The 1,018,519-nt window shown below is 37.1% G+C and overlaps 3 protein-coding genes and 3 pseudogenes across 18 annotated transcripts; 3 read left to right on the forward strand and 3 right to left on the reverse strand.

Annotated features, from left to right (window-relative positions):
- Positions 1-85,726: 85,726 nt before the first annotated feature.
- Positions 85,727-93,451, forward strand: OSR2 (odd-skipped related transciption factor 2). 2 transcript variants are annotated; one of them, XM_059042485.2, is made up of 4 exons: positions 85,727-86,155; positions 90,150-90,918; positions 91,992-92,091; positions 92,851-93,451. In XM_059042485.2, exons 2-4 carry the CDS (start codon positions 90,263-90,265, stop codon positions 93,031-93,033), a joined length of 939 nt encoding a protein of 312 aa, XP_058898468.1. In that variant the 5' UTR covers positions 85,727-86,155; positions 90,150-90,262; the 3' UTR covers positions 93,034-93,451. The 2 variants fall into 2 exon arrangements, with proteins under 2 accessions (XP_058898468.1, XP_058898469.1); XM_059042486.2 differs by having other exon boundaries at positions 85,730-86,155; positions 92,933-93,451.
- A 64,936-nt stretch (positions 93,452-158,387) lies between these two features.
- On the forward strand, positions 158,388-933,066 carry VPS13B (vacuolar protein sorting 13 homolog B). Of its 11 annotated transcripts, none has more exons than XM_067017180.1 (62): positions 158,388-158,666; positions 159,104-159,282; positions 171,541-171,684; positions 200,846-200,966; positions 219,723-219,890; positions 223,704-223,885; positions 228,821-228,995; positions 235,415-235,683; positions 241,232-241,327; positions 241,803-241,925; positions 242,394-242,531; positions 243,463-243,550; positions 249,778-249,969; positions 254,251-254,420; positions 257,241-257,435; positions 265,285-265,409; positions 292,854-293,035; positions 381,832-381,966; positions 382,762-382,935; positions 462,148-462,257; positions 468,368-468,515; positions 497,881-498,008; positions 508,901-509,135; positions 536,130-536,350; positions 548,506-548,709; positions 562,730-562,901; positions 563,408-563,522; positions 565,232-565,298; positions 568,848-569,256; positions 579,872-579,983; positions 618,232-618,435; positions 640,898-641,024; positions 643,449-643,592; positions 699,293-699,980; positions 722,462-722,599; positions 755,447-755,842; positions 776,368-776,570; positions 794,530-794,737; positions 795,042-795,226; positions 832,329-832,525; positions 838,011-838,192; positions 839,292-839,641; positions 844,896-845,057; positions 871,016-871,171; positions 879,235-879,498; positions 880,178-880,261; positions 880,439-880,614; positions 881,029-881,199; positions 881,559-881,760; positions 882,880-883,068; positions 885,723-885,869; positions 887,859-888,142; positions 891,733-891,860; positions 892,058-892,257; positions 907,510-907,628; positions 911,560-912,365; positions 916,462-916,638; positions 918,850-919,020; positions 925,318-925,494; positions 927,778-927,880; positions 928,376-928,625; positions 932,316-933,066. In XM_067017180.1, exons 2-62 carry the CDS (start codon positions 159,136-159,138, stop codon positions 932,562-932,564), a joined length of 11,982 nt encoding a protein of 3,993 aa, XP_066873281.1. In that variant the 5' UTR covers positions 158,388-158,666; positions 159,104-159,135; the 3' UTR covers positions 932,565-933,066. The 11 variants fall into 11 exon arrangements, 10 of the variants coding, with proteins under 10 accessions (XP_066873281.1, XP_066873277.1, XP_066873283.1 ...); XM_067017176.1 differs by lacking the exon at positions 565,232-565,298 and adding an exon at positions 565,857-565,998; XM_067017182.1 differs by having other exon boundaries at positions 468,371-468,515.
- LOC131744184 (heterogeneous nuclear ribonucleoprotein A1-like) lies at positions 170,346-171,346 on the reverse strand (annotated as a pseudogene).
- LOC131744314 (U6atac minor spliceosomal RNA) lies at positions 885,570-885,677 on the reverse strand (annotated as a pseudogene).
- A 1,574-nt stretch (positions 933,067-934,640) lies between the features above and the next one.
- Positions 934,641-947,164, reverse strand: COX6C (cytochrome c oxidase subunit 6C). 5 transcript variants are annotated; one of them, XM_067017190.1, is made up of 5 exons: positions 947,098-947,161; positions 945,960-946,094; positions 944,869-944,997; positions 943,513-943,541; positions 934,641-934,757 (listed from the first exon to the last, which is right to left on the reverse strand). In XM_067017190.1, the coding sequence occupies exons 2-3, from the start codon at positions 946,071-946,073 to the stop codon at positions 944,884-944,886; spliced, it is 228 nt and encodes a 75-aa protein (XP_066873291.1). In that variant the 5' UTR covers positions 946,074-946,094; positions 947,098-947,161; the 3' UTR covers positions 934,641-934,757; positions 943,513-943,541; positions 944,869-944,883. The 5 variants fall into 5 exon arrangements, with proteins under 5 accessions (XP_066873291.1, XP_066873288.1, XP_066873290.1 ...); XM_067017187.1 differs by lacking the exon at positions 947,098-947,161 and adding an exon at positions 946,748-946,831; XM_067017189.1 differs by lacking the exon at positions 943,513-943,541 and having other exon boundaries at positions 947,098-947,164.
- Positions 947,165-977,703: 30,539 nt separating this feature from the next.
- On the forward strand, positions 977,704-977,889 carry LOC131743657 (metallothionein-1E pseudogene; annotated as a pseudogene).
- Positions 977,890-1,018,519: the final 40,630 nt, after the last annotated feature.

The raw sequence follows: 1,018,519 nt of genomic DNA on the forward strand, positions 1-1,018,519 counted from the left end.
TGAGCCCATGTGCCACAACTGAAGCCCACGCTCCTAGAGCCCGTGTTCTGCAACAAGACAAACCACCACAATGAGAAGCCCCTGCACCACAACGAAGAGTAACCCCCACTCGCCGCAACTATAGAAAGCCTGTGTGCAGCAACGAAGACCTAATGCAGCCAAAAATAGTAAATAAATAGATTTATTTTAAAAAAATTCTCATTACCATTTACCACACCTCAACTCAGACAATTCTATATTTTAGGGCCTTGACACTTGTTATATTCCACTTCCAATATTTATCTTATGATTGCAAGTGAACAAAAAGTAAGGTCTCACCTAATTGTGAGTTTGATTGTGAGATCTAACTTCAGATACAGCCGGATGCAATGGTTCAAAACTGTAAGTCAGATGCTGTCTCTCTACTTTTCAGCAAGCTTTCTTCTACTTTGGCCTAATTCTCAGTTGGGCTTGCTCCACTTGACAGCAGAAGTTCCCCCTCCGCCAGAAGCTCATGATTTGAGATTCCAAAAGGGATCCATATTAGTCCCTTCAAAAGAATGTTAAATGGCCCTCCTTGCCGGGGTGGGGGATTCCTTCCTGGTTCAATTTCCAGGTCCAAGGTCTCAGGTCAGCTTGGGTTACATGCCCGTTCCTGCGGCAGGGATGGTGAGGTCAAATGATTAATATCCGCACTAGGTATGGGATGAGAGGTTTCTAAGAAAAAATATATACCTGGAAAAACAATAGAAACAATACCTATTATACTCAATTTTCTCATTTTCATTTTGATCTATCAATTTTCTTTATGTTCTATGAAGTATTTTTCAAATTTGCCACATACATCATTTATTCAGTTTTCTGAAAGGTTAAGTCTGTAATTAGCCCCCCACACTTTTGGTTTCTATTTCGTTTTTTGAATATCATTTATTTTAAAAAGTATTTACTATGGGTCTATTCTTCCCTGGATATTATGCTAGTGTAAGGACCCTGTGTTCAGAAAGATATCGCCTAGTAGAGGAGGATGCAAATAAACAGAAACTTACCATACAGTGATATGATTAAGGTAAGCACAGTCGACCAACAGAGCCAGGAGGATTCAGAGGTTTCTTCAAAGATATAGCATCTTTAAAGAATGAGCCCTCATTAGATGGGGAGTGGGGAACCTTAAAAAGAAGGGAATTTCAGGTCAAGACATAGTATGTGCAAAGGCACAAAGATGTAAAAGGGCACACCTGAGAGAGGAACACTGATTAATTCCATGTGACTGGTACAGACAGAGCAAGGTGAGTGGCCAGAACACAGCTGATGGGGGACTTCCCTGGTGGTCCAGTGGTTATGAGTCCACCTTCCAATGCAGGGGACACGGGTTTCAGTTCCAGTCAGGAACTAAGATCCCACATGGTGAGGGGAAACTATGCCCACACGCTCTAGAGGCCTCGCGCCGCAGCTGGAGAGCCCACGTGGGGCAGCTACTGAACCCACATGGTCTGGAGCCTGCGCACCACAGCTAGAGAGAAGCCCGCGAGCGGCAACGAAGAGAGTGCACCCTGCAAGGGAAGATCCCGCGCGCTGCATCGGAAGATCCCGCATTCCGCAACAGAGATCCTGTGTGCCACAGCTAGGACCTGACGCAGCCAAATGAATGAATGAATGAACGAATAAATAAATAAATAAAATTTTTTTTTTTTAAAAAGAACATGGCTGATGGAGTTCACAGGGCCAGGTCATAAATAACACTGCAGCTGTGTGCCTGGGGGGTTGGACTTTATCCTGGGGGAAACATTTAAAGGAGAGTGTCATGATAATAGTTACATGTTAGAAGGGCAATTCTAATGGTAAGGTAGAGAGGGCCCTTCAGAAAACAAGACTATTCAAGAGGTTACTGCAGTCACAATAGTGAAAGATGGTGAGGGTCTCAATTAGGGTCATGTGGCAGGTGTGTTACCTTCACGTGTTCAGCTCCTTCTCGTGATTAAGGCAGAAACTCAGCTGATACCTGCACAGAGATTTTCTCAGCCCTTCTGGGAAGTGGTCTCCATATGGCTAAATCCTCCTCGTCTTTAGAGGAGGCTCGGGTGTTACCTTCTCAAAGAGGCTTTCACTGGCCACCTTATCTAAGGAAGCAATACCCAAAACATACGTACCTACTCAACTGCAACTTCCATGAGGGCAAGGACCTCATCCATCTTATTGACAGATCTGCCGTACAAGTAGTAGAAACTTAAGAACATTTGTTGAGTAGATGAACGTTGAATGAACAAAAGGCATTCCCATACTCAGGCAATGTGTAGAAGCCCCTCAGGCCCAGGTCACTGGGAAGAAAGGCTCTTGCGCTGAGGTTGTGGTGGAAAGGACAGAAGTCAGAGTCAGAGGGGTCTTCAAGGATAAATTTTCTCTGGGCCCTTTATCTTGTCTTCCATGTCACAACTGCTCTACTGGTCTCAAATGTGTTCATTCATTGTTTAATTTAATCCCAAATGAACAATTAGCTCTAAAGGGTATGAAAAGCTATTTTTGTCAGAGGCCATCTTCCTCAGCCACATGGGAGAATCCATCTGCAGAATGAAGGAACATAGGGGGAAAAGAAGAAGAGGAGGAAAAGGAGGAAGGAGAAAAAGGCAGAGCAAAGAGATGGAAAGAACAAGAGAGTAACAGCATCCAGCAACATCTCATCCCTCAGACTTTGCAATTATGTGAGACCACAAGGTACCTTTGGAGGTAAGCTCATTTATGTTGGTTTTTTGGACTTTGAGCTGAAAGAGTCCTGATTCAGTAAATAACAAATCAAACCATCTCTCTGTCTCTCTACCTATCTATTAATATGTTCCTTACTTTAAGGAAGTTCACAAATTCACTTGTATGATTCTTTTCTTCATCTTTTTCTATTCTTCTAGGACTTCTCATCTTTTCCTTCAGATTTCAAAAGAGCCAGAGGGTGGAAAAAACTTTGTAGGGGTGATTCTCACAGTTTATTTTTGTTGTGTTTCTCTCAATCTCCTTACATGTTTATGTTAGACACTACTGTGGGTCTCATGTTATCCACAGAATCTTAAAAGGGATTATTAGCATAGCTGTGGCTTTCTCCCTTTAAAATAAACCCCATCTGACTTGGAATTTGTATTCCTCAAGGGAGCGTCTTTTTCCAGATACATAATACTAAATATTTTAATTAAATATGTGATCAAAAATATTTTCCATTTTACTTCTTTTATTTATTTAATGGACTCATGTTACCCATGCTTTTTGGAAGAGAATTAATTTGGAATAAAGGCTCAGCTTTTATATTCCAAAATATGAGAAAATAATTTCTTGTCTCTGGGACATATAAAATGTCAGTCTAATTGTGCATTGTTTGGTATAGTCATGGGTAGTTCAGGAATGGATTTTAAATTATATATACTAATACTAAATTAAATTAATTGTTCTCTTTGGGAAATCTCTGTCATAGCTAAGGGGTTGGGTTTTAGGGTATGTCTTGAGCAGGTTATGTGAATCCTTTTAGAATTCTCCCATTATTTCAGTTCTCTTCTTTCATCCCCCAGTCTGGTCAGATAGTCCCACATGTCAACATCTTTGAATCCCAGGGCAGCAAGCTTAGGGGGTGGTTTCTGCCTTTCACCACGAGTACAGAAAAGCTCCTGGGTTGAAGCAGAGGTGAATTCATTACCAGGCATTAGGCTCTGTTCTCACAGCTAGTTTCTGATCTTTCTGCCTAAGCCTTAGTCTACCTTTTTTCTCTTTCAGTTTTCCCCTCCCAGATTTTCATACCTCTTAGTTCTTACCCTCCTTCTGGGGTCTGATCTCCCACTAGCTCTGTTTCATGGTGGGTTCCGACTTTGTAGCTAATGCACATTCTGGCTTCTATTGATTCACAGGTTGCTGACCCCGACTGAGTTTTATTTCTTCCAACTTTTGCAGCCAGACACACTTATTTGTGGTCCATAATCCTGGTGCCAATTTATCACATCAGCTGCCAATGTTTAAAGACAATCAAGTGGGAAGACACAGAAAGAGAATCAGGAACCAGAGAAAAATACAAGCTATCAAAACTGACTCAAGAAGAAGTAGAATATTGGAATAGAGCTATAACAAGTAAGGAAATTGAGTCAGTAATCAAATATATATATATTATATATATATATATATATATATATATAATATATATATATATATATATCCACAAAGAAGAAACCAGGCCCAGATCCCAGATGGCTTTCCCAAAGAATTCTACCAACCATCCAATGAAGACTAACTATCAATTCTTCACAAACTCTTCCAAAAAAACAGAAGAGGAGAGAACACTTCCCAAATATTCTATGAGGATAATTTTACCCAGATACCAAAATCTAACAACACATCACAAGAAAACCACAGAACAATATTTCTTATGAATATGGATAAAATGGGACAATAAAAAGAGATTTTAAAAATCCAGATTGAAAAGGAAAAAATAAAACTATATTCACGGATGACATAATCTTGCATATAGAAAATCCTAAGGAATCCACTTAAAAAACTATTTAAACTAATAAATGAGTTCATTAAGGTTGCAGGATACAATATCAATATATAAAAATCAATTATATTTCTATACTTGTAAAGATCAATCTGAAAATGAAATTTTAAAAACAAACCAATTTATAATAGCATCAAAAAGAATAACATACTTAGGAATAAATTTAACAAAAGAAGTACAAACCTAATACTCTGAAAACTGAAAGTATTCTTAAAAGAAATTAAAGATCTAAATAAATGGAAAAACATTCCCACATTCATGGATCAGAAAACTTAGCATTGTTAAGATGTCAATAATCCCCAAACTGGTCTATAGATTTTATGCAATTCCCATCAGAATTCCAGATGACTTCTTTGTACAAATTGACAAGCTGATTCTAAAATTCATGTGGAATTGCCAGGGACACAGAATAACCAAACCAATTCTGAAAAGGAAAAATAAAGTAGGAAGACTCACATTCTCAATTTCTAAACTTACTACAAAGCAACGGTAATCCACACTACAATGCCACATTGAGATGCGGTATGGGCTCAAGGATAAATATATAGATCCATGGAATAAAGTTGAGAGCCTGGAAATAAATGCATACATCTATGGTCGACTGATTTTTGACAAGGGTACCAAGACCATTCACTGGGGAAAGAATAGTCTTTTCAACAAATAGTGCTGGAACAACTGGCTAGCCACATTCAAAAGAATGAAGTGTACCCTTCGCACCATATACAAAAATTAAGTCAAGATGGATCAAAGACTCAAATGTAAGAGCAAAAACTATAGACTCTTAAAACAAATTTATGGGCATGTCTTCATGGTCTTAAATTTGGCCATGCTTTCTCAGATATGACACCCAAAAGCAAGAGCAACAAAATAAAAAATCGGTAAGCTGCACATCATCAAAATTAAAACTCTTGTGCTAAGGGACTTGTATCTAGAACATATAAAGAACTCTTACAACTCAATAATTTTTTTAAAACTCAGTTAAATTGGACAAAGGATCTGAATATACATTTATACAAAGAAGAGATACAAATGGCCAATAAGCATATAAACAGATAATTGACAGCATTAGTTATCAGGGATATACAAATTAAAGCCACAAGGAGATACCACTTCACACCCACTAGGATGGCTAGAGTCAAAAAGTCAAATAACAAAAGGTTTTGGCGAGGACATGGAAAAATTAAAACACTTATACACTGCCAGTGGGAATATAAAATGATGCAGCCACTTTGGAAAATAGTCTGGCAGTTCTTCAAATGGTTAAATATGGGATTACAATATGATGCAGCAATAATCCCACTCCTAAGTATATGCCCAAGAGAAATGAAAACATATGTCAGAACAGAAACTTGTAACAAATGTTTAGAGCAGCATTATTCATAATGGGCAAAAGGTGGAGACAACACAAATTGTCCATAAACTGATGAGTGGATAAATAAAATGTGGTCTATCCATGCAATGGAATATTTTTTGGCCATAGGAACAAAGTCCTGATACTCTTCTGTAACATAGCTGAACCTTAAAAACATTATGCTAAATGAAAGAAATGATTCACAAAAGACCACATACCATGTGACTCCATTTATATGAAAGTCCAGAATAGAGAAATCTATAGAAACAAAAAGTCAAGTAGTGGTTGCTTAAGGCGTGAGGTGTGGGTGGCGTTGGAGAGTGGGGTGGGGTGATAGCCAAAGAATTGGGGTTTCTTCTTGAGGGGATGGCTGCACATATCTGTGAATGTACTAAAAACCATGGAATTGCACACTTTAAAGGGTGAATTGCATGGTGTGTAAATTATATCTCAATAAAGCTGTTAAAGGAAACATACAAACAATAAGCCAAATCCATTCAAGGGGTGTATTTGATGACTTTTCAAAACATTAGAAAGCTTTGTACATCTAGTACAGATTCCTGAAGGTTTAGTTTCAGGTATCTGTTCATTTTGCAATTAATGATGATGAACAGGGAGACTGGGGTTGACACATATATGCTAATATGTATAAAATGGATTACTAATAAGAACCTGCTATATAAAAAAATAAATAAAATTCAAAAAAGAAAAGCAATTAATGAAGGCTAAAGGAGCATTCTCAGAAATTGTTACCTGGGAGCTTAGAATTTCTAGTTGTGACTCTAAGCACAAGTACAGCACCTGTCATGTCTTTCAAAGGAGGATTTATTTGTCTTATTAACAAATCAAGAGTACTGAGTTTCTATCAAAGAGAGCAGAATAAAGAAAAAAGGTTAAATGTTTTATTTGCTCAGATTGTTTAGAGAAATATGCTAGAGAATAATAGATGGATTTAAACTTCTTTAAGGGTTACTAGCACTTCAAGTTCTTCAAAAAGGAATCATACGTTAAAGTCCATTTAAAACTTGTAAGAGTGAGATCAATAACCATAAAGTAGAGGCTGAATGAGTATTTCAAGTTAAAATTCATTACTAGACCAACTACTGGCTATAAGCAATGAAACTAAATACAGAGTAAAAGAGTTAGGGATAAAAGGGAAAAAATAAATAAAGCCTGAGGAAAGAGCTGTAACAGTATCTGGATGGGGGGATGACAGAATTAATTAGGAGGCAAAACTAGAAAGAATAAACAAAAAACAAAACATGTGAAATACTTAAATGGATGCTGGAAATATGATTATTTTGATCAGATCATTTTTTACTAATTTTCTCACATGTTTACCGATGGCGGAATGTGCACATAGACAATTTTTTATCACATAATAAAATAGTTTTCAAAAATAGTAAAGTAGGTCTGGTGATTTTTTTTTTTTAAAATGCTCTCTTATACCTGCTTCCTGTTAGCAAAGAAAGGCTGAAAATTGAGATTTCAGACTTAATCATTATTTGCCCAGTCTGAAGTAATAGTGGGAGGGAATCATGTCTATAAAAGGGAGATATATACACATTAGTGGAAATGTGAATGAAAAATAGGATTACTGAATATTTGTCAATTAGAGAAAAGCCAACTTGATTTCTGCAAGAAGAAATCATGCTTGACTAATCTATAAAATTCTTTCAGGAAAAAAAAATAAACATGTGGAGAAAGGGGAAATCATGCGTGTATTTTATTCATGGAAAAATCTTTGAAATTCTTTCACACCAATAGCTGTTTTTTAATTGAGTCACCTTAGGATTAGGCAGAGGGTTTTATTATGGATAAAGAATTAGTATCAAACAGTATTAAATGGAAACATGTAAACTGTGGAATTTCCCAAGGAATCAATCCTAGTCCAATCTAATTTAATGGTTTATTATGTTTTGGAAAAGAGAGTGCACAGTAAAATCTCTAAATTTGAAAATGATACTAAATTTTTACAGGGAATGATATGCCAAAATGACAGGAATAAACTATGCAAAGTAAAAACGACGATGAATTTTGGCCTAAGTATAAGTTAAAAAACACATCAGTGGGAAAATAACCCAAGCTCTGGTTATAGATGGATTATGATTTTTAAGTCACAACGGAGCACAAGGCACTAGGCATCACTGAGGCTGATCTTTAAAGATATCTTGATGTGCTGTTGAGGTTCAAAAGGTCAACACAAGGTTACTGGAAACAAGACAACTGACATTGTTGATTATTCTATCTGTGAGAAAACTGCTGTCCCGACTGTTCTCAGCACATTTGGTTCTGAGACCCAGAGGCATGAAGAGAAGGAGCTGGCCATGCAGGATGTGCTTTTCTACCCTGTGCAGTGATTATCACATGGCATGAACATGCATGCTTACCCATAACGACAGAATGCCAGGTTGTTTGCGTCGTTGGTAAGAACCCAAATGGCATTTCTTGTCCTCTTTTAGACATCAGAAAATGGAAGGAGTGACACAGACATTTACTGAGAAACTACAATGTGAAAAGCACTTTCATTGGTGCTAGGGAAGATGCACAGATAAATTCCACAGGGTCCCTTCCTACTTGAGCTCCAAGTCTAGACAGAAAAATAAGGCCATTGCAATACAAAGGAGAGAGCAATTATGCTATATGAAAGGTATGGATGTGGGTGATCAGAAGAAGAAACCAAACACATTCATTTATTGTTCATTCAACTAACATTTGAGTAGTACTCTTCGTTCATGTATTACATCAGTATTTATTTACTGTTTACTAGATGCTAGCTATCCTTTAGGTGCTAAGGACACAGCAGTGAACAAGACAAGGAGTTAAGATAGATTTTTGTTTGTTTGTTTTAAAGGATTAAGATCAACCCGATAACATCAGGTAGACAGTGTTATGAAGAAAACAAAACAAGGAATTCCCTGGCGGTCCAGTGGTTAGGACTCCGAGCTTTCACTTCCAAGGGCCCATGTTCAATCCCTGGTCAGGGAACTAAGATCCTGCAAGCCGAATGTGATGGAGTGACTGGAGGTTGGAGGCCACTTTACATGGGATATCAGAAAAAGTCTCTCAGAGAGCTGGCATCTGACCTGACACCTGTTGATGAGAAGGAGTCTGCCACGTGAAGATGTTCAGGAAGTGTTTTCTAGGTAAAAGAAATAGCAAGTGCAAAGATCCGGAGTTGAGAAGGAGCTTGGTGTGTTTGAGAAACAGAAGAAAGACCAGGAGTAGCTGAGTGAGCCTAGAAAAGTTAGACAAACAAGGCTGGAGGAAGACCTGGTTCTTCCCTTTGCAGATCCCTCAAGCCCAACAGAAGAAAGAGAACATGTAGGCAATTACATGGGAATGTGAGGAGCACACAGGCATATGAGAGAAATTAATTTTTCTTTAAATGTGAAACAGGCATTCAAGATGATAGGTTTTGAATTATATTTTCAGAAAGAGCTAGGAACAGAAAACTGAAGAAGAAGGACTATGGACAAGGATAGTCCCCAAACACAAAAGTCCAGACAGACCTTGGGCTAAGGTCAAACTATACTGCAGGGATAGAAGCAGCAAGGGTGGGCAATGGAGGTACTGTCCAGGGCTGGAATGCTAAGCTTCTTATCCAGTAGGATTTGAGTGATTCCTGAAACATCAATCCACCCACCCTCTTTTCCACCAGAAACCTCTCAGAACTCACTGAGGTCTCAGAGTTACATTCACTTAACTTAAGCTTTTGCCCAATTAAAATGCAAAGACACTTTATAGTTAATTTTCTTGCAGGGTGTTATTAGTGCTTCATTTATTTGGGCATTTAATCTTCAAGAAGTTGAAGCACCCCTTCAAGAGGTTGAAGAAGGAATGGTAACACCTTGGTATGAATTTGTGCAGATGATTATAGCTCTTCCATCTTTATAATGAAGCAGGACATAGTAATGAGACACTTGCAACTTTTGGATCAAAACAAATTGATAGTTTTACGGAGACAGCAGAGAGGGCCATGTGAACCTAGGTTCACAGTCTGTGGAATAGCTTCCCTGTGGGACCCGAGAAAAATTACTTAATTATTTGGGGTCCCAGTTGCCTTATCTGAAAGAATGCCAGCCCAAGAGATTTAACTGGATTCGTTAAGTGAAAGTGTCTGCTGGACTCAAATGTTCAATGGTCTATCCCACTAAAGCCTGTGGCCCAAATTCCGGGTCATGACTGGGGGTTCCAGGAGGCCCAGTCTGGGTGGAGCACAGGGAATCCACAGACCCTGAGGAGAAACAGGGGATCGAGGCGGGGTCACTAGGAGAATCTAGTCCTTCTTACTATGCAAATGAGAGAAGATAGGCAAAAAAAGGAAATTTAACTTTATGCCAAAAAGGATGGAATCACTAGAGTTACTATTTTCTCCCTTCTTAATGCAGGAGGCTAACACAGACATTGGTTTCAACAGTGTTAAAATAAAATAAGGTTAAAATCATTGATTGCCAGGATTTTGATAACGAAATCCAAACGTAAGAACCACTAACTCCACTCTTCAGAATTTAAATCAGGTTAACCTCAAATCAATCCACAGTACATCCACAGGGGGAAACCATTTACACTGCCTGACCTGGGATTCTAGCAAACAAACTTTAACTGTGTAACTTCCTAGGCCTCTTTAATACCACATTAGTCTAGGTTCTCGTCAATTGTTTCTTGCCAGGAAAATGGGTTTTTAAATGGGTATCCATTTGGATATAGTTCAATGTCAGACTGAACAGGGCTTTTTGCAGGCATTGGAATGCTCAAATGTCACCAGTTACAGTCAATGCAATTTCAGTTCACGAGATTTTATTTAATGCAATTATTTAAAGAAACAAGAAGGCTGAAATAAGGATACTAGTATCAGAGGGAATGCAAAATCCATTGAAATGGCATCTACTGAAGCAGAAACCAGGTGACCTATGTTAGGCTCTTAGTTCTATTATTATTAAACTAAATGTAGGACTTAATTGGATGAAGTGACATATGTCTAATATTTTTCATTCTTATGTACACGGAACAGGTTCAAACCAGCCTAGCATAGATTCAGGTACTCACCCTGTGGATTGGCCAATTTAGTTTGAGGCAAGGAGGCACTCCAAACATACCACACTCCTTGGAAATATGTTGAGTGGTATTGATGATGGCCAGAGCTGCAGAGGGTGTCAAATGCATTTGAAAGTGAGCAGAGCCCAGGCCCGCTGCCCCCTGGGTGGGGACACACTTGATTTTAGGTGGGTGTGTTCCTTTTTGTGCTGTGCACGGAAAGTCCCCAGTGAAGGATCTCGTCCCACACAGAGCATGTCAAGATAACGTGAAGGATGCTGGAGTTGCAGCTCTTGTCTTTGTGAAAATAGTCAGAATGGTGTTGTCATTATTAGCAGCATTTGCCTTCGCTTTTTATTCTCTTTGTTTAATTTCCTTTCAGGAGGGGCAGTACCACATTGAGGTGAAAGGCAGACTCTCAGCTAGGTTCCTTGGTTTTGAATACTGGCTCTACCACTTGCTAAACAGGTGACACTGGGCAAGTCACCTAACAACCCTATGCCTCAGTTTCCCCATCTATATAATGGAGATAACAGTAGCGCCCATCTCAAAGATTTGCTGTGAGGAATTCATAAAATATAGACTGTTTATAGCAGGCCTAGCTCTAAATCAATAAATAATCAATTAGTAATCAATAAAGTTAGCTATTATTATGTTTCTGTATGGGTGATTAGAACAATAAAACATACTTACTATGAAACAATTAGTACACAAAATTAAAAAAAAAATGAATACCACCCATTACCACCCATATTCCCACTCTTCAGAGGCAATCTAAATATTTTGGTAAGGAAGTACAAGATACTTTACATGTCTAGAAATGTCCAGATTCTATATTTCCATTTGAATAAAAGGTTTTCTGGTATTAAAAGCTAGGTTGAAAATAATTTTCCCTCAGAATTTTGAAAGCATAGCTCTATTATCTATAGCTTGCAATGTCAACCTGGTTCCCCTCACAATAAGCTCAACAGTAAGAAAGTCTTATGTTCAAAGATGTGGAATATCTTGGCAACTGTTAAATGATATCGATTAAAGCTGAATAAAAGCTTATTTCACAACTCAGTAATCTCTCTCTTAGGTGTACATTCAACAGAAATGCATAAATATGTTCAGCTAAAAGTCATGCTCATGCAACACTATTCATAATAGCCCCCAAATGAAAACTACCTAAGCGCCCATTATCAGTTGAATGGATAAATAAATTGTGGGATAAAACTCTATGCAGTGATGAGACTGGACAAACTATAACTCAACAACATGAATGAATCTCACAAATATAATGTTGAGCAAAAGAAGACAGGCACTAATGAGTAGGCCCTGGTTAATTCCATTTATATAAAGAATAAAAAAACAGGCAAAATAATCTATGCTCTTAGAAGTAAGTCAGGACAGTGGTTACTTTTGGAGGGATAATGACTTAGGGCAGGAAACATGAGGGTGGCTTCTGAGATGCTAGTAATTTTCTGTTTCTTACTTTGGAAGATGGCTATAATTTGTGGAAATTCATTGAAGCTCATACGATATGTACATTTCTGCATATATATTTCAATAGTTTTCTTCTTCAATTATGAAGCTTTGATGGTAAAGTTCCAAGCATCAGCCACTAGATGAAGAAGGATTGGTGGAATAGCAATTAGAGAAATATTAGGAGGTTGTTGCCTCTCCTAGGAATGAGGTCAGTCCTGTATATAACAGGGCTGAAGCTAATTTATTGAGGAAAAGCTTGACTAAGCAAATTTGCTTTGAAGGGTAACAAGGAACTCAAGATGACAGTAGATATTTTTTCACAAAGTGAGAAACATCTATATGAAGTCAAGTAGCCATATAAATCCAGTAGAGAGTCTCCATGCCCAGTGCAGAGTAGCTAACATTTCATGAACTCCAAAGAAGGAATTTTATATATGTTATCTCTTTGAATCTTCTCAAGAGTGTTGAGGAATAAATATACTGCCCTTCATTTTACAGATGAGGAAATGGAGACTCAAACATATTAGACTCCCTGGAGATAGATGGGTATTATTGATGTCAGTCCCCTAACTGGGGTCTCAAGTTCTTTTGAAATTTGCTCTCACCACCTCTTGGATAGGCCTGTTCCACATGCAAGATGTTCTCCAGCATCCCCAGCTTTATGTCCTACCAATCTGGCAATCTAGCAAAAAGCAACGATCTTTTCCAATATCTCTGGCACAAGAGTCTGGAGAAGGTTCTGACTAACCCAAGTAGGATCATGTATTCATCCCTGGACCAACTGACATGGCCAGGGAGGAGAATTTTGTTCTCACCCTTTGTGGTTAGAGGAGATAAGATCATTTGCTAACAAATCACATGTAATGAATTTCTTACAGAGAAGAAGGGCTCTGTTACACAAAGAATGGAAAAAATTAACAGACTCCTGCTACAATGCCTAAGGAAGATCTCCTGGGAACCCAAAAACTGTTGACCAGTGAGTGCTTAAATATCACTATTTCCATGCAATATATGACTATCTTTTATTTGGGTAGCATTTCACATCAAAGAGCTTTGAAATTAATGTTCTGATTGAATTCTTACAACAAACACTGGGAATAAAAATTGTGTTCATTTCACAGATGAAGGAATAGGTCCATGAGGTTAATAATTTCTAAGGATATAAGGTTAAACTTATAAAGTAGACCCAATCTGAGACCAGGTCAGTCTTGCACCAGAGCTTGTGTTCTTTTTGCCAAACCTCTTGGCCTTCCAACATAAGCAATACTAAGTGGCTTTTCTGTGTCATATTAGGTTTTTTTAAGTTATTTTTATTAGTTATTTTTAAAGCATAGGCCATTGCTTAGGGATACTCCCTGATAAAGGTATACCACGCCTTTAAATTAGCAGCAGGCCAGTAATATTGGCTATAGAGTATCTTCCTATACATCAAAGTCCATCTTCATATTATCTTGCAATACAGTGGAATATCAAGACCTGCTGTGCCCTTGTTACTGCCCCACAGTGACCGTCATGTAGAACAGCCCACTAGCTTTTCTGTGAGGCCCAGAGCCTGCCCATGGAACAATGCACAGAGCTGCCTCAGTCTGTTTCTCCCTCCTGGCCGTACAGTTCCCAGCCTGGGGAGGTCAGAGGCTCTGCAAGCAATGTTTCCAGGGTGCAAGACCACAGGCCCAGTGGCCGTGTGTCACTGCTGCTCCCTGCTCTATCCATACCCTGTAGCTGCACAGATTTCTCAGGCATGTTGCTGATAGTGCAGAAATTCCAAATGTTGTGAAGTTCTCAAAGCACTTACTGTTGAACAAGTGTCTGTGTCGAGTTTTTGAATTCCATCTCTTTGGAATTCAGAAAACTGAGTGTCCATTCTTCAGGGTCGGTCGCAGCCTTACATCATCAACAACAAACATTCACTGAAAGCCTTTTATGTCTGGGGCTGTGAGCAGCTACCTACATCGTGTAACTGGGTCTCCTCTAGAGCCAGGGTGAGGCTCACCCTGTGACCACTTAATGCAGGTTACATGCTGCCCCCCACCACGCAAAAAGAGACGCTGATCCATGACTAACCAGCTTTTGACAAGGTGCTCCCCTGGGGAGGTAAGATGTGGGACTGCTAAATTTCTGATGAAACAGAGGTAGTCAGAGGTACAACATACTCCCAAGTGGTGAGGCATTGCCGTAGGTTGTACATGAGGTGAGTAGGAACCCAGGAAAGAATGTATTGAATGTGCACTGTCAGATATCATACAAACATTAACCACTGTAGATCATTTTCCCCAGGAAACAGACTTGGGGATGGAGGTTCATTGGGAGGTGACGTCAGCACCACTGACATCACTTCCCAGCGAGAGGGATTAAGGCAGCAGGATTGGGCAGCGGGAGAAGGAGAGTGATGATGCAGTTGCTATAGCGTCATCAGCCAGTCCCCCTATGGGAAGCCTCTAGAGCTGGGATGGCCTTTCAGAGTTGTCCTAAACTGAGGTAAAGGGGTGGGGCTTCGTGCCCTCCCTGCAAATTCAGTTGATAAATTACTGGATGCTGGCTGACCCTGAGGAGGCGGCAGAATTTGGGGTGACTGACTTCCCTCAGCTAACAGCAATTTCTGGAAGAGGCTCAGCTCTGAACAGTCAGCAGCAGGGGAGGGGGGGTCCCAGAAGGGTGATCTGGGAAGCACGTCACAGCATCCACTACATTATATTATTTAATGCACATGAAAATTCTATGAACTAGTTATTATAATGAGCATTTTAAAAGGAGGAAACTGAGGCTCAGAGAGGTCATCTAACCTCTCTAGGTGCACATAGGCAGGATTTGAATCCAGGTCAGACTGATTAAAAAATCCATACTCTTTCTCCTGCACCACCTGGCCTCAGAAGGGAAGCAAAGGGAGAAAGGAGGGAGGGGATGAAGGAACGCTGGAGGTGACCACACCCACTGCACAATTTTGTCAGAAACAGATTAGGAGATGTAGACAAAGTGGTTAAAGAGCATAGTCTCTAGACTATCATGGCTGACTTTGAGCCTCACCTGCAGTGCTTACCAATCTTGGGCAAGTATTTAACTTCTCTGTGCCTGTTTCCTGACATATAAAATGGAGATAATAATAATAATATGTGCCTCAAGGGCTATTATAAATTTTAAATGAAAGAATAAATGTAGTACCTGCCAAGGGCCCAGCACTGTGCCAAGCCTGTACTAAGCACCTGGTAAATGTTATCTACTGTTATAACATTCCATTTATGGGAACTTTTTTTTACAGTGCAGGAAATGTTTTCTTTAGGGTTCTGCTGAATCTTGCTACTACATCCAAAGAATGATGCCTCTCGCGGGGCACCATACACATGGCCTCATCACCAGTGAAGGCTCCACGGACCTGAATATTTTAAGAAGCCAATTTTTAGATGGTTAGGGTAACTTCAGAAATCTGAAAGAGAACCACATGCCAACAACTCCTAACCCTTCAATGTATAATCCTGGAGGCAGAATAAATAAAAGAGAACTGTTAAAATAGCTCTTTCTTGTCTGCCAAACAAAACACTTTTTATTGAAGTCAGCTTTTTAGAAATCTTGGACAGTGCACGAGTAGAGGTTGTTCAACTCGCAAAGAAGCCTCAAATGAGTTTTGTAATCCAAGTCCCACATCCTGGGGAGAGAGATTATTAACCATGTTGCTTCAGTTTCACCACCGCTTCCTCTGGATGGCAAAGCACAAGGAGCTAAACCCTCAGTACATGTTTCTTAGGTGTGTGGCCAGTATTTTATTACCACATACCCCCCTAGAGCCACTCAGTGACTGAAAGTGGGTTCTGCCCTCAGCTCATTTCGTCCACCATGTAGACAAATAAAAAAGGACCCAGAAAGTTAAATCAACCACTCTTTTAAAAAATCATTTTGTTTGTTTGTTTGTGGTATGCGGGCCTCTCACTGTTGTGGCTTCTCCCGTTGCAGAGCACAGGCTCCGGACGCACAGGCTCAGCGGCCATGGCTCATGGGCCCAGCCGCTCCGTGGCATGTGGGATCTTCCCGGACCGGGGCACAAACCCGTGTCCCCTGCATCGGCAGGCGGATTCTCAACCACTGCGCCACCAGGGAAGCCCCTAAAAAAATCATTTTTAAGGAGAAAATTATTTACCCAAGTGTAGTGGGTTAAATGGTGACCTCAGCTCCTCCCCATACAAATGATAGGTCCACCTGGAAGCTGTAAATGGGACTTTATGTGGAAAAAGGGTCTTTGCAGATATAATTCAGTAATTCATTCTGAATTATCTGGGTGGGCCTTATATTCAATGACAGGTGTCCTTACAAGAGAATGGTGGAGGGAGATTTGAGACATACAGAGCTCATGTGAAGATAGGCGTAGAGACTGGAATGTGCAGGAATGCCTGCAGCCACTGGAAGCTGGAAGAGGTGAGGGAGGATTCTCCCCTAGAGGCTTCAGAGTGAGTGCAGCCCTGCCCATACCTTGATTTTGGACTTCTGGCTTCTAGAACTATAAAAGGATAAAATTCTGTTGTTTTAAGCCACCAAATTGGTGGTAATTTGTTACAGCAGTCACAGGAAACTAATACACCAATTATTTCCTGTATAACCCATAAGTGTATGTGTACTACCCGTCAACATGTTTATGATTCTGTTATATATCCAATAAATTTAAAATACCAGTTTAGGGACTTCCCTGGTGGCGCAGTGGTTAAGAATCACCTGCTGATGCAGGTGACACGGGTTCGAGCCCTGGGAAGATCCCACATGCCACGGAGCAACTAACCCTGTGCACCACAGCTACTGAGCCCACGTGCCACAACTACTGAAGCCCGCGTGCCTAGAGCCCATGCTCCGCAACAAGAGAAGCCACTGCAATGAGATGCCCGCACACCGCAACGAAGAGTAGCCCCCGCTTGCGGCAACTAGACAAAGCCTGCACACAGCAACGAATATATGATGAAGCCAAAAATAAATAAATAAATTTATTTTAATAAAATACCAGTTTACATAATTCAAAAAGAGTCATGTACCACAATGTTCATTGCAGCACTATTTACAATAGCCAGGACATGGAAGCAACCTAAGTGTCCAACGACAGATGAATGGATAAAGAAGATGTGGCACATATACACAATGGAATATTACTCAGCCATAAAAAGAAATGAAATTGAGTTATTTGTAGTGAGGTGGATGGACCTAGAGTCTGTCATACAGAGTGAAGTAAGTCAGAAGGACAAAAACAAATACTGTATGCTAATACATATATATGGAATCTTAAAAAAAATGGTTCTGAAGAACCTAGGGGCAGGACATGAATAAAGACACAGACATAGAGAATGGACTTGAGGACACGGGGAGGGGGAAGGGTAAGTTGGGATGAAGTGAGAGAGTGGCATGGACATATATACACTACCAAATGTAAAATAGATAGCTAGTGGGAAGCAGCCACATAGCACAGGGAGATCAGCTCGGTGTTTTGTGACCACGTAGAGGGGTGGGATAGGGAGGGTGGGAGGGAGATGCAAGAGGAAGGGGATATGGGGATATACGTATACGTCTAGCTGATTCACTCTGTTATACAGCAGAAACTAACACACCATTGTAAAGCAATATATTCCAATAAAGATGTTAAAAAAAATACCAGTTTAAAAAACTATGACCCAATTTTTACTTTTACACATTACATGACAATTATGCATTGCTCAATGAGTGTTTGGTCTATACATATTTTTCAGAAAAAAAAGAAAAAAAGAGTTAGAAGGCTTTATACCCATACATGCACTTGTGGATAGGCCTCAGACCCTATCCTCCTGTCTAGATTTGAGGAAGTCACTTCTAGGATTGTGGGATTGGGCCAGTCTCCATCCATGGTGTGGAAATATCTACTTCTTTTCCCCTCAACAGGCCCAGACCAGAGATCAAACATTCACAGGAGACATTCATAGGCAGGAACATTGTTCAGTGAAGTGGGCCCCACAGAAGATATGCAGGCATTTTGAGGACTGTGGCAAACTGAGAAGAGCATCCTTGTCTCATATTAGAGCGTCAACTCAGCTCTAACGGCTTGTTGTTCATAAGGAGCCAGGTTGAATGTTACCAAATCTGATTTTTCAAGAGACACTGGAAATTCAGAATTTTTACACAAAATCTCCTGTTTTTTAAATGTGGGCTTCTAAATCAAATTCTCCTGAAACATTTTTAGGCCAAATAAAACAGAAGCTCAGATCTCTAGGTTTCCACTTGTGATTTAGACCTTTATAAATAAAGGCCATCTGACTCTTCCCAGAGGATAAAAGAAATCTAGGCCCCAGAACATCATGCCTGAGTTCCTTCATTGGAAGAGATACTGAAAAATTCCTTTCATTCTTTGCTGATCAGCCTACAGCCTTGAACACAAGATAAGTTATGTAATCAAGTTGTTCTGCCACATTAAGTCTTTCATAAATTGCCCTGCTAAGTAAGCACTGTGCCAGGCATATGGTAAATGCACAATGAATAGTAGCTATTGTCTTTGATATGATGGGTATGAATTTTCCCCTCTTCCTTTGGAGAACAATTTTCTTCCCCTCCCCTCCACCCAAGAATAGAGATGGGGTAGGATAAGTGGTACCCAGAAAATGGTGGAAAAGCATCTATTCCTCGGGCTACCACAGTGGCAGATGGACCAAGCCTGCAGGATCTGTTCAAAGGCACGTGGTCCTATTCACTCCATTACCCTCAATGCCAAGCAGAACCATAGGAAATGTCCCTCGTGGCACCAAAGGCAACAACTTTTAGTGGTAACTCTAGTCCCCAGCTCTGCTGCTCTCCATCCCCATCAAAAGTCCTGTCCCTTCTGGAGGACAACTAGGGAGCAGCTGGTCCAATTGGCCCCCTTCAGACCTTGGGGCCCCTCTGTCTCTAGGACAGCTCCCCTCCAACACCTGTGGAAGCCTAAGGTTTGGGGGGTTGGGTGAGGAAAAGGCTTTTAGTTCCCCTCGGAAACAAAAGCAGGCCCACTACCCAGGCTGCTTAGAGGAGTGGGTCAAGGACCAAGAGGGAGAAATTCCTCTCAGTTTTTGGTTTTGTTTTGTTTTCTTACAACAGGAAACAACAAAAAGTAATCTCGATGAATCAAGAAACCATTTTATTGTGTTAGGGAGAAATGCCCCTAAAATTCAGATCTCTGGCTGCCATTAGCAAAGCCAATAAGCCAAATAGTGCCCAGGAATAGAACAATAAACCAAAGACACAGAGAGGCATTTAGATTGGGAAGGACTACAGAACACTCTCCATCCTGGGATCCTCAAAATTTTAGTCTCCTGGGTCTAGAGGAAAGCCTCTTGGAGCCAGAATATATAGCTTCCACGCCTGAGACAATGATAGCCTCCCAGCAGGGCTCAGTCAACTTCATTGCTTGGTCGTCTCTAAGAAGCTGTGTGAATGAGAGAAACCCGCCATCTCTCCATGTCAGCTTCTTCTCTAAATGGGACTCACATCAGCAACCTTGTCTGTCGCAGAGAACTGTTGTACAGATCAAAAGAGAAAAACACATGTATTTTTAAATATAGGCAATATGCTTGAAAATTTGCATTTTGAAAAGTTAGAGGGCTTCCCTGGTGGCTCAGTGGTTGTGAGCCCGCCTGCCGATGCAGGGGACACGGGTTCGTGCCCCGGTCCGGGAGGATCCCACATGCCGCGGAGCGGCTGGGCCCCTGAGCCATGGCCGCTGAGCCTGTGCGTCCGGAGCCTGTGCTCCGCGGCGGGAGAGGCCACAGCGGTGAGAGGCCTGCGTACCACACAAAAAAATAAAAAATAAAAAAATAAAATGAAAAGTTAGAAACGTCCTTGAGTCAGCTAACAACTCCTCACAGAACAGATAAAGGAACTTTTATTCTGCCCAGAACAAAAAATCCTGGCTATTCCTTTAAAATGCTAACATAACCTTGTAGTGTTATCTAAGAATTTGTTACACCTTTCCTAAACTTTTGTTAGCTAGGATGACTTTGATTGGATGGATAACTGTGATTTAGGATTGTGACATTTATTCCAAAAGGTTTTTGAAACAACATGCGTTATCATATAATTAGAGGTTCAAAGAAAATAGTTCTTTTACCGTTTATATGGGCTATGTAATGACCAGTCTGCCCATAGCTAAATACAAAGGGGCGTTTTGATGACAAAGCAGTATTAGGTCAGCATTTATAGTGCAACTATAATTTTATCAACTGTGGGTCTGGAATTTAAAATAATAGCCAGGTTGATGTCCCCCATACTGTCTCTGCTCTAGCCCAGGAGATTGTACAGCCTACTTTTCAAATTCTAGAGCTTAAGATGTTAGAACAATGCTTTCAACTATTTTTTAAGACTTTTCATTCTTAGGCTCACTTTTAAAAACTGAGCAATAATTCTATGTTAATAAATCCAGTCATTCCACGTTTTATGGAAAAATAACTTTAAAATCTATTGGAATGATTACTATATACTATTTTTAAAATGTTTTCAACACACTATTAAGACACAATAATAAAACAAAAGAATTATAGAACTTGAGGGGATCTAAGAGAACGAGTTGATTTTATAATTTTACTGATGAAGAAACTGGGCTCGGAGCTCTGGATGAACTGATCTGTCCCAAGTGACATTACTAAATCATAGCCAAACTTATTGCAAAAATGTCTACTGATAGAGGATTCTTTTAGGAAGATGGGTGTTATAAATTAGTATGCTTGTGTAAGCACACCCCTTCTCTCACTGAGGATGGGTTAATTGTCATATGGTCTACATAATATAATTAAGGAATTTATACATTTTGAAGCTATAATAGGTGAACTTGAAGGTCTGCTCCCTGAGGGTGTGAAGTGAAACAAACCTAATTAGGATGGATCAATAGAGGAGACCAATTCTTAACAAATTTCCAGAAAGATCCTATTAGAGCTGGTGACAGTTGTTTTTAAAGTTGAGGGACTAGACATTCCAATAGTTCACAGAGTGAGCAAAGTTCATGAAAATGATAATAAAGACATCAAAATCCTGACTAAAGGAGATAATAATGAAGTCGATGATAGAGCATGTACAAAGAAGGCCAGAACTGGGTCAAAAAGGACATGGTGGGAAGATCGAAAAGGTTTTAATCATATGTTGGTATCATCACCATAATAATAAATGACTGTCCAAAATTTAAGTATGCTCTTTTGGCTGCAATGGGTGCACATGTGTTACTAAAACGTGAATCCTAAAATGAGAAGCAGTTCCTGGGACCGGACTGAAATGAATTCTGTTGAAAAAGAATAAAACTAATATATTTTCTGTATAAAAAGAAACAATGTGGAGATGTTTTTGTCCTGTCCAAACAAATGATTCATCAGTTAAAAAAAAAAAAGATGATTTTCCATTTCCATCATTCCTTCTACACTGATAAATTGTAACTCTACTGTATAAAAAGAGTTTTCCCTTCTCCCTGTTTACTTATTCAATTATTTAGTTATGTCAGTATAGAATCATGAATTTTTATTTTATTCTATGGGTTATAATCCATTTCTATCATTATTTATTTTGATGTTCAAATTGTCCCAATTTGGCCACTAGGAGTCCCTTCAAGTTCCTTTTGACATATTCCTATCATTTACAAGGGCTTCCTTGCTTTCTGTCACAACAGATGTTCCTGACTCAGCTTATATATTTTTCCCCTCTCAGTCCTGAATCGAGGAACTCTTTTAGTTTGGAAATTGATTTTCTTCATTTCTGGCATGTTTTCTTGAATTATTTATTCGATCATTTCTTTTCTTTTTTCTGCTCTCACTCTCTTAAATTCCTATTACTCAGATTTTTGGCTTTCATCTGATCCTGTAATTTTCTTTCCTCAATAAAAAGTTTTATGATAGAAATTATAAAACTGCAAAAAAAAAAAAAAGAGAGAGAACAGTCAAGCCAAATCCCATATACCCATCACCCAGTACAATGATTAACATTTACCTCTTTAAAAAAGTATATTTTAGGGCTTCCCTGGTGGCGCAGTGGTTGAGAGTCCGCCTGCCGATGCAGGGGGCACGGGTTCGTGCCCTGGTCCGGGGGGATCCCACGTGCCGCGGAGTGGCTAGGCCCGTGAGCCATGGCCGCTGAGCCTGTGCGTCCGGAGCCTGTGCTCCGCAACGGGAGAGGCCACAACAGTGAGAGGCCCGCATACCGCAAAAAAAAAAAAAAAAAAAAAAGTATATTTTAGGGAATTCCCTGGTGGTCCAGTGGTTAGGACTCAGCGCTTTCACTGCCGGGGCCCAGGGTTCAGTCCCAGATAGGGGAATTATCCTTCAAGCAGCGTGGCATGGCCAAAAAAATAAAATAAAATAATAAAGCAATCCCAGATATTATATCACTTTTCACCCATAAATACTTTAGTATATATCTCAAAAATATAGGAACTTTTAAAAACATAACTACCATCATCACATAAACAATATCACCCTAATTTCTTTTTCTTTTGAATTTTTGATTTTATTTATTTTTTTATACAGCAGGTTATTATTAGTTATCCATTTTATACATATTAGTTGTATAGATGTCAGTCCCAATCTCCCAATACATCACACCATGCCGCCCTCACCACATCTGCTTTCCTCCCTTGGTGTCCATATGTTTGTTCTCTACATCTGTGTCTCAGTTTCTGCCCTGCAAACCGGTTCATCTGTACCATTTTTCTAGGTTCCACATATATGCGTTAATATACGATATTTCTTTATCTCTTTCTGACTTGCTTCACTCTGTATGACAGTCTCTAGATTCATACATGTCCCTACAATGGCCCAACTTCGTTCCTTTTTATGGCTGAGTAATATTCCATTGTATATATGAACCACATCTTCTTTATCCATTCGTCTGATGATGGGCATTTAGGTTGCATCCATGACCTGGTTATTGTAAATAGCACTGCAATGAACATTGGGGTGCATGTGTCTTTTTGAATTATGGTTTTTGCTGGGTGTATGCCCAGTAGTGGGATTGCTGGATCATATGGTAATTCTATTTTTATTTTTTTAAGGAACCTCCAAACTGTCCTCCAGAGTGGCTGTATCAATTTACATTCCCACCAACAGTGCAAGAGGGGTCCCTTTTCTCCACACCTTCTCCAGCATTTATTGTTTGTAGATTTTCTGATGATGCCCATTCTAACTGGTGTGAGGTGGTACCTCATTGTAGTTTTGATTTGCATTTCTCTAATAATTAATGATGTTGAGCAGCTTTTCATGTGCTTCTTGGGCATCTGTATGTCTTCTTTGGAGAAATGTCTATTTAGGTCTTCTACCCATTTTTGGATTGGGTTGTTTGTTTTTTTGATATTGAGCTGCATGAGCTGCTTGTAAATTTTGGAGATTAATCGTTTGTCAGTTGCTTCATTTGCAAATATTTTCCCCCATTCTGTGGGTTGTCTTTTCATCTTGTTTATGGTTTCTTTTGCTGTGCAAAAGCTTTGAAGTTGGGCTTCCCTGGTGGCGCAGTGGTTGAGAATCCGCCTGCCGATGCAGGAGACACGGGTTCGTGCCCTGGTCCGGGAAGATCCCACATGCCGCGGAGCAACTAAGCCCGTGAGCCATGGCCGCTAGGCCTGCGCGTCCGGAGCCTGTGCTCCGCAACGGGAGAGGCCACAACAGTGAGAGGCCCGCATACCGCAAAAAAAAAAAAAAAAAAAAAAAGCTTTGAAGTTTCATTAGGCCCCATTTGTTTATTTTTGTTTTTATTTCCATTACTCTAGGAGGTGGACCAAAAAAGATCTTGCTGTGATTTATGTCAAAGAGTGTTCTTCCTATGTTTTCCTCTAAGAGTTTTATAGTGTCCAGTCTTACATTTAGGTCTCTAATCAATTTTGAGTTTATTTTTGTGTATGGTGTTAGGGAGTGTTCTAATTTCATTCTTTTGCATGTAGCTGTCCAGTTTTCCCGGCACCACTTATTGAAGAGAGCGTCTTTTCTCCATTGTATAGCCTGGCATCCTTTTTCATAGATTAGTTGACCACAGGTGTGTGGGTTTATCTCTGGGCTTTCTATCCTGTTCCATTTATCTATATTTCTATTTTTGTGCCAGTACCATATTGTCTTGATTACTGTAGCTTTGTAGTATAGTCTGAAGTCAGGGAGTCTGATTCCTCCAGCTCCGTTTTTTTCCCTCAAGACTGCTTTGGCTACTTGGGGTCTTTTGTGTCTCCATACAAATTTTAAGATTTTTTTGTTCTAGTTCCGTAAAAAATGCCATTGGTAATTTGATAGGGATTGCATTGAATCTGTAGATTGCTTTGGGTAGTATAGTCATTTTCACAATATTGATTCTTCCAATCCAAAAAAATAGGATATCTCTCCATCTGTTTGTATCATCTTTAATTTCTTTCATCAGTGTCTTATAGTTTTCTGCATACAGATCTTTTGTCTCCCTAGGTAGGTTTATTCCTAAGCATTTTATTCTTTCTGTTGCGAAGTAAATGGGAGTGTTTCCTTAATTTCTCTTTCAGAATTTTCATCATTAGTGTATAGGAATGCAAGAGATTTCTGTGCATTAATTTTGTATCCTGCTACTTTACCAAATTCATTGATTAGCACTAGTAGTTTTCTGGTGGCATCTTTAGGATTCTCTATGTATAGTATTATGTCATCTGCAAATAGTGACAGTTTTACTTCTTCTTTTCCAATTTGTAATTGTTTTATTTCTTTTTCTTCTCTGATTGCCATGGCTAGGATTTCCAAAACTATGTTGAATAACAGTGGTGAGAGTGGACATCATTGTCTTGTTCCTGATCTTAGAGAAAATGCTTTCAGTTTTTCACCATTGAGAATGATGTTTGCTGTGGGTTTGTCATATATGGCCTTTATTATGTTGAGGTGTGTTCCCTCTATGCCCACTTTCTGGAGAGCTTTTATCATAAATGGGTGTTGAATTTTGTCAAAAGCTTTTTCTGCATCTATTGAGATGATCATAAGGTTTTTATTCTTCAACTTGTTAATATGGTGTATCACATTGATTGATTGGCATACATTGAAGAATCCTTGCATCCCTGGGATAAATCCCACTTGATCATGGTGTATGATCCTTTTAGTGTGTTGTTGGATTCTGTTTGCTAGTATTTTGTTGAGCATTTTTGCATCTATATTCATCAGTGATATTGGTCTGTAATTTTGTGTGTGTGTGTGCTATCTTTGTCTGGTATTGGTATCAGGGTGATGGTGGCCTCATAGAATGAGTTTGGGAGTATTCCTTCCTCTGCAATTTTTTGAAAGAGTGTGGGGAGGATGGGTGTTAACACTTTTCTAAATGTTTGATAGAATTTGCCTGTGAAGCCATCTGGTCCTGGACTTCTGTTGGAAGATATACGTGTGTGTGTGTGTGTGTGTGTGTGTGTGCGCGCGCGCGCGCGCGCGCGCGCTAGGCGGGTCTCTCACTGTTGTGGCCTCTTCCGTTGCAGAGCACAGGCTCTGGATGCGCAGGCTCAGCGGCCATGGCTCATGGGCCCAGCCGCTCTGCGGCATGTGGGATCTTCCCAGACCGGGGCATGAACCCGTGTCCCCTGCATCGGCAGGCGGATTCTCAACCACTGTGCCACCAGGGAAGCCCTGTGGGAAGATTTTTAATCAGTTTCAATTTCATTCCTTGTGATTGGTCTGTTCATGTTTTCTATTTCTTCCTGGTTCAGTCTTGGAAGGTGATACCTTTCTAAGAATTTGTCCGTTTATTCCAGGTTGTCCATTTTATTGGCATAGAGTTGCTTGTAGTAATCTCTTAGGAAGCTTTGTATTTCTGCGGTGTCTGTTGTAACTTCTCCATTTTCATTTCTCATTTTATTGATTTGACTCCTCTCCCTCTTTTTCTGGATGAGTCTGGATAAAGGTTTATCAATTTTGTTGATAAAAAGAACCAGATTTTAGTGTTATTGATCTTTGCTATTGTTTTCTTTGTTTCTGTTTCATTTATTTCTGCTCTGATCTTTATGCTTTCTTTCCTCTGCTAACTCTGGGTTTTGTTTGTTCTTCTTTATCTAGTTCCTTTAGGTGTAAGGTTAGATTGTTTATTTGAGATTTTTCTTGTTTTTTGAGGTGGGCTTGTATTGCTATAAACTTCCCTCTTAGAACTGCTTTTCCGGCATCCCATAGGTTTTGGATAGTCGTGTGTTCATTGTCATTTGTCCCTAGGTATTTTTTTATTTCTTCAGTGATCTCTTGATTATTTAGTAACGTATTGTTTAGTCTCCATGTGTTTGTGTTTTTTACGTTTTTTTGCCCTGTAATTGATTTCTAATCTCATAGCTTTGTGGTCAGAAAAGATGCTGGATATGATTTCAATTTTCTTAAATTTACTGAGGCTTGATTTGTGACCCAAGCAGTGATCTATCCTGGAGAATGTTCCGTGCACACTTGAGAAGAAAGTGTAACCTGCTGGTTTTGGATGGAATGTTTTATAAATATCAATTAAATCTATCTGGTCTATTGTGTCATTTAAAGCTTCTGTTTCCTTATTAATTTTTTGTTTGGATGATCTGTCCATTGGTGTAAGTGAGGTGTTGCAGTCCCCCACTATTATTGTGTTACTGTCGATTTCCTCTTTATAGCTGTTAGCAGTGGCCTTATGTATTGAGGTACTCCTATGCTGGGTACATATATATTTATAATTGTTATATCTTCTTCTTAGATTGATCCCTTGATCATTGTGTAGTGTCCTTCCTTATCTCTTGTAACATTCTTTATTTTAAAGTCTATTTTTTCTCATATGAGTATTGCTACTCCAGCTTTCTTTTGATTTCCATTTGCATGGAATATCTTTTTCCATCTCCTCACTTTCAGTCTGTATGTGTCCCTAGGTCTGAAGTGGGTCTCTTGTAGACAGCCTACATATGGGTCTTGTTTTTGTATACATTCAGCGAGCCTGTGTCTTTTCATTGGAGCATTTAATCCATTCATATTTAAGGTAATTATCAAGATGTGTGTTTCTATTATCATTTTCTTAATTGTTTGGGGTTTGTTTTTTGTAGGTCCTTTTCTTTTGTGTTTCCCACTTAGAGAAGTTCCTTTATCATTTGTTGTAGAGTTGGTTTGGTGGTGGAGAATTCTCTTAGCTTTTGCTTTTCTAGAAAGCTTTTGATTTCTTCATTGCATCTGAGTGAAATCCTTGCTGGGTAGAGTAATCTTGGTTGTAGGTTCTTGGTTGTAGGTTCTTCCCTTTCATCACTGTAAGTATATCATGCCACTCCCTTCTGGCTTGTAGACCTTCTGCTGAGAAATCAGCTGTTAACCTTATGGGAGTTTCCTGGTACGTTATTTGTCATTTTTCCCTTGCTGCTTTCAATAATTTTTCTTTGTCTTTATTTTTTGCCAATTTGATTATTATGTGTCTCAGCATGTTTCTCCTTGGGTTTATCATGTATGGGACTCTCTGTGCTTCCTGGACTTGGATGGCTATTTCCTTTCCCATGTTAGGGATTTTTTTTACTATAATCTCTTCAGTTATTTTCTTGGGTCCTTTCTCTCTCTCTTCTCCTTCTGGGACCCCTATAATGTGAATGTTGTTGCTTTTAACATTGTCCCAGAGGTCTCTTAGGCTGTCTTCACTTCTTTTCATTCTTTTTCCTTTATTCTGCAGCAGTGAATTCCACCATTCTGTCTTCCAGGTCACTTATCCATTCTTCTGCCTCAGTTATTCTGCTATTGATTCCTTCTAGTGTAGTTTTCATTTCAATTATTGTATAGTTCATCTCTGCTTGTTTGCTCTTTAATTCTTCTAGGTCTTTGTTAAACATTTCTTACATCTTCTCGATATTTGCCTCCATTCTTTTTCTGAGGTCCTGGATCATCTTCATTTCATTATTCTGAATTATTTTTCTGGAACGTTGCCTATTTCCACTTCATTTAGTTGTTTTTCTGGGGTTTTATCTTATTCCTTCATCTGGTACATAGCCCTCTGCCTTTTCATCTTGTCTATCTTTCTGTGAATGTGGTTTTTGTTCCACAGGCTGCAGGATTGTAGTTCTTCTTGCTTCTGCTCTCTGCCCTCTGGTGGATGAGGCTGTCTAAGAGGCTTGTGCACATTTCCTGATGGGAGAGACTGGTCGTGGGTAGAGCTGGCTGTGGCTCTGGTGGGCAAAGCTGAGTAAAACTTTAACCTGCTTGTCTGCTGATGGGTGGGGCTGGGTTCCCTCCCTGTTGGTTGTTTGACCTGAGGCAACCCAACACTGGAGCCTATTGGGGTTCTTTGGTAGGGCTAATGGTGGACTCTGGGAGAGCTCACACCAAGGAGTACTTCCCAGGACTTCTGCTGCCAGTGTCCTTGTCCTCACGGTGAGACACAGCCACCCACTACCTCTGCAGAAGACCCTCCAACACTAGCAGGTAGGTCTGGTTCAGTCTCCCCTGGGGTCACTGCTCCTTCCCCTGGGTCCCGATGCACACACTTCCTTGTGTGTGCCCTCCAAGAGTGGAGTCTCTGTTTCCCCCAGTCCTGTCAAAGTCCTGCAATCAAATCCCACTAGCTTTCAAAGTCTGATTCTCTAGGAATTCCTCCTCCCGTTGCCAGACCCCCAGGTTGGGAATCCTGACATGGGGCCCAGAACCTTCATTCCAGTGGGTAGACTTCTGTGGTATAATGTTCTCTAGTTTGTGAGTCACCGACCCAGCAGTTATGGGATTTGATTTTATTGTGATTGCACCCCTCCGACTGTCTCACTGCAGCTTCTCCTTTGTCTTTGGATGTGGGGTATCTTTTTTGGTGAGTTCCAGTGTCTTACTGTCGATGATCGTTCAGCAGTTAGTTGTGATTCCGGTGCTCTTGCAAGAGGGAGTGAGAGCACGTCCTTCTACTCCGCCGTCTTGAACCAATCCGTCCCCGTCATTCTTGAAACACTCTACCCTAATTTCTGAATATAATGTAATACCCAGTCCACGTTCATATTTCTCTGATTATTTTTTAAAATATCTTTTCACAATTGGCTTGAAGTTCAAGGCAGGATTACATCAAGGCCTATGATGCTTTTGGTTATTAGGTCTCTAAATTTACAGCATATCATCTACCACTCACCCCTTTCTGTCTATATTATTTATCTGTTGAAGAAAATGAGCCATGTGTGACCTTCCAGTTTTCTTATCTCTCCCTAATTTCTGTCTCTATGTCTCTCTTTTCTATAAATTATTTTTTTCTTATTTTTATTTACATATAATTAACTTATTATATTAGTTTCAGGTGTACAATATAATGATTCAATATTTATGTATATTACAAAATGATCACAATAAGTCTAGTTAACATCCATCACCATACATTGATATTTTTTTCTTGTGATGAAAACTTTTAAGATCTACTCTCTTAGCAACTTTCAAATGTACAATACAGTATTACTAAATATAGTTCTTTGTCTTTTATTCTGCTTGCTGGGAGATTTCCTCAGCTCATCTTCCAATTTTTCTGCTGAATATTTTTTTGGTAAAGAAACTTAAATTTCATGTTTTCTCAATATTTGTTTATTATAGCAAACTGTTCTTTTTTCATGATGCACTATCTTCTCTTATCTCTCCAAAGATACTTTTAAAAAAATTATTTTTCTGCCCCTATGCATTATCCCTACTTCCTCTGTGGTGTTTTTTTTTTTTTTTTTTTTTTTTCTGTTTATCTGCTTTAGTGTTAGTCTTTCTTGTTAGAAGCTTTCCTCAAATGTCTGGTGATGCTTGACTCTCTGTCCTTTATGTTTAGGAATGAGACTCTCAAACGTGGATTATGCATGGACAAGGGAGGTTGACTTGTGTGCTCATTGTATAGTCAGTGGGCAGGAACCCAGCCTTCTTTGTTAAGGAACACTCAAATGTCAGTTGCTCTAGGACTTTTCTTTTGAGCTACTGAATTTCCCCAGAGAGAAATACTCTCCAGTCTCCCATCTGGGATGTGTAAGTTCAGCAGCCAGTGTTTGGGGAGCTAGCCTACTGCCCAATATGCAGTTTCCGCTTTGGACCCGTTTTCAGCATGCACCTCATCCTACTGCAGCTGTGCCTGGCATCCCTGGGACTAAAGCCTCTGTGGGTCAACCCCTCCAACAGGAGACCCTTCTACCTTCTGCTGGAAGGTGGGAAGAAAAGGCTGAGCACCAGCTTTTATGGTGGGGGAGGCTATATGCAGGTCTAATTCCTCTTCTACAGATTTTCAACCCCACTGCTTTCAGACCCTCCTTGCCCCCTGCCTTTAGAAGTCTGGTATTATCTATTCCTGAAATTTTCAGAAGTTCAGTGGGATTGGCTTTCTTCCTTGTAACCACTTAGGTTCTCTCTTATCCATCTATCTGTTTTCCAGTTTCCAAATTGTTCTAGTCATTTCTTGCCTTTATGGTCTCTTATACTATTACATGCATGGGTGTGTGTGTGTGTTTGTACTTTTAGATTTTGACTTCTTTATTCCTTTACGATCCATTTAGAAGGTAAACATGTATAATGAATGTATGCTGTTTTACTAGAAATCCCTTGTATTGCTTTTTTAAAACTTTTTTATTTTGAAGTAATTATAGATTCACAGGAAATTGCAAAAACAGTAGAGAGGTTTCATGTACACTTCACCCAGCTTCCTCAAAGGTAAAATCTTACTTAACTATAAAACAATATAAAAATCAGGAAATTGACATTGGTACAATCCACAAACCTTAATCGGATTTCACCAGTTTTATATGCAGTCACATGCATGTATGTGTGTATAGTTCTGTGCAATTTTATAACACTGTAGATTCATGTAACTACCACCACAATCACAATACAAAACTGTTCTATTATCACAAATCCTTCATGCTACCCCTTTATAATCATGCCCATCCCCCTCTCCATACTCCCAACCCCTGGAAATAACTAATCTGTTCTCTATGATTTTATCATTTTGAGAATGTTGTATAAATAGAATCATACAATATGTAATCTGTTGATATCGGCTTTTTTCACTCAGCATAATTCTCTTGAGATTCATCCAAGTTATTGAATGGATCAACAAACTCATTATCTGTTCCTTTTATTGCTGGGTTATATTCCATGGTATGGATGTCAACGGTCTGTGTAACCATTCACCAAACTGAAGGACATTTTAATTGTTTCAAATTTGGGGCTATTACAAATAGATGCATTGCTTTTCTAATAAATAAGAAACTTAAAATGTAAAATTCGGGGAAGCACCACAAATGTTGAAGATGATACCATCTTTACTCTTTTAAAAGAAGGGCAAGTTTGGCTTCACCATTACTTTTTACTGGTAAGTTCTTGTTGCAAAGTCCCTTTGCTCACTGTTAAACACGAACCGTGTCCTCCACGAATCAGAGCACATCTGTGCTGGGCAAGGAGGCGGGCCTGGTCTTGGCTCAGTTAATTAGCCAGTGATTTTACACACCCTTGGCAAGATCAGGCTCTGGTATATTACGAGAAGTCTGTGAAAGTCCCTAAGGCCATTCTCCATAATGATGAGGTCGGTTACAACTCAGTTATAGGCGATTTGTCCAACACATTTCTCATTGTTAATAGGGCAGTTCAATTGTTTGAGATTTATTTAATCCTTTTTACAAAGCCATGCCCAACCACACAGGGAACTTGGTAGATGGTATTGCAGTATTTTCTGCAGTTTTAGGCAAAACCAATTTTTTTAAACAATGGTGCCCAGCATCACAAAACTTTTCGAAAGGATTCATTCATTCATTGAGCACGTAATATGTGCTAGATACTATTTTAGGTACTTGGAAAATAATGGTGACCACCCCCCTCCCAAAAGGATGTGGTTACTGCCCCATGAAGATTATATTTTAATGGCAGAGACAAGTTAATCAAATAATCACAAATAAATGTGAAATTATAACTGGGATAAGTTCTACACAGGAGATGTACACAGTGCTATGAAACTGTGTAATGAGAGATTTGATCTAGTTCCTGCTGGCTGTGGAAGCAGAAGGGGAGGTCAGGGAAGGCTTCCCCAAGAAAGTGAAAATTGAGCTGAGATTCAAAGGCTAAATGGGTATTATATCAATCAGGGTTCAGATAAGAAAACAGCCCATGGCGGGGGGGGGGGGGGGGGGGGGGAGGAAGGGGTAAATTAGGAGTTTGGGATTAACATATACACACTACTAACAAGGACCTACTGTATAGCACAGGGAACTCTACTCAGTATTCTGTAATAACCTAGATGGGAAAAGAATCTGAAAAAGAATAGACATATGTATATGTACAACTGAATCACTTTGCTGTACACCTGAAACTAACACAACATTGTAAATCAACTCTACTCCAATAAAATTTAAAGAAAGAAAGAAAGAGAGAAAACAGCCCATACCAGGCAGTTCACTAGAGGGGATTTAATTTAGGAGGTGAGTTACTAGGGTGTGAAGAGTAAACAGGATAGTGAGATTTTCAGAGACTACCAAGAGCAGGAAGCTGCAGCCACCTCAGGGTTTGGGGTGACATAGTATAGAGCCCAGGAACCAGAGCTAGTGGTGAGAGCTGGGAATACAGAGGAAGGGGCTATCTGCAGATGCTGGAACCAGAGAGGTGATATAGGTACTGCTAGGAGATGTTTTGCAAGTTGGGGTGGCAGGGCTATCTGCGTTTCCACCTTTCCCCTGCCCTCTAAGCACTGGAAGGAATTCCAGTGCTTTCCATTGGCCAAATAGAGCTAGATGCCAATTGGAAAGGAAGCCTGGAAAATGGAGTTTGCATGGGTCAGCCCCCTACTACACGGAGCAGAAGACAGGTGGGAAATGGATCTGAGAAAATGACTGGGGCAAAGGCAGTGGGGGGACAGAGGTGGAGGGAGCAGGCAGCGGATAGCATTCTAATCAGAGGGGTGACATGTACAGAGGCCCAATGGCTAGAGGGGACACTGCACAGTTGGGGAACAGGACAGAAGACAGAGAGCAAGCTGAAGCTGACAGGAGGTAGGGCCAGACCATACAGGTACGGCAAGCCATGTTAAATTTTGGACTTTAATGCAAAAGCAACGAGAGGACAAAAAAGTGTTTTAAGAAAGTGGTCATTGTAACTGACAACTGTACTTGAAATAAAAAATAATTATCAGCTACTCTGCAGAGCTGAGGCTATAAACCATCAACAGGAAAATGTTGTGAACGCTAAGACAAAACAAAGCTCCGGTGAATCCACTGATCACCGCAGTGGGAAACCAGATCACACTGGCATATAGACAGAGAGTGGGAAACACAGAATACCATTCTCCAGCTCTAACTGAAGACCTCTGCAACAGTGGTTATAGCACTTTTGAGCACCTACTATGTGCTATGGAAGGATCTCAGAGAAGACAGAAGAAAATAAATATTTTTTTAATGCTCCCATATGCTAAGTGACACTAAGATACATGCATGCACACACCTACACACACATTGCCGTTTAATTTTTACAAGGATCCTATGAGATGGGCATTATCACTCCTAGGTTGCAGATGAGTAATCAGGGGCTCAGGAGGAGTGTTCTGTGTCACCAGCTAGGAAGTGAAGGAGACAGGATAAGAACTCTAGTCCTCTTGAGTTCAAAGCCTAACTTTTTGCTGTGAATGGTAAGCCCAGACCCTTCTCAGACTTCTAGTTTCATCGACAACCCATTAGCAGCACCGAGGAAACGTTCTCAATGGCATCCAGGTCGAGGTGATAAAATAAGGCTTCCTCCGTTGAAGCAGTGCTTCCCACTGTACTGTTTCCCAGGGCCAGGCCTGGTGTCAAAACAAAAGCATGGTACCCAAGTGGTTGCCGTTTCCTTATTTTAAATCGGACAGCCACAAAACTGATGGGAATAAAACATTCTAAGGACCAATGATTCAATTCTGGTAGAAGGCTGGCAATCAGCTTCTCTAAAAATGTAGTCATAGGGAATTCCCTGGTGGTCCAGTGGTTAGGACTTGGTGCTTTCACTGCCAAGTGGGCCCTGGTCAGGGAACTAAGATCCCACAAGCCACGTGGTGCAGCAAAAAAAAAAAAAAAAAAAAAAAACCCACAAAAACTGTAGTGGTAGTAGAGATGAATTCAGGGCAAGGAGCAGTCAGCTGGGGTGACTCCACTCTGGACAAAGACACTAAGAACACAGTATTACGCAGGTCTGGACAAACCACAAAGCCAAGCGGTTACAGAGAATTTATGGCTCAAGAGCCCTCCCTGACTAGATGCCTGACAGTAGGAGACCAGCATGAAGCGGGGCAAAGGTAGCCTCTAACAGGGCAAGAGAATTGAGTCTCCACATGCTGGGGGAGGATCAAAGCAATGGCTCTGGAATCTGGAAGCAGAGGTTGGTTTGGGGTCTGAGCTGGTGTGCAAAAGCGAGCAGAGTGCACCGGGGATGGCAAAGGGTGGTCCCCAGCACCTCCAGTGTTGGAGGCTTGCTTTACAGGGCAAGGGCTGGGCTGGATTCTCCTAATCTAAACCAGTAGTTTTCAAACTTTTTAAAGCAGTGAAACATTTTCTCCGAAGGAAATCTTAAGTGGAAGCGTAAGCAACCAAAACAAAGTGGATTCGCTCTGGTGGAAGCAGTAATGGGGATCCAAGGTCCTGCCAGGTTGGACCTGCTTTCCCTTTTCCAGGCCTACCGATGTTGAAGCAAAGAGGATTCACAAATGGAATCATAATTTTCTCTATTGAGAAGTTAGATTTGAACTCCACCTTTTAAGTATGCAAATTAACTAGACCGTCTCAGGTCTCCTTTAGATGGAATTCAAAAAGAAAAACTTTGAATTAGCACACCAATAATCATTTTCAGCCTGCTCTCCAGGCAGTCCCCAGTGGCCCCTGTAATTTAGCTGGTTAAACCTTTTCCTTCTGGGCCAAACAGCTAAACTTGAGCCAGGTGGGCTTAAACGCATGAACCAGTTCAGAGTTTACTGTCCAAAGATGAAAGAAAAAAGTCTGCCAGCATCTTCTACTCATCCACATAAGGTTCCCAAGAGCAGGATTCAGCCCTCATCCTCCCCTCCCCACACCCGCTGCAAATGCACAGAAAGGCCAGCGCAATATAACTTCAAAGATGGGTCCTGGGCTTCCCTGGTGGCGCAGTGGTTGAGAATCCGCCTGCCGATGCAGGGGATACGGGTTCGTGCCCCGGTACGGGAAGATCCCACATGCCGCGGAGCGGCTGGGCCCGTGAGCCATGGCCGCTGAGCCTGCGCGTCCGGAGCCTGTGCCCCGCAACGGGAGAGGCCACAACAGTGAGAGGCCCGCGTACCACAAAAAAAAAAAAAAAAATGTCAAAGATGGGTCCTGCAGCGCCCTCAGACAAATTACACACCAAAACAAGCCAAAGTGAACGCAACTGTCGTTACCAGTTTCATAAGGGAATTGCCTGGGAACCATTCCTTTTCAGACGTAATTATAAAGTCAGTTTTGAATTACAGAACAAGATGGCATGAAAGCCAGTGTTTAACGAGCAGAACAAACAAACATGCAAAGATAAAATGCAGTGGGCTTTTACCTGAGGGCTGCTGCCAGCGACAGCAGAAATGGCCTCTTTCACCAAGTCTGAGGTGCCCTGGAAAACTTCATACTTCTCCGGGGAGACAGTTCCCAACCGCCGCCACCCACCACCCTTTAAAGGCAATCCGGTGATAGATAAATAAACTACATTTCCCAGAATTCTCTTCGCTCAGGCGCGGGGCTATGTTTTAAACCACTCTGTAATTGTCAAAAAAAAAAAAAAAAAACCTCGAAATGGTTAAATGTGACAACATTTTGACATACAGAGTTGACTTGACTCCTATCAAAACTCATCACTAGTGCCCTTGGGTATGTTTTTTGTTTTGTTTTGTTTTTTTTGTGGTACGCGGGCCTCTCACTGTTGTGGCCTCTCCCATTGCAGAGCACAGGCTCCGGACGCGCAGGCTCAGCGGCCCTGGCTCACGGGCCCAGCCGCTCCGCGGCATGTGGGATCCTCCCGGACCGGGGCACGAACCCGTGTCCCCTGCATCGGCAGGCGGATTCTCAACCACTGCGCCACCAGGGGAGCCCCTGGGTATGTTTTTAAAGATAAAAATACTAAACTATTATGCTATGCCAGGACCAGCTAAGCATAACAGAAACAACAGTTCAATGCTTTTTACACTCGGTGTATATATTACACGTCATTCAAACATTAGCATGCATCAGAATCGGCTGAAGGGCTTGTTAAAACACAAGTTGCTGGAACCCACTCCCACAATCTGTGATTCAGCAGGTCTGGAGGGGGTCCCAAGAATGGCCTTTTCTAACAGGTTCCCAGGTGCTGCCTTTGTTGCTGGTCCCAGATCACATCTTAAGAGCCACTGACTTAGATGATCTCCATGGGCTATTCCAAATCTATGGGAAAGCAGGCACACAATTACTGATTTCTACTTATTCTGATTTCTACAAGCTTTGAACTGGCAGTATCTGTGGCAGTGAAAACCCTAGCCTTCCCTAGCAGTGTTAGGAAGGGTAAAAGGCAAAGCAACTAGTTCAGAAGGATCTAGAAACTGACATTATCTGGTCCAACACTTTCATTCTCCCAGTGAGGAAATTTAGGCTTAGAGATGTTTGTGCAGAGTCTCCCAGGGAGTCCATGATTGTTCTGGGACAGAGAACCCAGATGCTGTGGCTCCCACTCCACTGCTCCTGCCAGCACTGGAGTAAAATGAGACAAGTGGATCTGGCACGGAACAGGGAAGCCAGCCTGACTCTGATCCATACCGATTTTTCCCTTGGCTCCTACCGCATCATTGTCTCTGCACTGGCAGAGGTAAAATTCCTCCGCTCAAATCCCCAACCCAGGAACTCCCTAACCTCCCTTCCTTTTTTATTTAGCCCCCTTGGAGCCTAAGACAGGCAGTCAAAATTGGGTGGCCAAATTGTCACAGCAGCCTTCAGTTACAATATTTGGGGGATGAATTAATGAATACAGAGCCATTTATTTGCTTTTCTATCTACCTTGTCTCTGTGACAGCAAGTAATGATAGAATCTTCCCAAACAACTAACCAGACCCTGTGCGTCAATCAGCTACTCTGTTATTCTCAAGAAATTAGCATTTAAGAAAAATTGTTTAGGTGCACCAATCCCTCCCATCAGCCACCAGGGGTCACATAAATAGGAGTTTTCACTAGACCTTTCTAACTCACAAACTACCCTCTTCCTCCAAAGGCCTCGGTACAACACATAATTCAGCAACTAGAGTCCCCTGAAGAAGAAAAAACAAACACCTATAAAACTAGTCTTTTTCAGATTTCAGAGACATGAAACCCTTTAGGAAGGAGTCTAGGCCAGGGTTCATAACAATCCATTATCTGACAACATAGATATACAGATAAACCATTATTTTGGTAAAGATACATCTTCTAAACACCACTGATCCGGGCATTGTGGTTGTCCTTGAATTGAAGAATGATCACATTTTATTGTCTTAGCCTTGAGCGTGGTTATCAATGCCAGACACTGAGAGGCTTAATTTGAAAGATGGTTATGCTGTCCAACTGGCAAATGCCTTTTATTCAGTTAACAGGGACAGCTGAAAGCTTATATACTGTTGCACAAGCGAAAAATCTGACTTCCTAACGGTTCTTAAAGATGCCAGCTAGGAGCCCGTGCAGGACAGCCTGCCAGGGCTGGGGCTGCAACCACAGCTCTGTGCTAAGGCTTTGCAGCTCGGCACCGGGTGGTGCAGCTGTTATATTGGCCAAAAAAGCACTGGCAGCCCCAGGAGAAACAGAGACTTAATTCACTTACAGGAACTTTCCTGAAAGAGTCTTTTAAAATGCATTTAAGGCAGACCAGGTGCACTTATTTTCTTTTTAAATCTCATTGCTTTGTCAGATATTCTCATTTATGGTTTTAATAGTCTTTAGGTACAACATTGGCCACCCTCTGTTGCATTATAAATTATAATAAGAACTTATAAAACATACTTAAGTATAATGATTTCTAGGTAGGTTCCTTGAAATGTATAACATCTAAACATCTGTGCTACAGAACTCACAATAGATATACAGCCTGGGTTGCTATTTGGGTTGCCTGGAATTTTGTTAAAGATTTCGTAAGCCATGCATATTTAAAAAAAAATAAAGCCATTTTGTGTGTGTGTGTGTGTACACATTGCTCAGATATAAACAGTAGTAAAAGAAAGCCGATTCAATTCAATATATCATGCTGTTAAAAGACTTCCAGCTGTCAACTGCTTCCATTATAAACAGAAATTGGGAAGAATGGGCTCCAGAGGGGAAAGAGGTTGCATAAAGATGAAACTTCATAATGTGAGAGATGGGGTGGGGATTGGATTCAAGTCATCATTTAGATGAAAATTGCCAATAACCTGAATAATTCTAGGAAATACTCTCCGTGGTCCTTCATTACACTTTGAAAGCACTCAGCCCACAAAGTCTCCTGCGCTAGCACGACAAAAGACCTCCCTATGACAGTAAGTAAAAATGAGTGCCAGAGCCATCCTTAAAGGTAAATATTTGGGATAGGCAGCTGTTTCTATAATGTGATTTTAAGTGTGACAAGCATGCACCCCACCCAAAAAATAGCTGTGCTTACAGACCCGGGTCACGGATGCCTTGCAATTCTGCCATTAAGGAGTATTTCCATCCCAGTCAGAAACTTAAGAATCATCCTTGGTTCCTCTTTCTCCTTCTCTGACCCCATTCAATCAATCACAAGTTCCTCCTACAGAGCTCTTGACTCTGTCCCTTTATCTTCATTTCCTCTGACAGTACTATAGTTCAGGTCTCCGTCAGTTCCTACCAGGGCAACAGCAGTTCCCTCCTGACTTATCTCTGTGTCTTCAGTCTATTCTCCACGCTGCAGCTAATGGGATCTTTCTAAGATGCAAATCTGATTATGACAATCCCCAGCTTAAAGCCATTAGCTGGTTCCTCATCCCCTCAGGATGAAGTCCAGGTTTCTTAACAGGGTACACAAAGCCCTCGTGGTATGGCTGTTGCTGACTGCTCAGCCCCATCTCTTGCTAGCTCCTCCCATCACACATTCACCTTGTCTCGGTCCCTCAACCTGGCTTCCAGGTCATGGAGCACATCATCCCCTTTGCTTAGAACACTCCGTCCCACTTTCTACCCTTCCTGTCAAAGACTTCATAAATCTAAATTTATTCCTACTTTAGCACTTTCTTACTATGTAAGCTTTAGCCATTTGACTGTCTAATTGTTTCTCAACCAGGCTATGTAGTTCATGAACAACAGAACTGTCGCTTATTCACTAGTGTATTTCCAGGACCTAGCACAATGCTTGTCACATTATAGTTAATAAATATTTGTCCATTCGATGAACAAATGAGTCCTAGTAAAGTTCTTATGTCCTATTAACATGCTAATGTTGGGAATTCACACTTTAGTGTGATTTTCCTTACTACAGCTCTCTGAGAATATGTTTGAGAGGGTTAATGAAATAGAGGCAGAATTGGCTCTGGAGAACCAGGGGAAAGTAGATAGGCAATGATTAGCCAAGATAGGAAGGCACTGGGAAGGAAGGAAATAACAGTTACTGTTGGAGAGTTTAGAAGGGCCCTTCATGGGTATAGAGAAAATAACAACCAAAACTTGTTTCATTCCTGATCGCATCCCTGAGGTTACCACCAAGGAGAGGTCAGTTCCACGGCCTGGGTTGAACATCGAGGTATCTGCACCCTAGCCCAGTGGCTTCACCAGAGCTGGCCTGATGGCTGTGTGCTAACCCCAGGCCCATGCTGTGGAGAAGCTGCAAGGGCAAGGCAGAGGTGATTGGACAGACACACGGTTTCCTCCTGGCCAGTTTGACTGAACTTGTCTAGATACAGATGGCTATGACTAACTTTCTGCTTATCACAGCCTTTTGAAGTATTAAAACTCTACCAGCCCATACTTCATATACTTCCCTCCCCAAGTAAACTCTTTTGTCTATGATCAGTATAGAGGAAGCATAATGTGGAAGACAGTTTCTTTATTTTACTACTGATCTCAATGAATGACTCAGTGAAGTTTCTGGGCAAGGAAAAAATATATCGTCTTCCTTCCATCCCATGATTAGGGCATTCACCAAGGCTCAGACATGAGCTCCTGATGTTTCTCCCATCTGGATTCTTTCCTTGGTGACCCAGTTCTATATCATGGCTCTCACTTTCAGATCTGGCTACCATACTAACAATGCCTAAATCTAAAACATCCACCCTGGGCTTCCCTGGTGGCGCAGTGGTTGAGAATCCGCCTGCCGATGCAGGGGATATGGGTTCGTGCCCCGGTCTGGGAAGATCCCACATGCCGCGGAGCGGCTGGGCCCGTGAGCCATGGCCGCTGAGCCTGAGCATCCGGAGCCTGTGCTCCACAACGGGAGAGGCCACAACAGTGAGGCCCACATACCACAAAAAAACAAACAAAAAAAATCCACCCTGATCATACGAGCATACTCCAGGCCCACATTTTTCATTGTCTATAGGACTTTTTCATTTGAATATCTCACCAAGAGTTCCACCTCAGCAAATCCAAACTACCTCATAGTCTTGTCTCCTCCCTGCAAAATTGACCCACAGGCTGCAATGTCCTTACTTCTGCCAGTGGTACCATCATTCTCTCAGTCACATGTCAGGATACTCCACTCTTCCCACTAGAACATAAACTGCCACCTCCTCAGGGAGGCCCACCTTGACTACTCCATTTAAAATTGCCACACCATAGCCCCAGCAGTCTTGATTTCCCCCCTCACTTGCTCCACCTTTTTCATAGCACTTACCACTTTCTAGCATACTAATTTACTTATCTATTTATTATTTATCAGTCTCTCTGTGACTCCTTCTAGAATGTAAATACCACTGAAGATAGGGATTTGTACCTGTTTTTATTCACTGATGTCATACCTGTGCCTACAGCAGTGCCTAACACACAGTAGGCACTTCTGCAGTCACTCAGTAAATATTTGTTGGATTAATAATTCATGCCACAAGTATATATAACAAAGAATATATTTTAAAATACCCCTGTCCTCTAGCTAGAACCTAAGCTCCTTGAAGTAGGGGACATTGTTTTGTTCATTGTTGTGCCCCCAGGGATTGTAGGTATTCAATAAAAATCTGTTGAATAAATGAATGGATGGGAACTCACTGAGTTACCTTTTTGTACCAAGTACTAAGCTAGGTGCTTGGGGATTCTAAGGTAATTTTAAACAACTAACTATAATACAATGGGGTGAAGAGATATGATAGGGGTAAGAACAAAATGCCATGGAATCTCAGGAGTGACAGCACTGACGGTAATTCTTCACACCTGTTCATCTGCTTTATATGCCAGGCGAAGGCCCTAGAAGGAAAGTATATGGTATGGGGCAATGTTTCTCAAATGTTACTTGTGTATGAGTCACCTGGGGAATCTTGTTAAAATATAGACACTGGTTTGAGGGACCTGAGGAGAGCCCTAAGCTTTTCTATTGTTAACAGGTCCCAGGTGATACTGAGGCTGCTGGTCCTCAGACCATACATTGAGTTACAAGTGTACTTAACTCAGCACCCATTCCCCCTTATATCCTTTTAGTAAACTCCAATTTTGTTCATGTATCTAATCTTCCCTTCCCCAGTACACAGAGGAAGTGATCCTAGCCCCAGCCCCAAGGTTAGACTGGGATGGAGCTCAAAGCCAATCAGTATGAGGCATTCTTCTGGCTGATTACTGGATGAGAATGGGGATGGGAACTCAGGATTTTTAGTCTATGTTTTGGGGAAAGGTTTCTCTTTCCCTTCTACTGTCCCTCAGCAAGGAAGCATGTGGCTTGATGACTGCAGGAGGCCATCCTATAACCTAAGCAGCAGCATCTTAAGATGAAGCCAGTGCCAGGAGTGCTGAGTGAAAAGAGGGAGAGAACCTGGGTCATTAATGACATCATTTGGCTGTTGATTGTGCTGAGCCTGGAACTTACTCTGTCTCTAATCTAATAAATGTCCTTACTGTTTAAGCCAATTTGAATTCAAAACTTCTCTTATTTGCAGCAGAAATCATCCTACTGATTACACATAACTTATTTTTTAGGGAATAAATGTTTATTGAATACCTACTATGTCTCAGGCACCATCCTAAGGAAACTAGACAGCCATAATCCCTCCCCACATAAACTTTATAGTCCTTAAGTTAAATTAATTTGAGCCCAAGTTAGTGAGATTAACAAAATTTCATTTTACTATTTACTTTCTTGGATGGAGACTACTTCTCCCACCCTGACTGTACCTCCGAAATGGTTCCTATTAATTACCTGTTGCCCTGGTACAACTGCCTTAATCCTAAATCGGAGCTCTGTCTCCTCACCCTTAAAAATTGCAACAGTTCCCTAATACCACTCTCAGATCCAATCTACAAACAAGTAACCCACCAATCTTCCTAAAGCATAAACTTCACAGAGCAAAAACTTCCAGAGACCCTCCTTGCTTATACCGGTGATTTTTAAGCTTGTTTTATTAAAACAAGAAACAGTTCTTCAAAGGCAAAAAATGTTTTACACAAAGTCCCAAAGTATAAAATAGATAAACCAGTGTTGTGCTGTGGACATAGGGAAGGGTGAGGAGCAGACAGAGTCTCACCTGCCCCACTCCAGCCTACTCCCCAGCCCCACTTGACCCTCCCAACACACCCCACCCTTGAGGAGTTGTGGTGTCTTCGTTTCACACTATGTCACAAAATCAAACGCTTCCACTTGACATTCTATTAACTGCGTCCATTCTTGATTCACTTAGGTCAGTCTTCCCACAACTCTTCAAACACACGCACTCATTCTCAAGTCTTTGCTCAGGCTGTTTCTTGCATCAAGAATGTTGTGTGTCCACCTTTATGTAAAACTGACCCACTTTCACAAGAAACCTGACAACAACAAAATACAATGCTCCCAGCACCCACAGAGCAGGCATCACCAATCAATCCCAATCCATCAGGCATTCTTTCCTTTGAGTCTTTGAGTCTTTTCCTTGGAGTTCACAATCCTTTTCCATGCATCATATAGTCAAGCACTATCAACCCCCAGAAAGCAAAAAGCAAAAAAATTTTAAGTCTTTTTTATCCCCAGTATTAAGTACAGCTCTCATTCTGTCATTTTATAGACTCACATTATCACTTAGTTATAAAATAGTTCCATCTGTGTGGTTCCTCAGTTAGATTATAAATGACTGGAGAATAAGGCCTATATTTTCTCTTTCCCCTCAATTTCTAGCTCAGTTCTAGTCACTTTGCTAGGTACTAAATAAATATACTGGATGAATGAATATTCAGGTAATATTAACTTGTGTCTTCTAAAGCATGTTTATATGATCACCATGGAGTATCAAAACATGAGGCAGCACCACAGCTGCAAGAACCTCCTTAGGAATCAAGAAACCTGAGCTCCTCTCCCACAAACACTACGAATCACCTATGTGGCTACTTCGTCTTCTGGGCCTTGGTTTCCCTCATCTATAAGAAGGAACTTGATTAAATTATTTGTGTTGATACCGGGGCGTTCTTTGAGTTTGCTGGGAGAAGCAGCACTCAGGTTACCAGGTCGCCTTGTGGGAGTGGGGCCCATTGGGAGGATATAGGGCAACCTCCGTGTCCTTGGCTATATTCTGGGTCCCACGACTTCCATGGCCATGTGGAGAACTGGAATAACAACTCCTGAAACAGAGCATGACTGACTACCTTTCTTTGTGTGAACTCATCATCAGTTTATCCCTATCCAGCAGACTCTGCTGGTTGGACAGAGTTTCACAGCAAACTCTGTCAAAGGCTGTTAACCTCCCACAAATCCAGCTTATACATGATTGTCTTTGGATTGGACACCAGTCTCTGGTCCAGTCAGCTGGAACCAAGGTATCAGGGTTGGTTTCGCTCAGGGATCACTCCTGCAACTTTATGTTGGAAGAACTGGTTTGGGCCACTCCTTTCAGAAAAGGGGGCTGCAGGTATGGCACAAACCTAGTGCTTGATAAACACTTCTCTCTCTTTTTCTAAAATGTTTTACGTTATTTAACCAAATATTCCCAATCTTCACAAAAAGCATTCAGAAATATGCATTATGAAGAAAGATTATATACCATATTCACTTAGTAGTGACTTAATCTTTCTGCCCAGTAGAAAAGTATACAGGAAGTAGACCTAAAGAAGTGGGAAACTACACAAATGCAAAAATCCAACTCTTCTGAAGACTTTCTGGGACCCAAAGGCCTTAAACATAATACAGTATTCCTTCAGTATTAAAAAACAATTTTTTTTTTTTTAAAGAGGACACCAAAGATTGAAGTGTTTTATAAACTTCTAATGTGAAGCTAATTCAAACACAGCCTGCCTGGAACATGCTCAGTCACAGCAACAAAATCTCCCACCTGTGGACCCTTCCCCACGCCCCTGTCCTGGAGTCCCCACCACCACGCAAGAGTGCTTTCCATGAGTGGCTGGAAAGCGCTTACCCATGCATCTCAGCCAGAGAGATAAGGGGTTGGCCCATGAGCCCAAGGCCTTTGGCAATGGACACATTTTTATAAAGAGAATAAAAAAGAAACACCACACACTACTGTGACTTTGTTTCTCAACTTATTTCAAAAAAAGGCTGTAAAATGGAGTTTAATCAGAGTGCCATTTTTAAAATGATTTTAATTATTGGATTGCAAAATTTTTTAAATACTCAAATAAAACCTGGGGCGGGGGGAAAAGCAGAGCTGAAAATGTTAGGATCATAAGCTGTTAGGCCTGATGACAGGATAGAGGATGCTGTAGGATCATCTAGGCAGCACCTCATGGGGGAAGGAGCCTGGACTTTGCTCTCATACAATCCTAGGAATGAATGCCTATTTTGCCTTGTATTGGTTTGCTAAACCTTTTGCGAGGTGCTTCATATTAATAATAACTGTTCATCAAGTGCTTTATTCTGTGCCAAGGACATAATATGCATAATCACGTTTACTTCTCACAAGAACCCTAGAAGATAGAAATTATTGCATCTCTGAGAGAGTAACTTTCCCAGTCAGCCAGCTTGTAAGAGGGAAGCCAAGATGCAAAGCCAGATCGAAGTCTCTCTACTGCCTTCCCATCCACCTTCTCTGACCCTTCATTTCCTCAACTGTAGAATGATCTCCCTTAGAGAACTGTAGGGAGACTTCAGTTTTGTTCCGTTTGTAAACATGTGTGGAACATAGTAATTGTTCAATAAATGTGGACTAGTAATATAAGTTTACACAAAAACTGGAGTCCAGAGAGCTAAGTCACAAGGAAACCTCGTGGGCAACACTGGTTTCTTTGATTTGCAGTCTGGAATTCTTTTCCTTTTTCTGTATTTAAAAAAATGTAAAATTTAACATTCCCCAAAGTGCAAAATATAGAGAGAATGTAAAATCACTCAAAATCCCATTATACCCACATAGCTTTCTGTATGTTTTCTTCTGCTGTCTTCCCATGTGTTGATTTTACATTGTTATAGTTTTATATTCTGTTTTTTTCACTTGACATTGTCATAAATACTATAAATGTCATGAATAATATGAATACTATGTTACATACAATGTATGCTATTTGCAAATAGATGGAACATTTTTCTCTCACCCTCACTGTCATGAGGGAGAGTAACATGGTGATGAAAAGTTCAGACTCCCTGTGAGAGAAACCTAGAAAAGAATCCTCAGCCTCGCCGTTTTATCACCATCTGACTTTAGGGAAGCTTCTTAACTCTCGAAGCCTCGGTTTATTTATCTGTAAAGTGGGGATAACGATTCCTACATCATAGTATTATTGTGAGGATTAAGAGAGATAATATATATAAAACCCCTATGCTTTTATTATTCACTCTAAGCATGTATTGTTAACTATAGCTACACGTAATTCTAAGTTTCCTCCCCTTCTCCAACAAAACAGCATTACTTCACATGTTCAGTTACTCAATGGCTTTACAGAAATATGCTCAGAGATTACATAGGTTTAAGAGAGGAATAGGAGAAAGGGAGAGTGAAGGAGAGAGGAAGACGTGGTTGCTGGGAGGCCCTGCTGTGTCCCCAGCTCAGTGGGAGCAGCAGGGGTTTCCAGGCTGAAATTCCATTCCCAGGTAGCTCACAGGGCAGATCTGGCCTCGGCTGGGCAGTGTGGGCTGTGCCCACCTGCTCCGTCACTGCAGCCTCATTCCACGCCGGCTCCCTCGGGAGGCCCAAAGCGCCGTGGCCTGGGATGGAAGCAGCTGGGGCGAGCAGGGCGGCCTTATGTGTTCTCAGAGAGCTTCTCAGTTGTCTGAAATCCTCAGCTTTTCAAAGGAGGGCTGATCCCTACATAGAAATGTGAAACTGCTGTGAGTCAAATAAATCATTAACAGGCAAGCTGGGAAAGAATGGGCAATAAAGAGGACAAAGGGTCAACCTTAGGCCTTCTCAAAGGGATTGACTTCACATGTGTGCTCCACTTCCTTATTCAGTCACCCTCCTGACTCACAGGATGACTTCCACACCTGCAAGGCAGCACCTGAGGCTGTGCCAGGAAAAGTCCTGTCGCCTTCCACCCAGCTGAGCCCTCGCTGGTTCTCAAAACTCTATTCTCCTGGCTTGCCTGACGTCATCCTCTCCTGGGCTTTCTCCTCCTTCTCCATCTCACCCTCCTTTGTCAGCAGTTTCTCCTCTACTTGACCTCTAAACATCACAGTTCCTTAGGGCATGGCTCTAAGCCCTGTCCTCTTTCGGGGCTTTCCTTCTTCCTACGTGACCTCATTCATTTTCATGATTTGAAATATCATCTACATCCTGGTGACTCCTACATTGTAATCTGCAGCTCAGCTCTCTCTTCGGAGCCCTACACCTACACATCCAAAAGCCTGGACGTACAAATCTACATTTGGATGTCTCAGAAATCTTCCATAACTGAACAAGTGCAAAACGTAACTTCCTCAAATTGTCCCTTCGTCCAGTGTTCCTGTCTCAGTAAATCTCAGTCACATCTGCGCAGTATTTCATGCATCCCTGAGGCCTAGCAGTTATCCTCGACTCCTGCCTCCTCCCTCACCACCCGTATCCAGTTTAACACAAATCCCTCTCAATTCCTCCTCTACAATATTCTTGTGTCCTCCCACTGTCACCATCTTCTTCCAAGCCTTCTCTTCTGATAACCAGCTAGCAATCCCCTGAGCCCTCCATGTGGCAACTGTGGATCATTTAAAAACATGATAAATGGCATCGTGTCACTGGTCTAAACACTGGTCTAAACCACTTCCCATTGCACTTTAATAGCCAGTGCATCAGGCACTGTGCAAAGAACCCTACGTGTATTATCTTAATGAATCCTCGCAACCCTACAATTACTATCCTGTTTTACAAATAAGGAAACTGAAGCTTGGAGAAATGAAGTAATTTGACCAAAATAATGGAACTAGAATGAAGTAGAATTAGGATTTGAACTCAGTCAGTCTGAACCCTCATCCCAGGCTCTTAAATTATTGCTATCCTGCCTTTCACCTAATCCAAAATCTCTAACATCCCTGACAGGCTCTGTGGGACCAGGACTCTATCCAGCTTAATCTCCATCATCTCCTTCATCTCCATTGTTCCTTGTGTTCCAGTCACATGATTCCTCTTTCAGTGATTCTAGCACCCTAAGCTCTTTCCCGCCTCAAGGCCTTTGCATATATGGTTTACTCTGTCAGTAACACTTTTCCCTATGTGTGGACTAACTCCTCTTCATCCTTCAGGACTCAACTCTATTGTCACTTTCTTACCGAGAGAACTTAGCCTAATTCCTTATCTAAATTATTTTCTTATGTTATGCTTTCTCACTGCATCCTGTCTTTTTTCTTCATAGCACTTACTACACACAAAAAATGTGTATATATAAAATTGTTTAATGTTTACCTCTCCCATAAACATAAGCTCCATGAAAGCATAGACCATGACCACATTTTTCATCACTATATCCCCTGAGGGTAGCATAGTAACAGATGTTTAATTAATATTAGTTAAGTAAATAAATTTATTTATCTTTATGGGATAAATAATTTATGCACATCAATAAGAAAAACACTACATTCCCCAGTAGATAGAGAGGTAAATGATACCAATTAACAATTAACAAAATTGGAGTAAAATAAATAAACAGGGGAATGGTCTACCTTATTAATAATCAGGTAAATTGAAACAGAAATGAGATATACTTTTTCATCTATTTCAATAGCCAAAATGACAAAATACATAAATAAAACTTTTTAATGTTGATGGTGAAACTAACCCTTTCATGTTTTGATGGTGAAAGTGTCAACTGGTTAAAAAAAAAAATCTTACCAAAAAACAGTTTGATATGTATCAAGAATCTTAAAATATTTATATTCTTTATAATATAATTCTACTTCAGGAACTCTATTGTAAGACAATAACATTAAGACAGAAATTGCTTTTATATAAAAATACTTTATCTCAGCATTATTTTTGTGTGTGTGGAAAAGCTCGTTTATTCCAAAGATGAACAAACACAAAGCAGCCCAGCCAGGATCTATACAAAAAAGCTACAGAAACAATGAAGAAGGAAACAATAAAACAGAGGGCTGGCAAAGATTTCTCATTAACAATATTCCTTCCAAGGAGTGGATGGAACTTGTGACAAGTTATTTTACTGGAAATTGAAACAGGTCATGAAGAAGTGACTACTAATTACCAAGAATGTGTATCATTGATAGAAGAGCCACAAGGGGAAAAGATTTTGAGACAGCAGAAACAGCTAAGCTCTGGGCTGACTAAACAAACGAATAAACAAAAAAGAGGAGGTAATATTACACAAAGAGGTTGCAATTAGGAGAACAAAGCAATTAATGATTTATAGGATATAAGTGAGAAAAATAAACATAAGACATAGAAGGCTTAAAAGAATTATTGCTAGTTAGTGGAAATATACCTAAATTTTGTATACGGACCTTTTCCCAGAGAATAGTGAGTGGACATTCACTTACTAATTCTAATAACTTGTCTATAGATTCTTTTGGATTTGCTATGCTTCTACTTGCTGGACAATTCTAATTTATTGAATGTCCAAAACATATCCCAGAAGATACTGACGCGGAATAGTAAAATACCTAAACAGCAGTAAAGGAAAAACATCAAATTGTTTACAAATAGGAAGAGCACATGATAGGTGTACAGAGAAACTCTGGAAATGAAGAGGGAACTCTTAATACTTATGCTGGGACAGCAGGCATTAAGTGGGCTGTCCTGGAACATACAGTGGGCCCATATGTACCTGTCTCTTGTTCTAAATTGCTTGAGTAAAGGTTATCTCAGCATTATTTGTAATAGTGAAAAACAAGGTAAATCAAGTGCCTAACAATAAACATTGGTATATCCGCCACATTATATGCAGCCATTAAAATTATTTTTACCACACTTCACAATGGCATGGGGAAATGGCTTGGCTGTGACCTTGAACGCATTGAATGAAAATGCATAATTTCTTATATTATATATGCCTGGACATGAGGCAACTTTGAATATTACACAATCCCAAAATATCCTATTGAAAAATTTAAAACAATTGAGCTTTTAGGGGCAGGGGACACGAAACTGGAATATGCAAACTTTTAGTGATGAAGATGAAATATTTAATTATCTTCTTATATGATTTATTAATTTAGTTTAAAATACATATCCAAAATCACATGTATAGAAAATATACTGTTAAAATTTTTTTTCCACTCTCACATTTCATGAAAAAATTTTATTCAAACTCCTCAGGGGCAAGTTTGACATCAGTGTCTTCATCATCTCTAAAGAGATACCTACCAATTTTCCAGGCCACCTCCTCTTCACTTCTGTCTAAATTGTTTGCAAAGTGATACTGTTTCCTTTTCAAAAAATTTTTTTTCATTACAAAACATTTCAAACATAAGCAGAAGTATATAGAAATCTCAGCAATTACCAACTCATGGCCAATGTTTTTTTGTACTCCCGCATGTCCTCCTTCCTGGATTGTTTTTAAGCAAATCCCAGACATCACATCATTTTATCCAAAAATATTTCAATATGTATCCCTGTGATAAAGGTCTTTTAAAAAATACAACTGCAACACCTTTATAGCACATTGAAAAGTTAATTATTCCTTCAGATTATCAAATATTTAGTAAATGTTTGAATTTCCCCAGCTGTCTCATAAAATTGTTTAAATCAGGATCCAGACCAGCCATTTCATTTGGTCAATAAGTTTTTTAATTCTGTGTGAATTGATAGGTGTCCTCCGTCTTCTTGCTGCTTCTTCCTTTTCATACAATGTATTCATTGATTCGTCTTTGAGAGTTTCCCATATCTGGAATTTTGCTCATTCCATCCCTGCAATATCACATGACATGTTCTTCTGGTTCCCTCTCTTTCTGGAAACTTGTAGTTAGCTCTAGAGAGTTTATCACATTCACATTCTATTCGTTCAGTGGCAAGAATATTTCATGGATGGTACTGAGTACTTTCACAGGGAGGCACATAATGCTTTGTTGTCTTTCTTTTTGCCATAATATAGCCATTGCCTTGATCCACTATTGCATTAGGGGTGCAAAATGGTGAAATTCTATCGTTCCTTCCTCATTTATTAGCTGGCATACTTCTACAAGGAGAAACTTTCTCTCATCAACTCTTGATTACCCTAAGATGTAATATGCAGGAGAAGCAGGATAAATGCTTGATTCTTTCTCTTTATTTATTAGTTTTCTGAATAAGGAGCTGATTTCCTAGCACTCATTAACAGTGACCTACAGGTTTGTATGTGGGTGTCACTGTGTTTTATCTTATTTAGGACATACACATTCTTTATTCCATATAAGCTTCTGGCCCTGGAAATTGTATTGCAATATAAAACCAACTGTACAATACTAGGCCAGTGGATTTGTTTTTCAGTAGATAAGTATATTTTATTGATAGATGATGTTAAATTTCTTGTGCTCACTTGCTTTTTTTTTTTGGACAGAATCCTTGTACCATGCAATTCACCAATTTAAAGTGTGCAATGCAATGGTTTTTAGTATATTCACAACTGTAGAACATTTTCATCACCTCAAGGAGAAATCCCATAACCTTTACCTGTCACCCACTATGTCCCTACCCCCTCCCCCAACTCTAAGCAACCACTAATCTACTTTCTATTCTATAGATTTTTGTGTTCTGGACTTTCATACAAATGGAACCATATAATATGTGGTCCTTTGTAACTGGCATCTTTCACTTAGCATAATGGTTTCAAGGCTCATCCATGCTATAGCATATATGTGTACTTTGTTTCTCTTTATGGTTGAATAATATTCTACTATGTGGTTATACAATATCTAATTTATCCACTCATCAGTTGATTTAGGTTGTTTCCACCTTTTGGCTATTATGAATTATGCTTCTATTGACATTCATGTACAACTTTCTGTGTGGACAGATGTTTTCATTTTGCTTGGGTATATATCTAATTGTAGAATTGCTGGGTCATAGGGAAATTATGATTAATCGTTTGAGGAACTGCCAGACTGTTTTACAAAGCAGCCACACTGTTCTACATTCCCATTAGCAGTGTATGAATGTTCCAACTTCTCCATGTCCTCACCAACATTTGTTGTTATCTGACTTTTTGACTCTAGCCATCCTAGTAAATGTGAAGTGATATCTCATTGTGCCTTTCATTTACATTTCCCTGGTGAATGATCATGCTGTGCATCTTTTCATGTGCTTATTGGCCACTTGTATATCTTCCTTGGAGGTGTGTCTATTCAGATCCTTTGCCAATTTTTTTTTGTGTGTGTGTGCGGTACGCGGGCCTCTCACTGTTGTGGCCTCTCCCGTTGCGGAGCACAGGCTCCGGACGCGCAGGCTCAGCGGCCATGGCTCACGGGCCCAGCCGCTCCGCGGCATGTGGGATCTTCCCGGACCGGGGCACGAACCCGTGTCCCCTGCATCGGCAGGCGGACTCTCAACCACTGTGCCACCAGGGAAGCCCCTTTGCCAATTTTTAATTGGATTATTTGGTTTTTTATTATTGAGTTTTAGGGTAGTTGGTTTTTAAAATTCGCCACATAAAATGAAACTGAGTTATTTGTGATGAGGTGGATAGACCTGGAGTCTGTCATACAGAGTGAAGTAAGTCAGAAGGAGAAAAACAAATACTGTATGCTAACACATATATATGGAATCTAAGAAAAAAAATGTCATGAAGAGATTAGTGGTAGGACGGGAATAAAACACAGACTTACTAGAGCATGGACTTGAGGATATGGGGAAGGGTAAGCTGTGATGATGTGAGAGAGTGGCAGGGACATATACACACTACCAAATGTAAATTAGATAGCTAGTGGGAAGCTGCCGCATAGCACAGGGAGTTCACCTCTGTGCTTTGTGACCACCTAGAGGGGTGGGACAGGGAGGGTGGGAGGGAGGGTGATGCAAGAGGGAAGAGATATGGGAACATATGTATAAGTATAACTGATTCACTTTGTTGTAAAGGAGAAACTAACACACTATTGTAAAAAAGTTATACTCAAATAAAGATGTTAAAAAAAATAAAAAATGTAAAAAAAAAATAAAATTTGCTACATAGATGTATATTTGCAATATCCATTAATATAAACACAATGCTTTTTTAAAGTAATCTAGAAAAGGATTACTTACAAATATAACCAACGCTTACAATTGTGTAGTTATGACCTCGGTCTATTAGGGTTCTCCAGAGAAACAGAACCAATAGAATACAAGAGGAGATTTATTACAAAGAATTACTCACGTGAATCTGCAGAATAAAATATCCCACAATCTGCAAGCTGGAGACCCAGGAAAACCAGTGATGTAATGCAGTCAAGAGTCAGAAGACCTGAGTACCAGGGGAGCTCGATCCCGATCTGAGGGCAGGAGAAGATGAGGAAGAGGAGATGAGTTGTTCCAGCTCAGCAGAGCAGGGGTGGGGGATGAGAGGGGTGAGGTGTGAATTCTTTCTTCCTCCACCTTTTGTTCTATTCAGGCCCTTGCCTCAACGGATTGGTTGGTGTCCACCACGTTGGGGAAGGCTATCTGCTTCTCTGAGTCCACTGATACAAATGCCAATCTCATCCGGAAACACCCTCCCAGACACACCCAGAAACAATGCTTAATCCTGGCACCCCATGGCCAGTCAAGTCAACATATAAAATTAACCATCACACTCAAGAATGAACTATTGACTTTGTATTAATTTCTTAACTAACTTTTAAAGATTCTAGCAGGTGACCTGAAGAAACATGGAAAAATGGAAAACTAGAACTGACTGCAGTTTTTTTAAAACTAAAATGTCTTCCCTGAATAACACATAGTTATTCAAAACAAAATAATTAATATTCTATAATATGATAGACTTTATAAAGACTTGAACATACAGTGACTCTTTTCTGAGGAATACTTTCTGGGAAACCCTGTCTTTTATTGGATATATGTAGTACATAATTTACAACCGTGTTTTTAAATGAAGCTATAGTGCCATGCAGCAGCATTATTGGATGATTAATCATTAATCCCTCTCAGTTGCTACAGGGTTGTAGTAGATAGCAATATTAAATATTACACAGGAAGTGTTCCTGAAATTTGTGTTCTGCCTGTGAGGGTGTCCTTCTTCAACTCAGACTCCAGAGGAAATGAGTCTTTCCACATCTTTAAGATGTCCTTCCCATGGTGACGGTGCCCAAGAGAAAACTGACTGGACAGAGAGATTGCAGCCCCAAGGAGAGCATGGGTGCATAGCCCACTGGGGAGACCTTAGCGGCCAGCCAGGGCACTCAGCAAGGGAAACAGAAAGCTGAAGTGTTGCAGGAGAAGCGAGGACGAGAGAATGGTCACATCCCAGGTCTTAGGCAAGTCCCTGGGATGGGCTGCCAAGTGAGGGTCTTTCAAAAGAGAGCCATAGGGCTTCCCTGGTGGCGCAGTGGTTGCGAGTCCGCCTGCCGATGCAGGGGACACGGGTTCGTGCCCCGGTCCGGGAGGATCCCACATGCCGTGGAATGGCTGGGCCCGTGAGCCATGGCCGCTGAGCCTGCGCGTCCGGAGCCTGTGCTCCGCAACGGGAGAGGCCACAGCAGTGAGAGGCCCGCGTACGGCGGAAAAAAAAAAAAAAAAAAAAAAAAAAAGAGTTACAGATGTAGAAAACAAACTTATGGTTACCAGGGGTAAGGAGGGTGGAGGGATAATTTGGGAAATTGGGGCTGACATATACACACTACTATATATAAAATAGATAACTAATAAGGACCTACTGTATAGCACAGGTAACTCTTCTCAATACCCTCTAATGGCTTATATGGGAAAAGAATCCTAAAAAGAGTGGATATATGTATATGTATAACTGATTCACTTTGCTGTACACCTGGAACTAACACAACATTGTAAATCACCTCTACTCCAAAAAAAATTTTTTTTTTAAAAGAGTGGGTTTGGTCCATCTCAACAAATTACTTTGTTGTCATCCTGAAGTTCTAAGTTAAAGAAACTCTAAGTATAGACAAATTAGATGGACCACAGCTAACTGTTAAGTCAAGATTCTGCCCTTGGGGTGATCAATAATATATCAGCAGCCTCCGTTACAAAATAACTAAGGCAGCTACAAGGGTATATTACTCATAGAAAATATTCTTAAATGAAATATACCAAAACATTGGTTTGGTATATATATATATATATATTTTTTTTTTTTTTTTTTTTTTGCGGTATGCGGGCCTCTCACTGTTGTGGTCTCTCACGTTGCGGGGCACAGGCTCCGGACGCACAGGCCTAGCGGCCATGGCTCACGGGCTTAGTTGCTCCGCGGCATGTGGGATCTTCCCGGACCAGGGCACGAACCCGTGTCTCCTGCATCGGCAGGCGGATTCTCAACCACTGCGCCACCAGGGAAGCCCTGGTTTGGTATATTTTGAGTGTTGGTCTTATAAGAGTATTTATCCTACTTTTTTCCCTTTTCCAAATTTTGTTCAAAGGGCAAGTATTTTTAAATGAAAACTAATAAAATAAAAAATGAAAATGAAGTTTAATCCTAAATGATTCATATTTCTTATAGTTTATAGTTGCACTATCTAACCTTGAAATATTGACCAAAAAATTACTCCTACTCCAAAAAGACAGGTTATAGAAAAACATTAGCTGGGGCTTCCCTGGTGGCGCAGTGGTCGAGAGTCCGCCTGCCGATGCAGGAGACACGGGTTCGTGCCCCGGTCCGGGAGGATCCCACATGCCGCGGAGAGGCCCACGTATGGCAAAAAATAATAATAATAATAAAGAAAAACATTAGCTGGGAATTTGCCTATATAACATCATATCTGTTGAGGTTTTAGAGAACTAAGCCCTTTCTTCCCCTCCAGAGTTTAAAACCGACTGAGAGATAGACACAAGAGTTAGTTAAAAATCAAAACTCTTGTCTTGGGCTTCCCTGGTGGCGCAGTGGTTGAGAGTCCGCCTGCTGATGCAGGGGATGAGGGTTCGTGCCCCGGTCCGGGAAGATCCCACATGCCGCGGAGCGGCTGGGCCCGTGAGCCATGGCCGCTGAGCCTGCGCGTCCGGAGCCTGTGCTCCGCAACGTGAGAGGCCACAACAGCAGTGAGAGGCCCGCGTACCGCAAAAAAAAAAAAAAAAAAAAAAAAAACTCTTGTCTTGATTCCTAGTAAGGCTGGATTAGAGAATGTGGCTTTATCCGTGACCACAGTGGACTCACTCACATGTTGCCCCCAAATTAAACTTATCTGCCTGGTCACAGGAAGAGCTGGAGGAAAACCAAAGGCTTTCCTCTCAAGGATGGATGGTGCCCTGCAACTATACTACGTGGGGAGCAGACCAGAGGACGTGTTTTCTGCAGACAGCTGGGCCAAGAGGAAAGTGAAGTCCAAAGAGGCTGAGCCATGAAGGCTCAGTTCTTATGCCCAAACAAACCAGAGGTAGAGGGCTAGAGAGAGACCGGGAATGTTACTTTAAGGAAAGCCGTCTATATGGAACTACGAGACCAGGGGACAAGAAGAATCAACCCACTTGCAACATAATAAATGGTAAAAACTTCATTCAGATAACTAAGGCTATGTGACCCTAAGAAACAGTTTTGACTAGTTCCTAAACGAAATTAATAAAAATTTTGGTGTCAAGTCAATGCAAAAACAAATAAACAAACAAAAACAGTCATTAAACAGAAGTAGCTCTTGTATTTTGAAAAGAAATAAGAGTTTTCTTTTTTAAATGTGCAACAATAGGGACTCCTCTGGTGGCACAGTGGATAAGAATCCTCCTGCCAATGCAGTGGACATGGGTTCGATCCCTGGTCCGGGAAGATTCCACATGCTGTGGAGCAACTAAGCCCGTGCACCACAGCTACTGAGCCTGCACGCCACAACTACTGAAGCCTGCACACCTAGAGACCGTGCTCTGCAACAAGAGAAGCCAATGCAATGAGAAGCCCACGCACCGCAACGAAGAGTAGGCCCCGCTCGCCACAACTCAAGAAAGCCCATGCGCAGCAACAAAGACCCAACTCAGCCGAAAATAAATAAATAAATAAAATATGCAACAATATATTTAATTGCCTTATGCTTCTTTCACATTCCACCAGTTAAGTGTCTTGCCCGTGAAAATTAGAAAAACATTATTATGCCTAATAGAATTCTTTCTCCCTTCCCTAAACACTACTTAGCCAGAAACAAAGACCTAAAAATGTCTTGAAAAGGGAGTAGATAAACTGTTGTTTGTTTTTTAAAAAGTTAATCCAGTGTGTAAAGCTAGTAAGGAAAGCCCATCCTCTTAGCTGGAGTTGCATAACCTTCAAAGAGTCCCTGGAGAGTCATAACAAGGTATGTTGATTCAACACCCACACATGCTGAGCACTGGCCTTCATCCAGGCTCCTCGGGACAAGGTGTCCACGTGTGTCTGAGTGCCGCCCAGGAGATGCCAGGGAAGGAGCTATTCACGTAGGAATTTCAGCGTTCGAGCCTCTTGCACCATGGTGCCCCACTCAGGCATTAAACTAAATCCCTTTCCACATTGCAGTGCTACTGAACCTGAGGAAAAGAATCTTCCAATCAGCCATAGGCGAATATCTCTGCTTAGGAGCAAACAGAAGTCCAGGAATGAGCACAGAGACCTCCACAGTCATTGCTGTTGGCAGCCATGGGCTGTTAGCTGGGGCCTTTCTTTACTGAAAGACCTTCAGTTTCTTTCAGCCTCTCTGTCCTTAGCTCAAAGGACAGAGGCTGGATTCATCAGGATGGAACTGTGTTGAAATTCTACGGTTCTTCAGTTTCTTTCTATCCAAGTATTCCTATGGAAATCCAATAAATTAAGGTGAAAATTATGTCGGTGATTGATTGCTCTGTTAATGCCAATTCAAAAAAAAATGCTTGTAAAGTAGGCTTCTGTGCATGCATGTACACACACACACACACCCCACTCACAAAGCAAGGAGCTTGAATTATTTCAATTGTTTGTTCACACAGGCCCAAATTACTCAACCTTGCACTTCATGCTGCTGCTATTGACATGTTAATTGTACCAAGTTGTTTTTAGTTCTTTCAAACTGTCCTCATCTCTCTTTAAGTGGAACAGATTTCTAAACATGGGTCCTCAGAACAGGATGTTTGAGCCAGCACTGTACGCTCCAGGGCATGTAAGAGCTAAACACACTGATACGCGGAGTATGTGCCTGAAAGACGGATGTGTGACACAGGGCAATAAATAGTGGTTGACTGAAGGAGAAAGTGCTGAAACATTGAAGGGGAATGCATCTTTCATTAAATGCAATCGTATTTTGTGTGTTGTAGGACAATTACCTATTTAGGACCATATTTTTTGAAGAACATTGGATTTAGGTCCCAATTAATCTGCCACTTACTGTGTAACTTTAGGCAAGGTCCTTAAACTCTCTCTTTGAGTTTTCGTTTCTCTTCTGAATAGTATAGATAAAACACCCACCTCAAAGGAGGTTTGTGAGCATTATTGACTAAGAGACTCTATGTAAAAGTGCCTGACACAGTATCTAAAATACTCAAAAGTTATCTGGATATTATCAATAAAATAATTATTTTATCATCAGAGAAATCCTTTTGAAATGCAAATAATAATCATCACTGATTTTGTGTGTGTGTGTGTGTGTGTGTGTGTGTGTCTAATTTAAAAAATTGAGTCTTATTTTAAATGTCCCCAGGTAAGAGATATTCATCATTCTGTCACACAGGGCACCCACCACTCAGAGAGAAAACATCCCCACCTGCACATATGCACATTCAGTTCTTCTACAAGGAGCAGTCCTTGCCCACTCCCAATGCCCCAGTGTTATCCCATACTGCCTTTTCCAGTGACAGAAATCAAGGATTAAAGGACCATTTTACTCCTTCTATTTTAAGACAGCTTTTCCAGAAACCATTAAAGGTAGAAGAAAATTCTTCCTGTTTCAAAGATCTACAAAGGAGCAGCAGATTCAACGTCTCCTGCTGGAAGCTCTGCAGAGTCTTCATTTGCTGTTTCAAATATACTTTTAATTTCCCTGCTGTGGCACAAGCCTGCACAAGCTCCAGAGGGCAAGCTTCCCTCAAATAAAGTAAACGTTAAAACTTTAGCTTCCAGCCTAGAGCTGGACGTACAGGGAAGGTTGCAAAAAATTTAAAAGGGAAAATAAGGAACAAGCCCCATGTCTAGAGTCAGTCTCCATAACTGAGACTCCGTTTCTCTTTCTGTAACATAAGTACAATTGCCTTCCCTGTCCCCTCTGGTTGTTGGGAGAACCACATGACTATGAGTAGCAGCAAAGCATTATCCAAATGGAATGCACAATTATTAACCACCATGCATGTGACAAATACTAACTGAGATCACTGTTCCAGGCACTGAGGATTCAGCATTAAATATGCCCCCTGCCAGCTTCCTAAGTAATTGTAAAGTAATTTCGGTTTGGGATGAGTACTAGGTGGGAAATAAACAGAGCAATGTAATTAAAAAAAAAAAAAAAAAACAGAGGGAGATGGGAGCGGCTCTACGTTAGTTAGGCGTCTCAGGATGGGGATTCTGGAGCTGAGACCTGAGCGAAGGGAAGGAGCCAGCCACAAGCAGATCTGGGAGAGGAGCATTCCAGGCTGAGAAGAGCATCTGCACAGGTCCTGAGATGGACATAATCTTGCTGGGTCAGTGGAATACGAAGATGGCCAGTGTTGCTGGAACACAGTGAGCATACCAGAGACAGACAAAAGACGAAGTCAGAGAATAGACGGAAGCCAGGGCATCGATGTCATGGTGAAGATTATTTCAGAGACCTGCCAAAATGCACACGTTTCTGAGAACCTATTTAATTGCCTCGGCACATAAAATGCATTTAATAAATTTTATATTAATTGGATGTCCTGTGGGTAATGCCTTGGATACATCTGTGATTAACAGCCATCTAATTGACCAGGCCTCTGAGCAACTGGCAGATGTACCAACAAAGCCTTTTTTAAGAGGACAGCAAATTTCTTCCCAGGGAGCAGAATCCAGAGGCAGCCTCCTCATCCATCCTGACAGAAACCTCTCCTATCCCGTTGTAGATCCCAGATCCCACCAGCCCCTTGCCAAATACCAGGAACTGAGCTCAAGCTTAGTACCTTATCTTCTGGGTCCGAGGCCTCAGAAACCATCCCTGGAGTAGTGGGGTAGAGGAAAGACCACCTATTCAAGGCCCCTTCTTTGCTCCTTACTAGCTATGCAAACTTGAGTGAGTTAGTTACCTAGTAATAATATAAGAAATGTTTATATGGTGCTTTATATGGGTCAGGCTCTGTTCTAAGGACCTTACTGTATTAACTCATTTAATCTTCCGTTTTACCATCTGTAAAGAGAGGATAATAACAGTACTTAGATCATAGGCTGAGATGCCAGGTATAACATTTAAATGCCATAAATGGTGTTCCCTTCTTTTCCTCTAAAGACTAAAATGGATGCCTTCAAAAGCACTAGTAGAGATAAAGTATATAAAGCACCTGGCCACAGTGGGTGCTCAACATATTATAGTCATAATGATAGCAATGTTATCAATTCTCCCCAGTGAAGCAAGCCCTAGTTCATCTGAAGGGCCAAAGCCCTACTGAGCGACTTACAGAAGCCAGCTATTTGGGGTACCGTTTTACTGATAACTTATCTTAGAAGCTGACTGAGAGCCTGGCACAGAACAGAGGCTCAGCTGAGGCACGGTTTCACTGTCAGACCAGGAACGTCATTAAAAGGTAGCTATCTTACCTCAGAGAAAACAACTGAATATCAACTATAGAAAAGAAAAATCTAAATTTTGTGTTGGTGGCATTCTCCAATGTTCAAACCTGTCCCTCGGTTACAACTGGAAAATGAGGAGGGGGCCTGGTGCCTGTCAGCCACGTTAGGACCCATCTCAGAGTAAGAGGGAATAGCAGTGTTACAGCCAAGCAGAAGAAAGGGTGAGGGGAGCTTGGCTCAGGCAGATGGGCCCACAACAGTGAGAATAAGCCCTGGTGAAGATGAGAGGAAGTAGAGAATGTTCATAAGCAAAGCTCTCTCAAACAAGATGTACCTGTGTATCAGTATATTTGTACAGTATCAGTACACAGCAGAAATCCTATATCCCCCCCCTGGCTAGCTTCACACACAACGCACCCAAGGGAATAAGGGTGGTCTCCTCCAACCCATCTGGAGCCTTTGGGTATAATACCTATATCAACAAAGACCTCCGTGAAATGACTAGACTTGAGAGCCTCAACATATCCATCCATTGGCACCTACCAGTAGATAGAGGTGTATTGTCTCAGCAGATAAGCTGGCTCCTGTCTTAGGAAACTGAGAGTAGAGGTCAGAGATAGGACACAGATCAGAAAAATCTTTGTCAGTTCTAAAACAGGCCAAAAAAAAAACAACAACACTGAGGTTTAAGAAAAAATAATCAGAACAATGGTTGCCTGGGGGGATTGACTGGAAAGGTACATGAGGGAACTTCTGGGGACCTGGAAATTCTATATTGTGATGGGGTATAAGTTACATGGGTGGTGTATCCATTTGGCAAACTTGTACAGCTAAGAGCTGTGCATTTGAATGTATATAAAGTTTACTTTAAAATCTGTGAAAAAAATAAGAACGGAGTGGGGAGGGAGAGGAGAGGTATACATAATCTAGAAATAGCAGCATGTAATGGGTACAGGAGCGTTCATTATACTATTCGATTTCCTTTGTATATGTTTAAAATTTTCCATAATAAAAACCCAAAGCATGTCTTTGTCAGAAGAGTTACAATCAGGGGCCAGGAAGGGGCTATGTGGGATGAGGGCCCATAGGGTCAAAGGGCAGCATGGAGAATGGACCAGAAGTGCCCAGGGGAGGGGAGCCCTTTGTCTCCTGCACATTTCTTGTCAAATTTAGTCCTGCATGTTGCATATTCTTTGTCTTGTTGATCTGATCCTTTTCCTTTGAATTTTCTAGCCATGGAAGAGGAAGCTAATACTTTTTATGTATTTGCACAGGCCACTGTCTTAATAAGTCACAAGCACTCTGAGGGTAGAAGGTAAACGTTGTTTAAACGTGTCCCAGGCCAGCCCTGCTCACACCCAATGAGAGACTTCAGGGCAGAGGGGCCCACAAACCCAAATTTCTTGAGAAACCTCCACACGAAGATCATATTCCCTGAAGTGATTGTCACCAAACAAAAACTTGGGGGTGGGGCTTCCCTGGTGGCGCAGTGGTTGAGGATCCGCCTGCTGATGCAGGAGACACGGGTTCGTGCCCTGGTCCGGGAAGATCCCACATGCCGCGGAGCAACTAAGCCCGTGAGCCATGGCCGCTGGGCCTGTGCGTCCGGAGCCTGTGCTCCGCAACGGGAGAGGCCACAACGGTGAGAGGCCCGCATACCGCAAAAAAAAAAAAAAAAAAAAAAACTTGGGGGTGGGGATGGGTTAGTGAATAGCCTTCATGTGTAGATGGATTTCTCCACCAGAGGTGGGGCTGACAGACCGAGGCCTGCAAACTCCTGGAAATTAGCAGTAATGAGACATAAATAATCAAACCTCAAAATAACATCTCTGGCCTTTAGAATCAACACAGCTCTCCTGTCAGCCTGCACCTGGCCTGTCCGGCTGGGTCCGGGAGCCAGTGGGGTTTTAGGCCCCTTTTAACAGCTGCCAAGAGCACATTACTCATGGCCAGGATGTCAGCCTGTTATGTTGCCACAAGTGGCCCAGCCGTTGTTTGGGCCTGGCGAAGTCCATCGACGGTGTTTCCCAGGGCTGAAGCTTTGCGCTCTGATTTTTCCATCAGCTCCACTTTGTCCAAGTGTCACCAGTGTACACTGAGCAAGCCCCCTGTACTCCTGTGCTGGCCTGCAGCCATGCTCATTGCCGGCCCACATCCTCCGGTCGATGGAGAGACAGGGCAAGAGGCTGAAGTTAGAACAGCAAAGGGCAACAACTTCGCTCGAAGAACTGATCCACCTTGTCAGTGCCTGGGTCCCTAATACAGTGTCAACAGCTGGGAGGTGCCAGCTGAATGCAAAAAGCCTGCCGAGAGCATACCTGTGAAATTGCAAAAAGGTCTGATTGTAATCCTTGTGTTTGAAATAGGCTCTTGAAATAGGCTTGAGTGGATGGGTGGCTATATTAGATTAAAAGAGTCCCACCTATATCAAGTTAGTAAGGTCCTTTCTGGATCAGTGGGGCCTGGCAAGATTGGATTTGGGGTTAAATGCTAATGGGGTCATTAGTATCTGATGATGATAAACTCATATTTATTGCAGTTATTTGTTTACCATCTTTTTTCCTTCTAGACTTTAAATTCTTCAAGGAGTTTGTCTGTCTTATTCACAGCTATGTCTTTGGGATCCAGCCCAGAGAAAATCCTGAAACAAATTTTTATTGAATGAAGGGCTATGTTGAATTTTGACTCTTCAAGTTGCCACAGCCTCTGAAGGCCTGGCGGCACTTCACATGACACCAGGTTCCTATGGCAGGAGACATCCTTAGCTGGGTAGCCAGGAGCCTTTTCTAAACCCCTTCTCCCTTTCTCTCTCCCACTATAGAGGTTGGAAGGTCTCCCTTGCAGTTAGGGGTCTGGCCAATAATGCATAAGCGTGAGTCTGCTGGGTACTTCTGGGACAGAATTTGCTTCCTGATTTAAAAATCAAAAAAAAGGTCAGACGAAAGAAGAGAACTTGGAGGTATTGCTCTTTCTCCCTTCTTTTTGCTCTGAATGTAGACTGAAAATCCAGACACTCTGACAGTCATCTTGCTACCAATAGTGACAAGCCTGGGGAGGAAAATGCAACTTCTAAGGTTGATACAGCAGAAACGCAAAAATAACCCAGGTCCTTAGCCTTCACTGAGTTACCGAATCATCCCTGGAACCACCTAACTCTAGCCTTCTTGTTAAGTGAGATGATATAAACATTTGTAATGTTTGAGCCACAATTTTCTATTCCTTACAATCAGATACTTCATAACTGGTACTCTTCTAATTTCCACATTAGATAGATAGGACAGAGACTGAGTTTTATGCATCTTGTTATTCCCAAGTACATAGTTCTGAACCTGGTACACAGTAAGAGCTCAATAATTATTCAATTAATGAATGAATGAGTGAACTAACAAAATCAAGAAATGAATAAGAAGTGATTCAGGAATCATTTATTGAGCTTCTATTATGTACAAGGCATTGCTGCTTGCTGAGTGAGGGCTGTGATTAGAATGTATTATTTAGCTGAATATTTTAGAGGAATAGTATTTTATAAGGTATTGGTTACAAACTATTGTGAACCTTGGTTCTTGCTCTTTGATTTATGTAAAGTATGGTTTTTCAAAGTGCATGCTGTTTGCCTATTTTCTTAATGCACACATACTCATTTGTTGTTAAAGTTTGAAGGAAAGAACTGTTCCTCTATTATGTTTATTAGTGGAACTCTTTCTATGAAATATGGAAGCTATTTTTCATCTTTGAATTAGCAAAAATTGGTTCCGCTGAGGATTGACAAACTCTGGCTGTTTGCTGACATCATTTCATTGAGAGCACTAGGATACATACTATCCATGGGTTTTCAAAATGTTTGATGTTTGGAACTTTTAAATTAAAAAAAAATGTGGAACCTTGATCAAATGGAAAAGTTTTAAATATATCTAATGCAAATTGTAATGAAGCAAAATTTATACTAGCTTACAGTCAATGACCCATGAGAAAAGAAGGTCTAACATAACAAAAAGAACAAAAAAATGCAAATATTATGTTAATAAGTCTGGGGATTACTTTTGTGGGAGTTATAATAAGTTTTCTCTTCTTTGCGTGCTGATCTTCAGCAGGGCCCAAGTGAAACAAGTGTAATGAATTTTGCATCAAAAGGTGGCAACACTTGTTTGCTTTTCAGAGTGGGCCTTGACTGCATTTCAACAAATGCACTGATAGCTGGTGAAGATGAATATATTTTTTAAAGCAACAACATCTAGAAATAACATCCTCATGCAAACACAAAATGAGAATGGTGACAGAAGAAATCATAGAAACAAACAAATAAGCCTGAAACCTAGCACTACTTGAGAAAATGGCCCAAGAAACCCCAGGGACATTTCCTCAAACAAAGATTGATTCTCTGTGAGCTGAAACTACCAAGAGTCCCATGGTAGGAGAATGAACGGTCATGCAGCCTATAGATCTGTGAACAACCTATTCAGGGACCGACGGATTCCTTCCAAGGATTCTTTTTTTAAAAAGGGGGAATACTTTATAGCCATTAAAAATTTTAGGGCTTCCCTGGTGGTGCAGTGGTTGAGAGTCCGCCTGCCGATTCAGGGGACGCGGGTTCGTGCCCCGGTCTGGGAAGATCCCGCATGCCGCGGAGCGGCTGGGCCCGTGAGCCATGGTCGCTGAGCCTGCGCATCCGGAGCCTGTGCTCCGCAACGGGAGAGGCCACAATAGTGAGAGGCCCGCGTACCGCAAAAAAAAAAAAAAGAAAAAAATTTAACTTTCGGGACTTCCCTGGTGGCGCAGTGGTTAAGAATCTGCCTGCCGATGCAGGGAACACGGTTTCAAGCCCTGGTCCGGGAAGATGCCACATGCCGCGGAGCAACTAAGCCCGTGGCCACAACTACTGAAGCCCACACGCCTGGAGCCTGTGCTCCTCAACAGGAGAGGCCACCGCAATGAGAGGTCCGTGCACCGCAACGAAGAGTAGCCCCTGCTCGCCTCAGCTAGAGAAAGCCCGTGCACAGCAACGAAGACCCAATGCAGCCAAAAGAAAATCTAATTTTTTAAAAACATTTTTAAAAAAATTTTAAGTTTGGAGTACCAACCAAGTCATGGAGATACATATGTGGAATGAAGTTAAGTGAAAAAAGCAGAACATGAAACTGTGTGTATACACAGATTACAGCTTTGCAGAAACTCACGTGCATATGCTGACAGTGATGGAAGAGAATCTGGAGGCATGTCAATGGTTTTATGTTGAGCTAGCCAGTTCTTTTTTCTTTTCCTTTCTTCCTTTTGGAAGTTGTTTAGATTCATGATATAAGAAAAAAGAGGGCTTCCCTGGTGGCGCAGTGGTTGAGAGTCCACCTGCCCATGCAAGGGACGCGGGTTCGTGCCCTGGTCCGGGAAGATCCCACATGCCGCGGAGCGGCTGGGCCCCTGAGCCATGGCCGCTGAGCCTGCGCGTCCAGAGCCTGTGCTCCGCAGCGGGAGGGGCCACAACGGTGAGAGGCCCGCCTACCGCAAAAAAAAAAAGAAAAAGGAAAAAAGAAAAACCCTAGCACTAAAACCATCCATAGTACCCTGAAAGATTTGTCAGGCTTTCTTATGGGGCTCATGGAGGTTGGAGGGCCCAGAGAGCTCATGTCAAGAAAGCAGGGAAGCATGAAGACAAGGATGCTCTTGTTGCCCTTGAAAACTCTGAGGAGAGTGTTCCCCTTGCTTGGCAGGCCTTGCACCTCCCCTCCTCAGACTGCAGTTTGGACAGCAGGGAGAACCCTTGTCTGTTTGTGAACAAAGGCTGATTGCTTCCATTGTCAATAAACAAACATTATCTGCTTCTGTTTCTCTGCTAAATTGAATTTCTGCTTACCCTATCTAGTTATATAAAGACTTTATGTGCACAGGAAAAAGAAATGACAAGGTTGTGTAAACAGGCAGCCCTGGGTAGAGTTGTGAAGTTAGTACAGTTTATTTCTTGGGGATCCTTGCTTCTTTTATGCATACTTTTCTCCCCTTCCAAAAGCTCAGGTGGCTCATGAAGCCACTATTTTCATCTCTCATCAACCTATTCAGGAACCAACGGATTCCTACCCAGGATTCTTTTTTTTAAAAAAAAAGGGGGCAGGGGGTGGAGATAGACAAAGGAAAGAATCATTATAGACTGAATTTTGGGCATGGAGGTAGGGTTTATATTTGGGAATGAGAACTTTAAATCATACTATGTAGGCAACCATCCTTGTGAAAGCCAGAAAAGAGGAACAAAGAGTTTAATTTACTGGCTCAAGGTCAAATGACTAAAAAGAGGGAAAGTCAACATTAGAAGTGAGGTCTGTAGAAAGCAGTAGGTGGAGTGAGAGGCTGCGAGACTTCAGGGGAATGGGAGTGAACCCAGCTTTCTTTTCCCATAAGAGAGTAGAATCTGGGACGGTTTCCTCCAACGTCTGGGCCCTGTGGCCACAAAATGCCTCATGATTGTTGCTGGTGGGTGACACAGTGTGATACCAATCGGAAGGAAGGGGACAAAGCCCTCCAGCTTTGATACAGTGGAGAGGGACAAGGGAAGAGACCAGGAGAGAAACTACTTGTACCAATTTTTCAAAGCTAGAGTCCACTGGTAGGTTGTCCTGCAATGAGAATCATTGCCAAAGCTTCCAAAGCTTCCAAACCTTCTCCCGGGGAGCCACAAGAAGGTCAGGTTGGCTGGACAGAGTGGGCGCTCTTCAAAGACCATCGGCCGTCAGAATTTGACGGCCATCTCTCCCTATGCACCATGCTGCCATAGCTCTCCTGACAATCCCTAAGACACAGTTTTTAATCCATCTTTTGGCTCAATAATCCTAATTTTTCTGGCAGGCTTAAGGTTAGTAGTCATTTATCTTTCAGTTAAAAACTACAAAATAAAACATCCAGACCTGCAGTATCACAAGGCATAAAAAGACACTTTTTGAAAATTTAAAGAGCAATACACGAATATTCTGCAAAAAATTCATGGGCTTTCTCGAGATCATGGAGCAGGTTGTCAGCAGAACTGTACTGTATGCTTCACTCATTCATTTATCTGAGGGACCCAGGTTTTGAGGAAATGGTGATATAAAATCCTTAGCAATTTACGCTGTAGAAGGCAGCCCCCATAGCATTCAATGTCAAGAATCTAAACTCATTCAAATGACTCTAATTTTAAGGATTTTTTTTCAGTTCCCCTTTCCATATGAAATTTGTATTGTTGTTGGCCCAAACACCACTTTTTGATTGCCCTTGCTGCTTGCTGAGAATGCAGTCTCTAAAGCACTCTGTTTAATCTTTGAATCAGCTCAGGAAGATGGAATTACCATCCCTGGAAAACTGCAGTTTCGTTTCAAGAAACTCACTGCAGCTGCAACAATAAGATGGAAATGCGACTGGCCTGGAGGAGGCGAGGATTAAAGGTATGGGATTAAGAAAGCCTTGCTTGCCCCAGTGAATAGAATGATCACATAAATCACAGGCTAACTTTGGCTCCACGCAGCTCGTATTGAAGTATGTAGTGTCACAGACTCCCCATAATTAGGATTTGTCATCTTGAGCATCAGGATGGAGGACGCAGATGCCAAAGAGGGGCCAGAGGGAGAACAGAGGATGAGGAGGAAATGAATAATTTTGGTGATGGTGACTACTATTTTGATAGGAACCAGAATGTCTGTAAGATTTCAAGAACCATGTATAAGGGCAAGAGCTGTTGGAAATGTGCCTTCCAACTTCAAAATGTGCCTAACCATAAGAATGCTGATAAGCACTGGGGGAAGAACAGCTGGAACTCTGCAGGCTGCTTGTGTTTCCTTTCTTGATATTTATTCCGAGATCACATTTGCAGCTGCCTTTATCTGCTCTTTAGAAGTTCTTATATTTGGGGAATCATTAATTGTAAGATAAATACCTACTCACTGACATGGAAATGTAATATATCAGCCAGCTACAGAACTAGCTGTCTGCTAATGCAACTATAGTGAATCTGGAACTTTCCACCCTACCCAAGATGTCATTTATGGAGACTCACATTTACGCACCTCATGTTGCCTCCATATTAGTGCCCTAGGCTAAGATACTAAAAATAATGCTCTTTTCTTTTTCTTTTTTTTTTTTTTTTTGTGGTACACGGGCCTCTCACTGTTGTGGCCTCTCCTGTTGTGGAGCACAGGCTCCGGACGCGCAGGCTCAGCGGTCATGGCTCAGAGGCCCAGCCGCTCCGCGGCATGTGGGATCTTCCCAGACCGGGGCACGAACCCACGTCCCCTGCATCGGCAGGCGGATTCTCAACCACTGCGCCACCAGGGAAGCCCAAAATAATGCTCTTTTCAAGAGAAAAAATTTTTAATTATATTACCCAGTAATATGGATTGGGACATGAGAAGAGGTTTTTGAATAAGAGCCAGAGCCCTGAAGGAATGACCAGCGGTGAATACAGTTGTAAGAGCAAGGTTGTTGAGAAGTAAAGTGTAGCCTGATCTTGTTAAAATGGGGTCAACACATGTTGGGATTTGGGGCAACACAGGAAGAAGTTCGAGGACAGAGGTGAAACCATGAGGAAACTGACCCCAGGATATCTAAGGCACAATGTGTCGGGATGCTGCAAGCTGAGGTGTGGTCAGTACCAGTTCTGTAGCTGGCTAATAAATTACATTCCCATGTGAGCGAGTATCAACCAAACCAGTAGGTAAGGCAAGGTGCCGAGAGGATCCAGGCAGCAGCCGTGGGTAGTAGTGTGGGTGATCTACAGGGGTCACTGGACCAGAATCCAGACCAGGCTGTCTAAGGGCCATGGCCAAGCAAAATGAAGTTCACGGTGTGTCCCAGGTGTATACAGAACTGGAATTTCGAGGCTGGGTAACCAAGCAGCTATCGAGCTGGAATCAGGACATCTAGATAGGCCCAGTTCTGAGAGAGTGAGGGTGATGACACTTACACTTTGGGGCTATATTAAGGCCTGGGCTCAGCCTCTGAGTGTGAGCTCCTGCTGATAATTCAACTTCATTCCAAATCACACTGGAAGGCAGGGCTGAGTCTGCCTGTTCCTTTCTGTCCTGGTCAGGTTTAGACCAGCTGTTGGCCCTATAGTAGACATATGCCATTTGTCTGCCCAACAGTCCTTACTTTGGGAATGACTTCTCCATGATTCAATGGGATTTGGGTACTGCCCTCCCCAGTGCACAAGGGTGGGAATGTGATGCAGGTCTGGCCAATCAGAACACTTCATTCCCCCTCCCACGCCGAATTCTCCAGAGATAGCATATGGCACCAGCTGACCCATCTCTTCTATTGAAGGTCTTCTCCTAATACTGGCATTTACTGAGTACTTACCATGTGCCAAGAACTGCTCTAAATGCTTCAGATGCATTTAATCCTCATATCGATTCAATAAGGTAATGCTGTTATCTCCCCTTTACAGATAAAGGAACTGAGATAAGTATAGAGTAATTTGTCTAAGATCACACAGTCTGTCTCTAGGTGGCAGAGACAGACTATATAATTAGGCAGTTTTGTCCCAGAGTTTAAGCTACTGATGTGCAAGGGAAGACACACTTGCTTCCACTGGGATTGTAAACTTACAAGGACTATGTAAACTGGAGATACAAATGACCATCTTCCCAGGCCTCAGGATGGGAGTTGTACACAGTAGAGGAGAATGAGGCTTTACATTATGAGTAGGAGAGAGAAAAAGAGAAAGAGAGAGAGATTGAAAAGAGGCCCTCATCATGTGGCTTGAGTTCCTGGATCTAGGTGTGCCTGAAGCTGTTCAACCCATGGACTTTTCAGTTACAGGGACCAGGAAACGCCCTTTATTGCTTAAGCTAGTTAGAGTCAGGTTTTTGTCATTTGCAAATAAGAGTCTTGACTAACACAGCCTTGTCTGTAGGGTACTTCCGTATGCACTGGGAGGATTGGGGAAGTTGAGAGCAGAAGAGATGAGTCAGGATGTTAAAAACATATTGGCATCCTATGACATTTGTACAATTGCTATGGCATTCTGTGGCTCCAGTTGTGTGCCCTGCCTCAGGGATGGTCTATAGACATACTGACTATCCCTCCCCAGATATAGTCCATTGGCCCCTGGAGAGAGGTCTAAAGTTAAAGCAATATGGGGCTATCACCTCATGAGGAGAAAATGTTTGATCTGCCTTATCAATGCCTGGGTTTATAGCACACTGCAAATAACCTGTAGAAAGCTGGTTGAACACATAAAGGCCACACCTGTGAAACTATAAAAAGCGAGATAATTGCAATGCTTGTGCTTTGCAATACACTTACATGCCTCCTTTTAAAAGGTTGGGGGATTGGGTGATTGGTTGGTTGGTCCCTCAGGAATAGCTAGTATGTTTTATACTTGTTCCACCTTTGACTAGTTAAATGTGTCCTTTCTAGGTTCCTGGGCTTACAGAGAAGTGGGCCTTGGTGTGGTTTGGCCTTGGGGCGAATACAAGTGAAACTCTTACAACAGCGTCTGGGCACATAGTAAGTGCTCATTAATCTTTGGTTTTCCAACAACTTCAGTATCTGGTATTACTTTTCTAACGAACAGATTATGTGGTAGAATAAGTGGGGAAGGGTTTAACAGCTGGATGAACTATTGAAAGTCTCTAATCAATACTCCCACACACGGACAAGTTTTCGAGCTGGAAAGACTTTTAATTCAAAGATCAAAACTGGAGAAACCGAGGTTAAGTGAATGCCCAGGTCACACAGCTGATGAGTAACTGTGGCAATTAAAAGATCAGGCTACCACAATTAAATTATGACAGCCTCTCAGTTTACATTGACAATGAGAACAATCAAATCCCTCTACTTTTTGAGTGTGGTATAATCCAATCTTTAACATCTGAGTTAATTATCACCTTTTTCCCTGTCATCAAATGAACCAGTTTGGAAATCAGAAAGTGCTTGGTCAGCAAGAAACTGTAGAACGTTGTAGCCAAAAGGAACTTTAGAAATCAAATAGGAATGGGAAGGCGGAGTTAAACAGTTGTCTCTCCTGTAGGACCTCAGTGCTAACATGACTTTTGATTGTCCAGTAGGGAATCTTGTATATATCTTTCTCAAATTTATTTGACAATGGAATCGTTTTCCTCAGGAAAGTTATTAAAATCTTGCGGTGTCCCAAGTCCCTGAGTAGGCACACATTTTATTCTATACATCCTAATTATTTTCCTGCTAGCTGAGGCCCAGAGAGACAGAACCTTCATTTTCTGTTCAGGGCACTTCAACTCCCCTCACTACTGGGGTTTCTGACCTCTAGATCCCTCCCATGCTTTCAGCGTAGGGGGGAGAAGTCAGAAATTGCAGCTGCCGCCCCAGGCCCCCAAACTCCCCTCCCCACTGCAGCCTTGAATTCCCTCCACGTGTAATTATAAAGTATGTGTTCAGTTATTTACTTTCCCTGTTCCATGCGGAGTGTGTTACTGAATAATACAGCTCACAAGTAAGCCCAGCTTTCCTGCTGCAAAAAGGTCTGAATTTAAAAGATTACAACCCTGTATCATCCCAGTTTAAAATGAAACCACTACTTACACAGTTTTAAAAAAAAAAAGAAAGAAACAAAGGTTCTCTGTCCTCTCAGAAATGCAAGCAACATTGTAAAATTAAGACTTTTACAGGGATTTTGTTGTTTCTGGCGGCCCTAAATTACCTCATTTAGAAAGGTAGAAAATACAATGCCTATGTTTCTTGAATTTCCAGGAACCGAGTCTGGCAGCTGGTTCACAGTTGTCTTTTCGAGTATGAAAGCAAGAAAAATTATAACCAAAGTGGTGTCAATTTGCTCTATTTATCTTGGGAATTAACTTTAAAGCTTAATTGTCAGAGACAGTGACCTCTATACTCATGCAAATCCCCAGGGCATTACAAAAGCAGGCTACTAGAGGGGAACGTGAATGCCTTTACAGGGTGAATCAGCCTACACTGCGCCTGAAGGAAAACGCTCAGCCCACTGAGAGAAGGAGTTGATGCCACAAGTTTTGTACTCATTTCCCAGCACTCAGATCTGGTTCCTAATCAGCTGCTTCTCTCTGACCTGTGTTTCTGCCCCTGAGCTGGTAGCACAATTGCCCATGGATGTGCCTGGTCACAGAGAGACATACCTTAAAATGAACTGAGCTGGGGTCCACCGAGGGACCCCATTCAGCTTCTGAAGGCCCCTTAGGAGACAGTGCAGGGGCTGAGTGGATAAAGTTCTGCTTACTTAGGAGGGTTCCTGGGAAGGGTTTTGTCTGGAAACTTTCCCTTAATCTGGCAGAATTTGGAACAAATGTTTGGCTGAAACCATATACTATCAAATTAATAGAACAATTGTAGGATAGAGAACAATAAGTCAGAAAACAAAAATGCAAGCATACAGCTCATAAAGTCTACCTTATGGAAGTAGTACGATGCTGAAAAAGTCCACATGGTCCTTGGTGGAATAATCATCCTCACCCCCAGCCTGCCCCAGCCTGATCCATCTTGCACATTAAAAAAAAAAAAAAAAATTATTTATTTATTTATATTTGGCTGCATTGGGTCTTCATTGCTGCACACAGGCTTTCTCTAGTTGTGGCGTACGGGGGCCACTCTTCGCTGCAGTGCGCGGGCTTCTCATTGCGCTGGCTTCTCTTTGTTGCGGAGCACAGGCTCTAGGTGCACGGGCTTTGGTAGTTGAAGCACGTGGTCTCAGTAGTTGTGGCTCGCAGGCTCAGTAGTTGTGGCGCATGGGCTTTGCTGCTCTGCGGCATGTGGGATCTTCCTGGACCAGGGCTTGAACCTGTGTCCCCTGCCCTGGCAGGCAGATTCTTAACCACTGGGCCACCAGGGAAGTCCCATCTTGCACATATTTAACTTAAAAAAAAGAGGAGTAAATCATCTGAGCAAATAATGCCCAGGCCTCAGTTATGGTCAGTGGTAAGCCCAGATACTCAGCAGATAACATCACTTGTAATGCGGTAACAGTGAACATCCAGGAGAGGCAGCGGGTTTTGGTAAAAAAAAAAAAAAAAAAAACAAAAACTTAGTATAAACAAAGTATTTAAACTTTTAAAGTTTAAACTTTTAAACAAAGTATAAAAAACTTTGTTGACTGGCCCCGCCCTAAATCATTGCTCCTTGTGAGAGGAACCCTTCAGAACAAAAACAATAACACTGAACTAGATTACACTCTAGTACATAAAATGATCCCCTCTCCTGGAATCACCACAAATTGAGAGCTGGGAACCATTGTTAAGTGCTTTCTTTTACTCTGAAAAATGGAGCTCATTAACTGACTTAGCCTTGACTTGCTCTGGGAATGTTGTTCCCTGGGACCAAATCACAACTTCAGGGATGAAGACATAGGTGGAGACTTGCATTTAGCAAACCACATTAGTCAAATCAATTCTGGTGATCATTGGAATATCAGGTAAGGCAGCCAGATCAATCTGATGAGTGGATCTCAGAATGGTCTAAATAGGCCTCGGGAAACTTAGCTCCTGATTAACAGGGGGAAGTGGAAGAGGACATTTGAGACTCAGAGTTTATCTTCCCAAATTGGGAGCAAGTGAGAAGCCAATGAAAGGGAAAGAAATAAGAGAAAATATAGTCAATAGAAAAACAGCTTTTGTGATTTGACTTTTGAGTTTTTCTGAGAAAAACCAGATAGCAGGGAGAAATGCTTGCTGGTTTCCAAGGTTTACCTATTCTAAATTATTCCAACACAACATTTTAGATCACTTGTTCTCAAACAGCCAGTTTAAGGACCCGTGAAGGCCAGTCACCAGGGGACAGCTTTAAATATCTCATTTCCCAGATCCAACTATAAAGAAAGTCTAGTATATGACCGGGGTTCTTAATGCATTAGAGGAAAATGATTAAACGGGTCTCTAAGGAAACAATGTGGCAATGGAGACACAGGCCTGGAGCAGTTCTTCCTAAATTTAATCTACAGGCAAATTACCTGGGGAGCTTGTTAAAATGCAGATTCTCATTCAGTAGGTCTGGCTGCATTTCTAACCAGCCCCCAGGTCAGGCCAAAGCTGCTGGTCCTCCAACCACATTTTGAAAAGCTAAGTCTTGGAGGACGGCTGAGGCTGGAGTTCTGGTACTTGTAGGCTTGGTATGGCAAAACAGGCTGCTGGGATCAAATCAACATTTTTTCCTGGAGGAAAATTCTACCTTCAGCCTAGAGATTGTGAGGCATAACAGAAAGAGCCCCTTCTGAAATCAGTAGTCCCAGCTCTGGGCTGTGCAAAAGTCAGCAGCTTGAGAAAATTACTTTCCTCCTGAGCCTCTGTGACCACACAGGTAAAATGACAGGACTGAATTATGTTGATAGGGTCAAACCAACTTAGGTGGCCTTTTCTAACTCTGCAGGTTATTAGTTACTGTATTTTAAGGAATCAGCATGAGTATCATACATCCTTTTGGTATGTTTGCTGTAAAACATGCATGTCTTTCCTATATATCAATTGTATACATTACTATTTAGACACGTAGTTACACCCTAAAGGGGGGAAATACATTTGTATGTGGGGGGTTGATAAAAGAAAAAGCTATTGTATACAGACTGAAAAACATTATACTTTATTTTTAAAATATCGTAAGAGCTGGTATAAACAAGTCATAGCTTACAGATGTGTATAAAAGCTGCACGAATTATGCACATTTACTATTTGGAGGAAAAAAAACTTGGTTTTAAAAATTGTTTGGACTGTATGTTCTTTTCCTTTTTAGCAGGGTGGGGAGCCAAAGGAATTGAATTACAGGGTAGAATATAAAATACCTCCTTCAAGGAAATAAATGTGTAATAGGAACTATCTAGCCAGTTCTCTCAGGCATGGGAATCCCCTAGGACTCGTGTAAATGTGTATAAGTATGTCCTCAGTGTCACTCCAGATGTTTCTGCAGGGAAAGAATCCTCCTCCCCACACATTGGCATTAACGCCATGCATGAAACCTCCATGCTCAGATTTGCCCGTAGCCAAGCAGCATCCTGAAGGAGGACCCCAAGTGAGCCTGGAGATCCACGGGCCCTTCCCACCCACCTCTCTCTATACCTAGAAAGTCCTGTTTGTTGCTAAGTATGCTCCTAGGCTTGGAGGGGTGAATAGAGCCTGTATTAACAGAGGATAAGGCCCAGAAGCAAAGTTAACCAGGCTGAGAGGTCAGGCCGGGACAACTTTAAATGGTAATTAAGTCTCTCCACACTTATCTTTGGATATTTTCCTTGGGCTCTAGCTGAGCAGGGCCTTCTCTGCTATGTGAGGGTCTGCTTGTAGCTTTGATTCTGCCCCTCAGGGCAACCTGAGCTGCACATTTTTGCTGCAGCCTCGGGCTGCCAGGGCTGTAAAAAGGCAGACCCTAACTTCTACAGTTACCCCCCCACACCTGCTTTATATGGTGACAGGGCTAGAAGGAATCCAGGGCTTCCGCTTTTCCTCTAGTGTGTTTTGTTTCATTTCTCATCCCATGTGCCAAGGGGAAAAAATGAAGTACTCCTGCAGAACGCCCACTCACGTGGCCTGCCTGACACACAGGGCCCAGCCCACAAAGGGAATGCTGCCATGTGGTACCAGTGGATCGTCCCCAGGCAGGCTCCTAACACCACTTGTCTCCCAACCTCACCCACCTTTGTTCACACCTCCCCACTCTAAGCAGAAAGTCACATGCCAGCAGCCACAACCAAGAGTAAGTAAGTAGTGGCAATACGCTGAGAGGTTCCAAAGCATAATCCTGCCACTGTGTATGGTGCTTAAAACCATAAAAGCAGGGCTTCCCTGGTGGCGCAGTGGTTGAGAGTCCGCCTGCTGATGCGGGAGACACGGGTTCGTGCCCCGGTCCGGGAGGATCCCACATGCCGTGGAGCGGCTGGGCCCGTGAGCCATGGCCGCTGAGCCTGCGCGTCCGGAGCCTGTGCTCTACAACGGGAGGGGCCACAACAGTGAGAGGCCCACGTACCACAAAAATTTAAAAAAAAAAAAAAAAAAAAACCATAAAAGCAGCAAAGGGGACAGGGAATGTTATCCAGAACCAGTGGCAGTGATTACGGTGCCAACACATGTAAGATTACAAATATAAAGGATCAAGCATCAGATCAGGACATCCTGTGGCAGAGACTCTTGGTCATCCCCCCAATATCCATTCTCTCCTTCTTCTTTAATAATAGAAGCCTGAACTTTAGCTAGGCATACAGCCACCCAGAGTAAAGACTACTTTTCCCAACTTCCCTTGCAGCTGGTTATGGCTGTGTGACTATGTTCTGGTTCTCTGGAATCTCCTTAAAGAGTGAGGGCATGTCTCCCTCACTGCTGGCTGGAATGCAGCCATCTTGGACTGTAAGGTGAAAGTCATTTCTTGAAGTTGGTGGAACAATAAGACAGAAGGAGCCCAAGAACCTGATAATCAAGGAGCTAGACACCATGTTGACTATGGCTTGCCTATGTTTATGCGAGAGATAAAATAACTTCTCTATGGTTTAAATCCATGTTATTTTGGATTTTCTGATACTCACAGCTCAATTGTATTCTAACTGATAAAATCTCAAAATTAATTGCATCATTGTTCCATTAAAGAGTAACATCCAAAATAATAGCTTTGAAGCCTAAAAAATCTGTTCAACATAGATCTACTCCATGTATTCTCTAATTGTGATAAAATAAAACAACAGAGTACCAAAAAAATATAATGCCTAGTACAATATTTCTACTTTTTAGTATCAACAGTAAAAATAAGTCTTGATAAAAGTCTTACTGTCAAGGCAGATGACTTTTTCTCTAGAAATACTTGTTGCAGTGACTTAATTTTTATACTCTTGACAACTAGATACTAGACACTGGGTCAAATTTCTTCCCCTCAGTTTTCTCTCCAAATCCTTGAAGGGGTGACAAGAGTAATTTTGTGCTGAAGAGGTTATGTTAATGGGCAAGAAAAAAATCATAACTTTGCATTGATATGCATTCATGTCATTTAACCCTCAGAATATTCTTAATTTGCCGATTCAGAAACTGAGGCTCCAACTAGTGGCATGACTTATTCAAGATAATAAACTATTAACTAGGTACATTAGATCCAGGCTTTCTAATTCATACCATATCATACTATATCATAATTGACTATTTACTTGTTTGTCTCCCCACTAGACTATAGCTCCTTATCCATTGTTGTATCCCTAGCACCTGCCACAGGGCCATCCATACTAAACATCCTCAATAAATACATGTTAAATGAATTAGCAAGTCTAATTGCTGCCATTGCTCCCTTGCTCTGCAAGCGTTCTACAAACCAACGTTCCTCATGTATTACAGGTCATTCCCAGGTCATATGGGCTGTCAAGAGAATGTGGTCAAGGATGAGCCAGAGGGGAACAGGATGGGTGAATACACCCATATGACACACTCGTGTTCTCCTCCACACTCTCCTGGGCCTGGGTGGGCCCACCACATAGGGCATTTGGATGTGTGTCTCACAGCCTGGAAGACAACTTGCACTTTGTGTACTTTCCCAGGGAAAGGAAAAGGCAGGCATGGTCTAACATGCTAGAAACGCGGCTGCCTGGTGTCCTGACATCATAGCATCCACCCAGTCTGATTCTTGGAGGCAGGTCCACTTGCCAGGCATGGGCTGGGGAGGGTGTAGAGGGGGAGAACGTGGGAAGAAGGGTTGAACACCGGAAAAATGGAGTATGTGACTAAGACATGCAGTGTGACCAGGCACTGTGACACAGTGCAGAGCGGAAGAGTAGAATGGGGTCTCTCAGCTTCTCATATCGGTTTGTCTCCAGATCCATTGACGCTGTGTTTTGTGCTTAGAGGCAAAGATAAAGAGCTCATCACTTCTTGTAAGACCTGGATCCCCTGAAGCAAACTGGATCTGAGCTGGTCCTGCTCCAAGTTCTCCCAGGGAACAATGAGAATGGGGCCAACCTAGCTGTCTGCCACTTCTTTTACCCCTCCCTCCAGCAAGGGTGCCAGAGGAAGAAGGGTGTTTTTCTTTCTGTGGCTCCTTACAGAGTCAGGAGGTGAAAACAGGCTTGAGTGAGCTATGGTCACCAATCATAAGGCTCTACAGCTAAATTATCACCTGGCATGATGGAAATAACATTATTGTAAAATGTCGTCATGATATTAAGGTCTTCCAGTTGGAAAGCCAAAAGTTAAGCCTGTGCTGGCATTCACTTTCCAATAAATGAGCTGGCTCAAACACTGACTTTCTCTCCTTGACTTGTAAAAATGACTTAAAAATGTAAGAGAAAGTTCAGTAAATGTTTTAAAGATTGCCATTAAGTACAAATACTTTAACAATTTAACAAAACCAGAGGAAACCAACCTTAAAATCCCACCTTCCTTGCTCTCGGCCCCACCCCAAGTCAGGATGAAAGTTCAGGGTCTCAAACAATAGCACAGTTGTCTAGTACCTGGTACATAGTAGACACTCAAAAATATTTGGTGACAAGGAATTCTATGTGCCTTATGAATTGGCACCTCACAGACTTTTTAGAGCGTTTGATGACTTGGCTTAGATTCAAGAATAGTGTATTAATCTTCTGGGGAATATTCACAGGCAAACAGCTACAGGGATATACATTTTCCTTTGTTAAAACTTGTATCTGCATTCAAATACTGGCCTTGGCATTTCTTAAGTGTTGGCTGCTTTGAATGTTACTATGTCAAACCATCTGCACTGGAAAGCAAAATCCTGTTAAGAAATATGATCACAGGTTGTAAAGAGATTATCATGTTCCTGACCATTATACATTTTATATTTTGAAAATCCCCATAAGAAAAGGTCATACTAAAATGGCAACTCTTTGTCAAAGTGAAGCTGAGTACTTTTAGACAATTTATCACTAGGGTAATATGAAAATTCATTTTTGTTTGCGTGCATTTTCAGTGGCTTCCCTGCAGTGGCACACTAAAATGAAACTTTTCTTTTGACTGAAAATAGACGACAAGAGGCTTCCAGTTAGTCCCAATATTTAAGCATCTCGCCACTGCTTAAGAGGCAGCGCCTTCCACTGTTCTCACTGTCCTACAATGAGAAAACCTCAGTGGGAAGCAAATGGTCCAGTGGAGGCAGCTCTTTGCCTGGCCGGGGACAGAAGTTCGAGTCAAGGTTCTAAAGAGAAAGTGCAAAGTGAAAGCTTAAGGGAGATTGATTTGGTATAAGAAAACTAGAAAGTGCGAGTCTTCATTCGGAGTTTTCACTCTGTGAGGGGGAACAACAGATTTTGTACAACCAAGTGACAGTTAAGGGGATTTGACCCAATCCTAACGTGACAAATCCGCAGGTTGAGGATCACGACGTTAACGTCCAGGTACACCTGACCTCAGGAACCTGGTCGGTTCCGGACAGCTGGATGCAAGATGGGATCCAGCGCGCGGCAGAGGCCGTGAGCAAACGTGCGTGTCAGTGTCAGGTGTCCGAAGATCTCCCTGTGCAGCCTCAGGGAAATCCAAGGTCTCAGAGACTTTGAACCCGGGTCCAAACACGTTCCCGCCCACCGATTGTGACACGCCCACACCCCAGGCACCAAGCACTCTGACTCAGTGCAGGGAGGGCAGGTAAGGTGCGGGCCGTTTATGTCAAGGTGTGTGTGGAAGTGTATTCAGTAGACACAGAGTCCCTAGCATGTGATGAAAACAGGAAAAGAGTAACATCAACCTGGGCGAAGAAGGCAGGCGCAGTCAGAAACTTTAAAATGTGGTGCGTTGCTCCTGTTTGGTCCCTAACAGGGATATTCCCTGAAATCACATCAAATCTAGTATTAGATTATAATAATAACAACAACAAAAAACTGACCATGAAAGGGGAAGGCATCCGTATCCCTTTCTCTTCCTTGCTCTCCTGCATGCACCTGGGCATTATCTCAGCGCTGTCTCCAAGGTCTCGGGAGGTGCCTCCGAAAAAGTCAGATGAATGAGGGAATGAATGAATGAGCGAATGAGTTTACGCGGGCATTCTGTGGAGAGAAAGGAAAGAAGGGAAAGAGAGAATAAGGGAGGGAGACAGCCGGAAAGACTGATCGCGCATACAGGCTATTGCCCCCCAAAAGTCAATTTGATCTAGGTCAGTGGTTCTCAAACTTCAGCGTGCATCCGAATCACCTGGAGGGCTTGTGCAAACACAGATCGCCGGGCCCCTCCTAGAGTGTCTGACCCAGTAGATGGGACCAGAGAATCTGCATTTTTAACAGGTTCCAGAAGTTGCTGATGCTGCCGGACCACACCTGAAGACGACGGTAACTCTGGACCGATTCCACAGTCCCAGAGAAACGACCTCTGCATCTAGAGATGGAAACTCCAAGGCAATCCAAGGCCCGGCATTTTAAAAACACACCGCAGACAACAGAGAGCAGAGCTGCTCGGCTCCAGCCAGCTCACTGCCCCGTAGGAAAGGAAGCTCACTGGAAATCATGATTTTCGTTAGAATTTTCCCAGTGCTTAAGAGTTCGCAAGTAGTTTTATGTTTTGTTTTGTTCTAAGTGAAAACGAAATAAAACTAGGTTTGCAGTCTTTTCTGAGGATGCTCTTGGCGCAGAGCGAGGGCTGGGACAGTCCCACGCTGCCTAGGTGGAACTGCCCCAGAGGAGCACCATCCGCAGGGCTCTCCTCCTGGGAGGCGCCTGGGTCTTGTCCTCGGCAGCGGAAACCTCTTGTAAACCCGGTCTTCCTAGTCATGGACACCAGTGGGCTCCGTTCGAAGCGCACCGTGAGCTGGAAGCTGTCCTTTGACGCGGGAGCATAGGGCGTGACCTGGCTCTCTCTGGCGAGGTCAACGGCGGTAGATCTGCTTCCCTGGGGCACTGAAGGCGAAAGCGAGTCGCGCCCCCGCGCACCCTGGGAGCCCTCGCCCAGCACGTGCCGAGCCCGCCCGCCACTGCTGCCGCCTGCCGCCCCGGGACCTCTCGGGACTCCTGGCGGGTGAAGGCGCAGGGACGCTCTCCTGCTCGCGAGGGGCTGACGGACCGCCGGGCCGCCTCGTGTGGGCCTTGCTGCGGCGGCGGCCGACGACCTCCCCCGGGAAAGAAAAACTCGGACGGGACCCGGGCTCACGGCAGGGGCTGCCCCCAGGCGTGCCCACGCTGGCTTTGGCCACGTAGCTAACCCTCCGACCCGGTCTTCAGCCTCCACAGGTAGCTCCTCTTTCCCGGTGACTCGGTGCAGCGCAAGCTGGTGGCTGGAAGGGCGCCCGCCGAGGCCTCCGGCGGAACGAAGCTGAGCGAGGGGCGCGGGCACCAGGAGGGCGCCTCTGGGCTCCACACGCCCTCCTCCCCCTCCCCTCCCCCTCCCCCCGCCCCTGGGGAAGAGTCCAAGAGGCTCTGCCGGCCTCGGGCCCCTGAGGCTGTCCCGCCCAGCCCGACCCGGAGGTGGCTGGGCCGGGGATGGGACGGCTGGAGGCGGCGGGTGGTCCTCAGGCCCCCAGACCCGGGAAGGCTCCCGCGCTATTCGCGCGCCTCGCGACGCGCATCTTCCGGCTCTCAGGCCTAAGGGGAGTACAGCCCGCCCGGGGATCCATTCCCGATAGGGCTTCAAAAGCTGGGTGAGATGAGGGGTAAGTCGTGGGGAGTGGGAGAGTCTTTCCAGATGGGGTCCCTGAGAAACCTCTCTTGCCTCTCCCGCAGGGACAACATCCGAGGCCTTGGAATCTGCTAGAATCTGAGCTGATCACCGGACGGCCGCGAACTCCCTGAGCTGGGGTCAGAACTAGTGTCTTTCCCTTGCCCTGCGAAAGTCAGAGCCGCCCTGGGCGGCGGCGTGAGTCCGAAAATCCGTCTCGGAAAAACCGGCCAGGAGGGGAGTCGCTGGGAGGCCAACGCGCGGGAAGGCCCCAGCGGTGGGGGCAGAGAGGCTTACTGGCCTGACAGCAAGCCAGGCCCTCTCTCCAGCACCGGTGTCACGCACACGACTCTGCCACCGCAGCCAAGGAGACCAGGACGAGGCGAAAGGAACCCAGCGATCGGGAGGGTCGCTGGCAGCCGGACGGTCACCTGGGGAGCTAGCCGCCTGAGTGACTATCCCCGGCGCCCGCGCCACGTAGTGCTCTGGCCGTGCCTCCAGGGGGCGCTGCGGCTCTTCCCGCGGGCCGCGGAGCTCCCGCTTGCTGCCGCGCTCTCCCACCCCAGCCCTTTGTAGAGCGCTGTCCCGAACCTACTTTTTAAAAGACAAAATTCTTAGTCTCCTGCCTCCACATCCTCAGTTCTGAGCCCAGTGCCCGCGACCCTCCTCTAGGTTTGCGCGGCTCTCCTCACCACTTTGGGGCTGGAGTGCACACGCCCAGAGAAGAGCTGGGCTCTCAGTTCCTCCGGGCTCCGGCGGAAAGCGGCAAACAGTGTGGGAAGTTCAAATGCAAAAGGTCCCCGCCCTGGAGAGGCAGGGAAGGATGGAGAGAAGGGAGGCGAGTCCTCAGTCCTCACAGACAATGGCAGCTGAGATCCCTGGAAAAAGATGGTGTGTCCATAACTTGTGACATAAAGGGCAAAAGTCTTTAGGATGTCCGCAGCGCGCGGTTCAGACTGGTAGAGGCTCGGAGTCAACCTCAGGGAAGTGTGTGTGTGACACCTGTTCGTGGCTCAACTGGCAGAGCCTCCTGTGTGGGCCGGTGGGGCGGGCGGGGGTGGGAGGTAGGGGGGGAAGGGGTCCACGCTGCCGAGCCCCCTCCTCCTCCCATTCCTCCGTTGTCCTCTCCCAGTCCTGCTTTCGGTCCTCCAGAGGAGGTTCGGGTTTGGGCTGCAACTGCTCGAGCTCCCCTCGACAGTCTGTTAGCCATTTCTCTGGAAGCGTCCTTGGTGTCGCAAGCCCAGAGCCGCGAGAACAGCAGATGACCAGTCGGCGGAAACGTCGGAGTGAACCGCAGCGCTGCTCCTGGAGGGCGCAGGGGGAGTGGGACGGCGGTGCAGGGACTCAGCCCCCCAGGGCGCGGCTGGGCCGCTCTGTAGGCTCCAGGACTTACGGCTCTGCACACCCGGACCCACAACTCGCCGCGGGCCTATCTTCCTTGCCAGGCGTTGTCGCCCGGGGAGTCCGGCCGAGGAGGCTGCTCCTGAGTGGGCCCCCAAAGAGCGTGCGCTCTAGACGCCGGCGGGGTCGGGGGCTTGCTTCGGGCAGAGCGTGGAGCAACTCAAAGGCTGGCCCGAGTGGCCGCAGAGGTGGCCCGGGAGAGCCCTAAGAAGGGAGCGGCTCCGCGTCCAGCCTCCAGCTTGCTCTCCGCGTGGGGCGCGCACCTGCCCGTTGCGGTGGCCGGGCCTGGAGGCTGCCGAGGCGCTGCCGCACCTCGAGGTTTCTCCCGAAGCCCGGAGCTCGCCGAAGCTTCCCTACCTTTCAAGCGGCTGCAGCGCTTGGGCCAGCGTGGCCCAGACTCCACTGTGGAACTTCGGAGGCTGGGGTGGGCGAGGTAAACACGTTTATGGAAAAACCCGGGCTCAGGAGGTTTGCGGAAAGAGGGCGCAGCTCGTGAATGGTTGGAAATTATGTTCACCCTCGGGAAGAGCAGGCGGTTCCGCACACAACACCACACACAGAGACACACACACACACACACACACACACACACACACACACACACACGGTGGGAAGGTGTGAAACCCACCGCTGGGAGTTTCCTCCACTTGCAGAAAAGGAAATATGAAGCGTAGGAACACTCTTCAGGTCACCACCCCGGGAGTTGTGTCCTGGGGGTCTGAAAGAAGAGAAAGTTCCCTCCAAATCTTCCAAATTGAGAAAAGCTGCGGAAGGAATGAGGCGGTTAGAGAGAGGGGACCGCAGGCATCCCCGTAGCTGGGGCTCAGGACTGAGCGCTAAAATGAAAGCACCCCTATAGAATCCATTAGGGAAAACGTTTTTTTAAAAAAGTCCTGAACTCAGGCATTCCGCTACTTCCACGCTGTTTGTCAGGTCTACTTTGAAGCAGTTCAATGCTGAAGGATATTAAACACTCGGGTCTTCTTTCCAAGCTCACTTTTTAACCTTTGCAAATTTGAAATTGGAAAGAAAAGGAAAAAAAGATCTGCTATCTCTGAATTATGTTTTACCGAAGGAACGAAAAATTCTACTTACCTCTGCATAAATAAAATGCAAGGGATTTTATCTTAATAATAATATCCCGTAGCTTTTGCCTGGCTTCCCAATCATAGCTTGACCTTTTGACAGGTTTTCGTCTTCTGCTTGTATTTGTCCACTTCTCCGCACGATTGAGATTATTTTAGTTGTCTTTTGGGGCGGCACATCCAAAACCATATTTTGGCAGAACACCTTTGAATTGTACAGCCTCTTGGCTTGAAGATCTGCGCCCCTCAAAGCGCGGACTTGCAGGGGGCTAATGTAAATCGCCTCTGGCGAACTCGTCTGGGACGAAGGGCGTTTTGCTCAGTGTTGCTCACGCAGATCTCATCTGGAAAGAGGCTGTTTAAAATGAGAGTATGTCATCCCCTTTCTGTCACTCGGTCACCCTACTTCCAGAGTAGCTGAAGTGCATCCTGCAATTACACTCACAGAGGACCAAATCTTTAGAAGAACCTGAAAAATGTATCACTACACTTCAAATTCGATTACGTTTCCTGGCAACTGAACAATGAACTCTGTTTTTTGCTGGGAATGAAGATGTACACGTTTGAGAAGCTAGCATAGTATTTTCCTAAATATTTTAAATGACTGCTCTTCACCCATTCCAGATGGATTCTTTATTGTTTGCCAATGGGTTGCAGATGCCCACCCCTTTAACCAAGTTGGTTAACTGTTTATGAAATGTACATTGGCTGATTAAAGCTTAAATTTTGGAAGAAATTTCTCCTGGGATATCCCACATATGTCTTTGCAGTAATTACGAAATTAGTCAATTGTCACCTCTATAAACAAACTTCGTTTTGAAAACATCAGGCGAAAGCAGGCTACAGATACAGTCATAACTGACCAAAAGTATGTACAAAACTATTTAAAATTGGAGGAAGGGTGATATATGCTGGAGAATACAATCTAAAAATGATTGATTTTACCTACGAATAAGATAGTTATGTTAAACGTGTTAAGATGTGGAAATTAACGGGGCGAGCGCGCCAAGTAAAACTACAAAATGCCTTTTGAGTTTCTCTGAGGGGTCTTCGAGAGGCAGAAAGCCAGTTGTTCAGTTTCTAACATTATAAGGAAAAGTGGCACCGAGAAGGAAAGGGGTGGACGTTGTGTTTGTGTGTGAGTTTTGAACTGAGTCACTTTGGCTCTGCCTCTGTAACAGGGAAACCTCGAGCAAACCTGTGCCTTTAAGACTCAGTTGCTATCCAAACACAAGTAAACAGAGTGGACCATTAGCGGGCGCCGGGCGCGGAGGCGGAGCCTGGGCGCTGGGGGCCCAGCGCGGCTGCGGGACGCCCGCCCGAAGGGGAGGCGGGGCCGCTACTAAAGCCCGGGTCTCCGGGCCGCGAGCAGCCTGGGGAGGGACGCGGGCGGGGACGGAGCTCGGCGTGCTCGCTGCTGGAAGGTGATGGCCCTGCGAGGCTGCAGGCTCAGACCTTACCCCGAGTACGCGGCGAGAGGCTCGCGGAGGCGCGAGGTTCCGGGCGAGCGCTGAGCGCGGGCTCCAACCACCCTGGGTCTTTACACATTCTACGACCACTGACTCGGACGAAGGCGAGGATCCGCTCTCGTTTTGGCTGCTCGTCGTCCTCCAGATCATGTCCTCGGCTCCCGGGACTCCGCGCGGAAAAAGAAGTTTGTCCGGCGTGGACCCAATGACCTTTCCAAGCTGTGCGCCTCACTGCCTGGACCAGGTCTGAGTGACGCTGCCCAGGCGGACGTTTCTGGGGGAGGTGAGTGTCCGCTCTGGGAAGGGGCTGCAGCCACCCTAAGGAAGGCAGGCTGCAGGGGGTGCAGGGGGGCGCTCGGATTCTCGGTCCGGTGTGCCACAAGTTCAGAAATTGTGAAAAGAAATCATACGGACACACTCCCGGGGCATTGTATTTTTCACTTTATCGGATCCCAGGCACGCCACTCCCAGCTAACACGCAACGACACACGCTTTCACGTACTGTTTTTAGTTTTGTTTTGCGACATTTAATCTAAGCACTCAGCAAAGCTTCTTCTAAAAGCTGATCTACGTACGTTGAGATAAAACCCCACAATCTCATGTTCTTTCTCACTCTGCCATAGTATTCCTGGTCCACCCGTCCGGGGGCAGCCGCGGCGGAGCGGACGGGCCGCGACACGCAGTGCCTGCCGAGCCAGCGCGTTTCAAGAGGAAAGTAATAGCTCAGTCCTAGATAATTCTTCAACCTTGTGCTGGCCTTTTGATTTTCCTCCCATCCTCTAGTCCTGGAGGAGGGGGCAGAAGGCAAATCCCCCTGGGGTTTAAACACTGGAATTCTCGAGAAGTAGCAACAGAGCAAGGAGTTGTGTTTGTATGGTGAGGAGGGAGAAAAAGGTGTTTGTGGAGGGTGCGCTGGCTCTGTCTCCCTACCTGTTAGCAGGGAACAAAAGAGGGCTGGAGTCTCCCGGAGCGAAACGGCGCAGACAGCTACTTTCTCTGCTAAACAAACTGCAGTCCTGAGCAGAACAAGAAAATTACTCATGCAGGGGGAGCGAGGGAGCAGAGAGAAACAGAACCCAGATTATGCGGAAGGCATCTTAATTTAATTAACTCCTTGGGAAGGCAGAGGCGCAGCGAAGGGGCAGGAACTTTGCGGCCCTTTCTCTCTGTTCACCTGATCCAATCTGGCCATTTTAATTTTTTTTTAATGATCTCCTTAGATCTACTTGGAGTATAGCTCTCTTATTAATGTACAATTTTATTGTGGCTTGGGCTGAAATTCAGCGAGCCTACGGATCCATCAGTCCTTTCTCTCAGACACCAACCCACAGGTGTTAGCAGATGACCCCTGACTGTATACGATTTTTAGATAATAAAGTGTAATAACACATTACCAAAGAGCGAGCCTCCTTATCAAATTACCACTATTTTTTTCTCCAGTGTTTTGAAAGCTTCACTGAACTGAAATTAGTACATACACCTCTCACTTGTTGACAGCCAGTGAACTAAATTTTACAAACCTTCTGTACGTGTCTGGAAATTCCTGTGAAGAAGGCTGATGAAAGAAAACTAGTCTCAGCTCCACGGAAATATTTATGTCTTTTCGTTGGTTTAAGTTTCTTTCCTTGAATAATTAAAAGTAACCAATGGTCTGAAATGGGATGGTGTAGAAGTGACAGCAGATGATGGCTGTTATTGCCTGAAACTGAGTGTGAGAACTACATGCTCAGCTCTAGACAAAACGAAAGTACTTTAGATCCTCTGCATTGACTTAAAATATCTTTTGACATATATTTCCAGCTACTCAGCAGGAGAGTGGAAATCTAAACTCCCTAATTCTTAATGGCAAAAATGTTTAGTGGATACTTAGGGTTGCTCTCTTTGTGAAGGACTGCTCTTCTTCTATGAAGAAACTATTTGTCCTGCAACTTAAAACAAATACACACTATGAAATAGCACTTTTGTGCCACCATGAAGCTGAATTATAAAAGAGGCATTAATTTTGGGTTATAAACCATTTGGTGAAAATGGAAGAAGATGGCACTCGAGTTTCTGCTGGCAGAATTAACGTATAACCTTTATGGCAGAGTTCACTTTGTGCATTTGTAATCAAAATCACAGGCCATGATATTCCTTAAGTCGATAGCACACCCCACACACATGCACGTACATAGATGGAGAACGTGGTGGGAATTGCACTTTGCCTCCTGTATTTATTTCTAAGAAATCCAGTCTGGGAAAACACCCAAATAATAATTTCGGTTTCCTATGTAGGGAGGCCACTTTTTAATACTAGGGAAAAAATAATATTTTGAATCTCTAGAAAATCCTCCTATGCAAAAAGAAGGAAATAAAGGTATAACGTGATTGTTAATGGAAGAGGAAACAAATAGATTACCAGGGATGTTAGTAGAATCTTTTTTTTTCTACCTCTCTAGGAGAGGGCGTGAGGGTTGCCACTGAACAAAAATGAACTGTGATTTGTGGTGGGAAAGTTTATTACTAATGGAGGTTTACAGTTTCGGTCGAACGGTCTGAGACCCTCTGACTGTTACACACCTCTCATTAACTCCCGGCCTCAACTCCCAGACCGCATACCACTGGGCAGAAGCGGTTCATTAATAAATCCCTGTCTCCAAGCCGTTCCAAACAGGGGAGGAGGGAGGGAAGGTGTGGGCCTCTCGGAGGCGGCCAGAATCTGCCTGGCCAAAGCGCTGTGCCATTAGCGCAGCCCTCTAAGCCTGCCCTCAGATAGAGCCACAGAAAAGACTTCACAACACCCTAGAGAAGAGCATTTCAGGCGCAGAAAGGGCTGGTGGCAAGGAAGTCTGGACAAACTCTCCCATCTTCCTGCTGGGTTCAAAAGCCAGGCATAAAGGTTGCTGGCTCAGTTAGGCCTGCCTGCCCCTCTCTAGGGAAAGCGCTTAACTGTGAGTCCCAGCCCCTGGGGAGCCACCTTCAGAGGCAAGGCCCAGGCCGCAGAGCTGGCAGAACTCTCTGGGAGAAGGTGGGCCTACCCTGAAAGCAGATGAGGTGCCCCGGGAAACTGGGTCTGAAAGCAGACCTCCGTGTTGGCACTGGGGGTTCAGGGACAGGCACGTGCGTGCGCCCTGCTTAGGCCCAGGCCGCAGACCCGGGCCGGCTTCCCGGTGGCAGGAGCAACGTCGCACTCAACTCCAGGCCGACAAGCAAGCTTCCTCCAGGCAGGCAGAGGCGCACCGTACCCGATCTGCTGTGGCTCCCCTGCTGCGCCTTCCATTTTTTTTTTCCTCCCCGAGGAACACTCTTGCCTCTCCTCTCTTCTCTTTTCCTGGGGCCTGGCCGGTGTAGGAGCCTCTCCTGGTGCCAGGTCAAGAAGCGCTCGGGCCTCCCGAGAGCTTGGCGCTCGGTCCTGGATCGGGGACTTTCTCCACCCCCGCAACACCCCACTGAGCCTGAACCATCTGGAAGGGATCTAGATGGGGGGTGGGAGGAGACGGCCCCTGGGAAGGTGGAAGGGGTGATTCTAGGCCTCACCGGCCCCCGAGGTGTCACTTTTCTTTCCTGTGGCCCGTCACCGCTGATAAATGGGACAGAGGCAGAGGAAGGAAAAAGAAAACCTCTGAGGTCAGCGCCGGGCGAGGAGGGCCCCTCCGAGGGCCCCGCAGCCCCAGGAGTGCAAAGCGCCCCCGGCTGCGCTCCACCAACCCAGGCGCGGTCCGGGTGAACGGCGGTCGCCGGGCGGGTCAGCGGGCTCGGGGCGCAACGCTAGGAGCCGCACGGCTGAGCCAGGCCCTCACGCCCGGGTCAGACCCACAACCCAACGTTCCCCGGGGAGCACGGCGGCAACAGAGGCTCAGCCCGGGCCTGTGGTCGTTGGCACAGCGGGGTGTCACGGATGACCAAGCTTCGCCCGATCGGGTAGGGGTGGGTGGGCTGGACTGGGTGCCGCCTCTGCTGGAGCCTCTGCCCACCTTTCTTTCTCCCCGGCCCGGGTCTTCGGCTCCTCGAATCAGTGCGTGCCTGGCATCCGATTTTCCCACGGGCGACCCGCTCGCCGCCGGGGACCACTTTTGCCCCGCTTGACACCCTGGCCCGGGGGCTGAGCTCCAGCTTGGTGTTGACTCGCCCGCCGGCAGGCTCTCCGAGGTTCCCTTACCACTCCGTTTCGGGGCCTCGGAGTGGGTGGGGAGGGGGGCTTAGAAGGAAGGTGTTGTAACCCACGCGGCGCCAAGGGACAGACAGAGCAGGCTTGGAAAATAGTCACGACTTTCTCTCTCTCCCCCGGCCATTTTTAGGGTTTTCTCTGCGTACCGTTGTCCTTCTGGGTTTTCGCCGGAGCCCCACGCCCACCCGCCTCTGAGTCCTGGAAAAAAAGGGTGGCTACCTTCGCCCCCCAGCACCCCGGAAAATGGGGAGCAAGGCCCTGCCAGCGCCCATCCCGCTCCACCCATCGCTGCAGCTCACCAATTACTCCTTCCTGCAGGCCGTGAACACCTTCCCCGCCGCGGTGGACCACCTGCAGGGCCTGTACGGTCTCAGCGCCGTGCAGACCATGCACATGAACCACTGGACACTGGGGTACCCCAACGTGCATGAGATCACCCGCTCCACCATCACCGAGATGGCGGCGGCGCAGGGCCTTGTGGACGCGCGCTTCCCCTTCCCGGCTCTGCCCTTTACCACCCACCTCTTCCATCCCAAGCAGGGAGCCATTGCCCACGTCCTCCCAGCCCTGCACAAGGACCGGCCCCGTTTTGACTTTGCCAACTTGGCCGTGGCCGCTACGCAAGAGGATCCCCCTAAGATAGGAGACCTGACCAAGCTGAGCCCGGGGCTGGGTAGCCCCATCTCGGGCCTCAGTAAATTGACTCCGGACAGAAAGCCCTCCCGAGGGAGGTTGCCCTCCAAAACGAAAAAAGAGTTTATCTGCAAGTTTTGCGGCAGACACTTTACCAAATCCTACAACTTGCTCATCCACGAGAGGACCCACACAGATGAGAGGCCGTACACGTGTGACATCTGCCACAAGGCTTTCCGGAGGCAAGATCATTTGCGGGATCACAGGTAAGGTGGGGAAAGAGGTTGGCCTGGGGAGGGAAGGACAGTTTATCCAGAATACCGAATCCTGATAGACATTGCAAGCGTCACTAAAATTCCCTCTGAACTAGAATATATCCCCCAGAGCCCTCCCCAGCCAGCCACAACCAACCCCCCCAATTTACCTTTTTCCTCAGCGGGCCCCTGATGCCTGTTCTTGTTTGGGATGCAGGAGGGCCACCCCATCTTTAGGTAGTTAAAATCTGCTGGGTTGGCCTTGGTCCTGGGATCGGTTTAACAGTTTCCACCGGGTCGACCTTAGGGGGTGGGGCAGGTAGAGCCAAGAAACCTCGAAGACCTTTCTATGGTGGGTGCAGGTCCTGCCTGCGATAGGACCATTTCTGGAAATCTCCTCGGCCACCTCCACTGGGTTCCCTCCCTTCCCTGACTCGCCCCCAGGTGCGCCCGAGAGCCTGCCACAGTGACCTTTCTTTAAACTTATTTGCGGGGGTCTTGAGATCACTGAATTTAGAAACAGCTCTTCACATTCCCTCCACATCTTCAACTATGCATTAATCAAAGGCAATTGAAGAAATACGATAATGTAAGTGTTTTCATCCAGTAAAAACTTCCCAGGAGTGGGGGTGAGGGTATCTTTTCCCTGGACTCTACTTGCTGTTGTTACCCCAAGGTAGGACTTCTGTACCGATCCTCCGCCGCTTTTAAGGGGTTCGCTAAAATTAGTCCCCCTAAACTTGGCCTTGCCTTATATTTTGATTTGACCAGTTTAAATCCCAGAGAAAACCGTAGAGGCCAAGAAGAGCTCATTCGGCACGATTTCGAGCTCCAAAATGCGCCAGAGAGGGCGATCAAGTGTAGATAAAGCCGGCGTCCGGTGAATGTTTTGAAGAGTCTGTTAGTTGAGGTTAACCATAAACAGAATTACACGGTGGTGGTGGGGGGGAGATGTAAAAACATAAATAATGGAAATCCTGTTTCTTTTCTTTTTTTCCTCACGACTTCGTTTAAAGTAATTGCCAAAAGAAACTCCTCACCGTGGTGTTAAAGCCATTTCAATGAAACCCTATATTGATTTTCAGGTATATCCATTCCAAAGAAAAACCCTTCAAATGTCAGGAGTGTGGGAAAGGATTTTGTCAGTCTAGAACTCTGGCTGTTCACAAAACTTTACATATGCAGGTAAGTTTGTTTTCTTGTTTAAAAACAGTGACTGGTTCTGTTTTATCATTTTTGCTCTAGAAAAGGTGTTCAATGGCAGGGTCTTTCTCATAAAAGGCTCTATTTAGATCAGTTTTCTAGGTGGAGAAAGCAGCACCCAGTTTTTTAATACATGAAATTAATTTTATTTAACAGAAAACATTTATGTGTTTTTCTTAAAGAACAAGCCACTCTCACTATTCTAAAATCCTAATTTTAGAATTATTATTTTTTTCACCTGATGTGCCCTGCATTTAAAGCTTTCGTGTTTGGGAGGAAATAAAGGTAATTTTGATAATGGAGGCATGGTGAAATCCCATACGTTCTCTCTCCCAGGGGCCTCATAATTTGTAGTTTTCAGAACATTGAGGAATAGTTTAATTTTCCACCAAAGAGGAGCCTTATTACCCGAGAGAATCTCGTTCCTTAAGAGAGGATTAGAGTTTTTCCTTCCCCCTTTTCCTGCCTATGACATGGTGATGAAATGTAAAGAGCTGGAAATCACAAAGCCCACCGCCAGTGGCCACCGGCGGTTATCAGTGTAATCCGGTCCCTGTGTGTGCCTGTGCGTGTGTTTTTGTGATTGGAGGATTAGGAGCACAGATGTGTTCCTGCAAGTCTCCTCTTTGTTGTCGTGCGCGTGTTCTGTTAACCTTGTGATACCGATAAGACAGAAACTATTGAGAAGGGTGCCGTGGCGGTGTGAAGGATTAATCCTTTGCTTGCTTCACATCTGAACAGGAATCTCCACACAAATGCCCCACATGTGGAAGAACCTTTAATCAGAGAAGTAATCTGAAAACTCACCTTCTCACCCATACAGACATCAAGCCCTACAGCTGCGAGCAGTGCGGCAAAGTGTTCAGGCGAAACTGTGATCTGCGGCGGCACAGCCTGACTCACACCCCGCGGCAGGACTTCTAGAGAAGCCCCGGATCTGTCCCGGGCCACCGCCGCCGCTCCCCTCCCCAGACACCTCTCCACGCCTCCCACCCGGGGGGGGGGGCACCCCCAACCCTTCACTGACCCCAGCTCTTCCCCGGCTGCAGCCACAGTGGCAGCTCCAGGGGGTTAACTCTTCTTCCCAAGGACTGAGAACTGTAGAAAGCCACACAAGTACATCCTTTCACAAAGAGCATATGCTAGTTTCTTGTAGATATTCACAGCTCATTTTAGAGCTCTGTACATAATGTCGTGGGTCTCTGTTTCGTTGTTTTGTTTTGTCTGTTTTTGTATCTTGTTGGATGCACCTAGGTATGGAAAATGGAAACCAAATTTATCTTTAAAGACTGTATTTTCAAAAATAAAATGTTTTCTTGTTTGTTTCAACACTCCTGCAAAAGTGCCTTGCTATTTGACTTCTGTTTTTCCTCTGGATTCTGGAAGAGTGGCATGTCTCTGAAATATTAAATATTGAAGGGCATTCTTTACCCCGAGGTTTCAAAAGTAAGACTTCTCACAGTTCTTTTACAGAAACTTCATCTCTTCCCTTTTCATACTGCGGCATTTTGGAATTGGTAACTGTGCTGTCTTTCTGCTTTTTGAAGATATTAAAATTGATACCCATGAGGTTTTTCCTCCCCTTTTGTTTATTTTAATTCCTTGTGTATTATTCCTTCAGATAAAAGCAATATAATAATCATTATTAATAACAAGGCAACTCCAATGGCTGACCCATTTGAAAACACAAGGTGGGAAGAAGCATAGGAAAAAGAAGAGAAGGGAGCTTCTCACCACTTCACTTTTAGAAGTCCTTGACCTATTGTCCTAGTTTATGATGGGCAACTTCTCTTGTCATTAGACTTTGAACACTATGATTTAGCTCTATAGACAGAGACTTTCCCCCACCTTTGGGGGAAAAGTCTAAAATCCTGCTACAGAAGAATGAAGGCAGGTACAACCTTCAGAAGATGGAGGACAAGAACAGAAAGGAGAGACTACTCAGCTACGTTTGCACAAGATATTTTTTCCCAAGGGTGGAGACCTTTTTTTCTAGAAGGTTCATATTTCTCTGCAAAGCAAACTGAGTTAGGTCACTAGCAAGGTTTCCATCACTGGTTGGCCTTTGTCCCTGGGACAATGCCAGAAGTACAGGTTATTCTGTGTATAGAGCTCATGGCAAATATGTAATCACCTTCTGAGGCATTTCAGTTCTTTCCCAAATGGTTCTGGTGAAATATGACACTAATATAATGACAACCCCGTGTAGGATTTGAGTGGAAGGCTTTGGATGCAGACAAACAGTAGTACTATTGCAGAGTCCAGAAGGGAAGTAATTTCACTTCAAGAAGGAACATTGGAGGAACCTGTGGCCCAGTGGCCCTGTTCTTGCAAACTTTAACACTGAGCAACAGGGTGAACTAGTTATCCTCAGATTTTTTTTTTTCATTTGTGTATTTGTGTGGGCATGGCATGTTTCATCACCAGGGAGATACCAGACAAAATGCCCTATGTTTGTACCTTAGAATCCTCCAGAAGAGTAGGTAGCGATTTGAGGACTAGACTCAAAATTTCTCACCTGTGCCTTATACAAAACAACTTACAAGGAGGTTTCAAAAAGTGTTCCTGACTCAGGGCTTATTCTGTTTGCAGGGTGCTGGCTGGAAGTCACTTCTCCTTTTCATGTGAGATCAATTCTCTCCAACAAAATGTCCACCCACTAAGTCTGTGTGTCTAATGCTCACACAAACGCATTTCCCAACATGGGATGGGCCCAAAGGCTTCACGGGGGCGGGGGGGGGGGGCAGGGCTGGAATGTGGGGATGCATGTGTGTGTGGCATTTAGAGGAATGAAACTGTTTGTTTTCTTTTGTTTGTACAGAATTAACTCAGTGACCTCCCTACCCCTACTCCCTCAATATCCTGCCCACCTTGGCACAGAAGATTTGAATACTTTAGGGCAGGGTTACACATTGACTGTCCCTAGAGCTCCCCTAATCCAGCAGGCTTTTTCCATGCAGTCAGCCTCACTGCCCCACCCACTCTAACTGACTACTACCAGCGACACAATTCCATAGCACAGGGTTCAGTCGAATTATCAAAGATTGACCCTTGCTCGATATCAAGCTCAGGCATACCCTTGAAGTCCCTGTCACAGGGAAATACAGATAGGTGTAACCAGAATACTCTTCTTCTCCATTTATTTTTATTGAAAAAAATGGAAATCAGAAGTGAATGAGGAAAAACAGAGAAGGTGGAGAAAGCAGTTTCCCTTCCCATATACACGCTATCAAAAGTTCAGGTAAATTTATTTGTAATTTATTCATGCAGTTATTTCTTTAACAAATGTTTATTATGTGCTTTTCGTGTGCCAAGCCCTGTGCTAGTTTCCAATGATTTTCATGATCAGTTTCTGCCTTTCTGCATCTAGCGGCACATTTTTGGAATCTTGACTACTTAGATAATTTTAAAACCTATAATAGGGCTTAAATTAATGGCCCTCTTCAATCTGGACTCTTAAACCCAGCGTCCATCTAGATTCAGAAAGGATCCAGTCTCAGAGTAGACTCTTTCCACGTTCTTCATGATGACAGGTAAACTTCTGAACAGTGGGTTCCTCTCCACATTCTGAGTTTTGTTTTCTTCTTCTTTTCACATCCAAGTATGCAGGAAATGATTCTTACATGAGACAAACTTATGAGACATCATGGGGGAAATGATATCTTGTAGATTATGAAACTGATTTGCTGTTTTGGGGGTTTTCTTTTGGTTTAGAAAAGAGTCATTATCTGAGATTTAGATTAGCCCATGTTTTCCTTACACCCTCTACCATAGTCAACTCATGAATCAATACTCCTGGCCAGAGACCAGGAGTGGGAAATATCACGAGTCATAACCACAGTGCTGAAGAACTTCATGAACAACAGTTAAGTATTTAGTTGTGACTTTAGTCTCATTTTGTAATCTATGTGTGGGATTTAAAAAATAAGTTCTATAAATGAATTACATTGTAATCCATTGTTAATATAAAATTCTGAATGTGTGTTAGGTGTACTTATTGATGCTAATATTGAAATGTAGGTCCTTGTACTACTAGTGCTTGATAAATGTACTGATTAAAATTATTATTTTGACAGGCATATCTTCTCTTACACGAGGAAGCTTTCCAAAATTTGACTCTAAGACAACTAAATATTTAAAAAGTAAGCATACTTAAAATCTCAAATTATAAATGGGCCCAACCATTACTAGTGATGAAACCAGAGGCAGTTACTGGAGGTCTCTTCTACCGTTCATTTGTCAGATGTTAGCATAGACATTTGAACTTCTTCACTTAAATCATGGTCAGTCAGGGATCCTTGCCCCAGTTTTGATTCTGGAAGGCCCTTGGGAAACATTAGTTCTTGAATATTGTCAATGTGATAGACTAGGTGCATTTAGATTAAACACAGTATAGAATCTACAGCAAATTTTAACATGAGAAGTGAATTACCATGGCATAACGGGCTGCCTTTCTTATTACCAAAGTTAATTTTATTATAATAAAGAGAAAAAGTTGATGAAACCATGTAACGCTGCAAACAGGAATAGCTTTTGTATTTCAGAGGATTATTTATGTTCACCCTTAATGGCATGTTATGTTGAGACTGTATTTCCCAATTTTTCCTTCTGAAATGTAACTTGCCACTGATAACCACCTCTGCTGACAGCAATGAGCAATAAAAGGGAGTGGAGATTCAGAATGATTCAGCTTTGATGACCTGAGATATTTCAAGTTCATTCCTGTTTCTTTTCTTTATTGCTTGCTTTCTTCCCCCAAACACAAATTACATTACTATCTAGCCTATGTAACTTTTTTATTTCTTGAAACTATCCAAGGCAAAAGCAATAGTGAAAAACTGTAAGTAACACAAGTAGCCTACAAGAGGAAAATTGTGTAGGAAGTTATAATGCTTTATCTGTTAGGATGCTTTCTGTTGCAAGAAACAGAAAATCTGACTTAAAGGGGCTTAAACAACAGGAGCTTTATTTTCTGACCCAACAAGAAGTCTCAGGTAGGGTCCAGGGGTGTGTGATTGATTGGAGTGACAAGATCATCTAGAGCCCAATTCTTCCTACTTCCCTCTTCTTCCATCTTCATTGTGTAGCTGGCTCCCTTCATGGCCACAAGATGGATGCAATAGTTCCAACCACCAGCTCTAGTGTTTCCTTCTCACACACATCCCATAGGCAGAGAAGGGGGTTACCTCTTTCTTGTTAACCACTTTTAAGAACTAAGAATCTCTCCCATAAATCCAGTCTGTAGACCTGCCCTCATATCTTATTGGCCAGAATTAGGTCGCTTGCTCCTTCCTTCGCCAATCACTAACAAGGGAAATAGAATTACACCGTGATTGACTTAGACTACATAAAATTCACCTTCTGTGCACCAAATGGTGCCAGCATTCCCTGAAGTTCTTGACTGCCTGAAAGACCTGAGCTCTGTTAGCAAGGAAGAAAGGAGAACTGACTATTGTGAATATTAAGCAGATGTTAAAAATGAAGTTTCCATTAATAACCGTATGTTGAAAGATGTTTATGTTATAAAAGCAGGATATTTAATGGTATATACAGGTATCCCCTGCTTTTTGAAAGTTCGCTTTACTTCACTTCACTTTCACAAAAGACCGACATTAGTACCTGTTCTTGCTAACTGGAAAGAAATCCGAAGAGGATTTTCACTTTTCCGAAAAAAAGGAGAAAATAGCATTCAGCATTTGTTTTGCAGGAGCTGTTATAAAGGCAGTGCCACACCGTGAGCAAGGAGAGTGGCACCACCAAAGTCCTTCTCCGGCAGCTAGACTCAGCATCTCAGCATCAAGCGGCCATAGCATTGAACTCTGTCTCTGAGCATCTGTGCTTTATCTCAATTTACTTTGTGCATGCATTAGCAAGATGTGTGCTGCTTCTTTGCTTTACACCATTTCTTAGGAAAGTTTTCTCAGAAGGCTCTACTTCTGGATAATGGGGTAAACTATATAACCAAACAAAACCTTCAAGAGACTAAGCAGAAACAAAGACTAGCAGAAGATATACCAAAATGTTAACAGGAGCTATTCACAAATAACAAATTAAGGGTCCATTCTTCTTCTCCTTTCCTTATTTTTCAACTCTTCCACAATGAATATATGTTACTGCTATAAAGGAAAATGGTAATAAAGGTTATTTTAAAAGTCCAAGATAAAGCCTTAATTTCTTCAATATTTCTATATTTCATTTTGCTTTATTCCTTCTGACCAGTCTTTGCTTGTCACTTTTCACATCCACCCTCATGCGTCTTCTAAACCATTCCTTTAATTTAGTTACATAGTTACTTTAACTTTTCTTTCTTCTTTGATTTCTATTCAAACCTCCTTTTCCTATCTTTTCTCTTCTCTAGGTTTCTGTATCCTGGTCCTTTTTTTCCTCCCCTTTAAGAGCTCCAATAATTCCAGCTCAGTGTTCCTCCAGGGTGTGAACATTAGAATTACCCAGGGTACTTATTTCTGGGCCCTCTCTAATTCAGTGGGTGAGTTGGAATTCCTGGTGATAAAGACCCAGGACTCTGTATTTTAAACAAACACTTCAGGTAGTTCTTACATGTATTAGAAACTGAGAACTTCTTCAATAGACACCATCATCCCCTTTATCTTATCCATCAGCCATTTACTACGTACCTACCATAATAAACATAAAACAAATCTCAACCTCCCCCCCTTTTTTTCTCACTGTCCTGGAAGTTGTCAATTTTTTCTCTTTCTTGGTTCCTACTACTCTTCCATGGTCTCTCCATCTACTTTTTCTTTTCTATTGCTGCTGTCCACAAATTTGATCTTTCCTTTTTACATGAGTAGATATCTTTTGCTTTGATGTTTTATTTTATTGCCTTTCTTTGTTCACTTAATCCACTCACTAATTTAAGAAGCAGGAGAAGAAAGAGAATGTGATAATTGATTAAAATGAAAAAGTCACAGAGGACTTTTTTACTTCTTTTTTCAATTGGCATATTGAAATATTGTCACCAGATGACCTGTTACTTTGGTTTCTGTATGAAGAACATTAATTTGCTATGAGTAATGTTTTAGGTGTTGAAGTGTGGGTGTATGCTGGTTTTAAGATCAGAGATAAATGAAATTGGGTTTTGGGGTTTTTTTTGGATTATTGATATTACCATTACACTAACATTTTAGATCAGGAGGCCATTTTGTGATGGGAAGAGCCATGGACGTGAAGTCAGAAAATGGATTTAATTTTTTTTAAGCTCTGGAACTGTTTACAGACAAGACATTTAACCTCTCTGAGACTCAGTTTCTTACCTATAAAATGAAAATTTGCTCCGCATAATATGGTCTTCTCTAGCTTGTAGGATGTATAGTTCTCTTTGAGGTAAGCATACATGCATTGTTAGGTAAGTATTGTTGACTTCACAAAAGCTAGAAAATACCAAGAAATCATATCACTTCACTCCCATAAATTATTTTATTAATCAGTAAAAATAAATGTGGGTTTGTGAATTAAGCTCTACTTGAAAATGTTATATGATTTGTCTTCCTAAAGCACTTGAACTCTTATTTTTTTTCTTTTTGGCTGCGTTGGGTCTTCGTTGCTGCCTGTGGACTTTTCTCTAGCTGTGGAATAGTGGGGGCTATTCTTTATTGTGGTGCACAGGCTTCTCACTGTGGTGGCTTGTCTTGTTGAGGAGAACAGGCTCTAGGCGCACGGGCTTCCATAATTGTGGCGTGTGGGCTCATTAGTTGTGGCACACAGGCTTAGTTGCTCTGTGGCCTGTGGGATCTTCCTGGACCAGGGCTCAAACCCGTGTCCCCTGCATTGGCAGGTGGATTCTTAACCACTGCGCCACCAGGGAAGTCCAGCACTGTTGATTGAAAGTAATGTTTTTAAATTGAAAAATAAATGTATTTCTTTATTATTTTTCAGATGATAAAACAGTCATGCTTATTGTAAAAAAATTTCAAATAATATAGAAGGGTATAAAGTAAAGGTCTTTTATTTTTTCCCTCCTCCATTAATGACCCTCTTAATTCCACTCCCCAAAGGTAGCCACTATTAATATTTCTCGTATATCTTTCTAGACATTTTGCTGTGGATATGCAAATGTAAGCACATACTTAAAAGCATATACACACAAATATGATCACATTATAATATTATTTTGCAACTTGTTTCCCCCATCCCATTTAACAATAAAACAATCTATATTGGTTCTGTTTTCCAAAATCAGCACAAATAGGTATTCTTTTAAGGTAATGGAAAGAAACTCTAAGGAGTTTTAAACCTGAGGATTAATTCTTTCATTAGAATTTAATATGGAGAAATAGGAAAAAACATTCTGTTACTGAAGTTATTTATAAAACGCCATTTTTAACTGACAACCTTTAGTCCCATATCTTAATGACAGAGGCTGAGAGGGTGCCTGAGGGTTTTGAAGATTCTTCAAGGTGTGTCATATTATGGTTCACATCAGTGCACACTGATATACCTCCCTGGCAAAAACTGAAAGATACAGTTCTTAAATCCCCTGGTGACCCATTATCCATGGATCATTGACAAGATAGAATGTAATAGCTCCTGTCTTTTTACCAGGGTAAACTTCCCAGTGAAAGTGTACTGTTCATGCCCTACATCTTTTATCTAAACAAGAATATTAATCTATGAAAAAGAAACTACATTAAGTAGATAATACAAATGCTCTCATTTTCTTTGTTATATTTTAATATTTATTGAATGAAGAAATATCCATTGAAATATAGTAGCTGTTTAACTGTAGAGACAGACTGAAAAACTTTTCCTATATCCTACCTTTCCAAATAGATCATCTGAAATTCAAGGCAAAATGAATTGCACAAGATCAAGAATTTGGAACATCAAGTTAAACTAAGATACATTTCCTATTTAAGAACAGTGTTAAAACAGTAGTTCAATTGGTACTATGGGTCAGAATTTAACATTTCCCATTATTTTGCTATGGTCTGAAAAGTCAGTGTTTCTCTATCCTAAAAATTACTTCACTTGTGAACTGGGTCATAGTCATAAGCTTTCAGAGGGACTTATTCACAGGCGTCTGCAATATTTACCATGTGGCAGTGTGTTTTTGCAACATCGCACATTGACAGTGCTGTGTTGTAAATATCATTATGTGATGACAGGACATGGCCATGTTTTTATGTGATTCTGATCTAGATACATCTGAATTTCCTTATTTTATGTTAATCTTCTTGACTTCTCTAAGGCTTCTGCCCCATTTCTGTATGGCTAGAGATAGAAAAGGTCAGAAATAAAAAGATGATGCTCTTGTCAACTTGGTTAACACTTCATTTCCTGCCCAGGTGAAAAGAAAAAAATAAGGAAAAGGGAAATAACTAGACCAACTATCTCCATAAAAATATAGGCAAGTGAATTAGATATTGTAGCCTAGACTAGTGAATTTGAAGAGGCATAGCCCTTCAAACAAGTGATTCCACTACAGAAACTCAAGCATATCTGTAGAAAGAGACATGGGAGAGAATACTGTTCGAAATATTGTTTACAATAGGAAAAACTCAAAAGAACATAAATGTCTACTGACAGGAAAATGGATAAATAAATCATAAATATTCACATAATGGAATAGTAGTTAAAATGGATTAACATTACATGTATTGGCATGGATTAATCTCAAGCACATAATGTATGAAAAAAAAGCAAGTTGCAGAATAACAAGCATATAAAGTTTGAAGACATGATATGTAGTTTATATAAATGTAGTAAAAGTATAAAACGTTCTTGGAAATAATAAACATCAAATTCTGGATAGTAGTTACCTCTGAGGAGAAAGAAGAAAGAAATTGGGAACTGGTACATTGAGGGAGACTCCAATTGTATTTATGATACTTTTTAAAAAAAATCTGAAGCAAATATAGAAATTGTGAAGATGGCAAATTTGAGTAATGCATGTAGGGGTGTTTATTATATTAGTTTCTATACTTTTCTATATGCTTAGAAATTTTCATAATAAACATTTTCTAAAAAAAAAAAGGAATCAGATTTTAGAGTTGAAGGGGACTTTAGGAACCATCTAATACTGGATATTTAATGAGCAGCTACTCTGTGAAACTAGAGATACACTGATATACTAGAAAGACAAATTCTCTACACCCTTAAAGCTTACATTCTACTGGAGAGAGGCCAAATAAAAATATACACATGTAAATATACAAAACAGGTATATTAAGGACAGCATGGAGTATTTTCTTTCATTTGAGGATGAGGCAATTGAGGCAAAGAAAAGTTAAGTGATTTTCCCATGGTGCAAGACAGTTCTAGAACCTTGCCTTCCCTCTTTGCCTTCCCACATACTTCTATTTTCCTCTTGTCACCTATTAACTTATTCTAATTATTCATGGTGTTAGTCACAAACTCATTGACAATGTCTCACTTGTTTTGTAGCCACCTTCAACTGAAGATATAAGGCAAAAGGCACAAATTTATCAAATGCTGAAACTTAGCTAAATAAGCTTTAAAATTATTGAAATATTTTGAACATGACATTAAATTTACACAACTTTCTTATTAGGTAGATCAGGATTATCTTCATTTCATGGGTGAAGAAAGAGGTGAATGGTAGTGCGGTGAAGTGAATTGCCTAAGGCTCTGTGGGAAATAAGAGTGACAGCTTCTGGATCAGAATTCAGAACTCTGACTAATCTAGTGCAAAATCCTTGAGTACCTTTCTTTCTGATCTTTCTTTTCAGGTTGATGTGCTTCACTTCCACACATTCCTATAAAGTCAACACTGCTCTTGAAAGTTGTAAGAAGAGGGCCCATAACACTAATATTTTGTCAGACAAATTGAGCCTTTTTCACCTTCAAAGTTGCAAATTTATTGATAAAAATGTTTCATGTAAGTTTTTGTATCCATCTAAGTGTGCAAATCCTTCTCTCCAGATAGTCTCAAGGAATGTACAGGAAAATAATTCTCCAGACTGCAACTATTCTATTCAGAGCTTCGAAGACAGATTTCAGGTGAGCTTCTATCCACTGTTAGCAAGTAAATGCAGTGGAACAACAGAATGATTATGGTGACCTAATCTACCTACGTGGTGTTAAGACATCCATTCTACTTATAAAATTCCAGCAATTGTATAGTTTGTATTAGTTATCTTCATATCTATTATTAAAATAACTTTAAAAATTATGATAACCAAAGGTAATTGTTTCAGCTTCTTCTTCCTGTATTCATAAAAAAACCCAGTCACTTATAGAAATGAAGTCTTTATGGGGAAAATTATTCTAAGCAGAACTTAAATAGTCAACAACAGAACGTAGTATGGTCTAACACTATTGCTTTCCAGGAGTCTACCAGCAGACTTTACCCCGTCACTACACACTTCCCTACGAAGCTGATTATAGGGTTATGCTGTGAGTGCTCAATATTGACTGGTACAGGAAGACTCCAGAATTACTTATTATCTTCATTTTCCAATGAATTCTTTCTTTCCTTGGCTGATGTGTAAAGCTAGGCTTCTAAGGACTTCTTCAGTGTCCTTATTAAGAACATCTGTAAAGAACATCAGAATGAAGTGTTGAATTTCACCCATTTGGATTTCATTAAAGTGTCTATAGTTGTCAAGCATTTAGAAAGTCAAGAAACTAAGAGTTTGGGGTTTGACCCAAAGGAAATTGGTCCTCATTTTAAGGCTAAACAGGAGGGATAACTGAGCCAAAGATTTTTAGGGAGATTTTTTTTAAAAAAATCATTCATTTCAGATACAGGCCCCTAAAGAACGAGAGCTTAAACAATCATACCTAATGATAAGTTTACCATCTTGCCAAAGCAAAGTGTAGGTTTATTGCAGAGTTCTTAACCCAGAGTTCATGGACTTCTAGTGGGTCCATAGGCAGACCTCAGAGAGTCCATAAACTGTGAAATTTAAGCAAAATTTCATGTGCATATACACATGTGTATTTTTTTCTGGGAAGAGGAAGCTGTAGCTTTCATCAGATTTTCAGAGACATATGTGATTCAAAAAAGATTTTAAAATGTTGGTTTGTTTTCTTACATATTTAGGTATCTTAACATTCTCAAAGTGTCTGAATGTCTAACTTTCTTTTTTTACTAAGAGTACATAAATGTAAATAACTTTTAAAATGCTAAAAAGGTAAACTAATTTTTAAATTAGCAAATGACCAGAATTTTGGTAATTTTTGAAATCTCAGTTATGACTAAATTAACCTACATATGACTCTGATTCAAACAGGCTTAACAAAAGTAACCTGCTTGATTATTCAGAATTACATAAAAAGAGTAATCTGGTTGAAAAGTGAAAATATGTTGTATTAGTAGTACGAAGTGATAAAAAAAGGAGCTTGAAAATATTCCATTGTATTTAGTAATAGTAATAATAATACTATTTGGTTAATTAATTAATTATGCTCTAGTTAAAGTGTCATGAATTAATTTATATTGTGCTTGAAATCCACCTTGAGTAAAAACAGCAATTTCATTTCATAAAGAACACTAAGTACAATTAGTGAAATTCTTATGTGAGAAATCGACTGGGTATTTTTAAGTTTGTAACATTTAAAATGAATACAAAATAATCTGATCATCATTACATTAATTCTAGCTACAATTATATTTGGAACAGTTGGTAAAATTTAAGGGGTCATATTTTAAGTTCAAATACAATACATTATTTCTTCTCTGCATGTGATTTTTAAAAAGCATTGTTTTAACTGGATCCTATAATTACATTTGGCTTTTAAAATAGACTATTTAGTATTAAACTAACAACATTTTTTTCAATGTGGTTTTCCTAGTGAATCATACATTTTAGACTGGACTCAAAACACAGAATGCAGAAACACAGCATGAATCTTTAATTTATAGGCTATCTGCCACTTGTCTTTGTTTCATATTGCAAAAAATATATAAAGTTATTTTTATCCCAAGTTAAACTTCAGAAATCAGTCTATTTTGATTCATCTTTGCTCCTTGTGCAAGCAAGCTTTCTTTGGCCACTTCTTTGAGTTACCGATCCACTCAGAGAGTTCTTAGCTTATTAAACGTGAAGCTGGCTTATTTCCAAATTAACTTGGCTGGTCTCTTAATCTTTCCCATCTTCTCTCAAAACTCCTGATCAGCCCTCTTGATATTCACCAAACCAAACTTAGTTTCCAGACTTCACATTCCCCTCCCCCAGCCGCACTCCCTTGATACATATACTTTATTTTTAAATTTTATTTATTTATTTATTATTTTTGGCTGCGTTGGGTCCTCATTGCTGCACGGGCTTTCTCTAGTTGCGGCAAGTGGGGGCTACTCTTTGTTGTGGTGCGTGGGCTTCTCATTGTGGTGGCTTGTCTTTGTTGTGGAGCACGGGTGCTAGGCCCGTGGGCTTTTTAGTAGCTGTGGCATGCAGGCTCGGTAGTTGTGACGCGCACGGGCTTAGTTGCTCTGGTGCACGTGGGAGCTTCCTGGACCAGGGCTCAAACTTGTGTCCCTGCACTGGCAGGTGGATTCTTAACCACTGTGCCACCAGGGAAGTCCGATATATACACTTTATATCATCAACCTTTCTTTTCTTATATTATTTTTCAGACACTTTGTTCTCTCCTCAAACTTTGTCCTTCTAACTTTGCCTCAAAATATTTTCTTCTTTATTTGTCTTTAAAACATACCTGAATTTAAATATTAGTGAAACGTGGACTCTTGTCTGTTCTTTGGCATCAAGTTTACCTCTTACTGTTTAAGTAGGGTTAAGAATCAGTAAAGTTATAGTGTATGAATTTTATCTCAATAAAGCTATTATTTCAAAAAACCCAAAAAACAGTGAAGCAGAGAAAAATATCCAATAAAGTACAGGAGTGTACAGTGAAGTGTTTCAAAAGATATAAACTGCAATATGGACCCTAGATATTTATCATTATTGTAATTACTATTACATGCACTGTTTAGCTTTAAAAATTCTCTGAAGCCTTCCTATAAACTAATAATTTAAACTCCTCTGCTAACTCACTGTCCTAGAACTATTTATCCAAATGCAAGCTATGTGAAAGCTTCTAGCACAATGGTTGGTATATAATAAGTGTCCAAGAAGTGTTAAAAAACAAAAAAGTTAAAGTACAATTGATAGAGTCAAATCATGTATATTAGTATGGGGTTTAAAGACTAGAAGAATTTAACTTATGCCTAAAATAGTCAGGAGCCAATTTAGAGTTATAAAAGATATTATTCTTTGATATTAGAAATAATATATGCCGTAATAGTAATAGGGTTGGAAAACATCAGATTAAGAATTCATTTTTCAGGCCTTTCTTAGAAGACTATTAGTAAATATCAGTTGAAAAATTCTTTTGTAGAGTAATATGATGATTCCCAATCAGCTTCCTTCTCATTATGGGGATCTCACAGTTCTGGTGAACAAAGAATATTTATTCCAACATGGTTCCTCCTTTTGAAAAGAGAGAGCAACTTTAAAATTTACTAGTAAAATATGCAACAGTGAATATGCAGTTCAAGATGATTTAGTTGCTCAGAAGGTGCTTTATTTCAACCCCACCTCCCTCTCCAGTTCTCAATGCCAATGAAGAAGGAAACATTACTTATCAAAGAAGTTAAGGACCAAAGCTGATGGGCACGAATTTGCTAGTCAGGACAGCTAGCCTATGTTCAAAGTGGTGGTCTTCATTATGCTTCAAGAATAGACATGTCTTTGGATTGGAAAGGAACTTTAGAAATGACTTTGTCCATCCCTCATATAGTATTACTAATGGAAAGAGCACTCACTATCTTACGAAGTTGCAGAATCCATTCTTATATAATGCCAAATGTTAGAAAAGTCTTATGCTCAATTCAAAATCCATCTCCTTGCACCTTCCAATGATTGCCCTCAATCCTGTCCTCTACTTCCCCTAAGCTGTAAAGTTGTGGGAGGGGGAGAGGGAGGAGAATTCCTCTTATATAAACAGATGAGATGTTTGAATGGTGTCACCACACCACCAGGTCCTCAGAAAAATGCATTGCTTATTCTTTCTTTACTTAGATTCTAGACTAAAAAGTTTTCATCTCTCTCATCCAAATGTGTCAGTGAATTTAGCAAACTTTCAGTCTTTCTGGGAGATACGTCAACATTACCAATGAATCAATGTTAGCACACCTTATGGGAGGAGGGAGAGGGAACTAGAAGCTTCATTGCTTTGTTTCCTTCTCTGGTGGTATGGTAGGAAGGAGGATTAACTGCTTAGAGCCGGAGTCTTACTGGGTATGAATCCTTTAAATCCTTGGCCCAGATTAACTGAATGATCCCAGTGTTGAGCACACAGTTCATCAAGAGTACTTGTATCACACTGATTTGCCTAATAACAAATCTGTCTGTAACCTCCTACACATTTAATGAGGAGATTCCATTGTCTTCCTCTTGCAAGTTCTAACTTGCTATATGCCTATCTTGATTTAAAAGGGCCTGAATTGCATTATAGTATCTCAATCTGCCAAAGACCACAGCTTCTTCATTAAAAAAAAAAAAAGAAATTATTACAGATCAGTCAGCAGGACTCACAGTGTACACCTGGTTGGCCCAGGTTTGGCTCTTCCTCATCTATTAATTCATCCAAATAATAACTTCAAAAAAAGTAAGGAAAAATGAGTCACTCTGGTACCAAGCCTGAGATAATGTGTATCAGCTTTGATCACATGCTCTGAGGTTTGGGAAAACGAATTATTATAAACCGGGTGTCATCCTCAGCTCTTCCCTGGAAGCACTTTTCTTAAATGTTGCTTTTGATCATATTTTTAAGATATAATTAAGGATTCCTTTTCCCTAGTCATGTTTTCTCTCAAGCTAAAACCTTATGGAAACAATCCAATGGAATTATACAGCTATGGTTCCACTCACAGGAGCTCTTGGTAATGATTAAGTTTGCCTGGACGAAAGAATATGGAATAGGTGTTTGCCTAGTGGGTGTGTCAATGGGGGAGTCCTTTTTACTTTTTTTTTTTTTAAATAAATTTATTTATTTATTTCTTATTTTTGGCTGCATTGGGTCTTTGTTACTGCGTGCGGGCTTTCTCTAGTTGCGGTGAGCGGGGGCTACTCTTTGTTGTGGTACACGGGCTCCTTCTCATGGCGGTGGCTTCTCTTGTTGCAGAGCACCGGCTCTAGGCATGTACGTGTGCCCAGTAGTTGTGGCTCACGGGCTCTAGACTGCAGGCTCAGTAGTTGTGGCGCACAGGCTTAGCTGCTCTGTGGCATGTGGGATCTTCCCGGACCAGGGCTCGAACCCATGTCCCCTGCATTGGCAAGCGGATTCTTAACCACTGCGCCACCAGGGAAACCCTCCTTTTTACTTTTATACAACGTGAGGTCCTATGAAAATCCCTGAGACATATCTGCAACCAAGAAATTCCTCTGATTGAATTTATTCCAATACTTCTCATTCATTTGATAGCCATTCAACAAATATTTGAGTATCTCCAAGTGTCAGGCACTGTCTTAGTCTAGTATGAGAGACAAAGAAAAGAAGAACATGAATAAGTAAATAAACATTATGATCCAAGTACATGTTGTGTCTATGGCAATATGTAGAAGGTTCCCTAGTCAGAGAGAGGGGAAGGGAGGGGATAATGGATACTCACTGGAGAAGGTAAATGGGATTTCAATGAAGAGGGAGCATTCACAAGACTTTCTCCGATGGAAGTGTGCTATCCCAGTAATGATCAGATAGTTACGACAACTAAGTTTCCTTTAAAGCATAATCCATGACACAAAAGTCTCTTTAGACTCTCTGAGACGAAAATAATTTTGTAGTCAAATACATCTGAAACTTCACAATGCACACTAACAGTCAAGTCTCTAAGAAGCCTAGTAGGAAAGTGATCTGATTAACAAAGTGTAAACCAGCATTTCCCATACTGCCCTGACAACAACTCTCCTCTTTTATTCTTGGGCGGAGACCTATTGCCATCCTGACAGATGCCATTAAAATTTTTAACCTAAAGAGCATAATTTCCCATGAAAAATGGATGTTGTGGGTCAATGAAATACATTTCAGCTTTCCTATGCTTCACAGGTAAATATTACCATAAAAATGGTTAATGGAGATGGCTTTAGAATGTTGCAAACTGGACCCCAACTTTGAGTCTCTTGCTTACTGAAGCTCTGTGCTGAGACCTCAAAAAATCTGCATAGAATCCCTACCTTAGAGGTAAACCGACTGGAGCCCTAGGGCGAAATATGTCTCTACATTCCTTGAAACAAGTGTGAAGAAACAAATAAAAGAACTGCCATTATGAATTCTACTAAAGCCATGATCAAAAGTCTCTATACTTTGAAATACCTAATCATATTACAGGATTAAAAACACATGAGTGAACACTAACCAATAATTTATTCATTTCTTATATCTACTTACATCTTTTAATTTTGAAAACATAAATTTATGGTTCTTTCTCAATTATACTGATAAAACCTTTTTCTTACTTTCCATCTGGTAAGTCCCTTTTGCTCTACGTCTTGTTGTTGTACTTGGACCATAGTCAGTTTCTGGCTTTATCCAAACTCACTTTTCAGAGTGATTTTTGAGTAGAAGAAGGGTCATGAAAGATTAAGAGGAGTTTGTATAAGAAGTCTCATCTTTTCTAGGAATTATGAAAAGGGTGTAACCCTCATATGAATGTTGGGCTTATTTTGTTGTGTTCTAATAAGGCTCTACTGTTGAGGCCATAGTGTGAAGCCATACTCATAGAGATAGACATGATCCTCTCTGAAGAAAGTGAGCATCCCCGTATCAATATCTGGAAGGGGCAGTTCCTCAGACCGATATCAAGATCTTGGAAGGTGGGTCTTGGACTTGGGTGAGAACTCCTGACTCCCTGTGGGATCACACTCTTGCTGGACTTTTAGGTATACTGACTATTTGATGATGCTCCCTGGTGGTATGGAAAAATGGCTTCTCTCAAGGGCTAGGCAGGAAGGCAGTACCCCTGTAGGGGACCCTAAGATGAAGTGACACCCTTTCAGATTATCAAGTTTTACGTTGCTCTCTGTGTTCATTCCCATCTAGCTATGTCCAAGTCCTTAGCAAAGCCTTATAATAGTTTAGCCTGGCTCAGGTCTCAGTTGTACACTAAGGACCTTAGGTGAGAATTAGGAGTACATTTTCAGGCCAAGGAGCTAAAGAAGAGACAGTAATTTGTTAGCATAGTTATGTGTAGTTATGGTTATTAATAAGGATAATAACTATCAGGTGTCGATTGCTAATTCTGTGCCAGGCACTTTACATATGCTATCTCATCTAATCTTCACAACAATACTCAGAGGTAGGTTCTATTTGTGTCCTATGTGGACGAGGAAATTGAGACTCAGAGAGATTACAAATTTGCACACATCCCAAAGCTAGCTACTGAGAGGTGGGATTTCAATCTAGGTTTCATCTGACTCCAGAGGCTGAACATACTCCAGTCAAATTACTTAACTTCTCAGAACTTAAGTTTTTCTGTTTGAAAACATCTACCTTCTAGGGTTGCCATAAGAATTCAGTGAAATAATGTATATGAAGGTCCCAGGCCATTGACTAGAAGACAATAGGTATTCCCCCAAATGGTGCTTATCATTATGTTTTTCTTCTGCCTCTCTGGACATTCCTTCTTAATATCTTTGAAGGCTTCCTCTTCTTCGGATAGCCTGCTAAATTGTGTTCCCCAAATTTGTTTTTTAACTAGGAACTTTCCTTAACGCAGGGCTTCGGCTACCATTTTTATGCTGGTGATTTATAAGTCTTTACCTTCAGCCTTGATCACTGCTAAACTCCAAACCCAGATATCCATTTATCTGACATCTCCACTTGGATGTCTCATAGACACACCAAATTCAATATGTCCCAAAGTGAACCCAGCATCTTTCTGTTCCAATTCTGGCTTCTGTCTCAGTAAATGGCATCATCCAATCTCCAGATACCTAACCTAGAAGCCTGGGAATCTTTCTCTATTCCTCATCCTCACTCACCCCTCACACGCCATTAGTCATCAGGTTCTCCCAAGTCTCTTTTTATGATCTCTTGTATCAGTCCCTCCCTCTCTCCCTGTCCTCCCTCAATTTCATTTCTACAGCCACTATCACTGCCTAAATTCAGACTCTCATCACCTCTATCAGGCACTACTGCAATAGTCTTCTAACTGGTTTCCCTACAATCTACTCAACCTCCTATGTGCCCTCAACATTACTGACAAAATGATCTTTCTAAAAAGCAAACTGTATCATCTGTTTCCCACTTAAAATCTTTCAAGAGCTTCCCATAGCTTTCAGGACCAAGTTCAAATTCAGTACACAAGGTCCTTCAAGATATGGCTTCTTCCTGCTTCTTAAGCCGTATTTCCCACTATTCCTTTATTTTTCATCTTTACGCTTTGTATCTGCTTTAAAGAATTACTTGAACTTCTCTAAAGGAAGATATTTCTAGCCTTGGGCCTTCAGACATGTCCTTTGGATGCCCATCCTTCCTCCCTCATCCTTCCTTCCTCTACCACTCCCTTGCCCAAGTACCCCCCTTTCAACTCTTTCCTTAAAGCTCAGCTCATGAGGCACTTCTCTGGAGAGCTTTTCCTTGATCTTGACTCTGGTGTTCCTTCTTAATGCCCCCAGGACACCCATATATTGCTATGTAACAGTACTTTTCATACCACCCATCTGTTACACTAGTTTGTAAATTGGATCCTGAAGTTTGTTCTATATAGGGTCCCCAGCACCTAACCCCTAGTACCTAGCTCATAACAGATGCAGACAGACTGTTGGTTTATGAAGGAATGAGTTCAGGAGGAGAGATTTCAACCCTTGGCTAAGTTGTATGTAAACCTAAGAAGCTAAAGACAATTTGAGTTAAGATGCCACATTGCTGGAGATTCCTTAAACCTCATTTCTTTCTTCCCCACCTGGTCCTTTTTTCTCCATTTTACTTATGGCCAGGTTCCACCACTCACCCTAGGAACATTAAGACACAACAGCTGTTAGACACACCGTATGGAACAAGTAATTAAGATGCAGAGTATTCCAGTTGGCAATCTAGGGAGATGAGATAGTGTGATTGGGACCTACCAAGCCAACACACACGCTGCCCTCTACAAACCTGAGCTTCAGTGCTCCTTTGTAAACCTGAACCAAGGCTGAGTCTTAAGGGGTTCTGTTTGGTTTTATTTTCGCCAAAGAAACTGGATACTTAAAAAATTATTGTTATTACATTAATTGACCTCTTCACTTTCTTTTTCTTTCTCCCTTTTTTCAGACTTCTGTGAATGTTTTCGCCTTTTAAATTTTAAGCTGTTTCTCACCTCTCTTTCTCTGAATGTAATAGAGATAAAAAGAGTTAAAAAGAAGGAAAGCAAAACCAACTAATTCACATGGTCATCAAAATTTTTAAAAAGCCTCTTTATGGGGGAGAGTCTCTGAGTTGGAAAAAGAGCATAGGAATCATATGGCTTACCCAACAACTTTATCTAGTAAATGGTGAAATGAAAGGAAAGAGGGAGTTAGGGACTTGCCCAAAGACAGTTGACTTAACCAGTTGAGAGCAAGAGTTGTACCGTGGCTCTAAGTCCCCCAAATTCCAGTCCTGACAATCTCTTTTTCCTTGAAGACTCTCTCCCCTTGTGCCCACAGGAAATACATTTCTGTTTATGCAAGAATATATATATATAATATAAATAAATAAAATAAATAAATTAATTAAAAATATATATACACACAGACACATATTTAACACACAGAGCAGAAAGAAGCCACGTGCTCTACGCTCAGGGCTGGGGTGTGGCTCCCTATATCTTGCCCTTGGGAGAGTAAGAAATGTCACCAAGGGATTCCAGACTCGCGGATACCAGGATCCTGGAGCTGGACAGAGCCACTGTTCGTCTGGGGCCTTTCGCCAAAAAGTGAGGTGAGACACAGAGGGAAAGCCAGGGCCGTGCCTGCGGGAGCAGCAGGACCGTCTTCGAAACCCGGAGGCACGCCCTTCTCCAGCGCCTGGTGCGAGACAGCTTCCAGGAATTGGTCAATAGCAAGAGTCTGCGGAGAGCTGGGCTGGCCTTACCTTTGGGCGCCGGCTCTCAGCTTCGGGGCTCGGGATGCGGCTGGGTCAGGGCGCTCCCACCTCCCTGAGGGCGGGACCCGTCTGCGCGCTCTGCTCGACGATGCGGCATTTTAGGGGCCTGGACCCCTGTCCCCAGTTTCTTACTGCCCCGTGCGCCACAGGCAAGAGACAGCCCTGGCCCTGTCTTTGTGTCTCCAGAGCCTGGGCAGTGCCCGGGTCAGAGATGGATGGTTTTGTGTTTTAACCAACGTAAAACTCTCCGGTTTCATCGATGGAGAACAAGGACCTTCGACTTTACCAACGGAGGAAAACTCCTGAGTGTGGAGATCCTTTTCCTTTCCTTTTAAGAGTTTATTCTATATTTATGCAGCGCCCCTTGTATACCAGAAACTGTATTATGTACTGTAGTTAAAAGGATGAAATTAGCCTCATATCCGGGGAGAGCTTACTTCCAAATAAACTTAGAAACATTAGGTTATGAAAGGTGGTGAGTGCCAAACAGATCTAAGTGGGGGGCGGGGGAGGAGAGGACGCACGCGAGAGCGGAAGTGGGGGAAGAGGAGAGAGGGTCGGAAGAGGAGAGGGCTGCAGAGGGTAGAAGGAGGGGGAGAGTGTTGGAGGGGAGGTGGGAGAGAGAGGAGGGAGGGGAGGTGGCGAAAGAGGAAGGAGAGAGAGGAAAGTGGGAGAGAAGGATAAAAGGGCGGGGCAGGGAAGCACCTAGAGGAGATCCCAGACGGACGGGCTGGGAGGGAGGCAGGCGGGGAGGGCGAGGCCTAGTCTGTGTCCAGGAGGCCTCTCCTCAGTGCCCTCTTCCTTGAGGAAAGTCTCTCAAGCCCCTGAAGACGCTCCCGAGACGCCTTCCCTTCTGGCCAAGCGCCGTCTGGCTGCGGCATCACCGCGCACACCACAGGCAGCGGTGCGCAAGCCTCCAGCCTACACCGAGCAAGGGGCCCGACGGCCTCCGCCGGAACCAAGTGGTCAGCCTCCTAGACAGCCCTCCTCTCCGCGCGCAGGCCGGATGCCAGGTGGGTGCGACCCCGGCAAGGCCCCGAGCGCCCCGGGACCGCGGGTGTCCGCGTCTCGCGGCCCTGACCGCAGGCCGCAAGGGAAGCCCCTGAGGAGACCTAGGCGCTGGCCCAGATCTGGGAGAAACGCGCGAACCTGCGGACGTGCCCTGCGGGAGACCAGGCCAGGGCGCGAGTCTCCTCGGTTAACGCTTGCTTGTGCTACTTCTGTGCTGGCTCGTTGATAACCGCATTGGGGGAGTGAGAAGGGAACGCGCCCGGCAGGCCCCTGCGGGAGGTGGCGGGAAAGCAGAAGAACCAAGACTCGGTTGGGAATAGCGACTGCTCGCGGCAGCGAGGGCTCGCGCCCCACGCCGGGAGCAAGCGGCGGCCGGGAGCCGTAGGCACAGATGGGAGGCCGGCGCGCGGCCCAGGCAGGGTGGAAGCGCGGGGCCGGCAGCGGACGGTCAGCACGAGCGGACAGACGCCCGAGGGCCCCCGGCTGAGGCGTCGGGTGTGGACTGCGTGGGGGCAGCCCTGGGCGGCGGGCCTGCCGTGGGTGCGCCGTAGAGGCCACGCTGAAGCCGCCGCATCCTGGATCCTCGCCCTAGACGGAGCGGAGGCCTGCCCGGGTCACTGGGGCGCACACAAGCGTTCAGGGCTCTGTTCCTTCTCTGGGTGGGCACTTGCTCCGGACCCTGGAGTCCGCCCGCGTTTTCCCGCCTTCTGTGTGCAGCAGGGTCGGAGCGCGCCCGGTTGGCCCGCGGGCGTTGGGCGGTGGAGCCCGGGAGGCAGCCCGGCCCCAGCCCTCCACCCCCGCGGCGAGCGGCGGCCTTCAGAACCGGCAGGAGGCGCTGTGCGGACGAATTAGAACAGAATAACAGGATTTTCGGGGTGGCGTTTTCGCATTCTAGGACTGGGCTCCTGTAGTTGAGTGACCCGCTTCAGACCAGCTCCTTCATCATCCTCTCCCTCTCCACTTTAAGATGTGTGTGTGTGTGTGTGTGTGTGTGTGTGTGTGTGTGTGTGTGTGTGTGTTGGGTTAGTCAAAAGGATGAAATGTCAGCCAAAGAGGTTGTAAGTAGAAAATCTGAAAATTTCAGATTCGCTGACGGTTTTAAAAGGAAGATGTAAGGCAGAAATTCTGATTCTTGACTATTTACAAAGGGCTCGCCTATCACTGCCAGTTGTTAAAGATCCTAGGAGTCTAACACTCTTGTTAAGACAAACTCATTCGCAGGGTTTGGTTCAAATTCTTTTCTGGAAATAAGGGTTTATACAGAACTATTTTAGCTTATTGCTATCTGTAAGATCACATATCAGTAACAGGAACAAAAAGAAGTTAATTCCAATATATAATTGAAAATTAGTATAATTACAAAAATATTGTGTTTGGGTTGGCCTTTATCAAACTATAAAAATCTTATTATTTGCGAATATGTAGTGATCTGTGAATCATTAGTGAGTCCACTAGAACTGGAGCAGTAATGCAAAACAATGAAATGTATTATTTAATTTATCGTCATAAGTGTAGGACCAAATCAAACCAGTGAATAATCTTCTGAAAACTCTGATCAGAAGTAAAAGGAAATCCCTGAATTCATCGTGTTTATGGCCAGTGTAAACTCTTGCGTTCTGTACGAATGATGGGGCTGTGAAGGGATTGAATGGTGCTGCCTTAATCTGTATGTATTTTCAGTCTCAGATCTGCCTGTGTAGCAACTGGTACAACTGGACTTTGGTTTTTAAAGAGTTTTATGCCATTTTGGAAATTATTCAGCTGTGATTATAAATGCAAAATGACTAAAATGCGTGGACTATAAAGAGACATTTTATTCAGTTAATGATTAGTCTAATATGTGGAAGAACTAATTTCCAAACAAAGCCTTTATTTTAAAAAACTATCATTTGTTTTACATAGCGTGATTTGGAAGTGAACCTGTTCTAGTTAACAAATAACCATTTCAGGACCTCAGGATATTAAACTTAAAACCTGCATGAATTGTTGGGAAAAGGAAGAGTTTATAGTTTAAACATCCTCTGTGAAGTTCTCTGATCTTTCCCATCTGTAAACTCTGCGGGTGCTTTGTATGTGTCTCATTATTTACAGCTTTTATCTATTCCAATTGCTTCCTATTTGTGTACCTGTTTTTAATCTTGCCTCCTAGACTTTAAGCTTCTTGTGGGTAGAGACATCTTACCTAGCATAATGCCTTGTACCATGTATTCCATTACTGTTAACTAAATGAATAAAACCAAAACTGTATACATGTACTATTCAATGTGAATTTACAAAACTTGATTATAAGTTTTATTTTATGGTAAAATATATAAGCAAATATATATTTGCCCTAACAAAATAAGTTGCATGCTCATATTGGTCATGATCATTTTCATTAGGGGTAGTTTATAATTTTTTTACTTCATGATATAGCATTATATTTACTGCAACTTTTAACATTAACCTTGTATCTAGAACAGAAGTTATAGGGATTTTCAGTATAACTTTTTATGGCTAATAGAATTCATTTACCAGATTACATACTACTTCTTCTCCAGACTACAAGGTGTATGATATAACAATACCATTGTATATATTTTCCAGAATGGAAGACTGATTAACATTTTGTGTTACTACAGTTTTCTAGTTTTTTTTTAACACTAGAAAAAAAATAGCACTTGAATGGCAAGATTTAAAAAAACCTGAGTCATAAGCAACTATTTTTTTTTTTTTTACCCCTAAAACATGATTTGAGGCAAAGGGAGCTTCTTAAGTTCATTTATTAAGCTTCCAAAATTGGAAATGATTTAATCTCAATGGGAGAATATGATTTGGTCTCAGTGGAAAATTCTTGCTCTTCACACCAGTAGTTTTATGTATGCACTACTACCAGAAGTGTGCCAGGGACAGATATACTTATTGACTGAAATTTATGCCATACCCTTGCAGAATGAGCACTACAAGCTGGCTCTTCAGAATAGTATTGTGTAGTAAGTTTGTTGAGACCTTTGATTCTTACGTTTAATTCAATTAACTCTGCATTGCAGCTGGAGTAATCAGCAACCGGTAATATCTTGATTTTCAAATTGCATGGAAGACTGGTGTTCCTGAACCAAATGAATGGATTTTGAGCTAGAGAATGCAGAAGCAAAGTTGTGATATAGTTTTGAAGTGGAAGGTTGGGGGAGGAGGGGATAGATGGTTTTTCTAGTCTAAGATTTAATATATGAAGTACAAATTGTGAGTCCTTAAGAAGCAGTAATGTGATGTTTACAGCTAAAATTGTACTGCTTTTTAAAAAAATTGAAGTGTAGTTGATTTACAGTGTTGTGTTAGTTTCAGGTGTACAGCAAAGTCATTCAGTTATACATACACGTATCTATTCTTTTTCAGATTCTTTTCCCTTACAGGTTATTACAAAGTATTGAATATGGTTCCCTGTGCTATATAGTAGGGGCTTGTTGGTTGGTACTGCTTTCTTAAAAAGGAAAAAAGAAAAAAACCCTATGCAGCTCAAAATTTAAAGTCACAATCCTAAAATGTCTTTTTTGGGGTTAATTTAACTACATGAAAGCAACTTTTAAAAGTTATTTTCTTAAACTTTGGAATGTAATATATTTTGGCCAGGTGACCTGAAATAGAAAACAGATAAAGATGACTTACTGGTTAGTGAAACACCAGTCTGAAACAGCTTACTTTTTTTCCCTCTTCATTTCCCCTGGACCAGCTGTTAATGTTTAACCTTCATTTACTACTTCAAGAGTCATATTTACACTTCTCCAGCAACTCTTTATCCATATGTTCTTTGGCCTTATGCATTATATAAGGCTCTTTTGGGGCAACTTCCTAATCTTCTCATTAAGAAAATGTCACACTCACCCCAAATAACCCTATAGAAGATGTCAGATGGTATCACTACTAAAATAACCCCATAGAAGATGTCATCTGATATCACTTATAGGCTTCCTTTCATTTTTGCCAGTAACAGTCTTTGCCAGGTTGTTGTTCCCATTTAGACAGCTAGGTAGGATGTTTCCTTTTCTTTATTCAATTGATAGAAAAAAAATCTCCTAAAAATACGTCACAATTCACTTGATATCAGATAATGAATTCAGCTTCTTTAGGAGGATCATAATACAAAGATAATTTTTCTTTATCATATTCAATTGCCCTATCTGAAACAAGTGATCATTATTTGGCTTTTAAATTTCAAACTGGAATGTTACTGCTTTAAGACTGTGTAGGGGATGTGACAAGAAAGAACAGAATGGACTTTACCTCTTGTCTGATAACTTGCTTATTCTAGTTCTTTATGTGCCGGATATTGAAAGAATTGACACGTAAGGCTTAGGAAGTGTTTTTTATGAACAAATCAATTTCATTATTTTGACTTCCTTGACCACTTAAGATAGTTATATATATATATATATATATAGGGGAAAAAGGTCAATAAATTTTCAAATTGCTTTGTCTAAGTTTGGTTATTGGTAGTTAGTGATTAATTCAGTGAAGTTGGATTAAGATTCTTGTATTTAAAGCTTATTATAATGTACTGATTATCTAACTGAACTTTAGCCATTCAGTATCATCAGGTTCAAGGGTTTCATCTGTAAAATAGATATAATCATATTTATCACCTCTGAGGAATATTTAACGTTTTGGTTTAAAAGATGCCAGATAAGTTCTATCATAAAAATAAATTTAATATATTACAACCAATATTAGATCATTGTATCTTTGAAGTTGCTTAGAGATTTACAAATAATATGTGATTTAAGTGAATCTGTCTCATTCCTGTCTGATTTTTTTCTTGGCTTAAGAAGATACTAACTTTTACCAGAATCTACCACTCCTTCCAAGGTAGACCCAACTGACCCAAAAAAACAGTTGAATTCAAACTTCATTTTGTCCAAAATAATTTCCTCTCTGCACAGAATTAGGCTGTCTCATCTAGGGCAGTTCTGTGTAGTGATATGGTGCTGATTCTCCACAGTCTTACCCTCCTTCATTTTTAAGTCTGTAGAGTTATCCTTATGAGTGTCCATTTCTGGAATCATTGTGAATGAAACTGTGCCTGAAAATCCATATATCTAAAGCAAAAGTTACAGTGATTTTTATCTAGTCTTTAGTGACTAATAGAATTCTACTATATTACACGGTACTTCCTTTCCAGACTATAAATCATTATGCCCACTTTGACAGTTGAGAGATATTGACAGCGCTTGTTAAAATAAATTACAATTTTCACATTTAAACTTACTACTCCCAGTTCTGACGTCCTTATTGCTGAATCAGTAATTTTGGCACTGATCACAGACTTGCATTTTAACATTTGTTTTATCCTTTGTTCTCCTGGAGACTGTAATGCTTCTGAAGGCAGGTTCTAGGTATTGTTAGATTTTTTAATGCCTCGCGACCCTTGAGTATAGTTTTGGATTGTGGTATGCTCTCAGTGAAGAGTTCTTCAAATAAACATGAACTGTTTTTATTGGATGTTGTGTACTTTTCTAGAAATATGAAGAATTAAAAGACATAACCTCTACCTTTGTGGTACATACAGTCATACTAAGGTTCACATAATTTATTAGATCACAACCTTTTATGTGTAATTCTGAAATCCCAGAAAACTTATTTTGTTATTTTTTGTAACATTTTAAAAAATTGATGAATTTTTTTTATTTTTGGCTCTGTTGGGTCTTCGCTGCTGCACGTGGGCTTTCTCTAGTTGCGGTGAGCAGGGGCTACTCTTCGTTGTGGTGCGCGGGCTTCTCGTTGTGTTGCGCGGGCTTCTCATTGCGGTGGCTTCTCTTGTTGAGGAGCACGGGCTCTAGGTGCGCGGGCTTCAGTAGTTGTGGCACGTTGGCTTCAGCAGTTGTGGCTCGCGGGCTTCAGACCGCAGGCTCAGCGGTTGTGGCGCACAGGCTTAGTTGCTCCACGGTATGTGGGACCTTCCCAGACCAGGGCTCGAACCCGTGTTTCCTGCGTTGGCAGGCGGATTCTTAACCACTGCACCACCAGGGAAGCCCCTTTTTGTAACATATTTGGCGGTAAAATCTAACCCAAGGTTAACTCATTTGGTAGAAAACCTGACTTGAACTGATGTGAAGCTTTTTATATTCTTCATTTATTTCACTTAAGAGGAATATTCCTATGTTTAACTTCAGATATATTAATGATTTTAATTATGGTGGTGTTATGCTTTACATATGTGCTATATTACTTTTTGAAAGCTGAAAAATTCTGACTTCCAAAATGTATCTGACCTCAAGAGTTTTGGGGATTGTGGATCTGTATAACATACAAAAAGTTAAATGATAAAATAGTTAAATAGCAACTGATATAATAATAAGAGAAATATCTCAAACCAGTACTTGGAAAGACACCTCAGACTTGGTGTCTCTGTTGGGTGTCCCTGCAAATGGGCAGGGACTCAGTCTTGGATTCCAGGGGCCAGAGGCAGATGACGTAGGAGTATTTTCCTGACATGTTCAGGCATAAGAAGAATCAGAGGATCTGTACAAACCAAGTTCTTTAGAAAGCACTGAGGACTGGAACCAGGGAAAGAGAGTTTAGTCCTCAAGGGGTAAGAGATAGCCTGAAAAAAGGAGCCAGAAAGCCACTGGAATAGAAGGAGGAATTAAGGGTAAGGTGAGAGTCCTGGACAGTTACAACAACCTTAAAGTGTAGAGTTGGGATGGGCTGGTACAGACAATTGTTGCTTGGATCTGAAAGGAGCCTTTAAAGCTCATTTACTTCTGCACCCTCTCCCTAATTTACAAATCAGTAACCTGAAGTTCAATAATTATTTTTCAAATATCTAGTTAGTGGTTGAGCCACAACACAAATCCACGTTTCATATTGCCTATCTAGTGCTCTTTCTACTACCAAAGAGAGATAGTATTTCAGTCTGAAGTGGTTACGAATGATTTTTCAGAGGATATGAGATTTGATTTATTATAGTAGTTTATGAAAACGTAATTCCCCATAAATTGAAAGTATTTTTGTGTATATTTTGCATTTTTAAAGTACCTTGATACCAAGGACTGTCTTAATTTTTTAAATCCCTAGATGACTTAGGAAGTATTTTGCACATAGTATAGAATGAAAAAAAAAACATTGAAATGGAGGCAGACTGAAAATAACTGTGTGTTAGAAGTGGAAAGGATACCCCTGGACATCATAAGACCTGAGTTCTATTCTAGCCCTGCACAGATTATCTGGATAACTTAGTGCAAATCACCGAACCTCTCTAAGTTCTGATTTCCCCCTTGAAAAAGGGTAAGATCAATGACCTTGAAACTCTCTTCTTCTGTAATTTAGGTCTGTGTCTGTATTTGCTAGGACAAAATAATTCGCATAACATGTACTGGATTTAATTGTTTAAGTATTACAAAGGCATTGGTCATATGGATTTAGATTTTCCAGGGACTCTCTCTCAATGGAGAGAGATGTCTCAATATATCTGGAACATTGATTCAGATATTTTGGTAAAATGAAAATATAAAATAAATATCAACAATGCATTCAACAATAATCATTTAACATTCACTATGTGTATGCAACGCATTGTATAAGATGTGTTCTCTGACTTCAAGTTGTTTAGGATTTAGTCAGAGTTTCCTTTAAATAATTTAAAAAGTAAGTAAACATAACAAGCTCAGCGGAGCTCAGATATGTTTAGCTGGAATGAATCAGCCTCTAAAAGTGTGGTATGACTGGCCGTTCAACCTTTTGTTGGGACTGTTTAAATTACTTAGCATTTCATAATGTAAATATTTTGATACTGTGCACTCCTTGATTAGTGTGAAAGTAGTTTACCATCTTTGAAGAAAACTTATAACTCTTGAAAATCGACTCAGAGAATAATGTTTCTGAGTATCATCTGGGATAATATAACTATGTCCCCAAGCCCCCTCTTCTGAATCCCAAGCATGTTAGAGAAGGATCCTATTCATTTCACTTTATGTTGTATTAACTAATGGTAAAAATATTTGGTTGAAACTGCATAGCATTGTGATTGACTGGTGAACATTTTAATAAAGGAGATCTAAATAAAGATAACATTTTTCAAAAGAAGAACATTGCTTGTGCTTGACTACCTCTTTGGTAAGACATCTATTCAGTCTTGTCAGTTATTATAGACTGGAACATTTGAAGTTACCAGCTTGTGAACATCTTTATAGGATGAACCATTCTGTGAAATTTTCTTGTAGGTATTTTCCTAAACAAAGTTGTTGTTTTTTTTTCAAACTTTTGACTGTGATCCACAGTATGAAAAAAATTTACATTGTGACTCATTACACACATACATATATACATAACTGAAACAAAACTTTCATGAAACAATACTTACCTCACCATGTGTGAAGTATAATGAGTTTTTAAATTCTGCTCTAATCTATTTTACTCTTTTGAAATAGTTGGTCCGAAACCCACTAAATTGATTCCTAACCCGCAAAAGGTGACAACTTGAAGTTTGAAAAGCTTGAGCTAAACTCTGTTTTGAGAGCAGTTACTCTGTTCTATTTAACTTTTATTCCCCAGTGCTTAGGTCTGTGCTCAGCACATAGATGGTGCTCAAATAATGTTGGTTGAGTGCTTTGTTCTCAGTCTAGTTTCAGAAATGTTACTGTATCAGTGAGGTTTGTCTACAGCAGTTGCATGGAACTGTTGAAGGAGTTAGAAGAAAATTATTAGTAATTAGAAGATGAAGGTAAAACATATTTGAGAAGAGGCAAAAGTCACCATTCGCTTAAAAAAAAACAACCCACAATAACAATGTGTTAGTTCTCTTAGAATTTATAGAATCAAGTCCTGGCTTGTCTTTTTTTCAAATGCCACTATTTTAAACTCAGTATTCATTCCTCAAATAATTTTATCTTGAAATTATCATCTCACAAATAGTGACTTTCTCCTAACTGCTTTTACGTGCCTGTCTGCATGTATGAAGCTTAACTTTGATTAGGTGTTATTTTTCTAAAAAATAAGATCTATATCTTGTAAACTTTCTTTAACTTATTCTTTATTACCATTCTTCAAATAATACTCTGAGCCAACTCTTATTTGTGTATACATCACATTTTTTTCTTTTTTTGTCTTCTAATAGTACAGAGTTTTTCTTCCCCATAGTAATGTTTGCTTAATTTTTATCTTATGTATGGTCATTAATAATTTAAACTTTTCCATTCATACTCATAATAACTTTTGGGGAGGTTGATAAATATTTTGGTTCCTTACATGTTCAACTGAAATAACATTCTATTCTAACAAATATTGTTAGAATTAAAATTTCTGAAAGATTGCCTTGTATATTCTAGCTGTTAATTTTTTTCTTTGTAGCAATAATTTGTATAATAGGGATTCTGTTTAGCAAAAGAATTAGGTTAGTTAGTACAATAAAATATTCTGAGATTTGATTAATCCACATAAATAAAAGATACGTAATTTATTACCATCAGATTTGAGCAGGGTTAAATTACGCCAATAGATCAAGTAATTTTTCACAACTGTTATTTTGCACTGAATGATCTATTATTTTATAATTATTCTAAAAGTTAATGTGCTCTTCTCAGCTATATAGTAGGTTCTTCAATGGAATCTTCTCTTTCTTTTTTTTTCTTTTTCCAATTTTTCCTCTCTTTTTCTATTTCTTTTTTGTATCACACAAATACTTCAGTGTTTTATACAATGTAGAAACTCAGTGAGTGCTTGCTGATTAACTTTAAGCTGTTTCCTAAATCATTTTGGATCTCTAAGCCTCTCTGATATTGTTATGTAGTACATAATGATTCAGTATTCGAAGTTAGACAACTAGGTCCGTAATTCTATTTTCTACTAACTCGGTGATTTTAATCTTTATGTCCTTTTATTTTCTTATGTGTAATCTAGATAGGGCTAATAATTGCTTTTGCCTTTTGTCTATTTCATAGCATAATATGAAGATCATATGCGATAATTACAGAATGCTCTCCGAAAATTTCAGAGCACTCTACATGTATAAACGGTTCGTGAGGCCCTTCATCTAAGGTTTTGATTAAATGAAATGATGTAAAATGACCAGCACAGTACTTAACACAGAGTAAGCAGTTAATAGTAACAGCGCCATTGATGTTACTTAACTTGCATATGTACTGATAAACTTCAGTTACTTTATCTTTCACATTTAAAAAATTTAATAGAGTCTAATAATAACTTATTTTTTGTAAATCTATTTTTGAAGTGTCTCATTTTCTATGGTTCTCTTACTTGGAATCCTCCCCCTTCCCACAAATCCAGTCTATTGTTTTTTATACTTATTTGCCATTTTATAAGTTTTACATATAAAATAGTTAAAATTTATAACCGGATAATTGAAAATAAAAATTTCAAGGTAATTCTTTAAATTGACAGTTAACCTGTGAGATTGAATATTGTGAATTCCATATTTTGTATTATGACAATTTGAATTATTCAATATGTAATATAATAAGGGGACATTTGAGTAATGGCAAGTGCTTTGAATTATACAATTTTGATTAATTATATTTTGCCCTATAGCAGATAAATAAAATTTATATTGCATTATTTTTTATAAGCAACAGATATTTTACCCAAAAGAGAAATTTTAGCCAGTTGAAGATAAAAAAGTACAAAAGCAACTTAAATTTAACAATTTAGATCACATTCAGGTAATTATATTTTACTTATTTATAATATCACTATAGATTCCTTCATATTTTTTTCAAATTATCATTTGTTTTATTGTTTTCCTTATAAAAAAATGTGGTGCTCGCTTCGGCAGCACATATACTTATTAAAAAAAGTGATCCCATTATAGTGACTGGAGCCTTCTTTCTTTAAGCATTAAAGATAATTCATGTTTTTTGTGATTCAAAATTATATAAATGGGAGTTATTTAAATAGTTTAACTCTCCCTAAAGAGGGAAAAAAGTGTGCTCCTGTGTGTGTGTGTGTGTGTGTGTGTGTGTGTATTTGTGTGTGATTTAATTAAATTGAGTCTTTTTTTTTTTTCCTTTCAGGAACGTTTCCCAAAATGTTAGAAGAGGGATAGAAAAACATTTACAGCTTTTGTTTCACTTGGTGAACGAGTCAGGACCTGTTTGCACACAATAATCCAACATCAGCTTAAGTTTTTTGGCTCTGTTTTTGCAAGAGCAAGAAAAGATTTTGCTGCCAATTCCTCCAGTATTCTTTTTTTTTTTTTTTTTTTTGGTTGTTTGGATTTCCTATTCAGCACCACTTTACTTTGATTCTTTTGGTCATTAATCTGTTCATTTTGGAAGAATAAGTAATTAAAACCGTTTTGTAAAGTATTTTTTGGGGTGTGTGTGTGTGTGTGTGTGTGATATTTTGTTGGAGCAGCTACAAAAGCAATAAAAATACCTGTCCAAACCCTCAAAGATGCAGATGGTGTCATGAATGTTTTGAAGACAGGAAACCATGCAGTCCTATTTTAAGAAATTCTATTTATTTTAAAGTCAAATAAAAATTTTTCCCTCCTCTTTAAAGTGCCTGACTGGCAATAGAATTTTTATGGCATCCATTTACAGAAAAAAAAATCTAGTAGATTGAGGTTTGAATACCACATCTCTTGGAGATACAGAGATCTTTGCATTTAACTTATGTTTTCATGTACTTACTGGATGACTTCTTAAAAATGTGTAATTTTTCATCTGTTTTTCTATTTCCTTCAGTATAATTACATCAGCTCCTTAACCAGGAGGATTGCTGTCTACTCCTCAGCTCTGTATCATTAATGAAGATCTTTGACTGTGTGTTGGGTTTCCTTGGTACAGGTTAGCACTTGACTTTTGGTTGGCTCAGATTCATTATCAGGATTTTTCTGACTGTACTATCAGTGCTTTATTTCTTTATTTTCCATGTGGTAATTTCTTTCCTAAAACTTTTGGTATTTTCGCATTTCTGTTCTCTAATTACTTTGTCTTTCATAGGAGTTCTAATAAAACTGACTAACCAAACAAAACCAAAAAAACCTAACCTCCTGCTTTCTGAAACCTTGACTCTCTCCCTATTGAGTTTCCTTTCTATTTCATTCTTCAATTATTACTACTTTTGAAAATTACTTGGAATCTCTTTTAATCCCACTAGGTCATGCTCTCTTTATTCCTAACATTTCTCAAAACTGCCCCTTCTATATCAGTGTCAGTATGGTTTCCAGAGTCAACAAAGTCATCTACTTAAAACACAAACATCAACAGATTACTTCTCCCTAAAAAAAACATTTAATAACTCCCCATCACCTACAGAAGAAAATTAATCTTAGCATTGAATATAATAATCTATCCCCTGCCTACCTCCCTGACACTTATTGTGGAAATATGAGACTACACATAACTCCCAGAATTTACTATGATGTTTTCTTGCCTCTGTGCTTAGCTCATGTTTTCCTTTGCGTAAAACTTTTTCTCTTTCTCACCTCTTCTTTACCTGGCTAGGAAGGAAGATTTTCATCTTTTGAGACTCTGCTTGGATAACATTACTTCCAGGAGATCTTACTGGCTGGTCATGTAACCCTTTCTCCTTTTATTTTCCGTTGGAGTCCTTGCCCATCTCTCTGATAGCACTTATCTGTTCATCTATTGCTATCATTCATTAGAGAATGGGCTCGTTGAAGGCAGGGGCCAAACTGTAGTTGCCTTTGTGACTGAAAGTATTGTTAAAACATCTGTGGAACTGAGCTTTTCTCCACTCTGTGTAAAAGAAGTTGAATGTGCTGTGAAAGGTGTTGATAAAAGAGAACACTATGCCAAACACACAAGCACGTTATAGGTTTCTGATAGCTTTACTGATACAAGGTAACTGATCCAATATCCTACAGTTCTAACTTTTTCCTACTCTGAATCCATTCATGGTGAGGGAGTGAGACACAGCATTACATCTTGAAAATTCTGGATCAAGGGAATTTTCTCTGTTTGCTTTGTGAAACTGTCTGACTTGGACAGTTTTTGACAAGAGTAATAAGCTCTCAGATTATTTTAGAAATGATGAGCTCTGTGTAGCAGGTGTCTTTCCCAGTGTAGGCTAACAACAGAAAGAAAAATACAGCTAGCTGATTCCAGGTCTGAAACAGTCTCAATCTGTAGCCATTCTCCAAAAGCCTTTGGCAGGAGATATATTGGAATGCTCTGATTGTCCACATTCTTGGAAAGATGGAAACAGGAAAAAAGTTGCTTTCATCAGTCCAGTTTTCTACATGTCTACAGTTCATGAAGTTTAACCTCTCAAAGAACTTTTAAAAGAAAATAGAATTTTAAAACATTAAAGAAAGAGTACTAATATTAATCTCTACTTCTATCCATTCTCATAGAATTTGATTCATTCCTCACATATTTCTGGGAGAAGAATTACCCTAGAATTCATGGGAAGTAAGCTTTTTAAAACTGATCATATATGTTTTGAAAGGTACACATGCACTTGTCAATTTATAAGTAAGAGGTGTTCTATAGTTTATGTTAATTAAAACAGTTCTCTATTGCATTTTTGTTAAATTGTTCAATTAACACTGTTTTTTTCAGCTACTTAATTAGATTATATGAAGTCATGACATTACTAAAAAAGAGAAATAATTACCTTTTCAGATATAATTAAAATTTATTTAAAACTGGCTAATAATTATACTGATTAGTATCTAATGCTATATTTAATTTATCTAGACCAGTGTTGTCCAATAAAACTTCCTGAGATGTTGTAGATGTTCTGTCTGTGCTGTCCAAGAGGGTAGCTAATAGCTACATGTGGCTATTGAGCATTTGAAATGTGGCTAGTGTGACTGAGGAACCAAATTTATAATTTAATTTAATTTTAGTTAATTAAAAATTAAATTTAAATTCATGTGGTTAGTGACTATCACATTGAACAGGGCAGATCTAGGCTATACAATGTTATCAGTAAAGTTCCATAATTAGCTGATCCATAATCTATAATGCTGGTTATGTCTTCCTACTAGACAGATGCATATTTTTGTATCAAAAATATCTTCATGGCCTAAAAAACTCTATGTATTTGATATTTTTCAGAGAACTAGAAATCTTAAAAGGTTACTATCATTGTTCTCAAGGGATCTATAATTTTGGTACAGAAAAGACAATGAATGGTGCTAGCTCTATATTAAGAATTTTAGTATAGACTAACTGGCACATTTTATAAGATTCTTCCATCATATTTGTTGAGGACCTCTAAGATCTGGTTAACATTTTTAGAAAACTGAAAACCAGAAATTTTATATACTAATCACCATCTAAGAATTTCACCATTATGAGGATATAATCAAACACTTTTGTTAATTGAAGTTTGTGCATTGGATTTCCTGGTAGAGGGAATTACCAAAGGGAGGAAGTTGAAAGGCAAGGGCAAAGGAAGGAATGAGGTAAATAAACTAATTTGACTTGGGAACTCTGAAATTATCTAGAACACGTGCACAGATTTTTAGCTCCTCTCTGTTGTGATCCCCAGTTACTTCAGAGTTCTGGGAAGATGGATATTATGAAAGTGAGAAGACAAGGGAAAATTGCCTGGAAGATATTGTTGCTGAGTCCAGAATAAATCAGGAAGTGTAGTCTAACCCCACTATGCTTCTGTTACATTGGAATAAGATCACCTTTATTTCAACTGGTTGTTTATTACCCCATTTTCTAGAAGATTACCATCCTCAATTAAAGTATATAATATGTTCACTATATAACATTTTAATGTTTCTTGGTTGGTGCCTAAAGAAATTTTGCTATGTGAAAAGCCATTATTATTTCTTATCTGTAGCACTTTCCTCCAAGGGGAATCAAATAAGGAAATCAATTACAGTGAATTTTCCACCAACCATTGAGGCAGTAGTTCCACCAATCTGAAACTGTTAGCCATTTAAAATAGTAGGAATGAATTATCAGAGAGTAAATAAAAACTGATTCAAGTCTTTACCCTTAATTAAAATAAAACTAATCTAAGATTTGATTAACTTTCTCTTGGAGTCATATTAAATTTTGATGATGTGCTTGTACCTCTGAGCAGGCAGGTTCTATTTAGATTTTCAAGTGGAAAAGCCGAATAAAATGTCTCAGGACATTCTTGGCACATTTAGAAGCATGAAGTGCCAAAAACTTTCATGAGAAAAAGACAATCTATTTTCTCAAGATTTCTAGTTCAGCTAGGGAAATTCAACAAAGAGGAGATTCTTAACTCCTCGAACTATCTTTAACTTGTGGAAGAGAAATCAAAGACCAGAAGTTAAGTAACAGAAAGCAGAATAGTAAAAGGGTGTTGCCACCTGCATCTTTGCTTGATAAAAGGGAAAGATAAAGTGTGTGCACATGTGCGACCATAGGTATAAAGTGCAGCCCTTCAGCGGCTCAAGGTCAGTCAAAATAATGAGTATTGAAGCTGATTTGCTCCCAACTTTCAATGTTTCCAACTTTAAAAATGGTTTAATGAATGTAAAGTACTCCAAATAAAAATATCCTTTTTACTCATCAGCAACTTTCTCATTTATCTTTTCTTCAAACTACAACAATTTTATTAAGCAGTAATACCAAGATAAAAAAAAAAGTCTTTTGCAAATATTTTGAGTCAACATTTGATTTCTTTTAGATCTGACATTCTTTTTTTTTTTTAAACATCTTTATTGGGGTATAATTGCTTTACATGGCCGTGTTAGTTGATGCTGTATAACAAAGTGAATCAGTTATACATACACATATATCCCCATATCCCCTCCCTCTTGCGTCTCCCTCCCACCCTCCCTATCCCACCCCTCTAGGTGGTCACAAAGCACCGAGCTGATCTCCCTGTGCTATGCAGCTGCTTCCCACTAGCTATTTTACATTTGGTAGTGTATATATGTCAAGGCTACTCTCTCACTTCTTCCCAGCTTATCCTTTCCCCTCCCCGTGTCCTCAAGTCCATTCTCTATGACTGTGGAGGTCTGACATTCTTTTTCATTGTTTTCACATATTAATCTACTTTTCTCTTTTCATAAGCAAATTTTCATTCCTTTCAAGCCACACACTCATGTATGGCTTTGGTTTCTTTAATTTCTCTATTTCATCCTTATATGCTACATCAGAACTTTATACAGAAGTAGCAACTTGTGAAATGAAATTTGATTCTTCATTGTTTTGTTTTTCTGTACATTCAGTTATTTTTTCATTTCCATTTCCTTCCCCCCACCTCTGCCTCTCCCCAATTTTTATTCCATTTCCTCAGAAGGAAACAAACATTAGCCAAGCTCTTTGACTTTCACCTTTACAGAGAAGAAAATGCTGGCCTAGAGAAGTTATGTAATTTGCCTAAGGTCACACTGATAATGGATGAGCTGTTTTAAATACACCATCTGCCTGACTCTAAAACCTCTTCTTCAGTATGCCTTGTTTATCCCTTTGCAGGCATTCTTCAACTCTGTTCATGCTTCCCACTCTTCTTCCCTTCTCTTGCCTCTTCTTTGGCAGCAGTTTTTCTCTATGAGTTTTCCTTCCAACATACGCTTTCCCAGCTTTCTCTCACAACCTCTCAAACTCTCTACCTTTTCTCCTCAGTCGCAGAGTTGTTTTTCTTCTAGTGAGAAAGCAGAAGTGGTACCAAAAAATGATTGCATTTTTTGATTAAATGTCTTAACATTGTTTATATCTCCTGGCCTTGTAATTTTTAATTTATTCTAAGGAAATCCCTGGAGTTGTATGCAAAATGTATAAACAAGAAAGAAAACCCAAGCATTATTTGTAGTTTCAAAAAATTAGAATAATTTTAATGCCTAACAGTAGGGTTAAACACGGGTTAAATAAACCCTAGAAGATATATATAATAGACTATTACAGAGTTAAGTGAGGTAATGCATACGTAATGACATAGAAAAATGTTCATCATATATTATTTTAAAAATTTATTATGAAAGCTCATTTATTATAAAGTTATCCTTCATACAAAAGAGATTTAAAATGTACATATTTATGGCTTCCCTGGTGGCGCAGTGGTTAAGAATACTCCTGCCAATGCAGGTGACACGGGTTTGATCCCTGGTCCAGGAAGATCCCACATGCCACGGAGCAGCTAAGCCCGTGTGCCACAACTACTGAGCCCACGTGCCTAGAGCGTGTATTCCGCAGCAAGAGAAGCCACTGCAGTGAGAAGCCCGAGGGCACCGCAACAAAGAGTAGCCCCTGCTAGCCGAAACTAGAGAAAGCCTGTGCACAACAACGAAGACCCAATGCAGCCCAAAGTAAATAAATAAAATAAATAAATTTATAAAATGTACATATTTAATTTAAAGAAAAAAATGAATACCTATGTGTCTACCATTCACTTATTAAAACGAACATTACCAGTTTCTTTAAATCCCCCTACGACACTATATGATGGTAAGTACGAGAAACAAAATAGCATCTTAGAAATAGTATATAAAAATACTAATAGTACGCTCAGTATAACTTAAGTTTAGTGAAAAAAATATGTGTATAGTAGAAGACTGGAGAGATACGTATACACTAAAACATTAGCAATTGTTACCTCAGTGTAATGGCATTGTGGGTGAATTTAATTTTTTTAATTTCTAATTTTTTATTTCATTCTTTTTAAATGAACATTATCAGATTTATAATAAAAATACACAATAAATGTTATATATACATATAAATTTATTATCATTATGTTATTTGGTGAAAAGGGTAGGCTGAAAAGTCAAGAAAATTCTTTTTTCCTTTGCGGCTGGGAAGACAATATCAGAGACTGGAAAGTAAAAGGATTGTTTATAATTCACCATTAAACACAAAGGTTTTAAAATATCATTCTTTATCAGTATAACAATACTAATTCCTTTTAGGCACAAGTTCTGTACTATGTGACTGGTGTAAAAGAAGCACAAGTGTGTAAGTGCCCCAAGGATTTGGAGTAGACAGAGAAGTTCTCCAGTTGCTGTGGTCAAAGAGCTTATCAAGCAGGAAGCCTTTTTTTGGACTTTAAAGAGTGCAGAAGATTTAGATCAGCATTGTCAAACTCTTTGGCCTTAGGACTCCTTAATAATACTCTTCAAAATTATTGAGGACCTCAATGAGCTTTTGTTTATGTGAGATGTATCTATCCATATTTCTCATATTACAAATTAAAATCAAGAAAATTTTAAATATTTATCAATATATTTTAAAATAAATTACACATTAATATAAATAAGTTTTATGAAAAATAACTATATTTTCCCCAAAAAACCATTTAGTGAGGAAAATGGTAATGTTTTACATTTTGCATTTTAATATTTGGTTTAATAGAAGATAGCTGGATTCTCTTATCTGCTCTATTGTGATATCACATGTCATGTGGCCTCTGGAAAACTCCACTGTACACTTGTGAGAGAATGAGAGTGGAAAGGGAAACAGCGGCTTAGTATTATTAAGAACATAGTGTTGATGTCGTGGCCCCCCTGGGAACCATTCTGAGAATTACTGATTAAAATAAACTGAGGGCAAAATAGAGGGATGGCATAATCTCAGAGGTGGGAAAGCATAAAGCATATCAGAGGGAGTAAACAGACCAATCTGGTTGCTGTGAAAGATTATATGGGGGTGAGTGCGAGAGATAGGGTTAGAAATGTAGGCTGGGGGAATCATGTTATGTCAATTTAAAAATACCAGGGTTTCCCTGGTGGAGCAGTGGTTGAGAGTCCGCCTGCCGATGCAGGGGACACGGGTTCGTGCCCTGGTCCGGGAGGATCCCGCATGCCGCGGAGCGGTTGGGCCCGTGAGCCATGGCCGCTGAGCCTGCGCGTCCAGAGCCTGTGCTCCGCAACGGAAGAGGCCACAGCGGTGAGAGGCCCACGTACCGCAGGAAAAAAAAAAAAAAAAGCCAGCTTTCTTATTTATGACTATAGTTGCTGACTTCTACTTTTGGCTTCAGAAAGCTTCAGGAGGGACTACCCTGGTGGTGCAGTGGGTAAGACCCTCTGCTCCCAGTGCAGGGGGCCTGGGTTCTATCCCTGGTCAGGGAACTAGATCCCACATGCAGGCTGCAGCTAAGAGTTCACATGTCACAACTAAGGAGCAACGTGCTGCAACTAAGGAGCTGGTGAGCCGCAACTAAGGAGCTCTGGAGCAGCAAGTAAGGAGCCCGCCTGCCACAACTAAGGAGCCCGTGAGCTGCAACTAAGACCTGGTGCAACCAAATAAATGAATAAATAAATCTTTAAAAAGAAAGAAAGCTTCAGGAGAGGGACGATAAAAGAGAAAAGTATAATGGCAGTATTCCTATTGACTTACTGATTGCTTTTTCATTCAATTTATTTAGTGTCTGTTACATTTCAAGCACCAAGTTAAGAACTAGTGATACAAAGATGATAATGACACAATCTCTACTCTTTAAAAGCTCTCAATTAAGTGGGAAATTCAGATATTAAAAATAAATAATCCATTCTTTAAACTGGAGGAACACAGAAAAGAGGGCTGGTGACTCTGACTGGGAGGTGTGATGAACAGGTTGTGAGATGGACAGGAAGTCGTAAAGGTTGAAGCCCAAGATACCAACAACCAGTCATATCTAACCATGGTGAAAAATACTAGGAGTATAGCATTGACAAATACAGAACTAGAATTAACACAGTAGATTTGAGGAGATGGTCAAATAGTAGTATAGCATAATTTCCTGAATATATCTTCTCTTTTGGAAAGTACAAGTGTACAAAATCTCTTTCCCCTAAATCCCTAAAGAATCTTTCCACTGCCAGGTCTGGGAGACACCATCAATTATCTTACTGTCTCTCTTCTCTTCATTTGTATCACGTTTTTCAGTCTTTTCATTCTCCTCTGTGACCAGTAACTAGAGTGAAGGAAAGGAAGAAATTTAGATAATTACAACAGCTTTAAACCAAGTACTGGAGAACACCTTTGCTTGCCCATATAATTATGATTAAATAAATAAGTAAAGAACCTGTCTCCCAGCACCACCTGCAGGGGATGAAGAAGTCTGCAACAGGATTTAGTACTTCTCTGCCAGAGTATCTTCAATCCAACCTTCCTTTATTGAGCATCTACTAAGAGACTGATTTTAGTAGCTGAGGAGAACACAAAGATCAGTAAGAGACCATCCACCCACATTCTAAGGAACATTATTAGAACTTTTCATGGTGATCAGAGTAGCTTGGAAGAAACGGATTAAATTTAAGAGAATCAGGTTTCTTTTGTGCAAATTGAATAGTAAAGCAACTACTACATTGCCTTTTTATACCCTCCATTGATAGAAACTGAGAACAAAGGTGATTTCACAGGTTTAAGTAGTGAAGTAATGAAGTCCGGTTTTGAGGCTTCAAGGCTGCTGAGCTTGTAATATAAGGAGAAAGGCCTGTGTTGTATACCATTTTATGTGGGCCAGTTAAGGTTGTTCATTTCCTGATTTAAGGATGTTCCCGGACAACTGTCTTACAGGATGGCTCTCTGCTGGTCATAAGAGACATCAGATGGAAGAAGACATGTAGCTTAACAGGAATCCATAAGCACCTATTTGACATAAACTCAGAGTGTATACTAGTAAGAACCTTTTACTTTCCTTATCAACTCATGTCCTAGAAGCTAGGAAGAAGCTAGGAGGTTTCCAAAAGTTCCTAGCCTTCGATAGTCTTACAAACAAGTACTGAGTGTTCTTCTGATTTCTGGCATTTAAAATAGAAGCAGAATGCCCCGTATACACAAGGGGCAAAATAGATGAAAGGAGAGTTCATTATACTTTTAGAGCAAAGAAAGACCTCTGTTGGGTGAGTGATATAGAATATGAAAAATGCTGATCCGCAGGATGGCTTTCAGTGTTTTTGTCAGGATTTGGAGTCTTCCTATCTATACAGACAGGATTTTTAGGGGGAGCAGCCAGTCAGCTATGACCCCTATCACCCATCCCACAGCCCTAAGAAAATGCATACATGACTTTGGGTAGTCATATTCTGGTCTTTTCAACTTTTTTGGACCAGGTGTTTGAACTAATGCAGATTAAGTCCTGAATCAACTCTCCCAATTATACCTCTTTCTAAAATCACACCACAAGTTATAAAAGCAATGGCATGGTCTGGTAAGTAAAATAATAATTGTAAGAGGTAAGGGGAATCTTGGTATCATACAGTCCAGTATTTCTCAGAGTGTGAGTCCTCCATCCGCTGAAGAATTTCTTGCTTATTACAAATGCAGATTTGTGCTCTACATTAAACCTAATCAATTTCAGTCCTTAAGGATGACATCTAAGAATCTGCATTTTTAATAAGCTCCTTAAATTGATATGTGCATTAATGTTTGGGAGCCACTCATCTAGTCAAACTTCTTCATATGACAGATGGGGAAATAATATCAGAGAAATGAAGTGATTAATCAAAGTGACAGAGCCAGTCAAAGGCAGAAATTGGATTCAAACTCAAGTCTTTTGACTCCCATGTTAGAAGTCTTTCAAATATAAGTAGTTTGTATTTATTTGTAAATTCCCAGTAGTCCTCAGTGAAAAGGGAGTTTGAGTTCTTTGTTCCTTGATAGCCCCCCAATTTAATAATTTATCATTAGTGGGTTCCCAGTACTTGCTAAGCAAGCTGTTGTCTTGAAATTTGGGGAATATCAATTATAGAAGCTTGTGGGAAAAAGTATTTTATCTTGTTACCATTCCATTCACCATCACAATAAGACAAGCAAGATAATTTATCAACAAGGACATATACTCATTTTTCTCAAATCACATAACAATAAAAAGTAAACGGAAAACCCTACTACTAGTGTTAAATAAGAATATCCCTCTCTCTGTAACAACATACCATATGGTATTTCCCTACCTTGTTCAGTATTTAACCTAACAGTTTATTGCTAGGTGTCTTGGCAACAAGCTGTGCAAGTTGAAGTGGAATCTGATTGAGGTGAGTTAATTAATGTGGTGGCAGCTTGGAATGTTGTCCAGCTGCCAGTGAGAATTATGTATGTTTGCCTTTGGCCCAAGTGTGAAATGGCTGGCTATTGATTTCAGAAGTGTGAGTGTGATTTTTGTATCTCACACAAATGAATACATTTTTTGTATCCTACACATTTGGGGAAATGCTAAAATTTATTGGGTAATGTTATTTACCACTTGTGTGGCAGGAAGAGAAAAGTGGGATTTTGCCCCAGAGTTGACTTTGCATCTGTAGAAAAAGCAAAAGCAGGTGGCAAATAAATCTATGAGCAGGTAAATAAGCCATCTGAAATTAGCTCATCTGGGCTAATGTTTTCAGAAATAACTTTAAAAAGGAGGTAAGCAAGATTTGAACCAGAAAAGAGTAGCTCTTGTAATGATGAAAGGATCCTGAAAGTAGAAAACACAATGTTAAACTTCCCTTGAAAGAAATGGTTTTTGGATTTACTATTGAATTATATTTAGAATTTTAATTTTCTCTTCACCAAACACAACCCTCTATTGAAGACATCATCTCTCTATGCAATCTTCCTTCCTATCAATAACTGATGATAGTGATTCCTGTGAAATGTTTTTGATGTTAAAGGTACTATGTAGGGCTTCCCTGGTGGCGCAGTGGTTGAGAGTCCGCCTGCCCGTGAAGGGGACACGGGTTCGTGCCCCGGTCCGGGAAGATCCCACGTGCCGCGGAGCGGCTGGGCCCATGAGCCATGGCCGCTGAGCCTGCGCGTCTGAAGCCTGTGCTCCGCAACGGGAGAGGCCACAACAGTGAGAGGCCCGTGTACCGAAAAAAAAAAAAAGGTACTATGTAGTTTTGACTAGCTGTTACTGATATGGGCAGGGGTTCTCCAGATCAAGTAGTCAGTAACTAACACTAAACAAACAGTTCAAAATACATTTGAAGGGAGTCAAATATTATTGTTTCCCTACCATTTTTTTTAATGTAAAAATACCATTAAGGTAAAAGGCCTTGACAAAAGTTTACTTTAGTAGATTAAGATAATGGATACTTAAAAATTTAATGTATACACACATTTATTTCTTTTATGCCACCATTTGGAACAAATCTAAAATACACTGGAACTGGGGCTTTCCTGGTGGCGCAGTGGTTAAGAATCCGCCTGCCAATGCAGGCGACACGGGTTCGAGCCCTGGTCCGGGAAGATCCCACATGCCACAGAGCAACTAAGCCCGTGCACCACAACTACTGAACCTGTGCTCTAGAGCCCGCAAGCCACAATTACTGAGCCCACATGCCACAACTACTGAAGTCCATGCGCCTAGAGCCTGTGCTCCACAACAAGAGAAGCCACCTCAATGAGAAGCCCATGCACCGCAATGAAGAGTAACCCCCACTCGCCCCAGCCAGAGAAAAGCCCGTGCGCAGCAGCAAAGACCCAACGCAGCCAAAATAAATAAATAAAAATAAAATACACTAAAACTAAAGGAAACGGCAGGCAGGAGATATAAGAGCAAATAATATGAAGAAACGGTTGCAAACCTAACAAAACAAGTAAAACCAGAACTCCTTTTTGATGATAAAAAATTTCCTTAAGTTTTGATGTTGAAATGAGAATATTAATAAAACTTAAAAATGAAAGTGTTCACACTTTGGAAGATACTAAATGAAATTAGTTTATCAGGTAAAAATCTAGCAAAAATAGTATTTTAAAGGTAGAAATGTATAGAAAAAAACACAATGCAGTTCTTACCTCCTAAAAGCTTTAATTTAAGAAAATATGATGATAGCTTTCAAAACTTTTATTCAGATAACTGAGAGGTACTGGAGGTTTGGACTTCATTTTATTGGAAGTTGGAGAAAGGTAATTTTTTTGGCCACATGCTAAATGATAGAATATGATGCTTCCTTTTTCCCCAAGGGTATTTAATGTCGTATTATTTATGATGTGTTTTTTCTATGCTGAAAATTTTTAGTAATAGAAGAAATTATAATTATATATAAAGCTATAGTTATTGCCTGGTTACTTATTTTTTTTCTTTATTAGATATGGCAGTTTCAAATATGAGAAAGACATTTTATGCCTACCTTTCACATAAAAAGTCATAAAGAAAACCCTGGTAAGTATTGTACTCTTCAGATTATAGGTTTATCATATCCTTGACCTTTCAGGCTAAAGTAATCCTCAGAATCTTGTTTTAGATTATATTGCTGTCAGAGGGAATAAGAAATCAAACATTTTAATCTAATGTACACCTACTGGCCATTTCATAAGGTCGGACTTATCACAGATAACTGGCCTGAGAATGAACTTCTATAAATTATTTAGTTGTTATTGAAAAAATTTTTGAAATTTAGCTTTTCATAGGTTTCTTCAGACAAAATGTTTTCCCCTTAAAATATTCTGATGTTTATGGTATGTTTACAAGTACGTAATGACTGTGAAAGATGCCCTTACACAAAATTACCCTAAATTTGATGATTATTCTCATATAAAATTTAGATTAACATAGCTAATGTGTTAAATAATTTTGGTGAAAAGCTAAGTTTTTTAAAATGTGGATTTTTTTAAAGAAAAATCAGGACCGTTTAATATTAATGAAAGATCCTCAAATAATTCTAACATCAGGAGATTAAAATAACACTACATTATATGTTTTCAATTACTACAGCAAAAATTATGCACCTTCTATGTACAAAATGATACATCAATGGGGGATGATATAAGTTTAAATAAAATGTATTCTGTGGCATAGTGAGGTAATTTATAAGAAGTTTTCATTGTCTCTAGGTAATGAGCCCTGCCTTCACTTTGCACAACTTCATAAGTTCTGTATGATAACATTTGAGTTACTATAAAGAAATGGTCAGTTTTTTAAAAATTATTTTAATTTAGTGAACTTGATGTTTTCTTAAGCATTACAAAATCATTTGAATGCTTCTTCATTTTCCCATGTGCTCTTTTCAGATATAACTGGGTTAGTACAGTAATAGAATCATGGGTTCATAGAACTTTAGACTCTAAAGAGACTTAAATGTCCCTCAGTCTGTGAAATATAATGTGAGTTAACTAATGTCCAGAGATTTAAAGTGACTTACTGCAATCATGAAGCAGATCATGGGTAAAGTCAGGCTAGGGACTCTGATCTGTAAGTTTGATATGCTTCCATCTGCATTAATTACTGTCCTAAGTAAGAATATGACTATAACTATATATGTGTATAATTTTTAAGAACAGTTTTAGGTTTATAAGAAAATTCTGAGATAGTTCAGAGGGTTCTCATACCTCACACCCAATCTCTCTATTATTAATATCATACATTATTATGGTTACATTTGTTACAATCAATGAACAATCATTATCATTAATTAAAGTCCATACATTTTCAGATTTCCTTACTTTTTACCTGATGTCCTTTTCCTGTTTCAGTATCCCATCCAGGATTCCACATTACATTTTGTTGTCACGTCTCCTGATGCTGCTCTTGGCTATGAGTTTCTCAGACTTTCCTTGTTTTCAATGACCTTGACAGTTTTGAGGAGTATTGTCAGGTATTTTGTAGAATGCCCCTCAGTTGGGATTTGTCTGATGTTTTCTCATGATTACATTGGTTATGGGTTTTTGGAAGAAAGACTACAGAGGTAAAGTGCCATTTTCATCAGTCTTACCAAGGGTACGTACTATCAACATGACCTATCACTGTTGGTGTTGACGTTAATCAGCTGGTAGTGGCTTTCAGGTTTTTCCACCGTGAAGTTACTCTCTCCCACACTTTTTCACCTTTTCATACTGTACTCTTTGAAAGAATTCACTATGTTCAGCCCTTACTTAAGGAGTAAGAAGTTATGCTCCATCTCCTCGGGTATATGCATAAATTGTTTGGAATTCTTCTGCAAGTGAGATTTGTCTTTTCTCCCTCATTAATTTACTCATTCATTCAATTATTTATTAAAGTCAGTATGTTGTATATGATATTTATTTTATGCTTTAGTTTATAATTCCATACTACTTTAGTTAGATTTTTGCTCCAATTTTCCAGATTTGGCCATTGGGAGCTCTTGCAATTGGCTCCTATGTCCTTTTGCCATACCCCTATTACTGTGTGTGTGTGTGTGTGTGTGTGTGTGTGTGTGTGTGTGTATCACTTCCTTAATATCTGGCACTACAGGATGCTCCAGGGTCATCTTGTATATTCCCTGCCATAGTCCTAAAATTAGCCAGGTCTCCAAGGAGCTCTGGGTCCTTTTATCGGAGAATGGTGTTAGAGAATAAGAGGTAGGAAGTAGGTGTGAACATTGCTACTGGTGTGTCATTGCATCTATATCCTCTCAACTGGCAAAGCAAGGAAATAATTGTACACATACATACACATATCTATAAATACTTATTTGTGTAACCAACTACATCTATATTAAGCTAAACATCGGTACATATTGGTGTCTTTAATTCAGTATATATTTTTAAAAGGTCTTTTATTAGTTTTATATTATAAACGTATATTCTTTTTTGAGGTGAAATTTACATAGCATAAAATTAACCATTTTAAAGAGTACAGTTTAGTGACATAGTCATGCAACCACCACCTCTATTCAGTTCAGCAACTTTTTCATCATTCTGAAGGAAAACCTCGTACTCATTGAGCAGTGCCTTCTCATTCCTCTCTCTCTCAGCCCCTGTCAACCACTAATCTGCCTTCTTTCTCTACGGATGTACCTATTCTGAATATTTATTATAAACCAAACCATATAATATATGACCTTTTGTGTTCTTTCACTTAGCATAATGTTTTTGAGGTCCATCCATGTTGTAGCATGTATCAGAACATCATTCTTTCTTATGACTGAATAATATTTCATTGTATGTACATACCACATTTTGTTTATTCATTCATACGTTGATGGGCATTTGGGTTGCTTCCATCTTTTGGCTATTGTGAATAATACTGCTATGATATATCGTAGTAGCAGAATATAGTTCCTGTTTGAATCTCTGTTTTAAATTCTTTGGGGGTATCTACCTAGAGGTGGAATTAATGAATCATATGGTAATTCTATGTTTAATTTTTTGTAAAAGTTACCATACTCTTTTCCACAGAAGCTGCACCATTTTACATTACCACCAGCAATGTGTGAGGGTTCCAATTTCTCCATATCCTCATCAATACTTATTTTCCCTTTTAAAAATTATAGCTATCCTAATTGGTGTGAAGTGGCATCTGATTATGTTTTTGATTTATATTTCCCTAATGACTAATGATATTGAACATCTTTTCATGTGCTTATTGGCCATTTGTATGTCTTCTTTGGAGAACTGTCTTTTCAATTTCTTTGCACATTTACATATTGAGTTGTTGGTCTTTTTGTTATGTTGTAAGAGTTCTTTATACATCCTGGATATTAAATCCTATCAGATATATTATTTGCAAATATTTTCTCCTAGTCTATAGGTTGCCTTTTGACTCTCTTTATAGTGTTCTTTTCTGCACAAAAGTTTTAAATTTTAATGAACTTCCATGTACATTTTTTTTTTCGCCTGTGCTTTTGGTGTCATTTAAGAAACCCTTGTCAATTCCAAGGCCATGTAGATTTGCCTCTGTGTTTTCCTCTATGAATTTTATAGTTTAGCTCTTAAATTTAAATCTTTGATCCATTTTGAGCTAATGTTTGTTGTGTGAGATAAGGGGCTAAAGCCATTCATTTGCATGTGGATATTTTGTCGTCCCCCCCCCCCCCCCACGCATCATTTGTTGAAGAGATTATTCTTTCTCCATTGAGTGGTCTTGACATGCTTGTCAAAAATCAATTAACCACAGATGTGAGAGTTTATTTCCGTGCTCTCTGGTCTATGTGTCTGTCCTGATGCCAGTACCACACTGTTTTGATTACTTGTAGCTTTGAAATAAGGAAGTGAGAGACCTCCAACTATTTTTTTCAAGATTGCTTTGGCTGTTTGGGTTAACTTGAAATTTCTTTTGAATTTTAGTATGGGTTTTTCATTTCTGCAAAAATGCCATTGGAATTTTGATAGGTATTACATTGAATCTGTATATTGCTTTGGGTGGTATTATCATCTTAACAATATTAATAATAACAATATTAAGTCTTTCCATTCATGAACACCTGCTTTTGCTTTCTTACGGGATGTAATTATTCTATCTTCTTGATCAATTGACCCTTGTATCAATATATACTGTTCATCTTTGTCTCATAACAATTTTTGACTTAAAGTCTATTTTGTCTGATGTTAATCTAACCATCCAAGCTCTCTTTTAGTTACCATTTGTGTATATATTTTTTTCCACCTTTTCATTTTTCCATCTATTTGTGTCTGTGGATCTAAGTGAGTTTCTTGTAGACAACAAATGGTTGGATCACTCTTTTCTTTTTGAAACGTATTCTGCCAATCTCTGTCTTTTAATTTGTGAATTTAATCCATTTACATTTAAGGTAATACTGATAAAGATGGATTTACTTCTGTCATTTTGCTATTTGTTTCCTTTATATTTTATATACTTTTTTGTTCCTCAAAATACTAATAGTGCCTTCATTTGTGTCTAAGTGAATTTTTTCTATTGTATCTTTTCATGCCCTTTTTTTTTTCAGTATATTTTTTGGTTATTTTCATAGTAGTTATCTTGGAGCTTCCAATTAACATCTAAAAGTTTTAACTATCTAGTTTGAATTTATACCCACTTAGCTTCAACAGCATACAAAAACTGTTACTGAACAGTTTTGTCTCCCCATTTAATTTCATTATTGTCACAAATTACGTCACTGTACATTATTGCCTATTAACATATATTTATAAATAGTATATAAATAAATAATTTTATGCATTTGTATTTTAAATCATATAAGAAACAAAAGAAGAGTAACAAACCAAAAATATCATAATACTGACTTCTACACTTACTTATGTAGTTACCTCTACTGGCATTCTTGCTTTCTTTATATGGCTTTCAGTTATTGTCTAGTGTCCTTTCATTTCCCTGAAAGAGTCCCTTTATTTTTAAAAAATTTTTAACAACTTTATTGGAGTATAATTGCTGTACAATGGTGTGTTAGTTTCTGCTGTATAACAAAGTGAATCAGCTATGCATATACATATATCCCCATATCTCCTCTCTCTCTCTCTCTCTCTCCTCCCACCGTCCCTATTCCACCCCTCTAGGTGGACACAAAGCACTGAGCTGATTTCCCTGTGCTATGCGGCTGCTTCCCACTAGCTATCTATTTGGCATTTCGTAGTGTATATATGTCCATGCCACTCTCTCAAGTGAAGGAGTCCCTTTAGCATTTCTTTTTCTTTTTTTAAAGAATAAATTTATTTATTTATTTATTTATGGCTACGTTGGGTCTTTGTTGCTGTGCATGGGCTTTTCTCTAGTTGTGGTGAGTGGGGGCTACTCTTCATTGTGGTGTGTAGGCTTCTCATTGTGGTGGCTTCTCTTGTTGCGGAGCATGGGTTCTATGCGCGCGGGTTTCAATACTTGTGGCATGCAGGCTCTAGAGCGCAGGCTCAGTAATTGTGGTGTATGGGCTTAGTTGCTCTGTGGCATGTGGGATCTTCCTGGACCAGGGCTCGAACCAACATTTCCTGCATTGGCAGGAGGATTCTTAACCACTGTGCCACCACGGAAGCCCCCTTTAGCATTTCTTAAAGGGCTGGTTTGCAAGCAATGAACTCCCTCAGCTTTTAAAAATCTAGAATGTCTTAATTCCTCCTTAATTTTTGAAGAATAGTTTTGCCAGGTATAGAATTTTTGGGTGACAGTTTTTTTTCCCTTTGAACATTTAAAATATGTTATTCCACTGCCTTCTGGCTACCATGATTTCTGATGAGAAATAGGCTGTTAATCTTTTTAAGAAGCTCTTGAACATGTGAAGTCACTTTTCTCTTGCTGCTTGCTGAATCTCTCAGCAAGTTTTTGACAGTTTTATTATAATGTGTCCTGGTGTGAATCTCTTTGACTTTATCCTACTTGTAGTTTGTTGAGCTTCTTGGATGTATAGATTCATATCTTTCATTAAATTTGGGCAGTCTTTGGCCATTATTTCTTCAAAGATTCTTTCTGTCCCTTTTTCTCTTCTGGGACTCTCACGTGATGAGATATTTAATGGTGTCCCACAGTCCCTTTGGCTCTGTTAATTTTGTTTTTTCATTCTTTTTCTTTCTGCTCCACAGACTGGATAATTTTGTTGTCCTATCTTCAAGTTTGCTGATCCTTATTCTGCCTGTTCAAGTCTGCTCTTAACCCTTCTAATGAATTTCGTTTTAGCTATTGTACTTTTTAGCTCCAGGGTTTCTATTTGGTTTCTTTTTATAATTTCTGTCTCCTTATTGATATTCTCTATCCATATATTGTTCTTCTGCTTTTTTTATTTTTAATTCATTCCCCATGGTTTCCTTTAGCTTTTGAGTATATTTAAGACAGCTGACTTAAAGTCTCTGCCTAGTATGCCTGGGCTGCCTCAGGGAATGTTTCTGTTACCTTCTTCCTTTGAATGGGCCATACTTTACTGTTTCTTTGTATACCTTGTGATTTTTCTTTGTCAAAAACTGAACATTTTGATATTATAACTCTGGAAAGCAGATTCTCCTCCCTCCCCAGAGTTTGCTGTTGTGGCTTGTTGATGACTACAATCATCCATTTCTCTAGTGACATTCCCATACTCTTTTTGCAAAAACTGTATTTCTTATTTGTGTGTGGTTACTGAATCTCTGTTGCATTATATCAGTGGTCAGTTAGTGACCTGACAGAGATTTCTCTAAGTGTCTGGAGCCAAAAAGATTAAAAAAAAAAAACACACTCTCCTTATTTTCTCAGATTGGCTCTGAGCAGAGGCAGTCCTTCCGTGCTTGGACAGGCCACCTAATTCTGTCTTAGCTCTTTACTTCCTGCTTGTGCAGACCCTAAAGATCAGCCTTAGAGGTGCAAGCTTAGGGTCCACTCAGGTTGTTTTCTGAGCATGCATTGAGCTCTAGGCATGCATGTTGCATAAAAGAAGTATCAGTACTTCTTTTATTGCTAAATAGTATAACTTTTATTGCTAAATAATACTCCACTATATGGATATATAATATTTTATTTATTTATCCATCAATCGATGGACATCTGGATTGTTTCCACTTTTTGGCTGTTATGAATAATGCTGCCCTGACATTGTGGACTCTTTCTAGGCTAGTATAGATAGATCTAACTCATTTATATTTAAAAAACAGACTTATTTATTAGATATAATTGATATACAATGCACTGCATATATTTAAAATTCATAATATGATGATGTATAAGTCTGTGAATTCATCGCCATAATGAAGAAAACAAACATTTTCATTGCTTTCATTTCAAAATTTTCCACATGCCACTTTGTAGTCCTATGCAACTCTACAGCCCTATCTGACAGCAACCATTGATCTAATTTCTGTCATGAAACATTAGTTTGCATTTTCTAGAATTTTATGTTAGTGGAATAATACAATATTGCATTTTTTGTCTAGTTTGTTTCACTCGGCATAATTATTTTCATTTTTTCCCATGCTGTTGCATGTATCAATAGTTACCTAATTTATTGCTGAATGGCATTCCATTATATCACAACTTGCTTATCCATTACAATTACAAATGATCTTTCAAATGATCTGAGATATTACAAATGATCCTGTTTAAGCATTTTTGTACACATCTTTTTGTAGACTAATTCTTTCATTTCTGTTTGGTAACAACCTAGAAGTAGAATAGCTGGGTTGTATGGTAGGTGAATATTTAACTTTTTAAGAAAATGCCAAACTGTTTCCAACAATGAAAAACAATGGCCATTCGGACAACAGCCAACAGTTGTATCATTTTACATTCTTAACAGCAGTGTATGAGCGTTCCAGTTGCTCTATATCCTCACCAACACTTGGTATGGTCAGCCTTTTAAATTTCAGCCATTTTAGTATGTGTGTAGTGGTATTTAATTGTAGTTCTATATTACATTTTACTAATGACTAATGATGTTGAGCATCTTTTTATGTATACCAGTTTGCCATCCATTTTTCTTCTATGGAGAAGTGCATGTTCAAATATTTTGCCCATTTAAAATTGGTTTTTGCTTTTCATTATTACTGAGATTGAGAGATAGGAGTTCTTAGAATATTCTGGATAAAATTCCTATGATGGATATGTGTTTTAAAAATATTTCAGGGGCTTCCCTGGTGGCGCGGTGGTTGGGAGTCCGCCTGCCGATGCAGGGGACGTGGGTTCATGCCCCGGTCCGGGGGGATCCCGTGTGCCGTGGAGTGGCTGGGCTCGTGAGCCGTGGCCGCTGGGCCTGCATGTCCAGAGCCTGTGCTCCGCGGCGGGAGAGGCCACAGCGGTGAGAGGCCCACGTACCACACACACACAAAAAAAACCCCAAAATATTTCAGTCTGTGGCTTGCCTTTTTATTTTCTTGGCAGTATCTCTATTGAATTAAAGGCCAGCATGTAGATAAAGAGGGAAATCTTCATATGGCCACAGTTCATGTGGAAGACTTACAAGTTTTAATTGATCATGGTCTTAATACAAGTTTAGGGTGTGATGTAGCTAGTGAACTCAGGCTTTATCTATGAGTACATTTTGTAAATAATGAGAAGTAATAATCTTATGATACTTTGTACTGATCATATCACATTATTATTTCAATTCTGGGGACTAAATGTTAAATGGAACATCGTCAAACTTAAGTGCATTCAGAAGAAGTAGATTAGGATAGTAAGAAGACTGAAAGAGAAAAGATCAAAGGAACTTGAGATAGTCTAGAAATAAAAGAAATAAACAGAGACAAAGTTTTCAAAAATTTGAAGGTCTTGCAGAGTAAGAGAATAGTTAAGTGCATGGGATGTGTACTTAGAGGGACATGAAGGTTACTATGTGACAATAGTGTTGTTATGAACTATTTATTACATAACTACTTCTGGAAAATCATAGGATAATTGAGATATTCATTTTATTAATTTATTCTGAACAAAATTGGCACTTTATTTGGAAGGTCTGTCAGTGTTTTAGTTACTTATTGTTGTGTAAGAAATTACCCCCAAATCTAGCAGATTAAAATAATAAACACTTATTATCTCACAATTTCTGCTGTGGTTTAGGAATTCAGGAGCAGCCTAGCTGGGTACTTCTGGCTCAGGGTCTCTCATGAAGTTGCAGTTAAGATGTCAGCAACGGCTGTGATCATCTTAAGGCTGGCTGTTGACAGAAACCCCCAGTTTCATCCTTGCCCCTTGGCAGGATGCCTCAGGTTCTTGCCATGTTAACTTTCCCCTAGTGAAGCTTGAGCATTCTTATGTCATGGCAGCGGGCTTCTCCTAGAGCAAATAATACAAAGAGCAAGGAAGACGTCACAATGCCTTTTATGTCCTACTTTCAGAAATCACGTGTTGTCACTTCTGCCTCCTTGAATTCCTTAAAAGTGAGTCATTAAATACAACCCATACTCAAAGGAAGGGGAATTAGGCTCCACTTTTTAAAAGGGTTATTATTAAAGAATTTGTGGACATATTTTTAAAAACCAATGCAACCAAAAAGGAAATCTGTGCACAAAAAATATTTTAAGGATGTTTCTGATGTTGACTTAGGAAAGAAAAGTGTTCAGCCCTCATCCCCGTAATCAAGTTTCTGGATATAGATTTCCTATAAAATCACCACACCAAATATATTTCCCTTTAAGTTTGCTTCCTAAAATATTGGGTCCACCTCAGGTAAAGAAATGTTTCAATTATTTAATTATCATAAAACCCTGACCTCATGGAGAGATATCCAGTCTTTCCCTGTAAAAGGGTCCCCATTGAGTTTCTGTCTGAAGTCTTTTGGCCATTCAAGATAAGAATCTTAATTTATGTTCTTCTGCTAGCTCAGGGTTAATATCTTCATATTATATGAAGACTATCTCCCCTGTCAATCTGACCTAGTATATTAGTTTCCTGTGGCTGCTGTAACGAATTACTGCAAACTGGGTGGCCTAAAACAGCACAATTTATTCTCTTGTAGTTCCAGAGGGCAGAAGTCCAAAATCAAGGTGTCAGCAGGGCTGCACCCCCTCTGGAGGCTGTGGGGGAAGAAGATTCTTCTTCCTCTTCTATTTCTACTTCTTTTAGTTTCTGGTGGCCCTTGGCATTCCACGGCTCAGAGCTGCATCACTCCAGACTCTGTGGTCACATTGCCTCCTCCTTTTCTGTCTGTTATCTTCCTTTGTCTCATTCTTATAAGGACACTTGTTACTACATTTAGGGCCCACGGTAAAATCTAGAAGCTCCTCTTCTCCGAATTCTTAATCACATATTTTGCTATATAAGGAAATATGCATTTTTTACCATATTACCAAGGTAATATTCACAGGTTCTGAGAATTAGGATGTGGTCATATCTTTTGTGGGGCCGCCATTCAGCCCACTACCCCTATTATCACTATTAATTAGCCTGGCAAAATAGGATATCCTTAAGACAGTCCCTAAAATATGACTAAAACTTTTGTTTCTTTAAAATTTACTCTAAATTATTAATATAATCAAATGCCTGAAAATATATAATTTCTTAGAAAAGGTGGGATTTATGGTTTTTTGAAGGTGTGATATAAACTTGAGAAATGTTGGTCTAATTGACTAATCTTTTGTTGTCAAGTATTTTGTACATATATAAACACACAAAAACACCTATGTACTTACCACCTAACTCTCAAATATTAATATTTTGAATTATTTAAAAAAACTTTATACAGTTGAAGTATCCTGTATTCCCTTCCCTTTTATTCTTCCATCTCTTCTTCTTTACAGGTAATTACTATCCTGAATTTGGTGTTCTTCTTTGTCATGAAAATATTTAATACTATTTATAAATATGTAGCTATCATAATATAGAGCCATATATTTCTTGGAATGCCATATATATGTCTACATATATTATAAATATGATATGCTATACTTATTGTTATTTTTTCTCAATGTTATATTTTTCAGATTTAGTAATGTTAAATATAGAATTTTGTTCAGTGTTTTTTTTGTAGACTGAGTTGCAAACCATTAGTAGCTCAATCAATTTAGTAGGTCATGAACTACTTTAGAAAAAAAGAAATAGAATAACAGAGAAAATAGAATGCACCACATGTGCTCAATTTAAGTATAGTTTTGTGAAAGTTCTCTCTTTTTCTCTCTCTTTTTACATATAAATTGAGTCATTGTGTAAACTATATTTCTAACTGTAGGTAAAACATTTGAAAGTCATAGCTCTAACTCATTTATTTTCATTACATTTAATTATATGAATGTACCACATTTTTCCTGTTGAAATTCAATTGTTTGCACTGTTTTACTACTAAAAATAATGCTGCAAAATACTGTTAAACAAGACTCCTCCTTCACATATGTAAGACCTTCTCTATATTACTTACAAGTGGAAGTGCTACAGTATATGCATGTTCAACTCTGCTGGATATTTCTAAATTCCTCTTCACTGTGGAGTTTTTATTAGCAGTGTACAACATCCATAGAATGTACATACAACATCAAGAGTGAACCCTAGGGCTTCCCTGGTGGCGCTGTGGTTGAGAATCTGCCTGCCGATGCAGGGGACACGGGTTCGTGCCCCGGTCCGGGAGGATCCCACATGCTGCGGAGCTGCTGGGCCTGTGAGCCATGGCCGCTGAGCCTGTGTGTCTGGACCCTGTGCTCCGCAGCAGCAGAGGCCACAACAGTGAGAGGCCCACGTACCACAAAAAAAAAAAAAAAAAAAAAAAAAAAGAGTGAACCCTAATGTAAACTATGGACTTTGGGTAATAATGATGTGTCAACATGGGTTCATCAATTTTAATAAATGTCACTGTGGTGGGGAATGTCAATAGTGGAGGTTTTATGTGTGTGGGGACAGAAATTATATGGGAACTCTCTGTACTTTCAGCTTAATTCTTCCGTGAACCTACAACTGCACTAAAAAAAAGAAGGTTTATTAATTAAGAAAAACAAAAAACTTCACCTGAATCGGGAGAACTATTGCCTATATAACCAACATGGCTTAAAGGCTTATTTATACTTAAAAAATATATTTTTTTGTGGGGGAAATATCTCAATAAAAATATATAATAGTAGGAGATTTGGGAAGGGCTACTTATTTGACATTTTAAAAAAAGCATGAGCAATGAAGGAAACATATTAGTGAAAAGGAATGAAATGTATCTTGACTACTTATGGAACAGGGCACAACAGAACATAGGTTGAAAACCACTACTTTTTGATTCTTAAAACCAAGAAAAAAAGCCAGTGCCCAGATAATTTTTCCAAGGCAGGAATTGGGCAATTTTTTTCTTGGCTCCAAGAGAAAAAATGGCATAAGAGCAAAAAAAAATGTTTAGTATTCCATTATTAATTATTATTTTGTTTATACATCATAGTAAAAAAATCTATTTTAAATATCTGGCTAGGAGACACTTAGATGGTGGAAGAGTAAGACATGGAGATCACCTTCCTCCCCACAAATACATCAGAAATACATCTACATGTGGAACAACTACAAGAGAACACCTATTGGATGCTGACAGAAGACCTCAGACTTCCCCAAAGGCAAGAAACTCCCCACGTACCTGGCCGTGTGGCTGACAGGGTCTTGGTGCTCTGGCCAGGTGTCAGGCCTGTGCCTCTGAGGTGGGAGAGCCAAGTTCAGGATATTGGTCCACCAGAGACCTCCAGGCTCCATGTAATATCAAGTGGCAAAAGCTCTCCCAGAGATCTCCATCTCAACGCTAAGACCCAGCTCCACTCAACGACCAGCAAACTACAGGGCTGGACACCCCATGACAAACAACTAGCAAGACAGGAACACAACCACACCCATTAGTAGAGAGGCTGTCTAAAATCATAATAAGGTCACAGACACCCCAAAACACATCACTGAACGCAGCCCTGCCCACCAAAAAGACAAGACCCAGCCCCACCCACCAGAACACAGGCACCAGTCAGCTCCACCAGGAAGCCTACACAACCCACTGAATGAACGTTAGCCACTAGGGGCAGACACCAAAAACAATGGGAACTACAGACATGCAGCCTGCAAAAAGGAGACACCAAGCATAGTAAGTCAAGCAAAATGAGAAGACAGAGAAACACAGAGCAGATGAAGGAGCAAGGTAAAAACCCACCAGACCAAACAAATGAACAGGAAATAGGAAGTCTATCTGAAAAAGAATTCAGAGTAATGATAGTAAAGATGATCCAAAATCTTGGAAATAGAATGGAGAAAATAGAAGAAACGTTTAACAAGGACCTAGAAGAACTAAACATCAAACAAACAGTGATGAACAACACAATAAATGAAATTAAAAATTCTCTAGAAGGGATCAATAGCAGAATAACTGAGGCAGAAGAACGAATAAGTGACCAGGAAGATAAAATAGTGGAAATAAGTACTGCAGAGCAGAATAAAGAAAAAAGAATTAAAAGAATTGAGGACAGTCTCAGTGACCTCTGGGACAACATTAAATGCACCAACATTCGAATTATAGGGGTCCCAGAAGAAGAAGAGCAAAAGAAAGGGACTGAGAAAATATTTGAAGAGATTATACTTGAAAACTTCCCTAATATGGGAAAGGAAACAGTTAATCAAGTCTAGAAAGCACAGAGAGTCCCATACAGGATAAATCCAAGGAGAAACACGCCAAGACACATATTAATCCAACTATCAAAAATTAAATACAAAAGAAAAACATTAAAAGCAGCAAGGGAGAAACAACAACACACAAGGGGGTCCCCATAAGGTTAAAAGCTGATCTTTCAGCAGAAACTCTGCAAGCCAGAAGGGAGTGGCAGGACATATTTAAAGTGGTGAAGGAGAAAAACCTACAACCAAGATTACTCTACCCAGCAAGGATCTCATTCAGATTTGATGGAGAAATTAAAACCTTTACAGACAAGCAAAAGCTAAGAGAATTCAGCACCGCCACACCAGATTTACGACAAATGCTAAAGGAACTTCTCTAGGCAGGAAAAACAAGAGAAGAAAAAGACCTACTATAACAAACCCAAAACAATTAAGAAAATGGTAATAGGAACATATATATCGATAATTACCTTAAATGTAATTGGATTAAATGCTCCCACCAAAAGACAGAGACTGGCTGAATGGACCCAAAAACATGACCCGTATATATGCTGTCTATGAGAGACCTGCTTCAGACCTAGGGACACATACAGACTGAAAGTGAGGGGATGGAAAAAGATATTCCATGGAAATGGCAATCAAAAGAAAGCTGGAGGAGCAATTCTCATATCAGACAAAATAGACTTTAAAATAAACACTATTACAAGAGACAAAAAAGGACACTACATAATGATGAAGGGATCGATCCAAGATGATATAACAATTGTAAATATTTATGCACCCAACATTGGAGCACCTCAATACATAAGGCAAATACTAACAGCCATAAAAGGGGAAATAGACAGTAACACAATCATAGTAGGGGACTTTAACACCCCAGTTTCACCAGTGGACAGATCATCCATAATGAAAATAAATAAGGAAACACAAGCTTTAAATGATACATTAAACAAGCTGGACTTAATTGATATTTATAGGACATTCCATCCAAAAACAACTGAATACACATTCTTCTCAAGTGCTCATGGAACATTCTCCAGGATACCATGGGTCACAAATCAAGCCTTGGTAAATTTAAGAAAATATTTTAAGAAAATATTTTTTTCCTGTATATCAATTACAGGAAAAAATCTGTAAAATATACAAACACATGGAGGCTAAACAATACACTACTTAACAACCAAGAGATCACAGAAGAAATCAAAGAGGAAATCAAAAAATACCTAGAAACAAATGACAATGAAAACATGATGGCCCAAAATCTATGGGGTGCAGCAAAAGCAGTTCTTAGAGGGAAGTTTATAGCAATACAATCCTACCTTAAAAAACAAGGAACATCTCAAACAAAAAATCTAACCTTACACCTAAAACAATTAGAGAAAGAAGAACAAAAAACCCCCAAAGTTAGCAGAAGGAAAGAAATCATAAAGATCAGATCAGAAATAAATGAAAAAGAAATGAAGGAAACAATAGCAAAGATCAATAAAACTAAAAGCTTGTTCTTTGAGAAGATAAACAAAATTTATAAACCATTAGCCAGACTCATCAAGAAAAAAAGAGAGAACACTCAAATCAATAGAATTAGAAATGGAAAAGGAGAAGTAACAACTGACACTGCAGAAATACAAATATAATGAGAGATTACGACAAGCAACTCTATGCCAACAAAATGGACAACCTGGAAGAAATGGACAAATTCTTAGAAATGCACAACCTTCTGAGACTGAACCACGAAGAAATAGAAAATATGAACAGACCAATCACAAGCACTGAAATTGAAACTGTGATTAAAAATCTTCTAACAAACAAAAGCCCAGGACCAGATGGCTTCACAGGAGAATTCTATCAAACATTTAGAGAACTAACACCTATCCTTCTCAAACTCTTCCAAAAGACAGCAGAGGGAGGAACACTCCCAAACTCATTCTACGAGGCCACCATCATCCTGATACCAAAACCAGACAAAGACGTCACAAAGAAAGAAAACTACAGGCCAATATCACTGATGAATATAGATGCAAAAATCCTCAACAAATTACTAGCAAACAGAATCCAACAGCACATTAAAAGGATCATACACCATGATCAAGTGGGGTTTATCCCAGTAATGCAAGGATTCTTCAATATACGCAAATCAACCAATGTGATACACCATATTAACAAATTGAAGGAGAAAAACCATACGTTCATCTCAATAGATGCAGAAAAAGCTTTTGACAAAATTCAACACCCATTTATGATAAAAACCCTGCAGAAAGTAGGCATAGAGGGAACTTTCCTCAACGTAATAAAGGCCATATATGACAAACCCACAGCCAACATCATCCTCAAAGGTGAAAAACTGAAACCATTTCAACTAAGATCAGGAACAAGACAAGGTTGCCCACTCTCACCACTATTATTCAACATAGTTTTGGAAGTTTTAGCCACAGCAAGCAGAGAAGAAAAAGAAATAAAAGGAATACATATCAGAAAAGAAGTAAGGCTGTCACTGTTTGCAGATGGCATGATACTATACATAGATAATCTTAAAGATGCCACCAGAAAACTATTAGAGCTAATCAATGAATTTCATAAAGTAGCAGGATACAAAATTAATGCACAGAAATCTCTAGCAGTCCTATACACTAATGATGAAAAATCTGAAATTGAAATTAAAAAACACTCCCATTTATCACTGCAACAAAATGAATATAATATTTAGGAATAAACCTACCTAAGGAGACAAAAGACGACTACACAGAAAATTATAAGACACTGATGAAATAAATTAAAGATGATACAAATAGATGGAGAGATATACCGTGTTCTTGGATTGGAAGAATCAACATTGTGAAAATGACTCTACTACCCAAAGCAATCTACAGATTCAATGCAATCCCTATCAAACTACCACTGGCATTTTTCACAGAAGTAGAACAAAGAATTTCACAGTTTGTATGGAAACACAAATGACCCCAAATAGCCAAAGCAATCTTGAGACAGAAAAACGGAGCTGGAGGAATCAGACTCCCTGACTTCAGACTATACTACAAGCCTACAGTAATCAAGACAGCATGGTACTGGCACAAAAACAGAAATATAGATCAATGGAACAGGATAGAAAGCCCAGAGATAAACCCACACACATATGGTCACCTTATCTTTGATAAAGGAGGGAAGGATATACAGTGGAGAAAAGACAGCCTCTTCAATAAGTGGTGCTGGGAAAACTAGACAGTAACATTTAAATGTATGAAATCAGAACACTCCCTAACAGCATACATAAAAATGAACTCAAAATGGATTAAAGACCTACATGTAAGGCCAGACACTATCAAACTCTTAGAGGAAAACATAGGCAGAACACTCTATGACATAACTCACAGCAAGATCCTTTTTGACCCATCTCCTAGTGAAATGGAAATAAAAACAAAAATAAGCCAATGGGAACTAATGAAACTTAAAAGCTTTTGCACAGCAAAGGATACCATAAACAAGATGAAAAGACAACCCTTAGAATGGGAGAAAATATTTGAAATGAAGCAACTGACAGAGGATTAATCTTTAAAATTTACAAGCAGCTCATGCAGCTCAATATCAAAAAAAAAAAAAACAACCCAATCCAAAAATGGGCAGAAGAACTAAATAGACATTTCTCCAAAGAAGATATACATTTTGCCAACAAACACATGAAGGAATGCTCAACATCATTAATCATTAGAGAAATGCAAATCAAAACTACATGAGATATCATCTCATACTGGTCAGAATGGCTATCATCAAAAAATCTACAAACAATAAATGCTGGAGGGGGTGTGGAGAAATGGGAACCCTCTTGCACTGTTGGTGGGAATGTAAATTGATATGGCCACTATAGAGAACAGTATGGAGTTTCCTTTAAAAACTAAAAATAGAACTACCATACGACCGTGCAATCCCACTACTGGGCATATATCCGGAGAAAACCATAATTCAAAAAGAGTCATGTACCAAAATGTTCATTGCAGCTCTATTTACAATAGCCAGGACATAGAAGCAACCTAAGTGTCCATCAACAGATGAATGGATAAAGAAGATGTGGCACATATATACAATGGAATATTATTCAGCCATAAAAAGAAACGAAATTGAGTTATTTATAGTGAGGTGGATGGACCTAGAGTCTGTCATACAGAGTGAAGTAAGTCCGAAAGAGAAAAACAAATACCATATGCTAACACATATATATGGAATCTAAGGAAAAAAAAAGGTCATGACGAACCTAGGGGTAATATGGGAATAAAGACACAGACCTACTAGAGCATGGACTTGAGGATATGGGGAGGGGGACGGGTAACCTGTGACAAATTGAGAGAGTGGCATGGACATATATACACTACCAAATGCAAAATAGATAGCTAGTGGGAAGCAGTGGCATAGCACAGGGAGATAAGCTCAATGCTTTGTGACCACTTAGAGGGGTGGGGTAGGGAGGGTGGGAGGGAGGGAGATGCAAGAGGGAAGAGATTTGGCAACATATGTTTATGTATAACTGATTCACTTTGTTATAAAGCAGAAACTAACACACCATTGTAAAGCAATTATACTCCAATAAAGATGTTAAAAAAAAAGAGTCATGTATCAAAATGTTCACTGCTGCTGTATTTACAATAGCCAGGACATGGAAGTAACCTAAGTATCCATCAACAGATGAATAGATAAGGAAGATGTGGCACATATACACAATGGAATATTACTAAGCCATTTGAAGAAACGATATTGAGTTATTTGTAGTGAGGTGGATGGGGCTAGAATCTGTCACACAGAGAGAAGTAAGTCAGAAAGAGATAAACAAATCTGTATGCTAACACATATATATGGAATCTAAGAAAAAAGGAAAAGGTCATGAAGAACCTAGCAGCAGGACAGGAATAAAGACACAGACGTTGAGAATGGACTTGAGGACACGGGGAGGGTGAAGGATAAGCTGGGGCGAAGTGAGAGACTGGCATGTACTTCTATATACTACCAAATGTAAAATAGCTAGTGGGAAGCAGTCACATAGCACAGGGAGATCAGCTTGGTGCTTTGAGACCACCTAGAGCGGTGGGATAGGGAGGGTGGGAGGGAGTTGCAAGAGAGAGGGGATATGGGGTATATGTATACGTATAGCTGTTTCAGTTTGTTATAAAGCATAAACTAACACACTACTGTAAACAGTTATAGTCCAATAAAGTTGTTAAAAAAACATCTGGCTAATTTATCTTAATATATTGGTCTCATTTATTAAATTGCCACACAAATAAGACTAGGCCCTTTTTCTTCCCTAGCAGAATAACAGGACTTGGAGCTCCTGCTCTAGACCTCCTAGGGCTTTCAATTAGTGGAACCATTTATATTAAAACTTCTGAGCCATGGCTTCAACCTCTTCACTTTTCAAGTGAAGCAGATAACTAATTACTTGGATAATTTACTTGGCTGATTTAGTAGGCTTTAATAAGACCCAAATTACTTGGGTTATTCATCAAGGCTTTTTGTGAGAGGACAGTTGCTCTGAATTAGCCATTAGATGCTTCTCTTTCTTTCCTTTTTTTCCCCCTTCCTTCCTTCCTCTTTCTCCACCCCCCCTTCTTTCTTTTTGAAACTTAGTTCCTTATTTTCATTAACAAAACAGATCTAAACACCTTGGCATCCTCAGTTATGCCTCTTTCCTACGGCAGTTTCTAAAACTCTTTCAAGAAACCTCAACTTCATCATACCACCAATGAATTGGGAGACTGGGATTGACATATATACACTAATATGTATAAAGTGGATAACAAATAAGAACCTGCTGTATAAAAAAATAAAATAAAATTCAAAAATTAAAAAATCTTAAATTGAATTCCAATAAAGAGTTTTAGGAATTACTTAGGAAGTGTTTTCAATTAAATGCAACGACAACATGGGTGGATATTTTAATAACTTTGTAAGGAAAGTCTATTTTCTTTTCTTTTTTTTTTTGGAAAGTCTATTTTCAAAATGCAGTGGTAGGTGTCTTCTTCAGAGGTTACCAAAAATAGTAAATACTGGTCAAAAATTAGGCAACATGTCCTATGTTATCCCTTTAAGCCCAGTATATAGGTGTTTATCCGGTGTTGGGTGTTTGAGTTTGACTTTGTAAGCTTGCAAAGTACTAGAAGGAAAGGTGGTGTTTTATACATTCATTTCAGCCTAATAAAAACAATACTGACGCTTAAAAAAACTTTGAATTCATTCTCTATCAGCTATTTCTTTTCACTTTCTCTAAGAGTCTCATTTCCTTCTGCTATTCCTACCGCTTTTCTGAAGTTCCAAATATCGGACTGCAATCCAATGGACCTCCACGATTTTCTCTTTATTCCTTCCCCGCACAAATTTAAACATACTAAATCACTCCTTCGCCAAAGTAAAAGAACGCGAGAGCTCGTCTACACGTTTGGTCAAAACGCGTTCCCCTAATCCTGATCCCTTAAATTTCTCCTATCCACCCGCAAATGAAGCTCTCGATCTAAATTTACCCCCCACCCCACCTGCAGCCTTATTGCTATTGCTCTGCGCACTGAACCCAAGTTCTTAACAGGCCTTCCATTTCCTAAGAAAAACAAAAACCACTTGGTTTTCAGGTCTTTAAACACTAGGACCCGCTCGCTTCCTTCCTCCTCATCGGACCTATTGGCCCTCCGTGCTTCCTCACTCGGACTAGTTCTCCACCTCAGCTGCTCCTGCCCGAGCACCACTTCCGGATCTCCGGTGTCTCCGCTTTACCGGTCCGCCCACCTCCCCCGCGCACTTCCTAGAGCTTTGTGCGAACCACTAGCGGGGTGGGAGCGGAGACGCAGGCTGGCCGAGCGCCAGCGGTGTCCTCTTAGAAGACGCACTGAATGGCTTCTCCAGCTTGAGAACTCCGGCCCTGCTGCGGAGTCGAGTGGTGGCGGTGGAGGGTTAGTTTGTTTCGAGCACCGAGCGGCGCACACCCGGAAGTGGCGCGGTACGGGAGCTCCGCCGCCCCCTCAGGCTGGTGCCGGGTACCGGGAGGTGGAGGAGACGCCACGGTACTCTTCGGCGTGAGTGTCACCCGAGGGTGCAATACGGCGAGAGGCGTACGGCCTGCTCCTGGCTCTGTTTCTACGGTGGTAGATCCGGCCGGGTTCCGGGGGGCGAGGGCCTCCTGGGGCGGTTGGGCTGGCTAAGGGAGGGGTGCGGCGGCCAAAGGCGAGCCTGCCCTTCCTCATTTTCCCACTCCAGGGGACCCGCTTTCTTTAGGTCACCACCTCTTCCTCCCACTTCTCTCCAGGCGAGTTGAGGGGAGTTGTACCAGTGAGGCAGTCGCGGCTGGAGCAGAGTCCATTTGAGTTTTCTCTGCTTCTAGGAGAAGGCGAGCGGCCGCTTTGGTGGGGACTTGCTTTTCGGCCTCTTCAGCCCTTCCTGAGAAATGCCTTTTCCTTAAGAAATGCACCACAGACTCAGTTACCTCTAATGTTTCTGTCTTTATCCCTTTCAGCTTCTGACTTTGACTCCTCTGTACCTTAAAGAATGCTGGAGTCATATGTAACTCCAATTTTAATGAGCTATGTGAATCGCTACATCAAGAACTTAAAGCCGTCAGATCTACAGCTTTCACTATGGGGCGGAGACGTGGTTCTCAGCAAGCTGGAGTTAAAATTGGATGTGCTGGAGCAGGTAAGCGGTGTAGCTGTCACTGGAAACATTTTCAGCCTGCTTAGAAGTAATATGTGCTTTCCTACACTCTGACTATGCTTTAAAAGCTTAGTTTTTCTGCTAATGTATTTTGGGCTATCTTGAACTAGAGACCTTGCTTTACAGATTTTTTTTTTTTTTTTTACGGTTTGTTACTAGTGATGGATTATTAGAATCATAATCCCCCAAATTGCCGCAACAGAGAGAAAAATAATTTCATTGTTCTTGTCAGAATTGTTCACCCTGTTACTCAGTTCTTAAGCTTTACCGAATATGCTAATTTACATTGCTAGGATTCTGTATGACGCTGGAAAATATTCCCTTTTTCCTTTTTGGGGAACGAAGGAGTGCGAAAGACAGCAAGGTCACATCTTGAGGAAAGTTCTCTTAGTGGGAAAAATGACATTACCCATGACATCCTCAGGATATTGAATAGACAGACAGATTGAGAATGCCAGCATAGTTGAAAACTTCTTTCTTAATCACTTTTTTAGTTTCTTTTTTTTTTTAACGTAGGAATGGTCTGATGTAAATGAACTGTAACTTCAAAGTTCATATATTTATTAATTCACTTAGTACACTTATTATTAACATATTCCAGGCAATTCTTTTAGGCTTGAGAATACAAAAATTATCTCTGGAAACTCAGGCGTCAGAGACCAACTGCTTTTTAGGAGATAAGGGAAGACAGTCTGATGGGGATGTTATTAGTAACTTCTAGTTATATTCCACTGCTTTCTGTAGTATGGAATAACCTGGAGTTAACACTGAGAAATAATATTCTTGGTTTCTTCCCCTTCCTCTCTCCAATGTTGATTATCTTAATATTTTCATTGTTTTTTAATGAGCACAAATCCTAAGTATACAGCTCACATTTTGCATATGCATACACCTGTGTAACCACTATCCAGATCAAGAAATAAAATATTTCCTGCACCCCAAAACGCTCTCGTTGCCTTTTTGTAATTAGTACCCCACCCCTAAAACAAGTGACTGCTATTCTGACTTCTATCAACACAGATAAGATTCTTGAACCTGTTCTTGAAACTTAAGTAAATGAGAATCACTTGTGTTTGAATTCTTTTGTTTAACATTATGGCCAAGATTAACCCAGGTTCTTGAATGAATGACAGTTTATTCTTTGTATTGCCTTGTGGTATTCCATTGTATAAAGATTCACAGTTTATGTATTTATTTTCCTTTTGAGGTACATTTGGATATTTTCTGCTTTTGACAATTATGAAGAAAGCTCTTATGAACATTCTTGTATTGGACAGAGGTGTTGATTTCCTTTAGATGCATACCTAGGAGGCAGGCATATATTTAGCTTTAATGGATACTGGCACATAGTTTTCCAGAGTGGTTGTACCAATTTACATTCTCACCAGTAATGTGTGGAAGTTCCAGTTACTTCACATTTTTTGCTGTTACTTGGTAAGTTTGTTATTTTTAGCCTTTCCCTGTGCTATTGGCTGTTTGTATATCTTCTTCAGAGAAATGTCTGTTCAAGTCCTTTGCCCATTTTAAAAAGTTTTTTTGTTACTAAGTTGTAGGAATTATTTATATATTCTGGATATCAATCCTTTATCAGCTATGATGTACAAGTATCATCTCCCATTGTGGGTTGCCTTTTGACTCCGTTGATAGTGTCCTTTGAAGAACCAAAGTTTTTTTTTTAAAAATATATAAATTTATTTATTTATTTATTTTTGGCTATGTTGGGTCTTTGTTGCTGTGCGCAGGCTTTCTCTAGTTGCGGCGAGCGGGGTCTACTCTTTTTTGCAGCGTGAAGGCTTCTCATTGCGATGGCTTCTCTTGTTGTGGAGCATGGGCTCTAGGCGTGCAGGCTTCAGAAGTTGTGGCACGTGGGCTCAGTAGTTTGGCTCACGGGCTGTAGAGAGCAGGCTCAATAGTTGTAGCGCATGGGCTTAGTTGCATGTGGGATCTTCCTGGACCAGGGCTCGAACCCGTGTCTCCTGCATTGGCAGGCGGATTCTTAACCACTGCGCCACCAGGGAAGTCCCAGAACCAAACTTTTAATTTTTTTTTTTTTTGTGGTACGTGGGCCTCTCACTGTTGTGGCCTCTCCCGTTGCGGAGCATAGGCTCCGGACGCACAGGCTCAGCGGCCATGGCTCACGGGCCCAGCTGCTCTGCGGCATGTGGGATCTTCCCGGACCGGGGCACGAACCCGTGTCCCCTGCATCGGCAGGCGGGCTCTCAACCACTGCGCCACCAGGGAAGCCCAGTACACTGCATTTTAAACTATCTTACCACTTCTGCCTTGTGTTGTGTTTCTTCAAGCCTGGTACCACACTGTTTGAAAGTTTTACAGACATGTTATTTGGCTTCAACAATTCTTTAAAATTTCATCTGCTGTATTTTCAACCTATGACTGGGATAAACTGTTTTTAATTGTTACTTATTTGCATTGGAGAACACTCATATGAAAACCAGGGGAAAATACTGCTGGAAATTAAGATCATAGAAATTAAAATTCTTTATATGCCTAAAATAGAATACCATACCATTTCCCTAAATAGCAAGAAAATATGGTAACTTGATGTATTCAAGGCAAGAAACTGGATCACATGACTTCCTAGGATCTTTATTAATTTTTTTTATTATGGTGTAAAAGACATATAGTGTTATATTAGTTTCAGGTGTACAATGTAATGATTTGATATTTGTATATATTGCAAAATGATCACCAAAGTAAGCCCAGTTAACATCTGTCACCATACATAGTTTAAAAAGTTCTGTTTCTTGTGATGAGAACTTTGAAGATTTACTCTCTTATCACCTTTCAAATATGGAATACAGTATTATTAACTGTACTCAACCATGCTGTACATTATATCCCAGGACTTTTAAAATTTTATAACTAGAAGCTTGTATCTTTCGACCACCTTTACCCATTTTCTTCACTTTCCACCACATTGCCTCTGGCAACCACCAATCTGTTATCTGTATCTATACAGAAAAATGATACATTAAAATGAAAAAAAAATTTTTTCTTATTTTCAACCTATTTGTGTTTTTGAATCTAAAGTATGTCTCTTGTGGAGAGCATATAGTTGGATCTTACTAGTTTTTAAAATCCAGTATGACAATCTTTGCCTTTTTTTAAAAATTAGTTTTTATTGGAGTATAGTTGCTTTACAATGTTGTGTTAGTTTCTGCTGTATAGCAAAATATACATATACATGTATCCCCTCTTTTTTGGATTTTCTTCCCATTTAGGTCACCACGGAGCATTGAGTAGAGTTTCCTTTGCTATATAGTATGTTCTTGTTAGTTATCTATTTTATACATAGTATCATTATCCCAGTCTCCCAGTTCATTCCACCCCACCACCCTTCACCCTTGGCATTGTTTGTTCTCTATGTCTGTGTCTCTATTTCTGGTTTGCAGAGAAGATCATCTATACCATTTTTCTAGATTCCACATATATGTGTTAATATATGATATTTGTTTTCCTCTTTCTGACTTACATCACTCTCTGTGACAGTCTCTAGGTCCATCCACATCTATGCAAATGACTCAATTTCATTACTTTCTTATGGCTGAGTAATATTCCACTGTATATATGTACCACATCTTCTTTATCCATTCCTCTGTTGATGAAAAGACAGCCCTCAGAGTGGGAGAAAATATTTGCAAACAAAGCAACTGACAAAGGATTAGTCTCCAAAATATACAAAAAAGCTCACTTAGCTCAATGTCAAAAAAAATAACAACCCAATCAAAAAATGGGCGGAAGACCTAAGTAGACATTTCTCCAAAGAAGAAATAGAGATGGCCAACAAACACATGAAAAGATGCTCAACATCACTAATTATTAGAGAAGTGCAAATCAAAACTACAATGAGGTATCACCTCGCACCAGTCAGAATGGTCATCATAAAAAAATCTACAGGGCTTCCCTGGTGGCTCAGTGGTTGAGAGTCCGCCTGCCGATGCAGGGAACACAGGTTTGTGCCTCGGTCCGGGAAGATCCCACATGCCGTGGAGTGGCTAGGCCCGTGAGCCATGGCCGCTGAACCTGGGCGTCTGGAGCCTGCGCTCAACAACGGGAGAGACCACAACAGTGAGAGGCCCGTTTACTGCCAAAAAAAAAAAAAAAAAACAAAAAATCTACAAACAACAAATGCTGGAGAGGTTGTGGAGAAAAGGGAACCCTCTTACACTGTTGGTGGGAATGTAAATTGATACAGCCACTATGGGGAACACTATGGAGGTTCCTTAAAAAACTAAAAATAGAACTGCCGTATGACCCAGCAATTCCACTACTGGCAGTGTACCCAGAGAAAACCGTAATTCAGAAAGACACATGCACCCCAGTGTTCATTGCAGCACTATTTACAATAGCCAGGATATGGAAGCAGTCTTTACCTTTTGATTGGAATATTTAATCCATTCACATTATGTTTTTATTCATATGGTTGGATTTCTGTCTACCATTTTGCTATTTTCTAAGTGTCTCATGTCTTGTTTCTCTCATAATCCTTTGCCACTTTCTTTATTATTAAGTAGATATTTTTTAGTATTGCATTTTAATTCCTTTGATTTTTAATTTATTTTGAGTTGTTTTCTTAGTGGTTGCTTAGAGGATTACAATATGCATGTAATTTATCACAGTCTATTTGAGATTAATGCTAACTTTATTCCATTAAAGTACAGAAACTTTCTCCACTATAGCTTCATTTCTTCTCCCTCCTTTGTGGTACTGTTTTCACATATATTACATTTCTTTGTTATAAACCTAATATATCAACGTTATAATTGTTTTTTGTGATTGCCTTTTGAATCAGAAGAAAAAGGAAGAAAACATTTATACTGTCTTTTAATAATTATCAACATATATACTTTTATTAGTGCTGTTTGTGTGGCTTTGAGTTACAATCTGGTATTGCTTCCTTTTGGTCCAAAGAACTTCTTTTAGTATTCTGTTACAAAGAATTACCTGAGATTTTGTTTATTTCGGTATGCCTTTATTTCACCTTCATTTTTGAAGTATACTTTTGCTGGATATAGGAGTTTTGGTTGCTGGTTATTTTCTTTTGTTATTTAAATATATCATCTCACTGCCTTATTGTTTGTAATGAGAAGTTAGCTTTTAATCTACTAAGGGTTTTCTTGTATGTGACAAGTTGATTTTCTGTTTCTGCTTTCAAGATTTTCTTATTGTCCTAGGCTTTCAAAGTTTTTGCTTTGATATGTCTGGGTGTGGATTTGCTGATTCTTTCTTCTGCCAGCTCAAATCTGATGTGGAGCTGTTTCAGTGAATTTTAAATTTCATTTATTTTTAAACTTAAAAATTTCTTTTCATTTTTTAAAAATAATTTCTATCTCATTCTTGGTATTCTCTACTTGATGAATCATTGTGGTCATATATTCCTTTAATTATTTAAATATAGTTTCCTTTATTTCTTTGAACATATTTATAATAGATGTTTTGAAGTTCTTGTGTAGTAAGTCCTACATTTGAGCATCCTCAGAGATAGTTTCTGTTGACTACTTTGCATGCTTTTCATGTTTCACAATTTTTAGTTGAAAACGGGACGTTTTGGATAATATGTTTTAGCAACTCTGCATTCTGATTCCTTCCCTCTGGGGATATTTGTTGTTGCTATTGGTTTATGTATTTGTTTAGTGACTTGCCTGGGCTAAATTTGTGGTGTCTGTTTCCTCTGCAGTGTGTGGCTTCTGATGACTGTGCTCAGGTTTTTTTTTTTTTTTTCTCTCCCAATTCTTTCTGTTTTTAGGCTTGGCTTTCTGGGGATTACCCCTGGGTCATTATAATTGAGTCATCAGCCAGTGATTGGCTAGAGGTTGTTTAAACTTTTGAACCAATAAGGCTTCTGCTCTTTGGCATGGGACATATACATGTACTGGATAATGCTTTCAAAGTTCAAGGAGTTTACATATCTGATCTATGTTTACACTTACTCTGTTTACAAGGCTTCTTGGTCAACCAAGGATGAGTAGATTGTTAGGGGCCTCTCCAGTGTCGTCTAAGTAAGCACAGCCTGGCACATACATATAGCTTTCCAGGTTACCAGGGATACTGAGGTCATAGCAAGGCCATCTTTGGCTGTCTTGTGTTCTGGATTTCTCTGTTAATTTTCTGGCTGGTCTTCTGTTTAGTTTCTTGCACCAACTGCTGTTGTGACCTCAGGGTAGCCTTCCCTTATTGCCCCTGAGATTTATGTTGTTTTTAATAACTTTGTCCAGTTTTGTCACTGCTTTCTGGAGAGAGGATTTGCCAACCTTCTAACTTAGAATTCTTGAAGTCCTGTCTTACTTTCGTTTTTATTTTGTGGTAAAAAGCATATAGCATAAAATTTACCATCTTAACCATTTTTTTTTTTCTTTACCACGTTGGGTCTTAGTTGCTGGGACTACTCTTCATTGCCGTGCACAGGCTTCTCATTGCGGTGGCTTGTCTTGTTGCAGAGCATGGGCTCTAGGCATGTGGGCTTCAGCAGTTGTGGCTCACGGGCTCTAGAGCACAGGCTCAGTAGTGTGATGCGTGGGCTTAGTTGCTCTGCGGCATGTGGGATCTTCCTGGACCAGGGCTCGAACATGTGTCCCCTGCATTGGCAGGCGGATTCTTAACCACTGTGCCACCAGAGAAGTCCCATCTTAACCATTTTTAAGTGGATAGTTGTGTTAATTATATATATTGGGGTGGCCAAAAAGTTTCTTTGGGTTTTTCCATAATGTATTACAGAAAAACCTGAATGCACTTTTTGGCCAACCCAATACATTGTTGTTCAACAGATCTCTAGAACTTTTCATCTTCCAAAACTTAACTTCTGTACCCTCTGAAAAACTACTTCCCTTTTCTCTCTTCCCCCAGCCCCTGGCAACCACTGTTCTACTTATGTGTCTAAGAATTTGACTAATTTAGGTACCTTATAGAAGTGGAATCAGACAATATTTGTCTTTGTGTGACTGGCTTATTTCAATTAGTACAATGTCCTTGAGGTTCATTATATGTTGTAGCATATGACAGAATTTCCTTTTTAAAGACTGAATAATATTTCATCATGTATATATACCACATTTTCTTTATGCATTTATCTTTCAATGGACATTAGGTTGTATCCACCTCTTGACTATTGTGAATAATGCTGCAAAAAACATGGTTGTACAAATACGTTTTCAAGATCCTGGTTTCAGTTCTTTTTAGTTTGTGCTCAGAACTGAGATTGCTGGATCATATGGTAATTCTGTTTTTAATTGAAGAATCTCCATACTGTTTTCTATAGTGGTTGCACCATTTTACATTTTCACCAACAGTGCACAAGGGTTCTATGTTCTTCATATACTCACCACATTTATCACTTCCTGTGGTGGGTTTTTTTTTTTTTTTTTGGATAGGTGCCATTATAACAGGTGTGAGATGATATGTCATTGTGGTTTTGATTTGCATTTCTCTGACAATTAATGATGGTGAGCATGTTTTCCTCTATTTGTTGGCCATTTGTATACATTTTTTTGAAAAAGTCTATTCGAGTCATTTCCCCATTTTAAAGATTGGATTATTTGTTTTTTTGTTGTTGAGTTGTCATACTTCTTTATATATTCTAGATTTTAACCCCTTATCAGATAATATGGTTTACAAATAGTTTCTCTCATGTGGGTTGCCTTTCCACTTTGCTGAGTGTTTTCTTTGCTCTGTGGAGGTTTTTAGGTTTGATGTAGTCCTTTTCATCTATTTTTGCTTTTGTGGCCTGCTTTATTAATTTTTCAAGTATCCCTTTTTTCTGTGTGAGAATATTTTTTAATTGCTTACCTAGAATTATATTTATGAGAACTAGTCAATCCTCTAATTAAATTTTTCATCACTATATCCTTTGTGTAGCCGTAGATATTCTGGTTTTAGGGAATGTATTTTTCACAGTGTATTTCTGAGTAGTTACAAGTAAATAGAATATTTTTAAGTTGTACAGTATATTTTGAGAAGGAAAAGGAATGAAAAGAAAATCATTTCTTTGTGGTTACCTCAGGATGATCCATTTATTATAACAGTCAGTATTTTCTTTTTGCCTTTTACAAGGCATAAGTGTGTTGTTTATCACAGCAACTCTGTGATGAGGAAATGGAAATGATCTTGCTTATAGTCAGATAATTAATAAGTGTTGAACTCCAGTTGGATCTCCAACATGGGCCATATGGTTCAGAATTCCATGTTTTAATGTAGAATGCTACCTCTTGTGTTAGTGTTTTGTTAGTTATTCAGATGATTAGTAGCATTCTGGTGATACCAAGGTCTTGAGTTTGGTTCAGGTGTCTTTTAACTTCTCCCTAAGAAAAGCCAATTTGTGCCCATAGACTACGGTTTTGGTAGCCATTTCACAAATGTATCATTGTTACACAAGTCAAGGGTAGAGATGGAGATGTCATTGGAACATTATCCAAATGGATGTATAACCAATGGAAATGTATTCAGTGCTCATAATGAAAGTTAGGTGCAGTATAGTTGTTGATAAGAGCAAGGGCTCTGGCATCATAGTTTCTGGTTTCGAGTCACGGTGTTCCTAGCTGAGTCATTTTTGAAAGTTAGTTGACCTTTCCATGCCTCAGATTTTTTATCTGTAAAGTGGGTATAATAGTATTTACTTTTTGGGGTACTTACAAAGATTAAATTTTGCATGCAGGTAAAGTGCTTAAAGCAGTGTGTAGTACACAGTAAGTGCTCAGTAAACATTTCTTCGTTATAGACACTGATCAAAATATAATCTGTCCCATTGATTAATGCTGGGAGAAATTACCACATCTTTAAAATTAATGAAATAATGAGAACTGTTTAAAAATTGTGACATTCCATTAGAATAGTAGAAATAGATTTTTAGTATTCTACCCTTTATAAAAACTTGTGAAGACATAAAGGAGGCTTATACATTTGTAATAATAAATAGTTAGCATCTTTATATTGATTGCTCTTTGATGAAGACAGTGTCCTAAGTGCTTTATATAAATTAATTCATTTAATCCTCAAACACACTACTGTTATCCAGTTTTACAGATAAAGAAACTGAGACACAGATACCTTAATACAACTTGCCTATTGTCATTGTGCTAGTAAGTAGCAGAGGTAGGATTAAATCCACTTGTGCGGGCTTCCCTGGTGGCGCAGTGGTTGAGAGTCCGCCTGCCGATGCAGGGGACACGGGTTTGTGCCCCGGTCTGGGAAGATCCCACATGCCGCGGAGCAGCTGGGCCCGTGAGCCATGGCCGCTGAGCCTGCGCGTCCGGAGCCTGTGCTCTGCAACGGGAGAGGCCACAACGGTGAGAGGCCCGCGTACCGCAAAAAAAAAAAAAAAAAAAAATCCACTTGTGCTTGCTCTAGAGTTATTGGTCTTAACCACTTTGCTGTACTGTCTGTATATGTTTAGCTATATTGCTACTATGTTGCTAAACCAAGTAGGTGGACAATTCTTAGATGAACGAATAGCTTAATATTTAACTTAACTTTCACAAATAGAGTTACAATAATGTGATTGATATATAGTCCAAATACAATTTGTTTTTTTCTTTTGTTGGTTTGTAACATTTTATCTGAAGGTGAAACAATTTAATATAAAGTGATTGTGGTAACATTTATGTTTTTATTTCTAACCTTTTTTATTTTTTTTGAGGAAGTGCCTTTTTTTTTTTTTCATCTTTACTGGAGTATAATTGCTTTACAATGTTGTGTTAGTTTCTGCTGTACAACAAAGTGACTCAGAGCTATATGTATACATATATCCCCATATCCCCTCCCTCTTGAGCCTCCCTCTCACCCTCCCTATCCCACCCCTCTAGGTCATCACAGAGCACTGAGCTGATCTCCATGTGCTATGTAGCAGCTTCCCACTAGCCATCCATCTTACATTTGGTAGTGTGTATATGTCAATGCTACTCTCACTTTGTCCCAGCTTCCCCTTCCCTTGCTGTGTCCTCAAGTCTGTTCTCTGTGTCTGTGTCTTTATTTCTGCCCTGCCACTAGGTTCATCAGTACCGTTTTTTTAGATTCCATATACATGCGTTAGCATACGTCTAACCTTTTTAATAATAATGGAAACCAGTCAGAAAACACTTAGAATTTATGACCAAATAGTACCCAGGTACAATCTTTAATTAGGTGAAGCTCAATAAGTTTTTTTTCAAAGTTGGTCCGTTTTTATTTTGTCAGGTCATTCTCCTATCTTTAATTCCATTCTCCTCTTTAAACTTGCCTTACAATCATACTATTTTCATTTAGCAAAATAAGAAATAGAGGCCTACACAGGTTAAGTAGCTTATTAAATGTAACTTGCACAATACGTTTTTGTAGTTTATCATTAACTATAGTTTAACAAGTTATTTGATACTGCTTTAAAAAAAATAAATTTATTTATTTATTTTTGGCTGTGCTGGGTCTTTGTTGCTGCGCGTGGGCTTTCTCCAGCTGCGAGAGTGGGGGCTACTCTTCTTTGCTGTGCACGGGCTTCTCATTGTGGTGGCTTCTTTTGTTGCGGAGCACGGGCTCTAGGCGCACTGGCTTCAGTAGTTGTGGCTCGTGGGCTCTAGAGCACAGGCTCAGTAGTTGTGGCGCACGAGCTTAGTTGCTGTGAGGCATGTGGGATCTTCCCGGATCAGGGATCCAACTCGTGTCCCCTGCATTGGCAGGTGGATTCTCAACCATTGTGCCTCCAGGGAAGTCCATTGATGCTGCCTTCTTTTTTTTTTAAAAGACACATTTATTCAGCGTCATGATCATGCAATCAACAGCATGGGTGCAAAAAAAAAATCTACATTAAAGCCCTTTGTTGGAATGCTTTATACTTTGCACAGAACAGAAACTAAAATAACCTGTTATACAATTAGTCACAATTACAGTCCTTGAGTTTTTTTGCCCATACGCATGAGTATTGTCTAAAACATGTGTTCTTTGTAGCAGCTAGGCCCTGCCACTACTGTGCTTGGCTGAGTTCACAAATCTTTTGTAACCTGTAGCTTCCCTGTCGCCTCTCTGGCTCTTCTCTCCTGCTAAGCTTTGTTTCCTGGCAGTAATTAAAACCTTCTGCCACTGCCATAGCTACTGCTGCTGCTGGAACCTCCATAGCCACCTTGGTTTCGTGGTTCGGCAAAGTATTGGCCTCCACCACCACAGGGGCCAGAACTTCTGCCTCCAAAGTTTCCTCCTTTCATGGGTCCAGAATTTGAAGATTGGTTGTTGTAATTGCCAAAATCATTGTAGCTTCCACCACCTCCAAAATTGCTTCCATCATTACCAAATCCATTACTGCCATCCCCACTGCCACCATATCCACTACCACTGCCGCTGCTACCAAAGCCACCTCGACCACTGAAGTTTCCTCCACAACCAAAGCTGTCATTCCCACCAAAACCCCCTCCACGACCACCACCAAAGTTTTCAGAACCACTTCGACCTCTTTGGCTGGATGAGGCACTAGCCATCTCTTGCTGAGATAGGGCTTTCTTTACTTCACAGTTGTGGCCATTCACAGTGTGGTATTTCTGAATGACAGTCTTGTCTATGGAGTCATGGTCATCAAAGGTTACAAAAGCAAAGCCTCTCTTTTTGCCACTGTCTTGGTCAGTCATGATTTTAGTCACTTCAGTTTTCCCATACTGTTCAAAACAATCTCTTAGGTGATGTTCTTCAGTGTCTTCTTTAATGCCACCAACAAAAATCTTTTTCACAGTTAAGTGGGCACCAGGTCTTTGAGAATCTTCCCTTGAGACGGCCCTCTTTGGTTCCCCAACTCTTCCATCCACCTCGTGTGGCCTTGTATTCATGGCTGCATCCACCTTCTCCACAGTGGCATATGTGACAAACTGGAAGCCTCTGGAGTGCTTGGTGTTTGGATCCCTCATTACCACACAATCTGTGAGCGTTCCCCATTGCTTAAAATGGCTCCTCAGACGCTCATTGGTTGTTTCAAAGCTCAAACCTCTGATGAAGAGCTGCCTCAGCTGTTCGGGCTCTTTGGAGACTCTGACTTAGACGTGACGGCAGTGGAGGAGGGAGACGTCAACGATGCTTGCTCGGTAGCGTCCACGGGCAGAAAGGAGTAATCTACCGAACGTATCTCAATGCTTTTTTTTTTTTTTTGATGAAAAGTAATTTCCAGAATATTTTTGTGTTGGAAATTTTGTTTTTCTTTTCAGAAAGTATTTTAGATATTAGAATGAAAAAATATTAAGCACTTACTAAATTTTATTTAATATTTTGTGTTTTAAGGAATTGAAATTACCATTCACTTTTTTAAGTGGACATATTCACGAACTGAGGATCCATGTACCATGGACAAAACTGGGTTCAGAACCAGTGGTAATTACCATCAATACAATGGAATGTATTTTGAAACTTAAAGATGGGATACAGGTAAGAAATTATTGAACCTAGTTGTTTATGTTAACCAATTTTAATAGTTATTAGTATTTGATATTTTTTTAACTTTTGGGATGTGTCAGGTTTTACATAAACAAATCTTAGCTCATACACTTAATTTTTTTTTACATACCTATTAAAGTAACATAATTGCAAAAGGGTTTTCTTAAATTTGGATAAAACATCCTAATGGTTATTTTCATGCTCATTTTACTTAATCTGATCATAGCCTTAATAGGGATTATGCATATTGCTTATTACCTATATCTGCTAGAAATGGGGCCTGACTGTGTCCAATTTTTAGGTGAAGGTTTTTGAATTTTTGCAAAGTGACATTTCTAAGTGAGATGGAAATTTCTCAGGTTATTTTTTGAGAAGATGAAAATATATTGAATTTCCCTTCATACCTAATTTCATTGTGTCTTTGAAGTTTTGTCATCAGAAACTGATTTTTTTCTGACTTCTTTCTTCTCTGACCCATGTTACATTTCTTTTCAGTCTTTTTGTTAAGGTATAATAGTGATTTTTAAGGAGTTTCTACCAAAAATTTTCTACTCTAGGAAGACAGGTTTGGGCAGCAGCATATTGTGATGAATTTTTCCACTTTTATCCTGTATAAAAGTAATGTCTCTGTCTTTCATTTTTATTACTTTTTCCTTAGCCTGTATTTAATTTTCAGTTTTAAGGAAGCCTTTCTAGAACCAAGTGAATTGATGAGTATTATTAAATTTCAATTTCTGGGAAATGAGTAACGGTTATTTATAAATTGCTAAAATCATCTCCTATTTGCAGTAGATACTTTGAGTGTTATATGAACCTACTGGACTCAAAACTGTTTTTCTTTCTGTGAAATCTCTAATTCCAAACCTTTATTATGCAATTTAACTTAACTAATGTAGTTCCTGGAAGTGAGTAGACCAATGTTATACTCTCATTAAAATTTATTTTGGGAACTTTAAATATCTGGGAGATTGATTTAGTAATCTGTAGATAGTTAATGTGCAACAAAGTTTTATTTTACATTTATATTTGGTAATACTTAAATGGTTCTTAATCATCATCTGTTCCTGGAATTTAATTTTTTTTTAAGAAGTCTGGACTTGGTTATACCACCCATGCAGTGCTCCATATTAAGTGAAAAAAAAAAAAAAATCCAGACACTAAGTGTTTTTTCAATGGGAAGGTGGAAGTTTCAAGGCCAGATGTCCCATAAGAAACACATTTTAAAAGAGGCAAATTACAACTAATTATAGAGGCTGCAGAAAAAGATTTGTAACACATGACTTAGTGTAACCTAGAACTAATATTTGATATTGGACCATGCAGATGGCTACTGCAGGAATGATCAGATTTCCTGCTTATATGGTATTTGAGACTTGAATTTTGTGGTGTGTACAGCAAAAGGTCAAGTGTCATGAATGTAAACCACTCTCAAAACAAGTATTTTTTACAGATGTTTAAAATTTTGAGGTAGAAAGGATTTTTGAAAATTGCAGTTGACATTTGGACAAATTATTCAGCATTGTACACCCTGGAGAGTTATACTTGAGTTTATGCTAGTGATTGGAATTAATTTCTTAGTAAAAACATTATAGATGAAACACATTTAAAAATAGTTTATTTTCCTATTTTAAGCTTTGATTAGTATAATAGGAAATTAAGTTAAAAAACTATGTATGTGTTAGTAAAATTGAGTAAGCCCATATTTGATTTATATTATTTCAAATTATTATAGATGCACAATGAAGAAAAGACTTATTTTCTAAATAAAATTAGTATGGGATGGTAGGTTAAATGAAGGGGCCTTTTAGAGTTATAGGTATGAATCTGTTAGAAATAATATTGTATGAGAATGTAATAAAATGAAATTTAAAAGTTAGAAATCTGAGGTTTGTTCAGAAAACATCATTATAAAAAACAATATTGCTGAATTTCTTGATAAGAAGGCATGTGTAGTTTGTAAAGTTCAATTAAATTCTAACATTTGTTGATTTTAATTTTACTTGTCAATGCACTGAAATGCATTGCAAGATATTTATATAATTTCCACGAAAGCTACTTAGAAAAAATGATTTATAATGATTGTGACTCTTTTTTTTTTTTTTTTTTTTTTTTTTTTTTGCGGTATGCGGGCCTCTCACTGTTGTGGCCTCTCCCGCTGCGGAGCCAGGCTCAGCGGCCATGGCTCACAGGCCCAGCCGCTCTGCGGCATGTGGGATCTTCCCGGACCGGGGCACGAACTCGTGTCCCCTGCATTAGCAGGCGGACTCTCAACCACTGCGCTATCAGGGAAGCCCAATTGTGACTCTTTTGATAACAGTTATAGTATACTTCCTTAACATGTCTTTGTGATCATTTTTAATTATAGAGATTTTTTTGATGTGCAGGTGACCAAGTTGTAGTGTTAGGTAAGATAAAGTCACCTTGATGTCCAGTCTGAATTAGTTTAGTATATTGATATTTCACTTAGTAAATATGCTCTTTACTCTGAGAGACATATCTGTGTCAGTCATACCCACCTGCAGATCCTGTAGATTTGAACTGTTTTCTTTTTCTTTTTTGGACTCGAGAATTTTTTTTTTTTTTGCAGTATGCGGGCCTCTCACTGTTGTGGCCTCTCCCATTGCGGAGCACAGGCTCCGGACGCGCAGGCTTAGCGGCCATGGCTCACGGGCCCAGCTGTTCCGCGGCACGTGGGATCTTCCCAGACCGGGGCACGAACCCGTGTCTGCTGCATCGGCAGGCGAACTCTCAACCATTGTGCCACCAGGGAAGCCCGAGACACAGAATTTGATTCATGACACATTATCACTAGTGGTCCAGGTCTGACTTGTTTATTTAGCTAGTTTTGTCCACTCTAGGCTAATCTAATAAATACTTGTGGACCCAGCATATGGTTCAAGAATGAAAACCTTACCAGTAACTTACATTTAACTATGTGCTCTTCTCCTTTTGCATATTTTTGTTCATCCTTTGTAGGCCTCACCTGTAAACTAGGGCAAGACTTGCTACATAGTTCTTTTATTCTTTGATTGTGTATGCTTTCTCTGCTCATTGTGTTAATAATAAGTCTTGCAAAAAGCTTCTTCAACCTAAAGAGAGTAGTAAATTTATTTTTAAAGCACTAATTTATGCTGGCCTTTGTGCCACCTAGAAAGTAAACTTTCAAAATCTTTTGACCTAATAAATGTAACCATTTGTAAGGCTCTTTATAGAAGTGATATTTGTTATTCATAAAAACAAACAAACAAAAAAACTTTAAAAAATCTTTTGAACCTAAACTATAAGTACCATTCAAAACTTGATGTAAAAAACTAAGCTTTTTGTTAATGTATTGGGTTGGCCAAAAAGTTCATTTGGTTTTAAGTAAAAACATTTTTCATTTTCACCTGGAACTTTATTGAACAACATATTCATTAACTGAACAAACTCTTTGGCCAACACAATATGTGCTTTTAAATCCTGGTTAGTGCTCGGAGTTACAGAGCAATCTTGCCTATCCTCTTTCCTTGCATGTTTTGATGTGGTGGAAATTGGTTATTGGAAGTTTTGCTAAGGCTATTAACAATATTTACATGGCCTTTTATTTATTTTCTTAACACTTTAATTCTCTTATCTGAGGCTGGATTAATCTGGTTGACTGCTGCTGTGGTTTGAATATGTCCCCCCAAAATTCATATGTTGAAGCCCTAATCCCCAGAGATGATGGTATTAGGAAGTGGGGCCTTGGGAAGATGCTTGTCCTGAGAGTGGAGACCTCATGAATGAGATTAGTGCCTTTTATTTATTTTTAAAAATTAAAAATTTTAAAATAAATTTATTTTATTTATTTATTTTTGGCTGTGTTGGGTCATCATTGCTGCACGCGGGCTTTCTCTAGTTGTGGAGAGCGGGAGCTACTCTTTGTTGTGGTGCACGGGCTTCTCATTGCGGTGGCTTCTCTTGTTGTGGAGCATGGGCTCTAGGCGCTCAGGCTTCAGTAGTTGTGGCATATGGGCTCAGTAGTTGTGGATTGCAGGCTCTAGAGCGCAGGCTCTGTAGTTATGGTGCACGGGCTTAGTTGCTCCACGTCATGTGGGATCTTCCCAGACCAGGGCTCAAACCTGTGTCCCCCGCATTGGCAGGCGGATTCTTAACCGCTGTGCCACCAGGGAAGCCCCCATTAGTGCCTTTTAAAAGAGGCTCCAGAGAGATCCCTAACCCCTTCTGCCACGTGAGGATGCAATGAAAAGGCACTGGCTGTGAACCAGAAAAAGGGCCCTCGCCAGACCAGGCTGGCACCTTGACCTTGGACTTCCTAGCCTCTAGAACTATGAGAAATAAATTTGTTGTTTATTAGCTACCCAGTCTGTGGTGTTTTTTTATAGCAGCCCAGATGGCCTAAAACAGCTACCTTTTCACACATGGAGTAAGGGCTCAGAATTGCTGACTTACGTTGTGGAATTTATTGTACTATTATTGATTCCCTCACTTGCACTACTACCGGTTAGTGATGGTGGTGATGATACTAGCAGATAGTGTAGTCTAGATTCTGTCTGTAGATTCCTTCTATGAAAAATGAGACTTAGAGTTCCCTATAAATTATGAGTAGCATCTTTACTTCCCCTAGGGAATTGCTTTATATTGGGTGCATAAATATTTACAAATGTTACATCCTCTTGTTGGATTGACCCCTTTATCATTATGTAATGCCCTTCTTTTTCTCTTACTACCATCTTTCTTTCAAAGTCTATTTTGTCTGATATAAGTATATCTACCCCAGCTTTCTTTTAAATGTTTCTATTTGAATGGAATATCTTTTTCCATCCTTTCACTTTCAGTCTGTGTCCTTGTATCTGAAGTGAGTCTCTGGTAGGCAACATATAGTTAGGTCTTGTTTTTTTATCCTTTCACCACTCTATTTCTTGTGATTGGAGAATGTAGTCCATTTACATTTGAAGTATTTATTGATAGGTATGTACTTAATGCCATTTTGTTAATTGTTTTCTGGCAGTTCTGTAGTTCCTTTCTTCTTTCTCTCTTCATTTGTGATTTGATGACTGTCTTAGTGATAAGCTTAGAATCCTTCCTTTATCTTTTGCATATCTGCTGTAGGTTTTTGCTTTGTGGTTACCATGAGGCTTATACATAACAGCATATGTTTATAACAGCCTATTTTAAGTTGATAACAACGTGTGTTTGAATGCATTCTAAAGCTCTACATTTTTATCCCCCACAATGTGTTATGTTTTTGATGTCACATTTTACGTCTTTTTATCTTGTGTATCCCTCAACTATTGTAGTTATAGTTATTTTTACTAATTTTGTCTTTTAACCTTCACACATCATAGCTTTATAAGTAATTAATCCACTGCAGTTACTGTATATTTACCTTTACCAGTGAGATTTATATTTACTTTCATATGTATTTTTCTTTTAAAAATTTAATTATTTTTAATTGAAGTATAATTAACTTATTATATTAGTTTCAGGTGGGCAACATAGTGATTCTATATTTTTGTATATTACAAAATGGTCACAGGATGAGTCTAGTTACTGTCATCATACAAATTGTTGCAGTATTACTGCCTGTGTTCCCTAGGCTGTACCTTATATCCCCTTGATTTATTTATTTTATAACTGGAAGTTTGTACCTCTTAATCTGCCTCACCTTCTTCATTCTTTCTCCCACACCCTTCCCCTCTGGCAATCACCTGTTTGTTCTCTGTATCTATGTGTCTGTTTCAATTTTGTTATAGTTGTTAGTTTGTTTTGCTTTTGAATTCCACAGACAAGTGAAATCATATGATATTTGTCTTTCTCTGATTTATTCATTTAGCATAATGCCCTCTAGGTCCATCCATGGTGTTGCATGTGGCAGGATTTCATTCTTTTTTATGGCTGAGTAATATTTCATTTTGTGTATGTGTGTTTATACTACATTTTCTCCATTCATTTATTGATGGACACCTAGGTTGCTTCCATAGTTTGGCCGTAGTAAATAATGCTGCATTGAACATAGGGGTGCATATATCCTTTCAAATTAGTGTTTTGTTTTCTTTGGAAAAGTGGGATTCCTGGATCATATGGTAGTTTAAGTTTTTGAGGAACTTCCTTATTGTTTTCTATGGTGGCTGTACCAACTAACATTCCCAACAACTGTACATGAGGCTTCCCTTTTCTCCACATCCTTACCAACTCGTGTTATTTGTTGTCTTTTTGATAATAGCCGTTCTGACAGGTGTGAGGTGATATCTCATTGTGGTTTTGATAATTTCATTCCCCTGATGATTAATGATGTTGAGCATTTCTTCATGTGTCTGTTGGTAATCTTTATATCTTCTTTGGAAAAATGTCTGTTCAGGTCCTCTGCCTATTTTTTTAATTGGGTTGTTTTTGATGTTGCGTTACATAAATTCTTTGTATATTTTGGGTAGTAACCCTTAATCGGATATATTGTTTGCAAATACAGTTATTTGGCTGCCTTTTCATTTTGTTTTTGCATTTCATCATGTGTAGTTTTGTGAAACCACTGCCACCGTGATCGAGATATAAAAGTATATCACCATAACAGGGCTTCCTTGTGCTACTCCTTTTAACTGTACTATCGCTTTCCCTACCTCCTGATCCCTGGCAACCACTAACCTGTCCTCATTTTATATAATTTTATTTTGAAGATAACAAATATAAATGGAATCATACAGTATGTAATATTTTGAGCATAGATTTTTTTCATTTAATATAAATCCCTTGAAGTTCAACCAAGTTGCTGTGCGTTTCAATGGTTTGTTCCTTTTCATTACTGAGTAGTATTCTACTGTATAGGTATATTTTCACCATGGATTGTTTAACCATTCACCCATTGAACAACCTTTTGGTAGTTTCTAGTTTTTGGTATTACAAATAAAGCTACTGTGAACATTTATGTACAGATTTCTATGCCTACATACGTTTTTATTTTTCTTGGATAAATGCCCAAGGATACTATTGTTGGGTCCTATGGTAATTTCATTTTTATTTTAAAAAATAATTGCTAAACTAATTTCTAGAGTGGCTATACCCACTATTCATTCCTATGAGCAGTGTATGAGTGATCCAGTTTTTTTTGTATCCTTACTAGCAGTTGGTATTGTCACTATTTTTAATTTTAGCCATTCAGATAAGTATGTAGTGATGTCTCATTGTGGTTTTAATTGGCATTTTCCATATGGATAATGATGTTGAACACCTTTTCATATGCTTATTTGCCACATGTATTAGTGAAATATCTGTTCTTATGCTCATTTTCTGATTTTGAGAGTACTTTATATATTCTAGACATAAGATCTGTCTATCAGATATGTGGTTCTCAAATAGCTTCAATTTTTTTTTTTTTTTTTTTTTTTTTTTTTTGCGGTATGCGGGCCTCTCACTGTTGTGGCCTCTCCCGTTGCGGAGCACAGGCTCCGGACGCACAGGCTCAGCGGCCATGGCTCACGGGCTTAGTTGCTCCGCGGCATGTGGGATCTTCCCGGACCAGGGCACGAACCCGTGTCTCCTGCATCGGCAGGCGGATTCTCAACCACTGCGCCACCAGGGAAGCCCCAAATAGCTTCAATTTTTAATTTGTCTTTTCATGCTCTTACCAAGGCCTTTTAGAGAGTGAAAAGTTTCTGTTTTGATTAGGTCCAGTTTATTAATTTTTCCTTTTATGCATTGTGGTTTCAATGTCAGATCTAAGAATTCTTTTCCTAGCCGAAGATCATAAAGTTCTTATGTGTTTTTTCCTAAAAGTTTTATAGTTTTACAAAATGGATCTGTGATCCATTTTGAGTTAATTTTAATATAAGGTATGAGGTTTAGTTTGAAATTCATCTTTTTGCCTGTGGATGTTCACTTGTTTCACTACCATTTGTTGAAAAGATTGAACCTCCTCCATTGAATTGCTTTTGCCATTTTGTCAAAAATCAGTTGGGCATGTTTATGTGAGTCTGTTTCTAGGTTCCCTATTCTGTCCCTTTGATTAATATATCTATCCTTGTGTCAATATCACACTGTCTTGATTACTGTAGCTATATAGTAAGGCTTAACATTGGGAAGAATGAGTCCTCCTACTTTATTCTTCTTCAAAATTGTTTCTGGCTATTTGAAATAGTCTTCTTTCCAGATAAATTTTAGAATAAGCTTGTTTAGGAAAGCCTTGCTAGGATTTGGCAGAATTTGCCTTAAATGTATAGGTCAGTTTGGGGAGAATTGACATCTTTACCATATTGTCTTCCAATCCATGAGCACAGTGTGTCTCTCCAATTATTTAGATTTTCTTTGATTTCTTTCATCAGCATTATGCTTTTCCAGCATGTAGACCCTATATATGTTTTATTAGATTTATACCTAAATATTTTATTTTCTTTGGAGCATTTATAAATGTTATTGTGGTTTTGATTTTGGTTTCTAGTTATTCATTATTGTGCAATTGATTTTTGTGTATTGATCTTGTATTCTGCAACTTTGCTTCATTTGTTAATTACAGGAGGTTTTTTTTTAGTAGATTTCTTGGGATTTCTTATCTAGATAATCATGTCATCTACAGGTAGAGAGTTTTGTTTGTTTCCAATCTATATGCTCTTCCATCCCTTTTAAATTTACAAGTTAATATTTATACCTCTTCACTGAATCTGGCTCCATGATGCCATTGTAAACACTTTGGCAGAGGTCATTAGGAACATCATTTTTGCAAAATCCAGTGGACACTTTTATCTTTTTAAATCCTCACTCAGTTGTTATATTTGATGATTCTTTTCCTGTCTCTCTGGCACCCTTTCTCTGGCTCCTCTTGTGACTTCATTTCTGTTACCCATCCCAGATTTTTTTTTTTTTTTTCTCCAGATTTTTAATTGGAGTTTCCCAGGCTTTCATTATTTTAGTCCTTGTCTCTCCTTGGGTAATTTTATTCCTAGTGGATTTAGTTATCACTATATGCTATTTATTCATAAAATGCTATTTTAGGGTCCAGTCTCTTTTTTTTTTGCCCCTGAGCTCCAACACCAAGAGCAAAATGGACCTTCACTTATATGTCCCATAGAATGTTCCAAACTGAATTTATCTTAAACCTCAAATCTGTTCCTACTTATATATTTCCTATTTCAGTGAAAAATTCCACTTTTTACCTTTAATCCAAACTAGAAACCCTGACAACATGCTTAACTTTCATCCAACTCTAGATTCTACTGTTACATTATCTCTTGAATATTTCTTTTCAGTCTTCATTGGTACTTCTCTCCAAACCTTTTTTTTTACACTGCCTCTGGGCATGATATTTCTAAAATGTAAACTGGATTGGTACTACTGTGCTTAAAATTTCTTAATGGCTACCGTCCTTTTGCTTTCACAGTTCTTCTCAATTTTTTCAGCCTGGCTTCTGGAATCACTTTCTTTTCTCTCATATTTCAGCTACCCTGAAATCATTTTTAGTTCCTCAGACTCACACTGTCTTGATTACTATAGAGTCTATATAAATATAGTAAGCAGTTCATTCATGGACATGGGTAATAGATGAGAATGATTTTCCTGAGCACCATTTTCATTATCTTATCAATAAAGTCTAGATGCTCAGTTTCCATTAATACATTGGTAAACTAGAATATCATTTACTTCAAGCTTCATATAAGCAATTTTTAAAAATGTCTTTTGTCCTTATAAAAATCCATAGAAAAATTCAATTCTCCATTATTATATAGTTATACACTTGGATGAATTGCACAAAATTTATGTGTTGCCTCTGGCTTTCCCATACTCTCTAGAGAACTTTGAATAAGTTTAATATTCACATAAACAAATTTGTTGATAGAGGCAAATCTACCAAAAAAATTCAATTAAAGTAATCAGAAATTAAATACAAATACTTTCAGTTTTCTATTGCATTTCTCAGGGAAAAAATTCCAGAAAGTTCCAAAGAGCAAGTCTTGAATTTGCCCTGCACCAGCAACTATTTGTTTACGTAGCATTTACATTGTATTAGGTATTATAATTAATCTAGATGATTTAAAGTGTATGGGAGGATGTGTGAGTAGGTTGTATGCAAAACTACACCATTTTATATAAGGGACTTGAATATCTACGTAGTTTGTTACCCACAGGGGTCCTAGAACCAATGCCCCATGGATATTGAGGAACGACTGTATCAGGGTATATAATTTTTCAGTATTATAAATATGAATTTTTTAATAGTAGAAATTTGATTGTAGTAACTCTTTGGCACACAGTGCTTTTTCAATTTTCAGGCTTTTGTCTTTAGGGTAAATCTCCAGAAGTAGAATTCCTGAGTCAAAGGATATGATTATTTGAAAGCTTGTTTTTGGAACAGATATTGCCAAATTGCTTTACAAAGGGTTTTATTAGTTAGCTCTTCCATCAGCTGATTGGAAGTGTACATTTTACCAAATCTTTATGAACAATGTGTATCATATTAAAGGAAAAAAGCATTTTTGAGATTTGATGATGTGAACAGTGTTGGTTTGTTTTAATTTTTATTTGTCTGATTATTATGGAAGTTGAACTTTGCCTGTGTATTTTAATTATTTCCCTTTTTTGTGTTTTGTGTCCTTTATTGTTTTCTCATTAGGGTGTTGGTGATTTTCTTAATTTTTTTCACCTCTTTTAGTATTAGCTCTTTTTGGGGGATTTATTTATGATTTTCCCCATTTGTTTTTTACTTCTGGCTTTCTTTTTTTACTTTCAACATATATGAACATTTTTAGATTGACGCATTTGTTTTCTTTTCACTCTGATATTTTTCCATTGCTTTTAAATAGTTGGACTTTTTTCACTGTCTTTATTTTATGTTTTCTATATTTTTCTCCTTTTTAATGCAATTTTCCTTTTTTCTATATTATTTGGATTGATTGTACTTTTTAGATTCAGTTTTGTGTATTCCATTGGTTTTAAAGATATGCTTCTATTTTTGTCCTTTTAGTAGTGATTACTGTGAAATTTTTACTATGTATACCTAAACTTTAAATTGTTGTTATACTAACTGTACTCCTTCCTATTAATCAGTTTTGAGGATCTCAGAAAGCTTTAACTTATTATCTTCTTTCCATCTTATATGCTGTTATTATGCAGAATTATAGTTTCATTTTACTTTTATACCTTCCAAATTAATTGCTGTTGTTATTATTCTTTGTGTAATGAATACTTATTTGGTCTTATTTGCCTCTTTATCAGTTTTCTTGGTTTGCTGTTTTTAGCATCTCACTTCTTTCTGGGTTTAATTTCCACCTTTGTGAAGTACTTTAAAAAATATTATAAAAGAGATTCTCTTAGTGGTAAACATTAAATTTTATTGTCTAAAAAATATTTATTGTAGTCTCTCACATTGATAGTCTATTTGGTTGCATCAGGTTGGTGGATATTTTCTCTCAGTGCTTTGAAAATATTAACTCCACTATTGAATTGGTTCTGTTTTTGCTGTTGAGATATTTATATATTAGTGGTGTTACCATTTTATTGTAAAACGTGTCTTTTTTTTCCCCTTAGTTGTAGTTAAGATCTTCTTTTTCAAATGTCTTTGCTATTCTTTGGTTTCATGATCATGCCTCTAGGAGTGAATTTTTTTGTTATCCTTTTTAAGATTTCTTGTGTTTCCTATATCTATGGATTTATGTTTTTGATAACTTCTGAAAAATCTTTATCTCTTTGAATATTAATTCTGTCTTATTCTTTCTATTTTTGCCTTCTGAAACTTGTTTTACACATGTTACAACTTCTCAGTCTATCCTTTGTATCCCTAATCTTTTGTATTTATCTTGTTCTCTCTCTCTGTGCTGCACTGTGGGTAGTGAGACTCAAATGTGAGTCTCTCAGATCATAAACTTATGTGCAATTCATAAGAGGGTTTGAAGTTTACTGTAGTCCAATGGTTCTCAAAGTGTGATCTGAAGACCGCTAGGTCATGATTTACTTTTTTCATCATCATTCTTTTATGAGTGTAGAGTGGAATTTTCCAGAGGCTACCTGATGTATGACACTGTGGTAGATTGAAGGCAGAAGCAAATATGAGAATCCGACTGTTTTCTATTAGGCCAGATTTTTAAAAATGTAAAATAAAATAATTCCATTCTTTTTACCAGTTTTCTTTTTGTTTTGGAAAATATAGCTATTTTTCATAAAAAGCAAAAACTTAAAGTTTTATAATTTGTTTATAATTATGTTAATGTGATGGATTTCTCATTTTTATAAGCATATATTTAAACTTTTTTCTCCTTTTTTATTTCTCCTATGGTAAATATGGGTAGATGTAATCCATTTATACAAAAGGTCATTGGTGCTCTCAGTAATTTTTAAGAGGGTGAAATGTCCTGAAATCAGAAACTTTGAGGACCCTTGTGTAGAGAATTGAGAGTAGGGAGCCACTGAATTATTTTAAGCTAGTAAGCAACTTGATTGAATTTGTAATTTAGGAAGTTGACAGGCTTTTCAAAGTTGAGGAATAGATTGGAGGAGGTGATTTCAGATAATTAGTTAAGCTCATTTTGCCATATTCTAGGAGAAGAGTGATGGGGCCTAGATGGAACTAAGTCATTGGCTGTGTGATAACTTAAATTATCATTTTAGTATATTTTCCTTTATTTGAAGGAAACGTTGAAAAGTTCATTCAGCAAATTGTTATCGAGTGCCATAGTACTGTACTAAATACTGAGGATATAGTGGTTAATGGGAGGACCAAACCTTTCTCTCCTCTTGAATGTTTTAAGGAAAAAATGTTATATCATGAGTAGCTTATGATTTTAATTTTAGCATAGAAATGTTGTCTGTAGTCCTAGAACCACCAGATGGTAAAATACTTTGTTTTAGAGTTAGGTTTGTTTTTGAGCTGAAATAACTTGAGTAATTAAAAAACATTATTGAAAAGGAAATAAAAAACCAAAAACCAGGAACATCCACAAATAACTTGTGGATGAATGAAGATGAAGATAAATGTGTTTCAAACTGTATTCGATGCCTTAAAAAGTCAGGAACAGAAGAAATCATGGTTTCTTGAACTTCTACCTTTGTCTAAAGCCTCCTAATCAGAAGTAGTAGAAAGAACACTCTTTTTAGTTAAGCTGTTTGAGAAAATAGCTATGTGTTATAAAGATCGAGTTCTTAAAAAAATATATATATTTAAACTGTAGAGTCTTTTATTATGTCATGTATAAGGTTGAAATTTGTGCCACGTGAAAAGCAAACTTGGCGTAAGGTGGATTTTTTGGTTTAATAATTTTTTTTTAACATTAAGGAAGTTTTAATTCTTATTTGCCATTCTGAATGTTTTTTGGGGGTTCTGTTGTATTTGTTTTATCCTTGGGAAGACTTTTATTTTCTTTTTTCAGCTGTAAGAGGTATTTTTATTCTCTCATAGGTCTTCTAACTTAGGAAGAAGAAAAATTGGGATTGAGATAAGAAAGGAAGGCTTTTAGTTTCATGAAGGACTTTCTAAGAATGTTATGAATGAATGAAAATATGGGGTTGTAATAGTAGTGCCAGTACAACCTTAATTATAGTGTTGAATGCTGTGGACACTGTAATTTATATGTCTGAATGCTGGGGGGAGAAAAAAGCTGGTTTAAGAGTTTGCAACTTGCTGGTAGTTGCAAGTTCTTTTCCTCCCTGTTAGCAGTAAGCCATCTCAATGTGTTATCTGGAAGTAAAGTTAATGAAGAGCACAGACTGCAGCTTCTAGTTTTTTTATTTCTGTTTGGTTCACAAGGTCTATAGGTTCCTTTTTAATCCATAAAACTCAACGGTTCTTTGATTTTTGTTTTGATTATTAAATGCTGCTAATTTTCTTTTTTCTTGAATTCGTTCATTTTTGCCTTGATTTTCTTTTTGAAACTTGAGGTATCTTATCTTTAGAAACAGTACTGAGCCTATATCTGATCTTAGTTTTCTATAGTCAGATTATAATTGGGTTTTACTAGTCTGAATAACAATTTCTGCCTATTAATTGTAGTGTTTTAGATTATTCACATTTTATGTAATTTTCCGTATGTTCAGGTTTAAGTCTAATTTTTTGTTTACTATTTGTCCCATTTAATTTTTCTTCCTTTTTCTTTTTTCCTGCCTTTTTTTTTTGATTAGTTGAGTATATTTTAGCTTTCCATTTTATTTTCATTATTGGCTTTTTACTATAACTCTTAATTTTCTTATTTCGTGGTTGTTCTAGGGTTGACAGTATGCATGCTTAACTTAGCATTGTCTACTTTCGAATAATATACTACTTAATGGATAATGTAAGTATTCTCCTTTAGTATGCTTACAACAGTATGATTCTCTTTATACCCTGTCATCATTTGTGCCAGTGTTGTTATAACTCTTAGATATATGTTATGGACCCCAGGACTACGACATCATCATGGTCTTCATCATCATCATAGTTATGATTACTTTGAACAATTAATTGATTTTTAAGAAATTAAAAAACAAAAAGTGTCTGTTGTATTTACCCTCATAGTTATCTCTGGACTCTTCATTCCTATATGCAGATCAGAGGTTTTAATCTAGTAGCATTTTACTTCAGCTTAAAGAACTTCTAAAAATAGTTTTTGTAGTGCATTTCATATCTACGAATTCTTTCAGCTTTTGTTTGTTTGAAAAAGTCTTGCTACTTTCTTTGCTTAAAAACTCTGACTTCTGGATTTAACCTTTGAGGTTATTTCTGCTTATCTGCTCATGGTTGGGCTTTTCTAATAGCATCTGTGTCTACTTTGTTCTCAAAAGAGAATAATAGCAAGAGTTGGAATGAGAGAAAGATGGCCATCAGTTAGAAGATGAAAAGATCTTAGTAAGAGCAATATAAATAGCTTAATTTCTTCCTTCTATGAACTCTTTAAACACTTTGTTAACAAACTCTCTAATATTATTTGTCAAAAAATTTTGAACTTTATTTGTTAAATGAGAATAAAAATATCTTATAGGATGTTTGTGATGATTATGAACAATGAATATAAAGCTCTTGCATTGCTATACCCATAATAATTAGTTACTCAGTATTATTTTACAGCTTATGTCTTGTTTGCTTTTAAAAATACTCCTTTATAAATAATAAATATTCTGAAGTCAAGGACTCTTTCTTTTCCCACTGTTAACAACTTTTATCTCCTGTGCACTGTGCAGAGTATCCTGAATATAGCAGGTGCTTTCTTTCTTTTGACCCTTTACCACCTTCGTTCTACTTTATTATTTCCAGGCTCTTTTTTTTCATGTCTAGACCTAATGGAGTCTTTTCCTGTCTCATGTTACTCAACATCCACTTATTCATTAACTCACTGTAATATGGCTTCTTCCCTCACCACTCTAATTGAACTATTCTTTCAAAGTTCTGTAGTCATCTATTTGTTAGTAGTCCTCGTAAATCTTAATTTTTGGTTTTCCAGTTTAAGATGATTATAAATACTATAATATTCATATTTGCCATCTTATTGGTGAAGAATTAAATTTGCCCACATTGTCCAAAAATGGAATAATTTTAAGGAGTGAATCTTGTTTGGTGTTGATGGTTATTTTGTACATCTGCATGCACAGAGGTACTGATGATGACCAGCACTTCTTAGTTGTTGAACTATTCCTGAAGCCTAGGCTCCACCTCCAACATTGTTGAACTGTTTAGCTCAGGCATGTTTTACTGTTTGCCTCAACTTGTCTAAATATAAACTTCCCTCCAAGTTAGAGCTCATTCTCAGCTTTAGTTATTTAGTAGAACAATTATTTACCTCTGAATTGCATTTGTTTTATAGGGGAGAGAGGAATTATCATTGTTGACTATAAGTAAAATGTTACTAATATTTACAGTGCAAATGCAATGCCAAGAAAAAGGGGGAAAATGTTATTTAGGGTCCTATTAAGTAGTTCAGATTAACAGAGGATTTTCCAGTGCATCAAAGAAAAGCCAATAAGAGATTGGATATACCTTTAAGAAACAAAATATTATTATTCTTTTCTTATTTTTGAATGAGACAGACTTTAAACTGTTAAAGAGTGTGTTTTCTGAAAAATAAGTTTATTTTATATTTAAATTTTAATTTCTTAATAGATAAGAATATATTGTTGTCTTATAACAGTTAAAGCATTTAGATCTTTTCTTAACTATTGTTTAAAGTATCTGTGAATATGAGTGCACACTCAAGTATAGAATAGATGTTAGGGGATTTCAACTACAAAATAAACAAGTGTTTCTTATTTAAACAGAGATATAGTAAACATCATGGCTCTTGAGGTTCTTTTCCTTTTTTTTTTTTAAAACAGTACTCTCATACTATAGCTCTACAGCCAAAGTCACCTTCATAGCAAAAGTGAAATGAATCATTATAATCTAAATATTTAGCTATTATTAAATTTTAAAATTCTTACTATTGTTATATAATTTAATTCTTTTAACCTTTACTTCAATTATTTAAAATCTCAGTTGGCTTCATTAGTATTACTGAGACATATTCATAGTACTATTGAGAAAATTCCACTGTGTTTTACTGAAAATTTATCTTGAAATGTATTCTTTTCTTCTTATGTACTGAATGCTCCCGGGTTTTTTTTTTGGATTTATATATGATTAGAAGATGTTTTTAGTTTTTTCCCCACACTTACGTATCTTTTTCCCCAAGTTATTTTCTTTATCATGTTGGCCAAATTTTAACTTTTACTTTTGCATATGTTTAGAATGTGCTGTTTTGATATTTTTTTTTTTCGGAAATGTTTTATTTTTCTTTTCCTTGGGTCTGTAGAATCTTCTTCAGACTATTTTCTTACTGAAAATTACTTTCCTTCCTCTTATTAAAGCTTTATTGTTTCATTAGAAATTAGTTAAAGGGATAACAGTAGAGATGCCTTGTCTTCTTGGCAGTACTATAGCCAAGCAAAAATTTTATGCTTTTCCCCCTGGGCTATTTTATAATATTCCCTTGTAATTTAGATATATATTTGTATATCTAATAATATTGTAATTTAGATATATTTGTGGTCTGATGTTTTTTGCCTTATAAAACAATGAAAACACTGGGTTGCAAAGCAATTTCAGGTTGAATAATTGTTTATCCTGTATGTTTTTATTAAGGCAAATGTTTTAAAGCGGGAGTCATAAAACTATGGCCCATGGGCCTACTGCTTGTTTTTATAAGTAAGGTGTTTTTTTTTTTTTTTTTTTTGCGGTACGTGGGCCTCTCACTGTTGTGGCCTTTCCTGTTGCGGAGTGCAGGCTCCAGATGCGCAGGCTCAGCAGCCATGGCTCACGGGCCTAGCCACTCCGTGGCATGTGGAATCTTCCCGGACTGGGGCACGAACCCATGTCCCCTGCATCGGCAGGCGGACTCTCAATCACTGAGCCACCAGGGAAGCCCTATAAGTAAGGGTTTTTTGAAACACAGCTAAGTATTGTCTGTGGCTGTTTTATTTATTTTTTATCGAAATATAGTTGACATACAACATTATGTTAGTTTCAGTTGTACTACACAGTGATTTGATAATTGTATACATTAGGAAATGATCATCACTATAAGTTTAGTGTTGATCTGTCCCCATAGAAAGTTATTACAGAACTATTGACCATATTCTTTATGCTGCATATTACATTCCCATGGCTTATTTATTTTATAACTGGGGATTTGTACCTCTTAATCCCCTTTACCTATTTTGCCTGACCCCTCACCTTCCTCCCCTTTGGCAACCACCAATTTGTTCTCAGTATCTATGAGTCTGTTTAGGTTTTGTTTTGTTTTTTAGATTCCACATATACGTGAGATCATGTGGTACTTGTTTTCTTTGTCTGACTTATTTCACTTGTGTCGTACACTCTAGATCCATCCATGTTATTGCAAGTGGCAAGATTTCATTTTTTTTATGGCTGAGTAGTATTCCACGGTGTGTGTGTGTGTGTGTACACACACACACACACACACACACACACACACACACACACCACATCTTCTTTATCCGTTCATCTATCGATAGACATTTAGGTTGCTTCCATATCTTGGCTATTGTGAATAATGCTCTAGTTAATATTGGGGTGCATATATCTTTTCAGATTAGTGTTTTGGTTTCTTTCAGGCAAATACTCAGTATTGAAATTGCTAGATTATATGGTAGTTTTATTTTTGATTTTTTGAAGAGCCTCCGTACTGTTTTACATTGTGACTGCACCAATTTACAATCCCATCAACAGTTCACAAGGACTCCCTTTTCTCCACATCCTCACCAACACTTGTTACTTGTTGTCTTTTTGATGATATTCATTTTGACAGGTATGAGGTGCTATCTCATTGTAGTTTTGATTTGCATTTCCCTGATCATTATTGATGTTGATGAAGAGGCTGCTTTTCCCGATTTTATAGTCTTGCCTCCTGTGTCATAGATTAATTGACCATATAAGTGTGGGTTTATTTTTGTGCTCTCTATTCCATTGACCTAAGTGTCTGTTTTCTGTGCCAGCACCATACTGTTTGGATTACTGAAGCTTTGCAGTATAGTTTGAAACCAGGGAGTATGATACCTCCAGCTTTGTTCTTCCCTCTCAAGACTGTTTTGGCTATTCGAGGTTTTTTGTGTTTCCATACAATTTTTAGAATTATTTATTCTAGTTCTGTGAAAAATGCTATTGGTATTTTGATAGGGATTGTACCGAAAGACACACACACAAAATCTTTTGTCTCAGTATCACTGATGAACGTGGATGCAAAATCCCCAACAAAATATTTCCCAACCAAATTCAACAATACATTAAAAGGATCACACAACATGATCAAGTTGGATTTATCTCAGGGATGCAAAGATGGTGTGATATCCACAAGTCCATCAGCGTGACACATCACATTAACAAATTGAAGAATAAAGACCATATGATCATCTCAATAGATAGAGAAAAAAACTTTTGACAAAATTCAACAGTCTTTATGATAAAAGCGCTCGACAAAATGGGTATAGAAGGAGTACCTCAACATAATAAAGGCCATATATGACATACCCACAGCCAACACCATACTCAGTGGTGAAAAGCTGAAATCATTTCCTCTAAGATCAGGAACAAGAGAAAGATGCCCACTCTCATCACTTTTAGTCAACATAGTATTGGAAGTTCAAGCCATAGCAATCAGACAAGAAAAATAAATAAAAGGAATCAAAATTGGAAAGGAAGAAATAAACCTGTCACTATTTGCAGGTGACATGATATTATAGATAAAGAGTTCTAAAGAGTCCACCAAATGGTTATTAGAACTAATAAATGAATTCAGTAAAGTTGCAGGTTACAAATTTAATATACAAAAACCTGTTTCTGTAGACTAATAATGAACTATCATAGAAATGAAGAAAAGAAACCCACTTACAATCGTGTCGAAAGGAATAAAATACCTAGTAATAAATCTAACCAAGGAGGTAAAAGAGTTATACTCTGAAAGCTATATGGCATTGATGAAAGAAATTAAAGATTACACAAGTGGCAAGATACACTGTCCTCATGGTTTGGAAAAATTAGTATTGTTAAAATGACCATACTAACCAAGGCAAATTACAGATTCAGTGCAATCCCTGTCTATGGCTGTTTTCATGTTTCAGTGGGCAGTGACAGAATTGAGTAGCTGGGTCAGAGTCTATATGGCTTTGAAGCCTAAAATATATCTGGCTTTTTACAGAAAAAGTTGCCTATTCTGTTTTAAAGTATATGATCATTTTAAAATTGACAATTTCATTAAAATTAAAAGCAGAAAATAAAAAAATTGCCTTTTCTAGATTGATTATTATGATAGGAATTTGTATGTTGGTGGTTGCTAAATTTAGAGAGCCCACAGACACATATATTAAGGAAGGAGTTGATGTTTTCAATGTGGACAGTATAGTTATGGTGTATATTTATATTATCTTTATGTTGAAAATTATGATTTAGAAAGGTTGATCTTTATTTAGTGTTAAGTTACCAGATACTTTAAGTAATAACCAAATAATTTGAGTACTTAAATAAATTGAGTCTTCCTGAAAAAAAATGTTAATAATGAATGATTAGAAATTAAATTATTAGAATATATGTGTGTGTGTATATTTGTTTGTTTGTTTTCATGTGTAGTGTGAGGTGGGAATGTGGCTAACCAGTTCTCCCTGTACCATCTGAGTGGTCTGTCTTTTCCACTGATTTATAATGCCACTTCTATGGTATTTCAAGTATTCATATCTATCTTGATCTGTTTCTGGACTCTCTTCCTTCTCTTTTTTTTTTTTTTTGGTTGTTGTTGATTAAATTTTTATAATTCTGTAATAAATCATGCTGAAGGAGGGGCAGTCTCCCCATTGTCTTTATGTGTTGTGTGTGTGTGTGTGTGTGTGTGTGTGTGTGTGTATTTTGGTATTTATTCATTCATATCTCTCTGTGAGGATCTTAATACATGTATTTAAAAATCTTTTAAGCATGTTTCAGAAGATTAATTTTATTGTGACTGAATTTCATTGATTTCTTTAGCTATGTTGGCAAAACATAGTGGTTTGTAAGATAATTTTGAATAGGAGATCACTGTGTCTTTATTTTATCATCTTTTCTTTCTCAACCCTTTGTTTTTTTTTGCTCATCCCTTCTAGTCTAGTAGACCAGTTACTTCCTCTGGTCTCTAGTCTAGAGCCAGTTCTCATCTTGGCAGTTCAGGGCTCCTGCAGTGTTGATATGGGGTGATGTAGAGTTACTTGTCTCAATTCTCATTTGCAAGGTTTTATCCTTTTGACTCCCTTGCAGTGCAGCTTCATATGAAGTTCTGGGCAGTAGTTGGCAGTAGCTCTTTTCAGCCTCCTTGAAGAGTTGGGAGTTTCACTACATTACTGATTTCAGGTGTTGAGCCTGGTAATGGTCTCCTGCCTTACATAGACCAGTTTCAGTACTCTTTATTGCCCATCTGCCTTTGCTAGTTTTTGCACCTTGAGCCAAGCTAAAATTTTCCTTTTTTACTTTATTGTTAGCATTACCACCCCCCATCCAGTGTTTCCTGTTATCTAGTCTTCCATATTTTCAGAAACATAAATCCTTACCTTTCTTTTTTATTGGAAATATGGTAACTTCAAATATCACTTGTATTTGAATGAGTCCCAAATCTTTGTCTGATTACTGTTTTGATCTTTACTAGTAGATGTTTGGTTCCCTTGTGGACATATATATTGGTGTGAAGTGCCTTCACTGGAGATGCCACATAACTAAAATTGAATCTGCTATTTTACTTTAAAAATTAGATTAAAAAAGTCAATTGGTTATTTTGGGGTAGTCTGGAGCTTAGAGTCTGTCCAGTACAGTTCAAGGTCAAGCATCTCTCTTTCTACCCTGAAGTTTTAAAAGCACATTATAGCGTCATTTTGCAAAATTAGAGCAGATATAAAGAGTCTTAGGAGACTGAGAAAATGGTGGCTACATTGACTGAATTAGGATGTAAAGGACAGATTTTTTTTTTTTTTTTTCATGAATGGGGTTTAGGGGAAAGGAACAGAGTCTGTTTTGGAGTTTATGAGTTTTGTTTTAACACTGTGTTTGAGGTGCTAGCATTTAAAAAATTCTCATTTCTACTTTCTGTATCATTTAATTTCTAAAATTTTATAATAACCTATTAATAGTATCTCTTCTTTTGCTTTTCATCACATTACCAGAAGATTCTTCTTCCTGAAGTACTTTATCTTCTTAATCTCCTACTTATAAGTTTCATTGGCTTGTCAGTATGTAGAATAAAGCTTAAATTTTTTGGACTGATACTCATGTTAGAGACCATTTGCTCTAGCTTCTTTTTGCAGCCTAATATTTCATTTCTCTCTATTTTACCTAAATTGGACTACTTATTCTCTTTTCAGTGACACGTGTGCTTTCTTCTTTCCTCCTTTTATTTTTTTTGTTCAACCTCCCTCTTTTTTATTTTGCAGGGCCGAGTCTTTTCAAACCACGTCCTTTGTGATGTTTTCCTGACTACTGTAGCTCACTGTGATCTCTCCCTTCTCAGAATATATGGCGCTTAGTACTCTATGTTTAGTTGGCCTTCTCTCATCTGGAGGCAATAGAGCAATGTAGGTAGGATTGTGCCATTTAGTAGCAGTGTGATTTTGACCCATTTAATCTCTTTATGCCTCGTGCCCTCATCTTTAAATGGGGATCTTCTTTTATGGGGAATAGTGTCTACTTCATAGAGTTGTTTAGAGAATTAAGAGATGTGAATGTAATGTCAGTAGTACATGACCCATTGGAAGTGCCATAAAAAAATTGTTTTTTTCTGTGTGTATCTTTTCCTCTTTGCCTGCCATTCTTCTTTCTTCCCTTTCTCTCTGCTTTCCTGTCTTTCATCAGTAATAATATGAGGGGCTTTTCTATCAGATGTATCTGGGCATTCATCCCAGCTCTTTCATTTCATATCGTTTTGACCTTAGAACCTCTTAAGCCCTAATTTCCTCCTCCTCCTTAAAGTTCTGGCACATATAAATGCTCAAAAAATTTCACTGGTTTTTTTTTTTGTGTGTGTGACATATGTAATAGCTGACTAACTTGAATTGCTCTTAACCTTTTTATGCATATAAGTATTGTTCCTCAAGTAGGTAAAGTAAAGCTACCAGAATAAGGGTACCATCTATTTGTACTCCCTATTTTCTCTCAAAATGCCTGACACTTAAAAGAAAAAAAATCAGGTGTTCCTTGAGGAAAGTTATACATATAAGAAAACAAAGTGCAGTTTTATTAATCGGTTCACACACCCAGTCCCCCCCAGTGAATTTTGGTAAATATTAGATGGTAGAATGTGGCTTAGGCCAGAATGCCTCTGTATATACTTTTGTTCTCTCCTTCCTTAATTTCTGCCCATTTCACCTTCCAAATCTAAGGGTGGGTCTAACCACTTCAATCCAGTGGTTTAAAAACAGGGAAGGAGAGGTTGGCAATATGATATATACCTACTGATACGAAGGAAAGGGATGTCATAGGCAATAATGAAGAACAAATTTTTTCTAACGTATGGTGCTATTAACCAGCATAGTTTGATTGTTCTCTGGCTGGGCAGTATCCTGGGTTAGGTGGCTAGCTGTAGGTGTGAAAAGAAGGCAGAGGAGAGATGGCTAGTGATTGCATCATCTGGGGAACATGGCTCTGGTCCTGTTACTGAGTAACATGGATCTCAGGGATAGAAGAGTGGCTCCATCACACAGGTGTTTCCAGTTAGTACAGTGATCTCTTTCATTATTAAACTGTAGCCTAATACATCTTTTTTTAAAACATCTTTATTGGAGTATAACTGTTTTACAATGGTGTGTTAGTTTCTGCTTTACAACAAAGTGAATCAGTTATACATATACATTTGTTCCCATATCTCTTCCCTCTTGCGTCTCCCTCCCTCCCACCCTCCCTATCCCACCCCTCTAGGTTGTCACAAAGCACAGAGCTGATCTCCCTGTGCTATGTGGCTGCTTCCCACTAGCTATCTGTTTTACATTTGGTACTGTACATATGTCCATGCCACTCTCTCACTTCATCACAGCTTACTCTTCCCCCTCCCCATATCCTCAGGTCCATGCTCTAGTAGGTCTGTGTTTTATTCCCGTCCTACCACTAATCTCTTCATGACATTTTTTTTCCTTAGATTCCATATATATGTATTAGCATACGGTATTTGTTTTTCACTTTCTGACTTACTTCACTCTGTATGACAGACTCCAGGTCTATCCACCTCATTACAAATAACTCAGTTTCATTTCTTTTTATGGCTGAGTAATATTCCATTGTATATATGTGCCACATCTTCTTTATCCATTTGTCTGTTGATGGACACTTAGGTTGCTTCCATGTCCTGGCTATTGTAAATAGAGCTGCAATGAACATTTTGGTACATGACTCTTTTTGAATTATGGTTTTCTCAGGGTATATGCCCAGTAGTGGGATTGCGGGGTCGTATGGTAGTTCTGTTTGTAGTTTTTTAAGGAACCTCCATACTGTTCTCCATAGTGGCTGTATCAATTTACATTCCCACCAAGAGTGCAAGAGTGTTCCTTTTTCTCCACACCCTCTCTAGCATTTATTATTTCTAGAGTTTTTGATGATGGCCAATCTGACCGGTGTGAGATGATATCTCATTGTAGTTTTGATTAGCATTTCTCTAATGATTAATGATGTTGAGCATTCTTTCATGTGTTTGTTGGCAACCTGTATATCTTCTTTGGAGAAATGTCTATTTAGTTCTTCTGCCCATTTTTGGATTGGGTTGTTTGTTTTTTTGTTATTGAGCTGCCTGAGTTGCTTATAAATTTGGATATTAATCCTTTGTCAGTTGCTTCATTTGCAAATATTTTCTCCCATTCTGAGGGTTGTCTTTTGGTCTTGTTTATGGTATCCTTTGCTGTGCAAAAGCTTTTAAGTTTCATTAGGTCCCATTTGTTTATTTTTGTTTTTATTTCCATTTCTCTAGGAGATGGGTCAAAAAGGATCTTGCTGTGATTTATGTCATAGAGTGTTCTGCCTATGTTTTCCTCTAAGAGTTTGATAGTGTCTGGCCTTACATGTAGGTCTTTAACCCATTTTGAGTTTATTTTTGTGTATGGTGTTAGGGAGTGTCCTAATTTCATACTTTTACATATACCTGTCCAGTTTTCCCAGCACCACTTATTGAAGAGGCTGTCTTTTCTCCACTGTATATCCTTCCCTCCTTTATCAAAGATAAGGTGACCATATGTGTGTGGGTTTATCTCTGGGCTTTCTATCCTGTTCCATTGATCTATGTTTCTGTTTTTGTGCCAGTACCATACTGTCTTGATTACTGTAGTTTGTAGTATAGTCTGAAGTCAGGGAGCCTGATTCCTCCAGCCCCATAAAATGTAGCCTAATACATCTTAGTGTATGTTAAGCTTTGTCCTGTCAGGTTAACTATTCCTGCACTTGCGAGGTTCAAGTAAAAGAATGCAAGGGAGCATAAGCTCTCTTTTCTTCTTCCCCAACCTGTCATAGTCCCTTATCCTCACCCTTGATGAGAGAGAAGATGGAAGCAGCCTCCTCTGTGTGCTTAAGCTGATGTGTGAAGAGGTTGGGGGCATACACTCCTTTACTGGAGTGGCTTGGCATTTTTTTTTATGGCTAAAATTAAGTTTATTAATATTGCTGTCAGGGTAGAGGGGTTCCAGAGATTCCCATTTTTACCATGAAAGGTAGTGTTTTGTTTTTTCTGGCTCACTCTCCAATTGTACCTCTGTGTTGCTGACTTGACTTGGCTCTCTAACTCTCCGAAGTAGAGTTACCTTTAGAGATTCTTTATTGCATCTATTGCCGTTATACCTGCTTCTGGTGGAGATAGAGGTGAATGTCTCTAAGGGCTTTGTAGCGGTTCATTTCCAAGGCCCCCACACTCTGTTCAGGAGCTTTTGGTGACTAGAGCTTCCAGGTGAACCTTAGTCCTTCTCTGCTTGCCAAGTTTGGTGCCACAAGGCTGAAGAGCATAAGGCACATCGCTTCGTCTTCCTTTTAACCTTTGTTTTTAAACAAGGACTTCGAACGATTCAGTCACCTGTTTTAAGTTTTGTCCTCAACCTTATTTATACTATTGTGAATCTGGGAGTTGATGGTTTTCCAGTTTTAATTGACTAGCCCTGTGAGGGCTCAGGTGAAAAGTATTTAACATGATCCCATGATCAGTCATTATGAAAGTAATGGGTCTGTTTACATACAGTGTTTGCCACGTTTTCCCTCTGTTAGGAACTTTTGTAAGGAAATGACATTCTTGCTTGTTTCATGAGGAGCAAAGGGCAGTATTTTCAGAAATAGCTATGTGGTCCCCAAGAGACAACATTCTTTTGCCATGAAATCTACTTACCAGACATTTTGGAAAAATTGCCTCCTAAATCAGAAAGATATAACTGTAATGTGTTTGGGGTTAAAAATTATCTCAAAACATTTTAGCTGGTATTTTTGAGAACAGAGTTTCTTTTATTAGAAATTAGAGGCTTTCAATGAATTAAAATGTGTAATAGTCCAAAGTGATGCATACTGGTTAAAAGCAGATGATGAGCTCAAAGTAATGGTGGAAGTAATTCCAGTTTTAATGGTAAATATTATAATTGTTGTTTTGCTTTATTTTTTTAAATTTAATTTAGTTGGGGCAGGATTTGAATGGAAGCTCACTTAATTGATGCAATTAAAATGTAATTGAAATGAAAACAAGTCAAAATTATCAAAAGGATTATTTTCTAATTATAATACATATGCAACCATAATTTCCTAACCAGAATTAAGAAAGAAATGTTTGCACATTTGGTAATGTTTGTTTCATAGTACATATTCCTATGGGTACCATGATTAATGCCCATTTTTAAGGCACACTGAAATTTCAAGTTTATTAAAATTTTTGTTTAAGCAAATAAAGTTATTTAGTTTGTTTTTCTTTTAAATGAAAAAAATGTGTAGTTTGTAGGGAACATTATTCACTTCTTTTTTTAAAACTATTTGAAAACTCATATTTAGTATATTCACTTTACCCTTTTTTGCTGCTAATAACTTTTTAAAAATAAAATAACTTGTTCTTTTGCTTTAAAATGTTTGTCATCTCGTGTATGCCAGATTTATTGGACTGCGGTAGTTTTAGTGCATTTTGGCTGGAATGTTTATTATGACATCACTATAATCTATATACAGTATGTGATTTCAGATGGTTTCAGTGTTAAATATTTTCATAATTATGCTAGTTTTGGCAGTTCACTTGGAACTTTTTCACATCTCTTTAATGAATATGTTTTACTTCTGGGCTTTTGAGACAACCATATGTTTCAAAAATTAATAGTGTGCTTTTAATGTTAACATTGTGCAGAAGTGTGTGACTACAGACATTTTTAAGGATCTGAGTTGAACTAAAAGTAATTACAGTAAGGTCTTATTCACAGTAGTAGTCTTTTAGTATTTGGAGACTATAACATCCCCCAAAATAACAGAAGATGTCATTATAAAGATTGAATAGTGAAGCTGTTTTGTGGAATGAAATGCTGTGAAGTTTGTTTTTTATTAACTTAAACATAGGTTCATGCAAAAATTTCCTTTATTGTTTGTTACAGTAAATTTTTAACTTTTTGTTGTAATGAAGTTTCAAACAGAAATTTTTTCTTTTGCTAATATATCACACTAGCATCTGAAGCCATGCTATGTTGTAGAAGATTCGTCTTTTATTATTCTATAATCCTTTTAGTGTGGTAGTGAATAAGAATTTTTGTGTCCTAAAGGAGGTCCTATCATTGTTCTTATTTGCCTCTAGTACCCTGTTAGAATGGTAAATTTAGTGGGTATCCTTTTTGTTCTTGAAATTTTCTCTTCAAATATGTAAAAGAGAAAAACTAAATTTGTCATGATTCTTTTAAGCATTATGAAATAGTTTTATTATCGATTAATGAATTGATGGTGCACAGTACACCATCTGTTTCCCTTTGTGTTGGAGAGATGTTTGATCTCTGCCTCCTCATATGCATCTCTCATTCAAGCAGAATGTGCTCTTTTATTCCCCCAAAAGGAATAAGATGATGTCAGATGCTTTTACCTCGTTTTACTACCTCATCTATTTCCTCCTTGTAATATCCATCTTCTTGAAAGAGCAATCTATGTTTATTTTTTCCATCTTAACTTGTTATTCACCCTTTGAACTACTCTTTTACTTCTTCCACTCCTGTCCCTCTACTGCAATTACTAAATGTCCTTTTTTTTTTTCCCTTTGGTTATTGGCACCCTCCTAATTACCAAATCTTAAGTGTTAACATCTCTGTGGTTCTTAATGTGACCTCATTTTTATTGAACTAGTCCATGCCTTTAGCTTCTGGTATTGTTCTCCCATCTTAAACATTGTATACTGTGGCTTTTTTGGACTAATCATTATTCTTACATGTGCTGTTTATAGTTTTCCCCCTATTTAGCCTCCAATCTTAACCTAAAACATTTCTACACTCAGTTTTAATGGCCTCATCTCTCTAGTTCTTCCAAATAGAATGACTCTTCGTGTTCCTATTACTTGAAAACAAACAAAAAAGTACTCTTGTAGACTGGTTATATAAGTTTTAAATAGATTCTGAAATCTTTGAGGACAGATATTATATCTAATTTGCCCTTGTAAATCCAGCAATTAACACATAAAAGCATTATATAAATGTTTGTTGAATCAAGTCAGGAAAAGAGTACTCATTTGCATTGTATAAATTTCAAAAATATGTATGGGGCTTCCCTGGTGGCGCAGTGGTTGAGAATCCGCCTGCCGATGCAGGAGACACGGGTTCGTGCCCTGGTCCGGGAGGATCCCACATGCCGCAGAGCAACTAAGCCCGCGAGCCATGGCCGCTGGGCCTGCGTGTCCGGAGCCTGTGCTCCGCAACGGGAGAGGCCACAACAGTGAGAGGCCCGCATACCGCAAAAAAAAAAAAAAAAAAAAAAAAAAAAAGTATGATTTTTTTGAAGTTTTTATGTTATCCATATCAAAACTCAGTTAAACCTTGTATCTAATCTAAACAATATTCAACTCAGTGAACAGTGTTAAATAGGATGCCAAGATTTCTGAGGATTATTAAGATTAATCATTAAAGGTGATTAAAAAGACAGCTTGGATTCTTAATTTAACTCACAAAATAGTAAGGGTCTTAACATATAAACAAATAGGGGAATATTAAGACCTTTTCCATTTGTTTTGCATTTTCAAATGGAAAATGTTTAAAAGCTTCCATTGAATTTTTTCTTTTGCTAAAACCATATATAAGAATTTTTTTGGTCATTATCAAGTGGTTTCTTTTGATGCCAACTAAAGAAATAGACAATTTATGATTTTAAACTACTACTTAGTTTTAAAATGGTGTTTAAGAATGCAAATTAAGGGACTTCCCTAGTGGCGCAGCGGTTGAGAGTCCGCCTGCCGATGCAGGGGATACGGGTTCGTGCCCCGGTCCGGGAAGATCCCACATGCCGCGGAGCGGCTGGGCCCGTGAGCCATGGCTGCAGAGCCTGTGCTCCGCAACGGGAGAGGCCACAACAGTGAGAGGCCTGCGTACCACAAAAAAAAAAAAAAGAATGCAAATTAGGAAAAATTTTAGTTACATAGATTTTTAGAGCTAAAAAAAAAACCCTGAAGAGTCTATCTTATCACATTTTAGTAACCTGAATACATTCAACAAAACTTTTAAAAATTCTTGAATGGTGACTGATACTTTTCTTTTTTCAAAATAAAAATAGGATGACCATGAAAGCTGTGGTTCTAATTCTACCAACCGTAGTACTACTGAGAACACAAAATCATCAGTTAAACCCCGAAGAATTCAGCAGGCTGCTCCCACAGATCCTGATTTGCCACCAGGTAACTTCTTTTTTATTTTTAATTTTGGTTTATTTTTAGCTGCATTGGGTCTTCGTTTCTGTGCGCGCGCTTCTCATTGCCGTGACTTCTCTTGTTGTGGAGCATGGGCTCTAGGTGCATGGGTTTCAGTAGTTGCAGCATGTGGGCTCAGTAGTTGCGTCACGCAGGCTTTAGTAGTTGTGGCGCGCAGGCTTAGTTGCTCCATGGCATGTGGGATCTTCCTGGACCAGGGCTTGAACCCGTGTCCCCTGCATTGGCAGGCAGATTCTTTTTTTTTTTAAACATCTTTATTGGAGTATAACTGTTTTACAATAGTGTGTTAGTTTTTCCTTTACAACAAAGTGAATCAGTTATACATATACATATGTTCCCATATCTCTTCCCTCTTGCATCACCCTCTTTCCTACCCTCCCTATCCCACTCCTCTAGGTGGTCACAAAGCACAGAGGTGATCTCCCTGTGCTATGCGGCAGCTTCCCACTAGCTATCTAATTTACATTTGATAGTGTATATATGTCCCTGGCAGGCAGATTCTTAACCACTGCACCACAAGGGAAGTCCCACCACCAGGTAACTTCTAAGGGCATTGATAAAAACAAAATTTTGATTGTTATTAATCATTGTTGTAGCCCTTTGTAGAATATATATTTTCCATATTTTTTAGTGTCATAAAGTATTTAAAATATATGTAGATTTGCTGCATGACATCAGAACAGATTGAAAGACATTTGTGAGGGCTCTGGACTCATTCAAATTTTGATGCTCTTTTGCCCTAGGTTTATTCATTAAGTTTCTTTCTTTCATTTTATTTATTTTTTTCTATTTAGTCCTTTAAGATTAAAAGGTGGGTGACTGAATGACAGTTACTTGAATATATTTTTGTCTTAAAATTTACTCATCTGTAAGTATAGGAATCACTGATCTAAACAACAAAATAACACAGATCATTTCAGACAGCTTCCAATCTCCAGATTAAAAGCTTCATCACTTCAATTATATATATAATTCCTTTCATTTCTTGTCTCAGATTCTAATCATCTCTTGAGGATGATTAAAGGACAAATCCCAATAATTAATACATTGTTCTTACTTTGCTGCTGTTTGTCCCTATGCAAGGGATCATATATCAGGACCCTTTCCCTTAAATTTTTCCTAGATTAAAGGTCAGGAATCAAATACATCTTCATGGAACACTAGTGCACATCTGATGCTTTTAACAGCATTTCACATTAAATAAAAAGGAGACATATTGTTCTGGGTAAGATAAGCACTCATTACATCATTAAGTTAAATAATAAATCTTATCATTGTATAAAAAGTTCCCAGAAATTTAAGTTAGCTCTGTATTGCTTGAAATGTTTGTATAATAGTTATAGTCTTTTCCATGTGGTGATTTTGCAGAGCAAAGTGTCGGTGCAGGTATTTCATTCTTTTTCTGTTTTTTTTTTAATGTTTCTGTTTATTTCTTCATTACACTCATGATCTTATAGCTATTTGTTGTCATCAGGGAAACAGAGAAGAGGGTTGGAAGTCAGCTCTTCTTGGGGACTGAGGACTTTCTTCCTTAGTTATATTAGTTCCAATACCTAAAAGGTGGATCCCAATCCTGTTTTCACTCACAGAGAACTCTGAAAACAGGCTAATTTATCTGATGCAAAATCAACACCTAAGGAGACCCAAATCTTTTTTTACATTTTAAGATGATAACTGGGATTTTTTAAAAAACATTTTTATTGGAGCATAGTTGCTCTCTTATATCCTCTCCAAGCAAAAACTTGCTTGCCTCTGACTCCTACTTATAGTCTCTTTCTTCCTCTTGCTTCTTGATAAACAAGGGAAACTGAAATTTTTATTTATTTGGAGGAGTAGTGGCTTACAAATAACAGTTCCTTGATAAATGTTTAATGAAGGAAAAAATACAATGATTGTTACATGTCAGCTCTGTGGCCAAAGTGCATTGCTGCCTTTTTACAGTTAGTAGTTATCAGTCACTTCTCTTTCGATTTTATTTATCAGTTACTTCTTTTTTTTGAGATATAGCTGACATTGGTATACAGTTGTTTTCTGCCCCAAAGGTTTGTAAGCTCGTTTCAACCTAAGTTCAACCCAGTTTCAAACCTGTTAATTTTTGACAGTCTTCTGGCACCATCTACTTTACTTGTAAGAGGCTGCCACTAGGTACATCATTTCATAGCCCTCCTCCCTCAAATATAGGTTCTAAATTACATTTGAATTGAACATATTTAATTGGTGTTATAGTGATGTTAATGCTGATGCTTTGTGTTCTTAGGAGCTTTACCTAACAGATCTCAGTATTCTCTCTGGCCTTAGAATAAATAGATTAATTGCTATGGCTGGAGAAGGTGCCAGAAGAAGTTATTTTACTTCTGAATGTTTCTAATTCTACTTAGAGTAGTTATGATGGTTAAAGAGCTTTCTAAATTCTTTTCATAATTATTAAATCCTTGGGAGAAACACCTGGTGAATCTAATTAAACTGTAAATTAAACTATAGCTTATTCTTATTTATGAGATGGGCAACCCCTTTACCCCTCCAAATTTCTGGCTACATATCCCCTTAAAACTTCCTAAGCCAGCTCATTGTATACAACTCTCTCCATCAGTATCCTGGCAAAGAATAATCAGTTTTAGGTTTAACTGTTGAGTCTTATTACAGTTTTTTTTTTTCTTTTAAGAAAGAACTTGTTTAAGAAAAATTTAAAGCTTTTGTCAGTTGTGGGCTAATCTTCTGTGGGCTAACTTGCATGTACTTAAAACAGGTCCCAGACTTTTAATGATTCTTTAGAGACTGTATTGGAATTTATACTGATATTCTGGATTGGGAGAACTGACCTATTTTTAGGAGCATAAAACATAAGAATAAATGTAACATAAAACATCCTATTTTTAGGGGCATGAAACAGAGCTGTGTTCTACTGAACTACCTGAGGTAGCTTTTGGATTAACAGGTGCTTTTCTGCCTTACCTAACAGGACTCATATCCTCTTTTATGCTGTGACAAAAATCACAGTTAAAGGAGTTGCTTTAGGAAGTAACTGAACTTGTTGGACAATTACTGGAAGGCAGAGCAGCTAAACTTAATATTGCCAAAGGAAAAAAAAAAGAATAATTTGACAGTCCAGTTGGATAATGGTAAATCCTTTTATTTCAAGATTACCTCATATGATTATTTGAGGACTCATTTCTGTCAATGTTATCTTACCTGGAAAGAACCTATATTAAGGTTCTTTCATGGTAGAGATGAATTCCTGTTCTCAAAATTTTCTAGGGCAGAGTTATTTCTTCCAGCATCTGTGGTTATAATTTTGGAGTTCAAACATTTACATTGATTCAGAGATGCTTTTTGAGAAAAGTTTTGGTGTTGCAAATAGTTGTTTGTTCTATATCTTGAAGGATGGGCACCCCTCTAATAGGAAAGAAACACAAGTCGATATCTTATATTTTCTTTGCAATTTCTCGTCTTGTTATCTGGAACAGTCTTTTTCAGATTATGCATCCTGACCAGTGAGTGCATTGTGAAAGCAATTTAGTGGGTCATGGCAAGCATTTAAAAAATATGTAGCATAGAGTAGAAAACCATATAGTGTGGGGCATGTAGTAAAGGTTAATCGTATTTCAAGAAACTTATGCGTATATGTGTGCTTTGCTGGGTTATGATGTAATATTTCTTCCTGGGAGAGAGGTCAAAAGAGTTTGAATCTGACTGATTTGAACCATATACATTTTCTTTCAGTTAATGATATATAGGCCAGAACCTTCAGTTACTTTTAATAACAGTTTTGAATTGTGGGCTTAGGATACTCAGTAAGATATGTTGACAATTCCTATTTAGAGAGAAAGTTTAAGGATGTTTCATTTCCTTCTTTCTTCATTCATGCTTTTCCTCAGTATTCTCTGTACTTTATCTAGCTTAGAAGTGAGATTACTTCTAAGCTACATACCTGGATTATTTAGTCCTATGCTCTCTGAAGTGTACAACCTTTGGTTTTGTTGAAGGTCATTGTAAGAAGCCAGCCTTTTGTGGGCTGCTTCTGCATTTTCTCTAAAATGGCTTTAAGGGTATTGTCCTTTAATTTATTCAGGACCTCTTAATTAAAGGATATGTTTTATCTTGTTAAATATTTTTTCATTAAAGTTTTTTCCTACTTATTTGCTAGGAAGTTCAGATAAATTTTGTGTTCTAGTGCATAGCTTCCTCTTTCTTGATTTTGTCATGTAATTGTCTCTTCCCTTTTTTTCTCCTTACCCTGTTACTCAGAATATATGTATTGGGTTGGCCAAAAAGTTCCTTCAGTTTTTAAGCAAAAATAAAAGACACATTTTTCATTTTCACCAAGTACTTTATTGACCAACGTATTCAGTTTTGTTCCACTATGTTCTGCCATTTTCCAGGCCACTTTATAATTCCATCTTTCCAAAACTTATCTTTTTGAGCAAAGAACAGTCTTCTAGGTAATTGAAATTTTTTCCATTAAGAGAATTTTATAAAGCCTGAAATGAATGGAAATCTGATGGTGCAATGTCAGGTGAATATGGCGGATGAATCAGAACTTTCCAGCCAAGCTGTAACAGTTTTAGTCTGGTCATCAAAGAAACACACAATGTTGCGTTATCCTAATGGAAGATTATGTGTTTTCTGTTGATTAATTCTGGATGCTTTTCGTCGAGTGCTGCTTTCAGTTGGTCTAATTGCGACCAGTACTTGTTGGAATTAATGGTTTGGTTTTCCAGAAGGAGCTCATAATAGAGGAGCTTCCAATCCCACCATATACACAACATCACCTTCTTTGGATGAAGACTGGCCTTTGGTGTGGTGGTGGTGGTTCATTTTTCTTGCCCCATGATCTCTTCTGTTCTACATTATTGTACAGTATTCACTTTTCATTGATTGTCACAATTTGTTTTAAAAACGGAACGTTTTCATTACGTTTCAGTAGGGAAACACATGTGGAAATATGGTCAAGAAGGTTTTTTTCATGCTCTCACTCCCTCTTGTGAGAACACCAGAATCACAATGAGCTGCTGGGCTGCTGGACAATCATCGATAGGAGGACACTGGAACTCACCAAAAAAGATACCCCACATCCAAAGACAAAGGAGAAGCCACAATTAGATGGTAGGAGGGGTGCAATCACAGTAAAATCAAAGCCCATAACTGCTGGGTAGGTGACTCACAAACTGGAGAACACTTATACCACAGAAGTCCACCCACTGGAATGAAGGTTCTGAGCCCCATGTCAGGCTTCCCAACCTGGGGGTCTGGCAACGGGAGGAGGAATTCCTAGAGAATCAGACTTTGAAGGCTAGTGGGATTTGATTGCAGGACTTTGACAGGACTGGGAGAAACAGAGACTCCACTCTTGGATGGTACACACAAGGTAATGTGTGCATCAGGACCCAGGGGAAGGAGCAGTGACCCCATAAGAGACTGAATCAGACTTACCTGCTAGTGTTGGAAGGTCCCCTGCGGAGGCAGGGGGTGGCTGTGTCTCACCGTGAGGACAAGGACACTGGCAGCAGAAGTCCTGGGAAGTACTCCTTGGTGTGAGCCCTCCCAGAGTCCACCATTAGCCCTACCAAAGAGCCCTGATAGGCTCCAGTGTTGGGTCGCCTCAGGCCAAACAACTAACAGGGAGGGAACCCAGCCCCACCCATCAGCAGATAAGCAGGTTAAAGTTTTACTGAGCTTTGCCCACAAGAGCCACAGCCAGCTCTACCCACGACCAGTCTCTCCCATCAGGAAATGTGCACAAGCCTCTTAGACAGCCTCATCCACCAGAGGGCAGAGAGCAGAAGCAAGAAGAACTACAATCCAGCAACCTGTGGAACAAAAACCACATTCACAGAAAGATAGACAAGATGAAAAGGCAGAGGGCTATGTACCAGATGAAGGAATAAGATAAAACCCCAGAGAAACAACTAAATGAAGTGGAGATAGGCAACCTTCCAGAAAAATAATTCAGAATAATGATAGTGAAGATGATCCAGGACCTCGGAAAAAGAATGGAGGCAAAGGTCAAGAAGATGCAAGAAATGTTTAACAAAGATCTAGAAGAATTAAAGAACAAACAGAGATGAACAGTACAATAACTGAAATGAAAAATATACTAGAAGGAACCAATAGCAGAATAACTGAGGCAGAAGAACGGATAAGTGACCTGGAAGACAAAATGGTGGAGTTCACTGCCACGGAACAGAATAAAGAAAAAAGAATGAAAAGAAATGAAGACAGTCTAGGAGACCTCTGAGACAATGTTAAATGCAACAACATTTGCATTATAGGGGTCCCAGAAGGAGAAGAGAGAGAGAAAGGACCAGAGAAAACATTTGAAGAGAATATAGTCAAAAAATTCCCTAACGTGAGAAAGGAAATAGCTGTCCAAGTCCAGGAAGCACAGAGAGTCCCATACAGGATAAACCCAAGGAGAAACATGCTGAGACACATAGTAATTAAATTGGCACAAATTAAAGACAAAGAAAAATCACTGAAAGCAGCAAGGGAATACCGACAAATAACACACAAGGGAACTCCCATAAGGTTAACAGCTGATTTCTCAGCAGAAACTCTACAAGCCAGAAGGGAGTGGCATGATATACTTAAAGTAATGAAACGGAAGAACCTACAACCAAGATTACTCTACCCAGCAAGGATCTCATTCAGATTCAACAGAGAAATCAAAAGCTTTACAGACAAGGAAAAGATAAGAGAATTCAGCACCACCAAACCAGGTCTACAACAAATGCTAAAGGACCTTCTCTAAGTGGGAAACACAAGAGAAGAAAAGGATGTACAAAAACAAACCCCCCAATATTAAGAAAGTGGTAATAGGAACATACATATCCATAATTACCTTAAACATGAATGGATTAAATGCTCCAACCAAGAGACACAGGCTTGTTGAATGGATAAAAAAAATGAGACACATATTTAGGCTGTCTACAAGAGACCCACTTCAGACCTAGGGACACATACAGACTGAAAGTGAGAGAATGGAAAAAGATATTCCATGCAAATGGAAATCCAAAGAAAGCTGGAGTAGCAATACTCATATCAGATAAAATAGACTTTAAAATAAAGAATGTTTCAAGAGACAAGGAAGGACACTACATAATGATCAAGGGATCAATCCAAGAAGAAGATATAACAATTATAAATATATATGCACCCAACCTAGGAGCACCTCATTACATAGGCCACTGCTAACAGCTACAAAACAGGAAATCGACAGTAACATTATAATAGTGGGAGACTTTAACACCTCACTTATACCAATGGACACATCATCCAAAATGAAAATAAATGAGGAAACAGAAGCTTCAAATGACACAGTTGACCAGATAGATTTAATTGATATTTATAGGACATTCCATCCAAAAACAGCAGATTACACTTTCTTCTCAAGTGTGTATGGAACATTCTCCAGGATAGATCACATCCTGGGTCACCAATCAAGCCTCAGTAAATTTAAGAAAATTGAAATCATATCCAGCATCTTTTCTGACCACAATGCTATGAGAGTAGAAATGAATTACAGAGAAATAAATGTAAAAAACACAAACACATGGAGGCTCAACAGTACGTTACTAAATAACCAATAGTTCACTGAAGAAATCAAAGAGGAAATCAAAAAATACCTAGAGACAAATGACAATGAAAACACAATGATCCAAAACCTATGGGATGCAGAAAAAGCAGTTCTAAGAGGGAAGTTTATAGCTATACAAGCCTACCTCAAGAAACATGAAAAATCTCAAGTAAACAATCTAACCTTACATCTAAAGGAACTTGAGAAAGAAGAACAAACAGAACCCAAAGTTAGCAGAAGGAAAGAAATCAAAAAGATCAGAGAAGAAATAAATGAAATAGAAACAAAGAAAACAATAGCAAAGATGAATAAAACTAAAAGCTGATTTTTGAGAAGATGAACAAAACTGATAAACCATTAGCCAGACTCATCAAGAAAAAGAGGGAGAGTACTCAAATCAATAAACTGAGAAATGAAAAAGGAGAAGTTAAACAGACACCACAGAAATATAAAGCATCCTAAGAGACTACTACAGGCAACTCGGTACCAATAAAATGGACAACCTGGAAGAAATGGACAAATTCTTAGAAAGGTATAACCTTCCAAGACTGAACCAGGAAGAAATAGAAAATATGAACAGATCAATCACAAGTAATGAAATTGAAACTGTGATTAAAAATCTTCCATCAAACAAAAGTCCAGGACCATTTGGCTTCACACGTGAATTCTATCAAACATTTAGAGAAGAGCTAACACCCATCATTCTCAAACTCTTCCAAAAAATTGCAGAGGAAGGAATACTTTCAAACTCATTTTATGAGGCCATCATCACTCTGATACCAAAACCAGACAAAGATACTACAAGAAAAGAAAATTACAACGAATATCATTGATGAATATAGATGCAGAAATTCTCAACAAAATACTAGCAAACAGAATCCAACACCACGTTAAAAGTATCATAAACCATGATCAAGTGGGATTTATCCCAGGGGTGCAAGGATTCTTCAATATACGTAAATCAATGAGATACACACATTAGCAAACTGAAGAATAAAAACCATATGATCATCTCAGTAGATGCAGAAAAAGCTTTTGACAAAATTCAACACCCATTTATGATAAAAACTCTCCAGAAAGTGGGCATAGAGGGAACCTGCCACGACCTAATAAGGGCAATATATGACAAACCCACAACAAACATCATTCTCAATTGTGAAAAACTGAAAGTGTTTCCTCTAAGATGAGGAACAAGAGAAGGATGTGCACTCCCACCACTATTATTCAACATAGTTTTGGAAGTCCTAGCCACTGCAATCAGAGAAGAAAAAGAAATAAAACAAATACAAATTGGGAAAGTAGAAGTAAAACTGTCACTGTTTGCGGATGACATGATACTATACATAGAGAATCCTAAGGATGCCACCAGAAAACTACTAGAGCTAATCAATGAATTTGGTAAAGTTGCACGATACAAAATTATGCACAGAAATCTCTTACATTCCAATACACTAATGATGAATAAATCTGAAAGTGAAATTAAGGAAACACTCCCATTTACCATGGCAACAAAAAGAATAAAATACCTAGGAATACACCCTACCTAGGGAGACAAGAGACCTGTATGCAGAAAACTATAAGACACTGATGAAAGAAGTTAAAGATGATACCAACAGATGGAGAGATATACCATGTTCTTGGATTGGAAGAATCAATATTGTGAAAATGACTCTACTATCCAAAGCAATCTACAGATTCAGTGCAATCCCTATCAAATTCCCAAGGGCATTTTTTATGGAACTAGAACAAAAAATCTTAAAATTTGTTTGGAGACACAAGAGACCCCGAATAGCCAAAGCAGTCTTGAGGGAAGAAAACAGAGCTGGAGGAATCAGACTCCCTGACTTCAGACTATACTACAAAGCTACAGCAATCAAGGCAATATGGTACTGGCACAAAAACAGAAACATAGATCAATGGAACAAGATAGAAAGCCCAGAGATAAACCCATGCACCTATGGTCAACTAATCTATGACAAAGGAGGCAAGGATATACAATGGAGAAAAGACAGTCTGTTCAATAAGTGGTGCTGGGAAAACTGGACCGCTACATGTAAAAGAATGAAATTAGAACACTCCCTAACACCATACAGAAAAATAAACTGAAAATGGATTAGAGACCTAAATGTAAGACTGGACACTATAAAACTCTTAGAGGAAAACATAGGAAGAACACTCTTTGATATCAATCACAGGAAGTTTTTTTTTTTTTTCTTTGTGGTATGTGGGCCTCTCACTGTTGTGGACTCTCCCATTGAGGAGCACAGGCTCTGGATGCACAGGCTCCGTGGCCATGGCTCACGGGGCCAGCCGCTCCGCGGCATGTGGGATCTTCCCGGACCGGGCACGATCCCGTGTCCTCTGCATTAGCAGGCAGATTCTCAACCACTGCGCCACCAGGGAATCCCAGGAAGATATTTTTTGATCCATCTCCTGGAGTAATGGAAATGAAAAGAAAAATAAACAATGGGACCTAATGAAACTTCAGAGCTTTTGCACAGCAAAGGAAACCAGAAAGAAGACAAAATGATAACCATCAGAATGGGCGAAAATATTTGCAAATGAATCAACGGACAAAGGATTAATCTCCAAAATGTATAAACGGCTCATGGAGCTCAATAGTGAAAAAACAAACAACCCAATCCAAAAATGGGCAGAAGACCTAAGTAGACATTTCAATAAAGAAGACATACAGATGTCCAAGAAGCACATGAAAAGCTGCTCACCATCACTAATTATTAGAGAAATGCAAATCAAAACTACAATGAGATACCACCTCACACCAGTTAGAATGGGCATCATCAGAAAATCTACGGATAACAAATGCTGGAGAGGGTGTGGAGAAAAGGGAACCCTCTTGCACTGTTGGTGGGAATGTAACTTGATACAGCCACGATGGAGAACAGTATGGAGGTTCCTTAAAAAACTAAAAATAGAAGTACCATATGACCCAGCAATCCCACTACTGGGCATATACCCAGAGAAAACCATAATTCAAAAAGATACATGCACCCCAATCTTCACTGCAGCACTATTTACAATAGCCAGGTCATGGAAGCAACCTAAATGCCCATCGATAGATGAATGGATAAAGAAGATGTGGTACATATATACAATGGAATATTACTCAGCCATAAAAAGGAACGAAATTGGGTCATTTGTAGAGACATGGATGCATATAGAGACTGTCATACAGAGGGAAGTAAGTCAGAAAGAGAAAAACAAATATCATATATTAATGCATATATGTGGAACCTAGAAAAATGGTACAGATGAACTGGTTTGCAGGGCCAAAGTTTAGACACAGATGTAGAGAACACATGTATGGACACCAAGCGGGGAAAGCTGCGGGAGTGTGGGGGTGGTGTTGTGATGAATTGGGCGATTGGGATTGACATGTATACACTGATGTGTATAAAATGGATGACTAATAAGAACCTGCTGTATTAAAAAAAATAAAGTTCAAAAATTTAAAAAAGAAAAAAAAAGTTTTGTTTTGCTTAACTTACGTGGAACCCAAACATCAGAGCAATTTACATAACCAAGCTGGTGTAAATGATTTTAATTGGCGATTTGGGTATTTTGAGTATGTTGGCTGTCTCCCATGTGGTATAACATTGATTGTTCTCAATTAATGTCTTGATTTGATCGTTGTCAACTTCAACTGGTCTGTCCGACTGTGGAGCATGGTCCAGTGAGAAATCTCCAGCACAAAACTTCGCAAACCACTTTTGACACGTGCTATCAGTCACAGCACCTTCTCCATACACCGCACAAATCTTTTTTTGCGTTTCAGTTGTGTTTTACCTTTCTTGAAATAATAGAGCATAATATGCCGAAAATGTTGCTCTTTTCCTTTCATCTTCAGTATCAAAATGGCTACACAAAAATTCACCAATTCTGATTATTTTTTAAAAATGCATACTGATATGACAGCTGTCACAATACAGTTTTAACAAAATTGTTTCAAATGAAGTTAATGACAACTAAGCGCTACTAGAGTCATCTTACGGAAAAAACCAGTCAAAGTTTTTGGCCAACCCAATATATGTATGTACACACACACACAGGGTGTAATAGAAATATTTAGGGTATAGATAAATTAAAAATTATGTTGCCCACTGGGTCCGAAGTTGTGACCTAGACATCTTTGATCTTCATCATCTAGCATGGAGGTTAGGAAATACTTTCTGTAAAGGGCCAGTTATTAAATATTTTAGGCTTTGCAAGCCATATTTTTTCTGTTACAGCTCTTCCACTTTTTTGATGTACTGTGAAATCAGCCATAAGCTGTAAATAAACTAATGTTTGTGACTATGTTCCAATAAAAGTTTATTTATAACAACAGATCGCACAACCTCATTTGGCCAGCTCCAATCTGATACAATGTCTGGTTCATAATAGCCATTTATGTATTTACTGCACTGCATAAAAACTGAACTGCATAAAATCACACAGGGTTTTTCAGAGTTTGAAAATCAGAATCAAAAAGTCATTGAAATGTAGAGTAAGAAGCTACTTCTGATTTTTCTGGTCTAGCAGTCTATCTTTTTTGGGACATGGACACTTGAAAATCTGTTGAAAAAGTAATAGACCCACATAGGCACATTTAAAATTTGCATGTGACTTTGGGGTACTCATATACTCACTGAAGTCTATCTGTAGGCCCCAGCTAAGCCTCTGATCTAGCTTACGTTTTGTGGATGAGAAGTTGGAAACTTAGATATTTTGGTGTAGATGAGGAATACCTTATTATACTTTACAATACCTGTGGTATACATAGGTATATATTATTAAATTAGTAGTCATTTACTCAAGATTTTGTTTTCTGCAGAAAATGTTGAATATGAAATGGAAGGGGTGTGTGTGTGTGTGTGTGTGTGTGTGTGTGTGTGTGTGTGTGTGTGTTTGCTTAATGCTTGCCACCTTAGGCTGTTAGGGCTTGGTTTTCTGAAAAAAAATCTCTTGAAGGGAGTTTAATAATAGTTGGAGAGGGTATCAGATAATTAAGAATATTTGTAATATATCAGCTGTTCGAGAGCCTGAGCCAAAAATGGCAATGTATTTTTATAGAAGATAGCACAATCATTTCTTGTCTACTTGCCTGTGGGGAAGCTCAGCAATTTAAGCTATCTAATCACTCTTCCTTTCTGGAATCTAAGAATAGAGAGAACCTTGTTGTAAATGAAAAAGAAATTCAGAGCTTATTTTACCTCTTCTATTTTTATGCTTTTCCTGTTTTTAACATTTACCATTAACATTTTCAGGAAAAACTTAAAAAAAAAACAATGACCAGATATGTAAGTTTAGTTAATATTAAGTGGTGGACACCTTAACTTCTAAATTTCAGGGGATTAGCACGACAAAAGTGTTTGTTTTCTTTATGTACCAGTCATGGCAGTGTTCTGTCAGAAGCCCAGGTTCCTTTTATCTTGAGGCTCTGCTATGCCCTACCCAGGCTTTGAATTATACTGCTTTCAGCCTTTTTTTTTTTTTTTAAACACCTTTATTAGCGTATAATTGCTTTACAGTGGTGTGTCAGTTTCTGCTTTATAACAAAGTGAATCAGTTATACATATGCATATATCCCCATATCTCTTCCCTCTTGCATCTCCCTCCCTCCCACCCTCCCTATCCCACCCCTCTAGGTGGTCACAAAGCACGGAGCTGATCTCCCTGAGCTGATCTCCCTGTGCTATGCGGCTGCTTCCCACTATCTATCTATTTTTCATTTGGTAGTGTATATATGTCCATGCCACTCTCTCACTTTGTCCCAGCTTACCCTTCCCCCTCCCTGTATCCTCAAGTCCATTCTCTAGTAGGTCTGCAGACCTGCTTTCAGCCTTTTTAAGAGGAGAATCTGGAGAAGACCTATCCACTTCTTACTAACCCCAGGTTGGAAGGGATATATACCCTTCTCAAGTTACATTGAGGAAAACTATCTTCATGGACGTTATGTATATCTTAGAAGTCATATCTCAGAAACAATTCTACATTCGGGAAGGGGAAACACAAAATATTGATGGATAGCTAGCCATTTCTGCCATACAGGTGTTCTTTCTCATTAATATATTGATCGTTTTAAAAGTATGTTATGCTTTTGTCAATAACCTTCAAGATATCTAACATGTATATTTTGTTTATAACAGAAAAAGTGATAACTGGAGAGCTTTTATTTCATTCTAATTAGATTGGGTTTCAAAACATTGCTTAGTGGAGGCAGGCTGTTCAGTTCCCCAAATCTTTATTGCTGTATGCTGGAGCAGCTAGTTGAAGGCTATTTTTGCCCTTAGAGAATTAATGGCTTAGTATAGGAGATTTTGTAAACTACTAACTACAGTGCAAAACCAAAGCAAAGAGGAGCTCTAAGAAAGCACAATTCATATTTTTGGGATACTAAAAGAAAGGAGTGGTTATGTCCAGGTGTGTGTGGCTTCTAAAACACAGAGGTAAAATGGAGAGGTAAGAAACATTGAAAATGAAAGGATGGAAAATGGTATAGTAGACAAGCATTATCCAAAAATAATATAAAGATCAGGCAAAATAAAACTTAAGGCAAAAGCATTGATGGACGTATATAATAGATGCTGAATTATAGTAAAAGGTACTGTTCTCCAAAAAGTATATGATGGCTTTGTATGTACCTAACAACCTATCTTTGAAATGTGATAGATCAAGCAGACAAAAAAAAAATACCCAAACTGGGTCTTTGAGTAGCACAATTAACAAGATTGTTTTATAGATACATGTAAAACTCTGCACCCAGCAGATAAGACAGTGTACATTCTTTTGATGCACACATTGGATATGTATAGACATTGAAAAAGACTTGGTCAAAAAGGAATTCTTGACAAATTTCAAAGAATCATTATCATAAAGACCATCCTCTCTGGCCACAATACAATTAAATTAGAATAATTACCGATATGTTTGAATTTACTTCTACCATTTTATTATTTGTTTGGTTTTGGTAAGCTCTGATTTTCATTCTTCTATTTCCCCTCTTGTGCTTGCTATTTACTTTTCAGTGTCCTGAAATAGCTGCTCCATACTTTCTTTCCAGGTTTTCTGGCTACCTTCAGTGAGGAAGAGTGGAATGTGCTTACTTTATCTTACCCAGAACCTGGAACCCGTTAACATTTTGATGTACAACCTTTTAGAGACTTGTTTCTTTATGTGTATGTGTGCACATACACATATACTTTTTTTTGTAGTTTGTGTTTTTTAATGTTAGGAACATGTTTCAAGGACATTAATTTTTTCACAATGTTATTTTAATCATTGGCATGTATTACATTGTGTAACTGTTCCATAGTTTGTTTAATCAGTCCCTTTTTGTTTATTATATAGGTTATTTTTCATTTTCTGTTTTGTAAAATGCTTTAACAAACATACTGGTAGGTAAATCTTTGCACACACCTCTGTATTTCCTTAGGAGAAATTCTTATCAACTATAAAATCAAAATTTGTGAGTAATTTTAAGATTTTGGCATGTGTAACCAAATTATTTCCTGTGAAAAATTTGTTAACAGTATTTTCTAACAAGCACATTTTTGGTCCAATGCTGTTTTTTATTATCAAAAAATATTTCTTTGAAACTTCTATAGATGGAAAATGCTTTCATATCTTTTATTGCTAGCTGGAACTATCTTTTTTTTTTTTTTTTTTTTTGTGGTACACGGGCCTCTCACTGCTGTGGCCTCTCCCATGGCGGAGCACAGGCTCTGGACACACAGGCTCAGCGGCCATGGCTCTCGGGCCCAGCCGCTCCACGGCATGTGGGATCTTCCTGGATCGGGGCACGAACCTGTGTCCCCCGCATCGGCAGGCGGATTCTCAACCACTGCGCCACCAGGGAAGCCCTGGAATTATCATTTTTTAAAACCATTTTATTCTCTTTTCATTTTGTTATGAAGAATAGCAAATTTTTATATTTTGTTAGCTGATCGATATTCAGTATTTTTCAGTTATATCTTTTGGACAGTCATCTTCATGTAATGGTAATTTTGTGTTCTTCTTGTCAGTACTTACACTTATTTCTCTTTTTTACCCTTCCTTAGTTGTTTAGAACTTCTCTGTCTTAAATAATAATACTGGTAATAAGTATCTTCAACTCACAGCTATTTTCCTTAGCTCCTACAGTAACTGCCCTAAGTTATCTTTTAGTTACCAAAGCTGATGGATTAAAAAAAAAAATTCTTGTATTATAGAACCTCTCTACTGCATTACCAATAAGGAATCCTTATTCTTAACCTTCTAAATAAGTTTTGTTTTGAAATAATTTCAACCTTACAAAAAAGGCAAGAACATTAGAGAGAACTAACTTTTCCTTTAACTATAAGTTGCCTATATTATGCTGCATAACCCCCCAAAATATTTTACACCAAAAATTTGAAGAGGAAGTTTTTAGGTGCTGTAATCAAGTCATCAACCATGGAATCTCTGTTTTTGAGCAACTTGGCTTCCTAGTGACCATGTTAGGATAAACTGATTGAAAGTACTGTCTGTTTGTAACCCAAGTATTTGCCCTATGCTATTTAATTTAATCATATCAGATAAATAAATAAGATATAATCTTTGCTCTCTAGGATTTCATAGTTTAACAGAGAAGGTAATTATACATAAACATATACAAATGACAGGCTTATGAGGTAACATAAGCCCAAGAAAAGTGATACAGTCTCCTTAATGTTGATGTGTAGGGTGAGGGACATTGGAGAAGAGGATATAGGGCAGAGGACATTCATACTGGGCCTGAACAAGATGGGAGAATGGACAAAGTGTTCTACACAGAGGGAAGATCATGAACAAAGTCAATGAAAATTCATAGTGTTTTCTCTGGCCCAGTGGGCATTAGATGTATGTGTTTGGAGAAATTGGGTTTGTGAGTGGGAGAGAGTTGGATAATGATAAGAATTTCTGGAAAGGTTGACTAGTAGGAGGCTGTTGTTTTAGAGCCATCTAATATGACATCTTAGAGGTTCTTATCTGCAGAGTGACCTTGCGTTTTCAGATGCTTGTGGAATAGACCTGAATTACTGTTATTTCACTTGAACAGATGTATTCCTAGGGAGTCTCTAAATATGGAGTGATGAGAGCTCTTAGATATGCTCTTTGACATTTTTCTGTAGCAACCTTTGAACTAAGTTATTATGAGGGATTAAGGAGGTAGTGTATCATTTATTCTGTTGGTTAGTTGCTGTTACTTTGGCATTGCATGTTTTAATAGGATAACATAAATAGTCTTCTGTAGAAGTAGTTCTTTTTAGATACTTGATTCTTTTACTTTGGTGATTTGGCTTATTCATCTCAGCTTGTATTATGAGAAACTGAGAGAAGATATTAAAAAGTAGATGAAAAATCCATCAGTAGGTTTTCTGTCAGTTACAGTACATTTATAGTATTATGTTTCTTTCATTACTTTGCATTATATGTTTTCTCTGGTTCTGTCTCTGAGAGGTTTTTTTTTTTTTTTCTGGGGCAGGGGAGACAATAAAAACTCATAAACTTTTAAGAGGATTTTATGAATTCTCTATTGATGACAGGTTTTTCAGAAATAGGAAAACCAATGTTAGTCATGCTTCTTGACTTTTCAGAAACTGTTCATTTTTAACATCTCTCTTGAGTAGTGATAGCATGGGGGAAATATACATTTTAAGGTTGAACATTTTGATACTTAAAATTTCTTTTGGAAGTGTAATTTGTTAAACATCATTTTAGCATCTACTCTCGTAAAATATTTGTTCCCTAAATTTATTGATATTTTGTATGTTAATTTTATAGCATATGATAATTGGCACTCAAAGCTGCTAATATGAGAAAAACTTGAGCTTAGTCTTTCTACATTTCTTTTCTATTTGTATCCATTGGTAATGAATGAAGTTGGTTTTTGCAAGCATTTGCGGTTGAATAAAATTTTTTTTTTTTTTTTTTGTGGTACGCGGGCCTCTCACTGCCGTGGCCTCTCCCGTTGCGGAGCACAGGCTCTGGATGCACAGGCTCAGTGGCCGTGGCTCACGGGCCCAGCCGCTCTGCGGCATGTGGGATCCTCCCGGACCGGGGCACGAACCCGCATCCCCTGCATCGGCAGGTGGATTCTCAACCACTGTGCCACCAGGGAAGCCCTGGAATAAAATTTAAGTAAGCTTTCTTCTAGCAGGCTTCAGTGTAGGTGTTAACATTGTCAGTTACTGACAGAAGTTGATTCTATTTTGTCAGTAAAGTTCTGGTTTAAAGAATATAAGCAGATAGTTATTTCATGAAATAGCTAATTTTAATTAGTTTTTGCATAGGTTTTATAGTGGAAAATGCATTTGAATAAAGTTTTTAATCTTTTTCTCCTTTGTCTTTTTAAATGCTGTTTAGGTTTAGTTTCACTTATATTTTCAATCATATTCCTCAATAATATATCTATACACATTTATTGTGTGAGAAACTTCTGAGATTATGAATTCTCGTCATGCTTTATCTATTTTCTTTCTTCCCCGACTTTTCTCCTTTGTCTTTTTCATTGTGTTCTTTTCCCCTCTTTCTTTAATACTTTCTATGTTTTCTTCCTCAGTCATATTCTCCCCCCTTCCGTGTTTCAGTATTATACATTAGTAAGTGGAAATCGTTGAATCCGTTATGATGGTCTTGTTTCTTCTATCTTTCTTCCTCCTGGCCTCATTTTTGAATATCTTTATGGGTATTTAAAGTAGGAAGAGAAGATGGTAGCTGAAAAAAGAACCTTAAAGAAGCTTTTCTTCCTCTTATGTATTGTATAATCAGTATATAGTAACATTTTTCATTTGGGAAAATGTTTATAAAATAGGCGGAAATCAGACAAAGTACTTGTAGATTAGGATAATCTTTGAATGGGATCTAGAATTATGTTGTTAAAAGGTATGGCTTCTGTGGTTTCTCTTAGTATGTGAAACTTCATGATATTAGAACTTCTTTGTAATGGTTTTTGTTGGGGTGGATCTGCTACTTATTAGCTGTATCTCATTGGCAAGCCTGTTTACTTATCTGAATGTTAGTTTCATATTTGCAAAATATGATAAATGATACCCATCTGTCACATGCATTAAGTTTAGTAACATTTTAAGAATAATTATTTATTGATAGATTTAACTTCTAATTGGATTCTTTTTTCCCCTATTTTATAGGTTATGTGCAGAGTCTGATTAGACGAGTTGTAAATAACGTAAATATTGTTATAAATAATCTCATACTAAAATATGTTGAAGATGATATTGTTCTTTCAGTCAACATTACTTCTGCAGAATGCTATACAGTAGGTGAATTGTGGGATCGTGCATTCATGGATATTTCTGGTGAGTAAACATCAAGAAGAGTATAGCTTTTTCTATTGTTGAAACAGTTGTCTTGCATTCTAAACCTTTTTTTGGGCCACCAGGCTCCTGGATAAGTCTAATGAAATCTTTATGCCTTCAGCCTGGAAAAATGCACGTATGTAAAATTTAGCATACAATTATATTAATTTTTATTCTTTCTTACCTGTCACTTTCTTGCTTCAAATATTATATATAGTATTTTACAATGCTATGGGTTGAAGGAATAAAAATTAAATAATACTTAGTTAAATTTTTGAATGTTTGTGAAAGAGGAAAGGGGACATGTTGCTTTAGTTCAATAATGGCAAAACAGTGTATCTGACTGATTTATGTTTTAGGTTTGTGTACTACAGAGCATATTGGGGATTTTTGGTTAATCCCAAAGCCTCCTTTATTATGTGCTGCATTCTCCTTCTGCTTATATTAGAAAAACTATTAAGTAATAATATAATTTAATAACTACCAAATATTTATTATTATTTTATTTATTATGTTCTACATGGAAGGTAGGCACTGTGTCAAGCCTTGAAATTAGAGCTCTGAAAAAAATAGTGCTGCTTCTTAGTTTTGTTAGAAGACATAATAGTTAAATAAGGCACAACACTTGCTGATACATGTTCTGATAGGGTAAGCAGTGGGTAGTTTTGGAAAATATAGTAAGGAGACTATTGTGAACACCTTTTATTTGTGACTCGCCATTGTACATAATTGTTAAAGGTGCTGGCACTAAAGTTAGACTACCTGAGTTTGAATCCTGGCTCTCCCAACTTCATAGAGATGTATGACCTTGGGTGAGTTACTTCACTTCACTGCTTCTTAGTTTCCTCAAATACATACCATAGCATAACAGTGTCTTATACATAGTCAGCACTCAGGAAATGAGCTGCTATTATTATTGTTTAAATTCATTTTCTCAGATTCTCATTACAATTCCATAAAGTGATATCCTTTCTCATTCGTTTAGTCATATATTCATTACATATTTTAAGTCCTAGTTACAAGAAAGCAAAGTGAAATTGAGTCTCAAGGTTACTTAACTTGTCTTGTTAGGACATACAAGTAGGAACTAGAAGAATTGGAATATAGTTTTGTTTTTGTATGTTCTTTAAGGTTTGGCCTTCACATTTTAATAATGAAGAATAATCCTGATCTTGCAGCTCTGTTGTGAGGCATAAATAAGAGCATATGCAAAGGCCCAAACTTTGTTTCTGAGACATTTTCAATGCCTCCTTCTTATCCTCTGTGGAAAGAAATATTTGGTTAAAATGCCAAAATAAAAAGTTATGAAAAATAGAAAACAAACAGAACTGGATGATGCAGGATTGAGTAAATGAGTTGACATTTTAGGGGAAGAAATGTCATTCATAGTTTTTACATAGAAGTAAAGCAAATATTACTCTGGGAAGTTATTTATAATGAATTAGAAAGAGTCTTGGATTGGGAGTTAGGGGATCTTGGTTCAAATCTTCCCTCCAACACTAACTTAGTGCAACCTTGGGTAAGTCATTTGTAAATGTGAATTGTCATTACTGCCAACCTACCAGTGTATTTATGAGAGTCACATATGATACCACATGAAAGCTCATGATGATGGTGGTGTTAAAGACAGCAAAGAGTATTTTCCATTTATTGAGTGCTTGTTAACTGCTGTGCCTGGTGCTGTTTTTGTTTTTGTTGTTTATTTTAGTTAATCTTGTTTGAATCCTTTAGCTTCTGAGGTAGATACTGTTTCCCCTTTTATTAATTTTTAATGCAACATTTGGTACTTACAAGGATTTATGTAACATACACTTGTTATAACAAAATATAATGAACGCTTACCTTTTAAGTAACTAGAACATTAACAGTTTGCCCCTTCCAATGTATTTTTCCCTGTCCTATTCCCTTGCTTTCTCCTAGAATTAACTGCTGTATTAAATTTTATGATTTAATTGCTTTAAAAAAGTGCTGTAAAAAGGAATGAAGTCCTGATACATGCTAAAACATGGATGAATCTTGAAAACATAATGCATATATGTAAGCATTTCTTTAGGACATATATAGTACTTAGGAATGGGTTTGTTAGTTGGGAGGATATGCAAATATTCACATTTTCAAAATAATGCAGAATCATTTTCCACAGTGCTTGTTAGATAGACATAGTTATTATCCTCATTTTATAGATTAAATTGTAGTATGTTATGTAAAGTAAGTACCAGAACCAGAATTCATTTTGTATTTTTTCAAGATAGTTCCTGTTATATTCATGTTTAAGAAAAATATTTTTCAAAGCTTAATGATTTCCTCTCTAACTGAAAAATTTTCTAGGACATCCTTGAAATATGATCACTTTATATTCTTATAATATAATGGATAAGAACATATGCTCTGGAGTAAGGTTGTCAGAGGTTGAATTACACCTCTGTTCTTTATAAACTGTCTAACATTACAGATTATTTACCCTTACTGTGCCTTTGTTCCACAGCTTTTAAACAGCTCCATATAAATATTATAAGAGATAATGGATGTAAAAGATTTAGTGTAGTGTCTAATAGCAAATACTCAGTGAATTATAAGTATTATAAAGAGAGGGAAGGAAGCATCTAGCTGGTTTCTTTCATTTCTTGTCCTATTATGATAATTTCTTTAATTTATGTACATGTATATACTAACAGTAACTAAATCATTTATATACTATGTAAAATGAAATTTTATGGTAAGTTTGTGTTTTTCAACTAACAAATTTGAAATTTATTTGCTGAATAAAACTGTACTGTTTTCATACATGTGCATACTCTTTATACTTCTTAAAAACTTAAATCCAAAAAAAGAGAAGAAAATTAAATGTTGAATTAATTAGAGGTTGCCAGGATATACTCAGAAATAGAAAGTATAGTTTATGGTTTTGAAGATTCCCATGGCCATAGCATGTGGATAGTTGCTAGCTGAAAGTCACTGACCAAGTAGATTTGGGCCTAATGTTTACCTAGGAATTGCTTATTAGTTAGGAATAAATTTGCAAAAGGTTTTATTTTCTAGTTTTATACTTTACCAGCAATTGTTTCCATTTTTATTCCCTTGAAAACAAACTTTATACCATTACTGGTAACTTTGTAATTTCTTCATTAGTTATTATTTAGAGGCGTGCTGGCCACTAGAATATTCTGATGGAATATGATGATGGAAATGTTTTAATTTTTACTGTCCAGTACGTTAGCCACTAACTGTATGTGGCTTTTGAGTACATGAAATGTGCCTAATGTAACCAAGGACCTGAAATTTTAGTTTTATATAATTTTAGTTAATTCATAGATAAATTTAAATAACACCGTATTGATGGTGGCTACCATACTGAAGAGTGCAGTTTTTGAGAGTAGCAGTAAGTTTTTCAGTGTAAAATAAATGTTAAATGAGTGACTGTTACTCAAAATATTTTTTTAATATGGTTTTTCAAGAATTTTATTTTATTGTTATTTAATATTCCATTGAAGATAGTGAAATGTAGCAAAATTTTTCATAAAGTTTGTCTTAAATTTGTAGTTAGGTGTCAAGCAAATTGGGGGCAAGCTGCTTCGTTTCTTTAGGCTCTATTTGATTCTTTGTGCATAAAATGGGGATTATTGTGCCTAAGGTTGTTGGAAGATTTAAATGATATAATAAATGAAAAGTTCTTTTATAGGTTCTGACATCATGTATTAAATGCACTATTATCTTATTTCTGCTATTATTTTTATTACTATTATACTAATAAATAATTGACATTTTTTCCTCTAACTTTCCTTTTTACTTAAAATGTTTTTCTTTCCTTTTTAGCAACTGATCTGGTGCTGAGAAAGGTTATCAATTTTTCCGACTGTACAGTTTGTCTTGATAAACGAAATGCTAGTGGTAAAATAGAATTTTACCAGGATCCTTTATTGTACAAATGTTCCTTCAGAACACGTCTGCATTTTACATATGATAACCTAAATTCCAAGATGCCATCTGTTATTAAAGTAGGTATTTCTTTTTCTAATGGTTGAGTTGCATGTTTCTACCTTATTGACTTTCATACATGCTAATTATTATTAAAAAGTAAAGAAGAAATTAACCTCATAAATATATAAGCCATTATTTTTTATAAAAATGTTTTATTTATAACTTTTATGTATTTGTTACATATTATAACTTTTTGTATTGTGTGTTCTAATAGAGGTATTTTGGGGAGAACTTTTTTTTTTTTTTGCGACTGTAGTTTCTTTTTTAGTTTGTCCACCTGATTAGTGTTTTTCTCTTCAAGTAGATAGAAGAGATCATATCAAAAAGTGTATTTATATCCATGGTGGACTGAAGGTCAATCTTTATTTCAATCCTTATAAATTGTTTATGAGATAGCAATAGTTATTGACCCTTATCTTTCTTAGGTAACTTTACAAGACTTAAATTTGCTTACCTAATATCTTAGTTTATTGGTTTAGGAAATTTTAGCCTTTTATCTGTGGTTTCAAAATGTAATTACAATTTTATGTCAATGGAAATTTTTCAGTAATGTCTTTTTTTTTGTTTTTAGACGAGCTTTTATTTATTTAACGTTTTTATTGGCATATAATTGCTTTCCAATGGTGTATTAGTTTCTGCTTTATAACAAAGTGAATCAGTTATACATATACATATATCCCCATATCTCTTCCCTCTTGGTCTCCCTCCCTCCCACCCTCCTATCCCACCCTTCTAGCTGGTCACAAAGCACCGAGCTGATCTCCCTGTGCTATGCGACTGCTTCCCACTAGCTATTTTACATTTGGTAGTGTATATATGTCCATATGTTTCCCCCTCCCCATGTCCTCAAGTCCATGCTCTAGTAGGTCTGCACCTTTATTCCCGTCTTGCCCCTAGGTTCTTCCTGACCACTTTTTTTTTTTTTTGATTCCGTATATATGTGTTAGCATATGGTATTTGTTTTTCTCTTTCTGACTCACTTCACTCTGTATGACAGACTCTAGGTCCATCCACCTCAGTACAAATAACTCAATTTTGTTTCTTTTTATGGCTGAGTAATATTCCATTGTATATATGTGCCACATCTTCTTTATCCTTTCATCTGTTGATGGACACTTAGGTTGCTTCCATGTCCTGGCTATTGTAAATAGAGCTGCAATGAACATTTTGGTACATGACTCTTTTTGAATTATGGTTTTCTCAGGGTATATGCCCAGTAGTGGGATTGCTGGGTCATACGGTGGTTCTATTTTTAGTTTTTTAAGGAACCTCCATACTGTTCTCCAGAGTGGCTGTATCAATTTACCCCAACAGTGTATGAGGGTTCCCTTTTCTCCACACCCTCTCCAGCATTTATTGTTTGTAGCCATTGTGACTGGTGTGAGATGATATCGCATTGTAGTTTTGATTTGCATTTCTCTAATGATTAATGATGTTGAGCATTCTTTCATGTGTTTGTTGGCAATCTGTATATCTTCTTTGGAGAAATGTCTGTTTAGATCTTCTGCCCATTTTTGGATTGGGTTGTTTGTTTTTTGGATATTGAGCTGCACGAGCTACTTGTAAATTTTGGAGATTAATCCTTTGTCGGTTGCTTCATTTTGTTCTCCAGGGTACTGGTAAATATTTTTAATATGTGTAGTTATTCTCTAAGTGTAAATTTTGTGTTCTTTTATTGCATAACAGTTTTCTGTACCTCTTGTCTGTCTGTCTACCTATTTATCTGTCTTTGAAGAAGAATTCACACAGTGACTTGTGATCTTGTTAACTAAGTTTTAATGTGGAATGAATTTTTATTATTGAATTACAGGCTTTTGTACTATAATGGAAAAGCCAGACCCAAGTCTGAACACTGGGATTGACTACTGTGCCTGTTTGGGCATGGCTCTATAAATTATTTATTATTTTTACATTGTGGTTTTTAAAACATAAAACACTTGCTATTTTATGTAGCTTTATTGTACTTAAATTTGTATTTATATATGAAATCCACCCATTTTTCTTTGGTAGTGCTCAGTCATGAGTATGTTTTTTTTTTCCTTATGCATCGTACAGTGCACATTGTTTAAATTCTGTTACTTTTTCCTTCTATTTTTGAATTAGCTTCTTAGGCAAAGATAAGCATGGAGAAGTATTAATTCAAAAGTAATTATGCCGCTGTCTCAGGACAATGGACTTACTTTCCTTCTTTGACCTTGAATCTGCTAGTAAAGTTGGGGAATGTTAAGGGTGGATTCAAGATATATTTGGAAAGCAAATAATGGGTATAGGGAAGCCTTACTATATAAAAAAATCTTATTGATCATTAGTACAGATTTAATTGTCCATTCTAGGATGTGGCTAACTTAGAGGAAAGTAAAAATAAGTGAACTTGAGGAAAACTTAGTGTTGGCATATAAGTTTTTCTCAAAACTGACTAGCCATGACATTTTATTGTAAAAAGTACCTTAATATAAATAAGCTTGTTGACAGGTGGTTTTTGACTTTGGTAATCACTGAGTGTGAGGTACCATTATGCTTAACTGAAATTAAATTTTGAGGTTTTTTTTTTTTAAATACTACTGTGATGTAAGATTTACTGTTTTGAATTAGACCCATCATTCTTCCAACTCTTAGTGTTTGGAAATAAGTATTAAAGGGACATGGTTAACCTCATTGATCACCTCAAAGACAGGGAATTTCCCAGAATGTTCCAGACACCCTAATTATTTGTCTAAGACTCCCACATATGTTCAAGTGGCTTTTGAGTTTATTTGTATTTTGGGTGGGCTTTTTGTAATTTTCTATCTTTTGTGAGAAATATGTTTTAAGAGATTGTATCATCTATGAGATGTAGAGCTTAGGGTATGTAATTTATTTAACATTTCCCCTGTTTTTGAAAATTTACTTTTTCTTAACAGTTTTTCAGAGGAATGAAAGTCTACACATAAATCTTTGACCACATCTCTGATTAATTCCTTAGGAGAGATTTCTGTAATTGCATATATCTTATTAATGGGTTAAAACTATTTTAAGGCCTGTAATCTGTACTGCAAAATTGTTTCCAGAAAGGTTTAACCAATGTATATGTTCATGAACATTAGGGGAGTGCCTGTATTACATTCCTGCTATCCTTAAATATGATCATGTTTTTAAAAAGCCACCCTGTTCATCAAAAATAATATAAATTAATATTTATTTGATTATTATCAAACTTAGATTTTTGAAAATATGTTCACTGGCCATTATTTTCTCTTTGAAAAATTCATTCAGGTTCTTTGTCAGTTTTTCTATTGTGGGTTAACTTTATTGATTTTAAAGATATTTACATGTATATATATATATATATAGTGTGTAAAATATGTATGTTAAAGATATATATGTTGGTGTGTATAATATTTTAAGCACGTACATACATACATGCACACAGAGTTGACAACGGTTTTGCTAAGACAGCTTATCACGGGTGCTATTGGTGCCGTATGTTATTTAAAGGGTATGGCAGAGAAATCTCAAATTGAAGAAGAGCTTGGCAGGCCTGCGGTACCCGCCCCCTTAGCCTGTCCCCCATTTCAGGGTCTATTCAGTGTATGATTTTTAAGTCAGTTTTAAGAAACCTGTACTTATATTTGAATATGGTAATTTACACCTCCCCACACAACTGTCTTCCCCCTTCAAGTACAATTTTTTGTGCCTTTAGCCCTAAAAATATGATGATTACCATTACTTCTTTTTCATGTTTCATAGACACTCAAATACCAGTTAGTTAAAATAAACCTTCCAAGAGACTTGACTTTATGGCTTAATTGGTTTTATTCCATTTTTATGTAACAGCAGGAAATCATTACACTGAGGCTGTCTTTATATTTTATTGTTGTCTCATTCTATAAGAACGTAGAGTGCTTTGTGCCCTGTTGATAGTAATTAATCTTATTTCTTATAATTGATTCATGTTATAAATTTTATACCATGTTTAAATCTTTTATTTCAAGTTTGTTTGAGAAATATTCCTGATCATGTTTTCACTTGGTTTTCCATATTTGACAATAATCATTTTATCATGTGCATACTTACATAGTTATAATGTTAGTAATTTACTCATTTAACATATGTTTTTAGGATGTGTGTGTATTCTTTTTGGTTCATAAAGCTGAAAAGGGTGATTAAAGTCTTACTAAAATGACATGAAACTTTTATTCTTAGTTGTGACAGAGATTTTTATGGTTTTTGTTGGAGTACTGTCGTACTCTTAACATTATAAGGTGGGTATTTCGGTAACAAAAAGTTTTGGGAAAAGTTATCTGGAAATCCAGTGTGACTGTATCTTTTCATTATCATTTCTATTTCCACTATATAGTTTGGATTAATATAGTTTCTATCTAAAGTGTATTGATCAAGGCTTCCCTGGTGGCACAGTGGTTGGGAATCTGCCTGCCAACGCAGGGGACACGGGTTCAATCCCTGGTGTGGGAGGATCTCGCATGCCGTGGAGCAACTGAGCCCGTGCACCACGACTGCTGAGCCTGCGCTCTAGAGCCCACGAGCCACAACTACTGAGCCTGCTAACCACAACTACTGAAGCCCGTGTGCCTAGAGCCCGTGCTCCACAACAGGAGAAGCCACTGCAATGAGAAGCCCATGTACCGCAACGGGGAGTGGCCCCCGCTCGCCACAACTAGAGAAAAACGTGTGCGCAGCATCGAATCCCAATGCAGCCAAAAATAAATAAAATGAATAAATTTATTTAAAAAATAAATAAAATAAAATAAAGTGTATTGATCATCATAGAAAAATCTGTTTAAATTCCTAAGATTTTAAGCTATTATTTTGGCTTAAATATTAGAAATGTTGGGACATTACTGTTTCTCCTATGGTATTCCATTTTAAGACTTAACATTTCTCTACTTATGTTAAATGGTACTCTCTTGGAATATGCTTTTGTTGATGTTTTTGTTTTTTTTTTCAAAATACAGATTCATACCTTAGTAGAGAGTTTGAAACTTTCTATCACTGATCAACAATTGCCTATGTTTATCCGTATAATGCAACTTGGGATTGCTCTTTACTATGGAGAAATAGGAAATTTTAAAGATGGAGAAACAGAAGAGTCTACCTGTCACAATAAAGATATGTTAGGAAACATTACAGGTAAATATAACAAAAACTTTTATTTTATAACTATTGTTTTTACAAAGTGTTTTCAGTATTGTGAAACTTCGAAAACTACAACATTAGATTATGTTTTGCAGTGTTCTAATATGATGGGGTGATTTTATTTTGCTTGTTTGACACTAATTTTTTTCTTTCCTACATTTTGCGTACTATTCTTTCTTTTATCTACATGTTAAAAATAACTTGAGGGCTTCCCTGGTGGCTCAGTGGTTGAGAATCCGCCTGCCAATGCAGGAGACACGGGTTCGTGCCCTGGTCCGGGAAGATCTCACATGCCGCAGAGCAACTAAGACTGTGAGCCATGGCCGCTAGGCCTGCGCGTCCGGAGCCTGTGCTCCGCAACGGGAGAGGCCACAACAGTGAGAGGCCCGCATACTGCAAAAAAAAAAAAAAAAAAAAAAAAAAAAAAAAAAAAAAAAAAAAAACTTGAATATTTCTAATAGGCATAAGTGTTTGGAATATACATTACATAAAATTTAAGGCAGTCCAACTTCAAGATTTCCTAGTAAATTATAGTACAGTTGACCCTTGAACAACATGGGTTTGAACTGCGCAAGGTCCACTTGTACACAAGATTTTTTCAGTAAATACGTACTACAGTACTACATGATACACGGTTGGTTGAATCCTCAGATGCAGAACTGTGAATATGATGGAGGGTTGACTGTAAAGTTATATCTGGATTTTTAACTTGCACCCCTAACTGCCTTGTTGTTCAAGGAACAACTATATTGATAATTCTTCTGCAAAGTCTCAGCAAGAGATATTATAACTAATTAAGTTATTTATACTTAGTTATTATATGTAATTATAATTGACTATAATTATACCTAATTATATGCTTCATTGAAAGATACCTACTTGATTAATTGGAGCATTACTTAAAGAAGTATATACTTCATTGAAAGATACTTAGTGGGTTAATTTCATTTATTCAATTCATTATACTTTTACTAAAGCCTACTGTGTGTAAGACATTGCTGGGAATGTGGTAGAATGTAGAGATAAAGAAATGTGGGAAAATAGAGACAAATTCTCTTCCCTTAAAATCTTAATACACAGTGGAGTGGACAGACATGTGAACAGTTATTTAACCATGATGTATGGTAGAATGATAAGATGTTTGATTTAATAAAGGTATGAATGATCTGAAGTAGAAAAATGGTGCACGGGATGATTGGCTTTGACTTGTGTTGGTTCTGAGATTCAGGAAAAATTTGGAGAAGATGATGATTAACTTCCATAGTTTGAATGCCCTTTAGAAAAGGGCATTTAAAACTTAGGAACAAATAATCTTATTAAAAAATGGTCAGGGCTTCCCTGGTGGCGCAGTGGTTGAGAATCCGCCTGCTGATGCAGGGGACACGGGTTCCTGCCCCGGTCCGGGAAGATCCCACATGCCGCGGAGCGGCTGGGCCCGTGAGCCATGGCCGTTGAGCCTGCGTGTCCGGAGCCTGTGCTCCGCAATGGGAGAGGCCATGACAGTGAGAGGCCCGCGTACCACAAAAAAAAAAAAAAATGGTCAAAAGACCTGAATAAACATGTATCCAGAAAAGATATACAGGTATCCAACAAGCACATGAAAATATGCTCAATATCATTAGTCATGAGGGGTAATACAAATCTAAACCACAGTGAGATACTGCTTTACAGTCACTAACCGGTGTAGTTATAATAAAAAAGACACATAATAAGTGTTGGCAAGGATGTGGGAAAATTGGAACCTTTATGTATAGCTGGTGGGAATGGAAAACAATCTGGTTTGTCAAAAAGTTGAACATAGAGTTACCATATGAGCCTAGGTAGGGTTCTATTCCTAAGGTTATATGACAGAGAGTTGATAACATATGTCTAACATAAAAACTTGTATGTGAATGTTCATGGCAGCATTATTCTTAATAACCAAAAAGTTTAATAACCTAAATGTCCATCAGCTGATGAGTAGATAAACAGTTGTGGTGTATCTGTACATTGGAATATTATTCAACCATACAAAGAAATGAAATACTGATACATGCTAAACTTTGAAAACATTAAGTGAAAGCAGCCAGTCAAAAAGGAACATCTTGTATGATTTCATTGATATGATATGTCCATGATAGCCAGTTCTGTAGAAGCAGAAAGGAGATTAGTAACTTGGGCTTGTGGGGAGGAGGGAATGGAGGGTGACTGCTAATGGGTAGAGGTTTTCTTCTTGGAGTTTCATGTTTCTTAGAACATGAAAATACTCTAAAATTAGATAGTGATGATGGTTGTACAACTTTGTGGCTACACTAAAAACCACTGAATGGTATACTTTTAAAGGCCAGATTTTATAGTATTTAAATTATAGCTTAATAAAAAAATTTTATCACCTTAAAAAAAGCTTAGGGAACATTAATAAGCATATATAGATATAAAACATTTTATTTCATGTCACACTAGGCAGCAAATTCCTGTTAGACATTGTTCCTGTCCTAGCAATTCATTGCCTAACACCTAGAACAAAACCTAGCATATAGAAGCTGCTCAGTTAATTTTTTTCACCATGCTATTAAGATAAATTTCAAATATATAGAAAAGTTGAATGAATATTATACAGTGGACACCCACATACTCATCATCTAGATTCTACAATTAATATTTTGTCACATTTGCTGTATCATATATCTGTTCATCTAACACCATTTTCTCTCCATCAATTCAACCAGTTTCTCATGCCTTTTAAGGTAAGTTATGGACATCAGTATACCGTACCCCTAGACTTCAGCAGCATATCATTAACTAGAGTTTATGTTTATTGATGGTTCTTTTTCTTTTTTTGAAGATTAAATTCACAAGGTGAAATGCATAAATCTTAAGTATACTATTTAAGAAGTTTTGAGAAGTGAGTATGCGTGTGTGATGCAAAACACCCATTAAGATATGGGTCATTAACATCTCACCAGGTTATCTCATGCCTGTTTCCAATCATCCCCCTGCTCCAGCTACCTGCCCACCCCCACTCCACTCAAGAAAACCCTGTTCTGAATCTTTAAAAAATCATGGATTGGTTTTTGCTGATTCTGGAATTTCATATAAATAGAATCATATAGTATGAATTCTCTTGTGAAAGGATTCTTTCATTAAGCATAATATTGTTTCTTACTTTTAATTTTAAAAAACTTTTTATTAAGACAATTTTTAGAGCAGTTGCAGATTTGCAGCAAAATTGAAGGGTAGGTACAGAGATTTCCCATATACCCCTGCTCTCATATGCGCATAGTCTCCCCCATTATCAGCATTCCCTCCAGAGCGATATATTTGTCACAATTGAGGAACCTACATCATTATCACCCAGAGTCCATATTAGTTAAAGTTCACTCTTGCTGTTGTACATTCTATGGGTTTGGACAAATGTATCCATCATTATGGTATCATACAGAGTATTTTCACTGCCCTAAAATCGTCGTATTTTGGGGATTCATCTGTGTTGTTCTATATATCAGTATTTCTTTCCTTTTTATTGCTAGGTACATTGTATCCCTATACCATATGAATATAACATAGTTTATTTAGCCATTCCTCTGTTGATGGATGCTTGAACTATTTCCAGTTTTGGTTATTATAAATAAAGATGCTCTGGACATTCTTCTGGTAGTCTCTTATAGACATGTGCTATTCTTTCTCTTGGGTAAATGCCTAAGAGTGGAATTTGTTAAGTTATACACACACACACACACACACACACACACACACACACACACACACACGTATATATTTTTAAAGAAACTACCAGGTTGTTTTCTCAAAGTGGTTGTGCCATTTTACATTCCTATCAACAATGTGTGAGAGTTCCAGTTGCTTCATATACTTGCCAACATTTGTTGTTGTCAGTCCTTTTTACTTTTAGCTATTCGGATGGATATGTTGTGGTAGCTCATTGTGGTTTTAATTTGCACTTCCCTGATCAATTATTTTGAACTTTTTTCATGTGATTATTGACAATTAATATATCTATCTTTGTGAAGTTTATGTTAAGTATTTGCCTATTTTTAACCTTTTTTGGGTTTCATTACTGATTGGTGGGTTTTTTTTCTTAATTTTTTAAAATTGGAGTATAGTTGATTTACAATGTTGTGTTTCTGCTCTACAGCAAAGTGAGTCAGTTATACATACACGTGGTTCTTTATATATTCTGAATTCAAGTCTTTTGTCATATACATGTCAAATACACTTGGGGAGTATTTTTTGCCGGTCTGAGTTGCCTAATTCATTTTTAAATACGTGTCTCTTGAGCAGAGTTTTAAATTTTGATCAAATGTATTTTTCAAAATTTTCCTTTGTAACTATTCTTTTTTGTGATCTAAGAAGGTGAGTAGATGTTTATTTGTTTGTTTATGGATGTTAAAAAGAGGGTTGCATGCTTCCAGATGAGTCTGAATTAGTTTTTTCATCTGTCTAAAGCAGAGATCTTTAACCTTTTATTGTGTGTGCTATGGACTCCTTTGACACTCTGGTGAAGCCAGTGAACCTTTTCTCGGAAAGTTTTAAGTGCCTTGATTTTAATATGCCTTGGTGTCTTTCCCCAATTCTGTTTATGTCTTGGGGATGTTTTTCTTTGCCCCTTTCTGGTGGTTCTTTTCATGGCCTCAGTAGTTTCCTTACCTGAAACTGATTAATACTTAGGTGAGGACTGGAGTGGGACCCTCTCCAGGTCTCCGGAGCTCTCACCCTGAACAGGTCTTTCTTGTTTGGTACTCTGCCCTGCAAACTCTAGCCACCTCAGTCTGCCTGGACTCAATACTCTGTTTTCTCAACTAAGGATGTTAGGATACACCATTCCAAGGGCAAAGAGTATTTTAAGAATTCTGACCAGAGATCACAGAGATGCTTTTTTCTTTTCCAGGTCACAATTCATTCTTTTTACAAGGCAGTAAGCAAAGATTTAGAACTTCAAAACCATCTTTCATCAAAAATCCCTCTTAATTTTTAATTAATATTAAGTATTAATTATAGTGACTGATTTCTTAGACTTCTCTAAGTGATGTTTCTTTCTTTTGTTTCAAAAGATCAAGCAGTGGGATACTCCTCCTGTTTATTGGTTTTGACAAGAGAGGTCTAGAGTCCATCTCTTTGGACCCAGCCTGGTCCTGGGTTGAGCTAACCTGACTTTTTGTCTTACAAGCAAGATGATATTCACTAATGATGTCCAATTTGAGATCTTACAAGGGACAGTTAATAACAAGCTTTATTTATTCCCCAGTAGAAACTTATATGATATTTATGGTTAATAGCAAGATATGAAGATCAAGTAAAATGTTCTCTGGATTTGTAAGTTTTATAATTTATTTTGAAGTAAAATGGCTAAGGTCTCTTAGTACTGTATTTTAGGTACTCTAGTTACTATTTATCAAGTCTTTTTTGTCCCAGATGAAAGAGGTCAATAGCCATGTGTCATGACCTAAAAGTGTACGATGTTCCAAGAGTCTCCTGTCATGAGAATTAAAAAAGTTACAAAGTTTTTCTCACCAGAAAACCTGGAAGTGAATCTGAATGAGGATGATATTTAATGGAGTGTGTCTATTTATTGATTTATCAGTGAAGGGTAGATATGTTTGAATCTGCTGGAGGGTGCTTATACCATGAATTTTTTAAAAAGTAATTTCTTCCCTAAATTCCATGATGATCTGCCTCTTTTGTTTGTATTGTTAGATAACATTAAGGGACCTTGATGGATTTTGTCTTACAAAGGTGGAATAAGTTACAGTGGTTGGAATCTAAATCCTTAGTCTGCCAATTTGTAACCACATAAAAGTTCTTTGCTATAATTTTTCATCTATAGAATAGGAAAGATGTTATTCAGTAATAAGAAAGTCACTATTATTTTTCTTAACTACATATGAGAATAGTTCCCTTATAACATTTACTTTCATTCTTTGGGATAATTCTTTTCTTGGTGGGGGCACATTCTGCCTAGGAATACTTGCCATTCTCCTTCTCTGTTGGGTGCATCAGGAAATCAAGAACTTTTCTTGGATTTTTCTGATATTACATTTCTGAGAAAAGTCAGTTTTTCAGCACCTTAGCCTTATTTTTGGAAGGTAGGTTATATGTTGTTGTTGTTGTTTAAATTAATGAGGGAAATCCTAAAGAATGAATTTATTCTTTGTTTTTATCAAACACATTTAAAAGTATGTAATAAACTCCCCATATAACATTGTGGACTATGAAAGGAGATTTATACAGTACAATATATAGAAACTTGAAGATGGTAATGCTAAATTATTGGTTTCAAATAACAATATCCAATGTATGACTTGTTCATACTTTATATGTAGAAAGAATCGTGGGAGAAACTTTTACATAATTTAAATTCCTAATTGTCCTCTTGCTTTAATTCCCTTTATTTAAAATGACTTTATTTTGATTGATAGGTGCTGAAGATGAAACACGAGTAGATATGCAGTATCCTGCTCAGTACAAAGGCCAAGAGCTGTATTCACAGCAAGAGGATGAGCAGCCACAGGGATGGGTATCATGGGCCTGGTCATTTGTGCCTGCAATTGTGAGTTATGATGATGGTGAGGAAGACTACCTTGGGAATGATCCTACATCAACCACACATCAACAGAAAGCACAGACTTTGAAGGATCCCGTTGTTTCTATAGGATTTTATTGTACAAAGGCAACTGTGACTTTCAAAGTAGGTTTCCTTTTTTTTTTTTTTTTTGCTGTTTATCTCTCAACTTTAATGCTTAAATTTTGACTTCTAGTAAGAATGCGGCTTAGTTTATTTTACACTTAGTAGATGTGAGACAAGAGTCTAACAATCTTTACTTCATAAAATTATATGTCCCTTCATCTGAAATATCTGAATTTTGGTCTCTTTTTGTCTTCTTAAGGCCTTCTCCACTTTCCTTTTTTAATAGCTTCATGGAAAAGTTTTTCTCTCCCTACTGAATCTTTCAGTTGTCATACAGAGACTCCTTAGTATTTCCATTAAACAAGAAATGCACATAAAAAAACTCCCATGACTTCATGTACCCCTCTAGCTACTGTTCATCTCTGTGTTGTCTTTTCATTACAAAATTCCTTTAAAGCATTGTTTATATACATTTTCTCTCTTTCCTCACCTCTCTTTAAGATAGTCCAGTTTTTTTTTTATTATCTAGATCTTGATCTAACTCTGTTTTTCAGCATTGTTTAAAATACTTTGAGTACTTCCTCCACTAACAAATGCATATAAAATACATTCTCAAAAAAGAAATTATACAATAGGTGTTTTCAGGTTAAACAGTAATAAGGTAAACATCCTTTTATTTTAAAAAGTATAATATGTTCTTCTTTGATCATATGTTGTCCTCTCTGTCCCTCAGCTATAACCAATACTTAATTTTAGGTTATTTCTTGACTTTTTATAATAGTATTATCACACATTTAATATTCCTGAACAGTATCTAATTCATTCAGCAAATACATATTAGTGCCATCTAGGTACCAGGCATTGTTTTGTCTCTGGAGTTCACAGTGAACAGGTCAGATATAAATCTCTGCCTCTTAAAATGTAAATTATTATTATAAACAAATAAGATATATAATATACCCGTTGATGATAAGGGTTATGTAGAAAAAAAGAAAAGGAAAGAGGAATAGCGAATGCTTCCACTAAATGGGAGGGGAGTTTTGCAGTTGAAAAGAGGGTGATCAGGTTGCCAAGGGTTAGATGGGGGAGGGATGGATTGGGAGTTTGGGATTAGCAGATGCAAACTATTATATATCGGATGGATAAACAACAGGGTCTTACTGTACAGCACAGGAAACTATTCAGTACCCTGTAGTAAACCATATGTATATATGTAATAAACAGTATGTGTGTGTATATATATTAAAAAAAAAGAGAGGGTGATCAGGTGTCAAACTGAGTGAAATAAGTCAGATAGAGAAAGATAACTATCATATGATATCACTTATATGTGGAATCTAAAAAAATGTTATACATGAACCTATTTGCAATGGTATAAATGAACCTATTTGCAAAATGAACCTATTTACAAAACAGAAAGAGTCACAGATGTACAAAACAAACTTATGGTTACCAAGGAGGAAAGAGCAGGAGAGGGATAAATTGGGAGATTGGGATTGACATATACACACTACTATATATAAAATAGATAACTAATAAGAACCCACTATATAGCACAAGAAACTATTCAATACTCTGTAATGACCTATATGGGAATAGAATCTAAAAGAGAGTGGATATATCTATATGTATAACTGACTCACTTTGCTGTACAGCAGAAACTAACACAACATTGTAAATCAACTATACTCCAGTTAAAAAAATAAATAAATAAATAAAAGAGGGTGATCAGGGAAGGCCTTAATGGGAAGTGGATATTTCAGTAAAGACTTGCAAAAGAAGAAGCTTTGCAGATACGTGGGAATGAACATTCTAGGAATAGCAAATGTAGAGACTCCCAAAGTTCAGGTAACAGCAAGGAGGCTGGTGGGGCTAGAGAAAAGTGAGCTAATGTGGAAGTAGTACAAAATCAGGTCAGAGAGGTTATGGGGTTGGGAGAGGTCAATAAATTGTGAAACCATGTAGGTCATTTTAGGGACTTTATCATTAATCTTGGACTAGATAGGGAGGTTTTGGACAATTTTAAGCATAGTAGTTACAGGAGGATCCGAATTATGTTTTAAGTTGCATCAACTCTGTTTGCTTTGTTGAGAAAAGATTATAAAGGGACAAAAGTAGAAGTAAGGAGATCAGAGAGGATTGCAATTTTCAAGCAAGAGATGATAATGGCTTGGACCTAGGGTGTTAGCAAGTGGAGTTGGTAAAAAGTAATTAGATTTTGGATGTATTTTGAAGGTCAAGAGTACAGGACTTCCTGATAGATTTTATTGATTGACATACATGAAATAAAAAGATCCATGGAAGGCTCCTGAGCAACTGGAAGGGTTGAATTCTGATTTTCTGAGATGAGCAGTACTATGAGAGGATTAGGTTTGAGATAAATTTCAGGAGTTTGGTTTTGGACAAGTCAGTGAGGGAAACTGAAAATAAGTGACTAGTGATGTACGTGCAAACCAACCTGTTTGGAAGCTAAGTGCCATAAATGTTTCATAGTGGAGGGAGTAGGTCATTTGTGAGAATGGATTCACTGGATTTGTCAATGTTGAAATTACTGGTGATTTTGACCAGAACAGAGATTTGAGACTGGTGGAATTGTAGTTGGAGTTGGTTAAAAACAAATGGGAAGACTGGTGGGAATGTAAAATGGTGTAGTCTGTGGAAAACTGGCAGTTCCTCAAAAAGTTAAACGTAGAATTATCATATGACCAAACAATCACAATCCTAGGTATATACTAAAAAGAATTGAAGACTGAACTCAAGGAAATAGATGTACCTGAGTCTTCATGAAAGCACTATTTACAATGGCCAAAAAGTTGAAAACAACTTAGATGTCCATCAGACAGATAAAGGAATAATAACCTTTTCAGAAGATAGTGGCTATTCTTTTTTGATAGTACTCCAAACTCAGTAAGTGGTAACTTTAAAAAAGACCAGTTGTGTCTCCAGCTCTTGGAAATTGTCTGGTACATATTCAACAAATAAATGTTTGTTGAAGAAATCCATCATCTATCCATCTACCCATCTCCTTATCTGCTTACTATTTAAAAAAATTTTTGGACCCTCTTTTAGATTATTTTTTCTTTGATTTTATTTGTCTTTGTGGGTTTTTTTTTTTATGGAAGCATTTTTCTGAAAAAGATAAACTCATGTGTCCAAACTGTGAAGTAGTATTACAGGTACTATTCCAGGCAACTGTTACATACTGGAAATGTAGCAAAGAAAAAAATCAAGTTTCTGCTCTGGTGTTTTTACTTTAGCTTAGATTGTTTAACTGCTTGAAATAAACATTTTCAATCAGTAATAAAGCTATATGATTTATAACTGTAGCAGATGGTAGATTAAAAATATTAAAAAATAGTCTTTAAAGATTTTTCTAATTAAAATTATTCCATATTTTTTAATTTGACAAAAGCTTATAGATAATCAGTTTCAACAAAAGTTTAGTCATGGCTTGATTAGCTTAAAAGATTTTTTCTTTTGGTAATAGTTTGGGGCAGAAATGATAAAAAATGTAAACATTACCTCTACTATTTTGACACTATTGTTTATTATTTCTGAATTTTATGAAACAAATTATTATTTTATTTTATTAAAAATTTTGCAACTGAAATTCACTGATTTAGCTATGTTTAAATTAAAGGGATATGGGTCAATCTGCAAAATAAAAATGATAAAACAATAAACCCTTTAAATGTATAATAAAGAGTCAACTGTTGCCAACTATTGTTAGATGTTTTGCCAGTTTTAGATGATCCAAGTGAAATTATTTTTCATTTAAGTTTGTGAGGGAAGTCAGGGGTTGCTAGTAAAGTACTATCTTTTCTGGTGACTTGTACATGTTTACTTTTAAATTTGAAATTATTCTGGTACATTTCTATTAACTTCACTGATGAGAAGCATTGTAATTAAACTGAGTCCGTCAAAACAGGCATTTATATACAAAACTTTTATAGACTTTTGGGGTAGTATTTGTCATTAGTCAATATATCTTTAAAAAAATTTGAAACATTTATGTCTCTCTAAAGTTTCTCTAAAGGAAATATGTTGATATTTTGGAGGAAAACATTAGAATTATTGTTCAGCTTGGGTTTAAAGAATGTATGGAATTAATTTGTGGTTCATATTCTGGTCAGAAAATAAGGTCATGTTTCTACATTAGCATTCTGAACAGTTGATATCAATCCAAGAAAAATCATGCCAAATTAAATGTAACATTAAAAAAATAATGTTGAAAATTGTTCTTGTAATGTTTGAGTCCTTTTAATCAATTAATTGCTTTTTTTCTACAATAATTGTAGACAGCTGAAGCGTAATCAAGTTTAAAATATTCAATTTTACTTAAGCATTTTAGATTATAGAACTGTACTTTGAAATAACAACGTTGTGTATACCAGTTCTAGAAGCATCCAAGAAATAAAGGCTTATATAAAAACTCGTTGGTATAAAAAATGAGAATAGTTAGTTGATTCCCAGTATAAAGAGGTTATCATGCTTAGAATTATAGCTTTTCAGTTCAATAAGTTCTATATGACCTAAGTTAAATATTGTTTTTTTTTTTTTAAATGTGATCTTTGCCTCCGCATTTAAGTTTGAAGAGTATATCCATTTCACACGAATAAGGCTCACTGAATCATTAGCAAACATGAGCAGAATACTTTTTTTTTTTTTAAGTTAGCATCTTTATTTTGGAATAGTTTTAGATTTACAGGAAAGTTGCAGAGATGGTACAGAGAGTTCACATGTACTCCTTACCCAGTTTTCCCTCTTATTAACATCTTACGCTATCACAGTTCTTTTGTCAAAACTAGAAAGCCAACATTGGTGCATTATTGTTAAATTCCAGACTTTAGTTTCATAATGACCTTTTTCTGTAACATGATCCAAACTAGGATACCACATTGCATTTAGAAAAGGAGCTTTTAAAAATAATTCAAATTATCTAATTTTTTGGATACATAGAAATAATATGCTGTTAGTTTCAGGGGAGCAAGAGTATATATATATATATATATTTTTTGTCAGCATCTATATCAGTACTTGTTATCTAGCAGGCACTCAGTGAGTATTTGCACGTTTGAATGAGTCTGTGACACATACTGTGAGATTACGTACTTTGAAAGTAAAGCCCTTGAATCTGCCTCCCTCATAGAACTAAAAAAGTTTTGTTGAATCTGTGTTTCTTCACAGCTTTCTTTTTGATTACAAATAGGTAGAAATCTTATAAATGATTGAACTGAACCTGATTGAATATATTAGTGAATGTAAAATGAACTGATGTTAAAATATATGTAAATTCTTGGCAGAATATATGAGTCATTTTATGACTAGGGAACTGTTATAGCTACATAGCTTTCACCATTTTAAGCAATATTATTAACAAAATGGGGTATTTATATTCCCTATATGAACTTATTAGACTAGCATATTCAACCTTTATACCATGGATAATCTGTTACAGCTGTTTTTGTTGCACCTGTTTTCCTGCTTCATAATTTAATTTCCCGAATCTTAAAATTGGCCTTGTTTCCATCAATTCATCATAGTAATGACAGTTCATTGCCATTTAATACTAATTTGACTTACTTAATATTCTTATATTGTTTCATAGCTCACTGAAATGCAAGCTGAGAGTAGTTATTACAGCCCTCAAAAAGTAAAATCTAAAGAAGTATTGTGTTGGGAACAAGAAGGAACTACAGTTGAGGTAATCCATCAACATTGAATATACTTTAAAAAAATCTTTGTAATGGTCCTTAAGGTTAATATTTAATAAATACAGGTTTTTAAAATCATAAATAGTATATTTAAAAATATATTTATAGCTTTATATTTCTATTTTAGTGATCAGTAGTATTAATTGAAATAATTATTCTTTAACAAAGATTTTACCATAATATGCAACATTAATTTATTCGTTCATTTTTTCATTTGACTTGTGTGTGCTCATATGTATGAGCATATGTATGTTCTTGAAATGCCAGTCATTGAGGATACAGAGGTTTGAGGATACAGAGATAAGTAAGATGTTCCTTATTTTAATAGGATGTGTGATCTGAGGAGAATAAATTTGGAAAGGTCATAATCCTAAAGATGTTTCAACTAATTTAGAAATTCTACAAAGAAAGCTTGTAACATTTTTATTGAAATTCAGGGTCGTAACGCTTCCTTTCCTCTTATAGGCCCTTATGATGGGAGAGCCTTTCTTTGATTGCCAGATTGGTTTTGTAGGTTGCAGAGCCATGTGCCTTAAAGGAATTATGGGTGTTAAAGATTTTGAAGAGAGTATGAATAGAAGTGAAACCGTAAGTCAAAATCTCCCTTTTCCTCCATTTTTTTGGATAGAATGCAGGGAAAATGAGGTGCTTATTGAAGTGTTTAACCGTACCAAAAAATCTGTTAGACTGCATATATCTTTGGCTTGAGAGGGGAACTTTACTGTTTTCCCCTGTAAGAAATTACAGAGCTCAGGGGAATTTAGGAAGCTGGTAGTACTTAACACCTGGACAGTAGTTCCAAATACTTTCCAATTCATAAATGTTTCTTCCTTCTTGTTTATGGCAGCTACTTGGAGTTCCTCTTGGTTTGCTAAAATGTTCTTTGCCGAAATAGGCAGTGAAAATGGAGACAGTATGCCTTGTCTTTTTACAGGACCTCACGTTGTAGTGTGATTTCTATTGACTACTGAATTGGTGTTATAAAACCAAGGTTTTATTTTCTTTAACTGTCTAATGATTTTTTCTCCTGTTCAAAAATTTTGCATTTATTTTCAGGAAGCCTGTTTCTTCATCTGTGGTGAAAATCTGAATATGAAAGGTTTGACATACCTCACAAATTCATTGTTTGATTACCGAAGCCCAGAAAATAATGGTACTCGTGCAGAATTTATCTTGGATGCAGCTAATCATAAGGTCAGAGAATATATATTTGAGCCAAATTCTAGGTTGTGCTGGGTTGGACACTTTGTGTGAATACTTGTGATTGATGTTTCTTCTCCAGTAATATAATCTGAATGCTAGTTGTTTATTGAAACATCTAGCATATTTTTGTCCACTTTCTATATCTAGAGAGGTTTGAGGAGTGCACAAAGATCTCTACTTTTATATAGCACGCAGCCACAGTTAGTTATCCCTTCCCTAATGTTAAAATAGTCATGGAGGAAACATGTAGAATTATTTCTTTTAATTTCAGTTCCTTTTGAAGTGTGGGATTAATGAAAAGAAGTGAAGAATTTCACATTTTACTATATGTAGTATTTGAATTTTTCATATAAGATTTTATTAATGTACTTTTTATGGAATAAATTTAAAAACTCAAAAAGGTTCCTGAAGATTAGTATAATAGAATCAGTGATTTACATTGATTCTACAGACTTATTGTTGAAAGTAAAGAATTTAATTTTTACCTGCATAATTAACATACATTTAAAAATATTTTAGTATATTTTTAGTGTTTGAACTGTTTCACTTAAGTGTACTGAAATATTAAGGATTAACTCTATTTGAGAGTATATATTAGACCGTTTTGTGATGGTGATAAAGGTCAAGACTGTACTGCCCTACTCCATTGTAGGTATTCATTAACCAGACATTATTGACAAAGTGGTCAAATTGTCTAGTAGAATTATAGATGTCCTTTTGTGTGGTCCATAGTAGAGGTGACACTACGTTTTTTAGAAGCCAATTCTTTGTGTAACCTCTGTTCTTCTTTCTGTTTTGGTAATCCTTTGAGCTGGTACACATTCTCCATAAGGATATGTGTCTAATTCTTGATCTATCAGGTTTTAAACTCAAAAGTCTGTTCTATACAATGTATGTTCTGTTTGCTTTGCTTTGTTGGCAGGAGACATACACTGAGATAGCTGGAATGCAAAGGTTCGGGGCTTTTTACATGGATTACCTGTATACAGTGGAGAACACCAGTGGCAAAGGTACTGGTTTCTTTCCTTTATATTTGCTTTTCCTTGAACAACAGAAACAAAGACTTCTTCAGAATCATTTGGTCCCTGACTGATTGTACTCTGTTATATCAGAGTTACCTTCTGTTACTTTGCAGAATGGTTTAATTTTAATGTCATGTTAGAATTTTCTTAGATTCTTAACATTTTTAGTCCTTTCTTTGTGCAGCTGATTGAAAAGATTTTTGTATAATCAACTAGAATTAGTTCTAATATGTACCAAATATTAAAAATTTTGATACATCAGATTTCATATTAAGTTGTCAAAGAGCATAAACATTTCCTTTTCTGTATTAAATACATTTTGAAGGTTATATAGATCTTTTTATTAAAAAAAGAGTTGTTTCAAACAGAAAAGTAGAAATATATTCTTCTAGAAGCTATGGACACAGTCTTTTATTATGTGTTTCATTTTAGTAATCAAACGATTTCAGAAATTTAACTATACTATGTTGTGCTTATTATTCCAGCCTTTTTCATATTGAAAACTTAGTCAAAATAGGGTCACCATTTTTTGTTAATTTTTCATATTTCGATAAATGATTTCTGTTTCAGGTGATGAGTTAGATATTGTGAATGCAAAGAAGACCAAAGCATTTCTCAAGAAACCAATAGGTAGTGTTTATGCACTTAAATAAGTGATTCTAATATAGCATGTTAAGGACAGTAATGTAAACAGACAGCTAAAAGAGGTCCAGGTGAGAAGGGGACTACCTTTGTCTGTGGGGTTGAAGACTTCACAGAGGAGTTGATTTTGAAGGATAGTTAAGTTTTGTTAGATGAAAACAGAAGGAAAGAACTGTAATTTTCTGCTTCCTCTTTTCGTAATGGATTTCTAAATGTTGGTGTTCTCATTGGTCAAACCTGGATTCACTTCTTTCCGTAAACTCTTCCTGAAGTAATCTTATTCTTTTTCATGGATTTGAGTACCTTCTATATGTTGTTGATGTCCATATTTGTATTTTTAGTCCAAACTTATTCTTCCAGATTTAGAATTAAATATATCCAGTGCACACTTGGCATTTTTACTTCTGTGTCTCGCAAATATCTCAAAATTGAATATGTTGAAATTGAATTATTAAAACCCTCATGACCACCTACTACTTCTCCCCTATTTTCAGTGTTCTCTTACTGGAAAAATTTTCTACTGTCTTCTAATTGCACAAGCTGGAAGTCTGGGAATCGTGACACACTTCTCTCCTAGCATCCAACTCATCAGCACATTTTGTCAAATTTTATCTCTAGAATCTATCTAGAATCTGTCTTAAGCTTCACCGTTAATGCTCTCATCCAATCTGTTATCATCTCTAGATTCTAATAGCTTTTTTACTGGCTTTCTCCTTCCACTCTTGCCCTCCTATAATCTATACTGCAATCAGACTCGTTTAATTCTGTGCTTAAAATCTTCAGTACCTTCGCATTGCTTTATTTGAAAATAAAATTCAAATAGTTGATCAGATTTTGCTGTTGAGTTACTTGGTGGATAATGATAACCACCAAGGAAGATAGAGACACAAAAGGAAGATTTTTGGAGGAAAAGATGTGTTTTAAGTACCCGTGGACATTGGTAGAGATGCTCAGGAGTTAATTATATGTATTAGGTTTCCTCCACTACAGCATTCGTATGAAACCTTTGGTAATCCAAAATGGTGTAAAGTAAAGAAGCAGTTACCTTAGGACAGATCTTGTTAACGGATGCGCAAAATAAATTGAGAAAAGCGCGTATGCTCAAAGACACAGTTCAAAGCTGTGGTGGCTTGATGTTGAGATTCTGAGTATAGTTCCTGGGGAAGGAGTTTGCTGGTGCCACTCTAGATGCTTGGGGTTTGCGTTGCCTCTGTAATGCTTTGCTGCAAAACAAGTGGTGAATGCTGTTTTCACCTTTTTTTGTAAAAGTGAAAATTATCTTCAGATTTATTTTGGTTAGGGAAACAGATCTTTTGTAAAAGTGAAATGGCCTAAAGCTAACTTTTGAAAAGCAAGGGATACCTGTATATGAAAGTACAAATCAGAAGTCTCTGTTCTAAGAACTTTGCAAATTTTTATTGTGTTGTAGTTGCCAAATGTAAGCTGGTAGGTTTCCTCTTGTTTAGTATGATGTCTTACACATGTGCTGTGAATTTGGTATTTTGTGAGGTGGAGTATGAAGTAGTCTGCCTATCAAGTAAAGGAAACCTCTCACTGAAAATTTTATATAGGACAGTGTCAACATTTCTGGCCTCCTGTGTGTTCCTTTTCCATCACAGTCTTCTTCCTTCCACACTGGAAGAAACTGCTCTTCTTAGGCTTGTGGTAATCATTTTCTTGCTTTTGGTTTACTGCTTACACAGATACTTTCTCAGCTGTGCAAGCAGATAATTTTTTTGAGTAAATAATAAGATTCCACTGTTAATTTAACTTGTGACTGTCACATGTACATTAAAAATGTGTTCATTCATTCACCCAGTAATCTGTTCACTTGTTCTTTGCCTGCTTTTTGGCAGCTGCTTTCATATGTGTGTTTCTCATTGTGAATCTATATTCACTGATAATATAGTGATGGTGATAATGGCTAATATTTATTGAATGGTTTTAAATGGAAGGCGCTCTTCTGAGTGTTTTACATGTAGTAGCTAATTTAATCTTCATAATAACCCTATAAGTAGATAACAATATCCCCATTTTCCATATGAGGAAACAGCCAGTCCTATACAGGTTTTGTAACTTGGCCAAGATCACACACCTATTATGTGGGATTTGAACCCAGCTAGTTTAAACTCTACAGCTTGCATTCATAACTACCGTGTTCAGATTTTCTTCTTTCTTGGATTACTTGAAACAAGAAATTTGTGAAATTTTCAGTATTTATAAACCTAAGAAAAGTATTTTGAATTCTCAAAAGAGGTTAATTTTGAATTCTTCAAAGAAATATTTTATCTAAAATTCTTGGTTTGTTGTGATGACATTTATTTGTTTCTGTAGTCCAAATTATCAGAAAGTGCCCTAAATTTTATCTTAGGTATCTAAATGCATATTAAACTAATAATTTTACAAAGTTTGTAGTGGATTCTGAAATTTTGAAAGCAGATTTGATTGGTGTGCTTTAAGTAAGTTCATGATAGTATTTACTTAATGTAAAAAACTAGTGAATGCAGTAAGAAAAAGAGCTTGTATTATTTATTTTTGTTGTGATAAATGATGTAGTTGTACTTTACCCACATTATAAAATGATATATAAAGAAAAATTTGGTTAATAAGTTTCTTGTGCTGCTGCTTGATATTAATAAGCATTCTGATAATTATTTCATTTTTGTTATGCTCCTTGAAAGCACTCACTCTTTTAGAAACTAAATTATTTCTTATTAATATAACTTTAAATACTATTGTTATAACTTTTCATCTTTTTTACTTTAAGAAGTTATTGCAAATGTTTTTATGGACCTAAAGTAGATAGCTGAAAATTAATCTACAACAGGAATATTTTAGAGACATAGAGATAAAATTGAAAGTATTTAGTTATTGGATTGAGGAAAAGGATGAGAGAGGGGCATCATGGTTCATTGCCCTTTGAATCCGGATGTCTTGGGAGAGCGTTGGTGTTAATTTAGGGGAATGTTGGAGTAGAAGGATTTGTGTTTCCTAAATTATTCTATTTAAGGATTAATTTTCTAGTTCCTGGGTTAGAACTACTTTTTTTCTTTAAAGGATGGGTTTTATACAGAGACTCAGGCTCATAAGGTATAAGTTAAATACAAGCAAACTTTAATGAGAACTAGTGGGGAAAGAAAGCAGGTGAATTTCTAGGAAAAGAAGACACGTAGGGATATATAGTTCTCATGAATGAAAGTAGATTTCCTTGTGCACTGACAGCGCAGATGGTTGGTGGAGTTGTTTTGGTAGCTTGCAGATTCCTCTTCACGTAGGGAGAAGAATAATTTTCTATTAATAGGTACAAAGGTATGGGCAGATGTAGGCAGTACAGGTTCTTTTGCCTCTGGCTGTCCTGGAGAGACTGGTAAGTCCTTCATTGTAATTAGGCTAACTTGATATTGTCTTGACTCTTAATAAGAATAGCCAAACATTCAGGAAGCTGGAGTGACCAAACATATTGAGGGTGAGCACAAGTAAATACCTTGCTGTAAAGATATAGCTAAAAGCCAGTCACAGTTTTACATTTTAGATAAGCTACTGGCATTATAATCAAGTTGCATTATCTGAAAAAAAGAATAGAAGCCTCCAGACTTCTATTGTTTTAGAGACAATCTGATGTCTAAAAGAAGGGTCTTCATGTAAATTGACATTTTTAAAAGAAGCCTAATAGCCTCTACAGGACTCAAAGCAGGATATTTTCCTTTTTTTTGAATATTTTGATTTGCAACCAGAGTCCTTCTGGTTATCTTGAAGCTACCTCATCCTAATAGGTAACTCTAGAAATGTCTGGTTTAGCTATGGAAAGTAGCATTTTTTTATGTTAATGGTATGTTATTTGTACCTAGTTTATAATGTGACTCTTATTTATGTATATCATAAAATATGTTTAAGATTAACTTTGTATGTTTTATTTGTGACATTTAAGTCTGTGTGTAGTCATCTTGTTAAGAATATATGAGGACTTTCCTTGTGGCGCAGTGGTTAAGAATCTGCCTGCCAATGCAGGGGACACAGGTTCGAGCCCTGGTCCAGGAAGATCCCACATGCCGCGGAGCAACAAAGCCCGTGTGCCACAACTGAGCCTGTGCTCTAGAGCCCGTGAGCCACAACTGCTGAGCCCGTGTGCCACAACTACTGAAACCTGTGTGCCTAGAACCCGTGTTCCACAACAAGAGAAGCAATCGCAGTGAGAAGCCTGTGCACTGCAATGAGGAGTAGCCACCGCTCACCGCAACTAGAGAAAGCCTGCGCGCAGCAGAGAAGACCCAACGCAGCCAAAAATAAATAAATAAATTAAAATTTTTTTTTTTTTTTTTTTTAAATTTAGTTTATTTATTTTTGGCTGCGTTGGGTCTTCGTTTCTGTGCGAGGGCTTTCTCTAGTTGTGGCAAGCGGGGGCCACTCTTCATCACAGTGTGCAGGCCTCTCACTGTCATGGCCTCTCTTGTTGCGGAACACAGGCTCCAGACGCACAGGCTCAGTAGTTGTGGCTCACGGACCCAGTTGCTCCGTGGCATGTGGGATCTTCCCAGACCAGGTCTCGAACCCGTGTCCCCTTCATTGGCAGGCAGATTCTCAACCACTGCGCCACCAGGGAAGCCCTAAAAAATGTTTTTTTTAAAAAAATATATATATGAATAATAAATTTAATTATTTTTTTGTCTCTGGTACTGGGACTAGAGATTGAACTGAACTCCTTTGTTTGAAATGAAGGAAATGTATTTTTGAAAAAGTTACTAAAAGGTGTAGATATAGAATTTTTGTGTTTAACTGGGCCTTCCAAGATTCTAAAGGTAGTAAATGCTGGAGAGTTTTACTTCCCTATTTTTGTTTGAATAAACGTAAGACTTAAGAAGTAAAATTTACTGTATGTTATCACTTAAAATAGTGAATTTATATATTAAAACCAAATCTCTAAGGTGTAGACAGGTTAGATAAGGAGAAATACCTTTAGGTAGTGCTAAGATTTTCTTTAGAAGACAGCCTTGGTTCCTCTTCGACATATGGGCAGATAAGGGATTGGGGAAATTGGATTCCACCCTGTGGAGCATGGCCATAATGATTTTATTCCGGAAAAAGTTCAAAGCGGGTAATACCTATTGTTTACTTCCATGGTCATTAGAAAACTCTCAAGGCACCTTTGAACATGTAGTTTTAAGCAATCAATTTTTCCGTGTAACTTCTAAGATAAAATAGTAGTAAAATGCAACTTCTTCGAGAGTCTCCTTTCCCAGTCAACCTAATTGTATGTGTATAGAATTATTGGGTATAGGCCAATTAGATTTTAGAGAATAATTTTTTAAGAATGACCATTTCATTTTTATAGCACATCTTATAACATTAAATAGATAACAGAAATAATTGTTTTTTAAATCAGCTGTTTTTTGTTGATAATATCTTCTCATCTATATAAAGAAAAATATAGATCAGCAGGGTTCTGTGTATCCAGTTGATGTAGAATTGGTTTTAAGGCATTAAGCTCTAAGCTAAAAAGATAAGAGAAACATTAAAATAATATTTGGTATATCTGATTGATGCTGACCTGTTAATATAATTTTGGCTTCTTGTAGGTTCTGCAAATCAACAAGACTTTTCTTCAGGGAAAAGTGAAGATTTGGGAACACTTCAGGAAAAGTCTACCAAAAGTCTTGTTATAGGTCCTCTTGATTTTCGCTTGGATAGCAGTGCAGTACATAGAATTTTAAAAATGATTGTTTGTGCCTTGGAACATGAATACGAACCATATAGTAGACTAAAACCAGGTTTGTTTTTAGCTTAATTTTGAATCTCTTGCCAGTTGATTTGAATGACTGTATAATCCAATTTGTTGTATTTTGCTAACTTAACGTTTTTAGTATGTTTTGCCTATCTGATTTTCATATATTTACTTGTTAATTTAAAGAGTAAACTTACATGTGGAAGTTATAGGAGAGGTTGGTATTTGAAAATTATTTGCATAAGTATGTGCTTTTTTTGCCAGCATTTGTCAGTAGTTTATTGTCACCTTTTGATACTCTTTCCCTTGTATACTCCTGAAATATGACCAATTTTCCACTTTAGTGGATTCTAAGGAGGAGACATGAAGAAAATGAGTTTTAAGCATACGAATTTAACATTCAAGAAAACTTAGGTCCTACTGGTAAAAAAATTTTTCTGTGTGACTGATATTTTCTGCATGGTATAAAGATATGGTTGTCACAGTTTCATAAAATACAAATTTCCTTTTCATGCAATGAAGCACTCTAGAGCAGGACATAAGAGTATAATGAAGGAGTATAGAATAATAAAGACCTCAGCCTGTGGCATCAGGCTGAGTTCTGACCCCCACTTCTTACTGACCTTAGGAAGTAATCAGCATCACTGATTTTTCCATTTCTCTGTCTCTATGAGTTTAATTATTGCGATAGAATTGGTTAAATTGTCTTCCCAGTATCCATTCTCCTCTTATAGTAATAGAAATTTCTATGGTAGAAATTTTCATGATAGAAATAAAGACTTCACTTCCCAAATGCAGTCATATGCCTAGGTTCTGGCTACTGGATGGGAGCAAAACTTCATGTGAATTTTTGCGACAGGATTTTAAAAGGAAAAGAGTGTGCCTTCATTTTTTTCTTTTTCCCTTCCTTCTTGCTGGAAAGCAATTATAATGGCAGGGCTGGACCTGCTAGCTTCAACTCTGAGATGAAAACTGCATGCTGAGGATGACAGAACAATAAGATAGAGCCTGAGTCTTCAGTAGTGTGGTGGCACCATGGATCCTCTAGACTCAGATTGTTGAGTGAAAGAGAAATAAGCATTGTTTTTATTGACACTTCTGTTATTTTCTTTTGTCACAGCACATTTACTGTTGTCCTAAATGATACGCTTATAGGACCTACTTCCAAAGACTAATGCATGTAAAATCACGTAACATGGTGCCATAAGTGCCTGATATGTTCATGCATTCATTTCTTGCACCTTGCTTGAATGCCTACTCCATTGCCAGATACTCTGATAAGTGCTAGGATAGTATGTACAGAATGGCTAGAACAGAAAACTGTGACAACACCAAATGTTGCAGAGGACATGAAGAAACTGCATCACTGATTCATTGCTGGTGGGAATATAAAATGGTACAGCCACTCCTAAAACCATTTTGGCATTTTGTTAAAAAACTTAACATGCAGCTGCCATATAGCCGAGCAACTGCATTCCTGGGCATTTATCCCAGAGAAATGAGACCTAATGTTCACACAAAAAACAGTATATAATTAATTTTTCTCACGTTAAAACCCAAGCTGGTAGGTACTCCAGGGGACTAGGGTGACTCTGTTTCATGATGTGGTCTTAGACCCAGAATTCCTTTTATCTTGTTTTTCCACCATCCTCTGAGGTATACTTCACCTACATGGTCAATGTTGGCTCACCATTACAGTGTCTAATTTTAATCAACAGGAAGGGAGAACGAGAAAATGGTAGGCATGTATTTTCACTTAATGGCATGGCTCTGTTATCTTATTGACCCAAACTTAGTAACATGTCCCTGCACCCAGCAGCCAGGGAGGCTGGAAAATGTATTCTCTAGATGGAGTCCATATACCTCACTTAAAACGTAGAGAGTTTTATTGCTAAAAGGAAGAAGAAAGTATTGCAATTAGCAATCTCTTCCACAGTGGAATTACACCACACACACACACACACACACACACACACACACACACACGTTTATATAAAATGAATTTTTATTTGAAGCAGTTTATCATTTCAGAAATATTTATGATCTCTATAAAGAAACTGCTGCTAACTGATTTTGTACAGGCAGTTCTCTGAGTAGTTAGCAGTTCCCCTCCACTTTTTTTTTTTTTTTACTTCATTATTGAAGTGTAAGATACATACTGGAAAGCAAACAAAACTAAGGGTATGGTTTTGTGAATTTTGTAAACTTAACCACATCTATGTGGCTAACTGTTCAGGAAATGGAACCTTACCAGCACTCCAGTATTCTCCTTCTTGCCCTCTTTTGGTTATTACTCTGAACCCCGAGCGTAACCACTCCCCTTACTTCTAACATCCTAGATTTAGTTTGGCATATTTTAGAATTCATGTAAATGTAATCACACAGTATATACTCTTTTGCCTGTGGCTTTAGGTTACATTATGTTTGTGGGATTCATTCTCATTTCTTTTTAGTATCCCATTTTGTGAATATACCATAACTTATTTATCCATTTTACTGTTGATGAGTATTTGGTTAGTTTCTAGTTTGGGGTTATTATGGTAGTGATGCTACCAACATTCTAGTACATACCTTTTGATTAACATGTATGCTAATTTCTGTTGGGAATTTAAGGGTGGCATCACTTAGGTAAAACGATCATATATGTTCACCTTTAGTAAATATCTCCAAACTGTTTTCAATTTGGTTGAATCACTTGACACGCCTACCAGCAATGTAGGAGAGTTTTAGTTGCCCTTGATCAGGGGGTTGGCAAATTATGACTTATCGCCTCTTTTTGTACAGCTTATGAGTTGATTATGGGTTTTGCATTTTAAATAGCTGGAAAAAGTACAAAAAAGATTGATATTTTGTGACACATGAAAACTATATGAAAATTAATTTTCAGTTTTCATAGGTAAAGTTTTATTGGAACATAGTCTTGCTCATTCAGTTATGTTTTGTCTGTGACTGCTTTTGTATTACAGTTGCAGAATTGAGTAATTGGGACAAACTGTATGACCCACAAAGCCTAAAGTATTTTTAAATTAATTAATTAATTAATTTTTGGCTGCATTGGGTCTTCGTTGCTGTGCGTGGGCTTTCTCTAGTTGTGGCAAGCAGGGGCTACTCTTTGTTGTGGTGTGCGGGCTTCTCATTGCAGTGGCTTCTCTTGTTGTGGAGCACCGGCTTCAGTAGTTGTGGCTCACGGGCTCTAGAGTGCAGGCTTAGTACTTGTGGCCCATGGGCTTAGTTGCTCCACGGCATGTGGGATCTTCCCGGATCAGGGCTTGAACTCGTGTCCCATGCATTAGCAGGTGGATTCTTAACCACTGTGTCACCAGGAAAGTCCCCTAAGGTATTTTCTTTTCTTTTTAAAAAATTTTATTTATTTACTTATTTTTGCCTGTGTTGGGTCTTCGTTGCTGCACGTGGGCTTTCTCTAGTTGCGGCGAGCAGGGGCTACTCTTCGTTGCAGTGTGCGGGCTTCTCATTGCAGTGGCTTCTCTTGTTGCGGAGCACCAGCTTCAGTAGTTGTGGCTCACAGGCTCTAGAGTGCAGGCTCAGTTGTGGCGAATGGGCTTAGTTGCTCCTTGGCATGTGGGATCTTCCCAGACCAGAGCTTGAACCTGTGTCCCCTGCATTGGCAGGGTGGATTCTTAACCACTGCACCACCAGGGAAGTCCCCCCTAAAGTATTTTCTATATGGCTCTTTATAGAAAAAGTTTGCTGATACATATTTGCCAACTTTTAGTATTCTTAGTCTTTTTCAGTGGATGTGTAGTGCTACCACGTCGTGACATTATTGGCAGTTATCTGATACCAAACTATGTTAACTTGCTTTTGAAATAACTTTTGACCATTTGGATATATTATCTTTTGCTTGTTCAAGGCTTTTTTGCCCATTTTTCCATTGAATTATTTGTTTATTTTTGATTTTTAGGTAGTTTTTATTTTTTAATATGCTGTGGGTACAAGTCCTTTGTGCATATACCTATGTCTATCTGTGTGTCTGTCTATGGCAAATATTTTCACCTAGTCTGTGGCTTGAATTTACATTATCTCAGTGGTGTTTTTATGAAAGGATGCTGTTATTCTTTTAATGACAGAGATTTAAAATTTCTTTAAAATATTTAAGAAATATTTTAAAATATAAAACAAATTTTTACATAGCAAAGGCATAATTTCTAGAGTAATTTATTCTTGTTTAAGGCAACACTTTTACAGCTGCTTCATTGTTGGAAAAAAGAATTTGACCTTAAAATTTGGAGAACTAATTAATTTTTTCATTAATTAAGAAAATTATTTAAAAATAAATTTTCATTGAATTTTTATTATTTCATTTTAGATCTTAAGGGTGAAAGTGAAACAATGATGAATCCCGAAGAAGCGGCATCTTTGGAGGAATATATTCCTACTCGACATACAAGTATTACTCTCCTCAAATGTACCTTCACAGTTTTCATGGCTGAATTCAACTTGCTGGATCACTTGCTACCTGTCATTATGGGAGAAAAGGTATATTTTGTCATTCACTACTTGTTTTCTCATACATGTATGTTTATTGGTCCTGTGATATTGTCAGGGGAAGTTGATTAAGTAATAGAATATCTGTCTATATATAATAGTTATCCATGAAGTTAAAGCAATGTAACTATGATTATTAATTCTTAGAAAATAATTTATATATATTATATAAATAAATAAATAGATTAAAAAAATAACCTCAGGCTAAGGCTCTATAAAGAAATCTTGAAGAGCATTTGCCTTGATGTCAGACCATGTACAAGCTATGACACCTTAGGACACTGCTTTATATCTCTAAGCCTTGTTTTCCTTTTCTGAAAAATAAAAGAAAATTATATTTTTCATGTAGGCTGACAGAGTCAGCCAGTAAAGAAGCAACAAGCCCAGATAGATTCGGATAGTTTATTACTTACATAGACAGCAAAAGCAAATCAGTAATGGTGTTGGCTTGCCTTGTCCCTTTCAGGACAACCCTGAATCTAGAGCACCAAATGACCTGCAGCACACATGGTAGGATACCTGGTTGATAAGGATTCAGTTCTACACTGCAGCTAAGCAGTTATATAGCCTACAGCTGTACTCTGAGAGAGTAGATGGAAAGCCCGGTGAATGAGGGATGCTGATGAGAAAATTTCCCCATAGCAGCGTTTCTCAAGATGGGAAATCGACTGAGAAATGGTCTTTTAGCAGTTCTGTACAAGACCACCTATTTTCCCCTGTTCTGATAATATCACAGGGTGCTCCACCAAGGCTTAGGTCTTGTGTGGTTTAGCCTTGCCTTGTGGGCTACATGGATTTTAAGATTGTCTGGGTACTGGCATAGAGCAGTTCCCCCAAAGTACCTAGCTCCTAGAATGATTTTGAATGTTCAGTGAGATAATGCATGTAAACCATTTTGCACATATTAGGAACGCAGTGATTATTACTGTGTTTGTTAATGAGGACTTATTAGATGCTTAATATTTTAGGTCCATATACAATGTATTGCTTTCTGAGTCTGCCATATACATATAAGGTATTATCTATTATCTTTAATTTATTATTTTGGGGGTTATATTTCTTTTAATGGTGACATGATGATGATTATAGAAGTCAAAATTGTCCTAACTTTAAATAAAAAGAACTTATGGAAGTTCTTATGGCAGAGAAGAAGAAGAACTTATGGCAGAGAATTAAGATATATCGTTTCATTTTGTATATTTGCTCTCTATCAGCCACTCATAATTGTTCATTGTATTGCTGGGTAAAGAGATCATCTGGGGGAAATTTCAGTGGAGAAGAATTAAAACATGACAGTATACGCATGAACTTTAATGTAACTATGGTTAATAAGTTCAAGAAAGAGACAAAAAAGTGGAAGATTTCAAAAGACCTCAATCCATTAAAAAAAAGAAAGAAATGAAATTCTGGTGCTGAAAACTATAACACAAACTAGAAATAAAAGTATAGAAAAAGATACACCATTTAAGTGCCAATCAAAGGAAAGATAGAGTGGCTATTTTAATATCAGAAAATGTAGCGCTTAAGACAAGGTATTGATAGAAATAAAGAGAGTCATTCCATAATGATAAGTGTTGACTCAAAGAGTGAACAGTAGATAATTCTCAGGGATATGTTGAATGAAAGAAGGCAGACATGAGTATGTACTGTGTGATTCTGTTTAAATGAAGTCAAAGAACAGACAAGTGAGAATATTGGTCACCCCTGGTGGGGATTTGATATTACCTGAGAAGGGATATAGGAGACCCTTCTAGGGTGCTTGAAATGTGTGATGGTTACATACATACAAGTTTGTTGAACTCTATGTTTAAGATTTTGTGCTTTACTGTATATTATATCTCAGTAATCCAAAATAAAATCCCTTAGTAAAGTAATTGCTCAATACGTGATGGTTTAAAAATTATTAATGAGTCAAAAAGGAAGAACTGTATCTTCAACTTATTTTTAGGCACAGTGTTTCTCAATAATGGCACTACTGGCTTTTTGGATTAGAGAAGTATTATGTAGTTTTACCATTTTTAGCCAATGCCTGCTAAATGCCAGTACTGTTCCCCTATTATTATGATAATGAAAGACAGACAAAACAATTAAACTGTTCTTCCTACACCTCTGGATGGAGGGTCATACTGTTCCTCATTGAGAGCTACAGGTATGGGAATAAGTTCAAGGGCTGGAAGGGGTGGCTTGCTAATTGGGTTCATACCCTGGACATGTTGAAATTTATCTGCATTTACTTGGAAGCTTAGAAAGTTTCTGTAACGCTGAAAATACGAAGCCTACCTCAAGATTCTTAGGACTTTATGAGCCTTTAGCATGTTTAATAGTAGTAGATAAAATGTGGATCGGAAATTTTTCTGTCCTGCAAACTTTGCTTATTGTGAGCATCTCTCAGACTGTCTTGAGTAGTGCACTTAGTCGTTTAGTCATCTAAATGTGAATAAAGGGAAAGAAGATAAAGGCTCTGGAATATCTAGGATTTTTTTGTGTGTGAATTACTGAGCTTAAGAAAATACCTTCAATGTACTGAGGCACGTTGTGACAGTATTCTAGTTGACTGAAAAAATAAAAAGCTTTAGCTAAAAGGGCATTGATAATTTCACAGTAAATAGGCATTCTTTGAAATCTGGGATATACCTAAAAATATGTAGAAGGTGTTTCTATTTGGTTACGGTAAGAGCGTCCCATAGAAAGGCATCATTTCTAGGATGATTTGATATCACTGCATAATGTGTCACTCTGAAGCTTGTATAGAGGGCATTGCACATCAGTCACTTTCTTCTGAAATATAAAATGAACACTATTATTTTCTAGAACTCAAGTAATTTCATGAATACTACAAACTTCCAGTCTCTTCGGCCTTTGCCATCCATTCAGATACTGGTGGATAAAATTAATCTGGAACATTCTGTGCCGATGTATGCTGAACATTTGGTGCATGTGGTCAGCAGCCTTACTCAGCCTTCTGATAATCTGCTTCATTATTGCTATGCACATTGCTACCTTAAGGTATGAAAAGTGAATTTTCTTGTGTATTAGTATTTGGTTGGCTTCGGGAGAGTTAAATAAATCTTTTTTTTCTTGGAGTTGTAACTTTACAGAGTTAGTACCCCGTAAGATGAGATTTAAATAAGATATGATAGGTATATTCATTATTCAGCATAATTAATATAAAAATAACAGTGTACCTATTTTAAAGATTTCTTCAATTATTTGGTGTTAATAGCTCGATATCTGTAAGATAATAGTAATTATAATTTTTAAAGATTGTATATATCATTGATTATAAGCAATGTGAAAGAGCACTAAGGATGTTTTAAAAGATTCATGATTTCTTTGAGGGGAATATTTGTGAGAGACAATGTTTTATAAAGCGAGTTTAATACATTTTTTTAAATCATTTTCCTCTTATTGAATTCATGTTAATTTCTTAATGCCAAGGAAAACTTTTTTACTTTAAATCAAGTTATTTAAAGTTAATTATTGGAGACTTTGCTCAGCTCTTCCATCTCTTCTTTTTAATAAATATGTGATACATCCCACTGTAGGTACTTACAAATAGATAAACTCAGATGTTGAGTAATAAGTGTTTTTGCTAAGCAAATACACATGTATAATCTAAGTAGAGATAGCATGTACCTAATTAAATTCTGTTTTATGGACTAAAGGAAACTATGTCAAGTTGAAATCAAGAATAAGTACTAAAAGTGAGAGAGTGGCATGGACATATATACACTACCAAACATAAAACACATAGCTAGTGGGAAGCAGCCGCATAGCACAGGGAGATCAGCTCTGTGCTTTGTGACCACCTAGAGGGGTGGGAGGGAGGGAGATGCAAGAGGAAAGAGATGGGAACATATGTATATGTATAACTGATTCACTTTGTTATAAAGCAGAAACTGACACACCATTGTAAAGCAATTATACTCTAATAAAGATGTTAAAAAAAAATAGAATAAGTACTAAAAATGCACTAAATTTTATGTAAAGTACTGAAAATTAGAGAACTCCAAAAATAGACTCCTGGCTTTATTGTTTCATGCTTTACAGTTTGATGTTTTGAAGTTCTTAAATATTTGTGTCTTTGTAGAGTAAAAAGAAAGCAATTTAAAGATATTAGTTTTAGATCACCTCCAGGCATATTTAAATTTAAGGTGTTAAAATTTGATTGTTTTCAAACCATGTAGAGTGGAAAAACTCATCTTTTTCTAGATGTCCATGCAAAGCCCATTTTTAAGATGATGGAGAAGGAAATTCTACTTCCTAGATGGAGGAGTTGACAGTATTATGTTACAAAGGGGTGTGAACACAGGAAAGTATGATTCTTTGGGGGTCATTATTATAATGATCTGTAACAAGTGTTTTATGTCATGCAGAGAGTAGCAGAAGATATATTTGAAAGTTAGATACATACTTGTGCTTTTTTATTCACTCCCACAATTAATACACCGAGGTGTATAATTTTTTTTTAATATTGGCACAACTTGAATATCAGGTTATATTGTTAAGAATATTTGCCTTGTTTTATCAAAGCAAGTATAATTTTAGGCAGTTCTTTCCAAGGTATTCTACTTACGTGGGATTCATTCATTTGGTAAATACTGAGTTCTTTCCATACTGCAGACACTCAGCATTAAAGATGAAACAGGCATGCCCTATCCTCAAGGAAAATGGTCACCAAAGCTATTGGTCACCAATATGGTTGTCATTCATACTGACATAAAAGTTATTGGAGGGCTTCCCTGGTGGCGCAGTGGTTGAGGGTCCGCCTGCCGATACAGGGGACACGAGTTCGTGCCCCGGTCTGGGAGGATCCCACGTGCCGCGGAGCGGCTGGACCCGTGAGCCATGGCCGCTGAGCCTGCGCGTCCGGAGCCTGTGCTCTGCAACGGGAAAGGCCACAACAGTGAGAGGCCCGTGTACCGCAAGAAAAAAAAAAAAAGTTATTGGAATAGTTGTTTACCACTACTATTTGTTAATATGTTAAATGCTCACTTGAATTTCCAGGGAAATATAAAAGTTACAGTTTAGTCTAGATAAAGTTTTGGTTAGTTTGACTACAGCTATAACGGATAAGTTAAATGTCCCAGGAAGTCAGGTGTTGGGCATAGTATAATATATGTAGAAAAACTTTTCATTGGTATTAAGAATATTGAATACTCTAAAAAATAAAGTCTTTAGTCTTGACCATTTGATTACATTAAAAAAATGTCATTGCATTTCTGATGCTTATTCGGTGGCCTAGTACATTTTAAAAAAACTTTCAGGACTTGGTAGAGAGTTTTAGTTTTGTGACTGTTTGGAACTGACTAAAAATACCGATTTGTTTTAAAGTTTATAGCAATTCATGTTACTTGGGATGATTACTGTAACCTTTGAGGAAGTTTTCAGTTTAATTTTCATTATTACAGTGTTGAAATATTACAGTGGAGGATTTAAATGTTTATTTCATGTGTCTTTGACATTTTAGACTCAAGTAATTTTCAATTAAATACTCAAATGCTTAAGTTTTAATTTGTGTACGTAAATGTGACTGTATTGACTATTTGACAAAATAGTATATAATTCCCACTTCATGTAATGAAGTTTATTAATTGAGAGAGTTGGCATGGAAGAAAACATGCAGGTGAAACTTTCATATGTCTTACCAAGTCCTCTGTATTTAAATGCTAAACCCATTTTTGAATAAGTGTGACATCAAATAGCTAACACATTGAAAGGCACCTAAAGTTTGAAACATATAAAAAATAAGTTAGTGAAAGCATTATGTAAACTATAGAAAAATGTATAAATTTAAGGCCTTTTACTCATAAGGATCAGCTATGGCAGATCCTTCAGAGAGATCAGGAAGGTTATAGTAGAATCAAAACCCTTTGAATTTTGGGGATTTGGGAGTTTTTGACCTCCAGTAAATAGTTTTTCCTGGGGATTTCAAGGAATTGTGCTTTCATACATGGCTGGTGGATATATAATTGGTATCATTTTGGAGAGTACTTTCGCAGAATCTAATAAATTTGAAAACACATCTACCTTACACCCATCCATTCCAATTTTCAATATATATACACTATAGCAGGGGCCAGCAGACTTTTCTCTGAAGGTTCAGATAGTAAGTGTTTTAGACTTTGTGGGCCAAGAGGCAAAATTTAGGATATTGTGTAGGTACTTAAATAATAGAACAAATTTCCATGAATCTTGAGTTGACAAAATTCAAAATGTAAGATAGGATTCTTTTTTTGTAATACAGTTTTACTAATGAGAAGAAGGAATTCTTTTTCTTGGGATAACATTTCACCTAACTGGGGTTTCAACTTAGTGTTCTCTGTCATCAGATCAGTTATAAATGTACATGTGTAAAAATTATTCTTAGCTTGTAGGTAGTACAAAAACAGACTTTGACCTATATACTGTAGTTTGTTGACCCTTGTTCCAGAGAAATTTTGCATATACAGATATGTACAGCTAGAGGTCTATAAATACCCACATGGATAGCTCTCTGAGGCATAATTTTTGGTGGGAATGTCAGGAAGCATAATGGTATATATAGTATGATGCCATTTATGTAAATTAAGAAAACAAAATAGTGCTAAAGATTGTTCACAGTAATAAAAGGGTATATAAAGGTATAACAAAAGGGCGGGATACGTTCTGAACTCCTGAAAGTAGATTTGGGCGATCTGGGCATCTGGGCTTGGTGGGGGGCCAGTGAGACTAGTGTGAGGGTCATGGATCAGGTAAACTTTAGTTATGTTGTAAGGTTTTTAATTTTTAAATAATTTTATTGAAATAATTTACATACCATAAATTCACCTTTTTTAAAGAATAGAAACGAGTGATTTTTAGCATTTTCACAGTTAAAGCAACCGTCACCATTATCTAATTCCAGAACATTTTCATCAGCCCAAAAAGAAACCATTAGTATTTACTCTCCATTGACGACTCCTATCCCCTGTAAACACTAATCTCTTTCTGTCTCTATGTATTTGCCTATTCTGGATATTTCATATCAATGGAATCATATAACATATGGTTTTTTGTGGCTGGCTTCTTTCGCTTAGCATAATGTTTTTCAAGTTTCATCTATTCTGTAACATATATCAGTACTTTATTACATTTTTATGAGTGAATAATACATTATATAGATATATACTATATTTTGTTTATCCATTTATCTGGTTGTTGGACATTTGTGTTGATTCCAATTCTTGGTTATTACGAATAATATAGCTATGAACATTTCTGTATAGGTTTTTGTATAAACACAAGTTTCATTTCCCTTGGGTATATACCTAGGTGTGGAGCTGCCTGTTCTATGGTAGCTCTATCTTTAACATGTTTAGGAACTGCCAAACTTTTTTTTCCAAAGGGATTCTTGCATTGTTTTACTGTCCCACTAGTAGTGAATTAGGGTTCTTATTTCTCCACATCCTCACTGACACTTGTTACTATTGTCTTTTTGATTTTAATCATCTTAGTGGTTGTGAAGAGGTATCTCCTTATGGTTTTGATATATGTTTCCCTAGTGACTAATGATGTTGAGCATTTTTTTTTTTAATCTGCTTTTGGCCATTTGTATATCTTCTTTGGAGAATATTTATTCAAATCTTTTGCCCATTTAAAAATGAAGTTATTTTGTCTTTTTATTGTTGAGTTGTAAGCGTTCCTTATGGATTCTGAAGGATTTTATTTCATTAAAAGTATAGGTGACAACATGACATTCATTTAAAAAATTCTGGGTGATGAAAAAAATTACTTATTATTTATTGTTTCCTCACTTAAATTGTTGGTGGAAAAAAATTAGGAGAAAATACTTAATTTCTCTCCATAAGAAAAGAATATAAGTATCAGTTTCAGTCCAGAGTTTCTTTTTGTTTCAATGGATACATGAATAGAAACTAGATTTAGACAGTTTAAGGAATGAGTAGGCAATGAAAAAAAAAAGTGGCATTTTCCAGCATACTTTTTCAAGATTTTTGCTGATGACAGATGAGAAATGGAATTTTACTGATGGTTGGAGGGGAGAGGTAGTGATGAGAAAGATTGTTTTTTCTTTAAGAGTAAGTGGTGAATCAGCCATATTTTTTTGGAGAGGGGAGGCAGGGAATAGAGGGAGGAAGCAAGGCAGAGTGAAATTGTGAGCTAATAGATGAGCTAAATCAAATGAAACATCATATTGCTGTTCCAGCAATAGGTAATTATGAAGAAGTCCTTTATCCTTTTTAGACTTCATTTTTCCCATATGTAAAATGAGGTGATTTAGTTAAATTGTTTTCTAATTGGATTCTTTAGAAGGTGGCACTGCATATTTAACTTTTCATTTAATGTCATGTGTAAGTCATCTTAGTCAAGTTGGCTTTTCCTTCAGGTAAAACTTCTATTAGTAGTTGCACTTACTGCTTCATACATTATTGATGCCTCAGACTGTTGGTTTGCAGTGTTATTAATAAGTATTTTTATTCTATTTCTGAATATATAAACAGTCCTGGTGAAAACAACCTCAATTCATACTGTGCTGGTGGTTTTCATTTTTCTAGATTAAGTATTTGTAATCTTTTTTTTTTCGGTACGCGGGCCTCTCACTGTTGTGGCCTCTCCCGTTGCGGAGCACAGGCTCCGGATGCGCAGGCTCAGCGGCCATGGCTCACGGGCCCAGCCGCTCCGCGGCACGTGGGATCCTCCCGGACCGGGGCATTAACCCGTGTCCCCTGCATCAGCAGGCGGACTCTCAACCACTGCGCCACCAGGGAAGCCCAAGTATTTGTATCTTGGTCAAGGGTTGTTGACAAGTTATTCGGTTATATAGGTATTGTAAATCTGTGTGTCTTACTGCTGTGATTTAAAAGAGAGTTGAAATTGGTTATTGTGAAATAATTATTTTTGATGGTTATTTTGAAATAATTATTTTTGATTTCACTGTAATTTATACTTGCTTGAATGTTCTCCGGAGTCATCTCCGGACAACATGTACATTTAGTAAAAGCTTAAAAAAATTACAGAATAATATAATAATAATATAATAATATATATAATATATATAAATAATATATATAATATAATAATATATAATATAATTATATTATAATATAATAATAATAATATAAGACCTTCCTCAAAGTCTTTTGCAGTTCTGCAGACATCCAGCAGGGGATCTCCTCAACACCCAGTTTCCATCTGAGTACATTAATGATAGCGTCTGTGATTATACTGTTGGGACATTTATAGAATATTAGAAGGTGGCTTGAGAGAGTTCTTAGTTGAACACAGATAATCTAGTTTGATAAAGTATTACCCTGATTCATACTCTAGAAATATTTGGAGGTTGGGCATCATTTGAATAATCATGCTTTGTATTAAGTGGTATTAATAATTGCAAATTTCAGAAACTTTTAAATATTGGCCCTTTCAGAGGAAATATGAAATGCTGAAGTTGTACAGTGCCCAGAAGTTCTTTGCATATAGTGTTGCTTAGAGCAAGTCTTCAAAGAATAGAAATGTGGAATAAATTTTTAAGCAGATCAATTAAGTATTAGAAACATGCTTTTTCCTTTTTCTTCTCAATTCTTTATTTCTTGCATCTTGGTTAATAGTGGGATTTATAGGAATCAATAGGTGTATCACTTTCATTTTTCTTGATAGTAATTAAGTAGGTAGGCCCTTTGAAATGCAGTTTTTGTTTGAAAGTACAAAATTCTAACTAATGTCTATTTTCCAAAATGTTACTTAGTTCACTGAAACCTGACTTTACAGGAAAAGATTTGACATTATCAGTTTGATGAATGGTAGGAGCAGAATAGCTTTTTGAAACCGTTTGGAAGCAGTTTAATATTACTTTCTAAGAAATTGATCATTAGTTTACGTTCATTAAATGAAAGTATTTTGTATTGGAAATTAGTTACTGAGGTATTTGAAACATGTTTCACTGTAGAATTTAGCCGCTACTATTAATCCTAGAGATAAGAAAGTTAGTGCTTTATAAACCCAAGGAATAAAAAATAAAAATGAAACATAAATGTTGGGGTTAAATGGCTTTTGCATGTTGTTGGAAAACAGTAACTCTTTGTTTTGTATCTCTGTGTGTCAGTGTTTCCTGTTTGAGGCATTTACTTTATTGAAAATAATGGAAGAAGAAATATATTCAGTTCTCTGCAACGTTTCATGTGAAATGTGATGTTACATTGATTCTTCCTATTAAGGCAAATGTAGTTTTCAGGAATTTCAGGGAATGCTTATAAAATTTTTGAGTGTGATCTGCTAGTTTTAAGTATAAACTTACAAAGAGTAATTTATGCCATGTACCAAATTTCCTGAGGTGAAAAATCTCAGCCCTACCATTATTTTCACAAAAGAAAGGGAAAAGATGTAACATCATTTAGGATATGTTTGGATATCCTTTTTGTGTGTGCATACCATAAGTTGAAGGCAAAATACTTTCTAAGATTGTTTTTGTTGTAGTTAATGTTCTTTTAGGAATAAAATGATATAACAATGATTTATTAACAGTATCTGTGATGTGCACAGTGTAGTCAGTTTAACAGAGAATATGTGCATTTTAGCAGACAGTAAAATGCTAAATGAGAATTATGTATCGAAATAAAATGTGAAACCTAAAATTGGTCAAAAGAAGCGTAATCTTGAAGGGATATGAAAGAAATATTGTGTATTTAAATTTCTTAATTCTGACTTAGTTAATGTCAGATTTAATAGAAGAAAATGTTGATGTTTGGGAAGTGGAAAAAGACATCAGAACATATTTAGTGTGCAGCTGTTGTAGAGCAAATTGAAACTGACGTATTTCATCCTGTGCTTACTAAAACTTTGTCTCTGTGAACATTTGGATCTTTTCTTTTTGTTGCAGATATTTGGTTTCCAGGCAGGACTGACCTCTTTGGATTGTAGGGGATCTTACTGCATACCTGTACCGATTATTCCCTCTTTCAGCACTGCTCTTTATGGTAAACTTCTGAAAATGTCCACATGCTGGTAAGTATTGTGTTAAAGTATGGTTTATGGTAATTTTCACTTATTATCTTAGGAGGGGAAAAAACCCAATCGAATCTGTCTTATGCCAGTGTGTTAGTTTTATATAAAAACTTAGAAAAATATGTGAAGTTAATACATTTATCTTTTTTTTTTTACTGAGACGTTAAAAACCTCTTAAATATCTGAAATCTATTAGGTTATAGTATTTGTGGTGGTGATAACTGTTGTTGGGGTAATAACTATCAATCCATATCACAGCTATAGTAAAATGTTGCTTTTTCACCTTGTATAGGAACTCCAGGGCAAGTACTTTCTTTTTTCTTTTTTGAGAGGTTACAAAGATTTTTTAATAAGTTGCAAATTAATATCAAGGCCAAACTATTTTTCAACTAAGTAACAATTTCATGTGTATTCCTAACTACTGAGAAAAGTATACCCATGACATAGATTTAGTATAGTTGACATGTCTGTTTACAGTCACTCTGCATTTGGGCAGAAACTGATTTTAGCCCTTACTTTCGTTTAGTATTGGGTTCCTTTATTTGGAGGTCATTCTTCCTGAATTAAAAGAGATTTATAGAAAGAGAGTCAATAGTTACTAATCATACCTTTTTCTTTTAGTTGAAAGCAGTGTTTTTAATATTAAAGAAATAATTGTTTAAGTGTATGAAATAAGATTTAAATAAATGAAATTATATTCTAGTGAAATATTTCTGTATTTTAAAATTTGGATCATTTCAATTATTGGGAATACATCTTTGCTTTTTCCTCCTAATTAGTATTAAGCTTATTTTTGTAGAATGTATTTTCACTAGTTATTTATGAAAAGCAACATAACTTTCAGAAAATAGATTTGACTTCTTTATCTAAAGTACTTCAGTTGTTAAAAATATAGTTCCTTTAATAATATATAACTTCAAAAATGAAATTTGTAAAGTAAATGCTAACATTTTCAAAGAAATTTGCCTGTTGATTCAGAAAATTAAAAAAATATAGAACTTGAAGTTAATTCAGTCTTGGAACCAGTTCTATAAAGTGAAATCACTGTTAAATTATTTTATTCTTAATTTCTCTTGATAAGTTTAATTTTGTCCTTAGTCATTCGTAGTCCTCATATGGCACTTATGCTGTGTAGAAATTCACTTTTCAACTTTTTATTGTTGTTTACATGTTGCATTTGAGCCAAGTATTATATTCTGATCTATTACAAAATACCATGGGATATGTTCCAGTTGATAAGTTGATATCAACTTTAATAGATATTTGTATCTGCTGATTTATTTATCACTCATGATCCTGAAATTTTATTAGATACAATTCAGTTCACCGTGGGAAATACTTAAGTTCTTTTAAAAAATAAAACAGCCAAAATTTCCAAAGTGAATTTATAGCCTTTATATGAAAAAAGTTGAATATTTAAATAGGTAAGGCTTATATCAAGGATGTGTAAGGCTTACTCTAAATATTGCCAAATTTGGTTTAAAATATATCTGCTGACATCTAAATGAAAATATTCCAATTAAATACTAAAAGCATGAGATCACAGAATGCTAATATTTATTTGGATGTGATTTGCTTTTTTTGTAGTTAAGACCACTTCTACATTATTTCAGTGGTATTTTTGCTATGCTTTACAGAAGTATGTTGTTTTGAAATAGTTTCTTTAAATTGTTTTCCTTAGCAAATACAAAGTAAACTATAATTATTCTTAGCAACTCTAAATTGAAAGTAATCAGTACAAAACTCAATAAATTGAGATGTGTCTTAGTTAAATGAAATGAATAAAATACCAGATAAAATACATCATATAATACTTGAATTAAATAGAAATCATATGAGAACTGGGAATTCTATTTAATTGTTGCAGTGAGTGAGGATTATGTCAGCTCTGTCCCCATTCATGTTCTCTCCCTTCCTCAAATTATACAAGCTGCTTCATTTGGACTTTTAAAATTCACATTTCAGAGTTTCTTAAAGCACATTTATGAAGCTGTGTTTATATTTCATGCAGTAATGAGAAGAGCATATTTACTACCGGCCACAGCATTTGAAACAAAGGCATTTTATAGCACATTGAAAATTTTTTAGTTGGTACGTTTGAGTTAGTAATGAAAATCTAGATTTTACTTAAATCAGCAAAACAGTGTATACTTTTTGTTTTAAAATATTTCTAAATTGAGATATTAATTATATATGAAGCTGCAAACAAATAATATTTAATTTAATCAGGTTTGGTAATTTTTAAAATATGTGGCTTAAGTAACATTTTAAAAAAGTTATTTCTCTCCCATTTAAATGTTCATGTTAATATATTTTAACCTGAATGAGCAAGCTGTTACAAAACTCCAGTTTCTTAGATTTTATTTTTTTCAAAATATTTTGGTTACATTGTATCATTCTATATTACATAGTTTTCAAACCTACAAAAATAAGCTTTTCAAAAAATTTTTTTTCATTTTTTTATATCAGGTTAACTTTAGCTCTTTTAGTTTCTTCGAACAGGACTGAAATGTGTAGGGTGTGGTGAGAAAAGCAGTGACCAATAATAATTAATGACATAAATCTTGAGCAATTAATTTAAATTTTAACTTGACTTTTTTTGATATGAGATGTTTAAAAAAGGGCAGTAAATGGTTGGTTAAAGGGCAATAAAGTATCATAGCATTGTTTTTGCTAGCAGAATTAAGCATTGGTCTACTGTCCATAGTTATTTTAAAAATTTCTACATAGTGATAATGCTCTTAGGCTTTTAGATATATTCTTGGTCTTAACATTTTTTTTACAAAACAGAGAAATGATGAACATTTCAACTCTTTCAAAATTTCTGATGTAAATGTTAATATCTTATAGAAAATATATGCACTTATAGAAAAGTGCATATATTATGGTGTTTCATAACTGAACTGAATGCTTGGTAACCAGCTGAAAGATCAAGAAACAGAATATTATCAGCATCCCCAAAGCCTCTCTTTCATCTTCCTCTAGTGTTTACCAGGATAACCATTATCCTGGTATCTAATAGTGTATATTCTTGGATTTAATATAAATGGAATCATACAACATGTATTCCTTTTTTGACTGGTTCTGTCACTTTAAATAATTTGTGAGATTCATCTATACTGTGTAATGTAGTTTTTAGATAGTTTGCCTTTGTCACTATACAATGTTATATTGCATGAACATTGACGATTTACACATTCTTGATCTGCAGTTTTAATTTAAAAATAGGTGCCTGAAGTTTGTGTCAATTTCTTTTTTTATTCCTTTGCCATTTTTTCTTTCCCTTAAGATGCTTCAGTTGTATTAGGGGACATTAGATGTCATTAAATATTTTTCATTTTTCTGTGTCTTGATGGGCATTGTGTTAAGTGTTGGGATTGGGGAAAGAATAAAGTAGAATGCAGTGAGGGTAAAAGATATTCCCTCACCAGGAAGACTTACAGTCTAGTAGGGGAGGACACAGACACATATGAAAACAGTTGTCATTAAATTGCAAAATTGAGGCTTAAGCAGAATGTCTTTCTTGTTATTTTTTAAAAATTAGAGAATTTCTCTAGGACCTCAGGAATGGCTTCAGAGAAGTGGCATTGGAATTGGGCTTTAATGGCTGAATCAGTTAGATACCCAGGTATTCAGAGGCTGGTTAGGGTGTAGAGGCTTCTAGGTGACAGTGTTGTCTGGACAAAGTCAGGGTTAGTCCATTTAGATCTGTGAAGGGATATAGTGGGGGAGGAATTTGGAAGACTACTTTGGGCCTGGACTTGTACACAAATAAGGATGTATACACTTTTTAATATGCACACTTAAAAATAGTTACACCAGTTAATCAGATATTCATTAGTCCCATTACTTTCTGATCAGGCTGTTAAACTACAACCATAATATAGTTTCAAGTTCACTTTCTCCTATAATTGAGGGTTCAAAAATGTGATCTTATTTATAAATAAATTTTGGAAGTTAGAGAAAAATTACTTTGGCTTAGAAAGTCATGGAGAAAATGGAGAAGGTAATTTTCAAGCAGGTTATTAAAGAATGGGTAGGATTTGAAAGAGAATACTGTACTTTTTTATACAGTGTTAGGCACTTAGTTTAACAAAGTTTTCGTAACAGCCCTGTGAGGTTAGGTGATATTCCCTCTTATAAAACTAAAAAAGCTCAGAGAGGTTACATAACTTGTCCAAAGTCACATAGTGGCTGGACGAGGATTCTCATGGAGGGTTATTTGATTCCAAAGTCCTTGATCCCTTCCTTACCCAAAAGGAGTGAAGATATAAATTATCTTTTGTTAATCATCTTTGAAAAGCTCAATATACTTTCTTGCTTTATAGTAAATATGAATTTCCATGTGTAGAAAGGCTAGTTATGATAGTACAGCTAATAAATCTGAATTCTCCTAGTAGCAATTAATAGTATCTAGATACAACTGTGCTGCTAATCTCATAGAATTGAAGTTTATTAGAGTTAGGTGGAATCTTAGGTATTATCTCTGTTTCTGAGTCTTTATGAAATAGCTTTGATTTATGGTCATCTATCCAAGGCTTGAACATTTTATTCAAAGGGAGTTAGCTACTTTCTGAGGCAGCCAGATTCATTGTTGGGCAGCTCTAAAGCTCTTTCTCATATTGAACCAAAATCTGTTTCATGTTTCTTCCTTTTCATAATTATTGCTTATTTATGCCATGAGCTATTTTCATACTCATAGGAATGTGGGAAAACATGTATTTCTTTACAAGATTAAGGGATCCATCTAAGTATCCATTCCTTACTTAGCACAGTAACAGATAGCTTGGTTTTGACTAGTGAAGTTATTGAACAGTTTATTTGTGGGAGGAAGATGCTTCTGTGGAATCTGTGTTTGAGTTCAGTGTTAAATAGGAAATACAGGATTTGGTGCTAGTAGGTTCATGGTATTGATAGGGAGAGTTGATCCTTTTGCCTCCCTGAAATGGAAACTGAAGCAGCCACTTTTCTGCTGTAACACCAGAGTAAATGCTTTTAGCTTTAATGGAAGCTGGGCCCTTCAAGTATAACAAAAATGCCCATAATATTTATTAGCAAACAGAGAATAAGTAACCCGCCCCACAGGACTGAAAATGGTGTTTGCTTAACTGCCCAGTTTGAGGCCTTAGGAACAGAGTTGGGTGTTTTTAATGTTCCTGGAGATAGATCTTTTTAATTCCCTTGTTTCCAAAGCTGTATTTATTTTCATCTGTCTGCTTTTGTGATTCACATTCTCTGTAGCAGAATGTCTTAAAACTGGTAAGATTTAACTGAGATGTTAATTCTCTTATCTCCACTTGAGTGGCAGCAGCCTGATTTTCAGCTTTGGTTCTCTGGCGTCTGGAATATGATTTCATGGAATATTTTGAACTGAAAAGAGACACTGACATCATCTATTACAATCTTCTCATTTCAAAGATGAAAAAACTGAATCCCAGAGAGGTCAAGTTACTTAGTTAAGAGCACACAGTTAATATCAGTGCCTCGATTTGATTTTCACTTTCTTGATTCAGGGCTCCTTCAACTGTATCACACCGCTTTAAAAATTATTATTATTTTAATTTTTATCATGGTAAAATTTACCATTTTAACCATTTTTAAGTGTAAGTTCTGTGGCATTAAGTACATTCACGTTGTTGTGCTGCTGTTACCACTATTCATATTACCACTATCCAGAAATTTTATATTTTGTACCCATTAAAACAATAACTCCCATTACTCCCTTCCTTCAGCTCCTGGTAACTACTATTTTACTTTCTATCCCTATGAATTTGACTATTTTAGATACCACATGGAAATGGAATCATTGAATATTTGTTCTTTTGTATTTGGCATATTTCATTTACTGTAAAGTTTCAAGATTCATCCATGCTGTAGAATATATCAGAATGTCTTCCCCTCCCCCCTTCCCCCTCCTTTCCTTCCTTTTTAAGTTTGAATAATATTTCATTGTATGTAAATACCACATTTTGTTTATCTATTCATGCATCAGTGGACATTTGGGTTATTGCTACTATTCTGAATAATGCTGCTGTGAACATGCATGTACAAATAATCTGTTCTAGTCCCTTTTTTCAGTTCTTTTGGGTATATACCTAGAAGTAGAATTGCTGAATCATGTAATTCTATGTTTAATTTTTTGAGAAATTGCTATTCTGTTTTTCACAGCGACTGCACCATCATTCCCATCAATAGTGCACAAGGGTTCCAGTTTCTCCACTTCCTTACCAACTCTTGTTATTTTCCATTTTTTGATGATAGCCATCCTATTGAATATGGAATTATATCTCATTGTGGTTTTGATTTGCATTTCTCTAATGATTAGTAGGTTTTTTTTGAAGTATAGTTTGCATACAATAATATGTTAGTTTCAGATGCACAACATAGTGATTCAGCATTTAAATATGAAATGGTCATGGTAAGTCTAGTGACCATGTTACCATACAAAGTTTTTATATTATTATTGATTATATACCTTATAATGTATATATATCCACATGACTTATTTATTTTATAACTGGAAGCTTGTACCTCTCAATCCCTTTTACCTGTTTCACCCAACCCCCTACTTCCTCCATCTTTTCAAGTGCTTATTGGCCATTTATAATCATCTTTGGAGAAACATATATTTAAGTCCTTTGCCCATGTTTAAATTGGATTGCTTTTATTATTGATTTGAAGGTGTTCCTTATATATTCTGTATATTAATCCCATATTATATATATGTGATTTTGTAAATTTTTCATCCAATTCTGTGGGACTGTATTGCTTTTCAATGTTAAGTCTGTCTACTTTAACTCCAAAACCAGAAGCTGAGTTTATCTCCTTTATATCATTTACTTTTTGTTTGAAATGTTAACTTTTAGATTTGACACAGTTTTTCTTAAGAATTGGTATAGCCTAAGCAAGTAAAAAGTGGTAATGTGTTTATTTGGAATAGGTCTACTTAATTTGGAGAAGAGAAGAAAGATGAATTTGTTAGAATTCTTTGGGTTGTTTACAAGTTTATCTTCACAGTATTTTTTGCTCTTACTGTTTGTGAGATGGCTTACTTATAATAGATTGTTTTTCTGCAAAATGATTTTGTAACTTTTTGTGGTATAGAGAGATCTTTTTCTGCTTAATTTTCTTCTCATGTTTTAAAGTTATATATCTGTTAAGCTCTGCTAAAGGTAGATATAGTGCTTGACATATGGAATTTATAAGTCTAGGTTATAGACCAGTTCAGTACTGCAAAATAAAAGTTAAAACAAATGAACAATTAAATGACCATTCAGCTCGTTACTTTCTTTTATTTGGAATAGGTTAGGAAGACATAGAAGTTTTTAGAAATAGTAGGAAGGTTGGGTTCTTAGTACCTATTTTTAACATGAATTTATAAACACCTCATGGTTCCCATTCTGGGTGGACATATATATGTCATGTTTTGAAATCCATATGCATATTTGCTTCATCACCTTTTTTATTAGCAATAAAACTTATTAATTCTGGAAACTTTTTAAAAGAATAGGTAATGCTAAAGGAATCCAAAATTATTTTTGTGAGTATTATTTATTAAAAAAATACTATCATAGGCCTAGTGCTCATTGCTATTGCTATAATTTGAAATCGAAGAGAATATTGAAATATAGCTCTTTGAAATATTATCAAATGGTAAATCAGTTCAGCCAAGGCACATACTCTGATTACAAATTATTTCTCTAGTGATAGATATTAACATTGAGTTTAACAATCTGATGATAGAGAATATGTTTTAACAAATACAAGCAGATATGAACACTTATCTGTGTATGGTCACATAGCTAAACATTTCAGGATAGACTGGGATTCATATGTTAGTCTCTGAAAAATCCAGCATTGTTTGCTTTTTCGCTCTGTCACATCCTCTTGAAATGGACATACATTGCAGATACAGGTTTCTGCTTCAAAGATAGGTGAATCAAGTGAATGAAAGATAGGCGAATCAAAGATTTCTTCATCAAAAAGATTCAGACTTATCAAAATATGTGAATGGCCTCTATTCCAGTCAATAGCTGTACAGTTCTTAAAAGGGAAGTTTAAAAGTGAGGCATACAGCAATCTTCATTTGCCTTTGGCTCAATTCATGCATTCATTTTGTATGTCAACTTTGAATTTCCTTAGGAAATACATTTTTTGGTCCATCTGAAATTTTAGATTGAGTGCACAAGAATGTCCTATCTTATGAGACCCTAAATGTGGGGTAAGTCCAGATTTTACAGCCTTAAAGGAAACAAAATATGCGTGCTTTATTTTATCTCATTAGCCTACACATTAGAGATGGTTAAACATGATCACAATGAAAATAGCCCATCTGATCAATTTCTCCATTACATCATATGGTAAATTTGATTTGGAAAGTTCATAGTGCAAACTGTTCTCATTACAGTTTTCTTTTTTGATTTGTATAACGTGCTAATTTTTTTTTTTTCTTTTTTATTATAATAGCTCCCTTTGTAGCAAATGGTTAGGTCTTGTATTGTGTACTAAGGTGCTATATTTTTATATGAACTGTAATCTCAGGTCAGGCATACAACAGTGAACTCATGCTGGATGCTCTGTACTTAATGTAACTTAATCTTCCATTTTATGGAATTCTGTGTTGTGTAACTTGCCCTATTTTGTTAATGTAACCATCTTTTCATTATAAATCAAGCATTTCTTTGCATATTTCTTAGAATCTTTTTTTGCTCATACTCTTTTTGTCTTCTACCGCCTTTTAAAAAATGCTTAATTCTTCTTTTGTGTCTTCATCGTGTTGATTAAAGCAGGGAAGACTGACCAGAATAGACAGGATGCATATTTTCTTCAATTTTTGAACAGTGTTCCCCAATCCGTTACAGTTTCTTTTTTGAAACTCCAGGGAGTTTTTCCACTATGTTTGTCTAACTTTTTGCCTACTTGAGCTTGTCCTTTATATTCATTCAGGTCTGTTCCACAGATAGGTGATGAATGCCCACTGCGTGCCATACACTCTGCAGGGCCTGGCTAGAGATGCACCAATAAACAAAATAGGCAAGATACCTGCCCTCATGTCCCCAGAGAATACATAATAAATTAAAGGAATTTTAAGGAGAGAAAAACTGCTTTAAGAAACAGTGTATATTGTCTTTTAAAATCTAATTATAAAATTGTCCTTTTTGCTGTTTTGGGCCTTGGAAGGAGATGCTTACATAGTTTTTAATTGCATAATATTTTAACATTCAGTATTTTTCTGTTTAATTTTTATTAATGATTTATGTTTGAAGTGAAAACCATCTAATTAGTATTAAAGCAAACAGTGATTGGAACTTGGAACTGAAATATATATATATATATATATATATATATATATATCTGTATATCTGTATATATATATATACAGATAAGTGAAAACTAATTGAATTAATAAATTAAACATTGTTTTTTATTTTCCAGCTTTATATAAACTTTTCTAAAAATTTGATTTCTCAGCAGTTATTTTAACATGTACACAATCTCCAGTATTTATGGAGGTTAACTTATATCAAGGCCTTTAAGACCTATTTATAAAATACACATATTTTTAAATTGTATCCTTGCTTTATACTCTTTAACATCCACTTTTCTGCATTATAATGTTTAGTGTGAATACAACTCAAAAATCCGTAAAGTCCTTCTAATTAAAAGCTTTTTTTATTGTTTTAAGATAAATATGTTCATGTGAAGATATATTCTTTGACTACAAATTACTGAGATTAATTTTTCTGGCAGAACTTTCAGAATATCATTACTTCATCATCACAGCTCATGCTGATAATTACTTTCTAGATTCAATGAGAAATACTTGTATTTCTAACTTGCATATCATTTATATTTGAAAAACTCATCAACAGGGTTATTTTTCAACTTATGTGTCTGTGTGAGGAATTTGTGAGAATTTTAATAATATAGATTTAATATTAATAATAATAGCATATGTGTGCCAGAAGCAGTGCTAAGAGTCTTATATGCATTATCTCTTTAATCTTCATAGTAACGTTATAAGAGACATACTATTATATACATTTTATGCATATCTTTGTCTTAGCTTCTTAATGCTGATACATCTATAAATAGTTAAGCTAGAATTCAATTTTAGGTTTATTTGAATCCAGACCCAAGATTAGCAGTTCCTTCCACCATTGATGAGAGAGTGTATTGCAAGTTGGCATTAAGATCGTAAGCTTAGACATCCTTTTGTAGCAATAGCTTTGCTAACTTGTATTTATGTTATAGTTTTATTGAGGCATACTTTATATAATATAAAATTCACCCTTTTCACCTGTACAGTTCAATGATTTCTAGTGACTTTACCAAGAGGTGCAACTGTTAACATAAATCAGTTTTAGAACATTTTCATCCCTCCAATAAGATCCCTCTTAACCCATTTACATTTAGTCCCCATCTCCAGCCCTAGGTCATCACTAATCTACTTTCTTTCTCCATATATTAATCTTTTCTGTCATGTAAATAGAATCATACAAAATGTGGTATCCTGTTTCTCGCTTCTTTCACTTACCATAGTGTTTTTGATCATTCTTGACACAGCATGTGTCAGCAACTAACTTGTCTTTTATTCTACATTTCTGTGTTGCTTTCTTTACCCGGGTAAAATGTATTGAGGCTTACAAATAACTGTCCTTAATGTTATCCAGAAATATTTAAATTCCAGAGTTGGATGAGGGGTTTTAAAACCTTGTTGCAGTTGCTGCTGTTAACTGTGGTGTTCTAAGAATATCCTTTTGTGTCATTAGCCCTTTCTTCAATCTCAAGTAGACATAAACTTTTGCCATAATTTTTGAGAAATTATAGAGGTGGGGTTGGTGTTTGGACTCCTTCTTGCTCTGTGATTATTGGTATTAAAACTCATAAATATAGAATTTAATCTGTATCGGACTTGTCTGTCTTTCTCAGGGAGATGAATAGCTGGTAGTAGGTCTTTTTTTTTTTTTTTTTTTTTTAATCTTTGGTAAATTAACTCACTTTGAAAATGCCTAGACTTGTCATTATAGCACTTTATGATTTTTGCATCTTGACTAGTTTTATTTTTCACATCTGCATTTATGCCCCAGGACTTAGCATATAGTTGATTTTCAATAAATGTTAATTAAAATGAACCAAACTAGAATTTAATTAATTTAATAAATATTTTAAAATCTGTTAACTTATCTTTTGAAGAGGACAGCAAAAAAGAACAGGTGTATTCAATCATGTTAATGTTTAAGGAAGAAAAGGTAGGCAAACTACCCAAACTCAGTTTCCTTTTTTTTGTTCATCTTTAATTTTTTAAAACTAAGGGAAGCTCTAATATTCTAAAGCAACTATTCTTTTAGAGTCTAGCATCTAAAGAGAAATATAAGTTAAATGAACCATTCTTGAATATCTTACGTTTTTATTCTCTCTGATAAATGCAGACATTCAGATATATGAGTGCTCTTGGAGTTTCTATTTCTAGATGTCAGTTTTTTTTTAGTTTCACTATGTTCTTTCTTTTAACTATATTTTTGGAGGAATAATATTTGAAGGTGAATACTTAATTTTTAATACTTAATTTATTTCTCAAAGTATTCTTATTTTATTCTCATAAACTCCCTGTGAGTAGATTTAAAAATTACAGAAATACTTAGGGGTCTGGTTACACCTGAAAATACTGTATAACTGTAGCAAGCTTTCATAGTACTTTAGAGCTGTGTAGAATGTGGTTTATAAAGTTCTCTTTAATGGTTTATAATATGAATTATACCAGTGTTTTCAGTAACATTTTCATTTTAAAATTAGACTATAATTTAGCTTTTTTTTTTTTTTTTTTTTGTGATACGCGGGCCTCTCACCATTGTGGCCTCTTCCGTTGGGGGGCACAGGCTCCGGACGCACAGGCCCAGCGACCGTGGCTCACGGGCTTATCTGCTCCGCGGCATGTGGGATCCTCCCAGACCGGGGCACGAACCCACGTCCCCTGCATCGGCAGGCAGACTCACAACCAGTGTGCCACCAGTGAAGCCCTAGACTATAATTTAAATACAGCAAAGTTCAACAATTTTATGTGACAACAATTCAGTGATTTTTGACAGATGTATGTAGTCATGTAGCCACCATCAAAATCAAGATATGGAACATTTCTATCACCCCCAAAATTTCTCTCTTGCATTCAGTTCCTTTTTCTCCCCCTGGAGTTTGTCAGCTTTTGATGAGGGCAATTGGCTCATGGTAAAGGTAATGGCCTATCTGATTCCCTTGTTGTAGGCTGACCAGGGCATGACTGGCTGGCAGCTTGTTAGCTAGTAGTTGCCCTGCGGACGCATCTTTTGCCCTGCATTCCTGCAGGAATGTTTGAAGCCGAAGAATCCTGTCTGTGCGGTGCATTGCAGCACTCTGGCACCTGGCATCTGAGCTGTGGCACTCAAGCGGCCAATGGAGAGCACGGAGACTTCTTGCCACGGCTGTCATAAAAATTTCTTAAAAACAAACAAACAAACAAAAAACCCTTGGAGAGCTTAACATGTGTCCCTTGAAGTTGGGTGGCCACAACAACTATGTATGTCTCATATGTAAACAACTTCTAAAAGTCAAAGTCTGACTGGAGCTGCTTGTGTAAAAAGAGAAACACGAAGTCTGCAGAAGTCTGCAGTAGAAACGAGTCACTCATCTACCATGGGCGACCAGAGGTGCTTGTTTATCAAGTCAGTCGTGGCCCCTGCAGAACTGAGCTAGAGCTGAGTCCTCCTAAAAGGAACCCCACATGCAAGGCCTAAATGGATGGTGGATGTCAACTCAGTAGAGCGTCTTTTTGCAGTAGAAGCCAGGAGCTGAGGGAGGAGTCGCCTATGAGGAGAGAGTCAACAGTGGGAGGTCACAGGTTTTAAAAAAATATTTCAACCAAGAGCAACTTTAACAGAGAGTTTCTGATGGCAGTACCAGAAGGTTCTTCTACGCTTTCCTTTAAAATGGTAAATGATTTGATAAGCAACATTTTTAATGCAGAAAAATGACACCTGCCAACAAGCTGTGAACAAACCAGCGCTAAACATGCAAGGTTATGCAGACGCGAACTGAACTATGAATTCCTAGCTTTAAAAATTCAAACTAAGGTTTCTGAGTGGAGAGCCTGTCAGTTGCTCTGTGAGACTCATCTAGGTCTTATTTTCTGCGTGAATAGAGGGCACTGGTGGTCTTCTGATGTCTAGGTCAGTGCAAGGCTAAATGCCAAGACTTTATTAATAATTAAGGGCTTCCTATCAAAATGTTTGTTCAGCTTAAGGACAAAGGGTTTCTGTTTTCTGGTCTTAAGGAAGAATGCAAGGGTTTGATTGGCATAGAAAGGAATGTGGGGACAGTGCCGAGAGGGAGCGGGGGGAAGGGCCCTCACCTCCACGGTCAAGTGCCAGCACTTGATCTGGGCCAGTGCCCAGGAGCCCCAAATCTGCCTCTAGTCTGGGGAGTTTGTTAGGAAGTAGGATTGGGCCTTTAAGACAATCTTGTGTGTACTTTGTCTACTAACAGCCTGACGATTGTTTACTAATACTCTTGCCGAAATTATTTCACAGGGATTGCTCCCTGCTACACAGTGTTGAAATTACATTCACAGATTAAAAAAAAAAAAAAAAAGACATGAAGAACACAGCTACAAGTAAATAGCACTTATCTTTGTACTAGTTAGGTTTTTCCCTTTGATTATTTTAGCAAGGGCACAAAGAGCATGCAACATATGTTAACAACTGGAAAGTGTTGGTCCAATGAGAACAGGTTTTCTTCGATTTTGCTTTTGGAAAATTTGGTATTTTCAACATGCAATTTTATGATCAGTTGGGTATAAAGTTGTATAAGTAATTATGATCCATCTATTTCCCTTGTTAAAAGTTTTAAACTTAGTAAAATTGTTTATTGGTAGCCAAATGAACATTTATAATTCCTTCTTAGATTATTGCCTTTAAATTTGATCTTTTGACACTGTAGAATATTACTATAAGACCTACATCTCTTTCTATGAGAAGAATAATATTAATACTAGCCTTTTCTCAGTATATGGTTTTACCTATATACAACAGTGGGAGACATTTTGTACTGTCTCGATGTCAGTATATAATATGACAACATCTTATATTAGTGACAATATCTTTTAAATACATCTGTGTTTCATTATTGTTTTGGAACTGAAATTTGAGTATATTCAAAAGAATTCTAAGTTGTTAGTATGCAGTGTATTTATGAAAAGAGAAATGTCTTGGTTAGAAATCACTAAATTTAGTCTAAGGGTTTTTTTTTTTCTTTAATAATTGCCTCTAAATTTCTTTCTTGTGTGTGATGATTTAATCTCTTTTAATATACTAACTTGAAATATAGGAACAAATAATCATTGGAGGTCCCTGTGCTCAAAAGATCATACAGTGCATAATTAGTAGAAGAAGACTCTTAAGAACAGCATCGTAATACTCTTGTGTAGCATTTTGTACTTATTCCACTACATACAGTGATTTATTTGAACCTCACAACCAACCTTTGGAATAAACAAGTCAGGTATTATTATCTCTTTTATAGATATGGAAATGGAGGTTTAGGGAAGGTGATACTGTGGATCGAGAAAGATGAAATCACTTGTTTTAGTTGTTCCAGAGGTCTAGTTTAGTGTTGGTGTTGGAGCCATTAATAGCATGTTGGTAGCTATTAGCAAGTTCTTGATAATAGGTTTGATTGTATTCTTCATTATGATTTATAACTTTAAAAATATTTCCCATTTCCTAGTTGAATTTGTTAATACTTAGCACTTTTTAAGTTTCATCTGTTTAATTAGTCATTTGTTTGTTTTAAAAATAATTTTTTGGTAACTGTCATGTGAGAACTGTTGTGTCATAGGCCTTGGAGTCCCATTATGAGTAAGATATATGGTCTTTGCTTTCCCTAATTATGTCCTTCTCCTGCCTAAAATACTTTGATTCTCATAGCTTTTGTGGTAAAGATTAAGAGCTTTAAAACTTGCAGTGATGTCCTCCATGGTCTAGCCCCTTCTTGGCTGTCTAGATTCACCTGAGTATCTTCCTCTCTATCCCCTCCCACCTTCTTGCCTTTTTCATTGTTTCTTTTTCAGCCAAGTCTTTCACCATATTGTCTCAGTAATCAATAGCCTAAATAATTTTTACTTACTCCTCAGATATTGGCCCAATTGATATCTTCTCTGACTAGATCACATCTTCCTAATATATTCTTCTTTTTAAAAAAATTTTATTTATTTATTTATTTATTTATTTATTTTGTGGTACGCGGGCCTCTCACTGTTGTGGCCTCTCCCTTTGCGGAGCGCAGGCTCTGGATGCGCAGGCTCACCGGCCATGGGTCACAGGCCCAGCCGCTCCGTGGTATGTGGGATCTTCCTGGACCGGGGCACGAACCCGTGTCCCCTGCATCGGCAGGCGGATTCTCAACCACTGCGCCACCAGGGAAGCCCTATTTTATTTATTTTTATTTGTGGCTGTGTTGTGTCTTCGTTTCTGCGCGCGGGCTCTCTCTAGTTGCGGCGAGCGGGGGCTACTGTTGGTTGCGGTGCATGGGCTTCTCATTGTGGGTGGCTTCTCTTGTTGCAGAGCCTGGGCTCTAGGCACGCAGGCTTCAATATTGGTGGCACGTGGGCTCAGTAATTGTGGCTTGTAGGCTCTAGAGGGCAGGCTCAGTAGTTGTGGCGCACGGGCTTAGTTGCTCTGCGGCATGTGGGAACTTCCTGGACCAGGGCTCGAACCCATGTCCCCTGCATTGGCAGATGGATTCTTAACCACTACGCCACCAGGAAAGCCCCCCTAATATTTTCTTTAATGGGATATTTTTCCTATTTTTCACTATAGTTTTCATAGAAGTTATTTTTACACTGTGTTTTGTGATTATTTAATAGCTTTTCCCATTCTTTTCCCATTAAGTTCAATAAGGACCATCTCTTTTTCTATGGAGGACATTTATCTTCAAAACCTTGAAACTGTGGAAAGCACAAGTAAATACTTATTGACATGCAGTTGGTAATTTTTTCAGCCATTTTAGTGCTTTTTGATTGTCTGATTGATTAGATTTTAGATTGTATGCTATTTTGACAACCAAGTTTGTCTTCTTTTTACTTACATAATATATGTAAAATGTGCCCTTGGCCAAAGCAAAAACCAATGACTTCAATTAATTACTGAAATTGAACTAAAATTTTAGTGATTTCCCTAATCAGAATTCTCAAGATAATATTTGAATGTTTTTTAATTACATATATAAGATATATTGTATGAATACACTTCCTCTCTCTCTCTTTTCCTGAGTAAACATTTTTACTTAAGTAGATGAACTGTCAATATTGAATAACTTTTCTGGGAGATGATGAGATTAATGAAGAGATAACATTTTCCTCCTTTCGTATTTAGTTTGTTTGCTACCACCTGTAGTTCATTGTAAGATTTTGAACTTTATATATTATAATAATCAAGGCATTCATTATATTTTTATTTTAGTGATAGACAAATTTTACTTCTCATTTTTTCTGTCCATTTGTTATCTAATATTTAAGTTCAAATATTTACTTCAGAAATTTGAAAAATGATAAAATATTTTCAAGTCTCAACACAGCAGGATATAATTTTACAGCTATTTGCAAATGTTAAAATTATTGTAATTAAATAAATATAACAGTTAATACTTGTAGGGATGTTGAGAAAGTGATACACTGCCTATGAATGTAAATCTTGATTCAGACAGCAAAATGTGAAGCATGCATTAAAGAGACCAATGTGGAAGAATATGTACTGATGTACAAAGATCTTGATCACTAGGACATATTGCTTAGTCATAAAAAGCAGGCTGTAGACTTTTAAATATATATATATCTCCATTAAAATTGTAAGTGTATCTATGAATAATACATAAAATCAACAGAGGTCTGTAGGTATGTATGCTGAATTCATAAAAAGTGGTTATCTGTGGGGAGTGGAGTGGGATCAGGAGGAGGAAAGAGGAGCTTTAACCTTTCATTATACCTACGATTTAGGTCAAAAAAATTTTTTTCCCTTCCATGAGTATTGATATATTGTGTAAGTTGAAGAGTCGTTGTGTGCAGAACTAAATACACATTTCTTGGTTTTTTAAACTGCTTTCATTTCTCAGTTGAGTTAGTGAGTTTTGTACTCATTTTATTTTGGAAAAAGTGATCTAATCTTATTTTACTGTACAGGATATGAGTAATAACAAAAATACATTTTTGGAACCAATTTGTACATTCAGACCTTGCATTTGGGGACTCTGTATAAATCTTTAGATCCAGCTGTTGCTGAGGATATTCTTTCAGTTGCTGTGAGGTGTGTTGATTTTAAAAGAATGGATGGTTGTTCCTGAAGTGTATGTATGGCAAAAATTTTATAGTACTGCTGTGAGTGTGAATGGATTGTTTAAGTTAATTCCTTTGCATCTAGTAATAAGAATCACTTCCATGTTTTTTATTTAAAATTTCAAAAGAAGATTATTTTTTTATAGCAATGCCAGATTGGTCCAAAACTTTTGTCAGCTCTGTATTGTAATTTGTCAGCAAATGGAACAGACAGAATCTTTTAAAGTGTTTGTTAATTAGGGCATATTCATTTTCAGTCTTTGTTACTGCACAATCAAGACCTACTTGTTTCTATTTCCTTAAATTTATCCTGGAGTTTGTCCAAGTTGAGTTTTAATGAGTTGTTTATCCCACTAGTTACATTAGGATTTATTTTTCCCTAGAGAGTAATGTTTGAATTGATAGTTCTTTTTTTTTTTTTTGCGGTACGCGGGCCTCTCTGTGTTGTGGTCTCTCCCGTTGCGGAGCAAAGGCTCCGGACGCGCAGGCTCAGCGGCCATGGCTCACGGGCCCAGCTGCTCCGCGGCACGTGGGATCTTCCCGGACCGGGGCACGAACCCGTGTCCTCTTCACCGGCAGGCGGACTCCCAACCACTGCGCCACCAGGGAAGCCCTGAATTGATAGTTTTTTAAACCTATTCTGTAATACGAACATATGTTCAGACTAGGACTTCCGGATATGTGAAATAGGCATTTGTTAAATAAATTATTTTATTTTTACCAACGTAACTGTTAAAGTGTAGGTTTAGTGATATTTCAAAAACATGAGGTAAGTCCAGAAGTTGTTAGATAATCTTAGTATGAATTTTATTGAGCTGTTTTATTTTAAGCCGAGTTTAAATTTGTAGTGGTATAAATCACAAGGAAAATTATACTTTTATTGTTTATTTTCATTGACTTTTTAATGAGACCCCAAATAGCTTAAAGTTGTAAAAGCTATTGATCTGTTTAAAACTTTCTGAGGCAAATACAATATGATGGTATGATTTGATGAAATGGATACATAGGTGTTTATTATTTTCTATACTAGTTAACTGTGGCGAGCATTGCCCTCTGAGGAAGGCGCCATTGAGACCCTCATGGGCCTCGGGGCCCGATTGTACTCTCCTTGGTATGCATCCTGGACTTTATGGTATGAATGTAAAAAAGGAGATGGCCTTTGGCCAAATCGCTCCAGGGGCCTGCTCAGTTACTGGGAGTCCCTGGTTGTTCCCTAAAGCTAGGAAAAGCAACCCTGGAGGGGAAATTGGTGCCTTTGAGGGAGAAGCTGAGAAGCCAATCAACCAGCTGATGCCGATAAGGCGTGACTAAGCCGAGAAGCCAATCAACCAATCAACCAGCTGATGCCGATAAGGCATGACTAAGCAAATTGCCTTGCAACCATCAGTTGCTTGTGCCCTTCTGATCCCATACCTTGGTGCGCAGTTCCCTACCCCCTCTCGTCGATTGTAGCTGCACTTTGAGGACCCGCCGCGGCTGGCGGCAAGTGGCGCCCGAACAGGGACTTGACAAGAGGGACATCTGAATCTCGGTAGGTGAATCCCCGGAGTTAAGAGTGAAAGTGTGGCCACATAGTAAAGTTGATAGTAACTCGGGGCAATAGTCAGAAGTAAAAAAAATATGGGACAAAAAGTATCCAAGGAGAGACCTGAGATCACTGATCAAGAAAAGGAGTTGTCCACCAGTGCTTTCCAGGCTTTCACAGCTGGAAATTATGATGTCTGTCTGCAACATCTTGCCTGCTTACAAGATATAAACAAAGACGATTATAAAATAATTTTGAATACGGCAGTAGCTGAGTTTTTCAAAAGTAACCAGACACTTAACCAATTGAAGAATCAGGTGCACTCGGCTGTTGAAGAAATGGATGGACTAGATGATCTTGAAAACAGTATGTTGTATTACAATCAAGCAGTCATCCTGTATCATGTCCGACAGTATACAGAAGCCATATCCGTTGGTGAAAAACTTTATCAGTTCATAGAACCTTTTGAAGAAAAATTTGCCCAAGCAGTGTGTTTTTTGCTCGTAGACCTGTATATATTAACCTACCAAGCTGAGAAAGCTTTACATCTTCTTGCTGTTCTAGAAAAAATGATTTCACAGGGCAACAATAACAAAAATGGAAAGAATGAGACTGGTAATTACAGCAACAAAGATGGGTCTAATCATAAAGCTGAAAGTGGAGCTCTAATAGAAGCTGCAAGGTCAAAGATACTATTTTTGTGTTGAAGTATATGTAGGAGGACAAGGGACTTTACTGGCCGGCCATAGTTTAAAGGTAGTTAAAGCTGTTACAAGTTTGAAATTTCCCTCCTTTTTTCCTTCTGATTTTCCCCAATCTGATTTTGAATTCTCAAATCTGGTGCACCTTAAATTATAATAATGGTACCATTCTAATTTCTTCAGTTTCTGTTACTAATAATAGTTTGGTTTTTTATAAGCATTGGGATTTTGGGAAGTTTGCATTGTCTTATTCTTATCAACCAGTTATTACTTGTGTTACACCCTCATATGCCTTGCTAATAGGAGATTTAAAGATTGAGTTTACTTCTGGTTCCTTAGGATATAATATAACTTGTCAGAATTGTATTTTTGTACTTGCATTCTGCCTATGAAAGGAACTTTTTCTGTTATGATGATAAAACAACCTTCCTATGTAATGCTGCCTGTAAATATTTCTGAACCATGGTATCATAGTACTAGCATGCAAGCTTGGCTAGAATTATCTGAAGCTTTAAAAAAGACCTAAACGATTCATTGGAATATTAATATGTAGCATATTAGCCTTAGCCGCTTTAACAGCCACAGCCACTACTGCCAGTTTAGCATTAAGTAAAACTGTACAACAAGCACAATATGTTAATCAATTGTCTAAAACCAGTATTGCATTAGCATTACAAACTTATATTGATACTTAACTAAAAACTGGGGTTGATGAGTTAAAAAATGCTCTCATAGGTTTAGGAGACCAAATTATGGCTTTAAAATTGAAAATGGCGTTTGATTTGCCATGCTAAATATACTTGGATTTGTGTGACTCAACACGCTTATAATGAAACTGACTGGGATTGGAACAGAGTAAAAATGCACTTTTTAAGTGTATGGACTGATGGACACATTAGTTTGGACATACAAAAACATAATGTGGAAATACAAGCAATTCAAGAAGCTCATCTACAAGAAGACGGGCCCCAACAATTAATTCAAGGACTCTTGGATCAGCTTCAATGGTTAAACCCAATGCATTGGTTTCAAAATGGACTCACAGGATTGATTACCGTGGGGTCATGTGTATTGTTGATGTTAATTGCATTACCTTGTTTATTACGCTTTATTGTTGGCCGTCTCGCTGCTCTTCGTCAGGAGGCGTATGGGTTGAAATTGCATTATCAAGCTTTAAAAAATAAAAGAGGGGGGAAATGTGGCGAGCATTGCCCTCTGAGGAAGGCGCCATTGAGACCCTTATGGGCCTCGGGGCCCGATTGTACTCTCCTTGGTATGCATCCTGGACTTTATGGTATGAACGTAAAAAAGGAGATGGCCTTTGGCCAAATCGCTCCAGGAACCTGCTCAGTTACTGGGAGTCCCTGGTTGTTCCCTAAAGCTAGGAAAAGCAACCCTGGAGGGGAAACTGGTGCCTTTGAGGGAGAAGCTGAGAAGCCAATCAACCAGCTGATGCCGATAAGGCGTGACTAAGCCGAGAAGCCAATCAACCAATCAACCAGCTGATGCCGATAAGGCGTGACTAAGCCGAGAAGCCAATCAACCAATCAACCAGCTGATGCCGATAAGGCGTGACTAAGCGAATTCCCTGCTTTGGGGGTATATATACGGCTATGCTTTGTTATTAAACTTGCCTTGCAACCATCAGTTGCTTGTGCCCTTCTGATCCCATACCTTGGTGCGCAGTTCCCTACCCCCTCTCGTCGATTGTAGCTGCACTTTGAGGACCCGCCGCGGCTGGCGGCAGTTAACCTGTTGGAAATATCTCAGAGTTGACAAAAACAAAGGAGGAAAAAACCCCTCTTCATTGATGTTGTTATACTTAGCAGGTACATTCTATAATCTACCATCTATTGCCACATCATTTATACATGGTTTATTGTAGTTCACATGCTACTGGAATATTAAACAGAAGTATAATAAAATGTGCTTTTATTTGCAGTCAGTTATAGCTGGAAAATAAACCACAAAAACTTGCCATACGTGTATGCTATAATTTACTTGTTTATTGTTGAATTCTGGCTTTTGTAAAGTGAGTTATTTCCTTTGGGTGTTAAATTAAAGTGAAACTGAAGGAGAGAACTGTCCCTTACTCTTGGGCAGTATTAAAATGTAGAATAAATTATTAATCTTTTTGAATTTTCATATGTTTAAGTTTTTATTCAAGTCTGTGTTATCCATTTGGGAATCATGTGACATTTGATGGCTTGAAAGAGTACTGTATACAGTAGTTGAGCTTTTTATGAAATAAGTAAAAACCCACTTGTAAAAAGAATCTTGACTGTAATTTTGCCTTGTAAATAATTATTGCTGTAGTTACAAGAACATGGCTCTTGCTACACCATAGGATTTCCTAAACACCACGGAATATCTGGCTAAAGATAGAATGGCTAGATTAATTATACATTTTTATATTGTAGGTTTCCAAATGTCTGTTCTGTTTACATAGTATCACTACTGGTAAACTGTTGCGCTTTTGTTTTTGTTTTTGTTTTGGTCAAGATTTTTGAACAGAAATTTGAGAACATAGTAGAAAGAGAACCACCACTCAATTTTTAAACCTGTAATAAGACAAGAAAGTGGGTCTTCCCTGGTGGCACAGTGGTTGAGAGTCCACCTGCCGATGCAGGGGACACGGGTTCGTGCCCCGGTCTGGGAAGATCCCACATGCCGCGGAGAGGCTGGGCCCGTGAGCTGCTGAGCCTGCACGTCCAGAGCCTGTGCTCTACAACGGGAGAGGCCACAACAGTGAGAGGCCTGCGTACCGCCAAAAAAAAAAAAAAAAAAAAAGACAAGAAAGTGACTTAAAGAATGGCCACAATGTTAGAAAAGCAAAAGGAACCAGTAATGATAATGAAATATAAATTTATGAATTAGATTCTATTGTTTTTTCTCCTGGCTCATTTGATCTTTATTATCTTACCTGCTTGGTTTAAGGAATCTTCAATTCAGTGCATTTAAAAAATTTATTTAAAACAATTTAAAAAAAGATTTTTGGCCCCACTGCGTAGCATGTAGGATCTTAGTTCCCCGACCAGGGATCAAACCCACGCCCCCTGAGTAGAAGCGTGGAGTCTTAACCACTGGACCGCCAGGGAAGTCCCTTCAGTGCATATTTACTTCCTTGTCGATTTATTACAATCCTTTGATTTTGTGGCAAAATGTGACCAGGCTTGTGGATTGAACGGTAAATCTAGGTAGAGCCATATATTGCTATTAAATATTTGAGAGCTGTATGGACAGGGTGGTAGATGTGTTAATGTATATTTAAATTATGAAGCATGCTAATTAAGAGAGACAGGTGATCCCAGGGTTTTGTTTTTATTTTGTTATTTTCGTGTAAGAAAGGGCAGTCGTTAGTTGCTTGGACCAGTGTTCCTAGGAACGGAGTTCTGAATACTTCAGGGAGGTTTTAAATTTTAATTGAGATAAAATCCACATAGCATAAATTTACTATCATAATTATTTTAAACTGTACGATTCATTGGTTTATAGTATAGTCACATTGTTGTGCAGTCATCATCATACGTCTAATTCCAGAGCATTTTCAAAACTCCTAAAAGAAAACCCTGACTCTATCCGTGATTCTGTATAGAGAATGCCACATACAATATGTGGCATTTTCTGTCTAGCTTCTTTTACTTAGCGTGTTTTCACGGTTTCTCCATGTTGTGGCATGTATCAGTACTTCATTACTTTTTATGGCCAAATAATAACTACTTTATAGTGATATACCACATTCTGCTTATCCATTTATCAGTTGCAAGTTTGGGTTGTTTCTACTTTTTGGCTAATAAGAATAATGCTGCTATGAACATGCATATATGAGCTCCAATATGAACAACATTTTCAGTTCTCTTGGGTATATACCTAACAATATAATTGCTATATTTACCTTTTTGATGAACTGCTAAATTGTTACACATAGTGGTTGTACTATTGTATACGTCTACCTCCAATGTATGAAGGTTCCAATTCCTCCCCATCCTTGCCAAGACTTGTTATTTTCTGCTTTTTTTTTTTTCTTTCTTCTCCTATTATGTCTATCTTAGTGGGTGTGAAGTGGTATCTCTTTGTGGTATTGCTTTTCATTTCCCTAATGATGTTGAGAATTTTTTTAAAGTGCTTATTGGCCATTTGTGTAACTTCTTTGGAGAAATGACTGTTTATGTGCATTTTAAATTGGGCTGTGTATCTTTTTGCTGTTGAGTTGTGGGAATTCTTTGCATATTCCAGGCACTAGACCCTTTGTAGATATATGATTTGCAGATTTTTTTCCCCCCATTTTGTGTGTTGTGTTTTCACTTTCTGGATAGTTTCCTTTGATACACAAAAGTTTTAAATTTTGATGAAGTACCATTTATCTGTTTTTCCTTTTGTTGCTTTTGTTTTTGGTATCATATTTAAGAAATTGTTCTTTAATCCAAGATTGTGAAGATTACACTTATGGGGCTTCCCTGGTGGCGCAGTGGTTGAGAATCCGCCTGCCGATGCAGGGGACACGGGTTCATGCCCCAGTCTGGGAAGATCCCACGTGCCGCGGAGCGGCTGGGCCCATGAGCCATGGCCGCTGAGCCTGCGCGTCTGGAGCCTGTGCTCTGCAACGAGAGAGGCCACAACAGTGAGAGGCCCACATACCACAAAAAAAAAAAAAAAAAAAAAAATTACACTTATGTTTCCTTCTAAGATTTTATGGTTTTAGCTTTTTTATGGTTTTAAGTCAATTTTGAGTTAATTTTCGTATATGGTGTGAGGTAGGGGTCTAAGTTCATTCTTTTGTATTTCAGTATTCAGTTGTTCTAAGATCATTTGTTAAAAAGACTATTCATTCCTCACTTATTGGCCTTGACCATTTGTCAGAAGTCCATTGATCATAGATGTATGGGTTTATTTCTAGACTCTCAGCTCTAGTGCACTGATTTATATTTATATGTGTATTTGATTGTAGTAAGTTTTGAAATTGGGAAGCATGAGTCTTCCAACTTTGTTTTTCTTTTTCAGGATTGTTTTGACTATTCAAGATTTCTTGTAAATCCATATGAATTTAATTAGTTTAGAATTAGTTTAATCATTTATTCAGAATAGATGGGATTTTGATAGGGATTGTATTGAATGTATAGCTTAATTTGGAGAGTACTGTCATCTTAACAGCATTAAATTTTCCAATCAATAAACATGGGGTGTCTTTCCATTTATTTAATTCCTTCTTTAATTTCCTTCAACAATGCTTTGTAGTTTTCAGTGTAAAAGTATTACACTTCTTTGGTGAAATGGTGAAATACTTATTCCTAAGTATTTTATTCTTTTTGTTGCTATTATAAGTGGAATTGTTTTTTTAATTTGCTTGTCAGATTGTTCATTTTAACTGCATATGGATATAAAACTTATTTCCATATAGTTACCTTGTATCTTGGAACTTAGTTGAACTTGTTTTTAGCTCCATTCATTGTGGTGTGTGTGTGTTTATAGTTTTCAAGGTATGAGATCATGTCATCTGTGAATAGTGTTAGTTTTACCTTTTTTTTACAATCTGAATGCCTTAAAAATTTTTTTTGCCTGGTTTTGTGGCTGGAACCTTTACTGCAATGTTGAATAGAATGGCAAGAGAAAAATACTTGACTTCTTCCTGATCTTGGAGAGAAGGCTTTCAGCCTTTCACCACTAAGTATGATGTTAGTTGTGTGTTTTTCATAAATGTCCTATATCATATTGAGGAAGTTCTCTTTAGTGTGTTGAGTGTTTTATATTATGAAAGAGTATTGGATTTTGTCAAGCACTTTTTCTGTGTCATTTGATATGGACATGTTTTCTCCCCTCTTCTTTCTATAAATATGATGTATTGCATTGAGTTCTTGAGCCATTCTTTTATTTCTGGGATAAATTTCAGTTGTCATGGTGTATAATGCTTTTAATTATCTTCCAAATTTCATTTACTGGTATTTTACTGAGGATTTTGCATTTATGTTCACAAGGGATATCGGTGTGTAGTTTTCTTGTGTTGTTTTTGTCTGGCTTTGGTACCTGGCTAATACTGATGTTATAGAAAAAATTGGGAAGGATTCCCTTCTGTTCTTTTTTTTTTTTTTTGCAAAAAGTTGAAGAATATTGGTATTTTTTTCTTCTTTAAATGTTGGTAGAATTCACAAGTGAAGCCTTTTGATCCTGGACTTTCCTTTCTTGGGAGATTTCTACTTTATTTTTGAAGAATAGTTAAGTCAGAATTATAATTATTATTATTTTTAAAAATTTATTTATTTATTTATATTTGGCTGCATCGGGTCTTCATTGCTGTGCACGGACTTTCTCTAGCTTTGGCGAGCTTGTTACATTTATTGGAATGAATGCCCATAGAATTTCTTTCTTTATCTGCTCTTTTCTCCAGGAACACTGATTATGTATATTGTCCTTTTCTGTCATCCATATCAGTGTCCTTTTCTAAAATCATTTTATACTTTTTCAAAAGTTTTATCTTACGTGACTTTCTGAATTTTATTTATGTTCTTAATTGTATTTTATGTTTTTAATTTCTAAATATTTGAGGATTTTGCAGATACCTTTCTTTTATTAGTTTATAGTTTAATTCCATTGTGATCAGCAAATATGCTCTGATTTCTGTCCTTTTAATTTTATTGAGACTTGTTTTTGTAAATGTAAATTGGTGCAGCCACTGTGGAAAACAGTGTGGAGATTTCTCAAAAGGCTAAAACTAGAACTGCCATATGACCGAGCAGTTCCACTCCTGGGTATATATCCAAAAAAATAAAAACATTAATATGAAAAGATATGTGCACCTCAGTGTTCATAAGCACCTTTATTTACAGTCACCAAGATATGGAAACAATATAAGTGTCCATCTACAGAGGAATGGATAAAGAAAATGTGGTGCGTGCACGCACACACACACACACACAGGAATACTACTCAGCTGTAAAAAAGAACGAAATTTTGCCATTTGCAGCAACATGGATCATGTTGGAAGGCATTATGCTAAGTGAAATAAGTCAGACAAATACTGTATGATATCATTTATATGTGGAATCTAAAAAATACAACAAACTAGTGAATATATCAGAAAAGAAGCAGACTCACAGATATAGAGAACAAAAGTAGTGGTCACCAGTGGGGAGTGGGGGAGGTACAAACTATTAGATGTAAAATAGGTTCAAGGATGTATTGTACAGCATGGGGAATATAGCCAATATTTTGTAATAATGGTAACTTGAATTTAACCTTTCAAAATTATATAAAAAATAAATTTAAAAAAGGGAATAAGGCAGATCTGCTAGTAAATCCTATTTTAAGTGTTCATTAGTATTATTTTCACTGTTATTTTTGATGATTGACTTGATTTAAAAAGTATAATGCTGGGCTTCCCTGGTGGCACAGTGGTTGAGAGTCCGCCTGCTGATGCAGGGGACATGGGTTTGTGCCCCAGTCTGGGAAGATCCCACTTGCCATGGAGCGGCTGGGCCCGTGAGCCATGGCTGCTGAGCCTGCACGTCCGGAGCCTGTGCTCTGCAACGGGAGAGGCTACAGCAGTGAGAGGCCTGCATACCCCCGCCCCCCCCCCCGCAAAAAAAAAAATATATATATATAATGCTTGAGCTGAATATATGTGTATGAATGTGTGTGTGGACATTATTCTAGTTTGTATTTTTATTTTTTATTATTGTTAGAGGTTCTGAAGTAGTGAAACGTATTTAAAGTTAGTAGAATTGTGTATGTCTTTGATTTAATTCTAATTAAAATAATTTCCGTGTATACCTTTTCTTCCCTTTCATCCTAATTTACTTTATATGGTGTTGTTTATAAATGTTATTTAATATATTGTTTGTTATGCTTTGTATTTTCTTATGCAGGAACAAAAGATCTCAGATTGCTATAAATGAAGGTATATTTGAACTTCCAAATCTCACAGTTCAAGCTACAAGAGCACAGACACTTCTGCTGCAAGCAATTTATCAAAGTTGGTCTCATATTGGAAATGTCAGCTCTTCAACAGTGAATGAAGCTTTGATGAATGAAGTTTTCCAAACTATAGGTAAGAACACAATCTTCTTGGCGAGTGTATGGAAAACTCTTACTAGAGGTGACTAATATTTTATCATTCAAATTCCTGTGTATAGCATGATCAACTTAAATTGTAGTGTATTTCTATGAAAGCAGATTTTTATAGCTCCTGTGTAAAATCCAAGATATGAGTTAAGCCATTCAGTTTTGTTCTCTGCCACCAACTTGTGGATGCAAGAGATTATTTTTCACCAGCTCCTTGTACAATTCATCCTTTGGCCTTACTTGGATAACTTTTGAGGGGATCAATCTGTATGTTTGAAATGATAACCAAGTCAAGTCTAAATACAATATGTTTGATTATGCTGCTAGAGTGGAATAAAATTCTTAATTATAGTACTTTAGCAGTTCATAAGCAAGTTAATTTTTTTAATGTGGAAAACATTAGTCTTACACCCTGAATGAATGAATTAACTGTGGAAAATGAAAAATCTGCTTTGATGCCAATATATTATCTTTATCTTATCACTCACTTTGTAGATAAACAAGAAAAATTGCAGAAGGCTTGCTTCTTTTAGTTGTTTCAGCTCAAAATAATGTTACTTTTGTCAGTGACACAAAAAGGATATATTTTTAAGTGCAATCATGCTTAAAATGATAACGTTATTTTTATCTAATACCTCATTTGTTTATTAAAATAAAGCTGGTTTTGTTGTTATACGATGCTTTTTAAGGTTTTAAGTTTAGACCTTAGTATGGGGAATATCTTATAAATTCTTAAAAAAATGCATTTTAATTAGAGCCTTTTTATTTGATATAGCCATTGCCTAATGTAAAATTTTACAGTTGTTTTGGAACAGGTTTTTAGGATTCTATAAAGAAATTAATGTTTAGAAGTTCCTAACTTGAGGCTTATGAAAGGGTTTCGAATTCTGTGAATACCCTGAAATAGTATGCAGATCTTATGTGTGTATAAACATATACCCCTAAGGTCACATATATTTATGTTCTCTTTTTGAATTTATTCTTTTATTAAATGTAGTGAGTCTATTCCTTAGAGAGTCTTTTGACATATCTATTTTATCTTATATTAACATAGTTACAATTAGCTTTTGTTTGCTTAGTATTTGCTGTAATTCCTTTAGGCATTCTTTACTTAAAGCCTATCTGTTTTTATCATTAGGTATATGTCCTGGAAATAACATATAACTAGATATTATAGATCAAGTTTTCTAATCTACCTTTTAGCTAGTAAATTCAGTCCATTTATACTTGTGACTATAGTTTTTTTGTCTTTGTTTCTATCATCTTACTGTTTTGTTTCCTTTTATACTGATTTAGCTACACTACTTTTTAAAAAATTGCTATTATTTCTTATTTAATATCCTCTTTACACTTATTTGGAATTAATATACTCCAATTGAATTATTATTTTTTTTATTTTTGAATTTTATTTTTTTTTTTATACAGCAGGTTCTTATTAGTCATCCATTTTATACACATCAGTGTATACTTGTCAATCCCAATTGCCCAATTCATCACAGCACCACTACCACCACCCTGCAGCTTTCCTCCCGTGGTGTCCATACGTGTGTTCTCGACATATGTGTCTCAACTTCTTCCCTGCAAACCGGTTCATCTCTACCATTTTTCTAGGTTCCACATATATGTGTTAATATACGATATTTGTTTTTCTCTTTCTGACTTACTTCACTCTGTAAGACAGTCTCTAGAACCATCCATGTCTCAACAAATGACCCAATTTCGTTCCTTTTTATGGCTGAGTAATATTCCATTGTATACATGTACCACATCTTCTTTATCCATTCGTCTGTCAATGGGCATTTAGGTTGCTTCCATGACCTGGCTATTGTCAATAGTGCTGCAGTGAACATTGGGGTACATGTGTCTTTTTGAATTATGGTTTTCTCTGGGTATATGCCCAGTAGTGGGATTGCTGGTTCATATAGTAATTCTGTTTTCAGTGTTTTAAGGAACCTCCATACTGTTTGCCATCATGGCTGTATCAATTTACATTCCCACCAACAGTGCAAGAGGGTTCCCTTTTCTCCACACCCTCTCCAGCATTTATTGTTTGTAGATTTTCTGATGATGCCCGTTCTAACTGGTGTGAGGTAATACTTCATTGTAGTTTTGATTTGCATTTCTCTAATAATTTGTGATGTTGAGCATCTTTTCATGTGCTTCTTGAGCATCTGTATGTCTTCTTTGGAGAAACGTCTATTTAGGTATTCTGCCCATTTGTGGATTGGGTTGTTTGTTTTTTTACTTTTGAGCTACATGAGCTGTTTATATATTTTGGAGATTAATCCTTTGTCTGTTGATTTGTTTGCAAATATTTTCTCCCATTATGACGGTTGTCTTTTCGTCTTGTTTATGGTTTCCTTTGCTGTGTAAAAGCTTTGAAGTTTCATTAGGTCCCATTTGTTTACTTTTGTTTTTATTTCCATTACTCTAGGAGGTGGATCAAAAAGATCTTGCTGTGATTTATGTCAAAGAGTGTTCTTCCTATGTTTTCTTCCAAGAGTTTTATAGTGTCCAGTCTTACATTTAGGTCTCTAATCCATTTTCAGTTTATTTTTGTGCATGGTGTTAGGGAGTGTTCTAATTTCATTCTTTTACATGTAGCCGTCCAGTTTTCCCAGAACCACTTACTGAAGAGACTGCCTTTTCTCCATTGTATGTCCTTGACTCCTTTGTCATAGATTAGTTGACCATACGTGTGTGGGTTTATATCTAGGCTTTCCTGTTCCATTGATCTGTGTTTCTGTTTTTGTGCCAGTACCATATTGTCTTGATCACTGTAGCTTTATAGTATAGTGTGAAGTCAGGGAATGTGATTCCTCCGGCTGCATTTTTTTTTTTTTTTTATAAACATCTTTATTTGAGTATAACTGTTTTACAATAGTGTGTTAGTTTCTCCTTTACAACGAAGTGAATCAGTTATACATATACATATGTTCCCATATCTCTTCCCTCTTGCGTCACCCTCCCTCCCTATCCCATCCCTCTCGGTGGTCACAAAGCACAGAGGTGATCTCCCTGTGCTATGTGGCAGCTTCCCACTAGCTATCTATTTTACATTTGGTAGTGTGTATATGTCCATGCCACTCTCTCACTTCGTCCCAGCTTACCCTTCCCCCTACCCATATCCTCAAGTCCATGCTTTAGTAGGTCTGTGTTTTATTCCCATCCTATCACCAATCTCTTCATGACATTTTTTTTCTTAGATTCCATATATATGTGTTAGCATATGGTATTTGTTTTTCTCCTTCTGACTTACTTCACTCTGTGTGACAGACTCCAGGTCTATCCACCTCATTACAAATAACTCAGTTTCATTTCTTTTTATGGCTGAGTAATATTCCATTGTATATGTGTGCCACATCTTCTTTATCCATTCATCTGTTGATGGACACTTAGGTTGCTTCCATGTCCTGGCTATCATAAATAGAGCTGCAGTGAACATTGTGGTGCATGACTCTTTTTGAATTATGGTTTTTTCAGGGTATATGCCCAGTAGTGGGATTGCAGGGTTGTATGGTAGTTCTATTTGTAGTTTTTTAAGGAACCTCCATATTGTTCTCCATAGTGGTTGTATCAATTTACATTCCCACCAGCATTGCAAGAGGTTTCCCTTTTCTCCACACCCTCTCCAGCATTTATTGTTTCTAGAGTTTTTTTTGTGTGTGTGTGATACGCGGGCCTCTCACTGTTGTTGCCTCTCCTGTTGCGGAGCACAGGCTCTGGATGCGCAGGCTCAGCGGCCATGGCTCATGGGCCCAGCCGCTCCGCGGCATGTGGGATCTTCCTGGACCAGGGCACGAACCTGTGTTCCCTGCATTGGCAGGCGGATTCTCAACCACTACGCCACCAGGGAAGCCCTGTTTCTAGAGTTTTTGATGATGGCCAATCTGACTGGTGTGAGATGATATCTCATTGTAGTTTTGATTTGCATTTCTCTTAATGATTAATGATGGTGAGCATTCCTTCATGTGTTTGTTGGCAATCTGTATATCTTCTTTGGAGAAATGTCTATTTAGTTCTTCTGCCCATTTTTGGATTGGGTTGTTTGTTTTTTGGTTATTGAGCTGCCTGAGTTGCTTATAAATTTTGGATATTAATCCTTTGTCAGTTGTTTCATTTGCAAATATTTTCTCCCATTCTGAGGGTTGTCTTTTGGTCTTGTTTATGGTATCCTTTGCTGTGCAAAAGCTTTTAAGTTTCATTAGGTCCCATTTGTTTATTTTCGTTTTTATTTCCATTTCACTAGGAGATGGGTCAAAAAGGATCTTGCAGTGATTTATGTCATAGAGTGTTCTGCCTATGTTTTCCTCTAAGAGTTTGATAGTGTCTGGCCTTACATTTAGGTCTTTAACCCATTTTGAGTTTATTTTTGTGTGTGGTGTTAGGGAGTGTTCTAATTTCATACTTTTACAGGTAGCTGTCCAGTTTTCCCAGCACCACTTATTGAAGAGGCTATCTTTTCTCCACGGTATATCCTTCCCTCCTTTATCAAAGATAAGGTGACCATATGTGTGTGGGTTTATCTCTGGGCTTTCTATCCTGTTCCATTGAACTATATTTCTGTTTTGTGCCAGTACCATACTGTCTTGATTACTGTGGCCTTGTAGTATAGTCTGAAGTCAGGGAGCCTGATTCCTCCAGCTCCATTTTTCGTTCTCAAGATTGCTTTGGCTATTCGGGGTCTTTTGTGTTTCCATACAAATTGTGAAATTTTTTGTTCTAGTTATGTAAAAAATGCCGGTGGTAAATTGATAGGGATAGCATTGAATCTGTAGATTGCTTTGGGTAGTAGAGTCATTTTCACAATGTTGATTCTTCCAATCCAAGAACATGGTATATTTCTCCACCTATTTGTATCATCTTTAATTTCTTTCATCAGTGTCTTATAGTTTTCTGCGTACAGGTCTTTTGTCTCCTTAGGTAGGTTTATTCCTAGATATTTTATTCTTTTTGTTGCAGTGGTAAATGGGAGTGTTTTCTTAATTTCATTCTCAGATTTTTCATCATTAGTGTATAAGAATGCCAGAGATTTCTGTGCATTAATTTTGTATCCTGCTACTTTACCAAATTCATTGATTAGCTCTAGTAGTTTTCTGGTAGCATCCTTAGTATTCTCTAAGTATAGTATCATGTCATCTGCAAACAGTGACAGCTTTACTTCTTCTTTTCCGATTTGGATTCCTTTTATTTCTTTTTTTTCTCTGATTGCTGTGGCTAGAACTTCCAAAACTATCTTGAATAAGAGTGGTGAGAGTGGGCAACCATGTCTTGTTCCTGATCTTAGTGGAAATGGTTTTAGTTTTTCACCATTGAGAACAATGCTGGCTGTGGGTTTGTCATATATGGCCTTTATTATGTTGAGGAAAGTTCCCTCTATGCCTATTTTCTGCAGGGTTTTTATCATAAATGGGTTTTGAATTTTGTCGAAATCTTTTTCTGCATCTATTGAGATGATCGTATGCTTTTTCTCCTTCAGTTTGTTGATATGGTGTATCACGTTGATTGATTTGCGTATATTGAAGAATCCTTGCATTCCTGGAATAAACCCCACTTGAACATGGTGTATGATCCTTTTAATGTGCTGTTGGATTCTGTTTGCTAGTAATTTGTTGAGGATTTGTGCATCTATATTCATCACTGATATTGGGCTGTAATTTTCTTTTTCTGTGTGTCATATCTTTGTCTGGTTTTGGTCTCAGCGTGATGGTGGCTTTGTAGAATGAGATTGGGAGTGTTCCTCCCTCTGCAGTTTTTTGGAACAGTTTGAGAAGGATGCATGGTAGCTCTTCAGTAAATGTTTGATAGAATTCTCCTGTGAAGCCATCTGGTTTGGACTTTTGTTTGTTGAAAGATCTTTAATCACAGTTTGAATTTCATTCCTTGTGATTGGTCTGTTCATATTTTCTATTTCTTCCTGGTTCAGTCTTGGAAGGCTATACCTTTCTAAGAATTTGTTCATTTCTTCCAGGTTGTCCATTTTATTGGCATAGAGTTGCTTGTAGTAGTCCCTTATGACGCTTTGTATTTCTGCAGTGTCTGTTGTAACTTCTCCTTTTTCATTTCTAATTTTATAGATTTGAGTTCCCTCCCTCTTTTTTCTTGATGAGTCTGGCTAAAGGTTAATCAATTTTGTTTATCTCCTCTAGATACCAGCTTTTAGTTTTATTGATCTTTGCTATTGTTTCCTTCATTTCTTTTTCATTTATTTCTGCTTTGATCGTTATGATTTCTTTCCTTCTCCTAACTTTGGGGTTTTTTTGTTTTTCTTTCTCTAATTGCTTTAGGTGTAAGTTTAGGTTGTTTTTTGGAGATTTTTCTTGTTTCTTGAGGTAAGATTGTATTGCTATAACCTTCCCTCTTAGAACTGTTTTTCTCCATCCCATAGGTTTTGGGTTGTCATGCTTTCATTGTCATTTGTTTTTAGGTATTTTTGATTTCCTCTTTGATTTCTTCAGTGATCTCCTGGTTATTTAGTAGAGTGTTGTTTAGCCTCCATGTGTTTGTAATTTTTACCATTTTCTTTACGTAACTGATATCTAGTCTCATAGCATTGTGGTCAGAAAAGATACTTGATATGATTTCAGTTTTCTTAAATTTACCAAGGCTTCATTTGTGACCCAGGGTATGATGTGTCCTGGAGAATGTTCCATGAGCACTTGAGAAGAGTGTGTATTCAGTTGTTTTTGGATGGAATGTCCTATAAATATCAATTAAGTCCAGCTTGTTTAATGTATCATTTAAAGCTTGTGTTTGCTTATTTATTTTCATTTTGATGATCTGTCCACTGGTGAAACTGGGGTGTTAAAGTTCCCTACTATTATTTTGTTACTGTCGATTTCCTCTTTATAGCTGTTAGCATTTGCCTTATGTATTGAGGTGCTCCTATGTTGGGTGCATAAATATTTACAACTGTTATATCTTCTTCTTGGACTGATCCCTTGATCATTATGCAGTGTCCTTCTTTGTCTCTTGTAATAGTCTTTATTTTAAAGTCTATTTTGTCTGATATGAGAATTGCTACTTCAGCTTTCTTTTGATTTCCATTTGCATGGAGTGTCTTTTTACATCCCCTCACTTTCAGTTTGTATGTGTCCCGAGGTCTGAAGTTGGTCTCTTGTGGACAGTATATATACAGTTCCTGTTTTTGTATCTATTCAGCAGGTTTGTGTCTTTTGGTTGGAGCATTTAATCCATTTACATGTAAGGTAATTATTGGTACGTATGTTCCTATTACCATTTTCTTAATTGTTTTGGGTTTGTTTTTGTAGTTCTTGTCCTTCTCTTGTTTTTACTCCTAGAGAAGTTCCTTTAACATTTTATGTAAAGCTGGTTTGGTGGTGCTGAATTTTCTTAACTTTTGGTTGTCTGTAAAGGTTTTTATTTCTCCGTCAAATCTGAGTGAGATCTTTGCTGGGTAGAGTAATCTTGGTTGTAGGTTTTTCCTGTTCATCAGTTTAAATATGTCCTGCCACTCCCTTCTGGGTTGCAAAGTTTCTCCTGAAGGATCAGCTGTTCACCTTATGGTCATTCCCTTGTATGTTTTTTGTTGCTTTCCTTGTTGCTTTTATTTTTTATTTTTATTTATTTATTTTTTAAAATTAATTAATTTTTTTTTGGGTGGTATGTGGGCCTCTCACTGTTGTGGCCTCTCCCGTTGTGGAGCACAGGCTCCGTATGCGCAGGCTCAGCGGCCATGGCTCACGGGCCCAGCCGCTCCGCGGCATGTGGGATCCTCCCAGACCGGGGCACAAACCCACGTCACCTGCATTGGCAGGTGGACTCTCAACCACTGCGCCACCAGGGAAGCTCCTGTATTTAATTTTTGATAGTTTCATTAATATGTGTCTTTGGTGTTGCTCCTTGGGTTTATCCCGTATGGGACTCTTTGCACTTCCTGGACTTAAGTGACTATTTCCTTTCCCATATTAGGGAAGTTTTCAACTATAATTTCTTGAAATATTTTCTCAGTCCCTTTCTTTTGCTCTTCTTCTTCTGGGACCCCTATAATTCAAATGTTGGTGCATTTAATACTGTCCATGTGGTCTCTGAGACTCTTCTCAATTCTTTTCATTTTTTTTTCTTTATTTTGCTCTGTGGTAGTTATTTCCACTAGTTTACCTTCCAGGTCACTTATCTGTTCTTCTGCCTAAGTTATTCTGCTCTTGATTCCTTCTAGAGAATTTTTAATTTCATTTATTGTGTTGTTTATCATTGTTTGTTTGCTCTTTAGTTCTTCTAGGTCCTTGTTACACGTGTCTTGTATTTTCTCCATTCTATTTCCATGATATTGGATCATGTTTACTATCATTACTCTGAATTCTTTTTCAGGTAGACTGCCTATTTCCTCTTCATTGTTTGGTCTGGTGGGTTTTTACCTTGCTCCTTCATCTGCTGTGTGTTTCTCTGTCTTCTCATTTTGTTTAACTTACTGTGTTTGGGTTATCCTTTTTGCAGCCTGCATGTTTGTAGTTCTCGTTGTTTTTGGTGTCTGCCCCCAGTGGGTGAGCTTGGTTCAGTGGCTTGTGTAGACTTCCTGGTGGAGGGGATTAGTGCCTGTATTCTCGTGCGTGGGGCTGGATCTTGCCTTTCTGGCGGGCAGGGCCGTGCCTGGCGGTGTATTTTTGGGCGTCTGTGAACTTAGTATGATTTTAGGCAGCCTGTTTTCTATTGGATGGGGTTGTGTTCCTGTCTTGCTGGTTGTTTGACATGGGGCATCCAGCACTGGAACTTGCTGGCCGTTGGGTGGAGCTGGATCTTAGCATTGAGATGGCGATCTCTGGGAGAGCTCTCGCTGATTGACATTACATGGGGCTGGGAGGTCTCTGGTGGTCATTGTCTTGATCTTGGCTCTCCCACCTTGGAGGCTCAGACTTGACACCAGGGTGGAGCCACCAGGACGCTGTCAGCCACACAGGTTCACTCTGTTCAGTGGCCACCAGTTGGATCCTTAGTTTCACTTAACTTCCTGGAAATTGCATGTTGTTGTTCACAAAGAGAAGAGGAGGGCAGTGAGGAAATGTATCACTTATTCTAACTCGGCTCCCGGCACCAGAATCCCTGCCTCACCGTGTAGGCGAGCAGCTGTGGTGATATCTTTATATGTACTCACAGAGTACTTGTGAGTGCAAAAATATAGTATTATTTGTGGAGTTGATTTGTTATTCTTGTCCTGGCTATAGATTCCTGCTGTAATCACACAAATGGGGTTATTACCTATGGAGGTGGTTGTAGGGTTGGAGGTTCTTGGAAACTGAGATACCCAGTGTCAGAATTGTAGCCTCGGGATCCATTGTTTTAGCTAAGAAGATATAGGGCAAAGGTAAATACAAAGTAAGGCAAGAAAGTAAATAGGATAATGAAGTTGTGAATTTGATAAGAGAAGAACAGATTTCAAGACATTGGTTAGCTCTCGTTGTTTGGACTTATTGAAGAGACTGTGTATTGTGCCACTTTAATGTAACTATTTACAAGAGGTGACAACAGGTTCACAGTCACCTAGGATGAACCATATATTCTCTCTTCTGCTAGGGATTCCAAAGAGGCATGGAACAATAGTGGGATACTAGAAATATTTTCACTGGGAGACTAGAAATATATGAAACCCTGTTTTTAAATCTGCTTTTTCATGTACTGTACAGCTGTCTACCAAGCGTTTTTCCTCTGCTGAGCTGCATATTGTAGGGACTGGATACCATAAAACTTACTTGAATAGTCTGAATTGGCTCACCTTCTTTAGGTTGATGTTTCTCATGCATTAATTTCTCTTGTATCTTCCCAGTAATATCGATGTTGGTGTGTTATGTTTCCTTTGTTACATGTGTGAAAATTTATGCTTAGAACAATTTAGTGTTTTTCTTAAGTATCAACTTACAGAGTAAACTAGTGTTTGAAACCGGGCCTTTGGACCTTTCTGTTACTATTACTTGTGCTACATCAAACAACCTCTCTGGTAAGTTTGACTAGAAATAAAGTAAAATAATTAAAGTTTGCTATTCCAATAGAAATTATGTAATGAAAGAATAGCAAATGTTGGGGATTTAATTAAAAATATAAAGAAATTATAAAGAATAAAGCAGAGATGTTAAAGTTTGGACTTTAACATATTAGTAATTGAGATTCTTTAATTACACATTTTTATTATTCATGTTTCTGATGGTACTCAAATCATAGAAATTATAACCTTTGTTGTTTTGCTAGATGATAAAATACAAAGTTGAACATGGCTTTTGTTTGCTCAGGAAACAAAGACTTGTTACCAGTTTATCCTTATTCAGGTAGTTCATTGGTTTGTTGACAGTCTAGTTCCATTAATCTTGAATTTGCAGGGAAATTACTTACAGACCTTAAAATCTGTGCTGAAGGTGATCACATGGACATTTGAATCTGTTATTTAAGTGATGCCTTAATGTTAAAATAAAAATCTACTTTCCAGAATGTAACTGTAAAAGTATTTTATGCAAGATTTCATGTGGGATATCTTAATGGTTGAATAATAAATTTTACCTCATAAAAATGAAATTGAATAATACAGTAGCTTTCTCAGCTCAGTAGCATCTGGTCTATTCTCATGAGAGCCAATATTTTCCAACTCATTAGGATCATGTCATTCTGTATGTCGTCAACATTGACTTAGCCAAGCTACCTTTACTTACATAACCGCCAAACTATTAAATAGGTCTCTTGTGGAGTGAAGTCAAATATTCCTCTTACTTTACTTCTGTCTTAGAAGAGGGGAAGAAAATGTACATACTGTAACATTTAAACATCTGGTCTAAAACCACATCAGTGTAACTGTGAGCAAAGTTACGCATTTGGTATTCTTCCCAGGTGTGCATATAAAAAGGGTTTTGGGGTTGTTGAACAGTTCTTTAACCATTTAGGAAAATGATTGAGGCATAGCAATATGGTTTTTCTATTCCTCAAACTATGTTTTCCCCTCACACCTCCATTGTGTTCTAAAAGATATATAGATATTTTTTAAATAAATAAATACATTTATTTATTTATTTTTGGCTGCACTGGGTCTTCGCTGCTGTGCGTGGACTTTCTGTAGTTGCGGTGAGCAGGGGCTACTCTTCGTTGTGGTGCGCAGGCTTCTCATTCCAGTCGCTTCTCTTGTTGTGGAGCCCAGGCTCTAGGCATGCGGGCTTCAGTAGTTGTGGCTCGCAGGCTCTAGAGCGTAGGCTCAGTAGTTGTGGCATATGAGCTTAGTTGCTTCACAGCACGTGCGATCTTCCAAGCTCAGGGCTCGAACCTGTGTTCCCCATATTGGCAGGTGGATTCTTAACAGCTGCGCTACCAGTGGAGCGCTAAAATATACATTTTTGAGCTGTTATAAAATTTTCTTTCCAGATAGAAGTATTGATTATAAAGTTATTCTTGCCTAAAAATAAAAATTACTTGAGTTAGATTAGCCTTAAGAACTACCAATAAGACTTTTTGATGTTTAAATTGGAATAAAAATTTAATAAAATAAATTGGAGAAGACAAATGGAAAAGATATTCATGCTCATGAATTGGAGAGATCACCATTGTTATAATGTTCATGCAGCATAATGACTTGCCTTACATTTGTTGGGAAATGATTTACCACAGTAAGTTTAGTGAACATCCATTGCCTTGTACAGATAGAATTAAAAAGAAAAAATATTTTTTCCCCCATGTGATGAGAACTTTCAGGATTTCCTCTTTTAGTAACTCTCAAATATACCATACAGCATTATTAACTATAGTCATCATGTTGTACATTACATCTGCAGTACTTATTTATTTTATAAGTGGAAGTATGTACCTTTTGACCACAGTTATCCAATTTCCCTACCCTCCAGCCCCTCCCTCTTGTAAGCACAAATCTTATCTCTTTTTCTGTGAGGTTTCCTCCCTTCCCCTCTTCTACATATAAGTCAGATCAAACAGTATTTGTCTTTCTTGACTTATTTCACTTAGGATGATCCCCTGAAGGCTCATGTTTTGTTTTGTTTTTTATCGAATATGCCAGGATTTCCTTTGTTTTTTTGTGACTGAATAGTATTCCATTGTGTATTTACACCATATTTTCTTTATCCACTCATCTGTTGATGGACACTTAGGTTGTTCTCATATCTTGCTATTGTAAATAATGCTGCAGTGAACACGGGAATGCAGATATCTCTTGGACATAGTCATTTATTTCTTTTGGATATAGACCCATAAGTGAATTTGTGGGTCATATGGTAGTGCTATTTTTAATTTTTTGAGGAACGTCCACACTGTTTTCCATAGTGGTTGCACCAACTTAGAATCCCACCAACAGTGCCCAAGGGTTCTCTTTCCTCCACATCCTTGCCAGCATTTGTTATCTCTTGTCTTTTTTTTTTTTTTTTATAGCTCTCTCTTTTACACATAAAATAGTTGTTGGACAACCAACACCAGTATTGATATTTACAAATTAGAAGTTGACTTTGTTTTTACTTTATTCTTTTATTTTTATTTTATTTTACTTTATTTTAAAAATTCAAACAGAAAGTCACAAAAATTATAATCATCCTCATCAATTCACTCAGGCCCATGTAATTAATTTTTTTTATCTTGATCTTTTGTTAGCACTTTTATGAATTCATCAGTTTTCCATTAGAGTTCTGAAAATGCTTATTCAGTTCAGCAGTATAGTCAGTTACCAGAAACCTGTACTTATGAGAGTCTTTTCCATAAATTCCTTGAAGATGAAACACTTTTATAGGAACATTTTTTCAAAAGCATCAGAGTATACCCAGAACTGTCTGTAAATGACAAAAGACTTAAAAATGACCATGGTTAAAGATTTGAAGAAAGTTCATAATAATGCAGTTGACAAGGAAATTTAGTTATTTCTGAGATATACATTTTAAAGTAATAACTAGAATTATGATTTATAACATTATACCAGAACATATAAGATTTTTAGAAATTTCATGTAATGTCTGAAACAATTATATTAACATATTTCCATACAAATAAACCAAAGAAAGTTTAATATTAGTTATTTTTTTGTTTGTGTGTTTTTTTATACTGCAGATTCTTACTAGTCATCAATTTTATACACATCAGTGTATACATGTAAATCCCAATCGCCCAATTCAGCACACCACCATCCCCACCCCACCATGGTTTTCCCCCCTTGGTGTCCATACGTTTGTTCTCTACATCTGTGTTCTCTACTTCTGCCCTGCAGACTGGTTCATCTGTACCATTTTTCTAGGTTCCGTGTACATGTGTTAATATACGATATTTGTTTTTCTTTTTCTGACTTACTTCACTCTGTATGACAGTCTCTAGGTACATCCACGTCTCAACAAATGACTCAATTTCATTCCTTTTTATGGCTGAGTAATATTCCATTGTATATATGTACCACATCTTCTTTATCCACTCGTCTGTCGATGGGTATTTAGGTTGCTTCCATGACCTGGCTATTGTAAATAGTGCTGCAGTGAACATTGGGGTGCATGTGTCTTTTTGAATTATGGTTTTCTCTGGGTATATGCCCAGTAGTGGGATTGCTGGTTCATATGGTAATTCTATTTTTATTGTTTTAAGGAACCTCCATACTGTTCTCCATCGTGGCTGTATCAATTTACATTCCCACCAACAGTACAAGAGGGGTCCCTTTTCTCCACACCTTCTCCAGCATTTATTGTTTGTAGATTTTCTGATGATGCCCATTCTAACTGGTGTGAGGTGGTACCTCATTGTAGTTCAGATTTGCATTTCTCTAATAATTAATGATGTTGAGCAGCTTTTCATGTGCTTCTTGGGCATCTGTATGTCTTCTTTGGAGAAATGTCTATTTAGGTCTTCTGCCCATTTTTTGATTGGGTTGCTTATTTTTTTAATATTGAGCTGCATGAGCTATTTATATATTTTGGAGATTAACCCTTTGTCAGTTGCTTCATTTGCAAATATTTTCTCCCATTCTGAGGGTTGTCTTTTCGTCTTGTTTATGGTTTCTTTTGCTGTGCAAAAGCTTTTAACTTTCATTAGGCCCCATTTGTTTATTTTTGTTTTTATTTCCATTACTCTATGAGGTGGATCAAAAAAAGATCTTGCTGTGATTTATGTCAAAGAGTGTTCTTCCTATGTTTTCCTCTAAGAGTTTTATAGTGTCCAGTCTTACATTTAGGTCTCTAATCAATTTTGAATTTATTTTTGTGTATGGTGTTAGGGAGTGTTCTAATTTCATTCTTTTGCATGTAGCTGTCCAGTTTTCCCGGCACCACTTATTGAAGAGAGTGTCTTTTCTCCATTGTATATCCTGGCATCCTTTTTCGTAGATTAGTTGACTGTAGGTGCGTGGGTTTATCTTTGGGCTTTCTATCTTTTTCCATTGATTTATGTTTCTGTTTTTGTGCCAGTACCATATTGCCTTGGTTACTGTAGCTTTGTAGTATAGTCTGAAGACAGGGAGTCTGATTCCTCCAGCTCCGTTTTCTTCCCTCAAGACTGCTTTGGCTATTCGGGGTCTTTTATGTCTCCATACAAATTTTAAGATGATTTATTCCAGTTCTGTAAAAAATGCCATTGGTAATTTGATAGGGATTGCACTGAATCTGTCGATTGCTTTGGGTAGTATAGTTATTTTCACAATATTGATTCTTCCAATCCAAGAACATGGTATATCTCTCTCTCTGTTGGTATCATCTTTAATTTCTTTCATCAGTGTCTTACAGTTTTCTGCATACAGGTCTTTTGTCTCCCTAGGTAGGTTTATTCCTAGGTATTTTATTCTTTTTATTGTAATCGTAAATGGGAGTGTTTCCATGATTTCTCTTTCATATTTTTCATCATTAGTGTATAGGAATGCAAGAGATTTGTGTGCATTAATTTTGTATCTTGCAACTTTACCAAATTCATTGATTACCTCTAGTAGTTTTCTGGTGGCATTTCTAGGATTCTCTGTGTATAGTATCATGTCATCAACAAACAGTGACAGTTTTACTTCTTTTCCAATTTGTATTCCTTTTATTTCTTCTTCTTCTGTGATTGCCATGGCTAGGACTTCCAAAACTATGTTGACTAATAGTGGTGAGAGTGGACATCCTTGTCTTGTTCCTGATCTTAGAGGAAATACTTTCAGTTTTTCACCATTGAGAATGACGTTTGCTGTGGGTTTGTTGTATATGGCCTTTATTATGTTGAGGTAGCATGCCTCTATGCCCACTTTCTGGAGAGTTTTTATCATAAATGGGTGTTGAATTTTGTCAAAAGCTTTTTCTGCATCTACTGAGATGATCATATGGTTTTTATTCTTCAGTTTGTTAATGTGGTATATCACATTGATTGATTGGCGTATATTGAATAATCCTTGCATCCCTGGGATAAATCCCACTTGATCATGGTGTATGATCCTTTTAATGTGTTGTTGGATTCTGTTTGCTAGTGTTGTGTTGAGGATTTGTGCATCTATATTCATCAGTGATATTGGGCTGTAATTTTCTTTTCTTGTAGTTTCTTTGTCTGGTTTTGGCCTCAGGGTGATGGTGGCTTTGTAGAATGAGATTGGGAGTGTTCCTCCCTCTGCAGTTTTTTGGAACAGTTTGAGAAGGATGCATGGTAGCTCTTCAGTAAATGTTTGATAGAATTCTCCTGTGAAGCCATCTGGTTTGGACTTTTGTTTGTTGAAAGATCTTTAATCACAGTTTGAATTTCATTCCTTGTGATTGGTCTGTTCATATTTTCTATTTCTTCCTGGTTCAGTCTTGGAAGGCTATACCTTTCTAAGAAGTTGTTCATTTCTTCCAGGTTGTCCATTTTATTGGCATAGATTTGCTTTTAGTAGTCTCTTAGGATGCTTTGTATTTCTGCGGTGTCTGTTGTAACTTCTCCTTTTTCATTTCTCATTTTATTGATTTGAGTCCTCTCCCTCTTTTTCTTGATGAGTCTGGCTAATGTTTTATCAGTTTTGTTTATCTTCTCAAAGAACCAGCTTTTAGCTTTATTGACCTTTGCTATATTATTTTCTTTATTTTTATTTCATTTATTTCTGCTCTGATCTTTATGATTTCTTTCCTTCTGCCAACTTTGGGTTTTGTTTGTTCTTCTTTCTCTAGTTCCTTTAGGTGTAAGGGTAGATTGTTTATTTGAGATTTTTCTTGTTTCTTGTGGTAGGCTTATATAGCTATAAACTTCCCTCTTAGAACTGCTTTTGCTGCATCCCATAGGTTTTGGATGGTCGTGTTTTCATTGTCATTTGTCTCTAGGTATTTTTGGATTTCCTCTTTGATTTCTTCAGTGATCTCTTGGTTATTTAGTAATGTATTGTTTAGCCTCAATGTGTTTGTGTTTTTTACGATCGTTCCCCTGTTAATTCATATCTAATCTCATAATGTTGTGGTCAAAAAGATGCTTGATATGATTTCAATTTTCTTAAATTCACTGAGGCTTGATTTGTGACCCAAGATGTGCTGTATCCTGGAGAATGTTCCGTGCACACTTGAGAAGAAAGTGTAATCTGCTGTTTTTGGATGGAATGTCCTATAAATATCAATTAAATCTATTTGGTCTCATGTCATTTAAAGCTTCTGTTTCCTTATTTATTTTCATTTTGGATGATCTGTCCATTGGCGTAATCAGGTGTTAACGTCCCCCACTATTATTGTGTTAGTGTCGATTTCCTCTTTTATAGCTGTTAGCAGTTGCCTTATGTATTGAGGTGCTCCTATGTTGGGTGCATATATATTTATAGTTGTTATGTCTTCTTCTTGCATCGATCCCTTGATCATTATGTAGTGTCTTTCCTTGTCCCTTGTCACATTTTTTATTTTAAAGTCTATTTTATGTGATATGAGTATAGCTACTCCAGTTTTGTTTTGATTTCCATTTGCATAGAATGTCTTTTTCCATCACCTCACTTTCAGTCTGTATGTGTCCCTAGGTCTTAAGTGGGTCTCTTGTAGACAGCATATATATGGGTCTTGTTTTTGTATCCATTCAGCAAGCCTGTGTCTTTTGGTGGGAGCATTTAATCCTTTCACGTTTAAGGTAATTATCCTTATGTATGTTCCTGTGACCATTTTCATAATTGTTTTGGGTTTGTTTTTGTGGGTCCTTTTCTTCTCTTGTGTTTCCCAGTTAGAGAAGTTCCTTTAGCATTTGTTGTAGAGTTGGCTTGGTGGTGTTGAATGTCTGTAAAGCTTTTGATTTCTCCATCGAATCTGAATGAGATTCATTCCAGGTAGAGTAATCTTGGTTGTAGTTTCTTTCATTTCATCACTTTAAGTATATCATGCCACTCCCTTCTGGCTTGTAGAGTTTTTGCTGAGAAATCAGCTGTTAACCTTATGGGAGTTCCCTTGTTGTTATTTTCAGTAATTTTTCTTTGTCTTTAATTTTTGCCAATTTGATTACTATGTGTCTCTGTGTCTTTCTCCTTTGGTTTATCCTGGATGGGACTCTCTCCGCTTCCTGGACTTGGGTGGCCATTTCCTTTCCCATGTTAGGGATGTTTTTGACTATAATCTCCTCAAATTTTTTCTCTGGTCCTTTTTTCTCTCTTCTCCTTCTGGACTCCTGTAATGTGAATGTTGTTGCATTTAATGTTGTCCCAGAGGTCTCCTAGACTGTCTTCATTTCTTTTCATTCTTCTTTCTTCATTCTTTTATGCAGCAGTGAATTCTACCTTTCTCTCTTCCAGGTTACTTATCTGTTCTTCTGCCTCAGTTATTCTGCTATTGATTCCTTCTAGTGTAATTTTCATTTCATTTATTGTATCGTTCATCTGTGTTTTTTCTTTAATTCTTCTAGGTCTCTGTTAAACATTTCTTGCGTCCTCTTGATCTTTGCCTCCATTCTTTTTCTGAGGTCCTGGATCATCTTCACTGTCATTAATCTGAATTCTTTTCGTGTAAGGTTGCCTATATCCACTTCATTCAGTTGTTTTTCTGGAGTTTTATCTTGTTCCTTCATCTGGTACATAGCCCTCTGCCTTTTCATCTTGTCTTTTTTTCTGTGAATGTGGTTTTTGTTCCACAGGCTGCAGGATTGTCATTCTTGCTTCTGCTGTCTGCCCTCTGGTGGATGAGGCTATCTAAGAGGCTTGATGGGAGGACTGGTGGTGGGTAGAGCTGACTGTTGCTCTGGTGGGCAGAGCTCAGTAAAACTTTAATCCACTTGATTGTTGATGGGTGGGGCTGGATTCCTTCCCTGTTAGTTTTTTGGCCTGAGGCAACCCAACACTGGAGCCTACCTGCATTCTTTGGTGGGGATAATGACAGACTGTGGGAGGGCTCATGCCAAGGAGTACTTCCAGGAACTTCTGCAGTCAGTGTCCTTGTCCGCATGGTGAGCCACAGCCCCCACTCCCCCTGCCTCTGCAGGAGACCCTCCAACACTAACAGGTAGGTCTGGTTCAGTCTCCCCTGGGGTCACTGCTCCTTCCCTTGCGTCCCGATGCGCACACTACTTTGTGTGCACCCTCCAATAGTGGAGTCTCTGTTTCACCCAGTCTTGTCGAAGTCCTGCAATCAGTTCCCACTAGGCTTCAAAGTCTGATTCTCTAGGAATTCCTCCTCCCCTTGCCGGACCCCCAGGTTGGGAAGCCTGACGTGGGGCTCAGATCCGTTACTCCAGTGGGTTGACTTCTGTGGTATAAGTGTTCTCCAGTTTGTGAGTCACCCACCCACCAGTTATGGGATTTGATTTTACTGTGATTGTTCCCCTCCTACCGTCTCATTGTGGCTTCTCCTTTGTCTTTGGATGTGGGGATCTTTTTTGGTGAATTCCAGTGTCTTCCTGTTGATGATTGTCCAGCAGCTAGTTCTGATTCTGGTGTTCTCGCAAGAGGGAATGAGAGCACGTCTTTCTACTCCGCCATCTTGGTTCCTCTCCTCTCTTGTCTTTTTGATGATAGACATTCTAACAGGTATGAGGTGATACCTCCTTGTGGTTTTTGTTTTGTATTTCCCTAATGAGTAGTGATGCTGTGGACATTTTCATGTATCTGATGGCTATCTGTATATCTTGTTTAGAAAAATGTCTATTCAGGTGCTTTACCCATTTCTAAATTGTATTATTTGATCTTCCCGTCATTGAGTTATATGAATTCTTTATATGTACTGGATATTAATCACTTATCAGATAGGTAATTTTGAATTATTTTCTCCTGTTCTTTAGGTTTCCTTTTCACTTTGTTGATTGTTTTTTTTGCTCTGCAGAGGTTTTTTATTTTTGATGTGCTCTCAGTTATTTATTTTTGCTTTTGTTGCTTGTGTTTTAGTTTTATATCCAATAAATGGCTGCTAATACCTTTGTCAAGGAGCTCCCTATGTTTTCTTCTAGGAATGGTATAGGTCTTATGTTTAAGTCTTTAATTCATTTTGAGTTAATTTTTGGTGAGTGGTATGAAATAAAGGGGTCTAGTTTCATTCTTTTAACATGTGAATATCCAATTTTCCCTGAATCATTTATTGAAGAGATTGTCTTTTTTTTCATTCAGTATTTTTGACCTCCTTATCAATTATTAGTATGTGTGGGTTCATTTCTGTGTTGTTGATTCTGTTCCATTGGTCTATTTGTCTTTTTTAATGCCAGTACCATACTTTTTGGATTACTATAGCTTTATAAAATAGTTTGAAACCAGAATGTGTGATGCCTCCAGCTTTGTTGTTCTTTCTCAAGATTGCTTTAGCTATTTGCGGTTTTTTTGTGGTTTCATGTAAGTTTTAGGATTTTTTTTTTACGTATGTATAAAGAAAAACTGCTTTTGGAATCTTGATAGGAATTGCATTGAATCTGTAGATGTCTTTGGGTAGTATGGACGTTTTAACAGTATTAATTTTTCCAATCCATGAACATGGGGTATCTGTTCATTTATGTCTTCCTTTATTTCTTTCATTATTAATGTCTTATTATTTTCAGTGTAAAGATCTTTCACCTCCTTGATTAAATTTGTGTGTAAATGTGTCATTGTTTCTGATGCTATTATAAATGGAATCATTTTCTTTATTTTTTCCAGATAATGTGTCATTAGTGTATAGAAATGCAGCTGCTTTTTTATATGTTAACTTTGTTTCCTGCCAGTTTACTGAATTTGTTCATTCAATTAACAGTTCTTTGGTGGAATCTTTAGGATTTTGTCTATATAAAATGATGTCATCTGCAAATAGAGATGATTTTATTTCTTCCTTTCCAAATATGATGCCTTTTGTTTTTCTTGCCTGATTGCTCTGGCTGGGCCTTCCAGTATTATGTTGAACAGGAATGGTAAGAGTGGGTGCCCTTTTGTTTCTGATCTTAGAGGAAAAGCTTTAAACCTTCCACTGTTGAGTATGATGGTAGCTGTTGGCTTGTCATGTATGGCCTTTATTATTTTGAGATATATTCTTTCCATATCTGATTTGTTGAGGGTGTTTATCATGAATGGAAATTGAATTTTGTTAAATGTTCTGTGACTATTGAGATGATTATATATATATATATATATATATATATATATATATATATATATATGTTTTATTGATGTGATTGTGTCACATTTAATGAGTTTCATATTTTGAACCATCCTTGCATCACAGGGTAAATTCCACTTGATTGTGGTAAGTGATCCTTTTAATGTGCTGCTGATTTTGTTTTGCTGTTATTATGTTGAGATTATTTGCATCTATATTCCTCTGGAATATTGGCCGATAGTTTTCTTTTAATGTCCTTATCTGGCTTTAGTATCAGGGTAATGCTGGCCTCATAAAGTGAGTTTGGGAGTGTTCCTTTTTCATTTTTTGGAAGAGTTTGAGAGCCTGGCTGTCAACCCTGGGGCCTGACTGGTCAGAACTTGCTGTCTTGTCACAGATGGACAGTCAAATAGATGAATGATGGATGAATGGATAACCATGGATGCACAACACCTTACCACATGTGCATACAAACTGCTGAGTGGAAACATTTCACTGAGCATGATAGCCTGTGGCAAAAGTATATGTGTATCTTTTTGGACCAAATCTTTACATTTTACGATTTGGAAATATTCAAGAGGAGATGTCAAGGAAGCAGCACAAACAAGGATAGCACCACCTGTGGATTCTGGATCTCAGGATGTGGGCAGGGCTGTGCTTTCTGATGAGTCATCTGTTAGGGCTTTGGATAAATTAAACACTGAGCAAATTGTTTAACCAGCATTGTGTCTTCTGGGGCCCCTTAAGAAGACCATAGCAGACCCTGATAATAGGTTTGGGGCTGGAGCCATGTCAGTGGATTAGGATTGACAGAGTGGCTTCATGCTCTTTTCTCTTCCTTTCCCTGAAGCCTTTTATCTCTTGGATCATGGCCCTGCCAAGACCAAATTTAGCCTCCATCTACCCTTATCTGGCTACTGAAGTACCTCTGGGCTCACCTTTCCTAAACTCTGCATCAAGAAGGCAAGGATTACCTCATCAATCCACTTCTCAAGAATTATCAGTGGCTGTCCGTTGCCCTCAGGCCAAACTCAAAAGACTTTTGGCTTGGCCTTTTAGGACCTGGGTTCTCCCTAGCCTCATACCTCATCTCTGGTTGAATCAGATCCTGCATACCTTGCTCTTCAAATTTCCTTGCCTTCATGCCCCTCCACCCCCCACCCCCACCCCCCCAAAAAAGAAGTGCTGATTTATTACCTCTTTTATACTTGAAATGTAACATTAATATTAATATTTAGTATTAACATTAGTATTTCCTCTGCAAATACTTCTCTCATTCACCCAAGCAGAGTTAAATATTTTTTCCTTTGTGGTATCATTGTGGTTAATATATCAGCTCATTTCAACAGATGTTTAGTACCTAGTAACTGGAAGACTTGGACCCTATTTTCAAAGATCTTTCAGTCTACCTGGGAAATATAATATTTGATCTTTGATTACATGCATTATTCTATACTGTTGCTATTCCTGTACTGAGGTTTTCTGACAAAATCTAATATGCTGTAATAGAGCATATTGTTTAGACACTCATATTAAGTATCTTTCAGTTATTACTTAATCATAATAACTGGATTAAAAATTTATTGCCAGTATTCAATTAAAGTAAATTCAATAAGTCGTTGGTTTTACGTATCAAATATAACAACATTTACTCCAGATTTTATTGTCAAAAGTAAATAACAGATGGTTCTCTTACAAAAATTTTTTACTAGTAAGTAGAAACAGCTTTTTTCTGTTTTATTGAAATTCAATTGATTATGAGAAGAAAGCATTAGAAAATTTCATGTGATTTTAGCTTAGTATTTGTAAATTGGAAAGCAGAACTCATCAGTAAAATAGCTAATAATTTTTTCCATTATCTGACTGACTTGTTTTTGTAGATCTTTCTCCATAAGAAATACTTTTTTGTAATTCCTTAATTTTCTAAGAGCCTGCTTATACTCTGCATCACCTTACTCTTCTCAATAGCTACAACCACTTGATCTCTGCTTGGTTTTTCATTCCTGCCTCATGTCTGGGTTTGATTCTGTCTTTAATCTGGGAATGATATAAGGAATACACATCCAGGTTGACTCAGGAGCATCTACTAAACTTTGCAGTTAATCCTGCTTTGACTGTGTGCCTTAGCTCTATTGATTGAACTTCTACTTGAGTTGTCCAAGCTTCCATGTTAAACTGCCATTTCAGTTCCTAGATGTCTGTCTGTTCTGCTGGGCCATTCCCTGTCTCATCAAAGACTAAGGACATGAATTTCCTTTTCTAGACTGCCATAGATTCTGGAGGCTTTTTCCTGATTTCAGCCTTGTGGATGTGGTACTCCCCACTAAATGTTTCCAGACCATTTTTGAAGGATATACCTACTCACTGCCAATTTTACCTTTTTTTTTTTTTAAAAAAAGGTAATTATTGATTATATTACATTTGTCTGCTGGAATACTTACTGCATTGTTTCTTGTTGGACAGGTATCTGATCTGACTACATGGCTCTCAACTGTTGCATTTTTTTCTACATTCTCTAGATCAGGGTTGGCAACTCTAGCTCACTGCTTGTTTTGTAAATAAAATTTTATTGGAACATAACTAACTTGTTCCTTTAGATATTGTCTATGGCATCTTTTGTCCTACAATATCAGTGTTGAGTAGTTGCAACAGAGATCATATGGCTCACAATCCAAAAACTTTTACTGTCTGGCCCTTTACCAGAAACATTTTGCTGACTGTTGGTATAGGTTATAACTTTGTACCCTTCATTTGATGCCTATTTAAAACATTTTACTTTTTATTTTGTAGAGATTTTATGAGAAAATTAGCATATTTATTCTTGTGACTTCCATGTAATTTTAAAATTCACTTACTCAAATATTAGGAAGAAGATGTCCTAGACTTTAGATAATCTTCATTTAACTTTTTTCATTTTTTAACAACATTGTGTTAAAGTGTTTCATCCAAAATAGATAGAATTGGGACTTCCCTGGTGGCCCAGTGGTTAAGAATCCGCCTTCCAATGCAGGTGATGTGCGTTTGATCCCTTGTCGGGGAACCAAGATCCCACATGCTGGAGGAACCAAGCTTGTGCGCCACAACTAGAGGGCCCGCGTGCCACAGCGAAGAGCCCACACACCATAACGAAAGATCCTGCTTGCCACAACTAAGACCCAACACAATAAAAAAAACAACAAAGTAGATAGAATTAAGTGATTATGATAATTGATACTTTTTACCTCTGTTTAATCATCTACCCACAGTAAATCAATCACCAAGTATTGTCAAATTTATTTTCTAAGTACTTTTACAATATAACTATTTGTCTCCATTTTTACTTCTGTCACACTAGGGCAACTCCATCATTTCTTTTTCCCCTTCCAATCCATTGTCTACCATGTGCCTGAGTAAGCTTTGAAGAATTCAGATGTGATTGTAGCACTCAGCCTTCAATGATTTCCTGTTAACTGTAGGATGAAGACTCAAATATGGTTCTATACTTTATTAACCTTTCAGTTTCTCAAAAGAGCTGTGCTTCTTTTTGTCTTAGGGCTTTTCTCAAGCTTTTTCATCCTTCTGCAATGCTCTTCTCCCTCTGTTTCACCTATTTATATCAACTTATCCTTCAGAGCCCAGCTCAAATGTCAGTTCTTCAGAAGATTCTTTAAGTAGAAAATAGGTTCCATTAGACCAGGTACCATGTTTCAATTTGTCTTGCTGTATCTCCAGCAGGCACTAATTACTATTGAGAGTGTCTAAAGATGGTGTTTCCTTATCTGCTTTTTTGAGTGAGCATTCAGAATGTAAATAGTCGGTAAATTCTCCCAATTTTTAAGATCATCTCTCTTCCCTACCACCACCCCCCCGCCCTGCAACCCCCAACATTATCTGTAGTATGGTAGATAGGAGCTAGGAGGTCTCTCTTTGTTAGTGAATGAGCAAAGTCAGCCACTTAAACAATATAATTAAATTTGGGAGATAATTGTTAGTAAGAGAATATTGTGATTTAAGTTAATTGTGAAAAATGATTAAAATAGAATCGCTATATGGGTTCTTACGTATGGGATTCTCAGGACCCCTGCATTTGGAGATTCTCTAGAAGAACTCAGTAGACTTGGCATACAGTTATACTTAGGGCTATGATTTATTGTAGCAATATAGTAGGGATACCTGTCTGATCAAAGGAGAAAAAGACACGTAGTTTGGAGAAATCCATACACAACCTTCCTTCTACCCTCTCCTTCCTGTGAAGAAGGTACACTTGAACTGCTTTTCTCTACCAACAAAATATACAGTAACATGTGCACTGTTTCTGCCCAGGGAAGCCTGTTAGTGATTTAGCACCCCAGATTTTTACTGGGGGCTCCTCATGCAGGCAACCTCTATCTACCACATTCCAAAATTCCAGACTCCCAGAAGGAAATCAGGTGTTTAGTATAAACTATATTTTTTGTATAAAAGTCTAAGGAGAGCAGACCATTCTTCTCAGTTAAGAATGAAGGCAAGTCAGGTTCCCAGATGCTGTCAGTCAAGGGCCAACTTCCCAGGTAGGCCTTTCTAAGGATGGCAGCCTTAAGCTTGCTGCTGTTAATTGTGGCACACGGGCTCAGTAGTTGTAGCTTGTGGGCTGTAGAGCACAGGCTCAGTAGTTGTGGCACATGGGCTTAGTTGCTCAGAGGAATGTGGGATATTCCCGGACCAGGGCTCGAACCTGAGTCCCCTGCATTGGCAGGTGAATTCTTAACCGCTGCACCCCCAGGGAAGTCCCTGCACAGTTCTTAAAATGGTGTTTATATTACCTGACAGCATCTGCTTTTTATTCTACTTAGGGAGGTGAGTATTTTTAGCTAGATACATTCCTACCCTGAACGAAGTTGGAGAATGAGTTTTAGGTAGACAACTATCAGTCACTTTATTCTAAGATTTTTTTTCATGTTTCCTATAGGGAAAATTTGAATGCCTGATGGGCATATCATGTGCAACACTTATTCTTGTTTGCTCTGCTTAAGCTACATTGATCTTCATTCTGTTCTTCACACGTGTACTCTAAACTCTCTTCTGCTTAAGGACTTTTCCCATGCTGTTTTCTTTGCCATGTCCTTCCCTTTTTTGCTTGGCTTATCCCCACTTATCTTGGTGTTTCAATTTAGACTGTATCTATCTGTATCTCTCTACCCTCTACCCCAAATCTCTTAAAGGGAGCTCCCAGATCACTTTCCAACTGTATTAAGATTGTTTGCTTGTCTTTCTCCATTTCCAGAGGAATATATTCTCATCCAAACATATCATATAAATGAATGAATGAATGAGTTTAAAATTTGGGTGGAGAAGGAAAGGGGAGTGCTGGAAGAAGAGGAGGAGGAAGAAAGATTTAAATTTGTGTAACATTGTTGAGAATTATGTATTTAATAACTCAGAATTGTGATCTCCAGTATGGTGGCTGTTACCCACATGTGGCTAGTCTAAATTGAGATGGCTGTAAGTGTAAAATATTTAACTGGGTTAAAACACTTTTTATAAACCAAAAGTATGTAAAATATCAATTTTTTGCATTGATTAAATATTAAATGATAATATCCTAGATATATAAAAATGTTATTAAAATTTCATCTAATTTTACTTTTTAATGTAGTTACTACATATTTTAAATTATATATTGCTCGAGAAAAACAGAGCATAAGTGCTTCTTTTATATTGTATTGGAAGTAGTTTGGGTGTAAAAGTGACACAAAATTTGCTGTTTACTTTTTAAATATCATTTAGGTAAATGATGAACACAATTATAAGAGATCACTTGGCAGGTTTATTAAAATGTAGTAGTCCTTGTATACCCCTTCGAATAATAAATTATAATAGTAATAATAATTGTTAACATGTGAGTGGTTAGCATGTCTACTTTTCTAAGTGCTTTATATGTATTAATGCATTTAATACTTAGAAGCTCTTTTCTTAGATATACAATTATTCCCTTTTTCCAGATGAGGAAATTGGAGCACAGACATTACATAATATGTTTAAGGATACAGTCATGTCTGATAATGATAGTACCTCAGAAGGTGATTTGCATGATTAAATGAGGTAATATAATTTCGGATCTCTGGGAATGTGATTTATCACATACCAAGCATTCAGTATTTTTGATTTGAATCAAATTAAGAATGCATAGTTTTTCATTCATACTTTTCAGCTATAGTATATATGGGTGTTTTTGTGTCCTTTATTCTTAGTAATATAGTGTAGAATCTCAGAAAACAAAAGAACATAAATATGAAGCTTATAATCCTTACTATTATAAAAGACATATGAGTTGACTCCTTTTCTATGCAAATTCTTCCAGGATAGAAATAGAGCTGTTATTAGGCTTCCCCCTCCCCCTGCCATATAGAAAAAGAAAACCACTAGCAGCTTGGCTTGCTTTGAGCCGAATCTGATTGTACCCTTTAGTTTACTTATTGTTTCTGGCTGCTTTTGCACTCTAGTGCTGGATTTGAGTAGTTGCACTAGAGATCCTATGATTCATAAATCTTAAAATACTATCTGGCCCTTTTCATAAAATGCTTGCCTAATATAGGACCATATCAGTCCAATAAGAGAATCCAGGTGGCTAGACCACAATTAATTTTGAATCCTAGATTTCCTTTGTCTGGGCTGCTACCTGGAAGGTATACCAGTTAGGCTTGCTTGGGACCACTGTCAGAGGAACATAAGGTACATCCTGCTTAGGAGTGTTCAGGGTAGAAAGCCGAGGTTTCAAAATAAGTACATACTAGAGGTTGGCAAACTAAATCTCCTAGGCCATATCTAGCTTGTGGCCTTCTATAAAGAAGGGCTAGCTGTAAGCTAACAGTTTTTTTTTTTTTTTTTTTTACAATTCTAAGGGTTGGGGGAAGAAAAAGAGTAATGTGACAGAGATCGTATGTTGTCCACAAAGCCTAAAATATTTACTTTCTGGCCCTTTACAGGGAATGTTTTCTGACCCATGTTGTCTTTATAATTCTCACTACTTTTTTCCTGATTATTACCCTGGGAGGTGGTCAAGAGGAGATGAACCCTTTGTTAGGACAGCTACATTTATTGACCTTATTACTTTACTGAATTATGTGGGCCTAAAGAAGGTGAAAGAGGTAGAGTCAGAAATCTTTCTTAGTTGAGTTATGAGGAGGCCATTCCAGTGCTCAACAATATTAGATGCCTTGGATTAGGTAGGGAGCAAGGAATGTTCATCAGATATTCCAAATTTTGACATGTTGTGTGCCCTCTCTAATAGAAGGCACACCATTGTTAGCTGGTAAATGGCCTTGAACATGTAACAGCTTAATTTTGTTGGCCACATTGGTATGGCCAGAATTTACTGATCAGACTGAGAGGGGTAAAAAAGCCTGATATAGTGAATTTGGCAGGAGTAGGCTGGGCAGGGATGGGGTGGCAACACCTAGGGCAATGTGGCCTTCATCACCACATTAGAAACTGCTTGACTTTGGGTCATGAGTGGATCATACTACGGTGACCTCTGCATCAGAAAGAGTCCTTTACTTTTTGCCCAATCCATGATTGTGGATGTTTTGCCATGTCTGATACAGTGATGGATTCAGGCAGCAGTGGTGGCAATCTGGGCGGTGCATCTTTATTCCAGTTGGTCTCATCAGTGAAAGGGTCCCTGCTGTGGGCATCAGCTTGAGTAACCCAGATGATCTGATCACCTGCGATTTTTTTCTATAGGTTTTTTTTTTTTTTCTATAGTTCTTTTTTCTATAGTTCCCTGTGCTATACACTAGGTCCTTGTTAGTTATTTTCTATATAGTTGTATGTGTATATTAATCCCAGTCTCCTAATTTATCCCCTCCCCCATGTTTCCCCTTTGGTAACCATAAGTTTGGTTTTGAAATCTGTGAGTTTGTTTCTGTTTTGTAAATAAGTTCATTTCTATCATTTAAAAAATGCTTTTTGATTTGCTATTTCCATTTGGCCTAGGGGTGGGGCACCTTACTGAGTCAGTTAGGGTACCTACTTGTTCAAAGTCCACAAGTCCCAAATTGTGCCAGTCAGAATCTTTTTTGGGGGAGTTTTGAACTTGGAACCAGAGAAAATGAGGTTAGTTTTTCCTAGTGGTAGAAGACATAAAATGTAGGAATTGGGAGTTATTATTGTTTTTGTTTCCTACCATGGCAAGAAAACACAACTCCAGAAAAGTACAATGATCTAAAGAGACCCAGGAGACAAGAGTTCTGGAGTCATTTGAAACTCTGGTACCAGTTTTTTCTGGGGCCTTGTCTTTTCCTTATCATCACTGGGTTTTCAACCCTTCTCCGTATTCTGTAAACCAATTAATCTCAGCTTTTGGGTTAAACTAGTGTAAGTTAGATTTCTGTTTCTGATCAATATGGGTCCCAACAAATACCTATCATTGTCTAATGCAAAGTATAATTATTGATGGTTTGTCATCTTTATCAGAGATATATTAATTGGTATTTCACCTAGACCCATTTCTGTTTATTTATATTGATATCAAGGAGGAAGGAATGAAAAATATATGCACATTAAACTAGGTATTATGTCTGAATTGGTCAGTTGTTATTCATATAAAGTGAATCTCTTAAGACCAGGGAGAAGTATAAAAGGTTACAATGTACTTTGGATTAAAAGTAATAAAATTAGTACCAATTGTGACAAATGTGCCATACTAATGTAAGATGTTAATAGGGGAAACTGGGTATAGGGTATATGGGAACTGTTTGTACTCTCTTCACAGTTTTTCTGTAAATCTAAAACTGTTCTAAAATATAAAGCTTTTAAAAATAAAAATAAAAAATAAAAAAAATAGAAAGCAAAGATTTGATTGGAACAAATAAGAAAAGTTATGCCTATACTGGACACCTAAGGGAGTATGAGACTGTAGCTTGAACTTGAGTCAGTTCCATGGTGAAAGAGACAACCTGATTTTGGATTGATTGCAAATCAAAAGATTCACTAGGAAGAACTGAGAAACTCTTCTTAATTTTATTCTTTAGTGATCAGAATTTTGAGCAGTATTGCTGATCACACATTAGAAAATATATTTTAAAAAGTACTGAACAGGTTTAGATAAGCTATTTGAAGAGGAGGAAAAATGAAGGCAATTATAAAACAAGAACAATGTTTCAGATTTTTAAAACCAGAGAGGGGTTTTAATGAGTGTTCTCTAAAGAATAAGTCTTTGAAGCTTATTCTGTTACAGTGAAAACAAAACTTATATATCCTAATGACTGTTGCTTTTCTAAGTGATTCTTTTGGTCTGCAGTTTCCAATCCATAGACACTGTCATGTTCACAGATTTTAAAAGTCTCTTTGAAATTGTTTTTTTTAGCCAATTTAGAAGACATATGAGGAAATTAGTACCTTAGCTTTAAATACACATTTCCTTTTCTTTTAAAGACAGTATCAGAGAAACAAAATGTAATCTTGAATATGTATCTAGAACCATGCCTGTTAGAATATAAAGAGTTGTTGCATTCGGTGTCACCTTACTAACTGTTCTTCACTCTGAATTGTATTTATTTCTTTCAAATATTCGGACTCACCTCTCAAATGATAAGATTTGTCATCATTGGGACAATTCAGAAGAATGACTTATAGGCCATAAATGTAGTTGTAAATAAGGAGTACCAAAAATGTTTTGATCGATGAAACATTGATGTAGTTAGTTTCTGACTACTTTGAAGGACAGTTCTTGACTGTCTGCTAATTCACTATAGCATAGTCAGGACTATGGTTTAAATTCTACTCCCGTGAAGCTCCCCTCTTACCCAATTCCATTTACTAGTTGTGAAATCTTAGGCATGTTGCTTAGATTCTTGACGTTTTAGTTTTTTCATTGTAAAATTTGGATAATAATACCATTTTCATGGTTTTGCTGTGATAAATTGCATTTTTCACAGTGTCTGGTGTAATAATTGGTAGCTACTGTTATTATATTGATAGAAATAATAAAATATGTCTTGGATTATTTCATGATTTTATGAAAGGTACAGGGTTTTCTAATTCTGAAAAGGAAAATAATGAGCTAAAACTAGGAGGAATTTAGTTTTATGGAAAGAAGAACCAGTGGGGTTTTTAAATCTCTGAAACTGGAAGAGAACAGGATGACAGTTCTTCATTGAATGGTGTTGCATTATTTACTTGTTTTCTAATACTCCTTTCTTACAGAAATCATTGTGTATTTTTCTTGTAATAGCTATCAATGGTACTGATCATAGGATGTTATTTAAATATTTCCATTTCCTTTGAATATATTTTTTCCCTGAGACACGTAGTTTTTAATGCGTACTACAAAAGATGGCCCTTATATAATTATTAAGGGTTCGTTATTGCTCTGAGCTTATCTGAGTGATAAACAGTATCACTGTCGGTATTGGAGATGATTTTAAGTAGTAAGTTGGAAGCTTAGTTTTTAATTATAAAAATTATTTTTTTTACTGAATATTGGAAAAAATTTTTCCCTTATGTTATACCCATTATTTCAGATATTATTGCTTAAGATAATAGTGGAAAAAGAGTTTGCTCATGAAATGAATTTATCATGAAGTAAAAGTAAAAATCTGGGCAAATTTAAAGAAAAATTCTAACAAAAGTATTAGCTAATTACTTATTTAGTGCTTACTATGTGCCAGGCTCTCTTCTAAGTGCCTAATATCTATTGAGTCATTTAATCTTCAAAACAATTTTGAGAGGAAGGTTCTGTTATTATCCCCATTGTACAAATGAGATACTGCAGCTTAGAGAGATTGTCTTGACCTTGGTTATAGATCAGGTGAGTGGCAGAGGTAGAACATCAGTCCATGTGCTCTGACAGTTTTCAAGCTCTTAGCCACTGTGCAATATTGCTGCTTCCTTATTAAGTAAATAATAATACAAATGATACATGGATAGGGTAGCAGTAATATCATAGTACACAAATACATGAATTTTGTGAAAATTGCTCCAGATAATATAATATTTCTAATCTCTAATGAATATATTTCCATATATACATATGTAGAATCAAATAGAGATGCTTTCAAAATATCTACCAAGGTTATTCTAAGTATTAAATGAATCATTTTCACTTTATCATGCCTTTAATATAATGAAATAATGCTGTATTAAAAGAAATCAGTGTTGTGAGGTATAGTAACAGTTTTTTCACCACTTCTGCACCTGTTTCTGTGAAAAGGAAATATTCATACTTTATAACTAGAGAAAAATTTTTTTAGGTCATTCACAACTGTATTCCAAACTGTTTGATGTTTTAGTTTTAGGATTTAACTTCCTAACAAAAGTCATGTGACATCAGCAGCGAGGTGCAGTGAAAGCTCTCTCAGGAATACGCTTAATAGAAAGGAAGACGTTAGGTCTGTGAGGTTGTGTGGGCTTGAATGTGATTTTTATTTGATATATGAGCTGTGACATAACTATTGCATGACTGAGATGTACTTGTAAGTGCCGTACTATGCAGATGGGTTTTTTCTGAAACAAAGCCAGAAACAAAATCTTGAATGTGTTCATTTAGTGGGGAAAGAATACTTCATAAAAACATATGGAAACATTTCTAAGTTTTTTTCATTAAATGAGGCTTTTACTTTCTAAGCATTTTTATGATTGTTTAAGTTTATATGTCATTTGCCTCATATTTTCCAAGTTTAGTGAGACATAGAAGTCTTATAGAACTGGGATGTTTTGAAACAACCAGATCACTTTTAGGAATGTACATTTTAGAATTAGATTAGATGATTATTAGAAAACTATGATTGAATCATGGATATATTTTTCATTAAATGATTAATCATAAGAGTATCCATCTCTAATTAATTATTTTAACATGATGGGATTTGGTGGGGAGATGTACAGAGTGTTATTCTCTTTTTGCTCATTTAAAAATTGTAACAGCATAGGACAACATTAAAGGAAATCATAAAAGGGAAAAATACCACAAGTAAAACATGACTTTTTAATTTTCCATTTTCCCTTCTAACCCATGTCCCTATATATAAAGTTTTACATTGTTCTATTTATTATGTGTATACCATTTTATGTTATGGTTTTCTTTTATAACATTATATTAACATTTTTTTCTTTTTGGTGCTCACATACTTTTGTTTTTCCCATTGTGAAATCATACAAAGAAAATTTCCTTGGATTCTGAATCCCTCTCAACTTCTCATTTTATCTTCCTTTTTCCCTTCACAGAGAAATAACTTAGAATGATAAACTTGTTGCCATTCCACTTAGCTTTGATGCTGATACAGTGTACGTTTTGCAGTTTTTATCTTCCTTGACTACATATTTGACATATAGAACTCTTTTTGATTTGTGGGCTTTTCTCCTTTGTCTTTCATCCTTGACCTTGAGGAAGTTCTTGGAGTAATCTCTTCCTGTGTGATATCAGCTACCACCCATACACTGACAAGTGCTTTATTTAATTCTTTAGCTCAGAACTTATCCCAAAACTGATAAATTCATTTGGATGTGCCATGGTGTCTAATACTGACTATATTCGAAATGAAACTTAACTCTTTTCTCTAATCATAGCTAATGGTATCACTATTTACCCATTGTCTAATGCAAAACACCTAGGAGTCATCATGTTCTGTCAGTTCTTCCTCTTAAATCTTTCTGACCTCTGGCTGCTGCTTTGTATTACCGTATTTTTATTTCCAACTGGGATTATTGTAGTATCTTATCAAGTGATCTCTCAGTCCTCTCTTGTTCTTTTCCAATTCTTTCTCTCTATTGCAGTCTCAGTGATCTTTATAAAATAGAATTCTGATTATGTCCTTTGGTGGCTTCCCATTTGTCTTCATGATAAAACTGGAACTTCTTTGTGTGTCAGTCCAAGGTCATTTCATGATCTCTCAGGCTCATCTCTAGAAACTTTCTTCAGGTCCCTTCCTTTAGCCATTTTGAGCTACTAGGTGCCCAAACACACGTCTCCCAAACATCCTTGCTGTTGCACATGGTATTGCATCTGCCTGGAACACCTTTCTTAGCCTTATAACCATCTCTTCCTCTTATCTGCTTAACTACTACTTTTCATTTCAGACTTAACTGAAGTTTCATAGCCTTCAGTCTGAGTTAGGTGTACTTCTTTTATATTCCCAGTGTATGCTGTCTAACATGATGCCAGATTTATAGTATATGCCTCAAAAATGTTTTAAAATTGAATTATTAAATATTATTCCTCTGAGTTAATGTTTTGGGAATCCATTAACACTTGGAACTTAGATGATTAATTTATTGGATAAAGCATTTTGCATCTTCACACATGTTAATGTTTTTAAAAGTTATTTTCCTGCAAAACTATTCCAAGAAATATTTAATTAAAGGTAAGGACACTTTATGGCTCTTGGACATCATCCTTTGGGTAATGATTTTTTAAAAAAATAAATTTATTTATTTATTTTTGGGTGTGTTGAGTCTTCGTTTCTGTGCGAGGGCTTTCTCTAGTTGCGGCGAGCAGGGGCAACGCTTCATCGTGGTGCGCGGGCCTCTCACTGTCGCGGCCTCTCTTGTTGCGGAGCCACAGGCTCCAGATGCGCAGGCTCAGTAGTTGTGGCTCACGGGTCTAGTTGCTCCGCGGCATGTGGGATCTTCCCAGACCAGAGCTCGAACCCATATCCCCTGCATTGGCAGGCGGACTCTCAACCACTGCGCCACCAGGGAAGCCTGGGTAATGATTTTTAATATCAATCTTGATCAAAATAGATGTTAGAGAACAGGTATAGTGATCTTCAAAATCAAGAATATTGTTACTGGTAACATTATCTCGGTTTAAAGTCTTTTTTTTTTTAGCCTTACGAAAAAACTGACCTTGGTATATTCATTAATTTTTGCATTTAGTAAACATACGTGGGCATTGTTGTGTGTCACTCTTTGTGCCAGTCACTGGGAACACAAATATAGTAAGATTCCGCCCTAATTCTTTTCTTGGTTAATTGCAAAATAGGTTTCCCAAGAGCTTTGAACATAATACATATGATATAATTCATACATGTTTATTCCACTAATTGGAGCCTGTCTGTTAAATAGGAAGACAAATTCATGTTAAAGTTAACCTATTAATGCCATAAAAGTTTAACAAATTTTTTGTTGTTTATATTTGAGATTGGCTTCATTACATGTAAAATTGCCTTTTTCTGTATTAACATAGTATTTTTGCTTTTATCCCTTATGTTAGAGGAAGGTTGTTTCAGTTAGGATCAGTTTTTAATGAGTAGTAAAAATGAAATGATTTTTTTTTGTTGGAAAATATAATAGATTGCTGAATGAAGTTATATTTTTTTTAACAACTTGAACTAATAGTATTTATAATATAGTTTACCTATGTTTATTTCTTTACCTAAACTGTTCTGGTATGTTACATATTTCAATATTAAAATACAAGCAGATGGTTATAGTATTTCTTTGTACATGATATCCACACAAGAACTCTTTGTACTGTTGGCGTCACTGTTACACAGTTCCTTACTATAGTAAGTAAATACATTACCTCAGCCCTTAATCAGCCTGCCATTGCCACTGATGACCCAATGCTTAAGCTGTAACACTATGCTGCCGACCCAGACTCTCGGGGCTTATTTTATTTTATTTTTTGATGCATTGCTGTAGGCAATTTAAAGGGTGTGGAACCAAGCCATTTTCTCCCTTGGACTCCTTTCCACTTCTATTTCCTATGGGAAACTTAGCCTTCCTTTAAAATACTAGGATTTTTAAATCGTTCACCTATTCTCTGATTACTGGGTAGAGGAGTAATGCTACTTGCCCATTTTAGCTCACTGAATTTAAAAAGAAAATTAGTATGGCTTAACCATTGGTGTTAAGCAATTCTCAAAATTAAAATTTTCGGATTTATAAAATGCTTTTCTAGTAGACACTTTATTCTTTTGTGTATGTGTGTGTGTTTCATGGTTTAGTTTTGTTTTATGCTTACACGCTAGGGATGTTTGGCCTGATTTTGTCCCAGGAGGGTGTAATTGAGAACTGACAGGTTATATGAAGTTGAAAAGAAATTTAATGAGTTATAAAAATCAGTGCTTCATTTTTCCTTGGTAACTAATATGTTATCTGTAAGGAAGTGTCCTAAAAAGTTCAAAATGAATAGGCCTCTAAATTGCCTAGTAGCTTTCAATTTTAACAATAACTCCCCCTCAAAAACAAAATGAAGTTTATTCACTAAGAAGAATAAAGTTATTTTATTTTTAGAACATGTTAATGTTTGGGGCTTGAATATGCTGACCATAGTTACTTAAGCTTACAGATTAAATTTATGTAGAAATCATATGCTTTTAAAGATATATATTTTAAAATTACTCTTATTTTAGTTCATTTCCTTTCTTCATCAAGAAATTTATAGAACATCGTAGTTGAACCAGGTGTATTGTAAGGCACTGGGGTTATTACTATGAGGCAGGAACAGATTAAAAGAGCCTCATCTTTAATAGGGAAATAGATGTATAAATAAGCAGATAATTATAGTATGGTAGGTACTGCTAGATGTTCAAAGGAGAGGCACAAAAAAAGATCAGTTAATTGTTTTTGAAGGCTTCATGGAGGAAGTAACATTTGAATTAAGACTTACATGTAAATAAACTAAGAATCTGCTAAGTGCCCTGTGGTTCCAAATTTGGGGGAGTGTATGGGTGTGTCTGTGTGTTTATGTGTATGAACATTAGTGGGGAATGAAGGTGGTGGTAGTTATTTCATCAGATGCTTGAAATTAAATGAATGTTCTGTGCACTGTTAAAAATGACCATTTTAATTTGTAGGCATTAAGAGTGATTTTTTGAGTTGGAAACAGTGCTTGTGGGGTTTTCCAGGAAGCAAACACCGAGATGAAGTTCGGACTGCAAATTGTTTACTAGAGAGTAGCACCTGTGTAAAGAAAAGCATGGGCACAGGATTGGTCAGGAGCAGTCCTTGCATTGTGAAGCTGACTTGACAGAGTCTCTGCGGACCCAATCAGGGACCTTTGGAACAACGTTGTTGGAAGAGTCCTGCATCGGGTGGAAAATACTATTCGATTCATGGGTGGTTGAATCTGCAGATGTGGAACCCATGGAGAGGGTGGGTCGACTGTAAGGGACTTGAATGTCCGCAGATTTTGGTATCTGTCAGGGGTGTGGGAACAGGAGTCTTGGAACCAGTGTCCCACTGATACCCAGGGAGGATTGTGTGTCCTTGACTGGAGAGCTGAAGCAAACTCTAAGCAAGCTAACAGCTGGAAGCTGTCCGCTAATAACACTCCTTGCAGCTGGGCAGTGCGTCTTTTGTTGAAGGGTAATCGAAGGTGATCTATGTGTCTACCACAAGGGTGGGGTGGACCTTGGGATGATATTAGTCATTCATTCATTAACTATCACTGGACACATGTGCTAAGAATAGTGCTGGACATGGGTCTTGTGAGCAAAGCAGATACATTGCTGTTGTAGGGCAAAGATCTGGAAGAGGAATATTTCAAGCAAAAGGAACATTGAGTATAAAGCCCCTGTTATGGGCAACAACTTGGCACAAAGGAGAGAAAGAAAGAAGGCCACTTTGGCTGGAGAGTTCTGAAAAATGGAGAAGGAGAGAAAGAGAGAAGGGAAATGAAGTCAGAGAGTTGGAGGGAGCCAGTAAACCCCTGCAAGCCACACTAAGGACTTTGGATTTTATTCTAATTGCAATGGGAGGTCATTGGAAGGTTTTAACCAGAGGAATGACACAATTTGACTTATCGTTTGAAAGTTTACTTCTGTTTACTAGCTTCCACATTTAATAGTCATGGTGCAAATATGTCTTGACTTTTGACTTAATGATACACCAAGTAGTCACTTGGAGAATTCTTTTACATTGCTGGCAGTGGTATAATATCTGCAGAAAAGATGCACACATACACACCACACCCACATATACACATGTCAATTCCTTTATCAGAACCATTTCCCTTATTTCTATAGTAACTCATTAATCAGTTCTTTTGTTTTTAAGTGACTATTTGATACTCAGTTACAAGTCATATTAGTTATAGTTTTTAGCTGACTATGTATAGACTTTTTGTTTTTGCCTATTCTTAGCTCTGAAAAAAGTAAGTAAACTTTGTTGGAATTTTATTTAGGCATTTGAAACTCTTCATGAGAATGTGTTGCGAGTCTTTAAAGTTTAACTAGTCCTTTACTGAATCCATACAGCTCTCTGGTGTAGTGCAGGACAAAATTTAAAGATCCCGGGTTTCTTGCTATAGCAGAGACCGGCACATTGCTGGCTCCCAGAGCTGCTCTTATTTTTCTTGGGATCAGAAGTTTGCCTTCCTCCCATAGGAATTTTTAGGACTCTGTCGCCACCCAAATTATTGACTTGCCTAATTGAGAATGATTTTAGTTATCTATGATTCTTATTTAAGGCTTGTATTTTTTACTGAAACTGTAAGTTTCAGTTTTCTGAGAAGCCTTTTCTCAGTGCTAAAGTTTGAACCTTGTCCCCACTATTTATTTATTTATTTTGCGGTACGGGCCCTCTCAGTGCTGTGGCCCCTCCCGTTGCAGAGCACAGGCTCCGGACGCGCAGGCCCAGCGGCCATGGCTCACGGGCCCAGCCGCTCCGCGGCATGTGGGATCCTCCCGGACTGGGACACGAACCCGCGTCCCCTGCATCGGCAGGCGGACTCTCAACCACTGCGCCACCAGGGAACCTCCCACTATTTATTAACCATGTGACTTAGGTAACTCTCCTTACCTCTTTAAGACTCAGTTTCCTTCTCTGTAGAATGGGAAAGACCAGTAGGACCTGTTTTTATAGGCCTATCATGAAAAGTAAGTGAAGTAATACAAAATGTCTGGTGTACCACGACTGTTCTATAAATGAAAATTGTTACTGTTTTCACTCTTCCTTTAATTGTAATTTTTAGTTTATTAGGGTTGTATGGAAGTACAGATTCAGTTTGGGTATTCATTTAAAATCTGCTCTTTGGCTTTAGTTCTGGCCTCAGTCTTTGAAAGATTGAATAGTAGAATAGCCACTTCAGTGTCATTTTTGGTGTTCTTGAATTGGTGTGTAAAAATGCTTACATCCTAACAGCATCAGTTTAATAAATGAGTCATGCCACTTGGATTTATTATTAATGTCTCAATTTTCACTTTCAATTACATGTAAGCATTCTCTGTGTAACTGAGAATGAGCATTTCCTCATTGGTTTTATGTGTGGAAATTCTGTCAGTGAGTTGAAGTGTAAATATTTATTATAAGAGTAAAATACTATAAGTACCAATGGTTTTAAACAATGTTAATTTTATGTGCAACAGTAATTATTGTTTTGAAAGTTCAATGATTAGGTGTAGAGATTGATAGTTAACGTAAATATCAATAGCATACCTTATTTAGGTAACTTTTTGAAGGTCTTTATAATTTTTCTAAATTAAAAATGCCCTTAAACATTTAATAAAAATAGATTAATAGAGGTTGGATTATAGTCTCACTCTTTGTAGAATCTACAGAATTTTTTAATGTGCTAGCATTAATAAAACTTTAAAATTGTCTTCATTTTCTAGTTTAAAATTAGCAACAAGTCTCTCAAGATAAGATCCTATTTGGGAATTCACATCCTATAAGGTTAATTAAACACAGAAATCAGAATGTTTGAGGAGGGATAACTCAAAATGATGTTCATTAATATCTAAGAAAATAATCTTTGATTAAAATATAATAGTGAGGGCTTCCCTGGTGGCGCGGTGGTTGGGAGTCCGCCTGCCGATGCAGGAGGTGAGGGTTCGTGCCCCGGTCCGGGAGGATCCCGCGTGCCGCGGAGCGGCTGGGCCCGTGGGCCACGACCGCTGGGCCTGCGAGTCCGGAGCCTGTGCTCCGCGGCGGGAGAGGCCACAGCGGTGAGGGGCCCGCGTACCACCAAAAAAAAAAAAAAAAATATGTATATATATATATATATATATAAAATAGTGAAAAAATATAATGAGTATGAAAAGAAGAAAGTGTTAGAGAAAAGTAAGATGTCTAGAACACATTCTGTTTTTCCTGATCAGAATTAAAAAGTTTTACGAGAATACCTTATAGCCATTCCTATGGAAGTTTAAACTAATTATTTTATAGAGGTAAGAAAGCTTAATAACTTGGTGGAAACATCAGCATTAGCAGTGTTAGCCAAAAAAAGTCTTGTTCCCCCATCTACTTCAGTGGGAATTGAGCATTTATTTAGTATTGAGTATGTGTAGACTAGAGACTACAGAAATAACCTAGCAGCTGACAGCAGATGAGAAATCGTATACTATACCATCAAAAGTCAGCTCTTAAAATGCTTAATAAAAAATTATAATGATACTTTTTTACTGGAATGTTTACTCATATTTCAGAAATGCATTCTGTTATGATATATGGCTTTGGCTAGAGCTGAGTAGTATGCTGCTTTTAAAAAAAATAATATAGGAAGGTAGTAAACTTTTTCATTTTTTTCCTTCTATGTGCCTAAAACATTTATCAATTTACCAAAGGTATATAGAATGTTGAGTAATCTTAGAAAAAATTTTAACATCATAATCTTACATTTTCATTCTACAGATTTTCAGAGGCCAGTTTCTATTTTAATTAATAATTTAGTAGATTGTATATTACACCTGTTCAATCAGAACGATTGCTAAATATTTTTCTTCTTGCTTATTTTATTACCTTGAATCCACATTGAAAAAAAGAAACTGAAGTACCTTCTAACATAATTTACATACAAAGAATACTACCATGAAAACATTTTCTGTGCATTATTTCATTTTCCCCTTAGGTCTATACTTACAATATTTACTCCCAGTTCTTTTGTAAGATAGTTATTAAACCACTAACTGTGAAGTAGAGGGTGATACAAAAATAAAATAAAATTTTGCTTTTTTGTTTTTCCTGCAGTGGAACACTGTGGTCTATTGATTCCATTACCAATAGATGAAACAGAATAGGTGGGGAATGGAGCTCTTAAAGTTTAAAGGCAATTGTGTAGTATCCAAATAAGTAATACAGGACATATTTTAACAATACACAAACTGGTTTAATTTAATTAACTGAGGTCTAATATGGTGTGCATCCCACTTGTGGTAAACCACAGTGGCATTTACTGGCTGATGCTTCAAAGCACTACTGTTTTCATCCACTTTTATTGGCCAAATGTATCATAGAGGCATTATCTAAGGTCTGGAAAACAGTTCTCATGGATTTTTTTTTTATAAATTTATTTTACTTTTGGCTGTGTTGGGGCTTCGTTGCTGAGTGCGGGCTTTCTCTAGTTGTGGCGAGTGGAGGCTACTCTTTGTTGCAGTGCGCAGGCTTCTCATTGCGGTGGCTTCTCTTGTTGGCGAGCACGGGCTCTAGGCGCATGGCTCCTGTAGTTGTGGCACGCAGACTCAGTAGTTGTGGTGCACGGGCTCTAGAGTGCAGGCTCAGTAGTTGTGGAGCATGGGCTTAGTTGCTCTGTGGCATGTGGGATCTTCCCGGCCCAGTGCTTGAACCTGTGTCCCCTGCATTGGCAGGTGGATTCTTAACCACTGCACCACCAAGGAAGCCCATGGATTTTGTTTAAATGATCAGTCTAATCTATAATTCATTTAATGATATCAACTTAGCAGAATTTCTAAAATCTGCTCTTAATGACTTTTAAGTGTGAAACTGATGATTTTACCATGTTTGCTGAAGCAGAGGACAGATGAATTAGAAGAATTCGTTTCTAGCTCAGTCAGTAGTGATCATCATGACCTATTACATTCACTCTATAAAATAACCTATATTGCTAAAAGGAGGCAAGTGGACAGTGGAGAAAAAAGGATTGTATTTTTTATATGTAGAGTATTCTGGAAACTCTTACCATTTCATAGTCTGTGTCAACTGTCTTATGCATAAAGCATTTATTAAAAAATCCAGTTCTATGATCATTTTAACTTATGCATTAAACAAGATACCTGATTTTTATATATATATAAAATCTGCAAATGTTTAGTTTTGCTATTACAGATACCTTTTGGATTACTTGATAAGAACTTTAAAAATTGCTATGAAATTTGAAGATTATAACTTTAAAATTCTATCACAATTATCTTTCAATATGTTGTCAATGCAAGGGTAACAATTAAGGTCTTACGTGAAAATGGTGGGGGCTAGTGACCAGAATAATAGGTTTATTTTAGCTAACAGGAAAACAGGTCATGAAAATATATTGCTAGTAAGAAATGAATAAATATTAATGAAAAGTCATGATCAAGACAGAAAAAGTGTCATGGATGTCTTTGGACGATAGGCACACTGTAGTGATATGTAATTAATTTAGGAAACATTTCTGTTACTTGACTACTACAGTAATGCAGTTTGGGGTGAATTTTTTTTTTTTTTTTAACTTAGGAATAGTCAAATTCCTTACAAAACTCTCTAGCTTCATCTCATATCACTCTCACCCCACCCTCCAATAAGTTCCATTTCCACTGAGCTTCTATAACAGCTCTTGCAGACAGTCCTAGCTGTTTCCTCAGGTTCCTGGCTAGTGCTTTTCCATTGCCTGGAGTACTCCAATTCACTCTACCCCTACTCCTTTTTCTGTTTTACTTGTCTTTATCCTTTAGTCTCACTTCTCTAGATCGGGTTAGGGGTCCCTTTCTATATAATTTAAAAGTACCATATACTTTTCAAATTAGTATTTTTGTTTTGTATAAATGTATACCCAGGAGTGGAATTACTGGGTCATATGATAGTTCTGTTTTTAGCTTTTTGCGAAACCTCCATACTGTTTTCCACAGTGGCTGCAGTTATATACATCCTCATCAACAGTATATGAGGGCTCTCTTTTCTCCACATGCCAACCAACATTTGTTATTTGAATTCTTTTTGATGATAGTCATTCTGACAGGTGTTAGGTGATATTTCATTGTGGACTTGATTTGCATTTCCTTCATGGTTAGCAGTGTTGAGCATCTTTTTATATGCCTATTGGCCATGTGCATTTCCTTTGGAAAAATGTCTGTTCAGGTCTTTTGCCCATTTTTAAATTGAGTTTTTGTTTGTTTTTTACTTTTTTGATTTTGAGTTGTATTAGCTGGTTATATATTTTGGATATGAACTCTTTCTAGGTCATATCATTTGCAAATATTTTCTCCCATTCGGAAGGTTGTCTTTTCATTTTGTCAGTGGTTTCCATTGCTGTGAAAAAGCTTTTAAGTTTAATTAGGTCCAATATGTTTATTTTTGCTTTTATTTCCTTTGCTTTAGGAGACAAATTCAAAAAGATATTGCTACGATTTATGTCAAAGGGTGTTCTGCCATTTTTCCTCTAGGAGTTATGGCTTCTGGTCTTACATTTAGGTCTTTAATTCATTTTGAGTTTATTTTTGTATATGATTTTAGAGAATGGTCTAATTTTATTCTTTTACATGTAGCTGACTAGTTCTCCCAGCATCACTTATTGAAGAGACTGTCTTTTCTCCCTTGTGTATGCTTCCCTCCTTTGTCATCAATTAATTGACCATAAATGCATGGAATTATTTCTGCCTCTCTATTTTGTTCCATTGATCTATGTGTCTTTTTGTGACAGTACCATACTGTTTTTTTGTTTTTGTTTTTGTTTTTTTTTGTGGTATGCGGGCCTTTCCACTGTTGTGGCCTTTCCCGTTGTGGAGCACAGGCTCTGGACGCGCAGGCTCAGCAGCCATGGCTCACGGGCCCAGCCGCTCCGCGGCATGTGGGATCTTCCTGGACCAGGGCATGAACCCATGTCCCCTGCATCGGCAGGCAGACTCTCAACCACTGTGCCACCAGGGAAGCCCATACCACACTGTTTTGATTACTGTAGCTTTGTAGTATAGTGTGAAAACAGGGAGCATGATTTCTCTAGCTCTGTTCTTTTTTCTCAAGTTTGTTTCGGCTATTTTGAGGTCTTTTTTGTTTCCATACAAATTTTAAAATTATTTTTTTCTAGTTCTGTGAAAAATTCTGTTGGTGTTTTGATAGGGATTACATTGAATCTGTAGATTACCTTGGGTAGTATGGTCATTTTAATAATATTAATTCTTCCAATGCAAGAACACAGTATATCTTTCCATTTGTTTGTGTCATCTTTAACTTCTTTCATCAGTATCTTGTAGTTTTCTGAGTACAGGTCTTTTATGTACTTAGGTAGGTTTATTCCTAGATATTTTATTCTTTTGATTGCAATGGTAAATGGGATTGTTTCCTTAATTTCTCTTTCTGTTAGTTCATTTGTAGTGGATAGAAATGCAACAGATTTCTGTATATTAATTTTGTATCCTGCAACTTTATTGAATTCATTGATGAGCTCTAGTAGTTTTCTGGTGATGTCCTTAGGATTTTCTATGTTTAGCGTCATGTCATCTGCAAACAGTGACAGTTTTACTTCTTCTTTTCCAATTTGGATTCCTTTTATTTCTTTTTCTTGTCTGACCGCTGTGGCTAAGACTTTCTTTTTTTTTTTAATTAATTAATTTATTTTTGGCTTCACTGGGTTTTTTTTTTTTGGGGTGCGTGGGCTTTCTCTAGTTGCGGGAATGGCAGCTAGTCTTCATTGCAGGGCGCAGGCTTCTCATTGTGGTGGCTTCTCTTGTTGCAGAGCACGGGCTCTAGGCACGTGGGCTTCAGTAGTTGTGGTTGCAGGCTCTAGAGCACAGGCTCAGTAGTTGTGGTGCACAGGCTTAGTTGCTCCGCAGTGTGTGGGATCTTCCTGGTCCAGGGCTTGAACCCATGTCCCCAGCATTGGCAGGCGGATTCTTAACCACTGCGCCACCTGGGAAGCCCCAGGACTTTCAATACTATGTTGAATGAAAGTGCTGTGAATGGGCACTAATTTGAAAAGATACATGCATCCCACTGTTCATAGCAGCATTATTTACAGTTACCAAGATTTGGAAGCAACCAAAATGTCCATAAACAGATGAATGGATGAAGATGATGTGGTACACACACACACACACACACACACACACACACACACACACACACACACACTAGAATACCACTCAGTTGTAAAAACGAATAAAATTTTGCCATTTGTAACAACATGGGTGGACGTGGAGGGTATTATGTTAAATGAAATAAGTAAGACAGGGAAAGACAAGTACTTATATGTGAAATCTAAAAAATACAACCAGCTAGTGAATATAACAAAAAAAGAAACAGACTCACAGATTTAGAGAACAAACTAGTGGTTACCAGTGAGGAGAGGGAAGAGGGCAGGGGATTAAGAGCTACAAATTATTATGTATAAAGTAAGCTACAAGGATATATCGCATAACAGGGAATTTAGCCAGTATTTTAAAATAACTATAAATGGATTGTAACCTTTAAAAATTTTGAATCACCATATTATACACCTGTAATTTAAATAATATTATACACCAACTATACTTCAATAAAAGAATTAAAGTACCCTATATTTCTCCCATCATACTTATCACATTTCAGTGAAATTCATGATTTAATTATTTATTTCTCTAAATGAGTTTTAGACAGTTTTTGTGGGAAATGACAATGTCTGTGGTTAGCAAGCACAAAATAAATGTTTTGAATGCATGTATTCTGATTCTAGTATTTACCAGTTTTTAAATTTAGGAAACATTTATTAAGTTCTTAAATATTACCTCTTAGTCCTGCCTGGTGGGAATGGGGGAGAACTAGTGGCCGTGAGGCAGGGTTAGGTGGGAAAATGATGCCTGTATTGAGTTTTGAAAGATGAGTGAATCTGGATCTGGTAGCTGGTAAAAATAGATTAAATGTTGTTATGATTTTTTTTTCTATTTATTCTGGAAGGATTTTAGTAGAATAAAAAAGAACTCAAGGGATGCTAGCCTATAATAAAATTCATATTTATATTGGACAAAGTAAAAATTTTATAAGAAATTAATTTCATATGAAAAATATAAAAAAGTCCAAAATGTGCAGATGCTTCACGTTAATACTGGCAATTATTGGCCAGTTTATCTTATTTCAGTTCATGTTAAAATGAAAAGAATTAAAAAAATAGTTATAAGCACTAAGAGATTAACCGGGTATTAAAGAATAAATAGCGTTATGTTCAAAATACATAATACACCTAATGGTGACATTTTACTGTTCTATAATGATTTGTTTAGTATAATGAATGATAATAGTATGTTTTAGATATGTCTTTTAGGATTTCATAAAACCTCTCTCCGCTCCTCAAAAAATTCAACTCAGGTTGAAAGACTTAGCCAAATAACATGAGAAAATACCTCAAACTTTCATCTGCATAAGAATCACTTGGATTCCCAAATGCAGATTCTCAGGCCCATTTGTAGGAATGCCCTTGCATCTGACTTTTAATGAGTATACAGGCGATTATGATACTAGTTATTGACCCTTACTCTCCTGACCAGTTAGTGGCAGGACTGATACATTCTGCATAAGCCTGAAGTTCTTTTGAACAGTATTCTCCATTCTTTCATGAGTTTTGAATATTCTTAAGGACATTGAATGGGACGTTACTTTGAATGCATGAAGCTTTGTATATGGATTGATAAAATCAGTCAAAGTACTTTATACTTATCCAATGGGTACCCACCTTTCCAGAATAAATTGTGTTATAAGCCTTTTTGTTTACTATAGTCTGTGGAAAAATAAAAATGAACAATATTACTATAAAGGGCTGCAATGTTTGATAGTCTAAATAATAATAATAATTTATCTTTATTTATCTAGTACAGTTTACTTTGGTATTTCTGGCATTCCACCAATGCCATATCCTGATAGTAAGTACAGTTTAATAATCTCTGGTAAACTCTCAATTTGGTTTTTAAAGGATAGTCAGTTAAAAAAATGTAATATAGCAGTATATTTTTCTTTTCGTTTTTCTTTTTAACCTTTTCCCAAGCTTTATTGAGATATAATTGACATAGAATATTGTATATGTTTGAGGTGTACAAGGTGTGAATTTGATTCATTTATACATTGCAAAGTGATTACTACCACAACATTAGTTAACAGCTCCATCCAGGCACACAATTACCATTTCTTTTTTGTGGTGAGAACATTATAAAGATTTACTCTCGGCAACATTCAAGTATATAATACATTATTATTAGCTATAATCGCCATATTTTTCTAACTGACTTTGTAAGAGAATAACTTTGTTTTTAATCTTGGTTATTCCTTGCTTATATGTTGCTCATAAAAGATACAAAGCTTAGGCATTTATTTTGTTTTTTACCATTAAACTTTTTTATTAAGTTAAAATTAATACCAGGCCAATTCTTTGATGAATATAGGTGCAGAAATCCTTAACAAAATATGAGTACACTGAATCCAGCAATGCGTAGAAAGGATCACACACTATGATTAAGTTGGATTCATTCCAGGGATGCAAGGATGGTTCAACATATGCAAGTTGATCTTTGTGAGACACTATATTAACAAAAGGAAAGATGAAACCACATGGTCATCTCAAGAGATGCAGGAAAAGCATTTGACAAAATTCAACATCCATTCATGATAAAACATCTCATGAAAGTGGGTATAGAGGGAACATATCTCAATATAATAAAAGCCATTTACGACAAACCTACAGCCAATATAATACTCAGTGGTGAAAAGCTGAAAGCCTTTCTGCTAAATTCAGGAACAAGGCAAGGATGCTCAGTCTCACCTCTTCTCTTCAACATAGTATTGGAAGTCTTAGCCACAACACTCAGACAAGAAAAAGAAATAAAATGTATCTAAATTGGAAAGGAAGAGATAAAACTATCACTATTTGTAGACACCATGATTGTCTATACAGAGAACTCTAAAGTCTCTACCCCAAAATAATTAGAACTAATAAATGAATTCACCAAGGTAGCAGGATATAAGATTCATAGTCAGAAATCTGTTGCATTTCTTTACACTAATCGCAAAATATCAGAAAGAGAAAGAAAAAAAAACCTGTTTAAAATCACATTCAAAAAGTTAAATTCCTAGGAATAAACTTAATCAGGGAGGTGAAAGACCTGTATGCTGAAAACCATGAAACATTGATAAAGGAAATTGAAGGTGATTCAAAGCAATGGAAAGATACCCCTGCTCTTAGATTGGAAGAATTAATATTGTTAAAATGGCCGTAGTATCCAAAACAATCTACAGATCTAACGCAATCGCTATCAAAATACCCATGATATTTTTCACAGTGCTAGAATGAATAATCCTAAAATATATATGGAACCACAGGAGATGCAGAGTTGCCAAAGCAATCCTGAGGAAAAAGAACAAAGCTGGAGGCATAACCCTTCCAGACTTCATACTGTACTAAAAAGCTACAGTAATCAAAACAGCATGGTATAGCCACAAAAACAGAGATACAGATCAATGGAACAGAATGGAGAGCCCAGAATAAACTCATGTACCTTTGGTCAATTTATCTATGACAAAGGAGGCAGGAATATACAATGGAGAAAATACGGTTTCTTAAACAGGTAGTGCTGGGAAAGCTGGACAGCCACATGTAAATCAGTGAAATTAGAACACTCCCTCACACCACATACAAATGTAAACTCAAAATGGTTTAAAGACCTAAATAGAAGACATGACACCATAGGAGAACAATGGTGAAATATTCTTTGACTAAATTGTAGCAGTATTCTCTTAAATCAGTCTCCCAAGGCAAAAGAAATAAAACCAAAAATAAACAGATGGGACCTAATTAAACTCAAATGCTTTTGCACAGTAAAAGAAACCGTAAACAAAACAATAAGACAGCCTATGGAATGGGAGAAAATATTTGCAAATGGTGATTCTGGCAGCAGTTTATTACCCCAAATATATAAACAACTCATACAGCTCAGTATCAAAAAAAAAAAAAAAACCCAATTAAAAATTGGCAGAGCACCTAAATAGACTTTTCTGCAAAGAAGGCATACAAATAGCAACAGGCATAAGAAAAGATGCTCAAAATCACTAAATATTAGAGAAATGCAAATCAAATCCACAGTGAGGTATCACCTCACACAGGGCAGAATGGCCATTATCAAGAAGTCTATGAATACTAAATACTGGAGAGGGTGTGGACAAAAGGGAACCCTCCTATGCTGTTGGTGGGAGTGTAAGTTGGTGCAGCAACTATGGAAAACAGTATGGAGGTTCCTTAAAAAAGTAAAAATAGAGCTACCAGTATGGTCCAGTAATCCCACTCCTGGGTATATTTCCAGAAAAAAACAAAAACTAATTTAAAAAGATACATGCACTCCATCCAGTGTTCATAGCAGTATGATTTATAACATCCAAGACATGAAAACAACCCAAATGCCCATCAACAGATGATTGGCTTAAGAAGATGATACACACACACACTCACAATAAAATATTACTCAGCCATAAAAATAATGAAATATTGCCATTTGCAGCAACATGGGTGGACCTGGAGAATAATATACTTATTAGTAAGGTAAGTCAGACATAGAAAGACAAATACTGTATGATGACATTAATATGAAGAATCTAGAAAGTAATGCAAACAAATATATATACAAAACAAATAGAGTCACAGACAAAACAAACTTATGGTTACCAAAGGGGAGAGGGAAGGAGGGATAAATTAGGAGCATGGAGAAAAGAACACCCCACATTTGTAGGTTTGCATTGGGTATGTGTATGTATTTCAGTGAGATTGTATGCATATTCTGGAACCTGCCCTTTTCACTTAATACCATGTTATGGTTATTTTTTCAGCATTGTAGTATTAACTTTTATTAAATATCTGCATGCTACTTTAAAATATAGGAGTACTATTATTTATTCACTCATTGCCCTCTTGATGAGCATATGGGTTTTCCTCCTTTTTGCCACTACTTGTGGTGGTGCAACATAACTTTGCATATAAAATCTCTGCAGTTTTGATTTTCTTTCTATGAGATGGATCTAAAATGTGAGATTGTAGGTCAAAGAGAATATGAATTTCAGCTTAATGAATTTTCTTTTGAAGAAATATAACAGTTTACTTACCTTTTTATTACAAAAATAGGTTGTAGAATATGGGAATTACTATGAAACATGGAATGAAGTAAAAGTCATCCATAAATCTGTGACCAAAATGTAATCAATGTGATAAATCAGCATAATTTTCCAATTATTTTTTCTCATTATCTGCTTTTTCCAGTTCATTACATCAATTGTGGTATAAGCAGCTAAAGTTTATTTTTACCTCACGAGGAAGATTTTGCAGTTACTTCAAGTTCCTAATTTATAGGTAATCTTTTTTTTTTTAAAGCCCTTCTGTTTTAAGTGTAGACTTGTCTTTGTTTTTCCTGCTACTTTTACTTAGAACAGCTGAACACTTTGAATAAAATTCATAATACAATCTAGAAATTACAATAGTAAAGAGAAAGGAAAAATAGCTCTGAATTAAGACAGAACGCTTGAGTTCTGGATGTGGCTTCTACCTGATTAGTCATGGAATTTTGGTTAAGTTACTTGACCTCTTAGAACCTCAGTTTCTTCCACTGTTTCCAAGTGTTGAAAATAACGACTTAGCATTTTGAGAGGGTTACTTACTTGCAAGTGAAGAAAAAGAAGCAAAGATATCAAATGATTTGTTGATAAATGGTATTACTCTATGTCTTAGAACCAGAAGTAATTTCAGAGTTTTCAGACTCAGTAATAAGGAGCTTCTTTATGCTCCTCTGCAAGTCATTCCTGATCACCTCTATAGTTAGTTCTTATTCTGATTTCTGTTACCATTGATTTTGATTTGCTTGTTTTTGAAGTTCATGTAAATGGAATCATGTATATTCTTTTGTATCTGATTTCTTTCTCTCAATGGCATGTTTGTAATTCATCCATGCTGTAGCAGTGTACTATATAGCTATGCTATGTAATATTATGCCGTGCTTTTAAATATTAGTCATGGGGCTTCCTTGGTGGCGCAGTGGTTGAGAGTCCGCCTGCCGATGCAGGGGACACGGGTTCGTGCCCCGGTCCGGGAAGATCCCACATGCCGCGGAGCGGCTGGGCCCGTGAGCCATGGCCGCTGAGCCTGCGCGTCCGGAGCCTGTGCTCCGCAACGGGAGAGGCCACAACAGTGAGAGGCCCACGTACCGCAAAAAAAAAAAAAAAAAAAAAAAATATTAGTCATGTATTAAAATAGGTAGGATAGGTTGATTGGTTCTAAGTAAAAAGTAATTTGCAGACCAATATGTATAGCACCACGCCACCTTTATTTTTAGAAATTAGTGTGTGTATTTTTGTGTGTGTGTGCATGCAAGGGTGCATATGTGTGTATTACTGATGGATGGATAATTAATAGGTCAGATAGGTGGGTAGGCTGGTTGAAAGTTTTGTGTGGAAGAGGTTTTATACATATAAATCAAGTGCCAGTTGTTATCTCTTGGGAAAGTGTAGAGCATGGGTGAGATGGAGGATGGAGTATGTTAGGCCCACTTCTTTATAAACTTAAAAAAGCTATGTAACTATGGGAGAGTTTTGCCTTTTCATGTTTATTTTTTAAAGTATTTTTTAAATGGGGAGAGGGTAAAACATCACCCTACCAATTAAATAAAAATTGGAAATATTCCCATTTTTCCCTGTTCTCCTCCTTATTTCATTCTACTTATCTCCTGAAAATTCTAATTTTAGCGGGTAACATTTCATTTAATTTAGCTCTTAGAGGTTTAAGAATTGCTCTTAAACTCCCATAAACAAGACTATTATGCCCTTTATGGTTTTTCTTGTGTGTTGTCTACATGTGTGTGTACATGTGTAGATAACTGGCTATTTGTCTAGTATAATTAACCCTGATTCCCCTGATTCCTTTAAGAGATCTCTTAAAAGTTCTAGTAATTATTTACTAAGTATAGTACGTTTTTTTTTGGTTTTTTTTTTTTTTTTTGTGGTACGCGGACCTCTCACTGTTGTGGCCTCTACCGTTGTGGAGCACAGGTTCTGGACGCACAGGCTCAGCGGCCATGGCCCACGGGCCCAGCCGCTCCGCGTCATGTGGGATCCTCCTGGACCGGGGCACAAACCCATGTCCCCTGCGTCAGCAGGCGGATTCTCAACCACTGCGCCACCAGGGAAGCCCAAGTATAGTACTTTTAAACAAGTGAGATATGATTCATTTAAGTAAATGACAAACTTTTCAGTATTAAACTCTTAAAGATTGATCATTTTTGGTGACTGAGGTAAACTTTCAATGTTTATATTTGGGTGTTTAAAAATATAAACAGAAGTAGAATTAGTTTTGGGTAAGATTTAACCTCTAAGGAGTCAGTGAAACCAGCTTGAAATAAATGAAATGTGTATCTTACCTTGCTATCTCTTAGTCACTCTAGTTTATAATCAAATCCACACATATTAATATCATTAGTAAATAACAAAATAATTATAAAATAAAATAGTACCCCTTTAACAGATTGTAAGCAAAAGAGGAATTAAAAATTTTTTTAAATTTTTAATTTTATATTGGAGTATAGTTGATTTACAATGTTGTGTTAGTTTTAGGTGTACAACAAAGTGATTGAGTTATACATATACATATATTCATTCTTTTTCAGATTCTTTTAAAGTGATTTTATTACTGTGCCGAGGTAGCCAGTCTCCAAAGATGGCTATGAGCTATCCTTCTCAGTATCATTCTGTAGGTTCATCCCCTTGAGTTCAAGCTAGCCCTGTGATGACTAGCCTTTCAATAGATTGTGGCAAAAGTGATACTGCAGACAGCTGAGGCTAGGTGATAAGCTCTGCAGCATATGCTTGGGTCACTTAGAATATCTGCTGTGGGCAAAGTCAGCTATCACGTAAAAAGTCCAGTGTCCCTGAGCCTGTCATGTTGTGAGGAAGCACAAGCTAGCCAACCAGGGTCTCTAATGTAGGCAAAGAGAAAGAGATGCCTGCCTGGCCCCCAACTGTGTTTCAGTTGTTTCGATTGAGGGATCTGACATGTGAGTGATAAAACCATCTGGATCACTAGCTCAGTAGAGACTTCAGGTGATTCCAGCCCCAGCTACCATCTGACTTCAGCTGCATGAGAGAGACTCAGGCGAGATCCACCCAGTTGAGTCCAGAAAATCCACAAAACTGTAAGAGATAAAAATAGATTACTGTTTTACACCGCTAAGTTTTGGAATAGTTCCACAGCAATAAATAACTGGAACAGACACTGTTAACTACAATTTGTTTTAAATGTATTTTATTGTGGACATTAAGGGCCAAAGATTTTTACTCACCCTCATCATATGACACTTTTCTTGATGACAGTATTTTGGGCCAAAAGGTACTGATGTAAATATTTGAGACAGAATTGCCGAAAAAGAATTATTGTGAGGTTCAGAACCAAAACTCCGCTGGATGTAGCCTGGAGTGTTTAGGGCTACTAGGAAGCTTTAAAGAGCTATGAATCACACCTCAGGGACCCATCAGTAATATTGGGATCCAGGTTGAATTCCAAGTATTTCCTATTTATAGTTTCAGAAAAGAGTAAGACATGAGATAATTTACTTTAAAGTAATCTAATTAAATAATTATAAGCCTTTCACTCCTTCCCCTCATTTACTTTCTCTTTTCCTACCTTATTCATTTAAAAAAATTATTACTTTTTATTGAAATATATTTGACAGAATGTATAAGTTTAATGTGTACAACATATTGAGTTGATACATTTATATATTGTAATATGATTGCCATTGTGGTGTTAGCTAGTACCTCTATTACTGGAACTCATAAAAACAGACAGTAAAATAGTGGTTACCAGGGGCTGGGAATAGGGGAATGGGAGAGATGCTATTTAAGGGTACAAACTTGAAACTATCAGACAAGTAAGTCCTGGAGATCCAATGTACAGTATAATGGTTGTAGACAGCAATATTGTATTATAAACATCGAACTTGCTAAGAGAGTAGATCTTATTTCCATCATGCCCAGTGTTTTATGTGTATACAGAAATATCTGTCAGCCTCCAGCCAGCCTGACCTATAAAACTAGGGCAGTTTTCAAGATTTTGCTGCTGCTGTTGTTGTTTTTCCTTCCAGTTTTATTGAGGTATAATTGACATATAGCACAGTATGTTTAAGGTGTATAGCATAATGATTTGGCTTAAGGTACATCATGAAATGATTGCCACAGTAAGTTTAGTGAACATCCATCATCTCATATAGATACAAGATGAAAAAGAGAAAAAAATTCTTCATTGTGATGAGAACTCTTACCTCTTTTTCTACGTTAGATCCTATTTCTGTGGCTTAACTAAACTAGGATAAAACTTCATAAAGTTAGGTTTCATGTTGAAGGGTGGGATTTGTATCAGACTAACATAGTTTTTAAGTACCTTTATACCTTCCAGATATAAGAAAGCATGAATCCCCTCATGTCAGAGACTGCTAGTGTTCCTTGATTACTAACTCTCTGACCTCAAGTTCACTGAAGATTAGTATATTAGGCATAATGCATTCAAGCTCATTTTCTAAGTTATCTTTCATGTTTTGTCAACTGCCAGGTGGACTTGGAGCATTTTGGGGGAAATGTGGTTAAAGTAGTCATAATTATCAACTGCTTGAAGTGCTTACTTGGTATTTTAAAGAATATTAATAAGGTCACATTTAGTTTTGTTGGGAGCTTTCACATGCTTGCAAAATGACCATGTTTTTATATTTTCATTTATTTCCCCTGCCATTGTATGTTGATATACTTTCACATCATATTTGAGAAGTAACTATTTGTTTACAGTCTACTATCAATATAGCATGTAACTTTTGATAGTTAAATGTCATGTAATTTTGGACACAAATAACATGCATTGGCAAGTTCATCTTAAATGCATATGAATTGAAAAGTAGAATTATAAATATAATAAAATGTAATATAGAACTGATAAGTGTTTTAAGATGTACTTATTATGATTTGTAAATATTATAGCCAAGTCATGCAGTTGCAGTAACTTCCAAAAACCGAAACGAATTTGAAAACCTTTTAACATTTTGCACTTAATAAACTCATTTATAGATTATTGCTTATGTTTAAAACTAAAAAACAAATTCCACTTTTCTCCACCCTTTCTAACAAAAACTTAACAAGTAGTCACACTTTTAAAATGACACAATCCACCAGTTATTTGGTAAGACTAGCATAATCATAAATTTCCTATCCATGCTTTTTCCAAAAATACTAACCCATATTGTTCTCCCTGGACCTGTTGTAAGGATGACTAATCCAACTGCTGAGGTTTCCCTTTATGTGTTTGATGGAACACTTGGCTTGCTGGACTACAGCTGTGTGTTTATGTGCAGTGCACACCTGCAGGGGCCTGACAAATAGCTGTAGTATGCAGAGGATACAAAATTACCCTGGCAGTGCTGCAAATAAGGAAGTTTCTGTTTTGAAGTCCATATGTGTGTGCGCGCTTGAGATGCCAGCTGGTGTATTTATGTTGCATGCACAGATGTAAAACTGCCAACTGATTTTGTACCAAATAAAGTTTAATCTTTTTGTACATAGTTTGTGTGAAAGTTATGAAGTGGTACATAAGAATTTTCTCACAACTTAGGTCTTTTAAAATAAAAAGTGCTATTAAAAATATGAACTCATGACATGATTAGGAAAGAGGATAGTGACACAGATGGCTTATCTTTGTGTGGAAGAATGTTACTATTGCTATATCATTATATACATAAATAAAGCTTGATTTATTATAATAATTGGTATATATCCTCTTTTGTGGCTAGAGCCAGTCAGATCTGTGTTTAATGCAATTTGTGAATACTGAAATGTGAAAGCCAAATTTATATGGTTACTTGAAGTCTTTGAGCTTTCTGTTTTTTCAGTATCCTTAATTTTAACAAATTGAATTGATTGTGTATTTTGGGTGACATTTTTACCAATGTATTTATATTTTTTTTCTGAAAGAAATACCAGAATTAACAGGGATAATATTTTCCAACTCTATGGAAATTTAAACACCAATATAAAAATAGTGGAAAAGCCATTTATTCAAAAAAATCTGAGAGGCTTTTTTTTTAACATGCCCCCTCTAACCAAATGAAGAAATCAGTTTTATTTAATATGTCCACCCTAAACAAGAATTATGATTTAATAGTTGGAAAATTGATCTTCAAATTAATATTGTAAATTAACCTTCTCATATCTGTTATTTAACTGCAGAGTTATTTTAGAGTTGGAATTCTTTCTTTTTTTAAAAAACACCTTTATTGGAGTATAATTGCTTTACAGTGTTGTGTTAGTTTCTGTTAAATAACAAAGTGAATCAGCTATGTGTATACATATATCCCCATAGAGTTGGAATTCTTTTGATTAGTGTTTGCTAGAGTCATTCTGTCTTAAGAACTCTCATAGCTTACCAGCTAATGAATTTTTTCAATATATAGTTTCTAGTATTAATGGACTTTGTTTTCATTGAACCATTTTCAAAAGTATTGGTTTTTACTATATTTGAAGTATGCCTACAAATTAAGAATTTTTAGGCATTGAGCAAAAACTGGTTATCTGAATGGTTATATTTGTTTTTGCTTTGCCTATGATTTCTGAACAGTTTTTATCTCATATATGACCTGTACTGGCTTATAACTATTTGTAAGTGGAGAGGAGTTTAAGTGCTTATCCAAAATCATATTACTTTTAATTAGACAAATGTGATGATGCTATAAAAATATGTTAGCCCATATTCTTCTAACCAATTTTGCATTTGAAACATACTAAATGTGTTTTACATATGTACATCAAACTATATTAATTGATTCTTCATGCACTGATATAATTTATATTTGTTCTGACTTTGTGTTTGTGGAACTGCTTTATCATAGTTACATGTTTGATTGTATTGGGTTGGCCAAAAAGTTCGTTCGGGTTTTCTGTAACATCTTACAGGAAAACCCAAACGAACTTTTTGGTCAACCCAATATTTTTGCTCATGTTTTGTATGCCTTTCTAATTATCCATTGTTCACTGTTACTCATATCATTAAACTCATAAATATTTTAAATAATGCCTTTATTTTTATTTAAGTAGCACCTTAGGAGGCATGATTTCTTTTTCTTCAGTAGTAGGCATTTTGTCATAAAAGGACATGCATTTGCTATTATTTCTAGCATAATTTTACTTGAACTTTGGATTTCAGGAAGTATGACAAGGGTCTGAGCTTTTTGCATTATCCCTCACCCTTAAAATCATGAATTTTGATTGAATCAGGCTTCTGAATTCATGAAGACAACATGATTTTGAAAAAGTTTTATGTTATGAGACAGAAAGGTGAAATAGAAATTGCATCTCCTAATGACTAACCGGAGGGATAGAATGGTTCGGCTAAAATGTGCAGTTAATCACACCTCAAAAGTATATCAAGAGACCAAAAAATTCAAAGACAAAACAGAAAGGCAGTATAGAATAGTTGAGTAAGCTGTTGATCAGGAGACAGACAGTCCCTAGCCTTGTTACTCGCAGTTGTGTGACATGAGGCTAGTTTCGTGGAACTTTAGCTTTTCCATCAGAGAAAGGGTATAGTAATTACCTTTAATAAAGTTGATGTGAGTATTAATAAGGTAATAGATGTAAATCTCTTCCTAGGCTTAGGGTGTGGAGCATGTAGGAGGTTGATTCAATAAATGTTCACTATTTTTAAAATAGCAGTAGTAGCAGTTTGAAATAATTACATAGGAAACAAGAGATTTATGTAAAATTAACTCAGAAAAGGATAGAAACAGGAAGGATTAATTGTTGCCTTATATTTTTTCTTAATATTTTAAAGAAAGGAGGAGACCTTAAATTTGTACAGCTAAAAGGCAGAACCTTTTATTACTCATTTTAGAGATTATATTCCATACGTGGCTTGGTTATTTAGTGCCAGGGCCAGCTTCTTTTAGTAGGGTATCACTTCAAACACTGCTGCCGCCACTGCAGGTTGCAAGCACATGATTGAAGGCTTCTAGTTCTCAGCTCATGCCCAGATGTCTTTCAATAACTCTAGCCAGTAATTTCTTCAAATTGCTCACTTTATCAGCAGCACATGTCATCAATCCTGAAGTGGTTGCTCAAGTCAAACTGCAGAATCTTTAGCTTACAGACGCAGCTGCAAACAGGTGAACAGGCAGAAAGTAATTTGTGCAGCTTGGTGGCTGTCAGACGAAAGACAGACAATCTGTGTTTAAAACAGATTGCAGGCCCTGTATGGGCGAGACAAAAGGGAATTCTCCAACTGCAAATAATTCCAAGGTTAACATATTTTCCTTTCTGCCATTAGGTGATTTGTTAAAATTGGAAACAATGAACATTATAAATCTACACAGAAACTGGAGACAAGATGAAAGGGAAAATCAGATCACTAAATAGGTTTACATTTGTCTTTCCAAAGAAATACAACTCGCATTCATATACGCTATCTTCTCACAAACTAAGCCATGTTATAAAATAATTCTTTGAAACTTACAAGATTATAAATTTTTCAAGTAGCATTAAGAATTACTGATATTAAAAAATAATGAAATCTGAGCCAGTACAGCCTTTATAATAAATGTTTTGGTTTCTAGAGTTAATTGTTAATTTGTGAATGTTAGAATTTACTCTTCTAAAATGTTATTTATTGTTGCCCTTGAAACTTTCTTAATGTAGATTTTTAAAGCAGCATATTCCAGATGTATCACACTTTTCAGCACATAAGGATCTATTATGGTTACAGAACAAAATTCTCATAGAGAAAAAAAATTAAGGATTTAAACATTTTAAAAAGTTATCCTCACATTTTATCTTCCTGGGAGTTACTGGAACATGACTGTGAAAGATATGAATCTTTCTGTAAGATAGCTACATTTTAGAAGATTGTTCCACAGTAGTATTAAAGAGTATTCATCATTTTGTCCATATATCTCAAAATTGGTAAACTGTTGTAAGATCCTAAATCAGGAGGAGCACATCACTCATCAATGTTAGTTCCTGTGAGTGCTCATTCACTAAACAAAAAGAAGGACTATATTACATTAGTTTGATGAGTAGTTCATCATGGAAAACTGCTGAATACACTATCACACAGGCATCTTTATATATTTAAAATATACATGTGTGCCATGGTGCATGCCCACCCTGCGTTGTGTGTAGCACGTAAGAAGTAGAAATTAGTCCTTCTTTGTTACTATGTACCAGAGCTCATGTCTGTGATATACAGAATAACTATAAATGAGTATGACTGATCTGTTCTCCCTTCTCTGTTATGGTGTGTTTTCTCCTTTCACAATCACTTTAGTGTTGTAATTGTTTTTAATGGATAATGAATATTTGTAACATAGTGTTTAGGAATGTAATCTTCAGTGTCAAACTGGATGCAAGTCCCAGTTTGGTCATATTGTGTGACCTTGGACTAGTTACTTAACCTCTTCAATACTCAGTTTTTCAGTGATGATAGTACTGTTTGTCTAACTCATGTTCTTTTTGTGGTATTTCAGAAAAAATAAAGCATTGTGCATGGTGTCTTGCACATATTTAAAGGGTCAATAAACTTTAGCTACTTTCTGCTACAATTTAAACATCTTGAGGAGAGGGAGTGTGTTTGTCTTGCTCTTAGCTGCTTCCTAAGCATTTGCCACCTTGCCTTGAACACTAAGAACTCAGTAACTAATCAGAATGAATTTATTATTGGTTCTGTAAATTTCAGTCGACTTTGCTGATTTTGTTGAGTGATAACAGTCCTTCCTTGCCAAGTACCTCGACTTTAGAAATTAGAACAATTCTGATTTTTTTTTGAGTATAGACAAAATGAAGGGATATGTGTATTTTAGTTTTTATGTCAGTTTACCTAACTCTAATAACTTTTTATTTATTTATTTATTTCATTTATTTTTTTTTGTGGTACGTGGGCCTCTCACTGTTGTGACCTCTCCTGTTGCGGAGCACAGGCTCCGGACGCGCAGGCTCAGTGGCCATGGCTCACGGGCCTAGCCGCTCCGTGGCACGTGGGATCTTACCGGACTGGGGCACAAACCCGTGTCCCCTGCATCAGCAGGCGGACTCTCAACCACTGTGCCACCAGGGAAGCCCTTTATTTATTTTTATTGAAGCATAATTGACGTACAGTATTATACATTACAGGTGTACAATATAGTGATTCACAATTTTAAAAGGTTATACTTCATTTATAGTTATTATAAAATTTTGGCTATATCCCTTGTGTTGTCAGTATATCCTTATAGCTTATTTTATACATAATAACTTGTTTGTGGTTATTTTTCAAATGTCATTGATTTTTTTTCAGCTTTATCATGATATAATTGACAAAATTGAAAGATTTGTTGTGTTGTATATTTGACAGTTGTGATGATTTGATATACATATACCTTGTCAAAGGATGAACACATCCATTACACGTTTACACACACATTTGATGAGGACATTTAAATTCTACCCTTTTAGCAAATTTCAGTTATTCAATATAGTGTTATCAACTGTAGTTACCATATTATACATTAGATTGTCAGATTTTATTCATCTTATAGCTAAAAGTTTGTACCCTTTTATGAACTTCTACCTATTTCTCCCACCCTTCAGCCCCTGGCAACCACTTTTTACTCTGTATCTATGAATCTGACTTTTTTTTTTTTTTTAAGATTCTACATATAAGTGATACTATGTAGTATTTCTCTGTCTGGCTTATTTCACTGAATATAATTTCTTCAAGGTCCATTCATGTTGTTGCAAACATCAGGATTTCCTCCTTTCTCATGGCTGAATAATAATTTCATTATATATATGTGTATGTGTTTATATATATACACACACACACCACATCTCTTTATCCATTCATCAGTTGATGGACACTTAGGTTGTTTCCATGTTTTCACTATTGTGAATAATGCTTCAGTGAACATGGGAATGCAGAGATCTCTTTGATTCAAATATGTTGATTTTTAATGCCAGATTATTTTGTTGAGTATAAGCCTCATGGTCTTAGGCTGTGACCCATTAATGTTCCTCTTGGTTCTTAGGCCAAAAATTGATGGGTGCAAGAACACAGATCTTAACTTTAGGTCTTGCAGATTTCTCATATCAAAACTTCTTTGCCTCTAGAGCACTAGCGAGAGCTTCTGAAATATACTGTTTTCCAGGCCCAACCAGACCTCTTACTTTGGAGGTCTCTGAGGGTGGGGCTTGGATCTTGGTCATTAAAAAAAAAAACTTCTTGTGTCAATCTAATGTGGATTCAGGGTTGAGAACAACTGCTCTAGAACAGAGACTGGCAAAGTACAGCCCACAGGCCAAATCTAGCCGACTGCCTGTTTTTCACAGGTACACAGTGGTTATTTAGTTATTTGTTTAGTTATTGTCTATGGCTCTATTGTACCACAGTAACAGAGTTGAATAAGTACAACAGAGACCTTATTCTTCACAAAGCCTAAAATATTTACTCTCTGGCCCTTTATAGAAAAAGTTTGCCAAAGCTTGCTTCAGGTTTGAGCCCGATTATCACAGCCTCGCCAATTTCGTAGACTTCATGTTAATACTTGAGGTAATTGTTGAATTAGCCAAATTTTGGGGGTATCTTTTCATTTCTTGCCTAGTGGATTGTGAGCTATTGGAGTGCAGGCACCATATTTTATAGGCTTTATATGGGTAATTTTGCATAGTTGGGTCTAAGTAAATGTTCATTAGTTGATGCTAGCTATTGGCCTTAGGTTATTGCATGAGGGTACCAGCAAGGGGCAGCGAGGAGCTTTTGCCCTCGCAAAAGCCTTGCACACTTTCAATTCTTTCTTTATTTTTTTACTTATTCATCTGTAATATTACGATATGTTAAAATAGTTTAAAATATTACCAAGTCATAATCTTACAATTATGGCAAATCTCCTCTATTTTTTTCATTTTTGTAATTCCCTTCAATTGTCATTACTCTTTTTATCAGTTGTACTTGAATTTTAGATCTATCTCATCTATAAAATAGCATATGACATTTTCATCATTGTTACTGTTTTAAAAATTTGCCCTCATTCATATTCAGCAAATTTTGGAAATGACTGGGATATGTATGTCTTGAAAGTATTTTGGGGTCTGGCAGATATGTGGGTGATTCAGTTATAATAATTGTTTAGCCGTACTTCCAGGCCTTTAATGTGTCAAAATTAAGTTAGCTTTTTACTGTGGTTACATAAATTTTTTAATTGTGCATTGCTCAGGAGAAAAAACAGACATGAAGACATGCCATATAGCCTTCTGTTTTATTCCCCTGGATTGATGTATTCAACTAGTTTTCAACTATTACTGCGCCAGCCTTGTTCAAGGATTGTGTCTCACCATTGTATTCCAAATACAGTTAGTTCACATACATGTGTTATATATTTATTAAGGAAGTAAGATCACCATCTTAAAAAGATTTTTTCATTTGAGTTGTTGAATTAAGTGAGTATGTTATTTAGGGCAAGGACAAAAAAATAAAGCACTCAGGCAGGTTGCTGACTGCAGTCCAAATGGCTGATCAGAGAGTCTTTATATGCATTGGTAACGTGTTGTGCAATATAAGCTGAAATATATTCCACAAGGGAGGAAAACGGAATAGGTTACATACGCTGTTCCTAAGTGCAATGAATGTAAAACTCCATTACTCACTTTAGGCAGGTGCTTTTTATATGAGGCTTTAAAGAAATATAAAACTGCTGGTGAAATGATTGGTTTGTACAGACACCACTTAGCTTATAGTGCTTTGACCAGATAAAGAGGCTAAAAGTATTCTTGCAAACATTTCTTGAATGAGTCAGGGATTGAAGGTTAATATTCTCTTGGTGTAATAACCTGTCAGTATAACTGTTATATAGTATATGAAATTTGTCTCTGAATTGCTTATGAAAAATTACTTTCAGGGACACAGGAATAATTTTCTAGTTTTTCTTTTTATCTAGTTAATGATAAAGAAATGCCACTTACCAAACTGATTTTTAAAGATACATGTGTGTATTTAAAAGTATTTTCAAATAACTTCTTAAAGTAATATTTCATTGTAGTTTTTAGTATTTGTTCTTCAAGAGCTATAGAGTATTTTACAGGCATTAAAATTTGATAAACCTTTGGAATGTAAAATAACTCTTTTTAGGATAGCTCTACAACAAATTGATGAACGTCATGAACGATTAAAGAGTATATTAATTAGTCCATAAAGATTTATAGTGATTCCACCTACACATGCCTGTATTTCTCTTCCCTTCAACTCGTAGAAGCACCTGTTAATAGTTTAAACACTGAACATTCTTCCATAAATGAATTTTCATAAACGTGAAGTAAAAGGGAGGTAGAAAGGGTAATAAATAGGTATTTTTCCAAATTTCTTTTAGGTTTTAAATATGTGAGCCAGTGGGTTTTCTTGTTAAACCCTCGCTAGGTGGATGGATTGATTTTTCTCTCCTATCTTTCTCTGTATTATTGAGGTAAAATTCACATAACATACAATTAACAATTTTAAAGTGTACAATTCAGTGGTATTTAGTGTATTTACAATGTGGTGAACATTTCACTCCCTAAAAACACCTTATACCCTTTAAGTAGTCACTCTCCAGTCTCTCCTCTGCCTTATTCCCTGATAACCTCTAATCTGCTTTCTGTTTCTATGAATTTGCCTATTCTGGACATACCATGTAGAAGGAATCATATAATATGTTATGTTTAAGTTGTTGTGTGTATAAATAGTTCAGTTTTATTGATGTATCGTATTCCATGATATGGATTTATCACAGTTTGTTTAACCATTTATCTGTTGAAGGACATGTGGGTTGTTCCCAGCTTTTTTCCTTTCTCATCTGTACCTCTTATTTCTCTTTCTTGTCTTATTGCTCTAGGTAGAACTTCCAGCATTATGTTGAATGACAGCGATGAAAGCTGACATCCTCGGCTTTGTACCAATCTTTGCGTGAAAGCATTCAGTTTTGCATCATTAAGTAGCTTTAGGTATTTCGTTGATCCTCTTTCTCATGTTGAGGAAGTTCTTCTCTATTCCTATTTCCCTGAAAGTGTTTACCATGAGTGGGTGTTGAATTTTGTCAAATGCATTTTCTATATCAATATATATTGTTATGATTTTTCTTCTTTAGCCTGTTAATATGGTGGATTACATTGATCTTCCAATACTGAACTAAACGTCTATTCCTGGAATAAATCCCACTTGGTCATGATTATTTATTTATAATTTATATTTATACACCCACAAACTCATTGCTGAATTCCATGTCTAATGTTTTGTTGAGTATTTTCACATGAATATTAATGAGGAATATTTGTGTATAGTTTTCCTTTTTTTGCAATGTCTTTGTTTTGGAATCAGGGTAATTCTAGCTTCATACAATGAAATGGGAAGTGTTTCCTCTCATTCTTAGTTTTGGAAGAGATTGTTTAGAAGGGATATTAATTCCTCTTGAAAGATTTGATGCAACTTTCTATCTGTACCTGGATTTACCTTTTGGGAATATTTTTATTGTTTTCTTGACTTATTGATCCATATCATCAAAGTTGTCACATTCTGTGTGCAGAATTGTTTGTATTATTTTCTCATTAACCTTTTGATGTTTGCAGTCTGTAGTGACATCCCGTTTCATTCCTGATTTGGCAATTTATGGTCTCTCTCCTTTTTTTTTTTTTTTTTTTCCTTTGTTAGCCTTGCTGAAGTTTTTCAATTTAAATTATTAAAAAATACAGATTAAATAAACTTCATTGGTTTCTGCTATCTTTATTATATCCTTCCTCTGATTGCTTTGTGTTTATCTTTCTCTTCTTATCTATGTTTCTGAGGTGAGAACCTAGATTATTGACTTCAGACTTTTACTTTTTCCACTGTGTACATTTAGTGCTATAAAATTTCCTCTCTGTACTGCTTTAGTTGTGTTTCACAAATTTTGATGTTGTATTTTCATACCGTTCAGTGTATGTTTTTAATTTTTCTTGAGTGTTCCCCTTTGACTTGTGGAATATTTAGATCTGCTTAATTTCCAAGTAATTGGAGATTTCCCTATTATTCTTTTCTTATTGATTTCTAATTTGAATCAGTTGTGGTCAGAGAAGAAACTGTTGACTTCAGTTCTTTTAATTTGTTGAGATTCATTTATGGCTCAGAATATCATGGTCTCTCTTACTGTAGGCACTTGAAAAGAATGTTTTTTCTTTTGTTGTTCTGTCATATCATGAAGAGCTTATTGATTGGTAGTGTTTTTGCCATCTTCTATATCTTTGTTGATATTCTTCTAGTTATTCTGTCAGTTGTTTAAGAGAGGTGTTGAAGTCTCCAATTAGAATTGTGGATTTGTTTATTTCTCTTTTTATCAGCTATGTCCTACAGTTTTTGCAGCTATGTTAGTTTCATTTACACTTAGCATTGCTGTGTCTTTTTGGAGTATCTACTCTGGTAATTTTTTTTCTTTTTCTCTCTTAAGTCTACTTTATCTGAGGTTAGTGTAAGCATTTCTGCTTTTGTTAAAAGATTGAGATTAAATTCACACAGATTAATTCATACACAACATTTACCATTTAGCCATTTTAAAGTGTGCAACTCAGGAGTTTTTATTATATTCATAAAGTTGTGCAGCCATCATCACTGTCTAGTTTTAGAATATATTTTATCACCTAACATCCTTTTAGCAGTAACTCCCCATTTCCACTTAACTCCAACGCCTGGCAACTACTGATTTTTGTATCCTTATGGATTTACCTATTCTCAGTATTTCCTATGAGTGGAATCATACAATATGTGACCTTTTCTATCTGACTTATTTCACTTAGTGTTATGTTTTCAAGGGTCATCCATATCGTGGCATGTATCAGTACTTCATTTCTTTTTATAGCTGAATAATACTCCGTAATGTACTACATTTTGTTTGTCTATTCATCAGTTGGTGGACATTTGAGTTGTTTCCACTTTTTTTTTTCCTGCGGGCCTCTCACTGTTGTGGCCTCTCCCGTTGTGGAGCACGGGCTCTGGACGCGCAGGCTCAATGGCCATGGCTCACGGGCCCAGCCGTTCTGCGGCATGTGGGATCTTCCCGGACCAGGGCACGAACCCGTGTCCCCTGCATCAGCAGGCGGACTCTCAACCACTGTGCCACCAGGGAAGCCCTTGTTTCCACTTTTTGACTATTAAGAACAATGCTGTTATGGGAACGTCCTTTTGCAAGCTTTTGTGTGGACATATGTTTTCAGTTCTCTTGTGTATTTACTTAGGAGTGGAATTGCTGGATCATATGTTATCTCATTGTTTAACTTTTTGAGGAATTACCAAATTGTTTTCTATAGCAGCTGCACCACTTTCCATCCCCACCATCAATGTATGAGTGTCAGTATTTCTCCACATCCTTGCCAATACTTGTTATTGTCTCTCTTTTTAAAATAGCCATCTAACTGTGTGAAGTGGTATCTCGCTATGTTCTGCTTTCTTTTGAGTAATATTTGTATGATCTACTTTTTTCTATTCTTTTACTTTCAACTTGCTTAACTCATCTTCAAAGTGAGTTTTTTGTAGATAACATGTAGTTGGATCATGTTTAATCCAGTCTGCAATCTTGTCTTTTAATTGCTAGATTTAGATCACTTACATTTAATGTAGCTATTGGTTGGTTAGGCCTTTAGTCTGCCATTTTAGTTTGTAGGTTTTGCTTTCTGTTTGATCACTCTGTTTTTAGTGTCTTTATTTTTCTGCCTTTCGGTTACTTGAACATTATTTAGAATTCCATTTCGATTTATGTGTAGTTATTTTGAGTGTATCTTGTTGTGAAACTTTTTTAGTGGTTGTTTTGGGTTTACATTTCATATATCTAACTTATTATAGTCTGGTGGTATCATCATTTTTCTAGTTCAACTTATATGTAGAAAGCATACTTATCTTTGTTTCTTAACCCTCTCCTGTTTATAATATAGTTGTCTTAAATATTGAGAACCACATCAGGTATGAATTTTGCTTCAACATGAAACATACTTTAGAAAGCTCAATAAAAGAATAAAAGTCTATTATGTGTATTCTATTTTTGCTTATTCTTTCTTTTTTCCTAGTATTCCTCAGTTCCTTATTTTATTTCTTTTTGTTTGGAGAACTTACTTTATTCTTTTAGGGAAGGTCTACTAGTTACAAATTTTCTTAGTTTCCCTTCATTTGAGAATGTCTGGTTTCCCCCTTCAATCCTGAAGGATATTTTCAGCAGTTGAAAAATATTGTGCCACTTCCTACTAGACTTCATGGTTTCAAATTTAAAAGATCTGCTGTCATTTGAATTGTTTTTCCTCTGTGAGTAAGGTGTCATTTCTCCTTTAGTCCTTTAAGATTTTTTCTCTGTCTTTAGTTTTTAGAAGATTATCTATGGTGTGTTTTGATTTCTTTGATTAATCTGGGGTTAGTTCAACTTCTGAATTTTCAGGTTTATATCTTTTGCTGAATTCAAGAAGTTTTTTGTAGTTATTTCTTCATGTACTTTTTTCAGCCCCACCTTTCTCCTTTCCTTCTGGGACTCTGATGACTTGAATGTTAGATCTTTTGTTATGGTCCTACAGGTACTTGAGATTCTGTTCTTTTTTTTTTTTTTCTTCTATTTTCTGTATAGTTCAGACTGGATAATATCTATTGTGCTGTCTTCCAGTTTAGTGATTCTTTTTTTATCTTCTCTGTTCAGATGTTGAACCCATTCATTGAGTTCTTATTTCTGTTATTGCATTTTCCCAATTCTAAAATTTCTATTTGAATCCTTTTTTGTCATCATTCCTGCCTGCCTGCCTGTCTTCCTTCCTTCCTTTGCTAAATTATTATTTTCATTTGTTTCAGGCATGCTTATAATTGCTCTTAGAAACACTTTTATAATGGCATTTTAAAAGTCTTTATCAGGTAGTTCTAACATCTCTGTCATCTCAGTGGCATATATTAATTGTCTTTTTCATTCACTTTGGGATCTTGGTTTTTGGTATGACAATTGATTTTCGACTGGAACCTGAAAATTGGATATTGTTTTCTGAGACTCTAGATCTTTTTTAAACTGTCTATTTTGTATGGCTTCATCTGATAATGCTCCAGCTGTGGAAGGGGACATGCTCCCTTGCTACTGCCCGGTGGAGGTAGAAGTCCAGGTTTTCCATTTGGCTTCCATTGGTATCTAAGGGTGTGTGTGGGGGGGACGCCCTGTAACTTCTGGCCCAAGGTGGCAATTCTAGCTCTCATTTAGACCTCCAGTGGTAACTCCCTGGCTTGGAGTGGTTGGATTACCAGGCTTCATTACTGCTCACCATGAGGTCTCTACTGACACCATGGTGGTGGTGGTAGGGTGGCTCATTATTGCTGAAGGTTGGTGAAGATCCTGACTCTCTACTAGGCCTTCTTTGACACCACTCTGGAAGGTTGAGGGGTGCCTTCTTAATGCTGGGTTGGGTTGGGTTGGGTTGGACGTCCAGGTTCCCTATTAAGCCTTCTTTTATACTACCCAAGTTAGGGCACTGGGTTTCCTTGTTAGAACATGTTGAAAGTAGAAGTCTAGTTGACCTTCACTAATATTGGTGGGAGTTGGGACCACATTTTTTTCTGTGGCGTTTGCCTAGAGTAGAGCAGTTATTGTCTAAGAGTTTTTTTGTCTTGCTGTTGGGATGCTTTTTATTCAGTTCCTTTGGCTAGGGAGAATAGGCTTTTGTTAGGACTTTTTATGTCTGTACCTGTTGCCCTTTCTGGATTGCTGGCTTCTTCAGCTTCAAGTCTGGAATATGTGACGCAAAAACAAAGCCTATGCACATTACCACTGTGTCTTTCTTTGGATCCTGAGGTCCCTAACTGGTCTGCCTTCTTCTTTCCACCTTTCAGAGTCTTCTTATTTTTGTTTTGTATGTAGTATTGGGGTTTTAGTTGTACTTAGCATGAGAAATAGGGAAAAATCTACACTGCCTTTCTGGAAGTGGAACTTGTTTATTTCTGTAATGAACAAAGAAAAAGCGTCTTTAAAAATCGTAATTACGTTTCTTTTTGGTTAGAATAGGGTGAATGTGACCTTGAGTTGATGCTATTATTTCTTAGCTTAACCATACCTAAGCTACCTGATAGGATATTTTACTCTGAATTTGGCAATAGTATTGTTTGTCCTGTAGAGATGTGACCTTCACTGATTCGTAAATAATTTAGAGCTCAATTTATGTATAGATTGGATTATCATTCCTGTTTTTTCTCTCCTTGCACTTATTTAAAAAATATATTTCTTAGATGCCTGAGATCGTCTACCATTTAATTTGTATAGTATTTGGGTTTTTTATTGGAAAGCTTAGTGTCATTTGTAAATTTACATATTAACCATATTTATCTTCTTTCCTTTCACTTACAAGTTTAGATATATATGCCAGAAATAGGGGGATTTTGTTGTTGCCTTAGGAGTCTACCTACGATTGTTATAGAGTATTATTTGTTTGTAGTCTTTAATGTGAAACCTTATTATATGATGGTGTTAAAGCTTCCAGACTTATTAGTAAGTCAATATTTAGATTATATATGAAGTTTTATAAAATTTCCAATTTCTACATTAATGCCAATTTCTATATAATTTCTATTATTTTTCCATGTGTAGTTTTCATTGTTGTAACCATATTGCATGTACCATCTGATGTTCTTTTGTTGTTTGATTTAACATTTCTTATACATACATTTTGTATACATTTACATAAACATCAAGTAACATAGGTTTTTATTAATAATGAGATATTGATATTTTATAATGCACTTAACCATTCTCCTCTTCTGACATTTAAAGTATTTTCTGATTTTTGCTGCTAATTAATATTGCTATAAAGCATTTTTCCTTCTTTTTAGTTATTTCTTTGAGATGAATTCCCAGGACTGAATTACTTGGTTATGGATTATAAACTTAAAAAAAATAATGTATAGATGTATTATTCTCTCACATCATTCCATGAATATTTAATGCAACTGGTAATGAAGGAGAATGGTTATTTTAATAAAACCTCAACAACTTTAAATGTTGTTTGTTGCTTAAATTTCCAGTTTTCCTTTAACTCACTTTTGTTTAGTTATAGCAAAATTGATCTTTTGTCATACATCTTTTTATTATTTGTATCTCCTCTTAGGTGAATTTTCTTTTGTATTCTTTACCATTTACTGATTCATGGATTTACTTATTCATTCAACTAGATTGTAGATTTCATTAGAGAAGAGCTTGAATTGTTCTTGTTTACCCCTATAACCCTAGACTGTGCTTGGTATATAGTAGTGTATAGTAAAAACATAATGAATCAGTGAGTGAATGAATGAGACATGGGAGTCAAAAGTTAGTGTTTACTGGGCTTCCCTGGTGGCGCAGTGGTTGAGAGTCCGCCTGCCGATGCAGGGGACACAGGTTTGTGCCCCAGTCTGGGAAGATCCCACATGCTGCGGAGCAGCTAGGCCCGTGAGCCGTGGCCGCTGCGCCTGTGTGTCTGGAGCCTGTGCTCCGCAATGGGAGAGGCCACAACAGTGAGAGGCCCGCGTACCACAAAAAAAAAAAAAAAAAAAAAAAGTTAGTGTATGCATAAGGAACCATTAGTAGATGATCATCCTTAGGTGATGCAGACAAAAACTTGCATCCTCAAGCCAGGGTGATTGCCCTTCACAGTTAGAGACAGTCCAGAGTTACATGTGGTAGGCCTTTGATTTTGTCCTTGGAGGTCAGTGATTGAAGTAGCAAGACTGAATCTTGGTTGCATGCACTCACAGTTCTTATGGTAAAAGAATGCTTGTCAAGAGTCAAGGTTTCATAGTGGTTAGATTTTACTTTGTGGTAGAATTGAGAATGCCTTAGGGCAGAATTAAACTAAGAAAAGAAGAATGATCTTGTCCTATGCAGAGGGAGTGAATGTTATATTTATTTTTATTCTGGTGTGCCCTTTACCAACTCCCTCTACACAGACACACACACACACACACACACATTCTCTCTCTCTCTCTCTCTCTCTCTCTCTCTCTCTCTCTCTCTCTCTCTCTCGTTTCCTTAATTTAAAAGGTACTTTTGCCCTTACTGTGATGTCTTTTACTTTGCTAGCTAATCATTTAACATCCTTATTCACATTTAAAGTTTTTATTAAAAAATCTTTGACACGGTTTCCCTCTTATGTTTACAATTAGCTTTTAAAAATAGTTTCTAGTCTTCCTGTGTGATATTTTTTAATGATCTCATTTCATTTTTGCCCTCATGCCTACATAGTTTGTTTTTTTCTTAATTTAATGCCCAAGAGTGATGGCTTCCTCTCCCCTTTACTCACTTTGACTGTCAGAATATGGAATTTAATATGACTTTTACATAGTAGCCCTTCTTTAGATATTTCCACCAGTGGTTATTAATGAGAATTTTTTTAAAAAATTTATTTATTTTTGGCTGCATCGGGTCTTTGTTGCCGTGCACGAGCTTTCTCTAGTTGCGGTGAGAGGGGGTTACTCTTCGTTCCAGTACACAGGCTTCTCATTGTGGCGGCTTCTCTTGTGGAGCATGGGCTCTAGGCATGTGGGCTTCAGTAGTTGTGGCTCGCAGGCTCTAGCGCTCAGGCTCAGTAGTTGTGGTGCACGGGCTTAGTTGCTTCGTGGCATGTGGGATCTTCCTGGACCCAGGCTCAAACCAGTGTCCCCTGCATTGGCAGGTGGATTCTTAATATTAATGAGAATTTATTTTTATGTATTTCCTTCTCATATTTGTTATGAAATACTAATCCAAGAATCAGGTATTTTTTTTTAAGCATTTTACTCTGTTATCCTAAGTGTTATTTTATTTTTAAATTCATGTATGGGTACAATACTGAATGATCATAACTAGTAATTGGGTGTTATTTATTATGTCAACTAAGAACTTTTATGTATAGAAAAACCCAATCTAATAATGCATGACTTTATTATTTGTATCATAAAGTAGTAATTAATTATTCTTTATCTGACATTATAGCTCTAGAGGCTAGGGGGAGATATAAAAGGTTTCAAAAGTTATTCTTGCAGTATCAGTTTGTAAATAAAATTTAATTAAATAAATATAAATTAATTTTTCTCATCTTTCACTAAAGTCACTAACTGACTTTAGTTCATATATTTTCTAATGTACAGAAACATAATAACTTTCATTTAATTACTGTACTTTTTCTTTGCCTTTAAAAAAATACTGACGGTATATGACAATATTGCTCCCTTGAAAGGCCACTTTTCCTTTCCATATTCCATTATACAGTCTTTAATCTCCTACACTGCAGCTGATCATTGGTTTTTAAAGCTTAAAGAAATCTTAGTTGTAATCAAATACAACCACTCTTTTTTGTTTTCTTCAGATGAAGAAACTGAGCCACAGAGATTTTAAATCCAAGATTACACAGTTATTTGGTGGCAGAGTTTATATTAGAATAAAAGTGTAGTGATTAGTTTATCATTTAGTAAACTGCCTTATTACTCCTTAATGTATATAAACTGAACTTCCCCGATAAGCTTGTGTTGTTTGTAGTAATAGTAACAGTGAGAATATACTAGCTAACATTTATTGAATACTTAATGCCAGATGCTCTGGTAACCACTGTCCACTTATCATTTCGGGGCTTAGGATTATTCTGTAAGGTAGCTCGTGAATTATACCCACTTTACAGTTATGGAAACAAAGTAGTTAAACTAGTACATTTTGGGATTTATAATGTGTTTAATGTCTCTGCATAACCTGCAGTGTTTAACCTCAAAAAATACTTGTTGCTTCCTCATCTATCATGGATGAAATCCTAGGGAGGAAAAATTCAATTACAAGGTATATTTACTTAAGAAACGTATAGCATAGTGTGATGTGACTTCTGTGCCTGGTAGCGTGGTATGCTAATTAACCTGAAATCCTTTCCTTTACAAACACCCATGCTGGATAATGTATAACACATATAATTCTAAGTGAACTGCTGAACCTGCAAGAAAGAAAAAAAAAAAAAGTTCCCAAGCAAGGAGGAAACGAAAAACTAGAGTAGGAAGCAGGTATTCATGCTCTGACTGTCCTAATGGGCTATGGCAACCTCAGTTACCAGTGGGCTTGGCTTTTAATCACCAGAATGGGGTGGGGACAAGAAAGGAGGAATTGGGACATGATTTCCATTTCCCTAAGCTCATAACTTCTAAGGACTAGTGGAAAGATGGACTGTTTTAAAAATCTGCCCCACTCTCGTTTTAACAAAGAAGCTTCTTTGTTTTGGCCTTGATGGGGAAGATGGAGGGTGCTTTCCCTGAGAATTTGTAACCACAGTCCTGTCAGCACTCAGGTTTTAATTTCTTCATGGTCTAGAAACCATCAAACCAATAAGTTAACTTAAAAATGTGATCCTGGGTGGACTGGTTACATCTCTGGGTATCTAATAGTAAACACAAATATTTGCTTTGGCAAATACCCTTAATTCTGGCAGTGTGTTTAAAAAAGAAAGCCTTTTGAAATGTAAGCTCAGAATCCCAAGTTACCAATGACTTGAAAATAATCCCCCAAGAGCACAGACCTCCAATGGCCAATATAGACTCCTAGAATTTCAGTAATATAATAACTGGAAAAAGAGTATAAAATTGCTAAGTTTAAAATTATTAAAGAGGTAAAAGATGGAGTTGAAAATAGGAGGGAGGCATAGATATTGTCAATAAGGACTAGAGAATTAAAAAAAGGAAGATCAGAAGTCACTGAATGAATGATGTAGATTAGACATAGCTACAGGCACTATTTGTGAACTTAAAGGTGGATATAAAGAAATTATCCAGAATGCAGCACTGAAAATAGAGTTGAAAATGTGAAATACCAGTCAATAGATCTGGTCACTAGAATGAGAGGATTCTGTATAGGTCTAATAAGACTCTCAGAAAGAGAAACTAGGAGAGAGGCACTATTTAGAGACTTCTTTTTTACCCCACAAAATTGATGCAAGATGTGAATCTTCAGATTTAAGAATCATAAATCCCGAACAGGAAAAATAAACCTAAGTTTCTAAGTAGATACGTTGTGGTGAAACCCCGGTGTGCTAAGGACAAGCATAAATCTTTAAAAGCAACCTAAGGGAAAAGAAATTAATGATATGATCTGCCAACATTAATGTTAGTTTTTTAGTTTCCACACTTGGTAGTGAAGACGTCAAGGATAAAGAAAATTCTTTGTTCTTCAACATCTGTTATAATTGAGGTACTTTGGTAAGCTATCTGGAATTCTCTTCTTTTAACCCCATGAAGTCTAAATGAGTTACTGAAGTGTTCTTGTTAGACTATGTCCAGAAGTTGTAAGTTCTTCAGTATTCTAACCAGGCTCTGCCCCCTTCCACATGAAAAGATTTATTTTTCTAGTTCCTTATAGCCAGAACTGTCTAAATTCCCTCACCTGTAATCGTAGCGCAAAGTTAAGTAATCTTGAAGAAGAGCAGGTTAATTCTTATTGATACTGCAAATTAGTTTTCGAGGAATGTACGTGGCTAGTATGACAACGACATGTAGGATCGAGATTCTGATTCATGGAAGTTTAGAGTTAGAAGCAGACTTTATTTTGTTAATATTTACATTAAGAGTTATGTCATAAACTAGGTGGCAGAATATATTGTTTTAAATTAGGGCATCTTTTTCATCATTCTGTCAGTATGAAGTTGAGCCTTTACTTGTCAAATGTTTATTTGCCATTGTTGATGTTAAAAAAAGACAGAACCAGATTTTGTAGATACTTAGTAAATGCCTGTTGACTCTCTTTTTGCTGGAAAGTACAGCAGAATGGACAGGGATTGCGGTGAGGGTGGGACAACGAAAAGTAAGCTCTTGCTATAGAAGACTTTGTGTTTTGTTCCTTGTGAATATGTTCCTTGTGATAGTTCAGTTCTATCACCTAATTATCACTGTGAGCTATACTTTTGAGATTACTTTTTGTTTTCCGTCATTTAATTGGTTATAGTTCAATGGTTATATTTTATATTCTGTTCAAAATATTAAGTGATTTTTACCCAAATATTTTGGGTTAGCCCTAGGCTGTCACTTCATCTGCTTTTCCATGTTAAAAACAATAAAATCATTATCATCAACAGCAATAACAAAACAGCCACTACCTTTTAAAGTTTGCTGTCTCCTGTTTGCATGTCTTATCACAGGAGGTCGTTTGCAGTCTTTGTCATCTATTGAGCCTCGGAACTAACCAGCTTTCTTGGTCTACCTATTTGTTCTTGCCTGCCCAGCCGCTCTTGTTAAGACTTCCACCTTCTTCTCATGTGATAAATCTTCCTCTCCTTTTCCTTTCTCCCTTTAGTCTTTCCCTGAAATGATAATGCTTCGTTTTTACTACAACATCAACCATTTAGAAGCTCTTTGCTATTGCTATTTTGTATAACGTTCCCTAATAACTCTACTCCTTCAATGCGTATTTTAAAAGAATTTACCTCTTCCCTCTACGAAACCTTTACTATTGGTTCACTATCCTATGATTTTATTATTTTTGTGTATCTGGAATGAGTCCTGGCTGCTTGAATGTCCTGAATGACCTTTTGTTTTATTTTATTAAATTATAGTTTTGTAAGGCTTGTAACAAAAAGGGCAGTTCTGTGGGCCCTTACAATCTTCACTGGTTTTTTAGGGGCAGTCATTTTTGGCTCATTCTTAGATATTTACCTCTAAATTTCTAAATAAAATGCTTATATTGAAATTTTCTTATCTTTCATGTTTAGATATTGTATAAATGTTTAGATATGTATATTAAACATACTTTCTACTACACTACATGCTTTCTACTACAACAACCTTAATGTCTTAAAACAACGTAAGTTCATTTTATTACAGTTCTGTAGTTTAAAGTCTAAAATGAGTCTCACTAAAATCAAGGTGTCAGCAGGGCTTTGTTCCTCTTGAAGCCTCTAGGAGAGAATCTGTTTCCTTGCTTTTTCCACCTTCTATAGGCCACCGGCATTCCTTGGTCTGTGGCCCGCATCCCTCATCTTCAAAGCCAGAAGATTGCATTTCTGTGGTAGTGCTTCTGTCATGACATGTCTTTCTCTGACTCTCTTCTTCTGCCTTCCTCTTTCATTTTTAAGAATCCTGATGATTACATTGGTTCTACCTGGATAGTATGGCATAATCTTCGCATTTCAAAATAGCTTATTAGCGACCTTAATTCTGTTTGCACCTTAATATCCCTTTGCCATGTTAAGATAACATATTCCCAGGTCCTGGGATGAGGATATGGGTGTCTTGAGTGAGGGCAGGATGGCATTATTTCGCCTACCAAGAGGATTTAGCTTTTATGGCCAATACTTGCTGTCTGTATTTCTATTCTTTTCTCCTAAGTCATCTAATTATATCACAGCTTTTGCTTAAATATATATTCAGATTTAATATATTATGACTGTGTATGTATGAATTATAGTATACTATCTTTAAATGTTTTTTCTTATCCAACTTTTATCCTTTGAGTTAATAACTGCCTTCTTTTGTTTCATTAGTGTTCCATGTACTTAATATTAATTCCCTCAGATTCTTAGAGAAGCATGTCTTCTCTCAGTATGTTCAGATGCATTAGATAATTAGTTTTAATTTTTAAAGTATTTTAAACCTTATTTATTTATTTATTTAGGCAGTGCCGGGTCTTAGTTGCAGCATGCGGGATCTTTAGTTGCGGCATGTGGACTCTTAGTTGCGGCATGCATGTGGGATCTAGCTCCCCGACTAGGGATCAAACCCAGGCCTCTGCCTTGGGAGCGTGGAGTCTTACCCACTGGACCACCAGGGAAGTCCCTAGTTTTAATTTTTATAGTCATTATTCTTTTAGTGTACTTTCCTCCTGTTTTAATCTCTATTTCCTTCTGAACCTGCTACAGATGTCTTGAAGTTTCCTTTTATCATTGTCCTGGGAATTCCCTTTTCTCTTATATTGGATCCCCTGTTTCTTGCATCACATATATTATTCTTTCCTGATTTATTCCTCTTTTTGGTAGAGCACAGTTCTGTAGCTGTCTTTCTAGCAAAGGAAGTAAACTTCTTTCAGATATGGCATGTTTGAGTGAATCTTTATTCTGCCTTCATGTGTAAAGGTAATTTGGGTGTATATATAGATTTGTAGGTTGGGAATGATTTTTCTACAGACTTTAAAAAGCATTGCTTTGTTGTCTTCCTGTTTCCAGTGTTGCTGTTGAGAACTTTGATGCCATTCTAATTGTATGTTGTATGTATTAACATTTATCTGTTTTTATGCATCTGTTTGTTTTCTATCTCAGAAACTTTTAGGAGCTTCTCTCTTTACCCCTGATATTTGTTTTTTCATTTGTTGCACTGGATACGTGGTGCACCCTGTTAATTTGAAATTCATGTACTTCATTTGGGGAAACCTTGTTGAATTATTTCTTTGATTATTTTCTCTGTTTTGTTTTAATAGTTCTTCCTAGAACTTTTGGTTTTCAGATATTTGATTGTTTATGCTGATCCTCTCATTTTTTTGGTCATTTGGCCTATTTGCAATCTCTTTGGATTTTTTGTTTTGGTTTATGTGGTAGATTTCCTCACCTTTATTTTCTTATTTTTATATTAATTTAAGGAGAATTAACATCATGTTTTTAATTTCTAATGGCTCTTTTTTGTTCTTTGAAAAGTTCAGCTAAACATGCTGTTCTTGTTCTAGTGTCTTCTGTACTCCCTCCAAGGATAGCAGCAGCAGCAGTAGTAGTAGTAGTAAGTATAATACAATAATATAATTATTATTACCTAAGTTTTCTGTTCCCAGCATTGTATTTTTACCCTAAGTTCCTTTTCTGTGTTTGTTGTTTATCTCTATTTTTCATGTTAGTGATTTATACCTAGTTTCTGATGAGCCCTCATATTGTAGAATAAAATACTAAATAACTAATTGGGAACCTGTGTGTGAGGTTGGAGCTTATTGAATGGCTGGTGTTACTGTAGGGGAATTGGACACCTACTCATTTTTGTTGTTGTTGTTTGGGGATAATCAGTTATCAGTATCTCTGCTTCCTTTTTCTTGGACTGACCAGTCTTCACAGATAGAAAACCTTCCATTTCTTTCCTGCAGGTTGTAACTCTGGCATTCAGCATCGCTAGAGAGAAAAAGAAAAGGAGATTTCATTATTCAGTACATCTATTTTATATAGATTTTTAGACAATCTCCCATTTTTAGCATGCAGTCTTTTCCTTGGTATTATCCCTTAGTTCAAAGTCCTTCTGGTTCAACCTCTCCAGCGTGAACCCTTCAGTCTTTTGCCAGGATGAGTGTGGGGTAGTTGCGTGGCTTCACGAATTAAAACAAAGGATGTGTGGTTATTAGATAGACTTTCAGTCACTGCTCATCTTTTTAGCCTCATCTGCATTCCTGCCCTCTAAACTGCCTGGCTTCTTTAATTCTTATCTTTCCAGGGCTTATTGCAGATCAACTTGCTTCTTAGTTTAATAAGCCACGGGCACTTTCCTCTAAGTCATCTTGTTGTTACTTGTTCATCAGCATCCATCTTCTGAAGTTTTGATGACAGTTCTTGCCTCTTTGAGAGTTGCACATATAGTGCTTATCTTTTCATTTTCATTTCTTTGTTGGTTTAGGCCCGTAAAAATTAAGGAGGAAACAGAGCTAAACTTACACATGGCTTGACTCCTTAATCTTTTACTTCTACACAGATATACAGGTCATTCTCATTATTTCATCTTCTGATTTATAGATGATAATTATAAGAGTGATCATAAGTTGATTACTGAACACGGGGGGTTAATGTGTCTGTGAGGCCAGGAGAATTATGTTGGGCAAGAAAGGCAGTGTAAAAAGAATCCGAGCTAAGGGTGCACCACAGGACTAAGAATGTGTGTTCAGAGTTAATATTTTTCAGAAAAATACTCTAAGGAGAAAAAGTAACAGTGCATTTTTTATATTAAATTGTATTACAAAAATTCACTATTAGTTTTAGATTATTCCTTTGAAAGTATATACCATGTAAAGTTGTATTTCAATTGCAGTGCCATAGGGAGTTCCTCTTCCCTTCCTCTAGCAGAATATGACAGCAATATTTGAGTAAATCCACATGAGAGTGCTTTGTAATACTTTGTAAAGTCATTATTTCAAATGTAAGATATTGTCACAGTCTTTGTGATTGTCCTGTTGACTCATGTCAGCTGACTATACATCTTATCAAAATTTTGCACCTCTTCACTAAATTAAGTTCTGTATAAAGTTCAGCAGATTTCTCAGAGTTAAATACCTTGAACAATAACTGCAGTATTTTGACCTCCACATGGAACAGTAATAGTGGTTTGCCTTAAGCCACATAACTACTAGATATGTAATGCTACCTATAACTGAAGCCTTGCGTTTTCAGTTTCAGAACTTTTGGTCTTTTTGTTGCACCATATTGCATTCCCAACAGGAGATTTCCTTTCACAGTTTCAGGAAGCTGCATTTATGTAGACAGAAAAAATGTGAATGGTACCCTGAGTTGTGCAATGCCAAGACTCTGCTCCTTTCTACCTCCCTAGTGCTTATGTTTGGGGTGTTTTACAAATTTTGGTTTGATGGTAGAGTGGAAAGAAACCAAGTTTACTTTTAAATTATTTTTTATTAATACTTTTTCTTCTTTAGAGTAATTTTAGGTTCACAGCAAAACTAAGAGGAAGATATGAGGTTTTCCATATACTTTCTGCCTCCTTCTTGGTCTGCACAGCCTCTCCCAGTATCAACATCCCCTACCAGAGTGGCATATTTCTTACGATTGATGGACCTACATTGACACATCATAATCACCCAAAGTCCATAATTTACATTACTGAGGTTATTTTTTACTAGCAATTTTTCTCCATTGTTGAAGTCTATCAAAAGATGACTATAATTATCTTTTAAAATATCTGATCTTGAGCCATTAAAAACAAATTACTTTTTGAAAAAGTTTTCTTAAGGAGAAAGTATGCAGGATGTTTTAGTTACTAAAACAAGTTTAAAAATATCTGAGAGGGACTTCCCTGGCAATCTAGTGGCTAAGACTCCTCATTCCCAATGCAGGGGGCCCCAGTTTGATCCCTAGTCAGGGAACTAGATCCTGCATGCCACAACTAAGACCCGATGCAGCCAAATAAACAAATAAATAAATATTTTTAAAAAAATCTGAGAAATGTAATGATCATAAAAAGTGCAATAAGTTCTTGATAGTATTAGTCTAAACTAAGATGCTTTATATATGTATAAGTGATTCTTATCAGAAGAGGTTTCCGGCAACTTCTTCTGATAAGAGTCTTATATATGGCATGCATTAGATAATAACAAAGACCGTATCATTTGAGATTCAAGGTAGAGTCCTAAACTTGGTGTAAACTGTAAAAGAAGCAGCTTATGGGCTTCCCTGGTGGCGCAGTGGTTGAGAATCCGCCTGCCGATGCAGGGGACACGGGCTCGTGCCCCGGTCCGGGAAGATCCCACATGCCGCGGAGCGGCTGGGCCCGTGAGCCATGGCCGCTGAGCCTGCGCGTCCGGAGCCTGTGCTCCGCAACGGGAGAGGCCACAACAGTGAGGCCCGCATACCAAAAAAAAAAAAAAAAAAAAAGAAGCAGCTTATAAAATAATTTAATTAATTAATTTATTTATTTATTTATTTTGAGGTACGCAGGCCTCTTGCTGTTGTGGCCTCTCCCGTTGCAGAGCACAGGCTCTGGACGCACAGGCTCAGCGGCCATGGCTCACAGGCCTAGCCGCTCTGCGGTGTGTGGGATTTTCCCGGACCGGGGCATGAACCCGTGTCACCTGCATCGGCAGGCGGACTCTGAACCACTGCGCCACCAGGGAAGCCCTAAAATAATTTTTTTAAAGCCATTTTTGTCTGTTCATATTTTTTTTATTTTTGCATCTACCAGAACTAATTCAATTCTTTTGGTTCTTAACACCAGCAGTAACCCTTGAGAGAATCTTTGATTAGCTCTTGTCTGCTCATCACAATCTAGATTCTTTAAGTTTTTTCAAAAAATTGACATAGAATGAGAGTCTGACTCTGGGGGCTTGAGAGTTAGAGCAGGGTATTATTCCATTTTGTATCCCTCTCATCACTTAACATAATGATTGGAGCAGCGTAAATTATCCACTGATTATAACTTCTGTATCCACAGTAGATGTTAAATATGCAGGGTAACTCAGCTTCTTTTCTTATGAAGAGAAAAGTGAACCACGCCTGCCCACTTTCTGACTTGAGCCTGGGCAAAATCCTTATTTCTCTAAACCTTGGTTTTGCTGAATGTAAAGTGGAATAGTAATAGCTACCTTTTTTTTTCTTTTGAGATGAATAAAAATAACAAACTGGGCGTAGTGCATGGCACTTAGTCATTGAGTGTTAGGTGCTATAACTAGTAGTACTGCTACTACTGTTATTACTACTACTGCTATGTTTATTTCGTATTGTTGGCATCATTTAACTTTCTGAAATACTGCTTCTTAAGTTTTTTGAGTCATAGATTTTGAGAATTTGATAAAAACTGATAAAATCATAGAAAAATGTATAAATACACAGCAGTTAGACTCCTGCTTTGAGGATAATAGGTACCACTGCACATGGAAATAACACAGGTGGTGAATATTGGGGAATAGCAACCAATTGATACATGTTTATATAACAGTCAAATAGAAAGCAGTAAATTTATAGGTTCTTCTGAAGTAAAGATTACTATGTGAGAAGGTATTTCTCAAGATGATGTCCTTTAACTACTGGCAAACCATATAGTGTGTTAGTTAAACTGCAGGTTCCTGGGCCACATCTCAGGAAGACTCTTGGAGGACTGTGGGGCTTCTTGAATGCACCAGAATTTGAGATCAAAGATTTTAGAGTAATGTTTAATATATCTGTCATAAAAAGTTCATGATTTTCTTAATTATTCAAACTTAGTTCTCCTTAAAGGAGTTTCAAATATGAAGGATATATATATTTGATTGGAATGTGGAATGGGGAAAAGAAGGCCACTCTTCATGAATATAGGTGAAATGAGTGGTGAAGTTTTCTGTGATAGGATCAAATTGTGTTAAACACCTCAGCTCTTTCTCTCTGCTGTAGGACTGAGCAAAAATTACTTAACTCTAAGCCATTATATCCCAGTTTGTAAAAATGAGGATGACAGTAACATCTTTATCATAGCCCTGTTGTGAGGATTGAATGAGATGTGTGTATAACACACAGTAAGTCCTGCAGTAAAAGTTAGTTGATTAGAGTTCATCATCATTATCATTATTTTAATGGTTTGCAATAATATTAGTGTAATATTCTTTTTTTTTCTTACTTTTATTTTATTTTTTTTAAACATCTTTATTGGAGTATAACTGTTTTACAATAGTGTGTTAGTTTTTCCTTTACAACAAAGTGAATCAGTTATACATATACATATGTTCCCATATCTCTTCCCTCTTGCATCACCCTCTCTCCCACCCTCCCTATCCAACCCCTCTAGGTGAGGTGATCTCCCTGTGCTAGGCAGCAGCTTCCCACTAGCTATCTAATTTACATTTGATAGTGTATATATGTCCCTGCCACTCTCTCACTTCGTCACAGCTTACCCTTCCCCCTCCCCATATCCTCAAGTCCATGCTCTAGTAAGTCTGTGTTTTATTCCCATCCTATCACTAATCTCTTCATGACATTTTTTTTCCCTTAGAGTCCATATATATGTGTTAGAATACGGAATTTGTTTTTCTCCTTCTGATTTACTTCACTCTGTATGACAGACTCCAGGTCTATCCACCTCATTACAAATAACTCAGTTTCATTTCTTTTTATGGCTGAGTAATATTCCATTGTATATATGTGCCACATCTTCTCTATCCATTCATCTGTTGATGGACACTTAGGTTGCTTCCATGTCCTGGCTATCATAAATAGAGCTGCAGTGAACATTGTGGTCCATGACTCTTTTTGAATTATGGTTTTCTTAGGGTATATGCCCAGTAGTGGGATTGCAGGGTCGTATGGTAGTTCTATTTGTAGTTTTTTAAGGAACCTCCATATTGTTCTCCATAGTGGCTGTATCAGTTTACATTCCCACTAGCAGTGCAAGAGGGTTCCCTTTTCTCCACACCCTCTCCAGCATTTATTGTTTCTAGAGTTTTTGATGATGGCCATTCTGACCGGTGTGAGATGATATCTCATTGTAGTTTTGATTTGCATTTCTCTAATGATTAATGATGTTGAGCATTCTTTCATGTGTTTGTTAGCAATCTGTATATCTTCTTTGGAGAAATATCTATTTAGTTCTTCTGCCCATTTTTGGATTGGGTTGTTTGTTTTTTGGTTATTGAGCTGCATGCGTTGCTTATAAATTTTGGAGATTAATCCTTTGTCAGTTGCTTCATTTCAAATATTTTCTCCCATTCTAAGCATTGTCTTTTCATCTTGTTTATGGTATCCTTTGCTGTGCAAAAGCTTTTAAATTTCATTAGGTCCCATTTGTTTATTTTTGTTTTTATTTCCATTTCTCTAGGAGATGGGTCAAAAAGGATCTTGCTGTGATTGATGTCATAGAGTGTTCTGCCTATGTTTTCCTCTAAGAGTTTGATAGTGTCTGGCCTTACATTTAGGTCTTTAACCCATTTTGAGTTTATTTTTGTGTGTGGTGTTAGGGAGTGTTCTAATTTCATACTTTTACAGGTAGCTGTCCAGTATTCCCAGCACCACTTACTGAAGAGGCTGTCTTTTCTCTACTGTAAATCCTTCCCTCCTTTATCAAAGATAAGGTGACCATATGTGTGTGGGTTTATCTCTGAGCTTTCTATCCTGTTCCATTGATCTATATTTCTGTTTTGTGCCAGTACCATACTGTCTTGATTACTGTAGCCTTGTAGTATAGTCTGAAGTCAGGGAGCCTGATTCCTCCAGCTCCATTTTTTGTTCTCAAGATTGCTTTGGCTATTCAGGGTCTTTTGTGTTTCCATACAAATTGTGAAATTTTTTGTTCTAGTTATGTAAAAAATGCCGGTGGTAAATTGATAGGGATAGCATTGAATCTGTAGATTGCTTTGGGTAGTAGAGTCATTTTCACAATGTTGATTCTTCCAATCCAAGAACATGGTATATTTCTCCACCTATTTGTATCATCTTTAATTTCTTTCATCAGTGTCTTATAGTTTTCTGCGTACAGGTCTTTTGTCTCCTTAGGTAGGTTTATTCCTAGATATTTTATTCTTTTTGGTGCAGTGGTAAATGGGAGTGTTTTCTTAATTTCACTCTCAGATTTTTCATCATTAGTGTATAAGAATGCCAGAGATTTCTGTGCATCAATTTTGTATCCTGCAACTTTACCAAATTCATTGATTAGCTCTAGTAGTTTTCTGGTAGCATTCTTAGGATTCTCTATGTATAGTATCATGTCATCTGCAAACAGTGACAGCTTTACTTTTTCTTTTCCGATTTGGATTCCTTTTATTTCTTTTTCTTCTCTGATTGCTGTGGCTAGAACTTCCAAAACTATGTTGAATAAGAGTGATGAGAGTGGGCAACCTTGTCTTGTTCCTGATCTTAGTGGAAATGGTTTCAGTTTTTCACCATTGAGAACGATGCTAGCTGTGGGTTTGTCATATATGGCCTTTATTATGTTGAGGAAAGTTCCCTCTATGCCTACTTTCTGCAGGGTTTTTATCATAAATGGGTGTTGAATTTTGTCAAAAGCTTTCTCTGCATCTATTGAGATGATCATATGGTTTTTCTCCTTCAGTTTGTTGATATGGTGTATCACGTTGATTGATTTGCGTATATTGAAGAATCCTTGCATTCCTGGAATAAACCCCACTTGATCATGGTGTATGATCCTTTTAATGTGCTGTTGGATTCTGTTTGCTAATATTTTGTTGAGGATTTTTGCATCTATGTTCATCAGTGATATTGGCCTGTAGTTTTCTTTCTTTGTGACATGTTTGTCTGGTTTTAGTATCAGGGTGATGGTGGCCTCATAGAATGAGTTTGGGAGTGTTCCTCCCTCTGCTATCTTTTGGAAGAGTTTGTGAAGGATAGGTGTTAGCCCTTCTCTAAATGTTTGATAGAAATTGCCTGTGAAGCCATCTGGTCCTGGGCTTTTGTTTGTTGGAAGATTTTTAATCACAGTTTCAATTTCAGTGCTTGTGATTGGTCTGTTCATATTTTCTATTTCTTCCTGGTTCAGTCTCAGCAGCTTGTGCATTTCTAGGAATTTATCCATTTCTTCCAGGTTGTCCATTTTATTGTCATAGAGTTGTTTGTAGTAATCTCTAATAATCTTTTGTATTTCTGCAGTGTCAGTTGTTACTTCTCCTTTTTCATTTATAATTCTATTGATTTGAGTCTTCTCCCTTTTATTCTTGATGAGTCTGGCTAATGGTTTATCAATTTTATTTATCTTCTCAAAGATCTAGCTTTTCCTTTTATTGATCTTTGCTTTTGTTTCCTTCATTTCTTTTTCATTTATTTCTGATTTGATCTTTATGATTTCTTTCCTTCTGCTAAATTTGGGGTTTTTTTGTTCTTCTTTCTCTAATTGCTTTAAGTCAAAGTTAGGTTGTTTATTCGAGTTGTTTCCTGTTTCTTAAGGTATGATATTATTGCTATAAACTTGCCTCTTAGAACTGCTTTTGCTGTATCCCATAGGTTTTGGGTTGTCGTGTCTCCATTGTCATTTGTTTCTAAGTATTTTTTGATTTCCTCTTTGATTTCTTCAGTGATCACTTCGTTATTAAGTAGTGTATTGTTTAGCCTCCATGTGTTTGTATTTTTTACAGATTTTTTCCTGTAATTGATATCTAGTCTCATAGCGTTGTGGTCAGAAAAGATACTTGATACGATTTCAATTTTCTTAAATTTGCCAAGGCTAGATTTGTGACCCAAGATATGATCTATCCTGGAGAATGTTCCATGAGCACGTGAGAAAAATGTGTATTCTGTTTTTTTTCGATGGAATGTCCTATAAATATCAATTAAGTCCATCTTGTGTAATGTATCATTTAAAGCTTGTGTTTCCTTATTTATTTTCATTTTGGATGATCTGTCCATTGGTGAAAGTGGGGTGTTAAAGTCCCCTACTATAATTGTGTTACGTCGATTTCCCCTTTTAAGGCTCTTAGTATTTGCCTTATGTATTGAGGTGCTCCTATGTTGGGTGCATAAATATTTACGTTTGTTATATCTTCTTCATGGATCGATCCCTTGATCATTATGTAGTGTCCTTCTTTGTCTCTTGTAATAGTTTTTATTTTAAAGTCTATTTTGTCTGATATGAGAATTGCTACTCCAGCTTTCTTCTGATTTCCATTTGCATGGAATATCTTTTTCCATCCCCATACTTTCAATCTGTATGTGTCCCTAGGTTTGAAGTGGGTCTCTTGTAGAGAGCATATATATGGGTCTTGTTTTTGTATCCATTCAGCCAGTCTGTGTCTTTTGGTGGGAGCATTTAATCCATTTACATTTAAGGTAATTATTGATATGTATGTTCCTATTACCATTTACTTAATTGTTTCAGGTTGTTCTTGTAGGTCTTTTCCTTTTCTTGTGTTTCTTGCCTAGAGAAGTTCCTTTAGCATTTGTTGTAGAGCTGGTTTGGTGGTGCTGAACTCTCTCAGCTTTTGCTTGTCTGTAAAGGTTTTAATTTCTCCATCAAATCTGAATGAGATCCTTGCTGGGTAGAGTAATCTTGGTTGTAGGTTTTTTTCCTTCATCACTTTAAATATGTCCTGCCTTTCCCTTCTGGCTTGTAGAGTTTCTGCTGAAATATCAGATGTTAACCTTATGGGGATTCCCTTGTGTGTTATTTGTTGTTTTTCCCTTGCTGCTTTTAATATGTTTTCTTTGTATTTAATTTTTGACAGTTTGATTATTATGTGTCTTGGCGTGTTTCTCTTTGGGTTTATCCTGTATGGGACTCTCTGTCCTTCCTGGACTTGGTTGACTATTTCCTTTCCTATATTAGGGAAGTTTTCAACTATAATCTCTCAAATATTTTCTCAGTCACTTTGTTTTTTTCTTCTTCTTCTGGGACCCCTATAATTCGAATGTTGGTGTGTTTAATGTTGTCCCAGAAGTCTCTGAGACTGTCCTCAGTTCTTTTCATTCTTTTTTCTTTCTTCTGCTCTGCAGTAGTTATTTCCACTATTTTATCTTCCAGGTCACTTATCTGTCCTTCTGCCTCAGTTATTCTGCTACTGATCCCATCTAGAGTATTTTTCATTTCATTTATTGTGTTGCTCATTGTTGCTTGCTTCCTCTTTATTTCTTCTAGGTCCTTGTTAACTGTTTCTTGCAATTTGTCTATTCTATTTCCAAGATTTTGAATCATCTTTACTATCATTATTCTGAATTCTTTTTCAGGTAGACTGCCTATTTCCTCTTCATTTGTTAGGTCTGGTGTGTTTTTATCTTGCTCCTTCATCTGCTGTGTGTTTTTCCATTTTCTCATTTTGCTTATCTTACTGTGTTTGGGGTCTCCTTTTTGCACGCTGCAGGTTCGTAGTTCTTGTTGTTTTTGGTGGCTGTCCCCATTGGCTAAGGGTGGTTCAGTGGGTTGAGTAGGTTCCCTGGCTGGGGGGACTAGTGCCTCTGTTCTGGTGGATGAGGCTGGATCTTGTCTTACTGGTGGGCAGGTCCACTTCTAGTGGTGTGTTTGGGGATGTTGGTAGCCTTATAATGATTTTAGGCAGCTTCTCTGCTAATCGATCGGGCTGTAGACCTGTGTTGCTCTTTGTTGGGAATAGGGTGTCCAGCACTGTTCGTTACTGGTCCTTGAGTGAAGCTGGGTCTTGGTGTTGAGACGGAGATCTCTGGGAGATTTTCGCTGTTTTATATTGCGTGGAGCTCGGAGGTCTCTTGTGGACTAGTGTCTTGAGGTTGGTTCTCCCACCTCAGAGACACAGCCCTGGTGCCTGGCTGGGGCGCCAAGAGCCTTTAATCCACACAGCTCAAAATAAAAGGGAGAAAAAATAGAAAGGAAAGAAAAGGAAGGAAGGAAGGAGGGAGGGAGGGAAGGAAGGAAGAAAGGAAGGAAGAAATGAAGGAAGGAAGAAAGCAAGAAAGGAAGGAAGGAAGGTGGAGAGGAAGAAAGGGAGGAAGGAGGAGTGGAAGGGAGGAAGAATGGAGGATAGAAGGGAGGAAGGAAGGAAGAAAGGAGGGAAGGAGGGAAGAACGGAAGAAAAAAGGGGAGAAGAAAAAATAAAGTAGGATAAAGTATAGTTATTAAAATAAAAAATAGTTATTAAGAAGAAAAATTTCTATTAAAAAAAAAACAGAAAAACGGGTTGGTCTAACCCTAGGATAAATGGTGAAAGCAAAGCTATACAGACAAAATCTCACACAGCAGCACACACATACACACTCACAAAAAGAAAACAAGGGGAAAATAATAGTATATCTTGCTCCCAAAGTCCACCTCCTCAACTTGGGATGATTCGTTGTCTATTCAGGTTTTCCACAGATGCAGGGCACTTCAAGTTGATTGTGGAGCTTTGATCCGCCACTTCTGAGGCTGCTGGGAGAGACCTCTCCCTCTCCTCTTTGTTCGCACAGCTCCTGGGGTTCAGCTTTGGACTTGGCCCCGCCTCTGCGTGTAGGTCATCTGAGGGCGTCTGCCCTTCACTCAGACAGGACGGGGTTAAAGGAGCAGTTGATTCGGGGGCTCCGGCTCACTCCGGCTGGGGGGAGGGAGTGGCACGGGTGCGGGGCGAGTCCGCGGCGGCAGAGGCCGACGTGACGCTGCACAGGCCCAAGGCATGCCACGCGTTCTCCCGGGGAAGCTGTCCCTGAATCCTGGGACCCTGGCAGTGGCGGGCTGCACGGGCTCCCGGGAGGGCCAGTGTGGAGAGTGACCTGTGCTCATAGTGTAATATTCTTAAGGTTTCTCTGCCTTTTTAATTCTCACCTTCCCTTCAGGGCCAAAATGAGTCTCTCCTTTTTGAATTAAGTTTTCTCTACCATTTATAACATGGTAATTGTTCCCTTCTGTGCTTTTATGTTCTTCAGCAAGTAGCATATAGTAGAGATGTTAATATTAACTTTTTTTGTTAATTGATACAGAATCCCTTTGGTTTCTTTTAGCTACACATGGGATGTCAATTTTGCTTATAAGCTATTGTATTTTAACTTCAGAGCTGTTTTGAGCTATCTTGTTTCTCTCTCTTCATGCCACCTGACCAAGATATTTTGAGGAGGCTGTTTACGCAGGAAGTTTCATGCTTAAATTAAATGTCTCTGCCTAAATGAAACTCAATTTATAAGTTAAATTTGTATCAAATTGAAAATCTTACTCTGTATTCTAAAACCAAATATGATTTTTTAGTCTCCTGATTTTTAAACAAATATTTGTTTCAAATTTGCATAAGTATAGTTATACAAGTTCAGCCCATTTGTTTTAAAATTGCATCTTTTTAACTCCTAAACACTAAACTGTGAAACCTAACACAAATACTGTAAGAACATCTGAGGTAGATAATTAAAGTATAATTAAGTCTAAATGCCTTGGTGAAGGAGTATAAAAATTATTTAAATTCAATCGGCTAGTACATTTGCAGTTTTCTTTTATTAGGTGTGAAATCTAAGAATCCCCTGCCAACTCTTGAGGGATCAATCCAGAATGTTGAATTGAAGTACTGCAGCACATCATTGGTCAAATGTGCCTCTGGGACCATGGGATCAATAAAAATTTGTGCCAAAGCCCCAGGTATGTGCAGCTGGACCGTGTAAAACTTTATTGCCTGTGTAGGAGAATTGGCCTTGCGTTTTATAAGGAGCGTTACTGAAACAAGAATTTACTCATTGTTCCTATGAATCAGAGGTTTTAATTTTTTTAATTTTTACTTGAAAAAAATTGTTAATTGTGCCAGGATGATACTTCTTGACATTAATAGGTTAATTTTTATTTAAGGAAAAAAAATCTTTGCATAGTTTTAAGAATGGTTATGAGAGAGGAAAAATTAAAGGAAAGTTTATTCTTACACTTTTGTGGGGGGATAGGAGGTATAGATGTATATGACACTTAAAAATTAAATTAAAATGTTGTTAGTATAATGAAATTAAACAGAAAACCCAGCTGTTTTTCAGCTGAATGTTGTAATTGATTTCGCCTTCCTTCCAATATTTTATTTCATAATATTTTCCTTAAACTGTTTGTTATTTAATTTTTTCCAGTGTGGATTAAATGTCTAGATAAGATTAAACAGGTACAGATTCCACTGAATATGTAGAATACAGTGTGTTCATGTTGTTTTACTTTATAAGCTTTTCTGATCATGTTCTACATTTATTAGCTAAATATTAAAACAACATTTTAAGAGTTAAAAGTGCTTTTAATTTTATCAGTCATACTTTTTAGAGTATAACTAAATGTTCTGCTAGAATTACCAAGTATAAACTGAAATTTTATTTTATGATGTTAGTATACTTTAAGATCAAACATCTTCGGGGTACTCCTATGTTTTATTTGATGAGTTTCTTTTTCATAAATATTTCTGTTCAGGTGAGAGTGGAAAAGAGAAGTTAATTCCATTGCTTCAAGGTCCTTCTGACACTAAAGACCTTCATAGCAGCAAGTGGCTCAATGAGAGTAGAAAGCCAGAATCTCTCCTAGCTCCAGATTTAATAGCCTTCACAGTCCTAGTTCCACAGTATGTGGACTATTGCCACAGTTCCGGTAAGTACATCATTATTCACTTATTTGCATTTTCTTTTCCAGCAAGACTTTTAAAATTGGACTTTTTTTCTTTCCTTCTCTCCTTTCCTTAACTTCCTCCCTCCCTCCTTCCCTCCCTCCCTCCATTTCTTTCTTCCTCTCTTTTTCATTTGTGTCCATTGGGATACACTCTGCAGTTACACTCTTTGAAAATTCAAATGAAGTATTTTGTATCATTTTTGATAAATGACATGTTTACAAACAATAGTGATTTTACTCTATTTTATTGAGTTAATTCAGTTGTATGTATAACAGTTAATCTCAGATTCAACTACTACTACTACTAAACCCAACTGAGTTTTAAAGTACATCATGTAATACATAGAAAGGAGTAAAAGAAATTTAAAAAATTGGAAAGAGAAAATATTTTTCTTGGGATAGTAGCATTTTGTGACCCAGTTTGCCATGGTAAAGTTAGGTGTTTGGGCCTTCTATGCTTTTACAAAAAGGAAAAGATATTGATGTTGTAATAAAGGAAAAAACTCAGAAGTCAACTTCTTATTTCTTAGAGTTAAATTTTTTTCTAGAAGCACTTTGCCTAGAATATATTTCATTTTATTCACACCATAATAGCAGATCCACACCTCTCATGTTGAGAGGAGATACTGGAACTACCAATGAAGACTGGGGATAAAAAGGTATAGTAAGTAGAGCCTGATGTCAGCCATGAGTTCAGTTAGTATGTAGTTGGTAAAGCCAAGACCATGATGCTAGAAATAAGTTAGCTATATACAGATTTCTTAAAAGGGTCAGGAGTCTGAATTTTTTCTTAAGAATTAATTGGCCAGTGAGGTGGTGTCAGATAGCTGCCTAAGAGTAGAGCTCAGTTAACATTATGTGACTAGAACTGTAGCTTATAGAAAATATGTTAAGCATGACTGCACTAAGTTCAAAGTAGAAACCATGAAAAGATGTGTAATTAACTGCACAGAGACTATATGGAGGTGAATATTCGAAGCAGTGTACATATGCAGGGATGCAAAACCATTTGAAAGCAGAATTCGTTATAGTAGCATTTGCAGCTGAATGGCATCCACACTAGAAACTAGAACTCAGTATTTGAAAGGTGAGTCTGAGAACCCCTGAGTCAGCTTGCCTTTAAAGACAGTACTCCTCAAAAAGACATTTTCAGATTGATGAGGATGGGTATGGTTTCCTAAGGAAAAGATTGTGAGGATGAGGCCAGTACCCAAGTAAGACTGTGCCTATGGGTAGAAGATTTTACCAGTCCTTTAAAGTAGGGGTTGATAAACATTTTACTAAAGGCCAGATAACTAACCTTTTAGTCTTTGTGGGACATACGGGCTCTGTCTCAGCTGTTCAGTTCTGCTATTAGAGCACACAAAAATAGTCATACCTAATATGTAAGTGAATGGGTGTGACTGTGTTCCAGTAAAACTTTATTCGCAAAGCAGGAGGTGGGCGAGATTTAGCCTATGTGGTTTGCCTGCCCCGGTTTTAGGGAGAAGGGATTGGTCGTTAAATAAACATCATGCTTCCCCCCCCCCCCCCGATTTATTTATTTTCTTTCTGTTTTGACTGAGTTGGGTCTTAGTCGCGGCACGTGGGCTTCTCTCTGGACTTACTTGCCCCGTAGCATGTGGGATCTTAGTTCCCTGACCAGGTATCAAACCTGCCTCACCTGCATTGGAAGGCGGATTCTTTACCGCTGGACCATCAGGGAAGTCCCAACATCATGCTTTTTTTACTGCCTATTTAATTATATTTTAAAAATATGCCGTTTGAGAAACTCCATTATATAATTATCCAAATAGTAGTTTTCAGTAGGTTTTGTTTTCAAATGATAAGATCATTAAAATGTTATTAGAATGACCAGACCATCTGATTAGAATTTTGATACCTAAGAAGGGACTAAGCTTATTAGAATCTACTGCATATTCTTAAATGGGACAGGGATTCTTCATTTTTTGTTTTGTCATATACACAATTAGAATGAACTGAGTCAAGCATGTTTAAATAATAATCTGATCTTTCTCATAACAATATTCGTATTATTCTTTGTAATTTAAATGTATATCTAGGGTCTCAAATATATATATTTGCATTTTGAACCTTTATAGCATGGGTCTAAAAATAAACTACTATAAAAAAATTATACCTGTGATATTTCTAGGAAAAAGTCTTTTTCTTACTGTTAAGGAAATTCACTGAATCTTCAACTTTAGTGTTATGTTTAGTGATATGCTTATGGATTTGCATGTAAAATTTTAATGTGCTCATGCATTTGGTGCTTTGAAAATATTCCTTTGGGTGTGTTTTAATCCTAAAATGTAATGTGTTTTTACTTAAACTACATTCACATACTTTATTTAGGGTATTTTTAAATTTAAATTTTCCATCCATCTTGGGAACTGCCACCCACATTCATGGCTTAGGTATTTATGATATGGTTATGAGAGAGCACATAAGTATTATTTTTCAAAGCCAGTTTTAAAGTAATGTTGACTAATCTTATGCTCCTGTAATAAGATTTAAAATTGGAGGGGTGTGTGTGTGTCTGTATATATGACTGAGGGTGTGAACAAATTATAAATAAATTTTAAATGAAGAAATAATTTATTAACAATCCTTTAAGATTTTACTGAAATATCACGCTTTCAGCAAGTTGTTTCCTGGTCACTATATATAAAATATTTTTTCTCTCGTTTGCATATATGTGCATACACACACATACACACACACAGACACATTTTATTTACCTACTATTCTAAAGTTTTTCTTAGTACTTATCACACTCTACCACATTATATATGTTACTGATTTGTTGGGTTTTATTTTTCCCTGCTATTAGAATTTAATGCTTCATTATGGTTGGAATTTTTGTCTTTTTTGGTCACTGCTGTGTTCCTAGTGTCTAGAACAATATCCCACATATAGTAGGATATCAAAAAATATTTAGTGAATGTATGAGCAAGTAAGTGATGAGTACATTTGCTTTTCTTTGGTTTTTGAGGCTGGAACACCTAAGGGAAATGGCATAGAACAGGAGTCATTATTGATGTTTGCTTAAAAAAAAAAACGGTTCTGGGTAGTTGAACTCTTCTAGATGAAGAATGAAAGGAAAGCACAATTAATCCCTGCTGTCTTTTTTAGAGACAGACCATCCAGATGAGGTTGTTAATGAGCTTTTCCCATTTGTTTATAGAATTTGAATGAGAGGTTTTGGAATGTGGAGTAGTAAGTGATTGGCTAACTGATTTGAGGCAAATTGTGTATTTTAGAGGAGTTGGGTGATCATTCTAATTGGCTTCTGATTATCATGGCATGATGTGTGGAAGACAACTGCCTTTGTGCATATGCTCCCAAATTGAAGCAGGATATTAAAAGTGGGGACCAGAAAGTATTGCAGATATTATATTAGGAAGTGAGTTTTGACAGAAGCTCAATTAGGATAAAGAGGCAGCGTTTTCTTTTTTTTTTTTTTTAACATCTTTATTGGAGTATAACTGTTTTACAATGGTGTGTCAGTTTCTGCTTTACAACAAAGTGAATCAGCTATACATATACACATGTTCCCATATCCCCTCCCCTCTAGAGGCAGAGTTTTCTGACTCTGACTTCAGAATGTGAGGGGATGGACAGCTTTATTAATGGGAATTAAGTATTAATTGACTGAAAGAAATATTACCAGTATTAGTAAAACTTGTTATAAAAACAGTATTTTACAATTTAAAAATCACTTTCATATAAACTGTTTTGTTTATAAAACAAGACTGTTCAGCACTGCAAATGTTATTTTGTCTTACAGAGGAGGAAATAGAGGCTCAGAACAAGTCAGACTTTGAACTTGAATCTGGGGCTTCTAACTATATAACATTTTCCCACTGTCTTAGGCTATTTATCATTTTGTCTTTTATTCTTAGGCTCCATATTGCTAAGCATTGTACCACCCAGCCTTGCACGTTCTTAACTTTGAGGATCTCTTTCTTTACTTCATATTAAGCACTATCAAAAGAGCCACACTTCCATGATGTCACAGCGTTGTTTTGTCTTTGAAGTCTTAGCAGCTCCCTTTGCACATTTCCCTCCTCCCTCTTGATCACTTTCTCTGCGTGACTGGCTCTGATTACAGAGAAGGAGCTGAAGGCTCCTATGAGAGTCCAGTGTGCCAGCCCACATTCTGCATTCATGGTTACTATTCACAGGAACCGTTTAGTGACACTTCTGTTTCTTATGTTTGTATAGATAAATAGAGAAACTAGATTCTTCTTTGGCTCCTTCAGAGGTAGAAGCACTTGGTGACTATAATTGATGTATGTAAAATATTTTAAAATAGTCTCTAAACATTTTTCTTCCCTTCTCTTTTAAATATAAACTTTAGCTCTTTTTCATATGCTATATTTTGCCTATGATTTATAGCAGGTTCTGCTTGTTAAAAAGTTCTTAGTATTTGTTAATCCTGTTATTAATGTATAAATAAATTTTACGGTGTCTGCTATTTATGAATATAAAATGATCACAAAATACTATCAACTTAGAACAAAGGAACTTATAGGCCATCCATTTCAATTTCTAAGTCAGTGTTAGGAGTCCTTTTGCTATGCCCCCCTCTTTCTATGTGCTTCAGATCTCTTGGCCTTCTTTCAGTTTCTCAGTTGTGATTATGCTTTTGCATATGCCTTTTTTTTCTATCTGGGATTCTTAAAACTATCCTTACCCCTTCACCTTATACCTGTTGACTTCAGCTTAGTGTTGAGATCTTAGCTCAACTACTGTATCTTCAAGAAAGCCCTGATGCTGCCTTTCCCCTCGCCCCCACCACGCAATTTGATTAGGTATCTCTGTTACATTCATTTTCATAGTTCACTGTACGTTTCTTTCATAGCACTTAATGACAGTATATATTTATGTAGTTGTGTGATTTGAATGCTGTCTCTCTTCACCATTTGACAGTGAGTTCTGTGAGGACAGAGTTTGTCACTGGTTGCTTATCATTTTATCTCCAGCGCCTAAAATTTCCTGACACATATGGAACACTTGAGAAATCATTTGTTGAATGAGTGAATAAATGGACATTTATGACAGATAGTGAAGGATATAAATGTATTTGACAGATAAATAATAAGTCCTTAATACATGTTAACCGTCTTTCCTCTTCTCTCCCTACGTTTCTTCCTCCTCTTCCTTCTCCTTATATATGTATCTACCATTGGAGAGAATATCAACAGTATCTTTCTTTGTTAGGTCCTATTACTATTAAGTCTTCTGTTTGTTAAACTTAACTTCCATTTCTTAGTCTTATAAGTGACATGAAATAATATATCGGCCCTAAATATACCTGACAAAACTTATTATCTTATGTTTCATTGGCATTTGTGTTTAATTGTACCTTTTCTGTTGAAACCTTAGTCTTTCTTGGCCTTCAGGTGTTAAAAGATAACATCTGATGTCTTTTGCATTTTTGAATATCTTGTGAATGGAGACACCGACTGCTCTTTATTTTAGACTATCTTTTAAAGGATATTTGTATAGTGAACAGTATTTAGGAGATAGATCTAGTGTCCCTCTGGAGCCAATGGAAGGCATGCTTACTGCCCATTATAAAAGATTTGGTTCCTCAACTCAGGGTTCATTTCTTCTTTTTTTAAAAATTGAAGTATAGTTGATTTACAATGTTGGGTTAGTTTCAGGTGCAGGATTCATTTCTTATAATGCATTCCACTGTATGTGCAGGCATCCATCTGGATATGTCTTTGTTTTTACCTCTGTGGAACTTGGGGGCAAAGGGAACTGATACAAATACATATGTTGATACTCATGCTGCTTGCTGTGCCATGAGTAATAAAGTCCTTTGTCTGACTCAGGAGTCTCCTGTCTTCTACATCAGTGGTCCCCAACCTTTTTAGCACCAGGGGCAGGTTTCATGGAAGACAGTTTTTCCAGTGCGGGATGGGGTGGTGGGGTGGGCAGTGGTTTGGGGATGATTCAAGCACATTACATTTACTTTGCACTTTATTTCTGTTATTATTACATTGTAATATATAATGAAATAATTATACAACTCACCATAGTGCAGAATCCCACCATAGTGCATAGTGGGAACCCTGAGTTTGTTTTCACTTGCCACTCACTGATAGGGTTTTGATATGAGTCTGCAGGCAATTGATTTATTATGGTCTCTGTGCAGTCAAACCTCTCTGCTAAAGATAATCTGTATTTGCAGTCACTCCCAAGCTCTAGCATCACCACCTCAGCTCCACTTCAGATCATCAGATATTAGATTCTCACAAGCAGTGCGCAACCTAGATCCCTTGCATGCGCAGTTCACAGTAGGGTTTGCACTCCTATGAGAATCTAATGCAACCGCTGATCTGACAGGAGGTGGAACTCAGGCAGTACTGTGAACGATGGGGAGCGGCTGTAAATACAGATGAAGCTTTGCTGGCTCACCCGCCGCTCGTCTCCTGCTGTGCGGCTCAGTTCCTAACATGCCACGGACTGGTACCAGGCCATGGCCCAGGGGTTGGGGACCCCTGTTTTACATCATTCATTATAGGATAAAAGCTTAGGATCACAATCCTGGACACTACAACAATGTAGTTTCTTGGTTCTCCTTGCTGAACCATATTCATTTCCCCCCCTCAAATACATTACTTTCCTTTGTGCCTTAAATATAGGTTTTTCCTGATATGTCACCAGCCCTCTTCTATTTGGATGATTTCATCAACACCGTGTGTGTGTGTGTGTGTGTGTGTGTGTGTGTGTGTGTGTGTGTGTGTGTGTGTATGTGTTTAGCAACCAACCATATGCGTATATCTCTTTGTCCATTTATTTTCTTTTGAGATCCAAACTCCAAATTTTAGCCACCTCTTGACCATTGCCCTGTGGATATTTTATTGTGGCCTAACATGTTTAAAACGAAACTCAGTGTAATCGCCCCCACCCCATTTTATACTCCATCATTCAATTTCAGTTAATGGCACTACTTACCTCTTAATGCTGAAAATTCTAGCACTAGCTTAATTGCTCTTTCTTTCTCCCCTGCATATGGTAGATGTCCCACAAAAGCTTTTTTTTTTGGAAAAAAACGGAATATTCCAGGCTAAACATAATAAATTTATTTTAGTTGCTTCCCATATGATTTGCCTTCAGAATCATTGTCATACTTCCACTACATGTTTGAAAATGTCCCTTTTAAAATTTAACACAAGGACTTCCCTGGTGGCGCAGTGGTTAAGAATCCGCCTGCCAATGCATGGGACATGGGTTCGGGCCCTGGTCCCAGAAGATCCCACATGCCACAGAGCAACTAAGCCTGTGTGCCACAACTACTGAGCCTCTGCTCTAGAGCCTGTGAGCCACAACTACTGAGTCTGTGTGCCACAACTACTGAAGCCCGTGTGCCTAGTGCCCGTTGCTCCACAACAAGAGAAGCCACTGCAATGAGAAGTCTGTGCACCGCATTGAAGAGTAGCTAGCCCCTGTTCACTGCAGCTAGAGAAAGCCTGCGCACAGCAGCAAAGACTTAAGGCAGCCAAAAATAAATAAATAATAAATTAAAAAATAAATAAAATTTAACACAGTCCTCCACATAGCACAAAGTAGAGAGTGTATTTCCCAGGTATATATAATGAACTTCTACTTAGTTACTATTTGTCTTAAGCTTATGTGCTACTGGAAATTAGAGTTCTTTTTCACATAAACTACTGTTAAGATAGTTTTCTGTATTTTATAATCTAAATAAATGTATGAATTTACATGAAGAATGTCACTCTTCTATGAAATTTCATCTAATTGATTTTGGTTCACCATTATTAAAGATGATAATCTCTTAAAGTATCTGGCTGTAGTCACTTGTGTAAGTAAGATGATCATGCTGTATTTGCTTTTGACATATAGAACTCAAAACAACTATTTCTTTCTAACACTAGAAAAAAGAATTAAATGATTATGAGGATATTTAAAAATAATTTAAAACAACTGTTCCTCTTAAAGTGTCATTTAAATATAATACAGTTTAAGCTGATCTTTCTATTCCCTGGTATAATCAGTTGCAGAAATAAATATAAGGTTTTAACTTTACTGGATTGCCATATATTAAAAGTTATTTTATATTTTACCCATCAAATATTTACAACTTTTGATCATTGTTATTGGGAACGAAAGTCACAATTATGATTCTGTTCTCTGGAAATTCATGTTTAAATTGGGGAGGTAATTTTCTTTCTGGATTAAAATGTATCAGCAAACACACACACTCTTATTTGACCATTCGTAGTTGGTTGGTTAGGATATGAATTGTTAAGGAGTTTTTAAAATGGAGATGGTATTTTAGATTGTAAATTTTAATTTATGGGGAATGTTTTTTTGTTCCAGAAAATTCTCCTCATAATGTAGAATTAAGTGAATTGCCTTGAAGTTATGTTTTTAGTATTTTTGACAGGGCACATGAGTAAGAATGCTTATATATTGTAGCAATTAAAGACAATTCACATTTGTGGTTTGGGCATAAATGTGTAAAAATTATACCCATCTATCTTATTACATTTCCTCTCTCTTCCCTGAGGACTTTACTATGTAGTTTATCTGTAATTGTTGCCAGTTTTCTATCATGTTCCCACTGGGCTTCTGGTGCAAAAAATCTTATCCTCTTGATGACAGAGCTTGCCTGAATGATTTCATGCTCCTAGCATTTTTGTTCACGGGAATTAGGGGCAAAATGTAACTACAGCTGAACAGAGCTTCTATTTTTGTAATTTTGGAGTTTAGGCTCTGTTATTGGAACTAAATGAAGAGATGCAGGTGTTCTCCAGTCCAACCCCTTTGGGAGTTTTGATGGTAGATGCTTGAAAAGAAAATGCATGTGTTTCCAGAGTCAAACAGCAGCTGTGAGACAAGGATTTATGTTTTTCTCAGAACTTTGGGATTTCAAAATGTTACATTTAATCACAAGCACAGAAAGGGGAGCAAATGTTAAAGATGTTACGCATAAAAGTAAGTTTACTGATTTCTTTACCATATGAACTATTTGTGGGAATATAGGAGCACAGTGATTTTTAATCATAATATAAACAATTTCTGAAGGATTATGATAGTTACCAGAACATAGCCTTTTGAGAATGCTGCATTTGTAGCACAGAGAATTTTTTATCCTACTAAGTACTATAAAAAATTTTTTTTCCGTTTAGACAGATACACACACATACACAGTGAAAGGTTTGGTAAAATATTTGACAAATGCATTTTGATTATAACTTTTTGGGCAAACGTTTAAATCATAAATGTCTTGTATTAATGCAGCCTGATGTTTTTAAGTATAAAAATATAAATTTCTATCTAGCACGGTAATTAAGGGAATTTACACACATATAAACCATATATGTTTAAGTGTATTAAAGCAGATATATATTTAAAACATTTTTTTCTTTTTCAAATCATGAAGTGTGTCTTATGGTTGATTCTCAAATTCATCTTTACTTAAGTAAAGGAAAACTCTCCCGTATTTCTTTGCCATTCTCATATTTTTATTGCTCTATTTTTTTAGTAAAATTATTCATTTATTCATTCATTAAACAAGTATTTTTTGCAAGTTATCTGTCTATATAAATAAAATGCTGCATCAAAGTCTCTACTGTGAAGAAATTTACAATATATTGAGGAGATAGGCATAGAAACACCAAGACTGAATGAATGAATAAATGAATGAATGATTAAAACATATTTTGACTGCAACTTTATCCATTGTAAACTATATTATTTTGGACAAGTTAACCTCTGAGTATTGGTTTCTCATCTGTAAAATGAGTATATTCTTACCTGATTGTTAGGATTGTTGTGTAGGTTAAACACTCTACCTTCAAGTCCATTGTAATTGTGAAACATAATGCAAACTTCAAGTATTAATTATTCTGTCCAAAATAGTACCCTGTGTTAATCATTTTTTTCATTAAATGCTTATGTTTTTTCTCTTGAGTCCTTTTATTTCCTACCGTGTTCTCTACATGTCAGCTGATCCCTATCTACTTTAAATTTTCCTTCAAGTTAACTCTATAAACTTGTGGATATGCGGGTCTGAAGCTAGGAGTAAATCCTTTACCTAGACCCAGGATCCTACCTTCTTCCAGATTGAAATGTGTCCTGGATGGCATGATGCTAGGAGTCAGAAACAGTTTCAGTAGCAACGGGAAATTGCTTTGCTTGCTTCTTTGAAAGGTCCCAGATTCTGGAAGGAGGCCAATGAGAGAAATCTCTTGAGCCTTATGGGTGACCAGTTGTTTTCCTTATTTATAGCACAGGGTAAAAAATTTTGCATTTTTTACTGCTTGTATAGTAAAAGGAAACTGGTATTCAAACTAAGTAAGTGGTATCTTCATTTGTAAATAGTAAATTATTACGTAAGAAGTATTTCAGGTGGTAATGGGCTTCAAGTGAACTTCAACATAAAATGTATAATGTTTTGTGTGTTTTCATATGGATCAAAAAGCTACCATTATTACTTCAGTTTATTTTTATATTTTAGATAATGATGTCTTCAAAGTGTGTTTTTAGTTTTGCATTTTCTGTTTAGATTTTGAAGTTGGCTCTATAGTTGTCATATTGGTCAAATGAGAAGTAGAAGCCTTAGTGAACCACTAGGAGTTGATTTACAAAACAGGAGTGAAGTTCACATCAGTCTTTGCTACCTGCCTCTTCCCCTAATTGTTTCATCCCTTCTAGAAGAAACTTGATTCCACAGATAGCTTTTGCATCCTTTCTAGTCAGTATAGTATTCACAGGAATCATCCTTGTGCAGTTACTTTGTTTTGTAAATAAATGATGAAAGTCAGTTGTCCATTAATGTGTAAGAATTTAAGAACTTTTCTGAGAACGTTTTGTTTGTTTTAGTTTCACCTTCCTCTGACTTCTGTCCTTACTCCTCCTCCTCTTCCTCCCTCCCTAATTAATTACCCCCTTCCAAGCAGCACCATGGCACTTTGACCATATCACAGGGCAAACAGTCATAACTGTTCATAGGATTCTTTCCCCATGAAACTGGTCAGGGTCATGACAAGTACATGATAAGTATTTGGTAAGTACAGGCTGGTCCTAATGAAATGATTTTTGCCCTTTGGGTATAACCCTATTGTCTACAGGCCCACATCATTTTATTTCTAAGTTGATCTGTGAGGGAAAAATGTAGTCTGGCTTCAGGCTGTTTAAGAATAATTTTTTTTTAAAGTGAAATCTTGACTCTCGTATAGATATAAAATGGACAAACGTTAAAGCTTATTAACGTTATTACCAATGAGAGAACCAGGCAGGTGTTACAACCAGATCAAAGGAGAGTTTAAAAAAAACAACAGACATTTATAGCTCAGTAATGCTGTAATAAATTTGGAAATGGACACAAAACAGGCTCCTTCAGCAGTGGGGATGGGAGGTCAGTCGAATTTCTACCTGACAGAATTTATTTGCATCTATAGTGAATAATTCTTTTGCATTGCTATCAGTTATCTACAATTTAGAGATCTGTAAGATAGTTCAACGGCAATGAAAGGTGCAGAGTCCCCATAGAATCACACTTAGATAACCTGGGAAGGTGTACTCTGAACAATGCAGAGCTCTTCATTGAAGCACAATTTTTTTCCTACAAGCCTTACTAAATTCCACATGGCTAGGCTATCTTTAGCTGTGATAGTTTAAATACAGAGGCAGGTCAGGAGTAATTTTGTGAGGCAAATATTCGGTATATGGAGGGAAAATCAAAGGAAAATAATACCACCGGCAGAGGGCAGTGATGAAGTTAGCAGTTTCCTCTTGTCCAAAGGATGTATTGATTGTAGAAGAATTCTGGGCTACTTCTGTAGACCTTAATTTGAATTTAACTTTTGAAATCTTGTCATATTAAGTTCCCTTCAGCCAGGTGCTTTGTCAATATCTGCAACTTTCCAGAAAAAGGCCTTATTTATTTATTTATGTTGTTAAGGTAATAAATAAGATGTTCTAACCTGGTTTTAAAGTAAATAATGTGTTCTAACTTATTAAAAAGCTTTCCTGGTGAAAGTATTTCTACAACAAAATTTGATTACCTACTCTATATCAGAGAAAGAAGGAGAGAGAGAGAGAGAGAGAGAGAGAGAGAGAGAGAGGAGCTCCTGAACCTCACAGAAGTAACAGTCTCTTGATTATGACATTTTTATTTTAGTGAATAGTTATATTGTACTTTTTCTTATGAGAATTAAATGCTTTATATGGTGTTATCTAAATTATAAGAAGCCTTTATTCAAATGTAAAAATTACATCTTATCTGATATTTTCCGCTGAAGAGATGGATTTCTGAAATACTGTGAAAGTATTTGCAAGAATATAGTAGACAGAGTTGTGCAGAACTCAGTTACAGATAAATAACAGTAAAGAAAATTAAAAATACATCACAGGAAGATGGCTGAAGGACACAAAAGTAAGAAATACAAATGATAAAAAACACATAAAAAAATCAAACTAATAAGTAGCCAAAGAAATGGCTATTAAAACAATAGTAAAGAACAATTTTTACCTGTGAAACTGATACTTAATAAATTATAAAACTGAAAGCTGAGAAGTTTATGAAATGAGCACTTAAATGAAAGTCTGGTGGGACTATTAATTTGTGCAAACTCTCCAGATATCAATTTAGCAAAACTTATTAAGGACTTTAAAAGTGGTCATCATTTATAATCCTACTTTCAAGACTTATAGGAGTCTTCAGGACTTACATATCCTTAAAGGAGTAATCCCAGATGCGTTTAAAGACTTGTGTTTAAAATGTAAGGGTAGTCATGTCAGCTTGTGTATAATAATCACAGATCTTCCTTGTTGTCCAATAGTAGGCAAATTATAAAATAAGATATATCTAAAGAAGAGCATCTTTCAAATTAGGCAATAGAAAATATATATCATAGGAAAATGTTCATAATAAAAGCTTGTGTCAAAAAATGTATAAACCTACATATAATAAGATTCTGGTTTTTAAAAATTTCTCTCAACATATGTATATAAATATATGTGTACACATATATTCTTAGAAAAGTTACTTTTTAATAGTGATTATTAATGCTTCATGGGATTATGAGTCATTTCTCATTCATATTAATACTCATAGGAAGAGTATTTGGTATTTTCTGTAAACAAACATTATTTTTAAATATTTCTTTTTCAAAATACTTATTTTCAACTAATTTATGGTTATTATGCTTATTTTGCTCACAAATAAGCATTCTTGCACATTAATTCTTATATAACCTTTAATATTTAAATAAATTTCACTTTGAAAACACATGTGTGTCCTGAAAGCCAGAGTTTACAGCTTAGTTTTTATAGATGCTTTGAGGGTTTTAGTACATAGCTGAATAAAATATCAGATTTTAAGATAGCAAATTTTGCATTTCTCCTTAGTTTCAGTCTAGTGATTAAAATGCTTTAAGTGACTTTATTTTTCCTTTAATTTGTTTTCTATTTATAATTAAAATGTCTTCCCATTCAAAATATAGTTGAAATTTTATTTTATTCTGAGTCAGCTATCTGGGATACATGCAAACGGAAAAGCTTCAGTGAGTTTTGATTTAAATGTCCACTTACAGGTTAGCTCTTTGAATATTTGAATGCTTAGGATATTTGAATACACATGTGAATATTTCAATACATAGGAACAAAGAATTGTCATAGTTAAAATTCAAGGCCAGCTCAATAAAATTCTTCCTTTTGGTTAAACTCACAATGAAGTTGAAATACTCTAAATTTTTAGTGAAAACTAGTAGGAGTCAATACTCTAAAAATAGTACTTTAATGCAGCGGTCCCCAGCTTTTTTGGCACCAGGGATGGGTTTCGTGGATGACAGTTTTTCTCACGGACGGGGGGTGGGGGTGTATGGTTCAGGCGGTAATGGGAGTGATGGAGAGCGATGGGGAGCGGCAGATGAAGCTTTGCTTGCTTGCTCGCTGGCTCGCTGCTGCTGCTCACCTCCTACCGTGTGGCCCGGTTCCTAATAGGCGGCGGACCAGTAGCAGTCAGCAGCCCGGGGGTTGGGGAGCCCTGCTTTAATGGAAGAATAAATTAAAAACTTTAATATCTATAATTGTTCTCTTTCAGGTAAAAGTAGAAGTAGGAGAATGGAATAGTAAAAAGATACTTTTAGGGAGACACTTAAAGATACTTAGTGGCATTTCAAGAACATTAGAAGTTGATAACAGTGTTGCTTTTTGCTGTTTTACCCTCATTTCCAAATAGTTTCTTTTTTCTTCATTCAAGCATTATTTATGATTATTAGCTATGCTTAGGGTTACTTCTGGACTTCTTGTAGAAAAATAGAACATTTTCTTGGCGTGATTGGATTAGAGTTGACAGAGGGACAGGAAGAGGAAAACTCCAGAATTTAAAGAGGATTTATTTCTATATGTGAGTATGAAACTTTCTGAAGTTATGCGTTATAACTGATGAAAGGCAGGCAGAGCTTAGTGAATAATCTTTGGGGGAAGAAAGGAATTGATGGGCCTAAAACTGATAGGGTGATGAGCAGTCACTGAATGGAGAGGTAAGAGGGAAGGAAGAGTAGACACATTAAACTAGCAGTTATTGGGTAAGACTTAAAAAATAATTTTATATTCTTAAATCATTAATTGTCAGTTATCCTTAAAATAAGATTTTGTTATAATTAGTAATCCCAGGTAGAAGAATTCATATATTTTATAGGGGAGAGATTTTCAATATAGTTTCTAGTCCAGAAGAAAGGAATAAAGCAAGCGTGTTACAGCTGGGGTCAGATGTCATCAGAGTCAAGCATCTAGGGAGTGGAAGAGGTAAAACTGACTCTTCTTGTCTGGTGTTCTTTTTATTATGTAATTCAAATAATCAGGTACATATTTACTTTGTGCAAGAAGCTTGGGATAAAAAGTTGAAAAAACCCTTTTACTTATTAATGAGCTTATAGTTCACTGAGGGAGACTTACAGATAAGCAGATAATTAAAAGGCAGTTAAAATATTGCCATAAAAGAAGGTAGTATGTGTTCATATCCAGGGAAACCATTTACCCACACTTGGGGCTTCGGAAAGGATTCCCTGGAATCAGTCATGTCCAAGGTGAGACATTAAATATGAGCTAGAGGAGGAAAAATGGGTCAGGTATGGGGAAACTGCAGATAGGTTGTGTGCCAGCTTGGAATGGAAGGGGAACATGATAAGAGTTAATGCCTGATGAGATCAGCAAGCTCCCTCAGGTTATGAAAAGCCTTGAAAGTCATTGTAAAGATGTTGGACTGAGCTCCAAAAGGAGCAATTGAAAGTTTTTATCATCATATTTCTGCTTTAGAAACCAGTGTAGGCTGGGTTTAGAAACCAGTGTATGGATGAGGGTAAAAGACAGGAGGCAAGGACATTACAAGAATGTTGCAGTGAAAAAAATGATGCTGTCAATAGAATTACAAAAATTTGTGGGACTGTAATGTGTTGGAGTCAGCAGGAGTTGATGGTTCATTGAATATGATGGCTAAGGGAAAGGACACAGTAGGCAAGCATACAGTGTCTGGTTTGGAGAGCTGGAGAGCTGGCTATGTAGTATAGTGCCTTTCGCTGAGATGAAGTACAAAAGGAATGAGAAGCAAGTCTTATTTAGGGTGGTAGAGACATTTGGTATAATAGTAATATTTTTCTGGTTCTTCCTATGCCCCAGGTATTATGCTAAGCATTTTAAGTAGAACTGAAGCAGTTTGACTCTAGAACTCATACATTTACCCATTACGCCAAAGATCAAAGACTGTGGAGGAATTCAGACACCCCCAAAATTGCTTAGTCAGTTCATTTAATTCTGCTTAATTTCATTATTGGCTGCTGGCTGCATACATAAAACTGCTAAAGGCTGGTATAAAAATGTATTCAGTACAGGTCCCCATCAAGTAGTATACACATACAGCTAATTCTAAAAAACAAGCTTAACTTTAACAAATATTGTAATTGATTGGGAGAAAAGTACTTCTATCTGAAAATAGATGGGGGAGATTAATTTGAATGGGAAGGGAGGACTGAATGATATTAGGAAAGATTTCTCAAATAAGGATAGATTTTGAAGCCTGGAATGATAAAAGATTACATACGAGTTGAAAATTCTTATTGTTTAAACATTGCAAATACTTTCAATTGGCTTATATTGTTTTATTTAAAATGTTTGGTAATTATTGGGTTGGCCAAAATGTTTGTTCAGGTTTTTCTGTATGAGCTTTTTGGCCAACCCAATATTATGAGTGCAAGTCCATATTTTTGTAAAAGTATAAAATGTTTAATTGTTGTTAAAAAGTGCATGGTACATATTTGTGGTAATGTAGTTTTCCTTCTAAAGTATTTCAGTATATTCAGATAACTATAATCAGAAAATTGTATTTTAAATTTTACAGTGTGATTGTAAAATATGAAATATTTGTAATACTTGCTATTACTGATTTTGTTTTCTAAAACAAATTTTTAAATTAAATATTGCTATCATTAGATTGTACTGATAAACTTTGGTTTGCTTAAAGTTAATTATTAAGTAGAACTTGATTTTTAGCTTTAGAAAAACAAATGCACAGGTTAATAAATCTTTTTTTTTTTTTGATTCATTGTTAACAAACCATAACATAAGTAAGCCTCAGTCAGCCTGTGAAAGGGATGACTTAACACAACTGTTGATGCATTTGGAGTGAAACATCTTTATCAAGTTAGTACAAGAAGCAGTCATGCCCTACTTGAATTACTCATTTATAATAGCTGAACAGCAGCCTGCATGTGGACTTTGAAATCCTGAGAAAATAAGATGCCTGAATATATCCAAATGTTGAAAGCCTTTACTCCTCAGCAGCTGGAAAATGTTGAGCTCTGTTGTCATCTACTAGGTTTTTGGTCATCAGGGAGATGTGATCAATTTAATTACTGACCAGCTTTATTCATTACTTTTAATGATTATGGCCTCTGATGTCAGCCTCTGAAGTTTGTAGCTTAAAAAATCATGTTTAAATATAGCATATTTTAAATTTTAAAAATCAAGCACGTAGATTATTTTACTTTGCTCAAGTTTATCACATATACTCAGATTACTAAATATATTAAATATTTTGGATATAATGATAGAAATTAGTTGTTTACTTTAAATGAAGTCTAAAATGTGTTTGTCTCCAAGGTTCACAAAATATTCTCGACATATCGTTCTGGGTAAATTTTATGTATTAGTTGCATTCGTGTTCAACATTTTTATATTTTTCCTGACATACAGGCTGTGGTTCTATTTTGAATCACAACTACTTATAAACAAAGCAGCTAATTATTTGTGCTTCTTATTTATCATCTTTTTAATACCATCTGATATCTAGTCCAAAGAAGAATTTTAGAAAATATGGAATCATAAAGCATAAGCTAAGAAAAGATTCATGTTCTATGAAGGAAGAAATGTATCATAACTTCGAGGCTGTTACTTGAATTCTAACTATGGAACCTAATCTTTGTATAAATCACTTGATCTCACTTTGATTGTTTCCTAATCTATTACCTGATTGCAACACCAGGCAGTGAATACTTTTCTGTGGATCGTCCATTGTATAAAGACATCCCTTTAAAGAGGTTATCATTCATGTCATAAACCAAGTGAATTTGCTAATTAATATTATTTTTATTACTAATTGCAGGATTTTCAGGCAGAGGACAGTAAAATTATTCTTACAAACTTAGTATGTTATGGCAGTATTGAAGAGATGGTAGTGAAATTGAAGAAGGTACCATGTGGCTGGTTAATAAGCTATAGGTAATATTGATGTGTCATGTTTAACCAGTTTCTTTTTTTAAGTTGGTGTGTTAAAAATATTTCTTAATATTAAAAAGTATAAGATATCATCCTCATTGACAAACAATTGATGATCATATATTTAGAGGTATTATGCTGGTGACATATTAGAAACTTTTATGGATTTTCATAATAACTATCCTTATGTTTGAGAAATCAGTCTATAGTTAAAATGAGCTAAGTAGTTTGCTTTGCTTTGTTTTGATAACATGGTTGTGTAACTGCAGCCTGCTCATCTGGAAGGAGCATGAGCCGTAAAGAAAAGTTTTATTTACAAAATCAGACTTGCATGTGTTTCTGAATCTTTGACTCTTCTTTTAAATCATATCTTTTGATATCCTTCCCTACAGCTGCTTTATTTAGACCCCTTTAAGCAAACCTCTGTGTGTGTGTGTGTGTGTGTGTGTGTGTGTGTGTGTGTGTGTGTGTGTGTAGCCAAGGGTGAGCAGTTTTGTTTTGTTTTGTTCTTTTTGGGCCACGTGGCAGTGGCATGCAGGATCTTAGTTCCCTGATGAGGGATCAAACCCGTTCCCTCTGCCCTGGAAGTGTGGAATCTTAACCACTGGATCACCAGGGAAGTCCCAAGGGTGAGCAGTTTTGCAGGGCTCCAGCAGGGCTCATCCCCAGCATGATATCAGTTCATATACCCTTGTTTGTTTCATTATGCCCTTCTCTTATCTCCAGTTCCAAAATACTTCATGGGCTTTATCTTTGGTTATACCTAAGTGAATAGCACATGCAGCATTAATTTGTTCTTGATAAACAGTAGGTCACTGTCAAATTCTAAATAATTTTATGTCAACTTTTGAAAAATAACTTGTCAGTTAAAAAAAACTTCTAAACAAATTGTTGGTTGTAGAGTAAGTACTGAAACAGTATGCAACTGTAGCATGGTAAGGTTGCTGTGTGGGGTGTGTCCTGTATCCTAAAAAAACCGCTCTTTGAAATCTATTTAGACCTTTTTCAACTCAATGAGTCATAGCTTAAACTTGTTGCTACACCCCCAGATCAGTCTGTGACCAACTGTAATACTTGTTTGGTTAAGAGTACAGTATAGGTTTCCAGATCGTTGTTGCTTTTTTTCTTTCAGCCTTGGCATTAGTTGTGAAAGGGCATTTACTGGGAGATATTATGGGTCTTCCTGTATTCTGTTACTTGTACTTTTTTTACTTTGCTTACCTATTCAAGAGAGATTGCCTGTATTACTCTAGAGCTGGGTTCAAGTCTCAGCTGTATCCTTTATTGGGTGTTTGTCACATATGTAGTGGGTACCTCACGTATTCTAATCTGGGAAATGGTTATATTAATAAATACTAGCCTACCTCATAGGGTTATTGAAAAACTCAGATGAATTAAATATAGGTGTGATTTTTTTCATAAACTAAATTCTGTGCACATAATGAAAATACGAGCTTTTGCTGGTGCTTACTAGTGTCAGGCACTATTTTAAGGGTACTACCTCATTTTATCCTCACAATAAATCTATGGAACAGGAACTGTATTGTTTTAAAAAGTTGAAAGTAGTAATTGTAGATGATCCGTTAAAGGTGATTGTGTAAGATGAGGCAGAAGCCGTATCTGATGTCCTTGGCTCTGTCTACATCAGAATATTAGTGAATGAATAAACATTTGTGTTTTATGTTTAAATAAAATATTGGGGGTATAGATGTATTCTTTCTTAGGATTTCTCACTTTACTGATTATTTTTCTCCATCACTGAACCAGTACTCAGTGTCAAATTAGAGGCTTCTCCTGTAGTTCTGTCTCTCTTTAGCTCCTTTCCTCAACTATCTCTAAGGGGACTCAGTCTAAGAAAGCAGGGCCTTCTAGATTTTCTGCTGCACCAAGACTGCTATTAAGTCATCATCTAAGGGTTTGAGCATAATGAATTTTCACCTATTACTAGACTCATTTGGCCATCACTTTATACTCTGTAGCCAGATGTGCAATGCCTAGTAATCTCTAGTAATCTGTAGTGCTTCAGATTAGCACGTCAGTATTTTGATGCTGAATACCAGTAAAAATTATGCTAAGTAACATGATGAAAAGGTCTTACTTTGTTGTTTGAAACCAGTTGAGAAAGAAAAGACATAAAGCATCATTGTTTTGCAAAATTGATGCTAGAGACAACGGGCACATATTTCTTTCAAGGTGCAGATTTCCTCATAAATCATACTGTGCTTTAACTTTATAACTACATGTATTTTCTCTATAGCGATACCACCACTGGAGGAATTGAGGTGGCATTAAGAATGAAGAATGTTTCAAGTGTTTTTAAAGGCCAGTGCATTCCAGGATCAGTGAATCCAAAAGCGAAATTCCAGTAGTAATAAGATTTTGAAGCAGGTGCAGAATTTCTGTGCATAGCTCCCCATGCCATGGAGCTTTAGAGTGCTTGTTTCTTTTGTGTGACTACTTTAGTGCTAGGTGTGGCTCAGTGCCTGAAAAGAAATCTGTACTACAGGTGTCTCACTAAGGAGAGCTGCTTTTCCATTTACACTGAAATCCATTTATTTGTTTCTATCTCTAATTCTCCATAGCTCCTGAATAATTTTTGATGTTTCCATAATCCCAATATATTAGAGTAGTATCATTTATGACAGATAGCATAGTGTAGTAGTTAAAAGCAGGGCTTTGAAATCAGACTGATTCCTGACCCCATTATGTACCATCTCTGTGACCATGGGCAAGTTTCTTGACTCTTCAGTAACTTTGTTTTCTCATTGGTAAGATGGGAATAGTAATAGCATCTATGTCATAGGGTTGTCCCGAAGATTAAGTGAATTCATGTGAGGAAAGCACTTAGAGTAAGATTTGGCACATATAAATATCAGTAGTTATCACTGTCATGGTAAACGTTTGTGACGAGAACTCCCCAAACAGAAATAAAGTAGTCTTTATTTTCTAGTTTATCAGAAACCACTTTCCTGTGAAAGGATATTCAGGTATAAGGAAGGAAGGAAATTTTTAATTAAGTTCAAATTTGCTTTTTTTTTTTTTTTTAAGATTTTTTTTTTGATGTGGACCATTTTTTGAAAGTCTTTGTTGAATTTGTTACTATGTTGCTTCTGTTTTATGTTTTGGTTTTTGGCGGTGAGGCATGTATGGTCTTAGCTCCCCGACCAGAGATTGAAACTTGCACCCCCTGCTTTGGAAGGCAAAGTCTTAACCACTGGACTGCCAGGGAAGTCCCCAAATTTGCTTTTAAAAAATAATTTTTTTCATGGAATAAAACATTGTATCCAGTGGGTAAAATGAGTTGATAGTATGTGTCCAGCATAAATGGATACATAACTGGATAATTCCATTCGGTTCTGTAAAGATAACTGTTAAATTTCTGCTGTCCCCTATGATTTGGAGTGCCAGTGTTTTCCCTGATCAGCAGATGAGTTTTTGGTTATCTATGAAACATTTTCTCTTGAATAATTCACAAACACATTAGACTCAGCACTTCCAAGTTAAATTCACCATTTTACTCCAGGCCTGCACCTTAACCAGGGAATGGTAGTATTACCAGTTCAGTCAGAAACCTAGGGATTATCCAAAACTTTTCCCTTCCTTCATTTCCCATCTTTCCTGTTTGCGCAGTAATCAAATTCTCAGATTTTTCTATAAAACTTTTCTGTAAGACAAATCTGATCCTTTCACTTCCTTTAAAAATACTCTTCAATGACTTTCTATTTCTTTCTGGATAAAGGACAGACTTCTTAGCCAGATATACAACTCTATCCTTATATCATGTAATGTTTTCACTACAATATGTGGAACCATTTTCAATTACATGAACATGACATTCTCCTTACTGTTTTCATTTGTGTATACAATTTTCAGTGCATACGAAGCTCCCTGCTTTGCTTTTCTCCATTCTATTCATTTGAAGCATTACTTCCATTCAAAATACATTCGCAGACTTCCCTTCCAAGACAAGTTAGGTGCCCCTCATGTTTGCTACCCCTCTGCATTCTGTAACCTCTTAGGAATATTTTGTTAAACCATTTATCAAAAATTATGATGATTAATTTTTGTCAGTGTTTTCTACTAAATTATGACAGCTGAAATACAGGGACTATTTCTTATTTATCTATGAATGCTTAACGTTTAGTTTTAGGCAGATGGTTGGTGTTCAGTAAAAGTTTGTTGAATTTGTAAGTGGTTTTGAATGAGAACAAAATCTTTGGTAACAGTTACATGGTAAACTTGTCTTTAATGGAAGATAATGAGAATTAATTGCTAATAATTATTCTCAAGAGATAAAAATAAGGAAATGGACTGAAATCCAAGCTTTTGCCCTTTTGATGTTAGTCATTCTGTTAGTTTCTTCCCCTTATTTATTTACCACTTTAGCAATAACTATTTGGTCTTGTCTTTTTTTTCTTGTTAGTACTAGTTACTCTGTCAAAAAGTGCCTCTCATCTATTTACAGAATCATTTTTAAATTTGTAACTTTTAATTGTATTAATGCTGTTTATTGTTTTTGTTTTATCAGATGACTAGAGATACATATTTCCCCCTTATTTTGTATATTTATTGTTAATAAATGTGAAGTGGGTTCATTGAGCTGATTTAAGGGAATCTGACAAATTGGTTAGGACTAGCCCTTGGAGGGCATGAAACACGGATCTGTCATTCACAGGATAAGAGGTCAGAGAACTGTGTGGCCAGGGTAAATATATGTCAGTTAGGGAGTTTTCCTTGAGAGTGGTTAAGAGGCTAAGAATGTGAACATATGGCGGTCAGGACTATGTGGACAGAAGGTAAAAGTGATATCTAGAGTGCTAGAAAGGCCAACATGATAGGGGTTTATATGTCTTAATTATTATTTAGGGGTATCTGGCTTTCAAGTGCAAAGAGAATGCTGTTTGGGGGAAACTGGCTGTGGGTAGCAGTGAATTCCCATTAGAAGTTGATAGAGCATATAAATAGTGGAGCACCTTGGCTCTGGTAGTGGGACACTAGTTATGTTTACTGTACTGACACTACTAGGTTCAAGACTATATATTTTTGCCTATGAATAACCTAGTTCAACCTGGCCTTTAACAAAAGCTAGAGACTAATGTTCAGATCTATTTAGTGAATAAATCTGAGTAGTTTTCTGTGCCATTGGCGGAACAAATTAAACTTTCACTGGTTCAGTGCTTATACCTACATGGTGTAGTGTGGGAGGATTATCAGCTAGTTTGTCTTATTGGTTTTGTGGCAGCAGAAAACTCTTAAACTGAGCTTTCCCATGGAAGAGGTATCTTTCTTGAAATCCCACATCTTTTACTAAAAAATTTATGAAGTGGGATGACAGTAAATTACTGAAGAATCATCAAAGCAAGTATGTTATTAATTGACAATTTATTGGCTTCATTCCCCAGGCCAGTTTAAAGAAAAGGGAGGGTGGGTTAGATTTCAGGCTATACTTTGAATGCTGTGTGAGGTCTGTTTGAGATATTTTAGTTAGGCTGTGATTAATTAACTCAATTAAACAACTATTAGTACATGGGTAAAAGTACACTCTCTTATGGATCTGTCGAATTGGTAATAATGGGTTCAGTACTGATAAAATTGTGAATCTAAATCTGGTTAGCATTAAAGGGCACACAAATTCACCTGTCATCTTTAATCTTCTTTGATAAAGAATGGCAATAATTCAAGGTTTCATGTATGTCTTTGGTATCTTTATATATATATATATATATCTTTATATATATGTGCCTATATATGTTGTATATATTTTTTTAACTTCAGAGATAATGGGATACTTAGTCCCTTTTGTTCTGTTCCCAAAGTATAATTTTATTTGTTTTTGTTAATTCTGAAAGCATCTCTATGCTATCTCATTGATTATTAGTTTTGTAATTTTTCATATTTTAACATCTCTGAAATCAGGAGTCTTTGTATAGTCAGTGATATCTCACAGTCACTCATGGCCTGAGTTGAGGTTAAGGCCAGAGAGATTATCTCTTTGCCTCTGCTGCCCATCTGGTGGCACTGCAACTTGAGACTACCACAAGTTAAATTATCTGCTGGAGGAATTTTTGGACTTCATTGATAGTGTGAATTCATACTGCAAATCTACGTGAATATCAGTTCATGGTTCACATTCCCTAAGATTTGTATTTGTCTCTCCACCCAATGTGAAGCTTAAGTCAAACAAGTTACCTTTCTGCTTGATGGCTTTATTTCGTACTTCCCCTTACACTGGCAGCTTTGATGTGTCAACTTTATGCAGGACTTTCCTATTAGACTTCCTTTATGAAATTTTTTTTCTTTTTTAGTGATACATTAAATAATGCTGAGTCTTTATAATTAATAATATCTTAGCTATAATGATATGTAGGGGCCATGATGAACCAAAAACAACTGCATGTAGGCAACAGAAAATGGTACATACCCTTAGAGCTACTTCGAAGGTGGCATGGAATGGACTTTCTAGGGGTTTTTTTTGTGGCTAAAAGTGAATTCATCTGCTGTAATGCTTGCCATATTTATAAGAGAGATCTCTTTGAACATTGTCCCAGGTCTGGCAAGCCAACATAGTGCTATACCTTGCACGATCATTTAGTGGGCAGCCCTTGACCTGAAATTTAGTAAAAGGTCTAGAGAAGCTGAACCATTCAATTATTATATAACCTGTGGCATCTTATTCTTATTTTTGAGGTAAGAGGTATTTGAGGATTTGTTCACTATTAATAAGGATTTGCAATAGGGCAAGAATTATTCAACTCATTCTTTTAAAGTTTTGTCATGAATTTAGGTGTATGCACCAAAGTACTCTAAAGTCCATAACTAGTAGAGGATACCTGTTTCCTATAGATTAATATCAATATATATTTCCAAACAACTATTGTATTTTGTCTTAGAAAATTAGGGTATCCCTGGAAAACTTTAGTTCACAGTTAACATTTTAAACCTTGACTTTAGTTTTCAAACTCAGATAGTAAGCCAATTCCATTGTATGCCTTCTCTAATTTACTACCTCTGCAAATTGAACATTCTTTTTGTGAATTTTCATATTGGATGGGAGTAATGTTTGAGTCGGTATACTCAATAAAAATTTATTGTGTGTAGAAAGCATTTATATAGTGGTTAATATATTAGATTATTCAGTTCATGAACAGGAATACTGTGGGATTGTCATTCTATGAACAAACATTCATTGAACACTTACTGGGAAATATGGTAAATAAAAGAGGGAGATTGATAAACAAAATTTCACTGATAAAATATAGCCTCTATATGGTACTTGGATTGAGCTATTCTTGTCCCACACAGATCTTATTTTAGGACAGAGAAGAGAATAAACATATTTAAATTATAGAATAAGGAACTTTAATTCAATACAAGGAAATGTCCTGCCATTGAGAGTAACTTGTGTGAAAGTCTTCATGAGTAGAGGTGACTCTTATAATTGAGATGGTGCCAATTGTGTTATTTTAAGGCCAAGCATATGGCCTAGTTAGTATCACAATTAGGGGAACAATGATGTAGTGTTGTGGTTCTCAATGCTGTAAAATCTAATGCTCCTTTTGATAGCATGTATTTTCTGATGCCTCTTTACTATCTTGATATAAAATTCATAGTTAATGTACATTTTTTAACTGATAACTTAAAGATAAATCAATATAATGCCATAGTTGTAGGAAGGGAAAAATAAGGGGAAAGTAATTTATCCAGTATTTAGAGTGTAACTAGACTAGAAGACATGATGAAGTGCTCAGGTTAAGACACTTAGCCTGCCACATGTGTTATATTAGCACAGTTTTAAATTTTGCTTGCCTACATGTTGATAAATTGGCGGTGCAAATACTAAAATGGAATAGCCATGAGTGAAGTGATTTTCTGAAATGGTGAACACCTCTTGGTCAAATTCTTAATGATTCATAATTTTTCTCCTGTATTCCTGACAGTTAAATTTCTGGAACTTTCAGGTTCATTAAAGTAGGTGTGAAAACTGCTAGGTGTTTAAATATAAAATGGAATTAGATTCTAGGTTCAAATAATTATGAATAGATTTTTCACTCACATGAATGTCAGGATGTTTGAAAATTGTGTGGGATGAGGGACCATTCTTTGTTGTGCACGGGACTGTTTTGAGCGTTGAACAACTTTGATGTCTTGGTTGACACCTAATGTCAGGTATTGTCTCCATATCATTGTGACAACCAGAAGCACTAATTTCCAAAAATGCCCCTAGAGAGTGGTACAACCCTCATATATTATAGAACCTACTGGATGTGGAACAAAGAGCTCGGGCGTACAAGCAAGAGTCATAGTCTTGGATTTGATTCTGTTGTCCTTCTTCCAGGCTTCTGATTGACTTTGTGATTTGGGCAAGTTAGTTAACCTCTCATAGTGTCAGTTTTCTATCTGGAAAACTGGAAAGATAATATCTTACAGAGTTGTTAAATGGATAAAATAATGTATTTTCGGTACCTGAGATGTGCTTCATGTGGGATGGGACTGCCTCTCTATTATTCACCACTTTATTTTCTAATACTAGTAGGCATTTAATAAATATTTGCTTACTCTTATTATTTAACTCTTAAGTGTCACACTCTGTTCCAGTATTAAAAGCATGTGAGGGAATGATTGCTTATAATAGGCGCCGGGACTGTCATCTGTGTCTCTACTGTTGTGTTTTGGAACTTGTGAATATTAGCTGAGAATGCTGGCTCTTTGGATTATGGCCTCAAGTTTCTAAGAGGGTATTAATTTAGAAATACAATTGTTTCCTTTCTGGTTGAAAGAGACCTATAGGGTAAGGGTCTAATCTCAGTAAGCACGTTAATTTTCCAGAATACTAACGTTTTTATTATTTATGTTGTTTTGCTAATATCAAGGTGTTAGTGGGGGATGTGGTAAAAGGCTAAGGACTTTCAGTTCCTTGTAATCCTGATCTTCATGACACAGATTTAAAAAATACAGCATCAATAATTTCTTTCTTTTTCAACTCTTTTTCTTCCTCCTGTCATTAATGACCATCTGAAGTTTACACATTGTAGTTTCTCAGTAACTATTTGCTTTTTCCTGTTATTTGACTTGTTTAACTTTCATCTTAGTCAATTCAAACGATTTACTAATAGACTACGGTGGAATAGCTACTTCTGGCAATTTTAATGAGACTAATTACATTGAAAATGTTGGAAGAGACTCTGTCTTCCTTTTTATTTTTTTATTTTTTTATTTTTTTTGTGGTATGCGGGCCTCTCACTGCTGTGGCCTCTCCCGTTGCGGAGCACAGGCTCCGGACGCGCAGGCCCAGCGGCCATGGCTCACGGGCTCAGTTGCTCCGCGGCACGTGGGATCCTCCCGGACCAGGGCACGAACCCGTGACCCCTGCATCGGCAGGCGGACTCTCAACCACTGCGCCACCAGGGAAGCCCTGTCTTCCTTTTTAAATTGCCATCCAATTTATTAAAAAGAGGAGGCATTTAATTTGTAAATACTGCTCTACACTTTATAGAACGGTGAACCTTATAAGTATTGAGGTTCCCCTCAAATGTTTATTAAAATTTTAACTCACCCAAATATATGATTATCATTATGAACATGAGTTTTTAAAGCAGCCATCTTGCTCTGATATTTACACTGTGAAAAAACTAAAATTTTCTGTTTTCTCTTCATTTTATTCCTCCAGGTCACCTTTGGGTCAGGCATTGCTGATTTTGCAAACACGCTTACCCTTGACCTTTAGTTACTCAGTTTAATTTTGGTTCTGAGCCAGTGAGTGCTGAAATCTTTAAAACTAAACAAATGTTTAGTATTCATCAGTTTTAACCAATTGTTGTCTTTAAACATTCAGTTACTTCTACAAGATGAGTAACTATCATTAGTTCCATACTGTGTTACCAAAGTCTAATTCTGGAGCATGCTATAAATTACTGAAAACCTATCTGATTATAATTCAGATTGGTTCAGTTGGTTTTAGGTTATTTTAAAATCTGAAGATTCTTTTATGCACAATTTTATGAATCTGCTTAAATAAGAGATATAACTATATTGGGTAATGACCATTTCTTTTTCCTGTAAAAAGTTAAAAAAATGTTTAATCTGTTCTGTTATTACACTTATATCAGATGAGCTTTTTATTCATTTCCTGTGCCGAGTTGGAGAATTTTAAATTTGCATTTGAATAGTGTTTATAGTTTCACTTTACTTCCAAATAACATTTATTTGCTTAGTAAGCTTATGGACCATTTATTTAACTCCTGCCATACAAGAAATGTGATATGAGATATCCAAAGGATTAAAACTTAGTCATAACAAATAATTAATTTTATTTGATCTCATTTCTGTCTCTTTGCAACACAAGGGGTTTCTAGACTTTGTAGACCTCTTTTGTATATGCAGGAAAGAAGGTGAGACTTTTGTGTTCTTAGCATTGCCGATCAAAGTGTAAATTCCTAGGAAGGCTTTTTTTGTCTTCTGCGATGCAATTATTGTTGGAAGCCAAACAGGCTTTTCTCAAGTGTTAGAGAACACAGTAATATCAGGGCCTATTTGTCTGTGTCCAAAGACTGTGTGCTCCTTTAGTTGTTTCATTTTGATGAGAGCCCTAATTTTTGGTTTCCTTGCTTTTGTCTTTATCTATATGACTCTATTCTTTTTTTAGAGCTCTTTGTTATTGACTGCTCTTTACTAATAGTGTGGAGCAAAATAACCATCTTTTTTTTGTGAGATACTTGAGATCTCTACATCACTAAAACATACAGGTACTCTATTAAAATGTATTCAGTTATTAGTTAGATCAAATTAAATTGTTAGATTTAGGGTTTCACTAGATCACTATTGTTTTCTGAGATTTGGGAGACCCAAGACTATGCTGATGTTCTTTATGTTGTACTGGATGTATACATTTAAATTTTCATATTAAAAAAGTCTAAATCTTAAGAGAACATTAGAGGAAAATAGAAGTAAATTTTAAATTTCAGGATTGGTCATATCAGTCTAATGTGAACAGTGATTGTAGTGTTTAAACTGAATTATTAGTATTAACCAATTTCCTTTTAGATTTATTTTGCTTATGAGATTGAGAGCATGAGCATGCTCACTTAACTGTTGAATCAGGAATTTAATATGAATGCAATCCACATGTCAGTGGCAAAGATTTGTGTGTTTTTACTGGGAGTGGGAAGCCTTATGCAAGGGCTTAGTTACTGCAAGAGTCCTGTGTTGGTTCCTGTTCTCTTTTGTTATCTGCATTTACAAAGGGAGTTGAAGAAATTGGAATGGATTCAAAGAAAAGGAATAATTATTAAAATTAGGATAGTAGTGAGAACATGTGAGAATCGTGCAGCAATGGTTCTTAAATATTTTTGCTTTAATTCATTGATAGTTCACACTGATGTATGTTATCCTCTGCACCTTATACTTACTCATAAAGGTCATTCACATGACCATACAAATAATTTTTTATCAGAAAATTATAGAACAGAATCAGAGTATGAATTACGGTCCTTTGGGAAATTAGTATTGGACAGTGTGAATTTGACCTGCTTTCATGTCAGTTCCCTAGACTACACAGGCATGCATTATTTGATTTGGTCCCTCTCTTTTCCTACTCATTTTCTTGGTAGAGACAGTTTCAGACCTGAAAAAGTGGTCATTCTCTCCAGGTCCTGATGACAGTTCTGAGAAAGCTATAATGCCTGGTACTTAATAGTTGTCTAAGAAATATTTAATGAGGGAGCTCTTAGACAACTAACTTCAATCCAGAATAGAATGTACGTTTCAAGTTTCACTGGGATTAATTTCTGTCCATTTTGGCAGTCTCAGACTAGTTAAAGTCCACTGTGAAGAGTCTGTAGCATGGTCAACAAGAGAGTGTAAAGATTTATTCAAGCCCAGGCTATTCGACTTAAAGATACTTGTTTTGAAGATCAGCATCTGACATGGTTTAATTATTGTCTTGAGAGCTGAATACTAGCAGTGACAGGGATCACCAATGTAGAGGGTGAGTGCACAGGCTTGGCTTCATTCCTGTTGAGCGAAGGAGAAAGGAGTGTAGATGGATGTGTTTAATGGGTGTATTTTCACTTACATGTATGCCAAAAACTGTCCCTTTTACTTTCTTTTTCCCATTCATACTTATCATGACTTTCTGGACCCCATCACTGTACATACAGAGATGAGATCTCTTAGTTATGGTATCCTCGGAGAGTGTAGAGAGTTTGAACAGTAGCTCTTAATTTGGCAATTTTCATCTCTACAAAGGATAGAGGGAAGGAAACTAACAACTATTGAACATTTATTATTATTACCATTACTGAACATTTGTTATTATGACTGTTATGCACTATGCTTGGAGCTTTTGTCTGATGTCTTTTTAAAATCAAAATAGCCCAATGAAGAAAGAATTATTTGCTTCATTTTTACATGGAAAAAACAAGGTTTAGAGAGACAAAGACACATAGTTAATAAGTGGCAGAACCAGGAATTGAACCAGTGTGTTCATATCTCCAAAGCTCTCTACTATCTATGAAACTGTCTCAAATCAGGTATCTGAATGATTGGAAATGGTTGTAATAGTTAAGTATATCTGTATAACTATAAGCACAATTAAAAACTGAAATAGGTCACTAGGTACACTTGAATCATACTGCTCTAACTCTCTTTTCCCCAAAGGTTGTAGTTCTAAATAATCAGCTTGTGTTCCAATTAATCTTTATTGTACTCTGATGCAAATTTTGCCTTTATTTGACTTGAAACCTGCTTTATAGAGTTAGTGATTTGTTGAAATCTTGGAAGCAAGTCCTCGACAAGCAGTATTTTAAGGTGAAATTGCTGCGTGAGGATTTTGTTAACCTGACATTTTGTGGTTTCGCCTCATAAAACTGGAAAAGGACTCCCAGCATGGAATGTTAATGGGGTGAAGTAATGAATGCAGGCTGGGATACCAGCAACTAGGCATGAGCAATCCTATAGTTCATACTCCATGATTCTTGGGGGAGGTCTTTGCAGACGGTAGCTTTACTAAAAGATAAAAGCGGTAGGAGATCTTTTAAACTCAGCAGTTGATCAGACTCCTTCTGAAATTTAGGCTTAGAAGCTAAGCAGTGGAATGAACATGGGAAAGTAATTAAAGTTAAGCAAGTGCAATCTCTCATGATAATTTTCACTTTCTCAAACTGTTGAAGTAAATAATTATTGAGTACCTATTTCCTCTAACCAAATATTAGCCTTTTTATTCCATTCAGCTTTCAAGTACTGCCTATTTCACTTGTATATCTCAATCTGTCAATAAGGTAACTAATTTAATTTTAGTGTTGTGCAGATTTTATTCCACTGGACAAAGTGATACATAATGTTTTCTCATCCAGTTAATTTTATTTTAAAACATGTGCTCTGCAGAGCCCAAGATTTCTTAAGAGTTGCCATTGGGTGAGGCTCTGGACCTTTATTTCTAGATTCCATAAAAGCAACTCTGCTTTTTTCTGACTAATTTGTTGGACTACTATGTAAGATTTTGTTTGAGTAAAGGATCCTGCTGCTAAGAAAGTTTTAAAGTCTCATGTCTTAAAATATATTTTCAAAGTTTTTGTGATTGAACTTCAAGTGATAGAGCCCAAGTTATATGTAGATTACCTTGAATCCTTTATTCTAAAGAAGATAAATGATTGTTTATAGGTTGAGGGGAATTTTTGAGACTTGCTACTTTAATATAATCAGTTTTGTAAGATTATCTTTAGTTGCAGAGATTTTAGAAATGGTTTTTAAAATAATTGTTTTTTTTATATTTTGATACTTTTAATTTAAAGGGCTTTTTCCTCCACTGGATAAGCTATTAAGATATCTTTTACATAAAATCTGAGGTTTTAGTGACCATCCTCATTTTCATTTAGGTCCTGAACATGTAAACTGATATTGTTATTCTCAAAATCCTAATGACATATTTTAATCTATGCTCTTCTTTACTGTTTATTCAGTTAGTCAACAGGTCTTAAGGTTTTTTTCCTTTAAGATTCTTTCAGATTTATCCCTTTTTATTCTTACTTCCCATACTTTAAAACTAGATTGGCAGCATTAATCACCGAATAGTTTGGATAGTTTGTTCTCTTTCTAATTTTGCTTCTTTCATTCATTCTATCTAAATTGTCAGTTGATTTTATTTATTGTCAATTGGGTTTTTCAAGTGTGAAACCCCACAGTGATTCCCTATTGTGATTCTATCAGGTGAAATCCAGTGTTTCAACCTTTGCAACTGCTCATGTATTATCTAACTAGTAAAACAAACCAGTTTAATTTTATGCCTCATTTGTTCCTCAAACTATTACTCTCTAGGATAAAAGGTATTGACACTTCTGTCTACTTCTCAAAGGCAGTTTTGTAAAATTTATTACTAAGAACAGCCTTAGCAGAGTAATTCTAATCTGTGTATATTTATGGCTTAGGTTAAAATCTCAATCAACATAAATCTGGTATCTCAGGGGAAAGTTATGATTGAGTTTTCTTAAAAGCATTATATTACATGACTGGCAAGGACACTAAGCAAGATGCTAGTTCCTTGTAGAGAAAAGATCACTTTTGGTAGGACACATGTGTATCAACTTTAAAATATCAGCCAGTTTTTCTGGGGTGGTCTTTTTACAAGTGCCTTTCAATTCTTATGATACTTTTTATGTTATTCCTCTGTATCTACCTTCCAAATAGTTAAATTACACATTCTTTTCAAGGTTTTACTGTTTCAAAGAAAATAACATTTTCTTTCTTTGGATTTTTTTCCCTCATTAAATTGTTTATTTGTTGCCCATATGCAGTGGCTTTTGGGGACTGTTCTTCCATGTTCCCATAGTTGTACTTTAATGACTGGTTTACTTATCTTTGCCAATAATTTTATTGAAAAAAAAATCTTAATCATCACTTTTCCTTCACATCTGTTCTCTACTGGATTCCCTTCTACACATCTGTGTGTATCATACCTGGAAGAATTGAGAAGATAATGACTCAAATAATTTTCTGTCTTTTATGATTCAGATGGGGAACCGAGGTTGAAAGGATTTACATGTTCTGGCATATACAACAAGTACTTAGTATATATATTGAGTGAATAAACTAGTGTCATTCACATTTAATGTTGGAAATGTATATCTTGTTTCCAGCTAGCTTCTAAACTTCCTGAGAGCAAAGACTATGTATTCTCTTGTATGTGAATATTTCCAATTGTCGAGTAAATAAATAGTTTATGAAAAACTTAAGTAACTTGGAATAAGGCAGAATTTCTTTCTACCCAATTGGTTAAAAGTAAATTAGTCTGTGAAAGTAATTTTGCTCAAAATGGAAGTTGACAGTTTGATAACCAAGACATTACTTGTAAGAGTTGAAAAGGAACTTGAGAAATTAAAATTTTCTAATATGAAATAAATTCTTATTAGTGGATATCTAGAAAATATAAAACAGTTAAATTGTATACAGATAAACACCTAAGGTTTCACTCTCTTCTTTGGCCAGAATCTTGTAATTACAAAGAGAAGAATAAGTAGGATAAAACTAAGGTGCTTTTAGCCATGTGTTAGTTTAAGATGCTTAAAAAGAAGACTCAAATGGATGCATGTTAGAAATTCATCTATTTCAGAAGCGTTGTTTTGGTGAAAATAGATGGAGAGACTGATTTCATGAGCACCCAGATTTAAAACTATATGATGCAGTAATTAAGTATTTTCATGGGCTCCTCCCATATTTGTAATTAAATTTCATGTATTTATTTGTCTCTTACAAATGTATCCTTTATCACACTTAATTTATACCATATTTCATCAATTCCGAGGTCCATTTTTTTCCCCCCAGATTTTAACATTTCTTAAAATAAGTGGCCTTTTATTGTTACTCTTGTCCTCAGTTGAAGTCTAGTTCTTATAGAGAGAGTTTGTGCTTGCTTGGACTTCACTGTTAGTATGAACTCAGAATGCCTTAATTGTGTGAGTATTGTGTTGTTTAAATTTTCTGGGGAGATTTTGTCCCCCACCCTTCACCCAGGGTAAAGGCTATTTCATGAGTTTTGTTGCTTTTCCTATAAAGTAGGAGGATTTATTTATCTTAAATCTTACACAAAGGTGTACCCCTGGGGTGTTCCAGCTCTACGCACATATAAAACAATAGTGTGTCATAATTCGTGGTGTCTTTGATAAGAAGAAATACAATATTATAATCAACATAATTGGGTAAATATGGTAGCAGTGTGAAATTGAGTCAGCCCAATTCAATTTGAATTTTAAAGTTTATTAATGACTAAAGATGAAAATATTATTAAAGAATAGTGATTTTTATTTGGGATTTCTCTTTCAAGATGAAAATTGAACTAGTGGTGTATTTAGCCTTAATGTATTAACTATATCCATAGCTACAAAAAGTAATATTTTCTCAAAAATTTGAAATAGCTCATACTTTGCAGACAGGTTTCTCTTTAGTAGTTTTAATACTTTCTTTTGTTTACAGTCTTAATTTTTTAAAAAATTCTAAGAACCTTTAAAATGCGAAACTTCTGCTAATTTAAATTAACATTATGTCTGTGCTAGATAGACAGATACTTTTCTCCCCCTAACCCCCGCCGTGGAATTAAAACTTCTTCTTTCACTCAGTGTGATTGGATCAGCTTAGGCCAGATGCCTACCTTTGAACCAGTAATAATTGCCATGGAATGCCACGTGTTGGTCAGCTTTAGTTCAGGCTTTATTTATTTATTTATGGCCATGTCGGCTCTTAGTTGCAGCACGTGGGATCTTTCGTTGTGGTGTGTGGGCTCTTCGTTGTGGTGCACAGGCTTCTCTCTAGTTGTGACGCATGGCCTCCAGAGCGTGTGGGCTCATGTGGTTGCGGCGCTCAGTAGTTGCGGCGTGTGGGCTTAGTTGCCCCATGGCATGTGGGATCTTAGTTCCTGGACGAGAGATCGAACCGGCATCCCCTGCCTTGCAACACCGATTCTTAACCACTGGACTACCAGGGAAGTCCCAGTTCAGGTTCTTAAAAACCCATCAAGGAGGATGGGATTGCCATGACAGGCTTGAACCTAGAGTGGAGGTAGCACTCAATTCCGGGTTCTTGCATAAAGTTTGGGATTCTATTCAGAAGGAAGAAGAGCAGGGTGACTGCTCTGTTGGAGAGGAACCAACAGCATCTTATTTTTTTTTTGGTGGTACGCAGGACTCTCACTGTTATGGCCTCTCAGGCCACACACAGGCTCAGCGGCCATGACTCACAGGCCTAGCCCCTCCATGGCATGTGGGATCCTCCCGGACCGGGGCACGAACCTGTGTCCCCTGCATCGGCAGGCAGACTGTCAACCACTGCGCCACCAGGGAAGCCCAACAGCATCCTTTTTAGGACTTTATTACTTATATAAATCCTTTGTTTCACTCCCTTAAATGTCTTTGAAGAAATTACCATCTTCCAGATGATACTAAAAGCTCTTAATTGGTAGGGACTTTTGGTGTGTGTCTCCTGCTATGGTATGATATCAGTACTGAACCTTTCTACTTTGATTTCGTTGATCCTAATAAATGTTGAGCTTCACATATTATAAATTAAAAGGGAGTTGATATAAGTATGTTTTAAAGATAAGCTGATAAGTTTATATTGTCTCTAATAGCCATAGATCCTTTCAGATTTTCTCAACTTAATATGAAAGAGCCATATTGAGCTTCTTAAAAAACTTGGCGCTTAGACTGTTTTAAGTAGTGTCTTACAGTGTATACTTAATCTTTTCTTAAAATGTCAGGTTAACAAAATCCTTGCACAGCAATTTCATCTTAAAAATGTCTATCATAGACTTTGTTCTAAATATTCAATAAATCACTAACTATAAAGCAGGGTACAAGTCAAATAAAGGCAAAAAATTGCATCGAGCACAGTCAAGATTAATTAGAACACAAATGAGAAGCAAGATGCTAGAGAGAGATAAGGCGGTCAGCACACATAGGATAGGATGTAAGCGGGACAGACCACACTGCCTGCATCCTGTATCCTGTGGCATGCAATGTTTATGTTTTTTTCTCTCCTGCACCCTAACAGATCAATAATTTACTATCTATATTTAACATGTCTTAGGAATTCTATGTTTCATAAGCTTCTTGCTTCCTCACACACAGATATAAAAGTTCTACTTACATCTCATAAGATACTTTAAAATTTACTGTCTGTGGTTAACATTTCTTACGAGTTTTATACATCTTGTTTTTCTAGACTTACACTGTAATTGAATATTCTCAAGTAATACATAAAGTGCACCTTGCAGAAATTCTTTATCAGTCAAGGTTTAATCAGAGAAGCAGACCATTAGGAGATACACATTTGAGAGATTCATTCTAAAGCATTCTCCATACTCAGTTGTGGGAGTTGTTTAAACAGTCTGTGGAAGTTGTTTCTTCTGTGTTTGGTGCTGTTACCCAAAGTCATCAAGGCAGAAAGTCAAGAAGGGAAGGTTGACATGAAGTAAAGGGAAGCCAGGACAAATGGGAACCTGTAAGGATTAGTGGAAACTGTGACCTCTCACTGTTTCCTACTTTGATGATATAGGTATGATATAGGTGTCTTGTGAGAGAATATTATATCCTTCATCACGTAGCTTACCACGAATAATGCTCCTGTCCCAGGAGTAAGTCAGGGAAGTTGAAGGAGAAGTTTTGGCAAAAGTTGGCGCTGCTTATGGGGCCGGCTGCTACCTGTGCCAAATAGGCGAGCCAGCAGATAAGCAGAGACATGCATGGACAGCAGTATCACCTCATGGGTGTGAAACATACATGGCTGCCACTTCACTTCCACTTTTCAAATCTTGCTGAAAATATCTTTTGTAGCCAATGTTAACTTTGAGCTATCTAGAGAAGAGAATTTTAAGAAATGGCTCACCATTGTATATGCCTGGGAGTAAATACCCTCCTTTGAGAAGTTTAGCTCAGGGTGATTTCTCAGTTTTCATTCAGTTTGGCTGTTCTTTGGATTATAGGACTTTTCTACTTGTGAAGTATGATCTTACCAGTTTTTGTGTGAAACATATTGAGTGAAAATTTCAATCTTTTGTCATTTTTTGAGCATTCTAAACCCTATATTTTAGTTTGGGGCATATTGTTTTAAACATCATTCATTTCAATAAATACTACTTAAGCAGCTACTGTAATTAGATTCTACACTGTTAGATTCTATACTATTAGTAAGATGAATGACTAATTTTGAAAAAATACATTTTTAAGGGATTCTGGAGGGACAGTGTAACCTGTGTATATTGTTTGACAAAAATCACCTTAAGGAATGCTGATCAAAATTTTATGTCTACATTTTTTCCCTTGACATCCAATGTATGTTGTTAGTGGTTCAAGAAAATTCATCTGCATTAAGGGGAAAAAACCTGTTAGTTCCAGATTATAAATAAAATTAATCTTTTTGCAGTGTTACTGCCAATTTTGGTTTTGAAACAACTTATTTCTTTTTGAGCCATCAGCTATGGTGGATTATATTAAATTTAACCACTAAGTTTTCTCAGTGATCTTTACCTTCCTATTCTGTGCTATGACAATATTTCCTTGGGAATTTCCCTAAATAATGTCTTTCTTATCATTGTGACTGATCTAATAATGTACTGCAACAACGAAATTCTATCAGTAAATAATTTACTAACCTTCAGTGTTCCTATAGAGCAAATTTTTTTTTTGGACAGTGGCTCTTTAGACATATTGGACCAGGTATTTTTTTCATTACTGGGGACTGTCTTGTGCATTTTAGGATGTTTTGCAGCATCCCTAATCTCTACCAGTTAGGTACCAATCATACCTTCCAAGTTGTGACAACCAAAAATATTTCCTCAGCTTTTTTTAGCATCTGTGTTTTATTCTGTAACTTATATTAACTCATTAGAGATGCCTGTTTAAAAGTGTTTACCTAGGATTTTAGAAAGGAGTTTAAAATATGAACATATTATTTGGAGTAGTTATCTTGGGGCTACTATTTCAGAATGTAACTGTGCTGGAATTGTTGTATAAAGGTTAAAGTACCCCATATCAAAACCTTTTGATCACACATATAATATTCAACAATGATAGTATTGTCTTCATTGTTATATTATTATGGCCATTCATAGAGAACATATAGTACTAGTCAGGGGCCAGTGATGGAGTTTGTGTATCTTTAATCAATTTTGTATTTGAAGGATGGGACTTGGGAAGAGAAAGGAGAATTAAATCTTGGGAATTTAATCATGTACTGAGTAAACAGAATCAGAGAACAGGATTTATCTTTCTTAACATCATTTAAGATACTTGTTTCTTACCCCTGGACACAAGCTGCTGCATTAGTTCTCCTTTGGTCATTTCTGCTTTCTTCCCTTACTCCTGCCCTCAGTCGGAATTAATTGTATCTCCTAAGTGTTCCCTCCTTTATCCTTCCATTTTTAATATCCCAGTATTAGCACCTGTATTTTAATTTTTGATTGTCTCCTACCTTCTAAGTTGTGGGGAAACGGAGTGCTGGGTTGAAAAGTGAAGGCATTAGAAGGAAATCATAGTGATACAAGGTTCTACCTTACTAATGATCCTAGTCATTGTCTTTAAACAGAATGGAAACCATCAATATCTTGTCTTTTAATGGCTTTTAAGAGAATCTTAAAAAAAAAAAAGAAAGGGTTGTGGGGCTAGGGCCTCGATTCCCCCCCCCCTCTCCTTGGTCCCCTATCCCTGGAGCGCTTTGTTAAAAAAGAATAGTAAAAGGATTAAAAAAAAAAAAAGAATCTCCAAGTTCTCATGGTAATTGACTAAAAGCCACTAGTCAGAAATTTCTTTTTTTCCCCTTGTCTTAAGAAGCTGTTTAGGACTACTTTAGTCCTTTATTGAATTATAGTATTAGATGGAGTTCAATCTCTTAAAGAAAATTCATATTATTAATGGTAAGGATTGTTCCTTCACTTTTCAGCTTAAAGCATTAAAATGCTTTTCTTCAGTTTCTTTAATCATAGATAATTTTATTGCACATCCATTGAACTTCCTCTAATTTTTGTATCCTTTTCAGAATAAAGATAGATGGTACCATTAAACTCTTATTTGTCTGGTTTGGGACAGAAGATAATAAGGCCTACAGAAGAAAAATTAAGTGAGATGTGCTGACAATTTACTTAGCTGTTTTTGTTTGTTTGTTTGTTTATAGGACCATGGATTGGTCCTGTAAAGTGCTTAGAAAGCCTTACTTTGGGGATCAACTTTGTTCATTTTTTCATTTTATTGAGATATATTTGACATACATCACTGTATAAGTTTAAGGAGTACAGCATGATTTATCGTGTGTTGTGAAATGATTACCACAATAGGATTTTAGCTGAACCTATTGTGGTAATCAACTTTGTTGATTTTATGCATTGAAAGCTAGTTGTTTACCGTAGCAGCTACTACAGTGAGAGCTAAATAACAATAAAACTGTCAGACTATGTAGCAACATTATTTGAATCTTGCAGTTTATAGCTTTAGGGAAGCTAAGACTCTTTCATGAGGAACTTCTCTGTTTTAATAGACTGTGTTCTCATTAGCGTACATGACACTAGTAGTTATATGGGAGTAGCTGGAGAGCGTGCCCATCAGTTTCACACCAATCACCTTGGGGAACTTCAACTTCAGTGGAGTCCCAAACATGCCATCCACAGCTTCAGCACCTCCAAATCCAGTGCAGATGCCCCACTGGTCACCACTAGGGCATGTGAGAGTAAGTGCCAATCAGAAGAATCCCAGGGTATGCGATTTTCCAAAGTGATACAGTGAATGATTCCAGATCCAGGCCTCCAGAAGCCCATCCTGTATATACTTGGAAGCTGTGGTTGCCAGGAATTTGTACAGTTTTTGGTGTATGTCCTTGGACTGGTGTAGATTTTTGCCTTTCTTCGGCTGGGCCTCGATTAGGTGGTCACAGTGAATGGTGGATGGTATGGTACTTTTTGGCACCCCACTGCTGATGAACCATATGGGCCATGACATTCTGCCTGACTATGCGGTTGGGCTGCAGCCGTAGATATATCTTGCCCATCTCAATTTCCTGGTTGACTGATCTCAGATATCCATACACAATCTTCTTGAGAGGATCAGGGGCTGGTTCCGTCATTTGTAAACGGTTGTTAATGTTTTTCTCTAGGAGGTCAGAGTGGATGTATTCACTGGTCTCAAATTGGCTCATGGCCCCCTTAGCCTATTGGCTGATGCCACATGGCAACAACTGCACACCCTAGGGCTTTCTGCACCTGGGTCACTAATAGGCATTATTTTGTGGAATGACAAGAGATGAGGTCATATCTTACAAAAAGATGTTTAAAAATTTAAGTTTTCAAGTTCCAGGAAAATCTGTATTTTGGACTTTAATTGTAACTTTATTGAACTTGTCTGTATTTTATCTTATGTTTATGTGAGTGAGTATTTGGTTGTCTGTTTTATCATACCCTATGCATATAATTTTAATATATTTTATATCTTGTTTGTATTTTAATTCACTGGCTAGGATTTTCAGCATTGGAAGTGGTGGGTCAGCATCTTCTATTTCATGATTAAAAAAAAAATCCTAATGTTTCCCCAATAAGTGTGATATATGACTATATTAAGTATGATGCGATGCTAAATATATATCTTGCAGATATCTTAATAGGTTGAGAAATTTCTATTAAACTATATGTGCAGCCCTACAACAAACCCATCTTAGTCATGAATTTTTAAAAATTTTTACTAAATGATAGTGTATTTCAAATTTTGTGAGAGGTAGCTAAAGCAGTGCTTAGAAATTTAATTTATACTCCCCAATAATTATACAAGCGGTCATGAAGAGTGTGTTTGTGTGTGTGTGTATAAAATAAATTGATAACAACTTAAAAAAATTTTTTTCGGGAATATTTTGTAAAAGATTGGAATGATCTTTAAAAGTTTTGTGGAATTTTCCTTAGAACTATTTGGTCCTGCCCCTCCCTCCTTTTCTTCTCACCCATCTTACCTTCCCTCCCTCCTTCCTTTATTTTTTTGTCTTCTTTTCTTTGTGCTTTTTCCTTTCTACTATTGTAGCCTCCCTTCCCTCCCTTCCTCCTTTCCTTTCTCCTTTTTCCTTCTCTTCTTTGTTCTTTTAAAAATAATTTTAAACTACTGTTTCAGTTCCTCTAGTAGGTTTAGGATATTCATATTTCCTACCTCCTGTTGGGTTAGTTTTGATAAGCATATTTTTTCTAGGAGTCCACCTAGAAAGTTTTGCTCTATTTAACTTATCATTATTTCAAACTTGAATGATGGTTTACATGGGTATAAAATTTTGCCTTGATACTTTCTTTTTTCATTTCAGAAGTTTGCTGTTAGTCTAATTGTTATTCCATTTTAGGTAATACGTCTGTTCTTTCTACTTTCTTTTGTATCTGTTGGTTACAGTTACTTTATATAGTTTAAGCCCAATTCATTAGCTGTGGTTTTCATTTTATCTTACTGGGGAATCATTTTGCTTCCTGAATCTGAAATTTTGTGTCTTTAGCAACCTGGAAAATTTTCCACTGTTATTTCCTTGAATATTGTTTTCTCCCTCTTCTTGCTTTCTGAAACTTTGATAAAACATATGATAAAAAAATAACATATGCTGGATACTATTATTCTATCATTCTTGTTTCTATACCCCTCTTTCATATTTTTAATCTCTTTTTAAATTTGTGTTACATTCTGAGTAATTTCTTTTGGTATCTTTCAGGTTCACTAATTCTTTTTTTATTTGTATAATCTGCTATTTAACTTACCAACTGGGTTTACAATTTCAGTGAATACAGTTTTTTAAAAATTCATTTTGAACTTCTTTCAGCTCTCTAGTCTTTTTTATTGTAATTGGTTCTTAAATTTTGCATTCCATCTTTTAGTTCTTTAATTCAAACATTATTACACTGTAATCTACATTTAATAATGCTGTTATGTAAAGTTTTTTCAGGTCTGTTTCTGCTGTTTTCTTTGGATCATAAATCATGATAGCTTATTTTCTGATTTTTTGTAATTTTGAATTATTAGCCCATGTTTGATAGTGCATTATCTAAATGAGTATTTTTTAACCTGTGCTGAGCATGTATGTCTTTTAACAGTTTTTGTTTATTTCTTACCAGATTTTGCCAATCCATTTCGTTTTTATTTTAATGTCTTTGTGCTTTATCTGGTTATGCAGATAATGTAAAATTGATCCTCTAATTCACTGGGCTTTAAAAAAATTATGCCAGATTTTATTTTGCAGTGTATGTTTAGTAATATGTGTTGAAGGACCTTTCTAATACCCTTTGTTTATAGGAATTCCCTTATTTTTTCCTATATATTTAGACATGCTAAAAGGTGTGACAGTTTATTTCACAAGAACATCCATAAACCCTTCTTTCAACTGATAATGTAGTTAAAGCTCCCTCTGTATTTTTCCTTTTTCTCATTTCCCTTCTCCAAACCAAGAGTTGGTCACTATCTTGAACCTGGCATTTATTGTTACTGTGCATATATTCATACTTTTGGTATGTTTGTATGTGTGCATATTTCATTCAACAATACATATAATATTCTTTTGCATAATATTAGCATTATATAAGTGGTATTGTGGTAGATTATAAAAATTGATATAAATTTCTCTTCTCCCCCTGACTCTTGCAAGTTGTCACACTGTAGTCTGTCCATCTCTGATTTAGCTGGTGCATGTGATTTGCTATGGCCAAAAGGACATTAGCAAACATGACAAAGAGATTTGAAGAACACTTGCATTTTGAAACTTGCTTTCCTGCTACATTTGGAACCCAGAGACCACCATGTGAACAAGTTTGAGCAAGAATATGAGATACCATGTTGAGGAGAGCCAAGGTGCTGTACCCTGTAGGCAATCAGCCTCTTTCTGACCTGGCAACTGACTGCAGATGTCAGAGTCAGCCTCAACTGAGATCAATCAAGGCTACCAGGTGGACCTTCCAGCTAGGGCCACCCCAAGTGGGTGACCTGCAGAATAAGAAGCCAAATAAATGTTAGTTGTTTTGGGGTGATGTGTTACCTCGCAAAAGTTAGCTGCCGCAGGTATCATTCCATTTGTATTCTTTCTCCAGCTTCATTTGATTACTCAACTTATGATGCATGTATCACAGCTGTGTAACTGTAGTTCATTCATTTTTCTCTGCTTATATTATTACATTATATGAATGTACCACAGTGTTTTCATTTTTATAGTAATTATTTGTTGCCATTTTAAAAATTATTACAAATAATGCTCTCCTGAATATTCTTGTGCAGGTCTCCTTGTTTACATGTGCAATAATTTCAATAATCTTTTAAGTTTTAGGTCTAATTTTTAAAACAAACCCTCAGTTTATAAGTTAGGAAATATTGTTCAGATCATGATATAACTTGCCCCTGTTCATTTCAGTAAGTTTGGATTGACTGAACTGATGTTATTCCCTATACCAGATAATTGTTATTTTATCTTTATAATCTGCTGGCTGACTATGGTCCAACTTGAACCATAATACCTCTGAAGTGCATGTCACAAGATTTCTTCATGTGGTACTAAGATTAATTTTATGGCCTATGTGGTTTTTCTCCTCAGCTTTATATAATTAACAAATAAATGGTCTTATATTTTTAAGTTGCTAACAAAATAAACTCTGTTTCTAGCCCATGTTTAGCACATCACATTTCTGATTATAGATGAAATCAAGATTGCTAAATAAAGCGATCATGGAAATAAACTTTTTCAGATGACATGCAAAAGTTATTTGTTTTACCTCTGCAATGCTAAACACCATGGACATAAATTAGATGATGCTATTTCCTCTGTGGAACCATTTTAAACAGCTCTCTATTCTAAAAGTCAAATATGGTGATTTTGATCAGAGAACTAGGTTTGGCATTAACATTTTAAAATTTGGTTTAAATGATGTAAGAATGGTCATATCATTTTATCTTCATAGAATAATAAAGTGCAGTCATCATGATCCATTACTTGTAGTGAGGAAGTGCCTTTAAAAGTATTTATTTTTCAATTATTCACAGAATGATTTGAATGTTTTGTTTTTAAGTATAAATTATTTTTATTTATCCTATAAATGTAATGATAAAATGTTAATATATAGTTTATATATTTAAATGCAGACAAAGTTGAATTAGAGGGGTTTTTTCACAGCATGAAAACTTTCTGCCAAATGCCCATCTTTGAGTGTTACTTTGAGAAAATTTGCAACTCTCAGAAAATTTCCAGTTTTTCATACCTAAAATAGACTATTTTCTACCTCATGAAAAGGACAATAGAAGTTTATTTTTAAGGGATGTGGGATGCTTTTCATATTTGAAAATAGCATGCTTTTTTATTTCTTCCTCTTAGTACTTAGTCTAATAGTTCCTTGTTGGAGGTATAACTCAGTAGCTCTTATAAATATATCTAGCACAAATCTAAAATCTATAGTGGAGAAAGCCAAATCCAGAACAATATGTTTACATGATTAAACTTGCCAGATAAAATATAGGATGTCAAGTTAAATTTGAACTTCAGGTAAACACCAGATAATATTTGGTACATACTTATATGAAAAGAAATTCATTGTTCATTTGAAATTTAAATTTAGCTAGGCAGCCTGTATTTTTATTTGCTAAATCTGGCAGCCCTAAATATGATACAATTTTTATAAAAAGTATAAATGTAGATACATACTTTACTATAATTCTAGAAAAGAGTCTTGAAGAATACATAACAGAAGAGTAATGGTTGTTATTTCTGGTGACTGGAAGGGAGGAGGGAAGATTTTGAATTCTCTCTTTATACTCTGTATTGCTTTAATACATTGCAGCATACATGTATTTTTTAATATTTGTTTAATGAATTTTGATTGAAGTTGTAGAGATACAGTGGATTGCAAAAAACAGTTGATACTTACCCTCATAGAGCTTATAAGTTGGAGGGACAAGTAATCACACAAATAAATATAAAATTGAAATTGCAATAATCTCACAGAAGAAAGAATTATTAACGTTATGAGATTATACAGTAGGAAAATTGACTGGGTTTGGAAAATTAGTGAAAAGTTTCTTGAAGTGAAGTTTGAATTTAGCTGTTAAAGAGTGTAGGCATTAACTAGGTGAAGAGACTAGATTTTCTTTTTTTTAAGACTACTCTCACTCTTTATTCAGAATGTCAAATCTGGGAGGACAGCTTATATGAGCTTTAGTGTAGTCCTGTTTCAAACTATGTAGTTACTTTATCATTTCAGTCCAGATCATACAATTTTATATTTTCCACAATTAAAGATTATGTGTATAAAAAAGTATCCATATAAAATATATGTACATATGTATCCCCATATGCATACATAGTTGAATATATACACATATATATTATTGCTCATATATCTTTCAAATTTGTTAATAATAATATTATCTTTTAGGTTTTTTTTAAACATCTTTATTGGAGTATTATTGCATTACAATGGTGTGTTAGTTTCTGCTTTATAACAAAGTGAATCTGCTATACATATACATATATCCCCATATCTCCTCCCTCTTGCGTCTCCCTCCCATCCTCCCTCTCCCACCCCTCTAGGTGGGCACAAAGCACCGAGTTGATCTCCCTGTGCTATGCAGCTGCTTCCCACTAGCTATCTGTTTTACGTTTGGTAGTGTATATATGTCCATGCCACTCTCTCACTTCGTCCAGCTTACCCTTCGCCCTCTCCATGTCCTCAAGTCCATTCTCTACGTCTGCGTCTTTATTCCTGTGCTACCCCTAGGTTCTTCAGAACCTTTTTTTGTTTGTTTGTTTTTGCGGTACGCGGGCCTCTCACTGCTGTGGCCTCTCCCGTTGTGGAGCACAGGCTCCGACGCGCAGGCTTAGCGGCCATGGCTCACGGGCCCAGCCGCTCCGCGGCATGCGGGATCTTCCCGGGCCGGGGCACGAACCCGCGTCCCCTGCATCGGCAGGCGGACTCTCAACCACTGCGCCACCAGGGAAACCCAGAACCTTTTTCTTTTTCTTTTTTTTTAGATTCCGTATATATGTGTTAGAATATGGTATTTGTTTTTCTTTTTCTGACTTACTTTACTCTGTATGACAGACTCTGTGTCCATCCACCTCACTACAAATAACTCAATTTCATTTCTTCTTATGGCTGAGTAATATTCCATTGTATATATGTGCCACATCTTCTTTATCCATTCATCTGTCCATGGACACTTAGGTTGCTTCCATGTCCTGGCTATTGTAAATAGAGCTGCAATGAACATTGTGGTCCATGACTCTTTTTGAATTATGGTTTTCTCAAGATATATGCCCAGTAGTGGGATTTCTGGGTCGTATGGTGGTTGTATTTTCAGTTTTTTAAGGAACCTCCATACTGTTCTCCATAGTGACTGTATCAATGTACATTCCCACCAACAGTGCAAGAGGGTTCCTTTTTCTCCACACCCTCTCCAGCATTTATTGTTTGTAGATTTTATAATGATGGCCATTCTGACTTGTGTGAGGTGATACCTCATGGTAGTTTTGATTTGCATTTCTCTAATGATTAGTGATGTTGAACATCCTTTCATGTGTTTGTTGGCAATCTGTACATCTTCTTTGGAGAAATGTCTATTTAGGTATTCTGCCCATTTTTGATTTGGGTTGTCTGTTTTTTTGATGTTGAGGTGCATGAGCTGCTTGTAAACTTTGAAGATTAATCCTTTGTCAGTTGCTTCATTTGCAAATATTTTCTCCCATTCTGAGGGTTGTCTTTTCATCTTGTTTATGGTTTCCTTTGCTGTGCAAAAGCTTTTAAGTTTCATTAGGTCCCATTTGTTTATTTTTGTTTTTATTTCCCTTTCTCTAGGAGGTGGGTCAAAAAGGATCTTGCTGTGATTTACATCATAGTGTTCTGCCTATGTTTTCCTCTAAGAGTTTTACAGTGTCTGGCCTTACATTTTGGTCTTTAATCCATTTTATTTTTGTGTATGGTGTTAGGAAGTGTTCTAATTTCATTCTTTTATATGTAGTTGTCCAGTTTTCCCAGCACCACTTTTTGAAGAGGCTGTCTTTCCTCCATGGTATATTCTTGCCTCCTTTATCAAAAATAAGGTGACCATATGTGCATGGGTTTATCGTTGGGCTTTCTGTCCTGTTCCATTGTTCTATCTTTCTGTTTTGTGCCAGTACCATACTGTCTTGATTACTATAAGCTTGTAGTATAGTTAGAAGTCCGGGAGCCTGATCCCTCCAACTCTGTTTTTCTTTCCCAAGATTGCTTTGGCTATTTGGGATCTTTTGTGTTTCCATAAACATTATGAAATATTTTGCTCTAGTTCTGTGGAAAATCACTTTTTTGAAAGTGATTGAACATATTTCCAAATAAGTCCTGCATTCCATATCCTTGAGGAAGGCTCCTTAATAATTTGTGGCTGTTAAAACAATTATGAAAAACAAGAAAAGATCTTTGAATTGTACACTGTGTTATCGTATAATATTATCTTTGATTTTATGTGACTGTATTTTTCATTCTATTGAAAAGAGTTTTATAGCATATAGGTCTGTCACTTATAATTGATTAAATATGATTATATCAATTTCTAAAATTATCAGATTCATGATTAAGAAAATAACCTGTTATATTACCGTTGTTTGTATGAGAAAATGAGATTTAAGTCATTTCAACTCAATTTTATTTTCTAATGAACATGCCATAACAATGAAGAATTTTTGTGTAGAGAACTAGATATAGCAACACATTGCTTTCTGAGACTTAGATAGTGTTAAGGAAACATTTGGTTAAGCTGAAAAATGAGTTTTAATTTTTACTATTAATAATTGAGAACTTACAACTTTGGGGTAAAATCATTATTGTGAGCTTGCTACTCCAGGCCTTCTTTTCATTTTATATTTCAAAGTCTGTGGTTTCTAAACAATAGAGAAGAAATATCCCAGAATACAAAGAAATGAAACTTAAACTAAAATTGAGTATTTCATCAGATTCCAGAGAGTGGTTTTAATTTTCATAGACTTTTTTTTTTTTTGCGGTACACGGGCCTCTCACTGTTGTGGCCTCTCCTGTTGCAGAGCACAGGCTCCGGATGCGCAGGCTCAGCAGCCATGGCTCACGGGCCTAGCCACTCTGCGGCATGTGGGATCTTCCCGGACTGGGGCACGAACGTGTGTCCCCTGCATCAGCAGGCAGATTCTCAGCCACTGTGCCACCAGGGAAGCCCTCATAGACATTTTTAGTGTGCTCACATGCTAGGAATTTGAATATCTTTAAATATTTATTTCAAGCTGCATAAAAATTTGCCTGCATCCAGAAAGCATGTCAAAACTGAATTTTTAAATGAACATTGCCTATTATAGTCTATGTTATCTTTAGAGTTTTCTTATAGAGGACAAATCACAAATCTGTTTATTTGTGGAGATGTCTTTTTAGTTGCCTTTGTCCAGAATCAAAACTTTTTAAAGTATTAATATCAAGAACTTTGAATTCAGGCAATATCAGTGGTCTTTTGAGACATGCATCCAGTTCTGATTGAATAGTATCCAAACTGGACTTTTAGGCTAGGCAGAGGGAAAAGAACAGAACAAAGAAAGGAAAAAAAATGACCATTCATGGGAGAAGGGAAGTTGAGAGTGAACAGTGGAGAATGCTACCTAGTTCTTCTAGAGTAGAGCCTCTGAAAGAGAGCAAGGAGTTTTATCAGAATTTCCTCGCCATTGCTGTTATTTGTTAGAGAACATAATTTCCTTCAGGTAGTTGGGGTGAAGAAAAGGTTAAGAGCTGCTTGACTACTTTAGCTCTAATTGGTATCTCTGCTTCCAAGCTTGCTCTGCTATATTCTTTACATCACACCGATAGATTTTTTCCCCTTTAATATAAATACATTTATGTTATTCCCCACCCTCTTTTTTTTGTTTGTTTGTTTGCCTGTGTTGGGTCTTCGTTGCTGCACAGGCGTTCTCTAGTTGTGGTAAGCAGTGGCCACCCTTCTTTGTGGTGTGCGGCTTCTCATTTCAATGGCTTCTCCTGCTGCGGAGCACAGGCTCTAGGCGCGTGGGCTTCAGTAGTTTCAGGATGCGGGCGGGCTCAGTAGTTGTGGCTCGTGAGCTCTAGAGTACAGGCTCAGTAGTTGTGGCGCACGGGCTCAGCTGCTCTGCAACATGTGGGATCTTCTTGGACCAGGGATTGAACCCGTGTTCCCTGCATTGGCAAGCAGACTCTTAACCACTGCGCCACCAGGGAAGTCCCTCCCCACCCCCTTTTATCACATTGAGAACAGAAAATTCCAACTGCTTATTCTAACTGAAAAATCCCCTACGTACCTCTCTGACCTAATCTGTGACTCTGTTCCTTTTTCACTATGTTTTGGCTACACTGCCTTTATGTTTCTGTTTAGGGCTGTTCTAGCTGTGCCTTCTGTTTGGAATTGTGGTCTTACTCCTTTGTACTTGGCTGGCTCTGTGTCAGCTTACAGGTCAGTTTCATAGAGAGATATTCATGACCACCCAATATTAAGGAGTCACCCATTCATTTTTTCCCCTATTACTGTATTATAATTCTCTGAATTATACTTATCACTATTTCATGCTTTCTTGTGTTCTTGCCTTTTGTTTACTTCTTTATTAACTACTATATCTTTAGTGTCTAGAATGGTGCTTGGCATATAGTTGATGCCTAATGAGTATTTGTTGGGTGGAGGAATGTATGAATCATTGCTCTGGGACTGGATATACTATCCATATAATATCAGTGTGTCTCGTCCAAGTATTACTGTCCATAATTTTCAGGACCTTTACTTGCTTGCAGTGTAAGTTTTATTGTAATGAAAATAGAAACCAAATAGTAACAGTGAAAAAGAATTTTCAGGTTGAAGTCTGGAAAACTGGCTTTGAATCTTAGCACTTTCAGGTTTAATATAGATTAGTCACTATACTTCTGTGACTATGTTCCTTCTCCTATAATGTAACTTCTCATAGGGTTGTTCTGAGGTTTAAATGAAATAGTGTATTTAGGAGTGTTTTATGAAGCACTACACAGATTATTTTAAATTCTCCCTTATTTCCCCCTCCCCCACAAAAAAATCAAATAACTTTACCTACTTTTAATGATAAAGTAATTTTAAAATGAGCTTTAGTTTTATATTATAATTTTACTACATGTACTGTGTAAAGATATGACTTAAAATTAAATAGCTTAGATAATCTCTAATATTGCTTTTGAATATTTTATGAATTGCAAACTGGTGACTTAATAATTTCTTTGACGTTTTCCCCATTAGTTTCATTCCTGTCTCTCTTCCTTTCCTTTCTGTTGCAATCAGCCAGTTTCCTTTTGATTGGTTCTTCATATAATTTGAAATCCAGTTTCTTTATGCTTTCTGAAATATTATTATAGAATATGCATTAACTAGCTAGAAACATGGATTTGTTTATTCATCTCCAGGCCTTGAGGACCATTTGGGGAAGAATAAAGCCCATTCAGCTTTTCTCTGCTAACGTTTTCTATGCAAAAACACTACCTTGATCAACTCCTGAGCACAGTTTGCAGTTTTCTGCATTCATACTTTCACTCATATGTTAAAATGCTCAGGATATCCTCTCTTCCTCCTTCTCACCTGTCCAAACCTCTCTCTCCATAAATAATCAGTTAAAATGTACCTCTTCTCTAGTGACATTCCCAATCTGCTCTATCTGAAGTGATTGCTATTTTTAAAAACCTTATGTCGGCTATTGTTTATAATTAATCATATTTTACCCTTTCTGATATCTTATTTTGTTTTCTTTAGTCATTGGTAATTAACCACATTACTGTTTTACTATCTTATTTTGTGTTTTTTAAGTGTCATTATGTTTTTTGTTTTCCTATTGAGATTTTAAGTTCTTTGAGGTCCCTTTCCATAGGGTCTGCTGTAGCATTTTTTTTTCTCGTTTTATGTGCTTAATAAAAGTTTTTTGTTTTTGTTTTTACTCTTCATTAAACAGCCATTTATTTTATTCCCAAAGGAAATAGTTTTGTATTTTATGAGTGGCAATATTGTGAAGTGATTAAGAGGCAGTTTTATTGTAGCCACATTGCTTAGATTCTAATCCCAGCTTTACCACTTAATAGTTGTAGGACCTTGGGAAGGTCCTACAGCCCCTCTGTGCTGCAGCTTTCTGATCTGTAATGAAGAGAATAAGAATACCTTTTAGGATTGTTGTGTGGCTTAACTGAGAAAATGAAGAAAATAAGAACACTTTTTAGGATTGTTGTGTGGCTTAACTGAGAAAATAAATGCAAAATGCTTAACACATTGCTTGGCACATAGTTGCTGCTTAGCGCACACTAGCTGTCCTCATCGATATTAGCATGATTCTTTTACGGAATAATGAAAAAGAGGCCTTGAAGTCTGATAGTCCTTTTATGACCTTGGGCAACTTTCTTTACCTCCCAAAAACGCAGTTTGGGCAGTGGGCATTATTTGTTTTATGTGTGTCTGTGTATATATATATATTCACTTCATATATGTGCCCAGTGCACATATATTTATGTTATAGTAACTCTATCTAGCAACTCCCTTTTTCTGCATTCTGAATAGCAATTGTATTTCTGGAGCCAGGCTGTTGCTTTCCTCCCTCTCTCCCACCCTTCTGCCCCTTTTCCCTCCCTCCCTCCCTTCCACCCTTCCTTTCATCCTCCCATCCTCCCTTCCATCTTTCCATCCAGCTGTGTGTTTGTCTGACTAAAAGCAACTCAAGGAAGGATGACTCTAGCAATTGGTTTAGTGTTTTTAGAACCTGAATTATGGGAAACCATAACATGTTTTTCTAGGAGTCCATTACATTAAGAAGATGAGTAAGTATACAGAAATGAGTGAAAGTAGTAATTTGGGAAACAGATTTTGGCCGTATGACTATGGGTTTCAAAATACTGGACTGTTTTATTATCACTTGTATCAGTGTCCCACATAAGAACCCTATAGATAAAGAAATCTTGACTTGTGCATGACAGTAGCACAGTGCATGACAGTTTATTTATTGAGTGTAAAGTACTAATTTCATCTGACAGTAGTGTAAAGGTAGTTAGTTGCTTAGAGGGTTACCTTCTTTTCATGTAAAATATTGTAACTAAATGAGAAGAATGTTGATGCAAACCAAATGTTAACTCTAGAAGATTATAAATTCAAAAATTTTTTTCTACAATGAATAGTAAAAAGCTTCTAAATTGTTGATGGTTTGCTTTTCTCTTAGACCAGAGAATGTTGTAGTTGGGCATCCACCTTGTGGGTTGCAAGAGCATCACCTTAGGCCACGCCTGGACCAGCCACAGTGGTCTATCCAGCCAGTTATGAGAGGATATTAGCGCCACCTTGTGGTGCTTGCTATACCGTGCCATTTACTTTTGGTGCCCTGTCATTACACAGGTCTTGATAATCAGGAAAGGATAAGTAACGAGGACATCAGTTTGGCAGTTATCTTTCCAAAGCATACACGTTCTTGTCATTGGATACTTACTATCGAACCTTTAACACCTCCATAAGATTTTTAATTTGAGATCTTGCCGATTGTGGTAATAATTGATTTAAGTGCTTCAAATTCTTAGGCATATGTAACAAGATAGCTTTTAAAGTGTGTAGGAGTAATATTTAAGACTACTCTGATCTTTATTTTAGGAATAAGTATTTAAGTATGATATATTTGTTGAATTTTGTCTTGATTGCTGTTGTAACATATAGTATATAAACTGACTTTAAAAATATAGTTCTTTGCAAATTAAAATATATTTTTACAATTTCTTGAATAAAATTTTATAGTTATGAAATAACATTGATTTTTGAAAGCAACATTTTCACAACAGAGTGTTTTCTCCCAAGGATTTATTTTATACTCTTTAAAATTTTGAACAATTGGATCCCTAATGTTATTCTCTATGAAAATATTTTTAGGTTTTTCTAATTTGGCTGGAAAGCAAAACATATCAGTTATATTCAGTGTAATTCCTTAAAAAAAACAATGTTAAGGATGATGGACAAATATAAAGGATAGGAAGCACAGTAATGTGGGTATCATAATGAAGACATTTTGTGTTTTAAACAGTAAAGGAACATATACTGCATATACTGAGTCCTCCGGATAATTTTAAAATGTACACTTTAAAAAAAAATGTAAATTTCCAAAGTTGACTGTATTGCTCAACCTTGAATATTTGTAATAAAAATAAAGAACAGTTTAAGTGTAGACTTAAATAGAAAGTATCTAGTTTACTACATGGGTTAACCACTTAGCAGTTATACAGTAAGCAGTGTGCTCATTCTAACTGAAAAGTAGGGCTACTAGGTTATGAATCAGTGTGCAATCAAAGTCACGCGTTAGTGTTACTTGATTACAAGGGAAAACCACTGTTTCATTCTTTCAAAACATTATGTTGGGGCTTCCCTGGTGGCGCAGTGGTTGAGAGTCTGCCTGCCGATGCAGGGGACACGGGTTCGTGCCCCGGTCCGGGAAGATCCCACGTGCCGCGGAGCGGCTGGGCCCGTGAGCCATGGCCGCTGAGCCTGCGCGTCCGGAGCCTGTGCTCCGCAACGGGAGAGGCCGCAACAGTCAGAGGCCCAACTACCGCAAAAACAAAAACAAAAACCAAACAACAAAAAAAACCCCATTATGTTGTAGACTTGAAGATATTATAACTAAGACAATGATGACTTCTTAATATAGCTTTATATTCTTTTTTTTGAATACCACTTTACTTTTTAAAATAAGGAACAAATTTTTAAAGTTACTATTTAGAATCACCTTCATTCAGAAAACAAAATGCTAAAATGTTAACATTTTAAAAATAGGAAAGGTATAATTTGAGAATAAAGATGTATATTGTTTTCTATCGTTTTCTCCTGGATTTATGCCTACTTGGTTATGATCTAATGGCAAGATCAAAAGGTGGTATAAATAAGTCTATTATATAAGTTGGAAAATTGAGATAATTGTTGTACCACTGACAGAAGCAAGGAATCTAGCAGTGGGAGCCAATTTTGTTTGTTTAGTTCTTAGCCACTTTCAGAAGGTTTCCTTGGCTATTGTCCATTCCTCCCAGGGACATTGGTTTTGGTTTCTGTAGAGTATTCATTATTTCATCATTATTCACATCACTGTGGAACATTATTTTCTTTTGAGGTAGATCATTATTTCCAATTCTTTTACTCTCTGTACTCTTATTTCAGGCAGTTGTTTATGCCCACAGGCTTTGGGGGAGACAGTACTGGGATTGATTTACTATCTATAGTAAACTTGAACAAGTTACCACTACTCACTGATCATCAGTTTCCTCATCCATATAATAAAGATGATAATACCTGGCATATAGTAGTAAGTGCTTGGCAAACGATGGCTAGTACCTGGTATTATTATCAGAGGTGGACTTCAGGGTGATCTTACCAGAGTCTTACTGGGAAATCCATTTAACACTCACTGTGTTATAAGGAACGGATAGGCATTCAGTGCCTCTCAGTATTGAGGCTCGGAGCCATACCTCTCATACCTTGCCTCATATCAAGGGTTGGCAAACTTTATGAAAGACCACATAATAAACATTTTAGACTTTGCAGACCATAGGTCTCTGTTTCAGTACTCGATTCTGCTGTTGTACTAGGAAAGCAGCTGGAGACAATATGTAAATGAATGTGGCTGTGTTCCAATCAAACTTTATTTATAGACACAGAAATGTGAATTCAATATAATTTTCATACAATATTATTCTTTTGAACTTTTTCAACTTTTAAAAAGTGTAAAAACCTTTCTTAGTTTATAATCTGTACAAAAGCAGGTAGGCTGGTTTTGGCTTGCAGGCTGTATTTGCTGACCCTTCCTTAGAGTAGAAACACATGGGGGCAGGATAGCAGGTAGTCTCTAAAGCAGGATATCAGAGAATCATCTCCCATAAATGAGGAATATCAGTTATACTTCTAGTGCAACTGTAAAGCACTTTGATCCTAATTAAGATAACTTTTGGCGAATAATATCATCCAGGATTGTCAGTCTTTCGCATCCTTGTGTTATTAGATAAATGAGGTTTTTGCCCACTGGGTTCCTAATATGCAGAATTATTCTACTCAGATATTAGCAGTTAGGGACAGAGTAATTCTCTATCAGCTGTCATAAAGACATACAAATGGACGAAAACGTGTGCTATTTGGTATGGCTCCCTTTAGGCATGTATACATGTTAGTGTCCTCTAGGATCTCCTTCCTACGAAGGCTGGTTTAAGGTACACCTCACTATTTGTCTACGATTTTGACTCTACTAGATTTTCATTTCTTTAGTGTACCTGTCAGAGAGCACTGCATCTCCTCCCCCATAGGATGCTGAGTTTTTCTTCCCTTACGCCTATCTCTTGGAAGACTACTGTTTCGTAGGATTGATTACCTTAGCCAGATAATTCAACAAGCTTTTGGTGTTGGCAAATGACATGTCTAGTTCTATGAAATCTAAAGACAGAACTATTTTTAGTTCTTCATCTAATTTCATCCCAAAGATATGATGATGATGATGGTGATGATAATGATGATTGCAGCAGCTATCACTTTTTAAATTTATGTGTAACAGGCATTTTATAAACATTTTCTCATTCAGTCTCCATAACAGCCCTATAAATTGTGTGGTGTTAGTCTCGTTTTACATTAAAGAAATATGCAGTGAAATGATACAGTCAGGGACTTACACAGTAGGCGTCAGTGCCAGATTCAGACCTATACCTTTGACTTCAAAGCCTTCTGCACCTCTGTGTTTCCATTTAACTTTGTACATGTCTAGGGCATTGCTCTTCTTATTTGTTTACTTCAGTGTCTCTACTAAGTAAATATGGTAAGGGCAGTGATTCTGTTTTAATTTGTCATTGCACCTTTGGTTCCTATTATAGTAGGTGCCTAATGAATGTTGATTGAATTAATGATTGAATAACTGAGGACAGATTCAATATAATGGTGAAATAGGGGACGAATGGTCTCATGTAAATTAGGAAGTCCCTATTAGTAGTGTAGTATGAGTAAAGAGCTCATTCAATGTAAAGTGAGTCTTTCCTGAGAACCATTCAAGGGTTCTAGTGGAATTATATATGGTTATTGTCTGTTGAGACAGATATCAAATCATTAGATATATAAAGTTATCACTTCAGGTGATTTTTTTTTATCATATCCTTTTTAAGTAGGTAAGTCATGGTCAGGCCTAGAATAGTGCCAGATGCATAATAAGTGTCTTCTCTCTCTCCCTCTGTCTCGCCTCCCCATTTCTTTCTCTATTTCACTCTCTGTATTTATGTATATACATATACATACACATATGCATATATATGTATTCACATATGTATATATATTTAAGGTTACAAGTAATTCAGAGTTCATAGATTGTAATTATTGAAATGGGAAATTCATTAAAACTTTATGAAAAGATCCTGTGAATAGTATCACTCACACACATGCACATGTGTGTGTGTGATTGTAAAGGCATTCTACAGAACAAGCATTTCTCCCATAACGCCATACATTAATTCCTGAAAAATCTTGCATTTAGCACATACAATTAAACAGAGTTTTTAGGGAAAATTGAGTTAGAAGCAGTTAGCAGTCAAAACATACAGAACTTTATAATCAGAGTACTAAAAAAAAAAAAAAACCAGTAACAGTTTTGGTGAAAATACTACCACAGTTAAGTCTCCTCTGGCAATTGTAATCAGGCTATCATTGTCAGGATAGCCTTAAATCTTGGGTCTCATGATTTGTTTGAGATGTAGATCTTTGAGGAAATTTGCTTTTTAAGAGTGACCACTTTCATCAAAATGAAAAACTGTGAATCAGTATATAGACTTATATATCAATTTTTTTTTATATACTTAGGGTACATGTCTTAGCCTCTTCTTCATCTGCACTCCCATCCTCTTCAGATAGCTTAACATATTGAAGGTCTAGTGATTCATGCAGCCTCTGAATCAGTCACTGCTTGTGTGAAAGAAAAGCTCGTCGATGGGATTATCAGCCTTTTCACATCACATGTTGCAAAAACTTTCTCTTTCATTGTAAGAAAGCCGATTGCTTCAAAACGTGCTGAGAAAAGCTGCATATGAATCAGTACAACCTTTTGGTTATATATGCTGATATCATTGCCCTATTTACCAATCACAATTTAGCTAATTTGCTGTAAAGAAACATAAATTATAGTATAACAAACTGTTTCAATATAGGCTTTTAGCTCAAAGTAAATAGATACTGACTTACACTTTATTCTGACTCCAAAACAGGATAAGTCCTTTCACTGTTTTTAAAAAATCTTTATTATAATTAGTAAAAATCTAGTCACAGCCTACTGCATAGCACTAGATAATGGAAAATAATGTGAATAGACATACAGTTTAAAAAGACACAGGGGGCTTCCCTGGTGGCACAGTGGTTAAGAATCTGCCTGCCAATGCGGGGACATGGGTTCAAGCCCTGGTCCAGGAAGATCCCACATGCCACGGAGCAACTAAGCCCGCGCGCCACAACTACTGAGGAGCCTGTGCTCCAGAGCCCATGAGCCACAACTATCAAAGCCTGTGCACCTAGAGCTGGTGCTCCGCAACAAGACAAGCCACCGCAATGGGAAGCCCATGCACCACAATGAAGAATAGCCCCTGCTCACTGCAACTAGAGAAAGCCCACGCACAGCAACGAAGACCAATGCAGCCAAAAATAAATTTAAAAAAAGACACAGAAACTAGAAGTTCCAGTAAAATTTAAGTGTACATGGAAGAAATAATAAGACCTAAAATTTAAGGGTTGTGGGGAGAATAGGATATTTACTTGAATTACATATTTTATAAAAAGCCATTAGTGGATACTTCGAAGAGAGATAACCTCTTTGAGAACTATTATAGAACAGAGGTTATAAGTGTGAGACTTTGTAGTCAAACAGACCTGGTTTTGAATCCTGTCTTCTGAGCTTAATTGCTTTTATGATCTTGGATGTGTTACTTCATTTTTCTAGGGCTCAATTTTAATATCTATAAAATGAGTTTAGTGTATAACCTATTTCCTTGGGTTGTTGTTAAAATTAATGAGATAAGGCCTTAAAAGTTTTTAGAGTAGTGCCTAGCACATAAAAAGTGCTATTATTTATATTTTGCAACCTGAACGATAATAAGAACCACAACTCAGTTACCCTTTTTTGCATTTAGATGTAATGAAGATAACAATTTAAGATGAGATCTTTATTGTCCCAGATAACAACTCTTTCAGATGAGAAAAATACACAGTCATGCTGACTGATCTCACTGTAATTTCATGACCACTATCCTAAAAGCAGGATCTTACTGCTTCTTTGCAATCATTCCCCACCCTCACCCCCCTCCACCCCCCGAGTCTGTTTATCCTGCACTCTCCTGTCCTTATGTTCTGCTCCAAAGTGACTCCTACTACTACTAATAGTCACTTTGGAGCAGAACGTTAGCATCATATGGGAGCTTGTTAGAATTGCACCATCTCAAGCTACAGACTAGATCCATAGAATCATAATCTGCATTTTAATAAAATTCCCCAGGTGATTCTTTTTTTTTTTAACACCTTTATCGGAGTGTAATTGCTTCACAATGATGTGTTAGTTTCTGCTTTATAACAAAGTGAATCTGCTATACATATACATATATCCCCATATCTCTTCCCTCTTGCCTCTCCCTCCCACCCTCCCTATCCCACCCCTCTAGGTGGTCTTAAAGCACCAAGCTGATCTCCCTGTGCTATGCAGCTGCTTCCCACTAGCTACCTATTTTACATTTGGTATTGTATATATGTCCATGCCACTCTCTCACTTCGTCTCAGCTTACCCTTCCCCCTCCCCTTGTCCTCAAATCCATTCTCTATGTCTGCATCTTTATTCCTGTCCTGACCCTAGGCTCTTCAGAACCTTTTTTTTTTTTTTTTTTAGATTCCATTTATGTGGCATTCCATATATGTGATTCCATATATATGTGTTATCATATGGTATTTGTTTTTCTCTTTCTGACTTACTTCACTCTGTATGACAGACTCTAGGTCCATCCACCTCACTACAAATAACTCAGTTTCATTTCTTTTTATGGCTGAGTAATATTCCATTGTATATATGTGCCACATCTTCTTTATCCATTCATCTGTTGATGGACACTTAGGTTGCTTCCATGTCCTGGCTATTGTAAATGGAGGAATGGACATTGTGGTACATGACTCTTTTTGAATTATGGTTTTCTCAGGGTATATGCCCAGTAGTGGGATTGCTATGTCCTATGGTAGTTCTATTTTTAGTTTTTTAAGGAACCTTCATACTGTTCTCCATAGTGACTATATCAATGTACATTCCCACCAACAGTGCAAGAAGGTTCCTTTTTCTCCACACGCTCTCCAGCATATATTGTTTGTAGATTTTTTGATGATGGCCATTCTGACCAGTGTGAGGTGAGATACCTCATTGCAGTTTGGATTTGCATTTCTCTAATGATTAGTGATGTTGAGCATCCTTCCATGTGTTTGTTGGCAATCTGTATATCTTCTTTGGAGAAATGTCTGTTTAGGTCTTCTGCCCATTTTCGGATTGGGTTGTTTGTTTTTTTGATATTGAGCTGCATGAGCTGCTTGTAAATTTTAGAGATTAATCCTTTGTCAGTTGCTTCATTTGCAAATATTTTCTCCCATTCTGAGGGTTGTCTTTTCATCTTGTTTGTGGTTTCCTTTGCTGTGCAAAAGCTTTTAAGTTTCACTAGGTCCCATTTGTTTATTTTTGTTTTTATTTCCATTTCTCTAGGAGGTGGGTCAAAAAGGATCTTGCAGTGATTTATGTCACAGAGTGTTCTGCCTATGTTTTCCTCTAAGAGTTTTATAGTGTCTGGCCTTACATTTAGGTCTTTAATCCATTTTGAGTCTATTCCTGTATATGGTGTTAGGAAGTGTTCTAATTTCTTTTACCTGTAGCTGTCCGGTTCTCCCAGCACCACTTATTGAAGAGGCTGTCTTTTCTCCATTGTATATTCTTGCCTCCTTTGTCAAAAACAAGGTGACCATATGTGCGTGCGTTTCTATCCTGTTCCATTGATCTATATTTCTGTTTTTGTGCCATTACCATACTGTCTTAATTACTGTAGCTTTGTAGTATAGTCGGAAGTCAGGGAGCCTGATTGCTCCAGCTCTGTTTTTCTTTGTCAAGATTGCTTTGGGTATTTGGGTCGCTTGTGTTTCTTAAGCACATTCAAGTTTGAGAAGCACTGTCTTTAAACCACTGTTTCTCTTTTTATCCTCTCCTTAAACCCTCCCCCATACCTGACTCTCAGCTCCTTCAAACCCATTTTATGGATGATGACTTTGTTGCCTACTTCTCTGAAAAAAAGTGAAACTATAAGAAGAAATTCATACCCTCACATGCACAGCCATCTTAACTTACCTTTCAGTATCTACACCAGTACTCTGCCTTCCTGTTACTATAGATGAAATAGCCATGCTGTTATCTAAAGCTGGTTCACTAGCTCCCATCTCTTCTCCCTATTCAAGGACATCACTGCCGTAAATCTGTACTCATTCACTTGTATCACTCACTTTTCCCTCTCTGCTGGATCATTCCACCAGCTTATAAATAGACATGCTGTTTTTGTGTCCTGTCTCAAAAAAAAGGAACAAAACTTTCCTTGGATCCCACTTTCTCCTCACCATCTACCACTGCATTTACTTGCCTTCTGCAGTAAAACTTCTCAAAAGAATTGTGTTTTACCTACCGTCTCCATTTCTTCTCTTCCTGTTTCTGAATTCATTCCATTCAGTCTTTTGCTCCCTCCACTCTATTAAAACTGCTCTTGTCCAAATTACTAGTAACCTAAATATTGTTATGTTCAGCTGGCAGTTCACAGTCCTCATTTTCTCTAACTTGGCAGCAGTATTTAACAAAATTGCTCACTCTCTTTTCCTTGAAATACTTTCTTCCATTTGCTTCTTCTCGTGGTTTCTCTTCTTTTTCTCTGAGTGTTTCTTATTCTTATTGTCTGGTTCCTTTTCATTTCCCACTGGAAATATGTGACCTATTTCATCTGGCTTCTTCCACTTAGCATAATATTTTCAAGGTTCATCCACATTGTAGCATATGTCAGTGCTTTTCCCCTTTTTTGTGGTCAAATAATATTCCATTGTATGTATATACTACTGTTTGTTTTTTGATTCATCCTTTATAGACATTTGAATTGTTTCCACCTTTTGGCAATTATGAATAGTGCTGCTATGAACATGTGTGCATATGAATATATGATTACATATATTGGTTTGAGTACTTGCTTTCAATTCTTTTGTGAATATACCTAGGAGTTGAATTGTCTATGTTTAACTTATTGAGGAACCTCCAAACTGTTGCCACTGCAGGTGAACCATTTTGTATTTCCACCAGCACTGTACTAAATGGTTCCTATTTTTCCATATCCTTGTCAATATTTGTTATTTTCAGTTTTTTTTAGTATTGCCTTCCTAGTGGGTTAATGATGTTGAACAGCTTTTAATGTCATTATTGACTATTTGTATATCCATTCCTCTTTCTTCTTTCTGTTGAATTCTTGAGAAGACCCTTTGAAGACCTATGGAATTCTCTCTCTGTGCAGCTCTCTCTCCTCTTTGGTACTCTTTCCTGAGAACTCCAGCCACTCTCATCTCTGTGTATTCTCAGCTATGTCTTCTCTACTTGGAGAGAGTGCCGAGCTTTGCCTGGTTCCTCTCTCTGCACCATATCCTGGAAGTTCTCTCAAGGCATTAAGCTGGGGCAATTTGTAGGGCTCACCTTATTTGTTTTTTGTATGTCAGGGTCCACAGTCCTCTGTTGCCTGATTTCCTGTGTCTTGCATACCTTTTTTTCATATATTTTCTCCCAATATTTTGGATATTTCACATGAGAGGGTAAATCTGGTCCTGTTACTTGGGCTGATGCAGAACCCTTTCATCTTTAAAATGGAGAAAATAAGGCTCAGAGTATGCCAAATTCAGATGAACTCTGCTGAGAGTCCTGTGAAGAATTCATTACATCTTTCTATGTACCCTCACTGTCTTGGATGTCAAACATTTGTGCTTTGGCACTCTACTGGCTGGACTTGGCACACTTCTGTGGGGGTGCAGTGTATAATCAATTGGTTTCCTTTGTCAGGGGGTGTAGACATTGATTATTATCCACCTGGGAGTGGAGAACTTTCTAAATGAAATCTGAATCTTTTCTATGACTACTGGCAAGAACTGAAAAATTCCCAATAATGAAAAGCACATGTTTTAAAAGAAATGGACCAAGGAATACTTACTTTGTTTTAGTGATGTTGCATTTTCTCTTTATTTGTAATGGAAATATCTTTTATTTCCAGGGATATTAAGAGACTTTGTGACACAGACCTTTTTTTGTTGTTGTTGTTAGATTAAGGAGCTTTCAGTATTAGGAAAGATTTTTACATTTTCACAACATCTGTTCAGAAACATTTCTGTAAGAACATGTCCTTGTTCTTAGTAAATGCACACTGACATATTTAGAAATAAATGGGCACTATGTATCCAGTATACTCTCAAATGGATCGGTAAAGGATTTTATACATGTACACCCGGACACACACATATGTAGATGTGTGCTGGTATGTGTAAAGCAATTGGGTCCAGATTTAGACAGTTGGGGGATTTGGTTGGAAGGTATTTTGGAGCTCCTTGTACTATTCTTGTAGCATTGAAATGTGGAATTATATTAAAGTAATCAAATTCTTTAAAAATTACAATATTATGATCAGTTACTGTACTAACTCCTAGGTGTGAAATGTGACATTTCTTTTGTTTTTGCCTTTTCAGCATTCATTTCCTCCTTATCTGATAGTAGTTGCAAGGTATATAGTTCAAGTGGGATTGATTTCACAGTGTAGTTCCAGGATTCAACATGTGACCCATGCCTAGAAATCCAGTTTTGTTCCTTTTTTGAAGTGATTGTTTCAGGGATGATCATATGAACCAAGCCAATGCAGGGAGATTTATTTCCAAAACTTCTGTTGAAATTATTGGGAAAGAGAAACTACCTTTGTGTTTCCAAGTGAGTAGGTTTTAATCTGGAGCCTATTTGTAGTCACTTGCCATTATTTATAAGTTTACCTGAGAACAGTGAAACCAATTTAGAGGAAAGAGAACCAACAAACTTCAGTAAGACTGTTGTTACATATATAAAATCAAATGGTTTTTTTTTTTTTTTTTTTTTTTTAGCTTGATTTGATTAGCATTTGGTGCTTTGGATCATTCCCTTGGAAATACTGCAGAAAGAGAGGATGTAGCTTGATATTTTTGTATTCTGTCCTTTAACCATTCTTTAATTTCCTTTACAAATTTCTCTTTTCTTTTGGTCCATAACCATCTGTCCTTAAACATTTCATTTCCTTGATGAACATAGTCTTGAGGGTTTTTTTTGTTTTTCTTTGACTACTATGGTTTTAGCTGTTTTTATTTACACTGATAATATTTATATATAATATATTTTTAATATAATAACTATAATATATATACATTACTTTCACTGTTTATTATGTTGTATCATATTTAAATTTGTGTCTATTTTTATTTTACCTTATGGTTATAATTTGATAACTATAACTCCTTCCTTCCACGTAGTTGATTTACACTTCTACTCCCAGGAATAATGTTTCCACAGATAATGTTGGTCTATATATTATGACTACTAATAAATATGTTTACCTTGGTGTCCCATATACACCCCAAATTCCCCATTTCCCAAGTTGCTGTCTTCACCTTTCTCTTCAAACCCATTTCTTATTTTAGTCCATTTCATCAATAATTATATCACTGTATCTTCTCAGTGACTTGAGCCATTCTTTCCTATATCTTACATCTAATTTAGTTATGAAATGTTATTTCTACCCCTCAAATAAAATATTTCTGACTTCTACTTCTCAGGCTGTGCCCTTGTGGTTTATGTCCTGAATGCCTGATTAATTGTAAAAGTATCAAATATTACCTGTTTTGCCTCTAACCCCTCAGTCCATAGTCCATGCTCTATTCATTTTGATCTTTCTGAAATGCACATTTGAGATATCATTTTCTCCAGCCTGAAAATCTTCAGTGGTATTTAACACCCTCAGAATAAAATACTACTCCTTGAAGTGGGCATTCATGGTCTAGTCATATGCTCATATTCATATTTTCAGCTCCAGCCTTTTAAGATTACTTGTATGTTCCTAAAGATACTGTCCTCTCCTTTATCCATGTTTTTGCACAAGCTGGTCTTTGTTCGTGGAATGTCCTTTCCTGCTTCTTGTCAAATTGGCAGACTCCTCCTTCTTTAGAATCTAGTCAGAAATCGTTTATCATTGTACCTTGAATACCTAGCACAGTATCTTATATGTATTAGATCTATAAATGATAGCTAAAGAATGGAAGAAAGGGGGGGAGAGAAGGAGAGAGGGCTGACCACATTATATAAATGAGGTTAAATGAAATAGACATAGGTTTAAATAGTTAATTTAAGATCAATTTAAGACACTTGGTTTCAGTCACATGCATAATTCTTTGGGCAGAGAAGTATAGAACACCTCGATTGATAATCCCACTAAACTATATATGATTTCAGGGGAGGGCGTGTGATAATTCCCCAAGGGGAACTTGAGTGCTTTTACCAGAAGAAACAAAAGAAGATTTTGGGAGGTTCCTCAGAAAGCAAAGCCTAAGAGAAAGGCTTATATACTACTATTACTAGTGATTGTAGTTGAAGGATTAAGGTTATGAGTCAGCAAAGGAGGGAGAACAATATGGGGATGTATAATCTAGTTATATTTCCCAGTTATATTTCTAGTTATATTTCCCACTATTTCCCAGGACAGTTCTTTGTGGGAGGGATTTTTTTCCCACTTGCTCACAAACTCCATTGGTCAAGGTTCTGTTCCTCAGGACGCTAACTTTGCTGCTCCTCCAGCTTCCGCATGTAGTTATGGGCACTGAGTGAGGAGCTGTACTGCTCCATATCTCAGGAGTCATCTGCGAGCCCTGGATCCAGAGGCAGGAGACATGTGGGATAGGCACGGGTCGAGGCTCAGTCACTTTGCCCTGTATGGAGCTGTTTAGGAAGCCAGGTAGTGCTGGTCACCACTGCAACTGCTGGAATGATTTAGGCTCAAGGGGAGAATTAGAGGTATCTGAGATGGGGGGAATTAGAGGTATCTGAGACAGGGGAAAGGAATGCTAGAGAGTAAAAAACAATAACAACACAGGAAAATGTTCATCATAAAACATTAAAGAAAAAATATATGTGATTCCAATTATATCTTCCAGAAATATATTTGTTTCCAGATACCAGCTTCATGTGGCTACAGTGTAGACATAGATGTTGAAACAGCTGGGGTTTAAGTCCTCAAATATTAGGAGTCTAATCTACAGCCAAATGTTAATACTAATTAACAGTATTTTTTTCCTACTTTTTGTGGACCATAACATGTCTCCACATAGCCTATATAATTTATATCATCAGTTTAAAGTCTTAATACAACATGCATGAAATAGTGTCACATTGGAATATTGGAAAACAGGCTGGAGAGAGATCTGTTTGTTATCAGTAATCAAAGTGTATCTTATATTGAGTAATATTTGGAGTATTCTTTGATTTGAAGATATTTTAAAATAATTACTTCTGGATGAAATGAAGCAACACTTAATAATAAGTGCTTGAAAGATTAAAGGTAAATGTAAAACTTTATTCATATATTCATCCATTAAATTTAGTGTTTTCTATGTGCCAAACCCTGTGCTTGGCATCGGTCATATATGAACAGTGAAGATAGTCCCTGATCTCATGAGCTTATATTGTCTCTGAGGAGGTAGATAATGTGTAAACAGAAAATTATATAATCATAAATATTAAACAAAGATACTTGATGAAAACTTAATAGAGTGGTCAGAGACAGGCCTCTGTGAAGGATTAGAGAGGTGACTGAAGGAATAGCAAAGGATTTGGCGTGTTCAAGGGTAGATGGAATATAGTCACCATTGAAGAGTGTCCGAGATGAGATTTCAGAGAGAGGTGAGTCAGATCTTGCATGACTTTGTAGGCTATGATGAGAAGTTTACATTTAATGCAAAGGAGATTGGGAAGACAGTGTTTAAGCAGAGGAATAACAGAGTCACCTAAACACATGAAATCTTTAGATGTTTACATATATTGTTTTAAGTTTTTATTTTAAAAGTAATTATATCTTTAGTAAATAGAATTTGGAAAGTTAGAAAATCTAGAAAGCAGAAAAAAAAAATTAACCCATCAACCAATCACAAACCACTGAAATTTCTTTTACATATGTTCTTATAGTTTTTCCCTTGCTATTTATTTACCTTGTATTAGACTGTATTTAAAATTTCTGTTTATGTCCTAAGAATTTTCTCATTATTACATAGTCCTCATAACCATCATTTTAATGATCATGTACTGGCTTGTCATTTGAATACATCAGTTTGCATAATCAGTCCTCATTTTTGGAGATTTAGATCATTTCGAATATTTTCTATTATAAATAACTGTATGTGAAATTGTTAATATTAAACAATTCCTGTATTTGTTTAGCATAGATTTCTGGAAATGAAATTAATTAGTTAAAATGTATTAACTTTTTATTACCAAATTCATATGCAAAATTGTTATAGTAAACTCCTACCAGCAATGTGTTAACAGGGGTCAGCAAATTTTTTCTTAGGGGCCCGTATACTATACATATTTTAGGCTTCTGGGCCATATAATCTCTCTAGCAGCTGCTCAGTTTTGCTGTTTTCATACAAAAGCGGCCATAGACAACATGTAAACAAATGGGCATGGCTGTGTTCCAAAATACTTTATATTTATTAAAATAATTTTGCTAAAATATCTCATAGTCTATAGACTGAAGCCTGTTACACTATCAATTATACCATATCCTTGCTAGTATTTTGATTTAAACTTTGAAAATTGTATGTCTAGGAGTTTTGGAATTAAATTTGACAAACTAATTTAAAATAGTTTAAAATCACATATCAGTCAAAGCTTCAATGGTTTTTTTAAAGTAATGAGGTAGTATGAAATTAATATACTTTATAATTGTGGTTGGTTTTAATAGCTATAGCTATTCCTTGTGTTCTGTATTTTATATACTTGCTCCACATTAATCTTTGATGTTACAGAAGATTCTAATCCAATTTGAACTCCAGGAATATTAATGACTTCTTAATTCTTTTAACGGTTGGCAACCATGAACTTGAATTAATACTGGAATCCTATGCAGAATCCAGAAGTCTTTGAATTTTAAAGCTTCTAATTTTGTCAACTAATCTTCACACCCACGTAAGCTTTGTAACCTTGAGAACCCTATATAAGGCTAAAGTTGCCGGCTCTTCAAATTTATGTGTATCTTGTAGTGTTTTATGTCTGAGTTACAGAGGAAAAATGTCAAAACTGGAACCATAGCAAGGTAGAATAAAACATTGGCATATTTCAGAGACCTGCTGTTATTTATGGTGGTCTATATGGTATAAATAGAATAAGATTTCAGATAACCATCAAGTGCTCTAGTAAGTATTTTTGGAAAATAGTGAGTAGGGTAAATTAAACATGCAAATTTATGTTTTTTTGCCTCAACCATTGTTTTTTTCCCCCCAAAGGCAACTCTAGTTGGGGGAAAAATCATTTTAGTTTCAGGTTACTTTGTGAAAAACATAAATATTGGGGATTTGTTTGTTTTGATACATGCAGATAAGCAATTTTCTAAAAAAAAGTTTTTGTTTTTGTTTGAAACATGGTGATCCTAGGGTTCTTGTATTTAAAAAGCAGCCTTACTTTCTGAAAAAGTGAAAGAAATAAGTTTGGTGGAGAAGGATGACTGATGGAATGGAGGGCAGTGTCCTGGGATTAAAAGAATGCTAGAAATCTATCCTATGATTTATGCCATGAGATTTTAAATGAAATGAGAAGTAATGATATTAAGTATCAGAAAATACATGCTTGTCGGGTTTCGGTTAAAAAAGCATTGCTTTTAATTTCCAAGTTGAGATTTATCAGTATTAATAAAAAATTTAGTAATTCAAAGATTTCATAATTAAATTAAAATGTATATTCTGTCTCCTAGTTAGTTTGCTGAATATTATCATAATTTTGAAAGAGTCCTTTCTAACCACTGCTGGTACATGGAATTTAAAAACTATAGACCCCATTTAGTGTGGATGATTTTGAAGATTCTTCTTTCAGTTGCTTTTAAGAATCATTATACTAAAAAACATTTATTAAGTTTCCTGCTATTATCTATAAAAAGAGATACATGCATATGATCCTCAATTCTGTATGCTTAAAATTTAAGTCAGATGTAACTTCACAGAGTCAGCAAATTAAAATGCTAAATCAGTACATTATTAATTATTTAGAATTAAGCATGATCAGAGATGATCAGTATTGGCTTTAAAATACTTAAACCAAACTAAATACTGCTTTATTCCAAGTTGTACATTAATTCATTTTTTATGCATCATTAATTCAAAAGGTAATTCTATCATACTCTTTGCCATATCTTTGCGGTGCTCATAGCCTTAGGTTATTTAATATATGCTAATATAATTAAGATGTATGTTGGGGTTTTGGGCCTATATATAAAAGAGATGCAGAAATATTTGAAATGAATCAAACTGTCATATTAGTAATAGAAAAGATTTTACTGAGGTGTGTGAGTCAATGATAATAAATTTTGTAATGATTATGTGTTGATTTATAATCTATATTTTGATTATATTTTCCAGTAAAACAAAATTTATTTATTTATTTATTATTGAAGTATAGTTGACTTACAATGTTGTATTAATTACTGCTGTACAGCAAAAGTGATTCAGTTGTACATATATATACATTTTTTAATATATTCTTTTCCATTATAGTTTACCATAGGATACTGAATATAGTTCTCTGTGCTCTACAGTGGGACCTTGTTGTTTATCCATTCTATGTATAAAAGCTTACATCTGCTCACCCCAACCTCCCACTCCATTGCTGTCCCAACCCCCCTTGGCAACCACCAGTCTGTTCTCTATGTCCATGATTCTGTTTCTGTTTCATAGATAGGTTCATTTGTGTCATATTTTAGGTTCCACATATGTGATGTTATATGGTATTTGTCTTTCTGACTTACTTTACTTCGTATGATCATCTCTAGTTGTATCCATGTTGCTGCAAATGGCATTATTTAGTTCTTGTATATGGTTGGCAGTATTCCATTGTGTATATATACCACAACTTCTTTATCCATTCATCTGTCGATGGATGTTTAGGTTGCTTCCGTGTCTTGGCTATTGTAAATAGTGCTGCTGTGAACGTAGGGGTGCATGTATCTTTTTGAATTATAGTTTTGTTCTGATAAATGCCCAGGAGTGGGATTGCTGGATCATAATGGTAATTCTACAAAATCCAATTTAAAGTGAAGAATTGCTTTTAAAAGTTATTTTCTAGTTATAGGATCCCATAATTGTTTACATTGATTTGGTGCAGGATACGGGGATGGGGATTCTGAATAATGAAAATACTGAGTAAAGAACAATGACACACTGAAGATAAATAAAAGAAAGGCTTTTATGAGATCTGGTAATTTTCTAAATGGTTTTAACTTGTGGTGAATCAAGTTTCTGCTTTTGTTTCTTACATGAACCAAATTTTTCACTGAAATTCAAAATTTTGATCAGGAAAAATGTGGATGTAGTTTCATGGTTTTAGAATATAAGTAATATAGTGATATATTATCTTTATATCATGAAGTGATATCTTTGTTCTACCTTGGTTTATATATAGCTTGGTTCATATACTTGCAGATCTTTTTTTTATATAGTATATCACTGATATATTCACCTACATATACCTAGAGATATCACTATTTTATCTTTAAATATATATTATATGTAAGCATGTTTTATGCTTACACTATTAACTATTATTATATTATATACTATTCTGCACTTATTTTTGTGTCATTACATACTTTCTACTTCATCGTCTAATAGCTGAGTGGTATAACATTAAATAATTATAATTTGACTGTAGACATTGATTTTTTACATATTTTCATTACTGTAAATAATACTACAAGTGAACATCTTTGTGCATATATTTTAAGAGCATCTACAAATATTAATGTAGGATTCCAAGAACTAAAATTGCTGGATCAGTGAAATGTACATTTAAAATTTTAATAGGTGATTCCAAAATAGCCTTCAAAAAGACTATACTAGTTTCCATTTCTTTCAGCAGGGCATGGGAGTGCTTTATTCTTCACAGCTTTATCAGTAATAGACTTTAATTCATTTAAGCTTCTGTTAATCTATCATTGAAAAATTATCTTATTGTTTTATCATTAATTTCTTTAGCTGTTAGTAATGTTGAGCATTAGTGAAGGCCAGTTGTATTTATTTTGTGAGTTGTCTGTTTATATTCTTTGCCCATTTTCCTGTTTGGTTGTTTTTTTTACATCTGTATTGGGGTATGATTCTTTACAGTGTTGTGTTAGTTTCTTCTATACAACAAAGTGAATCAGCCACACATATACATATATCCCCATATCTCCTCCCTCTTGCGTCTTCCTCCCACCCTCCCTATCCCACCCCTCTAGGTGGTCACAAAGCACCGAGCTGATCTCCCTGTGCTATGCGGCTGCTTCCCACTAGCTATCTGTTTTACATTTGGTAGTGTATATATGTCAGTGCTACTCTCTTACCTCGTCCCAGCTTCGCCCCCCTCACCGCCCTTGTCCTGTTTGGTTTTATATCTTTTTTGCTTAGTAATTTTTAGGTCTTCCTATGTCATGAATATTGTCTTTGTTATGTTTTTTCCTAATATTTTGTTCTAGTTTGATTTTTGCCTTTACTTTTGTCTCTGGTATCTCTTATCTTTTAGAAATTCTAAGCTTTTTCCTCTCAAAGCTGTTTGTAAATACTTTTATGGTTTTAGGGTTTTATGCCATAAATATAAAGTCAGAGGTAAAAGGTTTGAAACACCACAAAGTATTAATTAGTGACACTTATGGTTTGAGGTTACCATTAAATCTCATTTGTGAATTCTGTCCCAATTGAGAAATAAGACATAAGAGTGAGAAGGAAACCAGTTATTAACTTAATACCTGATAAAACTGATTAAGTAACTATTTGATCTGGGGAGAAAAAAGAAGAACACCAATAGGAAATATAAAATAACAAGCAGAGTCTTTTCTAAGTCCATTTGTCTTTTTCCTGTGGACCTCAACTGGACTGGAGAAAAACATGCAACCAGGATGAGTTCACTCACTTTGAATTCATGACCAGAGAACACGGATGGGTCTTTCTGAATGTGTCACTGTTTCACACATTCTGCAATTTCCTAAAGCACTCACAACCTCTTCTGCCATCCTTATTCTTAACTTATGACATTGTTATAAACTGAGAAAATGGAATTGAGTCAGTGGCTAAAATTAGCTCTATAATACTCAGTATTGCAGCTGGCCAGAGAATGAAGGGCAGTGGTGGTAAGAAGTGTTAATGGTGGAAGCTAATTTGAATGAAAGGATGTGCAGAATTTGGATAGATGGAATAAAAAAGGACATGTGTACACAAATGTGTTCAATGTATATTTTTTATTTAGCCTAAATTGGGTTTGACAGTAACATTGATGTACGTGTGTGTGTGTATACATGTAACTAAAATAGAATGTTTTAAAGAGGTCTGCTTTATTAATCAACATATTTTATTCTTTCTGGTGCCCTTCATTCCTTTTCTAGAATTGAGTTTCTATCTGGCATAATTTTCTTTTGGACTAAAGCACTTCTCTAATAATTTTTAGTAGGGCAAGACTTTGGGTGACAAATTGTTTTTGTTTTCATTTTAAAAGGATATTGTCAATGGATATAGAAATCTAGGCTGTCTTTTCTTTTAGCACTTTAAAGGTATCATTCCACTGTCTTCTGGCCACCATTGTTTCTGATGAGAAATTGTCCTTATCATGGTCCCCTTATGTCTATTGTGCCTATTTTTGCTCTGTATGATTTCAACATTTTTTTCTGTCTTTGGTTTTCTGCATTTTGGTCATGAAGTGTGTAGATCTGGTTTTCTTTTCCTTTATCTTTCTTAGGGTTTGCTGAATCTGTCAGTCGATATCATTTGTAAGTTTTAGAAAGAAATTTTTAAAGAATCCTTTACCTCTGATAACTGTATTTTTCAAAAATCTAAGATTTCTGTTCGGCCCTTTTTAATAGTTTCTGTCTCTCTGTTGCAATTCCCCTTCAGTTCATGCTTGTCTACTTTTTTTTTTTTTGCGGTACACGGGCCTCTCACTGCCGTGGCCTCTTCCGTTGCGGAGCACAGGCTCCGGACGCGCAGGCTCAGCAGCCATGGCTCACGGGCCCAGCCTTTCCGCCACATGTGGGATCTTCCCAGACTGGGGCACGAACCCGTGTCCCCTGCATCGGCAGGCGGACTCTCAACCACTGCGCCACCAGGGAAGCCCTTGTCTACCTTTTCCACTGCATTCTTTAGCACATTTATTAGAGTTCCTTTAAAGTCCCTGTTTGATAATTCTCGTATCTGCCACCTTTGGGACTGGTGCTATTGACTGTTTTCTCTTTTGATAGTGAGTCATTTCTTTTTGTTTTACTGTGTGTTTCATAATCTTTTTTTAAATTGAATGCCAAACATTGTATGTAAAAAGAATAGAACCTCTGGTAAATAATGCTTATGCCCACAAAAGGGCATGCCTCTTATTTTGTCATGTTTTTTTGGTGTAGTTGAGTTGGGTTTGGTCTTTGCTTTCTATTCTGTGGTTGAGTTTGTTCTGATCCTGCTTTACTTGTATTAAGTCACCCGAGACTTCAGATATTTTTGAGAGCAGGATCAGAATTTTTCTTGTAGTATGGTTTGTGACTTTCACTCAGTTTTCTTGACCTACCCTCAGACTTCAGCATGCCGTTTTCGTCTGTCCTTATGGAGGGATCTGTCTCTCTTAGTCCCTCTTTTCTTCTCCGAGCACAGATTGCCCTGCTTGGTGCTCACTGAAATGTTCAGAGTGGCTGTGAGATTTCTCTCGGTTCTCCTTCTTTGCACTCAAACTTCATCAGGCTCCATGTACCTGCATCTCAGTGGGATCTTTCTCATCTGTCCAGTCCTGTCCCCTGTTATTCTTATGAGCATTTGGTGGAGGCTTGTTGAAAAGGGATGGCAGGTGGGTAGATTCCCCTTGTGTCTACAGTTTGCAGAGATTCTAAACTGTCATGTCTGCCCCTAACTAACTCTAAACATTTGTTAAAAGGTCAGTTGTTTTCTTCATATCCACGTTCTTTTCCTCCTGCTGCTGTGCCAAGAATAAAAGCCACTGTTCATTCCTTCTGCCCTATGAGGGGCCTTTCACTTTCACGATTTTTGTTCATTAAAAATCTGTCTGATGAATGTTGAAAAGCTTTGATAGGTTACATGGCTTGTTCTTATTGTTACAATGGGATAGAGTTCTCTTGTGATTTTCTATATCCTAAGAGAAGGGGAAATAATTATTAATTAAGTAACATGAGCTATCATACACACATACCTAAAAATCTTATGATTCATTTATACTAAATTTGACAATTACCTTGGATAAGGTTGCCAGTAGTTGGCCCCTCATCCCTACTCTGTCATTTGTTTAGTGTCTGATTACTCTATCTTGCCTTTATTCCCCACCCTTGTTTTTGAAGTATTGATTCTTCCTTTTTTGTTTATTTAACTGTGTAGCCAAAAGTTTTGAAATTATTCTTAAAACGAAGAGTAACAATTTCTTCAGTGTACTATGTATCTAAAAAGTTCTTACTTTACTACAGTTGCATAATAGAAAAATAGTGAGTTTTAGCCACTTAAGCTTAGATGAAGGTTGATATGTCTGTGTTTTTTGTCTCATTCATTGGTTTAAGATAAATGCAGGGTACTTTTTCCTATTAGTAACTTGATATTTTACAGGACAGTCTCATTGGTTGACAAGGTTTCTGTAGCTGATAAGAAGGATGTATGTTTAATTTTAATGCTCTGCAACTTTGGTCTCTAACCCTTACTTCAGTTCTCATTCTTCAGCTTAGGATGTAACTGAAAATGACAGTGGTGCCTTGGTTTAACTAATTGGTAAAGCTTGAATGGAATGTGGATAAGTGAGCCATTTTGGCAGTGAACAGAGGAGTAAAGCACACTTTTCTCATTAGTTGTCTCCCAGGCTAAAATTAAACAGAATAATATATTGCCAAATTTTAGTGATTTATGGAGGATCTGTTCTGAGTCAACTATCACACTAATTGTCTGCACACTTATATGTCAAAACGTGTGTTATTTTTAAAGGCTGTGTCTCATAAATTGAATATAATATAAAAATATCCCTTTAAATTTAGAAGAACATTATCTCTAAATTATAATTTTAGCTAAGTTGTTAAATTAATAGATTATTCTCTTTTATTACCTGTTCAACATTCATAAATTTCAAGCCTGGCTATAAGTCATTTAGTCATTTTTGGTATAATGCAATTATGTGACTTAAATGAATATTTGTTGGTGAAGTATTTAACTTTTTCATTATAATAAAATAAGACTTTCAGAATTAATTGTCCATGTGAAAATACTTACCTATTTACATTTGTTTCCCTTTCCCTTTCTCTACCATCCCAATTTTAAAGGTGTGCTAATAACTTACTGAGAAAGTTTTTAAAAATTTACTCAACATGCTTAGTTTTTGGCACATATGAAAAAGACTGTTAAAATAACTTGTCTCATATAGAGAATTCCGTAATTCCTTAATTTACTTTTGTCTTTTGCAGTTTGTATTCTTTTAAATTTGTAACTGCTTTGTTTATATAGGGGTTTTTTTTGCATATTTTCATCATAATTTAAAAAATAGTTTCTGTGTGGCTTGTACTTGAGATGTATAATATTAGAACAAAACTTATCCTGATATATTTACTTTTAAAAATCAATTTAATTTATTCTTTTTCTTCTTTTAATGGTAACATGGTAACTTGGTGCATACAAAAGAATATATGTAAGTTTTGAAGAAAAATCACGTAATGAATACCATTGACTATTTGCTAAGAAGTTGATTGTCAATTTATTTGCTTTTCTATACCTCAGGAGATCTTTCTTTTTATTTAGCATTCTTTTCTGATCTTTTTTCTCTTCAGTGTTTTGTTTCTTCTTTGTTTGTTTGTTTAATATAGGTTTATTTTTAATTATCCAGTTTGGATTCATTGGGCTTCTTAGGTGTGAGGCTTAATATCTTTTGGCAATTCTGTAAAATTCTCAGCCATTTTTTTTCTTTCTTTTTTTTGGGCTGTATCTGGTCTTAGTTGCATCATGTGGGTTCTTTGTTGTGGTGCGCAGGCTTCTCTCTAGTTGTGGCATGTGGGTTTTTCACTCTGTAGCTGTGGTGCGTGGGCTCCATGGCGTGTGGGCTCTGTAGTTGTGGTGCGTGGGCTCTCTTGTTGAGGCATGCGAGCTCAGTAGTTGTCGCACACAGCCTTAGTTGCCCCGCGGCATGTGGGATCTTAGTTCCCTGACCAGGTATTGAACCTGCATCCCCTGCATTGGAGGACGGATACTTTACCACTGGACCACCAGGGAAGTCCCTCAGCCATTATTTTTTAACAGTATTACCTCTTCTCATTCCTTAGTAACTCCCTCTGGAATCTAATTAGGTGTATGTTTGTTCTTCTTATTCAGTCCTCATATCTCTTAACATCATTTTAACTGTTTTCTTTCATTTTTCTATCTCAGATACATTCTAAATTATCTTATTGTGTTTCTTCTATTTTATTAATTTTCTCTTCAGCTATATCTAATCTGCTATTTTACCTGTCCAATGAGTTTTTTACTTCAAAAACTAAATCTGTCATTTCTGTAATTTCCATTTTTTGTTAAAATGTGTTCTTTGCTGATACTTTCTTATTGTTTGTTCCCCTTCATGATTTCATACTTTTGTATTTTAAACATTTTCTACATAGCTGTTTTTTTAAAAAAATATTTATTTATTTATTTGGTTGCATTGGGTCTTAGTTGCAGCAGGTGGGCTCCTTAGTTGTGGCTCACCAGCTCCTTAGTTGTGGCTCACTGGCTCTGTAGTTGTGGAATGTGAACTCTTAGTTGCGACATGTGTGTGGGATCTAGTTTCTGGACCCGGGATTGAACCCAGGCCCCCTGCCTTGGGAGCGTGGAGTCTTAACCACTGTGCCACCAGCGAAGTCCCCATAGCTGTTTTTCTGTATTCAAATGTCTTCAGTGCTTGAAAGTCTAAACTTGTTTGTTCTTTTTTCTGGCTCTTGCTCACTTGCCTTCTGCAGTGCTTGCTGATTTTTTTTGTTATGGGACTCATTCACAGATCTTAATTTGTGGCTGTTATGTTACAATGAATTGGAGACTTTTTTCAAAGAGAAAAATTTATTCTGCATTTTGTTAGTGGCTATAAGGATATTCTTCAGCAAGAAAATCTAAAGCTCATCTACCTCTCTTTTCTGTTGTCCACATTTTGAGAATCCCATTTATATTCTCCCTCATGTAACCTGTACCTGTTTTTTAATGTTCCCTTTTCAAAAGTCTTTTTAGTAATTAATTTGGTGTTTATGTCCATGTTTTAAAATAATTTGGCTTTTCTTGCTCTTTCTTGATTGTTCATTTTACAGCATTATTCATTGCTGTCTTACTGTGGAAAATGATAATTGGCTAACTTTTACCCCCTTCAGCTCCCATCACACATTCCTCTTATGTACCCATACTCCCAGTAATCAAATGTATGATATTGTTGTATTATACATTTGATTAATCAAGGAATTCATTTTTTTCAGAATTTACATAGTTCTGTCTGTAGGTATTATTCATGGCACGGTCATGTTTATCCTATGGTTAGTTATCCTTTCCTTTATAACATTTGTTTTTCCTGTATTTAATAATTGTTTGTCATTTCTAAGTTTTCCATGTACTTGTCACTAATTCACTATTGTCATCCTGGGTCACTTTTTTCCCGTGTTGGATCCTTTGTCTTCTGGATCCCAAAGTCTTTTTCTTGAGATAATTCCTTCTTTTGACGAAATACATTCTTTATTGTTAACCACATATTATTTTGTTGTCTTTAATATTTATGTGATATTAATTATAAAATATATTATTGTGGGCTCATGTGACAGCAAGCAGTTCATAGTAATTTAAATCTAAATGTAATTTTATTTCTGTATATGGATTTTAGAAAAGTCTTTTAACTTTTATAATTGAATTATGTATTCTTGAATTTAAATGAATTTTTGAACTCTATTTAAATGTGTTCAACACATTTCTTTAAAATAAAAAGGATTTGATTAATAGTCTTTCATATTTCAGGCCAAATTCTGTTTCTCACCTAGTAAAATATTTTGATAGAATGAATTGTTATAAAACAAGAACACTATTCAAATTAGCTCTTGCTATATATACTCATATATCTAGATACTATATTTTTGTTAGTTTGTGGAGTTGATAGTCTCTGGCATAGTAGAGCTGTTAGAATTATTTGAAAACTGGATATAATTTTGGGAAAGTCTTATTTTCCTTAATATAATATAGCATGTTAAGCCTTTATTCTGTATACTAGTGGTATTTGAGAAGTAGGATAATTTAGGTTCTTATGAGGAATCTGCATTCTATTACAGGAAAAAATATACATTAAATTGTATTTTCCAATTGACTTCAGTTATGACCCCCCCATTTTGCAGTCATCTTCTATTTAGCTTCTCCCCATCATTCCTTTCTGATATGTGTATTTGAGTGAATCATTGCTCACTAGCACATGCTTTGTTACATGGAAGGAGGGATTGCTTATGTTTTCTCAGCATGTTGCCTAGGAACCTATACCGATTTGGGGTTCCTGGGAGAAGTAGCAATGTAAAGTAGAACAGGAGTACATATGGCAAATTTTGTTTGAAAATTCTGTGCAAAGCTTTGAAAAAGGAGGAAATTTCTCTTTTGCTTGCTTCCTCTCTTCCATCCTTGTATCTCAGTCTCTTTGTGATTCACTTTTCATAGGACTTGGTATTAATACTAATTATACTAATTGTACTAGCTGTTTTAATTATCTGCAATATTATAGAACAAATGGGCTTTTTTCAACTAACCTGAGAATATGTCTACCATTTATTGTGATTCTTTTTTCAGCTCCTACCACGTGGAAGGTACTTTTTCAGATGCTGGAGATACAGTTGAGAGCAAAACTGACTAATATCCCTTCCTTCATATTTTATACATCCTAGTGGAGCTAATACTATTTTTATCAAAAAATATATGTAGAAATGCAAAATCTTACTTACGGATATACATGACCTGCCCCACATAAATTAAGAACGGGATATTCTGCTTTAGTTAAGTTTATGTGAGCTACTTTTTATTAGAGAGGGACAAAAATGTTTTAGTTAGTAGGATGGAATTGCAACTTGTTACACTTCAGTCTTTGTGTTTCATGTCAGAATGTTAGCCTGCATTTCATCTAGGCAGCTCTGTCTCTTTGCTTCTGAACATTTAACGCTGTAATTTACAGTGATTTATTAAGTGGTTATAATAATGCTTCCTTTCATATCATGAGTTAGTTCTGTAATATAAACAAAAAAGGGAGATAATATTCCCTTCTCATGGCCAATATAGAAATTGCTGTTTGCCTAAAAAATAAAGTTTATTATTATTTGTTAAAGGCAAATGCACATTTAATGAGATATAATTCACATTCCATAAAGTACATTATTTTAAAGTGCATAATTTAGTGGTTTTTAGTATATTTGCAAGGTTGTACAACAATCACCATTTTCTAATTACAGAACATTTTCATCACTCCCAAAAGAACCATATATCTACTAGCAGTTATTTCCCATCCTTTCCTCCCCCCCAGGCCCCAGCATCCACTGATCTACCTTTTTCTTCATGGTTTTGCCTGTTCTGGCCATTTCATGTAAGCGGAATCGTATAATACGTGGTTTTCTGTAACTGGCGTGTTTCACTTAGCATGTTTTCAAGGCTTATCCATGTTATAGCATGTATCAGTACTTCATTCCTTTTCATGGATAAATAGTTTTCCATTGTGTGATTCTACCACATTTTGCTAATCCATTAAGCAATTCATCATGGACATACATGTTTTCCCACTCTTCGGCTGTTGTGAATAATGCTGCTATGAAAATTTGTGTACAAGTTTTTGCGTGGATATTTGATTACAGTTCTCTTGGTATATACCTAGGAATAGAATTGTTGGGTCATATTGTAACTGTATATTTTGCTTTCTGAGGAAATGCCAGACTGTTTTCCAAATTATTTGCACTGTTTTATGTTCCCACCAGCAATGTATGAAGGTTTGAATTCCTCCACATCATTGGCAACACTTACTGTTGTTCATCTTTTTTATTATGGCTCTCCTACTAATTGGTGTAAAGTGACATCAAGCTTATTATTTTTAGGAAGAATGTAACAATTTAAAAATCTTGTTTTTTAGGTGCCGTACTTCTTTGTAATGTACAAGGACTAGCAGTTAATATTGACCCTATCTTATACACCTGGCTCATTTATCAACCTCAGAAGCGAACCAGTAAACATATGCAGCAGGTGAGAAATTTTATAATTCTCCAAATAATTATTTTTCTTATTTGTTAGAGTTATATATTTCTTCTGTTGATTTTGTTTATGGAGGTACCAGAATTCTTCTGCCCCGTTCCAGCAGTTCTACTCTTTAATATCTGTACAAGAAATTACAGTTCAAAGTAGAGTTGCATTGATTGTTAAAGGAACTTGGTCTACAATTGCTTGTAAAGCAGATACTTTAGAGAGACTAGGTTAGGTAGTCCTGTTTTACTGGCTTATTTTCCCTCATAGTGCCTACATGTTTGTTCTCAGACTGTCCAATACGTAATAATTGCTTAGGAAATGTTAGCTTTCATTTTCATTATCTCTACATTTCTTCTTCATCTGTAGGTTTATTCAACAAACATGCATTGAGTGTGCCTAACTCTGGTATTGGGATGGTTGGTGCAAAAGACTTGGGATATGTGTGTATTTAAAGGGGTCTAAATTACAAAGCAAAAGGAGCTAATTATAGTCTCCTGAATACTTAACGTGTAATTTCTCTATGTATGTCATGATACTTAAATGTAATTCTGACAGATGGGTTTTATTATTCCCATTTTAAAGATGAAGAAACTGATGCTTATTGAGATTAACTTACCTATTTTCACACATCTAGTATACCTCAGAACTAAGAATTTTTGAGGCCAAATTTATGTGATATTGAATTGCATTTTCCCATTGACTTAATTGTAATTTTGTAACATTCTACTTGGAATAGCTTTGTATTTTTTTTCTGAGGTAACTTAAAGCTAATTTATAGGAGAAAAGTATATAATTTTATATTTATATAAGAATATAAAAATTAACTTAAAAAGTGCAACCCGTGTCTCAGGGAGCATCTTTTTAAAGTTTTTCTTCATTTTGTCCTAATTTCATTTGAAACTTCTGCCATCCCTTCTCCATTTCATGCTTCCTTTTATCAAATACATACAGAATACAGTGCAGTATGCTAGGTACTGGGGCTATAGAAACAGAAATTGTGGTTGAGAATATCCCTTCCTCTAGAGATATTTAGTGTATTTGAGAATGTGAAGGAATATAGTAGTAATGCCATTCTTGGTACCTCCCTTGGTATCCATAGGGGATTGGTTCCAGCCCTCTCTCCCCTGTGGATACCAAAATCCACGATGCTTAGGTCCCTTGGTGTAGTACAATTGGCCCTCTGTATCCTCGGGTTCCAGATCAACAGAGGGCTGACTGTAGTTGCTATGTTAGATGTATTTACAGGAGTATATGAAAACATAAAAAGGAAACATTCTCATGATCAGATGAGGATGGGTGTTAGAAGGAGGAATTGACAGTTGAGCTGAGCATCATAAAAGTAAGCCAGACAAGGAAGGTTGTTCTAGACTAAACTGTGAGCAGAGGCAAAGACGATGGAGTAACTTGGCAAGAAAGGGACCTTCAGTGTTTCCAGGCTAGAGTGAAGTGTTCTTATAGAGACTGGTAGAAATTGAAAACCAATTCATAAATGATTTTATTTGTAATGGTAAGTGTTTGAGACTTTATCCCAAAGGGTACAGAGGAAGTATAGGAAACTAATATAAATAGACTTGGATTTTAGAAAGTTTAACAAAATATGGAGTATGAGTAATGGAGAAGTTAAGACTAATGGCAGGGACAATTTGAGAAAAATTTAGTTGTAAATTTTTTTTCTTACTGAGATATAATTGACATATAACAGTATATTAATTTCAGGTAGCAACATAACAATCCAATATTTGTATATACTGCAGAATCACCACTATAAGTCTAGTTAGCATCCATCACCACACATAGTTAAATAATTTTTTCCCTTGTGATGAGAAAAGATTTACTCTCCTAGTAACTTGCAACTATACAATACATATTATTAACAATAGTCATCATATTGTACACGACATTTTATAACTAGAAGTTAGTACTTTGCCTTTACCAACATTACACACACCCCTCCCCCAAACCCCCTGTTTCTGGCAAACACCCTCTCTTCTCTGTATGTAGAGTTTGATGTTTTGGGTTTTTTCGGTTTTGTTTTGTTTAGATTCCACATATAAATGTGGTATTTGTCTTTCTTTGTCTGACTTAGCAGAATGGCCTCAAGGTACATCCATGGTGTCACAAATAGCAAGATTTTCTTATTTTTTAGGGCTGAATAATATTTCATTGTATTATACATTTTTCATTGGTTATTTTATAAATGATGCAGTTATCTCCAGTACACCATAGATATTCCTGAATGTCAGGTAGCGTTTTATCAGCTTAAGTAAATTATACATTTGTTTGATTGATAACCAAGTACCTTCAAAGATTTTGATTTTTTATTTTATTTTTATTATATTGTTTCATAAGTATTTTTAAGTTAAATATATATATTTCTCTAAGTTCAAAACTAGTAGTTTCATTTAAAAGATAAACTAACAAATAAATACCCATAATCCTAATCATTCAGAGTTACAAATAATATTGGGATAAATATCTTCATATTTTCATTTTTCTTTAATTATTCACCTAGAATATATTTTTAGAAGTGTAACTAGTAACTTAGGCATGTGGTTTAGCATGTTTTAAGGCCTTTGTAATATTGCCAGTTTGATTCCAGAATTGGTGTACAGTTTATATTTTCGTCAGCACTTTATGGTATTACTATTTTGCTACAGTTCAGCATATCTCAAAAATGCTTTGAAAATGCCTTTAATCTACTATTTCAGTTCTACATGTTCTCCAACATGGAAAATTGAGAGTATAGTTAAACCCTGTGACCTTATTGCCCAGTTTCAACACTTATCAACCCATAACTAATTATCTTCACTTTAAAAATCTGTTGTGTGAAAACAGGCTAGTATTCAGTAGTGGTGAAAATGTAGAAAATGGATGAACTCATATACTACTGTTGTGAGTGAAAATTAATAAATTTGTCAGTGTCTAATAAAATTACACATGACCGTAGGGTATGACTCCAAAATTCCACTTTTTTTTTTTTTTTTTTCTGCGGTACACGGACCTCTCACTGCTGTGGCCTCTCCAGTTGCAGAGCACAGGCTCTGGACACTCAGGCTCAGCGGCCATGGCTCATGGGCCCAGCCGCCCCGCGGCATGTGGGATTTTTCCGGACCAGGGCACGAACCCACATCCCCTGCATCAGCAGGCGGATTCTCAACCACTGCGCCACTAGGGAAGCCCTCCACTTTTTGATAGAGCTGTGTTCTTACAGTGACATTCATATCAGCCTAAGGAGTCATGTCCTGCATGACTGCCCCTGAAGAATTCTTTGCAATGGTGTAAAATTGGAGACAACCTAAATGACTGTATCTAACGAAGTAGATAAATAAAGCATGGCATGTTAACATGATGTATTAATTTTTTGTTAAAAATTATTCAATAGGTTTTAGTATGGAAGTCTCAAAATTCTATTTAATGCAAAAATCAATTTCCCAAGGACATATGCAATATGAGAGTACTTATTATATTTTTCCCAAACCACCCTGCATATATTACATATATTATCTATTACATATCACATATTATATATAGTATATATTATATATAAATTATATATATGGCATATGTGTAAGTAAGTAAATATGGGTATAAAAAATTAAAGGAGTGTATCAATATCATAATAGTGATTGACTCTGGGAGGAATGGGCAGTTAGCAATCAGAGGGGATTTTAGCTTTATCTGTAATATTTTACTTTTCTCCTTAAAAAAAGCAAATATAATAAATTGTTAATTGTCAGTAATTATTGGTTATAATGAAAATATGGATGTTCTTTTATTCTTCATAATTTCCTATATTTTTACATTTATTAAATTAATAATAAAGGAAAATTTTATAGGAAGAGGGACAAAGGCTTTTTACATATTTTGGGACCACAGGGTATTGATGGAGCCACAGTAGGACAGATATGGGACTAGGGTACAGCGGAAATTTGGGGGAATATCCCGTACCAGAAAGGCAGAAGAAAGTAAGCAGAGCAACAGGTGGTTGCTAAAAATAAATGCTCCTTCTTTGGATATTTTTGACTGGGGTAGTCATGTTTCCAAAACAGCGGTGGGAATCACTCATCTTTTACTCTTTTTCCAGTATCTCTTCATGCCTGACATGTAGGAACTATATATTAGCAATCATTCAGCAAATATTTATGAAGGGTCTCTATTGCTCACTGTTAAAGGTATTTTGGATACACCTGTGTAGAAGACATGTAAGAGCCTTGCTCTCTTGTTAGAAAGGGTTTTTATTTGGCCTTTTACTGTATTTTAAACTGATGTGAAAATGCACCCAGAGTCTCAACCACCAAAAGAAAGATTTTTTTGTTTGTTTGTTGTTGGGTATTTCCAATCATGGCTTCCATCAATCTCATCTTTCACCTATTGTGGATGAATTAAATATCATACTATACAGCACGGAATTTTTCTGTAATTACGTATTATATATTAATTTGGATTCTAAACTTGGTCCTAACTTCTTTGAGTGCTTCATCAATTCCAGGTTTATAAATGATGTCCAGGAAATTCAAGGGATTATGGAATCACTAAGTGTTAGCGCATAAAGGGATTTTCTAGTAGATATCTCTACCCCCTTGTTTTATAGATGAGCAAGTTTAAATTAGACTCAGCATTTCTTATCTAGCTCTTAAATATTATTTCCTATTTAGATTTGTAAAAATATTATCAGTTTGACTAAATGCTTAACATGAAAGCAGATATTCTACGTGTGGTGTTTCCCACAATATATTTAATCTTTCATTTTCTCATTATCAGTTTTCTTGTCCTTTTACTCACCCTAGGGAACAACTTGTAAAATAATTTGGCTTTTTTTCCTTTATATCATATGGTTATATAATGTACCTATGTTCTCACTGAAATATTTATTCATAATTTAAATAATATTAAATAGTTACCATAAGTTGGGTGAAACTTAAAGTTGGATCTATAAAAGTGTGGATGTTGTAGTGTTGAGGGTAACATTAGACCACACTCCAGCCTAAACAACCCCCTCCAGATTCACCATCTGATGCAGCTGTATCACAGTTATCATCTGTTGTTTCCCAAGCTGCAATTTCCTCCTCAATTTGTGGCTAAAACCCAACATTTGATGATTGTTTTCCACTCAGTTCAACATTGATCTTTGATCCTGAAGCAAACTTAAAAATAACTTTTTTTGGAGGGGGGGCAAAAATCTGACAAGATTGTATTGGGCATCATCGGCAGTAACATCAGACTTTATTTCAGTGAATAAAGATGAAACAGCTGCTTTATTGTCCAGCTCAGCACTCATGCATTCAATATAGGATCGTAATGTTTTCCAGCTTTCTCTGACTATAGATATTTTTCTGTGCTTTCTAAATATGCTGTGGATATCACTTTGTCAGACACAACATAGAGATTTTCAGCAATTCTCAAAAAAAATTGGATTGTCCATATTAACATGTACCTAATCAGTTTATGGAAGTACTTCCCTAAAATATCATTTTATAAGAATAACTTTTCACTTACTAGTGATCATAATTTTCAAAGTTAATTTTAGTTTTGATTTGCCTCTAACATGTTACCTTTATACTTCTTACTAAAATTTATGTTAAATTTTAATTAATTCCAAGCTCTTTTGGTTTTCGCACAGAATTCTAATTTAAAATGGAAATTGTTAAATGTTCTTGTGTGAGTGTGTGTGAGAGACAGTGACCAAGAGGGAGGGCAAGAGAGATTGACTGATTCATTGATTTAAAATAATAAAGCCCCATGTATAGCATGGGGTATGTAGTCAATTATAATATCTTTGTATGGTGACAGATGATAACTAGACATATCATGGTGATCATTTTGTAATGTACAGAAATATCAAATCACTGTGTCATGCGCTTGGAACTAACATAAAGATGTACCTCAATTATATCTCAATTGAAAACAAAATATGTAGACACTGGGGGAAAATGTATCAAAATGCTAATAATGGTTATCTCTGGGTGGGTGGGGATTATGGGTGATTATTAATTAAAAATGAATAAAGCCTCAACCACAACATGTGATGGACTTTCTTCAGTGATGCTATGTTTAACCTTCTCTGCTTAAGAAATAGTAAATAATTCAGTTTTTCATTTGACTCTCTCCAGCAGCCTGTGATAGCTGTTCCTCTTGTTATGCCAATTAGCAGAAGGAAGGAGGATGAGGTGTCTGTTGGAAGTGCGCCCTTGGCAAAGCAACAATCATATCAGGCCTCTGAATATGCCAGCAGCCCTATAAAAACAAAAACAATAACAGGTATGTGTCAAGAATTCTAAAGGGTTTGTGATTTCACCCTACCTCTAAGCTAAGAAGTTATCCAGGCCATAATTTCATGAATGCTGCCCAGAGACACAAGAATCCTGGAATGGAGACAAGGGAGTTTATTATCTATAGCATTAGCAGTTACCAAAGTATTAGCATTTTTTTGTGTCCCTGCTCGAAGCCTAATTCCTACAGGGTGGCACAAAGAGGGCCAAGTGATACCTGTATACAGTGGATTATATTACAGGAGAGGAACCTGAACCTTTATAATGGGTAGAAATTATGCCTATCATTTTCTCTAGTGGGAGGCCCTATATGTACCTTACAAGACTGTAAGCAAACCTGCTTTTTGTTCAGAGGAAGACAATATCTTTGTCTTCTGAGGCTGTACACTGTACAGATATCCTTGAAAATAACATTGGGAACAAAGGCATCGACTGCCTCTACTTTTAAGACAGGCAAAAACACAAGAGACCCATGGAAAATCATCTCCCAATAATATCATTATATTCCTTCTTAAAGTGAATTCTTGCAATCCACCCTACATCTCAATCTTCTTTCCTCCCCCTTCTATTTGTTAGCTAGATCACCTATGCAAATATAAAACATAAATATTCTTCCATAAAACAATTTCTTTTATTTCCTTTTGTATAATTTAAAAACCCACTTTTTAATTGTTTTATTTATTTATTTTTTTAACATCTTTATTGGAGTATAATTGCTTTACAATGGTGTGTTATTTTCTGCTTTATAACAAAGTGAATCAGTTATACATATGCATATGTCCCCATATCTCTTCCTTCTTGCATCTTCCTCCCTCCCTCCCTCCCTCCCTCTCATCCTCCCTATCCCACCCCTCTGGGTGGTCACAAACCACCTAGCTGATCTCCCTGTGCTATGCGGCTGCTTCTCACTAGCTATCTATTTTGCTTTTGGTAGTGTATATATATCCATGCCACTCTCTCACTTTGTCACAGCTTATCCTTCCTCCTCCCCACATCCTCAAGTCCATGCTCTAGTAGGTCTGTGTCTTTATTCCCGTCTTACCCCTAGGTTCTTCATGACCATTTTTTTTCCCCTTAGATTTCATATATATGTGTTAGCATACAGTATTTGTTTTTCACTTTGTGACTTACTTCACTCTGTATGACAGACTGTAGGTCCATCCATCTCACTACAAATAACTCAATTTCGTTTCTTTTTATGGCTGAGTAATATTCTATTGTATATATGTGCCACATCTTCTTTATCCATTCTTCTGTTGATGGACTAAGATCAGGAACAAGACAAGGTTGCCCACTCTCACCACTATTATTCAACATAGTTTTGGAAGTTTTAGCCACAGCAGTCAGAGAAAAAAAAAGAAATAAAAGGAATCCAAATCGGAAAATAAGTTATGATTTCATTTTAAGTAGTGTTTTAAATTTCTAATGTTTTCCCTTAGATATTCAGCTTTATTCCATATAACTCATATATCCCCAACCGTATTAAAACATGTTTTATATTTTCAATAACTCGAAAACACTTACTGAATGTCTATAATGGGCAAGACTCTGTTGTAAGTAATTTTGAGGGTAGGAATATTAATAAGACATGATTCCTGCCCTTAAGGAATTTAAAATATGATCATATACACAAGGAAGTTCAAGCTAACATTTGTGGTTTAGAGGAAAAGTTAGTCTCCTTGCCATATTTAAAAACAACAGCAGTAAAAATGCTAGCATACATTTTTGTGGAGTTTTATACATAACTATTATTCTGTGTTCTATTACTTTTCTTAAAATAGGATGTTATGTTTATTTTGTGGAATCATTAGACTTCCACCTGTCAGTATCCACAAGCCTTTTGATATGTTGAGATTTTCTTTACCAATCGATAAAAATACTTTTGCTTATTTTTTGTATCATAGGAAGATGATCTGTAACTTGTATTGATTTTTTAATATAAAATTAGATATTTCCTTTAGATACCATGCTAGGTTTCAGACTTTAGATCTCTTGAACTGGTAGGTTACATAATGGTTTATAAATATCTCCTCTTAATAAGATAAAATAAATGTCCACTAAGTATCAATTGATAAAAATAAGTTTAATTTTATATGCATATTAACCACATATTCTGACCTCCTGCTTTACTATTTAGTCCAGTTTTTTAAAGCACACTTGATAATTGATGTAAAAGTAATTGTTAAGGATGAGTAAAGATGACAGAAAATACTTAGGATTTAACTGAAATTACATGCCAGAACTATGTAGAAAATATCATAGATTTTAGAATGCATTTGCTATGCATGGAGAAGTTTCATAGATAAATTCACATCTCATATCAGTTACCTATCAATTCATGAATGATATTGGTTAATATCTGAGTTTTATTTTGCTTTCATATACTTTCCCACTTAATTATAAGAAATTAACATTTTATTTTGAAGAAATTAAGAAAAACCCCAAACATAATTTCTCATCAGTAATTATTACTTTATAGATAATCTAAAAACATAAACACAATATTCTTTTTTAAAAATTTTATTATTTAGTTTTAAAATTTTATTGGAGTATAGTTGATTTAAAATGTTATATTATTTTCAGGTGTACAGCATAGTGATTCAGTTATACATATACATATATTCATTCTTTTTTAGATTCTTTTCCCATATAGGTTATTACGGAATGTTGAGTACAGTTCCCTGCGCTATACAGTAGGTCCTTGTTGGTTATCTATTTTATATATAGTAGTGTGTGTGTGTGTGTGCGCGCACGCGTGTGTTAATTCCAAGCTCCTAATTTATCCCTCCCCCCCACATTTCCCCTTTGGTAATCATAAGTTTGTTTTTGAAATCTGTGAGTCTGTTTCTGTTTTGTAAATAAGTTCATTTATATCATTTTTCAAAATTAGATTCCACATATGAGTAATATCATATGATATTTGTCTTTGTCTGACTTATTTCACTCAGTATGATAATCTCCAGGTCCATCCATGTTGCTGCAAATGGCACTATTTTGTTCTTTTTTATGGTTAATATTCCATTTTAAATATGTACCACATCTTTATCCATTCCTGTATTGATGGACATTTAGGTTGTTTTCATGTCTTGGCTACTGTAAATAGTGCTGCAATGAACATTGGGGTGCATGTATCTTTTTGAATTATGGTTTTCTCTGGATACATGCCCAGGAGTGGGATTGCTGGATCATATGGTATCATCTCACACTGGGCAGAATGGCCACCATGAAAAAGTGTACAAACAATAAATGCTGGAGAGGGTGTGGAGATAGGTGAACCCTGCTACACTGTTGGTGGGAATGTAAATTGGTACAGCCACTATGGAGAACAGTATGGAGGTTCCTTAAAAAACTAAAAATAGAAGTAACATATGATCCAGCAAACAACACATTATTCTTTATTTCAAATTACAAATGTGAACTGTGGTTCTTTGCATTTGAGTTGTGGATATTTGCTTTTTCTGTCTTTAGTGTTTCCCCATCTCTAGAACCCTTAGGTTATATATCCTGTAGGTATTTTCCTTATAGGTGAGGATGTCTATGTATCACCATATATTTACTCAAGCTAGCATAACAATGAACAATTATCAAATTGATGCCTGTGCTTGCTTGTTTTTGGACTGTGGACATTTGTAGAAAGTAAAAATCCCTGGGTATAACATTTCTTCTTGATCACCAATGTATCTTGCCTCTTGGATGCCACCATTTTCACTTCTTTGGAAAGCTTGTTGGTATTGTTCTCTCTTTTCTTGAGAATGCTCTGTACTAATCATTTTCTTTATTTAGAATTATGTTTCAAATTTTTCTGTTTTATTTTTAATTAGAGTATACAGTTCCTGTTTTGGTTTTAATTTAAAAATGCTTTATGAGTCCTTTGAATTTGTATCTACTTCTAAATGTGGTTATCACTTTTAATTATTTTAATTATTACTTACATTGTATCATAAGCTATAATGAATTTGGTAAGGTATTCATAGTCTTTTACAAACCATTTTTCTTGTTGTTTTTGTTTCACTTTTACCATCTTAACCTTTTTAAGTGTACAGTTCAATTGTGTTAAGTATACAGATGGTCCCCAACTCATCATGGTTTGACTTACAGGTTTTCGACTTTATGATGGTGTGAAAGCAATATGCATTCAGTAGAAGCCATACTTTGAATTTGAATTTTGATCTTTTCCCAGGCTAGCGATATGAGGTGGGATTCTCTGGTGATGCTGGGCAGGGTCAGTGAGCCACAGCTTTCAGTCAGCCATGCAACCACGAGGGTAAACAACCAAAACACTCACAACCATACGACCATTTTGTTCTTTACTCTCAGTACAGTATTCAGTAAGTTACATGAGTTATTCAATCATGTAGTATAAAATAGGCTTTGTGTTTGATAATTTTTCCCAACTGTAGGCTAATGTAAGTATTCTGAGCACATTTAAGGTAGGCTAGGCTAAGCTCTGAAGTTCAGTAGGTTAGGTCTATGAAATGCATTTTCAACTTAAGATATTTTCACTTTATGATGGGTTTATCAGGACATAACCCATTGTAAGTTGAGGAGGATGTGTATTCACATTGTTGTGAAATGCACATTTTAATTTTTTAACTGAATTTTACAAGTGGAGAAATGTGTTAATTTATGCTTGAATTCTTATTAAAATAATTTTTAATTTTTATATTCTCAACCTAAGGTCCAAAGTTGGTCTTAAGTTCATCCCCAAGTTATGTAGTAGTACTGGCACTTGAAGACTGAGGCTTGGTGATATTGCACTGGGCTTGATTTTGCTTTTTAATTATTCATCAAGAAGCAAACATCCTCTTTCAGTCTCAATTAACCAATCTTAAGTAGCTGGCTGCCAGGGGAACATGTGCTTGATGGCTGGAAATGTGTTGACAGCAGAACAGCACTATTTCAGTGATATAGGCACGTAGGGCAGGCCAAGCCAGAATAAAAGCATGTTTCACATGAAGATAATGTATTATCACAAAATTCTAAATGATCTTCTAGAGAATCTGTATAGCCTTCAAAACAAGGAAACCACTAAAAACTATGACATCTGTTTACCCTATGTTTTGGAAATGTTATGAACATTAAATTAGAACTCTTGATGAAAATGTCTGTAATGGAGATGAAAACTTTAAAAAGCAGAATCCTTCATAAATGATAGCTCTTTGAAAAATACTAACCATTTTTATCTTACATGTTTATATATTACCTCTTAAGTCTAAAGCACTGTAAGTAAGTACACAGTTAAGATAATAGAAGGCCTTTTAATTTGACTCCTTAAATAATACCAAGATAATAGTAAATGAAGACCTGATAATTGATGTAAATTTTAGTAGATAATGCCATAAATTAAATGTATAGAACTTTAGCTTCTGACTGTGATGGAGGAACAGGGACTAGATTTATATTCCTGTTGTAAATAACTAATAAACTGGTCAAAATATATGGGAGGAAAAAAAAGTTTCTAGACATCGGACAGTACATAGTGCAGTACTGTGATCCCTCATAGAAGGGAAACAAATGAGTTGAGCCCTAGGATTATCCTGGCCTTTTGGCTGAAGGCACATTCCAGACCACAGAGCAGGGTGGGATGTATCAAGCTGAACTCAGCTGTCTTGCTGGATTGAAGTTTAGAGAAGCAAAGGGATTGAAGTGTAAGGAGGCAGAGATGACTGGAAATTATGGGACAGAGTTTCAGAGAGAGAAAGCTATGCAGCAAAAGAGCTTCAGAGATCAGCGATAGATTTCTCCTTGAGTATTAGCTGAATAGTAAGCTGTGCCTGAATAGGATGAGACTCCACAAAGTTGAGCAAAGGATGACCAAGGACCTATGGTCTGAATGATTCCCAGAGCTCACACATGGCTAAAAGGCATTCAGGTTCTCACTGTGCTTAGTTCACAATTCCAACTGACCATTCGGGACATTCAGTGAAGACCCCAAAAAGATGACATCTCAGTATTGGAGCTAAACTTTCCATAGAGTAAAGCCTACCTAGACTCACCTTAAACACACTTTAAAAAAGCCTCTGAAGAAGCCAAAACAGTGAGTGAGTTTACTGCTGGCCAAATGAAGCCCAGTGCTATTAATAGAAATACAACAAGATCCAGATATGTAACAACTTAAAATCACAGTGTTAAGCATCCAACCCAAAACTATTAGAGATGCAAAGAAGCAGGCAACTTTGACAAGGAGGAAAACTAACAATAGAAATAAACTGAGAAATGGCAGATGATTATATGATTAATATACTCTCATTAGCAGGTATATTAAATACTTGTACATTAAAACAGGTACTATAACTGTTCAGATGTTTGAGGAAAGATGAATACAATTTGGAGAGAAATAGAAGGTATAAAAAGGAACCATGCCCAACTCTAGAGATGAAAAATATAATATCTGATATCAGAAACTCACTGGGTGGAATTAGCAGTAAAGTAGACATTGCAGAAGAAGAAATAATAAACTTGAAGACATAGCAATAGAAACTTGCCAAATTGAAGCACAAAAAGAATAAAGGGGAAAAATGTACAGACTTTTAGTGAACTGTCGGATGATAATTAAGGTAGTCATGGTAGATCTCACTAAAAGTTCATATTTGACTAGATACTTGAAGCAGGTGAGGGAGTGCGGCATGTGGATATCTGTAGAAAAATCATGTGGGATTATATGTATGTCTAGGAAATTGGACATACATATAATCCCACATACCCCTTCACTTAATAATTAAGGAGACTGAGTCTTTAAGAGGTCAAGCAACTTACCCAAGGTTACAAAATATTTAATGGTACTTTTTAAAAAGGAAAGTTCCAGGTTATAGTAGTCATTTTGTAATTATTAGCTGCCTCTTTCACTCCTTAATGGCATAACCAGCCCTAAAATGAGGTCTATGTAAAAATTCCTCTCTAAAACCTAATGTATAAGCAGCCAACTTCAGAGTGTCTTTTTCTTTTTCTTTTTTTTTTTTTTTTGTCAAAGGAATTATTCTAAATTTTCAGCCCAGTTCCATTGGACTAAGCTAGTTAAGAATTTTGTGTCAGAGCTACCAACGTGGATATACTGGGAAACAACTCACCTTTGTGATGAGCATGGAGGTTCTACCTGGCTTTAATCAGGTGTCACTTCAATGGTGCAGTTCCTGGCATAAACTCCACAGTGAAACACTACTCCTGACATGTTTTTTCTTCCCTGATATGTCCTTAAATATATCCTGGAGTCATTCATGCTTCCAACAAAATTAAATTAAATATTTATGATGTTTCAGATATTTAAAATTTTTGTCCAGCATAAGGAAATTCTATTTTATTTAGTTCTCAAAGAGAATTAAATATGAAAAGTCCTGAAATTTTAAAAACCACTTTGTTACTTTATGTTACAGATAGTGAAGGCTTTCAGACTTCCTTTTTTTTTTTTTTAAGAATCTTTCTTTTGACAATGAACTTGGGCTATTATGTAGAATATTTCTAATTATGTTTATTTCCTGACCTGATTTCAAAATATAGTATTTTTAAACTAAGCAGTAATTTAACTGTAATATTAAGTTTGGCTGAAGGTATCAGAAAACCCTCAATAACAGTGATTTAAACAAGATCGAATTTTTTTTGAAAATATATGGAAATAATATAATTTGTCAAGAACTTGTATCCAAAATATATATGGGACTCTCAAAATTCAATAATTAGAAAACAGACAACCCATTAAAAAATTTAACAAAATTTTTGAACAAGCACTACCCCAGTAAAGTTATATGTATGGTAAATAAGCACAGAAAAAGATGCTCAACATCAGTAATCACCAGGGAAATGCAAATCAAAACTACAATGATCTACCACTACATACGCTCCAGAACAGACAAATTTAAGAAGACCGACCATACCCAACACTGGTGAGGATATACAGCACCTAGAAGTGTAATATACAGCTGGTAGAACTGTAACATAACAAAGTCACTTAGAAAAACAGTTTGGTAGTCTCTCAAAAAATTAAACATATATCTACTTATGATATCCTTTCAGTTTTTACCTAAGAGAAATGAAAGCATGTGTCCATACAAAGACTTATACTTAAATGTTCATAGTGGCTTCTTTTGAAAAAAAAAACAAGATTGAATTTTATGTCTCTCATGTGAAAGCTTTGAGTAGGCATCCAGAGGTGTTAAGGTTCTCTAAGATCAGGTACTTTCTTATTCCCCATGGGTGGCCTGTGTTGCCAGGCTTGCCTTATGGTCCACAATGGATGCTTCAGCCATTTATCATATCTGCATTTCGATGAGTGGGAAATGAGTAAAGAGGACTCTTTTCTTTCTTTAAATATTGTACAGAAGTTGCACCCTTCACTTTTGCTTCACTTCTCTTGGCCAGAAACTCATCACATGATCATATGTAGCTATGCAGGGGTCTCAGGATGGTAGTCTCTATTCTTTAAGGCCACACACCTGGCCGAAACGTGTGGCTTTTAACTAAGAAAAAAAGGGGAGAATAGATAATAGAGGTTATTTAGCTGTCTTTGCCACAATAACTTAAAATAGAATGTTACAAGCTGAGTTTTAGAAGAGAAATAGGAAATAAACATTTTTCTTTTAGTGGGGATACCAGAAGACATAGCTGGTAAAAGTATTTTCATGTCTGAGGTGTGGTTTAGGTTTTTCTCAATGAGAGATAACAGGTTTGGGAGTCATCACCATATGGATTGTAGTCAAAGCCACAGAGTGCATGATCTCTCAGGAAGACTGTGCACAGCAAGATGAGAAGAAAGCACAAAATTAAATTCTGAGCAACTTTTCATTAAAGAGTAAGGAGTAGGAGCCAATGGAGAAGATTGAGAAGCTTCATTCTGAGAAGTAGGCAACAAAGGAACATATGATACATATATATGACACAAATGAAAAGTTTCAAAAAGAGAGTGTCTAACTGCATGATATGCTGTAAAGTCATCAAGAACAATGAGGCTGAAAAACTTTAATTGGCCAAGGTCAGTTGGCCAGAGGAGCTTTGGTAATTAGGGTATGAATGGGAGTTGAGCATGTAGGGATAGCCTCTGTATACCACTCTTTCAGGAAATTGGACTCTGCAGAAACTTGGGTATGTCAGTAGTTACAGTGAAGCAAACAGGAGAGGAGAAAAAATTAGAGCAACAGTAAAGTTTGGAATAATTTATATAGTGAGATCACAGGTCAGGTAGAATGTAAGATCTTATAAACAGATATAAGATTTAACAGATAATTGCCACTTCCTCTGAGAAAGAGGTAAGAAGATAAAGTATATACCATTATATGTCAGTTTAGTTAATTTTCTCTCCACAAACAAGTATTTATGCAGGATAAGTATTGTTATCTTTGCACTGTTGCAGAGAATGTAAGAGATTAGGAAATGTATAATTTTTTCAAGCCAAGCTCCTTGCTTTTCACAAACAAGGAATATGTTCCTTATATGAAAACAGGACATGACATTATACTTTACCTTCAGTTTTTTTAAATCAGTTTAATATATTACACCAAGTTTGAAATTTCTTCATCTTAAAAAAAAAAAAATCATTCTACCCAAGGCAGTATAACTTGTAGGATGGTTTTAAGAAGGGAGATTTCCAATTTTTGCTAGTAATATTTGCTCCTGAAGGCACTGATGTATTTTGGATTCTAACTTTTTAATAATTGTGGATTATAAGTAAAATGGGTCATACCAATATAGTTATCCATCTAAAAATATTTAAGCAATCCTTAATTCGATTAAGCTTGAATGTTGAGCAGGTATGTTCCTAATTATAGTGTGGAAATAGTATTACTGTACAAGAAATACACTTTTGTGGATTTATGTATATTAGAAGTTGCTCACTTTAATCATGTAGCTTAGCATAAAATTCCATTCCTTTGTGATTAATTAGATATTTAGTTTCATTGGAAAATATTAAAGCATGAGAGTACACACTAATGCATAATATGTAATTGATTTTATTCTCTCAGGAGTAAAATATGGTTTAAAAAACATTTTCTCCTTATGGAATAGAGAAAGGTTTAAAATGCATTGAAGGGGACCTTCATGATGGCAGAGGAGTAAGAAGTGGAGATGACTTTCCTCCCCACAGCTACATCCGAAGTACATCTATATGTAAAACAATTCCTACAGAACACCTACTGAATGCTGGCAGAAGATCTCAGACTTCCCAAAAGGCAAGAAACTCCCCATGTACCTGCTTAGGTGCAAAAGAGAAAAGAAAAAATAGAGACAAAAGAATAGGGATGGGACATGCACCTCTGAGAGGGAGCTGGGAAGGAGGAAAAGTTTCCACACACTAGGAGGCCCCTTCACCGGTGGAGATGGGGAGGTGGGAGGGAGCGAAGCTTTAAAGCATGGAGGAGAGCTCAGCAACAGGGGTGCAGAGGGCAAACCGGAGCGATTCCCTCACAGAGGATCAGAGCTGACCAGCACTCACCAGCCCGAGAGGGTTGTCTGCTCACCTGCCAGGGCGGGTGGGGGCTGGGAGCTGAGGCTCAGGCTTCGGAGGTCAGATCCCAGGGAGAGGACTGGGGTTGGCGGCGTGAACACAGCCTGAAGGGGGCTAGTGCCCCACAGCTAGCTGGCAGGGAGTCCAGGAAAAAGTCTGGAACTGCCTAAGAGACAAGAGACCATCATTTCGGGGTGTGTGAGGAGAGGGGATTCAGAGCACCGCCTAAACAAGCTCCAGAGATGGTGTGAACCATGGCTATCAGCGCAGACCCCAGAGATGGGCATGAGATGCTAAGGCTGCTGCTGCAGCCACCAAGAAGCCTGTGTGCAAGCACAGTCACTGTCCACACCTTCACACCTGGGAGCCTGTGCAGCCTGCCACTGACAGGATCCTGTGATCCAGGGACAACTTCCCCGGGAAAACACATGGCGTGCCTCAGGCTGTTGCAATATCATGCTGACCTCTGCCTCTGCAGGCTCGCCCCGCATTCCGCCAGAGTCCCTCCCGCCAGAGTGAGTGACTCAGAGCACCCTAATCAGTCGCTCCTTTAACCCCCTCCTGTCTGGGCGAAGAACAGATGCCAGAGGATGACCTACACGCAGAGGCAGGACCAACCCCAGGAACTGTGCAAACAAAGAAGAGAAAGGGAAATTTCTCGGAGCAGCGGATTAAATCTCCACAGTCAACATGATGTACCCTGCATCTGTGGAATACCTGAATAGACAACAAATCATCCCAAAATTGAGGCAGAGGACTTTAGAGCAACTGTAGACTTGGGGTTTGCTTTCTGCATTTAACTTGTTTCTGATTTTATGCTTATCTTAATTTAGTATTTAGATCTTATTATCATTGGTAGATTTGTTTATTGATTTGGTTGTTCTCTTCCTTTGTGTGATTTTGTATGTATAGCTTTGCTTTTACTGTTTGTCCTAGGGTTCTGTCAGTCATGGTTTTTTTGGTATAGTTTTTAGTGCTTGTTATCATTAGTGGATTTGTTTTTTTGGTTTGGTTATGCTATTCCTTCTTTCTTTCTTTTTTTATTTTTAATAATATTTATTTTTTATTTTATACTTTAACAACTTTATTTTATTTCCTTCCTTTCTTTCTTTCTTTTTTTCCTCCCTTTCCTTCTAAGCCGTGTGGCTGACAGGGTCTTGGTGCTCTGGCCGGGTGTCAGGCCTGAGCCTCTGATGTGGGAGAGCCGAGTTCAGGACACCGGTCCACCAGAGACCTCCCCACTCCACGTAATATCAAATGGCAAATGCTCTCCCAGAGCTCTCCATCTCAACACTAAGACCCAGCTCCACTCTGCAACCAACAATCTACAATACTGGACAGCCTATGGCAAACAATTAGCAAGACAGGACCACAAACCCACCTATCAGAAGAGAGGCTGTCTAAAATCATACTAAGTTCACAGACACCCCAAAACACACCACCGGACGTGGTCCTGCCCACCAGAAATACAAGATCCAGCCTCATCCACCAGAACACAGGTACCAGTCCCCTCCACTAAGAAGCCCACACAACCCACTGAACCCGCCTTACCCTGGGGGCGGACACCAAAAACAGCAGGAACCACGAATCTGCAGGCTGCGAAAAGGAGACCCCAAACAGAGTAAGTTAAGCAAAATGACAACACACAGAAACACACAGCAGATGAAGGAGCAAGGTAAAAAAACCCACCAGATCAAACGAAGAGGAAATAGGCAATCCATCCACCTGAAAAAGAATTCAGAGTAATAATAGTAAAGATGATCCAAAATCTTGGAAATAGAATGGAGAAAATATAAGAAACGTTTAACAAGGACCTAGAAGAACTAAGGAGCAAACAAACAACGATGAACAACACAAGAAATGAAATTAAAAATTCTCTGGAAGGAATTAATAGCAGAATAACTGAGGCAGAAGAACAGATAAGTGACCAGGAAGATAAAAGAGTGGAAATAACTACCGCAGAGTAGAATAAAGAAAAACGAATGAAAAGAATAGAGGACTGTCTCAGAGACCTCTGGGACAACATTAAATGCACCAACATTCGATTTATAGGAGTCACAGAAGAAGAAGAAAAAGAAAGGGACTGAGGAAATATTTGAAAAGATTATAGTTGACAACTTCCATAATATGGGAAAGGAAATAGTCAATCAAGTCCAGGAAGCACAGAGATCCCATACAGGATAAATCCAAGGAGAAACAAGCCAAGACACATACTAATCAAACTATCAAAAGTTAAACACAAAGAATAAATATTAAAAGCAGCAAGGGAAAAGCAACAAATAACATACAAGGGAATCCCCATAAAGTTAACAGCTGAACTTTCAGCAGAAACTCTGCAAGGCAGAAGGGAGTGGCAGGACATATTTAAACTGATGAAAGGGAAAAATCTACAGCCAAGATTACTCTACCCAGCAAGGATCTCATTCAGATTCGACGGAGAAATTGAAACCTTTACACACAAGCAAATCTTAAGAGAATTCAGCACCACCAAATCAGCTTTATAAAAAATCCTAAAGGAATTTCTCTGGGTGGGAAACACAAGAGAAGAAAGAGACCTACAATAACAAACCCCAAACAATTAAGAAAATCGTAATAGGAACATACATGTCAATAATTACCTTAAATGTAAATGGATTAAATGCTCCAACCAAAAGACATAGACTGGCTGAATGGATACAAAAACAAGACACGTATATATGCTGTCTGCAAGAGACTCACTTCAGACCTAGGGACACATACAGACTGAAAGTGAGGGGATGGAAAAAGATATTACATGAAAATGGAAATCAAAAGAAAGCTGGGGTAGCAATTCTCACATCAGACAAAATAGACTTTAAAACAGACTATTACAAGAGACAAAGAAGGACACTACATAATGATCAACAGATGAATCCAAGAAGAAGATATAACAATTGTAAATATTTATATACCCAACATAGGAGCATGACGTCAATACCTAAGGCAAATGCAAACAGCCATAAAAGGGAAAATCGGCAGTAACAGGATAACAGTAGGGGGGTTTAACACCCCATTCTCACCAATGGACAGAGCATCCAAAATGAAAATAAATAAGGAAACACAAGCTTTAAATGCTACATTAAAGAAGCTGGACTTAAATGATATTTATGGGACAATCCATCCAAAAACAACCGAATACACTTTCTTCTCAAGTGCTCATGGAACGTTCTCCAGGATAGTTCATATCTTGGGTCACAAATCAAGCCTTGGTGAAATTAAGAAAAGTGAAGTCGTATCAAGTATCTTTTCCGACCACAGTGCTATGAGACTAGATATCAATTACAGGAAAAAATCTATAAAAAATATAAACACATGGAGACCAAACAGTACACTACTAAATAACCAAGACATCACTGAAGAAATCAGGAGGAAATCAATAAATAACTAGAAGCAAATGAAAATGAAAATACAATGACTCAAAACCTGTGGGTTGCAGCAAAAGCAGGGAAGTTTATAGCAACTCAAGAAACAAGAAAAATCTCTAATAAACAACCTAATCTTACACCTAAAGCAGCAGTTAGAGAAGCATGAGCAAAAGCAATTAGAGAAGGAAACAGAGGGAAGAACCAAAAAACCCCAATGTTAGCAAAAGGAAAGAAATCATAAAGAGCAGATCAGAAATAAATGAAAAAGAAATGAAGGAAATGATAGCAAAGATCAATAAAACTAAAAGCTGATTCTTTGAGAAGGTAAACAAAATTAATAAACCATTAGCCAGACTCATCAAGAAAAAAAGGGAGAAGACGCAAATCAATAGAATTAGAAATGAAAAAGGAGAAGTAACAACTGACACTGCAGAAATAAAAGGATCATGAGAGATTACTACAAGCAGCTATATATGCCAATAAAATGGAAAAGTTGGAAGAAATGGACACATTCTTAGAAAAGCACAATCATCCTAGACTGAACCAGGAAGAAATAGAAAATACAAACAGACCAAACACGAGCACTGGAGTAGAGACTGATTTAAAATCTTCCTACAGACAAAAGCCAGGGCCAGATGGCTTCACAGGCGAATTCTATCACATATTTAGATAAGACCTAACACCTATCCTTCTGAAACTATTCCAAAATATAGCAGAGGGAGGAACACTCCCAAACTCATTCTATGAGGCCACCATCACCCTGATACCAAAACCAGACAAAAATGTCACAAAGAAAGAAAACTACAGGCCAGTATCACTGATGAACATAGATGCAAAAATCCACAACAAAATACTAGCAAACAGAATCCAGCAGCACATTAAAAGGATCATACACCATGATCAAGTGGGATTTATCCCAAGAAGGCAAGGATTCTTCACTATATGCAAATCAGTGTGATAAACCATATTAACAAATTGAAGGATAAAAACCATATGATAATCTCAGTAGATGCAGAAAAAGCTTTTGACAAAATTCAACACCCATTCATGATAAAAACCCTACAGAAAGTAGACATAGAGGGAACTTACCTCAACATAATAAAGGCCATATATGAGAAACCCACAGCCAACATTGTTCTCAATGGTGAAAAATGAAATGATTTCCAGGAACAAAACAAGGTTGCCCACTCTCACCACTATTATTCAACATAGTTTTGGAAGTTTTAGCCACAGTGATCAGAGAAAAAAAAGAAATAAAAGGAATCCAAGTCAGAAAAGAAGAGGTAAAACTGTCACTCTTTGCAGGTGACATGATACTATACATAGGAAATCCTAAAGATGCTACCAGAAAACTATTAGAGCTAATCAATGAATTTGGTAAAGTAGTAGGATATAAAATTAATGCACAGAAATCTGTTGCATTCCTATACACTAATGATGAAAAATCTGAAAGAGAAATTAAGGAAACACATCCATTCACGATTGCAACATAAAGAATAAAGTACCTAGGATTAAACCTACTTAAACAGACAAAAGAACTGTATGCAGAAAACTATAAGACACTGCTGAACGAAATTAAAGATGATACAGACAGGTGGAGAATATACCATGTTCTTCTACTGGAAGAATCAACATTGTGAAAATGATTATACTACCCAAAGCAATCTACAGATTCAGTGCAACCCCTATCCAACTACCAATGGCGTTTTTCACAGAAGTAGAACATAAAATTTCACAATCTGTATGGAAACACAAAAGACTCTGAATAGCCAAAGCAATCCTGAGAAAGAAAAACGGAGCTGGAGGAATCAGGTTCCCTGACTTCAGACTATACTACAAAGCTACCATAATCAGTACAGTATGGTACTGGCACAAAAACAGAAATATAGATCAGTGGAACAGGATAGAAAGCCCAGAGATAAATCCACACACATATGGTCACCTTATCTTTGATAAAGGAGGCAAGAATATGCAATGGAGCAAAGACAGCTTATTCAATAATTGGTGCTGGGAAAACTGGACACCTACATGTAAAACAATGAAATTACAGCATTCCCTAACACGATACACAGAAAATAAACTCAAAATGGATTAAAGACATAAACATAAGGCCAGACACTATAAGACTCCTAGAGGAAAACTTAGGCAGAACACTCTATGACATAAATCACAGCAAGTTCCTTTTTGACCCACCTCCTAGATAAATGGAAATAAAAATAAAAATAAACAAATGGGACCTAATGAAACTTAAAAGCTTTTGCATAGCAAAGGAAACCATAAACAAGGTGAAAAGACAGCCCTCAATGGGAGAAAATATTTGCAAATGAAGCAACTGAGAAACGATTAATCTCCAAAATTTACAAGCAGCTCATGCAGCTCAACATCAAAAAAACAAACAACCCAATCCGAAAATGGGCAGAAGACCTAAATAGACATTTCTCCAAATAAGATATACAGATTGCCAACAAACACAAAAAAGGATGCTCAACATCACTAATCATTAGATAAATGCAAATCAAAACTCCCATGAGGTATCACCTCACAGCAGTTAGAATGGCCATCATCAAAAAATCTACAAACAATAAATGCTGGAGAGGGTCTGGAGAAAAAGGAACCCTCTTGCACTGTTGGTGGATATGTAGATTGAAACATTCACAATGGAGAACAGTATGGAGGTTCCTAAAAAAGTAAAAATAGAACTACTGTATGACCCAGCAATCCCACTACTGAGCATATACCGTGAGATAACCATAATTCAAAAAGAGTCGTGTACCACAGTGTTCATTGCAGCACTATTTACAATAGCCAGGACATGGAAGCAACCTAAGTGTCCATCGACAGATGAATGGATAAAGAAGATGTGTCACATATATACAATGGAATATTACTCATCCATAAAAAGAAACGAAATTGAGTTATTTGTAGTGAGGTGGGTGGACCTAGAGTCTGTCATACAGAGTAAAGTAATTCAGAAAGAGAAAAACAAATACCGTGTACTAACATATATGTGGAATCTAAAAAAGAAAAAACAAAATGGTTCTGAAGAACCTGGGGGCAGGGCAGGAATAAAGATGCAGACGTAGAGGATGGACTTGAGGACACGGCGAGGGGGAAGGGTAAGCTGAGACGAAGTGAGAGAGTGGCATGGACATATAAACAGTACCAAATATAAAATAGATAGCTAGTGGGAAGCAGCCACATAGCACTGGGAGATCAGCTCAGTGCTTTGTGACCACCTAGTGGGGTGGGATAGGGAGGGTGGGAGGGAGATGCAAGAGGGAGGAGATATAGAGAGATATGTATATGTATAGCTGATTCATTTTGTTTTAAAGCAGTAACTAATATGCCATTGTAAAGCAATTATACTCTATAAAGATGTAAAAATAAATAAAAAGATTATTCAGAAAGTAATCAGAGAACTTAATGAAAATATAGGTTTATTGAATTGCTATTTTCCCTTTTTTACTTTGTAAGAAAATTTATTTTTATTTCTAAACCTAAAATTTATGGGAAAAAGTTTTAGCAGGCTGCAGATTTTAGCATTCTACTTAATATTCAAATTATTTTGTAAGTTGTTTCTGTGCTATTCTGGGCCATACACAGAGTTTATAATCTGATATGATTTCTAAGCTTACTCTCCTAAAGGATTCCAATAGATGCCGGGTGATCATATGATATTTTATGGTGTAACCATAGACTTGAGTTTCTTAACGCTTGATTTTTTTCATGTTTCCCGAAACATCCCTTGATCAGTTGATGATCATTTTTTATGGACATATCTGATAATTGCAGTACTCACTTGGCCCTACTACATACCTGAATTTGTTGCATTGGTAGTGTTCATATGAGTCCTCAAGTAAATCATCAGCTCAGAAAGAAATGTAACTTAAACTTTTAAAAATATGTCTCCTACTGTGTGCAGCATAGTGCTTATAGTGTTTGCTGGTTTATTCCAAGAATGTGTTCAGTTGGTTAAGCAAACTAGGTTTATTAATTTTTATATTTAAATGTACTACAGCTTGTATAGCATACAAATAGTGTCTTTTCTTCTTGAAACCTTAATTGTCAAGAATTAAACCAGTGATTATTTCATATTTAATTTAAAAAAATACTTGTTCCCTTACCTCCTTGGTTCCTTTTTTATTTCTCTAGGACAGTGAAACAGGAGATTTATTTATGTATGGTTTCTTTCAATATGTTCAAGTTTTAGTCTCATGTTACTTTGAAGGTAGAGTATATAGACTCCACTGAATTTTGTCAGAGGAGGTAGCTTTAGAAGGTAAATTATTTTAATGTTGAGAAGTCACTTTTAAATTCTACATCATGTTGGAGTTATTTTAGTGTTGGAGTTATTTAAGGCAGTATCCTCACTGCCTTACTTCTTTCCTTTTTAAATGTCCTAGCCCAAGCCTGGATCAAAACAAAACAAAGTAGAAAAAACAAACAAATCTACTTGTTTTGGTTTCCTTGAACACAGCTGAGGCAGGCTCACATTTTGTTAAAAGCATTACAGTAGTAAGAGAATGAATTAAAACAAGTACAGAGAACACAGACTATTTGAAAATAGTTTATCTTTAGAGTATTAGTCTTCAAACTTTTTTCTCAGTACTTTCTTATCGGTAAAAAATTTCAATTAAGCACCTGTAGTACATCATTTATTGATTTATGCATTAAATGTGTGTATCACTATATTAATATATTATAGAGCATGTAAGAAAATTTTAATTTTAAAATTTAAGTCTTATTCTGATAGAATTTTAATAATACATCAATAATATTGTAGTGAGAGTAATATTGTGCTTCATTTAAAAATACTTTAATTATACTTTAATACTTTAATACTTTAATTATGCTTTATACTTTAATTATAACAGAATATTAAACTTTAATTTAGTTTAATATTCTGTTATAATAACAACTTAAAGATTTAATTCTTAATTTATTTCAATAGTTAATTTTAATGGCTGACATAATTGAAAAGCCACCTCACTGCAATTCATTGATCCGAGAGGGGAAATGGCGTCATTGATTCCCTCAGGACACTTATTTTTCATTCTTATCCATTTTGAAACTGTCTAGTACGTTTCCATCTTTCTTATATAAATAAGGTATTCTTTCCATCTTTAATGGAAAGATGTTGCCTTTTTCTTTTAAATAAGTTAGTGGCATCTTTATGTATTAATATTTTTTAGTTAGTGGTATCTTTAATTTGTACGTTTGGCCATGTGTGTTTTACAGGAATCTTTTAAAAGTATATATCCAAATTATGAGGATTAATTTAGTTAAAGGTACATAATATAATTTAGTTAAATGTAGATAACAAAATTTATAAATTTGAGTAACTGTGTATATGTAAATTGTAATATGCCACATTTAACTGAAAACAGAGAGAAGGGCCCCTGCCAGTTCCTTCCTGTTATTGAACGTCTACTCTTCCTTCAGTATATTTAATGTAGTATTATGTATTTCCTTCTGACATGGGGAAGAGCCTCAGTGTTATTCTACTTTACTAAATATCAACTGTATATCTTTCTCATTTTTAGATAAAAGTAAATATGAATAAATATTCTCATATTTGTCCCCTGCAGCTCAGTGGATGGTCTCGTAGTTTTGTGCACCACAAAACTTTTGGAGGACACTGCTATATTGGGATCCTATTATCTGGAAGTTTAGCATAACCTAGAGAAAGTCTGTCATATGGGGCCCAGGTGGGAGGGTCCCAGGGAGCCAAGTTGAACTGAGAAAAGTATTGGCTAGTGTAAAGTATTGGCTAATGTAGTTCAGGAAATCTTCTGGGGTGGAGAATAGATTAGAGGAGTAAAAATAACAATACCATCTCCCAATATGCAGACTTAGTGAGAAAGGCACTGGGATAATGACCAGTAAATGTGGTAATGGAAGGAGTGAGAACCAGGTGAGCTAGGCAGAGCATGAAGGTGAATAGTTCTTGAGGAAGTAAGCCCCATGATACTCTTAAAGCATTTTGTGGCACTTTGGAGCCTATGCAGGCTGTGTAATGATACTACAAGGGCTGGGCATGTGCAACTACTAACATTGCCGGGTTTTCTCCTAATAGGTGATTCCTTTACAAGAGAAGACACATTTCTAATTAGAAAGGGCTCTCTGATAGCAAGAGACAAAAACTGTATTCAAATGATTTTTTTTTTTTTTTTTTTTTTTTGGCGGTACGCGGGCCTCTCACTGTTGCGGCCTCTCCCGTTGCAGAGCACAGGCTCCGGACGCGCAGGCTCAGCGGCCATGGCTCACGGGCCCAGCCGCTCCACGGCATGTGGGATCTTCCCAGACCGGGGCACGAACCCGTGTCCCCTACATCGGCAGGCGGACTCTCAACCACTGCGCCACCAGGGAAGCCCTCAAATGATTTTAAGTAAAAAAAAAAAAAAAAAAATGGGGGGTGGTATTTATTGATTCTGATAACCAAAATGGTAAGAAAGGCAAATACAGTATAAATCTTTTCTTTTGAATGACTTAGACTTCACACCATGAGAACTCTTGTCTTTTCATGTTGGCTTCTCTTTCTCTTACTGAACATATTTTTTCTTTGACCTAGCAGTGTACATGGCTGTGGTACCTCTGGACTCATGTACTTAACTCTCTCTGATCAAATAGATAGTGATCTGGTGCAGTCTTTGTTGAAAAACTACTCGAAGTGTTTTTTGTTTGGCCTCTTATGGCTCAAGTGCAGACGTCTTGGATAATCACTGTGGCCAAGGAGGTTAGTAATTATGATTTGCCCAGTGGCAGCAGGTTGGGCCATGTGTCCACTTCTGTGTTCAGGGGCATGATACATGATACCAGAATATGTAGGGATAGCAGAAAGATGGTTCCTGGGGATAATTTTTGAGAGTCAGTCAGCTATCCCAGTTCATGTCTACTAATTTTTCATTTTATAGTTAGTCACAGCAGCTTTAAAACACAAAATGTTGATTATATAACAGACTCACTCACATTCACGCATTTCTGTTTCGATAGGAATAAGGTAAATGAATTATGAAGGTATTGCACACATGAATCGAGGGCAGGGTGAGAAATAATTTAGAAGAGAAAGACATGGAATGCATAATATTGCAGACTTTATGACAGGTTTTCATTTGTTTTGTTTCTCCACCTAGAGTTTATTCAATTGGGGAAAAGGAAGGTGTTTTGTTATATACAGTTTTGAAAATACAGTTCTGCTTTTCACAATTTATTAATTTTGCAACTTTGTTTCATTATAAACAATTTTTTAACAGATCATTAGTTATCGTAACACAATCTAAAACCTGTCAGTTAATTTTAAAGGTCTTTGAGAACATATTGTGATGTTAATAAGTGCATAGAAAGTTTTTCAAATATAAAGTTTTTCTTTGGAAATAAGTAAGTTATTCTAGTTTTTACACAAACTGGCAAGAATTCAGCAAAAGTTCAACCAAATTGTTTTGTATGCAGTCTTCTCCCCACCTCCCCTCCCTTTTTGCAGTCAGAACAAGATTATAGTTTCCAGATGAAATTCTGAATGTCACATAGTGATGACATATATTTTCCTGGTTGGCTCGGCATGAGATGCAATTTTGCATGCCATGTCACGCTGACTTGCAGAATCCAAAAGCCATTATTTCCCAAGGGGCTTTCAGGAGTGATAGTATCAAATGTAGTTTGTATTTTGATGAAAACTCTCGGGCATTATTGCAGTTTCTATGGCAAGTTGCTTAAAGGTTTATGTATTATCCAAACTCCACAAATTTAAAAATAGAATTACTATGTAAAGGTCACTTTTTCTTCACGTTATTTAATTTTATATTGCCAAATAGAGTTGCCAAGAATCATGATCAGTGTAAAATATAGATCGAGAATTAGAAAGGTATAGTAGAAAAACCAGTAGATTAGTGACCAAAAAACCCAGTTTTTGACCCAGTTCCTCTCCCTTTTCAACCTAACCTCAGACAGCCACATTTTTTATTCATTTATAAAATGGTAATAAGTGTACCCAACTATCTCACAGATTTAAGTCTTGTTATAAGACTTAAATAAAGTAAGATATGTGAAAGTTCTATAAAGTGGTAAAATACAATTCAGATAAAAAGTAAAGATGACTTTTTTTATGTTTGCATTTTAAAAGGAAAGCTATAGGGTTCAAGCAAGGTGAAGCTTATTTTATCTATTAGTTTTTGACACTGCAGTGTAATTTTATTTTTTCTTTATTTGATCTTAATCATCGTAAAGCTGCCTTAAAACCCAGTATTTCCATTCATGCCTACATAATAACATGTATTTCACACTGATGATCTTTCTATTTTACATGTTTTAACTGGCTTGCTTTATTATACCAGTCTTTTCTTTTCTTTTCTTTTTTCTTCTTCTTTTTTGTTTTGGGTTTTTTTGTGTTATGCGGGCCTCTCACTGTTGTGGCCTCTCCAGTTGCGGAGCAGAGGCTCCGGACGTGCAGGCTCAGCGGCCGTGGCTCATGGGCCCAGCCGCTCCGCGGCATGTGGGATCTTCCCGGACCAGGGCACAAACCCGTGTCCCCTGCATTGGCAGGCAGATTCTTAACCACTGTGCCACCAGGGAAACCCTTTTTTCTTCTTCTTTTTTTAAAGGTGTCTCACATTCAGTTGCCTAGACATCTCTGTGTATCTTACAGGCCCCTAAAGCCTAACGTATCAAATCTGTACAACTCTGTACCTTCCCCTACCACTATTGACCATGTTGCTCAAGGCCGAAACCCAGGACTCATCCTTGTGTCTCCTCCTCCTGTCCATTCTGCCTCCAAGTTATAGTCTTTTTGTTTCAATCTGTTTGTGTGTTGCTTCCCTAGTCAGAACCATATAATTACTTATACACAATAAAGTGAGGGTGTCCTAATTAATCTCACTGGCGTCGTTTCCAGATTCTCTCATCATCAATTGTCTAGATGACAGCAAGAGTCATCTTATTAAAAATCTAAATTGGATCATTTTATTCCCTACTTGAAATGCTTTTGTGACTTCCTATTGCACTTAAGATAAAATCCAAACTCCTTACCAAGGCTTACATAGTTTGACCTGACCTAGTCTCTGTTGGGTTCTTCTATTCCATCTTATGTCATTTTTGTTACATTGATCCTCTTTCATTCCTTCAAACACTACATGCTTTTTCTTGCCTGGGATCTTTTGTATATTCTGTTTCTGTTTCCATTGCTCTTTTCATAACTATGTACTTTTCATACTCTGAGTTTTTATTTAAATGTTACCCTCTCAGTAAAGGAAACTTTCCTTTTCAGTCTTTCTAAAATAGGTCTGTGCCACTCCTCAGAGATACCCTACCATAGCACCTCTTTTCTCTCCTCATAATGTTTATCATAGTTTTCCCTTTTTTTTCTGTCTCTTCATCCAGAGTGTATGTCAAGGGCTGTATTTGACTAATACACTTTTGTACTCTCAGAATCTAACAGCTCTTTCTGGCATTGAGCAAACAGTAAATAATTGTTGCATGAATGAATAAATTGTTTTTCTTTTTAAATTTTTATTTAGGGGCTTAATAATCATGTTCCTTAACATTATTTATCTTCTGTCCTTTAATTGATTTAAATTGATGTCCTGTAACTTTTCAAATCTATTCCCAGATTTCCCAGGGATATTTATTGAATATTTGGGAGAAGGTAGCAGCCTGTGGTACACTTCAAATTGGTACACATAGTCTTTCCTGCTACATCAGAAATTTACGTATATTTAAAAATGTTTAACTATGATAGTAGTCCAGGTACAACCTGAGATATTGAGGTAAATTTTTATCTTTAGTCAGATAATCAGTAATTATAACTTTGAGTTCTTTCAGTGTTCTTAGCTCTGTGCTAAGTACTTTGGGAAATTATGAGATTATAGAGGAAGGGCCAAATCTAATTTGGGGAATTCAGTGACCATTTCTCAGGAAATGGCATTTAAGGTAGAACTATAAAACAATAGGTTGATTGTGATAGAAAAGGAGTCATTTTGTTTCAGATCTGGTAACCTTCAAGTTCTTTTTTATATCTTATAATCAATTAATTTTTAATCATTATTCTCTGTATTTAAAGTACTTTAATGAACTTTTTAATATACATTACAACATTTAACATGAACAGTATTCTTGACATTGGATATAATTATTATTAACTTCTGACACTTAGATTAAATTGCTTTCCCAAAGCCATATGGCAACTGGCACAGCTGAAACCATAAGTTGACTTTAAGTGTGGTACTTTTTGCATGGCATAAAAGTGAAGGAATAATATTGTACCAAGTTGGATGATACATGCCTAAGAAGTGATTATTTTAACTAGTAAAGTCTGGGTCTCAAAATTACCTTATTTATTGTTGAAAACAAGAAGTGTAATGGATATCAGACTACAATCTTAAATGTAGGGTTTATATAGCTCCAGTGAGAATGAACAAATATATTTTCTGAACTATTTGCAGTACCAAGATCCTTAGTAGAAATATACATTTATCATGTATTTGGTAGAAATGGAAGCCATTGCACAAGGTATGAAAAAACAGAAGAGGCATCATAGCATAGTAGTTAAAAAGCCTGGACTTTGGAGTTAGACTGCCTAGTTTCTTATTCCAGCTTTGCCGCTTATCAGCTGGGTGACTTAGGATAGGTTACTTAACCTCTCTGTGATCAGTTTCCATATCTGAAAACGGTGATAATAAGAGTAAATAATAGTGTCTTCCTCATGGAGTTGTTATGAGGTTTAAATTGGTGAATATTTGTAAAGCGCTTATAGCAGTCCCTGGCATGTAGTAGATGTTACAGAAGTTTCAGTTAAAGTATGGCTCAAGATTGGCAGTTTTATAGAGTATACATGTGCTACCTGTAAAATATACATGATTACAGAAAAATAATTTTCTCTTTTTTAAAAACAAACGTGTCTTTTAGATAATATGATGGATTGAAAATTAGTATATCCAGGAATCTAAGGAAAAAAATGGTTCTGAAGAATCTAGGGCAGGACAGGAATAAAGATGCAGACACAGAGAATGGGCTTGAGGACATGGGGAGGGGAAAGGGTAAGCTGGGACGAAGTGAGAGAGTGGCATGGACATATATACACTACCAGACGTAAAACAGAGAGCTAGTGGGAAGCAGCTGCATAGCACAGGGATATCAGCTGGGAGGAAGAGGCAAGAGGGAAGAGATATGGGAACATGTGTATATGTATAACCGATTCACTTTGTTATAAAGCAGAAACTAACACACCATTGTAAAGCAATTATACTCCAATAAAGATGTTTAAAAAAAAGAAAATTGGTATATCCAAAATAGTGTGTTTTTATACTTGTCATAGCCAGATCATGCTATTTAATGAGAATTTTAAACTGATTGTGGTTTTCATAGCTTTCTGGAAAGCACTTTTAAGCCACATATAGATTTCAGCACCTCCTTTAACTTCTTAAATCATTCTATCAGCAAATTCAGCATTTACAATAAATGTGTGGCTTTTTTGGTTAATAGTGACTTGAAATATTACTTAGCAATCAGGTAGTGGTGCCCCATCTGCTTGATAATATTATCATTTGTTAAATGGATTTATTTTCAGACTGTGATAACATTATTTATACAACACTAATATTCGGTATCAGTAGATTTTAAAATTTGACCATAAGCAACTTTTGTGGAAACCTTTGGTATCCATGGTTTCAAAGATTTTTAAAATTTTGTCTTGGGACTCCCCTGGTGGTCCAGTGGTAAAGAATCCGCCTTCCAATGTAGAGGATGTGGTTTCGATCCCTGGTCAGAGAACTAAGATCCCACATGCCGCAGGGCAACTAAGCCCGCACCCCGCAGCTACTGAGCTCGTGCGCCTCAGCGAAGATCCCACGTGCCGAAAACTACAGAGCCCACACTCTCTGGACCCCACGCGCCACAACTAGAGAGAGAAAACCCTGATACCACAACTAGAGAGAAGCCCTCATGCCTCAACGAAGACCCCACGTGCTGCAATGAAGACCCGATGCAACCAAAAAAAACCAAAAAAATTTGTCTGCATTTAAAAAATATATATTTATAGAATTTATTTTCTAGAGCAGTTTTAGGCTCACATTTAAACTGAGGGGAAGGTTCAGAGATTTCTCACATATCCCCTGCCCCTACACATGCGTAGTCACCCTCATTATCAAAATCCCCCACCAAGGTGGTACATTGTTATAATTGATGAATTTATATTGATACATCATTATCACCCAAAGTCCATAGTTTTCATAAGGGTTCACTCATGGTGTTATACATTCCTTCAGTTTGGACAAATGTATAATAACATGTACCCTCCATTATAGTGACATACAGAGTAGTTTCACTGCCCTAAAAATTCTCTGTGCTCTGCCTGTTGCTCCTGTCTCCTTACTATTGTCTCCATAGTTTTGCCTTTGCCAGAATGTCATATATTTGGAATCATACAGTATGCAGCCTTTTCAGATGGGCTTCTTTCACTTAGTAATATGCATTTAACATTCCTCCATGTGTGTTTTTTTTTTTTTTTTTTTTGGTACGCGGGCCTCTCCCTGCTGTGGCCTCTCCCGTTGCGGAGCACAGGCCCCGGACGCGCAGGCTCAGCGGCCACGGCTCACGGGCCCAGCCGCTCCGCGGCATGTGGGATCCTCCCGGACCGGGGCACGAACCCGCGTCCCCTGCATCGGCAGGCGGACTCCCAACAACTGCCCCACCAGGGAAGCCCCCTCCATGTGTTTTTATGGCTCATTTCTATTAAGTGATATGTAGTACTTCATTTTCTAGATGTACCACATTTTTTCTAGCAGTTCACCTACTGAAGGACATCTTGGTTGCTTCCAAGTGTTGGCGATTATGGATAAAGCTCTAAACAGCTGTGTGAAGGCTTTTATGTAGTTGGTGTACATTTAAGTTAGTTATTTAAATTGGTAGAGTTCTGTAATAAGTTTATGTAGCCATTTTCTTCTCATAACTGCTAAAATATAAAAGAATAACAATGAAGTCCAAGTAAATGGAAAGTAAATTAAGGTGTGTTTTATTTAAAATATTATAATAGGTAATTCATTGTTGTAAAACATTAATTATGAAATGTACGGTAAAAAGTTAAACACCTCCTCCCCCTTACCCCTCATCAATTCCATTTTACTGTCCTCAGAGGTAACCTGTCAAGGGTTTGTATTTTACCCTTCTGTAACTCTTTCTATGTATGAGATAGACAAATACATGCTCAAACTCACATACTGTTTTAAAAACCATATTTGGATTATACTACACACATATATTTTTTTTTCCACTTCATAAAATATCAAAAATATGATTTCTGTCATATGTTTAACTGTTCCTCATTTGTAAATGATTGAATTACCATCCTTATGACAGATATTCCAGAGTTAATTTAACCATTTCTTTTTTGATGGACAGATAAGTTGCTTAGCACTTTCTTTCTCCCCTTACCCCTCCCTCTGTCTGTTTTGCTATTTCAAATAATACTGCTGATACTAAACATTTTTATGAATTGTTGGTATGCATGTCTCATATGTTTTAGTATTTCTATAGCATAGGGTCTTAGAAATGAGATTATTTTTTAGAAAAACTTGCATGTTTAAATTTTGATAAATACAAAATGTCCTGTCTTGAAATTCCACTCTATGGACTATACTTATTTATATTCCTTGTATATGAAACATTCTAACGAGGAGCTTCGATAATGTCAGATTTTTAAAAATACGAATTAAGTCTTTAAAATGTTTGCCATATGACAGTTGAAAAGGATATCTGATTGTTGCCTTAATTTTTATTTCATTGTTAGCAAAGTTGAGCACCTCTTAATAAATTTATTGGCCAAATTATATTTTTCTATGAATTACGTGTTCATATTCTTTTCCATTTTTTGTTGTTGTTTATCCATATGCTACTTGGATATCTTCATCTGAACATGTAATGAAAATCTCAACCTGACCGTTCTAAAACTAAATTTCTTTTCCTCTTGATTCTCCTCCCCGTACAGCTCCATTCTTCCATTTGATCAGATGTAAAACCTTGGAGGCATCCTTGTTTTGCTTTTCTCTCTTAACTGTACTTCTAGTCCATCAGTAAATCATGTTGGCTGTATCTTGGAAATGGATACAGGAATTCACTGTTTCTTCCTACCTCCATTGCTACTACCATCTCTCACAACTTGTCTTCCTGTTTTAATACTTGATCTATGTAGACGGTTTTCTGCACAGTAGCTAGAGAAATTCTCTCAAAATGTCCATTAATTTCATGAATGTATTTAGAATCCATTTTCATATCCTGGCTCCCTCGAAGTAAAACCCAGCCTCCTTACCATGGCCTATGTAAGCCCTGTATGATTTGGTCTCTGTTGATAGCTCTGACCTTGTCTCCCACTTCTCTCTTACTTTGTTCTAGCCATCCTTGCTTTTATACTGTTGCTTGAAAATCCTAAGTACACTCCCATCCAGGGCCTTCACATTGTTGTTCCATCTGCCTAGAATGCTCTGCTTCCAGCTCCATGGGTCTCTCTCAAGCTGTTTTTGTTTCTTTTAAACAAACAATTTTTGAATTTCTAATATGTATAATGTGGTAGACTGTGGGATTATGAGAATAAAGCTTTATGCTCCATGCCGTTAAGATATTGTAAATCTGCAAATATGTGACCCAAATTGAGAGGAGAGGGAAAGCATGCCTAGATACAGCAATTGTCATTCTCATAGTGGTGATATAGTAGCAGTTACTTTGGAGACCGTCCTATGATCATCAAACTTCGTAAAAGTCTTGAAAAGCAAGATCTGATTTGTTTATTTTATGGTACTTAAAATAGCACTGATAAATTATATGTTTGCATTAACTTAAAATATAGAAATACATATGGATCTGTCCAGATATAATATATTGTTAAAAATAATTATTTAACTTCTGAAATTTACATTATAAAAATTGTCAAAGTTCTATAAGTTCTTTATTTTAGATGAACAAAATTTTTCATAATATATATCTGCTTTTTATGTGATCAATGCTGCTTTTGCTTACCATCAAAGAAAAAGAAAAAAAGAAAAAATAATTGAGAGATACTATGAGTAAGCTTTTGTTATCAGGAAAATTCACATACGGGAAGATACATTTTGTATCAATTTTGGATGAAGCAAGTGCTTTGTAGTTGAATTTTCTTTTTCATCAAGTAAGATTTTTATTGATGTATTAAATATTAACTTCATGCTGAGAAATGAACAGATTGTTAGGTTACAATTTAATAAATTTTCACAATGTAAACACATCCGTGTATTAAAAAAATAGAACATTACCGTTGCTCCACAAACCTACCTCCCAATCATCAATCCCTGACAAGTCATCAACACTCTCTTGAGTTTTAACAGATTAGGTTTGCTTGGTTTTGAATAATTGTAAAAATCAGTAATTCTTTAAGATAAAATGATCTAATATATTTTATAATCTCATATAGAAATTTTAATTTTAAACAGGGGAAGAAATAATATCGGATGTGTTTTCTGTATGTTTATGTGAAACTATAAGGTGCATTTATGTTAAATAACTCTAGCTATTCTTATTCTTAGAATCCAGACCATTGTCAGTTCCTGTGAAAGCCATGCTGAATATAGCTGAAAGCTGTAGAAGTCCTGAAGAAAGAATGAAGGAGTTTATTGGAGTTGTATGGAATGCAGTAAAGGGTCTCACACTGCAGGTAAAATGAAAGTTAGAAATATCATGGTTTTAATTTTTGTGATTCTTTTTAATTTTCAGTACCTTTAATATTGGTAAAAATTTTCTCACTGGTGACACTCATGTATACCATCTCATTTTCATAGTTTAAATGAAAACTATTAGAGCACTTTGCATATTATTAATAAAATGATATGAAACACATATGCTCTTCCTGATAAAGTTATAAAATTACACAAATTTTGAAATGTTATTTGAATTAAAAAATAATTCATTTTACTTTTTGTTTCTTTTAAGCATTATTTGAAATATTTTAAATGGTCAATATACCAATAACATTCTTATCTCAGTACTGAAATAAAAAACTTAGTTGGAATTAAAATAAAAGGGTTATCTAATTATTTTTTCCTACCTAATTATAAACCAAATATGAAAATGATAATTGTAACTATTTTATTATTTAATTTTCTTCTCACTTATTTTCACTTTTAAGTACACATAATTTAATCTTACTGAATTACACTTCTTCCAGATCATGTTTTAACTGATGAAAATACACAATTAAATGCTTATCTCATTTCATAGGAATTAGGTAAGGGTAACTCAACAGTTGTTCAGTTTTTGTATAGATTTTTTTCCTCTTTGAAATAAGATATGAAAGACTGATAACAGAGGCATCTTTATAGAATTTTATGTGTACCAGACAGTAATATCTAAGTACTGGGGCCTTCCATTTCTGTTTAAGATGTAGAAAATTGCAAAAGAATGTTGCTCCCACCTTATGAACAAGAAAACAAGGTAGATGATCTATAAAATTAAACCAGGTTGCTTCACCCACCTAAACTGCAAGATAATAAATATGTACTATTTTTAGCTGCTACATTTGTGGTAATTTGTTATGCAGTGTAGAAAAGTGATACAAATACCTATGCATAGCTATAATATAGTCTGATTACTATAACAAAACCTTATTAAATCACTTTTTAGAAATATATCAAAAAACATCTCTGGTTCCCTAATATCATCATGTAAATATGATTACAGTTGATCCTTGAGCAACGTGGGTTTGAACAGTGCAGGTCCACCTATATGTGGATTTTTTTCAATACTTCAGTACTACATGGTCCGTGGCTGGTTGAACCCATGGATTCAGAACAGTGAATACAAAGGATGGACTGTAAAGTTATATCTGGATTTTCTGCTGCGAGGATTCAGTAACCCTAATCCTTGTTTTGTTCAAGGGTCATCTGTATTTGAAATACTGTTTAATACAAGAGCCAGTAACCTGGGTTTTGGCAATCTTTTACATCCTCTCTTTTCTGAGCATGCTGCTTATATAAAATTAAGAGAAGAGGGGGGAGAGAGAGCGTGTTTTTGTCATTCTTTTGTTGTTTTAACTCTTAACCTGCAGGAAACATGACTTTTTCACAGACGTCAGCTGTGTCTTACCAATCTCTGCCAGCATGAGGCCTTTGTTATTAATATTATCCTAATAACTCCTCGTGGTGACTTACCTGTGTTCCTCCTCTAGAGTTTCCTTTGATGCATTGGTGGCATGAGATAGGAAGGTGAGACAACATGAATGCAGGAAACATTTAGTGCCTTTACATTGTTTGAGATTGATTGTAGAAGCAGAAAACCGACAGTGCTCTTAAGATATTGCTGAACATTTATATTCAATGTTACTTTCTTTAATCTATAATAAAGACTATCTCCTTATGATGCCTTTCATTGTATATCACTCAGTCCTTGTATAAGCATTTACCCATGCCACATGATAGAGCTAACTAGACCATGTGTGGTTTTGCTCCTGGTAACTATTTATATTTATTCACTTAATTATATGTAGCTTCTCTTATGATAAGATCTTTAATCTCAAGGGACATATATTACTGATGGGAATGAGGATGGTACATGGGCAACTGTATCTCAGTTTTATTCTTTTTCTCAGTTTGGTCAACCTTAGTCTGCATTCTTAGCTTACTCTAGTCTGTGGTCATAAAAAAATAAACTTAAGAAGTCTTTCTTATTTCTTGTGTTTCTACATAATGCCTTACTGACCTTTATGTGGTCCTCTAATTTCACTGTTTTAACACATTCTGTTTCTACTATTTAAATCACCAATAAAATAAGTGTTTTTTCCCTGATGAGTAATACCCATCATCTTGTTATGTATTATTTTGTAATCTTCTAGAGAGAGTAATCTATGGTGTATTTAGTAGTCAATAAATGTAAATGCTAAAGTGATTAGTAAGTTAAGAAGATGAGTAACTACTTTGAGCACATATTTCTACTATAATTATTATATAAATAAATAACAGTGAACTCATCTGATTATAGTTCAATCTGAGGTTCTAAATTATAGTTTGACACAAATAATATTTCATGGAAGAAAGGAGTAATCCAAATATTATTAGATCTCTTTCTAGCACTTTACCTTACATATCATGTTTTTCGTTAGCACTGTACTTTAAGCCAGTTGTATTCAGAAGTTAGTTGTATTTTGATTTCATTAAACTCGGACCAAAATCTGTGGTAGGAAAGGTATGTTTTCTTTGTGTCTTTTCTGAGACTTACTTAGTGTGTAATAGATTTTCATGTACATATCTCTTAAATTTAGATGCCTATCCTACTACAAAAATTCGCTTTCTTTTGACTCTCATCTACAGCTTTCTTTTCCTGGCAACACAGCTCCTTTCTTTTTTTGCTCAGTTTTCCTCCTCTATTCTAGTGAGAGTGCTTTGATACCAAAATAACCTTATATAGTATTCATTTCATATGTATGAAATATGTATATGCTATATATATATATATATATATATATATAGAGAGAGAGAGAGAGAGAGAGAGAGAGAGAGAGAGAAATAGAAGTTCTACTATAGTGTGACTGTAACAGATCTCTTGGACTTCATGTGTCTTTAAAAAATTTTTTTTTTGCGGTACGCGGGCCTCTCACTGTTGTGGCCTCTCCCGCCGCGGAGCACAGGCTCCAGACACGCAGGCTCAGCGGCCATGGCTCACGGGCCCAGCTGCTCCGCGGTATGTGGGATCTTCCCAGACCAGGACACGAACCCGCGTCCCCTGCATTGGCAGGCGGATTCTCAACCACTGTGCCACCAGGGAAGCCCCATGTGTCTTTTAAATATTAATTATTTTGTACTTTCCTCAGAAATGTAGCTCTGGAGTTGATGAAGAGGTGGAATATAATTTGAGGACTGGCTCCAAGGCCCTATTGCTCTTTAATATGTCCTACTTCACTTTATGAAATTTCTTATATCCTTTCTGTTAAACATTGTATTTCCCAAAAATTTCTGTTGGAATATAAGTATTTACTTAATGATCATAAGCATGTTAACCTTTTAGTACCCTAGTATAAACTTGTTTATTTTTAAAAACAGCTAGTTGCCTAGTAATACATTATAGAATGCTCTTTCCCTCCATTTATTATTCTTTCATTCATTCTCACATTCAGCACTTAATATTTGTTATAGATCATGCCAGATGCTGAGGAGACAAAAGAATTATAACAGTTCTGTTTGTCTAGCAGGAAAAAGGCAAAGAACCATTCTATGAAGCGTTTTGTAGGGAGTGTCTCTTAGAGAGATTCCTTAGAAAACTCTTATGATCCAAAAGAAAAATGGAGATGTCAAGGTAAATGTCATTTACTGAAAGGATACCTAGGGCATGCTCTGCCAGGTTCATGGTGAATTTGTATTTATTGATTTATAGAATTAGATGACTTTATAGCATTCTCCAGAACATAATAGCTATAAAGAATATATAGCTGTTTGAAGTTTACTTTGGTTCTAAATATTATTTCATGATGATATAAGTAATTGTATCAAAAATAACCTTATTCCCTTTACCCATTCCCTTAAAAAAAAGGACTAATTTAGTGTAATTACCCTTTTTTGATATCATTTTGAGAAGTTGTTGTAACAGGGACTAAGAAAGCTAGTATTAGGTTACCTGATAATTTGACGGCTCTAGGAGAATCTTCCAATTTAAGATTCTAAGTGATATGAGATCGTTACGATATTTGTAAGCCAATAAGTAAACACATGAATATTCCACAACATAAGGTATTCTGGAGAACATCCTCCTCTGCCCAGGATGAAGTAACAGGGCCCAGATTCATCTTGCTGCCTGAAACAACCAAAAATGGATAAAGTATATTAAACAATGGTTTCAAAACACTAGGCGATAGGGAAAGTTAGACAGCAAACCCTGAGAGACTTACGGTAAAGTCACCAGAACCTAGTGACTTACGGATTTGGAGAATAAGAGAAAGGAGGGAGTCTAACTGGCATTCCAGGTTCTGATCTGGGCAGTTAGTGATGCCATTACACGATAGGAGAAGCAGCTTTTCAAGGTTAGCAGCAAATTGGGAGTTTGAATTTACACATGTATTTGAAATGTCTGTGAGATATCCAGGTATCTCTTAGACTGAATATTCATATCTGGAGTTTAAGGAAGAAATATAATTTTGGAAATCATCTACAGGTGGTTAAAACTAGGAGAATTCAAAAAAGTATGTTACGTTGAAAGAGCAGTGGGCCAAGCAGATACCATTTCTCTAAAGTAGTCAGTATAAGAGAAAGTATCCTTGAAGGAAACCCTAAAGGAATGATCAGAAATGTAGAAGGAAAGGTCAGAGAGTTCAAGGAAGCCAAGGATGTATAGAATTTCAAGGAGCCATTGTTCAGCACTATCAGATTCTGGATATTAACTCTGGGCTTAACTTTGCTTATCTGTAATATGAAATGGCTAGATTAAGTAATGTTTAAGGTATTTGCAATTCTAACGTTCTTATGTAATACTTTTGGTTCTTTTGCTTGTTTTGTAATGATGCAGTGCCTTCATTAGCTTTATCACGAACAATGAACTTAATCTTATATGTCATTATGGATTAGTTATAAGTAAAGATACTGATGTTCCTCTTTTTCTTTCCTTCTTTTTTTAATTTTTATTTTTTATTTTGGCTAAATACACATGTAGCATTTACCTTAACCATTTTTTTAAGTGTACAGTTTAGTCTGATGTTCCTCAGTTGACTAAGCTTATTGTGTATAAATTAACATTTAATTATGGGAGTACTAAATGATGTATATTTGTATAGATTATTTTGAAAATGATCAAGGCACCTTGCTTGCCTCACTTCTAGTCCCAGGCCTGTATTATACATACTATATATTTAGACATTTCCAAATGTTAATATATTCTGAAAAAGTTCAAAAATAAAACTAGATTCTGATTCAATGACCAAAATCTCAGCCCTAAAACTGAGTTTTTTAAAAAGTTGTGTCCGTTGTCCAAGACGTTTTATGAGCCAAAATATAAAAAAGAAAACCCTGAAGTTGTCATCAGATTAAACAAAACATCATAACTTAAAGCCATCGAAGGATTATTCTTTTAATGGAAGTTTGAGCAAGTAAATGTGTTTGGAATCAGAGTTTCTGGAAAGTTGATTTTGGAGCCAAAGTTGATATTTGCTAAGCCCATGAACTTTTTTACTTATTTTAGAAAGATGTACGTTGCATTAAGACATCAACAATATTTGTGATAACTTATTTGTTTTTCAGTGGGAAAAAGAACTTGCATACTTAACTGTAATTGGATTGTTTTATAGTGCTAAATGTAGTGTTGAACAATTTTTTAACATGAATTTGGTTTGGGGGGATCCTTTTCACCATAGACTAGTGTAAGCTCATTGTTTTTGCAATTTTTCTCCATCTGCTCATCAGCAAAGCTCCTGTCTATTACATTTTTTATTCCAGAGCCACATAATTGGCAATGGCAAGCGGTTGACAAAATAGAAGTACTCTGGCCTAGAATTCATTAATAAAGGAGAACATTACCCTGGTTTTTGCCAAACTCAAGTCTTTTTGTGTTTTACATTGAAGATCGTGTTGCTGTCCTATGGCATTTCCTGGGTGTTTTTTGTAGTTTCTGAAGTCTTTTGACTGTGGACAGTATAGTGTAATGGACACTTTATTTTCCATACAAAGCATCCCGATCTCCTTCTTTTTGCTAATAATCTTTTATTCCTTTTAGGAAATGACTTTCCACATTCTGTAAGATTTTGGTGAGAGTGTCAAAGTTTCTCAAGCACCATAAGCCAGTTAAGCTAGGACAATTGAATTTTTTCTCCCAGAAAGTTATATGTAGCATATGACGAGTGATGCAGTAATCATATTGCACGATACACTTAATGTTCTCAAGTCCAGTGAACTTCCTGGCTTATCTCCAGGATGAGATAAGACATTTTAGGCTAGACATATCAGTTGTCAATCACATTAATTATGAAAGTAATTATTTACATTTAATACTTAAAATTTGCACACAGGGCTATATTTTTATTTATAGGCATTGAGAAAGTGACAGCAGTTGCATGGTAGTTTGTTAGAAAGAGGAAGTCTGGAATACAAATCTAGGAATTTTTTTCATGTCTTCCCTTGACAAGTATCTATGGGAAAAGTGTGGAGATTTGTAACACTCACTGTGGAAAAGAAGACAAGGTACACTTTTGAGGTTTTTAACTAATGCCCTAAATTGTGTATATTTAGATTTCTACGAAATGGGAAGATATTCCAAATATTTTCATAATGTATTGGGAATTTATAGAATAAGGAAACAATTTGGGCTGTAGCTTATTTATGTTTCATAGTGCAAATATAATACTACTTATTTTGTTGGCCTCTGTATGCATAGATAGCTAAACCATAAGCCAACAGCATTTTAAAATAAAAGTATTGTGAACATCTTTTATAAATCCATGAGAACTAATATATGGATCTAGTGTATAGTAGATATTTAGTGTATGTTCATTGACTTTGTTTATCTAGTGAGCATTTAGGTGGCAGTTAATATGTTACATCTTTATATAAAAGCTGATTTCCCCCCTTTACAGATGAAGATTCTGAAGTCATGGAAAGACTAAATAACTTGTCAAAGGTTCCACAGCTGGAGATGAACCCATCTGGCTGACAAGTCAATTTTATTAATTACTAGGTGTCTCTGTGAAATGAAATGATGAACAACATGCATTAAACAATTATTTTAATTAACATCAGTATCTGGTGCTAATAAAAATAATTGTGTTCACTTATTTAACAATTATTTAAAACCTAGTATCTGCTAGGCGCTGTACTATGTACTGAGACTGTAGCATGAACAAAATAAGCACAGTGTCTGACATTATAGACTCTATTATGCTGTAGTGAAAATTATGTAAGGCTATTAGTATTTTAAAATCCTCTTGTTTCAAGTTTCTTAAATGCTGGGACTATGTCTTTTGTCCCTGTTTTCCTGACTTCCAGCTCAGTTAATGGTGGATGTTAAAGAATGCATGAATAAAAGAAAGAAAAAGTGAATGAAAATACAACCTGCAATGTTTCTTCACTTTTATTTTTTATTTGAAACTGTTTCCTGAGGAATAAAATACATTCATGCAGAGAACATTTCATTCTGTAGAAATTTTCTAACTATAATTATCACTAAAGTTTCAAGGTTTCTTTTTTTTTTTAAATATATTTATTTATTTTTGGCTGCGTTGGGTCTTCGTTGCTGTGCGCGGGCTTTCTCTACTTGTGGTGAGTGGGGGCTACTCTTCGTTGCGGTGTGCGGACTTCTCATTGCGGTGGCTTCACTTGTGTGGAGCACGGGCTCTAGGCATGTGGGCTTCAGTAGTTGTGGCATGCGGACTCAGTAGTTGTGGCTCGCGGGCTCTGGAGCGCAGGCTCAGTAGTTGTGGCGCACAGTCTTAGTTGCTCTGCAGCATGTGGTATCTTCCTGGATCGGAGATCGAACCTATGTCCCCTGCATTGGCAGGCAGATTCTTAACCACTGTGCCACGAGGGAAGTCCAAGTTTCAAGTTTTGAAGAAATAAAAACATGTTATTTGGGAAATAGGAGCATTATTTAAAAGGGCAGAAAATATGGTGTGACATTTTTAAGCATTTATATAAAGTTATTCTGTATAATGGACAGTGGGCTGATTAAAATGCTTATTAGGTTAATGTATAAATGAAACCTGTCTTAGTCTCTTCTTTTTAACTGAGTTATGGTCACAGTTATAGAGCACACAAATTAGAAAAATCAAAGTTTACCAAACCTTACTTATAGAGGATGGGGGTACAAATGGCATGTATCTTTTCAAACAGCACTTGAAACTTCAGATAAAATGGAACTTGGAACTTAAGAAAAAATGCATGACAGTCATTTCATTTATTAAAATAATACCGAATAATTTCTACTTTATTGGTTTATCCTCAGCATATGATACTTAGATATGTAGCCCTTGACCTAATAGGAATCAAAATAGAGGTGGTTCTACTTCAAGAATTTGTAATAATCCCTTCACTTTAACACATGAATGTGTTCAATATTGGCAAAAGAACATGTTGCTACCAAAACTGAAATAAGATCCTTGAAACAGAAAGGATGTTGCCATGGAAAAATGAAGTAACACTCAGTGCAGCTGTGATGCATTAATGAATAGGATATTTTTTTAAAAGATCATTTGTGTTTGGTGTGGCTCAGAGGGTCCCAACCAGATGGTTTCCATGAACATGATCTGACCCCCAGTTTGAGGACTTCTTACTGGCAGATTACTTCATTTTCTTTCCCTTGGATTGTCAGATCCTTACATTAATACAAAATTTACTGCTGCAGATTTATATTCACTTATATAAATCACTCAACATTTTACATTAAAACCACAATTTTAGGCATACAGTTTAACAGTTATTTTAAAAGTGTAAAAAGATTTATGTGATAGCTTTAGTATACATAATAGATGTAACATTATAATAAGTTTGAACAATTTGGATTATGTATATGTTTTAGTTCTTATCATTAAAAGAATCCCCACAATATACATCATTTTTTAGAAAGTTTATTTTTTAGAAAGTTTATTTTTTACAGTTGTTATGTATGTCAGGCTGACATACTGTTGATTCTGTATGCATTGCTCAGGTTGTTTTAATTTGATTAAATAATTTATTTCCGAAGTAGTGGAAATTTTGGCACAATTTAGATTTGTTTCTCAGGACATCTATGTATAAATCTGTGTATGGTGGCATATTAAACTAATTATCTCACATTGTTGGAAGCATTTTTCAACATAGCATCAATATCTAACACAGGGACTTCCATGGTGGTCCAGTGGCTAAGCCTCCGTACTCCCAATGCAGGGGGCCCAGGTTTGATTGCTGGTCAGGGAACTAGATCCCACGTGCTGCAACTAAGAATTCGTATGCCGCAACTAAAAGATATCACCTGCTGCAATGAAGATCCCGAGTGCCACAATGAAGATCCTGCATGCCGCAACAACTAAGACCCGGCACAGACAAATTAAACAAGCAAACAAATAAATAAATATTTTTTAAAAATCTAACATAAAGTGTTAAACACTGACCCTTCATTGTTTGACCTTAAAAACATAATTAATATAGGAGAATATGCTGTCAGCCTGCCACTTTAACTTGCACACTTTAACACCACTAATGCATTGTTATATATTTTAAAACGTAAATGTAATACATCTGAGACAATATACACTTCTATTTCAGAAGTTAAAAATGTTGTGATCTTAAATCAACAATGAACTGCTTAACCATATACATGCTTAAATTATCTAAGCTACAAGAAAATTCTAAAACTAAAAAATCTCATACTTCATGAACCAATGTACTTTTTTTTTTTTGCAAAATTTTACTTATATTTTTCTTCACTGAGTTCATCAGTTTGTCCGTGCACAGAAATATTGAAGGGAAGATGAGTAAGTATACTTAATTTGTAAGACTGGCAAATTATTTATCATATCAAGGAATTCCAGACCGGTTACATATCGTGCTCTCACTAAGGAATATATTAACCCCAAGAGAAGGTGTATTACTTTATTCTTAGTTATCTTTTGTAAAATATGATCTCTTTGTTATTTTAAGTTGCTAGACTATCCAAACACTTTTCAAGCAAACAAATTTTAGTTTTTATTAGATAATACCTTTTATGCCAAATATTTTATAGAAAATTAAAGGTTATATTTTGTATTTTCTTAAAAATAATTTAAGTACGTTAGGCTGTTTGGGCAGTTTACTAACCAGGTACAGAATATTACCTTGTAAGAGAGTCACCTAAGACTAATAGGCTTTAACTTACATTGCTTTTGAATAAAAACTCATGATGTATTCAATTTTTTATTTGGTCTTGCTTAGTCTTACTTTAACTCCGTTAGGGCCTGGCAACCTAAGTAACTACACTGGGGATAGGGGAACAGAAAAATTTCACCTGAAATCATAATTTAAGTAATAAGTTGAAGTATGATAAAAGTAAGGAATAACACTCTGATTTTTAGGTCTCCTGAATTTTCTTCATTACTATATGTTATAAACATGTTCTCCTTTAATGTTTGTCTAGAGATGTAATCTGAACATTTAAAATATATTCTTAAATTTCAGTATGTGAAGTAAGGGACAAATTCACATAGAAATAGCTGTTTGTGTTTTTTTTTTTTTTTTTAAAGTAAGAGCAATAAAATGCTAGTCCATTCTAAGGCCTTAGCTGGTGTTAACAAAATGTAATGAACTGCAAAAAAAGGAGGATTTTCTCACCTTTTTTTTGCCAGCACATTTTCTAACTCAATCATGTTTCTTGGAAAGAACTGTGGAAAGGCAGATATGTTTTCATTTCATGTCACTGTGCTCTTTTGATCAAATTTATAGCAAGAAACAATACCTTTTCAAGTGTTTGTTGTATTATTTAGTGAAAGTAACTCATAAAGACATAAGTATGGGGCATTTTCTTTTTTTTGGCTCGCCTGTGTATTCTGGTAAAGATATTAGATGTTTGAGGATACATTTACTCTCAAATTTAGTCTGATCCAAGTATTTTGATTCTGCTTTTCTTTTCTAGCTTGAAGTACAGTCTTGTTGTGTGTTCATCCCAAGTGATAGCTTGCCTTCCCCAAGTACAATTGTATCTGGTGACATTCCTGGAACAGTAAGAAGTTGGTACCATGGACAGACCAGCATGCCAGGAACACTTGTCCTCTGTTTGCCTCAAATAAAGATTGTTAGTGCTGGCCACAAGTATATGGAACCTCTGCAAGAGATTCCTTTTGTCATCCCACGACCCATCCTTGAAGAAGGTACTTTTTAAAAAAGTCTTCCTATGGTTATTATATTTTATACTGATATTTTTAGTTTTACTGCTTTTTAAAAAAATGCCATTGCATTTCTGAATCAGTCTTCTCATTGAAAGAACTGCATGGAAATGAACTAAGTGATCTACAAAGTGGATCTACAAAGAGAGATATACGAAGTGAATGAACTAAGTGATGGTGTTTGTTGATAGCCACACCTTTTACATATATGGAGACTATATATATATATATATATATATATATAGAGAGAGAGAGAGAGAGACTATCTACAAAAGATCATATAGGATACAGTATAATCACTGAAATGCTAAACATAGATAAAATTAACTTGAGAAGAAAGTTGGTTTCAGATGTTTGCATTAGGCTGAACTAAGAATTATAGGTAGGTTGATTTTAATTTAAGCCATTTGACTTATGAATGGGTACATCATAAATACATAATCAAATGAATACATTATTTACAGCAAGCATGATATATTTCTAGATTACTCATTTATTTAAATAAAGTAGATAATTGTGTGATGATTGGAGCCATGGATCTTTCTTCAGTAAATACTTGATTTCTGATGTTGCAGTGTTTTCAGTTGCAGGTTCATATCCTTTTGAACTTTGATGTATTCATTTCAAACTGTGTGAACCTGGAGAAGTTTTGAGTCACAAAATAAATAATGTGAATCTATATTTTAATAACAAGCCTCAAATTTTTTGACAGTGCTAAATAGGTCAACACCTTGTTCATATTATTAGGATGTAAGTGTCTGAATCCTGATATCGTTCAGATTACCACAGTACTGTCATTGAAAAGCAGGTACAGTCTGCAATTTTTGATTTTGACTTAATGTCGATTTCTCTCTCTCCTTTTCTCTATTGAAATTTCCATTGAAATCTAGTTTTCGTAGGTTTATCAAAAGTAAGCATGATTTTACTGGCAGAAATTAATGTTGGTACTTAATGATATGAATACCATTTTCATAAAATCATAGAATTGTGAGAGTTAGAAGGAACTTCTTTAGAGTTCTTCTTAAGTGCTCTTTGTCTTGATAATTTTTCTAGCATATTGGACATAGACGTTCTTTGTTATTTGTTTTTGGTTACAGGGAATTCCTTATTTTCACAATAGCTATTACATGTCATATCAAAGATATGCTAGAGTGAAGTGAGCTCATAAAGTGAGCTGGGAGTGCTTCCTACTTTTTAAAAAAATTTGAACTCTGGAATAATTTTTGTAAGATTAAAATGATTTGTACCTTGATTTTTTTGTTAAAACTCATTGATAAAATTCACATATTGTAAAATTCTTCCTTTTAAAATATACAGTTAGATGATTTTAGTGTATTTACAATTTTTATGCAACCATCACCGTAAAATTTTAGAATAGTTTTATCACCCTAAAAAGAATTAGTATATCACTAACACCTACTCCTCTTTCTCCCTTCCCCGCAGACCCTACGAACCACTTGTCTTTCTATCCCTATGAATTTGCTTCTTCTAGACATTTCATGTGAATGAAATAACAAAATTTGTGGTCTTTTGTGACTGGCTTCTTTCACTTACCAGTATAAGTGGTAAGTGAAAGAAGCCATCTTTCACTTCTTTCATAGAACCATTGTTATAGTATGTCTGTCTTCATTCCTTTTTATGGCTGAATAATAATTCATTTTATGGATATACCACATTTTATTTATTCATTGATTACTTGATGGACATTTGGGTTGTTTCCACTTTTTGGCTATTATGAATAATGCTGCTATGATCATTCTTGTACACTGTTTTGCATGGACATATGTTTTAATTTCTATTAGATATATATAGTAGAATTGTTGGGTCATTTGGTAACTCTGTGCTTAGCTTTTGAGGAATTGACAGACCGTTTTTCAAAATATCTGTGCCATTTTACAATCCCACATCAATGAATGAAGGTTCTAATTTATTCACATATTTTTATGTGGAAGTATAGTTGATTTATAATATTAATTTATCCATATCTGTGTCACCACTTATTATTGTTGTCTTGTTATTGTCTTATTGGTTCTAGCCTTCTCAGTGGGTGGGAAGTGGTATCTAGTGGTGTTGATTTTAATTTCCGTAATGTCTAATGATGTTGAGCATCTTTTCATGTGCTCAGTGGCCGTTTGTAGATCTTGTTGTGTATTTTCTTCTTCTATTCAAATCCTTTCTTTTTTAAAAAATATTTAAAAATTTATTTTGGCTGCACTGGGTCTTAGTTGCGGTACGTGGGATCTTCATTGTGGCATGCGGGATTTTCAGTTGCGGCATGCAGGCTTCTTACTTGCGGCATGCAGACTCTTTAGTGGCAGCATGCGAACTCTTAGTTGTGGCATGTGGACTTCTTAGTTGCAGTATGTATGCAGGTTCTAGTTCCCCGACCAGGGATCAAACCCGGGCCCCCTGCATTGGGAGCATGGAGTCTTACCCACTGGACCACCAGGGAAGTCCCTTTTCAAATCCTTTGCCCACTTTTTAGTTGGGTTATTTGTCTCTTTATTGTTGAGTTGTAAGAGTTCTTTATATATTCTGATATTAGACCCTTATTAGATGTGTGATTTGCAAATATTTTTTCCCATTTCTCCCATCCTCCATTTCTCCTGTTATCTGTTCACTATCTTGTTTGAATTTATTTAGTTGTTTAAATAACAGTTTTTTTCCTTTATACTGTAATATATGTTATTTTAATTCCTTTTTTCTCCTGCTATATTGGAAATTATTCCTTAACTAGTTTTTCTTTCAATCTTAGAAATTAACACTCTTTCCTAAAAGTCAACTCTGGTCCTAGAAATATTAAGCTGCATATTTAATTTATTAAATTATGCATTAAATCAAGTTATTTACTCTGCTCCTGAACAACACACAGGTCTTAAAATACTTTAATTCAATCATCCTCTCTGGATTAATGCGTTATCACTTAAGAAAATAATTGCTTATATTTATTGCATATATATAATCAGGGCAGTGTTTGGAAAATTTATTTAGTAAGGAGCCAGATAGTAAATATTTTCAGTTTTACCAGTTATGTGGTCTTGTTGCAACTACTCAACTCTGCTTTGGAGTGCAGAAGCAGCCGTAGGCAATATGTCAATGAGCTGACATGACTGTGTTTCTTTGAAACTTTATTTACAAAATCTGATAGCCAGATTTGGTCATGGGCCATGTTTGTGGAGTCCTATACTAGTGCCTTACTAGACATTCCTTCTTAAAATTCAGTCCTTTATTCTATCTCAGATCATTTTCCTTTTGCCTTTTTGTGATGATATGTTGTTAGCAAACTTAATTTTGTTTGTTTGAAAATGTCTTTATTTTGCCCTCCTTTTTGAAAGATATATTGCTGAATATATAATTTCTTTGTTGGTAGTTATTTTTGTCTGACCCATTAAAAATTCTGTTGTGCTCACTCTTGCTTTTCATTGTCCTATTGACAATGAAAATATTTATCTGCAATGTCCACTTGCAGTTTGTGTTTCTTTGGAGGTATTTTGTCCTTCCTCTCTGGCAGCTTTCAGAATTTTTAAAATCTTTGTGTTTTAAAGTTTTAGTGTTGGTGTCTTTTATGAGTTCTGCAAGTTTTCTGGCATAATCTCTTCAGATATTGCCTGTGCCTTATTCTTTCTTACATATATTTTAGAATTTTTCACATTTTTACTATATTATTCTTGTCTCTTCTTTGTACTTTTATATTTTTCTCTTTGACTTGCTGACCTGCATTCTCAGTAATTTCTTTAATCTGATCCTCCATTTCATTAATTTTTTAAAGCTGGGTCTAATATGCTGTTAAACAGTTATTCATTGAATTTTTTGAAGAAACTTTTATAGAATTCAAATATGTCATATAGAAAACTGCACAACTCTTAGTTCACAGCTTGATACATTTTATAATAAACCTACCCCTGTTTCCTACATCTGAATCAAGATCAAAAATATTACCAGCATCCAGGAGATCTTCTCTAGTTCCTTACGAGCCTCTCTTTCTTCAGATTCAAACTGCATCTTGACATCTAAAACCATAAATTAATTTACCCGTGTTTGAACTTTATAGCACTTTATCAAATTTAAATTTTTACTTATGATATTCTTTTCATTTTGATTGATTTTTTAAACTCCTTTTCATAATTTTCACGGCTTCCTTGTGTTTCTTGATACATGAATGATTTATTTTATATTATTGTCTAATTCCTGCCGACTCTTCCTTACTAGGCCTAGTATTCCTTGTGCATTCTTTGTTCTTTTTTATAGGGAGAGAGGTTATTTATTTTCTTTGGAAATTTGTCTATAGACATTTTTTGACGAGTAGCCTAAGGATTCCTCCTATGCATACTTGAATTTACTTCTGATACATTGGGAGTATTACCAGTTCAGGAACACTTTAAACTAAATTCCTTGTTAAAGGTTTTTATACCACTCATATAATAAAAATTTGAGTTAGAACTTACAGGATTGGCTGTGGTTATCAGTATTTTTCTTACTCTGTTCAAAGTTCAATTTTCTGGTAGAGTTGTAGTTGGGTCATGTAGAGAGCAGAAAAATGGGGCAGTTTTATTTCTAGTTTACCCTAACATTAGTCTCATAGCCATTTGCATACAAGCATTGTGCCCTGTTAAGTTCTACACTACAAATTGGCCTAGGGCTTTGTCTTTAATCAACCTTACTTGTGAACAAGGATGTTCAATTTCACCAGTTTTGAAATGCCTCAAGCAATTTGTTTTGTTTACCTCTGAGTTTCTGGCTTCTCTCATTCCCTGGCATTAATAATCTTTACTTTTTGGAGAATCTCATTAATGATTTTAAGGAGATACTGTGTGTGTGCATGTGCGTGTTTGTATGTGTAAACAAATATAAGTTTTAATCATAGTATGTGTTACATATAAACATTTTATAAATACATTCATCATTTTCATTTGTTTTTAGTGCAAGGGTCATTCAGGGAATGAAATCTACCATTGCTTCTGGAAATAGGATCCCCCAGTGAGGTGAAGATGTTATGACAATATTATAGCCCCCCCTTAGTGGATTTTCTGAAAGGGCTGATGTGTACTACCTTACTATTTGTTATCTCTTCAATACTCATTTCAAATCCCTCTTACTCCTGCAGCACTCCTGCCAACTTCAACTGTTTGTCCTTTTCATTTGATAAATTGTTTTATTCCTATCTTGTTTTTCCAATATATTATGAATGTCTTAAGAACTACAGAAGCCTCCATCTTTAAAGCATAAGATGTTATTATATTCCCTGATTTTTTTTTTCTAGAACTGAGTTAGAATCTTAGTTTCTTTTCTTTTTTTTTTTTTTTTTTTTTTTTTTTTTTCCGGTATGCGGGCCTCACACTGTTGTGGCCTCTCCCGTTGCGGAGCGCAGGCTCCGGAAGCACAGGCTCAGCGGCCATGGCTCACGGGCCCAGCCGCTCCGCGGCATGTGGGATCTTCCTGGACCGGGGCACGAACCCGTGTGCCCTGCATTGGCAGGCGGATTCTCAACCACTGCGCCACCAGGGAAGCCCATTAGTTTATTTTCAACTTTTAAAAATATCATATACCAGATGGAGAGGACTAGATAGAATCAAATAGAAACTTCTAAAGTCTATTTTTCATACTCCCTAGGAGACTATAGAGTGACTATATAATCAACATTGAAACCTAAATTTTAGTTTAGGTTTCAGTTTTTTAACCACCTGGTTATTCTCATTGGCCAAACCTACCTTGAGGAAAGGAGATTATTTCAAAATATTTAAAACTTCTTCAGGCATAAGAAACTGTAGATATTAACTTATGAAAGACCATAAGTATATATTTTTAAATTTTAAATGTTGTTTGTAAAAATGTTTGAGTATAACCCTTTGATGCATACATGTAAAAAGTAGTTTACTCTTTATCTTTATACCTGTGCATGGATTGAGAAAGAATCTGGAGGTCTGTTCACTTTCAGTTTTCAACTAGTCCTCCTGGTTTCAGTGTCATTCCGCATTCTCTTTTTCAAACGTATTTGAGTATTGGAACCTGTTGAAGGATGGTTGTCATGAATCAGATTGATCCTTTATGGTTTATCTCTCTGGGCCTCAGTCACTTGCTATTTATCTATTATATTTATATGTTTAAAAATTCGTGATATTATCTGCTGTTTTGTCCTCTCCTGTTCTCATCCTCATTTTGATTTATAATGCTTTTTTTCTCTCTCAATGTCATTTTGCTGGTTTCAGAATGTAGATAAATATTTTCAGTCATTCATGATCAACCAGATATGCAATGTATCTAAATCTATACCACCTTCCAATTGTGCTTCTTCCTAGTCTGCTTCTCCACTACTATTATTGTTTTATGTCAACTCATTTTTGTCCAGTAAAGTTTTTTGATAATTGTAGATGATGGATTTGTTGGGGGTCTGAGAGGGCATGGGCTAAGGCGAAGATAGGATAATTGGAGGCAAGGAGATTAGGTATTGCATCTAGCTATTATAGTTATCTGGAAACATGACTGTCAGAACCAGAATGGTGGTGATAGGGATGGAGAAAATGGGAAAGAATAGAGAAATAGTTAACAAAAAAACTGGCAAAACTTTGTGACTGGATTAGTTATAGATAGTGAAAGAGAACTAAATGTGTAGAATAACTCCATGGTTCCTAGCTTGGATGTCTGTGTAGATGTTTATATGGTTAATATTATGATTACAAATAAAGAAAGAGGTTTAGTTTTGGGTGTGGAAGATGGGAAGTATGAATTTACGTTGGCACATACTGTAGAGTGTTTGTGGGACATTCAGGTAAATATATCTAATAAGCTGTTGCATATATGGGTCTAGAGCTCAAAAGAAGAATCACTGTTAGAGATACACAATGTGATAGCAGGGAAAACCATGAAAAAAGATATGATCACCTGAAATCACTTATGTAGAGACAAATAAGTATAATCCAGATAGAAAAAGGGGGGAGCACTAATGTTCACTGGCTGAAAAGGAAAAAAAATAATCTATGTTGAAAACTGAGAATAAGGTAAGTACGGAAAAACCCATGAGGCAGTAGTGTCATGGAAGACACACAATATAGTCATTTAAATGTAGCAGAGATGCCCAATAAGATGAGGACTAAAAGGTGTGAAAGGGATTTGACAATTTTGGGTGATTGGTTTCTCTTATCACAATACTTTCAGAGGAATAGTGTTAATGCAGGTCAGATGATGGTGCCTTAAGGACTAAACAGAAAGTGAAAAATTGATGTAACAAATTTCCAGTGTCTTTAAAAAAATATTTGAGAAAGATGGAAAAGAGAGATGGTATTTAGATGTATATATACCTTGATATCCTTTGGTTGTATACAACAGAAACCAACTCAGGATAATTTAAGCAAAAATGGAACTTAATGACGCATTGTCTGTATTCTACTGTAGGAAACAACTTTGAATTTTTAGTTAAAATTTTGGTATTTCACCATTTGACCCTGGTGGTTATGAAGACCGTGTTTTCAATTAAAACTTTCTTTATCTTTTATTTTTTTTAACTTGGATTCATAACTCCTGTGAAGTTATTTTCCTCTTGCTCTTTGGTGTTGCTTGGTTATCATTCTGGAGTTCTAAATTTCTATTAAAACCTTAATTTTTGAATCTAGTTGTTTAGATTCAAAATACAGTGATCTAGTCATTATGATATGAACAAAATGAAAAAAAAACCCCTTTAGCATTCCAAAGATGATCAATAGGATGAACAAAAGGGTTCTCATTTTATAGATTTGAGCCTTCTTCTATACTGAACTTGGACTTCAAAGTTCAAAATGAGGAACTGTTTGTTGAAATGTGTCATCTGATTTCAGTTGCCATGGGATGGGAGAGATGATCGCGAATATAGCGAGATCCAATCTGTGTAGGGTGTGTGGGTCAAAATCAACATCTTGAATTTCATTAGAGAGCATTTGCAGTGAGGCTTGCAGATGTAATTTGCTACATCTAGCTCACACCTCTGAGCAGACGGGTTTCTACCCTGTGCCTAGCAGGGTTTTGTTTTTCCTTTTTTTGAAAGAGTTGCCTGTGACTTTAATAAAATATTTTGACAGAGTGGAATATAAAGATCATTTATAAATTAAAACTCTGCTATTGTTGAATTTAATGAGTTTTAATAGAAACTGATGTGAAAATTGTTGAGCATCTATGAAAAACATGAGGGCTATTTTTTCTGTGTAATTCTGGTCACCTTAGTTGTTCATATGTATTGTTACAGTATAGATATTTTTAAAATATCATAGTTTGATAATCATAATTTCCACTTGTTCTGAAACATGATGATGTACTATCGCAGTAGTTTTTTTCCCAGCTTTACTCAGTGTCTCTGACTTTAACTCTTAAACCGTACGTAAATGAGATTGCCTGGGTAAAAGAGGAAGCTCAGAAGAGAGCTTTAGATTTGTTCTTGATGGTGTTGTTTTTAAATAAATTTCTTGGAAACCATCATACATGTATAACAAATGAAGTTAAGCTGTTGAACTGCCTAAACATATTTAATATAATTGCTACAGGCATTGTTCTCTTCTCAGTAGCTCACATTCATCCTTCTCAATCATTTGTTTACTTCTGGGTTCTATGACTTTTAAAGGCTGGACAAGGAACCTTACTTTATTTATTTCCTGTTAATCAATTTTGCATTTTCCACCCTCCCACACAAACACTTATTTTAAAAACAAAAACCAATATGGCAGATCTAATATCCTGCTCACCTTTTAAAAATAAACTATATAATTTAAATTGCCTTAAGATCTTAAAAATATGGTTTTTAAATGATACCAAGGTAACATTCTAATTAATGGGAATTTTAAAATTCAGATACAGTTGACATATAAAATTATGTAAGTTTAAGGTGTACAGCATGCTGATTTGAAACACATGTATTGCAATATGATTACCAGTGTGCTGTTAGCTAACATTTCTATCAGGTCACATAATTACCATTTCTTTTTTGTGGTGAGAAAATTTAAGATCTAGTCTCTTAGCAACTTTGAAGTATGTAATATAATATTGTTGACTGAAAATCACCATGCTGTGCATTAGATCTTCAAATCTTATAGTTGCAAGTTTGCACTCTTTAGCAATCTCTCTCCAATATCCTTACCCTCCAGCCCCTGGTAACCACCATTCTTTTATTTGTCTGAGTTCAGCTTTTTTAGATTTCATATACAAGTGATATACAATAGTTGTCTTTCTCTGTCTGATTTATCTAACTTAGCATAATGCCCTCATTAAAGGAAATTTGGAAAGCAAGTAACATATACAGGAGAAAATAAAAATCACTTGATGATGACCACTTTTTTTAAAAATAAAGAAGTGATTATTATTATTTTTTTAGTTTATTTATTTATTTTTGGCTGTGTTGGATCTTTGTTGCTGCGCACGGGCTTTCTCTAGTTGCGGCGAGCGGCGTCTACTCTTCATTGTGGTGCGCAGGCTTCTCATTGTGGTGACTTCTCTTGTTGTGGAGCACGCGCTCTAGGCACGTGAGTTTCAGTAGTTGTGGCACATGGGCTCAGTAGCTGTGGCTCGCGGGCTCTAGAACGCAGGCTCGGTAGTTGTGGCGCAGGCGCTTAGTTGCTCCGTGGCATGTGGGATCTTCGTGGACCAGGGCTCGAACCCATCTCTCCTGCATGGGCAGGCGGACTCTTAAACACTGCGCCACCAGGGGAGCCTGATGATAACCACTTTTAACAATTTAGTTTTGTTAATTTCTTCCCATTGTTTTATCTTTCAACTTTTTGTTATCACATATAGTACACATATAATATTTATTATGCATAATGATTATATTCATTATAAAATTAGGATAATAATGCCTGATGAAATTTTCAGTCATGTTTTTTTCTCTGTTTTATCATGAGTGTTTTATATGAAGTTAACGTTTTTTGAATCCATTTCCATCTTAAAGTAAGAGGATTTAGACTTTCACCATTAAATACAGTGGTAGCTGTGGATTTTTCATAGATGCCCTTCATGAGGTTGAGAAGGATCCTTTTTATTCTTAGTTTATTGAGACTTTTTACACTGAGGTGGTTTTGGATTTTATCAAGTGTTTTTATGAATCTATTGAGGTGATCATGTGTGTTTTTTCCCTGCTGTATGCTATTAATGTGATATATTTCATTAATCAATTTTACATAATTGATTAAACTAATCTTTTTTTTTAAATTGGAGTATAGTCGCTTTACACTGCTGTGTCAGTTTCAGCTGTAGAGCAAAGTGAGTCAGCCATACATATACATATATCCCCTCTTTTTTGGATTTCCTTTCCATTTAGGTAACCACAGAGCACCAAGTAATTTCCTGTGTTATACAGTAAGTTCTCATTAGTTATCTATTTTATACATAGTAGTGTGTGTATATATATATATTATATATATATATATAAAATATATATATATGTCAATCCCAATCTCCCAATTCATCCCACCCCCCTCTTTCCCCCAAACTAATCTTGTATTTGGGGATATAGACTGTTTGGTTATGGTGTGTCATCTCTTCATATGATGCTGAACATGGTTTACCTTTTTATTTTTTTATCTGTATTCATGAGGGATTTTAGTCTGTAGTTTTCTGGCAGTGTCTTTGGTTTTTATATCAGGGTAATGCTGGCCTCATAGAATGAGTTGGGAAGTCTTTTCTACTCCTCTATTTCTGGAAGAGTTTGTGGAGTATTCGCATTATTTCTTTAAATATTTGATAGAATTCACCAAATGAAGGCATGTGGAATTGGTGGACTTTATTTTTAGTGGAAAATTTTTAAATGAATAATTCAGTCTCTTTATTTGTTATAGGTCTGTTCAAATTTTCTATTTCCTTTTTAGTCAGTTTTAATAAATTGTGTCTTTCTCAAAAGTTGTCCCTGAGTCTAAGTTGTCTAATTTGTGGGGATGTAATAGAGTTGTTCATTATGAGGGTTGATTAACCTTTTTAATTTATTGAGGGTTAATAGTAATATTCCTTCTCTAATTTCTGATTTTACTTGTGCCTTCTCTCCTTCTTTGAGGTTAGCCTAGCTAAAGGGTTATCAGGTTGCTATCTACTCAGAGAACCAACTTATAGTTTCATTGGTTTTTTTCTTATTGCTTTTCAGTTGTCTGTTCCATTCCATTGTGGTCTAGAACATATATGGTATAATTTTAATCCTTTTAAATTTATTAAGAATTGCTTGATGACCTAGCATATGGTCTGTTTGGGAAAATGTTCCATGTGTGCTTGAATGGTTGTTCTGTAGTAGTTGGGTACAACATTCTGTGTATGTCAGTTAGGTTGGTTGGCTGATATTGTTGTTCAGTTCTTCTATAACCCTACTGACTTTCTGTCTAGTTATTCCATCAATTATTGAAAGTACTAGAGTATTGAAATTTTCAAGTATTTTTAGTCATCCATTTTTTATTTAAAGTCTGTCAATTTTTGCTTCATAGATTTTGAAGCTCTGTTGTTAGATGCATATGTGCATATATCTGTTACGGATTCCTAAAATATTGATCCTGTTATCATTATGAAATGTCCTTCTCTGCCTGTATAAAACATATTTTCTTAAATCTATTTTATCTGTTATTTTTATAGCTATTCAAACTCTTTTATGGTTATAGTTTTTATGGTATATCTTTTTCATCCTTTTTATTTAAACATAGTTAGTTTTTGAATGCAGGTATTTCTCTTTTAGACAGCATTTAGTTAGATTTTGATTTTTTTGTGCAGTCTGACAATCTCTTATTTTTAAATGGGGGGTTTAGACCATTTATATTTCATGTAATGTTGATGTATTGTAATTAAATTGGTCACTTGCTATTTGTTATCTGTTTGTCTTCTTTTTGTTCCCTGTTTCTCTTGTAATACCTTCTTTGTTTTAGGTATGTATTTTAGCATATCATTTTTTCATTTCCTCCACTGATTTTTTTTTTTTTACTATGTATTAATTAGTGATGGATCTAAGGATTATATTATGTTTCTGAATTTATCACACTCCACCTCAGATATATTTTAACTTAATTCTGGTAAATTATGGAAAAAATTTTTTGAACATAGTTCTGTTCTCTGTTCATTTCTGTTCACACATATATCACACTTCTATGTATAGTAACCCAGCAATACAGTGTTATATTCATTGCTCTGTATAGTCAACTGCCTTTTAAAGTACTTGAGAGGAGAAATGAGAAGTAATACATATATAGGATTTTTCATATTAACCCACTTATTTGTCATACCCGGCACCCTTCTTTTCCTCCCATGGATTTGAATTAGCACTTTAGTATTACTCATAAGGCAGCTTTGCTAGCAATGGATTCTCTCAGCCCTTATTGATCAGAGAATGTTTTTATTTCACCTTAATATTTGTAACATAGTTTTTCTGGATGTAGAGTTCTTTGTTGACAGTTTATTACTTCCTTTCATGTATCTGAATGTGATTTTCCACTGCCTTCTGAATCGATTATTTCACATAGAAGTCAACTTTTAAACATATTGATTTTCCACTATATGTGATGAGTTATTTTTCTTTTGCTCCTTTGAAGAACTTCTCTTGTTCTGTAGTTTTCAACAATTGGACTATAATATCTATAGGGATTTATGTTTCAGTAGTCATCGTATTTGAGCTTGGTTGAGCTGCTTGGATGTATGTATGAATGTTATTCATCAATTTGGAGATTTTTCAGCCATTATTTCTTCAAATATTTTTGTGCTCTTTTCTTTCTTCTCTCCTCTGGGCCTTCCATTTTAGGTTAGTACGCTTCAGCTCTCTGAGGCTCTGTTAATTTTTTCTTCAATATATTTTTCTTGTTTTTCAGGATGGATACTTTTTTTTTTTTTTTTTTTTTTTACTTTCAGGAATTGTAGAACATTGATTTTATTGTCGTGTTTTTGCACAAGCAGTAAATAGGCTAACATTTCAGGTACAGGGTAATTATTCTTGAAAAGCAAGGCATCAAAATCAAGTTTATAGTTAACGGCCTGACATGTTGACAGGAGCTATGTGAAAGTCCCAAAGATGTCTCTGAGTTACTGAAAATGTTAAAGATCAGTGTGCTATGCAGTCAGGAGAGAGATGCAAAGGTAGACTCCCTCTGGGGCATTCTGTGGAATACAGATATACTGGGCTGGTTCCCATACAGGCTGATGTGGAGGAGGTTCTGGGAGGGGTAATTTCATGTCCACCATCGCACCTGTCCCTTCCATTAATGCCACAAGACTTCTAAGGACAGTATGTGGCATTAACACGCTTATTGTTCCAATCTTGGAGTTTTACTCACCTGGCAGCAGAATGCACAGGTACAGAAAGTGTATCTACACCATGCCGGAAGTGGGGTTGGGGGAGGGGTGGGGGCACTGCATTAGATTCCACAGGCCATTGGGGGATTTAAACACTCACACCTCTAGCTTCTAAGGAAAGCTGCGACTTAAGCCAAATCCTAAGAATTTATTTAGGCTTTGATTCAAGGACATGATGGCTTTGCCTTCCTAGATAGATGCTCTCCTTGCCAGTAGGGTCATGTCTTGGATTTGTTTGATGGCTGATGCTGCTCCTCTTTTAGGCCAACAAGGAAAGGCTTATGGTACAGACCTTTACATGGCAGATTGAGTGAGAGTGGTGCCTGCATCCTGGGGAGACCACTGTCTCTAGACTCTGGACAACTCTTGGTCTGACTGATCTCCCTGGCTACCTCAGTGACCCCAAGTGCCCTGCCTGTTTTTCTAGATCCTGAAGATCCTGATAGCATTGGCTATCCTTATGTGTTTGTATATAATGGGAGATGTTGAATGCTTACTTGAATAGACTTGAACACAATCCCCAAGTACATTTCTTTAGCATGGACATTCTTCTCCCTCCCAGAGGCAGTCGTTTGGGGATTATCTGATTTTCCTGGTCTCCTTTTGGTTTTCTTCCCTAGTCAGATTGGATAATTTCTATTGATCTGTATTTAGGTTCATTGATTGTTTTTTTCTTCTGCCAGCATGAATCTTCTATTAAGCTTCTCTACTAAATTATTCATTTCAGTCATTGTACTTTTCTACTTTAAATTTTGATTTGTATTGGGATTGACATATATACGCTAATTTGTATAAAATAGATAACTAATAAGTGCTGTATAAAAATAAATATATAAAATAAAATTTTGATTTGGTTCTTTTTTGTATTTTCTTTCTCCTTATGAGATTATTGATTCATTGTTTTCATACTTTCCTTGAATTTAAAAAAATCTTTTTCTCTAGTTCTTTGAACACATTTATAGTAGCTACATTGTTGTCTTTTGTTATGCTTCATGCAAAATCTGTGGGCACAGAGACAGTTTTTATTGACTGCAGGTTTTTTCCTGAAATAGGGTACACTTTCCTATTTCTGTGTTTGCCTAAAATTTTTAAAATATTGAGAATTTTAGGTATGTGCGTGTGTATTATTCTTTTTCTCCTGGAAAGTTGTTGTTCTTTTATGCTAGTTTGCTTCTTTGTAAAGTAACTTCCTTGGGCTAAATCTGTTTCTTCCTAACTGTGTGACCACTGATGTCTCAGCTCAGTTTTGTTCTGTTTTTATTATTCTTGGTTTTATTTTTAACCCTGGCTTTTTAGGTATCACCCTTATGTCTTCTTATCTTAGTCGTCAGCCAAAATTGAACAGAGGTAGTTCTCAAATAAGGCTTTTGTCCTCTACTAATGGATAGCTCTCTATATGTGTTAGGATTGTGTATTCAGTGTTCTGGCCATTCTCATACCTGCCAAACTTTTACTTTCCTCTGAGCCCTTCCACATGTCCTCTATACATATGTGTAGTCTCAAGGTTGTTTAGGACTCTGTCCAGATAACTCAGTTCTTCTGCATCCACTGTGCTTGTGTGCCACGTCAGTCAGAAATATGCTTTCCCCAATCACATTCACAATCTCAGGCTAGTAGAGCTGTTGCCCCCGCCTGTTCAACCATTACTGAGATCATCATTTCAATGACAAGACTTCTGGGTGTGGTTGTTGTTCACTCCTCAAGATCAGGTGACCTCTTTTTGACCATGGCAGCAGCGCCTCTAGATTTTGTGGCCTGCCTTGCACTGGCAGAACCTCCTGGACTTTTGTTTGCTGGGAGTTTTTTGATTACTGGTTCAATTTCATACTAGTGATCAGTTTGTTCAGATTGTCTATTTCTTTCTGATTCTGTCTTGGAAGATTGTATGTTCCTAGAAATTTATCTGTTTCTTCTAGCTTGTCCAATTTGTTGGCATATAATTATTCATGGTGTCCTATTATGATTTTTTAATCTCTGTGATATTTGTTTTAATTTCTCCTCTTTCATTTCTCATTTTGTTTATTTGGATCTTCTCTCTCTCTCTCTCTCTTTTTTTTCCCTTAATGAGCCTGGCTAAATGAAGGTTTATCAATTTTGTTTATTGTTTCAAAAAAACAGCTCTTGATTTCATTGATCTTTTCTATTGTTTCTTTTATCTCTATTTCATTTATTTCTGCTCAGATGTTTATTATTTCCTTCTTTTGACTTTAGGTATCATTTGTTCTTCTTTTCCTAATTCCTTTAGATGGCAGGTTAGTTTTTTGTTTTAGAATTCTCTTGTTTCTTGATATAGGCCTTTATTGCTATAAACTTCCTTCTTAGAACTGCTTTTGCAGCCTCCCATAGATTTTGGAAAGCTGTGTTTTAATTTTCATTCGTTCCATGGTATTTTCTGATTTCCTCTTTGATTTCTTCATTGACCCATTGGTTTTTTAGGAGCATGTTGTTTAATGTCCATGGGTTTGTGTCTTTCCCATTTGTCTTCCTGTAATTCATTTCTAGTTTGATACTGTTGGTGTCAGAAAAAAATGCTTGCTGTAATTTCTGTCCTCTTAAATTTGTTTAGACTTGTTTTGTGACCTAGCATGTGATTTATCTTGTAGAATGTTCCATATGCACTTGAAAAGAATGTGTATTCTATTTTTGAATGGAATATCCTCTAGATATTTATTAAGTCTAACTGGTCTAATGTATCATTTAAGACCACTGTTTTCTTATTGATTTTCTTTCTGGATGATCTTTCTGTTGATGTAAGTGGAGTGTTAAAGTCCTCTACTATTATTGTATCATTATTATCAATTTCTTCCTTTATGTCTATTAATATTTGCTTTATGTCTTTAGGTGCTCCTATATTAGGGGCATATATATTAACAAATGTTATAGGCTCTTCTTATATTGTTCTCTATATCATTATATAATGCCCTTCTTTGTCTTTTGTTATAGACTTTGTTTTAAAGTCTGCTTTGTCTGATATGTCTGTTGCTATTCCTACTTTATCATTTCCATTTGCATGAAATATCTTTTTACCTCCCTCACTTTCAGTCTGTGTGTATCTTTGGCTCTGAAGTGAGTCTCTTATAAGCAGCATATAGATGGGTCTTGTTTTTCTTATCCAATAGGCCACCCTGTATCTTTTGGAGCATTTAGTTCATTGACGTTTAAAGTGATTATTGATAGGTATGTACTTATTGCCATTTTGTTAATTAGTTTTTGGGTTGTTTTTGTAGTTCTTCTTTGTTCTTTTCTTCCTTTAGTTTGTTCCTTTGTGATTTGATGATTTTTTTTTTTTAGTGGTATTCTTATGTTCTTTTCTCTCTAGTTTTTGTGTACCTGTTGTAGAATTTTGATCTGTGGTTACCTTTGGGTTTATATAGGTTGACCTATATCTATTGGTTTTAAACTGGTAGTCATTTAAACTTAAGCACATTCTAAAAGGTCTACATCTTTTACTCCCATCCCCCATGTTTTGTTTTTGAAGTCATATTTTACATTTTCATGTTTATCCCTTAACTCTTTATTGTAGCTAAAGTTGATTTTATCTTTATTTTTATTTATTTATTTATTTATTTAGGCTGTACCAGGTCTTAGTTGCAGCACATGGGATCTTCGTTGTGGCACATTTGTGGTGGCATGCGGACTCCTTAGTTGTAGCATGCGAACTCTTAGTTGCGGCATGTATGTGGGATCTAGTTCCCTAATCAGGGATCGAACTTGGGCCCCCTGCATTGGGAGTGTGGAGTTTTACCCACTGGATCACCAGGGAAGTCCCTACAATTTTTGTCTTTTAATATTTGTACTAGCTTATTTAAGTGATTGATCCACAGCCTTTAGTATATGTTTGCTTTTACTAGTGGGATTTTTCCTTTCCTATAGATTCTTCTTTTTGTAACCTTTTGTTTTCCACTTAGCAAAGACCCTTTAACATTTCACTTATTACTGATGAACTGTTTTAGTTTTTGCTTGTCTGAGAAGTTTTTTTATTTCTCCTTCAATTCTGAATGATAACCTCACTGGGTAGAATAACCTAGGTTGTAGATTTTTCCCTTTTAGCACTTTCAATATATCTGCCACTCCCTTTTGGCCTACAAACTTTCCACTGAAAAAACAGCTGATAGCCTTACGGGGGTTCCCTTTTATGTGATTCTTTTTCTCTTGTTGCCTTTAGAATTCTTTCTTTAACTTTTGCTGTTTTAATTATGATGTGTCTTACTGTGGGTCTCTGTGGGTTGATCTTGTTTGGGACTCTCTGTGCTTCTTCTACCTGGTTACCTGTTTCTTTCTTCAGGTTCAAGTTTTCAGCCATAATTTCATCAAATACATTTTTGACCCCTTTCTTTCTTTTCCTTCTGGGACCCCTATGACATGAATGTTAGTATGCTGATGTCCAGAGGTCCCCTAAACTGTCCTCATTTTTAAATTTGCTTTTCTTTTTGCTGTTAGTGCTAGAGCCAGGTGTGAGCTTGGAGCTTCTCCTGTAATCAGTGGTCATCATCCACATGTGGGTGGGTAGGGTCGGATTCCCAGATGCTGGACAAGAAGCCCTGAAGGTGAGTCTGAGCTGGTTCCATTCCCTCTAAGTTTGTACTATACTCCCTCCTGGCAATGACACCTTTGTCCCAGAGGGGAGTATCGCTGGAGCAAGAGGGCCTGGAGAGGGTACCCAGTGTGGAGTGCCATTTGAGCTGTAACGTTCCTGACACAGCAGTCAGAGCTCCAGATGGCTTATAATCCACCACTCTCTGTCAGTGCCAGTAATGTCTGCTCTCGCCCTGTTCAGATGCAATGCCGGGTCTGTCTGGTTCCATCCCCAGGTGCATACTTTCCTTGGCAGTGTCAGCCATTGCCCTGGAGGGAGCTGAGCCAGACAGAGTAAGAAGGGCAGGAGCAGGCACCTGCTGCAGGCAGGAGCACGTGCTGTGACCTTTGTCTCAGGAAACCCGCGGAGCCCTGGGCAGTTTCAGTCTGCTTCCTCTGCCTTGTTTCAAGGAGTTAACAAGTTTACTCATGCATTCTTCAGGAGTAGAGTCTTGATTTCTTCTGTTAAGTCCCATTGCTTTCCATCCAGCTAAGGGGACTTGTCTTCCTGGTTTTGAATTCTAGGACTGAGGTGTCCAAAATGTGGTACAAACCACTTACTCCCCAGGGAGGATCTTTGAGCTGTTGATATTACCCTCCTCTTCTGTGTCCCCTGTTAGGAGTACAGGTCCCCCTGATTGTTGCTTCTCCTCCCTCCTGCCCGACTCCCTGTGGATCTTTCTTTATAGCTTTGGTTATAGAGTAGCCTTTCTGCCAGTCTCCAGTTTGTTTTCAGTGAGAGATGCTCCACATGTGGATGTATTTTTTTGATATGTTCATTGTGGGAGATGAGTTCAGTGTCCTCCTACTCTGCCAGCTTGATATCATCCTCCTACACCACATTTTCTTTATTCATCTGTTGATAGACTCTTAGGTTGCTTCTGTGTCTCAGATATTGTGAATAATGCTTCTCTGAACATTGGGGTGCACATATCTTTTTCTAGTAGTGTATTTGTTTTCATTGGATAAATACCCTGAAGTGCAATTGCTAAGTTGTATGGTGGTTCTGTTTGTAATTTTTTGTGGAACTTTCAACCTGTTTTCCATAATGGTTGTACCAATTTACATTCTCATCAACAGTGCAGAAAGGGTTCGCTTTTCTCTGCATCCTAGCCAGCGCTTGTTATTTATGGTCCTTTTTGGTAATAGCCATTCTGACAGGTGGGAGATGTTATCTCATTGTGGTTTCAATTTGCATTTCCCTAACGATTAGTTTTGTTGAGCATCTTTTCCTGTGTCTGTTGGCCATCTGTATGTCTTCTTTGGAAAAATGTCTATTCAGATCCTCTGCCCATTTTTTAATCAGGTTGTTTTTATGATATTGAGTTGCATGAGTTCTTTATATATTTTGGATATTGTGGATTCTCAGTTTATTGGAAGGAAGTGTAGCCTTGGATCGTTCCAACCATTTGAGATTTGAGCTTCTTTTCTGAAGTTCTTGACAGTTTTTTGGGAAAAAATGACTTCTAGCCCTCATTGATAATTTTGTAAACTTTTTATACTTCCCTAATACCTTTCCACTCCCTATAAAAGTTATTATAAATTTCCACCACTTTCCTCAAGGTTATCTGATTATTTCCCCTACTCAGCATACAACCTCATATTACCTTACTGAAAGCATTGACAGCTTCCCATCCAAACAGGGTCCTGATACAGGACCTTTACACTTCTGTTCACCTTCTAGAACACTTTTTTCCCAAGTAGCCTCATGCCTTATGTCTCTATGGAATGTCACTTTATCAGAGTGGCTTTTCTGGACTATCCTATCTTAAAGTGGCAGCACCCTGTTCTGTTACCCTGCCTAAGTGCTCTTCTGAACATCTAGGACCATCAACATACTATATGTCATTTAATTATTAGTTTATTATCCTTCTTTCCACAACTAGAAGGCAAGATCCATGAGAACAGTGAGGTTATATTGTTCACTGCTCTCTTCCTAGATCCTAGAATAATATCTAGCATATATTAATTCAGTAAATACCTGTTTAACAAATGAATCTACCTTACCTGGAATAAGTCTTTCATCTGCTGACATTGCTTAGGACCAAGCCATTTTTATTCATTTATCCATCTTAGTCCATCCCTCCCTCCCTTTCTCCTTTCCTTCCTTCCTTCCTTCATAAAGCAAATATTTATTGAGTGCATATTGTATGCTATGCACTACGTTTTTACGGAACTGGCTTCATCAGTTATAATCTCATTTAATCCTTGTTGTCATATAAAAATGCTAAAATTTCTTTCAGCTTACTCAGTTAACAGAACAAACCTCTTATTTGCAAATCCAATGGAAACCTTTTAATCCTTGATGTTCATTGATTCTTTTTTGAAATTCTTTCTTAACTTCTGGATAACCACCTTCCTTGATTTGTTTTCTGTGGATAGTGGCTACTTCTTCTGAATATCATTCATGGGCTCCTTTCCTCTACACTTTCTTTAAAGATAGGTGTTCTTCATATTTATAGCTTTACTAGGTATTCTCATCTACACCTATACTTAACCTGTCACTTTTTCTCTGACAGTTTACAAATCTATAAGACTGTCACATACCTGACTTCTTTGTTCCTTTTTTATATCCTTAGGTAACTGTTTGACCTAGATTGTCCATCAGTTGGCACTGATAACATGATAGAATCTTGTGCTACAGAGTAACAGTTATTTTCAATACCAAAAATTAGTCTATTCCTAATTTCACAGCTAGTCCCTGGTCAAACCTGTCAGCTTTAGCATGGTGTTTTTTTTTTTTTTTTTTTTTTTTGGTATGCGGGCCTCTCCCCTTGCGGAGCACAGGCTCCGGACGCGCACGCTCAGCGGCCATGGCTCACGGGCCCAGACGCTCCGCGGCATGTGGGATCTTCCCAGACCGGGGCACGAACCCGCGTCCCCTGCATCGGCAAGCGGACTCTCAACCACTGCGCCACCAGGGAAGCCCCTGTTTTTTTTTTTTTTGCGGTACGCGGACCTCTCACTGTAGTGGCCTCTCCCGTTGAGGAGCACAGGCTCCGGACACGCAGACTCAGCAGCCATGGCTCACGGGACTAGCTGCTCCGCGGCATGTGGGATCTTCCCGGACTGGGGCACGAACCCGTGTGCCCTGCATCGGCAGGCGGAGTCTCAACCACTGTGCCACCAGGGAAGCTCTAGCATGTTTTTAAAGTGATTCAACTGAGCCCCAGAGAATGAAACCATATTTGAGGTGCCAAGTTATGGATAAACATGATCTCCAGGACTCGGGTTTTCTTCCATATAATTCCCTTCTGTATGAGGTTTTCACGAAATACAATTCATTGATTTAGACTCTTTCATTTATCACACTTAAAGAAAAAATCTTTATTGAATTTGTTACAGTATTGCTTCTGTTTTATGGTTTGTTTGGGTTTTTTTGGCCATGAGGCGAGTGGGAGATCTTAGCTACCCGACCAGGGATCAAACCCGCACCCCCTTCATTGGAAGGCGAAGTCTTAAACAGTGGACCACCAGGGAAGTCCCCAAACTCTTTAATTTAGTATTTGGAATAGTTTCTTGAACTGAAAGAGTCCTTGGGTCATCCGTGAACTTCCTATCTTCCAAAAAAAATTCTTTAAATACCAAATAATGAAAGAAGTGAAATTAATCAGGACTTTACTTTTTGCCTTTTTTTTTAACCTTTTTTCCTCTTTCTTTGCTCTTTATTCTTATGTCTTTTCTTTTGTCACTCAGTTGGTTCTTTTACTGTAATGAAATAGTCCACTCAATTCTTGTGAAGGAAAAGGCATGAAATGGCTTAGCACTTCATGTTGAAGAAGCAGAGGAATTAGGAATTAGCATTTCTCCTCTAATACTAAGGGATAGTTAGAGCTGGGATATTTACCTAAGTCTCCTGGTGCAAAATTCAGGCTCATGCTGTAGAGGCAGTGTCATAGTGTTCTATGCACTCAGTAAACCATTGATATACTCTGTCAGTAATATAAAATGAATACACGTGTATCTTTTATTCCTAACAAATACTTGTTTATTAGCAAGGTTAACATGGCAAAGCTTTTATGCATTAGTCAGTCTTGACTTTCATCTAATAGCAGTAAACAATTCTTTTGCAGAAGTCTTGGGAAGGTAATAGATTTAACTCAAATTGACTAAAATGTCTACATGTACTATGTGTTATGTTAAGGGAAATGATAAATGAATTTATTATCTAGGATGTTTGTGTTGTAAATGTTTATATGTATTTTTATTATTTTTGTAAATATAATGTATATAGCTGAAAATGTTTTGGAAAGAGAATCATGTCTTAATCATGTTTCTTATGTTATTAAAGTTTTGAGAACATGGTGTTTGTAAAATACATGTTAAATTAAAAAGCTTAATAAGGGATAACTGGCTATTCAGTTATTTAAGAAAAAGCTAAAGTAGAAAACAATCAGGAAGCAAAAAATACCATTTAAAAATAAGGATATTTAAGGGCTTCCCTGGTGGTGCAGTGGTTGGGAGAGTCCGCCTGCTGATGCAGGGCACACGGGTTCGTGCCCCGGTCCGGGAAGATCCCACATGCCGCGGAGCGTCTGGGCCCGTGAGCCATGGCCGCTGAGCCTGCGCGTCCGGAGCCTGTGCTCCGCAACGGGAGAGGCCACAACAGTGAGAGGCCCGCGTACTGCAAAAAAAAAAGGATATTTAAAATACCCTATATTTATTTTTTAAGTTATAATCCATATATCATATCACTGAGTCATGAGACCCAAGAAATATTTTGTGATAATGTTTCCTTAATGATGTAGGTGTCTACGTAATAATTTAAGTGAGGTGAAAAGTGCCATTAGTTAGTGGTAAGTCACTTTAGAAAATGTTTAATTGTAACATATCTTGACAAGCTGTAGCAACTGAGTGTATATCTTGTTAGCTGACCATATGATCTTAAATAAATTCTGCATTGCTATAATTTCAACACCTCTTTTAAAACTGTAAAGTAATTACTGATATATTAATTGCTTGAAGGACAGCACTAGTCTTTGTGGTTACTTTTAGTTTTAAAAGCAATAATTCTGGTTTTGCATTGTTTATATTTGCAATCATAAGTTTTAAGGAATCTTAAAAACAGTATTATATTTCTTTATACAGTAATGAAAATTTGATGATTAAGTTATGATTAAACCAGTAATAATTTTCAGACGTCAATACTAGTTAGCACTGAATGCTTTTTTTAAAAAATAAATTCATTTATTTTATTTATTTATTTTTGTCTGCGTTGGGTCTTCGTTGCTGCGCATGGGCGTTCTCTAGTTGCCGCGAGCAGGGGCAACTCTTCGTTGCGGTGTGTGGGCTTCTCATCGCGGAGGCTTCTCTTGTTGCGGAGCACAGGCTCTAGGTGCGCGGGCTTCAGTAGTTGTGGCTCGTGGGCTCTAGAGCACAGGCTCAGTAGATGTGGTGCACGGGCTTAGTTTCTCCGCGGCATGTTGGATCTTTCTGGACCAGGGCTCGAACCTGTCTCCCCTGCATTGGAAGGCAGATTCTTAACCACTGCGCCACCAGGGAACACACACACCCCCCCCCCCCCCGCCGTTTTTTTAATACATGCTGAGTTTATAAACATTTATATATGCACAAAGGCCTATGGAAGGATTAAAAAAGTGAATCAAGCACTGAATGCTTGGATTTCTAGGTATGAAGAAAATATTTCACAAATTTGAAATGAATTATCTATTTTATCATGATTTAATAATCATATTTTTCAATGTAAATTTTATATATTTATATAAATTTAATATATTTTTAATTTATATTTATATTATTTTATACATGCAATACATTTTACATTTCCTAATACAAAGCAGTATTTTCTTCCAAAGTAGAAATTTGGTTACAGAGCAAATAAAACTATATGTTGCTCATTTTCATTTCCTTCTCTTCCAGACATTTCAGCAGTTCTCCTCTGTGAGGAGAATTGATTATGCTTTATATCTTTTTTAATGCCTTCATTCCTCGAACATTCCCACTGCTTAAGTTAATATCATGTAGAATTAAAGAAACCCTTTATCTCAACTGTCTGTAAATCAGTTTAGTGCTAAGTGATTTGGGAAAACAGTGTCAGCACTTTTGGCTCGTTTGTGTTTGTAGAATACACTGCATCTGTTTCCAAATTGTTAACCGTCACAATTAGCAGTAAAATATTCCTGATTACACTATTTCATATTTGAAATAAAAACCTGCCTGAGACATACTGGATTGTGGGACATAGGGAAAAGAGTTAAGGAGAAGAGGAAAGACACCTTTTTGTTTGTTTCTAAAGACACGTAATGACTAAGGTTATGAAAGAAAGAAAACTGAGGGGGAGTATCTCTAATTTTGAACAGTTTTCTTTCTTCATTTTCCATATCGATCTTTGTAAGGTGATTTACCTTGGTGCAAAGTATATGTACTTTTTCCTATAATAAAGCACAGCATCTTTAGAAAGGGAAAGACCAATTCTCTTTGCAGAATATTGATCTCTGCCCACCAGTATTGAAGACTGTAAATTAGGTGTTATATGATCAGGGTCTCTCTCCCCCACTGTTGACACATGTATCACATAGTCTCACACTGAATTTTATTTATGCATTTTGTGTCAAAGCTTTGCCATATTCACTTTCTTTTACATTAATTCATCTGAAGTTCATTAGTGTTTGGTTATCATTTTTTGAGAATTAATTTATTGGTATTCTTTTCTCTGTTAATGGTGTAGAGGTTTCACTATTTCACACAGAAGTGGAATTTTCAATCTTCCTGCTTTGTTTTTATTTTTTTCTTGTTCTTTAGACAATGACTATTTCTGAATTCTGCCAGCAATAAATAATTTTTCTAAAATGAAAGACTCATTTTATAGCCTTAGCACTTTCTAATTAAAGTTAAAATACTAGTCTTGAAGGTCTCAGAATAGTACATGATCCTGGTCCGTCATGGATATCTGAGCATATTTTACAGAGTCCTCAATTGCCAATGCTGTAAATGAGGTGCTTTTTATTTTGGTGTGTGTGTGTGTGTGTGTGTGTGTGTGTGTGTGTATAAAAGGAATAGGTGTGCAGGTGATGATGTGTTATGTTTTGATAATTTTTTTCACAGTGGTTAATTGTGGGAATGTTTGTCATTACATGTTAAGCTCTTCTAGATAGAGTGTACTTTTAAAAATAGATGATCTGCTTGTTAAATAAATGGATGTAAAATATTACCTTAAAAGGTTCTGTTTAAGACTTAGAATATGGTATATATACCCAATTTCAGGTTATGGTCTGATTCCAAAGAAGAAGCAGAGACACATATCTGAGATAGTACCGTGTCATTTGGAATTCTTTTTTTCTATTTCATGAATTTAAATGTGGTGCTTTTTACCCAATATAATCACCATTTAACATTTCTTGGATAACATAAAATTTGAAAGACTATGTATAGCTCGCTACAGATTTTAAAATATGTAACCTGAAATCATTCCAAAGTATTTTAAGGCAAATTTGGCAAAGCCTTTATTTTGTAAATAGCATGGAACTTTGTGTAGGTTTTAAAATAATTTCAGAATTAGTTACAGATGATTTAAAGTTTGTCATTCTTTCCTGAGGGCAAAATATTTTAAGTCTTAAGACAGGCAGAGTACCACGGTGCTGACCACATATTATTATGCAGTTTCCATTGTTTCCAGTCAAGTTGTTGTGGACTGCTATGTAGCTAGATTTATTTTATTATCCAGGTCTCAATTTCAAAGTTTCTAATTTTAATTTTATTAACTACTTGATCAAGACATTTTAAATGTTCAAACATATGAGAATCTATCTTGTAGCATCCCCTGAGTATCACCATTCACAATTCAAATACTTATGTATGTTCCTGTAGTATATATGTTTATAGCATGATCTACTTAGTTATTCACTTAGTATTTTTTTCCTTACTAAAAAATAATATGAACCTAATAGTACGATGTGTGTGTTCTGGTTCCAACTCTCTGAGAGCATGTCCAACACTACAAGGGGAAAATAAAAAGACTTGAAGGAAAAATAATAACAATGGTAATAGTGCATTATCCTGGGAGTAGCAAGATGGAAGGTGAATTATGACTGGTTTTGATTTTTTTCTTTATATATTATATTTTCTAAGTTATTTTCAGTGAGACACTAGTACCTCTCGAATTAAAAGATAAATATTTTCAATTTGTTTTAAAATAATCTAGATACTTAAAAAGAAGTCTGTATTATACTATCTATACTATCAAGTGCTAGTAGAATTGCAAAGTCAAAAATACAAGTCATAGGAACATATTTTCCATCAAATTGGCATCCCAGTAATGAATATTACGAATGTTTTAATACTGAGTACACTTTTAATGCTATTTCACAAAGTATTTTATCTATAGCCACAATAAAAAAATAATTTTATCTCATAAATTTATATTAACAATTTTTTTCTCTGGTAAATTAATAAAAGAAAAAATTTTAAATCAATGAAAGAAATTTTGCTTTTAATTCTGAAATGTATGAGTACTTTTATTTTTAAATAAAATATACTTGATTTAAAAATAACATATATAAGAATCACCAGCTTAAGATATGTACGTGCGTCCTGGGTCTTAACCATCAGAGATTTCTGATTAAGCAGGTCTGAAGTAGAAACCAGGAATCTGTATTTTATATCAGCACCCATATGACTCTGATGCATATGGTCCAACAGACCATAGTAAATTGTTTATTCTTTTTTTATTCTGCAGTCAGATCTGTGGTCACCTTTAGTTCATTTTCCTAATTTTCCTAATTTAACACATTCTCTGTGGTCTCCAAGGTATAATGCATACATCCCAGCAGTTGCACTGTACAACCCACTAGTACAAGGGTGAGGGAAGAAAATGTTAGGACTTGTATTTATATTTTTATCTCATTTCCTTAATTTCTACTTTTGTATGTTTTATAATGTACATAATTATTGATATAGTAGTATGTTATAATAAATACAAATATAAACATTTTTAAAAGGTAACCCTTATATAACATGTAAACTGTTTAACATGTTGGTCTCTGGCATACAGTATATGCTATTTATGATGCCATATTAACTGTTTTATATTTCAAATATTAACAGTATATACCTTACTATCAAGTGACAACTCTTTTTTTGTTTGTGTGCCTCCTTACCCCCTTTTGTCCCCATTATCAGGTGATGCCTTTCCTTGGACAATCAGCTTGCATCATTTCAGCATATACACCCTTTTTGGAAAACAAGTGACACTTTGCCTAGTGGAACCTATGGGTTGTACCTCTACTCTGGCTGTTACATCTCAGAAACTACTCACTACAGGACCTGATACGAGGCATTCATTTGTTGTTTGTCTGCATGTTGACCTAGAGTCACTTGAGATAAAATGCTCAAACCCCCAGGTTGGTACATTTGATTTATGAAAGGAAATTTAAAATAATGTGATTTAAGAACAATTGTTACTCATTTTGTTGAAGGGTTTCTCTTCTATTAAGTGTCTTAAATTATTTTTAACAGGGCCATCAAGATCAGAATGGTTAGATTAAGTATTGCTTTGAAGTTCTCTCAAGTTTTGTAATTCAAACTCTTCTGAAAATGTAATGGTGGCAGCATAAATGCATCTTTTGGCTGATGGAATGAAATCAGTTGCAGATGTAGTTTTTTAAACGGTGAAGAACTACTTTACTGTCAGACTGGAAGAGCCTATTGAAGTGATCAAATGTAATTTCCGATCATATTCTCACTCAAAACTTCTTTTGCTCAATGTGTAGTATTTTTTAAAAAAAGCACTGTTTACTATTTTAAAAAGGCATTTAGTTAATCCTTTAACATTCCAGTTAGTATAGGCCAAACATGTTATATTCTATAGTTTTATAATTTAGTATCAATTCAGATCTCCTGGGTTTGTACAAATTATTAATTACATATAATTTAATACTTGTTTCTTTGAACTCAAGCAGACTCTTGTATATTTTCTACACAGATTATCAACATTGAATAGTATTTGAAATTATATTTTTAAAACAATACTTTTTAGAGTTTTATTGGATCTGTTAGGTCAATGTCGATAAATCTTTGTTTATTCCAGCATTAGTGGTGACAGGCTAGTTTTTAAAGTGTGTATTTTTAAGTGGGTTCAAATATTATTCATATGTTATAGAGCCTCCTTACTGAAACCATCCTCCTTCTTTCCCCTCTTCTCTCTGCCTTGCTCCACCTACTGTATACTCTACAGTTTGGTTTAACTTTCATATATATTTGTACATTTAGAAAAGATCGGACCTGCTAATTTAATCTTGGTGATGGCCTTATTAAAAAAATACATGCAGTTAGAATTATGATTAGGCAGTTATACTAAACTAATAGCTTATCCACCATTATAAAAGTAATTTATAATCAATAGTAAATTCTTTTGAACAATAGTAAATATTCCAGATTAATGGCCATTTGCCATTCTATTATGACCCTATGTTGAATTCCTAACTTGTAGTATCTCATTATGTGACCTTATCTGTTAATAGGATCATTACAGAGGTAATCAAGTTAAAATGAATTCATTAGGGTGAGCCCTCATCCAGTGTGACTGATATCCTTATAAAAAGGGAAATTTGGAAGTACACAGTCACAGAGGGAAGCTGATGTGAAGATATGCAGGGAGAGTGCCATGTGAATGGAGGCAGAGATTGGACTGATCCAGCTGCAAGCCAAAGAACACAAGGATTGCTGGCTACCACCAGAAGAAGAACCAGAGGCAACGAAGGATTCTTCTGAGTTCCAGAGCATGGCCCTGCTATTACCTTGAGTAGGGACTCTCTAATCTCCAGAACCATGAAACTATGAATTTCTGTTGTTTAAAGCCACCCAGTTTATGGCACTTTTATATGGCAGCTCTACCAAACAGATTATAGAGAAACAGATTCACCTTCTTTAGATCCTTTATCACAGAAGCTGTTAAAAGGGAAAAAATAGATTTAGTTCTATCATAGCAGCAGAAGCCCATCTCAGCCCATCAGTCCCACTGATTATTTCTATATACTCTGGGGGAAAAAAAAGCAAAAACTAACAACATAAATGAATGTTGTTCCCAATTTGTTTTTTAAATGATTGAATTGCAAAAAGACTTTAAAACAGCTATTATAAATTTTTTTTGTGAGGTGTAAAGGAAAGCAACACTGAATGAAAAAGGTAAGAATTCTCAGTGGAGAAATAAAGTATAAAAACAATCAAATGGAATTTGAGAATTGGAAATACAATACCTGAAAGAAAAAACCATACCGTATGGGCTTAGAGGTGACATGCATGTGACAGAAGAGTCACTGAACTTGAACATTGTGCATAGAAATTATTGAATTTGGAAAACAGAAAAGAAAAGATATTAAAAATAGGATCGAATCTTCAGTGGTTGTGGGAGAGAATGTTCGAATATATGTGTAATTGGAATTCCAGAAGATAAGGAGAAAAAGCTGGGGCCAGAAAAGTATTAACAAATAATTGTACAGAATTCCCAAATTTGCAGAAAGAGATAGGCCTTTACATATTCATGAAGTTTACCCAGTCCCAAGCATGTTTATCTTGGACACGTTGTGATTAAAATACTAAAAACCAAGGATAAATTTTTTTAAAATCTTGAAAGCAGCTGCAAGAAGATACATTATATATGGTTTAATTTGAATGAGTGCCGGTTTCTCATTAAAAACCATAGAGGACATGGGACTTCCCTGGTGGTCCAGTGGTGAAGACTCTGAACTCCCAGTGCAGGGGGCCCAGGTTCAATCCCTGGACAGGTAACTAGATCCTGCATGCTGCAACTAAAGATCCCGCATGACAGCGAAGATCCCGCACGTGGCAATGCAGATTCTGCTTGCTGCAACTAAGGCCCAGCGCAGCCAAATAAATAAATAAATAAATATTTTTTTAAAAAAACCAAAAAACCCACAGAGGACAGAAGACATTAGAACAATATCTTTAAAATGCTAACAGAAAAACACTGTCAAGACAGTGTGCATGTCTCACAGAAATTAAAGTGAAATAAAGACACTGTAGATGAAGGAAAACTAGGAAAATTGTCACCAGCACCTCTACTTTACAAGAAATACTGAAGGAAGTTCTGCAAGTTAAAAGTGGTACCAAATGAAAACTTGGATCTTCAGAAATAAAGGAAGACCAACAGAAATGATAAATAGCTTGATAAATCTTTTTTTAAAACTATTTAAAAAATATGTATGACTGTGGAAAGCAAAATGAGTAACACTGTCTGCTAGACCTTTCAATGTATGTGGATTTAATATACAAGACAACTTGGGATTTCCCTGGTGGCGCAGTGGTTAAGAGTCCTCCTGCCAATGCAGGGGACATGGGTTCGAGCCCTGGTCCAGGAAGATCCCACATGCTGTGGAGCAACTAAGCCCGTGTGCCACAACTGCTGAGCCTGTGCTCTGTAGCCTGCGAGCCACAACTACTGAGCCCACGTGCCACAACTATTGAAGCCCATGTAGAGCCAGTGCTCCACAACAAGAGAAGCCACCGCAATGAGAAGCCCGCACACCACAAGGAAGAGTAGCTTACCACAACTAGAGAAAGCCCGCAAGCAGCAATGAAGACCCAACACAGCCCAAAAAAAAAAAAAAAAGACAACTTCATCATCAAGGTTAGTGGGGGATGGGCTAAGGGGACCTAGTGGTTGTCAGATTTCTAAATATCTCATGAAGTGGTACAGTATAAATTTAAAAGTAGACTGAAAATTTTTCTACATATATTATAATTTCCTAGAATAACCACTAAAAAAAAAAGCGGAAATGCAAAGAGATATAACCAAAATGCCAACAGATGAATTAAAATGAAATAGTAAGAAGTATTCAGATAATCTAAAGAAATGAAGAAGTGGTAACAGAGTTACATAAAACAGGATGGAAACAAAACAAAAAATAAAATTGTAGGGCTGATCCTGCCTTAGCAAGAATTACATTAAATGTCATGATCCTAACTGGGAGTGTTTAGACCAGGATGCAGCAAACTAAGGCCTGCAGATAAATTTGGCCACACCCTTTTTTTTCACATATTGTGTAAAGTTGCCATCATGCTACAACCACAGAATTAAGTAATGGCAAGGGAGAGCACTATGTAGCTCAGAAAGTCTAGAATATTTACTATCTGACCATTTATAGAAAGTCTGCTGACCCCTGGTCCAACTGCTCCTATTAGGGTAGGAATAAAGCAAGACTCTACATACATTGCCTAAAAGAGAAACACTTAAAATATAAAGAAACAATATAAATAAATGCATAGGAAAAAATACACCATACAAACAGCATAAGAAGGATGGACTTATTTATTTTAATATCAAATAAAATAGACAAAAAGAAAAAGTATTACCAGAAATAAAGAAGGACATGAAAGAAAAATGGACAGAATTAAAGGAAAAATAGGTAATTCTATTCAAGCATATTAGGAAATTTTTATACCATCTCTGTCAGTGGTTGTAAAACAGCTAGATGAAAAATAAATAATTGGAGATATAGAAGATATGAAAAATACTGTGAACTCACCTTGACCTAATGGACATTTATAGAACACTATATTCAACAACCATGGAATGCACATTTTTTTCAGGTGTACATGGTCTCATTATATTAAGAGAATTAAAATCAGTAAAGTATATTATCTAACCATAGTCAAATTATATTAGAAGTCAATAATAAATTAACTAGGAAAACTTTAAATATCTGGACATTAAATAATAACTCATATCTGAGAAACCAGTTATCACACTTAATTGTAAGATATTGAACTGTTTCCCACTAAGATCAAGAAAAAGCCCAGAATGCCTCCTTCTATCACCTGTTCTTTGTCATACTGGCCATCTTAGCCATTGCAATTAACCAAGCAAAAGAAATAAAAGACACAAAGATAGGGCTTCCCTGGTGGCGCAGTGGTTGAGAGTCCACCTGCTGATGCAGGTGACACGGGTTCGTGCCCCGGTCTGGGAAGATCCCACATGCCGCGGAGCGGCTGGGCCGGTGAGCCATGGCTGCTAAGCCTGTGCGTCCGGAGCCTGTGCTCCACAACAGTGAGAGGCTGGTGTACTGCAAAAAAAAAAAAAGACACAAAGATGAGAAAAGAAGTAAAACTCTCCCTATTTTCATATGATCAAATATTTTACAGAAGATACTGGAGGAATTAAGAAACTATTACTAGAACTAATAAATTTATTATGGTTGTAGGAGACAAGATAAATATATAAAAACCAGTTGTATTTTTCTTTACTAGCAGCTAGCAACTAGAAAATGGAATGAATCAGTTCCATTTATATTGGTGCCAACCAACATACACGAATGAGTCTAACAAAAGATGGCCAAGACCTCTATCCTGAAAACCACAAAACATTGCTGAGAGAACTTGAACATCTAACTGGAGCGAGATACCTGTTCATAGATTAGAAGATTCAATATTGTTAAGATGGCAGCTGTCCCCAAATTGATCTAGATATTGGGCATAATCAAGTTTAAAAACATTTTCTCCTCAAAAGACACATTAAGATAGCAGAAAGCCAGACACTTGGGAAAAGTATTAACAACACATTTATCAAACTGTTACCAGAATATTTATGGAATCCTTTTCTACTTGGTAACATGAAGACAAAGAACAATAAATAAAATAACATGAATACAAATAACGGGGAAAAGATTAGAACCACACAAGATGTGTGACTGGTCAGTAACCACATGAAAAAATACTCAACATCATTATTCATCGGGAAAAACCAAAATAAAACATGAAGACATACCACTACATACCTATCGGATTAGCTATAATTTAAAAGATGGAGTATTATGAACCAACTAGAACTCTGTATACTACTGATGGGAATGTAAAAATTACATAACAACTTTGGAAACAACTTTGAAGTTCCTGGAGGGGGGGAAAAAAAACACATACGACCCAGCCATTCTTCCTTAAGTATTTCTTCAGGGAAACAAAAATGTATATCCACTCAGAGACTTTTACATGGATGTATTTAACAGCTTTATTTGTATAGCCAAAAACTAAACATAACCCAAATGTTCATCAGTAAGTGAATTTAACAAATTAAACAAATTATGGCTTATCCATACAATGTAATACTATTCAGCCATAAAAAAGACTGAGTTATTGATAAAATGCAAGATCATGAAAAAATATTGCAGTCATTACACTGAGTGAAGGAAGCCAGACCAAAAAAGAATACTTACTGTATAGTTCCATTTATATAAAATGTTATAATGTGTAAACTACTACATTGTGACAGAAAGTAGGTTCCTGGTTGCCTGGAGGCAGGGCAGGGAGAGGGAAGGAGAAGGGGGTGGTAGGAAGGATAGTCTACAAAGGGATATGAAGAAACTTTTGAGGATAATAAGAAAAAATTTTTTATTCATAGTTTATATTTAGTAGTAGCTCAGTCCCTATATAATAGACAGCTAACTACTACTTAGAGTTACCTACCAGAGACCTTATATTTTAGAGACTTATTTTAGGTGTCATTATAGCCTTGGGAGGATTGTCCTACTCCACATGTTCCGGTTATCCATAGCTATCGCAGCTGAGAATAAATTCTGTTCCCATTATGGTTTTAGCCTGGGACTCCACTATTATTAATCTTTAAAATAATTTTTTTCTTTTACTTTGAGATACTCAATAGTATGATGATTTCTGTGGAGTCTTACTAAATGTAGGACTGTGGCTCAAAACTAGAGCTCTGGGATATCTTCTTTAGATATTCACCGTATTTAGAACTAAGCTCAGGTTTTGTTGTTGTTGTTTAAATATAAACCAGTTCTAAGCCAAGTCATCACATAAATAGAACTTATGTTTGGCCTGGTATTACCTTCTTATGTCTGCTCCTTCCTTTTTTCCTTTCCTTGATCACTCGACTCCCACGGGCTCCTTGCTGCTGCTCCCCAAATACTAAGGACCTTTTTTTTTTTTTTTTTTTTTTCTTTCCTGAGAATTAAACCAAGACTGAATGAACCTCATGCCCTGAGAATCCCTTTGCACCCAAAGTGTAATGAATTTTATTTATTCACTTAATTCTACTTTATCTTCTTGATAAGTCCTGATAAACCAACTTCTGTAAAATTGTTAGCAACTGCTATATCCAAAGTTGATCACCAGGTTGTTGGGAAGTTTAAGTGAGATAGTTAGGAAAATACTTTGCAAACTCTCAAATGGTATATGAATGTCATTTTGTTAGTTTAGATCGACTCTGATATAAAATGTGAGATCCTCTATGTAAATTGGTATGAATATCCCTGGTGGAATGTAGCGGTGTTCCTGAAGGGACAGGAAGTCACAAAACAATATAGCACTTTGAAGAATCAACATGTACTTAAAAAAAAAAAAGTAAGGAGTAAGTACTCTTTTATATCCTTGTGTGCCAGATTAACCTAAATTTTAATGGTAAAACAGAGACTCCAAATAAACCTCTTTTTTGTGAGTGGTTGCTTTAGCCTGTGCTTCCAGACTCCCTCTGGATTCTGTCAAAATTACAAAGGATGACTTGATTTTTTTTTTTCCTAAGTGAATTCAGCAGATATTTATTGAGTGCTACATGTAGGCCAGAAATGAGGGGAGAAAGATTAATAAGATAAATACATGGAGAAGGCCATGCCTACACACATCATAATCCAACTGTTGAAAGCCACGGATAAAGAGCATATCTTGAAGGTATCATGAGAAAAAAAAAAGGACACATTACATGCAAGAGAACCAAGATTTTGTTAGCTTACTTCTCTTAAGAAACTGTAGTGATCAAAAGAGCAACATCTTTAAATCGTGAAAATTAAGAAAAATAAAAGCCTCTCAACCCAAAATTCTAAGTAAAAAAATATATAACATTTATGAATGAAGACAAAATAAAGACATTTTTCATATGAAAGAATCTATCACCAGTAGGACTGCACTACAAGAAATCCTAAAGGAAATCCTTCATGCTGAAGGGAAATGAAACCAGGTGTTTGAGCAACTTTTCAAATGTTTATTGGCCATTGAGTTGGCTCTTTTGTGAATTGACAGTTCATGTTGTTTACATTAATTTGTATTTTCCTGATTATTAATAAGGATGAACAGATTCTTCAGTGTTTATTGGCCAGTTAATTTTCTCTTTTATGGTTGATATTTCATATCATTTACTTAATTTTTCTATTAAATTTCTTAGCAATTTGAAGAGCCTCCCTTATATTCTATAAATACAAACCCTGTATCTGTAATGCAGTTATTTGCCTTTAAACTTTATGGCATCTTTGGCCAAAAACGTTTAATCTTTCTTAGTGAAATATATCTATATGTCTCTTTTTATTTTCTGGGTGTCCTGCCTTATAAAGTGTATCGTGGACCCTAAATTCCAAATATCCATATGCATATAAGATCCTAAAATTTCTTTTACTATTTTTATTTTTCCTTTTAAGATTAATGACCCAAAATAAACCTCTTTATTGTGAGTGGTTTCTCACTGATTAATCTGGGGGGTTTTTTTGTTTCTCATTTGTGTTTTTTTGTGAAGTACTTCTTATTCTTTTTTGTGCCATGGACTTCTTTGATAATGTTATAAAAGCCTTTTCCCCAGAACAATGTATATGCCCACTAAATTTCACATACACTGTCAGAAGCTTTATGAACTTTGGATTATAGCCAGTGTATAAGCTTCTTGATTCCATTCAAGTAATTCCTACTTCAGTACCATTCTTTTGTTTATTAGTTAGAGTGATGTCAGAAGTGTTTGCACTTGTACAGTAATTAATTTGGTTCATTATTGCTTAGAGCCCTCAAGTAGTTTATATACTCTAAAATATAGTGTGAGCTGTATATGTAGGGCAGGCCTAGACCAAATTTACTGTCATGTCTGACATTGTTTTAGATCTCTGTATCAACTACAGAGACCTAAATCGCTGTGTCAGTTCCTGGAACTCACTGCCATTAAAAGCCTTAGACACTGTAAATATTTAACCTGGTTGAATATTCAGAGAATTTGTTCCTAGGAGTGATTTCCACCAACCTTGCCTTTTATCTTAAGTGTTTTACTAAAGTTACCCAATTCCCTTTAATGTCTTTAGGCACTAGTCTCTCAGACCTTAAAAATTGTGTTCATTCCAAAATTAGATGAATTCTCTTTAATATAGAATCTTCTTTAATACAATAAAATTTCAATTTTCCCTCTACCAATAAATTGATACATTTTGTCTACCTATAAGGCATTCCCAGAAACATAAAACTATCTTTGCATTTTTGGGTTTTAAGTTGTAAAACTAGAGAAATAATGGGTTTTATGCTCCTTTCCTATCCATTTTGTCATAGTTTTTACTGCTGTAAGTTCAGTTTTCACCAAGCTAATGGAATTTGGCATTACTGTCTAAGAACACAAGCATTCAGTTCGGACAAAACTGGATTTGTATTCTTACACAAATCACCCATTTTTATTTTCTCTGAGCTTCTGATTTTTATTTTTATCTTTTAAACAAAAGTAGACTAAGTCTAATGCTCTGTATGAAAAGGATGTTTTTGTTTTGGCAGTAACTCTTTCTTTTGAAACTAAATTTTAATGATTAGTAACAACCTGTGTGCCAAATGAAATAGCCTTTCTAAATTCATATTCACTTAGAGATCTTTTTTGTGCAACATGGATCAGTAATTGCTTGTTGAAGTTCCATTCCTGCTTGGTTTCCATTGACATTGTATATCCATGGTTTTTCTTCTTCATGTCTACCTTTCTGTTTACTCTTCCATCTGACTCTCCTAATACGCTGCAAAACTTGTCATGACCCCTATGTCATGTCTTGTTCATTTCCTGCACTTGGCTATTGCTCTTGGTATTCTTATGACTGAAATGGCTTTTTGCACCCACTTAAATCCTATCTATCCTTCAAGAATGTATTTCCTTGAGGTTTGTCTCAGCCTCTCCAGTCCAATTAAGTCTTCTTTCTGATTGGTTATAAGATTAAATGAGAAAATGTATGTGCAGTTAATTTTTCAACAATAAAATGTTACTTTTTAAATATTTAATATCTTGCATATCAAATTAGTATTTGATATGCAAAATATTATTGATATTCAATCACCTTACATAACCCATATAAAGCTGCCTCACGTGGTGCTCATTTTTAGAGATCTTTTAAAACATTTTTATTGGGGTTGACATAAATACAATAAACTGCACATGTTTAGATTATCTAATTTGATAAGGTTTGACTATGTATACCCATGAAATCATCTTCACAATCAAGATAATGCATTAATCCATCATTCTCAAAAGTTTCTTTATGCCCCTTTGTTATCCTCCCTTTTACTCCTCCCCCAATCCCAGGCAATCACTGATACTGTCATTATTGATTAATTTTCATTTGCTAGTATTCTGTATAAATGGAATCATACAGTTTGTGTTCTCTCTCTCTCTCTCTTGCCTAGCTTCCTTGATTCAAGCATAATAATTTTGAGGTTAATCCTTGGTTTTGCATGAATCTATAATTTATTTCTTTTTATTGCTAAGTATTCTGTTGTATTGTTGGTTAACTTATTGGTTAACATTTGAGATTTTTTCCAGTTTTAGACTATTACAAATAAAAACTTCTACGAACATTTTTATATAGGTCTTTGTGTGGACATAGACTTTAATTTTTCTTGGGGAAACACTTAGGAAATGGCTCGTTCCCATGGTAGGTAGATGTTTTTTCCAGAAATGGCCAAACTGTATTCTAAATTTTGCATTCCATCAGAATAAATGAGAGTTTTAGCTGCTCTACATCTTTACTGATACTTGGTCTGGTTATGCTTTTTAATTTCAGACATCTTAATAGGTAGGTAATGGTAGCTCATTGTGGCTTTAGTTGGCATGGTTTTCAGTACAGCTTGAAGGATAAGAGTTGAACATTTATCTGCAGCATTTTTGCCCTATTTTTTAAAAACTGAATTTGTGAAGTCTGGATTCTGTGATAGCAACTTTCTTCTTTGAAAATAATAATACGTTTAAAGTTTATGACAGTGTTTGCTTGGTATGCTGAATACACAGTGTACTTGATGACATTCATATACAGTTTTTTAACGGTTAAAGGAAACCAGAAGTAGCGACAATAAAAGCGGCATCATTTCTCTTAGGTAAATAAACCTTATGCCTTTGAAAGTATTTAGAAACTTTATGCTTTCCTTATTTGTCGGTTCTAATTGTTTAAGAAAAAGTAAAATAATCTTTTTTAAAAATTTGGTTTGGAACAAAATGGTTTCTTTTTAGAAAATACTCATGATTATAAAAGACAAAAGAATTTGAACTAAAATTTTTCTAAGAGCTTTTTTGTAGGATCTCTATCCATTAGATTTTTTTTAAACAAAAAGAGCTACAACCTGAGATTTGAGACTTCATCACACAAAAAGCAGGAGAAAACTGTAACCCATATACTGTTTTATATCAAATAAGGATTGACAACACTGTTTTTAGGCATCTGTTCTGCCCACATAAGAAGCCAGCTTTATCATCTGGATGTGTCCTGGGGCTGAAACTTCTTATAAATATGAGAATTTCTTTCTTTCTTTTTTTTTTTTTAATGGCAAGCAGAATATGGTATCCAGCTGTGGATTTGCTTATACATTGTGTTTGCATTTTTCCCCCTAGGCTTGTTTTATACAGTATATGGCAATATGTTGTCATACAGATTCCATGATTAATGCTTATTTATGAAATCTTATGTAAATATCTTAGAACTTAGTCAAACAACGTGCAAGTTAAACAATTTTTTTTTCTGAATATTGGAATGACAAATCTGAGGGGAATGGTAGATTGGATAGTTTATGTTCTTTATCTATAGAAAAGTCTCATATGTAACATTTTCCTTTTACTAGTCTGTGTTATATCTTTCTTTTTTACTTTATTTTGCTGTGCAAGAAATCCAGTTGCAGATTTATTCTTCAGAAAACAGAGAAAGTTTAAATGTGTAAATAATTCAGAAATAAGAATGGTAATTATTTCATGTATAACTAAATAATCATGTTTACTAGGATATATTTGACTTCTAATTTTGATCCTGACCTCTGTTTAAGAGGCATTTCTTTGTGGTTGTTCTATTAGTCATATATTAAAAGAAATCTGTCCCATAATAAGCTGTTTTATTAGCATTATTTTATTAGCATTATTTTCCCACAGAAATGCTAAATTGCTTATAAAATATCAAAATGTGACTATATGGCAAATTATAAGTGTGAATAAATTCATTATATTTCTCAAATTCAATTCATGATAAAATGTTTAATATTGTATATTTTTATTTGAATTATTTTTCTCTATATCTCATCAGAATTGTATCATGACAAAATAGTCATGATCATATACATAATAATTACAGTATATATAATATATAATAATTATATATCACAGATTATAGGTCATGATATAATACCATGATCAGTGATATACTGATAGGTTTTTGTTTCACATATTATTTCCCTGGACTTGTTTTCATTTTCTCACATTTAATATTTTAGTCAGTTGTGACCAGAAGTTGAAAGATTTGTTTTTCCTTTTTATTTTTTCCCTTCTGCTTAGGTGCAGCTCTTATATGAGCTAACTGATACTATGAATGAAGTCTGGAATAAGATTCAGAAGAGAGGCAATCTCAGTTCTTTTTCAGCTTATCCGGAGTCCATGGTGGGACCTGTCCCTAGTTCTCCAGTTAGAAGCAGTATAGGCACAGCTCCTCCAGATACCAGCACATGTAGCCCATCTGCTGACATTGGAACTACTACTGAGGTAAGTGTTTCTGAAAAATTCTGTTACTAAATCAGGGATGGTATATATACCACAGAGTTCTATATCAGGATTGAGAATGAAGATGACCTCACCTCTGTGGAAGCTGGTGAGTTTAGAAGGTTTGTGAGGAGCTATGGTAGCAGTGGCTGTGTATTACTGTTTCTTTTAGGTCCAAGTATTTTAATCACTTTCAGTAGTTAGTGGGGTAATTCAGGACAGTAGGGGTTCTGTGAAATGGCAAAAACTGAGACAGTAAATGTATGGTTCCTCAGAAGTATGGAAACATAGAAGCTGATACAAAAAAGGCTTCGAACCAGAGTGCCTTTGTTATCTTTAGGTTAGTGATTTTTCAGTCTTGTCTGACCCAAAGTTCTCTCCTTCTTCCTTCTGATCATAGAAGCCTTTCTTTTCATTTTTAACACCATAACCTCACCGAATATGCCAGTGCCCCTTTTAATAACAAATGTTTTATAAAGCCCCCTTTATTATCCTGAAATGAAAATAAACATAATATAACCTACGTATACATATAATTTCAAAAATATCTAGTATCTTGAATAAAATATAAAGGATTAAAGGAAAGTAATTTAAGGTATAGTAATTATTATTTTAATATATAAATGCTCAGGCATGGTTACATTAGAAGTTATAATGAAGTAGCCAGGTACATAGAATTACTGTGAGTGTGTCTGCCACAAATAGACTTGTGCAGATCTGTGTTAAATACCACAAGTTGGTACTGTTGTTGTTGCTGTGATTTCCTGAGGTAATGGCAAACTTGATAAAGTTTCAAACAAAAGTTTTTATTCTTTTCAGTAGTTGCATTTCTGGAACTCTTAATATATAATAAAATCATGCATAAATGCAAAAATATTGTGTTTAGATTTAAAACAGAATTCAGTTTTATGCTCAAATGTTGACTTATAAACAGTATTTTTTACCTACTTCAATGTCTGTAAGATAGTGTTCATTTTTCAGGACAGTCCTATATATCATAGGACCTCTTGATACCCTAACTGCTAACCCTTAAATTCCAGTAGTGACACCCAATCATTGAGTCAATCAAAAATACCCTAATACATTTCTGAAAAACCCCATAGAGGCCTGGATTTTTACCACTGAGAACTACTGTAATATAATAGAGGTAGAAGTTATGTTTTTGTTTTTGCATAAACACATGCTGGAGTAGATCTATTTGACCCCTGCATAAGCAACTTCTCTATCCCTGCTCATTCCAAAGCTTAAGAAACACAATGACCTATGTGATAGGATTACTTTTCCCCCCCCAAATGAAAATCTAGGAATGTGCCCTTATGGACTCAATGGGACATATCCTTTTAGGGTAAAAACAGTGAATCCTTGCTTGGAGATTCTTAATATTGTTAGAATACAAAAGCTCTTGCAGTAAAGAAAACTTTCACTTTCTTCAATGCAGTACTCTCCAAACTCATTTAACCAAAGACCCCTTTATCATAGCCTACATGTTAACATTGCACAAAATACACTTTGTGAAATACTTTGGTATAGTAATCAAAGCTTGGGGTGATACATTGCTAGACAAAGCTAGTACAAGTGAAATTGATAAATGAAGTTAAATATTCTGGACATTTGGCAGAAAGGAGAGTGTTCCATTAAACAGTTCACTAAGTACTGTATTCATTGGAATGTCAAGATGAAAATGAGTACCTATCTTGGGAGTAGTCTTTTAGAAAGAAATATTTAAGAAAACATTGCAAGCCCAGAAAAGACAGGGCTCATGTGGAATGGTCACACCTGTTGGTCATACATCTAGAGCCTGCCATTCACACAAGTACAGATTGAATGGTACTTTCTAGAATTGTGTAGTGTCCAACCTATACAGAAGGACATGGTGACCCTGATTATAAGATGTAATAGAGATTAGCATGCCCTGCAATTATAGAGAAATTATTAACAAATTCATTCTATGGGATCTGTAGGTATTTTACAAAGGCAGTAACATGAGATGGATCTTCAAAAGTGAAAAAGACAGTATCAATTTTGTTCTAGTAAGTATATAATAAATGTGATCGACTAGAAGAATGGTGAGGAAGCTAAGAAAGGGAGAGATTAACAAAGGGAGAGATTTTCTCAGTCACTTAAAAAAATTAATTCTGATTTAAAAAATAAGTTCCTGGGCTTCCCTGGTGGCGCAGTGGTTGAGAGGCCACCTGCCGATGCAGGGGACATGGGTTCGTGCCCCAGTCCGGGAAGATCCCACATGCCGTAGAGCGGCTGGCTCCGTGAGCCATGGCCGCTGAGCCTGCGCGTCCGGAGCCTGTGCTCCGCAGCCGGAGAGGCCACAACAGTGAGAGGCCCGCGTACCGCAAAGAAAAAAAAAAAAAAAAAGTTCCTTACATGACTGCAATTAATTTAAACTTAGAATGTTGAGGATTTTTTTCTGATTGGGTTATAAAGATAAATAATGAAAATGCTTCTAGTGGATTTGTTAGTTTTGTATTAGGTATGGATTTAATCTGATCTGTGTGAAAAAGATCTGAAAGTGAAAGGAATCTTAATGCAGAAGATTCACATTAATATTCCAGAAAGACCATATAAAGCAGCTTACATAAGGTAACAGAGTTATGGGGGGAAATGTGGTAAATATTTTCAAAGTGTACCCTCTTTTGTTTATGTTGTATGGTTAAGAAAAGAAAGAGGTGAGTGATTACTAGCAGTCCAGTATGGATTTGAAACCCACAATCACTTGAGAAGCTTGTTGCCTGAGTAATATCTTAAAATAATTTAGCTGGTTTGTTTTCCATAAAGGGCAGGAAGATTTTTGTATAGACAATTTTGATATGGTGATCTATGTTAAGAGTTTGATTTAACTTTACAAATTAGAAGGTGTTCGTGTATTGAACATTCCCGTTTAATTTCTCTTATTGCTCTCAAGAAAATATTTATGTGGAGATCAAGATTAACTATGTTTGCATCTGAGTTTAAATTTACCTCTGAGAATTAGCCAGTAAATGATGACATCAGAAAATATAGTCATTGTTTTCTCCTTTTTGTATGAATGCTTCATCTATGATTAAATCTGTGGTCGTTTAATTCATCCAGAAGTCAGAATTTGTGCCCAAGCTTTCATTTCTCATTTCCTTTTGTTTATAGTGCTGCTAAAATTGTGTGTAATGACCTTTGTAATTTTTATTCCTTTTGTTTTGAGTTCCAACAGGGTAGATATGTTACTGTTATCCTTTGGATTCCATTTAAAAAATGTTTTTCTAATTTTCATGAGGTTTCCTGTGTATTTAAATGTGTTACTGACTGGATGGAGATAAAGCCGTGTCCTCTCACTGGAGAAACTACTTAATGAATGGGGCTAGGGAGGACAGTGTGGAGAGGTTATGCATGTATTTTGTTATAATCCATACTAGGCCTTTATGCCTGTTTGACCTGGCATTCCCAGGAAGCTCTAGCATCCCTTTGCTCTTGCTAATCGTTGACTAATAATCTTTTGATTATAAGAAGACATTCTGTGGACAACACTATAATGTAAGCAACAGAACTGTCTGCATACAAATTTAAATATATGGTATATGATAATCTCTAGGTCCATCCATGTTGCTGCAAATGGCATTATTTCATTTTTTTATGGCTGAGTAATATTCCATTGTATATATATACTACATCTTCTTTACCTATTCATCTGTTGATTTAGGTTTCTTCCATATCTTGGCTATTATAAATAATGCTGCTATGAACATTGGGATGCATGTATCTTTTCAAATTAGAGTTTTCTCCAGAGAAATGCCCAGGAGCAGGATTGCAGTGAGACCTAGAGATTACCATATTAAGTGAAGTAAGTCAGAGAATGACAAACAGCATATGACATCACTTACATGTGGAATCTAAAAAAAATGATAGAAATGAACTTATTTACAAAACCGAAATAGACTCACAGAGATAGAAAACAAACATGGTTACTAAAGGGGATAGGGGTGGGGGGGAGATAAATTAGGAGTTTGGGATTAACATCTACACACTACTATACATAAAATAGTAAACAACAGGGACCTACTGTATAGCACAGGGAACTATACTCAATATCTTGTAATAATCTATAATGGAAAACTGAGTCTGTAATGACTCAGTTCCCAGTCATTACCCTGACTTTGTGATTCCTCTTAATTTCTGACATCTTGAGATTTCCCTTTATTTATTTCAAGTTTGACTATTACCTTAGTTAGAAAAAGATGGCATTCTCATAAGGACAAAGGTGTTGACTGGGAAGGGAAACCACAGGAGATAGTATAGTATCTGGAGCTAGTAACGCTGGGATGTTTTTGCCATAAATAGGCTTACGGGCAGAGAGAACAGGGAATAATACTGACTTCATTCTCCTCCCTCCTTTCTATCTCCTGCCATATTCCTCATTAGCTGAAAATGACCAGAAACCAGAGGACAAGAATATTTGTACATATTGTTCGCATTGGTTAGCCTCCTGGGTAGAGAAGGTATTAATGATTGAAGAGTAGGTCTACAAGACCAAAGAAAAGATAATACAGCACTTTAATGTATTAAAACAAATTCTTGTGTTTTATCTAGAATTTCAGTGCTTTTGTAGTAGAAAAGGAAAACATTCATTTCAACTTAGTCTGCCATGTTACTTGAATTTAAATTTCTTTAACATCATTGAGTACTAAGAACTGGTCTTTGGAATCTTTGTGTTTCTCATTCTGCCTTGTACATATTATATTAGATTCTCAATATCATTGGTAACTTTTTGCTGAATTTTTTTTTATTGTGGTAAAATATAAGTAACATAAAATTTATCATTTTAACCATTTGTATGTGTACAATTTCGTGGCATTAAATGAATTATCTCAGTGTTGCACAGCCATAACAACTATCCATTTCCAAAACTATTTCATCATTTCAAACAAAAACTCTTTTCCCATGAAACAGTGACTCCCCATCCTCCCAGCCCCATCCCTGGTAACCTCTACTGTACTTTCTGTCTCTATGAAGTTGCCTATTCTGGGTACCTCATATAAGAGGAATCATAAGTATTTGTTTAGCTTATTTTATTTAGTATAATATTTTAGAGATTCACCCAGGTAGTAAGATGAATGTTTTATACATTCATCCATGTATAAGAATTTCATTGTCTTCTATGGCTGAGTGTTACTCCATTTGTGTATATAGCATACTTTTTTTTTATCCATTGATCTGTTGATGGACGTCTGGGTTATTTGCTCCTTTTGGCTATTACGAATAACGCTACTATGAACATTGGTGAATAAAGGTTGATTAACTCTTAACGAAGTAATTTTGCCCTGAAGATATTATATGCATTTTATATGACCTGTGCCTGACAAACCATTTCAAAACTAATACCAGAAATGCTATTTTAATTTTCCTTTACCTGTTGAAATATTGGGTTGGCCAAAAGTTCGTTTGGGTTTTTCCAGAAGATGTTATAAAACACCCGAAAAAACATTTTGGCCAGCCCTATATGTTGATTACTGAGTTATTTGGTATAAAAATTAGGGCGTAGAGGAAAGTGAATGCAGAATCATTAAATATACTTTATTTAGTACTGATTTTCTTACTCAGAAGAGCACATTTCTGTCATTTTAATGAGATTTGCTTAGTACCAGCATGAATGGTGTAGAATTAAAAGGGCATTTAATATTATCCCTAAATGTATTCAAGCATATTTCAAAGTTTTGCCAAAAAATGTGGTACTAAAGGGAAAAAAGTGAAAATTAGAAGTCGTTTATTTAGTTTCCCTAGTAACCTTGCAAACAGAAAAATAGAATGCTAGTAATTTTCTCTAAGGTGTATTTTTTCTCCTGGGGAAAACTAGCTAAATTCTGTGTGCTACTTCCCACTTTTTGTCATAGACTCTCTACTTTGTCAGCTTTAAGAATTGCCTTCTTCTGACTTTGGTATAATAATTTCGCAGAGCTTGACAAGTGAGAAAGATGTTTCTCTTAATTCCATCAATTTACAGCTATACTATTGAAAGGGATTGTTGGAAGAAGTTAGTATCACACAAAGTAGGGACTGGGCCAGCTCATCTGAGTGTGATTCTAAGTTAATGGAATCTATAGAAGTCACTTTGGAATCAGACAACTTGAGTTTTGAGTTTTTAATCTCTGCAGTTTACGATCACTTTTTTTTTTTTTTTTTGTGGTACGCGGGACTCTGTTGTGGCCTCTCCCGTTGCGGAGCACAGGCTCTGGACGTGCCAGCTCAGCGGCCATGGCTCACGGGCCCAGCCGCACCATGGCATGTGGGATCTTCCCGGACCGGGGCACGAACCTGCCTCCCCTCGGCAGGCAGACTCTCAACCACTGCGCCACCAGGGAAGCCCATATGATCACATTATTTAACCTCTGTACTTTAGTTTCATCATCTCTAAAAGGGGGGATAATGTTAATATTCATCTCAATATGTTAGTACAAATATTAACTGAGTATGTGTAGTTTGTCCGTATACTTTATGAATGTGGCTCATTCGTCTATTTGTGTTTTCTTTAATTTCAATAAGATTTTAGTTTTCTTTATAGAAGTCTTGACCATTTTGTTATAGGAGTACACTTCAGTGTTTGGTACTTTTATTCAGTTGATACGATTATATATTCAGTACTTGTTTCTTCTTCTTTATTCCTTTAAGGTGACTAGTAACTTTCGTTGATTTTCAAATATTAAGCTGATCTTGCGTTTCTGGAACAAACCCAACTTAGATGTAATATATTTTCCTTTTCATATCTTGCTGGATTGTGTTTGCTAATATTTTATGTAGGGTTTTGGTTTCATAGTCATGAGTGATACTGGCCTTTAACTTTTCTTTTACATAATATCTTTGTTGTATTTTGGTATCATGATTACACTGTCTTCACAAAATGATATGGGAAGTGTTCCCCCTTGTTTTATTATCTAGAAATTTTGTGTCGAAATTCTCAGTCACTGTATATTCCCATGATAATCAACAAGGTAATCCTAATTGAAAAGGCACTTGTGTTTAACACATACCTCATCCAAACTGGGTCTTAGTTTAGGCATTCTTTGCATATAGAAAAAGTTTTAACTTAGGAGATTATTAGAAAAGAGGTAAGGACTAGGTAGACAAAATACACTAATGTCATCATCATAAAGGGAATATAGGCAAGCATCTTGTTCCAGGTTCCCAACTCCAACAATGCTATTGCTGTATTCCTAGAAAATGAATTTTATACTACTCATTATTGATAAAGTGATACTTAATGGTAAAATAAAGATGTTTTATGGCATTCTGGTAGCCCAGGCTGTATAAAATGAAACTAATGAAAATAGTTTTTATAGATGCTAAACAAATACACTGTCTTTTGATACTGTGTAATTATGACTTTATGTCTCAGTTAATGTTTTTATGTCAAATTTTTTATTCTGATAAAATATACACAACATAAAATTACCTTTTTAAACCATTTTTAAGAGAACCCTTCTGTGACATTAAGTACATTCACATTGTTGTGCAACCATCACCATCAGCCATCTCCAAAACTTTAAAAATTTTTCCCAGCTGAAATGTGGTACCTGTTAAGCAATAACTTCCCATTTCAACATTAAGTCTTCCGATCCATGAACATGGGGCATTTCTCCATTTGTTTGTGTCTTCTTTTATTTCTATTAGCAATATTTTATAGTCTTTCACTTCCTTGGTTAAGTTTATTCCTAAGTATTCTATTCTTTTTGATGCTATTATAAGCAGAATTGTTTTATTAATTTCCTTTTCTGATTGTTCACTGTTATTGTGCAAAAACACCGATATGGGTTAGTATCTTGCTGAATTCTTTTACTAGTTCTAAAATTGTTTGTTGAATCTTTAGGATTTTCTACATATAAGGTCATGTTGTCTGCAAACAGAGATTATTTTGTTTTTTTCCCTTCCAATTTTGTTGCTTTTTACTTCTTTTTCTTGCCTAATTGCTGTGGCTAAGACTTCCAGTAATATGTTGAATAAATATTTCACTTAACTTTTTAAATATTAGGCAATATTTTCAAGTTGAACATAATTTTCTCTTTTGCTAATACTTTTATGTGAAGGAAACTTTCTAGCATGTTTCATCACTAACAAATTTTGTTCAAATAGCAGAATATGTATTGAAAATTTGACACTGTTGCTTTTTCTGTTCCCATATTAGTTGTACTTTTTATACTATTTTTTTTCATCTGAAATAAGTGTTAATTCAAGCATTATGGGTTGGAGGTAAAATGATTTACACTGAGAGGCTTACATTGGTTCAGAAGTAACAGTGTTAAATAATGATTATACTGTTTCAGTGCCATACTGAATGTGAACTATAAACTTTCTATTATCACCTGTCACCTATTATCTTTATCATCATAGGATAACCCTAATTTGAGCAACTAGTACCTACTCCGTACCAAGCAATAGTGCTTGGTACGGAGTAGGTTTTAAACACATTGTTCTTCAATATATGGATGTTAAACAATTTAGGAAGTCAACTCATTTTGACAAAATTATATATGATTTATTATAGTACGGGGCATAGAGATGTATATATTCATTGTCACTACAAATATATTTTGATATGAATTCATAAAAGCATATATCGAGTTTACTTTTTTCTGTTTGTTTTTATGTCTTTTGTTGTTTTAAACATAATTCTTTTATATTAGTTATCAGATCTGTTATCTGAATTTCTTGAGAGTCTAATCCTACTGTTGTGTTCTTAACCCTTAATCTTAGTAGACTGTTTCTGTATGTGTTATGTGCTCTTCTATTGGGAGTTCTTCACTAGTGCGACTTTATGAGACTCTTACATAGTGTATGAGGGCCTGTTCCCCAATAGGGATTTTCTGTGTTTCCTTCTCTGAGGGGCTCCAAGGGCCATCACTAGCCTGGGACCCCTTTACTGTTAATTTCATAGCTAGATGTTTTTTGAAACATTTTGGTAGTATGAAATCAAACCCTCAAACCTACATGTAACCCAGAGTTGTGTTTAAAAAGTCTCAAGGGTAACGTTTTTCTACTACCTAGGCTAAGTTAGATATTGCTTTTTTCTTGGGTTTATTCTGTTGTTTTTCTAATTTCTTAAATTGGATACTTAGCTTAATATTGTTCAGCTTTAAAAAAAATTAAGCATTTAAGACTCAGTCCTTTATCTTTAGCAGAATTTATAATATTTAACTTTGGGGGTGGATATGTGTATACACTTAATACATAGGCGCACTGGGAAATTTAGCCCATCACTGCACTGCTGCTTCCCAGAGAAAATTCTGTATTACATAGAAGGGTGAGCAAAAATTTTGCTATAAAACAAGATTTCTCTGGTATGCTAATTCTTATCATGGACCCAAAGTAAGGCTTTACCTGTACACTTGAAGAACATATTTCACTGTATTTCAGCTAGTTAAGGTTGTCAAAAATTTGTGTTCAGGTAGATGTTCAGGAAAGTGAAACACTATATAATCATGTTCATTGAAATATTTATGCCATTTTGCTTACAAGATAGCCCAGCAATAAATACTGCCTTTGAAAGTGCTAACATTTTGATGATTTGTTTTAGTAACAAGTAAACACAGCACATAGATACACAATACACAAATACATACACATTCACATATTTCCCTTTTAAGGTAAGTACATAAACTGTTAAGTCTTTTGGAAGCTGTTCTAATTATATAAAATGTTATTTTGAACTGGATTTTCAGTACTTTCCATAAAGGTGATATAGGAAGGACAGTTATTATGGATAGCTATATTGCGTTGATGAAATTAAATCCCTCCAATTAAGTTGTGATTTTAGGCAAACCATTAAGCATTTTTTCATTTTAGCTTCTTGTACATATGTATAATGTCTTTGATAATGTCATCCTTATTCACAGCATTTTAAAGAAATAATTTTAAAGCTTTAGAAAAGTCTAAAATGCTGAATGAATGCTAGAATATTGATTTATAACTCAACCTAAGGTAAAAATTGACAGATTAACCAACAATGTTGGGAGGTTAGGGTCATGGCAAAATTCGAATTGCATATTTTATTGATTCTGGAATTAAAATTACTTCAGCAGCCTAGTTCTCAAAAAAATCCAGCATGAGCTATATTGTATAGCATGGAATATTGCCAATATTTTATAATAACTTTAAATGCAGTATAATCTATAAAATATTGAATCACTCTATTGTGCACCTGAAATTAATATAGTATTGTAAATCAACTATACTTCAATTTTATATATATATATATATATATATATTTCCAGAAAACAATCCAGCATGAAGTGGTTCATTTCTTAGTCCCCAGTAATTATTTAAAATGCATTTATTTTCAGTTAAATCCAAAGTGAAAATTTGGGGGGAAAAAATGAATGAAGGTGGTCAAAAGGTACAAATTTCCAGTTATAAAATAAATTAGCCCTAGTGATATAATGTACGCCATGGTGACTGTAGTTAATAATACTGTATTGTGTATTTGAAAGTTGCTAAGAGAGTAGATCTTAAAATTTCTCATCACAAGAAAAAACAATTTATGACTGTGTGACAATGGATGTTAACTAGACCTACTGTGATCATTTCACAATATATATAAATATTGAATCATTATGTTTTATACCTGAAACTGTTATAATATTATATGTCATTTGTATCTCCAAAAAAAAAAACAGTGAAGTTGTTTGGAATCAACTGCTATAGCAAAACTATTGTCAGTTTTTCAGTGATTTAAGTGCAGTTAACCTAAGCAGTAATCTACCTCAAATTATTATTCTAGACAACCTTTTAGAAAGTAAGTTTAGTTTGAACTTTTTTACTCAGTTGCTATTTTAAGGATGTCTCATAATAGTTTTAAATCTCTTCCTCAAAATAGACTTATTTCATTAAATATTTATCTTTAAATGATTTTATCTTCAACATTTAGGGAGAAACTTTTATTCAAAATGTGGAAATCTTAGCATTTAGGTTATCATCTAATTAATTGAGTAGCTGTTGAAAGAACCAAGATAATACATATATCAAAGCAGGTTATTGTTTAGCCTTCACATATGAATCAACACAATATTTTGTTGTCATGCTTTTCTTATTTCAAAATAATCATGCTGGAAGATGTCTCTAGTTTCTCAATTATTGGCTTATTTTTTTATGCAAATAATTTTATTACATAAATATAACCTATTTATCTGAGGTCACCTTACATTTGTTGTGCTTATTTATATTATGTATCTGTATGTTTAAATTTCTAATTAATATTTGCATTCCAAAAGTCCATAAAATTTAAAAACACTATTTAAGGTATTTGTTGCTGAGTTGGGTAAGAACTATTATTTTTAAATTATTTCAACAATAAATAATTCACTATAAATGAATCTAGTTTTAAAAAGTACACTCTTAACAGTTGCTTGTGTTAAGTAGAAGAGAAGTATTTGGTTATATGATCCTTGGATGACTTATACTTTAAACTATGAGTAATTCTTTTTATGTTGACATGTTGATAAGGAGCAGTATACTTTTCAGTGGATATAGCTCTAGCTTCCTGAATATCGATCTCAGTGGTGGTAGAAGGGGAAATAAGAGTGGCAGGCTTAAGTAGTAAGCTTAAAAACAGTTATTCCTTTTTCCCACCCTTCACATTGAAATGGTGAGAGCAAAGGTAGTGGAAACCACAGCAGTCCACTTGTTATCATTGACTTAAATACAAACAGCAGTGGAAGTGTTTAGACCTTTGGGAAGTTTTGTGATTGAAAAAGAATGCTGGAGTTATTTTGATAAGGGAGAGTAGCAGTGTGGCCAAAAGTATGATCATCCCTGAGCTCTGAAGCAGGCCAAGGATGAAGGGCTGAAGTGTTTGCTCTTCCAGATGAACAAAGATAAATTCAGCTAGCATAATAAACTCAGTATTTTGGTCAATTTGCGACAAAATGGTAAAAGAATTGAACTGTATATTTTAGACCTTGGCTAAAGAGGTGTGGGAAAATAGTTCAGCGTCTCCAATTCTGGCTCAATTTTTGCTATAGATTTAGAAATAGAGCAGAAAATTAATGCACAAACATATTTAACAATACCGCACCAAGTGTTGTAAATCCAAAATGAAAATTGAAACTGCATGAAGAAGGAGAGCAAAACTTTTTATCAGGAGTGCCTGCTTATTAAATTTGAAGCCACAGTTTTCTTAGCATTCCTACTAAGTATACTTAATAGTGTTAAAAATCAAGGTTTCATTGATTTGAGATGGTCTTTTCCCTACAATTTCCATTCTTGGGATTATAATGTTCTTCTAAGTGTTGGAGGGAGAATTTAATTTATGAATTCTTCTGCTCTACGACCCAATCCATAGAGAAAGGCATACTGACTACATTATGCTGTCTTTTATTGAATTTGACTTTCTAAAATGTATCTTTTTCTGCGATTAGTTTGTGCTTTTCATTAGATGTTGTGTTACTTTAGACAGCTAACCAAAAACCTGAATTTTTATATAGCTTCTCAAATCCAGGAATTTCAATTTTAGCAGATTTAGGACCACTTAGTTTTGGAAAAGCATTTAGATGAAAACATCACGAGCAGTGAGCTTTCTGCTTTGCTTGGTGTAATTGGAACAAAGAATGGCTATACTGTCTTCAATACATCATGCTGCCTACCAAACTAAGCTTAAGTACATATAACTAATATTTAAATATATGTACATCTTTTAAAAAAGTAAGCATGCTCTGGTGTATTTGATCAGTTCACAGAGAATGAGTTTAGGTTCTGGAGGTTTTTTTGAAGGTTTTAGATGGACAGCAAAGTTGGGATTTAAAAAACCCAAGTACTTGGTAGCTAATCCTAAAAGAACAGAATACATGAGTGAGTGATCACTATCTCTGGCACCATCTCTTCCTACCTGTGAGACTGAAGCTGTTCATCTTCAAACCAGGATTTATTTTCAGCTGCTGAAAAGATTAAAAAACAACCCAACAGACCTTTTACAGAAAGTTTATTAGTACCAAATTTAGGACCTTATAGGTATCCAGAATTCAGTATGTATTTGTTGAACTGAATAAGCTTATGCTCTGATGAAGGTTTGGGGCCAGCATGTGTGGCAGGTTCTCTGAAGCTCTAAGATTCCCTTCTTCTGGGCTGAGGTCTGTGATCCAAGGGTTATATTCTTGGGCTTCAGCTGCCTCTTATTGGGCTGGAGACACACTCTGAAGTACATCAAATTACAAAATAATACCATCCTAAATGTGCAAAACATTGAATATTAACCTGGGAAAATTTCTTGAGCTAAGAGGTATTTATCAAGAACCTGCTCATTTTACTTACATTTTGTTTCATTCTTGTCATTTTTATTGTACCCTTCTGTAGGATATGTATAATTTGCAGAATATATTTCTGTAAAGATAACCATAACACACACACACACGTTCATGCTCTGTACCTCTAATTAAGATACTTTTAACCATATAAATCATTTTAAAAATCTGTTGTCGAATCTGCTAACTTTTAAATGTCTCCTTAATATTAAAATATGTGAGGCATGATGAATGTTTTGCTGTTTCTTAAATCATGGTGATTTTGCTGTGTTTTACTATGGTTATTATATATTCATACATAAATACACCATAGCAGGGGTAGACAAACTTTCCATAAATGACAAGATAGTAAATGTTGTAGGCTTTGTGGATCATAGCAGCTCTAAAGCAGCTGCTTAACTCTGCTAATCAGTAGTCATAGGCAATAGATAAATGAGTGGATGTGGCTGTGAGGTAGTAAGACTTTATTTCCAAAAATAGAGCCCGATTTGGCCCTTGGCTATAGCTACTCTATAAGGAAATACTCATTGGTATGATCCTAACTCGTTTAGAGGAACTGGAATGGCATGCATGTACACTGTAACTATGAAAACCATATGATTAGTGTATATTTATATTACTGGCACTATGTATAAGCATTTATATGATTTGCATTAGCATATATGATAAGTTATAAGCAGTAATTGCAGATTTTAAATTATAAGTTTTTAGTTACTTTTATTTATGTTACAAAGTATTGTTGTTATTCCTCATCCCAGGGAGATTCTGTACAAGCAGTTGATGATTCACCATTCTCGGATTCTGTTACCTTGGAACAAACTACAAGTAATATTGGTGGATCCAGTGGTCGTGTTAGTCTGTGGATGCAGTGGGTGCTCCCCAAAATTACTATAAAGCTCTTTGCTCCAGATCCTGAAAATAAAGGCACAGGTACAGGATTACTTTTCTACTGAAAAGATAAAATATTAAACACTATTTTTAGAAGAAATTGGAGGCTTAGTTTTATTTATCATTGGCATTTAAATCAATCCGTAAGTCTAACTCAAGTGATTTCTATTAGTAATACTAACATGTTGCCTATAATACCTAAATTTTGTCTTATATGTATTAAAATTCACTTCAAAAGCCATGAGGTAATTTCTTCATTGGTCATATCACTAAATATATTGCAAAGACTGTTGACTGATATTAGATGTAGCACTTCATACATTAATTGGGTTTTCCCCTGTTTTGAAGTAAGCATCGTATCTTAATTTTGAGGCCTATACTGATATTAATTTTCCTTATTATTGTAGAATCTTATGTGGTTAATGAACAGAAAGTCTTAGTCCCTTTGTAGATGTCAAGGATATACATGCTAACATTAAATGTAAATAGAAAGTTTTAATATTGATTGTGAACCCTATACTGATATTAATATTTGCTTCTTATTGCAGAACTTTGTATGATCAGTGAACTAGAAGATCTCAGTGCTTCCATAGATGTCCAGGACGTGTACACCAAAGTGAAATGTAAAATAGAAAGTTTCAATATTGATCACTATAGAAGCAGGTAATTAATGAATAATGAATATGGGAAAGCTATATTTTCCTTGAACAAAACCTATAAAAGAATTTTTATATTTTAATTTGATTCCTTAATTTTAAAAAAAATACTGTACATATTTCCAAAGATGGTTCTTAACAGATATATTGGTTAATTTTACTTGGTATTCATTCATATATGGAATATAATAAAAGTTTTGCTTTCTAAGAAGGCAAATCTGTTCATAAATATCCACACGCCATATTAAATGAAATAAGCTGCTTTTACTAATCACCTCACAATTTGTTATGCATGTTGTATATTTGCCAAGATGTCTGGGACACTGTTAATGGCTCTGGTTTTTGCTGAATACTCCTCATCCACTCCCTATACCATAGATTGAAATGGAGCAGCATCTTATGTTCCTTACAACTTTGAGTACTTTTCTTATCTCACAGATGATTAATGAACATGTGGTGGATGTTCCTAGAACCACATTTTTCTTTCCTAATAAATTTCTACCAAAAGTAGATTATAAGTAAATATGATTTGTTTATAATAATAAGTGATGGTAGTAAAAAAGTAACATTTTAGATATTTTCATAAAGATATATAGCAATTTTATTATTAATATTTCCCAAATAAAAATACGAATGCTTTTAGGAGGTTTTTTTTGTTTTATAACTCTACCCTGGAATTGAGTTTTTTTAACTGAAATATAATTCACATACCATAAAACTCACATGCTTTTTTAAAATTATTTTTTAAACAACATCATATTTTCTACTTCATAGTATTTTGGCAAAGAAACTGCCTTACAGTCCTGTTTTTCCCGGATTCATAATATTTATTCATTTAGCAATTAAGTGTCTTCAGAAGTACACGTTTCTGTACCTTTATTGATGCATTATATACTCTAAAAGCCAAAGTCTTTTTTTATTTAACGAGTTTCTAATTCTGCATTAAAAACATTTGAACTTTCATTCTTTATTATACATATCATATTGTTTATGTAAATAACTCTCAACTCTGTCACAGCCAAAAAATTGTGTCACAACTGTGATGGTCAAAATATTTTACTGGGTTTATATTAAGACCTGTTATAACAGTATTATTTTACCAAGTGTATGATAATTGTTTTTGTTGTAGTAACAGTGAATCATTAATTGATTTTTGATAATGGAATGGTTAGCTCTTCAGTTTCTTTTGAATGGTATATCTCTATATCAAAATGATCCTAGCAAGTGATACATGAATTTTATTTTATTGCTGAAATAATTTCTTGATTATATGAATATTACAATTTATGTTATAGATTAGCAATGATTTTACTGTTAAATTTATGTAAGTTTTAAATATTTAGATAATTTATTCATTCATTTAATCAAAATATTTATTGAATGTGTATTATGTCCCAAGCACTATGCTAAGCACTAGGGATATAGTGTTTAAAAAAAATAGACATAAACCATGTCCTTATGGACCTTAGAGTTTCATGGGCGAGACAGAAAAATAACCTTGGTAAATATAGAATTTACCATTAAGACATGCTTCTCTGAAGAACTAGCAGGGTGTGGTGTTAATGTAAATTGTTCTATTGATTGCATTGTCAGATCCACGTTTTAGTTCAGTGTAGTGTTGTTTACATCAGAACTACTTGAAATAGTTATATATGCTCAATTTTTTTAACTCAGAAAAATTGAAGAGAACAGATAAGGTGAACTTATGTTTTCCAGGCCAGGGGAAGGTTGGCAGTCAGGACATTTTGAAGGAGTATTTCTACAGTGCAAAGAAAAACCTGTGGTGAGACTCATTTAGTAATTATGATTTTTAAAAAATATATTATAAACTGTTTTTCTTTGTTCTTTCATGCAATGGGACTAATGGTTACAAGAATTAGAGCTCAGTAAATTCTTTTTGACCTTTTCTTCCAATATTACATTATAAAATAAAACTATTACTTCCTTTAAGCTGCTTGTGTTTTGTATCCATTTTCCTGTTAGAGCAATTAAATAAATTTTTCAATAATGCAAAGGTAGGATTGCTTTTATTAATATACTTTACCATTAATATATTATGTTGACCTTTTAGAAGTTTTTCCCGTTCATAAGTGAGTTCATGTTGGATTGTTCTTTATTATAAATTAAAAGTAGTCATTTACACTAAAAGTAACTATTTTTTGTTTACTTCCATTAACAATGCTTTTGCAGAAGATGGTCCAGGCAGAGGCCATACCTAGCAGTGGCTCAAACCTAAACCTATGCAAACTTGAACAGAATTAAAACTATCCAGATTTTTTTGCTTATGGCTTTTATTGCTTTTTGTCTTTTCACCTTCTTTGCTCCTGTCCATCACCTCAAGCTTTGGGGAAGAGTGTTGGTCTCTGGGGCAATGTGGAGGTGTCTTCCTTTCCTGTACTGACAAGCTGAACAGACGCACCTTGTTGGTTCGACCCATCAGCAAGCAGGACCCTTTCAGTAATTGCTCTGGCCTCTTTCCTTCTGTAAGAAATCATTTTTAAATTATGCTACAGAACTCCCATTAACAGGAACCCAGAGAAGGAATTGAACTATCCATAGAGTCAACTCTTGATTTTCATCTTCCTCTGTATCATTCACTTTGTAAATGAACTATAATGTATTCTTAAATCATAGACTGGTTTTCACTATAATTTGTTTCTGGGTTACTTGAGTATGCTATTTGTCATTCTGGTTTTGTGAATATAAACTAATTTTACCATCAGCATTAGAAAATCAAAGTAGGATGTTGAATATGCTTGTTAAATTATACATGTATTGAATGATCAAGAGTTGACCATACTGCTTTTGTCATTCCTTTTATGATTCTTCCTTACATTACTTTTTTTCCCTATTATTATACCATTTCCTTCTCAGAACTAACTCCAAGTACCTTATTTGGTGCCTGTTGTATCTGGACAAGGCTGTACGTCTGTCATTTACTGGACGGAAGATGAATGGTAGACTGTATACCAGTGGGTTTTAGAAGTTTAGAACCTTTTTTTCCCTATTGGTACAAAATATCTGAATATGTTATTAAGCAAGTTCTTTTAAGTGACATTTTTAAAGTCAATAAAAATGCATGTAATTTTTAAATGTTAAGAGCAGATTATCACAATGGTAATAGCAGTTTTCTTAAGAAACTATTAAATCAGTGCAAACATTATTAGACATTTTCTTAGCATGTGTAAACTAGTATTTCTTTCTTTCCCCTTTTCTGTAGCTCAAAAGGAATTTAAGACATATATCTTTAAAAAGAGTGTAAAAATTAGCCAAATATTTTAAATAATTGTGTTCTTAGATTTAGTGTTTAACATTGTATTTGCATAGCAAATACTATCTGATTTTGAATTTTTTCTAGTCTAGTCTGCAAAATTTTTTTATGTCAGTGGAAGCTCTGTTTAGATTTATTTTCTTGTCTTTAAATGTTCATTAGCATCCATGAGGAACTTTCGTAATTTTAACATGTATTCATGAAAGAAAACCAAAATTATTGTTAATGCCCTTTTTTTTGAGTTTTTTAAAATTAATTTTTATTGGAATATAGTTGCTTTACACTAAGTGTTAGGTTCTACTGCACAGCAAAATGAATCAGCCATACATAGACATATATCCCCTCCCTTTTGGATTTCCCTCCCATTTAGGACACCATGTTAAAACCCTTTAAAATTTTATCAATTTTTCTAAATTTTTTAATTCTCTTAACATTTCAGTAATCATCATTGCTTTCTAACTTTTTACTTTAAATAGTATAAAATATTGATTATTACTATATAAAAAGTAATATTTATATTATCTCAACTCCAGTTAGTATTCATTCATTCTTTAATTTTTCCTGCCTTTTATTAGGGGAGTTAGGGATATAGCAGTTCAACACACTTTTTCTCATCAGTGTTGACCTTTCAAGAGTACCTATATTCAACATGTTTAAAAATATCTTTCCCAAATCAAAACATTTATACATTGAAACACCTTTTATACTATTTCCAGGATTCAAATGTTGCCATTTATTAAGATTTGAGATGGGTTATTTAGATTAGTGGTTGATTCTACCCCTCCCCACCCTAATTCCTGATTGAGACACCTAGAGACACTGTTGCTGTGGCCTCTTCCATTGGGGCCATACAACAGCACCCTTCTCCATCCACTGTTGCCTGCAGTGATGCTAGCTATGATGCTAGCATCATAGTGATAAGACTGGGATCACTTTTTCTTCTTTTACTGTATTTCCTTTGGTTTTGAGTGTAGAAAGCAAAAAGAAAGGGAAGTTAGATAAGAGGCAGTGAGAAAGTTGGAAATAGTAAAAAATGCTTTGAGGGCAGGACAATTATATGAAAAGTGATTATATTGCATATTCATGTAATGCCTACTTTCCAAGTTTTTTTAATGGAGAGAAAATTAACTTTGAGAGAAAAACATATGCAAAGGTAAATTTTATCTCACCTTTCTTCATTATAAAGTCCAGATTAAAAACAAAATTAACAGTGAAAACTGAATTTCATACTATTTTCTTTTCATTAGGTGATAGGCAACAAAATGAGAGGAGGAAAATGGAAGTAGAAGAGGTTTACTAGTGATGGGATAACAGGCTCAAACACATTGCTGCTTTGCTACTTCTAACTTTTTTCTTTTTTATGTGAATGTATTTCCTTCTTGTTCTTCTTCCTTGGTTCACTTCCTCTCTTAACATCACTCTTTGGACTCTAATAACTAAAAATCTTCATCAGGCCTTGGGAAGAGAGGTTGGAAATGTGGAATATAATGACTTAACTCTAATTTTATTTTGAGTAATATGCAAAATAGAATTTTATGTACATTAATTGGTTCAGGAAAACTGTTGGTTCCATTTCACAAATGGAAATACATGGTATTTCAATTTCACATGCATAGAAAACCCCTCTCTGACCCAAATTATGACAGCATATTGCTACTCAATGAAAAATTATCAAGAATGAAAAGATAAATCTAGCTGTGATCTGTTCTAAATTCTGAATGTTACAGAAAAAGTAGAAATTATAGAAACAGGCATAAAGAGGTTAATTACCTCACTCAAAATCTAGAACTACAACCCAGGATTCCTAACTTCAAGTTCAGTCATTCTGTCTGAGAGGCTTTTGCCCTGTCTATGGAATTGATCAGTAATGTGCTCGTTAAGAAGTATGCTTTTATTTTTTTATTTGTAATAAATAGCTGACCAGTCATGAAAAAAAAAAAAGTGTGGACATGATAAAAGATTAAAGTATCAACCGAGATTGTTTTCTGCTTTCAGATAGTTTGGTTTTATTTTCCCCTTTTTTAATAAAACATGTATTGTGATTTCCTTTTTCTGGAACAGACAACTGCAAAACTTCTAGATGGCTCTCATCAGCAGCATGGATTTCTTTCTTTGACATATACAAAAGCTGTAACAAAAAATGTTCGCCACAAGTTAACATCAAGAAATGAACGAAGAAGTTTTCATAAGTTACCTGAAGGTTTAACAGATGGTTCCCCTCATTTTCTTCATGAAATACTTCTTTCAGCACAAGCCTTTGATATTGTCCTTTGTTTTCCTTTACTTAATGCCATTGCAAGTATATTTCAAGCAAAACTACCAAGAACCCAAAAAGAGAAAAGAAAATCTCCTGGTCAGCCCATGAGGACCCATACACTGACTTCACGCAATTTACCTTTGATTTATATCAACACAAGTGTAATCAGAATTTTTGTTCCAAAAACAGAAGAAATGCAGCCAAGTATTGAAGGTATGTCTTCAGAATTTTTTTTTTTGCTCTGATTTTCAATAACCTTCATCTAAGGACTTTAGTTTTTCTTTTTGTAATATGGTAGCTGGTTGTAGGTTGCAGTTTGGTGTATTTTAAAAAGAGTAAATATGTTATAGTCACTTTACAACTAAATCTTTAGGAGTTATATCAAAATACTGGGTATGTTTCTGACTCTATTAATTACTAGAGTAAGAAATATGAGATTTTTTTTCTTTAGGTCTTTTGCTAGTAAAGCTTATACTTTCAGTTGTTTTGTTAAACTCAAATGTTGTGTTCTATATACCTAAGATAACTAATAATTGCTTTAAAAAATTAGCAAACACACCACACACTGCATTAATGGCATAAATTATATTGACAGTCTTGTGCAGCCTTCACCACTGTCTATTTCCAAAATGTTTTCATCACCCCAAACAGTAACTCTGTACCTTATATATTAAGCAGTAACTCCCCCTTGGTAACCTCTGATTTACTTTCTGTCTCTCTGAATTTTCCTCTTCTAGATATTTCATAAGAGTTGAATCACAGAATATTTGTCCTTTTGTGTCTGGCTTATTTCACTTAGCATAATGTTTTCTGGGTCCATTCGTGTTGTAGCATGTATCACAATTTCATTTCTTTTTATGGCCAAATAATATCTATTGTGTGGATACACCGGATTTTGTTTATCCAGTCATCTATCAGATACTTGGGTTGTTTCCACTGTTGGGTTGGCTATTGTGAGTAATGCTACTATATACAAGTGTCTATTTGAGCCTTTTAAAATTCTCTTGGGTATATACCTAGGAGTGAAATTGCTGGCTTATATGTAGCTCTTTGTTTAGGATTCTGTGTTTTTTGAGTAACCATCAATCTGCTTGGAAGCCCTTTTGACTAGGACAGGATTTATGGTATTTCCTGAGCAATACTAATGTGCAGGCATTGTTGAGTCAATGGGAAGAGCAATGGGAGCTCCCTCTTAGTAGGGGTGGTAGTACCTGTGTGCTGAGCACCTTCACAGTGAGACACAGGTCAGCAGTTTCACTGGTTAACTCTAGCTTCATTTTTCTCTCATACTCAGTGGCGGTTTATTGAAACAGGTTCTGTGTTTCATTGATTTGTGTAGATGTCTGAAGGAATACAAATCTGGCTATTTGAGAAAAGGGTGGGAAAGGAACAGCTTTATTTCCTTTGTGTGTGCATTTGTTTTGTTTGTTTGTCGTTTGTTGGCTTATTGTTTTATGATCAATTAGTTACGTTTCATGACTAATACTATATATCACACAGTTTTGTTGATGTCGGTTTAAATTTCCCATTTAGCTGCTATAACTAGGAAGATCTCCAGTTGATTGTAATTGCAAGAAAATTTCTAAACTCTTGCTATTTTATTTTTAAAGCTGCTTTTTTCTTTTTTTGGTGGTGCTTGTGGGATTTTTAAGGTATAAGTTCAAAATTCTGATCCCTAAACACCTGCTAAGCAGGTAACCTTGAATAAGAGTATGGGGTGAGGCTGCGGGTGGGATCTTGTTACAGCCATCTTTGGAAAATATGGTCTGCCATATTTCTCTGTGGACTTTTGGTTAATTTCAGTCCTTTGCTTGTGTGAATACTTTTTATAATAAACACCTTTTTAGTGGCATTTTTTTATGACTTGGGTGAGTGTATAGATAGATAGATAGATAGATAGATAGATAGATAGATAGATAGATAGATAGATATAGATATAGATATAGATATAGATAGATATATATAATGAATTCCTAGCAAAAGGATTGCTAGATCAGAGGGTATAAATATCTTCAAAATATTAAGGGATGTCAAAATGCCCCCCTAAATGGCTGTACCAGTGTATACTGTTTCCACACTGTCATTCTAACAGAGGTTTATGAAACTTTTTGGTCTGTTCTCAGTCTCATTAATGAAAAGTACACCTTTTTTCTAAAGAGTTGCTCATCTTTATCATTAATTAAGAGCTCTTTGTGTTAAGCCTTTTGTTTGACCTACATTCAGTTGCATATGTCTTTTCATTTTTGGGGTGTTTTTGCCCTCTGTGTGTGTCTCTGTGTATATCTATATTTATAGCTACATGTACATATCTTTACTTATACCTCTTCTCATATCTGTATCTACCTGAGATGTTATGAATTGCCAAACTATGTGCCTATCCACAAAAGAGTATATAAAAATGCATGCCAAAAAGGCATGCATCAAAAGGTTTTGACATATTGTATTATGTTAGTTTTTTTGACACATTATCTTTCGGCATTGCTAGTCTTAAGTAAAATGGTCATAATATCTTTTGCAGATTAATTAAACTGAATGTAAATTATGTCTTACTGAGTGTGATGGCATACTGAAATGCTGCTATATCATACTTCTCAGCAGGAACTATTTTATAAAACTAGCTCCAAGCAGTTTGTGCCTGTCGATCAGAGATGATTAGTAAACTAGATGCAACTACATTTCCCATTAATATACATAATCATTAGGTTACACATTTATTGAACCTTCTTTCTGTCTTCAACTGCAAGTATGGCAATAACTAATAAAACCTTTTGTTGATGGCTTTGTGTAGGGTTGTCAGTATAGTTGTGGCTTTATAAAACTTGAGACTTTAGATGTTTTATTATATAGAGTTTATACTGAGAATCTTAAAGGAAAGGTTGAAGTCTCTAAAATTCTTTTATGTTGAATTTAAGAAAACTTAGTTATGAACAACAGTCTGACTTGTCTGACAATTACATGAAAATTCTGCTCAAAAGCTTTTGGTTACTTATACAAGCTCATAATTTCAGAGTTGTTCATAGCCTTTTCATTTTCAATACATACTCTTGCCTCAAGAAAAGATAAAATCTTTCAGACTCACGTTTCATTTTACAGTAAATGTAAAAGTTTATAATAGTTCATCTTAAAATTCATTTAACAATAAGAAAAATATATTTAACATTCTAATATTTAAAGAAGTGATATTGAAAGTCTGGTTTTCAACTTGAATATTGCTTGCTTTATGTGCAATTATTATCAAGATTCTGAATCTGCAGGTGTTTGGCTTCCAGCTAGAGCTACTTATTTCATGACAGAGGACTGGTTTTTGGATCTAATATGAGTCTTTTAGAGTGAGTAGTTCCTCATGAGGCTTAATTTTTAAAAATACAGTTAAAGCAAAAAAGGAAGGCATTCATTTTCGTGTTGAAAATGCTTCTAGAGGGAACATTTCCTCATTTGGTCCAACTATTAAATGCAGGTGAAATAAACAAAAAAGGGAAGCTTGGAGGTGGAGTCAAGATGGCTGTGTGGGAAGACGCGGAGTTAGCGTCTCCCCACAACTAGGGTGCCTGCCAGCCGCTGGTGAGAAACTCTGATGCCCAAGGAGATGGGAGGAACCCCAGATTGAACCAGTAGCACGTAGGGGGACTCAGGGGGGAGGAGAAGTGGAGGCCAGAAAGGATCGGCAACCCTGAGGCTGGGGAGATCATAAGAGGCAGGTGGGAGGGACTCTCCACAAAGAGCGGAAGATTAAATACCTCAACTAAAAGACACAGATTGGCTGAGTGGATACAAAAACAAGACCCATATATATGCTGTCTACAAGAGACCCATTTCAAACCTAGGGATACATTGAAAGTAAAAGGACGGAAAAAGATATTCCATGCAAATGGAAATCAGAAGAAAACTGGAGTAGCAATACATGTCTCAGATTACATAGACTTTAAAGACTGTTACAAGAGATAAGGAGGGACACTACATAATGACCAAAGGATCAATCCAAGAAGAAGATATAACAATTATAAATGTTTATGCATCCAACATAGGAGCACCTCAGTACATAAGGCAAATGCCAACAACCATGAAAGGAGAAATCGACAGTAACACAATAGTAGTAGGGGACTTATATACCCCACTTGTGCCAATGGACAGATCATCCAAACAGAAAGTAAATAAGGAAACACAAGGTTTAAATGACACAACAGACCAGATAGATCTAATTGATATTTATAGAACATTCCACCCAAAAGTGGCAGAATACACATTCTTCTCAAGCGAACATGGAACGTTCTCCTGGATAGATCACATCTTGGGTCACAAATCAAGCCTCAGAAAAGTTAAGAGAATTGAAATTGTATCAAACATCTTTTCTGACCACAACACTATGAGATTGGAAATCAGTTACAAGAAAAACACTGTAAAAGACACAAATACCTGGAAGCTAAACAGTGCACTACTAAATAACCAAGAGATCACTGAAGAAATCAAAGAAGAAATTTAAAAATACATGGAAACAAATGACAATGAAAACATGATGACCCAAAACCTATGGGACGCAGCAAAAGCAGTTCTAAGAGGGAAGTTTATAGCAATTCATCCTCACCCCAAGAAACAGGAAAAATCTCAACTGAACAATCTACACTACACTTATAACAACTAGAGAAAGAAGAACAAAGAAAACCCAAAGTCAGTAGAAGGAAAGAAATCATAAAGATCAGAGCAGAAATAAATGAAATAGAAAGGAAGAAAACAGTAGCAAAGACAAATAAAACTAAAAGCTGGTTCTTTGAGAAGATAAACAAAATTGATAAACCATTAGCCAGACTCATCAAGAAAAAAAGGGAGAGGACACAAATCAGTAAAATTAGAAATGAAAAAGGAAAAACCACAACTGACACTGCAGAAATACAAAGGATTATAAGAGACTATTACAAACAAGTATATGCCAATAAAATGGACAACCACAAAGAAATGGACAAATTCTGGAAAGGTACAATTTTCCAAGACTGAACCAGGAAGAATTAGAAAATATAAACAGACTAATCACAAGAAATGAAATTGAAACTGTAATTAAAAATCTTCCAACAAACAAAAGTCCAGGACCAGTGGCTTCACAGGCGAATTCTATCAAACATTTAGAGAAGAGCTAACACCGATCATTCTCAAACTCTTCCAAAAAGTTGCAGAGGGAGAAACACTCCCAAATTCATTCTATGAAGCCACCATTACCCTGATACCAAAACTAGAAAAATATATCACACAAAAAAGAAAATTGTAGACCAATATCACTGATGAACGTAGATGCAAAAATCCTCAACAAAATACTAGCAAACAATCCCAACAGTACATTAAAAGGATCATATAGTGTGATCAAGTGAGATTTATCCCAGGGAAGCAAGGATTCTTCAAGATATGCAAATCACTCAATGTGATACACTATATTAACAGATTAAGGAATAAAAACCATATGATCATGTCAATAGATGCAGAAAAAGCTTTTGACAAATTCAACACCCATTTATGAAAAAAACTCTCCAGAAGATGGGCATAGAGGATATCTACCTCAACATAATAAAGGCCATATGTGAGAAACCCACAGCAGGCATCATACTCAATGGTGAAAAACTGAAAGCATTTCCACTAAGATCAGGAAGAAGACAAGGATGTCCACTCTCACCACTCTTATTCAACATAGTTTTGGAAGTCCTAGCCATGGCAGTCAGAGAAGAAAAAGAAATAAAAGGAATCCAGATTGGAAAAGAAGAAGTAAAACTGTCACTGTTTGCCAATGACATGATACTATACATAGAAAATCCTAAAGATGCCACCAGAAAACTTCTCGAACTAATCAGCGCATTTGGTAAGGTTGCAGGATACAAAATTAATGCAGAGAAATCTCTGGCACTCCTATACACCAAAAACGAAAAATCAGAAAGAGAAATTAAGGAAACACTCCCATTTACCATTGCAACAAAAAGAATAAAATACCTAAGAATAAACCTGCCTAAGGAGGTAAAAGACTTGTACTCAGAAAACTATAGAAAACTGATGAAAGAACTCAATGATGACATAAACAGAGAAATATACCATGTTCTTGGATTGGAAGAATCAACATTGTGAAACTGACTCTACTCCCCAAAGCAATCTACAAATTCAGTGCAATCACTATCAAACCACCAGTGGCATTCTTCACAGAATTAGAGCAAAAAATCTTGCAATTTGTATGGAAACACAAAAGACCCCGAATAGCCAAAGCAATCTTGTTTTTTTTTAACATCTTTATTGGAGTAGAATTGCTTTACAATGGTGTGTTAGTTTCTGCTTTATAACAAAGTGAATCAGCTATACATATACATATATCCCCATATCTCTTCCCTCTTGTGTCTCCCTCCCTCCCATCCTCTCTATTCCACCCCTCTAGGTGGTCACAAAGCACCAAGCTGATCTTCCTATGCTATGCAGCTGCTTCCCACTAGCTATCAATTTTATATTTGGTAGTGTATATATGTCCATGCCACTTTCTCACTTTGTCCCAGCTTACCCTTCCCCCTCCCCAGGTCCTCAAGTCTGCCAAAGCAATCTTGAGAAAGAAAAATGAAGTTGGAGGAATCATGCTCCCTGACTTCAAACTATGCCACAAAGCTACAGTAATCAAGACACTATGGTACTGCTACAAAAACAGAAATATAGATCAATGGTACAGGATAGAATGCCCAGAGATAAGCCCACGCACATATGGGCACCTAATTTACGACAAAGGAGGTAAGAACATACACTGGAGAAAAGACAGCCTCTTCGATAAGTGGTGCTGGGAAAACTGGACAGCTACATGTAAAAGAGGAAATTAGAACACTCCATAACACCAAACACAAAAATAAACTCAAAGTGGATTAAAGACCTAAATGTAAGACCAGACACTATAAAACTCTTAGAGGAAAACATAGGCAGAACACTCTATGACATAAATCACTGCAAGATCCTTTTTGACCCACCTCCTAGAGAAATGGAAATAAAAATAGATAAATGGCACCTAATGAAACTGAAAAGCTTTTGCACAGCAAAGGAAACCATAAACAAGACCAAAAGACAACCTTCAGAATGGGAGAAAATGTTTGCAAAGGAAGCAACTGACAAAGGATTAATCTCCAAAATATACAGGCAGCTCAGGCTGCTCAATATCAATAAAACAAACAACCCAATCCAAAAATGGGCAGAAGCTCTAAATAGACATTTTTCCAAAGAAGATATACACATTGCCAACAAACACATGAAGGATGCTCAACACCACTAATCATTAGAGAAACACAAATCAAAACTACAGTGAGTAGTTGGTCACACTGGTCAGAATGGCCATCATCAAAAAATCAAGAAACAACAAATGCTGGAGAGGGTTTGGAGAAAAGGGAACCCTCTTGCACTGTTGGTGGGAATGTAAATTGATACAACCACTATGGAAAACAGTATTGAGGTTCCTTAAAAAACTAAAAATAGATCTACCATATGAGCCAGCAATCCCACTACTGGGCATATACCCTGAGAAAACCATAATTCAAAGAGTCATGTACCTCAATTTTCATTGCAGCACTATTTACAATAGCTAGGACATGGAAGCAACCTAAGTGTCCATCGACAGATGAATGGATAAAGAAGATGTGGCACATATATACAATGGAATATCAGCCATAAAAAGAAACAAAATTGAGTTATTTGTAGTGAGGTGGATAGACCTAGAGTCTGTCATACAGAGTGAAGTAAGAAAGAGAAAAACAAATACCGTATGCTACCACATATATATATGTAATCTAAAAGCAAGTGGTAGTGATGAATCTAGTTGCAGGATAGGAATAAAGAGGTAGACCTAGAAAATGCACTTGAGGACATGGGGTGGGAAGGTGAAGCTGGGTGAAGTGAGAGTAGCATTGACATATATACACTACCGAATGTAAAATAGTTGGCTGGTGGGAAGCAGCAGCAAAGCGCAGGGAGATCAGCTCGGTGATTTGGGATGACCTAGAGGGGTGTGATAGGGAGGATGGGAGGGAGGCTCAAGAGGGAGGGGATATGGGGACATGTGTATGCATATGGCTGATTTGCTTTGTTGTGCACCAGAAACTAACACGGTATTGTGAAGCAATTATATTCTAATAAAGTTCTTTTTAAAAAAATACATATATATAGTTAAGTTCAAGGTGGGGATAGATAAATTCATAAAGACTAATTCACCAGTAAGATGTTGCATTACCTACCAACATTCATATTAGGTTCGAAGGCCCAGAGTTAATTATTAGGGCATCTCATAGATAGAATGAATAGGCTTTGTCAGGGAGAGTTATTCCCTCCAATTCTGGATGGACAGAAATAGAGAAGATCTGTGGTGCTGTTTTCCATGATGTTGGCTCAGGAGTCTTGCCTTTGACTGCAGTCTTAGCTGCAAGCTCTGACCAGGTGGACCACATCTCTTGTCTGATCCTTGCCAGAGCAAGGACCCAGAAGTCTTGCCCGCGTACACCTTCAACCACTGCCTACAGCTACTAGCACTCTCACCACAGTTCAGCTGTTTATACGAAATACATATTAACCTATATGGAATCATCATCTTTCCCCTAATCTTCAACTGTTTCTGTTAATGGTACTGTTTGCTGGTATTAGTATGAAATTTTCAAACTTCAAATGTTTTTATGTTTTTATTAAAGAAAAAAAAATACCAAAATTTTTTTTTTAAAAAGGGAAGCTTTTTTTTGGCCAACTATAAAGTAACTAGAGAAATGACTCAAGGCACTTCCTTGCATAAATATCTATTTTTATTAGTTTTTTGTGTATCTCAAGGGTACATTTTGATAAGCTGAGTACCTTCTATAATAAAATTGATTGTTTTAATTTAGTTTGTGGATGATCTGCATTAAGTGCTTTTTATCATTATTATTATAACTTCATAGTCAGTTTAATATAGTGAGAATAGTTTTGGCTCTAACAGAAACAGAATTCTGTTCTTGGATCTGGCTTTGTATGTAACACCAAGTATGTCATTTTTCTTCCATATGTACCTCATTTACTGCAGTGTTTCTATTACATTTCAGACTTTCATATGGTCGGTAGTATCTGTAGCCTAGAAGAACAGTTAGCAAGTACACTAATTGCACTTTTGTGGTATGCTCTATTCTCCAGGCTTACTATTTATTGATTTAATTGAGGCCTTCTGCTTAATCAGAGGTTTTTACCCACATGGAACTATTTGATAAGCATGGCATAAAATGTAAGATCTATGAAATGTAAACAGTGTTCATAGTATAAGGACCTATAATCAAGCCAGACCTCTAGCCATTTGAAAATAGTACAACTGCATGAGAAGTAGTTTTCTATTTGATCTTTTTTGCTATGGACATTTAAAAATACCATCTTTATTATAGCATCCACATGCTAATATTTATTATGATAGCTTGTCTCTTCTTCCCCTTTTGCTGTCCTTCCCCTTCCCCTGCCATTTTGCCTCTCCCTTTATGTACATCTTATTCTGGTTCTTTCTTTTCCTCGCTGAATATCTTTCTTCTTACTTTTCTTGATTTTCTTAATTCTGACTTTCTTTTTTAGACTAATCTAAGTCAGACCATACTGAGTGTTCTGCTGAAGCAGCTGGAAATAATCTCTTAGCTTTTGCATTCTTTGGCCACCACAGTTTGGGAAATATGGATTGTATGCCTTTGTAGGCATGTTCTGTTCAGGATATTCCTGAGGTCTTGCAGCCAGTCCTTTTCTGTTCCGTTTGTGGCAGATGGTTGTTCTTTGAGAGAAATTATGAATTTTAGTATATGTTTTCTTCACAACCCAAAAAGTTGTATATTGTTAACAGTTTTAAACAGCTACTACAGTAGACTCATCTGTGGAGGAAGAGGGAGTAAAATTTAATATAAATTAATGGGGCCATCAAGAACACCTTTTCATTCCAAATAATTTTTAGAAAAAGACATTAAATTAGCCAGTGACTTATAGAAAAATTGTTGAGCTTTATGTCACGAGAACATGTGATAAAATTTTTTTATTCAGTATAGAGAAAAGAATCTGAATTAATATACCTTTTTACCTTTTATTGTTTTCTGAGAATACTTAGCTTTAGATTCCATTAGGAAGTAGAACTTTTACACAAGTGTGAAATTACTGTTTCTCAAGTAATTCCACTATAGAAATTATTAAAATTAAAAAGTGCCTAGAATAGAAAGTTGAAGTGTCCTTACATATTAATCAGTTACTGGGTTTTTTCTTTCTTTATCATTGCAGCCATCATTTTCTTCACCATTGCAGCCATTAAGCTGACATGTTACAGCCTAACGTGCTATTGTGTGCTTGTATGTGTGTGTGTGTGTGTGTGTGTGTGTGTGTGTGTGTGTGTGTGTGTGTGTTGTATTTAATTATTACTAACTGTAAATTCAAGTAACTTTGAGAATTTGTTACTGCCTTTCTGATATCCTTCAATATATTTGTAAACAACAATGCAATGTTGAAACCCCAGGGCTGAAAATCACTTGGGAGAAAGATGTAGTAGTATCAGATCATGAAATTAGATAAACATACTGCTTCAATATTACTTACATATAATTAATATCACATGTTTTCATGTTGAGTGGAGTTTTTTTTCATTGCCATTTTAATTGTCTATACAGAGAACTACTTATTGGGATATAAAGGAAATAGTTAAGAAAAGCATTAAATATTTCTATTTTAAACAAATTTTTCCTTGTCCTCATTTATGGTCTTATCTTAATTTGTCTCTATCCCATTGTTCAAAAATTTTTCCGTAAAGATGAAGGTGCGTACAGATCTACTTGTATACCTCATGAATCTATTTCTTTTACAGTTAATCAGGCAGCAAAAGAAGACACCATGGTTCTGAAGATTGGCTCTGTTGCTATGGCTCCCCAGGCTGACAATCCCCTTGGCAGATCTGTCCTCAGGAAAGATATTTACCAGTAAGTTTATTTTCTTATGTTCAATCTTGCAACAATTTCATACTGCAAAGAAGTACACTGATCAATAAAACTTGCTCAGTGTGGCCTGTAGAAATACTTTTCATTCGGGATCTTTTGATATTTAAAACCAGGTTTTTCTGATTTTCTTCAGTTGTGGGTTTTTAAATTCATTCAGACAAATCAAGTATTTCTGTGAAGTGTTGATGAATAACAGAATGTAAGTACCAAGTCACCATAAAACTGAAGAAGTGCAGTTTGGAAAATTTTAGCAGACTTTAAATTTGACCAAATTTCTAATTACACGAGAAAATTACGTCCTCTCTAGAACTACCATATCCTAATATAGTCATATTGTATCAAAATGAAGCATTTTCTTAACTATAAGCCATTATTTGAAATGTAGGACTGTGCGTGTCATATGGATCAAAGCTGTAAAGAAAAGCAAACTTCTAAGGAGAAATTTCACAGTAAACACTTTCTGTGAAAATGCCATGCTCTGGATTTTGTCACTGACTATTTGCAAACCACACCAAGCATATATGGACAACTAAACTGGTGAACACATGTAATCAACGTGATAAAAATAATATATCATTCGTACTGAAGTTGGCACTGCTGCCAGACATAAAAGTACAGTTGCAAATAATGCCAAGTGAGAAAAGTCACAGAAATACAGATAAACAAGTGTCTTATTTTTCCTGCTGGTCTGTTTTTCAGATGTTGTAGTCTCTCACTCTTATCAGAAATAAATTTTCTACTGTTCTCCAATAAATGTCACTGCTGAGAAAGATTCTGATTTTTGTAATACATTTACCACCTAGAGGGTGACAGCTATTTTTACTTTAAGTGGACCTAGGTATTTTGTTTTCTCAATTTATTCTGTTATTTGTGTTGACATTTTTTGCCTTTGAATTGTATATCTTGCTTTCTTTCTTGTATTACTTTTTCTGGTAGCTTATAGTATTCATCCCTTAAATGTTTTTATTTTGCTAACTTACATAAAATTTAAGGATGTCAAAACTGAAGTAGGCCTTAGGAATCATCTAATCCAACTTCCTTATTTTATAGATTAGGAAACTGAGGAGTCAAAAGAATAATTGTCTCTAGTCAAGTAATGACAGAGCCAAGATCACAACTCATATTTTGACTTCCTCAGTATCTAGAGAAAGGATTACAGCAGAATCCTTTCTGAGTGAAAACAATTTAATTTTCTAACATTTGGAAATTCTTTTAGGTATATTTATCTTTTCTTTTCCACTTCAGAGCTAAGTAGACCTCAGAGAGTTTCCTACTTTCCTTTTGGTGAAAGAAATATGTTTCATATTAAAAGACCCTATCACTATCAATAAAGTGAACCACTAAGATACTTCCTCTCCTCCTCTACTCTTTCCCCTTTCTGGCTCTTCAGCAGTCATTTGTGGAGATGTAGCTCTCCTTTGCCCCCTTCATTGCTTCCTCCCCTTTGTCCTTCTTGAACTTTTTTTCCCTCAGTCTCTCTTCTTACCCATTTCTCTATATTTTTTCAGACCTTATTTTTCCTTCCCTTTCTGTATCTTTCTTCATTCTTTACCCTTTCCCTTTTCATATTTTTTCTTTCTTTACTTTCTACCTTCTTTCCCTGTATCTCATTTCATTCCATTTCACTATTTTAATAGTTTGACTTATTTGATAGAATATAGAAATATAATGCCAAGTATAAAGTCTAAAAATGTACATTATCTCTTTAGATCTTAGTGCCTCACATCCTGCCTCACACAAAATACATATAAATATTTACCCAAAAAGTACATAATAGCTATTTTATGTTTACAGAATAAATGCCCTTACTTTCTTTTTCTAATTGACAAAACCGAGGCACACAGAATTTTTATGTGTTTTTCCAAAAGCATATACGTATCTAATGGCAGAGCATTTCAGAATCTATTTCTTTAGAATTCTCTTCAGTTATTTTTAAATTCATATTTCTATCGTTTAGTCCCTCCCCCTGATTATGTGATTTAGTAATTTCATTCTCCTGCTCCCTTTCCATATGTTTTTACTTCCTCTTTCTTTTAATCTGCCTTTTGTATTTCTTCTTTCTGTCTTGTTTTTTCTAACTTCCTCAGTGTGATAAATGGCATCTATAAAAAACCCACAGCTAATATAGTCCCTAGTCAGAGACTGAGTGCTTTCCCCTTAAGATCAGGAGCAAGACAAGATATCTGCTCTCACCACTTCTATTTAGCATTGTATTAGAGGTTCTAACCAGGGCAGTTGGGCAAGAAGATGAAATAAAAGGTACCCAGATGGTAAGGAAGAAATAAAACTGTGTCTTTTTGCAGATGACATGACCTTGTATATAGAAAATCCTAAGGTATCCTCTGGAAAACTTTTGGGCCAATAAAATAATTCAGCAAGGTTGCAGGATAAAAAATCAATATATAGTTAACCCTTGAGCAGCACAGGTTTGAACTGCATGGGTCCACTTATATGTGGATTTTTTTCAATAGTAAATACTACACAGCCCATGGTTGGTTGAATCCGTGGATACAGAACCATGGATATTGAGGTCTGACTCTAAGGGACTTGAGTATCTATGGATTTTGGTATTCCCGGTGGATCCTGGAACCATCGCCCCACAGATACCAAGGAACAACTGTGTAAATATCAGTTTACAATAACAATAAGCAATGAACTCTTTAAAAGTGAAATTAAGAAAACAATTCCATTTATAATAGCATCAAAAAGAATTAAATACTTACAAATAAATTTACCAAAATAAATATACAACTTACACTCTAAAAACTACAAAACATTGTTGAAAAAAATTAAAGAAGATCTAAATACATGGAATTATATCCCAGTTACGTAGATCAGAAGACTTAGTATCGTTAGATGTCAGTACTCCTCAAAATGATCTGCAGATTCAACATAATTCACATCAAACTTCCAGCTAGCTTCTTTGTAGAAATTGGCAAAGTTTCTATATGGAAAATTATTCATATGGATTTTCAAGGGACCCAGAATAGCCAAAACAATCTTGGAAAAGAACAAAGTTGGAGGATTCACACTTCCAGATTTCAAAATTTATGACAAAACAATAATCAAGCTAGTGGAGTACTGATATGAATGTAGACACACAGATCAATAATAGAATTGAGAGTCCAGAAATAAACCATCACATTTACTATCAATTGGCTTTTAATAAAGGAGCCAAGACAATTCAATGGTAAAGAATAGTTTTTCAACAAATGGTACTCAGAAATCTGGATATCCACATGAAATTGGACCCTTACCTGACATTATATACAAAAATTAAGTCAAATGGATCAGAGACGTACAAATAAGAGCTAAAATTTCTGAAACTTATAGAAGGAAGCATAGGAGTAAATCTTTGTGACCTCTGATCAGATAATGGTTTCTTAGAAATGACACCAAAGGCATGGGGGACAAAAGAAAAAATAGATAAAATGAACTGTATCAATATTATAAACTTTTGTGCTGCAAAGAACTCTATCAAGAGAGTGACAATCCACAGAATGGGAGAAAATATTTACAAATCACCTATCTGATAAGAGATTTATATCCAGAATGGGCAAAAAAACTCTTACAACTCAATAATTGTTGGACAACCAGTTAAAAAATGTGCAAAGGATTTGAATATATATGCAAAGAAGATATAAAAATGGCTAATAAGCACATGTAAAGGTGTTCAACCCCATTAGTCATTAGGGAAATACAAGTCAAAATGACACCCACTAGCATGGTTATAATATAAAAGGCAACAGATGTGGAGAAATTGGAACCCTCATACATTTCTAGTGGGAATGTAAAATGGTGCATCTACTGTGGAAAACTGGCAATTTCTCATAAGGTTAAACATAGAGTTACCATATGATGCAGGAATTTAACTCCTAGGTATGTACACAAGAGAATTGAAACATATATCCATACAAAAGCATGCACACCAATGTTCATAGCAGCAGTATTCATAATAGCCAAAAAGTCAAAACTACACAAAGGTTTATCAACTGATGAATGGTTAAGCATAATGTGTTATGCCCATAAAATAGAAAATTATTCTGCCATAGAAAGGGATGAAGTATATGCTATAATATGGATCGATGTTGGAAAAATGCAAAGTGAAAGAAGCCAAACACAAAGAGCCACATATTATATGATTCCATCTATATGAAATTTCCAGAGTAGACAAATACATAGAGACAGAGTGTAGAATAGTGTTAGCTAGGAGGGGAAAAAAGAATGACTGCTAATGGGTATAGGATTTCTTTTGGGGGTGATAAAAATGTTCTAGCATCAGATAGTAGTGAGGTACAATGAATGATATATAATGAGTAAAATGAGAGTATACAAAATAGAAGACTGAATTGAACACCTCAAAAGGATAAACTTTATGGGATGTCAGTTATGTATGTCTCAACAAAACTGATTTTAAAAAATATATTAATTGATGTCACAAAGAGGTCCAGAGGAATTAAATTTCAGAGAGAGAAATACCCTTTCTAGGTAAGTGGACACTGGGTACTCTTTTTTTTTTTACATCTTTATTGGAGTATAATTCCTTTACAATGGTGTGTGAGTTTCTGCTGTATAACAAAGTGAATTAGCTATATTTATACATGTATCCCCATATCTCCTCCCTCTTGCATCTCCCTCCCACCCTCCCTATCCCACCCCTCTAGGTGGTCACAAAGCACCGAGCTGATCTCCCTGTGCTATGCAGCTGCTTCCCACTAGCTCTCTTTTTTTTTTTAACATCTTTATTGGAGTATAATTGCTTTACAATGGTGTGTTAGTTTCTGCTTTACAACAAAGTGAATCAGTTATACATGTACATATGTTCCCATATCTCTTCCCTCTTGCGTCTCCCTCCCTCCCACCCTCCCTATGCCACCCCTCTAGGTGGTGATCAGACCACCTAGCTGATCTCCCTGTGCCATGCAGCTGCTTCCCACTAGCTAGCTATCTATTTTACATTTGACACTGGGTACTCTTTTCAGCTCTGGAATTATTTGCTTCATCTGGCTATAAGCAGAGAGATTTTGTTGTGGGAAGTAGAAATCAAGGGATGTTTATCAGTCACGTAGGCTAGAGTGACATATTGGAATCTGGAGGAGCCTCAAACATACAGTCAGTCCTCCGCAGTGCTTTTTTCTGTGTGTCAAGTGTGGAAGGGAACTGGCAAAAAGAAATTGAGTTTCTCAAAGTTTCACATTCCTTAAAAGACAAAGCCATGCTAGAGGTGCACTGTTCAGTACAGTAGCCACTGACTACATGTGGCTGTTGTGCTTTTGAAATGTGGTAATCCAAATTGAGATATCCTGTAAGTATAAAAGATACTGAATATTTTGAAGAATTAAGAAGAAAATAAAATATCTCATTAATAATCTTTATATTGATTATATATTGCAGTGACCATATTTTAGATATATTGAGTTACATATATTATTGCAACTGTTTTCCGCTGTTTTTTTTAATCCTTTTATCTGTGTAACTGCCAGCAAATTTTCATTTACATAGGTGGATCCCAACTGTGGTTTGCATTATATTTCTGTTGAACAGTGCAACATTGTAGGGAAGGGCCTGCAACAAACACAGGACGTCTCACCCTTGAGACGTTTGAAACCAAAGGTGAATTGGGTTTAGTTAGAGTTGCAAGCCAACCCCAACCTAGCTCAGTTCACAACTGGATGGAAATGATCCACCCCTTATCCTTGCTGCCTGGCGAGAATAGATTTGCCTTCTCTGGGAGAAAATAACATTGACTTCTGTTTCTGTAGCCTTTTTATACATGGTGTCTGATACATGATAAAAAAGAAAAAAGATATCCAAAAAGCAAGAAGGTTTGACCCATTATCAGGAGAAAATTTAGCTAGTAGAAAAGACCCACAGATGACTGAGATTTGAAATTAGTAGACAGGAGTTGGAAATAATTGTTATTAATACTGTAAAGAAAAATGTTGAAAAAATGGAGGATTTCATAGAAATGAGCTCTATTTAAATTAGATCCTAAAACTGAATAATACAGTATCTGAAATTAAGGACTCATTGGATAGCCATAACTGCAGATGGACAAAGCAAAAGATAGGATTAGTGAACTTAGAGATAGCTTCAGAGAAATTATCCAAACTGAAGCACAGAGAGGGAAGAGAAAGATTAGAAAAGGAAAAAGGAACAAGAAAGAGAACAAATGGAAAACATGTGGGGCACTGTCAAATGGTCTAACGTGTAATGAGAGTACAAGTAGAAGAAAGATTGAATGGAATAAAATGAGTAATTAAAGAGATAGACCTTTAGACTTTTCTAAATTTATCGAGTCATTAACTAGCAGACTCAAGAAGCCTATCCTCAATCCAAGCAAGAAAAACTACACCTAGGTACATGTTCAAATGATTGAAAATCAAAGATAGACGATAAAGAGACTCTTCCCTGATGGGCTGAGGCAGGATGTTGAGCAAAGAGAGAGAGAGAGAATGCAACAGCATCTGCATCCCCCAACACGGCTTTCAAGGCCTAAGACAGATCTCAGTAGAGATGAGATGCTTTTGTCTTTTCTGAAGTTTGAGAAAAATCTTAAATGCAGTCAGTTAAAAAAAAAAAAGACATATTACCTTTGAGGGAAAACAGGAAGACCAAAATAACTGAAGATCTTAAATTTGAAGATAAGAAAACTCCTAGTTGATGTGCGGCCATTCTTCAAATACTTGGCTTATCACGTGTCATTCCTTCTGAAGCTAAGAATAGACCTAGGACCATTAAATTTGTGGATATTATAATGACATTAATTGCAGCTCAGTGAAATAAAGATCTTTCAGATTATAAAAATCTAATCATAAATGGGACTGCTTGTTCATTAGTCATTATTTGACACATGTTTATTGGGAGCCTACTGTGCATCAGGCGCTATTCTAGATATTGAGTATAGATCAATGAACAAGACAAAGAAAAATCCCTGGTCTTAAATTTAATGGAGGAGAAAGACAGTTATTTATAAATAAATACATACATACATACATACATAATCTGGTATATTAGACTGTAAGAAATGCTGTGGAGGCAATACAGCAGGGAGGAAGATAGGAAATGGGAAGCTAGAGGTGGACAGCATGGCCCTAATCAGAGGACATCTCACCAAGAGAGCACAGGATCCTGAAGCAGGAGTGCACCCAAGAAGCCAATGGCAGCTGAAACAGTGTGTGCCCAGGGAAAGTAGTAAGCTGTGAGGTGAGAGACACTATGGAGGAACCTCATAGGCCATTGTGAGGCCTTTGGCTGTTATTTTGAGTGAGATGTAGTTGTGGGGAAAATAATTTACACGTGCCCAGTTTTGAAATACTGCTTCTGTTGTTTACTAAATATCTATCTACAGAAGGAAGTGAAGGGCTCACCAGCAGGGACTAAAGATAGACAAAGATAGAAAAGGGGTGAAATATATATTTAAAAACAAAGGAAGTCACAGTTCAAAAGAGCCAATGGGAGTTTGATATTGATCTCTAAAGGTTAAGGATTATTTCTGTTATTTGTGTCAGTCAACTGAATGTGTGATATGAAGTTTTTTTGATTATTAAGGGGTTGATTTCTTCATCAAATGAGAAACTCTAAGAGGGTTTGAGCAGAGAAGTGGCATGATTCAGTTTATATTTAAGCACATAATTCAGGCCAGTATGTGAAGAACAGACTGTAGGCAGGGAAGGGCAAGGGCCCACAGTTGTGGCTGTGGAGATGGTAAGAAGTGGTCAGATCTTGGAGATGTTTTAGAGGTAGAGCCAAGAGAATTTGCAGATGGATTGCACATGGGTTTTGAGACAAAGGGGATAAGGATAATTCAGTTGTATGGCATAAGCAACTAGAAGGATGACATTAACTGAGGGAAGGAAAGGCTGTGGGAGGATTTAGTTTGGGGGATGGGCGGGCAGAGTTCAGGAGTTTATTTTTGAAAATGTTGACTGTCTCAGGAGGTACTGAGCTACCCATTGCTGATGTAGCAAAGGCTGATCAACTACATGGAAGGCTTAGAGGGTTATGATTTATGTTGAATTAGACTAGTGCTTCTTAAATTTAATGTGCATATAGATCACCCGGAGATCTTTTTAAAATGCAGGTTTTGACTTGGGAGGTATGGAATGAGGCCTGAAATTCCACATTTCTACCAAGAGTGATTGGGTATGACACTGATACTGGATCATACTGATGTGCTGCTTCAAGGACCACACCTTGTGTAGCATAATTAGATCATTGGTTTACAAAAGTTTTGAACAAAGAGGATTTTAAAAAAATACAATTTTAATAAATGTTAATAATTTTAATGCTAAAAACTCAAACATGAAAGGCTCTACCACAAAAAGTGAGTATCCTTCACTCCCATGCTTTCCCACCAACCCCGTAACAAAATCATTCAGTGGAGTCTTCTTTTAACTTCATAATTTTTACAGACTTTCAGTTGATAGTTGTTACTTTTAGAATCTTTGACTCAGGAAATGTGAAATAATAAAACTTTTATTAAGTTACTAATACCTTTTATGGATTCATACTTTATTCTTCTAAAAAAACATCTGATCCACTAGAAAACAACAACATATATAACATTTATTCAGTGATCATGCCCAGCTGTATATAGTCATGAGCTCCTTTCTTAACTATCTGTGCTCTTTACCTGCTTCCTCCTTGCCTACTGATCTAACTATCTTACATCTGCTTGTTCCTGGACAAGACAATCTCCCAGTTGACTTTCAACTCAATCTGAGATGTTCCTATGATGTGTTCGACCATTTCTCTGACTTATACCGAAGTTCTGAAGCACAGACAGTCTGGCCTAATATTAAGATTTTTCCTTTATCTTGCAAAACCTCTTTTCCTGAGAGATGATTCAGGTTCTTGTCTCAAGCTAAAAGAGAAGCAGAAAAACAGTTAAGGATAAACGATTATAAAGGCAGGCTTTTTTTTAACTCTTTAAATTTATTTATTTATTTAATTTATTTTTGGCTGTGTTAGGTCTGTGTCTCTGCACAAGGGCTTTCTCTAGTTGTGGCAAGTGGGGGCCACTCTTCATCGTGGTGCACAGGCCTCTCACTATCGCGGCCTCTGTTGTTGCGGAGCACAGGCTCCAGACGCGCAGGCTCAGTAGTTGTGCCTCACGGGCTCAGTTGCTCTGCGGCATGTGGGATCTTCCCAGACCAGGGCTTGAACCCGTGTCCCCTGCATTGGCAGGCAGATTCTCTTTTGACTGCGCCACCAGGGAAACCCCAAGGCAGAGGTTTTAAGAAGTTACCTATGCTAGACTGATAGAAGGAAATTACAATAATATAAGGATTATAAAGAAGTATAATTAAAATGTTTAAATGTGTTTGTAACTTATATTAAGAATTTAATAATTTACTTACTCTTCTTATATAAATGGATTATATATTTTTTAGAAACTTTATGTTCTACAAATTCTGATACATCATCTGCAGCTCATTAATTATAGTGTTTACGATTGTTTATTAAAAAATGGAAATAGGTCTCAGTCAGGATCTTAACCATTTTATAGGATAACTGCTATAAGAAAAATTACATTGGATTTATATTATTTCTCTTCCTAAGACTTTTCTAAAAACTTCTTTGACTGTGATCCTGAATTCTATCTGTAAGTAGTTGACTTGGTTTTTGTTTTAAATAATTTTTCAAAAATAGCTTTCCATATGAGGAATAGAATAAATAGCCCTATATCAGTCATTAGAACAGTAGGTATCTTTGAGCCATTTATGCCATTCCATTACATGTCTGCATGCATTAATTCATTCATTACTTTAATTCATTTATTTATTAAATATACATTGATTCATTATTTCAGTTATTTAACAGGTACTTATTGAGTGCCGACAACGTATTTGATGCCAACGATAGATATTTTTGACTAGAGCTCATGGTACCTCCCTCCATGGAACGTAAAACCTCAACCACATCATTTGAGTCAGTGAAATTACATTGTGAAGCTCTGCTAGATTTGATAACATTAATCATTTAACTTTGTCTATAACACCTCCCACAATGCCTAGATTGATGAAATAAGCAAAATCAGAAGTTATGAACTTATGCCCTAAACTTTTTTTCATGGTCCCATTTTTACTGTATGTGTCCTTATAGCATTCTGTCCTGCGTCTTTTGAAAATTATTATGCGAGGAAAGACTGATTCCAGAAGTTCCATTTAGTTTTGTAGTTTTCACAGGAAGGAATAGAGAAAAGCGTTCTTTAATTCTGTTCAGATTTTTTTCTTTTTAAAAGTAGCCAAGGGAATAGAAATGTTAATGTTAATTATTCATGAGGCTATATAAGTAATATATGTCACTTTTTCAGTGCATTTTAAGTACCTTAAAAAATTTTTTTTTGTATTCCAAGTTTTAAAAAAATATTGTTTACAGTTTAGTTTATCATTATTCAGTCGTCTTGTTATCAAATTAAAATATGAAAAGTTAAAATAGGAATAAAAAATAATTTACAAGTCAATTGGTAGGATGACTTTTTAAATATCAAGTCTACCTTTATTGTAATCTGTTAATAAACCAGTATTATTAAAATTTTTAAAATAAAAGTGTAATATAGTGTTTATTTTAAAAAAATAAATAATACAAAATGTGTGTGCGTAGAAAATAGAATTCCAACGCTTACTCTATGAGTGCTGATTGCTCCCTTACTTTATTGCCAATGTTAATAGTTAGGTTGACACTCTTTTAGACCATTTGTGTGTGTGTGTGTGTGTGTGTGTGTGTGTGTGTGTGTGTATGTGTTGTGTGTGTGACTGTCTCTGTCTTAAATAATGGGATTGTACTCGACATATTGTTCTGCAACTTGGATTTGTTTTAAACTCAGTAATATGTTGTGGTCATCCTTCAGTGTCATCATATTCAGAAATATTTGCCTGGTTTTGAACTAACTGTTTAAGACGGCATAGACCAGAAGACTCTTTAAAGACTACTTTTTTGTCTCTAACCAACAGAATATTCTCCATTATTAAAAAGCTTCATGAAAACTTAACTTTTGTAGAACATATTGTGACCAAGACTTCAAAACATTTTTATACCTGAGAAAATGTGAAAGGAGTTTCCTTCAGTGAAATAGCTACTAGGGTGGGAGCAAATAGATCAGTAACAATAGGAAACTGAAATTATTATAGCTCAAGTGTTATCTGTTACCATTTGAATTGCAAAGGCCAAGTGATTCACAGTTCAACATCGCTGTATGAATTAAAATGTAGTAGGCTTTTTTGGCTTTAACATACCACATATTTGATGGTGGCAGCTCTGTTTAACATCTGTCATAGTGCTCGATTTTTAACATGGCAGAATCCCTGTCTCATAACCCAACGTGCATCTTCCTCCATGATCTGACCTCAAGCTAGATTTCAAATCTTACCACTAATTGTTATCTTACATAAGACACTTGTTCAAGTTAAGTATTTTATTTACCCCAGTAATGCTTAGTAAGTCCTTTTCTATGGCCCTTGTTTATGTATGAATTTTCAACTTTCTTGAAATAAAGCTTTCTTCCAGCTTAGCCTTTCAAAGAGTTTTTGTTATAAAATCTTTACATTGTTGCAGTTATGGATTCTTTAAAAATCTTTTCCTTTGGTGTTCAGCATTGTTAGTTAATTTTTTTTTTTAAGAATCACATCTGTCTTTTAATGTGTTGCTTAAATCATGCTGTCTTTTTGAAACGTTTCATAATCAGTTTACTGAGAAGTAATGTCTCGTTTCTTTGGCCTTCTATACTAGTGTCTGACCTACATTTCTATAACTGTAATATAATAGTAGCAGCAGCAGAAGTAGCAGTAGCTGCTGCTGGTAGCAGCAGTAATAGCTAACATCTATTGTGTGTTTTTTTTGTGTCAGGGATTCTGCTTGATGCTTTCAATGCAATGCCTATGAATCGCAATAACTTTAAGAGTCAGGTATTAGGATTATCTGTATTTTAAAGACAAAAAACTGAATCTGCAGACATTAAATAATTTCTCATGGGTCACACATAAAATGAGGAACAGAACCAGTCCGCATTGCCCGTGCTCTTTACCACGACATGCTGCCTGTAACTGAATTTAAGACAGACTGGCTTTAATTTAACTAACTCTAGTTAACCAGTATGAGTTTGAAACGTAATTTTTTGAAATTTCACATTCATACTCCATTAAATTTTATTGCTGTTTAGATGCTATAGTTTTTTCTAACAACTTTCTTGTTAACAGTGAGTAAACTGAAAAAAACTATTAAGTACCAAGTTTAGTGCATTTTTAATGCGTTTTCCTTAGGTTCTGGAAAATATTCTAAGCCAAGATGGACTTAATCTTATAGATATTATAGCCATAATTTATGGTAAAAACTCTTATAACCCTAGTGTTTGAGGTCTTCAGTCCTTGAGGATACTTGAAAATTTATAGAATTTTCATTAGGTTGTACTTAATACTGCATTAGATCTACAGAAAATAGCTCCCCATTTGCATACCTAGCTAATGATTTTGATCATCATCAAGCTTTTTCTCACATCTGTTATAAGGTCTGAAGTGGGTCATGACTGGATATAAATATTAACATAGGTTTGCTGATTAGTGAACTCAGTATACTTTTGTGATTTTTATTTCATAAGAGACATCTTTCTCTTTTTACCTCAGTATAATTTAGTTATTACTCTAGTTCTACCTCAAAGTTATGAAAGAAAAAGAGATAAATTAAAATTCTCTTTTCTTTGTTGTAATTGTCTCTTCTTCCCAGAGTATTCTTACATATCATTATTTTTCTCTAAATTGTGTTGAAGAAAATACTGATTTTATTTTTTAAAAACAACTACGTACTATCTGTTCGCATGTATTTTTCTACACCAAAATTATATCAAGTTGAATATGTATGTTATGAAGGTTTCTACTAACTTGGGCTTTTTCTCTCTAATCCTATGCGATTGAGAAATACTGTATTTAAGCTACGTATCTGAAAATAGGGCTTACAGAATTAGATGCACAAATTTGGAAGCCATTTAAGATTACATGTTGTCTCCCTATATCATTGCTCTTTCACATGGTCTAAAAATTCACAGTCTTTTAATACCTGTACTAAAAGATTTTAAGAATAAACTAATGATTGTAACAATAAAATTTAGTTTATACTTCTTTCCAAAATATTATGTTTGTTAAAAGAATTTTAAAATGTTAAAAACAGAACTTTTTGCTTTTGTAGTATTTTTAATTACAAAGTTTTTAAACTTTCATCTTTTACTTGAGGGAACTATATCCTTCTTTTAATTGGACGTTTGTGAACTTCTGCCTATAGCTTTCGGTTCATGCCTTAAATATTTGTGGGTCTTCTGATGTCCCTTATGGGATTTTATCTGTGACTAATTTATCCCATAGCTCTTTAAAAACTTTGTCAGTTGTTGAATTTTTAGCCATTTCTTTTTTGTAGACATTTGCTAATCCTTTTTAGTGCTTTCAGTACTTAATAGATTTGAATCTAGTATTGGGTTTCAGCTTTTCTCCACAGAGAATTTAATTCTCTTAAAAATTGTCCACAAGCATTATATGAAAATTCCATGGTAACTTTGGCAAACTTTTTAGACATCTTTTATAAATGAGGCTTCTGACAGGTGTACCCTATCTGTAGGAGTTTAATTCATGGAACTTCACCTTTAAAGAAATATAAAAATTAGGGGAGCTGATTCATTTTTACTCTTAGAAGACTTGCATTAGTAGAGTTCTTCCAGCAGTATGTACACAATTTGTTCTCTGTCTCTTTATTGCTTTTTTATGGGCAACTTTTGCAACAGTGGTTCCTCTCAATTTCTCACTGTGAACCTGATGTGACACCACCAACACAGGAAGAATGGAAAATCATGCTTTGTTCTTATCTAGTTGATGAGAAATTTTAACTTTCATTATAAAAATTAACTTTATGAGTAATATTTCAGAAGTATAAACATTCAACACAAAAACTGCACGTTTCTTAAATGGAAGCTTTACTGGAAGCTTGTTAAACTAAGCACAATTTTTTTTTAACTACTATAAAATGTCTTAATTTTTTATTGACTTTGATGTGTAATCACTGTGCTGATTTTTTTTAAATCATAGTTTACTAAAAATCAAGAATCAAGTACCTCGTTAAAGGTTTTAAATAAATAGACTTTGATGCAATCCAAGATGGCAACGCAATTCTTTCATACATTAAAACTTTAACAATATCTTTTTTGTAATTTTTAACCTTCTTATGGTTGTCCTGACTTCTCAAAGGGTTAATATTCCCAATAGGATCTAACATTAAATTGATGTGACTAGGAAATTCATGGTTGAGATTAACTTAATTTTTAAATTTTGTTTTACATGTGTAGTTCAACAATTTACGTAGGCCCAAACAATTGACAGTTGAAGCATATGACCTACAGAAATTCATAGATGAGATTAACATCATTAACAGTTGTGCAGTATGCTTTGAAAAGTTATTTTATTTCAAAACAGGAAAATTATTCTTTTCTGGAAATAGTAATAATGACCTTTCTTTATTCCTGATGAATGTGCAGCTCAAGATATGGTATTGCTTCTCTATGTGTCTTTACAGTTTCTCATAAAACCTAGCTTATCATCTGCTTTAACACTGAGCTGTAGTTCCCAGATACATTGTAAAGATTAACTTCTACAAATCTCTACAAAACTACGCCCTCTCCCTCCCAACCATTAATTTCTTCCCAATTTTCTTTCTATATAAATGTACTCAAAATAACCATTGTGTTGGTTTTTGGCAAGGCATGTTTCATATCTAGTGACGTTATGTCCCTAATCCTGTAATGCATAGTGTTGGTTTCAAATAACTCCCTTTTAGCAAATCAAAGAGATTGGGATAGTAGGTATTTAGAGTAACTTGCCTAAAAGCTTTGTTTGAAAATACTGTTGGCAGACTTTTAGTCCCTGTTGTGTTCTTCACTTGATCTAGTGTGAAGGCTTTGGATTTATGTTTGGCCTTCACCAAAGTAACTGCGTCTTTTGTGGCTTCCTGTAGCAGGATGTAGGTTTCTATGAATGTGTTTCTATTTGCCGCCAAAAGCTACCTCAATAACGGTGTTGAAAATGACTATAAGTTCTACTGTCATAAATTTTAGAATGTTATATTAAATGTATTAACTCTTTTATTGATATTTTTGAAGCTTTCCTCTAGAAATTCGTGTTGGAAAAAAGCTACAGAATAATAGAATTTGTTTGGATTTACATCATAACAATTTTTTATCGTGAACTTGGAAAATCTATCTTATACTTATTTTAAATACATTCTGGTTATATAAAGTATGCTAGATATGTAATATCTTATTATGTGCATTCCTGATTGTGTGTTCTCAATGAGGCACTAACATCATGTGAAATTATTACCTAAACACTTCTGGGCTTAAATTCACCTGAGAGAAAGCATTGTGTACCTTCCAGATACATCTTCAGAGTTTCTGGAATATGATGACTGTTCACCAGAACCACTGACATACAGGACAGCTCTTTAAAAAAAAGTAAAACATTGTGCTACTAAGTGTCTGATGTAAAGTAAGAATTACATTTTTTCCTCATTAATAACAAAGATTGAATCTTGTAAATAAAGAGTAGCCTGCATGTTTATTCTTATTGTTATTCATATAATGTACCATGCTCAACATTCTAAAAGGATTAAACAGGACAGATATATGATTGACTGATTGATAAAAAAATCTTTGACCAGCTTTGAGTTTAAGAAACTTGTAAATGTGAGTTGCAGTGTTTGCTTTGTAACTGCAATTTGAGGAAGACCCATTTTACCCTTGTTAATTAGTGGCTGTTTTCAGCCAAGACCTTCTTATCCCCTCCACAAATATAGAAGATAATTAGAAAGCAAGGTAGGAAGCAAGCATCTATGCATTCATTTAATATGTAAGACTAATACATACTAATACTAATATGTAAGACTAATATATACTAATATGAATACCTCTACACATTGTGTAAGAGCACTTGCTAACTACTAATGAGATGCTATTACACCAAAATCCTTGTAATTTTTATAGGAGATAAAGGAAATTATTATTTTCTAAAGTACCAATTTAAACAATAGCTATTAATAAATATACTTATCTTTATTTATTATTTTATTATGTGCCCACTAGGTCACTGCCCTGAAATAAACTACAATTCTCACTGTTTTATATAGTAGAAATACTTATTGGCTGTTTGGAAACTGTGCATCCTCTGTTCTGAAGAAAGGTATTTCCTCAATCTGAAATACTTTTCTTGCCCATCGTTTCTAGCATTGATCTGTGAACAAAAACTTGCCTGAAAATCATTCCACATTGACAAAAATAAATCAGCACAAAGCTAATTTTTTACTGGTGTGAACTTTTTTTCATATCTATTTTTTATTGAGTTATAACTTACATTCAGGAAAGTGCATTAATTATTTGTGTAAAGCACAATGAACTTTTATATATATAAAAATATATATGTAGCCATGTTACAACCACCTAGCACCCCAGAAACTTTCCTCATTCCCGCCCCATCCAGTACCCTGCGCTCCAAAGATAACCTCTATTCTTACCTCTATAGCCATAGATTACTTTAGACATAACTAAATGTTAAAATGAATTTTTAAGTTGTGACTTTTTTCTCAACATAATTTATCATCTATAAGTCTACTTGACATAGTCAAGTCAATATCAAATCATACAATTCAAGATATGATTTTGATCAAAATTAAAAAGCAATTTTTAACTTCAGTTAGTCATACCTTAATATCAAATTGTATATTCATCCACTATGATATTTTCCATGTAAATCACTAATGAATATAAGGAAAAAATAAAGATGCCATGAATGAATATTAAATTTTTTATTAATAAACATCTCTGTTCATCAGACAAATTCTGATGAAGGATATACCTTAATAACTCTGGTTATGATAGAGCTTTTGAACCAACTGCTATGAATTTTATTTATTACAACAGTTGTTTATTGCAAATTGTCATATGTCTGTGGCATTTGTACATTATATAGTATATTGCTTTTCAAAAGGAAGTAATTATTTGTATTCCAGGACTCTTGTTCTCTAACTGAATTGACTGTCATCCAGCTATGGGCTTGATAAACTGACACAACAGTGAAAAGTATCCCTGTCCCATGTCGGCTTATCAAACACACTGTGGACAGCATGTCTTTGGCATTTCCAGTTAAGTTCTGAGTAGAAGTCACGAAGCTCATGTTCAGTGAAGCACAACCTCAGTATTTCCAGGTGATTTTAAATAACACCTGATAAAACTGAGGTATAGTCCCACTAAACTTTAAGAATTATCCAAAAACTAGGGAAAAGAATAATATGCATAGTTACAGAATTACAACGTCATTGGTTCAGTTTGGTGACGGAATGGATATTAATGAAATATACAGTAATTACTAATATCCTGTCATTCTGGTAAACAGCATTATGTTATGCTGTAAACATATTTATGATGTAGAATAAAAGAATAAAATCAAATGCTTTTTTCTATCCTAGATCATGTCACAACAGATATATTCCCAGATATCCTCCTGGGAAAGTTATCCTTCAGTCTGAGTTGGTCACTAATTTTTTCCAACTTCATAGTCTTCATTTTGAATAGTGTAACTGAATCATTTGTACATTTTCCAATTAAGTGTAGGCATATTAAAAAATATATATATATATTTTGTGTGTGTGTGTGTGTGGTATGCGGGCCTCTCACTGCTGTGGCCTCTCTTGCCACAGAGCACAGGCTCCGGACGCTCAGGCTCAGCCGCCATGGCTCACGGACCCAGCCGCTCCGCGGCACGCGGGATCCTCCCGGATGGGGGCACGAACCCGTGTCCCCTGCATTGGCAGGCGGACCCTCAACCACTGCACCACCAGGGAAGCCCAAAATTATATTCTTTTAAAATTTATTCTTAGTGTCATAAATATATTCTGGTGAAAATCTAACTTATAAGGTGATATAAGTCAAAACATGTTTACTTATATAATGTTTAACTTTATTTACATATATCTATAATAAACTAGTCAAATCTGTAACATTTATGAGTCAACCTGCCTGATATTATATCATATAAAATGTGAAAACATATTTTTCCAGTTTTAGTTTCTATGCTTTTAACCCTTCAAAGAAGAAATTACATTATGCAGTTACACTACCTCATCAGTGGAGCTCCATTTCTGTGCTGCAAGTAGAAATGTAGTGCAACAGTGCTGAGAAGTTGCTCTTCTCTTTTGGAGAAAATTGCAGTATCCAAGAGCTTTTTTTAACAAGGGACTACTTTTAAATGTGTATGGTCACCTCAAAGGATATGTAGAGCATTTCCTGCCAGTAGGATTAGAGGAAGGAAGCACCAGGCCAAAATGTTTGATGTGTGATGTACTGTAATTCCTTTCATGTGTTCGGTGGCTTTTATATGTTGATCAATGTTCTGCTACCAATTGTGACCTTGGTGTGGTCCAGGTCATTAAAGTTCGACCTTCCTTAGTGTATAGGGTCATTAACTATACCTAGCAGCATTATTATAATTAAGCATGCTGTTTTCTTTTGAATAACCACCTCTCATTTTAATTAAAATATTTATTTTTCATAATTGGATAATCCTCCTAGAGGCTGATTTTCATGAAAGAGATGATTCAGTGTTAGAGCATTTTCTTCCTGTAGTTTCCTATGAGCATATAAAGTTCAAGATGGAAACTAGCTTTTTTTTAAATTTTAAAAATTCTTTTTTTTCTTCTAGTTTTATTGAGACATAATTTGACATACAGCACTGTGTAAGTTTAAGGTATACAGCATAATGATTTGATGTACACACATCATGAAGTGATTACACAATAAATGTAGTGACCACACATCATTTCATATAGATACAAAATAAAAGAAAAAAAAATTTTTCCTTGTGATGAGAACTCTCAGGATTTACTCTCTCAACAACTTTCATATGTATCGTACGTACAGCAGTGTTCATTATATTAACCATGTTGAACATTATATCTAGTTTTATAGTGTAGTTTTCCTGGGTGTGTGAGTCTTACAGGCAATAAAAATAAGTATTGACAAAATAGCTATCAGTAATATTACATACCTTTAATGAAACAAAGTTGATGATTACACATGTTCTTTACCTTTCTAAGATCACATATTCAAAAGCAGTTGAGTGCTAATTGGCTGTAGATTTAGGCTGTGTTTTAAACATAAGTGAGCAACAGGGGCTAATTAATATAGTATAATGGCAAAGATTTGATAATAATCTAAATGCTCAACTGTAGAGGAGTGGTTAATAGAATAATGATATATCCATGCAGTGAAATTGTAAGTAACCATCACAAAGGATGGTATGGTTGCCTATTTATAACATGAAATGTAGTTTACATATTTGTTAAGTGAACAAAACTGTTTTAAAAACTGCATGTATAGTATGATCTTATCTATGTACATGTTTACGTGTGAATGGAAAATAGCCTGGATGGTTACACACCAAATTGTCAAAGGTAGTTACCTGTGATTATTGGTGTATGAGAAATTGTTCTTCTTGTTCTTGTTTATGGATATTTTCCAGATATTTTTAGACTAATTTACGCTGTAATTGCAGTTTTAAAAAGTAGAAAAAAATGACAGTTTTATATCCATTATATCTTTAAATCTTCAGATATCGTTTTACATTTTTAGGGTTTTTTCTGTTCACTCAGTGTAAAATATATGAAAATACGTATTAGATTGGCCAAAAAGTTCGTTCGGGATTTGGCCAACCCAGTATTTTATTCTTTCATGTTCATCCTCTCTATAACCTTTATTTTTGCTTTTTGGATATTTTAAACTTTATTTTTAGTGTGATATCATTAGCTCACCCGTTCATCATTTAGCACTCAACAATGGTAATTCTAAAGAAATACGTGCTCTATTCTGGTGTCTGTGTGTGTGTTGAGGGTTATTTTGTTTATTTATTTGAGGAACCAGTTTAATCTTTTCCTTTCATATGAGCATCCAAATATTTTCAGTATTTGTCTTTTCTCTCTCAGTGCTGGTGCTGGATATATCATTAGTACACTAATTTGACTGGGAGTACAGGCATGTACTAGGTGCCAACCAGGTATTTCTATAATATAGAAATAATAAAGATATTCTTCTTCTTTACATAATAAATCAGTTTTATTATGTCATTTATTTATTTTCTCAAAAATCTTTGTGAATGCTTACCATTTACTAGCTATTTGCTCGATGTTGGGCTACACTGTATACAAAAAATGTAATAAAATTTACACAGTCTTTACCTTCATGGAACCTTCATGGAACATAGTTTAATCATCTTTATGCTTAAAGTATATCAATTTACTGATTTTTTTCAAACACCTTTTTCTCTTGATAAAGAAATAGATGGTACATTTAAAATATTAAGGCAGAAGTCACTTAAATTTTAATATTCTTAGTATATTAAATATAGTATATCTGTATTTATCTTGTAAGAAATGTTTCACTAGTTCTGTAAGTTAAAGTTATTGTCATTGTGACTTAGTCATTTTCTGGCCATGGCTTATGATGTTAATATTCAAGATCAAAATAATCCTGATTAAATTTTAAGCATAGTAGTGTACAAAACAAAACAAAATTAAATAAGACCTTTCACCATTAATTTGTGAATAATTACTCAACTGGCCTTTTCAAAAAAAGATGCAGTAGTTCTGTGCACATTCTTTTGTATTTTTTGTAGTATGTTAAGACAATGGTATACATCATGTATAATTCAAAAACATGTTAATGTTGAATGAGAATTCTGTATTTTAATATCAATCTGAGTTTATTAATGCATACAAAATATGAATAGCAGATTATGTGAATATTTGGGAATGGAAGTATTTATACATGTATATATACATATATATTTATACATATACATAATGAATGTAGTAGGCAATTGTTAGGTAAATTGTTGATAGAAAAGATGCTTAGAAGTAAGTATCATAATGCCTCCTCTTTTTGGAAGCAGCTACTCTTAGTGAAGGTATATTCTATTTCTTCTTTTTGGTACTCTAAAGCAGAAAACACATTTCTGTCTATAAACAGTTATATATAAACAGTTATATATTAAAGGAATACTTTACGGTGTTCACATTAAGAAAAGAGATTTAAAATTCATCACTAGCTAGGTTGGGAGTCATTTTTGTAGCATCTCTTTAAGAGCTGTTTAACCTCATTATTTCTCAGTTCCTACATTTTATTTTGAATGCTTGTGCCTCAACACACATGCTAAGGTGTGAAAAATATCCTTTTTTTCCACCACTTTCATGTCTCAGTTTTATTGGTAAAATATTTCCTAGCTCTTACCCCATTTCTAAAAGACCATGTCTTTTTCAGAACTAAAATTTTGAATTTGAAGAATTCATAGGTAAAATGAAATTTCATCTTACCTAGATCAGTTTCTTTTGTATTCCCTTTGAAAGATACAAAACGTTTTTTTTAAATATTTATTTTGTAGCCAAAATCTAAAACGTACATAATTGTTCTCTGAATTTTTACTACGGTCTTGAGTCCCTATTTTGAGTAACTGTACTTTCATATTTTATATGGTTGTCTTTGCTGTTGCTCAACATTTTCTTTTCAATTACAAGGTTATTTTCTTAAAATGTCATGGTATAGAGGCATAGATACTAAAAGTTAAATTTTTTTGTGGTTATTATTCTGTTTATAAAAACTGTCAAATGTACATTGTTGGATTGTTCATATGTTGCCTTAATTCTCCCTTTTCCTTTTCTGAATTAATTATAGCTTAGAAAATGTCCAAGGGTAATGTATTTAGAAACTGTACTGTAGAATAATATTATTTATCATATTTTAAGATTATAAAAGAAAATTGCTGTCTGGTATCAATTCAAGCTTATATAAAATGTATTCTTAATCAGTATAACTTAAATATTTTGGTCAGATTGTTCATATTTTGCTGACTAAAGTCAACACTGTGTTATTATGACATGATACTTAATCAACCAAAATCAGTCAGTTTTTGTATTTCTTGCTATGTTAAGAAATTGATGCTCAAAGTAAATAAAAATGTCTCTATACTTTGGAGAATAAGATAGGGCAAAATATTTTTATGTTCTTATTTTCCTGAAGAAAAAAAAGGTCTTCATATTAGGAATGGCATGATAGTGTTTCCCTTCCTGAGTGAAATAGGTAGTGATTTATTTTCAGATTCATTATGCTGAATGCAGGGATAAAATACTCTATGTGGAATCTAGTAATATATAATGTTTTAAATTTTTTAATTATTTCTGTTTAAATTAAATCTAGGTAGTGTTCAATCCTAGAGTTAATGGAGATCTTTCTAGAATCTCATCTCATGAGATTATGTTTCTGTAAGGGAAAATTTTTGAAAAGAAAATTCTAATCCCAGACCTTGGAAAGCAGCTAGCACATGCCTTGACAGTATGTACATTTATTTAACAGAGATGTCCTCAGAATTTTCTTGTTGTAGCATTGCTGTTTTACGATCACGTAATGTCCTAATTATATTTGTGTAATTAATCACATTTTGATTATACATGGTAAGTTAGGGAGATTTTCTCATAGAGAAATCTTTTGGTGCTGTGATAACCAGAGGGAATCTCCATGGAAGAATTAGAAATAGGTGAGACCCTTGAGGGATATGTTGAATTATAGCAAAGCCAGGAAGAAGGAACTAAGGGGTCAAAGAAGAGAAACAGGTACATTTAGAGACCTGAGCAGGCTTCTTTCGGTGTCAGAGGATTGGTTTCAGGGGCATAATGAGAGAGAGGTGGGGAAAAGTAATTGAGGTCAGACTGTGGAAGCTTTGAATTTCTGGTTAAAGATTTGTGCTTCATTGCCCTGGTGAATTGGGGGGGTCCTGAGTATTTTTTATCAGGTTTGTACTATATTTGGAGGATTAAACACAGTGCCAAGGACATAATAGATACTTAAAGAGCACAAATTCTAGTACCTGACTGCCTGGATTCAAGTCTCAGCTTTTACACTCCCTAGCCAACTGTCCTTGACCAACATAAGGTACTTAACTGCCTCAATTTCCTTTCTGTAATGTAGGAATACTACTTACCTCTTAGGGTTGTTCTGAGGATTATATAAATTAATGCATGCAAAACATTTTGAATTTGACTGGCATATAGTAAGTATTCAGAAATATTTACTGAATACTTATTTGTATTTGCTGTCATAATTTTTATAATTGATGAGTATTTTTGAAGTAATTACTTAATCTGGCTGTACTGTTTTGATTAAATTGAGGAAAGGATTCCACCTCTAGTCCTTGCTTATGCAAGATTAAATGAGTATCACTGACAAACTAAGAAATTGTAATTTTTGTGTGCCACATAAAAACACATCCCACCTAATCCTACCTACCCAAGGAGGAGTTTGTGTCCGTTTAAAATTCCCAGATAATTTTCAGTTTGTAGTTTTATGTCCTACTTAATATTAGCTATTATTTTCATAGCATTTTATAGTTTAAAGAGTACTTTCACATATTTTACCTTCTTTAATTTTCATTGCAGCCCATGGCACTTCTTAGCACTGTTAATCACGTTTTGCAGTGGAGAAAAATGAAGCTCAGTGTTGCCCAAGTTCACATGGCTAGCTTGAGCTCTTAACTCCACTACATTGTAATTCTTCTTGGCCTTTTTATTGAAATAGCTACATCAGAACAATATAGAGAATAAGAAAACGTATTCTATACCCACCACGTCTGTTCTACAGCTTGCTTTTTTAACTCTACCTTATACACATATTAGATTAATCACTTGGATGTTCATAATCTCATTCATAGTCCGTTGCATGGGTGTGCCAGATTGTTTGTCTTTCCTTCTACTAATGGACATTTACATTTTTTATTTTTCTCTATCACAGTAGTGTTAAAATGAATATTCTTCAGCAGTCTCCTTGTACACATATAGTAGTTTCTCTAGAGCAGTGCCTTATAAAAGAACTTTCTTCAGTGGTGGAAATGTTCTATATCTGCCCTGCCCAGTTCAGTAGCCACTGGACAGATGTGGCTGTTGAGCCCCTAAACTGTGACTACTGTGACTAAGGAACTAAATTTTTAAAATTGTATTGAATTTTAATTAAGCTAAATTTCAGTAGACACATGCAGCTAGGGCTGTTGTACTGGACAGCATGGCTCTAGGTTATATAGATAGGAGTGAAATCATGTCATAGGTTATGCACAGCTTCAGTGCTGCTGGACATCACCAAATTGTTTTCCAAAGTGATTGTATCAGATTTACATTCCCAGCGGCTGAGTGTGAGAGTTGCCATTGCTCTACATTCTGGCAAATACTTGGCATTAATACTGTTACACTAGACACTACAGACAAGATTGTCTTAGTACTGGTTGTAAGTGGAAGACCCTTAGGGAAGAATATTTGCTGTCTACAACTGGGGGCAATGCTGTGATGTCCTAATATGATTAGATACATAGATGTGTCCCCTCTAATGTATGGTGATAGAAGGGCATTACCTACCATACAACAGGGAAAATATACTAGATTTTTAAATTAAATATGAGATTGTGTACTTGTTGCTGACTAGAAGATTCTTGACTGGTACCTTTCATTAAACCACCTTTATTCTGATTATTTTACATCTTGAGATACTCATATTTTAACATCACGTATTAAGAGATTTCCTGAACTATTGCTGCGTTTTTAAAAACTACTAATTTTCCTTTACAAATAAACAGAGTTGCTTTATGATCATTGTATGTAAATTTGAGAATCTTGAGTTCTGGTCCCTATTTTTCTTTGACCAATTTTGTAACATTTGTGGGTCTAAAGCAACTCAATGCATTATAAACTATATAAAATAATGTGACAATATTGTTTTTTAAAAAGGAGTTTCTTTGTTATATACCAAATTTAAAGGTTCCTCATCTACCTCCACCCCCAAAATTCTTTCTACTCTAGTCTGATGTCTTGGAAATATTATCTTTATTAAGTTTAATTTGACATCTCAATTACTTACCCAACTATATCACATGTATACATTTTAATAAAGTATAATCTTATATTTTATTTTGAAAACCAGTTCTTATATTAAGTATAGAAAAGAGGTAAGAGAGAGGACTGAATTTGTAGTCAGAAGGTATGGTTTCCAGTTTAGACTCTGCTGTCCAGTCTCCTTACCTAAATCATCAGCCTCTATAAAATGGAGTCTATCTGTCACACCCTGTGGTTGGTGATTTACCTGAGATGATATTGAAAAGTATCTGCAAACCATTTAACTATATAAATTTTAGAGTGGTATTATTAATATTATTACTATCATGTGTATATTTATGTATTTTGCATTATGAACCACTTTATAGTTAGGTAAGAGGATGGGAATAATGTGGAATAATAAGAATGTTATAAAAGAGAAAAAGGTTTAAATGATAGAATTAGAAGCATACTAATAAAAATGAATTTGGTAAGAGATAAAGAGAGATATCTTTGTCAATATTTTTCTTAAAGATTTCCCAAGCAATTTAGAATTAGGAAATTTGCATTTAGTCCAACTAATTCAGCTACAATTTGCTTTACATAAATACTTGTATAGGGTTATAGGATTTTTTCTTATTATAGAAGGTATTTAGAAAATTTAAAGAACCTGTCTTTCCTATTTAATAATACATATGAACATCTCTCTTTCTGTGTAAACAGTCTTTCAAAAACTCATTTTTAATTACTCACCAGTGTGTTTAAATACCATTATTATTGCTGACAATCGTTAGCTGAGATTTTGAATAAAGGGGAGCCAATTCTGAATACTGATTTAATGATGGTTTTTGAAAGGAAGTCTTCTTTGTAAACGTAATTTTAGGAGTAGGAGATGATGGGTAATGATTGATTAGTAGAGCAAGAGGGAATGTTACACATGAGAATTTCATAGAAATTTTCAAATTAGATTTGGAAATAAATAGGGAACCTGTTAACTACCAAAACCAATTGTTTTAGTAAATGAAATGAAAAAATGGAATAAAGATATGAAGAAAATATCTGAATGAGAAAGAGTGCTAATACAGTTGGATAAAATCTGGGTGGTTCATGATTTATTATAATAGAAGTTGACTTGCAGCCATAGAAGATTTTATAGAAGAATCCTAAATCAGGAGTGTTGCCAAAGATGTGTTGCAGAAGCATTAGAAGTAAGTAGGAGGTCTGACTATCTTTTAATAAGGATACATTATAATTTTTATCTATTTTATTACCATTTTTCGAAACCTCAAGAAATGAAATCTAAAAAAACCTGAAGAATGCAGGGTTTTACTAAATTTACAGTTAGCCTTTCAAAGTCACCTGTGTGGGAATTGCAGTAAACTTCACTGCTAAGTAAGACCATTCTGGGCTCTTATACATTAAAAAAGTTAACTTTTATGCCACGTCCTTGCACGTTTTCGAAGTCCATGAAGGTTTTACATAACGCACCTGTAATATATTATTATAACATTCTGGAAAAATCTCTCTGATCTCATGTTATCAATGAATGAATGTATTATTATTTGAGTTGAAGCTATGCAAATAAAATACACTCATTCTAAAAATTTAATGTTTGAATTTTAACGAAAAAAATAGTATTAAAAATTGCGCTATTTTATTAGTATAAGAAGGAAGAGATTGCCTAATCTTGTGAATTTTATAGTATGTATGGTGTATGTTAGGCTATTTAAAAATTCAAAGGCTAGAATGACATTTGACAATGCTTTTGATATATTTTTTCTTTCCCATAAGCCAGCCTAACTTTTCTAAGCTTTCTTTTGTTGTTGTCCTTTTTTTTCTGAAGTGTTCTCAAGCCTTTCACATCTTGTACTTACAGAATTTGCTATTTGAACCTATGTGTGGAATTTTGCATTTGTTCCCATTACATTTCATCTTATTAGTTTGACTCTGTTCCAGTATTTTGTGATATTTTAGAATCCTGATTCTCTCATTCACTATATTAGCTGTACTTCCCAACTTTGTCATCAGGAAATTTGATAAGACAAAGTTATATGAATTCATTAAAATTAATGAATGATAAAAAATTATTGAATTGAGCCAAATCCTCTGGCATGTTGCTAGATACCTGACTCCATATAGACATTATTATTTGGATTGGGTATTAAACCAGCTCTAAATCCATTTTACTATGTTTTCATCAAGGCCATATTTCTTTATTATATTTTAAAAAAAACTTAGTTTCACATCTTCAAAATATCAAGTTCCATAATATTGATGCTGATTTCTCATTTATCATGTTACCATGATACAACCAGAAAAGAAATAGGTTTGGTTTGGCTTGATTTTTTGGCTGTGTTGGGTCTTTGTTGCTGCACGCGGTCTTTCTCTCATTGCGGTGAGCAGGGGCTACTCTTCTTTGCTGTGCGTGGGCTTCTCATTGCGGAGCACGGGCTCTAGGTGCGCGGGCTTCAGTAGTTGTGGCACGCAGGCTCAGTAGTTGTGGTGCACGGGCTTAGTTGCTCTGTGGCATGTGGGATCTTTCTGGGCCAGGGCTCGAACTCATGTACCCTGCATTGGCAGGCGGATTCTTAACGACTGTGCCACCAGGGAAGCCCCTATTCTTAGTTAATTCATATAACTCCTAATGTATACCACTTTCTATTCTTTCTATTTCTTTCTATTTCTATTTTGATGAAGGGTTTCATCAAAACCCTTCTGATGATGAAAAATCAATTTTGTTGAAAATCAACATCATAATTAAATATTTTACAAAATTGAAGTACCATTTCCATTTCTCTATATTCTAGTACGTCTCTTTCTCAGTAATTTCTCTGAGATCACACAGTGGTTTCTTTCGATCGCAACAACAAATTCTTCAATGCAGTGCCTGTTCAGTTAGTGCATTTCTTTAGCACATGGGATGAGAATTGTTTGTTACAGTTTGATATACTTTTAACATCGATCATACATAGTATACCTTGTAACTTTTAAAATCATCTTGTAAATATACCCCATTTATAACATGAGTGAGCAAGTGAGGACTTATCAGCACAAATCTGTGACTGAAAAAAAAACTTCAAAGCTCATGTTTGCCTGAAGATAGACAGTGAAAGTCTACTTTCTTATTTGCTTAAGCAATGAGAGTATTTTGAGACTCTTCAAGTAGAAAGAGCTAAATGTTTTATATTCTAATGAAGTTGCCTACAATTTAGCCATCAAAAGGAAAATAATTGGTAAATACTGCTGTCATGTCATTTTTACTTTGTACTCATGTGGATTTGTACACATAAAGCATTTAAAATTTGTATAACTGAAACAGGTGAGTTTTTTTATTACCTCATCATAAAACCATTATTAATGTGAAATCGCTTGTTTATTTAAAAGTTTATATTGCTTGAAAATTAATTTTAGTTTCTGAAATGTATGAAATTCTTAGAAAATGATTTAATAACTGGATTACTCTGTTTTTGCTCCTTTATTTTTATAGCTCCCTTCTTTCTTTTGAGAATGTGAAGTACATGATTAATTTATCACTTGGACTAGAAATGTAGGGAAACCATTTTCTTGCCTAATATTCTGTTTCAACTCAAGGAATTATTATAGGGCTCATTTGCTTAAATTGAAGTCTCTGCATCCTCAGTGTACTTTTGGATTTTATAGTACAGAGTAAATGAGACCAATGGATTCAGTCTGAAATCAGACCAGCTGGCTTCTTTCTCATCTACTGTAGTAATAAAAACAACCAGGTGTCATTTGTAACATACTAAACATGTTAAAATTATGCATTTACTCCCAAAGGAAGCCTATGTAGCTAGGTACCATTATCTTCTTACAGAGGAATCTGATATTCACTGAGTTAGTTGACTTCTCCAAGGATATATGTATAGCTTGTAAGTGGTAGAACCAGAATTTGAATATAATTGTGACATTAAAATTCATGCTTTTAATGCAGTGTTATTATACTGCATTTTCCTCGACCATGTACCCTAATGGTAGCCAACTGTTTTGTAGATGTGTGCCAGTCATCATAGAATGGACTGGGCCAGAAAATGTAAGGGAATGCTAAGAAACCTATCTCCTTCATTGGAGATGTAATTGAGAAGTACATATACTGGCATTTGTGAATCAGTTGTGCTGCTGAATGCATATAAAGCATAAAATAAAACTGAAGATAGAACCCTGGACATCACTAATAATTGAAATGGCAAACAGAAGAATCTTGTAAAGGAGATTAAAGAAAGGCACTTGAGGGAGCATGGAGCCATGCAAGCTCATGAAGGAAAATTTCAAGAATAAGCAACACGGCAAGAATAGCTTTATATATACTAGTTATTTACTTTGTGTTAGCTGTTACTTTGCATGCATTAACTCATTTGACTCCCCTCAGTGACTTCATTTTTCAGATGAATAAAATGAAGCACTGAAACTTTAATTTGCCCAAAGACAGCCAGTGGTAGGTGGCAGAGGTAGAATTATGGATCCAGGCAGGCTAACTGTGCAGTCTGTGCTTTTCACCAGCATGCTGTACTGCCATTTTGAATTGTCAAATGCCCAGAAAGTTTAGGTGAGTTAATGACTGAAAGTCATCCATTGGGTCTGGTAATTAGAAAATCGTTTGAGGATGTTTACCAGTAAAATTTCAAGGGCAGGATAAGGCTGACACCTGATAGCTCTTGGTTAGAGGAGAAAATAAATAGTGAGGAAATAGAAATACTGAGAGGAAAATAAGGGAATGTGGCAGGGTGGTAGCTAGAGGGATATACAGGGCCTTAGGGGGGAGAGTTTCTCTCTTTTACAAGGAGAATTACTTGAACATATTTTAGTTCAAGTAATTGAACTTGAATGGTAAAGTTGCAGGAGAGAAAAAGAAAAAATGAGAATAAAGTCCCCAAGGGAAGTGAAGGGAATAAAGAAGAATATTTGTTATTTATTCAACTTTCATATATTAAAAGCCTACCATGTGCCAAGTAATGTGTCTAAGTACAAGCTGGTGAGAAAACAGACACTGACCTAGCCTTCAAGTGTGAAGTGAATTAACAGAGATATCTTGGCCTAGAAGAGAAGAGATGCTTCTTCTAAACAATTTGGTGAAAGAGGCAGGACAAGTATGAATTTATCTGTTTTATAAGTGATAGCCTTAGATTTACTGGTTCTTGTCCATGCTTCCTTCAGTTCATATACCAGATACAGGATGTTCCAAGTCAAAGGGATGTGATGCTCTAAGTATCAGAATGTGGTCTTTAGAATCAATAAGGATGCTAGTTTAGGTTGTTTAAAAAAAACAAAACAAGGGAGCGGGCATATTCCTCGGCCCTAGTCCAGACCTGCTGAATCAGAATTTCTGTAGGTTTAAGAACTTAACATTTGTAACAAGCTCCGGGTGATTCTTCTGCACTCTGAAGATGAGAACCCCTGCCTGAAGTCATTGGTCATGGAAATCGGCAGTTGGTCTCAGCCTGATGGTCAACCATTTACATCCCCTGCCCTATACACTCTCAAGATTACTGTCACTTATGGAGACTTGGTGACAAAGATGAAGAGATTTAATTTAATCAAGACATATAAATTTTACTTCTTTATACATTCCTATTTTCTGGCTTGTTTAACATTTTGTAGATCTCAATTGAGCTGTAAGTAATGAATTTTACTTCTTTACAGTGAGTTCCCAAGATATGCCTATTCAGCAATGGGCGGTAAATGATTCAACATGAGCTGTTTCTTATGTAAACATACAAAAGGCCTGACCCAGACTAAATCAATTTAAAAAGGAAAACATTAAAGCTATGTTTCCTGTTATATACTTAAAGTCTTCTTTGGTTCCTTATGATTATACCATTGACCAACTATTTCAGACTTTAGTTTATCCTCCTATACCACCTGCTGAAATGGTTCAAATGGTATGGGAGATGAATTTCGGAAGGGCAAAGCAATTACAATTATAACTCCTATATTTTAGCTAATAAAGCAGCTTTTTGTGTTAAGGGTAAGGGAGTTATGGGCATCTTGACTCACTCCTTTTCCTGATTTGACTTGCTAAAAGGTTTTAAAAACTGCAATAAGTTCATAGAGCCTTTAGAAGGATGTGAAGTTGAGACAAGAAAATTTGATTCCTATTTATGATGTCAAGCATTTCTGTTAGAAATTTAGTTAGAATTAGAATTAGAATTCTTTAATAATTTTGCAACTATTTCTTGTGCTATGAAAATGTAGTGCACTAAATCAAAGCTCTCTTGAATAAAATATACTTTAATTTTTGGCTTTGCAGTCAGATTGTTTTTTACTTTTAGGCTATTTTGAGTTATAAAATTCTCACTTAGGGAAAATAGCATTTTAAAAGTTGTACAATGATATCCAGCCTTTGAAAAAAAGTAAATTGTTTCAAATCTTATGTCTGTAACTGTTTATATTTTTATACCTTAAAAATATATCTAGTGTACCATGAGATGCAAAATGTACCTTTCACAAGATATCTTGTTCTAATACTGCTTAATAAAAGTTAATATATGGTATTTGAATGAAAATATTTTGAATATGTTTTCTTAATTTAGTACTGAAAAACAAAGCAAAGTACTCTGAGTATTCTGTATTATAATAACTGGAATTGGTTTTAAGTATGCATACAACAAAAATGGGTATATCTTATACGGTAAAGAATAAAAATTAGTGAATATTTCAAGTTGAGGAATAGTACATTGTAACAATTGATGAATCTACATTGATACATCCTAATCACCCAAAGTCCATAGTTTACATTAGAATTTACTCGGTGTTGGACATTATATGGGTTTGGACAGATTTATGATAAGACATGTATCTATCATTATAGTATCATATAGAATATTTTCACTGCCCTGAAAGTCCTCTGAGCATTGCCTATTCCTTCCTGCCCCTGACCAACCTGTCTCAGCCATTGATCTTTTTATTGTCTCCATAGTTTTACTTTTTCCAAAATGACATATTGTTGAAATTATACAGTATGTAGCCTTTTCAGATTAGCTTCTTTCACTTAGTAATTTGTCTTTAAAGTTCCTTATTTTTTTTCTTGGCTTAATAGCTCATTTCCTTTTTGTGCTGAATAATAGGATGTACCACAGTTTATTTATCCATCCATCTACTAAAGGACATCTTGGTTGATTCCAATTTTGACAATTATGAATAAAGCTGCTATAAACATTCAGGTGCAGGTGTTTGTGTGGACATGTTTTCAACTCCTTTGGGTAAATACCAAGGAGTGCAGTTATTGGATCATATGGTGAGAGTATGTTTAGTTTTGTAAGAAACCGCCAAACTGTCTTCCAAAGTGGCTGTACCATTTTGCATGCCTACCAGCAGTGTATGAGAGTTCCTGTTGCCCCACATCCTTGCTAGCATTGGGTATTGTTAGTCTTCTGGATTTTGGCCATTCTAATAGGTGTATAATGGTATCTTTTTGTTTTAACTTGCTTTTCCCTGTTGACATGATGTGGAACATCTTTTGTATATCTTCTTGATCCTGCTCATATTTTGAAAACCCTTTTTCTTCTTTTTAAACAATTATTTTATATTTCATGTGTACTAATCCAGTTTGTGAAATCTTCGAGGGCCTGTTTCTTCTGCCCATTGTATCTGTTAGTCTCTCATTTCACTTAGAACCAAATCTGCAGCAATTCTTTGAGTTCAGATTGAGTTCATCTCAAGAGAATTTGCTTTTACCTGTCATCTGGTAGCACTGTCTACCTGGCACAAGCCTCTCCAAATTAAAATTTTTTCATGACACATTGGAAACTCAAACCCCCAAGTGCTATCTTACGATGGCAAAGTCTTTTTTTTCCCCCTGTTTATCCATTGCTAAGGCTAAGGTCAAGATGGGTAAGTTGGTAAGTTACCTTGTCTCTTTCAGCATGGGCATTAAGAGGGCTTTTTTCCATTTTTTAAACTTTTTTAAGTTTGAAATACTTGTAGATTCACATGAAGTTGAAAAATACATCTCCTGTGTGCCCTTTACCCAGTTCCCTTCAGTGTAACCTTTCACCAGCTTTATTGAGGTATAATTGACAAATAAAATTGTAAGATATTCAGAGTGTACAACTTTATGATTTGATATATGTATACATAGTGAAAGGATTCCCCCATTGAGTTAACACATCCACCACCTTTTGTGTGTGTGTGAGAACATGTAAATTCTACTCTCTTAGCAAATTCTTAGTAAATTTCAATTATACAATACAATGTTATCAACTATAGTCACCATGATGTTATACATTATATCCTCAGACCTTATTAATTTTATAACAGAGAGTTTGTGCCTTTTAGACAACCTCTTCCTATTTCCCCAACTGCATAGCCCACGGCAACCACTTTTCTATTCTCTGCTTCTATGAATTTGACATTTTTTTAAATTCCACATATAAGTGAAATGCAATATTTGTCTTTCTCTGGCTTATTTCACTCAGTGTAATATACATAAGCACTCCGCATTTATCTATGTTGTCGTAAATGACAGGGTTTTCCTTTTTTAAGGCTGAATGATATTTCATTGTATATACAGTTGACCCTTGAACACTGCAACACGGGTCCACTCATACACTTTTTTTTTTCAATAGTAAATACTGTGAATGTAGAACCACTGAACTGTGGAGGAGGAACTGTGGATATGGAGGGCTGACCATAACTTATACATGGATTCATAACTGCTTGGAGGGTTGGTACCCCTAAGCCCCAGATTGTTCAAGGGTCAAGTGCAGATGCCATATTTGCTTGATCCATTTATTCATTGATGGACACTTAGGTTGTTTCCATACAAGGTATGGAAAAGGCTTTTATGCACAATGCTGCCATGAACATGGAGTACAGATATCTCTTTGTGATTAATGATTTCATTTCTTTTGGATATATACCCAAAAGTGGGATTGCTGGGTCATATGCTGGTTCTATTTTTAATTCCTTGAGGAACCTCCATACTGTTTTACATAGTGGCTGTATGAGTTTACATTCCCACCAACAGTGTACAAGGGTTCCCTTTTTTCCATATCCTCCCTGCATTTATTATCCCTTGTCTTATTGCTAATAGATATCCTAACAGGCATGAGGTGATATCTCATTATGGTCTTGATTTGCATTTTCCTGATGATTAGTGAGCACCTTTTCATGTATCAATACCTTTTGGCCAATTACATGTCTTTGGAAAAATGTCTATTCAGATCCTTTGCTGGTTTTCTTAATTGGGTTGTTTTTTGCTATGGAATTATATGAGTTCCTCTTATATTTTGAGTATAACCCCTTATCAGACATATACTTGAAATATTTTTATTCTAGATGTTGCCTTTTCATTTTGTTGGCAGTTTCCTTTGCTGAGTAGAAGATTTTTAGTTTGATGTAGTCACACTTGTTTATTTTTGCTTTTGGTGTCAAATCCAAAATTGCCAAGATCAGTGTCATAGAGCAGACACTCCTGTGTTTTCTTCTAGGCGTTTTATGGTTTCAGATCTTGCATAACTATAGTACAATATCTAAACCAGGAAAGTGACATCAGTACAATCCACAGTTGCATTCAGATTTCACAAGGTTTTTGTTGTTGTTGTTTTGGTTTGGTTTTTGGCCACACCATGTGGCATGCAGGATCTTAGTTCCCTGACCAGGGATAGAACCCATGCCCCCTGCCATGGAAGCATGGAGCCCTAACCACTGGACCACCAGGGACTTCCCTCACCAGTTTTATTTTTAATCATGTGTATTAATATATCTATATGTGTGTCTAGTTCAGTGCAGTTTTACTAATATGTATATTCATGTAACCATTGTCACAGTCAAGACACAGAACTGTTCTATCACAAGTCTTCCTAGGAGAACTGTTTTTAATTCACCCTTTGAAGGTTGATGTAGCCCTTCGTGACCCCTGCTTTTTATGCAGTCTCCTATAAATAGATTCATCCATCTCCTTAGGTGGGCCTTGAGCTTTATCTCCTCCTGTGCAATTATGAGAAAATCACTCTCTGCAGGATTCAGCAGAAACCCTAAGAGCAAAAGCTGGCTTTGGCAGGTGCTTATTTATTAGTGTTCCTAATTTCACTTTTTTGGGGTGGCTTTGCACCTTCTGTTCTCTAGTGCCAGCTCTGAAATGTGTTTTAAAAGATGCTTTAAATTGTCTGCAAGCATTTTACTTGTTTCAATCAGAAGATTCACTCTGACTTTCTAATTTTTGGAAGAAACTGGAAATATTTTGGAAACAGGTAACCATGGAAATATTAAAGAACATTTATCTTTATAGTTTTCATTAATAGTTTTTTCATAATTAGAAAAGTTGATTTTGTTTTATCATGGTGCCGTGCATCTATGATTAGTTGATGATTAGATATATTATTCATTCAAAACCATATAAGATAATATATACTTCAGGAATGGTCATAAAATTTATAATGGAACTCTTTACGAATAGTATAATTTTCAGTCATACATTTTATTTATTTCTGTAATAGTTTTAATATTGAAATAATTAAAACAGAGAAGTTAAATAGTTTCTCCAAGCCCATGGATCATTGAAAAATCTGAGACCAGAGTTCACATGAGTCTTTTGCTTATCCTGTTCTCTACAACTCTGATTTAAATGGTTTTGCAATTAACTTTTAAGTTGGATTTATATACCCACATACTGTACATTTCTCTGAACTTTCAAATCAGGTTAAAAGGACAAATATATTTTTCAATTTCAAAAGCAAACAAAAAGAAAAGTGTAAAATCTCAAACCCTGGTTCTTAGAAAACTTAAAAGTTTGTAATTAGCATGTTTAGAAGTATTAAGCTATTGCTCAATATACAACCCATTTTTACATGAGAAGAAGAACGTGTGGAAAGTCATGTTTTCCACAGACAGATAATAGGAGGAAAATAGCTTGATTTAAGGCCAAGAGTAAATATGGGGCGTTTCAGCCTAGGTGAAAACTAATGACATTTGGTGTTTCTCTGGTTTTTATCTTATGACTTTACAGTTTCTCCAAGTGCCAAGAAAAATAGAAAGGCTGATGTTAATGTTGGGCTAGGTTGCTTTGTTTGTCTTTTAATATAGTACTAATTTTATTTCCAAAGATACTTTTTCTTCCTTCAAAGGGATTCTTAAAAGTATTTTAGTTTTCTTTAAAAGTAGGCTTAGGGAATTTATGTAAAATGTAGAAAGCATTGGCTAGTTTAAAGTAAGTAAATATAACTTTTATATGGGGAATAATAATCTAGGAAAATAAGCTAGGCCACCCACTGCCAAAGATATTTGCTGTATGTCAGAGTTTATGTGGCCCTGCAGCAGCAGTTTACTGTCTAAAGACTGTGTGTTCTTATTGCTGTGGACAGATAGATTCTCCACTTGAGATTTGTAAAGATTTGTGTCAGTTCAAATCAGTGAATTGAAACAGCATTTACTGATTGCTTACTAGGAGATGTAGTTTCTGACTTCAAGAAATGTATGCTATATTGAGAAAGACTGACAGGTCATTGTGATGTTCTTGTACTTATAAGTACAGAAGGACCCTAAGAGCACAGATTTGGGAGGAAGGGAGTTTGAAGAAATGATGGTCAGAAAAGGCTTCATAGAAAGTGAAGTTCAAGCTGTGCCTTTAGAATTAACAGGTTTACACCAATATTCAAATGAAAGGAAAGCATTTGACTGAAATAGGTGTACTCACAATGTTGCTCCCTCTCACCTGCACCCTCATTCACTCCTTTTTTCTTTGCCTTCTTTAAGGTAAAATGAAAGCGTTCATGGCAGATTTTATGGGCCCTATTTTTAATGCAATTCTTGGGTTCATGTAAAACTTCAAGCCACGTTTCTTTGCATGCCCATTCCTAGATTGTAATTTTCTAAGTTAGAAAAAAGAAAACAAAAACCAGGTTCAGCTCTTACCTTAGGAGTAATGAGAGTCCATTCATTCAGTTTCTCTGGTTCACACTGTGACTTCTTGACCAATGCCTGTTTGTTTCCCTGTTCTCTTATCGTTAACAGGTTGTGATATTTCCCTACCTGAGCTGCCTGTTCATTCATTTGCATTCCTCTCCCTGCTCCTCTCTTCACTTGAATTCATTAGCCTTAGCCCTCACCTTGCCTGGCCTAATGGCATGCCATCTCCATTCCTGTGCATCTGGCCCAGACATCTGCCATCTTGAGTCTCAGTGGTCGTCCACCTTCCATCAGTGTTTGACCAGCATCTGGGCATAGTCTGACCCACACTGTTTACTTAGACAAGAGGTAGTCTTGATCACATTCATACTGTCTCTCTGTAGTTTTCACACTAGGACTCAGTGCTTCCCTCCCTTCTCCCTCCACTAATTAGTTTCATTAGTCTTCAATTGATATAATTAATTGTATTTCTTTTCTAATCACTGCAGTTGTATCTGTACTAGTAAAACTATTTTTATCCTCTATGTAATTTCACTTTTGTGTTGATTGAAACTTTCATGGGGGACAAATGTTACTTTCCTTTTGATTATTCACTTTAAAGCATCTGTGAACCAACATAACTAAAAAATTACAAACTCACACAAACTTAGTCTTATCTGGCTTCCGAATCCTGAATGCTTTTCTTCCCACCCTACTACACTACCTTGCTATTTTCAGTCTAAAACCTTCATGAAACATTTAACCACTTACTTCCTCTAATCTAGCTTTAAGCTGCTGATAATTTTATTCATTTGCTTAGCCTTGGGTCCAATAAGATCAAAGTTGCAACTCTATATGGACCAGTAATCCTTACTGTGTTTCTGCATCAGTAAGCAATGTACTCTTGTCAAGAATTTAGTCTATATGATGATGGGTTATATAAGGGACCAAAGGCAATAGGTTAAATAGATTAGCAAGTCTTCATCACCTTTCCTAACAAGACATCAGAGTGCTGAGGAAGGGAAAGTAGGTGTTTAGCATTGCAAAGAAGACAGGGTTTTGAGACAAAACCCTGGATTTAAGTTGCAGTTTTGTCCACATAGTAGCTCAGTAACTTTGGCTAAGTCTTTCAACCTCTCTGCATTATTTTCTCTTTAGTAAAAATGGAGATAATAATATGACCTCACAACATCTCAAGGATTTAAATCATAAATGTGAAAGTACTTAGAAAAATAGCACAGTGCTGGGAATAACGTAAGAAGTCATTATAGGGTAGATACTGTAAGTGCTAAGTTTGGGGTATGTTTTCATGTCATTAGTATGTAGTAACTTTCTAATACCTGCCTCATAGATTTGATTAACCCAGTAATCCAAAGGAAAAAAAAGGTAATAACATGATGTTAGTGAGCAAAGTAAACATAGAATACTTATTTTATCTATTCACTTTTTTTCACTGCCTTTACAGGAGAGCCTTGAATTTAGGAATTCTTCGAGACCCTGGATCAGAAATTGAAGACAGACAATACCAAATAGATCTGCAGTCCATCAATATTGGTACTGCGCAGTGGGATCAACTAAAACCAGAGAAGGAAAGTGGCACAGGAGGGGTGCTAACAGAGAATGAAAGAAATTCTCAGAATCCAGCCCTTGAGTGGAATATGGCCAGCAGGTGGGAAATGGTTGAGAAACTTTCTCCACGTTTTAATATTTCATTGACAGAAGAGCAATTGATGATACAGTCTTTAGCATGCCCAACCTAAATGTTTTGGTATTGTTTCTGCATTTCATGATGATCATTAAATAGATTTTGTAATTGTAGCTGATGATTTTGCTTGGAAACCTGCTAGTCCTACCACTGTTACACTGCAATTATTACAAATTTAAAGTTGTATCAGAATTTTTTTTTTTTTTAAAGCTTGTTATTTGATGAAAGGTTCCACTTCAGGCTAAGGATTCATTCACATTTTCCCTTAAAACCCATTATATTCAAAGTCAGATTTTAAAAAAGTCTTTCCTTATCAGGTTCTTGTGCTTGTTGCCTTTGTAGATCTTCTTTGAAAAAATTGTTTATTCAAGTCTTTGCCCTTTTATTTTTATTTTTATTTTTGGCTGCGTTGGGTCTTTGTTGCTGCGCGCAGGCTTTCTCTGCTTCTCATTGCAGTGGCTTCTCTTTTTGCAGAGCACAGGCTCTAGGTGCACGAGCTTCAGTAGTTGTGGCACACGGGCTCAGTAGTTGTGGCTCGTGGGCTCTAGAGTTCAGGCTCAGTAGTTGTGGCACACGGGCTTAGTTGCTCCGCGGCATGTGGGGTCTTCCCGGACCAGGGCTCAAACTCACGTCCCCTGCATTGTCAGGCAGATTCTTAACCACTGCACCAATGGGGAAGTCCCTTGCCCATTTTCAAATTGAGTTGCCTTTTAGTTGATGATCTGTAGGAGTTCTTTTTTTATTTAACTTTTAAATTTTTAAAATTTTTATTGAAGTAAATCGATTTACAATGTTGTATTAGTTTCTGGTGTACAGCAAAGTGATTCAGTTATACATATACATATATATTCTTCTTTATATTCTTTTCCATTGGGGTTTATTACAAGATACTGAATATAGTTTTCTGTGCTATACAGTAGGACCTTGTTGTTTGTTTTATATATAGTAGTTTGTATCTGCTAATCCCAAACTCCTACTTTATCCCTCCATTTACCCCCTTTCCCCCTTGGGTAACCATAATTTTGTTTTCTCTGTCTGAGTTTATTTCTGTTTTGTAAATAAGTTCATTTGTACAATATTTTAGATTCCGCATATAAGTGATATCATATGATATTTGTCTTTCTCTGACTTACCTCACTTAGTATGAAAATCTCTAGGTCCATCCCTGTTACTACAAATGGCATTATTTCTTTCTTCTTAATGGCTGAGTAATATTCCACTGTGTATATGTACCACATCTTCTTTATCCATTCATCTGTCAGTGGACATTTAGGTTGCTTCCGTGTCCTAGCTATTGTAAATAGTGCTGCTATGAACATTGGGGTACATGTATCTTTCTGAATTAGAGTTTTGTCTGGGTATATGCCAAGGAGTGGGATTGCTGGATCATATGGCAACTCTTTTTAGTTTTTTAAGGAAGCTCCATACTGTTTTCCATAGAGGCTGCACCAATTTACATTTCCACCAACAGTGTAGGAGGGTTCCCTTTTCTCCACACCCACTCCAGCATTTATTATGTGTAGAAGTCTTTTTGGTGTGGGGAGGGAGTGCCAATGATTTTATTCTGTTCAGACAGAAGAAATTTACAAGAATTTATACCAGTTAGAAATATAGAGATTCCAGTTACACTGTTATTCCTATTACAAAAAATGACTAGTAAGGTAACCAATCAGAATTTCAGTTTTCTTCTGAAAATTGTAATCACAGAACATGGCAATAGTTTGTAAAGTCTTAGAGTCTGTGAGACTCTTTATTCAAATCATATTTTCAACTACAGGTTTACTTACATAGATAACAAGTTAGCAATAAATGTAAATATTCATACAAGTTTCCCTATGACACGAGAAAATAAAAATATTATGAAAGGTCTCAATATTTTATCAAATCAGATTCTCTAAACTAAATTTAGGCTGCAAAACATCATTTCTCCTTAAACAAATGCATGAAAGAAGAGATATCTTCTTTACCTGTTTTTTGTGTAGACTTTTTAATGATGTCCATTGTGACTGGTGTGAAGTGATACCTCATTGTAGTTTTGATTTGCATTTCTCTAATAATTAATGATGTTGAGAATCTTTTCATGTGCCTATTAGCCATCCGTATGTCTTCTTTGGAGAAATGTCTATTTAGGTCTTCTGCCCATTTTTCGATTGGCTTGTTTGTTTTTGTTACTGAGTTGTATGAGCTGTTTGTATATTTTGGAAATTAAGACCTTGTTGGTTACATCATTTACAAATATTTTCTCCCAGTCTGTAGGTTGTCTTTTCATTTTGTTTATGCTCTCCTTTGCTGTGCAAAAGCTTATAAGTTTGATTAGGTCCCATTTGTTTATTTTTGCCTTGGGAGACTGACCTAAGAAAACATTGGTATGATTTATGTCAGAGAATGTTTTGCCTTTGTTCTCTTCTAAGATTTTTATGGTGTCATGTCTTATATTTAAGTCTTTAAACCATTTTGAGTTTATTTTTTGTGTAAGGTATGAGGGAGTGTTCTACTTCATTGATTTACATGCAGCTGTCCAGCTTTCCCAACACCACTTGCTAAAGAGACTTCTCCTCCTTTGTCGAAGATTAATTGACCGTAGGTATGTGGGTTTATTTCTGGGCTCTCTATTCCACTCCACTGATCCATATGTCTGTTTTTTGTGCCAGTACCACACTGTTTTGACCACTGTAGCTTTGTATTAATGTCTGAAGTTTGAGAGGGTTTTGCCTCTAGGTTTGTTCTTTTTCCTCAATATTGCTTTGGCAATTCTGGGACTTTTATGGTTCCATATAAATTTTTGAAGTATTTGTTCTAGTTCTGTGAAAAATGTTATAAGTAAGGGATTGCATTAATTCTGTAGTTTGCTTTGGGTAGAATGGCCATTTTAACTATTAATTCTTTCAGTCCCAAAGCATAGGCTATCTTTCCATTTATCTGAATCATCTTCAACTTCCTTTATCATTGTTTTATAGTTCTCAGCATATAAGTCTTTCACCTCCTTGGTGAGGTTTATTTCTAGATTTTTTTTTTTTTGATGCAATTTTAAAAGATTGTTTTCTACTTTCCCTTTCTGATATTTCAGTGTTAGTGTAAAGAAATGAAACCGATTTCTGTATGTTAATCTTGTATCCTTCTACCTTGCTGAATTTGTTTATCAGTACTAGCAGTTTTTGTGTGGAGTCTTTAGGATTTTCTACATATAGTATCATGTCATCTACATATAGTGGCAGTTTTATCTCTTCCCTTCCAATTTGGATACCTTTTATTTCTTTTTCCTGTCTGATTGCTGTGGCTAGTGCTTCCAATACTGTGTTGAATAGAAGTGGTGAGAGTGGGCATCCTTGTTTTGTTCCAGATTTTAACAGGAAGGCTTTCAGCTTTTCACCTATTGAGCATTATGTTGGCTGTGGTTTGTCATAAATTAGCTTTTATTATATTGAGATATGTCCCTCTATACCCTCTTTGGTAAGAGGTTTTATCACGAGTGGATGTTGAATTTTGTCAAATGCTTTTTGTGTATCTATTAAGATGATCATGTGGTTTTTGTCTTTTCTTTTGTTGATGTGTGGTGTATTTGCTTATGTTGATTGATTTGCATATGTTGAACCAACCTTGTGACCCTGAGGTGAATCCAACTGGATCATGATGTATGGTCTTTCTTATGTGTTGTTACATTTGGTTTGCTAATATTTTGTTGAAAATATTTGCATCTATATTCATCAAAGATATTGACTTGTAATTTTCTTTTTTGGTAGTGTCTTTGTCTGGTTTTGGTATCAGGGCGATGGTGGCTTCATAGGATGATTTTGGGAGTGTTCCCTCCTCCTTAGTCTTTTGGAAGAATTTGAGAAGGGTTGGTATAAGTTCTTTGTATGTTTGGTAGAGTTCCCCAGTGAAGCCATCTGGTCCTAGACTTTTGTTTGCAAGGATTTTTCTTTTTTTAATTGCAGATTCTATTTGACTTCTAATGATCGGTCTGTTCAAATTATCTTTTTCTTCTTGATTCAGTTTTGGTGGGCTGTATGTATCTAGAAACCTGTGCATTTCTTCTAGCTTCTCCAATTGGTTGGCATATAATGTTCATAAAATTCTCTTCGGTTTTTTTTTTTTTTTTTTTTTTTTGTATTTCTGTGGTATAGGTTGTTATCTCTCCTCCTTCATTTCTTATTTTGTTTATTTGTGTCCTCTCTTCTTGGTGAGCCTGTCCAGAGGTCTTTTAATTTTGTTTACCCTTTCAGAGAACCAGCTCTTGGGACTTCCCTGATGGTCCAGTGGCTAAGACTCCACTCTCCCAAGGCAGGGGGCCCAGGTTCTATCCCTGGTCAGGGAACTAAATCCCATGTGTTGCAACTAAAGATCCTGCATGCTACAACTAAAGATCCCACATGCCACAACTAAAGATCCCACATGCCACAACCAAAAGATCCCATATGCCACGACTGACATCCCGCACATGGCAACATAGATCCCACGTGCTGCAACTAAGACCCGATGCAATGAAATAAATAAATAAATATTTTTTTTAAAAAAAGAAGAAGAACCAGCTCTTGGTTTTATTGAATTTTTTCTATTTTTTTAATCTCTATTTTATTTGTTTCCTCTCTGTTATTTATTATTTCCTTCCTTTTGCTGACTTTAGGTTTTGTTTGTTCTTTTTCTAATTCTTTTAGGTGGTAGGTTAGGTTGTTTATTTGAGATTTTCTTGATTTTGAGGAAGACCTGTATGAACTTCCCTCTTAGAAATGCTTTTGCTGCATCCCATAGATTTTGTATGGTTGTGTTTTCGTTGTCATTTGTCTCAAGGTGTTTATTTCCCCTTTGGTCTCATCATTGATCATTGGTTTTTTTAGTAGCATGTTGTTTAGTCTCCATGTAATCATTTTTTTTCTTATTTCTCTTTCTGTTTTTGATTTCTAGTTTCATGCCATTGTGGACAGGAAAGATGCTTGAAATAATTTCTATCCTCTTAAATTTGTTGTCTTGTTTTGTGTCCTACTATGTGGTCTGTCCTAGAGAATGTTCCATGTGCACTTGAAAAGAATGTGTATTCTGTTTTTTGGGGATGTAATGTCCTGAAAATATCAATTAAGTCTATCTGTTCCGTTGTGTCATTTAGGATCTCTATTGCTGTATTGATTCTTCTGACTGGAAGATCTGTCCATTGATGTCATTGGGGTGTTAAACTCTTCTACTATTATTGTATCCCTGTCTGTTTCTTTCTTTATGTCTATTAGTATTTGTTTTATGTATCTAGGTGCTCCTATATTGGGTGCATGAATGTTAATGAGTATAATACCTTCTTCTTGTATTATATGCTGTCCTTCTTTATCTTTCTCTATGGCCTTTGTTTTAAAGTCTATTGTGTCTGATATGAGTATTGCTACCCTCACTTTCTTGTCATTTCCATTTGCATGAAATATCTTTTTCCATCCTGTCACTTTCAATCTATGTGTTTCCTTTGCCCTAAAGTGGGTCTCTTGTAGGCAGCATATTGTAGGCTCTTGTTTCATTATCTAATCTGGTACTCTGTGTCTTTTGATTGGAGCATTTAGTCCATTGACATTTAAGGTAAATATTGGTAGATATGTATTTATTGCCATTTTAAACCTTGTTTTCCAGTTGATTTCTTCTTTGTTCCCTTCTTTTTCTTTTTGTTTTTCCTTTTCTGGTTTGATGGTTTTCTTTTGTACTACACTTGTGTTGTCTTCTTTTTGGTTTTTGTGAATCTATTGTATGTTTTTGATTTGTGGTTACCAGTTTTTCAGTTATGTTAAACCATTACTATAACTGCTTGCTTTAGACTGACAGTCATATAGGCTGAAACACATTCTGAAAAAAAAAAAAGTCTACATTTTCTTACTCCCTTCTCCCACATTTTATGATTTTGGTGTTCTCTTTTACAAATTTTCATGTTTATCCTTTTGATGTTCATTGTAGTTATCACTTTCACAGAAAAAAAAATTTTTTTAATCTATATGCCGGCTTATTTAAGTGATTTACTTTCCCACTGTGATTTTCCCTTTCCTATAGATTATTGTTTCTTTTGTATTTAGAGAAGACCTTTCAATATTTATTTTAGGATAGCTTTAGTATTGCTGTACTCTTTTAGTTCTTGCTTGTCTGAGAAATTCTTTCTCTCTCCTATTCTAAATGATAATCTTGCTGGGTAGAGTATCCTCGGTTGTTGGTTTTTTCCTTTGAGGACTTTGAATATATCTTGCTAGTCCCTTCTGGTCTGCAACATTTCTGTAGGAAATCAGCTGATAGCATTATGGGGGTTCCCTTTTAACTAACTCTTCATTTTTCTCTTGTTGCCTTTACAATCCTCTCTATAACTTTTGCCATTTTAGTTATGATATGTCGTTGTGTAGGTCTGTTTAGTTTCCTCTTGTTTGGGACCCTCTATGCTTCCTTTACTTGAATATATTTATTTCCCCAGGTTTGGGAATTTTTCACCCATAATTTCTTCAAATACATGTTTGATCCCCTTCTCTCTCCCTTCTCTTTTTGGAACCCCTGTTATGCATAGGTTGGCACACTTTATATTATCTCATAGATTTCATATGTTTCTTTCATTTTTTTTTTTTTTTTAACTTGTCTTTCTGTCTGCAGTTCTGACTGGGTAATTTCCATTATTCTGTCTCTTCCAAATCATGTATTCATTCTTCTGTGTCATTTAGTCTGCTATTCATTACTACTAGATTGGGTTTTATCCCCAGGCGCAGGAGTGCTAGTAATCCACTTGGATGTCCTGCAGGCACTGAACTCCCAAAGCCACCAGTGGAGTAAATGCCGCAAAGTAGTGCAGCCCCTAGGCATCAGCTCAGATTTCAGCCCCACCTCCATGTTTGGGCAACCACTGGCACTTGCATGCTCCCAGGCCTTGTAGATGTGTAGCTGTGCCTGCTGTGAGCACTCCAACAATGAGGATGCTATGGTGGGGCCCCACCCCTCCCTTCGGAGAGTGTATTAGCAACAGTGGACTAGGATGTTGCAGCTCAGACCACACTCCAGTTCCTTCAGGCTGTCTCCGTCCAGCCAACCCCAGTCCTCTCCCCAGTCTGTCTGCTGAAGCTCGAGTTTCAACACCCCAGTCCCCGCACACACCAGCAGGCACACATCTTGGGTTTGGGAGTGCATCGAGGTGGCCAGGACCATCTGTGCTGGTCTTTCTCTGTTCTGCCTGCTGCAGTCTGGCTGCTGCACTCTCTTCTGAGCCTCTGAAGCTCCCTATCTATCCCAACTGATCTCCCAGCCAAAGCAGGGGGTTCGCAGGTTGAGCAAACCTTTCCTCTTTCACAGATCCCTCCCAGGAGTACAGGTCCTGTCCTCATTCCTTTTTGTTTTTTTCTTTTGTCCTTCCCAGTTATGTGGTGATATTTCTTGCAGCTTTGGTTGTAAGAGATCTTCTGCCAACATTCAGTAGGTATTCTGTGAGAATTGTTCCACATGTAGATGTATTTTTGATTTATTTGTGAGAGGAGGTGAGCTCCACATCCTTCTGTTCCACCATCTTGATCTGGGCCACGAGTACTTTATTTATTATGAGTACTATACCCTTATCAGATATATGATTTACAAATGATCTTTTCATTTTCTTGATAATGATCTTTGATGCACAAGTTTTTAACTTCAATGAAGTCTCATCTATTTTTTTCTCTTGTTGCCTATGCTTTTGGTGTCATATCTAAGAATCCATTGCCAAATTCAAGGTCATGAAGATTTATACCTGTATTATTCTAAGAGTTTTATGGGTTTAGTGCTTACAATTAGGTTATTGATTTATTTTAATGTTTTTTGTTTGTTTATTTTTGTATACAGTATGTGATAAAAAACCCAACCTCGTTCTTTTGCATGTTGGATATCCAGTTGTCCCAGCAACATTTGCTGAAGAGAGTGTTCTTTTCCCATTGAATGGTCTTGGCGACCTTGTCAGAAATTAACAGTCTTTTGAACATACAATTTATGCCATGGAATGTCTTTTACACCAAAGATACAAAATAAAATAACTTCTAATATGTGTCTATCCCTTTCAGAGCTCATCACCCAATCAAAAAAACAGACAGGTTAATTAACTATTCAAGTACAATGTGGAAAGTCCTCTGATAGACATAAATAAAGACACTTAGGATTATAGAAAAGCCACATCAAAATTGAGATAAACACATTTCATGCGTATAAGACATCGCAGGCTAATAGCTGTGACATAACACATAAACAGAAGAACAAAATAAATTAATCTAAAATTGATGTAGGTATATATGGAAACTAAAAAAAAAGTGGTTCTGATGAACCTAGGGGCAGCACAGAAATAAAGGCACATACGTAGAGAACGGACTTGAGGACCTCGGGAGGGGGAGGGGAGGTTGGGACAAAGTGAGAGAGTAGCATTGACATATATACACTACCAAATGTAAAGTAGATAGCTAGTGGGAAGCAGCTGCATAACACAGGGAGATCAGCTCAGTGCTTTGTGACTACCTAGAGGCGTGGGATAGGGAGGGTGGGAGGGAGACACAAGTGGGAGGGGATATGAGGATATATGTATACATATAGCTGATTCACTTTGTTATGCAGCAGAAACTGACACAACATTGTAAAGCAATTATACTCCAATAAAGATGTTTTAAAAAAAATGTGGAGTGATTTAGAAGGGGCTGATGGAGATTGGAGGGAAAGTGCCAAAAAATGGAACCCCACATGGCTCTCTAGCACCATCGCTAGGTGATGTTAAGTGTAATTTTGCATGCTGATTATGTTCCACTTGTAATGTTGGAATTTTCCTTATTATTATAAATCCTTGGCCCCCAAATGTTCCATTAAACAGATATTCACAACTTAAAAAAATAAAGATAAAACTAAAATAAAATCGATGTAGGTACAAATAGAGAACTAAAAGAAAGAAATGAATGACTAACTCTGTGCATGTGTTCTCAGTGAAGGTTTCACAGAATATATGGCTTTTGAATTTGTTTCCACAAAGTACGAGTGGCAGGAGAGGTGAGGGGGCATTTTGAACTAAGAAAGCGACTTCAGTATAAAAACTTAGCATGTTTTATTCACTTCTGAATACCAAGCACATAGTATCATGCACTTAATAGGAAGTTCGTGAAGATTTGAGTGAAATAATGAGAGATCAAATGATTAGATGATTAAGTAAAGCTAACAAATCAAGTGACTGAATGTGAGTGTTCCTGAGAGATACTGATTCAAATAAAGACACAAATTTTTAGATCTGATGTTGTTTAGTTCTGCTGATTAATCTTGACAGAAATACAAACAGAACCATAATATCATTAGATTTTTGTTTTTCAATAGGTATTACAGGTAGAACTCAAAAGATATACAGTGAAGAATAATTTACTCCCTTCCCTAACCATTATTAAGTGGCAGTCTTTATAATGGTTTTCATTTTTTCCTCCTGATACATTACTCACATTTTGTCTGTAATCATATGTTTCTGTGTGAATGGTTGGGAGAAGGAAGCAGGGAAGTTAAGCATAAGGAATCATCAAATTTTAAAACTCGCAGATCTCTTGCTTTCAAAACCTTAATTTTTCAGCTGATGGAATACATCAGGGTTCAGTCAGGGCAGAACAACCACTATAAGTATTGTAACATAAGGGATTTATTTTAGAAATAAGACCTTATCCAATAGTGGAAGAAGCTGGGTGACCTGGGTAAAAATTTGTAACACCCCAGGGAACCTGGGAAGCCAGGCACATCCAGTGGGTGGAGGGAGCACCAAAGCCTGGTAGGCAAGTCCATGGGACATTATTGCTTCTGCTTCTGGAGTTGAGCCTGCAGTTGCTATTGGCCAGCAGAGCCAACAATCAGGAAAAAGTCACAAAGGTGGGAAGAGTGAGGACAAGCTGGAATGTGCTGGTACCTCTGCATTGTAATTTCACTGCTATTTAAAACAGTATGATTGTCAGAGAATATTGTCTGTTATTTCTCTTCCACATTCCAACTCTTGCAATTTTCTCTCTAAACTCTGAACCATTCTTAGCAAGTTATGGAACAAAACCACTACATCAAACTCAGTTTGAAGAGATTCCTTTGCTTGTCCAGTGTCACTTAAAAATACAGCTAAGTGTGGAACCTCGATTTGCTTTCCTCTTAGTCAACTACTTTTCTTGTACTCAGTACTCTGACCCCTTACTCTTATGCTAAGTTCATTGTTAGTTAATCACCTGTTTTCTTTAGCAACCATTTTTGACTATATCTGGACTTATTTTTATAATCTGAGGTAATAAAGAGATGAGAACTAAAATAACCTGTACTGATGTCTGCCACGTGCAGGTTACACATTAAAGTCACTATTGCTGTTTGACATAGTGATTAGAGCTTTTGGGGTGTGTGGGATGGTGTGAAAAGTTTATCTTGTAATTTTCTGAAAATGCCAATGAGCCTTAATTCTCCAAGTTAATATGATTTTCTTGTTTGTAATATTTGAAGATAAAATTTGAATAGACTTGAAAGCTGCAGTTAAAAAATAAATAATTAAGTTTTTATAGCAAATGCTTTTATTTGGCCCTCTCACTATCTGTGTTTGATTTCCTTGGGTAAATTATCTTTCTGACTTTATTGAGAGAAATAGAACATATTTATTTGTTTGAGAATTTTGATGTACATGGACCACATTACATATACTACCCTTTGGCCTTTTTCACCACACATAAGATTTTTTTTAAATTAATTAATTTTATTTTTGGCTGCATTGAGTCTTCATTGCTGTGCAGTGGCTTTCTCTACTTGTGGCGAGTGGGGGATACTCTTCGTTGCGGCGTGTGGGCTTCTCATTGCAGTGGCTTCTCTTGTTGAGGAGCATGGGCTCTAGGTGTGAGGGCTTCAGTAGTTGTGGCTCACAGGCTCTAGAGCTCAGGCTCAGTAGTTGTGGCGCACGGGCTTAGTTGCTCTGCGCCATGTGGGATCTTCCCAGTCCAGGGCTTGAACCCGCGTTCCCTACACTGATGGGCAGATTCTCAACAACTGCGTCACCAAGGAAGACCCACAGATAGGATGTTTTTAAATTGTTATTACTGTGTTTTCTTAGCAGGTTGCATTTGAATTTGACATGATCTTAAAATCTATCCGTTCTTGCTTCACAGGGTTGGTTAGTAACATTGACTATGTGGAACTATAGCATTGTGTTGCTATTAAAGTACCTGAAGCGTGAATAATGCCTTAATTCTGAGAGATCATGACTATTCCATCTGTCTTTTGATCCTCTTACATTTTTACCTTTTTCTTTTTTTTTAATTTGCTTCTGATATATTTTTTTAAACGTCTTTATTGGAGCATAATTGCTGTACAATGGTATGTTAGTTTCTGCTTTATAACAAAGTGAATCAGCTATACATATACATTTATCCCCATATCTCTTTCCCTCTTGCATCTCCATCCCTCTCACCCTCCCTATCCCACCCATCTAGGTGGTCACAAAGCACCGAGCTGATCTCCCTGTGCTATGCGCTGCTTCTCACTAGCTATCAGTTTTACATTTGGTAGTGTATGTATGTACATACCACTCTCTCACTTTGTCTCAGCTTACCCTTCCCCCTCCCCATGTCCTCAAGTCCATTCTATAGTAGGTCTGCGTCTTTATTCCTGTCCTGCCCCTAGGTTCTTCATGACCATTCTTTTTTTTTTTTAGATTCCATATATATGTGTTACCATACGGTATTTGTTTTTCTCTTTCTGACTTCACTCTGTATGACAGATTCTGGATCCATACAACTCACTACAAATTCCTCAATTTCATTTCCTTTTATGGCTGAGTTTTATTCCATTGTATATATGTGCCACATCTTCTTTATCCATTCATCTGTCGATGGACACTTAGGTTCCTTGCATGTCCTGGCTGTTGTAAATAGAGCTGCAATGAACATTGTGGTACATGACTCTTTTTGAATTATGGTTTTCTCAAGGTGTATACCCACTAGTGGGATTGCTGGGTCATATGGTTTTTCTATTTTTAGTATTTTAAGGGATCTCCATACTGTTCTCCATAGTGGCTGTATCAATTTACATTCCCACCAACAGTGCAAGAGGGTTCCCTTTTCTCCACACCCTCTCCCGCATTTATTGTTTGTACATTTTTCATGATGGCCATTCTGACCAGTGTGAGGTGCTATCTCATTATAGTTTTGATTTGCATTTCTCTAATGATTAATGCTGTTGAGCATTCTTTCACGTGTTTGTTGGCAATCTGTATATTTTCTTTGGAGAAATGTCTATTTAGCTCTTCTGCCCATTTTTGGATTCGGTTGTTTGTTTTTTTGATACTGAGCTGCATGAGCTGCTTGTAAATTTTGGAGATTAATCCTTTGTCAGTTGCTTCATTTGCAAATATTTTCTCCCATTCTGAGGGTTGTCGTTTTGTCCTGTTTATGGTTTCCTTTGCTGTGCAAAAGCTTTTCTGTTTCATTAGGTCCCATTTGTTTATTTTTGTTTTTATTTCCCTTTCTCCAGGAGGTGGGTCAAAAAGGCTCTTGCTGTGAGTTATGTCATAGAGTGTTCTGCCTATGTTTTCCTCTAAGAGTTTTATAGTGGCTGGCCTTACGTTTAGGTCTTTAATCCATTTTCAGTTTATTTTTGTCTGTGGTGTTATGGAATGTTCTAATTTCATTGTTTGAGATGTAGCTGTCCAGTTTTCTCAGCACCACTTATTGAAGAGGCTGTCTTTTCTCCATTGTATATATTGTTGCTTCATTTATCAAAGACAAGGTGACCATATGTGTGTGGGTTTATCTCTGGGCTTTCTATCCTGTTCCATCGATCTGTATTTCTGTTTTTGTGCCAGTACCATAGTGTCTTGATTACTCTAGCTTTGTAGCATAGTCTGAAGTCAGGGAGCCTGATTCCTCAAGCTCCGTTTTTCTTTCTCAAGATTGCGTTGGCTATTCGGGTTCTTTTGTGTTTCCATACAAATTGTGCAATTTTTGTTCTAGTTCTGTGAAAAATGCCATTGGTAGCTTGATAGGGATTGCATTGAATCTGTAGATTGCTTTGGATAGTACAGTCATTTTCACTATGTCGATTCTTCCAATCCAAGAACATGGTATATCTCTCCATCTGTTTGTATCTTCTTTAATGTCTTTCATCAGTGTCTTACAGTTTTCTGCATACAGGTCTTTTGTCTCCTTGGGTAGGTTTATTCCTAGGTATTTTATTCTTTTTGTTGCAGTGGTAAGTGGGAGTATTTCCTTAATTTCTCTTTCAGATTTTCATCATTATTGTATGCAAGAGATTTCTGTGCATTAATTTTGTATCCTGCTACTTTACCAAATTAATTGATTAGCTCTAGTAGTTTTCTGGTAGCATCTTTGGGATTCTCTATATATAGTATCACGTCGTCTGCAAACAGTGACATTTTTACTTCTTCTTTTCCAATTTGGATTCCTTTTATTTCTTTTTCTTCTCTGATTGCTGTGGCTAGAACTTCCAAAACTATGTTGAATAAGAGTGGTGAGAGTGGGCAACCTTGTCTAGTTCCTGATCTTAGTGGAAATGGTTTCAGTTTTTCACCATTGAGAACGATGTTGCCTGTGGGTTTGTCATATAAGACCTTTATTATGTTGAGGTAAGTTTCCCCTATGCCTACTTTCTGAAGAGTTTTTATCATAAATGGGATTTGAATTTTGTTGAAAGCTTTTTCTGCATCTATTGAGATAATCATATGGTTTTTCTCCTTCAGTTTGTTAACATGGTTTATCACATTGATTGATTTGCATGTATTGAAGAATCCTTGCATTCCTGGGATAAACCCCACTTGATCATGGTGTATGATCCTTTTAATTTGCTGTTGGATTCTGTTTGCTAGTATTTTATTGAGGATTTTTGCATCTATGTTCATCAGTGATGTTGGTCTGTAGTTTTCTTTTTTTGTGACATCTTTGTCTGGTTTTGGTATCAGAGTGATGGTGGCCTCGTAGAATACGTTTGGGAGTGATCCTCCCTCTGCTATATTTTGGAAGAATTTGAGAAGGATAGGTGTTAGCTCTCCTCTAAATGTTTGATAGAATTCGCCTGTGAATCCTTCTGGTCCTGGGCTTTTGTTTGCTGGAAGATTTTTAATCACAGTCTCAATTTTAATGCTAGTGATTGGTCTGTTTATATTTTCTATTTCTTCCTGGTTCAGTCTCGGAAGGTTGTGCTTTTCTAAGAATTTGTCCATTTCTTCCAGGTTGTCCGTTTTATTGACCTAGAACTGCTTGTAGTAATCCCTCATGATCTTTTGTATTTCTGCAGTGTCAATTGTTACTTCTCCTTTTTCATTTCTCATTCTATTGATTTGAATCTTCTCCTTTTTTTTCTTGATGAATCTGGCAAGTGGTTTATCAATTTTGTTTATCTTCTCAAAGAATCTGCATTTAGTTTTATTGATCTTAGCTGTTTCCTTCATTTCTATTTCATTTATTTCTGATCTGATCTTTATGATTTCTTTCCTTCTGCTAACTTTGGGGTTTTTTGGTTCTTCTTTCTCTAATTGCTTTAGGTGTAAGGTTAGGTTGTTTATTTGAGATGTTTCTTGTTACTTAAGGTAGGATTGTATTGCTATAAACTTCCCTCTTAGAACTGCTTTGCTGCATCCCATAGATTTTGGGTTGTCATGGTTTCATTGTCATTTGTTTTAGGTATTTTTTGATTTCCTCTTTGATTTCTTCAGTGATCTCTTGGTTATTTAGTAGTGTATTATTTAGCCTCCATGTGTTTGTATTTTTTACAGATTTTTTCCTGTAATTGATATCTAGTCTCATAGCTTTGTGGTCAGAAAAGATACTTGTTATGATTTCAATTTTCTTAAATTTACCAAGGCTTGACATGTGACCCATGATATGATCTATCCTGGAGAATGTCCCATGAGCTCTTGGGAAAAACAGTGTATTCTGTTGTTTTTGGATGGAAGGTCTTATAGATATCAATTAAGTCCATTTTGTTTAGTGTATCATTTAAAGCTTATGTTTCTTTCTTTATTTTCATTTTGGATGATCTGTCCATTGGTGAAAGTTCGGTGTTAAACTCCACTACTATGATTGTGTTACTGTCAATTTCCCCTTTTATAGCTGTTATCTTTTGCCTTATGTATTGAGGTGCTCCTATGTTGGGTGCATAAATATTTACAGTTGTTATATTTTCTTCTTGGATTGTTCCCTTGATTATTATGTAGTGTCCTCCTTTTTCTCTTGTACTTGTATTTCTTTTATGGTCTATTTTGTCTGATATGAGAATTGCTACTCCAGCTTGCTTTTGATTTCCATTTGCATGGAATATCTTTTTCCATCCCTTCTACTTTCAGTCTGTATGTGTCCCTGAGTCTGAAGTCAGTCTCTTATAGACAGCATATATACGAGTCTTGTTTTGGTATCCATTCAGCCAGTCTATGTCTTTTGGTTGGAGCATTTAATCCATTTACATTTAAGGTAATTATTTATATGTATGTTTCTATTACCATTTTCTTAATTGTTTTGGGTTGGTTATCACAGGTCTTTTCCTTCTCTTGTGTTTCCTACCTAGAGAAGTTACTTTAGCCTTTTTTGTAAAGCTGGTTTGGTGGTGCTGAATTCTCTTAGCTTTTGCCTGTCTGTAATGGCTTTAATTGCTCCATCAAATCTGTATGAGATCCTTGCTGGGTAGAATAATCTTGGTTGTAGTTTTTTCCCTTTCATCACTTTAAATATGTCCTGCCACTCCCTTTTGGCTTGCAGAGTTTCTGCTGAAAGATCAGCTATTACCCTTATGGGGAGTCCCGTGTATGTTATTTGTTGTTTTCCCTTGCTGCTTTTAATATTTTTTCACTGTATTTAATTTTTGTTAGTTTGATTAATATGTGTCATGGCGTGTTTCTCCTTGGATTTATCCTCTATTGACTCTGCTTACTTGACTTGATTAACAGTTTCTTTTCCCATATTAGGGAAGTTTTCAACTATAATCTCTTCAAATATTTTCTCAGTCCCTTTCTTTTTCTCTTCTCCTTCTGGGACCCCTATAATTCAAATGTTGGTGTGTTTAATGTTGTCCCAGAGGTCTCTGACACTGTCCTCAATTCTTTTCATTCTTTTTTCTTTATTTTGCTCTGCAGTATTTATTTCCACTATTTTATCTTCCAGGTCACTTCTCTGTTCTTCTGCCTCAGTTATTCTGCTATTGATTCCTTCTAGAGAAATTTTAATTTCATTTCCTGTGTTGTTCATCATTGTTCATTTGCCCTTTCATTCCTCTAGGTCCTTATTAAACATTTCTTGTATTTTCTCCATTCTATTTCCAAGATTTTGGATCATCTTTACTCTCATTATTCTGAATTCTTCTTCATGTAGACTGCCTATTTCCTTTCGTTTGTTTGGTCTGGTGGGTTTTTACCTTGCTCATTCATCTGCTGTGTGTTTCTGTGTGTTGTCATTTTGCTTAACTTACTGTGTTTGGGGTCTCCTTTTTGCAGGCTGCAGGTTTGTAGTTCCCGTTTTTTTCTGGTGTCTGTCCCCAGTGGCTAAGGTTGGTTCAGTGGGTTGTGTAGGCTTCCTGGTGGAGGAGACTAGTGCCTGTGTTCTGGTGGATGAGGCTGGTTCTTGTCTTTCTCCTGGGCAGGTCCACGGCTGGTGGTGTGTTTTGGGGTGTCTGTGGTCTTATTATGAATTTAGGCAGCTTCTTGCTAATGTATGGGGTTGTGTTCCTGTCTTGCTAGTTGGTTGGCATAGGGTTTCCAGCACTGGAGCTTGCTGGTCATTGAGTGGAGCTGGGTCTTGGCGTTGAGATGGAGATCTCTGGGAGATTTTCGCTGTTTGATATTACATGGTGCTGGGACATCTCTGGTGGACCAATGTCCTGAACTTGGCTCTTCCACCTCAGAGGCACAGGCCTGACACCCGGCCAGAGCACCAAGACCCTGTCATCCACATGGCTCAGAATAAAAGGTTGAAAAAAAGAAAGAAAGAGAAAAATAAATAAATAAAATAGTTATTAAAAATAAAAAAAGATTAAAATGTATTAAGAAAATAAGAAAGAAAGGAAGAAGAGAGCAACCAAACCAAAAGCACATCCACCAATGATAACAAGTGCTAAAAACTATACTAAAAAAACAAAAAACGGACAGACAGAACCTGAGGACAAATGGGAAAATCAAAGCTATACAGACAAAAATCACACAGAGTCACATACACGTACACACTCAGAAAAGACAAAAAGGGAAAAAATATATATATCATTGCTCCCAAAGTCCACTGCCTCAATTTGGGAAGATTCGTTGTCTGTTCAGGTATTCCACAGATGCAGGGTACATCAAGTTGATTGTGGAGATTTAATCTGCTGCTCCTGAGGCTGCTGGGAGAGATTTCCCTTTCTCTTCTTTGTTCACACAGCTCCTGGGGTTCAACTTTGGATTTGGCCCTGCCTCTGCATGTAGGTCACCTGAGGGTGTCTGTTCTTCACTTAAACATGACGAGGTTAAAGGACCAGCTGATTAGCGGGCTCTGGCTCACTCAGTCTTGGGGGAGGGAGGGGTACAGATGCAGGGCAAGCCTGCAGCGGCAGAGGCCAACATGACATTGCAACAGCCTGAGGTGCACCATGCATTCTCCCAGGGAAGTTTTTCCTGGATCATGGGACCCTGGCAGTGGCAGGCTGCACAGGCTCCTGGGAGGGGAGGTGTGGATAGTGACCTGTGCTTGCACACAGGCTTCTTGGTGGCTGCAGCAGCAGCCTTAGTGTCTCATGCCCATCTCTGGGGTCTGCGCTGATAGCCGCGGCTTGTGCGCGTCTCTGGAGCTCCTTTAAGCTAAGCTCTTAATCCCCTCTCCTCCTGCACCAGGAAACAAAGAGGCCAGAAAAAGTCTCTTGCCTCTTCGGCAGTTCCGGCCTTTTTCCCAGACTCCCTCCCGGCTAGCTGTAGCGTACTGGCCCCCTTCAGACTGTGTTTAGGCAGCCAACCCCAGTCCTCTCCCTGGGATCCAACCCCCAAAGCCTGAGCCTCAGCTCCAAGCCCCCGCCCACTCAGGCGGGTGAGCAGACAAGCCTCTCAGACTGGTGAGTGCTGGTCAGCACTGGTCCTCTGTGCGCAAATCTCTCCACTTTGCCCTCCACACCCCTGTTGCTGTGCTCTCCTCCGTGGCTCTGAAGCTGCTTCCCCACCACCACCCCCTGTCTCTGCCAGTGAAGGGGCTTCTAGTGTGCAGAAACCTTTCCTCCTTCACAGCTCCCTCCCACTGGTTCAGGTCCTGTCCCTATTCTTTTGTCTCTGTTTTTTTCTTTTTTCTTTTGCCCTTCCCAGGTACGTGGGGAGTTTCTTGCCTTTTGGGAGGTCTGAGGTCTTCTGCCAGCATTCAGTAGGTGTTCTGTAGGAGTCGTTCCACATGTAGATGTATTTCTGATGTATTTGTAGGGAGGAAGGTGATATCCACGTCTTACTCCTCTGCCATCTTGAAGGTCTCCTCCCATTTTTACTTTTTGAAGTAAAGTATTACCCACATGTTCATAGGAGCCCTTGCATATTTTGATTTGTGATTAATCAAACATGAGATTTTTCCAGAATTGTACCTGAAATCATAAACAAGAATGTGGCAGGAAAGCATTTTCTTTGATTTTACTCTTCCACCTGAAAACCATCACTTTTATCTTTATTTGTAAGGATGTCAAGCTAATCTCTGAGCAAAACTATAAAACAGAAGTTAGTCTAATTCCCATAGTTTATTGATTAATGCCTGGGGTGATCTAAACCTTCTTGAATTGTATGATTTTATAATAATCCCCTTAAACTTTTTCATGGCTTTACGTGAGAGAATGTGTTTTCTCCTGCTGCTTAAAGTACCTGGGAACTGAGTGTGAAGGGAAAAAGTGTCCTGGTGCAGCAGGAAGGAGCAGTTAGTTTATACTTCCAACAGTCAGCAAATATTTTCTACCTTATATATTGGCTGAAGGTATCCTTGGCAACTTGAAAAGGTGACATAGAGGTTAAAGGATAAAGATCTGTCTTGTCCAGCCTTACTCTTCTTTATATCTTAGCATAGTTACTGCAGACAATAGCTACTCAAAATCTCATAAAATATTTAAGTTGAATATAATCATCATAATCATATATCATACATTTTATTTTAATTGTATTAGAAAGTCACCAGATAGTGTTCCTCTTGGAAGGAAAAGAAAGCACACACATACACACACACACACACATATATACACATACACACACACACACACACACACACACACTAAAATGGTCTTCAACTCTTAACTAAATATTTGATTTTTAAAGTTACTTTACAAATCAAATGACTTATCCTTTTGACTATCTAAAAATAAGAGAAATCTGTAAAAATAGGTATAGTTAATAAAATTATAACCATTTTCCAAAAAGTATGTTATATATATTTATTGTTTGTGAATATTACTGTTTTTTACATTTAGGAATATCCACTCTAAGGGATTATCTCAGTTGATTACCACAAGTCTTAAGTATCTTCTGGTCTATCTTTCTCTGTAGTATTTCTAGTTTACTAATTTTTTTCTTAAGTTATATCTAAAATTCTGTTTATCCATCTATTATATGTTTAATTTTAGTAACTACATTTTTTATTTCTAGATACTCTATTTGGTTGTTTTTCAAATCTGTTTTACCTTTTTTGATAGTACCTTGGTTTTTTCCTCCTATTTTTCATTCCATCCTATATGTCATTAATGATTTTAAAGAAATTTATTGTATTGTCCATATGTGGAAATTCCATTATCAGAAGTTCTTGGTAATGAATTTGATAATGGGGTTGAGTTCTCCTCTTGCTAAAAAGAAAAATTTTTGCAGTGCATATAAAATCTGTGATTAGGAGTTTATCTTCAGTGGTCTTTGTTCCTGGGAATCCTTTTTGTCAGTTTTTGAAAGCACATTTTTCCAAAGAGGTTTCACATCTATTTCTGACTGATGCCCTGGGGTTATCAAAGGTCTGATGCCACTGTTATATGAATAACTCAATATGGGTATTCCTGGACCAACACAAGTAACATAAGTTACAGCTTCCAAACACACATGGGGTATTCCCATTATTTTTAATTTTCCCATTATTTTTATTTTAATTTTTAAGTTGCAAAAGCAGGGAGATCTCTGTTTTTTCAGTAATACCTTGTGCCAAATCAGGCAAATGTCCTTGTTTTTTTCTATTTCTGATTGGAAGTTGTTTTTCTGACCTTTTAATGGCCCCAGATCTAAGGTGGCAGCTCGTTTCAAAATCCTTACCTGTCAGATATGTAAGGATTAGCCTGTTGTCTCAATATGGCCATTAAAAATCTATTCTGTTGGTTTACTGAGAGTGGCTAGGACCCTGAAGTCATTCACAATGTCAGTTAATACTTTGAGTTTTACTTCCCTCTTTTGTTAGTTTACTAGATTATTATCTAGTAAAATATTAGCAGGGCTTCCCTGGTGGTGCAGTGGTTGAGAGTCCGCCTGCTGATGCAGGGGACACGGGTTCGTGCCCCGGTCCAGGAGGATCCCACATGCCGCGGAGCGGCTGGGCCTGTGAGCCATGGCCGCTGAGCCTGCGCGTCCGGAGCCTGTGCTCCGCAGCGGGAGAGGCCACAACAGTGAGAGGCCCGCAGAAAAAAATTTAAAAATTAAATAAATAAATAAATATATATATATTAGCAGAATTTAATTCTTGTTGTAGTTATTTCTTCTGTTTATTTTTACTTTCTTTTGAATTCATCCTTGAAAATAATTGAATCTATAAAAAAGTTTTTATGATTTAAAAAATATGTATCCTTAACTCAAATACTTACCAGAGATAATACAAAAGAAATTTTAGCACTCTATACAAGTAAAGTTCTAGTTTTATAAGACTTTTGACTTAAAAAACTTTTAAAAACATTTCTAACATCATAGGTCTTCCATATGTTTTGTTACTTACTGGTTTAATTCACATAGTGGGAAAAAATTATGATACAAACAAGTACTTTTTTTTTTCCCATCAGTGCTTCAGCTAAGGTTTGCTCTTAGTTGGTTCCCTGCCATGTTTTCCATTTTAAGGTATTTTTAATACATCGTATATTTTAGCACTCCCCTATGAGAGCACATCAGATGTTACATGTTTCTCACATTGGTCATTTTATGGAATTTGAGCTATTAGGCTATAATTGTGGTGTCTCTCAGGATCTCAGCCCTTCCTCTGTATTCAGATTTTAATACTTCTTCCTGTTACCCTCTATTCACCAGATCTCTTAATTCTTTAAAATTGACTTTCTTGAAATCCAATACTTATGTGTCACAGAACCAGATGATCCAATTTGCTTTTTTGGCAGACACCAAAGAAAGCTCTGCCCATTGCACAGTTTCAACAAAAGATAGTAGTACTCTCTAGACTACTCTGGTAGAAAAGGATGTAGACAGACTTGAGTTTTATCTGGGCTTTTTCATGAGATAAGTTATGCCAATTCTCTGATCTCAACTTGGTCATTTTATAATAAAAGAGAATAATAGGGACATATTTATAAGGAATATTAAATTAATGGTTCCAAGAACTTTTGAGGTACGGCTTGCTAGTAAAACATAGAACTGTATTATTTCATGAAATGAAAACTAAGAATATGGGTAGTAGACTTGAAGATCTGCACTAGCACAAGCTTTGGTTTCTCAATAATATTTTCCAATTTTATCTTCTACGATGAACGCAGTACATCCTTTGAAATTATTAGCAATTAGCAATTTTGAATGTAGAGTAGGAATAGTGTGCTAAATAACTGATCAAACGGTGAGAATGTATAAAGAAGAATTAAAATACAGGTCAAATGCTGCTCTGTTATCAACTTGCCCTGCAGGCCCAGTTGTGGAACCTTTGTTCCAACTGGGTGGCCTTAGCCCAGTCTCTGAACTTCATTTCCTCATAGATAATGTGGGGCCAGTAATGTTCCTTACTTCACATACAGGGTTGCTGTGAAGAATTCAGTATCAAAGTCACAAAAGCCATTTCACAAACTGTAAAGGCAGTCATAATCTATGAACTCAGATAGTTCTTAGAGTTAAAAAAAAAAAAAAAGTCAAAGATTAAGAGGATATGTGTGTGAGCTTGATGAGATTGGAAAGATGGCAGTTGTCAAGCAGAATGTCAGAAATATTAAAACTAGGAAATTAAAAATTATCACAAAATAGTAAAATTATTTTTGGTAGCAAGAGAGATCCTAAACTATAAAAACAAAAGGAATTAAAAATAGAAAAAGTAATTTATTGAAAGGTCCTAGGATGCTACTAATATGAAATTGATTGTGTCTGAATTTCTCAGTGATTTTTTTTATATGAATCTAAAGTTAAGAATTGAAGTTACAAAATTATAGTAAAATGTACAGATAGACACACTCAAAATAATGTAATTTTGTCATACATGTTTGTAGTACAGAGACTTGTACAAATTTAATGAAAATTATCCTTAAAAATGAAAAAGTTAATAATTTTTATTTTATCTTTTAGCATACGGCGACATCAAGAAAGAAGAGCAATTTTGACTCCCATTTTAACCGATTTTTCTGTCCGAATAACTGGAGCACCTGCCATCATTTTCACCAAATTAATTTCTCCAGAAAATATGCACACTGAGGTTAGAAATTAATTTAGGTTTTATTTTAGTCTAAATGATGGAGCAGCTTTTCTTGTGTGTTAGGAGTTTTCATAGTTTCTGTGCATAAGATATCAAATTAGCTTAGTATTAATAAGTTATTATTGTAGCTAATAATTATTAAGTACTTTATAGTACTATTTAGGTATTGCTTTTCATGTAATAACTCATTTACTCCTTATAATAATCCTATTAACTTCTCCTACTGTCCTCATTTTGTAGATGAGGAAACTGAAGCATAAAGAGTTAACTTATCTAAATATTCACAAATAGTAAGAAGCAGAACATGGTATGAACCTAACTGGTCTGGCTCCCAGCCATACACTCCTGACCTCTACCGCCTCTTTCTAATGAAAGCAACAATAATATTGACAGATCACTTAGGGTTCTCACATAGATTACCTTACAAAGAGAGTTCTACATGAATTACCTTACTTACTCTTCACAGAATCCTTATGAGGTAGATATTATTAGTATACATATTTTATAGATGAGGAAACTGAGATCAAAAGAAATTAAGTAACTTGACCAATCTTACTAGCCAATTACTAACGGATCCAGGTTTGAAGTCTAATCAGTCACTATGGTATACTGCCTCCATGCCTAGAATAGAAATGTAATAATAATGTGATCCATCATAACTTAAAAAATATTCTTTATAAAAGTTTGTTATGCTAAAAACTTTATAAACTTTTTGATCATTCACAGAGTTATAGGCAGTTGTTATAAAAAGTTCAGAAAAATTAGGCACAGATTAAATATATTATTAATCTAAGGTGATAAAAGTTTACATCATTCTTTGAGTTTTTAAATAACAATATTTTGGGGCTTCCCTGGTGGCACAGTGGTTAAGAACCCGCCTGCCAGTGCAGGGGACATGGTTTTGAGCTGGGGTTTGAGCGCTGTTCTGGGAAGATCCCGCATGCCGCGGAGCAACTAAGCCCGTGCGCCACAACTACTGATCCTGCGCTCTAGAGCATGCATGCCACAACTACTGCAGCCCATGTATCTAGAGCCCATGCTCCACAACAAGAGAAGCCACCACAATGAAGAGCAGCCCCCGCTCACTGCAACTAGAGAAAGCCCACGCGCAGCAATGAAGACCCAATACAGCCAAAAATAAAAATAAATAAATAAATTTATATAAAAAACAAAAAAAATATTTTGTATGTGTTATCTTATCTGATGTTTATAGTTGCCCTATAGGGAAAGTTAGGTTAGGCAGGATATCTTTATATCCACAAAAGGTGTATAAAAATTAAGTCTACTTATATCTTTCAGTTACTTAGTAACACAATTGGTTTAAAATACACAAATATATTCCCTTCATCATCACTTGAGGAATAAAATAAGAATACTAACTATAAGGAGTACATTTTGGAAACTTTTGGGGGGGAAAGTTTATTTAACCAGAAAAAGGGGATCATTTCCGACATGCTATTCTTTATGGCTCTATTAAAAGCTGCTCTGAATTGTGTAGTTTGTATTTGGACCCATCATAAGTCTCCTTAACTCCATTCTCTTGGATGACACTATTAGGGAGAAGGTTTGTTGGACATTTCCAAGCATTTGAATATTGTCCACATGCACTTCATGACAAGAGGCAGGGCTTCTGCTTATTAAGTGAAACTTCTGAATTGTTTTTCATTTCTGTTTTCCTTCTCTGAATGGTCTTCCAGCAATGAACGTTCAAGTGACTCAGTTATGCAGCACAACACCAGTTAAGTAGTGGACAGCTACCTAATGCTGCCAAGATTTTAGCAGTTTAAAGAAGTGAAATTAATTAGTCTAGCTACCTTTGGCTTCAGCACTCCATTTTGTTATAAATCATTTGGAGTGTATCCTTTGGAGAATACTCAGACCATACCACTTGGGACTGTAATTGCTGCCTATAGTTGCCTGTTTACATCTGTCTGCCCACCTAGATTGTAACCTTCTCAGGAGCAGATTGCCCTTCAAGGCCAGCCTCACTCTCTGTTTTATTCCTAGCACTCTAGTGTGCTGCATGGTACTTGGGAGATGCTCACTAAATATTGGTCCATCTGAGTGGGTGAACAAGATTATGCTAAAGAATTACATCATTGCCTACATATTGAAACAATGATAGTAGTTTGACGTATGAAAAGCCAAATGTATATGAAATGGTGAAAAATTCTTATTGTTAGTGTGTTTCCCTGTAACTAGCACATGGCCTGGTGCACAGCAGGCCCTCATAAATGTTTATTAAATTAATCCATTAAACTGTTGAGTGGCTGTGCTCACCATTTCTGCTATTCTCATTAACATATTAACTCAAGTCCCAGGAGAATTCATCAACATCGTAAAGGTCTAATAAGTAAGAATGATAAATTATCATGTAATGGCTATCATGTTTCTTTATCTCTATTCAACCTTTTTTTCCTTCAGGAGATTTTAGTGTGTGGCCACTCCTTGGAAGTGAATATAACCACAAACCTGGACTTCTTCCTAAGTGTGGCTCAAGTTCAACTCTTACATCAGTTAATAGTAGCAAATATGACTGGAGTGGAACCATCAAGCAAAGCCACAGAGGTAACTATTACCTGATTTTGATTAGGCGTACTGCATTTGTGCCAACTTTACATTGATGATAGGAAAACAAAAATTAAATGCTTTCTGCTAATTATTCTATATTTAATTTTATTCAAAATATGGACATAAATCATTTTGGATTGGTGTTCTTTATTTTTGAAATTTGTTTGGTCTCTTTTCCTGTAATTTATCATGCACCTTCACAAAATTGCTGTGGCCTAGCCTCAGAAAAGCCTCTTTTAAAAGCATGATTTTATTGCCCTGCTGCAATTTTTAAAGTGCAGTGCACAAAACCTGGTATAGCTTTCACTTACTCAGATACATTACAGGGACAGGGCCTCTTTTGGAAGTGAACTTTGTGAGAGTACTGTGGGAATATCTTCAATAAATAACTTCTAAAGCATTCGTTTCCCATGCTCAGTGAAGAATGGACACAATCAAAAAACTTGAATGCCTGCCTAGAATTTTAATTTTGATCCAGTGTTCGTTGGAAGCCTACATTGTAACCACAAAGCATGTCAGCATGAAACAAAGAGAGCTGCTTGTTAGATGCTTCTCAAAATATTTTTTCTTTGCTTTTTGTTTCCGTACTTCTATAATCATATCTGTACTTAGAATAAATCTTTTATAAAATCTCTAGTGAAGAAACTGTTTATCTTTGAAAAAGGCATTGCTTATATTTTTGTCATGAGTTATGCAGAAGGCTCTAAGTGCGATTTATTAAGGAGGAAGGGAAGGAGGAGGTGTTCACTGAGAGCCACTTGATGCTAACTAAGCAAGCGTGCCAGGTACTTTTATGTAAGTTAACTCATATATCTTCAAGCATGTTATTACAACCACTCTGTGAGGTACATGTGAACATTATCACCATTTTACAGATTAGGATATTGTGACTCAGAGGTAATAAGTGACCTGTCTGAGATCATACACACATAACTAAAAAATGGTGGATCTGAGGTTTTAATTTAAGTCTTTCAAATCAGTGCTTTTTTCATTCTGCCATGTTTGCTGTACTATAACTGTTACATTAGTCTGAATCACCTTTATGTTTTTAATTATTTAAAAATGATAAAACTTTTAACTTTCATAAAGAAAGATTCTCTAACTATATCATCTTTTACCACCCATGATTTGTTTGCTCAGTATCTTTTTTAAAAGGACTATAAAGCTGTATACTCTTCAAAATATTGACTTTTTCCCCAATGTATTTTAGACAATCCATGAGAATATAAATATATGATATGAAAATAAGCAGAGCAAAAATATTTCCCCATGGCATTTTCAATGAAGTCCTTGAAGCAAGTTGGGTTAGAAACAAATTCCTATATTATTTGTGCCAATTTTATGAATCTTTCATGTCAGTGAAATCTAAGGCACAGATTTCTTTTTTTATTTTTAAAACATCTTTATTGGAGTATAATTGCTTTACAATGGTGTGTTAGTTTCTGCTTTATAACCAAGTGAATCAGCTGTACATATACATATATCCCCATATCTCCTCCCTCTCACGTCTCCCTCCCATCCCTCTAGGTGGTCACAAAGCACCGAGCTGATCTCCCTGTGCTGTGTGGCTGCTTCCCACTAGCTATCTGTTTTACATTTGGTAGTGTATATATGTCCATGCCACTCTCTCTCACTTCGTTCAGCTTACCCTTCCCCCTCCGCATGTCCATTAAGTCCATTTTCTACATCTACATCTTTATTCCTGTGCTACCCCTAGGTTCTTCAGAACCTTTTTTTTTCTTTTTTTTTTTTTTTTTTAGATTCCATATGTATGTGTTAGCGTATGGTATTTGTTTTTCTCTTTCTGATTTACTTTACTCTGTGTGACAGACTCTAGGTCCATCCACCTCACTACAAATAACTCAATTTCGTTTCTTTTTATGGCTGAGTAATATTCCATTATATATATCTGCCACATCTTCTTTATCCATTTATCTGTTGATGGACACTTAGGTTGCTTCCATGTCCTGGTTATTGTAAATAGAGCTGCAATGAACATTGTGGTACATTACTCTTTTTGAATTATGGTTTTCTCAGGTTGTACGCCCAGTTGTGGGATTGCTGGGTCGTATGGTTGGTAGTTCTATTTTTAGTTTTTTAAGAAACTTCCATACTTTTCTCCATAGTGACTGTATCAACTTACATTCCCACCAACAGTGCAAGAGGGTTCCCTTTTCTCCACACCCTCTCCAGCATTTATTGTTTGTAAATTTTTTGATGATGGCCATTCTAACTGGTATAACTCACAGATTACTGATGTGTTTTAGGAATTTATAGAACTTAGCAAGTTGATTGCTAACTATTTACCTACCTGCTTCTAATGCCTTTTAGTAGGGTCTGATTTGAGTAAATAAAGCACACTCAGAGTTAGATTTCTAACAACTCTTACCTGAATGTCAAGTCATTCCTCACAGTTCCATAAACGAGCTAGGATTGTTTTTGTTGTTTTAAAAATGTGTCTGTGGTCCTTATTCCTTCTTGGAGATGATACTAAAAGTACAGACAATATACTGAAATACAGTAGAGACAATGCACTGAAAAATGATTAAGATGGCAAATTTTATTTTATGTGTGTTCTACCACAATTGAAAAAAAAAAAAATACAAACTCTCTGAAGACAATTTGGTCCTATCTCCAGCCTCAGTGAGATATGTCTGTGAAATTTCAGTATTAAAAAAAAAGACTTTCTGTGAGCTAGAAGGTTTTTCTATTCATAAATGAGTAGTACAACTCATATCTGATAGTCTAAGAACATAAAGATATTGTAAGAATTGGTATAATTTCTTCCTTAAATATTTGGTAGAATTCACCAGTGACCCATCTAGGCCAGATGCTTTCTGTTTGGGAAGGTTATTAATTATTGATTCAATTTCTTTAATATATGTAGGCCTATTCAGATCCTCTTATTTCTTCTTATGTGAATTTTGTTAGATTCTGTCTTTCAAGGAATTGGTTCATTTTCTTGAAATGGTTATCAAATTTGTGAGCTTGGTCATAGTATTCCTTTATTATTATTTTAATTTCCATAGAATCTGTAGTTATATCCCCTCTTTCATTTCTGATGTTAGTAATTTGATTCCTCTCTTTTGGCTTTTTGTTTGTTTGCTTGTTTTTTGTTTTTTTGGTTAGCCTGGCTAGAGGCTTATTAATATTATTGATCTTTTTAAGGAATCAACTTATGGTTTTATTTGCTTTATTGGATTTTCTGTTTTCAGTTTCATTGATTGTGCTCTAATTCTTCTTTCCTGCCTACTTTTGATGGTGTTAATATTTTCAAACAGTTTTTCACAAGGTTTCTTTTGAAACATTAATTCTAAAAATTATTCAAGAACATGAATAATTTTTAGAATTAATGTTTCAGGAGGGGCAAGGGTAGGCTGTGACAAAATGAGAGAGTGGCATGGACATATATACACTACCAAACGTAGAATAGATAGCTAGTAGGAAGCAGCCGCATAGCACAGGGAGATCAGCTCGGTGCTTTGTGATCACCTAGAGGGGTGGGATAGGGAGGGTGAGAGGGAGGGAGACGCAAGAGGGAAGAGATATGGGAACATGTGTATATGTATAACCGATTCACTTTGTTATAAAGCAGAAACTAACATACCATTGTAAAGCAATTATACTCCAATAAAGATGTTAAAAGAAAAATAAAAAGAACATGAAAAGGAGATTTTTGTTAGTAGAGGAAGTATATCTACACTGTTAACAAAGGGGAAGAAAGATGGACAGACATTTGGAAATTGAAGTGAAAACAATGGAACAATCTAAGGATTATTACTAGAACCAATATTTAATATTAATTTTAATTATATAGACAACTAACACATAATAAAACTTTCAAGTATATAGCTAAAAGAGAAACACTTCTGGCAATAAAATGACCAGCTGATGGTTTAAGCAAATTGCCCTCCCATGTTGATTAAAACTTTTCCAATATTTTTGCTCTAAAAATGTACTCATTGCTTAGTGATCAAGCAGCCTGTATTTGTATACTTTGGTTTTCAGTGTTTACTTCAAGTGTTATAACTTCTATGATTTCTGGTTCCCAGGATATTCAATTTCTTCATTTTAAATTAACCTTTTTTTTTTGTCTCTATACATATTATGATAGGCTGAGAAAGTACATGAGAAAAAAACATTTAGTATTTGAAAAGCCAAAATTAATTCCATATTACAAAATACATGTCCTTCTATATTTTATTCTGTAGTTCTTGTCTTTATGATAACATCTGTCTCTATAGTACTAGTACAACAGGAATGTTATTTGGGTTTCTTAACATTCTAGTTCCCTGCCATTTACATGAGGTGGGAGTTAACCTAGATAACTTCATGGTCAAATCTAAATGTACAGTTCTAATTTTTCTCCAAAAATAGAGCTCTACTACTCATTCTTGGTTTCTTTCCCAACGTTTAGCAGGGCAAAATTGGTTTACTCTTTAGAAGATTCTTTACCTTCTTCTAAGGTGGTCTAGGTCCCATAAAGGCCCAATTATATAAAAGTGGTTGTTAGTAATATAATCATAACATGCATGCAAGAAGAATTAACAAGGGAGATAGTTCAGTTACATGTACCAGTACATGTCAGAAAACCTTTTAAAGAGAATATGACTAAACGAAGAGTTAAAGTATTTTAATTTGTGCAAGTCTGTTTATGGGCTAATAATGCAGACCATTTTTATATGATATCAAAAAGAAACTAAACATCATTTTAAGTGTTCCTAAAGCTATTGGCATGCAGGATATTATAAGGAATTGTGAAAAAATAAAACAAAAAATTCTACTTTTTAAACATTTTATTCCAGTTGCAGTCACCCCCAAAACAAAAATACACCATAAAAAAAGATAATTTGTATACAGTGATTATAATTTGTATCAGAGTGATTTAAACTGAGATGAAAGCTGAGTAACCTATCTGAACTCTATAAAATTATAAACAGTATAGATAAGATACTAAAACTAACCTGTTTACTTGAAATGGTTAATTTTTTTTACAATGCAATGTTACTTTTATTGAAGTAGTGCATGCATTTTAACAACCAAATGTTGCTAAACTAAATATATCAGAATAGTGTCAGTACACTGACATCCCCACCTCATCCTGCTTAGCCATTTTTAACTCTTGTCTTCTGGTATTTATCCCATGTTTCTGAATAAAATGAATAGACTACCATCTCTTGATTTACTCATTTTAGTATTACCTATTCACTTTCTGTTTACTGTAGATGAAGATTCCATCTCTTTTACACTTCTCTTCCACTCTTACATTTTCCCAGTATTCTTATATCATGTTTTTAAAGTCAGTATGAATTGTTTTCATTTTAAAGACTATGTAAATATTGTTCATTGCTTAGTGAAGTAATATGATGTGATTATATTTCCTCTCTTTATAGTCTTCTGTTTTTCTTAAAGTTAATCATTGCCACATTCTTTTTATTTGCTCAGTTTTTTTTTTTTTTTTTAAATCTCTACCTCTTCTCTCATTCTCTCCAACCCGCCCCAAACCCTCACCAGTGACTCTACATAATGCCTGACAATTTAATTTTTCACACTTTGAAACTTATAAAATAATGTCAACTCTGTTTTTACCCTTGGAACCATTTTTTGTGAAGTCTTCATTTTGCCTTCTCCTTTCCGGACCAGTAGTTCTCTAGACCTGCTATACACTTGACATAACTGAGCCAGATGAGAGAAGGTTGTGATTTTTGAGGTTTATGGTAGAGTGTTGGGCAATTATAGGGTATCAAGTAAGTAATGTTTTTCCTATGAATATAAATTAGTAAAATCGCCAATATCTTTATCCCACCATTCTAAAATATTAGGTATTTTGAGTTCCTATATAGAAACAGTATAATAGTATAGAAAAATATTGTAATAGAATTTATTATACATGCCTAATATATTTTACGTCGGTGTTTTTACAGTTTGCTATAAAATAGGATATAATATATAAGTTGGACTTTATTGAGCTATGATTAAGTATATGCCTTAGAAGTGGTGGCAAAAGTTGTTTTTTGGTAGTATTATTCTTTTAGCTTGGAAATTATCTGCTTTGGAGTTGTGCTTCATTTTAGGAATGGAAATACTTGTTTTTTTGTCAATGGTGAAAAATTCTTACAAGGCATACTTGGCCAACCTAAGGATTGCTAGGAGTCATTGGAACTAGGAACTTAAGAGTAAAGAAGAGGGGGGACTTCCCTGGTGGTCCAGTAGCTAAGACTCCGAGCTCCCAATACAGGGGGCCTGGGTTCAATCCCTGGTCAGGGAACTAGATCCCACATGCATGCCGCAACTAAAGAGGCCACATGCCGCAACAAAGATCCCGCATGCCACAGCTAAGACCCGGCGCAGCCTAACTAAATAAATAAATATTTTTTAAAAAGAGTAAAGAAGAGGGGAAGGGACTTTGAGTGGTGATGTAGAAGCAGATGTTTTCTGGAGTAGAACTTTAGGCAAGATGAGCAAAATAGAGGCTAATATACCTTGAGAACACATGTGAATGGAGAGGTAGAGTTTGAGAGCAGGAAATAAGACTGGTTCGGGAGAGGATGTTGATGTTCTGGTCTATCTCAGTGCTTTCTATCTTGAGGTAGACATGAGTGGGAGAGGCCATTTCAGAGATTACCTATTTCTGTAACCTCTGTAACCTTTCTCCTTTAGAAAAGGAGATAAGAATATTGGATAACATGCATGTGGTGACTTTCCATCAGTGTTACTATGATGAGTATTTGTTTCCCTTCAGAGGCACCTGGATCGACTACTTGTAACCAGGCAATAAACCCAGGCTCCAATAAAATACGGATTCAAGCAGAGCCTTAAATGCACAAGAGGGCCTCTGAGGAAATACCTTGAATTTCTTAAAATCTAGACCTGGAAAAGATATTAAATATTTTACTACCTATGCTCTCCAAGGGAAGGACTTCTTAGGTACATTGAGCTATCACACCTGTCTCAGTTTTAGTTAGGCCTTGTAAATGTTAAAAATAGTATAATTTTCTCCTGATAAACTTATGCTTAGAGAGAAACATGCCATAGTTACTTCAAGGTAGATGCTAAACATCAAGAAAACAAGAAAAATTTTAATTTTTCAGCCACACTAATATTTATCCCATATGTTGGGTTGGCCAAAAAGTTCGTTTGGATTTTTCTGTAACATCTTAAGAAAAAGCCCAAATGAGCTTTTTGGCCAACCCAATAGATTTCTTGACCAGAAATCCAGTGAATACAGTAAGTTTTCCTAAGGCACTATTAAACTGTCTGTCCTAGTCTTTTTCAGCAGTATTCATTGAGGGCTTACTCTATACCAGATATACTGGCTACAGACTGATGAGAGGTATGAAAAATAAACATACTGTGGTCCCTGCACTCTAGGATTTTATAATATGGTTGAAAAATACAACATAGACAAATGGATTTACAACTAAGAACTCAGAGCAGTAAACAAAAAGTGTCAAATAAGCTCTATGGAAAATTAGTGCTATAACAAGTATTCAGAATAAGAAGAGAACACTTTAGGCTAGGTGGTCAGAGATCTAGCTTCATGGAGAAGTTGGGGTTGAATAGGCAGAGGACAGTGACCTGCTTTACTCAGTAAATATTGAACCCTTTCTATGTGTCAAAAACTACTATGGATACTAGGGTGACAGCATTAAACAAAGGAGGTAAAGTTTCTGATTTTCATATTCTAGTGCTCATATATTCAGTGATATGAAGATTGACACTAATAAACAAATAATTAGAGCTAGATCAATGTATATATTGATATCTATATAACTAGTAATACATGACTATATATATGTATATACATACATACACATATACACACACATCTATGCACATAACTAGTTGCATTCAGCACTTTCTATTTGCCAAAAGTTATTCATGTGGTTACACCTAGCTCTAAGGGAGGCTGGAAATGTAGTCTTTCTAATACAAGGCCATATGCCCTACTAAAAATTATTTTGCCATGAAAAAAGGGGATAATGAATACTGGGGTACAATTGCCAGCCTCAGCAACAGAGGCTTCAAGGTCACCTGGTAGTCAAATATAGGATATTCCTTAGAAAGCAGCTTTGGCTCTCTTCAGTACTTTGAACATATTGTCTTTGCCCAGTGTTTCTTACTCTTTTCATCTGTTAATAGAACTCCCCTTCCTTTGGCTAAACAACGTTCTCTTATTTTGTGCGGTTTTGATAAAGATTCCCATTACAGGGTAGACATGAAACACAGGTCTATTTTTTTTAATTAATTAATTAATTGATTGATTTTTATTTGGGGCTGTGTTGGGTCTTCTTTGCTGCACGCAGGCTTTCTCTAGTTACAGTGAGCAGGGGCTACTCTCCGTTGCAGTGTGCAGGCTTCTCATTGTGGTGGCTTCTCTTGTTGTGGGGCACGGGTTCTAGGCATGTGGGCTTCAGTAGTTGTGGCATGCAGGCTCCGTAGTTATGGCTCGCAGGCTCTAGAGCGCAGGCTCAGTAGTTGTGGTGCACGGCATATGGGATGTTCCCGGACAAAGGCTCAAATCCATGTCTCCTGCATTGGCAGGTGGATTCTTAACCCCTGCACCACCAGGGAAGTCTCCTGACTAATTATTGTATCAATCCCCTTCGCCCAGTTATTGGTCCAGATATGGGCACACTACTCAGGCAAGTGCTGTGTTTCATATGAAAACATTGGGAAGAATAAGCCTTCTCTGCTAGGGATCATTAAGTTCAGATGTAGTCATATTGGAGCTTTCTTTGACCATTGTCTCACTCTTCTCTTTCACTACTATCGCATGAAGGAAATCTGTGTAAAAAAGAGGAGTTGAACTCACAGAAATAAGCAAAGCTGAAAGAAAGAGAAAGTCTGACATCATCTGACTCCCTTGACACAGTTCTAGTCAATGAGATATAAAGAGAATTGTTCTACAGATTTCTAGGAAAATCTCTATGTTCTTTTTCCTCCTTCTTGGAATAACAACAGTGGAAGTGACTAGCCACTTGTTACCATGCGATGACAAACATGAGGACAAAAGCCATGCACTAAGAGTAGCAAAGTGGGTAGATAAAGTGATCCTGAGATGTAAGTGATATCATGAAGCCACTGCAACCAGCCCTGGACTTTAGGAAAATAATCGTAAATTGTTAAGCCACTAATATTTGGCTTTCTGTTATATGAGGTCAAACACAATCCTAACTGATACAGACAGTGTTGCAGTATTCTGAGGTGGAGATGATAAAACCCAGGGAAAGTACTGAGCACAGAATAGAATTTGATGCTGAATAAATGCTCACAGTATGAATTAATAAATGAATTCCTTAATTCATAGGAAGTCCTATTTCTGTGCATAGAAATAAAAAAGATAAGATGTATGCCACATATATATCAAAAGAACTGGAGGAAATTGATGATTAACTATATGTTTGATGGAGACAGGTTGGGTACATATTGTGGAAGGCTTTGAATACTAAGCTGAAATGTTTTAAGTAAGTAGTAGGTAGTAGAGAGTAGTTGAAGTTAGTTGAGCTAGAGAATGACTTCAACAGGTGTGCTTTGAAGCTCAGATCCATTTTAGACTGAACTAATCAACTGTATTAACACACTAAGAGTTGGTGTGTGATTTTCAGACGTAAATATTATCGTTACATTTTCTTTTATTCTAACATCATAGAATATGTTATATTCTTTTACAGTATCAGTTTATTTCAGTTAGGATTTGAAATTGCTGTAGCATATAATAACACCTGTTGTTTCCAGAAGCTACAATTCTTTAAAAAAAAAACAAAAACCACACTTTTTATTTCTTTATTTTCATTTATTTATTATTTATAACATAACTCCATACTTTACTCAGATTTCCTAGTTTTTACCCTAATGCCGTTTTTTTGTTTGTTTCGTTTTGGTTTTTTTAAACATCCTTATTGGAGTATAATTGCTTTACAATGCTGTGTTCGTTTCTGCTGTATAACAAAGTGATTCAGCTATACATATACATATATCCCCATATCTCTTCCCTCTTGCGTCTCCCTCCCTCCCACCCTCCCTATCCCACCACTAGGTGGTCACAGAGCACCGAGCTGATCTCCCTGTGCTATGCGGCTGCTTCCCACTAGGTATCGGTTTTACATTTGGTAATGTATATATGTCCATGCCACGCTCTCACTTTGTCCCAGCTTACCCTTCCCCGTCCCCATGTCCTCAAGTCCATTCTCTTGTAGGTCTGCGTTTTTTTTCCTGTCCTGCCCCTAGGTTCTTCATGACCTTTTTTTAAAAATTATTCCATATATATGTGTTACCATACGGTATTTGTTTTTCTCTTTCTGACTTCACTCTGTATGACAGATTCTGGATCCATACAGCTCACTACAAATTCCTCAATTTCATTTCCTTTTATGGCTGAGTTTTATTCCATTGTATATATGTGCCACATCTTCTTTATCCATTCATCTGTCGATGGACACTTAGGTTCCTTGCATGTCCTGGCTATTGTAAATAGAGCTGCAATGAACATTGTGGTACATGACTCTTTTTGAATTATGGTTTTCTCGGGGTATATGCCCAGTAGTGGGATTGCTGGGTCGTGTGGTCATTCTATTTTCAGTTTTTTAAGGAACCTCCATACTGTCCTCCATTGGCTGTATCAACTTACATTCCCACCAACAGTGCAAGAGGGTTCCCTTTTCTCCACACCCTCTTCAGCATTTATTGTATGTAGATTTTTTGATGATGGCCATTCTGACTGGCGTGAGGTGATACCTCATTGTAGTTTGATTTGCATTTCTCTAATGATTAATGATGTTGAGCATTCTTTCATATGTTTGTTAGAAAACTGTATATCTTCTTTGGAGAAATGTCTATCTAGGTCTTCTGCCCATTTTTGGATTGGGTTGTTTGTTTTTTTGATATTGAGCTTCATGAGCTGCATGTAAATTTTGGAGATTAATCCTTTGTCAGTTGCTTCATTTGCAAATATTTTCTCCCATTCTGAGGGTTGTCTTTTTGTCCTCTTTATGGGTTCCTTTGCTGTGCAAAAGCTATTGAGTTTCATTGGGTCCCATTTGTTTATTTTTGTTTTTATTGCCATTTCTCTAGGAGATGGGTCAAAAAGGATCTTGCTGTGACTTATGTCCTAGAGTGTTCTACCTCTATTTTCCTCTAAGAGTTTGATAGTGTCTGGCCTTACATTTAGGTCTTTAACTCATTTTGAGTTTATTTTTGTATATGGTGTTAGGGAGTGTTCTAATTTCATTCTTTTACATGTAGCTGTCCAGTTTTCCCAGCACTACTTATTGAAGAGGCTGTGTTTTCTTCATTGTACATGCTTGCCTCCTTTATCAAAAATAAGGTAACCATATGTGTGTGGGCTTATCTCTGGCCTTTCTATCCTGTTCCATTGATCTGTATTTCTGTTTTTATACCAGTACCATACTGTCTTGATTACTGTAGCTTTGTAGTACAGTCTGAAGTCCGGGAGCCTGATTCCTCCAGATCCGTTTTTCTTTTTCAAGACTGCTTTGGCTATTCGGGGTCTTTTGTGTTTCCATACAAATTGTGAAATTTTTTGTTCTAGTTCTGTGAAAAATGCCATTGATAGTTTGATAGGGATTGCATTGAATCTGTAGATTGCTTTGGGTAGTATAGTTATTTACACAGTGTTGATTCTTCCAATGCAAGAACATGGTATACCTCTCCATCTATTTGTATCATCTTTAATTTCTTTCATCAGTGTCTTATACTTTTCTGCATACAGTTTTTTTGTCTCCTTGGGTAGGTTTATTCCTAGGTATTTTATTCTTTTTGTTGCAATGGTACGTGGGAGTGTTTCCTTTATTTCACTTTCAGATTTCTCATCATTAGTGTATAGGAATGCAAGAGATTTCTGCACATTAATTTTGTATCCTACTACTTTACCAAATTCATTGATTAGCTCTAGTAGTTTTCTGGTAGCCTCTTTAGGATTCTCTATTTATATTATCATGTCATCTGCAAACTGTGACAGTTTCACTTGTCCTTTTCCGATTTGGATTCCTTTTATTTTTTTTTGTTGTCTGATTGCTGTGGCTAAAACTTCCAAAGCAATGTTGAATAATAGTACTGAGAGTGGGCAACCTTGTCTTATTCCTGATCTTAGTGGAAATGGTTTCAGTGTTTCACCATTGAAGACGATGTTGGCTGTGGGTTTGTCATATATGGCCTTTATTATATTGAGGTAAGTTCCCTCTGTGCCTACTTTCTGGAGGGCTTTTATAATAATTGGGTGTTGAATATTTTCAGAAGCTTTTTCTGCATCTATTGAGATGATCATGTGGTTTTTCTTCTTCACTTTGTTAATATGATGTATCATATTGATTAATTTGCATATATTGAAGAATCCTTACATTCCTAGGATAAACGCCACTTGATCATGGTGTATGATCCTTTTAATGTGCTGTTGGATTCTGTTTGCTACTGTTTTGTTGACGATTTTTGCATCTATGTTCATCAGTGATATTGGCCTGTAGTTTTCTTTCTTTGTGCCATCTTGTCTGGTTGTGGTATCAGGATGATGGTGACCTCGTAGAATGAGTTTGGTAGTATTCCTCCCTCTGCTATAGTTTGCAAGAGTTTGAAAAGGATAGATGTTTGCTCTTCTCTAAATGTTTGATAGAATTCGCCTGTGAAGCCATCTGGTCCGGGGCTTTTGTTTGTTGGAAGATTTTTAATCAGAGTTTCTATTTCAGTGCTTGTGATTGGTCTGTATATATTTTCTATTTCTTTGGTTCAGTCTCGGAAGGTTGTGCTTTTCTAAGAATTTGTCCATTTCTTCCAGGTTGTCCCTTTTTTTGGCATATAGTTGCTTGTAGTAATCTTTCATGATCCTTTGTATTTCTGCAGTGTCAGTTGTTACTTCTCTTTTTCATTTCTCATTCTATTGATTTGAGTCTTCTCCCTTTTTTTCTTGATGAGTCTGTCTAGTGGTTTTTCAATTTTGTTTATCTTCTCAAAGAACCAGCTTTTAGTTTTATTGATATTTGCTATAGTTTCCTCATTTCTTTTTCATTTATTTCTGATCTGATCTTTATGATTTCTTTCCTTCTGCACTTTGGGGTGTTTTTGTTCTTCTTTCTCTTATTGCTTTAGGTGTAAGGTTAGGTTGTTTATTTGAGATGTTTCTTGTTTCTTAAAGTAGGATTGTATTGCTATAAACTTCCCTCTTAGAACTGCTTTTGCTGCATCCCATAGGTTTTGGGTCGTCGTGCTTTCATTGTCATTTGTTTCTACGTATTTTTTGATGTCCTGTTTGATTTCTGCAGTGATTTCTTGGTTACTAAGTAGTATATTGTTTAGCCTCCATGTGTTTGTATTTTTTACAGGTTTTTCCCTGTAATTGATACCTAGTCTCATAGTGTTGTGGTTGGAAAAGATACTTGATATGATTTCAATTTTCTTATATTTACCAAGCCTTGGTTTGTGACCTAAGATATGATCTATCCTGGAGAATGTTCCATGAGCACTTGAGAAGAAAGTGTATTATGTTGTGTTTGGATAGGATGTCTTATAAATTATATGAATTAAGTCCATCTTGTTTAATGTATCATTTAAAACTTGTATTTCCTTATTTATTTTCATTTTGGGTGATCTGTCCATTGGTGAAAGTGGGGTGTTAAAGTCCCCTACTATGTTTGTGTTACTCTCGATTTCCCCTTCATGGCTGTTAGCATTTGCCTTATGTATTGAGGTCCTCCTATGTTGGTTGCATAAGTATTTACAATTGTTATATATTCTTCTTGGATTCATCCCTTGATCATTATGTAGTGTCCTTCTTTGTCTCTTGCAATAGTCTTTCTTTTAAAGTCTATTTGTCTGATATGAGAATTGCTACTCCAGCTTTCTTTTGATTTCCATTTGCATGGAATATCTTTTTCCATCCCGTCACTTTCAGCCTGTATGTGTCCCTAGGCCTGAAGTGGGTCTCTTGTAGACAGCATATTTACGGGTATTGTTTTTGTATCCATTCAGCCAGTCTACGTCTTTTGGTTGGAGCATTTAATCCATTTACATGTAAGGTAGTTATCGATATGTGTATTCCTCTTACCATGTTCTTGATTATTTTGGGCTTGTTATTGTAGGTCTTTTCCTTCTCTAATGTTTCCTGCCTAGAGAAGTTCCTTTAGCATTTGTTGTAAAGCTAGTTTGGTGGTGCTGGATTGTCTTAGCTTTTGCTTGTCTGTAAAGGTTTTAATTTCTCCATCAAATCTGAATGAGATCCTTGCTGGGTAGAGTAATCTTGGTTGTAGGTTTTTCCCTTTCATCACTTTAAATGTGTCCTGTCACTCCCTTCTGGCTTGCAGAGTTTCTGCTGAAGTATCAGCTGTTAACCTTATGGGGATTCCTTTGTGTGTTATTTGTTGTTTTTCCCTTGCTGCTTTTAATATTTTTTCTTTGTATTTAATTGTTGATAGTTTGTTTAATATGTATCTTGGCATGTTTCTCCTCAGATTTATCCTGTGTGGACCTCTGTGAGCTTCCTGGACTTGATTAACTATTTCTTTTCCCATATTAGGGATGTTTTCAACTATAATCTCCTCAAATATTTTCTCAGACCCTTTCTTTTTTCTTCTTCTTTTGGGACTCCTATAATTTGAATGTTGGTGTGTTTAATGTTGTCCCAGATGTCTCTGAGACTGTCTCAGTTCTTTTCATTATTTTTTCTTTATTCTGCTCTACAGTAGTTATTTCCACTCTTTAATCTTTCGGGTCACTTATCCGTTCTTCTGCCTAGTTATTCTGCTATTGATTCCTTCTAGAGAATTTTTCATTTCATTTATTGAGAACACACTTTTTAAACTGACGAAATAGAAGGGTGAGAGGCTAAGATTGCCCTGAGTTATGTTCATTTGGCTGCAGTAATTACTCTGTTATTCCTGAATAGCAAGTAATCATCTTATTAAGCCTACTTACAGAGGTAGTGTACGTAGGAGTAACATGCTCATTTTCAATTCAGTGTTTTAGAGTAAATAAAACTTGTAGCAAAATAAAAAACATATTTTTAGGGTAAAGAATAGAACCACAGCATTGGGGATCTGAAGGTGGAGGTTCTTTGATGCACACATTACAGATCCTGGAGAGGAATGTGGACAACTTATAACACTAATTGAGCATTTCTTCCTTTGCCTTCTCTCCTGCCTCCTCCTCCTCCTCCACTTAACCACTTGCTTTTAGGCACTTCCTTAGCTCTCCTTTCGTTTCAGTCTCTGGTAACGACTCACTTGGTAACCTGTCCCACGAATGCTTCGTACCTGTTCTTATACTGTCTTTGATAGCCATAAACTGTTTTTTTAAGGAAAATCATTTACATAAAAATTACTTTAATGATCATAAAATATACAGTATTTGTCCATGTTTCTTCAGATTTCTAAAATAATGGATATTTCCACCAATATAAGGTTTCTGTTCCCTCAGAATTTTGCTGTTATTTATTGTATTTGAGTTCTCTACAACTATTTAAAGAATTGAGAACTACAAAAAGCACTATATCCAACTGTTTATGAAGCATGATAAAGTTACAGTAAAAAAAAAAAAAAAAAGTTATAGTCAAGCTGGTCAGAAAAGGTACAAGTCCCTTAGCTCCAGCACCAGCTCCATCTTTAATCAGCTCCTGTCCTCTTAAGACTGCTATCCCCTCTCATCTGTGCTTCTCCCCATGTCTCCTCTCTCTGTACCATATTTATACTTCTTCTTGACTGTGCTAAGTTATATGCCTTCTCTCTAACTTTGAATTCTGTCTCTTTGATAATTACTCCTTTCTCACATATTTTTCTAGAATTTCCAGTGCTGTCTTTTAATACCATATTCCTCATGACCTCCAAATTGTTCATCTATAAGGTGAAAGCACTAGGAAAATAGGTTATAACTAATACATTATTATCTCTTCTGAGTCAAAATATAAATGAGCTAGCTGTTCAAAATAACTGAGGGTCGATGATTTGCTTGCTTTCCTATCTGACAGTTTGTACTTTTCTAACAAGCAAACTTTTGGGCTTTCAGTTACTTTTATATAAAAGAATCAGCCTTAAAAAATACTAACATCAGAGCCATGGGAATGTATATAATTCTCATCTAAGATTTCATACATTTTTAAATTGCTTATTTCTAGACCTTTGGCTCTTCATCAAAGGTTTTCTGCAGTAAATGACTAAAAAACCTCTCACGGAGTATAGATATATATAAAATAAACACCAAAACCTAAATCAAATAATCTTCTTTCTACCCTTTTTTAAGATTCCTGGACTTCACCAAATGTGCCATAGGTGCCTTTACACCTTTCTTTCTAAAAATTGGCCCATTCAGTAATACACCATTGGAAGACATGAAAGTACACTGGGGTGGTTGAAATATTCTATATCTTGAATGTGGTGATGTTTATACAACTGTATACATTTGCCAAAACCCCTTAACTGTATGTTTTAAAGAGTGAATTTTATTATATTCCAGTAAACTTGGCTTAAAAATGTTTAGCCACTTAGTAACACAGCTTTGGAAGACACAAAAATCCACTGGCAACAGTGATTTACATTAATGTCAGAGTGTCTGTTATGGAGGTAGCTGCCCAGAATCTGTAACACCAGCTAACTCACTATGTACCAGGTGGTCTAAATGTTTTATGTATCTTAACTCCTTTTTTCGTTACAATAACCCTTTGATTTTGGTCCTGTTTTTCAAATTGTACAGAAATGGAAACTTAGTCTCAAGAAAGTCCTATAGTTTGCACAAGTTTGCATAGCTAATAAGTATCAAAACCAGGCTATTCCTCCCTCACCCCACCTGAGAATGTACTGGTTAAAAGTACTGTCAGAGGTAGTTCAGTGACCTAACTGGTATGGATGTGAGTGTTTTAACAGGGAGAATTAAGCAAAAACTAGTTTATACAGGCCTTATATTTCTTATATAAAATTTATTTATTGTATTGTAATAGTAAGCCATTGAAGGATCTAAAACAAGATCATGACATCATCATATTCACACTTGGAATAGTGGCAGATGGGTTAAGTAGGGAGACCACTGGAAGCTCTAGCTGTAATCCAGATGATGAGAGTCCAAACTGAAGCACTGATTTTAGGAAGAGGAAGAAGGCCAGTACTGGGCTAACTCTGCATTTGCTTGAAAGGATGTATAGAAGGATGAAAGTCCTAGGAAAATAGGTTATAGCAAATTCATTATTATTCTTTTGGAATGAAATTATGATAAATGGGCTGGTTTATCTCAGCACATGTGTTAAAGGAAAGATAGGGCTCTAGATCATTCTTTCCCCAGCTGTTCAAAATTGCATGACAGAAGACAGTGACTCTCCTGCTACATGTTTGCATATAGGCCTCAGCTTTTCCTGAATTCAAAGGCCACACATTGGGATCTCGCTGCACTTTGCACCTTCTTGAACACTCATCTGATTATTTCATATATGCCCCCAAATAAAAATGTTGAAGTATTGTCTTTTTAAAAGTTCAGGAGAGGGTTATTATTTATTTGTTTATTGGTTTTATTTTTAAGTATGGAAGAGTCAAGTATGTTTAAATGTCAGTGGGAAGGACTCAGAAGTAAGGTTGAAATGTATGGGATGAGAAGGGAAAATCAATAGTGTAACATTCCTAAAATAATGAGAAAACAATACCCCATGAATAAAGGGTAGAGCGACTGACACCTCTTCTAACATAACAGAAGGGAAGAAAGAAAGGATGGCCACATATGTAAGAAGATTTAAGAGTTTAGTAATACGGAGTTGGGAGTTGAGGAGGTGCTCATTTGATATTTTACTCCATGAAATAGGATGTAAGGACATCTATTAAGGAATGGTACAGGGCTCAGAAATTTGAGGTGGGGGGCAGGAAGCTGCTTATTCTATTGAAACTTTAATTTTTTACCTAGTAAATATAAATTGGGAGGTACAAAAATACATACAAATAATAGTAAAATATAAAGATTTCTAAAATTAGGACCAGAGAAACAAAAACACAATATAAATTGGAGCCACAAGGACTGAACCTCAGATTTGGCTCTTAACTTCCTGGCAGCCAAAAGAAAAGGGAGATTCAGATACTAATAAATTACTACAAGGTTTTACTGATTTTTTGAAATGTATATTTCTTTAAAAATAATTTTTATATTTTAAAATAGTTTTAGAGGTACAGAAAGTTGCAAAACTAGTGTAGAGAGTTCCCATATACCCTGCACCCAGCCTCCCTATTATCAATGACAAAGGCCCCTAGTATGGACATTTGTCACAGCTTATGAACCAATATTTCAACATAATTATTAACTAAAGTCTATACTTTATTCAGATTTCCTCAGTTTTTACTAAGAACATTTTACTAATGTCCTGTTTCTGTTCCAGGATCCCATCCAGGGATACCATATTACATTTAGTTATGTATCCACAGCCTCCTTAGACTATGACAGTTTCTCATATTTTCCTTGTTTTTGATGACCTTAAGTGTGTTGAGGAGTAGTAAGTAGTCAGGTATTTTTTAGAATGTCCTTTAATCTGTATTTTTCTGATGTTGAGGGGGCAATATCTACATAAATCATTTGGAATTCTTCTGTACTGGAGATTTGTCTATTCTCCTTCATTTCAGAGAGATATGATTAATGGATGTGCCTTTAACACTAAAAATTTGTAAAAATCAATTAATAGTATAGATTGCACCTGTAGTTAATCCCTTATATGCCAACATTTCTTTATTCTCTTAGAACTTTAGTATCTCCATCTGCAGAATGAGAGCTTTGGACTATGCTGTTGACCTTCACTTCCCTTTCTAATCTTTCATTGGTGTCTTTGATGACCTGAGGGAAAGCCCAAGACTGACCTCCAGTGGTAATCCGTGCTGCTCTCCTAGAAATAAATGCCTGTTTGTTGAGATGAGTTGGAACAACCAGATAGTTAAGAAAAAGCAACACTCACAGCAAGGCAGTTTCTAATTTATTCTTCATTTATTGGTAGTTGATTACAAGTCTCAATTTCTCTATGATATGACTAGAGTAATTTCTGTCTAAAAGTGACCCCAAAAATGTCTTTTTCTGTTCTGAAATTTCAGCCATTTGGAAGGAAATGAGTCTAAACTCTTTGTCAATGTATAGGTACTCTAATTCTGGGTTTAATCACTCCAAAATGTTGCTTCTGCTTAAGTGATTTCCTCTCATTAATTTAGTAAAGATTTTTTCAGTCATTAATTTTAGTTCTCTTAAACTATTTTTTGAAGTTAACTTCCCATCTTTCTTGTTTATTTCCCAAAGCTTCTCTCTTCTCACGGAACCATATTCACATGAACTCTAGATTCCCCCTTCCCCAAATTATCTTAGAATATATTTATGAACCTGTAGAATTTGAGTGTATTTCTATGGGGAAAATTCCTCTAATATTGTTTTTAGCATTTTCCAGGGGGTGGATATAGGTCTTCTGGGATCTGAGGTTGGTCCTTTTTATTTTTTTATTTATTTATTTTTTGCGGTACGCGGGCCTCTCACTGTTGTGGCCTCTCCCGTTGTGGAGCACAGGCTCCGGATGCACAGGCTCAGTGGCCATGGCTCACGGGCCTAGCCGCTCCGCGGCATGTGGGATCCTCCCGGACTGGGGCACGAACCCGTGTCCCCTGCATCGGCAGGCGGACTCTCAACCACTGCGCCACCAGGGAAGCCCCAGGCTGATCCTTTTTAGAAAGAACAAATTACAAACATAAAATTAGGTTCAGGCGCTGTATAAAAATAATAATAAAAATAAAATAAAATAAAATTCAAAAAAATAAATCAATAAAATTATGTTCAGGGCCTCGAAAAATGTCCTATGCAAACAAGAGTATCTGAGGCTGAAACTTCCTATTAACTTTATGCTAAATATCCCTCAACCAGTTTTGGATGAAAAATGACGTTACCACTGTATTAGTTTTCTGTTGCTGCTGTAACACATTACCGCACATTAAATAGCTTAGAACAACACAAGTGTATTATCTTTCTCTTCTCTTCTCAGAGGTCTGACACAAGTGTCTCAATGGACTAAAATCAAGGTGTTACAGGACTCTAGTTGTTTCTGCAGGTCCTAGGGAAGAATCCATTTCCTTGCCTTTTCTAGCTTCTAGAAGCCTCCTACACACCATGGCTCGTACTTCCCCCCTCCATCTTCAATGTCAACAGTAGCAAGTCAAATCCTTCTTAAATCATATCTCTGTAACCTTTCTTCTGTCATTGCATCTCTGTAGCCACAGCAATGAATAATTCTCAGCTTTTAAGAACTCATGTGATTAGATTGGGCCCACCCAAATAACCCAGTATAATCTACCCATTTCAAGATCTGTAACCTGAATCACTTCTCCAGATCCCTTTTGCTGTGTCAAAGTTCACAGATTCTGGGGATTAGGACGTGGACATCTTCAGGGAGCCGTTATTCTGCCTAACACAACCACATAGGAATATGGTCTCTGTCTTCTTTCCACTTGATGACAATGACCAATGACATATTCTTACTGACTCAAAAAGGCAGCAGCAAGCTGCCAAACTCAGACAAACCTAGGCATCTTTTCCAGAGTCAAACAGTACATCAAAAATCCTAAGTATATCTTTTCAGGGAAGACATGGTACAGAGAGAATGTTAGAGATTGCTTATTGTGTATCCAGTTTAAATTTGAAGGTTAGTGTTAACACTATTGTAGCAATTTGCCCCGGCTTAAAATAACAATTTTTATGAAGTGATTATATTTTCCAAAACAAAAATGATTACTGGCATTGTCATAATTTTTTGTAAATCTCTGTAATGTATGGCTTAAGGGAAGACAGCTAGATTCTCATATCTGCTCTGTATTCAATCTGTTACAATATTTGTTTTGGTTGATGTATAGGAAGAAAAATCCAGCCTCACAAAGATACGTAGTCAGAAAAAGTAGTACTTTAATAACTTTTAAGATAATTGTGGGTATTCTTCTTTGATATACAATAAAACTTAAGATATGGTAGTTTCTTTTTTGTCTACTTTATTGACTTTATATTTTTAACAGTTTTTTTCAGATATAATCCACATACCATACAATTAAGCCATTTAAAATATGCATTTCTGTGACTCTTAGTATGTTCAGAATTGCACAACCATCACCATAATCAATTTTAGATCATTTTCATCACTCCAAAGAGAAACCCCCTACCCCTTAACCATCACCTCCCAATTCTCCTATCCCCTTTAGCCCCAGATAACCACTAATCTACTTTGTTTCTCTACAGATTTGTCAGTTCTGGACATTTCATATAAATAGAATCATTTATGAGTGGATCCTTTTGCATAATGTTTATGTCATTCATCTGTTTTAGCCTGTATCAGTTCTTCATTTCTTTTTATTGCTAAATAATATTCTGTTGTGTACATATATGCATAACATTTTTAATGCATTATTCAGTTGATGGACCTTTGGTTTTTTCCCACTTTGGGGCTATTATGAATAGTGCTGCTCTGAGCATTCATGTGCATGTATCTGTGTGGATATGTGTTTTCATTTGTCTTGAGAACATACCTAGGAGGGAGATTGCTGGATCATATGTCAACTCTAGGTTTAACCACTGTAATTTCTTAAAAGGTTAGTTACAATACGGAATTTGAAGCCATAGCAATGGACTTTGCTTATTCTGTTGTGTTACAATTCATTGGTTTGTCTTAACTTTTAGTGAATCTTTTATCCATGCATGATTTTGTAACGTCATGCATTGGTCATTTGGAAAATATTTATTTACTTAGTTATGCAGATCTTCCAAAAGTGGATACTTTTATTACATAACATCAAAATGCATATTTTTTAATATTACTACTGATCTCATCAGAAAAGTCTAAATATTGGGAAGCTATCAGGTTCATGATAGCAAATACAAGTGTTTCAAAATGCTAGTTTTTCTTGGAAGTTTAAATTTCATTATTGGCAATTAATACCGTCTGTTGTTTTCCTTTAAGGAACAGTTTATTTTAGAGAAAATATTTGTGAAATACCCAGTTCTGAATAACCATAGTTTTTTCAATCACTCTTTCAAATAAAAAAATTTTTATAAAGAAATCAGCTGTTACAGCATGCAGTTCAGCTGCACATCTGCTTTCCCTCAAGACAACTATCATTCTTTGGTATACAGCACAGGTGCTTTGTGCATACTTCCCATTTCATCACATTGAATATTAAAAAGGTCAGGATTTAATAAAATGAATATTTTTTCCTGTTTCATCAAGAACATTCTTACATGAAACTGTTATTTGATTCATTTTTTACTGTAAGTGTTTGGTGGAAAACTAGCCCATTTGGGTACTACCGCCTGTATTAATCCTAAGGTATACCCCCATTGCTTTTGCACCATCAGGCTAATGTCAACATCGTGAAAAAGACAAATTATGTCTTAGTTTTATTGCAAAATTAGTTTTGACCTTAAGGAGTCCTTGATAGGGTCTCTGAGACCTCAAGGGGTCCGTGGACTCCACTTTGAGAAATGCTGTTCAGACACTACACTTTGTTTCTCCTGCTCAAAAAAATGATATTTCCCAGAAATGTTGAGATTAATGAAAAGCCATATGTCATTTTGGTAGAAACAAATATAGTTTTGTTATTTTAGAATATACTATTTAAAATCTTATTTCTATCTGCACTACTTTCAATAGTTCTATAATATAAAGATATTCAGAAAGTAATCTCCACCATCATTTTAAAATGAAAACAAAATGGAAATCAATTTTTATTTATTTGTCTAAGGTTGATTAATTAACTTGCTGTACATTTTAAGTTGAAACCCGAGCCTTCTGATTCTTAACTACAGTGCTTTAGTTTTTTAATACGCTACTTCACTAGAAAATCTGTACAAAATATCATACAGATGTCTTAAAAGTAAAAAGTCCAAAGTGTATGCTTAATTTGTCTGTCCATTGAATAATTTTCAAATAATCACCTTTCAGCCTTCAAAAGCAATTATATAAATACATTTAGAAAGGGGTTGGGAGAATGGGTGATGGTAGTCAAAGGGTACAAACTTCTAGTCATAAGGTGAATAAGTTCTGGAGATCTAATGTACAGCATGGTATACATTAGATCTAATGTACATTAGATCTAATGTTATGTACATTAGATCTAATGTACAGCATGGTGTATACTCTCCTGGCAACATTCAAGTATACAATACAGTGTTAACTACAGAAGTAGTTAACACTGTATTGTATACTTGAATGTTGCCAGGAGAGTAGATCTTAAATGTTCTCACTACAGACACAAAAACTGACAACTATGTGAGAGAATGGATGTGGTAACTAATCTTATTGGTGGTTGTTATTTCACAGTATATACATATATCAAATCATCACGTTGTACACCTTGAACTTACACAATTATCTGTCAATTGTATCTTCTTAAAGCTGGAAAAAAATACTCTTAGATTAGAAATTGACTATGAATGCCGGCGTTCTAACTTAAAACTGTCAAGCTGAATTCCCCTACGCAGTGCTGTATGGGAAATGAATTCATTTAAACAGATTAAAGAAATATTTTAAGAATGCAATGTACCTTTAGTTATAAAACCTCTTACTGCTGCAAATATACATAAGACTTTTGCAATAAGCTGAAGGAATTAGTTATATAAAAATATACAAGTTAACTTTATATGTAAAATATAATAAACATCAAATAAATTATGTATATTTTATTAGCTGGTTGATCGATTTTTGTTAGTACTTTATTTGTGATATAGTTTTGGCAGAAATGATAGAATTGAGAAGACTTTTAAATGAATACTTACCTTAAAATTCTCGAGAATCAGGTGTTGTTAATAGCGCTGCTGATGATGGCAGTAGATAATATTCATTAACTGCTTACCATTTAGCGGGTACTGTATTGTGTTATTACATGCATGATCTCATTTAATTCCCAAATAGCTGTGTTAGAAAGTTACTGATACTACTAAGAATTAATGGACAAAAGAACAAACAAAAACAAAGCTTTGGGTTCAGTTATCACTGACATGTATTTATTTGTCATAGGAATAATTTCACTACCTTAAAACAACTTTTGAAGCAGTCTTCTATTTCAGAGCAGGAGTTGTTTTGTAGTGGATATTTTGTTTTTTATTTTCTAAATCAGTTTTCTTAGCATAATCTGACTTTAGTTTCTATCTTAACACTAATAAAATGGACTAGAAGGTCTCCTAGTCTTTCTATAAACTTAAAAAAAGAATTCTTTCCAGAAATAATGTTCTTATAGAATAGGTTTGATTGAATTTTTCCATAAAAAATGCAGATGGAGGAAGGATGCCAGGTGATGTGTAAGAATTTCAGGAGTCCATATCTAAGGACTCAAAATGATAATGGTGATGACGACGATGACAGTCATTTATTGTATACTTATTATTAGCTGACTCTGGTGAGTACTATATGAGCATTATCTCAGTTCTCTCTAAACCCCATAAAATATAGATACTATTCTTATTCCTGTTTTTCAAAAGGGGAAACTGAGGCACGAGGGGTTTTTGTTTAAGTTATTTTCCCAGGATCATGTAACTAGTAAGTGATGAAGCCAAGATTCCAACCCAGACTGTATGTCTCTAGTGCATCCTGCCTTTGCATTAGGCTAGCAGTCTGGATTCATGATCCCGGCTTGGGTGTGTTTCTTCTTTACACTTCAATTTACTCATCTATAAAATGGGAATAAGAGTAGCAGTTTTTAGGGCTTCCCCTGGTGGCGCAGTGGTTGAGAGTCCGCCTGCCGATGCAGGGGATACAGGTTTGGGCCCCGGTCCGGGAGGATCTCACATGCCGCAGAGCGGCTGGGCCCGTGAGCCATGGCCGCTGAGCCTGCGCGTCCGGAGCCTGTGTTCCGCAACGGGAGAGGCCACAGCAGCGAGAGGCCCGCGTACCGCAAAAAAAAAAAGGGGGGGGGGCGACTTAAAGAAAAAGAGTAGTAGGTCTTAGCTTTTCATAACTTTTTTAGGGTCACAAAAAGTTTGGGGGCTTTTTGAGACTTGTGAGGATAAATGAGAAAGTGAAGTGCTCAGCACAATTCTTAGTACACAGAAGTGCTCAGTAAATGATAATGTCTATGGCAATGATAATAATGAAATAAAGTTTCTCTTATTGAGTGCCTCATTTCCACCCCTGTGGCCCTTACCACTGTGCATCAATATCCTCCTAACTGACTTCATCTTCTCATTTTAAACCAGTCCAATATACACAGCAGCCAGGGAGTAATTATCCTAAAGTTTATTTAGGGCCATATCATTCCTTTGTTCAAAAACCTTCAATGCTTTCCCTCTGCCTAATGAATTAAATAAGAACTCAGCCTGATACTGAGTTCAGCATCTTTACTTCACTCTGTATATCAAGTGGAGACAGCAGAATTCCTGTTTAATATGTTTTGTTCAAACATATGCTTAAGATAGGTGCTTAATATGTTTTATTGTATGGACTGGTTAGTAGCCTGGAGTATAAGTTAAAGGTGAAAATGTTTTCATGCCTTCCTCTTGTTTGGTGGTAAAATATCATAGATGTCAAAGCATTTCAGGACCCGAATGATAGGTTATATAAATGTAAAGCTAGGTAGGGACAGTTTATTTTAATATGTTGGCATCCTATCAAAAAAATATAGACTCCAAAGAGCCCATATTTTTATCCCAGAAAAAAGACCCAAGAAAATATTGGCCTTTTCTCTCTGCATATGGGGCCTCTTAGTACTTAACTTAATTTCCACTCTTCCTTGATTAAATAAACAAGAATAAATGAAATGACAAATTCAAGGGAGTACATAGATTTACACTTAGAGATTACTTATAGTCTGTGTAGGCTAATGTGATTTCACTAGAGAAAAATAACTCCAAGAAAAATCTTTTATTTTAAATTATTATTCTTTTAAAAGTGTTTCAGTATGAGAAGGAAGTCCCATGGGCTAGGGTAATTTTAACCTGAGTGTCATATGGGGATTTGGACTTGATCCAGATCATTTAAAAATAGCTCTAAAAAACTTGATTACTTAAAACATAACTTTATGTTTTCATTATTTGGCTTAAATATAAATTTATTTTATTGTGTTTCATACTACGGTGGCAATCTAGAAGAAAACGCAGATGCCTTTACCAAGTTACGTTGTAAAATTTTTGCTTGCCAGTATCAGGATGTTTCTCAGACGTACTGAAATTTGCCTCTATTTCAACGCAATAAATAGTTACTGCATGGTGTCAGCAATTACACTATTAGTGATTTTCTAAATGAAGTGCTGTAGCATATCAAGGAGTACAGAATGGCCAGAAAAATTGGACTCAAATCCTGGCACGACCACACCATGGCTCTGAAAGGCAGCCAGACTTTTTGACTTCTGAGCCTCTTTCCTCATCAGTAAATTTGGAATTATGCTCCGTAATTCATAAGCTTATTGTGAGGCCTAGATGAAATTATGTTTAAAAAAAAAAAGCCACTTAAGCTTGGCTCTTAGTATATACCCATCAAACATTACAGTAGTTATCACTGCTGGAATTTGCTACCATATGTTAATTTACAAGGTTTTCTTTATTAAAGTTTATTCCTTAGATAAGGAAAACTGTATGCTTAAATGTATTTTGGCAGTTTATAATGGATAATTTTCTAAATTTCCTTTGGATTTTTCCATAAATGTAAACTAAACTGGAACTTGCACACTGTGATTTATGGGAATAAATCTGAACTAGGCATCAGAGAAATTGCTATAAAATTTGCTTTGCCACTAATGATAGAATCTTGGTCAAGTCACTTTTCCACTGGGCTTTAATTTCCTCCTATGTACAATGGGAGAGTTACAGCAAGGGAGTTGTGATAAGTGAAATTAAATTCCCTTTCAGTTCTAGAATTCAGTGATTGATTGTGGATTATTCTGCTTCATTCTAAAGGTGTGACTGCTTTTCATTTTTTTATTGTCCTTGCTTTTTATTTGATTACATGTAGTATACATATATGTGTAAGTGGGTGTTTTCTAAACTTGATGATGATAATTACCAGGGATGCTCATGAAAACTGGTTAAAAATCTCCAGAGATTCTGATTCAGTAGGTCTGGAGAAGGCCCCAGGAATCAGTAGTTTAGTAAGTGTCCCAGGTGATTCTTATCGTCAAGTTTAAACTGCTGTGTTCTTTTTATTATATCTAAAAGCTGTTCTTTGCTGGGGAGAGGAAGAATCTATGTTGTGGGATGCTGCGGACATTTACTTCATCCAATAGATGTTTAATGTACATTTATAATGTAAGATAATAAAGGAGTCTATGAGCTAGTTGGGGAATTTTTTTTAAATAACAGCACAGTGAGTAATAGATGTATGAATAAAAGGATGCGGCGCAGAGAGGAGGAAGTAATCAGTTCTGCCTGTAGGGATGGAGGAGATATCAGGCAAGACTTGTAAGAAGAGGTAACATTTAGGGTAGACTGTAAAAGATAAATGGGCATTTCCCCAGCAAAAAATGTGGGGAAGGGTATCCCAAGAAGGAGGTACAATGTGAACAAGAAAGTATAAGAATGCCAGATATAGCTGGACGACTTTGAGCAATGTGGTATGTGGGTCAGGAGAAACAGGCTGCAGGAAAAGTGGCCTTCAGAGTAGAAAGGGCTGTTAATATAATGTTAAAGGTTGGACCTCATTCTGAGATAGTGTGATGGAAGGAATGGAGACGTGCACAGGAATGTGTGTTTTCTAAGGTTCACTCTGCCCAGGTTTAAAGAGTACATTTGGGGAGTGACGACAAACAGGAAGGCCCAGTTAGAAGGCAACTATAGTTTCTACTAGGAAGCAGTACTAGTTATTATGAAAGGTCCAACCACTGGAGTCAGACTGCCTTGAACACTGGTTCTGTCACTTACTAGCACGCTTCTAAATTTTCTCATCTGTAAACTGGGACATGCTTCTGCTACTTCTTGCTTAGAGTTGTTGTGAAGATGAAATAAGATAATATGTTTAAAGCACGTGAAATGGTCCCCACAATAAGCACTCAGTCATTGTTAGCTTCTGTTGGTATTACTGTTGCTGTTGTTTATTCAGGATTGTAAGGGCCATGATTAGACTAGAGGCAACAAGAAAAGAGAAGTGAGAATAACATAGAACACATTTTCAAGGACTTGGTGATATATTAAATATATGAGGGTTAATGGGCAGAGATGAATCAAAAAAGATTACCAAGATTTTTAGTTTGAGTGATTGGAAACCATTTAACACATTCCAGTCGTTCAAAAGTGATATCTCATAAACAAAGCATATGCTTTTGCATATCTTTTACCTGTTTATCTATTGGGGGTCACAGTAGATGTTTATCATTATAAGAACTCTGTCAAGAGTATTATTAACCCTTTATCATATTGTTTGCCTATTTATATAGAGGATAAATATGGTTTTCTGGTTTTCTTCTAATGTTAGGTGTTTTGGTGAGTGCTAGTTGGACTCAGAACACCTAGAGTCTGGTTCTGCATCTTTCAGTGCTGCGTAGAATCACAGCTGCACCACCAATCACAGTCTGTTTCAGAGAAAAGTTCATTAGACTAATTTAAGTAGTATAACCACCCTGAGAATTACTGTTATTCTTAAACTCTTAGAACCTTAGAACTGGAAGAGCCCTTAGATATTATTTAATTTGATGCTCTCTTTATAGGTGAAGACATTGACACTCAGAGAGATTAAAAATTACAAATTATTACAGCTACTCAGTGAAAGATGCAGAACCAGGTAAAAGATGTGCAAAAGCAAGAGGGAATAAAAATCGGTCATAAATGAAACACCCATTCATTCTAGCTAGCAATCATATCTTATTAGTGATAATATCATTTAGTACAAACTTTTTAGGATGTGATTTGGTAGTAATATCAAGAGAAGTAAAATTCTCATAATTTTGTCTAGTAATTTTGCTTCTAAGAAATTATCATAAATAATCGTTAGAAATATAGGATGTATTTGTGTATACAGTTATCCTTTGTAAGGTATGTTATTTTTAATATAAGCATATATTAAATGCTCAAATGTGTTATAGAAAGAAGATTAAATTATTGGTATATAAGTAAATTATACATTTATAGACATATATACATAATGCATACATACACAAAGTATAATTTAAATTTATTACCAACAAATATTTATTGGGAACAAAACAGATGAAGTCTGTACACTGAGATTATCCAGTAAAATAAAGGTTTACAATGAAAGTTTTAAATGATAAGTCAATCTTCTTCTTTATTAAAGCAACTGTAACAACAATAAATTTCAATGTTGAAAATTAAGGGAAGTTGAAAAACAAAATTATTATCTATAACTGTACCACCCATGGATAACTATTAGAATATTTTTGTATATTTTCTTCTAGATTCTCCTTCTCTTTGTATCTATAACTCTGTTTCTATTTTATGTCTGTTCATTTGTTTTGTTGTTTCAGATTCCATTTATGTCTTTCTCTGTCTCACTTATTTCACTTAGCATAGTACTCTCTAGGTCCATCCATGTTGTTGTAAATGGCAAGATTTCATTCTTTTTTTTATGGCTGAGTAATATTCCATTGTGTATATATACTGCAACTTCTTTATCCATTCATCTTTTGATAGACACTTAGGTTGCTTCCATATATTGACTATTATAAATAATGCTTCAACAAACATAGAGGTACTTATATCTTTTCTTGCTAGTATTTATGTTTTCTTCAGATAAATACCCAGGAGTGAATCATATGGTAGTTCTTTTTTAATTTTTGGAGGAACCACCATACTGTTTTCCATAGTGGCTGCACCAATTTACATTCCCAGCAACAGGGCACGAGGGTTCCCTTTTCTCCAGATCCTCACCAACACTTGTTATTTATTGCCTTTTTGATAAAAGTCATTCTGACAGGTGTGAGGAGATACCTCATTATGGTTTTGATTTGCATTTCCCTGATGATGAGTGAGGTTGAGCATCTTTTTTCATTTGCCTGATGACCATCTGTATGCCTTCTTTGGAAAAATATCTATTCAGATCCTCTGCCCATTTTTTAATCAGGCTGTTTGTTTTTATTGATGTTGAGTCCTATGAGTTCTTCATATATTTTGGATACTAACCCATTATTGGATATATCATATGCAAATATCTTCTCCCATCCAGTAGGTGACCTTTTTTGTTTTATCAATAGTTTCCTTCCCTGTACAAAAGCTTTTTAGTTCGATATAGTCCCATTTGTTTGTTTTTGCTTTTGTTTCCCTTGCCTAAGGAGACATATCCAAAAACATACTACTAAGACCAATGTCAAAGAGCATATGCCTATGTTTTCTTCTAGTCTCATCCAAAAAATCTTCCAAGCAAGAACTAAAGGATCAAACTGCTTCCAAGTAATGCATCCCAGAACAAATATTTGAAGGAATATTTACAGAAATACAGATATTTAGAGGAGTATAGAAATACCTTGATTCAAACAAAGTAAAATTCATACTATCGGGCATCCAGTAAAAACTGACATGAAAAGAAGCAAGAAAATATGACCCATGATAAGGAGAAAAATTAGTCAGTACAAACAGACCCAGAAATGGCAAAGATGATAGAATTATTAGACAAGGACATTAAAACTATTATTATACATTATGTCATCTGTATAAGATGGTAGACAAAAGCATGAACATGTTGAGGAAAAACATGAAAAATATTTAAAAATTGAACTAGAAATGAAAAGTACAATATCTGAGATTAAAAAACAACTGAATGGAATTCACAGTAGATTTGACACTGTAGGGAATCTTTAAGACATAGCAATAGAAACTATCCAAAATAAAACATACAGAAAAAAAGATGGGGAGAAGAAAAGGAACACAGAGCATCAGTAAGCTGTGAGAAACTTCATTCAGCCTAGTGAATGTGTAATTGTGGTACCTAAAGGAGAGGAGAGACAGGCTGAGACAGAAAAAGTGTTTTTAAGAAATGGTGGCTGAATATTTTCCTTATTTGATGAAAACGATAAACCCAAGAGATCCAAGAAGAACCCTAAGCACCAGACACAGGAAGAAAACTGTACCAATGTCAAATTTTTACAACCACTGATAAAGACACAATCTTTACAATAATCAGAGGAAAAGAGACACAAAGATAAATTAATTGCTGCTGACTTCTTGTTGGAAATGCAAGCCAAAAGACAGTGAAGCAGCATCTTTGAGGTACAGAACAGCAGAACATGTCAACCTAGAATTCTATATCCTAACGAAATAGCTTTTTAGAAACTGACGGGACTTTCCTGGTGGCGCAGTGGATGGGACTCTGTGTTCCCAATGCAGGGGGCCCAGGTTCAATCACTGGATCCCACATGCATGTCACAACTGGGAGTTCACATGCCACAACTAAGGAGCCCGCCTGCCACAACTAAGACCTGACGCAACCAAATTAATTAATTAATTAATTTTAAAAAATAAAAAAATTAAGAACTGAGGCACAATAATGATTTTTTTTCAGACACACAAAATCTGAAATAATGCATCACCAGTAGACCTGCACTACAAAGCATATTAAGGGAAATTCTTTTGATAGGTGGAAAATGATACCAGTTAGAAATCTGCATCTAACCAAAAGAATGAATTCACTGAGGATGATAATTATGTGGGTAACTGTAAAGGACTCCCCACCCCCCACTTTTAAATCTCTTCCAAGACTACTGACTGTTTGAAGCTAAAATAATAACTAATTGCGGCGTTATAACTATGTGGAAGTATAATGTATGACAATAATGATACAAAAGCTGAGAGAGGAGGAGTTGAAGTAAACTGTGAAAAGGTTCTTAGACTATATGCGAAGTAGAAGGCAAGTCATGATAAGTTAAATTTTAAAAAGTAATTTCAACACAGATTTGCACAAACAGCATTTGACTAGTCATAAGATTTATTAACTTCGATAGGTAAATGAATTTGGAGTTAAGAATCGCATCTGTCCTATATCTCAAAAATAATTCTTTACATATTTGTTTGATCTACTTTAAGACTGAAAATGAAAGTTGATGCTATCAGATATTTACAAATAATATTTTGAATAGTAAAACCTAGATTTTTGTTTGTTTGTTTAACATGTAACCTGCTTTGTATAGAGTTGGGTATGACTCCTGTAAGAAACAAGAGGACAATATGAGCCCAGACTCAGACATCCATCACACTGAAAGATTTATAAACAACTTTCTACTCTCATTTCTGCTAGGCTTTGTTGTTTTAGGAAGGCAAAGTGAATAAATTGTGCTAGTCCCAGCTCAGCAAAATTGTTATGCAGAAGAGATGTGTTATCCTATCCCTTTCCTCTCTCATTTTTGTCGGTTACCAACTTTATACTCAGCCCTGGCAGCTGATTCACAGTCTCTCAGCTATTACATCGTGTTATTTTCTTTTTTTTTTTCTTTTTTTTTTCTTTTTTTTTTTTTTTTTGCGGTACGCGGGCCTCGCACTGTTGTGGCCTCTCCCATTGCGGAGCACAGGCTCTGGATGCGCAGGCTCAGCGGCCATGGCTCACGGGCCTAGCCGCTCCGTGGCATGTGGGATCCTCCCGGACAGGGGCACGAACCCGTGTCCACTGGGTCGGCAGGCGGACTCTCAACCACTGCGCCACCAGGGAAGCCCGATCGTGTTATTTTCTGATACTCTGTTCTCCCCAAAATGTCCCCATCTTGGTAAGCTGCACTTTGCTTTCCAATGTAATAAATATTAACAATGACATTAATGATATAGCTCCTTGGTGAACTACACTTTGATCAATCAGCTGGGGAGGAGAAGAGGAAAAGGGCAAGTAATCTACTCCTTCCTCTGCATAATATTTTGGCGATTTTCTTAGCATCATTTCTTATTTGATAGTGACTGATAAAAAGCCGTATACCAATGAGCAGTAGCTAACATACTGTGTTTCCTTAATAATAATTCCTCACGTTTCTGTTTCACAGATAGTCTATCAATTGCTCCTGGGAGCAGTCTCAGGGCTTTTCTATTTGGAAACTGAATCCTAGAAAGCGAATGATAAGGGTAATCTGCTAAATCCTGAGCTAGAACCCAGCTACACAGACGCCTAGTTTATTGCGGTGCCAAAAGTAGAAGGAAGAGTTTGGGGATTAAGTGACAGTACGGTTGTCTGCATGTGGGGGCTGCTGGCAGCAACTCATCTAGACTTTTTAAAGCCTGACTAGAATTCATTCCTTTATAATCTTTGATAGAAATATGAATACTGTCCTTCAAGGAAGGCCTATAAGTTCTGTGTGTGAACAACCTATGAAACTGCTGCTGTTGTTGCTAAACCCACCCTGGGAATGAAGTTCCGCAGAATACCTGCCCTTCACTGCAGCCTCCTCGCTTAATGGACCCTGCATACAGCTCTGTGAAATAAAATCCTTTCAGCTGTGTTCTCTTTTAGCTATTACATTTTCCTTACGTTTCGTTTGGTTTGATTTTTTTCCTCCTTTGGCTTTTAGGGTTAGTATAGAATGGTAAAGAGTGTATGTTTTGGTGTAAGTCTAGCTTTCAGAGACCTGCTCTGGGTCTTGGCCAAGTTCCTTAACCCTCTAAACCTCAGTTTCCCTGTAGGAATTTTGTAAGGATTAAAAGTAGTGTAGGTAAGAGACTTAGCACATAAAGACTCAATAAGTATGGTTGTTATTAACATTTTTGTTGATTTCTTAAATCATAAACTATAAGTAAAATAAAAGTGACTTTTTTTCTTGATGAGACCCATTTCATCCCTAGATAGTTATTGAAACAAGTAAACAAGAAAATGTTCATTAGAGAATCTAGGTGATAGGTATAGAGATGGCTTACTGTAAAATTCTTTCACCTTTTTGTGTGTTTGAATATTTGCATGATGGCATGTTGAAAAAAAAAAAAAGAGAGAGAGTTTACAAGAATGATGGTGTTGCAATAAAAACCACTGAAGGTGACTCAGAAGAGCTAGAAGCCGAAATTTCTCTTCTCAAGACATCAGTAGTGTAACTTAAATTACGATTCAGATGAATTGCTGGAATGATTCTGTCCCCTTATGTTGCAAGCATTCCATTTGTGAGAAAATGTATGGTCTGAAATGCTGGGTTTCCTGCCTTGAAATTGCTTGGCACTACCCATTTTATGTGAGCAGTCTATGACACAAAAGGATAATGAAGTATATATGAGAGCTCACTGAAAGAGCTCTTGAATTAGCAATTCAGAAATAAAAGGTTGGGAGGGAAAGCTGTATGCAGAAAGGGAATCAGGAAAGTGACTTTTATTGACTTTCTGTTACATATGTGCCAGAGGCATGTGCCAGAGGCCCTGTTTTACAAGGATGAGTAAAACATCATCCCAACCTTGAGGGAGTTCATACTTTGTGTCAGAAGATACCCCATCAGTATATTACAGTACCCAATAAGAAGTGCCATAATAAAATTGGGTCTGAGAGCATGGTGGAGAAAGAATTACTAAAGAGTCCTCTTGGGTCTTCCAGAGTCCTTCAGTCAGTTAGAGAAAAGCTGTTAAAGCTTGACATTATTTCCCACAGGGTTTTGCTGTTTATTCGTTGGTTTCTTTAAGAACACAGGACCCTACCTGTTCTAATGCTAATTCACTAAGATTCATAAGAAACCTAGACTCCACCTCTAAAAACTGGGCACCTACCTTCCTTTGTAAATAGAATTCCCAGGCTCTCTGCATATGGTGACATAATTGTGAAAGACCACCTGCATACCCTCACTTCAAAAATAAGAATGGAGGGCAATCAAGGACAGGCCAAATTTCTTGCAGACTAAAGTGACAGTAGTTAGGGCCACGACCTTGGTATTAATCCTGCTGCCATCGCTTTTTCCTCTCCTGCCTCATGTCATCATTCTCATCTCCAGCAGGTTACGTCTTAAGAGTCTGCTTTGTTCCTACCCCAGCGCTTTCAAACAGTCCAGTTGACTCTTACAATAATGTATAATAACATGGCCCACTTTTCATTGCTGTTTCTGCTTTACCATGCTGCTTCCTATTACTTTACTGGGGCTTGTTTGTCCTTTCTGCCTAGTGAATATTTTGTTGCAGAATTCATTATAATGGAATCAGACCTGTGTAAGACAAGTCATTTTTGTAACCATTGTCTAGGCAGCTCTTAGAAGGGTATTAGATGAAAATGGTGAAGAAACCCCCAGAACGCTTTTCAGAAGTCTTCCACCAGTTTGTTAAGAGATAATTCAAAGAACTTTATCTACATTCATTCCTTTTTGTAGGATGATAGGATGCATGAATGAATAAATGAATGAGCAAAAACAGTAGAAAAGCTATGGATAATAATATTAATAGCTTCTAACATTGACATAACTCTTTACAATCCATGAAACTTTTTCACTTACATTATTTAATCTCACACCATGCTTATAAAGTAGGTGTTTTCTCCATTTTATACTGTCACCAATAAGATCTAAAGATGTTAAGGTCCCATCACAGGTAAATGGAAGCGCCAAGATTTGACCTACAGGTCTTCTTAGTCTAATTCCAGAGCCGTTTCATCCTGCCCAAATTGTTCTTGAATCTAGGGGACAAGAAGCTATAAACACATTTGGCTTTGGTAAGTGAAAGGCAATCAGCAGCGTTTCTTAATTCTTAAATTGGTAGGCCAGAATTTCCAGTTACTACAGTGAGAGAAATGTTGGCTTTAATGAATAAAAGTTATTTTATATAAGGTTTTCAATACAGTTCTAGCTAGAGTGCCTAAAAGATATAAGGCCATAGATTTATATTTAATCTACAAATTATGCTAAGGAGAATGAACTGGGATTGTAAAGTGAGGATTATGGCTGTTCACTGTATGAGGTTAACATGTTGAAAATGGAATTCATGATTCTTCTCTTCCTCCAAACATACTCCACCCATAGTCATTTTTCATATCAGTCATTGACAACTCCCATTTTTCCAGTTGCTAAAGCCAAAATTTATGAAGTCATACCTCCTCTTTTTCTATTATACATCACATCTTATCTGTCAGGAAGCCCTGTTGGCTTTACCTTCAAAATATATCAAGAATTCAGTTCGTTTTCACCACCTTCACTGTTTTGCCCTGGTCCAGGCCACCGTCATCTCTCAGCTAGATTACTAAGCAGGTAGCCTCCTGACTCATCTCCTTTTTACACCTTATCCTCCCTGCCTCATATTCTCAATACAACAGCCAGAGTGATCCTTTTAAAACCTAAGCTAAATGATTTTACTGTCCCCTCAAAAGCTTTCTTCACTGTCTCCTGTTTCTTTCAGAGAAAAGCCAAAGCCTTTACAATGATGGCTTCCCAGGCCTTCTATGTTCTGGCCCCTTTGTGACTGTCTGATCTCCTCTCTTACTCTACTCCAGTCATACTGGCCTCCTTGCTGTTCCTTGAGCATACCTAGTGGGATTCCTGCCACCAAGGCATTGGCGGGGGTTCTGTCCCAGCAGTTCCTCAAGTCCTTACTCAAATGTCTCCATTTTAATGAGGCCTACCATAACAATGCTATTTAAAATTGCAGTCCTTTCTCAGAACTCCTGGTCTCCTTTACCCTGCTCTTATTTTTCTCATACCACACTTAATTAACTAACATACTATATAATTTACTTACCTGTTACATTTATTAATTCTCCCCCTTCTCAGAATATAGGCTCCATAAGGACAGATTTGGGGACTGGTTTTGATTTAGTTTTTGTTCCCTGATATAGCCCCAGTGCCTAAAATTACTGGGCACACAGTAGGAGCTCAATACAGATTTGTTAAATGAATAAATAATGGCTGTATTTAATGCCTCTGAGCAAAGAATTTTTGAGGAGTTAGTACTATGCTGGTTCCAATAGCAGTTGACCTATATAAAGCCCAACATGATAAGACCACTGATAGAGGTAAAAGAAGTGAGAGAGGTGCTTCCCTGGTAGCGCAGTGGTTGAGAGTCCACCTGCCGATGCAGGGGACACAGGTTCGTGCCCTGGTCCGGGAACATCCCACATACCACGGAGCGGCTGGGCTCGTGAGCCATGGCCGCTGAGCCTGCACGTCCGGAGCCTGTGCTCCGCGACGGGAGAAGCCACAACAGTGAGAGGCCCACATACCACACACACAAAAAAAAAGAAGTGAGAGAGATCTGTAGGGTTGAGCAGTTAGTCCAGTTACAAAGCTCCTTTAGTAAAAAGTAGTGTTCTTTGTCTTTAAAGGGAAAGGAGAATGTATAATGAAATTGCCTGTGGCTTCCTAAATATTACTTATATAGCACTTGACATGGTATGGCTTTTCCAAATCTTTAAGGTAACCAGATATTCTGTATTCACTCATTCAAACAAGTGTTTTTCAATATACCTTTTCTGTGCCAGGCACTATGTAACTAGTTTCATGTTGAAACTTGGAGCAACTACAAGGAGTATGCTTTAGTATATCCATATTTAATATAGAAAAATGAAAATTTCACTGGTTTGTTAGGTTGGCTTGCCAGCATTTCTGTGTGCATTCCCTCAGCTTTTTGAAAATCCAGATACTCTGCACATACGGAGATAATGCTACTTACCTGTCATCAGTAGGACGTGCACTTGGACTTGGAATTTTTCTTTTATAATAATAATGTGAATAGTGGCTCACATTTGCAAGACTGTTAGCCAGAAATAGGAGTATAGGCTGTGTCTATGAAACAAAATTTTTTTCTGTATGAATCTAACTTAACTGGCCCAATACTAAATGAACTAACTTGCCTAGACAATCTATTATGTGGTCTCATGAGATACAGAGAATGAAAAAGGTCAGTGATGGGTATGTCTGTCAGTTGGTGGCCAGTGGAAGTTTGATCCTAACAGTGTTTTTCTAATGTTCTGGCCAGCCTGGTTCTTTTGGGTTAAAGTACCATTTCCCTTTTCATGTGGTAAGCACTTTTCCCCTATAAAATAGGCCATTCCTTGGAAACGAACAGCACTGGGTCTTAGTAACTTGGGTAGTTTTTTAGCACTGGATTGTTTAGTTTATGAAAATATTTGATTTAGACTGAGCTTGTGGCCTGATGATGTTTAGAAGAGTGCCAAAGTGTAACTCATAGGAGATGCCAGTAAAAACCATTGCTGGAAGAGGTGAATAATGGTTGCGTCATTTTCCTGGTAGGTGTAACCAGGCTGAAAATCCATCACTGCCATTTTTTAATGTGTTCCTAAGAATAAAGTCTACTGGTATTCTGTGAACTACGTTAAGTATCAAAATATCTGCCAGTGCTTTGAGTCACTGTCCCACTGTCTTTACATTGTTAAGGAAGCTTTGTTTCATCATTGTGTTTTATTGCCAAAAACAGCAGTAATATTTTTCTCTGACTTTTAATGAGCATTTTTGTTCAATGAAAAACCTGAACATACCAGATTTTTCATTGTGATTTAACTTTGATATCAAGCAAATTCTTATTAACAAACAAGTTCTTGTAAAATGTTTTAAAACTTCAATTCCTAAAATATCCTCTCTTAAATAAAGTCTAAAGACCAGTATAACTGGGGGATGGGGTGGAGGGAGTCATATTTGGTTAAAATAAAACGAAGTCTTGTGAGTAACATGCAGTAGTCAGGCCAGCACAGCAGATCTGATTTCTAGATTAATAAAGTACAAATGGAAGATTTTAGGATTCAAACAAAGTACATTAAAAAGGGTTTAATTCTCCTTGCTTAGTTCAGGGTGCTTCTGGAAATAGTGAATGTACAATTCCCTGATGCCTGTTGTGAATGAACTAGACCTCAATAACTGATAAAATGTCTTTGTTTGTATGTATGCCTTTGGCTGTGTTAGAGAGCCTATTAGGAGACCCGAGATGCTCAAGTAGATAGAATCACAAACCATCTCCTGCTCCTTGGAGAGTATGGGTACAGGACAGAGTGGGAATGGACAGGTAGAATGGAAAGTGAATTATTGGCATTTGATAGATTTGGGTATACTGATTATGGTATGGGAGGTGGGTAGCAAGATGGAGTAGTGTGATCCCTGTTTTTTCTTAAGCCTTTAGACCTGGATCCTTTCTTTCAAGGAAGGGATATAACTTCCCCTTCAAAAGGGTGTTATTGTACTAGGGCATGCCATCTTCATTAAGGAAGAGTGTGTGCATAGGCATAGCTGGCTAATGGAGTACACGGCCCGGCTCCATGGGAAAGTCAGGCTGCTTTATCCACAGCAGTTCTTGGGAACATTTCTCTATGACCTTAACCACAGTTTATACTTGTTTATAAAAGAATGAAAAGAACAGAGTAAGAGAGGGAGAGACAAGTGAAGACTAACTCTTTTACTTTTTTTTCTTAGTTGGCAAACATTCTCAAAAGCCTTTTTTTTTTAATTCCAACTGATCAGACTGCAAGTGTCTCTTTGATCAGATATTTGTATTGTCCTTATTTTAATTTTTTACTTTATTTTATGCCTGAGTCCAGGACCACAAGGAACACTCAAACAGGAAGGGGCTGGGAGGAGGAAGCTAGATAGAATCTAGAGGAAATCCACAGTTTCAGACCAGGGTTCTTGATAGAGTGACCATATAACTTACCATCTGATCAGGAAAATTTTGAGAATAACAATGGACACTATTAATAAAGAAGGTAATAGGTGTGAAATAGGACAGATAGCATATGGGTCATGTGCTGGGTCATATGGTAGTTGGGCATATACCCTGAGAAAACCAGAATTCAAAAAGAGTCATGTACCAAAATGTTCATTGCAGTGCTATTTACAATAGCCAGGACATGGAAGCAACTTAAGTGTCCATCAACAGATGAATGGATAAAGAAGATGTGGCTCATATATACAATGAAATATTACTCAGACATAAAAAGAAACGAAATTGAGTTATTATTTGTAGTGAGGTAGATAGACCTAGAGTCTGTCATACAGAGTGAAGTAAGAAAGAGAAAAACATATACCGTATGCTAACACATATATATGGAATCTAAGGAAAAAGAAAAGTCATGAAGAACCTAGGGGTAAGACGGGAATAAAGATGCAGACCTACTAGAGCATGGACTTGAGGATATGGGGAGGGGGAAGGGTAAGCTGTGACAAAGTGAGAGAGTGGCATGGACATATATACAGTACCAAATGTAAAATAGATAGCTAGTGGGAAGCAGCCGCATAGCACAGGGAGATCAGCTCCGTGCTCTGTGACCACCTAGAGGGGTGGGATAGGGAGGGTGGGAGGGAGGGAGATGCAAGAGGGAGGAGGTATGGGGATATATGTATATGTATAGCTGATTCACTTTGTTATAAAGCAGAAACTAACATACCATTGTAAAGCAGTTATACTCCAATAAAGATGTTAAAAAAAAAAAGAAAAGAAAATAAGAAAATCAACAGAACCTAAACTTCTTTGAAAAGAGCAAAATTGACTTAGCTAGTCTGAACAAGAAAAAGACAACTCAGATTTCTAAAATATGAAATAAAATGGGGAAAACTAATACTGAGCTTATAGAAATAAAAAGAATACTATCATCACCATATACAAAAATTAACACAAAATGGGTCAAGTCCTGGACATAAGAGCTAAAACTAAGAAACTCTTAGAAGAAGACATGGGAGTAAATTTTTGTGATCTTAGATTAGACAATGATTTCTTACATATGACACAAAAAGCACACGCAACCTAATTAATGAGATTTTATCACAATTAAGAAAGTGAAAAGATAACCTTGGGACTTCCCTGGTTGTCCAGTGGTTAAGACTTCACCTTCCAATGCGGGTTTGATCCCTGGTCAGGGAGCTAAGATCCCACATGCCTCGCAGCCAAAAAACCAGAACATAAAACAGAAGCAATATTGTAACAAATTCAATAAAGATGTAAAAGATAAGAAAAAAACCCACAGAACAGGTGCAAATATTTTCAAATCATGTATCTGGTAAGGGACTTGTAAAGAATCCTTAGGTGTCAATAATAAAAAGCCAATTTAAAAATGGGCAAAGGATCTGAGTAGACATTTCTCCAAAGAAGATATACAAATGGTCAATGAGTACATGAAAAAACTATCAATATCATCAGCCATCAATGCACATCAGCACCACCATGAGATACCACTTTGCACCCACTAGGATAACTATGATGATAAAGACAGTTAGTAACAAGTATTGTTGAAGATGTGGAGAAATTGGAAGCTTCATACACTTGGTAGGAATATAAAATGTTGAAGCTGTTTTGGAAGACAGTCTGGCAGTTCATCAAAAGATTAAACATAGAGTTTATATAACCCAACAGTTCCACTCCTAGTCATATAACTAAGAGAAATGAAAACATATGTCAACACAGAAACTTGTACCTGAATATTTATATCAGCTTTATTCATAATACCTAAAAAGTAGAAGCAACCCAAGTGTCCATCAACTAATGAATGAATAAGTAAAATGTCCTATATCCATACAATGGAATATTACTTAGCCATATAAAGGAAAGCAGTATTGACACATACTATAACAGGGATGAACCTTGTAAACATGGTGCAAAGTGAAAGAAACCAGCCACAAAAGACCACACACATATTGCATGATTCCATTTACATGAAATGTTTAGAATAGGAAAATCTGTAGAGACAAAATAGATTAGCAGTTGCCAAGGACTGGTGGGGAGGGAGGCAAGTAAGATTGTGAAGGAAAGTGACTACTAATGGGTATGGTGTTTCTTTGGGGAGTGACAAAAATGTTCTAATACTGATTGTGGTGTTGGTTTCACATCTCTGCACATATACCAAAAAACATTGATTTGTGTACTTTACACAGATGAATTATGTGGTATGTGAACTATTATCTCAGTAAAGCATGTATTTAAAAATTACAAGTGGTGGTTGACCTATAGCAGATTTGAACTTCGTGGCCCTCGAATCACAGGCATACACATTCATGACACAACCATCCTGGGCAGCTTTGCTTTTATCTGTTTTACATATTGTGCATCCGTCCTCCCCCACCTGCCCCTCCCCCACTACCCTATCACTCCATAAGATTTTCTTTGAAGAAAGAGTACTGTGGCTAAAAGCAGTTTGAAAATCTCTGGAGACAGTGAGCTCCAGAACCAATTCCAACTCTAATAAGCCATTATTCTGATGCATTAAACTGAGAATTTGAATTTGGCCTAGATTACCCTATTCTTGCTCCATGTCAACAAAAGGAAAGTTGTGAACAAAGACAGTTTCCCCCCCACCCCCGACATAGCTGCACACAGGTGTGACTTAGTGGAAACTGTGGAACTCAGCCAGGTCTTCAATTCCCTAGTGTAGTGCTGTATCGCCAAGCTCTGCTTCCTGTTCTTGAATACAGTGATTTGCTAAAGTAGAGACACCTGGTCCCAGCACCTTGCAAAATGGATTTTTTCTTTCAACATTTCAAAATATATTTATATATTGATGAAGCCTTTCTCTGAGAAGCCATCTGTCTGAAATCTGCAGCAATAAAAAACTTCCCTAGACCTTATATATTCATAATGGTGTCTGTTGCTTCACTCCTCTATTCCTTTCTCCTCCTCCTTCCTTATTTTTTCATTCATTCATTTATTTACAAAGTGTATAGTTATGAAGCATCTACTGTGTGCCCGGCATTAGGTATTTAGCACTGAACAAAATTAACTCGTCCCTATAATTATGGATCTTGCCATCTACTAGGGAGCCATATATTAACAACAAAAAGTTTTTAAAATTTCAAATTGTAAGGGCTATGAAAGAAAGAAATAAGGTTCTGAGATAGACATTATGAAGGTTGTGATTTTAAAAGGAACTCTGGAACCATATGGCCAATGTTCAAATCCCAGTTCACCATTTACTAGCTATGTGGCTTTGAGCAAGTTAAGTTTTCTGGGCCTCAGTTTATCTTAAAATGGAAATAATAATAGTACCTACTTCATAGAGTTCTGAGGATTAAATGAGTTGATATAGAAAAGTTCCTAACATATGCTAAGTGCACATAGAAACGTGCCTGACACATTCTAGGCATCCAGAAAGTATTATCTGTGTGTTGGTGGTGTTGCTTTAGAAAATATCAGGTCATCAACTAGTTAGGTTATCATCATTGCTATATTAATCACCTTCATCACTGTCATCCACATATACTTATCTCACCACATATACATGCTCTGTGCACAGGATTTACAAAAATGGATGTGGTGTGTTTCTGGACTCAAGAATCCTACAATCTAGTAAAGAGAGCGTAAGGATTACAAGAAAATAGCAATAGAAAACAGCATATGCTAAGTACCAGATACGTGGTAAAGATAGTATGTCCTATAGGATTGAAGGAGAGAGAGTAGTCATTCTGGGCTCATAAAGGAAAGGGCTTCATAGAAGAAATGGACCCTTAAGAAAGAGGGCATTCCAGGCTGGCATGAATGAAGATGTGGAGGCAGGGGGGTGAATGTGAAGTTCCAGAATGGAGAATTTGAAGAGGAGTAATGACAGTGGTTTAGAGAGGAGGTCTCAGAATATTGGTTAAATTATTCAGTATGCAGTGGTCTGCCATGACAAGATTCTGAGCTGGAATGATCAAATAAGATCTCTGTCACGGGTCTCCTGAGGCCCACTACTTCCTACGTGATACTTTCTTTCACATCCCCATCATCATCGTCTGGTCAGTTGTTTTCTAACTGGTGGTACTACCTGCAATCTCTCTGCTCTCCAATCTCCTACTCCCACTGCACATTTTGATGACATTAATTTTTCTCAAGCATCCTTTTGTCACTTATTTGCTTAGACAGTTCTTCGTTTTCCATTATCTACAGCAGTTTCTCAGTTGTTAGTGTGCATAAAATTACTAGGATTTTATTAAAAGTGCAGGTCACCTCTCACCTTCAGGTAGGATACTTCTGGCATGGGGCCTGAGAATCTCTGTTAAAACCCTAGGTGATTCTGACTCAGGTGATCAAGTGGCTCTGCTTTGAGGAAGATTGGCATAAAACTAAGAGTCCACGTTTGTTAACCTGCCACCTAGAATCTTGCTTTGTCCAACCTAATTTTTCACTATTCTCATTAGTGCATCTTCAGTTTGAGCAAAATGGGACATTTCCTTTTCTGTACACTTATCCATGCCCAGTTTTGTCTTCTGTCCCTTTTTCGTTTATGTGGTTCCCTCAGCCTCAGTGTCCTTACTGCCATTTCAACAAGTCTTGCTTCTTTCAGTCTTGGTTCAGATGTGTCCTAACAGCATCTTTATTAAGTATCTCTAACCTAGAAGCCAGGGTCCAAGTTTAACTGATTTTTATATCTACTCCTCCATGCAGGGACCTAAATGAGCACCTTGCAAATGATTCAATTCATTTGTTCCTCCCTTAATTTATTCAGTAAATATATTTTTTTAAAATTTTTATTGGAGTGTAGTTGATTTACAGTGTTGTATTAGTTTCAGGTGTACAGCAAAGTGAATCAGTTATACATATACAGATAGCAACTCCTTTTTTTTTTTTTTTTTTGAGATTCTTTTCTCATATAGGCCATTCAGAGTATTGAGTAGAGTTCCCTATGCAGGTTCTTATTAGTTATCTATTTTACATATAGTAGTGTGTATATGTCAGTCCCAATCTCCCAATTTATCCCTCTCCTCCCTTATCCCCTGGTTACTGTAAGTTTGTTTTCTACATCCGTGACTCCACTTCTGTTTTGTAAATAAGTTCATTTGTACCTTTTTTTTTAGATTCCACATACAAGCAATATCATATGATATTTGTCTTTCTGTGTCTGACTTCACTCAGTATGACAGTCTCTAGGTCTATCCATATTGCTGCAAATGGCATTATTTTGTTCTTTTTTATGGCTGAGTAATATTCCATTATATGTGTGTGTGTGTGTGTGTGTGTGTGTGTGTGTGTGTGTGTGTGTGTGTGTGTGTATGGCATCTTTATCTATTCCTCTGTTGATGGACATTTATTGAGTGCTTACCATGTATCAAGCACTGGTGATAAAGCAGTAAAAGAAACACACAAAAAGTCTCCATTTTTATGGACCTTATATTCTAGTGGGACAAATGTTCTTAAGTGTATATTGAAAGTGTTTTGTTATCTGTCAAGGCTATGTGGAATACTTTAGGAAAGGGAGAGACCAGTGCAAGAAACTAATTAAGGAACTCTAGTAATTAGCCAGTGCAGAATGGGAAGGGTCAGTGAAAATAGAAAATACAGAGGACACATCAAGGGTAATTAATGAAATGAAGGAATGACCAGCAATATTTGGTGGGGCCAGGAAGGAGTACTCAATATTTGAGCCTCTTGAGAAGGAACAAATAAATAAAAAGTTAAGGTATAGAGGTGATATTTTTGGGGAAAAGGTGTTTTTAAATGTTATGGTGATCTTTCAGGTGTGTGATATTAATAATGGGATATCTGAGTAGAAATGCTCAGTAGCAGCTACAAATATAGGGGTCCTGTAAGAGCCCAGTCCTCTCTCCTTTTCCCCTTCTGCAGCTCAACTCACAATATTCTTTCAGTCCCAGCTGTTCCAGGGCCAAAATCCTCCCAAAAAATATTCTATGTCTCATTCATTTGATTTTCTGAGGATATGATATGACTCCATGCATTGGCCCCATTTCCCTTTTCTCCAAGTATTTGTCTAGAATGAGACCTAAGCCCAACTCCAAAAACCCATCTCTAATGATAGCCCTTCCTTGAATGGCTCTTAGCTGATTGGGGATTTGGCTCACCGGAGGAACTACGAAGACATCGTAATTGAACCAGAGTCTTTTAAAATGGGGTATGGTGGTGTGTCATCATCTCCCTATGTGACAATCACTGTGGTCATTTATGATTCTTGGGAAAACAGGCTAAGGTTGGAAAGGCAGATTGTTAAATCATTGTTAAATCATAACACAGAGACTGATTGGGAAGCTGCCTGCATAGCCTGGAAAATCATCTTTCTGAATTCTTGTAGTTGATCCAGCCAAAAAACTCAAATCATTTTAGACTCCTGCCTTTCTCTCATAATACCCAACATCCAATTCGTCAGCAAATACGGGTTGTGAGTGTGTGTATTATATAAAATTTTATTACCTGACTTCCCCACTAGAATGTAAACTCCATGAAGGTAAGGACTTTGTTTCTGCTATATCCCCAGCCAGTGCCTAGAGCATAGTAGTTGTTCAATAAGAATTTGTTAAGTGAATGAATAATGTGAAATAAAATTGTTATTCCACATCTTGCTCAGTAATTTTGACATTGGCTCGTGTTTAAGAAACTCAAGAAATATTTTATCCCAATAAAATTATTATAGCTAAAGTCTAAACATTAACCATACTAGACTGAATAATGTTACCTTAAAAATACTGTTGACCTTTGAACAATGCAGGGGTTAATCTGTGTATAACTTACAGTCGGCCCTCTGTATTCGAGGTTCCTTTGCATCTGTGGGTTCAACAAACTACAGACCACATAGTACTGTAGTATTTACTATTGAAAAATATTCGCATATAGGCGGACCCGCGCAGTTTAAATTTGTTCAAGTGTTGACTATAATTTTTTTTTTTTAAATAGAAACTTTATTCCTTAACTGGTTTAGAGAGATGTAAGTTCTTCCCAGACTTGGTTACTACTTTAATGTTTGTAGAGATGATGCTTGATATTTGGGAGGTAGTAATGTACATTTTCCTTCTAACTTATAAACTTTTATTCAAGCAGTCCCACATGACTGGGAATATCCTTAAGGTATAGGTTGGATTACCTTCATTAACGTACAGAAAGTTTCTTTCTTAGAACTGCAGGAATTACTTGGGATATATCAGCATATGAAATTTTACGAATGTTGTAGGGCTAGCTGACCAGAGCTAAAGTTAGAAATACTTAACCTGATTTAGAGAATACTTCAAATTTCTAAGGATTGAAGGGAGAGGTTAATATGATCAAAGCAGTTTGTGTGGAAGGCCATTTTGACCTATTGATGATTTTTATGGAGTAGCAGAGAAGAACAAAATTGTTCTAATAGAAAAGAAGAAATGGCTGCAGGGCATAAGCAAATGTTTCTGTCTAACATCTTGACTATTTTGCATTTCACGTCTGTTGCATCATTAAGGTATCCATAACATATGACACACAGAGAATCAATATACAGCTTTAGTTCAATTTGGATTTAATCTGCCATCGTGAAGTTAAAGGGGAGCCAATAAAAGTTTGTAAATGACCCTGTATTCTATAATGTCTTGATGTACTTCAGTAAAATCAGATACAGTGTAGAGAATACTGATATTCAGGTTCACTTTGAAGAAAATCTACAGTTAACTGAACCAGGTTTGTTTAGAGTTAGTAAATAGAATATATAATAATGAAAATCATCTTAATATTTTTGTTAACTATATTCTCTTTGACAATGAAAATCAGCTACTGGTTAAAGTTAATTATCGATATACTTAAACCATTTTCATTATTTTTCAACTTGTACTGAATATTAGGGGAAATTTTTTAACGCATGCTTTTGCTTCATTTCCATAAACTCTGCATAGTTTCTTTAAAAGAGCATATGTGATTTGAGGGATAAAATAATCAAGGATTTGTACGGTTTTTTATCGATAGAAATTTCTCCAAGTTCAACTCTAGTTTTCTTATCAGAAAAATCAGGTTCATAATTGCAAGGCAAAGGCCAACTGGAATAGTTAATAAGCATATTCTACTTCTGCAGTGCTGCAGAAACTAAATGCAAACTTTTCTGTGACTCTTACAGAGAATGCATAGGCTGGGTAAACTTTCATCTGCTTCAGGGTCAGGGCTGATTCAATCTTACTGCAAGTTTATGAGAGTGGCTGATGTGATACAGTTGTTTCTAGTAAAATCAGGCTAGCTCTAAGGAGCCAATCTAAGTCAGTCTGTAAGTAAAATTCTATGAGAAACAGACTCCAACTCAGACACAATTGTAAACCCTGATATAATGAGGACTTGCAGCTGATTTAATCCTATTGAAAATCTTTAAGCAGCCATGGGACAAAATGGTTTCCACATTGACATCAGTGGAATGAACCTTGGATTTCATCAGTATGAAGAGTTGTTACCTTGTACACATAGTAGCCACTTTTTAAGAATTAACATCATGGCCATTTCAAAGCAGGTTGTTGTTTCTAAGATGTACAGGCATCTACTTTAAGATTCGAGTTCCCAGAATGTGTCAATATTTATTTTTTAAAAACTGAATTCATTATAAAAAGCAAACAAGTCAAACTTAAACTACGGAGTTAGTATAAATCAGTTAGATCTAGTCTCCTTGAACAAAAATGGCCAACCTATTCCAATTTAATACGTGAGAGACGTAGAGAAAGAGAGAGAGAATCAGAACTGTTTCTGAGTTAAGACTTTGTATGTGAAGTCTTGCCTGGAACTAATTTTTTTTTTTTTTCATGAATTTAAAAGCCCCTGAAAATAAGCTTATTCTGTGAAATCATATATGTTTTAAAGGACAGACAGGTACAAAAGTCTTCAGGCTCAGCTCTGCTGATAAAATCTCAATAAGTAGGATTTGAATTTGTATGGATAGGTTGGTGTGTATACTTTTTTGGGGGGGTTGTTTGGTTTATCATATTGAAACAGCCATTGATAAAGATCTAGGTATTATATAGTCAGTTTAGCACTAAAATTGGTCCCTTTTCACAATTTACAACTTAAATTAAGACAATAGACCGAATACAACTACAGTAAAACACAACCTTGCCTGAACTATCTCCATGCTTCTTTTATTGCAGTTAGCACTGGTCTTGAAATGTGAATATTTCAACTGATACTTAACAGGCAGTAGTGGCCTCATACTGTAACTTCAAAGAGCCGGAAAAGTAACTTCATGAAAGGGAAAACTTGAAACTATAGTACTCTTTACCATTCTATCTGTTAAGCAGTGATGGGTATCATTAGTTCTGCTCTTTTGCATAATTACTGCAGTATTGTGAAAACTTTCTGCCATCCAACTGGGAACAATTATATCATGTGGGCTCTTGTATAACATTTGACTCAGAGAAATAAAATATAAAAAGAAAAGCCCTTGTTTTCTAGCACTCTGTAGTACCCAAGTACATACAGTGCTTGTTCAAGTTTGTTTTTTAAGTAAAAAAATAACATGGATTGGTAACACTGAAGGAGGCATTTCATATCAAAGTCCATTTATTCTTTATAATGTTTTTTTAATTAAATGTGCTTAGGTAAATTTTATCTAGCACATCACTGAGTTGCAGTGGTAGTTTGTCTATAAAATGATTAAAGTTCATGAAGTGTAATGCTGACATCACTGAAAATTTGAGACTTAAAAATACACTTTTATTGTTCACTTGACTAAATTAAGCAAGGTGAAATGAAGTATCTCTGATTGGTACAAAAATTTGCTATTTATCTAAAGCTTCCAGTGTAGACTATCTCTATGTTTAAGGCATACAACAACCTTTCCCAGGAGCACCACCCTACCCTATCCCCAAAACCAAAGTTTTTCAAGATACAGCTAGAAGAGTATATTTGAAAATATTTAGGCAATGAGGCACATAATTTTTTTAAGTTTTGAAGAATTCTCCTTTGTAATTCCAGTATGTGAAACCATTAAAACACTGTAACCAACTTTTTTTATATATATATTTGATTTTGTAAGATAGCATGTTTACTTTTTTGAATATACGACTACATTTTAGCAAGGGCAGCAAAATTAGGATAAATGTCACAGTGATATACAGATGTGATTGTCACTTTGATCTTGTGGTTTCACACTTGACTTTATCATAATTTGTAAGATGTGAAAAGTGAGCTCATGACTGGCAAAAGATACTTTGATCAAGGTTAAAGTATAACTGCTGCTGTTATATAACCATACTTTTGATGAGAAGGTGGGAAAATATGTGGATATGTTTATGTCTGGTGTATAAAGATTCCTTAAAAATACAAATTAAAAGAAATAATGTGAATTAAAATATTGGAATAGGTGCTGAATTGCCATTTTGGTAGCCATCAAAGCAAAAATTGTATGTTTTAGTCTTTGTCAATTCTCGAGGTTGGTTTGCACATACTTTAAATTTTTTAATATCCATTTACTTGCAGCATATTTATTAATATGGCTAACTTTTGAATGTGCTCGTAAAAATGTTGATATAGCCAAACAAGAAGTTTCAATCAATCAAGCTTATCTTTCTCCACTCCAGAGTTCTACTGCAGAACATCTAATTAATGTCATTTGAAATTATTTTGATGCATTCTTTGGTATTGTCACATAAAGTGTGATTTTAGCCACTACTGAGATACTATGGCTCTTACCAGACTCCAAGGTGAGCTAATAAACTTACCTATCTCAGTACATTAAAAGGAGGAATTCGCTTCCCTAGCTACTAGTCCAGCTTTCAGCACCCTTTCGGTGGTGGCTATCTGTACCACATATAGCTGTGAAAGGATGGGGAAATGCGCTGAAATGATCTAAGAAGTAAACTATCAACTTGACATGTTTTCCTAGCTATTGAAAGCCTTCTCATACTGAAACCCATTGATAGTGAAACTGTAGAATTCCTGTGACTTACGTACCATCTGGTTGTGCTCAAGGCTTTAAAGCTGTTATCTCTGCATAAAATTTCAGAGTCCTATATTTTTTTCTTCACCAAACTATCCATTTTTAAGCCACAAATATTTTTCCAGCTTTTTCAGATTTTATCTGAAAGTATATTTTAACAGTATTTAAATAGTTCTTAAACAATAACAATTTATCTTGATAGATGGCATGCTGTGTTTTTTCATTTTATTTTAATTAGCCATTGTGGAACCAAATTCCCTTTTGTTTTAGTCTTTTGAATATTGTTTAATTATAGTTATCATGCCAGATATCTTAAAGGTTATTTTACCAATACAGTTTCATTTAACATAACCCATATGGAATCAATAGCCCAGTTTCCTAAAGTGAATGCTTGGAAAATCTTACATTCATATGTTAAGAGTACACATCCTTTCCTCATTAGTTGGAAAGTACAGGGATTTTGGCACAGGTTCTGTGTGGAAGCATTGTGCAGCTTTTATATGGATTTTGTTTTTAGCCTTTGATGACACTGTTTAGAATAGGAAGTATCTAATAAGTAAAGCATTTTGTCTCAAGTGCTGCCAGTGTGTTTAATATATGCCTGGAGGTCTGAAACATTATCTTCTTCGCTGCAGTAATATGCATTTAATTCTCTGAAAGCAGAAGGTCGAACTTTTAAAAGGGACGCAAAGTACATTTTCAAACAGAATAATTCAAAACATATGGAAGAGGGGACCAGAGTAATGTACAGTTGGTTTTTATGGTTTAATCATGATCATGTTAATGCACACCAGTAGCTAATTAAAGAAAACTTTTATTGTTCATTTTAAATGAGTTAGGTAAAGAGTGGGAGAGCTGATGTAATAGCACTGCCCAGAGATACATGTTTCTGCTGCGTTCACTAACAGCAAGCAGATATTGCTATTTTTGACAACTTAAATTATTAGTCCCCTTGGACAATAATAAAGGAAAAGTTATTTTCAGAGTTACTACACTGTGAACTTTTCTTTTTCCACAAAGGAATAGTAAATTGATGCCCAAGTTTAGGGCTTAGCACACATAATTAGTTATAAAACCTTCTTGATAGGCCAGATACTCTTCAATATAATAGATAAATCTGCAGTGGACTGGTGACAAGCCAATGGATTTTTAAATATGTCTCAAAATCACCAGATTATTTATTTCAGTTCTACAAATAGTGCGGAAACTTCGAAAACTGGAGGATGTCTTGACTTTTAACCAATTTTTAAGAATTTAGTCGTCTAGTACTGGGAAAGTTGTACTCTCCCCCCAACCCCCCCAATAAGAGAGTCTTTCATCTCTGGGTCATTGGTTCAAATTCCATTCTTCTCAGTAGTGAGTAGAATTAGTTACCATCTGACTTCTGTTCAGTAACCCATGTGACCCAAGCTGATAGCTGCCGTCCTGCCCCTGCTGGTTATTTATATCGCAAGAGCGTGCTCCTTGACATTCACTAGAGTCTAATGTGACAATCTCAACAGGTAATAGGGCTGGACACTGCATTTCTTTATCTTTACCTACAGGTGGTTTGTTTTGTCATATTAACACTGATGGGGAACACTTTAAAGAAAGAGAGGCTAGATTTTTAAATACAAATCTGTAAATCAGAAAAAGACAATGTAATGCTCTGTGCCTAGGAGGTATAGTCTCATATAGTTAATTGTGGTTGCCTTTCATGATTGAGAGAATAAAGATAATTGAGTTCCTGATTTGAGTTTCTTGTGCAACTCAACCTAAAGGATTTTTTTAGTTATGCTGTACACAGATATTTGGTTTGTAATGCTTCAAAATGTGGGCAGTAAATCCTAGATTACTTATTTACTTGATTTTATTATCTTTTCACATATTATTTGAGAATTACTAGCTGGTAGTGGATTTGGAGGTATATTTGAAATTTTTATAATCGATAACTAAAACCTTTCCAATTAAATTGTCCTTTTGATAATTGCCTTATTTTTATTTTACTGAATTTTAAAATTAAATACATTCATTTGTTTGGCCAGCACACAGTTACTGAGCTTTACTATGTGACAGGCAATGTGGTGTGTGCTACGAGTACTGATGGCATTCTCTCCCACCCATAGTCTGACCTTGGGATTAATCTCTTTAAGCCTCAGTTTCCTCAGCTGTAAAATGGGGATAACGGTACCCCCTTTAAAGGGTTGTAACACTTAGTAAAGAAAATGTATGTAATGTGCTAACAATGTTTGGCAAATAATAAACATACTCAGTGTTATCTTATTTTTTATCTTCAATTGCTCATAATCTCTGAGACAGACCAGTGTTTGAAAAGTGCTATAATTACATTAGTTTGTTATAAAAGCATAAAAGCTGAAAAGACTAGCAACATCTGGAAAGGTTGAGAAAGTCTTCACAAAGAAGATGACTTCTTTTTTTAACTTACCCTTTACTGAGTGCCTACTACCTGTGGTCAATACATTAACACATTTAATGATGCAACAACTTTGTGGGTTGAGTATTCATGTCCCCAGTGTGAGGATGAGCATCTAGCAGAGACAGAGGATTTCTTCAAGTGTGATCAGCGCAGAACGTAGAGGATGCAGATAAGGAAAGAGCTTATGAATATGTCTAGACAGACCTTAAAGAGTACAGTGTACACATATATTTGCATATTAACAATTATGTATTTCTAGTCAGCAGAGCAATTTTTTCATTTAATATTGTATCAGAAACTAGCATCTCATCAAACATTTATGGATCCGCTCTTCAGTGTGCTAGGCACTGCACTATTCCTTGGTGATAGACAGAAGCAGAGTGATATGATATATGGCCCAGTCCCTCCAGCAGTCCTTCACCTGGTAAGAGACAGACACACAACAGCTGCCCATTATCAGGCATTTACTATATGCCAGGCAGTGTACTGACCTCTTTAGGTACATTAGCTCATTGAATCCTCCTACTAACCCCTTGAGGTCGGATTTATTATCCCCATTTTACAGATGAGATTATGTAGCCTTAGAGTGGCTTGTAATTTGTCCAGTATTGTACAATTAGCAGGTGTCACACTTGACCCTACTTCTCTCTGACTCCAAAGCCTTTAGATTGTTTTAATACTATCTGATACTGCTGCCACAGAACATTTTAGTAGAAAATAATAAATTCTAAAATAGAAGTCTGAGTTAACTATTAGGATCACCAAGCAGGAAAAGAGTTGAAAGCAAAACTCTCAGACAGGTGTCATTGTTCTGAGTCTTCATGGATAGCTAAATGTTTGCCAACTACAGCAAGCTGAGAAGGGGGCTACATGAAGGGAAACATCATGGTATACCTAGAATGGTTTAAAAGAACGTGGTGTCTTCAGAGAACGGGGATTAGCTGTTTTTGTTTCAAATACCTGAGGCTGGATTTTTCTAACAACAATGTGCCTTCCTCAACAACTTTAAAATAAATTAACAAAAAATATTATTTGAAAAAATTTAATGACTATAACAGCATTGTCTTGAATTATTTAACTGTCCTTTAACATTTTCACAAGCAACTTATAATAATTTGTAGCATGTGGAAAAATGATACTATATTTACCAAATTAAGGAATAGCCTAAAAAATGGGAAGCAATACCCAGTACGTTGGGAATATTTTTCCACTGCTGATCGTAATATAGTTTAGTGCACCCTTTTTTGAAAAGTGTTGGCAATATTTGACAACCTTAAACTTATTCATACCATTTACCTAGCAATTCCACTTCTAGGATCCTCTTAAGAAAATCTTATTAGATGTTTGTCATAGATGTTTGTTGGCAAAAGTTAAATACCTGAAACTCCAATTATATGGGAATAGTTGAACAAATTATTCCTAACGCTAAATGAAATATTATGCAGCTTTTTAAAATGGCATTTATGAAGAGTATATTAGCATGTAAAACAATTGGGTTGCAGGGACTTCCCTTGTGGCCCAGTGGTTAAGAATCCGCCTGCCAATGCAGGGGACACAGGTTTGATCCCTGGTCCAGGAAGATCCCACATGCCGTGGAGCAGCTAAGCCCGTGAGCCACAACTACTGAGCCCACGTGCCACAACTACTGAAGCCCGTATGCTTGGAGCTCATGCTCTGCAACAAGAGAAGCCACCACAATGAGAAGCCCATGCACCACAAGGAAGAGTAGCCCCTGCTCGCCCCAACTAGAGAAAGCCCACGTGCAGCAACGAAGACCCAACGCAGAAAAAAAAAAAAAAAAAGCTTGCAAATTTGTCTCTACAGTATTATTATAACCATAAAGGGGTGGGGGTGGGGGGAACCTATGCACAAGTAGGGAAAAAGACGAAAGGAAATACACTGAAAGATTGCCATTGGCTATGTTTGGTAATAAAATGGGGGTCGGGAGGATTTTGTTTTTCTCTTAGATGTTCCATGATTTCTTTAATGAATCTGAATGACTTCAGTGAAAAAGCAAGTGAAATATCTAGGTCTCAAATAGTGTATCACAAACTAATGGTTGGGAGACTAAAAAAAGGGAACCAAAGAATCAAACTGGAGGTCTTGCTGTTGTGCTGCCAAAGTAGTCATAATTGCTGCTACCACCAAGTTGTTCTTTGTTCTCTATGTAGGCAATTGGTGGAAAATTTTGAGAAATCATGGATACATTCAGTGCACAAAGGGAAAATCCACCTTCAAGGGTTTTAATTACTTACATTTTGCTTGATCACTTACACTTACCCTTGTTTCAAGTCCTGTTGTAGTAAAGGAAAATAAACATCATTTTGAATGGCACACATTTAGTTTTCTTTGTCCTTCATAATTTAGGACTACTGACTTTTCCCTCTTTTACTATCCAAAATCCTATAAATCAGTTTTATAATGACAGGGTAAACAATATAAACTACTCCTGCCTAAAATATAATTTCAACCAATAGTAATCATGATTTGGAAACAGTTTATTATACTACTTGGAAGATCACGGTAAAGAATACTAACTAATGTAACTCTTTAAAAGGCAAAGAAAGTAAAGTCTGACACCAAAAGGTACATTTTATTTAATTTTTTTTTTTTTCTTTTGGCTTGTGGGAATCTTAGTTCCCCGACCAGGGATTGAATCCGCGCCCTCTGCAGTGAAAGCGCAGACCCCTAACCACTGGACCGCCAGGGAATTCCTCTGAAAAATATATTTTAATGATAGAAACGCACATTTGATGTTTATCCTAAGTATTGTCTTGGCATTTTAATATGAATAATTTTTTTAAAGAGCGCCTAGTTTGTTTTTATGATTACTCTCAGTTATACTAGACCCATTTTTAACATGTTTCTGTAACATTTATATAGTAACACTTGGAATATAACTAGTTTAAAATATTTTATTATTTTTCCTTACAGATCTCTAAGCAAGAACAGAAAAAAATGGATACATATGATGGAACCATGGCTGATACCTCATCTCGGTACAGTGGTGCTCAGGATAGTGGAATTGGCAGTGACAGTGTTAAAATCAGAATCGTACAAATAGAGCAGCACAGTGGTACCAGTCAGCATCGCATTGCCCGTCCCTCACGCCAGTCATCAATTGTAAAAAATCTAAATTTTATTCCTTTTGACATATTTATTACTGCAAGTAGAATTTCACTAATGACCTATTCCTGTATGGCCTTGCCCAAATCAAAATCGCAAGAACAAAAGGATAATGAAAAAACAGGCAAGAGTTCCTTAAATCTCCCAGAAGTTGATTCAGACGTCGCTAAGCCCAGCCAGGCATGTATTTCCATGGTTACAGCAGAAGATCTCTTAAGCAGCAACATATCTTTTCCTTCAGGGAAAAAAATAGGGGTCATCTCTCTGGAAAGTCTGCATGCATCCACAAGGTCATCTGCTAGACAGGCGCTTGGCATAACTATCGTTCGGCAACCTGGACGAAGAGGAACTGGTGACCTGCAGCTAGAACCTTTCTTGTACTTTATTGTGTCCCAGCCTTCTTTGCTTCTGAGTTGCCACCACAGAAAGCAGCGAGTGGAAATATCCATTTTCGATGCTGTGCTTAAAGGGGTGGCCTCTGATTATAAATGTACAGGTAAGAGCCTTCAAATTTACTCGGGTGCTAATCACTACTACTACATACTAAGTTTTAGTCCCAAACTTTGAATATTGATCAAGCAGAAAACAGCTGGCAGACCAGACAAGACTTCTTTTCTCTACAGTATATGTAAATATGTAAAGTTCATGTCCCACAGCTGAATCATGTTTAAGTAAATGTTTGAAATGTAACAGGGTTTTTAGCCTTGGTGTTCTTACTGTGCCTCTGAATTTTTTTTCAGGAACTGAATGAAACAGGGGCTCTTTCTGGGCTATTGAAATGCTTAACAATTTCCAGTAATTAGGAAGCAAAGTGTTTTTTTCATATTAATAGCCCATAGGTATGCTTTCCGTGTCAATGCAGCTGTTCAGGTAAAAAAAGAAAAACGTTAGAGAATGAAGTTTATTGTTTTGGTATTCTTTTGCCCTAATCATCTTGCTGTAACAGCATAATATTAAGTGTATTTGAGAAGGTTTATTAGTAAAGTAAGATGACCTAAAGATTTTATACATCTGGGCTTCCCTGGTGGTGCAGTGGTGAAGAATCCGCCTGCCAATGCAGGGGACACCGGTTAGAGCCCCGGTCCGGGAAGATCCCCCATGTCGCGGAGCAACTAAGCCCGTGTGCCACAACTACTGAGCCTGCGCTTTAGAGCCCGTAAGCCACAACTACTGAAGCCCCACGCACCTAGGGTCTGTGGTCCTTGACAAGAGAAGCCACTGCAATGAAAGCCCGAGCACAGCAACAAAGACCCAATGCAGCCATAAATAAATAAATAAATTTTTTTAAAATCCTACTTCCTTTAAAAGAAAAGATTTTATACATCCACAACAAGCACATTTATTAGTGGTGTTGGCCAGCTGGCTCTTCTTGCCCCATCCAAACCTTCCTTATAACCAGAGAGTGTCATATATTATAATAATTACATTGAACTTCTGAAGCTTGTTGCCTGTTGAGACTAGGAAAGTGATCAGGAGTTCAGATTTAAGACGTATGGGCTGTTAAGTAACAAGAGGTAATGAAAACAGGGCCAAAGAAGATACAGAGATCTTTCCCCTGAGTTAATGTAGAATTAGAGATTTGGCGGGAAAGACTACCAGAGAGGGTAGCTGGATTGTCTTAAGATCCAGTATTGGAAGAGGGCCCTAGGAAGCTTGGGTATAACTCAGGCATTTTATTGTTCTCAAATGGTCCCATGTAGCAGATGGATGCCAGCAGTGAGGTGTCTGGAGAATTTGTCCAATCTGGAAGTCAGGCTGGTTCATCCTTGGCATTAAGGAGAATCATTTTACACAGCAGGCTCCTGGAGAGTAGATAGCAGGTGTGAGGGTCAGGATTCAGCCCAAGGAAGTAGGTTCAAAGGAGCCCTTGGCTCTTGCTGAGGTATAGTTCAAGTCCTCTACTTTAGAAAGTGGTAACTGGCCAGTTGCTAAGGAGGAAAATCGTAGGGTTACCTCCTAGGCTGCCTGCTGGCCCTCTCTCCATTGATGTGCTGGTGCTGGCTCATACTGGCTCAAAAGAGCTGATTGTTAAATTTTTAGGAACTTTGAAAGACAGTTGTTAAACCACTGGTAGTTTAAATCGCCATAGTGAGAATATTTACACCACAGATATTGGCAAATGCTGTCAATCAGCTGTCCTACTTTGAGACCCAGATGTTAAACACTTAACAGCCACCACTGCCTCCCTTCTTCAAACATGTTCTCATTTACTGAGTGCCTATAATATAATGGGTACTTAAGGTCACCGGAGACGGGAGAAATGCTGAAGTAGTTGATATTATATGATTCAAGGACTCATGCCTGTAGACCTGATACCTGTTTGGGTGTCTGCTTAGCATTGGCAAAAAGTAGGTGTAGGATTGGGAGAATAAAAGTTAATTCCAGGCTTCCCTGGTGGCGTGGTGGTTGAGAGTCCGCCTGCCGATGCAGGGGACACGGGTTCGTGCCCCGGTCCAGGAAGATCCCACATGCCGTGGAGCGGCTGGGCCCGTGAGCCATGGCTGCTGAGCCTGCACGTCCGGAGCCTGTGCTCCGCAACGGGAGAGGCCACAACAGTGAGAGGCCCGCGTACTGCAAAAAAAAAAAAAAAGTTAATTCCAAGCCCCTCCTTAAGTGCTTTCAGCTGCAGTTGCTTTATGGGTGGCTGGCTTTAGCAGCTTCTACTAAAAGATACTAAGTTCGGCAAAGTTATCAGGGCTCATAGCAAAGGTGTATATTTGAATTATAGCTGGTTCCTAGATTGAAATAATAAAGTATTTTTTGTTTAAAAAAACATGCTTTTGCGTAGACCAATGTGGAACCCAATTTCAGTAGATGAAGCTTAGGATGAAGGTTATGGGCCAGATTGAGTATAGGGGATTTACCTGTGGGAGGAAAAAGTCTTGCATACCTCCTAAGGAGCGTCCTTTGCATAATATTCTTGTGGATGCCTTTCCTTACACAAAAAGCATCTTCTTGGACTTTTACACTATGCTAATAGAGTCATCAATATAAGTTGGCATGCTTCTTAAAAATGAATTTAGTGATTTGGAGAAATTTGTCAGAAAACAAGTAGTTAAAATACAATGGCTAAAAAAAAAAAAAAGTACAACTAGCAATTATTGAGTATTCAGTCTGTGCCAGGCATTGTACTAACTGCTTTAAATGCATTATCTCACTTAATCCCCATAACAACTCTGTGGGAAATATGTTCCCATCTTACATAAAAAGAAACTTAAGTTTGGAGAAGTAACTTATCCAAGATTACAGACTTAGCAGTAAACAGAGCTAAAATACAAAACCAAGATTTTTTGGACTTCTAAGTCTCTCAACCTGTATGGCTCCGTGGAGTGGAGAGAAAGATGTGAATTGCAGTTGTCAGTCAACCTCCATTGTCCCTCTCCAGACCATGCAAACGATTCCCTTTCTTTGTTTTAACTGGTTGAGTTTGCATATATGTGTCCATGATGTGACTAACAGTACAGCCTTTCTTGGTAAATGACAAACCCGAGTTGAAATTCTAACTCTGTCACTTAGGAGATGTGTACCTATCTATGTCATAGGGCGATTATGAAATTGAAAAGAGATAATTAATGAAAGTACTTCGCATTGAGTCTAGCAAGTAGTAGGCCCTCATAAATGTTTGCTGCTACTGCTTTAGTTATTAATGTCAATATATAGTAGAAAGATTACTAAATTAGGAAGCAGAAAGCCTGGGATTTAATTGTTCCTGTTAATTAGCAGAGTGATCTTAGCCAGGCAGTTCACTTCTTTGGGTTTCTATTTCCTTATGTGTAAAATGTGATGATTATAAAAGATACCGACAAGGCTCATTCCAGATCTAAAGTTTTATCATTCTGTAATTTGGAATTCGTCTCCCCATACTTACCTTTCTAAAAATATTTAAACTAGCTTTGGCCTCAGAAAGTTGACATCTGTAAGCCACTACCCTATCAGATTACAATTTATTTTGACTTGTTTTAAAGATGCAAGTTTTCTTTTGATATTCTAGTGGAACACTAATTAGTTTATTCAATACTTAAATACATAAATTTTATTAAATATTCATGAAGTTGTTTTTCAAAAGCTGATTTGAGGAATTTCTATTTTAAATTGGTCCACTTGAATGAACTATCCAAGTTCCATTACCAATTTAGTCATCCAGAAACGCTTCATGTAGCGCTTTTAATCCTGAAGAAAGCAATGTTCCATGTCCAGCATTCTTTTGAAGCTTTGAAATAGTAACCATGTGGGTAAGAAAAAAGAGAAAAATATGAATAACCGTAACACTAACATTCATGGGGAAGAGAAGGAGTAAGGTGGAAGTGGCCAGTTGCATTTCTGGATTCTGAAGTGAAGGACTATTGTCAATGTCTTCATTGGAGGGACTAAAAGGGGTATCACCAGGCAACTAACTTTCTAAGAAAGGTCAAGGAAAGGTGAAAGGCATCACAAGTTAAAAATGAAAGAAGAAACATGTTATGTCTTTCTGTAGTATTCATAGTTTCTCTCTTGATTCTAAAATTAATCCTTTTTTGTAAGGTAACTCAAGTGGCAGCCAACCAGTAGCAGTTTTAGCATATATGTGCAGTTCAGTGAACGCCCAATTTCAGCATTTCAGATGCACCAGAGGTTGTTATGGAGATAATGGGTTTTCTTTTTTAAGAAGACAGAAACATTTGATTGTAAAAAAACTTAGCACAACAGCTTGTAATTGTTTACTGTTTTATGTGAAAGTCATAAACTATTATTATATGTGCTAATGTTACTTTGTATGGAAATCATATGGAACAAAAAGTAAACAGAATTTTGTGTCACTCCTTCAAAACACTTATCATGTTCAGAAGATAATTTTCCAAAGAATCATAATTCTCATATAAATACAAAATGAACATGTCAAAGATTTTACTTAATTCATTAATTAATGAGGGAACCAATAAGAATGTTACGAAAGAACTCCTACACAGGAGACCTCTAAAGCCCTGGTCATCTCAGAGGTTTTGATTCTCTGATTCATTAGGATCATAAAAATGGTAAGAGCCATTTGATCACTGACTTTATTCATTGTTTAAGCATGGCTCTGGGTAATTCCAAAAAGATGGAAGTACTTTTAACATTAAATTATGAAGATGTGATGTTTATTTGACATATTCAAGAGATTGCAGTGAAGACCCTGAAAGCAAATACTAAAAATCCTTTGAGCATTGTTGGAATATAGTGTTATAGCTCAAGGTAACTATTTTAAATTAATCAGCATGGTTTTTAAAATCACACCCTCCTCTTTTAGACAATCAACTTGACATTATTTTAGTATGAACTTCTGATCCCTATTGTGCTTTCATTTCTCCACTCAGGCAATCTTTGGGAATAGTCATGCATTTTTTCTATTTGAACACTGGCTATTTATCAGACATATTCAAGATGCTGAGGAACCAGTAATAAGACCCAGTTTCGGCCTTCAGGCATCTCTCATCATTTAGTAATTATACTTATTATAGCTAATGATGAAAGTTTAACAGGATATGGATCTTCATGACATGGAGAGCTTGCGAAACGCTTGAAGTTAAGTAAGAGTTAAGTAAGAACTGTAACTTCTACTTCCGGAGGAACAATTTAGAAAAGCTTAGTATCATTTGTATGGGATGGTTTAAGGAAAACTGCTAGGATTTTGAGGAATGAAATAGGACTACTCTTCATTTTATTTTTTATTTTTTTAGTAGTAATAGATTTTTCCCTAGCTGCAATTCAGAATGATTTTTAGTATTCTGTTTATCTATTTGCTTTTTGGCTCTGTTGTCTTTGTAATGTATTTTAGTGTTTGCTCTGACATTTCCAATATATATGCTTAATCTTTCACAGTCAGTCTAGTTAGTGGTAATATTTTAACACTCCAAGAAAATGTAAAAGCATTACAATCATAAAGGTCTCTTTACCCTTCCCCATTTATGTTATAATTATCATACATACTACATCTACACATACTGAAAATCCTACCAGATAAGATTTTGACGTTTGTTTCAATAATCGTACATATTTTAAAGAAATAAAGAGGAAAAAACTAGTATGTTTTATATTTCTCCCAGGAATTTACCATGTCCAGAGCTCCTCCTTCGTTCCTAAAGTTCTGGGTTTTTCCTCTGGTGTATTTTCCTTCAGCATTAAGAACTTCCTTAGCATTTCTTTTAGAGCAGGCCTGTAGCAACAAATTCTCTTAGTTTTCCATTATCTGGGAATATTATTTTCTCTGTCTCTCATTCCTGAACGATATTTTTGCTGGATATAGAATTCTAGGTTGACATTTCTTTCAGCACTTCAGTGATATTGTTCCACTCTCTTCTATCCTCTATGGTTTCTGATGAGAAATTCAGGGTAATTCCAATCATTGTTTCCATATATATAATGTGTTGTTTTCCTCTAGTTGCTTTCAAGATTTTTTTCTTTATCTTTGGTTTCCTGAGATTTATTATATGATGTGTCTGGGCTTGATTTCTTTAAATTTATCCTGTTGGAGGTTCTTCAAGTTTCTTGACTCCATAAATATTTTTTAAACTTAATTTAGGAACTCTTTTTTTTTTTTTTTTTTTCAGTACACAGACCTCTCACTGTTGTGGCCTCTCCCGTTGCGGAGCACAGGCTCCAGATGGGCAGGCTCAGCGGCCATGGCTCACGGGCCCGGCCACTCTGCGGCATGTGGGATCCTCCCCCGGACCGGGGCACGAACCCGTGTCACCTGCATCAGCAGGCAGACTCTCAACCACTGCGCCACCAGGGAAGACCCAAAATTTAGGAACTTTTTGGCTATTCTTTCTTTAGATATTTTTCTATACCAATCTTCCTACTCTCCTTTTGGGACTCCAAAGTTCAGCTTTTTTACATTGCTCTTCAGATCCCCGAGACTCCATTCACTGTTCTTTCTTTTTTCCTCTCTGTTCTTCATATTGGATGATTTCTATTGGATTTTTCTGTTTTAATATTTCCATTTGGTTATTTTTTTGTAGTTTCTATTTCTTTTCTGAGAACTTCTATATTTCCATTTATTTCAAGCATGTTTACCTTTATCTCATGAAACGCAGTTGTAATACTTCCATAATATCTTAAATGCTGTGTCACTGCCACCACAGCACAGCCACTGCATTGTACAGCTCTACACACACACACACACACACACACACACACACACACACACACACACACACACACACACACACACACACACACACCTCACCCTTGGGGCAAAACTAGGAGAGAAAAAAGAAAAATAAAAAGCAGCTGGTTTCCCCTACAGTATTGAAAACCACAGGGGTCTTTTCTTCCAGACAGGGTTTCTGTTGGACTTTCGGCTGTTCCTGCCATCACTGTGCACCACAATTTAGGACTCACTCTCAAGTCAAAGTTATAGGGAAAAAGAGGAAAACCGAAACAAAACAAAAGGGAAAATTCACCGCTATTGGGTCATATCTGCAAGTTTAACTCCCCTCCCCAGTCTGCATTGCTCTTGTTTACTTTTGAGAGTCATCAGGTGTTTGTGTTTTGTCTTTTTTCTTGAGTTTTTAATTTAAGCAGCATGGGAGACGGGCTGTACTGATCTTATTCCAATTTTGGCTGGCACCAGAAATCCTGCAATTTTAAGATAATAAAAATAATTTCTGGTCTATTAGTGGAGGCATGGTTTTCTGAGAAACTTAATACAGGATTTCCTTCAGAAGTGATACTTTAATATCTTTACATCTATAAGCACACATCAGTTAAATATATTGTAATGAATAATTACTTCTCCCAGGGAGTTGTCAGCATTAACTTGATTCTGCCCATGTCACCATTAAGCACAGAACATACCCAAATACTCAAAGGGTGGTAATAGTGTTCTCCCAATGTGTTCCTTGGGGATATTCTTTCATATATTATAAAATCAAGTTAGAAGAGGAAATGCTGTGAAACTGATTGTTCCTCATGTCAATCTGGCTTCTCAGCACATGTGACTATATATACATATGTGTGTATCATATAAGACCATTTATACACATATATATTAAAAAACCTAATTCTACATGGGATGCTACCCAGAATAAAATGGAATCTTTATTTATACCTATATCTTCATCTATTTTAGAAACCTGAAGTGAAATAAGAACGATGAGAATCGCTTATGATTTTGAAAGTGTCATTAATATAGTCCCCGATCTGCATAATTTAGTGATCTTAAATTATACCAGCTATACTTGAAAGTGTTTCATGTTACTCTCCATAATTTTTAAAAATGGCAAATTATTTTAAGTATAAATTATCAACTTCAATTTCTTTTATGACTATTAATACTAATAACCTATAAATGATTTTCCGTCTAGTCCAAGTAGATAGTATATCTGTGAGTTAACAGGTTTCTTTTTAAAATTTTAAAATAATGGCCTTTTTCCATGCCCTTCTAACTTGGAGCAACTTCTAACAGAAATGAGATCTTCTGCCAGCACCTTTACATGTAGCAGCTGTATTATTGGCAATTCTCGTTTAAATAAAGATGTATGTAGTTGTTTTAACATAATCGTATTAGTTGTGTTTATAAATATTTAAAAATTGGTATTTGTTTTGTTTAAGGTAATGGAGTCCAGATTTGAAATTGCCTCATATCTTGACTATGCGGCCCAAGGCAGCCTCAAAAAGTCATTTTTCTTCTTGTTTGTTTGGGGCTTTTTGTTTGTTTTTGAAGAAATGACTGTGCCATCTGGTCAACTGTGAAGGAGTTGAACCATTCTGAGGGATTTCACTACCCCCACCCACTGCTCCCTCAGTACACAGTCATCTTATTACTCGTTAATGGATGCTAGGGATTAACAAACTAATTTGAAAACAATTGCTTCTGCCCTCTTGCAACCTTTTTATCTTATTGTAATTTTTCAAACATCAACTAAACTAAAATACAGAAATTACGGTTGATTAGAACTTATCTTCATAAAAAAGCAGGTTGTGACACAACTTCTGTGTAGGTCAGAAACACCCATGTCATGATACCTCTAGTATGGGACACTTCCTTCATTTTATAGTTTTATAAATGTTACAGATACGACTTCAGGTTCAATTAAGAGGCAAACATGGAATAGAGTTCATTTAGAGGTCGAGATTTAGAGTTAGTGGTGAGTTCTTATCCCTGCTCTGCTACATACAGCTGTGTGACCTTGGACAAGTTATTTAACCTCTCTAAGCCTCAGTTCCTTATCTTTAATATGGGGATATACTGGTAGCAACCTCCTGGGGTTGCTGTGAGGATTAAACGATGTATATGAAGCTCTTAGCTAAGTGTACAGCATAGAGCTCAATGAATTGTTAATGTTATGGTTGTTGTGGCTTTTTTCATCATTGTTAATATGTTTAAGCTGAGTTTAAAATAGGGGTTGTAATCGGCCAAAAAAAAAAATTCATGTCATTTCAGTGCCATTATAATATTGTGTAGTTTGCAAATTTTCAGTTATAATAATTGGCTTCTTTACTCTGTCATGAATAGGTCTGCAGAAAATGTGCCGAAGACGTTTAAGTAAACCAACAGTTAGAAAATCATAAACTGGCTTCTAACACCTCATAAATCATATCTTGATTTCATTTAGTTCTTGTGACTTTAAGAGAAGGATTGAATTACATGTCTCTTTAGAATTAACAGTTTTGCTAATGTCCCTGGAAAGGCTTAGAATTAACCTGTGACTTTAATGTCATAATGATCACAACTTGAACATTTATCTGAAAATTTAGCTGCTAGGAACGTTTCTTGCTGGCCAGTAATAATGTGAAATGAAATTATTTCTTTGACAGGACTCAGCGAGTAAGTAGGTCTTTTAAATGGGAGGCACTCTAGTACATCACTCAGGGAGAGTTGTGGTGAGAAAGTTAAATAAGAAGTGACCCAGCCAGTGGGGGGGATTTATGTATGGGGAAGGGTTTGGGAGTGGAAATCAGAAATTTTCGACTTTTAGTCATGGCTCGAATGCCAAGGCTCTTTCATGCAAATAACTAAGTTTCTTAGTGCTTATCTCTAAAATAGGTACAGGCATACCTCAGAGATATTGTGAGTTCAGTTCTAGAACCACCACAATAAAGCAAATACTGCTGTAAAACAAATCACAAGAATTTTTTGGTTTCCCAGTGCATATAAAAGTTATGTTCACACTATAGTGTAGTCTGTTAAGTATGCAATAGCATTATATCTAAAACACAACGTACATGCCTTACTTGAAAAATACTTTATTGCTAAAAATGCTAACCATCATCTGAGCCTTTAGCAAGTTCTAATCTTTTTGCTGGTGTGGGGTATTGCCTCTATGTTGATCAGGATAGTGATTGCTAAAGATTTGGGTGGCTGTGGCAGTATCTTTACATAAGGTAACGATGAAGTTTGCCACGTTGATTGGCTCTTCCTTTCACGATTTCTCTGTAGCATGCAATGCTGCTTGATAGCATTTTACCCACAGTAGATCTTCTTTCAAAATTGGAGTCAATCCTCTCAAACTCTGCTGCTGCCTTATCAACTAAGTTTGTGTAATATTCTAAACCCCTTGTTGTCATTTCAACAGTCTCCATGGCATCTTCACCAGGAGTAGATTCCATCTCAAGAAACCACTTTTTTGCTCATCCATAAGAAGAAACTCCCCATCCGTTAAAGCTTTATCATGAAATTGCAGCAATTTAGTCACATCTTCAGGCTCCACTTCTAATTCTAGTTCTCTTGCTATTTCCACCACATCTGCAGTTACTTCCTCCACTGAAGTCTTGAACCCCTCAGAGTCATCCATGAGGATTGGAATCAACTTCTTCCCAACTTCTGTTAATGTTGATATTTTGGCCTCTTCCCATGAATCACAAATGTTCTTAATGGCATCTAGAATGGTGTATCCTTTCCAGAAGGTTTTAATTTACTTTGCCCAGATCCATCAGAGGAATCACTATGGCAGTTATAGCCTTACAAAATGTGTTTCTTAAATAATAAAACTTGAAAGTTGAAATTACTCCTTGATCCATGGTCTACAGAATGGATGTTGTGTTAGCAGTCATGAAAACAACATTGATCTCATTGTACATCTCCATCAGAACTCCTGGGTAACCAGGTGCATTGTCAGTGAGCAGTAATGTTTTGAAAGGAATCCTTTTTTTCTAAGCAATAGTTCTCAACAGTGGGCTTAAAATATTCAGGAAACCATGTTGTAAACAGATGTGCTGTCATCCAGGCTTTGTTCCATTTATAGAGCACAGGCAGAGTAGATTTAGTGTAATTCTCAAGGGCCCTAGGATTTTCAGAGTGGTAAATGAGGATTGGCTTCAACTTCAAGTCACCAGCTGCACTGGCCCCTAATAAGAGAATCAGCCTGTCCTTTGAAGCTTTGAAGTCAGGCATTGACTTCTCCTCTTTAGCTATGAAAGTCCTAGACAGCATTTTCTTCCAATATAAGGCTGTTTCATCTGCATTGAAAATCTCTTGTTTAGTGTAGCTACCTTCATTACTTATTTTAGCTAGATCTGGATGACTTACTACAGCTTCTACATTAGCACTTGTTGCTTCACCTTGTTATATTACAGAGATGGTCTCTTTCCTTAAACCTCATGATCCAACCTCTGCTAGCTTCAAACTTTTCTTCTGCAGTTTCCTCACCTCTTTCAGCCTTTATATATAACTGAAGAGAATTAGGGCCTTGCTCTGGATTTGGCTTTGGCTTAAGGAAGTGTTGTGGCTGGTTTGATCGTCTATCCAGACCACTAAAACTTTCTCCATATCAGCAATAAGGCTGTTTCACTTTCTTATCATTTATGTGTTCACTGAAGTAGCACTTTCAGTTTCCTTCAAGAACTTTTCCCTTGCACTTACAACTTGGCTAACTGGTGCAAGAGGCCTAGCTTTCAGCCTGTCTGGGCTTTTAATGTGCCTTTCTCACTAAGTTTAATCATCTCTAGTTTTTGATTTAAAGTGAGAGATGTGCAGCACTTCCTTTCGCTTGAATACTCAGAGACCACTGTAGGGTTATTAATTGGCCTAATTTCGATATTGTTGTATCTCAGGGAATAGGGGGGCCTGAGGAGAGGGAGAGAGACGGGAGTGGCCAATCAGTGAAGCAGTCAGAGCACATACAACACTTATGGATTAAGTTCATTATTTTATATGGGCATGGTGTGTGGCACCCTAAAACAATTACTATAGTAACATCAAAGATCACTGATCACAGATCATCATAACAAATATAATAATAAAAAAATTTGAAATATTGGGAACTTACCAAAATGTGATGACACAAAGTGAGCAAATGCTTTTAGAAAAATGGCACCAATCAACTTGCTCAACACAGAGTTGCCACAAACCTTCAATCCGTAAAAGATTCAATATCTGCAAAGCAAAATAAAGCAAAGTGCAATAAAACAAGGTATACCTTTATAATAATATCTGGTCTTTGTAGTTTAATGGTTTAGTCTGAGCTCCAAATGAGATAATATTTATGATATACCTTGGAACTATGAAATATTCAGCTATAAGTTGGGACTTCAATAGTTATTAGCAGTAGAAGGGAGAGTTTAATAGACTTTCCTTTTTGGATATGATAAAAAGATTAGTGTCCTGACCCTTTTTAACACCAATTTTAGTCATCAACATTTACTCAAAGTGAAGGAAAAATGGGAGGAATCACTTATAGCCACTGGATTGTCTTTAGTGTTACAGAACCCAGACTTAGAGCAGAGACTTACAGTTGGGATTAAGTTGATCATCCTTGAATTTATTTGACTACATTTTTTTGACTGGACAGCACCCTTTCTTTCCTTGTTCTGAATTTTAATCAGATGTCATATAAAATATCTGAAACCCACATTAGAATTTAACATGAAAGTAACAAAATAGGAGAGAGATCAGGAACAACACAGAACAGCCTAGAAAATAAAAAGAATTCATTGAAATGATATTTCACATATTATCTGCTGGTTAGCATCATTAAGTAGAAAGAATGCACTTTCTTCTAGCAAGATATGGAAGATTTGGTTCTAAAAATAATAACCAATGGACACTGATGATGACACATGCCAGCAGCCATTTTAATCTTTTCCTCTTTCTCTTCCTATGGGCTCCAGGCTTGGGATTTCAAACCAGGAAATCTCTTCCCCTTCTTGTCACATCTTATGAGGTGAAAAAACACTTACGGAGTTAGTCAAATGCCTAGATATCGACAAGGAGACGGTGGCACTGACCTTGCATCCATAGCAATTTAGAACTGGTTTCTTGGTTGATTTTGCTGTCATAACATTGCATCGTTACTGTGTTTTATGGATCTAGGTTCCTCCATGATTTAATTTTCAGGTATTGTAGAGGCTTCATGGACTACATTAAAAAAAAAAAACTTTATTTATTTATTTATTTTTGGCTGCATTGGGTCTTCATTGCTGTGCGTGGGGCTATTCTTCATTGCGGTGCACAGGCTTCTCATTGTGGTGGCTTCTCTTGTAGCAGAGCACTGGCTCTAGGTGCATGGGCTCAGTAGTTGTGGTGCACGGGCTTAGTTACTCCATAGCATGTGGGATCTTCCTGGACCAGGGATCAAATCTGTGTCCTCTGCATTCGCAGGTGGATTCCTTAACCACTGCACCACCAGGGAAGTCCCTCATGAACTACATTTGCTTCTGTGGCTACGTTTAAAAAAAATAATAATAAGGGCTTCCCTGGTGGCGCAGTAGTTGAGAGTCCGCCTGCCGATGCAGGAGACGCGGGTTCGTACCCCGGTCCGGGAAGATCCCACATGCCGCAGAGCGGCTGGGCCCGTGAGCCATGGCCGCTGAGCCTGTGCGTCCGGAGCCTGCGCTCCACAACGGGAGAGGCCACAACAGTGAGAGGCCCGCGTACCACAAAAATAATAATAATAATAATAATAATAATAAGATAGCCATTAAACCAGGGATCATAAAATAAATACAGAAAAACGTAAGAAACTCAGCAAACCTGTAGCTTTGCCTTTTACATGTCCAGTGGTTGGAAGGTGACTATTCTGAAAGTAACCACTCATTGCAGGGAGTTATTCTTCCAGCCATTTCTGAGCATACCAAAACCAAGTACAACCATGGCTTCTGAAAGAGGCCCTTGGGAGCTGTAACCATATCAATTTCATAGACAGAGGCAAATTGACTTAGTACAATAGACCCACCCAAAATGCTTTTCTTTAAATTTTATTCAATTTCTGTTAAGGAAAACCTTTGTGTATTCTTGGCTGGTTATAAAAGGATTCAGCTAAAGAATCATCTAGGTACATCTTGTCAATGAAGTCAGAGAGCGGAAGGGAAAGTAGGGAATCTCTAAGCCTTTGCCTATTACCCTAATTTCTCTTTAGGTATTTTCTCCTTCCCTACTCTGGCTACTTATGAACTCTTCTTGATCTTCCTTAAAAAAGAAAGCCCTGTGAAATTGAAATCCAGATGGACTCACCATGTTTACTTATAAATTATTTTAAAGTGTCATTTCAATCTCTTCTTTGTATGACGGTTGATATACTCAGATACCTTTGTAAAAGGAGTCTCTAACTTCTAGTTTAAAAAACGGAAAGGAGTCACCTTTGGCTTGCACATTATTTACATCCTTGACTCATATGTAGGCTAAGTATTTCTAAAGGATGAGAAAGAAGGGGAGAATATAATTCTGATAATTATCAGAACCAAAATGCAAAGAAGTTGTCAGGTGTATAATTTCTCCTTAGCCAAAAGTGTTTGATAGGGAAGTAAAATAGGTTGACTAGTATTTCAAACCTCAATAATTATTATTTTAAAAGTTAAATATAAAGAAGTTTACTGACTTCTAAGATCAAAATTGAGTGTAATTTCCACTAATAAGCAAAGCTTTTTATTTTTTACCTTTTATATTATATTCCTCTGATTTTAGATAAGTGATAAAGATTTTTCAAAATTAAAAAAACAAAAAACAAAAAAGTAAGGAGAATAGACACTTGAAAGATATACCACACAGATACTCCTATTTTGCTTAGAGTTTGTGCTTAAGAAACAAAATAGTAACTTTATTGAACTCCTACCATGACATGTCCCATACAAACCACTTATGTATATTATCTAATATAATATTCTCAACATCCCCACAATTTAGTTTATTATCCTCATTTTGGAAACAAACTGAGACTCAAGGAAGTTAAAATTAAATTTACCCAGTTTAAGGAGTCAGGATTTATACCCAGATTTGTGTACCTCCAGAGTTCATGTTCTTTCATTACCCTACATTTTTTCCTGTGTTTAAAGTGATATAAACTCATCTACAGAATGAAATGTTAGAAAGCTCCATGAGGGCTTCCCTGGTGGCACAGTGGTTGAGAGTCTGCCTGCCAATACAGGGGACACGGGTTCGTGCCCTGGTCCGGGATGATCCCACATGCCGCGGAGCGGCTGGGCCCGTGAGCCATGGCCGCTGAGCCTGCGCGTCCTGAGCCTGTGCTCCGCAATGGGAGAGGCCACAACAGTGAGAGGCCCGCGCACCGGAAAAAAAAAAAAAAAAGGTCTTTGTTCAGTAAGTCCTGGGCCAGTGATAAATTATTTCACAAGCCTCTTGCATGTGACAGTATCTTATCACCTGTCAGTTGTCCCTCAAGAGTTCATCAAAAGTCACTTAAATGCTCTTTCATAAACATGACAGCTCTGGATACCTCAGGCCAAAGAGAACCAATCTCCCTAAGCAGCCATAGATGCCACTTTGGTTCTGTGGCAGCCTGGGATAGGCCTGGGCTCATTACCTATGACAGACTTCAGTATGCTTGTGACTAATAATAACAAGTCATTGAAAACTTTTTTTAAAGTGGATAAAATATATAGTCTGTTTTTCTTTTAAAAAACTAAACAGTAGATCCTTCCGAACTTTCTGGAATTGGTAAAATGGAGACAAGTACATCTCGAGAAAGGAAACTCAGTGCTGTGGGAGGTGGGGAGGTGGGGGGGAGAAAGAAAACTCAGTGCAATATGGCATCAAAGCCAAAAGTTGCTGAAATTAAATCTACAGTGATAGTTTAGGGAACACATTAATTTTAATTATATATCATCAGTAATGCTAATATTAGCATCCATAGGATTGAAAAAGCATGATATAATTTCAAAAGTTGTTGATAATATCGAGAAAGATTTTGTTAGCCAAGATTGCAAGCAGCAACAGGATTACATTAATACAGCAAGAAGCTAATACCAGGAATAAGATGACAAATTATTTGCTTACTGAAGAAAACATGCTTAAAGCGAGGTACACCAAATCCCAATTAATCAAAAGTTTATTTTTCAGGATTTTTCCCCCAAATTTCAATTAATAATTTTTTTTTTTGGTAACACAAATTTACAAGAACTCTCCATCATGGGAAAATTTCGTTCCCTTGACATTGCTCCATATTTAAGTTAGCACTCATCTTCCATAGAATGTAAAAGACCAAGGGTATCATGAGAAAATTGAATCAAAGAGTCAAAAACATTATTATGACTATAGTTATTTGCATCTTCCTCTGTGAAAACGTTGCCTGGAACTTTCAGGGAAAATAACTGTTGGGCTAATTTCTCCTGCTGCCCTTCCTTCTCTAACCAATTCACTTGTTAGAGGTGTTCTTGAGCCCAAAAGTAGCCAAGAGAAAGGAGAAACAGGTACGCATTATCAACTCCATTGTAAACCTGTGGTTGGTAAAAGTAACTGTCCCAGAAGGGAGGGGAAAATGAGGAAGAAAATGATGTTGGTTTGGAGTCTCACTGTAGTTCTCTTTATAACAGATATTTAGCTTTCAAATAAAGAGTTTCTTATGACACAAGGCTTTTTAAAATGCAAAGTGTTTACTCATGTGGCAAAAAAAAAAAAAAGAAGTATCTTGTATAAAATTAACTAGACAGAAGTATCTGGTATAAAAGTAACTAGACTTCATTATATGCTCAGTATTATGTCAATCTTAAAATGAGGAAATTCTCACTGAAATCTGTGGGAAAATGTCTCCTCATTGGGACCTTACCAAAAATTCAGCTTATGGCTTCAGTTATGAAAAAGAAATATCCTGCCACATAGTAGAACAAAGCAGAGTAATCAGGAAACTTACAAAATCGTCAGCACTCAGCTGTTGTCTATGAGCTTGGAAAATAGATTTTTTGTAAGTAGAAGATTGCAAAGAAAATAAACTTGTTCATTTTTAAAGTTTCATTTTGAGTTGGCCACATGAGTCATGTTATATTTTATATAATTCAAATGTTAAGCAAAGGCATACTTAACTCTGTGAATATCTGCTAAGGGTTAAAAAATAACAATAATGAGCAGCACTACAAAAATCACTTTATCAGAGTCAGAGGAAGACCTCCCAAGCAGTTAAGTGAAATGAAAGTTTTGTGAAGAAGAGCAAAGTAATCTACCAGCACCAAGAATATAATCTGAATCAAGTCTCTATAAAAGCCAAGAATACCTTAATCCATCTGGGAGTGGACTTGAGACTCTGAATCTTCCCTTTAAGTGTTCTTTGTGACATGATATGATGAAGTATTTTATTTTGGAGTCCAGGTCAACCCAGAAGAAAAACAAATAACTCTGTCAATACCAATGTCTCATTGAAGTGAATTCTAACTGACCTTGAACAAGATTTATGGCTGTGAGCAGTTTGTCATTTGTTCTGACCCATTTCCCATACTCTGTTACTCCTGATAAGATATGGCTTTCTCCTGTTTCTTAGGCTTAGGGACAACAGTGTAAATGTAAATGTGCTCATCAACATCAGCAGGAGCTTATTCTTTTGAGCGCTTCCTGTACTTAAATAAATAGGTGTTCGCTGAGTATGAAGAAGAAAACTGGCAAAGTCTAAAGGAGCCTCCAGTATGAAAAAGTCATCCCTATTTGTCACTCCATTTGTATTATATTCACAGGCTCCTTTAATCTTGGTTTATCTGGTGCTTTTCCAACTATATTGACCTCAAGGAATGTGTAATATGAGTCCTGTTTTCTAGGTCTGATGATGGAATTCAGGAGAAGCTAAATTGAAGACAGTTCAGGAAGCCTAGAAGTCATGCCCCACATCATCTAGCCATTAGAGCAAGAGGGACTAAGTAGGACTTACAAACCTGAGCTATTCTCTGGGATTCTGACATATGTTTCTGCTACGACTGCTACTTCATCTCACCACAGTGACTACAGGCATATCCAGAGTAGAAATTTTAGCCAAAACTAGGAGAGTAGCCACCAGCCCTGTTATACATCATTGAGTATTCATCAACCATGAATCTGTATTTTCCTCAATGTTCTTAATTTCAGTTATTCTCTTCTTCTAGCAGCACTCTAAATGCAGCTGTACTTTTTAAACCAGGGGTGTAATAATATTAAATGAATAATATCATTAGACCAGTAAAACTTTGTTGGGAAAGAGTCATTGAAATTTTTACTTCCTTGGATACCTTTTTTCCTAGACTTTTACATTTTCTTTAATTTGTAATTCCTATTCTGCTTCCTACTATTGCCAGATTGTTTATTCTGACTCTATTAAATCCCATTCCTCTTTAATTGCCCCAGTGCAGACTCCTGTGCTGGGTGCCAGATGGCAAGGCCCTTTAACTTTACACTGCAACCTGCGTAAAACCCATCTCCCCTACTTGGAAAACTCTCACTCACATCATCAGAATTTGCTGCTCCCCCAGTCTATACCTTGATGAAGGTAGGAATCAAATATCCTTTGAAGTGTTTTTTTCTTATTTTAATCTTTGTAAATGTTTGGTATGTAGTCCTATTTTTCTTCAGCTCTCAATAAATTATAGGTCCATATATCAGTTTGTGCTAGGATCATCCTAAAGATGATTGTCTTCCAGTAGAATAAAAAGTATATATAGATATGTGTGTATGTATGTATGCAGATATGCCTTTTACTTTTGAATTTACTAAAGCTGGTGATCTGTTTCTTTGTTTTATTCACTTAACAAGACAGTTTAAAGCTTTTCTATATCAGTACATCAGATTCACTCCCTTCTTTTTATCAGCAGCATAGTATTCTATGCAGTATTCACAATGTAGTCGTAATTTATTTTACCATTTCTCTATAGACAGATATTTAGTTTTATTTTGTTCCAGATTTTTAATATTTTACATGATACTGTAACCAACTCTTTTGAACATTTTCTATGTATTCTTAATTATTTCTTTAAGATAGATTCCTATAGTGGCCTTTCTGCTGATTACATGGGCATGGATATTTAGGATTTTGGTAGACACTTGTTTCAACCCTCTTTACACTCCTTTTTTTTTTTTTTTTTTTTTTTTTTTGTGGTACGCGGGCCTCTCACTGTTGTGGCCTCTCTCGTCGTGGAGCACAGGCTCCAGACACGCAGGCTCAGCGGCCATGACTCACGGGCCCAGCCACTCTGCAGCATGTGGGATCTTCCTGGACCAGGGCACGATTCCGTGTCCCCTGCATCGGCAGGCGGACTCTCAACCACTGTGCCACCAGGGAAGCCCCCCTCTTTACACTCTTATCCACCATACATGGTAGGATCAAATTTTCCTCCTCCCACACACAAGATATTACCAATCTTTTAAATTTTTGCTAATCTGTTGAATGAAAAAATGTATTTCTTCCTTTAATTTGGGTATGCTTAATTAACAGTGAGACTGAGCAGCTTTTTCCTATTTTTCATAAAACAGTGTTCTCCAGAAGGATTAAACAGCTAAAGGTAAAAATAAAATTTTAAAAATGCTTCAAGAAACTATAGGAAAATATATAATCAACCTAGGGATAAATCCATAAGATATGTTAATAATTTTTTACCACATCTATTAAGAAAAAAGTATGCTTGCAAAAAGTATCAGGATATAGTTAAAAGGCAACTAACATACCAAGAGAAAATGCTACACATTGCAAATAATTAATTAACACCTGTAATATATAAGGAGCTCCTACAAATTAGTAAAAAAAAGAGCCCAATAGAAAAATGAATACTTATTTTTAGAAGAAGAATCCTAAATAGCCAATAAATGAAAAAATACTCAACCTGCTTTGTTATTTACTATTAACAATATAAAATAACTGTCTTACTATGTCAATTACATATAAGTGTTTTTGATTCTTTTAACCATTGTATGGATTATCATTTTTTATTTAAACATTAATCTGTTGATAGACATCTAAGGTGTTTTCTACTTTTTGCTATGATAAACAGTTCTACAGTGAATTTGTGTGTGTGTGTGTGTGTGTTACATAGGCTTTATCAATTTTTTTAGTCTTGGCCTGATAGGTAGAAAATTCTACTTATTTTTAAAGATTTTTTCCTTTGATTATTGCTAAGATGTACTATCTCTTTTTGTTTGTTTTGTTTTTGTTTTGTTTTTTAACATCTTTACTGGAGTATAATTGCTTTACATTGGTGTGTTAGTTTCTGCTTTACAACACAGTGAATCAGTTATACATATACATATGTTCCCATATCTCTTCCCTCTTGCATCTTCCTCCCTCCCACCCTCCCTATCCCACCCCTCTTGGTGGTCACAAACCGCCTAGCTGATCTCTCTGTGCCATGCGGCTGCTTCCCACTAGCTATCCACCCTACTTTTGGTAGTGTATATAAGTCCATTCCACTCTCTCAGTTTGTCACAGCTTACCCTTACCCTTCCCCATATCCTCAATTCCATGCTCTAGTAGGTCAGTGTTTTATTCCCGTCCTACCCCTAGTCTCTTCATGACATTTTTCTTTTCTTAGATTCCATATATATGTGGAGCATATATATGGAATTTATTGTTCTAGATTTTTGTTTATTTTTCCAGCATTTATTGTTCTAGATTTTTTGATGATGGCCATTCTGACTGGTGTGAGATGATATCTCATTGTAGTTTGGATTTGCATTTCTCTAATGATTAACTATGTTGAGCATTCTTTCATGTGTTTGTTGGCAATCTGTATATCTTCTTTGGAGAAATGTCTATTTAGGTCTTCTGCCCATTTTTCGATTGGGTTGTTTGCTTTTTTGTTATTGAGCTGCATGAGTTGCTTATAAATTTTAGAGATAAATCCTTTGTCAGTTGCTTCATTTGCAACTATTTTCTCCCATTCTGAGGGTTGTCTTTTGGTCTTGTTTATGGTATCCTTTGCTGTGCAAAAGCTTTTAAGTTTCATTAGGTCCCATACTATCTCTTAATGTTTATATTTTTAACTGTTTTTATGCCATTTGTTTTTCTTTACTCATTATTTATTTTCTTCATTAAATAGATGCTTATTCTATCCTCAACCCATTTTTCTATTAGTATCTATTTTGATTATACAAACTCTTTATATATTCATGATATCCTTTTCTGCCATACGTTTGAATATGTGATTTTTATAAATTGTTTTACTTACCATCCTAAGTTTTACTTGCCAGTTTTTTTACACATCATATTAATATTTCTATATCAATTTAATTCATGTCTGTTCATTATTTATTTAGCTGTATCACTTATATCTGTTTTCTCCATTAGATTATTATTCTCTCTCTAGATTGTATCATCTTCAAAATGAAGAATTATGTCTTATATAGGTCTGGCACAGTATTTTTTTTTTATAATAATGGCTTCTTCTTGATGATGGCTACATAGCTGAAACCTAGAAATAGACCCTCACGTCCTGGCAGGTTACAGAGTACCTACAAACTTATTATAGATCCTACCAGCAACAGACTTTTTGCCATCCTTTCACCAGACTTGACCATTATATTTGAAAGACAGAATAGTATGGTGTTACTATGTAATGGATCTACTATACATATTCTCACTGCTTTAAATTCACTGATCATATAAAAAGAGAAGAATGCACTACCTTAGTGTTTGATCTTTACCACATAGATCTAACATCACGATCAATTGCTTTCAGTATTTTCTTTGAAATCACATAAACGTTCATATGTGCCAAATTTCATAAGGATCACATGATAAGGTCAAGAAATACAAATTCCAAGGCAGAATTTATATGCCTGGTTCACATATGACAGTAATACTATGTAACCATATGTTGAATATAATACACAGTATGTCAATGCTATTCTTGAAAGCAATCCAATCAATAAAAACTAAAATAAATAACACTTTAGTAACACATTTCAAATCAACTGAAAATGGAATAGATGGACTCTATGGCAAGAACATCCCTATAAAATTGACATTCAGAGGCCATTAAAACCCATAGAGTAAAACAATCCTGAAACTAAAGAAAAACTGTGAATATTTAGAAGATTTTTAAAAGCCTACTATATTGTATGCCAAGACACAGCAGTTGTTTTTATTTAAAGAGCTATTTCAATAAAAACTGTGGATTGCCAAGCATTAAAAAGCTAATTCCGTTTGCCATCACCAATAGCTGAATGAAACCTTAAAAAATATATACAATATTAACCTTAAAAAATGTTTAAAATATACAGTATTTAATAGAAAAAGTCAAAACTGAAAAAAGTCAAATTTTAGTCATGATTGGAACTATTAAAAGATTGACCAATTTTATCATTTAAGAAGGTTATGGGAAAGCTACTGAAGTTAACTTCAAAAGCCTAGCAGTAAAAGTGATTGTAATGTCAGTAAAACTCTGAAACAGATCAAATAACCCCTAAGTAGTACTAATCCACTGCATCTTTGAACATGTATATGCCTCTTTTTAAGCTGAAAAGGTTGCCCTTTTTTTCTTTAACTTGTTTCCAACATCCCATTAAAAAAAAAAAAAATCTATTCAACTGTTAACAGTCAGCAGCTCAGAGTACAGAAGCTTTACTTTCACTCAAAGATGATATGAGTTAAGATTTGAAATATCTTTTCCTCTTTGGCCTGGTTCTGGAAAACATGGTTTCGTCATTCTACCTGTAGAGAGAGAGCATCTCTTTCTTCATACAAGTATTTGTGCACTGTATGTGTACAAACAAATGCATTAATGAAGGTTACCTACAATTTTTTAACCATTTTTTTCTCTTGCTTATCCGCTCAAACTCTTACACCAAAATTGATGTTTGTGTTGTAATTGACATTTTTAATTTTAATTTTGTCTCTTCAGATCCTGGGAAGACTTTGCCTGAAGCCCTTGATTACTGCACAGTTTGGTTGCAGACAGTGCCTGGAGAAATAGACAGCAAAAGTGGAATTCCACCTTCACTTGTAATGCTGCAAATTAAAGATTTTCTTAATGGACCAGGTAAGAAAGTCGTAATTCAAACTTTTTTCCGTATGAGTCTGTTAACTTGTACATAGGGTCTGTTAACAATCTTGACATTCCTTGCCAAAAATGAGTAATTCATTTGTCTTCCAGACATGTACTCTTCTCAGGCTGCCCATTCTAGAGATCAAAAGGCAAATATTAATATACATTAAAAATTACCTTTAGTCTGACAAAAAGTAGTTATCAATTAAAAAATAATTGACAGGAAGCCAAAGACTCAAGATTTTATTTCTACCTTTTCTACTAATCATGGGACCTTAGGCAGTTATCTAATCTCTTGTGCCTCAGTTTCCTTACCTGTAAATGAAGAGAATAAAATAGATGATGGGTGGATAGATGGGTGGGTGGGTGGATGGATGGATAGGTGGATGGGATACATGACATACATACGTAAGATAATATACATAAGTAGATTGGATTAGATAGATAAATACACTTATTTCAAATGTTTAGCAAACTGCTTGGGACATATTAACACTCAATTTTAAATAGGTCGATATAGATATCAAAAGGTATTGAGTGCTTATTATGTCCCAGGTACTAAGTGCTTTACATACTTGTATAAACCCAAGAAGTAGGCCCTATAATTATCCCTATTTTATGAATAAGGAAGCTAAGACTTAGAAAAATGAAGTAAATTGCCCAACATCATAGTAGCAGAGGAGCCATTCAAACTCCGGTCTTTAGGACTACAAAGACCTACATCACTTTTATACTGCACTAATTTTAGCATAACTAAAGATTTTTTTCTTTCTTCTCCATCTCCTCCTCCTCCTCTTTCTTTTTCCTGCTCTATTTCTTCTTCCTTCTCATGTTCCTCCTTCTCTTTTTTTTTGTTACTCTTCCCTTACCTCTGTGAGATCTTAGCTATTTATTTAACAGAAATTACTACATTCAGTTTCCCTTTTGTTATCTTATATTTACAGTGCTGCAGAACCTGTTAGTCATTAAAAGAATACTAGTTTCTTCATTACGAATTTAAAACAATGGTGTTACACTGTCTTAAGATCTCTAGCAGTACTCTGCAAGGCACGAATTTTGATGACTGAAAACTATCCCTCTGTGGACCTGATTCAGTTTATGTGCATTCTGGTGCACTTACAATCTATGACTACAGATAGAGAAGGTGGCCCATCATCATGTCTGGAATAGAAAGAGCCTGAAACCACCTCAGTTGGCCCTTTCACTCTGACTCAGTTCTTCTTAAGCATGTTTCTCCAATGCTGGAATTTAAAAGGTATAGGAGGAATATGAAGAACTAGTTCTAATCATTAGTATCTAGCTGTGGTTTTAAAGACTCAAAGGAAATGAAGAAGCTGATGATAAGGCTAAGGGAGTCAGTAAAGTTGGAAGAATCCTTTGGGGTGAGTTGGATGATTGAGAGTAGTGTGAGTCCTCACACTTGGTTAGTGAGTGTGAAGTACCATATTTCACTGAATTCAAGCAACCATCAATTGTAGGAAAAAACATTTTGCGTACCACTAAGGAAAAAGAAAAAAATATCTGCTATTTAAGCTATGATACAGTGCTTTCTTACTGCATCAGTTGCAGGGCAAAAGACTGAACAAGCTAGAATGAACGAAATAGAGTAAGAACATAAGGGTAGTTCATGGACAAGTGACAGGGAAACTTGCATTTACTTCTTTTTTTCTCTCTTTTAGTGTCAGATTTCTTTTGCTTTCAGGCAGTCTTTCACCTTTTGGCTAGAAATTTCCCTTCTAGTTTACATTTGATTGATTTGTTTGTAAAAGGGGTGGGATCTTCAAGTCAATGGTAAATTGTGTGCCATATTGTCATGGCTACCAAATAAATTGAACTTTAAAAGAAATGTCAATGAACAAATGAAAAATTATATGTTTATCATTCTGTCGTTCAATGTGACTATGTAGCAGAAGTGCGATTTTTACAACAGTTGTACTTTTGTATTTCTTATACTTCTTAAAGCTGGAAACTACATATATGCCATTTCTAATTTTATGCCCATTCAATAATAGTGATTATATATCTGGAGACTCAAACTTTTAAATTAATGAATTGAAATAGTTATTTTACAGCCGTGCTTCTCAAACTGGAGTGTGCATTTGAGCATCTCTGGGGAGCTGGTTAAATGCAAATGTGACTTAATAGGGATGAAATTCTACATTTCTAACAAGCTCCCAGGTGAAATGGATACTGTTGATCTGGGGATAACACATTTTGTACCAAGATTTTATTTGACTCATATATTAATAAAAAGTATATATATGTGATTTTCTTAATACCATCAATAACAATTACTGAGACTCAAACTGCAGATGTTTTGGGGCACAGGAGAGGGGGATGATACAAACAATGATGAATGGTTTTTTAAATGGTACTTTTATTATGAAAAATCAAATACACTGTCCAATAAATGGTTTAAGTTCTTCAAAGTCTTAAAACATTTTAACCAAGAGCACTTTGCTTTCATAAATTATTTGAGGGAAGATTACTTTGAATGATATGTCAGTTCAGTGGGATTCCACTAGAACATTAACTTAACAGCTTTGAACTACACAATTTACTATCTTAGACAAAAAATTCCTTAAACAATTTGTCATATAAAGTACGTAAGTAGATATAATTACATAACATAATTGTATTCTCTCACTATACAGCTACACTATATTAATTGAGAGATCAATAGGAATAACAGGACATAATAAAGCATTTCTTGCTGTAGGAATGTATTATAGATTTTTGGCAACTCAAGAAAAATATATTTTTCCAGATTTTATGTAATAGTATATTAAGAGCAATATTATTTATGCTAAGACTCGGGGAACAAACTTCAGCTTTATAATATTCCCCAATACTATTCTCTTCCCTTAAAAAATAAAAAGGCCTTTTTTTAATATTGAAAATAATGCTTCTAAGTTTTATGGAGTATTATCGTTAAGAATCTTTTGATACCAAAAGATTGTTTTAATTGTTTAGTTGGTTTTTTTGTTTAGTTTATATGCACATCTTATTTAAGTATCATTCCCAAAGAATGCTTTATGCTACATCTCTAAAATAGTATATTTTCATTTCTTCTTTTCTTGCTCTTGAATTAAGGTTTCAGTAACAATAAAACTTATGATGCTGAAGAGTAGAGGAAATACTGATTATAACTACCCAACCTTAAATTTTCTTCATAAAGGTGCAAACTTGACAGCTTTTGAATTCAGCCTGTCGGGTGTTTTTTTCAGGGATTATTTTATCTAAACAAGGTGATGCGTATGCTGCTCTTTAGCATCTGTTTTTGGAAAAAATACTTCAGTGTTCTTGAGTATTCCCCGATTTCCTCTGTTCACTTAATAGTACCTTAGAGCAAATGGTAGGTCCCAACTTCTACATCAAAAACCCCTTCAAAGCTCTCCCAACCCCGACCTCCTTCCTTCAGAGGCAACAACTGTACTACCCATTAGCAAGGTCAGTGGCTTGGAGAAACCTGGAAAACAGCAGCTACCAGAAACCCAGCAGAACAGTATCTCCAGCAGGTGATAGATTAGTTGGAACAAATTGGAACCATTGCAGTGCAGCAATCCTGGTTTCTTTCAAGCTGTTTTTTAAATGTCGTCATTTTAATACACAATCTAAGCCCCGCGGAACAGTCCACAGCAGGTTAATTTGAATCATATGATGTGTCACTGCCCTCAGCTGACATGAGCTCTATTCCATGTGTGAAGCCATAATAAATCCATTCCCAACCGAGGAAAATTCCCCATGAGAAGGTGAACTAATCCAGGCCTCACACTGGCATGCTAGCCCGCCATAATTGAAAGCAGGGCCACCTGTTCCCAGCACAGTTAGCCGATAGAGAAAAAAATTACCATTAGATCAGATATGCCTTCTATTGAAAACTCATTCATACTTCTTGCAAATTCAAATTCAGCTGTGAACTGCTTAGTATGACATCATACAGAAACTTAGGAATGTGACCACTTGATCCCAGTTTTGTTAACTGTAGGATTTCTTAACTTTGAAATGAATTTTTTTTTTTAATTTAATGAGAGCTGACACATGAGAAGAAGAACTGGGAAGGGTGCAGATTTTTCTAATTAACTCAGGGTCATTTACAAAAATATTTGAGCTCCCTGGTGTTTTTTTCATTGTTTCTTTGCAGACATATTTTTGAACACTGTCACTGTAGCCATGAAATGACATTTAAAGGACAACAAAGAAAAAATATGCCAAATTAGGAGAATATTCCCACATCATTTATGTTTTATTGTAAATTAATTAGCATACCATAATCTTCGTATAATTTTAATTATATCAAACAAAGTTATGACTGTAATTTCCCTTTTTTTTTTTTTTTTTTTTTTTTGCGTTACGCGGGACTCTCACTGTTGTGGCCTGTCCCGTTGCAGAGCACAGGCTCTGGACGCGCAGGCTCAGCGGCCATGGCTCACGGACCCAGCCGCTCCGCGGCATGTGGGATCCTCCTGGCCCTGGGCACGAACCCGTGTCCCCTGCATCAGCAGGTGGACTCTCAACCACTGCACCACCAGGGAAGCCCAGGTTTTTTGGCGGGGGGTTTGTGTGTTTTTTTTTTTTTTTTAATTAAACACCTAGCCACTGATAGTTTTTCTCTTAATAAAATCATTTATTTAGTCTCTTCTTGTTTAACCTGTTCAGTAATTTACCTATGTAGTTTTCAGTTTTTCTGATTTCATTCTAGCCTTGGATTGGTTTTATTTAATTTTTGTTTTAAAATTGTATTTGACTTTTAACTGATTGTAACCCATTTTGAGTATAGTTTTCTTCTTATATTTTGTGAATTAACTACGTGTTTTGTAGGTTGCAATGATTGTAATATTTTCTTTAAAAAAATCCTAAACATCCTAGAATATCCCATTTCCACAAGCCTCTTTGATTTGAATGAAAACATATACTTAAATAATGTGAAATATTACTTTAAAAACTTCTCAGATACAGTAACACACTATTCAAATAGGTTTGTTTATATGAATATAAAATAGAAATTTTAAGTTGTTTACCCCCAATTTTGTGTATTTTTGAAACATTTTTACTTTTCTTGATGAAATTTGCTTTTATGTTCTGTTATTACTGAATTCATTACTCATGACATATGTCATCGAGACATATGTAGAAGATGACTGATTCAGGGGAATTAAGATACCTGAAAAAGACACAAAGAGCCCCCTGACATTTTCTGGAGTAGAAAATTAAGAATAAGTTATATGATTTTTAAATACAAGAAGATTCAAGGTGAAAAGAAGCATCTTAAAAGCTAATTTTAATTAATTTATTCCTCTTAATGTAACCCTGATAGTTAACCCTTTGCCTCTTTTCTCTTTCCAGAAATAGGGCCAAGGTCCATACCCTAATGACTGGAGTCCTATCTCTGTCTTAATTCAGTTTTACAGCCATACTAGCAGACTATCTTCTACACTTAAGAAATGTAAACTAGTTAATAAAACTGTAGGAACCTTGACTTTTGCATTTCCTTAGCTTTATGGGTTTTAATTTGCAGTGTCAGCGTTGCATTATCATAGTTTATTTTCCCCATGATTTATCAAAATAAAACAGTAAACTTGAAGTCAGAATGTTCAAATAGAGAGTGGACCAATAATTTTATTTTATTATTTAATTTTTAAAAATTGAAGTAGAGTTGATTTACAATATTGTGTTAATTTCAGGTGAACAGTGTAGTGATTCAGTTATTTTACAGATTGTATTCCATTTTAGGTTATTACAAGATATTGGATATATTTCCCTGTGCTATAGACTACATCCTTGTTGCTTATCTATTTTATGTATAGTAGTTTGTATCTGTTAGTCCCATACTCCTAATTTGTCCCTCTCCCTCTCCCACTCCCCTTTGATAACTATAAGTTTGTTTTCTATGTCTGTGAGTCTGTTTCTGTTTTGTATATACATTCATTTGTATTATTTTTTTTAGATTCCACATGTACGTGATATCATTCAGTATTTGTCTTTCTCTGTCTGACTTATTTCACTAAGCATAATATTGTCTAGGTCTATCCACATTGCTACAAATGGCAATATTTCATTCTTTTTTATGACTGAATAATATTCCATTGTATATATATATATATATATATATATATATATATATATATATATATCACATCATCTTAAGCCAATCGTCTGTTGATGAGCACTTGGGTTGCTTCCATGTCTTGGCTACTGTAAATAGTGCTGCTATGAACATTGAGGTGCATGTATCTTTTTGAATTAGAGTTTTCATTTTTTCTGGATATATACCCAAGAGTAGAATTGCTGGATCATATAATTGTTCTATTTTTAGTTTTTTGAGGAACTTCCATACTGTTTTCCATAGTGGCCGCACCAATTTACATTCCCATCAACCATGTATGAGGGCCTTTTCTCCACATCCTCTCCAGCATTTGTCATATGTAGCCTTTTTGATGATAGCCAGTTGGACCAGTGTGATGTGATACCTCATTGTGATTTTGATTTGCATTCGTCTAATAATTAGTGATGTTGAGTATCTTTTCATGTGCCTGTTAGCCATCTGTATGTCTTCTTTGGAAAAATGCCTATTCAGGTCTTTTGCCCATTTTTTGATTGGATTGTATGAGTTGTTGAGTACAACAACTTGATATTGAGTTGTATGTATATTTTAGATATTAACCCCTTGTCAGCTGCATCATTTGCAAATATTTTCTTCCATTCCATAGGTTGTCTTTTCATTTTGTTGATGGTTCCTTTGCTGTGAAAAAGCTTTTAAGTTTGATTAGATCCCATTTGTTTATTTTTGCTTTTATTTCTTTTGCCTTGGGAGACTGACCTAAGAAATTATTGCTACGATTTATGTCAGAAAATGTTTCACCTGTGTTCTTTTCTAGTTTTATGGTGTCATGTCTTACATTCAGGTCTTTAAACCATTTTGAGTTTATTTTTGTACATGGTGTGAGTGAATGTTCTAATTTCGTTGTTTTACATGAAGCTGTCCACCTTTCCCAGCACCACTTGTTGAAGAGACTGTCTTTTCTCCATTGTGTATTCTTGCCTCCTTTGTCATAAATTAATTGACTGTAGATTTATGGGTTTATTTCTGGGCTCTCTATTCCATTCCATTGATCTATGTGTCTGTTTTTGTGCCAGTACCATGCTGTTTTGATTACTGTAGATTTGTAGTATAGTCTGAAGTCTGGAAGGGTTATACCTCCAGCTCTGTTCTTTTTTCTCAGAATTGTTTTGGCAATTCTGGGTCTTTTGTGGTTCCATGTAAATTTTAGGGTTATTTATTCTAGTTCTGTGAAAAAATGTCATGGGTGATTTGATAGGGATTTCAGTAAGTCTGTAGATTCCTCTGGGTAGTATGGCCATTTTAACAATGTTAATTCTTCCAATCCAAGAACACAGGATATCTTTCCATTTCACTAAATCATCTTCAGTTTCCTTAATCAGTGTTTTATAGTTTTCAGTGTATAGGTCTTTCACCTCCTTGGTTAAGCTTATTCCTAGGGTTTTGTGGGGTTTTTTGGATGCAGTTTTAAATAGTTTTTTTGTTTTGTTTTTTTACTTTCTCTTCTGATACTTCATTACTAGTGTATAGAAATGGAACAGATTTTTGTATATTAACCTTGTATTCTGCAACCTTGCTGAATTCACGTATTAGTTATAATCGTTTTTGGGTGGAGACTTTAAGGTTCTCTGTATAGAGCACCATGTCATCTACAAATAGTGACAGTTTTACCTCCTCCCTTCCAATTTGGATACCTCTTTTTTTTCTTTTCTGATTGCTGTGGCTAGGACTTCCAATACTATGTTAAATAGAAGCAGTGAGAGTGGGTATCCTTGTCTTGTTCCAGAATTTAGCAAGAAGTCTTTCAATTTTCCATCATTGAGTATTATGTTGGCTGTGGGTTTGTCATAAATGACATTTATTATGTTAAGATGTGTTCCCTCTGTACCCACTTTGATGAGAGTTTTCATCATGAATGGATGTTGAATTTTGTCTTGAGCCTTCTATTCTTTGTATAGACAATAATGTCAGCTATCTCTTTTATACCTACAATTTCCAAATGCCTAGTTCTAGTTTTGATTTATTATGCAACTCCAGGACTATTTCTTCATCTGCCTATGAAATGTGTTTAGTTATTTGAAATTTAACATGTTCACATTAAGTCAAGCCATTTTTCTTTCCTCTTCTTTTTCACTCTTTCTCTTAGTATGGTCTTCAAATTTCTTTACATTTTGCTAGTGATAGCAACATTCTTCCACTCGTGTCTTCTCACAATTTTACTGTCACCTTCAATTCACCTCTTTTTTTAATTCCAAGTCTTTTTAGTTTTTCCTTTGAAATGGTCCTCCATTATGCCTGCTACCTCCCTAGTCGGTCTGGGCCCTCACTACTTCTTCAGTCTGTTTACTGGCAGCCCTAAATTCAGATTCTCCTTTTACTCAATAATTTTCTCCTCTCCACTCCTGCTAGATTAGCCTGCTCTGCAAACTCATATGAATCTTGACCTCCCACCTCCCTCAGTTAATCAAATCATAACTCTTCTCAGAGCTCAAGACTCTGTAATCTGGTGTCATCTCAACAATCCAGGCTTACTGTCACTAAGAAGGTAATTCTGAGTGAGATTGTTTTGCTTCTTTGAACCTCAGTATTTTCTTCTGTAACATAAGAGAGTTGTCCTAAGATTCCTCCAAATTCTAAAATGATGGTTGTAATCCCCAGTGGAACTCTTCATTTCTTTTTCACAACAAGCATTTATGAGCAATTATGATATTTCAAGTGTTGATCTAAGCATTGGAAATACAGTGGTAAGCAAAAGATACACAATCGCTTCTCTCAAGAAATACACACCATGAAGTAGAAAAGACAGGCTTTGGTTACCTAGTAGTCACACTGAGTAATATATAATTACAACCTAATATAAGTGTCATGAACTCCTATGGATTTATAAAAGAGTGGAGATTTAGGGAAGCTTCTCTGAGCTGAGTTCAGACACTTGAATGAAAAGGAGTTAACCAAAGACATGGAGGGGAGGGCATCTTTCTGACAGAATGTATGCAGAAGACCCTGTGAGGAAGGGAATCATGGCACACTGAAGGAAATGAAAAAAGGGCAGAAGGAGGGAACAGTAGGAGGAAATGAGGCTGTAGAGAGAGAGACAGAGGCCAGGCCTTGTTGGCCATAGTAAAGGATTTGGGGGGGTTTATCTTTAGAGCACTGGGAAACCATTGAAGAACTTTAAGCTGGACATGTATGTGATGGGGGAAGGAGGAGGTATGTGTGTTTATTGATATGGTTATATTTGCATTTTGAAAAGATGATTCTAGTTGCACAATGGAGAATAGATAAGAAGAGCTAGAGTAGGGGCAGGCAACCAATTAGGAGACTATTGCAGTAGTACTAGTGAGAGATAATGGTAAGTTGGATCAAGGAATGGTAATAGACATGGAGAAAAGTGAAAGATTTGGTAGATATTAGGGAGGGAAAATCCATAGACGGGTAATGGAATAGACAGAATGGAGGGTAAGAGAGATTAAGCATGACTTATGGGTTCCTGGCTGATCTAACTGAATGAATATGGTGCTGTGGACTGAATTGTGTCCCCACAATGTTGTATTCATATGTTGAAGCTCTAGTCCCCACTGTGATGGGGCCTTTGAGAGATAATATTTAGATGAGGTCATGAGGGTCGGACCCTCATGGTGGGATTAGTGCACCAGAGAGCTTGCTGTCTTTCTCTCTCCCTCTCTCTCTGCCATGTGAGGACACAGTGATAAAGCAGCCATGCTATACAGGAAGACAGTCTTCAGCAGAAACCAACCTCAGCTCATTCCCTGATCTCAGAATTCCATCTCTAAACTGTGAGAAAATAAATTTCTGTTGTTTATCTCGCAGTTTGTGGTATTTTGGTATGGCATCCCAAGCTGGTGCTAATCCTATTTACTGATAGAGAAAATGCTTGAAAAGAGCTATATTTTGTTTGTTATGTGTATGAGAGTAGCAGGAGATCATGAGTTTTGCCTTGGATATGCTGAGTTTGTGGTAATTGTACTTACATATCTGGAGCTCACAAGAAAGACTAAGACTAGTGATAAAGGATTGGATGTTTTGGAGTTGGGGGATATAGGTGCTAATTCAAGCCACAGGCCTGGATGTAAATACTCAGGGAAAAAGTAGAGAGGAAGTAGAGAAAAGAGCCTAAGACTTCATATTGAAGAAGTCCAATCAGTATTCACTGTCTAAGAGGAAAAGGAGGAGCCTTGAAAGGAAACTGAGGGCTAAGAGGAAAATTTGGAGAGTGTTATATCAAAGAAGCCAAGGGAAAAGAGTGTAGAAGTACTAGACAATGTCAAGTAGTGATACAAGATACAGAAAGATGAGAAATTGAAAATAGCTAATGGATTTATAGACATTGTGACTACAAATATTATCCCTTCACCCCATTGGATTAACTTGGATGGACCCTAGTCTAGAATGCATTGAGGAGTGGAAGCAGAGAATATAACTCTTCCAAGAAGTTTGGTTGTGAAGAAGAATAATAAGGATAGAATATGAAGGGGCATTTTGTTTCATTTTGGTTTTTCCTTTTTAAAAAATTGTCTGAATGGTACTTCCCTGGTGGAGCAGTGGTTAAGAACCCACCTGCCAATGCAGAGGACACGGGTTCAAGCCCTGGTCCAGGAATATCCCACATCCCTCAGAGCAACTAAGCCCGTGTGCCACCAACTACTGAGCCTGTGCTCTAGAGCCTGCAAGCCACAACTACTGAGCCCATGCGCCACAACTGCTGAAGCCCATGCACCTACAGCCTGTGCTCCGCAAAAAGAGAAGCCCGTGCACTGCAACAAAGAGTAGCCCCCACTCGCCGCAACTAGAGAAAGCCCATGAGCAGCAATGAAGACCCAACACAGCCAAAAATAAATAAATAAATAAATAAATAAATAAATAAATAAATAAATAAATTTATCCCCCCAAAATTGAAGTATAGTTGATGTACAACATTGTGTAAGTTACAGGTGTACAATACGGTGATTCACAATTTTTAAAGGTTATATTCCATTTATAGTTTTTATAAATGAAGGGGCATTTTGTATCATGGTTTGGGGTTTTATTTTTTGGATGAAAGAGACGTGAATTTTCTCATTAAATATCAGCCAGAAGAATCCAGTTGAGAGAATTGGATAAACTAAAAAGAAAAAAAGATAAGGGTGGGTTCCTTAGAAAGAATGAAGGAGAAGAATCCAATATACATGTGAAAGAACTGGTGTTACCTAACAAATTAAGGAAGGAAATGAAAATGGCATATGCAGGTAGTTTTTCAGTTTGGTAACAGGAAATTGAAGGAAATTTAATGGCTTTAACTTTCTCCTTGAAGCTAGAAACAAAGTCATCTGTTGAAGTTGAAGAGAAGAGAGAGAGAAGAGAGATGATTTCAATGGTTTGAAATCATCCTCCAATATGATTTCTTCATATGCTGTAGTCATTCTCATCTCTATGCCTTTTTAAAACTTTTTATTATAGAAAATTTAAAATATATACAAAAGTAGACTGAATAGTATATAGAACCTCCTGCTTAAACAGTTGTCAACTTATGGCCAATATAATGTTTCTTATATACCCCTATCTACTTCCTCACCTCTGTGTTATTTTGAAGCAAATCCCATGCATCATATTATATCACCTGTAATATTTCTGTTTGTATCTATAAAGATAAGAACTTTTAAAAACATAACTGCTATGCTTATCAAACCTAAAGAGAATAATTCTTCAGTATCATCAAATTTCTAATTATCTCATAAATATCATAGTGCGTGTGGGTGTTTTTGCGCATGTATGGTTTTTGTTTTTGTTTTTAAACCTGGAGACAGATAAGGTCTATGCATGGCTATTGGTTATGTCTTTCAAATTTCTTTTAATCACTAGTTTTCCTCCTCTCTTTTTTCATCTCTTGCAATTTATTTATTTTATTTTTTTATTAAGATATAGTTGATTTTCAGTGTTTCAGATATACAGCAAAGTGATTCAGTTATATATATATATTTTAATATATTCTCTTTTCAGATTCTTTTCCATTATAGGTTATTACAAGATACTGAATATATGAATAGTTCCCTGTGCTATACAGTAGGTCCTTGTTGTTTATCTATTTTGTTTATAGTAGTGTGTATCAGTTAATCCAAATTCCCAATTTATCTCCCCACTACTTTCCCCTTTGATAACCATAAGTTTGTTTTCTAGGTCTGTGAGTCTGTTTCTGTTTTGTAAATAAGTTCACTTATATAATTCTTTTTAGATTCCACATATTTGTCTTTGATATTTGTCTTTGTCTGTCTGACTTACTTCACTTAATATGATCATCTCTAGCTCCATCCATGTTGCTGAAAATGGCATTGTTTCACTGATTTTATGGCTGAGTAATATTCCATTGTGTATATAGTATATATTTATATACCATATCTTCTTTATACATTTACCTGTCCATGGACACTTAGGTTGCCTCCATGTCTTGGCTATTGTAAATAGTGCTGCTATGAACATTGGGATGCATGTATCTTTTTGAACTAGAGTTTTCATCTTTTCTGGATATATGCTCAGGAGTGGGATTGCTGGATCATATGGTAACTATTTTTAGGTTTTTAGGAACCTCCATCCTGTTCTCCATAGTGGCTGCACCAATTTACATTCCCACCAGCAATGTAGGAGGGTCACCTTTTCTTCATACCCTCTCCAGCATTTATTATTTGTAGACTTTTTGATGATGGCTATACTGAGTGGTGTGAGGTGGTACCTCGTTGTAGTTTCGATTTGCATTTCTCTAATAATTAGCAATATTAAGCATCTTTTCATGTGCTTGTCAGCCATCTGTATGCCTTCTTTGGAGAAATGTCTATTTAGGTCTTCTGCCTATTTTTTGATTGGGTTTGTTTGTTGTTGTTGTTGTTGTTGTTGTTGTTGTTTTGATACTGAGCTGTATGAGATGTTTGTATATTTTGGAAGTTAAGCCCTTATTGGTCACATTGTCTGCAAATGTTTTCTCCCATTCCATGGGTTGTTTTTTCATTTTGTTTATGGTTTCCTTTGCTGTGCAAAAGCTTTTACATTTAATTAGGTCCCATTTGTTTATTTTTGCTTTTGTTTCCATTACTCTAGGAGATGGATCCAAAAAACATTGCTGTGATTTATGTAAAAGAGTGTTCTGCCTATGTTTTCCTCTAAGAGTTTTATAGTATCCAGTCTTACATTTAGATTTGTAATCCATTTTGAGTTTATTTTTGTATATGGTGTTAGAGAATGTTCTAATTTCATTCTTCTACATAGCTGTTCAGTTTTCGCAGTACCACTTATTAAACAGACTGTCTTTTCTCCATTGTATATTCTTGCCTCCTGAGTTATAGATTGACCATAAGTGCATGGGTTTATTTCTGGGCTTTCTATCCTGTTCCATTGATCTATGTGTCTGTTTTTGTGTCAGTACTATACTGTTTTGATTACTGTAGTTTTGTAGTATAGTCTGAAGTCAGGGAGCATGATTCGTATATATTGAAGAAACCAGATCATTTATCATGTAGAGTTTACCACAATTTGGATTTTGTCTGCCCTTGTTCTCTATATTTCCTACATATAAACTAGTAGTTGGCTTAATCTGATTCAAGTTTGTTTACTTTATTTATTTATTTTTTAGCAAGACTGTTTTGTAAAAGGTTTTATATTGTTCCATCAAGAGGTATAAAGTGTCTGAAGGTTTCTTTTTGTGATGTTAATAGCCATTGATGCTTAATGCCTAAATTCATTGGAGGTTGCAAACAGTAATATTTTAATTCTAGCATTCTTTTTTCACATAGTAGTTGGAATATTTCTATAAAGAGAAACATTTCCTCATCTAATATATGGTTACTTAGTAGTATTGTTCACCTAAGAAAGGTAGGATAAATCCTTTCCCTTTATTTAGCCATTAAAAAAAATAAGTTAGTTTTCTAGATGGGAGGAATTTTTTCATAATGTATATGTATTATCAAATCATCACAATATACACTGTAAACATCTTACTATTTTATTTGTCAATCATACCTCAATAAAACTGGGGAAAAACAAGTTACTTTTCTCAGTATTCCAGTGGTGGCCATTTAGTTGTTTTTTTGCTGTTATTCTGAATTCATTATTTTTAGTGATGCTCAAATTGTCTCCTCATTGCCAGTGGTAGTCTTTATAAATTGGCTTCTCTATGCTTTTAATCTTCCCTTAGTCTGAAATGCTTGCTCCCTTGTCTCAAAACATTTGACTGTTCCCAGAAATCAGATATGCTGTCTCCAAGGATGAGTATATGCCATCATTGAGAATAGGAAGAAAATAAAAAGGAAAGAAGTGTACTTAGTCTTCTGTGATAACTGCTTAGAAGGAGAGAAGCTCATTTAGATGAGTTCAGTTCAATACATTCATTTTAGAAAACCAATTCAATTACCCTATAATCAGAACTTTTATGTTGTGATTTATTTTGGTAGGACAGTGTAGTCAAAAAAAGTCAATGCTTGATTATAAGAATACGTACATGAGTAGTTATGCCCAATTCCAAGTGTTAAGCACCATGAACTGCTGCTGGCTGACCAAGTCAAGGGCATGTGTCAGTCCATGTCTCTGAGCCTCCTAAGCAGTGCATGGGACAGCCTACAACCAGTTCCATTTGGTGTACCATTGTTAATTGACACAGTTACGTCTCTGCCACTGGGGTCTTTATACTTCACACCTTCAACAAAAACCTGTTGATCTCATTGTCAAGATCAGCTTTCCAAGTTTTCTTACTCTCACACCTGTGAATACTCAGTCTCCAATGTCTGTTATCATCATGAATACCTTTACTTTGACACTGTAACAAAAATCTGAATTTAAATTGCTGAATAAGAGAAAAAAATATACTATGACCTAATAATAAAAAAATATTTTTATTAGTTACTGTAACACATAAAGTCAAGTTTGATTATAAATTTGGTCTTTGATTTGCATTTACTCTTCTACGGTGGGGTGGGGGAAACACCATCATTCCTGTGTCTGTACATAGGCACCATGGCCACTGATCTTTTCCTAGCAAGCCTTGCTTGTCTTAAAAAAAGAAAAAATGTCTTTTACAAATAAAATTCCAAAGGAAGAAACACTTAACAAAGAATTTTTCTTTCACAAATGTTATGATTTGGGTATAACAAGCCATATTGAATCCATTGGGTTTTTGGTAATAGATTTCAAAATACTTCATAAATGTAAATAATATGATGACTAATGGGTCAAGTAAAGTTGGAACATTTTAAATGAGAAAATAGCTGGAACAGTTTTCAGGAAACTTTTCCAGTTGATGTTTGGTCCCCCACAAGGTGTGCATTAACATAAACTTAGGGGAATCACCTCTGGGGCTTGAATTCCCTCTCTGATTTCATTATTACAATATGATTCTTTTCCTTTCACTATTAAGTCATCTCTTAGGGTGATGGGAGCATAAAATAAGTGTAATTTATTTGTATTTGTCTAATCTCCTTTTAACTCAATAATCATTCCATCATTCTGTTTCCTGGTAGCTGTTCAGAAAGTTTTGAAGGGTAATTAGAGTCTAATAATTGACAGGCATGGGTTTACTTGGTAACTTAAAGATATAGAATGTATTCTGGGGATGGTGAGAAATTAGATTTGGCAGAGAAATAGATGACTCAGCTGGGAGATTCTCTATTACTACACATTTTTAAAATCTAAACATTGAAAGTAATCCATTTATTAAAGTTCATTGAGGATTATGAAAAAAATTCTAAACCCTTTAAAACAAGAATCTGATAATAATTGGAATAAAATCCACATGGGCCATCTATTCCTGGTTCTTTATCCAGTTCTATTTCTAATTCTTGTAAAACATCATTTTATATAGCTCCCACTGTTTCTGTTGAATAAAACTTTTGTAGTCCATTCCTTTAATGTTTTCATCTTAATAATGAGGTTAATGTTTTTCATCAGTTTTTAAAAGTATGAAAGAAGACCAGAAAATGCTCAATTTTTATTTTTTTATGTTTATAAATGCCAAATTTGTTTGCATAATTTCCCATTTGTAAAACTAATTGTAAAAATAATTTACTTATCATTTTGAAACTACAAATATTTACAATAAAGGCAGTAATTTTCTACCCCAAAAAGTACCTGACTAGTTCAAGGATGTAAAAGTCTAGAGACACTGGGGAATAAAAGTAACAATACAAATTTGTTGAATTATCAGATGTAACAGTGACTTCATGGTTTTAATTGAAGGATTCACACATGCTGATGGACTTTACAGAGCAATAAGGGGTGCTGTTGCATTTTTTGTGTTTCTCATTCTGGTGCGTGCTGCATATCTCTTCGTGGACCTGGTACTTTGAAAGGAATACCTAATATTACAGTATAGCCTCATTTTAGCTCTGCTTTTTGGGCCCTTGACTTGACTTGCCCAAACAGGACTGGCCAAGTCTCTCTGTGTAAACATAGGCTGTGTTTTACAAGGAATGTGGCTTAACACTCAAGCTCTCAGTGGGTGGGAGTGGGGGACTTGTGGCCTAGTGGAGGGCACCATGCACAGACTTTGCACTGTATGTAAACAAACATACAGACACCATTTAAAAGGTAAATTATTTAAATGTTTTAAATATCAACTTATTTCTTATAGGAAGTTAACATAACACCTGTATTACGCTGTATATATAGCTCTGGTAGATTTTTGAACTTTCTAAAACTTGTTCAGTGACTGAAAGATTGCATTTGTAACTCCTAGGTTTAAGATCACTCAAAGAATGAAGTTTTCATGCAAACGTAACAGCTTGACCTAACCACACAGGAAAGATAGATCAAGTGATCAAAGTGTCCAAATAAGAAGCCCTCCTTTATCAATCCACTGTTTTAGGAAAGAGTCATTCAGAAACCAGCCCACAGAAAGTTAACATTAAAAATTTACATTTCAATTCACTAAGCAAAATAAATATATAAGAAATGTAAATAATTAAACTTTAAAATGATTTTTTAAATTATCCTGTAGCATTTATTCTTCTGAAGTTATTAAAGTTTAAAATCACACTGACACTTTTGGAACAAACTACATGAGAGACGGAGATACAAGATACTGCTTCAGATTTTCTTATTCCTAAAATTTGTTGAGTCCTGGTTAATTGTTATATATAAACTAGTGACCTAATAGAGATTCATGACTAAAAAGATAGAACAAGACAGGCAATTTTAAGTAGTTATATATTTGTCAGCTCCATTTTGAGCTATTAAGCTCGTACTGAATAAATATTGTGGGCTGTTCTTGATGTTGCTTTGGGAAATTGATCTTTCTGATTTCAGACTTTTCAAAGAAGTTATATTTAGTAGAATAAGATAGATAATATAGCTCAAATAGATTCATAGTTGAAATTCACAAATATGATTAGATTTTAGTACACATTTCTTTTTCTAAATTATCAGCATTTGACTTCTACTGATAAAAAAGAACCATCTTTTAAAATTTATTTTGTAGAGCCAAGTCACATGAAAGAATATATTCTCTCTCTTAATTAAACTACTTTATTATTTTTTTAACATCTTTGTTGGAGTATATTTGCTTTACAATGGTGTGCTAGTTTCTGCTTTATAACAGAGTGAATCAGCTATACATATACATATGTTCCCATATCTCTTCCCTCTTGCATTACCCTCCCTCCCACCCTCCCTATCCCACCACTCTAGGTGATCACAAAGCACCGAGATGATCTCCCTGTGCTATGTGGCTGCTTCCAACTAGCTATCTATTTTACATTTGCTAGTGTATATATGTCCATGCCACTCTCTCACTTTCTCCCAGCTTACCCTTCGCCCTCCCCATATCCTCAAGTCTATTCTCTAGTAGGTCTGCATCTTTATTCCCATCTTGCCCCTAGGTTCTTTAGGACCTTTTTTTTTTAAGATTCCATATATATGTGTTAGCATACGGTATTTGTTTTACTCTTTCTGAATTACTTCACTCTGTATGACAGACTCTAGGTCCATCCACCTCACTACAAATAACTCAATTTCATTTCCTTTTATGGCTGAGTTTTATTCCATTGTATATATGTGCCACATCTTCTTTATCCATTCACCTGTTGATGGACACTTAGGTTGCTTCCATGTCCTGGCTATTGTAAATAGAGCTGCAATGAACATTGTGGTACATGACTCTTTTTGAATTATGGTTTTCCCAGGGTATATGCCCAGTAGTGAGACTGCTGGGTCATATGATAGTTCTATTTTTACTTTTTTAAGGAACCTCCATACTGTTCTCCATAGTGGATGTATCAATTTACATTCTCACCAACAGTGCAAGAGGGTTCCCTTTTCTCCACAACCTCTCCAGCATTTACTGTTTGTAGATTTTTTGATGATGGCCATTCTGACCAGTGTGAGGTGCTATCTCATGGTAGTTTTGATTTGCATTTATCTAACGATTAATGATGTTGAGCATTCTTTCATGTGTTTGTTGGCAATCTGTATATTTTCTTTGGAGAAATGTCTATTTAAGTCTTCTGCCCATTTTTGGATTGGGTTGTTTGTTTTTTTGATACTGAGCTGCATGAGCTGCTTGTAAATTTTGGAGATTAATCCTTTGTCAGTTGCTTCATTTGCAAATCTTTTCTCCCATTCTGAGGGTTGTCGTTTTGTCCTGTTTATAGTTTCCTTTGCTATACAAAAGCTTTTAAGTTTCATTGGGTCCCATTTGTTTATTTTTGTTTTTATTTCCATTTCTTTAGGAGGTGGGTCAAAAGGATCCTACTGTGATTTATGTCATAGAGTGTTCTGCCTATGTTGTCCTCTAAGGTTTTTATAATGTCTGGCCTTATGTTTAGGTCTTTAATCCATTTTTACTTTATTTTTGTGTATGGTGTTAGGGAGTGTTCTAATTTCATTCTTTTACATGAAGCTGTCCTGTTTTCCCAGCACCACTTATTGAAGAGACTATCTTTTCTCCACTGTATATTCTTTCCTCCTTTATCAAAGATAAGGTGACCATATGTGCGTGGGTTTATCTCTCGACTTTCTATCCTGTTGCATTGATCTATATTTCTGTTTTTGTGCCAGTCATACTGTCTTGATTATTGTAGCTTTGTAGTATAGTCTGCAGTCAGGGAGTCTGTTTCCTCCAGCTCCGTTTTTCTTTCTCAAGGTTGCTTTGGCTCCTTGGGGTCTTTTGTGTTTCCATACAAATTGTGAAATTTTTTGTTCTAGTTCTGTGAAAAATGCCAGTGATAGTTTGGTAGGGATTCCACTGAATCTGTAGATTGCTTTGGGTAGTATAGTCATTTTCACAGTGTTGATTCTTCCAGTCCAACAACATGGTATATCTCTCCATCTATTTGTATCATCTTTAATTCCTTTCATCAGTGTCTTATATTTTCTGCATACAGGTCTTTTGTCTCCTTAGGTAGGTTTATTCCTACATATTTTATTCTTTTTGTTGCAATGGTAAATGAGAGTGTTTTCTTAATTTCACTTTCAGATTTTTCATCATTAGTGTATAGGAATGCAAGAGATTTCTATGCATTGATTTTACATCCTGCTACTTTACCAGATTCATTGATTAGCTCTAGTAGTTTTCTGGTAGCATCTTTAGGATTCTCTATGTATAGTATCATGTCATCTGCAAACAGTGACAGCTTTACTTCTTCTTTTCCGATGTGGATTCCTTTTCTTTCTTTTTCTTCTCTGAATGCTGTGGCTAAAGCTTCCGAAACTATGTTGAATACTAGTGGTGAGAGTGGGCAAACTTGTCTTGTTCCTGATCTCAGTTGAAATGCTTTCAGTTTTTCACCACTGAGAATGATGTTGGCTGTGAGTTTGTTATATACCGCCTTTATTATGTTGAGGTAAGTTCCCCCTATGCCTACTTTCTGGAGGGTTTTTAACATAAATGGGTGTTGAATTTTGTCGAAAGCTTTCTCTGCATCTATTGAGATGATCATATGGTTTTTCTCCTTCTATTTGTTAATATGGTGTATCACATTGATTGATTTGCATATATTGATGAATCCTTGCATTCCTGGAATAAACCCCACTTGATCATGGTGTATGATCCTTTTAATGTGCTGTTGGATTCTGTTTGCTACTGTTTTGTTGACGATTTTTGCATCTATGTTCATCAGTGATATTGGCCTGTAGTTTTCTTTCTTTGTGACATCTTTGCCTGATTTTGGTATCAGGGTGATGGTGGCCTCGTAGACTGAGTTTGGGAGTGTTCCTCCCTCTGCTATATCTTGGAAGAGTTTGAGAAGGATAGGTGTTCGCTCTTCCTTAAATGTTTGATACAATTCACCTGTGAAGCCATCTGGTCCTGGGCTTTTGTTTGTTGGAAGATTTTCTTTTCTTTTTTTTTTTTTTTTTTTTTTTTTTTTTTTTTTTTTTTTTGCGGTACATGGGCCTCTCACTGTTGTGGCCTCTCCTGTTGCGGAGCACAGACTCCGGACGTGCAGGCCCAATGGCTGTGGCTCACAGACCCAGTCGCTCTGCAGCATGTGGGATCCTCCCAGACCGGGGCACAAACCCACGTCCCCTACATCGGCAGGCAGACTCTCAACCACTGCACCACCAGGGAAGCCCTGTTGGAAGATTTTTAATCACAGTTTCAATTTCAGTGCTTGTGATTGGTCTGTTCATATTTTCTATTTCTTCCTGGTTCAGTCTCAGAAGGTTGTGCTTTTCTAAGAATTTGTCCATTTCTTCCAGGTTGTCCATTTTATTTGCATAGAGTTGCTTGTAGTAATCTCTCATGATCTTTTGTATTTCTGCAATGTCAGTTGTTACTTCTTTTTCATTTCTAATTCTATTGATTTGAGTCTCTTCCCTTTTTTTTTTTTCTTGATGAGTCTGGCTAATGGTTATCAATTTTGTTTATCTTCTCAGAGAACCAGCTTTTAGTTTTATTGATCTTTGCTATAGTTTCCTTCATTTTTTTTTTCATTTTCTTCTGATCTGATCTTTATGATTTCTTTCCTTCTGCTAACATTCGGGGTTTTTTGTTCTTCTTCCTCTAATTGCTTTTGGCGTAGGGTTAGGCGGTTTATTTGAGATGTTTTTTGTTTCTTAAGGTAGGACTGTATTGCTATAAACTTCCCTCTTAGAACGGCTTTTGCTGTATCCCATAGGTTTGGGTCATCATGTTTTCATTGTCATTTGTTTCTAGGTATTTTTTTATTTCCTCTTTGATTTCTTCAGTGATCTGTTGGTTATTAAGTAGTGTATTGTTTAGCCTCCATGTTTTGTATTTTTTACAAATTTTTTCCCGTAATTGATATCTAGTCTCATAGCATTGTGGTTGGAAAAGATACTTGATATGATTTCAATTTTCTTAAATTTACCAAGGCTTGATTTGTGACCCAAGATATGATCTATCCTGGAGAATGTTCCATGAGTACTTTAGAGGAAAGTGTGTTCTGTTGTTTTTGGACGGATTGTCCCATAAAATCATTTAAGTCCATCTTCTTTAATGTATCATTTAAAGCTTGGGTTTCCTTATTTATTTTCATTTTGGATGCTCTGTCCATTGTTGAAAGTGGGGTGTTACAGTCCCCTACTATGATTGTGTTACTGTCAATTTCCCCTTTTGTGGCTGCTACTATTTGCCTTATGTGTTGAGGTGCTCCTATGTTGGGTGACTAAATGTTTACAATTGTTAAATCTTCTTCTTCGATTGATCCCTTGATCATTATATAGTGTCCTTCTTTGTCTCTTGTAATAGTCTTTATTTTAAAGTCTATTTAGTCTGATATCAGAATTGCTACTCCAGCTTTCTTTTGATTTACATTTGCATGGAATATCTTTTTCCTTCCCCTCACTTTCAGTATGTATGTGTCCCTAGGTCTGAAGTGGGTCTCTTGTAGACAGCATATATATGGGTCTTGTTTTTGTATCCATTCAGCCAGTCTACCTCTTTTGGTTGGAACATTTAATCCATTTAGATTTAAGGTAATTATTGATATGTATTTTCCTATTATCATTTTCTTAATTGTTTTGGGTTTGTTATCACAGGTCTTTTCCTTCTCTTGTGTTTCCTGCCTAGAGAAGTTCCTTTGGAATTTTGTTGTAAAGCTGGTTTGGTGGTGCTGAATTCTCTTTAGCTTTTTCTTGTCTGTAAACGTTTTAATTTCTCTGTCGAATCTGAATGAGATCCTTGCTGGGTAGAGTAATCTTGGTTGTAGGTTTTTCCTCTTAATCACTTTAAATATGTCCTGCCATTCCCTTCTGGCTTGCAGAGTTTCTGCTGAAAGATCAGCTGTAAACCTTATGGGGATTCCTTTGTGTGTTATTTGTTGTTTTTCCCTTGCTGCTTTTAATATGTTTTCTTTGTATTTAATTTTTGACAGTTTGATTATTATGTGTCTTGGCATGTTTCTCTTTGGGTTTATCCTGTATGGGACTCTCTGTGCTTCCTGGACTTGATTGACTATTTCCTTTCCCATATAAGGGAAGTTTTCAACTATAATCTCCTTAAATATTTTCTCAGTCCCTCTCTTTTTCTCTTCTTCTTCTGGGACCCCTATAATTCAAATGTTGGTGCGTTTAATGTTGTCCCAGAGGTCTCTGAGACTGTCATGAATTCTTTTCATTTTTTTTTCTTTATTCTGCTCTACAGTAGTTATTTCCACTATTTTATCTTCCAGGTCACTTATCTTTTCTTCTGCCTCAGTTATTCTGCTATTGATTCCTTCTACAGAAGTTTTATTTTCATTTATTGTGTTGTTCATCACTGTTTGTTTGCTCTTTAGTTCTTCTAGTTCCTTGTTAAACGTTTCTTGTATCTTATCTATTCTACTTTCAAGATTTTGGATCATCTTTACTCTCATTATTCTGAATTCTTCTTCATGTAGACTGCCTATTTCCTTTTCATTTGTTAGATCTGGTGGGTTTTTACCTTACTCCTTCATCTGCTTTGTTTTTCTGTCTTTTCCTTTTGCTTACCTTACTGTGTTTGGGATCTCCTTTTCACAGCCTGCAGTTTCATAGTTCCTGTTGTTTTTGGTGTCTGCCCCCAGTGGCTAAGGTTGATTCAGTGGGTTATGTAGGCTTCCTGGTGGAAGGGACTAGTGCCTGTGTTCTTGTGGTTGAGGCTAGATCTTGTCTTTCTGGTGGGCAGGTCCACGTCTGGTGGTGTGTTTTGTGGTTTCTGTGGCCTTTTTATGATTTTAGGCCGCCTCTCTGCTAATGGATAGTGTTGTGTTCCTGTCTTGCTAGTTGTTTGGCATAGGGTGTCCAGCACTGGAGCTTTCTGGTCATTGAGTGGAGCTGGCTCTTGGCATTGAGATGTAGATCTCTGGGAGATTTTTGGCATTTGATATTACGTGGAGCTGGGAGGTCTCTTGTGGACCAGTGTCCTGAACTTGGCTCTCCCACCTCAGAAGCACAGCCCTGACACCAAGCTGGAGCACCAAGAGCCTGTCATCCACACAACTCAGAATAAAAGGGAGAAAAAAAAGAGAGAAGATAAAATAAAGTTATTAAAATAAATAATTATTTAAAAAATTATTTTTTAAAGTAATAAAAAAAAAGAAAGAAGAGAGAAACCAAACCAAAAAACAAATCCACCAGTGATAACAAGCTTTAAAAACTATACTAAAAAAAAACAAAAAAAAAAGGCGGACAGACAGAACCCTAGGACAAATGGTAAAAGCAAAGCTATTCAGACAAAACCACACACAAAAGCATATACATACACACTCACAAAAAGAGAAATAGGGAAAAATATATATATATATCGTTGCTCCCGAAGTCCACCTCTTCAATTTGGGATGATTCCTGTTTATTCAGGTATTCCACAGATGCAAGGTACATCATTAAACTACTTTGGATGGTGCCAAACTGACCTGTGCTTTTGAGTTTTACTGGTTTAACTGACTCTAGCCAGCTGTTAAATTAAAGCCTCCAATTTTCATCTGTCACACTGTTTTGTATTAGTAAGATCAGGAATTGTCCTATGGCTTCCATAACCTTTAGGAGTAGCATTCCATCTTTTTCACCTTTTGCAGAAAGGCCATCCTGATCTCACAGTTAAAGGTATTAGCATAAGTGTTCTACTTCCTTGTTGGAGGGGCCATGGAGAATGGAAAGGAAACCTGAAAAACTTACCCAGTACAGAGTTGGTTAACACTTAGGCCTAAAGTGGGCTTCCCCTACACATAAGGACACATTCCAACCCTTTAGCCTTTTGAGAAACACATGTGGGAGTAAATAAATCGAGTGGAAAAAAACTGACCCGTCAGGCATATGACAAAGTCATTGAAATAATTTTGTTTCTTTTTTATTTTTTAAATTAATGTGCAGTAAAATTGTCCCCCATTGGTACACAGTCCTATGAATTCTAATAGATGAATAGATTCGTGTAGCCACTACCACAGTCAAGATACAGAACAGTTCTACCATCTTAAAATACTCTCATGGTATTCCTTTGTAATCACACCTCCCCCTAAATCCTAATCTATGATAATTACTGCTCTCCATCACTTCAGGGTTTTTGTTTATTTGTTTTACCTTTTTGAGAATGTCATACAAATGTAATCATACAGCAGGTAACCTTTTAAGACTGGCTTCTTTCACTCACATACTGCCCTTGAGATTCAGTCAAGTTGTTGTATCTATCGGTAGTATCAATACATTCCTTTTTATTGCTGAGTAGTATTCCATTTTGTAGATGTACCATAGTTTAAGAATTCATCCATTGAAGGACATATAGTTGTTTCCAATTTTGATGATTATGAATAGAGCCACTTTAAACATTTGTGTATAAGTTGTTGTGTGATTGTAAGTTTCATTCCTCTATGATAAATACCTAGGTGTGGGATTGGTGGGTCGTATAAATCATAAGAAATTACTAAAATGTTTCCAAATAGCCTGTATCATTTGACATTCCCACAGCAACGTTTGAGAGTCCCACTAGTTCTATATCCTCTCTGGCACTTTGTGTTATCAGTATTTTTTATTTTAGCCATTCTAATAGGTGGTTCACTGTCATTTTTATTTGCACTTTTCTAATTACTAGTGATGTCATATGTCTTTATATGTGCTTATCTGCCATTCATATATCCTTTTGATAAAGTGTCTATTCAGGTCTTTTGCTTATTTTAAAATTAGCCTGTTTGTTTCTTATTGTTGAATTTGAAAGTGTTTTGTATATTCCAGATACAAGTCTTTTGTCAGATATGTGACTTGCAAATATTCTCTCCCAGTGCATAGCTTGTCTTTTCATTCTCTTAACACTACTTTTTACAGAGCAAAAGTTTTTAGTGTGATGTTTTTTCAAATGAATCATGCTTTTTTTTTGGTACTGTATATAAGAATTCTGCCTAACTTCAGTACTCATAGATTTTCTCCTATGTTTTCATCTTAAAATGTTTTATATTTTATATTCAGATCTATGATTCATTTTTAGTTAATTATGGATAAAGTATAAAGTTGAGTTCAACGTTTTTCTTTCTTTTTGTGGGGGCGGGGTTATGAGGATGTATGACAACGTTTGCTGATAAAACTCTCTTCATTGAAGTGCCTTTGCAGTTTTTTTAAAAAAATCATTTCACAATATTTGGTTGGTCTCTATAATCTGGATTCTCTGTTCTGTTCCACTGATATACATGTATATAACTTCTTCAGAATTATACTGTATTGATCATAGTAGCTTCATAGCAAGTCTTAAAATTAGGTAGTGTAAGTCCTCCAATGTCATTCTTCTATTTCAAAAGTGTTTTAGCTATTCTAGTTCCTTTGCTTTCCTGTATACATTTTAGAATCAGCTTTTCTATATCTACAATAATACTGCTGGAATTTTTATTGGAATTGTGTTAAATCTATAGATCAATTGGGAGAGATTTTATATCTTTACCATTTTGAGTCTTCCAATCTATGAATATATTATGTATACAATATATCACTCCATTTACTTAGGTCTTTAATGATTTTTCAACATACAGATTCTGTACGAGTTTTATCAGATTTATACCTAAGTATTTATTTTATTTGGAGTTTTTATACATGTTATTTTTTGTTTAAATTTTACTCCAACTACACATTGCTGGTTTGTAGAAACTCAACTGATTTTTGTGTAGTTGTCTTGTATTCTAAAATCTTGTCAAGTTCACTTAGTAATTCTAGGAGCTTTTCTGAAGATTTCATGGAGTTTTCTACATGGACATTCATGTCATCTGTGAATAGACATCATTTTATGTCTTTCTTTCCAATCTTCATGCCTTTTATTTCTTTTTCTTGCCTTATTGCGCTGGTTGGGAGCTCTAGTATTAAATATAGAGTATGAGTAATGAGAATGAATATCATTGCCTTGTTTCTGATCTTAGGGGAAAAGCATTCAATACTTCACGATTAAGTATGACATTAACTGTAGGTTTTTCATCTGTGAACTTCATCAGGTTAAGGAAGCTTCCATCTATTGACAGTTTGCTAAGAGTTCTTATCATAAATGGATATTGGTTTTTCAGAAGCTTTTTCTGCATCAATTGATATGATCATGTTTTTTTGTTTTGTAAACTGGTAATACCATTACTTTGATTGATTTTCTAATATTGAACCAACCTTGTAGTCCCAGGATAAACCCCTCTTGGTTGTGGTATCTTATTAGTTTCTTATGTTACTTGATTTTTTTTTTTTTTTTTTTTAGTTTATTTGGAGGATTTTTATGTCTTTTGTTTTTTAGGGATATTGGTCTGTAGTTTTCTTTTACTGCCTTTGTCTAGTTTTGGTATCAGTAATGATGGTTTTATAAAATGAATTGAGGAGTATTGTCTCCTATTTTCTGTGGTACAAGAAAAAGAAGGAAAAAATGAGGCATTTTTCTTAGTCCCTGTGGGCATTAGGAATTCCCTTCCCATTACTGAAGCCAGAAATAGAGGGTTTCCCCTACTGCTCCCTCTATCCACTCCTGACGCCCCCCTCCAGGTTTTGGGCTGCCCCAGGCTATGGAATATCAGAAGAAAAATGAGAAACTCACTACCTTTTGGTGATATTTTGAAATCTAGTCATCTTCCCCAGTCTACCTGTTACCATTTACTTTTCAAAATCCTCAAATAGCTGCTCTGTGTACGTTTTTTTGTTGTTGTTTGCTTTTGGGTTTTTTTTTTTTTTTTCATTAAGCTTTGTGCTTATTTTTTAAATTTATTTATTTATTATTTTTGGCTGCATTGGGTCTTTGTTGCTGCATGTGGGCTTTCTCTAGTTGTGGCGAGCAGGGGCTGCTCTTTTTTGCAGTGCACAGGCTTCTCACTGCGGTGGCTTCTCTTGTTGCGGAGCACAGGCTCTACAGTGCAGGCTCAGTAGTTGTGGTGCATGGGCTTAGTTGCTCTGTGGCATGTGATATCTTCCCAGACCAGGGCTTGAACCTATGTCCCCTGTATTGGCACACGGCTTCTTAACCACTGCACCACCAGGGAAACCCTCTGTATAGGTTTTTTTAGCTGTAATCTCTCCAGATATTATAGCTGTATAAAGTGGGAGAGACAGGACTCCATCTCTCCTGGAACACTGAAGTAATTTTTAAAGAGAGAGAATTGGCAACTAAAAAGAGAAGAGCAAAGTATATTAGATATTTTTGCTCTGGGGGGACAAGGTGAAAGAAGCTAAGGCAAACATTCCTAGGCCTTGAAACTTCATTTATGATCACATTAGAAACAGGAAATATTATGTGGGTAAATATGCTTATGGAGTTTGTGTTAGTTTTTTATTGATGCATAACAAATTACCACAAATGTAGTGGCTTATAGCAATACAAATTTATTATCTCAATCCTGCAGGTCAGAAGTCCAGTTGGGTTTAGCTGTATTCTCTGCTCAGAATCTTACAAGGCCAAAATCAAGGTGTCAGTTGTGCTGAGCTCTAATCTAGAGGCTCCAGGGAAGAATTGACTTACAAACTCATTCCATTTGTTTGCATAATCCAGTCCCTGTGGTCATAGGACTCACGTGCCTAATTCCTTTTTAGCAGCTAGCCAGTGCTTCCTTCCCTCAGCTTTAGGGTGCCCATTCCTTCTTACATGACCCCTGCCATCCTCAAAGCAGCAATGACATATCATAGACCCCTTCTCATGTTTCAAATCTCTCCGACTTCCCCTTCTGCCTCCTTCATGTACTTTGTAAAGGCCCTGTATAATAGATCAGGCCCACCAGATAATCTCTGTGTTAAATTCAATTTACCTGGGATTTTTATCACACCTATAAAATCTCTTTCAGCATACCAGTACCTAGATTAGTGTTTGATTCAATAACTAGGGGAGAGGAATCTTGGGAGAAGGGGGTCATCTTCAGAATTCTGCCTACCACAGAACCAGATTAGAAAGTTTCAGGGTGCTGCAACATGAACTGACCAAACACGTACTTCATGCTGAGTTTGAGGCCCAATGCTAAGTATTAAAGGTGAGAAATGTACACTCAAGGATCTTCTCTATTGGTGAGAGACATAATCTCATAAAAAGATACTTATGCAGGGCCAGCTTTGTGGAACTACTTGGAGAACATGCTGAGCACTATCCTGAAGATTATGCATTAGGCAAAGAAAGGGTATATTAGACAAAGGAGCAACATGATCAAAGTTCTTGTGGTATGACATAGCATGGGCTGGGGGGAGTGGGCTCTATAAACTCTTTGATATTTCCGGAGCTTTAATATTTGAGGTGGGCAACGGCTGCAGATAAGGAAAGGCAAGACCTTTTTTTCCATTCTAAGGAGCTTCATCTTTTATCCCATAGGTAAAGAAGAGCCATTAAAGAGTTTTAAGCAATAGTGAACCAATCAGAATCACATTAGAAACAAATCATTTGTAAATTACTCTGGAGACTGGATTAACAGGAATCGGTCTAGACAGAGAAACCTTTTAGGAGGCTTTATATTAGCTGAGCAATATCAAACACATGGAGGGAAAACATAGGGAGTGGCTGGAATGCTCGAGAGAAGGAGATTGGATTCAAGCAATATTTTGGAAGTAAAATTGACAGGACTTAATCACTGAGTGGGTTTGGACCAGGAAAAGAGGGAATGAAATGAGTCAAAAAGTCAGATTTTTTATTTGAGCCAGTTGGTAGATTAGAGTCATTAACTGAGACATGGAATATAGCATGTGTGAGAGGAGATAATGGATTGTTCTGGATGAAGTGATTTGATGAGCCTGTGGGAGTTCAGTAGGAAGGAAAAATTCATTCATTTTTTTTTCCTTCACTACATCATAAAATGTTTGTTTTGTACTTCCTGTGGACCAAACAGTAGTTTTGGCACTCAGAATATTAAGATGTAGAACAGTCCTTATTGTTCAGGAGTTCGCGGTTAGCTGGACTATGACAGATACCTAAGCAGTAACTATAAAAATAATATGAATAGGTACCTAATGATGATACAATACACAGGACATTCTGAAAGCAGTGGATGAACGGCAACTCACTTGGCCTCAGGGGTCAAGAAAGACTTCCTGGAGTCTTTGAGACTCAAGGACTGAATCTCAAAGGACAAGTTAGACAGATAAGCACAGGTATAGTTTTTTTGTTTTTTTCCTGTGTCACTTGGACTACCATACCTGAGATACAAGGATCCATATTGAGATAGTAGTCAACAACTCTCATATATACCATTCCATAGAAGTTTTGCCAGTTTACAGTCAGGGAAAAGGGATCCCTTAGGCTCAGCAGTTAGTATAGGTGGATATTTGGGCAACTTCCTGAGTAGGTCAGTAAACTGTTTCTTTGGCTACTTCTGACGCTTAGTTTAAATCTCATGTTATGAATCCAGGCAAAAGCGATAGCTTCTGGCCCCAATATCTGAGTCTTCTTTCTGCTTTAGCTTTGTTTTGTTTTCCCGTTGTTGCTATCATCTGTTAAGATTGTTTGTTTTTTTCACTGTGGTAAAAGGTGGTATTATTTTCTGTGAGGCCACAGAATTTCGAAGCCCTCATAAAAGAATTTGCAGGCAGAGCCGGACAGTGTATGAATCATTTGAATCATCCAATTTCCCTAAAATATTTGCCCACCAGCCTCTTTGAGTACCCCAAATTCTACAAGTCAAAAATAATTCCTTTCAAAAATGGTGCTGGTATAACTGAATTTCTGCATGCAAAAAAAAATTAAGTTGGACCTCTACCACACGAAGCACAAAAGTTAATTCAAGAGCAATCATAGACCTAAATGTAAGAGGTAAAACTATAAAATTTGTAAAAGAAAGCATAACTGTAAATCTTTGTGACCTTGGGTTAAGCAATGTTTTTGTTTTGTTTTATAAATTTATTTTATTTGTTTATTTTTGTGTGCGTTGGGTCTTCATTGCTGTACACGGGCTCTCTCTAGTTGCGGCAAGCGGGGGCTACTCTTTGTTGCGGTGCATGGGCTTCTTGTGGTGGTGGCTTCTCTTGTGGAGCATGGGCTCTAGGCGCACGGGCTTCAGTAGTTGTGGCTCACGGGCTCTAGAGCACAGGCTGAGTAGTTGTGGCACATGGGCTTAGTTGCTTCGCGGCATGTGGGATCTTCCTGGACCAGGGCTCGAACCCATGTACCCTGGATTGGCAGGCAGATTCCTAACCACTGAGCCACCAGGGAAGTCCCCTAAGCAATGGTTTTTGGATATGACACCAAAAGCACAAGCATAATAATAGATCTGTTGGACTTCACAAAACTTAAAAACTTTCGTGCTGCAAATCATACCATCCAAAAAACTGAAAAGACAGTCCACAGAACGGGAGAAAATATTTGCAAATCCTGTATCTCATAGGGACTTGTATACAGAATATATCAATATAAAAGACTCATACTATTTAATAAAAAGACAACCCAATTTAAAAATGAGCAAAGGGTGTGACTAGACATTTCTCCCAAGAATAGATACACATAGCCAATAGCATTAATGCTCAATGTCATTGATCATTAGGGAAATACAGATCAAAATCACAATGGTATACTACTTCATACCCACTACAACTGAAGAAATGAAGAAATGCTCAACATCATTAATCGTTAGGGAAATACACATCAAAATCACAATGGGTTACCACTTCATACCCACTAGGATTGCTGTAATCAAATATGACCCAGCAATTCCACTTCTAGGTAGATACCTAAAAGAATTGAAAACATGTTCACAAAAAAACTTGCACATGAATGTTCATAGCAGTATTATCCATAATAGCCAAAAAGTGGAAACAACCCAAATGTCCATAAACTGATGATGGATAAACAAAATGTAGTATATCCATATGATGGAGTATTACTCAGCCATAAAAAGGAATGACATAGTGGTGATACATGATTCAACACAAATGAACCTTAACAACTTTTACTATGTTAACTGAAAGAAACCAGACACAAAAAGCCAGATTTTGTGTGATTCCATTTATATGAAATGCCCAGAATAGGCAAATCTATAGAGGCAGAAATTAGCTTACTGGTTGCCTGAGTGCTGGAAGTGGGGAATGGGTAGGGACCACTAAGTGGCATGGGAATTTTTTTTTTCCTTGGTGGTGGTAATAATGTTCCGGAATTAGATAGTGGTGATGGTTACACAATCTTGTGAGTATACTAAGAACCATTGAATTGTATACTTTAAACAGGTAAACTGTATGATATGAGTTAATATGTCAATAAAGTTGTTAAAAAACATAATTCCTTTAAATTAGGGTGTTGTTTTCCTGTTTAAATGAATGTAGGGAGCAGGGAACATTTTAGTGTTGCAGAAGGGTGACTCAGATGTCTGACCCTTTCCAGTGGACAACTGGCTAGAAGCAGGACTCTCAGAGTTTGCTTAGCCTGATTAAAGAAACACCAGGAAAGGCACACTTAAAAGGGATGGTACCTTGAGCGAGCCTGGGTAGCCAGGAGGAAACTCTAAGGTGCTGACGTCTGAGGAAGATGAGAAGAGGTCCTCCTATTGAAAACAGACAGAACATTAACTTCACCTGCTTGATAACTATGCTCTTCCTAGCTTCATCGGTGATTATGTCTTGTATTACATCAGGCTCCAGTGTAAAGAATACTTGTTAGGTTCAGTTAAACTCAACCATTTACTGAACACATACATATGAGAAACACACTGTACCAGGCACTGGGTATAAACATGAGTGGCTCTGCCTTGACAACCCTTACAGTCTTATGTCTTATTGATAATAAAAACAGAAGTGCAAAGGCAAAAACAGAAGTGATAGGGCCTAGTTAGTTTCAATGTCAGGTGGCTAAGTGAGTAAGTGGCAAATAAGGACAACACCCGGGGGACGCTACATGTAAAATGGATTTTAAGAAATCTCAGTCTTACAGTGGACGAGGTATTTGAAACTTTATCCATGCAGAGTCCACGGAAAGATCTAGGGACTCTTCTGGGTTTTAGTGGGTCACAGAGGGGAAACAAATGCATATACTTTATCAGAGAGTGGTAGGGGAGGCTACTTCAGTTAATCAGTTGGACAAGTGTTTATTAATACCAGTATTCGTGTCAAACATTGTGCTGGGTACTAAAGGAAGCCCTTTTAACCTTGAAAGAAAGAATGTCAGTTCAGTAACAAACTGGAAAAGCTGCTTAATTTTACCTCAGAGTGGGAGGGCAGAGGTAGATGTCCGTGTGTGGCCTTTGCTCTGTCAGGAACAGACAGTCACATGGATTGAGACAGGAATGTAGGCATGTAAGTAGTCCAGGGAAACTGTTCCTTCAAGTAACTACATGGAAAGGTTAGGTGGTAAGTAAAAGAATTATAACATCTGACATCCTAACGAGTCCACAGTACAGGCATTGGGAAACTGAAATAGGAGCTTGACAGGGAAGTAAAGGCTTATTTTCAATAGGAGAGCTTCAGTAATTTTCTTATCCTTTTCAATTCTATAGCAGACATCAACTTGGATATATCAAAGCCTTTGAAAGCAAACCTGAGTTTTGCCAAGCTGGATCAGATAAACCATTTTTTAAAGAAGATAAAAAGTGCACACAGCAAAGAGACCTCAGCCCTGTCAGACACCATGCTGAATAAGGATGAGCTTCCAGCCTCCAAATGTTACCGTGGAAAGTTGTCTAAGCCCAAAGTTCATGGTGATGGAGCACAAAAGATTCCATTTCAAGAAAACGTGTGGAGAACGGTTTCCTGCTTTCAAAAAGTTTCTGTTCATACTACTCAGATTGTGGTCTCCGTGGAAACTGTCCCCCATCCTAATAAACCGTGCCTATTAGCATCTTTATCAACCCTCAATGGAAGCCTTAATATCAAAGCAGCGCAAAAAGTGCCTGGTAAGTCTCAGAAAAGGGGAGAGGGAGATGACAATGACTTGTTAACATCTAAAACTGCATAATGCTGAAGATTTATATTAAGTAGAGTTTAAAAGTTTCAAGAGCCATTAGAGATGGGGAACATTTCTGGTTTGTTGCCTTATTTTAAAGAAAGTGTTATAACAAATCATTTAAGCCTAAGTATGTTAATGCCGTAAACTAAGCCGTTCCTATCTACCTCTTCAGGCGTGTTCCTACAGGTGTCTTTGTAACTGTCCATTCCTAAATTTCTTTTTACCTAAAATAGTTGTAGTGGAAGAACAGAGTATGAATCAACTTTTGTGACCCATTAGAATAGTAGCTTTTAAAGTGTGGTCTCAGGAGCAGCAGCAGCAGCAGCATCTGGGAATTTGTTAGAAATGCAAATTCTCAGACTCTACCCCTGACCTGCTGAATCAGAAAGTCTGGGCATGGGGCCCAGAAAAGTGTGTTCCAACAAACCCTACAGGTGATTCCAATGTGCTACATTAAGTTACTGGCAACAATTTATTTAAAAAAGAAAAACTGCTCTGGTGGCAGGAATGCTACACAAAATGTGATAGAAGCCAAGGTTCAACTTTGAAAAGACAATGCCATTGAGGACTATCAGGCAGAAACACCCGCAAGGAAAGGCCATACTTCAGTGCCTGGCTGAGTAAGGGAGCCATGGACTTGACACCTCAATGTCCTTGATGGGTGGAGAGGTGAGAAACTAACAGGCAATGACATCTGCATTTTCCTCAACTCTTACGTGCTTTTTCACACTGAATCAAAAAGGTTAGGCAGAAGGAATGTGAGGAGAAGAGAAAAGACAAGGTACAGGTGGGCAATAACCATTGTCAGTCACAGAAACTGCTACTGTTAAAGTTCAGGGCATGATGCCAGAAATTTTACTTTGAAAGTAAAAGTAGCAAAAGGAGAACATTTTTTTGCACTTTAATTTGCAGGAAAGAAGTCGGGCTAGAGGGACAGTGCCGGGGATAAAGTTAATCCTGCAACTTAGTTGCTTACCAAAAAGTAATTAAGTGGCAGCTGGAGACTAACTATAGTCAGTTTGGGCAGTAGTTGAAGAGATAAAAAAGGAGTCTTGTAGTTGACAAGTATGAATTTTAGGCCAAAAAAATAAATGATTGATTTCTTTCTCATCAGAAATATTTGTGACCAAGCCAGCTTAAAAGCACTGTATTTTTTTTATTGTCTTAAAAGTTGGAAATGAAAAATGTAAGGTCCATGGTACATGAAAGACTATGAAGCACTGGAGGCTACAATGTCTGATTTATCCACAAATAAATTACGACCCAGACAACACTGGGGCCATTCCCACGCCTTTTCAGTTTTACCTTAATCATAGCAAGGAAAGGTTAGGACTCAAACAGAATGAAAGCATTTAACATGTACTGTACTCAATTCTAGGTCCTTTTCTTTATTCATCCTCATTTCTTGTTTCATTCATTTGCTACTCATATTTTGTCCAATTTTAATAGTGTCCATTCTCAGTAAATATCTCTAAAATATAATTAAAATCCTCTCACTGAGCTTTACAAGGTAGCAGATTCATTCTGGTTTTGTAACTTGTTTTTTCCCTTTATGCTACTGCCCCTACTCCTTTTACAGTTATACTCTTAAATCTAGTTAAATGCAGTAGAAACCTTAGCTGTGACTAAGACATACTTGATATAACTCTGTGTTATGTAGTGTCCTGCAAATGTTCTAAAGTAGTTATTTGCATCAACTAATCAGATCAAATTGAAGTTAGCCATTTAATTAATAGAAACAGTTTTATTATGAGAGTATTACATACACCAAATCTGTTAACTCTACATTTCTGCTTGATGTGATGGCATGCTCAAATGTTTAAAAGATAACAAAGTCAGCAAAATAATAATAAATTATAATTAAGTGAAGTAACATGGTAAGTTCTAGTTATTGCTGTAGAGTGATTTCTAGGAAATTATAATTAAGAGATTATGACATATTTTTCAGAAATTGATTTTTAACAAAGGAAAACTTTTTAAAAGTAAAATAAAACTTAAGCTTTGAACATTAATTTCATTGTATATTTGCATGTCTTAAAAATTCATGCTTTGCAACTTGGATGAAATATAGCAAATGTATACTTAAGGTATATTTTTGGTAAGTGGTAAAAAATATTTCCCAGCAAAAAAATAAAATAACCCTCCTACCAGTAGTCATATTTCTTTTTGTATTTTTCAAATGACATCACTCTGTATTCAACCAAAAATTTTTCTAGTGTATCTTTGAGTTCAGTGGAGTTAATGTCAGATTTTTATAGTTTGACTCTAATACAGTTATACTGAGCTGTGTCTTTGATTTTACCGTTTATGTAACTATTGTGACCATCTGCAGCAGCTGCACTTTTCAAATTATTTGCTGAACCAAATTGAGCACAGTGACAAAAGTAGTCATCTCAGATGTACTATTAAACAGAGAAAGAAAAAGGAGCATTGCCTTGGTACAGCATAGCCATCTGCTGTACAGATGTTATTGTATAGAATGACTTAAGATAAAATAATTGTAGAAAATTTTCATTAAAACCTCAACAATTTGCACTTGTTTATGCGAATCTGCATAACTCTCCAATGAGACAACACACTTGGGGTTTCTTTGGTTCTCACTCACTTTCTCTTTGATCCTTTTTGATGTGCTGACTTTAATAAACACAGTCAAAAACATTGTGCAAAAAACATCATGGAAAAAACTACAAAGGAACAATTATAGCAGCAGAAACTACTCTAATCCCTAACTTACACAAGCTATTTTTAGTGAAATATTTTTTTTAACACTCTTTATATGACAATGTTATATAAACAGGGTAAAGCTGTCCTTTCCAGATGAGTTTTAATTTAAGAGCTGAAATAGATTTGTAATGCTAGAGGAATCTTATGTTCTAAGCAATATTTAGAGAAACACAATTGGGAATGTGTCGTAGGCATGTTTCTTCACTTGTGAAAAGTACAAAAAATATTTGAGTTTGCCTAATGATTATATTTTTATCATCTAAACCGATATAAGATTATGGGAAGTGTATGTGGAAAGGGAATTATAAAAGAATGAAAGAGGAAAGTTAATATTCTCCCCAAGACATTGTCAATACATTTAAATCTGAAGTGCTTTTATGTTCATTTACTGGTTTTTACAACAAAATATGTACAGATTATTCACCGAAATGTTTTCATCATTTGAAACAAAACAAAATGGTTAAATATTTTCCACTTAAAAAAAAATCCTTGAGTTCTTCTTAGCCTCCTGTACTATTCTGTGGCCCTAAACTATCCGAGTTTCAAGGAATGTGGGTTTTTTTTTTTTTTTAATTCCACTCTGCAGATGCTAGTGTAACAGTGACTTATAATAGCCTAACTCTTATTTCTGCTAGAATACTTACGTTCTCCCGTGTGTCTGTGGTAAAATGGCCCTAAATTTTAAAACTTTACATACAAGATGTAATGCTTGTATTTTTTTTAATTAGTGTGTAATTGCAAAAATCTCTATGATTGTGTATAATATTGCCAAATTTTCTATGATTATGTTATTGATAACGAAATTAATCTTGTTTCTAAATCATATCTTATTTTCTGAAACATTTTAAGGCAGATATTTCTTTTGCTAGCCATTAAATCTGTCCCATTCTGTAGTATGTTCTTTTTTAAAAGTAGCCCTCCTCCCCACCCCCCACCCCCCACCCCCCCCACACAGTCTTTTTTGCTGTTTGAAGTATAGTGTTTTGGAGAAACCTTAAGTATGTAGCTATAAATTCTGAACCAGCAGTGTAGCACTTTGCGCAGGCAGGGTGGGGAGTGAGCTGCAGACTTTAGCTCTCCTTGTCAGAGTAAATTATGGCTCTATTAGGGCGGCACTTCTTAGATTTCAGCAAACAAGGGTACACAATTCGGGCTGTGAAATAGCTGTGCTTTAGGCTGCCTTGCTCTTTCTTGGGGGCACGTCGATTAGCAAACTCCATGTAGATAAGGGAAAGGGAAATAGGATATGAACAAATTAGGTGGCACAAAGGGTCGGGGGAAGAGCCTAAGGGAGGCCATCTTGGCTGGCATTTTAGTCAGAATTAGGGAAAAGTTGCAAGAATCCCCCTTCCATAGGGACTTAGGGGACTTTTCATCCATACAGAAAGCAATGAGTTGAATTCCTAGTCAAAGAGCTGTGGTTTAAATAACTTTCACTACCCCAGCCTCTGTCATCCAGATGTACTTATCTTTGTGTATAAACAAAAGTAGGAAGAAAGAAAGCATAACCACATTATTTTTCATGTATACAAATGCCTCTTTTCATGTTCACTGAATTCAGGACCAGTAAAAATGTAAAGAACCTAGAGTTCCTTTTCATGTACTGAAAAGTGAAAGCAGGTTATTAATTGATACAAAGTGGAGCTCCAGCTTTTTATTCCAGAGTCAACTGGATCTCCTGAGGAAAATCTCCTTAAGGCGTTGTCATAGCCATTGGATGCTGCAGAAATGCAAGTAAGCCTGAGGGGAAATAAAACATTAAATTATATATGACTACCTAAAATAATATATTGCAATAACAAGCCATTTACAACACCCCAAAGACTTTTGTTACTTTTAGAAAGAAATAGCATCTTTTTCCAGTGCCTGAACAATAAGAAATGAATTCTTTGACTGTTAAAGCCAGAGGACAAACTTAACTTTTAAACAGCCACTGAGGATTGAAGTGGAAGTACTGTTTGTAGACAGCTATACAAATCACTAACAAACCTTAATGAATATTGGGTGTGGGCATCAGTGTCCTGTCATTTTTGACACTGTGTCTCAAGTAGCTTAAACCCAACACTCAAGGAAAGGTGGAGACCTCATTGGGTCTGTTAACATCTGAGGTTTTATTTGTCATTTCGGCCATACCCTGCAAGCGCAAAAGAAAGAGTAAAAGGGGATTATCTTGACAATGAAGTGAGTTACTGAATCTTGTGATAATGAAAAGCAGAAGAATTCTAATGCCTTTCTATAGTCCCTGAGGTAGAGGTGCGTTTATAGTTTTGCAGAAGTAAAATGTAGGCAGGCAGAACAGATGGCCCAGAGGTCTGTGTAACCTGACACTCCTCATCCCAGAACTGAGGACCACTATTAATCCTGGTCAGATTCCTTCCTATTACTTTATAACAAGGTTCAAAGTTGCTACTGATGAACTGGCCTGTCCTTTTTTTACTCTTAAATTACCTGTGGATTACTGATTTTTTTTCAAAAGTGATATTTTTCTGTGCATAATGGTGGACTATTGAGACATTCAAAAAAGGTAAAATAGGAAGTTCTAAAAATTGAATGGGAAATAAGTGGAAAAAGTATAATTCTCATAACCTTTTTTTCAAAGTTATGTTCCATATTTATTCTCTAGTACAGCGGGAAATAAAAACCATAAATGTATAAGACATTCTCTTGGAAAGTAATTTTCTTGTCCCCTCTCTTAGAAATCGTATGCAATGGAGAAGAAATCCCAACACACAAGTTTTATTCTCCCGGCTGTAATTTTTATCAATAATATATGTTTAGATAGAATTTTGGTCAATAATAAGCAATGTTAATACTACTATCTTAGAAATTATCTTTTTTCACCCCCCTCAAAAAGAGAGGTAAAAAATTAAGAACGTTTGATATTTTTTAAAAACTCACTAGTAGATAGATATATGCTGTTCAGGCATATTTATATGGTCACTTATTTTTTCTTGTTTTGTTTCATTTAACCAAATTATGTTAATTCAGTCTTTACATCTTTCATTTGGAATATTTAAATTTTTTCTGTGCTAAAAGGTCTATGTGGGGTTTTTTTAATGTCTGTTATGTGATTTTTGTTCTTCGTGTACATTTTTTCTGTGCTGTGAGGTTACTATAGCTGTTTTGGATCTTAACAAGAAGGCTTTAAATGCATAGGATAGTAACTTCAGAAATTTAGAAGGTAACCACTGGGTGAAATTTCTGATGTGCTAATTTCCAGGCTGCCTGAAAAGTAAAAATCATCCAATAAGCAGCCATCTTCGGATGTCAGAGCACTCTTATGTGCTGTGGCACAGTGAACATGATGTACCTGCCCAGCCTTTCGTAGAGGGAGATGAGCTCATCTCAGAGAGATAACCATCTCTGACTTTTTCTTCTGATTAATCACCAACCTGAACTCCATTTGAACCTTGTTAGACCAAAAACAAGTAGAATTCCTGGCCCAAACTATAAAATATAATTAAGCCCTTTTGAAATGATGTGTAAAAGAACATTGCTGTACCCCCCACTTATAACCACTACCACCACCGCAACCAATAAAGTTAAATCAAGCACTGCCTGTAATGGATTAAAATAATAAATGTTCCTGGATTTCAGTGTTTGAAGTACTTGAAGAAAACAGGCTCCCAGCAGCCTGGGTAGCTGAACGCAGGAGAGACATTTATTAATGACGAGTTCAAGGATTTGGCCTGTTTAAGATCATTACTTTGTGTTTACCATGGGTTACACATCTCTTATATTTTTACACAGCCCACATGTGTCCACATGCAATAATGAAAGCTTTTTTTTTTCAACAAAAGAATTGTTAATTGTGTAAATATGGTTCTCTTGGGGAATGTGAAGTCTTCCTAAGACTCTGCTCCCTTCTAATGAGAAATCCAGTACAGTTATTACACTCTCCCAAGTATACGCACCTTCAAATCTTGTCTCCAGCTAGATTAGTCTTTCCCCCTATTGTTTTTAGTTACCAATTCCAAACTTAATCTAGACTGCTAGAAAACTGTTGGCCTCTGGTTATGTATTTTTTAAATAAATGTATTAATTTATTTATTTTGGCTGCGTTGGGTCTTCGTTGCTGCTTGCAGGCTTTCTCTAGTTGCAGCGAGCAGGGGCTACTCCTCATCACAGTGCACATGCTTCTCATTGCAGTGGCTTCTCTTGTTGCGGAGTGCAGGCTATAGGCGCACGGGCTTCAGTAGTTGCGGCGTGTGGGCTCACTAGTTGTTGCTTGCAGGCTGTAGAGCACAGGCTCAGTAGTGGTGGCACACGAGCTTAGTTGCTCCGCGGCATGTGGGATCTTCCCGGGCCAGGGCTCAAATCTGTGTCCCCGGCATTGGCAGGTGGATTCATAACCACTGCGCCACCAGGGAAGTCCAGGTTATATATTTTAGAATTGTGTTCCATTGCACTAGACTTTGTGTGCTTATGTACTATAGAAAAAAAAAAATCAGTGCTTTTTATTTCTTCTCCTAGCTTTAGCAAAGATATGGGAAAGAGCCATTTTTCTAGATTTAGATACATTTGAGGTGAAAAAAGGGACAACTGGTAAAAATTTCACATATACGCATTATTAAAACAGTATTCCTTGGACAGGAGATAAAAAGGTCATTTGAGACAACAAAAATGCTATCAATTAACATGAAAATATCTCTCTGTGCAAAATGCTATTGGAGAAGAAGGTTTCCAGTCCTAGCAATTAAATACTAGAGATCTTTTTCTTTTTTGTTCTTTTTTAAATTTTATTTATTTATTTATTTTTGGCTGCATTGGGTCTTCTTTGCTGCGCTCGGGCTTTCTCTAGTTGCGGTGAGTGGGGGCTACTCTTTGTTGCACTGCACAGGCTTCTCATCATGCTGCCTTCTCTTGTTGCGGACCACGGGCTCTAGGCGCACGGGCTTCAGTAGTTGTGGCACGTGGGCTCAGTAGTTGTGGCTTGCGGGGTCCAGAGCACAGGCTCAGTAGTTGTGGCGCATGGGCTTAGTTGCTCCACGGCATGTGGGATCTTAACGAGCCAGGGCTTGAATCCATGTCCCCCGCATTGGCAGGCAGATTCCTAACCAATGCGCCACCAAGGAAGTCCCTAGAGATCTTTTCCTTAGTAGTGTCTCCTTTGCATCCTAATGATGGCACTTTATAAGTTAGTATTAGGTGAAATGGATAAGAATTATTGTAGCTCCTAGAACTGGGACTGTGGAAAAAGAAAGGGTTAGAAGTAAATATCCCCCACTCCACTGAATTTGTGACAGTGTTTAGTTTTGCTGCGGTCACAGCAAATTGCCCTCTCATCCACATAAGCCAGAAGGCTATTTGCTAGGAAAGTTTCTGGCAAGGCAACCCTGTCGGTGATAAGTGACTGAAGACACATCTTAGATGTTCTTTTGCTCTCTGGCTGGGGCTCTGGCCCTGTTGGCTATGTTGGCATAATATACTGAGGCCAAGCAAGACAGCCAGGGACAGGAAAAAGCATTTATTCACAACCCTGTTACCAATTGGAAAAATGAAATTACTAAGAGCTAACTAATAGCAGTAGTTTTTACAAAGCAACATGGTGCTGGAAGGAGGAAGACAATCCCAGCCCTGCTACTTGCTGGCAGTTGACTGTGGTAAAAGTTACAACACAGCTCATTTCCAAAATAAAGGCAGAAATACTTAATTCATGGGGCTGTTGAGTGGATTAAGTGAAATAACATACACAGAATACCCTACACATTCCTTGGCACACATTTATTAAATTCCTCAATAAATATTAGTGTTTTTGTATCTTCCTCTCCCTCCCTCCCTCTCCCAACTCAGTCATACCACATGAATGCTGAGATCATAGAACATTAAATTTTAGAGCTGAAAATTATCTCAGAGATCATCCTCTTTATCAAGAACACTTTTTGTCCTTTTCTCTCCACCATCCAAACACACTGTATTTGGGATAAGATAGCTAGCATGACTATACCAACCAGATACTACTGTAACCAAAAAACTTAGTACACTCCGGCCCTGTCTCCAACAAATTCATGATTTCTTTCAGGATCTTTGAAATACTTAAAATACCTCATGGACCACCATTACTATGTGGGACTCCCTAAGTGTCAGAGAACCCTAGGTTGAGGCCTACTGAGCTAGGCCTAACTCCCTCACTTAGGGGTACCGAGATTAAGTGATTTGTCCAGGGATACTCTGGGGTGCAGTGGGGACTATAACACAGGTCTCCTGGCTTCTGGAATTTCTATTAAACCAGTCTTTAAAAACCTGGATCATGTAGATTAATACCAGTTTCTAAGCCATTGCAGTAAATCACTTAGGAAGTCATTTTGCTTTCAACATTATTTGAGTTGATACCAATTCTTCCATTCATGTGACTTACTTTAAAAAAAAAAATTGATTCACCAGCAGTTTCCTCATTAAATTAACCAGCTACTGTATTCTTTCCTCTATGAGAAGGTTGCTATACACTTTCCAATATGCATGGTCAGATTTGTTAGTAGGTTTTTTTTTTTTAACATAGCCACATGATCCAATGAAGTTTTATTTTCCTAATAAACTGACACAACTGTGAAAACAGTAAGCATGGTGGCAGTAAGCATTGGAGGGAGAGGAAGAAAGAGGCAAAGCGTATCCACCGTCACCCTTTGGTATTTTCAGTTCAGTTTTTCTAGGATCCGAGAGTTTTAAAACATTTCTCAAAAAAATACAAGGGCCAAGTATAAATAGCCAACTCAATAGACATTTTTGTCTTCCATGAGTAATTCTCCCTTTCTTCATATGAAAGAAAAATAAAATCCTATTCCTGCTACTTGTCATTTTCTTATGTCCAAAAGAAGAGGTTTGGATTAGACTAGAAGTCCCAGCTTTTACTCACTGATAAGGACTAGATGAGAGTCCCTGAGGACTGGAAATCCCACCCATGAGAAATCTCAAGTGCCTTAGAGAAGGGATACATGTTAGCAGATCGACCACCCAATTGGACTCTCGTTTTGAGGACTAGACTTTTTAGTAACTTTGTTGGGGAGCACCAGCATCCCTTTCAGCTTAAACGCCTGTGTCCATGTAGTTCTCTGACAGTTTTGTTGTATTTTGTTTCATTTGTTAATCTTATCCTATGTTACAACTTACTATAATAACAGAGGCAGATATAGGCTTATTACAAAATAGAATGTAATTAAATAGGATCTGAAACACTTACATATTCTGATCAACAGGGGGAAAACAAGCTATTTTCATGGTTAAACTACCCAAGTGCAGGGACTTCCCTGGCTGTCCAATGGTTAAGACTCAGTGCTTCCACTGCAGGGCACATGGGTTCGATCCCTAGTCGGGGAACTAAGGTCCTGCATGCCACATGGCACAGCCAAAAAAATAAAATAAAATAAAATAAAAATACCCAAGTGCCATTTTTATGTGCTTCAACATAATTAGTTGAAGAAACTAGAAATGAAAAGATTCCTAATCATCTCGTTAGTGGACCAGACTCACAGAATTTTTTTCTAGTCATCTAGTCATTTATGGGCATCTTTTTATGGATCATGCTTACAAAAATTTTTCTTCCTCACTTTTTGAGTCATCCTTATGCTTCACTGTTATGCAAATCGACTTCTGGATGTATCTAACACATGCTTGCTGATTTCCTAGTAGCCTTAGATTATTTCCAGCTGGATAAAAATACCTGGATATGCTTTGCTAGCACATGTCATCATTGAGTACCCTTTCTAAAGACATACAGAAGCTTGCTGTAGATTGCATTTTGCACAGTCAGCATGTAGAGAGTAGGAGCCCTAGTAAAGGTCTAGTAGAGACCAACAATGTAGGGCTGGCAGCATTTTGTAAACATTCTCCAAAGCAACTGGTTCCCATTTATTAGTCTTCTGAAGGAGTATTTTAAAGGTCAGGAAACTGTTTGTTCCTTGAACTAAATTTTTACACTCAATGAAAAGTATGTCAGTATGCAAACAAACCAAGATTATTTCTATTTATCACACAAGTTGTTCCTGAAATTACTTCTCAATGTTGATACACCTCATTTAGTTTAATTAAGTACCTGCCATTAGTTTTCTAGAGCTGAAATTAAATATATAAACCCAGATTTTTGAAAGAAACCAATGGAAGAATCAGGCAGAAAAGCATTCTATTGAATGGAAGGAGGTAGAGAGAAGACGTAATATACTCAGTCAAAAATGACCTTACCCCACAGTCACGAAAAGCAAGGTAGGATCCTGGGTTGGATCCTGGAACAAGAAAAGGACATGAAGGGGGAAACTGGTGAAATTCAAACAAGGTCTATGGTTTAGTTAGTAGTGTTGTATCGATGTTAATTTTCTGGCTTTCGAGACTCATTCTATAGTTGATGTAAGTTGTTAACATTAAGGGAAGCTGCATGAAAGATACTAACTTTGCTGAAAGCCTGAAATTATTTCAAAATTAAAATTTAAAAAATTACCTGATCAGTGATTGCATAAATAGCTTTAATAATATTCATGCTTTTAAAGTTTGTGACCATTCTAAATCTTACACTTTTGTACATATTTCTTTAATTTTTTTCTTTCTTTTCTTCTCTCACCATTTTTGGAAATTTAAGGGAAAGATTAAAAGTACAGAAAATGTAAAGGATAATACATCAAATGCCTATATACTCATGAGCTAGAATAAATATAAACATCTTGTCATATTTGCTTATATGTAAGCACACACACACACACACACACACACATACACACACACAGGGGTAGAGGAGTGGTAAAACTTCACAAAATTATTCAGCCTTTTCCAATGTTTCAATGCTAAGAAGTTAGTTTTTTATAGTTTTTACTTATAGTCATTTTGTCCCACCTTGCATTATTAGTCCATTAGGAAGAAGAATAACACAGGCCTTTAACTCACTTTCTGTTGCCATTTATTCCGGATTTTGAATGTATAAGTATCCATCTTACATGAACTCTGAGTATTCTCTGTGGTCCTGGGTTTATATGTGTGGTGAAATATAAAATAATATTCATTTTGTCCCAAGGAAGATACTTAGTATGTTTCCTGATTGAAAAAAACAAAAAGGAAGGGATGATGTCCCATAGGCGAGTTTCTCACAGAGTAAGAAAATGGGGAAAGGAGAATTAATAACTCTGTCACGAGTCCCAGGGATTATTTTCATAGATTGTGGTAAAAGTGTGAACTTTACTTTACCATTCACAAATGACCCTTTGTGAAATTTATCACCACTCTTTATTCTTAAGTGATCACCATAATCTCTTATTACTGGTCATTTACACCAAGATTAAAACCACTTGAACTAACATGTTTCTCTATTATTTTGTTGTACCTTTTTAAAAATGTAGCAAGAAATGTTCAAAAGGAAATGAAGACTCTGTTAAACTTAAAAACTGGTACTTGTGGGTGAACCTTTCTGTGGTGCCGCAAGTAACTGGATCCCCTCGTTGAGGAGCAGAGCCACAGCAGGCTGGTGTGTGTAGCAAGTGTAGTGGGCAGGTAGGCACATGGGGATGAGTTAAACTACTTACATGTCTCAAAAGCAAACCACGCCTAATTTCCTAATTTCCATGTAGGTGTATGACATGAAAGAAAAGAAAGGAGACAGAAGGGGCCAGGCAGGGCACGTTTATATCTATACGTCATGTGTTTCCGTAATGCCTTTAGGCAGTGCCTGTTCCTGTATCCTCACTGCCAACATTAGCATCTTAAATTATCAGTACCCGCTTTGTGTTCATACGAGCCCATGATCAATGCCGGTAGACCTGAGAAATAGGCAAGTACAAACTATAAAGGATTAGAAAAAAGTAAGAATAGAGTGAGGGGTAGGCTATTGGGGAAATGAAGGGGTAAAGAAAAGAACAGCGACTCAACACATAGGTATTCAATTAAGTATTTGATCAGAGTGAAAGAATTGACAGTACATAAAGTGAATAAAAAGCAAAAACTAAAAGTGTTTGTATGATAATAGGGAAGTATTTGTGTTTTTCAACAGTTCACTTGCTGAACAGAGTCAAAATTATAAATGTTGTTGGTTGTCTTTTTTTCCCTCTAATGCTTACTGAGATTTCAGAACTTGAGGCTAAAAAAGGAAAAATCTTGTAATGTGAAAGAAAATTGCAAATTATTCACTTTATCTTTGTATATACCCAATATATGGTAGATAACCAGTAAACATTGGTTGAATGAGTAATACACGTATGCATAAATATCAAGTTGGAGGTGATCCAGTATATCCAAATTCCTTATAGACAGAAGCATGGGAGTAGCACTTATTTAAGAAATTAGACATGGTTATGGATATCATCATAAGAAATTATCCTTAAGGCCATTATAGTAAAGAAGTTCACTGAAATAGCTGACACATGGTGGCAGCTGGCAGCTCTAACACCTTCATTTTCTTGCCTTCAAAACCGGAAAGCAAGAGGAAAGGTTACTCTCCCCAAAGTAATATTGTACCTCGTTGTTTTTCATTAAGCCTCATGTTCATCCTTGAACCAGATCAAACTCCAGAGAGTACCAAACCTGAAAATCTAGAAATTTCGGCAGGTTCCTAGGCCTACTAGTCTACTTTCTAGAAAACCAGTCATTAAATTCTGCTATTGCTGGAATATAGCTGTAGCTGGGTCAGTGCCTGCCTCAACTGTAAGGCCTGTTGTATTTCAGGCACATTGTGTCTCCTCCTGCCTTCCTCAGTGCTCACCTGAGTCTAACCCACCTTCTTTCTTCTTGTTTCAGGCTCCCAAATGTTTGCCCAAGCCTTGGCTTCCTATTTCTAGGCCATTTTCCCAAGGTCTCAGTCCCGACCTTTACCTTTACTCTCCTGAGAATTCTAGGTATCTCGTTCTCTCTACCCGAGCAAGAAAGAATAGAATTTGTATGACAGTTGGAAAATGTTCATGTGTTTAACAGTGTACACAGTAACACAAAAGCTGTCAACGTTTTGATTTTTTTAATGTAAAAATGCAAGTCTAGAATTTTTGTCTTATATCCCTCCTCACCCTAGCTAATAAATATCAATACTTCTAGTTGTGTAACTTTGGGGAGTTAAGAAGAACCTTCCACCGACCCTACTCACGTTCTTCTTTGAGAAGGGATAGGCACTTTCTGAGGAATATACAGTAAAGAATCATGATGCAGATTTTGTCATTCCAGTTCTAGTTTTAAGGCAGAACCTCAGAAACTTAGACAGTACAATATCAGTATTTTGAGGCCATTGCTGCACAGTAGAAATATCCAGTAAGGTTCAAATTCTGTATGTATTAAGTTACTTCTACAAAGAAGATTTTATCATATGCTTACAAATATCTTCATATAAATGAAAAGTGCTATAGAGGAGAAAGGGAATCTCGTTCTTCTGTATGCTCCAGAAAAAATGCTGTCAAGCCCATTCTTAATGAAACTTCTAGGGATAAATATCAGCCTTTGCTTTTGATAGTCTTTTCTTTGATAGATAATTACCTTTGCTTTAATAAAGTTGTCCTTTGTTTTTGTCTTAGTTCTTTTGCTTTAATTTTGACCACTCGCTCCAAAGTGATGTTTTAAGGATGATCAGACATCAACACATCAGAAGAAGTACTCTGCAGGTTTCTCACTGTTGTAGGAAGAGATTACAAATAAGAAAAGGGAATAGGCTAGAAACCAATTCCTGTGGTTTTTGATTAGAACCAGACGTATCATTTGAATTCATGATTTTTAATATATTTACTGATAGATACATTAATATAGATGTGTGTGTATACATGGGCAGTAGACACACATATACTTCTTAGCCCTCTCTGCTGAGAGGCCCTAGAAACAGTGATACCCTAGCAACAATGAGCATACCTGCCACCCAGATTTTGGTTTCTAGATGCCATTCTTCAGCAAAAGAAACCAAAGCTCTGGAGAAATGACTGATGCCAGAGATGGGATGGGAAAAATACAACTGAGCCTGAAACATCTTGTGGCCAGAAAGTACTCAAAAAATGATGGGGATATATCACAGTGACACAGGAACCAGCTTGAAGGGGTTCCCAATGGCCAAAGCTGGTTCAATTTAAGCAACAAAGTAAAATAAAGGTAGTATTAGATTAGGACCCATAAAATAAATATCTATGAGTCCATAGTGGTATAAATAAATAATTGAACTAATAAATAGAGTAGAAGGGACAGCTCTTTTTACTATAGAATACTAGTGAATAATTGTAGAAGAGTAAGAGAAATAGGAAATCAACATTACCAACACCACAGTAATAATTGTTGCAGGCAAGAAGCATTAATGGATGCTAACATTAATGGGTAAAAGTTTGATGTAATAGAGGATATTTGCATAATCTGCAGATATCTCTCCACAGGATACTTATTGTTTACAAATGGAAAAATAACCACTTCACAGTGATGAAATCTGGCAGACACCATCTTAGCCATGTGATGAACATTAGTGTTACCAGCAAGTAGTAAAACATCAATATCACTTTCCCCAGTATCATGCACTGAGAAGGGTATCACTTCTCTGGTTTTCTGGCCAAAAATGCATAACCTCATTCTAAAGAGAAAACATCAGATAAACCCGAATTGAGAGATATTCTGCAAAATAATTGGCCTGGACTATTGAAGGGACTCAAGGTCATGAAAGACCAAAAAAAAAACTAGAGGATCTGTCACTGATTAAAGGAGACTAAGGATCCTAGATTGCATCCTGGACCAGAAGAAGGACATTAGTGAGGAAAATGGCAAAATTTAAATAAAATCAGTAGATTACTTAACAGTGTTATGCCAAAGTAAATTTCTTCATTTCAGTGTTTGTACTATAGTTACATAGCTGGGTGAAAGATACATGAGAACTCTGTATATTTTTGCAACTTTTAGGTAGGTCTAACATTATTTCAAAATGAAAAGGATTTCTTTTTTTTTTTTTTTTTTTTAGTGGAAGGGACTTGGAAAGATGGCTTCTAAGCTCTCTTCTATCCAGCATTACTATTCTGTGATACAAAGATGGAAAATGAAGAATGGCAAAGATTTAAGCACTTTTCTTTCCTGCCTGTCAATTAAGAAATATATTGTGACAGCTGAAGATAGGATCAGATTCTAAGCTGTCATTTAGTACAGTAGGATATGTCCTGAATAACTATTGTTTTGACTAGTCCTGTACTGCATAAAATAGTCCTTGCCTCTGGGATGGTCACAATCTACTGGTGAAGGTGGTGTGGTCTTCCCTTTCAGTCACTTAGATTACTAAGGTCTCTCTTGCTTGATGTTTTAAAATAATAGAGTTGGGTAGAATGATATAGAAACTGGTAAGTCTTGGAAACCTATCTAAGAGTGAACGCTCAAAGTGGATTCCAGAATTATCCAATCTGGGTGCCTGATGAGAATGATAAACATTAAGTAAGATTTTTTTAAAAACCCTAGGAGAGCTTTGATATTAAACACTTCTCGTGTGAGAGACCAATAGAACATTCACATTAAGATTACCACCAGATAATTGGGTATTTCATTGCAGGGTAGAACGAAGATGCATGAATTTGAGAACAAAGGGTATCGTAATTCTGACATTCCCTTAATGCTCATTTGCTAGATGACTGTAGTGAATTAAGCCTATACTTGTATACTCCCATTATGACAAATTTTTGAATAATGAATTGGTGTGTTTCATTTAGCAAGTACTTACTGTTGAGAACTAAATATTTTAGGAAATGTAATGTAGTTGAGTCAGAAATTGTGACTTAAGTTCTAAGCTCCATTAATAAAGATAATTTTTGATTCTTGGGTATTTGAGGGCCTGTTTCAATTTTTTTATTTACTGTTCTATTTTTTCTTTAAGTAAAGTGTAACTCTGAATCAATAAAATTGTGTAAATGAACTGGAAGTCTTAGTGCCACTATATATTTGATGAACAAATTTAAGAAATTGATTTTCACCATCATAATTTTTAACAAAAGTCTTAACCCTAATGCTTTTGTGAGTGTGACTGTACTGTATGGAAGATTAGAAGTTGTGTGTCTTACTTCTACAGTAGGAACATACAACGTATATGCAGTTTTCAAATCTTCACAGAGTTGAAAAGCCAACATGGGTACTCTACTTTGAAACGTGTATGCTGTGGGCCTAAGGTGTTTTTTAATCTTTCATCTCTTTTTTTTTTTTTTCCTTTAACATCTTTATTGGAGTATAATTGCTTTACAATGTTGTGTTAGTTTCTGCTGTATAACAAAGTAAATCAGCTATATGCATACGTATATCCCCATATCCCCTCCCTCTTGCGTCCCCCTCCCACCCTCCTTATCCCACACCTCTAGGTGGTCTCAAAGCATCGAGCTGATCTCCCTGTGCTATGCATCTGCTTCCCACTAGCTATCCATTTTACCTTTGGTAGCATATATATGTCCATGCCACTCTCTCACTTTGTCCCAGCTTACCCTTCCCCCTCCCCACGTCCTCAAGTTCATTCTCTGCATCTTTGTCTTTATTCCTGTCCTGCCTCTAGGTTCATCAGAATCTTTTTTTTTTTTATTTTTTTTATTTTTAGGTTCCACATATATGGGTTAGTGTACGGTATTTGTTTTTCTCTTTCTGGCTTACTTCACTCTGTATGAATGACTCTAGGTCCATCCACCTCACTACAAATAACTCAATTTCGTTTCTTTTTATGGCTGAGTAATATTCCATTGTATATATGTGCCACAGCTTCTTTATCCATTCATCTGTCGATGGACACTTAGGTTGCTTCTATGACCTGGCTATTGTAAATAGTGCTACAATGAACATTGTGGTACATGTCTCTTATTGAGTTACGGTTTTCTCAGGGTATATGCCCAGTAGTGGGATTGCTGGGTCGTATGATCGTTCTTTTTTTAGTTCTTTAAGGAACCTCCATACTGTTCTCCATAGTGGCTGTATCAGTTTACATTCTCACCAACAGTGCAAGAGGGTTCCCTTTTCTCCGCACCCTCTCCAGCATTTATTGTTTGTAGATTTTTGAGGATGGCCGTTCTGACCGGTGTGAGGTAATACCTCATTGTAGTTTTGATTTGCATTTCTCTAATGATTAGTGATGTTAAGCATCTTTTCATGTGTTTGTTGGCAATCAGTATATCTTCTTTGGAGAAATGTCTATTTAGGTCTTCTGCCCATTTTTGGACTGGGTTGTTTTTTTGATATTGAGCTGCATGAGCTGCTTGTATATTTTGGAGATTAATCCTTTGTCAGTTGTTTCGTTTGCAAATATTTTCTCCTATTTTGAAGGTTTTCTTTTTGTCTTGTTTATGGTTTCCTTTGCTGTGCAAAAGCTTTTAAGTTTCATTAGATCCCATTTGTTTATTTTTGTTTTTATTTCCATTTCTCTAGGAGGTGGGTCAAAAAGGATCTTGCCATGATTTATGTCATAGAGTGTTCTGCCTATGTTTTCCTCTAAGAGTTTTATAGTGTCTGGCCTTACATTTAGGCCTTTAATCCATTTTGAGTTTATTTTTGTATATGGTGTTAGGAAGTGTTCTAATTTCATTCTTTTACATGTAGCTGTGCAGTTTTCCCAGTACCACTTATTTAAGAGGCAGTCTTTCCTCTATTGTGTACTCTTGCCTCCTGTATCAAAGATAAAAGGGCCATATGCGTGTGGGTTTATCTCTGGGCTTTCTATCCTGTTCTATTGATCTGTATTTCTGTTTTTGTGCCAGTACCATACTGTCTTGGTTACTGTAGTTTTGTAGTATAGTCTGAAGTCAGGGAGCCTGATTCCTCCAGCTCTGTTTTTCTTTCTCAAGGTTACTTTGGCTCCTTGGGGTCTTTTGTGTTTCCATACAAATTGTGAAATTTTTTGATGCAAGAGGGAGGAGATATGGGGATATATGTATATGTATAGCTGATTCACTTTGTTATAAAGCAGAAACTAACACACCACTGTAAAGCAATTGTACTCCAATAAAGATGTTAAAAAATATAAAAATCTTGGCTATGGCAGCAGAGTTTAGGTGGGGGGTGGAACTTAGGCACCGGTGGGGCTTTGGGTGGGGCAGGACCTAGGTGGGTGGGAGCGCGATGTTCTAGCGTGGGGCGGGGCCTCTGCTTAGGACCTGCGTGGAAGTGGGGAGGCAGCACGTGGCAAGGAGGGCCTCTGGAGTGTGGGGTTCCCGAGTTTGGAGATAGGGCCCTGAGTGAGGGTGTTTGGGTTCAGTTTAGGCTCAGCTCATTGGAGGGAATTTCCAAATGTAGAGGTAGGGCCCTGGGTGGGGTGTAGGGGCGGGACTTGGGCTCTGCACGGCAAGAGGAAGGCTCCGAGGGCAGAGGATTAGGCCTAGGAGCCCAACAGGATTCCCGGTGCCTAAGTGGACAGGGAAGGAACTGGCCCCTTTCCCTTCCGTTCCTTCATGCTCCCCCTGCAACCGTCTCCCCCAGGGTCTCCCCTGTGGCCACTGGACCCCTAACTGTAGGTGTGTCCCTCTGGACATAGGAACTCCTCCCCTCCCCCAGCCACCCCTCAGGGGTGCTGGTCCCAGAGGTCTGGCCTTTACTTTTGCTCCCCCTTCTCTCCCTCCCACTCCCTCAGGACCCTCGTGGCTGGAGAGGGCCTCTGTCAGCAGAGGATCAGGCCCCGGATCTCAGCAGCTTCCTAGGGGTCCAAGTAAGCAGGGGAAACCTGGCCATGCTCCCTTTTGATCCTCTCCCCTCCCAATGGTTCCCCAATTTCCCTTTTCCAGCGTGGGATCCCTTCCTCTCCCCCAGAAGCCCCTCAGGGGTGCCAGTCCCACCCCACCTCCACTTCTCCTCCCCCTTCACTTCCCCCACACCCCAAGTCCTACCTGGTTGCTGGGGGTTCCTCCTGTCTTCCTAGGTGTCCGTGATCCCCCACCAGTACCTGCTAGGTGCCCTAGTTGTGAGGAGACAGCAATTCTGCATCCTCCTAGTATGCCATCTTGACTCCCTCTTTCATCTCTTTTAAGGATCAAATATCATTAGAAAAATAAGCCATGGGCATTATATACGTGGTCTGGTGAAATTCAATATTCACAATGACAATTCAGAATATGAGCTCCTTAGGGGAAAGTTAACCCACCACTCTAACTTTGCATGGAAATATCTTAAAGTGTGCCGTTGGTTTTATGAAAAGGTTTTGATCTACACTTCGAGTTTAAGTTCAAAAGAAAAGCTACATTTTAAAGTGTATTCCTTTTCTGGGTATATTTACTTTGAACTATAACATATAGTTTTTCTCATAAATCTAACCTGCCACTATCTGTTTTTAAGACTTTGTAAACTTCAAGTGGTTATGATGTGTGAAGTTTGGATTAAACTAAAATTTTTAGAAAACACATGTTATATATTTTGATTGTTTTGAATTTTAACATGGGCCAGTCAAAAACTTGAGTGTCTCGCAAAGTAATATACTGTACTCTGTTACTACAAGAAATCACAGAAAATTGCCCTCTCCTATCATGTTAACAATAGACAAATGAAGCAGCTGTTCTCATTCTTAAATGTAGTGTTTGAAAAACTTGCACATTTTAATGAAAATGTCTCTACTCATAAAACTTAAAATGCTCACACATGGAAAAAGTCATAACGTTTTGGCAAATATTGCTTTGTTAGGAATGTGAGTGAGGTATACCTGCCTCATAACTAGAATTCTATATAAATGGCATGAAACTGTGGGGAAAAGCCAACTGAAAAGAAAACTCTGACAAAGGATGAGTTAATAGTCTTAAAAAATGCAGATAGTTCTTGCCCAAACATACTTTTTCTATGATAAGGAAGAATTATAACATATACCTCTCTCCATCCCTTCTTTTTTTTTTTTTCCAGGTGTAATTCTTGGATCATCATTTCTACTCAGCATAAATGATTTTCTCCTTAAAACAAGTCTCAAAGAAAGAAGTCGGATTCTGATAGGACCATGTTGTGCTACTGCCAATCTGGAAGCGAAATGGTGTAAACACAGTGGCAATCCAGGCCCAGAACAGTCCATACCAAAAATATCCATTGATTTAAGAGGAGGTCTGCTGCAGGTCTGTTGGGATTGGCCCCGTTTTTCCCATAAGTTTTAAACTAGCCTTTGTTCATTGTTTGAACTGTTTCATTAAATTTTAAATCTTGGTGTGGTGAGAAAAGGGTATTGTCAGATTGCTGTTTTACTAAACTTTTTTAACAGCTTTATTGAGATATAGTTCACAAACCATACGGTTCACCTAATTAAAGAATACCATTCAGTGGTTTTTTTACTATATTCACAGAGTCGTGTGGTCATCACAACAATCCATTTTAAAACATTTTCACACACCTACCTCCAAAACCCTTTATCCATTAGCATTCACTCCCCATTATCCTCCAATTCCCTCTCCAGAACTAGGCAACCACTAATTATTTTCTGTCTCTACATATTTGACTCTTCTGGACATTTCATATAAATGGAATCATATGAAATGAGGTCTTTTGTGAATGGCTTCTTTCACTTAGCATAATGTTTTCAAGGTTCATTCATGTTTTTGCAGATGCCACTGCTTTATTCCTTTTTACGACCAAATAGTACTCCATTGTATGGATATACCTTATTTTATTTATCCATTCAGCAATTGATGGATGTTTAGATTCTTTCCACTTTTAACTATTATGTATAATGTTGCTATGAACATTTGTGTACAAGTTTTGTGTGGACATGTTTGGAATTGCTGAGTAAATAAACTTTTTTCTATGTGTAGACTTTTCTAATTACAAAGTAGTCAGCCTGTCTCAAGCAGTGTCATCAGCAATAATGTAAGAACCATTTCCTAATGACAGGTCATTAGCTATTATAATGTCTGATGGCTATCATGATATATAACCTTACATTGCAACCTTTTATGCATTTGATTTGCAGCCAAGTATTGAATGTGTGAGGGTATCCAACTTATTTCTTGATAATTTTCTATTTGGATAGAATTTAAATGTGTTCTCTCTTTTTTTTAACATCTTTATTGGAGTATAATTGCTTTACAATGGTGTGTTAATTTCTGCTGTATAACAAAGTGAGTCACCTATACATAAGCATATATCCCCATATCACCTCCCTCTTGCGTCTCCCTCCCAACCTCCCTAACCTACCCCTCTAGGTGGGCACAAAGCACTGAGCTGATCTCCCTGTGCTATGCAGCTGCTTCCCACTAGCTACCTATTTTACATTTGGTAGTATATATATGTCAATGCCACTCTCTCACTTCGTCACACCTTACCCTTCCCCCTCCGCATGTCCTCAAGTCCATTCTCTACATCTGCGTCTTTATTCCTGTCCTGTCCCTAGGTTTGTCAAAACCATTTTTTTTTTTAGATTCCATATATATGTGTTAGCGTACAGTATTTGTGTTTCTTTCTGACTTACTTCACTTTGAATGACAGACTCTAGGTCCATCCACCTCACTACAAATAACTCAATTTCGTTTCTTTTTATGGCTGAGTAATATTCCATTGTATATATGTGCCACAGCTTCTTTATCCATTCATCTGTTGATGGACACCTAGGTTGCTTCCATGTCCTGGCTATTGTAAATAGAGCTGCAGTGAACATTGTGGTACATGACTCTTTCTGAATTATGGCTTTCTCAGGGTATATGCCCAGTAGTGGGATTGCTGGGTCGTATGGTAGTTCTAATTTTAGTTTTTTAAGGAACCTCCATACTGTTCTCCATAGTGGCTGTATCAATTTACATTCCCACCAACAGTGCAAGAGGGTTCCCATTTCTCCACACGCTCTCCAGCATTTATTATTTGTAGATTTTTTGATGATGGCCATTCTGACCCATGTGAGGTGATACCTCATTGTAGTTTTGATTTGCATTTCTCTAATGATTAGTGATGATGAGCATCTTTTCATGTGTTTGTTGGCAATCTGTATATCTTCTTTGGAGAAATGTCTATTTAGGTCTTCTGCCCATTTTGGGGCTGGGTTGTTTGTTTTTTTGATATTGAGCTGCATGAGCTGTTTATATATTTTGGAGGTTAGTCCTCTGTCAGTTACTTCGTTTGCAAATATTTTCTCCCATTCTGAGGGTTGTCATTTTGTCTTGTTTATGGTTTTCACTGCTGTGCAAAAGCTTTAAGTTTCATTAGGTCCCATTTGTTTACTTTTGTTTTTATTGCGATTTCTCCAGGAGTTGGGTCAAAAAGGATCTTGCTGTGATTTATGTCAGAGTGTTCTGCCTATGTTTTCCTCTAAGAATTTTATAGTGTCTGGCCTTACATTTAGGTCTTTAATTCATTTTGAGTTTATTTTTGTGTATGGTGTTAGGGAGTGTTCTAATTTCATTCTTTTATGTGTAGCTCTCCAGTTTTCCTGGCACCACTTATTGAAGAGGCTGTCTTTTTTCCATTGTATATTCTTGCCTCCTTTATCAAAAATAAGGTGACCATATGTGTGGGGGCTTATCTCTGGGCTTTCTATCCTGTTCCGTTGAACTATATTTCTGTTTTTGTGCCAGTACCATACTGTCTTGATTACTGTAGCTTTGTAGTATAGTCTGAAGACCAGGAGCCTTATTCCTCCAGCTCCGTTTTTCTTTCTCAAGACTGCTTTGGCTATTAGGGGTCTTTTGTGTTTCCATACAAACTGTGAAATTTTTTGTTCTAGTTCTGTGAAAAATGCCATTGGTATTTTGTTTTTTGTTGTTGTTGTTGTTTTTCCATTTTGACTTTTAATTGTAATATTCTCCTTAATAGCCAAAGCAGATGTCACCGTTAATGATGTTAGTGTTTCTCTAGGTATGAGAAAATGCAAGAATTTCGGCTCAAAATATCTTCTCCTGAAAATATCTAGCTATCTGAAGGCTTGTTCTTCCAGTTTTTCCCAGAGCACAGACTGCCTCATTCCTGATCTCCACTGTGAACTTTCAGGGGGTGTTGAAGGTCAGCAGCTGCAGTGGCTCATGATTTAATCTTTGTAAAGGCAGACAGCAAGTGCCAATGGCAAGTACTGTTTTCCAATCAGCAGAGCCCCTTCATGGTCATGAATTTGACCATGGTTTGGGGGGCATTTCATGACCATTTCAATCCATTGGGCTAGGAATGCTCATTCCCAGGCCTGGCAAAGAGTTTTCTGATAGGCTACTCAATGTGCTCTTACTGGACTAGACCTTAGGAGTAGCCAAAAAGTCTCTGGACCACCTGTATTACTAGTCTCTTACAGTCCAGGAAAATATTCCCTCTTGTTGCTTCTTCCCATATCTAGAGTTACACTTTTACCATCATTGATCTTACATGGAACCATACATCATCGTTTTATGACAGGCTCAGTCACACATTTGGTAATGTGAGAAACAACAATTTTTTAAAACAGGTGAAATACAAATAACATAGCTAGCAGTATTAGTGAAGTCACAAGTAAGAATTAAGCGAACTTCCATTAGATGTGGCCCAGTATATCCCAGGTTGTCTGACTTAGTCTGTTCTGTACCAATCCTTATCTTTAAGGTAAATTTTATATTGGCACTGTCCATAAGGCACCCAGCCCAGTTTCCTAGTGTTACTGGACTGATTATCCTTACTATGATTTAATTCTTCCCAACATAGAGGAGCCTTTAAACTTAAATTACCATGGCCTGGTGTTAACTACATAAATCCATCCCATAATTGTGGGAGGTCTTATTCCTTGGCTGAAATTTTGCTTGTTGCTATGATTGAGCCTGAGTAATAAAGAAAAATTTATGGCCAGAGTCAGAGTAGGATCATTAATTGGCTAGGTGAGGGGATCCCACCTAGTCATATTAATAGTGGCCTAAATAGGACTATAATTTCTCTCTTCTAGAATAAATTTCCTAACAGCCAACCAATTAGAGCCTTGGAGTAGAGAAATCCACCAAGGTAACCCAGAAGTACTAGACACAGGTAATTGGCCATAAACCCAACAACTGGATTGATTTTTAAAACTAGCATAGGATCGTGCCCATGATAGGAGAACATTTGATTCATATGCAAGGGTCCAAGAAGTCAAGAAAACATAAATGATCATACGAGTTAGGTCCAGGATCTTGGGCAAGCTGTCTGCTTCTGATGTTGTCTTCTTCTCATCCTGGTATAAGTGTAGTTTCTCTTTTGTTTGAGCATTGTTTTAAGGTGATTTTGAGGTCAGCCACACTCTCCATAGGCCAGTCCACTGAAGGGGCCCTTTATGAGTGGAGATTAATCCAGGAGCCATTCCCTTCAGTTTCACTGTGCATGAGCTAGCTAAGAGTACCTGATAAGTGTCCTTCCATCCAGGTTGGAGATAGTCTTTAAATTATGTCTGTTCCAGCATGCATAATCTCCTGGTTCCAGGTCCTGGGGCATCTGATCTTCATTCAAAGATAGATTACTGAGATAAACTTCAGAAACAAACTTAGAGTGTCCTTAAATTAAACTTTACATTAATATAGCATGACAGCAAGGAACTACCTAGGAGGTAAGTCTTAATAAATACAGACCCCCCATTAACAAAACCAGAATTTAATATTCACTGAAACATAATCTTTTTCTCTCTAAAATTACCCTCATTGTTACCAAATGTAACCAAATTAAGAGTAGTTTGTTTGCAAAATATGTCTGGTCTCAATAAACTTAGCCTGATGATTTATATAACTATAATTGATGATATAGACTTCTTGTGTGTGTGTGTGAAGTTTTTATAAGGAGTCTCATACTGAACTTTTAAAAGATCTCTCAGGGCTAGGAAAGTCATACCAAGGGCTTATCGCACATTTTACCTAACAGATCTAGGTGAATTCCTCACTTTTCTTTTTTTTTAATTTTGAAGTTTACTTTATTTATTTTTTTATGAAGCAGATTCTTTTTAGTCATCAATTTTATACACATCAGTGTATACATGTCAATCCCAATCACCCAATTCATCACACCACCACCACCACCACCACTACCCCGTGGCTTTCCCCACTTGGTGTCCATACGTTTGTTCTCTACATCTATGTCTCAATTTCTGCCCTGCAGACCAGTTCATCTGTACCATTTTTCTAGGTTACACGTATATGCGTTAATATACGATATTTGTTTTTCTCTTTCTGACTTACTTCACTCTGTATGACACTCTCTAGATCCATCCATGTCTCAACAACTGACCCAATTTCATTCCTTTTCATAGCTGAGTAATATTCCACTGTATATATGTAACACATCTTTTTTATCCATTCATCTGTCAATGGACATTTAGTTTGCTTCCATGACCTGGCTATTGTAAATAGTGCTGCAATGAAAATTGGGGTACATGTGTCTTTTTGAATTATGGTTTTCTCTGAGTATATGCCCAGTAGTGAGATTGCTGGACCATATGGTAATTCTATTTTTAGTTTTTTAAGGAACCTCCACACTGTTCTCCATAGTGGCTGTATCAATTTACATTCCCACCAACAATGCAAGAGGGTTCCCTTTTCTCCACACCCTGTCCAGCATTTGTTTGTAGATTTTCTGATGATGCCCATTCTAACTGGTGTGAGGTAACACCTCATTGTAGTTTTGATTTGCATTTCTCTAATAATTAGTGATGTTGAGCAGCTTTGTATGTGCTTCTTGCCCATCTGTATGTCTTCTTTGGAGAAATGTCTATTTAGATCTTCTGCCCATTTTTGGATTGGGTTGTTTGTTTTTTATAATATTAAGCTGCATGAGTGTTTATATATTTTAGAGATTAATCCTTTGTCCGTTGATTCGTTTGCAAATATTTTCTCCCATTCTGAGGGTTGTCTTTTGGTCTTGTTTATGGTTTCCTTTGCTGTGCAAAAGCTTTGAAGTTTCATTAGGTGCCATTTGTTTATTTTTGTTTTTATTTCCATTGCTCTAGGAGGTGGATCAAAAAAGATTTAGCTGTGATTTATGTCAAAGGGTGTTCTTCCATGTTTTCCTCTAAGAGTTTTATAGTGTCCGACTTACGCATAGGTCTCTAATACATTTTGAGTTTATTTTTGTGTATGGTGTTAGGGAGTGTTCTAATTTCATTATTTTACCTGTAGTGGTCCAGTATTCCTGGCACCACTTATTGAAGAGACTGTCTTTTCTCCATTGTATATCCTTGCCTGCTTTGTCATAGATAAGTTGACCATAGGTGCATGGGTTTACCTCTGGGCTTTCTATTTGTTCCATTGATCTGTGTTTCTGTTTTTGTGCCAGTATCATATTGTCTTGATTACTGTAGCTTTCTAGTATAGTCTGAAGTCAGGGGGTCTGATTCCTCCAGCTCCGTTTTTTTCCCTTAAGACTGCTTTGGCTACTCGGGGTAGTAGCCATACAAATTTTGGTGTCTCCATACAAATTTTAAGATTTTTTTGTTCTAGTTCTGTAAAAAATGCCATTGGTAATTTGATAGGGATTGCATTGAATCTATAGATTGATTTGGGTAGTCTAGTCATTTTCACAATATTGATTCTTTCAATCCAGGAACATGGTATATCTCTCCATCTGTTGGTATCATCTTTAATTCTTTTCATCAGTGTCTTATAGTTTTCTGCATACGGGTCATTTGTCTCCCTAGGTAGGTTTATTCCTAGGTATTCTATTCTTTTACTTGCAATGGTAAATGGGAGTGTTTCCTTAATTTCTCTTTCAGATTTTTCATCATTAGCATATAGGAATGCAAGAAATTTCTGTGCATTAATTTTGTATCCTGCAACTTTACCAGATTCATTAATTAGGTCTAGTAGTTTTCTGGTGGCATCTTTAGGAATCTCTATGTCTAGTATCATGTCATCTGCCAACAGTGACAGTTTTACTTCTTCTTTTCCAATTTGTATTCCCTTTATTTCTTTTTCTTCTCTGATTGCCGTGGCTAGGACTTCCAAAACTATGTTGAATAGTAGTGGTGAGAGTGGACATCCTTGTCTCGTTCCTGATCTTAGAGAAAAGCTTTCAGTTTTTCACCATTGAGAATGATGTTTGCTGTGGGTTAGTCATATATGGCCTTTATTATGTTGAGGTAGGTTCCCTCTATGCCCAATTTCTGTAGAGTTTTTATCATAAATGGGTGTTGAATTTTCTCAAAAGCTTTTTCTGCACTTATTGAGATGACCATATGGTTTTTCAATTTGTTAATATGGTGTGTCACATTGTTAATCAATTTGTTAATATGGTGTATCACATTGATTTGCGTATATTGAAGAATGCTTGCATCCCTGGGATAAATCCCACTTGATTGTGGTGTATGATCTTTTTAATATGTTGTTGAATTCTGTTTGCTAGTATTTTGTTGAGGATTTTTGCATCAATATTCATCAGTGATATTGGTCTGTAATTTTCTTTTTTTGTAGGATCTTTGTCTGGTTTTGGTATCAGAGTAATGGTGGCCTCATAGAATGAGTTTGGGAGTGTTCCTTCTTCCGCAATTTTTTGGAAGAGTTTGAGAAGGATGGGTGTTAGCTCTTCTCTAAATGTTTGACAGAATCCACCTGTGAAGCCATCTGGTCCTAGACTTTTGTTTGTTGGAAGATCTTTAATCACAGTTTCAATTTCATTCCTTGTGATTGGTCTGTTCATGTTTTCTATTTCTTCCTGGTTCAGCCTTGGAAGGTTATACCTTTCCAAGAACGTGTCCATTTCTTCCAGGTTGTCCATTTTATTGGCACAGAGTTGCTTATAGTAGTTTCTTAGGATGCTCTGTATTTCTGCGGTGTCTGTTGTAACTTCTCCTTTTTCATTTCTAATTTTATTGATTTGAGTCCTCTCCCTCTTTTTCTTGAGGAGTCTGGCTAATGGTTTATCAATTTTCTTTATCTCCTCAAAGAACCAGCTTTTACTTTCATTCATTTTTGCTATTGTTTTCGTTGTTTCTATTTCATTTATTTCTGCTCTGATCTTTATAATTTCATTCCTTCTGCTAACTGGGCTTTGTTTGTTCTTCTTTCTCTGTTTTCTTTAGGTGTAAGGTTAGATTGTTATTTGAGATTTTTCTTGTTTCTTGAGGTAGGCTTGTATAGCTATAGACTTCCCTCTTAGAACTGCTTTTGCTGCATCCCATAGGTTTTGGATCGTTATGTTTTCATTGTCGTTTGTCTCTAGGTATTTTTTTATTTCCTCTTTGATTTCTTTAGTGGTCTCTTGGTTATTTAGTAACATATTCTTTAGCCTGCATGTGTTTCTTTTTTTTTTACGTTTTTTTTCCCTGTAAGTCATACCTAGTCTCATAGCGTTGTGGTCAGAAAAGATGCTTGATATGATTTCAATTTTCTTAAGTTTACTGAGTCTTGATTTGTGACCCAAGATGTGATATATCCTGGAGAATGTTCTGTGCACACTTGAGAAGAAAGTGTCATCTGCTGTTTTTGGATGGAATGTTCTATAAATATCAGTTATATCTGTCTGGTCTATTATGTCATTTAAAGCTTCTATTTCCTTATTTATTTTTATTTTGGATGATCTGTCTGTTGGTGTAAGTAAGGTGTTAAAGTCCCCCACTATTGTTGTGTTACTGTTGATTTCCTCTTTTACAGCTGTTAGCAGTGGCCTTATGTATTGAGATGCTCCTCTGTTGGGTGCATATATATTTATAATTGTTATATCTTCTTCTTGGATTTATCCCTTGATCATTATGTAGTGTCCTTCTTTGTCTCTTGTAACGTTTTTATTTTAAAGTCTATTTTATCTGATATGAGTATTGCTACTCCAGCTTTCTTTTGATTTGCATTTGCATGGAATATCTTTTTTCATCCTCTCACTTTCAGTCTGTATGTGTCCCTAGTTCTGAAGTGGGTCTCTTTTAGACAGCCTATATATGGGTCTTGTTTTCTTATCCATTCAGCAAGCCTGTGTCTTTTGGTTGGAGCATTTAATCCATTCACGTTTAAGGTAATTATTGATATGTATGTTCCTATGACCACTTTCTTAATTGTTTTGGGTTTGTTTTTGTAGGTCCTTTTTTTCTCTAGTGTTTCCCACTTAGAGAAGTTTCTTTAGCATTTGTTGTAGAGCTGGTTTGGTGGTTCTGAATTCTCTTAGCTTTTGATTTCTCCATTGAATCTGAATGAGATCCTTGCCAGGTAGAGTACTCTTGGTTGTAGGTTCTTCCCTTTCATCACTTTAAGTATATCTTGCCACTCCCTTCTGTCTTGTAGAGTTTCTGCTGAGAAATCAGTTGTTAACCTTATGGGAGTTCCCTTGTATGTTATTTGTCATTTTTCCCTTGCTGCTTTCAATAATTTTCTTTCTCGTTAATTTTTGCCAATTTGATTACTATGTGTCTTGACGTGTTTCTCCTTGGGTTTATCCTGAATGGGACTCACTGCGCTTCCTGGACTTGGGTGGCTATTTCCTTTCCCCTGTTAGGGAAGTTTTCGACTATAATCTCTTCAAAATTTCCTCTGCTCCATTCTCTCTCTCTTCTCCTTCTGAGACCCCTATCATGCGAATGTTGTTGCATTTAATGTTGTCCCAGAGGTCTCTTAGGCTGTCTTCACTTCTTTTCATTCTTTTTTCTTTATTCTGTTTCGCAGCAGTGTATTCCACCATTTTGTCTTCCAGGTCACTTATCCGTTCTTCTGCCTCAGTTATTCTGCTATTGATTCCTTCTAGTGTAGTTTTCATTTCAGTTACTGTTTTGTTCATCTCTGTTTCTTTGCTCTTTAATTCTTCTAGGTCTTTGTTAAACATTTCTTGCATCTTCTCGATCTTTGCCTCCATTGTTTTTCCGAGGTCCTGGATCATCTTCACTATCATTATTCCGAATTCTTTTTCTAGAAGCTTGCCTATCTCCACTTCATTTAGTTGTTTTTCTGGGATTTTATCTTGTTCCTTCATCTGGTACATAGCCCTCTGCCTTTTCATCTTGTCTATCTTTCTGTGAATGTGGTTTTTGTTCCACAGGCTGCAGGATTGTAGTTCTTGCTTCTGCTGTCTGCTCTCTGGTGGATGAGGCTATCTAAGAGGCTTGTGCAAGTTTCCTGATGGGAGGGACTGGTGGTAGATAGAGCTTACTGTTGGTCAGGTGGACAGAGCTCAGTAAAACTTTAATCCACTTGACTGCTGATGGGTGGTGCTGGATTCCCTGCCTTTTGATTGTTTGGCCTGAGGCAACAAAACACTGGAACCTACCTGGGCTCTTTGGTGGGGCTAATGGAAGACTCTGGGAGGCTTCACTCCAAGGAGTACTTCCCAGAACTTCTGCTGCCAGTGTCCTTGCCCCTCAGTGAGCCACAGCCATCCCCTACCTCTTCAGGAGACCCTCCAACACTAGCAGGTAGGTCTGGTTCAGTCTCCCGTGGGGTCACATCTCCTTCCTCTGGGTCCTGATGCACACACTACTTTGTGTGTGCCCTCCAAGAGTGGAGTCTCTGTTTCCCCCAGTCCTAGTAAAGTCCTGCAATCAAATCCCACTAGCCTTCAAAGTCTGATTCTCTAGGAATTCCTCCTCCCGTGGCCGACCCCCAGGTTGGGGAGCCTGACCTGGGGCTCAGAACCTTCACTCCAGTGGGTGGACTTCTGTGGTATAAGTGTTCTGCAGTCTGTGAGTCACACACCCATCAGTTATGGGATTTCATTTTGCTGTGATTGCGGCCCTCCTCCCATCTCATTGTGGCTTCTCCTTTGTCTTTGGATGTAGGGTATCTTTTTTGTTGAGTTCCAGTGTCTTCCTGTCGATGATTGTGCAGTAGCTAGTTGTGATTCTAGTGTTCTCACAAGAGGGAGTGAGAGCATGTCCTTCTACTCCGCCATCTTGGTTCAGGGCTTGCCATTGGTAGTTTGATAGGGATTGCTTTCAGTCTGTAGGTTGCTTTGTGTAGTATAGTCATTTTCACAATGTTGACTCTTCCTCTTCAAGACACGTTGTATCTCTCCAACTGTTTGTATCATCTTTAATTTCTTTCATCAGTGTCTTATAGTTTTCTGCATACAAGTCTTTTGTCTCCTTAGGTAGGTTTATTCCTAGGTATTTTATTCTTTTTGTTGCACTGGTAAATGGGAGTGTTTCCTTAATTTCTCTTTCAGACTTTTCATCATTAGTATATAGGAATGCAAGAGATTTCTGTGCAGTAATTTTGTGTCCTGCTACTTTACCAAATTCATTGGTAAATGAATCTAGTAGTTTTCTGGTAGCACCTTTAGGATTCTCTATGTATCGTATCATGTCATCTGCAAACAGTGACAGCTTTACTTCTTCTTTTTCGATGTGGATTCCTTTTATTTCTTTTTCTTCTCTGATTGCTGTGGCTAGAACTTCGGAAACTATGTTGAATAATTGTGCTGAAAATGGGCAACCTTGTCTTGTTTCTGATCTCAGTGGAAATGGTTTCAGTTTTTCTCCATTGAGAACAATGTTGGCTGTGGGTTTTTCATATATGACCTTTATTTTGTTAAGGTAAGTTCCCCCTATGCCTGCTTTCTGGAGAGTTTTTATCATAAATGGGTGTTGAATTTTGTCAAAAGCTTTTTCTGCACCGGTTGAGATGATCATATGGTTTTTCTCCTTCAGTTTGTTTATATGGTTTATCACATTGATTATATTGCATGTAGTGAAGAATCCTTGCACTCCTGGGATAAACCCCACTTGATCATGGTGTATGATCACGTTACATTAAAAGTAACATGCTGTTGGACTCTGTTTGCTACTATTTTGTTGAGGATTTTTGCCTCTGTGTTCATCAGTGATATTTGTCTGTAGGTTTGTTTTTTGTAACATCTTTGTCCTGTTTTGGTATCAGGGTGATGGTGGCCTCATAGAATGAGTTTGGGAGTGTTCATCCCTCTGCTGTATTTTGGAAGAGTTTGAGAAGGATAAGCGTTAGCTCTCCTCTAAATGATAGAGTTCCCCTCTGAATTCTTCTGGTCCTGGGCTTTTGTTTATTGGAATATTTTTAATCACAGTGTCAATTCCAGTGCTTGTGATTGGTCTCTTTATATTTTCTACTTCTTCCTGGTTCAGTCTCGGGAGGTTGTGCTTTTCTAAGAATTTTTCCATTTCTTCCAGGTTGTCCATTTTATTGGCATAGAGTTGCTTGTAGTAATCCGTCATGATCTTTTGTATTTCTGCAGTGTCAGTTGTTACTTCTCCTTTATCATTTCTCATTTTATTGATTTGAGTCTTCTCCCTTTTTTTCTTGATGAGTCTGGCTAGTGGTTTATCAATTTTGTTTATCTTCTCAAAGAACCAGCTTTTAGTTTTATTGATCTTAGCTGTTGTTTCCTTCATTTCTATTTCGTTTATTTCTGATCTGATCTTTATGATTTCTTTCCTTCTGCTGTCTTTGGTGTTTTTTGGTTCTTCCTTCTCTAATTGCTTTAGGTGTAAGGTTAGGTGGTTTATTTGAGATGTTTCTTCTTTCTTGAGGTAGGATTGTTTTGGTATAAACGTCCCTCTTAGAACTGCTTTGCTGCATCCCATAGATTTTGGGTCATCGTGCTTTCATTGTCATTTGTTTCTAGGTATTTTTTGATTTCCTCGTTGATTTCTTCAGTGGTCTCTTGGTTATTTAGTAGTGTATTGTTTAACCTCCATGTGTTCGTATTTTTTACAGATTTTTCCTGTACTTGACATCTAGTGTCTTAGCGTTGTGGTCTGAAAACATACTTGATATGTTTTCAATTTTCTGAAATTTACCAAGGCTGGATTTGTGACCCAAGATATGATCTATCCTGGAGAATGTTCCATGAGCACTTGAGAAGAAAGTGTATTCTGTTGTTTTTGGATGGAATGTCCTATAAATATCAATTAAGTCTATCTTCTTTAATGTATCATTTATAGCTTGTGTTTCCTTATTCATTTTCTTTTTGGATGATATGTCCATTGGTGAAAGTGGGGTGTTAAAGTCCCCTACTATGATTCTGTTACTGTCAATTTCCCCTTTTATCACTGTTAGCATTTGCCTTAAGTATTGAGGTGCTTCTATGTTGTTTGAATAAATATTTACAATTGTTATATTTTCTTCTTGGATTGATCCCTTGATCATTTTATAGTGTCCTTCTTTATCTCTTGTAATAGTCTTTATTTTAAAATCTCTTTTGTCTGATATGAGAATTGCTACTCCAGCTTTCCTTTCATTTCCATTTGCATGGAATATCTTTTTCCATACCCTCACTTTCAGTCTATATGTGTCCCTAGCCTGAAGTGGGTCTCTTGTAGACAGCATATATACAGGTCTTATTTTTAGATCTATTCAGCCAATCTGTGTGTTTTGGTTGGAGCATTTAATCTATTTTCATTTTAGGTAGTTATCGATATGTGTGTTCCTATTAATTTCCTTAATTGTTTTGGGTTTGTTATCATGGGTCTTTTTCCTTTTCTTGTGTTTCCTGTCTAGAGAAGTTCCTTTAGGGTTTGTTGTAAAGCTGGTTTGATGGTGCTGAATTCGCTTAGCTTTTGCTTGTCTGTAAGGCCTTCAATTTCTCCATGGAATCTGAATGAGACCCTTGCTCAGTAGAGTAATCTTGTTTGTAGGTTTTTCTCTTTCATCAGTTTAAATATGTCCTGCCACTCCCTTCTGGCTTGCAGAGTTTCTGCTCAAAGATCAGCTGTTAACCTTATGGGGATTCCCTTGTATGTTATTTGTTGCTTTTCCCTTGCTGCTTTTAGTATTTTTTCTGTGTATTTAATTTTTGATACTTTGCTTAATATGTGTCTTGGCGTGTTTCTCCTTGGATTTATCCTGTATGGGATTCTGTGTTCTTCCTGGGCGTGATTGACTATTTCCTTTCCCATATTAGGGAAGTTTTCAACTATAATCTGTTGAAATAGTTTCACAATCCCTTTCTTTTTCTCTTCTTTTGGGACCTCTATAATTCGAATGTTGGTGTGTTTAATGTTGTCACAGAGGTCTCTGAGACTGTCCTCAATTCTTTTCATTCTTTTTTCTTTATTCTGCTCTGCGGTAGTTATTTCCATTCTTTTATCTTCCAGGTCACTTATCCGTTCTTCTGCCTCAGTTATTCTGCTGTTGATTCCTTCTGGAGAATTTTTAATTTCATTTATTGTGTTGTTCATCATTGTTTACTCTTTAGTTCTTCTAGGTCCTTGTTAAACGTTTCTTGTATTTTATCCATTCTATTTTCAAGATTTTGGATCATCTGTACTATCATTATTCTGAATTCTTTTTCAGGTAAGCTGCCTATTTCCTCTTTGTTTGTTTGGTCTGGTGGGTTTTTACCTTGCTCCTTCATCTGCTGTGTATTTCTCTGTCTTCTCATTTTGCTTAACTTACTGTGTTTGGGGTCTCCTTTCTGCAGGCTGCAGGTTCGTAGTTCCCATTGTTTTTGATGTCTGCCCCAATGGCTAAGGTTGGTTCAGTGGGTTATGTAGGCTTCCTGGTGGAGGGGACTGGTGCCTGTGTTCTGGTGGATGAGGCTGGATCTTGTCTTTCTGGTTGGCAGGACCGCGTCCAGTGGTGTGTTTTGGAGTGTCTCTGAACTTGCTGTGATTTTAGGCAGCTTCTCTGCTAGTGGGTGGGGTTGTTTTCCTGTCTTGCTAGTTGTTTGGCATAGGGTGTCCAGCACTCTAGCATGCTGGTCGTTGAGTGGAGCTGGGCCTTAGTGTTGAGGTGGAGATCTCTGGGAGAGCTTTTGCTGTTTAATATTACGTGGGACCAGGAGGTCTCTGGTGGACCAGTGTCCTGAACTTGGCTCTCTCACCTCAGAGGCTCAGGCCAGACACCCAGCTGGAGCACCATGACTCTGTCAGCCACCCCACTCAGAAGAAAAGGGAGAAAAAGAAAGAAAGAGAGAAAGAGAGGAAGGGAGGAAGGAAGGAAGGAAGAAAGAAAACTATATAAATAAAATAAAGTTATTAAAATAAAATAAAATATATTATTAAATATAAAAATTATTTAAAGTAGTAAAAAAAATAAAGAAAAGGAAGAGAGAGCAACCAAATGAAAAAACAAATCCACCAATTATAAAAAGCTCTAAAAACTATCCAAAAAACAAAAAAAAGGAGACACAGAACCCTAAGACAAATGGTAAAGTCACACAAAGAAGCATACACATACACACTCACAAAAGGAGAAAAATGAAAAAATATATATATACATTAAAAAATTTTTAAAGAAAGAGAGCAACCAAATCAATAAACAACTCTACCAATGATAATAAGCTGTAAATACCAAACTAAGATAAACATAAAACCAGAAACAAATTAGATGCAGAAAACAAACCCTGGGCTTCCCTGGTGGCACAGTGGTTGAGAGTCCACCTGCCGATGCAGGGGACACGGGTTCGTGCCCCGGTCCAGGAAGATCCCACATGCCGCCAAGTGGCTGGGCCCGTGAGCCATGGCCACTGAACCTGCGCGTCCGGAGCCTGTGCTCCGCAGCGAGAGAGGCAACAACAGTGAGAGGCCCACGAACCACCAAAAAAAAAAAAAAAAACCAAGTCTACAGTTGATCCCAAAGTCCACCACCCCCATTTTGGGATGATTCGTTGTCTATTCAGGTATTCCACAGATGCAGGTACATCAAGTTGATTGTGGGGATTTAATCCACTGCTCCTGAGGCTGTTGGGAGAAATTTCCCTTTCTCTTCTTTGTTCTAACAGCTCCTGGGGTTCAGCTTTGGATTTGGCCCCACCTCTGCGTGTAGGTCGCCTGAGGGCCTCTGTTCTTCTCTCAGACAGGACAGGGTTAAAGGAACAGCTGATTAGGTGGCTCTGGCTCACTCAGGCCAGGGGGAGGGAGGGGTACGGAATGCGGGGCGAGCTTGTGGCCGCAGAGGCCAACATGAGGTTGCATCAGCCTGAGGTGCACCGTGCATTCTCCCGGGGAAGTTGTCCCTGGATCACGGGACCCTGGCAATGGCGGGCTGCACAGGCTCCTGGGAGGGGAGGTGTGGACAGTGACCTGTGCTTGCACACAGGCTTCTTGGTGGTGGCAGCAGCAGCCTCAGCATTTCATGCCTGTCTCTGCAGTCCAGGCTGATAGCTGTGACTCGCACCCATCTCTGGAGCTCGTTTAGGCAGTGCTCTGAATCCCCTCTCCTTGCACACCCCTAAACAGTGGTCTCTTGCCTCTTAGGCAGATCCAGACTTTTTCCTGGACTCCCTCCTGGCTAGCTGTGGTGCACTAACCCCCTTCAGGCTGTGTTCATGCAGCCAACCCCAGTCCTCTCCCTGGGATCTGACCTCCAAAGCCCTAGCCTCAGCTCCCAGCCCCCCCACGTGCCCGCGCTGGCAGGTGAGCAGACAATCCTCTTGGGCTGGCGATTGCTGGTCGGCACCAGTCCTCTGCAGGAATCTCTCTGCTGTGCCCTCTGCACCCCTGTTGCTTTGCTCTCCTCCGTGGCTCCGAAGCTTCCCATCACCACCCCCTGTCTCTGCCAGTGAAGGGGTTTCTAGTTTGTGGAAACTTTTCCTCCTTCACAGCTCCCTCCCAGACGTGCAGATCCCATCCCTATTCTTTTGTCTCTGTTTTTTTCTTTTCTCTTTTGCCCTACCCAGGTATGTGGGGAGTTTCTTGCCTGTGGGAAGTCTGAGGTCTTCTGCCAGCATTCAGTAGGTGTTCTGTAGGAATTGTTCTACATGTACATGTATTTTTGATGTATTTGTAGGGAGGAAGGTGATCTCCACGTCTTACTCCTCCGCCATCTTGAAGCTATCCTGAATGTGTTCTTTATATGATTTGATGTTCCCCAAATTTGACACAAATCTAAAAAGCGTGAGGAATTCAGAGTTATAGAAAATGGAAATGACTAATTTGTTAATAGTGGAGGCATATTAAATATGAATTTCTTGTCTTCATCTAAAAGTTGTCTTGCCTCACCTTTTTCACCAGTTTTCTTAGTGACACTGAGGTAGATGTAGGGGAGCCCACTAACTTATTGCTTTACATTGATTGGTTTGGAGATTTTCAGTATCTGTTATAAATTTTCATAGATTTACTCAGCGTGTGATTTTGTGTTGTTTTATCAAGAATAGTAATTGTATTGCCATTTTTCCAAGACAGCAAAGTAACTCCACATTAAAAACAACAATAAGAGCAAAAATAAAGTATATCATCTCTACATTATAAACTCTCTTGACATTTTAAAACCTGGAGCACAGTGTTTGACTCCCCAACTTGACTTTTCACCTATCTCTGTTTTTCAGGATTCAATAAAAATAAGATTGGTGAGAAAAAAAATAGACTTAGTATCATACCTCTTACCTTTATTTCTGAGATGCCTTAATTCCAGAGAGTAGGACTTAAACTGAGCATTTAAAACTTACCCACAAAGCATAGGCTTATTCTTTTCTACCTCTTATTCTTTTCTTCTTTGCCATATTAGGTGGTTCTCTTAGAAATTATGGTTGTATTGCCTTTCTCCAATACATTCAGAGAAATTTAATATTATTGAAAATTTATGTCCTCTGACATTAATCATTATTACCCACTGGTCATACTTCCATTATAGACTAATATTCTTCACGTGCAGAAAAAGGGAACTTGATCCTCTCTGTTAGATGTAATACCAAGAGTTTGTTCTGAAACTGTACCATAGCTCCTGTACAGTTGGTTTTCAAGGGCTGTGGAATACTGTTTGTTGGCAGTTTCTCACTAAACACTAAAGTTGGGAGCCTTTTAAGTTCAGGTTCATTGAGCATCTTCTTTTTTGCTTCTGAAGAGTGAAAGTGCAAAGAAAGGAACCCTATCATCAAGATGTGTTCATGTAATCTTATGACAAAATGTAGAAGCTGTTCTACAATATTATTAACATTTTGGCCTAGAAGGATCTTCCTTGCCTTCTCTCAGACTGTAATGGATGTTCTTTTCCCTCTTAGCTGAGTTAATTCATAAACATTACCTCACATCAACACAATTTCATTATCAATTCAGCATTTAAAATTGATTGCTATCCACACAACATATGATATACTTAATTTTCTTGTTTTTATGTATTTACCCAAGAATAGAATTTCATCCCATAGGTCAACTGCTTCTTAAAAATAATAGTTTAATTATTATCAATAGTTAAATGTAATTACAGTCTCGAACTAATTCAAATATGATTGTACCTAATTATCAGCTGAAGTGTTTGTGTTAAAGCCAGTAAAATTTTTCATATGATTTTAAAGGTTTTCTGGGGTCAAGAACATTTGAATTGCCTAGTTCTTCTGCATGAATTACTCAATGGATACCTTAAAGAGGAGGGAAATTTTGAAGTGCAAGTTTCTGAAACAGTGCCGCAAATTCCATCTCCTATGGAAAAAAATCAAATATTTAAAAGTGAACAAAGTTCAGATGACCTACGGACAGGTCTGTTTCAATATATACGGGATGCTGGTAAGTAGTGATAGCTTCAGTGTGATTGTGTGTGCGTTTGTTTATTTTACCTGCACATTCAGTACATGATAACACATCAAGATCACTTGAAAAGTAAGCCAATACCTTCAGTACAGAAATAGTACATTGCCATTCAGTCTCTCTTAAGGGAAAATTCTTGATTTGTTCCTGTCTTAAACCATGTAAACATGATCAACCAGCTTCTTTATATTCTTTTCTTTTATACTCATAATTTTTTTCTTGTATAATAAACCAACATGTTCCCCTTCAAAAGCATACAATTAATTGTACTTTCATTTAACAGAACCTTTGAAAATGCCTGGTGTCTATGAAGTCTTGTTTTACAATGAAACCGAAGATAGCCCAGGGATGATGTTATGGAGATATCCAGAACCTAGAGTGCTCACCCTTGTACGCATAACTCCTGTGCCCTTCAACACCACAGAGGATCCAGATATTAGCACAGCAGACCTTGGTGATATGCTACAGGTATGGAATGACTCTTCATTTCAAAATAAAAAACAGTGTGGGAAAGTGCTGATTTGATCATAGGAAAAATGTTGGGAGCGTACCTATCTTTTCCATAAGTTGTATTAGAGAGAAATACACATGTATGTGCATATACAAACACATACGTATGTACACATACACACACACAAAGACACATACATACTAGAAATTGTATAATAAGAGAATAATGTCATTCAGATTCATGGTACATGGCAATCCTGAGAGTTCTTAATTCTACTCTTCAACCTGTTACAGGTAGCTTACATAGTCTCCAGCTAGTAATGGGACAAACAGGTGTCACTGAGTTCACCACACATTTTCTGAGGACCTACTATGTGCTCACACTCTTCAGCATTTTTAGAACTGTTCTATGAAATGAGATATGTCCCCATAAGGCCAGAAAGGATGACTTAATTTTCATTTCACTTCCCGAGCTGAAAATGGTCTTGGGCCTTGTGGTAGGCTGATAGGAAAACCATCTAACCAGTGACCATATTCTATATGATTTTGTGGAAAGTTTGTTGCTTGTCATTTCCCTGAGTGTGGATAGCACTATATTATTTTCTACTTATTAATATTCTACAGATCTGAATTTCTCCTAAAATTTGTTTTTCTCTTAGTTGTCCACCTATTACTAGATCGCATAACCATCCACTCGAAGTCATTCCTGATTACTCTTTTTCCCGAACTGCTCACATCTAATTCATCAACAAGTCGTGTCAGCTCTACCTCCAAATATGTCCCTATTCCATCTACTTCTTCCTGTTTGTACTGGTACAACTTGAGTTCAAGCTACCAACTTCTGTTCCCTACTACAGTAGCTTCCTAATTGGTCTCTATGATTCCATCCTTGACTCCTTGTAATGCATTTTCCAAACAACAGCTAGAGTGATCTTTTGAAAATGTAGGTTAGGTTACCTCACTCCCCTAACTTAAAACCTGATGGTGGCTCCCTTTAAAACTAACAGAATTCGGTATCTTACTGTGGCCTGTAAGGACCTCTGATCTCTGCACTGCCTACCTCTCTTGTATGTCTTGATCACTTATCTCCAGCCCCTGGTATAGAAATATGAGCCAGTTTTTTTAATGACTGCTCTATACTTAACAACTCAGAATAATAATACAAATCAGAAGAGACCACAGTACATATTAACATTGGTATTATTATATGCTTATTTAATTCTTGTTTAAATTCCTGGTTATAATATAGTCAGATGTTCACCTTCTGAATTGATAACAATGAAATGTGTCATCATTTTGTCAAGTGAACTAGAGTATGCAGAACTATCCAGTTTGCCAAGATGTCAACAGTATCTACTTTCTTTTCTTTTTTTTTTTTTTTTTTTTCCTTGTGATGAGAACTTTTAAGATCTACCCTCTTAGCAACTCTGCTTTGATTCCTAAATCCTCACATTTGCTTCCCCTTCTGTCAAGGTCATATTCATGATTATCTTCTCTCCCAGTATTCTTGGATTATTTTTGCTAAATAAAATGACATTGTCTTTGAATCCTACTGTCTTGTTAGACTTGCCTAAGTGTAGAACATCTGTAGTATTTTCAGTCAAAATGAAAATACTCATATATCAAAGTTTCAGCATCATGTAAGGGCTTCTTTATAACTGATTTGGGGGTTCAGATTTATAGTTAAATGTTAATTAACATAAGCCTGATAACTGTTGGTTGGTAGTATTATGCCAGTTGTATTAAACAGAGCATTTAAGGTAGTAAGTACATTCACTAGTGACATGTTCTTCATCTTCTCACTGCCACTGGAGAGGCAGGAGAGCATAGTGGTTAAGAGAATGAACTATAGCCAGAATGCCTGGGTTCAAATTCTGGCTCTGCCATTCGGAAACTGTGTCACCTTAGATAAGTAACTTAATCTCTCAGCCTCAGGTTTTCTGTTTTGCTTTTCTTTCATCAGTAAAATGAGGCCACTAATAATGTAATGCTTATAGGAATTAATATTTATAAGACACATAGAACAATGCCTGACACATGGTAAGTGCTATGTAAGTACGAGTACTACCAGTACTATTACAGTGATCATCGTCAAAAGTCCTTTCATCAAGCAGAAGCACAGGCTAGATCGGAGAGAGCTGGGGTCTAATGACTCTACAGACCAGCTGAAGTAGTCTAGGAGATCTGGGATAGTCCAAGGGGCCTATACAGTAGACTTGGCACATAAGCACTGCGGAAGGAAGCCTGGCAGGTCTCAACAAGCAAAGAGCTGGTATCAGAGAGGTCCTGCTACATTTCATATCTTGTTGGAGAGAGAGGAGCTGATACATGGCAGAGTTCAAAGACAAGGATGCTGGCCTAAGAAGCAAGTCAGGGTTGTACCTACTGTAAGCTGAAGGGGAAACCTTGATCCCAATGGTAAGAAAGAACACCCAGAATGGACAGCTGGGATGGAAGACAGAGCAGGACTGGCAGAAAGTTGCCATGCTACTGAGCTCCCAGCCTAACCTTATATTCCCCCGGCTAGGAGCAGAATTTGTCCCAGGGGTTGGGGTGACCTCATCTGTAGGAATACGACAGCTTTTTCCTTGAGTGCTTGCAGTGCCAGACCCTGAGCATACTCCTGGGGATTCAGAGACAGATAAGACACTGTCCACCCATCAGAAGCTCTCTGTCTAGCAGGCAAGTTTCTCTGGTTGTTTGGGGTAGAAGAATTTCCCTATTTTCAGCATTCAAGCATTCAAGCATTCAGCATTAAACCTCTCTGTTGTCATAATCATTTTCCTGCTCTATGTGATTATCTCTAGGTCTGTACTGGAGGCACCACTAAAATATTGAACTACCAATCCTGAATAGCAGGGAACTTATGAAAAGAAAGCCCTTTATCAACATGGTATAGTGTAGATAATGTAGACATTAAGGTCTCAACTGCTGACTCCTGTTCCCCTCCCCCTTTGTATTTTACTAACTCAGTGACCTTAGGCAAACTGCTGATCTCTTAGAGCCTTAATTTCCTCATCTGAACACCAGAGTTAATGCTGTTTACCTTGCAGAGTTGTCATGAGATTTAAGTAAAATATTATCGCTAAGACAAATAAGTGCCTTACACATAGTGAGCTCTTAATAAATGTTAATTTCCTTCCCTCCACTTCTTCACAAGCAAATGCCTGGACCACTAAAAAGCCTCCTAAGTGAAATTCTCACCTTCAGTCTCTTCTCCTTCCAACCTATCCTACTAAGTTCTTAAAGGAACAGGTGGATTGTGTCATTCCCTGAGAAAAACCTTCAGCGGTCCTGTCACTGCTAGACTGAACTTGAGGGCCCTGCAGAACCTCCCGACCCAGCTTTGCCTTTCTTTCCCTTCCGCATGATCTTTGCTCTAATCAAACTGGCCTATTCAGCATTCCCGAACCAGCCTGTGGTCTCCCACATCTGTACAGCTCCCTCTTTGTTTGAGTATCTCCCTTTTTTGCTGAAATCCTATCCACACATCCAAACAGGTCCAGTGCCATCTATTCCATGAAGCCTTTCCTGGACACCATCTCCAAACATGATACTGCCTTTCTCTGAAGTTTTGTAACACTTCATGGCACCACTTTTATGCTGTTTCTCACCTTTTCCTCACATTTTAATTATCCATATCTTGTCTCCCTCCTAGACTGTGGGTTTCCAAAGGAAGAGATCACATCTAATTTTCATTATGTTCCGTATAGTATCCACTGCGGTGGAGATGCTCAGTATATTGAATGGATCAATGAGTACATGGATGTCTGTGCTCCTATTCTGTATAATTCAAAAGCATTACATTGTTTGTCATTATTTTATGGCACTATTGAATGCATTTGGTTTTACAAACTGAATTATGGCAGGATGCACTGTGTTATGCTTCGGTGGCATTACCTACTATAAACACACAGTCTAATGTCATTACGTTACACAGGCTCTTGGTGAGATCATTGACTCTTCTGCCAAGCCCACTGCCCCCTAGGCAGAGGCTCGTCCTTAAATACAAAAACAAGTTCATCTCCTTGGTTTTAGTCCTAAAAACAGAATCAAGCTCGGATTAATTTTTTCCTTCAGGACCATTTAGTTCATAAGAAACTGACCTTATAGAGTTCACTTATATAGAACTCTTAAATATATCTGTTTATATCTCTTTCCATAATTAATATTAGGATTTATAAACAGGCTCCTCAAATGACTTTATGGACTTTATGGAATTTATTTTATGATTGTACTGAAAAATATGGAAAACATGTCTATAATATTAAACTAACCATAGGTTCAGAATAAAGACCCTGAAATTAATGTTCACAGAAAACCAAAGGAGTTTATTTTGTGGTCAGTTTTATCACATAAATTTTAAGTGTTAATAGTATATTTAGATGTCAAGAAAATTAGTAATACCATCAACCTAGAAGGAATGTTGTGCTATTTAAATGAGCTGAAATATAAGAAATTTCTGGCACTGTGTCTGGCACATACTGTAAGTTTTCCTCTCTCCTCATCCTGTTGTGTACACTGCCTACTGAGGATTCCATTTTGGAAATACCTGTGTTCTCAGATTGTAAATTCCGTTGTAGTGGAATTGGTAGTGGAGATTTTAATTCTCACACAGATCTGCCATGGTGCTTGTTCTTGTTCTCTCAATACTGTATTATTCTTGGTTTTATATTTATTTTCATTTATGTATTGTACTAAATTTTTAGATATCTTCATTAGGTATGTGACAGTAGCCCATACTAAATAGCATCTTTCCCCAAGGATCTCAGGAGTGTAAAGCTTGAACATTACAATTCAAGATAAACACTTAATGTTAGGTTGGGATCACTGAAGCAATTTAAATAGATGTGAAGTAAAGTTAAAGGAGTGAAATGAAGGATAACATACTGTATGGATTAAAAGGAAAGATACAGGAGCTAAAGTCAGGAATTTCTCTAATGCAAGAAATATCTAGGGGGTACATAAGATTACTGGCGTTAAAGTCAAATAAAAGGGAAAGAGAATGTTTAAGTAATGTAGGGAAAAATTAACACATGTTCAAAAAACCTTACGTTAGAAAAATTAAACAAGATATTTAAATTCAGATCTACACCTTCAGAAAATGTGAATATAGTTAACAAATGAGAAGATAAACATATATATCTGTTATTTTTATTTCTGCTTCATAGCATTTATCATCAACAAGTAATTGTTGAATATCTTCCCAATATCAATATAGGATACTACAATGTATAGACAGTGAAGATATAAAGAGATAGAAGATCTGTCCCTACTCTTGTAAGGTTTATAATCTAATTGAAAAGAGAGGACATAATTGCATATACAAACTCAGAAGATAGAATAGCTGAATATATATTAGGATAGACCCATTATATAGAAGGAATCATGTAATTTGGGGAATCCTGACATCTGAAGAGTAAATTGAATTAATTGGCAAAAAAAGAATAAATTTGTTACTAAAGCTCTATAATTTCATAGCACTTTCTCAGTGAAAAAGGCATTTTCAAGCTTCAGAATTAGGTGCAGAACTCTTATATGACTACAGTCCTTAAAAGATATCTTCTCAAGGATAACAGGAAGAGAAAGACAAAAGGAAGCTGTGTCATTTGTTTATTTCTGGTGGAGAAAGAGAATGGTAAGCCAAAGAAATCAGTGCACTCGTGCCCAATTCATTTTTGTTTATCCAGTTTAAAAGTCATGGAAATTAGTTTTTAAAGTAACACTAATATGACTATAAAAATCAAAGTGAAACCACATTGGAAGACAACCAAAAAAAAAAACGTATACTTGGAAGCCCAGGAGAATCTAAATGGTTCAGATCTGTGTTGTTTTTGCTCCAAAGTGTTATGATCATCTTTGTGTTTGACACCCAACACTGTGCTAAGTGCTTTGCGTACATAACCTCATAAAATCTCGTTCTATTCCGAGGGGTGAACATTATCCGTATTTTATAAGTGGGGAAACTTATAAAGAGAAATTAGCTATTCTTGAATCATAAGAAGTGGGAGAGCCAGAATTTCATCTCAGATCTTTCTGACTACAAAATATACGTTCTTTACCTTATTTGTAAAACAATGGAATTGTTTTGACACATCTACAAATGGGACACATCTACAATACATTTGTAGATGTACTGTCACATTTAACTGACAGTGAGGGACTCTGTTGAGAAATTTGGAAAGAAGGAAAATAAAATTATTCCTTTACTTCAAACTGTTAAATCATGAAATAATGAATCAGACCAAAGATATGCAAAATAACCTTAAATAAGTAAAAGGACTCCCAGAAGCAAGATGGTTTGGGTATAAAGATATCTAAAGACAGAATGTTTCCTTCAGAAGGAGAACCGGTCAGCTCTAGAAGCCTAGGATGGTCCTGGAAGCACTTGTTGGAAGGAAGCCCTCCTGGCAGCATCCAAAGAAATGGAGCCTAAGTGTCTGGTTCACCTGGGAGCTAAATCCCCTCTATGAAGATGAATGTAGCAGCTGTCAGATCTCTGTGTCTAACATTCAAATCATCTAACCCCCCAAACAACCTTCTAGTAGTTTGACTCCTGATGCAGTCTGTCTACAGAGAGTTTCATACACTTCGCAGGCCAGCATCAGCATCCAGGCTGCTTGGCAGTGTTACATCTTATAGTAAATTAATAACTTGGCATCTGGTTTATATATCAGTCTCTAGTGAACTTTGTTACATGACTCAGCATTCCTAAATCTAGCCAGTGCTAGGACACCATGGAAATTTCTTGAGACTGCAAGACCAATGGCCAGATCTTAAATCCTGGTGAATCCATCATGCTAAGTACCCTCTTGCGGCTACCTGCCTTCCCAGCATGCTGACCTCTCCCAAATGACGGCTCTATTGTGCAGTACGTCACAAACCTTTCCAAACAAAACCCCACTCTTACTACCTTGAAGAGTTGGGAGGAGTAAAGATAACGTATATAAAGCACCTGGCATTGTGTCATGCATAGTTAAAGGCTCAATAAATTATTATTACAGCGCTCTGTAACTGCTGTCATTATTATCATTTCATCATCTTCATCGTCATCCTCTCAATTGATCAAAGAACCTCGATCCCACTGTGTTAGATCAAGAAAGCCCTGTTTTCTTAGAAAGACACTCTTTTTGTGTTTGTAGTCAGTTAATGTCATAATAATTGTTGAGAATGATGGCTCTGCATGTGATTAATGGAATGCTTTCACTGATGCGAATGGCTACTAGACAAGACACCACCTTCCCACACGGTCATGGTCAGTGCCTCCAAGGTAGTAAGTCAGCTACAGTCCTCTAGGTTGCACGTAGCAGAAACCCCACTGAAGCTGGCCTAGCGAAGAATAGAGGAGAGAGCTAGTATCAAGATACAGTGGGGAAAACAAATACCATATGCTAACACATATGTATGGAATTTTAAAAAGGAGTACTGATGAACCTAATGGCAGGGTAGGAAAAAAGACGCAGACATAGAGAATGGACTTGAGAGCATGGGGAGGGGGGAGGGTAAGTTGGGACGAAGTAAGAGAGTGGCATGGACACATATACACTACCAAACGTAAAATAGATAGCTAGTGGGAAGGAGCCAAGCTGCCGCATAGCACAGGGAGATCAGCTCGGTGCTTTGTGACCACCTAGAGGGGTGGGAGAGGGAAGGTGGAAGGGAGATGCAAGAGGGAGGGAATATGGACATATATGTATATGTATAGCTGATTCACTTGGTTGTAAAGCAGAAACTAACACAACATTGGAAAGCGTTTATACTCCAATAAAGATGTGAGGGGAGAAAAAAAAAAAAAAAGATACAGTGGTGAGTCCTAGAGGCCAAGGGCAAAATGCAGCTGGGCCTTTACTAAAGGATAGTGGAAGACAGGAATCCAGGGGAGTATTTACCCACTCTTACTTTTCTCTGTGTGTTTCCCCATATTTGCCTTATTCTTCCTTTTCAACAGACTAGCTTCTTTTTTCCCCTGCTTCTCAGACCACCTGGTAGTCCCCGACAACTCCCAGAGCTCCCAGAGTCACATTTACAAGTCCAACCTCTGGTCCCATTCCACATTCCTGACTGACCTAGTTTGGTGTCAGGTGCTCTTGGCCCATTTAGCTAAGGCCATGGGGTGGAATCACATTCACCAGCGTGACTGTGAATTAGGGGTCATTTGTGAGCTTTGCAGGTACCCGCGAAGGGATTCATCCCTATATCATGTCTCTTAGTGCTCCTGTTTGCCACCCTGGCTAACCTGGCCAAACTCACGGTCAGTACTGGCCTCATGCAGTCAGCTGCTTCTTTCCTGTCTGACCAACTCTGAAGATCTTCACAATGTATTCTACCCTTCCAAGAGGGAAGCCTTTTATATATGGTCTGTGGTTTTGGAGAAGAATCGCCACTGACAGGAGGGTCTCTAAAAAGACTGCCTCACTGAAAGAAATTTACTCCTTTTTGCTGTGGTTTTTCCAGCTTTCTCTTTTGCAAATATCTGTCAAAGCTTTTTCTCTCTGCACATCACAGGCTATCCGCATCTAGAGATAAACCTCACATCACTTTTTAAAATCTTCTCATTGTCCTCCCCAGGCATCTTCTCAAAATACAGATTAGGCAAGTTTCTATGTCTTACAGATACATATGAGATATTTGCTTTTCCCCAAGTATCTTTCTTGGTCAGTGCTTCCTTTTTAATGCAGTGACTATGTAACACATTAGCAACTCCACAGATTCTATAAATACTCTCTTGGTTCTAATGATATATGAGAGCTTTATACATAAAATAATTTTCTGTTTTTGAAACTGAGTTTACAGTGTGATGCCTAATGTCCGTAGCTTAGTGATTTAATTGGTTTTCTAATAACATTTTATCTTACATACTTATCCACAGACTGAACTGAAGCTTCATTAAACATTATAGTTGTGTGGATTTCATTCTTTTTTCGTAATTATGTGTAAAAATGTTCCAAGTCATAGAGTAATACTCAGTATTACCCAATAAATTAAAAACTAGACTTTCGCTGTTTTAAACTTGACATTACAAGCTTCCTGTGATTCTAAAGCACGTGGACCTGATAGGTAAAGGTTATGATATTAGTACATGGTGACACTACAGAAAAAGAACCCTTCAGAGAATTACTTGCAATCTAATATGATTTGCCTCTTCCATGCACAACTTAAAAAGAATAAAAGGAAGAGTTCTTGGGTGTTTCTTTTCAGCTGTATTGGGCGGTTCACTTATAGCTGCACATATGTTCCCAGAATCCTAAGCCTTTTTATTTTATAAGCACCTCCTGCCCACTGGCAGCTGTACTAATGTGTCCCAGAAGGCTTTGCTCCTATCCATCATCTTTAGGAGTGGTGCTTAAAGCCAGATATGAAATTCATTGTTGCTGAAATGCAGAAAAGAAGAAGTCTTGCGGGCTTTGAGGAAGTAAGAGGCAGAGCCTGACTCTTAGGAAATAAAGGAAAGAAAAGTCCTGTGTACCCACTGGACACAATAATAAATGGTTTTGAATGATGGGTAACAGTGCTGGATTGACTACTAAGTGTTTTGCATCCAGAAGCCATTGCCTCCTTTTCTGGACATTGAAGGGGAACCTAAAATAGAGTATTCCCTGGACACACTTTTAATTATTCTGTCTTCATAGTGTTGTAAAAGTATTTTTTTAAAAAGGATCTAGGAATATATTAAAAAGAGCTCCGCCTGAGAATTTTGAGGTTAATTCAGTAAATACTGATAAAAGGACCTGCACTAGGGCCATAAGACATACAGAGGAGGAGAGGGCTCTAGTTCTGTTCTCAAGGCACCTATAGTCTTTTTTTTTTTTAACATCTTTATTGGAGTATAATTGCTTTACAATGGTGTGTTAGTTGCTGCTGTATAACAAAGTGAATCAACTATACGTATATTTATACCCCCACATCCCCTCCATCTTGCGTCTCCCTCCCACCCTCCCTGTCCCAACCCTCTAGGTGGTCACAAAGCACGAAGCTCATCTCCCTGTGCTATGTGGCTCCTTCCCACTAGCTATCTATTTTACATTTGGTAGTGTATATATGTCCATGCCACTCTCTCACTTCGTCCCAGCTTACCTTTCCCCCTCCCCATGTTCTCAAGTCATTCTCTATGTCTGCATCTTTATTCCTGTCCTGCCCCTAGGTTCTTCAGAACCCCCTTTTCTTTTTCTTAGATTCCATATATATGTGTTAGCATACGGTATTTGTTCTTCTCTTTCTGACTTACTTCACTCTGTATGACAGACTCTAGGTCCATCCACCTCACTACAAATAACTCAATTTCGCTTCTTTTTAGGGCTGAGTAATATTCCATTGTATATGTGGAGGCACCTATAGTCTTTTAGGAGGAATAACAATTACACAAAATAAGGCAAGGCAGAACTGTGAAGTGATATAGGAGACATAACGAACATGCCTTTTAAACAAGGAGAGTTTACATCTGACTGAAAACATTAGGAAAAGGCTTCACGGAGGAGATGGCAATTGAGAGGATCCTTGAAGGCCGAATAGGATTTCAACATATAAAATTAGGGGAAAGGGCGGATGATGAAAAAATCAGTCTGAACAAAATTTCAGAATTGAATAAGAGAAGACAGAACTTATGCTTGGGAGGTGGCAAATAGTCTGGTTTGACTAGCACAGATTATACAAGTAAGGGGTTAGTGGATAAGTGATAAGCTGCAGACCTGGGTTTTTAGTATGACCATTCCATGGAGGGAAAGAAGGTAACACATTCCAAACTTGTCCTTTTACATGTCATGTCTCTTCTATCTTCTCTGTAACCCTGTGCACTTGGTACTGTTGTCTCTACTTTAGAGTTAAGGTTACTTAGGTTCTGAGAAGTTACATAATCTTTCCAAGATCATAAAGCAAGTAAGGAGGTAAAACCGAGACTCAAGTCTAGGTTTTTATGAATCCACAGGTTTTTCTTCTGTGTTGTACTACCTTGACTACTTTTTAGAGTATGGAGTTTGTATTTCATTTGATGGGCATTAGAGAACCATTGGCAGTCCAGGACTTGAGGTAAATTAATCTGATAGTCTTGAAGAGAGTGGAATGGAGTAAGAAGAGACCAAAATTGAGAAGACCTGGGAATTCTCTTTCAGTCCAGTGGTTAGGACTGAGTGCTTTCAGTGCCAGGGCCCGAGTTCAATCCCTGGTCGGGGAACTAAGATCCCACAAGCCGCATGGTATGGCCAAAAACAATAATAAATTAATTTTTTTAAAAAATAAGAAGACCTGTCAGGGGTCTCAGAGAAGAGATGACAAAGGCTGTAAACTGGGGGCGGGGGTGGGGTAGGTGAGGAGAGAGGAGGTAGTAACTGATGTGGAGAAAAATAAATGAATGCAGGAGACATTGTAGGGAAATAATCTATGTTCTTGACAACTAATATAGTAATTTAGTGAGAAGGAGTAAGAGAAATCATAGATGACAGCTAGATTTAAGCTCCATAGGAGATATGGTGAGACTATTTACAAAATTTTGGAAATAAGAGGGGCACCTCTCATGCTGGGAACTATCACCATACTCCTAACTGTGCCGATTATATCTACTCCTGAAGTCAACTGCAGAAGTGAGTGTGTTCTCCCCTAACTACAGGTAAGAAAGCTGAGGGTCTGAAAAGTTAAATGAGTTGCCATGGGCCTCTTCTCCCTGAGAAGTGCATGAATGCACACAAGGTCTAACATACAATTTTAAGAAGTTTATAGACGCCTGTAAACTGTATATGAATCTTTGATGAAGAATCCCAACAAGAAATACTGCCAGAGCTACTGGAGCTCTGTGTCCATTAGGTTTAGGTTCAGATGTGAGTGATAGAAAATACAAAATAACAGCAGCTTAGGCAAAACAAGCTTCTTTTTCTGTCATACATGAGAATAATCTGAAGGTAGGTGGTCTAGGATTGTACGTGTCTCTGCGAAGTCATGAGGGCCCAGGTGTCTTCTTGCTTCCTGCTGCTCTGCTGTTCCCAGCACTTGCTTGTCCTTCATGGTCCAAGATGGCTGCACATGCTTCAAGCGTTTTGTCCCCAGTCCAGTGGGAGGAAGAGGGAGGAACCAAAAAAGAGCAGAAAAGGAGCAGAAAAGGTTTCTTGGTACCCACACCCTGCACACTGTGCTGCCAACATCCCAGAGTCCAGAATTGTATCACGTGGCTACTCCTAGTTCAAGGGGAAATTGGGACTCGTTTGCTAAGGAAGAAGGGAAGGAGAGGTCTCGGGAGACAGTCGGAAGTCCCTCTGGCATCACAGCTGTAACTGTTGGGGATCCAGGTCCACACTGTCTGCTGTGCTAGCCAGCCCTGTGACGTGCTTCTGCTTCTGGCCTGCTTGTGAAATTGATTCATCATTTAGTCTATGGTGCAATAAGAGAACTCACTTTCTTTAGTGAATAGTCTGCTGCAGCAGAATTTGTGGAGAAAACTTAAAAAGCAAATGAGATTTTTGAAATAAAAATAAATAAATAAACAGTTTGAAATGCTAGCATTCCTTGGGCTTCAAAAAAGTAAGAGGTGGAGAAGGAATCTGTCAATAAGACATGCTTCTAAAGTAAATGGAAAACATTTGCAAATTGGAAGAACACTGAAGTCATTTTTGTCCTGTCACTTTATTTGGTGGTAGAAATTTTATTAGCCTATTTCTCTTTTCCTATTAAATACTCTTATATTTAAAAAGGAGGGAGGGTAAGCTTTTTTTTTTTCCTGGAAATGAAGAACTATGCCTAGCAATCAGCGTGTTTGATGTTTATTGCTCAGTATTAAAAAATGTTCAAGCTATAAAAATTTTAAAAAAGGACAGTAAATGTGAACTGATGGCCTATGATCATCTTTTTATGAATTATTCTCCCCAAATAGAAGTATTTCCCCCAATGAGAGTCATAGTAAAAACCATTATTTAAAAAGTATGACTCCTTTCCTGAAAGCTACAATACCTTGTTGAGAAAGTAACAAACAGAAAGAGAAAAGTGAAGTACAGAGAGGCAGTATAGCCTAGTTGTTAAGAGCAAAGATTCTGGGAATTCCCTGGCGGTCCAGTGGTCCACTGGTCATTGGGGAACTAAGATCCCATAAGCCGAGTGGCCAAAACAAAAGAGCAAAGATTCTGGAACTAAAGTGTCTGGGTCCAGATCCAAGGTCCACTGGGTTATCTTGGGCAAAATACTTAAGTTCTCTGTACTTTAGCTTCCTTATCTGTAAATTAAGCATATAATTTGAGTTGTTGGGAGGAATAAATGATTGCTAGATGTGAAAAGCACTTAGAACATTGTCTTGCACATAGTTAATGGTTTATAAATGTTAGTGAGTATTACTTTCCTCTAAGGGCTTACTGTCCTCAGGTGCCAATGTGTCTCTTATTCTGTCCTAGATCTTGAATGTAGGGGAAAAACTGAGTTTTGATTACAAACTAAAAATTCTTTATCCTTTTACCCATTCTTTTCATAAAGACATTGGTCTGAAAAATTCATTTCTTTCCCCATCCCCCAGCCTTTAGCAACCACTAATTTACTTTCTGTTTCTATATATTTACCTGTTCTAGATATTTCATGTGAATGGAATCATATAATTTCTGATTTTTTGTGACTGATTTCTATCATTTAGCATAATGTTTTTCATAGTCCACCCATGTTGAACCAGTGAATCAGTGTTTCATTACTTTTTGTTACCAAATAATAATACATTGTATGGATTTACCACATTTTACTTACTTACCATTCATCAGTTGTTAGACGTTTGGATGTTAGCACTTTTTTTTTTTTTTTTGAAACCAGAAAACTCTTTATTGCAAAGGTACAAAAGGATCACAGCAGAGATGTACAGCAATAAATTAGGTGTGGCCAGGAGGGGACTGGCAGGCATGGGGTAAGCATCCCAAGGACAGGGGCCGTGACATAAGGTCTCTTCTCAGTAATTTATATTGTGATAAAGTTGGACGTTGGCACTTTTTGAATTCTTATCCAGTTGGTCTCTGCTCTGTCCTGCAGACTTGAGGGGAAGAACCAAAAGGTGATGATGATTAATAATATTTACAAGGTGTTCTTATAAGCACTGTCTCTAAGAGCTTACAATCCAAGCTTTGTGAAACAAATACCTGGGCAACTATCACCCAGTGTTATATAATAAGTGTTAATGGAAGTACTGGGAAGGAAGTTCATATAAAAGTTGATGAGCTTCAAAAGTAGGCTCAAATCCAGATAGTGGAGGATTTCAAATGTTGTGCTGAGACATTGGGTTTATTGCACAAACGCATTGTTCTGTTAGGATAGTCATTAAGGTTATCAAGCTGAGCAACAAGCATGGCTGATTACAGAGCGAAGGGTGAATTAGAGGATACTACAAATATACTTTGTTTTTATTGTGCTTCACTTTATTGCACATCACAGATTTGTAGTTTTTATAAATTTAAGGTTTATGGCAACCCTGCATCAAGCAAGTCTATCGGCACCATTTTTCCAACATTCGCTCACTTTTTATCTCTGTGTCACATTTTGGTAATTCTCACAATATTTCAGACTTTTGCATTATTATTATATTTGTTATGGTCATCTGTGGTCTTTGATGTCACTATTGCAAAAAGATTACAACTTGCTAAAGGCTCAGATGATGGTTAGTAATTATTTTTTTAATATACACATAGGATTTTTTTTTTTTTTCTGTATTGGGTCTTCATTGCAGTGCGCGGGCTTCTCATTGCAGTGGCTTCTCTTGCTGCAGAGCATGGGCTCTAGGTGCACAGGCTCAGTAGTTGTGGCGCACGGGCTTAGTTGCTCTGTGGCATGTGGGATCTTCCTGGACCAGGGCTCAAACCCATGTCCCCTGCATTGGCAAGCGGATTCTTAATCACTCAGCCATGAGGGAAGCCCGATGGTTAACAATTTTTAGCAATAAAGTATTTTTTTAAATTAAGGAATGTATGTGTTTTTTAAGACATAATGCTGTTGCACACTTCATAGACTACAATATAGTGTAAACGTAACTTTTATATGCCCTGGGAAACAAAAAAAATTTGTGTGACTTTATTGCAATATTCACTTTATTGTGGCGGTCTGGACTGAGCTCACAGTAGCTCCAAGGTATGCCTGTATAGGTCGACTGCATAGAGACCTATTCAGAGCACAATTACTCAGCAGTAATGAGAATGACAGCTGGAATGGGAAGGAGAAAATGAATGTAAGAGATGGACATCTGGAGGTAGAATTAATATTCGATTTCAATGCCTAGATACAGGTGATAATGGGGGGAGGGAACTAAACCCTGTGGGTCTAGCCTAGGTGACTGGATGGATTGAACATGATTCATGGGAACTGGAAATGTCAGAGAAGAAATGAGGTAGTCAGATTTGTGGAAGAGATGCCAAGTTTTACATTGAACACTTACAATTCAAGGTTTTAGAGCTGAATGATCATGATTGAAATGCCTACCACAAGTTTGGAAATGTATGCTGACAATTCAGAAAAGGGTCAGATTATTTAAGAAAGGGTTTGGGGCGTCATCCTCATAGAAGTAAAAATCAAAGCCACGAAAGTAAAATAGAGAGAAGTCGCACTTAGAGAGAATGAAGCATTCAAAGATACGAGAACTAAGAATAGAACCATGAGAAAACTCACTATGTCCAGTAAATAAATAGTAGATTTGGAATTGTGGTGGGTTGAATAGTGTCCCCCCAAAATTCATTTCTACCCAGGGCCTCAGAATATGACTTTATTTGGGAATAGGGTCTTTGCAGCTGTAATTAAGTTACGATGAGGTCATACTGTGTTAGTGCCATTAGTCACTGCAGATGGCAATTCTTTTTTCACTGATTTATCAGCCACATAATCGTGAATCACTGAGTAGGGATGCTCAGAATGCTTCCAAAGCAGCTAAATAATATGTTGGTTTTAGGCTACTATTAGATGGAATTTTTGACAAGTGGTTTTTCTTGATAACAGTTCTTATATCATATATTGGACTGGAATGGTTGCTTATCCAATGTGCAGTATAGGAGACAACCTCTTTTCACTGTCTCAAGGAAATAATACTCATACAAGGGTATTTTCAATGAAGAGATGACTGATAATGGTTGTTCTTTACTTTTGTGAGTCTTGCTATATATAAACTGAACCAGAATTCTCAAAGGACTCATTTTCATCACAACCAGCTTTCCTAACACAGCTCTCAAACTTCATTTTACTGCAGTGATCTTGAAATATGTATAAAGTACATTCACAGTTTTATCTTACAGTTGTTGATTGGAAAGTATTTAGCCTTAGAAAAATGTTTGCTATATAAGCCAACTTTGAACCATTCTTTAAAAGTAAACAATGATTTCATTAATTTTACCCGTATTTGTACTCCCTATTGTGACCTCTCTTTTTTACTCCATGAGGGAAAGACATTTCCAAACATTGACCAGTACCTTTTTCTCTTTAGCTACGTCATGGTCCATCTGTGTAAAATAGTAAGCTTTCAAATTTGCTTCCTATTTCATTAAAAAGTTATCTTAAAAAATGAGTACTCTAATTATTGAATTTTTTAATCTTTTTAAAAACACCCAATTGAGCACATTAAGAAAATTAAAAGCTTAACCTTGATGTAAGGTAATCTTAGTGATTATTGTAGTATATTTTAGCATATTAAGAATTTTTAAATGGTCTTGAAGAATTAACTTTCCCACAGTTTGTTCTATTGTAGGCTTGGCTCCATCTACAATAAATACGCAACCCTACATTTTTTTCCCAAGCAATACCTTGATCTCTTTAAAATTTATATACTATGTTGGAAACTTCCACTTGATACTTTATCATCAAGTATAAAGTAGACCTTCATAAATACCATCTTATTAATATAGCCAACATAGACCAATAAAATAAACACATCACTAAAGTCGATGCTGTCATCTAGTGGTAGGGTAAAGAACCTTAGTTGATCGGGCAATTTTTCAAGTATGTATTGTGTATGCTAAAATTTATCATTTGATAGTATCTATCAGTGATGGCAATTTTAAAATTAAGGTATAATTGACAATATTATATTAATTTCAGGTATATAACATAATGATTCAATATTTATATATATTGCAAAATGATCCCCACAATGTCTGGTCAACATCCGTCACCATACATAGTTATGAAAATTTTTTTCTCTTGTGCTGAGAACTTTTAAGATCTGCTCTCTTAGCAATTTTCAAACATACAGTATGATGTTAACTATAGTTGCTATGCTGTACGTTACATCCATGTGGCTGATTTCTTTTATAGCTGGAAGTTTGTACCTTTTGACCCCTTCACCCATTTTGCCCTCCCCACCCCTTGCCTCTGGCAGCCACCAGTCTGTTCTCTGTATCTATGAACTGGGTTTTGTTTTTTTGGATTTTGGTTTTTTTAGATTCCACATATGAGTGAGGTTATACAGTATTTATATTTCTCTGTCTGATTTATTTCACTTAGTATAATGCCCACCAGGTCCATCCATGTTGTCACAAATGGCAAGGTTTCATTCTTTTGTATGGCTGAATAATATTTAATTGTGTGTATGTACCACATTTTCTTTGTCTGTTCCTCTATTGGTGGACACTTAGGTTGTTTCCATTTCTTGGCTATTGTAAATAATGTTGCAATGAACATGGGGGTGCATATATATTTTTGAGTTAGTCTTTTCATTTTCTTCAGGTAAAATACTCAGAAGTGGAATTGCTGGATCATATAGTAGTTCTATTTTTAATTTTTTGAGAAACCTCCATACAATTTTCCATAGTGGCTGAACCAGTTTACATTCGCACCAGCAGTGCACAGGGGTTCTCTTTTCTCACCAACACTTGTTATTTCTTATCTTTTTTATAATCGCCAATCTAACAAAGGTGTGAGGTGATATCTCATTGTGGTCTTGATTTGCATTTCCCTGACAGTTAGTGATGTTGAGCATCTTTTCAAGTACCTGTTGGCCATCTGTGTGCCTTTTTTGGAAAAAATGTCTGCTTAGATCTTCTGCCCATTTTTTAATCAGATTTTTTTTTTCCTATTGAGTTGTATGAGTTCTTTATATATTTTGGGTATTAACCTCTTATCAGATATATGATTGGTAAATATTTTCTCTGATGACGGCACTTTTTTTAGCTCTCTTTTTCCCCCCCTTTTCCTTTTTATTTTCCTTTTTTAGATTCAGTGCAAATGTGGCCTTTTCTGAGATATGTGCATGGTTTCATCACAATTATTTGTTATACGAGCTCCACCTTCTAAAATGATTCTTAAATCAGTTTTGAAGGAAGTTTCAAGCAATTTTTAAATTTTTCCTTGATTGATATGCTTATTATATTATTCCTAACAAAGACGTCTATCATCACATCAATTTTAGTTGAGGAAAAAAATCTGATGATTCCCTTTGAAAAAAATTCTAAGTTTCTGTCATGAAAAATTTACATATACGAAAGTGAAGAGTTTAGTATAATAAACTCTGTGTGTCTCTCACATACCAGTAGTAATTGTCAATGTCCTGTTGTCCTTGTTACATCTATTCCTCTCACCACTTTTTTTTCGGTACGCGGGCCTCTCACTGTTGTGGCCTCTCCCGTTGCGGAGCACAGGCTCCAGACACTCAGGCTCAGCGGCCATGGCTCACGGGCCCAGCCGCTCCGCAGCACGTGGGATCTTCCTGGGCCGGGGCACGAACCCATGTCCCACTGCATCGGCAGGCGGACTCTCAACCACTCTCTTCCCTGGTCTCGCCACCAGGGAAGACCCTCACCGCTTTTTGTTGATCCTGTTATTGTTTTTCCTGGAGTATTTTAAAGGAAGTCCCGGACATCATATTATTTTACCCATTAATAGTTCAGTAAGCATTGCTAACAGGTAAATATTTTTAAACATACCTTCAATATCTTCATCACAGCCAACAAAATGAACAATAATTCCTTAGTAACATATAATAGTCTATATTTAATTCTTCCTGTTGTCTCAAAACTTTTTTTTTTTTTTTTTTTTTTTTTTGGCTGTACGCGGGCCTCTCACTGTTGTGGCCACCCCCATTGCGGAGCACAGGCTCCGGACACGGGCCCAGCCGCTCTGCGGCATGTGGGATCCTCCCGGGCCAGGGCACGAACTCGTGTCCCCTGCATCGACAGGCGGACCCTCAACCACTGCGCCACCAGGGAAGCCCAAAACTATTTTTTTTGAGTTGGTTTGTTTGAATCAGGAGCCCAATGAGGTCCATACATTGCATTTTATTGATATGGTTCTTATCTCTCTTTTAATCTATAATAGTTCCCCTCTCTTTTTTCTCCCCTGTGTCATTTATTTGATGAAGAAATTGGATCATTTGACCTCTAGAATTTCCTATATTCTGGCTCACTTTATCCTTATAATATTGTTTAACATTTTCCTCTATCCCCCATATTTTATGTAATCTAATAAGTAGTTGTTATGGAAGCTTGATTAGATTTTATTGGCATTTTCTTTTCTTGTAAATAATGCTTCCCAAGCGACCCAGTATTCTTCCTATTGCATCACAATGGGGAGCACGTGACATCTGCTTATTACACTTTTAGCAATGTTAAAATTGATCAGGTCATCATCCATCATCATAAAATTCCCCATCAACCTCTTACACATTGGTTTTAGCATCCATTGATATGTACCACAGTTGGTCAGCAATTTCCTCAACCCACAGAAATTAAATCCAGTGATTCATTCTTCACTAAGAGGGAAGAGGCAACTTGCATTTATTGAGTAATTTCTATGTGCCAGAAATTTTGCTTGGCAGTTTACCTACATCCTTTCATTTGCACTTCCCAAAATCTTGTGCATTCTGTATCATCATTGTAGCTTAACAGGTAAAGAAACTGAAAATAGAGAGGTCATATAGCTAGTAGGTGACCCAGTTATGCTGGTTTTAGGAGTTGTTTTTATGGAAAATTAACCTAGAAAATATTAATTCTTATTTATATGAAGAAATAGATAAGATAGTTTAAATATAAAGACCAAACTGAATGAGAATGAAAACATCTAAAGTATTTGTATTGCTATCAATAAAGTGATGTCAGTGTCATATAAGCTAGGTACCTCCCTTGCCCCAATTACAGACCATTGGAGTCCAGCAAATAATTTATTTCAGTCTTAAATATCCCTTTAATGAACTAAAAATGTAAGCTATATGGTAGTTCATTTTACAGAAAGCCATGATGTCTGCCAAGTAACATTTTTATAAAATGAAAACTATATCATAAAGCATTTTCTAATAGTGAGACATGCTAAACAATGCAGTGTTGATGAGAGAAATCTTGAAATTTCTTCTTCAAGTCTTTAAACATCATTTGTCTTCACGGTTTGGAATTAATCTTGTCCAGAGCAAGTTGATGTCTATATGACCTCCCAAAGTCCTTTCTAGTCCTGTGATTCTCACACTAATGAATTTAAACAGAAAAGGATTATTGGGCCAAAACTCGGAGTATCTTCAGAGCCAGAATGTAGGAAAAGTTACAAAATACAGATGTCTGTCAGGGATGAGGTCCAAAGGGAGAAAGAAGCAGGCCAGGAGTTAGAAATAGATATGTTGTTGTACCAAAAAAAAAAAGTTTTGAACTTGGCCTTTAGCCAAAAGAATTTTTTTTTAATACTTAGATCAAACTTTTAAGCCATAATATTCAGTTGAGGTACAATAAAGTCTTGGGGTTGAGGATATGTAGTTGAAAAAAAAAATTATAGTTCATTACATTCAAGGAAATGCAGACCAGCTCACAGTTCCTTAGACCTGTGCCAGATTATATGTTTTAGAGAATCAATAATCCTATATTTTTCATTCAAGAGTAAAATCATTCTGATGGTCTTTGGAATTGTCAGTGTTTGCATATCAAGAATTAGAAATGAAAATCAAAACCTTTAAAATATTGTTTAATTATGTAAGATATGACAGAAATGTTTTTACTTTTTAACCCTGAAAGTAAGCCATTCTTTTTTTTTATGGAAACATCTCTAAAATTAGTACCATTTATTTTAATTGTTTACTAAATTTTTAAGAAGTGGTTGTATTGGGGAATATAAAAGAATTTGTTCTTTGTGGTTTTGTTTTTACTTTTTTAAAAGTGACATGTTCCAAGAATACTTTTTTCCCTTGGGCAGCAGGGTCAGAGGAAGAGGATCAAGTAGGGAACACCCATGAAGGTGCCCGGTCATTCTGTGTGAATATAAAAACTGATCTATGGGCACAGCTTGTTGTTGGGTTGTTGTTGTTGTTGTTTTTTAATCCTGTCCATACTATTTATTAGTTTTCTGTTTTACATTTTTTTTTGCATGCATCTCAAGAGAAAAATTTGTCCCATAAGGTCTGTGATGTACCCCTAAAACAGCAAATTAGGTGTCTGTGGCTGTTATTCTAGTCTATGATATGTTATGAATGTAACTAAATTGTCTAAAAAGCATTCCCAAAGCTCATCTTTTCCACATTACATTCTTTCTACATGATGATTCGCTTAACAGGACATAGGTCACCACCAAATAATGGTGGTCAGTACAGCCAGAAATTCTATCTGCAGATTTATGAAGAAAGAGCCAGTCATTCCAGCCCAGGAAATTTGCCTCTCTGTAGATTTTCTGAGATGATTTTGCAAGAGTTAGAAAATTATAGATATCTGAGAGAGCCTTCTTTGTTCCCTTAGCCACCTGAAACCTGAAAACACACCAACTGAACAGAGCTGTGGGTTGATATGTTCAGTTGGTATGTAAATAGACATGTTTTATAACACCCTGTGGCTGTTCTTAATGGTAAATCAGGAAAGTATAAGGTTAAGAGTGATTGGCACTAAACTACTGTAAGTCATTATTTCAGGCAAATTTGACATGACATATAATAGGAAAAGAATCACAATCAGTGTCAAAGGCATTCATGTTTCCTTGCAAGAGTATAAATCATCAGTGTGCCTGACTGCTTTTCTTTTGCATTTCACTTTGGGACTACAGTGTTGAGGCGGCCATTTGCGAGTATGATTGTCCTAGGAAACTATGCCGTTTACTCATGTTTGCTTTATTGGATTCGAACATATATTTGAAATTCCAAATAGTTTTGTGTGTTGTGAACAAAATTTAATTATATAACTGATGATAAAAAATTAATGCTTGCTGATTTTCAAGTTTATAGCCAAATTTTATCCATTTTTTAAAAAAAACCGGCAGGTAATTTGTACCAGTTACCTGTCATTTCTTGTCAATTGGATTTTCTGTATATTTGAAATATGACAGTTCACATTTTGTTTAATGATATGTGTTTTGTATTCAGTCATAATATTTCCAAGGTAGGGAAGACTTTGAGTTGAATCCTGAAAAGATGAAACACATCTTGTACATGTGTGAATTTATATTCTTTTTCTATTTATGTAGCGTTTGTTTCTTGACCTTTTATATATTGTTCATTTCTTGACCTCCAGGGGACCTTCCCCGATATCCTCCATCTCAACCCAAGCTGGGAAAGTTGCCCTTCTTTAGGACACCCTGGGCCTATTTATATTACTGATTCCTTCCTTCACGTTGGGCTTCTTGAGGGCAGATTTTATAAAATGTTTATCTTTGCTCTCCAGTGCCTGACATAGTACTTAGTGGGTGTTGACTGTGACTGAGTGAAAGCTTAAAATGAAATAGAATAAGATTAGCTTAATGCATTGAGACTGTCTCCTAAAGGTAATCGCCAAAGTAAGAGGCCCTGCCTGCATATTCATCTTCATCTGGGCTTTACATACTGTTGTCATGATCAGTTCGGTGGATCTGTGAAGCCTCCTGAATGAACAGGCTGAAGACAAGGAGACCCTTGTAATATTTCTGGTAAGAGGATTAAACAAAGAGGATAGCAGCTAGGATTATAGCTCATTCAGCACAGGAGAGTCAAGGAGTTACAAAGGTACACAAGCTGTAGTTCCATACACACAGATATACACAGATAACTATGAGATAAGATTGTATTACTAAGTGCCAGTAAGAAGAGTTTAAGCTCTATGTGTTTGGGGGAGTTCAGAAGAGAAATCGCTTCTAATTTTGATTACTAGAGAAGGCTTTTTGGTTTGTTTGTTTTTCTAGAAGGAGATGTAGAGAATAGGTTTGAAAGATGGATGAGATTTCAAGAAGCACAGATGGAGACAAACTGATGGCAGCTAAAGGCATATGTAGTATAAAAGTAGGAGGTTAGTTTGGGGAGACAGGAAAGGGCCAGAATTTGGTCATAATTCCTTAGGAATGATAATGGAATTTGCACGGTTTCATTTTTACCACATTGAGATTTATTCCCCTAGCACACTTAATCCAGAATACCAGAAGTCAACCAAGGTTACTATTTTGAAAACTATACTGTACAGCCTGCCCTTTACTCAGGGGTTGATTATGCAGGCTTAGTTTTTTAAATTTTTCATACTTTTTCTTCTTTTTCCTTCCTGTTATCTCCCTACAAATAACTCTTCTTCCCATAGTACCCCCATCAGAGTTAAAATCACGAGTCACTATTGCCTACATATTAGCAGTTCTGTATAAGATCTGGTGCAAAGACAGTATGAAAAGATAAACTCTCCCACTGATAAATAGTAAAACCACGTTAATTTGGGCTGTAAAGACAGGTTCAAATTTACCAAAAAAGTATGGAGTAATTGTGTGAAAACAAATTTTTCTTAAACACACTTTAAATCATTTCTGGCAATATCAGGTACTTAACTATTTATGTATTACTTGTTAGTAAGTTCCATGAAGTCACAAACTATGTCTGTCTCCCTTTCTGGCCATTGTATCCCTAGCTTGCCCTTGACATAGAAACAATAAATATTTGGTAAATAAATTAAAAATACTTGATAGGCTAATTAATCTCACTTTTACACATACATTTATATATGTGTGTGATATATGTGGTACATACAAAAACATATACTAAATAGAGTATAGATATTGTCAAAAATTGTGAAGGGTTTGAGCTTTACCCCATTTGCAAGATAACAACTTAGCCTGCCAGAGTCTCATGGGTGCTGAAGAAAATATGGGAGCACTGGATCAGAGGTGAAGGATAGTTTATTACCTACAACAGTGTGTCTGCATATGTGCCAGTTCCCCAAGCCTCGGTTCCCTTAGGGTGACATGAAGAGAGCCAGGTGATGCTGAAAACACACGGTGAGTTACATTAAAAGAGAGGAACCCCAAACTCAGGCAACCTGAAATTTTTGAAATGGGGAGTAAGCATGCCTGCCCTTTTCAGAGACAGACACTGTCTCTGTCTTCCATAGCTGTTTGCTATAGAAATGAACTTGAAAAGATATTCTGGAGCAAAGACAATGCCTTTTTCTAAGATATGTGGAAATGTGATAGACCTGTGGAAAAGTATCTCCCAACAGACATATACTCTAAAGGGCCTCTGTGAGGGCAACATTTTTCATCTAATCAAGGAATCAGCGAAGTACAGCCTGCAAGCCAAATCCAGCCCACCACCTGTTTTTGTAAATAAAATTTTATTGGCACACAGACATACTCATTTAGATATTACTTACATGCTGCAATAGGCAAAGTCAACTAGTTGCAGCAGAGAGCATATAGCACACAAAGCCTCCGGTGTTTGCCATCATCTAGCCTTTACACAAAAAATTTGCTGACTGCTCAATCTAAACATTTAACTTTATGACAAGCCTTCATAAAATATTCCAAGCTTGCTTTTTTGTTCTAAAATATTTTCAGATTTTTTAAAGTTATTCTGTAATCCCAGTTGACTTCTTGCCAATTATTAAGGGTTACCCTGTCTGTACTATAGTTTTGTCTTATTACAAAGGGTTGTTAAGAGCAATTATCAGTGCTTACTGTATTCTTAACTTTTTTAGTTTTAAAAACAGTCTTACAGCAGATTATCACAATACAAGTATTTGGTTTATGAGCATTGCTTATTTGTCAGTGCTTTTGAACCTCTGCCACAATCAGGTAACTAAAATGTGGGAGTCATTACAATAAAGTGAATGAGCTCCCTGGGTTCTAGAATCCTACAGTCCCAGGTCTGCAACTTACCATTGAGATCCTTAGCAAGCTGTTTAACCCTTCTTTATTTTCCTCATCTGTAAAATGGATGTGCTCTTACTAACTTAAAGAATTACCATTGAGATTGAATAAAACAATCAAAATCTTAGCACATAGTATGCACTTTAAAATATAAACTTTCTTCCTAAAATATAAAGTAAAAAAGCAAGTCCTATATTTATATATCACTTTAGAGTTTTAAGAGCTAGAGTAGTCTTATTCTGTGTTCTGAATTTTTTATGGATAAGAGTATTGAGGCTCATATTGGTTACGTGACTTCAAGTCAAGGTGACAAAACTAGTTTGCAACTAAATTTAGATTAGAATTAAGTTCCCCTGATTTCCAATTAGTATTCCTTACGGTATACTATGTACATTTGACTATGCCATACAGATCAGTAAAATACCTGAACAGTTACAGCTGAGACTAGAACACAATAGTGAGTTTAGGGTTTGTGGCCTCATAAAAAGAAACCATAAAATAGTAAAGTTGCCCTTGCTCTAAGTTAGTTTTGACTCAGAAGTTCTTAATATATTTTTATTATTTGTCTTTCTGGAAAATATTATCTTGAAAGATGTCATATTACACACCTGCATTTGCTTGAAACTTGGTAGCTTGATAAATTGATAAGATAACTGGGTCATATGTTAAGTTTTTTGAAAAACCAACCCAAACATAGATCCTAATAAAAGAATGTTACACATTTCCTTTTAAAGGCTAAAAAAGCATTTCTCAGGACTCTTAAATTACCATATTCTGATACCAAGGGAAAATAAAATCTGGACTTAGAGTCTTGTTTGTACTTAGAAGGTTTTCCGGACAGGAAGGCAGTCTTGATGCAATGCAGTAAGCCACAATACCAGTGGGGCATTACAGGTGAAAAATCTGCAGCTGTACCCCTTCACCACAATGTATTACAACTGTACTCTGGAATATTTCCTGTACAGAAATAGGGTTTGGTTAACTTTGTTTCCCAAGAGTAGATCACATTAAAATGTTATAAAATCATGATTTCCTGCATTTTGAATACTTGTGGTTTCTCAACTGGTTCCAATATTTTAAGGTTTTTTTTTTTGTATGACTGCTATTAGTTGAAGATGTATAGAAGCTTTTCTTTTCCTTCTTCAAAATCAACTAAAAAGCAGATACATATAAAAACTGGTATTATAAGCTAAAAAATTTGAGATTATATACATATTTTTATTTTATTCCATTATTAAATGGTGGGCTTATACTTGGAAGTAGAAGCATAAAAAACTGACATGCTGCTATCAGAATACATTTTATTTTTAATTAACTATTGAAAAGTATCTCTACTCTGTTGCTTTTGTTTTGTGTGATGAATATGTTTCTCCTCTTGTAAATAATTGATTGTAGAAATGTTCTTCATGTTTAAAAGAACAGTTACTTAGGTCCAGTAATAATCATAAATAGAAACCACATCTGTATTTACAGAGGCAAAGCTGGTTTTTTACCTTGTTAGGTTTTAATGTTTGTATTGCTCTTTACGTATCTTAATTTCTATAATAATACATAGATGTCCATTTATCCTAATTTCTATAATAATATATAATAAATAATGTATAATAAATTGTAAATAACATATAATAAATTATCCTAGTTTATGTAATGATACAATGTATATATACATTGTCTCTTTCAGTCACCCATCAATCCACTATTTTATGCTCAGACCTCACATTCTACATTTTAACTATCCACTTACCTACTCTCTAGTCATCAATTAAAAACTCTTTATCTGCCTCTAATTTTTCTAGTGCATTCCCCACTGGGGAATATATTTGGTCTTATCACCACTTTGACATTGTGATAAATGTATCCTTTTACTTACTTAATGAGATAAAATAACTTTCTGTTATCAAAATAAGGGTTTTACAACAATTAACTCTTTCAAAAGTTATCAACTAGGAATGTACCAGTGTGAAAAACCCTTTTCCCACCCAGGGGTGTAGGTCAGAAAGAATTCGAAGAAATCGATACTTGAGGCAGTGGATAACAGAAAACTTTAAAGCTAAACAAAAGGCTCAAAAGGAAGAGCTGGGGAATGAGATGTCCACACAGACTTTGAAAAGTTCCAACAGATTCCTGAGAAACTAGGAGAATATGTACATGCATAAATCTGTGCACTTACCCCAAGCTCTGCACATGCTAAGAATGACCTAAGAAGGCCCTGTACTCTCACCTCAGGCTGATCTTAAGACTCTGCACAAGCAGGAAGGGAAGGCCGGGGAGAGTTGAGGGCATGCCTTAATAGGCACATAGAGCCCCTCAGCAGAGACTGGGTATACTTGTTGTTTCCAGGCCTTTAAGGAAATCTCTGTCTAATTATTAACTGACCACTAAGCTCACCAAGTAGAGACTTCAGTGGCCACATAATAAAGATGTAGACCTACTAGAGAATGGACTTGAAGATATGGGGAGGGGGAAGGGTAAGCTGTGACAAAGTGAGCAAGTGGCATGGACATATATACACTACCAAACATAAAATAGATAGCTAGTGGGAAGCAGCCGCATGGCACAGGGAGATCAGCTCGGTGGTTTGTGACCACCTAGAGGGGTGGGATAGGGAGGGTGGGAGGGAAGGAGACACAAGAGGGAAGAGATATGAGAATGTGTGTATGTGTATAGCTGACTCACTTTGTTATAGAGCAGAAACTAACACACCATTGTAAAGCAATTATACTCCAATAAAGATGTTTTAAAAAAAGAAAACAGACTTTTTAGAATTAATTCATAAATGTTAGTAACAACAACAACAAAGAGAATAAATATCAATGACAAGAAGCCCTGGGGAAGGGAGTCTGATTTCCACAGTTGCCATTATTTATTAATAATATAATAATAGTAATATAGGTAATATTTATTAATATAATAAAATTTTATATCATTTAAAATGTCCAGTTTCCAACAAAAAAGTATGTGCTCTGCAAAGAAACAAAGTCTGACCCATATACAGAGGAAAAAAGTAATCAATAGTAACTGTCCCTAAGATGCCCAGACGTTGACCTCACTAGACAGACTTGAACTGTCTATTTTGAATATGTTCAGAAAAACCTAAAGAAAGCCTTGTCTAAAGGACTAAAGGGAAATATGAGAATGATGTCTCACCAAATAGAGAGTACCAATAAAAAGATAGAAATTGTAAAGAAAAAAAAAAATCCCAAAGTTGAAAAGTATAAAAAGTGAAATGAAAAATTTACTAAAGGGGCTCAATGGCAGATTTGAGCAGGCAGAGGAAAGAAGCAGTGAATTTAAAGATAGGTCAATTGAGATTATTGAGTGTTGAAAACAGAAAGATAAAAGAATGAAGACAAGTGACCAGAGCCTTAGAGACTGTGGAATACCATCAAGTGTACCAATATGTACGTGAGGGGAGGCCTAGAAGGAAAGGAGAGAAAGGAGAATAAAGACTATTTGAAAAGCTAATGGCTGAACACTTCTCAAATTTAATTAAAAACATTAGTCTGCACATCCAGGAAGTTCAATGAACTCCATGTAGAAAAAACTCAAAGATTTCCATACCAAACAATCAACCTATCAAAAAAAAAAAAAAAAAAAAAAAAAAAAACCACCCTGACTGCAACTAGAGAGAAGTGACTCATCATATATAAGGGATACTCAGTAAGATAAACAGCTGATTTCTCATCAGCAGCCATGGAGACCAGAGGCGGAGAGATAACGTATTCAAAGTGCTGAAAGAAAAAGGCAGATAAAGAGAAAATAATTGCCAAATTAAGTAACTATAAATGACTGGGATTAATGGTAAGGGTCAAAATGTATTCTGCATTCAGATTTCTTTCTATGAATCCACTTTAAAGAAACTGAAACTGGAAATTGTAAATGATACATTATGGAGTCTATTTTTCTTCTTTAATCTAAAGGTAATTAAAGAGCAAAGGATTTATAGCCAAAAGGTCTGCCACTTACTAAATGTGTAACCTTGAACATATTACCTAATTTCTTTAAGCCACAGTTCACTTATCTGTAAAATGGGAATAATGTATTCCTCACTAAGATAATATACCAAAAAAGTCTGTAAATTGTAAAAGGCTCTTCTTCTACCACAGCTTCCATCAGTATTTTTATTACTGCTACTACCAAAATCACGGATGATGATGGAAAAGCGAACTGTTTTACCCCTACTGTACTGACCTGTTAATTGGTGCCCTGAGAAATCTGGAAATGTAGTGGGAGGAGTGATAAAGATGGTATCCTCTGATGTAACCTAGCCTTAATAACTTACTACTGAATGGAAGTTCCAGCTTTGTGCTCTCTAGCCAGCCCTACACAGTCAACTAGGTTCTCTATTTCGTTATAATATAAAGGAAAGGACAGTTGAATCAGATTGATAGAATGTATCACTTGCTAAATACTACCACCCCTTTATTATGTACGTAAATACAGGGAACACACTTCCTCTGTATCCTTTTCTTAGGTTGCTTGGTGGCACTGAGTGGGCAAAGGGGCAATGGCCCAGCTTTAGCAGTCCCTGGACAAAGAATTCAGACCTGTTTATCTATGAGCAGATGGGCAGTTGCAACCCTGCTAATAGTCTTGGCAGTACTATTAAATAATAAAAACAAATTAAGCGCCAAAATATTCTTTGTACCAAAAATATTTTTAAATGGCCAACACACATGCAAATCTTCCCAAATTAGCCATCAAATGGAAACAAATCTTGGAATCATATTTTAAATGCAAAAATACATGTGCTTTTACCAACTGGCAGATATACAACCTAAAATATATTCATATGCAGAGACCACATATGCTTAGAGTACAGTTTATTATATATGGCTGGCTAATTTTTTAGGTCCTGTCAAATAATGGATAGGAAAACAAAATGTAATAAAAAAATATATAATCTTGACAGTCATTTGAAATGTACCATGTGTTACATGTGGAATGTTTTCCAGTGAAACCAATTTACTTGTTCCCACTTCCCATGACTCAGTACTAGATATTTAGGCTTTCTAAACTATTTTTGGCAACCAAACTTTCTTGGAATAGTCATCTTTCCTTCAAGTTATACAGTGCAAGCATTAATAATAAATCCTCAGTTATAGATATGTAACTAAAAATCATTCACATCATCTCCTTCAAACCTAAAAGCACAAAATAAAGTTATTTTAAATAGATCACACAAAATAGAGCCCAGATTTATTCCTGAGAATAATTAATTGCTGCCATATGAATCACAGTGTGACTGCGTTAGATTTTTAGTTTAATTCTGTTACTGCTAGACTAGAGATTAGCTGGGCAATATCTACCTCTAACTGAAAGGCAAAGGAAGATTAGTGAGCTAATGAAAAGTTTGTTAAAAGTGGGTGTGATTGCAAAATAATTTGAAAGGAGAGCTCAGTATATAAAACAAAACCTTTTTAGAATAGAAGTCTGTAAAAAAGATTGTTTTTTCAGCACCTATCTTCATTCATAAATTGTAAAACTATTTATTGAGCATATACCATGTTCTTGACTCTGTGCTCTGAGTTTATTGGAGAAATAGCTGGAGTTTGTTAAGAATGCTTGTCAGAGAACACACGGAAGGCAGCCAGGCCTCAGGAAGGAGCAGTAGGCTACTTTTAGAACCTCACCCATTGCCATTGTCCCTACCCTCCTAAATGAGGTCTTAATTCCAACACATGCCTCACGCAAACTGTAAGATTTAGCCCCTCTTGCCTAGACACTGATTTGTATTTTTCCTTCCCTTACCAAAACTCCTTTCTCCTCTACCTCCCAAACCCTTCCACTGAGCCCTCTGGAACAGGTGAACTTCCCTAAACCTCAGCCTCTTCAAGAATTTCCTCTACCTCTTCACCTTAAGTGAAATCCTGCTGTCCCCTGGGACTCTGTACACCACTGTAACCCGCCCTGAGGTGGAAGCAGTTTATTCTCCCACATCGTTTTTACCTCAGGGTCAGGAGATAGGGTGCTCTGCTGCTCACCTATGCCACTTGCCTGTACTCTTCTCCCGTCCTGTAAAGGCTTCCTGCTTTTTTGAGACTCCTTCTGTCCAATTATATCATCCTCACCCCTCTTCGTTGTTGCCATCTGCTATTTGATGGTTGCCCTCATTCTCAGAAGTCTTCAGCCCATGGCTTCCAGCCTTTTCCTTCACTGCCATCGACATCCATGTGAAAGAGCCCCAGCCAAGACCCCAACTCCTCACTCTAGTGACCTCCGCCTCCACTCCGTGTAAGTACCCACTGCCACACACAAGTCCTGGAACTTGTCAGCATCCCAAGCTGCTCCACCTCCTAAATCGCTCATTCCAGCATCCTACTCTTACAGTCTTTCCGTCTCTCCAGCCCCCTCATTCGGCAAGCCCCAGTACACTCATTCATTAAACCGTATAGAAATCCATAGTTCTCTGCTTTCTCCCTATCCATCAGCTTACTCTGTTTTCACATCCCCTTTTAACCAGTTTACCTTCTTAATTCATCATTTAAAACACCTAAACTTCATTGTTCTCTTTCTTTCCATTACACTCTCCTAATGAAAGGCTAAGGCTGGTTGAGTCTACAGGTATGTATCAACACAGTAAACTCCCTCTCCAACTCTGTAAAATTAGCCAACTCCATACCCAAGATTTCCACTTGGATGGCTCACTGATGCCTCCAACTCAGCTTGTCTAAAAATGAACTTACGATCTCCCCACTTCCGCCTGACACCACAAACCTACTCCCCAAGGGGACAAATCAATCTTACCCATCCCAGTAAATGACATCAGCACCCATACAGTTGCTTGGGCCAGGGACCTGGGGGTCATCCTTAACACCTCCCTCTCCTATATCTAATCAGTCAACAGATTTTTATTTCTCAAGAATCTCCCGCATACCACTCCATTGCCACCAACCATACCATAAGCCATCTACATTTCTAGCACAGATCACCACTGCCCTAGCCTCCTAATTGTCTGTTCACATCCATGCTTGCCCCCTTCTCTTTTAATACATTCTCTACACAGTATCCAGAAACTTTTAAAAACATAAATTTGACTTTAAGCATTGCTTCTTTGCTTAAAACCCTTCAAAGATATCTCATTGACATTAAGATAAAGTCCAAAATCCTTATCATGGACTAAAATAATTTAGTTTTTATTATCTGCATTTCACAAATGAGGGAACTGAGGCCCAGAGTCATTAAATAAGCTGCTCAAGGTCATAGAGCAGTGATTAAGGGTCAGGGCCAGGATTTTTTCCTAAGTGAATGTAATACCAACAAGAGTTTTATTTTATGTTGGAGAAATTTTAAAAATAAAGATTATGGGCTTCCCTGGTGGCGCAGTGGTTGAGAGTCCGCCTGCCGATGCCGGGGACACGGGTTTGTGCCCGGGTCCGGGAGGATCCCAAATGCCGCGGAGTGGCTGGGCCCGTGAGCCATGGCCGCTGACCCCGCGCATCCGGAGCCTGTGCTCTGCAATGGGAGAGGCCACAACAGTGAGAGGCCCACGTACCGCAAAAAAATAAATAAATAAAAATAAAGATTATATGATTTATAAACCTGTGGCTCAATATATATTTCAGTGGACAGTTGACTTAAATTACCTTTAAAATACTAATTGTACTGAGTGTTGTTATCAGCTTTTCTTTTGAGGTTTTGAGGACAAAAGTGTTCTTAACATGGGGGAAAGGATTAATATGTAACTTTTGCAAATGCACTTATAGGCATACAATCTTAAACTTTTTAAACAGAAGTTTCATTTATTAATACCCCTTTATTAACCAAGGCAAATACGGTGTATAAAGGAAAATCCTGACAAACACGTAACACATATTTTTTGATGTGTTTCTGTAGTAGTTCTCTATTGTTTTCTAAATTTTGAGAGTAGCCTGGAATGTTCCAGTTGAAGTATGTAACCTCAGAACCAGCCTCACACAAAGTTGTGAACTAAATAAAATTTTTCTTTGGCTTTCTTCCAAATCTCTCGTTTTGACCTTTCACAGTTTCTCTTTGCCTAAGCCCCAGTGTTGGTACAGTTTACTTTCATTGCCCTTAAACTACCTAATGGCTTCCCACAATGGTTCCCAGCTTGCATTGCCTTTTATTATGGATTTATTCCAACTCTCTCCTGTACGTCAGAACTTGCTAGTACTTTTTTCTTAAGGCCTCACTCTGCTTTCCACTGACGGCCAATTTTCATGAGCTGTTATATATTAATTTTCTTTTAACTAATTTATTTATTTTTGCCTGCATTGGGTCTTCGTTGCTGCGCACGGGTTTTCTCTAGTTGCAGCAAGCAGGGGCTACTCTTCATTGTGGTGCGCGGGCTTCTCATTGCGGTGGCTTCTCTTGTGGAGCACAGGATCTAGGCGTGCGGGCTTCAGTAGTTGTGGCACACGGGCTCAGTAGTTGTGGCACATGGGCTCAGTAGTTGTGGTGCACGGGCTTAGTTGTTCTGCGGCATGTGGGATCTTCCCGGACCAGGGCTCGAACCCGTGTCCCCTGCATTGACAGGCGGATTCTTAACCACTGAGCCACCAGGGAAGTCCCTATTGTACATTAATTTTAATGGAGAACTTCTGGAGACAATACCAGAAACAAGTCTTTTTTTCACCCTATTTGCTGTGTAACCTCTCTACCAAGAAGATGATTTTTGAACTTTACATTCTGTTAATTTGTTACTAATAATTAAAAAAAAGATAGGTATGTTAAATACGCTTTTCTAAACTCATTTGCCCTCTCCCATGAGATTCTTATGTGTCTCACCCCACTTCCCACATCTTATCCATTTCTTCTTATGACTTTCTTAAGCTAGAAGACTGACTTACTGGCAGTCTAGAAAGGAGTTAGGCAAGGAGATGTTCCTTTATCTCTCAAGTAATAGGCAACATACAGGGAAATATTTTAATAGATATGCAGCAGAAAACCATATTGAACTATGATTACAAGGTTCCTGAACACCCAAGCTCAAGGTTTATTATTTTCTTCCCACAGGTCCAACCCATTGTTAAGAAATCTAACAAGCAGAACTCTTATTCACAACCTACCTGATTCTTTTAACAACACCCAAGCTTCAGAAGTGTTCTTTGAGCATGAAAAGGATAAATAATTAGTAACTAATATTTCTTAAGCTTTTATTATGTCGTGTTAAATGGAAGGCTTTGTCTCTTTTAATCCTCACAACAATTCATGAGATAGTTCTGTTATTATCCCCTTTTTAGGGATATGAGTACTGATGTTAGAAAAATTAATTTGCCCAAGAACTCATTGCTAATGGAACTAGAAATTGAATCCCATTAGGTATAACTCCAAAGTTTATGCTTTAATCTTCTATACTTCTTTGTGGAGAATTTTTAATGTGCCATAGATGGACTGAATCACCCAGGATATGTGTATTTGTTCATTCATGAATTATTCATTCATTCATTCAGCAACTATTTTTGAACATTCACTGTATACAGTTTGCCAGGTTCTGTGAAAATCCAAAGCTTAGCCAAATGGAAATCATTCCCTCAAGGAATGTGTCTACCAGCAAAAATGTCATGTATAGAAATAACTGTAACATGAGGTGTATAGTGATAAGAGCTATGAAACAGATTCCCATTTTTAAAAAGTACTGGAGTTCAGAAAAGGGAAAGCATTTCTCCATCTGGGAGGTGAAAAGGCTCAAAGAAAGGTGGTATTTCATTTGGACCTTGATAGATGGGAAAGATTTAAACATTAGACAGTGAGAAACCAGGGATTCTACGAGTATTTGAGGCTGAGAGACAGTATAGGAACAAAGACCCAGAGAGGGGAAAGTTAGAAGAATGTATGTCATGGAAAGCAAGAAGAGGGAGAATTTCAAGGAATGGTGGCTAAAAGTAGAATTTATGGCTATGTCACTTGTCCTTATCACTAACCAAAACACATGGTGTGTTTCATCGCACTGTTAGCCTCTTACACGTATCCATTTTGTGCCCCTTTCTTCCATTTAGCACGTCGCCATACATGGATGCTCAAGTCCCTATTTAAGGAAAATAAACTGTTATAGGTGGAGGTAAAATTTATTCCCATTCACAGCTTTAGAATCACTTATTTAGGAAAGAAAGGTTAAGGAGAAATCTATTCATTCAGGAAGCTTTTATTAATATCCTATTATGTTCCAAAAACTGTTTGATGCTAATATTTTTTAAAATAATATGCCATTTTGCCTTAAGGATCACAGAGTCAACTAAAGGAGACAAACATGTAAATAAGGAATGGCGAAATATAATGACTTCTATGATAGAGGAGTGAGTTAGATATGGAAGTGACACAAGAGAGGCAGTGACCAGTTCTGGGAATGGTCATAATTAGGAAATGCTTCCAAAAGAGGAGACACATCTGAGCCCAGTCCTTTTTTTTTTTTTTTTAAGACAAATAGGATCAACCCACATGTTCTATTTTGAAGCTTAATTTTTTTTAAGTTAATAATATATCTTGAGTGTCTTTTGTGCTAGTATATATAGGTATTCCTTATTCATTTTAACGGTTGTACAGATTCCATTCTATAGGTCTGCATGTTATATTTAATTCCATATTGATGGATATTTGTATTTTTCCAATTTCTTACTAATACAGTACTAAAGTAAATACACATACATACACACACACACACACACACACACACGCATACTTGTATTGGAATATCTGTAAAACAAATTCTTAGACATACCCTTCCAAGCATTTAATAGATATTGCCAAATTATTCTTCAAAAATAATCGGTAGAAATGCTTTTTCCCACACCTCTACAGAAATTGGAAATGTCAATCTTTTCAAACTTCCAGATTAATAAATAAAAATACTACATATTGCTTTAATTTGAATTTATGTAAGTATTAATGAAGCTGAGTATCTTTTCATGTTTACTGGCTGGTTATATCTTTTCTTCTGTAAATTAATTGCTGTCAGAATCTGGGATTTTACCTTATGCAAGCTAATAAATTAGCCTCTTAACGTTTTATGGATGCTGACAGACTATATTAGACTTTTGGGTCAGAAACAAAGAATATTATTGCTCGTGGCACAGCAAACAGTGTGTGCATCATGTTTGCATTGGTTTCTCTTGCCCCCAAGCCCCACAAGGGCGATGCAGAAGGGCCCCCAGGGGGGATGCTCTGCATGCAGTAGATGAATGGCGCAGCATGGAACATGGAGCCTGTCAAATCAACCTCTTTTAGAGCAAGTCTGCTCTTTGTCCTGGAAAGAAACTTTACCTCATCACTCAAGGATACTTTCTGCAAACAGAACCTGAGAAATGGTCCCTGTTAACAGCTTTCAGGACCTTGCATCCTTTGCATACCTGCCAGGAACATGCAGGGACGTTCAGGGCCTCTTCCAACAACTGCCTTTGCTTATTTTTCTATATGCTTACTTATCATTTTCTCATTAATTTGTAAGAGCTCTCTGCTATCACAAGTATTTGTAGATTTGTCATTAACTATTACCTGTTTAATACTAACCTTGCTTTTTATTAATTTTGATGTTATCAGTTGTGAGGTTTTTTTGTTGTTTGTTTTACCGTCCACGGGTTTCATGCCATACACAGAAAAGGCTACCCTATTATGGTAAAAATATTAACTGATTTTTTTCTCTTATGTTTTCAGTTTTTAGCCTTTAATATTTCGATCCTTTTGGAATTTACTTACATATAGGAATGATGTAGGGACCCACTTTGGTTTTACCAAATGGCTAACCAGTTCTTACAACCGCATTTCCCACCTTTCCCCTACTTGTTTGAAATGGTACCTTCATCACATACTAAAATTTATCTTTATTATTTTTTTCTTCTTCTAATCTATTTGTATGTTACTACTCCAACCTTATCTTTTAATTTTAATTAATGTAGCTTTATAATAGACTTGGCATCTGGTAGAATTTGTTCCCCACTCTTTCTCCTTTATTTAAAAACTTTCTTGACTGTTTCCACATATTATTCTTGAATGAGTCTTTTGAAATAAAGTAGGTAAACAGGATGAATATAACTATGAAAAGAAATCCTAAACTACTGTCCTTTACAACTGTATCCCCTTTTAAAAGTCTCATTAATGTTATAACTTTTATGAAGATTCAAGTTGCATGTCAACAAATACAGAAACATCGTTTCTGTTTGCATCTTCTAAAATCTTCTTTCTTTTAATATAGATTCCTTGTAGTTTGGAATACTGGGATGAACTCCAGAAGGTTTTTGTTGCATTTCGAGAATTTAGTCTGTCTGAAAGCAAAGTTTGTGAACTGCAGTTGCCAGATATCAATCTTGTGAATGACCAGAAGAAACTGGTATCCTCGGATCTTTGGAGAATTGTTTTGAACAGCAGCCAAAATGGAGCTGATGACCAAAGGTAACTCAGTGAACAAAGTGAAAAATGAAATAGTGGCATTATACTAGGAAACAATTGTCAAATCATCTTATCTAGTGGCCCCTCACTTAGCTGTATCGCAGCTCTCTAGCAGCTGCATCAGTCTGAACTACAGATGAGAACCAGGGAGCGAGATAGAAGCTGGTGTTTCAAAGTCTGTGTACTAAAATTCCTGTGTTTTACTGTGAGCTCTAAGAACTTGTTCCTTAAATATAAAAGGAAAAAAGAGCAAAAAAAAACTTTAAAAAAAATCCAGTTATCCTGAGCTAAAAAATATAGAGGAAAAGAGCCATACACACTTCAATAGACTCTTAATGACACAGTCATCAATATGTGTAAATGTTAACCCTGGGGCATTAAAAGAAACGTTAAGTAAATTGACTTGTCTCCTTCTTTTTGGAACTACTTCCTTCTTAAGGGGTTTTTAAAAAAAACTTTAAAAGACAGACCTCCAGACATTAGGAAAACTTGACTAACCAAAATAATTTATACTCAAGATTTCAGATAGCCAAAGTTTTATTCAGCTTTTGAATCTATTTGACTATAATGTATCTCTAGAGCTATAGACTTCAGGTGTTCTGAATCGTGTCCCCAGAGCTTCCTGTTCCACACCTCCTACAGGATATCTGGTTAGTGACAAAACAGGGCCAGATTGTCCCTATTTCCAATGTTTGCCTGCTTAATACATCCACTAAGAGTAGAGAAAAAATGGCTTCAGCAATTTATTCTTCAAGTGCTCCTTCTAGTTTACATATCCTTATTATGTCTTTCTATTCATGCTCCCCTAAATGACAAGAAAAACTAAATCACCATCAGTGGAACAGTTTTTTGGGTCATATGATATGTGTACTATGGGCCTGTGCCTATCTTGCTGCCCATCACTTTCAATGTCCTACCTTCTAATTCTCCTGACGAGTTTGCTCTAGCATTATCTTATTCTTTGTATATAATCCACCGCCTTTTTTCCCCCCAAACAACATTTTGACACTAACAAAAAGAAAAAAACATCCACCATTCCAGCACCCTGTGATTGAACTGTTTTCTCTTTTTTGTTACCCTTTGTTTTTGCCCATCATTGTATGCCTTTACAGGGTTATAACCATAGCACACCATTTTGTATTCTAATTCCTGTTTTATATCATAGACAGTTGTGAATGCTTTCTCTTTTTGTAATTAATAGTAGTATATGTTCATTGAAGAACATCTGGGAAATAAAGAAAATAATACCACCCATCAACATATCACACCGAGATAACCTCTGTTCACATTAGTCTGTAGCATCACAGTCTTTTTCGTTGATTACTTTGTATACTTAACAATAATATGTTTTTTACTTTACGGTTTCTATTTCTAGGCCATTTGGGCTCTTTAAAAATAGTTGCCTTCCCAGTATACTACCTAGTAATGTACGACGGGTGAAAATATATTAGAGGAGTGGGGTCTTGATTTTACCTATATGAAATGCAGCAGTGAAAAGAACACCCATCCTGGGAGGAGTTAGCAGATGGATAGAAAGATTGCCTATTCTAAACATAGGCTACCTAGTCAGAAACCAGGAAATCTCAGAAAACAGAGCTATGGGTAATGAAATTTTTTTAAATCTGAGTTTCATTATTAGTATCAAGTTAGAAATCATTTCTTGATTCTGATTATCAAAGAATGCATTTTCATCATTGAAAGAAGCATTTTGGACAAGGTTAATTCCTCTGAATCTGAAACATTCATGAAAATCCCTTTGTGGTAAGCTTAGCACTGCAGAAATGTGGAACCTTTAGGGAATGGAAATTTATGCAGACAGTCAAATTTAGGCAGTTTTTCACCAAGCTTTCGACATTGTAATCACAGATCTTTTGTCCTCACCTTGGATTTTTCAACTTGCCTAATATTTCACAATTGATCTTGCTTTAAATTGTTTGACATTAAGCATTTTTCAGGTAGAAATTGATATTAGTGAAATTAAATTTAAAGAGCTGGTTTAAAAATCAACATAATAAAACACTATTAAGACATTTTTCAAAAAGGACAGTAAATAAATTTCATCCACTTTCTTGAAGGAAAACATCAGTGCTTTGATGATATGTTGACATTTCACATAGAAATAAAAGTGCTACAGTTAGATCCAGTATATTCTGTCATGAGAAATCTAAAACTGGACAAAAACCTGACACATTTATGATTAGAGATTATCTTATAATGAAAACAGTCAAGTCAGATCGTTGTTGGATACCTGCAGAGCTATAGGGGTGACATCCAGGGGTGAATCTTTAAGGATTATGCCTGGACCCCTGCAGTGCCTATGGATCAATCAAGATCTAAACTTACTAAAACACTCCTTGTTTAAAAGAATTGATACCCTTCTATGGGTCACCCAGGACAGTTAATAAGTCCCTTTGGCTAAAATGAAGGTATGGATATGTAAAATTCCTGCCATACTTTCTACTCTTTAGAATATTTCCTCTATTCTAAAAATTTGAATTTCCATTAGGAACTTATTGATATTTGAACTAACTACTGAATCTTTAGTTCTATGTATTACTATTTGAAAGGTTTTGCTCCTTGGAGCCATCTTTACTTTTCCATTTCTGATTATTACACATATCATGAATTTTGTTTTTCCTTTTGATATCTGGATCAGATCGAAGTCCATTGTACTTAATTAAGGAAATGATATAAATGTAGTTGCTACAAGTGTCCCTAGCAGGGTCATTGTTCTCATCTTTATGACTGTTTAGCTCTATCATAGTTAGATATTTTTAATCCTTATGTAAAAGGTAAACATGCATATGCTACTTCTATAGTGTATAGTGATGATCAAATTAAGTTGAATATCAAAAAACTATAAATTTACTGATTCAATATATAAAGCATTTCATGTGCATATACCATATTAATTTTGTGTTTAAGACATTTTAATTTTGATGTAACTCCAATTTTTAAATAAAACTCTAAATTTTAAATTATAGATTAATCTAGTAACATTTTAGTCAGGATTTCAAGATGGAAAGAGTGCTGACCACTTGAATATATATGTTAGGAGTTAATATATAGACCTAAAAATATCTTTTAACCATTGATTTGTACATTTAATTTAGGAAAAGTGAAAAATCAATCAATTTGTTATAAATAAAGATTTTGACACGCACTTATTTGTGATGTCTTAGCAACCTTTTTCAACATGTTACAGAATTTGCTACTCTCAAGAGACAGAAAAGTAAATCTTGGAAAATCTCAAGAGTGTCAAAAATTGCAGTTGGCAGAGAAATTCTTCAGATAAACACCTCAAATTGTGTACTTACTGTTTTAAAACTGATCTCAAAGTACTCTCACCTGGATTTTTAATAATATTTTGACTAACGCTATACCGTATTTATAGCAACTTCTTAAAGTATTATAAGGGAGAGATTTCATATGTGTAAAACACATGTACAACTAATACAGTTTGGCCTTTCTGAATAAATATAAGTTTTAATTTTACCTTGCCAGTGAGATCTTTTTCTAACTTTAATTTTTTAAATTGACGTATAGTTGATTTACCATGTTGTGTTAGTTTCTGGTGTATAACAAAGTGAGTCAGTTATAAAATGTGTATACACACACACACACACACACACACACACACACACACACACATTTTCATATTCTTTTCCAGTATAGGTTATTACAAGATATTGAATATAGATCCCTGTGCTATACAGTAGGACCTTGTCGTTTATCTACTTTAAATGAGATCTTTATTTGTAACTCCACAGATAAATTCCTAGAAAGCTATTTGGATTAGTATACCCATTTATAGAAGTTTTAAAAATACACCTAGCTGCATTTTCATGCATAACATTTCATCAGAAACATAGTGCCCCAGAGTTGTGTTTTCTTTGTATGCAATGGAGTTTTTCTAACATTGCAGTAAATACCACCACATATAAACACCTTGAAGTTAAATACTCAATTAACCTAGCTTTCATTTTCACCAGCCTTTTCACAACCTCTTTCAAAACTCAGCTGAAGATTCACACTCTGCAAATCCCACATGATTCACCCTGTGCCATTCTGACTTCCTCTTGTATTTCCACTCTGGCAGCACTTCCAACTTACCTATTCCTTGATGGTTGTTCTGTTTCATAATGTTTGTAAACGTCTACATATTTTACATCGCCAGTTAGACTAGAAATTCTTTGAAAACCAAGGATTTATTTCTTTAGTTTTTCTTGTCACAGTTCTCCCTAGGATACTATAAACCATTGTTTCTTCTGTAGGCTCCTCATGGATTTGGGAGCCAGGCTACCATAGGTGTAGAGCAAATTTCAGATTTGGAAAGAAGAGGGTGGAAGACGGTAAGGAGGAATAGGGCAGCATCTATTTAGTGATCCACAATTAGCAGAATGCACCTTGGCCGCTCCCAATCCCCAGGTCTCATGCTTCTACTAGCATTGAGGGGAGGCAGCTAGGCTGCATGTTTCCCATGCACACCAACAGCCGCTATATACAAATTTCTTCCCTCCTACAGATGCCTTCACTATTTATTTTAATTGACTTTTACTGGTATAAAATGGTGTTGGGAGGATGGACAAGTAAATAGGGACACATGCAATGTAATTGTCCATGGAACCTTCGTTCTTCTGGACATGGTCATAACGTTTATGGCATCTAATACAGTATGCAGTAGGTATTCAATAAAGAGTGTTGGCTAACTCATATGGGAATATGGATGTGGATGACCTGGAGAAGTAAAACAAAATAAAGATTTATGATGATACTGAAAATATTGGGTTTTTTGAACAGCAGAGTCATACTCTGAATTGTGTTGGTCTTAACTTATGGACAACTTGTTCTCATATTAGTTTAAGTGAAATGTGGATGGAAGAAAATTGGGTTGGAGGTCAACATGGCCTGGGGTTTCAGGAATCCTTCAAAATTTTTCTTTTAGTAACTCATAGAGAATAATCAACAAGAACTTAATTTTTTTAAATTCATTTATTTTATTTATTTATTTTTGGCTGCATTGGGTCTTCATTGCTGCGCACGGGCTTTCTCTAGTTGCGGCGGGTGGGGGCTACTCTTTGTTGCGATGCGCAGGCTTCTCATTGCTGTGGCTTCTCTTGTTGCGGAGCACGGGCTCTAGGCGCGTGGTCTTAGTAGTCACGGCACGTGGGTTCTAGAGCGCAGGCTCAGTAGTTGTGGCACACGGGCTTACTTGCTCTGTGGCATGTGGGATCTTCCCGGACCAGGGCTCAAACCCGTGTCCCCTGCATTGGCAGGCGGATTCTTAACCACTGCACCACCAAGGAAGCCTCAGAACTTATTTTTTCAAAACGACTTGTTTATGTGAGCAAATATGGAAGATTTGATGAGTACATTGACTATAGGATTATGGGAGCTAGCTTTAAAAACCCCTATAGAAAGACATTTCATTTATATGATGTTGGGAAATTTAGGTTATTGAACTTCTTTTATTAATTATCTCCCACAGCTCTGCAAGTGAATCTGGTTCTCAAAGCACTTGTGACCAACTTGTAACTCCAACAGCCCTGGCTGCTTGTACCAGAGTTGACTCCTGTTTTACCCCATGGTTTGTCCCATCTCTTTGCGTTTCCTTCCAGTTTGCTCATCTGGAGTTCCATTTTTGTCATCACCTTGATCAACTAGGCACAGGTACTCTATTTTAGCATCAGAATAACATTCACTTAATACTTATTGTTTTATCCCTGCACAAAACTCCTTCCCTACTGACCACCACTCACATGGTGGAGGAAACTTTTAGAGGCAGCATTCATCTCCTCTAACAGAGAGCACCAGCAAAGTTATTCTGAAGTTGATTTCATATAATAGGTGTCCCCCTTACATTTGAACCATCTTATGGACCTGTTATATAGGGTACCAGTTATATTGAATTGAATATGATTTTGCACACTTCCTAATGAGAATTTTCAAGAAAGTTACAAAAATTGCAGGTTTTACTGTTACTCCAATTATGATCTTTTTGAAAGAAATACATCTGTTTTTTTTCCTATCTTAGGAGCCATTACATGAATGGCATATAGTTTCCAAAAGTACTTGATATTACCTTATCTCGAAAGTACAAATACCTTCTACAAAAGATGGGCAAATTCTCCAATAATTTAAAAGACTAGCATTTTTACAAGTTTATAAGGTAGAAGAATAAGTTTTTCCACACACCAAAAGTGGCCTTTTATAAGTTTGCTCATGTTCATGCATAATTATTCCTAAAAGTCTGTACCAAAACCTTTTCTACTTGATACATTTTGATTCTGGTATTAGGGTTTCAACCTACATGTAATGGAAAAATGAAAAAAATCAGATTAAAACTAAACACAGCTGCTGTTAAGCATCTTGCCTTTTCAGCAAAAATGGAGTTTAACCTGTATTTTCTAACTCTGTTTGGGTCATGTTTTTGGTTTTGAGATTTGGTGGGTAGATACAGAGCACTTCTATGAAATGCTGCTTAAATATTTACCTCCTCTTCATTTTATTTGTTGTCTTTTGTGATCACATTTTTATCTGTGCATGTAACCTTTGGAAAGAGACCTGCTGATTGAACAAAACAGCTCTGTTTGCAAATATCAAATGGTAATTCAAATGTTATATTATCTTCAAGAGAATGTTTGAATTTATTAACCAGCAAATATTGCATTCAGTAACCAAGAAATGAATAATTTAAATGTCATCTCTTTATTTCCGTAAAGTGTTGGCTCATCTCAACTGCTGTTTTCCTTGTTTGTTTTCTCAACAGCTCCACCGCAATACCTACAGCCATTTATTTCTGATAAAAATGTGCCATCTGAACTAGAATACATGATTATTTCCTTCAAAGAACCACACATGTATCTTCGACAATGGAACAATAGTTCTATCTGTCAGGAGATGCAGTTCTCAGCTCAAGCCGACTGTAAACTTCTAGAGTGCAGAAATGTTACAATGCAAAGCATGGTGAAACCCTTCAGCATCTTTGGACAGATTGCAGTTTCCAGCAATGCAGTAGAAAAGCTGATTGACTGCTCTATCAATGTTGATTCAATATTTGTAAACTTTGGGCAACATGTAGTTCATTCTCTAAACACTGCAATACAAGCTTGGCAACAGGTATGTATATTCTAGAACAGTTTACATTTTGTCCGTGTGTGATCTTTTACTAGGCACTTTATGTTATCACTTCTAATAGTAAATTAAGCACAAACAAAAATGTGAGAGAACGAAGAATTTGATGGGCACCATAATACTTGGGGCCTCCTCTGTTCTGGCAAAGTGATGCATGTTATTTTCAAAACCTTTGGAGAACATGGGTTCTCTACACATGCATCAGAGATGATGCCCACATTTTTGTGACTAATGTACCACATCTGTGTGGAAAGTAACACATTCCCAGAAATTTTTTCCAAGTATTATGGCTTTAGTTTGCCAAAGCTCAACTTGGTATGTATCACATTGTCAAAGCAGCCATTGCAGAAATGAAGAACCTGTGTGAGCCTTTCTGATATAAGCAGTTCATATTTTCAAAGAAAAGGCAGTGAGAGGAAATTATGTGAATACAGTATAATCTTAGTCTTTCCCCCATTATCATTCTGCCATTTTGATTCACTAAAACAGCACTCGATAATAGATTTTGTAACCAGCTAACGACTCTTGATAATAATTTTTTACTTTTATCTTTTGTCAGAAATTATCCATATCGAGAAAGAGATAGAATATATGTCTGTTTTGAATGACATATTTAAAATGGGGAACCTGCCCATGTCCACTAGCATGAAAATAATTTCACAGAATATTTGGATAATATTGATAGTATGCTCAGTGATTTAATAACAAATCACCTCTGCTTCCCTTAACTGATTTTCTGTATAATATTGCATTTCAATAAAGCTTGTGTTATTTAAGCTGAGACATTTCCCCATATTTTGTATGTTACAGGTATTTGTGCAGACTAACTCCCCAAGAGAAATGGTCCTTCACTCCGCCCTGACCTCATGTGGGGATGGGGCAGTGGTGGGGGGGAGGGGCTTGAGTTCTAGAATTTTTATGGGAATGAACTCTTTTCTTTATATGCATGAAGACCTATACAAGACTAAGGAATTAATTACCTAACATGGCACTACAATAGCAAAGGGAAAGAAGATAACACATCTGTTTCATATTTTAAAATTCTTTTTTAAGGGCATTCCATGGTTTTCTTGCTGCAGAGGACATGCGTAAAATAAGAGCTAGTGTGATCTAAATCTTTGCAGCTGGTTCGAATAGCGATGTGAAAAAAACCTCCGTGGCTCCAATTTCTGTTTTTTGTCATATTTTGAACAATGCATTTAATAAAAAACAAACCTAGAAAATATAAAAGAGTCATTGATAGAGCATTTAATCCCAGGATATTTTTGTCTTGGTATCAGGACCATTGTAAGAGGACTCATGTGTAGCAACTACTGCAAAATGGCCCTCAAAAATATCAGTTTCCTCCCAGGGTAAAAGTATTCTCTTAGACACAGCTATACATATAAATAAAATACAGTGCATAAATATTTAAATGTTTTAAACCACATCAGAGTGTGAATGACTGACTGGCTAACACAGTGCCTTGAAGGAATATTCTGAGTTTTTTAAAAAATGGAATTGTATATTTGATTAAGTAGAGCCATATGTCACGTAGCATATCGCTGACAGGTACATTCTGTGAATAGTTGGTTCTGATTTATACAGGGATTTGGCAATGTTAACATGAGCCACAAGAGGATATACTTCTGTAATTGTTGCTATAATTTTCTTGTTTCCTCCCATGTCAAGCGTACTTGCCACCAAGTTTTAATGTGGTAGGCATCTCTAACCCTGTGTATTCTAAAGTAAATACAAAAATGCACTACTTTGAAATTACAGGACATTTGACATTGAAATGGACTTATAGAGGGGTTATTAAGTTCATTGTTTCTAAGATGTTCTGAATGTGGTTTATCCCCTTTAGAGGGGAAGCTTAGTTACCCAAGCTTGGATTTTATTATGTATATAATGCTCATATACAGTATAATTATTTCCAGTGAAAAACGTGAACTTAACAAGCTGGATAAGCAATTTGAGTTTTCCACATACTTTTTATCGGATTCGTATCCGAGACAAGTCATTTGTATCCAGGGTGGATGGACCAGACAGTTGAAGCATGAAACAATTTGGCCTTTCACCTTTAGGTCACAAGTTCAAGATTAACAGAAGCCTTCATCAGTGTCTGATTTCTCTGGCTGTAGTTTTTTTTTTTCTCTCTTTTGTAAATGATTAATGTTTTGTGAAACCAGATTAAGGACCCAAAATGCCACTTGCAGTTTGCTTTATATTTCTATGTCACATTCCCACATTTGAACCAAATAGGATTTAAAGGAGATTTTTATTTAAAAATCGAGGTTATGCTCATGTGCCTTATCTTACACCATAATGATACGTCTCTTTAATTACAAATACCTGTATAACACTGCAGCACAAATCTTAAATGTAAATAAGCCATCTCTTAATTAAGAAAGCATTCTGAGGTTGTGCTTTTATATGATATCATATACAATATGTACAAATTTTTTTATAATATACTAGAATTTAAACATTCCAAGAAACGCTTAAACTTATTACAGTTATAATGAACTCCACAGATGAAGGAGCAGTAGAGAAACAGTTCCCTGAGGACTTTGAGTATTCTTTAGAAAAATGTAAACAAGCCCCTTGTGTTCTTTCATTTACATTTTTTCCTAAAACCCTCATCATTTATTAAAGGTCAGTTTTTAGAGATGAGGAAAGTAATATGATTTTTTTTCTACTCAAGCCCCATCTGGTAACTTAACCTCTGTGTAACCAGCAGATTGATCCCAATTCATTATGAAAATTGAATTTCAGTCTCAGGATGTCTATCTAAGTGGGAGTTGGAATCATATCCCTTTCTTCATATTTGTACTGTTGGACCTAACGGAGAGAAAAATGTTTACAAGGAGAGCAGTTTATGTTGATTATATAACGCTAAATGGAAAAATCCCATCAAAACTAATTATACACTGTGACTCCAGTTTAATTAAAGGTTTACAAACCTTTAAATATATAAGATATATAAGATAGGATTAGATAGGATAGACTAGAATAGGAACAGGCAGGACACTCAGAAGTGAAAAATTGCTGGAAAAAAAAATTCCCCAAAATGTTCACAGCAGTTAATCCCTGAGCATAAAATTAGAGACTTTGTTTTTAAAAATCAGTACTTCTTTCTGTATTTTCTAATTGTTATAATGGGAACATATATTACATTTGTAATTTTAAAAGTTAAATTTACTCATGTTTGTTTCATAAGTGTTTATTGAGTACTTATGTGTCAGGCATTATGCTGACTACAGGAGCAAAAGTTGTAAATGACAAAGACCTGGTTCCTGCCCTTATGCAGCACAGAGCTTAATGATGGAGACAACAATGAGCCATAATCATGCAAATAATTACTCTGTCCCAATAGGGATCAGTGCTTTTAAGGCAAAATATATACTGTTGTGTGAGCATAAAATAGAGGGACCTAAGGTAATCCGGGAGGATCTCAGGAGGCTACTTTACTCTGAGGGCATGACCTGAAAACAGGAACCTGAAAGCTGAGTTGGAAGAAATTAGTCAAGCAAGGAGGAAAAGAGGTCCAAGCAGAAGAAAGGCACTGAGGCAGGAAGGAGTTTGACGTTTTGGTTGAATTGAAAGGAAGCCAGTGTGGCGTTGGAGCGGCTGAAAAGGGCTGGTGGAGCTGGGGTCTAGCAGGCAAACGGAGAGTGGTTCAAGATGCAGCAGGGGCCAGATCAGGCAGGACGCCTAAAACCCAGGGGCAGTCCAGTTTTTAAATCATAGCTCATGGTTAAAAGCCACAGCAAAAAGTAATATGGTAGGCGGCAGATAATTAATTATTGGTTATAACTGCTTCAGTCTCACTTAGCCAGAGACTCCTTTTATGATTTGTGTGGTTGTCAGGCAAGGTTCCACTCCATGAGAATAGAGAGGTTTGGTGAGAATAGATGGATTCTTTAGGAGACCCTCAAGGGTATCTAGAAGAATGAGGTATTTCAGGGCCTCTTCACCGACTGCAGCTGTAGAGCTCTGCCTGCCCACTTTGGGGGCCTTCTGGATGATTAGGAGGGGATTGTACCTCCCAAGATAACTGTTGTCATGAGGTTCTAGATCAGGTCTTGGTCCAGGCTGGATTCCAGGTGTATTCATCCATAGACCCCTTGGCTTCAGGCCATGTAGTCACTTAAATTTCTATGCTCATGAGTGGTATATCCCTTTTTACTCTCCCTCCCCTCAGTAAAATGGCAAATGACAGAGTGCAGCATTGTGACATTATTTAGATCCACAACCAGGAAATAGAAGCCAACTGGAGAAGCATCAGTTACATATTACCTCCCATTGTCTGCAGGTTCATTGGCTAGTTAAGATATTTTTCTTGCATTCTCAAGTTAACCATTTATTTAGCTATTCTTTTCATTTACCAAAGGTATGTTTATTATTTTTTAAGCCACAAGCTAACCAAAGTGATAAAAGAGTAAGCACAGAAATGCTCTATCACATTGCCAGTGCTTCAATATAACAGCAACCAGTGGAGATACCATTAAGTTAAGAAGGAGGTACCAACACAGGAATGTATTACTAATTTGCTGAACCTTAGTAGATTAATGGAAGACATTTGCTGATTGATTATTAGCTGAAACAGACACCAACAACTGTTTTTCAACTAACATTTTTTGTCTTGAAAACCGTGGCTTGGCTTATACTGACTCTGAGGTTGATCTGTTTTGTGTGTTCAGCCTCTTAACAATAGCGGGGAAAGTTATGGTTTTATTTACATCTCTCCCTGAGCAGATTTACACACACACATCCACCCTCCCCCTCAGGGGAACTGGGTATGTATTACCTAAATGATCCTTACTTTCTGTAGGGTACAAACTGTGGCTTTGGTAATTGGTCTTGATTGTCAAGTTTAGAAGGCCGGGAACATGGTAATTCTAGCCTGTGGTACTCTGCTTAAAAACGTGCGCTACCCAGTACAGCATTCTTTGTAGCATGTTAATTCATTTAAAAATGTTAAAAGTTTGAAGGATCTCATTGTTCTTTTACTATTCTGTGTGTATGATTTATTTTGCAGGAATATAAATCAAAACATATTCTTGGAACATTTAAGATCTCTTTAAGGTATTTTTTTATGCTTATCCTGGAAGTATAGAATACTTTGTATACCAGAGCTAATGACAACAGATCTTTTAGTATTTCTGTGTTGTAACAATCGCCACTGGGCAGACAGCTGCCAAACATCTTGCAATTAATCTGATGCACATTGGCTTTCGTATTCTTTTTCTTTCAGAATAAATGCCCTGAGGTAGAGGAGTTGGTCTTCAGCCATTTTGTGATCTGTAATGACACACAGGAGACACTGCGGTTTGGCCAGGTGGATACTGATGAAAATATTCTGCTGGCCAGTCTCCATAGTCACCAGTACAGCTGGCGCTCTCACAAATCCCCACAGGTATTTGAGAAACAGCCTTACTAACACAGCAGTTTTTAAGGTTGCGGATTCATTTCTTCTGTATTTGTGTGCCTGTGTCTAGTTATTTCCCTTTCTAAGTCTCCCACGGGGTCACACAGTATGGCTACATCTGACAGAAACCCAGAAATGTTTAGAGGAGGGAGCACAGTGTACCCATGCTCCTCTTGGAGTGGACGTTCTCCTGTTCAGCGTAGGTACTCTTGAGGGAGCCTGGTGTGGCGATTATGAGGTTGAACTCTAGAGCCAGAGTACGTCAGCTTGGATCCTGGCTCTGAATTACCTTGCTTTGCTTTCATGCTTCAGTTTTCTCATATGTAAATTGGGGATAATAATAGTACCTGTTTCATAGGGTCATAAGAACTAAATAAGTTAATATGTACAAGGCACTAAAATAGTGCTTGATATACTATAAACATTGTATGTTGGGTATTATTTTTCATTTGCTTATTCAGATTCTTACTGTGTATATAGTCCGTGCCAGTCATGTCTTAGGCACTGGGAATTCAAAGGCAGAGAAGTCTTAGTCCTTGCCCTCCAATGACAGCTCACTGTCTGTGACAAAATGAGCGCAATGACAGACTATGCCCAAGGGAGCACTGAGAAAAGACATACCAAAGGATGTCTGTTTTCCAAGTAGTATAATTCCATTTTCATGTCACTTTAGATGGGAATAATTAGAGGGATGTGCCCTGCAGGGATAACTGAGGATGAATTAAATGCAAAGATGTTGTCTTAAATGAGTAAAAGAAATCCTAGGAAGTACTCTCAAGAATAATGTATTTCTAAAACTCTGGGTAATAAGGAAACTACTGTCTGCTTATGATTAAAAGAAAGTCATTAGATTAGAGAGTTTTCCCATCTCGTCTATAGACCAGCTTTAGAATATGTTACACCCTCAGCTATTTTTTTTTCAGTAGCTTGATTCTGATTTCTTACTTGCTTTTTCATCATATTACCACACTATTCGTATAAAATTTGGAAAAGTAGATATAGTGCAGTTCTTCTTAAGTCTATTTATTTAATTCTGGTTATTCTAACAGGACATTAAGACATCATATCTCCTTTTCTAATAAACATTCTTACAAAAATGTCTCATATGATATGATATTGCACTTGTATTTTTAGAATGAATGACATTCCCTTATTTTCTTTTTTTAAAAATTTATTTTATTTATTTATTTGTGGCTGCATTTGGGTCTTCTTTGCTGCGCATGGGCTTTCTCTAGTTGCGGCGAGCGGGGACTACTCTTCATTGCAGTGCAGGGGCTTCTCCCTGCTGTGGCTTCCCTTGTTGCAGAGCACGGGCTCTAGGCACGTGGGCTTCAGTAGTTGCAGCACTTGAGCTCAGTAGTTGTGGCTCCCGGGCTCTAGGGCACAGGCTCAGTAGTTGTGGTGCACGGGCTTAGTTGCTCTGCAGCATGTGGGATCTTCCCGGACCAGGGCTCCAACCCGTGTCCCCTGCACTGGCAGGCGGATTCTTAACCACTGCACCACCAGGAAAGCCCATGCCCTTATTTTCTAATCCTCATTTTAAGAAATGTCTGTGTGAGCAAGTTTTTAAGTCGTTTGGTTGTTTACACCTTGTAACATCATTAAAAGACAATTGGTTGGTTGGCTGGGTTGTTTCAAAAATACGTACTTTTTTTTTTTTCTTATTAATTGCAAAAGTAAGAACATAGAGCAGATATATAAACCAAAAAAGGAAAAAGAAAAAGACCATCTATAATTCCAACCACCCAGAGGCAATCCATGTTGTACAGCCTTTTAGAGCTTTGAAAGGCTTCTATGATCATTGCATTCCCAGAAATGAACTAGTAGTGATGGGAAAGAAACCTCTGAGAAGGTGCAGTAATGTGTGATCATATACTGTACCTGTAGCCACTTCACCCATACATACACACATGCTGCAGGCCTTAGCCAATAAAAAGCAAAGCAGAGGAAGCTTACCTCCCTTCAAAGTCATTTCAAGCTGCATAGACTACCATGGCCCTCAGTGACCCTCAAGATTCCCTGGAGACTGGAGCCAGGATGGGAAGGGTGATCGTAAGAACAGAAGGCTTAGGGGTGTGGAGGAACAGTAGTCTTCATGTTATGGATGTACGGCTTCTAGATGGGAAGGACATAAAGAGGAAAAAAGAATGGCTAACCACTGCCACACTATACCTTTCATATTTATACTCTTCTGCACTTGGGTCTTTTTGTATTTATTACTAGTCTTTTTTCATAATATCCCTGTGTGATTTGTATTTTTGTTATGCATATTTTATAGGTAAGGAGACAGAAATGTTAAGCAAGATGGTGGTAGAGATGGGACTCTCAATATAGTGTTATTTCCACAACATTGTCAAACTCTCCTAGGTTTTGGCAGCATGATTCGTCTGTTAGAAGAGCCAAATGGTGAGGTTTTAAGAGAAGGGCTGAGAAATCACTGGTATAATACTCCACATTTAAAGCTAGACTAATATGGGATTCTTGGTACAAGTATGAACCGTTGCAAAGCTTTAAGAACCAAAAACAATAAGAACCTTTTAACGACAAACTGGAAACATAAGACAGGTATCTATCAAACTTTTTTTTCCTCTTTTTAATTTGTAACTGCATCCTCTGGATACAAATTTTAAGATGAGCTACAGTCATTATAATCTTTAGACTGAAATTTAGATCGTATTTGTAAAAGGTGTCTCTTTACTACTGCTACCTATGCTACGTCAAGAAGTGTGTTTTAGGACCCTCTGAAGCCAAGAGAGGTCTTAATGGGTCCAGAGGGTCTTCATGGAATTCCATACACCCACAATTGCAAATTCTGCTGTGTTCTAATGAGAGGTTACATCTGAGGATCAGAAAAGCTAACCACTTAGCTTCAAACAGCACCTGGAGGTAGTCATAGACTCATAAGTGAGCAAACTGTTCCTTTTTCCAGACTCCAAGTCATATCCTGCACTGCCCAGCAGGCTTGGTTTTAGGAACATTTGTGTCTACATGTTTATGCTACCTTGGGTGTTAGTCAATTCATAGTCTCAGGGAGGATTTCTAAAGTTCAGAGAACTTAACTCCACTAAACAATGTAGCTTATATTGCAGAGATCAAGAAAGTGGCAATGACACCTGGAAAGGTTTCAAAGAGGTCAACATGTCTTAGAACCACACAGGAGGTTGCTATCAACAGTAAGTCCCAACAGGATGGAAGAAAAATATGGACACAACCAATTCCAGAAATCCAAAGCTGAAAAACCTTTTAGAATTGAAATGTTATAAACTCTCCTTATAGTTTCTAACACATGCTCTGAGGCAGAATCACTTAAAATGCTGGATATCCCGCAACAGTTGCTTGCCTAAGCAAACAAAGGAAGAACAAAACTTTTTCCTAGGGAATAATTGAACATATTCAGCTGCACAGTCATATATGCCACCACAAAGGGCCCTTAAATATTCCAATTCAGTAGACTTCAGATCAGGTTGGACGAGAACAGTAACCAGTCCTTTACTGAGAAGTGCTTCACATTCTATGAAGTTGAATCTAAGGACTGGATATGTGAGTTTATGGAATCTTTCCCCAGGATATGGGCAGTATATGCAGCTCAGAGTCAAGGGAAGCTTTGTTTAATTTCGCCAAACTGACTTTAGTGGCGCTTCCATCATAGTAGGACTTGTGTGTAGGCTGTTCAAGTTAACTTCCTTTTCTAGTTAAGAGAGAGCACTGTTAGGTAATTAAACTGCTTGAAAAAGGAATGCCTCTATCTTGTATGTAAGGAATTACATTTGCTTTTACCCTCAAAACATGCCCAATTTATAGATTATGCATTTTTTTTTAGAATTCTTACTACAAATGACTTAATCTTATTAATCAAACCATCAGTCAAGGTGAAAATGAGCTCTAGACAGAGCTATAGAAAATAACAAAATATTGCTCCAAAATGGATATAGTAGGAAGTTTTATAAGCTTGTGAAAATGGCAGGTATTTAAAAATGCAAAATGCAACAAGGTAAGAATCAATTTGGAAGAGCAGCAGAGCATCTGGGAAATACTCATCAAAGTAATCAGATTTAGGGAAGAAACTGTAAATCGGACATTGGTTTCATCAGGCAGAGATTGGCCAACTTTTTTGTGTAGGGCCAGACAGTGAATATTTTAGGCTTTCAGGGCCTTAGAGCCTCTCTCAGAGCTATTCAACTCTGCACAAAGCAACCATAACAAATGAGCTTGACTATGTGCCATAAAATTTTAAAATAAATTTTAAAATTTATTTTAAATGAATATGACATAAATTTTAAATTTTTTTAATAAAATTCTATTTATAGACAATGAAGTTTGAAGTTCAATAATTTTCACACATCACAAACTAGTATGCTTCTTTTGAGCTTTTTCAACCATCTGAAAATGTAAAAAACACTCTTAGCTCACAGGCTATACAAAAATAGGTGGTGTACCACATTTGGCCCACAAGCCATGCCTGATTTGCCAACGCCTGCTCTCAGGTCTCTCAGTGGGCAAAATTCAGGAGACTAAAGGTTTGATATTAAATTGTCTTTGTTCTGATCTAAATGGGATTCCCATCACTTGAAAACTTGGTAACATTTTTCAGAAATTATGAAATGACGGGTAATAGTTTAAATCTAACACTTATAAAATCAACCTGTGCTTACCACATAACAGTAAAATATTTGTATTGTTCTTGTTCTCAGCCCAAATAGACAGGAAGTTCTGCAGTTCTCTATTTTTGGATGTAAAAATATTTTAAAGTGAGATCTGATCATTTTTCCTCCTGCCTAAGGGAAAAGTGATGATTTTTTGAGTAGCTACCTATGTTAGGGAAATTCCAGCCAGTTAATTTTATTGGCTAGACTGTCATTTCTCACTCAGTCACCACTCTTTCCATATCCATTTATATAGTGCGTGTGCACACATATACCTAGAGAATGAGCACATTTCTTGTTTCCACAGTCACAAATTAAAAAATTTAAAAGTAGACTTAGGGACGCGTTGGCAAAACTGTTCTAACTGATAAATTTGTCAAGTGTTTGCCCCTGCTATTATATGGCACACAGCATATCAGAGTTGCTTAGAAAGGGCAAATGAAAAGACACTCTTACACACTGAAGGTGCAGATGGAATTGATACTTCCTTTCTAAAAAGCAATTTGATAAGAAGCATTATAGCTATTAAAATGGTCATAGCCTTTGACCCAGTAAATCTCCTACTAGTAATCTACTCTCAGGAAGCAATCCAAATTAAAGCAAAGGTTTATACACAAAAATGTTCATTATAATTTGACTTATACCATCAAAGAATCTAAAATCAAAATGTTCACTTTTAAAGAAATAGGTACATAAAATCTGGCGTATCTATGAGATGAACTTTTGTGGGACCTTTAAATTTTTACATAGGAAGGTGAAGTGCTACCATATCATATCAGTCAGAAAAGCAGAACATAAAATTCTACACATACAATATGATCTTAACAATATAAGAACAAATGCATAGAAAAATACTGGAAAATATGTCAGAATACTGGAAGGTATGTCAAAATGTTAACAGTGGTTGCCTCTGAATGGTGTATTCTTTTAAGGTGGTATTTTTCCAATGTATTACATTTTTATATACTTCTCAACTTTTAAAAATAAAGGATATAGATTATTAAATCAGAGAGAAGTTAAGTAAAAACCCTGAAAATATTTATATATAGACTAAAAGACAGGAATTTCAAATGCTAATTAGAACAGTCGCAAGTGTAATGACATTATTGGCCAAAAAGTTCATTCGGGTTTTTTGTAGCATGCTATGGAAAAACCCGAGCGAACTTTTTGGCCAACCCAGTATATCAAGAATGGTTATTTTTAATGCTTCTCTTACGAACTATTGCAATCATTTTTATCAATTATTCTCTTAGTTACATCTTTGCCCCACTTCAATCTACCTTGCAGACTATAAGTCGAGTCATTTTCCTAAATGTTTTGATACTTTCCTGTCCAAAAATGTTTGCAGCCTACATCATCATCTATTAAATATATCCAAATTATCTGGCATCCAAGGCCTGCCTCAGTCTACTCACAAGCCCTCCTCTCTGCCATTATTTCTGTCTAGCTGCTTATTTGGTCTCCTTCCCTCCCATTCATTTTTAATCAATAAATGATCATTTCTTGTGACCTATTGTGTGTAATTAAATATGTACATTTTTCTAAGAAACTGTCTGATGAGGGAGTCAGAAAAGTAAACAAATTATTATAGACATGATCTATATCTGTGAGGATATTGTGGCATCCAGACAGGGAGAAATGATGGGTAACTGAATTAAAACACCAGCCACAGGGAAGAAGAGCAAGAGGACCAGGAAGTACAATCAACTGCATCTGGATATGGACATGGTCTTAGTGAGAACTCAAAGAAAATGTTTCCTAACATGAGGAGGGGAATTTGCCAAGGCTTCCTAGTGGAAGGCATGTTTGTACTGAATTTTCATGTTTAAGTGTTAGGTCAGGGAAAGGCAGTGGGGAAGCGGTTCCAGGTAAAGGAACCAACATGTGTGAAAGCCACAGAGGCATGAAACAACATGGCATGGTAGGACTTGACTAATTTGGCTACAGTGTAGAGTACATGTGTGGAATTGCAAGACAGTAAAGCAGATGAAGGCCATGAGGACCCTTGTATGCTGTGCACATGAGGCAGAACCAGGGAGACAAACAGGCAGGCAGCATGCTATGTTCAAGGGAATTCAAGTTTTGTTCAGAATAAACTCAGGCATAAATTTGCATGCCATGCTGAAGAGATGTGTGCTGGGAAACTGGCTCTTTGGTGGTGATGGGAATACCCTGATTTGCAGGGCTGGCCAATTATCATGGTGTAAGTACTCCTACCATAGCTGATTTCAAGCTGCCAATGACTTCACAACCAGCTCACGAGATTCCTGAATATTTAGCAATACTTTTTCACAAACAAGTATGAGCCAGCTCCAACACATCACTGGCTGGAGGAGTTAAGTTCTGAAGAGCCTGGCTGTCCATTTTGAGGAGATATAACTAAATGTGATGGGCAGCTTTTGGCTACTGAAGGATTTTAAGTAGAGTCATCACAGGATCACAGTTGCATTTTAGAAAGATTGCCGTCGTGTAGTTGAGAAGACAGTCTAGAGGAGGCTGAGAATACATGCAGAGGGTTGTATGGGCACCACTGTATAGCCCAGGAGTGAGAGAGATTATAGTAACTGAGCCAAGACAGAGTAGAAGTCAGAGATTGGTGAAAATGCCTAACAGACTGATCTTTCTGTGAATAACAGCTATAAATTGTGAGCAAAACACAAAACAACTACCTCTGGAGACGAACAAAGGCAGACAGATTTTGGAGGTGAATAGAATCTTCGAGCAAGTAATCTGTACAGAAAGATTTACCCATTTTTTGTTGGCTTTGCTTTGAGGGCAACCACAGTTGTAGCAGTGCAGGGGTGGCCCACTGTCTTTCTGGCCCAAGGTACCAGATGAAAGAGCTCAGGCAACCAAGGCTGCTAGACAGTGAGGAGAAAAATCTTGGAAAATGGAAAGCCAGAGAATGGGAAAATAATATGTTGAAATTTGGCCCACCTGTCTGCTTACTACTGAACCACACATGCATGGGGCAGACTGAAAGCAGATTGTACCCAAGGCTTAAAGAACTGAATTAATCTGCACTGCCACTCACCCAGGTGTAAGAGTTTTAGTTTGACTCTAAACAAATTAATTACCTGTTAAAAATATTAACACTCTGGAGGAGTTATAAGAGAATCCAGAGTGTCCACAACATAGCATCATTTACAGTGTCCACAATATGACCCCAAATTACTTGACAGATCTCAAGAATCTAAAAAAAAAAGTTACTCAATTTCAAGGGAAAGATAATTTACAGATTCCAACACCAACGTGACCCAGAGGTTGGAATTATCAGGTATATATTGTACTTTAAACCAACTATGGCAACAGTAAAAGGATTTTACAGGTATAATTAATTTCTAAATTAGTTTATTTTTTAACATGTTTTCAATTGAAGTATAGTTGATTTACAATATAATATTAGTTTCAGGTATACAGCATAGTAATTCAAAATTTTTATAGATTATACTCCATTTAACATTATTATAAAATATTAACTATATTCCCTGTGCTTTACAATATATCCTTGCTGTTTATTTATTTTAGACATAGTAGTTTGTACTTCTTAATCCCCTACCCCTATCTTGCCCCTTCCCCCTTCTCTTCTCCCACTGGTAACCACTATTTCTCTATATCTGTTAGTTGTCTTTTAGTTAATCAAAACAGAGGTGGTTCTAGGTGGGCTAATTTAATCAGGTAAAAGCACTAAAAGAGAGACTGGACCCTTTTGTGAGGAGAGAGAGAGATACCTACATTCCTCCTGGCCTTGAAGAAGCAAATTACCATGTTGCAGCTGCCTATGAAGAGGACCATGGGGCAGGTAGCTGTGGGAAGGCACCAGCACCTGCAGGTGGCTGCCAGTGCTGGTCATTAAAAAGTCAAAGCCTGCATCATATAGACACCAGGGAATAAGTTCTGCCAACAACCTGAGTGAGCTTGGAAGCGGATTCTTCCCAAGTCAAACCTCTAAATAAGAATGCAGCCCAGCTGACACCTCAGTTGCAATCTTGTGAGACCATAAGCAGATAACCCAGCTAAGCTCTGCTTGGACTCCTGACCCACAGACACTGTGAGATAACAACTGTGAGTTGTTTTAAGCTGCCAAATTTGTGGTAATTTTTTACTCAGCAATAAAAATACAACATGACACAAGAAAAAAGTCAGTAAACTTGAAGATGGTTCACTAGAAATCATCAAATCTGAGGAAGAGAGGGAAAAAAAGGTTCAAACAAAATGAATAGAACTGCAAGGACCTATGGGACAATTTCAGAAGATCTAATATATGAGTAATTGTAATCAGAGACTGAGAGAAGAGAGAGAATGGGGCTCCCAAAATTAAAGAAATAATCTCAGAAAACTTCCCAAACTTTCTGAAAGACAGAAATTTACAGACCCAAGAAGCTCAGGAAAAACTCCAAACAGATGTTTCAAAGAAATTCACACCCAGGCACATCATAATGAAACTACTAAAAACCAAAGATAAAGAGAAAACCTTGAAGCAACCAGAGTTAAACTATAGGGGAAACAATTCAAATAACTACTGACTTTTCTTTATATATAGTAGAGGCTAATAGACAGTGGAACAAAATCTTTAACGTGCTGAGAGAAGGTTTATTAGGGAGAGATCCATTTGGAAGATATTTTGGAGGTTATAATCACCAGGATTTGGTAATTGACTATGGAAGAGAAGGGCCTGGATCAACTCCAAGGTTTCAGACTTAGGGGACAGGTTGGTGGTGTTGTACTTGGCCACAACAGGGAACTGAGTAGGAGGACAATGTTTTCCATACAGAGACAGGGGCAGCTGTGAGAGCACAGCACAGTGTCCCTAAAGTCCATTTTGGACACATTTGAGTTTTAGGTTACTTTGGAGGCAGGAAGGATGATATATTAGAAACAGCACAGATTTGAAGCTGTAAATACCTGGATTTCACTCCTAAGGTTTTTTAGCTGTGTAAAATTGGACAGTGTCGTAATTCCTTGGAGCTTCAGCTTCCTCTTCTGCAAAATTAAGAAGTTATTGTGAATATCCCATGAAATTACATTTATAAGGTGCCTACTAAAGAACTCAGCTCTGTGTATCCAAAGGTTCCTTTCCTTTCCTTTCTCTTTTCTAACCAGACCTCCAAGTGGCCATGTTGAATAGGCAAATTGAATGTAATGGTCTGGAGCTGAGAAGAATAGTCTGGGCTAGAGGTAAAGGTTTGGCCTCTCATCAATGCCTGGGTAGCAGTGGGAATAGACACGAATGCCCAAGGAAAGAGTGCTAAGATCAGAGGACGTTATTAGTTAGCTCTTGCTGTAGAAAAATGTACAGTGGTGGTACAGGCATAGGATAACTATTATAGATACTCCCATTCATAGGAGGAGAAAATGGGAGACACATGGGAGTTACTGATCCATAGAAATTCTGAAATCCAAACACGTAAATGTTGGAAGTTTCTTAATCAGTAATCATTCATACTGCTGCTTGGGAATAATTTTCCGTGGCTGCTGGCTTTGGACTTTTGGTCCAAGCCTCTGTGTCATCCATCCTTTTCCATGAGAAAAGTATCCTTTGTTTGCTCTTCATAGTTTTCTCAGCCTGCTTTCTACCAGTTGAATTATGAAAGTTTAAAGGCCCCTTTACATTTTGTACTGTCTTTGTCTCTTTCAGTCTAAGTTAGCAGTGTTTCTGCCAGTATAATTCTTTAAAGAACACTGTAGGTCTCTTGTTAATCTTACTGTGGTTCAGCACTGTAGACAAAATCACACCCACATCTCTTCAAGACAGTTCCTTCTCTGCTTTGGGATTCTGCCCACATTGCTGGGGGGCATCACCCTTAAGTGTTTCAGAAACCCTATTGTTTGAATAGTTCATTGAGACACCAATTTAGATCTTTCTGAGATCTTAACAGAGGATTTTACAACTACATCCTTAGCTTCATTCCCTAGACCCAGCTTTCCTGGCTGTGTCCTGGATTTGATCTTTGCCTGGAAGCTCTTTCTTGATTTTTAACATCATTTCCATCTGAAAGGCTAGAAATTTTCAAAACTAGCAAGTCCTGGCTCCTGTTTATCTAACAGTTCTTCCTTATGCGTGCAGTGCTCCTCTTGGACTTTAATACAAGCAGCAGATAAAAGCCAGGAGGCACTTCAACACTGCCTGGAAATCTCCTTAGCTAGATCACATGGTTTATTAGGCACATTTTCTGCTTTCCATGTTACTGCAGGTTATGGTGTTGCTGAACTCTCTGCCACTGCATAACAAGAAACCCCTTTCCTCCAGTTTCCAGTAATATTTTCTTCACTGGCATCCTCCTCTAAGGCCATCAAGTTTCAATTAATAGTATCTTTGAAGCACCTTAGATATTCACTAATACTCTCAAGTCTTTCTGGTTTTTGTGCACAGGCTTGCTCCAATGCCCCCCCCATTTTGTTTTTTGTTACATTAGCACCCCACTTGTGGGTACCACACTCTATTAGTTACATATTGCTGTTTAACAAATTACCCCACAACTTGAGTAAATAAAGCAACAAACATTTATTATCTTAGTTTCATTAGCCAAGAACTTTGGGAGTGGTTTACCTGGGTGGTTCTAGCTCAGAGTCTCTGATAAAGCTGTAGTCAAGACGTTAGCTGGAACTGCAATCATCTAAAGGCTTGACTGGGCTGGATGATCCATTTCCAAAATGGCTCCCTCATATGGCTCTTGGCAGGAGGCCTCAGCTCCTTGCTACAAGGATCTCTCCAAAGAGTTGCTTGAGTACTCTCAAGACACAGCAGCTGGCTTCCCCCAGATCAAGTTATCCAAGATAGAACAAGACAAAAGCCACAGTGTCTTTTATGACCTAGGCTCCGAAGTCATTAATTATCATTTCTGTAATATCCTAGTGGTTGTCCAGATCAGCCCTATTCATTGTGGGAGGGGACTACACAAAGGCACAAATAAAAGGAGACATGGATCATTGGGCTGTCTTGGGGCTGAGCTGCCATAAAGATTTAAACCCCATAGAATTTAGGGGTTAGGCTGAGGAATGGGATCCATTGAAGAGGAATAAGAGGAAGACAGAAAACCAAGACATGGCAGGAAAACTGGGACATAATCGTGTTCTAAGAGCCAAGGAGACTATCTAGAAGGATAGAATTATCAGTGTCATATGCCATAAGGAGATTGAGTGAAGCAAGAACTGGGGAGACCATTGTATTGGCCAATTGGGAGGTCACTTATAGCTCAAGGAAAGCATTTTCAGTGGCAAGATAGGGATAGAAATCAGGATGAGTGGGTTGAAAAATGAGTGGGAGGTGAGGAAATAGGGAGAATGAGCATGAATTTTTTTTTTTTAATCTTGATTGGGTGTTAGCTACAGAAAGCTGCAGGGTCAAGCAAGGATTTTAAATTAAAGTACCTTAGGCATGTTCATATCTGAGCAGAAATAAATAGCAGATAGGTTGGTGATGCAGAAGAGAGGAAGAATGATTAACGGCATCAGGTCCCAGAAGGGGAGAAGAAGAAGGCATCCAGATCACAAGTAGAAGGGTTGACCCTGGATGGAACGAGGTTTATACCAAATATCTATTGCTGCTTAACAAACCACCATAAAACTTTAGTGACCTTAAAAAATTTATTCGCTCATGAGTGTGTTGGTCAGAAATCTAGGTGCACTTAGTTAAGAGGGTCTTCTGCTCATCCCAGCTGGGCTCACTCATGAGGCTGCAGTCACCTGGTAGGCCATCTGGGGCTGGGTGGTCCAAGACTGCCCCACCTACATATTTGGTACTTGGCAGACCACTGGCCAGGGCTCTGTTCCATGTGTTCCTTCCAGCAGGCTAGCCTAGTTGGGAGAACGAGAACAAAGACTGCAAATCCTGTTGAGCCTAAGCTCAGAACTCTCACAGTATCTGCTGCCACATTCTACTAGGTGGAGCATGTCACAAGGGGAGGCCAGATCCAAAGGATAAGGAACAAGATTTTAACCTCTTGATGTGAGTTGCTAAGAGAATTTGTGGCCATTTTTAACTTGCCACAAAAGACTCCTCCTGCTTTGAGACCAGAGAGAGAGTGAGGATGAGTGTGAATGTAGATGTGGTTGTAGTGGGTATTTGCTGAAAGTAAAAAGAGGGAAAATACATAGGAGGCTTTCCACTCCAGGGAGGGGCGGGGTTGGGGTGGGATGAGCCTATAGAGAGAGGAGAGGACCTTCTGTACTGAGGAGTTTCTGTCTCTACATTAAATGTGTTAGGAGGCTATGGCTGTGTTTTCAACATGAGCAAAACTTGATTATATTTGAACTATGAAATGATCACTTTTGCTGCCTTTGACCTGTAGGTGTGATGAAATGAGCAATATATATTAACAGACCTCTTTATATTGAAACTGTATCAGCATTCCTGGAATAAATACCTGAACACAGCATTTATTCTTTAAACATACTCCTAGATTTTTCTTTCTTTTTTTTTTTTTTTGCGGTACATGGGCCTCTCACTGCTGTGGCCTCTCCCGTTGCGGGGCACAGGCTCCAGACGCGCAGGCTCAGCGGCCATGGCCCACGGGCCCAGCTGCTCCGCAGCATGTGGGATCTTCCCGGACCGGGGCACGAACCCGTGTCCCCTGCATCGGCAGGCGGACTCTCAACCACTGCGCCACCAGGGAAGCCCCATACTCCTAGATTTTATTTAGAAGTATTCCACTTAATATTTTTACATTTGTGTTCATTCATTAGTCTATAGGTTTTTTTGTTTGTTTGTTCGTTGGCCTGTTTGGGGGATCTTTTGTTCTTTTTTTGTCTCAGGACTGTGCTAGTTTTGTAAAATAAAATAAAATTTTCTGCTGACCAACAGTGTAAAAAAAAAAAAGGAGACTTTTAAAAAAGTGATTTTCCATTAGAGAAATGCAAATCAAAAGTACAATGAGGTATCACCTCACACCAGTCAGAATGGCCATCATCAAAAAATCTACAAACAGTAAATGCTGGAGAGGGTGTGGAGAAAAGGGAACACTCTTGCACTGTTGGTGGGAATGTAAATTGATACAACCACTATGGAGAACAGTATGGAGGTTCCTTAAAAAACTGAAAATAGAACTACCATATGACCCAGCAATCCCACCACTGGGCATATACCCTGAGAAAACCATAATTCAGAAAGAGTCATGTACCACAATGTTCACTGCAGCTCTATTTACAATAGCCAGGACATGGAAGCAACCTAGGTGTCCATCAACAGATGAATGGATAAAGAAGATGTGGCACATATATACAATGGAATATTACTCAGCCATAAAAAGGAACGAAACTGAGTTATTTGTAGTGAGGTGGATGGACCTAGAGTCTGTCATTCAAAGTGAAGTAAGTCAGAAAGAGAAACACAAATACTGTACGCTAACACATATATATGGAATCTAAAAAAAAAAGTCATGAAGAACCTAGGGGCAGGACGGGAATAAAGACACAGATGTAGAGAATGGATTTGAGAACCCAGCAGCCGCATAGCACAGGGAGATCAGCTTACCGCTCTGTGTCCACTTAGAGGGGTGGGTTAGGGAGGGTAGGAGGGAGATGCAAGAGCGAGGGGATATGGGGATATATGTATACATATAGCTGATTCCCTTTGTTATACAGCAGCAACTAACACACCATTGTAAAGCAATTATACTCCATTAAAGATGTTAAAAAAAATACAAAAATTAAAAAGTGATTTTCCACAGTATCTTGCTCATAACTGGCATATGATAAGTGTTCACTGAATAAATAAATGTTGAGATTTCTCATAACATCTGACATTTCTCAAGAACATAGATTTAAAAGCTTATTTTCACAATATGAACATTGTAAACAGCATTCTTTGCATCATATTGGATGCCTTTATGTGTATTATATAGACACACAAAAAGAGATCCTCTGATCTCAAAATGTATGCTTTTGTATGCTGTCAGTGCAGTTGGACTTGTAATTAGGGGTAGCTCCTGGTCTCCCCTACCTCTACCCCTTTGGCCTCCCAGTGGCCTCTGATGAAAACTATTATAAAATAGGAAAATGCTACAGGAGGGGACTAGCAGTGTACTTCAAAGGAGACCAAATTTCAGGTCCACATGCATGTCCAACTCTTCCTACTTGTGTTTAGCTCTGAAGAAGTTTTATTGTTTATCATAAACTAAAAGTACAATTACCAAATAGTACTGATTTAAAGTAGACATTATTTCAAGTTAAATTTGCCTTACATTGTCTCTTTCTCTAATCATGGAAATAGACTCCCAGAAACTACAGTAACACCCTTGCTGTTGTGTAGGGCACAGCTGTCCACAACGAGCAATTGCATTTAGGGAGGAAGGATTGTATGCCTTTGCTCCCCACTGGCAGTAACAAGCTTCTTTTTATTGTTGCTGACATTAAGATAGCTAAAATCAACAGTGAGGTAAACAGTTCTTGGGACCATCTGGCAAGGATTTTAATCCAAAATATTCTGTAAACACTGACTCCATTTGAGTACCCGAGGCCTACTATCCAGTCACCAAAAACTGCATTTTTATTTTAGTTCTAAGCAGTCATCGAAACAGCAAAATAGTAGACTGTAGACTCGGTCTCTTCACCTTTCTCTCTTAAAATATTTTCAGTTTCCTGAGAGATTCCAGGACACTTACATTCTGTGAGGAAGGTTATTGTGCCTTGTTGAAGTCACCAGTAAATGGGGCCCTAACAGATTTGGTCATTAAGTATCTAGTGGATAGAGATATTTGGAATGTCTTCATTTACTGTTGGGAAATACACTTACTCCATTTAAATGAGAGGCAGAAGTTTGGGATTGAGTTTTCCTTTTCCTGTATGTTTCAAAGTTTCTTTGTAAAAATGGTTTGCAGTATGACCTGGTTAAGACTTTTAAAGTCATAAAGAAATGGCAAGGATAGGATTGTGATAGGGCACTTTATCCAGTCCCAGGGCTGATTTCTGGAGTTATCTACAAGCCTGCATGAAAGGGCACAACTGGGGATTATTTCAACTGTGAAGCACCCGGAGGAATGACTGCTGGTGCTGCTAATGGTCTCTCTGTCCTTTCTCTGGCAATAAATTTTAGATATTGAAATATAGCTTTGGAGAAAAATGTAACTGAGGATTCCTTAAGCTTTTTACAAGACACTCAAAGGCTTTTCACAAGCTAGTGCTCTGCAAATGTGAATTCTTGATGTCTAAACATAAAGGTCCTTGACTGAACTAATTTTAAATGCGAATTTTAATACAGAGTGCTTGGAGAAAGGGAGTGCAGCTGGACCATTAAAGCATGGTATTTTGCCATTTTTAAGTAATGGGAAATACTGATTAAGAATGTTACAAAGATTTCAGCGTACAGAATGTGATTGTGTTTAATCATAACCTGTTACCACAAGCCTGTGTAACAAAAGCATTAACTCTATTAAAGACAATGGCATACCTATTATACTGTGGCACTTTTTAATTCTTTCCATGCTGAACAGGATATTGAAGAGCTTATTATCTAAAGGTCAAAATAATGCCCAAGACATGGCCAAGCCCAATGAGTGTCAGATGCATGGAATGTTGGATGACTTCATAGTTATGAAATTATTTCATTTCTCATGATAATTCCTGACTTGCCAAGTTAGTGAATTTTAAGAACTCTGAGAGCAGATTTTAAGATAAATGTGAAATAATCCATACTTTTGGAGTCAGGGACTTCCCTTCAGGCATTAGTTCATATTTGACTTGCTTGACTTACGCTTGGGGATAAAATGAGTTAGGACAAGGTCTTAGATACCACATTCCCTTACTGGGAAAGAAAACCAACTTGCACAACTTTGGCTGGCTCATGTTTCTTGTTATACAGGCACTAAGAAGCAGCGGTTGCCATGAAATACTTTATTTAACCTTTATGAAAATGTTTTCTTAGTATGGCAAGGCAGTTTAGTTAAATGAAAATAAATAACTAAAAATTTTGGATTTCTTTTATATCAATCTGATGACTTTTTTTCTAATTAAAAATTAGGGATAACAATTATAATTGTCTAAATGGCCATGATCACTAAAAATAAATTACAGATTACATAGAACTACTTGATCTTCTCTTAGGACACATGTTGGCAATGTCTTCTATTTTACATTAAACTAAATTTTGCTAAATGATGAATGAACATTTTATTTATTTTTTTAATTTTTTTTTTTTTTTTTTTTTTTTGCGGTACACGGGCCTCTCACCGTTGGGGCCTCTCCCATTGTAGAGCTCAGGCTCCGGACGCGCAGGCTCAGCGGCCATGGCTCACGGGCCCAGCCGCACCGCGGCACGTGGGATCTTCCCGGACCGGGGCACGAACCCGTGTCCCCTGCATCGGCAGGCGGACTCTCAACCACTGCGCCACCAGGGAAGCCCATAAATGAACATTTTAAAAGAAAATTTAAAAGAACAATTTAAAAGAAAATCTTTATTCAAACTTTGGTTAGGTTTCTCTATGGTTTATATTTGTATTTAGTCAAAATTGATTTTCAAACAAACAAAAGCTGACAGTTTGGCTCACAAATTCAGAACATTTATCCAGGTCTGAATGACTATCAAACAGTATCTCCAGTTTCTTATCTTATTGGCTTCCATTTCTCAGCTTACCTACAGTATCCTTTATTATTTCCATCCAACATACCCTTATCTCTTCCACTGAAGAGTTGGGTCTAACCAAGAGCATGACTATCATGCTGTCAAGAGAGAGTGTCTACACGGCACCCCAATCTCCAAGAGGCTGTGAGGTAAATTATTTTTCCCTAATTTAGATAATTTCAATTTAGGTAACTTTTTAGCAAAGAATACCCATTAAGCATCCTATTGTCTTGTAGATAATGTATAAATTAAAAGTGCCACTACTCTTCACCCTACTTTTTCTTCTTTTTTAAACTGATTTTTCTCTTAAGTATGTAAATATCTGTAATAGAATGAACAGAGACTAATGTCTGAACAATGAAAAACCATAAATAAATTCTGGAATACAGATTGTAGTTATTTATGAGAAATCTTTTTTAATTTTTAAAAAGTTTCTATGACTTGATTATAGATACATTGAAACATTGATTAAGCCTTAATGTTTGCGAGATGTGGGCCATTTGACATCCTGTTTACTCATGGAAGTTCAAATGATTTATCATAAACTGTATGATGAAGTGACACATACTATTTTAAAACCATGAAGATGAATAGATATATGAAAGCATTATTTCTTTCTTTATAATAATTATATACATCATTTTTCTTTCATATACCTATGCCATTTTCTCTCACATTTCTTTATTTTTCTTTTTGCTCTGCACAATTATAAAGATTTTCAAGTTTTCCTTCCATAGTAATTATTCATACTTACTCTACTTGCATCAGTGTAGATTGTTATTCTGCAAATGCATTCTTTGTTTCCTTGCATTTATTTCTTATCTAATTTCCTTTTCATATCATCTAGTTTTTTTAAACTTCAGGCTGTTTTCTGTTTATACTAGACTCTTCTTTCCTCTCAGTATTTTTCTACAGTTTTATAGAAATCATGTATTTTTTGCATGCTTTAGAGAAAACCAAAACCTTTCCTGATTTCTTTCCCCTGAATTCTGCAACTGGGTATTTATTATTAACTAGTCTCTTCCCCTTGTTTTCTAAGATGATAGGCATTTTCCTTTGCTTCGCAATATCTTTTCATAGGTCTCATGGCTTATTGTCATGTCACTTTTGCTATTTATTAATGGTTGTATCATATGAATTGCCCTTGGTTATACTATATTATCATTTGAGGAATGATGGGATTTTTATTCTCATATCTCCAGCTACAGGGCCAGATAATAAAGTCAGTTCCTATTCCACTTCCCATTTTCCAGCTGGCATTTCCTAATATTCTCAATTATACAGAGGTGAAAGCTTCTTCATCCTCCCATGCTTCTCTGTTATCCTGAATTGTCAAAAGTCATAAAAAGCTACAGTTTCCCTCATCCACAACTCCTGTTTGTTTATTTTTTTCCTGACTCTTTCTTCATCTATGTTTGTCTTGTGATGACCATTCATAAAATACAGTGGTAAAATAAATAAATAAATAATTTACTATTTAAGACTAGATATAGAAAAACCAGGGAGATAGTTAATAGCATTATTTCAAACAGCCCAACAACTATCAGTTACTGTGTTTCAGTGCCTTTAATGCTTTAATCCCCGGTGTTTATTGATGACGGATGCTCTGAGGGTAAGTGGCAGTTCCTGACCTAAGAGTTCACTGCCTCTTCATCCTCCCTTTCTGTACCAATCTCTCTCAGGCAGGTCCTCTCCCTATCTCTCAACTCTCCTCCATCCCCAAGAATCTGCACACATGCCTCTTGGTTGCCTGAGAGCAAGATCTGACCTCCTGAAACAATGATTTTTTTTTTAATTCGAGTATGCCTCTTTCTTTTCCAGGATCAAAATTCAATGGTTCCATTTGGGTTATGGTCAAAGCTGTTAGAGGAATGTAAGCTGATGAGTTCATAATATAAAGTTAATTTTCTAAATTACATTGACAAGTTGTTTGCACAAAGGTTTAAAGCCATAGTTTGCTACTTTTATGACTTGTCTTGGTTGTAATGCACTCAATGTGGTTTTTAGACATCAAGTTTGTACAGAAAGAACCACTCCAAGTTAGGTTGTCACCTGCTTTCGTTTATCAGAAGTAACAGTCCTGTATATCTTTTATTCTATTTCAATATGTCTTTTTTTCATGTTATTTATTTGGGTAAGTAAAATATGTCAATCTCTGGTCAATCTTTTAATTTCCCCAAGCATAATACCTCTGGAGTCCTACAACAATTTTTTCCTTCCTCTCATGAATTTTTGCACTATACTTTTTCTGGTGAAATATCTCTCCCACTATATTTTGAGAATTTTCGGTGTGTGTGTCTCATTTGTCTTTATCTCCACCATGTATAGTACAGTTAGTTGGCTTATGGTGAACATTTAATAGATGTAGATCCTAAGAATATTTGCTAAATTGGAAAGAAAAAATAAAAAACTATTGCCCTAGGGGGAAAAAACCTCAAATTATTACATTAAACTGCTCCAGGAATCAAGTGAGTAAGTATACAGCAAGCCAGACCCTGTGTGAGGAGCCAGTGGTGGAAGCCTCAGAGATAAACTGAGGCCCATGTCACCCTGTTAGCAAAGTGCCAATGAGCAAATGGCAAAGCTGACTAGGACAAATGGGGAAACTTCATGCAGGAAGCTGAATTTGAGTTTTTAAAATAAAAATGTCTAATTTCTTTTTACTTGAAATGCAGGCTCTGTATGCTATTAGACTTTTTTTTCATTTTAATAACATTAATTTTTATCTGATTGCAAAGTAATACATATTTATAGTATGAAATTTGGAAATTACGTAAAAGCACACAAAAACACACACAAAAAGGAAACTTAAAACCCATAACCCCAAGATAAGCACTATTAGCATTCTGGTATATTTCTAGCCATTTTCTCCCTTAGGAATAGGAATCTATACTTTTTGTTCATTTTACAAAAATGGGATGTATACTGCACATATCTTTTTGTAATGTGCTCCTTTTCTGGTTAATCTTTGGCTAAGTAATATTGTTCACGTTTTTTCATTCTGTGAGTTTTTCTCAATGGCTTGAGAGGATCCTAAGTATAAGAGGCTCTGAGTAAGCGCACCTCAGTTCAAATCTTATACCTGGCCCTCTTCAGCACTGTGGCCCTGGGGAGGTCACACAGCCTCTCTGTAACTCAGCTTGCTTTTTCATCCATAAAATAAAACAAAATCAACTGCCACATAAGATTGTTTTAAGGAATTAATAAGAAAATATATAAAATGCAGCCCACTGCTTGACACATAGTATGTGTCTAACAACTGATAGCTATTATTGTTTTTACTATATTTCATATGACTAATTTCCTAGTAATGCCAAATTTTCATTATTAAAACAATTCTGGAATAAACCTATATCTAGGTAAATCTTTGCACATATGTATAATTATTATATCAGGATAAATTCCTGTTTAGAATTGATGAGCCCAGTGAGTATCTGAAACTTAGATTTTTGATACAAGGATTACCCTCCAGCTACAATTTTCATTCTAACCAACATTTTGTGAGTGTGCCAGGTTTCCCTTCTTTTGTAAGAGGTTGTTTTATGCTGATCTGTAGCCTTCATTAAATTCAAACAATCTTGAGAGAAAACCTACAAGCCCTCATATTTTGTGTCATGATACTTGTGGGATAACAGTGACTTATATCACCTCCTGAAAGGCTGACTTGGAAAGCTTTCTTTTTCTTTCTACTCTTTCCTCCAAAATACACTGCATCAAAGAGTCCAAGCTGTCCACTAGAAAATAATTCAATTTGACTTATTTCTACTTTATCATTCTTTTAGGCTGTGCTCTATAAAAGTAAAAGGATATATAGGGTTCTAAGAGTTCCAATATTGAATCAGAGTGACACCAAGCATTAGCAATTATCTAGACATTTTTCTACCTGGTTTTCAGCATTATTTCAGATACTCTGAACATCCTGAAATTCAACTGCCTTAAAAAAAGCAATAATGAGCAACATATTTTATTTTGTTTTCATGCTAGTTTATTGGTGTGAAATGTACTATCAGTTCGACTTATGCATTCCAAACAAGCAGTTTAACACTGATCTGTTTAATTTGATCTGTAGCTTTTCAGATATTATTTTAGATAGACAAGAATATTTTAACATTTTAACTTAATTTTCCCTCGTGATGCTCATCTAGTGTATCATTTGGGCTCTACTTTATGCTTTAATATCAATATTGCAATGTCTGATTATAGATCTGAGAGATTGCATTGATTTATAGTTTAATCTACTATTGTTATCCACATAAAGCAAATCTCCCGTATTGAAAAGTCATTCAAAATAGGAACTGTTTCTGAATATTTTGATTTGATTCTCATTTTATGATATTATTTTATGAACAAATATTGCCACTAAACGTTTTGAATATCTACTTTGGGTTATTTTTCAGTAATCCCAATTCATTTATTCAACAAATATTTTATTGAATGACTACAATGCACTAGGCTCTTGGGATAGAGATATAAGTTTAGAAGTTTAGAAAACAAATATGATGCTTAAGCTTTAATATATATATAAATATACATTATATACTATATGTTTATATATATATATATTCAGTAGCTTATTTCACTTGCATTTCACATTAATTTTTTAGAACTCCTAAAATTTCTACAAAGAATACAATGGATTGGGGGAATTTTTTTTTAATATTTATTGATTTACTTGGTTGCACCGGGTCTTATTTGCAGCAGGTGGGCTTCTTAGTTGCAGCTCACTGACTCCTTAGTTGCAGCAGGCAGGCTCCTTAGTTGCAGCAGGCAGGCTCCTTAGTTGCAGCAGGTGGGCTCCTTAGTTGCGGCAGGCGGGCTCCTTATTTGTGGTATGTGAACTCTTAGTTGTGGCATGCATGTGGGATTTACTTCCCTGACCAGGGATTGAACCCAGATCCCCTGCCTTGGGAGCATGGAGTCTTAACCACTGCACCACCAGGGAAGTCCCTGGAGAAATATTTTGAAGTTATGTAATTTTCAGTTTCTTTTTAGAACATTACATATTACTATACAGTAAGTTACGGTAAAATGCAGAAAATATACAAGTGACTCTGAAGACAAACTTTCAATTTCTGATTAAGTAGAAATCATCTTGATAACAATTTTAAAATGAATAGTGAAGTAAAGTTCACAGAAAAGTATCTAGTACCTTCATTTATATTTAAGATACAATTTAAAAATTTTTCTTAGCCATCCCCTCTCTGTTTCTCTTCCTTGGTGTACCCTATTATCCTAGATTTCATCTTGTTTTTCTTTCCTCTGTAATCTGTCGATTCAGGAATTCTCCCTTGGATGTACCTGTGGGTGGTCCTGAGAGCTGATCCCCAAGCCTCTGATCAGTAATTCAGTTTAAGTTTTATTTTTTATTCAAAAAAATGAGTGGAAAGTTCTACGCTCCCATTTGAGGTCTTCAGTGGAATTTAATCTTGCTGCCAGTGCAGCCCTGGAGTGGGAGGATCTGCTAGAAAAAAATAAATGCAGCCCCTTGAGACCTTCCATTGAGTGTGGCTACTGTACAACCTGCCTTATACTTAGTTTCAGTTCCCATTGAAAAGTTCAAACAAGAGTGGTTTGTATTTGACTTTGTTTTTCCCCCGCAATGGAAAATATTAGACACTAGCTAAGTAGGCCACAGAGAGTGAAAAGCCTGAATGGAAAAGGTGGTGAAGGAAGTGAGTCCGTAAGGGAAACTTAATAGAAAAAAGGGGAAAGAAAATTTCCAAATTGATAAGAGAACATTAAAGATATCTTGGACTCCAGGCAGAATGGATAGTAATATTTTGCTAAGCCCATTGCTTCCTTTCTCCTGTTTCTCATTCTGTTGCAGTTGTCCTGACCTCCACACTCTGCTCTCACCATCCTTTCACACATTGCTCATCTATACAGAAGGCTAATTCCTGAATAAAGCACAAATTCCTTAGCTTAGCAAATCTTCAGTGTTGGCCACAATCTAGATCTACTTCTCTGACCTATCCCTAACTCTTCTTTACATGTTCCCTTTTCTCCAACCAGTTGAGACTATTAACTTTGCCCCAAGCAAACCTTCTGGCTTCACCTCTCAGATTGTCCCCTTGGCCCAGAAGTGACTGTCATCCTTACAAGTTGAAATCCTACCCAAACTCTGAGACCCAAATGCTTCAGGAAGCTCTCCCAATCAAAGCAGTCTAAACAAGCCCTCTCTTCTCTAGACTTCTCTCATAATGCCTCTTGTTGGTTAGTTATGCATGCCTTATTTTCCCTGTAAAATCTTAAGCTCCTTGTGGGACAATGACCAAAGCTCTTCTCTTTATTTCCTCTATAGTTCTTAGCATATTGCCTTCCTTATAGTATCTGAATAATAAAACTGTATTGGATGAATAATAGAAAGAAGTCTCATTAGGATTAGGCAGTCTAACACAAATTTCACATTTTTATGCCTTATTTTATAGTTTCTTCGGTATAGAAATAAAAACAGGCATATGGGTACTTGTTATTAAATGGAGACTTTTCAGTACCCATAGCAGTGAAATTGAGCGAGTTGGTCCAACAGGAACAGAACTTCCCACCCTCACTTGATGTCCAGGCATATCTGAGCACCCCTGTCCAGTGCCCAAATCACTTACACCATGGGAAGGAGGACTAAAGTACCACTAGGCCTCCTGAATTCCTTTTTGTAGATTTTCTCTCCAAGGAATGTCATTCCTTTCCTATTAAATTATATATATATAATTGCCAATGATATTTAGATGCTTTTTAACTGTAAGCCAAACATTACAAATATTCTGTTGGTCATGCGTGTGGGGAGAAACGTCATGTTTTTCTCCCACTTAACTTTTCTGTGTGAACTAACTCCAAATGTATCTGAATTTTCATAATTCAAAGAAAATATATGTGCCAACATTTTGAGAACAAATAGCTGCCAAGCGAAACCTGCCAGCATACTCCTTGGTGACATTCAGTCATTAAAAGCTGTGTACACAGAGTGAGCTACCTAAAACTGAGCTCAGATGCAAATGTGAACACTCCTCAATTAAAATTACATTGTGTACATTAAAACTTTCTTTAGAGGCTGTAGAATTTTCAAGAAAAATACAGCTGAGCTTGACCTTAAGTACCTTACCTCATTATTTTTTTGTCATTTCCAGCTACTAGTCTCTCCAAAGAAAACAACTTTCTTTGTTTCTTTTAGTTTTGTGTGTACCCTGAGCTTTATTCCCAGTTGCTGCTACAAAAAACTGAAATGGTTCCAAACACCACTATTATTTTTCTTTTTTTTTTCTGTAACTAATATTTAAACATCAAAGATACTCTGGTACTTTTATGTTGAAGAATGTATATAAAATCACATTTTCCCTAAAGGTATTTTATTTGCTGTCCAGGAATTTTTTTTTTTTTTTTTTTTTAGCTGGTAGACTTCTTTTTTAGAAGTCATCTGAATGGTAGCCTTTTGATTTCACAAGATCACTGGCGATGGTATGGAGGACGAACTGGAGTGGGGCCATATTAAAAGCAGGGAGATGAGATAGGAGAGTTTATTTAATATTTTAAGATATTTAAAAACAAAAAAACCCTCTCAGTTTTCCACCAAAAAAATCACATTGTGATGACCAGTGACCCTGGGAAATTTTCAAATTAAAGCACTTAATAAGGGTTCCTCCCAAAGCTAAAACTAAAAAATAATGTTTCCATCAAAAAACTTTTATTATTATGGCAATTCCCATGTAAGTCCTTAATGTATTTATTTTAAGAGCCTATTATGATAGCTCTTACATAATATTTTCAAAGTTTTATTCATTCTGTTAATTTGGAAAATGTTTCATGTGATTAGCCTTTGGTTAGCTCTTTTAAAAAATTATGTATTATATGAAGGAAAATGTTCAGTTTGTATATCTAAATCTTTTTCCTAAAATGTCAGTTGTATTTCCTTATACTTAGTAATCATATAGAACATTGTTTTCATTTAAATATGTATCCTAAAGAAGCAGTCATTATTGTTGTTTTAGAATACTTGTTCAGTTAGTGGAATTAAGTTTGGAATACTTAATTGCAGTTAGTGGGTAGGAGTAGAAATAGAAAATATTTGATGACCATGAAAGAAATCTAAATATTACCAAAAGTTGACAGTGTTGCATGAATAAATACGAATGTGGATCAGGAGACTCAACTGGTAAAAGTCAACAATAAATACATGCTAGAAAAAAGTAGAACAGAGACATCTTCTCACACATTCAAAATGTTAAAGGTATTTCTACTTTGATATATGTGATCTCATAAGTAGACTGTATTAAATGAACTGCATCTTCAAATTGCTGTTTTGTTCTTAATCAAAAGAAAAAATAAGGAATGGCAATTTGGGTCAAAAATAATGCTACAAACCAAATGTAGCTTTAATTACTGTCTAGCCAGAAGAAGGAATAAACTATCAGCCAAGACCACGATTCTTTGATCTCACATTTCAGCCTTCTTGTCCTCCAGATGAATGAAATGGTCTTTCCTCAAATGTTCAACAGGCCTTTTACCATTTGATAGGACAGTTATTTTTAAGAAGGTTTAAAATGTGATCTGGAAAACCACATTGACTCTATGTGGCATATTTGCTATTCTTAGCCTGGTTGAATAAGCTGGAAGTGGATGAATAATGCAGGTTAGAAAGAAAACAGATGCTAAATATTACAGATAGGAAGGTTTTCCAGCAATGAGACTTTCATTTTAGGGCTAGTTTTTGTTGGCACTTTTGGCATTATGACGAGTGTTGTTTTTCTCTCCAGCTGTTACACATCTGTATTGAAGGCTGGGGCAATTGGCGTTGGTCAGAGCCCTTCAGTGTGGACCATGCTGGGATTTTTATTAGAACTATTCAGTACAAGGGTCGAACGGCTTCACTGATCATCAAGGTTCAGCAACTCAGTGGAGTACAAAAACAGGTAAGTTTCTTTGTGTTCATGGCCCAGACAACTCTTAATCATTTGATGTAATTAATGGAAGGGAAACTTAAAGAAATGAAAATATTAATTAAAAAAATCACACTGCCATGCCCAGCTATGCCTACTCCTACCATGCACACTGAGTACTTAATAAGTGCTTGTTGATGTTCCTGATGATGATGATGATGGCTTCATACCCCTTGTCCCACGTCTTTTACAAGAGCTGCTAACAAGCAGTAAACTTTACTGATTTTCATTTCACCTCTTCTCCCTGTCACCACCTACCTTCTGGTGGAGGTGCTAATGAGCTGTGAAATGGCCAAAGCGTCTTTACTGAGAAGGAAAAGAAGTCAAGGATGGTGGGGACTCTGGATAATCCAACAGTGGATAACCAGGAGTTGACTCATACATGTAAGAATAACCTGCGCAAAAGTCTTGTGATTCTCTCGCATGACAGAGTGGGCCTGGGTCTCCAGAAAGCTTGCTTTTCCTAGGAGTTAACATTAACTGCAGTAAAAATTCACTGCAGTCTAACTCTTGGCATATAAAACTTCAGCTCTCAGCACATATTTTTATATATTTTATAAAACTTCCTTTTGGCTGTTTTTGAAGTTCTAAGACTGCAAAGGGGAAAAAAAAAGTATCTGACACTTTTTTGTGTTCTTAAGATGTGAAAATGTGGTTTTTAAAAGATGTTTTTCAAGCATGGAGCATATGACAAGAGTAGAAAGAAAAAAAGGAAGTATTAAAATCTGAAAACTGGCTTCACTGCACACATAATAACTGGATTTGTCATAAGAGTTTTAACATATACATCTGCATCTGGATTGTAACAGTCTATCCAGAGCTTATGTGAACTGAGAACGTGATAGAGACGGCACTCAGTCCCTAGGAGAGGAAACAGGGAGCTTTCCGTATTGAGCACCTTGGGCTGCTCCATTGCTGTGTATGCCAGGGGCAGGCAGGAAGCAACAGGTGAGATGAACAGTAGGACCTATACCATATACATTCTTGGCCTGCACCTAATCAGGGAGCTGGACTTCATGTTCTCATTATTGTGGGCAACAGAAGTGAAAGGAAACCTGTAGCAGAGGAGAGTCCCAGACAAGAAGCATGAAAGAGTCTCTTCCCAGTCAACTGACCATTCCTCCAAGTATTTGTTGATTGCCTCCCGTAGAACAGAGAAAAATGAAAGACACTAAGTATGTAACACAGTCTTTGCTCTTAAAATGTAAATTTATATAAACCCAACAATGTGTACGACTGACAGTAAGTGTGAAGGGAATTCAGAGGTTTCACGAAGAAGATTTGACTTGATCTGGGCTTTACAAAACATGTCGAATTTAGATTAAGAGAGGGCATTCCAAGTCAGCAGTATAGGATAAATAAAGATACAAATATGGGACAAATGTGTCTTACCCAAGGACTCATGAGGGGACCAGTGTGGCTAGTGTGGGCTTTGAGCTGGAAAGTCATAAGAACAAGAACTGTCTCTCCTATCTGCCCTTAGAGCTCTCTTACATGGATATGCTCTCAACAAATATCTGCCCAATACACACTGGTTTTCTGATTCTGTCACTCATGGTCTCTCAAGAATGCCTTGTCTATCTTCCCATTCACCAGCATGCCTGAGAAAAGGTCATACAGCATCTGTTTGAATACTCCAAACGATGAGAGTCTCATTCTCTCACACATCAGCCCTTCCCATGGTTGGTTACTTCCAGCTGTTAATGAAATTCTTTCCTAATTTTGAGCCAAAATCTGTCACCGTTCAGCCAGTTTTTACCATTCCTTAGAACTTGTGAGGCATACACAAAAAACACACAACTTGTTACCTCTCCTCTATGTTACAGCCCTCCAAAAACATGAGAGGAGGTAGAATATTTCTCCTTAGTTTCTTTCCCTCTAGGCTAGTGGTTTTCAAACTTGAATATATATCAGAATCCCCTGGAGGGCTTCTTAAGACACAGATTGCTGGGTCCCACCCCCAGAGTTTCAGATTCAACAGGTCTTGGGTATAGCATGATAATTTGTATTTCTAACAAGTTCTCAGGTGCTTTGACCACCATAGCTCTGGTCTGAAGTTTCCCAATTCATTCAAGTCTTTTGGCATGTGGTTGCTAGAACATTTACCAATCAGTGGAAAGGCAGGGTCCTTCTGTGGAGAAATCTTTTCAAGGAATGTCCTTGGTGGTTAAGATCACAGGCAACCTTGCTAGCTGCGTGATCATCAGCAAGTTGTCTAACCTTTGTGAATCACTTTTCTAAAATGGGAATAGTAATAATAGTGCCTTCTCTCATGAACTAAGTATGAGAATTAAATGAGTTTGTACATGTACAGTGCTTACAACAGTGCCTGGTCCATTGTCATAGTCCAATGAATTTTAGTTACAATTACAATAATGAAATATTCTCAGGCATGAGTAATGCTGGTTGAACTTTTTTGTGTTGCTATATTAATGCCTTATTCTTGCCATAGATTTATCTACTTTCACGAAATGATATTGAATTTCAGGGATAAATTAATACATACAAAGTACCTGAGCAGATACTATTGCAACAGTATATCATAAGCCCAAGAAGTTGGTCATGAAAAACACATTTTTTTTTTTAATTCTCACAAAACTTTACCTACTTTTTTTCTGATTGGAAAAGATTTCTCAGTCCTAGTACTTATTACCTATATGACCTTAGGCACATTTCTTAACCTTTCTATGCTTCATATTCCTTTTATAAAAGAAAGCACCCAATAAATGCTAGTTCACAGTGTTATTTTTATGTTAACTATTATAAAGTATATCTGGAAACACAGAAAAGCCTAATGAAGAAAACTAAAATTACCCATAAATCTACCAACCAAAAAATATATTCTATTATTACTTTGGTGTATTTTTTCTACTCTTTTTTTCTATGCAGATATCTTTTAACCAACTTTAACTCTGATTGTAATTACAGTTTTTCAACTTGTTTTTTTTCCCTTAACATTATATAATGCTTATTTTCTCATGTTATTTAAAATTCCTGAAGTTATCCCTTTAGTGGTTGCATAGTGATTTACCATATGGTATATCAAACCCCATGAAAACATTTCCTTGTCGTTGGACATTTAGTTAATTTCCAGTTGGTTACTATAATAGATCCTTAAATAAATATCTTTGTGTATAAATATATGTCGAGATTTCTGAGGCTGTCAAAATAAATTGCTATAAATTTTAATTACCTGCGCAAAGGATATGAATGTTTTTGTGGTGCTTGATGCACATCCCCAAATTAAAAAGATGTACTTTATTCCTTAGACAAAATTCATCGTTTTGTCTTACCAGAGTCTTGTTGGGCCTACACTGATCTTTTAAATAATTAAATATATATCTGTTCTAAAACTTCTACTGATTTCCTGAGTTTTTCAAACCATTAGCATTTTTTAAATCTTAAATATTTATGAGGGGTTCAAATCAGAACTAAAAAAAATTTCCATACATTGAAAGTTAAGTAGTTCTTTTAATCACTCTCTCTGTTAATGTCAAATATACAGATTTTAAGGCATCTGGTGCCAAAATCACATTTCAGAACTTTTCCAAATGTTATTTGTACTGGTAAATGTTAATAATCCTTTTCTGTGGGGAATGCCTCTCACGCTTTTCTCTGCTTCTACCTCATATATAATAAATACTCTTTAAAAAAAAAAGTCAAATCTAGCTAAATGGGAAAGGATTCTTTGGAGAGCAATAATGGAAGCATAACCAGCCCTTGCATTGCATTTACCTTTTTGAGAGGAAGGGTCTTCTTCTCCCACAGGAACTGGGATAGTCCATTTTACGTTCCCACTACCATGGAAGGTATATACACATATAACTTATATTTTGAGTTGTAGCATTTCTTGTCATCATCAGATGAGATTGAGCTCTATATTGGGGCCATTAAAAAAACTTAGCAGAGTACGGACACCAAGAGGGGGAAAGCAGCAGTGGGGTGGGAGGGGATGAACTGGGAGATTGGGATTGACATGTATACACTAATATGTATAAAATAGATAACTAGTAAGAACCCGCATATAAAATAAATAAATAAATAAATAATTTTTTATAAAGCAGATCAGGGAGAAGTAGAAACAGCAATTCGTTTAACCTAGAATGAAGCAAATGGAAAGTGGGTTATACTGAACCCAGGTAATACGAGGTTCAGCAGACCACCATGCCAACCTCAAACCAACTGTTGCATGTATCAATATTGTAAAAAACCTTTCTAGTCAGTGTTTTTCTGCCTTTCCCCTCTCTCCCTCCCTCTCTGTCTCTTTCCCCCTCTCTGTCTGTCTCTCTCTCTCCCTCTCTCTCTCACACACAGACACGCAAAAATGTATTACTTCTTTTTAAATTGGATTTTTTGTTTATGGTCAGGGTAGATTAACTAACATTCAAGACTGGCACTAGTTAAAGTACGTCAGAGACAGGATTTCCTCAGTTGGCCAGGTTAGGAAGATAGGAACCACGCTTCCAGAAGAGCTTCGTGGATTCCTGCCTCCCTCGCATCTTCGCTTCTTTCCTTCTACCCCACCTGGGCCTGGAAATTTGCAATAAACCGCAGCTGCCTAATTATGAAGCCCCATTTGGGGAGGATAGTGTGTGCAGCTCTCTGATGTACCTTAACTGCATTAATACACCACTGGACAATGGAGAATTGGCTAAAGCTTGCTTGAACAATGATGTTTGGTTACCTGTACGCTGCCTTTCCTGTACCCCTCTCATTTCCCCAATTCAGTGAAAATGGACCACACATAAAATTCTCAGGGACTTTGTACATTATACAACTACTCATGCACATATATTTGCTTCTGTGTTTTCCATCCCTTTATTGAGGAAAGCTTTAACCACTCTAAAAACCTAAGTGTACATATGAATGTATGTATATATATTTGTGTCTTCATACATACACTTTTCATCATGGTTAAGATATCATTTTCCAGTGCATCTGGTGCTCTGGAGTTATTCTTTAATATCACTATTCTTCTTGGCACTGATCTAATAAGAGTTCTGAAACCTGCTAAGTAAAATCATATGTGGAAATCTTCAATACACATCTTTGTGGCTTTGGGGAAAGAGGGGAATTAGTGTGAAACCTGGAAATGTGTATTAAAGAGAAACCCTACATTAAAAAAAATTAAGTAGCTGTCTTCAACTGATAAATTAATCTTGAAATTCTAACCATAATTTTCAAAATAACGGCATTGTAAGTGTTGCCACTTTGAAGAAAAGCAGGCATGGTTTTCACTGAACCCTGCGAGGGAGCAGCCATGAAGAGCGCCACGCCTAGGAGCAGCCATTTTGGATTTTTCTTCATCTAAGTAGCCTTCCCTCCCTGGCCACTTTTAAGGGTTTTCTTTTTATCAAATTTGAAAGCCTATTTAACAGGCTTTTTGGTTCAAAATGAAACTATAAAAACCCACCAAGAGGATCTTTGTCTTTAAACAAAGTGAGTCCCAGATGGTCGCAGAGATTCTGTGGTTTCTGTGAGAGACAGCCCAGTTCTCTCCTACATCTCATGGGGCCCAAAGGTTCTGAAACAAGAGCAGTGAGCACACACGGCCAGGCCTGGACCCACCGGAATAAGAACAGAGTTAAATACTGCCTCGGAGCTTTCTATTGTTTATTCAAAGTTGGGCAATGCTATGGCGTCATAAGGCTTATCATGAGTAGTCTAGTCTACATATGCTAGAGAAAATCGTGTGTGCTAATTTAGGACTCACAGTTCATTCCATGTTTGTTATTTTGAAAATATTGTTTTAAAAGATTATAATGTCCAGGTATCTAGGGGAAATGTAACAGTTAAGCATAGCTTGGTTTTTACAGATGTGTTCCTTCTAAAGAAAATTCAAAGGAGTAGATAGTTGGAAAATAAATGTTTAAGAAAATGCTAAACCTCACTATTCAAATAATGCAAGTTGAAACAACAATGACTTTAATTTTTGGTCTGTCAATCTAGCAGATTTGCTTGGGGTAAATAATAGTTCACAGTTGTTCACATTTTTTTGTGTAAATAACAGTTTTGTTTAAAATGATAGTTACAAAGTACTCCTAATGACAGGAGAATGTATCAGTTAGGATGCTTTCAGCTTGAAGTTACAAAATAGGGTTTTTAATCTTCATAGCAAGCTAATGAGGCAGATACTATTATTGTTCCTATTTTATGTTTATTATCTCACATAACAAAAAGGAAGAAGGCAGACTTGGATGTTGGTTAGTTAATTAAGCAACTCAGTACTGTATCTGCTTCTCTGCTGTCCTCTTGAGTTTGCCTTCCTGACCTCAAGATGGCAGCAAAAGTTATATCCTCTCCTAACATCTAACATGGCAGGAAGACCTGTTCTTTCAGGTCTTCAGTTGATATGGTAAGGCCCACTCACGTTCAGAAGAGCAGTCTGCTTTAGTCAGTCTACCAATTCAAATGTTAGTTTCATCTAGAAACACCTTCACAGACACACCCAGAGTAATGTTTGAGTAAAATATCTGTGCACCCCATGGCCCATTCAAGTTGACACATAAAATTAACCATCATATCCTTAGACATACATGCTATACATGTATTACTTAGTATATATTTTATAACCTGGAAAAATATTACAAATAAGGAAAACAGTATGTGACAGTCCTGTCTTCCTCAATCATGGTGAAAATTCATATTACACAGGATTTGCTTTCTAAAAGTATTCACTGCAGAGGAGTAAATTTTGTGTTATCTTTCCAATTTCCACCAATTCAAGAGATATTTCTTAATGCCTGCTCTGGACTATACTCTTAGCTGGATGAAAAGTTAAATAATACATGGGTTTAATGGCTAATTCTGTGTGTTTTATAAAGATAATGCTTCTATGCTGTAAGAAAAACCTGAATAAGATAAAATATAATCAGGCTTATGAGTTAAAAGTTGTTTGTATTATCAGTTTACACAGAGATTTCGTATTGCATAAGAGTGCAATAAACCCTTGGAAATCAGCCACAGGGAATAAATTGATCACAATTGTCATCTCAGCTATGGGAGCTGAAGTCTTGTTTCCAGTTCCCTTCCTTTTTGACTGCTACATTGTTCGATACCATCCACCACCACCTTCCAGTCAGTCTCTTCTCTCGTGGCTTCAGCAACCCTGCATTCTCCGGACACTCCTTCGTCCCTTCTCTGACTTCTCACCCTGAGTCTGTACCTAAAGTCTTGGTCAGTTACTGGGTTTGAGCCTCCACCCTCTTTTCCAGGTAAACTGTCTTCCTGTCCGCACACATTTGTGAGGCTTTAATTTCACAAGTCTCCCATCTCCAGTCCCACCTTCACTCTCAAGCACATGACCAGCATTTGTAGCTGGGCATGGATCCTGCCTACATTTCTGTCCTTTGAATTCTGCAAACTCAACATGACCAAAACAAAGTCCCTTCTCTTCTTGGAAGCCTCTTTTTCTTCTTGTACTCTCTAAATAAGCTAACGATTTCATTTTCTTTCCATTAAAATCAGCATAGTTTACTGTGTCTGAACAAGGCATACCTTGTTTTATTGTGCTTTGCTCGATTGAGCTTTGCAGATACTACGTTTTCATCAGTTGAAAGTTTGTGGCAACCCTGCCTCAAGCAATCCAACAGCATTGGCTCGCTTTCTGTCTTTGTGTCACCTTTTGCTCATTCTCGTAATATTTCAGACGTTTTCACTTATTATTATCTTTGTTACGGTGATCTGTGATCAATGACCTTTGATGTTACTATTGCAAAAACATTACAGCTCACCGAAGACTCAGATGATGGTTAGCATTTTTTAGCAAAAAAATTTTTTTTAATTAAGCTATTTAAATGTTTTTAGACCTAATGCTTTGAATACTTAATAGATTACAGCATAGTGTAAACATAACCTTCATATGCACTGGGAAACCAAAAAATTCATCTGACTCCCTTTGTTGCAATATTTGCTATATTATTGTCTTGGTCTAGAACCAAACCTGCCATATCTCCAAGGTTTCCCTGTATTTCCAATTCATGGAATCTGAATTGATGAAATCTTATTGATTTATGGATTGATTGATTGTCTTTCAGATTATCATCTGTGGAAGACAGATTATCTGTAGTTACTTGTCTCAAAGCATAGAACTAAAAGTCGTTCAGCATTACATTGGTCAAGATGGACAAGCTGTGGTTCGAGAACATTATGACTGCCTCACAGCCAAACGGAAATTGCCTTCGTACATACTAGAAGACAGCGAACTGACTGAGTTGTGTGTGAAGGCCAAAGGAGATGAAGATTGGTCGAGAGACGTGTGTCTGGAATCCAAGACCCCTGAGTATAGTGTTGTCATTCAGGTATGAGAAGTAGTACAATCCAGAATAGAGCAGCTTTAAAATTTTAAATTTCTCGTTATGTTCTTTATTCAGTACAGCACTTAATTTATTAATAAATGATATATACAAAAGAGGGGAGGCCTGAAATAATATTAAAAGGCTTTGAATATTATTTCTCAAACTTTTTCATCCCCATCCCACGACAACACGTTTGTATCAGTACCAGTAGTTCTCGTAGCCAAGACTCTACCCCTCCCAGATGGAGATGATTTATATCTTGAAAAAGATTCTGATGTACAAGGGCTTTGGAGGGATGGGAGGAAATAAAGGGTGTCCTCCCCACTTGAGAAGCTTTATGATAATCTGCTACTTTTTTATCTCTTTCTCAATCTCCACCATCATCACTTTCATTCCCATAAAGGACAAATCCTCTCTTTTGTTCTCCCACTCACTCTTATATCAGTCTCTCCACATACAAATCCCTTCATCTTTATGGAAAGAATTGGCCCCATTGACTCACTGCACATTCACTTTATGCCATAATGAAGTCTGTTTTTGCTTATTCTTTTTTTTTCAATGGCTTTTTTCTGTAATTTTAAACTTTTTGTATCCTCCAAATGGATATAATATCTGTGCCTTATTTTGATTAATTAGTAAACTGTTTAGTATTCAGTAGAACCCTTTTCTATCTCATGTGCAGGTGCCATCTTCAAACAGTTCTATTATTTATGTCTGGTGCACAGTTTTGACTTTAGAACCCAGCTCTCAAGTGCAACAACGAATGGTAAGTGCTTTCTAATCCTAAAATATGGCATATGACTTTGACCTTTCCTGTTCTGAAATAAATTAAGGTCAGAGTGACCCAGGGAAGAGATTTATTACAAGTTTGTTTCAGTGTCAAACAGCTGGAATACTGCAACAAAGCAAATATGAAAGTTGTTCTGTCCTTTTATTTTTATAGATTGTGTTCAGCCCTCTTTTTATCATGAGGAGTCATCTTCCAGACCCCATTATCATACATTTGGAGAAAAGAAGTCTGGGATTGAGTGAAACACAAATTATTCCAGGAAAAGGACAGGAAAAACCACTGCAAAACATAGAACCTGACCTTGTACATCACCTAACATTTCAAGCAAGGTACTGGGAAAGTCCTTCCATTTTCTTAAGAGAGAGTCAGTAGAAAAGTAACTTTGTCCTACTGAGGGGGTTAGGGGGAATAGAGTTTTTTCTATGATTTCTTATCTTACGAGAATGTTATTTCTAAATTGCCCTGCCTAGTGTTCTCTTATTCTCTTCTACAGTTTAAGATAAAATTCAGCCCCTTTGGATATAAATAAGAGGGATGATCAGAAAATTTAATTGACACATAATTTCTGTAGAGGAACAAGAGATCTCCACCCAAGCATTGGGGAGGAAAGGCCACGGCCCAGATAATTCCCCAAACTGTGTCATCATCCCTAAAGCACCGAAAATTGACTCACTCTCACCAAAAAAAATATTGGTTTATAATACGTCTGATAATCATGCTTGTTTTTTCTTTCCATTTCCTAGAGAAGAGGATGATCCTTCACATTGTGCTGTTCCCATCTCAACATCCCTCATTAAGCAAATAGCCACTAAGATACACCCCGGAGGCACAGTTACTCAGACCCTCGACGAATTCTACGGGCCAGAAAAGTCCCTTCAACCCACATGGCCCTATAATAAAAAGGACTCTGACAGGTAATGTTCTCTAGCAGTCTTTTTCTACAAACATTTCTCAATATTAAGAAATACATGACCATTCACAAAAATCTTAGATACCATTAAAAACATTTTTAAAAAGAAGATGTTTGCATGTATCTGTCAGATTCTGACCTTTTATCACCTAGTAGATGTATTCTGTAGATTGCTTCTTTCTTAATCTCGAACACAATTGCACGAAAAGTTTCTTTCTCCTGGATGCAAGTTTAGCATTGCATGACTCTGGTGTGAAGAGGCGTCATACAGGAGCGTTGTGGGTCTGGAATCCTTAAACACATTTCATGAATCCTGAAGTCATCATGTTTCATTGAGTCTCTTGGATGTGGTATTTGGCACAGGAATGAGCAGCTGAGCCAGTGGGACAGCCCAATGCGAGTGAAGCTGTCAGCCTGGAAGCCATATGTGAGGACCTTGTTGATAGAGCTGCTACCCTGGGCCCTGCTCATCAATCAGTCCAAGTGGGACCTCTGGCTGTTTGAGGGAGAGAAGATTGTTCTACAGGTTCCTGCTGGCAAAATTATTATCCCTCCTAATTTTCAGGTACTATAACTTTTTTTAACTAATAGGAATTCTTTCCTTTCAACAACCAGCTTTTATTCTGAGGTTGCATTTATGTTCTTAACAGAATCAATCAGTTGTGGAAAACTGTCCTCCTAGATGCATATGTAAGGGGTATGGAATGTTCTTTGATATTCAAAGACATCTCAGATGTCTTTTTTTTCCCCCCCATCAGCAGTATTCATGCTTGAGTTATCATTAAATTTGATAACTTGTACTAGTTACATTCTCATTTCCATTGTGTATAGGATGTTTGACAAGTATTAGGATTTGCCTACTCAGGATATGTTAAGAATATAGAGCCATATTCTATGCTAACCCACCCCCTAGATATTTTTGTCGTTCTTACAGAAACTCTCAGAGATGTGCAGGATGGTTAAGAATTAAAGATTTCTGAACAGCTATTTTTGTCAAGGCGCCTTTTCCTTTATACGTGGACTTGCCTGTCCATAATCATGGATGCCCCCAGTTAGTGATAACAGCATAGAATCATTAATAACAAGGGAAGAAAAACTTCATTGTAAAACAGAATTTCATAGGAAGATTGTATATTGCATTACAGGAGAACTTTCTTGATACGGCTAGCCCAGTTCAAGAAGGCACATAAATCTGTAAGAAAATAGAGTACAAGGAATTTCTAAATAAAATGTTTTCCTTATAGGGAATAATTTGAGAGTCCTTTTTTTTTTTTTTTTTTTGAACTCCAGTTTATAAACATCTTTACTCAATTGCATTTTTCCTTTTTTTAAAAAAAATAATCATATGTTACCGTAAGGAATTGGAATATTGACCTACATGTACGTAGTGCTGCATATTATTCTTTTGTCAAATGAAATGAAGCCTTCAGTTTTTAAGCCTTTGGTATATAGGGTAGTCACAGTTAAGATTGACGTTTTTTTCCCTCCTTCCATAAGTATGAATTCCATTGTGATTCAGAGAAAGCACTGGGAACTAAAGTAAAATATATGTTGCCATTACAAAAAAAAAGGGATTTGGTTGCCCAAGTAGACCTATTACATAATATTAAAAATTCCTACAAATTGAGGTAAAAAATATCAAAGTTAAGAAAAATACTTTATAATTGAGGCATTACTTTTCCAGGAAGCTTTTCAAATTGGAATATACTGGGCAAATACAAACACTGTGCACAAGTCAGTAGCAATTAAACTGGTCCATAACCTGACATCTCCAAAGTGGAAAGATGGAGGTAATGGTGAAGTTGTGTCATTGGACGAAGAAGGGTTTGTTGCTGCCGAAATAAGACTTGGTGCTTTCCCAGGACATCAGAAGGTAGGATCAAAGTCGATAAAAGTCTGTGTGGCTCGGGGGATAGCATGCCATCCCTTCAACCTGTTTAAAATGAGTCTACCCTTTTCTTTTTTAACCCCTTTTTGGTATTACTTGTTCCAAACAATTTTTAACAGTGTAACGTGATTTCTTAGACCTCTCTGTTTTACAGTCGTTTTTTTTTTTTCCTTTACTAGTGATAAAAGCTGTGTCACATAGTTTATCCAATAACCACTCTATTTCAGAACACTCAGCAGTCACTTGATTTATTGTATGTAGGGGAAAAAAGTGAACTTATTCCAAAATATCCACAAGTTGTACTTGGCCTCCTTGTTTTAGAGCAGGAGGTAGAGCTGCTAACATTCTGAGTATTGAGTGAAAGGACGAAGGCTCCTACAGCAAAGGTTATATTTCTGGAAAGGGTATCCTGAGCAAAATGATGTGGAATTGTATTATTGAACAGCAGACTGGTACCCGTGTTTATGAAGATGAATACAAAAAAAGAAAAAAAAGAAAAAAAATAGTTATTTAACTAAATATAAGTGGTATGTGCTTTTCAACATGAATCTTTTCTAAAGTAGTATATGAAAACCAGTTAAGCTGAATAATATAATAACAAATCACATTAAACTGTGTGTTTGAAGTAAGTATCATAGTGTACCATGTAGAAATCTCATGCTGTACTTAATGATATCTTCGTTATTTTAGCTGTCCCAAATCTGAAAAAGAAGGGATGCTTCATCAGAGTAGCATAATTGAGAATGACCTTTCTCTGGGGAGAAGCTAGATTTTGACAGGCATCTTCAAAGAGTCTCTTGAGAAAAGTTAGGGTCATTTGGTGACTTTTTAAAAATAAATTTCTCTGATACAAAGTAGTAGGTCTTCAGTATTCAAGGCTGGTATCCATTTCCTCAAAGTTGTCTGGGCAACACATGTTTATGCTCTGCCGGCCAAAATACTGTAACACGGGTGTAAATGGCAAAGAGCTGTAAGCGTGAATCACCCAAAGTTGAATAGTTATAAGTTGAGAACTACCATCAAAACCTGGAAAAAAAGTTATGATATACAGTCAAACACCCAGTACCTCCAGCACCTCACAAAGTGGCCACAGCAAGTGCGAATAAATGTTAGTGAAGGAATGAATGAACTGTTGGAAAATATAATATTATTATATTTATATCTCATTATTCTCTAGTAGTGATTCTCAAACTTTTTAGTCTTTGGACCCTTTATACTCTTAAAAAATACCGAGGACCTCCAAAAACCTTTTGTTTGTGTGGATTATATCTATTTGATATTTATCAAATTAGAAATTAAAACAGAAAATTTTAAACAAGAATTCACAAACATACATTTCATTAGCCATGAGCATGATGACATCATATGTCAAATAGCCTCTGGAAAACTCCACTGTGCACTCATGTGAAAATTAGAGTGAAAAAGACAAATAGCATCTTGTTATTATTTTTAAATTAGTTTTGACCTTGGGGTCCCCTGAAAGAATCTCAAAGACTATCTCCTCCAAGGGTTCCCAGACCACACTCTGAGAACTTCTGTCTTGATGTTACCACTTGCTAGATGGATATCTTTAGGCGAGTAATATCTTCTCTGAGCATCAGTTCCTCATACAATGTGATAGGACAATGAGATGATACACACCGTGGTTAAGAGCAGCACCGGGGAACCAGTCTGCATGGTTTCTAATTCCAACCCTTAGACCCTCTTTATCTTTGTGACCTTGGGCAAGTTGCTTACCTCTTTGTGCCTCGTGTTTTCTCTTCTGTAAAATGGGGATAATATAGTAGCTACCCCATGTGGGTGTAGTGAGCATTCTGTGAATTAATATGCATAAAGTACTTTCAACAGGTGGAGCACAAGAAAGCAATATATGAGGGTCAGCTGTTACTATTTTCTTCATCATTGTCATCATTATTTAAGTTCTCAGAAACTCCCCTTGGTCCAGGTACACGTTCAGTGAGAGAGCTGCTACGATGAGCATGAGGAGGAGAAGGGGAATGCTGGATTGAGTTCTTTATGTTGAAAAGGATAAGTGGCATCTGTTTATGTATAAGTGCCTTATAAATAAATGTTGTGAGGGAATTGGTTTAATAACTTGAAAACAAGTCTCTGTCACTATACAATAGCAGGAAAAGTGGCTGGTTTGCTAAAGCGCCCGGTTGAAGAGTAAAGAGTGACCCTTTTTAGGGACCAAGACAGTTTTGATACTGAAAGGGAACTCTACTAAATCCTCTGGAACAGAAGATAAAATTGATACTGTCCTGGGCAAACCAATGGATAAAATGACTTTTTAAAATAATCAAGAGGTTTTTATATGCCATATAATATATTTTTTTCCCTTTGGAAGCACCCACTTAAGTATCAGATTAAATTTGAATTTATGTATTATGTTCTGTTGTTTAGAAGTTGTTGATATTTTCATTAATTAATTGATGAAATACATGATTGGTGAGTCAAAATACCCTAAAGATTGGGCAGAATAAACAAAACAACAGTGGTTCGATGCCACGAAGTAGGTGCCAATGCCTTAACTGTGTGCGCCTCTTCCATCCTTGCCAAGGGGAGTGCTAACCTTCTCTCCTTTCATACAACACCCATACAATCTTTTAAAAATTACTCTTTCCTCAATTGTCCTGCAGTTATGCCAGTTCTGCATTTCCTCCATGGTACAGCAAGGCATACAAATTATTCAGGTTGAAGACAAGACTACAATAATCAATAATACACCGTATCAGATATTTTATAAACCACAGTTATCTATCGCCAGACCCCACTCTGGAAAGGAGGTAAGCAATTCATAGATGATTGTTTTGTCTAATTTTTCATAAATCAATAATAATTATTATCAACTTTTTTTTTTAACCTGGAACAAATCAAAAGCTAACACTGAATATAGGTAAAGATTCATTTATTTTTGCTTTCATTAAAACCATGGATGCCATGGTGAGCACTTCCAAGGTAATTAATGAGGAGACGTCCCACTAAGCAGGAGACCCGGACGGGCCAGCCCCATCTGCCCCGAGGCTGCAGCGCTCTCTGCCAGCGCTCACTAACACTAGGCCCCACCGGCGGGAAGCAGGCCTGACAACTGGCTCTGAGGCTCCTGGAAAAGAACATCTGCCTCGCAGGCCACCGTGCCCGGAGGAGCCGTGTGTGAAGAAGGCTCAGCCCCAATAGAGCCCCAGATCTGGGAGCGCTGAGCTCTGTGTCCACGAGGAGAGGAAATGTGAAAATGTACCAGCTCATTTATGTTAACGTCTCTATGGCAGAATACGTAGAAAATGAATCCAAGGAGCATTTTTTTATTCAGTTCTTTATACAGTTCAGATGAACAGTTTTATTTTAAGAGAGTAAGGAGATATTTTTAAAGGATTTGAAAACAGAATATGCTAAGTGGTATCTATTGTTTTACGCTATTGGAACTGTCATATAGAAAAGTATTATTTTTCTTTACTTTCATCTGAATTTATTGTTAGCCCTTACTTTCAGCTCCTAAAAATTACATTAGAGCCATACACTAGGATGAAAGTCTTATTCTTCTAAGCCTACAGTGCATTATAATATTTATAAAAATGTCAGAATAATAGAATTTCATCTTGGTTCATTGAAGTATTGATAAAATAAATAGGTGACCAGAAGTTCCCTGGTGGGAAGTAGAGGTCAACAGTAATTGCGCTGTAGGAGAGGATTTGAGGGAAGAGCCAGCATGAGCCCTGATCATTTTCCTGCTTCTCCCCACCCTAGGGCTTCCTGAGGCACTGGGTCAGGGTTTTGGGACACTGACACTTCCTCATCTGAAGAGGGGCATAATTGTGCATTCCTTGCAGGTTTGGGGTGAAGGTTAAATGAGGTAATAAGAGTAAGAAGGCTGGGCACTCAGGAAAGGAGAATTGCCAGCAGTCACCTCAATACCAGCATCACAGTGGGCTCCTTGAGAGAAGGGGAAGGCCCCCATCCTTTCTGCAGCTGAGGGGGCCCCCTTTTTCAACCCCGACCCTGCTTCGGGCAGGGTGTGGGAATTGTTTAAAGACATGGTAATCCCTACCCTCTCAGGGAGACTGTCTGGGACAGTGGGAGAAACAGCCAAGAGCGAAGGAGGAAGCCTGGCTAGGCTTTGCCACACACTGGCTTTGTGATGCTGGACAAATCATCTGCACTCTGGGAAGCAGCTTCCTCAGCTGTGAAAGAGGAGGGCCAAATAAATTATCTCTAAAGGTCCTTTTTATGTCTACAATCCTGAGACTCTCTAATGTGCCAGAAACCATGTGGAATTCCAACAGAGGGTTGGAGATCAGAGTTTCCTGCTCCCTCAGGATGAGCCTTCAAAAACATTTGTCTTCTGAGCCCCCAGTTTACCCTTCTGTATCACATTCAGATCTCTTCTGCCCAAGGCCCCCCGGGGTGCCACCCTTTCAGTCCAGCCACACCTCTCTAGGAGGACTCCCTCCCAACAAACAACATTTCTACCACATGGCATGGCTTTTCTTTGCAAATACCTGGGGGTATTGAGAACTTTGCATCACCTTTGAAGTCACACCAGTTGTATCATGTGCTTCATTATGCCTAGACAGCCGACCCTGTTCTTCTTGCTCCTTGTAATTGTCTCATTAGAGCTTTCCAATGGGAACAGGATTTCTAATATTCCCATGTCCCCCACCTGGCCACCTCCTGAGAATATATGTTATGGTTTCTCAGAAGCTGTGCTTTAAAAAGTTTAAGTTCTCTGTATGACTGTAGTAACTGTGCTCTCTCTGCATTGTCTTTTCTTTCTTCAGTATTTTCATGTTCCAGACAGTGCTACTTTCAGCATTTGCCCAGGTGGCGAGCAGCCTGCTGTGAAATCCAGCTCCCTTCCTTGCTGGGACTTAATGCCTGATATCGGTCAGTCAGCACTGGATGCATCGCTGCTTCAGAAACAGATCTTGCTGGCCTTCTCTCCTGCCGCAGTTGCCGACAGCTCACAGTGCTGGAGCCTGCCAGCTCTAGTTAGACAAGAGTTTCCCAGACAGAGTGTGGCAGTGCCCTGCGGGAACTGTAGGGAAAATGGATTCTGTACCAGGTATTTTACATTTATGTGAATGTCCTTCTTTGCTTCATCCAGGTGCCGGGAGAAATAGGAGAATAGTTGCAGTGCTCACCACACGTAAAATTAGGTTTTGCTTTTATTCTTCATGGCTTCTAGATTTTGTATACAACTGGGCAAATGTTATGATCACACATGGGTTGTCCCAGTGTACTACTGATGAGATTTTTCCCTTATGCAGCTTCTGCTAGGGGGAAATGTGATGTTTGTACTGTAGAATAGCAGAAATCTATCATAATGAAAAGGTCACCTTCTTTTATGGCTTCTTAGCCTCTGTCAAGTGATAAGAAATAAGCGTTAAAATATGAGAGAATCAAGTTGGAAAACCTTTTCTTTTCCCATATTTTACTTTTACTTCAAAATGGAATTTTTCTCAAGTCATTAAGAGAGATAACTTAGATAAACACAAGTCACAGAAGACTCTGTTCTGTGGTTGTTCCTGCACGCAAGTTACTCCAATTACCAATTACCAATTATGCAAATAGCAACCACAGAATCAAGCCAGAGACATGTAATGGTTTGTTCATACCGGACTTTTATTTTGCGGTCGTTTTGCATGCAATATGTCCTTTCTGTAGCTGTCAGGAATAACTTATTTATGGTATATATAAAAAGTACAAAAGAAAACATATTGTAACCTTATGAGAGGTACCTTTTTTCGTGATTATGAATTTATAGACTTTATTTGAGATTTTAGCCATCTTAACTTTGATGTATATAGAGATTTCTAGTAGTAATATTTTAAAAGATAACTTCCTAACTCGAGTTATCCTAAATAGTAAGGCTCTGTTCCCTACACACATCCCTTCTTCTTTCACAACACTCACAAACATCCATGATTTTATAAACACTTTTCACCCCTAACTCAAGAGGAATGTTTGTCCTTATGTTCTGGTTAGAGAAGTTAAGTGTGGTGAGTTTCCCCCCCCCCCAATTAAAACAAACGTGGGACTTTGGCGCAGTGGTTAAGAATCCGCCTGCCAATGCAGGGGACGCGGGTTCAAGCCCTGGTCCGGAAAGACCCCACATGCCATGGAGCAACTAAGCCCGTGCGCCACAACTACTGAGCCTGTGCTCTAGAGCCCGTGAGCCACAACTACTGAGCCCGTGTGCCACAACTACTGAGCCTGCGCTCTAGCGCTCACAAACCACAACTACTGAGCCCACGTGCCACAACTACTGAAGCCCGCATGCCTATAGCCCATGCTCCGCAACGAAGAGTAGCCCCCGCTTGCTGCAACTAGAGAAAGCCCATGCGCAGCAACGAAGACCCAATGCAGCCAGAAATAAATAATAAATAAATAAATTTATTTTTTAAAAAACTTATTGTTTCCAAAGTGGGGTGGTGGGAGGGATAAATTAGGAGGCTGGGAATTAGCATATGCTTACTACTATGTATAAAATAGATAACCAACAAGAACCTACTATATAGCACAGGGAACTACACTCACCATTATGTAATAACCTATAAGGAAAAAGAATCTGAAAAAGAATATATGTATATAACTGAATCACTGTGCTGTACACCTGAAACTTACACAATATTGTAAATCAACCATACTTCAATAAAAAAATTTTTTTAACATCTTTATTGGAGTATAATTGCTTTTCAATGGTGTGTTCGTTTCTGCTTTATAACAAAGTGAATCAGTTATACATATGTTCCCATATCTCTTCCTTCTTGCTTCTCCCTCCCACCCTCCCTATCCCAGCCCTCTAGGTGGTCACAAAGCACCGAGCTGATCTCCCTGTGCTATGCGGCAGCTTGGCTGCTTCCCACTAGCTATCTATTTTACGTTTGGTAGTGTATATATGTCCATGCCACCCTCTCACTTCGTCCCAGCTTCCCCTTCCCCCTCCCCATATCCTCAAGTCCATTCTCTAGTAAGTGTTATTTTGAGATAATCGTAGATTCACATACAGTTATAGGAAATAATACAGAGAGGTCCCATGTATCCCTTACCCATCTTGCAAAACTCAGCTATAATATCATAACTGGGATATTGGCGTTGATACAATCAACATATAGAACATTTCCATCAATTAAGTGTGGTAAGTTTAAGGGAGTATTTTTGAAAGCAATGTGAACCTATGTATAGAAAACAAAACTGAGTGACAAAATGTAAAGTAAAACACTTACAAATTAAGTTTAAAATTCTAAGATTTTATTAATATAATTTAAATCTTTATCTGTACATATTAAGCTAGATATTACATTAGAAGTGCCATATTTCAGTCTTGGCCCCAGCTCTTGGTCCTCGGCAGAGCATTCTCTGTGGTTGGCTTGCCCGGCTCTCCCACAGGTGGGCTGGGAGAAGAACTTTGGTGCTAATGCAGAGACTGACGCTCGGAGAATGTTCCCTCTCCTCTCCTCCCTCCTCCCCCCAGTCCAGCAGTGCACGTGTCATGGTGTTAGTTAATTATTAATATGATTTCCCCAAATACCAATCGACAGTTCACCTTGACATTTCAGACAAACACAGTCTTTGGGAAGAACTCACACTGGCGAACAGAATAGGTAATGAATGGGAAATTCTTTAGTGTGTCATTGACCCCTTATAATAAGTGGAAACTGAGGGCCACATTTGAAAAATATCTGATTTCTTTGATTAATTTCATCAATCGGTCCACAGAATTTAAACTTCAGAGAGAATTTTTTTCCTGCTTTGATATGAAATACTTTTGGGTAGTCTCTAGGTCTAAATTGGAGCCTTTCTCTCTGTCCATCGTAGAGGTCAGCCTACGGCCACATGGCAGTTTCTCTGAGGCCAAATAGTAAATATAGCTTTGCTCTTCGTAGTCAAAATGGAGACCCTGTAAAGCATGATGATGGGCAAAAATTGACAGCAAACATATCGAGCGTACCTACCTTTAGAATTAAAAAAGAGCAAGTACCCAGATTCTCTAGTCGTCCTTCTAGAAGCACATCGACTCCTCCTTTGCCAAAATTTACCAAGCACTTTTGAGGAGGAAGCCACCCCATCTGAAGAGATTAAGGCACATATGCACAGAGGAAAAAAGAGCAGGAGGAAAAGCTAGCACAAGGATATCTGTAATTCTCTCCAAGTGGTAGGAGTTATGGGGGGCTTTATCTTATCTATATTTTTAACTTAATTTTATTTTTTTAATTTTTATTTTATATTGGAGTAGAGTTGATTAACAAGGTTGTGTTAGTTTCAGGTGTACAGCAAAGTGATTCAGTTATACATATTCTTTTTCAAATTCTTTTCCCATTTAGGTTGTTACAGGATTGAGCAGAGTTCCCTGTGCTATACAGTAGGTCTTTGTTGCTTATCTGTTTTAAATATAGTAGTGTGTATAGGATTTTTCACATTTTTTTGAATATTTTATGATAAAAATGTTTACTGCTGTCAGAAAAAATTAGTAAACCTATCAGTGTTTGGCAGGTAATAGATGAGTGGATGACCATCCATTCTCTCTGATGTATAAGAGAGAAGGTGTTATAGAGGTTCTGAATATTGCAAATCCAAATAAACATGTATCAGGAGAGAAAGCATGCATTTTTTTCTAAACCATTTCTATCCTTTGATCTGATTCTGTTCTAGGGCTATAGCACTGACATATCAAGAGCACTTTGGAGTGACTTATTTAACCCTCTCAGAAGACCCTAGTCCTCGAATAATTTTCCACAACAGATGTCCAGTAACACTACTTATAAAGGAAAATACTAAAGGTATATGTTATAGTATTGAATCTAAATAATACAAAACCTATATTCTTTCTGGAGGTTTTTGACTTCGTAGTGACCTGTGATCTTTAAGTAAAAGTGAGCTTCTTTGAGAAGTTTCTCTTGCCCCATTACGTTTAATATCCCCAAGCCTTTTTCTTCAAGGCCTAAGTCTGCATATGCCTTTCTTTTTTCAATTTTAGATATTCCAAAGTGTGAGGTTTATTGCAGAAGAGTTCCTCCTGAGTGCTCAATTCACCATGAGCTGTATCACCAGCTTTCCAGTTACCCAGACTGCAGGGCCGGAGACTTACTCCCCTGCCTCCTTTTGAGAGTAGAATTGCTGGAGGAAACGACGAGTGAGTGGAGCGACGCCATCAACATCAACAATCAGGGAACACAGGTCAGTGAGCCGCGAGGGTTCCTGCCAAAGCCCAAAGAAACAGTCCCTTTTCTGAGGTTTTGGTGGCTGTCTGTTTCTAAACATAGTTTTCTAAATGCTGAATGTCTTGTCTCTGTGTGAGGGCACATGTGTATCCACTTTTACATCTTCAATGGGCTATAAATTCTCAAACATAAGTATGTATCTCAAAGCGTACTTTGCAACTGTTCATGAGAGGAGAGCACCAGTTAAGCAAGCCCATCTTGGGTCTAAATCCAGGTCAAAAATGAAATGAATTGTTAATCTTCTCTATATGGAAGGTAATCTAACTGTCCAGATCTTAGGACAATCATATTGTCAACCCTAGATTAATCGCCTCTTTTGAAAATTTGCTAAGTGTAAACTGTACGTATTAATCCTAATAGTGCGTGAAACTTTGCAAATATAAGCACAGTTTTAAAAACCTGAACAGATCAGATGTCCTGATTTGTCTCTGTCTTACTCTGGATGTTAGTGATAATATTTTTCTTGAAAATGGCACAGGAACCTAGCATTTATTTCCTTTCTGCTCTACTTAAAATTTGCCATTTTTCAGTACAATTCAGTGGCATTAAATACATTCACAATGTTGTAAAACCACAACCACTGTCTATTTCCAGAAATGTTTTGTCATCCTGAGCAGATACTCTAAACCCATAACTCCCCATTCTTCCCTCTCCCCAACTCCTGGTAACCTCTATTGTACTTTCTGTCTCTGAATCTGCCTACTCCAGGCATCTCACGTAAGTGGAATCATACAACATTTGTCCTTTTGTGTCTGGCTTATTTCACTTAGCATAATGTTTTCAAGGTTCATGCATGTTGTAGCGTGTGTCACAACTTCATTCCTTTTTATGGCTGAATAATATTGTGCTGAACTTTTTAAAAGTCCTTTCACATATATTAGTCCATTTGATCTTCACAACAAGCTTATGAAGTAGGTCCTACTGTAATGGTTACAAAACACATATTAAAGTTATAAATGTACTTACGGTGAAAATAATGGTTATCATTTAATAAGTGCTTAATGTACGCTAGGCATTGTGCTAAGCACTTTACATTCATTCTTACTTAACCTTTGCAGCAGCCATACAAGATAGGGACTGTCACCTCCATGTTACGGAAGTGAAAACTGAGATCTCCAGAAGGAACGTGGCCTAATTCCCATGTGTTACAAGGGAAGGGACTGGGATTTTATCCAGACCTGCCTGACTCCATAGCATTTGCTATGAATGCTACTTCCTTACCTGGAATTCCTTAACTGCCCTCTTCCCCAGTCCTGCTGGCACATTCTTTCTCATCTCTCAAGAGATTCTCTCCCTACATCCCTGTGAAGTCTCCTGCCCGCCCCCCTGGGACCCTCTACATACTCATACAACGTTTGTAACATTTAATTGCATTCACTTCTGTAAATGACTTCCTACCAAGTCAAGATTCCTGGCAGTCAGAGGTTACCAAGAGAGGTCTTATAAAGGAGGAGAAGAGGGTCCCAGGCCTAACCTTGGGAAACCCCAACATGTGAGTGTCACGCAGCAACAGGCTGAGAAGGAGCGTGGCAGGAGGAGAAGCTGGGCCGGGCAGAAACAGGGAAGCCCCTGGAAGAGAGAGTTTACAGGATGCAAGATGGTGGGAAGAGAGCCAGCAAGGTGACCATTGGAAGTTACAGTCTCAGAGGGTGTGGAAGTGAGGCAGCACAAGGACGGGTGAGAAGTGTCCTTTCAAGAAGCGTGGCCACGAAGCAAGTGAGATCAGTGGGGAGGAAGCCCTTTATGTGCTGCAGGAAAGGAGTCAGTCGAGGAGACATGAAGACAGGAGCGAGGAATTGCCAGAGAGACAAGTCCAAAGCACGGGGAGTGTAATTCTACTTGAACAGAAGGGCCACGCCGTCTTCTCTGTTGGCAAAAAAAGAGTTGGGGATGGGCACAGGTGTAGGTAGAGAACTCAGGAGGGATGGGCTGGGAAATGGAGTGAAGTGACACCCACTGGCCTTACGTGTATTATGAAGTGTGGAACGAAACATCTGCTGAGAGACAGAGGGAAAGGGGTGGGGGCCTGGGGAGAGCATAGCTGTGGAAACAGGTTAAGGACATGGCCGGGGACAGGTGCAAGAGGGGCCCCGCTCACCTGGGAGACCTGCGTTTGTGGTGCCCCCAGCTACTGAGGGGTGGGATCTCCATCCGCAGTACTCATGTGATGAACAGTGAAAATCTGCTGGGTCTGTGCAGCCTCAGAAGATGCTCCCCGTCTCAGTAATTTACAAAATAAGTATCACCAGCTTCTCAAGGGTCCCTGAACTCCCCTGCCTCGGTTTGAAGATGTTTGAAACCTTGCTTATATATGTCTAGGGAATTCTTTACAATAGGCATTCTGCCTGCCAAACCTTATTTTGGGGATTCCCGTTCACTCTAAATTTCCTCAAACCTTTGTAGTCAGGGACACTTCAAAGCTGAGAGGAGGTACTGTTTCCAACACCCTTATCATCCCTGGTCCGAGGACCCAGCAAAGTCTCATGTTCCCATTAATCTTTGAGGAGCTGTGTGCCATATGTCCCGCAGACCACAGTTTACTTCCTATTCTGGAGGGAGATTTGTTTCAGGCCCTCACTGACATCTCCTCAGTAACACACCAGGGCATATAAATCACTGGGGAGCTTGGCGAGCTGCGTCCTCTGATGAAAGGAAGCAGCCCTTCTGTAGGAGGGAGCTTGTCTTCCAGGAGCCTTTCCTCAGCCCTGGGTCACAGGCATGTGATGTGAATTTCAAAGCTGACCTAAAAAAAAGCAGAATTAAAACACCACCGTAAAATCTCCATTATGCCCCAAGGAAGAACACTCCTTTGGCTTTTGTCAGTCACAGAGATGCCCCTGCCTTGGTCATGTAAATAAGACCGTGTCGTGTTGTATAATTTTGGCGTGTGGAATATGAGAAGGAATATGCAGACAGTAACTTTACAGTTACACAAAGAAGTATTCTTTGGCTCAAGAGTTAACTAGAAGACCTGAGAGCGTGTCGGCCACAAAATTCTGATTGGGGTGGGTTTTCAGGGGCTGTGTCCCTGGCTCACACCTGGTTAGAAGACATCTCAGCCAGAGGCCCTGCAGTGGCAACCGGTGCTCTTATCCCCAGTCACAGCGGGTGGGAGCCTGACTTCAGGGAGGAAAAATCTTTAGATTCTCAATAAGTAAGTGAAAGCATGAAAAATAAGCTTATGTGGAGAATTTTAAGTCATCATTTTGATCCTATCAGGGAAATACTTTAGAATCCTGTCACAGTGTATGGGATTTCAGTTGCTGATAGTTCAAAACCTTATTTTCGTCAAAGTTAGGCAAACTTCTTTGGAAAAATTGAAAACAAAAAAAGGTACACAGAAAACATAGTAGCTACCTTTTTACTAATATAGACACTGAGAAGCATTGCTTCAGTTGTTCAATCCACAGGACTTCTTGAGATTAAATATGCACCAGACATTATAACCTGGTGCTGAGACTACATAAAATACAGTGAACAAAAATGGAACACAGCCCTTTCCCTCAAGGAGACCGTGTGTGGAGGAGATAGATGATAAGCAAGTATCCCCATGGGCCGTTGTACTGTTGTGAACTCTGGTAACAGCTCTGCAGGAGAGGCGGGTACAGGTGTGCTGTTATACGGCAGACTAATTTGAGAGGCCAAGGAGTGTGTCAATGGATAAGAGACCTGGCATCTACGCCTTAAAGGAGGAACAGGCATTAAGTATTAGACGAGAGAATGGGAGATTTTTCTTGGCAGAAAGAACAATGCGTTCAAAGCTTGGGTGCTCAGAGAGGGAGCGTCGGCGTTTCAGGGATCTAAATGCCAGTGTGGCCCTAGTGCCAGATGAAGGAAGCAGGGGTGAGAGAGGAGGCTGGTGAGGCAACTCAAGGCCAAACCTGGCAAGATGCTGTAGCTCCAATCAAGGGTTTGGGGTTTTTAATCTTAAAAGCCACGGGAAGTGATTGAATTGTTTATGAAAAGCAATTTCTGAGCCAAAGAAGAACGAGCAGTTTGCACCCCAAAAGGCAGATTAAAATTATCTCTTTGCAGGTGAATTCTCTTCTACAAAGATCCAGTAAATTATCATGATCTTTGACTCTTCTTTTTTTTAAATTTAGTTTATTTTTGGCTGCGTTCGGTCCTCGTTGCTGCTGCGCACGGGCTTTCTCTAGTTGTGGCAGGAGGGGGCTACTCTTCGTTGCGGTGTGCGGGCTTCTCATTGTGGTGGCTTCTGTTGTTGTGGAGCACGAACTCTAGGCACTCAGGCTTCAGTAGTTGTGGCTCACAGGCTCAGTAGTTGTGGCGCACAGGCTTAGTTGCTCCGCGGCATGTGGCATCTTCCCGGATTGGGGCTCGAACCCGTGATCCCTGCAATGGCAGGCGGATTCTTAACCACTGCGCCACCAGGGAAGTCCTCATGATCTTTGACTCTTAACAGAAGTGTTTAGTGGGGTCAGCATCATTGCTCTTTTCTTCTCCTATGAGCTCTGTACCATTTGCAAAGTGCTTTCACATCCAGTCTCCGTTCTTTCATTCATTTATTCAACCAACTTTTATTGAGGACCTATCAAGGGCCAAACCCTTTGCCCTGAATAATGTATAATTCCCACCTTCAAGGCACCTGCATAGCTAAATAAATGCAGTCGAGTGTAGTAAGCCCTAAGATAGAGGCTTTTTTTTTTTTTTTTTTTTTGCGGTATGCGTGCCTCTCACTGCTGTGGCCTCTCCCATTGCGGAGCACAGGCTCCGCGGCCATGGCTCAGGGGCCCAGCCACTCCGCGGCATGTGGGATCCTCCCGCACCGGGGCACGAACCCCTGTCCCTTGCATCGGCAGGCGGATTCTCAACCACTGCGCCACCAGGGAAGCCCAAGATAGAGGCTTTGATCACTGCAAAAACTCAAAGATAGTCGGGGCAGTAATTTTGATGTTTATGTTACTGATGAGAGGATTGAGGCTTAAAAAGTAATCCACTAGGTGGTTTATAATTCAGCAGCATCGGGCTGGAACCTGGGTCTGCTCACATGTGGCCCAGTCTCGTTTTTCCTATACCATGCTAAGAGCACTGTCTGTCCTTTGGAGTCCTGCCCTGGCTACAAACATTTCCACCTGAAAGTCGATGAAAGCACAGGTTAGAAGAGGTTTTCTAATTTCCCGTTTTACCTAGAGCAAGAGTCCCTTCCATGACATCCCACCCTAGAAGACTCCCAGTGTCATAGTCATGGCTTATTCCAGCAGTGACTATGAGAAAGTTTCTGCTTATATCAAGCTGAATACTATCCCTCTGTAGGATACATTCATCCATCCTTGTTTAACCTGCTGAGGCATCACAGAGTGCTTACTTCCCCTTTAATAGAGCAACACTACAGTCATTTGAAGGCAGCTTCAACATCTTCTCTGACTGTTCCCTTATCCAGGCCAAATGTTTCTGGTTCCTTGAATCATTCCTTCAGCAAGTGTAATTTCCAGACCCATCACCACAGTTACCCTAGCCTGAACACACTAGTGTGTTATGTTCCCTTTTAAAAATGTGACAGCCAGAATTACACATACTATTCCAAATGTGGTCTAACCAGCTCTTACCTCCCTGTGCTTCCATTAATAAATTAGAAGATTGAGTTAGCTTTTTATTAACGAGTTCAGACTGTTTGTTATTATTGAACTCGTGGTCAGCCACATCCCCCAGATCTTCATCCTATGACTTGCTGTACAGTTGACTTTTTTAACCCAATGACAGGACTTAACATTTACCCCCGGCAAATTAAATTTTGTTGCTATTGGCCTAATCCACTTGTTGAAATCACTTTAAAAAAATTGTGATGCTGTCATCCAACATATTTAAGTATCCCTAGTAGCTTTATGTCATCTGTAGATGTGGTGAGCATGCATTCTACATGTTCATCCAAGTCATTAATAAATATGTTGAACAGGACAAGTCTAAGGTCAACATGCTGCAGTGAATCACCAGACACTTCCCTAATGCGCGGGTTCACTCAGCCACTAACACACCAAACTGTACTGTCATCTAACCCCACTTCTTAAATAAGAAAATGTGTCTAAAAGCACTTTTAAACTATACTGTATAAGATATTTCTTATCTTGCTTGCAAGAATATCGTGAGACACTTTGGTAAATGCCTTGATGAGCCAGGACTCAAATGTGTAATCAGTCCACTTGGTGCAGATCAGGCAGGGGTAACCCTGAGCACGAATGCGTAAAGAGCACGCAGTCATTTTCAGAGATACCATTAGCATCCACCCCAGAATGTTTACATAGGGAAGAAGTCGTCGATCCAAGTGAGAATCTGCCTTATAAAATGTGTGGTGCAGATGTTTTGGCTTCTTGCTTACTTCAGTCGCCTCCCTCACCCCCCATATCAGGGCCAGAAGAGATATCAGCAAGTTGACACCCAATTGTAACATCTGCCAAGTATCTTGGTTGAGAGTCTCCTATGTGTTTACAGTTTGTTCTGGTTGAGTCACCATTGCTTCCCAAGATACTCGGGAGTAGGGATTTCCCTAAAATATTTTTCAGTAAGTATACAGAAGGAAGAATGACACACCCAGAATATCTGTTATTTTCTTCTCATCCTTATCCAGTCGTTCCTACCTTAGAAATTTTCCCCCCTTCTTTTCCTCTCTGGGAGATCTAATTCATCTCCGAGCTGCAGCTACCATCTCTGTCACCCAGTCACTCCCAGGTACCCGTCTCAGGCCCCCACGTCCCTCCCGAGCTCCAGCTCTGTGTTTCTGGCTGCCCACCAGACATCTCTGCCTGAAAGACCTGCAGTCACCTCACCCCAGCGTCATCATCTGAAACCAAAGGGATCATTTTCCATCCCCCGAGCCAGCTTCTCCTAGAGTCTCTGCTTCAGTTAATATCACCGCCATTTTTCCAGTATACAGACCTTAAATAATATTGATATAAAGTTGTACTGAATGCCTGCTCTATGCCAAGCATTTTACACAAACGTTGTCATTAGTCTCCATCGCATCTCTTACAGGTAGATGGTACCTGAAGCTCAGAGAGGTTAACTTGCACAGGGCAGGAGGACCTGGGATTCAATCCCAGGACTGTCTAGCTTCCAAGCCTGTCTTTTTCTGCAGCATCCCAGTACTTTCCTTTCCCTCTCTTCCCCCATTCTTCCAGTAAGTCACGAAGTTCTGGCAGAAATTCCGCAGAAGTGTCTCTGTATCTGCCCCTTCTCTCTGTGACCAGGGTCTACTTCGGGCCTTTTATTCATCATCTCTCTCCCAGATTTTAACAATAGCCCCTTGCAGGGTCTCTCTGTTGTCAGCCTTCCTACCCGCAAATCTGTCTCCACAGCTACCACCAGAGTGATTACTAAAACACAGAGTCCAGTGCAGAAAAGCCTCTTCAGTCCACTAGACTGCTTAAGACAAACCACTGCCTGCAACCAAGCAGCCTACATCTTACTGCCTTATTCCCTCTGCAGGTTAGCGTTCAATCCCATAGCATATGGGGAAATCTCTTCTTCCCTTCAAAGTCTAACTCTTGAAGTCTTCCATACTATGATTTTCCTTCCTAAGATATTCTTTTATGAACTATTTGATCTGGGGATATGAGTATATTTTATATTTTTTCCTTCCCAAAATAGAGGGTGAAATGTTTTACAGATTTTTGCCAAAAGTCAGCAGAACAAATGCAATGCCCGATTACCATATCTCCAGATCAATTTGTGGAGCCTGAGACATCCCACAGTCTGTCATAGACAAGCTGGAGACCCAGGAAAGCCATGGTGTAAATTCCAGTCCAAAGGCAGGAGAATATGAAATGAAATGTTCCAGCTCAAACAGTGAGGCAGGAAAAAAGGGGCAAATTCTTTCTTCCTCCACGTCTTGTGCTTTTCAGGCCCTCAGTGGATCGGATGATGCTCACCCACACTGGGGAGGGACTGGGGAGGGCAGTCTGCTGAATCCACTGATTCTAACGCTGATCTCCTCTGGAGACGCTCTCACCAACACATCCAGAAATCACGTTTTAATCTGGGCACCCCATGGCCAGAGCCAAGTTGACACAAAATTAACTATCAGAAAGGAAGTGCACCTGTGAGGTGGGAGCAAAATGAATCAGGTAAAAGAAAGACAATTGAAGAGGGATGAAGTCCAGCAAGTGTACTATGATGGGAATTGAGCCCAGTTACAGAGAGGATTAGTACAAATTGGAGGAGGGGGTGGCTTAAGGACTTTTTTTTTTTTTAAACATCTTTATTGGAGTATAATTGCTTTACAATGGTGTGTTAGTTTCTGCTTTATAACAAAGTGAATCAGCTGTACATATACATATGTTCCCATATCTCTTCCCTCTTGCGTCTCCCTATCCCACCCCTCTAGGTGGTCACAAAGCACCGAGCTGATCTCCCTGTGCTACGCGGCTGCTTCCCACTAGCTAAAACAGGGATACCCATTATGTAACTGAGCTGCAGTGCTGGGATGCTTTGTAACTGCCTCTTGATTATCCCTGGATTATTCCATATAGTCTCTCAGGATAAAAAAGAGAGAAAGAATGGAGAGAAAGGAAGAGAGATAGACTTCCAAGAATACTTTCAGTTATTTCCTAGGCATCACCTTGTAACTTAATTAGTCAGTAAAATTAAACTGGTGTAATTTTTTAAAATATTGTTTGTTGGATAAAAATATAGCACATAATCATTTTAATAAAGTTAGCTGAATATGTAGAAAAGCACAAGTTACGTTACACCGTTCCTTATTTGTAATTGTAGTAAAAGATAATGTACTAACTGGGAGGCAGGACCTAGGCCTCAGTGGTTTTCTTATAGCCACAGTGTGTAAGAGAAAGTCTTACTGATCTAAGTGCTCTAACACAGACACAAATGACAGAACATGGAGTATTCCCCAAATGTTTTGTGGTTAAAGCAGCAAGTCTCTTACTGTATGTTGCCTATAGCCTTCCACACACATACCCACACTACCAACGTGAAGTGAAGAAAGTAAAAAATAACTAAATGACAGCATCAATAAGGACTGACTAGCTTATTCTGCAATAATAAACAACTCAAAAAAAAGAGAAAAATCCCCTTGCCTTTTTATTAAAAAATCAGTCTCTTAATTCATTCTTCCGCTCCCCACCCCAGAGCAGCTCTCCTCCCCAAGATTCTAACCAGTCACCACATCCCACTGGAATTCAGTACTTCTGAGAGATGCCCTCTTAGCCTGGATGTGGCTCCTTTGCATCTGGAGATGTGTGAACTCATCGGCTCCCCTCTCCCCGCCAAAACACAGGACAGGATAACAGTAATAACTCCTCCAAGCTGGAAAGAGGGAGAATGAGACACATACACAGCCTCTCACCCATAACAATTCTGAAATTTTTCTGAGCACATGTTGTGTGGGGTTTTATACCTTGGAAACAAGGAATAGTCTTCAAGCCCTGTCTCTGCTCATGGAAGAGCTCTTTTACCATTGTTCTTCCGGTCCCTGGATCTACCTTCAGAGATCCTCCCTGGCCAACATCTGAAGTTGTATTGAGTCTCGAATAATCAATCACAGACTCTTTTAGTCTAGGTTCATGAGTTTATTAGGCAGTAGTAATTTCTCAGAAACTCAGTAGACTGCTTATCTGTTTGATTCCAGAGAATTCCATGTGCTAATAACCACATCCTTGGTCCTTTTAAAGACATATTTCTGTACTATCTTGCTTCCTTACCTCTCTTTGGATTTAGGAGAGCTTCTGTGGCAAAGTTAAACTATTCATCTAAAATTTTTTTCTGAGTCATTTTAACAATTAAGAAGTTTTAACAGTGAGTTCTGATGGCTGTACATAGCCCAAAGTCTGAGTATTAATCTGCCTTCATGTTCAAAGATTAAGTTTTATCTCTTACTGTTTGGGGTTAAAAGCATTACTGACTTTGCAAAGCCCTGAATTTCTGGAATCTCTTTATTCTCTTGAATTTCTGTTTGCAAACTGGCCAGTTCTTTCCTGAGCTCATCGCTTCTTCATAGTGAAACACATTGCCAGACACAGCCAGCAGCAGCCAACACTCACTACTTATGTTTTGTTTTCAAACCTCATCTTCTAGAGCTACAAATCTATTAGGTTTATAATCCACCTCCCAAGTAATCTCAGACAAGTTTTACTAAGTGTCTTGCCACTTTGTAACGTGAATTTCCCATTCTTGTAGCTTTCAATATCAATTCCTACTGCCTACCATTAAGCCAAGGACTCAGAGTTTAGGTTTTTGCTGGAACCCTATTTCTATTACCAATATCTCTATCCATTAGTATAGGCTACATTATGCTGCCTATCACAGTCCTGTTTACTTGTTCGTGCTACATCCCAGGGTTTGTCATCAGGGGCTCTGTTCTACATGGTCACTCAGGGCCCCAGGTTGACAGAGGCCCCATCGTCTTCTGTCTGGCTCATTGTAGCACACCACCCCCAAACCTAGAGGCTTGCAACAACGGTGATTCAGAGGGTTTGGTTGGGTGATTTTCCTGCGGGAGCCCTGGGATCACTCATGCAGCTGCATTCAGGTAGAGGGTTGGCTACGGATGAGTTCAGCTGGGAAGTCTGGGCAGCTCTCTTACCACGTGGTCTTTCCGCCATAGGGAGGCTAAACCAGGCTTTCTCACATGGTTGGCAAGAGGGCAAACCCCAAAAAGCAAGCTTTATCATGCTTCTTCTTGAAGAAGATGGACACAAAACTGTTGCCCTCATGAACTTATACAGAGACTATGATGGTTAACACCCTGAGAGGGAGAAACATTTTATACATCTCTGCCTTGGAACTTTTAGCTCTTATCTCATTATCTGTGTACTTGGCTTTTTCACCACCCAAGCTGGGAGCAACTTGAGGGCATGATTTCTTCTCAGTGCCCACTGCAGTGAGGAGCCCCTTGTAGGCTCACCTTAAATATCCAATAATTGATTGAATGATTAAGTGATCAAACCATTAGACCAAAACAAGAATTTATTTTAATTTCTGGGGGACCTGGCACTAATTCCTGTGGCACTTGGGTTCCCAACTCTCTAATCCCTAGAGCTCACATTGTACAAAATGCTTGGTGTTGCAGGTTATTTCTCTACATGTGAAAGGAGACAGGAGTAGGCTACAAGAATTAAAGTCTGCATTTCTTCCGTTCTAGTGATGAGTAAAAGGGACACCCAGCAATATTCCTCTCCAGGGTCCAGGTTTTTGGCTGGAAGACGTACCTTAAAGGTTTAGGTTAATTTGCTTACTTTCAGAGTTCCCTGGGCAGTTAACAGAAACCGTCAGCTTGCCTTATCCTTATTATCTTAGCAAGTACATGTATCCTGACTTCAAAATGCCTGCCGATTGCCTGGAGGATGAGCAGAACAGTAAGCATTTTCCTCTCCTGACCCCTCCTTCCTTCCTTGGAGGGGTAGTAACTCTGGTTTCTAACACTCTCTGCTAAATCACTGGGGCATGCCCTGAAGTTGTGGACAGTCCTTGAGAGGAAGGAATATACATGGGAGCACAGGACCTTAAAAAGGTTTGTGTCAAATGAATAATCCCATGTCTGTAAGCCTGGAAGAAAGCAGTTGGCTTACTTTACATATCATACAAAATAACAGCTTTTATAAATGTGACTGTCTCTCAAAGAATATCTGTTTGTTTTAGATTCGTGAGCTGAACCATTTTTTAGGTTGGCTGCATTCCACATTTTATCATAGTCAAGTTCCGTTTTTATCTTGGAATAAAAAAGGGCAAATTCAGGATACAGAGTCTTTTGAAACAGATATTTTTGCAAAACAGTCCATTTGGGAAATATATCCATAGAGAATACAAACTGACTCCACTCCTGCCCTCAAGAAGTTGAGAACCTAGTGATTGAGTCTATGATATAAACCAGTGACTGTAATATAAGCAATAAGATTTGTGATCAAACAGAAGTATGGTTTAGGAATGTAGGAATAGATATCAATCTGAGGAAAGGAATGGAAAAATTAGACAATACCTTCCTGGAATAAGGTGTCCTTACCCTATATGTGCAAAGATACATAGAATTTGGAAAGGATTTGCTTGGGGGGATGGTGCGTTGTCTGCACAGAGGGTGCCGAGGGGCATTCAGGGACCTAACTAAGCTAGAGCAGTGGCCATAGAATGAAAAAGAAGGCTAGGGCAGGAGTCGGCAGAGCAGGAGATGAAAGTAGGGAGGAGGCAGAGGTGACCTCCAGGTGCCCTGGATGCTGAGGACTCTCAGGATTTCTGAAGGAGGAGCCGTTGTACAAGAAGAAGCCCAGTAACCTTGAAGTCACTTCCAAGGGTGAGAATCACAGACTCCTGTGGTTCTGTGTACACTCTTTCTGGTACCTCCTCACTTGGTCAAAATTAGAACACATTCATTACATGCCAGGCAGACACCTAGCTTTGTTCCTTCATCCAGGAATTTTCAGTCTTTCTTTCTTCTTTTATTTCCGGTTCTAACTATAATAAAGGTCCCAGACTTGGACTGAATTGATATTGCAAATCATCAGTATCAACATTCCCAAACACAAGGAGGTTCTTGCCCTTACCCTCAGGTAATGCTGACAGTGAACATGATGTTCTCGGAGTTGTTTTTCAAATAGTTCTGATTTCAAATATGTATCTATTTAAGCAACGTTGGTATTTAATTCTGAAAGGACATCTGTTCTGCTGGCCTGGCACCTGGCTTCTGAGATAGAACTTTTTTGCAGGGGGGGATAGAGCTGATTTTTAAGTCTTAGTCCACCTTCTCATGGAAGAAAAATTAATTTTTACTCCAAGCAAATCAAGTTATCTGACATTCTTGTTACAAGTTATGTGAGGGACCTTGAGGGGACTATAGCATGTCTTGTTGGTGGGTTTTCAGGTATGTTTTCGTGTCCCCAGCGTAAAAGGGCATCATTATGGTAGTAAGTCAAAACTCAAGAGCCTGAAAGTTTTTTGCACATTGCATTTCATTCCTGTGTTTTAGGGTTTTTTTTTTCCCACAGAGATTCATATGCACACATAAAGCTGGCCCATGGCTGGGCTCCAGCCCATACAGAGTTATTTGTCAATCCCAGAGAAGCAGAGAATGAAGACACTCATGCCCTGTCATCCATCGTTTTTCTTTTCTATGAACCTTACAGCTGGATATTGAAAAATCTGGATTTGATTCTTTTTTTTTTTTTTCATTTCAAGTCAGCTGAATAGCCTGTACACATGGATGTAAAGAAATATAACCAGGAAGTGTCGGAACTTAAGACATTTGAAGCCTCTGAGAGTTTGATAGTGTCTGGCCTTACATTTAGGTCTTTAATCCATTTTGAGTTTATTTTTGTGTGTGGTGTTTTAGGGAGTGTTCTAATTTCATACTTTTACGTGTAGCTCTCCAGTTTTCCCAGCACCACTTATTGAAGAGGCTGTCTTTTCTCCATTGTATATTCTTGCCTCCGTTGTCATAGATTAAGTGACCATAGGTGTATGGGTTTATCTCTGGGCTTTCTATCCTGTTCCATTGATCTGTATTTCTGTTTTTGTGCCAGCACCATACTGACTTGATTACTGTAGATTTGTAGTATAGTCTGAAGTCAGGGAGCCTGATTCCTCCAGCTCCGTTTTTCTTTCTGAAGACTGCTTTGGCTATTCGGGGTCTTTTGTGTTTCCATACAAATTGTAAAATTTTTTGTTCTGGTTCTGTGAAAAAATGCCATTGGTAATTTGATAGGGATTGCATAAACATAGGCAGAACACTCTTTGAAATAAATCGCAGCAAGATCTTTTTTGACCCACCTCCTAGAGTAATGGAAATAAAAACAGAAATAAGCAAATGGGACCTAATGAAACTTAAAAGCTTTTGCACAGCAAAGGAAACCATAAACAAGACGAAAAGACAGCCCTCAGAATGGGAGAAAATATTTGCCAATGAAGCAACTGACAAAGGATTAATCTCCAAAATTTACAAGCAGCTCATGCAGCTCAATATCAAAACAACAAACAACCCAATTAAAAAATGGGCAGAAGACCTAAATAGACTTCTCCAAAGAGGACATACAGACTGCCAACAAACACCTGAAAAGTTGTGCAACGTCACTAACCATTAGAGAAACGCAAATCACAACTACCATGAGGTGTCACCTCACACCAGTCAAAATGACCATCATCAAAAAAATCTACAAACAGTAAATGCTGGAGAGGGTGTGGAGAAAAGGGAACCCTCTTGCACTGTTGGTGGGAATGTAGATTTTGATACAACCACTGTGGTGAACAGTATGGAGGTTCCTTAAGAAACTAAAACTAGAACTACCAAATGATCCAGCAATCCCACTACTGGGCATATACCCAGAGAAAACCATAATTCAAAAAGACACATGCACCCCAGTGTTCATTGCAGCACTATTTACAGTAGCCAGGACATGGAAGCAACCTAAGTGTCCATCAACAGAGGAATGGATAAAGAAGATGTGGTACATATATACAATGGAATATTACTTGGCCATAAAAAGGAACAAAATTGGGTCATTTGTAGAGACGTGGATGGACCTAGAGTCTGTCATACAGAGTGAAGTAAGTCAGAAAGAGAAAAACAAATATCGTATATTAACACATATATGTGGAATCTAGAAAAATGGTATAAATGATCTTATTGGCAAAGCAGAAACAGAGACACAGACATAGATAACAAATATATGGACACCAAAGGGGGAAAGAAGGGGGTGGGATGAATTGGGAGATGGGGATTGACATATGTATACACTATTGATACTATGTATAAAATGGATAACTAGGGGCTTCCCTGGTGGCGCAGTGGTTGAGAATCTGCCTGCTGAAGCAGGGGACACGGGTTCATGCCCCGGTCCGGGAAGATCCCACATGCCACGCAGCGGCTGGTCCCGTGAGCCATGGTCGCTGAGCCTGCGCGTCCAGAGCCCGTGCTCTGCAACAGGAGAGGCCACAACAGTAAGATGCCCACGTACCGCAAAAAAAAAAAAAAAAAAAAAGGATAACTAATGAGAATGTACTATATATAGCACTGATGAGAACGTACTATATATATCACAGGGAACTCTAGTCAATGCTCTGAGGGAAGGAAATCCAAAAAAGAGGGGATATATGTATACGTATAGCTGATTCACTTTGCCATACAGTAGAAACTAACACAATGTTGTAAAGCAACTCTACTCCAATAAAAATTTTTTTTAAAAAGGACATTTGAAGCCATTTCAATAGTGTTTCTTATTGCTTTTCAATCTGATTTTGAGTATTCTTTTTGCAGGCTGTGTTCCTGCCTGGCTTTGGCTGTGTGTATGTGGACACTGTCCAGCATTGTGGCACAGTCTTCATCACTGTGGCCCCAGAAGGAAAAGCTGGACCTATTTTAACTAATACCAACAGGTAGGCTTAATTAGTATCCCAGTATCAGCAGGGTATGTTTCCATTATAAAGTTGTTAAACCTACTATTTGCCATTCGTTGTCATCCAAATATATACATTAAAGCTTTTGGTTAATTATTGTATAATCCATAAGGGTATGGTTATTAGCATTAAATTACACCCATAATAAGAAGCAATATATCATCTTCCGTGGGTACCCCTTCCAGTTCTTCTGTGGTGAGTTTAACAAGCTGATTTACAAACTAAGACATGCATCTTAGAATTATACATTATCATTAGCATGAAATGCAAATTAATACTTCTCTATCCACATGACCACCTAGTAATTGGTAATTAGACTTAGCAACAGCAAAAATAAAGTCACCTCTTAGAGCCACATTTTCCCCCGTTCGACCTGAGTGTTGCCATCAGGTTTTACAAATATGAACCATAGTTATTATCCTTAATTTAAAGGAACTCATATAATTCAGTAGGAATAATATGAAGATAGTCCCTCCTTCCAAAAATTAAACAAGGGCAAAAGACATGAACAGAAAATTCTAGGAAGAGGAAACACAAGTAATCAAAGAAATGCCAATTTAAATAAGATATTACTTACTGAATTAACAATGATGTTCCATCCTATACAGTCCTAGTAAAAGTGTAAATTGTTACTATTTTCTGGAAAGCACTTTAGCAATATATATCAAGAGCTTTAAAATCCCTCTGGCTTGGAAATTCCACTTTTAACAGTTTTAAGAGCTTGAGAGTTAAAGCAATAATTAGAGAAGTAGGAAAAGGTATGCAGAGAGATTTTATCACATTGCTAATTATAATGGCAAAATACTCAGAGTACAAACCCCATCAGCAGGGAAATAGATGATACATAAATGTACCATAAATGGTATATCCACAGAAAAGAGACTTACAGGATTTTAGTGGAATAGAAAAATACATATGATGACTCTTAAATAAAGCAAACAGAATATAAAATTGCACATATAAATATCCTAGTTATGTGCACATACAAGTACATATATGCACACACATTCTCACACATACACAAAGAAAACATTCCTAGAAATAACACTGAAAAGAAAAGAATCAAAATTGTTAATAGATGTGCAGTTATAAGTGATTATTTAATAATTTTCTGTATTTTAATTTTCTACAAGAAGAGTATACTTTATAATCAGAAAATTTTTAATTTTTTAAATTTTAATTTAAAATATGAAATAGTAATATCAACTTTTATACATTTGTTTAAGCTCCTTTTTTTAAATTTCCTTGCTTTCATATATGGTTAAGAACTCATTAATTTGGGCCTTGCCAAATTATCATTAATTTGAATTTATAATATTTCAAACAGGTTGGGAAGACTGTTTCCTTTGCCCAGAAGTATTTGTAAAAAAAATTCATAATTTAACAAAACTGGAGACTAAATTTTGACTTGCATAACCCAAAATGTCAAGTCCACACGACAATTGCAGGAACGTTTTATCTAGGGCATTAGTAGGGCATTGTTTATGACAGTAGCAACAATCCATACATTCAGTGGTAGAAATAGGAAAGGAACAAGTATTTGCTTGTATTTCCATAATTCATTTGTTCAGCAAATATTTTTCAAGTGCTTACTGGATGCCGGTGCTATTGTAGGGATTAGGATACACCAGTGACCTAAAAGCCCCAAATCCCTGCTCCCAAGGAGCTCACATTCTCATAGGTGGGGAAAGGGAGGACAGAGAATAAACATAATAAATAAGGAAATTTTATGGTTCAGTAGAAAGTTGGAGTTCTGCAGGGATAAAAACAGAGCCTGGAAAGGACTAGTTAGTAGTACCTGGGCACAGGGACAGAGAGAGTGTAGTTTTGAAAAACTGGTGTAGGTAAGCCTCACCAAGAAGTTAACATTTGAGCAACGAGAAAGCAGCGAGGGGGTTAGTAATGTGGTCATCTGGGGTGAGCTTTCCAGACAAAAGGCACAGCCAGTTCAAAGGTCGGAAGCAGTGTGCCTGGTGTATTGGAGGAGCAGGGAACAGGCCAGTGCAGGCCAAGTGTAGAGGGTGAACAGGAAGGCACTAGTGCCTGGGGTCAGGGAGGGAAGGGCTAGAAGGAGGGGACACGTCGTGTAGGGCTTCGTTTTAATTCTGAGTGAAACCAGGAAGTCATTGGAGCTTTTTGAGCAGAGAAGTTACATGATGTGACCTAAATTTTTAGAAGACCATTGGCAGCTTTATTTTTTTAAGTTTACTGAAGTATAGTTGATTTACAGTGTTACAATGTTAATTTCTTCTGTACAGCAACGTGACTCAGTCATACACATATATATTCTTTTTCATAGTCTTTTGCGTTATTATTTTGTCACAGAATATTGAATATAGTTCCCTGTGCTTTTGCAGTAGACTATAGAGAAGCACAGGAGGAAGCAGGGAGACTGGTCAGGAGACCATTACAGTTATTCACACTAGAGGTGGTGATGGCTTAGGCTACGCTGTCAGAGCAAGTGGTAAGAAAGGGTCAGATTTGGGATGTATTTTAAGGAAAAGCCAATGGGATTTCCCTGACGCATTGGATAAGGGTTGAAAATAGAGGCGTCAAGGAGGGCTCCAAAATTTTTGGTCTGAGCAGCTGGTAGGATGTGGTTGTCGTGAACTAAGATGAGAACGACTGTATGTAGGATTGGGGGTGAGATCAAGAGTTTGACTACAGACGTGACCGCCTGAGATGTCTTTTGAGACCTGTAAGCCACTGCTCCTATGTGGATGGGCAGTTAGAAATACAAGCTCGGCGTTCACAGGGAGTTCTAGGCTGAATATGTGACTGTGGAAGTCATCGGCATATAGATGCACACGTCAAATCATAGGCCTGGAGGAAGCTCTCCAGGGGGAGTGAGTGGAGATGGAAAGAGAAGAGGACCAAGCGCTCAACCTTGGGCCCCTTAACTTTACGAGTAGGGTGTCGCATGGGCGATGAGTGACCAGACGTACAAGAGCTGAGAGCAGACGTGCAAAGGAAGTTTTTCCGGAAGGAGGAAGTTATCGACCCCTTCAAGTGCCATTGAAGGGTGAATGAGTCACAAACTAAATGCCCATCATCTGATTTTGCCACATGGAAGTCCCTCGGGGGCCTTGACGAGACTTGCTTTGGTAGACTAGTGGGGACAAAGGCCTGCCTGGAGCACGGTTAAGAGAAAATGGAAAGTGAGGAATAGCAGACAAGGTGTATATGCCTTGGAGCTTTTATGTACAGAGGATCAGGAAAATGAGGGATAGCTAGAGGGGGAGACAGAGTTACAAGAGGGATTTTTTAAGACAAGAGAATAAGAGCATGTTTATAAGCTGCTAGTAGTGAAGAAAAAACGATATAGGAAAGGGTTGAATTTCTGGAGAGATGACCTTGACAGGAGTGAGAGCCCAGTGGTTTAGCGCACGTTAGAGGGGTTCGTGGAGACGGGAGCATGGGCAGCTCAGCTCTAAACGTGGCGGGGGGAGCAGAGCTCATGGCCTAAGGCGCTGGTAACTGGGCTGTTGTGGTGTGGGTTCATGGTGAGTTTTCTTCTGCTTGCTGTACTTTTCCAGTGCGAGGCATCTTGGTTATTTTATTATGACTTTCTGCTTTGTGATGATCATGACAGAGAATTAGTGCACAAAGAACTAGAGGCATTTGAGAATAAAAAATCTGGTGTTGATAAGGGAAACATGATACAGCAACACGACAAGAACTTATAATAGTCCCTTTGGGAACATTTCCCAATACTGTTGGAGTATGACCGGCTCTGTCCAGACACGATGTACTGAAAGTTGAGTTCTTATTTGTTTCTTATGAGAATCTGATGGGACATCAGGAGGTGTTTAATAAGGCACTATCATTAAAAACTAAGACATTAAGGAAGAAAGGGAGGGAGGAAAAGAAAAGCAGGGGAGACTCGTGTTCTTTTCCCTTTCTCCTGTAGAACTCTGGAGAAGACTGTGACATTCAAAATGTTCATCACTCAGTTGAGCCTGGCGGTGTTTGATGACCTCACCCACCACAGAGTATCCTCTGAGCTCCTGAGACTCACGCTGGACAGCGTTTTTCTCCAAGTAGCCCCGGTGGCTGGTCACGAGCCTGGGGAAGAGGCGGCCCCCGCCCCCTCTCACCTTTACTGTGTGGAGGCCTGCTGCAGGGACCTGCATTTGGACAACCAGCTGTATAACAAGTCCAACTTCCACTTCGCCGTCTTGGTCTGCCAGGGGGAGAAAACAGAACCTATTCAGTGTTCCAAGATGCAGAGTCTCCTTACGTCCAGCAAAGATTTGGAAGAATACAAGAAAAACTGTTTTATCAAACTTTGCCTCACCTTAACCGAGGGCAAGAGCTTCTTATCTGATATTAACGAGTTCAGTTTTGAATTGAAACCTGCCCGCTTGTATGTGGAAGATACATTTGTCTACTACATCAAAACTTTGTTTGAGACCTACCTTCCTAGCAGCAACCCGGCCGGTCACCCCACCGTCTTCGCAGGTGGGACACAGGTGTTGCCCGTGCAGGTCAGGCAGCACGCCAGGGCCTTGGTACATCCTGTGAAGTTACGGAAGCTGGTGATACAGCCGGTGAATCTCCTCGTCAGCATCCACGCTTCCCTCAAGCTGTACATAGCCTCCGACCACACCCCGCTCTCCTTCTCAGTGTTTGAAAGAGGCCCCATCTTCACCACGGCCAGGCAGCTTGTCCACGCCCTGGCCATGCACTACGCCGCAGGGGCTCTCTTCAGAGCAGGTGAGCACACAGCCCAGGGGCCATGGTGAGCTGGAGCCTGAGCAGAAAGGAAAGGCTTTGGGGGGGACTTACTGACTTCAAGACATAGGGAGGCAGCTCGGTGGGAGGTGAGGAGCACAGCCTTTGCAGTTAGATAGTCATGGATTTGAATCCAGACTCTGCCACTGCTGGCTGTGAGGCCTTGGGCAAGTTATTGAACCTCCCATGTCTCAGTTTCCTCATCCATAAAATGGGTTTGAAGATTTTTGACAGAAAAAAGTGGAAATATGTAAAGTACCCTGAATTTTGGTTGGCACTTAATGAACACTCAAGCAGTAGTAGCCATTGTATTTGCCGTTATATAACACAATTTTAATTCCATTTAGCAAATGCTTTTTCAGCTCCTTGCAGGCACAAGACTCTATGTTAGGACGCTAGTGCGGCCAGAAAAACCAGCCCAGACCCTCAGGTCCTGGGCCTAAAAGAAATCCAGTTCTGGGCTGTTAGCTTTCTTCATTACAGTCCATGAGTAGCTCCAGGTGAGAAAATTAGAGGATTTGTGTGCCCGTCAGAGGCATAAAGAGCCTTCTACGTACCCAGCGCAGCCCTGCCTGTCTAGACAGATGTCAAAGAGACGGCTGTAGGCATCTCAGCCTCTCCACAGCCCTGAACCCGAGGCAGGGGGAGTCCGCAGGGGTGCTTTGAATATGTGTACAAAATGTTGTATGGGGAGCGCTGTGCACTGAAGGTTGATTTGGAGACCAAGTTGTCTCCTGTTACCCTATGGTAATTGGCTTCAGAACACGCCTTCTTGACCTAAGTTCACTCTAAAGTGGTTTCAGTCTGATAATCTGGCTCCTCACGTCCCCATGCATTCAAGCAGCCAACACCAAACAACCAGAGTGGGTCTTGCAGCCCCTTCTGGTAAAGAGCATGGAGGTCCTCCTTTCTGAAAGTAACAAAGGAGAGACCTTGGTAATGTTGTACTTGCGCGCTCCCATATAAGGTAACATTGTAGCAGCGACTGACCCATGTAGTTGCCCTACTGGTAAGATTACATTTTCTCCATAACAGAATTCATAGAGTTAGAGCGCTACCCAGAACTCTCAACTGAAAAGGGCAAAATCGGGGAAGGGCCCTGCCCGGGAACTGTTGTTTTGATAGCTTGTACAACAATGAAGAAAATATTTCCCTCTTGCTAAGATATTATTTTAAAATGAGCAGCTAGGATTTCAAATTTAATAGACGAGTATATTAAAAACCTACTCTTTCAGGCAGTTTTTGTTTTTAACCTGAGAATCGTGCCTGTAGGTTACTGAGCTCTGCTCTGGAGCCTGGGGAGGAATAAGCTTCCTGTCCGTCTGGTCATCACATTAGGCTGAGGTGTGGGGAGCGCCCATCAGAGTAACGAGCTGGCAGAGAGACTCCAACTGTGACCACCAAGGAGCCACGTCCCTGCAGCCTATGTGCTAAAAATGATCTCTCTTTGTTTTGTTTTTCATGAGCTTTCACAAGAACATTCTGTTTGGATTTTTTGTAATCCACCTAAAAGTTCTCTAAGCTGTTGTCCCAATCTCATTATATACTGAGACAAGAAATTCTGAAATAGAGGGCCAAGTTTTTAGGCCTGCTGGGAATTCTGTCACTAAAGGCCTGCAGACAATCTGAAGATTATCTGGAGGAAAGCAGTGATTTTGAAAGAGTTGGAAATGGGAAGATGGTAGGAGGTTACTGGGTAGAAGCATCTTAAAGAGAATGTACTGGCATTCTAGTAGAGGAGAGGAAAGGTCTGGCCTGGGAGTGGACAAGTTGCCTGTGCATCTCACATGGGTCAGTATTCACCCATTGGACTTGATTAAAAGGTTCCTCATTGGGATGACTGAAATACCCTGACCTCATTTCTGGGGAAGGACTTGTAGAGGTTTTAACAGTAAAGTAATGAGAAATGAGTAACAACTGACCCTATTTGAAGAAAAGAATGTGGGCTCTGTAATTTCCTGGAGTCCCCCGCTACCTCCAAGGCTCAGTTTGATGGGAAGCCAGACAGGCACTTGTTTTCAACAAAAGTTTCGAAACAAGTAAGAAAAAGATACATGTGCTTTGGGGAAATAATTAAAGAAGGAATGCCCTCAGATGCTTTAGTCCTTTTCTGGCCATCTGTGATGCCACTGAGAAGTAGCTCTGGTCCACACATAGCCTTCCCATCAGCAGTGGACCTAACCCAGGAGAGTCTCCCTCACCGTCCCGTAGCCGGGGTGAGGGCTAGAAGGTGAGGCTGGGTGCTTTCCACACACCCTGTGCCCTGCTGCCCTGGTCTGAGTGGGCCCATTGTAGAGTGAGTGGTCTTTGCTTGGCAGTAGCTACGCACCTTTCTTTATCTCTCTATGGAACTTTAGGAGAGAAGGGGAATTAAGACGTTTCTAGTCCAATCTTCTGCCTCCAGGCAAACCTTACAACTACGCCAAGCTAAAGGAAATTTGTTGTTTCTTCACCTCCAGAGAAGGCCCTCCGAGTTAGATGATTCCACAGCCTTCCACGGTACCCTGCCTACTCAGCACAGCCTGGGCTCCCAGGAAGAGGGAGGGTGGGCTCTGGAGCCAGGTAAAGCTGGCTTAAAACCCTCCCACGTGTCTAGACGGCGGGGAGAGGAGACGGTGAGAACTGAGTCAACCTCTGAGCCGCAGTTTCCTCCTTGTCCTGCCTGCCCTTGAGCTGGTGGAGACAGGGTAACACCGTGTCGGAGGAGGCTCTGTCCCCTGCACCTGGTACAGTCCCTGAACCCAGGGAGAGGCTCAGTCCTTGGCTAATCTGAATTTACACGGAGGCAGGTACTAGGACTTGAAGAGTTGCGATGAGAACTGAGGGAGTTGAATGCCTGGCGCCCATAGGCGCTTCCATTTATGATCTTCATCTTCTGGAAGTTACTCCCTCTTTTAACCTGAACCCTAGTGTTGTCTTCTAATGTTCCAGAGAAGAGAGGTGGGCTCAAAATTTAAGAACGTCCCTCTCTACGAGGGCTGGGCCTGGGAACCCTTCAGGGCTCTGGCTTGGCTCTTGCACCCACACCTTCCCTACCCTCTGGGACTGATGACTTGACTGGGGGTCTCTGTCACAGGCCTGGCCTCCAAAACCCTGCTGGGGGGGGCAGGATCGGCTCCCACACGGGTCCTGTCCCCGCGGCCTCCCCGTTAAAGTGCTCGCAGCCCTGGGCTGGAGAGGCCAGGGTGTCCCCGGGGGAAGCTGTCTGTTGGGCGTCCTCCTCTCCGGAGCCCCCGGCCCTTGCCTGCACGTCCCGTCCTCCCAAGCCCCCCACCCGCGGAGGAAGGTGAAGGGGAGCTGCTCCAGCCTCCACGCCACAGCCCCGTTCCCACGGGGCCGAGCGCTCGGCAGTCAGGCCGCCGCTGAGCGGGCGGCTCCTGGCAAGCCCCAGCTCAAGTAGGAAACCAGATCCAAAGCTCCCCTCCTGGGACATTCGCAGGGAACACGCCCCTCTCGCTAACCTAATCAGCATGTCCCTGTCACTAGAGTTTACACAACTGAAGCTGGGCTTGAAGGGGAAACATTTCTCTGGCTCCAGCTCTACTCCAAAGGGAAGCGCTCAGCTTGGTAGGATTGGGAAAGATTAAAAATAACTTCCTCCATCCTCGTCAGAACTGTGCCATCCCCTTTGCAACACCCCATTTAGCATCTGGCCTCCTCCCTTGACCAGGCGTCTCCTCCTCATCCTGGTGCCTCCGCTGCCCAAGGAGGTTTTAAGGATAACTTCCCAGCCTGCGAACACCTGCAGCCCCAGGGACTGCCTTTCCTCAGGGCGGGAGCATCGTCCCCTGCACACGGGTCCCTTCTAGCAGGAATACGGGAGGCTCGGGCAGGGAAGTCATATTAAAGCTATTTGTGAGCCCGCCAAAAGGATCACTTTGATTTATAAAGTATGAAAGTTTGCCATTTATGAATTCACAGTGAATGAGTTATTTCCCATATTTTGCTCCAAAGGAGCTTATTACATTCCCCATTCTAGTGTGAAAAATGAATTGCAGGGAAAATGGGTCACTTGTCCCATATGTTGAAAGTGCTGTGTTTAAGATTTCAGTAACCCCTTCCCTTTGGTCCCTCACAGGCTGGGTGGTTGGATCGCTGGAAATCCTTGGCAGCCCGGCAAGTTTGGTGCGAAGCATCGGGAATGGGATCGCCGACTTCTTCAGGCTTCCGTACGAGGGGCTGACCCGAGGCCCGGGAGCCTTTGTGAGCGGAGTTTCCAGAGGGACGACATCATTTGTGAAGCACATTTCCAAAGGTAGCTATTCGGGTTCCTTGTAATGAGGCCTTATTTTCATTCCTGCCCTTCCCTCTCTTATTTTTTATTTTTAAAGAACGTGTTAAAAGTTTTCAGTGAATTAAGTTTGCCTCTAACTTTGTTTGGCTTGTTGGCTGGCAGTGAAGTGTTGGATTTGTAACAAAGCTCATATATAATGTCATATGTTTTAAACAGATCACTGCTTGCCTGCAGTGTGTGAAAATGTTTCAGAAACTTCAGAATTTGAAACCTCCCAATGGGAAAACAAGGATTGGCTCGACTGTTATTCCATGTGATAAATACAGAAATATTAAAGGTGTTCAGGACTTCTGCTAAACATCAGAAATCCTACACTGTGTTGCCTCATCATATTTTTTAAAATGTAGATACAGTTGTCATAACTTTTGTAAGGCTATGGATACATTTTGACGTGGAAGCCGATTGGGAGGTGAGAGAGCCAGCTTTTCCCTAGCACGCCACGTAAACAGTGCCACCTTGTGGCCCAGACGGGTCATCAGGCGCAGAAGCCAAACTGCCGCCCACAAGAAGGAGAGCGTGCTTTCCTTTCATCCGTGTGTTTGTTTGCCCATATTTTGGTCAGGTTGGCAGTGACTCGGGAACTAACAAGGGCCATCTGAGTCCCCGTTTCTTCTCAGCAGGAGGCAGGGGAAACAGGGCAAAGGCCTCCTCCCCCATAAAAGGCTTTTTACTGTCAACAGTACTGCAACTCTGTTATGAGTGGGCAGGTTACAGAAGTCTCTAGAAGGCCTCAAACAAGACTTGAGCTCGAAATATGAGAACCTATGATCCATAGAGGGGGACTGGCAAGAGAACAGCAAGAGCAATAAGCCAAATTCCATGGACAATCACGGGACCACTCCCCCGGGGCCCCGGTCATCCGGGAGGCCTGTGAGCTGAGCTGCAGGAACTCACAGATGAGTCACTGGTGGATTTCTCACTCTTGACACTTGAATCTTTGTGGTTCTGTTGTTTTCATTTTAAAATAAGACAACCAACACTTGCTAAATTGCACTTCGGCAGTAATTTTAGCATAGTGACTCACTGAATGTTTTTTACACTTGTTCTCTCCTCTTAGGAAAATCTGTTTGGTTTGTCTGTGTGTGTGTGTACGTGGATTTTTTCTTTTCAGATGACTGGTTAAGATGCAGCTGCAAAAACAACATCTTCCATTTCTTCGGAAAACTAGACATCCAATAGTTTCAGGATATGTCTGTTGATGTCTTTCAGTTTTGCTCACTGGGGTCTATGCAGACTTGCTAGAGGGGATTATGACTGTCTTGAGCAAGATGCAGAAATAGCCTTTCTTGGGAAAACCAGACAGAATCGTGGCTTTCACATGCTTTACTCCCTTTGTTGTCCTCACTTTTTTTCGGCTAACACCCTGAATATCAAAATCACACATGTTCTCTGTGGCATAATCATTATTTCCTGACTGTCAAATGATAAAAAGTTTAGTGTCTTCCTCTACTATGACTAAAGTAATAGGGGGAAATAAATTTTATTCCTAAAGTAGAAACATTCCTTTATGATCTGTTTAAAATTCAGCAACATAACCTTACCCTTTCAAATCAGAGCAGGCAAATTGCAACCTTCAAAACTGGGCCTCACACAGTGGTTGAGAGTCCACCTGCCAATGCAGGGGACGCGGGTTCGTGCCCCGGTCCGGGAAGATCCCACATGCTGCGGAGCGGCTGGGCCCGTGAGCCATGGCCGCTGAGCCTGTGCGTCTGGAGCCTGTGCTCCGCAAAGGGAGAGGCCACAACAGTGAGAAGCCCACGTACTGCATAAATAAATAAATAGATAGATAGATAAATAAATAAATAATAAAACTGGGCCTCAGTGAGGACTTCAAAACTATTTTAGCCAAGCCCTAACTGTCAAATGAAAGTGCATGATAGCTTCCTATGAGGTCGAGGGCATTTTTCTGGTAACGGAGGTTCTAATTCTACCCCCTGTGAGGAGTGCCATCACCCCTGTCAGCATGTGTGCATCTTCACCTCATTGTCTTAATTAAGGCTGCTTCTTCAAACTGACCGAGGGGAAGCCACCGTCACTCTCCATGGGCGAGTCCAGAAGGCGGATGTGCTTCCACCTCCCTCTCCCCTCCCCCACAGTGCTCCAGGGACCACTCCCCTAGGGGCCACCATCTATGTGACCAGGAGACCAACCCACGTGCTCTTGTGCCCTCAGGTACCCTCACCTCCATCACCAACCTGGCCACGAGCCTGGCGCGGAACATGGACCGGCTCTCGCTGGATGAGGAGCACTGCAACCGGCAGGAGGAGTGGCGGCGGCAGCTCCCTGAGAGCCTAGGCGAGGGGCTCCGGCAGGGCCTGTCCCGGTTGGGCATCAGCCTGCTCGGTAAGTGGCCGCAGGGACCGGGGCCCGGGACTTTCCACGGGCTGGTTGTGGACTGTCCCTCTTTCCGCAGAGATGCTGAGGCTCAGAGAGGCCAAGGCACGCATTCTGGTTCCTACCCTGGCCAGCGGGGCTCTGGAACCAGCACCGTCTCCGGAGCCATTGTGCGGCTGCGCAGGGCCATCCTGGGACCTGGCCGCTCTCCGCTCCCCGCTCCCCTCCGGTCGCGTTCCCGCCTTCCCTCGCCTCTGGTAGGGGATGCCTTTCTGCGTCCTGGCTTCCGTAAGACATCATTCACTCCGTAGGGCCCCACGCGCGGGGTGTCAACGCGAGGACGGCAGCCCACAGCTGCATGCTTGCTGAAGGGAGCAACGGGCAAACCTCCTGAAGCGCTTGCTGCCTCTCTGCCACAGATACTGCAAACGCCTGCTTTTGTTTGGGAAGCACTTGAGCAATGTGCAAATGTCATGTAAACTTCAGTGAGGAGCCCACTTTTCCCTTTAATTTTTTTAAGAATGCCAGATCTGCCTGACTCCGAGTAATTGCCGTTTGTCAAGCAGCCAGATGGTATAGCTAGAGATGAAGATGGCTAGGGGTATTTCCAAATATTACAAATGTTTGAAAAATAAGTTGCTTTGGAAAATCTATGAAAAGGATGCTTCAGAGCTGAAATTTTACAGAGCAGGATTTTCAAGGGTATCTTTTGTTTATTTGTTTGCAAAGGAATTTAAAACTGTATTGCTTGGCAGCCTGCCTGCCGAGCATCTGAAGGAGTGTGCATCTTGCAGAGATCAAAGTGGCCCAAAGCAGGGAGAGCAAAGGTCAGAAAAGATGAGCTTGAAAGGATTTGTCCTCTCTCCAGGCTGCAGTTCTGTACATAACCCCCCTCCTCCACTCGCAGTGGGGCCAGCTGAGGCCCCGAGAGGAAGTCGTAAGATGTTACAACTTCAGGTTAAGTTACTAGAAAGTGTTTAAGTCCTAACCTGCAGTGGTGTGGGGCACGGTCCTGTGATAATGTGTGGGAACGCGGACCCGTGGTGGAGCAGCTCTGGGGAAGGGCGGGGGTGGTGGGGGCGGATGGCCACGGTCCTCGGGAGCCAGCGGACCCCAGGCTCAGGTGTCCAGGTCCTTTCTCTGTGACCTCAGAGCTTCTCTTTTGTAAATTGGGGCTGAAAATTACTCTGCCGTTATTGGAAGTAATGCTGGTCGGTTGTGTGCCAGGCATAGGGTCCATGTTTGATAAACAGCACCTTCATTATATTATGGTAGCAAAGGAACTGTAAGAGTTGCCTGGTTTCAGAGAGTGTCCCAGCAGAGAGACATCTGAGCAGTGGCAGGAGCATTTCTGCTTTAGTTTTAGGCCAGTGGGTTCAGCTGCTGTAACCACAGGAAGTGTCAGTGAGGTTATCTGGGAGGCCTCAAGCCATCATTTGGGAACTGTGGGGCCTCTTTCTGCTAAGAATTGTGGCTTTACATGCCCTCTGCTCTGAGGAGGAGAGCTCCCTTCTCGCTGTCCAAGCTCTTCTTGGATGGAGGCACTCAGCAGAGGAGACCTGAGCCGGCTGGCACGTGGCTGTTCCCATCCTGACTAACCTTTCTCCCCACATCCACTACCCATTTTCCACAGTATAAAACTGTGCCTGATGGTAGAAATCAGTTACGTGGGGAGCCATGATTCTGCCTTTGTGATGTCACCCTTTCAAGCATGGCTCCTGTTATGAACCAGGGTAGAAAATCATAAACCTTTGAACTGTGCTATAGTCATCATGTTTTGTACACACTCATCCATGCGAGGGAACCACTTAGCCTGTCTGTGGAAACTAAGTAGGCTCGTGGAGTCTGTAGGCCCCTACGAGCTCCACTCCCAGCAGCACGTGTGGAACAGTGTGTCCGTTTCTGTGCTTCTCAGACTAAGGTTGGGCCAACCAGCTTCCTTTCCTGGAAGAGTTCAAGAACTCTCTGTATCCCACATAATCACTGGGTCGTCTCAAAACATCTGGTCCTTGATGTGTGGCAGGAAGAAAGGGGAGAGTAGGACCAACCAAGTCCCCTCACCTGGGAAAGTATAGATTTGTCGCCGTTTAATCCAACCCCAGAAATGGTGTATAAAACTGCCAAATGCCAGTAAATGCCCGACTGAAGTTAGAGCTATAATCATATAATAGTTTGAAAGCCATGCTTGGTGAAATCAAAATGCTACTTCCTCAGTTTCTTCCTTTACAAGACATAAACATAAATGACCTGGTCAGTAAAAAATATATTTAAATAACACTTCTGGGTTGTCAAAGTACTTTCACATGGGTCATCTTATTTGATCTTCAAACCTAGGCATGAATCAGGTTAAGTGACTTGCCCAGGTCAAACCTCCAGGCAGGACAAGAACCTGGGTCTTCCCACATGTCACCCACGCTGCAGGGCTCCAAGCCTGGAAACAATCAGGATGTGGGGAGACTGAACAATTGAAAGTTCCAGGGTAGGAAAAATACATTTCCCCAAAATGTTTATGGGTTTGATGGGCCTTCCTGACTCGGCTCGGCCCTCATGGGGACACGGTGGAGCGTTATGAGGCACCTGAAAAGTCAAAGGACGTCTTTAGCTGTCCTGCCCAGCCCCATCGCCCCGGGACAGCGAGGAAGTGTTGGGCTGCAGAGAGATGCCTCCGAGGCTCCTGCAGGAAATCCACAACCGTTTTCAGAAAGCAGTAGCTTTTGGAAAAACTCTTGTTTAGCCTGCAGAATTGGCATCAGACTTGCCCACATTTACCAGATCCGTTCCCCAGATGCCCCCACTTTCTACTACCCCCTGGAGTCTGCTGAGAGAGGATGTGAGCTCCGCTCGTCCCCTCCCAGATGGGACTTCTCCTGGGGGAATACCTAAGGCAGGATGTCAGAACTCCCTTCTCTGGCCCGTGCCTGACTTACGAAGCACTGCTGGATTTCCCAGCAGCCACACCTGTCTTGACGGCCGCTCTCGGGACACCATTCGGAATCCCGACCATGTAGGCCTCCACCAGGTGAGTCGGGACGGTTTCCCGAGCCAGTGAGTGAAGAGCTGGGCACCGAGAAGGCGCTTACACACAGCCCATCTGATGCTGCCCTCAGCCATCAGCACCCTGCTTGGCAGTTAGAAGGGAATTGGGGAATAACAGACGTGCTTCCTTCTCAGTTTGCTCATCTGTCGTGGTCAAAACAAGCAAGCCTCAAGCCGGGGTGCCTAATACACTCTGTGGGGTTCGTTTGTCCCTGGAACGTGAGCTGTGGAGCGGTGTCCCAGCCCAGGCCTGTGCCTCCACTATTGTGATTTTTTTTTTTTTTAATGTTCAGAATAAAATTACAACATGTGATAAGGCAGCACCAAAATAGCCACACAGGCAGAACATTCATATAGTGACCCGGTGAGTTTTGCCTAAGGCTGGGGAGCAAGTCACAGAAGAGGTGAGGGAGGGTCTTTTAGTCCCCTTGCTTCACAAGAGCAAGCCCTCCTTTTCCAGCAAAGGGTAGGAAAGGAAGCACGTCTGGGACTTCCCTGGCGGTCCCGGGGTTAGGACTCCATGCTTCCCCTGCAGTGGGCATGGGTTCAATCCCTGGTCAGAGAACTAAGATCCCACATGCCGCGCAGCGCGACCAACAAAAAGGAGGAAAGGAAGCACATCCGGCTTCTGCCCTGCCCAGCACACGATGGGGGTCCAGGGAAGCGCCCCTTCCTTCCCTGCCTCACCTCATCACATCACAGCCGGCTCCATGTGGCTGCCCTCCCCGTGGGCCTGATGCCAGCGGCCAAGTTTGGGGATCAGTCGCCGCTAACTAAAGCCTCAGAGCAGAGTTGGAGCGTATGGCAGTAAATAATTTATCAGTTGTGGGATTTAGCGGGATTACACTGCCTGAGAGACCCTCTGAAGCCCTGGAAGAGCTGCTTCTCAGGCTCAGCTGCAGACGCAGGCCGGGCTGCCGGTCTCTCACGCACCTGGGGCCCAGTGAGGTGTCGGTGTGTGTGAGAGGGCAGCCTCCTGCCCGGGGCCTGGTACTGGCCCAGGGCATGCGCTCCTGCAGCTCCTTCTCCACCTCTTAGCATCTAACGCCTTGTCACGGGGTTCAGGCTTTCCACTTTGGGGGCTGCCTGAAGAATTCATCTATCAAAATTTATCTATCAGAGCCTCCACCGTGGCCGGTGGCTGGAGAAAGTGGAAGATCAGAGGGGAGTTTCACCGTGATACGGGTTTGCACTTCGGCAGATCCACGTCAGAGCCTTGTATGGGTAATCATGGCTCTATACTCCTTGTACTGGTCAGGCCTGACACCTTCAAGGAAAATGGGAGATTTCCACCTGCCCCCCAACTCTATTTTAATAGTGTTAACGGCAATCTGCCCTTCAGAGAAGACATTTCTACCAGAAATACAGGCAATAACTTAATTTATTGGTGAATTTGTAGTTATTTACCCCACCTTTTGTACTCTTAAGCATGGAGATATTTCACAGAAATCAGAAAGTGAAATCGCAAAGTCTGTGTTCTTTGATTTGATGCTATTCACTTTGAACTGTCTGCTATGAAATGATTTGAAGAGAAGACCCCAGGGTTCTTGCCTCTCCCAGTGCAGCCGGTTCCATTAATACTTCCCAGATGCCCTGACTTCTGACCTCATAGACGGAGAGCAGAACATCAGATTTCTCAGACTGAAAACACGAGGTGAGCTCCCAGCCCAAACACCAAGACTGGGTGTCTTGAGGGGTGCTGAGACTGCCATCCCTTGGCCCCTGATCGCCAAGGTGACCCAGGCCAGGCCAGCTGTGAGCAGCTTCTTCTGCTTCCCTCATCATTTCTTTAAGAGGTTTGGGAAGCGGTGGTCTAGGCTGGGAAACAGACCTGTCGCCTCAGGTCATTCTTAATCTGTCAGTACATAAACTTAAATGGCTCTGTCAAAATTTAGAGGAGTGGAATCCATGAAGAACATTGCCTTTACAACTGACCCAAAGGAACTGGCCTTTCATTTTACTGGATTTCGTTCAATGGACTATTACTTGAAATTAGCAGGTCATTGACTGAGAACTGGAAATCTCCCTTTACCCAGGAGACTTTGAATTAGTGGCATTTGGAATAATGGGATTTGACATGTACTAAAATTTCTACCAGGGGACTGTGCATTTTCATTAATCCTAGCAGGTTTGAGCTGAAAACAGAGAATTCTGTCAAGAATTGTAATGAAATTTCTTCCTCTTACTGGGTTAGGGAACCCTTCACTCTGACACGGCAAAAAATCTGGACTGTTGGGGCCTTTAGTCGAACTCATCCCTGGTCCCTCAAGGTAAGAGGAGCTAGGAGGGGACCCACAGTGGCTGAGGGATTCGCCCTCCAGCTCCGAGCATGGCCTGGCTGCCCCATGGGGAAGCCGTTAGAGCAAAGAGCCATGAGCGCAGGGTTTGTAGCTGTTCTCAAGTGAACGGTTAAGTGGCCAAACCTCAGCTGAAGTGAGAGAAAAGGAAATTTTTCCAAGACTGGCAAAAGAAAGAGCTTGTTTTATAAACAGGATCAGTGAATAGCTTGGTGGTTAAGAGCGGGGCTGTGACTCTGACTCGCTGGACTCCAATCCTGGCTCAAGCACGGGGCAGCTGTGTGACCTTGGGAAAAACTCCTTAACCTCCCTGTGCCTCGGTGGCCTTGTCTAGGAACTGAGGATAAAAGCTATGCCTGATTCCCTAGGATTATGAGAAATAATGATCTCCTACAAGTAAGCTCTTAGCACATAGTAAGTACTCAAAACAGATTTGCCGTAATAGCAATAACTGTATCAACAATTACTTATTATATAATTATTAACATATTAACATTACATTACTATTAAATAATTGCCCTTATTCTTACTAAAAGAGAGAACAAGGAAAGGGGCTGGCCCTTTTCAGTTTTTTCATCCTCTTGATTCAGTGAAAATGTATTAGGCTCACTATCCTCCTAAGGAATTGTTAGCTCCTGTCCCTCAACTGTGTTGCCTGATTTCTGGAGAAAGATGTGTGGGTGTCACTTGGGAATAGTCTGGCACGTTTATTAAATTTGAAACTGAACTTCACAGATCCTGACTGTGTTGGGCCAAACCCAGTCTGAACATTGTGTTTTGATGAAGATAATAAATGTCTAACACATTCTCAATGTACTTAGATAAATGGTAAACAAATGCATAGCAAAGAGCTTTATAATGAGGGTGGGGTTTCATTTTCAATCCAAACAAAACTGTGTTCCAGATTGAAGGGTTTCACTTTCTCAGGATTTTATGCGTCAGTCCTTACCCGGGGGCTTTTGTTGTTTTTCAGGTGCAATTGCTGGTATAGTCGATCAGCCAATGCAGAACTTCCAGAAAACATCAGAGGCTCATGGTTCAGCAGGACACAAGGCCAAGGGTGTTATCTCCGGCATGGGGAAAGGAATCATGGGGGTGTTCACAAAGCCCATTGGAGGGGCTGCTGAGCTCGTGTCACAGACTGGCTACGGTGAGTCCTGGAGAACCAGCCAACTCAAACATCACCGATAAATTTGCGTTATTATACCAAGGTTTCCCTAAGATAATCTAGCCCCTCACATGACAGAGGAGTGAAAAAGAAAATAGATAAATCTATAAATAAATAGTCCTTTTTCTTACTTTATGCTTATTTACACAGTTGAATTGGACTATGACTAATAAATTACGATAATAAAATTATAAAGCCAGGAAATCAATTAATAATTTCAGTATATGTAGGTCACAGAATCTTTTTACAGTCATTTAATAAAATCAACTTTAATGAAAAGTAACCAGTTAGAGGTTGAGGGCAATAAATCCAATATATTGAAGGAGAAAGTAGAGTTACTTTTTCTGGTGAGCAATTTGAAAGAAAAAAAATAAGTTATAAAGCAGGAAGATATCTTTAAAAGACAACGTGTATGTATTTGGAGAATGAGAGAGAGAGGAGCATGCGTGTGTCAGTGGGTGCGTGCACACTTGCCCATGCAGCTTGGTGTCAGGCATGGCTTTCTCGCCAGCAACTGTGCTGCTCTTGCAGCCAGGCCCAGTCTCCTGGCCAGTGTCAGCAAAGGTGCATGATCTGCCACTGAAAACCCTTCCCTGAGCAGACAGGTGCGGAGAACTTGGGCTCGTGGAACCAACCACTGCACTAGGCTGGTGCCAGGCCTCTCCACGCACACACATGCACGCAGGAGCAGTGGGGTGCGTGGGAAAGGAAGCACCTACTCCTGTGCTGATTTTCTGCATTCTTGGCAGAGCACATTAAAGTGACTTTACAGAACTAGGCAACTGGAATCGTGACTTTTTTTTTGGCCGGACCTCGCGGCTTGCAGAATCTTAGTTCCCCGGCCAGGGATTGAACACTCGGCCCTTGGCAGTGAAAGTGCAGAGTCCTAACCACTGGACGGCCAGGGACCCTGGAATTGTTAACCTTTTTACCTAAAATCGGTGTCATCGTTTTGGTCATGAAGTGGCTGGAACCACAAACTACAGGGCAGGAGCTCTGCATCTGTATCTGCATCTGGCCATAAAGTCTGCAGGGTGCATTTGACTGCGGCCTCCCGTGCCTCACTAGGTCTGACAAGAGGCAGCCCAGACTAGGGCATAAAACCCGTGTCTGAAAGGAAGAGAGCGGGAGACGAGTGCCCACACTCAGGCAACCATCCGGAGAGGCTCCTTTAAGAGACCACACAGACAGGAACATGTGTTCCTCTCTGCTCTTCCCCTCACCTCCTCCCCCTCAAGTTGTCTCTTACTCCTTCTGTGAATGACATTTTCACTCACAGGGAAACTGACAAAAACAACTGCTGCAACTTATAACTGGACAAAGTTAAGTGCTCCCTTATCAAATACTTAACACGTTAATAAAAACTATTCCTTTTTGCTATAGACTGCAGTGAGGTAAAGTCAACTTATACTTCATAAATTGCTCTGGTCTTGAAAATGCCATTGTCCCTCACTGTGTGTTTCCCAAGGCTGAGGAACTCTCCCTTATGTAAGAGCACCTCAGAACAGAGCTTCACGTGGGCCTTTGCTGGTTTCCATCATTCCTGTAAAATTTTATTACTGCACTGAAGGTTTTACAAACCACTAACTCTTAGTCTAATGACTGTGCCTCGTTTATAAACATTTACAAGCCCTCAGAAAGCACACATGCTGTACCATCTTTGGTTCTGAAGAGTCTTTGGAGGACTGCATGGCTGCTGCTGGGTGCCCTCGTTTGGTGCTGGCACCAGGGAGAGTGTGTAATAAACCAGAGGCCCCAAGAGCACTCATAAATGTATATGGATTCATGTTTAACAGCTGGATTAAGTCACTTAAATACTGTATCTAGGCAAACCACGTGGCTTCGTGTGCATCTCTGTGTGTGTTGTGTTTTCCATTTCACCAGCCACAGCACAGATACAGAAGTATTGTAATATTCAGCGAGGAAGTCAACTAACAATCTTGACTTTTGTATCACATCAATTGTAAATGATGTGTAAGCTATTGCTCCAGACTGATTACTCCCAGGAGCATTATGCGTCCTCTAATTGCCAGTCTATGCTTGGACTGTAGCTCATTCATATTTCAGTTTGCAGCTAATATAAGATCACCAGGGTTAAGAGCACTGCAATGTTTAATGATTATCTATATACTTGATTCCAAAGATGTGACATCATTTTGGATCTGTAGCATTTTATGGATGGCTTTAAGCAGATGACATCACTGTAGCATGAAACTGTTTTCCAGAAAACAGCTAGTAAAACTCCCCTTACTTCTCTTACCACAGGTATTTTACACGGAGCTGGACTTTCTCAGCTTCCCAAACAGCGCTATCAGCCAAGTGATCTGCATGCTGACCAGGCTCCAAATAGCCACGTCAAATACGTCTGGTAAAATTATCTAGACACTTGTTCAACTGTACACGTGCGCTGTATGTTAACAGGGCCTGGCCTGCTCTCAAGCTAACAGGCCACACTTCCAGGGGAGCCCAAGAGGAGCAGCTGTTTTCGGGGAAAGGCTGCCATCCACAGATCCGGGCTGGCGGCAGGACGCCCCTGCCCCCCACACACATCCCACTCAGGGGAGGATGTGCACTGGCAGAGGTGCCCGGGCCTGCAAGAGGGCCTGAGATTCTCTATGGAACCAGTGTTCTAATTAGGGGTGACATTTCTAATGGGGAGAAAAGTAATTACCAAAGCCAAGGGATGTCTTTGTCTCCAGGAGGAGCTGGGTTCTGTTGACCAGAATCAAAGTGACAATTACATTTCAAACTGAAATGAATAATCAGATTGGTGAGGGCCTTTGCCTTGGTACAAACAGTGAGCCCTGATAAGTGACCATCATTTCTAAGCTGGCTTTGGCCTCATTTTTCTCCTTTGAAACAGGAAAATGCTTCAGTCTCTGGGCAGACCAGAAGTCCACATGGCCCTGGATGTGGTTCTGGTGAGGGGCTCGGGCCAGGAGCACGAAGGGTGCTTGCTGCTGACGTCAGAAGTGCTCTTCGTGGTGAGTGTCAGCGAGGACACCCAGCAGCAGGCCTTCCCCATCACGGAGATCGACTGTGCACAGGACAGCAAGCAAAGCAACCTGCTCACCGTGCAGCTTAAGCAGCCAAGAGTGCCCTGTGATGTAGAGGTACGTTTCAGAAAACAGGGTGACCAGGGTTAGCTGCCAGCAAAGTTGAGACACAGGGTGACCACAGGTACCAGGCATTTATGAGCCAGCAGTCTGGAGTGGATGCTGGAGACCAGGAGGGCTGCCAGGGGAAGGGGTGTGGGCAGCAAGGAGGCCAATGGACTCAGAGCTGGGGCTGAGCCACCATAGGAATTGAAGGTTGGCTGTCATGGAGCTGGGGTGCTGGAGCTCCAAAACAAGCAGGTCTGAAGGAGGACCAGGACCAAGGCAGCAATTCCATGCAAATACTCCACAAAGCAGGCCTCCTGGTTTGAACCCCACAGAGCAGGCCCAAGTTTGCACGTGGCCTGGGAGTGACTGCAGCAGGTCACTTTAGCAGGGACAGGAGAGGACCACCATAGAAGTGAGGGATGTCATGAGGCAAACAAGGCACAAGCAGTAAGGCCTGACCTTTACAAGCTCACAAACCAGGAGGCCTGACTCACTCCCCTCCCTCATTCCCAACTCCCGAGAGTTCAGGGTCAAAATTTTGTCACCTCTCTCCCATCCCCTGCTCTACATTCTGTGTGGCTCTTGTGTTCCCTTTACAACAGGACGGTTTCCCATCCCCTAAGTACCACAAGGTACCTCCTGAGGATGCTGCTCAGGCTCTTGGGGCAGCTCCCTGGCCGCACAGCTCCTGAGATGTGCTGGCTGCTGGCTCCACATAAGTTGATGTAGAATGGATGTTCAGGTGGGGCATTCTGGGTGTCAGGGGTCAGAGGTGAGCAGCAGTGCAGCCCGGGGTGAGCAGGTGCACCCATTGCAAAACTGCTCTGCCCCTGCCCTCCCTGCTGACTTCCTGATCCATGGGGCCCTGAGAGTTGACCTCAGAGACAGACATTTTTTTTTTCCCCACACAGCTTGATGGGGATGGATCAGAGGCAAGGTGTAGCCTGTTGGTCCTAACTTAGGGTCTGAGTAGCCCCAGGAAAAGGACAGCAAACCTGCCTTCAGCAGGTCCTGCCCTATTCCTTCTTTCATTATTTTCTTCCTGGTATGGGAGCCTGCGTCCCTCACACCACTGTTTGCGTAAAATTATTTGAGAAGATGGAAGGCAGCCAACCACAACAACTCTGAGATTTCTCTAGTTTCTTGGATCATAATCAGTCAGGCTTTAAGCTGGGGCTTGGCACTAAGAATACATTGCTGGTTCGAGTTGATGACTTTCTGGGAATAAACAGAGGTCAGATGTCCAGCCTGACTTTATTAGATCTGCCAAAATCTTCTGATCCAGATGACAATAAAGCAGCAGTGATCTGGCTACAGGCCTTGGCAGGGGATAGTATCATTATCTTCAAGTCCTTGGTCCTTAACGAGAAGCCCCCAAAGCCCTGAGGAATATCTGTGACCATTGTTATTCCTTAGTTGCTTGGGAAATATTTCAGATCTTAAACCATTGAGACTAGAGAATCATCTTTAGCTGTTAAACTGTCTTCAATTGTGATCCTTCTCTTTGGCTTTTCTGCTTGAGGAGGGAGTACTGTGGGGAATTACAGCAGGAGGGGGAACAGACCTGAGTTTCTCCAGGGGTTAGAGATGACAGGTGGAGTCACCCCTCCGCCCCCCAGAAGTTGCCAAGGCTAATTGGGACCATGGGCTCAGTGAGTTAAGAGGCAGAAGCACTAACACTCCGGACGCCATGCTCACCACTCGTTTTCCACTGGTGTTCAGTGATAACAGGGTCGGGGTGAAGGGGTGGCTGAAACAGAGGCAGGAAGAGACGACTGAGAGCAGGAACACTGCAGGGCAGCGACTGAGCTTACACAGCAGCACCCAGCACTGGGCAGACCTGGGCAAACTGGCAGATGGCAACCAAGCATGCTTTTAGCCTCCAAACTGCACTTTCTCACTCTGCTTCCTTTACCTCTAAACCCCAACTCCTTATTAACAGAAAGTAACTGCCCAATTAATCCTGCGTCCAAACCCTAACCTCCTCCCTCACCCCAATGGAGACCCAAGCTGCAGAACAAAATGGTCTTAGAGATAGTAGACCCTTCCTTAATAGTGCTATAATCCAATGTATTTTCAAAATGGGAGTAGGGTAGTCACTCAGCAGTGCTGCCTGACAGTGCATTTTCCTCAGTGGTCATACCTAAACTAACTTAATCCACAGTGAAGCTGGGCTGGGAAGCCTACCCATTATCTTCCAGTGAAAACTAAAGAACAGTATTTTAAAATCTTTACATGAAATGGCTTTTCTGGGATTTTTGCTCTAGATGCTAGGAAACACAGCTCCTTTGAATTTTGGAAGGAATTAATTTGTAGATGACATCATTCGGTATATTCAAATACGGCAGGATTTTTTTTAAAAACCAGCATTTGCTTTTCTTAGTTAAATGCAGCCATTTTTAGGGTAATAATTGCTTACTTAATATGCCTGGCACATTATTGAAATCCCTTATGAGAGGCTCACAATGAGTCAGAAGGTCAATTTATTCCTTGGCCATGTTCCTTTAACAACACGGGTTTTCCTGTGCTGCTGTTCAGGAGGAGCAATTAAGACTCTTGTGTATTCAGAGCTTTCCAGCTGAATCCTGACCCCACCAAATGATATCATCAGAGCTCTGGCTTTTGCCTGGTGGTGCACAGCTTTCATCTGTCAATGAATCTTTGAGGGCCTTTATTTTCTTTCCCAAGCTTAAAAATATGAGACTGAACTCTAACGGATGCCCTACTTATTCCTTATTTCTCTGGCAGGCAGACCTCTCTCTTTACCATCGCACTGGCTTTCTGCAGCTTTTAAGACGCCCTTGGCTACATCGTCTGTGCCCTACACAGAAATATATAAATTCTTTACTACTATTTCAAAACCTAAAAAGCCCTCATTAAAATGTTTATAATTCTTCCAGAGTGGTCTTCCCAACATTTGGTAGGTAAAGACCACTGAAAGGTCAGTGGCTACCTGATCCCCATAGGTCAGTGGCTTACACTGGAGACTTCCGACTCCACTTGATTTACACAGTCGATAGCTACAGCATTTCAGGATGGGAGGAATTTATAGCTCCACTTGCCTTTGATGGGTACTTTCTTAGAGAATCTCTCTTAAGAACTTAGGTAGTATATCTCAGTTCTCCTATCTGAGTTCCACTGAAGATGAGCCAGACTTTTATGAACCATAAATGTACTTTGCATCCTCCCTCTTTTCCATAAAAATTTCCCCTTCCTCTGCCCAGTTTTTTTTATTTTCTCTGGCTTTAAATCCTAGTATTTATAAAAGCAGAAAATGTTACAGTTCAAAAGGTATTTGTTTTTCTAATGCTCTGTCCAAAGCCACTGGGTCTGAAAGAGGTAAAGAGGTTCTGTCTGGAGAGGTTTGCGCAGACAAGCAAACAGAGCTTTTATCTCAGGGTTTAATGTTGATTAGATTCAAGCAGAGGAAAGACACTTTTCTCCTTTGTTCCTGGACTAGGCTAGTAAAGAGCCAGTGACAGATGTTTTGAGAGTTAATGAGTAAAATATTCTGAAATCGTCAACTTCAAACAAACATGGGAGTTTTACACACCACCAAATGCTTATTCGGTGGCTTTATTAGATAACCTAAAAGGCACAACATCCAATGTATCAAGGCAAGAGAAGGAATGATTTTGTTATGGAAGTCTCCTTATGAGCGTTTGGCAACTAAAAACAATCTTTCTTTTTGGATCCCAGGTGGATGGAGTTCGAGAGAGACTGTCAGAGCAACAGTATAACAGACTTGTGGACTATATCACAAAGACATCTTGTCACCTGGCCCCCAGCTGCTCTTCCATGCAGACACTGTGCCCTGTGGTGAGTGTGGAACCTCTCCCTTCCACTGTGAAAACATACCATTATATGGTTGATCCACACTTTGCCCAAGTCTTCATCAGTAAATTTACCATGGTGAAAAATAAAGCCCTGAGGAAAGGGTTCCCTTGAGTCCCCTCTGAGGTGCTGATTCCTTATTTCTGAAATAGAAACCTAATGAGCTCTAACAACATCTAATGTGGACAAAACCCACTGTACTACAGTTGTTATAGTAATTTTCTAGCCTCTTCCAAAACTAATTCAGGTTCTTCCTTTTTCCCAAAACTAATAAGATACTTCAAAAATGAGTGACTGATGATTGATTTAAAAACCTCTTCCTTTCCCATTTGGGGACAATGAACGGAATCTTATTATTAATCTTATCATGTGCAGAAAATACATTCCTTTTTTGCTGTTTGCTAAAATTTCAACTATAATTAGGCCCTGTTAACTCTAACACAAAACGTGGTCAGGCCTTGGAAACAGATTAAAACTTCATCCCCAGTTGCATCTGTTTTTAGGCTGAGACAACTGCCTAATACCCTCGTCTGCAGAGGTTCAGATTCTTTAAATGAAATTAAATGCCTAGGAGCTTACTGTTTAACTTGTTAATAAATTTGTTACTTAAATGTGATGCTGTTTAAGTGAAAGCTGCCATGTACATTTCTAAACCTTTATGGAAATTTACAAAACATTCTGATGACTGTCCAGGTACATTTCTGGAAAAAATGTTTTTCTAGCTTGTTTTACTAGGCAAGCTTACAGAATCTTTTGTCTACTGATAAAAACAGACCCCAGGTGCTCAGGTGAGTTTCTTTAGTTCCATAAGCAAAACACTACTGGGGAACTCCCACTACTGGATTATTCTTGTGGAAGGACTCACCCTGATGCATTGGCAGACTCAAGAAGCCGAACATTAACCTGAATAATAGTTTATTTTGCTGACTTGGCTTGATCAAGCATAAAGATATTCCCAGTATCTGACATTCTTTTGTATTTAAAGATGGATTTGGCTTAAGATGCTGGGTCACCAGGTACCACCTTTAATATTCAGTAAAAATTTGATACTCCAATTAAAATGCATTTTACTCATCACATCCAAACTTGGGCCTACAATCTGATACCTACAATCGGGAGATGCTAAGAAAATTCAATTTCAAATGCCCACTTTAACTTTCTTTAAACTTAATAAGCCTCACATGTTATTGGGCATAAGAGGTCACTGCATAGTTGTGTCTGCTGTTAATGGAAATTCAGGCTGAATATGGAAAAAATGGTTCCACCATTACTTTGCTGTAATCATACTCATTTAGGAAAGTTTTGTCAACCTCAAGAGTAATTATTTTTAAGATTGTAAATATGTATTAAGTCATATGGTAATTTTGCATACTACTTTAAGAACTGTTCTATGAAATTGTTTAAAATAAAAGGAATCCTTGAATTACTGATAACACATAAATGTGGGTTCTTAAAATGCAGCTTTTCACTGATACTTGGGTTTATTATGGTTTACATCATTGGAACTCAGGAATTTTGCATGAGTTAAAAAGAAAATTTTTGTTAACATAATAAAAGAACTGGTGATTAAATTAGCTGTGGCTAAAATACACTTAATTCTTAAAGCTCTCTGTAGTATCACTTTGATCACAACAAAACCACAATTGTTAAAGGGGAGAAAGGTCCTAAGACCCCCCTGAAAAAATGTTATTACCATACTCTAAATTAGCAGACATTACTCACTGGCAATTCCAATTAAATAACACAGCTTTTTCTAGACTAGATGTATATTCCATATTGTACAGTTAGCTCTTCAATAAAGTAATGATGAGTAAAGAACCTTAAAGTTTCATTACCTACTATTGCATCTGTGCAGTGGTTGGATCCAGTAGGGCACTCCAGTGACAATGAAGTCCAAAGATGTTTTTACTGGAAAGGCAAGTCTCTGTTCCTTTTAAGAGCCCACAGTACAGTAGTCAGGTAGGCTCATGCAGACCCTTAAACCCATGGCCCAGGCAGTTACCTCAGTGAAATGGACAAAATGTGAGAGGAATCAAAAATGTCCTAAAATAATGAAAATTTTAAAAAATATTGAAATCAAGTTATCGTCATAAGATTCATAAAGTTAAAAATCCCAGACCAATTCTAAATGCAAGTACCTTGAACTGTATGTATCAGCAAGAGTAACTGCACAAAAATTAGTGTCCACAGTATTTGTTAATCATTTATTTATCATGAGAAACTACTCCTTAGCCCAGATATTATTAGTTCATAGTTCAGGAACACAGGTAAGTGACAAACTTCCATGGAACTCAACCCAAAGAAATTCTGTGGAGAAAAACAGAGTGGCCAAGTTAATGACAATCATTCTCTTAATACCTCACCACCATGGAGATCCCGAGGTCTACTGCTACCAGTGGAAGCCACACTTTGATCATTCACCCTTAGCCCAGAAGCAGCCCTGTTCAGGCTGCCTGGGCTCCAGGTCCATTCTCCCCCATGCTCCCTAACCTCCCTGACCAGCCTCTTTTCCATTTGGGACATTCACACCTTACTTTGGGTTTTTTGCTTTCATTTACCAAATTCTGCTTTTTTTCTTCAAGTCCACCCCCCTCTGTTCCTTTCTCATACCCATACTGTTCTTAAAAACCAGTAGCCCATCTGTTCTAAACAACATTTCTATTCCTATCTCCAAATCTGTTCCTCTTTATCTTATTGTTTTTTAAACAATCAACTTCTTATAAGTAAAAGGTAAAAAAAATATATTTAAAAAAATCAGCCTGTTAACATCTGATTATGAAATGCATACCCACTGTGGAAGTTTTGAAATTTTCAAAGGTACAAGAAAACAGCAATGTTAAGATTCCACACACAACCATTAATATTTTCTTGATCTTTTTACCTTCAACCTTTTTTTCTGTGCACTCTTTATTTAACATAGATCACCCTTTACAAAATATTCTTAGTTTTGTATTCTACTAATTTGTTACTTTGTGATTACCAATTCTAAGGGACATAATAGTCCATATGAATGTCATAAATTCCTTATCAATTTTCCAACCACTGGGAATAAAGTTGTTTTTCTCCTATTCTGTATTATATATATTAAACTGTGGCATGTATCTATCTGTGACTCAGATACCTCCTTAATATAAACAACTATAGAAATGGAATGTAATAGAATTGAATCTTATATTAAGCAAAAGTTATTCATAGTCAAAATTATCCTTGAATCTTTTAGAAAACGGATCTGAGTTCAATACAGCAGGTCTCCCCCACACCCCAGATCTTGGGAAAGATCACACACACACACTATCACACATGCATACATATGGCAATTGGAATGCTCCTTCAGGAACAGTCTGCCTTAAAAAAAAAAAAAAAAAAAAAATCCACATTCACATTCCCCTTGTCACAGCAAACCCACACTGAGGTGGTAGACAGGATCTTTAACTCTACTTTAATTGTTCTACCTTACTATTTTGTTGAGCTTGAATGAAGTTAATTAAACATATTAATTACAAGATTCCATAGTACAAATAGTTTCATCAGGTACTGGACACATGCTTTCAAATCAATTTAACAGATGACCTTTCATCAGCACACAAGCCAGTTCTCTTCTAGACACAGAACCTTAATCACACTGTCCATAAGTCAGTGGACCTTCACCACCCAAACCAGAATCTCTGGAAAGCCACCAAGTCACCTATGGACATCCAAATAACACACTATAAAAGGTGTCCAAAACTTGTTTTTTAAAGCACTTCTAAAAATGTAATTTTCCTGATGCCAATCTAGCAGTAATAGCACAACATGCAAAATGATTCTGAACATAAAATTAACTTCATGTCAGCAAGATGGTGCAATAACAAAGCTCCATACCCCCCACTACTCCCTAAGAGAAAGATCAACGAAACATGGACCAAAGTGTCTTTGTGAGAACTCCAGAAATCAATTAAGCTGCAACAACCAAGCAAACACCTAAATATGAAAAAGCTGCACTCAAAATGGCAGGAAATGTCGTGCACTTTTTTCTCACCCTTGCCCCACCCCCTCCTCAATGCAGCAGTGTGGTCAGGAGGAAAGTGACCAATTCCTGACTCCTCCTTCAGGGCAGAAGGAAAAGAGCAAGACCCTGCATGCAATGTTCTGGCTTATTTGAAGGCTTCCCAAGGGACTGCTTCCATCTTTATCTCAGAGCACTGATGAGAATGGCAACAAAGTTTAACTGACTTAGACACCACCAAACCAAAAAGACCAACTTATGTACCCTGGAAGTGCGAGAAGGGGCAGAGAGTTTATTTGAAGAAGTAACGGCCAAAACCTTCCCAAATTTGAGGAAAGAAATGGATATATAAATACAAGATGTTACTGGAAGTAAGATGAACACAAAGAGACCCAACACCAAGACACATTATAATCCAACTGTCAAAAACCAAAGATCTTGGAAGCACCAAGAAAAAAATGATTCATCGCCTACAAGGGAGCCTCTGTAAGATTATCAGTGGATTTCTCAGGAGGTTTAAACCTTGCAGGTCACAAGGATGTCAGATGGCAAATACAAAGTGCTCACACACACACAAAAAATTACCAACCAAGAATACTATAATCAGCAAAAATGTCCTTCAAAAATCAGGAAGAAAATTAAGACATTCCTAGATTTTAAAAAAAAAACTAAAAGATAAGGAGTTCATTACTACTAGATCTGCAATGAGAGTTCTTCAAGTTGAAACAAAATTACACTAGACAGGGACTTCCCTGGTGGTGCAGTGGTTAAGAATCTGCCTGCCAATGCAGGGGACACGAGTTGGATCCCTGGTCCGGGAAGATCCCACATGCTGCGGAGCAACTAAGCCCGCGCACCACAACTACTAAGCCTGCACTCTAGAGCCCGCAAGCCACAACTACTGAAGCCCGTGCACCTAGAGCCCACGCTCCGCAACAAGAGAAGCCACTGCTATGAGAAGACCGCACACAGCAACACGAAGAGTAGCCCCTGCTCACCACCACTAGAGAAAGCACATGCGTAGCAACAAAGACCCAACACAGCCAAAAATAATAAATTAATTTAAAAATTATACTAGGCAGTAACTCAAAAGCCATGTGGAAATATAAAGTTCACTGGCAAAGGCAAATATATGAATAAATATAAAAGCCAGTGTTGTAACTGTTTCATATCCCCACTTTTAATTTTGTAAGAGTTAGAGACAAAAGCTCTAAAAAAAAGAAATCTATGTTAATGGGTACACAATACCTAAAAATACAATTTGTGGCATTAGTAACGAAGTAGGGGAGCAGCGTTGTAAAAGAGAATTTTTGTATGTGATTGAAATAAGTTGTTACCAATTCAAAATAGATTATAACAATAGGTTGGTTTAAACTCCCCAAAAGTCATAGATCTGAGGAATGGATACAAAACAAGGTCCAACTATGAGCTGTCTACAAGAGATTCACTTTAGATCCAAGGACACACATAGTTTAAAAGCTAAGGATGGGGCTTCCCTGGTGGTGCAGTGGTTGAGAGTCCGCCTGCTGATGCAGGGGACACGGGTTCATGCCCCAGTCCGGGAGGATCCCACATGCCACGGAGTGGCTGGGCCCGTGAGCCATGGCCGCTGAGACTGAGTGTCCGGAGCCTGTGCTCCGCAACGGGAGAGGCCACAACAGGGAGAGGCCCGCATACCGAAAAAAAAAAAGCTAAGGATGGAAAAAGATTCCATACAAACAGCAGTCAAGAGAGCAAGAGTGGCTATACCGTTAGCAGACAAAACAGACTTTAAGTCAAAAAATGTGACAAAGGACATTATATAATGATAGAAGGGTCAATTCGCCAAGAAGACAGATTATAAATATCAATATATATGCAGAAAACGTCAGAGCTTTGAAAGATATGAAGCAAATATGAAGCAAACGCTAACAGAATTGAAGGGAGAAATAGACAGCTCTACAATAATAGTGGGTAACTTAAAATACTTTCAATAATGGCCATAAGAACCAGACAGAAGATCATTAAGAAAATAAGTGGATTTGAACACTACAGACCAATCAGATCTTAGAGACAAATACAGAACATTCTACCTAACATGAGAACACATTTTTTTTCTCAAGTGCATATGGATTAATTTCCATGTTAGAACATAAAACCAGACAATAGATTTTAAAATACCGAAGTCACATAAAGTATCTTTTCTGGTCACAACAGATGAAACTAGAAATTTATACCAGAAGGAAAACAGAAAAATCCACAAATATGTTGAAATTAAACATACCCTCCAACAACCAGTGGATCAAAGTAGATATCAGAAAAGAAATTTAGGACTTCCCTGGTGGTGCAGTGGTTAAGAATCCACCTGCCAATGCAGGGGACACATGTTTGATCCCTGGTCCTGGAAGATCCCACATGCCGCAAAGCAACTAAGCCCATGCACCACAACTACTGAGCCCGTGCTCTAGAACCCGTGAGCCACAGCTACTGAGCCCATGTGCTCTAGGATCCACATGCCACAACTACTGAGCCCACGTGCTGCAACTACTGAAGCCCACAAGCTTAAAGCCAGTGCTCTGCAACAGGAAGCCACCGCAATGAGAAGCCCGCGCATCGCAACAAAGAGTAGCCCCCACTCGCCACAGAGAAAGCCCACACGCAGCAAAGAACACCCAATGCAGCCAAAAAATAAAAAGAAATTTAAAAAGATCAAGTCAACAACCTAAGTTTACACCTTAAAAAGGTAGAAAAAGAAAAGCAAGCTAAACAAAAGCTAGCAGGAAGTAAAGATTAAACAAAATAGAGAACAGAAAAACACTAGGAATACATCAACAAAATCAAAAGAGCTGGTTATTTGCAAAGATCAACCAATATAACAAACCTTTAGTCAGACTAAGAAAAAAGAAGACTCAACTAAAAACAGAAATTAAAGAAGGGACATTATGTCACCAAATTAGATCACCCACATGAAATGGAATAATTCCTATAAACATACAACCTACCAAGAAATAAGAAAAAGATTAACAGACTTATAACTAAGTAAGGAGATTAAATCAGCAATCAATAACCTCCCAACAAAGAAAAGCCCAGGATCAGATGGCTTCACAGGGAAATTCTACCAAACACTTAAAAAAGAGTTAACACCAATCCTCCTCAAGCTCTTCCAAAAAACTGAAGGGGGGCGGGCAGCAGCGGGGGGTGGGGGGGGATGACATTTCCAAATTCACTCTATGTATTTTTTGTTTTCTATATATTTATATTAAGACATCTTACACACTTCTGTATGATGGAGACACTGCCCCCCACCATGTTTTCCTGAACCTCTCACATGTCTCTTGTGGCCACATTTGACTCACCACCACATTTAAGAATATAAAACATTCTATAAAACCAGCATTACCCTGATATCAAAGTCAGACAAATATAACACAAGAAACTACAGAGTAATATCCCAAATACAGATGCAAAAATCCTTCATAAAATACTAGCAAACAATTCAACAGCTCATTAAAAGGATTACATACCATGACCAAGGATGATTCAACATATGAAAATATACCACAGAAGTACAAAAAAGCCACATGATCATCTCAACTAATTCAGAAAACACATTTGAAAAATTCAATACCTTTTCATGATTAAAATAAATAAAATTGATAAACCATTAGCCAGACTCATCAAGAAAAAAAGGGAAAAGACTCAAATCAATAGAATTGGAAATGAAAAAGGAGATGTAACAACTGATGCTGCAGAAATACAAAAGATTATTAGAGATTACTACAAGCAATTCTATGCCAATAAAATAGGCAACCTGGAAGAAATGGACAAATTCTTAGAAATGCACAACCTGCCAAGACTGAACCAGGAAGAAATAGAAAATATGAACAGACCAATCACAAGCACTGAAATTGAAACTGTGATTAAAAATCTTCCAACAAACAAAAGCCCAGGACCAGATGGCTTCACAGGTGAATTCTATCAAACATTTAGAGAAGAGCTAACACCTATCCTTCTCAAACTCTTCCAAAAGATAGCAGAGGGAGGAACACTCCCAAACTCATTTTATGAGGCCACCATCACCCTGATACCAAAACCAGACAAAGACGTCACAAAGAAAGAAAATTATAGGCCAATATCACTGATGAACATAGATGCAAAAATCCTCAACAAAATACTAGCAAACAGAATCCAACAGCATATTAAAAGGATCATACACCATGATCAAGTGGGGTTTATTCCAGGAATGCAAGGATTCTTCAATATACGCAAATCAATCAATGTGATACACCGTATCAACAAACTGAAGGAGAAAAACCATATGATCATCTCAATAGATGCAGAGAAAGCTTTTGACAAAATTCAACACCCATTTATGATAAAAACCCTGCAGAAAGTAGGCATAGAGGGAACTTTCCTCAATATAATAAAGGCCATATATGACAAACCCACAGCCAGCATTGTTCTCAATGGTGAAAAACTGAAACCATTTCCACTAAGATCAGGAACAAGACAAGGTTGCCCACTCTCACCACTCTTATTCAACCTAGTTTTGGAAGTTCTAGCCACAGCAATTAGAGAAAATAAAGAAATAAAAGGAATCCAAATAGGAAAAGAAGAAGTAAAGCTGTCACTGTTTGCAGATGACATGATACTATACATAGAGAATACTAAGGATGCTACCAGAAAACTACTAGAGCTAATCAATGAATTTGGTAAAGTAGCAGGATACAAAATTAATGCACAGAAATCTCTGGCATTCTTATACACTAATGATGAAAAATCTGAGAATGAAATTAAGAAAACACTCCCATTTACCATTGCAACAAAAAGAATAAAATATCTAGGAATAAACCTACCTAAGGAGACAAAAGACTTATATGCAGAAAACTATAAGACACTGATGAAAGAAATTAAAGATGATACAAATAGGTGGAGAAATATACCATGTTCTTGGATTGGAAGAATCAACATTGTGAAAATGACTCTATTACCCAAAGCAATCTACAGATTCAATGCAATCCCTATCAAATTACCACTGGCATTTTTTACAGAACTAGAACAAAGAATTTCACAATTTGTATGGAAACACAAAAGACCCCGAATAGCCAAAGCAATCTTGAGAATGAAAAATGGAGCTGGAGGGCTTCCCTGGTGGCGCAGTGGTTGAGAATCCGCCTGCCGATGCAGGGGACACGGGTTCATGCCCCGGTCCGGGAAGATCCCACATGCCGCGGAGCGGCTGGGCCCGTGAGCCATGGCCGCTGAGCCTGCGCGTCCGCAGCCTGCGCTCCGCAATGGGAGAGGCCACAACAGTGAGAGGCCCGCGTACCACAAAAAAAAAAAAAAAAATGGAGCTGGAGGTATCAGGCTCCCTGACTTCAGACTATACTACAAGGCCACAGTAATCAAGACAGTATGGTACTGGCACAAAAAAAGAAACATAGATCAATGGAACAGGATAGAAAGCCCAGAGATAAACCCACACACATATGGTCACCTTATCTTTGATAAAGGAGGGAAGGAAACACAGTGGAGAAAAGACAGCCTCTTCAATAAGTGGTGCTGGGAAAACTGGACAGCTACCTGTAGAAGTATGAAATTAGAACACTCCCTAACACCATACACAAAAATAAACTCAAAATGGGTTAAAGACCTAAATGTAAGGCCAGACACTATCAAACTCTTAGAGGAAAACATAGGCAGAACACTCTATGACATCAATCACAGCAAGATCCTTTTTGACCCATCTCCTGGAGAAATGGAAATAAAAACAAAAATAAACAAATGGGATCTAATGAAACTTAAAAGCTTTTGCACAGCAAAGGATACCATAAACAAGACCAAAAGACAACCCTCAGAATGGGAGAAAATATTTGCAAATGAAGCAACTGACAAAGGATTAATATCCAAAATTTATAAGCAACTCATGCAGCTCAATAACAAAAAAACAAACAAAACAATCCAAAAATGGGCAGAAGAACTAAACAGACATTTCTCCTAGGAAGATATACAGATAGCCAACAAACACATGAAAGAATGCTCAACATCATTAATCATTAGAGAAATGCAAATCAAAACTACAATGAGATATCATCTCACACCGGCCAGATTGGCCATCATCAAAAACTCTAGAAACAATAAATGTTGGAGAGGGTGTGGAGAAAAGGGAACCCTCTTGCACTGTTGGTGGGAATGTAAAATGATACAGCCACTATGGAGAACAGTATGGAGGTTCCTTAAAAAACTACAAATAGAACTACCATATGACCCAGCAATCCCACTACTGGGCATATACCCTGAGAAAACCATAATTCAAAAAGAGTCATGTACCAAAATGTTTATTGCAGCTCTATTTACGATAGCCAGGACATGGAAGCAACCTAAGTGTCCATCAACAGATGAATGGATAAGGAAGATGTGGCACATATATACAATGGAATATTACTCAGCCATAAAAAGAAATGAAACTGAGTTATTTGTAATGAGGTGGATAGACCTGGAATCTGTCATACAGAGTGAAGTAAGTCAGAAGGAGAAAAACAAATACCGTATGCTAACACATATATATGGAATCTAAAAAAAAAAAAAAAATGTCATGAAGAGATTAGTGGTAGGATGGGAATAAAACACAGACCTACTAAAGCACGGACTTGAGGATATGGGGAGGGGGAAGGGTAAGCTGTGACGATGTGAGAGAGTGGCAGGGACATATACACACTACCAAATGTAAATTAGATAGCTAGTGGGAAACTGCAGCATAGCACAGGGAGTTCACCTCTGTGCTTTGTGACCACCTAGAGGGGTGGGATAGGGAGGGTGGGAGGGAGGGTGACACAAGAGGGAAGAGTTATGGGAACATATGTATATGTATAACTGATTCACTTTGTTGTAAAGGAAAAACTAACACACTATTGTAAAACAATTATACTCAAAGATGTTTAAAAAAAAAAAAATTCAAATAAAGAACAGAAAGAAACTACCTCAATATAATAAAGGTGATACATGAGAAACCCGCAGCTAATATACTCAATAGTGAAAGACTTAAAAGCTTCTCCAAGGTCAGAAAAAAAAAAACAAAAGAAGGATGCCCATTCTTACCCTTTCTCTTCAACATAGTACTGGAAGTCCTAGTCAGAGCAATTAGGGAAGAAAAAGAAATAAAAGACATCCAAATTGGAAAGGAAGAAGTATAACTGTCTCTGCAGATGACCTGATCTTATATGCAGAAATCCCAAAAAGATTTCACACGCACACAAAAAACTGTCAGAATAAACTCGGCAAAGCTGCAGGATACAAAATCAATGCACGAAATCAGCTGTGTTTCTAGACACTAACAATGAATAATCGGAAAAGCAAATTAAGGAAACAATCCCAAATACATTAGCATTAAAAAAAAATAACAATTCTTAGGAATAAACTTCACCAAGGAGGCAAAAGACTTGTATCCTGAAAGATACAAAACATTGCTGAAATTAAAGAAACAAATGGAAAGACATCCTGTGTTCATGTTCCCTTAACATCATATCCAAAAATTAACAAAATGGATCAAAGACCTAAAGGTAAGAGCTAATAAAACTATAAAACTTTCGCAGAAAATATAATACTTTACAACACTGGATTTGTCAATGATTTCTTAAACATGACACCAAAAGCACAGGCAACAAAAGAAAATTTACATAAATTAGACTCCATCAAAATTTCAAATGTCTGTGCCATCAAAGGACACAATTAACAGACTGAAAAGGCAATCCATAGAATGGGAGAAAATATCTAAATCATATCTGATAGGGAGTTTTAAATAACTCCTACAACTCAACAAAAACAATCCAATTAAAAGTGGGCAAAGGACTTGAATAGACATTTCTCCAGAGAACATATACAAATGGCCAAAAAGCATGGGAAAAGATGCTCAACATCATTAACTATTAGGGAAATGCAAACGAAGACCAAAATAAAACAACACCTCACACCCATTTGGATGTCTATCAAAAAACCAGAAAACAAGTGTTCACAAGGATGTGGAGTAATTGGGACCCTTGTGAACAGAAGTTGGTGAAGTGAAAAATGGTGCAGCCACTATGTAAAATAGTATGGCAGTTCCTTAAAAAATTAAAAACAGAACTACCATATGATTTAGCAACTCCACTTCTGAGTATATACTCAAAAAAGTATTAAAGCAGGGTATCAAAGAGATATCTGCACACAAAGCAGCAGCATTATTCACAGTAGCCAAAAGCAATCCAGGTGTCCATTAACAGATGATTAAACAAAATGTGGTATATAGATAAAACTGACTACTTAGATGAAAAGAGTTCTGAAGACTGGTTGTACAACAATGTAAATGTACTTGACAATACTGAACTGTACACTTAAAAATAGTTAAGACTGTATATTTTATATATATTACCACAGTTAAAAAAGATTTTAAACAGTAATTTCAAATAACCATATTACCTTTATATTCCAAAATCACTTTGCACTCTGAAAGATACCAGCCTTCCTCATCTCCTCAAAATCTTTTATGGAATCATAATTTCTGTAGAAATCTGCATATGCCTTCTTTCTTGGTTCAGCCACAGCAAACTAAAAGGTAACATATCACATTTAGGACTTATTTTTTTTAATTATTAGAAACAATATCTAAAGACAATATAAATCACCAAGTTTTTGTTCACCTTGAATCCTACTTATCTTGAATCCTATTATTAAAGTCCTTAAAGAGGTAATTAAGTTAAAATGAAGTCTTTAGGGTGGGTCCTAACCCAACATGACTAGTATCCTTAGAGGAGGAGAAACTTCGTACAGAAACAGTGCTAACACACAGAGGACCATGTGATGAGAGGAAGAAGACAGGAATACAAAGCCAAGGAGAGAGGCCTCAGAAATCAACCCCACAGCCAACTTTTTTTTGGCCGCAGCATAGGGCATGTAGGATCTTATTTCCCCAACCAGGGATCGAACCAGTGCCACCTGCAGTGGAAGCACAGAGTCTCAACCACTGGACTGCTGGGGAAGTCCCCCAAAGCTATCTTGATCTTGGATTTTCAGCCTCGAGAGAAAGAATTTCTATTGTGGAAGCCACCCAGTTTGTGGTATTTTGTTATGGCAGCCCTAGCAAACTAAGACAGCTTCATTTAAAGATGGAGGACAAGCTACCTGGGGAATAAGATACTTTCCCATCACACTGAGGTGGGTGGAGAAAGGATAAGAGGAAAGGAGCACATTAAAGAGGGAATTTCTTTAAAAGACTCTAGCAACTTCCCTGGCAGTCCAGTGGTTAAGACTCCGCCTTCCAGTGCAGAGGGTGTGAGTTCGATCATTGGTTGGGGAGCTAAGATCCCACATGCCTCGTGGCCAAAAAACCAAAACATAAAACATAAGCGGTATTGTAACACGCTGAATAAAGAATTTTAAAATGACCCACATCAAAAAAAATCTTAAAAAAATAAAAGACTCTATATGCTATCTATGAAAATAAAATACATTTTCAAATTTAAAACACATTTTTGGACCATGAGCACAAAGTAAAAATAAAACATACGTACCTTATAGAAAGCTGCAACTCCCAAGGAGACAACGAATGCTCCAACAATATGAAATCGCAGACGCTTGGCCAGAAGGCCACGCATCTGAGGTTTTGTCAAAGAACTGGAAGCCATGGTAGTTTTTCTTCTTGACAGCTAAAATAATAAAAGACAACTCTTAGAACATAAGATACCTAAAGAACTCTTCTGCATAATGCATTTTAGTACCCAGAGAGGCACAGGCAGGACAGTGCACCGACTCCTCTCCCAAAGCCTAAGGTCTTTATTGACTTAGCGGTTTCATCTCACACGGTGAACGACCACCCTAAATAAGCAGCCCAACAGTAGTAACCAGGGAACAAGAACGACAAAAACCTCACCCAACTACAGGGAAGATTAGCAGCGTCTCTGGATGGGGAATCACAAGTGCAAACATTCCTAGCATTTACTCTACAAGCTTACTACCAACTCATTTCAGCCTGTGAGACAGCTGTTTTCCCATTTTACTGAGAAAACCGGGATGCAGGAAGGTTACCGGACTGTTTCAAGGTCACGCAATCAAGAACTAACACTCGGGCGGGACCCCAGCAGGCCCCGCAGGGCCCACTTTGTGACCCGGGCCTGAAGGCCGCAGCGCGCAGGCCGGCCTCCCGACCTTCGGCGAGCGCGGCCCGGGCAGGGGCGGAAAGGTCGTGGGCGCGTGCAGGGGGCTGCCAGGAGCCCACCCCTGCCCTCCTACCACAGGCCCAGTGACCCTCCTGTAGCTTCCCAACTCCAATCACAAACGCTACCACAAAGCTGACGCCCACCAAGGACCGACGGTGCTCCTTAAGCCTCGGGAACGGATGAGGAAGAACACCTTCCCTTTTTGTAGGTGAAGACACTGGGACCAGACAGGTCAAAAGACGCAACCAAGGTCACGATGAAGGCGGTAAAAAAGCAGCGGCCACCGGGCCCGGGCCGGCTGTCTCAAAAGCCCGGCGGTCCCTCGAGGCCCTTCAGCAAACCCGGCCCCCGTAGGACCCGCTCCACCGGCCCCGCGGTTTTCCGCCCCAGAGATGCAGAGTAACGATTTAGCTCCAAGGTAGACCGACAGCAGGCAGTGGAAGGCGGCAGGTACGGGAATCCGAACGAGGGACGCAAAGCGCCCAAAACCCACCTCAACAACGACGTCCTTGGAGAAATGGACGGCGTTCCAGCAGCGCGCAGCCGCATAAATACAGGGAACGGATAGAGGATCCGGCTACGGTGGCCCAAAGAGTACAAAAGGCCTCCAGAGCACGTCCCGCCGTTCACAGCTGAAGTTAATCTGTGTATTTAGCCTCTTCTCTGTGTAACCTTGGATTCAGGGTTTGAACTTGTGAGTCAGTTTCCTTAATCAAGTCGAGATATTGATCTTACTCATACACAGAGATGATATGAACTTATTGGGGAATTCAAAGATTTTTAATATGTGAATTTTTTTTTTTTTTAATGTACACTACAAATACAGCACAAATCATCCTGGGCATGGATTGCTCCAACTATGTGCACAAACCAACATTTTCATTATGACTATCCTTATGCATCTAGCCGCTTGTTTGGGTAAAGAGTGAATAAGAGAGCAAAGTTTCTGGAACTCACAGCCCAGCAGATGAGACAAACATAAACTGAGTAACATCAATCCCAAGCAGTAGGCGCTACCGTAGACACGTGACCCTGGTGCTGCAGAAGCAATTACCTGCTTGGAAAAGCTGAGCAAGTTTGGATGGAAGTATTTGTGTGGACTTTTAGTAAAAGACAAGTGTTTTAAAGCAAGGCATCTGGAAGTTTATGGAAAGTAGTGTGTAAAGTAAGGCTCTTGTGCCTTAGGGTTGTCAGACTTGGTTTTTATTGAAATAACCTGGATTTGTACTGCATTGTTTAACTCAGCAAGTACTGTGAAAGATTCATAGGATACATGATATTGATTCAACATATATAGATTGAGCAATTACTAGGTACCAGGCTCTGCTATTAGCAGGGCAGATCATCAAGGAGGTCATGGAGTCTTTGTCCTCAACTTGTTAACAGATGGTTCTGGGGAGTGAAACCTTTCAGCCACGCAGAAATGGTGCTAATTGAAGGTCAAAGTGGACTTGTACCTCAACAACATATTTTTTCAGACTTCTTATTGTTGTTGAAGATAAGTTCTTGTGCCTGAGAAATGGTGAGGCCAAACAAACTGAGATGTCAGAGTTTAGAGCAGAGAAAGATTTATTGCAAGGGCCAAGCAAGGAGAGCAGGCAGCCGGTGCTGGAAAAAAACCCGAATTCTTCAATGGTTTGGGAGGAAGAGTTTTTAAGGGCAAAATTTGGGGTGAGGGCTGCAGAGTATGTGACTTTCCTGTGATTGGCTGGTGGTGAAGAAACAAGGTGGTGTTCCGGGAATCTAGTGTTCAGCCTCCAGGAACTGGGTGGGGGCCTTAGTTGCTACGGAAGAACTCAAAGACATATTTTATATATCTGTGAGTTGAGTTATCTGGGAGGTGAGTCTTAGTAAATACAGACCTCAGGTAACAGAACTAGAATTTAATATGCATTGAAACATAATCTTTTTCTTTCTAAAATTACCCTCACTTTTACCAAATATAGCCGAATTAAGACTAATTTGTTTACCAAATAAGTCTGGTTAATTGGTCACATAGGGTTTTTTACACTGGCTCTACTGGAAGTTTTCATAAGGAGTCTCAGACAACTTTTTTTTTTAATTTTTGAATTTTATTTTATTTCTTTTTTTATATAGCAGGTTCTTATTAGTTATCTATTTTATACATATTAGTTTATACATGTCAATCCCAATCTCCCAGTTCATCACACCACCAGCACCTGCTTTCCCCCCTTGGTGTCCATATGTTTGTTCAGACAACTTTTAATAGGCCTCTCAAGGCCAGGAAAGTCATGCCAAGGACTTGCCATTAGATTCTGCCTGGGTGAACTTCTCTCCTCTAGAGTTCCCCCAAATATCAAGATTCCTGTACCTGCCAGGAGGCAGCGTTTCTTGTTCACCTGATAAGTCTGTTCAGAACCTAAGAGTTTCTGATTTCTGGATGGATTGGGTAGAGAGAAAAGGTAAATGTTTTAGTTCTACTTACAAAGGGGTAATTTACCAAATTGCTTTAAGTCATAATTAGCATGAGGGGACGGGTTTCCTTACATCTGGAAAACACAGATCAAAACCAATAATATTCCAGAGACTTTAAAAGGCAGTTAAACACTGATTATGATGTAATTGACAAAGAAACTTTGTTACTGCTGTGACACACAACATTTTAAGATAATAACTAGAATAATGACTGATAATGTTAGCAGATAGGTTAGGGGGCCCCTGGAGAAAAAAGAATCAGTTATAGCTTTTTGACATAAGAGAAGCCGTTTTAGGCCTAAGCCATTTTGTGATCTAAACCTGGCAACAATGCCTGCTCTTGAACAGGTCTCAGTAATAAAGATCTTAAGGGAACAAAAGAACTGTTATCAGGCAAGAGAAGTAACAATAACAAAGATAAATCAGTTGTAAAGACTCCCACTTCTGTTTCCATGGTAAAGGCTAGCCTGAAGCACTTTCTTCAGCTGTTTTGCAGAATCTAAACCCCCCTTGGGCACTCAGTCACAGGATCACCTGGAACCTAAGGGATGATGATGACTTTTTCTGACACTTGTGAGTTCAGTCAATTAAAGCTTGGACTTGGTTGAACTTGGCCCCAATTCAATGCTGAACTCTCCTCTGCTCAAGCCCCTTTATGAATATGCATGTACCCTTAGCTTAAAACTGCCCCAATTTTGCTGCTGGGGAGACACTGCTTTGGGAAAGACCCCAGTGTTCTCCTTACTTGCTGCAAGTGGTAAAGCCATCCTTCTCCCTGTATTTGGCTTGGTTGTGTCTTTTGGTTTGACACCCACCAAGAGGCAAACCCAGTTTGGGGGTAACAATAACGCTATATATCAGGACATATCCAAATTTTAGAAATTTCATATAATTTCTAAAATGTCTATATTCATGATATTTACCCACACAGTATAACCTGAGAAGGCTGGCTTATCACTCATTTGACAATGCTTCCCATGTAAATTAACATACCAAATAATCCTAGTTAATTTAATCTCTCTGAGATGCTGAGATGCCTCAGGGTTCCTCTGAAGTATCCCAGAGTTAGCTGGAGGTCAAAAGAACCTCATTAAGAATTTGATATTTGGAAAGTTTGTCAAAAGTATCAAGCCACTTGGTCAAATAGTATCACAGGTCACTGTGAATACTTATTCACATAATCAAAGTGACAATAAAAGATTTTAAAAGCAAATACAGGTCACTTAAAGGCAAAGAAAAAAATCTGTTATCAAAAGCACCATTCTAAGAAAACTTTGTTCTCTTAACAGAGAGAAACCAAATCCAGTCTCGCACCAGCCTACTCTTAATAACAAAATCCATTTACCTAATTAAATTTAATCCAATCTGAGCCAATCCTGACCATGTACAAAACTTTTTTCTCAGTGTTCCTTTTCACGAACCTTCTACAACTTTTTCTATCTATATTATTTTGGATTTTATTTTGTTTTCCATTCAGAAACAACCAGCTCTAGGACAAAACTACTGTTTTTTTCCTTTAACAAAATGCATTTCCATTCCTCATACATTCTTTTACTGAAAACACATATCATACTTTCCTGGAATATTGAAATGTTTCCCTTATTATTTTAGTAGCTTCATATTATAATTTTAACCCTTAAAAACCGTAATCTCTAGCAAAAACCAAGAATCAAGTAATTGTGAACTGTCTGCCATACCAGCATTTCCTGATTGGAACTTATGTTTTAGTTATCCTCTTGTAAAAAGGCAAAGGTAGGTAAACTCAGACCTATTTAGCAGTTAATGTTCCAGTATTTTATCGTATTTGAAATGACCTAGATTTTCCATAAATTCCTATCATTTAATTTAATTTAACAAAACTAAAGTTTCAAGTTACCAAAATCAGGGGAGACTATTTGAAGTCTTCAGCCTGGAAAAGCCTCTCAGATTGCTCTGAGGGACCGTTCCAAAGAGGCAAAAGAGGAGCCAGCATATATAGGAGTTTTGCAAAAAACAAAAACAAAAAGAAAAAAGAAAAAACAGGTAGTGGAACATCAAGAGTACTGCTAATTAAAGAAAAACCAGACATCTCAAGTTAATGAATTTAGAGCTTCCTATGTATGGGAAGATTCAAGAGTCTGGGCTTAATGAAATTGTTCCTTTGATATGCACCTTAACTATCTAGGGCCAGTATCCTGTTTTCCTCTATTCTGAATCCCCTCAGTGTACACCTTGGTGGGGGAGGGGCGTGGCCACAGTGGCTGATGGCTTGATGGCCACAACATCCTTTGTTTACTGGTAGGGCAGGTGACATTCTATGTCCACAATATCAAGTTATTTTCCTTGCTGACAAATTGCAACAGATATATTTGACTTCCAGTAAACATAAGTATAGTAAAAGTATTATTCTTAATACTGATGACTCTAAAGACATGTCTATATTAATCAAACCAACAAGCTTAAATTAGCTTTAATACCATATATTAATTTAATATTTAATATTTCCCAGATCATGTGAACCTGAAATTTATTCTGGTTAGTTTCTTTTATATTTATGAGAATTTTTATAAGTGCTTAATCCTTTTAAGCCAATTAAATGAATTCATCCACAAACCTATCTTGGCAATGCCATTTGGAGGCACAGACACATCATATTTAAAATGTACACATATACATACATCTATATAGACACAGACAGAGGTCTCACGGCTTTCCTGCTTGAGTTTAAAAGGCCTCTTTTTTTTTCTTCAATCTCAGTGATTACAGATGATTAAAGTTCCTGAGAACCCAGGTAGATCATATACAACCATACATGTCACTCACTCACATTCACATGTCTCACTTCCAGATGAAATTAAATCATCACACAAGTTACTAGGACCCCCTAATGAAGGTCAAAACCAGGAAGAGACAACAGGATTCAGATTAGTACTCATGTGCCAAGACACTGAAGCACACACCTAAGATAAAAGCCAAACCAATTCCAAAAGGCTTACTTTGATACAATAGCATAAAAGCCTATACATAAGGAATCTCATCCCATTTTTCTTCCTTCTACAGAACAGTTCTAGTTGAAAGATGGTGTTATAATTTAAAGCACCATTAGGGGCCATTGTTCTCCAGATCCCAAGGAATACTGAGGCCAAGCAGGGTTACAATAAAATACCATTTTGTTTCATTCATGGGAGCATAGCTGAAGATCTCCCAGTTTTGTAAAATATACCACAGGGGGCTACAAGATGTAACAGAACTCTAATCACCCATACTTAATTATTCACAGCTGGTATTGCCAAATATCAAGCAAACAGCAAACCAGTGCAATGCATAACAGTCTCTGGGAGTTGGTGCAGTTTCCCTAGCCACAGAAAGGGAAATTCTCAACCAATGCCCCACCAAGGATGGGACCAAAGAGCCAAGCCTTAGTCCAAAAGGGAAAATCCCAACCAATGCTCCATCATAGGCAAAGCCAATGCAATAGGGAAGATCCCTTTAAAGTTAGGAACAGCCATATGACTTACTTTGGCCAAAGCAATATGAGTGAAAATGACATGTGTCACTTCTGGGTCGATGCTTCACACCCCAGCATGTGGTTTGCCATGTTCTTTTCATCTTGCCTTTGTTATAATGGAAGTATTGGTTGAGAAGTCACCTATGTCTCCTGGGTCCATGAAAGACAGAGCTAAGCAGAGACCTCCTACTATCCTGTAATGGCCAGGTTCAGTGAGTGAAAAATAAGCAGTCTGGTAGCATGTTATTCCACTGAGATTCAGGGATTTTTTTGTTGTTAAAGACAAACTTAGCTTGTCCTGACTGGTACAGGATGTTAAAAAAAAAAAGTATCTGTTTTAGTTAAACCTGTGTATGTAAATGCTAAGAAAGATAAAGTGAGTAATAGAGACAGTGAGATTGCGAAAAAGAAATGGAGGCATTAAGGCGGCACTGGAAATGAGCTATTTTGATCACCACAATTTCTCCTAAGTTGAAAACAAAACAGCCCTTCCAGGTTAGGGGCATCCCTGACCTCCCCAGAATCTGTGATGTTCTCAGCAAAGCCCTGAGTTTATGATAGAATCTGTGTGCTGCTTAAGAGTCCTCCAGCTGCTGACCGAAGGTAACACTGGGTGTTTGGGCCCCTCAGGAGGTGTGTGCCTGGGGCGTCAGCTGCCCCAAGATTACTTAGAGGTAGAGTACTGTATTCTAGAGGATTTTGGACTCCTCCAAAGTTTGTATGTGGATCAGGGATGATGTTTTCTGACCACTCTAAGGCTGAGTTACTGCCTCACTGTAAGCCCTATGTAGTTTGCAAAACATGTTCACATATGTGTTACAGTGGTAGAAAACAGGACTGGGGATGGAATCTAGAGTGGGAATCCTCCCACAGCATAGATGTGGAAAGCACCTCCAGAGAAACTCTACCTCAGTGGACACCACTCATTAGCCTATGATGATTTGTTGAGTGCCTGTTATGTGTTTTGTGTGTTCCTAATGGCTAAGAGGATGGTCCCAAGAAGCCACTGATGACACTCCCCCAATCAGTAAATTATTTCAAAACCTTCCATTTCTCTTTCATTAAATAGATATATCCTCCTAGGTCCCACTTAGAAAATCCAAGAGGTTATTTATTCAGACTAACAGTGATGAAGTCTGTGAAATAACTAAGTACCAGATTTGATGCTTTTCTGGTCATTTTAGAGCCAGCAGTAGTTAAAAACAAACTTTCCAGGACTTCCCTAGTGGCACAGTGGTTAAAAATCCAGCTGCCAATGCAGAGGACATGGGTTCAAGCCCTGGTCTGGGAAGATCCCACATGCCACGGAGCAACTAAGCCCATGCGCCACAACTACTGAGTCTGTGCTCTAGAGCCCATGAGCCACAACTACTGAAGCCCTCACACCTACAGCCTGTGTCCCACAACAAGAGAAGCCACTGCAATGAGAAGCCCATGCACTGCAACAAAGAGTAGCCCCCGCTCACCGCAACTACAGAAACCCTGCACGCAGCAGCAAAAACCCAACACAGCCAAAGATAATAAACAAATACATAAATACATTTTTTAAAAAGAATTAAAAAAATAAATTGTTTGTTTAAAAAAAACCAGAGAGGACCTTCAAGATGGTGGAGGACTAAGATGTGGAGATCACCTTCCTCCCCACAAATACATTAGATATACATCTACATGTGGAACACCTCCTACAGAACACCTACTGAATGCTGGCAGAAGACCTCAGACTTCCCAAAAGGCAAGAAACTCCCCAGGTATCAGGGTAGGGCACAAGAGAAAAGGAAAAACAGAGACAAAAGAATAGGGACGGGACCTGCACCTCTGGGAGGGAGCTGTGAAGGAGAAAAGGTTTCCACACACTAGGAACCCCATCACTGGCAGAGACAGGAGATGGGCACTGGAGGGGAGCTTCAGAGCCACGGAGGAGAGCACAGCAACAGGGGTGCAGGTGGCAAAGTGGAGAGATTCCCGCACAGAGGATCGATGCCGACCAGCACTCAGCAGCCTGAGAGGTTTGTCTGCTCGGATGGGGGCTAGGAGCTGAGACTCAGGCGTTGGAGGTCAGAACCCAGAGAGAGGGCTGGGGATGGCTGCATGAACACAGCCTGAAGGGGGCTAGTGCACCACAGCTAGCTGGGAGGGAATCGGGAAAAAGTCTGGAACTGCCTAAGAGTCAAGGGACCATTGTTTTGGGGTGCGCAAGGAGAGGGGATTCAGAGCACTGCCTAAATGAGCTCCAGAGATGGGCACGAGACACGGCTATCAGCACAGACACCAGAGACGGGCATGAAACACTAAGCCTGATGCTGCAGCCACCACGAAGCCTATGTGCAAGCATAGGTCAGTATCCACACCTCCCCTCCCAGGAGTCTGTGCAGCCCACCACTGCCAGGGTCCCATGATCCAGGGACAACTTTCCCAGGAGAACACATGGTGCACCTCAGGCTTTTGCAGCATCGCACTGGCCTCTGCCACCACAGGCTTGCCCTGCATTCCATACCCCTCCCTCATCCCCCCAGCCTGAGTGAGCCAGAGCCCCCTAATTAGCCACTCCTTTAACCTCATCTTGTCTGGGTGAAGAACAGACACCTGAGGGTGACCTACATGCAGAAACGGGGCCAAATCCAAAGCTGAACCCCAGGAGCTGTGCAAACAAAGAAGAGAGAGGGAAATTTCTCCAAGCAGCCTCAGGAGCAGCGGATTAAATCTCCACAATCAACTTGATGTATCCTGCATCTGTTGAATACCTGAATAGACAACGAATCATTCCAAATTGAGGTGGTGGACTTTGGGAGCAACTGTAGACTTGGGGATTGCTGTATGCAACTGACTAGCTTCTGATTTATATGTTTATCTTAGTATAGTTTTTAGCACTTGTTATCATTGGTGGATTTGTTTATTGGTTTGGTTGGTCTCTTTTTTTATTACTTTTTAAATTTTTTTATTTTAATAATAATTTTTATTTTAATAACTATTTTATTTATTTTGATTTCTTTTTAAAAATAAATTTATTTATTTTAATTATTTTTGGCTGTGTTGGGTCTTCATTCCTGTGCATGGGCTTTCTCTAGTTGCGGCGAGCGGGGGCTACTCTTCATTGCGGTGCACAGGCTTCTCGTGGCAGTGGCTTCTCTTGTTGTGGATCACGGGGTCTAGGCAGGCGGGCTTCAGTAGTTGTGACATGTGGGCTTCAGTAGTTGTGGCTCACAGGCTCTAGAGCTCAGGCTCAGTAGTTGTGGCGCACGGGCTTAGTTGCTGCACGGCATGTGGGATCTTCCCAGATCAGGGCTCGAACCTGTGTCCCCTGCATTGGCAGGCAGATCCTTAACCACTATGCCACCAGGGAGGTCCCTCTTTCTTTTTTCTTCTCCCTTTTCTTCTGAGCCATGTACCTGACAGGGTCTTGGTGCTCCAGCCGGGTGTCAGGCCTGTGTCTCTGAGGTGGGATAGCCGAGTTCAGGACATTGGACCACCAGAGACCTCCTGGACCCATGTAAGATCAATCAGCGAGAGCTCTCCCAGATATCTCCATCTCAAAGTTAAGACCCAGCTCCACTCAATGACCAGAAAGCTACAGTGCTGGACACCCCCTGCAAAACAACTAGCAAGACAGGAACACAACCCCACCCATTAGCAGATAAGCTGCCTAAAATCATAGTAAGTTCACAGACACCCCAAAACACACCACTGGATGAAGTCCTGCCCACCAGAGAGACAAAATGCAGACTCATCCATCGGAACACAGGCACCAGTCCCCTCCACCAGGAAGCCTATACAACCAGCTGAACCAACCCTACCCACTGGGGGCAGAAACCAAAAACAATGGGAACTACAAACCTTCAGGCTGTGAAAAGGAAACGCCAAACACAGTAAGTTAAGCAAAATGAGAAAACAGAAATATGCAGCAGATGAAGGAGAGAGGTAAAAACCCACCAGACCAAACAAATGAAGAGGAAATAGGCAGTCTACGTGAAAAACAACTGAGAGTAATGATAGTAAAGATGATCCAAAATCTTGGAAATAGAATGAAGAAAATACAAGAAACGTTTAACAAGGACCTAGAAGAACTAAAGAGCAAACAATGATGAACACAATAAATGAAATTAAAAATTCTCTAGAAGGAATCAATAGCAGAATAACTGAGGCAGAAAAATGGATAAGTGAGCTGGAAAATAAAATGGTGGAAATAACTGCCAGAGAGCAGAATAAAGAAAAAAGAATGAAAAGAATTGAGGACAGTCTCAGGAGCCTCTGGGACAACATTAAATGCACCAACATTCGAATTATAGGGGTCCCAGAAGATGAAGAGAAAAAGAAAGGGACTGAGAAAATATTTGAAGAGATTATAGTAGAAAACTTCCTAATATGGAAAAGGAACTAGTCAATCAAGTCCAGGAAGTGTAGAGAGTCCCATACAGGGTAAATCCAAGGAGAAACACGCCAAGACACATACTAATCAAACTATCAAAAATTAAATACAAAGAAAAAATATTAAAAGCAGAAAGGGAAAAAGAACAAATAACCTAAAGGGAATCTCCATAAGGTTTACAACTGATCTTTCAGCAGAAACTCTGCAAGCCACAATGGACTGGTAGGACTTATTTAAAGTGATGAAAGGGAAAAACCTACAACCAAGATTACTCTACCCAGCAAGGATCTCATTCAGATTCAACAGAGAAATTAAAACCTTTACATACAAGCAAAAGCCAGGACAATTCAGCACCACCAAACCAGCTTTAAAACAAATGCTAAAGGAACCTCTCTAGGCAGGAAACAGAAGAGAAGGAAAAGACCTACAAAAACCAAACAATTAACAAAATGGTAATAGGAACATACATATTGATAATTACCTTAAATGTAAATGGATTAAATGCTCCAACCAAAAGACAAAGACTGGCTGAATGGATACAAAAACAAGACCCATATATATGCTGTCTACAAGAGACCCACTTCAGACCTAGGGACACACACAAACTGAAAGTGAGGGGATGGAAAAAGACATTCCATGCAAACGGAAATCAAAAGAAAGCTGGAATAGCAATTCTCATAGCAGACAAAATAGACTTTAAAATAAAGACTATTATAAGAGACAAAGAAGGACACTACATAATGATCAAGGGATCAATACAAGAAGAAGATATAACAATTGTATATATTTATGCACCCAACATAGGAGCACCTCAATACATAAGGCAAATGCTAACAGCCATGAAAGGGGTAATTGACAGTAACACAATAACAGTAGGGGACTATAACACCCCACATTCACCAATGGCAGATCATCCAAAATGAAAATAAATAAGGAAACACAACCTTTAAGTGATACATTAACCAAGATGGACTTAATTGACATTTATAGGACATTCCACTCAAAAACAAGAGAATACACTTTCTTCTCAAGTGCTCATTCTCCAGGAGAGATCATATCTTGGGTCACAAATCAAGCCCTGGTAAATTTAAGAAATTGAAATCGTATCAAGTGTCATTTCCGAGCACAACGCTATGAGACTAGATACCAATTACAGGAAAAAAACTGTATAAAGTACAAATACAAGAAGGCCAAACAATACGCTCCTAAATAACCAAGAGATCACTGAAGAAATCCAAGAGGAAATCAAAAAATACCTAAAAACAAATGACAATGAAAACAAGACAGCCCAAAACCTATGGGATGCAGCAAAAGAAGTTCTAAGAGGGAAGTTTATAGCAATACAATCCTACCTCAAGAAACAAGAAACATCTCAAATGAACAACCTAACCTTACACCTAAAGCAATTAGAGAAAGAAGAACAAAAAATCCCTAAAGTTAGCAGAAGGGAAGAAATAATAAAGATTAGATCAGAAATAAATGAAAAACAAATGAAGGAAATAATAGCAAAGATCAATAAAATTAAAAGCTGTTTCTTTGAGAAGATAAACAAAATTGATAAACCATTAGCCCGAATCATCAAGAAAAAAGGGAGAAGACTCAAATCAACAGAATTAGAAATGAAAAAGGAGAAGTAACAACAGACACTGCAGAAATACAAAGGATCATGAGAGATTATTACAAGCAACTATACACCAATAAAATGGACAACCTGGAAGAAATGGACAAATTCTTTTTTTTTAACAACTCTATTGAAGTACAACTGCTTCACACTGTCACACCAGTTTCCACTGCACAACAAAGTGAATCAGCCATATGTACACACATATCCCTACATCCCCTCCCTCATGCGTCTCCCTCCCACCCTCCCTATCCCACCCTTTATGTGGTCACAAGGCACGGAGCTGACCTCCTTGTGCTCTGCAGCTTCTTCCCACTAGCTATCTATTCTACATTTGGTAGTGTATATATGTCAATGCCACTCTCTCACTTCAAGAAATGGACAAATTCTTAGAAAAGCACAACCTTCCAAGACTGAACCAGGGAGAAATAGAAAATATAAACAGACCAATCACAAGCACTGAAATTGGAACTGTGATTAAAAGTCTTCCAACAAACAAAAGCCCAGGACCAGATGGCTTCACAGGAGAATTCTATCAAACATTAAGAGAAGAGTTAACACCTATCCTTCTTAATCTCTTCCAAAATATAGTGTGGGAGGAACACTCCCAAATTCATTCTTCAGGGCCACCTTCACCCTGGTACCAAAACCAGACAAAGATGTTACAAAAAAAGAAAACTACTGGCCAATATCACTGATGCACATAGATGCAAAAATCCTCAACAAAATACTAGCAAACAGAATCCAACAGCACAGTGAAAGGTTCATACACCATGATGCAAGGATTCTTCAATATATGCGAATCAATCAATGTGATACACCATATTAACAAATTGAAGGATAAAACCATATGATCATCTCAGTAGAAGCAGAAAAAGCTTTAGACAAAATTCAACACCGATTTATGATAAAAACACTCCAGAAAGTAGGCATAGAGGGAACTTACCTCAACATAATAAAGGCCATATATGACAAACCCACAGCCAACATCGTTCTCAATGGTGAAAAACTGAAACCATTTCCACTAAGATCAGGAACAAGATAAGGTTGTCCACTCTCACCACTCTTATTCAACATAGTTTTGGAAGATCTAGCCACAGCAATCAGAGAAAAAAAAGAAATAAAAGGAATCCAAATAGGAAAAGAAGAAGTCAATCTGTCACTGTTTGCAGATGACATGATACTGTACATAGAGAATCCTAAAGATGCTACCAGAAAACTACTAGAGCTAATGAATGAATTTGGTCCTGTAGTAGGATAAAAAATTAATGCACAGAAATCTCTTGCATTCCTATACACTAATGATGAAAAGTCTGAAAGAGAAATTAAGGAAACACTCTCATTTACCATTGCAACAAAAAGAATAAAATACCTAGGAATAAACCTACCTAAGGAGACAAAAGACTTGTATGCAGAAAACTATAAGACACTGATGAAAGAAATTAAAGATGATACAAAAACATGGAGAGATATACCATGTTCTTGGATTGGAAGAATCAACATTGTGAAAATGACTATACTACCCAAAGCAATCTACAGATTCCATGCAATCCCTATCAAACTACCACTGGCATTTTTCAGAGAACTAGAACAAATAATTTCACAATTTGTATGGAAACACAAAAGACCCTGAATAGCCAAAGCAATCTTGAGACAGAAAAACGGAGCTGGAGGAATCAGGCTCCTTGACTTCAGAGTATACTTCAAAGCTACAGTAATCAGGACAGTACTCTACTGGCACAAAAACAGAAATATAGATCGATGGAAGAGCATAGAAAGCCCAGAGATAAACCCACGCACATATGGTCAGCTTATTTTTGATAAAGGAGGCAAGAATATACAATGGAGAAAAGACAGCCTCTTCAATAAGTGGTGCTAGGAAAATTGGATAGCTACATGTAAAAGAATGAATTTAGAACACTCCCTAATACCATACACAAAAATAAACTCAAAATGGATGAAAGACCTAAATGTAAGGACAGACACTATAAAACTCTTAGAGGAAAACACAGCAAGAACACTGTTTGACGTAAATCACAGCAAGATCCTTTTTGACCCACCTCCTAGAGAAATGGAAATAAAAACAAAAATAAACAAATATTTAAAAACTTAAAATCTTTTGCACAGCAAAGGAAACCATAAAAAAATGGAAAGATAACCATCAGAATGGGAGAAAATATTTGAAAATGAAGCAACTGACAAAGGATTAATCTTAAAAATTTATAAGCAGCTCATGCAGCTCAATATCAAAAAAAACAAACAACCCAATCCAAAAATGGGTAGAAGACCTAAATAGACATTTCTCCAAAGAAGATATATAGATTGCCAACAAACACATGACAGGATGCTCAACATCACTAATCATTAGAGAAATGCAAGTCAAAAGTACAATGGGGTATCACCTCACACCAGTCAGAATGGCCATCATCAAAAAATCTACAAACAATAAATGCTGGAGAGGGTGTGGAGAAAAGGGAACCCTCCTGCACTATTGGTGAGAATGTAAATTCATACAGCCACTATGGAGAACAATATGGAGGTTCCTTACAAAACTAAAAATAGAACTACCATATGAACAAGCAATCCCACTACTGGGCATATACCCTGAGAAAACCAGAATTCAAAAAAAGTCATGTACCACAGTATTCATTGCAGCTCTATTTACAATAGCCAGGACATGGAAGCAACCTAAGTGTCCATCAACAGATGAATGGATAAATATATGTGGCACATATATAAATGGAATATTATTCAGGCATAAAAAGAAACAAAATTGAGTTTTTTGTGGTGAGGTGAATGGACTTAGAGTCTGTCATAGAGGGTAAAGTAAATCAGAAAGAGAAAAACAAATACGGTATGCTAACACATTTATATGGAATCTAAAAAAAAAAAAAAAAAGGTCACTACATCTGCAGTGTCATCTGCAGACGTAGAGAATGGACTTGAGGACACAGGGAACAGGAAAGGTAAGCTGAGATGATGTGAGAGAGTGACATGGACATATATACACTACCAAATGTAAAACAGATAGCTGGTGTGAAGCAGCCACATAGCACAGGGAGATCAGCTCGGTGCTTTGTGACCACCTAGAGTGGTGGGATAGGGAGGGTGGGAGGGAGACCCAAGAGGGAGGGTATATGGAGATGTATGTATATGTATAGCTGATTCACTTTGTTTTACAGCGGCAACTAACACAACAATGTAAAGCAATTATACTCCAATAAAGATGTTGAAAAAATAAATAAATAAAAATGGAACAAAAGAGATTAAAAAAAGCTTCCCACAATCAAGCTGGCATCAATCACAGAAGGTATACACAGAAACTTCCTAGCCTGATAAAAGCCTTTGAAAGCCTTATGAAATGAAGCTGTTAAATGAAAGTCATATTAAACTCAGCTGTTTAAAATACCTTATATGAATATAGAAAGAGCAAAAAATTTACTAAATAGGAAAAAATCAAGAGAAGGGGAAAAACCATATTTTAACTTCTAAGAGGACACAACAAAGCTAAAAGATATTCTGAGGGAGGACATGATAACAATTCCTTAATTTTAAAACGAGGATCTCTTAGTAATTACTTTAGGATCCCACTTTGAACTTGTGTTAATTTCAATTTGTGGACGTGGTGAACTAATCAAATCCAATAAACATGGATGTCTTTATCATCCAGATGTTCCTCTGGGTAGACAGTCACCTGTCTGGCTGGCTAGCAGCACACAGCTATCTGAGGGCTGCATGGTCACCCTGACATGGGCCAGGTTTAAAATCTGGGTCCCCAAGCAATTATTTCAGAAAGGACCACCTCACCATGACTACCTGAAGAATGGGCAGACCTGGCCCCTTTTGTACACTTCCCCTCACATTTACCTTTAGCCTTCTCTGGATTACATAGAGTCTGGATTTAAAATATATTCAATATTCAAATTATAACATGTCTATATGTGACATGGAACACAGCACACACGTAAGAAAATGAATGTGTGCTATAACTTCTGACAGTGGTAAGTGCTGTGAAGAAATGAAACAGAGTGCTGGGGGGGTGCCCCTTAAGATGGGGGTCAGAAATGCCGTCTCCAAGAGGGTGAGCTTTGAACAGAGTCTCTACTTACATGAAGAAGTGAGCCCTGTGAAGATCTGGCAGAAGAGTGTTCTCTGCAAAGAGAGCAGCAAGTGAGGGCCTGTGAGGTTGCTGTGTTCTAGAAGAGCAAAAGGCTAAGGAGACAGGAACTAAGTAAGCATGACCCTTCACTCAGGAGGTGAGATTTCAAATGAGATTAGCTTGTCCAGCTGAGTAGATGGGGAGAGCATTCCAGCTGGCTGGCTAAATTTCCACCACCTGGTAGCATGAGGACTTAGAGAAAAGTGAAGAGAATTAGAGTAACATTTTCCTACATCTGTAGGGCTGACGTCTGAGGACTCAAGTTAACACTTCCTATAACACAATCTATCAGTTACTCCCTTATCAACTATTTTGGGTTTTAATTGCTTGTATATACATTTTTTAACCCTTCTTAGATTGATGATCATAAAGGGAGCAAAATGGGAGTGACTAATCCTATCTTCACCACCTTCTGTAAGCAGCGTCAATGGTCTTGCTTCTTTGAAGAGCTGTAAAGTCCCTTTGAGAGCCTTTACACTGAATTGTCAATTTAGAGGAAATACAAGGGACAGAGGAACATGTTAAACACCACCACGGGGATGTAGTTAGCAGAATCCAGACTATGGGAATCTCTACAGAACAACCTGGTTTCTTAAAAATTAATAATAAATTGCAAGGAACAAAATAAGAGTGAGAATTGTCAACCAATCACAACACGTGGAACTTATCTGGGTCCTGATTCAAACAGACTGCAAAGAAGAAAGGCAAAAAAAAATCTAAATAGATTTATGACCTGGAGGTAACTAGAAATTTGAACACAAATTGGCTACTTATGAACTTAAGAAATTATTGTGAAATCTCTTTTTTTAGGAGTGGTTTAGAAATACATCCTGAAATATTTCCCAATCAAATGATATAATGATTATTATTTCCTTCCATATAATACAAATGGGGTTGGCAGGTAGGTAGACAGGAGTGGGGGTATTGATTAGGGGAGATATAATCAGGGGTCAGCAAACTGTTTCTATAAAGAGCCAGGTAGTGGCTGGCTGTGGGCCAAGGTCTTTGTTGACAGTACCCAACTATCTTGTTGCAATGTGAAAGCAGCCACAGGCAAACTATAAAGAAATGAGATGACTGTGTTCCAGTAAAACTTTATTTATAAAAACAAGTACTGGGGGCTTCCCTGGTGGCACAGTGGTTAAGAATCCGCCTGCCATGCAGGGGACACGGGTTCGAGCCCTGGTCCAGGAAGATCCCACATGCCACGGAGCAACTAAGCCCGTGCACCACAACTACTGAGCCTGCACTCTAGAGCCTGCAAACCACAACTACTGAGCCCACATGCCACAACTACTGAAGCCCATGTGCCTAGAGCCCGTGCTCCGCAACAAGAGAATCCACCGCAATGAGAAGCCGGTGAGTGGCAACGGAGTAGCCCTGCTCGCTGCAACTAGAGAAAGCTTGCGCACAGCAACAGACCCAACACAGCCAAAAATAAATAAATTTATATATGTTTTTTAAAAATGACTCTGAGGACTCAGATTTAAAAAAAAAAAAAAACAAGTAGTGGGCTGGACTTGGCCTTTAGGCCATAACTTGCCGACCCCTGGTCAAATGGGCATTATTGTAGCTGGATCATGGCTACATAGGAGTTCACCATACTATTCTATCTACTTTTGCATATGTTTGATGTTTTCCTCAATAAAATGTTTACAACAAATGAATGTCTTTAGCATTATTTACAAGCCTCAGACCACTCTTCAGCCTTCTTGGTGTTATTCTTGCAGGTGACTATTCCTCATACCTGACTTGGATGACATAACTTTCATTTCCCCTTTTGGATAAAGCTTTTAGACTCCAAACTCACCTGAGAGCCCCCTGAACAACTACATTAATTTTGGTTTGGCCTCAATATGGAATCTATCTGCCCAATGCCAGTGTGATTCCACGGGTACATCTGTTCTAGCGAAGGACTGTCCTTGTAAAACAACCTGACCAGGCTTTCCAGGAGCTGGGACCATTAGCTGGGCCATCTCATTAATCAAGGGCTTATAGATCCTGGCATCCTGGGTTCTGCTGGGGCCCATCGAGGGTCCTACTGGGCCCTGTCTTCAGATTCTGGAAGCTACTAGAAGAATGTTCTTCCGTCAGATTTACAGCTTCTGCTGCTCTTAGGCAGCCCCTGGTCTATTGAGTGGAAAACCACAGTAAGCACAGGGAAGTGCTGGATTGGGAGAGGCCCTCACCCTCCCCTCACACCAGGCCCTTGAAACCACCTTCTGTAGTTTCAAGACTGGGACCAGGACTCAGAGCTGAAAGTCAAACTAGCTCAAAATATGTTTGGAGACAGAGGTTTCTGTCCACCCTGTGAACACTGAAGTGGTCCCCTGAGCTCAACCCTACCCTGAATTGTATGGCATATAAAATTATTTTGTTATTTTGAAATTATTTTCAAACATGGAGAGAATAATTATATTTTATTTATAAAATATCTTCCAATCATATGTAATAAAGGTATTATTTTACCAAAAATTTTTTTTTTTGGTTTGGCCCCTATTTTCTGCCATGTTGAGATTATCCATAACTATATTTTTATTTTTAAATTTAATTTAATTTTCACTTTTTGGTCCTCTCATTCCTCTTAAGCCATACCGTTTGAAGTGGAATCAGACCACACCTAGCATTTCCCTAAATAAGTTAAGAAATATAAAAATTCTGCTTTCTCTCAGTCTAAGGTGCTTATTTTACAAATATTTACTGAGGTTACTCTGGGCCATACTTTGTGACAGTTTTTGTGGAAGCAAAGATGAACGTGATTCAGTCCCAAACTTTGGGGAGCTCCCAGAGTCCTGTAGACCCCTACATTCTCATTCTAAACTCCAGGACACTGCCTTCTAAGCTTCCCATCTCTTTAATATCACCAGCTATTCTCATTATTGATAGAATTAACCTTAGTGTATCAATTTTCTGGGTTTTTCTTTCTTCCTTCTAGAGAGAGAGAGTGACTCAGGACAAGCAAAGATGTGTGCAGCTCCAGGAAAGAGGGTCTTAGTGTGCCTGCAGCCTAACCCAAAGTTTCCAAGCTTTATCTGCACACCCCTATACTATTACTTATTAACCCTCTTCTTTAAATTGACTCATTTTAAATCAGTGTAGCCATTAATATTTGGAGATGCTAACATGGGCTTTCACATTGTCCATACCGCCACCGTTCACCTGGGTGGAATAACATTCTATACGCATGGTCTTCAGTGTAGTCAGCTTGTTGAAGTGATTTTAAACCTCCCAGTTGACAAATGGTCTTAAAAGCCACAGCTTTTTTTTTTTTTTTTGTGGTACGCGGGCCTCTCACTGTTGTAGCCTCTCCCGTTGTGGAGCGCAGGCTCCGGACGCGCAGGCTCAGTGGCCATGGCTCACGGGCCCAGCCGCTCCGCGGCATGTGGGATCTTCCCGGACCGGGGCACGAACCCGTATCCCCTGCATCGGCAGGCGGATTCTCAACCACTGCGCCACCAGGGAAGCCCAAAAGACACAGCTTTTAAAAAAAAAAAAAAAAAAAAAAAAAAAAAAGCCACAGCTTTTGATTGGTGTGAGCTCTCTAAGGAAAAAGTAAGTTTTCGAGAATCAACAGCTAAGTCTATCACGAAGCAAGGGTATAAAGAAAGTGGATTATAAGCAATAAGTCCAAAATATGCACAATTTCCTACTCCAAGGGAAATTAAATGAGATGGGAGGAGGTGAATCAGGGAAGAGAGGTAACTGTAGCTTGGATGCCTCATGGGTGGCAGAGAGGGGGTTCAGGCCAGTTCTAGCAGGTGCTGTAGAGCAGAGCTCCTTATATTTTAATGCACGTGCCGATTCAGACTCAGTGGGTCTGGGGTGGGGCTGGAGATTCTGTGTGTCTGATAGGCTCCCAGGAGATGCTGGTGTTGCTGATCCACAGACTCTATGCTGATTAGCAAGGTTGTAGAATGTCTTAAGTATTCCCATGGACTCATGGGGGGGAATCTGTTCTGAGATTGAGCTATGGGCCCCAAAGATCCAGAAGATGGGTGAGGAGGACAAAAATTAAACTTCAGGAGCCAGTGCTGGGGCACAGTGTCAAGACTCAGAAAGACTGTACTGTACCCATTGAAGGAACAGGGTAGACCAGGCACCCAGCTTCTCCTTGAGGCCAGAATAAAAGTCACTCCAGAGAGAAGGGAAGGAGCGGAGGGCATAATTCTAAGGAGAATTCTGAATGGAGCCTGAAACGACTGAATTTTAAATTGGGGATGACTGAATTGAGTCACACTTTCTGTTCCCGAGAAAGAAATAGGGAACAAGAGCTTACTTGAGTTCAGTTATAGAGAAATAAAATGACAATTCTTGCATATGGAAACACAGTATATAAAATTCATACCTGTTAAAATTTTGACTTAACAACTTTATAATATATATTATAAATTATATATAATTTATATAATTTTTAAAATAATTTAAAAATTCTGTGTAAATTTTATATCACTACAGAACATAAGCCAGGATCACTTGAGAACCAAGAAATCATATTAATGTCTAATTGAAGGCCCTGAGTCTGACTTTATTATTTTTTTAATTTTTAAATTTAATTTAATTTATTTTTTTATATAGCAGGTTTTTATTAGTCATCAATTTTATACACATCAGTGTATACATGTCAATCCCAATCGCCCAATTCATCATACCCACTCGTGGTGGGTAGAGCTGACTGTTGCTCTGGTGGGCAGAGCTCAGTAAAACTTTAATCTGTTTGACTGCTGATGGGTGGGGCTGGGTTCCCCCCCCCCGTTGGTTGTTTGGCCTGAGGCAACCCAACACTAGAACCTACCTGGGCTCTTTGGTGGGGCTAATGGCAGACTCTGGGAGGGTTCACACCAAGGAGTACTTCCCAGAACTTCTGCTGCCAGTGTCCTTGTTCCCACGGTGAGTCACAGCCACTCCCCCACCTCTGCAGAAGACCCTCCAATACTAGCAGGTAGGTCTGGTTCAGTCTCCCCCGGGGTCACTGCTCCTTCCCCTGCGTCCCAATGTGCACACTACTTTGTGTGTGCCCTCCAAGAGTGGAGTCTCTGTTTCCCCCAGTCCTGTCAAAGTCCTGCAATCAAATCCCACTAGCCTTCAAAGTCTGATTCTCTAGGAATTCCTCCTCCCGTGGCCGGACCCCCAGTTTGGGAAGCCTGATGTGGGGCTCAGAACCTTCACTGCAGTGGGTGGACTTCTGTGGTATAAGTGTTCTCCAGTTTGTGAGTCACCCACCCAGCGGTTATGGGATTTGATTTTACTGTGATTACGCCCCTCCTACCGTCTCATTGTGCCCCTCCTACCTCTCATTCTCCTTTGTCTTTGGATGTGGGGTATCTTTTTTGGTGAGTTCCAGTGTCTTCCTGTCGATGATTGTCCAGCAGCTAGTTGTGATTCTGTTGTCTCGCAAGAGGGAGTGAGAGCACGTCCTTCTACTCTGCCATCTTGGTTCAGGGCCTCTGCTGGCCAATCTTGAATGTCCCTTCTTCTTCTATAAATCCGTGATTCCCTGGCCTGGAGTGATCTCATGAATCTCTCTAGGAATGGGTGACTGCTCATACATTTGCTGCATCTTCCAGTTGAGTGCCAGCTTGTGCTATTCAATCTAGGACTCAGCAGGTCCTACAGGGACCTGCGCAGTAAGTTCCCCCAGGAGCCTGGGTCTGACTTTATAAAAAGGATTACAGACTTTCTCCTTGACTAATCAGATGGCTTGAAGGAGTACTAGAAAGAAATTAACTGCCTCATTGTATTTAAAAACTGCAACGTTTTTTAAAACTTTGAATTTGGAAAATTTCAAACCTATATGAAGTTGACAGAATAGCATGATAAAAAGGCCTTATCACCCAGCGTGGACAATGGTCAACCCGTGACAGAGCTTTGTTTCATCTCAACCCCCTACGCCCTCCTCTCACTGATTACTTCAGAGCAAATCCCAGGTATCACAATTTCATCTGTAGATATTTTATTACATATCTCAAAAAGATAAAGTCTATTTTATAATATAACTACAATATCATTATCACACCCGAGACAATGATAATCCCTCTCTATCATCAAATATCCGGTGTTCAGATTACTAAATGTCTTTTTTAAAAAAATGTTTGACTCAGGATCCAAATAAGGGCTACATGTTGCAACTGCTTGAAATGTCTTTTACTTCTCTTTTAATTTATAGGTTTCCCTATTTTTTTTCTTCTTGCAATTTATGTGATTTGTTTTGTTTTGTTTGTTTAGTGCAGTGGCTGTGTACCACTTAAAATCCTCTTACAGTGAATTGTCCCATACTTGGGGGAACACTGACTCTCTGGTCAATAATTGTAATACACTAACGTTTTCAGCACATAGGAAACACTCATAAATATTTGTTGAAGGAGAGAAAGGAAGAGGAAGGAAGGTAGGGAGGGTTGGGAAGAAGCCAGAGCTACAGGCAATACTGGGCCCCCTCCCAGCCTAAAGGAAGCTTCATAAGGGACTCCTATGTTGGCTATCCCCATACAACTGACAATTTCCTCCCCAGATTAAGATTGTGAAGGCCTTCTCATAGCTTGCAGGTCAAGATCATGCTCCTAACATAGTGAAATAGCAAGTTCTAGTCTGCTCCAGTCTGCCTTTTCAGTTTCTTTCCCAGAGTCACCTAATAAGGAAACTAATCCATGCTCATGGTTATAAAGTTCTCTCTTGATATGCCCCACTGACATCCTTCTCTCCAGAAGTAATTACTTTTACCATTTCTTCAGTTGATTAGCTTTACATTTATGAATCATAGCTATCATTATGCAATCATATGCTATCATATGAAAGCATTAATACTATTCTATCATCATGCAATAATGTACTATCATATTATTGGGAAGGAAAACTTTTCCTTTCTTCCCTTCTATTGGCTAGCCTAATAATTAAATTGACATAGGACAAATTAACAGGAGAAACACAGATTTAATTTCATATGTATAGGAACTCATAAAAATATGAGACTCAAAGAAATGACCAAAGCTGTCAGCTTTTATACTTTTTAGACAAAGACACAATAAATTTGTGAAGAACTGACAAGACAAAGAAGATTGGACTTGAGGTTGTAAATTAGTGAAGTGTCAATAATAAGATTTGTTTATACAGCCTTCTAGAGAGTTCTAAATTCTCTACCTCTACTGATAAGGATGTCTCTCTAGCTCCTGCTAGAGGGAGAGTGCCTTTCACATGGGAGATTTATTTCCTGCTTTCAGAGGGATAAAGAAGGGTCAGTGTCCTTCTTGCCCAGTGGTTTCTTGAGTAACTTTAATTCAAAATAATCAACATGCCAAAATGGCATATTTTGGGGTGGCATATTTGGCTCCCTTTCAGTATGATAGCATAACATGCTATCAAATAAATTTCTTGATCTATCAATATATTATTAACTTCCTACTATGATAGATAAGCACTGAGCTCAGTTATGTCTCCTTACCACCCCTCCTCTGCTTCTCCCAGTATCACCTTTTTAGTTACTCTATTGGTTACTAATAGATAAAAAATATATATGCCTCATTCCATGTGTTGAATGCTCTTGTCCCCTCTCCCCTTTTTTCATAATGTGTGTTTTAAGTTCCTCAAGCTGATTGTCCCCATGGTAACAATGATATTCTAAATGTTTGCCCTTAGTGAAAGAAATCTAAAAAGAAAAAGAAAAATTCTCATTCTTCCCAGAGGAGATATTAAGACTTTTTGAGACAAGGTATCCTATTTATTATGCCAGATAGGGCATGGTATGACCAGAGCAAACAATCAGTAGACCTTGCCATAGCCCAGGGGCTCAATGTCAGCCAGTCCTGCCTCTTCCCTGGAAGCTAGAGAAAAGCAGAAATCTTCTGCATCACAGAGCTCTTTCCTCAGAAGTGGTCACTTGATAACCGGTACTATCTTACTTTCTTCAATGTGGAAATTTGTGTGAAAATAGATAATCCTATTCTGTTTTCTGTTACTAAAACTTTCCTTGTAAGTGATTGTACAAACAAGTCTGAAGAACCATGATCTTTAAAGTTTATGTCCTATGAGATGTAACCTTGACCCTTATAAGTCTGTAGTGATCACTGATTATCTTAATAAATTGGGGGACTTCCCTGGTGGCACAGTGGTTAAGAATCCACCTGCCGATGCAGGGGACATGGGTTCGATCCCTGGTCCGGGAAGATCCCACATGCTGTGGAGCACCTAAGCCCGTGCACCACAACTACTGAGACTGCATGCCACAACTACTGAAGCTCGCATGCCTAGAGCCCGTGCTCTGCAACAAGAGAAGCCACCGCAATGAGAAGCCCGCACACCACATCGAAGAGTAACCCCCACTTGCCACAACTAGAGAAAGCTGGTGGGCAGTAATGAAGACCCAACGCAGCCAAAAATTAAAAAATAAATAAATTTATTAAAAAATAAAATAAAATAAATCGGGCCCTACTGCTAATACTTTCATTGATATCACTGTTTTCTGAAAGTGTAAACAACTAGGACATTTCTTTTACAGGTTCCCTCCTCTTCCTTTATGCATGAAGGTAAAATTGATTCTATGTCTGTGTTGAAGTTTTTTTCAAATAAAGCGTTTGAAAACTTTGTTTCATTTTAACTAAGTTGCATTAGTAACTTTAATATACTTTGACTTTTATTTCGGAGTCTATCAATTATTAACATTTCTATACCCTTTTTAGATCATGATATTAATGATCCCACCCGTCCCTTCAGCTATCTTCATCCCCTCATACCTCCCAAATCTTTTATAACCTATACTTTGGATATGGGAAGGAATTCTGCCTGTAAGCATCTTTTGTTATTGTTATTATTAAAATTATGGTGAAATACACATAACATAAAATTTACCATCTTAGCCATTTTTAAATGTACAGTTCAGTAGTAGTAAGTATATTTACATTGTTTTGCAACCAGTCTCCAAAACTTTTTCGTCTTATAAGACTGAAAATCCTCACCCATCAAACAACTCCCTATTCCACGCCCACCCCATCCCACATCACCCTACTCCTCCCTATAGCCCCTGGCAACCACCTGTTCTACTTTTCTGGGGGGATCTTAGTTCCCTGACCAAGGATTGAATCCGCATCCTCAGCATGGAGTCCTATCCACTGGACCACCAGGGATTCCCCAACTGCTCTACTTTCTATCTCTATGAATTTGACTACTCTAGCTAGGTATCTCATATAAGTAGAATCATACCATGTTTGTCTCTTTTTGACTGGCTTACTTCACTTAGTATAATGTCCTCAAGGTTCATTCATGTTGTCAAATTTCCTTTCTTTCTTTCCTTTCTTTTTATGGTCATTGTACATATATACCACATTTTGTTTATATATTCATGGGTCTGTCAATGAACACTGAGGTTGTTTTCACCTTTGGCTATTGTGCACAATGCTGCTATGAACATGGGTGTATAGATATCAGTTTGAGACCCTAATTTCGATTCTTTTGTTTCCTGGGATCTGTCTCTCTCTACCTCTCAGTTATAGATACAGATATATCTGAGGACACTAATTGTAAAGTTTTTAAAGTTGTTTTTTTCCATGAATCAACTCCTAGGGAGTAATTTTTGTTTTGATTTTCTTCAATGTTGCACACTTCTAGCTCCGAAGATTTTCAGTTGCCCGTGCATACTTAAGAACGAGGTAATATAAAAGTTCACTGCCAGCTCTGTGTCTGTGGCAGGGCTTGTCAACTGGCAGGTGTCACTTTAGGTGAACAGACAGGGAGCAGCCATTAGGCTTTCATTTATAAAATGAAATGAGAAGGTCGTGTGCTGATCAAGGCACTAATTCACATGCTCACTGCCCAGTCTTTCACCAGACAATTCTTTTCATTTCTTTTGTTTGTTGGTGTTTGGTTTTTGGTCTTATGAATTTGTTTAAATTCCTTTCCCCTCAACTTTATTGGGGTATAATTGACAAATAAAAATTGTATAGGGCTTCCCTGGTGGCGCAGTGGTTGAGAATCCGCCTGCCGATGCAGGAGACACGGGTTCGTGCCCTGGTCCGGGAAGATCCCACATGCCGCGGAGCAACTAAGCCCGTGAGCCGTGGCCTCTAGGCCTGCGCGTCCGGAGCCTGTGCTCCGCAACGGGAGAGGCCACAACAGTGAGAGGCCCGCATACCGCAAAAAAAAAAAAAAAAAAAAAAAAATATTGTATGATCTCATTTCTATGTGAAATCTGAAAAAAAGTCGAAGTCATAGAATCAGAGAGAAGAATGGTGGTTGCCAGGGGCTGAGGGGTGAAAATGGGGAAATGGGGAGATACTGTCAAATGGTTACAAACTTTCAGTTTGTACTAAGATGAATCAGTTCTGAGCATCTAATGTACAGCATGGTGACTATAGTTAACAATACTGTATTATGTTCTTGAAATTTACTGAGAGAGTGGATCTTAAGTGTTTGCACCACACACAAAAAAGAAACAAATGGCATCTTTCCATTTCTTTTGAAATGAAATCAATCAGTCAATCTTTCCCTCTCACTCTTGTTTTCTCTGTCTCTCTTCCTCTGCTCGGGGAGAATGGGGCATTCTCTACAGAGATGTGTGTGTATTAAATGTTTTGCCTACAAACTTTACAGCAACTCTTCTATTTTCAGCCCCATATTTTGCTGTCTCAGAAGACCTGGCACTTCTGAGTCCTCAGCCTCTCCAGGTTTATGAGAAGTAATTGTACAGTCTCCTCAACTACAATATCCACCATGCCTTCTTTTAAGTGAGGTTTCTTCCTCCCTGCCACATTAAGTATTTACCCCATCACCCACCTTCAGTCTTAAGAAATTTGTTGAAACCTCTGGTCAACTGATGCCTTCTATTAATTTTTGTGGGTTTATAACTTTATCCTTTACAGTAGTTTTTAGGGGTTTGGAGGAAGAGGAGCTAAACACATGTGCTTAATCCATCATAAGAATTACAAGTCTGAAAGTGTTGTTTAGAAATCTTACCATTTCCAGTGCTTTTCTTCTTTCCTGCAGATGCAGGCTCCCATCTGGGATCATTTCTATCCAGCCCTGGGAACTTCCTAAGTATTTCCTGCACTGCAGGTCTAGTGCCAACAAATTTCCTTAGCTTTTGTTTTTCTGAAAATGTCTGTATTTAGCCATCATTCTTCTATTTTTAAAATTTTACTTTGAATTAATTTTAAGCTTATAGAAAATTGCAAGAATAGTACAAAGAAATCCCAAGTACTCTTCTTAACTGGTAACATTTAATTTTTAACCTTTTGCCACATTTGCTTAGTTATTCTATCTTTCTAATCTCCCTCTGTTCCTATGTCTCTGTATATGTATTATACATAACTTTTGATATTATATGTAATTTTGTATAATTTTTTAACAAGTTGAAAGTAAGCTGTAGATATAATGACCCAGATTCAGGGAATTAACACTGTAACAAATACTACAGTCTAATCCACAGATCCCGCTCAAATTTCACTGATTGTCCTGACAATGTTCTTTACAAGTCTACAATCCAATCCAGGATCACATATCACATTTAGTTATCATGTCCCTTTAATTTCCTTCAATCTGGAAGATGGCCTCTGTCTTTGTCTTTCATGCCCTTGACATTTTTATTTATTTATTTACTTACTTACTTACTTATTTATTTTTGTCTGCATTGAGTCTGCATTGCTGTGCACGGGCTTTCTCTAGTTGCAGTGGGCGGGGGCTACTCTTCCTTGCGGTGCGCGGGCTTCTCATTGCAGTGGCATCTCTTGCTGCGGAGCACCGGCTCTAGGTGCATGGGCTTCAGTAGTTGTGGCTTGCAGGCTCTAGAGTGCAGGCTCAGTAGTTGTGACGCACGGGCTTAGCTTCTCTGCAGCACGTGGGATCTTCCCGGACCAGGGCTCGAACCCCTGTCCCCTGCATTGGCAGGCGGATTCTTAACCACTACACCATCAGGGAAGCCCACTCTTGACATTTTTTTGTTTTGAAAAGTACATGCCCGTTGTTTTGCAGAATATCACTCAGTTTGAGTTTGTTTGATACATTCTCATTTTTCAGGAGAGGTTTTTTGTTTGTTCGTTTGGCAGGAATAACACAGAAGTGATGCTATGTCCTTCTCAGTGCATCCTTTCAGGAGGGGCACAATGTCAGCTGTCCTCATTTCTTGTAATGTTAACTTTTACTACTTGGTTAAGGTGGTGTATGTCCATAAATAGCCAAACAAAGTTGAAAAAGAAGGACAAATTTGGAGGATGCACACTTCCCAATTACAAAAATATGTGGTATTGCATAAAGACAGACATATAGACCAATGCAATAGACTAGAGCAACGCTCCCCCCCGCCAAAACCTCTCACATATACAATGAAATGACTTTCCATAAGGGTGCCAAGACCATTCAATTTTGAAAGGATAGTCTTTTCAACAAATGGTGTTGGGAAACATGAAAAAAAAATGAATTTGGACCCCTTCCTTATCTTATACAAAAATTAACTTAAATTGAATCAAAGACCTAAAGGTAAGAGCTAAAACTATAAAACTCAGGAGAAAATACAAGAGAAGCTTCATGACATTGGATTTTGCAATGATTTCTTGGATATGACATCAAAAGCACAAGCAACAAAAGAAAAATTAGATAAAGCAGACTATATCAAAATTTAAAATTTGGGGCATCAAAAGACTCAATCAACAGAGTATAAGGCAACCTACAGAATAAGAGAAAATATTTGCAAATCCTATTCTGATAAGCTGTTAGTATTCAGAATACATCATCAACAACAAAAACAAACAAATTAAAAAATGGGCACAGAACTTGAATAGACATTTCTCCAAGAAGATGTCCAAATGGCCAACTAGATGCTCGACATCACTAATCATTTGGGAAATTCAAGTCAAAACCACAATGAGATACCATTTCATACCCATCATGATGGATATTATTATTTTTTAAATAGAAAATAACCAGTGTTGGGAAGGATGTGGAAAAATTGAAACTCTTATGTCCTGTTTGTAAGAATATAAAATGTTGTAGTCATTATGGAAAATGGTATGGTATTTCCTCAAAAAAAAATTAAACATAGAATTACCATATGATGCCACCAACGTTTGGAGAATAGACTATTGGATTCACATGACACGTCTAAAGAAAGCACCAAATCTTGACTGGACCTGCACATAATCTGGTGAGCTGAAAGTAAAGATTTCCCAGAATTGAAGCAGATGACACCTGATGAGACAGCTTTCCCAAGATTTCTGACCAGGCCTCTTGGAAGCTTGCCACCAAACCTTTGATAATGACATAACACTTCAGATCTCCAGCGTCTATGATCTGTTAACAGGACTTTAGATAAAAAGTGCCTGAGAGTCCTTGCTCCCACCTCTTCTTGCTACTCAAATGTGATCTCAATAGGCTTACAGTCTGTGTACTTTCCCTCTGATGTGAGACACTACACCCAGGAAAGATCCTTCCTGGCACTGAGGGACAAAAAGCCACTGAAACTGAAAACCTGACTCCTGATCAGTGATGCTTTCAGAGAAAGATCTTGATTAAAAGGGGGAAATGTAAAAAATTAATAAACATAAACCTCAATTAAATAGAGCCAGGAGGGCCAAAGGGGAAGTTCTCACACCCTGTGATAATAGCAGAGCGCAACAGGAAGAAGAAAGACTCCTCTTCCTTCCTGGCAATAACTCAGCTAATGAAAAGCTATAGGGTCTTTGTTTACTATAGCCCTTCCAACCTCCTTTTCCCCTCTATAAAGGAGTTCTCCTTCCCTTACTGTGCGGGGACTTGCACATGGCTTGCCATGATTGCAGACCCCAAATTGTAATTCTCTGCTGATGCTAAAAACTACCTCCTTTCTTTTTGCTGGAGAAATAACTGGAAGTCTATTTGCTTTAGGTCAAAAGATTAATAGTTGTTTATGGCAGAAAAGGAGGTCTGATACTAGTTACTTCATCATGTCCAGTGCCAGAAGTCCACAAATATTTCTTAGGTTCTTATAGCTCAATCTTATATTTATACAGTAAAAAATTAAAGGTAAGCAAACCTATATTGTGTGATTTCCAGTTTAGTTCTGTACAGGACAGGAAACATGTGCAATCCCTGTCTGCATGCTTCCTGTAACTTTAGTAATCTCAACTTGCACCGAGGATACAGAAAGGATGATTTATAAATTCATAAAAACGGAGCTAAAACTTCAAGAATCCACCTAAGTCATACCCAAGTACCATTCAGTTTTTTATTTTAAGCCACTTAGATTTCAGGGTTTGTTATAATAGTATGGCCTGGCCTAGCTTGACCAATGTTCCAATCAAAGAATATCATAAAACTATTTTTGACAAAAGGAAGCTATACAGCATCCATATTGTTATCACCCATGAACAACAGTATCATGAGCATATGTATTAGTATTTAGATGAAAACTTATACCCATACACACACACATATACATGAATATTTAACTTGCCATGCCATAAAGTACATCTCAGAGATCATTCAAAAAATAACTTCCACATTAAAAAAAAAGACTTTCTCACTTCATTGGTTGAGAGTTCAAGTGGCTAATCAATTCTTACATGACCAAAAATACAAAAGTATAATCTAAGCATTGTATTATCAAAATATATTGTATCAATGTCAGTATCTTTAGGCCAAGTATTAGAGTCTAAAACCAAAGCCGAGCATCACATTTTAGAAAAATCAAATACTTCTAGAGAGATTATTCTACCTATCTGCCACAGAGGGATGAGATATGCATTTACTACTTAATCATCTATTCCATTTCTATGAAATAAGCAATGTTATTATTAATATCAAATGAGAAGACTAACTTGCTTCATATGAGGCTTGGACTTTAATTCTCCCTTGACACTGAGGCTAGGTGTCATAATGATAGTTGGATAGGCTCAAAAGGGAATTAATGCTGAAAGTCATCATGGTTTCATGATATAAGCTGTTAGCAGTGTAACCATGGATAAACTAACCTCTTTGTGCCCCCGTTGTCTCATCGGAAAAATAATAACTTTTATTGATGGTTCTGGTGCTTGTAAGGAATGTAGAATTAATTGCTTTGGACCTCGGGCCTCACTTCTCCAGATGGACCCCAAGTGCTCCTGCCCCACTAGGGGTTCCTGCAGCTGTGCTGGCTCCTGCACCTGCAAAGCCTGCAGATGTACCTCCTGCAAGAAGAGCTGCTGCTCCTGCTACCCCGTGGGCTGCACCAAGTGTGCCCAGGGCTGCATCTGCAAAGGGGCCTCGGACAAGTGCAGCTGCTGTGCCTGATGTCGCCTACAGCCTGCCCTGGGTGTCAATGGAGGAACACGGGCCGACCTGCGTTTTTATACAACTCTGACTTGATTGCTACATTCCCTTTCCTATGAAATATGTAAGTGGTAATAAAAGTTGTTGACACTAAAAAAAATTAATTAAGCTGGTAATTAATAACCATTTAATAAATGTTAGCGAACATCATCATGATAACTATCATCATCACTATACTAAGGAAATTCAGATATTATTAGTGCTGACCACAACTTCGTCATTCACTTTGTACAAGAACATGAATAAGAATATAAGCAATAGGTTTTATCATTTTGGCCCTTTCTTTTTACCTCCTTTAGTAAAGTAGGAGTATTGCTATACGTGGCATACTGAGAATTGTGGTAGATGTTTTAAAAGTAGAAGTTGGGACTTCCCTGGTGGTGCAGTGGTTAAGAATCTGCCTGCTAGGACAGGAATAAAGACACAGACGTAGAGAATGGACTTGAGGTCACAGGGAGGGGGAAAGGTAAGCTGGAACGAAGTAGGAGAATGGCATGGACATATATACACTACCAAATGTAAAACAGATAGCTAGTGGGAAGCAGCCGCATAGCACAGGGAGATCAGCTCAGTGCTTTGTGACCACCTAGAGGGGTGGGATAGGGAGGGTGGGAGGGAGACGCAAGAGGGAGGAGATATGGGGATATATGTCTATGTATAGATGATTCACTCTGTTTTAAAGCAGAAACTAACATACCATTGTAAAGCAATTATACTCCAATAAAGATGTTTAAAAAAAAAAAGAATCTGCCTGCTAATATAGGGGACACGGGTTCGATCCCTGGTCCAGGATGATCCCACATGCCATGGAGCAACTAAGCCTGTGCACCATAACTACTGAGCCTGCTCTCTAGAGCTCTCGAGCCACAACTACTGAGCCCATGCACCACAGCTACTGAAGTCCGCATGCTCTAGGGCCCAGATGCTGCAACTACTGAGCCTGCACGCTGCAACTACCGAAGCCCATGTGCCTAGAGCCTGTGCTCCACAACAAAAGAAGCCACTGCAATGAGAAGCCTACACACTGCAATGAAGAACCAATGCAGCCAATAAATAAATAAATAAATAAATAAATAAATAAATAAATAAATAAATAAATAAATCATGTTAAAAAGGAGAAGTCAAGGAATACATTTCTGAACCAGGTTTCTCTATATTTCAAAAGAAGCTTTCAGTTGAATATTAGAAAAATCAGAACATGCCATCTTGGAAGAGATATTTTTAAATTGTGAGGAAAACAGCCTTAAGCAAGCCACATACATTTTTAAACTGTTTTCTTTTCCTCATACATTTTAAAACTGTTTTGGAATCAACTTGTCGTTCCTTTGTGTTTGCACACACACACATTAGACGGAACACAAGGGCTATGTTAACACAAACACTGCCATCAGAGCTCAAGGTAAATGTATTATAAATTACCTTTTCATTATTTAATCTTGGATCCCCAGGTTCTTGGAAGTATGGTGGAATCACATTCATCAAAATGTCTCAAGGGACACATAAAGCTTTCAGATACATGAGGATTTGGATAAGGTAACTTGGCAAACAGAGCTTGAACTTGGCAGTGTAGGTTGCTGCATCTACAGCACAGATTCACAAAGTATCCTTTCCATCTCCCTTGGTTGATGACCAACTAATGTGGCCAAGTCAGCTCACTAAACAAGGGTGTTATATTCCAGGCACACTGAATTCAGAGTTTCAAGAGTCGCTTGTTTTTCCTCTTTATCAGTTAGCTAGAGTTGGAGAAATTCAAAATTGAAAATTTTTATTTATTTTTTTTAAGGTCACATTGTCTTTTACCAAGAATCAAAAATTTAACTATAACCTCAGGAGCTACAAAGTATGGTGCTTATAAATCCATCCAACTATTTCTTCAAAGGTTTTAAACCTACTAAAAGCCTGGACCCTACATGTTGCTCAAAAGAACACTGAATGGATTTGTACTGGCACTGTCACAAGATGGCATGCAGATAAAGTGACCCTAATTAGACTCAATCAAAAATATATGGCACCTTCCAGATCTGTTAAATCATAGTAGTCATATTAACACAAGTATTTTTAACTTTATTCAATTCCAACTAAAATATGACGGATATATCATAGCACTAACCAAGATTTTTCGAGAAGATGGTCACCAAAAAACCTTCTTCAAGCATAAAGCTGCAAATCAGAGCTTGGTTGCCTATACAGGATTCTCAGAAAGGCTAAAGACCTATGGAACTGGAATTTGTCCCTTAAATTGGTCATTCTTAATGCATTCATAAGAGATTTACAAAGCCCATGGAATTGTCCATTTTACAAAGCTGGAATGCTGTTGGCTTAAGCATTACTTGGGACTTAAAAAAATCATAAAATAACCTGTTTTTACTTTATTGTTTTTTCTTGAAAAAATCTAAGTAGGAAAAAGTAGATCTCATATTTCTGTTGCACTGGAAGGTTTGAGCTTCACAATTAATAGTATTGGTAGCAGGTAGTATAAACAGTCCTCCTTAAATGCATTTTCATTAAATGCATTTAGAGTTCCACTTAAGATGCATTTTGCCATGTTCAGTATGGTGCTAGACATGGGGTGGAAAAACAGCAGATATTTTTCCAAGCAGGAGACATGAGATTGCTAAAATCCTCAGTCTCTACCACAATATTAATTAGTGTGTTTCACCAACCAAGGCTCTAAGATTTGTAAATGAAATTCTAGAAGGGGCATCAAGCTAAAACAGGATATGGAAGCCAAATGGAAAACATGAATCAATAAAAGAAAAAAGCTAAGCTAGCTAGAAGTCTAAGTTTAGTCTTTGAAGTCAGTTCAAGTCTTGCATGCTTTAATTCTGATGTAATCTTAAAATGGTGGGTACAAACAAGAATTCAGAAACAGCTTTTGTAACTTTTGGACCAACTGCACATGAATCAGTTTGTTGATGGCTATAATGATTACACAGTGGTCTTTGCTGAATTACATCTGAATTAAAACTGTCATTCTCCTTAGGCTGAAATATAATAATGAATATTATCAACAAGAATAGCCATCCTACAAACAATATACCCCCAATGCTTATAAAAATTTTTACATAGTATATTACATTTTGTTGATATATCATATTTGTCTTAACAACAGTAATGCATAAGCTCTTACACGCTAGCACATTCTTCCTGTATGACAATGTGTTTGTTCCTTGTTTGTCCTGTCGTTTGTCTCATTTCACATTCTAGTTAATGAGATGATCGCTTTTCTGCATGCAAGAATATTTTTCTGAGAAGAGAGAATTCTCTGAATTTAAAAAAACTATATTTCTGGCAAGATGGGAACTTCAAGCACATATGGCATAAAAAGACTATGTCCATAATAGTCTTAGTGGACAAAAAAATTCTTCAAGGAGAAGCAAAATTGGATTAAGTGCATTTTTCTTGTCTGCTAACAGCCTTAAAAATGAATACTACACACACACAAAAAAAAAGGAAAATGATTTTTTTGGTAACAATCCACTTAAAATCCTCAGATGGAATAAGTGTTATCAATATGTTATAAAGTGTTTTTCATAGGAGCCAAATTAATTATTCTTTGAAAGAAATGAAAGTTATTTTCTTTCGATAATAAGTGGAAAAGTTTACTACATAAATATTACTTTAACTTAAAAAGAAGGGCTTTTTGATAAAAACTCCTTTATATACATAATTTCAGTACATTTTTAAAAAATATCTTTATTGGAGTATAATTGCTATACAATGCTGTACTTTATAACAAAGTGAATCAGCTATACATATATATATATACATATACCCCGATATCTCCTCCCTCTTCTCCCTCTTGCATCTCCCTCCCACACTCCCTATCCCACCCCTCTAGGTGGTCACAAAGCACCGAGCTGATCTCCCTGTGCTATGCCGCTGCTTCCCAATAGCTAGCTATTTTACATTTGGTAGTATATATTAGTCCATGCCACTCTCTCACTTTGTCCCAGCTTATCCTTCCCCCTCCCATGTCTTCAAGTCCATTCTCTACATCTGTGACATTATTACTGTTCTGCCCCTAGGTTCTTCATAACAATTTTCTTTTTTTAGATTCCATATATATTAGCATACAGTATTTGCTTTTCTCTTTCTGACTTCACTCTGTATGACAGACCCTAGGTCCATCCACCTCACTACAAATGACTCAATTTCGTTTCTTATTATGGCTAATATTCCATTGTATATATGTGCCACATCTCCTTTATCCATTTATCTGTCCAAGGACACTTAGATGGCTTCCATGTCCTGGTTATTCTATATAGAGCTGCAATGAACATTGTGGTATGTGACTCTTTTTGAATTATGGTTTTCTCAGGGTATATACCCAGTATTGGGATTGCTGGGCATATGGTAGTTCTATTTTTAGTTTTTTAAGGAACTTCCATACTATTCTGCATAGTGGCTGTATCAATTTATATTCCAACCAACAGTGCAAGAGGGTTCTCTTTTCTCCACACCCTCTCCAGCATTTATTGTGTGTAGAATTTTGATGATGGCCGTTCTGACTGGTGTGAGGTGATACCTCGTTGTAGTTTTGACTTGCATTTCTCTAATGATTAATGATATTGAGCATTCTTTCATGTGTTTGCTGGCAATCTGTATATCTTCTTTTGAGAAATGTCTATTTAGGTCTTCTGCCCATTTTTGAATTGGGTGATTTGTTTTTTTCATACTGAGCTGCATGAGCTGTTTGTAAATTTTGGAGATTAATCCTTTGTCATTTGCTTCACTTGCAGATATTTTTTCCTATTCTGAGGGTTGTCTTTTTGTCTTGTTTATGGTTTCCTTTGCTATGCAAAAGCTTTAAGTTTCATTAGGTCCCATTTGTTTATTTTTGTTTTTATTTCCATTTCTCTAGGAGGTGGGTCAAAAAGCATCTTGCTGTGATTTATGTCACAGAGTGTTCTGCCTGTGTTTTCCTCTAAGAGTTTTATAGTGTCTGTCCTTACATTTAGGTCTTTCATCCATTTTGAGTTTATTTTTGTGTATGGTATTAGGGAGTGTTCTAAATTCATTCTTTTACATGTAGCTGTCCAGTTTTCACAGCACCACTTATTGAAGAGGCTGTCTTTTCTCCATTATATATTCTTGCCTCGTTCATCAAAGACAAGGTGACCGTAAGTGTGTGGGTTTACCTCTGGGCTTTCTATCCTCTTCCATTGATCTATATTTCTGTTTTTGTGCCAGTACTGTACTGTCCTGATTACTGTAGCTTTGAAGTATACTCTGAAGTCAGGGAGCCTGATTCCTCCAGCTCCGTTTTGCTGTCTCAAGATTGCTTTGGCTATTCAGGGTCTTTTGTGTTTCCATACAAATTGTGAAATTTTTTGTTCTAGTTCTTTGAAAAATGCCATTGGTAGTTTGATAGGGATTGCATGGAATATGTAGATTGCTTTGGGTAGTATAATCATTTTCACAATGTTGATTCTTCCAATCCAAGAACACAGTATGTCTCTCCATCTGTTTGTATCATCTTTCATTTCTTTCATCAGTGTCTTATAGTTTTCTGCATACAGGTCTTTTGTCTCCTTAGGTAGGTTTATTCCTAGGTATTTTATTCTTTTTGTTGCCACGGTAAATGAGAGTGTTTCCTTAATTTCCCTTTCAGATTTTTCATCATTAGTGTATAGGAATGCAAGAGATTTCTGTGCATTAATCTTGTATCCTGCTACCTTACCAAATTCATTCATTAGCTCTAGTAGTTTTCTGGTAGCATCTTTAGGATTCTCTGTGTATAGTATCATGTCATCTGCAAACAGTGACAGATTGACTTCTTTTTTTCCAATTTGGATTCCTTTTATTTCTTTTTCTTCTCTGATTGCTGTGGCTAAAACTTCCAAAACTATGTTTAATAATAGCGGTGAGAAAGGTTTCAGTTTTTCACCATTGAGAACAATGTCGGCTGTGGGTTTCTCATATATGGCCTTTATTATGTTGAGGTAAGTTCCCTCTATGCCTACTTTCTGGAGGGTTTTTATCACAACTGGGTGCTGAATTTTGTCTAAAGCTTTTTCTGCATCTATTGAGATGATCATATGGTTTTTATCCTTCAGTTAGTTAATACGGTGTATCACATTGATTAATTTGCATATATTGAAGAATTCTTGCATTCCTGGGATAAACTCCACTTGATCATGTTGTAAGATCCTTTTAATGTGCTATTGGATTCTGTTTCTAGTATTTTGTTGAGGATATTTACATCTATGTTCATCAGTGATATTGGCCTGTAGTTTTCTTTTTTGTGATATCTTTGTCTGGTTTTGGTATCAGGGTGATGGTGGCATTGTGGAATGAGTTGGGGAGTGTTCCTCCCTCTGCTATATTTTGGAAGAGTTTGAGAAGGATAGTTGTTAGCTCTTCTCTGAATGTTTGATGGAATTCGCCTGTGGAGCCATCTGGTACTGGGCTTTTGTTTGTTGGAAGATTTTTAATCACAGTTTCAATTTCAGTGTTGTGATTGGTCAGTTTATATTTTCTATTTCTGCCTGGTTCACTCTCAGAAGGTTGTGCTTTTCTAAGAATTTGTCCATTTCTTCCAGGTTGTCTATTTTATTGGCATATAGTTGCTTATAGTAATCTCCCATGATCCTTTGTATTTCTGCAGTGTCAGTTGTTACTTCTCCTTTTTCATTTCTATTGATTTGAGCTTCTCCTTTGTTTTCTTGATGAGTTTGGCTAATGGTTTATCAATTCTGTTTATCCTCTCAAAGAACCAGCTTTTAGCTTTATTGGTCTTTGTTATTGTTTCCTTCATTTCTTTTTCATTTATTTCTCATCTGATCTTTATGATTTCTTTCCTTCTGCTAACTTTGGGGTTTTTTTGTTCTTCTTTCTCTAATAGCCTTACGTGTAAAATTAGATTGTTTATTTGAGATGTTTCTTATTTCTTGAGGTAGGACTGTATTGCTATCAACTTCCCTCTTAGAACTGCTTTTTCTGCATCCCATAGATTTTGGGTCATCGTGTTTTCATTGTCATTTGATTCTAGGTATTTTTTGGTCTCCTCTTTGATTTCTTTAGTGATCTCTTAGTTATTAAGTAGTGTATTTTTCGCCTCCATGTGTTTGTATTTTTTACAGATTTTTCCTGTAATTGAGATGTAGTCTCATAGCATTGTTGTCAGAAAATATACTTGATATGATTTCAATTTTCTTAAATTTACCAAGGCTTGATTTGTGACCCAAGACATGATCTATCCTGGAGAATGTTCCATGAGCACTTGAGAAGAAAGTGTATTATGTTGTTTTTGGATGGAATATCCTATAAATATCAGTTAAGCCCATCTTGTTTAATGTGTCATTTAAAGCTGTATTTCCTTATTTATTTTCATTTTGGATGATCTGTCCAATGAGAAAGTGGGGTGTTAAAATCCCCTACTATGATTGTGTTACTGTTGACTTTCCCTTTATGGCTGTTAGCATTTGCCTTATGTATTGAGGTGCTCCTATATTGGGTGTATAAATATTTACAATTGTTATATCTTCTTCTTGGATTGAGCCCTTGATCATTATGTAGTGTCCTTCTTTGTCTCTTGTAATAGTCTTTATTTTAAAGTCTATTTATTCTGATATGAGGATTGCTACTCCAGCTTTCTTTGGATTCCATTTTCATGGAATATCTTTTTCCATCCCCTCACTTGGTGTGTATGTGTCCCTAGGTCTGAAGTGGGTCTCTCGTAGACAGCGTATATATGGGTCTTGTTTTTGTATCCATTCAGCCAGTCTATGTCTTTTGGTTGTAGCTTTTAATTCATTTACATTTAAGATAATTATTGATATGTATGTCCCTATTACCATTTTCTTAATTGTTTTGGGTTTGTTATTGTAGGTCTTTTCCTTCTCTTGTGTTTCCTGCCTAGAGAATTTCCTTTAGCATTTGTTGTAAAGCTTGTTTGGTGGTGCTGAATTCTCTTAGCTTTTGATTGTCTGTAAAGGTTTTAATTTCTCTGTCGAATGTGAATGAGATCCTTGCTGGGTAGAGTAATCTTGGTTGTAGGTTCTTCCTTTTCATCACTTTATTTATGTCCTGCCTCTCCCTTCTGGCTTGCAGAGGTTCTGCTGAAAGATCAGCTGTTAACCTTATGGGGATTCCCTTGTATGTTACTTGTTGTTTTTCCCTTGCTGCTTTTAATATTTTTTCTTTGTATTTAATTTTTGATAGTTTGATTAGTATGTGTCTTGGCTTGTTTCTCCTTGGATTTATCCTGTATGGGATCTCTGTGTTTCCTGGACTTGATTGACTATTTCCTTTCCCATATTAGGGAAGTTTTCTACTATAATCTCTTCAAATATTTTCTCAGTCCCTTTCTTTTTCTCTTCATCTTCTGTGACCCCTATAATTCAAATGCTGGTGCATTTAATATTGTCCCAGAGGTCTCTGAGACTGTCCTGAATTATTTTCATTCTTTTGTCTTTATTCTGCTCTGCAGTAGTTATTTCTACTATTTTATCTTCCAGGTCACTTATCCATTCTTCTGCTTCAGTTATTCTCTATTGATTCCTTCTGGAGAATTTTCAATTTCATTTATTGTGTTGTTCATCATTGTTTGTTTGCTCTTAGTTCTTCTAGGTCCTTGTTAAACGTTTCTTGTATCTTCTTCATGCTATTTCCAAGATTTTGGATCATCTTTACTGTCATTACTCTGAATTCTTTTTCAGGTAGACTGTCTATTTTCTCTTCATTTGTTTGGTCTGGTGGGTTTTTACCTCCTTCATCTGCTGTGTATTTCTCTGTCTTCTCATTTTGCTTACTTACTGTGTTTGGGGTCTCCTTTTCACAGGTGCAGGTTCATAGTTCCTGTTGTTTTTGGTGTCTGCCCCCAGTGGGTAAGGTTGGGTCAGTGGGTTGTTTAGGCTTCCTGGTGGAGGGGACTGGTGCCTGTGTTCTGGTGCATGAGACTGGATCTTGTCTTTCTGGTGGGCAGGACCACATCTGGTTTTGTGTTTTGGGGTGTCTGTGACCTTATTATGATTTTAGGCTGCCTCTCTGCTAATGAGTGGGGCTGTGTTCCTGTCTTGCTAGTTGTTTGGCATAGGGTGTCCAGCACTGTAGCTTGCTGCTCGTTGAGTGGAGCTGGGTCTTAGTGTTGAGATGGAGATCTCTGGGAGAGCATTCGCCATTTGATATTACTTGGAGCCGGGAGGTCTCTGGTGGACCAATGTCCTGAACTCAGCTCTCCCACCTCAGTCACTGGCCTGACACCTGGCCAGAGCACGAAGACCCTGTCAGCCACACAGCTTTGGGGAAGTCTGAGGTCGTCTGCCAGCATTCAGTAGGTATTCTGTAGGGGTTGTTCCACATGTAGATGTATTTCTGATGTATTTGTGGGGAGGAAGGTGATTGCCACATTTTACTCCTCTGCCATCTTGAAGGTCTCCCTCTCTGAGATTTCTTGAGAGCTAAGTTCTGTAGGTCAGAAATACAGCATGGCCTGGCTAGGTTCTCTCCTCAGAGTATCGCAAGGCACAATTCTGGAGGCTGGGAAGTCCAAAATTAAGACAGACTCAGTGTCTGGTAAAACTCACTTCTTGCTTTGTCCTCATGTAGTGGAAGGAGCCAATTTCAGTACACTTATGATGGAAACTGTATAGGTGAGTTTATATTTATTTATAGAATCTATATGTGAATAATTAATAAGGGCTCCCAACTAAGCATGTTCAGTATTTTGACCACACACATTTAATTTATTTATTTTTAATTGAACTATAGATTTACAATGTTAATTTCTGTTATACAGCAAAGTGATTCAATTATACATATATATCCTTTTAAAAATATTCTTTTTCTTTATGGTTCATCATAGGATACTGAATATAGCTCCCTGTGCTATAGAGTAGCATCTTGTTACTTATTCATTCTATATATAATAGCTTACATCTGCTAACCCCAAACTCCTACTCCATCCCTCCTCCACCCCCTTCCCTTTGGCAACCACAAATCTGTTCTCTATGTCTGCGAGTCTGTTTTTGTAGATAGCTTCATTTGTGTCATATTTTAGATTCCACATGTAAGTGATATCATATAGTATTTGTCTTTCTCTTTCTGACTTACTTCACTTAGTATGGTCATCTCTAGTTCCATCCATGTTGCTGCAAATGGCATTATTGTGTTCTTTTTATGCTGAGTAGTATTCCATTGCATATATATACCACAGCTTCTTTATCCATTCATCTGTTGATGGACATTTAGGTTGTTTCCATGTCTTGGCTATTGTGAATAGTGCTGCTATGCACATAGGATGCATGTATCTTTTTGAATTTTAGTTTTGTTTTGATTTTTGCCCAGGAGTGGGATTGCTGGATCATATGGTAATTCTATTTTTATATTTTTGAGAAACCTTCATAGTGTTTTCCATAATAAATGCACCAATTTACATTCCCCCAAACAGTATAGGTGGGTTCCCTTTTCTCCACATCCTCTCCAGCACTTGTTATCTGTAGACTTTTCAATGATGGCCATTCAGACCAGTGTGAGGTAGTACTTCATTATAGATTTTGTTTGTTCTTCTAAAATTTTTATTGGAGTATAGTTGCTTTACAATGTTGTGTTAGTTTCTACTGTACAGCAAACTGAATCAGCTCTACATATACATATATCCCATTTTTTGGATTTCCTTCCCATTTAGGTCGCCACAGAGCATTGAGTAGAATTCCCTGTGCTACACAGTACATTCTCATTCGTTATCTACTTTATACATAGTATCAGTAGTGTAGATATGTCAATCCCAATCTCCCAATTCATCCCACCACCCCCCTTCCCCCTTGCTATCCATACTTTTGTTCTCTACATCTGTGTCTCTATTTCTCCTTTGTAAATAAGATCGTCTATACCAATTTTTTCAGATTCCACATATATGTGTTAATATACAATATTTGTTTTTCTGACTTACTTCACTCTGTATGACAGACTCTAGGTCCATCCACATCTCTACAAATGACCCAATTTCGTTCCTTTTTATTCTACTGTACATATGTACCACATCTTCTTTATCCATTCCTCTGCTGATGGACATCTAAAATCTAAAAACAATAAATGCTGGAGACAGTGTGGAGAAAAGGGAACCCTCCTACACTGCTGGTGGGAATGTAAATTGATACTGCCACTATGGAGAACTATGGAGGTTCCTTAAAAAACTAAATATAGGGCTTCCCTGGTGGCGCAGTGGTTGAGAATCTGCCTGCCAGTGCAGGGGACACGGGTTCGTGCCCCGGTCCGGGAAGATCCCGCATTCCGCGGAGCGGCTGGGCCTGTGAGCCATGGCCGCTGGGCCTGCGCGTCCGGAGCCTGTGCTCCACAACGGGAGAGGCCACAACAGTGAGAGGCCCGCGTACCGCAAAAAAAAAAAAAAAAAAAAAAAAAAAAAAAAAAAAAAAAAAAAAAAAAAAACTAAATATAGAACTACCATGTGACCCAGCAATCTCACTACTGGGCATATACCCAGAGAAAACCATAATTCAAAAAGACACATGCACCCCAATGTTAATTGCAGCACTATTTACAATAGCCAGGACATGGAAGCAACCTCATCGTAGTTTTGATTTGTATTTCTCTAATAATTAGCAATGTTGAGCATCTTTTCATGTGACTATTGGCTATCTGTATTTCTTCTTTGGACAAATGTCTATTTAGGTCTTCTGCCCATCTTTTTGATTGGGTTGTTTGTTTTGTTGTTGTTGAGTTGTAGGAGCTGTTTGTTTATTTTGGAAATTAAGCCCTTGTTGGTCACATAGTTTGCAAATATTTTCTCCCATTCCATAGGTTGTCTTTTTGGTTTGTTTATGGTTTCCTTTGCCATACAAAAGCTTGTCAGTTTGATTAGGTCTCATTTGTTTATTTTTGTTTTTACTTTTATTGCCTTGGGAAACTGACCTAAGAAAACAATGGTACAATTTATATCAGAGAATGTTTTGCCTAAGATCTCTTCTAGGGAGCTTTATGGTGTCATGTCTTATGTTGAAGTCTTTAAACCATTTTGAGTTAATTTTTGTGTATGGTTTGAGGGTGTGTTCTAACTTCACTGGTTTACATATGAATGTCCAACTTTCCCAACACCACTTGCTGAAGAGACTGTCTTCTTCCCATTGTATATTCTTGCCTCCTTTGTCAAAGATTAATTGACCATAGGTGTGTGGGTTTATTTCTGGGCTCTCTATACCATGCCATTTTGATTACTATAGCTTTGTAGCATTGTCTGAAGTCTGAGAGGATTATGTCTCTTACTTTGTTCTTTTTCTTCAGGATTGCTTTGGAAATTCCGTTTTGTTTTTTTTACAGTAATTTTTCCTCTAATTGATATCTATTCTCATAGGGTTGTGGTCAGAAAATATGCTTGATACTATTTCAGTTTTCTTAGATTTACCAAGGCTTGATTTGTGACCCAGGATGTGATCTATCCTGGAGAATGTTCCCTGTGCACTTGAGACGAAACTATTCTGCTGCATTTGGATGGAATGTCCTATTAAGTCCATCTGGTCTAATGTGTCATTTTAGGCTTGTGTTTCCTTACTAATTTTCTGTCTGGATGATCTGTCCATTGGTACAAGTTGGGTGTTAAAGTCACCCACTATTACTGTGTTGCTGTTGATTTCCCCTTTTATGGCTGTTAGCATCTGCCTTATGTATTGAGGTGCTCCTATGTTGGGTACATAAATATTTTACAATTGTTATGTCTTCCTCTTGGATTGATCCCTTGATCATTATGTAGTGTCCTTCCTTGTCTCTTGTAATAGTCTTTATTTTAAAGTCTATTTTGTCTGATATGAGGATTGCTGCTCCAGCTTTCTTTTGATTTCCATTTGCATGGAAGATATTTTCCCATCCCCTCACTTTCAGTCTGTATGTGTCCCTGTATCTGAAGTGGGTCTCTTGTAGACAGCATATATATGGGTATTTTTTTAATCCATTCAGCCTGTGTCTTTTGGTTGGAGTATTTAATCCATTTACATTTAAGGTAATTATTGATATGTATGTTCCTATTACCATTTTCTTAATTGTTTTGGGTTTATTATTGTAGGTCTTTTCCTTCTCTTATGTTTCCTGCCTAGAGAAGTTCCTTTAGCATCTGTTGTAAAGCTGGTTTGGTGTGCTGGATTCTCTTAACATTTGCTTGTTAAAAGTTAAGAGGGGACAGGTATGAAACTGCCACAACCTATTTTTAAGTGTAAGTAATTTGTTCAGTGGTTCTCAAAATGTGAAATGTAGACTCCTCTTTCAGGAGGTCCGTGAGGTCAAAACTATTTTCATAATAATACTAAGATGCTATGTGCCTTTTTCACTGTGTTGATATTTGCAATGATGATGCTAATGTGATAGTGGGTAAAACTGTTGGCTCCTTTATATGTATCAAGGCAGTGGACCAGAATGATCATATTCTTTTAAAGGAAAAAAGAAACAGTTTCACTTAAGAATGTCTAAAATTATTAACTTTTTATGTTGATTGTTGAGTACACACCTTTATAATATTCTAATTGATGAAAGGGGAAGTAAACAGAAAGCATGCCTGTCACATACCAAAGTATAATGGTTATCTCCAGAAAAAGCACTTGTGTAATTGAGTTGCCAGCTGACCTAGCCACTCTTTTCATGGAACACCATTTTCACTTGAAAGGACTGGCATACAAATTATAGTTATTCAGACTTGGGTATTTGACAGATGCTTATTAAAAAATGTACGAAGTGAGACTGTTACTTCAAGGAAAACGACAGTATATTCCACCGTATGCAAGTTCAACATTTTGTTTATCCACTCACCAGTCGACTGATATTTGTACAGTATTCACATTCTGGCTATTATGAACAATGCTGCTATGAATGTTAGCATACACATTTTTGTGTGGAAGTGTTTTGATTTCTCTTGGGTAGTTTCCTAGGAGTGTAATTGCTAAGTAGGATAGTAACCATAACTTTTTAAGGAACTGCCGAATTTCTACCAAGTGCCAGTTACTTTTCCACCATCAATGTATAGGGTTCCAGTTTCTCACATCCTTGTAAACACTTGTTATTTTCTGTTATTTGTGTGTGTGTGTGTGTGTGTGTGGTATGCGGGCCTCTCATTGTTGTGGCCTCTCCTGTTGTGGAGCACAGGCTCCAGACATGCAGGCTCAGCGGCCATGGCTCACGGGCCTAGCTGCTCCATGGCATGTGGGATCTTCCCAGACAGGGGCACGAACCCATGCCCCCTGCATCGGCAGGCAGACTCTCAACCACTGCGCCACCAGGGAAGCTCTATTTTCTGTATTTCTGATGATAGCCATTCTAGTGAGTTGGTAACTCACTGTGGTTTTCATTTGTATTTCCCTAACAACTAATGATGTTAAACAGCTTTCCATGTACTTATTGGCCATTAATATATTTTTCTTTGATGAAATGTTTATTCAAATATTTTGCTCATTTAAAAATTGGGTTGTCTTTTTTTTTGGCCGCATGGCATGTGGGATCTTAGTTCCCTGACCCGGGATTGAACCCATGCCCCCTTCAGTGGAAGCGTGGAATCTTAACCACTGAATTGCCAGGGAAGTCCCCAGTTGTCTTATTATTGAATCTTAGGAGTTCTTTATGTACTCTAAATATAAATCCTTTGGCAGGATTTACAATATTCCTATATATATATATATATATGATTTTCAATTTTTTTTCCAGTCCTCGGTTTGTCTTTCATTTTTGTTTGTTTTATCTGTTTGTTTTTTGGCTGCATTGCAGGGCATGCAGGTCTTAGTTCCATGACCAGGGATTGAACTCTTGCCCCATGCAGTGGAAGCATGGAGTCTTAACCACTGGACCACCAGGAAAGTCCCTGTTTTTGTTTTTTAATGGGATCTTATGAAGCACAGAAGTTTTAAAATTTTATAAAGTGCCATTTATCTGTTTTTATTTCTTTTATGGATCTATTATGTAGTTGATTTCATATAAGGGGTATTTTTGACTAATCCAAGGACATGAAGATATTTCTCCTGTCTTCTTTCAAGAGTTTCTGTTTTATTGCGTAATACAGGTCTATTATAAATTTCGAGGAAGATTTTGCATATGGTGTGAGATAGTTTCTCACTGAATTGCATTGGCACCTTCATTGAAAATCAACCAATGATAAATATATGGATTCATTTCTGGTTTCTAAATTCCATCACATTGACCTGTATGTCTATCCTGATACCAATATCACACTGCCTTTTTAAAAAATAAATTGACTGATTGACTTTTGGCTGCACTGGGTCTTCGTTGCTGCATGCGGGCTTTCTCTAGTTGCAGAGAGTGGGGGTTACTCTTCGTTGTGGTGCATGGGCTTCTCATTGTGGTGGCCTCTTGTTGCAGAGCACAGGCTCTAGGCACTCAGGCTTCAGTATTCGTGGCTTGCGAGCTCTAGGGTACAGGCTCAGTAGTTGTAGCCCACGGTAGTTGTAGCCCACGGACTTAACTGCTCTGTGGCATGTGGGATCTTCCTGGACCAAGGTTCAAACCTGTGTCCCCTGCATTGGCAGGCAGATTCTTAACCACTGCGCCACCAGGGAAGTCCTATCACACTGTCTTGATTTCTGTAGCTTTGGAGTACATTTTGAAATTACAAACTGTAAGTCCTCCAACTTTGCTCTTATCAAATTTAATTTGGAATGGATCTTTTGTATTTACATATAAATTTTAAATCAGCTTGTCAACTTCTACAAAAAAGTCTGGAGAATTTTGTTAGGGATTGTGTTGAATCCATTCATAATTTCAGTAAAATTGGCACCTTAGCAATATTGAATGTTCCATTCCATGAAAATATAATGCATCTCCACTTATTTAGACTTTTAAATTTTATTAGCAATGTTTTGCAGTTTTCAATGTACAAGTGTTGCACTTCCTTTGTTAAATGGAACATTTAAGTATTTGATTTGTTTTGGTGCTACTGTGAATAGAATGTGTTCATTGTGACCACTTTTAGTTTCTTTATTTCTAGTGTAGGGAAATACAACTGGTTTTGTATATTGATCATGAATTTTGCAACCTTGCTGAACTCATGTATTAGTTATAGTTTTTGTGGATTCCTTAAAATTTTCTACACACAGAATGATGCCATCTACAAATAAAGACAATTTTACTTCTTCCTTTCCAATCTGAACATATCTTCTTTTTCTTGACTGATTGTACTGGCTAGAATCTCTAGCACAATGATAAAGAGAAGTGGTGAGAGAGGAAACTTTTGTCTTGGCTCCAATCACAGGGGGAAAGACTAAAGTCTTTCCCCATAAAGTATAATACTAGCTGTATTTATTTAGTAGATGTTCTTTATTACTTTGAAGAAGTTCCCTTTTATTCCTAATTTGTTGAGAGTTTTTTAGAATGGATGTAGGATTTTCCCAAATGTTTTTTGTCTATTGATCATGTGGTTTTTGTCCTTTATTAGTAAAGTAAATGATTTTGGATTTTAAACAAATCTTGTATCCAATTTGTTTTTGAGCTTCTTAGGTGTGTAGATTAGTGTTTTCTATTAACTGGGGGATTTTTTTTGCCATTATTTCTTTTTTTTTTCTTTCTTCTTCTCCTTTTTTTCTTTATACAGCAGGTCCTTATTAGTCATCAATTTTATACACATCAGTGTATACATGTCAATCCCAGTCTCCCAATTCATCACACCCCCACCCCCATCCGCCTGTAGCTTTCCCACCTTGGTGTCCATACATTTGTTCTCTACATCTGTGTCTCAATTTCTGCCCTGCAAACTGGTTCATCTGTACCATTTTTCTTGGTTCCAAATATATGTGTTAACATACGATATTTTTCTCTTTCTGACTTACTTTATTCTGTATGACAGTCTCTAGATCCATCCACGTCTCAACAAATGACCCAATTTCATTCCTTTTTATGGCTGAGTGATAGTCCATTGTATAAATGTACCACATCTTCTTTATTCATTTGTCTGTGAAAAGGCATTTAGGTTGCTTCCATGACCTGGCTATTGTAAATAGTGCTGCAATGAATGTTGGGCTGCATGGGTCATTTTGAATTATGGCTCTCTCTGGGTATATGCCCAGTAGTGGGATTGCTGGATCATATGGTAATTCTATTCTTAGTTTTTTAAGGAACCTCCATATTGTTCTCTATAGTGGTTGTATCAGTTTACACTCCCACCAACACTGCAAGAGGGTTCCATTTTCTCCACACCCTCTCCAGCATTTGTTGTTTGTAGATTTTCTGATGAAGCCCATTCTAACTGGTGTGAGGTGATACCTCATTGTAGTTGTGATTTGCATTTCTCTAATGATTAGTGATGTTGAGCAGCTTCTCATGTGCTTCTTGGACATCTGTATGTCTTCTTTGGAGAAATTTGTCTATTTATGTCTTCTGCCCATTTTTGGATTGGGTTGTTTGTTTTTAAATATTGAGCTGCATGAGCTGTTCATATATTTTGGAGACTAATCCTTTGTCTGTTGATTCGTTTGCAAATATTTTCTCCCATTCTAAGGGTTGTCTTTTCGTCTTGTTTATGGTTTCCTTTGCTGTGCAAAAGATTTTAAGTTTCATAAGGTCCCATTTGTTTATTTTTGTTTTTATTTCCATTACTCTAGGGGCTGGATCAAAAAACATCTTGCTGTGATTTATGTCATAGAATGTTCTGTCTTTGTTTTTGTCTAAGAGTTTTATAGTGTCTGGTCTTACATTTAAGTCACTAATCCATTTTGAGTTCATTTTTCTGCATGGTGTTAGGGAGTGTTCTAATTTCATTCTTTTAAATGTAGCAGTCCAGTTTTCCCAGCACCACATATTGAAGAGACTGTCTTTTCTCCATTGTATATCCTTGCCTCCTTTGTCATAGATTAGTTGACCATAAGTGCGTGGGTTTACCTCTGGGCTGTCTATCTTGTTCCATTGATCTATGTTTCTGTTTTTATGCCAGTACCACATTGTCTTGATTACTGTAGCTTCATAGTATAGTCTGAAGTCAGGGAGTCTGATTCCTCCAGTTCCGTTTTTTGTCCCTCAAGACTGCTTTGGCTATTTGGGGTCTTTTGTGTCTCCATACAAATTTAAAGATTTTTCGTTCTAGTTCCGTAAAAAATGCCATTGGTAATTTGATAGGGATTGCATTGAATCTGTAGATTGTTTTGTGTAGTACACTCATTTTCACAAAATTGATTCTTCCAATCCGAGAACATGGTATATATCTCCATTTGTTTGTATCATCTTTAATTTCTTTCATCAGGGCCTTATAGTTTTCTACATACAGGTCTTTTGTCTCCCTGGTAGGTTTATTCCTAGGTATTTTATTCTTTTTGTTGCAATGGTAAATGGGAGTGTTTCCTTAATTTCTCTTTCAGATTTTTCGTCATTAGTGTATAGGAATGCAAGAGGTTTCTGTGCATTAATTTTGTATCCTGCAACTTTACCAAATTCACTGATTAGCTCTAGTAGTTTTCTGGTGGCATTTTTAGCATTCTCTATGTATAGTATCATGTCATCTGCAAACAGTGACAGTTTTACTTCTTCTTTTCCAATTTGTATTCCTTTTATTTCTTTTTCTTCTCTGACTGCCATGGCTAGGACTTCCAAAACTATGTTGAATAACAGTGGTAAGAGTGGACATCCTTGTCTCATTCCTGATCTTAGAGGAAATGCTTTCAGTTTTTCACCATTGAGAATGATGTTTGCTGTGGGTTTGTCATACATGGCCTTTATTATGTTGAGGTAGGTTCCCTCTATGCCCACTTTCTGGAGAGTTTTTATCATACAGCAGTGTTGAATTTTGTCAAAAGCTTTTTCTGCATCTATTGAGATGATCATATGGTTTTTCTTCTTCAATTTGTTAATATGGTATATCACATTGATTGAGTATATTGAAGAATCCTTGCATCCCTGGGATAAATCCCACTTGATCATGGTGTATGATCCTTTTAATGTGTTGTTGGATTCCGTTTGCTAGAATTTTGTTGAGGATTTTTGCATCTTTTTTATTCATCAGTTATATTGGTCTGTAATTTTCTTTTCCTGTAGTATCTTTGTCTGGTTTGGGTATCAGGGTGACAGTGGCCTCATAGAATGAGTTTGGGAGTGTTCCTCCCTCTGCAGTTTTTTGGAAGAGTTTGAGAAGGATGGGTTTTGGCTCTTCTCTAAATGTTTGATAGAATTCACTTGTGAGGCCATCTGGTCCTGGACTTTTGTTTGTTGGAAGATTTTTAAACACAGGTTCAACTTCATTACTTGTAAATGGTCTGTTCATATTTTCTATTGCTTCCTGGTTCAGTCTTGGAAGGTTATACCTTTCTAAGAATTTGTCCATTTCTTCCAGGTTGTCCATTTTCCCCCAGTCCTGTCGAAGTCCTGCAATCAAATCCCATTAGCCTTCAAAGTCTGATTCTCTAGGAGTTCCTCCTCCCATTGCCAGACCCCCAGGTTGGGAAGCTTGACATGGGGCTCAGAATCTTCACTGCAGTGGGTGGACTTCTGTGGTATAAGTGTTCTCCTGTCTGTGAGTCACCAACCCAGCAGTTATGGGATTTGATTTTCCTGTTATTGCACCCCTCCTACAGTCTCATTGTGGTTTCTCCTTTGTCTTTCATTGTGGGGTATCTTTTTCGGTGAGTTCCAGTGTCTTCCTGTCGATGACTGTCCAGCAGCTGGTTGTGATTCTGGTGTTCTCACAAGAGGAAGTGAGAGACATCCTTCCACTCTGCCATCTCTGTTCAGGCTCCTAGTCTTTCTTCTTTGAAGTGGCCATTATTTCTTAAATTGTTTTTCTGCACTTTTCTCCTCTTTCTTTTGGTGGCTCCTTTTATATATGTTGTATACGTGATGGTGTTTCACAGTTCCCTGAGACTCTGTTAATTTGTTTTCATTCTTTTTGCTTTCTGTCCTTCAGATTGACTAATCTCTATTGATCTATCTTCAAGTTCATTGATTCTTTCCTTTTCCAGCTGAGATCTGCTGTTGAACTCCCCTAGTGAATTTTTCTTTTCTGACATTTTCAACTTCCTGAATTTCCATTAAAATTTTTTTCTTTTTATTGATATTCTTTATTTAATGAGTATTGTCAGCATTCCTTCCTTTACTTATTTAAAATTTCCTTTAGTTATTTAAGCATGTTTATAATAGTTGATTAAAGTCTTTGTCTGTAGGTTTAATACCTGGGTCCTCTTAGAGACAGTTTCTATTGACTAGTTTTCTTCCTGTGTAGTGGTCATACTTTCCTTTTTCTTTGCATCTCTTGTACTTTTTGTTGAAAACTTGACATTTTAGATAATATATTGTAGCATCTCTGGATTGCAATTCACCCCCTACCCCAGGGTTTGTTTTCGTTTTGTTTGTTAATTGTTTAGTGATTTACCTGGTCTAATTCTATAGAGGTTATCTCCCCTACAGTGTGAAGGTACTTATGTCTCTGCTCATTATTTTTACTTGTAAGCCTTGCTTCCTAGAGGTCACCTCTGGGTCAGCACAACTTAGTGGTCAGCAAATGACTGGTCAGAAGTTGCACTTAAATACTCTGAGCTAGTAAGGTTTCCACTAATTGTTGATGCATCAAAGTGTGGTTTAGGGACTGCATTCAAAGTTTACTTAGTCTCTAAGTTTAATCCAACTCTTACTTTCTGAGTAAACAGGCCTCATATTCAACTAGAGATGGGTAGTTAGCTAGGGTTCTCTCTGATCTCTCTTGAGCATGTGTGCAGCCTTCTACAAGCTCGCCAGCTTCCAAACCACCAGGGATATGTAAAATTTTATCAACGGCCATCATGGCTCTCTATTTCTGATTTTTATTATATTTCTAGCTGGTCTGCTACTATGTTGCTTGCCACAACCAGTGGCATGACCTCAGTCAAGCTATGAGATTGGCCTTCCTGGATGTTTGCTCTTGTTCTAGGATTATGCCACTGTATTGACAAAACTCCTGGGAATGAGTTTTTCCACATTCCGATCTAAATCAAATCACCCCCTCTGGCAGCAAGGCTGCTGGTCCTTATGGACTTCCCCACCCTAGTAGAACTACTACATTATGGAACAGGATTGGCAGAATGGAAGCAGGCTTAGACCAAAATTCCACAAACTCCCAACTATTCCTCTTGAGGTTCAGTAGTTTTTCCTGAATAATGTTTCTCAATTTGTTATATATCTTTTTTCAATTTCTAGAATTCTGAAGTAGTTGTTCTGACAATTTTGTCCAGTTTTATTGTTTCTTTTTTGGTGAGATAATTGGTGAGATAATTTGCTAAACTTCTCACTCAGCCATTCTACAAGTCCTACCCTATCTAGCAAGTAATTTTTTAAAAGTTGCTAAACTTTTTTTAAACTTTTTTTAACCATATTTGAGATGTCAAAACTAAATATATGCTTTCTAACACCTCCTTTTGAAAATCCTACAGAAAGGATAATAAAGAAGGTGAAAGAGAATAAACATATAATAGTAAGGTCAAAGAGAATAAGCATATAATAGTATTAAGGATTGGAAAGGAATTCATTTGTGGACCAGAGGTTTTAACAATATTTATAAGGGAGAAAGCTATTAGGATAATATTGACATATAAACCAGATCAGAGAAAAGAAACAGTATAATTATGATGGTTTGAAAGGGGAATACATAGTAGTCACAATTCATCTTCTTGGCTAGAAATGTGAAGATACCTTGTGCAGTTGACTGGGTATTTATGTCCCCCCCCAAAATTTATACTTTGAAAACCTAATTCCCAGTGTGATGGTACAGGAGTAGGGCCTTTGGGAGATTATTAGGTCATGAGGCTAGAGTCTTAATAAATGGGATTAGTGCCTTTACAAAATAGACCCTCAAAAGCTCCCTTCTCCTTTCTGCCATGTGCACAAAGAGCAAGAAGACAGTCATGTATATACCAAAAGTGGTTTTCACCAGACATAGAAGCTGCTGGTGCCTTAATCTTGGACTTCTCAGCCTCCAGAACTGGCAGAAATAAATAAATTTCTGTATATAAGCTAGCCAGTCAATGGTATTCTGTTATAGAAGCCTGAACTAAGATACTTTGTTAGATCCTGATTCTATTCTATGGGAGAAACTCCCTTGTCCCTAGTCCTCTGGGCCTTGTGACTTTGCCTTCTGAGACAAATTTCCTTATCTATTTTCCCCTAGGCCACATCTGAAGTTGGAATTGGAAAGTGGGCCTCTTTGGAGGTTGTATAAATTTCACAGCCTGCTTTCTAATGATGCGAGTTTGGGGGCTGGTGGTTGTTTTATAGACTGAAAAATTACAGGCATTTTCAGGCCAGATTTGTGGTTTTGTTGAGAATACAATTCCATCAAAATTTAGTAAGCTTTCAATCTATTTACTACCAGTTGGTTCCATGTCAAAATTTCTTCTTGTCATGGTTCTTAAGCCTGCCAACTCTCTTATTTATTCACTTCTGTGCTTAGCACATTTAATTCTGTTATTTTAATGGTGGCTATTTTAAGGTCATCTAAAACAACAGGCTAGATTAAGCAGGCATCACCTCTACAGGGCCACCACAGTCCATATGAAAAGTCTTAATGAGCAGTTGTTGAAAATGGCACTGACGAAAGGCTCTGCTTTATAAGGCATAGTTGCAGTTGACTTTCCCAGCTTTGAGGGTCCAAATTATTAGATGTTACATTAGTTTTAATTGTAAGCCACAGTCAGAGAATGTGACTCCCTTAGCTTTCATTTTTACTTGTAAATGGGTTAATTCTTGCCTGATATATCTCTCATGATACCTTGCTAAAAGCAGCATGGAACAGCCAACACATAAACACACACCAACATTCTATCTTTTTGTTTGTTTTATTTTTTGGACCACTTCCTTTAGAAAGCTATGTGTACAGCAAGCACATGGTCTGCTCTCCACGTTGTCAGAAGTAACAGGTTCACCAAATATTCTTCTATGACATTACAAAGGTAACCACCTTTCCAACCTTCCATTATATGTTTCCTTGCTGCATAGTGACTGATTAATCAATGTCACATATTTTAGGTTTTCGTTATGGCAGTACTCTACTCTTGGTAGCCGTTTTTGTATCACTTAAGGTAAAGTATAAGCTGCTATAATAAAAAGGCACAAAAGTAAAGTTACTCAAATGAGATAGGTATTTTTCTCTCACCTAATAGTCCAGAGCAAGGCATCTCTTCTTCACGAGGTCATCCAGAGACACAGGCTATATAATTCCTCAGGAAGATGCCCCATCTATATGGTGGGACCTTGTTAGCCAGCACTATAACTGTGATCTAGCTTACAGAAAGAGGAAAGAGAAAATGGTTGGCAAGCATTTTCACTCTAAAAAGACTTGAATGGATATTTCACACTTTTATTAGATACCCGTGGCCTGACATTGATCACATGGCCATATCTAACTTCAAGGGAGACTGGGAAATGACAATTAATTCCAGTTAGGTAGTCATGGGCACAGCTAAAACTTGCTGATTCCATTATTAAGAGTAATGTGTTGGATAGATGTTGGGAAACAGCAAACTCTATCACAGTGGGGTTGAGAAGGGTGATTACCACTTAACATGATAGACTGTTGATTTTTTTTTTTTTTAAAAGCAATACACATTAGTTTTATAATAATTACTTTAAAGAAGACGTTTCTAAAATAATAGCTATTTCAGGCCAGGCCTACACCCTAAGCAACCAACTCTGGAAGAGAAAATGGTGTAGAATTTTTTAAACGTTTAAAAAATTATATAAGATTTAGGTGTACAGAATTTTAATTTAATGTTGATATACACTACAAAGTAATCACCATCACAAGTCTAGTTGCCATCCATCACCATACAGTTGATCCCCTTCACCCACTTTGCCCACCTCCCAATCCCCTTTCCCTTTGGTAACTGCTAATTTGTTCTCTGTATCTATGAGTTGTTTTTGTTTTATTTTGTTTGCTCATTGGTTTTTTTTTTTTTTTTTTTTTTTGGTTCCACATATGAATGAAATCATATGGTATCTGTCTTTGTCTGGCTTCTTTCACTTAACTTAATACATTCAAGGTCCATCCATGTTCTCTCAAATGGCAGAATTTCATTCTTTTAGGGCTGAATAGTATTCCATTGTGTACATATAAATATATACCATATCTTCTTTATCCATTCATCCATCAATGGATACTTTGGTTGTTTCCATATCTTGGCTATTGTAAATAATGCTGCAATGAACATAGGGAATATATTTTTTCAAATAAGTGTTTTCATATTCTTCAGATATATACCTAGAAGTGGAATAGTGGGGTCATACAGTAGTTATATTCATAATCTTTTGAGGAATCTCCGTACTGTTTTCCATAGTAGCTGCATCAATCTACAGTCCCACCAACAGTGTACAAGAGTTCCCTTTTCTCCACATCCTCTCCAACATTTGTTATTTCTTGTCTTTTTGATAATAGCCATTCTATTGGTGTGAGGTGATACTTCATTGTGGTTTTGATTTGCATTTCCCTAATAATTAGTAATGTTGAACATCTTTCCATGTGCCTGGTGGTCATCTGTATGTCTTCTTTGGCAAAATGTCAAGTCAGGTCCTCTGCCTATTTTAAAATCATGTTGTTTGCCTTTTTGTTGAATTGTATGAATTCTTCATATATTTTGGATATTAACCCCTTATCAAATATATGATTTACAAATATCTTCTCTCTTTAAGTAGATTGTGGAATCAAGTCCACAAAAACATTGCTAAGGTTGATGTCAATGAAGATACTGCCTGTTTTCTTCTAGGAATTTTATGATTTCAGGTCTTACATTCAAGACTTTAATTCATTTTGAGTTAATTCTTGTATGTGGTGTAAGATAGTGATCCAGTTTTCCCAACACTATTTATTGAAAAGACTGTCTTTTCTTCATTGTATATTCTTACTTCCCTTGTTGTAAATGAATTGTCCATATATGTGTGGATTTATATCTGGACTCTCTATTCTGTTCCATTGATCTGTGTGTCTGTTTTTGTGCTAGTACCATATTGTTTTGATTACTGTAGCTTTGTAGTATAGCTTGAAATCAGGGAGCATGATGCCTCCTGTTTTGTTCTTTATTCTCAAGATTGTTTTGGCTATTTGGGTCTTTTGTGGTTCCACACAGATTTTAGGATTATTTGTTCTAGTTCTGTGAAATATGCCATTGGAATTTTGAAAGGGAGTACACTGAATCTGTAGACTGTTTTAGGTACTATGGACATTTTAACAATACTAATTCTTCCAATGCATGAACACAATACTTTTCCATTTATTGGTGTCTTCTTCAATTTCTTTCAGCAGTGTTGTATAGTTTTCAGTGAACATGTCCTTTACCTCCTTGGTTAAATTTATTCCTACGTATTTTATTATTTTTGATGCAATTATAAAAGGGATTGTTTTCTTAATTTCTCTTCCTGAAAGTTATTTATTAGTTTATGGAAAAACAAGAGATTTCTGTATATTGATATTGTATCCTGTGACCTTATTAAATTCACTAGTTACAACATTTTTTTTTTTTTTTTGGTGGACCATTCAGGGTTTTCTATATATAGTATCATGCCATCGGCAAAGAGAGACAGTTTTACTTCTTCTTTTCAAATTTGGATTCCTTTATTTATTTTTCTTACGTAATTGCTATGGCTAGAACCTCCACTACAATGTTGAATAAAACTAGTGATAGTGGGTATCCTTGTCTTGGTCTTGATTTTAGAGGAAATGATTTCAGCTTTTCACAGTTGAGTATGTTGGCTGTGGATTTGTCACATATGGTCTTTATAATGCTGAGGTATGTACCCTCTATACCCATTTTGTTGAGTATTGTTGTTTTTTTTTAATCATAAATGGATGTTGAATTTTGTCAAATGTTTTTTCTACATCTATTGAGATTATACGATTTTTATTCTTCATTCTGTTAATGTGATGTATCATGTTGATTGATTTGCAGATGTGGAGCCATCCTTGCATCCTTAGAATAAATCCCACTTGGTCATGGTGTATGATTGTTTTAATGTATTGTTGGATTTGGTTTATTAATATTTTGTTGAGGATTTTTGCATCTATGTTCATCAAGGATATTGGCCTATAATTTTCTTTTTTGGTCATTGTCCTTGTCCTTTTGGTATCAGGGTAATGCTTGCTTTGTAAAATGTACTTGGATGTGTTCCTTTCTCTTCAATTTTTTTGGAATAGATTGAGAAAACATGTTAACTCTTTTTTTTTTTTTTTGGTACATGGGCCTCTCACTGTTGTGGAGCACAGGCTCTGGACGTGCAGGCTCAGCAGCCATGGCTCATGGGCCTAGCTGCTCCACAGCAAGTGGGATCTTCCCGGACTGGGGCACGAACCTGTGTCCCCTGCATCAGCAGGAGGACTCTCAATCACTGCACAACCAGGGAAGCCCAATGTTAACTCTCCTTTGAGTATTTTGTGGAATTCACCAGTGAAGTCATCTGGTCCTGGGATTTTCTTGGGAGAATTTTTATTACCGTTTCAATCTCCTTACTAGTAATCAATCTATTAATATTTTCTATTTATTCCTGACTGAGTCTTGGAAGATTGTACATTTATAGGAGTTTATCTATTTCTTCTAGGTTATCCAATTTTTTGACATGTACTTGTTTATAGTAGTCTCTAATGATTCCTTGTATTTCTGCAGTATCAGTTGAAACTTCTTCCATCTCTAACTTTGTTTATTTAAATCCTCTCTTTTTCTTGGTCAGCCTAGCTAAAGATTTGTCAATTTTCCCCCAAAGAATCAGCTCTTAATTTAAGCAATCTTTTCTATAGTTTTTTTAAATTTTTGAATTATATATATATATTTAATACAGCAGGTTCTTATTAGTCATCAATTTTATACACATCAGTGTATACATGTCAATCCCAATTGCCCAATTATAGATTTTTTTAAGTTTCTATTTTATTTATTTCTGCTCTGATCTTCATTATTTTTTCCTTCTACTAATCTTGGGTTTAATTTGTTCATTTTGTAGTTCCTTTAGGCATAAGGTCAGGTTAATTATTTGAGATTTCTGTTGTTTACTGAGGTAGGCTTGTATGGCTATAAACTTCCATCTTAGGACTACATTTGCTGTGTCCTATAGATTTTTGATCATTGTGTTTCCATTTTCATTGACTCCAGGCATTTAAAAATAATTTCCTCTTTTGTTTCTTCAGTGACCCATTGTTTAGCCTCCACGTTTTGTTTTGCTTTGTTTTTGCATTTTTTTCCTTGTGGTTGATTTCTAGTCTATACTGTTGTTGGAAAAGATGCTTGATAGTATTTCAATTTTCTTAAGTTTATTGAGACTTGTTTTGTAGCCTATCATGTGATTTATCCTGGAGAATATTCAATGTGCACTTGAGAAGAATGTATTCTGCACCTTTTGGGTGGAATGTTCTATATATTAAGTCCATCTGATATCATGTGTCATTTAAGGTCAGTGTTTCATTATTGACATTCTGTCTGGTTGATCTGTACATTTTTGTTAGTGGAGTTAAAGTTGCCTGCTATTATCATGCTACTCTCAATTTCTCCCCTTATGTCTGTTAATATTTGCTTTATATATTTAGTTGCTCCTGTGTTGGGTGCATATATATTTACAATTATTATATCTTATTGTTGGGTTGGTCCCTTTATCATTATGTAATGTTCTTGTCTCTTGTTACAGTCTCTGTTTTAAGGTCTATTTTGTCTGATATAAGTATTGCTACCCCAGCTTTCTTTTCATTTCCATTTGAATGGAATATCTTTTCCATCCCCTCACTTTCAGTATATGTGTGTCTTTTGATCTAAGTGAGTCTCTTATAGGCAGCATTTATGTGGGTCTTGTTTTTATGTATCCATTCAGCCACTCTATGGATTTTGATTGGAACATTTAGTCCATTTTACATTTAAAGTAATTTTTGACAGGTATGTCCTTATTGCCATTTTATTTGATTTTGGATTGTTTCTGCTCTCTTTCCTTGTGATTTGATGACTATCTTTAGTGTTATGTTTGGATTCCTTTCTCTTTCTGGTGTATCTGTTACACAATTTTGGTTTGTGATTACCATGAGGTTTATATGTGTATCCCTGAACTACTTATTGTGGATGTAGACAATTTTACTAGTCTTTTAACCTTCCTACTAGCTTTATAAATTGCAGATCTACTCCCTTTACTGTATGTTTGCTTTACTAGTGGGATTGTGTGTGTGTAATTTTCATATTTCTAGTTATGGCCTTTTCTTTTCCACTTAGAGAAGTCCCTTTAACATTTCTTGTAAAGTTGGTTTACTGGTACTGAAATGAACTCTTTTAGGTTTCAATTGTAAAACTCTTTACCTTTCTTTTAAATCTAAATGAAAGCCTTGCCAGTTAAAGTATACTTGGTTGTAGAATTTTTGCCTTTCATCATTTTAAATATCATGTCTCTCCGTTATAGCCTGCAAAGTTCCTGCTTAAAAGTCAGCTGAGAGTCTTATGGGAGTTGCCTTATTCATAACTAGTTGCTTTTTCCTTGTTTCAAAAATTCTCTTTCATTTTTGCCATTCTGATTACAATCTGTCTTAGTGTAGATCTCTTTGGCTTCATTTTGTTTGAAACTCTGTGCTTCCTGGACCTGGATATCTGTTTCCTTCCCCAGGTTAGGGAAGTTTCCCATTATATATCTTCATAGCAGTTCTCTGCCTCTTTCTCTCTATCCTCTTTATGCACCCTTATAATGCAAATGTTAGTACACTTGATGTTGTCCCAGACATCTCTTAAACTATCCTGTTTTAAAAATTCTTTTTTCTGTTCAGCTTGGGTGATTTCCACCACTCTGTCTTCCAGTTTGCTGATTCTTTCTTCTGTATCATCTAATCTACTGTTGATTTCTTCTAGTGCATTTTTTTCACTTATTGTATTTTTTGGTTCTGTTAGATTCTTCTTCATAGTTTCTATTTTTTGAAAATCTCACTGTGTTTTTCATTCTTTTCCCAAGTTTGGTAGGCAACTTTATGATCATTACCTTGAACTCTGTATTGGGTGGCTTGCTTATCATCACCTCATATAGTTCTTTTTCTGAGGTTATGTCTTGTTCCTCCTTTTGGAAGATATTCCTCTGCCTCCTCATTTTGCCCAATCCTCTCTATTTCTATTTTTAGGTTGGTCATTTATATTTCCCAATATTGAAGAAGTGTTCTTATGTAGAAGTGATCCTATGGGTCCCAGCAGAATGCTCCCCTCTGGTCATCAGTTATATGCTCTACAAGAGCCCCTGATGTGGGCTGTGTGTGCCCTTAGGTTGCGGTGGGGCCGACTACGCTGGGTACCCTCGTAGGCAGGGCTGGACCCTGGCTCACCTGGCTGACTCTGTGTATTTCGAAGAGGCTGTTGGCCTACTGGAGGTCAGAACCTGGTCCTCATGCAGCTATCTACATGGCCCAAGGGGAGTTGAGGCTGGTACCGGCCTGCTGGTGGGCAGTGCTGGGTCCCTGTGTGGTTGACCGCTTGGCCTTGGGAGGACTTGATGCTGGTGCCATCCTGCTGGTGGACATGTTAGCACCCAGTGCTAGTAGGCTAGAGGGATTATTCCAAAGTGGCACTTGCCATCACCATTGTTATTGCAGTAAAATGATTACCCCCAAATGGCTGCTGCCATGTTTCCATCCCAAAAGGGAGTCCCAACTGACTCCTGCCTCTCCAAGATGTGGTCCAAGATCAATAAATGGGTTGGACCCAGGCTCCTTTCAAACTACTGCCTCCGTGGTGGAACTCAGAGCATGTGAGATTTTTTGCATGACTTTAAGAATGGAGTCCCTTCCTGGGAAAGGAAAACAGGGCTGGAGGGATCAGGCTCCCTGACTTCACAGTATACTACAAAGCTACAGTTATCAAAATAGTATGGTACTGGCACAAAAACAGAAATGTAGATCAATGGAAAAGGATAGAAAGCCTAGAAATAAATTCATGCACCTATGGTCAATTAACCTATGACAAAGGATATACAATGGAGAAAAGACAGTCTCTTCAATAAGTGGTGCTGGGAAAACCAGACAGGTACATGTAAAAGAATAAAATTATAGTATTCTTTAACACCATACACAAAAATAAACTCAAAATGGATTAAAGACCTAAATGTAAGACTAGATATTATTAAACTCTTAGAGGAAAACATAGCTAGAACACTCCTTGACATAAACTACAGCAATATCTTTTTGAATCCACTTCCTAGAGTAATGAAAATAAAACAAAAATAAACAAATGGTACCCAATTAAACTTAAAAGCTTTTGCACAGCAAAAGAAACCATAATCAAAACGAAAAGACATCCCACATAATGGTAGAAAATATTTGCAAAAGAACCAACCAACAAGGGATTAATCTCCAAAATATACAACCAGCTCATGCAGCTCAATATCAAAAAAACAAACAACCCAATTAAAAAATGGGCAGAAGACATAAATAGACACTTCTCCAAAGAAGACATACAGATGGCCAAAAGGCACATGAAAAGATGTTCAACATCGCTAATTATTAGAGAAATGCAAGTCAAAACTACAATGAGGTACCACCTCACACCAGTCAGAACAGTCATCATCAAAAAGCCTACAAACAATAAATGTTGCAGATGGTGTGGAAAAAAGGGAACCCTCCTACACTGTTGGTGGGAATGTTAATTGGTGAAACCACTATGGAGAACAGTATAAAGGTACCTTAAAAAACTACAAACAGAACTACCATATGATCCAGCGATCCCACTCTTGAGCATATATCTGAAGAAAACCATAATTCATAAAGACGCATGCACCCCAATGTTCATTGCAGCACTATTTACAATAGCTAAGACATGGAAGTAAACTAAATGTACATCGACAGACGAATGGATAAAGATGTGGTACATATATACAATGGAATATTAATAAGCCATAAAAGGGCTTCCCTGGTGGCGCAGTGGTTGAGAGTCCGCCTGCCGATGCAGGGGACACAGGTTCGTGCCCCAGTCCGGGAAGATCCCACGTGCCGCGGAGTGGCTGGGCCCGTGAGCCATGGCTGCTGGGCCTGTGCGTCCGGAGCCTGTGCTCCACAACGGGAGAGGCCACAACAGTGAGAGGTCCGCGTACCACACACAAAAATAATAATAATAATAATAATAAGCCATAAAAAATGAAATAATGTCATTTGCAGCAATATGGATGGACTTAGAGATGATCATACTAAGTGAAGTAAGTCAGAGAAAGACAAATATCATATGATATCACTTATATGTGGAATATAAAAAAATGATACAAATAAACTTATTTACAAAACAGAAACAGGTGCACAGACTCTGAAAACAAACTTATGGTCACCAAAATGGAAAGGTGGGGGGTGGGAATAAATTAGGAGTTTGGGATTAACATACACACTAAGACTTCCAAAAGTAATTGTCTTTTCTTTATGCTTCTTGACAAAATCAAGAAGCATATCAGATGTAAACACAGAGAACAGGTAGAATTTATTTATTTATTTGTACAAATCCAAGGCAGATTTTTGTTTTGTTTGGTTTTGGTTTTGGCTGTGTTGGGTCTTCATCACTGCATGTGGGCTTTCTCTAGTTGTGGCGAGCGGGGGCTACTCTTCATTGTCGTGCACAGGCTTCTCATTGTGGTGGCTTCTCTTGTTGCCAAGCATGGGCTCTAGGCATGCAGGCTTCAGTAGTTGTGGCACATGGGCTCGGTAGTTGTGGCTCACAGGCTCCAGAGCACAGGCTCAGTAGTTGTGGCACACGGGCTCAGTTGCTCTGTGGCATGTGGGCTCTTCCCAGACCAGGGCTCAAACCCGTGTCGCCTGCATTGGCAGGCAGATTCTTAACTACTGTACCAGCAGGGAAGTCCCCCAAGGCAGATTTAATGACACTTTTAAGATTACCTAAAATATAGTATATGTTACATTAAATCTAAGTAAGGAATTTATTTTATGTTTTATTAATTCAATAAACATTGCCTGAGCATCTCCTTTAGGTATTATACTTCCAAAGATGATGTAAAAGGAGAAATTATTCAAGTGGATGTAATACACATATTCACTAAAACAAATAAGTTGTGGTTAGTTAGAAGGCACTGTTGGTAGTGTTATGGAGTTAGCAGGTGTGATACTTTTTAAAAAAACAATATGCTAAGTTATATTCAAATAAAGATGTTTAAAAAAAACCCGATATGCTAGAGAACTAGAATTTGAAGATTCCAAAAAGTAAAACATAAGTTCCGTTGATCTATATTTCTGTTTTTGTGCCAGTACCATATTGTCTTGATTACTATAGCTTTGTAGTATAGTCTGAAATCAGGGAGTCTGATTCTTCCAGCTCTGCTTTTTTCCCTCAAGACTGCTTTGGCTATTCGGGGTCTTTTGTGTCTCCATACAAATTTTAAGTTTTTTTCTTGTAGTTCTATTAAAAATGCCATTGGTAATTTGATAGGGATTGCATTGAACGTGTAGATTGCTTTGGGTAGTATAGTCATTTTCACAATATTGATTCTTCCAATCCAAGAACACGGTATATCTCTCCATCTGTTGGTATCGTCTTTAATTTCTTTCATCAGTGTCTTACAGTTTTCTGCATACAGGTCTTTTGTCTCCATAGGTAGGTTTATTCCTAGGTATTTTATTCTTTTTGTTACAGTGCTAAATGGGAGTGTTTTCTTAATTTCTCTTTCAGATTTTTCATCATTAATGTATAGTAATGCAAGAGAATTCTGTGCATTAATTTTGTATTCTGAAATTTTACCAAATTCATTGATTAGCTCTAGTAGTTTTCTGGTGGCATCTTAAGGATTCTCTATGTATAGTATCATGTCATCTGCAAACAGTGACAATTTTACTTCTTCTTTTCCAATCTGTATTCTTTTTATTTCTTTTTCTTCTCTGATTGCCACGCCTAGGACCTCCAAAACTAAGTTGAATAATAGTGGTTAGAGTGGATATCATTGTCTTGTTCCTGATCTTAGAGAAAATGCTCTCAGTTTTTCACCATTGAGAATGATGTTTGCTGTGGGTTTCTCATATATGCCCATCATTATGTTGAAGTAGGTTCCCTCTATGCCCATTTTCAGAGAGTTTTTATTATAAATGATGGTTGAAATTTGTCAAAAGCTTTTTCTGCATCTATTGAGATGATCATATGGTTTTTATTTTTCAACTTCTTAATATGGTGTATCATATTGATTGTGTATATTGAAGAATCCTTGCATCCCTGGGATAAATCCCATTTGATCATGGTGTACGATCCTTATAATGTGTTGTTGGATTCTGTTTGCTAGTATTTTGCTGAGGATTTTAAAATCTATATTCATCAGTGAAGTTGGTCTGTAATTTTCTTTTCCTGTATTATCTTTGCCTGGTTTTGGAATCAGGGTGATGGTGGCCTCATGGAATGAGTTTGAGATTCTTCTTTCCTCTGCAATATTATGGATGAGTTTGAGAAGCATGGGTTTTAGCTCTTCTGTAAATGTTTGATAGAATTCACCTGTGAAGCCATCTGGTCCTGGACTTATGTTGTCAGATTTTTAAACACAATTTCAGTTTCACTACTTGTGATTGGTCTGTTCATATTTTCTATTTCTTCCTGGTTCAGTCTTGGAAGGTTATACCTTTCAAAGAATTTGTCCTTTTCTTCCAGGTTTTCCATTTTATTGGCATAGAGTTGCTTGTAGTGGTCTCTTAGGATGCTTTGAATTTCTCCAGTGTCTGTCGTAACTTCTACTTTTTCATTTCTAATTTTGATTTGAGTCCTCACCCTCTTTTTCTTGATGAGTTTGGGTAATTGTTTATCAATTTTGTTTATCTTCTCAAAGAACCAGGTTTTGGTTTCTTGGTCTTTGCTATTGTTTCCTTTGTTCCTATTTCATTTATTAATGCTCTGATAGTTATGATTTCTTTCCTTCTGCTAACTTTGGGTTTTGTTTGTTCTTCTTTCTCTTTCCTTTAGGTGTAAGGTTAGATTGTTTGAGTTTTTTCTTGTTTCTTGAGGTAGGCTTGTACAGTTATACACTTCCCTCTTAGAATAGCTTTTGATGCATCCCATAGGTTTTGGATCATCATATTTTCATTGTCAATTATCTCTAGATATATTTTTTTCTCTCTGATTTCTTCAGTGATCTCTTGGTTATTTATTAACATATTGTTTATCCTCCATGTGTCTGTGTTTTTAACATTTTTCCCCCCTCTAACTGATTTCTAATCTCAAAGTGTTGTTTGTGGTCAGAAAAGATGCTTGACATGATTTCAATTATCTTAAATTTACTGGTGCTTGATTTGTAACCCAAGATGTGATCTATCCCGGAGAATATTCTATGCGCACTAGAGAAGAAAGTGTAATCAGACAGCAGAGGCAAGAAGAATTACCGTCCTGTAGCCTATGGAACAAAAGCCACATTCACAGAAAGACAGACAAGATGAAAAGGCAGAGGGCTATGTACCAGATGAAGGAACAAGATAAAACTCTAGAAAAAACAACTAAATGAAGTGGAGATAGGCAACATTCCAGAAAAAGAATTAAGAATAATGATAGGGAAGATGATCCAGGACCTTGGAAAAACAATGGAGCAAAGATTGAGAAGATGCAAGAAATGTTTAATGAAGACCTAGAAGAATTAAAGAACAGAGATGAACAATACAATAACTGAAAAGAAAACGACACTAGAAGGAATCAATAGCAGAATAACTGAGGCAGAAGAAGGGATATGTGACCTGGAAAACAGAATGGTGGAATCCACTGCTGCAGAATAGAATAAAGAAAAAAGAATGAAAAGAAATGAAGACAGCCTAAGAGATCTCTGGGACAACATTAAATGCAACAACATTCGCATTATAGGGGTTCCAGAAGGAAACGGAGAGACAAAGGACCACAGAAAATGTTTGAAGAGATTATAGTCAAAAACTTCCATAACATGGGAAAAGAAATAGCCACCCAAGTCCAGAAAATGCAGAGTCCCATACAGGAGAAACCCAAAGAGAAACCCACCGAGACTCAGAGTAATCAAATTGGCAAAAATTAAACAGAAAGAAAAATTATTGAAAGCAGCAAGGGAATAATGACAAATAACATGCAAGAAAACTCCCATAAGGTAAACAGATGATTTCTCAGTAGAAACTATATAAGCCAGAAGGGAGTGGCATGATATACTTAAAGTGATGAAGGGGAAGAACCTACAACCAAGATTACTCTACCCAGCAAGGATCTCATTAAGATTCGATGGAGAAATCAAAAGCTTTAGAGACAGGCAAAAGCTAAGAGAATTCAGCAACACCAAACCAGCTCTACAACAAATGCTAAAGGAACTTCTCTAACTGGGAAACACAACAGAAGACAAACACCTAAAAAACAAACCCAAAACCGTTAAGAAAATGGTTATAGGAACATACATATCAGTAACTACCTTAAACATGAATGGATTAAATGCTCCAACCAAAAGACACAGGCTTGCTGAATGGACACAAAAACAAGACCCATATATATGCTGTCTACAAGAAACCCACTTCAGACCTAGGGACACATACAGACTGAAAGTGAGGGGATGGAAAAAGATATTTAATGCAAATGGAAATCAAAAGAAAGCTAGAGTAGCAATACTCATATCAGACAAAATAGACTTTAAAATAAAGACTTCATTAAGGCAACTGCTAACAGCAATAAAAGAGGAAATTGACAGTAACACAATAATAGTGGGGGACTTTAACACTTCACTAACACCAATGAACAGATCATCCAAAATGAAAATAAATAAGGAGACAAAAGATTTAAATGACACAAAAGACCAGATAGATTTAATTGATATTTATAGGACATTCCATCCAAAAACAGAAGATTACATTTCTTCTCTAGTGTGCATGGAACATTCTCCAGGATAGATCACATCTTGGCTCACAAATCAAGCCTCAGGAAGTTTAAGAAAATCGAAAGCATATCAAGCATCTTTTCTGACCACAACACTATGAGATTAGAAATGAATTACAGGGGAAAAAACATTAAAAACACAAACACATGGAGGCTAAAATATACGTTACTAAATAACCAAGAGATCACTGAAGAAATCAAAGAGGAAATCAAAAAATACCTAGAGACAAATGACACTGAAAACACGACAATCCAAAACCTACAGGATGCAGCAAAAGCAGTTCTAAGAGGGAAGTTTATAGCTATACAAGCCTACCACAAGAAACAAGGAAAATCTCAAATAAATCATCTAACCTTAGTAACTAGAGAAAGAAGAACAAACAAAACCCAAAGTTAGCAGAAGGAAAGAAATCATAAAGATCAGAGCACAAATAAATGAAATAGAAATAAAAAAAAATAGCAAAGATAAATAAAATTAAAAGCTGGTTCTTTGAGAAGATAAAGAAAATTGATAAACCATTAGCCAGACTCATCAAGAAAAAGAGGGAGAGGACTCAAATCAATAAAATTAGAAATGAAAAAGGAGAAGTTACAACACACACTGCAGAAATACAAAGCATCCTAAGAGAGTACTACAAGCAACTCTGTGCCAATAAAATGGACAACCTAGAAGAAATGGACACATTCTTAGAAAGGTATAACCTTCCAAGACTGAACAAGGAAGCAATAGAAAATATGAACAGACCATTTACAAGTAATAAAGTTGAAAGTGTGTTTAAAAAATCTTCCAACATGGGCTTCCCTGGTGGCGCAATGGTTGAGAGTCCGCCTGCTGATGAGGGGACATGGGTTCGTGCCCCGGTCCGGGAAGTACTCACATGCAACAAAGCAGCTAGGCCGATGAGCCATGGCTGCTGAGCCTGCGTGTCCAGAGCCTGTGCTCCACAACTGGAGAGGCCACAACAGTGAGAGGCCCGCGTACTGCAAAAAAAAAAAAAAAAAAAAAGTGCTTCCAACAACAAAAGTCCAGGACCAGATGGCTTCACAGGTGAGTTCTATCAAACATTTAGAGAAGAGCCAACACTCATCCTTCTCAAACTCTTCCAAAAAATTGCAGAGGGAGGAACACTCCCAAACTCATTCTATGAGACCACCATCACCCTGATACCAAAACCAGAAAAAGATACTACAGGAAAAGAAATTACAGACCAATATCACTGATGAATATAGATGCAAAAATCCACAACAAAATACTAGCAAACACAATCCAACAACACATTAAAAGGATCATACACCATGATCAAGTGGGGTTTATCCCAGGGATGCAAGGATTCTTCAACATATGCAAGTCAATCAATGTGATACACCATATTAAGAAAACGAAGAAGAAAAACCATATATGATCATCTCAATAGATGCAGAAAAAGCTTTTGACAAAATTCAACACCGCTGTATGATAAAAACTCTCCAGAAAATGGGCATAGAGGGAACCTACCTCAACAAAATAAAGGCCATATACGACAAACCCACAGTAAAGATCATCTCAATGGTGAAAAACTGAAAGCATTTCCTCTAAGATCAGGAATGAGACAAGGATGTCCACTCTTATCACTATTATTCAACATAGTTTTGAAAGTCCTAGCCATGGGAATCAGAGAAGAAAAAGAAATAAAAGGAATACAAACTGGAAAAGAAGAAGTAAAACTGTCACTGTTTGCAGATGACATGATACTATACATAGAGAATCCTAAAAATGCCACCAGAAAACTACTAGAGCTAATCAGTGAATCTGGTAAAGTTGCAGGATACAAAATTAATGCACAGAAATGTCTTGCATTCCTATACACTAATGATGAAAAATCTGAAAGAGAAATTATGGAAACACTCCCACTTACCATTGCAACAAAAAGAATAAAATACCTAGGAATAAATCTACCAGGGAGACAAAAGACCTGTATGCAGAAAAGTATAAGACACTGATGAAAGAAATTAAAGATGATATCAACGGATGGAGAGATATACCACGTTCTTGGATTGGAAGAATCAATATTGTGAAAATGACTATACTACTGAAAGCAATCTACAGATTCAATGCAATCCCTTTCAAATTACCAATGGCATTTTTTATGGAACTAGAAGAAATCATCTTAAAATTTGTATAGATACACAAAAGACCCCGAATAGCCAAAGCAGTCTTGAAGGAAAAAAACGGAGCTGGAGGAATCAGACTTGTGACTTCAGAATATACTACAAAGCTACAGTAATCAAGACAATATGGTACTGGCACAAAAACAGAAACATAGATCAATGGATCAAGATAGCCCAGAGATAAACCCATGTATTTATGGTCAACTAATCTATGACAAAGGTGGCAAGGATATACAATGGAGAAAAGACAGCCTCTTCAATAAGTGGTGCTGGGAAAACTGGACAGCTACATGTAAAAGAATGAATTAGAACACTCCCTAACACCATACACAAAAATAAACTCAAAATGGATTAGACCTAAATGTAAGATCAGACACTATAAAACTCTTAGAGGAAAACATAGGAAGAACACTCTTTGACATAAATCACAGCAGATCTTTTTTGATCCACCTCCTACAGTAATGGAAATAAAAACAAAAATAAACAAATGGGACCTAATGAAACTTAAAAGCTTTTGCACAGCAAAGGAAACCATAAACAAGACAAAAAGACAACCCTAAGAATGGAAGAAGATATTTGCAAAAGAATCATTGGACAAAGGATTAATCTCCAAAATATATAAACAGCTCATGCAGCTCAATATTAAAGAAACAAACAACCCAATCTAAAAATAGGCAGAAGACCTAAATAGACATTTCTCCAAAGAAGACATACAGATGGCCAAGAAGCACATGAGAAGCTGCTCACCATCACTAATTATTAGAGAAATGCAATCAAAACTACAATGAGGTATCACCTCACACCAGTTAGAATGGGCATCAGAAAATCTACAAACAACAAATGCTGGAGAGGGTGTGGAGAAAAGGGAACCCTCCTCTTGCACTGTTGTTGGGAATGTAAATTGATACAGCCACTATGGAGAAGAGTATGGAGGTTCCTTAAAAAACTAAGAATAGAATTACCATATGATCCAGCAATCCCACTACTGGGCATATACCCAGAGAAAACCATAATTCCAAAAGACAGGGCTTCCCTGGTGGCGCAGTGGTTGAGAGTCTGCCTGCCAATGCAGGGGACACGGGTTCGTGTCCCGGTCTGGGAAGATCCCACATGCCGCGGAGCGGCTAGGCCCCGCTAGGCCCGTGAGCCATGGCCGCTGAGCCTGTGCTCCACAACGGGAGAGGCCACAACAGTGAGAGGGCCGCGTACCGCAAAACAAACAAACAAACAAACAAACAAAAAACACCAAAAGACACATGCACCCCAATGTTCACTGCATCACTATTTACAACAGGCAGGTCATGGAAGCAACCTAAATGCCCATCGACAGACAAAATAATAAAGAAGTTGTGGTCCATATATACAATGGAATATTACTCAGCCATAAAAAGGAACAAAATTGAGTCATTTGTTGAGACGTGGATGGATCTAGAGACTGTCATACAGAGTGCAATCAGTCAGAAAAACAAATATTGTATATTAATGCATGTATGTGGAACCTAGAAAAATGGTACAGATGAACCAGTTTGCAGGGTAGAAGTTGAGACACAGATGTAGAGAACAAACGCATGGACACCAAGGGGGGAAAACCACGGTGGGGTGGGGATTGTTGTGTGCTGAATTGTGCGACTGGGAATGACATGTAGACACTGATGTGTATAAAACTGATGACCAAGAAGAACCTGCAGTATAAAAAAACATACAAACAAAAAAACAACTACAACTAAACTTTCTTTGGGTTATTTGTATGGAAATATGTTAATATAAATGTTTCAGACATTACATGAAATTTCTAAAAATCTTATATGTTCTGGTAATAATGTTATAAGTCATAATTCTAGTCATTACTTTAAAATGTATATCTCAGAAATAACTGAAAAAAAAGAAGAAAGTGTAATCTGCTGGTTTTTGATGGAATGTCCTATAAATATCAATTAAATCTACCTGGTCTATTGTGTCATTTAAAGCTTGTGTTTCCTCAAAATTTTCTATTTGGATGATCAGCCATCAATGTATGTGAGGTGTTAAAGTCCCCCACCTTTATTGTGTTACTGTCGATTTCCTTTTATATCTGTTAGCAGTTGCCTTATGTATTGAGGTGCTCCTATGTTGGGTGCATTTATATTTATAATTGTTGTATCTTCTTGGATTGATCCCTTGATAATTATGTAGTGTCCTTCTTTGTCTCTTGTAACATTCTTTATTTTAGTCTATTTTATCTGATATGAATATTGCTAGTCCAGCTTTCTTTGGATTTCCATTTGCATGGAATATCTTTTTCCATCCCCTCACTTTCAGTCTGTTTGTGTCCCTAGGTCTGAAGTGGGTTTCTTGTAGACAGCATATATATGGGACTTGTTTTTGTATCCATTCAGCAAGCCTGTGCCTTTTGGTTGGAGCATTTAATCCATTCATGTTTAAGGTAATTATTGATATGTATGTTCCCCTTTGACCATTTTCTTAATTGTTTTTGTACGCCCTTTTCTTCTCTTGTGTTTCCCAGTTAGAGAAGTTCCTTTAGCATTTGTTGTAGAGCTGATTTGGTGGTGCTGAATTCTCTTAGCTTTTGCTTGTCTGTAAAGCTTTTGATTTCTCCATCGAATCTTAATGAGGTCCTTGCCAGGTAATCTTGGTTGTAGGTTCTTCCTTTTCATCACTTTGTATATCATGCCACTCCCTTCTGGCTTGTAGAGCTTTTGCTGAGAAGTCAGCTGTTAACC

This window comes from Kogia breviceps, chromosome 17 (genome assembly GCF_026419965.1).
Source record: "Kogia breviceps isolate mKogBre1 chromosome 17, mKogBre1 haplotype 1, whole genome shotgun sequence".
NCBI lineage: Eukaryota > Metazoa > Chordata > Mammalia > Artiodactyla > Physeteridae > Kogia > Kogia breviceps.

Bases quoted from the DNA above. Each gene is read 5' to 3' on its own strand.
- OSR2 (XM_059042485.2), top strand. From the start codon at position 90,263: ATGGGGAGCAAGGCCCTGCCAGCGCCCATCCCGCTCCACCCATCGCTG. The intron at 90,919-91,991 runs GTAAGGTGGGGA...ATTGATTTTCAG, and splicing joins GATCATTTGCGGGATCACAG to GTATATCCATTCCAAAGAAA. The intron at 92,092-92,850 runs GTAAGTTTGTTT...ACATCTGAACAG, and splicing joins ACAAAACTTTACATATGCAG to GAATCTCCACACAAATGCCC.
- VPS13B (XM_067017176.1), top strand. From the start codon at position 159,136: ATGCTGGAGTCATATGTAACTCCAATTTTAATGAGCTATGTGAATCGC. The intron at 548,710-562,729 runs GTAAGTGTTTCT...TCCTCATCCCAG, and splicing joins ACATTGGAACTACTACTGAG to GGAGATTCTGTACAAGCAGT. The intron at 871,172-879,234 runs GTAAGTTTCTTT...ATTGTCTTTCAG, and splicing joins TCAGTGGAGTACAAAAACAG to ATTATCATCTGTGGAAGACA.
- COX6C (XM_067017189.1), bottom strand. From the start codon at position 946,073: ATGGCTTCCAGTTCTTTGACAAAACCTCAGATGCGTGGCCTTCTGGCC. The intron at 944,998-945,959 runs GTACGTATGTTT...GTTACCTTTTAG, and splicing joins GAGTTGCAGCTTTCTATAAG to TTTGCTGTGGCTGAACCAAG.